This window comes from Sorex araneus, chromosome 1, assembly GCF_027595985.1.
Source record: "Sorex araneus isolate mSorAra2 chromosome 1, mSorAra2.pri, whole genome shotgun sequence".
NCBI lineage: Eukaryota > Metazoa > Chordata > Mammalia > Eulipotyphla > Soricidae > Sorex > Sorex araneus.
The window spans coordinates 260,432,433-261,585,865 of NC_073302.1; the positions used below are offsets into that span (position 1 = coordinate 260,432,433).

General features: G+C 35.2%; 1 protein-coding gene, 2 non-coding genes and 3 pseudogenes across 3 annotated transcripts; 3 read left to right on the forward strand and 3 right to left on the reverse strand.

The window, feature by feature from the left end:
• The first annotated feature begins 274,267 nt into the window (after window positions 1-274,267).
• On the forward strand, window positions 274,268-275,767 carry LOC101557231 (serine/threonine-protein phosphatase 2A regulatory subunit B'' subunit gamma-like). Its single transcript, XM_055143648.1, has one exon. The coding sequence runs from the start codon at window positions 274,318-274,320 to the stop codon at window positions 275,677-275,679; it is 1,362 nt and encodes a 453-aa protein (XP_054999623.1). The 5' UTR covers window positions 274,268-274,317; the 3' UTR covers window positions 275,680-275,767.
• A 119,504-nt stretch (window positions 275,768-395,271) lies between these two features.
• LOC129402161 (transcription factor BTF3-like) lies at window positions 395,272-416,050 on the reverse strand (annotated as a pseudogene).
• A 20,070-nt stretch (window positions 416,051-436,120) lies between these two features.
• Window positions 436,121-436,282, forward strand: LOC129401070 (U1 spliceosomal RNA). Its single transcript, XR_008628089.1, has one exon. It is a non-coding gene; the product is annotated as a U1 spliceosomal RNA (small nuclear RNA).
• Window positions 436,283-440,722: 4,440 nt separating this feature from the next.
• LOC129402163 (histone-binding protein RBBP4-like) lies at window positions 440,723-443,341 on the forward strand (annotated as a pseudogene).
• A 433,852-nt stretch (window positions 443,342-877,193) lies between these two features.
• On the reverse strand, window positions 877,194-877,319 carry LOC129400981 (U11 spliceosomal RNA; annotated as a pseudogene).
• Window positions 877,320-1,112,397: 235,078 nt separating this feature from the next.
• Window positions 1,112,398-1,112,612, reverse strand: LOC129401174 (small nucleolar RNA U3). Its single transcript, XR_008628127.1, has one exon. It is a non-coding gene; the product is annotated as a small nucleolar RNA U3 (small nucleolar RNA).
• Window positions 1,112,613-1,153,433: the final 40,821 nt, after the last annotated feature.

Genomic DNA, 1,153,433 nt, shown 5'->3' on the forward strand with positions numbered 1-1,153,433 from the left:
TGGATTTGTACATATTTGTACAGGGATTTATTTTTATATAATCATTTTCCTGCACTTCTTAAATCTACTTTTCTAGAAACTTAAACACAAAACAAATTTAGTTTTAAAACAAAAGTCAATCTCCTTAAACCAAGCAATAAACAATTCAGGATATTAGTATAGGAGAATATGAAAAAGTTAATCTTCAGAAGAACAGAGCAATAAAAATAAGGCCTGTCCAAATTCTTCATTAATAATTGAAACATAGATGCATACGTGAAGTGTTTTGTAAGTAATGAGCACTAGTCATAAATATTTAACAGTTTGCTTATGAAATGTGTCCTAAATTATGTCTAAATGTTAACAAGGATGTCTTATACTTGACAGTACAATGAAGGACATAAATATTTCAAAGCATCAAGCACGACAGAGGAAAGCTAAGAAAACACAAGGCAGCTTCTATGTCTTTTTTACTTTAACCCCAGTATGTTCTTTTTAAGTTTAATAGGAACAAAGTGTTTTCCCATCAAAGTCAATGTTTATATCAGTTACATCAAAGCTATACTGAATTCTCTTTAAAGTGCACTTATCAGACAACAAATACAAAGTGATGTTCTTAGTGGTATAAGGAGAATCGACAAATAAGACAATGCAGCTGAAAGAAATCGGTCTCTTAATAGCTATACACACATATTTATTTTATGTGTTCTATATTGTTTTCTTCACCACACTCTTACCCTTATACAAACACTTATGCAGATCATGAAAAATCCTTAAGGTTTTTGTTAGCACAACATGTATACACATCAACACACATATTAAGACAAATGTAAACTTTAATACATAAACCTATCAGAAATATTGATTGAACCTGTCATTTTTCTGGGAAATCTAATTATCTGATTGAGCTCCAAATGTGTACTATCAGATAAGACATTTGGGGCATAAAATTCAACCAATACATTTTTCTTTCTTAATAAAAAATGTGTTAGAGGGCCTGGCGCGATAGGGCATTTGACTTGCAAGCGGCCGACCCGGGTTCAAATCCCAGCATCCCATACGGTCCCCTGAGCACCACCAGGAGTAATTCTTGAGTGCATGAACCAGGAGTAACCCCTGTGCATCGCCTGGTGTGACCCAAAAAGCTAAAAAAAAGAGTTAGACTAGTCTGATAAATAGAGAATCATAAACAAAATTATCAAATTGACTTTGTATAATAATAAAATATATGTGAACAGGACTAAGGTAAAAGCTCAGAAGTCATTATAGTTCTGCCAGAGATATACTGTGAAACTTTAAAAAGTCACAAACATTGTGTTGCAATATTTTCTCAATAAAGTAAAAGTAAAATATTATAGTTGTATTAAATTAAAATATAAATTATTTGACAAATATAAATAAAAATAACAGTAAACATTATTTGAAACTGTTTAGTGCAATAAAATTCATGAATCCTAACAAAGAAGCATTTCTGAGAGAGCTGGATCGCAGTACAGAAACAATGAAATGTATTAAAAGACAACCAGAAATAGTTTTGTTCTGTTATTTTACCTGATATACAGATGATAAATGAGTTATGAAAAAATGCTGCCATTATATACAATAACGGAAATGCAAATTAAAATGGCATTGAAATATCATTGGACATCTAATAGCATGCCCAAAATTTGGAGCACTAACTGCACCAAAATGCCAAAGAAAGGGAGATTCAGAATGTCATTTATTGATGCTGTAGTAAAGAAGAACATATTGACTTAGAAAATAGACTAGTAGTTTCTTTACAAAAGTAAATACACTCATACATAAGATTTAGCTATCGTATTCCTTGGTACTAAACCAAAACTGTACGAAAAGTTCTGCAAATTTATGATAATATCAGTCTTATTTGTAACTGCCAAAACACAGATGTACCAATGAGCCCTTCATGAAGGAGATGTATAAATACATAGTAGTATATCCTGCCAATGAAATATTATTAAAAAACTGAAAACCAGTGAGCTGGGGTTGCTGACAAGATTGCTCAACAGAATGACTAGCTGCACTGCAGGTGGGAGCCAGGGTTCAATTGCTGGCATTGTATATGCCCCTAGACACTTGCCAGAGCCTCTCTAGCACAGAACCAGGAGTAAATTCTGGCCACTGCTGTGTGTGGTCCCCAAACACAAACAATACAAAAATGTCCCCTTAAGCCAAGAAACATTAATAAATAATATAGATTTATAAGGGAAATACGTCTACTTAAGCATATGCTTTGATTTCAGTAATACAGCATTTTTAAAGAAAAGCAAAACTGTAAACACTGCTAAACATTAGTTCCATGGTTTGATGGATGAAGGTGAGAAGTCAGAGTGCAGATGAGTTCTTAAGGTAGTAAAACTCAATGTTTGTGACACATTTGAGTGACTGATAGACAGAGTGACTGATAGACATTGTTACACATATACACAAATCCATAGAATATGTTAAGCAGAGAATCAACTAAACTGTAAGCTGTTGTTGCATGATAATGATGTCTCAATAAAACACTCATAAATGATACTACTGAGTGATTCTGGTAGAAGATAAAGACAGTAGAGTGGCAGAGGAAATGTGGGGAATCTCATGTAATTTGCTGTCAACTTTGCTGTCAACCCTAAACTACTTACAAATAAGGTTTTTTGGCTTTTTTTTGTTCTTCTTGGGTCACACCTGGCGATGCACAGGGGTTACTTCTGACTTTGCACTCAGGAATTACTTCTGGTGGTGCTCAGGTGACCATATTCCATGCTGGGAATCGAACCCAGGTCAGCTGCGTGCAAGGCAAATGCCCCACCCTCTGTACTATCACTCCAGCCCACAAATAAAGTTTTAACTTAAAATTTTTAATCATTTAAAATGTAAATTAAAAGCACAGAATAAAATAAATAAGGAGAATGAATAGTAATCATTCCTAAAGTAATGCTATCATATCTATAAATGTCTTTTTGCCTTTATAAAAATTGAGAAGACATTAATAAATTGAATGACTCCAGACTCAGTGGGACAGAAGACAGTATAGATGGTCAAGAGGGCTTTAAATAAATCATGGGCTAAGTTGTATATTACAACGGTATTGGCAGTTTAAATTTTAAAGAAGATTCAGATTTTAACCCTTCATTCATGGAAAGAGTAGAACTAGAAAAAGCAATGTTTAGTATTTTCTATTTTCAATAAGCTAATGCATTAATGGAGGACAAATAAATAGCAGTTGATGCAAAATAATTTTCTCACTAAATAGAATTACAAAGCCAAAATATCAAGAAACTGACAATTTCATTCTATTTTCATATTCTACCAAATGTTACAAACTAATTTTGTTCCTAATTACTAAGTCCTTAAGATATTACACATCTTAAAATGTATTAACAAAATCATGAGCCCTTAGAGACTGCTATGTAGCTAAAAGTTGTGGTTTTATTTCTCCATATGTGCTTATAGTGTGAAATATAACTGTGAAAATGACATTGTGGGCCGCTATATTTATCCTCTCAATTGCTAGAGCAGTACATCAAGTTTATTTGGTTTATAATTATTTTTATAACTTGAAACTGTAGGCACATTTTGAGACAAAAATTTTACTTTTATTTCCCTTCATTTTACATCATTGCCCATAATAAGACCTTACGCACTTGCTTTAATCAAATGATTGACATAATCAAGAAGATGTTGTTACTGAGTAAAGTTGTATTAATACCCAGGTTCCAAAGAGATTTAAAACAAAATGTTAGTCTCTAAAATAGTGTTAATTCTAACAATACTAAAGCCCCAAAATTGATTTTTTATAAAGCTATGTAAAGAAATAGATTTATGAGATATTTTAATATGATTGATAACTAAAGAGAATTTTAAATTCTTTTTATATAAATATTTTTTGGGGGGTGAACACACCTGGTTGTGCTCAGGAATTACTCCTGACATAGTGCTCAAAAATCACTCCTGGAGATGCCATAGGATCACATGTCCTATTGGTGAGAGGCAAGTGATAGTAACATACTTTCTCCCTGGTCTTACAAAATATTTCAAAAGACATACATAAGTAGCATGCCTATTTTCACAGCCATTTGCAAGACTCTTTGGACTTCGGCATTAAGATAGCAACCAGAAAGAAGTAGGATAAAGTGTCAGATTATCATAAAGGAAACTAGAGCCTAGATAGAAAAGATGATGATGATGATGATGATGATGATGATAATGATGATGATGATGATGATGATGATGATGACGCTGTTGCTACTACTGCTGCTGCTGCTGCTGATGATTTTTGAACATGATACACCTGGTGATATTCAGGGGTTATTCCTATCTATGTACTCATGAATTTCTCCTGACAGTGCTCAAGCGACCATATGAGATGATGAAGGTAGAACCCTGGTCGACTCTGCAAAGAAGCATCCCACCTGCTATACTATCTTTCAGACCTCTAATGATTATTTTAAAAAAGAGATTTTTTTTTCATCTGTAGTTTTTAACTTCAGTTTTATGTGTATATATATATATACATACACACACACACACACACACACACACACACACACACACACATACCTTTCAGAGAGCCCGGCAAGCTACCTAGAATATCCCGCCCACACGGGCATAGCCTAGCAAGCTACCCGTGGCGTATTCGATATGCCAAAACCAGTTATGATAGGTCTCATTCCGCTGACCCTAAAAGAGCCTCCAATTATTGGGAAAGACAAGTGAGGAGACAGACGCTGCTAAAATCTCGGGCCTGGGAGAAATAGATGTTACTGGTGCCCTCTCAAATAAATTGACAAATAACAGGATGACAGTGATATAGTGATACAGTGAACAATTGTAATATCTAATAACAATACATAAAATATAAATATTACATATTTTACATTACATAAATACATAAAATATTACATAAAAATACATAAAAATCTTCATTTTCTTTAAAGAATGGTTATTTATTGTTTGTTGTTTTTAATTAAAACAGTGACATGTGCATTTACAAAGTTGTTCATGATTGAATTTCAGTCATATAATATTCCAACAACTGTCCCTTCACCCATGTATTTTTCCATCACAAATAGTCCCAGTTTCCTTCACCCTTTATGATCCCAAGGCCTGCTACTATTTGCTATTTGTAATACAGATAATAAAAGGTTATCAGGTATATCACTTTACCTGTGCCTCTCACTTCACACACACTCTTGGACACACACTCTTGGGGAAGCTTCCAACCATAGACCTATCCTCCTGGCCCCTGTTTACCCTCACCTACTTGGATATTAGTCGTGTTTTATATATATATATATATATATATATATATATATATATTATCATACCTGTATAATAGCTATACCTCTATACCTGTACCTCTCCTTCTGACTCATTGCACTCAAAATGATACTCTCCATTCATTTATAAGCAAATTTCATGACTTCATTCTTCCCAACCACTGCACCACTGCATAGTATTCCATTGTGTAGATGTACCATAGTTTCTTTATCCTTTCACCTCTTCTCAGGCATGAGGATTGCTTCCAGACTCTGACTACCATGAACAATTACTATGCTTTTAATATTCCACGAATGAGGTTCACATATTTTGTATAAAGCAATTAGAGAAGTCAAATTTCTGACACACAAAAATTTTAATCTGTGAAATATTAGACAATAGGCAATTAGGAAGTTGTAAAATATTGGACTTGAAAAGATATTCATCTTATTTAATCTAGGCACAGTTTGCTTGCATGTTAAAGTAAAAGAAAAGATTTAAGGTGCTGGAATAATAATAAGGTGCAATCCTTGCACCTGGTTGAGCAGAATTCAATCTGAAGCTTCTAATGTGGTGCTGGAGAGCCATGAGTCAGCGAGGGGACTGATTCCTGAGTGCAGAATCAAGAGGAACCCCTGAGGAGCACCAGATGTGACACAAACACAAACAAAAGATCCTTTAAAAATACTTAAAATACATTCCTAAAAGTTGAGAAGTTTATTTTAGGAAACAAGAATATTTTTTCTAAATAACCGAAGGAAATTTACTATATTAAAACCAGATAATTATCACTTTTATATTGCATTTTTCATTTTTGAACAATACAAAGTAGAGGAAAATAGTGACCCTTCATAACAAGAAATTTTTCTGGCCATGAGAAGTTAATGACACCCTTTTAACAATTACTTCACAATCACCATCCCATTGCTCTTTGATTTGCTCAAGTGGCCACCAGTAACGTCTCCATTTTGAGACTTGTTGTTACTGTTTTTGGCATATCAAATACACCATGGGTAGCTTGTCAGGCTCTACTATGTAGGCGAGATACTCTCGGTTGCTTTCCCGGCTGTCCGTGAGGGGCATAGGAATCGAACCCGGGAATCCAAGGTGTAAGGCAAACGCCCTACCACTGTGCTATTGTTCATACTCCACACTCATAACAAGTAAAATGTGAAATTGATCTGAAGTCTTTTATAATTTTGTAGAATAAAATTATCAGGTATTTTTAAAGATACCATTAACGCTTATCTTACAACTTCCTACTCAACCTGTATCATTGGTATACAAATTCTCATGGTTCCTGAAAGTTTTATATTAAATATTCATGGATTTAGCAATACATTTGTTAAAGAGCATTGTTCAGTTAAGATGGGAAGATATAAACATCATGAAAAGTCTGTGAATAAAAAATTTAATTTACTAAAAATTAATACATTTTTCATATCTGAGAGTCAAATTAATTTTCTGCTTAGAGACTATTTATAATATGAAATTTTGTGAGTTATTTTTAAATCCATACTAGGAAACAACAGTTTTTTAAATATGAAACATCCCTATTTTCTATTAAAGGTCACACTGAATAATGTTAGATGAATACATATAAAGTTAAACACCTGCAATAAAACACCAATATTCTCCTCTAAATTTATTGCTTAATAATGACTCAATAATTGCCTCTACATTATATAATACACAGGGGGATAAATATGTAACATAATGTAACTCAATTAAGAATTTTTATCAAATGCCTCAGGCTCTTTGGGAACTAAATTCTTTTTTAGTACATGTTTAGCTTTGAATATTCTATACATATCTTTTAAGATATATCATTTTCATAAAAATATTTTATGTTTTATGAATAAGAACAGGTTTTACAATTTAAGACACACATTAAAATCAATTTTTATATTCATAGATTCATAGATATTGAAAAGTAAGACAATGTGAATGCAAGTACATTATAATAAATGTTTTAGTAATACTCTAGACAAATGGTCTCTCTGAAAGTATATGAAATGACAAAATTACCGAAGAAACAAATTAGCAAAATCTAGAGTAGTATCGAAATGGCTTAAATTTAAAAGGGATATATAAAGTTCATAAAACTGTAACTTGAAATTTATTTTATGAATCTTAAGATTTTGTGCAAATGATATTTTGTTGTAAATATGGATTTTTATATAGTATTTTATAATTTTTCCTCTGCATTTTAAATTTATTTCTGGTGAAAATTATATAATCATGGCAAAAAGTTTTCTATTTATTTGTCATACTCCTCAAACTATTTACAAATTATGATGGCAAAAATATTAAATTTCTTGATGTTCCAGGAAAGTGAGAAAAGATTAGCGACTTTGGAAGGCAATGGATTTAAATTAATAGAATTCTTATTGTCCCTAAAGACAAATAAAAATTTGATTATTCTATATCATATATGGAATGCTGGGAATCGAACCTGGGTCGGCCGCATGCAAGACAAACGCCCTACTGGCTGTTGCAACAGCCCTATCTTAATATTTCTTAAAAAGGCATTTTAAAACTTTTTTTTATGTGAATAAGTACATTGCATATTCTGTTACTATGATTAACAGAACCCAACCAAGCACCCAGAAGCCGCAGCCACTTTGTGGCCGCACAACGTCTTATAGCCTAGTTCTCCCTCTTGGAGAACCTGGCAAGCTACTGAGAGTTTCCTGCCTACATGGGAAAGCCTGGCAAGCTCCTCGTGGCATATTCATATGTCAAAACCAGTAACAATGATGGGTCTCATTCCCCTGACCCTGAAAAAGCCTCCAATGCGGCACCATTGAGAAGGATGAGTAAAAAGAGTCTTCTAAAATCTCGGGGCTAGGACAAATTGAGATGTTACTGAGAACACTTGAGAAAATAGACAGTCAACAGGATGATGATGGTGATGATGATGATGATGATGATGATGATGATGATGATGATCATATAGATCTAATTTTAATGTATCTTAGCCTCAGTATTATTTATATAGTACTGACAATTGATTTCCTGTACAGAAGAAGGAAAGGAGGAAAGAAGGAAGGGAAAAAAGAAAGGAAGAAAGGAGAAATGAAAGAAAGGAGAAAGGAAGGAAGGAAGGAAGGAAAGAAGGAAGGAAGGAAGGAAGGAAGGAAGGAAGGAAGGAAGGAAGGAAGGAAGGAAGGAAGGAAGGAAGGAAGGAAGGAAGGAAGGAAGGAAGGAAGGAAGGAAGGAAGGAAGGAAGGGAGGGAGGGAGGGAGGGAGGGAGGGAGGAAGGAGAAAATTGAACATAGCTGAAACTGGGAAAATGGCTTGAATTGTGAAATGCTTCAAGGGTGTAGAAAACCAGTTCAGCTTCTGAGTATAGGAATTATGCTAACTAAATGAATTACCACAGAGTTCTAAGGAAGCTATTTTGGTTTGAAAGTTCTCCATTGTTAAAACTATTTTTTAATGCAGGATTAAAATCTAAATGCCAGCCATCTGTGTTCCATTGCTTTATATATATCTGCTTTATTTTTAATATAAACTCTTCAAACACTAGGTATTTTGCTCAAAATAATCTGTCATAAGAACTTTCTCAGCAATTTTGTTAATAAACTGAAATTCTTCACTAGAAGGTTTGACCTAGGCCATCAGGCCTTAAGCATTCTCTAAGAAGGTTAAAGATCTCCTCTTAAGTTTTTGTTCCTAATGGCCAATTACAAAATGCTACTATTTCTTAAATACATTTAACACATCAAAGTCTATATGATGACCTGGACATCAGAACTTTAAAAGGCATCACAAATTGTGAGTGTCATCTGCCCCAAAATCCTTAATAAGGCACTAAGCAACTATCTTAGAATAACGGTAGTGAATGAATGGTGCATTACATTAAATAAAATACTAGGTAATATCTCCATTATGTAGAACTACACTGTCATCCTTTGTTCACCGATTTGCTCGAGTGGGTACAGTAATGTCTCCATTGTGAGACTTGTTGTTACTGTTTTTGGCATATCAAATATGCGATGGGTACCTTGCTAGGCTCTGTCATGCAGGTGGGATACTCTTGGTAGTTTGCCTGTCTCTCAGAGAAGGACAGAGTAATCAAACCTGCGTCATCCGCATACAAGGCAAACAACCTACCAGCTGTGCTACAGCTCCAGCCCATAGCAGTATAAATTTAGTTTATTTACTCATTGGTAAAATATTTTGAGACATATTACCACAGGGAAGAAACCTTGGTCATACTTTGTCTCCTCTTTTACTTTCATACTCCTGACATTTTTCCTTATATTTTAATTTCTGTCTTCCCATTTATATAAATGCTTGTTTTTAGATTCCTAGGTGAAAAAATGAACATCCATGCACTCCCCCCGAACAGCATGTACATGCACTGTCACAACGCATGCCACATACACATTCATATGCAATTTCCAGTGGTGGATTTTGCTTTCAGGTTTGAAGCAAAGTTTTGTGGAAAACTTTTTATTAACTATTTGTTTTTGCATCAGACTTAGAAGTGCTCAAGAATAACTCCTGGATCTTTGATCAGTGACCATTTCTGGAAGAACTTTAGGGACGATCTGGAAGAACTTTAGGGACGATGTGGGGTGATGAAGATCAAACCTGGTTGTAATGTGCAAGCTCTCCACCTGTTGTATTATCTCTCTAGTTATGATATTGCATTATTCTAATTATATTAAAATAATGTTTTCATGTATGTGCTCTGGTATATGGTGACTGTGTTTAATAATTTTCCTCTCATGATCAATTTAACTTTGGACTACTTCCCCTATGTTACCTATGTTATGATTAAAGTGTCTCTAAATTATAATAATAATAGTTACTACAAATTAAATAGTGTGATATATAACATTTTAATTATTTTTTTAGTTTTAATTAGATGTAGGATTTAGCAAAACCCAAAAAATAATACTATAAGAGACCAGTCACTTAAAAAAAAATTAGAGTGCTGACATTATCCATTAAAAAGTTTTTAATGTTATTTTTATTGTAGTGTAAGTGAACAATAAATTTATATATATGTATCTAATGTGCATAATCAATATCATGAAATATGTGAACATTAAGAAATTAATGCCACAATCAAGCTAATTAGCATAGGTCTGCCATGGAGGCAGGGAGAGGGTACGGAAGGGGGGTATACCGAGCATATTGGTGGTAGAGAATGTGCACTGGTGGAGGGATGGGTGTTTGATTATTTTGTCATGTAACCAAAACCTTAAAGCTTGTAACTATCTCATAGCAATTCAATTAAATTTTAAAAAATAGTTATCATTATTTCACATATATATTAAGAACACAAGATTATGTGCTTAGTTGAATTTAAGCATGCTTTTACAGTATTAAATACACCATTGTATCGCAGCAATATGAAATTTATCAACTTCCACAGTAAAATTTTTTATAATTTCACCCACTTTTTTATTTGGGTTCTATATCCTGGCAATGAAGTTGTAATTATAAATATATTTTAGAGACTAGTAGAGCTTGCATTTATACTCATATTAAGTAATTGGTGCCGAAGTAGTTTTGTAAGAATTTAGTCTTGACCTACACATAATTTACAGTTATTTAATATAACTCTGACCCATTAAGATGATGCAAACCAGGACTGGAATGACAAATAAGTCTGAATTATATACACCAAAAAAATTAAGCAATTTAATTATGCAACAATATATGTGTACTATAGAAAAATTATGACAATAACTTAAAAATTATCATCTCAGATGTAAAGACTATTAAAAAATGCTATGTATAATTGCACATGTATTTAATATTTGATTTATTTTTTTGCCAAATATGATTAACATACCTTATAGTGTGAAAGATATTATTTTATAAAAATCATAGTAAACATATAGAATATTTTATTAGATGCATTTTAGAATAATATCATGTAAAAACTTAGATATTACATAACTGATATTTTAGAAAAAGTAACAAGTAACAGTTGAGTCCATAAAGAAATTGACTATAAGCACAACATAATAACTATTTATCTATAATAAAAGATAAAGTCAGGCCACAGAGATAGTCCAATGGTTAAGGAACTTGCCTTAAATATGGCCTACCCAAGTTTGATCCTCAACATCCCATATAACTCTCCCAAGTTCTTCTAGGAGAGATACATGAGGAACAGAACCTGGAGTAAATTCTGCTAAAACAGAGTTTGGAGTGACCAAAACTTCTTTGGTCCCATCTTCCCAAAGCTGGAAACATGAAATCTTATATTTAGCGACATCATACACGTATCTCGAAGGCCTCTGTTAACTAAAGTAAGTCAAATGAAAAAGACAAATACCAGTTGATCACACTTATATGTAATATATTAAGAAAAAAAGTAGGTGATATACAATGTTTGATAAACATAAACCTTTAGACTTATGACAGAATTCAGATTACTGCATGGAAAGGGAAAAAATAGCTGTTGGATATTGGTGTAACTACATTTACACTGTGGTATTGGATATAATATAGTAACATTGTACCCATAAAACTACAATCACTTTTACTGTTGGTAGGATTGCCTACTGGTACAGCTTTTCTGGAAAACAATATGAGCAGTCCTTCAAAAACTAGAAATTGAGCTTCCATATGACCCCACAATGCTACTTTTGGGAATGTATCCTGAGGATGCTAAAAGGCACAGTAGATATGACTTCTGTACCTAGATGTTCACTGAAGCACTGCACAATAGCCAAAATCTGGAAACAATCCAAGTGCTCTAGAACAGATGTCTGCTTAACGAAACTTTGGTACATATACACAGTGGAATACTATGCAGCTGTTAGGAGAAGTGAAGTCATGAAATTTGCTTATAAACGGATACACATGGAGAGTATCATGCTAAGTGAAATGTGTCAGAAAGAGAGGGACAGACATAGAAGGACTGCACTCATTTTTAGAGTAGAGAATGGCATCACATGAAGCTGACATTCAAGGACAGTAGATTCAAGGGCCAGGAAGATTGCCCCATAGCTGGAAGCCTGCTTCATGAGCGGAGGGGAGAAGGCAGCTGGAATAGAGAAGGGATCACTAAGAAAATTATGGCTGGAGGAATCAGTCGGGATGGGAGATGTGTGCTGAAAGTAGATAATGGAACAAACATGATGGCCTCTCAGTGTCTGTGTTGCAAGACATAATGCCCAAAAGTAGAGAGAGAGCATGGGTATATGGTCTGCCATGGAGAAAGGAGGATGGTGGGAAAGGAGGGGTATACTAAGGATATTAGTGGTGGGGAATGTGTACTGGTGGAGGGATGGGTACTTGATCATTGTGTGATTGTAACCCAAACATGAAAGCTTGTAACTATCTCACAGTGATTCAATAAAATAATAATAATAATAATAATAAAAACTACAAGCACTTTCACTCTTGGATATGCAGTAAAGTTACTGAAAATAGTGACAATTGTAATGAAAATAAAAATTCTAACAATGCTAATACATATCCAGAGTAATTTCCCTAAATAAAGACAAAGCATCATCATGATTGTCATTCTGTTGATTGTCGAATTTCTTGAGAGTTCTCAGTAACGTCTCCATTCGTCCTAGCCATGAGATTTTAGAAGCCTCTCTCTACTTGTTCTTCCCAATGATGCCGCATTGGAGGCCCTTTTAGGGTCAGGGTAATGAGACCAAGCTTGTTACTGGTTTTGGCATATTAATACACCATGGGGACCTTGCGAAGCTCTCCCATGTGGGAAAGAAACTCCTGCTAATTTGCCAGGTTCTCCCAGAGGGACAAGTAGACAATTAGATATCGCGCGGCTGTTTTATTTTCGGGAGCTTGTTTGGATGTCTCTGGATGCTGGCCATGTGGGATTACACAGGGCCTGGGACAATCCCTGGGTGTGACCGCCTAGCTACTGGGAAATGGGAAATCTGGGCTGAGGAGGCCCAGTCCTGATCAGAGCAGGCTTGGAGATCTCAGCCCGGGTCCCACACACCTGGGTTCCTCTGCCGGTACCTTCATGCGTGAGGCTCGTCCAAATGTGTGGAGAGGGGCCTTGAACATGGCTATGGCTAGGCCCCGGAGGTCTTTGGCTGCTGGAAGGTCTACTCGGGGCGGGGAAGGAAGCTGGAGCCCATCCCCTCTGAGGGGCCCCTAGGAAGACAGCCAGGTGCATGAGACTCTCTACATGGCTCTCTTCCGGGAGCTTGCTTTTAAGAAAAAGCATACCTTGAATAAATAGAAATGTGAGGATCAGAAAATACTATTGCCCTGGGTACAACTTGTCATTTTTATAGTATTATAATCAAAATCAGTTTTGATTCAGCAGATGTGATAAATGAAATAGGTTTATACTTGATTATTTTACCAGATAGTGGCTCTCTACTGTATATTATTCAGTTCAGTTTCATGGAGATTTCCTACACAAGTTGTATTTAGATCCACTCTGTTATTGAACTGATAGCTACTATTTTCATCTGAGTGTCAGAGGATGAGTTTACCTTATAAATTAGAATGAAATAAAATTTTAAAATAATTTATCAATGGAACTTTTGCTATATTCCCTCTTACAGTGTAGTGATATGGGTTGGTCTCTCATCTGTGAAATATCGTTACCTTTTCATATTTTTAATAATGGTATTTAAGCTTAGTACATTAACTTTGATGAATTACTATTAAGGAGGTTTAGTAGTGCTTGAACTATCAGTTAAAGAATATAGTTACTTGTTATTATCATATAAGAGGAAGTCAAAAAATTTAACAGGAAACTTTATAAACATTTTCAACCTTTTAAAATATCTTTATTTTCTTTTTCATTTTTTTTTGCTTTTTGGGTCACACCAGCGATGCCCAGGGGTTACTCCTGGCTCATGCACTCAGGAATTACTCCTGGCGGTACTCAGGGGGCCATATGGGATGCTGGGAATCAAACCCAGGTTGGCCACATGCAAGGCAAACACCCGCTATGCTATTGCTCCAGCCCCTATTATCTTTTCCTTTGTACTGGAGTGATAGCACAGCAGGTAGGGTGTTTGCCTTGCATGCAGCTGACCTGGGTTCCATTCCTCTATCCCTCTTGGAGAGACCAGCAAGTAACCAAGAGTATCCCGCCCACATGGCAGAGTCTGGCAAGGTACCCGTGGTATATTTGATATGTCAAAAACAGTAACAACAAGTCTCACAATGGAGACATTACTGGTACCCACTCTCCACTCTCGCAAATCAATGAACAACAGGATGACAGTGCTACAGTGCTTCTTTTTCTTCATATATTTCAGTGTTATAAAAGATGCTTAGAATTAAACTTATTTTTCTACAACTGTAAAAATTAGATCCTAAAAAGAAAATATTGTGGCACCAAATTCACTAAGAAGAAAATTAGCTAATGTGACTTGCATATGAAAAGAATGCTAATAATATGTTAAAAACACTATGTTTATAGAGTTGATTGATGCAGTTATGAGTTAAAATTTTGTGTGGAGATTCATTAAAAAATTAAAAAGACATCCCATATGATCCAATTATGCATTTTTTGGTATTTCCCCACAGAATATTATAACACCAGTTTAAAAGTTTATAAATATTCCCATGCTCATTGCAGCACTGTTTATAATAACCAAGTGTTGGAAGTGCCCAAGGGCTTGTTTTTGGCTAATTATATGTGGTATGTATACCCAATAGAATATCATTAAAATAGATGAAATCTGGTGATTAATAGCACCATTTTATCTATTTAGTATTAGTTTATCTACAGTATACTTTCTTCAGACCTAGTTTCATATGTAATAATTGTTATATTACTTTTAATACTGAATTTCAAATTTGATATGCATGTAATCCAACAATAAAACAATATTATTGTTTCAAAGAACCAATGTTCAAATCTTGTTCTGTTTCCATTATTTTTTTTACTAGTTCTTGTGGGGATAGAAACTAGTAAATTGTTCAGTTGGGTAATATTTGAAAAAGATGTGATACCTAAACTGAAGAATTTTCAAATAAGTCTAATTGTTATGTATTTAATTATTATAAAGATAATTTTAAAAATATTTATTTTATTATATAAAGTAGTGCACAATATTTAATTACATTCAACCACCAATATTTAAATATCAATCCCACAACCATAAACATTCCTACCATCATATTTCGGGTGTTTCCATCCGTACCTCAATCCCTGCTCCAAAGCAGAACCAAAATAATATAATATTTCCTCTAAGGTTTGTTGCCTCCTACTTTGAATCCCATAAAAAGCAGAGAAGTACTATTGGAGTATGAGAAGGGTGTGTTCTATGAAGTGTACAAGAAAAAAGTTCACTTATAAGTGACGCTGGGCTTGGGCTTGTGGATATCGATTCTGAGTGTAGTGGTGGTTGAGTTGTGTAGGTTTTGGCTGCTGGGACTGTGTCCCTTGGGCACCATGCTCACGGCCACTCTCCACATGCTTGGGCAGAGCCTCGCCCATAAATGAACTTCAGAAAACCAAGCTATGAGGGACTTTGTGACTGAGAACTATGGGTTCAATGGGACCTGGAATTGAGATCCTCTGCCCATATGCACCCCCTCTCCCCATCCCCACCATTTCCAGTCACTCAGTAGTAACTCCCATAAGCCACCGCTGACTGGTGCCACATAATCTCATCATCAGCCACCATCCAGATTGTATGTCATTCTCTCCCGGAAGGGAGCTTAACATGAGCTAGCCATACCATGCTGCTCGACCCCTTGCCAGGTTGTTTCACTTGAGGGAGCAGTTGAGATCCCTCCCTGCTCCCAGAATATTTATTTTTATATTTAATTTATTTTATATATTTAAAACTAATGTTTTAAACAAAATATATATTTATACAAAATTAAAGGTGTTTCTGTTTGCTTGGTTTGGTTTGGCATTTTGTGATGGTTTCCTAAATTGCACTCAAAAAGTTTTAAAGCCACTGCTATGAGTCTTAAGTCAACTGGACTACAGGTTTCATGCTGGAGAGTCTAAAGTATGCAGTGCTATTCAATTCCAATGTTCTGGGGTCTTCAAGACTGCATGTGTAGGAGCCCATGTGGAATCAAACCCACTGTACAGTTACGTCTGTAGGATGCACCTAACTCTTATTTCATTTTCCCAGTCCTAAAGATGAAGTTGCAATTGAAAACAAATTGATTTACTACAACAGAAACTAAACCTTCTGAATTAGTTTTGGGCTAAGAGCTTAAACATTGATTTACTAAATAGTTGCTAAATTAATTTCAATCTGTTGTCATTACAAGATTTCATATTTTCTTGGAGGGTTTCTTTTTGAGATACAGTTAATTAAAAAAGATTCCATCTAACAAAACTTTAAAGGGTCTGCTTTTATATTATTTATACTAGATAAGTTAATATGTACATTTGGTATTAATGCTTTATTCGTTATGAAGAAAAAATAAGGACTTTAATAGGAAATTTGAGTTTTATTTCATATTATTAACTTTCCAATTTATCTTTTGTTCTTCTTGCATTTATGTTGCTATTAACTATGCTACAATCTATTTTAACATTTATTCTTAGTAAATAATTTCTCATTATCTGAAAACCTGACTGTTCTGAAAATTTTCAACTTAAATACTATTCAAGGTAAGTACCTCACTATTCATAATCATGTTACAGCATGTGACATTAGTTTGTTTATCCTTCTCCAAAATATATGATGCATGTATACATTTATGCATATGTACATATAATATGCATAGTATTTTTAAATAATTGGGCCATATCTATATCTAACAATGCTCATGAATCACTCCTAGTGGTGCCTGAGGAACTATATGAAGTGCTAGAAATTGGTAGGATCTGCCATGTGAAAGGCAAATGCCTTGCCTCTATACATTTTCTTGCTTTACATCTTCTTTTTCATTATGATCCCTCATATTATCCTAGAAATGAAAATGGAATGTGAATAAATACTTCACAATTATTTATTTTTGAAAATATTAACAGGGTGTTACTCATCTAGGAATTTCTGCTCATGTGAATTGTCTTTATATTAGGAAAGCTCGTATTTAGGTATGATTCAAAGCTTATTTTAAATGTTTTACTCTTTTTAGCAGCAAAAGTGTCTGCTAAGAAATGGATTGTATTGACAAGAGAACATTTAAAAAGGAGTACCACTTACAGATCTCAGCAATTCTTCCTAAGCAATTGCCAGTGCCACTCAAAGAGAGTCAGGAGTTCAAGTCTTAATGCTCTAATAAAGCCGCACACCCCAAAGTAAGTCATTTACAGTGATACCGCATCATCAGTAAAGTGGATCCAGATAACCAATACATTATGGTGAACAGCTTCAAATCTTATCACCCTACAGCGCTCCCAGTGAAATGAAGCTGAATAAAACAAATCCTGATTTTTCACATTTACTGTTATTAAAGAAAGGAACAAAATAGTGCCAAGGGGAATGAAAGAATAAAGCTATGGCTATTCAGTTGTGAAGAAAGTAAATTAATAAAACTAACCTCATTTCTTTTGTACATTCTTTCAGTAGATGCCCCCAGAGAATAATTCCCTTTATGGAATAGAGGAATAGAATAGGATGGAGGAGGAACTTTGTAACTGAATTTTTTTGTGAATATCTGCATTGAAGGTGTCACAGGAACTAATATGTCACCTTGTTTGCCACACAATGCTTATTATCTGTTCCTAGAGGCTATTCATTTTCATAACTTTGATTTGAAACTTCTGCATGTTTAGTCTCATTAAATATATCGTGTAAAATTGTCAAAGTAAAGACAAAACTAATTCTGTGAAAAAAAATAGTTTAATAAGAGTTTAAACTGTGTATGATGTATGCAACCATTGGCTTGCAGACATACTTCATCTATATGTTGTTCCTGCTTGATAAAATTAATAAAGTATGCTAGAAAATCCTTAACCCACTATGATAAACCGGATAACCTCCAGGCTGTTCATCTTCCATGAGAAGAATTTTTTATTTCAATGGAGAGCTGAGTGATGTATGTGCAGATATATTCTAAACTGTCTGGCAGACTATCTCTTTGCTTTGGTGGATTTTACTTGAGAATTATTCTTGTATCTTCTAATAGCATTCGATATAGATACATTTAGTGTTACCTTTGACATTTTCCTGCTAACTGGCTGGTATCTTTAAGTCTCTTATTTGAAGACATGATTCTGTATCTATCTCTTTCCTTCTGATTAATTTTGTTCAGTACCTTATCCTATAGTTCCATCTGTGTTGTAGCAAGTCACATGATTTTTAAAGCTGAATATAGTCAACTGTATACATGTATACATATATGTATATGTATATGTATATGTATATACACACACAAACTTCTTGATCCACTTTGCATTTTCACCAGTTTGTACTTATCAGAAATTAATATTTTTGCTGGCAACACATTTTATCGATTTCCAATGAAAATTATTTTTAATAGAACAATTTTGTTGTTTCCAACAGGGTCGCATCTGTCAGCTTGATGATAAGCAAAGGCTCAATGTGAGGATATAAGCACCAACTGATATCTAACTTGGTGCTGAAGTCACTCATCACAAATCGAAAGAAGCCTGCTTCTCTCGGGTAAGCCAGGCTGTGAAGTAATGAAGTTAATTCTGTTATACACTGTTCATTTATGGTTATTCTTTAGTGGAAAACTGTGTTTTCTGGTGTCTATTCAACCATTTCAGAATATCATAGTCCAGTTTTTATGGTGGGAGTCTCAAAAAAAATAAAAATGAGAACTTTTATGGTCAACAGAGAAGATAGTGTAATTCATTTCTAAATAGATTATATATCAATGCAAATAATTAAATTACACAAGATAATAAAAAATTACTCACATCACAGTTATTATTTTTAAGGCAACAAGATAGCTTCTTTCATTTAGTTAGTTTTTTATTTAATCATCGTGAGGTAGAGTTACAGACTTGTAAACTTTCGTGATTACATTTCAGTCATACAATGATCGAGTACCCAGTCCTCCACCAGTGCCCATTCTCCACCACCAATGATCCCAGTACCCTCCCACCACTCCCAACCTATCCCACTCACCCCACCCTGCCTCTGTGGTAGGACTTTCCTTTTTACTCTCTCTCCTTCTGAATGTTTTGGCTTGCAATAGGGGTATTGAGTGGCCTTCATGTTTAGTCTATAGACACGACAGTTTCTTACGTGGTCCAGATTTAGATAGTATTATGTGACAAGATGAAGAAGCTCCAGTCTCCCTTTTCAAGGTGGGGTCAACTGCCAACAGAAATGGTTTGGTATTTCCAGAGTCACTAATGACACATGTGAATATAATATTCCTGAATATACTATGACACATGTGAATATAGACATGAATAATGACACATGTGAATATGCTGGGTTTACTGGTGGTGGAGAATGGGCACTGGTGAAGGGATGGGTTCTCGAACTTTGTATGAGGGAAACATGAGCACAAAAGTGTATAAATCTGTAACTGTACCCTCACGGTGATTCACTAATTAAAAATAAGTAAATTAAAAAAATATCATCTCAGATTTAAAGACTATTAAAATGCTATGTATAATTGAAACATATATTTAATATTTGATTTAATTTTTTGCCAAATATGAGGCACTGGTGAAGGGATGGGTTCTAGAACTTTGTATGAGGGAAACATGAGCACAATTTTTTTTTTCTTTTTCCAGTGGGAGTGATGGCTTGGGTTTTACCCTGCAAGTGTTCAAGTTTCTGTGTTCAGAGGTCTTTCCTGGAAATGCTTAGGGAAACATATGGGACACTGGGGATTGAAGGCAAGCACCTTACCAATTATACTCTATCCAGGCTCTTACCGACTTACCTCTATCAAAGGTGCCGTTTCTGTAGAGTGATGAGTGAGAGATGGAGAGATGGTGGCCTCAAAGTATATGTTTAGATAAAATTGTAGAATTTGTCAGAAAGAATAGAAAACGAGGGGCCTGGAGCAATAGCACAGCGGGTAGTGTATTTGCCTTGCACGTGGCCGACCTGGGTTGGATTCCCAGCATCTCATATGATACCCCGAGCACCTCCAGGAGTAATTCCTGAGTGTATGAGCAAGGAGTAACCCCTGTGCATCGCCGGATGTGACCCAAAAAAGCCAAAAAAATATAAAAAGAATAGAAAATGAAAATTATGAAGAGTGACTGCTTTTGTCTGTCTTGTGTTTATGCATAAAGGGTTGGTCACACTGTTTACTGATTTATTTATAGTGGTGTGAAAACAAAGTTAGTTGAAGAGCATTAATTGAAAAATGAATATTTGATACTCAAAAACAATTAAAGAATATAATTATTTGTAAGTTTCTCTCAAGATTAACTTTCCCAGTAGCCAGGTTACTGATCATCCACTCTGTAGTAAGTAAAATAACATATGATGGATGTGTTTACCATTTTTTGTGACCTTTGACTTTCATTACTGGTTGCTGTATGAACTTGAATAATATAATATTCATTAATTAAAATACATTTTACTATCAAAATTATTGGGCTAGAGCAATAGCAATAGCACAATGGGTAGGGAGTCCGACTTGTACGCGGCCGACCCGGGTTCGATTCTTCCACCCCTCTCCAAGAGTCCGGCAAGCTAGTGAGAGATCCCGCCCACACAGCTGAGTCTGGCAAGCTACCTGTGGTGTATTTGATATGCCAAAAACAGTAACAACAAGTCTCACAACGGAGATGTTACTGATGCCCACTAGAGCAAATTGATGAGCAAGAGGATGACAGTGATCAAAATTATTGGCATTTGTGTTATAAAGTATGTGAAGTATTTAAATAAATAGCAATCTATATAAAACTGTTTACCTAATTCATTTTAGAAGGTTTTCATTTTCCAAAGTCATTTTTAAAATGTATTTGTTTTATTTATTTGTGTTTGTCCTAGAATAATACCCAGCAGTTCTCAGGGCATACTACTGACTCTGCATTCAGGAACTACTCTGACCGGCTCAGGGAAACATTTGGAGTGCCAGGATCAAACACCAAGTTGGCCGCTAGCAATGCAAGCAACTTACCCATTGTACTATCTCTCCAAAGCCTCCAATGTAATTTAAAAATGCTCTGGTCTAGTCCACTTTTATTTTAAGACACAAACTAATAATGCTGTCTCGTAGTAACTGCTTTGGATCACACCAAATCCAGCAAGATTTATGTTTCACCTGTAGGTATAAAATCATGACAGCATCTATTTTTCTGAGTTTTTATATTGTCATTTTAAGCCTCAATCTAGAATTATTCCATTTAATGTGAAAAAGTTGTAAACTTGCAATAACTACTTACTAGCTTCTTAAGGAGCAAAGCACTATTTTGTATTGCTTAGAAGATGCTTCTTTTTTGTTGTTCTTATTCACCTCTTATTTACCATCTTTCTGTAAATATCTTAAACTTTTGTAGAACCCACAGACACATGCATACAGCCATTTTTGGAGAGTTTTAGGCCTTTTAAGACTATTAGAACTGTTCTTGTATTTTGTTTAAAATATTTAGTGACTATGGATTACAGTAAATAGTATATTTACTCTAACACAAACACTTCTAATATCTTACACTTACTTTCTGCCTTACCATACTCTATGATTTCATGAAGCAAAACAATAGAGCTATAGTTAAAAAAAAATCTGTTATGCTATTTAACAATGTAGGTAATAGGTAAGAGTACTTATTCAGAAAAATATGTGGTATGGAGAAAGATTTTGAAAAATAATTCACAATTTTCATAACATATTCATTGAGAATCCATTCGGTCTCACAACAAGGTATGTAATTATTTGGGCGATGAATATTTTCTGCAACTAATGGCTATCAAATTTTATGAATGGTGAATAAATAAATACAAAAAAATAATAGAAAGTTCCAGTTTATGAAGTCCCATTATCAAAAGTTTATATATATACACACATATATATATATACATATATATGTATACATATAAAATCACACAATGTCACTCTATTTCTGACACTAGGGATTTGTGCATAGTAAATTATCTGGATATAAATAAAATGTTGATATTCCAGTTTCATTTTGCTGTGTGAGTAGTAAGTAGTAGAGAGTGAATATCACAAAATTACGAAGTCAGATTTAAAAAAATAATGTTTGGGCCATACCCTGCCTTGATTAGAACTTACTCCAGACCTTACTCCTGATTTTGACCTCAGGATCATATTTTGTGTCAGGGATTGCACTCACATTGTCTCCACGTAGTGCAAGTATCTTACTCGATGTACTATCTCTCTAACTCAAAAGCCAAGGGGTTTTTTTGATTCAATTTTTTTGTAATAAAATTCTTCATTGAAGATTTTGTTCCTTAGTTCATTGACTGTGATAATTTGTCCTTTAGTTTATTTAAGTTTTTGATGAGATAGGCTTTGGCATGCACATACATACATATACATTAATGGAGGATTTTCAATGTGTAGCTTTCTCTCTATGAATTTCATTATATTAAGGAAATGGAAAAAGGAAAGACATATTGAGGATATCCAATATGTAAAACCTTTTCTTTTTTAAATTAGACCAAGAGCCTGAGAATGAGAGATTGGAAAATTAAAATCAGTACATTATGCAAGGAACATATTACTGCTATTTAGAATAAGGAGAAAATTATTCTTGTTGGTTCCAATTTTAGAGGACTACGTTTAGAATGTAGACTACGAGCCATGAATTTGAGGATCAGTTGGATTTCAAGAAGTCTGTGTAATAGTTTAAGATAATAGTATGGACATATCAGAGTTATGAAGAAAAATGTTAAAATGTGTACTTTCCTAAGTACAAGTAATTGGTATGTGAACATGAATTCTAAGGAAAATGACATAAAAAATTCTTGAAAATATTGGGGCTTTTTTTTAACAGCGCATTTTTTAATACTATGCTACAGGGTTGAATTTAACTTAATATATTTTGTATGGCAACAACTTTAGAAAGCACAATAGTTGGACAGCAGTTATAGTGTAAATAAAATTTAGGGTGAGTGTATTGTTTCTTTCACTTTTTAATTTTTAATATCCAAAATTAATATCAACATAATTGATTATATTTGTAATATATCCAAAGATAAAGTACATTGATTATATGACACTCGTATTTTAGAATAGTTCATTACTATACTAGCTATTTGTCACAATATCAAAATATTCACAATGATATAAAATATTGTTATCTGAAACTGAATTGCCTTTGTATACTCTGTGATTTTCTACGTTATGCATTTCTCCAAGAAAAGATTTGAATTCCATCATTAGAAACTCATGTAAAACTAAGCAATAGCACTGTAGGTAGGGTGTTTAAATTGCAAATGACCAACTAGGCTCTTCTTATGCATTCCAAACCACTAGGAGTAATCCCCTGAATAAGAGTAAGCTTTGAGAACAGCTCGGTGTGAACCAAAAATAAACAACATCAAATTACTTTGGTGCTCAATACTAAATTTTTTCTATTATTGAATTATTTAACCCCAATCACTAATTTTAATGGCAATTTGCAACAGAGTGATATATAGTTTGTTTAACTATGACTGGAAAAGTAAACCTCAATAAAAAATAGATTATAAAGATCAATTTACAAGAAATGTTGAAATAGAATAAACAGCAATAATAAATAAATAAATAAATTACTGGTTTTTAGAAGTAGTTGCAGTAGTGGTATCAGAACTTAGAGCATCTACTTGTAGTAGTATGTGTCAGAGAAAAAAGTAAAGCTCGAATATGGAATGAAATCATACCACAGATTATTAAGCTTTTATGAGTTCCCTAAATGTTCCATCTTTTTTAAAAAAAATAACTAAATGTATACCCATGATTTTCCTTGTTGAAATAACACTCTGTAATTCAACTAGAAAAAATTTTGATTATTTGTAAAAAACTAATGCACACAGAGGGCAGAGGAACTGAAAGGACAGTCCAGCCAATGGTCAAGGAAAAGCGAAGGAAGGAAGAGGACCCAGCAGGTTGCTGACTTGTTACTGTTTATTCAATTTTTAAACTTCCATCACCAACTCCCAGCTCTGGCCTCTATCTGGGTCTACCTCTACTCTCCCCTTCCCCATGTCTCTCTCTCGGAACCCCTTTTTGCTCATGGTGCAATACATTGACAGTCACCAAAGACACCAAAATATCTTACTCGAAGAACATTGAGGCGACATTATTCTCTTGTATCTGCAGGCCAGTAATCTAGGCCTCCAGAAAAAAGATATAGAACCAAAAGTCTTCCGTGGGCTAAAAAGCACTCAGATTTACATACCAAAGACTGGGCTGGCCTGCCAGGTGAAATCTACATTCCAAAGACCAGGCTGGGCCAGAGCCTGGAATCTACAATGTAACAATTCAAGCTTAAAAGGTTCAATAACAATAGCAGAACACCTATTCTCTAGGACAGATACTCTTTCAGCAGGACCAATCAATGATGAAATCCCATGGTTGTGTTTCTCCTCTCCTTGTCCAACAAACATATAAGCATTCATAATATTAATCGTTTTGTATGGGCATAACAAGAGATGCATTAAACTTTTAGAATTGCTCTCCTGGGGTCATCTCAATCTCAGACTACAGTGCCCAGGCCATATTAGTCTTCCCTAGCAGGTCCTAGTCTCGTCATTACTTTAAGATCATGACAGCACTTGTCCATGATCAGACTCTTAACTTATAGTTAAGAATGAGGCACTTTGGCCAGGCCCATCTCGATGCCAGGGTAGCACATAACTTACCGCTTGCCCTGGGTCCGTGTGGTCCCCCGTTGGGACACTGCCTTTAGAGGGCTAGGAACTGAGGACAACCAAGGCTACAGTCAAGAAAGCAGATGCCTGGGAATTAATAATATTCAAAGCCAATTTAATGTCTTTCTTTGTCCATACAAAAAGGACTTGCTCTGAATAAACTATGCAAAGGACTCAAGGAGAAGAGAAAAACATTATTTACAAGTCAATAGAACACTAAGAAAGAAGCTACAAATAAACACAGAGGAATGGGAGCACTGTGACGGGAGTAACCCAATAAACCTAAACTACCTGAAGCTATGTAATCCTACAATTATTTATGTACAGTTTTAAAAAAAAAATTGGAGCCCTCCTGACAAGATCTGACTCTGTAAATGAAGTTGGCCACAAACTCAAGTACTGAGGCCCACTAAATATTGATGTGAAAAACTGAAGTCTCTCATGTCCCAGATTTTTACTAAGATTAGACTATCAATGTTGAGGAGCTCAGAAGAGGAGATATGCAATATTCAACCTGACAGATTGAGAAAGCAGGGAGCAGCAGCTAATAACAGAACTTCAAGGGTACTTTTCACTTGTAAACACAGGAAAATATCTCAGAATGTTCAACAGTAACTTTCATCGCCCGTCTCTTTGTCAAAACTAACGGTCAAACAAAACTATTTAGTAAGGAGTTTTATCCTAACATTCCAAAAGATTCCATGAGTTGTGCAAGTGCTAGTTTTTTTCAAGTAAAACCAGGTCTTGAATAGAAAGGACAAGAAACAAGGACACAAAAGTAGACATCATAGTGTGTAAAGGTATTGCAGATTGGCTCACTTCATTTTCAAATAGAGAACAACATTTAGAGAAGCACAATATTAGTTTGCTACTAATGTATCAGAAACAAACAAATAATCCATCTGGCATCAGAAGGTTTCCACAAATATATATTTAAAATATGCATAAATATAAATTTCCCACAAATCTATGCATATAGTATGATTCTCATCAGTTCTATGAAAATGAATGCATGCTTTTGAAGATGCAGACTTCAGTTCAAAGGTACAAGATTTTATAAATCTTATTTTAAAGACTATGAAAAAATACAATTACATTTTCTTTTGTTTTTGTTTGGGGTCATACCTGGCAGTATTCAGGACTTGGTCCTGGTTCTGTGCTCAGAGATCTCTCCTGGAAGGCTGACAGGGCCATCTGGGGTGCCAGGAATCAAAGCTGACTCATCCACATGCAATGAAAACAATAACACTGGATTATTGTTCCAGCCCCGATAATATAACCACGTGAATTGTTTTTCTTTCAATAAATTACCAATGCTGGGAAAACATCCTAGTTTATCAGGGGCTCAGGAGACAATAAAAAGGGTAAGGCAACATATTTATATTAAAATTTATGAATTTCACCTTTTACATATTCTTTTCTTAGGCTTATGCCATCAAATACACAATAAAAGACTCAGGCATTTCCACAAGTAGGATTAGAAGATAAAAGGTAACAATTTATTTAACAAAGCAAGCAGACGTATATTAAGGATTTTTTGCTGCTCAGTAAATAAATTTGATAATAAACATTTTTTTAACTGAGATTCTGTAAAGTTACCTAAAATTGATGAGCAAGTGCCTCTGCTCTCAAAAACTGTATATAATGTGAATCACATTAAAAAAATAATAGAATAGGGGCCCGAGTGATAACACAACAGGTAGAGAGTTTACCTTGCAAGCAGCTTACCAGGGTTCAGTGCCCGACATCCCATAGAGTCCACCTGTGCACCACCAGGAATAATTCCTGAGTACAGAGCCAGGAGTAACCCCTGAGCATTGCCAGGTGTGACCCGCCCAAATAAAAATAAATAAATAAATTTATAATAAATAAATGACTGTCATCCAGTTCTTCATAGTTTTACTCGAGTGGGCGCCAGTAATATCTTCATTCGTCTCAGCCCTGAGATTTTAGCTGCCTCTCCTTACTCATTTTTCCCAATGATTGGAGGCCCTTTTCAGGATCAGGGCAATGAGACCTGTTCTTGTTACTGTATTTGGCATATTGAATACACCACGGGGAGCTTGCCTGGCTCTTTCAAGCAATAAAGAAATAAAAATAAATAAAATAGCTCAGTGTCACAAGACAGGGCCCATTGCTTGCAAATACAAACAGAAGTTCATAACATAAATTAGCATACTTGTTTAAATAACAAATTGCTGAAAGACTAAATGAAGAAGTCAATAAAACTATTATTATTTTTTTTTTCTTTTTGGGTCACACTGGAAATGCTCAGGGGTTATTCCTGGCCCTGCACTCAGGAATTACCCCTGGCAGTGCTCGGGGGACCATATGGGATGCTGGGATTTGAACTCAGGTTTGCCACGTGCAAGGCAAATGCCCTACCCGCTGTGCTATCACTCCAGCCCAAGTCAATAAAATTATTGTTTTTCAATTCCATATTTATTCAACTATTCATACTAATCACCTCCTCAGTGTTGCCTAGCCCAAAATCTCTATAGAGCTTCTGAAGAGTCTTGAAAAAAAGTATAGAAACTTAATGGAGGTGGTGAGCTGCCATTGTGTACTAACTGGAAGATGGCCTAGAGAAAGTAAAAGCTGATTTCAAACAAAAGTTTCAGACCAAAACACAAAGGTGAGAAAACTACAAACAGTGTAACACTTTCTCCAAAGCAAGATACTTAGTCTTTGGCTTTAGTATGCCAAATTTTTCGCATACATGTTTTATGGTGGAATATTTAATTTAATCTATTTTTTGAATTTTATTGTAGTTTAGATGATTATAATAGTGTTAAAGTTCATAGTATTGATATACAAAGTTACTGCGTACAACCACCACTGAAGCCTAATTATAATAGTGTTAAAGTTCATAGTATTGATATACAAAGTTACTGCGTACAACCACCATCAAATCCTCCAGTGATCCTCCATCCCTGTCCTTCTATCACCACTTGTCTCATTTACACTCTGATTCCATTCCACCCAATATTTAAGAGTTCTTTTCACAACTCAAGGCCAAGGGTTTGCCATCTTTTGGTACCATTGCCCTGTTTAATCTCTCTGCATTTAGTAGATGAGTGAGATCATCTAGAATTTGCTCTCCCTCTGATTTGTTTCACTTAACATGATACCTCCTAGTTCCATCCACAATTCAATAGACTGCATTCCATCTTTTCCTACAGCTGCCTAAGAGTCATATGCCATAAGTTCTTTTTTTTTTTTTTTGCATCATCAACACATTTATTTCCTTTACTTCATAAAACCAAGAGGGAGCTGACAAAGATAGAAACGGGGACCATATTCTTCATTGAACAATTGCTTTTCAACACTCAGAAGTGGTCCAGAGACTAAAATGCAGTCATTTGTGATCTCAAATATGCCCCATTAGCCTCGCATGCATATATGCATATAAAATTTAAAGTGATCATTGACAAAGCTCTCCACAAATGCGAAGCACATAAAGATATCCTCCATTTCAATATGTGACTTTTCATGGACATGTTTCAAAACCATGAGGAGGATAGAAAAACAAAAGGGCGGGTGGCATCTTGTGCCCCGAAAGGGCTAATTCCTTTGAGTAAGAATTAGAATATTTAAAATTATTTTAAATATTCTAAAATTAGAATATTCAACACAGATTCCAAAGCCTTCTGGGAACAAGGTGATATGAACTTGAAGTGAACTTGTCTGTAACTGCAAAGGTGTCCTCTCATCAAAAAATATGAAAACTGAACGATGCCACTATGCCATAAGTTCTTTATCCACTCATATGTTGTTGGGTATCTGATATTTTCATATCTGGGGAATATATTAAACACTTGAAATGAACACAGATATTCATAGATATTTTAAAATTACTGTTATTTTGGAATTTGAATCAAGTAAATATTAAATGATACAGTTGATATTCACAATTCATGGGCAGTTTTAAAGTGTATTTTATTTTATTTTAAAATGTTTCTTTTTCACTTATGAAAATGGCATAGAAAAGTTTAGAAATTTCCAAATGGTGAAATAAAGTATTATTATTATTGTTTTGCTTTTTGGGTCACACCCGGCAATGCTCAGGGGTTCTCTTGGCTTTGCACTCAGGGATCAATCCTGACGGTGCTCAGGGGACCATATGGGATGCTGGGAATAGAACCCGGGTTTGCTATGTGCAAGGCAAACGCCCTACCCACTGTGCTATCGCTCCAGCCTCCAAAATAAATTATTTTTATGTAACCAAAGAGAAGTGACATACATGAAGTAAAAATTAAGATGTACTGTTTTGTAGTACTTATTTGTAGAGTTAAGTATTTTAAATTAGCATAAATAATAATATTTAAATTTGTGATTTTCTTTGGTGTTAACTTGCTGTTAATCAAGTGTTGACCAACTCTCTGGAAAAAGAGTTGGTTAAAACTTGCACAAATCATATTGTCACTTTCCATAAGATTTAACATTTTTAAGAATCTTGAAGTAAAATCTTACAAGTTAAATTCATATATATATGCATTTGTAAATATATCTGCACACTAATACTAAAATCAAAGTGGCTTCATTTAAATGCCCTTTATACATGATCACATAGGAAGAATTTGTGTTTATCTTTTCCTGGCATCATAGAAAATTTATACCAAAATTTGGGAAAAGGTGCAAAAAAAAACTGACTTGAAACTCTGACAATGCTTCAACAATAAATGACATAAAGTCAGCATGTGGACTGGATGAATTAAACACATTAACTATTGTCAAGAAAGAAACAGCATAATCTAGTAATAAATTGCAACTAAAATTGATTTTCTTTGGTGAACATGATTTTGCTCTACATTATTTTAATTTAGTTAAGTTATTTGGTTATTACTTTATTTTGTATAATGTTGTTACATCCAGGCATATAATGTTGCAACCCTCTATGCAACATCAGTATCATCATCCCTGGACCAGTGTCACATGGTTCTTACCTACCCCACCCTGCCTCTTTAGAAAACTTGTTTTTAGGAACAATTATTAAAAAAAGTCTGGGTGAAATGTTTACAATAATGTTTTATTATGGTTTTATGCATAAATACACCATTAAGTTTTGATATAATACCTCTATGCCCCCAAAGCTTCTAAGGCTCTATGAAATTATGTTACAATTAATATGCCTCCTCTTTTCTCTACACCACCCCATCCCTTGGAATTCTCATGTTTTAAGGTGAAGAATTTAAATTTTGGGAGGAGCAAGAAGGGACACCAAGTACTTGACATTACAATCTATAACATGATTCCCAACAGTAGAATGGGAAGCAATGAGATATTGAATATAAAAAGGGTTCCTATGTTCTGTGTGGTACCATTTTATGACTACTTGTCATTTTGCAGATAGGTGTGTTGGGCACCAAATGGAAACTCAGTTACCATAAGGAAAAGTCTAACCCTCCTAGAAAGCAGCTTAGAGAGCTCAGCCTGATGACTTACTCCTTGTAGAGTAAGTCTCAGAACCTGCCAGCTGACATCTGACTGCCACCCAGCAAGCCACTACACCACTGACAGAAACAGCGCATAGAACTTCTCAAGGAACTGATATTTGGAAAGGGAAGCCCATAGCCTGCAGTGATCTGCTCCTGTCTCAATATCAGATTCCTCTCCTGGGGCTCCTTCTGACAGCCCCAGTATATGTACTTGTCATCAGCAGAGTTGAAGCCTTGTCTCCTCCTTTAGAGGAGACAGAATAAATTCCCAGAATAGATTCCCCAGCCACCACCCATGTCTGCACACTGTTGACAGAGCAGTCACTGATGGTATTGGTTATCCTAAACCTTTGTTCCTATTTAAGCCCACAAGTTTCATGAACAATTGTTGCCAGACAAATCCAACCTCTCTCCCTGTTCACCGCCCAGACTCTCCCAAACTCAAAACACAAGAGCTTCTGGGCACTTGTGACTATCTGTTCCTGAAAACCTCCCAGGCACAATAAATCTTAGCACAGAGTCCCCAAACTCATGTTTTAAAACCCATGATCACTGCCTTTTCTAACTTGGTGCCACAGCCAGAGTGAGTTCAAGTATGACTAGAAATTCCTTCTGCCCTTATATTCATTACAGAATGGAAGGGTCACCCTGAAACATTTTCTCTTCTAAGAGTTGACATGCTTCCAAATCTGTGTTTCTGTACAAGATGTGACTTTATAAAGTTCTAGTATTTATTTTCAAATACTTCATGTAGTTTATAGTTGTTTTATAGGAGTGATAATGTGATTAATATTAATTTATTTTGCCATAGAAATAGTACTTTCAGTGAAAATACAAATCCATTATAATGGTTAAAACTATAAGACTCTGTCTTATATATACCTAACATCTTATATCTTGGTATTTTTAGACTACCATTTACTCCTATTTCACCAAACAATTGGTCTTGTATAAGAATTTCAAATTAGCTTTCCTTTATGATATGGTTGTTTCCACAACCTGATATTTTTTATTGCAACTCTAAATGGTTACTCTCTTTCATTAAATTATCATTTTATATTTTATTAAATCTTCATTATATATATTTTTCATAAGTGTTCTCATAATTATGTTCCTTGTTTAGAATCGAGCTAAATTTCCAACAGTGGCATACCAATTAGATTAATCATTGTATTGACAAAGAATAAATATATAGCATCAGTATAATATGTTTTAACAACATTAACACAATGATAGAAGATTAAAATAAGATTTTGAAAATTTGAATAGGATGTGTATTTTATAAAATAACTTACACTATTTTACCTTTAATGTAATATGTATATATGCACTAAATATTAGCAAACCCTAGCTTTCTCAATAGTAGAAATAGAAGTGATAGATTCCATGCATATTATCAGTGAAATTATTGCTTTTAAAATTAGAGTGAAACTATAAATACTGTTTGAAAAATAAAGGAAAATGAATTGAAGAAGAATTAGGTAAATAAACCACTGGCATCAGAAGGCATTTTCTTCTCCAGCTGCTCTTCTGGCTCGTCAGCCCATTCAGAGCAGTGAGAATCCATTAGAGCAGGTGGCCGCTCATTTTATTTTGATATGGAAGATTAACCTCAGAGCTATTTCTGCATATACTAGAAAACAGTGAATCATGACAATTGTAAAAACTATCTCTACCAATATGCAATCAAATTTTTTTATATTAGGTCTTACTTGGAAGTGGAATGAGTGTTCGAGCATATAAATTAGTCAAATTATCTACATTATCACTATTATTTCAGTTTTAATCATTCTGTCACCTATTGTTTACAATAAAAAATGGAAGAGTAGTCATTGACTATGCCCTTGTATAAATAGTTTTATTTTACAGTATGTGAAAGTGTTATGTGAAAGTGTTGTGATATGTGAAAGTGTTAAACATTATAAATTAGTCAAATTATCTATATTATTACTACTATTTTGGTTTTAATCATCTTTCAGTTATTCTTTATAATAAAAATGGGAGAATAGTCATTGATCGTGCCCTTGAATTATTAGCTTTATTTTATAGAATGTGAAAGTGGGATTGTAACTAATGAATTTGTGTTGAGGCAAAACCAGAATATATCTATAGCCCAAGATTATGAAAGCTTATCAGTTATTCTCATTAAAATTAATCTAAGAGAGGTCTTCCCATTTGTGAGTATTTATTTCCTTTCTCAGTAGCGACTGCTATATTCCCCCCCAGATTCCTTTTCTTTATTAAATATCAACACATTCTAGGTCAATGTTAGTACTGGGTCTATTTTACCTTGTATTTGAAACAAGCTTTTATTCTAGGAATAAGGTGTGGAAGAATAAATTTAAAGAAAAAAGTAATTGACATTTGTTTTCATTGTCTGATAGGTTCAAATAATTAATCTTTATGAATTTGGCTAGGACATTAATAATATCATGCTGAAATTAGCATTTGTCTGCTCTCATCAAGATTATCATTTACTTCTATAGAACTATTTTTGGTGTTTTTAGATTATATAATGAGAAACCAATTGATGATGATGAAAGGCAGATTGAAATTAAATAACTATACATCATTTAGGGAATTGCTAGGGATAGATATTTGTCTTTGGAACAAAATAAACATCTGTTACACTGTATTATAGATACAAAGCAGAAACAGTATACAAATTATGTTTTATTTACCTTTTAAGATATATATATATCTTAATTATAAAAGAATATAACATAATATTTATTATACGGTACATTGTTTTAATTCTTTTATGATAATAGCCGAGTGATCCACCGCTAAGAGTCAGACTTTTTTTTCCGTGTTGCACGGAGATACGCCAAAAACAGTAATAATAAGTCTTTCAATGAGAGACGTTACTGGTGCCCGCTCGAACAAATCGATGAGCAACGGAATGACAGTGACAGTGACAGTGACAGTGATGATAATAGCTTTGACAACTCAGGGATCAGAGCTGGTGGAGATTGGGGACCATATATGGTGCCAGGGTTTGAATAGTGATTGTCCACATAAAAAAGGTAAACAACATAACTAACGATCCTAAACTACTTCTTAGGTCCAAAACCATTCAACATTTCAACAATATAAGCATACTTTATTTTTTTTGTCAATTTAGCTTGAGGTTTAGTTGTTTGTCAAACTCTAGTCTAATCTCTTATTTGCCAAAATAAAATATATTTCTTTTCATAGTATGGATGGGACTTAAAATAAGTTGAAATTCTTAAAATAATAGATTATTACATCCTAGGCTCAATTTTTACTCAAGGTCCAACATATAAAAAATATCTTTAAATGCAAACAGGCAAGAATATCATGGAGATTTTTGAGATCATATCAACACTCACTGAATCCACTGCACTAGTTTGTCCTGTGAGTTTCGGACATTACAGTATTTAGAATAAAAATAAACTTCTTTAAAATGTATCTGTCTAGGTTACCATAAAGATGATACAGTGATATTGTTGTTTATGTTGCATGACGTCTACCCCAATTCCATTCCATGGATGGTCCTCTGAGCACAACCAAGAGTGACTCACAAGGATAAAACCCAGAGTAGCTCCTCCACACCGCCAATATATAACTGGTGATTTCTTTCTCTGTTTCTCAGAATCTCAATTTCTATTTCAGTTTTAGTCTCTCTTTATATAGGTCTCATTTTTTGGTTGTTGTTTAAGTTTCTGTTTCTTCTCTGTATGTTTCTGATTCTCTTACTGTTTTATCATAATGAATTTGTATTGAGGCAAAACTCAAATTTATCTATAGTCCAAGACTGTGAAAGCTTATCTCTGTCTCATAACTATGTTTCCCTTAAAAACACTAACAAACTCTGGAATGTGACAATTTTACTGGGGTATGTCTAAATCTAAAACACACATACAGAGACACACAGAGAAACACACACACATATAAATGTTTATGTGTCCATATAAACTGTATTCCCAAATAATTTTACATGCAATAAAACTATTAAGCAATGTTTCAGAATCTATACTGCTTCCCAATCTTACTATTTAATGATGCCTCAATATGCTTATGTTAAAAATGTTATCAAGGGGCTGGATATAATAGTATAGTGGGTAGGGCATTTGCTTTTTACACAGCCAACCCGGGTTCGATTCCCAGCATCCCATATGGTCCTCTGAACACTGCCAGGAGTAATTCCTGAGTGCAAAGCCAGGAGTAACCCCTGTGCATCTCTGATTGTGACCCAAAAAGAAAAAAAAGTTATCAATTTCGTAAATGTAGAATTATACTACCTAATATTTTTTATATTTCCTTTCTCACTCAGCAGTTACAAGTCAATTAGGATATGACTTTATACCACAATAAGAAAAAAATAACAATTGGTATGAGGGAAAACACTTTATTTGTTCATCTAAACTTGTATTTTTGTCAATGCATATTTATTTGGCATTTAATGTGTGGAATAGTATTAGCCATTTGGGAATCTTACAAGTTGCATGACTAATCATGGCACTGGCCAAATTTAGACTGTATCACATCCTCATAGTGATGCATGCTGCCAGTACTCTGGAGGAGGTTGGAAGGACTAGATGGTAATTTTAATTCTAGCATTTGACAATTATATGTGTGATAAGAAAGACTAAAAAGAAAAAAATCAATGCCTCAGTTACTGTGGTATAGAAAAAAATAATTTTGACAAATTAAGTAAATGTTTTAGAGGAAAATGATATATTCAAAAAAATAAATATGTACCAGGGTTATTTAAGAACCAGTTACAAGAGACAGGTATAGAATACAGATAAAGTTTTTTGGAGTCTTTCTTTATAGCGTCAGCCAATAAATTGACAATAGAAAGGGTGTAGAAATAAAAGAAGATAAAGGATTTAATATCATGTGAAAAAAGCCCAAAGAGAAAAACATTTTTTCCAAAAGAAAATGTTTGTTTTCTACTATTGCAATCATTTCCCTCTTTCTACACATATACTCAAAATTTCCACATATCTTCCCAAATATATGTTTGAATAAGAATACATAACATGAATTCTGAACATAGTTAATATAGAAAAACATTTGGTTTCATTAATTTTAAAAATCAAGTATATCTCATCATTAATATAAAGCAAGGTAATGAACATGCAACATAGTTTTAAAGTTGCATCACATATTAATCAATTTTGTTCATGGTTTATGGTTTCTCTGAGGACCACCATGACAGGCCAAACATACAGAAAATGGTGCATCCCTTAAGAAATAACAAATGTGGTACAAACTCTTACTTTATCAGAGAAAAAGAAGCAATGTCATTTTAAACAAATGCTATATGATATCATTTATATAGGTTTCTTCCACCACCCAAGAGTAAAGTATTTCTAAGAAATATTTCCGAAAACAAAATAGTATGAAGAAGCACTAATCACTCATTTCATGGGATATTTGGGGCTTCCAGAATATATATATATATATTCTGGAATATATATATGTATATATACATATATATATTCCAGAATATATATATACATATATATATATTCCGGAATATATATATATATATTCTGGAAGCCCCGAATTTATATATATTATGTATATATATAAAATCAGAAAATATTAACACATAAAATCTAAAACAATGCTATAATATGTGAAAAAAAAACTGGCATGGTATATACACAGCCTGCATAAATTTGTGCCCAAGAAAGTACATGGCAGTTCCACTACATCCTCTAGAGTAACTGCATAAAACTGATGATAAACACTTATGTGACTTTTCACCTTTAGTTACAAAGAAGAATAACCTCTTTAAACTCAATTAGTCATTGTAAACAGGTTCTAATATTGGGCCTTCTTAAGAGCAAAGTGGAAATGGTATAACTTTTCAAAACCATAGGGTAACTGTATAAGTGCATAAAAAGGACTGTTTGCTTTCCAAAGGTAACAGAGCATGCAATGGATTTGTGAGATGAGATAACTGAGGATGTAAAAGATACTTCCAATTACAAAATGAGTCATAGGGATGCAATTTGCATCATGGTGACTATAGTTGTACTGTTATTACACAGATTTAAAAGTTGCTGATAGAATTGGTCCTAAAAATTGTTTCAGTCTTAAAAAATACACACACATACATACAAATTATAATTATGTGAGGTGAGGGGTGCTAACTAGATTGATTCTGGTGATTACTTTGCAATATATACACATTGAAGCATGAAATGACCAAAGTGCTATATGTAAATTGTATCTCAATTAAAATGCAAATATTTTAAAACCTATTTATTTTAAACTTCATGTGAGTTTTATTTTATTGAGTTGCAAGGTTGCAACACAAATATACCATATTAATTTTAAAAATAAATATGTTGCCCCAAGGCTGGAATGATAGTACTATGTGTAGGATACTTGCTTGCAAGCAGCTAAATTGAAGTTCAATCTATGGCATCATATTTTGTACTCTGAACCCCATCAGAAATGATCCCTAAGCACAGAGTCAGGAGTAAGACTTGAACATTGGGATGTGGCCCAAGTAACGTTTCCATTCTGAGACTTGTTATGTTTTTTGGCATATCGAAAAGTTAAGTAAATAAAAAGAAAACATAAACAAATATGCGACCCTCATACCTTATGATGATATGTTTGAGTTTCTTTAGCATTGTTAGTGATAAACCAACCTGATCATATAAATTCTGTGTTCTTTGTATGATCTTTGTTATGATTATTTTCAATATTGGTAAATCTCTAAGTCATGTTTTGCCAAAAACACACTTCAGGCAAATATTTTTTATCTAGCAGTCATCTACATATGATGAGTGAACTTAGATAAAAATCTTAAAGTGTTTTTTCATATGCCTACATTTTCTGAATATCCTTTGGCAAGAGATATTTAAAAATATTTTTATAGGAATTGTATACATGAGATGCTATAAACTAAGAATGTGTCTAATGGAAAATCTTATAAGTCAGTAATACAATGGACATTAATACTAATTTAAAAATATTTAAAACTATTCATATTTATATCACAGATAGGTAAAGGAAATGCATTTTACATGTTCACTGTATCACTATATCATTGACATCCTGTTGTTCATCGATTTACTTGATTGGGTGCCAGTACATCTCCATTTGTCCCAGACCTGAGATTTTTAGCAGCCTCTCCTTATTCATTTTTCCCAGCAATTGAGGCTCTTCTCAGAGTCTGGGGAAAGAGAACTGTTATTGATACTGTATTTATTTGGTATATCAAATATGCCACAGGGAGCTTGCCAGGTTCTTTTCATTTTACATGTTAAGCAATAATTTCAGTTCTTAGTTTGGATTACTTGGTGAACTGATAAGAATTATAGATGTCTAAAACCTAGGGTAAACTCATAACACTTCTATAGTATAGTCATTTTCAGAAAATAATTATTAAATTACTTATATCCTGTATTTGTGACAAAAAATTATAAGCAATAACTGTATCAAAAGGGCAAACTTTGCAACACTTAGATACCCATGAATACCATCTTAATATATAGGAACCAAATATGAAAATGTCTTTCTGTTTTTTGTTTCTGATTCACACTGCATATCTGGTTCAGCTTGTCAGAAAGGAAATGTTGTCAGCTCTTCACAATTTTCACATGAAAGATTATTACTTTTCATTTCCAGATTTGGGGAATAACTTGGAAGAAATCATATTACTTCCATTTGGGTGACTAAGGAACTACAGCTATTAACTGCTTTAGAAAGTAATAACGACCATTAAACTCTCTTTCTTAGTAGAAAACAAATGAAGATAAGAAGCTTTGAGAATAATGGGGGAATTTTGTCACTCTGATAATTGGCATGGAATACTATCTTTGTATGCCTAAAACATTAAACATTTATATTCTTATAAACTGATATCCCAATAAAAATTGAAAATAAAAATAAATGTGAATTTCTCAGTTAATTACCAGATATTTAGAAACAAAGGAAAGTGTGTCTGTCTGTGTGTTTATGTGTGTGTGTGTCTGTGTGTATGTGTGACTTGAGTATATACAGTTTTCGTTCCACACCTATCTGTGCATAAGGCTTACTTATATCTAACTCAGGGGACCATACAGGATGCCTGGGATTGAACTCATTCAGCCATGTGTAAGGCAAACATCCCGCTCATTGTATTAAGGTGCTCCAGTCCACTATTACTTGAAATAGAGTCCTGAGATTCCCTGAAGAAAAGAATATCATCACATAAAAACCAAAGGATTGTAACTAGCATTGTAGGATAATTACTTCCTGACACTTGAGGTTCCTACATTTCTATTAAGACAGAAAAAAAAAAAGCTCTACACAATCTATTCCTGTGTGAGCAACCATTGTGCTGTATTATTTAGAATAATAATATTATAATTATAATGATAATATTTGTTATATTAGAGGAGGAAATGCACAGCAACCATCCAGTGTGGCACGTCTTAACGAAATCAAAACAATAAAGTAAAAACATACATGAATTTATTCAAGTTGCTAAACTATATGAAACATGGAAAGGAACAACATCAAAGATAAATGTACATAATTAGATATTGCTCAATTTTACTAGAGCTTTTTGTTATATCCCTGCCACGGGGAAAGCCTGGGGGATTAGACAGAAGCTTGGGTCATTGGTCGAGTTAGGTTCACAATGGTGGTGGGATTGATTTTGGAATATGGCATGCTTAAAACTGTTATGAACAAGTTTGTAAATCTTGGTATCTTTGTAAAAATAAAAAGAAAAAGAAAACTAAACTGTGAAGCAAGATAAATAAAGAAATCTTTTTATATATTATACAGAAGCTATGTGTGTGTATATATATTATATATATGTATATATATATGCTCTCTAAAAAGATGCTTGGTTAATTAATTTTCTGTAAATTTTTTAAAAATCTAAATAATTAGGAAAAAGATAAAACTCTACGGAGTAGTGAGAACTAAGGAGAATCAAGGGACCATATGGTGTACCGTGTATTGAACCAGGGTGACCTGTGTTCTGTGCAAGTACCGTTGAGATGTACTATCTCCCCTGCTCTTGGTTTATAGTTTTTTGTTTGTTTGTTTGTTTGTTTTTTGCTTTTTGGGTCACACCCAGCGATGCTCAGGGGTTACTCCTGGCTTTGCACTCAGGAACTACTCCTGGCGGTGCTTGGGGGACCATATGGGATGCCGGGGATCGAACCCGGGTTGGCCGCGTGCAAGGCAAACGCCCTACCCACTGTGCTATCACTCCGGCCCCGGTTTATAGTTTTTATAATGGTTACTTTTTTGCTTCTTTTTTTGCAAGAGATTATTTCTGTTTTTTACAAACTTTCTCAAAGGGTAAAAAATGCTGCTTCTAATTTTTTATTAGAATATTATACTGTTGTCCTGTAAAGTCAATTTATGGGTATAATAAGTATGTTCATTGCATCTCAAGAATTTTAAGGTAAGAGTGAATAATTAATCCCATGTATATTTACAATGTTTTCTGGAGCAGAGCATATAATTGATGATGGAAATTGCCTGTTCTATTTTTGTCTATCAGTTTGTACTTTCCCAATGCTTTTTAGGTGGTATTTTGGAAGGGTTCCATATCCAGTTGTGCTTATGGTTCAGTTCTGGCTGTGCTTAGGGGTTCACTACTGACTATGTGCTCAGGGATTACTCCTGACTGTGTGCTCAGGGATAGCTATTGGGTACTGCTAGGGAACCATATGCAGGTCTGGGAATGAATCTGGGTCAGACTGAGCAAGGCACATGTTGTAGCCAACCATTCCCAGTTCTCTTTAGCTATGTTTTCTATTCTCATTATAAATTTTTATGTAAGCGAAGTTAATGCCAGTATGGCTCTTGGATTTTTGATATAGTTTATAATGTGCCAATAATTTGTTATGGGAAGCTGAGAAATTAACATAGTTGATGTCTTGTTATTTGAATCAATGGTTATTATAGTCAAATTCCTATAAAAACCTACATAATATTTGTATGATGCTTGACTAAAGACTTCAGAATTAAAATATACATTTATAGGAGAAACAGTAAAATAATTTGCATCAGGAGTTTTGATTTTCTAATTTCTATTAATATTTTTAAACTAATTTTATGTGCACTAGGACGTACTTTTTATTGTTTTCCATGACAAACTCAATGTTTTAAAAATACTATACTTAAAATTTCATTTGTTTTTAAACTTTTTATCTTTTTATCTCATAAAATAAAAATTTGTTAACGTAAATTTAACAAAATAATTTAAAATATTTTATGTAATTCCTTATAAAACATTTTTAATTATACAAAGGGAGAGAGATATTTAAATAAAGAGTAAAAAAGAGAGAAAGAGAGAAAGAGAGAAAGAGAGGAAGAGAGGAAGAGAGGAAGAGAGGAAGAGAGAAAGAAAGAGAGAAAGAGAGAGAGAAAGAAAAAGAAAGAAAGAAAGAAAGAAAGAAAGAAAGAAAGAAAGAAAGAAAGAAAGAAAGAAAGAAAGAAAGAAAGAAAGAAAGAAAGAAAGAAAGAAAGAAAGAAAGAAAGAAAGAAAGAGAGAGAAAGAAAGAGAGAGAAAGAGAAAGGAAGGGAGGAAGGAAGAAAAGAAGGAAGGAAGGGAGGGAGGAAGGGAGGCAGGAAGGAAGGAAGGAAGGAAGGAAGGAAGGAAGGAAGGAAGGAAGGAAGGAAGGAAGGAAGGAAGGAAGGAAGGAAGGAAGGAAGGAAGGAGAGGAGAGGAGAGGAGAGGAGAGAGGGAGAGGGAGGGAGAGGAAGGAAGGAAGACAGAAAGGAGAGGGAGGGGAGAGGAAGGAAGAAGAGGATTAATATCTAACTGACAATGGAAGTTCACTTTCTGATGTCTGCTTTTTTCAAAGACCTGTCTTTTTTTCATGATTAAATACCCCATGCAACTATATCACTACTGCTTGCACACCTTATAATTTACATATATCTGTAAAATTAAGTGGATTCAGTTTAATTGATTAAATTAAAATTAATTCTTAAAATAAATAAATAAATAAATAAATAAATAAAGAGTAAAAAATACTAAAATGAACACCAATTGCATAAACATGGAATAAAAGAAAAGTTATAAGTTGGAATGCATCTGATGTCAGGACTTAAACAGCTAGCAGTATGAATTATGAAAATACAAAATGGTAAATACTCCAAAATCATACATTTAAATTTCAAACAAAGAAAATCTCTGGGGAAAATGAAAACAAATTGTTAAAGTAAGAACATTTAAAATATAAATCATTATTTAATTCATTTGTAATCAAATTAAGCAGACAATTTTTGTGCCATAATCAGCAGACACAGTGAAGAAAAAAATCAGCCTAAAATTTAATTCAAATATCAAATCATAGGTATCAATCATTCAAATTTGCATAAGCTTCAAGAATTGCTTTGATTGAATCATCTGAAATTCTGGAAAATTACTAAAATAATTTTAGGCAAAATTATATCTTGTAACCCCCAGCTGATTGGACACTGTTAAACAGATGGTGATGGCAGATCTAGAATTAGACTGAATAAGCACTATTCCCCAGAGGTCAGACCTGGTTTCATTTTATAAAAATATCTTTTTGATGACCTGGTTGGAATAGTTCTCAATATGATTTTTGCATGAAAATATATGTATCATTGTGATAGTGTGTTTAGCAAATATAACTTAGAAACCTAAACTTATATAACCATGTTACATCTTTTCAAAAGTATTGTCATTATTTAAATAATTGATAATTTAATATAGAAAAGTAAATTTCCCTCAGATGTTAAAATAAAGTAGTAAAAATATAACTAATGAGAAACTTCCAAATTCACATCTGCATAGTTTGATTTAAGTGACTACATTTAATTTGCACTGAAAATTGAGTTCTAAGTTAATTGAACCAAAGTTAGGAAAAGCCTTAGGCAATATAAGGAGTATTACAATTTTAACACACAACATCTTAGTACCCTGCATATTTGCTAGTTGTGATAAGTTTATAAAGACAACAGAAAAATGTTTTTGCCTCAAATGATTAAATTCTATCTCTCCAAATGTACTTAATATATCTACACCTTTTAGTTAATTTTCTTACAAGTATAGATGACTGTTTCTAAAGTAAGCCTACTGATTATTTGTAAAGTAAGCCTTGTGATTATTTTCAGTGTAAATAAAAACGTAAAAAAAAATTCAGAGATTTAAATACTGATCAGTCATTAATGTCCTGAAATTGCTTCAAAATGGAGATTTGTAAATATCACAATTGTATTCTATTTTTTCTTATCATTGGGGAAAGAATTTTTATTATAAAATAATTTATTTTATATGTTATTACTGACTGAATGATAAGAAAACCATTTTGATTAGCCTGGCTATTCAAACTTGTGATTAAAATTATTAGAATTTTGAGAGAAAACTGATCCTGGGAAAACAAGTTTTTTAATTAAAGGGGACATGTACAGCAAAAATACAAATAACTTTATTTTTTGTTGATAAAGATATTCTAAAATGCTTAAATGGTATATATTTTCCCAATTTTAATGGCAAATAAATAATAAGTATGTATAGTTTCTTGGTCACAGTACTCTATATTCATATGCAGATAAAATTATATTTATTACAGGTAGAAAATGTGTCTTCAAACTTTGACCTTGTCTTATGAAACAATTATTCTGGGAAAATAGGAAAACACAGAAACCTGTGGGACTGAGGTAAATTCTCCACTTACATTTTGAATGTTTGTTCTTTTTATTTCAAAACACTTTAATTCAAAAAGTGATGCAGTTCCTGGCACCAATACATTATCTGTGAGGACTTAAAAAATATAATGATATCTTACACTCAGTTTTCTGAATAGAATATAAAGCTGAATATTCCATTACTAGATAAATAATATGAGTAGTGGTAAAAGCTGTGTATTTTTATATAAAAAAGAATTAATGTGACATGTTAATTACTGTTTTGTGTCCTAGTATTTCTTTATTGAAACGTATGTCATATTGTTGATACTTTAAAAAGTATCAGCATTCCCACTTTTAGTATTAAATAATTCACTACTCACTTATGTATTCATTATTTATTTCTGTTAAAGCTGGCAATATTTAGGTCTTACTCCCACCGTGGTGCTCAAGGGACCACACGTGATGTTAGGGCTCTAACCAGCATTGAGCACATACGGAGCAAATGCCTTACCCCATACTATTTCTCCCTTGTTTCCATTTACAATGAGTTCAGCACCACTTCAATAAAGTTTGGGTACAATAGAAGATCCTTCTCTTTCTTAAAGAATTACAATATAAATAATTAATTTTGTGTAGAGAGAACAAATATTGCCAACAATAAATAAGATATAATTTGAAATGTTCTCATGTGCATGAATTAATTTTTTTTTAGAAAGTTAATGCAGACAGAAAGGAATGTAAAGTTTTAATTGCTAAATAAATTAGCTTTGTACATAACTGCATTGGTCAACATAACAATCCTAATAAACATATTTTTGCTTTGGTTTCAAACAGTACTCAGTTTATTGTTTTATCTTTTCTAATTTGAATATTTATGATAACTATAAACACTAATGTTGAGTCGGTAACATCTGACATAATATCAAATGGTTAAATTCAAAGTTGAATTAAATAAATATTGCTAAAGTTTAAAATATTCTGTTTCGATGGGATTTACGACAAACACTGCAGCAAAAGGACACAAGGGTGCTCTTGGGAACGTGGGAGGCACCAGCCCCTCCCACCGCCGACATGTGATCCCGGGGGCCGCACGCATGTGCGGCCTCTCCACAGCTGCACGAGCATGAATCCAGACCCAGCAAAACCTCTTTCGGCATGGGCAACTCCTCGCAGAATGTCTCCAGCCTGAGAACTAAGCCTTGGGTTTTCAAGCCTGCAATGATCCAATATCTGGAAGAAATTTCCCTGGACTTAGTTGTTAAAGTACAGAAATTGCTAAGTATTTCATACTAAATGTATGGCTTCGCGACCTCCTTTGTCTTCACAGTAGGTCTGAATCTAGTGGGGTACTCCTAACAACAATAGTGAGGTTTGTGTTGAAATATTGAATGTAACCAAAGTAAACAGAAAGTAAAATTAAACTTATCAGTTACAAGGCGGGGGGTGTGGGGGGCGTGATGTGAGGTGTACTGTGTGGGTTTTTCTTTTTTCTATTTTTTTTTTTGGTGGTGGTATATGGGCACTGGTGAAGGGATGGTTGTTTCAGCATTGTATAACTAAGCCTGAAAGCATTGTAATCTTCCACGTAGTGATTTAATAGAACAAAATGATAACCTAAAATAAATAAATAAATAAATAAATAAAAATTAAATAAAATATTCTGTTTCTTTAAATAAACAAACCAACCAATTAAAAGTTCCGCAGAGATTTAAATACCTTTAGATATTTATGGTGGCCACAAAAGTAAATAGTTCCATGTCTAGATTCAAAACTAATTTTTTAGTTTTTAAAAATTTATTTATTTTTATTCTTAAGCCAAATGCAACCAATTTCATTCTAGTCAATGCAAAATTGAACATTAAACTAGTTACACATGTTTGGTATGTTCTTAATAAATATTTGGGAAACATTTAGAGGAAATTAAACTTCAATACTTGTCAGTAACAAAGTTACTGTATATCCTATTACAAAATTATGAATTTTATGTATGCAAATAATAACAAGTATAACTTTTATGTATGCAAATTACTTTAGGAAATTATAAAATAATTCTCTTTCCTTAGTGAGATTAAATACCAAACTTACTTTGTCTCCCCAATCTTTGAAGTAGAATTTTGCACAAAGGAGACGGTGGTCTGATCCCATTTGGAATTCTGGGACAACAGTGACATCAGTCAAGCAAAACCTTCGATTGAATTAGATGTGGTCAATTTCGATGTGGTCAATTTCGTTTGGGAGACTTCAATGCCCAATGTTTAGATTCAGCCTTCTGGAACTGTGAGTTACTATGGATGGTCATGGTCAACATGATAAACTCATACAGTCTCTCTCTCTGTTAGTTCCATTCTAGGTCTTGGAACCCAAGATGGAGTTCCTCAGGTGACCTTCTCGGTCCTATCTTGGCATTAAAATCACCGACAATGATCTTGTAGAAGGTGTGGTCTTCTTTATAGAACTTCTTCAGATTCATGTAGAACTTCTCAATTTCTTCTTCATCGTTGGTGCATAGACAATGAAGATAGAACCTGCTGGTCTTGAGCCACATCTATTCAAGTGTAATTATCCGATTCAGGTTGTTAGGCATTCAAATGAATCAATGCTCATGGCCAAGTTTCTGTTGACAAGGACATCGATGTCACTGACGCCTCTGTTGTTGCATGTTCTGAGGAAAAGTTCTTCTCCAGTGTTGAAAATGGCATGATGTGATTGATGCCTTCTCGTTTCGGTCAGACCAATGATGTCATACTTGATCTGTGCTTGCACCATCAGGTCCTCAATAGATGCTTCTGATACCAGAGTACATGCTTTGAAAGCACAAACAGTCATTTTAGTCTTTCTTTGTTTTGGCAGTCTAGTTCGTCCCTGAGATTTTATCAGCTTCTCCTTGCTCATCCTTCTTAACACTGCCATATTGGGGGCTCTTTCGGTGTCAGGTAAATGAGGCCCATTGTTGTCTACAAGTTGTTCACTCAAGTCATCCTGAATATAATAGAGAGAACACTAGACGAAGGAAAACCATTGAGCAAGCCTTGCTCCAAAAAGGATTCAGCACGGTTGACCATATCCACGCAGTGACCAAACACATTAAAGTTTTGCAAGAGTTCAAGATGCCGCTCTGTCTAACGTTCATCGATTTAAAGAAGGCCCATCACCACCAGTGCACATTTTCCATCACCAACGTCCCCAGTATACCCCCCTTTTTAAACCTTTATAAACCTCCCCCTGCTGCTATGGCAAATAATTTCCCCCATACTTTCTCTCTACTTTTGGGAATTGTAGTTTGCAATACAGAAGCTATCACTTTTGGTCCTTTATCTACTTTCAGCACACACCTTCCAATCCTAAACAATCCCTGCAAACATCATTGACTTAGTGATCCCTTCTCTATCCAGCTGCCTCCCCCCTGAATTAAAAAGGCAGGTTTCCAACCATGGACCAATATTCCTTACTCTTGTGTCTACTGTTACTTGCGTGTCAGTGTAATGTTATTTTATATCCCACAAATGAGTGCAATTATTCTATGTCTCTCACTCCAGACACAAAAATCAGATCAAAGTGGATTAAATACTTCAGCTTCATGAACCCATAAGGTATATGGAGGAAAATGTAGCCATAAACCTCTATGACACTGAAGCTAAAAGCATCTTTATGGATGGAGCACCATTGACTAAGCAAGGAGAAACAAACATATACAAATGGGACTACAGTAAACTATGAAGCTTCTGCACCTGAATACAGAGAGGAAATGGAATGGAAAATAATATTTACCCAATACCCATCTGATAAGGGGTTATTATCAGAATATACAAGACACTAGTAGAATTGTATGAGAAAAAAAAAAAAGACACCTCCAACCCTATCAAAAAAATGTGAGAAGAAATGAACAGAAGCTTCCCAAAATAAGAAATACAAATGCCTAAAGACACGTAAAAAAATCTTCTACATCACCAATCATCAGGGATATGCAAATCAAAACAACAATGAGATATTATCTCACACTACAGAGACTGGCACACATCAAAAAGAACAAGAACAACCAGTACTGGTGCAGATATGGGAATAAGGGGATTCACTTATTGTTTATGGGAATGCCGACTTGTCCAGCCTTTTTTGGAAAACAATATGGATTCTTTCATAAACTAGAAATTGAGTTCTCATTAGACCCAGCAATAACACTTCTGGGAATATATCCTGAGGTTACACAAAAGCACTAGAAATGACAGCTGCACCTGTATATTCATTGCAGCACTGTTAACAATAGCCAGAATCTGGAAACAACCAGAATGCCTGAGAAGAGATGACTGGTTAAAGAAACTTTGGTACATCTACACAATGGAATAGTATGCAGCTGTTAGAAAGATGAAGTCATGAAATTTGCTTATAAGTGGATGGTCATGTAGAGTATCATGCTAAGTTAAATGAGTCTTGATATAATTCTTGGGGTAGAAATGCAGTTATTTCTTCAAATCAGATAACTATCAAGAAATCTACTTAGGAGAGTTTCTTCATATCCAATTGACTACTAGAAAATTCTCGAATGCCCATAAATATAGAATAAGTTAGGAAAAATAAAACAAAAAAATAATTACCATTTGAATAAAAAATTTTCTATTCCAGTGAGTATCATAGCCTTACTGGTTAAGTCATAAATCTAACATAACTCTCACACTTTATTTCAGTTATCTCACAATTTCTACCAAAATTATATTAGTTCCAATTCCCAAATCATTCTTTCAATTTTCTGATCTTTTCCTCTTCTACTTATATAATCCATTGAGACTATTTCTTTTTCTCATCTAGATTATCACATCTATTTTTAACCAGTCTTCTTCCACATTTCCACATTCTTAATTCTTCATTTGTATCAGAAATATATTAATAATCTAAATTTTGAAAGAGTCATTCTCTTGCATTAAGCTTGTCATTAACTATTCATAATTATATTGAATGATTCACATGCTCTTTATCATACTTTAAATCCTTGATAACTTAGGCACATTCACTGTTTGTGAGAATGTTTAATCTATAGAAAACGGTATGAACTTGTCTCAGATTAGTAAAAATAGAGTATGTAACCCAGATATCCCTTGCCTCGGCAATTATCTCAATAACATAGTGTATAAATTTGAAAAGATGTACACATCTATGTACATTGCACTGCTATGTACAATAACCATGCATTGGAAAAAGCAAAATTTCTGATGACTAACAAGTGGATAAAGAAATTGTGGAAGCTGTACACTATTTAATACAACTCAGCTGTATCCCACAAAAATACCTTAAATTTTCTTACAGTTCAAGTGGAATTACAGGATATTATATTATGCTAAGTAAATCATGGATATAAGCACATATTCTATGTGATCTCACACATATCATATAGAAATAAGAAAGTGAATTGACACTGGGCAATGAAAATAAAATCGGGCTCTGACAACACAAATGAGTTTTTCAGGAAGCAAGTGCAGGTGAGGGAGGGATGAGTCAGATTAGAAGGTATAAAGATGGTGGTGGAGGGTCTTTGGTGCCAGTGATAATGTACACCATAAGTTTATAAGCTTAAAATCACTGACATTATTATGCCCTTGTTATCCAATAATGTAAGAATTTCAGAGGATATAAATACATATTTCTCTTTTTTCCTTCTCAGCTATAAATGAGTATTTCATCAATGTAGGAAAAGAGTATAGTCTAATTTGGACTGTGATAAGATGGCTACTTTACTTAGGAATGTCTATGTTTCTGTATGTATACTTGTTAGTGTCTATGTTTGTGTATGAGTAATGAAAACAAATGGCATATTGAATATTTTCAAAACTATTTGACAATGTATTTGCTATGTGGACTCAGCATGATTGATAATAGAGATTATTAAATTAGCTAAATACAAAGCTATTAGAAATATCAAGAAATATAGTTGTACATGTTTAGTTATTATCAATGCTATTATTTTATATTATTTGTTAATTAATTTTTGTTTCCTTCAATCTGAATATTTACTTCTGCTTAATTTAATTCAGAAAAGTAGACAAATGCATTGCTAATGATGCAATGAACGGCAGAAAATGTCATTACTTTATTGAAAAGTCATTCAATAAAGGTAAAGCTTAACTGTATATCATGACCAATACCTCAGATTTATTAAATCACTTAAGCTTGAAATCTAATATATACCTGCCCACATCAAAACTTCTACCTTACTTTATCTCTTGATGCCTCTTAATTTTAACAGTTTACTTACAAAAACTGTGCTATAAATCATTATTTTATAAATTGACACAGCAACAAACATATATTACTTTTTATCTATTTATGTGTAATACAGGAGTAAAACACATCAAATTGTCTAAATTTCCATTAAGTATGTCAAATGTATACTGATACCACATTAATAAACATAAAATCACATCATTGTACATTTCTCACACTTTCAATATTATAAATGAGAAAAAGTTGATTTTTTTAAATTGTTCAATCTTAAGACAAATATTCAACCTTCAAATTGAATTTTTTTTATTGTGTACTTTCTGGGCTGGAGCGATTTCAAAGTGGCAGGGCGTTTGCCTTGCACGAGGCTGACCCAGGTTCAATTCCTCCGCCCCTCTCTAAGAACCCGGCAGGCTACGAGAGTATCCCGCCTGCATGGCAGAGCCTGGCAAGCTACCTGTTGCATATTCGATTTGCCAAAAACAGTAACAACAAGTTTCACAATGGAGACATTACTGGTGCCCACTAGAGCAAGTCGATGAGCAACAGGATGACAGTGACAGTGACAGTATGTGTTTTCTAATGTAACGATATGGATATGAGTAGTCATTGCTTATGATACATTTAAGCAAATACTTATAGTTGTCTGGGTGTGTTTGTTTTTGTTTCAGGAGGTACTCAGTGATTGATCTTGGCTATATTCTCAATAATACCTTCTGGAGAGGCTTAGAGGACCACATGGGCTACTGAGTACTAAACTTGGGACGGCTTTGTGTATGCAAGAGTCTTCACAAAGCCTTTATCTATCCTGTATCTCCAGCTCCTAGTTGCATTTAAATTTTATGCTGGTATGTATTAAATGTCTTCTCATCTTTTGCTTAGCTTTCTTTAAAAATAGAATATAACAATGAGTTAAATAGAAATATTCCCTCATATTAAATTTTAACATTTGCTTTGTTACTTCACTTTAAAACTACACAATCTTTTCAGTACTCATATGACTTTCACCCATTGATTTTTCTTCATTTCACTTCAGTAATTCTCGGGACGAGTGTTGCTATATTGGTGCCTAAGATAATTTTCTTTTCATCATTTATGTTTTATTCTAATAGGAAAATCGTGTTAAAGGATGAAAGAAACACACAATGGTACTTGAATCTACTGGATGATGAATCAATTTTTATTGTATTAAATTACTTTGAACTGAAATGACACATTTGCTGTCATTTTTTATTTATTGCAAAAGCACATATACCTCTAAACCTTATGGATATGTAATTTCTCCAGTAATAAAGGAGTAATTTATGTTTCTTCACCTCATGGATTTCACATCATTTAGAAACACATAGGGGGTCTTTCAATGAGGCATTCACAAGTAGAGTCAGTGGGATGTCTTACAGTTTAAAGAGAGAGGAGGGTCAGGAACTTGTAGGATGAGTTATAAAAACACCATCATTGAACACTTCTAGTTTTGTCCTGTTTTGTTATATTTTAAAATAAGCAATTAAATTAAAATACATATATGGGGTCTATATTTTAGAATTTTCCACATATCTGTTTCATTCTGTCATTTTTGTCTCTTTCTAAGTCTTTAAAGAGCTATTCTTCAAAAAATGCAAGGGAGTCAAACACATTTACATATGTAGTTGAATAAATAAAATTTAACTTTACATGAAAATGTACATGAGAAAATATACCAATTTATGTGCATCCAGACTATTGGTTAGAAATAAATTTATAATTATAGATGTTACGATGTATCTGCAAGATAACTTACAGTGCATTTGTATGCATTTACGGCTTATCACCACAAAGATGTGCAATAGTCTTTATGCTTTATTTTACTACAAACACATCCAAATACACATTTATGTTCTTAGTGTATCTTTACAATTTTTAAAGAGTAGAAATAACTGTGAAACAAAAATGTCAATGATACACAAAAAAAGCAATGTTTTAGCATGATTTATGCAAATTTAAAGATTAAACTTCCAAAATCTCTAAAAATTTTTGTAATTAAAATAAATATTTAGCAAAAAGTCAATTAAAGGTAAGTCTTCATTTGTAGAGTAATTAAATAATATAATTTAATTATTTGATGGATGAACTTAGAATAAGTTCTGTATATATTATTTAAACAATAGTACCAATAGTACTAATATTATTTGAAAGAAAATTATAAAAAAATGACTCTGGATTTAATATAAAATGGAGAAAATTTGACCAAGAATACACATATGGATAAATCTAAAGGCAAAAAATAGAAAGAAAAGCAGTGTTTTTAAAAAACAACACAATCAGTGGCAGATTATTTCTGTTCTGATTTGATTGTCTGAACAGTGAATTTTTTTATGTTAATGTACTTATTAAAATCATCAACCTCAGGCACTACATAGTATTAGATTTATATTTACTTTCTCTACTTATAAAATATTTCTCCAGTTAGATCTTGCAAAAAAGTATATGTAAGAACATTTTGAAAATAAATACAGGGTATATATTAAAAGCCCTTAAATCTGGGTTCCTATCATTTTAGTTTTATATTTTATGTACCAAGTAAAGTTTTCATGTAGAATTGTCATGAACAATCCATCTTTATTCGCCACAAGATTTGTGATCAAATCCAACATATTTCTATAGGACGTTTCTCTATTTGTTTTATGGCAAACACTTTATTTGGATTCTTTAAAAAGCATTCATGAAATATTTTAAAGATAGGTTATACATAGCATGCTCACTGGTGAGATATTGAAATGTCACCAATTATTACTTTATAACTGGATTTTAAAGGTTACCAGCAAGGTTGTATAAGGAAAATGGTATAAAAGTTAGAAGAAAGGACTGGAGCAATAGCACAGCGGGTAGGGCATTTGCCTTGCACATGGCTGACACAGGATCGATTCCCAGCACCCCATATGGTCCCCTGAACATCTCCAGGAGTAATTCCCAAGTGCATGAGCCAGAAATAATCCCTGTGCATCCCCAGGTGTGACCCATAAAGAAAAAAAAGAGAGGTAGAAAAAATGTTATTGTCCATTTGGAATTAAAAAATACAAATATATTGGAATCTATATTCTTTTCCCTTGAGGGTGGCCATTTTCTCTTAAAATATATATGTGGAAAAGTTATGATATGAAGTAGCAGTAAAGAGTAGTTTCATAGCTAGTAGCTACAGATACATTTATTGAAACAAAATATTCACCAGAAAAATCTGTTTAAGCAGGAGAGAAAGGAAACTTGTCTTTATTGAAATCACATTAAGACAGAATGTGCATCTTAGACAATTTACTAAAGGACTTCAAATTCTGAAAAAAGTATCATTTTTAAGTTCAAGGAAATATAGACTGTTACATACACATTATTGAGAAAAATAATAATTAGCTGTAGCACTATAGCACTGTCCTCCCATTGCTCATCGATTTGCTCAAGTGGGCACCAGTAATATCTTCATTGTTACAGTTTTTGGCATATAGAATACGCCACGGGTAGCTTGCCAGGCTCTGCCATATGGGCGGGATACTCTATGATTAAGAATTTGATGACAGCATTTGTAATAGATAGTTCAGCTTCACTCCACATTGTAATTGGGTTGCTATTTGTTAGTTGGCATTATTCAGAGTAATAATTTTATCTTTATATCTTATGATGGCATGTGATTAGCATCTTGGATCTAATCCTCCATCAAAGTTAGGCTAGTACCCTCCCATATTAACTGTGTTAGAAACCCTTCTCTTCCTTGTTGATAATGTATGTTATTTTGAAAACATTCCATATTTTATTTTTTTGTTCGTCCAAATTTAAAGTACCAAGTCCCACTGCTAAGAAGGTCAAACAAATAAAATGTGAGCAACCTCCCTCTGTAATGTCACAGAGGATCAAAGGGACTTCAGTGTGGCAGGAGAGACTAGAGAAATAGGAGAGAGGGGGTGGAAAAATTAACTCCCCAAATACTAAAAAAAAAAAAAGAAGAAGACATCCCTGAGTTGTAATGTTGACAATAGACTCATTTTTACTCTTCAAAGTATGTACATGCATTTGAAAAAGAAAAGTGATTTAAAGTGATTTAAAGTTTAGAGCAATTTAATACATAAATATGCTAAGAAAGGAGAGGTAGAATAGTCACTTCTCTATCTCATAAGGAAATTTGTGTCCTTTTGTATCTTCCCTTCAACACACATATGCCCATACAAATGCACACAGGGAAATCCTTTAAAGGAAAAGGAAGGGAGATTGACCAAGTTCAGAAATAAAAAAGAAGCGTATAAGTGCATTAATTGTCTTTCTTTGGTCTTGTCACATTTATGCTTTTACAATTTGCACTTACCTTGATATCAGTGCAAAGATTATAAAGGGTTCTGTAACTAGATGGGGACTTTTGACACTGATCTCTGCCTATTGTTTGCTCTCTACAGTAACTCACCCAAAACATCACACACTCAGCAAGACATCTTAGCTATGCTGTAAGATCTATTTTATGTTACAAAAGATGTCTCAGAAATCAGCAAGAAAGTGACTGATATGCAGAGTAGTTTGAACACTTTATTTGTTCTCCAGCTGCTTTTCTGTATAGCAGAGATAAATTCCCTCTAGACCATTTTCCTTCTGGAAGATTTCCACATACCCTGCTCAAATTTTATCTCCAACTAATTCTCTCATAGACATCTGACGATTCTGGGCTGACTGATCCTTGGTCTGTGTTGGGAAAGTTTTAGATTTATTTCTTTTCTAGACTCCCTGCCTAAGTCCTGCTGCTAACACATTTGGTTATTAAGCAATTACTCTTGATTGATTTTGTTTATTTCAAGTCTCTCCTTTCTAACTTCTGTTAGAAATTCCTCCCCATGTTTTGTGTTTTGGTTCCATGTTTCATTATAAGATTTAATTTTTTTCTTTACTTTTTGTGTGTCTAATTATTACATTTTGTAACACTAAATCATTATAATTTTAAAACATTTGTACTACTTCAAAATCATTGTATCACTGTCATCCCATTGCTCATCCATTTGCTCCAGCGGGTACAAGTAACATCTCCATGTGAGACATGTTACTGTTGTTGGCATATCGAATACGACACAGGTAGCTTGCCAGGCTCTGCTGTGTGGGCGAGATACTTTCAGTAGCTTGCCGGGCTCTCCAGGAGGGGTGAAGGAAATGAACCCGGGTCAGCCGCGTGTGAGGCAAACACCCTGCCCGCTATGCTATCGCTCCAGCCCATTATTTCAAAATACAATATACATATTTATCTGCAATGGAAAGGTACATTAAGATCAGTGTATTTTTTAGCAGTAGTTGGGTAAGAGAACAAGATAAACCACTCTATATATTCCTAGGTAATTATGAATTAATTTACAACAGGAAGCTCTCATGTGATGCCCAGTAATCTCCCTGCTCAAAATATCGATTTCTCTTAGGCAACTGGGACAATGGTTCAGTGTAATGGCACAAAGAAGTGGTGCTATTCAAGGCCTGCCGTGCTGGGGATCACCATAACAGTAATTGAGGGACTCTGGGCCTATATCTGAAGGTGCTGGCGAGATTAGGTGCCAGTGCAGCACCTTGGGAAGGACAAGTAAAGAGAGGCTGCTATAATCTCAGGGCCAGAACGAATGAAGACATTACTGAGACTGCTCGAGAAAATTGATGATCAACTGATCAACGGAATGATGATGATGATGATGATGATGATGATGATGATGAGAGATAGAGACAGTGTTCTAAATCTCCTTAACCTATAAACAATTTGCATAGTTTCTTATTTATTTTTTGCCAGACTGGGCTTAAATATTTCACAACTCAGAAAATAAATTTATCTCTCCCATCCTTACAAAATATGAGAAATATTTTCTTAGAAGTTAGGAATGAGTTGTGATTAGGAAGTTGAAAACTACATTTTTAATGAATATCAACTTTTATGATCTATTATATCACAATTTGTTGGTAAGTTTATGCATTAATTTTACTGCTTTTGAAGGTTATAGTTTATCCAATCACTCCACTGTAACAAAATAATAGATATGAAGTGTGCAGAGTGCTGGAATATAAAAGCAAAATATTTCCTAAGATATAACTTTAAAACACTTTTAAATTTATAGTATATCTATGCAAAATTAAGAGAAAATACTTATTATATGTGTGAATAATTGACATGAATGACTTCAATATGATTCTGTCTACAAAATATATTTTTCATTAAAAATTAAAAATATTATATCTGAAATAGTGTTATGCTTGAGTGTTGTTTTAAAGATATAATTCTCAGCCTGTTTAAATGTCACCCACTCCATTGGGGTAATGTTTCACAACACTTTCAGTAGAAAATTACACTAGCATTTATTTGAATTTTAATAAATATAAAGTATAAGTTTGTACTAATTTCAGAGATTCCATGTAAAATTAAAAAAGATGCTACTTTCAAACAAATATAATTTAACATCTTAAATATAAATTCTCATCATAAGAAACACTTGTGGCATTATGCTAGCCATGGAATTTAGTTGTTTTTTATTTTATAAGGAGGAATTGTTAAATAGAAATAGTGTCAATTTTATATTATTTTTACTCCATAACATTTCCTCAAGTTTGCACAGAACTAAAAAGTAAAAATTATTCACAAAATAGATATTAATTTATAAGCTTTGGCATACAACAAATGAAATAAATAACACAGAAATGGATAGCAGTAGCTTTTACATTTGGTAATTCTTATCAAACCCCACTTAATATAATTTTAATAAACTCTCTGGCTTCAGTTGATAATGAAATAGCCAGATTCTGAGCTTTTAATTCATTATTGATTGTCAGAGGTTGAATTAATCTGAGTCCATTGCAGTCTGGTTCAAAGATGGTTAGATTACATAATAGATTTATAAACTCATAAGATTGAAAGATATTCTAAGGTCATTCATGCTGTCAATTTTTTATGCCACTACAATTAAATGTAAAAGTCGTAGACATATATAACTGGAAATAAAGTACTGACATGTGTTATGCCATAAATTAATTTTGCGCAATTCAACTTTTTTAGATTCTTTTTATACCTTTTTGAATCGAAAAGGAGTGATCATATTCTTAATACATAATGAATAAGAACTATGTAGCTAATAAAAATTATCAATTGAACTTCATGATGTGCTTGTTATTTTCAAAATATAAGTAGAATTAAGATTAGTTTCCTTAGTTTTACATAGATTTATTCAATTGGTAAGTGAATTCAGTAAATGAATATATTTATCCTTCACATTTCACTGTCACTGTCACTGTCATTCCGTTGCTCATCAATTTGTTCGAGCGGGCACCAGTAACGTCTCTCATTGTGAGACTTATTGTTACTGTTTTTGGCATATCTAATATGCCACCAGTAACTTGCCAGGCTCTGCCGTGTGTGGCGAGATAGTCTGGGTAGCTTGCCAGGCTCTCTGTGAGGGACGGAGGAATCGAACATGGGTGGGCTGCATGAAAGGCGAACTCCCTACCACTGTGCTATTGCTCCAGCACATCTTTGACATTTAAATTGCAAAATTCGTAGGAAAGTTTTATCTAATTTAGTATTCCAAACACACTCTTATAAACCATACTAACAAAGAGACAAAAAGGAATAAGTGATAAAAATTCAAAAAATAACTCTATTAAGATTAAAGCACTTTAGAATGTCTCTGATGAACCCCTATAATTCTCTCATATAACATATTTTTGGTTACAAAATACGTATACTACTTATCTTTAGTGGTTAAATTAATTGAAATAACAATTTAAAGAACAACAATTTTATCAATGCGTCAGTAAAACGCATAAAAATGACAAAGTAAATTTATATTCCGTCCCTCTCAGAGAGCCTGGCAAGCTACCGAGTGTCCCTTTCGCACAGCAGTGCCTGGCAAGCTCTCTGTGGCATATTCGAAATGGCAAAAACAGTAACAACAAGTCTCACAATGGAGACGTTATTGATGCCCACTCGAGCAAATCAATGAAAAACAGGATGACAATGCTACAGTACTACAGTACACAAATCTATTTTTCATAGGTTCACCAATAACCAGTGTACCTCTAGGGACATTCAGTGTCAAAAATAATCTTTACCCAGCCATTTTTCTGTATAGTTCTTTATTCTTTGATTTATCCACATTACCTTCTCTCACTTTCTCTTATCTGAGTTAGAGCCTATTGAAAATCTTAACTATAATAAAATTACTACTTCATTATATGACAACATTTCATATAATAGTTTAAATAAAACTAGGATTTTGTTATGCTTTTTTGAACACTATGAATTATACAGTAAATCACCTCATTTTCTTCCCTATTTAATTTTTGGAGAAAAAGTTCTTCAATTTTTATTTTCTTTTTAGTAAAGAGAGAACATACAGTGAATCTTTGACCTATGTACCAACTAATGATAGATGCCTTTGAAAGAAGACAAAATCTTTGAATATGGGTAAGTGACTGCACTAAAGTTGAATTTGATCCAGCATATGCATTATTTGAGACTGATTTGAATCAATAGAATCGTATGTTGCGTATGAAGAAACATTAAGAAATTTAGTGCATATTAGTAAAAACATAATTTTAGGCAAAATTGCATCCTGAATTATATTATCTCAGGGCTCATACATATTTTATTCAATAATATGCAGATTGTAATCTTTTATGAAAGGTTTTTAGACTTGAGGAGGCTACATTTAGGCTATCTCTCAAAATTAATTTCTGACTTATGACCAAATAACAAAACCCACATGATACTATTGAAAAAATAAATCAAGCTAATATTGTCAAATCAATGTTGGTATTAAATGCAAGTTTTTATCATACACATAATTTCAAATCAACTAAGGAGTTTTCCACAGTCTAAATGAGCCCATTATGTTAGCAATAGTATGCTGTTTTAAAAATAAATAAGGTCTAAGAAGCAAGACTAAGCTAACTCATATTTTTATTGAAAATGCATTTTTGTGCTTCTTGGAAACTTAGAAATCATTCAAATTGAACTGTAACTATATAATTATGACCTTTGATTCATCTTCAATAAAGAGGACACATAAATAGAAGTATGAAATTTATAAAAAAGTCATTTAATTTTCATTATATTCTAATTGCTCCAGTTTTGTTTTCCAAATGCATTATATAGAAGGCATTTTCTATACTATTTTGAAGTGTAAAATAAAACTGTGATTTCATATACATTGGATCTCCTGAACTTTTCTCTATTGCAAAGTAAGCTCTCAATTTTGCTGTCCTCTTCCTGTTCTCTGCCAGTCACCATTCTCTTAGCTGTTCTGAAGAATTTGACAACCTTTAAATCTTAATATAAGTAGAATTGGACAAATTGAATATTCTCAGTTGTTGCTGCATTATTTTACTTGGCTTGTTGTCACGTGTTCTCCATGTTTCACCCTATCACATACAGGATTAAATAATCAAAATTTAGGGTGACACAGTTACTTTGATATCTTTGTTAAAACAAGTTTGTTATTGTTTAAATATTTTCATTAAAATATTTATTATTTCAAATAATATATTTATTTATTAATTTTTTTGAGGGGTGTCTATAGCAGTGCTCAGGAATTCCTCATGAATTTGCACTGAAGGGGAGCTTGGCAGGTGAACATGAGTTGCCTGGAAAAGAACAGGTTGTTCAAGCACCATACTTATTTCACTCTCTATCCAATCACCTGTCCACAAGACACTGTAAAGTCAAGGTACATATTTTATGAAAGATAGCTATGTAGAACCATCTTATGTTAAGCTGATAATGCAGCTTGAATATAATCTGATTACTATGATTATGCACATCTTCTTTTACGGTATTTAAATCATTAATATGATAATTAATACGAGTCATTAAGATCCTTTAATAGTATGATGATACAGCAATATATGAATTGGCTTCTTTCAAATAACTTTTGATCTCCCTTTATATACACGTAGCAGAAGTTAACAAACTTTAAATTGTGTCAAGACATACTTAATAGTGATATATTTGCTTATCTAGGAAAAAGTAAAATTAGATCTCTCCTTAAAGTTTTTGTTTGATGGACACAAAAATATTTGACTTATGCCAAAAAAAAGCTGTTGCCACATTATGATATCATCCTTACAATATATAGAGTAAGAGATATGTTTGTGTCGTAAAAGAGCGGTATATACTAGATAGAAGTTTGTAGAGAGCTAGTGGTCATAAATCTATACAACACAACAATGTATATCTCAAGCTTCATCTTGTTTTTAGTCAGAATGAACAGCAATGGGTCCAGAGCCATAGTTCAGTGTATATAGTGTTGGCTTACATTGGGCCAACTTGGGGTCAGTGCCTGACGCCTCTTATTCCCCAGGGTTTAATCCTGGGGCCTAAGCATCTTTTCCCCTGAAGCCAGAAGGCAGAAGCGGGAGTGAGCCATCAGTAAGGCTAGTGTGGACCCCAAGGCGAGGAGAAAAAATATAGACAGCAGTTCTATTTATTTCCTTAGCTATGTGAACCTTAGATGGAAGTGCTGCCTTTTTAAAAGAGAAACAATCAATTCAGTTAAGAAAATCCTAGGATTTTAGAGTGTATGCATCAATTTAAGTAAATTTTCATCCAAAATTTATATATGAGTCTAGATATTATAAAAACTCTAAGCAGAAATATGCTAATCTCAGAATTTTTTACATGCAAAGACAATTCTCTATAATATGAATAGAATCCAGTTGTTAGTGGAGCAATCCTCATTTTTATTTATTTAGATATTTATTTATTTATTTATTGCTTTTTGGACCACACTCAGCGATGCTCAGGGGTTACTTCTGGCTCTGCACTCAGGAATTACCCCTGGTGGTGCTCAGGGGATCATATGGGATGCTGGGAATTGAACCCCCGTCGGCCTCATGCAAGGCAAATGCCCTTCCTGCTGTGCTATCACTCCAGATCCAGCAATCCTAATTTTTAGCCATAGCTAATGAATAATTTAGTCAAATTATCTAAGGATGATAAAGAACTGAATATGTCGTTAAAATGAACAAGCAAACACAAAACTTCTAAACTTTAGTTCCTCTTTGAAAACTACTTTGAAAGAAACCTTTCAAGCAACTTTGCAAACTAAGTTAAACCTCTCTTATGGAACGAACTTAAAGTGACGTTTAGCCAAATTTTATATAGCACCTTCTAAAATTATTTCTTGCAGATGCCCTGTATGTACTTAATATTTAAGCTATGTGCTCCCAACAACCTAGATATATGTCAATAATATATTGCTTATCTCCCTGTATTATGCTTTAAAAAAAACCTGAATTCCCTAACATGAGATATTTGAGGGCAAGGAAAACTTTTTACCTTAGTCTAGCACACAGGAAAATGTCATTGACTTTATTTGTAATGACACTTTTATTTGAAGCCCAGAAAAAAACGAAATCGTGACTGACATTCAAGAAATGTTTACTGACTTAGAAATTGATTTTAAAGTGAAACTTTGTGATACAATTTTGACAGGCCTGCTGCCCACTTACTCACCACCACCTTACAGCTAATATTTCAGGTCTTCCAAGTTTTGCAACTGTGGTTTCAGTTTTTCTTGTTCTAAAGTTTAATTTTATTTTTTTCCTTTTCTTCAAGGACAATAGGGTTTGCTTAATCACATAGATTAGGGTGTAGTTGATTTTTCACATTTTGAATTGGAAGTCCTCTAGGCCCAGTGAAATTTCCTCATTTAATATACCTATCTCTTCAATATTTGGGGATTTCAATTCTTTGTCTATGTTTGTTCTAGTCTTCCCATTTTGAAAGCTGTGCCCTTGATAGGAAATGCAAAAACAAATCGAAAAATGATTGCTTTTACTCTTTCTATATCATCTTTAAAGAGATAACATTCGTCCTTGTAATAGCTCTAGAGCTTCCAGATTTGTTTTCCCTTTATTCATAAATATGCATCATAAAAGAAAGTTTTAAAGGGATTTTAGCATGTAGTGCACTTTCTTTTCATTCTAAGTTCATATTCTCCTGAATTTATTCTTGTACTCCAAACCGTTGTTTAATTTGCTCCTGGTTATACATCACAACTGCTGTCTTATCTACATATCTCTAATACTGAGTTCATCATAGAATAATCTTTGCAGCTAATAAATTTCTTTAGGTAACTCAGTTTTTAATCTATTTTGAATTAATCAGAAAAAGTTGCAGTAAAGTCTCTACACCCTGAAGCCTAAGAGTGACCCAAACCTTTGTTAACCTCTGAATTTAAATCTACTATTTCTGCAATTTTCAATCAAGTAAAATTGAAGCATGCAATTTTCAAAGCACGTACCCTTACTTTCTCATTTTCAGTGATATACAGCATACTTTTTCTTAGAAAGGTTATTTATAAGATTTTTAGACACCTGAAATGCAATATGCTTGAGGATTATTACAATAGCCTGATTTGAATATCGATTTTGTCAGTATGAAAAATTAGATTTCTACAGTATATCAAAATTGACTTCTAGTTTTAATAAGATGACAAACTAATGTGGGCTGCTGACTCCCTGTCTAGAATATAACCTTGCAGATGCTGTAGGAGGAAGACTGACAGAGATGAGATATTTATATAATTAAGAAAATATACTAAGGGCATAAACGGCATTGAAATACCATGTAACTCTTTCAGCTTTGGAATCCCAAAACACTGGAAGGACTATTATATTGTCCTGTATTCCGGTAATGAGTGGAACTTCTCTGAAGGATTGATCCATTGGGGTAATATTAGCATCCCTTTTATTCCACTTATGAGGATCTTATGACATAAAGGTAGCCCAAAACCTTCTCTTGATAATTTTTTGGAACCCATCACAGGACAAAGATAATCAATGGAAAAAAATGTGTGCCACAAGTACAGAGTTTCCTATGAGACAGAATCAATTAATTAGTCGTAAGTAGAGTATAAAGCATTTCTAGATATGGACAGATAAGAAATACTCTCAAAATTGACCTGCATTCCTGCCCCAACCTCCAGCTTCTACTTGGAGTAAGACAAAAATATGATTAGAAAATAGAATTCAAGAAAATAATCATTATGGAAAAGGTTTTTTGAATAATAAGGTAAAGACCTATACAAAGTTACAATAATGAGTATATGATGCTAAAGATTAAAATAGTTTACCAAACATTTGAAAGTCTATTTTCTTAAATGACTTCACATAAGCAATGAGAAAATTGCTTATAGATTTAAATACATTAATAATTAACTAGAATTAATTAATATACATCTAGACTCCAAATATTTCGTATAATTGAAATGACAAATTAATAAAACACTCTATCATGATGTCACCATAAATGAACTCTAAATATTATCTTAAAATAAACAGTATCTAACATTGTTTTTAGTAAAAAATAAAATATGATATATTAATAAGAATATAAATTTAAAACTAACAATCATAAAGCTATATATCCATAGAAGTGCTTGTGAGTTATCCCATAATTTATTCATAGAAATTCAAAATCTGAGTGAAGATATATAGAACTAAAAACCAAGGTTCAAATTAAGTATATGAAGTGATATCAGGTAATCAACCTTATGTCACCTCTGAGTAGGATTCAGTGTTATTGAGCATTTTCTTTGCTTTGAGAAATTAACTCTTTCCTTATCTTCTGTGAAATTATATTCTCTTTATGGGTAATTTTAATATTCCTTGAAAGCTAATTTATATTATTCTTCCCATTAAATGTACTTATTTCTCAATATCAGTCCTAAATCCTATTACCTACTTTTCTATAGTCTCGGGGATATTAAAACACTTTTTTAAATAGTCAGGTTCTTACAAGGCACTTCTAATATTATTTTATTTATTTGCATACTATTTGGTTTTGGGAACACATCCAGCTGTTCTTAGGTAATTACTCCTGACTCAGCTTTCAAAGATTACTCCTGGTGGGCTCATGGGATCAAAAAGGGTGCCAGGGATTGAAACCAGGTCCTCTGTATGCAAGCTAAGCGCCTTGTCCACTGTACTATTTCTCCTGTCTTAAAATACCTCGAACTTTCATCTCAGTCCCAAAACTTTTTTTCTAGATCTACATTGTTGTAACCAAATGTTATTTGATAGATTTCTTGACTAAAAATATATTTTAATATTTTAAAGTGTTCTTATCCCTTATCCAATTCTTTTATTGATGATGATAAAAAGACATATATAAATTGCTAAAAATATCATCAAGTATTAGAAAGTATAATGTAAAAATGATAAAATCTTTATATTAACATATTAATAAACCAGTGTATTAAGTTAGTATATCAATGATTTATTAATATATTTACATAAATTTTTTAGCATTTCTACATTATACTTTCTAATACTTGATATTTCTAGCAATTTATATATGTGCTCTCATGTTCTTTTGTAGCACTTTATAACTTGAATATTAATTGTATTCACAATTTATAGACAAAACATATTGCAGAAAAATATTGAAGCTTGCATAAGATCACATAATTAGGACATCTCTGAGTTGAGCTTTTAATGGCTTGCTAGGAACTTTTCATATGGTCTTTATACATTTTTACACCTTTTTTATCAAATTTAAACTACTATTATTTCACTGAGACATAAGAGAGAAATTGAATATTATCTGGGGTCACATCCAGGAAAGTTACTGATCTTTAGAGTAGGTATACTTTCAAAATTTTTTCATTTGTTGTTTGTTAAACACTATCAAAGCTAATCTCACATTTAAAATCCTGTCTTGAGATATAGAGACAACTTAGATCACTGAGAATATCCATCATTTGGGTCATGGAATAAATTTTTTATTCAAATTTTTCTCTCAATATCCAATATAGCAAACCGAATATAACAAGGAAAATAAGCTATGATAAAGAAGCTGATATGTTTGAGTCCTGCTCTTTTGAAAATTGGAAAATTTCATCTGTAAGTGGCAGCAACATCATGATTAAGCTGTCTCTAGCTTACAAATTGTCTCACCGATTCCAGACTAATTCTTCCATCTTTGGAAACTAGTGACATGTGGGTCTGAAAGTAGAAGAAATACCTCACAGAGACCATAGTTGCATTGTTTTAATAAAAAGAGCCAGAAAAAAAAGGAGAATTTTCAGAGTATACTAAAGAGTGATTTTCACTTGAGAGGTACATTAATTTCTCCAAGGAGATAGTAAAATGCAGAAGCAGGTAGTTAATAACACCATCTCTACTAGTTAGGGTAAGTTCTTTTTAAATTATTATATTTAATTAATTGTTGTAGTCATTAAGTCTATTTAAAAATTAATCTAATCATCATAAAATGGTCATACAAGGAATTATCTTCTTTATTCTTCACCAAGACATTCATGGTGGTAAGAAAGAAGCTGGAAAAAAAAAGGGATCATTTTACTCATTTATATAAAATCTGAAGAACAATAAAAATATCCCAAATATTTATTTTGTGCCTCTATTTGTTCAAAACATCGCAATTCTACAAGACTTAAAAACACAAAGATTAAAAAAAAGAAAAAAATAAGGTAATGTTCATGTTCTTAGTTAAAGGCAATAAATATTGGAGAAAGAATTTTCCAATTGTGGGGATTTTTCTTTTATGTTAAGGTGGCAATGACACTAAGAAAGAATCTCAAACAGCTGTTGAAAGATGAGGTGAAACAGGGAAGCCATAGGCATTTGGGCATAAGGTGATCCTAGCACAACACAAAATAATTTCACATAGTCACGGATGTTTTGAAAGTGAAAGAAGCAGACAGACCACCCTGTGTGTGATCATCTGAGATGCATTGGCTCAATTTCAGGAAAACTGTCATGTAGCCATAGGGACAGATTCATAAAGAAGAAAGCTAAAATTGGGCAGTAGCTTATTGCTTCTCAAATTCTGTTTGGGGAGAAAAGAATGTATGGAAATGGACCATGTATCAGCATATATGAAAGGACATTTTTTTTCAAATTCATAATAAAAATCATAGTTATTAAAAAAGGAGTAAATAGATTATCTCCATGAAAACTGTAAGATATGTCAACAGATTTCTCAAAGTCTATCAACATATGATGGTATAACTACAGATAGGTCTTTATATACTGTGGACCAACTTTACTATTGGTTCTAGAATGTGTGTAAGTTTTCTCAAAACAAACTACTCTATCTTGTCCAAGCTAATTTATAATAAAAGGCTAATAACATTTATGAATAAAGAGTTATTTTTTCAAATTCAATTTCTCAGTTCAAATGCACAGGTCTTAGTTTTTAAATGTCAGATGAAATAGTGTATACTCATAGTGGTATGTATTTTTTTAATATTTGATATTACTAGAGTGCCTGAAATTTTTAATTGAGTGCTTCATGAAATATGCATATATTACTATATACAAAGACATGATTGATTATTAACTGTCATATGAATATTTGGATTATATTTAAAAATTAATTATTATGAGCATAATAATTTAAATATTATGAACTTTATGAAATCAAACTTATTTGGATGTTTTATTCCTAAGCAATGGATTTTTTTTAGTAAAATTACAGTTTGAAAAGGTAAAAATAAAAAGAAAGAGAAGAGAACAGAAATTGGTGTGGGAAAGAAGGAAGGAAGGAAACAAGGAAGGAAGGAAGGAAGGAAGGAAGGAAGGAAGGAAGGAAACAAGGAAGGAAGGAAGGAAGGAAGGAAAGAAGGAAGAAAGAATATTAGAGAATAAAATTGAAAATATTAAAATAAAATCTAGAAATAAATTACAATTAACTTAGATGTACTCTAAATGGCTGAGCCAAAATAAGGAACAGGAAATTTATTAAATCCCCATACAGTTGTAACCTATCTTCTTTCTAGTGCCAAATGCCATCCTAACATAGTTCCTCTCTGAGTCATACTCCATGTCTTCTTTTTCTTTTAGACACCTCTCTCCAATTTTACATATACATTGCTGATAATGGTAGTCACACATATAAGACATAAAGAAGATACAATAATACTTCTATATCCCACATGCAAAATTGAAGAAAACAATTTTCATACACTCTGTCTTGACCAGGTTCCTCGCTTTCTCCCTTCATGTTGGCTATGTCAGGGTGTGCATCTCTTGGTAAGAAGAGTTCTCAGAGCCAGGAATCTGAAGAGTCATGTGGCAGTGACACACGACTTGCATGTGCAAAGTCTGAAGTATAACTCTAAGAACTGCATGACTCCTAAGCAACATTGAAGAGGGACTTAGGTGGCCTTTAGAAATGCTGCATCTGAGCAATGCCACAGTGCTGGGTCTAAGTGCCAAACTCTCTGCTCTGGTTGGAAGATTATCACTGGGTATGGCACCCTATTTCCTCTGATCACTGCTAGCTGGCAACCTCAACAAAAAATAAAACATGTCCTCAAAGATGTGTCTTGAGATTTAGTCCCAAATAAATAATGCAAACCACATTTTTGTTTGTATGTTTGTTTCTGCCCTACACCTTGCTATGCTCAGAGTCTTACTCTGAGATCTGCACTCAGGAATCCCTCCTAGCAATGACCAGGGACCATAAATGGTGACAGAAATTGAGCTTGCATAAGTCACATGCAGAGCAAGCATGCTACCCACTGTGCTATTTTTCTGGTCCCTAAACCACACCTTTTAATGATGATGTGTTCTTATCAGTATCATATATTAAATGTTATTTATATTAAATTTTATTTAATTGTAAATAGTAACTTCTGGGACAGATATATATATATATATATGTATATATATATATATATATATATATATAGCAGATTAGATACTTGCTCTATATGCAGCTGACCTGGCATAGATTCTCGGCATCACATGTGTTCTCCCAAACCCCTCTAGGGGGATCCCTAGATCAGAGTGAGCCCTTATAACATATTTAGTTTGGAAAGAAAGCAAAATAAAACAGCTACATCAAATATACAATATATGACACTACTATAAACAACTCATGACAGTAAATTGGAGCATCTAAAATATAGACATAGAGAGTATCATGCTAAGTGAAATGAGTCAGAAAGAGAGGGACAGACATAGAAGGACTACACTCATTTGTGGAGTATAAAATAATATCACATGAGGCTGACACTCAAGTACAGTAGATACAAGGCTCAGGAAGATTGCTTCATAGCTCGAAGCTCTGCCTCATGAGCAGAGGGGAGAAGGCAAATGGAATAAAAAAGGGATCACTAAGAATATGGCAGCTGGAGAAATCGGTCGGGATGGGAGACGTGTGCTGAAAATAGATAATGGACCAATCATGATAACCTCTCAGTATCTGTATTCCAAACCATAATGCCCCAAAGTAGTGAGACAGTGCGGTAAATACTGTCTGCAATGGAGGCTGGGGCGGGGGAGGGTGGGAAAGAGGGGGTATACTGGGGAGATTGGTGGTGGAGATTGTGCACTGGTGGAGGGATGGGTGTTTGATCATTGTGTTATTGCAAGCCAAACATGAAAGCTTATAACTATCTCACAGAAATTTAATAAGATTTTTTAAAAAGGCCTTAAAAAGATACAATGGAAGTGTAAATTCTCCACAAATACTGCTCTTATTTACTGGTGAACATATTCATATTTCATTGCATCATAACGAAGACTGTGTCAAATAATTTAAAGTAATAAAAAAAAAACCTTTTGAACGTGATGAGTTAAGGAATACCCAACACAATCTTCAGTTTTAAAGATTTATAAATGCTATGCTAAATAATATTCTTCATTTGAATGCTATTATTAAAAAAGTGTTTTTTATTATTTCACAGTCCTGGTTTCTAGCTTCTGGAAATGTAATTGGAAAAAAGATATTTAAAATAATTATGGAAATTAATATTGAAATTACATTCATACAAATTACTTAAAATTAATTATATTATACTGATAAAGTAGAATCAATTAATTCCTATCTACAAATAGGTCTCTCTTTTGTGCATCAGACACCTATATTTATTTGAGTAATTTCTTTTCTAGAAGAGTTCTGCTATCATTTCCCTTTATGTAAATATAACACCTTTAACCTTGTTTTTAGTTACTGGGTTCAAGTCACATTTTTGCTATCATTACTTCCTTTCTACAAGACACATATCTTTTCCTTGATCAAATTCTATTTACTTCATAAGTAAGTTCTACTTGAGTCGTAATAGAAGTACATCCAAAATTTTCGAGTTAATAGGAACTGGGAAAGCTGATTCTTCATGTAATGAAGACAACCTTAGAAGGTTAATTTTAATACACAGTGAGAGGATCTTAGCCCTTATTAAGTCATATTGTCTCTAACCCCTAGATGGTTCACCACCTTATCGTGGCGAGGGGTTGGCAATGGTACCAACCAGCAAAGAGCGAACCAACAGGTGCTGCCCAGAGATGCAGGCAAAGGCAGGGCCGGACTATTTGCATTGATTCTGTGGATCTGGCCAGTACTTTCTGTATGTAAACAACACGTCCATGTATAAGTTGTGTGGCATGTTTATCAGCGTTCAGATCATTATACATGCCAGTAGACCAAAAGCTTGCATTCAGTAGACTGAGAGCACCTGTAACAGCAATTAGAGATGGCCCCAAAAGCCTCCGTCCCTCTCAGAGAGCTCGGCAAGCTACCAAGGATATCCCACCTGCACAGCAGAGTCTGGAAAGTTACCCATGGCATATTCAATATGCCAAAAACAGTAACAAAAATACGCCTCATTCCCCTGACCCTGAAAGAGCCCCCAATACAGCAATGTTGAGAAGGATGAGCAAGGAGAAGCTGCTAAAATATCAGGGCAGAACTAGCCTACTAAAATAAAGAAGGACTAAAATGAGTATCTGCACTACTATCACATGTAAGCTGTCATCAGAAGCATCCTACAAGGACCTGATGGTGCAAGAGCAGAAGATCAAGTACAACATCATTGGATTGACAAAGACAAGAAGGCATCGATCACATCATGCCATTTTTGACACTGGAGAAGAACTGTTCCTCAGAACATGTGACAGTAGAGGCATTGGTGGTGTTGGTGTCCTTGTAACACAAACTTAGCCATTAGCATTGATTCATTTGAATGTCTAACAACCCAAATTGGATGCTTATGTTTGAATAGATGTGGCTCATTGCTGGCAGTTTCTACCTTTGTCATCTGTGCACCAACATACAACTACAAAAAAGAGGAAATTGAGAAATTCTAGATAGGAGTGGAGAAGTTCTATGAAGAAGACCACACCATCTACATGGTCATTGTCAGTGATTTTTATGCCAAGATAGGACTTAGATGATCACCCGAAGAACTCCACATTGGGTCCCATGGCCTAGAATGGAACGAACAGGGTGAGAGACTGAGTTCATCATGTCAACCAAGACCATCCATGGTAACTCGCAGTTCCAGAAGGACGAATCTAAACATTGGACATGGGAGTCTCCTGGTGGACAGTTTCACAATGAAATTGACCACATTATATTCAATTGACAGTTTTGCCTGATTGATGTCTCTGTTGTCCCAAAATTCAAAATAGGATCAGACCACTGTCTCCTTCATGTGAAATTCTACTTCACGGAACGGGGGAAAAGGGCTGCAAAGCTTAAGAAGAGAACTGCTAAAATGATGACCAACTGGAAGCTCCTTGGTACTATTGTGGCAATATGGGAAGATGCTGTCGTTAACAACACCGACGAGGAATATGATCGACTGGTTCAGCAACTCCATGATTCTGTAAAGAACACGGGAAGAGAGAAAGCAACAAAAAGACGCCTGTCTTTGGAAACTCTCAAGCTCATTTGCCAGTGTGGTTTGACAGGAGCCTCAGGCAATCACAAGGTAATGTCTGAGCTCACAAACCTGTGCAGAGAAGTGAAAAAGGAAGACTTAAAGTGAGAAGAGCAGCAGTGTTGGCGGATGCAGCAGAAGCAGGGAAAAATATTCACAATGCCCGCCTGTCTTTCCCCAACTATAAGACCAAGATGACTGCCCTCCAACATCCTGATGGATCTATTGCATCTTCAAGAAGAACAATGGGAAAGGTTAACCACAACGTCTACTCAGATCACTTCGATAGCCAAGTCCACCTGCCCACATACCAAATTCGCAGGATGGATATGTTGTTCCCAGTGTTCTCTGTTCCGAAATCTGACATGTTTTGATGGTAAAGAAACTTACAGCACCTGGTCCAGACAAGGTCAGACCCAAACACCTGAAGAATCTGCTGCCAGTATATGTCAATACACTGGCTCGGCTCTTCACGAGCTACTTGTCTGAATGCAGGTTTTCATCCCAATGGAAAACCAGCAGGACTGTTCTGCTATACAAGAAGGGAGACATCCACAACATCCACAGTTATTGCCCGATCTGCCTGTTGCCTGTCATCTACAGTTGTTCACTTGAGTCATCCTGAATTGGATTGGCAGAACACTAGACAAGGACTACCATGCGAGCAAGCCAGGTTACAAAAAAGGATTCAGCATGATTGACCATATGCACACGGTGACCAAACTCATTGAGGTTTTGTGAGAGTTCAAAATGCCACTCTGTCTAACATTCATTGATTTAAAGAAGGACTTTGATTCTGTTGAGACTGACGTGGTCATTGTGCCCTAGCCAAACAGAGCATTGAAACTCAGTCATCAGGATCCTTCATGAGCTGTATTACTTATTCATCACCAAGATGTCACCATTCTACAAGGAAGTCATCATCGACATAAAGAGAGGTGTTTGGCAGGGTGATACCACTTCACTGAAACTCCTCAGTGTTTGAGAATGTCCTGTGACAATTGGAATGGGAAGGAATGCGAGTGAAGATAGACGGTTGGCAACTACACTACACCAATTCCACTTCGCTGATGATACCTTTCTAATAACACCAAACATTACTCAAGCGTCACAAATTCTGGCTGACTTTGACCATGAATGTAGAAAGGTCGAACTGCAGTGAGTGTCATAAAGACAATGTTCATGAGAAATGGACTAGTTCCTAATGCTCCATTTGCTCTCAGTAAAACGAACATCTCTGAATGCAGCAGTTATGTGTACCTAGGTAGAGAACTCAACATGGCACCTGAGCTGTGTAGGAGGAAGAGCCGCTTGGAACACCTTCAAGAGTGTCAAAGAAGTTGTTAAGAGGATAAAGAACCTTTGATTCTAGACACATCTTTTCGACTCCACCATTCTTCCTGCTCTAACATATGCCTCAGAGACCTGGGCCCTTCAGAAACAGGACAAGAATGCTATTCGAGCTGTGCTTGTAGTATCATGTTTCCCTCAAGTGAGAGAAGAAATCCGGAGTTCCAACCTCTGTCGATGATCGAGAATCAGGGATGCTGTCTCATTTTCCAAGGCATCGAAAATCAGATGGGCCAGACACGTAATGAGATTTGGAGATGCCTGCTAGCCTAGTGCTGTTACCAACTGGATTCCACTGGATGTCAAAAGAACGCCTGGCCACCTACCTACGAGATGGTCTGACTTCTTCGTCAAGACCGTAACTAAATGGTTTGAGGCTCTTGTTCCTGGAGCCAGAAGATACCATTGGGCTACACTAACATGGGACAGGGATGAATAGAGATGTTAATGGCACCTGTTTGACCAAATCAATGACCAGTGATACAAGTGATTATATTCTAACAACAGAATATATAAGATATTGATTAGATGTCTTTTGGACTGCAGTACTGCATAGCACATTCAGATATGATTTCTATCCTTTGTACCTCTAAGGGAAAATAGTATTTTAACCCCTTTCCATATATTTGAATTATTTTTTTCTTTTTGGATTCTTCCTATGAATGAGATCATCCAGAAGTGGTTGCCAGAAATAGGGGAGAAAGGCATCAGAATATGAGAGTTGAAATTACATAATTTCAGTTACAAAATGTCTACATTAGGGACTGGAAAGATATACAGATGGCCTGGTATTTGACTCATACATGGACAACCCAGGTCTGATACTGCAAATGGTATACCCAAGAGCCACCCACCAGGAATTATACATGAATGCAGAGCCAGATGTGCTCTCGAAGTTCAGTGTGTTGTTTAACTTTAGCAAGGAAGTGTGAAAATATGCCTGGGTAAGGGAGGGGAATGTACTTTTTATGCAATCAGTTTTGAAGAAGAATCAATATTTTATCTTAAAATTTGAGCAGTTGCACATTATTTTAGTACTTGCAGTATTTATTTAAACCTATTATATATTCGATTGTAGGAGAACATAGCCTCAGGTAGTGTAGGTTTATTGGGTTACTGCCATCACAGTGCCCCATACCTCTATGTTTATTTGTAACTTCTTTCTTTGTGTTCTGTTGACTTGTAAATATTGTTTTTCTTTTCTTGAGTCCTTTGCATAGTGTAATCAGAGTCATGTCCTTTTGTATGGGCACAGGAAGACTGTAGCAAATATTATGCTTTTGTAATCTGAGAGTCATTTGACTATACATGATATTTTCCTCCTGTGCATTTGTTCTCTTGACCTAAGCCTCAGCTGCCCTTACTTTCTAGCACCCCCAAAAGCAGGGTCCCGGCGAGGGACTGGGTGGACCCAGGGCAAGTGGTGAGTTGTGTGCTACCCTGGCATCGAGATGGGCCTGGCCAAAGTGCCTAATGTTTAACTATAAGTTAAGAGCTTGGTCATGAAAAAATGCTGTCATGATCCAAAAAGTAATAACTAGATTCGGACCCTGCTAGGGTAAGGAATGATTAATCTGGCCTGAGTGCTGCAGTCTGAGTCTGTGGCAAGATGTTGCCAGGAGAGCTGCCTTGCAAGTTTCAGTGTATTTCTTACTGTGTCCATACAAAAATATCTAATATTAAGATGCTAGTGAGTTCTTGGACTAAGGAAAGGAGAAAAACCTTAAGAGGTATTTTGCCTGCTGGCAGTCAGGAAGGGCTTTGGAATGCCCAGCGCTCAGGAAGGGCTTTCTCATGTTGATTTTGATATCTGACTATGTGTAGCCTAGAGGCCAAGGAGGAAAGAGAAATGTAGGGGGAGAGACTAGCAAAAGAGGATCCAGAGAGTGAAGGGAGAGATCCAGAGCCTGGAGAGAAGAAGCAGAGACAGGAAAGGATGGAATAAACGGCACCTGATCAATCAACTGGCTTGGCCCATGCTTCCTCCTCTGTCTGCCCATGGCCCAGGCTGTTCTGCCTGGGCTATTGGACCAGGACGGTCCCCCTCGAACTCGGGGGCGACCGATGGGGAGAGCTGCCAGGGATCTCCCCCGGCTGTGCCCTCTGGCAGATTAGTTTTTTACACTTAATGACTAGAGAAGACTTTTTGTTTAACTTTCAGAACTAAATTATGCCTTTACTATGCATGTCTAGCAACTAATGGACTCCAGGAAACATGTTAACTTCATTTTCCTTAATCAGAAAACTGTGAGTGTCATATGATATATATATATATATATATGTATTACAATATATATCCATATATGCACGGCAGAGCCTAGCAAGCTACCCGTGGCATATTCAATATGCCAAAAACAGTAACAATAATGGGTCTCATTCCCTTGACCCTGAAAAAGCCTCCAATACAGCAGCATTAGGAAAGACGAGTAAGGAGAGGCTGCTAAATTCTCAGGGCTGGGATGAATGGAGATGTTACAATGGGATGACAGGGATATAGTTATATCCATATATACTATATTCATCACATATAATCAGTGTATCTTTTTATTAAAAATAGCTTTCCTGGAGCCTCTAGGAAATGATAGTACAGTGGTTGGGGCATTTGTCTTCTGTGTGGTCCACTTTATGTTCAATCCAGAGCATGCCATATGGTCTCATGAGGCATCAAGAATTAATCTCTGAACCCAGAGCCAGGAGTACGCCCTCACCACAGCTGGGTGCAGCACCTAAACAACAACAAAACAAAAACAAAAAACGTTTTCTTAAAAAGACATCTCGATTTTGGAGAGTTAGTAGAGGGTATAGGCATTTGCAGTACATGCAAAAAAAATTTAGTTAAATTACTGTATTTGATCCCTTAAGTAGCTGTGAATAATGCTTCACCTAGACCCCAGGATTGCCCCTGAGTACCTTCATATGTGACCCAGACCACCTCCAAAACATAAATAAAGAAAAAAATTGTATTTTATTAGTTGTGGAACCACACCCGGTGATTCTGAGAGGGCATATGTGCTGAGATAGAACCACAGGCTTCTCAACTCAACTACTAAAGCCTTAGCAATGATTAGAAACAAACAAATAAATAAATAACAAAAAAATCATCCCACATTTTAAAAAGTTTTCTACTACAATAAATACTACTTATTGGGGCTGGAGTGATAACACAGTGGGTAGGGTGTTTGCCTTGCATGCAGTTGACCCGCATTTGAATCCCAGCATCCTATATGGTCCCCTGAGCACTGTCAGTGGTAATTCCTGAGTGCAGAGCCAGGAATGACCCCTGTGCATCGCCGGGTGTACCCAAAAAAGAAGAAGAAAAAAGAAATACTACATATTTAGTAAGAAATATATAATTACTTGATTTGTCAAAAATCACTATGCCTTGGGGCTGGAGTGATAGCACAGCGGGTAGGGCATTTGCCTTGCATGTTGCCCACCCATGTTTGATTCCCAGCATCCCATATGGTCTCCTGAGCACCACCAGGAGTAATTCCTGAGTGCAGAGCCAGGAGTAACCCCTGAGCAATGCTGGGTGTTACCCAAAAAGCAAAAAAAATAAATCACTATGTCTTACTTTCCTGATGGGTAACTAATTTGTGGCCTTTCTGCCCATTTAATTATTAATTCTATAATTATTTTATTGAATTAATAATGTGAGATAAGAAGATTCATTGTGTATGTGAATGCATCGTATACATCGTATGTGAATATCTGGGTTAGAGTCCTAGAACTGTGTTGCTTTTTGAGGACTACAAGGAATAAACTCTGGGCTCAGAGCTGAGGGCAGCCCATATATATAAAATAAGGTTTCCAACACATGCATTAATAAGAATAGTTTATCGACTGAGAAGATATACAGTAAGTACATCTATGTATCAATTAAATATTTTTTCTTTGTTTATAACCAAACTGATGACATTTATATGAATATATATTTGTACACACAGATATGCATTATTTAGAGGAGTTTAAAGTTTTCTTCTTTCTCTTAAAAGGTCATCAATATTGATATTACAGAAAGATGAAAGTCAATTAATTGATAATAGATAAAATGCCATTTCTGATCTAGTTGAGATATTTAATTAGAAAACATAAATGTGTTTTTAACAGAATCATAAATAGTTCTGAGACTAAAGGTAATGTAATTAATTAAGGTGTATGAAAAGCATCAAATTTTAAAACTGTGTCATAGGAAAATTAAATGATTATTAATTAAATATAATAATAATTGGTAGAATATTTAATTTAATTCATCATCTAGAAATAATTTCTTGATGTTTTAACCAATATTTTGTTATAGAATGAATAACTGAGAGATGACTGGAATAACAAATATTGAGTGTCTAAATCATATGTAAAATATTGTTTGGAAAGTTTCGGTATCATATCTTTTTCCCCACTGAAATTTTTTGCTACAATTATCACCTTCATTACCATCTTTATTGTTTTTATTACTGAGAGTAGTAGAAGGATCATTGGTTAAATAATAATAAAACAAAATCAATAAGTATAGCTATAAATAACTTTTTCTAGAGCATGCAATTTCTGAGAGTGTGCAGGGTCATTCATCAATATAATTACATGTGGCAGTAGACAATACGTATATTTAATAAAAGTCAGAATGACATTATCTATAGTTCATTTTGTATCAGGTATTTTCCGATTATTGATACAAGACTAATTTCAGAATTTGTAGATTTGATATTTAGAATTTATGACTGATTTTGGTGGAAAAAACTAATGTGCATTTCCAGACTCATTATCTTATCTGTTACAATGTAACAGGCATTATTTTGTTTGGTGGGTGAGTAGTAGTTCTGTTCCTTCCAACTGTTCAGATTGAGTATTTTAATATATTTCATAAATGGCAAGCCAAAGCAGTCACTATAGTGTTCAGCTCAAATAAGAACAAATACCAAATTATTTAAAAAAATTTTCTTTTAAATTTCATTTATTTAAACGAATTTAAATTGGGGACTGGAGCAATAACACAGCAGGTAGGGCGTTTGCCTTGCACACAGCCAACCCAGGTTTGAATCCCAGCATCCCATACGGTCCCCTGAGCAGTGTCAGGAGTAATTCCTGAGTGTGCGAGCCAGGAATAACTCCTGTGCATCACCAGTGTGACCAAAAAAGCTAATAAATAAATAAATAAATAAATAAATAAATTTAAATTATTCATTGTGGCAGCTGCGGCAATATCTTGTAGCCTACTTCTCTATCTGGGAGAAACTGGCAAGCTTCTGAGAGTTTCCTGCCCACAGGGCACAGGCTTGCAAGCTTCCCATGGTGTATTCATATGCTAAATCCAGTAACAAGCTGGATCCCATTCCCCTGACACTGAAAGAGCCTCCAGTGCAACATCATTGGGAGGGCCGAGTGGAGAGAGACTTCTAAAATCTCAGGGAAAGGGCAAATGGAGAGGTTACTGAGCCTGCCTGAGAAATCGACAATTAACGGGATTTCATGATTCGTAAAATTATTCAGATCCAGAGCTACTAGGTAGTATTCACTCTACCCTCTCACTCAGTTTTCTGAGACATAATTTATAATAATGTGTAACATACAGTGTTTATATATAATTAGTACCTATAACTACACCTATACATGTATAACTATATATAAAGTGTATTTATATATTTAACTTCATATTGATAAAAAAGCAGAAGTTTCTAAACTGAAATGAATGATAGAGAAAGCATATATAAAAATAAAGATTTGGTTGAGGCCAGAGACATAGAAGAGGGTATAAAATTCTTTCCTTTCCTGCACCCAATCCTCTTTTGATCCCTGATACTGAGTATCACTTGGAATGACCACTAAGCACAGATCCAGGAGTAGTCCCTGAACAGTGCTAGATGCGGCCTTAAAGGAAAACTGAATAACCAAAGGCAGACCATGGTTTTACTACAAAAATCATTGTTTTTTGATTCTCAGTAATTCTGGTATTATCTATATTGTTTTTAATGGAAATTTTAATTTAATGCATAATTACTTAAAGAGACAGGTGCTAATGAACTCTGACTTGACTTTTAGGGACCACACTCAATATTTGGAAATAAGGACCATTATTATTAATTAAAATTATTATATATTTAATCCACTATTAAAATTGAAGGAGGACAGGTAATAATAGTACTCAGGCCTTATTATATTAGCCACTGTATTATATTAAGACTGTACATCTAAGGCTCATCTATCAGTGACCTTGTAGATTACATTTTTGGGGTAAAGTTAAAAAAGAATTATAATACATTGCAAGTGAGACTTTATGGACACAGTTAAGATAGCTGAGGCAACTGATTTATATGACCTTACATAGATTTTAATGGATTGTCCTACAAGCCCAGTATTATCACATACACCCCTCAAAGAAGATGAGGAAATTAGAGAGATTCAAAGAATTATTTTGAAATGACCAATACACTGATATTGGATTAAGAATGGAGACACACACAAGAAAAGTCATGAGAGAAATCTATGAAATGCTAAGAATACCCGTTTTATAGTAGCATATTAGTTGTAAACAACTTTAGAGAACTCTGTCAAACACTTGAGTAAACCTCAGAGGCATTATTCTCATCCAGAGCTACTAGGTAATATTTACTCTACCCTCTCACTCAGTTTTCTGAGACATAATTTATAATGATATGTAACATACAGTGTTTATGTATACTTAGTACCTATAACTAACTACATCTATACATGTATAACTATATATAACTATATCTACCTATAAAAAGGTATAGTTAAGATTGCTTAGATTTACTGTTTATAATAATTTACTATTGTTTTACAAAAACTATAAAAGTATTAGATATTGTTTATAACTAGACTGCACATTTTACTACATTTGTACAAACTGATGGTAGAATATTTAAAAAGATTAAACTTTAGTATGTGAATTTAACTGCTTATTTAAAAATAAAACACTGTATCAATGATTCAGCATTTAAAAAATATGTAACTTCACTGTTGTAATTTCTTAAAATTGAGATTTGAATATAACAATTGATGTTGCAATAAGCAAACAAAGCATGTAGCTGAAAAACTCATGGAATTCTATATTAGAAAGATTCAAATTGTTTAAGAATATACTTTCGACTTATAAAAATAATTTCAGGAAGACATTTATTTTTCTTTATCTCATATGTTGTTTATGATACATATTATAGAGCAACGGGATGACAGTGACAGCGACACTTACATGCTTATATAGACTTACATAAATATATTTTATTGAGGTAACTTTGATTTACAAGAAAGCAAGTGTTTATATTTATAGTTTTCCATATTTTCTTACCACACCCACAACCAAAGTGCCAATATTATTCTACCAGTCTATCAATATTTCATCCCTTTCTTTCTGTAAGCAACCTCAGTTTTATGATCTGAGTCTAAATAATTTGTTTTTAATGGTCATTATTTTCTAGTTTTGATTATTCATGTACCAAATATGAGCAAAGTAATTGTGTATTTGTTTTTCTCCTTACACTTGACGAAATAAATTCTCTCCTATGATTATATCTGTCAGAGTACCTGTAAAATGGAAATTTAAATTTTCAAATCTATATAAACAGTAGGAGGACATTGAAGGCAATGCTGAAATATAGAGCAGAGAAAGCATTCAAATAATTTGGTAAAGTGTATTAGGTAACCACAAGATATGGAGAGATTCCAAGATGTATTTTTAAGAAATATACAGCCACAAACACTATTAAAAATCCTGATCTGATTATGAAAGACACCACTGTATCACTTATAATTTAGTTTGCTGGCTACTTTATAATCTTCAAAGAGGAAATTTGCTCGTTCCAGCTTATCTATCAAAACCAGACAGCATGACAAGTTGCTGACACTCGTTCTATCTGAGCTTAAATTATATATTTAGGAGACATCAGATCAGCTATAGCTGACATTTGGATAAAACATACAGAACATAAAAGTTTTTAAAAATCTGTATACTGAGTCAAGACTGATGAGGAATTTCACATTGACTGGAATATATGTGGTAAGCAATGTTAATTCTGTGTCTAAAATTATTTTAAATATATATTTCTAACATAGTGACATTATATTAGTTGTGATATATATTTCCTTATCAATCTTTAGCTTACACAGTCAAAAATATGTTTTTGGGAAAATTAATAATATGTTAATTATCTGGCATTATTGAAGTTATAAAGCATTCACTTAATGTCTTGTAGTTTGCCAATTTTTAATACATTTAATTAAATATAAACTAAACAGATGAGATTTATATTCAGCTATTTTTAAGGGAGTAAATATTTATATGGCTTATTCTAGAACAATCTTTACAGAGAATAGATTACATACTATCTAAAAATTCTTTCAAATATTCAAGATTTGGGGGTAAATTACAGATAAATGAAAACTTCAGTGTGAAAATACAAAAAATTTAAAATAAGTCAGATCTAAGTTTAAGTCCTAATACTGCAAAACAATATAGGCAAATTGACATCATACAAGTCTTTTAACCAATCTGAAACATAACATTCACATCACAAGCAATACATATTATATATTGTTCCAAAAGCCCAGTCTTTTAATAGAGGCACTATGATTTCCAAATTTATTTACAGTTGAGTTTCAGGCATATATTTTTCCAACACCAGTATCATCTTCCCTCCACCAATATTTTCAGTTTCTTGCCCAACTCCCCAGCCTTTCTCCTTCAAAGACAATTTTGTACTTTGGAGCTCAATTGTCTTAAATGTTAAATGAAATATTTAAAATGCTGGAGCATAATAGAACATATTAGATTTGAATGCATGTAAGAGATTTATGTATACCTAAGTATATATAATTATTCAGAGATAAGATTAATTTTTTTGGTGGAACAGATTTTATGATTGAATTAAGAAAACCATCCAGTACCATAGGAAATGCTGTCCAAGATGGAACAAAGCACGAAGAAAAAGTTACCACCCTTTATTTATTCATTATTCTATTATTAGCCTCATTACTCTTTGCAAAGTGTTGTTAAGTATTAGAAAAGCTGAATTTACAAAGGTATTCCTCTTAGGACCAACAGATATTTTAACATATTTCAATATTAATTTCTAACATCTTGCCACATACTATACATTTTAGTAAGTTTAATAAGATCAAAGGGTTGATATTAATTTATTTGGAATTGATTGAATTTTGTTCACTTACCCTATAAGTATACCCAGAAGAAAGGATATCAATATAATTGTTATTTGAAAGAAAAGCTTAAAGTATTTTCAATTAGCAATTTCCAAAATAGCTACCATTATAGTAAAATAAATACTAATTAACATGCTAATTTTGACAATTAATTTATATCCAATCAAGTTACTATAGTTATTTTGCTAAACACTAGTAAAATGTTCAAATTATTTTTAAGTTTAATGTATTAGGTAGGACAATAAAGCACATTTAATGTTTCCTTTTTGAGATAATTATATGGCAACTAAATTAACTTACTCTTACTCATTTCAGTTTATTGCATTATCATGTATTTAGAGTACAATACATGTGTAATTTAATTTAAATCCTGATAAAGTGCTAAGGTTTATGCAACTATAAACTATTTAAGGAAAGTTCCAAAAACATTCTTTAGTAAAATTATATAAGCTAATTTATGTGATTCTTATCATTTTTCATGTTTTAATTAGAGTTGTTAATAAATAAGGGTATACATTATATAAATGTTTAAAATGAATCATTAAATATCACTTGTCCTTTTAAATTAGACATATTTTAATTATTCATGCTAATATGTCAGCAACTTTAAAAGAACATTACATATTATATAGATAACTTCAAAGTTTCTTGACAGTTTTATTCATCAAAATTTATTCTGAAGCAAAGCTAAATAATCCACATATCTGGAAGTGTTAACTAAGAAAAATACAACAAAATTAAAAATAACTTCAAAATAGAACGCAAGCTAATATTAGAAATAATATTTTTCTTTAAATTCTAAGCCTGTATGTCCTATATTAGAAATAAGCAATGTAAATTGTTCCTATATTCTAAGTGTTCAAAGATCTGCCTCTGGTTCACATTATAAATTCATCATAATAAGACAATACTGTGCAAAGTGATCATATTAACCTGCTATATATTTAATGAAAAGAGTAAAAATACAAAACCAACTTCTTGGCTCTAATCCAACCATCCTCTACAGTCCAAAGTTTCCTCCCTAAAGTTATCTTCAGAGAGACATTGAGTTATCCCGGAGCAAAACCATAACAAAGGATGATTGAATGTATATTACTTAATTGTTTCACAGTAATGCAGATTTGCACTTACCCTTTCTCCTATTATGATACACATTCTGTTATTTTTTCCATTTTATGCTGATTTGGGTGTTTTAATGAAATGATTATCTCTTTTTATTTTTACTTTTTCTTAAAATTGCACATTTTTCCATTGGCAGAAATCATTATTTCTACAAATATTAATATTTTTATCTAAAATATTTATTTATTGAATGTCTTCATATGCTTGATGCAGGTCAGTAGAGTAGGGGCACAGATATGTAGGTACCACTCAATACTTAGCGTTCATTACTGCCAAGGAATGATTGTGGGACTCACGAATCACGAAGTCCCATTGATCATAAAATTGCTCTAGTGGTCTCAGTAACGTCTCCATTCATCCTATCCCTGAGATTTTAGAAGTCTCTCTCTCGACTTGACCTTCCTAATGATGCCAAATTGGAGGCTCTTTCAGGGTCAGGTGAATGAGATCCAGCTTGTTACTGGCTTTGGCATATGGGTACACCATGGGAAGCTTGCGAGAGGCTCTCCCATGTGGGCAGAAAGCTCTCAATAGCTGCTAGTTGCTCTCAGAAGGAAAAGTTGGTTATAAGAAGTAGGTAATAATCTATAAGTAGGTTATAAGCTTCTGGGAGCTTGTTTTTAAGTCTCGGGATGTTGGCTGTTGATGGGATTACACACACCTGTGTTCCTCTGAGGGTATGTTTATGCGTGAGGTTTGTCTGAATGTGTAGAGAGGGGCCTTGAGCATGGCTAGGTTCTGTTAGTCTTCGGCTGCCGGGAGCTCTGCTGGGGTGGGGTGTTGGGGGGAAGCTGGAGCCCATCCCCTCTGAGGGGCCCCGGGGAAGACAGCCAGGCGTTCGGACAAGAGACTCTCTTTGGGGACTAAAACATAAATTAGTCAAATACAGTTCCTACACATAGAAGACACCTAAATATCTATGAAAACATCTAAACAACACTGGGTAAAAGCATTAAAATCCGGGGCTGGAGAGATAGCACAGCGGGTAGGGCGTTTGCCTTGCATGTGGGCGACCCGGGTTCAAATCCCAGCATCCCATATGGTCCCCTGAGCACAGCCAGGGGTAATTCCTGAGTGCAGAGCCAGGAGTAACCCCTGTGCATTGCCAGGTGTGACCCAAAAAGCAAAAAAAAAAAAAAAAAAAAAACATTAAAATCCTACCTTTTGACTACATAAAGTTCAATGTAAAGTTGAGTCAAAGTATTGTCTTTTCCTATGATTTATAATGAGTTCCAGAACAATTTGTTATTAAAAAAAATAGAACAAGAAACAAATAAAGAATTATATATCAGTTCGATGGTTTCTAATCACAAACAAAATTCTTAAATCTTGTAGCCTGCTTGCTTCTTGCTAAATTGTTATTTTGTAGTTTTGACAGAATGCAGCTCATATGCTCAGAGATGTTTTTGTAAGTTTTGCATCATAACAACTGCAGGATAATTATTAAAACAATAAATCTATTAAAGCTAATAATTGAGAAAATTAATTTTATTATTACTCAGTCTATTTTAAAGAATTTGGAGAAAATATAATCATGGTTGGAAGTAAAGATATCTATTTCCTTTTCCTTGAATGGTCTTTTTAAAGATATATTTGAGCACCAGGAAGTGCTCAAAGTCTATTCCCAATTTTTCAGTAAAAAATTATTCTTGAAGTACTCAGGGGCTTGACAGTGCTGATCAAACATAGGTTGGCCTCATACAAGTCAAGTACCCTACCTAGTGTACTATCTCTTCAACCTCAGAATAATCATATTTTACACAGTTCTGCCACAATATAGTCCTGAGACCAGAGTGATAGCACAAAGGTATTTAACAGCAAGTTATAGCCCAACTCAATCTACCTCCAAGAAATTAGAATAATTCAGTCCTGTGCTAGAGCTATTCTTACATACGTACACACACACACACACACACACACACACACACACACGATTTACAACTTTTCTTTTGTACCAGTAAACATGTTCTCCATGTAGGCCCTTTTTTTTTTTACTTTCTCTGTGCATATTTTTCATCTTTCAGCAGTGTTTTGTGGCGCCATATTTACTTTTACATTTTGTTAGTTTTTCTTACTGAGACAGATGACTAGATATGCCTGCAAAATGAAATGGGCAGTGCCCAATCTAGGCGAGTGGGAATTTAATGTTCTAATTTATCTTAGACAGAATGCCTTATTATAACTGACTTTTTAAAAGTCATTATTTATTCTAAAACAAATAGGACTTATTTCTGGGTAAATTTGACCTTTAATTTTATCACCTCATCTTTATTCTCTGGAAATTGGTCTGTGACCTGTGTCTTTAAGTCATTTATTTTTGACTTTAATAGACAGATATTTTAACATAGAGTATAATATATGACACATTAAAATACATATGAGTGAAAATAACTTTCCAAATTGCCTTGTGAATATAGCCTTGGTGCAAAAGAGGTCATTCATCATATGCTTAACACTTGACAAAGAAGAGAAACAAAAATAGAAGTCATTAACTAAACCTGATTTTACTTGCCCAAGCCCAAATTAATTAACATTATGTTATCCAAAGTTGGACACCTTAAATATGCATTTCGGTAAGAAAAAAAACACATATAACTTAGAACTCCACTATTTCCTTATGCTGCAATATTTGTATAAAACTATGGTGCAACATCCAAGGAAACTTCTATTCTAAAGGCATGATTATGTCTACATTAAAATTTAAACCAAAACTTAAAGCTTTTGATTCAAAACATATTAGACAAAGCTTTTGTGCAACATGTAGACATTAGCACTAAATTTTATAGAATAACATGCAAACCTTAAGATCAATTTTAAAGTTAAAAATGGCAATTATACATTTTTTAATATCAGATTTTCCCAAAATTTTTAACTACTTTTAATTTAATTTTTTATTTTATTGTTATTGTTTTGTTTTGGGGGATACACACAGCTGTGCTCAAGGCTTACTCCTGAAAGTGCTCCAAGGACAGTATGCGGTTAAAGGAATCAAACTGGTTAGCCATGTGCAAGGCAAATGCCTCACATTCGGTCTGACCGATTATAAGTACTTTTAAAACTGAGGCTAAATTTAGGCATATATTTATATGTACTGTCACTCTCACTGTCACACTGTTGTTCATCGATTTGCTTGAGTGGGCACCAGTAACAACCCCATCATGAGACTTTTTGTTACTGAATTTTTTTGGCATACCAAATACGCCACAGGTAGATTGCCAGGCTCTGCTGTGCAGGCGACATGCTCTAGGTAGATATTTGCAACAATATTTTATCATATATTAATTTATATAAAAATACAAAGTTATATCAAAGCAATACCTGTCTCATGTATTGAATAGACACATGTATAATAACAAGCAATATAAATAACTAAAAATTAAACTGAACAATTACCTATCTAGTTGAATAATTTTGTATTGTATGTTTAGATTTTTATAATGAACTAACAAATATAATATACAAATTTATATAAGAAAAACAATCAGTGGGGCTGGAGCGATAGCACAGCGGGTAGGACGTTTGTCTTGCACACGTCTGACCCAGGTTCGATTCCCAGCATCCCATATGGTCCCCTAGCACCGCCAGGGGTAATTCCTAGGTGCAAAGCCAGGAGTAACCCCTGTGCATTGCCGGGTGTGAACCAAAAACAACAACAACAACAACAAAAAAAAACCTATTAAATATTTATATCTTTTTCACTGTCATCCCATTGCTTATTGATTTGTTTGAGTGGGCACCAGTAAAGTCTCTCATTGAAAGACTTATTGTTACTGTTTTGGCATATCCAATACATACGGGTAGCTTGCCAGGCTCTGCTGTGCGGGCTCCATACTCTCAGTAGCTTGCGGGGTTCTCCTAGAGGGGCGGAGGAATAGAACTCAGGTCAGCCGCGTGAAAGGTGAAAGCCCAACTGCTGTGCTATGGCTCCAGTGCGATACAAATATTTAAGTGAATTACTAGCCAAGGAAAGAGGAAAGTGACACATTCTGGGTGGGATCCCACACTTAAGTGGATATCTTAATAATCTGGAGTAATCTTCTTAGATGAGATTTTATCCTTGAGTTAATCTCCTGAAGGAGTGGTCTTATCTCTCTTTGTTGATTTGTTGATGTTCAAGCCCACTTCTGTATCACCACCCTACTCGATTGTTATATAAACTAAGACTGTACGATAGTCAGGGGAGAGTCAGAATCCAGATCCAGGGAAGAAGAAGCACAGAATAGGAAGAAGAAGTAGAAAAAGAGTCAGGGAGTCAGGGAGTTGTGGGAGCAAGAAGCAGTCGAGTCAGACTCCAGAGGTCAGAGTCAGAGCGAGGGGATCTGGGATCTAGGAATGAGGGACTAGGAAGGAAAAGTATGTGAGATGGAAGAGACAAGAGATTGAGTAAATGGCAACTAATGAGCAACCAGCTTGGTCTTCTTGCTTCCTTCACCTGCCCATCGCCAACAGCCATTCCGATTCGGTCCATACACAGTGGCTTGAGAGCAACAGACATGGGCAGCAAGAGAGCCGCCTGGAAAACCCACTAACAACACATCACCCTTCTGTGCACACATATATATTTTTTACAAAAGTGTATATGCATCAGGTGCTTTGCAAATATAGAAGGAAACTTTTATCACTGGGGTGCAAAGATCAAAAATAAATAATTTCAAACAGTATGTTATTTTATTTGTATAATTATGAAAACAAGACAATGTTGACAGATTGACTTATCTATGTAAAATTGTAAAATTGTAAAATTTATCATTGTAAAATTTAAAATTTATTTATTGAAAGACATAATTAAATTTAAAAGACTTAATTAAAGTTTTAATTTATTAAAACTTATCATTGTAAAATTGTACTAAACATGAGAACAGGAAATAGATTAGAAAACTGTTTGCTACATCATATTTATCATAATCATTCATTATTTTGATAATTTCTGGGCAAATCTAATTTCTTCAGTCCTCCCTAACTCTGGACATCATGCAAAATTACTCTACATTTATATAGAATGATCTTGCTGCAATACTTGGCAAATTCTTTAAATAGTGAGTATTTCATAATCGTATCTCCTCATTGTGTATATATACTAGTTATTTTTCTCTACTATTTTGTTTTCCTTGGTGGCCTTCCAAGAAATGTTCAGAAAAACCAGAGGACACTTCCAGGGTTTCTCAGTCAACAAACCGTTCTATGCAAGGGTTTGAGGACAGAGACCTGCTTGAACCCTGGCACTCCTCTGGCCCTGCGGTGCCACGTGAGTGTCTCAGGAGTTGCTCCAGCTCACCGGGACTGTATTAGAGCACTTTGAGTGTAATACAGTGTTAGGGATCTTGGTCCTTGAGTCCGTCACCCCTTATACAATCTGCGTGAAGTTTGTCACTGAGTTCACAGGTGAAAGGTGCATGAAGGTTGGGTTCGTGACTGAGATCCATGTCCTAGACCTCCCCAGCAGAGGAGCTAAAAGAAGGGACTCAGGATAGATGTTATAGAGCTGCTACCATACTAATAGAACATCTGAACAGGTTTGAAGTCTAGGACTGTACATAGGTGTGATTGATCATTTACAGAGGTAAAGTTTCCACAGAGGCAATTCTCTTGAAGGATTAACTCAAGGACATGCTCTGTCTCCCAGGGACATCTATATTGCTTTACTCTTTCCCTTTAGATTATTAAATTTAAACAATTAAAACATATTAAACAATTTAGTTTATTTCTTATTAATGCTTGCAGTCATTTGGGTAAACACAGTAAGAGATAAAGTTTCCAAAATTTAGTTCTCTGGGCTCCAGGTCAAGCAAGGCTTCTATGGTAAATTTCAGACTAGGTCTAGCTTGTCCTTCTCCATGGCAGTCCTGTCTCTTAAGACATAGTCGCTTTCATCAAGACCAAACTTTTAAGCTTTCTAGGCTGTCCCATTTTGATGCTGGGTTAGCTTCACCACTTGCCCCCTGCCCATCCCAGTCCCATGGTGGGACCTCCCTTTGTGGGGTGTTAGGAACTGTGGCAACTGAAGCCTGAGTCAAGTAGTTATGATAGATGCTCAGGAGTAGATATATTTCAGAGTCAATCAACTCCCAAATATGAGGGTCCAGCATTAGCAGTCATTCTGTGTTTAAGCAAGGAACGTTGCTCTATAATAAAATATAAAAAGTCTATAGGAGAAATAGAAAAGCAAGCAACACACTTCAAATACAAAGTCCAGAACCACCAGACATTTTGGTTTTTAAGTAGCAAAGACTGACTTGGAGAATTGTGACAGTAAGAATTAAAACACAAAGAAAAGGTTAAAGATAAATTCAGGGGATTAGGGGTGTTCACAAGAGAACCTTAAGCTTCTCTGGGGGGAGAAAAGGGGCAATTCATTGATGAATACTCAAACACTTAGGGTTAATATCCAATAGCCACTATCTAAAAAAAAAATGCCCTTTGTTAAGCCTATATTCTTGTTTCACCCAATCTGATAGGTTTAGATTATTATTATTTTCACAAAAAAATATTTAATAATGCAGATAAATTCCATACATTCTTCTTATTCTCCATGAAACAAATACTTCAGTCTTTTAAAAGTATCTATATAAGCATTGTACTATATTTATCTCCATTAATATTCTTAGAGTTTCCAGATATGAAAAATTCTTTATGTGACAAAAACTATATTTCACTTTTTGTCACAGATTTTGGTAAAAATATGTATTCAAAACTAACAATTTAATAAGGCATTTAAAGAAATGAGTTATTTTTTATAGCTGTAAGTAAAAAAGGTCATGGAATAAAATAACTTATGTAGGGGCTGGAGCAATAGCACAGAGGGTAGGGCGTTTGCCTTGCACGCGGCCAACCCGGGTTCGATTCCCAGCATCCCATATGGTCCCCTAAGCAACGCCAGGAGTAATTCCTGAGTGCAGAGCCAGGAGTAACCCCTGTGCATCGCCAGGTGTGACCCAAAAACCAAAAACCAAAAAAAAAATAACTTATGTATATGAAAGATCATTTTCTCTCTTTTCTATTAGCAAATGAAACATAAATTGAATTCTATAATAAACAATTATCTAAATTAGATTTATACATGCAAATAAAAAAATGTTTCATGGTTTGTTTTTAGAAGAAAATTTTCTACATCATCAATAGTTGCTTTGTGTTTGTTTCCAGACAAATATAATTGATTACAGAGTTTTGAAATCATGCTCTCACCTTCAACCACTTTTGTGCAAAGTTTTAAAAAGTCATCTTATCTTTTTATTTAAACTATATAAGAAATCAATGTTGCTGGGCAGTTACATCTGCAAGAGCTTGAGTTATTGCTCCATATAACATAAAATTGAAAGTGACAGTTGCAGTTCTTAAGATATTTGGTCATAGCAGATGTCAAAATGTCAAAGCTTTCCTGTATCAGATCAGGGAACTCTCCATTTTCAAAAATAAAAATAAAGGTAAAAAGAATGAAAGCTATGAACATTTGGTTTACTAAAGGTCACTCATCATATTTTTCTATAATATGCATTTTAATCACTTTGCAATTTGGGGGAGAGGGTCTCTGTGTTGTACTCAGTAAGCAAGGCCATAGATCCTTGCTGGCAAACTGAGTCAACTGGGTCAGTGGTTAGATGCTAGGGCTCTAGGGTGCCGTGTTGGTCAGGCTGGATGGGGTCAGGGATTAAGCAGGTCATGCTCGAACTGAGGCATTCTTCAGGATCACTGTCTGAGGTGCTCAGTGGCCTCCAGTGCTGCATGCAGCAATGTTCAGGAGGCCATGTGATGTCAGGGACCAAAAAAGTGCTAACTCTACCTCTGAAATAAAGAAGAAAGACACCTCTCTCTCTTTCTCTCTCTCTCTATCTCTTTCTCTCTCTATATATATACATATGTACATATATATGTGTGTATCACATACATGTATATACATATATACATACACACTCTGACACACACACACATATATATATACACACATATATATTTGAGTTATGCTTGTAAGAGACAATCTGGCCTTTAACTGGGTGATCTGATTGGTTGTCTTGTGTAACAAATCAGATCAAATCATTCAGTTTTTAGACCCACAACAGTATCAGGGATAGCAATCAAACAGGGCTGGGAATTCATAAATTAAATAAACACAGTTCATGAGCAGCTGGCAATTGCAGTTTTACAAGAGAAAGAAGCTGGTTGGAGAGGCTGCTGCTGTTGCTGGAAATAAGCTACAGCAGGAGAACTACCTACTAAGAGGTAGATGCGGAAAGGGGCTGTGGAAAATGCTGCTTCTGTCTCAGTGCTAAGCAGAGGTTGCTGTTGACCTCTTGTGAGCTGTAACAGAGCTGGAACATTGAAGATTTCCAGTGGTTGGTGTGATATTCTTATTTGTTATCCCCAAGAAAACAAATACCTGAAGCTATTTTTTCTAGCCCTTTGTGCTGTACACTAGGAGTATTCTACACGCACTCCTTAACCTTAACCCCTAGACTACTTTGCTGGCCCCATTTTTGCCTCATTTTAGACATGAATAGTATTGTTATATATAAAAGATAGATAACTTGTCAAAAGATGATTTTCTTTTTTTTCTTAGCAGTTAAAAAGTAACAGATTTGATTTTAATGTGACCAACACATTACCAAAAAGTCTCAAATTTTGATTCCCATCATTATTCAGTACCAAGTTGTGAGAATTTATCCCTTATAACTAAAAAAAAAAAATCCCAAGGTTAATATATGTCTCTAGCTAAAATAGTTTAGGCCACAGAATGTAGCAAAGTGATTGCAAATGTGCACCCAGGAAAGAATAAAATAGCAGGAGAGAATAAATAGATAAAAAATATCTGGCGGGCTGCAAATGTGTAACAGACAAGCATGGAATAAAACTATTAAGGGCCTTTTAAATGTAGGGACAGAATAGGCAGATATAGAATAGGAAACTGTCAGGACTTAGCTCTGTATTTTAAGGTATTTTCTGACAGCTGGACTGGAGAGATTGTACGGGGGTACAGTGCTTGCTTTGCACACTGCCGACCCAGGTTCGATTCTTCCATCTCTCTTGAAGAGCCTGTCAAGTTACTGAGAGTATCACACATGCACAGCTGAGCCTGGCAAGCTACTCGTGGCATATTTGATTGCCAAAAACAGTAACAACAAGTCGCACAATGGAGATATTACTGGTGCCTGCTCTAACAAATCAATGAACAATGGGACGACAGTGACAGTGACAGTGCTTTCTGACAGCTATGTAAAATCCCCCAGCCTCTGATCTTGTACCAGTTGAATGTTGATGAGTTCACTAACTGCCTTTGATGTCTCCATCAACAATGGTTCACCTCTTGTGAGCTCAGTGGGAATGAGGGAGCGATATTGTATTGAATATATGGCCGGACCAGCCTGTGAGCTCAAGACGGGCTGCCAAGGCACCTAAAGATTGGACAGTCTCTGTATACTTATCTTTATCCTTATGTGTTCATTTCATTCTCTAAGACCAACCCCCACTGGACCATGGTCGAAAGTACCAATCAGATTAGCTTTACATACTGAATTTAATTTCAAGTGAAAAACCAAGGAGGGGTAAGTGAGGTACAGAGTCTGTTCGAGGACTTTGAAAGAGAGTTATTCTAAAACAGAGATGTCACTGACTATGGCAATGTTCAAATTTATGTCTCTATGTCTATGCCCCCATGAGTATGAATATTCCTCTATTTCCTTCCTTTGGATGTTCTTCAAGCCTGGACCAATGGAGGGCCCATACTGTGATGATGGATATGAGAAAGTCATAGGAAATGTTTTACATACCCAAAGATAGTATAAATACTTTAAAAACTGTGTATGGAGGCCTTAGAATACAATAAAGAAAGTTGGGCTCCTCTCTAATTTTAAGGTAGAATAAATAAAAATGTGCAGTAACTAAATACATGGAAATTAGAAATACATAAATATATTTTTATTTTTGATAATTGGACTAATATTAATCATGTTGAAATTAGGTATTACTATTTTCTTTTATCTAGTTTAATATTTTCTGAATTCTTTCTATGAATACATTTTTAATTTTTCATTAAATATTTTCACGTAAATATTTCTTAAAAATTATGTTAAGGCTTAAGATGTAGTTCAATATATAGTATACAGCAAGTTTCTGAGTGTAAACAATTTTTTGCTACAATAGTAGTGAAATGAATGTTTTATATAAGAATTGAGAGAAAATATGCACTTATCATATACCTGAAAATGATTTTGAACATCTCAGAGTATCAGGATGAGGATCAGACATTATATGATAGCAGACAAATACAAAAGCTCACTTAATTGCAGCCTCTTTCGGGAGCAGAGTTACTATATATTAATAAGTTCTCTATATTACCTATAATATTTAGTTTATTATTATCATTAAGAGAATAATGCTTGTTGTCATGGAAGGGCCTCAACTAGATCACTAATAAACACATAATCAGATTTTTTCCTCATTTCATTTTAGTGTATTTTCAAAAAATATTATTATGCAGTATTGTAAAACAGAAAATTCTGATCAAACAGAAAATGCCTGAATGTTTTCTATATCCAATACAATAGTCACTATCTTATGTAACTAGTATCCATAGAGCACTGTTAGAGTAATTGAGGAATTAAGACTTTCATTTTAGAAAACAAGGATATGTCAGTAATATCAGAAGTAGAGCACTTTCATTAAATGTGGAAGCCCTAGGTTCAATCTCCAGCACCAAAAAAAGAGTAGAAAGAAAGAAAGAAGAAAGGAGGAAAGGAAAGAAAAGAAGGAAAAGGAAAGGAAGGAAGGAAGGAAGGAAGGAAGGAAGGAAGGAAGGAAGGAAGGAAGGAAGGAAGGAAGGAAGGAAGGAAGGGAGGGAGGGAGGGAGGGAGGGAGGGAGGGAGGGAGGAGGGAGGGAGGGAGGGAGGGAGGAAGGAAGGAAGGAAGGAAGGAAGGAAGGAAGGAAGGAAGGAAGGAAGGAAGGAAGGAAGGAAGGAAGGAAGGAAGGAAGGAAGGAAGGAAGGAAGGAGGGGAGGGAGGGAGGAGATAGTAGAGCAGGTAGGGTGATTGCTCTATATGCTGACCAGGGTTTGATCCCTGGTAATACATATAGTTCACTGAGCACTGCTAAGAGTGAGCTCTTAGGGGTTGGAGAGATAGCACAACGAGTAGGGTGTTTGCCTTGCATGTGGCTGACCCGGGTTTGATTCCCAGCATCCTATATGATCTCTCCAAGTATCAACAGGAATAATTCCTGAATGCATAAGCCAAGAGTAAGCCCTGTTGCATAATCAGGTGTAAATTATAGGTGAATTAAATCTCTCCTTGGTGCAATTACTAAATATACACCAATATATATTACAGTTGTAAAGCTCTCTTCAAAATACTCTGAACTCATTGTGTTATTCCATATGTCATGTACTATACCTACACATGCCTGTCATTTCATATCTCATGAGTGTGCTTACACATATACATAATCTGCCAGGAGATCCCGATGTGCATATTCTCTATAAAAATACACCTCAATTATCTTTTTAAAACTATAGATCACACCAAACACCTAAAACAATGTCTTTAAATATTTGACGGGGTGGGGATATAGCTCAGTAGTAGAGTACTTGCCTTAAATAGATAAAGTCTTGGGTAGGAACCCAGTACTGCCAAAAAGTAAGAAAGATAAAAAAATAAATAAATAAATATTTGAAATTTTTTTCTAAATTCTTCTACTGCCCTTTGGTTTAAAGTAGTATGTGGGTACAACCCATTCATAATTTGCTTATATCATTTTCTACATGCTTATTTTTTTAGTTTCTTACTGTTTCATGTAGCAGACTTAACTGATGATGAGGGTTTCTAAAGCATATACATGGTAGTCTACATGTTACAAATGATGGTTTTATTGCGGACACACCAAAATAATTGAATAACTGCTTAAAAAATGAAGAAGAATAATTCAAACATTACTTAACTTTTATTAAATTTTAATTTATGTCATTTTACTTTAATAATTTTTAAAACTTTGTTTCAGATTCTTGAAGTAACAGTATTATGTTAAATTTAAAATGTATTCTACTACATATTAAATTATAAAAATTTGAAGTTTACTTCCCCTAGTTCAATAATTGTTTGATATGTTCTACTTTATTCTGTAGTCCAGCATGTCCTTTTTGTTTGAAACTAGTTTATATTAACAAAGGACAATATTCTAGTTGAATTTATCTTTCCTCTTTTGTGGGCAAAACCTTTACTCCTTTATCTTCATCTTTTAAATCTGACAGCTTGAATTTAATTTTTTATCGGTTTTGTCATTCCCATTCTTTTAGTTACATGGAAGCTTGAATATCTTTCTATGCTGTATTGATTTTTGTCTTTATTTAAATATTGTAAAAATTACTATCGATTGTCTCAAGAATAAGTCCGATGTGCCAACAACCCTGTCCTTTGCTCCACAGCTTTCTTTATTACCAGCATCTTCATGCTAATGGTGTGAGGATGACTTTGACAGAGAGAGAGCTAAATTAAACTGAGGTCATGCTTATTGCTATGTCCTTGGGATATTTTTCCTTTGGCAGCAGTTCCTCTTCCTCCACCCTCTCTCCCACACCCTGATCTCACAGCAGTTTTGTACAACAACTTTTCTTTTTTCAAATATACAATGACAGTACTGAGTCTAGTTTTGTATCCATGGCAGCAGTTTCTGCCCTAGTTTTATCTGACTTTTCATTTAATTCTTCTGAAAGGGCATTCATCTCTTTGTGGAGGAAGCTAATGAGGCACTGGTACCAGAGCCCTGGTTCCTATGTGCCAAAAACAGCATCTTGCAAAGCTGCAAGACACATGACCTTGGGGAGTAAATCTCATTGAGTAAATTTTGCATTTTAAATATCTCTAAACATTTCCCTACAATATTATATTTTTGCAGGCATCAAAACAATAAACATACATAGAATTTCATTAAATTACTTTCACTCTTTGGGTGATAAAAAAAAACTTATCTTCCCTCCTTGAAACCATCATTTTGAGTCATCCAGTTTTTGAGAAAAGGATATGCAACTTCTACTGAATGAAATGTTCCAATAAATCTTTGATAGTTATTGTCAAGGAAACTTTCGCTCTTATGTTATGTAAATTGAGATTTTACAGTCTAATATATATTTAATTTATATTAACTATGTATTTTGTTTAAAATAAACTACAAATGTGCATTTTCTGAGAATATTGTGTTAAAAGATAACAATTCATGTAGCAAAGTTGTTAATCTCTTACCAAACCATATGTAAACAAAAGTGAGCAAACTATGATTGATGCTGATTAATATATCTATCATTGTCCATTATGACTTGACTAAAGAACATCACTTAATTATATCTGGCAAAAATTGATAGTATTAGACTGAATTATACTTTTAAAAATTATTAGTCTGCAAATTAGTAAAATTAGGTAAAATAAAGTATGTTCTTGCCTTTGAATCAGAAACCTGAAGCACCAGATATAAATGATGTGTTTGCTGGGGCTGGAGCAATAGCTCAGCGGGTAGGGCATTTGCCTTGCATCCAGCCGACCCGGGTTTGATTCCCAGCATCCCATATGGTCCCCTGAGCACCACCAGGGGTGATTCCTGAGTGCAGAGCCAGGAGTAACCCCTGTGCATCACCAGGTCTGACTCATAAAACAAAAAATAAATAAATACCCGCGCCCCGCTTCCCGCCGCCTGGACTCCCCGAGACCTTCCAGCCGCCCCAGCCCGTGTCCTCTGCGCCCCGACTCCTCCCCGGGCCCCCTAACTGCGCCCCCGCCCTCGCAGGAAGACACTGGGGGCGTGTCCCGTATGTTAGTGGGCGTGGTCTAAAAGTGGGCGTTGCCTCCTCTCAGAGCGGCCACAGTTATTCATTGTTACCTCAGCTCGCTCGGTACTTGTATTTTTTTGAAAATTCACTTTTGCGATCTCAAACACGCAAAATAGCCATTAGCTTAGTCTGACACTATAAAAGCTGTCAGTTAATAAGGGAAGTTTAGCACGATCAGAAAACCTTCTTTCCACAAGAAGAAAAAGGAATAAATAACTACAAAGCTCCAACTCTATACTTCCGTAACAATATGAAGAAGCAGCGAAAATCCCCTCCGAGAAGAGAGGGGGAAGAAAAGATACCAGAAACCTCAACAGGGGCTTCTCACATCTACGACCTCTCAGATAAACAATTCAGAGAGGAAATCTGGAGGAGAGTCGACCTACTCCAAGCAAATATGGAACAGACATCCAATAAATTAAGGGAGGAGATGAATGAAGCGCTGGAACGGTCTACCAAGAAAATACAGGAAGAAATGAGAGCAGAAATGAGAGCAGAAATTTCAAACCTTCGAACGGAAGTCTCACAAATAAAGGAATCGGTAGATGAAATAAAAATCTCACTAGATGCCCTCAACAGTAGAATGACTACAGCCGAAGACAGAATCAGTGATCTGGAAGATGAGCTGCAGAAAGCTTATAGACAGCAACAAATCATGGCCAAAGACCTCAAAATGGCTATAGAGCGAATCAGAGCCCTGGGGGATGACTTCAAGAGGAACAACATAAGAATCATTGGAGTACCAGAACCGCAGGGAAGCAACCCCAATGAAAAAAACACAGTCAAAGATATCATTGCTAAGAAATTCCCAGAGCTGGAGAAGGCAGGCATCCAGATACAAGGAGTCCGAAGAGTACCAGCAAAAAGAGACCCGAATAAAAAGACCCCAAGGCATATCATAGTCAGAATGACGGATACCATGGATAGAGACACAATTCTGCAAGCAGCAAGGGCAAGGAAGGAAATCACATACAAAGGAGCACCCCTCAGATTTACGGCCGATCTGTCAGAAGAAACCCTCCGAGCCCGAAGAAAATGGTGGGACATAGTGAAAAAACTCAACGAAATGAATGCCTCACCAAGAATACTTTATCCGGCTAAACTCTCACTCAAACTCGAAGGAACCATACACTACTTCTCGGATAAACAACAGCTCAGGTCCTTCATAGACTCAAAACCAATCTTGAAAGAAGGTCTAAAGGGGCTACTGTAAGACAAGGAGGAGCCCCATAAGAACAAAAATTCCCACAGAAAGATGACACAAAACCACATCACAATAATCTCTCTCAATGTCAATGGCCTAAATGCACCTATCAAGAGACACAGAGTGGCTAAATGGATCCGGAAATTAAACCCAACATTCTGTTGCCTGCAAGAAACACACCTGAACAAACAGAGTAAACATAGACTCAAAGTCAAAGGATGGAAAACAATCCTCCAAGCAAACAACCCCCTTAAAAAAGCTGGAGTGGCCATCCTGGTATCCGACAACATAGATTTTAGGATGAAAAAGATCAAAAGGGACAGCGAAGGTCATTTTCTGTTTATCAAGGGATATGTACAACAGGAAGAAATCACACTCTTAAACGTATATGCTCCTAACGAACGACCGGCTAAATATTTAAAACAACTCCTAACAGACTTCAAAGAGGACATCACTAACAGCACAATTGTAGTTGGAGACTTCAATATGGCCTTATCGCCTCTATATAGATCCACAAGAACAAAACTCAACAAGGAAACACTGACTCTGAAAAAAGAAATTGAAGAGAGAGGCCTAATAGAACTATACAGGGCCTTACACCCCAAAAAGAAAGAATACACATTATTTTCCAGTGCACATGGAACATTTTCTAAAATAGACCATGTACTGGGCCCCAGAACATACCTCAATAGAATCGGAAAAATAGAAATTGTATCAACCATCTTTTCAGACCACGATGCGCTGAAGATAGAAGCTAACCACTCACAAACACAGAAAATCAAATCAAACACCTGGAAATTAAACAATTCAATGTTGAACAATGAGTGGGTCAGGAAGGAAATCAAGGAAGAAATCAAAAGATAATTAGAAACAAATGAGAATGAAGACACGAGCTACCAAAACCTATGGGACGCAGCTAAAGCCGTGTTAAGGGGAAAATTTATAGCTCTCCAAGCATTCCTCAGGAAGGAAGAAAGGACCCACATAGATAGCTTGACTTCACGACTCAAGACCTTAGAAAAGGACCAGAAAAAGGACCCCAAACCAGACCGAAGGAAAGAAATAATAAAAATTAGAGCAGAAATTAATGACATCGAAACCAAAAAAACAATCCGAAAGATCAATGAAACAAAGAGTTGGTTCTTTGAGAAAATAAATAAGATTGATAAACCGCTAGCAAGACTCACAAAGAAAGAAAGAGAGAAAACTCTAATAAATCGAATCAGAAATGAAAAGGGGGACATCATAACAGAAACCAGTGAGATTCAAAAGATCATTAGAGACTACTTTGAAGGTCTTTACGCCACAAAATAGGAGAACCTAAAAGAAATGGATGGATTCCTTGATTCCTACAATCTCCCAAGACTGAAGAAAGAAGACTTGGAATACCTGAATAGACCCATCAATGTTAAGGAAATTGAAACTGTGATCAAAAACCTCCCCAAAAACAAAAGCCCAGGCCCAGATGGTTTCACTGGCGAATTCTTCCAAACATTTAAAGAAGACCTGCTGCCTGTTTTCCTCAAACTTTTCCAGGAAATTGAAAAAACAGGAACTCTCCCAAACAGTTTCTATGAAGCACATATCTCCCTAATACCAAAAGCAAACAAAGACACCACTAAGAAAGAAAATTACAGACCAATTTCCCTGATGAACACCGATGCCAAGATCCTCAACAAAATACTAGCAAATAGGATCCAACAACTCATCAAAAAGATCATACATCACGACCAAGTGGGATTCATCCCAGGGATGCAAGGATGGTTTAACATTCGGAAATCAATCAACATAATCCAGCATATCAACAAAAGTAAAGACAAAAACCATATGATCATATCAATAGATGCAGAGAAAGCATTTGACAAGATCCAACATCCTTTCATGATGAAAACCCTCGCCAAAATGGGGTTTGGAGGAACTTTCCTTAAGATAGTCGAAGCCATCTATCACAAGCCTACGGCAAGCATTATCCTCAACGGGGAAAAACTAAGGGCCTTTCCTCTGAGATCGGGCACAAGACAAGGATGCCCACTCTCACCACTCCTCTTCAATATAGTACTGGAAGTACTTGCGATAGCTATTAGACAAGAAAAAGAGATTAAGGGCATCCAGATAGGAAGGGAAGAAATCAAACTCTCACTATTTGCAGACGACATGATACTATATCTAGAGAAGCCTAAAACCTCTACTAAGAAACTCTTAGAAACAATAGACTTATACAGTAAAGTTGCAGGCTACAAAATCAATACCCAAAAATCCATGGCCTTCATATATGCAAACAATGAGGCAGAGGAAAGGGACATGAAAAAAGCAATCCCATTCACAATCGTGCCCCAGAAAATCAAGTACCTCGGAATCAGCTTAACCAAGGAAGTAAAAGACCTTTACAAAGAAAACTACAAAACGCTACTCCATGAAATCAAAGAGGACATGAGGAAATGGAAACATATACCCTGCTCGTGGATAGGGAGAATCAATGTTGTCAAAATGGCAATACTCCCTAAAGCATTATACAGATTCAATGTGATCCCTATAAGTATACCCATGACATTCTTCAAAGAAATGGATCAAGCAATCCTAAATTTCATATGGAATAACAAACGTCCAAGGATAGCTAAAACAATTCTTGGGAAAAAGATGATGGGAGGCATCACCCTCCCCAACCTCAATCTTTACTACAAAGCAGTAACAATTAAAACAGCATGGTACTGGAACAAAGGCAGAGCCGTAGACCAATGGAACAGGGTGGAATATCCCTACACACAACCCCAAATGTATGACCATCTAATCTTTGATAAGGGAGAAAGAGATGTGAAGTGGAGCAAGGAAAGCCTCTTTAACAAATGGTGCTGGCACAACTGGACAACCACATGCAAAAAAATGGGTTTAGACCTTGACCTGACACAATGCACAAAAGTCAGATCAAAATGGATTAAAGACCTCAACATTAGACCACAAACCATAAGGTACATTGAAGACAAGGTCGGCGAAACCCTCCACGATATTGAAGATAAAGGTATCTTCAAAGGTGACACGGAACTTAGCAATCTAGTAAAAACAGAGATCAACAAATGGGACTACATTAAACTAAAAAGCTTCTGCACCGCAAGAGATACAGTGACCAGAATACAAAGACTATCCACAGAATGGGAAAGGATATTTACACAATACCCATCAGATAAGGGGTTGATATCAATGGTATATAAAGCACTGGTTGAACTCTACAAGAAGAAAACATCCAACCCCATCAAAAAATGGGTCGAAGAAATGAACAGAAACTTTACCAAGGAAGAGATACGAATGGCCAAAAGGCACATGAAAAAGTGCTCTGCATCACTAATCATCAGAGAGATGCAGATCAAAACAACCATGAGATACCACCTCACACCACAGAGATTAGCACACATCCAAAAGAACAAAAGCAACCGCTGTTGGAGAGGATGTGGGGAGAAAGGGACCCTTCTTCACTGCTGGTGGGAATGCCGACTGGTTCAGCCCTTCTGGAAAACAATTTGGACGATTCTCAAAAAATTAGATATTGAATTCCCATTTGACCCAGCAATACCACTGCTGGGAATATATCCCAGAGAGGCAAAAAAGTACAATCGAAACAACATCTGCACATGTATTTTCATTGCAGCACTGTTTACTATAACCAGAATCTGGAAAAAACCCGAATGCCCCAAAACGGATGACTGGTTGAGGAAACTTTGGTACATCTATACAATGGAATACTATGCAGCTGTTAGAAAAAAGGAGGTCAAGAATTTTGTAGTCAAGTGGATGGGCATGAAAAGTTTCATGCTGAGTGAAATGAGTCAGAAAGAGAGAGACAGACATAGAAAGACTGCACTCATCTATGGTATATAGAATATCAGAGTGGGAGACTAATACCCAAGAACTGTAGAAATAAGTACCAGGAGGTTGACCCCATGGCTTCGAGGCTGGTCTCACGTTCCGGGGAAAGGGCAACTCAGAGAAGCAATCACCAACTACATTGTAGTCGAAGGCCATGTGGGGGAAGGGAGTTGCAGGCTGAATGAGGGCTAGAGACTGAGCACAGCGGCCACTCAACACCTTTATTGCAAACCACAACAGCTAATTAGAGAGAGAGAACAGAAGGGAATGCCCTGCCACAGTGGCAGGGTGGGTTGGGGGGGAGATGGGATTGGGGAGGGTGGGAGGGACGCTGGGTTTAGGGGTGGTGGAGAATGGGCACTGGTGAAGGAATGGGTTCCCGAACTTTGTATGAGGGAAGTATAAGCACAAAAGTGTATAAATCTGTAACTGTACCCTCACGGTGATTCTCTAATTAAAAATAAATAAATTATTTACAAAATAAATAAATAAATAAATAAATAAATGATGTGTTTGCTAATAAATTAGCTCAGAAATGTACTAATCATCAAAACTGTCCGGCTTAAACAAATCAATGAATTGATGCATCTCAGGTGAGCAAGAATGTTAACTTCTTGTAAAAAATTTTAAAAATAGTGAATGTATGCCTACAAATTAAATCATTTACCTTTTTTTGTGTGTGTTTTTATTTTTTTAACTTGCATTACTCACTATTTCTGAAAACCCAATTATATTGATAAAGAACTACTATTACTCTAAAAACTATACATAATTACTCATAGTGGCTATGTATCTTAATACATAAAAATTTTAATAATATTTTCTCATCAGAATTTTGTATATTTTAAATTTGGAAGTTTGAAAAATTTGGCATGATTTTTCTAGTGTATAATTGAACACAGCTTTAATATTCCATAAATATGTATTTTATAATTAAAAACATGCACATATAATATACATATCTATTTTAAGGCCAATTTTCACTTAGAATGCATTACCGTATGCATAATGATGTTTGTTCTCATTTAAGCAATAAAACAACATTAATGCCAAGTTCTGTTATGTTGAATAGTAATCAAGTATAATGTGAGATAAGAAAATGTCATTAAATTCATCTTCTAGAAAAAAAAGCTCTTTGATGTTATTTAGAAAAGTACAGACTGTTCCTCTGTTTCTTTGTACCTCTTTTCTGATTTCAAAAACCACTGTTCTATTGATTTGACATCAGGGAGAAGGCAGGACTTATGTTTTTAATAATGAAATCAATGGGATCAGAGAGATAGATAGAATAGGGGTTTCCTGGGGCTGGAGCAAGAGCGCAGCAGGTAGGGCATTTGCCTTGCACGCAGCCGACCGGGTTTGATTCCCAGCATCCCATATGATCTCCTGTGCACCGCCAGGAGTAATTAATTCCTGAGAGCATGAGCCAGGAGAAACCCCTGTGCATCGTCGGGTGTGACCCAAAAAGGAAAAAAAAAAGAATAGGGGTTTCGTGAATAGTACCCATCCACCCATCCTCAGACCCTTATTTTGAATTGCTGGCCAGAATTGTTGAAAATCTTCAGGAGTATCTAAGAGACACTTGACTCGGTGGGAGACCTTTCCTCCCAACCCTTGAATGAATAGTTGTCTTATTTTTAATAGGTGGAATTGTCTTGTAATTCCTATATTAAAAGGGTATTCTTATGCCAATTATTCATTGAAACATTAATGCTATCTGTCAGAAAATTATGACAAATTCTGGTTGATGGAAAAATATCCTACTTAGAGAGAATATAGTGCATGAGATTGGGGGGGGTCCTTAAAACTATAGGGGAAAGAACGGATTACTCAGATTGTGGGCATAGTGTGGGCATACATAAAATTACTATAACAGTATTGTAAATTATGATACTTTATAAAGTATATACTATAAGGTGATATAAAACAAACCTCTGACATAGATAAGTATAAATGAATATATTAATAAATAAAATAATTTTTTGAAAAATAAATGTTAATATGAGAGAAATTGTCCTCTTAAGTTCTGATATTCATATACTCAAATAGTAGTAGACCCAGTGTAACTTTGTATATCTACTTAATGAGAAGAATTTTCTCATTAAATTAGTCTTCCACTAAAATGCTTGCCTTCACCACTTTTTGTAAATAGGATACTCATTAAGTTCATTTGTTCTTTCAGTTTTATCAAAGTCTTTCCATAAAAACATTATTTATTATCTGTACCTAGTTCCAGTACAATAATATATCATTGAAAACAAAGCTACTCAGCAACTACCAAGGATTCTCAGTTTTGTGTTAACTTCATTTCATTTTTATGTCTTTTATTTTCTGCATATCAGTATATCTCATTTATGAACAATTTTTTTCTTTAGTTTTTATTTTCTTAAACTACACAATTGTCACTGGGAAGAAGTTTCTTTTACAAGAGCTGTTATGGGTCAGAGAGATAGTACAGTGGGCAGGGTGCTTGTTATGTACATGCCCTACTAGGATTTGATCCCAGACATCCCATATGCTTTTCTGAACTCCATCCGGAGTGATTTCTGAGTGCATAGCAAAGTGAGCCCTAAACACTGCCAGGTGAATTAAAAAAAAAAGCAAAAAACAAAACAAAAATAGCTATATTTTATAATAAACCTTTAAAACACATATTTCCACCATTTATATTTTAATAGCAAATACAGATCTAAAACTACAGTTAAAAAAGAAATATATTATTTTTATATGATCATACATTAATGAGTTAAATTATACAAATTTTACCCATTGACTAGAAACTCCAATTTATACTCAATGTAATAATTTTTTGTTTTTTAAAAATAATTGTTACCCCAAACTATCTTTCTAATCACTTCTTAATATTATTTATCCTAAGTAGCCCTGAATATTCTCAATATATGCTTAGAGAATTTGAACATCTACTTAATTTTAACTACTTTTATTAGACATTATAATATGATGCCATATATATTTTTCTGAGTATTGTCTATTTCTACTGTTTATATAACAGTATGAGTAAAATATAATAATACCCTTTCTATTACTTTGTAAGTTTTCTTTGCTTCCTCTGCTATTTCTGCTTTCTTTCTTAGTTCTCTGATTAAATTAAGTAAAGTACAACAACAATCATAATTGTATAATAAAGAAACTTGTTCAAAATTCAAAATTAAAACTTCCATAGTAAGTAGTGTTAAGAAACTAAAGAAATATTAATATAAGAGTAAATGACAAAATTAATATAAAACTATATCTTCTAAGGACTGCACACAAATATTTATTGAATCCAAAGCAGTGAATGTACAATTTAGGAGTTTGTCAGTTTTAGGAGCTACCAGTGATTTGATATGCAGTTTCTTAGTGGTAACTAAAATAAGTGCTTCAGAAAATTATGTGAAGTGATTGAAACATTTTTCTTAACACTGAACACTTTATTCATCATTATCACTGTGTGCTTATCATTGTCATTTTACTTTCTAAAATTTTTATGACGTGATTTATTTTATGGCATACCTTCTCTTTGGGTGTTCTCTGTACATATTGCATACTGTCAGTGTATTCTTTATAGAGAGGAATAGAACCATGCTCCAGCTGTGGTTTAGTTATGCCTTATGATTTAAGTTCATGCCTGGGGTTGTATATCCAGCTGTTGAATTTTTTATAGGCTTATGATAAAATTTGCCGTTTGTCCATGCTTCTTGTTTGGAAATATTCTGACATTGCTTTAGATCTGAATCATCTGTGATTCTTTTTGCTACTTGCATATGTATGCATCTTAAATAACAATGTGCATAATTGCATAATTTAATTTTATACATATTGAATGTTGTTCAATTAGAACACATGATGCAAATCTCTACAACGTTAAAGATGAGACTGCATAAGTTCCTATTTAAAATGTGTGCTTCCTCTTTTACTAATGCATGTGCTAAAGCTGACTTAAGTACCCCTTTGCCCATTATTTTAATCTCTCCAGATCTTATTGAATCATAAATCTTCAAGCATAGTATTTGCTTTTCCTCTCAATTTTGAATCATCTGCTTCTCAGCACTCTATCCAGATTGTTAATAAATATGTTAAATAGCTATGGGTCTGAAACTAATCCTAGAGGGCCTTACTAGATGCTATTTTTTGAAAGCTCAATATGGTTCTATTAATAATGATACCTATGCATTTTAATATGGTTCTCCTTTTGATATCCACCATATAATGTTGTACTAAAATAAATTTTAATAAAATGTTTGATAATAGACTCCACAAATCCTCTATTTTAAAGTTATTATTAAGTTGAAATTGAAAGAATAGTATTCTTCATTCCCAAACCAAATACAGCATGGATACATCATTCAGTCTAATTCATTTTAGGCAAGTATAATGAATGAAAACATTAAGTCAATACAGACTGACACAGTAGGAAGTCTTTGGGCTATGTACAGTTAATTACATAATTCTCTGAAACTTCCTTGGGGTAACCTAGTAAACATAACAAGGACTTTGAGCATTTCAATTGATTATATTGAGATTTCCTCTTTGATAATCCGAAAGTGTGACCTAATATCAAAAGTGACTTATTTCTCCAAAACCCATAGGAGCTAATAAAAACAGTGCCAGAAAGGCACTTTCATAGAAAATGCAGGCCTTTAGAAACTAAGCCTGCATGTAACTGAAGATATTGACAGTCTTAAAGACACTAATTGTCAAAAGCAATTAGGTACATTTGAGATCCTGGGGCTTACTGGAATTAAAGTCAACTGTAGCTTCTGCCAGCTGTCTATGAAACTCTTGTTTTGAACTTTACAGAAATCACCTCTTCTTCTTTAGAGGGTTGTCTCATTCATAAAATTTTAATATGATCATACGTTATTTTTCCCTTCATTTAAATTTATTATAATTTTAATATTCAGGCAAATAAATGTATTTTTTTTTTTTTGCTTTTTGGGTCACACCTGGCGATGCACAGGGGTTACTCCTGGCTCTGCACTCAGGAATTACCCCTGGCCGTGCTCAGGGGACCATATGGGATGCTGGGATTTGAACCCGGGTCGGCCGCGTGCAAGGCAAACACCCTACCCGCTGTGCTATCTCTCCAGCCCAAATGTATATTTCTTAACTATGTATTATTTGGGAGGTATAAATATAATCTCTAATTAAAAATATATTTATGTTGGATTCTAAACTGATTTCTTATTTGTATTTGTAATTATATTTATGTTAACTTCAGAATGCACCTATCTCAATCCTTATACTAAAACATAAGTGAAAGTTTAAGGAGCCACCAATTATTTTATAATTTATGTTTTAAATATTTAACTGGTTCCTTACTCAAGTAGAGAAAAGTTAAATGACTCAATTTTATTCAAAAGTTAAATAAAACACAAGTGTCACAATTAATGTTTAGTGTTAGAGAGGGTCATATTACATATATCCACAAAACCAATCCTTCTCTCAACCACAGAAGGAGAGAGAAGTGCAGACAAATGCAATACCTAGAAATCAGATCTTAAAACTTAAATACATATATATTATATATATGATGTGTTTATTTGTGTAAAATAAGACCTCATACACAAAATATTTTCTTGGCATAAAGATAGGAAAACAAGGTTGCTTGTAACACACTAGTATACTGTAAGCTTCTATGTCTTACAGACAGAAGAAAATGTGTATAAGCTGCAGTATTGGTGGTGTGGATTTAATTATGGAACAAAGAATATCTTGTTTACTAGCGGATATATGTCTTATCACTAAAGAGAGATTCTTAATAAAGAACATAGTCTTCAATAGTTGAGAATAACTTCCTTTTAAAGAATCCTAAATTCCTCTCCTTCCTCCCTTTAATTGACTGTTATTTTAACATACTAGATGTCAATTTTATATATTTTATTGAAAATTCTATATTCACATGTAATGCATCACATATATAGTTATTTTGTCAACTTTACATAAATTGTTTATCAATGTAAACAATTTTCTAGGATTTTACAATGTGAATAATATAATTTGTATTATGAGTATGGCAACTGCCATATATTCAGTTACTATTATGCCAATTATACTTAAAAATTTCCTAATCAACCAGAGCATTTAAATCTCATACCTCATCGTAACATCATCACTGGTTTTAAAAATGTAAGCAATAGTCATGTATTGAAAATGTAATTAATATATTGGGTAATAACAACATGGTTTACTAAAATAAGAAAATTATAAGGATAAATAGTAACATTAAAAATTCTTGAGAAACTTTTAGTTATAAGGTTTTGTGTTATGGATATTTTGATGTTTGTTTATTTTATTTTGGTTTGGGGGGTTCATACTAAGTATTAATCAAGGGTCTATAGGTTTGGGAATTCTTGGTCAGTAAGGAAAGTGGTGCACTGATACACTGTAAGGATGCAATGCTGCTTGAGCCTTATAGAGCTAGAGATTTACGCAGGACAACCTATCAAAGCTCAGGGTCTCCAAGGCCTAATATTTCTCAAGTAACTCAGTGTCGGTAAAGAATATATTGGGCATTCCAGTGCAAGACATCTTTTGTTTGAAAAAAAAATACTATAACTACCATTTTTTAAGTTTAATATACCTGCAGTCTACATACATATAAACTGAACATAGGTTTACTAGATCTATAGGATCATCAAATTCTGTCAGTTCCCTAATACCTCAAGCCACAGGGTTGAGCACGTAGTATTTGGTTAAAAGTGTACTGGTTAAAGTGTAAAGGGATACATTTTGGGCTGGAGCAATAGCACAGCAGGTAGGGAGTTTGCCTTGCACGCGGCCGTCCCAGGTTTGATTCCTAGCATCCCGAATGGTCTCCTAAGCACCGCCAGGGGTAATTCCTGAGTGCAGAGCCAGGAATAACCCCTCTGTGTTGCTGGGTGTGACCCAAAAAGCAAAAAAAAATGTGTAAAGGGATACATTTCAGTAAGTTAAAATAATTAAAATAGAACTGTGTTTGAGTACTTTTATATAAGTATAAGGAAAACAATTATTTAAGCTTGATACTAGTAAAAGATGCGTCAATTTTAACCAGAAATTCATAATTCAGAGCTTAAAAATATGTGCCATTTTCAAAGTCATAGTATTATTTTGGGGGATTTCAGCTCGTATATTTTGCTTCTATCTTGGAAGTAAAAAGTAACAAAACTTTTATTCATTTTAGACACAAGGACATGTGCTACTTGTGTTAATTTTTTACATTAAATTACTACCTCATAATATTTTATGAATACATAAGTAATATAATGGCATATAAGTAATGTACATAGATTTAAATATAGATGCCTGCAGTAATTAAACATTATTATATAAAATGTCTATCTTATACTTACAAGTAAACCAGGGTGGTGACAATTTTTCCCTCATCATTGGCTAGGCAAATGAGTTAAACCTCTGTACTATCTCTCCAGCTCAAAAGTAAATTATTTCAATCCCTTGTGATGACTTTTATTTAGTAGACACACTGTTACTAGAGAAAATACCTCAAAGAAAGCTGAAAGGAATTCATTTCAATATAAGAGCAAAAATATATCATCAGTGATTCATTTGTGGCAGAAAATAACTTTATATTTTCAGATCTTAGTAATTTTTTGTTTTTTTGGGGGGTTTTTTGCTTGTTTGTTGAGCCAAATGCTTGCTGGCTATCAGGACCTGGATCAGATTGTAGTCATGCTGTTTCTCCTGAAAGTGTTCAGAGGACCACATAGTTCTGTAGATTGAACCTAGATATCCTGTATGTCAACTATGTACTCCAACCTTTTGAGTCATCTCTCTATCCACCAGAGTTCAGTTTTTAAATAATTTTCTTTACTGCTATAGTCTAATTGCAACTGAGAAATAAAATTCCTATATCCTTCAATTCTGTTATCTTATAATAATAATTACTTCTATTGTTATAAAGATTATTAAAAAGTTAGACATATTCTATGTTGATGGTCTCTCATCAGTCAATTTATTGATTTTAAAGTTTTCATTCTGTCGGGTAGAACATTTACAGAATTTCAGGTAGAGTTTTCATGCCTCTTTCCAATCATAACTTCTCTTGCTTATTTATTCTCACTGCACTAGTCTTTCAATTATTAGATAATATGTCAAGAAAAAGCTGATGTAAAAATAAATTATTTATATTGCATATAAAATGCTTGTATTGATTAAATAAATCACTACACTGGAAGAAAAATAGTTTCACAAAAAGTCAAAAACCATTTAAATTGTAATCTTTTTATTACAAGAAAATAAGTTTTTATATTTGTAATTGTTGCCCCAGAATTTGAAATAGTACTTAGAAATAAACTCATCATTCTCTAAGTTTCTGAGTAAGCGTGCAATTTGTCTTTTCTGGCATTGTCCTTGAATTGTCTTAAAAATTACCCTCTAACTTATTATTTATCATTTATCTGAATTAGAAGAACATGTGAAGAGTTTTTTATTGTTTTTTAACCTTAGACTTGACTTGACAGAGGAATTGGAATACTTAGGGAGTTTTCATTCACCACTTAAATACTTAAATGAATAAAAACAAAACCATTAAACTTATCTTAAATTTGAAAAAAAAACAGTTTAACAGAACCCATGAAGTAACGATTATATTTGGAATTTTTTAAATGATTTATTAATTTTTGGTTTGGGCCACCCACACTGCCCTCAGAGCTTACTCCTGGCTCTGAAATTTAGGATTGAACCTGCAAGCTCAGGGCAACTTATGTGGTGACACAGATTAGACCTGGGTTGTCAGTGAACTAGACAAGTCTCCTACCTGTGGTACTATCTCTCCAGTCCCTTCCTTTAAAAAAAAATTGTATGTATTGACTAAGAAGGCAGTGCTACAAATCAACATTCTTTCAACATTATGCTTACATATATTCTTAATTTATCTGAATCTGAGACTTCTTAAACATGTATACTTAAGTACAAAAATTATAATAGAACTGAAGTAATATATAGTTGAATAAATCAACTTTGAAAGACTTCCTCAACTTTGAATGACTTCAACAAATATTTGTCTGAAAAGAATTTCAGAATATAAAATATTTTACTGTGGTCAGCTCTGAGTATTGAATGAAATGATTATTGTCTTTGTTCAATTTATACTTTCATTATAATGGATAGCTTAATATATCTTTAGAAAACTTTTATGTATATCATGTAGAATTTGCCTAATGCTCCAGCCATTTTAATCTACTTCACTAAAAACAGAACTATTCTTTGGCATGAAAATAGTTTTAAATGGATCAATTAAGTATTCCACATTATGAGGATAGGATTGCATTAAAATATAGTGGATTGAGTGATCAAACTGATTTTCTTAAAATAACTACACACATATATTGATAGAACAGTCTGATTAGTGAATCAATTATTTACAGTAAGTGAAAAGAAATGTTTCCTTTTAGAAATAATAATTGCTTGATACTAAATTACTTGTGTTTCAAACGTATTATTAACACAATAACTCCAGAGTGTACACATAGTCCAAGAGAGGATAGAAAATAGTGATTATTTAATCTCAAGTTAGTGATATATGAGAACCTGTGTGAGTGATAATATATGAGAATCTGAGTAAGTGTTAATATTGTCTCAATATTTTTTCTCTTTTTAAATGTTTCATTGAAGAATGACTGATTTTTTCCATGAAACTCTTTTAAAACCAGCTTCTTCTTCTAATTCCCCACTTACAAATATAACACTTAAAATCACTTTTTCTACTCTTTTTGCTTCTGACCTCCTGATTTCATCGTTCCTTACATCTCCACTAATTCACAAAAATACTTATGAAAATACCAATATAAAATAAGGTACTTATTGTGGGTCATAGCTTGTCAGTGACCAAGAAGGAGATAATGAACACACTCGTTAACACTGGCATGATTCAGCTATAAGAGATGAGAGGAAACCCAGTCATTAGGCAATGTTGTCAGGGTGGTGCCTGATATATCTGACAGTCCAGATGGATTCCAGCACATGAAGGATTCCAGCAAGCAGCTTTGGCGCAGGGAGTATGAAGACCCAAATCAAAACAAAGACTTAGAGACAGTAGTCATGAAAAGGGTAAGCAGGTATCAGAGCCCAGATTTTGGGCACAGAAAACAAGGCAGAAATCCAGAACTAAATTGGGCAGATGACCACTCTCTCAGTACTGACAATGCTAAGTTACCTGAACTGATGCTAGGTCTCTGAGTAAAGACTGACAAAATGTACAATTACTGTGTCTTTTCTAAAGATCTTACCTTAACTCTGAAGATGAGATTCAAGTCATACACTTTTCAATTCCACTTCTGTTGCAATGCAGCCATATATTTTGTTGTTTATGCCAAGACTCTCGTAATAAAATTTGTGGTTATCCAACTTTTTCTTTAAGTAGAAGTTAACATCTCCATAAATAAATACTAGCCTCACAAAATTCTAAAGTATATTGCTTTCTCACCTTATCCTAATTAAAAAGAAAAAACTTTTGAACAGTGGTGAAACAAGGCTTGGATTGTGAAATACTTACAACTAATCCCCACAATTGCAGAAGAAAAATATAAAGGATTTAGACTACTTCAGGACAAAATCAGCACTAGTTACTTCTTTTACACAAATTGATGACATTATTTCAATAACAGAAAGTTCATAAAAGCTTTTATTGTTTGCTTTTGTTATAGATATTACTGTTTGAATACGTATGTCACCATGAATGTATTAATATACTCTCAGAAATATTAAGTTGGAACTGCCTGTTGCTATTTTCTACAACTTTGGACTGGATTTGTTTCTAGAATGACATCTGTAGTTAGATTTTCAAGTTCAGTTGCTTGCCCAGAACTACTTGTTTATTTAATTTCAGATTTATACTCATACTGTTTTATACTTAGATTTCCATATGTTATGCCATTCTGTCACTGAATACAGTATGTTGAGTACAAGGTGTCATATATTTATCTCATTTACATGTTTTTTTCTTATACTTTATTAGTTTGAATACCTAAAATTTAAGATTTAATATAAATGAAACAAAATAAATTATGCAGACTGGGAAATAAGATTAAGAACTCTCAAAATATATAAACTTTCAGAGTTCCACAATGGTTCAATAGTTCAAAAAGAAAACGTTATTTAATGAAAATAAGGAACCATGCCATCTCAGTAGGGCTGTTTTTATTACTGAAAACTAATTTTCTCATAAGAAAATGTAACCAGGGATATGTTACATTGTGGAGTCCAAGCTATAACTTATACTGCAGTAAATCTAAGTTTCAGATAGCACAAAGTTCAGTGTATATGATAATATGGGCATCAGAGAGCACTATATGTAAAAGCTTAACTTCATTAAGTTTATCTGCCAAACATATCATATTGTTATCACATAGTATTCTTTATTATATTATACTATATTGTGAGTATGGTATATTTTATTTATATCATGATTTTAATCAGCATTTATCACATATAAAGGACAATGTTGTCAAATGAATACAATTAAATTGTATCTGGTTTGCTTGTATTTTATAAGAAAATTTATGATTTTTTTTAATCAGAGCTACTCACTGCAGACATAAGTCTTACATGAGATAGCAAAAAATTGTTTTCACAATAAAAATATATCAAGACCTGAATACTCTATTCTGGGACTGCAAAGTAGTGTATGAATAATGTGCAGAATAGCCTTGGGAGTAACTGAAGTTGCTAACAGCATTTTAGGTCCTCAGTGGAAAGCTTTTTAACTTACAAAGTAATATTTATTGAATCCTCACTGTTTGAGAATATCAGGTCTTTTATTTTCAATTGGCAAAAGTGGATAACTTAGGAAAAAAGCTTGGTACACAAGGTCAACGAGGGATCAAGACAGAATAAAAAAAAAATCCAGGTTTTTTGTTTTTGTTTTCTTTTTTTTTTTTTTTTCCCCGGTATGTCAAAGCTAATGCTATTTCCACTGCACTCTTCATTACATTTTCAAACCAAGATCTCCGTCTATTTCCATTGCACTCTACATTACATTTTCAAACCAATATCTCCATTTTACAATATGATATTAAAAATTTCTATATAACACTTTTTCAAAGGAATAAGGATACAAGATGTCTCTAAAAGTAAAAAAGCCTTATAATTAAAATTGATATAGAAACATTAGATATTTTTTTAAGCTATCCTTTAATGAGAAACTTACGTTGTATTTTTTTCTGAAAAAGAACGCTCATCCTTCCTTCCAAACTTTGGTTTGTTTTTACTTTGATCATGGCATAATGGGAATGTATAATTTTACAGTGTTTTTTTTTTTTTTGAGACTGATGGACTGTGGAAATTTCTTTTTTATGCCTCAGTAGCTTTTAATTTCACTATTTCAATTTCCCAAATTGTATTTAGTTTAGTAATGCACCATACTGTTTACTGTTCCTATGCCCTCAATTAGTTTTGTCAGTGTTATAACATTTGATTGTTTCCCTAGCTTTCATTTGATTGGTTTCACACTTGAAAAACGAATTGTAGTTTCTGCCAACGTATCTTTGTGATATCACAGGACTGAAAGTTTCTCATAATTATTGCATTTTATAACATATTTAAGAAAATAATAAATAATATTTGTCTCAGGGAGTAAATTGCTGCACATAATTCTATTTTTATTATTTTTATGTTTTTTCCATAAAAGCTCTGCAAAACAAAATGTTTAAAGTAATTCTTGCAGTAAAAATTTGCAGACTACAAAACCAGAAAGCAGATAAGGAATTTCCATATAGGCTTGCTGGTATGTAAATTGAGCTTTTATAATTCTGAAGTACTTAGACAATAGCACTGTAGCAATGTTGTCCCATTGTTCATGGATTTGCTTGAGCAGGCACCAGTAACATCTCCATTGTGAAACTTCTTGTTACTGTTTTTGGCATATCGAATACGCCATGGGTAGCTCACCTGGCTCTGCAGTGCGGGCAGAATACCCTCGGTAGCTTGCTGGGCTTTCCGAGAGAGACGGAGGAATCGAACCCGGGTCGGCTATGTGCAAGGCAAATACCCTACCCACTGTGCTATAGCTCTAGTCCACTATAGGAGCAGAAATACCGCATATGGAGAATGCTTGAACAAACCACAAAAATGTAAATTATAAGTCCTTCTTTTCCTTAACAAATAATAAAATTTATATTTTGTATTCAGTTTTCATGACTATAAAATTGATTCATTATATTATCTCTGATTATTGCTATTTAAAACTAAGTAACTTTTAAAAAATATTTAGGATCTCAAGAACAACTATGGTTACACAGTAATTTAAGATTAATGTTAAACATTATTATATTGTCAAGTTATCTGTGTGCACATGTGTTATAATACCAAATTCTAATAAAGACAAATCCTTAAAAAACGGTGCAAATTTTTATGCCCCAAATAACAGGGCTAAATGAAAAAATAAAAGTATATATATATACTTCATGCTTATATTAATGTTACATGGACTTTCCCCAGTGAAATCATATTATGATTACATATAATTGACTTAAATTATAAATTAAAACTTTTCAAATTTTTCTAGTGGTAGAAGTAGCACTTTAGAGATATGAACTTTATATTACAACAATGTGAATCTTGAAGCAACCAAATGAAACTTCTATTTAAATAAAGAGCTTAATAGAATTTTCACATTTTTGAAGATCTTTGTCTTTGTAAAACATTTTATCTTTTAACATTATTACCAATACTATTTACCAATATACTGTAATAAGGAACTAGCACTATTATGTACAACATCCTAATCCAGAATTCAACATTTATATACAATTTAGCATTTGATTTTCCAACAGAAAATATGCTTCATGCAATATACTCTCTTGATTAGAACAAAAAGATAAATTACCCGCAATAATGAAAAACTAATAATTTTGTTGGGAATATACATATGAATCAACATATGTAAATGTTGATTTACATTATAGTGCAATGGTGGTATGCACTATATCATATTATTGTTTTGTTTTTTAAAATTTATATGTTAAATTTAAATTATCAATCAAATCATTCATGTGGGGTTTGATGCAGTTTCAGGAATTAAACTCAGGACTTAGCATATGGTAGGCTTGTGCTAAAGAAACATACTTTTTAGAAGAAATGACACTTCCTCTAAACACAGATTTACTCTGTCAGGAGATTTTATTTTCTCAGATATTAAAAAAAGAAGTTGTTTAGATTTATTTCTGCCACTCACTCTTAGGACTTTTCAACCTAAAGACTGATCTTTCTAAAAATCACAATTACAGTTTTTCCCCCATGATCTTAATTCAATGGCTATATTTCACAACAACTTTTACAATTGCAGCAACATTTAATATTGATGAGCTCTCCTTCCTGTCAAATTCTTACTATCATCTATGAATGATACTTAGTTTATTTTATTTTAGTGCACTGGTTGCACTGTTTCCTTTGACTTTTATTCTGCTTTATAAATATTTAATATTTTGAAATACTTCAAGTACATCCCTCTCTTGAGTACTTATTCTATTTGTACAGACTTTGTTCTGTAAGGCGGGAGAGTCAAATATGTATATGTTGCCCTCAGAATCTTTGGTTGATAGATGTATCTGTATTTTAGGTAGTGTGTTTAATGGTGTTATGTGATAGATAAGCTCACCAGAAATGCATTAAATATTTTAAACTAAATTTAACCCAATTTTTTTAAAAAAAGTGTGCCTTTTATTCTATTGTATTCTTCTGTATGTTCTTCAACCTAGATCCAATTCTACCCTACCTCAATCTAGTATATGTCATTCTAATTCTTTGTATCCTAACTATTCTATTATATTCTACAAAGATGTATTCATTTCCTTATTTCAGAAAAAAAATTACTCTAAATTTTCTTCAAGTATTTTCAAAGATCTGGTTGTTCATACTTCTAAATAAAGGATATATTATTGAATTAAGACTGTAAGATAAAATGTAGAATAGTGCAATGGAGAAAAAGGTAATATTAAAAATTTAACTAAATTTTTTAATAAATTTGATATTTTAATTTTCTCTCTCTTTCTCTCTCCCTCTCTGATTTCTGGGTCACACCTGGCAGTATTCAGGTTTACTCCTGACAATATGCACTATAGCACTGTTGTCCCATTGTTCATCGATTTGCTTGAAAGGGCACCAGTAACGTCTCTGTTGTGAGACTTGTTGTTACTGTTTTTGGCATATCAAATATGCCACGGGAAGCTTGCCAGGCTCTGCAGTGTGGGTGGGATGCTTTCGGTGGCTTGTGGGGTTCTCCGAGAGGAACGGAGGCAATATGGCCACTTCTCAAAAATTAGAAATTATTTTTTCCTGTGTTATCCAGTAATTCTACTTCTTGTAATCAACCCAAAGGGACCAAAAACTATTTCAAGAAATACATGTGCACTCCTATGTTCATTGCAACACTATTCACAATAGTCAAAATCTGGAAACAACTCAAGAGTCCACAAAGAACTTATGAATGGATAAAGAAACTGACACATATAAACAGCAGAGTACGATTTGGCTTTGGGAAGAGAAAAAGAACATGAAATTGTGGTTATGTAGATTGCTGTGTCTATGTACATAATGCTGAGTGATTTAAGTCAGAGAAGAGACTGATGCAGAATGATCTTCTTGGTACTAGGACACAAAGGAACACAATAAAAAAAAAAACATCAAATGCCCATTGACAAGAGAAATTGAGAACTATTTTTTGGCACAAAGCTTATGACTATAGAGGACTTGAAGAGTGTTTTATTATTTTATTAATTATTGTTTATGGAATGTTTTAAGCATGTAAATCACAATACCTAAAAAAAATTCAAGCATTATCAAAGAAAAAGATAGTCCTTATTACGGTGTATGCATACACATATGCTCACGTGCGCATGCACACACATACACACATACTTATACATACACACACTTATACACAAGCAGCTCACAATATGTGTTGGTTTAGTCTGCCTCACTTCATTTTCTAGATACTTATTACTATTCATGTGTCAATATAATTTTATCTGGATTTCACTGTAATTGTGTTAATATTAGTCAATAATCCTCAACTTTTTCTTCCTTTTAGTATTGATTTTGAAATTCTATAGTGTTATTTCAATGTAAAGTTTAGTTTGTTTCTCAGTTTTAAAAAATAAAATAGGTACTTGTGAAGAATACAAAACATTTAAAATTTGAGTAAAATCATGTATTAGTAATATTAAATATTCATACTAAAGATAATGAGATGTCTTTACAATTATTTAAGCCTTCTCTAAATTTTTGAAATTTTTTCTATAATTTAGTGACAACTTTAGTTTTTGCTTTTGTAAATTTATTTTGTCTTTAATTAGTTTTAATGTGTTAATAAACTGAATTATTTTATTTTTATTCATTTTAATTGCTAGTGCATACAAAAAACAGAAGTTTGCTCCTGACTGCAGTAAGAGTTGATGTTTATGAAAAAATAAATTATATTTGGAGGGATTCAGAGAAAAACTCAATTTTTGATTTATCCAAGTTCTTCACATTTTCTTAAAATAGGATTCCTTTGCACTCTATAGAAAAATACACATTTATATGCACATTTTAATTAATCTTGTTAAAACAACAACAGTGAAACAGTAAAGATATTCTAAATTAATTCTACATTAATTCTTCTTTGGAAAATACTGCTATATGTATGATTTAATACATCACATTTCAACATACCTATAATCTCTAAGCATAAACTTAGTAGTAATTGACTCTATCATAACAAGATTGTCATTGATCATTTGTTATTTCCTGCATGCTAAATTTCATACTCAAAAATATATTTTTAAATTTTTTATTAGTGAATCACCGTAAGGTACAGTTACAAACATATGAACTTTCATGTTTGCATTTCAGTCATACAGTAATCATTTGCATCCCTCAACCAGTGCCCATTCTCCTCCACCAATGTTCCCAGTATCCCTCCCACCACCCCTACCCCATCCCCCACCACCCCACCCTGACTTCTGTGGCAGGGCATTCCCTTTACTTCTCTCTTTTTCGGGGTGTAGTAGTTTGCAAATAAAAATACTGGACTTTATTCTCCAAAACTCTAAAACATTTTTATCCAATTGTAATAAAATAGTCACAAATAGATTTATTTAAAAACATATAGAAATGTACATGTTTGTTATAAGCTTTGGGAACATAATTTCACATAAATAAATGCCTATGTCATCTCCTGTCTTAAGAGGTACATGGGCACCTTGTCATTATTTGGCAGCGAATTTATTTTCTTGTGGTTTGATTCCATATATGATTTTTAATTAAAATGTTACCACTCAGTGAACCTCACAATGGCAACATTTTTACATCTAGCCACCATGGCAGATGTTAAACTAATGAGGCTTAATCTACATGCATATGGATATATTTTCTACATACTTCTAGGATCCATAGGGAGGTCAAAGAGCAAGTTTTATTTATTCTTTTTGTTGCTCTTGATCCTAAAATCATTGCAAGACTAATAATTATAAATGTACAATTTATGTCTTTTAATTGTATTCATAATTGTCTGTTTTACACATGGACTAGCACAATTGAAAAGGAATCACAACTGGGTAACTGAAATTTGCATGACATTGTAAATGTGAATTAACCTTAATATTATCACACAATACTGCTCAATATAAAATTAAATTATCTTCTTAACATTCAATTTATTTTATTACTTTTTGAAGGGGCACACCTATCCATGCTAAGGGCTTAATCTTGGCTCTGTGCTCAAAGATCATTCCTGGCAGGCTCAAGAAATCATATAGGATGCTAAAGGTTAAACCCTGGTAGAGAGCATGAAAGGTTAGTGCCTTATCTGCTGTCCTATCCCTCTGACCATGGTTGAAGAATGTTTAAAACACAAACTATATATATATATATATATATATATATATATATATATACATATATAGACATCAGTGTCTGATTAAAAAAAAGTCTTCTGTTCACCATTTTGAAATCCTCAACCAAAGTACAACTACATTGAACCCATTCTGTATTACATCCAACCCCCTGTAACTTTACTTGTCACTAATCAATTCTTTAATTTGCATTTTTAATAGAACCTGAAACTTTTTCAGTATAGGCTAGAGTTTACCCATGCATGTATCCTAGCATTGTAGAAAAGAATTGATAGCAAATTTTTATTTTTTAGATGAATGATAGCACAGCGGCAGGGTGTTCTTACACGTTGCCGACCCGGGTTCAATTCCTCTGCCCCTCTCGAAGAACACAGCAAACTTCTGAGTGTATCTCGCCCACACAGCAGAGCCTGGCAAGCTACCCGTGGTTTTTTCGATATGCCAAAAACAGTAACAACAAGTCTCTAAAAATGGAGACGTTACTGGTGCCCACTCGAGCAAATCTATGAGCAATGAGATGACAGTGACAGTGACAGTGACAGATGAACCAAAAAATAAAAGAAAATGCTGAAGAAAAATATTAATTCTTCCTCCAGAATAGAACACAACCCTATAAAACAAAGTTTAATTACAATATGTTTATATTTCATAATACATATACTTTTGCATTTATTTATTTTTACTGGCGTAGTGGAATCATACTTGGTTGTGCTCAGGGAATATTCCTGGCTTAGTGCTCAAGAATAATCATGGAGATGTACACGGGTTTATATGTAGTGCTGATTCAAAACTCAGTTGATGAGAGGCAAGGGAAGTCCCCCAATACTGGTATTTTTTTATTTATTTTTTGTTTTGCTTTTTGGCCCACATGCACCTGTACTCAGTACTATTCGGGTTCACTGCTGACTCTGTGTTCAGTGATCACACCTGGCAGCCTTGGGGAATCATATTGGATCAAAACAGATCCACCACACACAGGGCAAGCCCCTCATTCACCTTATATTCTGTACTATTTGGCTTCACTTCTGTACCTTCCTTAATGACATATTTGACATTTTAGTTTCTTTATATTGTTAAGGACTTATGTAACATCCTGTGTCATGTTTTAAACTAACTCAAAAATATTTTAAATGAATATATACTTATTTATTACTTACTTAATGTCATTATTTTAAACATTTTATGACAAATAAAGAAAAGAATAATGCTAAAAAATCCAAAACAAAAAACTTCCCCAATGTTATTACAGCAATTTTTCAATTTCTAAAATGCGTGTCTTGCGGGTAGGGCGTTTGCCTTGCACGAGGCTGACCCGGGTTCGATCCCCGGCATCCCATATGGTCCCCCAAGCACTGCCAGGAGTAATTCCTGAGTGCAAGGCCAGGAGTAACCCCTGAGCATCGCTGGGTGTGACCCAAAAAGCAAAAAAAAAAAAAAAAAAAAAAATTGTGGTAAATATTTTATTGAAAAAAACATTGAAAATTTGGGATAAAGAATACCACAGCGAGTAAGGCACTTACTTGCTTTGAATGTAGCTAACCAGGTTTATTCCCCAGCACCACACATTGTTCCCAGAGCTTTGGTGGAAGTGATCCCTGAATTCAGAGCCAGGACCTCTGAGTTCAGCAGGGTGTGGTCCCCAAATAAGACAACAACATTAAGTGTTAAACTATACACAATCTTAAAAAAAAAAAAAATTGAATCTGTATACAGCACACATTTGATTTCAGTAATATTACCTTGATTTGAGATATGGATAGACATAACAGATAAAGAGAAAGACAAGTTAATTATGTTATCAGATACTGTCACTGTCACTGCCAGTGTTATCCTCTTGCTCATTGATTTGCTCGAGTGGGCACCAGTAACGTCTCTATTGTGAGACTTGTTGTTACTGTTTTTAGATACAGCAATAAGAAAACTTCATTTCTAGCAAGTGAAACTTTCAGCAAAACAGCTTATTCTGCCATGATTTTGAAATCACTGTAAAGTTTTTAAATTCCAACAGAGACTTCTAAAAAGTATAGACTCAAATTATTAATATATCTTTAGCTATACAGCTTACTAAAATTTTATGTCAGTGCTAAAAAATCAAAAGCAAGTATGTAATCTGGCAACAGAGATAAAGCAGAGGTTGAAAAGTGTATGTAACAAAATAAAAATTCTTATGTTGTCAGATATCTTTTGGAAGTGAATAGTTTTTTATGTTCACTTCTGATTCAGAAATAGTGATTTCCTTATATCCCTTATGTCAACAGAAAGAAAATTGACTTAAAAATCCATTGCCTATTTCTCTCTGACTAGGTGCTTGTGAGAGGAACTCAGGTGATCTAATGTAGTTCAATGAAAGCTCAGATTTGAAGCATCGGGAAACTTTGCAGAGAATCTTGGCTACTCTCCCAGAACACTGCATCATCTTGTTCACTTCAACATAGTCTAAAATTGGTCTTTAGTTTAAAGACTTAGAAACCTGCTTCAGCAGCAATTGGCCATGGAATTTAACTCCCTTCAAGAGGAATGCACTCATGTTAGCTAAATTCACTGAAAGGGAGGACACTTCTATTTTTTAGCGTGAAGAACCAGAGAACCTTACACCACAGAACTTATATAGAATTTCCTCAAAAAGTCAAGTTATACTTGAAGTATTAGGGTGTTTACCTGTGAAGCATCAAAATGCTGTACCTGCATTATCTAATTTAATCCTCCCAGTAATTCCCTGAGGAAGCTATTATTGGTAACCTCATTTCACAGATGAGGAAACTAAAAGTCGAAAAGGTTAAGCGATTCCCAGTAAAACATCTGGAGAGTTGCAGGAGCCAGAGATTGAATTTAAGTTATGCTGTTCAGAAATAAGTCCTTATAATCCAATATGTAATACTGTCTTTGAAAGAAATCATGACTTTGCATCTTTATATCCAACATCTTCATCTAATTTGCTATGAATTTTCCCAGACAGGAGCCAGAATAGTCCAGTTTGGGTCAGAGTACCGTTGTCCTTAGACCAATATTCAAGAGTTACAATAAACATGATTGACTGTGATTTTCCACCTTATAAATTTCATCATATATCATTTTCAGATATTGCACATATTATAGGTAGTGTAGATAAAATTATATTCTAATTCCATTTTAAAAATCCCTATGGGGCAATTTCTAGTGGCTTTGTATATATTTTATTCTATTCACTGCACATTAGTTTCATATTTTTAACAGAAAGTTCTATTAATGGTGAATTATTTCGAGAAAAAAATCAGTGAAACTTGTAATTCGCAAGTCGAGAGCTTTTTAAGTATTTGTCTTCTGCAAGGAAAATTGTGTGTCTTTTTCTTTTTATCTACAATTGAAAGATAAGATTCTGCATAGGAGAACATCTCTTTCTTGTCGGCTTTCTGCTTTTCTATATTCTATAGTGATAGTTAATCCACAATGATAAACAACCAGAGTTTCAGCTTTATTCATTATTATAACCTCTATGGGATAGTTTGCTTGAGGTCTTTTAAATTTGCAATTAATAAAGAAAAACTTGACCTTGTCTGATATTGTATCTAATTGCCCTAAATCCTAATTTAAAGCATGATCTCCAAGGATTTGTGCACCAGACGTGTTACCCACCCTGTTACTTCGCACACACAAACACACACACACACACACTTCTTTATGGCTATTACAAGCTCAGAATAAATTTTGTATGTGGAAAAGGACTTGAGATGAATTTATGGATACATACTATTTCTCTTTTTCTTAGTCTTACCTAATTATGCTTTCTCTCTTACAATTATTATTATTAAAATAATGCTGAGAAATTAAGACTTAACCAGTTTGAAAATATAAATGTTTAGTATTAAAATAAAATTTTTATTCTAAAATTTAACTTGACTTAATTTACATGGGAGGTTTAAATAAAATATATAAAATATATAGGTAGTGTTGTGAGTTTAGATATATTGTGATTCATGCAAAGTCATAAATTTTAAAACAAGAGACAAAGGCCTTAAGATAATGTTATTCTGACTCACTTTTCCATTAATACAAGATTTCATATTTATTTAATGAAATAGCCAGAAACAGACTTTACAAGAGAAACAAATAAATAAAATCCCTGAAGTTTCCAGTGCTGATTCTGATTTATCTCTTCATTCAAATGTCTTATGACTAATTTTTTGCATTATATATTTTTCTAGAATTAAGTTTACACATGCTGCAGAAAATTTAATCCAATAATCCAAAATACTGATTTAACTCGATCTAAATATACCCATGTTGTTAAGCTTGGGACTATGGGTTCCCAAGTGGCGAGACAGACAGAAAAACTAACTTGATAATGCAAAAGCAGTAGGAGTTTTATTCCGGTATACTGGGGTCAACTACCTCACTCCAGAGTGAGTCTCTTGATAGTGACCCCGACTTCAGGCAGAAAGCAGTTTATATAGGGTTTGAGTGGTCTCTTGATAGTGGTCTCTTGATAGTGACCCCGACTTCAGGCAGAAAGCAGTTTATATAGGGTTTGATTACATAAGCAGTACATTCCTTATTATTTCAGAAAAAATACTAACTTACCTAGTTTTGCCCTGACATTCCCCCCTTTTTCTTTTGCCTCCAAGAGTAATCATGCTTTTGTATGCTTACTTGTTTTATGAGCTATAGATTTCCGGCCAATCCAGTGCATTGCTGCCTAACCACCATACGCTCTGCTGTATTTATTCTGCTCTTAACATAACCCACTAACTTATTCAGGATGCAGGGGCGCATGGTCAGGAGCAAAAGCAGGAGCACTAGAAGTCTCATGTGGGATGAAATAAGGACAACAAGTTGGACTTTCCCAACTCCCCTGCAAAACAGTACACCTGTAGCACAAATTTTACCATTCAACACAATCTAAGAGGACTAGAATCAGTGAAGTAGGAAGGATACAAACAAGGGTAAAAATATCAAGCTACCTTAATTTTTAATGAGCCCCAGGCAATGAATTTGAAAGATCAGATCAGTTTAGGCTGAAGAATGCTGCTTTGAAATGAGAAGACCGTGGACGTGGAAAAAACAAGTGACATATGCTCAAGTGCTAGGGGTACAGGAACCAATTATCAGGACTGGCAAAGAGCACAGCGGGTAGGACATTTGCCTTGCACTCAGCCGATCCGGGTTTGATTCCCAGCATCCCAAATAGTCCCCTATAATTCCTGAGTGCAGAGCTAGGAGTAATCCCTGTGCATAGCCGGGTGTGACCCAAAAAGCAAAAAAAAAAAAAAAAAAAAAAAAAAGAACCAATTATCAATGGCATAGGAAACACAGATCTGAGTTCCTTTAATATCCTGTTCATTCTTTTCACTAACATTTCACTGCATTAGTCTAGGACCAGTAATTTTCAACTTTCCTTTGGAAACCTAGTTCCAATGTCCATTCTTCTTTTTTTATAGAGTGTTCTGGCTTAGAGAAAATATTCCTTAAATGGTATATTAATCCCATGTTGGAAGAAGAATTAAAAACTGTTTAAAAAAAAAACTCTGCTCTCTCCGATGACTATTTGTACTCATAGAACTAAGAATAAATACTTAGAAGAAGCAGTTTAGACCAGTTTAGCTGTCCATTCTCAGTAGTTTAGCCAAGTGACAGTCTGGCCGAAAGCAATTGATCCTGCTTTTTGAGCTGAGGTCCCTCCGGTTAAGGTTTCTGCTTTTCTGGCCAGACTAGTGACAGCATGTACAACACTGAGTTTCTTTATAGACCAGGAAACTTACTTACTGAATTACCCAATTATTCAGTCACCGTTGTAGAACTAGAATCTAATTCTTAAAAAGCAAGTTACAGAAACATGGTTTTCTCTCCTCCATTTTAATCCTGCCAGACAGCTTAACAAATCTGGCTCATTATTTTGCATAAACACAGCAAGATTGGTTCCATTTGGGGTACCCCATTGTTTACTGAGAAGTCCTGGGGGTTGGTCAAAGACAGAGCAGGAGACTCACCAATAATAGCATTTGATGTTTTACCTGTCAGTGCTACTCCAGGCTTGGCAAGAAGATGTGAAGATCAGGTCCCACAATGAACTGGAGGTAGAGTCTTCAGGTTGAAATGGATGTGGCCTCAGGTTTCTTGCCCTTCATAGGAGAGTCCTGGCAGTCAGGAGATCTTCCCATCCCTTCTTCAGGGCTGGGAGAGATCTCGGCCTCAGTTTTGCACACTGACGGCAGGGCCCAGGCTGAGTCAGTCATTGCAGATTTCCAGCTTCCTCATTTTCAATGGCACAGACAATGTCTAGTCCTTCCTTGAGCTGGCCTGCCTCTAGGGTCACCTAAGGTTTGTAGGGCCTTTTAACAGGACCTGTTAAATACCTGATCCTGTCACTTAGACCAATCCCCAGACTCTTTCCCTGAAAGAGGGCTTTTGGGATCTCATAGCTGGTTTTCCTGTCTGCACCAGGGGTAGACTGTATTGCAGAGAGAAAAGACATTTGTCTGGGTTTATGCAGACAAACATAATGCCATGAAGCATTAACAAAACTGCTGAAGGTGCAAAGGAGAGAAAGCAATCATTTCACCCTACTCACAATGAGATGTACCTGTGTGCTATGGTCCTCGTCAAAAGAAGCAGTAAGTTCTATAGAGATAGAATATACAGTTTAACAATGTCATCTCTAATTCATTTAATTCCAAATTGAAAATCTTGATTTCCTGCAACTTTTAAATAATTCCATTATCTAAGAGCACTGTAAGAGGAGTCTGGATACTAGAACAATTCTTTAGATAAAGAGTTACTTATAATATAGCTTGAAAATAGTTTCTTCTTAAAACACAACCTCAAACCGACATGTTTATGTTCATTCTGTCATTTTCACTTTAATAGGATTCTTTTCCTTTTTTTTCACTAACAATATCACCATCCATCATCCTTTTTACAAAAAATACACACATACACATATTCCTTCCTTATAGCCATATCTCACAGGTGTCGCACGCCGCTTCGTCCAGCGAAGAAACACGCAACTCAGAGATCCTTTTGGCTGCGATTTATTCAGGAACTTTCTCATGCGTTAGAGAAGAAATCAGGAACGGGGACGAGGAGGAAGGAGGAAAGGGGGACGCATGAGGGAGAACCGACTAGCTAGGTGACCTCCCCCCTTATATACCTCTCGCTGCCTGCTTACGCCCACGTGTCTGCATCTGATAGGTTAGTTACAGCTTATGGGCGTGGCAAGACATCCTGTTTCCTTATTAGGAGTTGTTTTCGAAGCATGGTGCAATTAACAAAACAGGTGTTGTTTACGAAGCATGGTCCTGTGGAGGCTCTCCACAGTTCCCCCTTTTTGTTTTAGAACAGCAAGTCTGTGTAGCGACCTCGGCCCCCTTGGCCTTACCCGTCATTGGGAGCCCTCTCGCTTGTAGGTCCCTGTCTTAGGTTGGTCCAAGGGTCAGGTGGGGTATAGTGCACCCTTTCAAACTCCTCAACTACAGGAGGTCCCCTGCAGTTAAGGGCTCTCAGCTGCACAGTACCTTTGCTACATCCAGCTAGACCTGATTGTTCTAAGCGAGATTATTGTTTCAAAGTTGCAAGCCAAAGCTTGGGGGATTGCTGTGCCTCCAGGGCCGGGATACCTGCAAATATCACGCCTTTGTAAATAGTTGTACTTGCTGCATTTTATATAGACACCAGGCAAAAACCAAAGCAGTGAGAAGCAATAAGGATAGTACTACTCCCACCCCACCCACTCTTTTATAAAATAGAGGGACTTCTACTCTGGTCTTATTATCAAGGTGGGTAAGGAAGGGATTAAAGCAGGCCATGGTGTAGCAATGGCCCAAAAAGCTGCTTCTTCAGCTCGTATCATCACAGGAACCAGGCTGAACAGGAGCACCAGTTTCCACCTCTTGATCTACTGGAGGCGCGGTCTTCCGTGTCAGGCGTTCAGGAATCCACACTGGTTCTGCCCTGTCCTGTGGAAAAACACAAACAGAACCCCTGGCCCAGGTTAACACGGGGTCCGGGCCGTGCCATTCACCAGAAAGGATATCCTTCCATTTAACATATCCTTGGCACACAGGGATCTTTGAAGAGTGCCTGTCTGCAGGGGAGGTGCCCTTATCATCGATAATCAAAAAATTTAGAGTAAAAAGTGCAATAGAGATTCTTTCTCGAGGGGGCCGTCCCAGGCCAACTCCCCCTTTTTGTTTTATTAGGCATGCTTTAAGGGTGGAGTGGGCACGCTCAACGATGCCCTGTCCTTGTGGGTTATACGGGAGGCCATGAGATAAAGAGACACCCATCTGGGCACAAAATGCGGTAAATTTACCAGAGGTGTATGCCGGACCGTTATCTGTTTTCAGTTGGGCTGGGATGCCCCAGGCTGCCCATGCGTCAAGGCAATGAGAGATAACATTTGTGGACCGCTCTCCAGGAAGGGGAGTGGCATGAATGATACCGGAGCACGTGTCCACAGATACATGGAGATATTTGAGCCTGCCAAATTCCGAGAAATATGTAACATCCATTTGCCAAATGCGTAAAGGCACAAGACCACGAGGGTTTATGCCCATGGAGGGGGCAGGAAGAAAAGGGACACAGTGTGGACAATGTAAAACAATTGCCCGAGCTTCGGCTCGAGGGATTTGAAATCTATGTTGAAGGATCCGAGAAGAAACATGGAAACGGTCATGAAAATTTTTTGCTAATTGTAAAGGAGACTGAATAACAAAACAAGATGGTCTAGTGAGTGCATCAACATAAGCATTGCCTTCTGCTAAGGGACCCGGAAGGCCTGTATGAGAGCGGATATGTGTGACAAAAAATGGTTTTTCATGGGTCCAAAGAATTTGCTATAAAGCAGATAACAAGGAGGCTATCGAGCTGGAGGCCTTTATGGGCCCTGCTACCTCGAGTGAGCAAAGAGCATTTACAACGTATCGTGAATCAGATATCAAATTGAAAGCAAAGGGGCAATGCTCAAACACTGTCAAGACAATGCGGAGTTCCACAACTTGAGGAGACGTAGTTGGAAATTGCATACGAATAGGATCTTGACCCTCTATCATATAAGCCCCCCAGCCTGTACTTGAACCATCAGTATAAATGTTTGGAACATCCCGAAGGGGTACATAAGAGGTGACTTTGGGGAAAATTACCGGATGGGTTTTAAAGAAGGTCATTAGTGGATGTTTGGGATAATGATTATCAATAACATTGGGAAAAGAAAATCGGAGAATCGCCCAATCATCATGTAAGTTACACAAATAAACTATTTGAGTGGAATAATCGCAGCTTCCTCCTCAATAGGAGGGTCAGAATCCCCATTAGCCCGTCCCTGCTGAAATTGACGTAGCGAGGGATAAAGAGATGGACGGGTCATGGATGGTTCTCAGGGCCTTCCTCTCTTTTTTGGGGCGCGTCCCTCCATCAGTGGGGTTCCCCTAGAGGCCTCGCTTTCCACGTCCGAACCCTCCTCTGGCTCAGAGGCTACAATGCCATGACGGCTGCCTCTGTCCAACAGTTCCTTCTTTGTCTCTTCTAACGCTACTTGTCCTGGTTGTACGGCCTTATCACACTTCTGATCCTCCAACCAACTTCTAACTAACTTACTAAACGCGAAAGGGAGGCGCAGCTCCTCAATACAGCCACAGAAAGCAAAAACGAAAAAACAAAGGGAAAGACAAACAAACATCCAACCAACAAACAAAACATACACATCCATGGATATTATTGTCCTGACTCACCACAGGAACTTCATCGTCACGACTTCTCATGAACCTTAGTCCTGACTTACCACAGGAACCTCATCGTCACGACTTCTCGTGAACCTTAGTCCTGACTTACCACAGGAACCTCATCGTCACGATTTCTCGTGAACCTTAGTCCTGAATAAATCGCAGCAAGTTCTGAATCCACCGGGGGGGTACTGGAGGTCGGGTTCCCCGTACGGGCCACCAGCTGTCGCGAGCCGCTTCGTCCAGCGAAGAAACACGCAACTCAGAGATCCTTTTGGCTGCGATTTATTCAGGAACTTTCTCATGCGTTAGAGAAGAAATCAGGAACGGGGACGAGGAGGAAGGAGGAAAGGGGGACGCATGAGGGAGAACCGACTAGCTAGGTGACCTCCCCCCTTATATACCTCTCGCTGCCTGCTTACGCCCACGTGTCTGCATCTGATAGGTTAGTTACAGCTTATGGGCGTGGCAAGACATCCTGTTTCCTTATTAGGAGTTGTTTTCGAAGCACGGTGCAATTAACAAGAAACAGGTGTTGTTTACGAAGCATGGTCCTGTGGAGGCTCTCCACACACAGGTTTTAACCTTCTTATTTTACTGAACTTAATATAGCTTGACATATACCAAGACATTTATTTTTTTTACATTTTTTTATTAGTGAATCACCATGAGGTACAGTTACAAACTTACAAACTTTCTTGTTTGCATTTCAATCATACAATGAGCATTTACCCATCCTTCCACCCATTCCCATTCTCCCCCACTATTGTTCCCAATATCTCTACCATATCCCACACCCCATCCCCCACCACCCCACCCCACTTCTGCAGCAGGGCATTCCCGTTTGTTCTCTCTCCTTTTGGGTGTTGCAGTTTGCAATAGAAGTATTGAGTAGCCATTGTGTTCGGTCAGTAGCCTACTTTCGGCACTCATCTTTCAACCCAAAATGTTTCTCCCAACATCATTTACTTGGTATTACCTTCTCTATCTGTGCTGCCTTTTCCCCCAGCATGTGAGGCCAGTTTTTAAGTCATGGAGCTGACCTCCTGATCATTATCTACAATACTCTTGGGTGTTAGTCTCTCATTCTGTTACTTTATATTCCACAGATTGTAAAACACACGCAACCCGGAGATTCTTCTTGCAGTGATTTATTCAGAGACCTTCTCATGCATTGGGAAGGAGGGGATACGGGAAAGCGGAGAAACGAGGAGGAGCGTCTAGCTAAGTCACTTCCCCTCTTTTATCCCTCTCGCTGCTTGTTTATGCCCAAGTGTCTACAGCTGATAGGCTAGTTACACCTTGTGGGTGTGACAGGACATCCTGTTTCCTTATTAGGAGTTGTTTTCTAAGCACGGTGCAATTAACAAGAAACAGGTGTTGTTTACGAAAATAAAATGCTAGGCACAAAAGGTTCAATAACAATAGCAGAACACCTATTCTCTAGGACAGATATTCTTTCAGCAGGACCCATCAATGATGAAATCCCATGGTTGTGTTTCTCCTCTCCTTGTCCAACAAACATATAAGCATTCATAATATTAATTCGTTTTGTATGGACATAGCAAGAGATGCATTAAACTTTTAGAATTGCTCTCCTGGAGTCATCTCAATCTCAGACTACAGTGCCCAGGCCAGATTAGTTTTTCCTATCCCTAGCAGGGTCCTAGTCTCGACATTACTTTAAGATCATGACAGCACTTGTCCATGATCAGACTCTTAACTTATAGTTAAGAATGAGGCACTTTGGCCATGCCCATCTCGATGCCAGGGTAGCACATAACTTACCGCTTGCCCTGGGTCCGTGTGGTTCCCCGTTGGGACCCTGCCTTTTAGAAGGCTAGGAACTGAGGGCAACCAAGGCTACAGTCAAGAAAGCAGATGCCCAGAAATTAATAATATTCAAAGCCAATTAAATTCCAATTGCAAAGGCATATTAATAAACGTAGAAGGCTGGCCATTCTGCAAAACAAAAAGTTATCAGTTTACCTTTCTTCACCTCTACAGAGAGGTTGCTGCCCCTGGGACCAATGGCGGAAATGGTCAGTTACAAGGGAAAGTGGGGTCGAGTGATTGTGACCCGTGACAAATTCACAGATAAAGGGATTTAATACCAAAGTAATAGTCAAACTCAACACACACTTAATAATCCAAAGAAAATGACACCATAAAGACAAACACCAAAGACAGACACCAAACAGTGTGCACAAGTCCTTGAGCTTCTCCCAATGTCTCTGTTTGCACTGTCATTGTTTTCTGGACACTAATTTTTTTTTTAATGTAGAAGCTTCTGCACCTCAAAATAAACAGGGAACAAAATACAAAGACAGTCTACAGAAAGATAAAAGATATTCACCCAATACCCATCTGATAAGGGGGTGATATCAAGGATATACAAGGCACTGGTTGAACTCTACAAGAAGAAAACTCCCAACCCTATCAAAACATGGGGGATGGAAATGAACAGATATTTTCTCAAAGAAGAAATATAAATGGCTAAAAGACACATGAGAAAAAATCCCTAACTCACTAATCAGGGAGATGCAGATTAAAACAACAGTGAGATACCATTTCACACCACAGAGACTGGCCCACAATAAAAGAACAAAAGCAACCGGTGTTGGCTTGGACATGATGAGAAAGGGACTTTCCTTCACTGATGGTGGGAATGCCAACTGGTTCAGCCCTTTTAGGAAACAATATGGATAATTCTCAAAAGATTAGAAATTGAGCTCCCATTTGACCCAGCAATACCACTCCTGGGAATATATGCTGGAGAAGCAAAAAGGTATAGTAGAAATGACATCTGCCCTTGTACGTTGATTGCAGCACTGTTTACAATAGCCAAAATCTGGAAAAAAACCCAAGTGCCCACAAACAGATGACTGGTTAAAGAAACTTTGGTACATCTACACATGGAATACCATGCAGCTGTTAGAAAAGATGAGTCATGAAATTTGCATATAAGTGGATCAACATGAAAGTATCATGTTAAGTGAAATGAGTCAGAAAGAGAGAGACAGACATAGAAAGATTGCACTCATCTGTGGAATATAAAATAGCAGAGTGGGAAACTAAATCCTAAGAGTTGTAGAGATAAAGACATCTCAGAAAAATTAAAGAAAAAAAATCCATTGGGGACATCTCCCAAGACACTCAGCCTCCAACCTCCCAGGTTGTCTGGCTCAGATGGCCTGGCCCTTGTTGGGCATCTATGCACCCCCTATAGACTGGTCTCTTTCTTTATTCTGGCCCCTCAGTCTCTATGAGTCTCTTTGAGACCATCCCTGAGCTACCTCAGATTTTTTTTTTTTTTAAGAAACTTTTATACCGAGACTTGGTCTGTCTCCCATTCTAGTTGGGAATGCCGGATGAGCCCCCAAATGTTAAGCCGGGGACTATGGGTTCCCAAGTGGCGAGATGGACAGAAACAATAACTTGATAATGCAAAAGCAGTAGGAATTTTATTCTAGTGTACTGGGGTCAGCTATCTTGCCCACAGAGTGGTCTCTTGATAGAGACCCTGACTTCAGGCTGCAAGCTCTTTATATATGGCTTGAGAACATAAGCAGTGCATGCCTTATTGTTTCAGAAGAAAAAAAAAAAACAACTTACCTAGTTACCAAACAAAAGTGTTTTGGCACCTGTCTAGGGTAACAATGGTCAGGCGACAGTTAAACAATAGTTTCCAGAGACAGTACTTGGTTACACAAGCTACTCATTCTTTTAGGGTTAACAAGAGAGAATTTCTGGGGCATTTTGACTGGGGGCTCAGTGAGCCCTCTTGCTGGGCCCAGGTACTTTCCCAGGTGGGTAAAGTTGGCACAATGACACATTTGTTTCATTGCTGAGAAACTGAGACTGTTTCAGTTCCAGCAACTAAACCTGAGGCCTAGCTGAAGCTGATTTTGCTGATTTCTGCCACCTGCCTTGGTGTCAGTTTTACTGTTACAATGTAAAAATAAATTTACTTTTAAAAGGGTCATGTGTTTCTGAGAACTAAGAGGCACTCCACTGTCTGTGTAATCTACTTATTAGTAAAACTTTAACAATTAGAAAGGTGAAGTTCACTTTTAAGAAGTGACAGTCCTTGGATACTTGTTATGTGGGTGTTAGGCCTTTAGTAATTGGTGTCCAAAGATCTCATAGAGATTGTCTGAAATGTAGAGTCAGATTTTAAAACTTTTTCTTCTGTTCCTTTGCTCCATACCCCATAAAAATGGGGGAGGCATTGGTTAGCACCCTCTGGTGAATAGGGCCAATTTATGACTCTGCTCAGGAGTGACCAGTCATGGTATGCAGGGGAACATATACAGTTCTGGGGATTGAACTAGGTTCCGATGCATATTACAAGATAAATCCACCTTTTCTCTTGTACTTGTCTGTGGCCCAGAATTCAAAATTCTTAAGGTGATAGACCAAAGTGGGAAGGTACAATACTACAGCAGGTAAGGTGTTTGCCTTGCACAATGGCGAATCCTAGTTCAATCCCAGTGGCTCATATAGTCAGTCCTGAGTCAGCCAAAAATGATTCCTGAACCAGGAGCCCAGCGTGAAGCCCAGAGCACCACCCCGTGTGGTCTAAACCCCCTATATTTTAAAGTGATGGCCTAAGTATAATTTACATGTAAATGAAAATATCAAAATTTTATTCTAGAATTATAAAAGTATATATTTTGGTCTAACTCTAGGTTGGACTGGAGCAATAGCCCAGTGGGTAGGGCATTTGCCTTACATGCAGCCGACCCAGGTTTGATTCCTCCGCCCCTTTCGGAGAGCCCAGTAACCTACCGAGAGTATCCTGCCTGCATGGCAGAGCCTGGTAAGCTACCCATGGTGTATTCCATATGCTAAAAACAGTAATATGTCTCACAATGGAGACGTTACTGGTGCCCTCTTGAGCAAATCAATGAACAATAGGATGACGTGCTACAGTGCTACAGTTTACTCTAGATTAAGAAGAGCATGTTGGGCCAAAATGATGGCATAACAGGTAGAACAATTCCCTTTTATGTGGCAGACTTGGATTTATCTGAGACACCTCATGTGGTCACTCCAGTAAAGATAGTTTTGATCCCTTAACACAGAGTCAGGCCTAAGTCCTGAAGACCCCAGGGTGTGCCCCCCAAATATGTTAATTGACCAATTAATTAAGGGAATATGTAAGAGGTGAAGAAATTTTTGCCCTAAATTGAAAACAAGTGTATTATTATTCCTGACAGTAATAGACTTATAAAAATCCTCTTCAACACTGAGAAAATCAAATTTTTCATCAATCTCATCAATGTTTAACGTTGGATGATTGCATCAGTTTCTTCTTTGAATTAACCTTTTTCCTCTGTTTTTATCAACTATCTTAGAAATTAATTAATCATATCCACACTCCTGGTTTGCTATACATAGATCATCAAGACCCATGCCTCTCATGTCAGTTATTCAAATTAAGTTTTTCCCACAGTACTTAAAATTATATTCAATATTTACAAATGTATTCCATTCAGTGACTTTTAAAAAATATAACAACTATTTTTCCTATCTCATAGATGAGTAAATTATATTTTAAAATTTAGCAAGTTTCCTAAATTTATTATCAGATGGAAGGAAAATCTGTCTTTCTTATCTTTGTCATCTGATTCATAATTTGTGTATTAAATCCTTTGTAGTGAACTGTTGTACTTTCAATAGGATTGTAATCTTACCCAAAAAGAGGCAGAATGAAAAGTGGAAAGATAACCCCGTTCAAAGCAAGGCCCAAATCATTTCTTAATTATTTTTTTAAAAAAAAAATTTAATTTTATTAAATCACCGTGTGGAAGATTACAATGCTTTCAGGCTTAGGTCTCAGTTATACAATGCTGAAACAAACATCCCTTCACCAGTGCCCATATACCACCACCAAAAAAAAACCCACACAGTACACCTCCCATCCTGCCCCCCCACCCCCTACCTTGTAACTGATAAGTTTCATCTTACATTCTGTTTACTTTGGTTACGTTCAATATTTCAACACAAACCTCACTATTGTTGTTAGGAGTACCCCACTAGATTCAGACCTACTGTGAAGACAAATAAGGTCGCGCGGCCACAGTAGCGGCTGCGCGGTTTTGAATTTCTGTGCTTTAACACTAAGTCCAGGGAGATTTCTTCCAGATATTGGATCATTGCAGGCTTGAAAACCCAATCTGTGGTCGTCTTAATATGGCGGACACTGCGCCCTTAATCCCCGGAGAGAAAGAGGCGAGAGAGAGAGAGAGAGAGAGAGAGAGAGAGAGAGAGAGAGAGAGAGAGAGAGAGAGAGAGAGAGAGAGAGAGAGAGAGAGAGAGAGAGAGAGAGAGAGAGAGAAATACCTTTCCCCTCCTGGGCGGGCATGGGGCCGAAGCTTAGTTCTCAGGCTGGAGACATTCTGCGAGGAGTTGCCCATGCCGAAAGAGGTTTTGCTGGGTCTGGATTCACGCTTGTGCAGCTGTGGAGAGTTCTTACTTATTTTAATAATTTAATTATGTTATGACAGATAAATTCAAATCTTGTTTAATTTTGGAAAGGATGGTATAGTAATAAATATATAAATCTTTAGGAATTATAACTGAGACAAATAGTTATATTTAAAAAAAACCATTGCAGAGGGAATAGGTTCAAGTTGCCATGTGTTTCTAAAAAGCATCTGTCAATTTCTTTACAATTTTATGGCAACAGGTGCTTTTTTAAAGACAATGACATTAAAATTAAAAAAATTGAGGACAACTCAAAATATTTTTCACTAGCAAGTATAATCTGTTACATTAATGTGTTGTATTTTAACATAATAGTATTCACTTAGTCAATTGGCTGTTTAGTTGAGACTACATGTCCACCGCCTTCACAGTCACATTAATCAATAGAGATTAAGATTGTATTATCTTATTGAATTAATTATATGAATCTTACTGATTTTATATGAATCTTATTGATTCATCATTTATTAATATTGTAATAAAATAAAAAATGTAAACTTTTAAAACTAATTGCAACTATTTAATCATCTGCCAAAATCTAGAACAAGAAGTATTAAATATTATTTATAGCCTTAACCTAAAATATACTTCTGTTTTTTGACAAAACAAAAAGTATATATATAGAGAGAGTTAGAAATAGATATGTCTGTATACCTGGTAATAATAAAAAATTAGTTATAGTTTAAGAAAAGTGATCCTTCATGCTAATTTTGATTGCTCTGTATTTTTATGTTTTGTGTGTGGTACTTAGGATTTTTTAAATATATCTACTCCACAGAAGAGATTTTTATGAATATGATTAAATACACAGTAATCTATTCATTAGCTTAATTATTTGCATGGAATGCAAATTATAGTTTGAAGCTGTTCAGTCAATGTATTTTTGGAAAAGTCGTGCAGAGAATCAACATCAAACACGTATTTGCTTTCAATTAGTAATGTGTGACTTTCTTTGAGTTGATCATTTGAAAATATAATCTTCACACTAATTGTAAATCGCAAAGTCATCTTTCAGTTGCACTTCTTATTGGTCTTTATTTTTTATGTTAATTTTAACTTTTCATCTCTAGATGGTGCTCTAAGTACCTGCATTGCAACTAGCTTGTTAACATCAGTCTGAAAAGTAAAAGAAACAAAAGCTTAGAAATGAAAAGTGTTCTAGACCAGTAAATAACTCAGAAAAACTCTTAGAACTTTTGCTTTAGGCCAGAAAAGCTAATGTTGTCAGGTGATTACCCAATTACAAGGAAGTTTGAGTGGTGTTCTTATTTGGATTAAGAAAAACAACAATAAAAAGTGACTGCAGAAAAGTATTTTAAATCTATTTAGTAAGTTTAAAATTAATACAATCCAAAAATTTATATCCTTTCATTAGCATCTATATATTGTATTTCAAATGGTTAATTGTGGTGACAATTGTATACAGATAAATCACTTAACTACAAATCAACTTTTTCAATTCTTTAATGATATCTTGGTATAAAGCCATATCTAAATGAATAGGTAAAAACAACTAATCAAAGTGTTGTTATTTCCTAATTACCAATGGCCAGCAATTTTTACTTGACAGCCAAATCCCTCATGCCTACTGGTTTTATGTAGTTCATTGAGATTTAAAAAAATAAAAGGTTTTCTTAGTTCTTAATTTTATTTTAAGTGAAAAAAAAAAGATTGAAACAGATTCAGAATTTTGAGTGTCAGTGCCTATAAATATTTTCTTTTGTAACTGTGCTGTGCTCATTTGTTGAAGAATTGTCTATGATTGAATTATTATTCTCTTTTATGTCAAGTGTTTGCTGATTTCTGAAAGCTATAGAAAATTGCTTGATCTAGTTATCTGATAATCGACATCTTGAGGACTAAAGAATTAACAGATAAACTGAACTCGAACACCACACATTGAGTTAAAATCACTCAACTAAGCCAATCAGAAATGTTTTATAACTTTTTAGTGGAGTGCTAAGAGAACTATCATTAAGGAAGTCCTGAATCACATAGTAACCACTGAACATACATATTCAAGGGCTAAAGATTTACCAAAAGATTTGGTACCATGTAGTCAAAGGACATCATTGTTAACACAACAGAATTTTAATAAATTTTAAATGGCTTATGAACCTCTTATCTGCATTGTATTACATTCTACAATTTTTCCCTCAATATGATATTTCAATATCAGTGAAGACATTGGTCCTCCTAAATATGTTAATTTTTATCAGTTGTTTCAACAAATAATTTCTCCTGAAGGAAGTACGGAAACATACTTCTTCAGGCACTCTTCAGAGTCTGAGTATGCTCTCTGCTATAATCCCTGTGACCTTCATTCTTATTATTGTGTCATCATTATTGTAAGTTTCCAGTGAGTAAAACTCAAATGACTTACAACACAACACAAATTCCTTGTAAAAAAAATTGTTGCAACAAATCAACATTATTCCTCAAATCTAAGTCTGGCACTTTTGTGTTCTCTTTTTAAGATAATAAATATAATCTGGGAATAGTTGAAACATTAGAAACTTGAAAAAAAATAAAGTAAATGTAAGGATAAGTACTTTGTCTCCAATCCATTTTTTGTTAAAGTAATCTTTTCAGTTCAGTAAATTATAGCAATTATAGTACAGTGAATGAAGCAATTATAGAAATAACTAGGACATTTTATTTGCTGTTGTCTCAATGATACCTTCCATTTTGTTAAGAGAAATTATTATATTGAGGGTTGAATTATCTTAATTATATTGGCATGAACTGAATATAAACACAATAGACGTTAAATGATTAAGGTTCCTTTGAGTTGTGCATCTTTTCAATATATGGCATTACATACAAAACTTTTTTTAGTCAACTGAAACATCATTTTATTTGTGGTAAATTTCTACAAGTAGAAATCTATTCCTACTAACAGGAAGCTTTATATTTGACTTCTATATAGGAATATAATGTAACATACAGGCAGTATTGTCAGCCTATATCCAAATTATAAGTGTTTAGAACACAAAGTTACAGTTCAATGATACCATTTTGCTAGCTGTCTTCTTCACGTAGCCACATAGTCACTGTGACCCAGTACATAGGTATTAACCGGTAATTAACATGATCGACACAAAAACAATCATGAACTGATTTGATAAATTAGTACAGAAATGACCATAAATATGAACATGTTATCAATTAGAAATACCTGATTACCCTTTGTAACCATGTTACTAATATCTACTTTTGAAAATGTATGCTGTAAAATTATGATGTAGTTTTAAAGAGGTACTGATTCAAGCACTGGCATATAAAAATGTCTAAATTATATCACCACAATAGTATTTTATACTTCAACCAAATATAGTACATATTTGTGATTTTTACATTTTTTATTTCCCAGAGTAAAATGGTCAATTTTTAAGTCAGTTTGAATTTTTGGAATAATTTATTTCAACATTTTAATTATCTTCTCTGCGATTCTAGTTTGTCAAGTGTTTTAGTATTGTCTATAAAAGAATTGTAGTGTCAATATTTATAAATACCTAATTTTATTAGTAGTTATATTTTAGGAAGTGCTTTTGAGCTACATCTGTGCATATTTCTAACAACTCCTGGATACTATCTCATTTTAAATACTGTAATTATATTAACATTGTATTTTAGCAGCTACATTGTATTTTGTGTACTAGCAGTCTCACAAATGTTTGTTTCAATTTAATCTTGGCATCTCTATTTCTCATTTACAATGAAGGTTACATCACCTTCATTTAAAGAAAAAACATTAAGGAAGTGAAGGGTCTTGACACTGAATATGTTGCAGACATTTTAATTGTTTCCCAAATATGATTAAACATGTTGGTTAGCAATCTATGAAAAAGCCCTTGTTAAGGTCTGTGTATTTTATATGGCCTTTATTTCATATATGGCTATTCTGCTTAATTATGGTGCAATATTTTGCTGAAAAAAAATAAGCTGAGTGAAATTGAAATTTTATTTAAAAGTTAAGTCATAGGTAAAAATAAACTCAAGTGGATTAAAATGTTTTATGGCCCAATACAGTAAAACTCCTATAAAATATTATAGGGAGAAATTATCATAATATTGGTCTCAGTAATGATTTCATAAGTAAGGCAGCAAAAGCATAGGCAATGAAAGCAAAATTATACTGGTGGACTGACAAAAAAAAACTTGATGAGGAGGTATTAAGCCATGAAAATAATAAAAACAGTTCACAAAATAAGAAAATACTTTAAAACAGAAGCTGGTAATAGGCTTAATTCTTATATAGCAAAATAACTTCCATGACTCAATAGCAGAAGACATATAATAATCATAAGTTTTAAAAAATACCTAAAAATGTACTGAAAAATATTTTATCAGAGAAAATATGCAATGGCTTTCATGTATATAAAATATGCTTAATGTCATTAATCATCAAGGAAATGCAACTCAAACTCACAATGAAATATTTTTAAATAATCATCATAGAGCAGAAAGTAAGTAGTAGCTGTGATGAGGGCATGGGAAATGATAATCATTGTGAATTCTTGGTGAAAATTTAAGATAAATAAGTATTGTAACTGCTACTAAACATTGGAAATATATCAGCAAGTTAGAAGCAGAATGGTCACTTAATTGTGATATAATTTTAAGAATTTATTCAAGAAAACATTAAATAGTGTATCCGAGTTAGGTGGAGTCCCATATTCACTGCAACATTTATAATAGCCACAATTGATAAAACCCTCACCAGCCATGTATGAATTAATGAAAAAATCAAATATATGCATACTATAAACATTATTCTGCCTCAACAGACAAAGAAATTCATATTGTATACTAACTACATTTTGAAGAAACTTTGAAGATGTCATGCCCATGAGATAAACAGACACAGAACATTCCATTTATATTATATTAGGGTAGAAAATTTACAAAGGCTTTCTTGCACACAGCTGAAATAGGTTCACTCCTTGGCACCACAATGGTCCCCACATACTTCCAGGAAAGACCCACACAACCAAATGTGGCAAAATAAATTATTTAAATAATAAAATAATTTAAAATGATAAATAAAATAACTTGGGGAAGGGGAAAGAGTATAGGGGCTCAGGCACCTGCATGCTACCACGTTGGTTAGATTCTTGGTAATATATGTGGTTCCCTGAGCACCACCAATCATAATGGTGGGGTGAGCAAATAAACAAATTATTTGATGAATTATCAAGCATATCTTAAAGTGTAAAATGGTACAAAAAGTGCATATAAGATATTAAGAAAACAAAAACAGTTGCCAATTTTTCTTGCTGGGAAGCTAAAAAATTGCGTGCCCTCTAGAACCCTACTGATTAATAGGGTAGATGGGGAATAAATTGGTTAACACCGTTCTTGCCAATTCAATCATGTTATTCTACACCCCTAAAATTTCTCACACTACCTTTTCTGCCTGAAAGTTCTTTACTGCAAACTTGCATCCTAATACGTTGCATCTATTCCTTTAAGTCTCCCTATCATAATTTATCAATGTGCCCTCTGTGACATACATTGGCTTAATTATATCATGCCATCATCAGAGACAAATGAACCCTGAACTGTGGAAAGAAAAGAATACAGTGCACATATAAGCTAACAGATATAAATGTTCTTCTCTACTTAACCGAGGTACCTGTTTAAGATTTGTATGCAGGCTAGAGGATATTATAGTGGTAGGGGTCTTGCCTTGCAAGTGGCTGACCCATGTCCCATCATCTGAACAACATATCTGAGCATCCTGAGAACCTCCAGGAATAATCCATGAGTGCAGAGCCAGGAGTAACCCCTGAGCAACACTGGGTGTGGCCCAAAGTCAAACAAAGAAGGAAAGACTTGTATCCACAGCTAACTGGGACCTTGAAGGATTCAGAAGAAAAAGAAACTCTCTTGTGGATTCACAACTCACAAATGTATTCATATTAAAAATAACCTGCTATAATAGAAACTAGTATAAGGGGTCAATTATTCAGTAAGGGATGGAAACTAGACTTAGGGGAGATCAAAGTGAAATGTATATAAATGTTAAATTACTGTATTATTTTCATGAATTGATAAAATCATTTAAACTAAGTTTTCTTCAATAAATACAAGGCAGTACAACTGTTTTACATTTTAAGTAATACTGCATTGTAACATTATATAAATACTGTATTGTAAACATTATATTGTGTTATTAAAATCAAAACCTATGATGGGACTGGAGTGATAGCACAGCAGGTAGGGCTTTTGCCTTGCACGAGGCTGACCTGGGTTCGATTCCCAGCATCCCATATGGTCCCCTGAGCTCTGCCAGGAGTGATTCCCGAGTGCAGGGCTAGGAGTAAACCCTGTGCATTTTAGGGTGTGACCCCCCCTAAAAAAACCCTCTCTGAACACCGTAGTGCAATTTTGAACTTGCTTTTGGGGCTGGAGTGATAGCACAGTGGGTAGGGCGTTTGCCTTGCACAGGGCTGACCCGGGTTCGATTGCCAGCATCTCATATGGCCCCCAAGCACTGCCAGGAGTAATTCCTGAGTAAAGAACTAGGAGTTACCATTGTGCATCGCCGAGTATGACCCCAAAAGGCAAAAAAATTAAAAATAAGAATAAAATAAAATAAAAATCTATGATCACAGTGAGTGCTCAGAGTAGTGGAACAAATATGTTCATGGGTCCTCTTGTGAGCAGCCTGAGCAGTTTATGATCACTGGACAGACTGGTAGAATGAGACTAGTACAGACAGGACAAGCATCATTGGCACTGCCCCCCGGACCCTACAGGTCCTCATGCACCAATGAGAAGCCTCAATTAAATAAAAAAATATAAGAATTTAAAAATACTATATTAAGTTCATTATTAAAAGTCTAATTCTATCCTCCATCATACAACTGACAGATTCTAACTACTTTATTTTATCCACTTATCCTCCATCTCTCCTGGTAACCACTGATACCTTAAAGTCGAAAAATGTTGTTGCTGTTTTATTTAGTCCATTCATTTTTCAGTATCTCCATAAGTTATCCATTTATAAAATCATACATTTCTTACTTTTTCTGACTCCACTTTATATTCATTATATTCACCCATGTTATGGAAAATGTCAGAATATTATAAAATTTTAGCTGATAAATTTTTGCTATACTTATATATCAGTCATTCTTTATTGAATCATTTGTCCATGGATATTTAGGGTATTTTCAGCTCTTACCTTTATGAATAATGGTGTGTTAAGTATATAGTACATAAATTTTCTTCAGATTAGTAACTTTTCATTTTTGAGTAAATGCCTAGAGATTAGTCTAGAGACAGAGTAAGTTGATCTTTTGGAATGTCTACTTTCAGTATTTTGAAGCTCTTCATGCTAATTACCATAAAGGTATAATTTTCAATCTAACCAATATTACACATGGTTTCTGAACTCGCAACACACTAATAACTGATATTACTTCTTTTCTAGACAACAACCATTTTTTGTAAGATGAGGTGATATTTTGCTTTTCGAATTTGCTTTTACTTGAGAAGAAGATCAGCAACATTTTATGTGCCTAGAATCTATCTCTGTGCTCATAATACATGCACTCTTTCTTTAAAAGGATGCTATAAACACATGTAATTCTAATTTCATTCCTATACTCAATAACTAAAATTTATTTGGATCAGGGAGATAGTGTAGTGGATAAAATGATTGCCTTATAGGTTACTGGCCCAGGTTTAAAATACCGAATGATATATCATTCCCTAAAATGGCATATGGAACCTGGAACTGAAACCCAGAAGAAAGCTCTGAGCGGAACTGAGTGTGGCACAAACAACCTCTGCTATTTTTATTTCTTTAAAAAGAGGAAACATTTATTCATTTATTTATTTATTTATTTTTTGCTTTTTGGGTCACATACAGCGATGCACCTGGGTTACTCCTTATTTTGCACTCAAGAATACTCCTGGCTGTGCTCAGGGAACCATATGGGATGCTGGAAATCAAACCCGGATGGGCCACATGCAAGGCAAATGCCCTACTCACTGTGCTGTCATTCCGGCCTCACATTTATTATTTGTTCATAAATAATTTGCCAAAATATTAAACACTCTAATGTAAGAAGAACCAATTTCCCAAAACACTTAAAATAATTAATTTGTTTTAAATAATTTATGATGGGGGTGATGCAGAAGTGGAAAAGGCCGGTCTCTGTTCGCGATTCCCAGGTTCTTTAATATTTTCAAGAATGAAAATATTGAACAGTAAATCTGCTCAGACTCAGAGTTGGAAAGCAGAAAAGTAAGAGAAAAGAAAGGAGCTCCTCAAGTGGGGAGGAACTTAGTATAGGATGAAATCAAGAGTAAGGTGGTTTTGTAAAATCCTATTTAAAGGTTCTATGATCAATTGAATTTATGTTCAATTGACAATTGTTACAGGGGATGCAAGGAAGTTACAGGTAAAGGGTTTTCCTGTATACCCTTTTAGTGGAAATTGGGATCACTACATTTATTATCAATTGAAGAAATTCACTGGTTTGTCTCTCCAGCCATTAGCCTCAAACTTTGTGGACTCCCAGTGGACCCAAGTTTCCGGACAGAATTTTATGGTCCTGGGGAATTTGGGGGATGTTAAAATAGGACTTTGGGGATGAAGAAGCATTTGTCAAGAGAAAACTGTGGCTTCATCTATCAAGAGCAAGGGGAAACTGAGCCTGCCTCCTTTATTGTGAATCACATATAAAGCAAGGACTTAACATTGTCCTGAAATGTAATTTCTGATACCTTTCAGAACAGAGCCTTAATTAATTTGCAAAAACACGGATTACACAATTATCATTGTGACTAAAGAAAAACAAAATGTATCACTGAGAGGCATAATAAAATTTTCAAATACTCTTAGGTACCATAATTTTTTCCTCAGAAAGCAGTTTTTCCAGTTAATTTGACTGACATTTCAAAATTTGCTTGTGAATAAGACAAAGAAAATGGCATAACTCACATGCAAATGCTCACACAATGATAATAATGGAAGAGATGTTTTATGGGTCATTGAGGAAGGCAATCCCATCTGAATGTTTGTTCCTGAAGATGATAATAGTAGAGTGAATATTCTTCTGCATCATATAACCTGGACTGGAGGGAAGAACTGATGGATGATGACTGATTTAATACAAAAAGGCTGAGCATTAGAGGTTGGAAAACTGAATAAGCATTATACGATACTCTTTGATATTGTGATAAATTCATCACCCCAGAATCCTGAACTTAGACTCACAAGTACATCTGCTATTGTGTTTCCCTTTGTGTTCTTATTTATACAGAGATAAAGGAATTATAGTCAAGAAAAACAAAATTATAAGAGAAATAAGACTCCCCCCATGAATAAAATAATTGTTTCACCCTAAACTTTCTAAAACAGATGGTTGCCTAATTTCAGATAAGATTAGTAGTGACAGAAATTCCTCAACCTTGCTGAAGAGCACAGAATCTGTGCTCGCAAGCAGCAGTGAGGGGGGGAAATATCATCATTCTCCCCCTTTGAAAAAATGTTTTAGGAAAGCTTGAATAAGAAGTAGACTGGTAGATTATTCTGGTTTTTGCTGCTTCCTCACGCTATGAAAATTGTTCCTTAACTTCCTTTATTCAATAATAAACTGAATTTACATATCAAATCTTCTACCACCCAAAGATCACTTAGAGGAGTAAAGAAACTTTGAAGTATCAAGAACAGAGTGGGAAAGAAGATGGGTTCATAAGACAATAAGAGGTTAAACTGCTAATCTTAAATTTAAATGCAGTTTAATCAGCAGCAGCACACCATATGGTACACTCCGTATCCCAGGGACTGAAGGTCAAACTCAGGCTTGGGAGTAAATTTGAGCACCATTGGGTATGCCCCCTCCAAAGGGGGAGGGGAATATACATATATATATATATATATATATATATTAAAAATAAAAAACACACATGACCTTTTTGTATAGTACCATAATGAAGTTTCATTATGGTATTAAGTATTGGGAAGGGGCATGTTTCACACCAGGTGATGCTCAAACCTTACTCCTTACTTTACTGTGGTGCTCAGAGGACCACATGATGCCATGGATGAAACCTGGAGCTGGCTTCAAGCCAGACAAGTGTCATGACCCCTGCAACACCTCTCTAACTTATGCCATGTGACTTTTAAATAGTTTTAAATTAAAAAACAAAGGAAGAATTACACAATGGTAATAGTTTGAAATCAGTAAATAGTGTTTGTGTGAAAGAAAAGAATTAATATAATGTAGTGTACACTTATACAGAGTATGGGAGGTAAATTGATAGACAACTCACACTCCACTTTCAAATTAAATTACTTTGAAGACATATTTAATTTTGATACTGTGCCTAATGGTTATGGTCCATACAGAAATGACTTTGTAAATGCAGAGGGTAAAGTGGTAGGAAAGGAACTTTGGGCATTGGTGGAAAGACACTGACAATCTGATAGTAGGTACAGTTTGGATCATTATATGCCATATACCCCATTATTAGTGATATTGTAAATCATGGTGCCTAAATAAAACCTGAGAGCAAAAAAAGAATTTTGTGGCTCATATTCCCAGAGCACAAGTTAAAAGGATAATGTGTTGAATCATTTATTGCATTTATCTTATTAATAATATGTGTGAGTGTTTCTCAAAAAAGTTTAAGGTATGCTCTTCATATTGTACTTCTTACTCAACCTATATGTTAGTAACTATATGAATAATTAATGTACTAAATTTCAGTGTACTTCATGTATATTTCAGTATACTTTATTCATTTGATTATGCATAAGTATATTTTATGTATTTCATAGTCAGGTATTTAGAATTAAATGTTTATATTTTAAGTAGGCATGTTCTAAGAACAGAATTTATTAACGAAATCTATAAGACTAATGATATAGGAGATTTTTAAAAAATAGTTATTCTAAGCTTATGATATTAGAAACAAAGGGTTAGACATAAGAACTTCATCAAATGAAAACAAAAGCAAAATAGTTTCTTGTACCTGGTCATAGTTATGTATTCTTAGGATCTTTGTTTGATAAAGACATTGTATAAGTATATTAAATTGAGTTTGAATTCATTTCAAGGTACATGGAAACCTAGAGCAGCAGCATCAAAAAAAAAACAGTGTTAATATTAAAGGTATAACAAGATTATTTCCTCAAGTAGAAAGAATATGGTTTTCCTTGTGACTTGAGGTGATCTTGAAGGTTTTTGACAACATTATATCATTTTACATTGTATTTATGTTATTTCTCATCTTATCATTTTATGTTCAGAAAATCAGACTAATGATTATACTAAAATATTTATGCAAAAGGAATCTTGGGTGACCTGTGTAAATATTCACTTGGGCTTTGAAATATCACATTTTTCTTTCTTTCTCAAGATGCACTATTATAATGAATTGCACTAAACATAGATAAATTTGCAGTAAGTTTGTAAGTAGTTTTTTAAATACTAACCAATACTTATTAATTCTCAATTTGGTATTCCTTTTTGTTTTGTTTTGTTTTCTTTTTGGGTCACACCCAGCGATGCTCAGGGGTCACTCCTGGCTCTGCACTCAGGAATTACCCCTGGCCATGCTCAGGCGACCATATGGGATTCTGGGAATCGAACTTGAGTCGGCCGCATGCAAGGCAAACGTCCTAGCTGCTGTGCTATCACTTCAGCCCCACAATTTAGTATTCTTTACTCTAAATTATGAAACTGAGAACTGTGCTATTGTTTCACAGATTATATTTCCATTTTGCAATTTATTTCCATAACATATTCAATTTACTCATAACCTCATTAGAGAAGCAAAAATATTTTTATCAAAGTTATATTATATGTGATTTAAGCTAACTTTACATTTTGAAAACCTTTGATAATTTTTTTTAAAAGGACCTACCTACCTGGATATTTTAACATTTATTAGGATAACTTCTATTTCATTCATTTTAATATAAACCTAAAACATTACAACATTTATCAGTTTTTTTTTTCTTTTTGGGTCACACCCAGCGATGCACAGGGGTCACTCCTGGCTCATGAACTCAGGAATTACTCCTGGCGGTGCTTGGGGGACCATATGGGATGCTGGGATTTCAACCCGGGTCAGTCGCGTGCAAGGCAAACTCCCTACCCACTCTGCTATTGCTCCAGCCACAGATATTTTATCAGTTTTTAAAACTTTTCCCTTGGAATAAAATTCTTGGTCTAACTTTTAATCATACTTAAACACTAATAATTTAGAATAGCTCTAAGAACCGGTGAAAATAATTAGGAGTTAGAGTTTTTGAAAAGTCATAGTTCAATGTAAACCAAAGCAAAAAAGTCAAAATGTGTTCAATTTTAGAGATCATGAAAGACATTGAAGTTAATGTAGTATACAAAACATGAAGAAAAGGCTAAAGTCCATGTTTATATTTCTGAAAATATCCAACCAGAAAAACTATCTAAAAGCGATTTTTCCTTTTTAGTTTAGTTTTTTTTTTTTGCTATAAGATGATACAAAAGGTGCACATTTCTGTGACAATATTACCGTGCATTTGCTAAAATAGAAATTACTGACGTAGTGGAACTGCCTATTTTGAATGCCTAAGTAACTTTATGTAAGATATTGAAATAATGCCAGCTCACCTTCATTAACAGGACCATGCTACATAGTTTATATAATATACAACCAAACACAAACACAATGGAAGAAAATTATCCCTGTATTTGTATGTGCAAATGTTCATGGAAAAATATAGATTAATTAATAAGAAAAATAACAATAAAATGATACATAATACAATTAATGCAATAATAAGTAAACTATAAAGTTATTACTTTGACATTGAATCTAAAGGAAGACCAAATAGTTCACTATTTTTTTAAATTTTATTTATTTAAATGTATGTTTATAATTTGGTTTTAAAAAACATGGGCTGGGAATATGTAGCAATACTACAACAGAGAGGGCACTTATCTTGCAACCAGATTACCAGGGCTTGACCCCAGCATCTTGTACGGTCCCCTTAGCACAGACAGTAGTAATGCCTGAGTGCAAAGCCCGAAGTAATTCCTTAAACCCCTAAAACCAAACCATGAATAATTTTGCAATTACACAGTTATTTAATTTATAAATAAATAAAATTTAAAAGCATCTTTAAAAAATAAATAAGTGAATTTTAAAAAGATAATATTAAACTTTATAAGCTTCATAATTGGGTCTATTTAAATTTTAAAAACAAAACATTAACAAAAGACAAGGTACTACTTGCAGAAAATATATGTATTTTTGCATGAGTAATGCATAATACATGCTGTAGAGATAGAGTACATTGATACGTTACATATCTGTAATATATCATTTATAAAAAAAAAACATTGAAAACAAACCCATCAAGTAAATTTAAGTAACAGTATTTCTGTCTGTGAAGCAAAGTTGTTTTACTGAAAGATATTTACTTAAATTTGAGAGAAAGACAGAGATACTACCTGCTTAAGAGATAACATGGGCTTCTTCAAATTGGAAAAAGCCTTAAATAAATTTTAACATAGAAAATCAGTGCAGAGGATTCCAGTAGAGGAGAGATTTATGGGAAAGATGGTAATGCAAGGAAACTTGTACAAAAACAGAAAGAGAAAACAGGAATGTTTAAAAAAAAACATTAAAATAGTACAGAAAGTATTGGTAGAACTTTGAGGGCAAACTTTCTACCAATTGTACAAGAGCTTGTTTATCAGTTCCTGCAGCTTTAGATTTTCTCTGTTATTGAGGTTTTTAGGAATGTGAGGAGCTTGATTTACATGGATTTGCATTATTTGCTCTAACTTTAGCATTTTAAGCTAACCACATTTAAAGCTTGACATTTCATGTTTAGCCAAGTCCAGGTGAGCTTCCAAACTGAATGTAAAACCAGCGATTCTCAGCCAGTCCATTTAGTTTCCCCAGGTTTTGACAAGTATTGTCATATGTTACAAAGAAAACTGGTGATGAACTCAAAAGGGATCACAAAACCCCACCAATTCTCAAGAATTTTCTATAAAAATTGGACTGCTGAACTAAATTGGAATAGTGAACTCGGGTCTCAGCTAATCCAAAAACAATAAAACAGTACATTTAGAAACTTAAGCAGTGTCTAGACAAACTTGACTTTTTTTCCCTCTAAAATTGAACTCCCAAGTAGCTGAGTTTGCATGTCTTGAATCTGAAAGAAAACTTTCCTTTGGCGTTTGCTGAAACTAAAAGTATGGAGTTTTAAAGCCATGATAAAAGAAAAAGAGTTATTACTTCACTCCCAGTTTAAATATGATAGAAAATTTCAAAAACAGTTTATTCAAGAACTTAAATTTTAGTTCACTTAGTTCATTTTTTTGGGTAAAATGATAACAAAAAATTACTTGACACACTCTTCAAAAGCTGGTTTTTATTTTTTATTTATAAATATGCTTTAAGTAGTAATCTACCAACAGAGAGACATAAAAATAATCTTATGCCATTTTTTTCAGATACATTCTTTGAAAACAATTGACCAATATTTCAGAATAATTATTTTTAGAGTCCTCTATGTTCTCATGCATTCAGCACCTCTATTGGAGAGACCACTAGGAAATCCTGAAAGAGGGTTCTATTTAAGCTAACTTTCAGATAAAAGTGTATAGAAACCTGGTACATAAGTAAAGACATTCTGATATCTCCAGATCATCTCCCAAATAAAATGAGTAATTATAACTTCCACCACATTGAAAACTACTACTATCTAAAGTCTTACCTAAATTCCTTACTATGGTTCATTAATTTCAGTCACAAAATATGGGAGTATTTAATTTTTCCTACCATAGATAACAGGTGGAATTATTAATTTAATTTATTTATTCATTCTGTATTACATTGATAAAATAAACTTATTTCAAGTACATATTATTTTAAACACTATGCCACAGTAGTCATTTAACTCATTTGCAAAGATTGCACTGAAAATGAAAATTTTATTTACAGAGGCAATGGTGTACTGCTATCCAAGTTTTTTTTTTTTCAAACTAAATCACCTCTTCAAGACTAGTTCTGCCATACTGCATACAAAATACAAGTCAAGATTTTAAAGTCAACTTACATCAAAGACAAACAAAAATTTATATGAAACACAATAAAAATACAAACACAATATAAGGTACATGAGTCATTGTTCAGAATGATTTTTCATGGTCATCATTCAGAGGTTATGAAAACCAGTCACCTTAATCTAAAACGTGTTCTCTCACAAGACTAAAGTCATAGAGTCAGCTGTTTCTCAATTGATTCATATTTTTTCAATATAAATGGCCAATTTCTGCACCATTGATTCAACTAGTCATGCAGTCAATAGCACAACAAAAACACCATGAGTGAGAGACTATTTTTAAATGTTTTATTGCAAAACTTGGAAATAGTTTTCAAGAACATAAGCTATGTTGATGTGTTTTCCTTTGTAGTGATTTAAGTATTTAAGATTAATGCCTTAAAAATTCACATATAATGTCCCAACATACACGTATTTGAAAATATTTGACTTATAATTAAAACTAAAAAACTGTTAAATCTAATATTAATATAAATAAATATTTTTAAAGGAGTCAACAAATATATCTGTATAAATAAATTGTCATATATATGTACAAATATGTGTGTATATATATATACATATATATATATACATATATATATATATATATATATAAACTTTTAAGCCTCTCTAAGCAGTGCTGGAACAGAAAATGCCTATGGTTTCCATTCTTTTTGTATTTTTGGATTTTTGTGTCACACCAAGAGATGCACAGGGGTTACTCCTGGCTCTGCCTCAGGAACTATCATGGCAGTGCTCAGGGGACCATATAGGATGCTGGGAATCAAGTCCAGGTCAGCAGCATGCAAGGCAAATGCCCTACCCACAGTACTATTACTCCAGCCCCAAGATTTTTGTTCTTGACAATGCTTAGCTCTATGTAATGGATTTGTTTGGTGCATGGGGTTGGTATTGAATATGGCAATGTTAATCCTTGCAGTGGACTATGAGCTCCTGGGGATTACACACAGGGCCTTCACACATGCTACACATGTGCACAATAACGTTGAGGCAACTTCATGGTCCCAAGTTGTTATATTTATGTAATATTAATTCAAGATATTAAAGTATGATAATAAAATGCCTAAATCCTATTTTCAATGTATGGCAATTTTGCTAACAGTGACAATAATTTATTGGAGTATATAAATTCACTTGGCCTTGCCATGCTCAAGGCCCCTCTCTATACGTTCGGACAAGCCTCACACATGAAGGTACCGGCAGAGAAACTGAGGTGTGTGTAATAGCATCAAGAGCCAACATCCAGAGACTTAAAAGCAAGATCCTAGAAGAGAGCAATGCAGAGAGTCTCTTGCTGGCACGCCTGGCTGTCTTCCACGGGGCCCCTCAGAGGAGATGGACTCCAGCTTCCCTCCCTGCCCCGAGCAGAGCTCCCGGTGGCTGAAGACCACCCGATCCTAGCCACAGCCATGCTCAAGGCCCCTCTCCACACCTTTTGACAAGCCTCATGCACGAAGGTACCCGCAGAGGAACCCAGGTGTGTGTAATCCCATCAACAGCCAACATCCAGAGACTTAAAAGCAAGCTCCCAGAAGTGATATCTTATAACCTACTTTTCCTTCTGGAAGAAACTAGCAAGCTACTGAGAGTTTCCTGCCCACATGGGACAGCCTTGCAAGCTTCCCATGGTGTATTCATATGCTAAAGCCAGTAACAAGCTGAAACACACTCCCCTGATCCTGAAAGAGCCTCCTATGCAGCATCATTGGGAAGGCCAAGAAGAGAGAGGCTTCTGAAATCTCAGGGATAGGACGAATAAAGAGGTTACTGAGCCCGCTCCAGAAATCAACAATCAATGGGATTTCGTGATTTGTGATGATTCGTGATATAAATTCACATCTCATATCTTAGGCGTCTTTTATCTTTCTTGTCTCTAAGTTTAGTGGTCGAGAGATAGTACAGTGGGTAAGACACTTACTTTGCATGCAGCTGATCCAGATTCAATCCTTAGCACCCCATATCCATCCCCAAGAGTGGCCAGAAGTAGGTGATCCTGGGAGGGGAGGTGTTCCCGGCGCGCCTTCCGCCCAGAGATGAACCAAGAGCCGCGGCACGAGAAGCAGAGCCTCCCGCCTACTGACTGTGATCCTGAGGTCTCCTAACCCATTTTGGCACCAGAGCAGATTCTTGCAGCCATGCATTTTGACTGCGAACTGAACTACAACCTCGTGCAGCCCGGGGAGGGATTTTTTTCCCTCTCCACCCCATTTTTCTGAGCGAAAATGGCGGCAGCAGCCACGCGGTGAGAGCCACCCTCTAAGACCCCTACACCAGGAGGTAGGACTTTCTTTAGTGACGTAGCCTGTAGGTGATCCTGGGAGGGGAGGTGTTCCCGGCGCGCCTTCCGCCCAGAGATGAACCAAGAGCCGCGGCACGAGAAGCAGAGCCTCCCGCCTACTGACTGTGATCCTGAGGTCTCCTAACCCATTTTGGCACCAGAGCAGATTCTTGCAGCCATGCATTTTGACTGCGAACTGAACTACAACCTCGTGCAGCCCGGGGAGGGATTTTTTTCCCTCTCCACCCCATTTTTCTGAGCGAAAATGGCGGCAGCGGCAGCAGCCACGCGGTGAGAGCCACCCTCTAAGACCCCTACACCAGGAGGTAGGACTTTCTTTAGTGACGTAGCCTGTAGGTGATCCTGGGAGGGGAGGTGTTCCCGGCGCGCCTTCCGCCCAGAGATGAACCAAGAGCCGCGGCACGAGAAGCAGAGCCTCCCGCCTACTGACTGTGATCCTGAGGTCTCCTAACCCATTTTGGCACCAGAGCAGATTCTTGCAGCCATGCATTTTGACTGCGAACTGAACTACAACCTCGTGCAGCCCGGGGAGGGATTTTTTTCCCTCTCCACCCCATTTTTCTGAGCGAAAATGGCGGCAGCGGCAGCAGCCACGCGGTGAGAGCCACCCTCTAAGACCCCTACACCAGGAGGTAGGACTTTCTTTAGTGACGTAGCCTGTAGGTGATCCTGGGAGGGGAGGTGTTCCCGGCGCGCCTTCCGCCCAGAGATGAACCAAGAGCCGCGGCACGAGAAGCAGAGCCTCCCGCCTACTGACTGTGATCCTGAGGTCTCCTAACCCATTTTGGCACCAGAGCAGATTCTTGCAGCCATGCATTTTGACTGCGAACTGAACTACAACCTCGTGCAGCCCGGGGAGGGATTTTTTTCCCTCTCCACCCCATTTTTCTGAGCGAAAATGGCGGCAGCGGCAGCAGCCACGCGGTGAGAGCCACCCTCTAAGACCCCTACACCAGGAGGTAGGACTTTCTTTAGTGACGTAGCCTGTAGGTGATCCTGGGAGGGGAGGTGTTCCCGGCGCGCCTTCCGCCCAGAGATGAACCAAGAGCCGCGGCACGAGAAGCAGAGCCTCCCGCCTACTGACTGTGATCCTGAGGTCTCCTAACCCATTTTGGCACCAGAGCAGATTCTTGCAGCCATGCATTTTGACTGCGAACTGAACTACAACCTCGTGCAGCCCGGGGAGGGATTTTTTTCCCTCTCCACCCCATTTTTCTGAGCGAAAATGGCGGCAGCGGCAGCAGCCACGCGGTGAGAGCCACCCTCTAAGACCCCTACACCAGGAGGTAGGACTTTCTTTAGTGACGTAGCCTGTAGGTGATCCTGGGAGGGGAGGTGTTCCCGGCGCGCCTTCCGCCCAGAGATGAACCAAGAGCCGCGGCACGAGAAGCAGAGCCTCCCGCCTACTGACTGTGATCCTGAGGTCTCCTAACCCATTTTGGCACCAGAGCAGATTCTTGCAGCCATCCATTTTGACTGTGAACTGAGCTAAAGTATTAGAAACCCAAAACCGCGCGGCCGCTATCGCGGCCGCGCGGGCTCAAAGTCTTCACTTTTACCAAGGAAGAGAAATTATTAGATGATGCTTATTCAGCAGGCCTGATTGTTGGGGAAAATTTCCAATCAACAATAGTGAGTTCTGTATGGAAATATGAAATGTACTCAATATATAGAGAGAATAATGGGAATATCATCAACTACTTAGATGGGGGTGGGGTGGGAGGGGGGTGTATTGGGGTTCTTGGTGGTGGAACGGGTGCACTGGTGAAGGGATGGTGGTTTAATCAGTATTTGACTGTGACTTAAACCTGAAAGCTTTGTATTTTTTTTTTTTTGTTTTCACGGTGGTTCAATAAAATATTTCTTTAAAAAAAAAAAAAAAAAGAGTGGCCAGAAGTAATCCATGGACAAAGAGCGAGGCAGAAGCCCTAAGAAACCCTGATTTGCCCCTCTCCCCAGAGTGAAACTGCCACCAATTCCTTCAGTGTATATAAACTTCTTTTACCTAGATTTTTTTTGTGTATTCAGGTTGAATGCTGTTATTCATTTTACTTCTGTGATTTCTGCCTAAATGTGAGATATTAGGGTTGGCTTAAGCTGGCTGGCTGTGCTCATGGTTCTGCACTATGAAGTGTTGGAGGAGGTGCTCAGGGGACCATAAGGGGTGCCAGGAAGTACCATGAATTGATCATTACTGAGTATGCTATATTTCCAGCTCTTGAGATAAAATGTTTTCAGGTCTACCACTTTAATCTCTAATCTCAATAAATTTCACATACCACCAGAAAGAAAAGGTTTTGCTAATGTTTAAAAAAACACCTAATTTCTGAGACATTTCTTAGTCTTTTGTAAGTCTTGGAATGACCTTTATTATATTAACAGAGTTATATTATTTATTTGTTGATCTTTCAGCCCTAGCTTGCATGTAGAGTCATTTATATAACTTCAGAGATATTTGAAGTGACTTATCATATGATTAGTCTTAGATCATTTCTCCAAAATATAAGACAAAACTTCTAAGTCCTTCTTCCTATGTCATGACATTAAACTATACTGATGTGGGAATGTGAAATGTGATTTTCTGGGAACAGAGTTTCAAGTTAAGGATACTGTATTGAATATGACCTGAATAACATAAGATAGCACAGACATATATCATTATTTCAATAAACTAACTTAGTTATTTTATTCATACATTAGTTTTTTGTAATATTATTAATGTTCCTTAATATTTCAAAACTGGTACTATAAATTTTTAATTTTAAAGAGAGTAAAATATGAAAAGTTCTGTTCTTTGAAGCACATATTTGGCATGTCATAAGCGTTTCTATGAAAAGCACATTGAGTTTATATTACAAAAAAAACACAAGTTGTTATGAACTATGTTAAAAGAAGAATATGTCATAAGACGAAAAAATTAACATAGTAAAAAGATAAAAATTAATGGTGGTATAAATATAAAAGATATTTTTGCCATATATTAAAAGATATTTGAGCACTATCCTTTTGGTCTGATGGAAACGAGAAAGCATCGATCAAATCAGGCCATTTTCGACACTGGAGAAGAACTTTTCCTCGGAACATTCAACAACAGAGGCATCGGTGGCATCGGTGTCCTTGTTAACATGAATTTGGCCATGAGCATCGATTCATTTGAATACCTAACAACATAACAACCCAAATTGGACGATTATGCTTGAATAGAAGTGGCTCCCTGCCGTCAGTATCTATCTTCGTCTTTCTATGCACCAACATCCAACTACGAAGAAGAAGAAATTGAGAAGTTCTATGTGGAGCTGGAGAAGTTCTATAAAGAAGACCACACCTTCTACAAGATCATTGTCAGTGATTTTAATGCCAAGATAGGACCGAGAAGGTCGCCTGAAGAACTCCACATTGAGACCCATGGCCTAGAATGGTATGAACAGGGTGAGAGACTGTCTGAGTTCATCGTGTCAACCAAGACCGTCCATGGTAATTCACAGTTCCAGAAGGCCAAATCTAAATGTCGGACAGGAGAGTCTCCCGGTGGACAGTTCCACAATGAAATTGACCAAATTATATTCAATCAAAGGTTTTGCCTGACCGATGTTGCTGTTGTCCCAAAATTCGAAACAGGATCAGAACACCATCTCCTTCATACAAAATGCTACTTCACAGAGCGGGGGAAAGGTCTGCAAAGTTTAAGTTTAAGAAGGTAACTCCCATAATTACCACAACTGGGAGCTCTTTGGCACCATTATGGCAACTTGGGAAGATGCTGTAGTTGACAGCATCGACAAGGAATACAATCGACTGATTCAGCACTTCCATAACTGCAAGAGGAATGCTGAGAGTGGAAAAACCACAAACAGAAGCCTGTCTTCAAAAACTCCCAAGGTCATTCGCCAACTATGATTGGCATGAGCCTCAAGCAATCACAAGCTAACATCCAAGCTCGAAAAGCTGGGCATAGAAGTGATAGAGGAAGACTCCCAAAGGGAGAACAGCAGCAGTGTTGACCAATGCGGCAGAAGCTGGGAAAAGTATTCAAAATGCTTGCCTGTCCTTTTCCAACTACAAGACCAAGATGATTGCCCTCCTATGTCCTGATGGATATATCACATCTTTCAGAAGGGCAATGGAGAGGATTATTCACAACTTCTACTCGAATGTCTTCAACAGCCATATACACCAGCCCACATACCAAATTCCGCAGGATAGATATGTCATTCCAAAAATTGATATGTCCCTTCCAAAATCCAACATGCCATTTTGTCAGTAAAGACGCATAGAGCACCTGGTCCAGACAAGGTCAGATGTGAACACCTGAAGAATCTGCCGCCAGTACTCATCAATACACTGGCTCGGCTCTTCACATGCTATCTGTTAGTATGCAAGGTTCCTTTCCAATGGAAAACTAGCAGGACCATTCTATTTTACAAGAAAAGAGACATTCACGACATTAGCAACTATTGCCCAATCTGCCTGTTGTCTGTCATCTATAAGTTGTTCACTCAAGTCAACCTGAATAGAATAGGCAGAACACTAGATGAAGGACAACCATTCGAGCAAGCCAGGTTATGAAAAGGATTCAGCACGATCGACCATATCCACATGGTGACCAAGCTCATTGCAGTTTCTCGAGATTTCAAGACACTGCTCTATCTAATGTTCATCAATTTAAAGCAGGCCTTTGATTCTGTTGAGACAGAAGTGGTCATTGACGCCCTATCCAAATAGGTCATTCAAACTCAGTACATCAAGATCATCTGAGAGCTGTATTATGGATTCACCACCAGAATTTTACTATTCCACAAGGAAGTGATCATTGATTTAAAGATAGGGGTTCCTCAGGGTGATATCATTTCACCGAAACTCTTCAGTACCACCCTCGAGAATGTCATTCGATGACTGGAATGGGAAGGAATGGGAATGAAGATAGACATTCGACAATGTCTATACACCACCTTTGCTTCACTGATGACAGACATCGTACTAATAACACCAAACATTAGCCAAACGAACATTTCCGAATGCAGCAGCTATGTGTACCTGGGTCGAGAATTCAACATGAGGAACAACCTGACGCCAGAACTGCGCAGGAGGAAGAGAGAAGCATGGAACACCTTCAAGATTAGTGAAGAAATGGTTACGAGGATGAAGAACCTCTGGCTCCAGGCACATCTTTTTGACTGCACCATTCTTCCTGCACTAACATATGCCTCAGAGACCTGGGCTTTATGAAAACAGGATGAGAATGCTATTCAGGTATCCCAAAGAGGAATTAAAAGAGCTATGCTAGGAGTATCATGTCTCACTCAAGTGACAGAAAGAATACGGAGTTCCGACCTCGGTTTATTATCAAGATTCAGGGATGCTGCCTCGTTTGTCAAGGGTTCAAAAATCAGATGGGCTGGACACGTAATGCAAGTTAGAGATGACCACTGGACTAGAACTGTTACCAATTGGATTCCATGGGACATCAAATGACTGCCTGGTAACCCATCTACGAGATGTTCAGACTTCTTCGTCAAAACCCTGAATGAAAGTTTTGAGGCTCTTCGCATTCCTGGAGTGAGCAGATACCATTGGGCTATACTACCACGTGACAGTGACAAATGCAGATGTTATTGCTCAGGCAAATCAAAGATCAACGAGATGACAAGTGATACAAGTGATCTTTAAAAAATAACAGATAAGTATGCAGAGCCTTGAAATATTGTAAGCAAGAAAACAAAGAAAAAGAATTTCAAGGAAAAAAATTGGCATCTTGGACATTTAGCATCTTGGTCATTGCAGCAAGTGTGATTTGGCTATTCAACAAGGGAATTCTATTAGTACAGTTTTTCAGACTCTCCTCCATCATTTCTGTTTTACTATTTTTTTTTAGAATTTTGGACCACACTCAGCTGAGGTCAGGTGTTTCTTTGGCCTGGAATCAGGGAACACTCATGGTGGCCCTCAGGGGACCATTTGGGATATCAGGGATCTAAGCCAAGACAGCTTCCCTCATCTCTTTATTTTACCACTGGCTATTCTCCTCTCATTTCTGTTTCCTTTAATTCACTAAATTTGGTTCTTCATTGAAATGAATACTTGTTTCCTAATATTGCTGTTTATAAGAGAGGTGCTTTCTATGGTGTAATTCAAATCATTAATTGTATAGTTCAAGCAACAAAGGTCTGGGGTCAGGAGTATTATAGAGTGGGTAAGGTGCTTGCCTTGCATATATCATCCCAGTTTCAATCTCAGGCATCCCATATGCTCTCCCAAGAATTATTAAAAGTAATTCTTCAGTATGGAGCCAGAAGTAGTCCCTGAATATAGCCAACCCAGAAAGAAAGAAAGAAAGAAAGAAAGAAAGAAAGAAAGAAAGAAAGAAAGAAAGAAAGAAAGAAAGAAAGAAAGAAAGAAAGAAAGAAAGAAAGAAAGAAAGAAAGAAAGAAAGAGAGAGAGAAAGAGAGAGAGAGAAAAAGAAAGAAAGAAAGAAAGAGAGAGAGAAAGAAAGAAAGAAAGAAAGAAAGAAAGAAAGAAAGAAAGAAAGAAAGAAAGAAAGAAAGAAAGAAAGAAAGAAAGAAAGAAAGAAAGAGAAAGAGAGAGAGAAAGAGAGAGAGAAAGAGAGAGAAAGAAGGGAATGGGAGGGAAGGGAATGGAAGGGAAGGGAAGGGGAGAGAAATGGAAGGAAGGGGAAAAAAGGGGAGGGGAGGGAAGGGGAAGGGTGAGGAGAGAAGGGAAGGGAAGAGAAAAGGAAAGGAGAGGACTGGGAAAGAAAACAACAACAAAAATAATAACAAGAAAGTTCTAAATTATGACATTGGAAAATCCACTCTTCTCATTACAGTATTATCATCTAGGACTGAGTGATAGTAGAGTGGGTAGGGCAATTAATTGTCTTGCACACAAGCTACTTGATCAAAAACATCCCTTATATCTGAGCAGCACTGCCTGGAGAAACCCCTAAAGACAGAGCCCGGAGTAAGTCCTGAGGACAACTATGTGTGGTGTGACTTAAAACAAAACAAAAATTATATAATCATCTCATCATATGTTGATCATGGAAAAATTGTATGTTGAGAGCTTTTAAAAATTATATATTGGGATTGTATTTGTTTTGGAGCTATATCCAGCTGTGTGGAGTGCTTATTCCTGGCTCTGCACTCAGGGATCTCTCCTGAAGGTTCTCAAAGGACCTTATGGGATGCCTGGGATGAAAACTAAGTTGTCTGGTTGGCTACATGCAGTGCAATCACACTAGCCATTATGCCCTCACTCCAACCCTTAAGAATTCTTAAATAATGATATATAATAGCATATTAAAATCAAGTCAGTTAAACATTTTAATAAATCCTGCCAATAATAACATGCATAGTATTTAGATATCCTGTATCTCTATATCTTTGAAACTGTAAGGTAAGGTATCTTCCAGTTTTAGTAATTAAGTATAAATTTTATAGAATGATGAACTGTAGTCACTGACATGGTGAGGAATGACAATGACTAAAAATGGAGGAGAGGATAAAAGAAAGATATAAAAATGAAGGAAAATATATTTTTAGTGGTTAGAATATGAGTAAGAAGTTAATATGTCATTCAAACACCTCTGAAGTTGAAGGTATTTTAAGGCTTCACTCTCCTTGAAAATAATAATATGTTACAACCTAAAAAAAGTAATTATGTCATTTTGAGTTGAACTTTGGTGCCATTAGTCATTTAGGTTTTGGAATTAAGAAAGTGCAGAGATGTTCTAAAGGAATTGATACCAAAAGTTAACATGAGAACAAACATGCCCTATTGATTCTATGGAAAGATACAGACCTTTCAAATTTGGGGAAATTAAAAAAAATCTTTAATTTCAAATAATAGCATCTATAACTGTTTCTATGTCAATAGATTGGTGTGAAAATATTGGATGAGAGCACAAAATTAAATTGACTGAATCAGTTTCCTTAAAATGAAATGAAAGGAATAAAATTAAAGAAGATAAATCAATTCTATGCAAATGTATTGAAATTACCCAAGTTAACAATGAAAATGGTCAGGATTTTAAAAATAGCAAATACTTAGGTATCTTTATCATGTGTCAATCATCCAAGTATATAATAAGCCAGCCTAGAATGTTGTCATTGATTTATATCTCATTATCACAAATATAGCACACAGGTGAAAATTCTAGTCCTCTGGGTGATTGATCAGAGAATATCAGGTTTAATGTTTCCACCTTTAATATGTATATATACATGTCCTTATAAAATCTGAACATATACTTAATATTTTTGCCTTATTCTAATCATGGTTTGAAGCTCATCTTTGCCCACTTCCTTCTCTTATCTGATTTATCTGCAAAGACTTTAAGGTTTCTGTACTCCAGACCAATGGAAGTCAAGATACAAAAGGAAAAGCAGATAGAGTTGTGACTGAGGGCAGAATGAGACTGCCTCAGATAGTTTCATTTAGCAGGAGCCTGACTGAAAGTTACCTAATTGTAGTTGCTATATTGCTAAAGACCTACTTGACAATAGCACACCAAAGTCTGTGATTTTACTTGCAATTATCATTTACATACATTTTACTTTTGTTCAACATTTATATTTTAGTAGAAATTACAGCCATATTTAAAGAATTACAATATAAATATAAAGTACCAATACTTTAGTATAAAGTACCTTAATTATGATTTTTATGATTATATATTTATGATTGTTACTTAAGTATAAAGTATCACTCATAAATATCCCTCCTTCTACTATACAGCAGTTCATAAATGTTTACTAAATTGTTTATAGTTATTTTTGAAGCCTATTAGAAATCTCAGCCACCCCTGGCTGTCTTCATCGGGGCCCCTCAGAGGAGGTGGGTTGAGTTTCCCTCCCCGCCTGAGCAGAGCCTCCGTAGCCGAGGACCTCCTGAACCCAGCCACAGCCAAGCTCAAGGCCCCTCTCCACATGTTCAGACAAGCCTCATGCATGATGGAGCCAGCAGAGGAACCTAGGTGTGTGGTACCCAGTGCCGAGATCTCCAAGCCTGCTTGCATCGGGACTGGGCCTCTTCCGCCCACATCCCCCATTTTCCAGTAGCTAGGCAGTCATACCCAGAAACTGTCCCCAGCGCCGTGTAATCCCACCAACAGCCAACAGCCAGAGACTTTAAAACCAAGCTTACAAAAGCTTATAGCTATATCTTATAGCTTAGGCTATATCTTATAGCCTAATTCTCCCCTTTGGAGAACCTGTCAATCTACTGAGAGTTTCCTGCCCACATGGGAGAGCCTGACAAGCTCCCCATGGCATATTCATATACCAAAACAAGTTACAATAATGGGTCTCATTTGCTTTTCCTGAAAGAGCCTCCATGTAGCACCATGGGAAGAACGAGTAAAAAAGAGGCTTCTGAAATCTCAAGGCTAGGACGAATGGAGACGTTAATGAGACCGTTTGAGAAAATTGATGATGGTGATGATGATGATGATGATGATGATGATGATAAACCTCACATATCAATCAATACTTAAGTTTTATAGGAAAAATTAAAATGAAACCATCCAACTATTAAAAGTATCAGCAAGTAATTTTTAAATAAAACTGCTTGTTTTAGGTTTGGAAACAGAGCCAAGTTCCCTTAACCACCAGTTATGTAACTTTTCCAGTTTTAGGCATATTATAAATAATTTGCAAACATTACCTTGTAAGAGTCTTCCTCTAAAATATGATCTAAAAATAAATTCAGAATTGGATTTACAGAGGTAACATATTGGCCAATACATTCCTGTTAAGAAAAAAAAGTTATGAGCATTATAGACAGAAAAAAAGGAAGTTCATTGGTAAATGTGTAGTAATCTGACACAATTTTGAATGAAGAAAGATTCATATAGGATACTATAAGTTTTGACTAGAAGGAGAATTATTATCAGTAGGAAACAGTAAGCCATATGAATTGTTGTCTTGACTAATAAACCTGCTGATCTACATATATATGTATATATGAGATATACCTAGGCATGTGCATATGTATACTTATATGTATATATGTAAATCAGCAGATTTACATGCATGGAAAAATACTAGAGTGGGTTTTAAAAATAGAAAATATTACAAAAACCTTTGAGGTTGAAGATAATAAAGAATTGAAATTCTGCTTATGATATAGGCAGGCAGGCAGGTAGGGAAGGCCTCCTCCCAAGGCAATGTAAGAAAATATCCTGGGAAGTTATAGCCCTGAAGTTCTGAAAGCCAATCTTGTAGAAAACAGGAACTAAGGCCTAATATGACCCTCAACTGGTGCCAGCAACAGACTCAGAGAAGCTCCAGCAGAAACAAAAGGCCAGGAAAGGAATTTCAAAGAAGACCATCACCACTCTTAACCCTATTCCCCTTGGCACCCTCTTTAGTAATGGACTTTTACCTAGGTTGAAGCCCCTTGTTGGGGTAGGTGGGAAACTCCCTATTAAAAAGGGAACAAAGGAAGGATGCGCATATGCTGCCTGAGCCCATGTACTGCTTGCACCCACGTGGCCAAGTACATTTGGTCCCTGAGCATATGTGTTGCCCGCATCTCCCATCTTAGGATGTTACTTTCATGGCTTCATATCTAATGCTGGGATGTGTGTTGAGGCTCTTGTCACTCTTGCATAAGCCCACTCTCTCACTTGAGTGCATTAATCTCTACTCTCTACCACTTTCTCTCCCTCTTCCCCTTCAAAACCTCCAAATAAAATCTGTTTTATTTGCACTGCTTGTCTACTCTTGAAATTCTTTTCTGAGAGGTGAGACAAGAAACCAGCAACCCTGGGTCTCATGTGACAGAGAAGGATTGGGACAAAGTGACAAACTTTTTCCTCACTGCTTCATATAAGCCACAGACATCAGTTATATTAATCATCAAAGTCCAGGAACTAGAGTGATAGTGCAATGTGTAGGGCATTTGTTTTGCATGTTCAATAGACCTGGATTTGATCCGTGGAATCCCCAGTGGTTCCCGGAGCCAACCAAGAGTGATTTCTGAATGCACCACCAGAAGGTAGCCATGAAAATTTCTGGGTGTGGCTCAAAAAATAAAAATATAATAATAATAATATCATCAACCAAGAGATAAAAATAATCATTTAACATTTTTATCAAATTAGTAAAGTAGGAATGGAATGATTTTAAGAAAATAAATCAAGATGTTGTCAATAGTTTCAATCATTTTGCGAATTTTGTTAAGAGCTGATAATAGCAAGAATGAGTGGTAGTTTATCCTAGAGACATCACTATTAACCTCAAAGAAGTTACTTTATAATGATGTGACAAATAATGAACCCAAGCATTATAATAACAAATTTAATAAACCATTAAATGCCAAAAACCTATGTATGAAACTGGGGGGGGGGGACAAATTTATTTTGTAATATTTAACCAGAAGCAATTAATATCTAGGAATTGAGCAATATTTCTTATAGCGAGGGCAATGACTAGACAAGTAAGGAATTTAAGTTTGAAGTTGAAAACAAAGCACTGTAGCACTGTCCTCCTGTTGTTCATCGATTTGCTCGAGTGGGCACCAATAATGTCTCCATTGTGAGACTCTGAGAGGGACGAAGGAATTGAACCCAGGTCAGCCGTGTACAAGGCAAATGCCCTATTCACTGTGCTATCGCTCCAGTGCATACATATGTTCATATACATGAGATGTTACTGGTGCCTGCTCGAGCAAATTGAAAGCAAAACTAGTATAAAATTAATGTATTGTAACACTGTTACACTGATAACCCGTTGTTCATCGATTTCCTCGAGCGAGCACCAGTATTGTCTCCATTGTGAGACTTGTTATTACTGATTTTGGCATATTGAACATGCCACAGGCAGCTTTCCAGGCTCTGCTGTGTGGGCAGGATACTCCGGTTGCTTGCCGGGCTCTCTGAGAAGGACAAAGTAGTAGAATGCAGATTGGCCCATGTTCAAGGCAAACACTACTCACTGTGCTATCGCTCCAGCCTAGCCTCTCGGCCTTTTGCCTAAGATCAAGTGTAGTATAAAATTAATATTAGCATGAAATTGATATTACCATTTACCATTTAATCATTTGATGTAGAAATTAAGAGTTCAATAATAATTTTGACAACAAAATCATAGAACTCTGTGAACTTAAATTATCAAAATTGAGAAAAGATTAGAATATTCCATTTATACTAGTTGTAAGAAAGAATGAATACTCATGTGTTGGTATTTAACTGCTATCAAGTTTAAATAGAAAAAAGGTTAAATTATAATCTAATCTACAACATATTTTTAATATCTAGGTCAGGAGGTTAAAATGCTGATTTTTAACAGTTCTTAAATATAAAAAGTTTATTATTCTAAATATTTTTCACATAGAGTGAGCTGGTTTTAGTAAATGATTTCACACTTGCAATGGTTTTATACTTTATTATGCATGCATATGGCAAGATATGTTTGAAGCATTTTTTTCTCCAAATGTCCTTATTTGAGACAATTTACCTATTTATTCATGTGCATGTTTATGGCCTTGAGATAAAATGCATTCCTTGAAAAAAAAGAATGCTGACAAAAGAGAAACAAGGTCAAGTTTTGTACCGCCAAGTAAGGGCTGAGAAACTTATCAAAACCAACAGAGAATTCTCATTTCATAGCTTCTTAATTTACTGACATAAGCACTCCGATGGGAAGCAAAGATTTCTTTAGCCATCTGTGGTCACAAGGCATATGATGAGAGGATGCAATAGCTAATTTTCTGCTCAATTTTCTCTACATCTTTTGTATTGTTTTGTTTTGGAGCCACATGTGCCACTGCTCAGACATTTTCCTGACTCTGCTCAGAGATCACTCCTGGAGATAAAATGCAATATAGAAGATTAAAGTAGAATCTGGCACAATGAGGGCAAGCACCTTACCTCCTATATTATCTTCTGGCCCTACATTTGCAATTTATTTTCTATACAGTGTACACTTATACCAGTTATACTACCACCAATTTTCCCAAAATATTTCAATGAACCAAAATAGGTTTTTGCAAATTTGATAAAAAATAGTTTTAATTTCAATTTACTTTACCACTGGTGATATGGAGAGTCTGGTTCAACACTACTTTCAACATTGTGAGAAATATATTGGATATTATTCTTCTTAAGTTTCTTTATAAATCACATATCACTTATTTATAAATGGTAACTCTTGTAGTTCCTTAATTCTATTAACAATATACCTACCAGTGTAGTGCCAGACAAGAAGCTTTGCCACAAATGGAAAAATTTAAATACAATATCTAGACTGACACAAAAACCAAAAAAATGTTTTATTTTTATCATCTTACACATTAAAAGTGAATATACACCTAAGGAAAGAGTACTGTTAAAAAAAAGGTTATGTGACTTAGGATAAGTTATAACTTGTACCAGGTACCTAAAATATTTTACCTGCTTCATAATTTTGTTTAGAAACATTTTATAAATTTTATGACAAGAGACATATTTCAGTAAGATGGAAATTATAAGGTTTTTAATAGTAGTTGAAAAATAAACTATTTTTTTTATTGAATCACCGTGAGAACAGTTACAAAACTTTCAGGTTTAAGTCTCAGTCATAGAATGATAAAACACCCATCCCTTCACCAGTGCACATGTTCCACCACCAAGAACCCCAGTATGTCCCCCATCCTACCCCCCACCCGCCTCTCTCTTTACTTTGATTACATTCAATATTTCAACAGAAAACCCACTATTATCATTTGGAATTTTCCCCCAACAATCAGACCTGCCGAAAAGCATCATTTGATCATTTGTTTTCTATTGCTGATCATAAAGAGCATATGATGTCGCGGTCACAGGGTTTTGGATTTCTGGTATTTGAGTAAATAAGTACAGCCGGATATCTGACAGCAGCCATTGGATTTCGAAATTGGTTTGTGTGCCTCTGGGATCATGACCGTTAAGGAGCAGAGGAGCCATTTGTGGGTAGCTACACGGGTCTCATCTGGACAGGGAGCAGTGCTGGTACCGCCCCATCCTGAGATTTCCTGTGTGCCCTGTCACTCTCGTACCTCATACCTCTGTCTGATAGGCTCTGAAAGATGGCAGTCACCATGCTGCTGGAGATGGGAAAGACTGAAGGACAAAAACCCTTCCCCTCCTGGGGTGGTACAGGGCTGTAGCTTAGTTCACAGTCTAGAAGCACTTCTGCCAGCAGACGCTGGGTTCCGAAATTGGTTTGTGTGCCTCTGGGATCATGGCTGTTCAGGATCGGAGGAGCCATTCATAGGTGGCCGCTTGGGGTCTCATCATGAAAAATGAACTATTTTTAACTGCCTTTCTATTAGTATAGATACTCGAATATAAATCTGAATTTGTTATTAATTTATTAGAGTTATTCATTACTCATCTCTATTTTTACTTCTAAACTTCTTATCGGATCATATTTATTTTTGATCATAAAATTCCTACTTCTTACTGTTTTGTTTTACATTTCAACAGTTTAAATTCAAGCATTAATATAGTTTAAAATACATTCACCATAGCCACAACATTTTATGCTATTGAAAAAATATCAAAGTGATTTTAAGCAATGTAAATTTTTGTTTTATCCCCATTATTTTTCCTGTTCTTTTTCTTATGATGATATCTAAATCACAGCTTTGGATAGTGGTCTCAGTGACAAAATATTAAAAATACTTAATTCTCCCATTGGAGTAAATTCTAAATTGGGAAAATGAATATAATGTTATAATTAGAGATCAAAGCATTAGTACAAGAATAAAATCCATTAATAAACTCATGCAAACAATTTATTGATCAATAATAGGCAGGACCAGTTGTAACTAGATAAAATAATCCTTTTAATACTTAAGCTGAAGAGCTACCAATTTCCAAGTCTGTTTACTTCTTGAAAATTTGTATTTGTACTGGTTAACAATCAATAAAGGTATGTTGCTTATTCTTATATAAGCCAGAAGCAGGGATAGATATTAAGTCTTATAGATTCAACCATTTCTAAGACTACACAGTTCTAGAAATACCTAAAAAGAGAACTGATGTCTGTAAATATTGTTAAATATTATTAGAAAAATGTACCTATTGGAAACTATGAACTAGCCATATTTGGATATGGCAATATTTGGCCTCTTAGAATATTGCATAAAATACACTAGACATTAAGTAAATAATAGATAATCTTATGAAATGTATCTGGGATTTTATGCTATGTATAAAATTTATGGGGTACCAAAAATAAAGAATAGAAATAAGGTGCTTTATGGGTGGTATGCATTTTCTTCCAAATTTAAACTTTTTGGATTAATAAACACTTAAACTGAAGTAAAATCAACTTGAAAAATGGCAACTATTTAACCAAAGGGGGAAGAAATTATTTAGTAAAAATAAGTCCACAAAGTCTTCCTTGAAGACAAACTTTAAATCAAATGTTCTCTCTCTCTCTCTCTCTCTCTCTCTCTCTCTCTCTCTCTCTCTCTCTCTCTCTCTCTCTCTCTCTCTCTCACACACACACACACACACACATTAAAAAAAAGAAAGAAAGAAAACCTCTCCATATTATAGCATGCTTTGCAGGGAGATACATGCATGATTATTTCTGAAGGTGGTGAAGTTGATCACTGTAGCACAGAATTGTAAACTTGTAGTAGAGAGGATCATTTACTTGTTTAAGTTATTGGTGACATACACCAGCTGCTATTCTTGGTCAATCTGACACTATTAATGATGGACAAAGACAAAAATAATTTTCAGGCCACAGAGAGAGCGCAACATATAGGACATCAGTCTTGCACCCCCTGACTTCAGGTCAATCCTTGACACTCCGTAAATCCTCTAAATAAGCCAGGAGTAGGCTCTGAGCTCCATTTGAGATAGTTCCAAAAAAACTAACAAGAAAAGTTTGAAAAATTTCCATGAAATCAATCAAATTTTATGAGTATAAAAGACATAAAGGTCTGAAAGTGAACAGACAATAGAATATTGGTGGCTTAGTCTAGAGACAAAGATGAGGTCCTTTCTTAGTTTTTCAGGGTGTAGTTTGGACAAAAGATTGCTGACCAAATTCAGAAAATGCAATCACAAATTTCTGGCCAAAAGAAATTTGAAAATGGCTGTGGAGATCCAAGTAAAGCATGGAAATTTCCTTCTGGACTATTTTTCTCCCAAACCTCCAGCACTCATAGTCATACTATAATTAATCATGGTTAGCCATTCATTATCATACTCATCTTGGAGTCATACTTGTAGAAACAAGGATGAATTTCAACACTAAATCTGCAGTGCCACTTGGGAAACAATATAAGCCAATTTTAATGCATACATAGAAAAATTCTGCAACCAACGTTTTAAAAATAAGATAAGAGGGCCTGGAGATAGTGTAGCCGGTAGGGCACTTACTTTTCATTCCTTATGGTCTCCTGTGTAGAGCTTGGAGTGATTCCTGAGTGCAGACCTGGTTACAACCAGTGAGCACTGCCACATGGGCCTAAAAAAGCAAAAAACAAAATTAAGCTGAAATTTCTTACAGAAAATGATAAACCTCTAAAAGAAAGTCATGGAAGTGCAGAAATTAATGTGCTAACAAAGAATAGAGAAGAGTTTCAGAGCTAAATTTAAAGCCAAAGGGAGGGAAAATGAAACCTTAAAACATGATTGGACAGCATGCCAATGAGGAACCTGTCTCAGTGAATAAATTCAAGACAATATTAAATATTATTATCAGAAAATATCTACTAGATTATATAGCATTAAAGGGCAGGTACTGCAATACAAACCTACAGCAATATTCAAAATAAGTGGTCTCAGAGTACAGCACACAGTAGACCCAAGTTCAATCCCTGGAATCTCTAAGCATCTCCAGGAGTAATTCCTGAGTGCAGAGCCAGAAGTAACCCCTGATTATCACCATGTGTGGTCCCTTCCAGTAAAAAAAGCCAAAAAAATATTATAAGCCTAATAAATAATGTAACCTTATAGCTGATGGAACTAGAAAAATTAGAACCAAATGTTTCAGAAGAAAAGAAATATAAATTAAAACAGAAATAAGTAAGATAGAAAAATATTAATGACAAAATGTATTGAAACCTAGTGTTAAAATACTAATGGAGTACTTTTAGCATCACTGCGGTTGGGGGACCATGTGTGCTAGGAATTGAAGCTAGGCCTCCATAATGACCCTACTAGATCTTGGGCTCGCTTCAAAGCTCCATGATTGAGGACATTTAATTTTTTTTTCTATATGACATAATGGGCATAATGTGCATTGCTCAGAGACCACTCCTCGTGCTGTGCTCAAGAATCACTTCTGAGAGAACTCAGGGATCCATATGCAGTGCTGCAAATCATATCCCAGTTGACCAGGTGTAGGTATGTGCATTAACTGTGGGCATGTACTATCTCTTCAACCCTGAGAACATTGTTATTTTAATCAGTACTCTCTTCCTAGAATAGAAGTAATATTTTTTGTTTGTTTGTTTTTTTGTCACACCTGACTTTTCCCAATACTTTCTCCTGGCTCTGAATTTAAGGATCACTCCTGGTGATGCTCAGAGGAACATTGGAGTGCCAGGGATGGAACATATGGTGGCCACATGCAAGGAACATAGGTTGGCTACATGCAAGGCAAGCTCCATGCTCACTGTTCTATCTCCGTGATCCCATATAGTGGAAGTAATTTATAGAAATAATTTGACAGAGAATTTATATCTTGAAAATCACTGTATTGATGTCACTGTAATCCCGTTGCTCACAGAGATTTGCTCTAACAGTAATGTATCCATTTGTCCCTGTCACGTTCAGGGTCAGGGGAATGAGGCCCATTATTCTTACTGTTTTGGGCATATCTAATACGCCACAGGTAGCTTGCCAGGCTCTGATGTGAGAGATTTTGCATCGCCCTCTTCCTGAAGCTTTATTTTATAGTCTCTGGATCTTGGCCATTGATGAGATTACACGGTGCCGAGGGCAGTTTGTGGGTGTGGCTGCCAAGCTACTGGAAAATGGGGGATCTGGGTGGAGGAGGCCTAGTACTGATCCATGCAGGCTTGGAGATCTCAGCCATGGTTCCCGCATACCTGGGTTCCTCTGTTGGTTCCTTCATGTGTGAGGCTCATCTGAGCATGTGGAGAGTGGCCTTGAACATGGCTGTTGTTGGGTTCTGGAGGTTTTCAGCTGCTGGGGCTGTTTGAGGTGAGGAGGGAAACTCAACCCACCTGCTCCAAAGGAGCCTTGGTGAAGACAACCTGGAGCGGGGACTGGAGGTTATAGTGGTGAACCTCTTGAAAATATAGAATATAAATAGAAGCCATTACTTAATATTTTATTAGAGTTTGACACAAGAAATGACATTTGTTTGCCCTAGGAGAAACAAATATTGTTTTTAAATTTTACTCCATGTAATTTTCTTAGCATCTAATTAATTTTTTCAGATTCATAGCTAAAGTAAGATGAAAACTGGTTCACTTGATTATCTTTAAGTAAAATTAAATTTCAATTTTCTATGTAATTAAATCTTATTAAACTAAATGTAGATGATAAAAAATTTGAGTTTAAAGCCAAGTAAAAGAAGTAAAAGTATTCAAATTAAATCAAATAGAAAGCTATCAGAATTTCTTAGATATCTTTTATTCTTTCAATATTTATTTGCATAAGAATATACATAACTTATTAGGATCATTGTTTTTTGGAGATAAAAATTTCTCTGCTACAAAAATAAATAAGTAAACCAAAGAAAGAAAGACAAATAATGTCCATCAATATTTGTGTATTAGAAGGAAATAAAAAGCTTTGTCTCTAATATTTGATACCTTAAAAATTCACTAATTCTAAAGATATGGTTTCTAGTGGAAAGTAGCAAATACTATGTATTAAATGACTATATCTGTCTTTTAGAAAAAGCGTGTTGCTTGATAAACTACATTTCTCCAACTTGGAATAAAGATACATTTACCAAACAAACATATTTGCTTGATTAACTAGTTCTATTTTTATTATGCTATCCTTTTTCTATTCTCAGTGATCATAAAGTAGTACATTTATGTGATGTCATTCACTGGTCACACAATTTACATGAAAATGTAGAAACAAAATAATATTATACACAGATTTTTTTAATTGAATCTTAGTATTCTAATTACGATTAATTGGAATAAAGAAAGGATATTTGTCAGAAGATTTTCCTAATCATGGTGGATTTCTAGCATGTTATTGGAAAAATAAGATCTTCTATAAAGATTTTAAACTTTCCTGCAAGTCTTCAATATTTTCACATAAATATCACATTATCTGTGGAGGAAAATAATGAATACTGTTTTTTACAGGAGGAATTTAATATTCATTTAGTCCAAATCAGTGATAGATTAGACACATGTTTGACTTTTTTGTATTTAAAATAATCAAGGGTATGTTCACTCAAGATCAGAACTTGTTAATATTTTAATTGCCTTAGATAAACTTTGCGCTAACTGTGATTTGACAGAATATTGTACAGCAAATTGATGGGAGCTAGAGTGAACTGAGGATGAAAAGACTTAGTAGTAATTTGTACTCACTGTAGATTGACCACATAGAATACCATTTTTATTCTCCCTATGAATTATTATGACACACTGAAGTGCTACCAACAAGAAAAATGTGGGGTCGTACTCATATATTGAATTATTACCATAAATAATCTTTCTATCTGAGTCTGTCTATATGGCAAGGGAAAAAAATCTCACTACAGAACATCAAGTTTTTATCAAATAATCTGTTCTCATTATACAGCTCCTCATTTCTCGTAGAGTTGCCAAATTTTATAGATCTTCTCAGGAGATAAACCAGTGTTTTGTCTCCTCTGCCTTTGGATTCATATTGTATATATACATATATAATACATATTCTCTCTAATTAATTAAGTAACCATACCACTATTCTATCTGATATTAGTTTGAATATTCTGCAAAGACAAAAACAAAAATACCAACAAAACAAACCAATGAATTAAACAATAGTCACAAAAGATTTGTGGGAAATTCCCCGACTTTCTTCACAGAAATTAAGTAAACCTCAGGTGTAGGTAAATCAATAAGAATTTGCATCATCATCTGAAACAGTATAACATAAAAAGACTAGAGTGCTAAAAATAAAGTCTGAGTCAAAGCATTATTTAATGTGCCATGAGAGAAGTATCTCAAGATAAAATAACTAATCAAAGAAATTTAAAGAGACATAGGATAATGTGCTATTGTAACTGTTAGCAAAGTAGAGATTTTATTAAGTGATCATACAATAGCAGTCACGAAGAAAAGCATGTGATGTACAATATTAGATTGATATTGGAAAACAATAAATTAATAAAATATATTTTGATGTCAAATTGTTTACTGGGAGCTAAGGAAGGGAATGAACAAAAATGCACTAAAGAAGAAATGTAGTTAAAAGGTTAGAGGTACATTGGATTTACCTCTTAACAAAGGGTCACAGCACAGAAAGGAAGCAACAATGAATTAACTAAAAATACAAGCATTTGACAGAAAAGAGGACAGTCATAGGAAAGAATCCAAGACCAATATGGAGGTACCAGTGAGTCATTTAATGGGGTTTCTTCAGAGCAAAAATAGACGTATATGCTTCAATTAGCCTTCATATCTTTTATTTGATTATGATTATATATGTTTGCAGTTTTTAGAGTCAAACTAACTCTTATATCCCCAGTTATTTCTAAGTCCTTTTTAAAGAACAAATTGAAAAGAGATGATCCCAAACCTATGCCCAGGGTAAAACAAAATTTTTTTTACTAGAGAAATACTTTCTTGCACATAACTAATAAAAGTTATTTTTTTTGTATAATTACTTACCATTCCAGTTGATAAAAATTACTTAAATTTCACAAGAAATTTTGCTTTGTCTCTGTCTTTAGGCTCTTAATTGCATTGACACTTATTCTACTAAATTATGAAATAAAATGTACATACATCCAGATTTTCTTAGTGAATTGTAAATGTGTTCAACTCATTCTATGTAAGAATACATGCATGGTGAATATTGCCTTTTTTTTTAGTATTTCTAGACTTACAAAATTACCGTTAGTTTTACTCTTCACAACTACATACTAATAGAATGATCTATTTATTATAAAATGTAGATCTGTATTTTCTCCTAAAATATTTTATAACTAATATTTGCATTTGGCTTGTCCCTTTTTGGTGAGCCAGATAATTTGCTTCTTAGTTCTATAGTATCATAAGTGGTGATACAAAGGGACTGAAATAAATATAATAAAGCAGGCAGCAAGATAATTTATTTCCAATATATTCTACTATACAGACAATATATATTTAGAGTGGGATTACAGCTTTGTTTAGATAAATAATGTAGATATTTATTCTAATGTTGTCTACTGGTCAATAATGATATGTGTAACTATATCATGATACTTAATAATAAATACTGAGAAGCATCTCTCAATTGAAGAAATGATTTATAACACAATTCTGTTAGATAAACAATTCATAATTATAGAGTAAAGCTATTTGTCCTACGTGTAGTTCATATTTAAATTTTAACTTTGGTTTATGTAGTGTTTGATTATCAAAGGAATAGAATATTCTACCTCTGCAAAGGAACACTGAACATTACAGACACATTGCTATAATTGTATAATAAAACCCACATTATGTCAAATATTTGATTTTTTTCAGCAAACTTTCCAATAAGTTTCTTATTTTTACATTCATTATTGTCATCCAATAGTAGCACTGCGCTGTAGCATTGTCCTCTTGTTGTTCATCGATTTGCTCGATCGGAAACCAGTAATATCTCCATTGTGAGACTTGTTGTTACTGTTTTTGGCATATTGAATACTCCATGGGTAGCTTGATGGGCTCTGCCATGCGGCTGGGATACTCTCTGCAGCTTGCTGGGCTTTCTGAGAGGGATGGAGGAATTGAACCCGAGTTTGCCTCATGCAAGTCGTGCAAGCCCTACTGGCTGTGCTATTGATCCAGTCCAATAGTACATCATTTAACTTTATATTAATTTATATCTTTCAACAACCTAATATTTCACATTGGCTAACAATGTTTAATAACTATGCCTATTCAATTTTCAAGATTAATATTTGATGAAAAATAATTCATAATATATTAATTGTCTTTAAAAGTGGCACGGTTCAAAATTACCAAGTTTATTTTTATGACCTGGGTGACTTAAAAAGGCTGTGTCTCAATATATAATAACAGTTTTGTGAAGGTATTTAATTTAAATGTTTTTAGATTAACAATGTAAATGAGATATTAATTTTTTCTTGGCATTCTTTCGAAAACAAGTATCTCAAAATTTATTTTTTTAAATTGAATCATTGGGAATTGCAAAGTTACATTGATATTTATGATCCAGTTTCAGTTGTATATTGTTCCAACAGCAATTCCTTCATCAGTGCCCACTACCTTACACCTATGTCCCCAGTTTCCTTCCCACACTCTGGTCTGCCTCTGTGGCCGGCATTTTTCCCTGCCCTCATTATCTTGATGCTCTCTTCCCAAATTTACCCCCAAAACTCTACCCCAAGCTTCCTACTAAAGATCCATTCTCCTCATCTTCATTTTTATTGTAAATGGGCATTTTATACCCCATGAGGTTTTCAAAGCGATATTTTTAAAAAGATTGGAACCTTGGGACAACTGTGGAAATAAAAGATTGTCATTCATTGCTAAAATTCAATAACAATGTATTATATAATACCGAGTGTGTGTGTGTGTGTGTGTGTGTATATATACACACACACACACATTTGTATTTATGCATTTGATGAGAATATATATGAAAAGTAGTGAAAAACAAATTTTGATGATAATAAAATTTAATTTAAGGTAGGTTATCTAATTCCTGATGTAAGAGTTAATCAGTAGTATTTACTCAGTCTTATAAGTTTAAATTCTGTCATTGTCTTCAGGTAGAAGGTGCTTTTAAAAGCTTTTTGCTTGACATGATTAAGCTAATATTGCAATTAGTTTTCCCCTTCATCAGTGGATATTTTTTTTCTGATTATCAAGATAATGATTAAGTTTCTAATCAGAAAAATACCACAACATCTCTTCATTTCTCATCACTTTGTCTCTATTATTGACATGGCTGGCCAATCCCCACTCAAAAACCTTTTCTCTTCATAACTATGACTCTGAAATAACCTTCTTTAAAGTTTTATTCTTCTTCCTCTGTATTATTTCTGTTCTTACAATCAGTTGAGTTTCCAGTATGTCAAAAATAAGAGTAATTAAATAAGCTTTGGAATTTTAATGCGGACGTCAAAGAATTCACAAAAAGAGTTTGATATTATAAGATCTCTATTCATTTACTTAATGAACATTTAGCCACTTTCACAGTTCAAATTTTAAGAAGTTCTCAAATACTTTTCTGTAACTTCAGTTCATACCTGAAGATCTTAAGTGTGCCCCATGTTTGACTTTGATGAAGACACTGGAGCTTAACACCTGTGGCTTGTATTAGTAACTTGTTGAGATTTTAATAAAAAAAAAAAATCTGCAACCTTTAAATTCTTTTTATTCAGTTCTCTAACAGTGAAACTAGTCTAGACTGCCAGTAAGATCTTTCATAAATCTAATTTTCTATATTGCACTAAATCGCTTCAACCCGGACATTCCAAATGTGTCATCTCACTTCACCTCAAATCAGTGTCCTCTCATGAATTAGCTGTCAGTTAAGATTACTGTGATTTTCATTAAATATACAGTTTATCTCTTCCTTGTCTCTTCCTAATCTTGAAATCTAATTAGTTACCTGTACGAAAGAATAAGGAATTCTATTACCTTCATTATTTTTGGCATAATTCAAGGTGTCAGGATATAAAATATCATATATATTTTTTCAATGATATAAACTAGAACTGTCCTTTTAGAATTATAATAAATGTGATGTGGTAATCAAGGCCTATAAAACTTGGTTATATCAGAACTAATTTGGTATTTTTATTTTCTAATATTCCTAAAAAAATAAGATTCTATCATTAGACTAAATAAGAAGTATCTAAGTCTGAAAGACAAGCATGACAATAAGCAATGCAGAAGTCTGATACAAAAAGGCATATGTACTATATTAAAAAGTTTGAGTTTTATTTTAAAAGCAAAGACATTTACTGAAACAGTAAACCTAGAACTATGAACCTATTAATTTAAAGAAAAATAAGAACTTTTTTTTTTTTGCATTGGAGTTGGGTGTTGAGTCACAGTCAGAGGTGCTCAAGACTTAATCCTGGCTGTGTGTTCAGGGATTATATCTGACTTTGTTTCTTTATCAGAAGAGGTGCCAAGGATTAATGTGGGCAAGGTAAGCAGACAAGCACTTTAAACCCTGTACTATCTCCCTGAAAGCTAAAAATCAAAGCTAAACAAACAAACTGTTGGCTGTGCCCTCCCAACCCTCAGCACCAAGTGCCTGAAGTAAGCTTAAAATTTTGGGTGTGGTATGGAGGGAAGTGATCCAGGGCAAATTTGCAATATAAAAGGGTGTTAAGGAAGTTTCCATTTCCAAGTAGCCACTTCAGTGCCTGCAAGATAGTTCAAAGGACTGAGCATTTGCTTTGCATGGAGAAGGCTCTCTTCAATCTTTTACATTGCAGTGCCCCCAGAACACCACCAGGAGTGACCCTGACCTCTGAACTGGAGATCTCCCCTGGACACTGCTGGGTGTGTACAACAAAACAAAACAAAACAAAACAAAACTGCTTAGGACTTACTCCAGGCTCTGCACTCAGGGATCACTTCTGGAGAGGTTCACAGACCACAGGGATTGATCCGCCTATGTGGAAGGCAAACACCCTATCCCTGTCCTATTGCTCTGGCCCCTGACTTGTTAATTCTTTTATAGCTTTTCAGTTGTTGACTTGTGATAAGTAAAGTAATACTTTTCTAAAACTTTTTTTACCCAGAAAGTAATAACATATTAGGTCCATTTTTAGCAGTTTCAAAAGCTAGGTTTTAATTATATAAGTAATAAAGACTCAAGAATGTGTGTGTTTTCGCTACGTTTTCCTGTTTTGATTTTGGGCCACACCTGTCTGTGCTCAGGGATTTCTCTTGACTTTGCGCTTAGGGTTCACTCCTGGGGATTTACGGGACAATATGGGGTGCTGGGTGAATGCTCGCAATCACTGCGTACAAGGCAAGAACCTTACCTGCTGTGCTGTCTTCCAAGCTTCCTCATTTGGATATAACATTTGCAGGTCACACGGTATAGGCAATGAAAAGCCTTATCACACACCAGGTCCAGACCACAGGAATCACAAGATATCAGGAACTGAACCTCAGTCAGCCATGTGCAAGGCAGATGGCCTATCTGCTGTAATAATCGTTCCAGCTGTGTGTTTTGGATTTTGGGTGGTGCTCATAGATTACTCCTGGTAGTACTAGGGAAGATCACAGAAGAGCTTGGCAAGCTCCCCGTGGCATATTCCATATGCCAAATACAGTAACAATAACAGATCTCATTCCCCTGACCCTGAAAAGAGCCTCCAGTTGTTGGGAAATCGAGTAAGGAGAAGCTGCTAAAAATCTCAGGGCTGGAATGAATGGATACATTACTGATGCCTGCTCGAGTAAATCGATGAACAATAGGATGACAGTGATAAAGAAACAAACAAAAAACATGTTTTATATCAGTTAATATTAAATTCAGTAGCCAGAGTGATGGACAAAGTGGTTTAATGCATGTGTTTTGAATTATCACAAATTTAAAATAAAGCACTATGTGACACCAACCCCCTCAAACAACAAGTGTGACCATGATGCCCCCCCCACAATCCTCATTACCTCAAGGGTATTCCTGGTTTTGCATTACAATACTTGGGCCTGTATCATAAAACTGAGTATGACTGGGAATAACCTTGGTCCCAATTACCATGGGGGAGGCATCAGCCAAACTGACTTAAAGCCAGAAAATAGCTTAAAAGGTTGAAATGAACTCTTCCCTTGTGAATGCCCCACATTCAATTTGGAGGAATTGGATGGTCCGCCAAGTGTTAATAGGAGTGACTTCTGAGCATCAAGCTAGGAGTGGCCCAGTACTGTCCCACTCATCTCCCAAATGAAAAAATAAAAAGCATGTTGGACAAATAATTCAAGTAGCAGAGAATGGTCTTAGACTATGCTAGGTCAGATAGCACAATCAACATATGTAAAGCCCTTCCCTTCTTTCTGGAGAAGTTCTTCTGAGTAGATCTCTTGCCAGGAGATCCACTCAAGGACACAATACCATCTAGGGGTGGTATTAGATATTAGATATCTAGTTAGATATCTAATTAGAAGTCTAATAGATATTAGATTAGATTAGATTAGATATTAGGCATTACATATACTATCTAGGGATGGTATATCTAAGGTTTTCCTTCATCCAATAACAACTTGAACATTTATCTTAATTCTATTTATTAATAATATTAGTCAATTTTGTATGGACAGAGTAAGAGATACATTAAGCTCTCCTTAACGTATCTCCCAGGGTGGCTCTCCTGGGAACATCTCACTATAGATCCCAAACTACAGTGCTCAAGCCAGATGAGCCCTTCCTAACCCAAAATAGGGTCCTTGTACAGTTGTTCCTCTTTGGATCATGATAGAATTTGTCCATGACCATCCTCTTAACTTGTAGTTAAGTATTATGGCTGTTGGCCCGTCCTGTTTCAATGTCAGGGTAGCTCACAGATTGCCTTAGATCTATCCAGTCCCTTTATCGGACCCTGCTTTTAGGATGCTAGGAACTAAGGACAACTGAGGCTTGAGTCGAGTAAACAGATGCTCAGGAGTGAATATTATTTGGAGTCAATTAACTCCCAAGTTACAAAAGGATAGCATTAACTGTATTCCTGTTAAAAGGACTATGTAAAAAGGACAAGAGCAATGTAAAAAGGACATTGCTCCAAAGTAAACTATGCAAAGGACTTAAAGGAAGGAGAAAAGCAATATTTCACTTACAAATACAGAATCCAGAGTTCTTAAAAGGAGCTGACCTTGCAAGTCAACAGAGTCTGATTTGGAGACATAGGTGATTAACCGGTTGGGGAAGGAGAGTACAGAGAAGAGGTTAAAGATAAACACAGAAGAATGGGAGTTTCTGAGAAGCACTGTGGGTGGTATAACCCAATAAACCTAAGCTCCATGTGGCAAGGGAGAAAAAACATGACAATGTTATCCTACATTTTGTGTTTCATAAGATACCTATTTTGAATTCAAGAAAATTGAAATATATTTTATTTGAAATATATTTTAAAACCCAAATATTTTAAAACCCAGATACCAAATTCTTGGTATTTTCACTTTTGTAAAGAAAGATTCTGTTGACCACGTAATACTGAATGTAACTGAGCAATGGGTTATGCTATAACAGAAGCAGTGTAGAAAGAAAAGAAGTATGATGAAGAAAATAATCTCTTCTACAGTTTTTAAAAAATATGTTTTTTCTTTCCATAGAAGTGATTCCTTGGGCCTTCTCTTTATGGCTTGCTGGATTTTTTTTTTTCTTCTTTTTCTTTTTCAAAGCAATGAGCAATGTGTCAAAGTGTGAGGTGCATATGAATTGAACCAAAAAGGGAGAGTTATTATTAACATTCAATTGTTACATTTTTCATTGAATTTATTTGATTGGAAAAGAAAGGGATATTTAGAAATTGGCTCATAGCCATAGTATTTTTTTTTTAATTTAATGCTGTAGCATTCTAGACTTCTTGAGAAATAAAGGTCCTTCTATCTAAGTTTTCCCATTAAAATATTTAAAATTAGCTTTCCATTGACACAAGAAAATTATAAAATAACTGTATATATTTAATCACTTATGGTGTTTAACTGCAATAGAGTTAGTTTTTTAAGGATAATTAATGCTTTCCTGTTTGTACTAATGATGCTTATTGAAGAATAAAATGTATTAGTTTTCAATTCTTTCTTTCATTTTATGACTTAACAAGTTTAAAACAATTCCCATTGTAAAAGAAAAAAGATGCTTAATGCCATCTTTATCACTTGTGAGGGGAAGGTGTATGCTACTGTTTTAAATGTTTAATGTAACCATTGTCAGTATATAATGAGCTATGTTTCAATTGTGAGGGACTGCTAAAAAAAGCGATTTCTTGGCAAAATGTTGGAATTATGTATAACTTAAAAACCATTATTATTTAATTATTATTGTCCATGCACACACTAGTTTCAATATTGGTCCAATTTTACCTCTTTGAAATAAAATTAACCTGTCCTTTGTTAAGGAAAATAAAATCCTCTGGAAGACATGACTGAGTAGAAAAAAAAATCTGCTTATTAAAGGTCAAATGCAATACAAGGAAGTCTTACTTGATAAAATATTACTATCTATGAATTCCATGCAATAAAGTTATACATTGGTCTACCCTACAAAATGTATTCTTTGTTTTATTTTTCAGCAACTCTTATTTTTATTTCTGAATTAAAAGATAAATTTTATGCATATAAATATTTGTATGTTTCCAAATCTTGACTATTTTAAATAATAGTGCAATAATCAGTCATGCATATCTTTTTGAATTGGTGTTTTTGTGGTTTTGAATTTTTGTACCATATAGTAACTTAACTTTTAATATTTTGAGAAATGTGTATACTACTTACATAGAGACTTAATCAGTTTACATATCTACCAAAAGTTAATAGGTAATCTTTCCCCATTTCCCACCAACATTTATTAACTCTCACCATTTTGAATAATGTTATTCTTATCGGAATGAGGTGATATACTTTTGTTGTCTTAATGTGTATTTTCCTGCTGTCCAATGATTATAAAAATCACTTATTCCTTACATGCTGATAATTTTCAGCTCTTCTTTGAAGTTTTCCCTGTTATCTCCTCTGCATCACTCATGATATTGATTGTTCTGTTGAGTTCTTTGAGTTTATTATTTGTTTTGAATCTTGCATTGAACTTCCTTGAATATCAATCTTTGTCAAATATAAAGTGTACAATTACTTTATCCCATTTACTAGGGTGTCTTTTAATTTAGTGAAACATTTTTCTTGGTGCAGTGTCCTTGTGGTGTACCCTAATTCCATTTTGCTTTTCTTGACAAAAAAGCTGAGGTCCTGAATACACTACTTCAATTATAAATATTGGTGCTGTCAATATCATAGATCAACTTTCATATATTTTGTTCCATTTATTTGTGTATTCTCGAATAATCTCCGTATCTTTAATATATTCTGAGTTACCTTGTGTGTCTGATATGAAAAATATTTCAATGTTATTCTATTGTGAGTAACTAAGCCATTTTCTCAATATTATTCATTGAAGTTTTCCTTTCTTTCACCACACTATACCCTTTGTTCCTCTGTGATATATTAACCATTTACACATGTGAGGATTTATTTCTGTACTTTAAAATTTATTCTATTAGTCTGAGTGTCAGCTTTTATTTCAATTATACGCAATAATGGTAACTACCATGCTGTTGAAGAAGTCGTGGGCTGCATCCGAGTAAGACCATGAATTATAACATGTCTTAAATAAAACATTTAAAAATAAAATAAAAATCATTAAACATAGAAAATAAATTGATGTAATTTTATCTGTTAATTTGACTTTGTCTAATATATAATCAAGTATACATTTATAAATACATAAGAACTATACTAAAAGGGGAACAGAGAAGTAAGCAACTGTATAACTTTTATTTATGTTTATTGCTTTGGAGCTACATCTGACAAATCTCAGGGCTTACTTTTGGTTCTCAGTTCTGAGATCAGTCTTGGCAGTGTTAAGGGTCAGGAATCAAACATGGGAGTGATGCATGCAAGACAAACATTTTACCCACTGAACTATCTTCTCAATCCCAGAATTACATTATTCATGATCTCCAAATTACCACTGGAGAATAAGCCAATCAGTTTACAAAGATATTTTCATATAAGCAACATAAGTTGTAAATGAACCATAAGTGAAGCCCACTCTTTCAACCAGAACTATTGTATATGAAATTTCACTATGCTCTTTCTTCCCTCATGCTGCTGAGCGTTGAATTTAGTACATCAACTGTAAAACATTTAATAAATATTGAATTACTAAACCATTTGAATCCCAATTGCTTTTATTATAGTGTATTAAAGTTTGGAAGCTGATTTTTTATTTTATTTTATTTTTTTTATTGAATCACCATGTGGAAAGTTACAAAGTTTTCCGGCTTAAGTCTCAATTACACAATGTTCAAACACCGATCCCTTCACCAGTGCACATATTCCACCACCAAGAACCCCAGTATACCTCCCCCCCACATTCATGACCTCTATACATTTATTACTACTTAGTTTTGTGTTGCAGACTCAGTTTTATATATTAGAATAGGCATTCCAAAATGATGTTTTTAACTATTGTGATGCTTAAATAGCATAATATTTATTTCAATTCAGAAATAATGTAAGATCTTTTTACAATTTTGTGGCTGAAATCATTGTAAAGATATTTTGGTTTTGGGCTGGAGCGATAGCACAGCGGGTAGGGCCCAGGTTTGGTTCCTCTGTCCCTCTTGGAGAGCCCGGCAAGCTACCGAGAGTATCCCACCCGCACTGCAGAACCTGGCAAGCTACCCGTGGCATATTTGATATGCCAAAAACAGTAACAACAAGTCTCCCAATGGAGACCTTACTGGTGCCTGCTTGAGCAAATCAATGAGCAATGGGATGACAATAACATAGTGATATAATGATTTTTGTTTTATACAAGAATTACTCTGATTTGAAATGAGCATTTCAACTGCATTCTAAAATTTAGTTTTTCTTTATAGAACAAATTGAAAACACTCTTTCCTTTACTTAGCATCTTGTTTGAAAATCCTAGGCTATAGAATTAATTTAAATTTCCTGGACACAGAAACAAATCTCGGACCTGAGCAGCTTGCAGCAGAGATGGCCCTTACATTGAAATATCCACAGTGACTCCGCTGTGCCACTCCAGACAGGGGCAGGTGTTGTCCCTCTGTCTCCCCTCTATGAGCTCCAGCAGTTGCCATTTTCTAGAAGCCAGCAAGAAGCACCAGGTATGAGTCTTGGTGATGGTAAATCCCAAGGCTCTAGTCCCTCCTGTCCCCCCAACCCTGCCACAATGGGGACACCGAGATGAAGCCACTTCCACCCACTGTCTACTTAAGCTCCCATGTGGCCATGATCCAGAGACAAATGAATCTCAGACCCAAGCAACTTGTGGCAACAATTTCTCCAGATGCTAATTATTAAAATATTAGATTTCTTAGAGTGACATTATATTATATCCATAACAAGCAATACAAAACACATTGTCTAGCAATTGCATTTTTCGCAGGTATGAGGGGTGAGAGGACTAGTCTCAAAATATCAAAGGTAAGTAAAATAGAGAAAGAATATTTTAAAAATTGTCTGCCACACAGGCAGGGGGAGGTGTGGGGTGGGTGGGGGGTTACTGGGGATTTTAGTGGTGGAAATGTGCACTGGTGAAGGGATGGGTGACTGATGGACGTATGATCGAAGTTCAAACATGAAATTTTTGTTACTATACCTCACGGTGTGTAGGATAACATAGCTTCAGGTGGTTTAGGTTTATTGGGTTACTCCCCTCACAGTGCTCCCATTCCTCTTTGTTTATTTGTAGCTTCTTTCTTAGTGTTCTGTTGACTTGTAAACATTGTTTTTCTCTTCTCCTTGAGTCCTTTGCATAGTTTATTCAGAGCAATGTCCTTTTTGTATGGACACAGGAAGACTTAGCAAATGTTATGCTTTTGTAACCTGGGAGTCATTTGACTCTACATGATATTTTCCTCCAGTGCATCTGTTCTCTGGACCTAAGCCTCAGCTGCCCTTACTTCCTAGCACCCCTAAAAGCAGGGTTCCCACGAGGGACCGGACGGACCCAGGGCAAGCGGTGAGTTGTGTGCTACCCTGGCATCGAGATGGGCCTGGCCAAAGTGCCTAATGCTTAACTATAAGTTAAGAGCTTGGTCATGGACAAATGCTGTCATGATCCAAACAGTGATAACTAGATTTGGACCCTGCTAGGGTGAGGAGTGATTAATCTGGCCTGAGTGCTGCGGTCTGAGTCTGTGGCAAGATGTTGCCAGGAGAGCTGCCTTGCAAGTCTCAATGTATGTCTTGCTATGTCCATACAAAAATAACTAGTATTAAGATGTTAATAAGTGTTTGGACTAAGGAAAGGAAAAAAAACCTTAAGAGTCAGGAAGGGCTTTGGAATGCCCTGCCCTCAGGAAGGGCTTTCTTATGTTGATTTTGCTACCTGGCTAGGTGTAGCCTGGAGGGCAAGGTGGGAGAGACAAGGAGTAGGAGAGATGAGAGAAGCGAGAGAGGCAGCAGTTGATCCAGAGAGAGGATGGAGCTGGGAGTGCAGGAGATGAGAAAGATGGAAGATTGAATAAACGGTAACTAATCAGCAACCAGCTTGGTCCTCGTTCTTCCTTCGCCTGTCCTTGGCCAACGGCTGTCCCAATCCAGCCCATACACAGCGGTTCCAGAGCACCGAACGTGGGCGGTGAGACACAGCAGCTCGGAGAGCCCGAGAGTGCCCGCGCCCTTCAGCGAGCTTTAGTTTTTTACAACGGTGAACTAATAAAAAAATAAAATAAAATTTAATTTGGAGCAAAAAATAATAAAAAATAAGTAAATTTCCTTAGCATCACAGATGACTGTTTCTTTTTAAATTTTTATTAGTGAATCATTGTGAGGTACAGTTGCAGACTTACAAACTTTCATGCTTGCATTTCAATAATACAATGGTCAAGTGTCCATCCTTCCACCAGTGCCCATTCTCCACCACCAATTGTCCCAGTGTCCCTCCCACAATCCCCATCCCATTCACTCCACCACACCCCACCCTGCCTCTGTGGCAGGGCATTCCCTTATGCTCTCTCTCTCCTCATGGCTGTTGTGGTTTGCAGTAGAGGTATTGATTTGCCATCATGTTTTGTCTATAGTCTACTTTCAGCCCACATTTCTCATACCAAACAGGCCCTCCTAGCACCCTTCACTTGGTGGTCCCTTCTCTGTCTGAGCTACCTCTTCCCCCAGCATGGGAGGCCAGCTTCTAAACTGTGGAGTAATCCCTTTGGTACTCATCTCTACTGTTTTTGAGTGTTAGTCTCTCATTCTGCTACTTTATATTCCAAAAATGAGTGCAATCTTTCTATGTCTACCCTGACAAATGACTATTTTTAAATTGTATATATTCACTTCTCTCTGTTCTCATTTTACACAAATCTCAGTTTTCACATGAACCTATTTTTAACCATCACGGGACACCAAAAGTTTGTTTCCCATACTCCTTTGTTATATCATATTTTGAACATAATTATTTTTAGCTGAAATGTACCTTTTCATCATCTCTGATAAACATTTATTCAAGCTTATAAATTAAGTAAAAATTATCCACTCCTACAAAATCTAATGAGTTTTCCATGGTATCTATAATATGTCTAAACTATGAGCCTATGAGTTTTTTTTCCTTTCTAATTCAATTTCTGTTTATTTTTTAATTGATTTAATTGATTTTTTAATTTTTTAATTGAATCTCCTTAAGATGCACAGCTACAAATCTGTTCATGATCAGCTCTCAGTTGTACAATGTTCCAACACGCATCCCATTAGTGTACATTTCCCACCAACAATGTCCTCAGTTACCCCCTGCCACCCTTCCGCCAGCCCAGCTTCCCTTCTGTGTCTGTCTCTGACTCTCTCTGTTTCTCTGTCTCTGCCTCTGTCTCTTTCTCTTTCTCTCTGTCTGTCTCTCCATCTCTTTCTTTATTCTTCTCTCTCTCTCCCTCTTTCTCTCTCTCTCTTTCTGTCTCCTCTTTCAGGGTTTGTAATGCAGATACTGAGAGGTTATCATGTATGTTCCTTTGCCTTTTTTCAGCACACAGTTTTATCCAGTGATCTTTTCCAGCTATCTTTGTCATAGCAGCCCCTGCTCTATCCCACCTCCCTTCTTCTCTAGAATTTGAGGCAGGCTTCCAACCATGGACAAATCCTCCTGTGTAAAGCACTACTTCCGCACGTGAAGGATGTGTATTCTCAGGCTCTCCAGGCAGCTCTCTCACCGACCATGTTCGGTGCTCTCGAGCCATTGTGGATGTCCAGGATCTGGACCGCTGTAGAGGATACACAGGTGAAGGAAGAACCAGGACCAGTCTGGTTGTTGATTAGTTACCATTTATTCAATCTCTCATCTCTCTCTCTCTCATCACATGCACTCTTCTTTCCTAGCTCCTCATTTCTCAATCTCTGCTCTCTAGATTCTGCCCTCTGGTTTCAGACTCTCTAGATTCAGACTCTCACTACTTCTCTTGGATTCTGAAGCCCTCCAGGGTCGCTCCACCCCTATTTATATCTCTCCACCTTGCCCTCCTGGCCCAAGCTCCACCCAATCTGGAAGCAACAACAACATAAGGAAGCCCTTCCTGATGGCCGGAGGGCAAAATACCTCTTGAGGTGTTTTTCTCCTTTAGTTATTTTTGTATGGACACAGTGAGAGATACATTGAAGCTTGTAGGGCAGCTCTCCTGGGAACATATACCCACAAAGTCAGACTTCAGCGCTCAGGCCAGATTAATCATTCTTAATCCTAGCAGGGTCCAAATCTAGTTATTACTTTGGGGATCATGATTGCATCTGTCCATGACCAAGTTCTTAACTTGTAGTTAATCATTGGGCACTTTGGCAAGGCCCATTTCAATAATAGGGTAACACATAGCTCACCACTTTCACTGGGTCCATCCAGTCCCTCATCAGGACCCTTATTTTGGGGGTGCTAGCAAGAAAGGGCAGCTGGCTTAATCTGAGGCTTATATTGAGAGAATAGATGCCCAGGAGGAAAATATCATTTAGAATCAAATGACTCCCACATAACAAAAGTATAGCATTTACTACGTCTTCCTGTGCCCATATATAAAAAACATTGCTCTGAATATACTAGGACTTAAGAAGAAGAGAAAAACAATACTTACAACTCAACTGAACACAAGAAATAAGTTACAAATAAACACAGAGGGAAGGGAACACTGTGATGGGAACAACCCAATAAACCTAAACTACCTGAGGCTCTGTTATCCTATAATGAATGGGTGCTGAATGGGTGCTTGTGAAATGCTTTCTTTACATCTATTGATATATGATTTTTTATCTTTCCTCTATTGATATTGTGTATAATGTTGATTGACTTGCCTATGTTAAACCATCCTTGTATTCCCAAGATAAACTTTACTTGGTCATAGTATGTGATTCTTTTGATGAGTTATTGCATTCTATTTGCCAGTATTTTGTTGAGGATAATTGTATCTGTGTTCATCATGGATATTGGTCTGTCATTCTGTTTTATTGGTTGTGTCTCTTCTTACTTTGGGTATCAGACTGATATTTGCCTCATAGAAACTCTTTGGTACTGTTTCTGTTTCTTCATTTTCCTGGAAAGGCTTGAAAAGAATTGGCAGCAGGTACTCTTTATTTATTTATTTATTTATTTTTAAAGGCTTGGAAACACTCTCTAGTAAATCCATCTAACCTGGGTTTTTGTTTTGGGGAAGATTTTGTTTAACATTTCAATTTCCTCAATGGTGATCGATTTGTTCAGGTATTTCAAATCTTCTTGGTTCAGCCTTGGGAGGTTATTGGAATCCAGAGATTTACCTATTTCTTCAATGTTCTCTTATTTCATAGAATAAAGATTCTTAAAGTAATCTCTGATAATCTTATGGATTTCTTTAGTTTCTGTTGTGATGCCCCCTATTTCCATTTCTTTGATTCAGTTCGTTAGGATTCTCTCTGTTTCTTTTTGAGTCTTGCTTGTGATTTATCAATCTTGTTTATTTTCTCAAAGAACCAGGTCTTGATTTCATTGTTCTTTAGGATTTTTTTTAATACCAGCTCATTGATTTCTGTTCTACATTTTATTATTTCCTTCCTCCTGTCTGATTGGCACTCGTTATGTTGATCATTTTCTAAGATCTGAAGATGCGAAGTTGAATTACTGATGTGGGCCCTTTCTTCCTTCCTGACATATGCTTGAAGAGCTATAAACTTTCCACTTAAAACTGCTTTTTCTGTGTCGCAGAAGTTCTGTTACCTTGTGTTCTTATTGTCATTTGTTTTGAGGAGTATAAATTTCTTCTTTGATTCCCTCTCTAAGCCACTGTTTATTCAGTAGTGAGGTGTTTGATTTGCAGGTTTTTTATTTGATTCTCCATTCCTATGCATGATTCGCTTCTTTTTTTTAGTGCATCACAGTCTGAAAGAATAGTTGTTACAATTTCTATCCTCCTTATCATATGGAGGTATGTTTTTTGACCCAGCATGTGGTCTATCTTGGAAAAATATTCCATGTGCACTGGAGAAGTATGTGTATTCAGCTCCTGAGGGATTAAAAAAAAATCTATATCATCTACTAGCCCCTTCTATTCATTTTCTTCCCTAAACTAAAATATTTCCTTCTGTGCTTTAGTCTGATTGATTTATTAAGAGGTGGTAAGACAGTGTTGAAATCTCCGAATACTGTTGTGTTCCTACCAATAAGCAGTTGTTTTAAGTATCTCTCTGTTCCCTCATTACGTGTGTATACATTTAGGACTGTGAATTCTTCCTGAGATACAAATATCTCAATCATTCAGAAATGACCTTTGCTGTCTCTTTTATTTTTACAATTTTTATATTTTTTTATTTTCATAAAGTAACTCATAATAGTTCAGGACAGATAATATTCAAACACCAATCCCAACACCAAGCACCTTCCCACCACAATAAGAGGGAAGTGTGTGAAGGTTGTTGTATTTAATTCTGGAGCCATTCAAGCCTGTACATAAGAGAATATAAGCAAGTATGTTAAAACCAAACAAATGTGTGATACTTTAGGTAAGTAAGTGGGTTGGAATATAAGAAGTAGTGCTGCCACAAATTAGGCCGCTAGATTCAGGAGATTCTGTGCTGCTCTCTTCCAGGAACTTTAGTTTAAAGTCTCTGGACCTTGTCCACTGATGAGATTGCATGGCTCCAGGCGTAGTTTGTGGGTGTGACTGCTAAACTGCTGGAAAACTGGGGAGCTGGGAGGAGAGGCCCAGTTCCGATTTTAGGCTTGGAGATCTCAGTCACAGTTCCTGCATTACCTGGGTTTTTCTGCCCGTTCCCTCGTCCAAACATGTGGAGAGTGAACTTGGGCATGGTGATGGTTGGGTTCTGGGGATTTTTGGCCTTTGGGGTTCTGCTTGGGGTGGGGAGGGAGACTCAATTTGGCCCCCCTCTGAGGTTTGCAGTCTCTTTTAATATTCACCCCAATATCTATGCCATCTGAGATTAATGTGGTCACCTTTACATTTTTTGAAGGGAATGTTTGCTTGAAGAATTGTTTTCCAGCCTTTGCCAATGAGTATGTTTGCTTTTTTGTTTTGATTGTTCAAATGTGTTTCTTTCAGTCAGAAGTATTGTGTTCAATTTTCTAATCCATTTTCCTATTCTGTGCCTCTTTACTACTGCATTATTTACAGTTGACATTAAAATTATTGTCATTATTGTCATGAGATTATTGGGGGTTTGTACAATCATTATGTAGGAGTTTGATGTACTTGTGGGGGTTGTCTTATCTTAAAGCAGCTCATTTATTTTAGTTCTTGTAACAATAGTTTTGAGTCTATTAAGCTTCTGAGTCATTGTTTATATGTGGAGTTATGCATTGTTCCTTTGAATCTGAATGAGAGTCTGACTGGGGGGGTAAAATATTCTTGGTGAGGCATTCATTTCATTGAGTTTTTTGTTCACTTTCATTCCAGCAATGTCTTCGAGTCCTAAGAGTTTCACCTGTTAAGTCTGCTGTGAATCATAAGGATGCTCATTTATAAGTAATTTCTTCCTTTGATCTTGCTGCTTTCAGTGTTCTATCACTATGGTTTTCATCATTCTGATTAGGGTGTGTCTTGTGGTATTTTTATTTGGATTTGTTTTATATTCTGCCCTTTAGCATCCTGTATTTGGATGCATACACTCTTCAGCGCTGGTAACTTCTCAGCTTTGACAGTTGTTTATTCATCAGAATTTTTTTCTCCTGTTCCTCTGGTACCCAATGATTCCTATGTTGTTCCTCTTGACTTCAATCGGATGTTCTCTTGTCCTTGGATGGCCTATTTTGAAGCTTTTTTCCATCTTCTGTTCCTGTCTAGAGATTTTCTGCTCCTCATCTTGGAGCTCACTGATTCAGTCCTCAGCAACTGTTATTCTGCTGCTGAGGCCTTCCGGTGAATATTTTTTGTTTCATTTCCCCTACTAGGTTTTTCACATATGTCATTTTTATTTTTATTTTTATTTATATTTTTCTCATTTCTGCTCTAACACATCCTCCTGTATCTTATTGGCTGTGTGTTTTATAGTTTCTTTGAGCTCCTTATGCATCTGTAAAAGTTTCATTCTAAATTCCTTGTCAGAGAGGCTATATAGCTCATTATTACTGGTTGGGTCAATGGGCAACCTTCTTCACCAACCCTGGTGGGTTCTGTGTTGCTTTATCATCATTATCTTTGCAATTTAGAGTTGTTTCTTGCTTATTTTTGTGTGGTTAAGGACATACATTAGTCTTTACATGTTTATGGTGAATTGTGGAGTGGTAAAGAATATCGCAGACACAGAGCACCCTTCTGAGAATGGGTTTACATGGTGCCTGTAGAGGAGCAACTGTGAACTTTTCAACGCTTCATCAGTATCTCTGTTGAACTCTTGAGGAAAATTTGACATGATGCATTAATCTAAATAACCTAAAGTATCTAAATTGCTTGCTAAACAAATTAAAATATCTGCTGGCATAGACTGTTTTTTTCTCATCTAGTAGATTCAAGATCTATTGAATCTAGACCACTATTGCTGAGAGTGTATACTCTTGTTTTATTGATCTACATCCCACAAAATTTGTTTTGTGCCAAGGTTATCTCAAAAAGAACAAGTGAAGTAAAGAGGTTGATAGTCAAGCATGGTTGTAACCCTATGCACAAATGAATCTAAGAAATCCATCATATGACTTATGTAGTATATTTCTAAAACAAGACAAAGAATTTCATCTACATGAAGCATAATCCTCCACTTACATCTTGGAGAAATATTTCAATAGATCTATATCTAATATATTTGATCCATATTCCATATATATTTGTTTAATTGAATTTTATTGTTTTTTATTTTACATTTTACAAAGGTACTCACACTTTTACTTATTTAAAAATATCTGGAATTATGTGGATTACTCAGGAAAATCAGAAGGCATTTTACCAAGAATAAATTCCCTTCCTATTCAAATAAGTCATCTATAAATTTGCTCTTGGAAAACAGAGCTCTACCACCAACCTATAATTTGAAGTGTGATATTTGAAAACCTTTTAATAGACTAAGGTTTTATGAAGCCAATGTATTTCATGATTGCAGCATTTCTCTCACAATTAGCATTTACATGAAGCTTTTAAGAAAACTCAGTTTCAGCTAATTTGGAAGATAATTGCTTATCTCATCTAAATACTCACCTGGGACATGCAAAGCAAATTTTGGATACCTATGTCATCCCACACATTGGGATAAAATTCTCCAAGGGTCTTTCCTGTTTCAGCACATCGTAAGAAGGAGGCATTCACTAATTCTATTCCTTCTATATGTCTGAGGACATTTGTTATGCCCTTCACTTTACGTATTACGTTTACAAAAATAAAATATTTGATTCTCATAGTTTTAGGATAAAATATGTATGTAGGACGCACATACCCCCCCATATACCTCCTTATCCTCCTCTCAGTTTTTCCTATTATTAATATTTTGCAGAGTGTCTCTTGCCCACTATGCCTGGCTGTCTTCCTCAGTGCCCCTCAGAGGGGATGGGCTCCAGCTTCCCTCCCCACTCTGAGCAGAGCTCCCGGCAGCCGAAGACCACTGGAACCTAGCTACAGCCATGCTCGAGGCCCCTCTCCACATGTTCGGACAGGTCTCACGCATAAAGATACTGGCAGAGGAAGCCAGGTGTGTGTAATCCCAACAATGGCCAACATCCAGAGAGACTTAAAAGCAAGCTCCCAGAAGAAAGCGATGCAGGAGTCTCTTGCCCTCATGCCTGGCTGTCTTCCCCGGGGCCCCTCGAAGGGGATGGGCTCCAGCTTCCCTCCCCACCCCGAGCAAAGCTCTCGGTGGCCGAAGACCACCGGAACCTAGCGACAGTCAAGCTGGAGGCCCCTCTCCACACAATCAGACAGGCCTCACGCAAAAAGATACTGGCAGAGGCAGAGGAACCCAGGTGTGTGTAATTCCATCAATGGTCAGCACCCAGAGATTTAAAAGCAAGCTCCCAGAATCGCAGGGCTTCGAAGTGGCCGCACAATATCTTATAGCCTACTTCTCCCTCTGGGAGAAACTGGCAAGCTTCTGAGAGTTTCCTGCCCACATGGGACAGCCTTGCAAGCTTCCCTTGGTGTATTCATATGCTAAATCCAGTAACAAGCTGGATCTCATTCCCCTGACCCTGCAAGAGCCTCCAGTGCAACATCGTTGGGAGGGCCGAGTGGAGAGAGACTTCTAAGATCTCAGGGAAAGGACGAATGGAGAGGTTACTGAGCCCGCTTGAGAAATCAACGATTAACGGGGATTTTGTGATTCGTGATTCGTGAATATTTTGCATTTGTATTAGACCATGGCAAAAATATGTGACTTAGTACTGTAGAAATAAAACATAGGAGTTAAGGAACAAGCCTTTCTGCAGCAGACTCAGATTTGTTTCTTGGTGCCACCTGATCCTGTGAGCTTAGCTGGTGTGGGTGGTTAATTATTAGTACCACCCCAGACGAAGCATCACTACATGCTCTGCAAGCTTACATTGAACCCGGGGCCTGGATACCGAGATGATCACTAGGAAGGGTCTATTGGTTTGAGAACTACCTCGAGGCCTTGTCACACACAAATATTATTGGACTAATGCAGTACACTATTACTGAATTCCAGATTTTAATTCGACTTAGCAATTTTGTTTTTTCATATCTGTGTCATTGACCATTGTAAGAGAGAGAAAGAATTAAGTATACACCTTTAAGTTCATGCAGAATTGTTTCAATGGCATAAAAACTTGGTTTATTCATCACATTCTCCTCCAATAGCAAAATGAAACATCTTTTCTTAAAATTTTACCTTTTTCTAATTTCCATGTCTTAAAATGAGCATAAAATTTTGTTGCCAATTATTGACCAAATCACTACATTGGGGCAGGGAGGATGAAGTGGAACTAGAATAATACAAACAAGTAAACATACTGAAAATATCCAAGAAACAGGCATAGTGATGGTAACTAAAATCTAGAGATCAGTAATTTAACCAGAAAAGAAAGCCAAAGAGAAAATTTTAAAAGTAGCTAAAAATCAAATAGAAATACAGCATCACATATGTTAATACCAATAATTTGCCTAATATCAATGGTCTACAATTATCAATTAAATGCAAATAACCATAGGAGGAATTTAAAAATAAGCACCAACCTTTTGCTGTCTTCAGCCAACTAATTTGAGCTCCAAATATAGGCATAGGATTTAAGTAAGATTAAAGAACATGTCTACTGGCATGCAGTAGTTTAAAAAGTCAAGAGTGGATATTCTTACAGAAGATAAAATAAATTGCTAGAACTTAAATGATTAACGTGAGACTTAAAAAAGAAAAACGGAGATATTATATAATAACTAACTGAACAATTCATAAAGGGAATTTACATTTCTTAACATTCATGTACCAAAGAAACATAAAAATATAGAAAGCATTAATATTTTAAGAGAGATATTGATAGCAATATACTAATATTAAAGGAAATTCAACAACTCATTTAAAACTAAAGTCAAATTAACCAAATAGAACGTTAACAAGAAAAATTCTTCTCTATTAAATAAAATGTGATTAATACCCATTACAGTTACAAATTATAGAAGTATCTGTCTTAAATACACATGAAATATTTTCAAGAATGTATCCTATATTGAAAAACAAAGATCAGTGCAAGTGAAATCATATTGAAAATCTTATCACAATATTAAAAACTAGGGATCAATGATAAAGAGAGAGCTGAAGAAAACCAAAGCATGTGCGAATTAAATAAAATGATATAGAAACAGGAAACATTACTTATGTCATCACCAAGGAAGACAATCACATTTCTCAGACTTTATAAAAGATTAAGGTACAAACACCAACTATCATATATATTAAATATTAATGGTCTAATCATATTAACCCAATTCCCCAGTATGTTCTCCATATATTATTTTTATTTTAATGAATCATCATGAGATACATTTACAGACTTACAGACTTTTATTATTGCATTTCAGTCAAACAACATTTAAGTACCCACCCCTCCACCAGTGCTTATTCTCCACCAGAATATTCCCAGTATCCCTCCCCTCACCCCCACCCCTTCTCACCTCCTGCCTCTGTGGCAGGCACAATCCCTCTTACACTCTCTGTCCTTTGTGTGTTATAGTTTGCAATACAGGTAACAAGCAGCCATCATGTTTGGTCCATAGTCTACTTTCAACATGCATCTACTACCCTGAGTGATCCTTCCAACCATCATTTACTTAGTGCTCCTTCTTCCATCCCAGTTACCCTTTAGCCCCAGCGCCTGAGATCAGCTATCAAACTGCGGAGCTGCCCTCCTGACCTTTATTTCAACTGTCCTTAGGTGTTAATCTCCTATTATGTTACTTTATATTCCACAAATGAGTGCAGTCCCTTTATATCTGATATCTGTCACTCTCTTTGTGACTCATTTCACTTAGCATGATACTCTCCATGTTGATCCACTTTCCATATATAATATATATGTGTGTGTGTATATATATGTGTATATATATATATATATACATCTTGTATCACTTTTCTTCCCGTTGTTCATCAATTTGTTCGAGGGGGTGCCAGTAAGGTCTCTATTCGTCCCTGTCACATGGTAGTCTAGCCCAATAGGTATCTGACCACTCCAGGAACACTGAAGAGCCTCAAACAGTTTGTTTATGGTCTTGATGAAGAAGACTGACCATCTCATAGGTGAGTGGCCAGGTTTTCTTTTGACGTCCCATGGAATCCAGTCGGTAACAGCTCTAGTCCAATGGTCATCTCCAAATCGAATTATGTATCTGGCACATCTGATTTTTGACGCCTTGGCAAATGACGCAGTGTCCCTGATCCTGGATCGTTGATGGAGGTGGAACTCCGGATTCCTTTTTCTCACTTGAGTGAAACGTGATACTCCAAGCATAGCTCTTTCGATCTCTCTTTGGGAGACCCAAATTCTCATCCTGATTTCATAGGACCCATTAAAAAAAAATATATATATATATATTAAAGTTTTCATTATTTTTGCTTTGATAATGTGGTTTTAGATCAGGCAATTTACTCAACCTTTTAAAAGCAATGATGAGACACTGGAGCAATAGTTCAGTGGCTAGGGCATTTGCCATGCAGCCCGTGCACCCTGCAGAGTAATTTCTGAATGCAGAGTCAACAGTAACCCCTGAGCATTGCAGGATGTGACCCAAAAAGACAAAAAGAAAAAACAATGATTATAAAAATGAATGTTATAGATAAGGGACATTTGACAGAAAAAAAAAGTCACAGGAAACAGTTTTATCCTCCATTTTGTAGGCTGCAAAATAAAATACATATTTTTTTCAGTTTTAAAGCTCCATCTTTCTAAATTGTATTCTCTTCTTATCAGAAAGCAGAGCTTTTAACAAAATCTACCATCGATCGTTATTTAATCAGCTATGGTGATTTAGAGGAATGGTAATTTATGCCAATTTTAAAAACTCAGGAACAAATTTCTTTTAAAAAATACAGCAAGAGAAATTAAATGCAAGACAACATTTTCGGCAAAGTAAGAAAGGCCTGCACATTACATTTTAAAATTATTTGACTTATCTATCAAAATGACCAATAAAATAATTATCTATAAATTGTCATAGACACAGGAAATTAAATATTTTCCATTGACATACCCTTGTTAATCCGGCTGTTTCTTTCTACCACCTTTAATAAAATAAGGAGCATTGGCAGGTAATCACCAAAACCTATTTCCTCTCCATAAAAATTGTATGACCCCCTCCATTCTACAAAAGTACTATAAATCACTCTTCTGTCCTTTTTTTCAAGTTATAACACTCTCTAGGAACATTATTAAATGGATCATTATTGAATTTGGGTTTATACGGATAATGTTTTTTTAATTCATTTTCCACAAAAGGTTTTTAGATGCATTAAATATTATGAAATTATTATTTGGATGGTAGTGTTAAGTTTAAAATACCCTGGGTTTAAATAAATTATATTTTGACCCATAAAATAAAGAAATATTATAAGATAATTTCTTCTTAGCTACTGATTGCAATGTGTTTCGGGCACACCAATTTCAGCAATAAGGATTTCCTTAAGTTTGAGAAATGCCAGAGTGAAAACTAGGAACCCCTGCGTTGCCACATGAGGGCAAGTGGTATACTATTACATGATGTGGTGTCATAAGAGCTTTAGCTGAAATCGATAAGAAGTAAATGCCATGAGCAGCTATAGAGAACCAGACTATGGCTGAAGATCCAAGGCTCACCCACCCATGATCAGAACTAAACTCTGATCCAAGCACTTCTTCATATTTAAAAATATATTATTAGTCGAAAAATTATTCCTATTGGGTTTGGAGCGATAGTAGAGCCAATAGGGTACTTGCCTCGTACACAGCCAATTAGAGTTCCAAACTTAGCACTCCATATCATTTCCCAAGTCTGCCAGGAGTTCTTTTAAAGCACAGAACCAGGTGTAAGGCCTGAGCACCGCCATGTGTGATCCCTATAACAAATTATTATTATTATTATTATTATTATTATTATTAAAAGTTCTCATAATTTTAATTTTTCCTTTTTGGGTCACACCTGGTGATGCACAGGGGTTACTCCTGGCTCTGCACTAAGGAATTACTCCTAGCGGTGCTCAGGGGACCATATGGGATGCTGAGAATAGAACCTGGGTCTGCTGCATGCTAGGCAAACGCCCTACCTACTGTGCTATCACTCCAGCCCGAAATAAGTTAACTTTAAAATATCAGAGTGTCCCCCAGTTGGTTATTTTGTAAAAATATTTTAGAAAAAGTCATCATAATACTTTTGAAAAAAATGATATTATATTTATTGTCTTTATTTATAAGTACTAAGTGTGGAAAAAACAGAAGATATGTAAAATTTAGGAAAACATCATTTCTCATAATTATCCAGACTAACAAGAGAAATTGTGCAACTATAGCACACTTTAAATCGTATTAATGTAATAGTCATAGAATACAATTCTTTACATTGGAACTTTTTCTTGTTTTCTTTTCCTTAATTCAGTTTTATATGCCTTCCCAATTTTTCGTGCATTACAGATGGCATGCAGTGGATAAAAAGAGTTCCTCTGTTAGAAAATTAATGTCTTTGCCCTTTCTCGGTGTTTCCAAATGCAGTCAACACCACCTGGTTGAGGTGAGGGCAGTGTTGATGGAATGTATAACACAGGACAGATGCTGGGGGCAGTAGTAGCCTCAGGTTTAATTGAGAGTATGCTTTCTGGTCCTTTATATTTCTTTACAGAAGTTGGACTTACAGAAGGTTGCAGAGTAAACTTTTAAAAATTATTTATTTATTTTTATTTTTTAATCACTGTGAAGTACAGTTACAGACTTACAAACTTTCATGCTTGTGTTTCAGTCATATAATGGTTGAGTACCCATCCCTCCACCAGTGCCCATTTTCCACCACCAATGGTCCCAGTGTCCCTCCCACCATCCCCATCCCATTCCCTCCACTACACTGGACACTGCCTCTGTGGCAGGGCATTCCCTTTTGCTCTCTCTCTCCTTTTGTGTGTTGTGGTTTGCAATAGATGTATTAAGAGTTCATAATGTTCAGTCTATCGTCTACTTTCAGGCTGCATGTCCCATCCTGAGAGAACCTTCTTAGCACCCTTTACTTTGTGGTCCCTTCTCTATCTGAGCTGCATTTTCCCCCAGCATTTGAGGCCAGCTTCTAAGCTGTCGAGAGTAATCCTCCTGGTACTTATCTCTACTATTCTTGGGTGTTAGTCTCCCTTTCTGTTACTTTATATTCCACAAATGAATGCAAACTTTCTATGTTTGTCCCTCTCTCTCTGACTCATTTCACTTAACTTTTTATTTTTAAGAAGGAGCAAGTTAAAAAAGTTTGGGAAAGTGTTTAGAGGAAAGCATTGATAAAATTTTAAGACCACAATTAAAAGAAAATCTATGATATGTATGATTTTTAATCATTAGCTAAACCTTTAAAATCATATCATAGGTGTTATTATGACATACAAATATCATACACATTTTTTAAATTACCATGTGCAGTGCAAGACATAGTAAGCAAAAAGTCACAAATGCTATGTGCATTACAAATCTTTCTGAAGTTAATATAAACTCTTTTGTTTCAGTTTAGTAGGAGAATATTCTTCAATGCTATAAATAATTCTTAAAATGTTCAATGTTACTAAGATTGCCATAGAAATAATACATAAAATAGAGTGGCTTACTTTAACTCAATGCTTTCAAGAGAAATAAGATTTTTAAAGCCGAGAGTAGCTAGAGCAGTTATTAAAAGACATCGAAGCAAAACCAAATAGGAAAAATTTATGCTCTGAGTGCTTTGCTGAAATCCTTTCAGTCGTGCTGAAGCAAGATTGAGTCTGTGCTTTTCCAGTTTTGCGTGTCAGGTAAAACATTGCAGGGGGTAAAATGAATTCATCTTTCTGTCTTCAAGTAAACTAAAAGCAATTTTTGTCTTCCCATGTGGTCACTTGAGGTGCTTGTCATGTTCAAGCTAATGATATCAGGCACCCTCAGGTTGTTTAAGTATTCATGAAGTAATTAAATTCTCATTAACATATAAATAAAAGAAAACTGAAAACAAGTTTAGCAGGCACCTAACATCTGTTCTAATGCTTTTAAGTATTAAAATGTGGCACACACAGAAGGAAAAGTGCATTCTGTTCTAGGAAGTATTTTGCATAGATTATTTATAGAAACTGTAATTAAACTGATTTGGCATATTAAAGAAAGTTAACAGGAGAGCATTATTTAGATAGTTTGTTGGTCTCTGTCATCTAAAATAAGGAATTAAGTAGAGATATGGAACAAATAAAAATAGGTTTTGTTTGTTTTACATTACAGATAATATTATTAGAGTAATTGAAATTTCTCTCCATCCTGAAATAACATGGTTAAATTTCAGTTCTAACAGGCACATGTCCAACTTTGCAGCTGCAACTAAGAGTTCTTTTCATTGTAAATTATGATTCCATGGGTACTTGTCCAAACATTTCACTTAAAGCCATAAATTTTTCTTATCCATAAGTACAAATATATTCTCTTTAGTAAAATAATATATGTACTAACTATATATGAACATATACATGTATAGATATAATTATATACATGTATATATCATACATAATAATATATGTACTATATATATAAAGAGAGTGTGTGTGTGTAATGCTATAATGGTGAAAAATCTTTGAAAGAGATGTGTGCCTTTCATTATTAATCTTCGTAGTACTGGCCTCTCCCACTTTAAATTGATTCTTTCATGCTATGTATTTTGTAATGGAAAATTTCAAAGATCTTTTGTTGTTTTCCAATATCCCCAACCAAAATAGCTATTCAAAAATAATTTACATATCTTACATTTTTTTTAAATTTGTATGCTTACTAACAGTATGGTCACAAAAAATGTATTGTAGACAATACTTTTAGGGGAGAAATATTTTTTTAATTTATTTTTAATTAGTGAATCACCGGGAGGGTACAGTTACAGATTTATACATTTTTGTGCTCATGTTTCCCTCATACAAAGTTCGAGAACCCATCCCTTCACCAGTGCCTATTCTCCAACACCAGTAAACCCAGCATCCCTCCTACCCTCTAGGGGAGAAATTTTAAAATAAAATTTAGGCGAGAAAATGTAATCATTTTCTATAATCTTCTAAATTTAATCTATCTATATAAAAAGCGAAATTGCAAAGAGAAAAATAAATAATTTTATTTGCTTGTTTGTTTTAACAAATATATAACAAATATATTGTATGCTTGCAAAGGAGGAACCTGGGGAAAACAAGTAGCATGCAGAGTTATATTATAATTCAGCTTTAAATCATATCTGTAGCTAAAGATAAAAGGAATATGGGACAAGCCAGTTACCAAGAAGTGGCCAGAAAAATCAGGTAAATAAGAGCAGCATGCATGTGCAGATTTAAGTCAAAGCTATTGCCATGCATTGCATAAGAATTTTACTCTTACTAGATTGCTTTTCTTGTCACTTCCTAGAAATTCTTTCCCACATCTCCGGGGGGCTGGAAGATACAACTCAAAAGTTTGCAGTGTGCTTTGCATGCTCCAGATTCACAAGCACCAAGGCTCAAACCCCACCTCTTAAAAAAAAAAGAGGGGGGCTGGAGCCATAGCACAGTGGGTAGGGCGTTTGCCTTGCACGCTGCCAACCCAGGTTCGATTCCCAGCATCCCATATGGTCCCCTGAGCACCGCCAGGAGTAATTCCTGAGTGCAGAGCCAGGAGTGACCCCTGTGAATCGCCAGGTGTGACCCAAAAAGCTAAAAAAAAAAAAAGCAGGAAGTGGGGAAAAAAATAAGTAATTTCCTGGTACGGATGGAAGGAAAATAAATTGTAAATTTATAGAGTTCCCCGTCCCCCACCCCCCGTTCTTTTATTTTGTTTAGCAAATAGGGGCAGAAAAGGTTTTCTTGTATGTGTTTCTTCCTCACTGCTTCAATGCTTCAATTCAAAGAGACATTTTATCAGGACATATTCTGCTGTGGTTTGAGTGCTTAAACAATATATTTTCAAAATCAACCTAGTAATATTCGTCTTGTCCTCGGTTTGTATTGAAATACTTCACTTTTATACAGTTTGGTAAAAGATTAGAGGAGTAAAAACATATTTTGCATTATAAAATGAAAGTTTAGGAAGAAAAAACAACAAAATATGCTTAATTTTTTAAAAAAAAATTAAGACCTTTAATTTGTTTCATTTTTCTGCTTTTTTAAAAAAAATTGAATCACTGTGAAATACACAGTTACATTTTTGTTCATGATTGAACTTCAGTCATACAATGTTCCAATTCCCATCCTTCACCAGTGCACATTTCCCACCATTAACACCCCCGGTTTCTCTCCACCACTCATTCCTTGAAGCAGCCTGCCTCTATGGCAGACAGTTTTACTTTTATTTTTCTTCTCTGTGTGTCTCTGTCTGTCTCTGTGTCTCTGTCTCTGTGTCTCTCTCACTGTCTCTGTCTCTCTCTCTCTCTCTCACTCTCTCTCTCCTTTTAGGCATTAGTTTGCAATACAAGTATTTGAAAGATGATGGATATCTTTACCACTTTATCTCCCATTTTTTGTCTTTGTTGAATAGAGGAAATAATATAGACTAGTTATGATTAGATTAAAAGGTGAAGAATTGGAAAATTTAATGTTTTTTAACCATTAGTGCATAAATGACTTTTCAAGTCAGATAATGTAGGCTGAATTTTCAAATTTTATTATGAACTCCTATAAATTATTAGTCTTTAGTGAGCAATGAAGATTGCCATTTATTTAATTTTCCCTTCCCTTCACTGTTGTTGTGGTCATGTCTGAGGTTTATATACTAGATGGCATACTTTGATTGCCCAGAGAATTAGTAGCCATGTAAGACAATTGGTACTAGAGGTCAAATTTGTGGCTTCATGACTGCAAGGCAAGATTTATGCCACTAAGCCATATCCCTGACCCTTCAGGTTCTTCCTTCAAAGAACAATTATTCATTTATAAAGTCCTTCAAAAACAAGTGCTCTGGAAGAATGTTAGCTTCATTGACCTTTGAACATTTCTAAAAAGAGTCAGAGAGATCATAAGCACGTCAGGTATTTACTTTGTATGCTATTGAACTAGGATTGCTCCCCACTATAGTCCCTTGAACTTTGTAAGAAGTAATACCTGAACATAGATCCAGAAGTAAACACAGAGCATATTTGGGGTGTCCCCAAAACAAAAAATAAATAAAATAAAAGCTGCTAAATAAAACCAATGATTTGCAATCATTTAGCTTTATTTAATACACCCTAGTTTTACATTCTTGTCTAATTTTATCCACTTATTCTTAAAGGAAAAAAAAATACATGCTCTCTTCTGGTAGAATCCTCCTGACTCAATCTAAACAAACATTCAATACAATTTCAAAAACACCTGGCTCAATCATTTCTGTACTGACTAAGTTTTGTTGGGTTGCAGTAGATGACCACAGCACAAAAATGGCACCATAAACTTAGTGACTTTGAACTATAGCAAAGCATTTTTTTTCACAACTTTGGAAATTAAAATGCCAAAAGTGTTCCTCTCTGAGACCTCTATTGAAGAATGTTTCCAGTTACCATTTCCTACATTAAACTAGTATTAAGTACTGGAACATTGGACATGGCCCTTGGTACCACAATCAAGCCCTGTGTGTAATCATTTCTATCATCCTTGATGTGTTTTGGAAGATGAACATTATCTCATGATAACTACTATGCCTTACACTTTACACACTGATAGTACAACTGGTAGGGCATTTGCCTTGTATGCACTGACCTAGGTTCTATCCCACTATCCCATATAGTCCCCATAGCACTGCCAGGGGTAATTCTTAAGTACATGTCCAGGAGAAACCTCTGAACATCACGAGGAAAATAAATGAATAAATTATATAAGAAAATATTTTTGCCATTATAGGTTCTGGCGGACCAGGTAGTACACGGCTACTGAATCAAAACTCAGAAGTAGATAGGTATTTAGATCACAATTTCTAACTTTTTTCTTCTTTCTCCATGTAACTCACCAATCAAAAATAAGCATATTTTTTAATTTTCATTTTCTTTATAATTTATTTTAGAAGCTCCATAGCTACCTTACACAAGCATTTAAAAAATCATTGGTAAATTCTTGTACAAAAATGTTAACTTTGATAGTGAAGATCATCAATTATTCCTTTTCTTAGTCCAGTGGTTCTCTACAAAGGATAATCTTGCCTCTTAGGAGTTTTTGGTAATGCATGATGACACTTTGATTTTCACAATTTGGGATTTGTTAGAGTTGTCTACTGTCAAATATCCTTTGAATTACTGGACAACCCTCATCCAGAAAGCATTATCTAACAAGTCAAAAGATCTGAGGTTGAGAAAACTTTAAACTAGCAAAATGACCTCTTAAAAAGTACTATTGATAAATAAGTATCTTTATGCTTAACAATGGCACTTTTTTTAAGGAAATGAGTAAGACACATTTTTATTCATTCATGTATGCATATGTGCATGTTTTTTGCTTATGTAATAAATGAAATTTATTATTCTATGCAGAAATCTTTCCAGAGAAACAGTACTATAGTTTGCAATATAACTTAGTATTTACTATACATACGTCTCAGAGACCTGGGCCCTATAAAAACAGGATGAGAACGCTATTCGGGTCTCCCAAAGAGGAATTGAAAGAGAGAAATATCACGTTTGCTTTTATTGATGTAAATGGGATTTACGTTGATGAGGATTTAAAATGTATTTAAAACTCACAATATAATAATAAATTAAAATAAATAAAATACTAATTCATAAAAGCAACTTGAAATATCACGTTTCACTCAAGTGAGAGAAGGAATCTGGAGTTCAGATCTCCTTCACCGAGAATCAGTGACGCTGTCTTGAAAATGAGATAGGCTGGGCACAATGCGGTTTGGAGATGACTGCTGGACTAGAGCTGTTACTGACTGGATTCCACAGGACGTCAAAAGAGCACCTGGCTGCCCACCTACGAGATGGTCAGACTTCTTCCTCAAGACCCTGAATGAATGATTTGAGGCTCTTCTTGTTCCTAGAGTGAACAGATGCCACTGGGCTACACTAGCATGCAACAGGTATGAATGGAGACATTACTGGTACCCGCTCGAGCAAATCAATGAGCAACGAGATGACAAGTGACATATAGGTAAGTACTCCTGGAGGAGCCTAAAATTTCCACATGAATGTTTCATTTAATACAGAATTAAAAACCAACATAACGATTTGAATAAGCACATTGATTCTACTTAATTATTCTGTCCAGGAACAGGGGTGACATGGGAAAAACTTTTTAATGAAGTAGGCTATAAGCACGCTGGGAAATACTACAAAAGTGTTTGAAGAAAGTAGCTTGTTAACAATTGGAGCAATTTAAATTTTATGTAAAGATGAGTTCATTCTAATCAACCTAACTCATTTAATATGCTTCATATAAGAATTGTGGATTAAAAGAGATTTAGGGACGTTTTTTAGAAAAAATAAATTGTCAGGACTGGAGCATAGCACAGCAGATATGGCGTTTGCCTTGCACACGGCTGACCTGGGTTTGATTCCCAGCATCTCATATGGTCCCCTGAGCACCGCAAGGAATAATTCCTGAGTGCAGAGCCGGGAGTAACTCCTGTGCATCGCCGGGTATGACACAAAAAAGCAAAAAATAAAAAAAGGCAAACTGTCATTAGGGTGTTGGAGATTGTCTTCAAGCATATGGGTACACAAGAAAATATGCATAAAAACTAGAAGTAACTTGGACATGCACAGAAATGGAGTATTTGAATTTTCATATTGATTGTTTTACATGTTGAACATTCGTAGTGTTCATTTTGCATTTATTTGGAAGAACAACTGAAAACATTTGCTTACTCAATAATATATGTTTATCTCCAAACTTGTATCTCCTTGTACATCATGATTTTATTTAATCAGTAAAATAATATGCATGTAGGGAGTATGGTGCTGCCAGCAGGACAACCTATACCTGCAGGGCAAGTGCATCAGCAGCCTGATAGTGCCTTCAGGATTCCTGATACCTCCAAGTTGCCACTGTGCCTGTGACAGGACCCAAACAACTTGGGACCAAGTTTACTAAGAAATTAAACAACCAAAAGTTAGGTATGTGGGAGCCACGCCCACAAACCATCTCTGGCTCATCTCTAGACAAGCACATTTATTGGCCTTATTTTAGAGACCCATAAATAAATCTCAAAAGAGATCAAAAGCCACAGTTAATCTTGGACCCACACATGGATGAACAGACTGGGGTAAATTGGAAGGGGGCGAGTTAGTCTGGTGCTAACCCAAACAGAGCCCCCCTCCCCCACCCACGGCAGCCACTTATTTCCACAATCCAAAATCACCTCCAACCTCCCACCTGACTCCACCATATCAGGACGTACCTCACCAAGATACAATCTGCTGAAAATTCTGGTATGCAGATTTTGTGACTGAAATCTCCTGGCTTCCTCAGAGTTGGGGTGGGCTACAGCCCCCTACCACCCAATACTCATGGAAGCACTGGCAATCACCCCCACAAACCAATTTTGGCATCACCACGTAAGATCTACTACCCGCCTTGCTTCAGAGACCCATAAATAAATCTAGAAAGAAACCAAAAGTCACAGTTAATCTCAGACCCATGCATTGCTAAGCAGATTGGGCTAAATCAGAGCAGGGAGGGTCAGCCTGGTGACCACCCTAGTAGAGTCCCCAGAAGCCACTTGCTCCCACAATCCAAAATCACCACCCTTGCCTGACTGCACTTTCTCAGGACAGATCTCACCAAGACATAATCTGCTGAAAATTCTGGCATGTGTGTTTTGTGACTAAAATCTCCAGGCTTTCTTGGGGGTTGAGATGGGCTACCTCCACTCAACTCCCTGTACTTCTGGAAGCCTTGGAAATCACATCCAGCCCCAAAGCAGCCACCCAATTGAAAAGTTATTCCAGCCATACTGTCCCAATAAAAATACTGAATGCTCTGAACCAACACCATGACCTCTTAGCATCTGTATTGCAAACCATAATGCACAAAAGGAAAGAAGAAATAGAGCAAGAAGGAAAGGCTAGGGGTGGGGTGGTGGGGTATTTGGGGATGGTGGTAGGAAAATGGGACATTGGTGGTGGGAAATGTACACTGGTGGAGGGTTGGTTGTTGGATCATTATATGACTGAAACCCAATTATGAACAGTTTTGTAATAGTCTATCTCACAGATATTCAATTAAAATTGTTTTAAATAATGTAATGAGTTCATTTTCAATTCAATCAACTTAATCAATGGCCGAATAAATACCAGTACTTCTACATTAATAAAAAAGTATTCATTTAGTCTGTTCAACAATTATTTGATGAGACTATAAAGACACATACTAAAATCTTTTTTGTTAAGTAGTGAATTTGTAAATTTACAGTTGATTTAATTCATTTCTAAAATATTGCCCTACTTCAAATGTTGTAAACTATGAAATGAAGCAGGGTAAAAGAAATTGTTAAATTTTGGTGCTATTAAAGGCCAGTGGAATTCCACCAGCAACTTCCTTAAAGGTCAGCCGTTTACATCCGTAAAAGCAAATTTCAATTATCTTGTTCACACTCAGCAATTTCACGCTACTTTATGTATTGTCTTTCACTATTCAAGCTAAGAAAGAGAAAGAGAGAGAAAGATAATTTTTTAAAATAATAAAATATTTGTGAAGTCCATTAGATCACTCCTAAATGGAGAATTTACAACCTCATTTTTTCCCTTAGAAAATATTTATGCACATCTGTTTACTTTGCATTGCCTATTGGAAACAGAGAAGTTCTTATCAAGTTAATTTTTATTCTGAAAATTTAAGCATTAATACTAAAATTATTGCATCTGTTTTATTATCCTATATTAAAATTTGACTCGGTTTTTGAATACTGAGATAGTTAAAGTGATTCAAAATATTTTTGTTTTTGCATGCAAAGATGTCAAATGATACATGCATGTTTTAATTAATTATTTATTTAATTAATTAATTGATGTTTAGTTTTTGGGCCACACCTAGAAATGTTCAGGGGACACTAATTGAACTGTGCTCAGAAATAATTCCTGGCAGGATGTCAACAATCAAGTTGCAAGTAGGAAGCTTGCAAAACATGTAATAACATCTCTATAACTAAGCTATATCTTTTAAACACGATATATATTTTTCATTATTTTTTACATTTTATTTTATTTTTAAAATGTAGTTCACAATATTTGATTACATTTTGTATTCAAAAACCAAATCCCACCAAAATTGCACCTTCCCACCACCATATTTTGGATGTTTCCATCCTGAATCCCAAACCCTGCCCCAAAGCACAACCAAAATAATTTATGTTGAAACACTTGTTATGAGTAAACCACTGAACATGCTCAAAAAAACATTCCTTAGAGGAGAGTCTGAATTTTGTTGTATTTCACCCAGGGGCCATTAAAATCCTCTATAAAGATTGCTAATATATTGTTAATTGTGATCCTTGTGTGCATATATATGCATATATAATATATATTATGCTGTATATTATATTATATTATATATGCATACATGGCCAAGATCCAGAGACTATAAAACAAAGCTTCTGGAAGGGAGTGATGCAGATTCTCATATGGCAGAGCCTAGCAAGTTACCCGTGTCATATTCAATATGCAAAAAACAGTGACAATAATGGGTCTCATTTCCCTGATCCTGAGCTTGACAAGCATGAATGGAGATGTAACTGGCGCCTGCTCAAGCAAATCAATGAGCAACAGGATGACAGTGATTAAAGTGGTTATATATATATGTATATGTATAATCACTTTAATGATTATATATGTATATATATATATAATCTGTACAAATATATTTCCCTGTAAGAATGGTTGCCTTCTACTTTAAACCCCATCAAATGTGGTGCACTACTCTTTGAGAATGAGTGGTGTGAGATATGAGATGTTGGGCATTCGAAGCCTTTCTATGCAGGGGTAGGTTCACTCGGGTGGGGCTCATCCAAGCATGTGGAGATCAGCCTTGAGCGTGGTGGTGGTTGAGTTCTGGAGGTTTCCGGCTGCCAAAATTGGGTCCCATGAGGTGAAGAGGGTCCTCGCCTTCCCCTCTACAGTGTGCCTGAATGAAACAGCCTTTATCTTTAAAAATACATATATTTTTTTAAAATTGATTTTTGCAAGACCTTAGTAATGAAATATCCTGCTTGTTTGAGTCCCTCTGAAATGGCTCTGTGCTGCACTAGACATTGCTTAAGAAAGCCCCTAGAAAAATAAGAAATACTACTAATTCATATTTAATATTAAAGTCCTACCATGACAATAAAATTACTTAAAACTTAATGTTTCCTGCATGATAGAAATGAATGCATCTACCTAAAGTGTGGGTGTTAGATTTACACACACAATGTTACACACCAACTTTACTGTGACCAGGTAAATATTTCACACTGCCACATTGCAGAGTCAGAATGAAAAAAAAATACTAATCTGTAAAGCTGTAGAGATGGTCCAGATTGTCTATCATAGGGCTAGCCTTGTTTATTCGTTTATTCTCAGCATCCCAAATAGTCTCTTGAGGCCCTCATCCATTAAAACACCCTGAAAACCAAGGCTTAAACATTAAGGCTTAAACATTCTAAACCCTAAATACCACCATGTGTTCCCCCACACACACCAAAATAAAGAACAACAAAGGCAAAATATATGCACATATATCTCTATCTATAGATATATCTCTATATCTATACATCAATACAGATACAGATACAATATCAATAGATATAGATATCCTGCTTCTAAATGTGTTCATTTTCTCATGGTTCTTTCATAATAATAGATATTTTAAGCTAACTTGTCGTAACTCCAAAGGTGAGGTAATAAATAGCATAATAAATAAATCTTAGTGATTTAAAATAATTAACTTAGAACCAAGTGATAGCTTGAGTCCTGTGAGTACCAGCCTTAAATGAGTGGCTCAGTTGTAATTATGAAGCATTTTAGCACAAGATTTAAAGACAATTTAAATGAAATTGATCATAATCACAAAGTAGATAAATAGGAAAAAGGACTTGAACTTTTAATCTTAGTGACTCTCCATTAGACTAAGAAGAACTAATAATAAAGGCTTTCTCATTCTCCATTAATAGGGGGTCAACTATCCCCTGCCTTTGCCTCTGTTTCTATAAAGCTTTTTATTCCTATAATGATTTTTTTGTGAACTCTGAAGAATATTCACTATCAGATATGTTTACCAGATACATAGATAAGACAATTTGAGTTTTTAACATTATAGGACATAGATTCAGTCAATTTTGGGGAGTCTCATCTCTTACAAACCTTTATACATACACATCTGGAAATGTGTATGGAAGTATGTTAGGGATGTCTTCTGATTTTAAACTGGTGTTTTTATTTTTATTTTTTCATTAGAGTTCCTTTACTTAAATAAGAAGGAATAAATCTATTGAATTTCCATATTCTCTGTATATAAATAAAATGTTTTAAGGTACATTAAATTATATGTAAAATTACTGTCCTCTTCTGCTTAACATTGCTTATTACTTCTGCTTTATGATATAGCACAGAATAAATACAAAAAATTCACATAGTCCATAGAATGCATGCATGTTATCTAAGAGAGACACATATTCTTATTTTTTCAAATATGATAAAACAATTTAAAATCCTATCAAACTAATAGTTACAAATATTATGTACATATTGACAATAACAAAATATATCAATATGTTTAATGTAAGGGATAGAGAGATAGTATAGTGAGTAGGCTTATAGCTGACCCTAGTAACACCTCACACCCCATATTGACCCTCAAGCACCACCAGGAGTAATTCCTGAGAGCAGAGTCAGGAGTATTGTCTGAGCATTGCTGAGTGTGGCTCCAAAACAAAAATAAATGAAAAACAAATCTATCTATCTATCTAGATAGATAGATATGAATATATATAAACATATTTATACATTTATATGTACATACCTATATATGCCATGCCCCAGCTGTATTCAGCGCTTACTATTTTCCCAGTGTTGAGTTCTTACTCCTGGTTCTTTGTTTAGGAAGCCTGCTAGCAGAGCTCTGGAAAGTATATTTGGTCACTGGTGACTAAACCAGGGTCAGCCCTGTGGGAAGAAAAGGCTTAATGCACTGTACTATCACTCTAGCCTTGTACTCGCAATCTTCAAGTATTTTGTGACTTTAGCTATCCTTTGTTATTGACTTTAATGAGGTCTGAGAAGACATATTGTATGATTTTTATTAAATTAAATTTGTTAATGTGTATTATGGAAGAGACAGTGCTCTATATTGGCAACTGTCCATTGTGAACTTTATTTTGCTCTAGTGGATAAATTTAGTCAATAAATGTCAATTATATTTTGTTGATAGACGATGTTATTGAGTTCAACCATGTCCGTATTGATTTTCTGACTACTTTATCTGTCCCTTTTTGATAGAGGTGTGTTGATGTTTCTAATCATGATAGTATATTCTTTCATTGTTTTAAGTTTTAACAGCTTTTGCCTCCCATCCTTTGATGTTATGTTGTAAGGAATAAAATGTTATGAATTATGCTGCTTTCTTCAAGATTTGATATATGTATCATTATAATGCCTTTTATCTTGAATGACTCTATTCAGTGTTCTCTGTCTGAAATTAATAGTTTCACCTGAATTTTAAGTATCACCAGCATGTTATTCTTTTACCAATTTATACTTTTAATTTATATTTTTCTTTATATTTGTTGTCCTGATTGTTTCTATTGTCTTATGCTGTTTGCAATTCGTTTAAAATCAGAGTGCCTTAACATTTTCATATTTTCTCCTTCATTGTGTAGTACTAGTGCCTTTTTTGTTTCAGTCACGTGTGGTGAAATTCATACCCTGGCATGTATATTCAAATAAAATATATCTATGGGTTTTCTGCTTTAGCAGCTCTCAGGCAACAGATCACGGATCATGGGTTTTTTGAAACTCTGTAACTCTGAGAAAAATTATATAATAAATCCCTTTCTACATCTCTGTATCACTTTATCTATGATCTCTGTATTCCTATATCTCTCTTATTCTGTTTCTATGGAGAATTTGTACTGCACATACTGTGCAATATTTTAAACACAAGAAAGTCTTAATCATTTCATCCCTTCTCTTGTGTCATTTCTGCGATTCACTTCAGTTATATTTTAGCATATACACAATCATATAACATACTATTCCATATATATTCAAAATATAAGGCTAGTATATATTTAATTTACTTAAAGTTTTAAATAAAATGTTTTGTTGTTATTATTTTTTGATTATTATTTTAATTAAAAACTAAAATATACTTGAAAAGTTGCCCTTCTTACAAGTCTTCACTGCTGATCTTCCTTTCATTATATACAATCACGTTTCTTACCTCTATAATGTTCCTATTCTCTAAACAATGTACTTTATCTTGCATGATTTATGCTGAAACATCAATTATAACTTTTATAACTATCTGTTTCTGTATATATGATTATTTTACTCTGTTTTATTTTTTTATTGATTATTTTCCTTATATATTTAAAACACTATGTTTAGAAGTACTTTTAAAAGGATGGGCTTCCCAGTTTTTTTAATGTGTGGGTCTGTGTTTAACATTAAATTGTGGAAATAGTCATGTTTTCCCAAATATTTATTCTGTTTCTTTCTTATTTTTTCTAGTATTTTTATTATGTATATATTGTACATTTTTGTAATTGTACTAAAATTCTTGGTTATTATGTCTTGCAAAAGTCTTTTCTCCTTTTTTTTTTCTATAGTGAGTCATGAGGCATCACTCTTCAACTTGTACTGTGATAGCATGTATTCTTTTCTTTAAAATATTTAGAATTGAGCAGAAGAAATAGTGCAGCAAGTAAGGCACTTCCTTTACACATGGTTTTCATGAGTTTGATCTCTAGAATTCCATCTAGTCCCCCAATCCTGTTAGAAGTCATCTTTGAGCATAGAACCAGGAATAAGCCCTGAACACTGATGGATGTGGCTCCCAAACCATAAATAAAATTGCTTTTAAGAATTATTAAAATATTTAAATTAAGATAACTAGTTTTGATTCCTGTTTTTATAATGCAGTAACACACCTGAGTATGTTTTGTTACATTCTCTGTATCTTCAAAACATATTGCCTTTTTCAATATTCTGATATTTTCTTTAAAAGGTAGGCTGATGTAGATAATCTCATCAATGGCCATGATCCAGAGATTTATTATAAATCTCTCGGAAGAGAGCATAAAACAACTTGCACAGCCATGCCACCAGACCCTGCGCCGGGCTGTATCATTCAGTGCATGCAGGAAGGCAGCAGGTGAGGCCTCTCCATGCCCTAAAGGACTCAACCACCCAGCCAAAAATTTCCAGAATTCAACCATCGCCAGGATCATGGCCGCTCTACACAAACTCAGGCTGAGCATCACCCAAGTGTGAATCGGCAGAAAACCCAGGTATGCAGGACTTATGACTGAAAACTGCAAGTTCAACAGAACTGGGGACGGGTGACCACCCTTCATCTCCCCCTGTTTCTGGCAACTTAACAGTTACACCCACCAGCCACCTCTGGCTGGTGCTAGATAATCATATCAATGGCAATGATCCAGAGATTTATTATAATTCTCTCAGAAACCAGACATAAAATAACTCCGCATAGCCATGCCACCAGATCCTGTGCCAGGTTATTTCATACAGGGCAAACCAGAGAGGACAGGTGAGGGCTCTCCCCTCACCCAGCCCTAGTAGCCGAAAACCTCCAGCATTCAACTGCCTCCAGGCTCAAGGCCACTCTCCACAGGCTCGGGATGAGCCTCATCTACAAGTAAACCTATTCCTGGCCTGACAGCACACATTTCACACTACTCATACTCCAGTGCACCACATTTGATGGGGTTTAAAAGAGAAGGCAACCAACCTTAGAGGGAAATATATTGTTATAGATAGATATGGACTGGAGCGATAGTACAGTGGGTAAGGTGTTTGCCTTGCAAGCGGCCGACCTATGTTTGATTCCTCTGTCTCTCTTGGAGATACCCAGAATATCCTGTCTGCACAGCCGAGCCTGGCAAGCTACCCATGACGTAGTCGATATGCCAAAAACAGTAACAAGTCTCACAATGGAGACGTTACTGGTGCCTGCTTGAGCAAATCAATGAACAATGGGACGACAGTGTGAGAGTGCTACAGATATATGTGTGTTTGTGTGTGTGTGTGTGTATATATATATATACATATATATACACACACAAAAACACACACACATATATGCATATATATACATATATATATATATACACAATGCTCAACCTTTAAAAACACGTCAGTGATCTTTTATAGAAGGGCTTAATAGATTCTGGGTGAAATATAACAATCATCATACACTTTCCCCTAAGGAAACATATTTGGAGCACTTTCAGCTGTTTGCTCATAAGAAACAATACAAAATAAATCATTTGGTTCTGCTTTGGGACAGGAACTGGGGTTTGGGATGGAAATGCCTAAAATCTAGTGGTGGGAAGGTGTAATGTTGGTGGGATTGGTGTTGGAATATTAAATCTAATCAAATATTGTGAACTACCTTATAAAAATAAAATAAAATTATAAAAATTATCAAAAAATTTAGAAACATAAAAGCTTTGCTGGATTAGAAGGAAAAATGACTCCTCACTCCTATTCAAAAGCCTATAGTTCCTACTTTGGTTCTTTTGCGGGCTCAGTGGCAAGAGGCCCTGGTATTGTGGATTAGAAAAATGCAATGCTTCCATGCCAATCCAGACACGAAGGCTTTTTAAATACACATCCCTCAGTCCCTCACTTTCAGGAATTTAGAAAGTATTTGCAATGCAAAATTATATGCCTGGAAAAATAGTGAACTTACCCGGAAAAGAGATTTCAATACCTGAACAACTTTTTTTTTTTTTAGGAATATAAAAAACGGGGCCAAACCTTAGTAAAAAGGTAAGGCAGTTGCCATGCCAGATCGTCCTGGATTTTATTTCTTTTGCTCCACATGTTCCTTGATCTTTCCAGGCATGATTTCTGAGTGCACAGCCCAGAATAAGCCCTGAACATCACAAGCTGTGGTCTCCTCCAAATAAAAGAACATCAAAAAACACCATCTAAAAAGACAATCTATACTTCTAAGCTCTCCCATTTAACAACACACAAGAAACAAACTTTGGGAGTGTTGATAAATCTAACCATTGCAGAGGCAATGGAACTTACTTTTTCATTTTGGAAAGTGGCTCTGTTGACTCAGAAGACAGGCTCTGGTACCGTAGATTGTGCCGGGATCATTACTCCTTAAGAATTACATATTCATTAACAAATGATTTCTTTCTCTCACTGCTAGAAGCAAGATTTCCTTTACCTGTAATATCAATATAAGAATAGGGTAGGATCCTAGAAGTTAAATAAAATCATCGATGACCGGTCACTCAGGACCTTTTAAACTTTCAGATTTATCTACACAGAGTCTCCATCAATTCATCAATTATAACTCAACTTTCTCTACCTTAAGAGGTTGCTGTTTGCAATCTTCTGTTTTGATAAATTGCGATTCTTTATAATTCATCTAATGGTGTTTCCAACTCAGTGGACATGGCTTTATCCTGTGTTCTCATTTGTGTATATCTAAGAAAAAATTCCTTTTTATTCTCTTTGTATTTTTGTTTGCTGCTAAAGTACAGTGGCAATCTCAAACTTCTTACTAATTAATGCTTAGTGTACAGAATCTGAGACTGAATTTTATTTTATTTTTATGTTCAGGTATCAGTCCTGGCAGAGCTCGGGGTACTATATGTGGTCTAGAGAATCAGCACAGGTTCAGCTGTTTGCAAGGCAAGTGCTTTACACAATATATCTCTCACACTGAGATTTAACATTAATAGAACATTTTGTATTATAAGGAAGGGAATAACCTAAATATACAATTTGCCAGATGGTATGTGGTCTGTAAGTGGTATGGAGAAAAGTATAAATCATTATAAAGTTAATGGGAACTTCTATTAAGAAATAAAGTTGCTATTTAATATAAAGAGATAGAAAAATTCTCACTGTAAATATGACATTTAAGTAGAAGAAAATATAATGGCATCTAACTGGAGGTAATAGCAAAAGTAAAGATGTTATCTATAGAATGTTCTTAGTGGTCCTGAGTAACAGCAAAAAAAGCACCATGTCTGTGTGGAATACAAAAAGAGAGAAGTAGATAACAAGCTCCAAGTAATAAGTGGTAAAGTTCTTAATGACCAATATAAAGGCTGAGTAAGATGGAAAGTTGCCTGAGATTTTGCACCAAAGACCAGGTCTTTTTACTTAGGTTTTAAAATGGCAAATGTAACCACGGTGCTAAACAAAGACTGTAAAGAGACAGCTAAAAAAATAGACATGAGTTTAGGGTGCTAATCTTACAAGTCTCTTTTAATTACAGGATGGTAGTGATTACGTAGTCATTTTGGGTTTTAGAAACAATTTGAAAGAATCAATGATATTTGATTATTTCTTGGCTTGCTACCTAAGAAAAATAGACAAATCATTCATAAGTCAAAGTTTGTAGTCCATAACTAAATATTATTTAATTATTGAAGCACGTTTGAATTCGACAAAATATTAGGTATGACCTATGGGTAGGTTAAACTTCAACTTGAAATGATAATAAAATACATATAATGCAGATATAAATTTAATTTTCTTTTTTTAAATTTATTTTTTATTTTATCACCATGTGGAAAGTTACAGAGTACAGAGTTCTCAGGTTTATGTCTCAGTTATACCGTATTCAAACACCATCCCTTCACCAGTGCCCATATTCCACCACCAAAATCCCCAGTATACCCCCCGTCCCCCACCCCAACTGTATAACTGATGAATTTCACTTCATTTTCTCTTCACCTTGATTACGTTCCATATTTCAACACAAAACTCACTATTGTTGTGGGAGTTATAGCCCCAAACAAGATAACCCTATTAAGGAAGAATTTGATAATTAGTTTTCCATTAAAAGAATGTATGTTTTCAGGTTTTAGAAAAGGTTGTGCGGCCGCGTTAGCGGCCGAGCGTCTCGGGTGTGTCCCAGTCCCGAATCCTGGAGCCGTGTTAGTTGCTGCTCAGTGTCGCCAGGGCTCCATCTGGAGAAGGTGTGCTGGCTGCACCTCCTCTTTCCAGCTCCCCAGTGTTGCTGGCCCCAATTCGGGTCCGGAGCATTTTCCGGGCCGCATTGCTCACCAGAATGCCTCTAAATTTAATTTTCATTAAAAGTGTGCATATATAATTGAATTAGAAACATAAAGAAGAGAGAAATAATCACTGGTTAAAGATTTTTTTTTTTTAATATAGGAGTACTGCTATTTATTCAGCCATTGATTAAGCTGACTGAATTGGGCATGAACTCCATATTACTTTTCTTTTTTTTATTCAATCACCTTGACACAGTTACATAGTTTTCATATTCGAGATTCAGTTTTACAATGATCTAACACCCATCCTTCCACCAGTGCATACTTTCCACCACCAGTGTTCCCATTATATACCACCTCCCATCCCAGTCTTCACCCTGCCTCCGTGGCAGACAATTTCCCCAGTATTCTCTCTCTGCTTTTGGGCATTATTTTTTGCTCCAATTTTCCCACCACCATTCAAGCCTGCCTGCCAGGGACAGATGCTAAATCATTTATTGTCCATTGCTCATCCTGAATATCATACACGCTTGTGGAATCATACATTGTAAATGGTTGGGTTCCAGAGACATTTCTGTAGGGTACTAATCCATTTTGGGATTCAATTGGGCATCTCTGGACCAGGGCTGTTGGTGCACTAAAATGGCATCCAGAGGCACATTGTGGGTGTGACAGTCAGGCTGATGAACCAGCGGGGAGCCAGAGAGAGACAGACTAGTACTTCTGCTGCCATGTGGCCTGGAGATCTAGTCCTGGAACCCACATACCTGGGCCTTGCTTGTGGAAGCTCTTGGTTGCTGAGATTCCATCTAGAGTAGGTGGGGAAACTGCACCTGCTCCATCAGGTGTGGCCCCGTGAAATGGCTTGCTATGGAACCCGGAAAGATCTCTGGCTCTGTGGTGTCTCCTGGGACTCGCTGCTGTGTCTGTGGCCTTTTATCTATTATGAGATTTATTTATGGATCTCTAAAACAAAGCCACTAATAGAGTTTATAGGATGGCATTGAAGTTGGTTTGTGGGAGTGACTGCCAGTGCTCCCATGTGCTTTGGGAAGTGTGGGGAGGAAGCCCACCACAACTCTGAGAAAGCATGGAGGTTTCATTCACAAAACCCACATACCCAAATTTCTGAAGATTATATCTTGGTCAAGTCCATCCTGAGACAGTAAAGACAGGCCAGGGATATGGTGGCAATTTTGGATTGTAGAAGCAAGCAGTTGCTGAGGGCTCTGCTTGGGCAGTCACAGGCTAACCTGCCCCCTCTGACTTACCCCAGTCTGTTCAGCCATGTGAGGTTCAAAGATTAAGTGTGGCTTTTGATCTCTTTCAAGATTTATCTATGGGTTTCTGAAACAAGGTCAATACATGAGCTTGTGTGGCTGAGTTGGAGGTGGCTTGTGGGCATGGCTCCCACATACCTAACTTTTGGCCGTTTGATTTCTTGGTAAACTTGGTCCCAAGTTGTTGGGGTCTGGCCAAAGGCACAATGGCAATTTTGGAGTATCAGGAAGGCTGGACACACTATCAGGCTGCTGATGTACTTGACTCTCAAGTACAGATTGAACTGTTGTGGGCACTATACCACCTTGGCTGGAAATTTTGAAGCAATTTAGTTGGAATAGATTTTGGGGAAATTTAGCACTATTTCTGTGTGGAATTTCTGATATTTATATGAGCACATCGGTTAGGGCGTTGCCTTGCATGTGGCCGACCTGGGTTCGATTCCTCTGTCCCTCTTGGAGAGTCCAGCAAGCTACCAAGGATATCCCGCCCGCATGGCAGAGCCTGGCAAGCTACGTGTGGCATATTGGATATGCCAAAAACATTAACAAGTCTCACAATGGAGACATTACTGGTGCCCGCTAGAGCAAATTGATGAACAATGGGAAGACAGTGCTACAGTGGTACATGGGTATATATTTTTCTTTTTTTCTTTTTTTTTTTTTTTTGCTTTTTGGGTCACACCTGGCGGTGCACAGGGGTTACTCCTGGCTCTGCACTCAGGAATCACTCCCTGGCGGTGCTCAGGGGACCATATGGGATGCTGGGAATTGAACCCGGGTTGGCCGCGTGCAAGGCAAACGCCCTACCCGCTGTGCTATCGCTCCAGCCCCAATGGGTATATATTTTTCAAGGAGACAAAATACCGAATAACTTGTCAGAAATTCTAAGCAGAAAACAAAAGAGAAAAATATTCAAACCAGTTTTAAAACAAAGAAACATGATATTATGTGACAAAAAGGTTTTCTAAAACAGAGGCTTAGCATACCCAGGACTAGAGTTCTCAAATTTATTTAGCCTATTTCTTCTTTTCCTGAAACAGAAGCTCTGCACTAGAAATGAACTTCTTCCAAGAAATGAATGAAAGTTCTCCTCAATTGCATCATGTGACTACCACCGCCACTGCAGAATTTTTTCATGTTACCTACTTTCCAGAAATATATAAAAACTTCTTTATGATTAGGCACATCTTGCAAAGATTTTGAAATAAACATCATTTTATTTGATCTGAGGAGTGACACTTTTAAGAGGTGAATGGAAGCATATATTTAGTAAAAATTTATCATTTCAAAACTGTCTTTGTTTTGAGGTCAGCAGACTTACATTAAATGTGATTTAATAAAGCTTGTAGAAGACAACTGAGAAAGGAATGATTATTCCGAGACAACCCACAGTCACTCATCCACAGAATTTTACAGATTTAAATATATCTTTGCAAGGTGTCAGTATTGCTTATGCATATGTAGGTATAATTGAATTTATTACAAAATAATAACATAATTTGTTTTTAACAGTGTTAAATAAGAACTTGATTATTTGTATTGTTAAGCAACTGTCCGAAGTCTTACACTAATAGTAGCAATAAATAGAACTTGGATTAAGTTTGTTCTCTTGGTACATAGATTTCATTTGGAACAAAGTAAGAGTAATAAGTCATTCCTTTCCTTGGTCAATAGTCATTGTATCTGTCCCTTAAAATTAATTATTGTCAATATTTAATTTAAAAGATTCAAATCTAAAAGTATTTTAAGAATACACTTGTGTCTTTTCTTTTCAAGGAACAACACTTGAATGTTTTTTTCTTTCTTTTTAAATGCTCTCAGGCTTTATTCTACTTATGTTTATATTGCTATTTTTTAAAACTTAAGCAATTGTGATATACAATACTATGTGTTTCAGGAAAACACTGAAACATTCATTGCATTGCTACTTGCAATAATCAAGATATGAAAATAATCTAAAGCCAACAATAGATGAATTTTTTAAAAATCAGGTACATATACAATGGAATATTATATAGTATTAAGAAAAAATAAGTAAATTTTGCTTCTTCCACAGCCTGACTGGAACTAGGCAGCATAGAAAATGAAATTAGCCAGACTGTGGAGAGAACTAGATATTACTGCTCTAATGTGTGATACAGATGTGGAAAGGGGCAACGTCCAAAGAGACAAACCGTTGTACTCTATAGAACTGATTCTACCAGATGGGAATGAGAATTCTAAAGACTCACAACTTGACACAATAGAAAATCATAATATCTACATGATATTTATTTGCACTGTCTACAGTCCTCTCCCCCTCTCTGAGAGCCCTGCAAGCTACCGAGAGTATCTCTCCCACATGGCAGAGCCTGGTAGGCTCCCCATGGCATATTCAATATGCCAAAAAGAGTAACAACAAATCTCACAATGGAGACATTACTGGTGCCTGTTCGAGCATATTGATGAGTAACAGGATGACAATGACAGTGATACAGTGATACTATTTTAAATGCACATCCTATTTCTTATCAATAAGAATCCAAATCACAAAAACCTTACACTATTGCATTTTTTCATTTATCTGTTTGTCCTTGATCCTCTTTCCTTACGGTAACTAAAGTGACTTTCACAAAATAAATAACACTATCTACTATATTTGTGTGTCTGTGTATGATGTATGCATGTCAAGAAGTCTCAAGTATTTTCCCCCCTTAACCTCATTGAGTTATTATTATTATTTTTTTAGCTTTTTGGGTCACACCTGGTGATACACAGGGGTTACTCCTGGCTCTGCACTCAGGAAATACTCCTGGTGGTGCTCAGGGGACCATATGGGAATATGGGATGCTGGGATTTGAACCCAGATTTGCTGCGTGCAAGGCAAATGTCCTACCCGCTGTGCTATCGCTCCAGCCCCTTATTGAGTTATTTTTTAATCTGCAGAAAATTGCATTATTTGATACATATTTGATGAGTTTGTTTAGACATATCAGTTTAATAAGCATCCATTACCTCTCAAAATTTTGTCTAGTCATATTGTAGGGACTCCACGCCAGGCTGTTTTCACTTGGGCTGGCCCAGAGGGCGGGGGGTGAGAACCCTCCCCGCCCCAAGTGACCGAGCCCCAGCAACCGACCTCCACTACCTAACCACCACCATGCTACAGGCCACCTTCGCAGCTCCAGCCGAGACTCATGCATGAATCAAGTCCCATGGAAGCCAGATAATGTGGAACTTTGTACCTTGGACTCTGGGTTCAATGAGACCCAGAGCAGAGCTCCTCTGCCTGCTATCCCCCAGTCTCCAGTGACGCAGAGCAGTGCCACACCCGTAAGCCACACCCTGCCAGCACCAGATAATCTCATCAGCCACCTTCCAGATCTCAACAATTGTTCCTCCCAGATGGGAGTATAAAGTGAAACCCCCATAGCCATGCCACAGGACTCCGCACCAGGCTGTTTTCACTCGGTGCGCCCCAGAGAGGGGCAGGTGAGAACCCTCTGTACCTCAAGAGACCCAGCCCCAGCAGCTGACCTCCAGTACCCAACCCCAACTGCCACCATGGTCCAGGTCTCTTTCCATGCACATTATAAGACATTTCCCACCCATTTTCCATAATTACCACACCATATTTGATGGAGTTCAGACAGTAGGCAACAAATCATAGAGAGTAATATATATATATATATATATATATATATATACACACACATACACACACACACACACATATATATATATATATATATATATATATACACACCATTGTCACTGTAACTGTCATCCTGTTGCTCATCGATTTGCCGGAGCAGGCACCAGTAACTTTGATAGCTTGCCAGGCTCTGCCATGTAGGTAAGATACTCTTGATACTCTCAGTAGCTTTCTGGGCTCTCCAAGAGGAACGGAGGAATCAAACCCGGGTTGGCTGCACGCAAGGCAAACGCACTACCCCCTGTGCTATCACTCAAGTCCGTGTGTGGTACAAAAACAAAAACAAGAATTATGACCATAGGAGTATTTTATTAAGTATTAGCCATCCCGGAGCATCATTTCCACTGATGGTTCCCTCTGGGAACAGGAAGGCAAACTTAGCCAGTGAAAAGGGGAGAGGCAGGCTTGTAGAAAGGACTTGTGTGCCACAGACCACGCAACCCGATGGGCTACTCAGTCAACCAAAGTCCAGCAAAGGAAAAGGGAGGACAGGCCCCAAGTCCATCACGAGATGCTAGGCCTGCCCTGAGCAGGGAGAGCCCAAGTTCCAGTCCCTCCGAAGGGTCTGAGCAGTGAGCAGCCTTATATGTTTGTCTAGAAGATACCAGCAGGTTGAAGCCAGGTCTGCAGGGTCACAAAAACCTGATGGGGACATGAGGAATTGAAAAGCTCCAGGTCCAATGGGAAGAAAGAGCTTCAGGACAAGGGAATGAGGGGGGCGAAAAAAACCTGGTTAAAGATCTGATCAGCAAAGTTGTATTCAAACATCCCCGTTCCTTCTGCCTGGCTTGGCTTACAGTCACAGTTTCAAAAAACCCAGCACGAATATTAAAGGAAAACATACTGGAAGGAAACATCAAACAGGATCTAGATCAAACAGGATCTAGAGAATGAACGATTAGGGGTCTCTTAGAAAAATTCAAAAAGCTTTATTCTCAATTTCCACAAACTAACACCCATAAATTACAGTTCTAATTCCGGAAAACATTTGAGTTACAAAACCAAGTAGTTCTAAATGCTTTTAATACAACATTTCCCATGAAATTTCCTAAGATTTATTTATATGCTCTTCATTACAACTCTAACAATTGGCAAAGTGTACTTGAATCATTGTATCATTGTATCACTGTCATCCCATTGCTCATCAATTTGTTGGAGCGGGCACCAGTAACATCTCCATTGTGAGACTTGTTGTTACTGTTTTTGGCATATAGAATATGCCATGGGTAGCTTGTCGGGCTCTCTGAGAGGGGCAGAAGATCAAAGACTGATATTAATCTAACACAGCAATATACAGGGTTTCCTGTCATCAAATACTGGAATGTTTATAAACTGTTTCTCAAACCCTGAGTCAAACTTACTGCATGATCTTGAAATACTGATATTTTCAGGTCCTGGTAGTCAATTCTTCAGTCCTTCAGCGTGCAGCCTGGGGGAGTTTTGAGAACTCCATTACAGTATTAAAGTAAATCTTTGTTTCAACTGGTGAATGGCTTTGTAATTGTACTAACTAAACATTTCAGAGGAGGGTGAGAGAGAGTTAGATAGAATCACAGTGCTAGGATTTGTGAAACTCATTGACTATGTGAAAAATTTGAGTCTAGCATTTTGATTAAAACAGACTGAAAAATTGAGTGGTGGCTAATAAGTTGTGTATACTTGTTAACCACCAATCAACAACTTAGATTTTCTTATTATGTGAGACTTAATCTTACATGTTTTATGACTGCTGAGGTCTTTTATAGTCTCAGCATTTATATGCAATACAAAGCTGTCATAGGTTTGGAGCCAGTAGGGGGAAAGGGAACATCGATCCCTGCTCCACCAACTATATGATCTCCTGACACCACCAGGAGTGATCTCTGATGGCAAAGCCAAGATTACTCCCTGAGCATTGCAAGGTCTGGTTTGTCCCCCAAAAAACTCCTTGATTTTTTATTAATTCTTTCCTCCATTTATTTCCTGGCTACTGTTTAGTTAGTATCAATTAATTTTATTTGCATTAGATTCTTTAATTACCAACCTCCACCCCACCCCCTTTTTTCATTCAATGTCATAATCATCTTCTTGGAGGAGACAATAGTTTTCAAAGGAAAATAGCATTCAACTTTAATATTCAGAGCAATTTGTACTGTTTGAAACTTTATTTTCATTAGAATAACATTATCATTTATACCACAAAAGACCCATTTATTAGATTCCCATACTCTCTCTTATTACAAAAGATGACCCTTTCCCAATTAGCTTGGTGCCCAACCCATAAAACTTCAGCACTACATTTCCCTTAATACTTGCCATCTATTAACAGGTATTATGGCAAATCACAGGAGACATTCTATAAAAAAGTACGTTAAAAATACCTCTAGATTAGTCCCTTCTCTAGTGCATAGCACATATTAAACTTGATAGCTAAAATGAGGAAAACTTCGAATGATATTCAACATGTTTAAATATAGACAATTTTGCTTGCCTTCTGAATCAGGAAATAAATGACAACAGAAAAGATTATTTTATCTTTCTCTTCAAAATCTTTTGAGAAATTATTCTAGATGTACCACCCTGCTCCTCACAAATATAAATATACACAGATACTCTAAGAAATAAATGAAGACCAGTAAAACATTTTTAAGAATTACTTTATAGTCTACAAATGCAATATATGTGATACAGGTTCAAAAATTTGAAATATTAATGTAATTTTGATGTGTTCTTATCCCTCTTGCTCCCTCACTATTAATATTTTGTTCAACATGTTAGCCTGAAGTAGTTTCTTCTAACTCTCAAACAAGTCCTAGAGGTGGGTATAAAGAACTCAGGTCATAAATAAAAGGCTTTAGAGAGACACATAAAGAAACAAAGTAAAATTACCCTTAGGATTAGAGAATATGCTTAAATTTAATCTAAAAGAAGAAAGTCATTGAAATAATGGCAGATTTGCACAATTTTCTGTGAAAGAAGGAAAGTTTTGTTTTCTTCCCAGTAAACTATGTTCAAAAGAGATTTTTAAAAATTTCTACTGAGAATTTTACATTATCTAATCATTAATGAAATCTTTTAATTAATTTAGATTGATTTAGAAATACATTAATACTATCAAGACCTGGGGTTTGTTATGTTATCCTCCATCAACCTCAGCTATGAGTTTTAAGATTATTTTTCTTTAGGAATTATTAGAGATCTACCATAGTTTTTTGCAACATGTTACTGTACTGCCTCCAAAGTCAAAATAAGATATTTTGTCCTTGAAAAATGATTTCAATAAGGAAGAAAAATTTTGGTTAGGATGACAAACACATTCTTTTATTTTGGATTTTATAGGGCATTGCCTATCCATACTTGGAATTTAGACTGAAATTTTAAGTGTTTATAATTGCATTGCTTCAGTGGAATAAAGTTTATGATAGTGATGTGAGGTCAAGAGCAATTAGTCAAAAGGAAAAATATATGTGTTAGCCAAGTTAAAAATAAAATGATGGCTGCATTTGCTCTTTAGCTCCATATCATTTAAGATCATGTAACACAGTCATGATCCTGGGAAAAAGATGTGTCATTGTGCCTTTTCTTTATTGTCTGCAGATTATTTGAATAAACACAAAATAGAAAGTTCATGATATTGAGGTCAATAAAATTTTGATTACATTATAAGTTTAAGTCTATAGAAAAAGACTAATTCTCCAGTCCCACTCATGTAGCAGAAGTTGTATGAAATCATATTTTCATATAGCCAACTAGCATTCCATTGTGCATATGCATATATTTCTTTTGCTTGTTTGGTTTTTGATTCTGTCATCTCATTTTGGACACTTGGGGTGTTTCCAGATCTTGGCTATTATGAATAATGCTATGAGAAAAATGGGATTGAAAATACATTTACTGAGTGGGTTTTCTTTTCTCTTCCCTTTATGACAGGTGCCCCAAAGTTGAATTGCTGAGTCATACGAAAGATCATTTCCTAGGTTTCTGAAGTGTTTCATATTGACAGAAGATGGTTAAAACAGTTTTCGTAAAATCATTTTATACTGTAATGAAAAATCATCACCCCCACCACTAGAGAGCCAGTAGCTTCTCACCACTTTCTCAGTATCCTTTCTCCCTCTGCTACTTTGCCACTAGCTTGCCATTCTATTGGTACTGTCTCAGGGCTGGTAAACAATGGTGGCCATCTTGTTCCTTGGATTTTTTTTTTTTTTTTAGACTCCACAGATGAGCAGGAAATTTGATGATTGTCTTCTTCCTTCTAACTCATTTTATTTAGCAAGATATGCTTCAAATCCATCTTGGTTGCAGAAAACCACACTATATCATATTTTCAATTTGAATAGTATTTCTTTTTCTTTTTTTTTTAAATTGAATCACCATGAGGTACAGTTACAAAACTTTCATGTTTGAGTTTCAGTCATACAGTGATCGAACACCCATTCCTCTACCAGTGCACATTCTCTGCCACCAATGGCCCCAGCATACCCCACCCTTTCTAACCCTCCCCCTGCCTCTATGGCAGACAATTTTTCCCATAATATCTCTCTACTTTAGGGCATTATGGTTTACAATACAGGAACTGAGAGGCTATCACGTTTGGTTCTTTATCTGCAGTTCACTACACATCTCCCATCCTGAATGATTTCTCCAACCATCATTGACTTAGTGATCCCTTCTCTTTTCCAGCTACCTTCTCCTCCAGCTCATGAGACAGGATTCCAACTATGGAGCAATCGTCCTGGCCATGTCTCTATTGTCCTTGGGTGTCAGTCTCATATTATAATATTTGATATTCCACAAATGAGTGCTGTCATTTTATGCTGTCCCTCTCTTTCTGACTCATATCACTTAGTATGATACTCTCCATGATCATCCACTTATAAACAAATTTCATGACTTTATCTCTCCTAAAAGCTGCATAGTATTGCATTGTGGAGATGTACCAATGTTTCTTTAATAAGTTGTCTGTTCTTGAGCACTCGGGTTATTTCCACATTCTGGCTATTGTGAGCAGTGCAATGAACATATAGTTGCGGATGTCATTTCTACTGTGGCTTTTTGCACCCTCATGATATATTCTCAGAAATGGTATTGCAGGGTCATATGGAAGCAAAATTTCTAGTTTTTGAAGGAATGCCCATATAGTTTTACAGAAAGGCTAGACCAGTCAACATTCCCACCAACAATGAAAGAGGGTCCTTTCCCCCCACATTCATGCTAACACTGATTGCTTTTTTTGTTTTGAATGTGTGCCAGTCACTGTTGTGTGAGCTAATATATCATAGTTGTTTTGATTTGCATCTCCCTGATTATAGCAATGTAGAATATTTTTAATGTGCCTTTTGTCTATTTTTTATTTTTGTTTTTGAGGAAGCTTCTGTTGATTTTTATCACCATTTTTTATGGGGTTTGAGGATTTTTTCTTGTACAATTCTACTAGTGTCTTGTATATCCTGGATATTAATCCCATATCAGATGGGTATTGGGTAAATATTCTTTCCAATTTTGTGGGATCTCTTTGTATTTTATTCACTGTTTCTTTTGAGGTGCAGAAGCTTCTTAGTTTAATTTAATCCATTTGTTTATGTGTGTTTCCATTTGCTTGGTCAGTGGTGCTAAGGTGGCCTTGAGTATTCTTCACCTCCAAATCCCATAAGAAGCATAAATTATCCTCTTAGGTGGGACTTTCACTAACGCAGACAGATCACCAAAAACATATCAGGCCAATAATTCATTAGCCCCACCTCAATTACACCAAAAACACAACAATAACTGTGAAAGTCAAAGTCTAAACTACACAGCTCACAATGGTAAAGCAATGCAGAAGCCTACCAAGCTTAGTTAGTAAAGAAACTAAGCTAGAAGACCCAACCAGTAGTGAAACTGGAAAACCTCTCTGACAAAGAATTTAGAAGGGAGCTACTGAGAATGCATAGGAAGCAAGAAGACACAATGGAATGCACCACCAGTAAAATACAAGAAGATTTGAGAGGAGAAATGTGTGAAATGCAACAAAAATTACAAACAGAAATGATAGAACTGAAAAATCTGGTAGGTGAGTTGAAAAACTCAGTGGAAGGCCTCAGCATCAGAGTAACAGCTGTTCAGGACAGAATCAATTGGCTCCAAGATGAAGTGCAGAGATCTACAGACAATAGCAGAAAATGGAAAAGTGCCTGAACTAGATGTCAGAGAAAATCAGGATGAAGCCAGGAGGAATAACATAGGAATCATTTGAGTTCCAAAGAGATAGGAAGAACATCCTGACAAAGAGGAAACCATCAAAGACATCATTGCTAAGACATTCCCAGAGCGGAAGAGCACATGCAACAAAATTCAGGAGGCCCAAAGGTTACCAGCTAAAAGAAATCCAAATAAAAATACTCGACATATCCTCATCAGAATGACGGAAACCATAGACAGACAAAATTCTAAAAGCAGCAAGATCAAAGGAAGAAATTGCCTAAAAATGAGTATCCATAATATTTACAACTGGCTTATCTGATAAAATCCTCCTGGCCCTAGGATGGTGGTAGAATATAGTGAAAAAACTCAATGAAGTAAATGCCTCACCAAGAATACTTTACCCAGCTAGACTTTCATTCATATCAGAAGGAACAGTACACAGTTTCACAGACACACAACAACTTAGGGACTTTTAGACTCAAAATCATAGACAACTAAATGGGCTACTTTAAGACAAAACCCTCAAATACACCAAACTTCGGCAGAAAGATGGGACAAAGTCCCATAACAATAATCTCTCTCAATGTCAATGGGCTGAACACACTAATTAAAAGACACAGAGCAGCAGGATAGATCAGAAAATTGAACCCATCATTCTTCTCCCTGCAAGAAACACATCTGAACTGTCAGAGCAAACACAGATTCAAAGTCAAAGGCTGAAAAACAATTCTACAGACAAACAACTCCCTCAAAAAAGCTGTGGTGGCCATTCTGGTATCAGACCACATTGATTTCAGACTGAAGAAGGTCACAAGAAACAGTGAGGTCATTTTTTATTGATCAAGGGATCTGTACATCAGGAAGAACTTACATTCCTAACTGTATATGCACCTAATGAGGGATCAGCAAAATACTTAAAACAACTGCTCATAGACTTGAAGAAAGACATCAATAGCAACATAATACAAGTGGGAGATTTCAACACTGCTTTATCACCTCTTAATAGATCAACCAAACTCAAGCTTAGCAAGGACATACTTTATCTTACAGCAAAAACGGAAGAAAGAGGCTTAGTACATATATACGGGACACTTCATACTCAAAAAGCTGAATACACATTTTTCTCAAGATAGACCACATACTGGGCCACAAAACATACCTCCATAAAATTAAGAATATAGAGACAATATCAATGATCGTCACTGACCATGATGTGCTGAAAATAGAAGTGAATCACACACACAAACAGAAAATCAAATCAAACAACTGGAAATTAAACAGCTCACTACTGAACAACGAGTGGCTTAGAAAGGAAATCAAAGAGGAAATCAAAAGATTTCTGGAAGCAAATGAAAATGAAGACATGTGTTACCAGAACTTATGGTACATGCAAAAGCTGTGTTAAGTTGAATAGTATTTCAATGTGTATACAAACACTTCATCATTCACTTATCTGTGATTGAACAACAAAGTTGTTTTCAGACTTTGACTATTGTGAATGTTACAATTATCATAGACAAGAATATATCCTTGAAGATAGATGTTTAATTTTCTTAATGACAATTCCCAGGAGGGGAATTCCTGGGTCATATGGGAGTTCTGTTTTTAATATATTTTTTAATTTTATTGAATCACTGTGAGATAGTTACAAGCTTTTATGTTTAGGTTAGAATCACACAATGATCAAACACCCATCCATCCACCAGTGCACATCCCCCCCCCGCCAATATCCCCAGTATATCCCCTTTCCCACCCTCCCCCTGTCTCCATGGCAGACAATGATTCCCCATACTCTTTCTCTACTTTTTGGCATTATGGCTTGCAACACAGACACTGAGAGGTCATCACATTTGGTCTATTATCTACTTTTAGCACGGATCTCCCATCCCAACTGATTCCTTTAGCCATAATTTTCTTAGTGATTCCTTCTCTGTTCCTTCTGCCTTCTCCCCTCCACTCATGAAGCAGGCTTCCAGCTATGGGGCAGTCCTCCTGGCCATTGTATCTACTGTCCTTGGGTATCAGCCTTATGTGATGTTATTCTATACTCTAAAAATGAGTGTGGTCCTTCTATATCTGTCCCTCTCTTTCTGACTATTTTCACTTAGCAAGATACTCTCCATGTCTATCCATTAATAATCAAATTTCATGACTTCATCTCTCCTAACAGATGCATAGTATTCCACTCAGATCAAAGTGAATTAAAGACCTCAATATCAGACATGAGTCTATAAGGTACATAGAGGAAAATGTAGGCAGAACTCTCCATGACATTGAAGTTAAAGCATCTTTAAGGATGAAACAGCACTGACCATACAAGTGGAAGCAAACATAAACAAAAGGGACTACATCAAACTAAGAAGCTTCTTGTACTTCAAAAGAAACAGTGACAAAATACAGAAAGAGCCCACAGAATGGGAAAGAATATTTACCAAATACCCATCCGATAAGGGATTAATATCCAGGATATACAAGACACTAGTTGAGTTTTATAAGAAAAACACCTCCAACCCCATAAAAAATTGGGAGAAGAAATGAACAGAAATTTCCTCTATTCTTAATTTTTTAAGAATTTTATTATTTTTATTTATTTATTTTTGCTTTTTGGGTCACACCCGGCGATGCACAGAGGTAACTCCTGGTTCTACACTCAGGAATTACTCCTGGCGGTGCTCAGGGGACCATATGGGATGCTGGGATTCGAACCCGGGTTGGCCGCTGCGTGCAAGGCAAACGCCCTACCCGCTGTGCTATCACTCTAGCCCCAATTTTTTAAGAATTTTATACACCACTTTCCATTGTGCTGGATCAGAGAGCAGTGCAATCAATATTGTGTGAGAGTCCTTTACCATCATATTCTGTCTCATTAACCGTTTCCATTCTTCATCTAAAAGAATCAATGTAAAAATTAGTTGCACAGATCTGAGACAGCAGTTATACCTAGAAAAGATATCAGCTTGGTAGAACCTACATATTACTTTCTATAAGTCACTTCAAAATTTTGGCACTTTGGTTTCCAAAACAAGTTGACACAGGAATGTGAAAGGGCAAACCATTTATATTTACAAAAAAACACATATGAGTGTAAGCCAATAAAAAAAGAAAAAAACAAACTACTACTGTGCATATTTATAAATAATAAAAAGAAGAATTTTTAAGCTGTCCCAAAATTTGTAAGTATATTTATTTTATAGTTGATACTAAAGACTGAAAGACCTCACTGGATTTCGGTCGTCTTTAATCAATTGTGCTATGCTCTATTGGGTGAGGAATATTAAAAGGAATCATATTTGATACTCAAAGTTTTAGAAATAGGCATATATAACTTTCAGCAATTAAGCTAATTAATTAAAAATATACTCTTGTTACTGCTAGATATTGGTGAATATTAAACACTCATCAGTAGAATCTTGAAACCATGAAACTTTAACAGGCAATGTAAATTACAGCCAGGTCAAATAACTTATCATTTGAGATCATTCAGTGTTAAACAATCATCATATATTGGTAATATCTCAAAATGTTTAAAATTAGAATAAAATTATTGCTTACCAAACTGTCTCAGACAATTTTTCTACACATCACTGAATTCTCTCTTAGTCACTATTTCTCTAAGAGTTTTTCAATGTGATGTGAACATTATAAAATGGCAATATTTATCAATAATCTTGTTTGTGAAAATTAACCAATTGTTTCTGTCCTGATAATTTAAATAAATGGTGAACAAATATATAATTTTTCTTTTCCTATTGTCTCCAACTTTGTGTCTGTAGTTTATTTTATCCACACAAAGTGTGAGTCTTGTCTTTCAATATATTTGGTGAAACACATGAAGTTTTTCCTAATAATCTGCTATACTTAATGGAAAAAAAACATTTACATTAAGTATTACTGTTAAGTGCCTGTCTTAGCTACCTGGACAGAAGGTAGAAGGAGACAATAAGAAACAAAGTGAGAATGAATGCCATACTTCATTAAAAAGAAATTACATGGGTGTGAAACTGTGGAATTAAGAAAGAAATTTACTATAGAGAAAGCTTTTATTCAAAAACATGAGCATTGATATCTTATTAAAGAACAAGCCATCTATAGTTCCCTAAACTCAAATGAATGTATTCTTAGTAACATTTCATTGGTTCAGTTATAATATTTGCATTTATAACGATCAATTGGCAAGAAAAATATGTCCCTTATTATGTATTATTAATTAGGGATCACCCCCCATGTTGTGCAGAGCTTAAACCAGACTGTACTCAGAGATCACTCCTGGTAGGCACTGTGGATTATATGCAGCGGTTTGTATCTGGGTCAATAACATGGAAGGATAACCACCTTCTCAATTAATTATTTCTCAGGAAGTTCCCCTTATTTTTAGAACAAAAACTAATAAATTTTCTTCCCCAGGAAATTTTATTCAATATATTGTATTTGGTAAAACAGATACAAAAGCATCTGCTAGTTCATATATTTTTTTCATAATTTTTTATGGTGTGACAGTTTTATTGCATTTACAACTTAGAATAAACATGAAGAGAAAAATCACTTGAAAAGCCATTTTCTGGATCCGCCTATTTGGACATTTTCCACACAATTGTATGTTTATCTGATTGTGTGTGTGTGTGTGGGGGGGGGATACTCATGTTCAGGGACTACTCCTGACACTATACTTAGGAATCTCTCCTGGTGGGACTAGGGGTACCATACCCAGTGCTGAAAATCAAACCGTATTCAGCCATCTGCAAGGCAAGATCTCTACCCACTGTACTAACAACCCCTTTATCTGATTTTAATTCATGAAATTATTTTTAACTAAAACAGGCTATATATAAAAGTTAAGAATAAAAAATATAAAGTGTTTCACTCATTCCACTGTGTTTTTTTGTTCCTGTGTGAATTCCAGAAGCTTTGGTGTATCAGCTGAGATTTTGTGAAGAGAAAATTTGTTGCTAAGATTAATAAAGTTTGCTGTCCTTGTAAATTTACCTGGAAACCCATATAGCAAATATATGCTCAGTCAGAAATCACCATTCACCTTTGTGCTCAGGTTCAGAATAATAAAATAAAATATAAACTATTTTCTATTTGATAATAATAAATTTAAACAATAAAATATTATTCAAGGAAAATAAAACATTAACCTTTGTGCTCCACTTCAAGAAAATTAAAATAACAAAAACACTCAACAGCCAAAATTTAGTCACATATTGTATATGAATGATTAACTTTAACTCTGAAGTTATTTTTCAAGAAAATATGTATTAAACTTTTTAAAAGGATAATTATTTTTGAAACGAACATTTTACAGTGACACATGTAATCCCATTTCAATAAAGTATGGGCTTTACTATGTATGATTTTGAAAAATATTTTTATTAGATCATAGTAGATCAACATAACAATTCATTTCAGATGAATCTTTAAAGGTGTTGAATGAAGAGAGGGAATAAAAAATTAAAATATTTCATAATATTCTATTAAATATTTTATAGTAATATATCCTTATTTTAATCCTAATTTTTTATATATTTTCTTTATCTTAACTGATTCCAGAGTTCATATGTGTTGAATCACTTAATATAAATTAGCAAAGTTTTATGGAAAAAATAGCAAGCATTTTTTTTTACAAGCTCATTAGTTTCCATGGAAATGCTTAGCAAATAAGTTTATGCTATTTATTTTAACATGATGTGTCATGGATTATTTTTAAAGTACTTTGTGTGACTTAGATATTAAATCACTAATAGAAATATGCTATTTGGCTTCATTATAGAAAACTATGACCTTCAAAACAGAAAATAATGAAAATTTTCTCACAAACAATCTCAAAATTTCAAACATGTTTCTAGTTTAGACTTTTTCTCCTTAAATTTCAGTAATATCAGCAATATTTAACAAGGGAATTCTGCTCTATCATATTGGTAGCTCTAACCTGGCTAAAAACAGATTCAGAAATATCATAAGTCACCTCGTGACTCTTGAACTTTCATAAGCTAACTAAAATTGTTTGTGGCGATCCCTTGAAAACTTTATCTGATACACAGTAGTAGTTGAAGTGGAAAAGTCATGGCTCAAGATTCTATAATGTTGTAAAGAAGAAATTGGTTTATATTGGCCAGGGTGAGTAAGGTCATGGTTGAAAACCTGAAAAGGAGTATGGTTTAACTCTACGGAGGTCTCAGTGGCTGTTAGATCAAAATTTTGCTAACAGGGAACTGTATTTTAGGACTAGGTGGGAACACAGCATCGTACTTTGGATTTAACGGAAAAAAATTGTAAATAAAAATTAATAAAATAGTTACCAGTTTAAAGAATTACATATAGGTGATTATAAATATTATACAAACTTTCTTAAATATAATATTTATCAATAAACTAAATTATTTTTAAATTTGTCTCTAAAGAGAAAATTATATACATGTTTAAATCATATGTATAAAATGTCATCATATGTATAACATTTTAACATACACTGACATATATGTCAAGTGTATAATTCATATATAATATATGTGAGTAAGATTCTGGGAAATTTATCTATAAGAAAATAATGTGAATTACTTTTTACAGGACAAATAAAAACTTATAATTTGGATGTTGGAGTGGAGAACTTCTCTTTTTTTTCTTTTTGGTGGTGCTGGAGGATTGTGGTGGTGGAGGATTGTTGGTGGTGGAGTGACCTCACTGGGAAAAGCTCAGGACTTGCTCCCTTCTCGACTCAAGGATCACTCCTGGAGCTAAGGAGGGAACCATATGTGATGCCAGAGATCTAAAGCCTGGTAGGCTCTGTACAAGGCAAGTGCCCTATTCATTGTACAATCTCCCTTCCCCCTTGAACTTATCTTGGATTAGAGTCTTTTGTGTGCACAAAGAACATAAAGACCATTATGTTTTGATTTGCACATTATCTCCATCTATATTTCACAGAGATCATTTTTCACCATATACTAGCTGGAAAAGGTATATCTAAGTAAAATGCATTTGATTTATAATAGTCTATTGACTTTGCATATTAGAGATTTTAAATTTAAAATTACTATCTTATTGACTTATATAAAGCCACAACTATAGTCATGTACTAAACATTTGTTCCTTCCCAAAAATCTTATTTTTTTCTTGTCCTTTTCATCAGTTCTTCTTCCTTCATTCCAGACCCAAGCATCAATATATGCCTGTCATTTATTGCTTTATTTTTAATATGTAATTAAAGTAAACTTCTGTGTATTTTATAATTCTATATAAGTTAATATTATAAAAACTATAAAATTCAATCAAATTCTATATAATTGTGTGCAATTTTGTTCCCTTTTGCTGGTTTACTATAGATTTATAATAATATCATTTTTTTAATAATATCAAATTTTAGGTATATAATGTAACACCTTTGTATGTGTCTAAAATACACTACTTCACCAGCAAAATTCAAATGTCAAGTTATCCCCCCAAAGAAAAAGAACCTTTCAGCTACTGCTCCACATCTCTGCCTGGTAAGTTACTCTAGTTTTTATCTCATAGCATAGCTATTATCATTGCTTTAAATACTGCTTTCCTCTAGTAATTCTTGATACCTTGAACAAAACTTAGTCACTGCGTATGTTGATTTCTGGAATTTTTGTTGTTGTTACTTTGTGACAGTATAACAATGCATGAACTTTTAATTGTTATATATTTTTTTATCTAACCTTGAAATTAAACTATCAAATGCTCCGTCCTTATCCATATATAAACATTAAAAATTAGATAATTTTCATAACTCCATGAGGAAATATTAATGAGAACGTTTTCACAAATTATACTCCAAAATGTCTATGTGTGTGTTTGTGATTGTGAGTAACTATGTGTGTGTGAGAAAGAGAGAGAGAGATGATATTGAAAACTTATTTTCTACAAATACACTTTGAAAAGCCTGTATTTTAAGAGTAGAGACATTAGTAGTGATGCAGCATATACAATACAATTAAATTCAACAATGGATGTGATATTCCTGTAAGATCAGAACACTGACTCAAAGTACAATTCAATGCAAACTACTGGAATAGAAGATTATTTGTATATCAACATAGGCAGTTTCAGTTACCTCGGACAAAAATAATAAATAGTGCATTTGATGAGCATTACAAAAATTTAAATGTTTCGGTTAGATTCCATCTCATAGTGAGCCTCTAAAGTAAACATGAGCTGAGAAGCATATGTCATACTTGAAGAAATAAACTGATTATCTTGAACACACTGTGACACAGTGGTTGATAATACACTTTTCTATGTATGGATGAAAGGATTATTTATTATTTTAAATATGTGACTAAGAGTGCTTCCATAAACTAATGACTATAAAATATAGAGTGCAACTTATCTGCAACACCTTGAGAGTCTCATTATTTTTTAAGGCATTACTTTAGGTTAAGGAGATAGTCCAGCAGATGGGACCAATGCCTTGGAAACAATTCGATCCCAGGCACCCCTCAGGGTTCCCCTGAGCCTGTTCAGGAGTGATGTTTAAGTGAAGATCCAGGATGTTCTGAGAACTGCACTGCTGGATTTGGTCCCCAAATTATATATATATATATATATATATATATATATATATATATATATATATATTCTTTCAGATCAAATTTTTGTGTTCTTGGGGTTGGTCCCCCAAATGAAATTGCAGTATTATATAAAAGTTATATTATTTAATTATTACTTATTATCACTGTATCACTGTTCTCCCACTGCTCATTGATTTGCTTGAGTGGGCACTAGTAACCTCTCCATTGTGAGATTTGTTACGGTTTTTGACATATTGAATACACTATGGGTATCTTACCAGTCTCTGCCCTGCAGGCTGGATACTCTTGGTAGCTTGCCGGACTCTCCGAGAGGGACAGAAGAGTGGAACCCAGGCTGGCCACGTGCAAGGCAAACATCCTACTCAATGTGCTACCTCTCCAGTCCCATGTGCTAGTATAGTCTAAATTGTTACAATCATGTTAAAGTTTATGTGTGCTTTTGTTGTTTTTGATTTAGGATCATACCTGGTGGAGCTCAGGACTCACCCATGACTCTATTTTAAACAATCAATCCTGGCAATACTTGGAAAAGTGTTAGTTGTCCACAGATAGAGCCAGTTTGACTATGTGGAAGAAAGTACTTTACCTCCTGTGCTATGTATCTAGACCCAATAGTATTGAAGATTATTGTATAGATCTGCAAAATTACTATATCCCATTACAACTACATTATTTTGTACACTGAAGAATATACACACAGCAAAGTTTTGTAAACCAACTTTATAGGAATAGAAATTCCTGTTATCATGATTTGTGCAAGACATGTATCAGTTCAGTTTGCTATTCATCTGTATTTTTTATCATAGCACTGTAGCACTGTCATTCCATTGTTCATCAATTTGCTCCAAGGAGCACCAGTAACGTCACCATTGTGAGACTTGTTGTTATTGTTTTTGGCATATTAAATATGCCATGGGTAGCTTGCCAGACTCTGCCATGTGGGCGGGATACTCTTGGTAGCTTGCAGGGCTCTACAAGAGGGACAGAGGAATGGAACCCGGGTTGGCCACATGCAAAGCAAATGCTCTACCCACTGTGCAATTGCTCCAATAATAGGTTTTAATAAATTGGTAATTGTGTTTGCATGAATTCTAAGTGTTACTCTAGAAAATTAATTAAACCTGATGTGGGTTTTTTGGTATATTTGTGGATATTTTTGACCGAAGTTGTGCTATCTGTAGTAGAAAGGACACGGAATATTATACAAAATTTCTTAGTAGAGGAAAAACTCTTTGGTTCAAAGAAGCCTAAGAAGTAGTGAGTAATCTGAAAAACAGAAGAAAGCTGAAAGAAAAACATTCCTGAATGTTTTTCTCTATCTCATCCTAGACCTGTGAACAATTATTGGATATTATGGGTGACCACTCTTTTGATTATTTCCTTCATTGCATCTGCTTGTATTTCATTTTATTCACTTTCATAAAGACCATAGACCAATTGAAACTATAGAAAAATAGCACAGCTAATTTTAGCTATGAATCTCAATCGTAGTTTATCCAAAGTCTAATACCATCTAGCTCATGACTTTCATTTTTTTCTCCAATTGTGACTACCTCCCATTCTTTACATAATTTTTTACTTCATATAACTTCTGTTTGTTTATTTGCTTTATTTTTTGTTGTTTCTTTCTTGATTTTGAGTCACACCTGTCAGTGCTCAAGTCTTAATCCTGGCTCTGAGCTCAGGAAGCTCTTCAGTCAGGGTTCAGGGGACAATATGGTAGTTTGCCAAGGATAAAACTGAGTCAGATATGCTCTATCCAGTATACTCTCACTCTAGCCCCCTCTGTTATTTCTTTATATTAGACAGAAAATATTGAAAGATTCTTCTGAGAGGATGGCAATTTAACTATAAACACATATGCTACCAACATAAGGAAAATCTGTTTTTAGAAGTGAAACTAACTCAAGACAACATAAAATTAATCCCCCAAACAAATGCAAGTGTCAAAAAATAAGCTGGTCATGCTTTACATGCATGACCAGCTTATTTCATGAAAAACAAACAAAAATTTATTAATTAAAAATGGTACATATTTCACACTTGGTATGTTTGACTAGCCAGCTGTTTAAAAATAGGTAGGTAAGATAAAAAATTAGGAAAACATTTCTCTAACATGGGTTTACCATTTAAAACATAAAAAGAAGCAAGAATACACCTGTGAAAATTTCCTGAGTTTAGCTGTTTTCTGAATTCTGAATTCTGGTTCTTGTTTCTGTTCCTGATCTATGAGTCCTAATTGTGTGTTCTGTAGTGTTGTCTTACCTGTTTTTAAATAGCTGGCCAATTCAGCATACCAAAACTTGGCTTACTATGCTCACATTGATTCTTTATATTAACAGCCAGCTGAGGCCAAATATACATTCCAGAGAAAATCAACAAATTGTACTATTTTTGTAAAGATTACTTATCCTGCCATATTTCTTGGATTCAAAATGCTGAATTAAGTAGAACAAATGAAGTTTACAAACTCCAGTCCTCTGGAAAGTGAGATAACTTTAAGAATAGTTGGTATGATCAAAATATATTTATCCTGTGTTCGTAATTCACTCTAGTAGTAGAATTACATTTTAATTGACTCTTAATGGTTGTCTAGTTTTATTTTACTGTGTATTTAAATTTTCCGAGCATGTGCAGCATCTATAATTAATAGGTAGTATGTTATATTGAAACCAAATAAATTTCCTTTTATTTCTTTACACTTTGCAAATAATGCTAAAGTCAATCATATGGAACTATCTTCTTTTTCATAATTTTAATGATTATTAGCTTACATTTTGAGAATTATAGCTTACTATCTCTCTGTGTAGAATTTACTATTAATACCAACTATCTAGTGAGTGCCTATCACCGGAATTAAGATCCTACTCATTTCTCCTGTTACGACTTTTCTATCTGGTAATCCCCATTGTCTAGGATTAGTGGAGTTTTTTTCTTTTTATCAATGTATATGATTTAGACAATTATAAGATGATTTTTACACATATGTGGAATATGTAGTATATTTTACTATTTGGCTGGGGTACACCTACCAGTGTTTAGGGTATGGAATACAGAAGATTGACCTGGGTTGGCCATGTGTAGGGCAAATATCCTACCCACTGTATTATTTCTCCGGCACCCAGAATATGTACTATATTCTAAATGATTAATAAAATTTTATTTTTCTTAAGTCATATCTTTCTCACATCTCATTCTTCCATATGGACATATTATTTTAGAAAAAAACAAACAGAAGAACATAAAAGAACAATAAAATAGCATCAAATAACCAAGAAAAATGTCTTTCAATTATCTTGGTGCCAGGCTTTCACTCAATCTCATGAGCACAATTCATTGTGAGAATTTTTTATTAAAGGGCAAATTTATATTTAATTTCTACGTGTTTATAATGTGACTCTAGTACCAATATTTCTAAATATTGCGTACTATAAATCTTAGAGTAGTGGTTTGATAAAGAATTAAATTACCTAACTTAGAAAAAAATAGTTGTCATATTAATTTCTCTATATATTACATAAATGTATTTGCATTGGGGCCTACATTAGCATATATTTTATTAGCAGCACATTTGGACAAGTAATGGATTAGGAAAAATTAAATATTCAGGAAATTATTAAGAACATGAATTGAACTTGTACTGAAACAAGATGAGAGGTTGGAATTAGACACAAAGGTGATAGCACATGCTGTAAAAATATATTAGGCCACTTGATTTTCTATGTGATACAGAAACAAAATAGGAAAAAATGAAGTGATTTGGTGTAATTTGGCAAATAAAGTTAACAAAATTGCATTTTAATCTTTTCTTCTATTGCAACTCAAAAAAAGTTTAAGTACTAAGGCTATCTCTTCAAGTGTTTTTTCACCTGGACCACCTATCTCACTTGCTGATCTGTTTGTTTTGTTTTTGATTTTTGTTTTCTTTGTTTGTTTGTTTGTTTGCCTATTCCCACTCTAGAGAAGCTTGTATTGTTCTCTCTTCAACACATAGTTCTCTTTATCTTTCCTCACATCTTACTTAGTACCACTCAAAATTATTTTGGTTTACACATATGTAAAAGAACTAAATTTACTCTTTCAATATAAATGTTTTGAATTCAAATGACACAAACAAAACAAACAAAACATAAGCAAAAAAGAAAACAGCAGAAACAAAAAGAACAACATATTTTTTTTATAATAGATAATATCTTGAGTATGTATGTAATCTAGAAGATTGGTTTACTTCTGCTCCACTCTCATATCAAGGAGAGACATTCTAATGGGTCAAGAACAATTTTATTGGTAACATGCTATTAGGTTGGAAGATGGTGTGAGATTGTGTTTTTGTTCTCAGAAGAATCACATTGCCTGATCATAAGAAGAGGTTTTAATAAGGGAAGGACAATGAATAGAAGGTAGACCTGAGAGCTTTAGGCATGCAGTCTCCTGGCACCTGGCTAGGTTCCCTACGATGTATTCCGTCTTATCTCCTCCAACTCCAACTTTTAAAATAAAGGGTGAGGTTTTGGAGCAAGAGTAAACAAAGAATATTCTATGCTTATCTGTTTTTTTTTACTTTACTTTTTTTTTTATTAAATCATTGTGAGAACAGTTACAAAGCTTACAGAATTAAGTCTCAGTCATACAATGATCAAACACCCAACCCTTCACCAGTGCACATGTTCCGCCACCAAGAACCCCAGTATGCCCCCCCCTTACTCCCCACCCTGCCTGTGTGGGTGATGATTTTCACTTTACTCTCTCTTTACTTTGATTACATTCAATTTTCGACAGAAAACCCACTATTATTATTATTTGGAATTTCCTCCCCCCCCCCCAACAATCAGACCCGCTGAAAAGGCATCATTAGATCATTTGCTTTCTATTGCTGATAATGAAGACATATGATGTTGCAGGGACGTGAAGGTGGCCACGTGGTTTTGGAATACTGGTATTTTAGTAATTAAGTCCAGAGGTGTTTCTGCCAGCAGCCACTGTGTTCCTAGATTGGTTTGTGTGCCTTTGGAATCATGTCTGTTTGGAACGGAGGAGCTGTTTGTGGGCAGCCGCTTTGGGTCTCATTTGAGTGGGGAGCAGGGCCGGTTTTGCCCGACCCATCGAGAGATTCCCTGAGTTCCCCATCACTGAAAACTCCTACCTCTATGTCCAGTTGGCTCTGAAAGGTGGCGGCTGCCATGCTGCCACAAATGGAAATAGGCCGAGGGACAAAAACCCTCCCATGGCTGCACAGGGCTATAGTTTTGTTCACAGTCCAGGAGTATATCTGCCAGCAGCGGCTGCGTTGTGAGATTGGTTTGTGTGCCTCTGGGATCATGGCTGCTCAGGGGCGGAGGAACTGTTCCTGAATGTTTTTTTGTATATCAGGAAAGGTCTTTGGAGAAATACTCCCGGTTCCCTCATACTGGAGCCATGTTAGTAGAAGCTTAGTGTCCCTGGGATTCCATCTGGAGAAGGCAGGGAGACTACACCTTCTCTGTCTAGAGCACCCCAGGTTTTCAGCCTGGTCTGGAGTTCAGAGCATTCTCTGATTTGTGGTGCCGCCAGCCAGGATTCTTCACTGCTAAGTGCGGCAAGATGGCACCGGGGGCAGGTTGAGGGTGTGATTTCCGGGGTTAGGGGCGGGTTGGAACCTCCCAGTTCCAGTGCCCCCATGCTGTTTGGAGTGCTATGCTCATCTTAGGACAGCTTTAGGGCAAGGGAAGATTACCATAGCTAATATTTACCTTTGGCCTGCAGAAAGAAAGGGAAATGCATGATAATTCCCTATGGATTGTAAATGTGATATTTTATTTTGTTCTCATAAGTTTAGCATTTCTCTCCTTTTCTTTCTCTTTTTTTTCTCTCTCCCCCCTCCCTTTCTTGTTTCTTCTTCCCTTTATTCAAATCAAAGTAATTTAAAATGCATTATGTTGTTTGAAGTTTAACCTTTGCCTGCCTGCCTGTCTGTCTGCCCACCTTCCTTCCTTCTTTGATACCTTCCTTCTACTCTGTCATTCCCTCTTTCTCTCTTTCTTTCCATTACTTAAAAACCGAAGAAAAGCTTATTTGACAGATAAAGGGAGAAGTTGCAGACAAGAGCTTTATTCTTCCTAACTGACAGGATAAATTATAGCGATATCTTCATACTTTATCTTCAAAGACCATAGCTAGGATGATTATCAAAGGGATAATCACAGAGCAACTAGTGAACTTTTGCTGATAAAGTGACCTTTGTTCTATTGCTCCCAGGGGTTCCAGCACTGTTTTTTTCTGAGGGTGCCAACCTGGTTATGATCCTAGAATTCTGCATCTCAGTGGTTTCCCGGGTTTCCAGAAGGGTCTGAGATTGTCTCCAAAGGCCTTCATGCTTTAGGACTGACTTAATTTCAGATAATGCTTTTCTAACAAACATTTATTTTTAAACTGTAGAAATCAAAGACCTTTGCAACTGTCATTATAGCTCCATTATATTTTTAAAAAGTATTTAGTAATAGAGAGCTTTTATAATTTATTGTAGGAAATTACTTCATAGATTTTGTTTGTTTTATTTATATGATAAACTGTCTCACTTTTTGTTTTACAATTGCCTTAAGGTGATTTCATTAAATAGGAAAATTCTCATTTCTCTCCTTTATTTCAAATTGTTCTTTCTACTATAATTCTTACAAGTTTATTTTAAACTACTTAATGCAATGATGCATTTTTAGAATATGTTTAAATTATAATTTAAAAATAGAACTTTCTATAACTATTGGTAATAATTGACAATCCTCAAGTCATTTTTTTCCTTGAAACTTACTCTTGTTTCAGAAGATATTTGAGATTAAAATAATGCTGAGGAAAGTGGAATGATCTATTTCCTTTTCCTATTTATTCACATTTCAGTTTACTGCCTTTAGACTTTTCTGAAAAAATAAAATAAAATCAATAAAATCTCTATGAAGATTCAAAGATAATTTGCAGAAAGTATAATGGTGCCTTTTGCATTAAAAAATACATTTAAGAACCATTACTCTTAAGTATGCTGAAGCAGTAGTTTCAGAAAGGTAGCAGTAATCCTATTTATTCACAGAATACACTTTTTCATTTTAATCATCATTTTTAAGCTTTCATCCTATTCAGGTTGTCACTGAAGAGTTCTAATGGCTCATTGATTTTGGAAGACATGGTCGTTTCTTCTTTTACATTTCTGTCAGGATAGTTGTGTAGGATAATAAAAATTAGGTCCTTACTATCTAAATTTGCATTTATGACTCATTGTCTCAGAAGGCTGATATTGAACAGTGCTAGGAAACTAGTAATGTAAAGACACATGACTTACTTATGTTACTGGAATATACTTTAAAAAGCATCTATTGTAAAATTATTTTAATTGCATAAGAATGCTTATTAATTTCTTATTTGTCATCTCTGCTTTGTTACTGCAATAGATTTACATCTAACAATAGTAAATAGTTTAATTTCTATTAACACTTGGAATTTTTATTATCTGTTGGTGTTTTTCACTATTGCAACAGGAATCCATAGGCATATGGAATGTGGGAATGTGAAGCATTGTTGTAAGAGAGACGGTGAAGTTGATGTAGGCAAATTAGACAGGGAAGGGCCCCATGGCAATGGAATTCTGAAAAGTCAAAAAAACAGTAGCCAAACCAGCAAAGAACGCCCCTTGTGGGCTCAGGCATGATGAAACTTTCAGCTGACACCAGCAACAGACCCAGAGAAGGCTGGACCCCATTCTGAGAGAAGTTCCAGCAGGAACAAAAGGCCAGGGAAGAAATTTCAAAGAAGATCACTGATCACTAGCAACTCTACTCCCATAGCAAACACATTATCAAGGATTCTTACATAGCTTCTTAGGTGCCCCACTTCCGGGCAAGTTGCAGAAACCCTATAAAAGCCGCCTTGAGAGAAGTAAGCACAGGGCATATGCTGTCTGATCCCATGTGTTGCCTTTACTCACTTGGCCAAGCACATGTGACTCCGAACACATGTGTCACTTGCATCTCCCCTCTTGAGATGTGTACTTTTGTGCTTTCATTTCTAATGCTAAGATATGTGTAAAGGCTCCCTCTGCCTTTGGATAAGCCTGCATAATCTCTTGAGTGCTGCTCTCTCCCTTTCTCTCCCTTTTCCCCTTCCTAAAACAAAACAAAACAAAACAAAACAATAAAACCACCTCCAAATAAAATCAATTTTTATTTCACTGCTCATCTGCCTCTGAAATTATTTTCTGTGAAACGAGAGAAGAACCTTGAAGCCCTGAGTAAGGACTGATTTTCCTTTCCTATAAGATCAAATCCTCACTCTGAGTCCATGGCTCACAAAGAAACGGTGGGGACCAACTCTGGTGCCTAGAAGACCAAGAGGACATTAGGTGTGGTTTGATAGCCACATAGTAGGGCTGGGAGGATTCTGGACCGTGCTGTGCAGGGGCTCATGGTCGACTTTATCAGTCCTAGGCTTTCTAGTCTCTCCTGGGTGACGGAGGCGGATTGGGAGAAAGCGATATTCTCTCTCCTCCCTGCCTCCCATAAGCCCCCTTGGAGTACACCAACTTTAAAATGGTCCCTGCATGAGCCAGACATCTAACAGTCCCTTATATAAGTTTGTTTCATGAACTGGACACCTAACAGTCCCTTGGACAAGGGTCTCCTAAATCAGCTAGTGTTTAAGTACAGACTGGAGCAATAGCACAGCATGTAGGGCATTTGCTTTGCACATGGCTGACCCGGTTTTGATTCTTCCTCTGTTCTCGGAGAGCCCAGTAAAGTACCAGGAGTATCTCGCCCGCATGGCAGAGCCTGGCAAGCTACCCTTGGCATATATGATATGCCAAAAACTGTAACAACAAGTCTTACAATGAAGATGTTACTGGTGCTCACTTGAGCAAATCAATGAGCAACAGGATGACAGTGATACAGTGATACAGCTTAAATACAAGGAGTTTAGACCTGGTAAATGGTTCAGGGCCAGAAATACATGACTTATATGTTAAAAGCCATAGTATTCCATAAAGTATATATGTATGTATGTACTTACTTGGTTTCAGTTCATAATTATGCTTGTTTCTTTAGATCCGCAGCACAAACACACAAAACTAGATTTATTACAGGATTTACTTAAGCTAATGGACATTAATGTCACATAAATGAAATTATTCCAAATGGTAAGTACATGTAAAGATATCTGGTAAGATGTATAGTAAGGTCACTGATTATCTACAGCATTTTCATATTATGTTGACAATATAGCCATTGGATTTTGCTGCGACATCATGTACTTTCAAAGATGAAAAATGTGATGAATATTATTAATGGAAAATACTCTCTATAAGTGAGGTAAAAATGTTAAGAGAATTTGAGTTTTCTATCAATTGTAAAAATTGTCAACTTACCTCAGAATTCAAATTAACAAATTAACCCTGAAGTTAATATTTTATATACTTCAAACAACTTTCTGTGAAATTAATTTACCTGCTCAAAGTGGTTTAATTTATAAAGTGCTATTTTTCTTTGGGAAACAAATTTTTTATATTCAAAGAAGGTATGCTGTTCTTGCTTTCTCTTAAAGGACATTTGGTAGATTAATAAGTATAGAGATGAATATGAAGTCAAGAATTATAGCTGGCAAATTCATTTGACTTCAAAGAATTAACAACTTGATACTTGTTGAAAAAATAAACAGTGGTAAGAGTGGAGTGTATAAAATAAATTGCTTAGTAACTGGGACTCTGCACCAGGCTGTTTTCATCGAGGTGCCCTAGAGGGGGGCAGGTGAGAGCCCTCTGCACCCTGGGGGACCCAGCCCTGGCAGCCGACCTCCACTACCTAACCACCACCATGCTAGACAAAGCAGCCGTGCAACACATTATAAGACACTTACTACGCATTTTCCATAGTTACCACACCATATTTGATGGAGTTCAGACAGTAGACAACAAATTATAGAGTAATACATATGTATGTATTTATATATACTTGTGTGTGTGTGTGTGTGTGCGTGTGTGTGTGTGTGTATCTCCCACAGATAACCCAGCAAGCTACCGGGAGTATTCCGCCAGCGTGGGTTGTGCCTGGCAAGCTACCCATGGTGTATTCCATATGTCAAAAACAGTAATGAAAGATCTCATTCCCCTGACCCTGAAAGAGCCTCCAATCATTGGGAAAGACAAATAAGGAGAGGCTGCTAAATCTCAGGCCTGGAAGGAAGAGAGACATTACTGGTGCCTGCTCAAGTAAATTAACGAACAATGGGATGACAGTGATACAGTAGTTAGGAAAGTTATAGCAGTTAAAGAGCTTCATCTTATACTAAAAAATGGAAAAGGGCAAACAAGGGTAAATATTAACAAGGAAATGAAGATCAAGTAAATGAAAAAATGAACCTTAAATGAATTGTCTACTTCATTTTATGAATAATGTAAAAAAGAATTTGAGATTTAAATGAATGCATGCTTATAAATATATGAACACTATTATTTTTCTGATTTCATCAATAAAGAAAACTTTACTGCAAATACAATATCAATTTAAAAAAATTGGGACCAGATATTAGTCCCAAGTTAAGTTTGGCTAACAATTGATGGAAGGACCACTGGATCTCCTGAGCACTGCTTGGAAGCCCTTCCCACAACAAATATTTCTAAACAATTGAAAATGTTTATCAGATTCATAAAATGCTAAATGATTTTTAATTTTAAGCAGGATCATTGAAGTTGTTGAAACCAGTGATTCTCAGTCACATTAGGTCCCCTGTGGGTCTTCAAAATATTTCAAGGGGATCATAGTTAAACATATAAATTCAGGACTAGAACAATAGCACAGGGCACATGCCTTGCAACCTACTGACGTGAGACCTATCCCCAGCATCCCATATGAGTTCCCGGCGTCTCTCCAGGAGTGATCTCTGAGTGCAGAGCCATGTGTAAGCTTTGAGTACAGCTGCGTATAACCCCCAAATAAAAAATTAATAAAATAAACGAGGACACTGACAAGAGATTAGTTTCACTCTATTGACAGGTGGGAAACAATAAAAACAAGGTCAAATGGGAGCACAGTTGGAAGAAGTTTGAGAAACATTCATCTAAACCATCACTGTCTGTCACTGTCACTCTCATTCCATTGCTCATCGATTTGTTCGAGCGGGCACTAGTAACGTCTCTCAATGTGAGACTTATTGTTACTGTTTTTGGCATATCGAGTATACCATGGGTGGCTTGCCAGGCTCTGCCTCGTAGGCACAATACTCTTGGTAGCTTGCCGGGCTTTCCAGGAGGGGCAGAGAAATCGAACACGGGTTGACAGCGTGCAAGGCTAATGCCATACCACTGTACTATCGCTCCAGCCCTAAACCATAGAAAAGGATAAAAGGGAAAAGCACAAATAAAATTCAGTTAGCTTGTGACAACTTTAGATCGTCTAAATTATGGCCAATTAAAATCCATGTAAAGTAGCAAGAAATATTTAAAGAAACAATACACATAAAAAGCTAACAAAGTTTGAAAAGCTTTGTGAAATTATTGATTCAAGTGTTATTTGTTTCAAGTGGCTTAATAATACAATCAAGGAATGAGAATTCTTATCTCTTTTCAATATTATCTTTAATATCTCCAAGTCAGGTAAGTCACAATCATGAACAATTAATAGGTATATTAAGTCAAATAACTAAGTACAAATTTTAAAATATTCAATGAGAATAAAGAAATATATCTAGGACTGGAGATGTAGTACAGGGATTAGGAACATTGCCTTGTATGCACCAGACTCTAGTTCAATTGTTAGAACCATATACGGTCTATGTAACACCATCTCTAAGTGTTCTTTGTGTTCTCTAAGGCAGTCAGTAGTCTGAGCACTGCTAGTAATGGCTCTCAAACAATAACAGCCACCAAAACCAGAATAAACAAAAAATGAAAATGTTATCCCACCGTCCCCTTGCCCCCCAAAAAGATGTTTCTAATAATAGCTACATTTTAAGAAGGTACATAGGTAGGAAGAAAAGTAGGAAGGTAGAGAGATAGTCAAAGCAGATTCGAAAAAAAAAAATAGCAAAAGGCAACATAAACTGAGAACTGGTCTTCTATATGAAGCTTACAGGAGGAAGTTAAAGGATGCTGGGAATAACTCTGGGGCAACAGTGCAGGGAAGTGACACTCTGGTGCAGGATATGGAAGTGGAGTGTTTGATGTAAAGCATGGTTTTAAAAAATAAAGTATCTTTCTTTTCATATACCCATGACCTGATTCAAATAAGATCACTAATCTTAATATGTGCCTAGCCTCTCTGGATAGAATTATATTTTCTGATATCTGTAGTGAAGCATGAAAGGGAAGGAAGAGGGAAAGGAGGGAGGGAGAGAGGAAGGAAGGAAGGAAGGAAGGAAGGAAGGAAGGAAGGAAGGAAGGAAGGAAGGAAGGAAGGAAGGAAGGGAGGGAGGGAGGGAGGGAGGGAGGGAGGGAGGAAGGAAGGAAGGAAGGAAGGAAGGAAGGAAGGAAGGAAGGAAGGAAGGAAGGAAGGAAGGAAGGAAGGAAGGAATCAGGGAGGATGGAGGAAGGAAGGAATGGAGGAAGGGAGGAAGGGAGGAAGGAAGGAAGAAGGAAGGAAGGAAGGAAAGAAGGAAGGAAAAAGGAAGGAAGGAAGGAAAGAAGGAAGGAAGGAAGGAAGGAAGGAGGGAGGGAGGGAGGGAGGGAGGGAGGAAGGGAGGGAGGGAGTGAGGAGGGAAGGGGGAAGGAAAAAGGGAGGGAGGAAGGAAAGGAGGGAGGGAAGTAGGAAGGAAGGAAGGAAGGAAGGAAGGAAGGAAGGAAGGAAGGAAGGAAGGAAGGAAGGAAGGAGGGAGGGACGGAGGGAGGGAGGAGGGGAGGGGGAAGGAAGGACGAAAGGAAGGAAGGAAGGAAGGAAGGAAGGAAGGAAGGAAGGAAGGAAGGAAGGAAGGAAGGGAGGAAGAGAGGAAGGAAGAAAGGAAGGAAGGAAGGAGGGAGGGAGGGAGGGAGGGAGGAGGGGAGGGGGAAAGAAGGACGGAAGGAAGGAAGGAAGGAATGAAGGAAGGAAGGAAGGAAGGAAGGAAGGAAGGAAGGAAGGAAGGAAGGAAGGAAGGAAGGAAGGAAGGAAGGAAGGAAGGAAAGCAGGAGGGAGGGAGGAAGGGAGGGGAAGGAAGGACAAAAGGAACGAAGGAAGGAAGGAAGGGAGGAAGAAAGGAAGGAAGAAAGGAAGGAAGGAAGGAAGGAAGGAAGGAAGGAAGGAAGGAAGGAAGGAAGGAAGGAAGGAAGGAAGGAAAGAGGGAGGGAGGAAGGAAGGAGGGAGGGAGGGAGGGCGGAGGGGAGGGGGAAGGAAGGACGAAAGGAAGGAAGGAAGGAAGGAAGGAAGGAAGGAAGGAAGGAAGGAAGGAAGGAAGGAAGGACGGACGGCAGGCACACAGTGTTCAAGAATTACTCCTGGGTCTGTGCTCTGGGCTCTTGGGAGCAAATGGAGAGTCTACATCATATCTAGTTCCACCATCACCTAAGGCAAGTACCCCCTGCTTTACTATCATTCCAACTCAAACTACTGCTCTCTCCTTAAGACATCTCAATTTCTTTAACTATATGAAATTTAACTTAGTAATTTTCATCAATACTTATCTAGACATTTATTTTATGTGAATCTATATATTTTCTGATGTTAAACTCCATGATATTCAATATAATATACTTCTCAGTCCCTAGATTTGTAATGAAAAATTTGAAATGAGAAGTACATATTTCTCACATATAACTGAGTTATTTTATTGATATTTGCAGTTTAAGGACATCACTGTTTAAATTTTATTCTGTTGGCAGGGTGTACAGTTTAGTTACAGAGGTCATTTGTTTATATATATGTATATATATATATGGCAAATGGCTAGGCGTATTTTAAACTAATATATTTAAAATTTAGCCTGATGCATTTCACTTGCATCACATGTTTTAGAGAGATATTATTACTTTGGTAAAAATTATAAGAAGGATTTTAGAAAATATAAACTTTAATTTGATTTGGCACATAACAGCATTCTCATCTTTGGTAGACTTACAAAAATTCATTTAATATGAACATTTAAAATTAGAATGGCTGTGGGTAGAATCCAAGATTTGGAGCTCATACTCTGGGTTTTACACACATACAAGCACACTCATATCAGAGACTGAGTATTAAGCTTCAGCATTTAAAATTCAAGCATTCCTCTCAGGCTAACCTTGACTCTGATTGCACAGTATCACTTTCTGATTGTTAGTTCCACCTAGCTTAGGACCTTATCTTTCTGGGAATACAGTAGGCTCTGGGTGATTTTATTCTTTACTTCAGTAAATCTTAAAGATTTTCTTTAGTTTTATAGAACAAAAACTAGAAATGCATGCCTAAGTAATTGTGATATATAGTAAATGGCCACAACATAAGAATTATAAGTAATATTTGGATTTTTACAGCAGCAAGCCTATTAATGTCTTTTTGTGTGTGTGGAATTCTTTTGTTTAGTGTGCTTTTTCCCTACTATTTTACCTTTCTGACATTTACTTAAAAAATTTACATTACACGCAGCACCTGCATAATTATTTGAATGTTTCTTTTTTAAAACAATGACAATTTTATCGTACCTTTAATAGAAATGACTTCCCATGTAATTAATGACCTCTATATATTGCCCATGAAGAGTTGCACAAATTTTCTATAACTGTCATCCAAACCAAATTATGATATATGCATTTTGTTAAAAATCTATTTTGAATTAATTCTGTTGAGACAAAAAAAGGTATGCTCTTTATTTTAATTTAAGGTGCTCTTAATGGATAGCAAACTGAGCTTCTCTTTAAAGATTAAATTCATCTAATTGATGGGAGTGCTACTTCTTATAGTCAACACAGTATGATTCAATTTACTACTGAAGGCAGGATGCCATTATGAAGAATTTCTCAGTGGGGTTGAAGACTTATTCCCAGTTAGTGTCTATTTTAATACCTGAGTAGAACATAGAAAAGAAATTTCATGTTTAAATGAAAAAAGTTAGAAAATAAAAAATTAAAACAGATAAAATTCCACATACTTTGTGTTTGAGGACATTAACTTGTGAAATAATCTTAACCAATGATGGCATGGTGTAATAACTTTGAACAATAATTGCTAAATGTTAACATTATTGTAAACATGTTATTTATACAAAAAGAGAATATTTTAACTAAGTAATGATTTTTTTCCTTTCTGTAATAAATAGCAAAATTTTGATTGAACTCATCTACTTATATAATAAATTATAAGATACAATATATTTTCCATAATTAAAATATATGTACATTTATTAACGAAATGGTGACCTCTTAATACGTTAAAATATTATAATGATTTCATAGTGATTATAGCGCAGTGGGTAGGGCATTCGCCTTGCATGCAGCTGACCCAGGTTCGATTCTTCCACCCCTCTCAGAGAGCCTGGCAAGCTACTGAGAGTATCTCGCCTGTATGGTAAAGCCTGGCAAGCTACCCGTGTGTATTGGATATGCCAAAAACAGTAACAATAAGTCTCTCAATGAGAGACGTTACTGGTGCCCGCTCGAACAAATCGATGAGCAATGGGATGACAATGACAGTGACAGTGAATAATGCTTCTCTTTGCTACAAAATAAAATTGATACAATATTATTTCAACTAATTATCTTGTCAGTTTAGATCATTATCTTTACATTGATATGCACGCTGATGGTGGTTGTGGTGTTAGATGATTGTGAGCCTGAAACTATTATTAACCATATGGTAAGTAATGTTCCCTCAATAAAAATTTGGTGGAAAATTAGAGATTTAATATTACCTATGAAATACACTTAATATTAAAACTATAAAAATGTTATCAGATGCTAAATTTGCATGTCACAATGTTAGTGTACAACTGGATTTTACTGCGCTGCTGAGTTCTTGAGAATTTTATGCAAGATTTGTGTAAAAAATTCTGTAAATTATAAGTTAGAGTTTATTTTACAGACAAAGTAGATGGGTCCGGCTCTCTCCCCAGATGTCCAGGCCTCTCTTTCACCATGAATGATGTCACTGGTCCGGTCCTTGGCACTGCTCTGTCCCATGAATGACCTTTCTGTCTCATCCCCTGCAGTCTACTTATTTCCTGTGAACAATAGCCAGGTTCTATCCCTGAGTCACTCTCCCTGTTCCCAGGATTTCCCCAGTCTCTGGCCACAGCCACCAGAGTGGAGGCGAGACTCCTGTGTTCCTACCAGTTGCTGGGACTCCCAGTTGTAGCACAGCAGTTTCTGTCGCCCTGCTCCACCTTTCCCAGCTGCTCCAACTTTCCGTACCAGCAGCCACATGTGCATGACAAAGACACCTGTGCTCAGCACCTCATCACTACCTGGGCATCCAAGCCCTGCCTGAACCTGAGCTTTCTTGGGTGGTAGAGCCCTGCCGGTTTCTGCGTCTGTATGCCCTGAGTGACTGACTCTACTGGGCCACGCATCTGGGAACACACCCCTACCTGAGGTCTGAGGTCTGGGAAGAGAAGAGAGTCCAGAGTGTGCATGGAGAGAGAGAGAGAGAGAGAGAGAGAGAGAGAGAGAGAGAGAGAGAGAGAGAGAGAGAGAGAGAGAGAGAGAGAGAGAGAGAGAGAGAGAGAGAGAAAGAGGGAGGGAGGGAGGAAGGGAGGGAAGGAGGGAGGAAGGGAGAGGGGAAGAGTGAGAGAGGGCTGAGGCTTCCATTTATCTGCTGCTGTATCCCCCCTCATCCCAGCCACCCCACACCCCACCTCCACCGCTTTCAGTCATCCCATTATCTATCTGTTCCACCTGTAAGAATTAAAGTGGCCTGGTACTCCATACTCCTGTTCCTGCTGTATCATTTATACCTTATGTATACTATATTACAACATCTACAGAAACAGACCATGAAAAAATACAAATATGCATGTATATATACATACATACACACACATATATATGCAGATGTAGATATCATTGCTCATCAATTTGCTTGAGTGGGCACCAGTAACATTTCCATTGTGAGACTTGTTCTTACTATTTTTGGCATATTGAATACGCCACGGGTAGATTGCCAGGCTCTGCAGTGCGGGCGAGATACTCTCAGTAGCTGTCTGCTTCCCGGGCTCTCTGAGAGGGATGGAGGAATCGAACCCAGGTCAGCTGTGTGCAAGGGGAAACACTCTACATGCTGTGCTTCACTCCAGCCCAAACAATACAAACATAGACAATACATACATATATACATCTATACAGATTTATATGTATGTGTGTATGTATATATACTTATAACTACATTGATAATAGGATATTTCCCATATATAATTTAAGATTTTATATAAAAAGAAAGTATGATATTATTACCAAATTGGCTATTTGTTGGATTGACTGAAGCAGCTCACAGGATATTTATAGTAACTTCCTTCAGAGAGAATCTTTGCAGAAAGGAGACTAAAGCAGTAAATTTCAAGCACTTTTAAGACCTATTATATTTTCTCTGTCCATATGATAATGTGAGATTTTATTAAGAATGAGTCCTTTGTAATAAAAAATATTAAGCGTGACTTTGGAATGTGTAGTTTGGAGGTTAGTGCCCTACTATATTATTCAAATAACAGAGCAATAAGAACATCTTGTTTTAAAAAAAGAGAGAATACATTGTGATTTTATAAAATTTGCCTTTGTAAATATCTCACTGGTTGTGATTAACATTTAATATCCATGACTCTACCATGGAGAATAGATTTGCAACCTGTCTTTAGAAAGACTTTGATTTGAAAAGGAATATGCAATTGGAGGATTTTAACAGAGTAAGATACAACAAGCAAAAGCATGTTGAAATAATTCCATGCTTTCATTTATGCCTACAACAGATGTATCCAAGTGATAGGAGTAAAAGCCTCTGAACACTGTTTTGACATTAAAGAGCAACAGATTCATCTACAATGTGCTAATTTGTTTCCACATTTATTTCTTTGTTGTTTGTCTCAGACTAAAAAGATTGAGTGATCTTAAACTTGTGAAATTACTGAATATGCCTCCTCATTTATTTGTAAAACATCCTTTCAACATGAATGCACATTATTATTGATTGATATTTTAGCTTCTTATATTTTGTATGTAGACATTTGTACTGTAGACATTACATAAACAATCAGGTTTCAATTAAATCTGATGTCAGTGACTCTAAGTGTTTTCATACTAAAGAAAATATAGTATAATGTGCTATCATGTATTCCATCAACACTGAACATCATAAGATACTTTGTCAATTAACAGTTCAGACAAATGCAAAATCTTGTTTAACTATGATATGCATATAGTACATTGCTGTTTTTTTAGGACTCCCATGATTGACGACAGAAAAGAGATTGAATGTTAATCACATCAATAACAACATTTTAACTTTGTATTTAAGTGTCGTTAGAGAAAGACAAATGCATTTATACCTCACTAGGGAAGCTGAATATTCTTTCTTGTTTTGTGACTCTGAGAATTAGGTCATACAAATAATCAATATCCATGTACTTGCCTTTATTAATTTATCTATGTGAGCTTCTGTGATTCAGAAATAATTGATTCAGCTATTTTTGAGAAAAATGTCCTTCTGATAATATTGCATTTATAATTTTATATATTATGATCTATTAACTTGTTTAAAGCATTTAAAGCTGTAGATAGAAAAAGCCAAAATAAATAAATGAATTAAAAAGTTGAAAAAAACAAAAACATACTTAATCAAATTCTATTGACTTTGAAATCCTAAGATCAAAAATACCTAAAAGCATTTTTTTAAACACAAGATTTATGTATTTTGTTCAAAAAAAGGATAGAAATAAATGATAGAAAATTATACTCTATAAGATTCACTGTCTAAGCAGAGGTTTTCCCTTAATTAAAGATAAAACAATAGGTTTTAGTGAAAAATTAAATTAAATTTCAAACCAAATCATTACACATTCCTTGATACAAGTTGGGAGATTAAAGTTCACTGATGTAAAGGTACAACTAGAAAGCTAATTAATTGGTCGAGTTTTTAGATGGCATTTGTAATCTTTAGATATGGGTACAACTAAATGCATTTTATAAACAAAATTATGTCAACTTGCAATGATATTACTTCCAAATTTTTGAAAAAATCCAGTTACCAAGTGAGATTAACCAATTAATCTCACATATGTTAACATAGTACATACACCCTTAAACCAATGTACATATCTAGGAAATTGTATACTACTAATACCTGCATTACATTTTATTTCAATCTAATATTCAGTCCCATATTTACCTTATTACTAACTAAATAAAAAGCATTTAGTATTTCAAACTTAACTTATTGAATATATTTTGAAAGTGGTTTTATAATTTTACTTAAATGAACTTTTAAAAAGGAATATTAAGTGTACCATATTATTTTTAAAAAACCTTTTCTATAATAATTTAGTAAAAATAAACCATGAGTTTAGTGTTGCACGACTAGGTTGCATTCCTGACTCTTTAGAAGATACATTAGAAACATTTTCCTTTAATTGTAAACCTTTTTGATCCCAGGTGCAAAAGGATAATTCAACATATGCAACCCAATTAGTCAAATAAGCCATTTGAGCACAATAAAAGTCTTATGTGATGTGATTCTATGTAAAGTTACAAAGAAAGCTTTTGAAATCTTCACATCAGCAAAGGTAAAATAATTTTGGGGGGAGGGACTTTTTTTTTGGTGGGAAGGCACATATCCAGTGGGTTACTGTTGGCTCTTACTAAGGAATCACTGCCGGAAAGGTTTGGTAGACCATATCTAATACTGGGCTAGACCTGAGGTTGACAAAATGTTTTCTCAAGCCAAGTGCTCTCTCCACTCTACTATTGCTCCTGCCCCATGAGAAAATATTGTGAGCATATTGTGATAGGAGAAGCATGAATCAGCATTGTAAATGCTGTATTCAATAATCTCGTACTTAATATACTATTAGTTTCGGAATTCTGAAATTATTTTCTCCGAGATCAGGCATAAGATTTTAGATTTAAATTGAATATGGAATAAATGTAATAAATTGAATATAAAATCAATTTACTCATTATTTGTACATGCCATTGGCTGTATATTTAGAAAATGATATAGAGACAACAAGAACAGCAACAAAAATAATCCAATATAACTAAAATTATGCAAAAATTTTAACTTTATATGTGAACATCAAACTAGAAGAGAAATATATAAAATTCTAAAAATGTTGATCTACACATTTTTCAAAAAAAATAAAGCACCTAGGGATAACAAAGGAAGTAAAATAATTTTGCACTAGGAACTAAAAATGCTATTATAAATAGAAGACACTGAAATAAAATTATGTTTCATGGCCCTGGATGGAAAAGAATAATATAATAAATATGACCTTGCTATCCGGCTTTTTTCCCCTCAGAAAGAATTACACCCCAGAATCTTTACATAAATTAAGTACAATCTGTTAGAAAATTCCCATGACAATCTTGAAGAAAATAAAGCAAAAAGTACTGAAATTTGCACGGATCTAGAGAAACCCTCAAAGAATCAAAGCGACTAAGTCATCTCATAGAAGCATCACAATTTGACTTCAAACTGTACCAGGAAGATATATTTTTCAAAAGAGTAAAATTTTAAATTCAAAGGACATGTAGATCAAAGAAATATAGCTGAAATCCATAATTAAATCTTCACTCAAATGGACAAGTAATTTATGCAAAATAGTCAAGATTATTATTCATTAATGTTGTAGTAAGATATATAAACAATAATAAATGCTATTTATTTACAAATATAATACATAATTATACAAAATAATTGAATAAAGTTCAATTATTGAAAACTATCAAAATGTAAGCTTTCAGGTATGTTTTCTGAATAATGGTATCTTGGTAATTTGAAAGATTTTAATTGATTTTTCTATTCACCAAACCTCATTATTGTCACTGCTAATATTAAGCTCTAACATTATCTAAGTATCGAATGGAAGATGAACTCACTCTAAATTCTTAGATATGTTTGTTTGTGTTATTGGGGACAGTGATGGCTCAGAATTTCTCCCTGTGGTGCTGAGGGGACGTATCTGGTGCTTCAGATAGAATCCTTATCAGCTGCATTCAAGTAAAGTGCCTTACACCGTAAACTTAGCAATTTGTTTCGTGCCTTCTTAGCAATTTCTTAAGTTTCCATACTTCCTTGAGGGTTTTATGAAGCTATTTCTTTAGGGGAAGGCTTTACTTTTTTACGTTTGACATTGATGTATCTTTGAATTTTAATAAGATTGTCAGGATATACTTTCTGAGATTGTTTTTTGTCTTCCACTGACAAAAAAAGTTCTTGGAGAATCACACAATAAACAGTTAAAATTGAGAAAGTAAAGTATGATTGTTTGCCCCGTAGGTAGATTTACCAGTAAGTGAAGACTTCAGAAAACTCCAAAAAGAACTAATGTCTCTAGTCACTCTTTGTCTGCAGGAGACTATAGGCTATCATCATTGCTTCATGTTCACAGAATTATAAACAGAAAGGCTGGAGGAAACCAATACTTTTGAGAAATTTTGACAGGCCCATCGAGAAACATATGTACATTATTTTATACCTGTCAGATGCCAGTCAGGTTAGTACTGTTATAAGAAAAAAATGCTAGCAGATTATCAGAACAGTTTTCTGAAGCATAAGGATAGCCACTATTTTTTGTGGATGAATTCTCAATAGTGGACACGATGCTGTAAAATATTTACCTACAAGCTTATGATGGATTAGAATAAAGATTTTAGTTAGAGGAAATTCCTGTGCTTCCTGTGGAATATAACTATAATACTTCAGTGTGTGTTATGGCACCTCCCAAGGACATATAAATTTAGAATAGTGGTTCTTACATAGATATAACACTTACAAGGTACATTTTAAAGAGATATCATCCACATTATTTCTAGATGAAGTCTCCACGGAACAGATCTATTTTACTCCATATATTCATAACAGTAAAGAAATTTAAATATGTGGAAAATGTTTGAATTATATAACTTTATGGAAAAAGAAAAGTCCCAGTCTATTTCCTTTTGTATTAATTGGTAGCACTATGCGTAAAATGCATTCATTCTGTTTGTACATTATGCAAGATACTGTATCAGTAACAAAATTATAAACCACAGTGCCAGAAAAAATTGCCTTCCACTGATGCAGTCTATGGGATGGAAGGAAACCTGGGGACATTGTTGAGGGGTTGTGGTGATGACTGAAACACAATCATGTAAAACTTTGTACAACATGGCGCCTTAATTTAAAAAAAAGATGATAGACAAGTCGTAAACAAAGTTATTAAGCACAGATGAAAGGCATAGATATAAGAAATGAAACCACAAAATGCATAGAAGAGAATGCATGCAATGTGCTCCTTGACATTAAATTTAGAGATGTGTTTGGTGAGTCATTCTAACAAGAATCAGTGATGCTTATGTGAGATATTTTTTACTCTAGTCTGTGTAGCAGGACATACAATTCTCCAAAGTCATGCCTTAAAATAAGATTTTCATATTGGTATTTACAGAAAATCTCAAGAAAAGGGAAATTGATTGCTCTGGCATTAAATTACCAATTTATTTATAGTGATACTATATTCACTCCAGAGTGATAGGATAAGAGCCTGAGGTCTTTATTTTTCAGTGTTATTATCAAAAACAAGGAATCTTAGAAATACGAGTTATCTAGAAAACAGACATTTATTTCCTTGCTGTCCTTATTATAAAAGTCTTATTATATACTTTAAGTTATCTTATTTAAGAAAAAGAAGAAATACTGTTTTGAATATAAAAAGGTATCTATAGAGTAAGATAGTATCTGCCAAGTTTAAAAAAACTTATCCAGCTTGGAATATAATACAGAAGAAAACAACTTTATATTTCCATTTGGGAGATTCTTGGCTAATCAAGGGTCTATTCCATCAAAATATGAATTTTCCTCTGAATTTAAAATCTAAATATAGAGAAAACTTATTTTTTTTAGATGGAGGAAGTATTTTACTAACAAGAAAATATTTTTTTGTTTGCATGGGAAGAGCAAATGTTTGTGTGAAAATAATAATATTCTATGTTTAGCAACATATTCATGTATTTGGAAATCATAACTTTAAAAGAACATTGAGAAATCTATGAAAATCAATTTTTCTAGACTTACTTTAATAGAATGCTTAGAATGTTAGAATTGAATCATGCAATTTTAAGGTACATACACTTAGAGAGAGAAATACTAATGGTGCTGGTGCCATTATAGAATCCTAGAACATCACTCTAGATTTTTTAGTAGTCATATTAACCATAAGCATAAGAAATTAGACATGAGAAACAATTCTTTTTTTAAATTGAGTCACTGTGAGATACACAGTTACAAAGTTGTTCAAAATTGGGTTATTGGGTTTCAGTCATAGAATGTTTGTAAAACCATCCCTTAACCAGTGTACATTTCCCAAGGTTTCCAGATTGTCATGTTGCCTCTTCACCTTTCCAACCTGCTTCTATGGCAGACACATGTTTTCTCTCTCTCTCTCTCTCTCTCCCTCTCTCTCCCTCTCTCTCTCTCTCTCTCTGTGTCTCTGTCTGTCTGTCTGTTTGTCTCTCTCTTTTTCTCTACTTTTGGGCATTATACTTTGCAGTGTGGTACTGAAATATTATCATGTTTTTCTCTTTACCTACTTTCAGCACTGAGAACTTGTCCAGAGTGATCATTTCCAACTGTCATTATCATCATTGTCATACTGGTCCCTTCACTAACCTAATTACCTTCCCCACCCATCATATATGGTAAGCTTCCAATTGTGGATCAATCCTGGCAACTAAAAGTTTGTAAATTAAGTATAAGAATAGTATTTTTAAAATAATATCTTGTCTTGGATGAATTTTGAAAAATTTAATAAAAGGTAAATATTTGTTATCCAAGAACAACTGTGCTAACATATAAATGTTTGTATTTTTTAAAGTACCATAAAAATATAAATACAATGTAAAGTATAAAAGTTAAAAGAACTCAAGCATAATTTTCTACCAATAAAATTTAAACCTCTTGTCATTATACAAGCCAGAAAAAGCATTTTTGAAAGATATACTACTGAGTTTTATTATTAGCAGGGCATACATTTGTTATTGTGAGTCTTTCAAATGATGAATGAGGATGTAGCTTGCACAAATTAATTAACTGAGAATATCTATTTCAGTAACTTTCCATAGAAAGTGTGCACTCAATTTTATGCCAAAAGTGCCTCTTTTTATAACTATTAGTAATATTTTAAATATGATTATGAACGATTAAATGTTAAGCAAACTAAAAATTGTAATTCATACTGAGTAAAAAATCATAATGAGAGAATAACTTTAATGTTTTAAAACTAGATTATTTTTTCATTCTCTCAGTCTTCTATCTGAAAGTTAATGCATAATTATATCATATTTTATGTCTGGTCTTTGTAAATGTTATTAACAGCTTTATCTTGTTTTGTTAAAAATGTATAATTTTTTTCCAATCTCATTATAGCTCTGAGTTATTAATTATAATTTGTGATATACATACATATATATAGCTGTCACTATTCTTGTGTGTATATTTTCTGTTTTAAGTTCATTAACAATAAATCTACACAAAGTTTTAAAAAACATTGGACTATTGAAAAATTGTTATAACCAGTAATATGTTATAATACTTTATTATTATATTGGTCATATCACATAATAATTTTATTAATAAATATTTTTAATTAAAGAAAATTGATTTTTACTGAAAGAAATGTAGAAAGATGTGAGGAGAGAGAAAGAGAGAGATACATACTGAAGGCAAAGCACAGGCTTCTTTGAAGTGGAAAAGCCAACTAACATTATTTTTCCATTTATTTGTCACTTGCTATGTTTCAGGAACTAGTGTACATAATGCTTTGCAAATATGACAGAGATCTGAAGCTACTGTAATGTCCAGTGATTTCAATGCCAAATTTGTTTTCAAATCAAAGTCATGCCTATAACCTTTGTCTATGAGTGATACTTAAATATTTGTATATGTTTAATTTACTTACTACAAAAATTTTAATTAAACTAATAAACTAAAAATATAATTTCTATTGAAGAGGAACTATATATTTCCAAAAACTTATTTTAATATGTATCATAAATGCAAGTGCAATAATAGAAAACAACAAAAACTATGACAATCTTACAAAATATCATAATTTAAATATAAGTGTTAGTAGATTAAAATCTTGATAATAATTACCAGAGATGGGATGAAATAACAAGTGATAAATCTAGGAAAATTAGGAAAATTAAATTTTATTAAAAATTAAACATTCTGCACATTTAAAAGAATATGGAAAAAGTCTTGGTAAAACTTATTTATTATAAAAATATCATGTTAAAATATTTATAAAAAGGATCAAAAGATGAAATTAAAGTTACGGTGCTTATGGCAGTCAGGGAAAGTTTCAGAAAAATATCTCTTAGAATCGCCAGGTAAAATCATACCTCCTCAAACACATACCAGTAAATTTTAAAATCCAACAGTAACACTACCAGTAATTCAAGTGAAATAATACAATTAAGGCTTACAAGAGTCTCTTGCCCCCGTGCCTGTCTGTCTTGTTGACTGCACTAGAATGAACCCAGGAGTGCAGGACCCAGGGCTGAGATCTCCAAGTCTGCTCAGATCGGGACTGGGCCTCCTCCACCCAGACTCCCCATTTTCCAATTGCTTGGCAGCCACACCCAGAAACTACACACAGCACAGTGTAATACCATCAACAGCCAAGATACAGAGACTATAAAATAACGCTCCTGGAAGAGAGCAATGCAGAATCTCTTGTCCCCGAGTCCAGCTGTCTTCATTGGGGCCTCTCAGAGTGGGCAGGTTAAGTTTCCTTCCCTGCCCCAAGCAGAGCCCTGGCAGCCAAAGACTTCTGAAACTCAGTCACATCCATGCTGAAGGCCCCTTTCCACATGTTCAGACAAGTTTCACACATGAAGGAACTGACAGAGGAACCCAGGTGTGCCCACCCGGGCCTTAGACCTCCAAGCCTGCTTGGTTTGGGACTGAGCCTCCTCCACCCTGACCCCCCATTTTCCAGTAGCTTGGCAGCCACACCCTTAAATCGCCCCAGCGCTGTGTAATCCCATCAATGGCCAAGATCCAGAGACTAAAACAATGCTCCTGACCTCTTATAGCCTAGTTCTCCCTGTTGGATAACCTGGCAAGGTACGGAGAGCATCCTGTATGTATGGCAGAGACTGGCAAGCTCCCTGTGGCGTATTTGATATGCCAAAACCAATGACAATGATGGGCCTCATTCTCCTTACCCTGAAAGTGCCTCCAATGCAGGACTGCTGGGAAGAATGAGTAAAGAGAGGCTACTAAAATCTCAGGGCTAGGACAAATGGAGGTGTTACTTGTGCCCGCTCGAGAAAATTGATGATCAATGGGATGACAGTGATACAGTGACAAAATATCTGAGTACATCATTAAGAAAAATATCTAGAGAAAATATATATAGGGGGTGGAGCGATAGTACATTAGGTAGGGAGTTTGCCTTGCACACAGCCAACCGAGTTTGATTTCCAGCATCCCATATGGTACTCTGAGCACCGCTAGGAGTAATTCCTGAGTGCAAAGCCAAGACTAACCCCTGTGCATCACCAGGTGTGACCCAAAAAGCAAAAAAAAAAAAAAAAAAAAGACATATGAGAAAACACAATTTTATATGCTGATATAAATGTTTGCCAAAATCAGATATAACATTTTTTGTCTCCAGCTTCATCTAGTCAAATGAATTCTTCAAATATCATCTCAAATGTTAGTTTTCTATGAAAAATGTCCACATAAGTGTCCTTAATGCTCCCAAATATAAATCTGCCCTAGAAGAGAAAATTGCTTCCTTTTTTTTAAGTTAGAGAAAGCATCTAGCAAAATGTACAAAATATAGTTTTATGGGAAAATTTCTTTCATCTAACTTTTAAGTCAATGTCCATCAAGTTTTGAACACTATTGTGGGAGTTAGGATAAATATATTGCGTACAGTTAAAGAAGAACACCAGACACTGGAGATACAGTATGGGGTATAAGGCATAGATCATGCAAACAGCTGATCCTGGCTTGATCTGGCCCCACATATAGTTCCCTGAGCACCACATGGAATGATCACTAAGCACACAGTCAGGTGTAAATGTGAAGCACAGTCAGGCATAGTCCCTAAGTAAAGAAACAGATCAACAGATAAGTGACAAAAATAAACAGTGGGAAAAGTCGAAACCTACATAATTCAGCAAATAAGAATTAAGGAAATTTTTTAATTAATGTGATAATTGCCAATTACTAACTTAGAATTCACTCATATATGAGTGAATTCACGAGCCTCACACATGAAGGAACAAGCAGAGGAACCCAGATGTGCGGGACCTGGGGATGATATTTCTAAGCCTGCTTGGATCGGGACTGGGCCTTCTCCACCCAGATTCTCCTTTTTTCTGTAACTAGGCAGTCACCCCCCACAAACTGCCCCTGGTGCTGTATAATCCCATCAATGGCCAAGATCAAGAGACTATAAAACAAAGCTCCCGAAAGTATGCGGCCGAATTTGCAGCCACACAACCTCCTATTGTCTAGATCTCCCTCCTGGAGAACCCAGCAAGCTACCAGGAATATCCTGCTCATATGGAAGAGCCTGGCAAGCTCCCCCAAAACAGGTCTCATTCCCTTGACCCTGAAAGAGCCTCCAATCATTGGTAAAGACAAGTAACAAGAGGCTGCTAAAAATCTCAGGGCTGGAATAAATGGAGACGTTACTGGTGCCTGCTTGAGCAAATCAAAGAACAATGGGATGACAGTGACACAGTGAGAGTGATAATTCACTCAGAGGAGTCATAGATAAATAATAGGGTTGGGAGCACTAAGGACACTTATGTGGACATTTTTCATAGAAAGCTAACTTTTGAGATGATATGAGATGATATTTGAAGAATTCATTTGACTAGATGGAGCTGGAGACAAAAAAAAAAGGAAAAGAAATTTTTCAGAGAATGGCATTTGCCAAAAATCAGATACAACTTTCAACTGCAAAATTGGGAAAACTGACTGGTATAACTTGCCTGAAGCACTAAATCAATTAGCAAAAAACAAAGATGAATACACAAATAAGTCGTTTAACAGTAAACTATAATTTATTTGGATTCTAATAGCTCATATAAGTATTAGATTATTCTTATTATTACATGTTATTTTTCCTTTGCATGTTTAAATTAAGAAAATTTTGGAGAGTTCTAGATTATAAATTTACAATAATGCAGAGTTTTTATATATAATTTTGAACTAGGATATTAAGCAATAATAGTAACTAAATTTTATTTAGAAACTGCAATCTATTTTATTAATCATTTTAGAACTTCTGGAAAATTTTATTCATTGCTTAAAAAAAGAGAAACAGTAACTATATATATATATATATATATATATATATATCCACTGTATTTTGCTTTGTGGGGGCCACACAAAGCTATTCTTAGGGCTTATTCTTGGCTTTGTGATCAGGAATAACTCTAAGCTAAGGAATCATATGCGGTGCCAAGTATGGAACCTGGTTCACATGCATGCAAAGCAAATACATTAAACCCTGTGCTATATCTTCAGCCCCCTTTTACCATACGATATATCGAAAGCTTTACCTAGTAAGAATGAAATAGTTAAAACTCTATACTATTATTATTACTAATATCAATATTAACTATAATTCACTGTAAAGGAATATTCTTGAGGTTAAACAAAAAGTAATTTTCCAGGGAACAAGGTTCTGAGATTTACATCAAAAAGTAGTCCCATATACATATGATTATCCAAAATTATGTGATTAATTTTCCTTTATAATATATTTAGGTCATTTCTAGACTATATATATTAACATTTTGTAAAATAGAACCATATAATTTCCTGAACACTAAAAATAAAAACATGGAATGCATTTATAGCAAATTGCTATATGTTATGCCATTTAATTTTTTGTGGTATCTTATAATTTTACTTTAAGTTTTATTTGTATTGGTCTTGATAGTTTAAATTTTTCTTGTAATGAGGATTTTCAATATGCCCTTTTTAAGTTACTTTAAAATATACACTATATTAGCATTTAAAAGTATCTTTATTGCAATATATTTCTCTGTGTAGAACATCATTAGTCTCCAAAATTTTGAGTTTTATTTAGTTTTTGTCTAACAACAACCACCACCACCATCATCACCACCTGAATTTTAGTAGTTCAGCAGTCATGAAACATGGCTTAAAAACCATAAAATGATTGATGTCTGCCTAGAGTCTCATAATGACTTAGTCAGAAATGAAAATGTCATTTATTTGGTGTGAGAAATGCAGTTGTCTCTAAACCTCTAAAGCATCTGTGTGAATGTTCTTAGGAAGAGCCACTGGTGATTATGGCATAAGTTTACCACAGTTAAATTTAGTCTTTGAGGCATCATTTATTACCATCACAAGTATGTAGTTTTTTATAGTATCCATAAGCAGAATTCATGGCCATCCAAGAGAGAACAAACTTATAAGTTACTATATCAACTTCTAAAAGTTAACGAGCAGCCTGGGGAGTTATGATTTACTGTCAGTCCACCAAGAAATGTCAGTGCCCTGGAATATGAGGAGGCAAGTGTCATCTAGTGGGATTTGTGAACTTTTCACTTTGCCATTCAGTAGACAGCAAACAGAAAATTAGTCTATAAATAATTGAACTTAAATTCTTTTTTGAAAATCTATCACAGCATGTTAAAAGCAATTTTGTTCTTGAATTAGCTCTCCACAAGCAGTAAATATGTCAAACAGCCTTTAAATAATGCAACATATAGAGCAACAGATAAGAAGATTTAATAAGAATAGGAGAAAAGAAGACATTAGAAAATATACATGATCTATGATTCTGTTGGTTATATTTTCCTTTAGAGAAAATTGGAATATAAATCTGATTTTGAAAAGTGAATTAAAACTAGGCAATTTGCATAATGATGTTTTAATATTCTAGGAAAATGATAGAAATTTGTAAATAAACATCTCTAATATGATTTTGTTATATACACAGGCCATATGTTTCAGTCTCTTTAAGAATAAAGATAATGTAAAAAGTGACTAAAAACACTTTGAAAGACAAATGAAAAGAGGGAAATGTTGCTTTAGTAGTAGTTGCTCCTGATTTTTAAAAATATTTTGATAAGATATCTAACTAAAAGTTTAGGAATAGCTTTAAAAAACAACTTTCATAAGAGTAAAAGTCTTAATTTTGGTGCCTGTTCTATAGATTACACATTTACACATAACACCCTGATCTTAAAGAACTTTAGATATTTATTATAAAAAAACCCCAATTGGCATATTTAATTATAGCCATATTAAGAACCTACAAGTAATTTGAAATAAAGTTCTGCATGTAATAAATATCTATTACATAAAATGATTTGCATAATTAGATTTATTATATTCTAAATTTTAATCTATTTCAAGCTCATAGAAAGTTGCAAAAGTACAACTTCTTAGTTTCATGAAGTGAAGATAAAAATACTATGCCTTTTTTATAAGAATGTATTTCACTGTATCACTGTCATTCCGTTGTTCATCGATTTGCTCGAGTGGGTGCCAGTAATATCTCCATCTGTCCCTGTTGTGTTCTAGTGTAGCCCAATGGCATATTGGGGGTTCTTTCAGGATCAGGGGAATAGGGACCGTTGCTGTTACTGTTTTTGGCATATCAAGTACACCATGGGTAGCCTGCCAGGCTCTACTGTACACGTGGGATACTCACGGTAGCTCTCTGAGATGTATAGAAGCTTTTGGGGCGGCAACTAATTGCCTTTATATCCTTTGAATTTGAGTATTAAATTTGCAAATATATAGATAGAAATTGTGAATCTCAATTAAAAATTTTGAATAGAACTTGAGTATAAAGATTAAAAGGAACCACAGGTATTCAGGAATATACTTTAAAGTGTGCTCATTTTAAAAAGATAATAAACCATAAATGTTAAAGTTTTTTAGATCTAACCTAAAATTCTGAGATATATTTGTAAGTGATGACTAAATATTAACTATAAGTCTATAAAAATCTGTTTAATTCAATTATATCAGATGTCCCAGTTGCTGCCCAGAGACGCAAGCAGGTGAGTATTTGTTAGTGTGCATATTGTTAAAACATGCCAAAACTTTATATTCAGTAGACTGGGAACACCTGTAAGAATGCATTAATTTAAGAGTAGTTATATAATGAGATCAGTTCCCAAGAATTTTGGATAAAGAGGTAAAGAGCTAAACTAACACTTTATATACAAAATACAAATCTATATATAGAGTTTTGGGTTTTCTGCCTTAATGTTTCTATATCTTTCATTCTTGTCATCAAGGGATCAAGTATAATTATCTTCAATCAAATTTATAACACAAACATGCACTGTAAAACAAAATATGTATTAGTTCATAATCAAAAAATTACTTCAGAAACTTTTTATGTAAGTATAGCATTGACTTATACCAATAATAATAGTCATTTACTAATTAATTTCGGTTTGTTTCCTTACATTTCTATTTTAATAATCTGCTATAATCCCTTATTATCCTCAATTACACTGGAGCCTAAACTATTAATGATTTAAACAGAGAAAGCCTTTTAAAAGTAGTTTTCATTGACTTTGATATACTTGCACCATTCTTTAAGAAGATTTTAAATGTGCCATTTAAAATAACACATGAAGAAAACAGTTCATTTTATAATATAACCAGCCCTTTTAAAGGAATTTATCCAATATTTCCTGGTTTGTTTTAAGGTAGAATGACATTGAAAAATAAATGCTCATACGTATATGTAAATATTAAACTAGATGGAATGTGTAATCAATATATGTACATGTATACACATAAATATTTATAGCATATCATCAAATAACATCACTTTGTTCAATATTGATTGTGACATTGATAAAAGACACCTTATAGACTTTATTCAAATAATTTCATGACATTTCATATTTTATGACATTACATATTGATTATAGTAATAGTTCATAGGAACTAACTTACATCATTATCACTTATTTTTATATAAAATCACAACTTCACATAAGCATCCCAGTACCACAATCTTTTTGTTTTCTTTCTTGACATATTAATACTTTTTCTGCTTGTCAGTAAGAGATCTAACTATAATAATCTTTAATAAGTTTATTATTTGAGGAAAATAATTGTATAAATTCATTCTTCTACATCTGTTGCAGATTGATGCTCTATGTGAAAATACTCTTCTTGGGACACCATATGGAATGAGTGGGGTTGAGACACCATAGGGGATGACTGGGGTTGAATTTGGGTAGCCATGTGCAAGGCAAATGCCTTACCCACTGTATTATCAATCTGCCCTCTTAAATGTAGTTTCATAGTTACTTTCAATCATTTGTTTTATGCAGTGTTTTTTAAAGAGAAAATATTTTAAAAGAGAAAATTAATAATCTTTAAAATTACTAATTTTTTACTTTTATTCAAAAATATATTTAATGTCTTATAAAATCAAATTTATCTGTCCCTGAAAGAAAATGTTACTCTGAAAATAAGATGTCAGTTGAGAATTATTGTTCATTAGTTTAGTGACCCGAAGAATAATTGGCACTTTTTGATGTTTTTCTTGAGCAGAGGAAATAATGTCTGCTTTTTCCAGCACACTTGCTGCCTGACCACTCAAAAAGGAATTGTTTAACTATAATTTATTAAATTAATTTACTTCTGGAATTAATTGATGACAATATAGGCCATGTAAAGTGTAAGTACTATAAATCTAATCTAAATTATTTCAAACTTGAGGAAGTGATAGGTGAAATCTTTCTAGAGAAGAGCATGGATTTGGGTGCTGCAACAAACAAAATAATCTCAGTAAGACTTGGAAACATGTACTTAGATTCTGAATTTACACTGAGCTCATATTTTTATTCTTGATGCTTTTTTAAAAAGTATGCAAAGCGGGTTCCCTTGAGAATAGAATAAAAATAGCCGAAGACAGAATCAGTGAGCTTGAAGATGAGCTGTAAAAATTATACAGGGAGCAACATACAATGGGGAACATAACTCAAAATAGCTCTACGGTGATTCAGAGACCTAGGGGATGAACTCAAGAGGTACAATATAAGAATCATCGAAGTACCAGAAGGACAGGGAGGCAACCCAATGAAATAGCAACAGTTAAAAAAATCATTGCAGAGAAGTACCCTGAACAGGAGAATGCAGGCCTGCAGATCCAAAGAGCCCAAAGAACTAAAAGAGACCCTAATAAAAAGTCTCCAAGACATATCATAATCAGAATGACGGATGCCACAGATATAGACACAATACAGTAAGCAGCAAGGTCTAAGAAGGAAATCACATACAAAGGAGCACCCCTTAGCAGCAGACTGATTAGAGGAAGCCATCTGAGCCCGAAGATGGTGGTGGGATATAATGAAAAAACTCAATGAAATGAATGCCTCACCAAAAATACTTTATCTGGCTGAACTTGCACCCAATATCGAGGAAATGATACACTAATTCATCAATAAAAAAACAGCACAAGAACTTCATAGACTCAAAGCCAACCTTAAGGAAGGAGTAACGGGCCTAATATAAGACAAGACAAACCCCTACAAGCACAACAAACCTTTACAGAGAGATGGCACGAGCCCCATGACAATAATCTCTCTCAATGTTAATGATCTAAATGTACCAATTAAGTGACACAGAATGGCAAAATGGATTAAAAAACTGAACCCAACATTCTGCTGCCTACAACAAACACATCTGAATAGTCAGAGCAAATACAGACACAAAGTCAAAGGATGGAAAACAATCCTTCAAGCAAACAACTCCCTCAAAAAGACCAGGGTGGCCATACTAATATATGACAATATAGATTTCAGGCTCAAAAAAATTAGAAGGGTCAGCAAAAAGCATTTTGTAATAATCAAGGGAAATGTATATCAAGAAGAAATCACACTTCCAAAAATACATGAACCCATTGAGGGACCAGAAAAATATTTAAAACAACTGCTAATAGACTTCAAGGACAACATGTGTAGCAACACAATAGTAGTTAGAGGCTTGGACAGACACTGCCTTATCACCTCTGTATAGATAAACAAGGTTATAACTCATCAAGGAAGTACTGACTATGAAGGAAGAAATGGAAGAGAGAGGATTAGTAGGCATATACAGGGTTTTCCATCCCCCAAACACCAAATACACATTCTTTTCCAGTGCACATGGAACATAGTCCAAAATAGACCACATGCAGGACTACAAAACATACCTCAATAGAATCAGGAAGATACAAATTGTATCAAGCATTTTTTCATACTGCAATGCGCTGAAGATAGAAGTTAATCACACACACCTGGAAATTAAACAATGCAATGTTGAACAATGAGTAGGTCAGGGAGGAAATCAAAGAAGAAATCAAAAGATACCGGAAACAAATGAAATTGAAGGCACAAGATACTAGAAACTTTTGGGACACAGTTAAAGTAGTATTAAGGGGAAAATTTATAGCTCTGCAAGCATTTTTCAGGGAGGATGAAAGGGCCCACATAAATGACTTGACTTCACAGCTCAAGGTCTAAGAAAAGGACCAACAGAAGGAGCCCAAACCAAGCAAGAGAAAATAAATAATAAAACTTAGAGCATAAATTTATAACATAGAAGTCCAAAAATAATCTGAAATATCAGTGAAGCTAAGAGCTGGTTCTTTGAGAAAATAAAGAAGATCCACAAACCTTTAGCAAGACTCACAAAGAAATAGAGAGTGAGAACCCTTAATAAACTGAATCAGAAATGAAAAGGGGACATCACAAAAAAAAACTAAAATAATTCAAAGATCATCAGAAATTACTTTGAAAGTTTATATGCCACAAAACAAGAGAACATAGAAATGGATAAATTCCTGGATTCCTATAACCTCCCAAGGCTGAGCCAAGAAGATTTGGAATTACTCAACATAGCTATTACTATCAAGTAAATTGAAACAGTAATTAAAAATCTTCCAAAAAACAAAAGTCCAGGTCTAGATGGATTCACTAGCAAATTCTTCCAAACATTTTTTTTTTCAGGTTCGATATATTTTATTTCTTTATTCTATAAGTTTTTTTTTAAATTTATAATTTATTTATTTTTAATTAGAGAATCACCGTGAGGGTACAGTTACAGATTTATACACTTTTGTGCTTATACTTCCCTCATACAAAGTTCGGGAACCCATCCCTTCACCAGTGCCCATTCTCCACCACCCGTAAACCCGGCGTCCCTCCCACCCTCCCCAATCCCATCTCCCCCCCACCCCACCCTGCCACTGTGGCAGGGCATTCCCTTCCGTTCTCTCTCTCTAATTAGCTCTTGTGGTTTGCAATAAAGGTGTTGAGTGGCCGCTGTGCTCAGTCTCTAGCCCTCATTCAGCCCGCAACTCCCTTCCCCCACATGGCCTTCAACTACATTGTAGTTGGTGATCGCTTCTCTGAGTTGCCCTTTCCCCGGAACGTGAGGCCAGCCGCGAAGCCATGGAGTCAACCTCCTGGTACTTATTTCTACAGTTCTTGGGTATTAGTCTCCCACTCTGATATTCTATATACCATAGATGAGTGCAGTCTTTCTATGTCTGTCTCTCTCTTTCTGACTCATTTCACTCAGCATGAAACTTTTCATGCCCATCCACTTAACTACAAAATTCTTGACTTCCTTTTTTCTAACAGCTGCATAGTATTCCATTGTATAGATGTACCAAAGTTTCCTCAACCAGTCATCCGTTTTGGGGCATTCGGGTTTTTTCCAGATTCTGGCTATTGTAAACAGTGCTGCGATGAACATACATGTGCAGATGTTGTTTCGATTGTACTTTTTTGCCTCTCTGGGATATATTCCCAGCAGTGGTATTGCTGGGTCAAATGGGAGCTCAACCTCTAGTTTTCTGAGAATCGTCCATACTGTTTTCCAAAAGGGCTGAACTAGCCGGCATTCCCACCAGCAGTGTAGAAGGGTCCCTTTCTCCCCACATCCTCTCCAACAGCGGTTGCTTTTGTTCTTTTGGATGTGTGCCAGTCTCTGTGGTGTGAGGTGGTATCTCATGGTTGTTTTGATCTGCATCTCTCTGATGATTAGTGATGCAGAGCACTTTTTCATGTGCCTTTTGGCCATTCGTATTTCTTCCTTGGTAAAGTTTCTGATCTTCAAAGGTGACACGGAACTAAGCAATCTAGTAAAAACAGAGATCAACAAATGGGACTACATTAAACTAAAAAGCTTCTGCATCGCAAGATATACAGTGACCAGAATACAAAGACTATCCACAGAATGGGAAAGGATATTTACACAATACCCATCAGATAAGGGGTTGATATCAATGGTATATAAAGCACTGGTTGAACTCTACAAGAAGAAAACATCCAACCCCATCAAAAAATGGGGCGAAGAAATTCTTCCAAACATTTAAGGAGGACCTATTGCCAGTTATTCTCAAGATTTTCCAGGAAATTGAAAAAACAGAAATGCTTTGAAACAGTTTCTATGAGGCACATCTCTCCCAAATACCAAAAGCAAACAGAGACATCATAAAAAAAAGTAAGAAAATGATAGGCCTCTATCCTTGCTGAACACAGATGTGAATATACTCAACATAATATTAGCAAACAAAATCCAACAACTCATCAAAAAGATCATACACCGTGACCAAGTGGGATTCATCCTGGGGATGCAAGAATGATTTATCATTTGGAAGTAAATCAATACAATCCATCATATCAATAAAAGGAAAGCTAAAAACTACATGATCATATCAATAGACACAGAGAAAGCATTTGATAAGATCCAGCACCCATTTATGATGAAAACTCTCACCAAAATGGGAATTGAAGGAACTTTCCTTAATATAGTTAAAGCCATCTACCACAAGCCTATGGCAAGCATAATCCTCAGTCAGGAAAAAACTAAGAGCCTTCCATCTAAGATCAGGGACAAGACAAGGATGCCCGCTCTCACCATGTCTATTCAATATAGTACTGGAAGTATTAACATAGTGGCTAGGCAATAAAAATATATTAAGATTTTTAGATATAATTAAGATATTAATATAAAGATATTAAGATTTCCAGATAAGGAAAGAAGAAATCAAGCTCTCACTATTTGCAGATAACATGATCCTATATTAAGAGAACCCTAAAAGCCTCTACCAAGAAGCTCCCAGAAACATCAGACTTGTATAGTAAAGTCACAATCTATAAAATAATACCCAAAATGCATAGCTTTCCTATACACAAATTATGAGAGAGAAGAAAGTAATACAAAAAGAGCAATCCCTGGGCTGGAGAGATAGCACAGTGGGTAGGGCATTTGCTTTGCACGCGGCCGACCCGAGTTCGATTCCCAGCATCCCATGTGGTCCCCTGAGCACCGCCATTGGTGATTCCTGAGTGTAGAGCCAGGAATAACCCCTGTGCATCGCCAGGTGTGACCCAAAAAGCAAAAAAAAAAAAAAAAAGAGCAATCCCATTCACAATACTGCCTGAGAAATATCAAGTACCTCAGAATAAGCTTAACTAAGGAGGTAAAGAACCTGCTTAAATAAAACTGCAAAACATTACTTCAAGAAATAAAAAATGACACAAGGAAATGGAAACACATCCCTTGCTCATTGATTGGGAGAATTAACAATGTCAAAATGGCAATATTCCCCAAAGCATTATACAGATTTAATGCAATCCCTGTAAGGGTACCCAAGACATTCTTCAAAGAAAGTGATCAAACACTACTGAAATTCATATGGAACAACAAGCCCCCATGAATAGCTAAAGAAATTCTTGGGGAAAAAAAAAGATGGAGGGCATTACCTTCCCCAACCTAAAACTCTACTACAAAATGGTAATATTTTAAAAACATTAAATTAGAATATTATACTTAGGGCATTAATTTAGTAGATGAAATTATTATGTCTAATCATCTGGACTGAGGTATAAATTTCTGTGTCTCATTCAACAGTTTGTTGGATCTAGCCCAAGGACTCAGAACTCATGTATTAAATGGTATACAAAATTGCAGTACTTTTACCAGAAAGCAACTGCCTGTCACAAGATGTTAACTAGGATGATATTGGGCTATGAAGACAATTGCTAGTGATATATATTTGCTGTTACATCTAATGTGACATTTTAATTTAGACTATGCTATTATTTTGCTTTGTATGTCATAAGTATATTAGGTACATTGCAGATATGTAGAACTCGATTATTCTTTGACACTTATAGAAATATATTTTAGAAATAAATGCTGACTGATGAACATTTTCATATGCACAAATATATTCACAGTAATGTAATAATTGAAGACTGGACAAATTCTGGGGGCTAGAGCAATAGCACAGCAAGTAGAGAGTTTGCCTTTGCATGCGGCCAACCCGGGTTCTATTCTCAGCATCCCACATGGTCCCCTGAGCACCACCAGGAATTATTCCTGAGTGCAGAGCCAGGAGTTAACCGCTATGAATCGCTGGGTGTGACCCAAAAAGAAAAAAAACACTGGACAAATTCGAATTACTCCTTATATATAGGAAACTAAATATGTGCTTAGATTGTGATATAGTTCTGTATGCTTATGTGAATAATAAATTATCTATGAATCATTGTCAAATGAATAAAATACATTCTACAGAACTTTACATAATATCTCCTTTTTGGTGAATATCTATGAGAAGAATACTTAAGATAGTTCCTGCATGAAGATAATATAAAAATATGTATGAGTGGAACCGCAGCTCATCCAAAGAGCAAATGTTGGCGCCGCAGCGCGGGAGTCAGCTATGGACTGGAAAGAAATCCTTCGCCAGCGGCTAGCGACGCCCAACACTGACCTAAAGAAAAAGAAAAGTGAGCAAAAACTGAAAGATGAAGAAATGGATTTATTTACTATGTACTACTCTGAATGGAAAGGAGGTGGAAAAAACACAAATGAATTCTATAAGAACATTCCCCGTTTTTATTATAGGCTGCCAGCTGAAGATGAAGTTTTACTACAAAAATTGAGAGAGGAATCCCGAGCTGTCTTTCTGCAAAGGAAAAGCAGAGAGCTGTTAGACAATGAAGAATTACAGAACTTATGGTTTTTGCTGGATAAGCACCAAACACCACCTATGATTGGAGAAGAATCAATGATTAATTATGAAAGTTTTTTGAAAGTTGGTGAAAAAGCTGGATCAAAATGCAAGCAGTCTTTCACAGCAAAAGTTTTTGCTAAACTCCTTCATATAGATTCTTATGGAAGGATATCTATTATGCAGTTCTTTAATTATGTCATGAGAAAGGTGTGGCTTCATCAAACAAGAATAGGACTCAGTTTATATGATGTTGCTGGTCAAGAGTACCTTCGGGAATCAGACTTAGAAAACTACATATTGGAACTTATTCCCACTTTGTCACAATTAGATGGATTGGAAAAATCTTTTTATTCCTTTTATGTTTGTACGGCTGTTAGGAAGTTCTTCTTTTTTTTAGACCCTCTAAGAACAAGGAAGATCAAAATTCAAGATATTTTAGCATGCAACTTTCTAGACGATCTGTTAGAGCTAAGGGATGAGGAACTATCAAAAGAGAGTCAAGAAACAAATTGGTTTTCTGCTCCTTCTGCCCTAAGAGTTTATGGCCAGTATTTGAATCTGGATAAGGATCACAATGGCATGCTCAGTAAAGAAGAGCTCTCTCGCTACGGAACAGCAACCATGACCAATGTCTTCTTGGACCGGGTCTTCCAGGAGTGTCTCACTTACGATGGAGAAATGGATTATAAAACCTACCTGGATTTTGTCCTTGCATTAGAAAACCGAAAAGAACCTACAGCTCTTCAGTATATTTTTAAATTGCTATATATATTGAACAAAGGTTATCTGAATGTCTTTTCCCTTAACTATTTCTTTAGGGCTATACAGGAACTAATGAAAATCCATGGACAAGATCCTGTTTCATTTCAAGATGTCAAGGATGAAATCTTTGACATGGTAAAGCCAAAGGATCCTTTAAAAATTTCTCTTCAGGATTTAATTAACAGCAATCAAGGGGACACAGTTACCACCATTCTAATTGATCTGAATGGATTCTGGACTTATGAGAACAGAGAAGCCCTTGTTGCAAATGACAATGAGAACTCAGCAGACCTGGATGATACATGATCTCTCAAAGACTGAATTATATTCATTAAGATAAACTTGAATGTAGCATATAAAACCTTTGGTGCACAATCCTTAGAAAAGACTTAAATAAAACACTTCTGTGCCTGTAAAAAAAAAAGAGTATGTATGAGAAGAATGTGTATGAGGAGAATATATATGACAGTCCAATGATAACCAAGCACAAATGACTTGATTTTTCTCCTTTGTATCTGTATTTTTGTTGTCAAGAATTAAACACAAGGTCTTGTACATAGCAAGCATGCATTTCACCAATGAACTATATCATTGTTGCTGCTAGTAATTTCTTTTCAGGAATACTGGTAAGTTAAATGAAAGTATTGGGAGATAGACTTATTTCAGTACTTTGTTTCTACATACATCTGTATTAGTATTCAAATATTTATAAGAAACAATGTAAAACCAGAAGACAGTAAATGTCCCAATAAATGCAATTCTTAATAAGTAACTTTAAACAGATTTATTCTTATCAAATAGTTATTTGCAAGATAGTTAGTTTGAACTATTTTATGTTACCTATATTTGCTGTATATAATATTTCATTTATCCTAGAAATTGAGCTTCCATATGGCCCCACAATATCACTTCTGGGAATATATCACGAAGGTGCAAAAAGGCACATTAGAAATTACATCTGCACCTATATGTTCATTGCAGCACTGTTCACAATAGCACACTGTTCACAATCTGGAAACAACCGAAGTGCCCGAGTCAGACTACTGGGTAAGGAACCTTTGGTACATCTACACAATGGAATACTGTGCAGCTGTTAGGAAAGATGAAGTCATGAAATTTGCTTATAAGTAGATGGACATGGACAGTGTCATGCTAAGTGAAATGAGTCAGAAAGAGAGAGACAGACATAGAAGAACTGTATTCATTTGTGGAATATAAAGTAACATAATATTGGATGGACACCAAAGAACAGTAGACACAAGGGCAAGGAATATTGCCCCATAGTTGGAAGCTTGCATCATGCCCTGGGGGAGAAAGCAGTTGGAATAAAGAAGGGTTCACTAAATCAATGATGGTTGGAGTATTCATTTGGGATAGAAGATGTGTCCTGAAAGCAGATAAAGGACTAAAAAATGTTAACCTCTCAATATCTATATTGCAGACCATAATACCCTAAAGTAGAGAGAGAGTATGGGGGAAATTGTCTGCCATGGAGGCAGGAGGAGGGTTGAAAAGGGGAGGGGTATACTCTGGATATTGGTGGTGGAGAATGTGCACTGGTTGAGAGATGGGTGTTTGATCATTACATGATTGGAGCTCAAACATTAAAACTTGTAACTGTATCTCACGGTGATTTAATAATAAAAATTAAAAAAGAATTTGTTTTGATTATTTTAGATGCATTAAAAATGCTTCACTAGAATATGGAATGCTCATCAAGAATCAAAGTTTCAACCAAAAATAATAGCACTGTGTAGCACTGTTGTCCCATTGTTCATCGATTTCCTCGAGCAGACACACCAGTAACGTCTCCATTGTGAGACTTGTTACTGTTTTTGGCATATCGAATAAGCCATGGGTAGCTTTCCAAGCTCTGCCATGTGGGCAGGACACTCTTGGTAGCTTGCTGGACTCCGAAGAGTAATCAAAACCAGTTCGGCTGCGTGCAAGTTGGCCCTACCCATTGTGCTATTGCTTCAGCCAATACTAGTAACAACCAATAACAAGCAAAATTAATATTGTTCAGTTGTTGTAATATTGTTCAAGCAGAATATGTTAAATAATATCTTTCTTGGGTTTTTATTATCTTTGAAATTATAAGTATGGTAAAATTTGCAGTGACTTGAAAATTGCATTGAAGAAAAATGTGTGCCAGAAATAAGTTGATTTATACATGCATTATTAAGATATTCATGACCCCTAAATTACAAGTATTACGGTAAGTATCTCATGGCGATTCAATAAAATTTTAAAAATTTTAAAAAATGAAAAAGCAGGAAAAGGGTGGGCTCAAAAGACAGAGAGTGGCTGGAGTGATAGCACAGAAGGTAGGGCATTTGCCTTGCACACAGCCTACTTGGGTTCGATTCCCAGCATCCCATATGGTCCCCTGAGAACTGACAGGAATAATTCCCAAGTGCAGAGCCAGGAGTAACCACTGTGCATCACCAGATGTGACTCAAAAAACAAAACAAAACAAAACAAAAGGATAGAAAGAATAAGAGGGAATATGCCTGCCACAGAGGCAGGGGGTAGAGGTGTGGGGAGGGGTATTTGGAACATTGGTGGTGGAGAATGGACATGGCGGAGGGATGCGTACTTGAACATTGTTTGACTGAAACACAATCATGAAAGTTTGTAAATCTGTAACTGTATCTCACAGTGAGTCATTAATTTAAAAAATTAATAAAAAACAAGTATTATGGTCTCTATTTGATAATGCCCTAAATTAGAACCCACATTTCTTAAAATATATGATTCCAAATACTATTATTTTCCTCTCATGTAACCCCATTATCTCAGATTATATGGTATATCGGAAAAGTTTATGGTAATTAACTTATTATTTTAATATGTTTAGTTATGTAAGTATTATGTGTCAATGCTTTTAGAATTAATAATTAAATATGTTGATTAATGAATATCTCTTATATTTCACCTAAAGTTTTCAACCCTATTTATTATATACATATGTATATATATACATATATACATATATATTCATATATATATATATATTCCCCTTTCCCCCTATTCACTTTCTCACTTTCTACATTGTTTGGGAATAAATTCTTATTTTGGGGAGCCACACCTAGTAATACTCAGGTGTTTCTTCTGGTTCTGCACTCAGAAATTACTCCTGGCAGTGCTCAGGGGATTCTATAGGGTGCCAGTTATCAAACCTGAGTCAGCTACGTGGAAGGCAAATACTCTATCTGCTTTGCATCACTTTAGCCTCATGTTTTTGGATAAATTTTGTCACATATTTAAAAATATTTTATACATTTAACATATATTTTAGAATAACATACAGATAAATATTTTATACCTGGATGATTTTTTTTTATTTAACTCACAGTTTAGCAGGCATCAGTCTCAAGAACTAGACCATTAGCTTTACCCCACAGGCCCTCTTGTTCTTCTTACAAGTCATTAACCATAAGAGTAACAACAAAGACAATTTCACTTACTTTAATGTTTACATAAATTGAATCACACTGCATTTTTTATGTTTAGCTTATGTTCATCAATTGTTATTTGAAGAATTCATATAATGTTAATGTCTATGCTAGGAACCCTTTTATTATTTTTTAGTGAAATAATTGACAATGCTAACATGCAATTTTTTCTTTCCTTCCAACTGTTGGTAGATACTAGAGTAGCTCTCAACTTAGATATATTATGAGTAACCCTAATATGAACATGCAGCATGTATCTCTGTACATGCAATTCTAATACTCGTAAGCAAAATAACGTACTTAATCAGAAGCAGTACACATTTGAGCTTCAGATACTTCGAAGCAGTCAACTACTTGGTTGTACTAATTCACACTTCTAACTAAATACACTATATGGAGTTCCAATTATTCCAAATTCTTGGCAAAAATTTAAAAAGTTTATTTTTGTTATTTTACTGGACTGTTATTTTTAAAATAGTATCCAAATCTAACCTGTATGACGTTTATAATCTAATATGTATAATATTTGTGATGTTTTATGAGCTTTCCTTAGCTTTTTTCATCAGATTTACTTTTCATTGTTGCTATGTCTGACTGCAGTTAATAACATTTCTCTCCATTCCAATGATTGCTTTGGCTTCATCTGAATAATCCAGCTAATCTCCCTATTTTAGTTCTGCAATCTTAATAACATTTGCCAAATACTTTTACCTCTCTATCTGAATTTCTGTTTGATTGGATAACTAGGAATAAGAAATTTGGGACGGAAATCTAACAATTTAAATGACTTTCTCTGTAGCTCTTTCTTTCTTACATACTAGAACAAATATGAACCTGATGTTAGACAGCTATCATTACTATTCTTTATAAGGCAAGTACTACTTGTGTCGAAATGCTGTGTCCCACGGATGCAGCTGAGAGTACCCAGCTGATACAGGCACATGCTTTAAGTCACACAGGAGAAAAGTCAGATGCAGGAGCATTGCACTACCTGACAAGCCACTCTCGTTGTAGTTAGCAAGCAGTCACTGCTCGGGGCTGTAGTGATAGCAAAGTGCGTAGGGTGTTTGTGCTGTCCGGGTTCTATTCCCCGCACCCCATATGGTCCCCTAAGCACTGCCAGGGGTAGTTCCTGAGTGCAGAGCCAGGAGTGACTCCTGTGCATTGCCAGGTGTGACCCAAAAAGAAAAATAAAATCACCACTCTTAGGACCAGAGAATAACTGGCACAGAGTTATAGAGTTATTATCCTTGCTTTCCTCTTATTCAGTCCTTCCCAATCACTTTGCTGTTTCTCATAAAAAGCTCATTCTTCCACATTGGATCAACATTATCTCAACTTCTAAATGAAATTCTGTGCAGGGCAGAAATAGTTTATAATGTGCACTATGTCTATATGAAACCAAAGTTTTTACATCAGGATAATTTTGTTTGTTTGGTTTGGGGCCATACCCTGTAGTGCCTAGATTTTCTCTAAGATTTATATACAGGAATCATTCCTAGAAGTGGTCAGAGGACCATGCGCAGGGACTAGCCACAGTCAAATTGGTTACGGCCACTTGTATGTCAAACATCTTATCCTCTATACTATCTCTCTGGCCCCCAAGTTTTAATTGTACTTAATCAATCTAAATTTAAGTAATAGCAGTACCTAGTAGATTTTAGAGCTCTACAGAGTCGATCACTTGGAAGATCTTCCTTGGTTATAAGTAGCCTAACATTGTACATTTCTGAAAAACCTTTGCTATATTGTACTTTCTCAAAAAAACTTTTCCTAAATTCCCTTACAATGCTACATCTACTTTATACTTCGACTTATAATAACATATAATTTTATATAAAAATTGTATAAACTCACTTTGTGATGCATTATTCAACCTCATATTCATTATGTAATTAAAAATTTTGGAGTTCTCTAGTATGATTTTGATTTTATTTTCCTCATTCCTAAAATCAAATATATTTCTATAAAATCTTTAATTCTAAGATTTATTTTCATCAAGCTACTATTTCATACAAATATCTTAAAAATAAGCAACTAAACTATTATTTATGTTCTAATATATTTGCACTTATGACATCCATTTTTTAGAACCTATAAATAATAAAATATACAACATACAAATCATAAAGTTGGTAGATTTTAAGTATACTAAAACAGACTGTAGACTGTCATAAATGAATTCAATTTTAAGACAAATGTACATAAGGTGGGGTGAATGGTAGTAACTTCAAAAATATTTGGAAGGATAGTTGTTAAAATGTGCAAGAACCCAGGATTTTATAGTTAAATTGGTTTTAAATATGAAGTGGTAAATATTAATTCTCAAAATAACAGGAGAGAACCATATGCCAGACATGCCTTCAGACCCCATTTCAGCCTGTTTCATTCGGGTCAACCCAGAGTGGGGCAGTTTAGGCCCCTCTGTCCCAAAAGAGCCAGCACTAGAAGCCAAAAACCTGCAGACTTCAACTGCTACCATGCTGACGGCTGTTCTCCACATGATCGGATGAGTCTCACCCATTAGTGGACCTATTCCTGGACCACACAGCCGCAGTTGAAGCCAAGCTACATCTCATACTTTACACCACTAATTTTCTAAGAATAGGGCATCATATTTTATGGGGTTTAAAGTAGAAGGCAACCAATACTAGAGAGAAATACATTTTTTCAGATATATATATATATATATATACGTATATATATCTGTATCTGTGTATCTGTAAAGGTTAAAATTTTAACAACATGTTTGTAATCTCTTATAGAAGGTTTAATGGCTCCTAGGTAAAATACAACAATTTTCACAGTGTTTCCTCTAAGAAACCAAGTTTGTATCATTTTTTGTGGATTATTCATAACAAACAATACAAAACAAATTATTTCAGTTCTGCTTTGGGGGCAGGGGTTGGATTTCAGGATAGAACCATCCAAAATATGGTGGTGGGAAGGTTGTAGTAGTGGGATTGGTATTCGAATATTAAATGTAATAAAATATTGTGAAACACTTTATATAAATAAAATAAAATTTTAAAAAGAAAATGGGAGATAAGCTTCATTATTTTAAAATATTTGAAATTTATTTTTAAGAATTTTTAGTTGAAATTATTTGAAATGTTATTAAAATTTCTTTTTAACTAATGAAATGTAGTAATGTACAGTTTTACTTCTTACTTTGATTTTCCATTATCTGTGATAATTTTCAGATGGGCTTTGCTTTTTTATTTTTCCTTCACCTACATAGTTTTTAAATTCTTTGTGAGAAGCTCATTTTCACTTTAGCTTATGATTTACATTTTAGAGTCATTCTCAATTTTTATACAAATGAAATTTTCAAGAAGATGTGAAATTGATATCATTTTACCTTTTACTCAATCTTTATTTAAAAATTATTTAAAATTTTCTTATTTACATGATTAATAAAGTTATAATCTATATTTTTCGTTATAACAAATCGGTTTATTTTCAAATATGAAGTTTTTTAGTACATGTTTTTATGTGTAATGAGCTTTTCTAGTTGCAATGATAGAACATTATTTCACTATATCGAACTTTTAATGCCACTGTGCATTTCCTGCTTAATGAAATGCATATATTTTAAAACTAAAACTAGCTTGCTGGCAAGGATTTAACACTTTTGAAAACTTCCATAGGTATATGTGAATATATATATATGTGTGTGTATATATATATATATACACACACACATACATACATATACATTTTTGTGCACATATAATTTATTTTCTGATTTTATATATTCATGCAAGTGGGAAACTTTTGAAAAAAATTATAAAATTTGAATGAGTGGAAAATCCAAGTATCTGCTCACAGAAACAGAACTCTTAATTCTTAACTGTTCTTTCCAAAACTTATATTTAATCTTGTTTTTAAAGTAATATCTGGAAATTTGCTGAATAAACAAACCACAACTTTGCTTTACTTACAAATTAAGTGTAATATACATGCATATGCATGCATATATTTAATGCGCTATTTATAATAAATTAAAAATAAATTATTCATTATTTTATTTTCTCCATATCAAAAATGAGTTTTCATATATATAAGTTTTGAAATATAGGGCTGACCACATCTGTTTCAGAAAAAGTAATTATTAAAATACTAGGGTCATTAATAATAAAACTGCTCCTATTCATAGTACCCTTATGCACAAAAGTAATTTCCTATGGTGCTGATAATTTGTAAATTTATTTTAATTTCTTTATTGTGAATAAATTTGGTCATCTACTAATGCAAAATTCTATAGAAAACTTTATCTTTTAAAATCCTGTAATACTTGAGAATAACTACACAAGATAATATACAAAAACTCTGAATTATAAATATGCATTTATAAGCTTTTAAATATCAAATATTCTTCAGAATTATATATACATATATATATATATATGTATTTATATTTTGCTTTTTGGGTCACACCTGGCAATACACAGGGGTTACTCCTGGCTCTACACTCAGGAGTCACCACTGGCAGTGCTCAGAGGACCATATAGGATGCTGGGAATCGAACCAGGGTCGGCCCCGTGCAAGGCAAATGCCCTATCTGCTGTACTATTACTGCAGCCCCAAGAACTATATATTTTTTATTTTATTTGCTTTTTGCTTTTTGGGTCATACCCGGCAATGCATAGGGGTCGGTCCTGGCTTATGCACTCAGAAATTACTCCTGGTGGTGCTCGGGAGACCATATGGGATGCTGGGAATCAAACCTGGGTTGGCCAAGTGCAAGACAGACGCCCTACCTGCTGTACTATCACTCTGGCCCCCTTTATTTTTTAATTTTTTGATTTTTGGGGAGAACTATATTTTGAGTTTAGATAGATATGAATAAAATGACTAAATATAAAAATACCTGTTAAAATTATTAAGATTCTATATTCAGTGGAAGTCTTGGGTTTCTCTATATTTCAGAGTGAGGTAAGTTTGTCTATTCTTATGAATTATCTTTTGGTTGGTTTTGTTTCATTTTTGCTTTATTCTTGATACTTTTTAGATGTAGTTGATATAACATGGTTACAGTTGTGCTAATATTTATGCTTTTTGGGTAAATTGCCACAATTCCACCTCTAACAAGTTGGCAAATACCCTTTTTCATAATTCCTTTGTCACTTCTAGTTCTCCTCTGTGAACTGTATATTCAAACATGTCTACATATCAAGTAAGCTTAGAATATAAAGGTCCTTAAGGCAAAGGAAAAGTTGCTATAGTCTTGGAATACAGAGACATTACTTCCCTCTGGAGAAAGAGCCAGACATATTTACTGTCAGTACAAAAAAAATGTTTCCATCTAATGCAAAAAGCAGATATGTAAAACAAACAGATCTCTAAGGTTAGGTTACTTCTCTTTCATATAAATCACTATATATACAGACATCATTCTATTTCACTGTTTCAATAGTATTTTACTGCAAAACACATGTTGGTACTCTGAAGCTTGTAATTTAATGATGTCCTTCGTCTCTGAACCAATTTCTTGTAACTTTTTTCTAGAATTGATAAAATTCAATCCCAGCCACCATATATGGTCCTGGAAAACTCCAGATATGATACCTGAGAGCAGATTCAGGAATAAGCTCAAGCACAGCTGTCTGGTGTGTTGAGTTTTTTTTTTCTTTTTGGGTCACACCTGGCGATGCACAGGGGTCACTACTGGCTCTGCACTCAGGAGTCACCCCTGGCGGTGCTCAGGGGACCATATGGGATGCTGGGGATCGAACCCGGGTCGGCCTCGTGCAAGGCAAAAGCCCTACCCGCTGCGCTATTGCTCCAGCCCCTTAAAAAAAAAAAAAGAAGAAGAGAAAAAATGTAGACACTAGTGAAGAGGAACTGAGACAATGACTATTGATTATTAGGCCATGCTTAAAAAATATGTCTAGGTGATTGCTGCTAACCCTGCCGCCAAGCATGGGCTCTCTGTTGCTAACTGACTTTCACCTCAGGTCTGTTCCATTGTCATTAAACGGTCCTGTTTATCATCATACACTTCTGGCTTCCCCTCTTCCCTTGCTCCACTCACCTGTTAAAAGTTAGGGATCATTACTTTAAAAATAAGATAAATACACCGAGCAACAAAAGGAATAAAATCCACCTTAACATTGAAATCCAAAAATCCATTTTAACAGTGGACAAAGCATCATCATGATTAAGATAAAATTCTTTTAAAAACTTTACTGTGTGAGCCATAGGAAGCACACAGTGAGCTTTTGTTTGATAAGCAGTCATGTGACTGTGATTCATGCACCAACAGAGTCTCAGAGCGGAAGTCGACGGTGTCAATAATTGTGGAACTGCTGTGAACATGGAACTTTATAGGGAACAATTATGTTTATATGGAACAAAAAATGACAAAAATTTGGTTGACAGGAGGTTGGCTCCATAGCGTGGAAGCTGGCCTCACACTTTGGGGGACAGTCATCCCAGATAGAGAGGGGAACACCAAGTAATATGTGATTGGAGATCCTGCGCAGGAAGGGAGATGCGTGCTGAAAGTAGACTAGAGACTGAACAGGATGACCACTCAATACCCTTATTTTGAACCACAACACCCAAAAGGAAAGATAGATATCAAATTGCAATGCCCTGCTACAGCGGTGGGGTGGGGTGGGGGGATGGGATGGGGGGGTGGGAGGGATATTGGGTTCATGGGTGTTGGAAAATGGACACTGGTGGAGGGATGGGCTCTTAAACATTGCTTCAGGGAAAAACAAGCACAAAAATGTGCGAATCTGTAACCATACCCTCACTGTGACTCACTAATTAAAAAATAAATAAATTAAAAAAGAATTTGGTTGAGAATCAAACACCAAATATGTTATTTGAAACTACAATTTGGAGATACATTTTTTTCTTCTATGCATCTTATTCCCTCTCTCCTTTTTCATTCTGTATTCTGCTGCTGTAAAGTGAAAACTCTTGGAGTTGGGGCTGACATCTCCAAGAGCAACAGAGATCATACGCAGCTAGGTGAAATTTGATGACAAGAGAAAACTCAAAACTCTTAGATTAAGTGGTAAAAGTTTTACTCTGTGAGGATAGGAGTAAAACAGAATCAGCAATACTTCAGCAATACTCCCTCTCTCTCTCTCTTTATATATATATATATATATATGCACACACATATATATGTAGACATGTATATATATGTGTGTGTGCATATATATATATTATATATATAGAGAGAGAGAGACAGAGAGAGAGAGAGAGACTGTTTTTGGCATATCGATCGAGTACACCGAGAGTAGCTTGCCAGGCTCTGCCATGTGGGCGGGATACTCTCAATAGCTTGCCGAGATATGCCAAAAACAGTAACAGCAACGGTCCTCATTCCTCTGATCCTGAATGAACTCTCAATACGCCATCGGGCTACATTAGCATGGACAGGGACCAAAGGAGACGTTAATGTTGTCTGCTCAAGCACACAGATGAACAACAGGATGACAGTGATACAGTGATATATATATATATGTATATATATGCATATATTTTGCTTTTGCTTTTGCCTTTGCTTTTGCTTTTGTTTTTTTTTTTGTTTGCTTGTTTAACCATATCCACCCTACTCAGGGCTTAATCTTGGCTCTGTGTTACCATATGTCATAACTGGGATTATCAAACCCAGGACAGCTGTGTGCAAGGCAAGCACCTTGCCTGTTTTATCTCTTGACTTCTGGTATTTTATGGTTTGAGACAATTAATGCAGAAATGCATGTATATTTGTCACTTCTCCATGCTAACAATCCTTTAGAGTTTTTGGTGCAATATATGCATTTGTTAAACTCCCTGGCAAGTAAAGGCAACGAACATAAAAACATTATCTGGGGATTTGGATGTTGTGCACTTGTTGAGTGCAATCATGTATCAGGTACACAGGTTTTGAAAGGTAATTTAGTGTGCTAGTGAAATTTTGTTAAAAATTTATGTCTGACCCAAACTACCCAATTGCCTATCTAGTTTAAAATTTCTAATATGAGCAGTCATCCTATACTCAGTGCATGAATATTGGGAGGAAATGTTTAAAATGTTTCATTAACAAAATGCAAGTAACACAGTTAAGAATGAAAACTGCCATAAAAGTAAATTTTTGAAATTATAACAACTATATCTTTAATACAGAATTTTGTTTTCAACTCTGCCATGTGACACAAAACTGATAACTAACCAGGGTTCACATAAGAACTTTTATGTTAAGATTTGAGCCAGGTGAAATAACAGGTGACAAAGTAGAAATCAGTAAGATTTGCTTACTGCTTATGGGTCTTCAACTTGGGAAGTTTCTCATTTAGAAGATTATGGAAAGATGCTGCCTTGAGTATTCAGTATATTTAATATTTTCTTTCTCTTAAATAAACACCCAGGAGTAGACTTGTTACTTCATATTTAAATATTTTTGAGTGTTATAAAAAACTGCCAAAGCTGTTTAAAAAGGGTACACATATTGGGGGTAGTGCATCAGAATATTCAACCCTGTTCCATTGATCTGCAGCTCTGACTTTGTTCCAGTACCATGCTGTTTTAATTACTACTGCTTTGTAGTAGAGTTTGAAGTTGGGGAGGTTGATTCCTCCCATTTTCTTTTTCCCAAGAATTGATTTAGCTATTTGTGGGGGCTTATTGTTCCATATGAATTTCAGGAGTGCTTGCTCCATTTCTTTGAAGAATGTCAAGAGTATCCTTATAAGGATCTCATTGAAATTGTACCATGCTTTGGGGAGTATTGCCATTTTGATAATATTAATTCTTCCAATCCATGAGCAGGGGATATCTTTCCATTTCCTCATGTCCTCTTTTATTTCCTGAAGTAGCATGTTGTAGTTTTCATTATACAAGTCCTTTACCTCCTGAGTTGATTCCAAGTTATTTGATCGTTTGAGGCACAATTGTGAACAGAATTGCTTTTATCATGTCATCATGTCGCTTTCTTCTCTCTCATTATTTGTGTATAGGAAAGCCATGGACTTTTGGGTATTGATTTTATAGCCTGCAACTTTAGTATACAAGTCTATTGTTTCTGAGAGTTTCTTGGTAGAGGTTTTAGGGTTCTCTAAGTACAGTATGATATCATCTGCGGATAGTGAGAGTTCGATTTCTTCCTTTCCTACCTGAATGTCCTTAATACCTTTTTCTTCCCTAACCACTATTGCAAGTACTTCCAGTACTATATTGAACAGGAGTGGAGAGAGTGGGCATCCTTGTCTCGTCCCTGTTCTCAGAGGGAAGGCTCTTAGTTTTTCCCCATTGAGGACAATGCTTGCCATAGGCTTGTGATAAATGGCTTTGACTATGTTGAGGAAGGTCCCTTCTATACCCATTTTGGCGAGTGTTTTCATCACAAACGGATGCTGGATCTTGTCAATGCTTTCTCTGCATCTATTGATATGATGATATGGTTCTTATCTTTTCTTTTGTTGATATGATGGACTATGTTGATTGATTTCCGAATGTTAAACCATCCTTGCATCCCTGGGATGAATCCCACTTTGTCATGGTGTTTGATCTTTTTGATGAGTTGTTGAATTCTGTTTGCTAATATTTTGTTGAGAATCTTTGCATCTGTGTTCATCAGGGATTGTGTCTTGTAGTTTTCTTTTTTTGTGGTGTCTTTATTTGTTTTTGGTATCAGGGAGATATGAGCCTCCTAGAAACTGTTTGGGAGGGTTTCTGTTTTTTCAATTTCCTGGAAAAATATGAAAAGAACTGGCAAGAAGTCCTCTTTAAGTGTTTGGAAGAATTCGCTAGTGAATCCATCTGGACTTGGGCTTTTGTTTTTGGGAAGACTTTTGATTACAGTTTCAATTTTCTTGATATTATTAGGACTATTCAGGTATTCCTGGTCTTCTTTGATAAGGGAACAAGAAATGTGAAGTGGAGCAAGGAAAGCAGGTTTAACAAATTGTGCTGAAAAAACTGGACAGCTATATGCAAAAAAATGGACCCAGATCTCCACCTATCACCATGTACAAAGGTCAGACCAAAATGAATTAAAGACTTCAACATCAGACCAGAATCCCTAAGGTACATTGAAGACAAGGTTGGCAAAACCTTCCACGGCATTCTAGCCAACGGTATCTTCAAAGCTGACAAGCCACTGGCCAAGCATGTGAAAACAGAGATAAGTAAAAGGGACTACCTTAAACTAAGAAGCTTCTGCACCTCAAAATATATAGTGACAAAGTACAAAGACAGACTACAGAATAAGAAAGGATACAGTACCCATCTCATACGGGGTTGATATTAAGGATATATAAGGCACTGGTTGTACTCCACAAGAAGAAAACTGCTGACGCGATAAAAAAAAAAAAATGAGGTGATAAAATGAACAGAAACTTCCCAAAAAAAGAAATCCAAATTGCTGAGAGGCACATGAGAAAATGTTCAACATCACTAATCATCATGGAGATGCAGATCAAAACAACAATGAGATACCGTCTCACACCACGCATACTGGCTCACATCCTAAAAAGCAAAAGCAACCGGTGTTGGCGAAGTTGTGGGGAGAAAGGGCTCTTCTTCACTGCTGGTGGGAATACCGACTTGTGCAACCCTTTTGGAAAACAATATGGACGATTCTCAAAAAGTTAGAAATTGAGCTCCCATTTGACCTATCAATACGACTCCTGGGAATATATCCCAGAGAGGCAAAAAGGTATAATAGAAATGACATTTGCATTTCTATGTTCATTGCAGCACTGTTTACAATAGCCACAATCTGGAAAAAAAAGAGTGCCCAAAAACAGATGACTGGTTAAAGAAACTCTGGTACATCTACACAATGGAATACTATGCAGCTGTTAGAAAAGATGAAGTCATGAAATTTGCATATAAGTGGATCAACATGGATAGTATCATGTTGAGTGAAATGAGTCAGAAAGAAAGAGACAGACATAGAAAGATTGCATTTATATGTGGAATATAAAGTAGCAGAGATGTATGAGCTAGCAATGATGCAACTTCTGGCAGAAATTTCTCTGGACTTAGTTACTAAAATACTAAAATACATAAATCCAAAACCTCGCGGTTGCTATTCTGGCCATACAACCTCATATCTCTTCATTCTCAGCAATGGAAAGCAAATTATCAAATGCTTGCTTTCAGCAGATCTGACTTTGGGGAGGAAGGGGAAATTCCAAACAAAAATAGTGAGTTTTTTGTTGAAATATTGAATGTAATCAAAGTAAAGAGAAAGTAAAGTGAAATTTATCAGCTACACAAGCGGGGTGGGGGACCGGGGGGGTGGGGGCTCGGGGGTGGTTTACTGTGGTTCTTGGTGGTGGAATATGTGCACTGGTAAAGGGATGGGTGTTTGAGCATTGTGTAACTGAGACTTAAACCTGAAAGCTTTGTAACTTTCCACATGTTGATTCAATTATAAAAATAAATAAATAAAATCATTTAAAAAATAAAATATAAAAATAAAAAGGGTGCACAATTTTCAATTAATACCAGCAATAAATGATGATGTCATTTTCCAACTTGCTCTACAACTGATTTTTAACTTTGAGATATAGAATAGCAAAAATTCACTCATAATCTGCTTTTGTTTTCGCTTTCTAGTATTTCATTAAATACAAACTTAAAAAATGTATAGCTCATTTTTATCTGTATTACTTTGGCACACTTTTATTGGGGTGAGGGACTCTTTTCAGTCTCATATTTGACAGGGATTCATTGAAGCAAATGCCATAGACTTACTTTCAAAGTTCCTTCAAGAACTTTATAAGTCTCTAACACTCAAGTATTGTTACTGTTATTTTCTGTCTACAGTAATAGTTTTATTCTTTTATAAGTGAATATCCAATGATCTCAACACTATCCACTCTATTAAAACACAGTGGTGTTTTTTCTAGAATCAATTGAACATAAATTATTTCTGGTCTGTTTATTCTGTTTTATTGATATCTAAATTGCTTTCTGTGACAGTTCCATGCTGCACTTCTTACTGAAGCTTTATAATAGGGTTTGCATGTAAGAAATACACGTTTTCCATGTTTTTTTTTTCCAAGATAATGTTGGGGATTCTAGTCTTATGAAGGTCTATACCCATTTTTAAAAGTTTATCAATCTCCTGGGCAAAAACATTATTTAGATAGGAATCATATACATATATTTTGAGAAGTAGTGTCTTTCAACAAAGGTATATTCAATTTTCATTTAAGACTGCATAATTATAACATTTACTTGCAATCCTTTGAGTTAATATTGGTGGTATGGTTTGATGAATTATAATTCAATTCTAAATTGACTTGTAGGACTATTTTCTTTTCTCTTTCTATTCTAAAATTTTATCTATTTTAATTTTCATTTATGTATTGAATCCTCATGAAATATATAGTTACAAAGTCATTCATGACTGCGTTAGTGGATTATTTTTTTTCCTTTTTTTGGTAGGAGTACTGCGATTTTTTCAACCATTGATTAAACTGATTGAATTGGGCATGAACACCACATTATGTTTTTTTATTCAGAATGTTTATTGAATTTTTATTTATTATTATATTATTTAATCTCATTATTATTAATCACAATGAGACACAGTTACAAAGCTTTTCTGTTTGAGTTTCAGTCATACAATGATCAATCACCCAACCCTCGAACAGTGCACATTTTCCACCAGATTTCTAGTTTTTTAGAATCTATGAAATAAACTTATTTCCATTTCTAAGAGTTTGTCGTTGCTTGATTTTTTAAAATAATGTGTTGGTGTCTTAAGCATATATATGCAACACTCTGCTTAGCTTATTATGAAATATTTTACATTTCTGATGGGATTATAAGATCAATTTTTTGCTAGTCTATCTAAGTAGAGTTTATTCTTGTTTAATGACCATGTATAGTGCAGCAGTTGGGCATTCGCCTTTCACGCAGTCGACCCAAGTTCGATTCCTCCTCCGCTCTCAGAGAGCTCGGCAAGCTACCGAGAGTATGGAGCCCGCATGGCAGAGCCTGGCAAGCTACCCGTGCGTATTGGATATGCCAAAAACAGTAACAATAAGTCTCTCAATGAGAGACATTCCTGGTGCCCGCTTGAACAAATTGATGAGAAATGGGATGACAGTGACAGTGACAGTATGTTTTACCTGCTGCACTTAAGTTATTTTTAAATCTAATATTTTCAGTGGTGTATTAATTTTTTTCCATATGTAAGAATATGCCATATTTAAAGGAGGTATATTTCTTTAATTTTATTTGATGTTATTTAATTTTGTTGCCTAGTTCTCTCTCCATTGTAATTCACTTAAAATATTACATAACAATCTTATAGCTTACTTATATCTTATAGATATTTTATAGCCTACTTCTCCCTCTGGGAAAACCTGGCAAACTACTGGGAGTTTCCTGCCCACATGGGAGAACCTCCCAAGGTCCCCCTGGTGTATTAATATGCCAAAACAAGTAACTAGATGGGTCTCATTCCACTGACTCTGAAAGAGCCTCCAGTACAGCATCGTTGGAAGGATGAGTAGAGAGAGACTTCTAAAATATCAGGGCTAGGGACGAATGGAGACGTTGCTGAGACCGCTCAAGAAATTCAACGATCAACGGGATGATGATGATGATGATGATGATGATGATGATGATTATGTAACAATAGTGAAAAAGAACATCTTTGGCTTGATCTTAAATAGAAAATATGCAGTGTTTCACCATATTCAAGTGCTTTTTAATTTCATTTGTGATTTGTACTTTGAATCATTGATTTGTTGTTAACTAACATATATTTAACTATCAATATCTGTAAATATCACAATCACGAAATCCCCGTTAATCGTTGATTTCTCGAGCGGGATCAGTACCCTCTCCATTCGTCCTTTCCCTGAGATCTCAGAAATCTCTCTCCATTAGGCCCTCCCAATGATGTCGCACTGGAGGCTTTTTCAGGGTCCTGAGAATGAGATCCAGCTTGTTACTGGATTTAGCATATGAATACACCATGGGAAGCTTGCAAGGCTGTGCCCTGTGGGCAGGAAACTCTCAGAAACTTGCCAGTTTCTCCCAGAGGGAGAATTCGGCTACAAGATATCTCTTCTGGGAGCTTGCTTTTAAGTCTCTGGATGTTGGCCATTGATGGAATTACACACACCTGGGTTCCTCTGCCAGTAATTTCATGCATGAGGCCTGTCTGAACATGTGGAGAGGGGCCTCCAGCATGGCTGTAGCTAGTTTCCAGTGGTCTTCGGCCGCTGGAGCTCTGCTTGGGGTAGGGAGGGAAGCTGGAGCCCATCCCCTCTGGGGAAGGAAGCCCATCTTCCTCCAGGGAAAACAGCCAGGCGTGCAGGCAAGAGACTTTCTGTGAATATATGATAGTTAAATATATGTTTTTGTAAATTTCTAACTTCATTCAACTTTGGAAAACATTTTACAAATGCAACATTTTTTGTTCATTGGAGTCCATTTTATTTCCCATGATGTGCTTTGATCCCAAAAACATTAATATAAGTGTATTTTAAGAAATGATATTAGGTCTAAAAATATTGAGATGCTCTTAAAGCTTTTCATATTCATCATTGAAAAAGTAATACTGAAGTTTCTATTAAAACTTTTGGTATACATTGGATTGGTTACTTGTCTCTCTATTTTAAAGAAAATAAATTAATTTCTCACTTATACATATCAACTTCAATAGATTTTTAATTTTTTTTTATTGAATCACTGTGAGGTAGACCATTATGAAGTTGTTCATGATTTGATTTTGTCATACAGAATTCCAGCACCCATCCCTCCACCGGTGTACATTTCTGAGCACCAGTGTCCCTAGGTTCTCTCCCATCACCCCCTGCCTGTCTCTATGGCAGGTGAATTTTTATTTTCTTCTCTTCTCTCTCTCTCTCTCTTCTCTTTTGTTTTGGGCACTGTATTTTGCAATATTGATACTGGAAGAATATTATCAGAATATTCCTTACCTACTTTTAAGCATCACATTGTCCAGTGTGATCATTCCCAGATATTATTGTCATACTGGTCTCTTCTCTATCTCACCTACCCTCAGCCCCACACACACTTGTGGTTAGGTCCAACCTTTGACTAGTCCTCCTAGCCCTGTTTTCCCTGGTCACAGATATTATTCTTCTAATATATATATATATATATATGTAATATACCACAAATCACAAATGAATGCAGTCATTCTATATCTCTCCCTTTTTTTTGATTCATTTCACTCAGCATGATACTTTCCATGTCCGTCCATTTATCGGCAAATTTCATGATTTAATTTTTTCTAACAACTGCATGGTATTCCTCAATATACTTTCAAGGAACAAGATAGTATCAAAATGACAAAATTATAAAGTGAAGTAAACTATCTAATGTCTACCAAAGTTTTAATCACTGTCCATTCTTCCTGTAATTTTTCCATGAAATCATGCATTCTTGATAATATATCTATTCTGAATTCGCTTTGTTTGTTTAATCATTGCAGCATAATTTTCATGATTTTACTTTAAATCTGTTTTTGCTTTTAAGTCAAAGATATTTTATTAAAATAATATAGTTGAATCTTTTCCAACTCTGTTAAACTAACTTTTGATCAAGTTATTTAATCTGTTCATGTTGAATGTCATTTTGTATGTATTAAAATTTATATAAATGATTTTATTTGCAGCATTTTACATCATATATATTGCATCTGTTCTTTTTATATTAATATAATGTTATTTAGTATAGTAGAATTAATTTAATAATTTCTCATCTATATAGATTAAAATACATGTAGCCATGTGTTTGTGATCACTATTAATGACTTTTTTTTTCGAATTTAGTCTAATCTTTTGCTGATATATAAATATATGAATGTATTAACTGACATTAAATGTTTATAGCTTATTTTGAAATGACAGTATTAATGACATGTTTCATAATAAACAAATTCATGGTATTGGTTTACCAAGTTTCTGCACCCCACCACCTCTCAGTGCCCAAGAAACTCCACAATTGCCTCTATGTCACCTATAGTCTAACTTTGCAATAATCTATCCACCCTCCCCATTCCCCCACCCCACCTCAATCCTGCTCCTCTGCTTCCACCCCACCCCTGCAGTGAACTGAAATTCTCATGCTCTCATCCATTGTACATTGGAAACAACTTGCATTGGATAACAGTGATTTTTACAGGATTTTCTTGACTGTCTCTTCTCATGGTTTATCTTTTCACCTTGTTGCGTCTTTGATAACACACATGCTGACCCTACCCACTAACAGCTTATTATTGTATTTTTGTTTGCGATTTCCTGCTCCATACATTATTTCACAACCGCTAGCTAAATTTTTACCTGTATGGCAGTATAATTTTCAAGCAAGATTTTAAGGTTTGCTTCAATCAAAAGAATGTTCCTTTTAACATCTCTTTTACTATTTATTTCTGAAAACCTTCTGGATAATGATTTATTTTATTCTCCTGAAGTTCCTGGAACCCTTTTCATTGCTTACTACAAAACTGATTATCATTAAAATATTCATGACCTTCATAGTGCACTTTGAGTTACCCATACTTTGACTTGAATAAATCAGGTATCCTTGGAAAGTACTTGGAAGTTTTTTAATGGTTTGACTTGCCTCTTGGGCAAAATCTCTACACCAGTTATCTGGAGCTTGGAATAAATCTGGTACCTCAATTCTTACACAGAGGACTTATTTCAAAAGCATAACGCTTGGTTTGGACCTCAGCATCTGTTTTTGATTGCTTCTGCATGAAACATTTACCCTATGAGAAAACTAGGTGAAGGCTATTCTTACCATTCCATACCTATATTGAGTTTCCAGTTTTTAAATATGAATTGAGTTGGTAAATGAAATTCCTTAGGTACAGGAAAGCACAAGTGATTAGGGTGAAAGTTTAGGCTTCACCTCACCAGGGTTCAATTCCCAGTACCACCTGGTCTCCTGAGCATTGCAGGTTGCAGTCCTAGAGTCCTGAACATAGAACAGAGCACCATTACATGCTGTAGACCTTTCATTGAATTGCTGATGTTGCCCTCCAAACTCATGAGCACTTTTGGGGGAGTCACAATAGAACAATTAAACAAAATTCTTCTTTTCTTGTGTATACCCAGAATTTGGCCACTTTTATCAGTCAATAGAATCTATTTGATTTCCATGACCTTCCTGGGTTAAAACTGTCGTCCTTATCTGGGAGCCTGGGAAAAATATAAAATCAGTGTTCTTAATTCATGCATCCAGAGTAAAACTTTCACAAGGTTGTGCTGGCATAAAGAAGGTGACAACTTCAATGATCTAATAGCACATATTCTTGTTACACTTCCTAATATTTAGCAGTTTCTTGAATAAGTAAGTGTTTTGTACTGTCATGTGCTAAGGAAAAGTTCAGAAACCAGATTCTTCAACCCTTTCTCCAGTGTGGAATGGTTACAATTTGCATCTAGCATTTCTTCTTTGTTATACCTTAAAGATAATGGTACTCTTCAAAATGGGTTATCAACTTGGAAAACAAAAGACAGAAGATAGAGGATTATACATTGAAGATCAAGGGTTATATTTTAATGACTGTATGGAAATTAAATTATGCTATTGCCCAAATCAGGAAGAGGATTCATAAAGATTCTCACAATAAGGGCCTGGTGATAAAAAGTGTAGTATGCAGTCACTTATTCAATTGCCATCATAGTTTTCCCAGGATCTATCATTCTGAAAGATACTGTCACACATTCATCATCAAAGATTGCATGCAAATAAAGGACACCATATTTGTGGACATAAAGACTGTCCTTATATATCATACTTGAGACTTTTACATTGTTTTCCATCATGTTTTGCTCAAGATATAAATATCACACTATATAAGATATTAAGTCTCCCTAGTAGTGCTTGAGACAAGGGACTTCTCTCAGCAATAAGTAGCTGACTGTGAACTAAAGAGTTGGCAGTTTGGCCAAGTGATGCTGTATAGATCAGCCGTGGTGTTGCTGGGGACCTACAGAACTTCAACTTGTAGTGCGTTTGTGTGTGCGTACGTGCATGCGTGCGTGTGTGCGTGTGTGCGTGTGTGCGTGTGTGCATGTGTGTGTGTGTGTGTGTGTGTGTGTGTGAATGAGTTTGGGACCTTTGCATACAACACATACATTTGTGTGGTTTTGATCTATTCCTTGACCCTGAACATTTACTGGATAGTCCTAGGAGTCTTTTTGTTATTGTTTTTGCCATTTCTAGACTGTTCACTAGTTTCTTTTTTTTTCAGGTTTCTCATCTGATTCCATAAACTTCAGCTACATAATTGTTTTCCTTGAAACTAGATATACTATTTCTTTATGTCTTTGTTGAGAGAATCCAATGTCAATACTAGAACTATTGATGGATTACAATCTTGAATTCATTCAATGCTTAGTTTATCTAACCATTACCCTTCTCACTTGCAGTTTCTAAAAGAAATATGAACTGAATTTCTTAATTCTTCTTTACATAGAATCTCATTGTCATCACTGTCATCACCATCATCCCATTGCTCATCGATTTGCTCTAGCGGGCACCAGTAATGTCTTCATTGGGAGACTTATTGTTACTGTTTTTGGCATATTGAATATGCTATGGATAGCTTACCAGGTTCTGCCATGCGGGCGGGATACTCTCGGTAGCTTGCTGGGCTCTTCGAGAGGGGCAGAGCAACCCGACCCAGGTCAACTGCGTGTAAGGGGAACTCCCTACCCACTGCGTTATCACTCCAGCTCATATAGAATCTCATTAAAATAATTTGATTCATATATTCAAATAACTCCCCAAATTGGTCTCTTAAACACTTCACTGAAGGAAAATAAAGTGTGGGTAGAAGGGTTTCACAGAAATGATTTTTTTAAAGATTCAGAATTTTTACTTTAGCGTTTCTAGACATGGTATTATCAACCACTCCCTCTAATATCATGGATATGTCATACTACTTGGTGACACTTATTAACAACAGAGTAATATATGAACTTTAATATCAATTCTGATTCACTCAAGCATCTAGACTCTGCTTGTCTATATGATTAATATTATAAAACATAATGACAAAGCAGTTAATTGGGAACAAGTTTACTGATTTAATATAGGCTATCGTAAATATTTAAAATAAAATTAAATAAGAAGAAATATCTATTTTAAAAAGGTTAGAGTTCCATTCTTAAATGCTTCATCAGAATATATGAACATATCTAGTTGGTTTATTTATTGAATAAAATAACATTTTAAAGTTTATGATTTTTGTCCCTATATTTATATCATTTTATTCAATGCACTTTCATGATACAAAGTTAAAATAAAATTTTAAGTTTCATACACTGTAATATGTTATCATTCTTTATTTTTGAAATTAATTTTAAACTAGATTTTCATAGCTGCAAGACATTTTCTCTGAATTCTCAGATGCCATTGCTCTAAAGGCTTCCAAAACGGTTGTTTCATCTATCATTAAAGGAACTACCTACCTACAAAACTCATAAATTCTTTTCCATTCACAATTGAATATTTTTAAAATATTTTAAAAATAAGTTAATAATTATATATTATAAAGCTAGGTTAGTAAATTTCAAATAAATGTTTAATTTCAAAAGACAAAGATGTTTTTAGGTTTTCAAGTAATTGAACATATGGTAAAATAATTATTTTTGTACAGAAAATCAAGACCTCTAGAAAAAACTCTGCCCTACCAATAGTCTCTTGTAGCCTGATGAAAACCATGTCACATGTTTGATCCACAGGTAAGAAAATACATTCATGTTGTTTTAAACATATTTCATGATTTGTTATGCTAGCAACATAAATTTAACTAAACATTTCTATATTTTATATATTTTAATATTTATCACATTTTATGACTGACATTTTTAGAGTGCAGTTTAATTATGAATGAAATTTTCTAAATTATAAATTATCCAATTTGTCTTTTCTTCTGATGAGGTTGGAATGAATAATGACAAAATATCATAATTTGTCATTGCTTGGCTAAGAAACACATGGTTAAAATGTTGTCTGCTAAGATTCTACAACATAAAGTGCTAATCCAATTTACTGATTCATCTTTAGTTTTGAGAGTTATATTTTTATAACATAAAAGACATTTTTTTTTCTACTGGAGAATTTACTCAGCAGTAGGGCACAGGTCTTGCATGTGGGAGACCCTGGTTTTGAGTCCTGGCAGCAGTATAAAAATCAAACAATTTTCCTTTCAAATAGCTTTATTTCCAAAATGGCCCACACCCAGAGGCTTAAAACAAAGCTCCCAGAAGCGTGTGGCCGCAAAGCAGCCTCGAGACATCTTATAGCCTATTTCTCCATCTGGGTTAACCTGACTAGCTATTGAGAGCTATCTGCCACATGGGAGAACCTTAGTTTTCTCATCACATGAACCCCCAAACTGTGACTCATTGTTGACATGAAGAATAAGATGTTAGTCAGTTATTCATATGCCAAAATCAGTAACAATGCTGGGTCTCATTCCCCTGATCCTGAAAGAGTCTCCAGTACAGCATTGTTGGGAAGGATGTGTAGAGAGACTTCTGAAATCTCAGGGCTAGGACGAATGGAGACGTTACTGAGACCACTCGAGAAATTTGACGATCAATGGGATGATGATGATGATGATGATGATGATGATGATGATGATGATGTCCAAAATAATCTGAATATTTTAAGCTTAAAATGATTAAATTATATTTATGTGTATATTCATATGCTGTCACCTGATTTTGCTTAAAATTGATCATTCAAAACTTATATTGAGTTATAATAAATAAGATAAATATTCTCCTTTTCATTATTACCCTAGAAAAAACAAATAACCACATGGCCATCTGTTAGAGGTGATATTGGAGCTTCAGGTAGCTCAATTTGATTTTTAAAACTCCTGGTAAAGGATAATTTCATATTTGCACCAGATCCTATATTTCTATACTCAAGATTTATAAATTACAAGTATTATTGAATTTATATTTTAGGCTTTCTTTTTTTTTTTTTTTTTTTTTTTTTTGCTTTTTGGGTCACACCCAGCAATGCTCAGGGGTTACTCCTGGCTTTGCACTCAGGAATTACTCCTGGCGGTGCTTGGGGGACCATATGGGATGCCAGGGATCGAACCTGGGTCGGCCGCGTGCAAGGCAAACGCCCTACCCACTGTGCTATCGCTCCGGCCCCTATTTTAGGCTTTCTTAAAGAAAGAAATACAGACACTGACTTTTCTATGATCTTCATCTTATCTGAATGTTTTAGTGATATATACACTTTTAATGAATATTCACTTTTAATGAATAATAATGTTTCTAAGAGAAAGTAATGTGTTGAATTTAAAATTGTAAATATCCTCTAATTCCCTAGGTCAAGTCTTAGATCTACTACCTAGAATTTCTGCAATCTTGTGAAAGTCTGAGCTTTCTACCCTTAGTTTTCTCATCACATGAACCCCCAAACTGTGACTCATTGTTGACATGAAGAATAAGATGTTAGTCAGTTATTAATATGCTATCTTAAAACAGCCCAAATCCAGTTGGCATAGGTAAATATTGATTGCTATATTTAAATTATTTTATACTTATAATAAAACAAAAGTCCATTTTTATGCATATCCATACATAGCACATTGGTTTATAAAAATATTCATAATTGCATCTATTTATATGGAAGCAACTGCTTATAAATAAATATAAAGTTTTTGTATTTATAGTTACATGTACAAACTTCTATATCCATAGTATTAGGCGTTTTTTTCTCTTGTAACTTTTGCTTTGGGGCAATGTAACACCTGGCAATGCTAGGCAGTTATTCCTGGATCTGCTCTCAGGAAACACTTCTGGGTTACTCAGGAGACTATATCAGGTGCTGAGTATCAAACCCAGGTGTGCTGTGTGAGAGGTAAGTGCCCTACTTGAACTTTCTCTGGTCAAGATAATAGCTGAACTTCGATTTTAGCAATCAAGATATAACTTAGATACATATCAAGTCCCAGTTATTATAACATTTTAGTGAGTTATTTTGCTTCAGTATATTTAACAGCTGTGTTTACAGTTTGATCAAAAAAGACTGGGGAGATAGCAAATTGATGAAGGAGCTTTTCTTGCACATCCAAACACATATTCAATCTCCAGCAATGTATAGTCCTTGTTAGTCCGGTGTAAACCCTGAACACAGAGTCAAGAGTAAACCAGAGGAGTTCAGAGATTACACTCAGCTGTGCTCTAAGAGAACTTTTCTCTGCAGTGTATTAGTAGACCAGTGTAGTCCAATATTTGGTGTCATATATATATGTATATGATTAATAGCCTTGTAATTAGAAATTTATGAAAAATTGATGCAATTTTTTTCTTAGTTTCAAGATAAAATTTCTGTAATAATTTCAGGTAATACAGAGAGTCCAACATGTAGTATTTGACTTTATTTATGTGTATTTAGTAAATGTAATCTCTTGAGTTTTTTATCAAATGCAAAGATTCTGAACCAAGGAATATTTGAGTTGCTAGTTGAATAATGTTGGGGCATTAAGTTGTGTAATTGCAGAAGCCCAATATAAGGTTCAAAATTCATGTAAAGTACTCAAATAAAACAGCAGATTTTAGAACCAATCTTTATTTTTGATGTAGCATATGCTTTTTATGAAAGACCTTCAATAAGATTTTATTAAGTAAATATTAATGAGGTTAATTTACATAAAATTTGTTGGCATGTTGTGGTTTGCAATAATGTTTCCTGTTTTGATGCAATGTTGCCATTTCCTAAAACTGTCACTAACTCACAATGAAAAAATTTTAAAGATAAAATGTTTGTGTTTCTCAGTGCATTATGACACCCAAGCAATCGATTCTTGGAAAAAGTGGTCTACATGTCACTATGAAGTGCGTAAATCAGTTCTGCCTGTAGCAATGTCTACCTTTCGATATTTTTGGAGCTGATGTAGCTTGCTTTATGGAAAGCAAGTTTGTGGTATTGGGAAACAGAACCCTGCTCTTAGTAGTGTTAATTCCCACCTTAGACCTTGCAGGGTGGTGTGGTTTTGTTAGCATTAAAATATTTATTAATATAGTGAAAATGCTTCATAATATATATGCATTTAAGAAGTGCAAGTTTTTCACTTTTCATTCTTGTCAAGTATAGTTTAATTTCATTGATAAACCTGGATTTTTATGGCTCAACTAGGAAACACTAGAGAACAGTATAATTTCATATTATTTGAAAATGTCTTTTCCTGGAGTAAATGTAAGTTAGACTTGTATCAATGTAGTGAATGTTATATGGTAGCAATGTACCCTAAACATGTAAATATTCACAGTTATGTACTATTAGAAGTATATGTCAACTCAATAAAAAATAAAATAAACAATCAGATGCCCTCAATATTAAGTTCAATTTTCATAAGGCTTCTTCAATGTTCATATGAGATAAGCCAAAATTTCCTGGATAAATTTATGCTAGATTAAAATAGATAGAATTTACATTAAGTTTCTGCCAAAAAACGTTTGAAAGGAAAATAACAAATTTGCAAGATGTATATAAAATTTACTATTACAAATAAAGGTCATATTTACCAGAAGAGTGACTGCAAAATAAACACCAACTTTCAAAAGAGAGGATACAAATTTCATTGAAAGCAACTTTTAAATAATATATATAAATAAATATGATGCTTCCTTTAAATATATATGCATTTAATATTGCTTTTAATACATTTCAAGTAATAATTCTGATCTCTCCTCTGTAGAAAGGCACTGTCACTGTCATTGTCACTGTCATCCCATTGCTTATTGATTTGCTGGAGAGGGCACCAGTAACATCTCCATTGTGAGACTTTTTTGTTACTGTTTTCGGCATATCAAAATGCCACAGGTAGTTTGCCAGCCTCTGCCATGGGGGCAGATACTCTCGGAAGCTTGCCGGGCTCTCCGAGAGGGGTGGAGAAACTGAACCCAGGTTGGCTCCATGCAAGGCAAACGCCTTCCAAATCAGATTTTCAAAAATAATCATTAATTATTTTTTATTCAAATTAAGACTCAAATCTAATAGTAATTTTGCTTTTATTTTATTATTTTTTTTTGGCTTTTTGGGTCACACCCGGCGATGCACAGGGGTTATTCCTGGCTCTGGACTCAGGAATTACTCCTGGTGGTGCTCAGGGGGACCATATGGGATGCTGGGAATCGAACCCGGGTTGGCCATGTGCAAGGCAAACACCCTATCTGCTGTGCTATCGCTCCAGCCCCCGTAATTTTGTTTTTAAATCCAATATTGAACATAAACTAAACAGAGCATTAAAATAATTCAGAATAACCAACATGAAAACTTTTGAGACATTAATATTTTTACACATTTTAACTCAACTTTCTTAAGTTCATAATTTTTAAAAGTAATTTTAGGCACTGTGATTTACAATACTGATAGGGGCAGAATTCCATGTACAACCCATTTAGGCACCACTTTCACCTCAAAAGAGTCCACCTCTCTCAACTGTTGTCCTATCTGTTCTAGTCAACATTAATTTCTTTCATATCCATTATGGAGGTATGTCTTGATTAGAGCATTACTTTTTTCACTCCCAACCCAATAGCCAACATTATTATTAAAATATTTATATTCTTAGATATTTTTAATCAGTGCTACTTCTGCTGTTTTCAATAAATGATATTCACAGAAAATATTTGAGAAAGAATATAATTTCTCCAAATCTTTCAGATGATGTGTTTTATGAAAATAAATGGATAGATCTATTGAATTTACAAGCTAACTTCGCAAACTTTCATAGCCATCTCTCTTTGCTATTATCTTGCCCCTGAGAGTGTTAATTCATCATTCTTTTTCTGTCAGCTGTCTGCTGTTAGCTGAAGATTTCCAAAATGCCTGAAGGGTGCACTGTCAGCTGTAGATACCCAAGCCAACATGGTAATATCAGTTGATTTCATTCTAGTCAATACACATTCACGCGTTTTCACACAATATACCATGTAGAGACACTTGGCACATTTCAAAATATAACCACCTTTGTTATTTCATTAAGTGCCTGAAGCAGCATAGAATTTTCACAATAATGTTTCTGCTTCTCAATTATTATTTTTAATTCTAAAAGTTTGAGATGCATATTTTTAGAGAAGCATTAAAAAAATGCATTTTCCATAGGAGTTGAGTAAGTTGCTAAGCAGTTAAATATTCGCACTATTCTTCTGTTGAATATGTCTTACTGAATGAAGAACCTGAACATATTTATTGGGAAAATATTCTCATTGGATTTGTAAAATTATATAATATGCCCACAGTTTTTAATCAGTTATGTTAAAATGTTTTCTCCTATTAATTTATGGAATATAAAAGGAAATAAATTATTCAGCACACATATGAACTTAAAATTGGAAAGTCCAAAGGCAAGGTTAATTATATTGATATTTCTGTTCTTTCTTCTACACTATTTTGTCTCTATTATTCTATTTTAGAACATGTTTTATTTCATATTTTATATAATTACAGTAAAACTTTTTGCTAGCTATGCACAGCTATCATAAATCAGATTGCATCTATTCTTTTCTACAGTTCATTTTGTTAAGGGATCAAATTAATATATGTATATTTACATATCCACACAAATTAAGAAATTGAATATCTAAACATTAGAATTATAGTCAAGTTAGATAAATATCACATAAAAAGATAGACTTCCTCTAGATCAGAAAAATCATAATTCCTTCGTTAACATTTGATGCCATCCTTCAGGATAAGAAATATTAGAGATTATAATATGACTAGTTTTTCAGTCTTACTCATATATGTAATTTTTTCAGCCATTATTTGGATCCCTCTTGGAGGGCTCGGCAAGCTATCCTGCATTCAAGTTCAAGTATCCTGCTCACACAGCAGACCCTAGCAAGATCCTCATGGCATTTTCAATATGCCAAAAACAGTAGCAACAAATTCCACAATGGAGACGTTACTTGTGCCCACTTGAGCAAATTGATGAAAAACGGGAAGATAGTGCTATTATTTGGATACAATTAGAACAGAATTTGGGCAGATATTCAAAATCCATAATTTTATCTACTATTGAATGAAATTATCTTTTTGTTTATATATTCAGAACTTTAGAAGAACTGAAGTATTTAAGATACAAAATTAGCCAAATTTAAGTTTATTTATTTTAGTTTTTGCTGCACTGACATTTATTTATAGTTTTGGAACACTACGAGTATTCATATATGATTGTATTTTCCTTTTATGGCTAAATTTTAAATTGTTCACTAGGGGATGAGCTAGCTAAAAGTAACATCAAGTGTTGTGTCTGAGATTACATTTTAAATGAGTCATAAAAATATTAAGATAACATCTGATCTTTTATTAAGATGATTCTAAATTTTTCAGGTGTTCATAATTTCCTTTTTAGTCAGTATGTAACTCTTTTTTCTTCTTTGCAGAACCATCTGTATTTTTCTTTCAAGGTCATATAGCCTGTATCAGATAGCAACAGATCTTCAGCAATAGTAGCAGATGCCATCTTAGATTAATGTAAGTGAATATTTTTTGCAATTTTTACTGTTCCTCTCCTCTGCATCTATTTTGACAGGGAACAATGCAGAGTTCAATGGCAGATGCCCTAGAGGTTCCCTAGAGTTACTTTAACGAATTCAATTTGCTTTGCTTTTCATGTAGGAAAAGATTTGCTTCTTAGATATTTTGAGGTATAGAAAAATCATCTTTCTTATATAAAATGTTTTAAAAAGTTTACTCTTTATATAAGTTCTGTTATGGAGTCATAAAGTTTTGAAAGCAGACATTATATATACTCTATTCAGTGTTTCTCAAAGCTAATAAAACTAAAAAATAATGTTCAACATATATTTATTTTATTATTTTTCTTCATGAATATAGTGATTTGACTCTGTTTCCTATTTGTTTTAGGTTAACAGTGGGAAATGTAACTAGTTTTGCTTGTTTGTTGCATAATTTGAATTATGAAACACTCCAGTGATTAAACTCTCTATTTAAGTAGTGAAGAACAAAAAAAGTCATGGAGGATTTTAGATGATCATCCAGTAGTTCACTGATATCTAACCACAGACACAGCCCAAAACATTTTTAAAGGCTTGTAAAAGGACAACTCTCTCTTGACCTCTAAATGAGTATTTTTTTTCTATTGAACATTCTGATTCTTTCACTCTTAGTTTTACAATTTTCTGATTGAAACTCTTGACTCCTTTTTCTTTTTTTCTGCCTGTTTTTATTAGAATTTTAAAACATTCCCTTTTATTTCCTCTTGCTTTCTTCTTGTTTTAGAGAAGAAAATTGTCATATGTTTATATATACCAAATGTAAATGTCCATAAAAATGCTAAATAGACATTTTCACATTCTGGCTTGAAATGATGTAATGCTTTAGTGCATTATTGAAACTTCTAATAACTATTTCTATCTGCAGCATCTTAAGTGATTTTGAACACTACATATAGCGCAGTTATGTGTCCCAGGGAAGTCAAATATCTACTATCACATACAAACTCTCAAGGTTAACATTATGTGTCTATGCTATCAGTAGAATTTTAGGGGTGTTAATATGCAGCAGTTCTAGTTCACAATTACTTCCTCTATAAAATTAAAATTGTGTCTAGATTATAGTTTATCACATTAAATGAGTTAATATGTCTAATTAGTTAATTTGTCAGCTCAACAAAGAGTTTATATAATATTATATCAACAGTCTAGAGTTGCCAAATTATTGCAACATTATCAAGGAAATATATAGTTAACATATACATAGAATTAAAAAATTCAAGGTATATGTGACACCAATGACCAAGATTTTAAGATCTAGGACATATTATAAAACTTTGAAATCAATAGGAAATAAATTTGGAGTGACAAGAATACATTAAATGGTATGACAGTGCTTTCAAAATACAGATTAGAATAAAGATATAAGAAGGGCAATTCCCATGATATCAAAGCAGCATTCCCTTGTTAAGCTGTTTAAGAAATTTTCCCTACTTCATTTTAAATAAATACTTTTGCTCTGAGAGATGCTCAACCTGTTGGCAAAGACCTAACAGTTTAATGTCTAACTGGGAACTGTGAGGGTCCGGTTTCACCTGGACCACCCCTCCTGGTCTCTGAAGTCTCTGTCCTCGTTGGCCTAAGGGTATGTGTTTGGTATATTTTCTATTACTGGCTTATCTCCCTGATCCTTCTGCAATTTAATGAAAACTTCTGATATTGCATCATGAATCTTTAGAGGAGAAAAAAGAGCAATTTGAGTGTTATAAACGTAAAGAGTGATATCACAATCACGAAATCCCATTAATCGTCGATTTCTCTAGCGGGCTCAGTAACCTCTCCATTCGTCCTTTCCCTGAGATCTTAGAAGTCTCTCTCGACTCAGCCCTCCCAACGATGTCGCACTGTAGGCTCTTTCCGGGTCAGGGGAATGAGAACCAGCTTGTTACTGGATTTAGCATATGGATACACCATGGGAAGCTTGCAAGGCTGTCCCATGTGGGCAGGAAACTCTCAGAAGCTTGCCAGTTTCTCCCAGAGGGAGAAGTAGGCTACAAGATATCGCGAGGCCGCAAAGAGACCGCAAGCTTCTGGGAGCTTGCTTTTAACTCTCTGGATGTTGGCCGTTGATGGGATTACACTCACCTGGGTTTCTCTGCCAGTACCTTCATGGTGAGGCCTGTCCGAATGTGTGGAGAGGGGGCTCCAGCACGGCTGTAGCTAGGTTCCGGTGGTCTTCGGCCGCTGGGAGCTCTGCTTGGGGTGGGGAGGGAAGCTGAAAGAGTGAAATAAAGCAGATATTTGAAAGTATATCTTGCTTCAGAAAAAATTTCAAAAAAAATGCTGATGCAGGCAACTATAAAGTTTGAACGTTAAAAGACAAACCCACTAGCTGTGTATGTGAGTGTTTAAATGATAACACTTGCCCATCAAACTTTTCCAAGTGGAAAAAAAAAAAAAACTATGTCTTCTTCAACATGGTAAAAATACTATTGACTCTTTCAAAATCTCACCAGAATACTCTGTTGATAAATTAAGCTATAGCAGTAAGCTCCCATTCAGCGTAGTGACCATCTCATGTATCTAAACCTGAAGAAATTTGTGTCTGAGCCCAAGCCCTTTTTTAATTTTTTTTTAATTTTTGTATTAATTCACTGTGAGATATAGTAACAAAAATTTCACGTTTACACTTTGATCATATGGTCATCCAACAGCCATCCTTTCATCAGTGCACATTTTCCACCACCAAATTTCCCAGAATCTCCCTCCCACCACCAATTTCCATACTTCCCCCTGCTTGTGTGGCAGACAATTTGCAAGGTATTCTTTCTTTTCTTTAGTTGCCTTCGATGTTTTGAGAACAGTCCTACCTTCACTTGTATCTGCTAAAAATACAATTGCTAGACAATGCATTTTGTATTGCTTGTTATGGGTATAATATAATGTCTTTAGGATTTCTAAGATTTTAATAATTAGGTTCTAAAGAAATTGCTGCCTAGGTTGCTTTTGTCCGAGATTCCTGTGTGTATCTCTGAATCGTGGCCAAGTGGGAGCTGGTACCTCTTGCTGGCTTCTTGGAAATGGCGACCACTGGAGCTCTTAAAGGGCAGGTGGTGGGACAGCATCTGCCTCCGTCTGGAGCAGCCTATTGCAATGTCCCGGGCCATCTCTCCCGAAAGTTACTCGGTCTGAGATTTCTGTGTGTGTCTCTGGATCGTGGCCACATGGGAGCTTAAGTAGATGGTGGGCGGATGTGGTGTCATCTCTGCCACCCATAGGGGCCAGGGGAAGGCTGGCACACTCCTCCCCTGTCCCATAGGACTAAACCCAACTACTTTTAAAGTCACTGTCACTGTCATCCCTTTGTTAATCAATTTGCTGGAGCGGGCACCAATAGCATCTCCACTGTGAGACTTGATACTGTTTTTGGCATATCGAATATGCCACGGGGAGCTTGCCAGGATCTGCTGTGCGACTGAGATACTCTTGGTAGCTTGCCAGCTCTCTGAGAGGGGCGGAGCAATTGAACCCGGTCAGCGGTGTGCAAGCCGACAACACCCTACCTGCTATGCTATTGCTCCCGCCCACTTTAAAGTAGTTCCTTTAAAACTACAAATGTATTTTTGATGAAGAAAATTTTGAAACATAATAATTGAAGAGTAGTGAACTCAAGAGGCAAGCATTGTAAAGTGAGCTGGTTTGAAAAGCAAATTTTGTGAATAAACAGTTTAATGTCTATAATAATTTAGATGATCTAGCCCATTAAATTGGTAGTTATTATATATTGTCTTCATGCACAATATTTCTTAGACAGCTAATGTATTCCTATTGATACAGAGTAATTTTTCTTAATCTTATTAGTTAAATTATGCATATATAAGTCATGTCAACTTTAGATGCCTTTACATTTTAGTCTATAAATCTGTTTCAGCATTTTAAATATTTAAAACATAAATGACAGACATTTAAATATCCAGGTATGAGGCACATAAAATTAAGTTCAGATTTATAGTTAATATTAATTAAAAACACCATTTATTTATAATCAAAACTCAGATAATATAGTACTTCTAATATGAATAGAACTTTCATATATACAAAGTAATATGTTTTATGAAAGGTTACTGTAACTGCAAGTATTAAATACCTTAAATAATAAAAAGTATTGGGACTTTTGAATAAGATTCTGCCTAACCAACTGGTATTGAGTAATAATTGTGTTATTGTTCAAAGATTCAGAAATAGATTCATAAATTCATATAGATTATAAATTATGAGGAAATATACAGAATATTCTACTGTTAGTGATTTTTCCATTTGTTCAGTTTTAGGGGCACACCCAGTGATTCTTAGGGCCTACTCCTGGCTTTGTACTCAGGAACCATTCCTGGTGATTTTATGACAATATGTGGTGTAGAGATTAAAATCAGTTTGGCTGTATGAAAAGCAGGCACTCTACCCACTGTACTGAGGCTTAGCCCTAATGTTAGCATTTTTATGTGTAAAGCTGATTTTTTAAATTATATTGGTATATAGGCAGGTGATAGAAGATGTGGATTGAAAGTTCATGTGTCCCTTATCTTATTTTTTCTCATGCTTTTGCATTATTTTTATTCAATGACACATGCAAAATACCATACAAAAAAACTTTTTTTTTTTTTTGCTTTTTGGGTCACAACCGGCGATGCACAGGGGTTGCTCCTGGCTCTGCACTCAGGAATTACCCCTGGCGGTGCTCAGGGGACCATATGGGATGCTGGGAATCGAACCCGGGTTGGCCGTGTGCAAGGCAAACGCCCTACCCGCTGTGCTATTGCTCCAGCCCCACAAATAAAAACTTTTTTTTTATAGTTGACCAATTAATGTGTTACAATTTGTAGATATGAGTAATTATACAGAACCATTGGATGAGCATAAATAGACCTAAATGTCCATAAACTATTTCTGCATTGAACTTGCTTCATGAGTGAAATAATTTGGCACTGATCTTTTATAACTTAAAGATAAATTTAATTGTAAAACTATAGTATGCTCACAAAATGTAATTTAAAAATCTTCCTATATTCTAATTAAATTTTATTCTACAAGAAGGTAATTTGCGATATAAAACATGGTAGAAACCAATAGCCTTGCACACACCACTCACAGTTTGATACCCAGCACCATATATCGTCCCAAAAGTTCCTCCAGAAGCAGCCTCTGAGCAAAGAGTTAGGGATGAGATGCCAGGTGTAGTACAAAAATCAAACAACAAAAATCACAGTTGCTGGGGCTGGAGCAATAGCACAGCGGGTACGGCATTTTCCTTGCACGAGGCCGACCCGGGTTCGAATCTCAGCATCCCATACGGTCCCCCGAGCACCTCCAGGAGTAATTCCTGAGTGCATGAGCCAGGAGTAACCCCTGTGCATTGCCAGGTGTGACCCAAAAAACAAAAAACAAAATAAAACAAAACAAAATCACAGTTGCTTATGTTCAGTAAACTTTCTAAACATGCAATAATAGAAGTTTTCTATTTTTCTCTTTATTTCATACTCAAAATATCTTGCTCTAAACAACCAGTATAAAAATGATTACAAGCATTTGTTTTACAATTTGTATTACAACCATAGTTTTAGGGAAGGTGTAGAAAGTAAGAAACTAGTACACAGTGGTAATGTAAATTGGTACAAAAATATGGAAAATGGGAAAGAAAGTCCTAGAAAAAATTAAAATAACACAGAATCTAGTGAAACTATTTCTTGGTATATCTGCATGATATGAAAAAATAATTTTAAAAGATATATGTCCTAATAAGTTCACAACAACATTTTCACATTAATCAATGTATGATATCAACTTTATCAATCAACAAAAGATTGGATAGTGAAGTTGTGATATATATACATATATAAACAATTATTCTGCCATAAAAAGTGAAAATAAGCACTTTGAAGCAAGATGAATTAATCGTGACTTAATCATGCTAACTAAAATAGAAAAAATGAACTAGTATTATTGAAGGTTTTACTTAAAGGTTGAGTATGAATTACTAAATTCTATAATGGAGCATGAAAAAACAATACTAATATCTAGACTTAGTGAAAATACCATTGTAGCTACCAGAGAATTAAAAAGGTGTTGGGAGCATTAACTACAGAGATACTTTGAGAGAAACATGACTCTGGTATTTTGATGGTGAGAACTGTCACAATTATACGACATATAGAATAATGATGTCAATTACAAAATAAAAATACAAAAAACAAAAAATTAGCTTGTTATTGTTGCACATATGAAACTATTTCCACAAAAAAAGTAATCAATAGATATGGGATGTATTTATACTTCATATAAACATGCATATATATATACATATATTTATAACATATATATAGAGAGAGAGAGTCACACACACACACACACACACACACACACACACACACCTTAGAAACCTGAAATGTTGAAATCTCTCTTACTAGACTTCTTCTTTATCTTTCTGCCACTTATGCTATACAGTGCTCAGAATGTTTGGGAATAAAAATATTAAAAATATATTAAAACATAAAAAACTATATTTGAAAATATGAATGTTTAAACTATTATTCATATATGCAGATTTTATTCTTGGAAATAGAAACTGGGAATTTGTGACTTAGAAATCTCTGAGTGGGTATCAAATGATAATCAACATCAGGAAACTGAGACACAGACAGAAGATTAATTGCATTTAATATTACAGTAAAGTTTATTTAAAAGTTATTTAGAAAAAAAGATATATGAGTAGACCTTTTGCTCAATTTTGACTGCTCACTCAATGCATCTTTTATTCATTTTCAGCAGTTCTCTCTACTACTTTCAGATGTGGTTAAAAGTATGTGGTCTCTGACAATGAGTAATGTTCTGATTTTTCCAAATGGCTAAATTAATTGGGGGAAAGAAAAGCCTGCTGAAAAGGTGGGAAGGCCAATCCAATTCTTTCTGTTTCTCTTGAACTTGGACCACAACTAGAGGACCAAGGCCAGCTTTTTCTTCACCTGCCTGGAGTTAACAATGTGCTGACAAATTTGAATTGCTCTTGTAATCAACTCATGCCATTGCTACCAACAGGAGGGATAATCAATATTAAGCAAGATGAGATCATAGTCTGTGAATGACTTTTAACCTCAACTGCTTTTTTTAGATCTTTGAGCCAAATATACATCTTGGGTAGCTGAAAGAAAAATATAAAAGATTGTGAAAGAGAAGGTCACTATCCTCAATTTCTTTAATTCGCTTACCACAAACAATATAAATAAATGGAAATAACGGAAAAAGTGATTTCAGAATGTTTTCCATTCTGTGCTTATTATGTACTTTTAACTTTCCCCTTATAGTCATGGTTTATGTGACTACTAGTGAAATACTACACATTAAAAATTTCAATTAATATTCCAAGTGCAAAACTATTGCCTGAGATCTTTATTTATTGTTGATTTAAATAAAAAGAAATGAAAGATTAAACATCAGTCTATTAATACCTGCTGAAAGTTAGACTGCACAATTTCACTTGATTTATTAGAAGAATTGAAAATTTATTAATCTTTTATAAAGATCCAGACTTCTGGGAAACATTCATTTGGGAAATGGATTGTAGAACAATATGTTACAAACTGGGAATCATGACAGATATCAACATACAGTGTTTCAATTTATTTGATAGCCCTAATACTTTAAAATGTATGAAATAGCTTTTATTACATTAATGCATCTAAATGATTATAGAGACAAAGTATTTTATGTTAGCAGGAACTTTAATAGCTTTAGTAATTATTTAGCACTACTAAAATATTAATTCTTGATAAATACACAAATAAACTAAGCGACCTGGTGAACCATGTAAAACAAAAAAAATGTAAGAATAAATGATAAACTTTAAAAAAGATCAATCACTTAAGCATCTGCATTTTCTTAATGCTTTTTTCCCTGCCTTTCTTTCAATAACATCATAGAATATTATTCATCTAACCATGATTTAACCTTTACTTGAGGTTAGGTGAGTAACAAGAAACTCTTTTAAAATTATTGTGGCAGTCAGAAAAACTTAAGGTCAATTCAGTTTTATTTTTCTCACATTTTATAGGATTAATACTTGGCTTTATCATTGGTTGTTTATTTCCAAAACCAAGATATATTTGTTTCAGGTAATGAATTTTTACTGATATCTTTTATTTCTTTTATTTTTGTCATTGTTATCCTGTAACCCATATGCTCTCTATTTAGACTTCTTTGACATGTCAACTTTTTTGTTTATTATTAATATATATCAAAATAACAGAGATGAATGTGTCCAGTGATAATTATAAGAATGGTACATTTGATAAAAGGCTCCATGCAAAAATGCATATATGTAAGTGTATAAGCATGCAAATATGAATGTACATGAACGTTATATCAAAACCAGGTGGAATATATGAAACATGTTTCCAAACCTTGTACTAGGTGCCCTCCCCCTAACTTAAATAAATGTTTTAATCTTAATAATGAGCCATGATTTACAAAGTTAATGACAGATAAACCTTAGGTTCTCAATATTTCAACAACAATCCCACCAGTGTCAACTTCTTTCCACCAGAGTATCCACAGTCTCTCCTGCCCCACCAGCTGTCCCAACTGCCATCTTGACAGACACATTTCAAAGTTTGGTGATTGTAGATTAGGTCTTATGATTTCAGTGTTGTTGAGTCTGCTTTGGGTGTATCTCAATACCACTCTCTCACATCATCAGCGTGCCGGTGTCCCCGACCTCCAACATCCCATATGGTTGGTCCCCTGAGCCCACCACGATTTACCCTTGAATGTAGAGTCAGGAGTATGTCCTGAGGAAGCCAAGGGTGATCCCAAAACATTTGTTTTTTAAAGCAAAAAAAAAAAAAAACGCTTTAAAACTTTTAGTCAAAAATAGTTATCTTTAAAATTTGAAGTATTCTTCATCTATAAATAAAATGAAAACTTAAATATTTAAGGAATTGTATTTTATGCAACATAAATTTTATGTAGATATATTACTTTCTTTTTCCTAATTGCTACCTACATCACTTCAAGGATACCACTGGAAGTGATGTTTCCATAAACAATAGAGTAGCTCCATAGATATTTCTACATTTTTTACATTGAAAGGCTCTCCTTTCAAGGTACCCTGTCATGTGAACTTAACTATATAGTTTTTTTCTTACATTACAGTGTATAATTCATTACACTCCTGAGATTTCTTTTTAACACTTTTTTCTCGATTTCAAGAAAACTCTTCAAAAGCAGTCCATCAATCACTGAACATGTGCATGAGAGAATGACCTTCATGTCTGTTTCTTGTTCTAAATAATTTCTGTATCCTTGGACAAAGTGTTCAAGGTAATGCATTTTTTTCATCTTGTTTCAAGTTTTTGCTCTTGTATTATGATGAGACTAGTGGGAAATTATATATGCATATTGACAAGCAATTATACTATGCCATGCATTTATATTAATGGTATATGTGTGTACATTTATGTTATATATGTTGATGTTATATATGTTAGTTATGTACATATAAATATTAAATATAAGTCCATTAAAGTATGATTTATATTCTTTATTTTAGAATTATTTGAAAATAAGAGGCAATAATGGTGGGATTTGTGATGGTATATTGAGTGTCTATAACAAATAGTCATGAACAACTTTGTAAACCTAGTGTTTATATTAGGTTTAAGGGTAAAATAAAATTTTTAAAAATAATTTAGGTTAATTAGTAAAAGATAAGTAACACACCATTAAATAATTAAAAATATTTTTATGGTAATCTAAGTGTTTTATCTGCTTTGAATATCTAATTATATGACCTGGAAAATGTCTCCTTAGTTACTGTTAATAGTAATACTCTCAACACTCCTATACAAAGCAATATATGCTAAACTAATAATATTATTAATAATTCCACATGTGAATCATAGATTACTGAGGTAATGCTAAACATTACCTTGTATATGTTTAGCACCATTATAGTTATCAAGTACCCTTGAAACAGTCAGATTATGCTAGATTATTTGTGGTAAACAAACAACAGCAAACCATTACAGCTACAGAGACACAGCATCACACAGCAGAAACAAATGGAACACATACATTTTGCATTACCACAGATAATAAGTAATGCATCTTAAAGTCCTAACATATTAACTGTATTGTCATAGATGATTCTATCTAGCATTTGTCTAACATAACCACAATTCAGAGTCTATTATTGGCCAGAACTAGTCATATCGTTCCACTTGGTTGAAAGTAGAAAGGTGAAATCCTGGCATTTGTCTGGAAAGATCAGTCAAGGGGCATTAAAGTTTGAAATGTGAACTTATTCTATATTCATTAATAATTCCTCAAAAAGACCTGACAAAAATTACAAGCATGTGAAAATTCATTACACATTTTAATTTTCAATAATCCTGTCATTAATAGTTTTTAGCTATTCAAATTATTTGATTAACCATAAACTCATCTCTCTTATTTATATTAAATGATATTATAAGTTTTTCTATTTAACAAAAAAATGAGACCTACAATTTATGTATTACATGTTTTTTTTTCCTAAATTATGTTAGACTTATAGACTATTTTTAATAGATATTTTAATATGAATAAAATGTATCTATTCTATTTTTCTTTTTTTCTTTTTTATTTCTTTTTGGGTCACAACCAGCGATGCTCAGGGGTTACTCCTGGCTTTGCACTCAGGAATTACTCCTGGCGGTGCTTGGGGGACCATATGGGATGCCGGGGATCGAACCCGGGTCGGCCGCGTGCAAGGCAAACGCCCTACCCGCTGTGCTATCGCTCTGGCCCATATCTATTCTATTTTTAATTATTTAAAATTTTATTTTATTAAAGAACTGAAAATAAGAAAGTTATTCATAGTTGTGGGGCTGGAGTGATAGCACAGCGGGTAGGGCGTTTGCCTTGCACGCGGCCAACCCGGGTTCGAATCCCAGCATCCCATATGGTCCCCTGAGCACCGCCAGGGGTAATTCCTGAGTGCAGAGCCAGGAGTAACCCCTGTGCATCGCCAGGTGTGACCCAAAAAAAAAGCAAAAAAAAAAAAAAAAAAGAAAGTTATTCATAGTTGTTTTTTAACATACAATGTTTAATCACCAATCTTCCTACCCGTGTCAAATTCCCTCCACCAGTGTTTCCAGGTCCCTTTCCCTACACCCCATCCCTACCCCAACCCCTGCCTAATAACTTTTTAGGCACCTTTGAAATTTGGTAACTAGGGCCTCGGTTTTGCAATTTCAGAGTTGTTGATTTTATGGTTTGGATGTTTAACTCTATCATTCCTTAACACCACCAATTTACCAGATGTAACTGGGTCCCCTTTGCCCTATTCGTATTATTTCTCATTTATCTCTTCTTCCCTTCCCCTTTGCTTTATTTCTTTCCTTCTCCTCCCTATACTCTGAGGGACAAGGAAGTTCTATGTCTCCCAGTCCCCTCCTCCAACCTATTGTATTTCCTCATCTAGTTACTCTAAATATTATATGTAAATGATAGCATTCTGTGTTTGTCCTTATTCTTCTGGCTTACTTCGTATAACATAATATATTCCAGTTACATCCATGTATACAGAAAATTTCATCATTCTTTACAGCTGTGTAACATTCCATTGTGTATATACACCACATCTTCATGAAAAACTGATCTGTTCGATACCTGGGTTTGTTTTTGTTTCTGTTTTTGATTTTTTTTTAACAAATATTAGCTATTGGCTATTGTATGAGTACTGAAATGTATAGTGATGTGCACATGTCCTTTTGAATCAATGTTTTTCTGCCCTAGGGGATGATACCCCAAAGTGGAAATGCTGGTCACAAGTAGCTCAATTTTGATTTTACTGAGAAATCTCCACACTATTTTCCATAGATTTTAAACCAGACCACATTTTCACCAGTAGTGTATGAGAGTTCCTTTTTCACCACATCCCTACCAACAGAAACTGTTCCCAGTATTTTTGATATTTCTCATTCTCACTGATAAGATGATATTTCAGTGTCATCTTGATTTGAATATCCCTTATAAGAAGTGATGGTGAGCAATTTTTCATGTGCCTCTTGGTCTTCTGTGGTGTTCCTGAGAGAAATCCCTGTTCATTTCCTCCCCCAGTTTTTTTTAATTTGTTGTTGCTGACCTCTGTGAATATGTTATATATTCTGGTATCAACCCTTTATCTTATGTGTTGACCACAGATATTTTCACCCATTCTGTTAGCTGTCTTTTAGTTTTTACCTGTTCTTCTTTTGCTATACAGAAACTGTTGAATTTGATGTAGTCTCATTTATTTATTTTGATTCTTTTACTTTTGCCAGTGGCATTGTATCATTGAAAATACCTTTGTGTATTTTAGGTCCATTTATATTCAATTTGTAACAAAAATGTACAATTATAATGCAAAATATTTATAAATCTATCTTTGTCTTTTCTCAATTAGTGATCATAGACCTCATCTATCTTTCGGCGAAGCTATGTATTCTCCCTTATTCCCTTGAGTTGATGTAAAGTACTCTTGACCTTTAAAGTGTTTAGTCATATCATTATATGCTTTATAAACACTTCCATAAAATATAGTACAATCCTATTATATCATTCCATTTATATAAACCATCAATCATTTAAAAAATTAATCTAAAGAGTTGTTGTGGGTTATACTTCAGTAGTTTAGCAAACACATTCTGTGTACCTCGTGTATTTGAATGCTATGATATCTGCAGGAACTACTTGGCCCAACGCCATGAATATAATATTATTGAAGAGATAGCACATTTATAAGTGAATTTTTTTTTGTTTTACAGATCAAGACAATTCATTCTCAAAATTGTAAAGGAAATTTTACAAGCATGGGTAAATTTCTTATCTTTGCATGGACTTGGGGATATGCATAACTCTAAAACAAATATTTAAGAATATTTTATTATGGAATATTTAATATGATCTGAAGAAACAGCATAAATAATTGTATGATCTATATTTTTAGCGGCTGAAAATTGTAATTATTGACTTCATTTGAGTAATCTTGTATTGCAGCTAAAGCAATGATGTTTTTGTGTACTGAAAGCTGAGAGAAGTTAGTTTTGGATTAAAAATTCAACATGAGAGAGCCTCCAAGTGAATAATCACGTGTGAATAAGTAGGCATACTCTGAATTTTTTTAGTTTAAAAGGTAAAAATAAAATAAATCCAACTTGTCTGCCTTGAACTGATAATAAATAATGTTGGAAGTATGCTAGCTAAATGCAAATTCATAGATTGTATCTCCCCATTTGCTATTTATTATACGTATGCTATCTATGAAAGGTTCTATTTGGGGTCACAAAGCTTTCATATACAAGAAAGCTATAGCCCTCCCCATTTCCAAATATAATTCCACAAAGTAATATACTTTCGAGAGACTTAACTTTTTTACATATTTATGAATTTCTCAGCAGGCCCCCTAAGGTATTCATTTCTCAATTGTGTCTAAGACACCACCGTATAATGCTTGGCTTATTTTCCCATCAAGTATTATTCCACAGCCTCACAGGGTTTTTTACTATCTGTCATCCTCTAGAGCAAACTGAGGATGTAGCATTGACCCAGCCTGCTCAACATGTAGGACTCATGCCTTCAAGCACTGGGAGTCAATAAGACTTATCACTGTGTGTTTCTGTGTCATATCAGCAAGCTCATCTGCAGAAATATATTCTGACGGAGTAACCCTGAGGTAGACAATGCTTAATTCTCCATTTGAAAATCTTCGCGGAAGGAAATATGATTCAGCTGGAAGGCATCCACCCTGTCAGCACCCTATTATCCTAATACAGTGTTTACTCTGTTACAGGTTTCAGTTATCCTTACACAGTTTGATAATCATTTTTGAAGCTGGCCTGGTGCAGATCCTAACACAAGTTCACAGTATGTTTATGATTGGTTTTACCATCATGCCTAGAGATTTAATTTATCTTACTACTTAGTTTTCCTACTCTCTTTTAAGAAATGCTGGTAAGAGATAATTGGAGGATAAATTATTAAGAATGGAAAAGTTGTTTGTAATGGTTTAAATCTATTTTAATAATGACCAATTACTTAAGCATTAAAATGACTGTATCTAATGAATAGAAGAAGTATGGGCACTACATATATGTATTTGTATTTATATGTATTAACATATATGCATAAATATTACACGTATGTATATATGTAAAATATGCACAGATAGAAATATTCACACAATCTTTATCTAAGAAATTTATTATATTTCATATTATGTACATCTCATTTTATCTCATAATCTCTGTTTCATCACTTTTAACTTTATATTAATCTGAGCCACTGTGTGAGGGCCTTCCCCAGTGAAGTGGAAGCGTTCCCATCTTTCCTATAGTTCATGCCTTGCTATTTCCACTATTATTTTTTTAATAAAATAATTGTTTTCTTAAAATAATAGTTGAATAACTAATAGTTAAATTATGATTAGAGTTCTCTTAGTCTGGAGTAATTTCCAAAGGCCATGTTAGTTAAATATTCAGTATCCTTTTGTAATACTCTTGGCAAGCTACTGAGAGTATCCCGCCCACATGGCAGAGCCTGGCAAGATACCCATGGCATATTCAATATGCCAAACACAGGAACAAGTCTCACAATGGGGATGTTACTGGTGCCTGCTCAAGCAAATCAATGAACAATGGGAAGACATTGCTACTGTGAAACCATTATGTTTGTCAAACTGCTGTAAATTGTTTTCTGAATATTTCTCATGCTCTATTTTGCAGATCTTCTGTTAAACACCTTAAAGATTATATGTTTTCTTGAGAAAACTTTTAATTGAATGTTTGACTTAAATATCAATCTTGTTTTTTGGAAGAGAAGGCAAATCTCAGTTTTGTGTCTTCCTCCCAGGGTGAATTCTTGTTGCTTAAGAAATAACTCAAGAGGTGCATTATAACCCAAGAAGAAATAATAATTTATTATTTCTTAAATAATTAAGAAATAATCAGTTTTTTAGACAAAGACTGTGTGAACATTTTTATATGTGCATGTGAAATAAGCACATATCTATATAGTGCCCATAAGTTTTCTTTTCAGTGGATGCATTTATTTTAATCCATAAATAATTGGTAACTATTAAAATAGATTTGGATCCAACAGTAGTGAATTTTTTGTTAAAATATTGAATGTAATCAAAGTAAAGTGAAAGTAAAGTGAAATTTACCAGTTACACATGTGCGGTGGGAGGTTGGGGAAGTGGGGGGAGGGGGGACGTATACTGTGATTCTTGGTGGTGGAATATGTGCACTGGTGAAAGTATGGGTGTTCGAGCATTGTATAACTGAGACTTAAACCTGAAAACTTTGTAACTTTCCACTTGGTGATTCAATACAAGAATAAATTTTAAAAAAATAGATTTGGATCATTACAAACACACAACTTTTCAATTCTTAATAATTTACCCTCCATATTGTGATTCTCTGTGAAGCCATTCCCTGTAGGGAGCCAGAGCACGTGGAGCAAAGATGGCGCCGACTCCGGCTGCCCTAGGTAATAAATAACCTCCAGAGCGCGGGCCCCGGCATCGCCCCCCATGGGGTGATTGGAGGGCAGCCAACTGGCGAGCAACACGTCAGAAGTGAGGGGTCTTCTCTATAAAAAGGTTATCGCTCTGAGGGTCGGGGCCTTCCTCCCCCCATTGGTGTAAGTGTGGAGATCTCCAATAAACTTGCTGCAGAAGGACCCTCAACCGGTGTCGTCTCTCTTTGCTGGCGAAGGGAAACCGCGACAACGCGATTTACAATTCCCCCATTACTTTTTTTTCAAAAAAGTATTTTTATTGAATCAGTGTGAGATACAGTTGCAAAGCTGTTCATGATCAGATTTCAGTTATATAATGTTCCAACACCCATCCCTCCAGCACTTAGATGTTCCACTACCAATCACCCATTTCCCTCCCACCATTCCTCCTTACTTTTTAATGACATAGTATCCTAGAAGACTGTCATCACAGCCTTCTTTAAACTTAACTAAAAAAAGTAGCTTCTTTTTTGTTAATTTTTGTTGCTTGCTTGTTTATTTTTTATGAAAGTAACCCCTGGAAGTTCTCAGGGGCCACCAGGGGCACCTGGGTAGCTTTCTTCAGGAAAGGAGAATTTCCTGTGGTGTCAGGGATAAAATTTGAAGTCTTACATGTGGAAATCGTATCATTTACTTTTACTTGAACTGATTCACACATACACATACACACACACATAAACACACACGTGAAACCTTTGCATTTTAAGATGGAATATTGTGCTCTGAAAATCTAATATTTACTTTCATTGTATATAGAGCTGTGGGCTGGAGCGATAGCACAGCGGTAGGGCGTTTGCCTTTCACGAGGACGACCCATGTTCGATTCCTCCGCCCCTCTCAGAGAGCTCGGCAAGCTACCGAGAGTATTGAGCCCGCACAGCAGAGCCTGGCAAGCTACCCATGGAATATTGTATGTGCCAAAAACAGTAACAAATAAGTCTTGCAATCAAGAGACGTTACTGGTGCCCGCTCGAACAAATCGATGAGCAATGGTATGACAGTGATAGTGACAAAACTGCACCACTTATCTCAGAGAGTTGTGCACTCTCAATGAACAGTACTGAAGAATAGTCACCTGGCATGCATTTTATAATGAAATATAGAATGAAATATATTCTGCAAAAAGTATGAAAATAATAAACGTTTATGCCAAAATGAAAGTAAATGTAGAAATAGGAACTGAAAGTATGATTTTGGGGAGAGAAAGTCAACCATGTGGTTCTCAGGAGTTCATGAACCTCCCCAAGAGAACCCTGAACAATCCTCAGCAATTCAGTGCTAGAGCGTGAGGATGTGGTGCTGTTTGGATTCTGCACTGCTGGGAACAAAAAATATTATCAGTATCACCTGGTAGTGCTCTGGACCCTAGAAAAATACCTTTTGGTGCCCCAGAGACTCTGCTGTGCCAGGGATTTGAACTCATGTCTGGTGCATGCAGACACCTTTCCAATACCCAGCCTTTCTAAGATGTACTTGTTTTTGTTTGTTTGCTTATTTTCTGAAAGCCACAGAAAGTGCTTGTGATAGCAAGGAATATTTTTCACTTGATCTTAGGGTCAGTTACAACATTGCTCAGAGCTTGCTCCTTGCTTTGTGCTTAGAGTTAATTCCTAGTAGTGCTCTAAGACTATAAGCAGTGTTAGGGATTGATACTGGGTCAGCCACGTGTAAGGCAACATCCTTAATCACTGTGCTATTTCCGGTCCCCTGAAAGTATGTTGTTGAAATAAAGTATTACAGTTTGGAGGACATAAAGTTAAATTTATCCTCAAAAGTATAATTTTCAGAGGTTGATTATATAGATGGTAGATCCCACATGAAGCCAGTAAGTTCTATCCATAACATATAAAGTATCCAAACTCTGCTATGAGTGATCTCTCAGCATAGGACCAAGAATAAGTCTTGAGTACCACCAGATGTGGCACAAAAACAAAAAAACAAACAACAAAAAAAGAAGAAACAAATAAATAAAAATAAAACTTCACGAATCATTGCTTGGGACAATTTAAAAATTTCAGTACTTAATTTTAGTTATTAATATACTCAGTGCTATAGTGCTACAGTGCTATTAATATACTGACTTTTTGCAATGACACATTTACTGTACATATATGCAAAAAGTATGTTGCAGCCAAAAATAGATATTTAACCTACAGTTTTTCATATTTTACATAATATAGTAGATGATTTTTCTTATAAATTCATGCTTAAAAGTCAACTTATTTCTAGAGGTAAATTTAAAGTGTTAAGTGAAGAACAAATCGCCATTAGTTATATTTATTTAAGCTAAATTGTTCAAATAAAAAAGAAGATAGATAACCTTTGCTTATAGTAATTTTGCTATTTTTCATTTTAACTTTTGTGATTTTAAATTTTTTGAAAATATATGAATCATCTTTCATTTTTTGCCAGCATCTCTGCAGTACAAAATTTGAAATTTACATAAACTTTTGTGTTACCAATTGAATCATACCATTGTTTTAATTTTTTGGTTCTGGTTATATAGTTATAGTTCAATAAAATATATAGGTTTCTGAAAAAGTACACTATTTTCCATTTAAAATGTTCTTTGTGGGGCTGGAGAGATAGCACAGCAGGTAGGGTGTTTGCCTTGCACTCGGCCAACCCGGGTTCAAATCCCAGCATCCCATATGGTCCCCTGAGCACGGCCAGGGGTAATTCCTGAGTGCAGAGCCAGGAGTAACCCCTGTGCATCGCCAGGTGTGACCCAAAAAAAGCAAAAAAAAATAAAATGTGCTTTGTGTTTTTGCCAGATATTGCATTAAGTATGCTTATACTCAAAAAGTATTTTTGTTCAAGATTTTAATACAATTGACATATGTTATCTCTGGGTTTTTTTGCACTTTATGCAATCTAGTCAGCATAAAAATTGGGATCTATTGGGCCAATTACATAAAGCAAAAATATTGAGAATCAGTGGACTTAGATTCTAACTCTAGTTTCAAAAATGACCCAGTAAATCACTGAGCTTTCCTTTGCTGCCTTTACATGTAAGGCATATGGGAAAGTTAATGCTCATGTTCACTTTCTTCACAGAAACATTGTTAAAATGAATGAGCTAACAGATGCATAAACACAGAGCATCTTGGAAGACAAATATTCTATAAAACTGTAATATTACCATTATTACTATTGTTACATTATAGAGAGAATTTCTGAAAAGTCAGTTGGCTGAATATATTAATGCAATTGTCTAACAATGAGAATATAAAAACATCATTACAATATAGATTTAATGGTTTGCATTTTATTTTATTCAGAACAACATAAAGAATATATAGCATTAACAAAAGCATTGTTTTCCATCTCATTTTACCTTTAGACCTTCTTAATTAGAATCTAACTGTACATATGCTATTGAGCTCACACCTTTCACCACATTTATAATAGTTACTGAAGCATAGAAACTGTGAGTATATATGAATATCCAAATGTACAGTAAAACAAATAACTCTATGTGCATCAATAAAACACAATGCATTATATCTGATCCTGTGAAGGCTAATCACATATTTAAAGAAAATATCAGTATAGTAGTTTCTCAAACATGGTTTCAGATTGCTTCTTCCTCTTATAATGGAAGGATCCTATACAACTACAAGGGTTTGTTTTAATAGTAAATATTGGAACATACAGTTACTTTGATTATCAATACAACCATGTGCAATTCATTTTCTTAGAGTTAATATGAAACACCATATGAGTGCAAATTAATTTAAATCCTATTCCATTTCTAGTGTCTTTGGAATAAACAATTTTTAAGAAACATAAGGAAAAACAGATGAAAATCTAAACAGTAAGTTCTTAAATACATGTGAAGTAAATACATACGTATACATATAAGCAATTATATTTCAAAAAATATTATGGTCAGACCATTTTCAAGCTTTAATTTTCTAAGGTAATTAAAATATATTGATGACTTCAAAATGTGAGTTTTGTCTCAGATTTTTCAAGTAATTCCTACAAAACATTACATTTTATATTTAATTCAAAAATTATTTATCAAAATAAGACTACAAATAATATGTTACCAAAAAGCCAAATGAGTATTTTTAGCTCAGCATGTACTTAACTAAAATATTCTCTTTCTAATTGCTAATTTGCTTTGTAGTTAAAAATATTTTCTTACAGTTTAGTTTTCTTGTAACGTTTTCCTGAGAAATTGAACATAGAAACCATATAATAATGAGAATTCCTTATTATGTTTTATAATTTCTATTTGAGAGAAATTAAAATCTATTTGCTTATGAATGTCATAATTACTTTACAAAAACTAACAAAAAATTGCTTTGATGATGAATACCATTTAAATTTATTCTCTCAAAGTCTAGAAACCAATATTTTTATTCTTGACAGCAGGTAGGGTGTTTGCCTTGCACGAGGCTGACCCAGGTTCAATTCCTCCATCCCTCTCAGAGAGCCCAGCAAGCTACCGAGAGTATCCCACCTGGATGGCAGGGCCTTGGCAAGCTACCCGTGGTGTATTCAATATGCCAAAAACAGTAACAAGTCTCACAATGGGGATGTTACTGGTGCCTGCTCAAGCAAATTGATGAACAATGGGACAGCAGTGCTACAGTGCTACTATAGAAATTTAAATTTTGGTAAACGTTCAGATTTTTTAGTTTTTCCCACAAAGAAATTTAATATTTTGAAGATGGTGTATCATTTTCACTTGCCCTTGTCATATAACATCAACCGTGTTCCTTTCAGTGAGGCGTAATTTAATTTTAGTTGATAAATATAACTTGATTTTAGACACTAGTCACATATACTATAAAGATCAAAGAAAAATTAAAGTAAAGGTGAAAATTTTAAGATTCAAAGCAAAAAAATCTTTTGTCACAAAGCAATTGCAACATGCAAAAGAAAATATAATTTTTTTATTCTTTCAAGCTTAACATTTTTATTTAAGAACATATAAATTCAGAGTGATACATTTGCAATTAAGTTTTGAATACTGGTTGTTGTAGTGTGCATACAGGGTATCAAAAAGATAAAGGATTTGTTCCCACTAAAGACATTTTGCTTAAGTGTAATGAACTTTATTTCAATTTTATCAATTTTTAATCATAGCATATTTTTTTAGTAATTCACGCTTTATAAACTCTTTGTTAACCTTAAATTTTTCTACAGGATGTAAGTTTCCACCAACCGTGTTGTCTCAGATATATTCTTTCAAAATCATTTTACCCTACATTCAGACCCTAACATTTTTCAATTGTAATTTTTCTGTTCTTTTATTTTTGACATGCAGATTTAATCTCTCTAAGTAAATATTCCTGTAAAAACAAATTTAAGTACTCCTAAAGTATTATGACAACTGATTGATTAATCTCAGAATAAAGAATATAAAAATTGCATTGCTCATCACACTTTTTTTAGGCTTATGTTTATTACAGAGGAAGCATGGTTTGTAATAGTATTAATGCTCAATGTTTTTGACAAAGTTTCTGTACCTACAACACCACCAAAGTGCCTGAAGCACTACACTGTGATCCTTAAAATAATTTTGGCCTATTTCTCCCACTATTCATTCCCTTGAACCCACTTAAGACTTCATAGACTCAGTTCTTATAAGTTTTTATCTTATCAGAATCCAAGGGACTTTTCATTTATTACTGTCCACTCCCTTCCTTCATTCTTTATATATGACATATAAGTGAGATTACCAAGCATCGTACCCCTCTCTGTAACTTATTTTTTTGCTTGGAATAATGTAGATCTCTTTTTATCCAGGACAGTTGCCTTGTCTCCCTCCCCTCCGAGATGGGCATTAAATCCAAGGTTTCACATATAGAAAGTCTGTACTTCTTTACTATTGTGGTCTATTATTTCTGGAGTTTCCTTTTTTCATTTTTTGTTTTATGACATTTTTGATTTTTAAAGAAATGAACTTTTCTCAGATTTCTGGATATCTACAATGAGTTTTGATTTTTTTTAAGGGTGGTTTCTCAGCTGTTACTTATTTGAATATGTTTTTGCTTGTGTACTTGGAGCTATTAATAAAACCTTAGAAGTGTGCTTATTTTAGATTCTCTAAGTTTTCTGATGAGGGATTTTATATTAATTTCATGACAATTGCCCGCAGAATTTTTCTGTTTATACATCTAACTTACTGTTTTGTTTTGTTTGTGTTTATGTTTTTATGCTGCTGGTGCCATTTAGTTTTGGAATGCATCTCTTTTATTTTGGCAGCAGAGACGATGAGGGTAATGGAAAAGTAGAGGTCAAAACCTTTCATTGATTATAGCAGTCAGCATTTGGTGGGAGAGAGTCCAAAGGGGATATCCAATGCTGATTATTGCCTTAGTATCTATCTTCCACCCATTTTCATGCCGAAAGTCTTGATTCCAATTCTCTGCTTCTGAGCCTGACTCATTGACTATTTCCTGAGTAAGGATGGTAGGACTTTTAGCCAGTTCATCTGCCGCTAGCTGAAAATACTTGAAGTCTTTTCATACCAGAGTTTAATTTTCGCCAGGAGCAAACTATAACCTCTGACTGGTAGGGAAGAGATAACTTTTGCATCCTTAGGACTTACTCGATCAGGTTTAGGTTTGCCAACAGAAATAGTGGCTTCTGCACTCTGCACTATCAGAGGATCTCTTTGTCAGTAAACCTCCACACTTTGATTCGCTTCTCCGTAGACAAGCACCTTCAAATATAGAAATGCATTTGTTTCTAAGGTAACCGGGCTGTGAGACTCTAAGGCTTCTTTTTCTGTTTTACATATATAATTTCTTGTTAAACTTTAGACAGAAGTTTTCTTTGTCAGCTTATAGGAATTGATTTTAGCAAAATTCCTCTCTAGTTTCCCTTTGTCTTTAAATTTCCCCACACATTTCTTTTTTTCTTTTTTTTTCTTTTTATTTTTTTTAATTTATTTATTTTTAATTAGAGAATCACCGTGAGGGTACAGTTACAGATTTATACACTTTTGTGCTTATACTTCCCTCATACAAAGTTTGGGAACCCATCCCTTCACCAGTGCCCATTCTCCACCACCCATAAACCCAGTGTCCCTCCCACCCTCCCCAATCCCATCTCCCCCCCACCCCACCCTGCCACTGTGGCAAGGCATTCCCTTCTGTTTTCTCTCTCTAATTAGCTGTTGTGGTTTGCAATAAAGGTGTTGAGTGGCCGCTGTGCTCAGTCTCTAGCCCTCATTCAGCCCGCAACTCCCTTCCCCCACATGGCCTTCGACTACAATGTAGTTGGTGATCACTTCTCTGAGTTGACCTTTCCCCGGAACGTGAGGCCAGCCTCGAAGCCATGGAGTCAACCTCCTGGTACTTATTTCTACAGTTCTTGGGTGTTAGTCTCCCACTCTGTTATTCTATATACCATAGATGAGTGCAATCTTTCTATGTCTGTCTCTCTCTTTCTGACTCATTTCACTCAGCATGAAACTTTTCATGCCCATCCACTTAACTACAAAATTCCTGACCTCCTTTTTTCAAACAGCTGCATAGTATTCCATTGTATAGATGTACCAAAGTTTCCTCAACCAGTCATCCGTTCTGGGGCATTCGGGTTTTTTCCAGATTCTGGCTATTGTAAACAGTGCTGCGATGAACATACATGTGCAGATGTTGTTTCGAAGTAAAGATAAAAACCATATGATCATATCAATAGATGCAGAGAAAGCATTTGACAAGATCCAACATCCTTTCATGATGAAAACCCTCGCCAAAATGGGGTTTGGAGGAACTTTCCTCAAGATAGTCGAAGCCATCTATCACAAGCCTACGGCAAGCATTATCCTCAACGGGGAAAAACTAAGGGCCTTTCCTCTGAGATCAGGCACAAGACAAGGATGCCCACTCTCACCACTCCTCTTCAATATAGTACTGGAAGTACTTGCGATAGCTATTAGACAAGAAAAAGAGATTAAGGGCATCCAGATAGGAAGGGAAGAAATCAAACTCCCCACACATTTCTTATACAACGTCACAAGTTTGTAAATCTGTTAATGTTACCTGTTAATTATTATTGTTTAGGTAATATGGCCACAATAGTGTTAATTTTATAGTACTGATGTAAGTTTCTCCATGCCAATACCCACCAAAGGCACATTAACCTCCAGCACTCACCTTATGCCTCTGTTTCAAGCTTTATTCCACCCTTTTCCTGCTGTTTGCTAGTAAGTTCTGTAAGAATTGAATTATGCAACAGAACTTGAATTTTATAATCTTACCAAAATCTCTCTTAATTCCTATCTGCTACTTTATATTTTCAGAATTCTTTAGTAGGTTCCATGAGTTCTTTTTATTTTCCTTACTTTTTATACTTATATGGGGTCAGATAGCCTCAAATTCCTTTTTATTTTTTGCCTGCTTTTTTTTGAGTAGCTCTTGATTCATGGCTAATTTTAAATGCTCTTTATTTTCTCTATCTCTGATATCCTATCATTTTTTCCTTTACTGTACACAAATAGTTTTCTCTTATTGTTCTAACATAAATATTAATAACTTCTATTTTTTCACAAAACAGCTAGTATACATCATAATCCAAGTCCAAGGATCCAAATCCAGGGATTTATCCTTGTTCAGTATTGTCTATTCACTTGTTCTATCTCTATATTCTACACATGATGATATAATGCAGTGTTTGTTCTTCTCCCTCTGATTTATTTTACATAATATGATACTCGCTGGTTCCAGTTCCATACTGAAGCAAATTGCATGGTTCCATATTTCCTTATGCCTACATATGCCTTATTCCATTGTGCATATATGCCACAACTTCCTTATCTATTTATCTCTCACTGTGAAACTTTACTATTTTAATACCTGGGTTTGAATCATAGCATACAAAAGCAGCAACAAATTAAATGCATATTCAAAACTATTATAATAATAGTGCCTAACAAATTTTGCTAAAATACAAAATAAAGCACAATTATTTTGCATGAAATTACTGTTCAGGAACATTTAGAATATCTTCTTAGATGTAGTTTGATGGAAAGCTTCTGATTTGGGGAGGAGAGTGGTGAGCCACAAGGCAGTGTTCAAGGTTTTCTCACAGCTTTGTGCTTGGGGATCATGCCTGATGCTTTCGGGACCACACATGGTTCCAGAGATTGAAGTGGAGTTGGACTGTTGGAAGTCAAGTACTTTAACCCCTGTATCTTATTTCTGGCACAGTTTCTAATTTTTTATAGGCGAATATAAACACTTGTATAAATATATCACCAGTGTATCTTCTTTGGCAATATTTTACAATATTAAAATGAATACGTTAAGTTTACAAACTATAATTAAAATTTATTATATACCATTTTATCAACATTTGATACTGTACGAAGTAACTGTACAACTCCTTGACCTAAAGAGCATTATCACCAAGAAGATTTATAAAGGATCTGGTATGTGTTTCAAGTGCTAAGTATGTACAATCCTATACCCTAATAAAGTGTGTCATAAATTAAATATCTTAACAAGTAAATATGTGGTTTAACTTTGGTCACTGTCATCCTGTTGTTCATCGATTTGTTCAAGTGGGCACCAGTAATGTCTCTCAATGTGAGACTTATTGTTACTGTTTTTGGTATATCCAATACGCACGGGTAGCTTGCCAGGCTATGCCGTGCGGGAGCGATACTCTCAGTAGCTTGCCGGGCTCTCTGAGAGGGGCAGAAGAATTGAACACAGGTCCGCTGTGTGAAAGGCGAACGCTCTACTGCTGTGCTATCACTCCAGCCCAACTTTGTTAGTGTGGGTAATTAAAATACAAATATTTTTCTATTGGATAAAAATGGATTAAGATTGCTGATTTCAGATAAGATTATCAGAGTACAACTGTCTGGAAGGTTACAATGAACAGCTTTATTTTGTTGTTGTTTTTTTTTTAAAGTAGAGATCTGAGAATGTTGAAGAGACTGAAATAAAAAATTTCGTAAGAATAAAAGTTTTGTATAATTGTGTTAAAGTTTTTTCTTTGCCACATTAGAGGAATAATTTAAGAGCCCATTTTGATAGATATATTTTAAGCATCTGTTGAAATATTGATAGGTACTTTGAAATAGTTTACAGTGTGGCTTTCAGGGATACCTGTATGGGTTTAAATTTCTCTATATATTGAATAATTACTATATAATGGAAATTCAATTTCTAAATAATTTTTAATACTTGCTATTTAAAATAAGCAGAATTTTGGAATTTACCTGTACACAATGCCATATTTAGCATAAAAATCTTTAGCATAAGAATTGAATTGTGCAACAGAACTTGAATTTTAAAATCTTACCAAAATCTCTCTTAATTCATATCTGCTACTTTATATTTTCAGAATTCTTTTTATCTACTTTTTTTTGAGTAGCTCTTGATTCATGGCTAATTTTAAATGCTCTTTATTTTCTCTATCTCTGATAGCCTATCATTTTTTCCTTTACTGTACACAAATAGTTTTCTCTTATTGTTCTAACATAAATATTAACAACTTCCATTTTTTAACAAAACATCTAGTATACATCACAATTCATGAGGTTACACTGTGCTACCACATTGCATATAATGTTTAGCATTTGTTTTAATAAATTGCTCTTTAATTAACTTGGGTGCATTCTTCACCATGCTATTGGTGCAAAAAAGCCATACCACATTCTGTTTTGTAATCCCTAAATAATCACATTGTCTGTTACAAAGTATGTCTGCACATATTTAATGGCCATATGAAAGCCAATGTATATTATGCTACTGCAGGATTTTATAATACTGCTAAGAATAAGTGTATTTTAACTTCAAACTATTCTAATTTTTACTCTAAAGATTAATCTTTCTTCAGCTGTCTGGAATATCATGGATTGAATTTACACAAATCCAGTTAAGATCACTTCTGCAACACAGTGACAATGATTTTACCAATATAGTCTGAAACAAATTGAGGTCAGTGTACATTTTCTCATAGCCTTGCTCTTAGCTTTCTCCCATGAACTGCAGAAGGTTTCAATTTACTGAAGCACCGAGGTAGGTAAGATCCAATCAAAGTAAAAGCAAAATCAATAAATGCTAACCTCCAAGGGCTAAATAGTAGTGGCATCAGTCAGGAAGAAAAGTTGTTTGCAGGTTTGAAAGACTATTGTTCTGGAATAGTAACAGACTAAAACTGCAACTATGGACACTGATAAATTTTGCTTACCCTAAAATATATACATGCAAAGTTTAGCAAGGTGGATTACATTATGTTGTTAGACCAGTGCCTACCAATGAGAAAAAAATCTGATCTCAGCACATTATGACAATATTTTGTCACTGTAGTGCATTCATGATAATATATTCTAAAACAATAACATGAAATTTCTTATGCTTGTGGCAACATTTATGCAAATCTCTATTTATATTTAAAATAATGCGTGGAAGTTAGATATAAAGAAATAAACATGGATATTAAACCTACAGTACACAAGATTAAATACAGAAATATGAGTACAGGCATGGCTTTAAATAATAGAAAAGCAGTAAGTTACAATTTTAAGTATGAATACTAACACTTCTTGCTGCTAAAACTTTATTGAGTTAACTTTATTAACCCTGTTTTGATATTTTTAACAAAAATTATCTATGCAAGGCGTATATGTCGTAGGACATTACAATATTAGGTTATTATTTAATATGTGTACAATAAATGACTAAATCAGAGAATGCAATAGTGATCACGAAGTTGAAACTGTCATTCCAGAGGTGGACTCTAGGATTTTCCATCAAAAATTTTATGAAGTTTAAATTAGGGAAATTATTTGAGTGCTAACTTTAGCTTCAACGGTTCATTTCCAACTTATTTTAAATCATTTTGTTATTGTCACTTTTTGCTATTTTTAAATTACTTTTTGAGGGGACTACACCTAATGGTCTTCAGGTAATACTCCTGGCTTTAGCTCAGTTCATCACCCCTGGTGGCAATCTGTGAACAATATAAAATGCCAGGTATTGAAACTGGGTCAGCTGCATACAAGGCAGACGCCTTATCTCCTGCACTATTATCAACCCTCACTTTTCCATATTTATTTATCCATAGGCAATTGTACTCATTTCACATTTTTTTTTACATACACCGTCACTTGTTTCATATTAAACTAAATAGTTTTTTTCTCTTTTAAACTTCAAACTCCTACCAATATTGTCTTCTAGCATGGATGGTTTGTATCTTTGGAAGCCAAGTAAAAGTAAAAATTACACACATCTGTCCTCAATATTGTTACAGAGGAATATTGAACTCATGAAAATGCTGAAATTTTTTTTGCACTATTCTAACCACATATGTTGTTATTCAAATCTTGCATGGAAACTATTATTCTCTCATTTACTTTTATGTTATTTCAGTAGTTTTATATTATTATTAAAAGTTGAGACTTTAAAGTCAGAGATATAGTATAGTGGTTAAGGCCACCTTGCATGTGGCTGACAGAGTTCAACATCTGGCATTTTATATGTACCCCCAGCCCCAACAGGAGTTATCCCTTAGTATTGAACCAGAAGTAAGCTCTGAGCACAGCTGAATGTGGATGAAAATACCCATATGTATATAGTATTATATATATACATACATACATATATATGTATATGTATGTGTATACACATTTTTAAAAAACAAAAGCCTCAACTTTAAACTAATTGTCTGATATAGAACAAATATTTCTATAAGATGGATATTGAATTCACCATACTACATTCCAGCACACTGGATTTTAACCTGCATTTGCATTTCCCAAAAAATTTCATAACGTATTCCGGAAAGAGACATGTTTTAAGACACCATACTCAAACCAAAAATATGAAACTTACATGTCTTTGAGTTTCCAGAGAAAAAATCATGGGGGCAGGAAGGACTCAAGTGACCTGTGGCAGAGAACTGCCTCCCCAGGCAGCAATGGACGAACAAAGGACCGAGGGAGCGGAGAAAGTGGGCCCCAGACTGATCTGTAGATGGTTTATTTCTCTCTCCTCCCCTGTGTAGACCAACCTCTCCCCTCACAGCTCAGTTATAGTTTTGGTCGTTGTCCCAGTCATCAGAGTTCTGTCACCCTTGTCTCCTCGTAGATCTTGAAGTCCTCTACTTCCAGTCATCGTCATCATCTAGTCCTCGTTCTAGTCCCCAAATCCTCAAAGTACCAAAGTCTCAAAGTCTCCAAAGTCTTAGTTCTCATCCTCTGAGTCATCAACTTTCTAGTCCCCTCTTACCCCTTACAGCATAGTTATATAGAAATCATAAGAGTTGGGATACACAAAGGTGTGGTTGAACATTATCATAAGAACAAACAGATGTAAAGCTACTCCTTCAGGTGATTAACTCAAGAACAAAATCTCTGCCTTCTCCAGACAGAATCCCAGTGACACTGAACTTCTACTAACATGGCTCTGGGATGTGGGGACTGAGACTTTCTCCAAACCACATGGGGGCACTGGAACTGGGCAGCTCCAGCCTACCCCTAACACCAGAAGTCATGCCCTCAACCCACCCCAGGCACCATCTTGACGCACTCAGTGGTGAAGAATCCTGGCTGGTGGGCAACGCAAGCCAGAGAATACTCCAAGCCGGAGAATGCTCCAGATCCCAGGCTGAGCTGACAACACCATGTTGCCCCGGACGGAGAAGGTGCAGTTTCCCCACCTTCTCCAGATGGAATCCCGGGGACACTGAGATTCTACTAACATGGTTCTGGTATGTGGGGACTGGGACTATTTCTCCAAAGTGCGCGTCCACTTATGCAGCCACGCAACCTTTCCTGATATACAAAAAACCAGTCAGGAATGGCTCCTCTGCCCCTGAGCAGCCGTGATCCCAGAGGCACACAAACCAATCTCGAAATGCAGCGGCTGCTGGCAGATATACTCCTGGACTGTGAACTAAGCTACTACCCCGTGTAGCCCTGGGAGGGGAAGGGTTTTTGTCTCTCGGCCTTTTCCCCTTTGTGGCAGCTTGGCTAATGGCCACCTTTCAGAGCCAATTGGACAGAGAGGTAGGAGCTTGCAGTGATGGGGCGTACAGGAAATCTCACAATTGGGCTCAGGGGGACAGAACCTGCCCTGCTCCCCTCCCAAATGAGACCCCGAGCGGCCACCCACGAACAACTCCTCCACTCCTAACAGCCATGATTCCAGAGGTACACAAACCAATTTCGGAACGCAGAGGCTGCTGGCAGAAATACCTCTGGACTTAATTACTAAAATACCAGAATTCCAAAACCACGCAGCCACTTCTGCGACCGTGTGACATCATATGCACTTCATTATCAGCAATAGAAAACAAATGATCTAATAATGCCTTTTCAGCAGGTCTGATTTTTTTTGGAAAACGCCAAATAATAATAGTGGGTTTTCTGTCAAAGATTGAATGTAATCAAAGTAAAGGAAGAGTAAAGTGAAAATCATCTGCCACACAAGTCAAGGTTTAGGGTGGGGGGGCATACTGGGGTTCTTGGTGGTGGAACATGTGCACTGGTGAAGGGATGGGTGTTTGATCATTGTATGACTGAGACTTAATCCTGAAAGCTTTGTAACTGTTCTCATGGTGATTCAATAAAAAGTTAATTTGATTTAAAAAAAAAAGGACAAAATCTCATCTGAGTGTTCAACTCTCCAGATTACTAGGAGATCCACCCAAGGGTGGGATTCCATATAGGTAGTATTTCCCCTTTCCTCAGCTAGTAATCCATTTATACAATCATAGTAAATTTACTACTTATAATATTTTTAGTCATTTTGTATGAACACAGTAGGAGATATTTTAAGCTTAAAGGTTGGCTCTTCCTGGGGACATAACCCCAGTAGGGTCCTGATTCAGTTACTTCTTTTCAGGTCATGACAGAGTTTGTTCCATGACCATGCTCTTATTATACTTATGGCACTAAGCTTGTCTCCTTTTGGTGCCAGGTTAGCTTAAAGCTTTCCCTGGATCTACCAAGTCCCTTTGTCGGGACACTGCTTTTGGAGTGCTAGGAAGTAAGAGAAACTGTGGCTTCACTATATCACTGTCATTATTTTGATCAAAGATTTGCTCGAGCAGACACCTACACTAATGTCTCCATTTGTCCTAGCCCTGAGATTTTAGCAACCTCTCTTTACTCATTCTTTCCAGTGGTGCCTCATTGGCGGCTCTTTCAGGGTAAGGGGAATGAGACCCATCATTGTTACTGTATTTGGCATATCGAATACTCCATGGAGAGCTTGCCAGGCTCTGCTGTGTGGGCATGAAGCTCTCGGTACCTTTCCAGGTTCTCTGAGAGATAAAACTAGGCTATAAGAACTCTATTGGTTCTTTCAGGTGTGATGCTTATCCGAACGTGTGGATAGTGGCCCACAGAGGATCCCAGGTGTGCGGGATCTGGAGTTGAGATCTCCAAGCCTGCTCGGATCAGGACTTGGCCTTCTCCACCCTGATCCCCCATTTTCCAGTAGCTTGGCATCCACACTCACAAACTGCTCCCTGCACCATGTAATCCCATCAATGACCAAGATCCAGAGAGATTATAAAGCAAAGCTTCTGGAAGAAAGCGACTCAGAGTCTCTTGCCCTGACGCCTGACTGTGTTCTCTGGGGTCTGGCAGAGGGGGGGCATGTTGAGTTTCCCTCCTCGCCCCGAACAGAGACCCAGCAGCCAAAGACCTCCAGAACCCAGCCAGAGCCATGCTCAACTGAGGCTTAAGTCAAGTAAATATGAATGCCTAAGAATAAATATAATTTTGGAGTCAATTAGCTCCCATGTTACAAAGCATAGCATGAACTCTCTTCCTGTGTCTATACAAAAAGGGCATTGCTAAATAAACTATGCATGTGACATAAAGGAAAGAGAAAAGAAATATAGAATTATTAATGCTTGATGGAATTGGGTGTGCCTAAGTTGTACTGTTGTGGGAGTAGCTCAATAAGCCTTAAGCTCCCTGCAGGCAGAGCAAGAACAACCCACTGTTATTCAACACATGTCTTTGTTTAGAGCTAGATTAGGGCCCATATGCTACTATCCTTTCTCATTTTTACCATTTCCTTAACTCCTGAGGTTTAATACTGTTTTGATTTAATGTTTAGTGTGATCTCATCATTTCCACATGATACATGTGTAGGGTCAAACGATAAGAGCTTTAAAGAGAGGCCAGCATCCTTTAAAGCCACATTTTACTTAGTTAACAGATAGAGATGTCAGGGTTAAGATGAGGAAAAATAAAATGTGCACTAATGAAGTTTTGCTGCATTTTCCACCTGGATATTGTGCATTTTTTGACAACTTGGATAATATGTATTGTGCAACCTTTAAAGAGACAGAAATATTGCTCTTTATGACAACATGAATGAATTTGGAGAACATTATGCTAAAAGTACAATAAACCAGACATAAATAAATACTGCATGAGTTCACGTCTTTGAGGAATCTAAAAAAGACAATCTGTAACTGAGTGTATAGTGATAGTTGCCAGGGCCTCAGAGGAGAGGGAAACACAGAAAATACTGATCAGGATTACACACACTTTTGGATATGAGATGAGCAATTTTCAGAGAATTAATGTATAGCACATGACTATAATCAATAATTATGTGCTGTAGATTTAAAATTTGTAAGATAATAGAAATAATATTTACATTTCACAATATATAAATATTCAAATATATTTAGTTTCCCATATAAACCAGGGGTTAAAGTGAATTTTGCTATCAAGTGTGAACAAAACAAAACAACAAAAAACAATAGTTCATAGATTGAAAAGCAGAGTAAGCACTTTTATTATTACTCAAATGTAATATGTCATTAGATCAATCATGTTTTTTATTCTAGAAAATTACTTAATGATATGACCAATCAATTTTTGTTGCTGAAACTGACATAATAATAATGAAATCAAACTCAATTATTCAATATATATTCAATACTCAGTACTAACAAAAGAGAGACCCATATTTGGGACAGTATGATGTGGGGTAGTCAGCTGGAGCTAATTTTACAGTGGTGAGATTTTCCATTTTTTTTCCTAAAAGAAATCAAAGGAATTAACAAAATCAGAGGGTCAAACTGTGCCAGGAAAAGAGAAGTAAATCAAAGTCTAATAAAACAGCTGAGAAGACTAGATATAACTGCAATTATAGAGCTAGATGTAAATATCAAAGCAAAAATATGCAACTGCAATGTAAGAAAGAGGTAAGAACATGATAAAAATTCGAAACTCTCAGAAACATTTTTTTAATAAGCTTTACTTCCTTTTTATAATGGAATGACTGACAGAAGGGGGGAAACATAAGTTAAAATTAACTGAGGAAGGATTCTTTAGCTTAGCTTTAGCTGCATTTAGTAGCATCTGGTTATTGCTTTTCAATTACCTTTTCAGATTTGAATTCCTTGGTAGAATATTTTTTCCACTTTAAAAAGAGGTCTAGCATATAAGACTTAGATTTCTTTAGTCTACCCATTCCTCTTTCTCACTGACTCACATGCTTATTTTTTGTTTTCCTAAAAATTCCTACTTTCAAAGGTGGTAAGATTATACAGTAGAATTTTATATTTATTTTCCTCGTCCTTTAGGTAACTTGGTTACAATACTGTTAAAATTTATCAATAGTTTACAAAGTTATTGTACATTTACTGCCATTAAAGTGTCTCAACACTCTCCACTACTGCCCACACTATATTATTTCTAGTCCCTATCTTTCTTATCGTATAATCCCATCAATGGCCAACATCCAGAGACTATAAAGCAAAGCTCCCAGAAGCATGCAGCTGCAATGCAGCTGTGCAACATCTGATAGTCTAGTTTTCCTCTTGGAGAACCTGGCAAGCTGCCAAGAGTTTATTGCCCACAAGGGAGAGCCTGGCTAGCTCCCCATGGTGCATTCACATGCCAAATACAGTAACAATGATGGGTCTCATTCCCCTGACCATGTAAAGCCTCTAATGTGGCATCATGGGGAAGGACAAGCAAAGAGAGGCAGCTAAAATCTCAGGGCTAGGATAAATGGAGACGTTACTGGGTCCAGTCGAACAAATCTTTGATCAATGGAATGACAGTATATACATACCTCTCGGAGAGCCCGAAAAGCTTTCGAAAGTGTCCCGCCCACACGGCAGAGTCTGTCAAGCTATACACGGTGTATTCAATATGCCAAAAACAGTAACGAGAAGTCTCATTCCCCTGATCCTGAAAGAGCCTCCAAACGTTGAGAAAGACGAGTAAGGAGAGGCTGCTAAAATCTCAGGACTGAGAGGAATAGAGACATTACTGCTGCCCACTAGAGTAAATCGATGAACAATGGGATGGCAGTGATCTTTCTTTATTCCCTAAATCTCTGTGCTTCTTGAAATTCTCAGTTTTGCAATGGAAGACAAAGTTTTTGTCATTTTTGATCTTGTTTATTCCCTTTATTTCTTTATAAACCATGAAATGACTGAGAACATTTTTACATCTCTGTCCTGTTACACATTTAGTTTGTCATGATGCTTCCAAATGAAAACCAAATTTCAGTGAATTGCAAGGTTTAATCTTTTGTTTACTTCTTTATTTCTTTATGTTCTGGAGTTTGGGGTCACAGCTGGTAATATTTAGTGGTGACTCCTGACTCTGTACTCAGGATTTACAATCCTGGTGGTACTCAGGGGAACATATGAGATGCCAGGTATCAATCCCCTGTTGACCTCATGCAATGCAAATGCCTGACATGCTGTTCTACTGCTCCAGTCCCCTTTATTTATATGTGGTGGGGTGGGAGAGGATTGTAGTGGTGTCGGGCAGTGTCCTGCTGTGCACAATACTGATTCCAGGCTCTGAGCTCAGGAATCATTCTTGGTAGGACTCAGTAGATCATAGGGGATGTTGAAGATAAATCTAGTTGAAAATGTACTTACAAGGCAACCACCTTACCTGCTGTACTATCTTTATATTTTTTTCTTAGAGCTGTATAGTGTTAAATATACCACAACTTCTTTGTCCTTTAACCTGCCATTAGAAAATTGAGATCTTCCATATATTAGCTTCGACATTTGCTACCACTGCTTACTATGAGCATAGCTATCACCCCTGTTGCTGCTCTAGGGACAATATTTTGTGCTGGAGATCAAATTCGGATAGCTGCACTCAAGGCAGGCACTTTATCAACTAAACTGCCTCTTTGGCTACTGTGCATATATATTTTCTCAATTAAATGTTCTGGGCTTTACGGGTAGATACCAAAAAGTGGATTAACTCGGTCATATGGAAGTTCTTCCTTCCTTCCTTCCTTCCTTCCTTCCTTCCTTCCTTCCTTCCTTCCTTCCTTCCTTCCTTCCTTCCTTCCTTCCTTCCTTCCTTCCTTCCTTCCTTCCTTCCTTTCCTCCCTCCCTTCCTTCCTCCCTCCCTCCCTTCCTTCCTTCCTTCCTTCCTTCCTTCCTTCCTTCCTTCCTTCCTTCCTTCCTTCCTTCCTTCCTTCCTTCCTTCCTTCCTTCCTTCCTTCCTTCCTTCCTTCCTTCCTTCCTTCCTTGCTAAACCATTCAAAATTGTACAAACACTGGCTACCAGTTTATATAAAACCATGTTCTCAGTGGCTAAACAATATCATGAGACTTTTGGTGATAGGGCTAGAGAAATACTAAAAGAGGGTAGTAAGTTTGCCTTGTCTGAAACCAATTCCAAGTATTCCGAGGAAGATCCGAAGCACAGAGCCAAAGGCAAGCAAAGTTCTGGGCATAGCTAAGTATGACTCAGCCTTCCTCCTGTCCACACTGTATCACTGTATCACTGTCATCTCTTTGTTCATCGATTTGCTCAAGCAGGGACCAGTAACATCTCCATTCATTCAAGCCCTGATATTTTTGCAGCCCCTCTTTATTCGTCCTTCCCAACAGTGCTGCACTAGTGCCTGTCTACACTAATAAAAATAATTCTGTTTGAGATTTCTTTGAACTAGAATAGTCCTTTGGGTAGAACGGTCATTTTAACAATGTTATTAGTTTTCAATCTATGAACATAGAATATAAATTTTCTGGTATCATTTTATATTCCTCTCAACAGTGTCTTATCATTTTTGAGTTAAAATACTTTTCATCATTTTTTCATTTTTAAGATTTTGATATTTTTGACACTATTTTAAAAGAAGTTGTTTCTTTTTCTTTCTCTTCACCTTCAACTTTTGGCATATAAAAGTGAAATTGAATTTGAACATTTATTTTGTAACTTTCTGGCTAACTGGCATGAAATTGACAGTTGTAGTTTTATGTATTTATAATTTTATAATTTTTGGAATTTTGGGTTCCTTTGTGGTTTCAGTCTCAGTGGAAATAATGTCTCATTGTGCATATCTATAAGATCCATAGAAGAACATAATTCTCACTCTTTTTAAATGCAATTAACTTTTATCTTGGTTCTAACTCCACACATAAGTGAAATGTTTCTATCCATGAAATCCACAGCTTTATTCTAAAGTATTTGAGTGACCCAAGCACATTAGATTTACTATGCAACACTGATTATTGTGGTGTGTATGCCATGTACGGAAGACCTTAAGTTTCATCGAAATAAGTCTTGGTTCACTTGGTTTTCAAGTGTCCTGTCAGTTTTGGTTAAATACTGATAACCTTGTACAGCAGAAACCACAGTGGAATCTTCATTTTATGGGTAGATATCAGGAAAGAAATGGAATAGCTTTTTTTAACTTTATAGTGCAGAAATCATATATATGATGACATTTTAAATATCTCTCTACAAGAGCCTGGTACAAAGTGAAAATTATGATATATTTCATGCAAAGTTATAAGATCAAATCATATATTCTGATCCCAAATAAAATCAAGAATAAAATTTCACCCCAAAATATTTTAAGGGTAAATCCTAGGTCTAAAATGCATTTATTATACCTTTAAAAATATAATTTGCTTGCATCAAAGATATTCTGAGAAAACATGTTATTATTTTTCCACTATATGCCAGACCTAATGATAAAATATTAGAATAACAGAATTTAAATTTCATGTTAAAAATCGATAGGCATTTGTATGTATCTGAATTCATAGTGCATTTGTACACACACATATATTTACATATACGTGTATACGTATATATGTATATGTGTGTGTATATATATATATATATATATATATATATATATACCTTTAGGCTACATACAATGATCCTCAGGGGTTACTCCATGCTCTGCACTCAGCAATCACTTCTGACATTTTCAGGGGACTATATGCTATGCCAGGGACTGAACCAAAGCAGGCCTTACGTTAGGTAAGTGCCCTATGAAATATCCTGTAGCTCCAACCTGGGATTTGTATTTTCTAAGCTTAAAATAGTCTACATTTAACTAAATTATCATACATTTTCAACCTATAAAAAAGTGTGCCCTTTTCTTTTGTAGTTTTACATTTAAAAAATTTTAGCAATTAGTTGATAAACATTTTAAAGCTAAATTGGACAATTTTTGAGGCAATCAAATATTTTATATAATAATGAAGAAAATACAAACTGAAAGTCACGGTGGAGGTTTTAAAGTAAACAATTTTTGTGACTATGATAGCTTAAAAATACCACTAAACAAAATTATATTTATAATATTTGTATTTGTTTTCAAATTAAGACTGGACTGGAGAGATAGCACAGTGGGTAGGGCTTTTGCCTTGTACATGGCTGACTCAGGTTCGATTCCTCCGTCCCTCTCGGAGAACCCAGCAAGCTACCGAGAGTATCCTGCCCACATGGCAGTCTGGCAAGCTACTCATGGCATATTCGATATGCCAAAACCAGTAACAACAAGTATCACAATGCAGAAGTTACTGGTGCCCACTCGAGCAAATCAATGAACAATGGGATGACAGTGCTATAGTATTTGTTTTCAGATTACAACCACCTATGCTAAGGGCTTTTTCTTAGCTCTGCATTCAGGGATAAAGTCTAGTTATGCTCTGGTGACAATATGTGATGTCATGAATCAAATCCAGGTTATTAATGTGCAAGGCAAACACCTTACCCACTGTATTATCTCTCTGACTCCAAGCCAAATTATTATTTATTATACTCTATGCTAGGTATTCAAACACAGCAACAGTGACTGAGGTTACCCTAAGCATCTTAGAGTACCAGAAAGTTCAAAATCAAAACCTGAAATGCCTAGCAATTGTTAGAGATTATAAAAAGGGGTCTATTACTTCCCTTTGGTATGTAGACTGATATCATATAGAATCTGTTGCTACAGTTTCTACTTCTACAGACTTTAGCACATCTGTATTAGTAGAGTCTGATTGTCTTGCACTCATAAATTGCCTCCATATCTTCCAGTTTTATAAACACAGGTATGTTATGAGTTTATATCCAGAATGGAAACATAAAGGGTAGTTAAATCATAATGACTGATGAAGAACGGAGAATTGTGAGCAGATACATATATATACATATACATATATTATTTTCATTTCCCTATATTTTAACCTGCTATGCTCTTGCTTTCCAAATAATATTTGCAAATAGATTATATAATACATAAACTTTTATCATAAGTGCTATTACTCAGGTAATGCCAAGCAAAAATAATGAGCACCATAAATACCATTAAATAGTAGACATAGGATAAAGTTGTAGAGCTAAATTGCTCACTAAACAGCAATAATAATTCTTAGCTAAAGTAATTATTTCTGGCATGAAGGAGTGTGGCATAAATAAGGAAGCTTTCACAGGTTTGTTTGATTGGAATGGCTATAGGTGAAAGGTAAGGTGTTGAATTTTGCAGCAGCTGTGGTACATCATCAATATTAATGATGAAGTGTGTATGCATAAATATTAAGTGATAGTATGTTCTTTACTAGCTGATTCAAATGACTTTTGATAAGAACAAAATACACAATAAACTGATATTATTAAATCTGTCTTTATTTAGAAATAAGTAGTCTGACATAATAGTGCCATAACTTGTTGAAGGTTCAGCTAAAGTCAATTTGATTACAAAAGCTGGGGAACTGACATTCAGAATGAAGAATATTTAGTCACCATTATCTGAGATCATGACAAAAGCATTAATTTGAAAGAAATAGCAAGAGGATGCTAAAGAGTTTATATAGGAGACTCATTTTAAGAGATTAATTTAAGAAAATTTTACATATAGAGTTTATATATGCATACACCTATATAGGGCCTGAATGATAATACATCAGTTAGGACAACTGACAGGAGTTTGATCCCTGTAATGCCATGTGGTAGCTCAGGCCCATCTGATGTGATCTCTGAGATTCACAGCCAGGAATAAGCCTTGGGTACTGTTGAATATGGCAAAAAACAAACAAAAATCAAAAAAACCCACAAGAAACATAGGTATATAGATGTAGGCAAATATATCTATCATGGAACAACATAGGATTTCAAAAATCAATGCATATGCATGTCCGGTATTGATTCATATATATTTTCTAAAATTATATCTAAGTGGGTTAGAGCAATAAAACAGCAGATAGGGTGTTTGCCTTCCATGCAGTTGACTCGGGTTCAATCTTCAGCTCTCATAGGCTCCCCAAGCAATGTCAGGAGGAATTCCTGAGTGCAGAGTCAGGAGTAACCCCTTAGCACCGCTGGGTGTGACTCCCAAAAAGCAAAAAAAAACAATAAAAAAAATCTCTATGCAAAAAAATGGGCTTAGACCTCCATCTATCACCATGTACAAAAATCAGATCAAAATGGATTAAAGATCTCAACATCAGACCAGAATCCCTAAGGTACATTGAAGATAAGGTCGGCAAAATCTTCCACGACATTGAAGCCAAAGGTATCTTCAAAGCTGACACGCCACTGGCCAAGCTAGTGAAAACAAAGATAAATAAATGGGACTATCTCAAACTAAGAAGCTTCTGCAACTCAAAAGAAACAGTGACCAAAATACAAAGACAATCTACAGAATGGGAAAGGATATTTATGCAGTACCCATCTGATAAAGGGTTGATAACAAGGATATACAATGCACTGGTTGAACTCCACAAGAAGAAAACTGCCAACCCAATCAAAAAATGGGCTGATGAATTGAACAGAAAATTTTCCAAAGAAGAAATCCAAATGGCTAAGAGGCACATGAGAAAATGTTCAACATCACTAATCATCAGGGAGATGCAGATCAAAACAACAATGAGATATCATCTCACACCACAGAGACTGGCCCACATCCCCAAAAACAAAAGCAACTGGTGTTGGCGTGGATGTGTGGAGAAAGGGACTCTCCTTCACTGCTGGTGGGAATGCCGACTGGTTCAGCCCTTTTGGAAAACAATATGGACGATTCTCAAAAAGTTAGAAATTGAGCTCCCATTTGACCCAGCAATACCACTCCTGGGAATATATCCCGGAGAGGCAAAAAGGTATAGTAGAGATGACATCTGCATTTCCATGTTCATTGCCGCTCTGTCTACAATAGCCACAATATGGAAAAAACCAGAGTGCCCGAAAACAGATGATTGGCTAAAGAAACTCTGGTATATTTACACAATGGAATACTACGTAGCTGTCAGAAAACATGAAATTTGCATATAAGTGGATCAACATGGAAAGTATCATGCTGAGTGAAATGAGTCAGAAAGAAAGAGACAGACATAGAAAGATCGCACTCATATGTGGAATATAAAGTAGCTGAGAGGTACAAGCTTACAATGTTGCGATTCCTGGCAGACATTTCTCTGGACTTAGTTACTAAAATACTAAAATACAGAAATCCAAAACTATGCTGCTGCTAGTGTGGCCTCCTGACTTCATATCTCTTCATTCTCAGCAATGGAAAACAAATTACCAAATGCTTTCTTTTCAGCAGATTGACTTTAGGGGGGAGAAACTCCAAATCAATAATAGTGAATTTTTTTTGTTTAAATATTGAATGAAGTGAAAGTAAAGTGAAATTTACCAGTTACACATGCGGGGTGGGGGGCTGGGGAGGTGGGGGGAAGGGGGGAGGTATATTATTATTCTTGGTGGTGGAATATGTGCACTGGTGAAGGGACGGGTGTTTGAGCATTGTATAACTGAGATTTAAACCTGAAAGCTTTGTAACTTTCCACATGGTGAACTAATAAAATTTAAAAAAAAAATCTCTAAAAGCATATGGACAGAAGATATTGCTTTCCAGAATAATAATGATAGATTATAGAATACACAGATTTTTATCATAAGTGCTATTATGATGAAAGGTATATGAATACCCTATAAGAAAAGTACAACAAAAACGAACACTTGGAATTAATAGTGTAACATGAATTAGTAACTTTGATGTGTTCATTAATATGACTGGGAAAGGTTTTGAGTTTGAGTTGTTGCTCAGTATAAGCTTAAAAACTAAAGAAAGCAAAGAGAACAAATATTGAAAAAAGAAAAATTGATATACTATCTAGGAAATGTAGTACAAATAAAAGAGGTTATAAAACATCTGTAATGGGAGTGACATAAGAAAAAAGAAAAAAAACACAGAAAAAAACTAAAGCAATAATGTCTCAGAATTTTCCCAAAGTAATGACATATTCTAAACTAAAATTATAAAAATCTTAGATAATAACAAGCAAGACAACTGAATCCCATTTTGAAATTTAAAATACTCCAACAAAAGCCTATATTTAATCATATCATTTACTAAATATAGTGCAAATGGATAAAAGAAATAAAAATAGTAAATACAACTTACTATGCAGGAACAAAGAAAAGAATTATAAAAGAGTGGGGCTGCGAACATAGTTAAAAGACTAATGCTAAAGTTTACCTGGAGATTTAAAGATTCAGAATAAACAATGTAATATTGAAATTAATGAAAACTGAAAGAATTCCATCACTAAAATATTATGTGATCAGTTCCAGAGAGATAGTGCAGCGAGTAGAGAGTTTGTGCTGTCTACCCAGCATGCCGTCAATCCTTCCAACCCCACTCCAATCTGAGTCCTACTAGGAGTGATCCCTGAGCACAGAACTAGGGCTAATTCCTGAGTGCTACCAGTGTGGCCCCGAAAAATATGAAAACCAAACAAAATCAATTCTATTGGAATGGGAAGGGAGGGCACGGGAGGGGAGGAGGGAGGAGAAAGAGGAAAGATTCTTTTCAACGTTTTAAATTGTAAATACTAAATTCGAAGTCCACCAAATTTTTTAATTAAATCTTAGGAATTTTTATTTAAGAATTGGAGTAATCAAGTGTGTCTACATATTCATATAAGGGCTGACAAAAGTAACCCAATTGATTTTTTTTTTTGCTTTTTGGGTCACACCCAGCGATGCACAGGGGTCACTCCTGGCTCTGCACTCAGGAGTTACCCCTAGTGGTGCTCAGGGGACTATATGGGATGCCTGGAATTGAACCCTGGCCTGCCGTGTGCAAGGCAAACACCCTACCTGCTGTGCTATCGCTCCAGCCCCGATTGAAAATATTTTAAAGATGATGAGGAAGCTAAAGTATAACATACAGTACCCAAAAATGTTAGGTTTATTGGAGGGATTTTTTTCCTAATCCTGCAAAATTTATTATAAAAATAGATAGAAATTGAGTTTTTGTTATGTTTACAGCTTTGGGTATAGCAGAATAGATATGCTGCCCTATAGAATAATTAGCTTCTGATGTCAGACTGGAAAATATTCACATAATTCAGAACTTTAGCTATTAAGAAATTCTAAATGAAGAGGATGGTAAGAAACAGTTGTTAGTAAACAATAAATTTCCATGTATAAGTATAAAAAGTATTTCTATTCTAACAATAAAATTATAATTAAACAATTTTCTAAAGATGAATTTGTCATTAGTAATAGATAAATGGTTTATAAAGAATCAGAAGAAAAAATCCAAATAAATATTTTCTCACTCGCGTCATTCAATCTGAGCAGGGTACACCACAATCCCAATTATAATTCTCACTTTATAATCATTATTTTTTGTTCAGAGGCCACACCTGAACATCCTCAGTGCTTACACTTACTATTTATTTTGTAATCAGGAACCACTTCTAGAGTGCTCAAAGGGCCATATGTGGTCCCTGGGATCCAACCCCACGTCAGTACTTATGAAGCAAGCACCCTGCCCACTGTACTATCTCTATGGATCCACTAGTCTTATTCATAAATATAAGTGTCTATACATCAATTGATCTAAAGAAGTCAAATGTAATTTTTAGGTAAAATTATAAATCACTACTGAAAGTAGACACAAGGATATAGAAATACATGCTTTATAGATTATAAGAATCAACATCATTAAAATAGCAAGGGAAGAAGATGGGGAAAGTAGGGGGAGATGGAAGGAGAAGGAGGAGGAAGAGGAGGAGGAGGAGGAGAAAAAGGAGAAGAAGAGGAAGAAGAAGAAGAAGAAGAAGAAGAAGAAGAAGAAGAAGAAGAAGAAGAAGAAGAAGAAGAAGAAGAAGAAGAAGACGAGGAGGAGGAGGAGGAAGAGGAAGAGGAGGGAGAGAAGAAAGAGGAAGAAGAAGAGAAAGAGGAAGAAGAAGAAGAAGATGAAGAGGAAATGAGGAAGAAGAAGAAAAAAGAGGAGGAGAAGGAGAAGAAGAAGAAGAGGAGAAAGAGGAAGAAGGAGAGGAAGAAGAAGAAGAAAAAGAAGAAGAGATGAGTAGGAGGAGGAAAAGGAGAAAGAGGAAGAAGAAGAAGAAGATGAAGAGGAAAAGAGGGAAAAGAAGAACAAGAAAAGAAGAAGATGAAGAGGAAGAAGAAGAAGAAGAAGAAGAAGAAGTAGAAGAAGAAGTAGAAGAAGAAGAAGAAGAAGAAGAAGAAGAAGAAGAAGAAGAAGAAGAAGAAGAAGAAGAAGAAGAAGAAGAAGAAGAAGAAGAAGAAGAAGAAGAAGAAGAAGAAGAAGAAGAAGAAAATTAAGAAGAGGAAGAAGAGAAAGAAGAAGGCTAAAATGAGCAGATGAGGAAGAAAGTTAATAAGCTGAAAGGTAAAGAAAATAAGGAAATCGAAGGAAATAGCCCAGGCAGAAGGTAGAGAAGAAGAAAATCACAATGCAAGAATATCAGTAATTAGGTTTTATTTTTTAAATACCAAACCAGAAGGTTTATAATGTTCTCTTATTTATCTCTGAATTATGTTGACAATGTCTTTCTTAGATTCCATCTTGATATTTGTCCTCTTATAACATTGATTTTCTCATTAGTGTATTCATTATTCCATTTGTAAAATAGACAAGAAAAATCACAAAGTGAGTGAAACAGAAGAAAAGAGGTAGAATGAAACAGAAGTAAAATTCCATAACCTGAAGGTCAGTCCCCCTCTCTTCAGAGTCCAGCAAAGCATAGACACATCACTGGCACTATCTTCAGTTATTGATGAATGACAGTTGGTCTGTGGGTCCTGCAGTGAAGCACTCTATTACTGCCATCTTCTTCAGATGACTGTCCTATTTGGCAAATGCTCTGCATGATTGCTACTGAGAGTCCATCTGTTGTATCCTAATAGTACATCTAGGACAGACACTTCAAAAGGACTTTTGCGCCACAGTGTTATGGACTTAAAAAAAAGGGGGCTATATAGCACCATGGGTATTTGCATTACATTTAAAAATTAATAGAGCCTCACTTATCAAACATGTTTTAAGAGCCAAACACTTTACATATGCTTGTCTCCTAATTTAAAAAAAAACTGTAACATAGTCATTTATTAGTGAAGGATGCATCAATAAATTTCAGTATGAAAGTCAAGCACAAACATTTTTAATTTAAGCCCTTGACTATCTCTTTGGCTATTAATTTTCAACCAGTACCTAATATCATTTCAGGAGCTAAAAATAATCTTCATTAAAATTAATCTTTTCTGTCTCTATTTGCCTTTTTGAAGTCTTATTTTCAATTTAAGTCCAATCTTGAAACCCCTCTAGTTCAGTCTACTTTATTCATGCTTAAATTGTCTGATTATTTTTACACATAGAGATAACCTTTGCTATTTTATTTTAATTATATTTTTATGTCTGTCATTCCTTTAACCTCATACAGGAAAAAATGCACAAATGTATTTCTCATAATGCAGTTCTATATTTTTTCTAATCATTGTAAGTAAGCATCCTACCATTTTAAGTAAGTGCTCCTACAGTGGAGATGGTTCATATGCCCTCATGGTTAATATGGTTTATATATTTTTGAGAGCTGGCTTTCTGTAATGCACAGATGTTCTTTCCATCTACTGATTAGTTAATACTACCCAAATCTCCTGAGAATTATTTCATCATTTCTGTATCCTCTTTTTGATCCTGATACCCCAATATAGCTATCACTTGCTTGCTTTCTTATCCCAAATATTTCTTCATATAAAAGGCATATTGCATTCCACATATGTTTTCACATCTTTCCCCCTTAAACTAAAATTTTTGTGAGCAAGTAGTACATCATAGTTATTGTTGAAATCTTTCAGAAAAGCTATTGAATATTGTACAAATGTCTGTAAGTTGTGAATATATGAAAAGGAATAGTTTGATTTCAGTATTTTAAAAAATGTCTGGAAAAATTTTAATATGTGTTTATTGATTTGTAAGTAAAACTATTCAATAAGTTTTATTTGCTTTATTAGTATAATTATAAGAGAAACAGAATAAGTATGTATTTTTGAGTTGCTAATCTATAATATATTGAAGATATTTCTTTTTGAATACATACTGACATTTTCAAATCTATAGAAACTGTTAGCAGCAAAGTATTAAAAACTCACGGAATATGACAATTGTCAAAATACTATTTACATTAAAACTAAAAAGGACTTCGTGGCAATTTAAAAAGTTGTTTTATTCTTCCATTTTATTTACTTTCTGAAAACTCAGTGGAATCTTATTAGTGTCATATAAATTATTTTATCAGTGAAGTATTTGCAGATGAAATGCTAAACTGGTAAATGACACAAGGTACAGATATTTTAGAACATAAATAGTAAAACATAAAGCTTATAAAAATGGCTTTGTAGGGAAAATTGAGTCCATATTCCATTTTACCTAAAGCTCTATTTAGCAAGACTTTATTTTATCACCATGCAATTCAACAAGCATGAGTAATCTCCACATCAATTCTTTTATCCAGTGGCAACATAAACACTCACACTTTCTGAAATAAAGGAGTTGGTGCATTATAGTTGCTCCGTTGAAGCAGCTATCTTTAAGGTTGTGTCAGCTTTTCCATTATATACCCAGTTTCTTCAAGTTTATAACCTGCAGTAAAAACTAACCCTTGGGTTGAATCTTTACTTACAGAGGTATTTTTCAGTGCAACTTATGGAGATATAGCTGCAAGACACCCCATTTCTGTTAATAGAAGCCAGGTCATGAATCCCTTCCTGGCACATTGAGCAGATTTATCCTGCAACTTCTATACCAAGAGAAAATTATGTTTTATCAAAATGGGGGAAATATTTTGGTTTGATTTCAGCAAAGTTATAAAGTGAAATACCTATTCAATGAAGGTAGGAATTTTTAGTGACTTTTCTGTACTTTAAGAAAACCCCTTTTTCCCCAAGAAGTGACCTTGGTAAAGTATAAGTTAGGTAGTTCTACTCAGATATAATGAAAAATAATCTTGGGAGGGGGAATGTATAGAAAGACACAAAACAGTCAAGTTGTTCTTTCAAGCTTAAAGGTTGGATATGATCCTATCAAATTATTAATAGGCTATTTAATATTCACAAAGATATTCTAAAATTTATATGGAGGTATAAAGATCCAAAACTGTCAATGCAACATTGAAAGAGAACAAAGTGGCTAGAATTTCGTGACTATATGTAGTGTATCAAAGGACACCAGAAAGATGGCATAGAGGGTAGGGTGTTTGTCTTGATGTGTTTAATTTAGGTTCAATTACCAGAACCCCATATGCTTCCCTGATTCCAAACATGAGTGACCCCTAAGTTCAGGACCTGGAATAGCCACCATAACTGATTTTTGTTTGTTTTTTTTGTGGAACACATACACACACAAAAACACACAACTCACATTGCTTTCTCCTAAAAATACGGAGGGTCTTCTTTCCTGAGAAAATCACTTAAGATTGGAGACATGTATTCACTTTTATGAGTTGAAATAGAAATAGTAAATCATTATGAACATCCTCATTGTTTTACTGACAGTATACATTATTTCCATTTGAAACTCAAAGTTATTTATTAGTAACAATTTTAGTAAGTAGTTTACACTAAGTAGCACAAAATTTTACTACTTTATGAAAACATAGGAAGTTTTACGTCATAAAGAACTATTATAAAATAGAAAATTCTGTTTTCACTTGTATAGACACATTATGTCATGTTAATTTTCTAAAATATGAATTAATTTCTCTCTTACAATTTTAGCACACACACTTTAGAGTCATTATTCAGGCTATAAATTTCACAAATTAGAAAGATTCAGGGGACTACACTGATAGTAAAGAAGGTAGGGTGCTTGTCTTGCATGTGTTCAACCTGTGTTCGATCCTATGGATCCCTGAGCACTGCCAGGAGTAACTCCTAAGTACAGTGCTGGGAGTAACCCCTAGACATTGCCAGGTGTTACCCAAAAATAAAAAAAAAAATTCAGATATCATGTCATGAGAAAATTCAAAGGAGATATTTAATACAAGTATGTCAATGATAACTTAGTAAAAGATAAGCTGTATAAATAAATTATAATAGAAAATTTTTCATCAGTGCTCACAAATACCACAAATACTCATAAGATAGTATAGCAACATAATCATCATAAAATCTGAAATAAGTAAGCAAAAAAAAAACAATCAGAACAAAATTGAAGCACATATTTAACATTTGACAAAGAAAGAAAAGATAAAATACTGACATTTGCTATAGTGTGTATGGAGTTGCAGTGGTTATTTTAAGCAAAAATACTTCAAATAAGAAGAATAAATACGAAAAGATCTTTCGCAAGTATGGTATACGAAGAAACAGAACAAGGAGATTACATTATCCAATGGCAGCAAATAGACTATGAATACAGAAATAAAGCTGTCAAAATATGAGGTGAGGACTTGGAAATGGTGAGGAATCAGTGGACTGAATAATTCAACTGGAGGGTCTCTGGCAGGATGTTGTTGGTTGTGGTGTGTAAAGTTGCGTAGCATTGCAGTTTTACTAATCTTAATACTATTGTAATCATGTTATCTAAATTCAATTTACAAGAGAGGAATGACCCAGGATTCTTACTTCACCATACCTGAAGTACGGAGCTATGTGGCTTAGTGTTAGGTTGCCCTTTACAAGATTTGGTGTGTGAAGTCTTGTCTGCAGCCAAGTGTGCAAATAATGCCACCAAGTATGCTACACTAGTCACGTCACCACAAGTGTGACTTCTACTACGATTATCAAAACACCAAAATTAACTAAAATCTGACCAATTTGAAATTAACATGGCAAAATTGAAAGAAAATTGATTATTATGATGCTTGACCTGTTAAAACAATGTGTTTTTCGGTCTGGATGCCAAAAGCACAAACAACAAAATAAATCTATATAGTTACTTTATCTAGATTAAAACACTTTTGCATCAAAAAATACCAGGGTGTTTGGCACAGGGTTGAGTAAAACGTGTTTTGGACACATATCAGGGTCTATTATAGATTCACAGATCTGCTTGTTTCCTCTAACACCACCAGGTTTGGTGGCTCCTGTGTTACGCAGGGGTGACCCTAGCACCTCAGACACTCTGCTATGGTCTTGTTTGCTTTTAGGACACACTCCACAGTACACAGAGCTGACTCCTAACTCTGCACTCACAGTTCAGTTCTGGTGGGGTTCGGGGGGGAAAAAAAATATATATATATATACAGCCAGGTACCAAACCCCAGAACCCGGAACTTTCTGTGCAAGGAAGACACTGTACCCTCTGTAATATCTCTCTGGCTGCAGCTATGGCTATTTTGTATTGTTGGTTATTAGGGATGATTGGTAGGGACCAATTTTGAAAGGTGTAATTTGTAAGTCTTGGGAGTTACTATCTCATTGACCTATTCATACAATGATGCTACCAAACACGTGTGATTTCTAAGTGTACTGATACATGCACACATGTTTGGCAATGTCAAAAGAGTCCACTAGGAAGTGTACAGGATAGCTTTGAGCCAAATGTATTTGAAAATCACAGTAGTAGAGGGTATTAGAATTGAAGGTTTATTCAGTCCCGCAGAACCTTGCGAGTAGGACTGGAAGGACTCTCTAAGCCACCTGAAAGTCTTTAATTTGGTCACTACAGAGAGAGAGAACCAGAATAGGCACTTGTACTTGTGCCCACGCATACCCTTGATGATGTGCTCCATTTGCTGAATTGCATTATTAGAATATCAAGTCTAGTAATTATGACATGGGGATTGTAATCTAATTGAGGAATTAAATGTAATTGGGACCTCATCATGAAGTCAATGCTGTCAGTACACATATTGGACAGGTACTCAGAAATGTGTAAATAACTAGGTAAAAGTTCAAGCTGTACAGGGCAAATGCAAGTATTCAGAAAGGCACTGAGGCAACAATTATATATATATATATATTTTTTTTCTCTGTCATCACTATATTTAGAAATTCTATAGGATTAAAAATGTATTATAATGTATGTTTATAATGAGGAGTAGGAAACATAGGAAGAATTTTACATATAATTTCATAATAATAGCTTTACTGAAAATATGTTTTATATGAATTGATTGGTAAAATTATTGGGGGGAAAAGGTACACTCCATGTCCATAAAATTAGATTCTATCAATCAAGCTTATCTATTTATATATCTACCTCTATCTTTTCTTTCTACCTATCTTAATTACCACATTTATGACTCTTTCAAAACTTTTTCTTTAATTAAGTAATGATGATTTAAAAATCACTGATAGTTGGATTTTAGGCACATATTATTTTAACATCAATTCTACCACCAGGGTTAGCTTCCCACCACCAGGGTTCCCATAATCAATTCCTTTATCCCCACCCTCCATCCCAACCACAACTTTGACATTTGTATTGCAAAGTGTGATGGTTCCAGCTTAGATATCACATTTTCAGTGTTGTTTAATCTGAACTTTGAGATACATAGGTATACCACTCTTTCACACCACCTGTGTGACACATCTCTCTTTTCTCCCAATACTTTACTTTCTCATCTTGTTATTCCCTTCATTTCTTTCTTTTTCTGTCGTCCTCCCTAAACTCTGGAAAGAAGGGTTATATGGGCATCCTCCTTTACTTAGATTTCCTCATCCAGTTAGCAAGAATATAGCACACAGGGCTCTTGCACACTTCATGATACTTACTACTGTGGTGTAGGACCTATATTCATCATGTCAACCAAGATCATCCATGGTAACTCACAGTTTCAGAAGGCCGAATCTAAACGTTGGACATGGGAGTCTCCTGATGGACAGTTCCACAACGAAATTGACCACATTATGTTCAATTGAAGGTTTTGCCTGACAGATGTCTCTGTTGTCCCAAAATTACAAATGGGATGGGACCACCGTCTTCTTTGTGCAAACTTCTACTTCACCGAATGGGGAGAAAGATCTGCAAAGTTTAAGTTTAAGAAGAGAACTCCCAGAATGACCACCAAATGGGAGCTCTTTGGCACTATTGCGGTAATGTCGGAAGATACCATTTTGACGACATCGATGAGGAATATGATCAACTGGTTCAGTACCTCCATGACTGCGCGAAGAATGCCAAGAGTGAGAAAGCCACAAACAGACGCCTGTCTTCGGAAACTCTTGAGGTCATTCACTAATGTGGTTTGGCACGAGCATCAGGCAACCTCAAGCTAACATCTGAGCTTGCAAAGCTGTGCAGAGAAGCAATAAAGGAAGACCTCAAAGAGAGAAGAGCAGCACTGTTGGCTGATTCAGCAGAAGCCAGGAAAAGTATTCACAACGCTCGCCTGTCCTTCTCTAACTACAAGACCAAAATAACTGCCCTCCGACATCCTGATGGATCTATCACATCTTGTAAAAGGCCAATGGAGAGGATTATTCAGTACTTCTACTCGGATCTCTTTGACAGCCACGTACACCTGCTCACATACCAAATTCCGCAGGATGGACATATCTTTTCCTTATGAAATCCAACACGTCATATTGTTGGTAGTCTAGACAAGGTCAGCCCCAAACACCTAAAGAATCTGTCGCCAGTACTCATCAATACACTGGCTCAGCTCTTGACGTGATACCTGTATGAATGCAAGGTTCTGTTCCAATGGAAAACCAGCAGGACCATTCTGTTATACAAGAAGGAAGACATCCACGACATCAGCAACTATCGCCCAATCTTCCTGTTATACATCGTCTACAAGTTGTTCACTCAAGTCATCCTGAATAGAACAGTCAGAACACTAAATGAAGGACAACCATGTTAGCAAGCCGAGTTCTGAAAAGGATTCAGCACAATCGACCGTATCCACACAGTGACCAAGTTCATTGAAGTTTCTCAAGAGTTCAAGATGATGCTCTGTCTAATGTTCATTGATTTAAAGAAGGTCCTCGATTCTGATGAGACTGAAGTGGTCATAGAAGCCCTAGTTAGACAGGGCATACATCAAGACCCTCCACAATTTGTACTATGGATTCACCACCAGTATCTCACCATTCTACAAGGAAGTGATCATTGACGTAAAGAGAGGGGTTCCGCAGGGTGATACCATTTCACCGAAACTCTTCAGTGCCACTGTCAAGAATGTCATGTGATGACTGGAATGGGAAGGAATGGGAGTGAAGATAGACGGTCAGCAACTATACCACCTCTGCTTCGCTGATGACATCGTTCTAATAATAGCAAACATTAGCCAAGCGGCACAAATGCTGGCCAACTTCAACCACGAGTGTAGAAAGGTTGGACTGCACCTGAATCTCACCAAAACAATGTTCATGAAAAAACAAACTAGTCCTGACTCTCCATTTGCTCTCAATAGAACAAACATCTCTGAATGCAACCGCTATGCTTACCTGGGTCGAGCACTCAACACGAGGAATGACTTGGAGCCAGAACTGCGCAGGAAGAAGAGAATAGTGTGGAATAACTTCAAGAGCATCGAAGAAGTGGTTAAGAGGATGAATAACCTCCAGCCAGGCACAAATTTTCAACTCCACCATTCTTCCTTCACTAAAATATGCTTCAAAGACCTGGGCCCTAAGAAAAAAGAATGAGAACGCTATTTAGATATCCCAAAGAGGAATCGAAACAGCTATGCTTGGAGTACCATGTTTCACTCAAGTGAGAGAAGGAATCCGGAGTTCCAACCTCTGTTGAAGATCAAGAATCAGGGACACTGGGGGTGAGGTGGAAGGGTGGGAGGGATACTGGGAACACCGGTGGAGGGGATGGGGCACTGGCGGAGGGATGTAAGCAAAATGCAAATATAAAAGCTCATAAGTTTGAAACTGTAACTCATGGTGATTCACTAATAAAAAAAAAGAAAGAAAGAAAGAAAGAAAGAAAGAAAGAAAGAAAGAAAGAAAGAAAGAAAGAAAGAAAGAAAGAAAGAAAGAAAGAAAGAAAGAAAGAAAGAAAGAAAGAAAGAAAGAAAGAAAGAAAGAAAGAAAGAAAGAAAGAAAGAAAGAATCAGGGACGCTGTCTTGTTTGCCAATTTGTCAAAATTCAGATGGGCCAGACATGTAATGTAATTCAGAGACAACCACTGAACTAGAGCTGTTGCCAACTGGATTCCAAAGGATGTCAAAAGATCGAGTGGTAACTAAGTATATTGTTATTAAAGAACTAAAAATCAATATCAACCAACAGGACCAGCGGAACTATTTCTTTTGCCAGCTCTGTATATTAAATGGAATCCCTTTTCTAAACATGATCCATAACAAAAATTTTTCTTCGCTGTATTTTTAAGTATTAAATTCATGTACAAACTTAAGGGGCTGACAGGTCAGTGTTGGATATTTGTTGGTAGGTATATTCCACTTACTTTAAGATATGGACTCTATTAAGGATTAGCAAGATACTTTGTGTTTTCTCACTATTTGCAATTTCCTTATGAATGATGGTATGTTTTCTGTACCATGTGTATTTATAATAGAGAATCAGAAAGAGTATATTAATTTTTCCATTTATCTTAATTTTTATTTTATTTTTATTTTATTGCTTTTTCAAAGAATGGCAGAGTTCTGCCAAAGAATGGCAGATGTTCCTGTGACCTTATCTCTCACTAAATTTCCTAAAGGCTTTGTACATTCTTGTGCTCCAAATTTCCTAAAAACAAACTAAGTGATCATAAAATTTAACTTATTACTTTTATCTTATCACTTTTTTTTTAACTTATAACTTTCTTCTTCCTTTTTTTTTTTGCTTTTTGGGTCACACCCAGCGATGCTCAGGGGTTCCTTCTGGCTTTGCACTCAGGAATTACTCCTGGCGGTGCTTGGGGGACCATATGGGATGCCGGGGATCGAACCCGGGTCGGCCGCGTGCAAGGCAAACGCCCTACCCGCTGTGCTATCGCTCCGGCCCCACTTTCTTCTTATTTTTAATAATTCAGGTTCCATTCATTTAATATAATCTGTTGAAATACCTTTCTAACATATATCACTTATTTCTATACATCTATATTTCAAAATACACACTTAATGTGATAATTTGCAAATTTTAATTACTGTAATCAACATGACACACATTTGGGTTCTTATAAAATGTGTGCATAAGATATAAGTTTCACTGAATTTATCCTCAGAAACTCCATCTTTATGTGATAGAATTTACATTTTCTTGGATAGCAATCACTCCAGGATTTTTCTTGTTTAAGTTTTCTTCCTTATATGTATTTTTTTAATTATAAAATCATAAGTTTAAGGTGAAAAAATCATAAGCTGTCTTCCCTGGGACCCCTTAGAGGGGATGGGCTCCAGCTTCCCTCCCCACCCCAAGCAGAGCTCCTGGAGGCCGAAGACCACCCCAACCTAACTACAGCCATGCTTGAGGCCCCTCTCCACACGTTTGGACAGGCCTCATGCATGAAGGTACCAGCAGAGGAACCCAGGTGTGTGTAATTCCATCAACGGCCAACATCCAGAGACTTAAAAGCAAGCTCCAAGAAGCAGTATCTTAGAACCTATTTCTCCCTCTGGGAGAAACTAGCAAGCTACTGAGAGTTTCCTGCTCACATGGGGCAGCCTAGCAAGCTTCCCGTGGTGTATTCATGTGCTAAAGCCAGTAACAAGCCAGATCTCATTCCCCTGACCCTGAAAGAGCCTCCAATGTGGCACCGTTAGGAAGGCCGAATGGAGAGAGCTTCTAAAATCTCAGGGATAGGACAAATAGAGAATTTACTGAGCCCGCTCGAGAAAATGACGAACAATGGGATTTCATGATCGTGAAGTTTAATGTAATTATGATATTTTTCAGGAACAATAGCTTGCTTTATATATCATGCATTTTGTAATATAAAATATTATTTTCCATTTCTGCTTATAAAACTATTTTTCACAAGATATATATGCAATATGTTATTTGCTATCAAACTTTTTACAATCAACCTGGTGCCTTTAGTTGAAATAATCTCTTATAATACAAATAGGGCTTTTTTTGACTTACTGGATAAATAAACATTTATAAAATAAACATTTTTTACTTACTGGATAACAAAAAAGATTCATTTTATCTGTATGAATCTTCCTGCCTCGATTTCAATTTGGTATTAACATGATAACTGAAGTGTGAGTGTGTGACAGGGTACTTTAACCGGAATTGATAAAGTCGATATCCTAGAACCAATTCAAGGACTCTTCAATATCCTCTGAGAGATAAAGGAGATTTACAGAGATTTTTTCTGTAACTTAATGCATGTGTAGTGTCTCAACTCTTTCAACCAATTGAAGCAAGGCTGGATACTAATTCCTTTTTGCCAAGTTTAAGAATTTTCAATTTGTGGATAAAAAGCAAGATTATTGTCTTCACCACAGAGATCTTTAATGTCACAGCACTTTATTATACATCTCATATAACAGCATCACCTGCAACCAATGAATCCCAGATAGTGACCCCAGGATCCTTAACACCCACACACTTACTTGACTACCAGAAACTTAGCAATAGTCTTCAAAGCAGTAGCCTTGATCTTAGGCCCAGAAAACTCAAAACCTAAGGTTATATAGGTTACAGATGTACCCATTGCCCTCTAATTGGTTGTCTCATATAAAAGAGAGCTTGTGAAAATGACCAATTAGATCGTTAATCCCTACACAATTTTTAACACAACAAATTGTATAGCATATGTAAATAAGGCATAAACAGGAAGTAGGTCTTGATTATCTAGTCTCAACTTCCTTATTTCCTCTTCAATAATGCAATAGTTATTATTTTGTTATGGTGGCGGTCAAAAATGGAAGTACTCAAAGACCGAGGAGTGCTCAGGGACATTAGAGTAAATCACAACTATGTTCAGGATTCACACACAGTGCTGCAGATTAAACTCAGGGCCTCACAAATGCAAACTGTGTGTCTGCCACTTGAGCCACATTACAAGCCCTGCAATCTCTTTTTCTCAATATTTGTTTATGTTGTTTTATAAGTCCAATGTTGTTTTTTAAGTTCAGGGTGGGGGGGATGTGTTAAAGAATGGGACTTAGTATTTTTTTTAATTTCCTATATAAAATTAATGTGCTACCAGGATTAAGAAAAGAAGTTCATGAAAAAAAAATCTACTATTAATAGTTCCTAAGCAAGTATATACTTTGTTCAATAGTGAATTTATGTTTAACTTATATAAAACACTCTATTTAGGTGATATTTCTGCATCTACAGAGATTTTTATTATAATATCTTTCCATTATTGTCAGCTTTCTCTTTTTTTTATCTCTTTCCCCTTCCAACCTCCCTACCCCCGCCCACAAAAAAATGATCAGATTCTTGCTGAAGACTGGTTCTCATGTTATTTACTTCTATTGTGCTATTGTGTTTGGGCATTTGTTCATCCCTAACGATGAATCCTTATATCCCACATATGAAGAAGATCATTCTGGTCAATGGTTCTCTTCCTCTCACTTTGATCAGCATGATACTCTTGAGATCCATTCAAGTAGCAGCAAATTTAATTACAGCCAAGTAATCTTCCATTGTGCATATTTCTTTATCAAATAATCTGTTATTGGACGTTGGGTTGTTTCTAGATTTTGGCTGTTGTTAATAGTGCTGCAATAAGTATAGGAGTGCAAATGTTTTGTCTATGTTGTGGGTTTGGTCCTTTGAGTTATATTTCAAGAAGTTAGATTGCTAGGTGAAATGGCAGCTCAATTCCTAGTTTTTGAGTCCCACCAGTAGTGATCGAAGAACACACAAATGAATAATCAAAGAACAGAGCCAGGAATAAGCCCTGAAAATCATATGTTGTGGCCCCCAAAACAAAACAAAAAATAATTTGCAGTCCTATGTTAAGAATAATTAACAGACTTTTTCTAATAACTGCACATTGGCTATAATACCTGTCCACTTTTTAGTGATAGCATCATGTCATATTTATAATAAAATGCTAACACATTAATGCATAACCAATTTATTATAAGGGATAGATTTAAAAGAAATATTCTTACTAAAATATAATAATGAAATTATTCCAGATTCTGTTATCTACTTCTAAAATTGAATACACTGCATAATAATGGAGAAACTGCAAAATTAAAAATATACACCACATTCAAAATGACTGTAAAATGTGATAATATAATTTTACAGACCATTTAGATCTCTGGTCATAGTAGTTTCTATACTTGTGACCTAAAATCCAACCCTCTTTAATTAGATTGAAACTTGTTCATTCAAAGCTTGCTGAACTTAGCAAATAAAGGTTTTGGTTAGAAATGTGAATGTATTCAGTAACTTTTAATGATATTAAGCAGCATTTTGATTTCACCTAAATTTTCCTGGTTTCAAAAAGAGCTGTTTTTGTTTATTTAGTATTCTAAAGCAAGTTATGTGAAACATTGATGACTTCTATCAAAATATTTTCAACTTTATTCTTGTAATATGTAACTAGTAGATAGTGGGATAGTTATAACTTTCATACTTTTATAGAACTGGAGCAATAGCACAGCGGCTAGGACATTTGCCTTGCATTCAACTGACCTGATTTCAATCCCTCCATCCCTCTGAGAGAGCTCGAGAAGCTACCGAGAGAATCTCGACTGCACGGCAGAGTCTAGCAAACTCCCTGTGATGTACTTGATATGCCAAAAACAGTAACAACAAGTCTCACAAAGGAGATATTACTGGTGCCTGCTCGAACAAATCGATGAACAATGGGACGACAGTGCTACAGTGCTACTTTTATAGGTATGGCTATATATAGAAAAGTAATAGTATAATAAGAGGTATTTGCATCACTATTGGAAATCATTGGCTAAATGAGAGTAAGAAAACCTTACTAGAATTATGTCTTTATATTTTTCATGACTCTTGTTGATAAAAAATATTGCCTTATGTATTCTAAAACTGGGATCTTTTACATGTTCTTTTTTGAGGTAAATTTAAATTTATAAATAAATCTTTATGAAATTGCATGCTTAATATGTTTAATAAGGTTTTATAAATAAATAAATAAATAAATAAATAAATAAACAAACAAACAAATAAATAAATATGTCTATTGTCTAGTTCTCCCTCTCGGAGAACCTGACAAGCTACCGAAAGTATCCTGCCTGCACAACAGAGCCTGGCAAGCTCCTTGTGACGTATTCAATATGCCAAAAACAGTAGCAATGATGGGTCTCATTCCCTTGACCCTGAAAGAGCCTCCAATGCGGCACCATTAGGAAGGATGAGTAAAGAGAGGCTGCTAAAATCTCAGGGCTAGAATGAATGGAGATGTTACTGGTGCCCGCTCTAGCAAATTGATTAACAATGGGATGACAGTGATATAGGGCTGCATTCAAAGTGTCATGAAAACAATGAAAGTAATAAACAGTTATCGTTTAAAATATATAGCTTCTTAGCTCTCTTAATAGACATGGAATTTAATTGCTGCACGAAAGATGTTTCAAACATTGAAAAAACTTCTTTAAAAGGAAAGTTAAATAGAAGTCTTGTACCAATATATGGACCAGTCAAAATACTTGAGACATGATGTACTAACAAATATAATATCTATTTGCAACTGTGAAGCTGAATATATTAAAAAAAAAAAGAGGACAAGACAGGCAGCCTGTCACAGTAACAGCTGTTCCGGTTTATATGAGAGATGAGGAAGAGAATGAGCAGTCTGTCTGTTTCCTTGCTGCTTTGAGTAGAGTGAACTGCTAAGGATATCATGGCCTTAGGCTTGTACCTATGTCTGCCACTTAATTGGAAAGTGAAATATGTGAACTTTTTAAAGTTAACAGAGTATCTAAAATGCTAGTATTATAACTGAATATCTGCTCCATAATCTGTCTCTAAAGATGATATGGTCTTGATTTAGCTAATAAAAATTTCCTATTAAAAATTCCCATTGATATACTCCAAATTTTAAGGGAATAAAATATAAGTTATTCAATTTACACTTAATAATTAGCATGGATTGCTCTTTTGGGGCATTCTAAATTTTCTTACATTATTTAACATTATTAACTACAAAATGTGTTTTAATATGTTTCAAATTGATGTTAAAATTATTTGGCTTTACAAGGTCAATTAACATAGAGAATACAAGTCTTGCAGTACTTGTAATACTTGGAGCAGTGTTTAGGAATTCTTCAAGGGAAGTAGTAAAAAGAATGGAAGAGAGAAAGAGGAGAGAGAGAGAAAGTGTGTGTTTAGGGTGTGTAAAGGGCAAGTGTGCATGAGAGATGGGGGAGAGAGACAGAGGAGAGAGACAGAGAGAGAAAGAGAGAAAAAGTGGGTAGAGGGAAAGCTTGTGTGTGAGAGAGATGCGGGAGAGAGAGAATGAAAGAGACATAGAAAGAGAAAAAGAGAGAGACAGAAAGAGAGAGACATTATCTGCCATAAAGGCAGGATGCAGGGATGTAGCAGGAGGCAGGCAGGAGGGCAACTGGGGACATTGGTGGTGGGAACTGTGCACTGGTGAACAGATGGGTATTGAAACATTGTATGACTGAAACCCAATCATGAAAATTTTTTTAATCATCGATCTCATGGTGATTCAATTAAAAATTAAGAAAAGAGAAAAAGCAGAAGAAAGAGAATGGAATTTAGTTTCATTGAAGAAATGAAAGATGGTAATTGTGTAAAGGAATTGTGGAAAAAATTTTGCAAGGTGCTAGAAAAATAAGTAATTTAGTTTGGTTTAAGAGATCATGTATGATAACCATCTACATAAAAACTATAAATATTCACACTATTATAAACATGCAGCCTAATTGGTTTGATTAAAAAGTGCTGGATGAGAATCACTGTCACTGTCATCCCATTACTCATCGATTTCCTTGAGCAAGCACCAGTAACATCTCCATTGTGAGACTTATTACTGTTTTGGCATATTGAATACAACACGGGTAGCTTGCCAGGCTCTCGCATGAGGGCAGGATACTCTTGAATCTAGATCAGATTCTAGATCCTGATTGATTGCGATTATTTATGGAAATAATTCAATACTAGAGTGAGAAATCATGAAAGATACAAATCATTGCTTTTCAAATAAGATATCTAAGTTGTTATTATATGAGTACAAACTAGTTTTAATGATAAAACCTGATATACGAAAGTAATACTAAAGTTCAGATTTTAATAATGCCAATTTGTTTCACGTGGAAAGATTTCATGTAATAATGAAACAAATAATGGCATATGATTACAACATTGTTTTATTGGAGGAGTCCATATTTCAACAAGAAAAAAAACTGTTGCATTTTTTTAAAATGGGGTATGTAATGGTATGAACAATTTAAGATCAAACTTCTGGGAAAAACCTAGAAAAGAAACAGCAAGGAAGACTTAGAAATCCCTGACTGTCCATTCTCAGGACAGCGGGATCTTTTCTGAGTAATTTCCTGGTAAATAATGCTGCAGAAAACTTTAGGACCATGATGGAAACTGGAAGGACTCTTTTTAATTTTTGTTAATTAGTCAACGTGCGAAACAATTACAGACTTACAAACTTCCGTGAATACGTTTCAGTCATACAATGATTGAGTACCCATCACTCGCATGGCCCATTCTCCACCACCAATGTTCCCAGTATCCCTCTCGCCACCCCCGCTTCATTTGCCTTCCTTGCCTCTGTGGCAGGCACATTCCCTTTTATTCTCTCTCTCCTTTTGGGTGTTATGCTTTGCAATACAGGTATTCAGTGGCCATCATGTTCATTCTATAATCAACTTTCAGCACCATCACCCATCCTGAATGAGCCTTCCAAGCATCCTTTACTTGGTGGTCCCTTCTATATCTCAGCTGCCTTATCCCCCAGCATGTGAGGTTTGGGTCCAAGTTGTGAAGGAATCCTCCAGGTCCTTATATCTACTATCCTTGGGTGGTAAGTCTCCCACTGTGTTACTTTATATTCCACAATATAAAGCTGGAGAGATAGCACAGTGGTAGGGCGTTTGCCTTGTATGCAGCTGACCCGGGTTTGGTTCCTCTGTCCCTCTTGGAGAGCCTGTCAAGCAACTGAGAGTATCTCGCCTGCATGGCAGATGCTGGCAAGCTACCTGTGGCATATTTGATATGCTAAAAGAAGTAACAAGAAGTCTCACAATGGAAACGTTACTGATGCCTGCTTGAGCAAATCGATGAGCAATGGAATGGCAGTGATACAGTGATGCAGTGATATCCCACAAATGAGTGCAGTAATTCTATGTCTGTCCCTCTCTTTCTAACTCATTTCACTTAGCATGATTCTCTCCATGTTGATCCACTTATTTGCAAGTTTCATGACTTTATCTTTTCTAAGAGCTGCATAATATTCCATTGTGTAGATGTACCAAAGTTTCTTTAACCAGTCATATATTCTTGGGCACTCCGGTTTTTTCCAGATTCTGGTTATTGTAAATAGTGCTGCAATAAACATACAAGAGTAGATATCATTTCTACTGTACTTTTTTGCATCTCTGGGATATATTCCCAGAAGTGGTATTGCTGGGTTAAATGGGAACTCAATTTCTAATTCCTCTATTTTTCTTTTTGGGTCACACCTGGTGATGTACTATCGCTCCAGCCCCTCAATTTCTAAATCCTTGAGAAACGTCCATATTGTTTTCCAAAAGGACTGAACCAGTTGGCATTCCCATCAGCAGTGAAGGAGAGTCTCCGTCTCCCTATTTCCATGCCAACACTATTTGCATTTGTTCTTTTGCATGTGTGCCAGTTTCTGTGGTGTGAGATGATATGTCATTGTTGTTTTGATCTGAATCTCCCTGATGATTAGTGATGAAGAGCATTTTTTCATGTGCCTTTGGGCCATTTGGATTTCTTTTTGAGAAATTTTCTGTTCATTTCATTGCCCCAGTTTTCTGACTGGATTGGATGTTTTTTTTTCTTGTAGAGTTCATCCAGTGCCTTTTATATCCTTGATATAAACCCCTTATCAGATGGGTATTGGGTAAATATTCTTTCCCATTCTGTGTCTTTGTACTCTGATAACTTTCTTTTGAGATACAGAAGCTTCTTAGTTTAGAATAGTCCTATTTATTTATCTATGTTTCCATTTTATTCATCCATAGCATTTCATCTTAGAAGATACCTTTAGCTTCAATAACCTGGAGGGCTTTGCCAATCTTTTCTTCAATGTATCTTATGGGTTCTGCTCTGATGTCAAGCTCTTTAATCCATTTTGACCTGATTTTTGTGCATGGTGTTAGGTAGAGGTCTGAGCCCATTTTTTTTCATGTAGCTCTCCAGTTTTGACAGCACCAGTTGTTAAAGAGGCTTTCCCTGCTCCTCTTCACATTTCTTGCTCCATTATGAAAGATTATATGATCATATATTTGAGGGTGTTTGTAAGGATATTCAACCCTCTCCCATTAGTTTGTGGATCTCTCTTTGTTCCAATACCATACTGTTTTAATTATTACTACTTTGCATTAGAGTTTGAAGTTGGGGAAGACGATGCCTCCTAACTTTTTTTTTCCCCCCAAGAATTTCTTTAGCCATTTGTGGGCGCTTGTTGTTTCACATGAATTTCAGGAGTGTTTGATTAATTTCTTTGAAGAATGTAATGGATATCCTTATAGAGATCACATTGAATCTGTACAATTCTATGGAGAATATTGCTGTTTTGACAATGTTAATTCTCCCAATCCATGAGCAGGGGATGTGTTTCCATTTCCTCATGTCCTCTTTCATTTTGTGAAGTAGCATTTTGTAGTTTCCTTTGTAGAGGTCCTTTACCTCCTTAGTTAAGCTGATTTCGAGGTACTTGACTTTCTGAGGCATAATTGTGAACGGGATTGTTTTTTTCATATCACTTTCTTCCTCTCATTATTTGCATATAGGAAGCCATGGACTTCTGGGTATTGATTTTATAGCCAGCGACTTTACTATACAAGTCTATTGTCTCTAGAAGCTTCTTGATAGAGGATTTAGGGTTCTCTAAATATAGTATCATATCATCTGCAAATAGTGAGAGCTTGATTTCTCTTCGTTTCCTATCCAGATGTTCTTAATATCTTTTTCTTGCCTAACTGCTATTGCAAGTATTTCTAGTACTATATTGAGTAGGACTCAGGAGAGGGGCATTCTTGTCTTGTCCCTGATCTTAGGGGGACGGTTCTAATTTTTACCCATTTTTGATAATGCTTGCCATAGACATGTGGCAGATGTCTTTGACTATATTGAGGAAATTTCCTTCAATACCCATTTTGGTGAGAGTTTTCATCATAAATGGGTGCTGGATCTTGTCAAATGTTTTCTCTGTATCTATTGATATTATCATATGGGTTTTATATTTTATTGACATGATGGATTATGTTGTGTGATATTCAAATGTTAAATCATCCTTTCATCCCCGGGTATATGCATCCTTACATACACTTGGTTGTGGTGTCTGAAATTTTTGATGAGTTTTTGAACTCTATTTGCTAGTATTTTGTTGAGGATATTCACATCTGTGTTCATAAGGGATATAGGCCTGTAATTTTTTCTTTTTGTGGTGTCTCTGTTTGCTTTTGGTATTAGGGAGATATGTGTCTCATAAAAACTCTTTGGGGGAGTTTCTGTCTCTTCAGTTTCCTGGTAAAGCTTGAAAAGAACTGGAAATAGGTCCTCTTTAATTGCTAGTGAGCCCGTTTGGATATGGGCTCTTATTTTGGGGAAGACTTTTGATTACAGTTTCAATTTTCTTAATAGTAATAGGTGTATTCATGTATTCCACATCTTCTTGGTTCAGCCTTGAAGATTATAAGAATCCACAAATTTATCCATTTCTTCTAGGTTCTCTTGTTTCATGGCATACAGACTTTGTAAGTAATCTCTGATGATCTTTTGAGTTTCTTTGGTTTCTGTTGTGATGTCTCCCCTTTCATTTCTGATTTAGTTTATTAGGGTTCTTTCTCTTTTTTTGTGAGTCTTGCTAGTGGTTTATCAATCTTTTTTATTTTCTCAAAGAACCAGCTCTTGGTTTCATTGATCTTTTGAATTACTTTTTTTTTTTTTTTGGTTTCCATATTGTTATTTTCTGCTCTAAACTTCATTTCATTCCTTCTGCCTGGTTTAACTCCTTTTGTTGGTCCTTTTCTAATATCTTGAGCTGTGAAGTCAAGTTACTTATGTGGGCCCTTTTTTCCTTCCTTAGAAATACTTGCAAAACTATAAATTTTCTCCTTAATATGGCTTTACCTGCCTCCCACAGCTTCTGGTAGCTCATGTCTTCATTCTCATTTGTTTCCAGGTATCTTTTGATTTTTTTTTCTTTGATTTCCTTCCTGACCCACTTGATATTCAACATTGAGTTGTTTAATTTCCAGTTTTTTATTTCGTTCTCCATGTCTGTGTGTGATTAAATTCTATCTTCAGTGTGCTATGGTTTGAAAAGATAATATAATTTCTATATTCCTGATTCTATTGAGGTATGTTTTGTTACCTAGCTTGTGGTCTATGGAAATGGAAAATGTTCAGTGTGCCCTGGAAAAAAATGCATATTCTTTTTTATTTTTTTTATTTTTTTAACAGAAAGCCCTGTATCCATCTATCAGCCCTTTCTTTTCTTCATTCAAAGCCAGTGCTTTCTTGCTGAGTTTTAATCTTGTTGATATATCCAGAGGTGATAAGGCTATGTTGTTGTCTCCAACTGCTATTGTGTTGCTAATGTTGTCCTCCTTGAAGTCTATTATCAGTTGCTTTGGTTGTGTATATGTTTAGGTGTGTGATTTCTTCCTGCTGTACATATCCCTTGATTATTAAAAAATGACCTTCAATGTCCCTTCTAATCTTTTTTCAGCCTGATATCTATATTATCAGATACTAGTATGGCTTGCTTTTTTTTTGAGTTGTTTGCTTGCAGGATTGTTTATCATCCTTTTTCTTTGAATCTGTTTGCTCTGACTGTTGAGATGTGTTTCTTGTAGGCAGCAGAAAGTTGGGATCAGTTTTTAATCCATTTTGCCACTCCTGTCTCTTAATTGGTACACTTAGACCATTGACATTGAGAGAGAGATTATTGTCATGGGGTTTTGTGCCATCTATCTGTAGAGGTTTGTTGTGTTTTTAGGGGTTTGTCTTGTCTTAGAGTAGCCCCTTTATTCCTTCTTTTAAGGTTGGTCTTGAGTCTCTGAAGTTCCTGAGCTGTTGTTTATCCTTAAAATAGTGTATCATTCCTTCTAGTTTATGTAAGAGTTTAGGGATGAAGTACTCTTGGTGAGGCATTCATTTCATTGAGTTTTTTTCACTATATCACCCCATTGTCTTTGGGCTTGGAAGGTTTCCTCTGATAAGTCTGCTGTAAATCTAAGGGGTGTTCCTTTGTATGCGATTTCCTTCTTTGACCTTGTTGCTTGCAGTATTGTGTCACTGTGGTATCTGCCACTCTGATTATATGTCTTGGAGTCATTTTATTAGGATCTCTTTTAGCTGGAAAACCGGGTTCTCACATCTGGATGCCTGCATTATCTAGTTCTGGGAACTTCTCAGTAATCCTGTATTTAGCTGTTGCTATTGCACTGGGGTCGCCTCCCTGTCCTTTTGTTCCTTTATGATTCTTTTATTGTTCCTCTTGATCTCTTGACCATCCCCTAGGTCTCTGACTTGCTCTAGAACTATTTTAAGGTCTTTCCCCATTGTATGTTTTTGCCTACATGTTTTCTGCAACTCATCTTCAAGCTAACTGATTCTGTCTCAGCTGTAGTTATCATACTGCTGAAGGCACCCACTGAGTTTTTTATTTCATCTACAGAATCCTTTATAAGTGACACTTCTGTTTGTAGCTTTTTTTATTTCTGCTCTCATTTCTTTCTGTATTTTCTTGGCTGTCCGTTCTACTGTTTTTTTTTCTTGTCCTACTTTAATTTACTGGATGGCTCTTCTACCATTTATTTGGTTTCATTGAACATCCTCACATTTCATCTCTGAATTATTTATCAAAGAGATTGTATTTTGGCGTAATCCTTGTGATGCTTTTGGACTCTTTTCTTCATCCTCTCCTCGTTTCGGGGAATTGCACTATTTCGTCCTGTTGTTGTGTTAGTATGGAGTTGTGACCCTTCAGTTCACTATTAGTATTCCCCTCTCAATGCAAGAAAAAATTCTGGATGAGCTAGGCCTATAGTGGTCGCCTTTTTTCCCCTTCTAGAATACTACTTTCCTCTTTGATGCTCTTCTGTGACTTATGTGAGGCCTCTAGAGAAGTTTCAGATGATGTATTCTTTTATATTAGGCTTGTACCGATTCTTGTGTTAACCAATATTTTGGTGAGATTGGAATAGGTTAGGTTGGAATAGGTTATCGGCCTAATGAATTTGGAATAGACAGAATTTTCTCCTCAGAATTAAGTAATAGAGATTCAGATGTGTGTCCAGAGCATATTGGGAAAGGGGAAAATAACTGTGGCTGCACAGGAGGCCACAACCCTAATGCTCTATACCCAGTGGAGGGAGTTAGGGTGGCGCTAGAAGTTAGCAGCAGGTCCCTCGGGTGCTGGGAGGAGTTCCAATCAGGGTTCCTGGTTGCAGCACACATGTGGGATATGGGTCACCTGCCAGGGAGATCCTCAAACCTGGTGGAGGGAGTTGGGACATCGTTGGAAGTGGGCTCACAACTGGAAGACTCTTAAAACATGTACCAAGTGGATGCCAAGTAACATTAATTTTTTTAATGTAAAAATAGTACTGCCCAGTAGATTTTATTGATGTGAGCCCTCACAAACAATGTATTGTTTGGTCGTGTCTTTCACATATATGTTTATTTATATTGATCTTAAACATTGATATCTTTTGCCCTCATATTTCGTCAGCTAATGCTCTCACTCATGCTATGACCTTCTTATCATTATAATGTTAATAAACATAAATTACAACTCTCCCAGTCTGGAAAATGACAGTATCAGTATGTATAAAGCTAACAGGAAGATGGATCTCTGAAAGTCCAGGAAAGTCAACTCAAAGGCTTACTGAAAGCCTGAATAAAGTAACCAATAAATAACAAAGCCAGGTATATAGATCAAGGACTCTAGAACATGCTTTACTTGCCAAAGCATTTGGGCCTTGATAGCACACACTAACCACTAAATAAGGAATAGCCTTCAACAGTTTCTAGGAAATATGGGAACAAAATGTAAAACGTAAAAGTAAATATAACCAATAATTAGGACAGGTATGGTGTTATTTTAGGAATAGAAAAAGTCAAACTAGAGCTGCATCAAAAAAATCAATAATACTAAGCTTTATAGACTACTTATTAAAGTAGGACAGTGCTGCATGAAGTATAAATGTATGTTAAGTCTGTAGGAGAGATACAGCAAGAATAGGCTGTTATTATAAAGGATTATGGAAGCAGCAAAATCCACTACATAAGAGACTTAATGAAAAGAGATACCATTAGGGGAAAAATATCCAGTTTTCAGCAGAAGAAAGTACAGAAAATGTTGAGAGTATTATGAAGAAAGGAGAAAATTATTCAGTAATTTAACAAGAATTCCAGTCTGTACTCTCAGTAGTTAAGGAGGATGGGTAGATTATGAAAGAAGTCATAAAGATCATTATGGGAATTTGAATCTAGTGAATGAAAATGGTTCCAAAATAGCTTTAAACATGGATTATAACAACAAAAAATGCTAGTAGTGTCCTTAGCACAGATGGTTATGGGAAAACAATGGGTACAGGATTGGGGGAAATCCATAGTTTTTTATGATAGAAAATAGAACCAATTAATGAAATCACATTCAATATTTTCCACATTTTAATTGTTTGTGTAAAAAATCAGATCACCTAAAATATTAATATATATTTCCAATATTCAAATAGATATTTGTTATACTAACTTCAGTCTATCACAAATATAGTTTAGAACAAAGCTTGCACCCTTTTTTTTGTTTACTTATTTTAATTTTATTATTTTATTTGCCACACCCAGCAGTGCTTAAGAGCTACTCTTAGCTCTGTCCTTCAGGAATCATGCCATGTTGGGAGTCAAACCCAGGCCTCTTGAATGCAAAGCATGTGCTCAACCTGTTTCATCATTTATCCAGCCCCTACACTAGTATTTTAATTCTTTTTTTTTCCTATTTTTTTAAAACTTTTTATTAAATCACCATGTGGAACGTTACAATGTTCTCAGGTTTATGTTTCAGTTATACAATATTCAAACACCCATCCCTTCACCAGTGCCCATATTCCACCAAAAACCCCAGTATACCCCCCGCCCCCACCCCCTACCCCCTGCTGTATAACTAATGAATTTCACTTCATTTTTTCTTTACCTTGATTACATTCCATAATTCAACACAAAATTCACTATAGTTGTTGGAGTTTCCACCCAAGAGAGTCAGACCTGCTACCAAGGAAGCATTTGATAATTAGTTTTCCATTGCTGGAAATGAAGAGATATGTAGCCCCACTGCTACAAGTACATAACTCTCTCTTTTTTTTCCCCCTTTTTCCTTTCACCTTTTTTTTTTCCACCCCTCACCCCCCTTCCCACGCCTCATAGTATGCTGTACGCCACGCTGCGTCGGCCAGCGTGGGGCTTTTGCTTAGTTCACAGTCCAGAGAGGTGGCTGCTACATTAATAACCTTCAATATTTCAATAAAAACTTACTGTTATTATTTGGAGTTTCCCCCCCAAGTCAGACCTGTTCAAAAGGAACCATTTCACATTGCTGACAATTATAATTGTTAAGTTGCGCGGACGCAGCAGCGTCTGCGCGGTTTTGGATTTCTGTATAAAGTCCAGGGAAAATTCTGCCAGAAATTACATAGCCCAGCTCACAGTCCCAGTGCATTGCTGTAAGAAGTCTCTGGAATCAAAATCTTTAGGCGCAGAGGGTCCACTTCACGCTCAATGGCTCCCAATTTATCTGGGCCGAGGGCGTGCTGGTTACGCCCCCTTCCCATGAGTTCCTGGGAGCCCCAAAAGTAAAAACCGAATAACTCTGGGTTTGGAGTCATAGAAGATGGCGCCTGCCACGTGGGTACCGCCAACCAGCCATTTTCCGTGCAGGAAGACAGGGTGGGGAGGAAAAGATATCCACCCCCTGGCAGCACAGAGTTGTAGCCCAGTTCGCAGTCCCAGTGCATTGATATTAGATGCAGTGCTGGATGCCCGAATGTGTTAGATCTCTAGAATCAAAGTCTTTACGCGCAGAGGGTTCCTTGCACTCTTATTGGAGAAAAAATATCTAAAAAAATATAAGGAACACAGGAAAAGTTTGAATTTTTTATTGATATTTACCTGTATCTTTATTTTGCAATTTCTTCTGAACAGTAGAGTATGTCAGAATCTTTCTAATATTAAGCTGTATATGTCAACTCGTAAATTCATCATTTAATCATATTTTAAATTGAGAAACAAAGCATATAATAAAAAAGTCTGCATGTCCTTGATTTGTTTTTAGATGAGCATTAATCAGAAGCACTTCTGCAACTCTATTCAATATTCTATTGTGATGATTTGCAGTTAATATTGTAGACATTTAAATAATATGCAGTTAATTAAGTAAGTTGTTTAAATAATTGTTCAGAATTGAATTTCTAAAGTCAACACAATACTGCTTTATATTCACGAGATTTCATATACATTGTTTCTTCTCCCTGGAACCCTCTGTGACATTATTTGCAAAACTGACATCTTATCTCCTTTAGAATTACATTTTAATGACATTCTTCAGAGGAAATTTTATGTCATTCAATTTAAAACTCAACTCCACATGTTTAACACAAGACTTACAAAGCCAGTGGATAAGTTTTGTATACTCATTGCCTAACATTTTATTGACAATACATATATATTGTAGGATGAATAGATACATCTGGACTTGGATAAATAAAGACACCATTAAAAAATGAAACACAAGAAAGCAAAAGACCACAACAATTTAAAACATTTAATAGGCTAGGCAAAAGAAAATATTCCTTTATTTGGAGTGGGCAAGCAAGACAAACAAGTACTAGATATCAAAAGTGGGATAAAGGTGGCCTGTTAGAGGAGAATCATAAAAATAAAATCATTCCATATTCAAATACTGGCATGGGCTGGTACTGACTCAGTTCTGAGACAATGAGAGAAAATCAGTTCAAGTCATGTCAAGTTGGTATGTATTTTGGGTAGACTGAATAAAAAAAATGCAAACAAGCAATCATTGTGAGGCTTAGGGTGGACTTTTGAAAATTATTTGTCCTTTCTTCTTATAAGAGAGTTGTTTCTATTTTTCTTCTCATAGTATGAAGAATACTTCTTTGCCTTAAGTCCTTTGCAAAAATATCAAATGGTAATTTATCTGAATCATCACTGGTTTTCAGGGGCATGGATCATATAAAGTTTGTCACTGTCAAAAAATAATTGTGTGTGTTTGTTAATATATTTAATACAATGCTTATGATTTTATATAAATACGAATATTACCTGGATTAGAGGTAAGATGTTGCCAACGCCACCCGAACCCCTCACACTCTACGAAACCCGGTTCACCATCTCTCCTTAGACAACATGCAGCTCAGCACGCCAGGCATGGAACTCTACGTGTGATCCCTGCTGAAACTCTAAGAGTGATTCCTGATGGATATTGCAGGCTGTTTTGCAAGACTCGGACAGAATGGTGTCGGCGGGGCAAGGAGAAACCAGGGCGATGGCACGCAGTGGCTCATCCACTATGGGGTGCTGTCAGGCAACCACCGGGTGACCTGGGACTCAGCACAGGTGTTCAACCTGGCACAGACCCTCCGCAATAGGGTCCTGCTCTGCCAGCTGCTCAACAACCTCCGGGCGCACTCCATTAATATCAAGGAGATCAACCTGAGGCTGCAGATATCCCAAGTGATGCCCAGAGACATAGGCAGGTGTATGTTATTCAGTGTACATTGTTACAACATACCAGTCTACCAAAAGCTTAAATTCGATAGACTGGGAACACATGTAAAGGTGATTAGAGACTGTCCCCAAAGTCTCTGTCCTTCTAGGAGAGCCTGGCAAGCTACTGAGAGTATCCTGCCCGCACAACAATGCCTGGCAAGCTAACCGTGGCATACTCGATATACCAAAAACAGTAACAATGCCGGTCCTAATTCCCATGATCCTGAAAGAGCCCCCCAATATGCCACTGGGCTACACTAACACGCGATAGGGTCAAATGGAGATGTTACTGTGTCCGCTCGAGCAAATTGATGAACAATGGGATGACAGTGATACAGTGATACAGTGATGAATATTACCTGCATCATTATACTTTGATTTAATTTACAAAACACTTTGCCAGAATTTTCTGAATAAATGTGATCGGATTAATGTTTATTAAGCTACTGAGATTATCTTGCCCTCATGACAGAGCCTGGCAAGCTACCCATGGCATATTGGATATGCCAAAAACAGTAACCACAAGTCTCACAATGGAAACATTACTGGTGGCTACTCGAGCAAATCGATGAGTGGATGATAGTGATACAGTGAATATCTGCAAAAATTAACCTATATATCTTTTGCCACCCTTGTTATTTAAAAATAGTCTGAACTGGGACTTTAGTTATTAGTGTTAAAGCAATACAAATAGCTATTATTCCTCAGCAACCGTTAGAAGAGGGTTAGTTGCTTCATTTATTAATTTGTTTTGTTTGTTTTTAATTTGGGTCATAACCTTGTGTTGCCCTTGTCCCAACTATAGGAACCTTACCCTGGTTCATGTACCTCTAGCTAATCTTTACTAATTGATGGGACGCTAATCAATTCGGATTTATTTTATTATGTCTTCTAGGTCTACACATTTATTCTGGTAAGTTTTTTTGATATAAGCTATCCAAAGCCTATTAACTTCTCATCAAGGTCTAATGAATGTTGTTGGGAGAAGAGCTTGGGTCTGCTTTGAAGTGCAACACTAATCCCTGGGCTCAGCTGGGCAGATGTGTTGGGAGAGAAACACCTTTTGGGCTGCTTTGTAGGGAAGCCTGTTGTAATGTATATCACAGTTCAATGTTACCTGGGGACAAGATATTTCTGGCAAATGTGCTATGAAGATATGACCCTATCTATGGAAAACATGTTTGTTCTGATCACGCTGTGTATGTGACCAGTTGCATACTCCCACCACCCTCCTGAACCTATCTAAAAGCTGGATGTCTCTCAATAAAGTGGATTCTGCTTTACGGGACCCCCACCATGCTCGTGTGCTTTGTTCTCTTTCCTTGGAGGAGGCGGTGGTGGCAAGGTTTGCTCTTTTCCTTGGACCCCTTCCCTTAGCTGGAAGGAAGCTCGGCCCTGTCCTCAGGACTCTGAGTGGTGGCCCCTTGCTGGACGAGGGAACATGCTGAACAGAGGCCGGGAGAAGACCCCTACAAATGTCACTGACATTACCTTTTCTACTATTTCTAAAAAGTCATGAACATGTCACAAGCATTTGCCCAAGTTATCATTAATTTTTTCTTACAAATACCTACTAATGGTTCTTAGAATATAAGATATTAACATAGTATTACTATCACTATTGAGGAAAATTAAAAACGGGTTACTTACTGGTAAGAATTAAGCAAAAATATTTCTTATAGTTAGTTCATTGAGGCAACAGGAAACATATATTTTGGAAATATGGAAAAGTCACTAAACATTTTTAATAGATATGTTAGTATTTCTTTTGTTATGATTAAATGTGTTCTTATATTTCCTGTAAGTGTCAATTAACTATAATTTTATTAGGTTTTTTACTAAATTTTTGTATACTTAAAAATACATAGAGAATAGAAGAAAATAAGAGGTTATGTTTGAACAGAGAGAAGATGGAAGTAATTTAGGAAAACTCAGAAGCTGAAATTACTAGCACTCTGACCCAAGCTGTCACTTCTTGAATTTTCAGATGGGAAAATAAAACCTGAATTCTGAAAATGCTCATTCATTTTGGAAAATTATCTTCGTATACTATCTATGCTTTCACTGAAAGCACAGACAGTGTTATTCAATACAGAAAATGAACTGAAACCTAGTAAGTTCTATGCACTTTTATGTGTTTTAAAGCTACAACAACAACAACAACCAAAAAAGTCAAATGATATTTATTTTATCCAAGAGTTTCCCTTCTGTGAGGCTGAAAATCAATACAGAAAATGCAGTTTGCATAGCAATTAGACCTAGATGCACATAAAAAGCATAATGATGGGATAATGGCTTTAGTAAATAAAATGGTTAGAAGGTAAATATTTTCTGAGAGATTACATTTTTATTGGATTCTGTGAAAAAGGCCATAGCCTAGATGTAGATATCAATTGGAAAGTTAGAGATGCGATTCAAGTGTTAGAACACTTGTCTCTTAAGTATAACCCCTGGTTTTGGTCTCCAGTAGTTTGTGGTCACCAGCACTGCCTGGAGTGGTCTGTTGATACCAGAATACCACCATAGGAAGTGTCCCTGCTCTTCTCACTCCAGGACCATCGAAAGGTATTGCCTCTCCAACAATTGCCAGATCAAAATAACAAAATTTATCTGAGAAGCATGATCCAGGGAGAAGATACACAATTTCAGACTCTGAAGCTACAATTAGTCTTGCTGAGGTCCTAAACAAAGAATTTGGTCTGCCCTAGATTATTTAGAGCAAGTGAGATTATGTAACTATATGATATTAGAACAGCACTGTAGCACTGTCCTCCCGTTGTTCATCGATTTGCTCGGGTGAGCACGAGTAACGTCTCCATTGTGTGACTTGCTATTACTGTTTTTGGCACATCGAATATGCCACGGGTATATTGCCAAGCTCTGCCGTGCAAATGGGATACTCTCAGTAGCTTGCCAGCTCTCTGAGAGGGACAGAGGAATCAAACTTGGGTTGGTCACATGCAAGGCAAACGCCCTGCCTGCTGTGCTATCGCTCCAGTCTGGTATTAGAATAAGTATAGACTGAGAAATTTTCATTATGTGGAGCTTGGATTCTCTTCCAATTACAAAGGCAAAGACAGTGAAGATCTATTAGAATGGGGCATATTTTTAAACATTAGGCTTAATGGTTAACTGGTAAATGTTAGCAAGAAATAACAGGAGTTAATATATTGATAAGCAATATATCAGTCAAAGGATAGTGTAGAAGATAAACAGATTCAGCACATAACTGAGAAATAGTTTTCAATTCATTTTCAATGAGTTATATTTATAGAAAGACAAAACAGGATAAACAAGAATGACCTTTTTTCCCCCTGAAAAACTAAGTGTAAGTAATTACTCTTTACTAAATGGAAACAAGCAAAACATTGGGGAACTTAAGAGAATCTTCACTGCTCTCCAAATTTAAGTGTTACTATCGCTACATGGTTTAATATATCAATATTTTCCAGAATAGACAAAGATAAATAGTGATTATTTAAAGAAAAATAGATTAATAAAATAAAAACTTCATCACATGGTAATCATAATCAGTCCATGATTCTTATATAGTATATTACTGTATAGTACTGTCATCCCATTGTTCATGACTGGTCGAGTGGGTACCAGTAATGTCTCCATTGTCAAACTTCTTGTTACTGTTTTTGGCATATCAAATATGCCATGGGTAGCTTGCCAGGCTCTGCCGTGCAGGCCGGATACTCCCAGTAGCTTGCCAGGCTTTCCAAGAGGGATAGAGGAATCAAATATATGGTATAAGTAACATTAAATATCCCTCACATCAAACATTCTTTCTTGTTCTTAATAGTAGATTTCTCTAATTTTTCTGGGTTATTGGTCAGAATGAAAAGTTTATCAGCTCTCTTCTAGCCATATGCAAAAGTTTAAAGACAAAATAATAAATTTAAATAACCTATTCTGAGTTTTCTGCTATTCTTGCTGATTATTAAACTGCAAGACAGCTCAAGAGGAAAATGAAATATTGTGGAAATCTGTGCCAACAGGCCACCTCACTTTATTTGACTATCTGGCTTTTATCTGCCCTAAATTCTGCTTAGATTATTATATGAAAGTAAGATCTGTTACTTGAAGCACAGCACTTTGGGGAATGTCAACTATGCTTTCTACTTACTGAGATATACATGTTTCTTCAAAAATCGTACATAGTAGTAAGATTTGAAAATTATAAACAAGCATGAAAAGTTGAACCATGGTATTTGTAAAAAAACTAAAGAACGCCGAAGGGCGAGTGCACTCGCTGGCTCTCCGGGCGGCTCTGTCTCACCACCCGCGTTCGGTGCCCTGGAACCGCAGTGGCAGTGTGTGGACTGGATCGGGACGGCCGGTGGTCAAGGACAGGCGAAGGAAGATCGAGGACCAAGCTGGTTGCTGATTAGTTACCGTTTATTCAATCTTCCATCATTCTCATCTCCCGCACTCCCAGCTCCGGCCTCTCTCTGGATCTACTGCTCAACTGCTGCCTCTCTCTGGCTTCTCTCCTCCTCCTTGTCTCTCCCACCTTGCCCTCTAGGCTACAACCAGCCAGGTAGCCAAATCAACATAAGAAAACCCTTCCTGAGGGCAGGGCACTCCAAAGCCCTTCCTCACTCTTAAGGTTTTTTTTCTTTTCCTTAGTCCAGGAACTTATTAACATCTCAATACTAGTTATTTTTGTATGGACATAGCAAGGGATACATTGAGGCTTGCAAGGCAGCTCTCCTGGCAACATCTTGCCACAGGCTCAGACCACAGCACTCAGGCCAGATTAATCATTCCTCACCCTAGCAGGGTCAGGATCTAGTATCACTGTTTGGATCATGACAGCATTTGTCCATGATCAAGCTCTTAACTTATAGTTAAGCATTAGGCACTTTGGCCAGGCCCATCTCGATGCCAGGGTAGCACACAACTCACCGCTTGCCCTGGGTCCTTCTTGTCCCACGTCGGGACCGTGCTTTGGGGGTGCTAGGAAGTAAGGGCAGCTGAGGCTTAGGTCAAGAGAACAGATGCCCTGGAGGAAAATATCGTGTAGAGTCAAATGACTCCCAGGTTACAAAAGCATAACATTTGTTAAGTCTTCCTGTGTCCATACAAAAAGGACTTGCTCTGAATAAACTATGCAAAGGACTCAAGGAGAAGAGAAAAACATTATTTACAAGTCAACAGAACACTAAGAAAGAAGCTACAAATAAACAAAGAGGAATAGGAGCACTGTAACGGGAGTAACCAAATAAACCTAAACTACGTGAGGCTATGTTATCCTACATATCCCCCTTTTTCTTTTTACAAAAACACCAAAATTTGAAAATGAGGAACAATTCCCAATTACAACACAATTTCAAATAACAATACAGTCTTATTAGTTGTGCTAAGATTTCAGTCCGACCCTGGGTCCAGAGCAGTGCTTGTAGTAAAGAGTCCAATTGTCCTGCACTGTCCAGGGGTGGTAAGAGTCACCAATGATAAGAGTCATTTAGTCACAGTTTGAAGAAATGAAGTTTCTGGATCAAAACTGAAGAGTTGTCCTTGTAACAGCAGCAGTAGTGGTAGCAGCAATGAGTCTCTGGAAAGCAGCTATTAGGAGTCCAACAAATTTCAGGAAGCACTGGATCAGTCAGGGTGCACTGGAACAGGAGCACCACAACTTCTGGCAGGAGAACTTCAGCAAAGGAATGCAGCTATTCTCTGGTCTGGTTCCTCAGCAGTCCTAGGTGCAACCTAGCTTATGTTTGGAAAAAACACTTTAAAGTTATTAGAGGCTTTGACAGTTGGGGTTTGGTCTCCATGCCTGTGAATAGAAAGAGTCAGAGGGAAGCTCCAATACGAATGGATATCCTAGAGAGAAATGAAAAGGTTAAAAGCCATTTTTTTCTCGTTCAGGAACCTGTGAATTCCAAGGAAAGGGTAAAAATAAAGTATTGTTAATTAAAAATATGTAGGCCTGGCATTGTCCAATCCACAACCTGTAAAAGAGGGGTATAAGGAAAGGTCTTAATGTGACCTCATTAGATGTGTAAGGAGCTAGAGGCCTTTGCTCTAGGTCCTCTAATGCTGGCTCCTCTTCATTCTTCGTGACTTCCAGCTGAGATCAGTTTGGTGATGAATCTGAGCTGGAATTTGAAGGGTTGTGAGTCTCTGGAGGTCTGAGATCCAAATCAGGTGGTTGAATTCTACTTCTGACAAGACGTAATGGTACCCAAAGTTTCTTAGTGGGGTTATCATCTGTTGAAACAAAAGCATAGCCTTTTCCTCGGATGAAGAGTTTCCCTACTACATTCAATTGAGAAAATACCTCCTTTTTGTATTTGATTTAACATTCCATATGTCCACTGAAAATGCAGAGGTGGTGGGCTTAAGGCCACAGTGTTCTATACTGAAAAGGGGTTGTAGTAACTGTATCGGGGCAGGAAATAGGCTGCGCTTCCTGCCATCCCTGGCTGCAGCGATTATACTGATTGGAGCTCTGAAACTCCACACTGGGGAAAGGGGCTGCAACTGAGAACATCTGCTGATTTTGCGGGGCCTGGGGCTGGCTCCCTTGCAGGTGTCCTGAGTTGGGGTCACCCACTACATCAAAATTAAAGCGACAATCTCTGGCCCAATGATTTCCTCTCTTACACTGGGGGCAGGGCCCGGGATGTGCTCTCGAAGCTCGGCTTGGGGGTGCATTGCAATCTCTACGAAAGTGGCCTGGTTTTCCACAATTAAAACATTTTTTCTGAGCTTGTCTCTGTAAGGCATAGACCTGCACCTTATGTTTAGCAGAGCCAACATTCCAGCATGCTTCCAAGTACCCGAATATGTCTTCCGTCTTCCTTCTCCTTAATAGGGCGCAGAATGGCCTGGCAATCCTCATTAGCATTTTCAAAGGCCAATTCTTTAGTCAACAGCTCATGAGTCTCCTTATCCTCAACCTGCATTTCTATGGCTTCCATCAATCTTCCTACAAAGTCTGCATAAGGTTCTGAGGCTCTCTGGACAATCTTTGTAAAGCTTCCCTTAAATTCTGCTTCATGTTCATTTTTGTGTATTCATGTAATATGACAAACTAAAGCATGTAGTCAAAAAATAATTTTATCCATGTTTCCATAGATAATAAATTGATTAATTTATAGTGCTGTTTTGGAACATTTGTAAAATTGTATTACTTCTTAAATGTGATTGTTATCTGATACTGCCTACAGAAGATAGAAGTAGAATGTAAGAAGTAGAATAAAAGAATAGAAGTAGAATGTTAGAGTGTTCCTAAGTTTGCAACATGATTAAAAATGATGAATATCATAAAAAAAAGCATAACAAATAAATCCAGAGGTGAAAAATCATGCTACAGAATATTTAGTTCTGTAATGTTTAACAGCAGGACAAAATACTTAGTTCTAAATTTCTTTCAGTTTTAGTTAGATTATGCTACTTCATAAAATACATATATGAATTATGCCTTTTGCTTGTTAATTTTTTTGGTGTTGTTGGTATATTTCAGGGCCACACCTCCTGGGAATCAGTATCTGCCTTTAGCGGTGCTTTGTGACTAGTAAGGTAGTGAAATCTCTTGCTAACTTGGTGTTAATAGTCTGAACAATGGTTTTCAGAGCTGTCAAACTTGAAAGGAAGTCACTATACAATAGCAGGGCTTGTTTATTTGTGTGTTTTTAAATATTGTTTTTCCTGAATGAGAAAATCTTCCCTTGGTCTATGGAAGGTAGACTGTTTAAGAAAACAAAATAAACCAACACAGGCCATAGAATAAGACTTTGTTCCTTTTGCTTTCATTCTAATGTTTTTACCTAAAGGAAATGGTCAGTTTCTTTCTCTTCTGGCCTTCTGTAAAAATACACATTCACATAAAAAGGTATGTTGTTTTTGTTTGTTGTGTGTATCCTGCCACAACCAGTGGTGCTCAGTTTAGCTTCTGGCTATGCTCTACTTTTGGCCCTGTGCTCAGATATCACTCTTCATAGGGCTCAGGGATGAACAGATGAGATGATGGCAATTGAATCCAGGTCAACTACATGTAAGGCAAGAGTCCTATGCACTGTACTACCTTCTTGGCCCACTGATGTGTAAATTTTAGAGACAACAAGGTCATTTATTAATTTGTTTGCTTTAAAAAGAGTTCTAAGTTTTCAATGGGTTTGTAGAAGTAGAACATCTCATCTTCTGTAAGAATCTGGTTTATTTAAATGAAACTGATTTTACCAGAGAGGGGCAGACCCAGCTGGAAATTCCATTCAGTTGTATAGCAGTGATGATGCTTGATAGGGTTATCACTTGATAAGGCTCTTTCCATTTGATAGCAGTTGATAAGAAAGGAATTTGGTTTTCCAGGTTTTTTGTAACTTCCAACCTCAAGGCTGAATTTTGGTTGAAGTTAATTCTTTATTTGGATGAGACAAAAACAGCATCTTTATATTCTTGAATTGTCTGGTGTTCCTACCTGAAATTAATTTCATACTAAGTTAATTTTAGACTTTCTGAGTCCACTTAAAAAAAGGGCCTCTTCTACAACATTTTAAAGGACTCAGTTGCAGTTTTGCCTTGGGAGCTCTATTCAGTACCCCAGGAGAGCTATAACATTTTAATTAGCCTAGTAGACATTCTAGGGCTTCTCTCCTGGTACCTACCACCTGTTCAGCACTGAGGAACCTAATCAGGGTGTACTTGTAGCATGGTTTCACAGAAGTGCATAAACTTTCAGGGTGCATACAAGTATTTACAAGTATTTGTTATTATTGACACCATCACTGAGTGGGTAGAAGCATTCTCCTCCTATGCTGAAAAAGCCAGAGAAGTTTCTGAAGTGAAGAGACAGAGAGACAGACAGAGAGACAGTGAGACAGAGAGAGAGAGAGACAGAGAGAGAGAGAGAGAGAGATAGAGAGAGAGAGAGAGAGAGAGAGAGAGAGAGAGAGAAAGAGAGAGAGAGAGAAAGAGAGAGAGAGAGAAAGAGAGAGAGCCTGCCTGCCTGCCTGCCTGCCTGCCTGGAAGGAAACTGGGGACATGGTGAAGGAATATGTCCAATGGTGTAAAGACAGGGTTGGAACATTGGAACATTGTGTGACCGAAACCCAATTATTATGAACAACATTTTTTTTACAGTATATCTCACTGTGATTCAATAAAAAAATAAATTACTAGAACTTCTAAAAAAAATGGTTTCTCAGTTTGTATTAACTAAGTCACTACAGAATGAAAACAGAACTTCTTTCACTTTAAAAATTACCTGAATCATCAGAATTAGTAAAGAAATATTTATCATACACTATAATGGGTACTGGGAAAATTATGTCAGAGAAACATACTTTAAAAGTTAGTGACCTATAAACACTGTGATAAATTCAACTTAATAGAAATAAGATACACTTAAATATTGATAAATTTGACTTAAATAAACTTGCAAATTTAAAAAGCTTGATGTGGATATCTATGCCTTTTCAAATTTATTTTTTCTTGATTCTGGTAAACATTTCAGATTTCCCTTGTTGCTCATTTACTGTTGCTCATTTACCTTGTAATCAATATAATATACTGATTGCCAACCAAATTGATTCTCTGTATTACAAATTTTGAATAGTCCTGTGTATAACCCTAATAATTTCTTCATATCTCAACAATTTAATTTTGTATTAGAAGATGTTAACTACAGTTATTAGTTAACACATAGACTTTAAGAATTCTTTTATTCTCACTCTGCAAACAATAAATAAATTAAATGCTTTCACTCTTGACTACTTTATATCTTCATCCCCAAAATAAGACTTACGGTGTATACATATTTTTGCCTTTAGTATGCTTAATGTTTTACTTTAAATTAATGATTAAAATATGCAATAACTTCTACAGAATTGATATAATTCACTTCTAAAATATTTAGAAAATCACATTATTTAGTAAATATCCAAGGACTGACAGTTTATAAATGAAAGTTATTTTTAAAATCTTTTATCTCATCCTTGAAAATGTTTTCTCACTACTTATCTTGCAATTTGCTGAGTGCTATTTTTCTTACTTTCATTTTTTGACAGTTTCTGTATGTGCCCATTGAAACTTGACAAGATTAAAATTGAAAAAAAATCTCTTATCATGTTAACTAACCTTTTTCCAAGTTAAGGAAAATAAAAGCAGAAACATAATTCTGCTTTATCTGTCAGTTAGTATTAAAAACATATTTTTTATTCATGTTAATAGGGTCAGGAAGATAGCTCCAGAAAAAAAAAAAGCTTTCCTGTTAACACACACACACACAGACACACACAAGAATACAAAATAAAATCCGTTTAATTCAAACATAGAATCCATTAAAAAACATATCAATTTATTGTATAAAATCAAAATTTTATAAAGTCACTTTTGTGCCTTATACTATTTTATTGTACAGTTAATATTACTATAAATTTTCTATGTTTAAGTTACTGCAAGCAAAACAGTGTGATAGCACCTATATATCTAGATAACTCTAATTTAAACTAGAAGAGAAGCAATAGATGTATTAGGGGAAAGAAATCAATTTCTAAAATAGCAATTTATTTTCTAGATGAAAAATATAAGCTGCAACCCTATACTTGACATGAGTATATATCAAAAACTTTCCTCAAATGTGGACTGAAGCCAGAGCTGTTACTTGCAGGCCTGATTATAGTGCAAGGAAAACCCAATAAAAATTGTGACATTCTACTTGTTATAGGCCCTTCTCTATAATAAGTATTGATTTTGAAATATTGGTAAAGCTTATAGTTTGCTGGTAAAAAACAAAAACCAAATAAACAAAAACCCACAGTTGTCCCACATATATTAAAGTACAAGTTGTTTTATATTCTAAGTAACTTGTTAGTTATAATTTGGTAACATGATATAATATAATTAATGAAATTTGAAGTAATACCAATCCTGGCCACTGTTAAATTGAACACATTAAGGAGATATTAAAATTCATTGGGGGTGTTTTTTTAATTTGTCTGTCCAAAGAGAATAAATTTTCCACATAAATTTTAATTAAAATTAAGGTAAGTTATATCACAGAACAATGTATGTAATCATGTAAATTCACTAACATGAATTTTCTGTTGACAAGTTTACTGTTAGTAACATAAATTTATCTATTAGTATATCACGTTATATACTGTTTTATATAATATGTAATCTATTACATGATATATTTTATGTAAATAACACAAATGTCTGTCTTAAGCAACAAATATACATAACAATTTAAGAGAAAATTCAATGCAAAAGGATTTTTGTTGTTGGCCTTATAATAAAGTCATAGTATAAGAGAGAAGTATTTTAGTAAGGAATACAACTCTACATTTTATAACCTCAGATTATCTCTATTGAATTTTTGAACTATGATTGACAAAAAAATGGTTTGAAAAATACTTTTATTTGCTAATTATTTTCCAAGAGAAATATGAGATATTTGTTTAAATATAAGTGAATAATAAGCAATTTTGTGATGTGTCTGAAAATAAGTGAAATTGTTTAGATAAACCTCAATTTATAATTGAGTATTTTAAAATTTTAACATTGTCTATAATGAAAGGATCACAGGATAATGATTAGATGGTGTAGATTTGGGTATATCTCTCAAATATTTCAGTAATTTTTTCTTTTTCATTTGAACTTAAATTGGCCGAGGAGTCAGAATATAGAATTGTGGTTTTCAATATATGCAGTTGTTTCATAGGCATAAAGAATAACTCATTATGTAATTATTTAATCCACCAATCAGAACAGATTGACATGAACATGCCAGTTAGAAAACATTTTAATGTTTAATGCTCTCAGAATTGGTTTGAAGAACTAGCAGACCTAATGAGGAATTAATGGCCTGGGAATTAGTAAAAGATAACAGATTAAGAATATTGTTTCACATACTATATATGTGTGTATATATCATGTATAATATATTTTTATATATTAGCCATTTATCCAACCAAAATTAACTTCATACTTCTCTTCATTAGTGTATGAACTCAGATGAAAGAGGTCATGCTTTTTCTATATATTCCTATTAGAATGATGCGTTATTACAGTGGTCAAAGATAAGTAATTTCTACACATTGCTGGTTACATAGTTCATTTAGTCAAGATAGATATTTAAAATTGTACAATGGTGTGACAGCCAAAGTAATAGTAAAGCAGATGGGGTGCATGCCTTGAGATTGGCAGACCTGGGTTGGATTCCGGATTAGACGTATGGTTCCTTGAGCCTGCCAGGAGTGGTCCATGAACGCAGAGCCTGAAATAAGTCCTGAGCATCTCAGGGTGCAGCACCAAAGACAAAATAAATGAATGCAGTAAAATAAAATTGAACAATAATTCTGATTAAACTATTTCAATGATTTTGACCTGCTTAGTAACGTATTGCGTTTGGCAGATAAACTAAACAAAACAGAACATGCCATTTTGAGTACAACCACTTACTTTTTGTTAAAAGGAAGTTTTTGAGTGGCTCAGCAATAGTCCAGCAGTAAGGATGCTTGCCTAGCCAGCATCCCATTCCTGATCCCAGGAATCCATGGATTCCCTGAGCCCTGCCAAAAGTGATTTCTAAGTAAAAATGAAAGAAATCTGAGCACAGCCAGGTGTGCACCGCCATTTAAAATAATAATAATAAAAAAATGTTCTGAATTCATTCAGGCACAAAAGTTTGGTATAGTACATTAGCATATCAGTAATCGTAATGATGGACAAATGAAGAGTTGTGTGTATACTTTTTAATGACTTGAAAAATTCCTTATATAATTTTACCTTACACAAGATTTCAGAGTTATTAAATATTAAATGAAGGCACTTATCAAAATGAGTGCTGGCAAAGAGAAAAAGTTGACGTAAAATATCAAAATGTTAAGAATAGTGAACTTAGTGAACTTTTGACAGAACATTATAATTGCATTAAACCTATAAATATCAATAGCAAATTGTAGAAGACTTATTTTCCTGAACAAAAACTATTACTAAAATATATTTTTTTCTCTAAGTATTTATTCTTAGAGGAACGATATGCAGGTTTATGTATTTTTCTATTTTGCTTAATGTTGATATATTTTTTCCCAAATTTCAAGATATTAGGAAGAAAGCATATATACAGAAAATATCAAAACTATATATAAACTCAGACTACTGGAACGTAGAGGGTCAAGTATTTTTGGGGAGAGAAATGTTTTGGATCAAACTTCACAATAACAATGAGATAATATGGGAAAGTTGGTTTCATACAAAAGTTAAAGAGAGAGAGAAGAGATAAGGGGAGATATGATCATAAATGAAGGAATTAATAAATATCTGAATTTATTCAATAAGCATAATGTATTAGTGATTTTGGAGAAAATTCTTTTAAATTTAGAAGATTACAAATAAAATAACCATCAGATAACTCAGTATAAGTGAATTTTTAAAGAAACAAGATATTACCTTATATAGGGGAATATATTATCCCTAAAATATAATATTAGAGAATGATTGGTGTATATTAACAAGTGAAAAAGATCTTAATATTTTGTGAATAAGGAAGAAATACATTCCTCTATGGGTATAGTAATAAATCATCTCATTTAATGCCTCATTTTCTCAAATTGTGTCTCAATCCAGTGGGTTAGAAAATTCACTCATTGACTTATTTATGGAGTTGCCAATGCATACTCATTCTATGACAGACACAAAGATCTAAACTACAGAAACTCAGTGAAATGATTTGTGATTTTTACCTTTGTGAATCTTCTTAGTCACTTAAAATATTTGCCAAATTATCAGTTATCTTTGCTTAAAAACTGGAGGGAATATTTTTTTAATTTTGTTAAAAAAATTTTTACCTGAATCACCATGAGGTACAGTTATAGACTTACAAACTTTCATGTTACAGTTCAAGTCATACAATCATCAAGTACCCATGACTGGAGGGAATATTTTGAATGAATCTATGCTACCAATAAAAATCATCATAAGATATTTATGAAATAATATATAAATACCTTTAATCATAATATGTTACTGATAACTTGAAAATACCTTAAAATTTTAATTTATATTATTAACACAGTATAGAGAGAGCAATGATGGTCAAACTATTTTAATAACATCCCTTTCAACAGTTTAATCAAAACATCCCTTAGCAGGATTCATAATGCTCCAAAATTTCAAGATTTTAGTTTTATTCAACATTTATATTTCTTCAACTTTTCTTTGACAGAAATCTTCTCTCTGGATATTTTGTTATCTTGGACAAGGCAATTACTGTATCACTGTCATCCTGTTGTTCACCGACTTGCTCTAGTGGGTGCCAGTAACATCTCATTGCCTAGCCCTGAGATTTTCACAACCTCTCTTTATTCACCCTTCCCAGCAGTGCCATATTGGAGGCTCTTTCAGGGTCAGGGGAATGAGACCCATCATTGTTACTGCTTTTGGAATATCGAATACTCCACAGGGAGCTTGCCAGTCTCTGCTTTCAGGCAGGATACTCTTGGTAGCTTGCCAGAACTAGACAATAAGAGGCCTTCACCAAAATGCAATACAAGGAAATAAAAATTAATTTCAAAAGATGAACATATTGCTTATTAAAAATGCAATGAAAGGATGGAGCTAAATGAGTAGGGTGCTCACCTGGCATGTGGAGGGCCTGGGTTCAATCCCCAGTCCCCACCATAAATTCCTTTATAATACAATCCCTGGGTACCCACAACTCACCAAAAGAAAAAGAAAAGAAAATGTAATTAAATAATTAGTATGCCATAATAATCTCAAGAAAAACTGGTAACAAAATAAGATCTGCAGACAGCACTTTAAATTATACTACTGTGCTATCTTCAACTATGCAGTTAGATCCCTTATTTTACTGTTTACTTTTCATATTGGAAAATAAAGAAATGCCCCTCAATGGGTCTTAGTTTAGAATGAGGTGTGGACTGGACACATATGCCCATTTGGGGTTTTGTTTTGTGATAGAAGTGGTCTTTCTAAAGATGAGTTTATTTTTTCCCCATAGATTTCATGTAGATATGCCTCAATTATATTTATCTCATTTTGGTTATTTCCCTGAGATATGCCCCTATATTTCTGATACCAATTGAGCGATGCTGAATACCCCATTCATCTTTTACATTTTATTTATTGACAGGCTTAGAAAACAAGGTTTGAAATGTCTTCTACATTAAAATCTTATTGTATCAAACACTGATGGTGTTTATCAATCATATAGCTACCACAATTTCTTATGAAAACTTGCGTCCAATGAAAGTGAGTCAGAATAGTTTGCAGCTTATAAACTCATAGGCTTGGATGCATATTCATTTTACTAAAGTTCTTAATTTTCAAAAATCTACTTGCTTAGCCTAGTGGAGCCAGTTCTTTAAATGGCAGGACCAAACAGAACCATTATAGGCTGGTAGATGAAAGTGCTAATCGTGACAACAGACACAAGTAAATCTTAGACCATAGTATAATAAAAATATGTTGTGTAATTTGGCAAAAGACACAGCATACATTAATCCCACAAATGGAATAGAGTATACAGAGTGTCTGTTGAGTTATTTTGTTTACATATATTGTTTGTGCATTTTTGTGTGTAAAAATACAAAAATAAATCTATATTTTAAAACTCTAACAATGTACACACAGAACTGAGGCAGAGTATACATAGCTGAGGAAAAGAGTATTAGCCAAGACTGGGATTAAAAGACATACACAGGTAAAAGCAATCTCTTATTGATCTCAAATGACAAATTTTACATGTTGTGCTTGATTAATGGAAAAACTTTCAGAAGCTGATTTTTTACCCTTGAAATATAGCTAGTTCCATAGTGAAATTTAAATCTATTATACAGTAATTTCAATAATTACTTTCTAAGCAGTTAGCAATTTATCACAATGTTCTTCATGTTCCCTCTTAAATTCACTCATTATGAGTCTGATTTTGTCTAATTTATTCTCTAACATTTCATTAAAATAAATTAAATTATTATGTTCTCATTAAAATAAAATGAGAAATGCTATCATGAGATTTATAAAAGAACATTTCCTAATTTCTAATATAGTTTTATTAGTGTTTCCATGCCATTTTCCTTAATGCTATTATTTTTACTAAAAGTATTTATATGCTTTTTCATTACTTCATAATATCTTATCATATGTACTTATAAAAATACACTTACCTCTGTGTTAAAAGTTATACTCTTTTCCACTTTTTTCAACAGACACATTCAAATTAAACCAATTCACTCTTTACAAAACAGGACAATAATGGTGTTTATTGTATTTTAATAAAAACTCTTAGCTTTATCTCTTAAAATATTCAAACAATTCAGTTAATCTTCTAGTTCATTCATTCTGTATATTCAGAAAACTGAAACCAAGTACAAATATACCTTCTTCTAATCCAAGGATTTATTATAAGTTCAAACATTTAAGAATACTGCATACTGATATGTAAGTGTGTATGTACATGCATGTTACATGTTACAAATACTTATAGGTACATATTTGTGAATAAGTCCAAAGTGTGTGTATGTGTGAGAGAGAGAGAGAGAATTTGTTTGTGATAGAAACTCAAAGCTCAAAGTAAAAAGATAAAAAGGTGAATTTATTTCAACTAGTCTGACATTTATGATAATGCTAATATAATAATTTGTTAATAACTTCAATTTTAGACAAAAAAATGTATGGTACAAAAGTAAAAATCACTTATACTGACCATCATTTAATAATTTTATTTCTTCAGCATCAGAAGAAGGGTTTTGGTTAATGGTAGATTAATAAATGCCAAAAATATAAGTAACTAAGAAATAAACATTGACACTTTTAGATAAGTAAGGCATCTAATATGCAATAATATTTTTTTTCATGTTTTCTACTTGCCTGATGAGAAAATTTTTTCAGAAGTTTGTACAAATGTTTGGGTAATAGTTTAACATTGTTTACTAAAGTTTTTCATCACATATTTAGGATATTTTAACAATCACTGTAGCTCACTCCTTCATTGGTTTAAAATTTTAATTTATTGAATCCTTTATTTTTATTTGGAAATCAAATCCTGATAATTCTTAAGGCTTACTCCTGGCCTTATGATGAAGAATCACTCATTGCAGTGCTGCAGAATCATGCCTAAAATTGAACCCGTGACAGCTGCATAGGACTTTAGTGCCCTATCTGCTCTATTACCCTGTCAGTCCCACTAATTTCACTTTTTAAAAAGTCTAGCTCATTTTAGCATGATTGATGGTATCCTTTAAATTCCATTAAATATACCCTTGATAAATAGGTATCATTTAACAAGTTCTTACAAATCTTTCTAAATCAGGACAGTCGATATTTTCTAAAACCATTAATATAAAAAAATTCCAATTTCTATCTATCATTTCACAGTTGAATATTTGTTAACGTATATTATGATAGTTTTATTATAGATTATTGGAAAAAATCCCAATTAGACTCACCACTTAAAAGTTGTAATATTCATTTGTTGTCAGAAACAGATGTTAATTTGAACACTGGTGCACTGATTTTTTCTAATTTTAACAAATTTACTTGTCATAATAATGAAAATTCTGCTTTACAATAAGTCAGTACTGTATTAGGAGATTTATCTTTGAAGTAGACGTGTCGATTCTGAATTCAAATTGAAATGCTTGCGATCATTAACCTTTCTTATGTGACCTATATTTTTCCATACCTAATATAATTTTATTCACACTAATTATCTTGAAAAATAATTAATTTGGTATTGTAATACTGAGAAAAGTTGGTATCTGGTTTGTGCTGACCTTTAATAACGACTGATATAAATACCATCAATAATGCCTGCTTTTAGATTTGTCAGTTGTTTTGTTCTATTAATCAAATGTCTCAAAGTTTAGCAAAAATGCAAAATATCAGAATGATATTAATGCTAAGATTCTTTAATGACATTATTTCACTTGAAATAATTTCTCTTAATTTATAAAGTACTTACATTAAATGTTCCCAGCACCACCTTTCATGGATTGAGAATAATACTAGTTGCAAGCACTGAGTTCAGAACCAGAATTATGCCCTGAAAACTGCCAGATGTAGACCCATCACTCCATCCACAAACACACACACACACACACACACACACACACACACGCACACATGCACGCACGCACGCACACAGACACGAAAGTTTCTGAGAACAAAATATAGCCAAAAAATTTCTTAAAAATCGAAAATTTTGTTACATGAAATATACTCATTATTTTTACTTGAGCTGCGTGTATTTAACTTTTTGATAGTTTTTTGACAGTTTTTCCTGAATAAAATGTATTATAAAACTATTTACTGTTCAAACTATTAGGAATTACTTTAACTTCTTCAAGTTCCATAATTACTGTTTGAGGCATTAAAGAAGTAAAAGCTTTTTTTCAGAAATTTCTTCATTCCTTAATTCAAGTACCAAATAACAAATATGTTGTGTATATTATGCCTCGTGGGACTTTTGATCCAAAATAATTATGATGTTTGAGGTCAAATGGAAGTATTTGATCTCTCACTTTCCCAAATTTAATTGGAAAAGTGAATGCTTAGTCCTGCTAATTATAAAGACTGTGTTAATATTCTTTGACGCATGTTACCAATTTTTTAGCCTAAAATTTGACCTCTTAAACCTTTTGGATATTGTAGGCAATGTACATGGAATTCACATAATCTTCAAAATGTTTGAAATTTTATTTAAAGCCATATACACTTAAAATTTTAACATGAACACAAATACTTAGTTATATAATTATTTACATATCATAAAGAGTAATGAAGTCTAAAATTGATTCCATATAAAATTTCTGTTTTTTCAAAATCCTCATACCTTTCTTTTATTCTATGGCCTTGTCATAAATAGCTCCACTTACCTAATCACTGGCTTCAGCAAGTTAGAATGTGAACATGATTCTCTTTCAATTGCAACCCCCCATCCATCAAGTCCAATATTATACTTACTACACTAATATATCTCATAGTCATTCCTCCTGTCTCTTGCAATGAATATCAATTACTTCATGTACATATTACTTCTAAGACGTGTTATTATAATAGATTCCTAAATTACTCTCCTGATTCTGATTTATTCTCTCCAAATAGCTCTCCTAACAATGACATGTGTTTCTTCTAAACCGTTATTCATGCCATGAAACCCTGTTTTTCAAAACATACTAATAAGTATAAGAATAAATTTTGAATATCTTAGCTAGCAATTAATGTTCATCAATGCCAGAAATTTAGCCACATTTTGACCAGTTCTTTTACACTGCACTCTAGCAATAGACAACTGCAGAATTAGCAACCTGAATCAAATATTTCATATTATCAACTACTTGCTCATTGAGATCAGTCTGCTCAATGATCTTTCATTCCTCTAAATATGGCTGTTTCCACCTGATACTTGCTAACTGATTTCCAAAACACCTATTTTCTGTGAACTCTTCTCTGACTTTGCAATAGCATAGCATATTTATTTGTTACCATAACAACTTATGCACACAATTTCTTGTATTATTTAATGTTTGTTATCCAGTGTACTACTTAGAACATAGATGGCAAAAATAAATACTTATTAAATACATAACAATAGTAATGGTTTATTCTCTTGATTTATTCTTATTTTTTGTGCTTGTTATATATGAGATTTTAAAAAGTAGTTCACAACTATTGCTTTTATACACCTCTTCTTCAAAGTTATCCACTTGAAAAATTACTTGGCAAACCATGTTGAAGGCAAACATAAAACAAAACAAGTGACACCACAGAGGTAACAACTATATTGAAGTAACGTTTAATAGTTTGAGTTCCACAAATTTATATTATGAAAATTATTTTTATCTTTTCATGATCTCACAATATTTGTATGTAAAAAGTCTCCCTAGTCAACTTACATTACCTAAACATATTGAACCAGTATTGGAACGGTCCCAACAGTTTTTACTTCTGTTTTTATGTTAATATTTTATGTTAGTTTTTGAGGCATACCAGTTATGCTCAAAGGTTAATCCTAGTTCTGCATCTAGGACTCACTACTGGTGGTGCTCATGGGACCATATGGGATACCTGGGATTGAACCCAGGAAGGCCACTTCCAAGGAAAGTGCCTTACCCACTGTATTATCTCCCCAGTCCTGCACTTTCAAGTTTCATCTTTCTCAGAAATTGACCAAGTGCCATTCCTTTCATTCTTGATTGCTTCATCAAATGCTCCACAAAATCTGAGCCTTCGTCCTCTGCATCCTCTCCGGTAGCAAATGATGCTTTCCATCTGCAAATTGTTTGGTCTGAGCTTCAGTCAGTCTTAGCCGATGCAGACTGTCTGCACCTATAGATGGTTTAAGATTCTGGGAAGCATTTCTGTCTGCTGTCTTGTGTCAGCATAGCCTGTAATGAATGGTGAAGGTGTTAGCTGAGAGAGAAATATAAATTTTAGAATTGTAAACGTGTGTCATTATTCCTTGCTTTGGGAACATATTCACCTCTTCAGTACCAGAGATATTGTTTACTTACAACTTCTTTAAGAAGAACACACCATTGTGTTTGTCTTTGTTTTTAAATCACCTACTGTAGCTGTTTTATGAACTCCATTTGTCTATCTACTATGATTCCCTAACTTTCCCTCCAATTCTCATTTGTGCTTGCAGTTTGGAGAGCTACTCTTGGTTCATTGTTTCTCTCTTCTGAGGCTCTGTTCTTTGGACTGCTTTCTTAACTTTCCTTTGCCTAGGTCAATGCTTGAACATAAAATACAAACAAATTATGAGTACTGATTTTGTATGATGCCAGTTTATGTTTTGTTATATCTAGTTGCCATTTAGTACAGACATACGGTTTTCTATGTATGGTATTATTCTTTGTATATAGCAATAATTTTTTTAGTTTCCAATTTGGATTGATTTTATCTTTTTCTTGTCTAAATGTTCTGGCTACGACTTCCTGAAAATCAATGATGATGGGGCTGAGAGATATTATAGCAGGTAAAGTGTTTACCTTGCATTTGATAAACCAGGGTTTGATCCCAAACTGGGTATAGTGTCCTGAGCACCTAGCCACCAGAAGTAAACCCTGAGAACTGAAGGGTGTGTCTCTGTCCCACTACCCAACCCTCAAAAAAAAAAAAAAAAAGAAAAAAGAAAAACAGAGGTAACATTGAGATTTGACATGCTTGCCTTGTGCCAGATTTTTTTTTTTGGCGGGGGAGTGACATCCGGCGATGCACAGGGGTTACTAATTACTCCTGGCGGTGCTCGGGGGACCATATGGGATGTTGGGAATTGACCCCAGGTCAGCCGAGTGCAAGGCAAATGACCTACCCACTGTGCTATTGCTCAGCACTTCTGCCAGAACTGAAGGGAAAAATTTCCAGTTTTTACACAATCAGTATGTTTATTTTTGGTTGTCATACATGGTCTTTATTATGTTGTGGCATATTTTTTTCTGTACTAGTGTTAAGCTGTATAATATTGCTTGTTTAAGGTTTATTTCTTATGATTTCAGCCGGAGAAGTTTATATTAATCAATATTTTTTTCATTTGTCTAGATTGTTCAGTTTGCTTTAATAGAGAACTTCATAGTAGTCTCATGATCTTGATGTGGATCTTTCATAGGTTTTATATGAGAATTAACCTTTTCATTTTGAATATATTTATCAGGTTTTATTTTTATTTTTACATAATGAATCTGGCAACGAGCTAATAAATTTTATTATTCCTTTCAGGGAACCATCTCTGACTTTATTAGTTTTTCTATTATAGCTTTGGTCTTTATTGCATTGATTCCTGCTCTAATTATTATTTCTCTCTTTCTGTCAACTTTGGAGTCTGCTTTTTCTTTTATAGTTTCTTCAGATATAAGGTTTTATCATTTATTTGAGTCTTCACTTGTTTCCTGATGTGGGCCTGTGTAAGAATGAATTTCTTTCTTCATAATATTGCAATGTCCCAGAGGGTATGATTTTGTTCTTTTTGTGTGTGTTTTCTTTGGAAAGTTTTGTATTTCTCCCTTAATTTCTCTTTGACACAAGTATTATTATTATTATCTTCTTCTTCTTCATCATCTTCATCTTCTTATTATTATTATTATCTTCTTATCTTTTTTATTGTCTGTTAGGGACCAGAATCCAGAATGCTGGAACCTCCAAGATGGAGTGCAGCCTTGGCCACATCTCCTAGAAGAATTTCCCCTGAAGAAAGAAAAGCTTTACATCTCTTTATGTTTATGTTCAATCAAATCCATGTCTATGTTTTCGCTCAACCAAATCCATGTTTATATTTATATTCAACCAAACCCACGTTAAGACCTGTTGCCCTGCCCTTACACTTTTGCTGTAGAATCCCAGTCTTATCGCATTAAAAATATTGCTGGCCATCAGCCTGTGACCCATTCTTACAATTATCAGCAGAGGGAAATTACACCATTCTCAAATCCACAAGAGGACCTAGTGACCCCTGGGACAGTGACAACTGGCTCCCGAAAAGGTTGTGCAGCCAACACTTGGATGGTTGATGGTTTCATTCAATTTTGCTCAGAAAATAGTCTTGATATGATATCCATTTTAATATATTTATTCAAATTTCTCTTGTTTCCAATTCTATTAGATAGATATCCAATGCTTTGATAACTAAGGGAAGCATTTTTGCTTAGAGATGGAATCTCTATTGTTTTCTTTTAAGTTTGTTCTTTTAATTTTTTTATTTAATGCCATCATTTCCAGGCTAATTTGTGGTCAGAATAAATTGTCAGTTGCTCTAAGTTATATGTTAATATCCCCTTTTAACTAGTATGTTGCTGTCAGTTTAAATCTGAGATCTGTTCATAATTGTTTTGTAAATTTACATGCATGTGGTTGAATTTATATTTATCAGTGAATGCTAATTCTACCTTATTAATCGACTACTTTATGAATATATAACATTTATTGTTTTCTTTAATTTCCTTTATTAGTTCAATGTTCTCTTAGCAAATAAAAGTAAAGCAGTCCCTATCTCTTTTCTGCATTGTTGTCTCGGAACAATTTGTTCCAGTCTTACTCTAAGTCCCACCCCACCAGTTTTTTTTTTAATATCTGAAATGAGATGTTTGCACACTATGCTGTCATGCTGTATTATTTTTATTTAATCTATCCACCTTCATATGTCTTTTGATTGATGAGTTTGTACCATTCACACATAGGGCTATTGCTGAGACATAGGATTGACTTGCATCCAATCATGTGTTCTGTTGTTGCTTTTTATTTCCATTAGGATTATTTATTTGCTTGTCCTTTTTTGTTTTTGTCTCTCAGGGACTGCGTGAGGGGTTTGGAAGATATTCTCAGCTGTGTCAACTAGATCCAATAGCTCAATGCTAGAGCCGTTCAATGTGGTGCTGCTCAGGCCCTTCATTGCTGTAAAATATTGGCAACACCATGGCAGTGCTCAGAGTTCTTCCAAGCCCACACCTGACATTACTGGCAGGGAGATAGCACTGGCAGGTATGCAATGCTGGCTGGTGAGCAGGATCAAACTAGAGTCCTGAACATGTAATCCTGCTCCCTGTGCTAATCTCCCAGCACTTATTTCTAGATTTAAAATTCTATTTAGTTATGGCCTTTTCCTGTGAATGTCTTACTTTGGTAATTCTCTTAATTTCTTCAATTTCTTTATATTTCCCCCTTGTAAATGTCCTCCTGCGCCATTTTTAAAAAATGTTTGTTGTCATGGAGAATATATCATGCTTTCTATAGCTGAAAAAAATATTTTTCTTTTTTTGTATTATTCAGTAACATTTAAATATACTAGCCTTTATCAATTTACTTTTTAATCTTATTGTTATCTCATAACACTGTTCTTCTTGTTCTTGTTCTATACACCCTTGCTTAAATACTTGCCATCTTTTTGTTTCTTCTCTTTCCATGGAGAAGACTACTTTCAACATTTCTTTCTGTCTTCTTCTTTTTGATAACATCAGGCAATGCTCAGGGCTTACTCCTAGTTCTGGCTCTGGTTCTGCATTCAGGAATTACTTCTGGTGGTGCTTAGAGGAACATATGGGATGCCAGGGATTGAACCTGGGTTGGCTTCCTGCAAGGTAAATGCCCTATCTGCTCATCATTTCCTAAAGAACAAATCTTTGATATAAACTCTATTAGCTTGTTTGTCTGAAAAAAATATCTTTGGTTCTCCTTCCTATTTGAAAGAAAATTTTGTAGATATAAAATATCTTCTAGAAGTCATTTTCTATTTTTTAAAAATATTCTTCTTTATTTATTATGATGCTGGGGCTCAAGCTCTGATCTCAAATACAAGGCACATACATTGCCACTGAGTCATGTGCTGATCCCATTATTTATTGTTTAAAGGGTCAGCTAGTTATTCTTTTCCTTTTCTTTTGTATAATGTCTGTTAAAAAGTCTGATAGAAGTTTGGTAAAGCTTCATTTGTATTGTTACCTTTTCTTTGCTGTAGCACTCCTTTTTCTTCTTTTTAAATTTTATTATTTTTAATTCTGAACATTTAATGATGAGGTATCCTGATGTTTGTCATCTATATTTTTAATATGTGGGCATTCTTTCAGATTCCCAAATATCTGTGATGGATTCTTTATATAGCTTTGTGGAGTTCTAACTAGTGTTGATTTGAATATGGTCTCTGCTTTTCTCTCTTTTTGCCTTAGGGTACTTACATAGTTCTAATATTTAACCTTATAATAAAGTCTGGTGTTTCTCATATACTTTCTTCATTTCTCATATACTTTCTTCTTTTCTTATATACTTTATTCATTTTTCATAAATATTGTTTCATTATTGTGAGTCACTTGCTGTGATATAATCTTCAATTTCCATGTCATTTCCTCATAGATATGGAGTCTGTATTATACTTACCATGTTATATTAAATTTCATTCACTGTGCTCTTTATACCCAACATCTCTGTTTGGAATTTTGTAATATCTTCAATCTTTTTGATGAAGCATTGCTTATAGTCTCCTAGTTCTATTTTGCTATCTTTGATATGTTATTTTGTGTGTAGATGAGATTCTCTAAGTTTGTTAAGTTTTATATGCTGCTGATTCTTTTCTATTTTTGTCTGTTACTTCTATGAATTTAATTTTTAAAGTTTCCCTCTGAGGTTTCTTGCATTCTTGAGGAATTGTGTCTTATTTTATTTTTTTCGTTGTTTTTCTGGGGGCTAGATACTGAGATGTTCAGGAGTTACTCCTAACTCTGAACTTAGGAATTACCGCTGGCCATTCTCTGGGCACCATTTGCGATGCTAGGGAATCTTGGTCCGCATTTGCAAGACAAATGTCCTACTCATTATACCATCAGTCAGGGCCTGGATTTTAACTTGTTTATCCAATGATTACCTAGTGGATTTGTGTTTGTTTGTTTTTCATTGTCATTTTTTTTATTACTTTTGGATCATGCATTTTTTTTTAAATCTTTTATTGTTGTCTTGTTTTGGGGGGCTCAGTGTATCCATATTTGTGTTTACCTCAGCGTGGCGGCCCCCTCAGCACCTTGGTGGACCAGAACAGACCACCGACTTTCTTTACAAAGGGAAAATGACAGCTGGTTCAGTGTGTGTCCCCCAGATCATACCATTGCAAGTGCCTCAGCCAGGAAAAGCCAAGATGTCTAGAGCGATAGCACAGCGGGTAGGGCGTTTGACTTGCACGGGGCTGTCCGTCTCAGAGAGCCCAGCAAGTTAACAAGAGTATTCCACCCACATGGCAGAGCCTGGCAAGCGCATATTGGATATGCCAAAAACCATAACATATCTCACAATGGAGACGTTACTGGTACCCACTCGAGCAAATCGATGAACAACCTGAGGACAGTGCTGCAGTGCAGTTTTCTTGCATGTGATATTGTGACTTTTGTGCTGAAATTGTCCTTGATTTCTAACACTATAATAGGGAAATGGAGGTAGGGCACACTGACTAGATAAAAACAAAACAAACAGGAACTTTAGTCAGTTGAACACAGAGTTCTCTCCAGACATAGGTGAGTGAGAAGCAATACAGAGACAGAGGTTGACAGCTTTTCCTTCATTCCCACCAATGTTCCACCTCACAGTCTGTCTCTGGCCTGTTGGGAATTAAAGCACTGTTCCTTATTGTGGTGGGGTGGAGATTCAGCTGGAATAGCTACTTCTAATCCAAATCATCAGAACTCAATTTAGTTTTCACCAGTGTATAAGTTGATAGCACAGGCTTTCACGTCTGACAACATGATGAGTTGTTTCTTGAACTGTTTTGTTATTCCCCCTGTCTTGTTAGATATGCATGTTATAATAGCATCTAATGTATGGCTCACTTCACAGTGATCTCTGAACCAACTGATCCCACCTCTGCAATAATTTTCCATCATGCTAGAAAATACCTTGGAGTATCTATGATTTGTACTTGATTTCTGGTTATATGCATGTGAAGACTTTGGCTGTCAGCATTTGTTCTGCCATTTTTTTAAGTTAATTTAATCATCCAGTTAGTAGGACATCAGAGTAACTGGTATTTGTGTTTTTTCTAATAATCAAGATATAGTATATTATTATATTATTTAAATTATACATTAATTTTCTTAAATTTTCTATGGTTCAAACCTAAAGTTGATTAAGAATTTATACCATAAGACAAAATCCCTCATTGTACTCAAACAAATTTCAGGACAAATATATTTAATTCAGTATAACATTTCAATAACAGTGAAAATGGTTAAGGACTGTTAACAAAATATAATGCATGTATGTCAAAAACAGATTAAAGTTATTTACTTAAAATATAGGTAAAGCAAGAATGTTATTGGGGTGGCAATTATAATATAGCTATGAAAAATGACATTTGCAAATATTGCAAACTCTTCAAATGTTTGACACTAATTTTATGAATACTTATTTATTAGTTAAAATAATACCAATATTCTATATCTAGATTTTTGTATTACCTTTTTAAATGCACTAAGTATATGGACACCAAACTGTATAAAATGGTAGTTCATATACCTACAGAGGACAAAAATAAGAATTCACATAAACTATAAAATGGATTTAAATTCATTATATTTATAGAAATTTTCTGGAACTATTCTCTATCTTCTTAGTGCTGCCAAAGGAATCTGGAGTTCTGACCTACAACGACGGTCAAGAATCAGGGACGCTGTCTCCTTTGCCAAGGCATCAAAAATCAGATGGGCCGGTCATGTAATGCGATTCAGAGATGACTGCTGGACTAGAGCTGTTACCAACTGGATTCCATGGGACGTCAGAAGACCTCATGGCTGCACACCAAATAGAAGGTCAGATTTCTTTGTCAAATCCCTGAATGAACGATTTGAGGCTCTTCCTGTTTCTGGAGCGAGCAGATATCATTGGGCTGCACTAGCATGCAACAGGGACAAATGGAGATGTTACTGGTGCCCACTCGAGCTAATCAAAATCAACAGGAGGACAAGTGATACAAGTGATTCTATATTTTCATGTTCCTAAGTAGTCATCATCATCATCATCATCATCATCATCATCATCATCATCATCATGCTGTTGATCGTCGAATTTCTCGAGTGGTTTCAGCAACCTCTCCATTCATCCTATCCCTGAGATGTTAGAAGCCTCTCTCTACTCGGCATTCTAAGTAGTATGTTAGCTACTGCTAAGTAATATGTTAGCAAAATATAATTTGTACATAGGACCATTGTTATTCTGCATTGCAAAAATGTGTTTGAGAAAGTTATATAAAAGTTATTTCTGGTAAAATTTAGTGAAGAATCGGCACTTCTTAGATGATCTTAATCTTTGCTTTTTTTGACGGGAGTAAGAGTGAGAGTTTGGAGCTGGTTGGTTTGGCAATACCAAGCTGTGTTCAAAGATTACTCCAGGCACAGATCAGAGGACCTTATGTTCTGACCTTATGCTCAGAGATCAGATGACCTTATGCTCTGGTTCTGTTTAAACCAGAGTCAGTGTCAACGTATGGTAAGCACCTTACTCTCTGGACTATCTCTCCATTCCCATACCATGGTTTTTATTAAAAATAATTCAATGTGTTGAGATACTAAAATGCAAGATGATAATAGAATAGTAGTCTATCTCAACGAGCATGAGATAACAGAATAATGTAAGCCTCATTGAATTACGAAGGAAATTTTTTTGTAAATAAAGCAATTGATAAGAGTGTAAAAAATCTCCACGAGTGTAGCAAAAGTGATTATTACAGAAAAAAAAAGTAATACATAAAGTGTGGTATCTTCAACAATTGTTTTTAGTATTTTTTTGTAGTGATGCCCTGAATCCAACAATATATATAAGAGGCTGGGCTGGAGACCTTGAGTTTGGCCATATCTACATTATATAGTTATGCAATTCAAAATAGCTTGAATTTTACCAAGCCAAGCTTTGGAATGGTTAAATTGTTTTAGGCATTCATGGAGATTTTTGCATTTTAGAAATATAGCTTTGGGCCAGAGTGATAGCACAGCCAGTAGTGCTTTTGCCTTGAACTCGGTCAACCCGGGTTTGATCCCTGGCATTCCAGAGGGTCCCCCAGGCACCTCCAGGAGTAATTCATGAGTGCAGAAAAGGAGTAACCTTTGAGCATTGCTGGGTGTGTCACAAAAAGCAGATAGATAGATAGATAGATAGATAGATAGATAGATAGACAGACAGACAGACAGACAGACAGACAGACAGATAGATAGATAGATAGATAGATAGATAGATAGATAGATAGATAGATAGATAGATAGATAGATAGATAGAGCTTTAACTTTGGATCATTTGACATAGAAAGAACTGAGGTTTGGGAGAACAATGAAGAAGTTATAGTAGTTAAGTCACGTGAGAGGATTTATAGCTAAATCTAACAAAATAAAAGAGACACATAGACAAAGAGGAGGAAGATACTGGAGAAAAGAAAGATGATCTTTTATAGTGCTTTTTAGAACACTTAACTAAAATGCAGAACAACTGTATCACTAAAGTATAAATTATATTAAAACAAGCAATGTATAAAAAGCATAAAAGTGGGAAAAATGTAAAGAATACAGCAATGTTGAAAAGCGTACTATGATTGTCGAAGAAGCTAATTGAAAACTGGAGTTTTATTCACGTGAGACCTGGAATGGAGTGGATTTTAAGAAGCCCCCCCCCCTTACTCTTTAGTGTTCTGGAAAATGGTTAACTTCAAAGAGCCATAATTTTCCATGTTGCTAAGATAAAACTAATGAATGCTCTCTATCCTGTCTTCATTTACCTATATAAAAACCCAGCTCCAATAACCTTCACATTCTCATTAGCCTCATGTAGAAATTAACTAAACTACTTGTCCTTACTGATATTTCAGGAAAAACCCAAAAATCTGCTATAGAACTTCATCAAACTTTAGTCTTATTCTTGAACTTTAGCCCATGTTCAGTCAGAATAAGCATGTACAGCAAAACAACTCATCTTTCAAGGTCTCTCCTAGAATAGTTACTCACCAAAATACATATCCACGAATTATCTGGTACAGACTCATCTTTTTTATTATTATTATTTTTAATTCTTTTATTGATTCACCATGTGGAAAGTTACAAAGCTTTCAGGTTAAAGTCTCAGTTATACAATGCTCAAACACCCATCCCTTCACCAGTGCACATATTCCACCACCAAGAATCACGATATACCTCCCCCCTTCCCCCCACCTCCCCAGCCCCCCACCCCGCATGTGTAACTGGTAAATTTCACTTTACTTTCACTTTACTTTGATCACATTCAATATTTCAACAAAAAATTCACTATTATTGATTTGGAGTTTCTCCCCCCTAAAGTCGATCTGCTGAAAAGAAAGCATTTGGTAATTTGTTTTCCATTGCTGAGAATGAAGAGATATGAGGTCAGGAGGCCGCACCAGCAGCAGCATAGTTTTGGATTTCTGTATTTTAGTATTTTAGTAACTAAGTCCAGAGAAATGTCTGCCAGGAATCGTAACATTGAAAGCTTTGGTACAGACTCATCTTATCTGCATTAAATGTTCCCTATAAAAGAAAACACTGTTTCTGTCTTTGGAATGCTTGCAAATTTCATCATCAGAGATACTTTCGTATTGATACAGATTCCCTCACCTACTTTTCAATATCCTCTCAAAATCTGTTCTTGCCTATGTATAAGTTTACTGAACACATAGAGCAAACATTTGCAGAAAATTATATTTAAAAATTAACTAAATAACTTTTTGGTGATTGTAATTGTATTATTATTATCAACTAAGTTTAACACTAAGGTGCCAGTAAAGTAAAAGAGAAATGTGTCTTACTGCTAACACTAAAGGATGATTCCTGTTCTATTTCTGTCTTAACTATGACAATCAAGTCTCAGGCCCTCCAAATTCATGTTCTTAATATTCAATTAAAACAAGCTGAATTTAAAGTGGTTTAATTAATTGCACTATATCAAAAAGCAATCTAAAATATTCATTCTAAATGCAAGTGTAAGTATACTCAACAAAACTCTCTTGAGCATTACCAGATATCACTTAGCTTTCTGAATTTAGACTCTGAATCAAACAGTGGGAAAAATTTAGCAGGGTGATAACACTCTTTTCTTTCCTAGGGATATTCACTTAACCTGGCTTGACTATCTAACCACTTGTGAATCTGCACTGAGGTGTAAATTTATTTCTCTCTATAGGATGACTGCTAGCTTGCTCTGCAACTGATTAGGACTGTGTTCCTGGGTATAGTTTTTATAATACATAGTTTTAAAAATAAAAATATTCAGTAAAGTATTAGGCAAGTATGAGGTGATATTTTGTAAAATTTTCTACAGAAAATTGATTCTTTTCACATTGTGTGATGAGCTGGTTATGCAATATGATCACATATATAAATTTTCACCTATCATATATATGTTCCTTAATTACAATTGAATAGTCTTCACTATATTTTTACTTATTCGTATAATACATAATATGTCCACCTACTATATTATATGTGTATATATAATATTTAAGCATTATTGCTAATGAAGCTGCAGTGTGACATATCACCACAGAGGGAAATAAATATATATGCCTCTCGAAGAGCCCGACAAGCTACTGAGAGTATCCCACCCGCACAGCATAGCCTGGCAAGCTCCCTGTGGTGTATTAGATATGCCCAAAACAGAAACAATAACAGGTCTCATTCCTCTGACCCTGAAAGAAGCCTCCAATCATTGGGAAAGACGAGTAAGGAGAGGTTTCTAAAATCTCACGGCTGGGATGAATGGAGAAGTTACTAGCTCCTGCTCGAGTAAATCAATGAACAACAAAATGACAGTGATAGTGATATAATATAGTAGTTGGATATATTATGCTACATTCCTTCTAATAAAATAGTCCTATAAGTTGTTACTTTTGAATTGGATCTATTATGTATACATTTCTTCTAATAGAATAGTGCTTTATATAGAGTTTATAATCACCTGAAATGATTGCAGAGTAATATTTTGTTATTCAACTATAAATATGTCTATGCACACATATAGACACTTCAAGTAAATTTTTCTGACCCATAGCCATAAAATCTCTCTCTTGTTGAGAGTGATAAGCATCTGTGAACTCTGTATCATGGTTTACTATAATGCTTTATTGCACATCCTTGTCAACACATATGATAGAGTAGCTTTGAAAGTACAGAGGTGCATCCTGTTTCATTGTGCAAGTACAAGAATGTGCCAGCTGTAATGAAGACATGGAGGCAAGTCACTTGTACATTTTTAAATAGATTTATCTAAAGACTGTATCACCATTATTTAATATTTCAACTCCCATCATAGTTTTTAACTGCTCTGACAACTGGAAATGAAAAGATTTAGAAACTGTTTAAATGACTGATATTCTCGATGAATCTGCTCTAAAATGCTTCTCAGTAATTAAGAAGCATTTCCTTACTAAAATGAACTCTAAAATTTTATCTAAATACTTGTTAATAAAGTGACTTCAAATTCAGCATTTATTACCAGATTAGCTTAGAAAATTTTCTATAAAGAGTTTATAGTCATTATTCCTTGTAAATGAAGAACATTAGAAAAAAGAGTTACCATTGCATCGGATTTGTGCTTTCTCATTCAACACTTACTCCTTCTAATAATCATATAAAATCTCACCAGCATCACGTAATGGGTGACATAATGATAATTAATCTCTTAAAAGTTATGTATATTAGGAAATGTATTACACATCTGTGTTGGTGACATAATGATAATTAATCCCTTTAAAGTTATGTGCAGTAGGAAATGTATTATACATCTCTGTGTTAAATAGTTTTCACAGTGAATATTTTCAATTTTATGTGGGAAATAAAGCTACTGATCTGCTTTAATTGAATGTTAAAAGGTAAAATAACAAAATACACAGATAAGATAAAACCCAAGGACTAACTCTAACACACAAGACTTACAAAGTAGATTGTGGCCTAAATGAGAGCATATGAACAAATTTTTGGCACTGAAATAAATTGTTTAAAACCCTTGCTGTAAAGGCTGAGATTCTACTTAGCTAACAACTATTTTTGATAAAATTGTACTTATGAAATAAATAAAGATTAAAACAAAGTCATGAAATGTTATGGTCAGTTTTCTGAACAATAATCTTATTTGATATTTTAAGAGCCGCATGAGATATTTTAGGTATTTGTATGTGAAGAATTCAAGATTGAAATAAGTTAAACCATGTTTCTTGGACATGTAAATAAACATGGAAATTATGGTTGGACAGAGTAGCACTGCTAATATGTAAACCTTTCCAAATTTACTGTGGTTCTTCTTGCCAGATCACAGAGTCAACCTCCAGGCAACCTCTGGTACTACCATCCCCACTTCCACAGGGATCCATGTTGTTTATATAAACATAGAGAGGATTGGAATCAATCAATATGTCCTTTGTTATGGGAACACAAATGTAAGTTGTGATATAGGAGGTAGAATATTTTTAGTGCTAAAAAAATAAGCCACGATCAGACATAGAGAAAATTTAAATGCATACTAAATGTGAAAGAGGTGAATCTTAAAAGATTGAATACAACAATATTGTCTTCTGGTATAGACTAAATTTTCAAAAAAATTATAGCAGCAATTTTCAGTGTGTGACCTGCAAGGGGATGAATAATGAGAAAGAAGAGGAATTTAGAGCAATTAAATTACATGCATGATACTAAAGTAATGGATAGCTGCATTGTACTACCACCAAAGCCAGTGGAATATATGGCCCAAAGAATGGACAATAATGCAGTCTATAGATTTGGGATGATTCTGATGTGTAAAGGTAGTATATCAGTTGTTGTAAAGTGTCGTAAAGTTCCACTCCCACATTCAAAGTTACCCCATATATCCACATTTCCAACCACAAAGTTTTGCATTGTGGTTGGAAATGTGGATATATGGGGTAACTTTGAATGTGGGAGTGGAAGGGGAGAAGAGAGTATCTGCTGAATCTTTGCAATTACTGTAAACTGTTCTGTGATCCTAACACTGCTCAAAAATAGTCTTCAAAAGGAACATGACATTGGTAGATTATATTCTTTTCAGTTACACTTTTATTTGGCATGTATAAATGCTTCATAAGTCTTTTACTGATTCTTTAATTAAGTGAACCACCCGATGAGATTCCTCCATTTCAGTCTGTTTAGAATCATCTAGGCAGCTTGTTAAAAACAAAGATTCCTAGAGGATAGGATGATTAACTAGTTTTTGACTTGGGCTCATGAATATACATGTCTAAATGAAAAAAGCCAATTGTTATGCAGGTAATTTATTGATGACATCAAAGAAATAAAGTTGCTATAATAATTTTTATAGTCTTAGAAAAACTTTTTTTTCCAAATGAATTTTTAACTTTTTTAACTTAAATCTTCATCTTTATAACACATAAGAACAGAAAAATAAGACTGACATTGAAATCTTTGTTGCTTTTATAATTGAATTGAATTAACTAACAGCATTTAAACTAACAGCATTTACACTTGCAATATACTAATGAGAACAAATTAAAGGCCCAAAAGACATCTTGTTCTCTAAGCTTCTTCAAAACAAAATATTTAATTTCAATTACCTATTATTATTGTTTATGGTGTTTGCATAATTTTTTGCTGACTGATATAATGGAAAGAAAGAAACATTCAAAGGAGACCTTGTATACAACCATTGTGAATTTGTTTTTAAACTATGTATTTGTTTTTGTTTATGTTTATGTTAAATGTAATCTTCTCTATTCCAACCTATAATATAAGGCCATGATTAGTTTAGGACCTTGAACTAAAACCACAAATGAGAGACCAGCGAGATATTACAGTAGATAGTAGTGTTTGCTTCTCACATGGCCATGCAGGTTTTATCCCTGCCACCATATATGATCCCAGAATCTGGCAGGAGTGATCCCTCACAGGAAGGGGGGGAAATATATAAAATTGTGTTGTTTTCAGATATCTATTCTGTTGCTGCTCCTATTTCGGATTATAATTTACCATTGCCACCTATCATATAAACATAATATCTATCTATCTATCTATCTATCTATCTATCTATCTATCTATCTATCTATGTATCTATGTATTTAGACATATATATAACTTACTCTTGTCTTTGTGTAAAATTCTACTTCACAGACAGAGAAGAAAGGTCTGCAAAGATTAAGTTTAAGAAGAGAACTCCCAGAATGACCAACTGGAAGCTCTTTGGCACTACTACGACAACGTGGGAAGGTGCCATCATTGACAACATCGACGAGGAATACAATGGACTATTTCAGCACCTCAATGACGGCTAGAAGAATGCCGAGAGTGGGAAAACCACAAACAGACTCCTGTCTTCGGAAACTCTCTATCTCATTATCCAACGTGGTTTGGCAAGAGCCTCAGGCAATCAGAAGCTAACATCCAATCTTGCAAAGCTGTGCAGAGAAGCAGTAAAGGAAGACCTCAAAGAGAGAAGAGCAGCCCTGTTGGCCAATGCGGCAGAAGCTGGGAAAATATTTGCAATGCTTGCCTATACTTCGCCAACTATAAGACCAAGATGACTGCCCTCCGATTTCCTGATGGATCTATCACATCTTCTATGAGGCCAATGGAGAGTATTATTCATGACTTCTACTTGGATCTCTTTGACAGCCACATCCACCTGCCCACATACCAAATTGTGCAGGATGGTATGTTGTTCCCAATATCCTCCCTTTCAAAATCCAACACACCGTTTTATTGGTAAAGACATGTATAGCACCCCATCCAGACAAGGTCAGACCTGAAGACCTGAAGAATCTGCTGCCAGTACTCATGAATGTACTGGCTTGGGTCTTCACATGCTACCTGTCCATATTCAAGATTCTGTCCCAATGGAAAACCAGCAGGACCATTCTGATATAGAAGAAGGGAGACATCCACAACATCAGCAACTATCACACAATCTGCCTGTTTTCTATTATCTACAAGTTGTTCACTCAAATCATCCTGACTAGAATAGGCAGAACAATAGACAAAAGACAACCATGCAAGCAGGCAAGTTCTGGAAAGGATTCAGTACCATCGACCATATACACACAATGACCGAGCTCATCGAAGTTTTGTGAGAGTTCAAGATGCCGCTTTGTCTAATGTTCATAGATATAAAAAAGACCTTCGATTCTGTTGAGACTGAAGTGGTAATTGAAACCCTAGCCAAACAGGGTGTTCAAACTCAGTACATCAAGATCCTCCACAAGCTGTATTATGGATTCACTGCCAGGATTTCACCATTCTACAAGGAAGTGATCATTGACGTAAAGAGAGGGGTTTGGCAGGGTGATACCATTTCACCATAACTCTTCAGTACCACCCTTGAGAAAGTCATGCGATGACTGGAATGAGAAGGAATGGGAGTGAAGATAGATGGTCGGCAACTACACCACCACCACTTCGCTGATGACATTGTTCTAATAACATCAAACATTAGCTAAGCGGCACAAATGCTGGCCAACTTTGACCGCTAGTGTGTAAAGGTCGGAATACAGCTAACTCTCACCAAAACAATGTTCATGGAAAATGAAATAGTCTCTGACTCTCCATTTGCTCTCAAAGAAATGAACATCTCTGAATGCAACAGGTATGTGTACCTAGTTTGAGAACTCAACATGAAGAATGACTTGGTGTCAGAACTGCGCAAGAGGAAGAGAGTAGCGTGGAATGCCTTCAAGAGAATCTAAGAAGTGGTTAAGAGGACAAAGAACCCCTGGCTCTGGGCACATCTTTTGGACTCCACCATTCTTCCTGCACTAACATATGCTTCAGAGACCTGGGCCCTACAAAAACAGAATGAGAATGCCATTCAGGTATCCCAAAAAAGGTATCAAAAGAGTTATGCTTGGAGTATCACGTTTCACTCAAGTGAGAGAAGGAATCTGGAGTTATGACCTCCATTGATTATCAAAAATCAGGGATGCTGTCTCATTTGCCAAGGCATCGAAAATCAGATTGACTGGACATGTAATTTGGTTTCGAGATGAGGCTGGACTAGTACAGTTACCCACTGAATTCCAAAGGGATGTCAAAAGACCGCGTGGTCACCCACCTACAAAATGGTCAAACTTCTTTGTCAAAACCGTGTACAAATGATTTGAGGTGCTTCTTTTTCCTGAAGCAAGCAGATATCTTTGTGCTATACTAGCTTGAGACAGGGATGAATGAAGACGTTACTGGCACCCACTCGAGCCAAAGATGTTCAACAGAATGACAAGTGATTCAAGTGGCACTCTTGCCTAAATGATGTTAGGTTTGTTTGTCATTTTTTAGTTGTCTGTTAATTAAATCCCAGGATACTTCTTATGGAATAAGTGGATATACCTCTTATTCTATGTCAAAGTATAGGTTTTAGAAAGAAAACATATATCTTTTAGAGAAATTCTTGAGATAACTACCCCTGTCTCTGCCCTGGCACTGTCTAAGACACTCAAACATTTATTTGAGTCTCAGCAAATTGGAACTGGTCCTGAAAATTTTGGACTTTGAATGTTGGTGGAATAAACTGCTCCAGAAGTGGCCCTTTGTAACAGCAGCTGCTTATAAAAACTCAAAATGTCAGTCTGTGGAAATGGCTCTGTGGCTAAAGGGCACTTGGTTTGCATATTTTGAGCCATAACTTTTATTCTAGTGCTTGCCAGTCTGTCTCTAATGTTCTTTAATATTTATCTTTATTTCCATTTTTTAATCTTAAAAACAAGAAATTCTGAACTTTACTCCTTTGGAATACATTGAAGTCTTTTGAGCAATGGGTTGGAGTGATAGCACTTAGTGTAGGGAGTTTGCTTGTACACCACCAACCCGGGTTTGATTCCTTTGTCCCTGGTGCCATGTAATCCCATCAATGGCCAACATCTGGAGACATCATATACCCTCATTCTCCTTCTCATTCTCGGAGAATCTGGAAAGCTTCTGAGAGTTTCCTGCCCGCATAGGAGAGGCTGGCAAGCTCCCTGTGGTGTATTCATATGTCAAAACCAGTAACAATAATGGGTCTCATTCCCCTGACCCTGAACAAGCCTCCAATGTGGCATCATTGGGAAGGATGAGTAAAGAGAGGCTTCTAAAATCTCAGGGCTAGGACGAATGGTGATGCTACTGAGACTGCTTGAGAAAATCGACGACCAATGGGATAATGTTGATGATCAACATAATATTTAATATATAATAATATGTATCATATATAATTTAAACTATATACAGGAACTTTTTCTAGTTAAAATATATAAATATATAAATATATTTATATTATACATCATACATGATAATATACAATATATTATTATATATACAAGGAAAAGCTATTAAAATCTTAGGGCTGGGAGGAATAGAGATGTTAGTAGTGCCCGCTCAAGTAAATTGACGAACAACGGGATGACAGTGACAGTGATTATATATACAAGATTTATTATATATTATTACAGATATAATATATAATATAAATATATTTAAATATTTTAACTAGAAATAGGTCCTATATATAAATTAAATTAATGCTATGAAATTCTCTAAAGGTTATATTGTTAAAACAGTTTAAACTATAAATATAAAGCTTTAAATCCCATTTTACTTTTATCTCAAGAACATTCCAGAAATACATAGCTGAGCAAGGAAATATAGCTGCATATGTTTCACAACAAAATTGACAAGAAATAAATTATAAACTTAAAAAATATCCATGAATTGATGAATATATTAAAAAAACTCAGGATACAAAATAGTGTGAATTATTTATCTAATATTAAGTAGATTTTTATATTCTAGAATATAAAAAGAATAGCCATAATATTTTAGTGAGAAATTAATATGTAACAGTCAATAAAATTACTTCTAATTAATTGTGTTCATTTATATTGATCAAAAACAATTTAAAAATTCTGGAGAGGTACACTAAATTATCAATAGTGTTTACTTATAGGTCCTGGGATGGAAAATTAGTGAGGGGAGAAAAAACTTTTTACTTCATATGCAACTTTAACATTTATCATATAAGCATGCATTGTTTCAAAATGAAATAAAAACAATTTATGTTTTTGTGCATCCTCTTTGACTTTACTCTTAAATCACTTTGTTGTGGGGGAGCGCTTTGCTAGAGACTATTATGCAAAATAAGAATTTCATTTCAATGGAAAAGTTAAGAATTCTTTTAAAATGCTCTTTAAAATCTTTAGTTGTCATCATGTTGTAGTTCATATTTGGTTTGTGATATCTTTCAATGATACAGTTTACCACAATTTAATTATGTCCCTTTTAGGGATGTGGGGAATTTTGGGCAATCCCCAACTGTGCTCAGGGTTACTACTGGGTCTGTGGTGAGAGACCATTCCTGATGATATTCAGGGAACCGTATTCAGTGTTGCGATCAAACCCTGGTCAGGCACACGTGAGACAAACACTCTACCTGTCATTCTGGTGAACAGCGCGGCTCGGAAAATGCTCCGGACCCGAACTGGGGCCAACAACACCAGGGAGCCGGAAGGAGGAGGTGCAGCCAGCACACCTTCTCCAGATGGAGCCCTGGCGACACTGAGCAGTAACTAACAGGGCTCCGGGATTCAGGACTGGGACATATCCGAGCCGCATGGCCGCTATTGCGGCCGCACGACCTTTTCTAAAACCCGAAGACATACGATCTTTTAATGGAAAACTAATTATCAAATGCTTCCTTAATAGGGTTATCTTGTTTGGGGGTATAATTCCCACAACAATAGTGAGTTTTGTGTTGAAATATGGAACGTAATCAAGGTGAAGAGAAAATGAAGTGAAATTCATCAGTTATACAGTTGAGGTGGGGGGCGGGGGGTATACCGGGGATTTGGGTGGTGGAATATGGGCACTGGTGAAGGGATGGTGTTTGAATACGGTATAACTGAGACATAAACTCAGTAACTTTCCACATGGTGATAAAATAAAAATAAATAAATAAATAAAAATTTAAAAAAAAGAGAGACAAACACTCTACCTGCCACACTCTTTCTTTAGTCCCGAGTTCCTATTTTTCTATGATACAAAACTGAGAAACTGCTGCAAATCTCAACATTTACAGCATAAAATATGCTATTTTTATATTTTGTTTGTTTAGTACAGCATAAAGACTGCAGTTAAAAATGTTTTGATATATAATAAACCTTAATAGTAGAATTATGTACCCAAATCTTGGGGCCATCATAAAGTGCTCCTCAGTTTGCAAATAGTTATTACTTTGTAATACTTTTAAAATATATAAATGATGATCATTTCTGGTCTGAGAAGTCATCCTGTGCTTGGAAGTTCTTTTTAGAATGTGATTATTATTTGTGCATTTGAAGTCAAGTTTTGTAGAGATTGATAAATCATAAATATATATCTATCAATATGTTAGATCATACTTTACTACTAACAAATCCCAAATCTTAGCAGTTTAATATATGAAAGACTTATCACTCACAGTGATTCTGAAATTAGCAGTGCTGACTGCATTTGCCCTGAATCAGGTTTTTTTATAATGGTATTTAATAATGATATTGTATATTTATATTATATGATATATGGTCTTAGAATGTTTTATTATACTTTCTTATATCTGTTTATAAAATCTTATAGTATTAAAATAACTTTACTGTATTATATAAATATTTATATGATCTGGAACCTTGATCTTTGGTTTGTAGCTGGGAAGAGGAACAGAAAAACAAACTGGATTATTTCTGTTAAGAAATTAAAAAGTACTATGCTCACATTTCATTGACCATAATGAGTCATATTATCATCAAACTCACTCCAAGAAAGACAGACAAATAGAATAACAAGGACATTTGGTTAGTTTTTACTATGTTTGCTATACCATGGCACTAGATGAAGAAAACTATGAGAGCACATTATAATTTGAATGATAAACAAAATCAAATGGATACATAAATTACAGAAGAAGAAAAACAAAACATAAACAGCCTGTGTTTTAATAGAATTTCTAATTCTGTGGGCCAGACCTTTAGTTAAGTGCAATAAATAAGGGGATGCATATTATCACCTCATAAAAAGAAAATGGGCTGTATAAAGTTTTGATTACCATTTTTTCTCATTCTTCTATGAAGATCTTTCATCTTTCTGTGAATCTACACAGATTTAGAAATATTTATCTCCTAGAATATTAGAATTTTATAAATATTATAAATATTTAGAATATTTACTTACTTATGTTTAGAAAATTCTCTAGTTTTGACTTCATCCAGCAGCACCTGCCCAACTCCTCACCGCTCTTCTCAATAGGTCTGTGAATCCCCTTGTCTGTACCTCCCCTTCCAGCCCTTCACTCTTCAACACCAGCCCCCAGGACCAGCCCTAGGGGCACCTGCCTTGTCTTCCACTAGGAGGACCTGCCCAACTACCTACCTGCCACTCTTCTCAATAGGTCTGTGGACCTGGGCATTAGCATCTGAACTGGCTGGGTGTGTGACCTCCATTGTGGGGGATGTGGCCTCCTTAAAAGTGGGCGTGGTCACAGATATATATCCCATTCCCAGCACTCTCTACACACATCCCAATCTTTATTATCTAATTCTATGGAAAACATCCTGGCCACCTCAAACACAATATGACAATAATCCACTGGCCTACTCCAATTCTACCAACAGACTGGTGTACACAAGGAGCTGTACAAAGACAATATAAAAGAACACCTGATCCACTGCTTCACTGGATGCCTATCATAAGTCACAGAATAATGTCTGAAAGGAAGGACGTACTCTAGAAGGGGAGAATGTTGGCCACCATCTAATGAGCTTATTCAGAATCCTTTCCCGCAATAAAGGGGAAGAGGGCTAGTGAACTTGAAGGCTTTACCTATATACAACCACAACAGCATGAATAAAAAGCACAAATCTCCACTACGAGTAGAGGATGAAGAAAATAGTCCCAAATCTTCAACAGGGGTTACCCACAAATATGATCTCTCTAATGAAGCAGTCTGAGATGAAATGCTGAGGGTGTTCAAGGAACTCAAAGAATCAATGGAGCAGACATACAGAAAATTAAAGGAAGAAATGAAAGAAACAGTGGAACTGATAGCTGAAAAAATACAGGAAGAAATGAAAACAGAAATAAGAAAATTACAAAAAGAAATGTCACAAATAAGGGATTCAGTAGATAAAATTATAAACTCAGTGGGTGCCCTCAACAAAAGAATGTTTATAGATGAATACAGCATCAGTAAATTTGCAGATGAGCAGCAGAAATTGTGCAGGCAACAACAAGCAATGGAAAAGGTTTTAAAATAGGTCTAAGTTGAATCAGAGACCTCAGAGATGACGACAAGAGGAACAATATTAGAATCATCGGAGTACAGGAAGAACAGAGAGGCAACCCCAATGAAAAAGCCACAGTTAAAGAAATCATCACTGAAAAGTTCCCAGGGTTAGAGAATGCAAGCATCCAGATCCAAGGAGCCAGAGGGTGCTAGCTAAAAGAAACCCTAATAAAAACACTCCAAGACATATTATAGTCAGAATAATAGATGTCACAGATAGAGACACAATACTGCAAGCAGCAAGGTCTCACCACTTCTTTTCAATATAGTACTGGAAGTACTTGCAATAGCAATCAGGCAAGAAATACCTAGAGAATCCTAAAACCTCTACCAAGAAACTCCTAGAAACAATAGACTTGTATAGTAAAGTCGCAGGCTATAATATCAATACCCAAAAATCCATGGCCTTCCTATACGCAAATAATGAGATAGGAGAAAGTGACATCAAAAAAACAATCCCATTCACAATCGTGCCCAGAAAATCAAGGACCTTGGAATCAGCCTAAGGAGGTAAAAGACCTCTACATAGAAACTACAAAATCCTACTCCACGAAATAAAAGAGGACACAAGGAAATGGAAACATATCCCTTGCTCATGGATAGGAAGAATTAACACTGTCAAAATGGCAATAATCCCCAAAGAACTACAAAGATTCAATACAATTCCTATAAGGATATCCATGAAATTCTTCAAAGAAATGGATCAAGCAATCCTGAAATTCATATGGGACAACAAACGCTCACAAATAGCTAAAGCACTTCTTGGAAAATAGATGATGGGAGGAATGATTCTCCCCAACCTCAAACTCTACTACAAAGCAGTAACAATTAAAACAGCATAGTACTGGAACAAAGGCAGAAACATAGCCCAATGGAACAGGGTGGAATATCTCTACACACAACCCCAAACATATGAAAATATAATCTTTGATAATGGAGCAATAAATGTGAAGTGGATCAAAGAAAGCCCTTTTAACAAATGGTGCTGGCATAACTGGACAACCACGTGCAAAAGAATGGGTTTAGACCTTGACTTAACATCATGCACAAAAGTCAGATCAAAATGGATTCAAGATATCAATATCATACTAGAATCCTAGAATGTACTAGAAGTACTAGAAGACAAGTTCGGCAAAACCCTCCACAATATTGAAGATAACAGTATCTTAAATATGACATGCCACTGACCAACCAAGTGGAAACAGAGAAAAACAAATGGAACTATATTAAACTAAGAAGCTTCTGCAATTGAAAAGATACAGTAACCAAAATACAAACACAGTCTATGGAATGGGAAAGAATATTCACCCAATACCCATCTGAAAAAGGGTTGATATCAAAGATATACAAGGCACTGGTTGGAATCTGCAAGAAGAAAACATCCAATCCCATCAGAGAATGAATAGAAATTTTCTCAAGGAAGAAATACGAATGGCAAAAAGGCACATGAAAAAAATGGTCTTCATCACTAATCATCAGAAAGATGCAGATAAAAAACAACTATGAGATACCACCTCATACCACAGAGACTGGCACACATCCAAAAGAACTAAAGCAACCACTGTTTGAGCAAATGTGGGGAGAAAGGGACCCTTCTACACTGCTGTTGGGAATGCTAACTGGTTCAGCCCTTTTGGAAAACAGTATGGACACTTCTCAAATTATAAATTGAGCTCCTATTTGACACAACAATACCACTTCTGGGAATATATCCTGGAGAGGCAACAATGTATAGCCAAAATGACATCTGCACTCGAATGTTCATTGCAGCACTGTTTACAATAGCCAGATTCTGGAAAAAACCCGAGTGCCTGAGAACAGATGACTGGTTAAAGAAACTTTGGTACATCTATACAATGGCATACTATGCAGCTGTTAGAAAAGATGAAGTCATGACCTTTGCATATAAGTGGATCAACATGGAAAGTATCATGCTAAGTGAATTGAGTCAAAAAGAGAGGGACAGACATAGACCGATTCCACTCACCTGTGGAATATATAATAACAGAATGGGAGACTAGCACCCAAGAATAGTGGAGATAGTACCAGGAGGTTGGCTCTAAGGCTTGGAAGCTGGCCTCAAATGCTGGAGGAAAAGACAGCTCAGATAGAGAAGGGAACACCAGTAAAGTGTGGTTTGAGGACCCGCTGGGGATGGGAGATGAGCACTGAAAGTAGACTATAGATCAAACACAATGGCCACTCAATACCTCTATTGCAAACCACAGCACCCAAAAGGAGAGAGAGAACAAAAGGGAATGCCCTGCCACAGAGATGGGGTGGGGAGGGGGGGTGGGACTGGAGAGTGGGAGAAATACTGGGAAAATCAGTGGTGGAGAATGGGCACTTCATGTTTTTATAACTTTTCACAAGAAATCTAACACATTTTCTTTCATATCTTGAAGGAGTTTTTTAAAGTAGGTTTTCTGTCATCTGCTAGCTCTCACTACCTCTGTTGAAATGTCAGTTTTAAAAATTATTTTTCTTTGAAGCTAATGTATGGCTTTTATTTCTTGATTGCCTTAGATTTTGTGTGATTCAGCAGTTGAACTATAATATGAATAGCAGTGCTTTTCCTTCTAACCTCTTCCCTCCCTTCAATCTTTGCATTTGCACTTCTCACCTTTCCTTTCCTTTCTGCCTTCCTGTTTCATTGTTTAAGTCAACATACTGCTTATATTGAAAGAGTACAGGTCTGTTTATATCTATGCTTTGGTGCCTTTTATCATGGAAAATTCTTTGCAATTACCTCATAAACACAATTCAAGCCTCTGCTCACACTTTACTCTTAGAATTAAAGTTATCTGATATGGTTTTGTGACATGTAAGTTAATTTGCACTTTAAAGTCCATTTTCTATTTTGTTTTGGCCTAGATATTTTCTTTTTAATTCTAGGTGTGATAAGTATCCTTTGTTTTCATGCATGCTATTCTGTTAACCTCCTTAATTAGGAGATTCAATTTGATTTTTGTGTACTTTGCTTTTAGCTTTTACGTTCCATCTGGTGACTGTGATGGGCTACTTTAGGCTTTGAACTCAGGTGTCTCTCTGGCTTGTGCTTAGGAGACTGTTGCAATGTCGCAACCAAACCCAGTCTGCCACATATAAATCATGATACTTATGAGCTCAGTCTCATGAACTTTTTTCCTTGCCCTTCTTATGTATTTTATTCTTAAAATATCCACTTGAAAATTTAGACAGATGCTTCTCCAATTTAAATTGTAATCTCTTTATTTGCTATTGTTATTTTTGTTTGGTTTGGGTTTGGGGTAATTCCTAGTGATATTTGGGGACAATTCCTAGTTCTACGTTCCAAAGTTGACACTCAGGGGTCCATTTGGTGCCCGAGATCAAAACCAAGGCTCAGAACTCAAGCTCCAGTATTAATATGTATTATTCTTTCCTTTCATTATTTTATTTTTCTTATTATGTGAATCATATTTGCTGCCACTCTTGTTTTTGATTTAGGACCACAATCAGTGATACTCAAGACATACTCCTAGCTTATTTCTCAAGGATTTCACTTCGTACCCAGAGTCAGCAACATGCAAGTCAAGTGCTGTGATACCTTTCCTATCTATTCAGGCCCTAATAAATATTTCTAAAATGATTCTTGTTACATTTTTCTTAGATATTAGATTCACAAGTATTTTAACAGATTTTTTCATCTCCTTAGTAATTTTAATTGTACCATCTAAAACCTGAAAAAAGAGGTTTTTGTTTTCATAACCTTCAACAGAAGGTTCATGACAGCAAAATATCTTATTTTAATCAGAATAAATTGGCACTTGGATAGTTTTAATTCTGATTTTCCATCTCTCTCAGGCATTATTTCTTTAAATTTTCAAATGGCAACTGGTGAGATCATTGTGTGGATTCTCAACACTTTTATTTTATTGTTTCTTTTTCCATAAAGGATTTTTTCAGTTTTATATAGTCCAATTTACCAACTTTGGTCATTTATTTTGCATTGGGTATCCTTTTAAAATGGCATTACCATAACTAATGACAGGAGTTTTTCTTTTTACTGGGCCAAATCCATAAATACAGGGATAAGACACTATTTTGTGTGTGCACAGTTAACCTTGTTTCAATCCCTGACTCTGCTAAAATATCCAGAGTAACACAAAAAATGATCCTTGAGCATGGATCAGGAATAATCCCTGAGTATCACCAAGTGTGCTCCCCTCAAAAAACAAACAAGCAAACAAAATATATATATATATACATATATATATACTTTTATGATTGCTTCTCGAAGCTCTAGTTACAAATATGTCCCTGATATTATTAATATTGTATTGTTATTGTTGTTACTACTATTATTATTAATGTCATATTAACTGATGCCCACTTTTTTTTGGTTTTGTTTTACCTAGTGTCCCATTATGTTCCAATACCCCATTCAGAAAATCAAATAATATTAGATATGTCATTGTGTTTCTTTAGTCTTACCTTGGCTGTGAACATTAGTGAGAAACATTAACAATTTTCCACAAAAAATTTTGTACTTTATTGACATATCTAAATGTTCATAGAGCAGGTAGAATTTATTTCAAGTCTCTGTATTTATCCAAAGGAGTGAATGAGCTAGGGAAGTTAATTTTCAGATTGGGAATAGAGGTAAGGGGACACACTAAGAAATTATTCTCAAATATGTCCTCAGTAATTATCACTAAAAGGCAGACAGAAGAAAGAGGTAGAGAGACAGACAGACAGGGAGAAAGAAGTCCTTTAGTGTATACTGTCAGCTTAGAAACAATAAGGTTTTAATATAGTCAATAGAGTATTAGAGAAGATCATAATCTTGGTCCACAGGCCAAGGGGCAACTTTAAAATACATTCCATCATTTTCAGGGCGTAGAGGACATTTTAAGATTAGACATGACAGCAGTCTAATTATGCTTCGGTCATCTGCTAAAAGTTTGGGGTGAATTGACAGCAGTTCTGTGACAGAATGTCAAAAGAGACGCCTTTGTGACAATCAGCAGTTGGCCTTCCTGTTACATTTCTAATCTTAGATAAGGAAAGAAAGGGTGTTAATATTCTTTTGCAGTCATCCCTGTAATAAGAGTGAGTGGTGCCTTTTACAGTTGTGGATAAAGTTTTGTCAGATTACTGAGTTAGGCCACTTACTTTTAACCAGTATACCACACCGTGGCACTTATTGATACCATGGAGTATGATTCAGCATAAGTTCCACAGTATTATATAATTGTTCCTTTTACAATAAACAGCAATTCATGATTTTTCTCTATGATCATTCTCATTTTTAAATAGAAAGTGGTTTTAAATTACCATTAAGGAATAGAGTGTAGGTATGATGGATATCCCTAAAATCGTATTGGTACAATTGATAAAAATTTTAGTAACTTTAGGTAATCAATCAAGTTTTTTGACCCAGTAATTCTGACAGCTTTTTATCTTCATAAACTTGCAAAGAGTATCTTCATGAGATTCAACAGTAAAACTTTTTTTTGTAAAATAAAACTAACCTTAACATGTAGAATGATACTGCTTAGATAAATTCTAGGCTTTCTGTTCAATAAGAAAACCAAAGGGTTTAGTGACATTTATACAAGTCAAATGATATTAGTTTCCTGAAATAAAATTTGAAATGCACCTTCTTTACCGAAAAGGATATCTTCTAGAGTCCAATGAATACCTGAAAACGTTAGTATCACCTACACTATATAAATGTGCTTTGTTTGTTTTCTTTTATATATACTGTTGTGAGGTTGTAAAGGAAGTTAATTTATAAATTAGATTCAGTAAAAGACTAGCAACACCAGTAATACATTAAAAGATTTAAGCAATATTCTATATTAACATTGTGTGAATATAGTTTTTCTCTATATTTCCAGGTACATTTGTTATATTTAAAACAGCTTAAGACTATACTTGATAGTAGATAACTGAGCTGCAGAAAATAATGAAACTATGTAGAAATGGGGATTATGGTAGAGTAAGATTTAGTGTTGGAAAGTATAAATATGTTTACTGACACAATATTTTTAAAGTCATTAAATATTCTTAAAGCATAAGCATTTCAGGAATGTGAGTGTAAATATATAGGTGTCCAAAAATATCTTTCTACATATATATGTATTCCATACTAAATCTATATTCATAGTCTGTCAAAATACGTTCCATTCAGTTGATCATTATTTATTTTATTTTATGTGTCTATATTTAATAGAGATACAATACTTACTTGGGCTGGAGCGATAACACAGTGGTTGGGCTTTTGGCTTTCACACAGCCGACCTGTGTTCAATTCCTCCGCCCCTCTCGGAGAGCCCTGCAAGCTACCCGTGCGTATTGGATATGCCAAAAACAGTAACAATAAGTCTCTCAATGAGAGATGTTACTGGTGCCCGCTCGAACAAATCGATGAACAACAGGATGACAGTGACAGTGACAGTGACAATACTTACTTAAATATTATTTAAAATCTCTACTATCATTATTTTCAATGTGTAATAGTATGCAGTGCTATATATAATTTCTTCATAATGATTCTGTTGTTCAATATCATTTTATGACTTGAGAATTTATATATAATATTTAATTATTATTCATATAATGAATAGTTCTCAAGTAGATTGAGGATAGTGAACACCTTTCAAATAGATGGCAAATGAGAGAAAGGTGGACAACACAATTTAGTATCAAACTCTACTGTTAAAATGTGTACAGAATTGCAGTTTTCTGAATAAATGGAATTAGTTATGATGATTGCTTAAGGATGATTATAAGTGCTCCCACAATTTCTTTTAAATACTGCTTAATTTAAAGTATTTTTAAAATAATTTATATTATGTTTAAAACTACTTAGCCAAATTTGAATTGGCTACTGCAACCATTTATGAGGATAAAAACTTTTTTTAAAAAGAGACCTTATAATATATGTATTTGTATCTAGTTGATAGATTTTAGAATCAACTTGGCACACTGGTATTTTTGGGCCTGTTTGCACTGGTATACTAAAGGACTCTGTAGATTGATTAAAAGATTCACAAAGTAGCATATGAAAATACCCTTAGGTCAATGTTTGACACATTTAAGTGCTGAATCAAGTTTAGTTATTTTAAACTTATGACCCTTCTTCTTATTTTTAGTCTGTGTTATTTTGGTTTTCTACTATGATAATGGTGGGGACAACAGAAAGAAATACAGTCAAGTAGTTAGAATAAAACACTAATTGGCTTATAGGTAACATGCTTATTAACTGCTATAATGTAATCTTATACTTCACAAGTAAAATTTGCTTCTTTGCAGATGATAATTACTTAGAAGGGAAAGGATATATAAGGTTTATGGTTTGTTTTTATGGTAGCAATTTATACTATGACCCTTTAATTATAAATTAAGAAGTTAGAAGAGAATTGTTTCTATATAATTTTAATATAGTAAAGAATAATAATAGTTATGTGTATGCTCATTATTAAGTTACTGCCAGGGCTGACATTATATATCCAGTAATAGTCAATATTAAATTTAATAAATGCACAGTAGAAGAAAAAGTAACGGAATATTACTTTTTAAAGTAATGGAATACGAAGCAAGGCGTTCTGTTTGCATTATATATATATGCTTCTTAGATTACTGTTAAATTTTTTTATAATATAGACAAACTTATTATTTATAAATAAAAATTACAGCTATTTGAGAAAAATGCAATATTTACCTTATAAAGTACATATTTCATTTTGAATTTGAATATTCTAAACTTTTGCCTTGGGAAATTAATAGCAATTAAAATAATGTTATTCTTGGGGCTAGAGCGATAGTACAGCGGGTAGGGAGTTTGCCTTGCACGTGGTCGACCCGGGTTCCACCAGGCATCCCATATGGTCCCCCAAGAACTGCCAGGGGAGATTCCTGAGTGCAGAGTCAGGAGTCAGCCCTGAGCATTGCCGGTTGTGACCCAAAAAGAAAAAAAATGTTATCCTATACTTAATGTTATCTAAAATGACTATATTTGAAGTTATTTATGCATACGCAAGTTCTTGCTAAAAATTAGAATTTAACTTCAACATTAAAAGTTCTATGTAACTCACAGTCTTTTCCCGTACTCTACATAAATTTATATACTTCAGATAATGTCTACACAAATGCAATATTTGATAAATAAAGAACACTAACACCATGGTCTGAATATATCTTTTTTAGCATTAAAATCTCTGTGTGTGTGCAAAGTTCTTGATTTCTTCCTTAGTTTCCTTAGTTTCATTAGAAGGAACTATCAGATTTGTTGTAATGACTCTAAGATGCACAAACTCTGTTCAGATTTCTGTAGCAGGACCTGGTAATCTGCCAAGTAAATTAATTATTGATAAGTAAATTGAATAATCCAGATCTTGGGAACCTGTTAGTTTTTGTTCCCTGAAGTGACCTACATTCACATTTTTTCCCCATTTAGAGATACACTCCTTAAAAATAATTAAGTTTTCCGTAAAAGTGAAAAGAAATTATAAAATATTTATACTGATATTTTCAAATCAATTCTGTCTTTGAATCACCCTTTCAAATGACTTCATAAATAAATAATGATAAACTATTTCAAAATTTGAAAATTAATTCATTTATAAATGCTTAATTGAGTAACCAAATGCCAGATAATCACATTGTGAAAATAGTTATATTGGCCATTATTACACAATAAAATATCTACTTATGAAATACATGAAATAACATTTCAAAATTTACAACAAAACTTAAACCTTGACTCAAATCACTTAATCTGATCATATCAAATTCCAATTATTCAATCATATCAAGTTCCAATTACTAAAGTTTATTCAAATGTATTTACAACAACAGTCACATTCAATAATTTCTGGCCATATTTCTGATGCAATGGGTTTAATTTACAAAGTAAGACAAATAGCATCTCTTGTAAATTTAGAAGTTTGAAAATTATCTGCAATGTTAAAATATCTTTGAAAAAGATCTCGGTTCCAGACAAGATTAAAAAATTAGGTCAATATAACTGTTAGTCTCAATAAAATAGAAATAATTTTCCCTAAAATATTTTACTTTTCTAAAAATCACTGTATCACTGTCATCCCATTGTTCATCGATTTACTTGAGTGGGCACCAGTAACGTCTCTATTCCTCCCAACCCTGAGACTTAAGCAGCCTCTCCTTACTCGTCTTTCCCAAGGATTGGAGGCTCTTTCAAGGTCAGGGGAATGAGACCTAACATTACTGTTTTGGGCATATTGAATAAGCCATGGGTAGTTTGCCAGGCTCTGCTCGTGGGGTGGGCTACTCTCAGTAGCTTGCCGGGCTCTCCGAGAGTTGGAGTGAAAAAAATGCCCAAGTAAAAACAGCCTGGCACAGAGTCCTAATTTGAATGTAATTCTTTTCTAAATATAGTTACATTCAAGTGAAAAAACTAACAATATGTCCATTTAGGTCATTCCTAGGTTTCTTCCCACCTCTCAGGCCTGACTTCTTGTTAGAAATAATTTTTCTCTTGTAGTTTGGATCTTATGCTTTCAGAGTTGTTGGAGCTATGGTTTTCGTTAGAGTTTTGTAGAATGACATGAAAGCAATATAGTGTATAAAAGAAAAGTGTGTGGATATATGTGAGTGTGTGTGTATGTGTGTGTGTGTGTGTGTGTGTGTGTGAGAGAGAGAGACAGAGACAGAGACAGAGAGGTAGAGGGCAAGAAAGACTAATTTCTAATAAAACTACGTCTAAATATGTTCAGTTTTCCTAATTACCCATGCCAAAGTAATTTTACATCCTGTAAAGATTATTATTAAAAATACCCTTTATTCTTCTGGACATCCTTCCCTTCCGTAGTATGATTTAAGACCAAAGTGAAAATATATTTGTGGCTTTTCCTCTCTGAGAGTCCCGTGCTCTCTCTAGAACATGTTTTCTTTCTCTTCCCTCTCATTTATCTAAAGTAATATTCTTTGATGATGATGATGATGACGATGATGATGATGATGATGATGATGATGATGATGATGATGATGATGATGATGATGATGATGATTGAATCACTGTGTGGTGCTGTCACATACTTACAAACTTTCGTGTTTGCATTTCAGTCATACAATGATTGGGTACCCATCCCTCCACCAGTGCTCATCTCCAACACCAATGATCCCAGTATCCCTTCCAACCCTCACCCCATCCCTCTCCCCACCCCGCCTCTTGGCAGGGCATTCCCTTTTTGTTTTCTTTCTCTGTCTCTGTCTCTGTCTGTCTGTGTCTCTGTCTCTGTCTGTCTGTCTGTCTGTCTCTCTCTCTCCTTTTGGGTGTTGTGGTTTGCAATAGAGGTATTGAGTGGCCATCGTGTTCGGTCTATAGTCTATTATTGGCAGCTTCCAACCCAAGCAGGTCCTCCCAGGCCCTTTACTTGGTGTCCCCTTCTGTGTTTGAACTGCCTTTTCCCCTAGCATGTGAAGCTGGCTTCCAAGTCGAAGGGCAAACCTCCTGGTCCTTATCTCTACTACTCTTGGGTGTTAGTCTCCTGTTCTCTTACCTTATATTCCACAGATGAGTGCGATTTTTCTATGTCTGTCCCTCTCTTTCTGACCCATTTCACTTAACATGATGCTTTCCATGTTGTTCCACTTACATGAAAATTTCATGACTTTATCTTTTTTTTTCTAACGTAATATTCTTTTTTTAAAAAAAATTTATTTTATTGAATCACCAAGTGGAAAGTTACGAAGTTCTCAGGCTTATATATCAGTTACACAATGCTCAAACACCCATCCCTTCACCAGTGCCCATATTCCACCACCAATAAAAACAAAAACAAAAGCAAAAACAAAACAAAACAAAACAAAAAAAGTATACATCCCACCCCTCACCCCCCAACCCACCCCGTACCTGAGTGATAATTTCACTTCCTTTTCTCTTTACCTTGATTACATTCCAGATTTCAACACATAACTCATTATTGTTGTTAGAGTTTCAAAACAGACTCACTATTTTTGTTGGAATTTATCCCCTAAGAATACAGCTCTATTAACAGGGAAATATTTGATAATAAGTTTTCCACTGATGAGAATGAAGAGATAAAATGTCGCGCGGCCGCGGTAGCAGCTGCGCGGTTTACAATTTCTGTATTATAGTAATTAAGTCCGCGAAGATTTAGGTTTGAAAATGAATCATTTCCCTTCCTGGAACAGCATGTAACCAAAGTTAGTTCACAGTCTCCATACATGGGTGCAAGCACTTGCTGGAACCCCAATTCCTAAAGCTGTCTCTGGTTCCCGCTCGTTCCACATCCACCGGCTCTGCAGAGGCATGGGCACCCGGGCCAAAAACGCGGCTGGCCGGACACTAACGTAATATTCTTTTAATGAAAATGTTTTCCTTAAAATTAGATATTTGTGATTATCATATCTAAATGTCTAAAAGTATATTTTGAGGTTCACTCTGTACACCTCAACCTAGTCCCCAAACTGTAATTATTTTTCAACTATTGTGCAAATTAAATGGGGTTCTGTTGTGCTTAGGTTGTCTGAAAATATTGTCATCCAAAGTGTGGAGGAATCAGTTGGATGACATTGCAAGCTTCTAATGCCAAGCTGGGAAATACTCTTCCAAAGACAGCATCTGGTTCTTTGGCAAATCATTTGGTAGTTTTTCTGCACCTCTAGGTCTGTTCTATGGTTGGCTGCTTTTGAGGACCATTTTCTAGTTTACTGAAATAAAGGACTATATAAATCACTGGAATATTCTGTGATGTTGATTTAAGTACTAGCTCAGAAACCAAGTCTCAATATATGAGATAAACATAACACTGATGTCTGTATGCTGATAAAGTCTCAGTAACAGCTGTTCCTGCAGATGCCTAGGAGTGCCTATATGTGAGATGAATTAGGATATTATGTGTTCAATAGCAACACGAATATTTGATAGTCATTGATACTATTTTAAAATTTACTATTCCCATATCTATGAGTTAATTAGTTGAGAAGTACAAAGCATAAGGGAGTTGTTCTTAATCTGCCATTTCTTCTGATGAAGCCATTGATAAAGTGACTAGGAAAAAATTACTGTTATATGAGGTAATGCTAACACTTCTTTATGTTTATGTACTTCCAAAAAATACTGCATGTGAATAATGATTCTCTGGAATATAGTATTCACAATAGACATCAATAGGTATAAAAGATATGTCGGGATTATTTTATCCTTGTTTATTATAATATGTGCAACTAATTTTTGACAAAGTGATAAATAGCAGGGAATATGAAATGAATGATCCTTTATTAGCATAGAACTTATTCCATTCTTGCCAGGATGTAAAAATAAAATAAAATGTTTCCAGATTCCCTTATTAACTTATTTCATTTCTGTTTATTCTAAGTCTTATATTGTTATTTTTTGTAGTCTTATATTAACTGGGCAATTTTCTTAATGCTTTAGATAAAAATCTCAAATATTACAATGATACAAATTGAAGGAACTTTGTTAGGTGTACTTTACAACACAGTAAAGGAGCTTGGGGAAAGAAGAAACTTCTCTATGGAATAGCTGTGAAGGGAAGGTAAATGTCAATACTTACAGAAATATAAACTTTCATTGTTACAGGATCATAGATAATCAGAGTATTATCTCTTTATCAAATTGGTAAAATTTTAGTGATGATATACTATGGACAGGTTCATAATATTTATTCAGATATTTTCACTTAAAAACTGTTTCTATGGTTGAGAGCCCCCCACAACCACTGGAATGGCATCTGATCCCCAGTCAAGGGTTGCCTGTGGGCACGTGAGGTACGGTCTAAACTTCGGCCCTTTTTATTTGATAGAAGAAAATGTGCACAGAATGTTGAAAGTTTAAAAGTAAGTTTATGTTGTTCTTAAGAAAAATATGGAGAATTTTTCATTGTGGATTTTCTTTGACATAAGGCAAATCTCGAATTGCTGTGTACAGTGTCAAATAGCCCTTACGATGTCTTAATTTATTACAGTTTTTTTTCCAGATAGTCTATGTTCCCACATGGACAAATTTTTATGACTTTGATAAGCTTTGAAAAAACTGTGATAAATAGGCAATAATGGCTTAATACTAGAGATTTAAACTTCCAAAATGCAAGCCGTTTATAAAAATTAAGAAAGCTTTAAAAAACAAAATACAAAGTGGATATCAAAAAGGGAAATAGTACCATATTAGTAGTAGCAAAAGTGACAATATGAGAAAGAACAGTAAACTTTTTTTCTTTGAGTAATATCATAAAACTACAGAAAGGAAAATAATATTTTACTATATATACAACCATTTCCATCATACTCCTAAATAAAAAGTAAAAACAGGAAGATATTAATTTATATCTAAAATAAATTACTGGCTACTCATGCCCACTCAAATAAATTGACGAACAACAGGATGACAGTGACACAGTGTTACAGTGATCTAAAATAAATGCAACCCTAAATTTTATCCAACCAATATTGTGTCAACATGTAACTGAGTAAATGATTTTGTGTTTTATATGAAAAAATCTGAAGCATTTGAAAAAATAAATGTTATATTATAACAATCTTTTCGAAATATAAATGCATTTTCTTTCACATACTTAAGCCAAATTATCTTCTGTCCTGAATTATTTGCTACATTCTGTTTGTTTCTGTCTTTTACTATGTAAACTTAGAGTGATCTGCTTCTCTGATGCTGAGTCTAATCATTCACTCCCTTGGCTAATCTGTTACTGAAATACATAGCAGAATAAAGTTTCAAAATACTGTTTCCATAGTTTGTTTTTTCTTTAAGTGCATCCAAAATTACCAAGAAGCAATATCTAATGGATGATGAGGGTTACAAAAGAAGCAGCCAATGTACTTTTACTGATTTTTTTTGGGGGGGTGATGACATAAATACTTTATTCCTCATCAAACTCATTTTATTTTTTGTTTTTTTCTCTAATAATTTTTTTTTTAATAATAAGAATTTTATTTTATCGAATCACCATGTGGAAAATTACAACGCTTTTGGGCTTAAGTCTCAGTTATACAATGCTGAAACAACCATCCCTTCACCAGTGCCCATATCCCACCACCAAAAAAAAAAAAAAAACACATACAGTACAGCTCCCATCCCGCCCCACCACACCTCCCCTGCCTTGTAACTGATAAGTTTCACTTTACTTTCTGTTTACCTTGGTTACATTCAATATTTCAACACAAACCTCACTATTATTGTTAGGAGTACCCAACTAGAGTCAGACCTGTTGTGAAGAGAAATGAGGTCGCGGTTTTAGATTTCTGTACTTTAACAACTAAGTCCGGGGAGATTTCTTCCAGATATTGGATCATTGCAAGCTCGTAAACCCCATCTGTGGTCGTCATAATATGGCGGTCACCATGCCCTTCATCCCCGGAAAGGAAGAGGTGAGAGAGAGAAATACCTTTCCCCTCCTGAGAGGGCATGGGGCCGCGGCTTTGTTCTCAGGCTGGAGACATTCTGCGAGGAGCTGCCCATGCCGAAAGTAGTTTAGCTGGGTCTGGATTCACACTCATGAAGCTGCGACAGGCCGCACACACATGAGGCCCCCGGGATCACATCTCGGTGGCAGGCCCCAATGTACTTTTAGATGAAACCACTCACTAAGCACATGAATCAGTGCAGCTGAGAGAATAAAATAACCACCACATGATTCATTGCCAAAATTCCTATCAGAACACTTGTAGTCTAGTATGTATGGAATAAGTATTCCTCTTTTTGCCTCATTCAGCATGCATATACCATAAATATCATTACCAGGGAATAGATTTTGTGATAGAAAATTATAAGTTATTTGGGTATAGGGGTCATGGTAGGTTTATAAAAATAAATAGATAAATACAAATAATTATATAAGATGAATATATTAAATTATTGTAAAAACCTGGTAAAGATCAAAGAGATTGGTATTTGGTAACAGAAAAGTGACCTTTGCTGTTACTGACAAAAATTTGGTAATGACTACAGAAATTAGAAACAGCCATGCACAAAGTTATTTCTTGAAACAATGTATCACTCCTCATACAAACACAGATCATTTTTCTTGAAACACCTATTAAATATACTTCCATTGGTAGATTTATACATTATAAAATGAAGCACTATAATTGTTATGAAGATTTTTTTTGTAGAATGTCATGTTTATTACTAAGAAAATAAAATCATGATTATATCATAGAATCCTATGTTGGTAGCACTGTAGCACTCTCGCACTGTAGTCCCATTTTTCATCAATTTGCTCAAGCGGGCACCAGTAATGTCTCCATTCTAGGACTTGTTGATAATGGTTTTGGCATATAGAATACTCCACGGGTAGCTTGCCAGGCTCTGCTGTGCGGGTGAGATACTCCTGGTAGCTTGCCGGGCTCTCCGAGATTGACAGAGGAATCAAAACCAGGTTGGTAACATGCAAGGCAAACACCCTACCTGCTGTGCTATCGCTCCAGTCCATCCTATGTTGGTAGACATATTAATTTACAAAGTAAGATAAGTAAAGCAGAGGAAGATATTTAATAAATAAACTGGATCTTTTTAGACCCAGAAATTTCTAGGGCTTGCTCTCATGGACATCTGTGAATCATTTGTAGATTTGCGAGCTATTTGCATTTAATTCATGGTACAATGGAAACACTGGATACATTAAATATCTCACAAAAGAACTAAGAAAGATTAATGAAGTTTATTTTGATGTTGAATATCAATATATAATTTACATTTATGGCAGCTATAGATTTAGTTGAAGAAACTAATGTTCTAAGAATTGAAAAACTGGATCTGAGTAATAAATCTATCACAAAGGATTTTGTGAATTCTGAGCATATTACACAGTTGTGTTCTGAGTTCAAGATTGAAATAGGGATAATAAAGTCCATTATTTTATTTTTTCCCAAATAACTAGTTCTGTTTTATAAATTTGTGTTATGAATATATAACAAATGAATCATATATTATAAACATATATGTGTCACTGTCACTGTCATCCCGTTGCTCATCGATTTGCTCTAGTGGGCACCAGTAATGTCTCCATCGTAAGACTTGTTACTGTTTTTGGCATATCAAATATACAAAGGGTAGCTTGCCAGGCGGGTGAGATATTCTAGGTAGTTTGCTGGGCTCTCCAAGAGGGGTGGAAGAATTGAACCCGAGTTGGCTGTGTGTAACACAAACGCCCTACCATTGTTCTATTGCTCCAGCCCATAAGCATATATGCAATAGACTAATGTGAAGTCATCAGACCCAAACCTAACATATGATAGGAAAACGACATACTGCATGAGATAATTTAGTAACTAATATTAAAAAAATAATATCCATGGGACTCATAAATAAATCTCACAAGAGATTAACCAGTTATCAAAAATCCTTTAGGCACCCATGCGTGGTTGAGGTGTCAGCCCAGGACCTGTCTAAACAGAGCTCTGGCAGCTGCTCTCTCCCACACTGCAAAATCATTGCCATGCCTCTGGTCTCTGACTCCATTTTCTTGTGACCACACCTCACCCAGAAACTAACTTACTGAAAATTCAGATATGTAGGTCTTGTGATTGAAATCTCCAACTTTCTCCAGATAGGCTATCACCCTTCATCTCCCTGTACTTCCGGCAGCCCTAGCATTTACATCCAGCCCCACAAGCTTTTACCCAGTTAAAAAATTAACCACAACTGTACCTCCCAGTTAAAAATTCTGGACTTCCTGGAGCCAACTTTGTAGCCATGAAACATTTCCAAATTCTACAACACTGATAATCCAGTAGTAACACTCTAAATTGGATGGGATGTAATATAAAAGGCGACCAATCTCGACTAATCAAATAGTAAAACAGAATTCTTAACCTGAAACAATATCTTAGCAATCCCTCATAAAAGGAGTTAATCTCTTCATGATGAGATATAATTTACACTAGTTTCCTTCTAATAAAATATTTTTTGACCATTATGTCAGCAATTTATTGATGTCTAGCAAAGTAAAATATTTTGTGTGTCTGCTATGGGGAAGACATGAGGGGTGCTTGGGAAAATTGGAGACAATGATGGAGGGAAGGCGATAATGATAGTGGGACTGGTGTTGGAATATTGGATGCCTATAAAAAATCATGAACAACTTTTAAACCACAATGTTTATATAAAGTGTAGGTTAAGGAAATTTACATAATTAGGTCTTATTTATTTCATGTAAACCCCAAAATATGTCGTCACAAAGAGATCCGAATATAAAATAAAATATAAAGCAATATACTTTACATTCCAGAATTGAGAACTTACTTATGTAACTGAGAGTAAGCATTTTATTTTATTGTATCAATGGGTTTTATTTTCCTTAAATACATAGTTTAAAATAATATCAATCACAAATTGGCTCTTACTGATTTATTTTCTGGTCATTCTATTTGCCATTTTTAATATTTTGGTTGGGACAAGTAATATAAAGTAAATTTTTTTGTGTGCTTAAGGGGCAGTTTAGGAATGGGAGAGTAAAGTAGGGACCTTGATGGAGAGAAAGTTACATTGGTGGTATTGGAAAATGAATGTCTAAAATGACTGTATAATGAACAACTTTGTAAATCACAATGCTTTTAAGAAAACTAAAAATTAAAAGTATGTGTGCTTTCAAGCATTCTGTTTAATATCTACGTCCTATCTAAACATTGGTTAGACAGAAAACTAAACTAAAAATATGCTTTTAGTTTTTATACATAGTAACCTCAAGAATTAATGTGATGTTGATTTCAGAAACAATTCGTTGCTGTTATAAGAATAAAAACTTGCACAATATTTTGATTTAGCATAATAATATGCACATTTATTTACTTTCCAAACCATTTCTTAAAATACTTCTTATTAAAGTTACTTTCCCTTATAAATATTAAAATCTTGAGCATATGAAATTTTGAAACATCAAATTCATGATATCAGTTTTATATTGTCTTCAAGTAGCATCTGCACTAAAACTATTGTTATTGAATAATTTAAAGTATATTAAATAGGGCATATACTTTATGAAAAATATTCATACTTCTTAGAATTTTTATAATATTATAGTGACAAGAATTCAAAATAAAGAATTTTAAAGATGTTCAGCAATATGTGATTGATACCTTAATCAATCCTATATAATTTTGATCCCATTTATGTTTTCCTATAATGCTAATTTGCCTTTTTATATAAAATCAGAAAAAATGAACATTTTTGTTAAATACATACACATGATCACTCATATCAATCTTTGTATTGACTAATTTTTTTCAATGACATAATTATTTTTTTATTATTAGTGAATCACCATGAGGTACAGTTATAGACTTACAAATTTCCGTGCTTGCATTTCAGTCATACAGTGTTTGAGTATCCCTTTTTCACCACAAATGGTCCCACCACCCCCACTCTACCCCCCTTCCCCTCCCCCACCTCTATGGCAAGGCATTCCCTTTTGCTCTCTCTGTCCTTTTGGGTGTTGTGGTTTGCAATAGAGATATTAAGTGGCGATCATGTTCGGTTTATAGTCTGCTTTCAGGGTGCGTCTCCCATCCCGAGTGGATCCTCCTAGCACCATTTACTTGGTGATCCCTTCTCTAACTGAACTGCCTTTCCCCCTGTATGTGAGTCCAGCTTCTAAGTTGTAGAGTAATCCTCCCAGTACATATCTCTAATAATCTTGGGTATTAGTTTCTCATTCTGTTACTTTATATTCCACAAAGGAGTGCAATCTTTCTATATCAGTCTCTCTCTTTCTGACTCATTTCACTTAACAGGATACTTTCCAGGTTGGTCCATCTATATGCAAATTTCATGACTTCATCTTTTCTAACCACTAAATAGTATTCCATTGTGTAGGTGTACCAAACATTCTTTAGCCAGTCATCTGTTCTCAGGCACTTGTGGTTTTTCCAGATTCTGGCTATTGTAAACAGTGGTGCAATGAATATACAAGTGCAGATGTAATTTCTACTATATATTTTTGCATCTCTGGGATATATTCCCAGAAGTGGTATTGCCAGGTCAAATGGGAGCTCAGTCTCTAATCTTTTGAGAATTGTCCATATTGTTTTTCAAAACGGCTGAATCAGTCAGCATTCTGACCAGCAGTGAAGGCAAGTCCCTTTCTCCCCACATCCACACCAATGCTGGTTACTTTTGTTTTTCTGGATGCGGGAATAATCAAAATTTTTAGACAAAAGTTACAAGTTCTGTAGAGATGGTGCAGTGAGCAGGGTGCTTGCCTATTACAGGCTGATCTGGTTCATACTTATCTGTCAGAGAACTTACTATGATCATGAAACTGGTTTCCCAGGGTGAGCCTTATCCATTGTACTTCAGATATGCTGACCTTGCAATTTCCCAAAATGTGGGAAATTGGACTGCATAATCTGTAGTGGTGGTGGACTGAATTCATGCTCTCCCCTAAAAATTAAAAATAAAAAATTAAAGGCCTAATTTGTTTTTATATTTGGTATGCCGTAGTGTCCCCTGAATAATGTCAGAAAGGATTGCTGAGCATTGAGCTAATAATAAAACCTTTACCAACGAGGTGTGATGAAAAATAGAGGGGAGGAGAGAGAAAGGGAGGGAGGGTGCTAAAGAGGGCAGGGGTAGAGAGAGGGGGTAGGGGGGAGTGGAGGAGAGAGGAGGAAATGAACACAGACACAGAAATAATGCATCACGTGAAAAATTTCACAGCTAAAACATACCAACACAGAGGTAAAACTTTGTCTCCAGAATCTAAGCTTTCTTGATGCTCAAAGTATTATTTCATTGATATGTAACAAAAATTATTCTGAGGTTGTTCCCTTAAATTTTAAATATAGGAAAATATGATTTGGAAAGTTTTGGAAGTAGTTGAAATTTTGGAGGAAATATTCAGTGAAAATCCTTTGTCTGAAAGATTGACTTCACTTTTTTTCACTTTTTTTTGCTTGTTTGTTTGTTTTGCATTGTCAGTCACACCCGGTGATGCACAGGGGTTACTCCTGGCTTTCCACTCAGGAATTATTCTTGGCAGTGTGCAAGCGACCAAATGGGATGCTGGGAATCGAATCCCAAGTCGCCCTCATGTGAGGGAAATGCCCTACCTGCTGTGCTATAGTTCTAGCCCCTGACTTTACTTTTGAAACATACTCTCTCTCTCTCTCTCTCTCTCTCTCTCTCTCACACACACACACACACACACACACACACACACACATAACAAATATTCTCTTACACAGCAACAATGCATGACAATTTTAAACTTAGAAAGTAGACATTTTGTTCTAGACTTCTATGTTTGTGCTTAATTTACTTAATTCTATAGTAGAAATAAGTACCAGGAGATTGTCTCCATGGCTTGGAGGCTGGTCTCTCATTCAGGGAAGGGACCACCAAGTAAAATGTGGTTGGAGGTCATGTGGGGAAAGGGTGATGCGGGCCGAATACAGACTAGAGACTGAACACATTGGCCACTCAACACCTTTATTGCAAACCACAACACCTAATCAGAGAGAGAGAACAAAAGGGAATTCCCTGCCATAGTGGCAGGGTGGGGTGGGGGGAGATGGGACTGGGGAGGGGGGGAGGGATGTTGGGTTTACTGGTGGTGGAGAATGGGCACTGGTGAAGGGATGGGTTATCGAACTTTGTATGGGGGAAACATGAGCACAAAGATGTATGGATCTGTAACTGTACCCTCACGATGACTCTCTAATTAAAAATAAACTAATAAAAAAAAAGAATCTCTTGATAAGATGTAGTAAGGGTACAGTGAATAAATGTATTTTAAGTTCATTAAAAAAAATTACTTAATTCTAGTATATATTTTTAACTGTTCAGAATTAATGATCATTATAATCTTCATTCATTCAAATGTTTTAGAAAATATGAAATAATTAACCAGGTAAAATTATTTTTCTTACTGGATGTCATTTTATATAATGTATATACAGCATCATCATCATCATCATCATAATCATTATCAACATCATCATCATCATCATTCAGTTGATCATCAATTTTCTGAGCAGTCTCAGTAACATCTCCATTTGTCCTAGGCCTTAGATTTTAAAATGCTATATTTATTCATCCTTCTCAACAGTGCCACATTGGAGGCTCTTTCAGGATCAGGAAAATGAGACCCATCATTGTTACCGGTTTGGGCATATGAATACACCACGAGGATTTTGCCAGTCTCTCCCATGTGGGCAGGAAACTCTCAGTAGCTTGCCAGGCTCTCCTAGAGGGAGAACTAGGCTATAAGATGTTATTATACATCTTATAAGCAGCTTCCAGTAGCTTGGTTTTATAGTCTTAGTTTAATAGATCTGCTCAGGGTGGGGAGGAAAACTCAACCACCTCCTCTGAGGAGCCCTGGTGAAGAAAGCCAGGTGTGGGGGCAAGAAACTCTTCGTCACTCTCATCCAGGAGTTTGGTTTTATAGTCTCTGGATATTGGCCATTGATGGGATTACATGGTGCTGGAGCAGTTTCTGGGTGTGACCTCCTAGCTACTGGAAAATGGGGGATCTGGGCAGAAGAGGCCCAGTCCCTATCGGAGTAGCCTTGGAAATCTCAGCCCCGGGTCCCACACCTGGGTTCCTCTGCCGGTTCCTTCATGCGTGAGGCTTGTCCGAACGTGTGGAGAGGGGCCTTGAGCATGGCTGTGGCTAGGATCTGGAGGTCTTCAGCTGTGGGGACTCTGCACAGGGTGGGGAGAGAAGCTCAACCCACCCCCTCAGAGGGGCCCCAGTGAAGACAGCGGAGCATGGGGGCAAGAGACTCTGCATATACATGCATCTGAATGCATATACATATAATATATTTTCTTTATTTTAAAAATAAAACACTAATAGCTTCAGTCCTATTTACACAAAATTTAAAAGACACTCAGGGAACTTAAATTTCAAAAATATAGAAATATCATGTTATCTTTTGTTCATTCTGCAGGTTTGTCAGAAGTCTACTTTTAGCAGTCTCAAAAACAGTCATTTTTATTGTATGCCTCATCCACACCAATGACACAGAATGGTCCTCTGTTGAGATTTAATAGCTGTGTATCCATCATTACAAACAGATGTAGAGCATTTTAATTTGCCTAAAAAATAAAACCTTGTAATCCTTACTTCATATTTTCTTCTCTACTCCTGGTTTTTAAGCCATTACTAACCTACTCTCTGCATGTATTAATCCAATTCCAAACATTTCACATAAATGAGATTTAAAAACATATAAATAACATATAAACATGTAAATAGTTTCCTTCACTTGACAGTGTTGTCAAGAATCTTCCATCTGGTAGCATCCTTTTTCATTGCCAATTATTGTGTTAATGCAATATTTTCTTCTTATGTCAGTCAATGAGTAATTGTTGCTACTTTTAGTTATTATTAACAAGGTTACCAGGACGTTAATGAGCATTCTTTGTCGTGAGTGTATGCTTTAATTTTCTTCTCAATGCTTACAAGTAGAGTTGATGATCCTTAGAGTACCTATGAATTTTACCATTTCAGAGACTTCCAATATGTTTTCCAAATGTCTTCACTGTTCAGCACTTCTATAAGCACTCAATGAGCACTTCAATTTCTTTATATTCTTGGCAAATGCCCTATTATCTGGCTTTCTTCTCTGTAGTCATCCTTGTTTGTATGAAAACAGTTTTTCACCGTAGACTCATTGTAGTCTTGAGACTCTTGAGATCTCAAAAAAGTAAAAGAATTTCAATTCAATTAATTGGATTTTTCTTTCCTCCTTTTACAAAGGCATATATTCAAATTAGCTTCATAAATAAGATAGAAGAGTCCTGTTTGACAGTAGTATGTTGTTAGCAAATCTTAAATTTTGATCATTCTCTGGAGTCACAATACGATTAGATGAGTAGCTTTTTTGAAAAATCACTTATGGCAAAAGATGCAAAATTTCACATAATTATTACTTGCTTGAGTGTTTTGTGAAATTCTGCACTTGGGGGTATAAACTATTCCTCAAATAATTGGCAATCAATCCTTTTTTTCACCCAATAGTGAAGTATATTGCATTTAAAAGAATTCTTATATCAAAGAACAACTTTGATATAAGTTGTATCACACACATGCATGCACTCACATGTGTGCACACACATACACCCATATGCGTGTACACACACTCATATAGAGAGCATTTCCATAAAGAAAGGTTATCTTGTTTTGAAAACTGCTAGCATTTTAAGAAATTTTCAAGTACTAAAACTAACTGAAAATAATAATATATTGACATGCACAGCTATAAATCACTATATCACTGTCATACCGTTGTTCATGAATTTTCTCGAACGGGCACCAGTAACATCTCCATTTGTTCCTGTCACATGTAGCCTGATGGTGTATTGAGGACTCTTTCAGCATCAGGGCAATGAGGACCCCAATATACCATCAGGCAAATTAGGACTATCATTGTTACTCTTTTTGGCATATCAAGTACACCACAGGTTGCTTGTCAGGCTCTGCTGTGTGGGCAGGATACTCCCAGTAGCTTGCCAGGCTCTCCGAGAGGGACACAGGCGTTTGGGGCAGCCTCTAAAAGTCTTTACAGGTGCTCCCAGTCTACAAATGTAAGCTTTCGGTCGACTGGCATGTTGTAACAATCTGCACACTGACAAACATGCATCTTTCTGCGTCTCTGGGCAGCACCTGGGACATCTGCAGCCTCAGGTTGATCTCCTGGAGTTTGATGGAGTGTGCCTGGAGGTTGCTGACCAGCTGGCAGAGCAGGATCCTATCATCGAGGGTCTATGCCTGGTCGAACACCTATGCTGAGTTCCAGGTCACCCGATGTTTGGCTGACAACATCCCACAGTGGATGAGCCACTGCGCGCACTTCCGCCACAACTCTATATCCGAAGATGCTGCAACTCAGCCTGACTAGAGCAGGTGGTGTTGCTGTGGCCGCTGCCCAGGTTTGGCCACCGCCCAGGTTTCTCCATGCCCTGCCAGCACCATTCTGTCCAAATCTTGCAAAACAGCTGTAATCATGTCCATCAGGCATCATGCGTAGAGTTCCAGCAGGGATCATGCATAGAGTTCCACGACTGGTGTGCTGAGCCACGTGTTGTTTAAGGCAAGGTGCTGAGCTGGGTTGGGAGAGCTCGAGGGATTCAGGCGGCATTGGCACCATCTTGCCTCCAATCAAATATGGTGTGTTGATTATGGAAAATGAGTAGGAAGTGTCTTATGATGGCTTTCGCGGCCTGGCGGTTTAGGAATATGTTCACTCATACGTGAAGCTCGGCACTAGTGCGTGGAGAGTAGCCTGAAGTGTGGCAGTGTTTGGGTTTTGGAGGTTGGTTGTCTGGGCTGGGTTCCTTCCGGCAGGCAGGGTTCTCACCTGTCCCCCTCTGGGACGCCCCCCCGAAAAAACCCTGGCACAGAGTCCAGTGGCATGGTTATGGGGGCCTCATTTTATGCTCCCTTCCAGGAGAAGCAGCCATAATTTCGGGGCTGTGGCTGATAGGGAGATTATCTGGCGTCAGGAGAAGGTGGCTTATAGGCATGACCATAACCATAACCATGCCACCGGACTCCAAACCTGGCTGTTTTCACTCGGGAGGTGAGAACCCTCCCTGCCCCAGAGGGTGGTAGGTAAGAACCCTCCCTGCCCCAAGGGACCCAGCCCTGGCAGCCAATCTCCAACCCAATGGCCGCCATGCTCCAGGCTGCTTTCCACACTCTCAGATCAAGTCTCACAGATGAGTGAAGTCGTGCCACAGAACCCAGGTAATGCAGAAATTTGTGACCTTGGATTCTGGACTCAATGGGACCCGGGAGCAGAGATCCTCTGTCTGCTTCCCCCAGTCTCTGGCAGCCTAGGGGTTACGCCCATAGGCCACCTTCCATAAGGCACAGCTATAATTAAATTTACATATATATTTATCTATAAACAAATAATAACATGAAAATAATCATTAATCTACACACACACACACACACACACATGTCTGTATACACACAGACCTCAAGATGCTGTCCTGCAATTCTGCAATGTTTCACCTGGGGATCTTCCTGGCTTGCCTGGCCACCAGGCCTAACATGGGAGCAGCCTTTGATAACACAATTGAAGAGTGTGTCATCCATGAAGAGAACAAAACATGGAAGAAATATGCCCCTTTTCTATATTATTTCTTTATGAATCGCTCTCTGGAATGGACCAGTCTATGGGCACGGTGGCTTACAGATGTGGCCAGACTAGAAGGGAAATATTAGCAGTTTTCAATTTGTGCTGGGGACACGCACGGATAAACAAAGCCAACTTGTGCTAACCCGTGTGCAGCTGCCTAATGAGGATGCACAGTTTGATGCTTCACACTAAGATAGGTGAGTTTTGGGCTGGAGAGATAGTACCGCAGTAAGGCATTTGCCTTGCACATGGCCAAATTAAGTTCAATCCCAGCACAATCCATATGGTTCCCTGAGCCTGCTGGAAGTTATCCTGAGCTTAGAGCCCATAGTGAGCACAACTGAGTGTCCTTATTACCCCACCCCAACCCCAGAAAAAAAACATCTCAAACAAACAAAAAAAGAATCTTGAGGTCTTTGGCTCAGTCCACGGTAATAATTGAAATGAAAATCAATGACAAAGGATAAGTAACAGGGGAATACTACAGGCCTCAGAATCCATACATGATTGCAAGAAAAACTGCATCCAGTTAAGTACGTTTATTTGCGTATACAAAATATTCTTTGAAACCAGACACATCCCGTGTGTCCAAGTCAGGCTTGATCATCAGAGATTTCAGAAGGAGTGATATAAAAATTTTGAAACCCAATTCCTAGTGCACCTTTAGTGCCTCGGATGAACATAGCATCTGTATATGGGGCATTTGTGCTGGTCCAAAGGAAGGAAAAGTTCTGGATGCAAAAGAACATCTTTCCAGACCACATTCATTAGGAGAGGATGTTTCTTGGCATCTGCTCCACGAGTCTTTGTTTGGTTTAGTTTTCAAGGAACAACAACTTAAGATTTTGGATACTTATTAAAACAATGCTTCCAAACCAAAGCACTGAGTTGATGAAGTGATCTGCCTTTCTTTCTGTCCTTACAGTGAATTCAATCTACCCACAGGCCCAGGGGCAAGTCTATTGCCTGTAGTATCAGAGAAATCTAAACAAGTTGCATTTCATTGAATCAGATAAGAATGACATATTCCAGGTTTAGTGATCACCTTGTAATGAGACTATTTTGGCTCCCTGTGATACTGATCACAGACTGAATGGGATTTGAGTAAACTTGGAGGACAATAATCCCCAGGTGATACATAGAATGAGCCACCAGAGTTACTATTTATGCATGGTGGTCACACTGCCAAAATACCTGATTTCTCTTGGAATCCAATGAGCTTTAGGTGATTTGTTCATTATTAGCAGTCAATATCATGCACATGTAGCATATGGAAGAGAGAATTTATAAAGATGAAGAAGACCCCAAAGGAAGCATTGATCCAAAAAAGACAAAGGTCCTAGACTAGCCTGTGCTTCTTATAATTTTGGATTGCCCGCTTTTATTTTCAACCCCAAGACTGATTTATCACTGATTTTAAGGCATGGAATTTGTTCACAATATCATTAGACCACTGGATTCTCACAAATTCTCAAAAGAACATAATGAGTATGGTGAAGTATGAGGAACTAGTTCTTTGCCTAGAAATCCCCTATGTTTAACACAAGAAATATTACTATTATAATTTATACTGCTTTCTTTTCATATAGTTCTAAATGGTGCTCCAATATTCTTGCAGAAATATTAACTGAAAAATCAGCTTCTGGTTTACTGACTAAAAATCTTTTAAGTTTATCCTAGCAATTATTGCTATTCCTTGAACAAATCTGATATGTTACTTGACATACATTATTTACTGGTGACCAATCTTAAAAATAGTAAAAGACATTTTTATGAATGTGCCTAAAGAAAGGCTCTCAAACAGGATTAAAGTGATAAATATCTTTGGAATAGATGAGAATAAAGATTGTTTTAAACATTTTTTAGATGTTGATCAGACATGACACAAAATGGTTATTTAAGATAACTAAATAACTTTCAAGAGGAAATTTAATGTCCCTTAAATTTAATTATCAAGGGCTAGCACGATAGTACAGAGAGTAGGGTATTTGTCTTGCATGCTGCTGACCCAGGTTTGATTCCCAGCATCTCATATGGTCCCCAGGGCATTCCCGGGAGTAAATCCTGAGCACAAAGCCAGAAGGAACCCCTGAGCATCTCTGGGTGTGATCCAGTAAGAAAAAAATATAATTATCAATACCAGAACCCACATACATGACTTCAACATGTTATTGCAAGTTAATATTTTACCAAAATATATCATCAAGAAGCTCTATGCATGTTTTGACATGGCCTGATATCACAATTTCAGAACATATTTTATAAATATGGCAATTAAATCTACAATAAAATATATTCATTTGTATTTTCAAACTTTTTATGTAGATTTAACACATTTTGACATTGTTAATAAAACCACTTTTTATTTCTAAATGCAAACTATAGTCAATGTTAGATTTTTCCAAATTTTATAAATATATTTTCAAAGAAATAATTACTTAGAAGGCTCACCAAATGGACAAATACTGTGTTTCTCTTAGTGTCTAAGTCTGAAAAAGAATAATTTGGAAATACCATGGAATTCCTGAGCAAAATAGTGTTTTAAGATTCTTTGCCTTAGTTTAATTACGTGCTGTTCATATATTTTGTAGCAGGTTTAAATGCTCTAGATATTTACACTGCCAATTGACAAAAGCTATCTTATATTTTCTCTTTCAAGAAGGAAATGTATTGCTTTTATCTTCCTGTGTTTGAAGAAACCTTCAGTCCTCTGTTGTTTTAATCTACTTTATACATGAAATATGAAATATTTATTGTACAAGATCCTTTGATTAATATAAATGTTATTATCTATATAATTTCCAAAGTCAAATGAAACAGAAATAAACAGGAGTATTTTACCAACTGCAGCACCACCATCTAATCTTTTCTACTGGCCTTTCATAAGAGACCCATACTCTCAACAGAGATCAAAAGCAGCAGTTAATTTCAGAACCACACAAGGCTAAAAGACCAGGGTAAATTGGAGGGGACAGGTCAACCTGTTGCCTGCCCAAGCAGAGCCCCCAGAAGTCTCTTGCTTCTGCAATCCAAAATAGCCTCCATACCTGGAGTTGGACTCCACCATCTCAGGATAGACCTCACCGAAATATATTCTGAAAATTTGGGTATGTGGGTTTTGTGACTGAAATCTCCAGGTTTTGTCAGGGTTGGGATGAACTACCTTCTTCCACCTCCCTGTACTTCCTGAACTCAGCAGTCATGTCCAAACCCCAAAGCAGCCACCACTTAAAAAAATCTACCCCAGCCTTCCCTTCCTGATAAAAATACTGAGTGTCCTACACAAACACAACTTCTTCTTTGTCCTGTATTGCAAATCAAAATGCACAAAAGGAAAAAGAGAGAGAGAGAGAGAGAGAGAGAGAGAGAGAGAGAGAGAGAGAGAGAGAGAGAGAGAGAGAGAGAGAGAAGAAAAGCTCCTGCCATAGAGGCAGGTTAAGAGTGTGGGATGGTTGCCAACTTGTACTTCTCAATTACATTATATTCCACATATGAGTGCAATCTTTCTATGTCTGTCTCTTTCTTTCTGACTCAACATGATGCAACTTCTGGCAGATATCTCTCTGGACTTAGTTACTAAAATACTAAATTACAGAAACCCAAAACTGAGAGGCCGCTAAGTGTGGTCACTCGACCTCATACTTCTTCATCCTCAGCAATGGAAAACAAATTATCTAATGCTTCCTTTTCAGCAGGTCTGACTTTAGGGGAGAGACTGTCCAAACAATAATAGTGAGTTTTGTTGAAATATTGTATGCAATCAAAGTGAAAGTAAAGTGAAATTTATTAGTTACACAGGCGGGGGGGGGGGCTTAGGGTGGGGGGGCTAGGGGTGAGGGGGGGTTTGGGGTGTGAGGGGGCGGGGTGGAGCTATACTGGGATACTTGGTGGTGGAATATGAGCACTGGTGAAGGGATGGGTATTCGAGCATTGTATAACTGAGATTTAAACCTGAAAACTTTGTAACTTTGTAACTTTCCACAATAAAAAAAAAAGAGTGTGGGATGGTGTATTGTGGGATGATGGAAGGGGAATGAAGAACGTTGGTAGTAGGAGTTTGTAGTAGGAAGTATATACTGGTGGAGGGATGGGTGTTGGATCATTGTATGACTGACATTTAATCATGAACAGCTCTAATGGTCTAGCTCATCTATATTTAATAAAAAAATAATAAAATAATGTAGCATTCAGGTCCGCTTCAGTCAGCTTTATTAGTGGCTGAAAAAAGTAGCTGTACTCCTACATTAAAATAATCTTAAACATTATCATAAACATAGGTAAACAGTTAGTGGTAGTTTTATTCTGAAAGGAATAGTTTTGCATATACAAATTAATAATTTACAAGCATAATTGTCTATATGAGAAATATCATACTCAAAGATAAGTGTTTTATCTCATTTGAAAGAGTTTAATCAGTCAATCCAAATAACACTATTTTATACCACATAGTATGAGTACATTGTTTCAATTGAGCAATATATGTTATAAAATGACTTAGATTTTCAGGAATATTGGTAAGGATAACTTTGAAATTTCCAAAAGAAATGTAGATGAACAAGTATAAACTTATAGATATGATAACTTAAAACATAAATGATTTTATATACACATAAAATAATATGACATTAGGTCTAACCAAATTCCACCCAAATTATCAAAACAATACCAATAATTGAGACAAAATTTGCAGAAATAAACCTATTGGTTTTCAATGCTTACTCATTGTTCTGCACTCAGAAACCACTATTGGTGATACTCGGGGAACCACAGATAATGCTTGGGATCTACCAGATCAGCCATATAAAAGGCATGAGACAACTTGTGTTAGCCATTTGGACTCCATAAATTAGATATTTAAGCTTAAGAAAATATTTTATGAAAGATTTTATAGCATTTTCATGTTCTTATTTCACTTCATTTAAATGTTGCATTTCCTTTTTGCTTCTGTTTTTTAATTTTTAATAATCATTTATGCCTTTTAAAATAATATACTGACACCTTAAATAAAATAATTTAAAATGCTATTAAATGTATATTGTCACAGTCACTGTCATCCCATTGCTAATTAATTTGCTCAAGCGGACACCAGTAACGTCTCCATTGTGAGATTTGTTGTTACTGTTTTTGGCATATTGAATATGCCACGGGTACCTTGCCAGGCTCTGCCGTGAGGGCGAAATACTCTCAGTAGCTTGCCAGGATCTCCGATAGGGGTGGAGGAATCAAACCCGGGTCAGCCACGTGTGAGGCAGTCACTCTATCCGCTGTGCTATTGCTCCAGCCCAAATATATATAAACTTGTAATTTCCTTTCAAACTCTGGCACTCAAATTCAAATAATTACATATAGAATGCTGTTTAAGAAGGTTGACTTAAATATTTAGTTTCCATTTGACTAGGTTACTCATAATTTTTGTTTTGTTTTGTTTTTGGGTCATGACTGGTGATGCACAGGGGCTACTCCTGGCTCTGCACTCTGGACCTTATCCTGGCGGTGCTCAGGGGACCATATGGGATACTGGTAATTGAACCCAGGTTGGCCACATGCAAGGCTAACCGCTGTGCTATTGCTCCAGCCCCAAGATTACTCATAACATTTTATACAGGAGGCCTTGCAAAATAGATTAGTTGTCTCCCTTATCTGCAGAAGATACAGCCCAACACCTTTATAGAATGCCTAAAATTTTAAATAGCACTGAATTCTTTATGCTATATATATATGTGCATTTATGCGTACACATACATATGTACTTATATACACATAAATGCATTTATTGAACTTATAAATTAGTCATAGTAAGAGTAACAGCAATAAGGATTACAGAACGACAATAACAATATGAGTTATTATAATTGTAATTTCTCTCTTTCTTTCTTTGAAATATCATAATGTTCTATAGCATTTTCAGAGCACGGTTGATCTGAGTAACTGACAGTGCAAGAAATAGAATCAGAAATACATGACACATCTGTACTTTTAAGTAATAACTGTTACTATCATTCCACAATTAATATTTCAACTTATATTGTTAACTTTGTGATTTCTTTTTAAATAAGTTGAATAATTTTGCTGTGCAATAATACATGCATAATTTCTAATACCACTATGAATACATTAGCATAAACAAATGAGTTTACCATTAATAGAAATTAGCTTATACCTTTATTTTCCAGAATAAATGAAAATGCAAAACAGGTTTGCCCCTAAATACATGCACAGGCTTACACACATACACAGACACTTCCCACGAGGCAAGTATTTGGAGTCAAATTACTTTCACTGCATAAATTACATGATTTAGTTCTCATGGATAATTGTTCCAGGATTTTTTTTTCTATTCATGGCAGATGAGTTTTTGGAAAATTATGACTGTTGTAGAAATTTTGGAAAAATTCCTAGAACACCCAATTATGCAAGACTTATAGCTCATATATGGGACACCTACTGTTTTAAAGGGGAACATGGGATTTATAAATTTTTCACGAAGGAAGTTCTGTCTGGAAGATTTAATGGGACTGGGAGTTGAACAAAAGATATTTGTCCTGTTTTTGTTTTTGTTTTTATTTTCCTGACACCTATTTGTCAACACCAATTAATTATTAACTGCTGTGGCAATTTCAAATCCCTGTATAAACCTTTTATTCACAACTTATAAATCCACCTGATGTGCTGCCTAAGTAAAAATGTATGAAGTACTGGGCATCTTGCCAAATGTTTATCATCACCTATTTACTTTTTGTCTAATTCTTAAAGAAGGGCCACAAATTCAACATAATTTTTCTCATTTAGGAAATATGTTACCAGTACTGATTTTACAATAGCTGACACATTTTAGAATCTGCTTTAAACAAAAATTAGTTTGTCTTTGAGTAAAAATATATTTACTAAATATACAAAATATGAATACTCATATTTGAAACGTAACATTTTATGCCCCTTCAATAGTACACAGACATTTTGAAAACTCAGTATTATTTTATTGCCCATGGTCAACACAATTGACCTGAATTATATCGAAGTCTATTAAATGGTTTAAAATCAAATAACAATTAGCTGCAAACTTATACTTGCCAAATCTAGTTTTCTGAGCAGATATTGGTATGCAGTTAAAAGTGTGTCCCTTTAAAATTGTGATTTTCAAAATAAAATATCAGACATTTATAATTTAAGCATGTTTCATTAGCCTATCTTGCTATGTAATTTATTTTAAAATAAATTTTACTTTATGTATTTAGTAGTACTTTAGAATTGGTATACTATACTGTCTTTATTTTAATGCATATGGATAAGACTAATTTTATTAGAACTTCAATATAGCTGTAGCATCTTAGGTATTCTAAATTAAGGGAACAATATAGAAGCTTATAGAGACAGATATTTAAGTGAAAACTACTCAGGTTTTGTCATATATTTGTAAGTTCTTATGCTGAAAGTTCAAGAAATAAGGAAAAGGAATATGGGCCTAAAATTAAATCCACATTTGGACATCTCTAGTAAAATTGCAAGCATTCAAAGTTAAAAAGGCTTCTAGAACGAAGACACATAACATCAAAATGAGCAATTTTTACATTGATAATAGATGAAAATGATATACAACTGAGCACTAAACCAAATAACAGATTCAAATTGTAAATGAAAATCAGCAAAACTATAGTACAAGTGAGAGTATACAATGTTTTATATGATAGCTATCCACCACAGTATTCATGAAAGAAAAATTAAAAATTTTCCTTCACCAACACAAAAAAATGTTATCAAGTAAAAATATTAGAAGATAGAGCATATGGAAAGCAAATATAAGTAAATTATGAATCTATTGGTTATAAAGATTATCATTGTTACTTCTAAATAAATAACATTGGGCTAAAAGTCTCTGTAACTTAAATGGTTTACTATTGTTTTTCAAACAAATCATGCACAGTTTGTTGTTTAAAGCAATACACATTTATTATCTTATGTAAAAAATATAAGCTCAAGCGCGCAGAAGAGGTGATGTGATGTGTGTTATTCATGGGCTCTCGCGGCGGCTCTCTCTCTCTCTCTCTCTCTCTGTCTGTCTGTCTCTCTCTCTCTCCCCTTGCCAGCCCCCTGCTCGCGTTGGGTGCTCTCGAGCTGCTGTGTATGGACTGGATCAGGATGGCTCCTCTTTGTGCTCTACTTCTGTGTGTGCCTCTGTGCTCTATTCTGTACTATCTATCTCTGACTTGGTCTCTTTAGTCTCTCCTCTGGTCTCTTCTGACCTCTCTCTGTCTCTATCATCTCTCCTCTGGTCTCTTGCGATCTCTCTTCTTTCGGTCTCTTTCTGCAAAGCCCTTCTGCTTCTCTCTCTGAAGCTCTTCTCTCTCACTTCTGACTCTGTCTCTTACTTCCGACTCTGACCCTTACTTCTGACTCTGACCACTACTTCTGACTCTGACCCTTACTTCTGACTTGGACTATTACTTGCTTTATGCTCTTTGTTTTCCCTGCTTCTGGCTCCAATGACTCCCTGATTCTCTTTTGCCGTGTGCTCTGCTTCTGTGTCTTCTCCCCCTTACTTCTCTTGCAGTCTTATTTTATACAGCAATCACATAAGGTGGTGACACAAAGGTGGGCTGAACATTAACAAATCAACAAAGAGGGGTAAGACCACTCCTCCAGGAGATTAACAAAATCCCATCTAAAGATATTACTCCAGATTACTAGGAGATCGGCTTAAGGGTGGGGTCCTATCCAGGGTGTGTTGCTTTCTTCTTTCCTCAGATAGTAATCCATTTAATTAGTTGTAGCAAATCTAATTCTAATATTTCTAGCAATGCCATTCTCTATGAGCACAGCAAGAGATATATGAAACTTAAAGTTTGGTTCTTCCTGAGGACATTCACTATATATTCCAGACCACAATCCTCAAGCCAGGTTAGTCTTCCTTACCCAAGCAGGGTCCTAGTCTCGTTGTTACTTTTCGATCATGACAGTATTTGTCTATGATCATGCTCTCAACTTACAGTTGAGTATTGTCACGCTTTGGCCTGGCCCATTTTGATGCCAGGATAGCTCACAGCTTGCCCTGGGTTCATTCCATCTCTCATCGGGACCCTGCTTTGGGGATGTTAAGAACTAAGGGCAACTGAATTTAGAAAGCAGATGCCCAGGAGTAAATATTATTGGAGTCAATCAGCTACCAAGTTACAAAGCAAAATATTAACTGTCTTCCTGTGTCCATATAGAAAGGACATTCCGTAAAGGTAAACTAACTTGTCTGCAGCAAAGCTAAAAGGACAAACCCAATGTTATCCTATAATCTTATAGTATAATTGTGTTACAAGTATACTCAGAATTTCTCTTTGTTAAAATCAGGATGATGGTAGAACTATGGGCATTTCTAGAGATATTATGGGTCAAATATTTGTTTGCTGCTAAGTTGGATGTTGCAAGAATTAAACTCATTGAATTCATGACTATATAGCTTTTAATTTTTCTTCAAATTTTTAAGCCCAAAGTAATTTGTAAGCTGTAGCAACTAAACTCCTTTTTCTTCTATCCTAGAAGCCAACTACATGTTTCTCAAGTTCTTGTCATATCCCTTTCTCATTACTCTGACATAATCTACACTCTCTCTCTCTTTCATTTTTTTAAGACTTCATGTGATTAAATTCTTTCCAATATCCTTTAGGTTAGCATCCCTATTTTAAAGAGAAGATTTATGACTTTAATTTCAGCTGCACTCTAGTCCCTTGCTGTAAATGATGTAACATCTTCAAAAGTTTCACTTTTAACAATGAGCATCTTTATGGTAGCATTAATCTACCTACCCCAATAACATTAACAAATATCTGATAGAGTGATGAATTACTTCAAAACTAGTAAAACCATGTTTATATGATTTATTTTGAGAAAAATATAGAATAGTAATCATTTTATAATTGTGAAAATAACAGTATTAATGGAAAATTATATAAATTACAAAATGTTACTTGCAAATGTTAATCATTCTCTTATAGTTATTTCTTTAAATTAAAAATTGCAAATACAATTATTTCTGATTAATACTAATTTGCAACGAGAAAGAACTTTCTAATTTTCACTGTTGTAGCCATGTTTATTCTCCTTCAATCACTTTTGTATAGTGTCTCTACCTTTTCCTTCTTCCAATGTGAATGATTTTACTTAGAATAAAAGGCAGTCTTGGCCTAAAGTGAAGAGTGTGAAAAACATCTCATTTCACACTCCATTGATTTCACTGTGCTTTAACTATTCTTTTAATTTCTTAAACATATTTAGCATTGTTCTGCCTTAGATCATTTGTACTTGATAATTTTAACAATGATGTTAGTACCATAGTGAATCAACTCTACAATTACCACCTATTCAAGTATTTTTTACATGTTATCTAATATAGCAGCTAACTTATTCACTTTTAGTCTACTATTTTGATCTATCTTTGCTCATAGATATAATCACTATGTTCTTAAACATTTTTTAATTAATTTTTTGGACCTTGTACCACAACTATCTTTGTTGAAGGCCTGCTCTTCTCTCTGTGCTTCGGAATCACCTGGCAGATTCAGAGAACCATATGGCGTACCAGGTATCAAACACAGGAAAGTGTTGTGCAAGGCAATATATTACCTCTTTATTTTATGTTTTGGGCCACAGTTAGGAGTTCTTGGGGTCTTTGGTTTTGTGTTAAGATTCAATGTGCAGTTCAGGAGATAATCTGGTACTAAAAATGAAGTGTAGACCTCTTGCAACATAACATAGCACACTCTCAACACATTGAATATTGGGCCCTAACATTTCTGTTCATATATTTGATCTGTCTTCAACAAAAGTAATGTAAGCACACAAACATAGACACACAAACACACACACAAACACTGACTCTCTTGCTATATATATGTATATATATGTAAAATTTCTGCAAAGTGAAGCAAGATTATTGATAAAAATTAAGAAAGTTACTATAAAATCACTGAATAAATAACCATTTGTAAGTTGCTTAAGATAAAAAATTTCATAATATGATTTTATGGTAGACAAATTAACTTATAGATTTGTTAATATCAAATAATATTCACAGAAAAATTAAATGAATCAATATATTCCTAATTATACAGGAAATTAAAGGATCAAAATACAGATCAAGGGATAAAAATAAATCAATTATAAACATAACTATATATGGATAAAAACAAGCTGGTCTAAGTAACTTTGAAAATAAAAGAGGTCTGAAAATTAATGATGAACAAAACTTTTGCATGAGCATTGTTTTAATCTTATTTTTTTCTACAGATATAATACTTAATAATTTTCATACTATACTTATAGAATTGTTATGAATTATTAAATTAAAGAATAGTGAATAGTGGGAGAAAAGAACTGAGCTCTGCGGTATGATTTTACTGAAAATCAGTGGGAGGCATAATGCTCTATTTATGACTGGCAAGAGCTAGAATAGCATGACGGCTATAGCACATCTGGTGAAACAGGAAGGTGGGTGGGTACTGTTGAAGATCTGCGAGCAGGTAGATGGGGGACCAATTGTGTAGCATGCTAGCAATACATCTTATGGAACAAAAAAAAGAAGAAATGAAATCCAAAGTAAATCAAATGAATAAAGTAATAAAAAGAGAAGAGTGAAACTATACAAAAATAAAAATAAATGGCCTTTGGGACCAGAATGATATAGTGTGCATTGGCTTGTTTTGAGAATGTTATAATTTTATTTTTCTTCTGTTTCTGTTTGTTTGTTTTGTGGCTATACCCAGAGGTACTCAGTCAGGGAGTATTTCTGGTTCTGTGCTCAGGGATCACTCCCGGTGAGTCTAGAGGACTGAGACCCAAATCCAGAACTTACCCATGCAAGAAAAGAGTCATATTTACTGTACTATTGCTCCATCCTGTCTTTGAGTCTTTAAATCATTCTACTGCCCTGAGGTGGGCACCTGTGTATAAGTACCAGGGGAATTTCAGTATGAGTAAAGAGTTATGGCAGAGGTTTACATGAGATCTATTTAGTTAATTCTCTGAGCCAGATTCATTTAGGAGTATGGGAAGAACAATTGCAGGACATCAAGAGCAAAAGTTCAGGACATCCTGAAATATCTATTATTTCTCTTGTAGTCCCCCTTTCCTTCCCCAATAGATTACCTGAGATCTCATGAACTCTCTCTTCTTTTGTGTACTGAGACAGTACCTGGGGCTTCCAACTTTTTAAAAATTAAAGAAATATATATTAGTGAATCACTGTTAGATAATGTTACAGACTAACAAACTTTCATGCTTGTGTTTCAGTCATACAATGATCGAGTACCCATCCCTCCACCAGTGCCCATCCACCACCAATGGTCCCAACATCCCTCTCACCATGCCACCCTGTCCCCTCCACTACACCCCACCTCTGTGGCAGGGCATTCCCTTTTGCGCTCTCTCGCTCTTTCTCTCTCTCTCTCTCTCTCTCTCTCTCTCTCTCTCTCTCTCTCTCTCTCTCTCTCTCTCTCTCTCTCTCTCCTTTTTGGTGTTTTGGCCTCCTATAGAGGTATTAAGTAGGCATCATGTTCAGTTTATAGTCTATTTTCAGCCTGTATCTCCCATCCCTAGTGGGCCCATCTAGCACCGTTTGCTTGGTGGTCCCTTCTCTATCTGAGCTGCTTTTTCCACAGGCATATGAGGCCAGATTCCAAGCTGTGGAGTAATTCTCCTGGTACTTATCTCTACTTATTCCACAAATGAGTGCAGTAATTCTATGTCTGTCCCTCTCTTTCTGACTCATTTAACTTAGCATGATACTCTCCATGTTGATCCACTTATTTGCAAGTTTCATGACTTTATCTTTTCTAACAGCTGCATAGTATTCCATTGTGTAGATATAACAAAGTTTCTTTAACCAGTCATCTGTTCTCAAGCACTTGCATTTTTTCCAGATTCTGGCTATTGTAAATAGTGCTGCAATGAACATTTGAGTGCAGATGTCACTTTTACTATACATTTTTGCATCTTGGGGATATATTCCCAGAAGTGGTATTGCTTGGTCAAATGGGAGCTCAATTTCTAATTTTTTGAGAAACGTCCATTCTGTTTTCCAAGGGGGCTGAATCAGTTAGCATTCCTACCAGCAGTGAAGGAGAGTCCCTTTCTCCCCACATTCGCGCCAACACCGGTTAATTTTGTTCTTTTGGATGTGGGCCAGTCTCTATGGTGTGAGATGCTATCTTATTTTTGTTTTGATATCCATCTCCCTGATTATTAGTGATGAAGAGCACTTTTCATCTGTCTTTTAGCCATTCCGATTTCTCCTTTGAGAAAATTTCTGTTCATTTCATAGCCCCATTTTTTGATGGGGTTGAACGTTTCCTTCTTTTGGAGTTCAACCAGTGCCTTGTAAATCTTTGATATCAACCCCTTTTTCAATGGGTATTGGGTGAATATCCTTTCCCATTCTGTAGGTTGTCTTTGTATTCTGGCCACTGTATCTTTTTAGGTATAGAAGCTTCTCAGTTTAAGATAATCCCATTTGTTTATCTCTCTTTTCACTTGCCTGGTCAGTGGTGAGTCATCTTTGAAGATACGGGTAGCTTCAATGTTGTGGGGGGTTTTGCCCATCTTGTCTTCAACGTACCTTATGGATTCTGGTCTCACGTTGATGTCTTTAATCCATGTTGATCTGATTTTTGTGCATGGTGTCAGGTATAGGTCTGAGCCCATTATTTTGCATGTAGCTGTCCAGTTATGCCAGCATCATTTGTTGAAGAGGCTTTCTTTGCTCCACTTCACATTTCTTGATCCCTTATCAAAGATTAGTTGATCATCTATTTGAGGGTGTGTGTAAGGATATTCTATGGGGATTCCAACTTTAAAAGCCAGCTCTGAAATTCAACCATCCCAGTCCACCAGGCAATTTTTCATCTCTGGACACACACTCAATGCTACATACCATCAATGTGAGATCTTCCACTGTGAGCCTCCAGTTGCTTTCCTGGAGTCCCACACTTCACCCACCTAAGCCACACCCCAGTCCAGGCCTTTTGCTTGGTGATCAAAGACACTATTTCTGTCTGCAAGGACTTGAGGAAAGAGGGCAGCATCCCTGCAACGCAATACTCATTCTTGGTCAGGATTAGTGATAACCAAAAGGTCAATAACCTGAGGATGCTCTTCAAGGGAAAAACTTGCTGAAGATGCAGAGCTTTTATGTTTTGGTCTTCACTGTGAAATTGAGAATCCAGAAAGAACCTGCATGAGATTTCTGAACTAGTATCATTGTTTTTGTTGTTTTGTATATGTGTGTGTGTTGTATCACTGAGGAAGTGACTATTTTTGTCCGTGCATTTTGTAAATTTTGATTTCACTCGATTCATTTTGGTTTTTGTTTTACCTCATTGTCATTTGTGGGAATTGCAGTCATTAAAGCAAGCACCTGGGTCTCTCTCAATAATAGTACCGATGATAGGGAGCCCGAGGTTCCTTTGAGCCAACTGTAGGCAGTGTTCTCATCAGTATAACTTGCAATCCAGGAGTAAGAGGATTAGATAAAAATGTTTTAAGGCAAGCATGCTGTGAATGCCATTTTATTCCCGAAGTTAACTCCCCAGGTTTCCTTATGAGGCTATTTGCTATGTAATAGTTTAGGGTGTCAAGCTGTTGTTTTTGGAACACTGGTATTTCTGAAAAAGTCAGTGGTCTACCAATTCTACAGAGTATGATTCAATACACTTCTTTCATTGATTTTATGTGGTGTGTGTCTGATACTGAGCAATAAATGCATGTTTGATGATAAGTTACACTAAGAGAATAGGACCAAATCCATTTTATGCATATGATCTACTCTTCTGTATAAAGCCCACCAACCTATATATTTGCTTTATAAACATGAAAAACACTGCTTGAATGAATAGATAATGCTTATAACAATATTGAGTAAAAAATAGATTTTAATTATGTCTTATGCATATTAAAAGCCTTTAAATATAGGGTAATAACGTCTAATTGTATATTTAGGGGAATTGGTGTTTTTTGCCTTATTTCAATTAATTTTTTTTTTTACTCAATACAGTAAGAACTGTTCCTATTAATGTATTTTTGATGCTGTAAATTATCACGAACATCCAACTAACATCTTAGTTTTGATACGTCCCTTATGTTTCACTTAATTTTCATTTCTAAATACATTATTTGTGTTGTTCTATTTGCCATACATATTTTGAGGTAACTCCTCTCAATGGACACCGAGAATGAGCTAGAGAATTTTAAGGCATGGAATGCATAGTATGGAACAATGTAAAATATTACACACATAAATTGATCAAAATATTCTTTATTTTCCAGGTGCTATAAAATGGAAAGCTGAGAAGAAAATAATAAAGCAAAAGAAGGAAAGTATTGCACTTTACAGTAAGTTAAGAAGATAGAAGTCAAAAAGATGACACAACCTTGACACAAGTTTTATAGTTATAATTTTGGTGGCTCGTCTTTGCAACAACAAAAAAAAAATAGCTGAACTTTCTCTTACCAGAGCTGGAGTTTTCTGAATACTTCCAAAGGTTTATATCCAAGAAAATATAAAAGTAATTCTGAGCATCATCTAGAAATGGAAAACATGTTAACTAAAATTGTTGTAACAAAAGAAGTCTCAGTGATTTTTGGTTTAATAGTGCATACTATACAGAAATATATTTCTAAGTAACCTATTTCCTTATAATTTTTGGGGATTTTATCTCCTATTTCTATTTTTTTGAAATTTAAAATGAGCCATCCTCAAGTTTTATGCAACGTGGACACAACCATTTTTTTCATATATTATCTCCTCCATAAAATACAATAATTTTTATAATATCATTAAACATTTTTTCCTTCATTTTATTTGTGAAGACAAAATAAGAAATCATACAGCAAAGACTATTTGGACCCAGGGACTTACCATGTCAGACCACAAAATACTGCCCTCATAACTGCTTTTGATTAAATAAATAATTCACTACCATGTATTGTATTTACTTCTTGGCATCTAGGAATTTTATTCATTCTAATGACAAAGTTGTATACTGTAAAATTCTAGAGTAAAAGCCATTTATTGCTGATATGCAAAAACAGGTATTGTCTTTCTTGGTAGGGACATGGATATAAGAGTTGTCATCTTGGAAATTTTGTAAGTGTAAGTAAAAATGTACATTTTTTTCCAAAATAACCAGGAAATTCATGTAGAAAAGTACTTAAACTATTACAAAAAATATGCACCCTAAGTCTAAGCATGAAAATGTTTATAATGAAGAAGGGATATCTATTTCTCTAAGTGTAATAGGCTAGAAACTGTGGCCTATAAATGAAAGAAGTCTCAAAACTATCACTTGCATTTCATACAACAAAGAATAAGATGTAGACTACATGTTGAGGTTACATATCTGATTGATATTATAGTTTCTATACAGTAGTATTGAAATTTATTTATTAAAATTGCTCTCTAAATGCACAACATATTCAATGCTTTATTTTTTTGCTTTCCTTCCTAAATGGATCAAAGTTAAAACAGTCAATTATTATGCATTTATTTTTGATAAGTTATAAATAGAACAGAATTTTATTGTCAAATGTCATTGTTAATATTTAATTTATTTGAAAGTAGTTATTCTAACAATATTTATTCAGTAATTTTTCTTTTAAAATGGTTAAATTTAGAAGAAATTTATGTCTTAGTTAAAATTAGTATTATTTGAATCACATCAAGATTTGGGATTTCTACACAAGAAATTAAAATCTAACAAAATTCATATTATTAAATTATTTAAGTCATCATGCTATTACTAACCATGATGATCTAGTAGGAAGCATTTTTTCTCTCCATATACATATTTTAGTGAAACTGAAGTACACGTCATTTATTCTCTTCTTACCTCCAGCCTTATGAGTTGAAGACCAAGGCTCACTCTGAGACTTCATCTTCGCGAGAAAAACCCAGAACCATAAAACAAACGTAACTGAATGTATTTTTCCTGACATATATGAAAAGGACAACATTTTTGTTTCTTCTGAACGGACTCTCAAGTGTGTGTTTCCAATACCCTTTTTATATTTTTGCTGCTTGTCTTTATTATGTATAAAATACCCTGTTCTGGATGAAATGACAACTTTTAAGGCAACTAATAGGTTCCAGATACAGATTCCAGAATAAGAAGCTAAAAAAAACTTTCAGACAATTCCCTTCCTCTTCACAATCCCTGCCTTTCTCTACTATTGCCTTCTAAGAAAAAGACAAATCCAAAGCCTATATAACAGCTTGCAATCATACCATAAAATTTGGAAAATATAAAGACCCGTGACTGGATTCCCATTGACCAGAATTCAATGGCAGCTCTACTTGCTGTCTCAATTGTCCCATTCAAATGACTCCTTGTAGATGAGAGAGATCACTGCTCTTTTGTGTACCATTGATTGTTGAGTATTCTCACGTCAATGGGAAAAAAAAAAGACAGTTATAAAACTTTTCAACATAAATCATTTCTTTAGTTCAAAGAGTATTAATAATTCCTGTGTACATATAAATATTCTTTAGCTGGAGAACTATGAAATGGAAGATAAGAATATTTTACTGCTAAACTTCAAGTCAAGTAGCTAATGATCTTCACTTTATTATCTCTATACTTTGAATAGTTTCAATATTTTAACAGAGAACTCACTGTTATTATTTGGGATTTTCCCCCAATAACCAAACCAGATGAAAAGGCATCATTTGATAATTTGTTTTCCATTGCTGAGAATGAAGTTTATACGAGCTCGCGCATGTAATTTCTGATATTTTAGCTCAGTTCACAGTCTAGCTGCATTTCTATAAGAAGCCAGCAGGTGCCAAAATGGGTTAGTAGACATCCCAGATCATAGTATTTAAGGAGCAGTGGGAGCCTTTTCGTGCAAGGCTGCTCCGGATCTCATCTGGGCGGAGAGCATCCTCATCCCATGACCTCCTGCACGCCATGTCACTGCAAACTCATACCTCTGGGTTCCTTTACATTTTTTTCTTAACAGCTACATAGTGTTCCTTTGTGTAGATGTTCCTTAGTTTCTGTATTCACTGTACTGTTATTAAACACTCAGGTTGTTACCACATACTACTGGCTATGTAAATAGTGCTCGAATGAATGTAGGAAAGCAGATGGTCTTTTCTCTTTTGTAGTTTTGGGCCATTAGGATATCATCCCAGTAGGAGTATTGCTGGTTTGTTTGGAAACTCAATTTCTAGTTTGTTTGTATTTTTATTTCAGGAATTTTCATATTGTTTTCCAGAAAGGCTAGACCAACCAGCATTCCCACAGGCAGTAATGAGAGACTTTCTCTCTGCAACTGCACCAGCACTAACATTTCTTTTTAATTTGTTCCAATCTCTGTGGTCTGAGATGATGTTTCATTATTGCTTTGATTTGAATCTCCCTGACAGTTAATGAATTTGAGCACTTTTTCATGTGCCTTTTGACCACTTGTATTTCTTCTTTACAGAAGTTTCTGTTCATAATTTACCCCCATTTTCTTTTGTTTTAATTGTTTTATTCAATCACAGTAAGATACACAATTACAAAGTTGTTTGTGATTGGGTTTCAGTTACACAATATGCTGACATTCATCCCTTCATCAGTGTACATTTCTCATCACCAATGTCCCCAGTTTCCCTCCCAGTCATGCTTCCACTTGCCTCTATGGCAGGTACTTTTCTTTTGTCTCTCTCTGTCCTCTCTCTCTCTCTCTGTCTCTACCTATCTATCTATATCTGTCTCTCTCTGGGGTCATTATGGTTTGCAATACAGATACTGAAATATCATTTATATTCTTTCTTTCTTTATATATTTCTTTATTTTTTAATTAGTGAATCACCATAAAGGTACAGTTACAGATTTACACATTTTTGTGCTTGTGTTTCCCTCATATGGTGTTGGAGAACTCATCCCTCCACCAGTACCCATTCTCCACCACCAATAAACCCAGTAACCCTCCCACCTCCCAATCTCATCTCCCCCCACCCTACCCTGCTTCTGTGGCAGGGTATTCCCTTTTGTTCTCTCTCTCCAATTGGGTGTTGTGGTTTACAATAGGGGTATTGAGTGACCATTGTGTTCAGTCTCTAGTCAACTTTCAGAAAGCATCACCCTTCCCACACATGGTCTCCAACCACATTTTACTTGGTGTTCCCTTCCCTACCTGAGCTGCCTTTTTCCCCAGGATGTGAGGCCGGCTTCCAAGCAATTGAGCCAACCTCTTGTTACTTATTTCTATTATTCTTGGGTATTAGTCTCCTACTCTGTTATTTTATATTCCACAGATGAGTGCAATCTTTCTGTCTGTCTCTCTTTTTCCTACCCATTTCACTTAGCATGATACTATCCATGTTGATCCATTTATATGCAAAGGTCATGACTTCATTTTTTCTAACAGCTGCATAGTATTCCATTGTATAGATGTACCAAAGTTTTTTTAACCAGTCATCTGTCCTAGGGTTGGTTTTTTTTTTTCAGATTCTGGCTATTGTAAACAGTGCTACAATGAACATATAAGTGCAGATGTCATTTTGACTATACTTTTTTGTTTCTCCAGGATATATTCCCAGAAGTGGTATTGCTGGATCAAATGGAAGCTCAATTTCTAATTTTTTGAGAAGGCTCCATATTGTTTTCCAAAGGGGCTGGACCAGTGGGCATTCTCACCAGCAGTGTAGAAGGATCCCTTTTTCCCCACAGTCTCTCCAACAGTGGTTGCTTTTGTTCTTTTGTATGTGCCAGTCTCTGTGGTGTGAGATGGTATTTCATGATTGTTTTGATCTGCATCTCCCTGATGATTATTGATCTAGGACACTTTTTCGTGTGCCTTTTGGCCATTCGTATCTCTTCCTTGGGAAAGTTTCTGTTCATTCCTTCGCCCAATTTTCTGATGGGGTTGGATGTTTTCTTCTTGTAGAGTTCAACCAGTGCCTTATATACCCTTAATACCAACCACTTATCTGATGGGTATTGGGTGAATATCCCTTCCCATTCTGTAGATTGTCTTTGCATTCTGGTCACTGTGTCTTTTGTGGTGCAGAAGCTTCTTAGTTTAATATAGTCCCATTTGTTTATCTCTGTTTTCACTAGGTTTGTCAGTGTCATGTCATCTTTGAAGATACCTTTAGCTTCAATATCGTGGAGGATTTTGCTGACCTTGTCTTTGATGTACCTTATGGATTGTGGGGTCTGATGTTGAGGTCTTTAATCCATTTTTATCTGACTTTTGCGCATGGTGTCAGGTCGAGGTCTAAGCACATTATTTTGCATGTGGTTGTCCAGTTGTGCCAGTACCATTTGTTAAAGAGGCTTTCCTTGCCCCACTTCACATTTCTTGTTCCCTTATCAAAGATTAGATGATCACATATTTGGTGTTGTCTGTAGAGATATTCCACTCTGTTCCATTGGTCTCCGGCTCCGCCTTGTTCCAATACTATGCTGTTTTCATTGTTACCACTTTGCAGTAAAGTTTAAGGTTGGGAAGGGTGATGCCTCCCATCGTCCTTTTCCCAAGAATTGTTTTAGGAATCCGTGGGCGTTTATTGTTCCATATGAATTTCAGGATTGCTTGATCCATTTCTTTGAAGAATGTCACAATCGGTAGATGAATAAGAATCGCAGTAGGTGATGATGATAGCAGCGCTCCTCCTGTTTTATGTGGGATCTCTCATGAAGGCTTAAGGCTATGCTCTTTTTTTCTTTTTGCTTTTTGGGTCACACCCGGCGATGCATAGCGATGCACAGGAGTTACTCCTGGCTCTGCACTCAGGACTTATTCCTGGTGGTGCTCAGGGAACCTATGCGATGCTGGGAATCAAACCAGGGTTGACCACGTTTAAGGCAAATGCCCTACCCGCTGTGCTATTGCTCCAGCCCCAGGCTATGCTCTCTTTAGGAAAGGTTTGTGCAGCTTCAAATAACCCCAGAGGCTCAGGTAGAAAGCCACTCCACCTTTAAAGCCACGCCCCCTGAGATGCAGGCCAAGCCCCCAGTAACCTTTTGGAGTGTGATGTGCCATGCTTACACACCTGTCTGGGGAGAGCCAGGCCTTGGGCAGTGGGCAGGGACCCTGGGTGCCTGGGTGGGGCAATTGGCAGGCATGTCCAGCGGCAAGAAGGGCCACACGGGAGGGCGTGTGGCACGCTTACACAACTGGCCAGGGAAGAGCTCTCCCCATTTTCTGATGGGGTTGTATATTTTTTTTTTTATAAAGTTCTACTAGTATCCTATATGTCTTGTAAATAAATCCTTTATCATATAACTGTTGGATAAATAATTTTTCTCTGTCTGTGGGAAGCTGTAATTGTATTCTAAACATTGTAGCCTTTGAAGTGTAGGCACTACTTAGCTCAGGGGCGTCCCATTTGGTTATCTTTGTTTCCCTTTGTTTGGTCAGTGGAGGTTCATCCTAAATAATGACTTTAGCTTTAATGTTTTAGAGAGTTTTGCCTACATTTTCCTGTTTGCCCCTTATGGATTCAGATGAAATATCAAGATCTTTAGTCCATTTTGATTTTATTTTTGTACGTGGAGTTAGAAAGAGGTCTGTGTTTATTTATTTATTTAGTTATTTGTTTATTTTTGAATAGCTAATCAGTTTTCCCAGAATGGCTAGTTGAAGAGATTTTTCTTGCTCCACTTAATATATTTTGCTCCTTGATTGAAGACTGACTAATCATATAACAAATCGCCTAAAGCTATTATTTTCCCTTCCCTTCTCTTCCTTTCCCCTTTCTTCCTTTCTTCCTTTTTTTTTTTTTGGTTGTTGTTTTTTGGGCCACACCCAGGTGTGCTCACTCAGGGATTACTTCTGGCCCTACCCTCAGGGATCAATCCTAATTGACTCAAGGGACAAAATAGAAGGTAAGGGATCAGACCTGGGGCAGATGCATTCTAGGGAAGAGCCCTACCTGATGTGTTATCATTCTGACCCCATTTTAAGTAATTTCAATTCTTTTTTTTTTTTTTTTTTTTTTTTTTTTTAATTTATTTATTTTTAATTAGAGAATCACCGTCCGTGAGGGTACAGTTACAGATTTATACACTTTTGTGCTTATACTTCCCTCATACAAAGTTTGGAACCCATCCCTTCACCAGTGCCCATTCTCCACCACCCGTAAACCCAGTGTCCCTCCCACCCTCCCCAATCCCATCTCCCCCCCACCCCACCCTGCCACTGTGGCAAGGCATTCCCTTCTGTTTTCTCTCTCAAATTAGCTGTTGTGGTTTGCAATAAAGGTGTTGAGTGGCCGCTGTGCTCAGTCTCTAGCCCTCATTCAGCCCGCAACTCCCTTCCCCCACATGGCCTTCGACTACAATGTAGTTGGTGATCGCTTCTCTGAGTTGACCTTTCCCCGGAACGTGAGGCCAGCCTCGAAGCCATGGAGTCAACCTCCTGGTTAAGTAATTTCAATTCTTAAAAAAAAAAAAAAGAAAGAAAATTCAACGATATAACATTGTGGTTTATCTAACAAATATATGAAAAGTTTCAAAGATATTTTAATAATTTTAGAACACTGGAATATACTAAGAAGGTGATCATGCTACATGTTACATATGGACAATTGAAAATAAAATTGGCAATGAAATCAGGAGATTTATATTCTGAGGAGAAGGTATTTATAATATATATAGAGAATACATTTTATTTATCTAATCACTTGTATCACTTGTAGTCCGGTTGATCTTCGATTTGCTCTAGCAGACACCAGTAACATTTCCATTTGTCCCTGTCGTGAGCTAGTGTAGCCCAATGATACCTGCTCGCTCCAGGAACAGAAAGAGCCTCAAATCGTTCACTCAGAGATTTGATGAAGAAATCTGACCATCTAGTTGGTAGGCAGCCACGAGGTCTTCTGATGTCCTGTGGAATCCAGTCTGTAACAGCTCTAGTCCAATGGTCGTCTCTGAATCGCATTACATGACCAGCCCATCTGATTTTTGATGCCTTGGCAAATGAGACAGCGTCCCTGATTCTTGACCATCGACAGAGGTCAGAACACCGGATTCCTTCTCTCATTTGAGTGAGACATGATATTCCCAGCATAGCTCTTTCGATTCCTCTTTGGGATACACTAAGAGCATTTTCATCCTGTTTGCGTAGGGCCCAGGTCTCTGAGGCATACGTTAGTGCAGGAAGAAAGGTGGAATTGAAAAGATGTGCCTAGAGTGGGGGTTCCTCATTTTCTTAACCACCTCTTCGACACTCTTGAAGGCATTCCACGCTGCTCTCTTCCTCCTGTGCAGTTCTGACACCAAGTCATTCCTCATGTTGATTTCTTGACCCAGGTACACATCGCTGCTGCATTCGAAGATGTTCATTCCATTGAATATCTCATACCAAATTCCGAAGGATGGATATGTTGTTCCCAATGTTCTCCATTCTGAAATCCGACACGCCATTTCACTGGTAAAGACGCGAACAGCACCTGGTCCAGACAAGGTCAGACCTGAACACCTGAAGAATCTGCCGCCAGTACTCATCAATACACTGGCCCGACTCTTCACATGCTACCTGTCTGAATGCAAGGTTCTGTCCCAGTGGAAAACCAGTAGGATTGTTCTGCTCTACAAGAAGGGAGACATCCACAACATTGGCAACTATCGCCCAATCTGCCTGCTGTCTGTCGTCTACAAGTTGTTCACCTGTGTCATCCTGAATAGAATAGGCAGAATACTAGATGAAGGACAACCATGCGAGCAAGCCGGGTTCCGAAGAGGATTCAGCATGATAGACCATATCCACACAGTGACCAAACTCATTGAAGTTTCGTGAGAGTTCAAGATGCCGCTCTGTCTAATGTTCATCGACTTAAAGAAGGCCTTCGATTCTGTTGAGATTGAGGCGGTCATCAAAGCCTTGGTCAAACAGGGCATTCAAACTCAGTATATCAAAACCCTCCTCCAGCTGTATTGTGGATTCACCACCAGGATCTCACCATTCTACAAGGATGTGATCATTGATGTAAAGAGAGGGGTGCGGCAGGGTGATACCATTTCACAGAAACTCTTCAGTGCCGCCCTTGAAAACATCATGAGACAACTGGAATGGGAAGGAATGGGAGTGAAGATAGACGCTTCACTGATGACATGCTTTCATAACGCCAAACATTAGCCAAGTGGCACAAATGCTGGACGACTTTGACCACAAGTGTGGAAAGATCGGTTTGCAGCTGAATCTCAACAAGATGATGTTCATGAAAAACGAACTGGTCCCTGAAGCTCCATTTGCTCTCAATAGAATGAACATCTTATTTATCTAACAACCATAATAAAAATGATAAGGCCTATTTGGAGTGGTCCTAGGACATTTACTTTAGTTTTAAATGTATTTTAATATCAGAAACTATATTATCAACTTAAATGTTAAACAGTCTTATGGAAGTTAAGAATATTCATTAAATCTTTTAATCAAGAAAAAAGTACAAAAAGTTCAATAATCTACACAACTATTATTATTTTATAATTTATAAGATTTCTACTATTAATAAAATAAACTTTTTTTCTGAAAATGAACAGTGAAAATCACAATCTTTGGGCTAGTAATATAGATCAGTGGTAGGTCTTGTGTCGCACATTTAATAGCCTGTATTGGACTCCTGGAACACCATTAGGTACAGCTCTTAGTTGATACCTGTGGACCTTTGGACTAGGTACACTGATTGACCCAGTCTCTTCTAGCTGTGCACTATATTTTTAAAATATCTCAAAAGTGAACTTAAGTTTGTATGCTTCTAACAGTGATAATGCTGCATTTTAGTTAGTAACTATAACTTTTATAGTAAACTTCTCAACATATTATAAAATAAACTGGATTAATGGCCCCAATGATAGTGCAACAGGTAAGGTACTCGTCTTGTATGCAGCTGATGGAGTTTGATCCCCACCATCACATGTGGTTTACTGAGCCACACGGTTATTGAGTGCAGAGCCAAAAACAAAACAAAGCAAAAATAAACATAAAAGCCTTCATTTATTTTAATAAATTTACCACCTAAAAAAATGTTGGTACATATTTACATGTTTTATCTGTATACCAATTATTTTTAAAACATTAAAAGTTAGAGGCCTTAGAATAACTTTCTATTTGATCATTCCCCTTGAGTTCTTTTTTCTGTTTTTAATGTAGAAAATCAAAATATTCCATTATGAGCATGTATACTATTAGTAAGGAAGTGTAAAATATCTGTAGGTGAAACTGGTTATCCAACATAGAGACTGTATCAAGGAGATGATCCAGAGCCGTGGCACGAGAAGCAGACCCTCCGCGCCTAAAGACTGTGATGCTGGGGTCTCCTAACCCATTTTGGCACCAGAGCAAATTCTTGAAGCCATCCATTTTGACTGTGAACTGAGCTAAAATATTAGAAACTCAAAGTCTTTACTCTCAGCAATGAAGAGAATTTATTAGATGATGCCTATTCAGCAGGCCTGATTGTTGGGGAAAATTTACATACAATAATAGTGAGTTCTGTATGGAAATATGTAATGTACTCAAAGTATATAGAGAATAAAGGGAATATCATTAGCTACTTAGATGGGGAGGTGGGGTGGGAGGGGGGTCTATTGGGGCTCTCGGTGGTGGAACATGTGCACTGGTGAAGGGATGGGGGTTTAATCAGTATTTGAATGTGACTTAAACCTGAAAGCTTTGTAATTTTTTTTCCACAGTCGTTCAATAAAATATTTCTTATAAAAAAAAGATACTGTATCAAACTAGTGGTCAAGAAATAACTCCTAAGAATGAACTCAATTTTTATTTAGGATGAATTTAATTAAAAAATAAATACAAAGTATGGATTCACTCTTCATAACAAGTCAATCTTTCCTGTGGTTAAAGCACCAGGTAAAAATCATACATCTTTACAACTTCATGGTCCCGGGTTTTAAAATATAAACAAAAAACAATTTCACAAAAGGAAAAGCCAAACAAAAAATAATTTCACAGAAAGAAAATACTAACAAGCAAAATTATATTAGAAAAGGAGCATGTAGGTTAGACTTCGCTGAATAGGACAATATGCAGATGAAAGTCAGTGTGAAATTTTTAACAGTAGAAATTTGTGTCTCGGGTCTCCCCTATCTCCTGAATAAAAAAGGACACCTTGCAGTATTTTCTGTTCCATGTCTCAGACACCCACCTCATTGGCTTTCTTATTTATCACTAAAACAAATCCGAAAAACTTGGGGTTATAGCATTAAAAAGAAAAATGACCACACGTAACACCACCTTGCTTTTGCTGCTGCTACTTTAGACCTATGTTACTAGAAAATTCAAGAAAATATTTAAATACATTTGTGGCTTTACTGAATCAATTTCTCCAATTAATATTTTAAAAATACCTTTTGTTTGAGCTAAAAACATTGTTGCTATACCTAAAACATTACTGTAGCACTGTAGTACTGTCTTCCTGTGTTGTCTATAGATTTGCTCCAGCAGGCACCAGTAACATCTCCATTGTGAGATTTTGTTGTTACTGTTTTTGGCATATCAAATACGCCACAGGTAGCTTGCCAGGCTATGCTGTGCGGGCAGGATACTCTTAGTAGTTTGCCAGGCTCTCTGAGAGGGATGAAGGAATTGAACCCAGGTCGGTCGCGTGCAAGGCAAATGCCCTACCCACTGTGCAATCGCTCCAGTCCATACAGGATACCGTAAAAGAAATACATTTTATAGTTAGCAATTATGAAGTATGATGTAAGGAAGCATCCATGGACTATTTTCCTCCTTTTGTCGTTAGCTAAACGATTGTTTTATTCATGAAATGACAAGTAAAAACTGAAACATAAGTTTTCTGAGTTTTTAATAACCTTTGTATAACACAAATGTATAATTAAGGACAACTATAAAATATACATCACAAAAATTTTAATAACTAAGATTATTGTCTCACAGAATAAGATAAATTATAGATGAAAAATTGTTGCTTATGCTACCCATTGTTTTATTAAGTTATTTTTGTAACAACCTTCCCTACTTTATCTGATCTTTTAAAACTCAACTCCTCTGTCTATGCTTTCTTTACATCAATGTCTTTTCTGTTTTATCTTGCTATGTCCTCGCTGCCTAGTCTTAACTATTAACTAAACTAACATAAATGTTTGTTTATCTCTAATTTGCTTTCTTGAATCAAAAATGCGTCATACTTTATCTCTAATTTTAAGGACTTATATTCTTTTGATGAGAATATGTAAATCTCATGATTTATCCTCCTTCTCTTATTCAGGTCAGTGCTTAGACCACTATGTGTCGGGAAGTTTTAAGCACAGTGGCACTGTCATCGAGTTGTTCATCAATTTGCTTGAGCGGGCACCAGTAATGTCTCCATTGTGAGACTTGTTGTTAGTGTTTTTGGCATATCGAATACTCCACAGGTGGCTTGCAGGCTCTGCCATGCAGGCGGGAGGGATACTCTTGGTAGATTGCAGGGCTCTCTACAGGGACAGAGGAATCAACCTAAGTGGGCGTGTGCAAGGCAAATGCCCTACCCGTTGTGCTATTGCTGCAGACCGTCAGGAACATAAGAGAAATAAAATATTTCTATTTTTGCATCACTCTATAAAGTTAATCTTTAATAAGCGAATATTTCTATATATGTGATGATATTAAAATACCTGATATCTCCTTAGACAGTGTGCCTAAATTAGAGCACTCTCTTTGTTAAATAATAATTAGAAAGTTAGTCTAGAAGTTTCCTTCAAAATAATTAAAAGTCACTTATAGCACATGTTTCTACTGCAACAATAAAGATATGTAGCTTTTGTATCATTGATATTTCATCAGCAAATGTGATCATGGATCAATATCTCTAAATTAGCATAATTAATATGTCACTACATAAATGAAATTGTTTAGTTTTATATAAAGGTGACTTAAAGGAACTCACAAATAAATATATCTGCCAGAAAGACAAGATATCTGCTATAAACATTCCTTGTAATAAATAGCTGTAGATTATATGGAATAATTAGAAAGTATCTATTGCTATGCAGTTGACTTGATTGACTCTTTGAAAATCTATCACCAGGAAATTAATTGGAGTCTGCATAGTAACTCATAGTTGTTTTGCTTATGCCATTAAGTCAACCAAAATTACTGGACCACAAAATGAACATTTTAGTTATTTGGACAGACTCATCTGAATGGAAATGATTATGCATTGATCAAATAAGGTTCTCTAGGGCTTGCATGATAGAGAACTGAAATGCATCAACTCACAACATGTTTTTGCTGTTGTTGTTGCTGATTTATTAGTTTCTGTTCATCTTGTTTCTCCACAACATAAAAATACTGAATAAAAGTAGTTTCGAAGCAGTATTTTTAATTTTTCTTTTTCATTAGTAATTATTCTTTAAACAAAGATCTAAATGTTGTATTGTTGGTAATTGAAGGCTAAACATACTGCAAAATAATATGATCATGCATAGAATCATTTTTAGGTTTTCAAACAATAAAACAAGTTGATTGACTTTTTAATATATGTCAATACCTACATAACTTTCAATATAATTTAATGCATAGCAAAGAAAATTATAGTGTACGAATGTATATATATATTTTTAAATTTGCTATCACTTTTTAATCTGTAAGTTGTTAGCAAGCAAAAATTAGATGTGTTTTGCAGGAACAAAGATACTAACATTTATCTTGATACCTTAAATCTGGTTATTTTTCAGTTAACTATTGAAAAAAATTATAGATTTATGTTGAATATCTTAAAGATATGGTCATGTAAACAGCCTTTTAATAATACTTCTTGCTTCTAGAATATAATCATTTTAGTTATATATATATGCATATATTGTTTATTATATATGCTTATCCAATTTTCATGGAAAAACAATAATAGTTCTTCAGTAGAAATTATTGATAATATGAGAAATGATATAAAACCTGTGTGTTGCAGGACAATTTTGACAATTTTAGCCACAAATGACACATAGAGAATTACAAGGAATAAAATTTTAGAAAAATATAAAATGTCACACATCTAGAAAATTCCTAAAACTCCTTAACATTTTATAATGTGGACAATATCAGGACTCACTAATTGCCTCTTCTTTATCTAAATTTGTTTCTTGATATATACCCAGGTGCTTCCTAAAGCAAATAAAAATTGATACTTGGTGTAGAAACCCCACATGCTTGGTACCAATATGGTGAATAGAAAAAGTTTTCCTTTGGGTTTTCAGAAAGATAAAAATGCTTTAACACAATTTAGATGTACTCTGGAAAGCACTTGCTTTCACTTTTTTGTTTTTATTTTTTGTTTGGGGGCCATACCTGGCATTGCTCAGGGCTTGTTCTTGGTTCTGCATTTAGGGATAACTCCCAGTCATGATTGGGGAACCACATTAGGTGCCAGTGATTAGAGCTCTGGTAGACTAATGCAATGAAAGCATCTTGCATTCTATACAATCTCTCCAGTCCCCATTTCTGTTTTTAAATATAGTCATCAAATTGTTGTCTTGCGGGGGATAAAAAGGCATTTAAATTTCCAAATATTTGATGTGATAAAAATTGCTTCTTGGAATATTTTCACTTGTATGTATGATTTGCATTTCGGGCCAGAGAAATAGTATACAGTAGAAAGGGTGCTTTCCCTGCAGACAATAGACCTGGGTGGATTCCTGGAACCTATATGGTGCCCCAAGCTCCACCAGAAGTGACCACTGAGCAAAGAGTGGGGAGTAAGCTTTGAGCACCACTGGCTGTGTCCCAAAACCCAAAAGCAAAAAGAAAAAAAGAACTGCATTTCTATATATTTTTTTATTAACAACTCACAAATGAGGGGCCAGTGAGATAGCTCATAGAGCCAATTGTTTACATTTCCTGAGCACAGAACCAGAGCACACTCTGCATACCACTAGTTGTGGCAAATAAATAAATAAATAAATAGAAAGACTGCGAAAACCTGTTTTTTGCATTCCTGTTTTTCTATCTGGAATATCTTGCTCAGTATACTTTTTAACAAGTCAATTAATTTATTTATTTAAAACAAATATGACAAAAATGAAAAGGATAATAAATTAGGCTTTTGTGTGAACTTTGGAGTTTAGTTAGCAGCTAGTATCTTGTTACTCTTTTTCTCGAGATTTCTTATGTCAGATATGAACGTTATTGCTCTTTTAACAGCAATCCACGAACAAGAAGCATCTTATTTGTAGGTATAGGCAAGCATTTTTATTTTAGTCTTTTAGAGAGCCTTTTTCCCTCTGAGCTATGACATATGACCTTTAAGAGTGTGTCTCAATGTTTTTCTTGCTCTAGGGGGAAGAAAATTGCCTAGTTCTCCTGACTCTAATTAGTTAGTTTTTGTGAAAATTCAGAGGGTTTTTGCGTTATAGGCAGGTAGTTTCTTACAAAAGCAAACCTTACTGCTGGGGATAGTTGAAAAAAAAGATCTCTTTTTCCCTTTTGAAGTATAAGTGAACTTTTCCACCCCTTATTATCACTCTAAGAATTTGATGGGACTTTTTGAAACAAAAATCTGTTGAGGTTTAAAAACTGTCTATAACATTGTATCTCTCAAAATAGTCTATGTTGAGAAACAGCCCCATCCCCTGCAAGACACACACACACACACACACACACACACAATTTTTTTGATCTTCCTTTGTAAAAAAAATTGATTTGTGCATTAAAGTCAACTAAACGATAGTTTACTTTTAATTTACTTTGATTTGCTTTTCTAAATTTCTTCTTTTAAAATAGGAATTTAATCATTTGGGTAATTGCAATCACAATATATTTTATATAATCAAGTCCTTTTAGTTCATTTTGAAAAAATTATGTATTATATATGTATTTATTTATATACATACATATCTACATCTCTATATCTATCTACCTTTCAAATAGTTATCATCTCATTAATATTGTCTTATGAAGTGGACGAAAAAGTAGATAAATTATAAAATGTCACAATATTTAAGAATGCATTTAAATCCCAGTCAGTAAAACTGTGTGTATCCTCCTATTTTTTTAATAATGTTTTATATTCTATGAATTACGTTGGCTTTTTTTATTTTAAAGGTATTTTAAAAGTACTTTCATATGTTTTAAAAACTTGTGAATAGAAAATATTTGCTACATTAAATAGGTTATTGCTGCTATGAATAAAAAACATGTACTTTTTCTTGTTTGTTGACATTATATTTAGTTCCTTTGTGAAAATCTCATATTACAATTAATCATTTTCCAGTTGATTGCCTAGGATGTTCTTGTTAGAAAAATCCATACTTATGCAAATAATGAAATGCTCTTGCTTACCCACATACAAATATTTCTATAAAAACTGTAAATTAATACACATAAGAAGGTAGCTGCAATACAATAACAGATCTGCCAGAAGAAATTCAACTGCATATAAAGCCTTAAAACTGAAGAAATAAGCACAATTTGTGATTTCCTCAATGGTTCAGAGATAGTAGTCCTTCCTCTTCAACTTTCATGGTGACTCTAACTCTTTTTTTAAGCATATTTTAAATGCTTTCCATTTCTTTATTTGTGTCAAAATGTTACTTTTTTGTACATAAGTTTCTTATTATTCCTGATCAAGCAAACCATTCTTCTAGGTCTATTCTATGCATTTTGCTCTGTAGAAATAGTTGGGGAATGAAAACTTCAGAGCGAGAGATATAATACAGTGAGCAAAGTGCCTGTCTTATATGCAGCTGATCCAAATTTGACTCCTAAGTTTTCTATCAGGGCTACTTCTGAACTCAGAACTAGAAGTAGCACATGAAAACTGAAGGGTGACATAAGTCACCTCTATCACCTGTCATCCCTTGCTCATCAATGTACTCGAGACAATGCCAGGAACAATTCCATTCATCCCTGTCACATGATAGTGTGCCCAAAGGCGTCTGCTCGCTCCAGAAACACAAAGAGCCTCAAACCGTTCATACAGGGTCTAGATTGGTGGGCGGCCACACTTTCTTTTAATGTCCTGTGGAATCCAGTCGGTAACAACTCTAGTCCAGTGATCATATCCAAATTGCCTTACATGCCTGGTACATCTGATATTCGACGCCGTGGCAAATGAGACAGCATCCCTGATTCTTAATTGTCGATGGAGGTCAGAACTCCAGACTCCTTCTCTCACTTGAGTGAAACGTGATATTCCAAGCATAGCTCTTTAATTCCTCTTTAGGAGACCCAAATAGCGTTCTCATTCTACCTTCATAGGTTCCAGGTGTCTGAGGCGAATGTTAGTCAAGGAACAATGGTGGAGTCGAAAAGATGTGCCAAGAGCTGGAGGTTCTTCATCCTCTTAACAACTTCTTCAACACTCTTGAAGACGTTCCACACTGCTCTTCCTCTTGCACAGCTCTGGTGCCAAGTCATCCGTCATATTGAGTTCTTGATCCAGGTACACATAACTGCTGCATTTGGAGATGTTGGTCGATTGAGAGCAAATGGAATGTCAGGAACTAGTCTGTCTCTCATGAATATTGTCTTTGTGAGATTCAGCTACAGTCTGACCTTTCACATTCACGGTTGAAGTCAACCATCATTCGTGCAGCTTGGCTAAGTGACATAGTTTTATTAGAACTATGTCATCAGCAATGCAGAGGTGGTGTAGTTGCTGACAGTCTATCTTCACTCCCACTCCTTCCCATTCCAGTCACCGCATGACATTCTTGAGGGTGGCACTGAAGAGTTTCAGTGAAATGATATCACCCTCTCTTTACGTCAATGATCACTTCCTTGTAAAATGGTGAGATCCTGGTGGTGAATCCGGAATACAGCTCACAGAGGATCCTGATGTACTGAGGTTGAATGTCCTGTTTGGCTAGGGCTTGGATGACTGCTTTAGTCTCAACAGAATGAAAGGCCTTCTTTAAATCTATGAAGGTTAGACAGAGTGGCATCTCAAACTCTTGTGAGACCTCAATGAGCTTGGTCACCATTTGGATATTCTCGATCATGCTGAATCCTTTTGGAAACTGGCTTGCTCACAGGGTTGTCTTTTGTCTAGTGTTCTGCCAATTCTATTCAGGATTACTCGGATGAATAACTTGTAGATGATGATCTATAGGTGATGCAGATTGGGGAATAGTTGCCAATGTTGTGCATGTTTCCCTTCTTGTACAACAGGACAGTCCTGCTGGTTTTCCATTGGGACGGAACCTTGCATTCAGACAGGTAGCATGTGAAAAGCTGAGCCAATGCATTAACAAATACTGGTAGCAGATTCTTCAGGTGTTCGGGTCTGACCTTGTCTGGACCGGTGCTCTACACTTCTTTACTGATGAAATGGTGTGTTGGATTTCAGAAGGGAGAACACTAGGAACATCATATTCATCCTGCAGAATTTGGTATGTGGGCAGGTGGACATGACTATCGAAGAGGTCTGAGTAGAAGTCATGGATAACCTTTTCCATTACCCTTCTGGAAGATGTGATAGATTCATCAGGGCAGTCATCTTGGTCTTATAAATGGTGAAGGACAGGTGGGTGTAGCGAATGCTTTTCCTGGCTTCTGCTGCATGGGCCAACACTGCTGCTCTCCTCTCTTTGAGGTCTTCCTTTATCGCTTCTCTGCACAGCTTTGCGAGTTTGGATGTTGGCTTGTGATTGCCCGAGGCTCTCGACAGTCCACATTGGTGAATGAGCTCAAAAGTTTCCAAAGACAGGCATCTTTTTGTGGCTTTGTCATTCTCAGCGTTCCTTGCACAGTAATGGATGTGCCGAACTAGTGGATTTGTCAATAATGGCATCTTCCCATATTACTGCAATAGTGCCAAAGAGCTCCAGTTGGTAGTTGTTCTAGGAGTTCTTTTCTTAAACTTGGCAGACCTTTCTCCCCACTCTGTGAAATAGAATTTTGCATGATGGAGACAGTGGTCTGATCCCATTTGTAATTTGGGGACAACAGCAACATCTGTCAGGCAAAACTGTCGATTAAATATGATGTGGTCAATTTAGTTGTCCAACTGTCAACCGGGACAGTCCTATTCCCCTAAAAATGGGGAAAGAACATACTTCAGCAATTCACAATGTATCTATTGTCTTTTTGCTTTTTTTAAAATTTTAGTTTAGGAACATGCCTGAAAATGCTTGGGAGCTTAACTCTGGATCTCAATTGAGCGTGCTAGGGATCAATATGGGTCAACCATGGGTCATCTGGTTCAAAACAATCAATCTACCCTCAATACTATATCTCCAACTGGGAAGCTTTAATCTTTCTATCTAATATGGGCTTCCAATACCCAATATTGATGAATGCTTTTTTAAACAATACATGCATCATGATTTTCATTAAATTTATTTCCTATCCATGATCTCTGTTTGAAAAATTATAGCACTGCATTCTCTGCAATATATTTGGGATTTTTCCTGGCTATGAGCACTTGCCCTAAACAAACTATGAATTTTTTTTTTAATGCCTGAAATTCTGAGCTCCTGGTGTCCTCAAAATATAGATAAATTCCCTTCTTTTACTGCAATTAACGGCTGGAGAGATAGCACAGCGAGTAGGGCATTTGCCTTGCATGAGGCCGATCTGGATTAGATTCCTCTGTCCCTTTCGGAGAGCCTAGCAAGCTACCAAGACTATCCTGCCTGCATGGCAGAACCTGGCAAGCTCCCCGTGGTGTATTCGATATGCCAAACAGAGTAACAAGTCTCACGATGGAGATGTTACTGGTGCCAGTTGAACAATGGGATGGCAGTGCTACTGCAATTAACATAGCTGAAATACCTCTAGGAGAGTAAGCAATAGGTTTATTTGAAGCTCAAGAGGTGAAGATTCAGATTGCTGGAGCCAAAACCTTTACCTACCATGTCATGTCTGCCAAAAGTTAGCAGTGTGCAGGGATCAGGTGTTGTATTCGGTCTCCTGTGAAGAATGGAAGTTTTTCACATCTGTATTCCATTGATGACAAGTGAACTTGGGTGTCCATTCTCCTGCTTTCACTGTCATTTCCACAACGAAGCTTCATCCTCCTGTGTTTGCATAGCAGCAGTAGCACTAACCTCCCTTTACCTTACACTAATAATTTTGGTAGGATTGATAATCCATTTCTAAAAACATAGGGACTCACAGAGGGTCTTTAATGATAGTCTTTTTTTTCTGTTTTTGTATATTTGTAATTTGTTTGGGGAGGCCAGGCTGGAGCGATAGCACAGAAGGTGGGCGTTCGCCTTTCACGCGGCCAACCCGAGTTCAATTCCTCCGCCCCTCTCGGAGAGCCCGGCAAGCTATGGAGAGTATCGAGCCCGCTTGGCAGAGCCTGGCAAGCTACCCATGCATATTGGATATGCCAAAAAAAGTAACAATAAGTCTCTCAATGAGAGATGTTACTGGTGCCCTCTCGAACAAATCGATGAGCCATGGGATGACAGTGACAGTGACAGTTTTGGGAGGCCACATCCTAGGTTCTAAGGGCTTTCTCCTGACTTTGTACTCAGGGATTAATCTTGCTAGCTGGTGCAGGAGACTATATTTGGTCCTGGAATCAAATCCAGATGGTTTGTGTGCAAGCCTTAAGTACTGTTTCAGTGATAAACTTATATGAGTTGTCTATGATATATTGTTGGTTTCTGTTTCTTTTTACTTTTTAGTACATCTTTCCCTGTCAATTTCACTTTCTATGTGTTTTGTTTTGTCTGTCTTTGCAACTATGGCTTGATAATAATAAAGCCCTCTCAAAATCTATTGAGTTATATTATATAATTTATTTAGGAAAATAATTGATAAATGATTCAGAGACAGAAATGAAGAAAGCAGAATAGTAAGTTCAATATATATCATTTATCTAATTACAAAGCATCTTAATTTTTATAGACAGGAGAAACTGCAAAAAGTAATGCGTATACCACATTACTATTGTAAACTATGATATCTCAATAGAAATACGTGTAAAATAAATTAATGAGACTTACATTATCACTTTTTAACTTAAAAAATCAAGACTGGGGCTGGAGTGATGGTACAGCGGGTAGGGTAGGGTGTTTTCCTTGCACATGGCCGAACTGGGTTCGATTCTCTGCATCCCATATGGTCCCTTAAGCACCACCAGATCACCAGGAGTAATTCCTGAGTGCAGAACCAGGAGTAACCCCTGAGCCTGAGCATTGCTGGGTGTGAGCAAAAAAGAAAAAGAAAGAAAGAAATAAAGACTATTTTCAGTTTTTAGTATACTTTCCTGAATTCACTATTGGCTCTTAAAATTCATATGTTGCCATTAATATGATATAGTTTAATCCATGATTCCTAGCCATACACCACAGCTAAAGAAGTAAAAAGAGAGTAGCAAATGATTTTAGAATTAGAATATACAAAATGTCAGTGAAATAATAAAGAGATCATGGACAGTTATTCAAAAAAACTAAACTAAAAATCTGCTGGACTTTAAACCTTGTAAATTAGGTTTGGTTTTCCTGTTTACCGGATTATTTTCTTTACTTAATGACTCATTTATTTAGGTAGCCAGGCTAAATAAATACTTTGGGCGAAGGATTCTGATTAAAATCTTTAAATCATTTCTGCTCCAACACACTTGATAACTAGTTTTGCAATTTAGTGTCTATCTTGGTTATGTTCTCAGCAGGTTATTAACAATTAATTAGCAATACTTCTCAAATGCTATCTGTGTAAGTTTACTAATTGCAAGACAGGAAAATGCAATTTCCCTTTGTAAACAAATTGCAATCATGATCATTTGTTTTAGATAAGGCACTACAAAATTTCCTTATATTTTTGATTTTGTACTTAGATTTGAAGCCAGAAGGCATAAATTATATGAATATTAACTCAAGATATTTATAAAACAGATATTATAATCCTTTCATTTTTCATTGTACCATTCACGTTTTAACCTCTAATCTTCATCATATTTCTTAGGTGCAAAAAACAAGCATATGAGTGGATATTTGAATATGTTGTATTTAAATAAGTGGCTCATAAAAATTCTGCCTAAAAATGTTTATATTAGTTGTTATATCCCCATATAAGCATATTTTTCACATTTTTTATTAAAAGTCTTGAATATTTTTGTTTGTATTTTCTTTGGGGCCACACATGTTGTGGTCAGTGCTTTCTCTGGTTCCTCATTGAATCTTTTTTTTTTTTTTTAAAGTGTTTGCTTGTGTTTTAAAGATTCTTTCTAACTTAGGGGCTGGAGCTATAGCACAGCGGGTAGGGCGTTTGTCTTGCACCCACCCAACCCGTGTTCGATTCCCAGCATCCCATAAGGTCCCCTGAGCACTGCCAGGAGTAAGTCCTGAGTGCAGAGCCAGGAGTAACCCCTGTACATTGCCGGGTGTGACTCAAAAAAGCAAACAAAAGAAAATTATAACTTAAAATCATAGTTAACACTGGCATATAATCTACAGCCTTCAACATTATTATATTTTCACCATGCTACTTTTGGTTTCAAAATTTTTTTAGGGTGCTTTCAGTGCTTGACCCTGTTTCTAGCTGCTCATGTCTTACTCCTATTTTTAATGTTACTTATATTCATAGAATGCTTCCATTGGCATTCCTCTTTGGTATTTTCTAGTCCAGGTACCTGCTTTTATAGTTGAGAAAACTTAAGATCAGGGGAAGATAATTTAAATTTTGAAAGGTCATTGCAGCAAATACAATGGAGTGACTCACATATATTTCAATTTATTTCTAGTGTGACTTCCTGGAGTACAAAGACTGTTAAGCTAAAAATGAATCATCTCCACTTAAGCGATGTATATGCTCAAATTCAACCAGGCAAGACACACTTCCAGAATAGAGTATAGGAAGATGTTGGGCACAAATAGCCTATTTTAATAGTTACAGCCCTGAGAAGTTCTATTCCCTTTGGAGGAAAAATCATAGTGGTGGCTGTCTGTTATATGTAGCACTGTAGCACTGTTGTCCTGTTGTTCATTGATTTGCTCGAGAGGGCATCAGTAATGTCTCCATTGTGAGACTTGTTGTTACTGTTTTTGGCATATCGAATATGCCATGGGTAGCTTCCCAGGTTCAGCCTGACTGCTATCTGTATTGTAGTTAAAAACACTTTGTCCTGGAGTTGAGAAAATAAGGCAGAAGTTAAAGATGTTAAGAGTCAACTCTAAAGTACTGCTCATAATGAAATTTGACTTTTCCCATTGCATACTAATATCTGCTTATGTAGTAACTTATGTGGTAACATCAGTGATTTGGGGAGCAAAATAAATCTTGCTTTACATTTTATTCATTTAAGCCAAAAAGAATGGTCTCTACTTCTTCAAACTGAATTCTGAATGAATGTAATAATGAAGAGTACTATCTAGAGAGATACAGATATAGTAATCTGCTTTGAAATAGAATCAAGACCACTTAATACACTCATCGTCAATAGAAGTAGAAAACAACTGACTAAACGTCCATTGCAGTGCAATAAAAGACTTCCTTTTCTATCAAAAGTAATGTGACAGAAATTTTCCTCCTGTCTTTTGGTTTTGATTTTGCTTTTGTAGGAAGGGCAATCTGGGAGTGAGTATGGTGTTGTAAAATTATGTAAATAAAACCATCATTATTAATACTGCAAATCACAGTGTCTCAATAAAAATGGGAAAATAAAAATAAATTACATATCTTGAATATAGGCATCCAAATGATTCCTAATGCAATTGTTAAGGTATAACATATGGAAAAACCTAAAATAGCCATGCATAGTATTTATATAAATTAATATTTATAATATAAATGAAGTCTCAAGTCAACAATTAATTCAAGGAAAAGCAAGAGTAATATTATTAGTGGGAACATCATAGATTTTTATAGTAAAATCTTATTGGTGATTCAATTTATAAAAAAATAAAATAACTATAGTAAAGCAAATGAGCAAATACTCAGTTGAGTTAGGAAATTAAGAGAAATATATTTTGTGATTGAGAACAAAGAGATCTCTTTGTCCTACATATTAAGAAGGGATTTCACATTTATTTGGTAATATATTAAAGTTAGTATACCAACATAATAAAATAAATGTATGTGTAACAAATGAAATAAGCAATCTTGAATTAGCATAATTTCACATTCATAAAATCATATGATTATATTTATATAATACACAACATCTAACTCTGAGTAATCAAATTATGACAGAAAACTAAATCACTCATTTTCTCTGTCCAAACAGTAAATTTTCACTGACTTTCCTAAATTCGTAGAATTTTCTGTCACCCTCACTCCAAATGCTATCTGTAAACATTTTGATACTGAGATAATGACTGTTCAGTTAGAGGATAAAGGGAAAGTTGTTTTCCCCTTACCAATAGCTTGCTTTTCCTCTTACTTGCTTTGTAGGGTCTGTAACTCTTTGAGTAAGATTAGTAGTGATGAAATTCACTACAGCTTCCTGTAATATAGGAAATAATTATCTTCTTTTACTCCTCTCCTCCTAGTCTGTCTGAAAACTATGTTTGTTTTTAATTAATTAGAATTTTTCTTATTTAAAAATAAATTTTAATTGGAAAACTTAAAAATTAAAACAATTAAATTATAGAAGGTAAAGCAGAATTTACAAAATTGAAAGTCCTATTTTACAGATTAGCAAATTACTTATTTAGTTGTTTAACACTTTCATCAACAATAACTGGATTTTGGCAAGATATTTTCCAAAATTTCAACTATAACTTGGCAATCTCTATTTATTTTCACTGATTGATTCTTTAAAATTTTAGACTTGATTCGTTAGTATCTTAAATTATATTTTAATGCATTTGTTGAATATTTACATTATACATATATGTATAGATAATTGAGTATAACATGTATGCATGCATACATACACATGTATGTACACATATATACATATATATGTGCACATATATATACATATGCATATCCCAAAATCATGTGTTTTTCTATACACCTGAAATATTTGTATTCCATACATTTTTAAGTGTTCTTCATTTTGTTAATTTGGTCTGGTAACTCTCTGAGATATATCAGTTTGGCTTTTTCTACCCTGATTATTGCTCCTATGAATACAATATTCTACGTATAGTCAGGAATCAGAAGAAACTTAGAAATTACTTTTAACTTTGAAATACTATGTATTATTTATGTTGCTTTCTATATGCCTGATGATACTGATAACTCACTAGTAATTATACAATACTTGGAAGAGAAAAAGGTAGAGAAAAACAAGCATCCCTTGTTGGAAATAAAATTCAGTATCTTTCTATTCCGGTATGTCTAAATATTTTTTCTATTTTCTTTGTCATCTTTTCTTCAATGAGATATTGCATTTAGGTAGACATCTGAGGTAAATAACCCACCAAATATTGAGATCTAGACTGCCCTCAACATATATTGCTACTCTTATTAACATTTGCTTAGAAACAAAGAGATAGAGACAGAGAGAGAAGTATACACACCCACACCCACACATACACACAAAACAAGTATGTCAAATAACTTAATGCGTACAGTGCAGTAAAATTGTATCATTGGTGCCAATAGACCTTTGTAGCACTGTAGCACTGTTATCCTGTTCATCGATTTGCTCTAGTGGGCACCAGTAACATCTCCATTGTGAGACCTGTTGTCGCTGTTTTTGGTATACCAAATATGTCACGGGTAGCTTGCCAGGCTCTGCTGTGTGACCATAGACATTTATAGATGAGAAAAGGAAGAAAAAACAGTGTGTGAAGTAGAGAAAGGTAAGCCTCTTTAACAAGTGTTGCTGGGAAACCTGATCACACACATGTGAAAAATGCTAACAGACCCTATCTTATATCTTAAGTAAAAGTATATGAAAAATAAATTAAGGAAGGAGTTGGAGGAAGAAAACTGGGGACATTGGTGGAAGGAAATGTACACTAGTGATGGACGAGTATGAATGAAATCCAGTTATGTGAGTATCATAGTGATATAATAAAAATAAATAATGACGAATCAAATACCTCAATATTAAACCGTACTTGATTCATTATATTGATAAAAACATAGAACTTTTCATGACATTAAAAGTAGAGTTATTGTCCTTGACTCAATGTCATTAGCGAAGTACACAGAAGCAAAAATAAATGGCACTACATTAAATTAAGTAGCTTTGGTATCATAAACTGATGATACTTCCAGTTATAAAATGAAAATGAAATTATGACTAGAATAAAAAGACCCCCACGGACTGGTAAAAAACATTTGCCCACTACATATCTGAAAATGGGTTAATATTCAGAATATTTAAAAGGAATTGTAAAACTTAACAACAAAAAACAGTCCATAAAATATGGAGAGAAGGCATTAAAAAACAAATTCTTAAATAACAGATCACTTGCATCACTTGTCATCCCATTGTTCATAGATTTGCTTGAGCGGGTGCCAGAAAAGTCTCCATTTGTCCCTGTCGTGTGCTAGTATAGGCTAATGGCATTTGCTTGCTCCAGGAACACGAAGAAATAGGTATATAAAAAATAACATATAGGTGTATATAAAAATACATCTATGGCCAGTAAAATGGCCATCCTCATCACTTATCATCAGAAAAATCTAAATCAAAACAGTGGCTTCTCACCCTTTCACTTGTCTGATTGTCACAAATCAGAAAGAACAAAAATAAGCAGTGTGGGTCAGAATGTGGGGAAAAGCATCCTTCAGCTACTGTTTATGGGGATGTCTACTGTTTCGATGCGTTTGGAAAAGAACATAGATGCTTCCAAAAAAGATAAGAATTTAACTTCTATACAACCCAACAACCTACTTTTTGGCATTTCCTCAAGGGCCCCAAAATAAAATTTCAAAAGTTTATTTACATTGAAATTGTCTATATACATTTCACTATTCACTATTCACTATAACACACTACCCAAGATCTTGAAAACAGTACAATTGCTTAAGAACACAAAACTGAGTAAGTTGTGGTAAATACACAGAATGAAATATTACTCAGTCATAAGAATAGGTAGAATCAAGGAATGCATCCCTGTGTGGATGAAAGTAGAAAGTACACACTAAGTAAAGTCACTCAGAAGTAGATGGTGCTTGAAGAGAAAGTACAACTAACGGATAGGGCACTTTAGTTTCATGTTGTAGTCTTCGGTTCTATCCCTGGCACCATATACAGCTCCTCTCACAGCACTTCCAGGAGTCATCCTTGAGCATAGCACCGGGAGTAAGTCAGATGTGCCCCACCCCAAAAATGTCAAAAATTAAATGTCTGAAGTTTTTTAAAAGTAAAATAAAAAGGGAGAGTAAAATAAAACTCTCCCTTTTGTGAGTAAGTCATTTTGCTTTTTGTTTAATTAAATATTGACAATCAATTTATTCCAATTATATTTCAAGCCCAAGTTAAAATAATACCAAAATATGTTCAAATAAAATATATTCAAGAATACAAAATGAAATTTCATATCATAAGAACATTGTTAGGATTTATAAAATTTTCTGTTGCTTATGCTACTTACTGTTTTTAAGCAAATGTGTAGGTATTAAGTCTCTATCTCTCCTTGACAGTGTTTGGAGAATTATAGTCAGTTACTTTTCAAATGTCATTTGCTCTCAGTTTCTTATATTGGTTTTGGGCCACAAAGAACATTTGGGTCTATTATCAATACATACTTCATTGTATCATACACAGTAAGATTTTCTTACTTTTGAAATAACATTCCCAAATTATTATTTCAAGAGGTTTTGGAGCTGATGAATTTTCTAATTTACTATGTCTGAAAATTTAATTTTAACTCTCTATTGGAAACTTCATCAATATGTGTCCCTTAAGGTATTTGTGGTTTTGTCAGTGCTAAAACATTTTAAAATCAATATTTTCTTTAATTTTTTTAAAATTTGTTTTTCTTGAGTAATTTTAAATATGTTTGTGATTGTATTTAAAATAGACTTTCTAAGCAAAGTGCTGAAATAATTTACCACTATCTATTTATGTATAGGTCTCATAAATACTGTATTTAGCCATGTTTAGGTTTTATTCTGAAAATATTATTTAAAATTTGTTATAAGAATTATGGAACTTTTTAAAATAAAATGTTGCTACTATTCTTTTTCCCTTATTTGGTCTTTATGTTTTGCATTTTTTTCTATTTTCAGTGTTGTGTCTTAGATATAATTTGAAAATTAACCTATTTTTGAACTAAAAAGTTTTCTTTTGACCTGCATCTGAAAATAAAATCAAGTTCAATTTTCATTTATTATTTTTTCTGAAGTTTATTTCATGTTGCTATCAATATCAAATACTATTGTTGTCTCTCTGTGTGTGTATGTGTGTGTATGTATTTGTGTGCTCTAATGTGCAGGATCTATTTGTCCAGCATCACAAAAGATGGTTCTGTGACTCCTAAGTAACATTTTCTTAGCACCACTTGGAGTTCTCCCTCTAACCATCTCCTCAAAACTAATAATATTGCACACCTCTAAAATAGGCTGAATTATTGAATATATATGTATGCATATATATTAAATAGTTTTTAAAATGTACTCTAGGTGACCTTTTGTAAATTAGGAAGCGATATTCAATTGACTAAAATAAGTATTTTGCAAGTAGCACATAATGATGATTAAACATATTATTTATATATTCTGTCTATAGCATTGTCGTCCCATTGTTTACTGATTTGCTCAAGGGGCAAAAATAACGTCTCTATTGTGAGACTTGTCACTGGAGGGATACACAGTGGGTAGGGTGTTTACCTTGCACACGGCTGACCGAGATTCGATTCCTCTGTCTCTCTCAGAGAGACCTGCAAGCTATTGAGAGTATCCCATCCGCACAGCAGAGCAAGGCAAGACAAGCTACCTGTGGCATATTCAATATGCCAAAAAAAAGTAACAAGAATTCTCATGTATATATTCTAAACTCTAAAATACTCTGCTTAATTTTTCAAAAAATTTTGACTTGCTTTCTTATGAAGTCTATCCTAATATATTTTATTACATATATTTTATTGGGCTAGAGCGATAGCACAGTAGGTAAGGTGTTTGCCTCCCACCCAGCTGACTCAGGTTTGATTCCTCCGCCCCTCTTGGAGAGCCCGGCAAGCTACCGAGGGTATCTCGCCCCACGCCAGAGCCTGGCAAGCTACCCATGGTGTATTCGATATGCCAAAAGAGTAACAACATGTTTCACAATGGAGACGTTACTGGTGCCCACTCAAGCAAATTGATGAGCATTGGGATGACAGTGATGACAGAGATACAGTGATATATTTTATTATTCTAGGGATGATTGCAACTTCAAATAAAAACAGCTTAATATTTTTAAAATCTTTTATAATGGGCTGGAGTGATAGTACAGTGGGTAGGGAGTTTGTGCTGGATAAAGTAGACCCAGATTGAATGACTGGTTCTCCTATATGCTCCCTGAGCATGCCAGAAGTGATCCCTAAACAAGTAAGCTTTGAGCACTAACAGTTATTGCCTAAAAAAACAACTAAATAAAAATTATGTTATTTTATGTAGGAGTGTTAAGCAAAAAAATCACCAGTCATATGAATTCAAGTTGATTTGTAATTATTATAAGAACAAAAGAATGGACTTGTGCCTGAAATCCTCACACTTCTATCTTGTCGTAACATTGCATGCCTTTGATGGAGGCATCTTAAAGAAGCACTGCTTCAGTAAGCTAAGTTCCACTACTGTGGTGGATCCAAAGCTTCCTGCTCTTATATGTAATTCACCTTGTAACAGAACAGGTAGAGATACTGCCACAATTCATTGTATCACTTTCATCCCGTTGTTTGTCAATTTACTTGAGCGGGCACCAGTAATATCTCTTTTCCTCTCAGCCCTGAGATTTTAGCAGCCTCTCCTTACTCGTCTTTCCTAACAATTGGAGGCTCTTTCAGGGGAATGAGACCTGTTTTTGGCATATTGATTATGCCATGGGTAGCTTGCAAGGTTCTGCCCATGCAAGCGGGATACTCTCAGTAGCTTGCCGGGCTCTCCAAGAGGTATATTATGTGATTGTGTGTATAGATATAGATATAGATATAGATATAGATATAGATATGTGTATATGTATATTACTCTATGATTTATTGCTTACAGTCTGAACTCCATCAAATACGGTGTGGTAATTACGAAAAATGGAGATACTGCCACAATTAAAATCTTTAAAAAGTCTTTTGGGGCTGTAGAGGTAGTACAGTGGATAGAGCACATGGTTTTTATGCAGGAAACCTAATTTTTATCTCTGAAACCACATAGTTTCCTGAATAACTCCAGATGACTGCGATGACAGAGCAAGACTTAGCCACTGAGCATTGCCAGGTTTGACCTGGGGGGCAGGGGGACATCTAAACAAATAATATTGAAATGACTAACTAATAAAATATTTGCTTCCCTTCCTGTGCAATTATTTAATATAATGAGTTTACCACTAAGTATATTTGTACTGTATATTATTCTATCTTGCAGTTTAATGACAGGCTTATGACCTTGAATTTGTGCAGGCTTATTTATTGCTTTGTTAGGGAAGGTTGTACTGAAGTCCCAAAGCATTTAGAATGCCTCTTTAACTTGTTAGTATTTAAGCTCCTATATCTCCCTTGTGGTAGCCTGCAGCATAAACCTCTGTTTAGTTGATTAAGACTTTCAGTTGTTTTCCACATGACTTACAGTGTTCAATGCTGCACATTTGCTACTAGTCTTTATGCAATTGTTTTCTGATGAGTTGTAGTAATTTCTTACTATTTCTTTCATTTATTTCTGGCTACTTATAGTTCTTCTTTGCCTTTACAGAGAGTTTTGCTTTAGCTAATGGGTTCATGTTTTGTGAAAGTATTTCAGTCATGTACTCTCCTGTCATTTCTTACTTTTTGTCATACACAAAGTGCTTTCTTGCCTGTGGTTGATGTTTTAATTCACTGTCTGCTAATTTTAGCATTAGGGGAATAAATGTACTTCCCCCCCCCTAAATTATGGGCAACAATTTTTCTGTTTTGTTGCATGTCTCAGAGTTGTTATCTGCACAGCCTGATACTATTGTTGAGTTGTATTAGACTCAGCATTTTTTTGGATTTTGTTATGCCTCATGGATAAGTTACTCGAAGATGGTCTTGATGCTCTGTAATGGAAGAGACTCATTGTAGTTTCTTTTGCATTCAAGATCAAAATCCTTGATCTCAGATAATTATCTCTAGAGTTTGGATGAAAGCTTAAACTGTTAAGTAAATTCTGAATTAGAGAGACTTAACTTTCTCGCTGTAACAGCAAGCAGCCACTTTGCTTTCAATCCACATTTTCAATATACATCAATTACCAACTCCTAGGTATCTGTGGTCTTGTACAGGATGCTCCAGTTAAGTTTGTGAAATACTGGAGAGCATTCTGACAAACATGTTGCTCTCTATGATTATCTATGATCCCTGTGTACACCTTTGATCCCTATGATTACTTATGATCCCTTACTCCTTATGGCTTTTTGCAATTAGTTTGAGACTATAATAGATTTGTAAACTCTGATCGACTGAATTGGACCCAATAAAGTTAACCTCTTCTTAGCAAATATAATCTCTAGTCTAAGCAGATTGCAGAATGTCCTTAGGAAAAATATTATTTACCTCAAGGTATCACCCAGTGGCTTTCTCTTTTCTCTCAATTTAAGCATCTTCCAGCTTTAGACTATTTGCACACTCTGGAATGTCTTCAACTAAAACTTAAATGCCATTTACCGGAGAAATTTTTAGATAAAAATTATTCAGCAAGTCCAAGAAGCAGAGAAAAATTTAAATATGTATTTCTGTATACATAATAATCATTCATATATGTTCCTTAACTTCCTGAATATGTATAACATGCATATCTACTTGAAATACTCATATTTCCTAAAATTCTTAAAACAAAAGATGTTAACAGCATATCTTTTGTTTTTATTCTATATCTGAAGCACAAAATCATATATATTGATCCAATTTTTATTACATTTGCTAAAGGTTTATTTTAATATATTTTCTTATATTTGTTGAAGATTCTGCTTTGATCTACTATTTTTTATTTCTTTCTATAATAAATCATTTATCTTTCTTTCTTTATGAAAACTCTCTATATAATGAATGACCTCCACCATTGACTATTAAATGCATTTCACATTTATTATTGTATTAGTTTAAATATTAATAATTATATGCATTATATTAATAACAGTGTTAGATTATTTAAGAAGTAAAATGCATACATATAAGCTAATAGTACTTTGATTTTGCATGAACTCTGCTTAGAAAACTTTTCTAAAATTTCTATATAATTTATATATTTGAAAATCCATCCTAAAAGTATCATTGCTATTTTCATATTAATAGAAGAAAACTAATATACCTAAACATCATCTTGCTCAAGGTTTAATTAATAAATGAAATAGTAAAATTTAGAATATGGAAAATCTTGCTTTAGATCACCAACTATTTTATACATATAAAGTACATGTTTATTGAAATATTTTTCTTGCCTACATTCTTTTTTAAAAATTTATTTTATTGAATCATTATGTGGAAAGTTACAAAGTTCTCAGGCTTATGTCTCAGTTATACAATACTCAAACACTCATCCCTTCATCTGTGCCCATACTCCACCACCAAAGACCCCAGTCTACCTCCCAACTCCGCCCCCCAACCCCCATCCCCGGCTGCGTAATTGATAAATTTCACTTCATTTTCTCTTTACCTTGATTACATTCCATAATTCAACTTAAAACAAAACTCACTATTGTTGGAGTTTTCCCCAAGAAAGACAGCCCTACTGCCAATGAAGCATTTAATAATTAGTTTTCTATTGCTGAGACTGGAGAGATATGAAGTCCCACTGTTTCAAGTACATAAAATTTTTTTCCACTCCTTCCCGTACCACCAAGTTCATGCCTGCTTAATAAATAGTCCTCATATTATGGCTGACACCATGCAGCCTGATGAGAAAAAAGAATATTTCCTGTCCTCGGCCGACGTGGGGCTATGGCTTAGTTCACAATCTAGAGACATGGCTTCAAGCAGTTTCTGGAACCACAAGTAGTTCCTCCGGATTGTGGTTGATCTGCAGCTATGCAGCCGCACAAGAGTGTGGACTCCATGGTCGAATCTTGGCGGAGCATGCACTGGTATTGACCTGACATTGCCCAAGTGTCCCGCTGTTCCAAGTACATAATAATATTTTTCCCCCTCCCATTCCCGCGCCTCTAAGTTCATGCCTGCTTAATAGACCTCATAATATGGTAGACGCCACACCAAGTTTCTCCCAGAAAAGGGAAAAGAACCGGAAAGGAGGATATTTCCTCTCCTCGGCTGGTGTGGGGCTATGGCTTCGTTCACAGTCTAGAGAAGTGGCTGCTACTTTGATTACCTTCAATATTTCAACAAAAAACTCAGTATTATTGTTTGTAATTTCCCCCCACAGTCAGACTTGCTAAAAAGGAACCGTTTCACATTGCTGACAATTAATAGATATTAGGTTTTGGATTTCTGTATAAAGTCCAGGGAAAATTCTGCCAGTAATTGCATCCCTGCAAGCTTTTACTTCCCTTTTGTGGTGCTCATATGATGGAGAAGCCTGGAGAGAAAAACCCTGCCCCGCTGGCGAAGTATGGGCCAGGGGCTCCCCTCACAGCCTGGAGGCCTCTCCAGGAGCTGCTCGTGTCCAAATTAGTTCAATTGCCTCCGGCTTTGAGCTCGTGCAGCTGCAGAAAGGACTGAGCCCGAGTGGCACTGTGCTTAAATATCGGCAAAGGGCAGGACCGGTAAACCCGCCCCCTGGGATCTCCTGGGCGTCCTGCAGGTACCTGCATTCTGTTTTCTAAAAACCTGCTGTTGCCCTGCTGCGCCCAATAAGGAAGCATTGAGAGAGAAAAAACCCTGCCCCGCTGGCGGTGCATGGGCCAGGGGATCCCATCACAGCCTGGAGGCTTCTCAGGGAGCTGCTCGTGTCCAAATTAGTTCAATTGCCTCCGGGGTCGAGCTCGTGCAGCCGCAGAAAGCTCTCGCCTACTTTCTAAAATCAGGCTACTATAGGTCTTATTTAATAATTCAATTTTATTATATTTACTGTTATTTTCATTACTATACACATCATTATATCAAAATATAACCATACTTAATTTGCTAATTTGCTGGTTTTAAAGTATAAGTTATTTATAAAGAAAATAGAAGTCCCTTCTTTTGAAATTAAATATAATGCGTATAATGCAAGAATATATACTTATTTTTCTAAACAATATAATTTACTTAGTACTTATAAGGATTCAATTTTAAGATATAATTAAATATGTGGTCTTAATTGATTCACCTTTTCCAGGTTATTTGATTTTTATTAAAAATGCAAAATAAATGCCCTTATCTGATTTGTTCAAAATTTATTAGTTCTAGTTACCAGCAAATATCATCAACTTGATTATAAAATAGGTTATAAGTGGGTGAGGTTAATTGTGAAAGCTGAAGGAAAAACAAAAGGAGAAATGAGTCAAACTTAAATGGAACTTAGACTAAGTCATGCGTAAATTGTCTTTTATCACCTATTAATGAAACATAAAGACTGAGGATAAAGAGAAATAGTGATTAAAATGAATAATAAAGTTCTAATGTAGATAATAATATGTATTTGCAACAGTCAAACTGCAATTATTTTCATCTCAGTAAAGGTAGTGCATTACAATTACTTTGTGAAATCCCTGCATACTTATATCAAAGCAAAAAATAATAATAGCATATACGTGGGTGGAGCATTCTTGGAGTGAGAGTAAGAAATTATATTTTTCTAAAATATATGTGTGGACTAAAAAATTCACAAAGAGAAAATATGTTACTAAATATTGTATATAGAGATATTCATTCTGAAATCTAGACAAAATAAATATATCATGCTTATATTAAACTTACAAAAATTCAAAGTAATTGTTTATAATATTTTGGAGAGCTAAAAATTTTTTGTTACTTTTACAATAGTCACTATAAATAAATTTGTACAAACTATTTCTATTTTACAGTTTCACTACTAATATCCAACTCTTCAATTCAGTTTGAGTTAACTTTCCCATGTCCGATGTCGTAATTCCAACTTATCATTTTCTTCCTATCTGTTTTTCAGCACCATTCGTTAAGGACACTTTCCTTTCTCTAACCCTTTTTGCTAAAAAAATAATTTCACGATCTTTTGTTAATCAAATTATAATACTAGTTTTTTTTTAATAGATTCCAAGTCTCAGTATAAAATATTTGGAAAAAAGTGGTATTTTAAAAATCATTTAAAAAACACCAAGAGAGAACATTTAAGAATTGTCTAAGATTTGAGATCCTGCAGCCGCCTTTGCCCCCGCGCCCTCCGCACCCCATCTTCTGATCTGGCTCTCTAACTGCGGCCCGCCCACCAGGAACCAAGACCAACCCTCAGCCACGCCCTCCCATCCCCGGCTTCCCGCCCGCCTGGCTCTCTAACAAGAAGACATTGGGGGCGTGACCTGCATCTTAGTGGGCGTGGTCTCAAAGTGGGCGTGGTCTCCTCTGGGAGTGGCAGCTGCTAACATGGCCGCAGTTATTATTTGTTTCCTCAGCACAATAGGTATTGTCTATTTCTTTGAAAATCACTTTAGCCATATCAACCACTTATGCAAAATATCCATTAGCTTAGTTTGACACTATAAAACCTGTCAGTGAATAAGGGAAGTTTAGCAAAATCAGAGCCCCTCCTTTTCACAAGAGGGAACAGGAATAAATAAGTACAAATTTCCAACTCTATACTTCCGTAACAATATGAAGAAGCAGCAAAAATCCCCTCCACAAAGAGAGGGAGGAGAAAAGATTCCAGAAACATCAACAGGGGCTACTCACATCTAAGACCTCTCAGATAAACAATTCTGAGAGGAAATATGGAGGAGAGTCGACCTACTCCAAGCAACCATGGAACAGACATCCAATAAGTTAAGGGAGGAGATGAATGAAGCACTGGAACAGTCTACCAAGAAAATGCAGGAAGAAATGAGAGCAGAATATTCAAAATCTACGAACGGAAGTCACACAAATAAAGGAATCGGTAGATGAATTAAAAATCGCAGTAGAGGCCCTCAACAGTAGAATGACTACAGCCGAAGACAGAATCAGCGACCTGGAAGATGAGCTGCAGAAAGCTTATAGACAACAACAAATCATGGCCAAAGACCTCAAAATGGCTATAGAGTGAATCAGAGCCCTGGGGGATGACTTCATGAGGAACAACATAAGAATCATTGGAGTACCAGAACCACAGGGAAGTGACCCCAATGAAATAAACACAGTCAAAGACATCATTACTAAGAAATTCCCAGAGATGGAGAAGGCAGGCATCCAGATACAAGGAGTCCGAAGAGTACCACAAAAAAGAGACCCAAATAAAAAGACTCCAAGGCATATCATAGGCAGAATGACAGATGCCATGGATAGAGACACAATTCTGCAAGCAGCAAGGTCAAAGAAGGAAATCACATACAAAGGAGCACGCCTTAGATTTACAGCAGACCTGTCAGAGGAAACCCTCCGAGCCCGAAGACAATGGTGGGACATAGTAAAAAACACAACGAAATGAATGCCTCAACAAGAACACTTTATCTGGCTGAACTCTCACTCGAACTCAAAGGAACCATACACTATTTCTCGGATAAACAACAGCTCAGGAATTTCATAGAATCAAAACCAAACTTAAAAGAAGTTCTAAAGGGGCTACTGTAAGACAAGGAGGAGCCCCATAAGAACAAAAATACCACAGAAAGATGACACAAAACACTATCACAATAATCTCTCTCAATGTCAACAGCCTAAATGCACCCATCAAGAGACACAGAGTGGCAAAATCGATCCAGAAATTAAACCCAACATTCTTCTGCCTGCAAGAAACACACCTGAACAAACAGAGTAAACATAGACTCAAAGTCAAAGGATGGAAAACAATCCTGCAAGAAAACAAATCACTTAGAAAACCTGGAGTGTCCATCCTGGTATCCTACAACATAGATTTCACGTTGAAAAAGATTATAAGGGACAGCGAGGGGCTGGAGCGATAACACAGCGGGGAGGGCGTTTGCCTTGCACGTGGCTGACCCGGGTTCGATTCCCAGCATCCCATATGTCCCCTGAGCACTGCCAGGAGTAATTCCTGAGTGCAGAGCCAGGAGTGACCCCTGAGCATCGCCAGGTGTGACCCAAAAAGAAAAATTAAAAAAAAATAAATTAAAAAATAAAAGGGACAGCGAAGGTCATTTTCTATTCATCAAGGGATATCTACCACAGGAAAAAATCACACTCTTAAATGTATACATTCCTAATGAACGGCTGGCTAAATATTTAAAACAACTCCTAACAGTCTTTAAAGAGGACATCACTAACAGCACAATAGTAGTCAGAGACTTCAATACCCCCTTATCACCTCTGGATAAATCAACAAGAACAAAACTCAGCAAGGAAACACTGACTCTGAAAGAAGAAATAGAAGAGAGAGGCCTAATAGACCTATACAGGGCTTTACACCCCAAACAGAAAGAATACACATTATTTTCCAGTGCACACGGGACATATTCCAAAATAGACCATGTACTGGGCCCCAGAACATACCTCAATAGAATCGGAAAAATAGAAATTGTATCAACCATCTTTTCAGACCACGAAGCGTTGAAGATATAAGCTAACCACACACCGACAAGGAGAACCAAATCAAACACCTGGAAACTAAACAACTCAAAGTTGAACAATTACTGGGTCAGGAAGGAAATCAAAGAAGAAATAAAAAAATACTTACAAACAAATGAAAATGAGGACACGAGTTATCAAAACCTATGGGACACAGCTAAAGCCCTGTTAAGGGGAAAATTTATAGCTCTCCAAGCATTCCTCAGGAAGGAAGAAAGGGCCACATAGAGAACTTGACTTCACGGCTCAAGACCTTAGAAAAGGAGCAGAAAAAGGAAGCCATATCAGAAAAAAAGGAAAGAAATAATAAAAATTAGAGCAGAAATTAATGACATCGAAACCAATAAAACAATCCGAAAGATCAATGAAACAAAGAGCTGGTTCTTCGAGAAAATAATTAAGATTGATAAACCGCTAGCAAGACTCACAAAGAAAGAAAGAGAGAGAACCCTAATAAATAGAATCAGAAATGAAAATGGGGAAATCATAACAGAAACCAGTGAGATTCATAAGATCATTAGAGACTACTTTGAAGGTCTATATGCCACAAAACAAGAGAACCTAAAAGAAATGGATGAATTACTTGATTCCTACAATCTCCCAAGTCTGAACAAAGAAGACTTGGAATACTTAAATAGACCCAATAATGTTAAGGAAATTGAAAATGTAATCAAAAATTTCCCCAAAAACAAAAGCCCAGGCCCAGATGGATTCACTGGTGAATTCTTTCAAACATTCAAAGAAGACCTGTTGCCAGTTTTCCTCAAGCTTTTCCAGGAAATGGAAAAAACAGGAATTCTCCCAAACAGTTTTTATGAAGCAAACATCGCCCTAATACCAAAAGCAGACAAAGACACCACTAAGAAAGAAAACTATAGACCAATATCCCTGATGAACACCAATGCTATGATCCTCAACAAAATACTAGCAAATAGGATCCAACAACTCATCAAGAAGGTCATACACCATGACCAAGTGGGATTCATCCCAGGGATGCAAGGATGGTTTAACATCCGGAAATCAATCAACATAATCCATCATATCAACAAAAGTAAAGATAAAAACCATATGATCATATCAATAGATGCAGAGAAAGCATTTGACAAGATCCAACATCCGTTCATGATGAAAACTCTCACAAAAATGAGGTTTGGAGTAACTTTCCTCAAGATAGTCGAAGCCATCTACCAAAAGCCTACAGGAAGCATTATCCACAATGGAGAAAAACTAAGGGCCTTTCCTCTAAGATCAGGCACAAGACAAGGATGTCCACTCTTACCACTTCTCTTCAATATAGTACTGGAAGTACTTGCGATAGCTGTTAGACATGAAAAAGAGATTAAGGGTATCCAGATAGGGAAGGAAGAAATTAAACTCTCACTATTTGCAGACGATATGATACTATATCTAGAGAAGCCCAAAGCCTCTACTAAGAAACTCTTAAGAAACAATAGACTTATACAGTAACGTTGCAGGCTACAAAATCAATACCCAAACATCCATGGCCTTCCTATATACAAACAATGAGGCAGAGGAAAGGGAGATGAAAAAAGCAATTGCATTCACAATCGTGGCCCAGAAAATCAAGTACCTTGGAATCAGCCTAACCAAGGAAGTAAAAGACCTCTACAAAAACTATAAAATACTACTCCATGAAATAAAAGAAGACATGAGGAAATGGAAACATATACCTTGCTCATGGATAGGGAGAATCAATATTGTCAAAATGGCAATACTCCCCAAAGCATTATACAGATTCAACACAATCCCTATAAGGATACCCATAACATTCTTCAAAGAAACGGATCAAGCAATCCTAAAATTCATATGGAACAACAAACATCCACGGATAGCTAAAACAATTCTTGGGAAAAAGACGATGGGAGGCATCACCCTCCCCAAACTCAAACTTTACTACAAAGCAGTAACAATTAAAACAGCATGGTACTGGAACAAAGGCAGAGCCACAGACCAATGGAACAGGGTGGAATATCCCTACACACAACCCCAAATGTATGATCATCTAATATTTGATAAGGGAGCAAGAGATGTGAAGTGGAGCAAGGAAAGCCTCTTTAACAAATGGTGCTGGCACAACTGGACAAGCACATGCAAAAGAATGGGCATAGACCTCGACCTGACACCATGCAAAATTGTCAGATCAAAATGGATCAAAGACCTCAACATCAGACCACAAACCATAAGGTACATTGAAGACAAGGTCGGCAAAACCCTCCACAATATTGAAGATAAAGGTATCTTTAAAGATGACACGGAACTAAGCAATCTAGTAGGAACAGAGATCAACAAATGGGACTACATTAAACTAAAAAGCTTCTGCACCACAAAAGATTCAGTGACCAAAATACAAAGACAATTGACAGAATGGGAAAGGATATTTAAACAATACCCATCAGATAAAGAGTTGATAGCAATGGGGTATAAAGCACTGGTTGAACTCTACAAGAAGAAAACATCCAACCCCATCAGAAAATGGGGTGAAGAAATGAACAGAAACTTTCCCAAGGAAGAGATAGGAATGGCCAAAAGGCATATGAAAAAGTGCTCTACATCACTAATCATCAGGGATATGCAGATCAAAACAACTATGAGATACCACCTCACACCACAGAGACTAGCACATATCCAAAAGAACAAAAGCACCCACTGTTGGAGAGGATGTGGGGAGAAATGGATCCTTCTACACTGCTGGTGGGAATGCCGATTAGTTCAGCCCCTTTGGAAAACAATATGGACGATTCTCAAAAAACTAGAGGTTGAGCTTCCATTTGACCCAGCAATGCTACTGCTGGGAATATATCCCAGAAAAGCCAAAAATTATAGTCGAAATGACATCTTCACTTATATGTTCATCGCAGCACTGTTTACATTAGCCAGAATCTGGAAAAAACCCGAGTGCCCTAGAACAGATGACTGGCTGAAGAAACTTTGGTACATCTATACAATGGGATACTATGCAGCTGTTAGAAAAAATGAGGTCATGAAGTTTGTATATAAGTGGATCGGCATGGAAAGTATCATGCTAAGTGAAATGAGTCAGAAAGAGAAAGACAGTCATAGAAAGATTGCACTCATCTGTGGAATATAGAATAATAGAATAGGAGTCTAACACCCAAGAATAGTAGAAATAAGTACAAGGAGGCTCTCTCCACGGCTTGGAGGCTGGTCTCTCATTCTGGGCAACTCAGAGAAGGGAACACTAAATAAAATGTGGTTGGCGGTCATGGGGGGGAAGAGTGACGCGTGCCAAATGTAGACTAGAGACTGAACACAATGGCCACTCAACACCTTTATTGCAAACCACAACACCTAATCAGAGAGAGAGAGAACAAAAGGGAATATCCTGCCATAGTGTCAGTGTGGGGTAGGAGGAGATGGGACTGGGGAGGGTGGGAGGGATACTGGTTTTACTGATGGTGGAGAATGGGCACTGGTGAAGGGATGGGTTCTCGAACTTTGTATGTTTGGAAACATGAGCACAAAAATGTATAAATCTGCAACTGTACCTTCACAGTGATTCCCTAATTAAAAAAATAAAAAAAAACAAATTGCATAAGTAGAATTAAAAGCACAACAGAAAACTTGCTAATATAAAAATGACATTTTTCAGTAATTTTTGCTAGACTTTTTTTGTGTGTTTTGTTTTGCGGCCACACCTGATTGTGCTCAGGGCTTACACTTAGCTCTGTACACAGAGCTCTTTCCTGGGAGTGCTTTGGGAACTATATGGCTTGCTGTAGACAACCTGTGTTGTTCACGTGCAAGCTGAGTGCCCTGCTGGTGATACTATCATTCTGGCCCCTCAATCTATTATTTTTGGATGAGTGAGGGCACATAAGGCACCTTCATGCCAGATATAGGACATTTCTAGCCATTCAAATATTTCTTTGTAGTATTTGCATCCTTCTTTTACCTAAATATTATTTATTGTGTTTTTGCTATCTTCTAGGTTCTGAAAGCTTCTGAAAGATTAATGTGTGGTTATTGATAGTGTAGTCAGTTATCTGTCTGACTGAGAAGCGATGTACTTCTCACTTATTTAATTTTAACACCAGATTGCTACTCAGGGCTTCTTCATTTTGAATAACCTCGTGGTTGTCGTTGTCATAGTGAAATTGTTTCCTATGTGGTTGTATATCTAGGCCAACTTGATTTTTCTAAATAAAATAGAAATGGTTTCAAAACTGTTGAGTATTATTTTACTTTTGAATGTTAATCATTGCTCTCCTGTGCTCACGAAACCTGCAACCACTGTTTCCATGCTCTTCAAATCTTTAAAACACTTTGAGTTGAACACTGTATTAATTGAAGTATTCAAACATAATTTTGACTAATTTTATTTAGTGGCTATTAGAAAGGAGTTCTGGTTCACAAATAGTATGGAATTTATGCTTATGGTAGAAAGTTTTTTGTCAAATGCCTTGTAAAAGTATTACTTAATGAATTTTGCAAATTGAATCAAATATTCCTTTTTTCTTTAATAATATAGCACTTTGGGAGAAGTGTTTCCACTTCTTCAGGGGCCCCTAGATCACTACTGGTGATTATCAGTGAACCAGTCTGGAGGCTCAGTGTGAGAACCTGAAGGTATCCTTTGTTCAATATTATTTAGCAAATTTTCCAGGCAAGGCAAGGACACCTACTTTGCCATAGTCAGTCCCACAAAGCCAAAATATAAGACATCATTTGGGGGATCAGAAGGAAGAAATTTGTTCGTCATTCTATCGCTACTGGTGTGTAACTCACAATTTCTGCTTTTAAAATTTATTTTTGTATTTTATAAGGTAATTTGCAATATTTGATTGCATTCAAACACCAATCCCACCACCATTACATCTTCCCACCACCATATTTGGGATGTTTCCATCCCAAGTCCTAAGCCCTGTCCTAAAGCACAACCCAAATAATATATTTTGTATTGTCTGTTATGAAAAACTGATGAAAATGCTACAAAAAGGTATTCATCAGGGAAACAGTGTGAAGATTGTTCTATTTTGGCAGGGGCCATTAAGACATACTTTAGGATATCACTAACATGTTGTTAAAAGTTGAGTGATGTGAGAATTTGTATATAGCAGAAAAATATATATGCATATACACATATCTATCTATCTATCTATCTATCTATCCATCATCTATTTTTCTATCTATCTATCTATCTATCTATCTATCTATCTATCTATCTATCTATCTATCTTCTATCCCTCTATGATTGGTTGACGACTATTTGAACCCCATCAAATGCTGTGTGGTACTCTTGGAGAATGGGTAGAGAGTGTCTTATGATGTGTAGTATGGTCCAGGAATACGTTCACTCATGTGTGAGGCTTGGCCGAAGCGTGTGGGGAGTGGCCTTGAGCACAGAGGTGGTTGGGTTGTGGAGGTTTTTGACTTCTGGGGCTGGGTCTCTTGGGGACGAGCCTCACTCATTAAGGTACTGGCAGAGGAACCAAGGTGTGTGGGATCCAGGGCTGAGACCTCCAAGCATGCTCAGATTGAGACTGGGCCTCTTCTGCATAGATTTCCCATTTTCCAGTAACTATGTGGTCACACCCAGCGAATGTCCCCAGCACCGTGTAATCCCACCAATGGCCAACATCCAGAGACTATAAAACCAAGCTCCCAGAAGCACTCGACCTCTTATAGCCTAGTTATCTCTCTGGGGGAACCTGGAAAGCTACCGTTTCCTGGCCACATGGGAGAGCCTCGTAAACTCCCCATGGTGTATTCATATGCCAAAGCCAGTAACAATGATGGGTCTCATTCCCCTGACCCTGAAAGAGCCTCCAATGGGGCATTGTTGTGAAGGATGAGTAAAGAGAGGCTTCTAAAATCTCAGGTCTAGGACGAAAGGAGATGTTACTGAGACTGCTCGAGAAATTCGACAATCAATGGGATGATGATGATGATGATGATATGTATATGTATATGATATGCATATGTATATGAACATATGGGCTGGAGCCAAAGCACAGCGGTTGGGCGTTTGCCTTTCACACGGCCAACCTGTGTTCTATTCCTCCGCTTCTCTCAAAGAGCCCGTCAAGCTACCGAGAGTATGGAGCCCACATGGCAGAGCCTGGCAAGCTACCTGTGCGTATTGGATATACCAAAAACAGTAACAATAAGTCTCTCAATGAGAGACGTTACTGGTGCCCGCTCAAACAAATCGATGAGTAATGGGATGACAGTGAAAGTGATAGGGATTATACATATATGTATGTAAATATATACATATTATATATGCATACTATATACACATTATATACATATATAGTACATATATATGTATCACTCAAGGTTCAGCCTTTAACATGTTAGTAATCTCTTATACAAAGGTTTAATGGCTCCTTGTTGAAATACAATAATCTTCACTTACTTTCGTCTAAGAAAACTTTTTTGGGATCATTTTTAGCAGATTATTCATAACAAGTAATACAAAATAAATTATTTAGGTCCTGCTCTGTGGGCAGACTTTGGAGGTCAGGGCGGAAATATTTGAAATATGTTGGTGGAATGTTATAATGGTGGTGGGATTGGCGTTGGAATATTGAACATAATTAATTACTGTGAACAACTTAAAAAAATAGAAAACAGACTCATATCCTTATATATCATGATATTTTATCCTATTATAATAAATGGATAGCAAGGAGGACAATTATAAAATTACATATCAATGTACTGAAATTTAAATTTACTATTTCCTCTACATTTGACTTTTCACTTTTATTCATTGTCAATTTTTCCTTAAATATTTTTTTTCACTCTTGGTTTTCCATTGAAAAATGAATGATGAAATTTAATACTTTTAATCTAAAGGGAAAGCTAGCACTAACCTAGAGCATATTATATATAAGCTATAATTCATTGCCAAACTAATGAGTTTTCTTTAAAAATTGCTTTTAACTTTATAATTGTTCATAAAGCTGAAACAAAGTATAAATTATTATGAATCATTGTCCTGAAACTGCAACTTTTTTTTTTTTGTCTTTTTGGGTCACACCCAGCGATGTTCAGGGGTTACTCCTGGCTTTGCACTCAGGAATTACTGCTGGCAGTACTTGGGGGACCATATGGGATGCCGGGGATTGAACCCGGGTCGGCCGCGTGCAAGGCAAACGCCCTACCCGTTGTGCTATTGCTCCGGCCCCTGAAACTGCAACTTTGAACTGTCATCTAAAACTGTCATCTAATTGTTTAACCAAAATTGAAAAACTTAATGACACCATTTCACAGTATGAGAATTATATATATCCTGAGTAATTTAAATTTTCTCTTTTACCTCCAAACTGTTTAAGTTAGTCTTGTTATTTATATTTCATGCAGAGTTCAAAATATATTCAATCCTGAAACTATGACATTGACCACTAGGAAACTGTTCAAAGATATTTTGTTAAGACAGTTTTTTTTTAAGATTATGCATAATTTACATATTTGAGAGTTGTGTTATTGTACTAAATTATAAATAAGATTTTTTAAAGCAGTCTTACAAATTGTTGGTGCTCTAAATTTAACATTTTTTTTGTGCAGTAGGGTCAAACCAAACTGGGAGTGACATAAAATATGCATTTTTTTTATAAATTAGAGTTAAGATAACACTGTTGCAAAGATTTACATTCATAGTTATGAGATACAAAATTTCTGGCTTTCTATCACTATCAGATTGTTCAACACCCTCCACCATATACCTAGGGTCAATTCTCATCCCTTGTCTCTCTCTAGAATCACTTAGTAACCTCAGATACATAAGAAAAGTCTGATGAGTTTTCATTAGATTCAGTCTATATTTTGCTTTGTTTTTTAATAAATGCATGAGTAGTATCATATGTATTTTTTCTCTCTCTGACTTATTTTGTTTAGCATGAATCCTGGAATCCATCAATTTTGAAGAAAAATATAAAATTGTATCTTTTCTTTGAGTCCAGAAGTATTCCACTGAGTATATGTAGTATTACTTCTTTCTCCACTCATCTGTCATTGGACTTTTGAATCATTCCATATGTAGGCTACTGTAAATAGAAAAAGTATGAATGAGTTCTTGAATACAGAGGCAGTAACTTTCATTATAGTTTTCTTTTGGCTTTGGGCAGTTTAAATATTGGTCCTAAATGCAACTTTCAGAAAAGTATATCATTGTTAATATTAATTTTACAAAAAAAAGTTCTTTGAAAGATCACTAGTTGTCATGCAATGTCAAAACAAAGATGAGACTTTGGTTCTTATACATGAAAACAATGAAATATACAACTGCCTTTGTGTTTTAATTTGAAACACTTGAAAAAAATTGTATTTAGTGTTGGAAAGTTTAATAATAAAATAATGTCTATGTACATAAATTTTCTACCTTTTCACATAAATTAAAGTGCCATACCAAAATATGTATATCAATCTACCTATTCTCCAGAATTTGTGAGGTTTTACTTTTATGTTAAAAAGTGGGTCCTTATGATGTAATTATTTGACTTACATAGATACATGCTATACAGGATTCTAAAGTTAAAGACCTTAGGACCTTTATCTTGAATTCTTAAATATCTCATATTATGCTATACCTGGGGCATAAATAAACACTCCATACATCAGTGAATGAATATGCATAATATTCATTCTAAGACTTTTAATAATTATTAAATTATTATTATTATTAGTGACTTTCATCAATAATAATCTCACTAAGACTTTTCCTTTCTACTAGTTTTTTTAAGGTCCTTATTTGATGTACAATATTTTAAAAAATAATTTACTAGTGTGAATTGGAAAATTGGAATATTTTTCTCCCCAGCTAGGTACATATTCTTGTGTCTTGTGTGGTTGCTCCAGTATTTTCAGATCTGATTATGTTTAGCCCCAGATTACACATTATTAGAAACAATTACTTCATTTCACGTTTAGAAGTTTCCTGAAGCTCTGAGAGATAAAATGACTTGTCTAACACATGCCATATGTAGTAGATCCAATATTACAATTAAAATTTGACATTGTTTGGGATGAGGGAGATACTGCAGGGGTTATGGAGCGTTCATGTATCTTATCTGGGTTTATCCTGGTACTACATGGCCTCCCAAGCACCAACAAATATAGTCCTTAAAGGCCTCCAGTACCTCACAGGTGACCCTTACAATAAGAATCTGGGTCTGGGCAGCATCACATATTTAGAACTTTGCACTGAACTTAATTCCAGATAGTTGAAAATTGCATGATGTCACCCCTCGGTACCCTGATGATTGCTGAGTCACAAATCAGGAATCACGAAATCCCTTTAATCATCGATTTCTCGGGCGGGCTCAATAACATCTCATTTCGTCCTTTCCCTGAGCTCTTAGAAGTCCATCTCAACTCTGCCCTCCTAATGATGTTGCACTGGGGGCTCTTCAGGGTCAGGGGAATGAGATCCAGCTTGTTACTGGATTTTCCATATGAATACACCATGGGAATCTTGCAAGGCTGTCCCATGTGGTCAGGAAACTCTCAGAAGATGGCCAGTTTCTCCTAGAGGGAGAAGTAGGCTAAAGATATCTTGTAGGCTTCTGAGAGCTTGTTTTAAGTCTCTCTCTGGATGTTGGCCGTCGATGGGATTACACACACCTGGTTTCCTCTGCCGGTACCTTCATGCATGAGGCCTGTCCAAACGTGTAGAGAGGAGCCTCCAGCATGGCTGTAGCTAGGTTCCGGTGGTCTTCGGCTACCAGGAGCTCTGCTTGGGGTGGGGAGGGAAGCTGGAGCCCATCCCCTCCGAGGGGCCCCAGGGAAGACAGCCAGGCATGCGGACAAGAGACTCTCTGCTGAGTAGCCCTCAAAAATCAAATTCATATCATTCAAAATTTGCTTTACACTTTCAAATGCTGTTTTGTTCACGAGCCACAAATCAAAATTTGATATCACATTACCTGATATTATCATAGAGATACTAAGTCCTTTCCCATTGGAACAGGCCAGGATGCTTCTCAATCATCTGGAGAGCGACACTTAGTGATTCTTCTTTGAGGAAAATCCCTGCCACTAGTTTGTGTCATAGGACACTACAATAGCCTGCTTGGTAAATGTTTCCATTCTCATTTTCATTCTTAGCTCTTTATTCTGTTCTATCTCCTACATCTCTCCCTAACTCTTTTTGTAGGCTTACTACCTAACAGGACTCTTAATGCATCTTCGTAATCATCTGAATAAATAAGTAAAATGTCTAAAACCTTGGAAAATTCTTGTATATCAACAGATTATGTGGATTTGGCTTTATCATTATTTCTACATAACAGTGATAATAAACTCAAAAACCTCAGTTTATATTAGTATAATCATATGCTGTCATAAATTGCTATGAGATTCAAGGAAGTGATATAATAAGAAAACAAAGTTTCAACTAGATAAATGTTAATTATGCACATAAGTAATTTAGGATATTATTCAAGTAGTACTGCATATGTTTTACATATACAAGGCCCTAGGTTTAACCCTAGTATCTCACTACCTACCCAGTGCTTTTGAGCATGCCCCTATGTGGCCTTAAGACTCCAGTGTTCCTGCCTAGAGTGGTCTTGACCTGATTCCAGGTACTGGTTGCAGTTTTTATATCACATAAGTAGTAATAATTAGAAACAAGAGACTCTTTTAAATATACACATTGTAGATGTGGTCAATGCTTTTGGAAAATGTTAATGCTTTACCTAACTATTGTCATTGATCCATCTCATTTCTTTGCTCACTTTTTTTTTTCTCTGGTACTTATCAGTCTCGAATACTTTTCCCAGCTTCTGGTGCACTGGCCAACACTGCTGCTCTTCTCTCTTTGAGGTCTTCCTTTATCGCATCTCTGCACAGCTTTGTGAGCATGGACAATAGCTTGTGGTTGCCTGAGGCTCGCGCCAAACCACACTGATGACTGAACTCGAGAGTTTCCGAAGACGGGCATCTGTTTGTGGCTTTCTCACTCTCGGCATTCTTCGCACAGACACGGAGGTGCTGAACCAGTCCATTGTATTCCTCATCGATGTTGTCAAGGACGGCATCTTCCCATGTTGCTTCAAAAGTGCCGAAGAGCTCCCAGTTGGTGGTCATTCTGGGAGTTGCCTTCTTAGACTTAAATTTTGAAGACTTTTCTCCCCGCTCTGTGAAGTAGAATTTTGCACGAAAGGGATGGTGGTCTGATCCCTTTGGAATTTTTGGACAATAGTGACATCGGTCAGGCAAAACCTTTGATTGAATATGATGTGGTCAATTTCATTGTGGAACTGTCCACCGGGAGACTCCTATGTCCAGCGTTTAGATTTGGCCTTCTGAAACTTTGAGTTACCATGGATGGTCTTGGTCAACATGATGAATTCAGACAGTCTCTCACTCTGATCTTTCCATTCTAGGCCATATGTACCAATATGGAGTTCTTCAGGCGACCTTCTCGGACCTATCTTTTCATTAAAATCACCAACAATAATCTTGTAGAAGGTGTGGTCTTCTTTATAGAGCTTCTCCAGTTCCATATAGAACCTCTCAATTTCTTCATCTTAGTTGGAAGTTGGTGCATAGACGACGAAGATAGAAAGTGTAGGCAGTGAGCCACATCTATTCAAGCATAATCATCCAATTCACAACATATGATACAAGTGATACAAGTGATAGACTGCATGCATATTCATATATATATATATATACTATGATATTTAATTATATATATTTGTAGGTTAGTGATCACTTGTATCACTTGTATCACTTGTCTTCCCATTGATTTTTGATTTGCTTGTCCCTGTCGAGTGCTATTGTAGCCCAATGATATCTGCTCTCTCCAGGAACAGAAAAAGCCTCAAATAGTTCATTCAGGGTTTTGACGAAGAGGTTTGACCATCTCGTTGGTGGGCGGCCATGCGGTCTTTTGACGTCCCTTGGAATCCAGTCTGTAACTGCTCTAGTCCAGCGGTCATCTCTGAATAGCATTACATGTCTGGTCCATCTGATTTTTGATGTCATGGCGAATGAGACAGCGTTTCTGATTCTTGATCATAGAGGGAGGTGGAACTCCGGATTCCTTCTCTCACTTGAGTGAGACGTGATACTCCTAGTATAGCTCTTTGGATTCCTCTTTGGGATACCCGAATAGTGTTCTCATTCTTTTTGCGTAGGGCCCAGGTCTCTGAGGCATATGTTATTGCAGGAAGAATGGTGGAATCGAAAAGATCTGCCCAGAGTCGGAGGTCCTTCATCTTCTTAACCACTTCTTCAAATGTTCTTGAAGGCGTTCCACGCTGCTCTCTTCCTCCTGCACAGTTCTGGCACCGAGTCGTTCCTCATGTTGAGTTCTCGACCCAGGTACACTTAGATGCTGCATTTGAGATATTCATTCCATTGAGAGCAAATGGAGCATCAGGGATTAGTTTGTTTTTCATGAGCATCGTTTTGTTGAGGTTCAGCTGCAGTCCGACCTTTATACACTTGTGGTCGAAGTCGGCCTGCATTTGTGCCACCGGGCAAATTTTGGCATTATGAGAACAATGTCATCAGCGAAGCGGAGGTGGTGTAATTGCCGACCGTCTATCTTCACTCCCATTCCTTCCCAATATGTAAATTGAGGTTAGTGATATTGCCTCAATTTACATATTGGAGAACTTTGATACATAAAATTTAAATAGCTGGCGTTATTCATAAGGTTAATCAATAATAGAGTGAGGAATAATATTGGTAATCTATTTCTTGAATCAATGATTTCTTTGCTTAATATTTAATTGTTTCAAAGTATTCATGTATTTGCTAATTTAATTAACTTTTGAGCTTGGCCTGTTAATGCTCAAAACTAATTCCTGACTCTGTGATCATGAATTTTTCTGATTGTGTTTAGGTGATCATATAAGAGGCCAGGGAGTAAACTAGTGTCTGTCACATGCCTTATCTTCTGTACTATCCTTCCTTCTGTTTAGTGCATTTTGGGAGGTATTTAGTGTATTTTGTATTTCAGAGATGGAGGATGAGTGGTGGTGGAAGGAGAGGTAGTTCAAAGGCTGAAATATATAAAGGGAACGGAGGAAAGGAATGAAGAGAGAAAAGGGAGGAAGAGAAAGAGGGAGGAAGGAAGGGGGGGGAGAAGCAAGAAGGAAGGAAGGGACAAAGTGAGGAAGGCAGAAAGCAAGAAGAAAGGAAGGATATGAATGAATTGATTACAGCAAAAGTCAACTGCATATCTATTTTTCCCCCTTTCAGTTGTTCTATTCAGCCCTCAATATTTTGGATGCTTGCTGCCTATTTTGTGAGTTCTCATCTTTACTCAGCCTACTAATCCAAATGCTAATCTCTTTTTACAAATATACTCACAAACATGCTTAGAAAGTATGCTTACTGGCTATCTGGCTATCCCTTACTTTGGCCCAGCAAGTTTACAGATTCATTTCTAAAACTTAAACTCCAAACTGCATTTCCAATTCTTGTTTACATGCTTGATTGAATTTCATGCTTATTTTCTTTTATTGTCTCTCACACAAAAATTTAAAATAATATATTCTGATTTTTATTCAGTTAATGATATATTTTAAAATATTTTTTGGCTTTTATTTCTGTCTCATTTCTGGAGTGATAGCACAATGGGTAGGGTGTTTGCCTTGCACGTGGCTGACCTGGGTTTCAATTTCTCTGTCCCTTTTCGAAAACCTACCAAGAGTATCCCTCTCAGGCTACCAAGAGTATCCTGCCCACACGACAGAGCCTGGCAAGATACCCATAGCATATTCAATATGTAAAACAGTATCGACAAGTCTCACAATAAAGACGTTACTGGTGGTGCTCGAGCAAATCAATGAACAACAGGATGACAGTGACAGTGCGACAGTGCATTTCTCTCCTCTAACTTTATTCCCTAACTTTTGAAACCCAGAAGACTAATGACATATTTACCTATTTTTCCCACTTCTTATGTTTCTCAATATTACCACATTTTGAGTATAATTTTAAGTTTATCATCATCTTATTTTAAGATATATTTTATCATGTATTTTATTGCAATAGTAATTTGTAAGCTTACAATAGTTGTTCAATTATTTTTAGAATAGCAATTTATTCATAGATAGATATGCATAAGATTCACTCTGAAATCTTTTATACTAAATTTTTCTTATTTGTTTTCTTTTCCTTTTTGGAATTCTATTATATTTTATTAGCAGATAAAATTATATTTATCTGTGTGTGTTTAATTTTCAACAGACTGACAATTTATGTTTTGATAGAATTATTATACAAAATGCAGTGGGTTTAATTCAACGATAGATTAATTCAATTTCCAATAAATGTCACATAAATTTTAGTATGTTTAGTGTGTTCCGGTGGCCGAAGATCACCAGAACCTAGCTGCAGCCATGCTGGAGGCTCCTCTCTACACGTTTGGACAGGCCTCATGCATGAAGGTACCGGCAGAGGAACCCAGGTGTGTGTAATCCCATCGACGGCCAACATCCAGAGAGAGACTTAAAAGCAAGCTCTCAGAAGCCTACAAGATATCTTTAGCCTACTTCTCCCTCTAGGAGAAACTGGCAATGTTCTGAGAGTTTCCTGACCACATGGGACAGCCTTGCAAGATTCCTATGGTGTATTCATATGCAAAATCCAGTAACAAGCTGGATCTCATTCCCCTGACCCTGAAGAGCCCCCAGTGCAACATCGTTAGGAGGGCCGAGTTGAGATGGACTTCTAAGAGCTCAGGGAAAGGACGAAATGAGATGTTACTGAGCCTGCCTGAGAAATCGGTGATTAACGGGATATTTTGATTGTGATTGATTGAATTTGTATCTCATAAAAACAGGAGTAATATGCAGTTTTAAATGGAATACTTAGTGGAGGATTCATTATTTGAAGCAGATTATAATGTTGCAGAATATTTGAGGAGTATTTGTCTTTTATTCACTAAGAATACTTATTTTCCATAGGGCTGGGAGAGATGGTCCAATCAGTAAGGTGCTGCCTTGCATGCAGGGAAGCCTGGTTTGATTCCAGGCACCACATCTAGTCTGGAGTCCTGTCAGGAGGGTCCCGAGTGCAGAGCCAGGAGTAAGATCTGAACAGCACTGGATGCGCTCAACACAGACACACACATACACACACACACACACACACACACACACACAAATATCTTTCAGGTAAATTGTTACAGTAATTGTGTCTTTATAATCCTGATTTTACTGTTTTAAAATTATGATTTTCAAATCATTTTGGTGTGTAGTTAATTCATTTTCAAAATTATACTTGTAGTAACATTTTGGCTTTGGGCCACACATGGCAGTACCCATGAATCACACCTGGGGTGGACCTGGGATCATATGCATCCCTTTTATGGAACTCTGGTGGGTTAAGTGCAAGGAAAGTGCCCTAGCACTCCGACTACCTTGCTGGCTCCTCAAAAGCTTTCTTTTCAGTTGAAAAGGGAGTTAAAATTACATTATTTCTTACTTTGTTCTCTTTCTATGTTCTCTAATTAAAACTATGGATATGACTGTAGAATTTTATGGTCTGCCATATCAAACTCTGCCTGTGATTAATGTATTGAGTCTCTTGAGCATTTCAACTATGTACTAGCAGGACTCAAGTGAAAGTAAAAGCTGTCTCTAAATTACCCTAAAATCAGTCTAAAAACAAATCTACCAGAAGCAATTCAATTGTGTAAATTGTCAAAAATCCTTTGCTTGGGAGTTTCATCAACTAAGGTAGATTGTTATTGCAAGAGACTAAAAGTATGAGCCATACCCCAGCACACTTTATCACCTATTACTGTAATTCCTATCTTTTTTTTCCAAGAGCCCATTAATCTCTTCTTAAAAATTGTACTCTTACCTAAGAGAACAAGAACTCCCTTTCCTTTCCCTATTAAGATGCTATTTAATGCAAATTTTCAAGTGTTTTTGAGAAGCTACTCATTTTTCACTGGTTATCTTTATGTGCACTTGAAGTATACATGAAAATAAACTTCTGTTTCATTTTCTTTTGTTAATTTATCTTTTATTACAAATACATCTGCTAAGGGCTATAAAGATAAAGGGAAATTATTTGTCTCTTTACTTGCCTCTTACTAAATATTTTATTTTGGTCAAATCATATATACTTCATTTTCATCTTTTTGATCATTTGTAAAATGTAGAAGTATTAAGATTTCACAAAAGTGTTGAAAGGATTAAATGATATGTTCTGGTTTAAGTAAGTAGATCTGCATTAGGCAAAGGCACCCTAAATAAATCTTAATTAGAAGGTGGCTGTTAAGTTTGGGAGTTTTTTTTAGAAACAAAAATATAATTACTGTCTTTGTAAATTGAATCAGAAAAGATCAAAGATCAAATTATGATAGAATTCAACTTTCATTGTACATATAAAATTCTTTACATTTTTAAAGCAAATCTGACCACTTATGTGGGCCAATAATAGCTAGCTTTAAAATAACCTAGAATTAGAACATAGTCTACAAAATATCTGGGCTTGACATTTTCACTGTCTTCAAACATTTCTCTCATTAGCCTTGTTGATGGCAGAGTGGGGAGCATAAATGCCTCCTAAACATTTCTCTCCTTAAAACAGTGTATCTGGTGGTGTAACTTATGTTTCTGACTTAATTTTTATTCACTGAAAGCCTTATCTCTTGTATAGACAATTGCATCCGATAATTACAAAATACTAGCACTGTATCATCTACCACAAAAATAAACTGCTCATAAAAGAACAGGTTTCTTGGAGAAAAGAACATAAATTTATTATCCCTTTGAGAGTGAATGCATTTTCTTTCAATACCATCAATTCCCTGTGCATATTCAAGAAAACCATGAAATTCCAGTATTTTTAGCAAGCGATGTCAACTGTAAAAGGACATTAATGAGCTATGCATCAATTCTGAAATACTGACTGTTCATTCAAAATAATTTGCTCATGCAAATTGTTTTGAAAAGGCAGTTTCTTTATTTGTTTCTGAATGATGGCATTATATGAATAGTATCTGAATGTTCTTTTCCTGAAGCACTGCACAAAGAAAAAACACACTCGAAATTTAAAATATTGTAATAGTTATTTTATTTTTTGGTTTTTGGAGTAATAAAATTATTATTTTCTTGGCAGAATATAATTTCTTATACTTGTGTTCATTAAAATATATAACAGTATTGGATATGCCTGTATTAAAGTATCACATTTCTATCATATTGTTATGATTTACGTTTAATTACCTCATGTTGATACAATATTAATTGTATTGACCTAAAACTTTAGGAATATTTATATTTTAAATTGCAGATACCTATATATTGATATTTTACTGTACACTTAAGGTAGATGATAACCTGGTTATTAGTAAGTTAAGCTAAAATTTAAACTTTGCTTCTATATCTCATCAATTATGGAACAGTAATTTATGAGACAATGTTAATAGGGCTTTCTTTTATTTTTTGTACTAATGATACCTAATTATGGATCAATTTAACATGATGTATCATTTCTTTTGACAATTGATTCTTAAGGGTGGCATTTAAGCATCAATTCCTCCAAAAGTTATAATTCCTTTCTAATGTTCTACGTAGGTAGACTTCAATGTGAATAAAGACACCTAAGTTAAGAAGGTTAGAGGAAGAATAGCAGAACTTTGGTATTTGTCCCAGTTTTCCCCTAAGGTATAATGTGAGGAGAAGAGAAAAAAGGAAAAGAAAAAGAGAGAGAAAAGAAAAAATGGCTAATTCACTAAAGGAACTGATCAACAGATATCCTATAGGAACATTGGTAGACTTCTTAAATTTTCTATTGATTACAGTTCCTCTTAATTAAATGTGCCTGACATTATTCAATAATATTGTATTATGACAAATTCTCTCCCAATACATTCAACTTTGATTATCCTTATGTGTCTGCAAAAATTCTTATACTGTTTCTTGTTATTGAATGGTGTGCACCAAAACTTTTAGAATATGATTTTTTTCAGACTTTGCTAAGAAATGCATCTGTATAATTTTATATTTTATTCAGTTCTTTTCAAACTTTAAAACTCAATGATATTTGTCTCTTGATCATTTGACCCTGCTCCAATCCATTCATTACATTATGCTGAGGACTGAGTAAGCATCACAATAGTGAATAAAAACTGGAATAGGAAACCAAGACTGTGCATGGGGTGGGACTATTTTCAAGGTCAGAGCTAGGTGGGTCTAATGATCCCAGACTAGAGACAACAACCATCTGTGCCTGAGCTGCAAGGTCCTAATACCTCCAATTATAGGTCAGAGGCCCATAATTGGAGTGACATCTGAAGATGCAGCCGTGTTAGCAGCCATGACTTAATCCCCCCATCCCCACCTCATAAGAACCACAAATTACCATCTTACACAGAACTTTCATTAGGGCAACCTGATCAACCAAACCACATTAGGCCAATAATTCATTAGTCCCTACCTCAATTAACATTACACCAAAACCACAAAAGTAACAGTGAGTGTGGAAGTCCAGACTGCACAGTTACAGTGGTAAAGCAACACAGAAACCCTTCAAGCTTAGTGAGTAAAGACGCTAGTCCAAAAGACCCAACCGGTATTAATGAGATATCTAACATCTCTGACAAGGAATTTAGAATGGAGCTATTAAGGATGCATAAGGAGCTAAAATTAAAAATGGAGTGCACTGCCAATAAAATACAAGAGGATATGAGAGCAGAAATAAAGAAAAAATAAAAAAAATTACAAACAGAAATGACAGATCTGAAAAACCTGGTAGGTGAAATGAAAAACTGAGTATAAGGCCTTATCAGCAGAATCAATGAACTCCAAGAAGAGGTCATAAGAATTCCCAGACAATAGTAGAATATAGAAAAGAACCTCAAATGGAATCAGCAGATCACTAGAGAAAAATCAGAAGGGTAGGAAAAAAAAAAAAACAGAAGAGTAGGAAGGATAAACAGAAAAAAAAAGCAACTGTCAAAGCTTTCATTGCAGAAAAGTTCCTAGAACTGAAGGGGGCACAAACCCAGATCCAGGAGGCATGAAGGGTACCAGCTAAAAGAAATCCAAATAGAAATACTCCATGACACATCCTAATCAGAATGATGAAAACCATAGATAGAAATAGAATACTGAGAGCAGCAAGATCAAAGAAATAAATTTCATATAAAGGAGCATACTTAAGATTTACAGCAGATTTATCTGATGAAACTCTTGTGTTTTGAAGACAGTGGGGGAATTGTAAAATAATCAATGAAATAAATGCCTAACCAAGTATACTTTGCCCCTCAAACTCTCAGTCATATCTAAAAGAACAACACACAGCTTCACGAACAACAACTCAGGATCCTCATAGACTCAAAACCATGGTAATAAGAAAAAACAAATGGACTACCTTAAGACAAGACAGGACCTCAAATATACCAAACTTCCACAGAAAGAAGGGACAAAACCCCATAACAATAATCTCTTTGAATGTCAATGGCCTAAATGCACCAATTAAGAGAGACAGGATGGCAGGATTGATCAGATAAGTGAACCCAATTCTGCTGCCTTCAAGAAAAACATCTGAATAGTCAGAGCAAAAGAAACTCAAAAGTCAAAGAATGGAAAGAAATTCTATAAGCAAACAACCTACTCAAAAATTCTGGGTGGCCATACTAATGCCAGACCACATACATTTCAGACTTAAGAAGGTTATAAGAGACAGAACCGATCATTTTTGAATGATCAAGGGATATGTACATGAGGAAGAACTCACATTGCTAAATGTACATGCACCTAATGAGGGACCTACAAAATATGTAAAACATGTGCTAATAGATTTGAAGGACATTGATAGCAACATAATAATAGTTGTGAAAAACACTGCATTGTCACCTCTTGATAAATCAAACAGATTAAAACCCAGCAAGGAAATACTTTATTTGAGGAAAGTAATGGAGGAGAGGATATTAGTAGATATTAGTACCTTTCATCTCCCTACAGCTGAATATGCATATTTTCCAGTTCACATGGTGCATTTTTCAAGATAGATCACATATTTGTCCAGAAAACATACCTCTATAAAATTAAAAGGGTAAAAATTGTATCAACTATCTTTTTGAATCATGAAGCATTGAAAGTGGAAATGAATCAGACCCAGAAACTGAGAATCAAATCAAACACCTAAAAATTAAACCACTTACTACTGAACGACCAGTGGCTTAGAGAGAAAATCAAAAGACTCTACAAACAAACAAAAATAAAGATATGAGCCACCAGAATTTGTGGGACACAGAAAAAGCTGTGTTAAGAGGAAAGTTAATAGCTCTGCAAATATTAATCAGGAAGGAAGAAAGAGACCACATAAATAATTTAACCATGCAGCTTAAGATACTGGAAAGTAACCAATAAAAGGAGCCCAAACCAGGCAGGAAAATGGAAATAATAAAGTTTAGAGCAGAAATTAAAGAGATGGATACTCAAATAACAATCAGAAAGATCAATGAAACCGATAGTTGGTTCTTTGAGAAAATAAACGAGATCAATAAACCTCCAGCAAGACTCACCAAGAAAGGGAGAGAACCCTAATAAATAGAATTAAAAATAAAAAGGGGGACATCACAATGGACATTATAGAAATTCAAAAGAACATCAGAGATTGCCTTGAGGATCTTAGTGCCACAAGACAAGAGAATCTAGAAGAAATGAATAAATTCCTGGATTCCTATAGCCTCCCAAGGCTGAACCAGGAGGACTTGGAATACCTGAATAGACTTATAAAGGGAATTGAAACAGTAATCAAAAGTCTCTCCTAAAGTAAAAGACCTGGCCCAGATAATCACTAGTAAATTTCTCAAAATCTTTAAAGAGGACATGTTTCCAATCCTTTGCAAGATTTTCCAGGAAATTTAAGAATAAGAAAACTTTTTAAAAGTAGACAGAGATGCCACAAAGAAAGAGAATTACAGGCCAGTATAATATCCCTGATGAACATAGATACAAAGATCTTCAACAGAATCCTGGCAAACAGAATCCAAAGATTCATCAAAAAGATCATACACCATAACCTAGTAGGTTTCATCCCAGGGATTCAAGGATGGTATAACACTTGCAAATCAATTAACATAATACAGCACTTCAACAAAAGAAAAGATAAAACATATAATCATATCAATAAATGCAGGGGAAAAATTAGACAAGATGTAGCAGCCATTCATGAATATAAATTGAGGAACTTTCCTCACTATAATCAAAGCCATCTACCACAAGCCCAGAGCAAGCATTATTTTCAATGGGGAGAAATTAAAAGTCTTCCCTCTAAGATCAGGGACATAGTTTCTCTCTCTCACCACTTCTATTCAATATAGTATTTGGAGTACTTGCTATAGCAATTAGGCAAGAAAATATATCAAGGGCATCCAGATAGAAAAAAAAGAGGTCAAGCTATCACTATTTGCAGATGACTCAGAAAATCCTAACAAGTCTACAAAAAACTCTAGAAACAATAAGTTTGTATAGTCAAATGGCAGGTTACAAAATCAGAACAGAAGACTGCTTAAAGAAACTATGGAACATCTACACACAATGAAATACTATACAGCTGTTAGCATAGTCATGAAATTTGCCTCTAAATGGATGGATATGGAGAGTATCATGCTAGGTGACATGAGTCAGAAAAAGAGGGACAGACAGAATGACTGCACTCATTTGTGGAATATAAAATAGAATATGAGACTAAGGCCCAAGGACAATAGAGAAAAGGGCCAGGAGGATTGCTTCATGGTTGGAAGCCTGCCATATGTGCTAGGGGAGAAGGCAGTTGGGGTAGAGAAGGAACCACTAAGTCAATGGTGGTTGGAGGGATTGCTAGGGATAGGAGATGTGTGCTGAAAGTTGGCAAAGTGAAAAAACATGATGGCCTCTCAGTATCTGTATTGCAAATCACGATGCCCCCCAAATGGAGACAGTAAGGTGGAATGTGCCTGCTATAGAGGCAGCGGAATGGGATTGGGCAGGGGTAGTGGGAGGGATACTGAGGACATTGCTGGTAGAAAATGTACACTGATGGAGGAATCGGTGAAACATTTTGTGACTGAAACTCAATCATGAAAGCTTTGTAACGATCTCACAGTAATTCAATTAAAAAAAACAGGAATATAGTGATATTTTTATTGTGATAGTTTTAGTACTAGATATGATAAATAACAAGGTTCTAATGTCGAGAAAATATAATAAACACTGATACCCAGAAGCCAATAGAAAGGTATACAAACCAAAATATAAAAAATATTTTACTGTGGAGATACAGTTAAAAAGGATGATACACTCAAAAATTAAGAAAAAAGCCAGAGGTTATATACAAATAAAAGTAAAATAAATTGAATCAACAAATGTATTCCACTGATCATGGATATTTACAAAGACATATATTTGCACATAGTATGATGTTCACTACCGTAGATTATGGTACAGAATCTTTCATTTGGATTAAAAATAATATAAGTAAATCCATATGTTTCCTTTCCATTTCATTAAAAAGTAGTTCATTTCTGCTGATACAAGTTTCACATAATTTAAATTCTTTGTGTCAACTTTTGAGTAATATAGTAACTGTTTAAACTTTTAAAATGTGTCCTTACTAAGTACTAAAAGCTTCATTAAATGCTTTAAGTAGTTCCCAAATAGGAAAAGCATCATTGTGAAAAGTGTACCCACTCACCTGGTTCAGTCTTATCTCCAACATTTGCTAGAGCCTAATCAGCCTTTTTCAAAAAAAAACTTTATTCTTGTAAGACTGTTACTCCATTCTTCCTACTTTTGCACAAATAACGGAGTTTTTAAATATACTCTTCAATCTTTGTATCTTTTGTTATGAATAGTGTACTTTAATGTATTTCACTTATTTCTGATATTCATAATTTTACCTTATCTTTTGGTAAAAGCAAAAGCCTAGCAATGCATTTATGTTATGTGTGTAAGGCTAGCAATTTATCAATTATATTAACCACTAAAATATTAGATTTTGAGTTCTTTTTCTTTTCTTTTTTTTTTTTTGGCAGGGTGCCATATTCAGTGTTGCTCAAGATTTATTCCTGGCTCTGTGCTAGAATCAGTCCAAAGAACTGCCCTATCTGTACTATCTCTCTAGCCCCTGAATCCATTTGTATTGTTTTTCCATTTGTTTCACTGTTGTTCAGTGTTTTGTTGCTGTGGGTATTAATATTTATTTTCTAAAATGAGGTGTTTTTCTTTGGCTTAATGTTTTTGTTATTTTTCTATTATTTGCACCATCATTGCTCTCAATTATTTCTCTAATTTCCTAAAATGAAAATTATATATCTTAAGTTCAAAACTTGATTCTTTTTTTAAATTATGCACTAAAATAATAGTTTTTGTATGCTCCACATTGAGAAACAGACACATTCTGAATTCTTTTTTTTTTCGCTTTTTGGGTCACACCCAGCGATGCTCAGGGGCTACTCCTGACTTTGCACTCAGGAATTACTCCTGGCGGTGCTTGGGGGACCATATGGGATGCCGGGGATTGAATCCGGGTCGGCCGCGTGCAAGGCAAACGCCCTACCTGCTGTGCTATCGCTCCAGCCCATACATTCTGAATTCTTTTAACTTGTTTTTTTTTAGAAAAAAAACACTTTTTTTTTTTTTTTTGGTGGCGGGGGACTCTCCCGTTTGTGCTGAGGGATGACTCCTAACATTGCTCTCAGGGATTGTATGCAACCAGGTCAGTTGCATACAAGACATACCTGTTGTGCTATTTATTTCCAGGCCCACTGGGAAATATTTTAAATTTTTTCTTTGCAACATTTTTGTAACTTTTTCTTTGACCCACATTAAGTTCATTTTTGAGTAATAAATATGTTGGTGATTTTCCCAGTACATATTTTAATGATTTTCCATTTTTTTCATCTTTAAGTCCCATTTTCTTTGGGAAATTTCTTATGATTTTTTTTCTCTCCATATTATTTAAGGCGTATTGTCTCCCCAAATGGAGTCTATCTTGGTGATTGTCCTATAGGATGATGTTGAGAATATCCTGTCTGGATTTATACAAAACAACATATTGTCATGAAGTATCAAAAACATACTGATGGTGTCAAGAGGAGAGAAAAGCAATCATTTCACTTTACTCACAGTAAAATGCAATATGCCTGCTTGTTGTGGGACCTAGTTGATAGAAGTGCTGATAAAATTCTAGAGACAAAACATGCAGTTTAATTATATTGTGGGTAATGCAGTTAGTACCATGTTGAAAAGTTTGATTTCCTGTAACTTTTAAGTGTAAAATTATCTAATAGCAATGTAACATGAGTCTGGAGTATCTAATATCTTTTTTCCATAGAACCAACAAAATATATTAGAACAATTCCGCAGATATAATTTAAAAATCTTATAACAATCTAATTTGACCATGTAGTTTTTAAAATACAACCTCAAATATTCTGTACATTCCTTTGTATTTATTCTTTCCTATAACTTACCTTGATTACATTTAACAACCAGCTTTATTTTAACAGTGTTCCTTTCTTTTTCCACTGATGAATTCTCCATCCATTGTCTTTCTAGTTAAAATATACATTTATACTCTTGGTAATCATATATCAGAGATTTGACTTCCTTATGTTGTGGAACTTACTAACGCTTGATCGCCCAAAGAAATTTGAAAATAGGTTCTTAATCATTGTCTTATTTATCATGATGAAATTGTACTTATTATTAAAGTTTCATTGCAGACCACTCTGAAAAAAATAATTTCATTTAATCTATTGATGTTCAAAAGGCTTTAGTATTCTCACAGTTAAAGAACTCCTAACGCATACTACACCTGGCAAAGCGTTTACTCCATTTTATGAATTAACCAGAACATACTTGTGTTTAAGAGTTTTTATGTGGGCCTGAGTGATAGTACAGCTGGTAGGGCATTTCCCTTGTAAGCAGTAGACCCGGTTCAATCCATGGCATCCTATATGGTTCCCTGAGTACTTCCAAAAGTAGTTACTGAATGCAAAGCCAGGAGTAACCCCTTATTATCACTGAGTGTGACCCGACCCAAAAAAGCCAAAAATAATTCATAGCACTGTAGCACTGTCCTTCCGTTGCTCATCGATTTGCCCGAGCGGGCACCAGTAACATCTCCGTTGTGAGATTTGTTACTGTTTTTGGAATATTGAATATGTCATGGGTAGCTTGCCAGGCGTTGCCCTGCAGGCAGGATGCTCTCAGTAACTTGCCAGGGTCTCCAAGAGGTGTGGAGGAATCGAACCCCAGTCGGCCACGTGCAAGGCAAACGTTCTACCCACTCTGCTATCGCTCCAGCCCCAAAAATAATCCATGAAAAAAAAAGGTTTTATTTTTAGAACATTAGTATCTAGGGAAATCAGAGGTATTACAGGTTTAAAACACATAAATTACCATGAAGCAGCAAAGCTTTCACACTTAGGGATCAAGTTTTCTTAAGGTCAAGATTAGGTTTGATATCTGGTAACTAAACTGACATGATATAAAGTTATCTTAATAATAGCATGCATTTCCACAGGAAAAGCTAAAATAGTCTTTGACATTCTCTTTCTCACAATCTCTTTAATTTCTCTTTAGGGGATTTAAACTTTTGCTTATATCTCTGGTTTAACTTTCCATTATTTGCAAAGAGGCACCTTTAATCCCCTAAAGTTTGCAGGAGGGGACACCACCTCACTTCCTGGTAAGGAAACTCTAAAAGTTGCAGTGGGATTGCCATCCCAGGCCCTGGAAAGAGTCCCTAACAATTGTCAGAAAGTCGTTGTCATTTTAGATAATCTGCTAACCATTTAATCATTCAATATAGTATTACATATTTTAATTTGTTTTCGATAGTCAAGAAATTGATTGTATATTTTATATACATTTACTTAATTTCAATATTTTAGATAAAATATATCTGGCATTTGTGTTTACTTGCATGTCGTCTCTGATGTTCTTGTTTGGGGGCTATTTCTAGTGATGTGCAGAGGTTACTACTATTTCAGTGCTCAGGGTTCATTCTCTGTGGTACTTAGAGAATTATGCAATATTGGGTATAAAACCTGAACTTCCTACTGAAAAGCATGTGCTGTATCCCATTGGATTCAATCACCATTTACTACATAACATCTCTTGAATTTAAGAAACATAAACAGAATTTAAGATATTAAGAATATAATTTAGATATTAAGGACGTCAAAAGCCTGCATGGCTGCCCACCTACGAGATGGTCAGACTTCTTCGTCAAAACCCTGAACAAACAGTTTGAGGCTCTTTGTGTTCCTGGGCTACACCAGACGCAACAGGCATAAATGGAGACATTACTGGTGCCCACTTGAACAAATCGAAGATCAATGGATGACAAGTGATACAAGTGAAGGATGTATTGGTCACTCAAAAAGTAGACACTTTTATTTTGATTTGGACCTATGGTCTGTGTCTTCACCACTCATTCCTTCAAATTGCATATTGTGTGAGAGCACTTGTGTGTAGCAGAAATGAGAGCTCACATCTGTAATATCTTGTTTACCTTTAAAAGTAGGACATGGGTGATTAATTTAATGACAAATATACGCTTTATCAAAATAAAAACAAGAACGTAGCCAGCCATGGTTGATGTATTTGCCATGATCACGTAAAATAGGGCAAACCACACACATGTATTACAAGCACGATAGTTTGTTATACAAATGTCTTTAGACTTCCTATGCAAGTTATATTAAGAAAAGTACCCTCAGTCTTAATCGACACTCTAGGAAACATTTTATTGCCTTTTACATGCTCTCTTTACAAAGTAGCACTTGCTTAATTAACTTCACCCTTACGTAACCAAAGATTAGTTTACAAAACAATATTAAAAGAAATTCTAAAGGGAGTATTTGTTGAAATAAGTTGGCTAGCCATTACTGCAAGAACAGCTTTGTGCCTACTAATGACTGGATTTATAACTGATGTCTACTACTTTTAATGTTACACTATATTTTCCTAAATGTTTTTCAGCACAGTAGCTAGATGCGAGTAAAAAAAAAGTCCTCCTACTTTCTATTTCCTTTGTAATTTACAAATGCAATAAAAAACTAGTTCATTAATGCAAAGGACAAATATGGGCAATACTTACAGCTATATACATTCATACACAAACAGAAACATGCAAATTATTATGGCAATAAATATAACATATGGGAAAATGTATCTAGAACAAATTTCCCTTTTTAATAGAAAATCTGTGCACTACATTTTAGTGTTCTAACTTGTCAAGACCTTCCAAACAAATTCATGGAGAAAACACAATAATATGAGAAAAACAAGTAATAGTAATTTCAGTTAATGTGTTCATCTTAATGCAAACCCGTTCAAGGAAATGTACTAAATGAAGCAGTGTTTCACTCAGATAATGCAACCATAATCTGAATTATCCTTGATTATACAGCAATGGATCAAACAGTTGCAATATACTATACATATTTTGTCCTGCAAAATATTATTTATTCATCATCAGTGATAAATGTGAGCTATTAAAGATTTAAAGTACATAAAATATTTCTGTTGACAAGAGAAGTTTTAATCATATTTTTCATGCTTTGGGTTATTATGGACTAGAAATAAATTCTTAATAAGGTATTAAGCAATTGAAAACGGATTAAAATAGAAAATGGAAAAGAACCAGACTTTGTAACTATGGGAATAAAGCTCTAACTTAATTGATGAAAATACATATGATAAAATATATATAGATATTTATATCCAGTCAACATGTTGTGTGCATTTTTGTATACAGAATAATTTTTACTCCTATACATATTCTCCTTGCAAAAATTTAAATTGATAGTTTTTAGTGAATCTGATAACTTAATGAGTAACTATATTCTTTTGTCTTGCAGTAGCAAGTAATTCCTTTAAATATATAAATAAATATGGAATTTAAAATTACAGGAATTTGATATTTGCACATTTGAAATGCTATGTTTACCCGGGTTTGATTCCTCCGTCCCTCTTGGAGAGCCCAGAAAGCTACCGAGAGTACTTCACTTGTGCGGCAGAGCCTGACAAGCTACCCGTGGCGAATTTGATATGCCAAAAAGAGTAACAACAAGTCTCACTTGAACACTCTCGAGCAAATTGATGACCAATGGAATGACAGTGATACAGTGATACAGTGACATTTACAATAGTGTTTATGATGGGGTTTCATGCATAAAATATTCCAGTACCACATTCTCCATCAGAGAGGCTGCTTCTCTCCCATCATTTTCCCAAGCCCCACCAAACATTTGTCCCACCAAACATTTTAGTGAAGCTTCATCTTAGTGAAGAACTATTCTAGGTTTCTGTTATCATCACAATATGTTTCTTCATATCCTGTAGATGAGAAAGATCATTTTGCATTCTTCCCCCTCTTTGAGACTAACTTCATTCAGTTTCATTTTTAAAAAGCTTGACTAGAGACCCAGAAAAATATTAAAGAGACTTAGGTGATTTGGGATTTTCTTTCTAGGTATGGATAGAACGAAAATTTCGAAGAGAGTTTAAAACATAAGATATGTAAGAAAAAAATGCTGTAATAAGTTATGATGCACATAAATTATTCAGAAAATAGAAGCATCACAAATACGTTTTGAGCCATGTATGTAGTGTAACATAATTTAGAAAACTACCTCTCTGGAGATAGATAGATAGATAAATAGATAGATAGATAGATAGATAGATAGATAGATAGAGAGAGAGAGAGAGAGAGAGAGAGAGAGAGAGAGAGAGAGAGAGAGCGTGCGCGCACGAGAGAGAGAACAAAGGTTAGGATGCTTGCCTTGCACATGGCTGATTATGGCTTGATCCCTGACACAGTATATGGTCCTTGAGCACTATCAGGTGTGGCTCAAATCCAACTAACACAAAAAGAAAAACAGTCCATTTTGCTGAATAGGGGCTAAGTACAGAGCTTAAGTCACTTACTTGCCTTGGAGTTGGCTAACTCTAGTTTAAAAATTCTGGCATCACATATGGTCCCTAAACATGACCAGGTGTGATCTCTGAACAGAGAAGAGTAAACCCTGCTCATAACCAAGTGTAAACATGCCTTTAAGATAACAAATTAATAAAACCCTCACAGCTCAACAGACATTGTAATATATAAACTTATAGGCCATTTTTGCTTGCTTCCTTTTGGAGAGGAAAGAAAACTTTAATGATAATAAAGAGAAATTTCTTTCAACACTGCTAAAATATTTTATACAAAAACCCATTCCAATTAAATACTAATTTTCTCTCTACACAACAGGAGAAATAAAATTCGCCTCTTTTATGGATTAGAACCAATTGCACTATCCTAATAACTAGTGTCAATAAATGACAATATAATTCAATATATATAATTAGTAGATAACAATGTATGGGAACTAAATATTAAAATCGCATATGCATTATAATACATATCAGAGTGAATGCTTTAATAAATATGGATAAATGGATGCAGAAAAAGGTAAAATTATTCTTAAGCTACTGAAAATATCACTGTATCAGTGTCATCCCGTTGTTCATTTATTTGCTGGAACGGGTGCCAGTAACATCTTCCTTTCTCCCTGTTGCACACTAGTGTAGCTCAGTGGTGTCTGCTCGCTCCCAGAACATGAAAAGCATGTTGTTACTGTTTTTGGCAAACCAAAGAGTTCACAGGTAGCTTGTCAGGCTCTGCCGTGCAGGGAAAAAATAAATAAATAAATAAACAAAAATAAAGAAATCGTGCGGCCGCATTTGTGGCCACATGCTTCAGGAAAAAATATGTGTCGCTCTCTTCTGGAAATATAATACTTTTAATTTATTGAGTTTTCTTTAATGTCTTCCTTTTACTTAGTTAGTTATAACAGTAGTTTGTGGACCACTGTGCTGTCCTCAGAGATCCCTGTTGGTGGTCCTGAGGGAACATGAGGTCGTATAAAGCTGGGTCAGCTACATGCATTACAGGTATATTGCCAGCTGTCTACCATTCTGTCCCCTGTCTGACAATTTTAAATTAGAGTTTTACAATATACAATATAGAAAAACATTCTTTATGATCAGTGTTTTAATTTTGAGAACTTATGGTCAATGTCTTTTTATTCTGTTAGTAAAATTAAACTTATACACTTTTAAAAATATGAAGGTGTCTGGAGAATTTGGCGTGTTAGAAACTAATAGTTAATTTATATTTTAAAACATTATTATCATACTTAGAAATGCAGATTTGTATTCTTTAGAAGCCAAAACTTAGAATTGTATAGACTAGAGTTTGAATATAATTTTGTGTTCTACAGAGTGAGTTGAGTTTGTGTTAAAACCAAGGAATAGAATTTAGCACTTGTGATTGTAGATGATAGTACCGCAAGCTAATGCATATTGTCCACTTAGTAACTTAAGGTCCAGTACATGTTGTATAGTAGTGTAAAAAAGGAAAACTGACATACATACTGTTATTAAATAATACAAATAATTTGTGTCTTATTAATACAATGGAGAGTTAGATATATTTGCTATAACAAGGATACTTCAATTAATATATACATGCATATACATATATATTTAAAATTTTCCTAAAATGCTGTTTGTCTTTTATAAACATTTTGATAAAGTTCCTTTTACCTCCTCCCATTTTCTATTCTCTCTTTTTATCTTACTATGTTGCTTTTTGTTATGGAACTGTATGTAATGGGAGTAGGAAGGAAAGGATATATGTTATAATTTAGTTTAGCACAATTTTCTACAATAGAAACTTTAAAATTTTTAGTTAGGAAAGTTTATAAAGTGAAAATAAATATTTAAAATATCTAATGAAAAGCATAGCGTTGGTAATTAATCCTCCAACATTATTCTTTATGAGAAGTCATAATTACATGAAGTGGTGGTACAGTGTTTTAGAGGGGGAATATTAGGGAGATAATACCAGGAAAAATAGGCCCTTCCCTCTGCAGATAGACAAAGATATATTAAAAGAGCAATAAAAATCCATGTATGGTACTATAGTAAAAGCAGCTGTGGGAGCATAAGTAGCACTAAATATTACATGCATTTGCTCAAAGAATGACTATGTTATTCATAAATAATAAGCAATTATCAGAAAATTATGTCACATGCAAGCACATTTATAAAATAAATAAAACACATACATCATTATAAACTATTTAAATACCATTCACGCTATACTATTTTAATCAGATCAGATGCATTTTCAAGCTTTATGCTATGAGATTATATAGCTTATTTTTGGACAGTTTGTAAGGAAATTAATTTTCTTTTACCATTTTAGGAAACTGAAATTACTTTTTGTTCCTTCTAAGTATGTTCAAAAGTCCATGTGGGGGAAAAGGCATCAAATCATGTAAAGAAAATATTTTTTAAGCCAACAGACACATATTCTGTTTATTTAATTTGTTTATCAGGAACTAACAATTAAAAGACCAGAATAGATGGAACTAATAATTAGCATCATCCCTTATTTATCCATGCTTTTGATTGCAAATACACGGAACTATCATAGTGTATAGTATTCTTTCAACAGTATATTCTCTACAGGCAATATGATAGATTTTTGTAAATTATTTTTCATTTCTACTGCCATATTATTTTCTTATTCAATACTTTTCAAAGGTTTGGCTGATGCTAGAAATATTCTAGTACAGATACTGTGTCTTAAAACAAAGCTGTTCTTTGATGCTGACAAAACTAAGTAAAATAATTCTTCTTCATGGAATACCACAGTCTGATATTCAGATGTTATACACAGAAAATATTACTCATTCAGAGGTTATACATAAAAAACATTAGTAGGAAATACTGGTACCAAATTTAAACTGCATATATAGGAATAAACAGTTTATAATACATTTTTTGTCTTTATGCATGAAGTGTTGGTATTTTCTACTGAAAGAATTGATAAAACCCAAGATATGTCAGAAAATAAATGTTTAAAGTCTAATTTTTGAGCTCTCTGAGGTTAGAATTTAGTAGTGAGAAATCTAACTTTTGTCACAACAGTAATAGAAACAAGTCATAAATGTAATTTCAAAATTTGAGCAGCTTAAAGACCTAAATATGCTTGTCTGACAAGAAATTCATTTCCTTGAGGAATAAGCCATTACATCGAAACCTTGTGTACCCCCACATATTAGCTTGGCCTTCTTCAAAGGCAGAAGCAATCCTTTCTAAGTTAATTGTATATGAGATTAGGAAATATAGCCAGACACCATGTCAATTATTTATTCAAATTGGTGGCTCTTTCTTACCAATCTATCCATCAATTATATTTTTCTAGTTAATTTCTTGTCTTACATACCCACATTTTGTTTATTAAATATTTGTATGTTCATGCACATCCTTTGTTTTTTTTTCATCGATGGAATATAGCTAAATAGTACATTTTAAGTAATAGACTGGGAAAGACAAATAGCCTCCTTGGCAGAGCAAGCAGACTTGTGGTGATCAAAGAGGCGACACACATCTAGGCATGGAGAGGCTCAGACTCTTCTTTCTCCAGTATAAAGATCAATATTCTTAACAGAAATTTTAAGTTCAACAAACTGAAAGGCCCCAACTGCCCTATTTCCAGAAAAATTTCTAACCCACAGAAACCTCTACAAAACCGAGATTCAACTTCTCTCCCAATGTGAGGGAGGTGAATGGCCTATGGTGTATGTGAGGTCAAATAAGCATAGAGAAGGGGAAGCTACATTTATAAACTTCCCATCAGTCTCATGAAGATTATTTTAAAAAAATAATTATTCAGAATATTAGTATTATGCAATGCAGAACTTTGTTGATGCTACTGACTCTGGGATGCTCTTATTTAAGCCCCTTTCCTCATTTTGTGGTAACTGCCATAAAATTTAAATTATAGAGAAAGAAAGAGACTAATTGTCCTTCTTGGACAGACACCTTGAAGTCTGGACATCTGGCTAATCATTCTTACAATCTGCCACTTTACTTTCCTCTTCTAAAACTGATCTTTTGATCTCTGTTATCCCTTCAGAGACATGTCTTTATGAGTCTATCCATCAAATGACAAACTCTTGGCCTCACTAATATATTTTGACAGGCAGGCATTGTCTGACCCTGCTGGTCCACCAAGAATCCTAAATCAAAAACTCCTCAAAATGATTTCATGTCTCTGGAAAGATTTATAGTTTCAAACAGCATTATGTGATCCATATGCATATCCAAATCTCAAGTATTTTCTTATTACTAGGCCAGAGAATAAATGTGTATACATATATATATGAATATATATACATATATATGTCTGTGTATGTGTGTCTTTTCTTAACCTGTCTAATATCTTATATATAAGTATATATAGATATTAAGTATATATATGTTTAAAGCATATATATATGCATACGTACATATATATGCATATCCAAATCTCAAGTATCTTCTTATTAATAGGCCAGAGACTATGTATGTATATATATGTATCATTTAAATTTATGTATCTTTTAACTATCTATCTATCTATCTATCTATCTATCTATCTATCTATCTATCATCTATGTACATACACTATGTTCCATTACTCAAACACAATAAAAAGTAACATACACACAAACACATTTCTATAACAGAGCATACATATAGGAAAAGCAAATTGTTGTAGTAATAATATCATGGAAAATTTGTAGAGTAAAAATAAATAGCAAAAACCAGGGAATGTTTACTACTCGAGATTAACACCACAGGCTAAACATTATTGCAAAAGGGGAAAATAATTTAACTGAATTTCATTAATACAAAAGTTAGAACAGAGAATTTTTAAAGACTGAGATAAGGAAGTGGAAGATACATTAAGAAAGAACTATTTTAGAAATGCTTAATTTATCTCTGTAAGTTAATTGTTACACATCCAAATATAATGTCTACTTGTCCACTGAGTCTGGGGTGGTAAGGCTCACTACCCTTATTGATAACTACATTTTCAAATTAATGGTTCCCAGGTTCTTAATAAAGATATGTTGGGCCTGTAAAAAAGTAACTGAGCAAGAGGTCAGGAGAAAATTTACATCTTAAAAGGGCTCAGAAAAATTTGCAGTTACACATTTTCTAATGTAGAAATTTCTTGAGCAAATGAATGTCAGGGTCTTACAATCAGGAAGAATCCTTGTAAAGTTTAGTCAAACCAAGAAAATGTAAAGGTTACTTCTGAGTAGCAAAGTCCTTGCATTATCAGGGAAAGATAATTTTCATTTCTACGTGTTTTCTCCATTTTTGCTATTCCACTATACAGAGTACAACATTTGCTTCAGTTTTAAGAATGATTTGCAGTTCTCAGATGCTCACACTTTGTATAATGTTTCCCTATCTTCTGTCACTTTTCTTTCTTATGTAAAATTATCTCTTAAGTACCTCAATTTATTTTAAGACCAAAAAATGCTGCAGAAGCCCATTTTGTCTCGAGCACTATTTTACCTATTTTCTCCTTCCCTACATTTACTTCCCCAATGAATTTGTTTATTTCACAGTTCAATCTCCTCCAGAAATGCTTCTCTCTGAGGGAAAGATAATGGACCAAAAACCCTACGTAAGAATGATAACTGACATTTCTTTCCTGCAAAAAGTAGTTCCTCATTCAGTTCCTGAATCCGAGGCTATCCGAGAAATCAGGTGACTGGAATCAGCCCTGGACATGAATAACCAGTGGGCTTCAGGCATAGTTCGAAAACTGACTTGTATTGTTGGGGGAATGTGAATATCTCTGCTCTGCAGGAACTCATTGTAAGACTCTCATCAATCCTAAAATTTCACGCATTTCCCAGGTGGCTACAAAGAGAAGCAATAGATTTTCTTCTTCAGACTGCCACTTTTCTCTTCCCCATTTCACGTCAACCGCCCAGAGAACACTTCTCTTTTATGAGTGGGGATTGGTCTCTTCCACCTGGAACAAGAAGAAACATGAATTATTGGCACAACCCCCTCACATATACTTGTCTTACTTGAACTGAAAATGAAAACTGACTCGATGTAGTATAAAATATAATATGAAGGAGAAAAAAGAAATTGTCTTTTCTGTAAAAGATGTCTATTTGATAATTGTCTTAATATGCAATTGAGGGAATATATGAATGCAAAATAACTATTATAACATTTTATCCACTAAAATGAGAACTCTAAGAAGTAGAAGCTAGAAATATGCAAAAATTATATATTAGTAATAATTATCAGCTGTAATTTAATTATATGTGATATTCTAATCATGTAATTGATTACAAACAATATTATAAAGAAAAAAGTAGTGAAATATCTCATTCTGATCCTCAAAATGCTGTGTCTCAGGGGAAAGCACATTGATTATTTTTTCTAAATATAATTTATACAACAAAGGCATATATATGAAGAACTGCAAGAGAATCACAAAAGACATTTAAATTAGGATGAAAGAGAGAAAATGAAGACATAAACAAAGGTATATTTATCTCCTGCTATCAAATGCTAATGAAAGCGGTTGCTCATTATCAGATAAATTACCATAATAAAAATTCATAAATAACACATATCTAGATAAAACTTTAGTAAGAAGTTCAGTTTATAAACTAATCTCTTATGAGGAGATAGGCTATCGCCTTAAAAATCCCACATACAATGAAGTGCTTTTAATCGCATATTCACTTAAGATAGCTGTTTATTTAGATTTTTAAGTATAAAAAATTCAGTTTAACTTTTAGCATTTTATGTGAAACAGCTGAAACATAATTTGGACTTAAAACATAATTATCTTATTATGTCATTTATTGATAGTGACTAAATTATACAACTTTTAACTGTCAAGAAGCAACAGAAAATCGCACACTTACGTAGGACCCATGGTGGCTAGGTGACTAATCAGAACAGCACCACACATATTTACACAAATAAAGTGCAGGTAAAATAAAATTAACTATTATGCAGAGGACTAAGTAGTGGGTAGGGCATTTGTTTTGCATGTGGTTGACCCTGGTTTGAGTCCTCCATGCCTCTCCGAGAGCCCGGCAAGCTAACCAAGAGTATCCATCCCGAACAGCAGAGCCTGGCAAGGCACCTGTGCGTATTCGATATGCCAAAAACAGTAACAACAAATCTCACAATGGAGACGTTACTGGTGCCTGCTCAAGCAAATCTATGAACAATGGGATGACAGTGCTATATTATGCACAGGAAACTCGAATGACCATGGAGTAAAGAGTTATCTGTCCTAAACTGAGTGACCAGATGTGGTAAAGTAACAGAAGGAAGGTATCACATGGCAAGGAGGAAAATCACAAGCCATTCAGCGCCCATTCTCTGGCCATTTGAGGTCAGAATAATAATAAAAGAAGAATTAGAGAAATTGGAAAAGGGGTCAAAAGATAATGTTACTAATATCTTCATCACTGTCATCCCGCTGCTCATTGATTTGTTTGAGCGGGAGCCAATAACATCTCCACTGTGAGACTTGTTGTTACTGTTTTTTGGCATAGCAAATACGCCACGGGTAGCTTGCCAGGCTCTGCCGTGCAGGTGAGATATTCTCGGTAGCTTGCTGGGCTTTCTCAGAGGGGAGGAGCAATTGAACCCAGGATGGCCACATGCAAGGCAAATGCCCTACCTGCTGTACTATTGCTCCAGCCCAATATCTTCATATACATGAGAAAGACTGGGCATCTCACTCACTAGTCTTTAGATGCCATCTTTAGTAGACTGGGCATCTCACCCACTAGTCTTCAGATGCCATCTTTTGTAGACTGGGCATCTCACACACTAGTCTTCAGATGACATCTTTAGTAGACGTTGAAACAGAAGACATTTGGAAGGAGAAAGGGAATACATGAAAGTCCTCTCTTCCTTGGAAAAAGATAAGTAGATATGACTTCCCAGTAAAGTAAGGTGAACAGCCTAATTGACATAGGTTTCCATAGTAAACGAGGCCCAGATTTTGCTTCCTTGAAATGTTTTACTTGGAGTAAAAATGCAAGCATTAAAGCCATGAGATCCAGTGTTTGTGTTTTTTTTTTTAATCACACTTCACCACCACCATCAAAGGACCCAAGACCCCAACCCATGCTTCTATGTCACATCCTGCCCACTTACTCCTTCTATTCTAGTACTACCTGCATATCTAAATAAGGCTTTTTAAGGCTTCAGCTAGCTCTGAAGAAGAAAAGGGCAACTCCTGGCCAGAACAGTGTGCTGACATTTAATGTTGAATTCAAGTTTTAATTTCTCTAGGACCAGTTTCATGATGTTAAAAAATTCAAAAGTTCAAATCTCAATAAAATTCAATTTGCAGAATAAAATATTCTGAGTCTAAATTGAAGAAATCTCTGAAGCAGCACGAGGTGATCCACTCCATATTGCTCCCTCCAAATAAAATGAAAGTTGTACGAACTCATGAAGTTTTAAGAAAATCTGAATCCAACTTCTGTGTATCTCATTACATATTTCTTAGAATAACAAATGACACCAGAGAATTAAACTTGATGTGTATTTTTAGTTATTATTTCTTTTTTCTTAATTACTAGTCTTATGCCAAGATAATTAACCACATTGGGATAGAGTGAAGAAGTAACCTGTGCTCCAATTCCATCTCTACTTTATATTATTTTAGTGTCCATCAATCTTTAGTGGATTCTAAGTCATAAAATATAGATGTGTATATATATTACATATCTTATCTTTTAAGTATTAAAATAATATTTGTATAAATTTTATATATAAATTTTATATATAAATATATGTATGCATTCACTACATACTTATATAAATATATGAGATGATCTATATAAAAATTATGTTTGGCATATGCCACATTCTCTTAGCTTAGACACTGAAATTAGTTCAGAAATAATATGGCGATATAATTCAAATTAATGACTTTTAAAAGCTTTGCTTTTCCTCTTTAGTTTAATTTTCAATTTTATTTTATCACCACTTTAATATAAACAAGGTTTTCTATATTGTCTCCTATCTGTTCTTTCAGATTCAATAGGAAATTTCACATTATTTAAAGAAGACCTTGCTCATTATTTTTATTTCTACCTTTGGATACATTTACCTCACAGAGATATTTTAGTAGTATTCACAGCCTTGGCTAATTCTTTTTGCAGGAGAATGGCAGTTCACTAAACAGTTCAGCGGCAATAACTCTCATAGAGAGCAAAGAATGCACTTCAAAAATTTAGTGAATTTTGGCGCATTGATATTATATAGGGGATAGGTTTCATGTAGTCATCCTAGTCATCCTACCTCAGTTCAATTCCCAGCACCTTACAATTGCCCTCCCTTCCCCCATAAGAAATACTAGATATGTCCCGGAGCTTCCCAGTATTATGTGGTTCTTTCTGTAATTGTCAGCATCATAGAAAACTTGATCAGTACCTTATTTTTAGGCCTTTGTGTGAAAGGAATGACTTAATTGGCAATAATCATATGCAGTGGCTTCCCAACCTACTGAGCCAAGATTGGAAATCCTCCCCAAAATACTATGTGCAAATTTTTAAGGATGATATAAAGAAGCATATTGGTCTTCACACAGGAATTCAGAGTAATTTAAAGTTGAAACAGTTCATTTAAATTGTGATTCATTATTAGTGCTAAAATACTAGAATGAAAACATCTTGTAAATAATATGCATGCATGTTTTTAATGAAGATATATGCAATTTTGTATCATAGTACTAATTATATCAAAGTTTGGCATAGATACATGAATATGTATAAAGTTTTACATGTATGAAGCTGTGTGTTGATTTCAAGATCCCCCCCCCGCCTTTTTCAAGTGTCATCTCTAATATGACCATTGTGATTCCAGGCACCCAAAAGTATACACCCCAGAACACTTCACTCTGTGTGTGACCTTAAGAACTGATTTTTTAAAAGAGAAATAATGAAAAAGAAAAGAAGTGTTGATACATGATCATATGTGTCTTATGTTTGATTTACATTGCAACTCTACATGTAACATCTTTTTCTTTAATTCAGGTAAGAAATCAGGGGCTAAGTCATGTTAATTGAAAACAAACAAAACAAAAGAAAAACTTTATAAAAATTATGCAGAGCATTGTATATTGCAGAATAGCTTAATAAAAAGATTAGCTAGATTTCACCATCAAGGTAGATATAAGAAGAAAATTATCAAAATCAGAATTGGGGCTGGAGCAATAGCACAGCGGGTAAGGCATTTGCCTTGCACGTGGCCGACCCGGGTTCGATTCCAAGCATCCCATATGGTCCCCTGAGCACTGGAAGGTATAATTCCTGAGTGCAGAGCCAGGAGTGACCTCTGTGCATTTCTGGGTGTGACCCAAAAATTAGAATAAAAACTTAACTTAAAATCAGAATAATAATCAAAACTTTTGCTATATAAATTTTTGTCTATATAGAAAAAGTTTTGTTTATTCTGACTTGAATTTAATTTAATTAAAAATATGTTGGATATTTTATTATTCAGAGTTTTTTTAATAGGAGATTGTAACATAAAGAACAGGTCAATAAACAAAATTATATCTCCATAATATGGCAAATAAAATGTATATCAAATAACAACTAAACATTTATATTCAGTAAGGAACAAAAAATATTTTTAAAAGAGTATAAATGAAATACCCAAGAAAGAGAGCACATAAACCAAATTGGAAAGTTACTTACATGTACAATGAAAGAAATAATGTTCTGGGGATAGAAACAATAATAAAGTGGGTAGGTCATTTGCCTTGAATTTACCCAATCAGGATTCAATTCCCAGCATCCCATATGGTCCTCTGAGAACTGCCAAGAGTAGTTCCTGAAAGCAGAGCCAGGAGTGACCTCTGAGCATTGCTTAATATGGACCCAGAACAACAACAAAATCATCATCATCATCATCATCATCATCATCATCATCATCATCATCATCATCATTATCATCATCAGCATCATCAGCATCATCATCATCATCATCATCCCATTGACCGTCAAATTTCTTCAGCGGTCTCAGTAACATCTCCATTCGTCCTAGCCCTGAGATTTTAGAAGCCTCTCTTTACTCGACCTTCCCAACAATGCCTCATTGGAGGCTCTTTCAGGGTCAGGGGAATGAGACCCATCATTGTTACTGTTTTTGGCATATGAATATGCCACAGGGAGTTTGCGAGGCTCTCCCCTGTGGGCAAAAAGCTCTCAGTAGTTTGCCAGATTCTCCCAGAGGGAGAAGTAGGCTTTAAGATGTCTTCCTGGAGCTTGGATTTAAGTCTCTGGATGCTGGTCGTTGACGGGATTACACGGCTGGGGTGGCGGGGAGAGGGGGGAGCCCGAGTCCCTGGGTGTGACCTAGCTACTGGGAAATGGGAAATCTGAGCGGAGGAGGCCCAGTCCCGATCCAGGCAGGCTTGGAGATCTCAGCCCCAGGTCCTACACACCTGGGTTTCTCTGCCGGTACCTTCATGAGTGAGGCTCGTCTGTACATGTGGAGAGGGGCTTTGAGCATGGCTGTGGCTAGGTTCTGGAGGTCTTTATCCGCCGGAGCTCTGCTTGGGGCAGGGACGAAAGCTGGAACCCAGCCCCTCTGGGGCCCCAGAGAAGACGGCCAGGCGCTCGGGCAAGAGACTCTTTGCATGGCTCTCTTCCAGGAGCTTGCTTTTAAATGTGTGGATGCTGGCCATTGATGGGATTACACATTACATGGCTCCTGGGCAGTGGGCGAGGGCGTGGGGTGGTGTGGACAGACCCTGGGTGTAACCGCCTAGCTACTGGGAAATTGTAAAAGGAGAAGGAATGACAAGATTAAAGTAATGATTTCATTCATATTATTAGTATACCCTTTTTATTCTCCATATATTTACAATTTTCACTTTTGACTATGGTATAGAGCAGTAGCACAGCAAGTAAGGCATTTGCCTTGCACGCAGCTGACCTGGGTTCGATTCTTCCATCCCTCTTGGAGAGCCCAGCAAGCTACTGAGAGTATCCCACCCTCATCACAGAGCCTGGCAAGCTACCCATGGCAGATTTGATATGCCAAAAACAGTTACAAGTCTAACAATGAAGACATTACTGGTGCCTGCTCAAGCAAACTAATGAACAACCGGATGACAGTGCTATAGTGCAGTGCTACTATTATTTATAAATCTATGCATAATTAATAAATCCATTCTCTAAATTTTGTAAAATCTTCTTTTTGTAACTGTAAAATCTGTCCTAGAAAATAACATCTCCCTTGAAAATTATTTTGTGTTTTAACATTCACTCAAGTTCTGTGTTAAAAGCATGCGGCAATATTTATGAGAAAAATTTAATATACAATAATATAGTGCATAAAAATAAAAATACACCCCTAAATATTTACAGTTTATATTTTTAAATAAAAGACACAAAACATTTTTTGTGTGTGTTAAAAGGTTCATATCAGCTTCACTGAGAACTATTTTTTCAGTAGTGAGATCACTGTAATCACTGTCATCCCATTGCTCATTGATTTGTTCGAGCGGGCATAATAAGAATTAATATTATAATAAGTAATGATAAAAGTGATAAAACTATTTTACTTAAAACTTAAAACTTCATCTTAATGAACATATTGTGTTTCACAAAGTACTCACTGCACAAAGGATGCTTTTGACACATATTTGATTTTTAGTCTCAATATATCGACTTAGGATAAAAAATTATGACACCAAAAAATTAATGCTATTTATTCCTCTATCATTATTTTACACATAATTCTGCTATAGTGGTATTTAATTAATTTTACTAATAATGTATTTGAAAATTAATTTGTTTTGAGAGTAAAATAAAATATGTGCACACCATTATCTTACCAGTTTGTATTATATTTATTTAGATAATTATAATAACATTTCCTGTGTGTCATACAAGGAAAATCTCATAGTGTGCCTGTGGGAAACACAGTTTAATTTGCATAATTGGAGGTACACAAAGTGACATAGGAAGTGTTTTCAAATCTTCAGTATATCACAGAAAGCAAAATAATTTTGATGTTCTGTTAAGTATGAAAAGAGCAAAAACAGATGAAAGAGAAAAGAAAGAAGAGAATGAATAAAATGGGATACTCTGATACCCATTATCTCAAACAAAACTCAATGTATGCTTCGAACAAACAAACAAACAAAAATTAAGTAACTTGGATCCACTTCCCTTTGAAAATGAAAGTATACTCATCTAGAAAATTCTATCAAGATTTATTTTATATTTTCTTTAAGATTAAATTTGCACAAAATTACATAGCCAGCCATGAGTTTGCCATGCAGTTTTACTGTGATTTTGAGTCACTTGCAAAATGAAAACCCTATTTAAAGTATCAAAGTCTACAAGAGGTTTTGAACTTTTTCATCTGAATTACTGTGAATCAGGATCATTTATTCTTGCTACCTGATGGATTACGTTTAATTTTTTGTAACTGAAAAAATTTAAAAAGTTAAGTGTGTCAGCCTGGGACATGCCCTGTCTCATTTTTCATTTATCAAAATTATTTTGCTTCCTAATTAGGCTACAAACAATGAAGGTTATTTCCAGAAGTTCATATGCATTTAAAATTATTCTTTTTTAGAATAATTTATGAAGGTATTTCTTTAAAAATATGTAAATTGTATTAGATCAACAGTAATGATCACTATATTTATAGTAATAATACAAATTACTTATGGCTGTCCCATAAACTATTTGAAATATGTATTACATGAAAAGTTTTTTAATTCATTGAAATAAATTTTATTTTTAGAATAGTCTTAAATTCACAGAAAATAATTATAAAGAATGTACACATACTTCATAATATCTTCTTCCTTAGAAATCTACTCAATACATTTTATGGGATGTAGGGAGATTTAAGGTCACACAGACTGTGGTTATGTTTTACTCCTGGTCCTGTGCTCAGGAATCACTCCTGGTGCATTTAGGAGATAAAAGCCAGCTGGCTGTTTGTAATGTAAAAGCATTATCTGCTGTACTAGTTTCCAGGCCCCCACTATTAATTTGCACAATAAGGAGGTACCCTTTTTAAAATCCAAGCTATTCTGACAAATAAATATCACTGAAAGTTTATAGTTACATTAAAATTTAATTTTGATACATTGTTTCAACAGTTATTTAATGACATGGTATCATTTGAATATCATTATTTGCGGTTTTTTTGGGGGGTCACACCCAGCGATGCTCAGGGGTTACTCCTGGCTTTGCACTCAGGAATTACTACTGGCGGTACTTGGGGGACCATATGGGATGCCGGGGATCGAACCCGGGTCGGCCGCGTGCAAGGCAAATGCCTTACCCGCTGTGCTATCGCTCCGGCCCCTGATAGCATTATTTGGTATCATTCAAAATACATTTACTGCCTTAGAAATTGACTATGCTCATCTTATTCATGTCCCTACCACCTTTTCACTTTTGGCAACCTCTGCTAGAAAAAAGGATATAGAATGAAGAGAAATACAGAACGGGAAGAAAATAGAAACCTGATTCCCAGAAAGTCAGAGACGTCTTGCTTCTGTGATTGCTCTCTCTCTGCCCTTCTTTCCAGAGGCAATTGAACCTTGAGAGGAGTTTGCTGTGACATATTGAGGCTCTCAGATGTGTTAAAGTGTAACCTGGATAGAGTAGAATTGTTATGCAATTGATCAAGTAAATTTATTGTCCTGTTTCTAATGATTCCTGGTTCAAAGCAACAAATATCAAATGTGATAGCTGAGACAGTCATGGCTCTTAGTCCATGAGGCTGTTAATCTGTTGACCCATGCATTTTCTCTTATTTCTATCCTATTTTCTTAGTCCTAGATTAATCCTTAGACTACTTCAACCCTGTTCACCAAGTCAAATAATTATGCATATATATAATTGCATATATATACATTTATATGTATTCACATTTATATATACACATTTATATGTATACATGTAAATATAAATGTGTGTCATCATCATCATCCCGTTGATCGTCGAATTTCTCAAGTGGTCTCATTAACGTCACCATTTGTCCTAGCCCTGAGATTTTAGAAGCCTCTCTTTACTTGTCCTTCCCAACAATGCCGCATTTGAGGCTCTTTCAGGGTCAGTGGAATGAGACCCAGCATTGTTACTGGTTGTGGCTTATGAATACACCATGGGGAGTTTTCGAGGCTCTTCCATGTGGGCAGAAAACTCTCCGTAGCTTGCCAGGTTCTCCCAGAGGGAGAAGTTGGCTATAAGATGTCCCTATAAGAAGTAGGCTATAAATGTTTGTGTGTGTGTGTATATATATATATATATATATATATATATATATATATATATATATATATATATATCTCACTGTCACTGTCATCCTATTGCTCATTGATTTGTTCAAGTGGGTACCTAACAAATACATTTACAAATACATCTCATTGTGAGACCTATTATTGCTGTTTTTGGCATATCCAGTATGCCACGGGTAGCTTGCCAGGCTCTGTTGTGCGGGCGAGATCCTCTAGGTAGCTTGCCAGGCTCTCTGAGAGGGGCGGAGGAATCAAACAGGGGTTGGCTGCAAGAAAGGCGAACACCCTACTGCTGTGCTATCCCTCCAGCCCATATATATATGCAGAGGGTCATAAAACTGGAATCATATTTTTTGAATACATTTAATATCAACTGGTTCTCGTACTACCTATTGTATTCCCCCAGTGTTTTATGACAGAATAAATATTTCTTTTTCAGTTTGAGTAACTTTCAGTTGTTTGAGTGTGTCACATTATTCATGTACCTACTGACAGGCTTGCTTCTTGCTATCAAGTTTTGGAAACTATTTTTAAAAAGCTGATATAAAAACATGTGCAGTTTTTTATGTGTGCAAAAGTTTCTGAATTCTTCAGATAAATGCTAAGCACCATGATTGCCAGGTCATATAAGGATATTTTAAATTTTCATCCTGTCCAATTGACTATACAATACTGAATTGCCATATCAATGTAAGGTCATACCGTATGACATCACTTTGGTCATCACTATTTTGGATTTTCTAACAGATGTGACATTTTTTGTAGTAGCTCATGGTTTGCATTTAACAATTATACATAATTATATAATACATATTATTATATACATATCATTCTGAAGTACTACTTTTACAAAAGAGGTTAGATAATAATTTTGCACATTAAGAATCTAATTTAAGAATATTCACTGTATCACTGTCATCCCGTTGTTGGTTGATTTACTCCATGGGAACCAGTAATGTCTCAATTACACTCAACCCTAAGATTTTAGCAGCCTCTCCTTACTCGTCTTTCCCAATGATTGGAGGCTCTTTCAGGGTCAAGAGAATGAGACTTATCATTAATGTTAACAATATTATTATCATTAACAATATTATTATTTATAATTAATGGTTTCTCATGTCTCAGGATTTTGTAGATATGATTACAAAGATATACATAGGCAAAACATATTTAAGTAATTGCCTATTGTTTATTTAAATAATCTCTTATTGGCTAAGGAACATAAAAGATTTAATTGTTTTTGGTTGACTTTAAATATCTTTATTTCATAACTTCCTAAATATAGTAAACATATTATTTTCCCATATGTATATGAATGAAAACAATCTGATTAAAAACTTATATCAACCATTATACAAATTACTCATTGACATGGTACTGTTTTCACTAAAAAAAGGATCAACCACTGAAATGTTCAATTACAAATTGGTACACACATAATATACCATTAATCTAGAGATTTTTCATGTTCCTTAAAAATTGGATACTACCCTGTGCAATATATATGAAGTAGAATAAACTAACTGGGCTAATTAATACTGTTATTTTTGTCATTTGCATACTGAATAGTAAAATGGAATCGATACTATTAATTTCAGAAAAGTTTTGACATAGTGACCTATTTCATATTGCCATTTTGCAAAAATGAAAGTCTTTCAAGGCCAATGAAATAACTCAATGGGTTATAGTATGTTTTGTATGAATTAGGTCCAGGTTCAATCCCTGGCACCATGCAGTCCCCCAACCGCCAAAATTGTAGCATTACCTAGATACCATTGGGTAAGTTTCTAAAACAGAATATACAAAGAGATTTAGAGTTTCCAATAATATGAATTATGTATTATCTTTTTTAAGGAAAATGTTTTATTTTTATTTAATTAATTTTTTGCCTTAAAGGGATATTCTATTTTATTTTTAATTTTTATTTTTTAATTGAGTGATCATGAGATAACACAGTTACAAAGCTGTTCATGGTCAGGTTTCAGTCATACAATTATCCAACACCCATCCCTCCACCAGTGTACATTTCCTACCACCAATAACCCTCGTCTCCCTCCCACTATCTTCTCTCCCTCCCACCATCTTCTCTCGAGCCTGCCTCTGTGGTTCTATGGCTCTATGGCAGGCACTTTTCTACTCTCTCTTTATTTATCCTTTTCTCTTTCTCTGCCTCTGTCTCTGTCTCTCTGTCTCTCTGTCTCTCTCTCTCTCTCTCTGGGCACTATGGCCTGCAACTATCTTTGTCATAATGGTCCCTTCTCTATCAAATTGGTTATTTTCTTTACACTGATTCCAGAAAGACCAGTAAAAGTTTTTCATAACTCAATTAAGAGAACTTAAAGATACTTATTTGTGTGTGTATATCTCCTCTTATCATGTTAAATTAGGGTTTAGAGTATAATTTTGAGATAATTATAAAGTATCTCCTGAACTAAAAGTTCCTTATTGATTTATACTTAGCATTTTTGTCATCAACATAAATATATACTTCATGTGGAGGAAGACCTGATTGTATTATTCTCCCAATATTTCTTGTACATCTAGCCTCATGACTCCCATAGAGCTAAAAATTCATGGCTACCAAGATAGGAAATCTTTCAAGTGTGCCATTTATCCCAGAACATATGAGCTACACACAAAGTCAAATAACAGTTATAGCCATTGAACTTGGAGGGAAACAAGTAGGAAAAGAAATGTAATGCTTATCTTTTTATAGCAATGGATATTTTAAAAATAAAAAAATAAAGGGCCTGCTGATATCTTGTTGCATACTACCAAATTAAAATGATTTGCATGAAGCATAGAGAATAGTAAAACAATTCCATGAGGGTTTTTTTTTCTAAATATCTTTTTATACTTTCTATTGCTTCCACACTTTCTTTAATTTTTGGTTTATATATTTCAATATGAAGCTAAAATGATTTCATATGTTTTAAACAAGAATTTTGGTTAAAGTTTTCTAGCCAAAGACTATCAGAAACACACACCCTGGTGAACATGTAGGTTTATTACTAATTGCAAATAGGATGGTACACATAAATATTTGAGGGTCTCATAAAAAACATTAGAAGGAACCTATAACTGTATTTGGCATTTTATTAGGCAATTTTGAATAGTGTGTGTGGAAGAAGTAATCCACTTTATATTGGATGCTAACAGTGTAGCAGTAGATGTACAACTCAACTGTTATCTAAAAGGAGGAAAGACTAAAGCAGGAAAGATTACAATCAAATTTACTTGATACTATATTTTGTTTTACCTTATTTAGATTTTTCAATAAAAGTAAAAATTTTTCTACATCTAGTTTTTTTGTTTTTTCTATTTATTCTGGGACCTACGTAACCAAATACTCTACTTTCTGAGCAGTTCATTATAATATGCTATAATATGACATTTCCCATTGATTAGAAATTCTTTAGCACGAAGCCTTTATTACTCAAAGGAAAAATGATCAGGAAAAATTTAACAAATAATATATGTATGGTATTTCTGTATTTTATATAAAGTGAATCTAATGAAATATGTATGTAATGCTAATGATAGGAAAACTTTTAAAAAGTACCTCTACATTGTTAATAATATAACATAGCTAATATAAAATGTATTATTTAGTTGAAAGCACTAAATTCCAATGATAATGCCATGTAAAATATTTTAATTTTCATAGAAAATATAGGGCCAGTAATAGTGTAGTATGCAGAGCGACTGTCTTTCATGTGATGTGTCTAGTGTCAAACTATGGCAGACCATATGGTCCCCAAGTCTACCATTATTGTTTTCTGAGCCCAAAGATAGGAGTCAGCATTAACACAGCTGGCTGCATCCCAAAAACAAATTAAGAAGAAATTTAAAATTAAGCATATTTTTTAAAGGATATAATGATAGATTTAAGTGTAAAAAGAAATGTATTATTTTATACACATTAAGTGTTTATGTTTTATTTAATATGCTTCATACTAGAATTGCACAGAAATAATCACACAAATATTAAAACATTCGTACACATTATGCATTAAAATACTTATTCATTTATGTTTCTATAACTGCTTGCCAAAATTTTTTTTTCCTTTCTATGTGAGATCAGTGGGCTGAAAGCTTTCTAAATTGTACTAGAAATTGTACCTCAGCTTTGAGATCATTGACTTTCTAAAGCTATCTGTGTGGATATTCAAAGAAATTGCCTGTGCATTAAGTTTAAATTAGCTGTCATTATTATTCACAAAATAATGAGACTGTGAGCAAATCATGTCATTAGGAACAGCATTTACATCAGAATCATATTTTCCCCTCTGTTTACTGCTCAATGTGCAATTTACCTAAAGAGGGAGTGAAAAGGAAACAATGAGACAAGAATTGAGTGAGCATATATTGATGCCAGACCTCTGATCCAGGAAAGCTAATAGGAAAATTATAGAAGACTACCTAATACAAAGTACATGTAAAAAATTATTGGAAATATCTGGGCACACATTTATGCCCAGAGTAGATTGACAACAAGTAGTGTCATACTTATCAAGAGATGTCAACACTAAGTTACTGTCACTGTTCCTGTCACTGTCCTTTGGTTGTTCATCTATTTGCTCGAGCGGGCACCAGTAACATCTCCATTGTGAGACTTGTTGTTACTGTTTTTGGCATATTGAATATGACACGTGTAGCTTGCCAGGCTCTACTGTGCGACTCGATACTCTCGGTAGCTTGCCGGGCTCTCTGAGAGGGATGGAGGAATCAAACCCAGGTTGGCCGTGTGCAAGGCAAACGCCCTACCTGCTGTGTTATTGCTCCAGTTACAACCCCAAAATTTCTTGAATAAAAATAAATCTTGTTTTATGGTGTAATTAGATTCAGTTAAGTAAAATATTGAAATTATTTGTCTATTTTCTTGCCATTTTCTAATTTCCCCGATGAATTCTTCATATCTTGATTTTTGCTTATTGCTCTCCCTGTTTCTCAATTTCTTTATATAACCTTGCAGACGTCAATCTAGCATTTTTGTCATGTTCTTATTTCTAAAGCTCCTTCTATAAAGATTTGAAAATGGTATAAAATTGAAATTAAAGGCATTTAGATTTGAATCATAGCTTTACCCTCTAAAAGCTGTGTGAATTCAGACAACTTAATTAATCATTCTTCCTGAAATTTTTATTTAAAATTACATAGTTCTTCACAGACTAGTCACAATTATTAAATGGGGTAGAGGGATTAGTTAAAGACCTTAAATAGTACCTGACACAAATTAGGCACTGATTATAAATTATTTTAATTTTTCTCACTCTTCTTTTTGGTTTCAAACCTCCTGGTATTTTTTTTTTTGCAGCATGCTCTGCTATTCACATATAAAGTTATCTTGATTTCTTGACATATTTGTCCTTTTAAAAAGAATGTAATATGTCATTATTTTATTCATTTTTTTGGTTTAATTCCTATTCCCTAAATCTTTTTTTTTTTTTTTACCCTATCCAAATACAGTTGAGCTGTCAGGAAAAAAACAAGATTTCCTTGGGAAGTTAAGTGAAATAAGAAGTAATGAGGTGCAGATTGAGTGGAAAATTATAAATCAAAAGTGAAAAATAACTGCGTTGTGTTGTTTAGACATTCAACAAAACAAAAGAGTTACTACTCACCACTTTTCTTGGCTCACTCAGTAGTTTCTTTCTTTCTTTTTTTTCTTTTTTGGGTCTTACCTGGAGAAGAACAGGGGTCATTCCTGGCTCTGAACTCAGGAATTACCCCTGGTGGTGCTCAGGGTACCATATGGGATGCTGGGAATTGAACCCGGGTTGTCCGCGTGCATGGCAAATGCCCTACCCACTGTGCTATTTCTCCAGCCCTGTCACTCAATAGTTTCTTACAGAATGAAAACTCTTAACTCCACAACTAACATTGTCTATTTGGAAACAGCATTCATGGCAATTTGTGTGTACAAACAGATATAAAGAGATGTTGTGAAAGTAGAATAGAACTATCATTCTATAGGTTATCTATGAATCCCAGGTTCATATCCCTCCTAATGGCTGAGGACACAATTTTACTTGTTTGAAGTCATGATGTTTCGGGTATTTAAAAAAATACCATTTTTGTATTTGTGTTAATTTAGTCATGTTCTATTACACACAATAAACTTTCTATATGACAGGTATCCTATAACAAGACAAAATAATTCAATGAATAGAACTTATTATTTATACTCCCATACATATTTCTCCATATTTTAGTTGAGGTGCTCACATAGCTCTCTTTTAGTTGTGTCTCACCCAGAAATTAAATGATCAAAATTCTGATCACAACATCAGTACTAAACATAAGAATATTTCAATGTGGAGATTTCTGATTATTGTACTATTTTTAGTAATTTACTATTAAATTTAATTTATTAAATTTTCAGTGAAATAAAATTTTATAATCTGCACATTTTTGAAGTTGAGAGCATTAGTGATTAATAAAATGTATAGTAAGTCATTATTTACTTTCTATTTCATGTTTTCTTCTGATGAAATATTATAAAGAAAAGTTTCAAGAACTATACATAGCAACTTTATTTTTTTTAATTTTTGGCTTCCATGTCCTTTTATTATGTGTTATTATTAGGTGGTTAAAATATTAACAAACAAGCTATTGACAAAGAACACATGCAAAAATTACTAGATACTTGATTAAAATTATGATCATTAAAGCATACACATATTATTTGCAATATGACTTTTTTATCAACAATGGTTTTGCAGGAAAAATCTTCAAATTCCTATTAATTTCTATGATTCCAACATCACCCTGATATCAAAAGTGAAGAGAGAAGATACCAAAATGAAAATTACAGACTAATATCCCTGTTGAACAAAATCAAAAGATCCTGAACAAAATCACAGCATACCAAATTTAATAATACATTCAAAATATCATGTACCATGAACAAATGGAGTTCATTACAGAGATAAAAGAACAGTTCAATATATTCAAATCAATGTAATATGCACTTTAACAAAAAAGATATAAAAAATTATATGATCATATCATTTGACGCAGGGAAAGCTTTGAAAAAGATACAATGCACATTTATATCAAGACAACTAAGCAAAATAAGGGTAGGGAAAATTATCTCAATATAGTAAAGGCCATATATTACAACCCCACATTTTTTATTACAGTAAATGGTGAACAACTGAAAGTCTACACCCTAACACTAGACAAAAAATAATGATGTCCAATGTCACCATTATTTTTCAACATAATATTCAAGTTCTAACCATTGCAATTAGACAAGAAAACTGAGTCAAATGAATGCAACTGCAGAACTATTTCAACTACTATTATTTGCAAATGAAATAAAAATATAGGTAGGATATCACAGACTCCACAAAGAGCTTTTACATATCATACATCAAGGCAGTAAAGTAGCAGGTCTCAATATCAACATATAATATTTTTTGCATTTCTACATGCAATGAACAAAAAGACAAAAAGTTAAAAAATAATCCTATTTGTAATTGTGTACAAAAGTACCTAAGAAACTTAAAAATTGATAGAAGTAAAGTAGAAAGCATTTTCTTTTCTCTCTTGTTGACAACTTTAGAATGTATAGAATGTTTGTTTAATATTATTTAGCAATAATGTTTGCTTGCTTAAATCTGGAAAGGAAGTATGTTCTCTGTATAGTAGGGTCTGTCTCAAATACAAATAGAAAATCTCAAGAACTAGCCATGGGACCTCAAAATCCTCTTTCATAGAAACAAAGTCCAAGATAATCAGTTGAACTAACAAAAATAAGTTCAATATCAACAGCTATTTTTACCTGTTACCCCAGAGAGACCCTAAAAGCAGGGCAGCTCAAGGAATAATTGAACATTTCTTTGCTTTGGGAAACAAGAAGTATCCAAATCTAAAACCAGTGCTTCAGTGTCAAGGAAAAGTCCTGTAAATCACAATCTCTCCCAACTCTGAAGGGGGATGGGATAGATGCCTTCGTGCTAGGCCACTCTTAGAAGAGAGGCCCAAAGCGGTCTCCAACTCACTGTGCTGGTCACATGATCTTCACATATTCACATTGGCCAAGCCTGGGTAATTCTGCTGTGACAAGGATTAATTTATTGATTTAAAAGTCAACTGTTATATCCATAGCAAGTCCCCAGGACTGCTCAGCAAAGTAAATAAAAATAAATAATTACCCCAAATAGATAAATCAATAATCTTGCTATATTTGTCAAAATAGCTAGACATGTTTATTAAAAGCAAACCATTTGGTAAAGTAAATGTGGAGAGAAACTGCTTTAATAACATGAATTTTTGTAGAAATCTACAGCGGTGTTAAGCTTGCTCAGGATATGAGAATATAAAATTTCTTCTTCTATGGCACAAGTTGCCAAGCAAAAACTTAAATTTATAAAATAAATATTTGTTCCTGAGGGCCCATCTCTATTCAAACATCACCAGGAAGTTATTTTTAAATCCAAGCACTGTAAATTAGACAGTAATTGATGGTCCTTTGGGGAATGAAAGAATTCTGTAGACTTCAAATTCCTAATAGAAATTTAGTTGGGTCTTTCTTATTTTGTTGATAAAAAAAATCTGCAGAACTTGATCCTCCTTTGATCAATTTTGCAAGAATAGAAGGGACCTTATCTGGTTATCTTTAGCATTCCCACTGTTATAAAACTTAATGGAATTTGGGTTCATCTCCTCATGATAAAACTAGCTTCAGTTATATCATTCAGTAATCAGACTTTGAAAGAATGTGAATTAAACTTTTGCTATGAAACCAACAAAGCATTAAAACTTAAAAAGTGCCTAAATATCTGTGCCATAACTCTGTCACCTATAAGCCTGACAGAGCTGTGAAATCTATAAGCATATATTTTAATAGGCATTTTCTTTCAAACGCTAGTAAATATTTTAATTATGTTTAATGGAGAGTTGAGTAAAATTGCTGGCTTTTTAGTTGGAAATGTTAAGGACTTCCTGTATATATTGCCAAAGTATTTTTAAGAAAAATTTTCACTTTCTGTTTTCAGAGTGGTTTAGAAGATAACTGTTCTCAACTTAATTTTAGTAATTCATGTCTTTGTTTAAACTTTTTTCCATTTAAAAGCATGTTGAATACTATTTTTATGCTTCTTGAAATAAGGTGTCATTGATTTTTAAAAATATCCTCTTAAGTATGTTTCTTCAAACTCTTTGCCTTGCTTATATTTATTTTTGTTTCTGTTTTAATATTATCTCACATCTGGCAATGTTTTTGCATTATTAAATTATCTCTGTTGATAGTTTAAAAGTAATGTATATGATAGTTGGAAAAATAAATAAAGCAAACAAAAAAACAACAGTAAAAACTAAGGTAATACATTATGAACTTTGAAAATTCTCTACAGGTGACTGGTAAAAGTAGAAACTAACTCATTTTTTTTTTAATAAGCATGCATAAGAAAGAAAGAAAAACTTATGCCACAGTCATTTTAATCTTGTTTCCTTAAACACTCTGCTTCCTAGGTCCAGAAAAATCTTGTCTCTTTCATAGCCCATTGTTTTTAAAAGTTGTTCATCTGTGTTTTCTTTCAGAAAAGACAACTGAGACTGAATAAGCCATTGCTTCAGATTCATTTAATACTATGTTATCATGAGATTTCACTTCCCTACAAATAGGTCTGTGACCATTTGTAATTAGGAAAAAGGTATGAAGACATGTCTTCAGGCAGATAAGTATTTATCCCTAAGAATAAACTTTGGGGAAATAATGAAACTTGAAAACAAATTTTCTAGCCCTGAAGTGGCCCAAAGAAATCAATATCACATTCCTTTAAGTTGTAAACCCTCTCACTCTCCTCTCACAGCTCTAAGTTTTTTTTTTCAATAAAAACTATTTTCCACATATATAAATATCTGTCTTCATATCTATCTATCTACAAATATATATAGAAAGGAGATCTATGATAGTCTATCACCATGAATTAGACATTTTGATATTGTTAAAATGACCATCCTACACAGTACTTTATACAGTCATCAAAACTGCAACATTGTTCTCCAAATACATAAATAGCATACTACTCAAGTATGCATGGAAAACAGTAAAAATCCCAGAATAACAAAATTAATTGTGAGAAGAAAAAAATAATATGGCTGCATTTAATTTCTTCAACATGATCTATACAATAAAGCTAGGGTAATCTAAATAATATTGTATTAGAATAAAAGTCTGACTTTAGGTCAGTATTAAAGATTTGCCCAGAAGTAAATCTAGAGAGCCCAGAAGTAACCCCACAGTTGCATGTACACTCATTTAAAATCAAAAAAGAGCAAGGAAAGCATCTTAAACAAATCATGTTGGAAAAAAAACTATCACGTACAAAATTTAAATTGAACCTCTATTTTATACTAAACACAAAATCTAATTAAAAGTGGATTAAATACCTTGATGTTAGACTCAACTCTATAAACATCAAATAACATATTGAGAGAAATTTTCTTGTATTTATTTCAAATAGGTCTTCAATCATTTGATCCCTTTGCTATTAACACAAGAGTAAAATAAATAAACCTTATCATATAAGTAAGTTATTATTCTATATATGAAATAATGAGTAAAGTAAAATTGATAGCACACTTAAAGGTAGAAATTATTTACACTCTTCGACAAAAGGGTGTATCCAAGATACATAAAGAACTTCAAGCAAAACTAAAAAAAAAAGTCTTCAAAAAATGCGGAAGGGAGCTGACTTCTCACAAATAAGTTTCTGTCACTGATTATCAGAGAAATGCATGTCAAAATGACAATGCAATATCATTACATACCGGTGACAATGGTAAAAAGCTCAGAAACAGCCAGTGTCGGGGGCTTTACAGGAAAAAAAGGAAGTCATTTATTTTGGTGAGATTATCAACTGACTCAGCCCTTCTTTAAAACAGTATAGAGGCTTCTCAAAACAAGTTATTCCTACCACTAGCCCCAGCAACTCCACTCCTTGGCATCTATCCCAAGAATACAGAAACATTTACTCAAAAGATATATTCTATCTATGCTCTTTGCAGTACTATTTACAAAAGCCATGATTTAGAAATAATTCAAGTACAAAACAGCGTATGGGTGGATAACAAGCCAAAGACCTCTGGAACCCAGACAGTTATGCTCATGGCCCCTCTCCACACGTTCAGCTGAGCCTCACGCATGAAGGAACCAGCAGAAGAACCCAGGTGTGCGGAACCTAGGGCTGAGATCTCCAAGCCTGCTCGGATCAGGACTGGGCCTCTTCCACCCAGATCCCCCCATTTTCCAGTAGCAAGGTGGTCACACCCAGAAACTACCCTCAGTGCCGTGTAATCCCAGCAACAGCCAACACCCAGAGACTATAAAACCAAGCTCCCAGAAGCCTCTAAGGGAACCTGACAAGCTACAGAGAGTTTCCTGCCTGCATGGGAGAGGCTGGCAAGCTCTTCCTGGTGTATGCATAAGCCAAAACCAGTAACAATGATGGGTCTCATTCCCTGGGCCCTGAAAGAGCCTCCAATGCGGTACCATTGGGAAGGATGAGTAAAGAGAGGCCTCTAAAATCTTAAGGCTAGGACAAATGGAGACATTACTGAGACCACTCAAGAAAATTGACGAACGGGATGATGATGATGATGATGATGATGATGATGATGATGATGATGATGATGATGATGATGATGATAAGAAAAGATAAAATCTTAACTTTTATTACAGCGTGTGTAAGACTGGAGTATAACGTGAAAAAATAAGAAAGAAGAAAAAAAAGAAAAAAAAAAGAAAGAAGATGACAACTTCTAGGCAATCTTATGCATAGATATGTGGCATATTAAAAACAAAACAAAACAAAGGAACACATAGTGTCCGTTGGAAATAAGTTGCTGAACTCAGGACTAAGACTACAAAGCCGGGGCTGGTGGTGGGGAGAGATAAATTGGGCTAGAAGTAGCCAAATATTAGTAATGGGAAAATTTTGGAGTTTTAGTTGTGTGGTATCATGACAATGCAGGTTTATTTAATGGCGAATATATAAACATTAACATTATGGTAAACCCTGATAACTCAATAATAATAAAATCAATTTTTAAAGTGAAATATGTGTTGATAAAATTAATTAGGTTAACTTCTTACAAATCCATTAAATGCTTGCAAACCAATAGATATTTGTAGAGAAATTAAGTACATGTCTTGTAGTAGAAAATTAAGTAGGGGGGCTGGAGAGATAGCACAGCGGGTAGGGCGTTTGCCTTGCACGCGGCCGACCTGGGTTCGATTCCCAGCATCCCATATGGTCCCCTGAGCACCGCCAGGAGCAATTCCTGAGCGCAGAGCCAGGAGTAACACCTGTGCATCGCTAGGTGTGACCCAAAAAGCAAAAAAGAAACTTAAAAAAAAAAAAAGAAAATTAAGTAGGGACAATTTTAGTTAAAGTTAAAATTAGCAGAAGAAGAAAAGGGAATTCATGAGACAATTAGAGTATTATTTCTGTTTATTGAAATTAATATAGAACCGACTAATATAGAAAGATAGAAGACACTGGAATTTTTTCAATCTTACATTACAGCTGTCAACATCCCACTCTATGCATAGAGTTTCTTATAAAAATGTCATTGTGTTTAAATACAAATTTTATTTAATGGTTTTAGAGTAACCTAAAATCTAATAACAATACTTAATTTGTTAGTTATAAAAATATAGCTGCCATTATGGATGCTTAGGAATTAGTAAGATCAGATAGTGTCACTGTCACTGCCATCCTGCTGCTCATCGATTTACTTGAGCAGACTAAATTTTATAATTAAACTCATTATGCATAACAACTCTTAAAACATTTCGTGTTAACTGACTTTTTATTACATTTATGTACTGAGTATTTAATTATTCAGAAAGCATCCAAATACTGCCTTATGAGTTCAGAAAAAAAATTAGCAGGATTTAAGCAAGTTCTTCATATCTTTGTATTTACTTTGCATTTGATGTAGTTAACACAAGAAGTATGCTGATTCAAACAACTTGTTCATGATTTCAAATGCTGATATATCACAGAAAGTAATGTTTGCATTATTTTGTTACTTATATATTACCTTACCAAAAACGTACTATTTTTTTGTTTCTTCCAAGTATCTGTCAAAGTATGTGTCCTCTGAGCAAATCTTGGAAACCTTATCAAAACTATGTGCAATACTCTCCAGTAATTGATTATAATTGGACACATTTCCTCATGTCTTCTCAGAGACCATGGACCTAATTTTTTCTTGGTTTGTACGGGAATAAAAGAGAAAAAAAGGGGCTGGAGTGATAGCACAGCGGGTAGGGCGTTTGCCTTGCACGCGGCCAACCCGGGTTCGAATCCCAGCATCCCATATGGTCCCCTGAGCACTGCCAGGGGTAATTCCTGAGTGCAGAGCCAGGAGTAACCCCTGTGCATCGACAGGTGTGACCCAAAAAGCAAAAAAAAAAAAAAAAAAGAAAAAAAAAGTCAGCCCTGGGGCTGGAACAATAGCACAGTGGGTAGGGTGTTTGCCTTACATGTGGCCAACCCGGGTTCGATTCCCAGCATCCCATATGTTCCCCCGAGCACCGTCAGGAGTAATTCCTGAGGGCAGAACCAGGAGTAACCCCAGTACATTGCTGAGTGTGACATAAGAAGCAAAAATAAAAAAAGGCAGCCCTTCTTATTTTCATACAAAAAGTCTAGTGATTAGCTTCATTTTCTTTCTTCTACTTATGTATTTTTAATTCTGTTAAATTTTTACTGTTTTCTGTCTTGAAGTAATCATAATTAGACATTATGTTAAATGGGTTTATTTTTTCAAATTAGCATTTTAATGTCACAGATGTAAATTGAAATAAGTTTTAAATAAAATTTGATATTTACAAATGTCACCAAGGAAATTTCTTAACATTGTACAATTATTTTTACTGCTTTGAGCTGAAAAACACAATTCCTGTGCTATAAAACAAGACACAACTATATGAGCATCAATGTATTCAAAAGTTGTTAAAGGCTCAGAAAGATAATGTGGCTACTATGACACTTGCTTTGTACAGAATCAATTTGAGTTCAACACCAGCACCAGGACTGCCAGAACACTGACCAAAGTTGTCCCTGTGCATAGAGCTAGAGACAAAATCCAGAGCACCCCCAGGTAATAAATCCAGAGCACCCCAAAGCAAAATAAAATAACTAATTATATAATAGTAAATAATCTGTTACTATTTGTCGAATGAGTAATTTTTACTACAGTTTTAGCTAATTTTCATTGTCAAAAATTTGCCAATAATTTTTTATAACCTTTATCATTCTTGAGTAAGGCTAATGATGCCTGAAGGTATTTTTATTAGATTTACAATCCAGTTGTTTTCATAAACCGCTCTTTGGAGAATGGATATTGAAGTTTCTTTTTGTTTCTGCTTTTTAAAGAATTTGGTGTGTGTTAGGGCCCAAGCCAATAGTTTTTCAAGAGATTAACCAACCCAGAGTTTAATCTCTGGCATCTATATGATCCCTGAGCCTGCCAGGAGTGATCTCTGCTCAGAGCCAGGAGTTGCCCTGAGCACTGAACTGAAGGGCATGGAAAGCAAAAAAGCAAACAAAAAAGAAGGAAGAAATAATTTAGTTTGTGGTGCTCTTTTGTGTGGGTAGAATTAGCTAAACAGATTTCTTTTATAGATATACTTAAGGAGAAAATTCTCTCTGTTTGAGGTAAAATAAAACATAATTAGTGTCAACACAAACTATAAAGGACATTTTTGAATTAAAAAATAAACTTTTCTGAGTTTACTCTTAGTCTGAAATAGAGATTTATTTAAAAGAACACTAGAATAAAATTAGTGTTTTATAAATTTTATAATTAGCGTTTTATAAATAAATTTTATTTTACGAGAGGTGGAGGTTTAATTATCTCAGTTCAAAATACAGATCATATTATGTGGGTTGAATTTCTACAAAAATGTATTTAGGGGATATTAATTCCACACCCGTCTTTTCTCAAAGCTTTGTTATGGTTCTATGCTCAGACAGCACTCCTGGAAGTGCTCTAGGGATCACCTATGGTGTTGCATATTGAAAATGAGTCAGCTGTATGCAAGGTCTCTGCCTTACCCACTGTAGTATCTCTCTGGGACTATACTTTATTTTTAAGGTTTCTATTATTGTTCTTTATGTCATAGCCTGGCAAGCTACCTGTGGCATACTCAATATACCAAAAACAGTAACAACGACGGTCCTCATTCCCCTGATCCTGAAAGAGCCCCCAATATGCCATCTGGCTACACTAGCATGAGACAGGGACGGATGGAGACGTTACCGAAGCCTGCTTGAGCAAATTAAAGAACAGTGGGATGATAGTGATACAGTGATTATTGTTCTGACAAATACAAGATTAGTATATTTAAAATACTTTATTGGTTTCGTGACGAAGTTGAAGTTTGCTAAGAAAAAAGGAATATCCTGATCTGGGTAAACTTCTCTTACAGTTTTGTTCCTTTACTGATAAAACTGAACACTTTTCTTTTCTCAAATGTGGATATAGTTCCAGGTAACTAACTTTTACTCAATGTTTGGTGTACCTTATAGTAAAATCCTCTTTTACCTCTTCCCATCTGTCATTTCATTTGCATCCAAGAACTCTGTGTCTGGCACCTAGTAAGGAAGATAAAAACTGTTTTCTAAGAAAAAAAAATTGAATAGTCAAGAAAAATTAACTGCCAGGAAAGTAAGCCATTTGCTCATCTGTTTAAAAAAAAAAAATAGTGAAACTTTTTAGAATTGGGTTAAATAATAGTATGGGGTGGGGTAAAATAATTAAAACTGCAGAAAGTATGTTTTAAACATATAACTATTAACTATAATATACATAAAAGTTTATTTATGCATTCTATACTTAACAGTCACATAATTATTTACATTTATATTAATTGTAAGATGAAGAAACTAAGCATATCTGACTTAAAAGACGTGTAAATATCTCACATATACCTAATAAGCAACATTTGTATAAGTTTTGGTCTGAAAATTAATATATTGTGCATTATTTGTGATAACTACTAGCTACTCAAAAATAAACTTCATAAGAGGAAGGAAGAGTAAACAGCTAGTTTATCGAACCTATATTCCAAAACTTATTTGGCTTACCAATTTCTTTAAAAAAACAGAATACATTTTGCTTAATTCAAACCATATATTTATGGCAATATTGAAAATGTCAGTACAATTTTGTTTTAAGAAAGATATTCTATGTAAACTCTCTTTTTATATGACATTAACTGTTATATATGTGCATATATATGTATAAAATATATATGAACAGTATATTCTAGCGAGATTTTTATTATAGTTCACAACTTTACAAGTTAAATGTATCCATTTTGACCTCTATTTAAGCTTCTGTTGAAACCAACTTTTTATTAGTTTTAACTATATTGATTTTTCAATTGAAGATAACATTCCATTCACATGAAAGTTCATTTGTTACAGCTTTCCATTTATAAGCTACTGTGCCTTGATTTAATGTTATTTTCTTGCAGAAGCTAAAGTTTGTAGGTCAATCTTGAAGAATGAGTATAACCACAAATATAGCAGATGCCTCATAAAATTATCTTCTACTGCTTCTCTGTGACCTCTGTCAAGGAAATAACACTCAAATCTGCGTCAGCATGAACAGCTGTGGATGCTGCTGTTAGATAGCCGTGACCTGTCTTCCCAAGGGGAGTGCCCTACCGGGAGGGGATGGTGATTTTCGCAGAGTCAATGTTATTAATGCCAACATAAATCTGAAAATACTGCTTCAAATGGAAAAATTAGGCTCCACAGTTCATAAAAAGAAGCAAACATCCCTTACAATAAATCAAACCAAGTTCTATGAAGGCATTTATGGAAATGATAATGACAATTGTATAAAGGTTTTTATATCCTTCAAAACTCCATCAGAAGAAATGTGTAAATAGATATATAAATTGCATGTTTCTTTTTCAGAGAAATACATTAGAAAGCATCTGTATTTTTTGCTGTTTAAAGAGCTTTTGAGAACTTTGTAGTGTGAAGGGTGGTTAGAAAAATAAACATCATCTCTCTTTGTATTGTATCACACAAACTTCTTTGTATGATTTATCTTGATATACTAATTTATAAGTAATGAGAAGAATACAAAATTAGTAATTTGATTCACATGAACAAACATTTTCACTGACATCTAACTTTTTATGTTACAATTCCTCACTTTTGTTCAATGACATTTCTACACATAAACCTCTCTTTATATGAATATATCATTGCATTTTTATTTATAAATATCCAATAGTAATAATAACATGCCACAAATAAACATATATGTATGAAAGATAGCATTTGATTCATTTTATAGATGCCATTGAATATATACAGATTTATCTGACCTAAGATTTTGATGTTACTTCTAAATACTGAGATCAAAGAGCTCATTTGATATATAGCTCATGCAATACTATAAAAAAGATAGTTTTCTACAAGTAAAATGAAAATTTAAAATTTATATATTTATGCACCTTAATGTTTATAAAAGAAAATGTTTTAATGCTGAATAAAGTTCAGTATCAAAAGAGGTTTTGACACATATAAATTGATTAATTCATGGACATCCCTCTTAAACTATCACCTAATCTTCATCTGTAATTTTTTCTTCCAGTTGTACTTCTTAGTTCAGGGAACCAGGTGGTATGTGTCCTTGAGAACATACACACAAGACAACAACAGACAGTGACAGCAAGATTATAAACCAAGAAGACACCATTCTCATGATTTTAAAACCTAGTGAGACAATGGATAGTGAAATAATAAATTGCTTTAAAAAAATAAGTGTCATGTAAGAAAGCAAGTGATTAGGTAAGAATTAAAATAAGTGAAAACTAACATTTTCCATGTTATATAAGACATTTTCTTAATGAGGAAATCTGAAATATTAGAGCCTAGAAACATTTATATTTTGGAAGACCGAGTCTACATAAATGAGTCACAAATACCTTGGTTTTATTTGTTTCAAGTGTTGGAGGAAAAGCAAACAGTCCTATAAAAGTTGTTGTAAAGTGAGAAAGGAAGATTAAAGTAGGAAATGAGGTGACAACCAGAAACTAAGATACCATGATATCATCATCGACTTGAAGACCAATCAAGAGAATCTACCTTTTATTCTAGGTAAGATGTGAAGCCACTAGAGAGACTGGGGCAAAAAAAGGTGACATGAAATTATTAAACTTTATAAGAATCATCCCTAGTATTCTGGGAAAATAAATAAAAAGTGGGCAAAAGTAGCAATAGAGTCCAGGTTAAAGCCTCCTGCAATAAGCCAGGTGAAGAAGATTGTGGAATAGAGGAGAAGAAGGTGAGAAGAAGTCAGACCCTGGATATATTTTGAAGGTGCAGATAACATGAATTGCTATAGGTTGGATGTGAGGTGGAAAAGAACAAGACCTTAATAATACCTGCTTTCCCCATAGTCCATTTATCCTCTAGTAATGCTTTTTCACTCAAACTTTTACTGCCTGAACCCTGTGACACATTTTCAGCAAAAGTGTACTAGAAACAAAAGTCATGCTGAGTTCTAATAGAAAATAAAATGCAGAATTGGTTTTCTGTATATTTTACCCTGCTCCCGAAATTAATTTAGGATAGCCATATAAACTTTTACTACATATATGCTTATATAAATTCTTTTTTTAAAAAAAGTAGCCCATTTTTCTTCGGCATTACTCTATTTTAAGGCTTCATTTCTTTTGAATTCTTTAGTTTCCGGAAAGAATGGAACTTGCCTTTCTCTGTCCTTGGATCTCATTCTCTCTTCCCATAGATCACTCACCTTCTTCAATCCCTCAGCTGGTCTAGGCAGTTATATTTGTTAAATAGTTAATTAACCCCAGAAATTTTCCATTCATATCACAATTAATACATAAGGACCCCTTTAACTTAGGCTCTCTTTTAAGGAGTACTTTCTAGAGGCATAAACAGAACACAAGAGAGGTTAATTAATTTTCTCAACTTCACAAGCCTAGTGATAATAGAACAAAATCCACACCTGAACAATGTGGATCCAGAGCATGTTCTCTTACCTCCAGGCAACTGGGCTTTACATAAATTTTGCTGGCCCCCTCACCATAGGAAAAACTTACAACGTGTAAATTTCTTCAAATTCTATTTTTTCCCTCTCTTTTAACTCCTAGAAACATAAGTCCAGTGATTTTGTAATTAGGAATGTTTCATGGAGCTGATCTATAATTCAGCTAAACAAAAGATGTAAATCTGAAAGAAAAGCTTTCATGATATATCAATATACTTTAATCTAATTGAAATAAATAAATTGTTAAAACACATAATAATCAGTTTGGCTGCCAGGTAATTAACAGCACTTTTTATTTAGATGTATTAATGTTTATATTTGTAAAAAATAAGCATTCCTTTAAAAGAAAGAGAAAAACATTTATAATAAACTGTTGTCATACTTTATTGAGGCGCTCAACAGAAGACAGTGAGTTGAGACATCATTAGAAATTATCAGAAGTCTTGGAAAATCATCTTTCTTAATTTGACTCTTTTGAAAGTTCTGAAACTTTTTGAGCTTTATTTGTCACATAGTATTGTATTTTTATCATTTTCTCTTGGAAGACTGAATCTGAGTGCATGACGAGTAAAGATCAACTATTATGTACTAAATTAACATACGCTTGATTTGAATGATCTGCAAAAATTAATTATGATTAATAAATCCCACTTTCAGTTCTGTAATTTGAAGCTTGATTTTGGAGTCTACCTTCAGTATATTTTCAGAATCACAATCAGGTCCCTTTGCTTCTGGATATTTCTGAATTAGTACCGTTAAATGCTTTTTTTTTAGAAAAAGGAAAATTAAAGCTATGAATAAGACATTTCATTCTAATTCAATCTAGCCATAAAAATAATCTACACTTCAAAGTTAAGTTTCATTTTTTTTATATTTTTGTAAGATATGCTTTTCTGCTAAGTCTATTTCCTTTGGATATCATTATTAAAACATTTGATTCATGATTATAAGTATTTTGACAAAAATATACCTCTTAATTTTCATTTGATAATATTTATGGAAATAGATTATAATAATTCGTAAATTCATAGTAAATTTTTGTGACTAAGTTTATTCATTTTAGAATGTAAAAAAATAGAAACTCTGTAAAATTATTCTAATAAAAACTCTTTGGTCAACTTGCCAATATAGTTATCTATTTTTTTCACTATGTAGAAGAGTAAATATTAGGTATTAACATGGTTGATTCATATTGAACAAGTAAGACAATTCCATATTATCACATTCCCTTTGTGCTCTGGATTCCAACATTTACTGCTATTCAGGATCCATCCCTATAGTAAAATGGAAAAATGTCAACAATATTTTTACAGTGAGAATGGTAAGCATAGAGAAAATCAGCAATTGGTGTGAGCATTTACTACTTAGCGTAAATTGTTATTCTTTGAAAGTATGAGTCTTGTAATAATTCAAATTACCTGAGGCTTTATCAAAACAATAAGTAGAAATGGTACACACTTTTGAACCAATATTGAATGCCTCCATTGTAACTCCAAACAATACTGTAATTCCAAAGGGAGCAAATCCATCATATCTATGCGATTCATTAAGATATATCAATAAGAATATATAATAGGTCCATACACATTGTTATTTATATTCAAGGATGCATAGTTTAGAATATGTACTACAGTGCTTATTTACAGCTGTACTTAAGGAATGTTAATATGTAACTAACTAATGCCTCTATATTTCATTTTTGCATTTTTATTTATGTTTTTTCATTTTTAAAATTAGCCTATTTCATTCTTTATCTGGTAAAATTTAAGTATATTAAAACATTTTACTATTCTATGATGACACTTTGACTATTATATTAAACACTTTTTTTCCCCTATAGCATGAATCATAATTTTATGGGCATTGTGATGATGAGCTTTACTTTGTCACCTAGTATTGTGTTTTTATCATTTTCTCTTGGGAGACTGAATCTGAGTATATGACTACTAAAGAGCAAATATTAAGTATTAAATTAACATAACCTCTGGTTTGATCTGCAAAAATTAATCCTGCATTATTGAAAAAAATGGAGAAGATATGAGAAGAATGACAGAGGGAAGAACAGCTGAAACATCTGCTCTGTTCTATACGTGTAACACATTCTTTTTCTAACCAAGAGATTACTTTTTTATTTCTAACCAGAGATTACTACTCAATTTTCTGGCTTTAACCTGTGAACATTTTCACAGTTGTTGTTACTGTTGGTCTTGTTTAGAATTTACAGTGAGAATATAAAATCTAAAATAAATAATAGTAAATGTGCAGGCATATATATATACATATATATATAGAGAGAGAAAGATGGATGTATTTCTATTTGATAGGTATCAATGTGTATCAATATAAGCAAATCGCACGTATAACTCTCCATATACATTTACTTTATGTAGGGCATTTGCCTTGCACCGGCTGACCAGGCTTCAATTCCTCCGTCCCTCTCGAAGAGCCCAGCAAGCTACCATTAGTATCCTGCCCTAATGGCAGAGCTTGGCAAGCAACCGGTGGCGTATTTGATATGCCAAAAACAGTAACAACAAGTCTCACAATAGAGACATTACTGGTGCCTGCTCAAGCAAATCGGTGAACAAGATGACAGTGCGACAGTGTTATAGTGCATTATTTTAAAAAATAGGAGTCACAAGTTTCAAGGGCTGGAACAATAGTACAGCAGTAGGTCGTTCACACTGTTGACCTGTGTTCGATTCCTCCGCCCCTCTCGGAGAGCCTGGCAAGGTACCGAGAGTATCGAGCCCAGCAGATACTTTGCCAGGCAGAGCCTGGCAAGCTACCCGTGGTGTATTCAATATGCCAAAAACAGTAACAGTAAGTCTCACAATGAGAGATGTTACTGGTGCCCACTCAAGCAAATCAATGAGCAACGAGATGACAGTGATAGTGACAAGTTTCAAAAATATACATTTTATAGTATTGAGGCAAAAAGGAAATTTTACCCTTTACAACCTTCAGGTCTTCAGAAGGTGGACAAATTATTGAACTAGCATCTGACACAGTGTTAAGAGAAAAGAGTAAAGGAAAATATTTTAATAACATCATATTTCCTACACATATAGGCAAAACAGTAACTTTTCATGTGGTTTTAGATATCACTTTTGAATAGTTGGAAGGTAAGTTAAGCTGATCAAGAAAATCAGGAAATCAAAAGCATGCATGCAGATTTAAATTCTGTCTTCCTTAAGTAAATCTCCTACCTAGTGCAGTGAAGGTGATGACATTAAAAGAGAGGTTTATATGTAAGTATCTTTCAAAAGCCATTTTAATATTATCTTCAGACATATCCCATAAAATATGAATATTTTGCTGTCAGATTTAGGATGCAATATTTTGTCCCCCTATAGCATATAGTTCAATATACTTAAATGCCTATAATATAAAATTTAACATGCATATAGTCATATATCATAATAATTCAAATATTTTGGTATTTCTGAAATTTAGAAATTGCTCTGATCATGCTTTCTTGAAAAATTATTTCAAATTATAATCATAGAATATATACTTTAAAGTATGGTTCTAAGATTAAAAATTATAAGTATGCATTATCCCAGTGCTAAAAGTATAAAACAGGTGAGTATACACAATTGATCTTGAAGGAGTAAATTAGAATTTTTTTTCTTTTTGGTTCACACCCAATGATGCTCAGGTTTACTCCTGTATCTGCACTCAGAAATTACTGCTGGTGGTGCTTGGGGGACCGTATGGGATGACGGGGATGGAACCAGGGTTGGCAGCATGCAAGGCAAATGCCCTACCTGCTGTACTATATTGCTCCAGGCCCGCAGATTAGAAATTTTGGGGTTATTGATGTACTGGAAATATATTAGGTTCATCCTTACCAATTTTTTTCAATTACATTTCTTTAGCGTTTTCCTCTCCAGAATTAGTGTGTATCAAAAAGTAAACAAATTTTCAGAATACTGCTTAGTTAGCAAACATCTCAGAACAGGAACTGGACCTGTTAATTAGCAGATAGTTTCCTATTTCACAATCATTCTACTTTACCATAAAACTTGAGTTGATATTTTGGATATGTTGCTGGGTAAAGCAGCATACCAGGCATACACAAGTAGCCAACTTTCAGATATGTTGCTCTTCTATGTGCTACTGTCCATGTCTATCCCCTGGTAACATAGTTCCCTTATAGAAACACATGCAGAGAGACTGTCATCATATTGCTAACATGTGATCACTCTATTAATTGACCTGAAAGGTCAGAGAGAAAATTGTTATTTGGGGCAACAAGGTTAAAACTTCTTTTGCTTTGATATGTACTGTTATATAAAATAAAGAAAATAGCCTGGTCTTGCTATTTTAGCCAGCTACACTGAGATTCTATTTGTGGTATATAACATCCTTAGAATGCCTTAGCATCCTGGGGCCAGGGGCATAGCTCAAAGGGCTCGAGCACAGAAGCACTGTGCAGTGCCAGGGGTAGTCTCCAATCAGAGTGTGGCTCACAAAGCAAAGGAAAAAGCTTCCATTTCTTTACTTTTCAGTTTCTTTCTTCTTAAATGTGTCAGTAACTTACAGCATTTTAAGACCTACAACCTTAGAAGGTTTTGTTATAATATCAAAAGATGATTCATTAGCCACAAAACTTTCCTAGCACATAAAAATTACTATCCTACTTGATATAAATAATTTTCAGTATGAAACCTATAGCATATCAGCACATAATATTAAAATAACAGAGAAAAAATAAAATATAAGGACATTTTACAAATTATACGTGCAAATGGTTTCACATATTTTGATGCAAACAAAAAATGTATATGCATTATCATGTTACCCACAGTTTTTGCACATCTCTTGCAACATGTAGGATGATTTTTTCCAGATGATCAGAGAAAGTGTCATATAGTATCACTATGCTTAGTATTTTATTATTTAAAAAAATTCAAATTAGTTACATTTTCTGTTTATGTTGCTGTATGAGCATGACTTCTGGGGGAATAATGACTATAATTTAACAAATCCTATTATGCCTATATAATCAATCCTTTGGGAAATTTCATCATTACAAATATCAGCATATAGTATAGCTATCAGAAAACATAAAGCAGCAGACACTATTGTGACAATTTGTGTCACAATTTAGAAAAACTTGGAGATATATTATTCATGGTTTAGAAAAACTTGGGAGTGTTAAAAGCTTTGAAAAACTGCCTCTAGTTATGTATGTTTATGTATTTAACTTTCAGAATTACATACTGGTATTGTAGAAGTACTTAAAAAACATCATCTTCATTTGTAGTCATATTTTACATTCATTGCTAATTTTTGTTTCTCTTTGTTTTGTTTGCTTTGCTTTGAGGACCATATTCAGTCATAAGTTTAGCTCAGAGTTTTTTTCTATTAATGAACTGAGGGATCATTCCTGAAGGATTATATGAGGTGTCAGAGATCAAATTCAGGACAGCCAGGTGCAAAGTGTAGGATAACATGGCCTCAGGTAGTTTAGGTTTATTGGGTTACTCCCATCACAGTGCTCCCATCCCTTTGTTTAGCTGTAATCATTTCTCTATGCTCTCTTCCCCAAAACAGTTAATCAGCTTTCCCCTAATCTGACTCCGCTAATTTGTAAGGTCAGACCTTCCTAGGACACTGAATATTATAATATTGCCTTTCTCCTCTCCTTATGCCTTTTAAATAATTTACTTTAAAGCAATGTCCTTTTTGTATAGACACAAGAAGACAATATTGTGCTTTTGTAACTTGGGACTTAATTGGCTTCGAATATTATTCATTCCCGGGAATCTGCTTTATCCACTTAGGCCTCAGTTGCCCTCAGTTCCTAGCACCCCAAAAGCAGGGTCCCAACGAGGGATGGGACGGATCCAGGGCAAGCGGTGAGTTATGTGCTACCTTGGCATCGAGATGGGCCTGGCCAAAATGCCTAATTCTTAACTATAAGTTAAGAGCTTGATCATAGACAAATGCTGTCATGATCCAAAAGTGATGATGAGACTAGGACCCTGCTACGGATAGGAAAGACTGATCTGACCTGAGGACTGTAGTCTGAGATTGAGATGGCCCCAGGAGAGCAATTCTATAAGCTTTAATGCATTTATTATTGTGTCCATACAAAATGATTAATATTATGAATGCTTATATGTTTGCTGGATGAGGAGAGGAGAAACACACTCATGGGACTCCGCCTCTGGGTGGATCCTCCTGCTGAAAGAGAATCAGTCCTAGGAGAAGCATCCCCTGAGGGAAAGGAACCTTACCCCTATTGATGGTGACCACACCTATGTGGACACCCCAAACCCCTCATGCTGGGGGGATTTATTGTTTTTGGCATATCAAACACACCACAGGTAGCTTGTTAGGCTTTGCTGTGAGGGCGAGATACTTTCGATAGCTTGATGGACTCTCCGAGAGAGGAGGAGGAATTGAACCTGGCTATGTGACCCAAAAAGAAAAAAAAAAATAAGACAGCCAAATGTACTTCAAAACTCTAACAGGAACCCATAATTACCTGAACCCTAATCAAATATAGATCCATGTGGTAATCTATAAGCAAGGCTTGACCTAGTGTTACCTATTGTAGCACTGAAGCACTGTCATCCCTTTGCTCATAGATTTGCTCAAGTGACACCAGTAACATCTCCATTGTGACACTTGTTACTGATTTTTGGCATGTCAAACACACCACAGGTACCTTGCTAGGCTTTGCTGTGAGGGCGAGATACTTTCGATAGCTTGCCAGACTCTCCGAGAGGGACAGAGGAATTGAACCTGGGTCAGCCGAGTGCAAGGCAAATGCCCTCCCTGCTGTGTTATCAACCTCAATCAAATAACTTTTATAGCCTTTAAAAAAAAAGAAAACACTGTGATTTACAAAATCATTTATCGTTGAGTTTTTAGTCATTCAGTGTACCAGCACAGGTCCCACCACTAGTATTAACTTCCCTCTACCAGGATTTCCAGTCTGCACCTCTCCTGCCATCCTGTATCTTGACATGTGCCTTGTTAAGTTTGATTACAAAAATTTTGGTCTTAAAAGTTTTTAGTGTTATTGATGTTGTGGTTTGAATATTTAGCTATACTCTTCCTTTATGCTGTAGCGATACCACAGGGGTTGGGCATTCGCCTTTCAAGCGGCCGACCCAAGTTCGATTCCTCCACCCCTCTCGGAGAGCCTGGCAAGCTACCAAGAGTATCGAGCCCTCACAGCAGAGCCTGGCAAGCTACCTGGGTGTATTGGATATGCCAAACACAGTAACAATAAGTCTCTCAGTGAGAGACGTTACTGGTGCCTGCTAGAACAAATTGATGAACAATGGGATGACAGTGACCAGGCAAAAATAAAGCCATGAAATAATATGATATGATATGACATGATATGATATGATATATATATATCAGCGTTTTTCACACAGGTCTTTTTTTAATGACCAGTTGAATCCAGTTATATTAAAGGTATTTATATTATTAATGACTCCAGTCTTGGAGTAGAAGAACTGAATATTACATTTCCCTAAGATGTTCAGAAAAGTCTTGGAAGTCCATTCAAAAAAGGTCTCCAGTAGTACCAACTTTCTCTACAGATTATTTTGGGATCAGGCTAACTCAAATCTTTTACTTCTCCATTATAAAACAAATAATGAAAATAGGGATATTCACAAACAATAGTTTTAACCATGAATAACACTCTGTAAAAGAAATCTATCTATATGGAAGGGAAAATGCATAATTTCGAAGGATCTTTTTCATTTGGCTTTCTATCCTTGTAATTTGAGTCCTCTTCCTTTTCTTCTCATTCCTCATCTTAGGATATATATCTGTCTGCTTCATTTGCTTTAGACTCCACTTATTTCCATGTAGATTCTCCATACATATGTAATTAATTAATTCTTTCATCTACTAATTTGTCTGATGATAATTTGATTGTTCCACCAGCCAGAGATGAACCCTGAGGAGTACGATTTTTTTTCTATCTGTCCCTACAGAACAAATGGCCACTCAGCCCATTAACATTTTTATTTACACTGCTATGCCTCTAAGAGCACTATTAAGGCTGTGTGAATGACTTGAGAAGATAACATACTGCTTTGTGGTACTCATGGACTAGATTTCTTTGCATATTATATGTATATGTATAAAATTGACATTGTTTGGAAGATATTCTTTGAAGAATCAAGTGAGACTAAATAATAAACAGTGCAAACATAATTCAGTTATTTTCTTATTTTTAGCACAAATCACCGCAAGAAAGTAAACTGACCATATTTAATTTCATTTCTCAGTACTTGAATATCAGAAAGATACTATGATCCGATCATCATTTTTGCTGCTCAAGCATTCTCTTTGCTACCTCAAAGTGTGACTCATCTGACTCATCTGACTCTTAGTAACTTAGCTTCAAATCACCATGGAGGGAAAGTTTTTGCTATTCTTGAAGCATGATTAACCTCTTTTTTGTGTGTTAAAAAGAACAATGTTAAGCATATAAGAAAAGGAATTTAAAAAGAATGATAATCTGCAAAGAAACAGTTTGAGATGTAATGACTACATAATTTGAAAGATAATAGAACCACTCACTCATTGAGTCACATACTCATCTCTGAGTAATTGTCCCTGCCTTATTCTTTGATCAACTCTAAAATCAACATCTTTACGTAAGCACTTGCTCATTATGTGGTACTTATCTCTGAGTAATTTCATCTTCCTTATTTTTGATTAGCTTGGAAGTCATCAGTTTTATATGTTGTGTGGGTAAAGAAAAAAAACATGTGTGATGTCTTGGAAAGTAAATATATATCATAAAAAATTTAAACGTAGCAAAACAGTTTGAAAGGTGTATATAATAATGACAATTAACTTTATTCAAACTGTACCATAAGTAATTGTAAATAAATCAAATTGTCCCACACATAGAGGTTTAAATATTAAGCACTGCAGGAAGAACTTAACTTTTCATAGACTTAATAGACTTCCAAAATATTTATTTTAATCTTAGGCACAGAAAATTTGAGTAAGTAATTGACAGACATGCTTACAAAATGTAATAAATGTAAATTATTCAACTGTATCACAGATGACGTATTCAAAATTAGGCTGAATTATCACATACATATTTTTTGTTTATTTATTCGTTTTAAATTTTATGTAGAATGAAGGCTTCATGGACTGGAGTGATATCACAACCAGTAGAGTGATTGCCTTGCACACAGCCAACCTGGATTCAATCCTCTGAATCCCATATGAACCCTAAGCATATCCATGAGTGATTCCTGAATGCAGAGCCGAAAGTAATCCCGAAGCATCACTGGGTATGTCCCAAAACAAAACAGAAAAAGAGAGAGAAAGAGACAGACAGAAAGACAGAGAAAGAGATAGGGAGAGAGAGAGAAAGAGAGAGAGATAGGGAGAGAGAGAAAGAGAGAGAAAGAAAGAGAGAGAGTGAGAGAGAGAGAGAGAGAGAGAGAGAGAGAAAGAAGAAATCAGATGATCAGATGAGAATGAGGCCATCAAAGTAGTAATGTCCCAACATGTCTCAATATGTCTCTTGTTCCATTTTCAGGTAAAAGATGTCAAAGTGTGAGTTTCTTTATTACTTCCACTTCATTCTGCATAATGTATTTATATTTCATGTTTGGCAGTCTCCTTACTTCACATTTCAGTGTGAATCTGTCAGCTGGTTCTCATCCACATTCACATATTTCTGAATTTGCATGCAAATTCTCTCAGGAGGCATTTATACTAAGACACATAAATAAGAAAAATATTTTCTAATTGTGTGATTTAGGTCATTTGTGGGACCAGTGATAGAATCTATAAATGGCCAGTTTGGTTTCTTGTTGGTTTTCACCAGTATTTGAGGGGCAGTAGTAAGACCCAAGGGTAGTAAAATAGAATAGCAAATATTTTGAGTCAGAAAAGCCCTAATAAAACTATGACTTAAAATATTTAAATAATTAACAGTCTCTGCATCTAAAACCTTACCTTTATATTTTTTCTCTCCTATTTTCCTCCACCCATCATACTCTGAGTAATAGGAATTATGGAGATTCAGTGTAATCTAAAATTGCATAAAAATTTCATCCATCCTCAAGCATTTCATGCTCCTATATTGATTATTTCTCCTCCTGCCACTGTAATATTGTCAATTTCCTGGACATCCTCAGAAAAGTAAACTGATAAATCATATAACATGTGGATACAGATACTCTCTTAACACCCTGGGTAGTATATGATTATTCATTTGATGTTTTGTAACATGGAAATATTTGGGTAAATATCCTTGACTGAAAAATACTGTCACCCATCATGATGTATATCAAGTGCCATTGGATTTAGATGGTCTATATTGAAAAAAACATAAATTGGAATTTCCTGGCCCTTAAAATTCTTCACACTTTTCATAGAATGGCTAAGTTCTTTCATGTAAGTTTAAGCATGAAATGCTTGGAGAGTCATAAATAAGTAAAAAGAATATGAAAATACATCAAGTCTCTACTCAGGAATTTTAACTCATGATGTCATACCAATAGTATGCCAAGGGATGGATACCACTTCTGTTTTCAGGTAAGCTAGACACTATGGCTCTTTCTTATTCATGATCCATAAGGGAAGCAGCTGGAAATGGCAGGAACAGATGGGGGTGGGTACTGAGTGCCAAATGGATTTTTTTCCCCTTCTATCAGGGAATGGCATAGCTTTGAAGTATATGAATGTCAGCCAAGAGCATTATGGAAATATTTGGCATGGACCAAGTTAAGTAGAATTTGTGAGATTAATATGATCAGTGACATACTCCCCTAATTTTAGAGCTCTGACTACACCATGTTGCTGGGATGCATGAATCTAAAGGCTATTTTGTTTTCCCTAACTTATCTTTATTTGGGGGGAGAAGAGTTGGAAGTATTATTTTTAATTATGTCTATCAGTCAATATCTATATTGTATTTACTGTCAATGAATAATAAAGCAGAGTTATATGATAACTTACTGCATGAAGAAGGAGAACTGAATGTAAAAGAATCATTTAAAAAGTTGAATTTGTTGTTTTATATGATGGTGTGTGCTAACACATTATTTCCCTAAAGTAGATACCCCGGATTCAGTGGCAAATAGAATTTTTTTTCCTGGAAATTTTATATATGTAATGGGAATACAGGAAACGTTATGAGAAGAGTGGATAACTCGAGTAAAATGTCATTCTGTTTTAGAAATTTAAGTTCAAGATATTTATTAAATCTGAATTGTAAGCAACAGATCAGCTTAATAATGAAGTATAACCTTATAATGTAGTAAAGAACTGCATGGTAAGTAAAATCATGAAAATATCTCAATAACTAGAAGGCATTGGGCTCTTACTAGGTGTTAAATTCTAGTCTACAAAAATAATTAATTTCAAAATTAAATGCACAAAGTATGTATTATTATAGACTTAATTTTTGATACAAAAATGAACTAGGCAGATCATATATCCTACTCACATGACCAGGGCTGTGGCTCACATGTTAGATCGCTTGTCTTTGCATGTGACATGCTTTATGTTAAATCCCTGGTACCATCACCTGATTCCCAGACACAACCTGGTGAGGTTTCCCAACAAAATATCCTATTCAGGGCCGCCTAATAAGTGATTAAATATGAAATTAAATCAGATGGGCTCATCATAAGGTCTGAATCACTCTACACAAACAAAATACAACAAAGATTACGATAAATCATAAAATGACCTCTCACAATTTTTAAAGCTTTCAAATGTTTTCAAGTAAAAAGGAAAGAAGTAGCCAGCAGAGGATATTTAGGGAAAATGATGACTAAAAATAGAAGCAAGGAAAATAGCATATTATGGAAGTCATACGACAAATGTTTTAAGAAAATATAATGCATAAATTGTTGTCAAAACTCCATAGTATAGTTTGTGATATTATAAAATGAGATATTGTGACAGGACTAAAGTCATCAAATAAACAACATGAGTTGGAAGAAAGCTCTGATCTTAATTACTCATATGATTATATTAGGCCCACTCATAAAGTCCAGAAAATCTCATGTAGGGAGTTTGAGAATTTTGAAAAAAATGAGACATCTATCTGATCAGAAGAGCAGCAACACACATAAAACTTTACTTTGTGCTTTTTGAGTCAGGGTTGCAGTGTAGTTTTCCTGCAGCATGAGAAATTCTGGAAGTTATAGCATAAGGAGGTCACTATTCAGCAGGAGAGAGGTTCTTTATGATGAACAGGAGTACAGCAAAAGAAACTTGTAAGAGAAAAGATCAAAGAGAAGTCTCCTGATTCTAAGTAATCACTCAGTATCTTGGGTCAGAGAACTCCAAAGGATATAGGTTTGGGGCTTTAGCTTAACCACACTAATAGCTGTTGGGTGCAATTTCTGAGGTTATGAAAAGCAAGCTCTAGATTTTTTTTAAATTTGCTTGCTTTTTTTAATTTAAAATAATTTTGCATGTAAAAATTTGATTTTGTCACCAATAAGTTTTGAATGAATAGGTCTCACTCTGCAGTGAAGAAAAATAATAAACTGGAGGTCAAAAAACAAAGATCATATCTGATTCATTTGTAAAAAAATTCTTGGTTCTATTATAATATAAATTGCATGCTATTTTGTAACGCTCGAGTTTGCAGCTAGTGATAAAGCAGGCTAATTTGATACTTTCAGAGCACAGACTATCATTATTTTAAAACTGTAATAGACGTTAACTGTATAATTTTAATCTTACTTTTGAACTATATTAATCTTTAAGAGACATACTGACTTTTAAATTTCAACATTGTAAAATAAATAACATCCCTGAGCACTATTATATATCTTTGGCTCACATAATTTAGCAAAGTTTCCTATCATGCTTTATTCAGACACTCATTTTAGAGTAATTTATAGATGAAAAAATTACCATTCATGGTCTCAGGTCATTTTTAAAATCACCTTGAGGTTTACTTAATGTAGGAGTATTATGACTCTAGAACTGTAGAATTGCGCTTGCCTTGCACTGGGCTGGCCAAAGTTCTATCCTGGACATGCTATTAGTTCCCCTAAGCACTGTCAAAATTAATTCCTATGTGTAGAGCAGGAATAACCCCTGATCATCTCTGGGTGTGGTCAAAACAAACAAAGAAAAAGTAAAAGATCTGAAAATCCAAGTCTGTTCTTTGTAAGAAGCATATTAGCCAAATTAAATTCAAAGCATTGTTCTTCTCCTTATATTATAAAACCATAGAAGACATGGACCTGAGAATTCTCAAAACTTAGAAAATAAATTCTCTGCACCATTCCCTGTAGGAGAAATTGGCACTATTATTTCTTGGACTAAAAATGTGGGAATATATTTTTTGTCTGATTCGCTATGATTAATTCTGTAATTTTCACAACTGAACATATCATTACTTCCAGGTACTAATTTTGATTATTTTTCCCATAATCCTGAAAGAGCCTCTAACGTGGCATTTTTGGGAATGACAAGTAAAGAGAGGCTTCTAAAATCTCAGGGCTAGGACAAATGGAGACATTACTGAGACTGATCGAGAAAATCGACAAGCAATGGGATGATGATGATGATCATGATCATGATGATGATCATGATGATGATTTTTCCCATGTCTTTTTAATTTTCATTTTTTAAACTTTATATTGAATCACTGTGAGATTCAGTTAAAAAGCTTTCATCTTTGAGTTTCAGTTGTACAATTATCTAACACACATCCCTTCATCGGTGCACATTTTCCATCACCAATATCCCCAATATCTCCCCCCACCCCATCCCTCCCCCTGCATTTATGGCAGACACTTTTTCCCATACTCTGTCTACTTTGGGGCATTATAGTTTGTCATATAGATACTGAGAGGCTATCACACTTGGTCCTTTATCTACTTTCAGCACATATCTCATCCTGAAGTATCCCTCCAATCCTCAATGACTTAATGATTCCTTCTCTATCCCAACTGCCTTCTCACCCAGCTCATGTGGCAGTCTACAAACCATGAAGCAATATTTTTGGCCATTGTCTCTATTGCCCTTGGGTGTCAGTCTCATATTAAGTTATTTTATATTCCACAAATGAGTGCAGTAATTCTGTCTGTCCCTTTCTTTCTTACTCATTTCACTTAGCATGATACTCTCCATGACCATCCACATATAAGCAAATTTCATGACTTCATCTTTCCTAACAGGCACATAGTATTCCATTGTGAAAATGTACCAAACTTGCTTTAACCAGTCGTCTGTTCTCAAGCTCTTGGGTTGTTTCCAGATTCTGGCTATTGTGAACAGTGCTGTAATGAATATACAGGTATGCATGTCATTTCTACTGTGCTTGTTTTACACCCTCAATATATATTCCCAGAAGTGGTATTGCTGGGTCCTATGGAACTTTAATTTCTAGTGTTTGAAGGAATGCCCACAATGTTTTCCAAAAATGCTGGATAAATTGGCATTCCCATCAACAATGAAAGAGAGTCCCTTTCTCCCCACATCTGTACCAGTACTGGTTGTTTTTATTCTTTTTGATGTGTGCCAGTCTTTGTGATGTGAGACATCATTGTTGTTTTGATTTGCATCTCCCTGATGATAGCAATGCAGAGCATTTTTTCATGTGCCTTTTGGCCATTTGTATTTTATTTTTGAGGAAGTTTCTGTTAATTTCTTCTCCCCATTATTTGATGGGGTTGGAGTTTTTGTTTTTCTTTGTACAATTCTACTAGTGTCATGTATATCCTCGATATTAATCCCTTATCAGATGGGTATTGGGTAAATATTTTTCCCATCCCATGGTCTCTCTCTGTATTTTGGTCACTGTTTCCTTTGAGTTACTGAAGTTTTTTAGTTTAATGTCATCTCACTTGTTTATGTATGTTTCCACTTGCTTGGTCACTGGTATATTATCCTTAAAGATGTTTTCAGCTTCAATTTCATAAAAGGGTTCTGCCTACATTTTCCTCCATGTACCCTGTGGATTCATGTCTGATATTGAGGTCTTTAATCCACTTCGATCTGACTTTTGTGCCTGGCATTAGACAGATGTCATTTTTTTCCCATGTCTTGCCTTGCCGTTCAGCTTCCTTCACTCCTAGTCTGAGAAGATTTAATAAGCGGTACTTTGTATGTCAGAAGTTCAGAACTGCTGACCCCTCTCAGAACCCTGATTAGTCTAAGTAATTGTATCTTAGGTGCTAGTTTTCTGATCTATCAGATGTATTCATCTGATAGGCCAATTCCTTTTGGCCCCTACTTTGTTTAGCATCATCTTGACACAGTCCTTAGGGAGCTGCTAATTTGTTTCTTTGGTACAGGTGGAGAACAGCTTTGAGGGGACAAAGGAGTACACAACAGATGCTTTTCAGAAGCTATTCCTGACTCTGTGCTCAGGACTGGGCCCTTGATGTGCTGGAGTATCATTGCCAGAATTCCAGCGATGGTTGGAAGAATACAAGGCAAGTGCTGTGATTCCAATACTACCTCTCTGGCCCACTAACTTGTTCCTTATTCCCAACCCTCCCGACTGGGTTATTACTGCCTGTCACCGGACTACGTTGTTCTGATTCCAGCTACTCAGTTAGCCATTTCAAGACTTCATTGTTTCTACTTTGACTGCCTACCTGAAATCTTCCTGTTGGTAATTACAGGAACCACCTTAGCTTTCATATCTGAGAATCAGATTTTTTTTTTCAAGTTCAAAACACTTTTTTTTGTTCCCCGTGCCACCCAGTTCATACCTCTTTAAAAGTTCCATAATATGGTGGACACCGCACCGATTCCTCCTGGAGGGAAGAAAAACCAAGAAAGGATATTTCCCCCCTTAGCCGGTGTGGGGCAAAAGCTTAGTTCACAGTCTGGACACATGGCTGCAAGCACTCGCTGGGACCCCAAGTCATATAGCTGGCCCTGGATCCTGCTCGTTCAGCACCCACCCAAGTGGCTGTGCAAAGGCATGGCCACCCAGGTCGAATCTCGGAGGAGCTCGAGCCGGCTCCGGCCCTGACCCAAGACTCAGAATCAGATTGTTTTGATTGGGGACCTAATATTAAGAAGTACCTCTTATGTCCCAAGTTAATCACTATATTAAAAACACTTCCTTAAGCCAATATTCTAGAATTCATACTTTCTGTTTTCTGTCGTTCTATCAATATGTTTGTCTTTTTATTTATTTATTTTAAAATTAATCACCTGGTACTATTTTTCTTATACTGATGGTGTAAATCTCTGGGTATTTTGACATATGCTTACTTCAACAATTGGCATTTTGTCATTATTCTTACAGTGTTGTTTGCTAAAAGATCTAATTGATGATAATCCAAGCATAACATTAGTTAATTCAAGAAAATTGGTTATTCCTGATATTATATAAACATGGATTCTCAACCTACCTGCTTTTTATCAGTACATGTTTGATAAAAAAATCATATTGTTATTTTTTAATGTATGCATTTATTTTAACTTGTTTAATTACCATGATACACTGAATTTCATAGCAGTAGCAAGATGTTTTGGCAGTTTTATGTATCAGCTTGCATTTAAACATGCTAAAATTAACTTCATTTAAAATTTGTAATTATAAGTCAAATTTCATTATTTAATTTTATACTAAATATTCGTTTTACTTCATAAAACTATGACTAACTAAATGTCGTTATAATGTACCCTGATAAAGGGATGGATGTTGAAACATTTTATGTATGACTGAAACCCAATTATGAACAACTTTGTTACTGTGTCTCACAGAGAATAAATTAAAAAAATTAATGAAACATGAAAGACATGCAAACATATATGTATTTAGAGTGCACTATTAAAATACAGCATTTTATGTCAGGTATTGGATAGAAGTTACTTTGCAACTTCCATATTTGTAGTTACAAAGAGAAAAGCTTTAGATAAACATAAAAACATTCATCAAGTACAAAATATTTATGGATGTTTCTCAAAAAATGAGAAATTGAGCTCCCATTTGACTCAGCAAATACCACTTCTGGTAGTATATCCCAGAGATGTAAAAAAGTATAATAGAAATGACATCTGCTTGTTCATCGTATGTTCATTGCAGCACTGTTTACAATGGCCAGGATCTGGAAAAAACCCAAGTGTCAGAGAACAGATCACTGATTAAAGAAACTTTGGTACATCTACATAATGGGATACTATGCAGCTCTTAGAAAAGATGAAATCATGAAATTTGAATATATGTGGATCAACATGGAGAGTATCATGCTAAGTGAAATGAGTCAGAAAAAGAAGGACAGACATAGAAGGACTACACTCATTTGTGGAATATAAAGTAACAGTATTGGGGACTAATACCCAGGGATAGATGAGATAAGGACCAGGACGATTGCTCCACAGCTTAGTAGCTGGTCTCACATGCTGGCAGAACAGGCAGCTCAGATAGAAAAGGGACCACTAAGTAAAGGGTGCTTGAAAGGCCCACTCAGGATGGGAGTAGCGTGCTGAAAGTAGACTATAGGCAAAACATGATAGTCACTTAATACCTGCATTGAAATCACAACATCCTAAAGGAGAGAGAGAGTAAAAGGGAATGTGCCTGCCATAGAGGCAGGGGTGGAGGGTGGGATGGGGGGGGTGGAAGCAATACTGGGAACATTGGTGGTGGAGAATGGGCACTGGTGGAGAGATTGGTACTCAATCATTGTATGACTGAAATGTAAGTACAAAAGTTTGTAAGTCTGTAACTGTACTTCACGGTGATTCAAAAAAAAAAGGATGAAATATAGGAAAAAGTTTGGGGTATAGTACAGATTACAAGAATGTGCCATTAAACAGAGTTCTCAAGTCATAAACTATGTTCATTATATATACTGTATATTCTGAAGGAAATCATGCAATGGATTATATATCATTAAGGGTATGATAATCATCGTTTCACATTATCATCCAATTAAATATGCCTTAAAATTTGGAAAATATGCACATGTATTTCAGTATGAGTTATTTGGTTAGGATTTATAAACTCATTCAAGGAACTGCATGTTATTTTTGTGTAATACTCCCACTTCTTTTCAAGTTAATTTGCATGACACTGAATTTGTGGTATCTAACATAACTTCAATGAATTATCAAGTTATATTTTGCTATTTACTGCAATATTTATTATGTGTTTATTGTTAATAATTATAAATATGTAATTGAGTATCTTCTACCCAGAGACAAATGCATTCTTTTTAAATTATATTTTCATAAAGTTTTTCACAAGAATGGATTACATTCAATATTCAACACCAATCCCACCACCATTACACCTTCCCACTACCATTATTTTGAATTTTCCCATCACCACTCAAGCCTGCCCAACAGGCCTAAGCTAGATAATTTATTTTGTATTGCTCGTTATGAATAGCATGAGATACTATAGTGCACACTCCTGGAATTCTAAAATTTTAAATAATTAGTGTCTGGAGGCATCTATGCAGCAAGCTGATCGGTTCGAGATTCATTTGTGAGTCTCTGGATTATGGTCATTAACGCACTTAAATGACACCCAGAGGCAGTTTGTGGGCATGACAGCCAGGACCCCAAAGGGGCAGGGAGGCAAAAAGGACTGGCCTGTCCCTGAGCCCTTGAGGCCCAGAGTTTTCTCTCACTGGGCCCACTATCTGCATTTCTCAAGTTCTGAAAGTTTGTGGTCATCAGGACTCAAAGGGGCAGGTAGAAGGACGACGCCTGCTCCCATCTTAGGCTCCCCAGTGAAACTGGCCTGGGCAAGCAAGGTCCAGAGGTATCTCTGCAGCAACCTTTTTGGTCCCGAGATTCATACATATGCATTTTTATTTATTAATATGTATTGCTATCTATTATTTCCATTCAAGCAAAACACATGTCACTGATAAAATTAGAACTTACTGTACTCCAAATGAGCAATATATTTATACTGAATTTTCCACTAAAATGTTTAGTGTGCTTAGTCTAAAATGAAGAGAAACAACACAAACTAATACATAGGCATTATACAATAAAAAGTTCATTACAATGTAACCCATCTAACTTCATGACTGTATCATTATTTGACATGGCAAAAATATCTAAAAATCATATTACATTTTATAAGCTGCAGCATTGGAGACAAATATTGTATTTCTACAACTTGAATCCATGTGGAGGATGAGAAAATATGTACATATTAAAAATTAAAAGCACAGCAAGCAAATATCCTTAGGCACAATTGAAGAGTTTATAGTAGCCAAGAATTTCCTTGGTTTAATTCCTGCTTCTTTTCCTTTGTGTCCACATCTGGCAGTGATTCTTTCTAAAAGCACTGCCAAGCAAGCTAATGAAATGCTTCTCTGAATAGGTATTATTTGGTTTTCATAGATAAACAAATGGTTATACACTTCATATTGCAATTAAGCTCTACCAAATTATGCACATACACTCTAAGTATGCAGTGACTTATTATTAATATTTAGGCACATCTGTGTTCTCCAATCATATCATCTGCAATTGAAGAAATGCTAGAGCAGATAAAACATAAGCATTTGTCACCAATTCAGTAATTAACTATCATTCAAAATTGTTCCAATAAGCATATTGAGTTTTGCTCTAAAAATGTGTTTTAGATGCTTTCTTATTAAGGGATTCTTTAGCAAAAACACTTAAAAGAAATGTTTCAGTAAATGAAACTTCAATTAAAATATTTGTAAGATTCTTCAATGAAATAAAACATTTTTTAATGAATATAATGCAGTTTTTAACTAAATATAAGCATGGGAATCATTGAAGTTTGCTAAGAACACCTTGAAATTAAGAAATTTCTTATTTCTTTGATAATTATACACCTAAATTTTTAAATACTTCAATTATACTGTAGGTAAGAATTTGCTAGCATGAAATTTAGTGTAACAATTTCATCACTTATTTACCTTAGACTAATCAAAAGAAATATTCTGGTTTCCATAATTAAGTCATAGATATATTGAATTCTGAATCAACACTGAGAATTTTGTTATGAATTGAGATGAATATTTCTCTTCTATTACTTTAAAAGTAAAAACATAATTGTTGTGGATGCAGAGAAATGGACAGCAGGTAGAGAAATTGCCTTGGAAGCTGGTGACCCAGTTTGGTCTCAGCAATTTCTATATGTACCACGAGACTCTGCTGGGAGTGATCCCTAAGCACAGAATCAAGAGTAAACCTTGAACACTATTAAATGTGGCACACACACACACACACACACACAAACAAACACACACGCAAGCACACTCCAAAACATGCCCAGTACATACATCACCCAACTATGCCTAATATATCTATATACTATATCTATACTTATATCAATATTATATGCATGACAATATCTGTAATCTGTACACATATATTTATTCATTTCCATATTTTTGCTTAAACCAAGTCCATTTTTAATCATCAGATCTACAGATAGCTTTAAACAATGAAAACACCATTTTCTAACAAAATCTATGAAACTTTAGCAAATGAATTTAGTAAAAGCATTTTCTATAATTTCAAGAAGTAACCATGTACTATTGTTTACTTTTTGTTTATTTGTCTCTGTTTTATTTTTATAAAATTTTATGTACTTTTATAAATTGAGAGGTTCTACATGGAACTGGAGAAGTTTTATAAAGAAGACCACACCTTCTAAAAGATCATTATTAATGATTTTAATGCCAAGATAGGTCCGAGAATGTCGCCCAAAGAACTCCACATTGGAACACATGGCCTAGAATGGAACGATCAGGGTGAGAGACTATCTGAATTTATCATGTCCACCAAGAGCATCCATGGTAACTCACAGTTCCAGAAGGCCGAATCTAAACGCTCGACATGGGAGTCTCCCGGTGGACAGTACCACAATGAAATTGACAACATCATATTCAATTGAAGGTTTTGCCTGACCGATGTCTTTGTTGTACCAAAATTCCAAATTGGATTAGACCACCGTCTCCTTCCTGCGAAATTCTACTTCACAGAGCAGGGAGAAAAGTCTGCAAAATTTAAGTCTAAGAAGACAACTCCCAGAATGACCACCAACTGGGAGCTCTTTGGCACTATTGCAGCAACATGGGAAGATGCCTTCCTTAACAACATCGACAAGGAATAAAATCGACTGGTTTAGCACCTCCATGTCTGTGCAAAGAATGCCGAGAGTGAGAAAGCCACAAACAGACACCTGTCTTCGAAACTCACGAACTCATTCGTCAACTTGGTTTGGCGCGAGCCTCAGGCAACCACAAGCTAACGTCCGAGCTCACAAAGCTGTGCAGAGATACGATAAAGGAAGACCTCAAAGAGAGAAGAGCAGATTTCTTCGTCAAATCTCTGAATGAACAATTTGAGGCTCTTTCTGTTCCTGGAGCGAGCAGGTATCATTGGGCTGCACTAGCTCGGGACAGTGACAAATGGAGATGTTACTGGTGCCTGCTAGAGCAAATTGAAGATCAAGGGGACTACAAGTGATACAAATGAAGTTATTTACTTATTAAGAGCTATGCTATATTCATAAATATTTATAATCCGTTAAACTGTTAGAAACAGGAATTGCTAACTTAAATATTAGGCTACATCATGTAAAGATTAGATAGATAGATAGATAGATAGATAGATAGATAGATAGATAGATAGATAGCCAAGACAGATAGTTTTAAAAGTATAAAGTTACCTATAATTAGATTCTCTTAGAAAAGTGTAAGAGAGTTACCAAATTGAGAAACTAAAAATTCAAAATCCCCAAAAATACAGCTTATATGGAGTATTTAAAGGCAAATTTGAAAAAAAAGTCAAGGAATAAATTTAACGATACAAGAAAGAAAGAATTTTAGTATGACACACTGCTTTAAATACTATGGAAAAAAGAAGAGTCACAAAATTCTGAAGCTGCAAACACAGCAAAATCTGAGTACACACATGTGGTGTGCATATATATGTATATGTATATATATATATATGTATATGTATATGAGAAATGGAGATAGTTAAATATCAGAGTACATGACTAGTATGACTAGTGTAGAAGGCCTTGAGTTTGATCCCTGGCAATAAATAGTTCCATGAGCATCACCAAGCTGACCTTGGTGGCCCCCAAGTACCTGCCATAGTGGTCTCTATTAAACTAAACCACAAAACTTGTAAAAATATAAGAATGCAATATAATGCAATATAACTTTTTTATTTTACCAGACAATTAATAACCATTTTGTGTGGATGACTGGTGAGGATAAAACTGGCGATACCTTTTCAGTGTAGTGTATCTGTCCTGGGCCCCACTTGATCATAAACAAAAGATTTAGAGAAAATACTTGTTCTCTTTGTTTTCACTAATTATCGAAGATTGATATGACATGAATTTAACCTTTTTCTTTCTTAGTTCTTTCTGGTTAGTATCTTGGACGCTGGGTTTTCTAATCATTTTCATGTATTTGACTTTAGCTGCTTGAAAAAAAATTCTCAATTTAAATATTACTGAAGAAAAATGCAAGAGCAGCATAACTTAGTACAGAGTGATATTTAATAGACAATGTTTATTTGACTCAAAAATAATTATAAATAATAATTTTTGTTGCTTTAAGAATTATCTAAAGGTATGCAGTTCATGTGACTTTAAAATAAAGAAATAAATGTCTTCTGATGCTTTGCATATAAATAAAGAATCTCATTGCATTTTAACTATTCACTCCACTTATGGTGAAAAACATGTTTTAACCACAATATATTTTTTCTAGTGCATGTGCATAAGTTATTTTCCCATTTAAAAGCTTACAATACTTTCATAAGTGATGAAATGAAATAAAAATTTCAAAATGAAAAGAAAAGAAGTAATTAAAAGCAAAAAGGAGATCATCAGAGATTTACTGTCTAAAATGGTCTCAGAAAAACTCATTTGTAGGAACATTTAACTCTTTGCTCTCTAACTCACTTTTCAAATTTTAACAGAGTTCTTGAAAATTGAAAGTTAATTAATTTCTTTGGATAAGAGGTAACATTACTGTCTTTTGTTACTAAAACATCTCCTAAAGTACAATAAAAAAGTCAGTGCATTTTTTTTTATTTTCAGAGATACCACCATTTTTGTGCACAATATCACATGAATATTTTCTCATGTAGCAAAGCTAGTGTAGTATAGATTTATAAACTGAAAACATATGTCCTTTACAAAAAAAAAAGAAGTCAAGAGACACACATTTCAACCTTGAAGGTCAATAAATTCAGTTTCCATCAGATTAGGTGAGATGTGTTCAGAGAGCGTCATGAAAACTCTTCAATTTCTACTGTTTGTCTTTCTGTTAACTGATGATATCAGTTACAAGAGGGCAAGGTGAGAAAAACAGTTTGTATGTAATCTGGTACACAAAGAACATAAGGTGTTTGCTAAAAATAAGTACTGATATTGTACTAAGGTATAATAGGAAACGGTGTGCATGTCAGGGAATTGCTATGGAACACAGCAGAAGCAGGCTGTAAGAGGTAATATGAATAAGTATAGGTAGTAACCCTGGGCAGGATGGGTAGAGGAGTAAGCAAACAGCTGTTAAAGGTTACAGTTGCTATCAGAGATAGTTGACATTAGGATGCCAAGGTCATGTCCAGCTGAGAAGCCCATCTGTGAGACAATGTTCTAGTTGGTTCAAGGGGCTGAAGAGAAATTCATTTAAGGAATTCATGCCCCAAGATGATAACCTCTTCAGCAAAAAACAATAATAAAGATGTTTTGACAGTATCTGAGAAAAGACTGACAATAACTTTAGACATATTCAGAGGATTAAAATTTTGGCTTACAAAGGATTTCTATATTGTGGTTTACTTTTGCTTTATTTTTTTATGGGGAAAAAATAGTCAAGTAATTGCATAAGGAGTTTTTCTTGGAAAAGCATAGCTTATTTTTTTTGAAGTGCATGTAAATTCAGGCCTTGAAGATGCAACTCTGAGTTGTTCTAGGAAAATTTTAACCTCATTGGTTAGTATAGTCGTATTTTCAAAAGTCTTTAGAAAATACTGTGGAGCCCGAGAGATAGCACAGTAGGTAAGACATTTGCCTTGTATATGACTGACATGGGTGAAATCCTTGGGACTCCATACAGCCAACCAGCCAAAGCAGGGAATATTCCTGAGCATAGCACTAAGAATAAGCCATGAGAACTTTGGGCCATGGCCAAACAAACAAACAAACAAAAAATAAACATACAACAAAGTGATTTATTTAACGACCTCTCATTAGATTAATCAATAATAAAATTTACTAAGGGTATTAATAACATGGACATTCAGTTTAAGTAAGTAATTTAAATGAATATACAAACAACATATATATATTTCTATTTAATAATTCAGAGTGTACTGATTTATGAAAAGTATTTTCTGTGGTGAGCTAGAAAGGCATAGTTTAAAAAGAGACTGAATTGCAATTTAAAGGAAAAATTAAAAGCATTATACTATTGTTGATGAAAATGTAAGGCACAGAAATACAGCTGTTTCAGTTAACTATGTTTACTGCTAGTTTATAAACATACAAAATAACAATAGTATTTAAAAGGTATATTCAAAGACTGTTGAATAAAATTGGTTTGGAGGTATCAATACATTTTAAGGTGCAAGGACAAAGAAGTACACTATGATTTGGAATGATAGGAGCTGGGGGCCACAATTCAGACTGCCTTTGTAGTGGAAATAGTCACATTTTGACCTATTTCTAGTAACAGAACAGCCACCTCACAAGCAAGGCAACAGTCATTAGAACAATGGTTCCTCAGTCAGCAATACTGTATTCTATCGATTCATTGAACGAATAGCTAGCTGTGTAACACCATGTCAGTGAATACTACTCCAAAGGGCCAACTCAAAAACTTAATTAAATACTTTCTAATTCACAAGTGTTATCCAATATCTGTTAAGTTATAAATTATCACAGATAGAGACAATGCTTATTGTTAAGATTTTTAAAAGCTTAAATTTTTCATCATATTCCATTTTCTTTTATCATATTCTCTATCTTTAAACTTTTTTAAACAGCGTATGTATTTTAGTTATTCTTATATCTCAATAGATTTAACCCTGCCAAGCTAAAAAGGAATACTTAGAGTATTTTTGAACTAATCATATTAGGAAAGGGCTTTTTGAAAACACAAATTTTGTTTTTTACTTATTTTTTTTCTTTTTTGAAGGGAGGGTGTGTGGTGATACCTGGAACTACTGGAACTATTTCTGTCTCTGAAATCAGTGTTTACTCCTGGAGGGAACCATATGGAATACTGGAGGTCAAACCCAGGTCAGCTATGCACAAGGCCTGGCCATTGTATTTTCTCTTTAGCCTTGAGAACTCAATACTTCTAAACAGAAGAAGAGTAATGTCGTGAGAACATATAACTCTTGGTAAAGAGCATTTTTAAAATGAAAGTGTTTATGATATATGCATCTTGATTAGAATTTTTTTAATTATTAATCTATATCAAATTATATCTGTCCTGGTTTATGACCCTGTAGAGTCAAGTAATTGACATTTAATCTGTTCTAGATTTAAGTCTGAGTGCACATTTTGCTTCTTACTTTAGGCTACCATTTATCAAACCAATAAGCACGCTCAGATTTATCTAAATGTTCAATTTTTTCTCCTTTTAATGACATAATATTGAAGGGTGGTTTTGTTCCTTTTAATCTGGAAATAAAATAAGACTAACATTTTTTATGTACCTAGAAGTCAGGATCTATTTAGATTTGGTATTTGCAGTGATCACTCCCATTTGTGTGACTTCAATTAGCATTAGTTGAGTTAAGCTATGATGGTAATTTAAAGATAGAGAAATTTGTTCATACGGATATGAAAATCATAGTCCAAATACTCCTATATAAAAATGTCCGTGTTCCACTAGGTCGTGTTTATAAATGAATAGAATTTGAATCTTCCAGTGAAACTCTATAGAGTTTCACATATCCAGGTTCTAAAACTAGATAAGAGTATGAATACCGCTCTTTTCTGCTGCCGTGCTAGATCGACCCCGGAGGCAACTGAACCACTTTGGACACGAGCAGCGCCCCCAAAATGCCTCCAAACTGTGTGCTCGGAGCCACTGGCCCAGGCGCCGCCAGCGGGGTATGGTCTTTTCTCTCTCAACTCTTTCTTTTTGAACGCAGCGAGGCAAAAGCCGGTTTTTAGACTATGCAGGAAGCCCGGGAAAGCCGATGGGGCGGGACTTCTGGATCCGCCCTGTGCAGATATTTAAGCACAGAGCCATCTGGGTACACTCTTTTCTGCTGCCACGCGAGATCGACCCCGGAGGCAACTGAACCACTGTGGACACGAGCAGCACCCCCAAAATGCCTCCAAACTGTGTGCTCGGAGCTACTGGCCCAGGCGCCGCCAGCGAGTGATGCAATTACCAAAAGAATTTTCCCTGGACTTCATATAGAAATCCAAAACCGTGCGGCTATCTCTTGACTGTCAGCAACGTATAAATGTTCATTTTTAGCAGGGCTTACCGTGGGAAGAAACTCCAAACAATAGTACTGAGTTTTTTGTTGAAGGGTAAAAGATTGTAGCAATAGAATTTTAGGCAGAATTTTCCCTGGACTTTATATAGAAACCCAAAACTGCGCAGCCGCTGCCGTGGCCGCACAACCTAATGTCATCTAATCATCAGCAATATGAAATGGTTCCTTTGTAACGGGTTGGACTTTGGGGGGACCATAATAGGGTTAAAGTTTGTAGTGACGTGTAATTTCTGGCTGTACCTTCCCTGGACTTTATACAGAAATTCAAAACCGCGAGGCCACTGCCATGGCTGCGCAACCTAATGTCATTTAATCATCACCAATAAGAAATGGTTCCTTTGTAATGGGCTGTACTTTCTCTGGACTTTATACAGAAATTCAAAGCCGCGAGGCCACTGCCATGGCCGCGCGACCTAATGCCATTTAATCATCACCAATATGAAATGGTTCCTTTTTAATGGTTCGGACTTTGGTGGGAAATCCTAACAAGAATAGTAAGTCTTTTGCTGAAATATTGAAGGCAATCAAAGTGGTAGCCATCTCTATAGACTGAACTAAGCCATATCCCCACGCCGGCTGAGAAGAAATATCCTTCTTTCTCGGGAAGAAACGCGGCGTGGTGTTAACCATAGTATGATGTCCATTAAGCTGACACGGACCTGGTGGCGTGGGAATGGGATACAAGGGAATAAATTATTATGTACTTGGAACAGAGGGACGCTGGTGGAATCTCGAGCCGGGGCTGATACCAGCGTATTACTTTTGGTTCCAGAAACTGCTTGCAGACATTCTACCAGACTATCAACTAAGCCAGAGCCCCATGCCAGCTGATGACGGGAAATAACCATCTCTTTTGTTGTTGTTGTTGTTTTTTCCCTTTGTCAGGCAGAGTGGTGATTACAAAACAGGCGTGAACTCGGTGGTGAGGGACGAGGGGGGGAAAAAAATAGAAAAGTTATGTAACAAACAGCGGGACTTAATATCTCTACATTCTCAGCAATGGAGAGCCATCAAATGCTTCCTAGACAGTAGGACTGTCTTTTCTTTTTTGGGGGGAAACCCTAGCAAGAATAGTGAGTTATGTGTTGAAACATGGAATGTAACCAAGATAAAGCGTAAACGAAGTGAAACTTATCACTTACAAGGGCGGGGACTGGGGGGGCGGGAGGGGACGGGAGGTATAATGGGGTGGTTGGTGATGGAATATGGGTACTGGTGAAGGGAAGGGTGTTTGAGTATTGTATAACTGACATAATCCTGAGAACTATGTAACCATCCACATGGTGATTCAATAAAATTTAAATAAAAAAAAAAGAGTATGAATACCAGTGCCTAAAAAAATGCATGTTTGTATGGTTCTAAAACATCCATTTAACTAAAATTGAAAGACCTAGACACTTTTTTTTAAATCAAAATAGTTTTATTAAAACATATTTAGGAAGCTATGAGGGGAGGAAGATGAGAAGTGGGTGTTCGAGAGAAAACACAGACTTCTCCATAGTGGAAATATGCAAGCAAAGAATCAGAGAACAATGACTGACTGATACAAATTCAAAGGAGAACACAGACTTGAAGAGCAAGTAAGTCAAGAATTATTTCTTAAACTCATTATTTTTAAAATTGACAATTTAAGAGAAAAAAATAACTTTTTTTTCTGTTTTCCACTGAAAACTGCATTCTATGATAAATCTGCTAACAGGAAATTGCAACCTGTTAAACACTTAAACACAACAATTTTTCCTAATCTGTGATTTACCTCAGGAATATTACAAACATCATTTTTTTAAACAATAACTTAAATGTAGTTGTCAACAATTTAATGCCAAAAACATCAATAGAAATCTTACACATGCACTGTGATATTTGTGTTAAGTATCCCCTAGATAAATGCTGAAGTGATTATTATGTCAGTCTGAATTTCCATGGCATGTATGTCATTTACTATAGTAAATTGGCTGCGAAAAATTTATTGTTTTAACATATTTTCTTTGTTATCTTCCAAAGACTATAATTTCTTTAAAGTATACTTCCTGTTAAATTTTAGGGGTATTGTTCTGAATCTCTAGGTGATGGAATACTTGGTGACACATTTCAATGGGATGAGTCAGGCAGATTTCTTCTGAAATCTTATGGGTTTAATTGCATAGCACAGAGTTTAAAAAACATGTTGGAGAAATTAAGAGTACATTACAAAGTTATGTTTTGCAACTTGGTTAAATACTTTCTATCTCAAGTTAATGCTTAGAATTTCTAGCTTCTCCTGAAGTTTATGAGAGATCAAAAAACAGTAAACAATAATCTGATATTTCAAGAATGTACTTTTGGTCAATACTATGAAATATATTTTAAATATTTTAAATTTTAAATATACTTTATAATTAATTACATAAATATTCTTTGTAATAACTAATTGTATCAAATTCCACTTTCTACTTTTTTACCTATTACTCGAAAGTTTGACTTGATATTGAATAAATTATATTGACACAAAATAGCTTCATTAGTGTTTTATGGTATAATATGTAATAAATATTATATATGCAGCAGGTATGCATATAGGCTCAATAATCATTCAAGAAGTATGGGTATGATCAAATATCACAATAGAAGTAATGTGATCTAAATTTTTTGGGGAATCACAACCGGCCACGCACAGGGGTCACTCCTGGCTCTGCACTCAGGAATTACCCCTGATGGTGCTCAGGGGGTCATATGGGATGCTGGGAATTGAACACGGGTCAGCTACATGCAAGGCAATCACCCTATCTGCTGTGTTATCATTCCAGCCCCAATCTAAAAATTTATATACAAAGATGTTAAAGTTGTGGGCCATTATTCTTGATTTGAGAACTCAGGTTACACCCAGCTCTGCTGAGGGTGGGCTCACTCCTGGTGGAGTGGTGTGCTGCCAGGGGTGAAACATGGGCCTCCAGAATGCAAAGCATACAATCATCCTATTGAACTATATCTCCACCATAAGGTTAAATTTTTGTCAATTCTTAGTCTCCAATGAGTAAAAAATTATTTAGCAAGTTTAACAGCCCATTTCATAATATTCATAAGATTCTTATGCTTGCAAAAACCCAAATTTGGATGCCCATAAAATATTTGCAACAACATATAAGTAACATTGAAATCATTTTTTTTAGATATGTTATAATTTTCCTTTTTAAACTTGGGATATATCCAACTGATCTCATGTCTGATTCCTGAATCTGTGCTCAGGCGTCACTTGTGGCAGCACAGGAGACCACATGCAGTGACAGAAATCAAATCTGGGTTACCTGCGTGCAAGACAAGTACCATAGCTTCTATATATCCTAGCCACATACACAAACACACACACATACATACACACGTATATATGTATATAAACATGGGTATATGTATATATACATAGATTTTCATGATCGTTATCATGATATATATGTATCATAGATATATATATAAATATGTATATATTCATTTCAGGGGAGATTTAAAAATGTATTTATGTAATATTGCCTTGAAATAAAATATGAATTATGGCTGTCAGTACTACTGATTTACACAGAAAAGAAAATCCAAAGTTAAGCACTTTTATTAGATAATAAATAGGATATATAAATATATTTATGACATTGTATCACTTGTATCACTTGTTATCCCGTTATTCATCAATTTGCTCAAGCGGGTGCCAGTAACTTCTCCATTCATTCCTGTCACTTGCTACTGTAGCCCAATGGCATCTGCTCGCTCCAGGAACTTGAAGGGCCTCAAACTGTTTATTCAGTGTCTTGGTGAAGCAGTCTGACCATCTCATTGGTGGGCGGCCACGCGGTCTTTTTGATGTCCTGTGGAATCTAGTCAGTAATAGCTCTAGTCCAGCGGTCATCTCTGAATCGCATTATGTGTCCTGCCCATCTGATTTTTGACACTTTGGCAAACGAGTCAGTGTCCCTGATTCTTGACCTTCGACAGAGGTCAGAACTCCGGATTCCTTCTCTCACTTGAGTGAAACGTGATACTCGAAGCATAGCTCTTTCAATTCCTCTTTGGGATACCCTAAGAGCATTTTCATCCTGTTTGCGTAGGGCCCAGGTCTCTGAGGTGTATGTTAGTGCAGGAAGAACGGTGGAGTTGAGAAGATGTGCCCTGAGCCGAAGAACCTCGGTCCTCATTTTGAGTTCTCGACCCAGGTATACATAGCTGCTGCATTTGGAGATGTTCATTCCATTGAGAATAAATGGAACATCAGGGACTATTTCATTTTTCATGAGCATTGTTTTGCTGAGATTCAGCTGCAATCCGACTTTTCCACACCCTCGGTCAAAGTCGGCCAGTATTTGTGCCGCGTGGCTAATGTTTGGTGTTATGAGAACAATGTCATCAGTGAAGCAGAGGTGGTGTAGTTGCCGACCATCTGTCTTCACTCTCATTCCTTCCCATTCCGTCCTCAAGGGCAGCACTGAAGTGTTTCTGTGAAATGGTATCGCCCTGCCGAACCCCTCCTTTATGTCAATGATAACTTCCTTGTAGAATGGTGAGATCCTAATGGTGAATGTGTAATACAGTTTGAGGAGGATCTTGATGTACTGATTTTGAATGCCCTGTTTGGCTAGGGCTTCGATGACTGTCATAATTTATGACATTAAAATAACAAAAATCCTAAAACAATCTTAAAAATAAAATAATAGTTTCAGCATTTTATTTTATTTTTTTTTTACTTTATCTATTTTTTTTTCTTTTGGGGTCACACCTGGTGATGCTCAGGGGTGACTCCTGACTCTGCACTCAGGAATCATTCCTGGCGGTTCCATATAGGATGCTAGGAATCGAACCTGGGTCAGTCTCGTGCAAGGCAAATGCCCTCCTTGCTGTGCTATCACTCCAGCCCCAATTTCAGCATTTTAATTTGACTAAATAATGTTATGTTGTTTTTTTTAAAGATTTAATTAATATTCCTAAGGTAAAAATTACAATAAAAAGGGCTGAATAATTATGACTACTCAATATATCTATTACAATAAAGGATAAACAAACATTATAACAAATTTTTAAATTTTTAATTATTTTTCTCTCCATTGAAAATAAGTCAAGGAAAATTTTTGGTTCTGAATCAGGAAAGTGGTAGATGAGGATCCTGATCAAAGGTAATTATCTAACAAATTGAATTATCACTATATTCACAATTATTTTACCAGTATTTGTTACTTTCACTAACAAAAGTTAGGTTTATATTATTCTATAGAAATTTTAAAGTAAGGGTAATAGCTTCCATAATGTTTACATTTCAAAGTGATGGCTGCAAAATCCTTAAGACATTCTTAGCTTATAAAACTCCTAGGATACTTTTTAAAGTACAGATAGAACTCACAAATTCAAATTTGCTAAAGTAAATGTTCTTAATAAAGGAATTTCAGTGGCCTACAGGAATTTACAGTGCAAATTTAAGCCAAGCTGAAGGGAACATTAACACTGACATTTTGGTCAATATCTCAGGGAATCCAAGAATGAGGTTTAAATCCCTTAAGTCTTTCATTTTACATTGTAGACTCGGATCCAAAATTTTAATGTGCAAACAGTTATTATCCAGGCATAGAATCTTACTTAATACAAAATTTTATTATGCTTAACCAAAAAGTACTGCATAATGAACATATTTTCTGACTCAATGAGTGTATTTATTGAGTATCTAGCATGGGATTAGCAATGCTACTTCTCCCTTGCTCCAAATGGGTGCCCAATATAGCTTAAACATCAGGAGCATGTAATGATTTAGAATGTACCGGAAAGAAAGATATAAAAAGATAAGACAAAAATCTATGAATTAAATTGTTCTATTAAAATACATGGCATCATGACTATAAAGAGTATCTGGACATGCCCATAAGCTAACACTGAATAGTATGCTTTTTGTTTTTGTCTTATATTCACCTTTCTTTCTCTTTGTGTTGTTATTGTAGTGACCACACAATTGTTGATCTGATGGCACACTGCAGTATTTTTTATTCAAGAGTATACACTTCTTGGGCCACTGAATATCTCAAAACTGCAACTCATGTGGGAGCTGTGCTAAAGATCAAACTTACCTTTTTAAAGCAGGCATTTTTGCCACTCATTTTGCCAACTATCTCCAGGACTCCACTAAGTGTTTTTCTATATAGCATTTAGGTTTTGAAGACTGCAATATCTGCATTACTCTCTCTCTAAATGTTACAGATATAGATATAGATATAAGGATAGCATTCAAGTGTATAGAAAGATGTCAGTGAATTTGGATGCCTGGTTGAAGGAAAATCTCAAAGGTAAATCTTATGAGACCAGGCTTGTTATTTGCAAATGAGGAAACCAAAGATCAAATTCTACTTTCAGATTACATATTTCATAATAGGATTAAAATGAAATATATAAAACTATTTGAAACTAAACTCTGTGTGTTTTTTTCTTCTTACTGTACAGCACTGTCCTTTGTTTAATTCCTTCATCAGCAGCAAAGATCCATTCAATTCACTGCTTTAACATTGAAATCAACTCAGAGCGGTGAAATAACTGACACTGTTGACAAGAAAATATCACCCTTTATATATACAGGTATATCTGTAACTCCTTATCAGATAGTTTGAAAAATAGTGACTGAAACAGAATTTTTCAGAAAACCAGTATGACAGACATACTGTGTGCTCAGATTCCAAATAACAATGTTTTCTTATCACAGAAACCACATTACCTGCATTAATCAAAGTAACAGGCCAAACCACCAGATTATACCTGCAGATTTTCTACTTCATAATACAGTATAATTGAGTCATTTTTACATGCATTTGTTTTGGGGGTCACACCCGGCGATGCTCAGAGGTTACTCCTGGCCTTGCGCTCAGGAATCACTCCTCATTGTGTTCGGGGGAACATATGGGATGCTGGGAATCAAACCCTGGTCGACCAAGTGCAGGGCAAACGTGCTACCTGCTGTGCTGTCTCTCCAGCCCCTTACATGCATTTTTCAATATTTCCCTAAACGCCCAAAGTTTAATCTTTTCATGACATGTAAATAAAACAAATTATTTTTGAAGCATAAAAATGTACCATTGGAAACATTGGTTCCATAAAGACATTGAATCACAAATTATTAATTATAATTAATAGTTGATTTTAAAATTTTACATAACTGCAAATATTTAATTTTTTGCAATATATCATCATCATAAAGGGAAATATATGTGTGTATATATACATATAATATATATACATATAATATACATTATATATATATATATATACCTCTCAGAGACCCCAGTAAGCTACTGAGAGTATTCCACCCACAAGGAAGATCCTGTCAAGCTCCCTGTGGCGTATTCAATATGAAAAATACAGTAACAATAACAGGTCTCATTCCCGTGACCCCGAAAAGAGCCTCTGATCATTGGGAAGAATGAATAAGGAGAGGCTGCTAAAATCTCAGGGCTGGATAGATGGAGACCTTACTGGTACCCGCTTGAGTAAATCGATGACAGTGATACAGTGATATGGCAATATATACAGATAAATTTTTCAAAAATGATCTCAAGAATATAATCTATAAGTCACTTTTGCATGAACATGGCTATATGCTGATATTTTACACCCAGTCTTAAAACACTGGTCATGAAACTATCTATACAAATCTATAAAGAACTTGTAATAAACCATATTTTTAAAAAATTAAATGTTCATGTGAAATATAACTAAGACAATATATAGGAAAAAAGTTAAAAGCATATTTATTATAATCAAATGGCAGTGAATAGATTTCAAATAATATAATTTTTAAAAGTTCTACTTAAATATAATAATAAATTCTTTTGGAAAACTAAAAGAAATGTATTAAAACATGGAACAATAAAAATTATTCATAATGCATAAGGGCATGAATATGTGCATTTTATTCTTTTGCCAGGTATATTGATATACACAATATTTTATTTTACAATAAAATTCACTAATTTATAGTATTCAATTCTACAAATTCTTAAATGCATGAAGAGCTGTATATCTAAATCAAGGCATATTTTACTCATATTTCAAAAAAAGGCCAATTTAAACCAAATTGGCCTTTTTTGGGGGGGGCAGAGGGCAGTAGTGTATGTGAGATGCCAGAGGCAATGGTTGGATCACACCTAGTAGTTTGTAGGGCTTATTCCTTTCAATGTGGTCAGGGATTACTTCTGGTCTTTCTGGGGAACTTTACATAGTGCTAGGATCAAACCAGATTAGGCTTTTTGCAATACAAGTGCTCTAAACCTTGTATTATCTCTTCCTGTTAATTACTACTTAATTGATGGAATACACAATTCTGTCTTTTCCAGAACTTTGAATAAAGGGCTGGAGTGATAGCACAGTGGGTAAGGTGTTTGCCTTGCATGCAGCCAACCCATATTGTCCCCGAACACTGCCAGGGGTAATTCCTGAGTGCATGAGCCATGAGTAACCTCTGTGTATCACCGTATCACCGGGTGTGACCCAAAAAGAAAAAAAAAAGTTAAATAAAGTTATGCATAATGTAGAATCTTTTTTAATTTATTGATTCAGCGTGAGATATAGTTACAAGCTTTCATGTCTGAGTTACAATTACACAATGATCAAGCACCCATCCATCCACCAGTGCACATTCCCCACTACCACTATCCCCAGTATACCCCCACCTTTTCCACCCTCCCCCTGCCTCCATGGCAGACAATATTCCCCATACTCTCTACTTTCGGGCATTATGGTTTGCAATGCAGATAGATATTGAGAGATTATCGTGTTTGGTCCTTTATCTACTTTTGGCACAAATCTCCCATCCCAACCGATTCCTCCAACCCTCATTTACTTAGTTACCCCCTCTTTATTCAAGCTGTAATAGATGAGAGGACAGTTGAAATGAAGAATTTTTAATCTGACTATTCACTTTACATATTGTCTTTGAGATACTTTCACATTTTACTGCTAATTCTCTGTTTTATGAACATAGAACAATGTGCTTAACCATTCACCAGTTCAAGATTATTTAAGTGTATTCAGGTATGTGTAATTTAAGAACTAAATTACTTTAAACATTAAATTAAAAAAATCTTGTACAGAGACATATATAATTTTTAGCTAACATACATCTGTTTATTTTGGACTTTTACCCAGGAGAACTGCTAATTTAAAGCAAGTGCATAGTTTTAACAAAAGAGTAAAATAAAATGTTTTCCAGTCTTTTTTGTTGTTGTTGTTAATACTGTTCAAGGGCACACCTGATGATGTTTGGGGTTTATTCCAGACCTCACACTCAGCTTGGGGACGATAGGTGGTGCCAGGGATTGACCAGGGTCATCTGTTTGCAAGGCAATCACCTTATGGCTGTATTATCTCTTTTGCTCCCTGATGCTTTGTTTAAAGTGGAAATGCCTTTGTGCATTCTCTAAGCAGTCTAGCAGAGTTATCATTTCTCCATTTTTAAATTTTTTTTAAATAGTCAATTTCAGGGGCTGGAGCAATAGCACAGCGGGTAGGGTGTTTGTCTTGCATGCGACAGACCCGGGTTCGATTCCCAGCATCCCATATGGTCCCCCAAGCACCATCAGGAGTGATTCCTGAGTGCATGAGCCAGGAGTAACTCCTGTGCATCGCTGGGTGTGACCCAAAAAGCAAAAAAAAAAAAATAGTCAATTTCAGTGCACTGCAAGTTTTATGCTATGATCGGACTGAGCATGAAAGAGTTTCTGATGCTTTAGACCCATGATCAGTGGCTAGTCTTTACTGCATGGATTCACTCCAGAGAGTAATATATAGTTTGGACCTCAACTTGTTAAATTCTCCCTGAGTGCAACTGTCTCACTTATGACACTGCAATTTCACTTGTGACTTAATGCAAAGTACATATAATTGCATTGTGATTTGTTGGGAGAAGGATCATTATAAGAATAAAAGTGCACACTTCAATTGGCAGTAAAAGGGTGAAGGGATGCTAACCATTAACGAAGTTATCCATGTGAAAAGCTTCAGAGTTTGGTGTTTATCATTTTCCTTGGCAAATTAATTTCATTGTCAATAGAAGCATGGGAAGCTGGGAGTATAAGTGTTGCTAACTCTTTGGAAAAAGTTCCACCAAATCCCAGATGGTTAGAAAAATATCATGGAGTCGTAAGTGTCCCATTTCCTATACTGGTGCTACCTTAGAAGTGTATTATAAGACCTATTTTTTTTTTTTAATTTGGTTTGCGCATTGGCACAGCTAGGTTTCAGTTATCATTGGCAAGGACACCTACAATAACAACAAGATTGTATGTATCTTTGCCTGACTGTTTGTTTGTCAGTTCTCTCATGAATAGCAAGTCACTTTGTTTTAAGTTAAATCTCTTATTTTTCAATTATACCCATTTCCTGGTTAGTCAGGGCCATTATAATAACAATAGACCTAATAAGAGCGTTTTTCTCTGTGCTTTAACCCTACCTGGAGTGGCAAATTGATGCCTGTACTCTATTGAAGGAAAAAGCTGTTATGGTTATCCCACTCTAACTGTCCCAAAAATGTTCTTTATGCCAGGTCTCTGAATTGCATCTTTCTTATATTCTGTTCTTCCTCCCTGCAGACTCAAACTCTGTGTTGTGTATATATTTGCTATTTAGCAATAGTTTCTTTTCTCTAGCTCTAGAGATCTAGGTTTGGGGATAAGTACGGGGTCTTGATCCAAACATAATTACCTACCCATTCATTAAAACAGATATTTTTTTCCTTCTCTTTCACTGGTATCTTTGGATTTCTTTTTGTCATTGAAATGATGGATTTCAAGGCTTTAGTGATAGTGCAGGCGGCTGGGTGCTTGGCTCCCACATGGCTGCCCCGTGTTAGATCCCCAGAATCCCGCATGATGTGCAGAGCAGTGTGAAGAATAATTCTCGAGGGCAGAGCCAGGAGTCACCCTTGAGCACCAACAGATGTGCCCTCTCCCCCCAACAAACAACAAAAATGATAAATTTCAAGCTGTATTTTGTAATCTAAAATTTGACTCCTAACATCCAGAAAACTGTTTTGTGCCTGACTCCCATTACAAAAATCACTTTTCTTCTTGCCTGTATTACCAGAGTGTTCGTTTTCACCTTTTAAGCAAAACTTTCTCCTGAGCTCAGTAACTTAACTTAACTTGCACTTGCTCTCTCTTTCTTTCTCTTTCTCTCTGTCTCTCTCTCCCCCTCCCTACTCTCCCTTTCTCCCTCCTATTTTATTTCACAGATATTTTAGCTATATTCTTGGCAGTCTGTTGAAAGTTTAGCTAGTTTCAACATCTTGAATTCTGGTCTGAACTTCTTCCTTCTTGCTTGTCCATAACTTAAACACTTTGTTACTATATCTTTCTGTCTCTTTGCAATTCTGATTGTTTGCCTTCTACTGTTAGCTTACTGTTAGACTCTGTCACTGTCACCCCATTTTGTCATCAATTTGTTCAAGTGGGCACCGGTAACATCTCTCATTGTGAGACTTATTGTTACTGTTTTTGGCATATCCAATACAGAATCGAACACAGGTCGGCAGCGTGAATGGTGAAAGCCCTACCGTATGGTATCGCTCCAGCTGTCAAGATAAGTTAATATTTTAGCACTCTATCATTTTTTGCATTCTATCACCATTGCTAACATGTATTGTTTGTATTTTTCGTTTGAATATATATGTATTTATGTATATATACTCAAAATGTGTGTATCCCCAAATGAATAAAAATGTTTATTAAAATTTTTAAGACCTGAGATCTGAATGTATTTTTGTTTGTTTGTTTGTTTGTTTTGCAAGTAGTAGGATTAGCATTCAATTAGTTTAGGTACATATTCTTGTGGGAATTGATATGCAATTTTCAATTTGAAAATTTCCCAAAAATATGAAGATTTTCATTCAAAACTAAACTCTGGGACTGGAGTGATAGTACAGCTGGTAGGGTGTTTGCCTTGCATGCGGCTGACCTAGGTTCGATCCCCAGCATCCCATATGGTCCCCGAGCACTGCCAGGAGTAATTACTGAGTGCAGAGTCAGGAATAACCCCTGAGCATCTCGGGTTGTGACCCAAGAAGCAAAAACAAAACAAAACAAAACAAAACAAAAAAACCTAAACTCAGTGTTTCTGGGTGTATACTTTGTCTGATCTTTCTCCCAAAATAAGTTATGTAAGGGAGGGCTGGAGATACAATGCAGAAGATAAAGCATAAGTCTCGCATGCTGCTGACCCAGTGTCTGCTCCACGATACCTGGCCTCAGAACTGTGAACTCACCTGACCCATATTGATACAGGAGCAGTGACAGATCTCTGTGCTGGTCCATAATTCCTTGATTCTTCAATATTTTCAAGGATGCAAAGATGGTCTAATAAAAATGCCCAGATTCAGAAAATAGAAAAGTTTATTGGGAAGTAAGTAAAAGAGAAAAAAACTTCCCACCAAGGGAAGAATTTCGTTCTTTGTGTTTTTGTTTTTCTTTTTTCAAAAGGAAAACTTGGTCTTTGTATTACTTGCCAAACAAAGTATGAGAGGATTCTCATTTCTTTTCGGGAGATGTCTTAGTTATTAAATTAGGGCTAATCTGTATTGTTGAGATTAGGTTAACATTCAGTATGTATTTAGGCTATGTTAGGATATTTGTTTGTGCATCTTCCTGGGTTTTCTCCACTATCTTTTGGTTTCCTATCAGGTCAAGAGCTGGAGCAGAATTTATCTTCTTAGGAAAAGTTAAATACTCAGTCTCAGAGAGGGTCTAGGCGTTTGCAGGAACATCTAAAATGTGAACTTAAGTCACATAAAATGGAATCACAAACAATAGTGGGAAAAGGGGAAACTGAGGCTTCCATTTTACCTATCCTGTGTGAATCCTTTACACAGAGCAATAGTAAGTCCTGAGCACAGCCAGGTTTCATTAAATTGCCCAAACCCCTCTGACAAAAAAAGGTACAGAAGAAAAATGAACATGTTTGTTAATCCATCTTGCCTGTGAACCAGATCACATGGGAATTTATTGACCACTCTGGTGCTTCAGGTCTGCAAGTATCCCTAGATAAATAATAGATTTTCATGCTTTTCTATAAAAATTGCTTCTTCTCAGGTTATAGGCAAGAAGGAACTTGAGCCATCCAAATCCTCCCAATAGCTTGCTGATTAATGAAGGCTATTTCTACACCAACCATTGTGTCTCTATTGTGATTGGATCTTTTTAATAGCAGTAATATTTTTTACCTTGAACATGGTATTGAAAAGGAAAAAAAAGAAGTACATTTTCGTACTGGGCCATAGATAAGGAACAGGACCCAAGGAGAAAACACCCACACATACACACACACACACACACACACACGGGTGTATTTGTTTGTGTGTGTGTGTGTGTGTATGTGTGTGTGTGTGTGTTTTCTCTTCACCTGGTTATTCTTTTCACTATCATGCAGGACTACTCTCATTTTCATGGTTTTAGAGTTACTATCTTAAACTATAACCATTAGAGTCACATTTATAAATAAGAATAATAAACTGTTCTAAACTTAAACTTTACTCTTCAAATTAAATTATTAAATTAGTTTTGGTGTGGGGGGTCCTCACTATCAGTACTGACTCTGCTCTAGGATCACTCCTGGTGAGGCTCAGAGGACTGTATCCAAGAACAAGGATCAAAATTGGTCAGCTTTGAGTAAGAGAAGTGCCTTACCCAATGTACAATAGCTAGAAGATTAGACTCAATATTATAGTCACAGCTTTTGCTTTCAAATAACTTGCTTCCTTAAAAATCATTTAACAAGTCAAAGCAGTGACAATATCCTTCTTTCTGGGTAGGTAGTTTTCCTTCTCATGTTTTAGCATAGATAAGTGTTAGGGTGCCTAAATAAAATATTATCAGACATTCATTACAGCAGTTACTTCTAACTTACTCAATTGACCATGCTCCACAACCTCTTGTGTTCTCTTTTAGATCATAAGTTTTTCGTACACTGGTGGATTATTCCTCTCAGTCTGGAAACTTTCTAATATACCTTTCTTTAATTAATTTTTTTAAAAGAAAGGGTGTGTTATAAAAAGATACTGCATCCTTTGTCTGTTGCTGCCTCTTATGCTAAGTACAAAAAAAAATTTGTTTAAAATGTTTATATTCACTGCTTCTGATTACCAGTCTTCCATTCAGACGTTAGCTTATTTCTATCAATACTCTGCAATCATTCAATAGAAATTGTCTAGTTCCAGACAGTAGTTATATCTACATTGGTAAATTCACTGACTATCAGTTCCCATATTTTCTAAACTATTTATAGCTTTTGAAGTGGCTGCATTTCTTTCTATTTTTCTTCTTTTTTTCTTTTCTTTTTCCCTTTTCCATCTTATAACATGCAAGGTACTATGAAAAAATAAAATTTTATCATTGTAAATCAGAAGTTCCATGTCAGGTTCAGATATACCTAAGAAACATTTACATATTTTTTCTAAAGCATATTAGTTAATGAATACTTATATAGTATGTTACTTATGAGTGAATCTGTTTTTAATATAAAAATATTAAAATCTTTTGAACTAACAGATATTTCTATCCTATCTTAAAAAACAATTTTCTTTTAATGTGTTATCGATCAACTGATATTTAATATATTTATAGGTTTTGTTTGGAGACTGCACCAGGAGATGTTTGAGTGATATTCCTTGTTCAGTGATTAGAGGTCACTCCCTCATGACAATGGGTTCTCAAGTGACAATGATGTGGCAGGAATCAAATGTTGACCACATGCAAAACAGCCACTCAACCCTTGAGCTTTCTCACTGACAATAATTTTCAAAAACATTTATTAAAGCATTTATCAGAAATGTGCACAAATTCTAAGTACGCTGCTGACTGAATTGTAGCATACACATTAATATAAACACACCCAGGTAATGAAAGAACCTTACCATCTTCTCTAGTATCTTCTTTTGTGTCCTCTCAAGAACTATTCTTCCTCTAAATAATTATGACCCTGACTCATTAGAACATGTGAGTTTTCTGTTTGTTCTTGAAATTCCATAATTGGCGTCACTGTATTCAGCATGGCTGGCTGACTGGTCTCTAAACCATTCATCTTCCATGCGTCCCTTATATATTTGAAATAAGCTTCAGAAAAACCTAAAATGCCTCTGAAAAACAAGACTACAAATGCCTAAGAAAATAACAGGAACACATCAGGTTGTCTCAATTGTAGAAATCTTAAATAAATTAAATTGCAGTCATACTTTTCTTCCAAAATGGCTTCCACAAATAGTGTTTAATTATCCTATATTTTTAAAAATTCCTTTAAAAAGCAAGTTTATAACTTTGTATAATATCAGTCTTTATAAAGATCTCTTAGTTTTTATGTTTTGTAGTTCATGTATATGTACATTGTGTAGACAATATGCATAGACAATACAATAACTTCAAAAAAATGGAAAAGAGTGGGCTCAGAGATATAATACAGCCTATAGGGTAATTGCCTTTCATGTGGTCAACCAGAGTGTGATCCAGGGCACCCCATATGTTCCCCCAGCATGTGTGGAGTGATTCCTAAGTTCCTACAGAGCCAAGAGTAATCCCTGAGCACAGCTTGGTATCCTCATCCTACCTAAAAGCCAGGCATATGAAAAAAAGGAAAATTCCTAAGTATTAAGAGATCACTTATATAACAGTGGGATGTATAATGTGAAGGAAAAAATAAAGGATCAAATGACTTAACAAGAATATTTAAAAATACAATTTCTTTTGGTTTATGTCTTATTTGTTTTTGTTAAAGTTAATGCAAATATTGCAAATTTGAATATGATCACTACAATTTGTATATATATTTGTATATACAAATATATGCAAATATAGATGTCCATACAAATATAGGGGTGTACATATATAAAAACTGCTAAACTTTAATATATTTATTATATTAATTAATTGACTGTTATGTTTTCATATAACATTAAATATATTCATTCTTAAAACTATATATATTTAACAATTTAAAAAATGTGAAAAATATGTTTCTTTTCTACTAATGATGATGAGTGACTCTATTTTTTTTCTTTGTAAATCTTTGAGCAGAAACTTACTATTCTCTTTTAAAACCACATCAAGCAGAAAGCAAAACACACAAATAGATATCTAGTATATACTCTTTTAACACCAGAAATACCACCAATAAATTCTTGGACACTGAGTATAAGTGAAAAGACATATATTGAACCCAAGTCTACAAATACTATTGCTTTACTACCTGCCATTATTTACTTAGTAATGGTGAAAGAAAATTACACTGAATAACTGAATAGAACATTCTGTGAATAATTAAACTATATAACATATATCTTCCTTCTTTCCAATTCCTCCTTCCCTTTCTTTTATAGTCAAAAATCTTAAAGAAGGACTGGAGAGATAAAGCAGAGGAAAGGCATTTGTCTTGTATACAGCTGATCTAGGATGGAATAACTGATACCACATATGAGCACAACAGTGTGAACCCCTCCTCCTCCCAGAACTTTAGAGAAGCAATAGTTAGATTGCTTCTATAAAAAAATACATATATTATTGTTCAATTTATACATCCTCACTCACTATGTATTCTATAATAATTGTGAATAATAGTGCATGATTATGCCACACAATTTACTGACCTCATATAAATGAAAATATATATTACATGTTCCATTTACAACCTAAAGATTTTTATATTTGGAGAAATAACTTCCTTCAATTCATTTATGAATATCATATTTAGAAATATGACTTTACTGGATCAAAGGAAATAAAAAATAAGCAATCGTTTGTACTAGCAGAAAATATACCAGTATTTTCTTCATCAGAACACTATTTTTTGATATATTCCGTTGCTTCTTTCTCTGCCAAACACACTGCAGGTCAAAGATGTAGTTGATCTTTCTAGAAGATCACATGTGAAAGAAAGGCAGAGGTGTATACACCAGTATGTAATAGAAAGCATTGAATAAAACTTTGTTCTTAAAAGCAAGTGACTTTGTCTCTATGTCGATGAATTACAATCAGTAAAAAATTAAAAATTAACAAAATATATCAAAGAGCACAGATTTGAAGGTCGTAAAAACAGAAAAATGTTATATATCAGGAAAGTATTTTATAGAACGATCAAAAACAACAATGTGGAAGTAAGTTAATTATCACAAAACTGTAGAGTTAATGTACTTCAGCGATATACAGTGCATTTAACAAAGCATTGTAATAAAGAGATAAGCTGAGAAAGTGATAAACTGGCAAAAAATGAAAATGAGAGAAGTTCTTGAATTTTCAGATTACAAGATATTAATGTTATTCATAAGAAACCAATTATAGAAAACATTTAGTGTCAACAGTCAGTCCCTAAATTATCGGTTTCATGAACTAAACCAAGTTAAACCTGATTTTGAAGTTCTAGTTTTATCCAATTTGATTTAGATGTCTCTCAGCAAGTCTTTTACCAGTATAGCAAGTTCAGAGAAATGAAACTAATGATGTAGTTCTCTCAAAGAAGTCTAATTAGCTCAAAATGAAAATGAGTACCTGAAAATGAGTCAAGCAAAAGAGAATGTAAATTCTTGAAACTATTAACACATGGAGAAAAACTTAGTATTATCTGTGGAATTCTATTTCTATAAAATAAAAACTAAAATATTAATTATCAATGCCTTAAAGCATAGCCCTATGCAATTAATAGATGCAATAACTAGGCAAGGTAAGGTCATAAAAGATTAGGGTGGATCTTTAATCCAATTTATCAGTATCCTATAAAAATAATAAGTTTTAAGTGACCAAGAAATACATAGGCTAAGGTACATGCCTTGCATGTTATGAACCCCATTTTAGCCCTGAAACTACCTGATTCCCAAAGTAACGCTGAGGGCAAAATCTGAACATAGAGATCGGAATGACCCTCTAGTGTAAGACTACTGGTTGTGACCCAAAAACCTGTGCTACACACACACACACACACACACACACGCACACACGCACACATACACACATGCACACACGCGCACACACACATGGGGATATTTGGCCACAGATATGTAAGGCAGTCATGTTATTAGAAGCTAATCTGAGGCAAGAAAACATCATCATTTAGACAAATGGTTTTTTAACACTGATCCACAAATGAAAGAAAGTTGAAGACCATGCTGTCCAGTTTTCAGAGGAATTACAGTCCTTCTAAGACTTTGCTTTCTATCTTCTTGATCCTATAATATTATAAAGTAAATTTTATTGTTTTCAAAACACTAAATGATCATTATTGTTAGCAGTCTTGGGGAACAAACATACCTACAAAACTTGACTAATAAACTAACTCTTTGCAGTGTCTAGTCAATATTATTCCCACTAATTTTAGTATTATATATCTGAAATCAATATTATAAAATAGGTTTCAAATATACATAAATATATATATATAGAAAGAGAGAGAAAAACTTATAGTCCCCTTTCATAAAGTCTTGGATGACCTATACATTTTTCTCCTAGTTGGTAGTAATGCAGAGATGGTGTGGACCAAAAGTGTAGAATTAATTCTTAACTATTATTCCCACACTTCCCGCACGTATGCAGCCCATTCTTATATTACTTCTTTGAATTGTTTAAAATTCATTACTGCAAATTCTACTTGGTTTCTGGGTTTATCTCACACACGGGCAGTTAACTTGATGTATTAGATCATTGGATTCTTCTCTCTTAGCCATCATTAAAACACTCTAATCCTCAGAGGGTTTATTCTCATTTTCTTTAAAAGTCTTCTCTTCTGTTGCTTGTCACATAAAGTTTGTAATCCTTAGTTTCTTTTTTTTTCATTTACCCTATTATTTTATTGCTCTACGGGGTATCTAGATAAATTTTATTTTTTCCCATACTATCATATTTTGTACTTTTATTATCTGCTATTTTGATACTTTGGAACCAAATAGACCCAAAGAAAAGTATCACTGTAGTTTTATTTTGTTTGTTTTATTTTATTTCCCCTCAACATGCTGTGAAAAACTTTGCTATTTAAGTTCTCAAGAAAAAAAGTCTGGAATTAAAACTTAGATGCTAGAGTCACATGATAATGTTCAGGTGCACATTTTAGCTATTCATGCGATCTCATTATTTAAATGGCTGCCAGCACCTTTAATTTCATGTTCTCAAATGGACTCCTGTTTCACATAATTGATTTATTCATGTCTTCATTTATTCCAAATAATCTTATGAATTGATGAAATTTTTACCTTTCTGTAATGTTTTAAGTTTTATTATTTCTTTTCGGACTGGAGCATGTGATTTGCATGTAGTAATGCTAAATTCAATTCCTGGCACCTTGTCGGCCTTCTAGGACATCTGGGAATGACCCCTAAATACAGAACCAGAGCATTTAGCTCAGTAATTCCAAGCATTACTGGTTATGCACCCTCTCCCAAATGAAGAATATTAGAAACTGATATTTAAATGGACTGGAGCGATAGCACATCGGGTAGGGCATTTGCCTTGCATGTGGCCGACCCCGGTTCGATTTCTCCATCACTCTTGGAGAGCCCGGCAAGCTACCAAGAGTATCCCACCCTACCCACTACCCGTAGCAGAACCTGGCAAGCTACCTGTGGCATATTCAATATCACAAAAACAGTAACAACAATGGGCCTCATTCCCCTGACCCTGGAAGAGCCCCCAGTATGGAAGCATTAAGAAGAACGATCAAGGAGAGGCTAATAAAATCTCAGACGAATTAGGCTGACAAAACAAAGAAGGATTAAAATGACTGTTTGCACTTTTAACTTTTAATTTATATTTTTCTTTATTTTTATTGTCGTACCCCATGGTGACTGACCCAGGTTCAATTCCTCTGTCTTTCTTGGAGAGCCCGGCAAGCTACCAAGAGTATCCCGCTCTCATGGCAGAGCCTGGCAAGCTCCCTGTGGTGTATTCCATATGCCAAAAACAGTAACAAGTCTCCCAATGGAGATGTTACTGGTGCTCACTCGAGGAAATCGATGAACAATGGGTCAACATTGATACAGTGCTATTTCTTCTCAGTATCAATAGTAAGTCCTTCAGCAGCCTCTTCACATTTTTCCTTTCCCCAGTATTTTCTTAATTATCAACATGTCTCTTTCCACAATTTATTGCCAGTCCTGTAGGATTTCTGGTGTTTTTCTTAAATATCTATGTATCCCTATGGTGATATTATCTTATATACAATTTTATACTATATTCTATATAATACTGTAAGACATTATATAAATGTGTACATTTGTGTTTATTTATTTAAATCAAACACTATTTTTCTAATCTAATAAAATCTCAGGAACCTAGGTTTTGACAGATTTTCCATTGTCTTAAGCACCTCACACCAAAATTACTTAAAAGTTTTAAAATTTTTAAATCACTTAAAAAGTTAAATCACTTAAAAATTTTAAAATTACTTAAAACATTTTTATTTTTTCTGATGCTGCTTATTTTTTCCTGCTCTCTTATTATTTTTAAAGTTTTGTGGACAGTTTTATTTAAAATAAACCTTTACAAATGAATGAATTTCACATCTGTATGTTTTTGATAAGACCGATTAGATTCTAAGTCACTGATATAAGTTTTGTTGATTATCAATCTTGGAAGTTTTTTTGTTGCTGTTGTTAATTTTTTTTTTGTGTGTGTATGTGTTTTCTTATCCTATGTTCCTAAAAGCCAGTTTTCTGAACTCAGGCCTTACTCCTGCTTCCATGCTCAGGAATCACTCCTGATGATGTTTTGAGGACCATGTATGGTGTTGGGATTGCATCAGTTTGAAACAGATGCAAGGTAAGCACCTTAATCTCTGTACTATATCTCCAGTATCAATATTAGCAGCTTTGCATATAAAAAGTATTTTTTGTGAACTTTCCATTTTTAAGTTTTATTGATATCTATTTGATGAAAAAAATGGCGTTATACTTAGAATACAAACAGTAATGATTTGAAATGTTTGTACGTTGAAAGTAAATTCCTACCTTCTTTGTAAAAAATATCACTTTATATGCACCTGGTTTTCTTCTTTCCATGAAAAATGTCAAGTCTTACTGCTGTTTCAATTTTACAATTCAGTAGCATCAACTACACAGTCACCAGTTTATTTATTAGATTCTCAGAATTTACTCATCTGAGAAAATGCACATAAGCTTCAAGTTTATGCTTATTAGTGCTGCTGATCTAAATCTTTGATGCTAATGAGTCTAGCGAGTATTCCATTGTCCAAAGAGCACTTTTTAAACTTTTTGCTTAGGTTAAGGCATTTTCATCTTGTTAATGGTTTCTCTTTGACCTTTAAGCTTTAGATATTCCAGGGGCTATGAATGATACGTGCTCAGAGCTATACTCATTATTCATGGAAGACATTTTCATCTGCCAAGAGCCATGGATGCGGTCCTGGAGGTTGTCCATAATCTACTCTGCTTGTGTGAGTCAGGTGTTAGGTATTAATGGTCTTCGATTTAAAAAGGCAATTTTCACAGAGACAATTGTTACATTTAATGTAATCAGTAGTTTTTGACATTGACTAAAGTCAGGAATAGTATAAGTTAAGGTTAGGATAAGGATTAGTGCTCAGGTTTGGTTTAGGAGCTGGAGCGATAGCACAGCAGTTGGGCTTTCAACTTTCACGCAGGTGACCCAAGTGCGATTCCTCCGCCCCTCTCGGAGAGCCCGGCAAGCTACTGAGAGTATCGAGCCTGCTCGGCAGAGCCTGGAAAGCTACCCGTGCATATTGGATATGCCAAACACAGTAACAATAAGTCTCTCAATGAGAGACTTTACTGGTGCCCGCTCGAACAAATCGATGAGCAACGGGATGACAGTGACAGTGATTTTGGTTAAGGATTTGTTTAGGATTTGTTTAGTGAATTGAGTTTCACTATTCTCAACTTCAAAATCGCAAGGAAAGTATAGGATGTGTTTTAAAGTTAGTCTAATAGGTAATTGTTTTTACTTTTTTTTTTTATATATTAACTAACATCAGCTTCAATTGAACAATCACCTGGTACTTAACTTTCATTTGTATTTTAGAAATAGACAGACCAATAGTACAACTCTAATAGAACATTAACCCTAACCCTAAGCCAACCATAATCAAATTGATATTCATATAAGAACACTTATCCAAGTCTTGGCCTAAAGCTATGTATTAGTCTCAGTTAAATAGTTCTTATTTATTATTTTCAACTTAAAAAATACCAGACAGTACATACATATTATTTTCAATCTGAAAAACACCAAACCCATATCACCACTCTAATAGAACCCTAACCCTGTCCAATTCTTATCTAACACATATACATATAGTAATCCATACTGAATTGTAGATTTAAAAGTACATATTAGCCTCAATCAAACTATTGCACTGTACTAATATTCATTTGTAACCTTACAAATAACTAAATCTATACTGTTACTCTAACAAAACCATACTCTAACTCTAGCCCAGATTTAATCTAATACATATTGATATTGTAACTCTTACCAAAATCTTGGGGCTAAAATTTCCTAGTAGACTCAATTAAACTATTAGCCTACGCTTTTATTTTCACTAGGAAGTTACTCAAACCTATACCATCACTCTAACAGAAATCTAACCCTGACTCTACCCTTGTACTAACACAAAATATTTCTATACAATAACCCATACCAACTTTGGTTAGTTATATATTAGCCTCTATTAAGTAATAACCCTACACCTAACTTCTATTTTAATATTAGAAATAGTAAAGCCTATATCATAACTCTAATAACCCTATCCATTACCATAAGCCAGCCCTAACCCAATACATGCGTTTATGGTATTCCCTAGCAAAGCCTCAGCTTACAGTTAACTAATATACTTAACTTCCATTTCCAGTTTGAAAAATGAGCAAATCTATATCATAACTTTTACAGCAAGCTAGCCTTAACCATAAGCCAGCCCATCACATATATTTCCTTATCATAAACCACAACCTGACCTCAACCTAAAATTTTCTACTAGTCTGAATTAAACAATAATCCTATAACTATCATTTGTAACTTTGACAATAGTTACAAACCTATGGGATACCAAACTTATACCATAAATTTAACAGAACACTAATTCTATATGTAACCCACCATAATAAAATGAATACCCATATTAATACATTACCATATTTCAGCCTAATGTACCTAAATCTGTGGGGCTGGAGAGATAGTATAGTGGGTAGGGAACTTGGCTTGCATGCAACCAACCTGGATTTGATCCCTGATATCCCATAGAATTCCTGGAGCACCGCCATGAGGAATTCCTAAATGCCATCAGGAGTAACCCCTGAGTATCACTGAGTGCTGCCCAGAAAAGAAAAATGTAAAAAATACAGTTACTTACTAGCTTCAATTAAATAGTTATCTATACATAACTATCATTCATAACTTTAAAAATAGCCAACCCATATCATAACTAATAGAATCCTAACCCTAATCCTAAACCAACCCTAATCCAATAGTTTTTGCATAGTAACACATATCCAAGCCTCATCCTAAAGTTAAATATTACTCATATCTAAACTATTTGCTTATACTTATTCTTCATTTTTAACTTAAAAATACAAAATCTATACCATAACATCAACAGTACTGAAGCCTAACCCTAAACCAACCATAATCCAATAGATGGCATATATTAATCCAAACCTATAACATAGTTCTCACAGCAACCTAACTCTAACCCTATATCAACCCTAATCCTGTATATACTCTTATTGTAACTCAGTCTCAAGCCTTGACCTACAGTTACCTCAATTAAACAAAGCCCTATACTAAGCTTTCATTTTTAACTTAAAAATAGCCAACACTATACCATAACACTGACAGACTCCTCCTAACAGTTAATATAAACCAAAATGAATACATACCCGTATAGTAACCCACTTCCAAACCACAGCACAAAGTTATCTATGAGTCTAAATTAAATATTAACCCACTACTTAATTATTATTTTCCAATTAAAAAGTAGTCAAACCTATACCATAACTCAAACAACAACTTATCCCTAACTCTAATACAACCCTAATCCAATATATATATCCTTATAATTACCCAGAATCAAATCTCAGACTAAAATTATCAATTAGGGGTGCTGCAACAATAGCACAGTGGGTAGGGCGTTTAACTTGCATGCAGCCAACCCGGGTTCAACTCGCAGCATGCCATATGGTCCCCTGAGCACTGTCAGGAGTGATTCCTGAGTGCAAACCCAGGAGTGATCCTTGAGCATCGCCGGGTGTGACCCAAAAAAAGCAAACTAAAATAAAATAAAATAAAATTATCAACTAGTTTCAATTCAAAATAGCATTGTATTCAATTATTTGGGGACAGTTTAAAGATATTCATGCTTATACCATAACTATAACAAAAAATGTAGTCCTATTCCTAACCCAACCCTAATCTTAAACTATATAGTAACCCTTATCGAAGCCTCAGACTGAGATAATTATCACAGTTAAATTGTTGCTCTATATTAAACTTTAATATTCAACATAAAAATCACCCAAGCTTATATCATTATTCTAACAGAAAACTAACTACAATCCTATCAAATCTAATCCACTACATATTCTTAATAGAAAAACCTGCCTAAGCCTTGGGATCAAGTTACCTATTAGCTTCAATTAAAGAATAAGCCTATAATCAACTTTATTTTTAACTTAAAAAATGGCTAAAATCTATAACATAATTTTTTAAAAGCCAAATAAAACTAACTTTAATCCAAACAAATGACAATTAAATGCTTTTGTAACCCATATCCAAGGTCTGCCTACACTGTCTGTAAGCGTCAATTAAATTAAATTTCCTGTAATAAGTATCATTTATAACTTTAAAATAGGAAAACCTGTACCATAACTTTAACAGAAACTTAACCCAACCCTAAGCAAACACTAATCAAACACATTTAATTTAAATATAAGACACATTTCCATTCTTAGTTAATTATCCTTTATAACTATAAAATTAGACCTATACCATAAGTATCACAGAACCCTAATCCTATTTCTAAAAGAACCTAATCTAACACATATTCTATTTATATTTAAAACAATCATATTCTTTTTATGTCTAATGTTGCTAATCTTATTTCTATCCACATAGTAACCCATATCTAAACAATGAACCAAATGTCCCCTTTAGCCCCAATTCCTCAATTAAATAATTGTCCTATGCTAAACTATCATTTTGAACCTTGAAAACAGCAACATCTATATAAAAATATAACAGCAATCTAAAACTAACCTTAAACCAATGTTAATCTAATACATATATTTATATGAGGAGCCTCAGTCTAAAGTTACCTATTCACATCAATTTAAAAATCACCTTATACTTAACTTTAATTTTCAGCTCAAAAGAGCCAAATCTGGGGCTGGAGTGATAGCACATCAGGCAGGGTGTTTGCCTTGTATGCAGCCGACCGGGGTTTGATTCCCAGCATCCCATATGGTCACCTGAGCACCTCCAGGAGTAATTGCTGAGTTCAAAACCAAGACTAACCCTTGTGCATCACCTGGCAATGTGACCCAAAAAGCAAAAATAAATAAAAAAAAAGACAGCCAAATGTTCTTCAAAACTCTAGCAGGAACCCATAATTACCTGAACCCTAATCAAATATAGATCCATGTAGTAATCTATAAGCAAGGCTTGACCTAGTGTTACCTATTGTAGCACTGTAGCACTGACATCCCTTTGCTCATAGATTTGCTCAAGCAGCACCAGTAACATCTCCACTGTGACACTTGTTACTGTTTTTTGGCATATCAAACACACCACAGGTACCTTGCTAGGCTTTGCTGTGAGGGCGAGATAACTTTTGATAGCTTGCGGGACTCTCCGAGAGGGTCGGAGGAATTGAACCTGGGTCAGCCGAGTGCAAGGCAAACGCTCTACCTGCTGTGCTATCAGCCTCAATTAAATAACTTTTATAGCCCTTAAAAAAATAAAACACTGTGATTTACAATAGCATTTATAGTTGAGCTTTTAGACATTCAGTGTACCAGCACAGGTCCCACCACTAGCATTAACTTCCCTTTACCAGGATTTCCAGTCTCCACCTCTCCTGCCATCCTGTATCTTGACATGTGCCTTGTTAAGTTTGATTGCAAAAATTTTGGTCTTAAAAGTTTTTAGTGTTATTGATGTTGTGGTTTGAATATTTAGCTATACTCTTCCTTCATGCTGGAGCAATAGGACAGGGGTTGGGCGTTAGCCTTTCAAGCGGCTGACCCAAGTTCGATTCCTCCGCCCCCTCAGAGAGCCCAGCAAGCTACTGAGAATATTGAGCCCGCATGGCAGAGCCTGGCAAGCTACCCGTGTGTATTGGATATGCCAAAACCAGTTAACAGTAAGTCTCTCAATGAGAGATGTTACTGGTGCCCGCTCGAACAAATTGATGAGCAACGGGATGAAGAATGCTTGCTGTGGTCTTTTCAGAGATAGCCTTTACTATCAAGGTCAGTTTCTTCCAAACTTATTATTAATTATTATTATTTTGCTATCAAGGATCGTTGTTGCATACTGTCAAAAGATTTCTCTGTATTGATAAATATGGTAATATGATTTTTAATGTTTCTTCTTTTTTATTTTGGTGTATTATGTAGTTATTTGCATATATTGAACAGTCTTTGCATCCTTGTGATAAATACTACCTCAGCATAGTTTATGAGTTTTTGATGTGCTGTGGATTTGATTTGCTAATATTTTGTCCAGAATTTTTGCATCAATTCATCAAAAATATTATTCTGAAATTGTCTTTGTTAGAATTAACTCTGTCTGTTTGGGTGTCAGTGTAATGTTAACTTCATAGAAGATATAAGGAAGAATTCTCCCCGCAGATTTTGATAACTTGTTTTTTCAGTAAATTAATCAAAAAAACTTCTTATGCCTTCATTGATTTCCCCTTTGGTTATGCTTTTATTTACCAGTTAGATTTTCCACATCACACGTTTTGAGGTTATATTTCTATTTCCATGGCATTGTGATATGGTAGGTTTTTTGCAATGATTTTTATGTTTGCAAATTTCATGTAAATTATACTTATGTCACATAATGTGATATATCTTGGAAAATGTTCAGATGTAGTAGATAATAATGTGTATTCATATTTTTATCTATAACTCCTCATTTAGGGCTCTTGTGTTTTTACTGGTATTATGTCTAATTGACTTGCACAGTGGTGGCAGTGGTGTGCTGAAGTATCCTCATTACTACTGTGCTTCCAACTATGTATCTTTAGAATTGGGAGCAAAGCATTACAAACTATGTGGACTTTATATGTGAATGTGTTGATTAGAGTTAGAACTTCTAGATCTATTGGTCCCTTGAGCGATAAGTAGTGGCCATCTTTGTCTCTAATTACTTTCTTTAGATTACATATAATTTTGTCTGATGAAAGTATGGTTGTCCCAGGTTTGTTGTTTTTTTTCATTGTCTTGTATGATTGTCTTTCATTTATTTACTTTAAGACTATTTTTATCCCAGGCTTTAAAATGTGTTTCCCATAAGCAGCGAATGGATGACTTTGTTTCCTGAACCAACCTGTCACTCTGTACCTTTTGTGGATGAGTTTATCCCATAAACATCCAGGGATATTGTTGGGATAAAGAGCTGAGCTGCTCTTCAAACTGTGTGAGGTTGTTGCTTCTACAATTGACTATTCAGTTTATATAAATGGCCTTTTAGTATTCAGTCAGGTCAGTTTAGTTATCATTAATGTTGCCATCTCTTGGTAAACTGATACCATTTTTATCCCAAAACTCCTTACTAAATGAGAGTTTTGAAAGGTAGTGGACTCTAGGTTGAACATTTTTTTTTTTTTGCTTTTTGGGTCACACCCAGCGATGCTCAGTGGTTACTCCTGGCTTTGCACTCAGGAATTACTCCTGGCAGTGCTTGGGGGACCATATGGGATGCCGGGGATCGAACCCGGGTCGGCCGCGTGCAAGGCAAACGCCCTACCTGCTGTGCTATCATTCCGGCCCCGGTCAAACATTTTTTAATAAAAAATTGAATACATCTTTCCCCCTTCATACTTGTACCATTTGATAAGGTTTAAGTTGTGATTCTTGTACCTGTTGTATTATATTATTCCCTTTATATTTAAGAATGTCCATATCTCTTGCCACTTAAAATATTATCTCTTTGTTTTTTGCCATTTTGATTTTTGTGTGTCATTTAGTTGTTCAGTTAGAGGGAGTTATTTTGTTTGGAACTTTTCAGGCCTCCTGAGTCTATGCAGCAGTTTCCCTAGAGAGCAGGGAAATTCTCTGCTATTCTCTGATCATTGTTCCTCACTGTTCCCTTTCCTTGTCTTCTGATATTCCTATAGTTAGGAGGTTGTTGTTGTTCATTAAGTACCATAAATTCTCTTCCATTTTTTGCCTTTCTTTTGCCACTTCCTCATTGGTGCTGCCTTTTTATTTTGTCTTCTGTTACCTACCTGACTTGGTTAAACAATGTCCTACACTTAAGATTCTATCTCAACTTTCAAAAAAGTGAACTTATACCATAAGTCTAACAGCACCCTCTCCTTAGTCCTATTCCATCCTTAAACAAATTCAAAACCTTAAAGTAAGGAAACCTTGGCCTCAAATTACTTATTAGCCTCAATTATACATTGACCCAGTACTTAACTTTAATTTGCAACTTTACAAGTGGCCATAGCTATTCAATATCTCTAAAAACACCCTTACCCTAACCCTAACCTATTACAATACATAACTTTTAAATAAAACATACTGAAGCCTTGAGCCAAAATGAACTATTAACCTCAATTAAACAATTGTTCACTTCTAAATCCCCTAAGTCCTCCAAAGAAGCATAGCACATTCACATATTCTTTAGTATCTTTAGTTCATCTTGATTATTATTGAGAAAAAAACAAAAAGTAAAATGAATTTGAAAAGAAGAGAAATAAAAACTGGGTTATAGAAATAAAATAGTTATTGATAGTATATTAGCTTCTAATTTGCTACAGAATGTTCTTATTATTAACCATTAAATTTGTAGAATTATCTAAAAGACTGTGTTCCCACGTGTATCTTTCTGTTTTGGCAGCTCCTTCCCTCTATGGGTGTGCTCTACCCCCCACAACAAAAAGTGATGTAATGGGTTATTAAGAGCATATACTATTCAAAAATCTCAAAAATTAGTAAATTTTGCATCATAATTATCTACACATTTTGAAACTAGTTTCTACACCAATAAACTAAGTATACTAAGAGTACTTTATTTTGAAAGTATTAAATGAGTACTTGTGTACTGTGTGTTTTTAAAGAGAATACAATTAACTGTAAGAAAACCTTCCAAAGCTTTTTGCATCTAAAGGTACAACTAATCAAGAGAAATGTTTACAACAGAGGCCAAAATTACATTCAAATATTCACCTACTTAATTCAGTTATTAATAAACAAAAAATAAATTTCCTTCCAGGTATAACAGATTTCTGGGTTAACACAGGTGGTGATCCAATATGTATCTTTCTGCTAATTAATATTCAGAGATACTATCATGATTATTATCACCTATTTAATGGTTCATTGAATTTAGTGCCTGTACCAGTATCCAGCCTACATTTCCATGAGGATAAATATAATAAAGCCTAGTAGTAAAAATTAAACTGTGCAAAAATGATGAAGACCAGCTGTGCACTTTGCATATATTCAAATGATATCATCAGCTTCACTTTTTATTCATATTTTTGCTTCATATTTTATATATAGTTAGATGTAGATGTAGATATCAATATGAAACAATACTGTGTAGACTGAAAATGTTAACTTTAAAAAAATTCTGTCTGAAAGAGGGAGCAGATGAGGGGAAACATGACTTTTATCCTCCCTTCATTATCAACAAAATGATCAACAATACTTAATGTGGATTCTGAAAAAGGAAGCAAATGGCATGATGATCAGGACCTGTCTAGTTATCAGAATTCCATTGTTAAAGTTGAGTGAGTAGAGATGCAGGCAAATGCAGACTCCAAGTTACCAGCAAGAAACTAGTGAACCAGGACTGATGGGAGAATGTCCTGTATTTTTGCAGCTGGAAATACTTGAAGCCACTGCATGGTTCCTGGGTCTACCAGTTACACCTTAACCCAGGTGGGTATTTACCACTAAGTCTGGGACCCCTAATAAGTGCTAGCAGCTGAAGCTTTATTATAGGGTAGACTATTCTCAACTTCGGAGCTAACTAATAACTGAATGAATCTCATAGAAGCCTCATTGTACGAGATATTCTTTTCTGCATCTGACCACAGGTTATAAAATTTGCCTACTCTATCCATCCATGGGGCTATTTCTGGAAAAATTTCTTTATAGTTCTTCTGTCCTCTACACTAATAAAGCATGAGTACATTACTTTATTTAAATTTTAATGGCATTCATCAAAGATATAGGATAAACATTATAAAATTTCTATAAATGTAAAAAACTTCAAATCTTGAGAGAAAAGATGGAAGCACCACAAATCCTATTGTTTTACACTATAAAGCTATAAAACTCAAAATGACATGGCATTAAAATTAACTCATGCAAATAGATCTATAAAATAAAACTGAGCCCAGAAATAAACCTTCACATGTATGTGTAGAGGAGTGAAGACCATATTGAGGAAGAGGTAGGTCCTAACAGTGTTGAGAAAATTGGATATTTATATGCAAAAAAATAAAATGGATTACCTACTTCTCTTCAAGCACAAAAGTTAATTCAGAGTGTATTAAAAACTTGTACAATAACTCCAAATCTTTTAAATACTGAAAGAAAACAAGCAAAACACTATATGTCATTTGTTTTACTGATATATTCAGTGATCCATTGGCTAAGAAAACAAAAACAAAAAGCATGCATAAATAAATGAATTACATTGGATCAAAAATCTGCTTGGTGAAGAAAGCTACCATAAAAAAACACATACTATTATATGAAACATAATATTCTGAGACTATTATCCAATATGCATAAATAGCTCACAAAACTCAACAGCCAAATAGCCCAATAAAAATATGGAAAACTCTATTATACCACGGAATCAAACCACAGTTTGTCAGTAAGCATATGAAAAAAATCCTTCACTTCATTTGTTGTCAGGAAAAATGCAAGAAAAAAGAATAATGGGCTATTACCTCATAATAGTGATAATTATCTATATTAAAAATGTCCAGAAACATCAAGTGTTGGTGTGTTTTTGGAGAAATAGAAACCCTCCTTCAGTGTTGGTGGGAATGCAAATTCATCAAGTCTTTTCAGGAAACAGCATAAAGATGAATGAACGAAAGTTGAAAATAAGGTTCTAATACATGGTTCAGTAGTAGAATATATTTCACACATGTTCTGGACTTGAATTTGACATGCAGCACTATATATCCTGCTAACCACTTTATTATAGCCTTTGTTATCCGGTAGCCTCTACCAAGTACTGCTAGTTCTAAAGCCCACAACAACTTAAAAGAATCTTATAGCTAGAACTACCACATGGCTCAAGAAATTCTATTTCTAGTATTTATTGAAATATATACAAGAACAACATTTCAAAGATATGTCTGCAAACATGTGTTCATTGTGATGCTATTTACAACAAATGTTAAAATAACCGAACCCAACAACAGAAAAGTTATTAGAAATACAAGATGTGGATAGAGAAGGGGAATGTACTCATATTTACCTATTACAAAAGATGATGTCTTGCCTTTTGTTACTATATCAAAGTGGAGGGTGTCATGCTAAGCACAATAAGTCAAAAGAAACAAGATAAATAATAGATGAACTCATTCACGTGCCATATGTGTAGAAAGAAAACAGGCAATGTCCAGTGAAAAGAAACCCTCAGATACTAAGCAAAAGGGGAACTGAGAGTGGGCTGAAATATTTAAATCAAGCATGATGGAGAAAAATTGGTATTTTTTCATGGTGAGAATGATGCCATAATGTTTATACTCTTATAAACCAATGTCTCTCTAAAAAATTAAACTCTAGCACTGTAGCACTGTCATCCATTGTTCATTGATTTTTTTGAGCGGGCACCAGTAATGTCTCCATTGTGAGACTTGTTGTTACTGTTTTTGGCATATCTAATACGCCATGGATAGCTTGCCAGGCTCTGCCATGCGAGCAGGATACTCTCGGTAGCTTGCCGTGCGAGCAGGATACTCTCGGTAGCTCGGGGCTCTCTGAGAGGGACAGAGGAATCCAACCCAGGTTGGCTGCAGGCAAGGCAAATACCCTACCTGCTGTGCTATTACTCCAGTCCAAACTTAAATTATAAAAATAAAAAATGATAGTTATTACCAAAATAGCATACTAAAAGATAATTATTCATCATTTGAACGGAGTCTCTAAGAAGATTCTTCACTTTTATTTTTTGAGCTTTGTTCAGTTAAGAGGATAACAATATCTTATAGCATACCATGGATATAAAAAAGACATATGGTTGTGTTATGGATCTACATCCACAGCACTTTTGTAATGAAATGATTCCGTGTTTCCATGCCATGTGGTCTCCTCTTCTTTGGTAAACAGATTTATAAAATGACCCCAGTATTTTTATCTTCTGATTAAGACACATGTATAATCCATTTTATATCATTCTCTTCTATAATTATCTATCAGTGTCTCTGGATGTGTGACATAATGGATCTGGGAGAACTCTGTTTATAATGGAAAGTTTCAGATGAACACTCAATTGTCACTCTATACATTCGTGTTCTGTCTCTAGCAATGCTCAGTGATATGCAGTAAGCTACTTCTCAAAGGCAGATTTGTCTTACATGAAATTTCATGTCGTTTCTGCTTGCTATTGCTTTCATAATATATCAAGATAATTAACAAAGAGTTTTATTTAAAATATGATCAGTCCCATTTGAGAAAAATAACAGAACATTCTTTTCATATTTCAAGCTATTATAAATTACTCTAATTTACTATATTTTATCCCAGTAGATTTGTTATACCATCTTAACTAATCTCTCCCAAAATAGTTTATCTTTCACCTTATCCAAAATGCAAAAATGACAACTGCACTTCCTTTTTCAAGAAAATGCTGAATCTTTTCATAGATTGTGTGACAAGATTAAGTTTTTTGCTTTACTACTGGCTCATTTTGCATTGTGCTGACTTTGCCTAGCTTGCTTCACATACACTGCTTTTTATGCCTCCTCCCTATGCCAAATTTTACATTTTTCTCTAATTGTCTTTTATTTACTCTTTATCATCAGGTATTTTATCTAGATTATTCAGATTCTTTCAGATAAGCATATTCCTGTAAGCAAAAATTGCACAATATTTCCCTTTTTAATACTGTTTACTAAAAATATGATACATTTTGTTTTATTTTGCTTTGGATTTAAATAAATTTATCCTGGTTAAATTAAATTTAATATGTATAGGATAACGTCAGTTTGTCTCAACTTTGCATCCTCAATATCCAGAGCAATTGTGGGCACCAGACAACTAACATAACCGCTTACTTGAGAAATCAATATTAAATGTCCTCTTCATAAATGTGTACCTCAACTAATGAAGACAACCCTATACTGTTTTTAAATATTCAAAATAAGTCATCATTCAAAAGATTAACATGGAAAGTTAATTTTTAAGTACAGTATTACAGCTAAATATATCAATTATTATTTTAACAGAATGAAGCAAACTGAAACAAAATTATCTTCTGTCCTTTTTGATGTGGTAAAAATCCAAAATAACAGTGGCAATGGGTTACAATAGTATCAAACAACCATGGCTGATTAATTAAATCAGAATTTTAATTATTATAAAAAGCCAATGTAACTATGTCAAAGAATTTAATATAAGATTACTATGCATAGTACATACTGAAATGAAAAGGGATTTTAAAACAATCCAAACATTCTTTTCCAACTTGCCTTAGGCATGTTCTTTTGATAGGTCTTTGTTGTATTAATAGATATTTTAATGATCCTGACAGATCAAAATGTTATGTGTACTGACATTATAATGACTCCAACTGATAAAAAGGTGAGAGCCATTGAGATGGAGTTGTAGCCCCTCTGATGCATAGGGGATAGTAAAGAGAGTAGCTTATATAATCAATTTAAGCTGACATTTGAAAGACAAAACAGATAAATGCCCAGAGTGTTTGAAAGACCTTACCTGAATTAAATCAGGCAGTAATCCTGAAAATAAACTTCTAAAACATGTATGCATTTGGCATCAAATTGGGCCTAATTTAAAAAGCCTTCTGGATTCCACACCTGATGAACTGACTAATGCCTTTTCCAGTGAAGACACTGGGAAATTTAGGAGATGAGGTACATCCTTTTGGGAAACAATGAACTCTCCAGAATAGCATTGTCATTAGCTAGCCCATTCCCAAGTTCCATTTTAAATTGTTTTTATCCTCCCTCCGCACATTACTGGCAGCTGAAGTGTATGCTTATATTGTGGCAATATGGACACCATTCTGTAATTACATACAATTGGATCAAGTCCTATAAAAATGACAGAACTCTAGTTCAAACTTCATATTATACCCTTTAAGCTAAACGATGATCTCATGGGCATCATGTTACAGTGAAATGAGAAGGAAGAATTTCTAACATAATGGTTTACCAATAGAAGTTAATGAAAGAAGTAGCTGCAGCATCAGTGCTTAGCTTTTGAAAATGGTTGTGCAATTAGTGCACAGTATTCTGGGAAGGCTTCGGAAATGCCTCAGGAGCTGCCTCCCCATCTGCAACTATCAAACTCGTTTATACTCTATTGAAAAGATGAACCAAAGGGAATAATATCTTGATGCAACTTCTCCTATCATCATTTTGATACAAACTTGATTTTTAGATATCAGGAGCACAAATAAATTGAACTAAAGCCTATACCAAACCATCATAATATTTCAGAAAAAATTTTCACACAAAAAACAAGGAAATGAGCAAAGCAAAAACCTATGGATTCACAGTTTGGGGAGCTTTTGTGCTTGAAGAAATCTGAATAGTACTCTAATAATCACTAAAATGTACTTACCTTCACAAATGAGTAAAATATAATCAGTGGAATTTAAAAATAAAAGAAGAAAAATTTTCTTTGAGAAATGGCTGGCTCTTAAAAAGAGACCAAAAAATAAGCTAAAAACGAAACAACTTGCAACTTCAGATTTAGAGGCAGGCCGTGGGTGGTGTGGAGATAGAGTTTGACTTTATTTGCTTTGTTCTGATAGACTTTGTTATGTGGGTAAAAGAGAAGTTTATCCTCACCAGTTCTCTTCGATCATTGTAGGTATTCTCTGACACAGAGGTCAAGACTGAATGAAAAATGGTTGGTGTGCACTATAAAAAAGTGATTTGAAGTTGGGCAAACTGAATATTTTGAATTTCTCATGGCATGCACCAGAAGTATAATCTTAAGCAAAATATTTTCCTTCTCTGAGTAACAGCTTTTTCTTTCATCTTACCCTAACACACTATAGACAAACATGTCATAAATGTGTGATTGCAATTTTACAAATATATTGTACCTAAAATTAAGAGATAAAATTGTTCTTTTTTGTGTGCTAAATTGTCATGCTATTAGGATAAAGTTTACAATGGGGATGAATGTTTATCCGAACCCCACCAAGAGGCTTATGTTAATAGGGGCTGCTCAAGAAAACAACTACTCCCCACAACTTGATACACAGAGGGCACTGGCCGCCACACATCTCAGGAAAAAGACAGGCCCTGTCCACAATGTCCACAGAGACATCTGAGTTATGTTGCAAGAGGGACCTTGCAATGCCTGACAATTTGGCAGGATCATACGACCTAGTCAGGGCAAAGCAGGAGTCCAGTCCTTGGTCACCATCATCCAGTCTCTTCAGCCAGCAGAAACTCTGTGAACCATACACCAGAACTGCTTGCCAGAGACTCTGTGAAAAATTTCCTGTGCGGTGCATTTTTGCTCTTTACACCCCCACCCACCCACCCACCCACTCATACTTCCCGCCCCCATCCCACACATACACACTCACAAAAATTTGCATAAATCAAGCTGGTCTCAAAAAGCTGTTTTATCTTCTCCTATTTGGAAGAGAAAATAAAATGTTCAACAGGACAAGTCCAGGGTAGACCATTCTCTTAGCCCACTAGGAATCCTTAAAATGACATAGCACCAATGAGATTTTATACTCGCCAGGGCCCAGGGTGAGTCCAAGTGGTAATGTAAGGCTCTGACTTGGCCGATTTTTTTTTGGCCCGTTTGGGGATGATAACAGAAGCACTCAATATTTAAAAATCTGTTTTTCAATTTCCTGTTAGAGATATGAGATGGGAGGAGAATAGAAGCAGCAAAGGTTTAGATTTTCTTCTTCTTCTGAACTTGCAAACTCAAAGCAGATGGTAGAGGTAACTGAAAGCATTTTCCATGCCTAAAAGACTCAGAACATGGACTCTGGGAAAATGACAACAAATAACAGAATATGTTAACAGTTAAAAAGAGAGTCTGTTGCCCGTACTGCCTGGCTATTTCCCCGGGGGCCCCTCGAGTGGATGGGCTCCAGCTTCCCTCCCCACCTTGAGCAGAGCTCCTGGCGGCCAAAGACCGCTGGAACCTAGCTACAGCCATGCTCGAGGCCCCTCTCCACATGTCCGGACAGGCCTCACACATGAAGGTACCAGCAGAGGAACCCAAGTGTGTGTAATTCCATCAACAGTCAATATCTAGAGACTTAAAAGCAAGCTCCCAGAAGATATCTTGTAGCCTGGTTCTCCATCTGGGAGAAACTGGCAAGCTTCTGAGAGTTTCCTGCCCACATGGGACAGCCTTGCAAGCTTCCCATGGTGTATTCATATGCTAGATCCAGTAACAAACTGGATCTCATTCCCCTGACCCTGAAAGTGTCTCCAGTGGGACATCATTGGGAGGGCCAAGTCGAGAGAGACTTCTAAGAACTCAGGGAGAGGTTACTGAGCCCGCTCGAGAAATCGACGATTAACGGGGATTTCGTGATTCGTTAACAGTTATAACTAATGACACAAACAAGAAATTCCAGGGAGTCTCCCCACTGAAACAGCACTTGCCCTCAACTACTAAGGATTGCACATATGTGGGAAAAAACACAACATAGGTATGAATCAAGCTGAATAGTCAAGAGTCAGAACAGAATACCATTCCTCTCAAAAACCTACAGCCCAGGTAGAAAACAAACAGCTGCATTCCTTTCCTGACTTACTGTGGTCTGTCAGAGTGTTTTTGTTCAAATAAAGACATGCTTCATCAGTAAGTTCTCTTCAAATAAACTATTATTTTTTTTATTCAACAAAAGTCTATGTTTGGGAATGGGGACTGCCTTAATAGTCACGTCAAAATCGTGTTATCACTCTCCAAACATGGTATGAGCAGAAATTACGTAGTATTCTTTGGTTCCTTCAGTCAGAACTGTATATTTTGATGTATGTCTTTTTTCTAATGTACTCTATTACATTAGGTTCAAAGGAATTTAATTTAGCTATCAGAACAAATATTATATATCCAATTTCACATTACTTAAATAACAATTAATGCAACATAGTACTGAATTATTGAAATAACTAATCTACTGTTAACATGATCCATAGTTATATAAAAATATTCATGGGGTTGACACTTTACAGACGTAAACTTTCCACTGATATTTTGGAAATCCTAAAGCAATAGCTGGGTTAATTCATCAAGACATGCTTGCTAAGCCTTTCTTCATTTATGCTCTAATACCATTTTGAATTCTGTTGCTTGCTGAGACATTGGGGCATTGGTGATTTTAGTAGTTGTCATTCCCAGATCTTTATAGTAATGATATTCAATAGAAAAGGATAAATTAAGAAGAATAGATTGGGAGAATTTCCTTTTGAAAAGAAAGGCCTATTATTAGCATGGAGTATGACCAGAAGCATTTACAGGAAATGGATTTAAATAAAGATAGCATAATCTCACAGGTGAGATAGAGCATGACTTACATGCCATGACCTGTGTTTAGAACCCTGGCACTATCTAGATCATGACTGGATATTGACATGGAGTGCCATGGATACCAGCTGTTTAGCCTGGGGAACTGTAGTCCCTATAGCATCTTTGATCCTTGCATTGAATCACGAGTCTGAATATGGACTCCTGGACTTCTGAGCATTTCTTTGTGAGACTCCCAATTATTTTTGAAGGAAAAAAAGAAAATAATAACATTTTTCTCTGTTCTTCCAAAGTTCCCCAGGTTTTCAAGCTTTCCTAATGACAGCTCTTATTTCACTTATGATCTCTTAGGCTAACAATTATATAATTATAGACTGTTCTAAATTAATTTTTAAGCTTAATCTTATTCCAGGAATTTAATTTTAGCTACATTTTAAGATAAAAATGATGATATATGCCTGTTTTAAAAATGAAATGGACATATGAAGAGTAACCACTTTAACACATGTCAAGAAAGCAATTTTAATTTGTTCAGGTAAAAATGTGCAATTTGTTGGGACCAGAACTATTGCATAACTGCTAATGTACTAGCTTTCCACGTGGATCAAACTGAATTCCATCTTCCACATACCATGTGGTCCCCTGAGCCCCACTCAAACTGATTCCCAAGTACAGAGCCAGTAGAAAGCCATGAACACCTCTTGGTGTGAAAAGAAAAAGCAAAAAAGACAAAAATTGTTTCAAGTGATTTTATAGATAATTTATATATTTTTGTAAATATAATTATATTTTTATTTTTTTTAATGTCAGCCACACAAGATCAGATGATTCTCAGAACCTATTCCTGCCCTGGCTCTGCACTCAGGAATCACTCCTAGTGGGACATATGTGGAGCTAAGGATCAAATCCAGATTGGCCCTATGCAAGGCCAGTGCCATACTTCCGCTACTATCAATTTGGCTCTTATACTTTGTTATTTTAAATAGTTTGTGGTTCATGATACTAAAAATAGCTTAAATGTACATATGCACAGGGAAGAAAAAACAAGTTCTTATGAACCACAAATTCATGTGTGTTATTGTATGTCATGCAAAGAAAAAAAGAACTTTTACCTACATAGGTTAGACTGATGAGCTAATGGCTTAGGCTATTGACATTAATATTCAAATAAATATCTGCATGGCTTTGCAGACAATATTAGAATAATAATTATTATTATTATTTTATAGTAGTTCAATAGAGCTAGCTTTCTGCTTAACAGTATTAAATTTCACTGAATAAGGTATATACCACTAGTGAACACAGTATTTTTTTAAACAGTGCATGTGACCCCAAAGATACATATTTGTTGCAAAAGGGAAATTTTAGTGTATTTTCTTAGAGTATTGATTAAAAAAATAGACATTAAGGAATTACTTCTTTCTTAGTAGAATTAGAGAACTATGAAATATCCTTTACAAAATTCTAGGCTTGTGATATTATTATGAATAGGTGTTTGTGATATCATTATGAAGAGGTATTATTGACCTCCAAGAACATAAGTAGAATAACTAAGGTGTTTATTAACACCTCTTTATTAGGAACTTTCTTCAAATTGTGATTCACACTTTATTCTAGAAGAGGGCAAACCATTTTTATGGTGATTTATTAGAATATGATAAACCAATGGTGATAATATTGAGGTTGTTTTTGTAGAGCAAAGTGATATTAAATTTTATTAATACTTAATGTAAGATTTGACCTACGTGATTTCAATCAGTATAATTGTCAGTCTGCTTATGGGTCATGCACCTAATAGAAAGCACTTTAGGTTTAATAGGAAAAGTGTCATTGACATCATTAGCAGAGTAACTATGATTTGATTTCTACACACTACAAGAGAAATTAGTGGATTTTACCATTACAACACAATCATCTTTCACAAGTAAGCATAGTATGGAAAGATTTCTAAAGGTAAATCCCTCTTTGGAAATGATAAGAAGCAATGGAAGTCATCGAGAAAATGGCAGTACAGTAGCTCCTATTCAAATATATATTTTGGTTTAAAAGAAAAATACCTAGTGAACTCATAAAATACACAAAAATACCAGGAAAATGACCATAAAATTTTATAAACACAGAGTCTGACTGTCATCAATAAAGAACATTTGACTAAATACTATTGTTCCTTGAGATAAAAGATAATGGTGCAATATGAGTTGCTTAATAAAAGTATTTTAAGAATGCTTTGTTGCTATGTTGTTTTGCTTTGGGGTTATACCTGGAGGTATCACGTCTTACTTCTTCCTCTGTGCAGAGGAATCAGTCCTGATGGGCTCAGAGAACCATATGTAGTGCCAGGGATCAAACCTAGGTCAGCCATGTGTGAGGCTATATACAATCTCCCCAGCACAAAATATTTAAAATATGGATGCTATCTAAATTTTTTCTACAATTGCTAAAGCCTCATAGAACAAAATCCAAAACACTATTTTTTAATCAATTGTAACTATATTTTGTTCATCATAATACTCATTGGAGGCCACTCTAAAAGCCTCCATCCCTCTCGGAGAGCCAGGCAAGCTACCGAAAGTACCCTGCCTACACGGCAGTGCCTGGCAAGCAACCCGTGGCATACTTGATATGGCAAAAACAGTAACAGCAATAGTGCTCATTCACCTGACACTGAAAGAGCCCCCAATACAGCAGCATTAAGAAAGATGAGCAAGGAGAGGCTGAAAAAAATCTCAGGGATGAACTAGGCTGCCAAAATGAAGAAAGAATAAAATGACTGTCTGTACTTTAAATGCACAAATGCTGGCATCGGAAGCATCCATCAAAGACCTGATGATGCAAGCACAGAAGATTAAGTACAACATCATTGGTCTGACCAAAATGAGAAGACATCGATCGCATCATGCCATTTTTGACACTGGAGAAGAATTATTCCTTGGAAAATGCGACAACAGTGGCATCGGCGGTGTTGGTGTTCGTATCAACAGGAACTTGGCCATAAGCATTGATTCGTTTGAATGCCTAAGAACCTGAGTCGAACAATGTAATACTTGATCCTCTGCGCATGCATTTTCAGGTCCTTGATGGATGCTTTCCAGCATACATGCATTGAAACTACTGTCATTTAGTCTTTTGTTTTGGCAGTCTAGTTTATCCCTGTGATTACATCAGCCTCTTTTTGCTTATCCTTCTTAATGCTGCTATATTGTGGGCTCTTTTGGTGTCAGGGGAATGAGGCCCGTTGTTGTTACTGTTATTGGCATATCAAATATGCCACTTGTAGCTTTCCAGGCTCTGCTGTGCGGGTGGGGTATTCTTGGTATTCTTGATAGCTTGCCGGGCTCTCCAAGAGGGATGGAGGCTCTTAGGGTGGCCTCCCATCACCCCTACAGGTGTTCCCATGGTTCACACCATATTTGAACACCATTAAATCTGATGCAGAAATTAATAAGTAATAATCATTTCAAATTTACAAAATACCTGTTTACAAATGCACATATCTGCATAAATATGCTTTGGGAATTTTTTATTATATTTGTACACAAATATATATGGATATAGGACTTATAGGGTTTATTTTATATAAATATAAAAATATTTATATTGATATTATAAATATCAATATCAACATTGATATTTATAGTACTTAAGGCCACTCTCCATACTTTCAGACAAGCCTCATGCCTGAAGGAAGTGGCAGAGGACCCCAGGTGTGCATGACCAGGGAACGAGATCTACAAGTCTACTCTGATTGGGAGTGGGCCACTTCCACCCAGATCTCCCATTCTCCAATAGCTAGGCAGTCACACCCAGAAACTGCCCCATGTAATGTGCCATGTAATTCCATCAATGGACAACATCTAGAGACTATAAAACCAAGCTCCCGGAACCATGTGGCCACTTCATGGCTGCATGACATCTAATAGCCTAGCTTCTGTCTTGGAGAACTTGACAAGCTACCACGAGTCTATTGCCCACACTGGAGAGCCTGGCAAGCTCCCCATGGCAGTATTCATATCCAAAATACAGTAACAGATATATACATACCTCTCAGAGAGCCGAGCAAACTACCGAGAGTATCCTACCCGCACAGCACATCCTGGCAAGCTCCCTGTGATGTATTTGATATGCCCAAACCAGTAATGATGGGTCTCATTCCCCTGACCCTGAAAGAGCCACCATCATTGGGAAAGACAATTAAGGAGAGGCTGCTAAATCTCAGGGCTGAGTGTAATAGAGAGGTTACTGGTGCTCGCTCAATAAATGGACAAACAAAAGGATGACAGTGATACAGTGATTTATTGGACATATTTCAAAAATCGTATAGAAGATTTAATTACAGAAGTATTTAAATTCATTTTGTCTCACTTATATATTTCCAGTTTTGATTGCTAAATGATTGACAGTGCTATTCCATCTGCCTTCTCTCCTCTGCTCATGAAGCAGAGAAGGGATCACTAAGAAAATGATGGCTGGAGGAATCAGTAGAGGTGGAAGATGCATGCCAAAAGTAGATAATGGACCAAACATGATGACTTTTTAGTGTCTGTGTTGCAAGCTATAATGCCAAAAGTAGAGAGAGAGTATGGGAAATATTGTCTGCCTTGGAGGCAATGGTAGGGTGGGAAAGGGTGGGTATACAGAGGATATTGGTGGTGGGGAATGTGCATTGGTGGAGTGTTTGATGGGTGTTTGATCATTGTGTGATTGTACCCCAAACATGAAAGCTCGTAACTATTTCACAGTGATTCAATAAATTTAAAAAAAAGTTTTTAAAAAAAGAGATTGTAAAAGACATGGTTGAAATAAAATCTAAAAAAAATCTTGCCTAGATATAAAAAAATAATAAATTATTGATAGTGCTAATATATCTCAAATTTTATATAGATTTGGTATTATAATAATTTAAATATCTATTACAGTTATTTCAAGTGTCTGTAGTCATTTTTATTAAATTCAGTTCTCTATCAATCTATAGCCACAGAAAGAAAAAAATCAACTTTTCCTTTCATTCTGTTTAATTTCTAGTTATATGCAAAAGGTCAATTACATGAGATGTGAATTACCCAAAACACTAACAATAACAAAGTACAAAAACAAATGTATATTTATAATTATTCAAAAGTTAACACTTAAAAGAGACAACAAGGCAAAAACAAACTTTTTATTTCTTTTCATTTTTCTTGTATACCATGGTAAATTTGCTTTAAGGATGACTAATTTATTTCCTTTCCCATAATTCTGATTATGAATGATGCAATCATGGACAACTAGCTGTTCTGCTTCCTTACATAATATTTGATCATTAGATTATGAAGGATATTATAAACTAGCATTATAAATTTCTGGATTTATAATTTCTTTGTGAAATAGGTAAAATCATTTAGCATTTCAAAATTTTAATTTCCCAGCTGAAGCGATAGCACAGCGGTTGGGCACTCGCCTTTCATGCAGCCGACCCAAGTTCGATTCCTCTGTCCCTCTCGGAGAACCCGGTAAGCTACCAAGAGTATCGAGTGGCAGAGACTTGCAAGCTACCTGTGCATATTGGATATGCCAAAAACAGTAACAATAAGTCTTCCAGGGAGAGACGTTACTGGTGCCTGCTCGAACAAATCGATGAGCAACAGGATAATAGTGACAGTGATTCTATAAATTGTAATTATGCTGTTTTATGCCATTCATAAATTTACCAAAGGAAGTGAATGAAAAAGTGTTGATGGCAAAGCTTTGTTAATAGTAAGTCAAAAACCAAACATGGCAATAACTTTCTGAGTTGCCAAATAAATGAAAGATGCAAAGTCACAGGATGGCTGACCAAATGGATAAAAAAAACAAGGGTTTATGGCCATGACTCTACCATGACTCAAAGTCACCTGAAATGTTTGTCATCTGAAGGCAAGTAGCCTACATGTTTGACCCAGAGACAGCTTCTGTCAAAATGGAGACACATAAATTACATCTTCTTAGGTTTCTTCTTTCTCCTTTTTCTATAGTCTCCTTATATGAAAGTGGATTAAGCTCTGATGCAGATATAGTCTCTGTACTTTCAATTTGATTAAAATACAGCATCTCAGTACCCTCTTTTGAGATTGTCATTTTCATAAATGTTGCTATTTCAGTATTTCTCTTTCACCATCATTTTCATACATTTAAGTTTGGAATTCTAGCAATTTATTGGTCCACTTATCTTCTAGTATTATCAGTTTCTTTTTTTTCTAAGTACTCAGTACATACAATCTATACCTACTAATTCAGGTACATTAAAAGAGTAACTTCTAATTCATTGTTTCTTCAAAATTTCCTGTGTCTAGTGACAGAAATGTTTCTGTTTTTAGGAAAATAGCCATTGATATTTTAATTTGACCTTGATTTGGTTGTTTGCTTTTCTTTTTCTTTTTGGGCCACACCCGGTGATGCCCAGGGGTTAATCCTGGTTCGTGCATTCAGGTATCACTTCTGGCAGTGCTCGGGGAACCATATAGGATGCTGGAAATTGAACCCGGATTGGCTGAGTGCAAGGCAAACGCACTACCCGCTGTGCTATTGCTTCAGCCCCATTGGCCTTGATTTGAAATTGCAAATTATCAAAGTTTCTAGTGAAATCAGAAGACTGAAATGTGTGTCTACTAAAAAAAGGAAGGAAAATATTTCAAAAACCTTACATAATTTGGGATTTCCTAGAACTTTGCCTATGCCTATTAACATTTCATTACTTATTACCAGGCCTATCACATAAATAGCCTGCTACTTACATCTTACATGGCATTTAAATGAATTAATTTAAACAAATTAGTTGCTGTCATAAATATAATATTGCCCATAGGTTAATGGTCTGAATAACTTAATAATGCTTTTCTATCTTTAAAATATTATTTACCTTTGAAAAGCAATTTACTCATTTGTACAATCTAATATATTCAGTGACTTATAGAGCCTTGTGGATGTTAAATTTTTATCTGCACACAAACACAAAATTAGTTGCAGCATTTTTTAAGCAGTTTTGCTTAGAAACATAGAATGACTGTTTCACACTAAAAAAAGTACTTTGAAGTTAGCCTGATAAATATCTGTAAGCTCTACATCTATACAAGGAATACTATGCAGTTGTTAGAAAAAATGAAGTCAGAAACTTCACATGTAAGTGCATCAACATGGAAAATATCATGCTAAGTGAAATGAGTCAGAAAGAGAAAAAGTTAGAAATTGAGCTCCCATTTGACCCAGCAATACCACTCCTGGGAATATATCCCGGAGAGGCAAAAAGATATAGTAGAGATGACATCTGCATTTCCATGTTCATTGCCGCTCTGTTCACAATAGCCACAATATGGAAAAAACCAGAGTGCCCGAAAACAGATGATTGGCTAAAGAATCTCTGGTATATTTACACAATGGAATACTATGTAGCTGTCAGAAAACATGAAGTCATGAAATTTGCATGTAAGTGGATCAACATGGAAAGTATCATGCTGAGTGAAATGAGTCAGAAAGAAAGAGAGAGACATAGAAAGATCGCACTCATATGTGGAATATAAAGTAGCTGAAAGGTACAAGCTTACAATGTTATGATTCCTGGCAGACATTTCATTAGACTTAGTTACTAAAATACAGAAATCCAAAACTATGCTGCTGCTAGTGCGGCCTCCGGACCTCATATCTCTTCATTCTCAGCAATGGAAAACAAATTACCAAATGCTTTCTTTTCAGCAGATCGACTTTAGGGGGGAGAAACTCCAAATCAATAATAGTGAATTTTTTTATTGAAATATTGAATGTAATCAAAGTAAAGTGAAAGCAAAGTGAAATTTACCAGTTACACATGCGGGGTGGGGGGGCTGGGGAGGTGGGGGGAAGGGGGGAGGTATATTATGATTCTTGGTGGTGGAATATGTGCACTGGTGAAGGGACGGGTGTTTGAGCATTGTATAACTGAGACTTAAACCTGAAAGCTTTATAACTTTCCACATGGTGAACTAATAAAATTAAAAAAAAAAAGAAAGAGAGAGACAGACATAGAAAGATGGCACTCATCTGTGGAATATAATATAACAAAGTAGGATACTAGCACCCAGGAATAGTAGAAATATGTACCAGGAGATTGGATTAATGGCTTGGAAGCTGGTCTCACATGCTGGGAAACAAGACAGCTCAGACAGAGAAGGGAATACGAAGTAAAATGTGATTGGAGACCACACTCGGGAAGGGAGACACGTGCTGAAAGTAGACTAGAGACTGAACACAATGGTCACTCAATACCCCTATTGCAAACCACAACACCCAATTGGAGAGAGAGAACAAAAGGGAATACACTGCCACAGAGGCAGGGTGGGGTAGGGGAAGACGGGATTGAGGGGTGGGAGGGATATTGGGTTTATTGGTGGTGGAGAATGAGCACTGGTGGAGGGATGGGTTCGAGAACATTGTATGAGGGAAAAACAAGCACAAAAATGTGTAAATCTGTAACTGTACCCTCACGGTGATTCACTAATTAAAGAATAAATAAATTTTTAAAAAATAAATATATGTTAGCCAACTATGTCTTTATTAACTAATCTGTTTGGGCTATCTGTAGTATATGCAACATGTTACAAATAGGGATGGAACTTAGTATATAATTGTTGTCTTAAAAATTATTACTTTTGAAATTACGTTTTAACTTATAGACTTTAGAAATATAATTAATTAATTCCACTGAATATATCTCTTTAAAGTTTATTCTTCTTGAGAGTAGAATATTGAGCTCTATAATCTAGTAAATATCTTCTTGGTTAAATGTCTGTATTCAATATATGTCTCTCAGATACACACACACACAGTCACGCATATATCACTGTATCACTGACACTGTCACTGTCATCCTGCTGCTCATCAATTTGTTCAAGCAGACACCAGTAACGTCTCCATTGTGAGACTTCTTACTGTTTTTGGCATATTGAATACACCAAACGTAGCTGGCTAGGCTCTGCTGTACGGGAGGGATGCTCTCGGTAGCATGCTTGGCTCTCCGAGAGGGACAGAGGAATCAAACCCAGGTCGGCCTCTTGCAAGGCAAATGCCCTACCCGCTGTGCTATCGCTCCAGCATATCAACCTATAAATAAATGGATAAACATCCCTGCAGAAGTATAAGCTTTATAATTTTATTTCTAGTGAAAATCATATTAACTTTATCATAAAGCTTTGTGAAAGCATTTTACAATTTACATATTGAATTCTCATTTATTGGATAAGCCACAAAGTAATTTAAGGATGCAGCTGCTACCACTGATACTTTTGTAGTAGTTTTAGTTTTGAAAATTTCTCCATACACCTTGGCATAATTAGTCTGCATGACTGTCTCTCATTTCTTCAGGGGTCCCGGAACAGGTTTTAATACATTTTGTTAAAAACTAAGCCTTTGCTGGATAGCACTGAACTGGTATTATGATCGCTATTGTTTAAAAAAAATGCTGCTTCTTAAATAAATATTGTATGCAGAATTTATAGAGAAAATGGTATTTTAATTTAAAAATAAGACAAAAGACTTTTTCTAGCTGTTCTATAGAAAGAATTGAAGGCATATACATTGTTATAAGTTTTATCATTTTCATTCAGCTTCTAGCTTTTGCAAGATCACATTAGCCAAGAAAAAAACCCCAAAAACTCAGCAATTGAAAACATATTTTAGTGTTATGGAGTGACTACTATTTATAAAAAATGTATTATTCTAGACATTGAATACAGGAAGGCCTTGAGTTCCAAGTATATGAATTACAAATAGTTGCCATTCTATCCTCTCCTGAAATGCCCACAACACTATGGTCCATGCATCTCTCTGCTGAGACTCAATGCATCCCCTCTATGGGAGCAATTAAGATAACCAAACTATAACAAAATAAAACAGAAAGGAAAAATCCCCAACTATCTAAACTTAAAGTTTAAGAACTCTGAATTTAGGTAGAGGAAGGTAACAACATTTGAGATCAGGTAAAGTTACGGCATTCAATCCTAAGGCCTAACTCATGTGACTGACTAAAATAAATCCAGTCTTTTATTTCTCAGATTTTGACTTTTTATAGTGATTCTTTGTGTCACATTCTAACAAGTAAATGAACTTATACGAATACAACAGAGTGTAATCTTATGAGACATGCAAAGGTCTTGATATCTAAGTGGAAATAGTGTCTGGGCCTTTTTTTTTTTTTAATCTATAGACAAACTCTATTTTATCTTTCTGATTCCTATAAATAGTGAAGCTTATTCCCTCAGCTGCAGAGAAAAAAACACTGTGTGTTTGATATCTATCAGTGAGCACTAAGCCACCCACTGAGACTTGGGGACAAAGAACCCAGGACAATTCTGCTGATGTTCATGATTATCAAGTTCTAACCAATGAACTGTCTTGCTTGATCCATTAATTCACATTGTCAACTTTAAACATAGGGACTGTAACTGGTTTATGCTTTGTCATTGTCCATGAACTTAGAATTTTCCTAAAAAACAATAAAATAATAACATATTAGGTTAATAATGATCTTTTAGTTCTTTGTAAGTTACAGAAAGTGATTTCCATCCTATATATATTCTTTATTTACTCGATCGTTAATTTCTTATCCCAGAATTACAGAAAATTTTGATAGAATATACAGAAAAAGTAAACTGAAATCCTAGATATATTATTTCCATTTGGTTATTGTTTGATGAGGAAAGGAGAAATTAAATGACATGAGGGCATTTTACACCTAGCGAATTAAAAATGTGAAAAAAATAACAAGAAAAGCTATATAAACTTTAAATATATTAGTTCTGTATGTGACTAGACCTATATGTAGGAGAATATGAAATTTTTATTTGTTTTTTATCTTATCCCTAAATCACTGTTTTGTCAAACACTGTTCACAGGATAATTGTATTTGTATAGTTCCTGCAAATCCATGTAAATAAAAGTAATAATTGAGATCAAACATAAATACATGCCATATCTATTTCAACAAACAGCACCCAAATCTGTATTTTCCCTCACATATAAAACAATCTCCTATTCATTCTTCCAGTCTTCAACCTTATATACAATTGCCTTCATTGCTTTTTTAGGGGAAAAATGCAAATCTAATACTATGTATGTAGTAAACCAATAATAGTACTATATATTTCTACTAAATCATCAAAACGCACAGGAGAATCCTCCACTTACACATTATTAACAGGATGAGCTAGTAATCAAAATAGCATCAGGCAGTTTAGCAAAGAAAATTGCACTGAATAACATGTGCAGATTATATACATAGCTGCATATTCTAAAGCAAATAAACCAGGGATAAATATCAGGTGACATGAATTCATAGAACCAAATAAGTCAAGGAAGGTAAAACTTCACATGGCAGTGATGAAAGTGTGAGATAATATAATTTTATCTCCAAATGTAAAGTGATTTGTTTTATTCCTGCCCCCAATCCCCCAAAAGTGATCTCAGATAAACACATACACTTATACCTCCAAAGTGTATTAGGGAAAGAGCAAAGATCGACTCAAGAATGCAAACTTCGGGGCTGGAGTGATAGCACAGCTGGTAGGGCATTTGCCTTGCATGTGGCTGACCTGGGTTTGATTCCCGGCATCCCATATGGTCCCCCAAGCACCACGAGGAGTAATTCCTGAGTGCACAGCCAGGAGTAACCCCTGAGCATCGCTGGGTGTGACCCAAAAAGAAAAAAAAAACTTCTCTGATTCTAGAACATTCATTGTTATCAACTTAAAATCTGCTTTTGCCTCTCTGAGCAGCACCATAGTAGTTAAAAAATGAGTACCTTTAAGAAGATGGCACAAAAGGACTCAAAAAGAATGTCATTTTCAAAGATCAGTATGATATGAAAGCACCAGCAGTGTTTAATATAAAAATTGTGGAAAAACATTAATTATGAAAATTAAGGAATCGGAATTACATCTGGTCCTGTGTTTGAAGTGAGCCTTGCTTCATCTGCAGAATTAAAAAGTTGCATTGAAGGAATTTGGATGAATTATGAAGGATGTTCAGGGAAAATAATGCCCAATAAACTTCCATGGCATAGATGTCGTCTATGACAAAAAAAACAAAAATGGCAGATCATGAATGAAGCCTATTTGAAGTCAAGACTTCTGGTTGTAGGTGTTTTATCTGCCCCATGTCAGCTTCACAAAGAAATACAACACCAGATTATGAACACCCTTTATCTTCAGCAAAAGCAAATCAGTCACAGTTGTAAAATGATAGAGATTTAAGATACTCTATCTATCTAAGTGTTGTAAGACTCAAGAGTTTCAGTCAAATAACTTGAAAAGGGATGGCAAATAAATTGATGCCAGAGAATATTTGGAAATATTAGACCATTTTCGTTAAAGTGTTTGCCAGCCTCATGATGTCTTTGTAATAAAAGTGGAAACACTAAAGAAGTCCACATTTGAATTGGGAAAACGCATATAGCCTCAAGGCAAAGGTAGTAACTGTGAAATGCTACTGGGAATGAGACAGGTGTGACAAAGCTGAAGCACTGATGAATAAGAGCCACCAGTGTAATAATCTGTTTTACATTCAACTTTTATCAAAGATAAGAAGATTAATAAAATCTTTATCTGTGAAAAAAATGGTACACAAGTTTTAAGTAATGCGAGCAAATTTTTGAGGTCTTAGGGGCTTTATATTCCTTGGCTACCTATACTAAAGAGACAATATAAGAGGCCTCTTCTGAGAAGGGGGAAGAAAGTCTGAATGATGTTTGTCATTCTGAGGACATAATATTCAAGGAAAGCTACAACTCCATATCATGATCTTTGCTCATCAAATTTCTGCCTTAAAACATTTCAGACTTTTTCTTTCACTAAGTTTCATTTTGTTCTTGTATATCCTTGTTCTTCATTGTGTATGAGAAAGACTCAGACATATTCCTCCCTCAGTTTTTCTTTGGTTTTCTATATATACCCGTAGTTCCTAAAAGCAAATGCTGCAGTTACCCAACTTCTCTGGTTATAAATGAAAATGAAGAAATAAAAATGTCCAGAGGAAAAAGAAATAAAAAGAATGGTAAATAAGCACCAAATTTGTGAATCAGTGAGTATAGCCTTTCCATTTTACTTTCTTTCACCATCAAATATTTTATTTCCCCCCCATTTCATAGCTTTATTATAATTTAACATATAGTACTTACTATATAGCAAATGCTATGATACAGAAGTTCCAAATGGTATTACCTGACAAAGAGCTATTACTAATTTGCTATCTAGAAGTTAGAGATATAGAAATTGGACACTTATTTTAAATGTTCTTAGCAAAAAAAAACCACAATAATATTGAATATTAGAGGTTTTAGTAAAGTTTATGGCGGCAATTTTACCATGATATATAGTGTATTATATAAAGATATTGTATAACTAGAACTTACATAATATTATATGGTAATATAGCTCAGTGAGATTGCAAACTTTCATATCCATTGTATTTCAATAAGGATAAAGTAGATTTTTTTTTGTACTTCACAAAATATCATGACAAGTACGAAATTGCAATTTAAGTAGTATAATCATGAATTCAATATAATAGAAAACAGCAATTTGTGAATAAAATAAAAAACAAAAATAAAACCACTTATTTTATAATATAAAATAAGTCCAAGACTCTTTCCAGTGCTTCTATCAGTCTATTGCTTATATTACTAAAAATTAAAATAAGATAAAATATAACTAATTTTTTCAAGTTTCAAAAAATTTAATTCACAAATAACTATACTTCTATTAATTAGACCACATTTTCTCTAGTTGTAAATATTAGACTTTGTCATATTTTAGAGGAACAAAATATAACTGTTTGTTTTAAGGGATTTTACAGTATGAACATCATGTCAATAAACTTAAAAGTAAGATATTTATAGTATAATATTTTTTCAAAAGATAGAAATCATAAAGAACATTTTCCATTTCTAAAAACTAATTCAACAGGAATACTATTTATTTGTGTGTATGAATATATATGTAAAATGAAATATACAATTAAACACTATATAAATGTGACTGGCTGGAGCGATAGCACAGCGGGTAGAGTGTTTCTCTTGTATGCGGCCAACCCGGGTTCGATTCCTCCAACCCTCTCGGAGAGCCCGGCAAGATACCAACAGTATTATGCCCACACAGCAGAGCCTGGCAAGCTACCTGTGGCTTATTCAATATGCCAAAAAGAGTAAAAGAAGTCTCACAATGGAGATGTTACTGGTGCTTGCTAGAACAGATTGATGAACAACGGGATGACAGTACTACAGTGCTACATGTGACTATAGTTCTATAAAATATAAATGCATATAAATTTGTTTTTATATTTTATATGAATTGCCATGGTTATCTCATTGTTATGTATATATTATATATTAAACATTTTTATAAATTGGAATCAATAAAAATTCATATACTATTATTATTATTATTATTATTATTATTATTTTGCTTTTTGGGTCACACCAGGCAATGCACAGGAGTCATTCCTGGCTCATGCACTCAGGAATTATCCCTGGCGGTGCTCAAGGGACTATATGGGATGCTGGGATTCAAACCTGGGTCGGCTGCGTGCAAGGCAAATGCCCTACCCGCTGTGCTATCACTCCAGCCCCATATATTATTATATTTTATAATATATATTTAATAACTATACCGAATGATACTATGGTTACTCATATATATCCATATATAGTTATGAACAAATACAGATATCTCATTATATATTAAGATATATAAAACAGATTATTGGAATATATCTTTGATATTTGTCATAAGAATACATGTATGTTACAGTATGCACATGTAGCACTGTAGTATTGTCGTCCCATTGTTCATCAATTTGCTCCAGTGGGCACAGTAGTGGCTCCATTGTAAGACTTGTTGTTACTGTGTTTGGCATATCAAATACAGCATGGGGAGCTTCCCAGGCTCTGCTGTGTGGGTGGGGTACTCTTAGTAGCTTGCCAGGCTTTCCAAGAGGGATGGAGGAATTGAACCTGGGTCGGCCGAATGCAAGGCAAACACCTTACCCACTGTGCTATTGCTTTGGCCCACATGTGTTTATAATAAATATGTACATACACATATATGTTAGGATTTTATAGAGATTTGGTTTGACATAATTAGAATTTTTTGGAAGTACAGTATGTCATGAAATCTTAACTGCAATTAATATATAATATGTCACAATATATATTATATCTCATGCATATATACAATGTATTATGTATTCATTTCAATGAAGATGTCATAACAATGTGCATATATAGATATGGATATAGATATAAATATAAATATAGATATATAAACTCTTGTGGATATCTACAAGTAGAATTAAAAATCTTCCCTTGGTCCATGACAATAGGACTTAAATATTAAGAACACTGAGCAGGTGATATAACATTGAAACATTCATCAAATATGTAAAGCTACAACTCTGGAACATTTTGATCAGAGCTCTCCAGAGTCATATATTTATGTATTTTGTAAGGGCATCAAAGCTTTGAACTTCCACTGGCATTGTGACACATTTCTTTTTTCACTCTCAGATGATTCCCTTGAGAAGTGAAGTCAAGGAGGTAAAAGAACTGAGCAATAGAGAAAGGGAGATGGCAGTTCCACAGGGACAAATAGAAGAGGATTTCACTCTCCATTTCTAAGAGCATGCTTTTAAAGGACCTGCCCCAGGGAATGAGTGAACAAAGTGCCCTGATGAGAATGTATCTATAGGGTCATTGGAAGGTCAAAACCATCAATGCTTCTGAGAACAGACTTGAAAAGCTGGTTAAAGTATTAGACAAATAATAATGAGACAAATCTTAGGTCTTCAAGTACAAGACTAGGATAAGAGCTAGTGACAATCTGAATAAACTTTTTTTTTCTAATTTGCTGCTGAGAACTTCTTAGTGTACATGTATAAACAATACTCCTGATAACTTATCTCAAATATAGCTTGTTCTACTTATTTTTTATAAGTTTGAGAATGGCTATGAGAAGGAGTTGGATTTTAGCATGTTTTATTGCAATAAATATTTATCAAGCTATGGTTTGTTTGGAAAGAATCTTCACGATTTTAGGAATTTTGCAAAAGTGAAGAATGTAGTATAGCGGTTTAATTTTAAGAAGCTTTTCATATGGCTAAACCTCTATGAAAAGCAGTACGAAGATTTCTCAAAAAAAGAATAGAAATGCCATCTGAATCACAAACATCACTTTTGGCATGTACACTTCAAACACATAATGATTGGTTTAAAAGGATATATATACACATGCATGCTCACTGCAGCACTTAGTAGAATAGTCAAGATATTGAACAAAGCCACATTCCAACTACAGATGAATGAATAAAGAAGTTTTGGTACTTATACATAATGGAAGATTATACAGGAGTAAGAAAAGACACAATCAGGCAATTTTACTATATTTGGTTGGAACTAGAGGATATAATGTTGAGTAAAGTGAATTGAATCAGAAGGAAAGTGACAAATACAGAAAAATATCTCTTATATGTGAAATTTAAAGATACACTAAGAAGACAGCAAATGGCCAAAGATAAAATTACTGAAAAGTTGGTCCATGAAAATGAGCTGATAAAGATGGGTGTTGAATGGGAGAAACTATAGGACCTTGGTGAGGACGAATGTGAAGTCTTGTGGTAGATATAGTGTTAGAATGATGTATAAATAAAATTCTCATTAGCAGTATTATAGAAATCATAAACAACAGTATTATAAATCGCATCACTTTAATGAAGATTATAAAAAGAAGGATAAGAAGGATAAATTAAAGATTGGTGGGCACCAGGATGATCAATAAATTCAGTTCTGGACTGGTCTCCCAATACACATCTCTATATTATTTGCAAACCTAAGCCAGATTACTGAATAACTCTCTCTTTTTTTCTTTTCATTTTTTTAATTGAACCACTGTGAGATACATAGATGTAAAGTTTTTTATGATTGGGTTTCAGTTATACAATGCTCCAAACCTTTCACTTCTACTAAGTAACTTTCTTTTTTTTTAACCATCTTTTATTTTTACATTTTAGTCACTATGAGATTCCGTAGTTAGTTACAAAGCTCTTCATGCTCAGGTTTCAGTCACATAATGTTCCAACACCACCTTTCCCTAAACCAGTGTATATTTTGCACCACCTAAGACCACTATTTCACCACCACCACTTCCCCGCCCCCAGCCTGCTTCTATAGCAGGCACTCTTCTTTGTACTGATTAACTTTCAACCTGACATTTTCTTTGGCCTTTGGGAGAAAGGCAAGAGAACAATTGTTTATATCCAGAAGCACTTGCTGTTTTTTTATTATTTGTGCATTTTGTTTTTAGTTTTGATATCAACAAAGAACTTCTACTGGGGACATTTCATTACATACATAATATCGATAATCAGGAATATAGCATTCCACAGTATAGAATATGATAACAAACTGCCTACGTTGTAATGCAATTGCATAACTCATTAGCTGTGTAATATTGGGCAAGTTATTCAGTCTCTGCTTCACTTTATTCATTGTATCAAACATTGACTGAAAACAATGTGTGAAATAAATATAATATATGAATACATATTTTTTAGAAAATAATTCTTGCTAAACTGCACATACAAACACATAAAACAGAAAAATCAGAAACTGTTATAGATAAGATCAAAGCACGGGTTTTTAACCTAACCCCCAATAAAAAACTAATGAGCAGATATATAGACTAAATTTATTACAAGTAAATACTTGGGGTGGGGAGGGGGTGAATATGCACCACTTGTATCACTTGTCATCCTGTTGATCTTCGATTTGCTCAAGTGGGCACCAGTAACATCTCCATTTGTCCCTGTTGTGTTCTAGTGCAGCCAATTGGTATCTGCTCACTCCAGGAACAGGAAAAGCCTCAAATCATTCATTCAGGATTTTGACGAAGTCTGACCATCTTGTAGGTGGGCTGTCATGCGGTCTTTTGACACCCCATGGAATTCAGTCGATAACAGCTCTAGTCCAGCGGTCATCTCTGAATCACATTATGTGTCTGGCCCATCTGATTTTTCATGCCTTGACAAACAAGACAGCGCCCCTGATTCTTCACTATTGACAGAGGTCAGAACTCCGGATTCCTTCTCTCACTGAGTGAAACGTGATACTCCTAGCATGACTCTTTCAATTCTCCTTTGGGAGACCTGAATAGAGTTCTTATCCTGTTTCCATAGGGCCCAGGCATATGTTATTGCAGGAAGTACAGTGGAGTAGAAAAGATGTGCCCGGAGCCAGAGGTTTTTCGTCCTCTTTAATACTTCTTTGAGGCTCGTGAAGGCATTCTACACTGCTCTATTCCTCCTGTGCAGTTCTGGCTCCAAGTTGTTCCTCATGTTGAGTTCTCGATCCAGGTACACATAGCTGCTGCATTTGGAGATGTTCCTTCCACTAAGAACAAATGGAATGTCAGGGACTAGTTCGTTTTTCATGAACATCATTTTGCTGAGATTCAGCTGCAGTCTGACCTTTCCAAAGTCACAGTCGAAGTCGGCCAGTATTTATGCCGATTGGCTAATGTTTGTTGTTATGTTATGAGAGCGATGTCATCAGCGAAACAAAGGTGGTATAGTTGCCAAGCGTCTATTTTCACTCCCATTCCTTCCCATTGCAGTCATCGCATGATGTTCTCAATGGCGGCACTGAAGAGTTTCAGTGAAATGGTATCACCCTGCCGCACCCCTCTCTTTAAGTCAATGATCACTTCATTGTAGAATGGTGAGATCCTGGTGGTGAATCCATAATACAGCTCGAGGAGGATCTTGAATATGGATAACAGGGCAAAAAACAAAACTACATCAAATAAAACTTGGAATACAAGAAAGAAGCTACAGCATGTTTCTTATGTGTGTACGTAATTTCTGGCATTTTAAAAGGTGGTTGGCCTTCCAGTTTGATTCAGATCAATCAGTTACCTCTGACTTGGATTTGCTTGCATTTTTTTGATGATTCACTATCACGATATCCCATTAATCATCGATTTCTCGAGCGGGCTCAGTAACCTCTCATTCATCATTTCCCTGAGATCTTAGAAGTCTCTCTCAATTCAGCCCTCCCAACGATGTCGCACTGGAGGCTCTTTCAGGGTCAGGGGAATGAGATCCAGCTTGTTACTGGATTCAGCATATGAATACACCATGGGAAGCTTTCAAGGCTGTTCCATGGGGGCAGGAAACTCTCAGAAGCTTGCCAGTTTCTCCCAGAGGGAAAAGTAGGCTACAAGATATCTTCTGAGAGCTTGCTTTTAAGTCCCTGGATGTTGATCATTGATGGGATTACACACACTTGGCTTCCTCTGCCGGTACCTTCATGAGTTAGGCCTGTCCAAACGTGTGGAGAGGGGTCTCGAGTATGGCTGTAGCTAGGTTCCAGTGGTCTTCAGCTGCCAGGTGCTTTGCTCAGGGTGGGGAGGGAAGCTGGAGCCCATCCCCTTCGAGGGGCCCAGGGGAAGACAGCCAGGCGTGTGAGCAAGAGACTCTACCTTTTGATGATTACTAGATATTAATTCTCCTTTGTGTTCATTCCAGGATGTGGTTTACTTTGACTTATTGTTCACAAGTCCAATGCGTCTATCCTGCTCCTGCTCCAACAAAACTGGGTTTTCTGGAAACATGAAGATGTTGTATGGTGGAGCTAGTGAATAAGTGGAAGGGGGAAAGGAGGAAGAAAGTGGAATGTTTCAGAACTCCTCAATACGTGTGAACTGTCATTCTAATTTAACCTGGTATGAATCCCAAATCTCACTTCCTCTTTTTTAAGCTTCATGAACAGCTTGTGTTAATTAGGTATTCTTCTAAGCTTATGTATCAATGGGAAGAAAAGGATGTATTCTGTACACAAAATTTATTGGGAAAAGGACTTTTTTAGATCAGTTAAATGTTACTTGGATGTCGTTTTCTTAAATGTAGTGGAACAGAGCAATCAATTTACAGAAATGTTATGCACATTTGAAATAATGGGGGGGTTTAAAAATCTTTTGAATGCACATTTGCTTCATGTTAATGAGTTTCCATGAAATTACTAATTGGGATCTTTTCCACTCTGGGGAAGCCCTATTCTTTCTTGAACATGATTCTCTGTTATCTCTCCTCATACCTAAGTAATTTCTTTCAATAAAACTATATTTTTCACTAAAAGTAAATAAATATAATTTTTAAAGCACAAATAGGGAAATGTTAATATATTCTTTATTAAAAAGTATAAAGTAAAAGTTTACAATTTTATTTTCATAATAGATAAATACTAATAGTAAGGCAAGGATATTAGCAAAGTGCACCTAAATGTTTATCACCTGAATGACATGTACTATTGTCTTTTAGATTCATTTTTATAGCCATGAAAGAGAACAAGGATTTGCTTCTAAAAACAATCTCATAGCTCCCAATTGCACCAGTTTTTTAATAAGACATTTTTATTAAGACATTTACTTAGACTTTGATTAGATCTTCAACATCAGCATACATTGTTTTTCTAGTATGTCATCATTGGGCAAGTACTGAATGTCATTTCTCTAATATGCATATGAATTTATTTAAGCTGTTTCCTTTGGCCACTTTTGAGCTATCGAACTCTTGTTCTTGTATATGTATGAGTCAAGAGTCAAGAGAATGGTTAGAGAAGTTTATCTGGTGGAGGACAGCACAGGAACTTTGTTTGCACAGGCAGAGGATTTTATACACAAATTAAGATATTAACCTAAATTAACCTGAATTCTTTAGTATTGCAAACCAGTGATAAACTGATAAAATAAAAAGCAATAAACAGCATATGTCTTTAAATAATAACTATGTATATGACTAGAGAATTGCCAGTTAATTTTTAGGATATTATAATCTTATGAAGACATGCTAATTAATATTAGGAAACTTAGAAATGCTAGGGAAATAATGCCTTAAACTCTCAAAAATTCATCTATAATGTTTATAAGCTTAATTTTATGGTTTTGCTCTATCAATTTCAGAAATGGATGCTATTTACCAAAAATTAGAATACTAAAATACCATAGAATCATATATTTTGTCATAAATTAAGTTGGTATCAACAGCAATGCTAGAAAACTAATGCTGGAGATTACAGAGATTTCACAAGCAAGACCTATTTCCATTGAGTGCAAGCACACACATAGACACACACACACTCACACACACACACATGCGTGCGCGCGCACACACACAAATCCTTAGAAACTAATTGACTCTCTCTGTTGAATAGAAAGCGTGTCACATTTTCTAAAACTCTTTGCTACATTTGGTACAGTAATCTCTATCAAGGGGCAAATTGGCTTTCCTTTTACAGACCATTACCAGTCACAATTCAACCAATGGAATTTAAAGGGAATAGTCTCTGAATTCTGACTTTGATTTATGTTGACATTGTAAACTATGTGAATAAAAAGTTATAAATAAATGTTGCTTTATTATCAGAGATTTATCTTTATTTAAAGTGATAATTAAAAAATAGTCCTGAATAAATTAATACAGTTGGGGAAATATTCACATATTTAGATTGAGTTAAATATATTCTCCATTTCATTATATACATTTTATTTTATGTGTATTTTAACTATATTAACTTTTTAATGTATTTGCATTATATATACTTCAGCTTAAAAAAATTAAGATATGCTTTATCTTTTCACTATCAAAGTAAATACTAAAATATATGAGTGTAAGATCAAGGAGATAACATATGGTCAAAGCACTTGCTTTCCAGACACAAGACCCAGGTTAGATCCCTGGTACCACATGGGCTGCTAAGCACCAGAAAGTTTAATTTGCTGGATTGCCCTCAGCATTATATTGAGCTGCAAAATTTAATAAGTTAAGATAAGAAGAAAGAATTATTTTCTGATAGCTCAGCATAATCATTTTAAAAATCAGTTCATGAATAAAAATATTATTTTAAAAATAATTGTGCTTATTTTAATTTTAAAATCAGCTTTAAATATCATTTTCCTAGGAAAATAAACAATTCAAGGGGCAGTGGATATCTACAAGATTTTCAAATATTTTTTGTTTGGGGGCCACATCCATAAGGCTCAGGACTTATTTCTGACTCTGCAGTGAGGAATTACTCCTGACAGGGCTCAGGGAACCATATGGAGTGAGAAGGATCGAATACAGTTATGCTGTGAATAAGGCAAGTGCTCTACTCGCTGAAATTGTCTCTCCAGTCCCAGTTTTTAAAATTTACGTTTAATCAAATATATTGATAAGGAGACTAAATGAAATATTGAAACATGTTTGTTATCATCTCCATCATCTGAATCCTCACTTGATAATTTCAGTATTTCAAACACACAAGTAAAATTGCTTACTTGGTACAAAATTTAATTGTCTAAGTGTAGTTCAACTTTAATATCACTGGAAGTGTATTTGATATTCCTCATATGGAAGACCTTTATTTTATTTTGTTTAAGTTGAAAAGAGGTCATCTCTTACCTTTTTTCCAAACTGCCTAAATCAAAATCACTAATTAGTGCTGTCCGTATCCCCAAATCATGAACTCCTAAGAAGACTTCTACTACTTCTATTAAAGCCAAATTAAGTTAGCTAATTTTCTGAGTTAGTGTAATTATTTAAAGAGTTCCCTAAATACAATTTATTTCTGCAACAATAAAATCTATAGTAGTTCCAAGATGAAAACTATTTGGCTATGCTTGCTTTTAGAATAAAATTCAGGCTATTGACTATGCCTCTTGATTTACCTCAATTGCTTATTAATAAATTTCTATCAGATTTTCTTTTCCTCCAGTAGTCACAAATTGTTTTTTCACTTTGCTAATGTACACATTTAAAATCAACCAAGCCTGTAAGACTAGATTTGTTCATAGATGACTCCTTCTAGTAATCTGTTTCTCCGTGCAAATGTAATTTCCATCCAAGAAACCTTTCAGGAACACCAAATCTAAGTTAATAAAACCCACAATTCTCTCTCTCTTTCTCTCTCACTCTCACACATGCTATATGTATATATACAAATATATCTCACACATACTATATGTATAAATACATATATGCACATATATGTATATAATAGAATAAAAAGGTAATGTATTTTCAATGGTGTTGGTAAAAATGATTTTCTTGTACATAGTTACTCACCTCAGCACCAACAAAGCATTCAAGATGATCCTTACCTTCATCCTCTGTACTACATTCTGTCTACTTATCTACTCCCAAATCTGGAGTTTTCAGTTTGTATTCCAATACAAATAGTTTATTATTATTTTTCTATACATCACAGAAGAGTGAGATCCCTTGTTTCTTCCCCCTGCCTCCTTTGACTAATTTGCATCAGCACAATGTCCTCCAGTACCATACAAACTGCAGTAAACTACTTGATTTCACCTATTCTTATAGATGCACAGTGTTCCATTATTTATCTATGCCACAACTTCTTTATCTATTTGTCTATCATTGAACATTTGGGTTATTTTTATAGCCTGGCTATTGTACTGAGGTCTAAAATGAAGAGAAGTGTGTTTATGTATTTTCATAATAGTGTTTTCTTTTATTTAAATTGTAGATGCCAAAAAATGCAACTGTTGTGTCATATGAAAGTTTTATTCTTAGTTTTATCATACATCTCCAGACTGTGTTTCATAGATGCTAAATGAAATAACATTGCTACCAGTGTTGAACCTATTCTTTACCAGCCCATAGATACTGCTGGTTTATCATTATTTTGATGCATACCACTCATTAAAATTATTTTATAGCATGACTTGATGGCAAGGCTACAGAATTAGTTCAGAGGTTGAGATGACTGCCTTGCATGTAGACAACCAAAATCTGTTCTTCATTAACAAAAATTACCCCTAAACACAACCAAGAGTGAACCATGAGAAGAGAGCCAGGAGTTTTCCACTACCTCCCCAATCAACTTAGTTTAAATAGAAAATATTAAGCTATTTTCTAATGAGGAACAGAAATTCAGCACTTCAGGTGTATTCTAATTACATTAGATGGAGGTGTTTGAAACTGAACTTTACTAACTGGCAAAGAAGAAACATGAGAATATTAGAGTGTTTTCTCTAAATCAATTCTCAAAATCGCAAAATTTTATGTATTCAATATGATTATCTTTATCATGTTAATAATGTATCAACACAACATTTAAAAAACAAAGAAACAGTTAAAATGCTATACAAAATGCAGAAGTTTTAGCTAAAGTTATGGGATTTCGAAATTAAATATTTTTGATGATAAGAGGATGAATGAAAGTGACCCCATTTGAAGGAGATAGATAAATGTAGTTTCCTAGATAAAAACAGATCTGAGAAAGGATTTTCTCTGGGTAATCCATAAACCTAATTTTAACAGTTGGTGTCAACTAACATTTAGCAAGCCTCTGAAAGTAAAACCACTGAAGAGATTTCACTCTCTTATACCTTCTTCTCTGCCAAATATGTCTTGCATAATAATAAACAGTGAAAGATAAATTACAGGGGGTAGGAATATAATCAAGGTTTTTTTCTCTCTAGTTAGACATTTTCTTACAATTGTGTAGACTACAGGGTCAGTCACTGCAAATGATTTCACTACTTGATAAGAAATTTAAAGAGAGTTTAAAGCATTTGTGACTGCCAATTTTGTTGTACAGAAATCACAACTTACAGGATAAATATCATTATAAAAGTTGAAAAAACAATCTTAAAAGATTTTTATTTGACATATGAGGCTCAGAGCTTGCGAGGATAATGCAAGGAATTTCAATTTTTACTGAATTTTTCCAAAACAACATATTGTTACTTCTGCTTTAACATTTTCTGTGTGTATTATATGTAGCATTGTGGCACTGTACTCCTGTTGTTCATCAATTTGCTTGTGCGGGCACCAGTAATGTCTTCATTGTATTATATAGTATATTTAACATTTGATATTAGAAACTCTTATTTTATTTCAATTTTAAATAATTTAATGTTCTCTGAGGAAAATATAAATCAGATGAGAATAAAACTTCCAGATGGAACTATTATCTGATATATATGACAATTACTTGAATTTCCTTTCCATCTTACAATAAAAATATCATTATGCCAATTTATTCCAATTGTAATTAATTCTACTTATCAAACTATATCCATCAAAATTATTGTTTTTTCTTTGGTATAATATTTTATTATTATTTCCAGTCAATTATCCCATATGGTCTCTATAGTTTTAATAACCATATCATTAGTTTATATGAAAATAACCTATCACTTTATGGCCCAGATGAGATCTGGAGTAGATGCGCACAACACGGCCCTTCTGCTTCTTAAACACTATGATCCAGGAGGTTCTACTAACCCATTTTGGCACCCAGAGACCTATAGAAATGCATCTAGACTGTGAGCTGAGCTATGACCCCATCCTGCCTGGGGAGGGGGAAGGATTTTCTCTCCCAACGCTTTCCTTCTACAGGGAAGATGGCAGCGGCGGCAGCAGCAGGGCCCACGTGGTATCCGCCATTTTCTAGAACTCACAACCCAGAGGTATTAGCTTGTAGTGACGTGGCGCTCAAGAGATCATGGGGTGGGGGTGTTACCGGCACACCCTCTGCCCAGATGAGATTTGGAGCAGCCACGCACGGCATGGCCACTCTGCTCCTTAAAGACTATGATCCGGGAGGTTTTCTAACCCATTTTGGCACCCAGAGACTTATAGAAATGCATCTAGACTATAAACTGAGGTAAAACAACAGAAATCCAAAACTGTGCGGCCTCAACAGCGGCCACGCGAGCTCCTATAAACTTCATTCTCAGCAATGGAAAACAAACTATCAAATGATTCCTTCTCAGCAGGTTTGATTGTTGGTCAAAAATTCCAAATAATAATAGTCAGTTCTCTGTTGAAATACTAAATGTATCCAAAGTATAGAGAGAATAATGTGAAGATCATTGGCCACTCAGGTGCAGGGGGGTAGGGGGGTGGGAGGGGGGTATATTTGGGTTCTTGGTGGGGGAACAGGTGCACTGGTGAAGGGATAGGGGGTTGATCATTATATGATTGAGACATAAACCTGAAAGCTTTGTAACTTTTGTCACTGTGATTCAATAAAATTTAAAAAAAAGAAAATAACCTATCAGTTTAAATCAAATACAGTTTAGTAGATGCTTATTTAACTCATTATATACACATATACAGTGTGCATTTTCAGTTGTAAAATAGAAAATTAATTCATGTTCTTTATGTCTTTCAATTTATGGTAGTTGTTATGGTAAGTTGGAGGTAGTTAACATAATTTTTATAGATATAGTCATGAAAGTTTGTTCAAATCGTCTTGCTTTTGAGTCAATCAAACAAGCGACATGGAAATGAGTTGAGAAAGTACTTTCTTTGCCACAGGCAGCAGATTGAATGATAGGAGACTCATGTCTTCAAAGCAATTATGTTGTCTTAATGGTGACAAGATTTTTGTTTGTTTGTTAGTTTGAACAGGGAAGCATACTTTTAGGAACAGGGATTCCAGAAGAGAACGTGTCTCCTCTGCAATGTATGGGTTATATTTTGAAATGGGTTAAAGAAGAAAAGACTGTCTTTGTTTTTGTGATTTGAGTTATGGACAGTTGTTCTCGTCTATTATTGATCTCTGGCACAATTTCATAGGTAATTCAATAGAAATTGGATTTTCTATTTTTTTAATAGGCTAGTAGGGTTTGGGGAATTTTAGTTAACTTACATAATAAAATTCTTGTTTCTTGACTATAAGGTCAAGTATAACTTCATGATATCTAGCAATATATTTTACATTTCATACTTATTTGAGTTTCTTAGAAGAATGTCAGAGATTTAGGCTGACTATACAGTTAGTTTAGTGTCACTGGAATATTTGCTTTTATGTACTTACTTGCCCTTTTGGATTAAAAAGCAAGAGTCTATGGTCCATGTTATCCCTAACTTTGCTTTTAAGAAACAGAATGTATGGTCAGTGAGATCGTTTAAAGGATTGGAGTAGAGTCTCTGCATGTGGGAGCTTGATTTTTATTCCTAGATACTACAGTTCAGAGCAGGATTTGGAGCAATCTTCGTGTCCAGCTAGGTAAAAACCCTGAGATCTCTGGATGTGGTACAACTCCCCTAACCAACCTTGAAAATACTAAACAAATTCTATAAACTCACAAGAATTTATTTCTCTAAATTATAGCTTTTAATTTCTATATAAAAACTAAAATTAACAATGTCAGGTATATCCCTCTCCGAGAGCCCAGCAAGCTACCGACAGTATCCCGCCTGCAGGGTAGAGCCTGGCAAACTATCCATGGCATATTTGATATGCCAAAAACAATAACAAGTCTCACAATGGAGACATTACTGGTGCCCGCTTGAGCAAATCAATGAACAATGGGACGACACTGCTACAGTGCAGAGGTACTAAATGAAGTATATCAAAATATTACTTGACATCAAGTCCAATGAATTTTTCATATAACATACTGCCTTTCAATGTTGGATGTTATACTTTGTGCTTAGTATGAGATAGAATTTTATATTATTTTCAATTTTATTTTTGTCCAATAAACATTTGTTTTTATTTACAGTAATTTAGTCAAACTATAAAAATTATATAATCCTGTGAATTATATGCTATTCTCAATCTATTATTCAGGTATTTGGTATGCACTACCAAAATTTATTAAATATAATTATACAAATAAATTCTAATTAGGAATGCAAAATTGAGCATTTCTTTTCATTAAAAAAATACTTTTAAATAATATATAGAAAACTCATTATTTTATCAATAGCATTAACAGAACTCGTAGTGTAGATAGACATTAGGCACAGTTACTGTCATTTATCTTTGTTCTAGAATTTTATACATTAGAATGTTATCTGGAATCGAGAAAAATATGGCCTATTATTATTGTAAGATTACAGAATACTACAAGATTCAATTAGTTATTTAGAATCTAGAACACACTAGAAACTGAAACACCTAAATAATTGGAGATAGTGGCCACATAAGCTGAAGACAGTATTTATAGGATTTTATGAAGGATATGACGAAAATTCATATTAATAAAATAAAACTGTTTTTTATAAATTCATTAAGAATATACTTAAAGCAATTATCCTCAACACACAAAAATATATAGATATATGTGGTACACTGATATTAATAATAGAGCCAGATGACCAGATAATTATCTTAAAGACATGGACTGCCCCAGATTTTGACAGAAATTTCACTCCTTACATGCACTGTAGTGCATACCATTATTACAGAAATTCAGAAACTTCCATTCAACATGTCCTTGAATACCATAAACATGCAAATGCATATATACAAAAATAATGTCATTAAGCACATATAATCGATTATAGGTGGTAGTTATTATAGTTATAAACATATTTTAAAATTTCTTGGCAGTTTACATTAGTAACACCATCACCCTCTTTTTAAATTAATAAAACTTCAGTGTTTGGCTACCTAAAATAAATATAACCATAGAAAAAAATTAATTAGAATTTTAGTTCTTACTAAGAATTACTTCATAGGTAGGAGCTAATGGCTTAAGTATTTATACTGGTGATAGAGATGAAAGACAGGATTTGATCCTCTTGCAAAATGTGGAACTGATACTGATAACATCACATAAAGCCTGAAGCAAAAAAATAAACTATGACAACCTCCGTGACCTCAGCCATGGCTCTTGGAAGATGAAAATGCCTTCCATGAAAAACAGATATAACTTTGAAAACACAAATTACCCATAGGTTCTAGAATATACAAAGCATAAAAGTTAAATTGAAAATATTCCAGGATGAGAACTCCTTGACCTAAGCAAAAAAGTTCAAAAAAACTCTCTTTAGACAAAAAGAATACTTACTAGGTTTATCAGTGTTTCCAAAGTTTAGATTAGCTACTGATGAGCATAAACATAAAGTTTAAGTGCAGTTTCTTAGATGAATAAATTCTGAGAATCTGATTTATAACTTGATAACTGTAGTTTATAATACTAAATTATAAAATTAAAACTTAGCAGTAAATTAGAATTTAAAGTTTTTGCAAAAATGAAGAAAATCACATGCATATCATTTACAAAGATGGTATGAATTTATTTTCAATGGATACATACTTTCAGCACACTGTTTCTATTCTGAGTGATCATTTCCAACTGTCATTGTCAGATTGGTCCCTTCTTTCTCTTCCCAAAACTTGAGATAGGCTTCCAACCATGGGTCTTCCTCCTGCCCTTTTTTTATTTAATTGCTGAGTCACATGGAAGCTCAATCTTTTTTTTTTCTTTTTGAGTCACACCCAGCAATGCTAAGGGATTACTCCTGGGTTTGCACTCAGGAGTCACTCCTGGCAGTACTCAGAGAACTATATTGAATGATGAGACTCAAACCCGGGTCAGCTGCGTGCAAAGAAAATGCCCTACCCACGGTGCTATCACTCCAGACTCAGGAAGCTCAATTCTTAATGTTTTGAGAAATGTCCTTCCAAAAAGGCTGGACCATTCAACACTCCCACCAGCAGTGAAGGAGCCTCCCTTTATTCTCCACATCTTCGCCAACACTGGATGTTATTATTCTTCTGAGTGAGTGCCATTCTCTGTGGTGTGAGATGATACCTCATTGTTTTGATTTGCATTTCCCTGATAATTTGTGATATGGAACATTTTTTCTTATGCTTCTTGCAATTTGTATTTCTTCTTTGAAGAAATTCCTATTCATCACTCCTTCCCAGTTTTTGATAGATTTGAATGTTTTTATTTTTTTTCTTGTTGAGCTTTACCAGTGCTTTATATATCGTGGATATTAACCCTTTGTCAGATGATTGGTAGATAATAATTTTTCTTAGTTTATGAGCTATCTTGTATTCTAGTCACCATTTCCTTTGAGATACAGAAACTTCTGAGTTTTAATGTAATTTATCTCTGCATTTACTTGCATGGTCAATGGTGTTTCATCCTTAAAGATGCCTCTCACCTCAGTGTCATAGAAACTTCTGCCTATATTCTCCTCTATGTACATTATAGATTCAGATCTGAGATATAGGTCTCTAATCCATTTTGATTGGATTTTTGTGCATGGTGTTTATTTTTTAATTTAATTTAATTTTTATAAAGTTGTTTAAGATAATTCATTACATTTAATATTCAAACATCAATCCCACCACCAGTGCAACTTCCCACCACTATAAAAGAAAAGTGTGTGGGGACCCTCTGCGCCTAAAGAATTTGATTCCAGAGACCTAATACATTCGGGCATCCAGCGCAGCATCTAATAGCAATGCACTGGGACTGCAAACTGGGCTACAACACTGTGCTGCCCGGGGGTGGATTTTTTTCCTCCCCACCCTGTTTTCCTGCATGGAAAACGGCTCTTCCTGCACGGAAAATGGCGGCGGCGGCACCCACAATGCAGGCACCATCTTCTAAGACTCCAAACCAAGAGGTATTCGATTTTTACACTTGAGGCTCCCAGGGACTCATGGGAAGGGGGTGTAACCAGCACGCCCTCGGCCCAGATAAATTCGGAGCTGCTGAGAGTGAAGCGGACCCTCTGCGCGTAAAGACTTTAATTCCAGAGACTTCCTACAGAAATGCACTGGGACTGTGAGCTGGGCTATGCAATTTCTGGCAGAATTTTCCCTGAACTTTATACAGAAATCCAAAACCGCGCGGACTTAACATCTATAATTGTCAGCAATGTGAAATGGTTCCTTTTGAACAGGTCTGACTTGGAGGGGGGAAACTCCAAATAATAACAGTAAGTTTTTGTTGAAATATTGAAGGTTATTAATGTAACAGTCACCTCTCTGGACTGTGAACTAAGCAAAAGCCCCACGCCGGCAATGCGGCATGGCGTACACGATACTATGAGGTGTGGGAAGGGGGATGGGGGGGATAAAAGGGGGGAAAAGGAAAAAGAAAAGAAAGAGTTATGTACTTGTAGCAGTGGGGCTACATAGCTCTTCATTCTCAGCAATGGAAAACTAATTATCAAATGCTTCCTTGGTAGTAGGTCTGTCTCTCTTGGGTGGAAACTTCAACAACTATAGTGAGTTTTGTGTTGAAATATGGAACATAATCAAGGTAAAAAGAAAATGAAGTGAAATTCATTAGTTATACAGTAGAGGGTAGGGGGTTTGGGCGGGGGGTATACTAGGGTTTTTGGTCATGGAATATGGGCACTGATGAAGGGATGAGTGTTTAAATATTGTATAACTGAGACATAAACTGGAGAACTGTGTAACTTTCCACAGGGTGATTTATTAAAAAGTTTTAAAAATTTAATAAAAATTTAAAAAAAGAGAAAAATGTGTGATGGTTTTTTTATTTCATCCTGGAATCATTAAGCCCTTTTATAAGATATAATAAACATGTTTATTAAACTTAAACAAAATTGTGCTGCTCTTGGTACATCAAAGGGTAGAGTTTCAGAGGGTAGGATTGTGGTAGTGCACTCCAGAAAATCTGAAATTTAGAATACTATTATAAAGCAGAATCACTCATGAGTGCAATAGCACAGCAGTTGGGCTTTTGCCTTTCACTCGGCCAACCCGTGTTTGATTCCTCCGCCCCTAACAGAGAGCCTGGCAAGCTACTGAGACTATGGACCCGGCATGGCAGAGCTTTGCAAGCTACCCGTGTGTATTGGATATGCCAAAAACAGTAAGAATAATTCTCTCAATGAGAGACGTTACTGGTGCCCACTCAAACAAATCGATGAGCTACGGGATGAGTGACTCATGAATGAGGCCTATGTCTCGCTCTCTTCCAGAAGTTTTATTTCTCAGTCTGAATTTTTGCCGTTGATGAGATTATATGGTGCCAAGGATAGTTTGTGCTCATGACTGCCAAGTTACAGGAAAACATGGGACCTAGGGGGAGGAAGCCCATTCTCTCTTTGAGCAAGCTTGGAGATTTCAGTCACCAGTCCCTCATACCAAGGTTTTTCTGTAGGTCCCCTCATGGGTTAGGCTCATCATAACCTGTGGAGAGTGGCTGTTAGCATGGCTGTGGTTGGGTTCTGGAGGTTTTCAGCTGCTGGATTCTGCTTGGATGCGAAAGGAAACACAAAAGGCACCCCCCTCTCCAAGTTGCCCCACTGAAGACAGCCTGGTGTGGGGTCAGGTTGTCCTATGTTGCTCTCTTCTGGGAACTTTATTTCCGAGTCTGAAAAACTAACATCTAGACTGGAGATATTGTACAGAGATTAAAGCACCTGTTTTGTCTGTGGAGAACCAGATTCAATCACAGCAACACATAAGCTGCCCCAAATTTCACCAAGAGTGATTTCTGAGCACATAATAAAAAGTAATGCCGACATACAGGACATAGTGGTTATTTAACATCAAAAAATTTAATAATAATAATAATGATACCAAACTAAAATAAATAGACTTCCAGTCATGATAATTAACAAAACTTATAATCTAGGCATATATATATATATATATATATATATATAGAGAGAGAGAGAGAGAGAGAGAGAGCGAGAGAGAGAGAGAGATAGCACAGCAGTTGGATGTTCGCCTTTCACGCGGCCGACCGAAGTTCGATTTCTCCGCCCCTCTCGGAGAGCCCCGCAAGCTACAGAGAGTATCAAGCCCATGCAGCAGAGCCTGACAAGCTACCCGTGTGTATTGGATATGCCAAAAAACAGTAACAATAAGTGTCTCAATGAGAGACATTACTAGTGCCCGCTTGAATAAATCGATGAGCAACGGGATGACAGTGACAGTGAGTAGTAGCTTCCTTTCCTATCCAAAGATATATATATATATATATATATATATATATATATTTATATATGCCTCTCAGAGAGCCTGCCAAGCTACTGAGAGTATATCCTCCCAACAGAGCCTGGCAAGCTCCCCATGGCGTATTTGATATGCTGGAATCAGGAACAATGACAGATCTCATTTCTCTATTCCTGAAAGAGCCTCCAATCACTGGGAAAGATAAGTAAGCAGAAGCTGCTAAGATCTCAGTGCCAGGACAAATGAAGATGTTACTGGCACCTGCTCGAGTAAATCAATGAACAACAGGATTACAGTGATATAATCTAGTGACTCAGAATCCTCATTGGTTTTATAAGGTACATATGGTAAATATCATTATAAAAATAATAACACTAAATTTAAAACACACCCAAAGTATAAATATTTATATTATCATGAAAGTATACTAAAGAGGCAAATACAGATTTTGAAAGGAATGCATACTTAGGTATAGGTTTACTGTAGCACTGTAGCACTATCATTCCCTTGTTCATCGATTTTCTAGAGCGGGCACTAGAAAAGTCTCCATTGTGAGACTTGTTGTTACTGTTTTTGGCATATCGAATATGCCATGGGTAGCTTGCCAGGCTCTGCTGTGTGAGGTCTGCATGATATTCAATTCAATAGGTGATTTACAAGGACTATTCACAGATGCATATACATAATAAATAATTAGTAAGTACTTAGCAGAAGTTAGAGAAAAAACATTTTTTATAATATAATCAAAAGAGGGATACTATAAAGCTGAGGTTTAGGATAAAAGACACTAGAATTAAAATGTCTATTGCTGGCTAAATAAATTTCAAAAAGAAACAAAATGAAGTTGTAACAAAGTAAGAACATATTATTAGCAGGTTTTGTCTATAATTGATCTATTGCATCAGTAAGCAATTATATATATATATGCATGTATATATGCAACATCAGTCATATAGTGAAACTATAAAGCAAAATGAAGGAAAATGTGAGAAAGAACACATAAATAATAAGTATGAGGTTTATGACAGAAGTCAAGAAATGATAGAATGAAATCACAAAAAATTTACTATCATAAAGTTGAATGGGAATAAATAATTGACAGGTAGTGGGCAAGAGTTAAGTCTGGCTCCACTTTCAGGGATCACTTCTGGCAAGGACTGGGGGAATTTTTGCGGTGCCAGGGATCAAACCCAGGTTGGCCTCATGCAGGACAAGTGTCTTACCTATCATGCTATCTCTCAAGCCCCTGAAGAATCTGTCACTGTCACTGTCACTGTCATCCCATTGCTCGTCGATTTGCTTGAGCAGGCACCAGTAACATATCCATGTGAGGCTTTTGTTACTGTCTTTGGCACATCGGACACACCACAGGTAGCTTGCCAGGCTCTGTTGTGTGGGCAAGATACTCTCGGTAGCTTGTCGGGCTCTCCAAGAGGGGCAGAAGAATCGAACCCAGGTTGGCTTGCATGCAAGGCAAACGCCCTACCCACTGAGCCATTGCTCCAGCCCCTCTGAAGAAACAAGAGTATATAGTGTAATTTAACAATATTAAGATATTTAAGCATCTGTTGTAAAATTTTCTAACTTTAAAACTAAGAAGGCGAGTCTATTCTATATATGAGTGCATTTATAAAGTGTATGGATGAAAAAATGTGAACTGAAACAGAAAAGAGAGAAAAAAATCATAATTTAATAAATAACTAGACTAAAACTAAAGAAAAAGAGACTAAGAAAAATAGACAAAAATAGTAGGTTTACATCTCATTATAATGACAACAGTTTTAAAGTGGTGTGTCAACTAATAAGTCAAGAATATATAACATGGTATTTAAAAATCTTCAAGAAAAATTAACAAATTCACCACAATGTGAGAATTTTTAACACTTTTTTCTCAGTAACATACACCAGAAAGTAAATACTAATTAAGAAAAAATTTTGGAAGATTGAGACAGAACACTAAAATATCACACCTTATTGAAATATATTGAATAAAACTGCAAAATACACTATTTTCAAACAAGAATCACATTAAGCAATTTAAAATTCCTAACATATTGTACATCATTGTAGTTTCAAAAAGTATTTTAATAGTTTGAAACTACATAATATGATTGGTGAATATAGCATTATTTGTCAATAATTTATAAAATAATACGCAAAGAAAATATGTACTAAAACTGATAATAATAATAGTAAGACCATGAGTATTGAATTGCATGGTATTTAATTTATAATTTGTATAAATATCAAAACATATATCTTTAAACTAGGTAAAATTTTTGTCTTAAATGCTTGTTACAATAGGAACTAACTGAAGGAATTGTTGATAATTGAACAAATTATCAAATTTATTTTGATTTATGTATTCATTAATTTTATTGCATCACCAAGAGATATTCAGTTACAAAGCTGTTCATGATTAGATTTCAGTCATAGAATTTTCCAATACTCATCTCTACACCAGTGTACAATTCCCACCACCAATGTCCCAGTTTCCCTCTTGCCTCCCTCCCCAAATGCGCCCAACAACCCTTGCCCCAGCCTTTTCCTCTGTCTCTCTCTCTCCCTCTCTCTGTTTCTCTCTGTGACTCCCCTTCTTTTTCTCTTTTCTTCTTAGCATTACAGCTTGCAATAAAGGTACTGAGATGTTATCGTCTATATTCCTTTGCCTACTCTCAACGCTCAGTTTTTGTTCAGAGTGACCATTTCCAGCTATCATTGTCATGGTGGTTCCTTCTTTATCCTATCTGCCCTCCTTCTGCCCTTTGATAGTGCAAGCTTACATCGATTGAACAGGCCCCCTGGCCCTCGTTTCTACTATCATGGGTAATGGTCTCATATTACACTTTTATTTTATATCCCACAGATGAGTGCAATCCTTCAATGTCTGTCTCTTTCCTCTTGACTCATTTAACTCAGCATGATGTTCTTTATGCCCATCCATTTATCTGTGCAGTATTCCATTGTGTAGATATACCATAGTTTCTATATCCAGTTGTCTGTTCACAGGGACTCAGGTTGTATCCATTCTGGCTATTGTGAATAATGTTGCAATAAAGATAGAAGTGCATAAAAATGTCAATGTATATATCTATATATAGTGAAAAATATATAAAAAGGAAAAACTAATATAATGAAGAATATACATCATTCTTCCTATAACCCCCCAAAAAATATTAGTTTACAAACATTAACTAAAAAGTAACCATTGACAAGAAGGCTTCACAAAAAGGCTTAACATAAAAGAAAGCAAAATTAAATGATATCAGAAAAATTGAAAGTTGTGTTAGTTTTTAAAAATTTTTTAGTGATTGTGTTGTGAAGTTATTAAGATAATATCAGAAAATCTGTCAAGAGCTAGGAAATTGAGATTTCATTATGTTACATGAACATTTGGGATTTATATATACACAACTATTCATATGCTGTATTACATTATTATATAAATTATAATATATTATATGTATAATACCACTATACAATATATACATAAATTTTAAGAGAATATAAGAAATTTCACAAAACTGACAATAAATTGTGGGAAGACATATGTTGAGGATAAGGAAATCTGAGGGAAGGACAATATGAAAGACTTCCTAAAGAGTTTGCTAATGGCATTGAGAAAGAATAAAATTTAAAACATCACAGGAATGTAGAGAGTCTATTAATTCATAAGGGTATTTGTAATAAAGAGAGACCAAAAAAATTGATTAAGGGGAGTGGACACCATTTGAAAATATGCAATTAAATGTACTGGCAGCCATTTAAATACAGAGATCACATTTAAATGTGATTTAAAAGCTGGAAATGTGATTTTTGATATCAGGAAATAATGTGCAGCTGAACTTTGTAAAATTTCTCCAGCTTAGTTAAAATTCCTGACTTTTTCTCTTGAAAACCTAAATAAGATTTTGCACAACATTTTAAAGAAATATAGACCTCTGTTTAGGTCAGTTAGGTTCCAGAATATCAAAGAACAGGGAGTAAGAGTATGGAATATGATAGTTGCTATGCAAGTAAGTAAAATCATCCAGTAATCCTCTGTAGAAATAAAATGATACTATTGACTTAAAAAATGTCTAAGTATTACCAAACTTTTTGTGACAAGCAACAGAAGAGAAGATTTTAAAAGAAAATGGAAATAAAGTCTCTAAAGAGTAGTGTTGTAATAATGGCTAAGAGAGAAGAATCCAATGATCTAATATATCAACTTAACTGGCCGTGTGTGAGATAAGCCCAGAAACCAAGCAGAATTTGTAGTGATGGATTTAAAACAATTCTAAGAGGTAATATAAAAAGAGATGGTAAATGGGAGAGAAATGTGGGAAGAATAGGGCAGGGAACAGGTATGTGTGGGTTAGGTGCTTAATTATACTATATTCAAGTTTAAAATAGCAAGTTAAGCTTTCAGCAATTTTGGCTATTTGTTATGTTAAATTCTAAATTTGTATCAGGTATAGTAGAAGGTTAGGATTATCATTAGGAAAAGTGTTAGGGATTGTGTTAATGTTAGTTTGTCAAAATCTATATATTTGCCTAAATTTATCAATCACCAAATATTTCATTCACCTTATTAACTTTGAGCACAGCAATATCTAACACCTAATCCCTACATAATCCATAAAATTAAATTGAGCTGTAACCCTAATTCTACACTAATGCATATAAACCTGAACTTCACTAATGCCAATAATTACAGTTTCCAAAACTAAAGAGCTCCCTATACTTAATTTTTATTTTTAATTATAAATACAGAGAAGGCTAATACCTAACCCAATGACATAAACTAATGAGAGCAGTTGATCTATCTTAGTGATATTTCTATTTTTATACTGATCCTTCCCAAGTCTAGGCATAAACCTCTCAACTATACCAAATTTAGCATTCACCCAAAACTTTGCTTGCTTTTTTAACTTTAAACAAAATATGTACAACATAAAACCAACAAAATCACTAATGTTAACCGTAATTTTAATAATAAATCTAACCCATAGTTATCCTGAGGCCAAAAATTACAAATTTTTCAAAACTTAAAGATTTTTTCTGTACTTAATTGCATTTACAAGTATGGACTCAGAAAAAGCTAACACATAAAGTCTGGTAACACATAACCCTCACATTAGCCCTAATTTTACTGCTAATTTTATCAAATGTTAAACCTGACACAAGCAGAGCCATAAACCTACCAATTAGCCCAAATTTTAATAGCCCAAAACTTTGCCTTTTTAACTTTGGACACAATGATACTTAAACTCTATTTTTTATTTTTTTCTTTCTTTTTGGGTCACACCTGGCAATGTACAGGGATTATTCCTGGCTTTGCACTCAGGAATCACACTTGGTGGTCCTCAGAGGATCATATGGGAGGCTGGGAATCGAAGCCGGGTTGGCCGAGTGCAAGGAAAATGACCTACCCACTATACTATTGCTCCAGCCCCAGATACTTAACCTCTAAACACTCCACAATACCTAGTCTTAGCCTTGGAAGTAATTTTAGAACTAATCCTAATCTTAACCCACACAAAACCTGACCCTTACTAATGACAAAAATTACCAATTAAACTTAGAAACTCTCAATACTTAGCTTCCATTTTTTAGATATGGGCACTGCACTGCACTGTAGCACTGCAGTCACATTGATTTGCTTGAGCGGGCACCAATAACGTCTCCATTGTGAAACTTGTTGTTACTGTTTTTGGCATATAAAATATGCTACAAATAGCTTGCCAGGCTCTGCCATGTGGGCGGGATACTCTCAGTAGATTGCCAGGCTCTCCGAGAGAGACAGAGGAATTGAACCCAGATTGGCCACGTCAAGGCAGATATAGGCACAAAATAAGTTAATACCTAAACCCTCGAAACCAAACCCTAATCTAGCTCTAATGAAAATTCTAACCTTGTAATTATGCTAATCCTATCCAAAGAAAGGGTAACCTATGGCCTTAAATAATAGTCTAATTCTATTCATATCACATGCCAACCCTATCCCAAGCATAGACAGACATAACCTCCCATTATAAAGCTAACTAATGCCCAGTACTTCAGTTACTTTTTCAATCTTTCTACACCTAAACTCTACATAATCTTAAAACCTAGTCCCTATTCTAACCCAAATCCAAATTAAGTCTGACCTTTACTTATGCCCCCCAAATTATTGATTTTCCAAAATTTTAAGATATACCTGTAACAATCTGGTTTACTGTAGTACCTCAGAAAATCAAGTATCTTGGAATCAGCTTAACTGAACCGGTGAAGGACCTATACAAGGAAAATTACAGAACACTACTTCAAGAAATAACAGAGGACACTAGAAAATGGAGACACATCCCCTGCTCATGGATAGGGAGAATTAACATTATCAAAATGCAATACTACCCAAAGCACTATACAAATTTAAGGTGGTCCCTATCAGGATACCCATGACATTTTTCAAAGAAATAGACAAAACACTCCTGAAATTCATATGGAACAATAAACCTCCAAGAACAGTTAAAGCAATACTTGGGAAAAAGAAGATGGTTGGCATCATCTTCCCCAGCTTCAAACTCTACTACAAAGCAGTAGCAATTAAAACAGCATGATATTGGGCTAGAAACAAACCTGCAGACCAATGGAACAGAGTTGAGTATCCTGTCACAGACCCCCAAATATATGGCCACTTAATCTTTGACAAAGGAGCAAGAAATGTGAAGTAGAACAAGGAAAGCGTCTTCAACAAGTCATGCTGGGAAAACTGGATAACTACCTGTAAAAAAAATAAAAGAATTCTGACCTCTGTCTAATGCCAGGCACAAAAGTCAGGTCGAAGTGGATTAAAGACCTCAATATCACACATGACTCTACAAGCAACATAGAGGAAAATGTAGGCAGAACTCTCCATGACTTTGAAGCTAAAAGCACCGTTAAGGATAAAACAGCAGTTTCCATTTCCATGCAAATGGAAACAAACATAAACAAATGGGACTACATCAAACTAAGAAGCTTCTGCACTTCAGTAGAAACAATGACCAATATATAAAAAGAGTGCGAAGAATGGGAAAGACTATTTACCCAATACCCATCTGATAAGGGCTTAATATCCAGGATATACAAGACACTAGTAGAATTTTTAAGAAAAAAACCTCCAACCCCATTCAAAAATGGGGAGAAGAAATGAACAGAAGTTTTCTCAAAAAAGAAATACAAATGGACAAAAGGCACATGAAAAAAAATGCTTCACGTTACTAGTCATCAGGGAGATGCAAATTAAAACAACAATGAGAGCCATTTGACCCAGCAATACCACTCCTGGGAATATATCCCGGAGAGGCAAAAAGGTATAGTAGAGATGACATCTGCATTTCCATGTTCATTGCCGCTCTGTTCACAATAGCCACAATATGGAAAAAACCAGAGTGCCCGAAAACAGATGATTGGCTAAAGAAACTCTGGTATATTTACACAATGGAATACTATGTAGCTGTCAGGAAACATGAAGTCATGAAATTTGCATATAAGTGGATCAACATGGAAAGTATCATGTTGAGTGAAATGAGTCAGAAAGAAAGAGACAGACATAGAAAGATTGCACTCATATGTGGAATATAATGTAACTGAGAAGTACAAGTTGGCAATGATGCAACTTCTGGCAGATGTCTCTCTGGACTTAGTTACTAAAATACTAAATTACAGAAACCCAAAACTGAGAGGCCGCTAAGTGTGGTCACTCGACCTCATACCTCTTCATCCTCAGCAATGGAAAACAAATTATCTAATGCTTCCTTTTCAGCAGGTCTGACTTTAGGGGAGAGACTCTCCAAACAATAATAGTGAGTTTTGTTGAAATATTGTATGCAATCAAAATGAAAGTAAAGTGAAATTTATTAGTTACACAGGCGGGGGGGGCTTAGGGTGGGGGGGCTAGGGGCGTGGGGGGGTTTGGGGTGTGAGGGGGCGGGGTGGAGCTATACTGGGATTCTTGGTGGTGGAATATGAGCACTGGTGAAGGGATGGGTATTCGAGCATTGTATAACTGAGATTTAAACCTGAAAACTTTGTAACTTTCCACATGGTGACTCAATAAAAAATTAAAAAAAAATAAACAAAAAAAAAACAACAATGAGATACCATTTCACACCACAGAGACTGACACTTATTCAAAAGAACAAAAGCGACCAGTGGTGGTGGGAGGTGGGGGAAAAGGGACACTATTTCACTGTTGGTGAGAATGCTGACTGGTCTGGAAAACGGTATGGACAGTCCTTCAAAAACTAGAAATTGAGCTTCCATATGACCCTGCAATACCACTTCTTGGAATGTATCCCAAGGATGCAAAAAAGCATAGTCGAAATGACATCTGCACCTATATGTTCATTGCTACACTTTTCACAATAGCCAAAGTCTGGAATCAACCCAAGTGCCCTAAAACAGATGACTGGTTAATGAAACTTTGGTACATCTACACAATGGAATACTATGCAGCTGTTAGGAGAGGTGAAGTCATGAAACTTACTTGTAAGTGGATAGACATGGAGAGTATCATGCTAAGTAAAATGAGTCAGAAAGAGAGGGCCAGACATAGAAAAACTGCACTCATTTGTGGAGTATATCATAACATCATGTGAGGCTGGCACCCAGGGACATTTAATACAAGGGCCAGGAGGATTGCTCCATAATTGAAAGCCTGCTTCATGAGCGGAAGGGATAAGGCAGATGGAATAGAGAATGGATCGCTAAGAATATGATGGCTGGAGGAATCAGTCGGGATGGGAGATGTGTGCCGCAAGTACATAATGGACCAAACATGATGATTTCTTAGTGTCTGTGTTGCAAGCCATAATGCTTAAAAGTAGAGACATAGTATGGGGAACATTGTCTGCCATGGAGGCAGGGGAGGGTGGGAAAGAGGGGTATACAGGGGATATCGGTTGTGGTGAATGTGCGCTGGTGGAGGGATGGGTGTTTGATCATTGTGTGATTATAATCCGAACATGAAAGCTTATAACTACCTCACAGTGACTCAATATTTTTTTTTTAAAAAAGAAGCATATATGTAGAAAACCTAACACCTAAACTGTCCAAACCAAATAATAACCCTAGCCCTAAAACTAATCTTAATGCTAATCCTGTTATATTGTGAACCAATCATAGACGAAACCCTACTAATTAACCAAATTTAACAATCACTCAATAATGAACTGGACTTTTTAACATTTCATCATCATCATCATGATCATCATCATCATCATGATCATCATCATCCATTTGATCCATGAATTTCTCGAGTGGTCTCAGTACTGTCTCTATTCATCCTAGCCCTGAGACTTTTGAAGCCTCTCTTTACTCATCCTTCCCAATGATGCCACACTGGAGGCTCTTTCAGGGTCAGGGGAATGAGACCCGTCATTGTTACTGGCTTTGGCATATGAATACACCATGGGGAGTTTGGGAGGCTCTTCCATGTGGCTAGAAAACTCTAAGTAGCTTGCCAGGATCTCCCAGAGGGAGAAGTAGGCTATAAGATGTTGCTTCCGGAAGCTTGATTTTAAGTCTCTGGATGTTGGCTATTGGTGGGATTGCATGGCACCAGTGGCAGTCCCTGGGTGTGACCACCTAGCTTCCGGAAAATGGGACATCTGGGCGCAAGAGACCAAGTCCTGATCTGAGCAGGCTTGGAGGTCTCAGACCTGGGTCCCACACACCTGGGTTCCTCTGCCGGTTCCTTCATGAGTGAGGGTCATCCGAAAGTGTGGAGAGGGGCCTTCAGCATGGCTGTGGCTCGGCTCTGGAGGTATTTGGCTGCGACAGCTCTGCTCAGGAGGGGAGGGAAGCTGGAACCACCCCCTCCCAGGGCTTGGAGAAGACAGCCAGGAGCGTGGACAAGAGATTCTCTGTTAACATTTAACATCCCACAAATATAAACCTATACATTAACTGGCACTGACTTTAGCCCTATTCCTAATTCTAATCCTAACACTAACCCATACTAAACTTGACCATTACTATTCCAAAAAAGAAAACAAAACAAAAACAAAAGCAATGACAAAACAACAACAACAACAACAACAAAATACCAACTTTCATGAATTTGGATTAGTGTGGCTGACGGTTCAGGTTAGGTTACTGTTAGAGTTATTATATAGGTTTGTCAATTTTTAAATTTAAAATGAAGGCATGTGTAGAATGATTGTTTAATTGACATGAACAGGTAACCTTTTGCCAAGATTTTGTTTGTGTTACTACATGAATATGTACTGGATTAGGATAGGACTAGGATTAGAGATAGTATAATTTAGCAGTTGTAGTACCTACATGTGGTTATGTTGTAAGTTCCAAATGGTAGTAATTAAAGGGCAATTGTTTAATTGATGCTAAGAGCTAACTATGCTGAGACTTGGCTTTGGGCTGCTTTGAGGATATGTATTAAATTAGGGATGATTTAGGACTGTGTAGTTTCACCATTAAGTTTATGCTATACACTTGACTATTTATAAAGTCAATTATAAAGTTGGTATCACTTGTTGCTTGTATCACTTGTAGTCCCGTTTATCTTCAATTTGCTGGGGCGGGCGCCAGTAACATCTCCTTTTGTCCCTGTCGCGAGCTAGAGTAGCCCAATGATACCTGCTCGCTCCAGGAACAGAAAGAGCCTCAAATCGTTCACTCAGAGATTTGACGAAGAAATCTGACCATCTAGTTGGTGGGCGGCCACGAGGTCTTCTGACGTCCTGTGGAATCCAGTCTGTAACAGCTCTAGTCCACCAGTCATCTCTGAATCACATTACATGACTGGCCCATCTGATTTTTGATGCCTTGGCAAACGAGATAGCGTCCCTGATTTTTGACCGTCGATGGAGGTGTGAACTCCGGATTCCTTCTCTCACTTGAGTGAGACATGATATTTCCAGCATAGCTCTTTTGATTCCTCTTTATGATACCCTAATAGCATTCTTATCCTGCTTGAGTAGGGCCCAGGTCTTTGAGGCATCTGTTAGTGCAGGAAGAATGGTGGAATCAAAAAGATGTGCCCTGAGTCGGAGGTTCTTCATTCTCTTAACCACCTCTCTGATGCTCTTGAAGGCATTCCACGCTGCTCTCTTCCTCCTGCGCAGTTCTGGCACCAAGTCGTTCCTCATGTTGATTTCTCGACCTAGGTACACATAGCAGCTGCATTTGGAGGTGTTTGTTCCATTGAGAGCAAATGGAGCTTCAGGGAACAGTTCGTTTTTCATGAACATCATCTTGTTGAGATTCAGCTGCAATCCGACCTTTTCACACTTGTGGTTGAAGTTGGCCAGCATTTGTGCCGCTTGGCTAATGTTTGGCGTTATGAGAAGGATGTCATCAGCGAAGCGGAGGTGGTGTAATTGCCGACCGTCTATCTTCACTCCCATTCCTTCCCATTCCAGTTGTCGCATGATGCTCTCAAGTGCGGCACTGAAGAGTTTCGGTGAAATGGTATCACCCTGTCGCATCCCTCTCTTTACATCAATGATCACTTCCTTGTAGAACGGTGAGATCCTGGTGGTGAATCCACAATACAGCTCATTACCAACTTTATCATTACCAATAAAGTTGGTAATGATTGTTAAATATAGAGAGATTGTTTAATTGAAACTAGTGGGTAACTCTAGACTGAAAATTGAGTATGGGTTACTATAAGGATATATATTGAATTAGGGCTGGGCTAGGGTTAGCGTAAGGGTTATGTAACAGTATTGCTGGATTTACTGTAGGCTTCAATTTTTTTAAGTTCTAAAAGAACATAAGTATAGGGAAAATGTTTAATTGAGGGTAATATGTCACTTCAGGCCGAGGCTTTTTATGACATACCATAAGAATATGAATTGAATTAGGGCTTTAGTTTAGATAAGCATTGAGGTTAGGCTGCTGTTTGAATTATGGGTTAAGATGGGCTAGTTTTAATGTTGGAAATGAAAGTTTAGTACATGACTATGTTTAATTGAGGCTAATAATATTAACCCAAGGGTTAGATATGGTCTACAATGAATTTATATTTAGATTTCAGGTTGGGTTAGTATTAGGGTTAGGCTACTGTTAAAGTTATGGTATAGATTTAGCTATCCACTTTTGGGGCTATAGGGTATACCCAGTGATTCTCAAGGCTTACTCCTTGCTCTGTGTTCAGGAATCACTAACAGGGCTTGGAGAACCTTAAAGGGTGCCCTGGGTTGAATTCAGGTTGAACACACGCAAGATACAACCCTACCCATTGCATTGTTGCTCACCCCCAAGGTTTGACTATCTTTAAAGTTGAAAATGAAAGTTAAGTATATATTATTAAATTAGTACTAACAAGTAACTTTAGCCCTAGACTTCAGAATGGTTACTATTAAAGATATATACTGGATTAAGATTAGGTTAATGTTAAAATAAATGTTACGCTAAAAGGTAGTATTAGAATGTTTAATTGAGGCTAATAGTCACCACTAGACATAGTTCTAGGTAACAGTTACTATAGGTTTATATATTGAATTGGATTTGAGGCAGGGATAGGATAACACTGCTATTAGAGTTATGGCATAGGTTTGGCAACTTTTAATGTCACAAATGAGAGGGAAATTATAGGCTGATTGTTTAACTGAGGCTAATTGGAAACTTTAGTCTGACTCATGGGTGTGGATCACCATAAGTATTTCAAGTGGATTATAATGTATTTCAAGTGGATTAGTTTAAATAGAGTATAAATATACATATATTATGTATAAATGTGTAAAATTATATTATACATATTACATCTCAAATATTATACATATTAAAATAGATAATCACATTATTCAAGGATCCTATAATAAGAAACATATCTAGCAATTCATATACTATTTATTAGCTCATTCTTATCATTCATGATAGGACTGGGGAGTTATATAGAATAGGTAATCTGTAAATAACTTGTGTTTTTATACTCTCTTATGTTTTGTTTTAAATATTTTAGAATATTCGGTTAACTAGTGATTCTTCTACAGGCTTTTTATGAAGCTGAACTCATGTTTTATAATTAGTAGTGTATAAACATCTAAAACAACAAATTTTCTCAAGGCTGTATATGAAAAATTTCTATGATATAAAAATCCAATATATTGGTTACATCATCTATCACTTAACTTATTATAATGGGTCCTTATAAAAAGAAAGTAATTTTCAGCACTCTATATTTCAGAAACAGTCATTGATACCAAAGTGTGACAGTTGGTTCTGTATGCACTTCTATAGACAGGACATAGATGAAAATCAATTCTGTATATATTCATGGACAACCTACTAAACAATGTTAGGTATAAAAGTCAATATGGGTCTAACCATAGAAAGATAATTGGCTTTTCTTGCCTGACTGACCTTTAGACTGAATATATTAGATTTACACAAATCTCCTCTATTCTGGGAATTACTAGTAAATTTCTGTTTTTCTTGTAACCCAAATATTATTCAACTTGAGTTATAACAAATATAATCTTCTACTCTTTTTTTTTAGTTGTAGGCTTTGATCAGTGAGAATATGATAGCTGTCTTATTATCAGAAAATAATACAATATTGTTTCCACTAGAAAACACAATTTGTCAATTGTGGTTGTTATTGTTTCCTATCAAAAATAACTTCCAGTTACAATGGATTGATGTAAAAATAATACACCCTCTCTCGGTAGCTTGGGAAAAAATTATGCCAATATACTCTATGCAATGACTAATAAATAGTCTACGTTTTTCTGCATTGTCATGCTACATAAAGATGGATGAAGAACCAAAATACATTCTTCCTATGAATCACATAGATATATAATGAGTTACAATGCATGTACTTAAACTTTAAAAATGTATGCTTATAATTTTTAGCTGCCATTCAGTTAGCCTAAAAATAAATCATAATTTAGAAATCTGTTATTGTTTTTGGTTTGAAAAATTGTGAAAGTATTGAAGAGATAAAAGTCTGTCTCTACTTTTAATAGTAAACACTAATGTTGAAGAATGACCTAAAAAAATCTAGAAATATGCTATAGAACACCATTATAGAGGATGATTGACATGAACATTATTAAACAGAAATTTACTGATGAACATAAACTTTAAATTTATAGCAAAGGACCCAAGAAAATTTCATGAATGTTGGCTTTTCAGTAACAGAAATTTTTCATATTTTATTGTGATATGGGGGCTGGAGCGATAGCACAACGGTTGGGCGTTCGCCTTGTACGCGGCTGACCCGAGTTCAATTCCTCTGCCCCTCTCGGAGAGCCCAGCAAGCTACTGAGAGTATCGAGCCCGAGTGGCAGAGCCTGGCAAGCTACTCATGCGTACTGGATAGGCCAAAAAACAGTAACAATAAATCTCTCAATGAGAGACTTTACTGGTGCCCGCTCGAACAAATTATGATATGAAATTTTGGTGCAAATTTAGCACATACAGTTAATTTTAGAGATTGAAAACAAACTTTCTATCTGAATCATTGCATCATGTCAAGATCATATGTCTTAACTTCATCTTCTAAATTTTAAATATTTTTATAGATTAACATTAATTTTAGTAGAATATGAAAATAATGTAGAATGATAGACATGTTTATATGTTTATTTGACTATGTATTGAAAGTTGGGCTGGAGTGAAAGCACAATGGGTAGGGCGTTTGCCTTGCACGTGGCCGATCCGGGTTCGATTCCTCCATCCCTCTCGGAGAGCCTGGCAAACTACTGAGAGTATCTCGCCCTCACAGCAGAGCCTGGCAAATTACCTGTGGTATATTGGAGATGCCAAAAACAGGAACAAGTCTCACATGTTATTGGTGCCCGCTCAAGCATATCAATAAGCAACAGGATGACTGTGATACTGTGATTGAAAGATAAATTAGAGAGAGAAAAGCTTCATTATTGTACAATAATTTTATTTAGGATTAAAACTTCACTCAACTTGAGAAGTTCAGAGTTTTATTCTTGTTATTTTTTAGACTGAATCATAATAATCTTTAGGAAATCAAACTAAAACATAATCTAATTGGCATATGAATAAGAACCATGTTTTAGTTGAAAGTTTAATGAAACTTAAGTAACACATATAATCAAATATAGGAGAACTGAAATAACATAATTAGTGCTAAGTAAATAAAAGTGATATATATTAAATAAGCAGAAAAAAGACAATTGAACTCACAGGAAGTACACAATTTATCCAATAACAATGAGATATTTTGAGAACATTGATGGTTGAGAAAGTCTTGGTGTATTAGTAATTATTTGGATTTCCTTACGTTCAAAAATGAGAACCACAAATAAATGACATATGTATAAAAATTGGGCTGGAATGATAGCACAGGGGGTAGGGCTTTTGCCTTGCACGAGGCCCACCCAGGATCAATTGATTCCTCTGTCCCTCTTGGTGAGCCCAGCAAGCTACTGAGAGTATCCCACCTGCACGGCAGAGCCTGGCAAGCTACCCGTGGCATATTCTATGTGCTAAAATCAGTAACAACAAGTCTCACAATGGAGACATTATTGGTGCCCGCTTGAGCAAATAGATGAGCAATGGGATTACAGTGATACAGTGATACAGTGATGTATAAAAATTAGAATAGCAAAAGCACAGAGAAGAAAAAGATATTTTTAACAACATGATATTTACATTAGCCTATAGAATTAGCAGTAAACTTCTAAAACATTTGTGAATAAACGTTTTTATTTAGTGTAACAACTATTGTTAGTATTCACTGATGAAGTACTAATGATGCTTTCATGATCTTAACCAAATGTTAATAAGTGTAACTTTTGGTCCTCTTTCTTCACTGATTCTAATAATGGGTATTTTTCTTTTTTCAAACTCAGATGAAATTCTCATATATTCCTATAGATTTCTCTGTATGGTATAGTGCATGGATGGCATTTCAGTAAACCATAGTAGATATTGAGATATCTATAATTAGATTAGAAAACTTTGTTTCCTTAGTAGAAAAATCTAATATTGTTAACTACAGATACACCAATTAGCATGTTGTAGTCTCTGTGTTAATAACTTAACTAATTCACAGATTTATTCACACTTCCGTATGTTCGTATATATATTGAACAAGTTATTACTCTATAGCAACCTTCAAAGTAACGTGATCTTTGAATTCATCATTCATTTGCAAAAAATTTTTAACCATAACAACAGACTTGCAAGGGCAAATATTACTAAGTCTATTTCACTAATGCAGAAACTAAGATCCAGTGAATTTCAGGTAGTGAGGTAAAAGTTACAGAAATAGGAAGAGGTGGAGACTGCACTGCATTAGGTCTTCTCACTTTTTAATGTAGTTCTTTTTATAACATTATGCCACTTGTAGTTTTTCCTCTTAATAGTGCCGCTGCCCTTTCTAACTCTCATCTGTATTAATGAACACAATTTCTATCCATAGCCCGTTACTGTCATCTTTATATACTTATGTCCAATAGGTTTTACCAAACCTATGAGTCAGATTAACACATTTTGATTTATAAAAACTCTAGAGACTTGTTAGTGCTTACCTCACATGCATTTATTTTATATCCGATCCACTATATCCAGCATCTATGAGCCTTTGTCTTCTCAATATTGTCAACAGGGTTTTAGCATGCAAGATACTTTATGATAAGAAGTGTGGAAAAAGGTGTACAAGATGTACTTTTCTACATCTGTAACTAGTAAATTATCTAATATGCCATGCATCTATGAAACTACATTTAACTTCCTTGTTACACTTGTATATTTGTATCCATATATTTTGTATTTGTCAGGAGGAAACAGGGGTTGGGATTCTTTAGTGTCTTACAACAAAACAATACTATATAATTTATAATTTGCTATGATGACACACGTGTCAAGAAAAAAGACATAAAATAAATATGTGACCTGGAAAATCGATACTTTTCCAGACCTAGATTGTCTATTTTAAAACAGGAAGCATTGCTATTTGGAACACTTTGTATCTTGTAAGTAAGTACTTCATGCTTCTGAGATCCCATCTATGTGTTTCTTAGCCTAATGGGATATTACAGAGTTTAATATACTTCCTATGGAAAACATAGTCTGTGATATGGTTTTGACTAATCTGAAGTCTTCATGAAATCCAATCTACTAAAAGCGCGCAGATAAGGCAGGTTCTTTGAAGTTACAATATGCAAATGATCTGCCCTCCTTTATATGATAAGGAGGATAAAAATCACAGCAGACCAAAGACACCAAGTCAGGAAAACTAAAAAGTAATGAATCCCATCTTTTGCTACCAAGATCTCTGCAGGAAAATTAATAAGCAAATGCCTTCCTTTCATCATGATGGCATTTGGGAGTTTTAGAGCTCTGTAGCCCATTAGTCAGTTTAGTTAATGACTCTGTTTATCCTCTTAATCATGTGCAACACATTGACTGAGCTTCATTTAGTTCAAAGTGCCTTTCAGAGGCCTGAACCAAAATCTGAGTTGTGGAAAATCTTACCTTTTCAGAATACAAAGCATACTTAATTCATATCTCTTAAGTTCATGATACTTTGATGTGCTTCTAAATACAGAAAATAAAATCATGTAAGGCACAAATAACCGTGGTTTCAATGTTTGCCTGTTTTTATACTTATGACTTGACTGTACATCTGTAGCACATCAATCTGGGATAAGATATTAAATTCAGTGTAATTTCAAAAATGCAGAATAAAATGTGATGAAGAATACAACACATTGAATAAAATTTTAATATATTTTGCATACAATATTTAAAATCAGGTGTCATATTTTATTATTTATTTATTTATGTTCATATTTTGGAAAATACTACAGACATAATTCTAGATCAGTGATCAGTGAGTATGCTATAATCAATTTTTTTAAATTTTTGTAATATATTCAAATTGTTCTCATGGCAATTAATGCTATGTAGTCTCAGGGAAATTTATATTAATTGAAACTCAATATATAAAAATAATATTGTTTATTGATTTCAAGATTCATGAGGAGAAACTGTCACTGTCACTGTCATCCCTTTGCTCATCAATTTGCTCAAGGGGGCACAGTAACATCTCCATTGTGAGACTTGTTACTGTTTTTGGCATACCAAATACACCACAAATAGCTTTCCAGGCTCTGCCATGCGGGAGAGATACTCTTCTTAGCATGTTGGGCTCTCCAAGGGGGGGCGCAGGAATCAAACCCTGATCGGCCTTATGCAAGGCAAATGCCCTACTACTGTGCTATCGCTCCAGTCCATGAGGCAAAAACAAGAATTTATTTGTTCTCCATTACCAGTACCTGATAGTGACTTTAAAAATCAAGTAATCAAATTTGTTACACAAAGTTTAAACAAAATAAAGTATCAGTTATTGGAAATCACTTGTTACATTCTAGTTACTTAGCCAATAAATTGCCATAATTAAAAAAATATAGGTACTATTTTGTTATGTGTGTGACGGGGTGAGTATCTGGGGAGACCCAGTGATACTCAGAGCTTACTCTTGGCTCTGCACTCAGGAAGCCCTGAGGGACCATATGCAATGACAAAGAATGAAACCAGGTCAGTTGCTTATAAGACAAATGTCCTACCTGCTGTATTATCACTCCTGAGGGAGGTTTTATTTTAAATAATTTCTATTTGTAATCTTTCCTTTGTGACTTCTTTCCATTTAATATTTTTGACTTTCCTATAGCTACCTCCCAATAAGCACATGCTTTATTTATATTCATATAGAGTAATTCTTGTACATGTCCATTTGAATACATCGACATACACAATAAATATTAATAAAACACACACAAGAATTAAATCTGTTATGTCATATATATAATTATCTTTCTTAATTTTGTTTTAATTTAGGGCCCTGATTATAATATTTTCTTTGTTTACAGCTCATTAATTGCTCCGACCTGATTTATTTAAAACTTTTAAAAAAGGAGAATGTTCATAGGTTTTGTAGATAACCAAATGGCAAATTGATAAGTAGAATGTGTGAATAAAATGGTGATGCTTTAATAAATAACCTAACTCATGTTTCTTTGTCAGCTCTATGAGTTTTTATTTGTTTGTTTTCAATGATAACCCATAATGGTTTTCTAAGTCAGAAAATACACATATTCCAGTTTTACTATGTGTTTAACACTGTTCTCCTTGGGCTGGCCTTGGAATGCTATATATATATATATATATACATATATATATATATATATAACCAAGATAAGGGGGATTTCTCAACCCAATAACTGAAAACATAACAATAAATCATCTGATCAAAGCCACCTGAGTAGGTAAAAGTGGTATCTAACTGGTCTTTTCTATTTAGCAATGATTTTTATCTTCCCTGAATATTATTAACCTTCTTAATTCTTTCATCTACAGTGTTTCTCTCCATTACCTTTTGTTTTTAATAAGTATTATCTTGCTATTTCACAAGATTTCTTCTAGATTATACTCTGACTATATTTTTTGTGACTTCTTCTAGATTATATTCTGATTATCTTTTTTTGTCTGTGAAAGGTCAAATGCAAATTTTGTTTTGGGCGAACACCTGATGCTGAAGGCTGATTTCTGACTCTGCTTTCAGGGTATCTCATGTGAAGCCCAGAATGAAACATGTTAAACTCTTGCACGGTTAGTGCCTACCAGCTCTCCTATCTCTCTGGCCCCAGATGCAAATATTTTAAGCTGTGGATGATACAACTTTTGCCATTGTACTTAACTCTGTCACAGTCAAATGAAAGATGCATTTGGAAATACATAAACAAATTCAGTGTGGCTGTGTTGCAATAAAAATGTGAAATTATTGAATTGATTTAAAAGTAAAACAGGTCAATAACAACAACTTTAAAAAGTTATCAGCTAGATTTTGACCTATTGCTTTCTGATATCTAACGAATAAAACAGCACATTCACTGAGACTTATGCTGGGAAAAGTGATTGGAAAAAGACTGATTTAAGTACATACTCTTTTGAACTTAACAGATATTAATTATAAGGGCTTTTTAAGAAGAAGGGTCATACTCAGTGATTCTCAAAGCTTGGTCCTGACTCTATAGACAGGTATAATCCTTTGCAGTGTTCAGAGCCAGAGGTTTAAAATCAGTCGGTCACAAGCAAGGCAAACAACTTATCTCCTGTGCTTTATTTCTTGTCTAGGGAACAAGAAGCTTTATTGTGGAGTTGTGAAGAATGAAATATTAAAATTCACCGAATTTATTTTAGAAGATTATCAATTAATAAAGAACATGATTCAAAGAAAATGCCAAATTATATAACAAAAGATGAACCAATAAATTCTGTTCAAAGAAATATATGCAAAGACATGACCTTTGCAAATAAGTGGATCAACATGGAAAGTATTGTGTTAGGTGTTAGGTTGAAACGAGTCAGAAATAGAGAGACAGACATAGAAGGATTGCACTCATCTGTGGAATATAAAGTAACAGAGTGGGAGACTAACACCCAAGAGTGCTAGAGATAAGGACCAGGAGGTCTGCCCCACAGCTTGGAAACTAGCCTCATATGCTGGGGGAAAAGGCAGCTGAGATAGAGAAGGGAACACCAAGTAGAGGATGTTGGGAGGACCCATTTGGGTTGAAAGATTCGAGCTGAAAGTAGACTATAGACCAAACATGAAGGCCACTCAATACCTCTATTGCAAATTACAATACCCAAAAGGAGAGAGAACAAAAGGGAATGCCCTGCCACAGAGGCAGGATGGGGTGGTGGGGTATGGGGTATGGGTGGTGGGAGGGATACTGGGAACATTGGTGGAGGAGAATGGGCACTGGTGGAGGTATGGGTAAAAGATCACTGTATGACTGAAATTCAAACATGAAAGTTCATAAGTTTGCAACTGTTCCTCATGGTAATTTACTATTAATTTTTTTAAAAAAGAATATCAAAGATATATGCATGTGATTAAACATATGTGAATATATGTATATGTAAGACATAAATATAGTTATAGATTTATGTACAATATGTTTAAATATATGCATATGACTTTTTACTTTTTCTATAGTCATAAAAGCAAAGAAATGTTATTAGAAATTTAAATAATAGGTACATAAGAATTGAAACCTATGTCCTTCAAGGTGATTCATTAGTTATTAATCTAAAGTAAAGTTCTAGCTGTGCAGTCTTTATCCTTTGAAATAAAATTTCTAATTGAGTGACAAAATTTAGAGATAAATTGTTAAGATAAACATGTTTCCAATTATAGATATATAACAATGTAAGTAGGTCAATATTGCACAGTGGCAGAACAATAGGTTAAAAACTTCTGTCCTCTCGAGATAAAAAAAATCTTTCTGGGAAATTTTCCAAGACAATATGTTAAAGTAAACTATAATTTTTATAAAATGATATGAAATTCACGTTTAGCCTGTTTTAATGGTCTATGACCAAACAACATTTGACTGATTAAAAACACAATTCTTCAATATCCTTCCTTCCTTCCTTCCTTCCTTCCTTCCTTCCTTCCTTCCTTCCTTCCTTCCTTCCTTCCTTCCTTCCTTCCTTCCTTCCTTCATTCCTTCTTTCCTCCCTCCTTTCCTTCCTTCTTTCCTCCCTCCTTTCCTTTCTCCCTCCCTTTCTTCCTTCCTTCTTCCTTCCTTACTGCATTTCTCTGACCTCTTCCCATCTCTCTTCCTTTCTTCTTTTTCTTTCTTTTATATTTGGCTTAAATGTCAAAATCTTAGAAAATTGCAAGATCGTTACATAGAAAAGATTCTAGAAACCTGGAAGATGTCCTTGACATATATTAAAATAAAGAATAAGTAAAGAATAAAAATAAATATATTTCAATCTTCCTCTGCCCCTCTTGGAGAGTCTGGCAAGGTACCAAGACTCTCTCGCCCACACGGCAGATCCTGGCAAGCTACCCGTGGCATATCTGATATGCCAAAAACAATAACAACTAGTCTCACAATAGAGATGCTACTGGTGCCCGCTCAAGCAAATTGATGAGCAATGGGATGACAGTGACTGTGATATTTCAATCCATATAATGGTAAGTATCATTCATTTTTGCTATATCTGTAATTTTGTGTACTATGTGTACCAAGCCCAAATAAAGTGATTTATATACATATATAAAACATTTGTGATTTTAAGTTATTAAATTTTAAGATATTAAAATTTTATAGGAAATATGATTAATTAAATTTGCAAGATCCCATATACTCATTAATTACTGTGATAACTATTTGGAAAATTTTTAATATTAAAATTTGTGTTAATAAAGTTGATCAAATCAAAAATGCTAATACTAGTATTTCTAGTATTAGGTATCTTTTTAAAAGGAATTTATGTGTTTACTGGTTTTAAGCACAAACATGTAGTTGCTTCCCTTTCCCCAGTTATCAGGCTCTAAGAACAGTGATGACGTTTTTCCTGCCACATTTCCTCTCTGAATGCTCACATCCTTCTAGGGTCAGACAGTGTAATCACCTAAACTCTAATTGTCCTGCATTCTCAGAGGGGCACTGTCTACCACCAGCTGTGGTCTCAGTGATAAAGCTTGATGCATGTGCGAGCTCTTGGTGTCCTCCATGGCACACTTATCCTTGAGTAGGACACTCTTCCTTGAGTCTTCAGGCACATAGATTAGGGCAGACAAACTTCCTCCCAATAGAACGTCATGTCTTTTCCTTTCCTGACTTCTGTCTGGACACGGACCACCAAACTTTCCTGTGTGATATTTCTTTCTAAACTTTTCTTCTCCCTCGTTTCTTCCATTAGGTTTCTTGCCCCTTCAGAGGCTGTGAGATCAATTCTGGCTGAGTGAGTCCTAGGACTTTGTTGCTTCCTCTGCCTGCTGCTGTGTTGATAAGTTCACTGGCCTTTGCCATCTCCTGGTGAGAATCTCCGCAATGACCTTTCTTAATCTAGTGGAAGGCAGCCATATGCACAGTCAGTACCACACTCAAAGCCACATATAGAGGAGTTTATCCTGTCCTTCAGGGATGCTCTTTTCATACTTCTTGCAAAAGTGTTTCAAGGCGATGAATTCCCTCAGCTGTTGCCTGTCCATGAATCTCTGTACCATTCCTTCAAATATGAATTCCAATCTAGCTGGATAGAGTATTCATAGTGAGGTGTTCATTTTGTTAAGTTTTTGTAAAAATATCCTTTCGTACTCGTCCGGTTCACAGAATTTCACTTGATAGGACTTCTGTATATCTTACAGAGTTTCTGTCATATGTAAGTATGTTTTTCATCTTATTGCTTTTAGTATTCTGTCTCTGACTTTAGAACTTGTTACTTTAATTACATGTCTTGGAGTTTTCCTATTTATGTCTATTTTTGCTGGGACCCTTTCAGTATCCTGAGTTTTGGTTTCTGAAATCTTCTAATCTGGGAGATTGTTACAGAAGATTTCTTTAACTATTGTTTCTTCACCACATTTGCCTTTCCTTTCATCAGGAACTGTGATGACTTGTATATATTACTCTTGAATTCACCTCATAACTCAACGGCATGATGTTCATTTGTTTTCAGACTCTTTACCTTTTCCAGGTATGTTTTCTGGTGACTTTCTCCTCATTTTGAAACTCCTTAATCTTTTTGCTCAGTATCTTTCATTCTGCTATTTAGAGTTTCTATCGACATGTTTTATTTCATCTAACATGCTCTTCATTTGTCATTTATCATCATAGCCTTTATTTCATTTTGACTCATGCTATCTTTGGCTTTACTGACTGTGTTGCTATTGTTTCTTTGAATTCATTGAACATCTTCATCATGGCAACACTATAGATATTGTCTGAGGATTTACTCATGTTGTTTATGCCTCGGTGATATTGTTTATGCTTATTGAGGTTAGGGGGTTCTCATGCTTTTTCCAATTGTTTTTCTAGTGTATTTGTTGTGCTGGGGTGAGTCTTTGTAGTAAGACCACCTTGAAGATGATGAGAAAGTTGGTTAGGGTTGCTCTCTTCTCTACCAGACTTAACCAACTGACAGGAAGAAAAAAGTGTGAGCAATGTGCCATTTGTTGGGTAGATCTGTCATGAGGCTGCATAAGAAGCTGCACATTCCTCAGTATCTATCTGAGTAAATAAAATAAAATAAATAAATAGATAAAATAAAGTAAATAAAACCTAGCTCAGTAAATTGTGGGAAATTAAAAATAAAAACAATCTCCAAATCCCAAATTTATGTATCCTAATATCTATCTTTGATCTTTTCAGCCAATTTGTTTATGATATCCCTCATTTGTGGGAGATCTCCAGCAAACTTTTCAGTTTTTCTCATACCTGAGTACCTATGCTCTCCATTTTTTACTTAGTTAGATTTGATTCTATAGTGTACTATTACAATTGTCACTTCCTGACACCCTGAGACGTACTAGACAATAAAATTGTGCCTTTCCTAAGCATAATGGTCTGTCACTTCTCATTGATACATAGAGCAGAATCTGATTGAAGAAGAAAACAGAGTACACTGAGTTACTATACAGTAGTTTTATTAAACATTACAAATGATTCCGGAACTAGTCACATTTGTTTTGTTGCCCTAGTCATATTTGTATCTTAAGTTCAAAGATAGATGTTTAACATTTTTTGTCCTTGCAAACATTTCTACACACCCTTGGTTTCTCATAATGCAGACATCTTAAACCTAACATTTTCAGATCTATTGTGCTCTTTGGTATAAATTCATGTTTTTGTTAGATTGGGAAACAGAATATTTAACTAGTATCTGAGTTAAACTTGACTTCTGTTTAACTATTATAAAAAAGTATTGTTTTAGTATTTCCCATGGATATTTTCATCAGTAGAAATGCAAAGATTTAAGACATACTTTACTTGTGAAAATTTTTGAAATGTATATTATTACTTAAAATTATATGCTTTTAAAATATAATATGTTATTCTACAACAAAATATTAATAAATATAAATAATTGCATTAATCCATTTAAATTTTAAAATCATTTATTAGGTCTTATTAAATGTATTAAAATGTATAAAAATGGGCTGGAGTGATAGCACAGTGGGTAGGGCCTTACACACAGTCAACCTGGATTCAATTTCTCTGCCCCTCTCGAGAGAGCCCAGCAAGCTACTGAGAGTACCCCGCCAGCACAGCAGAGCCTGCCAAGCTACTCGTGGAGTATTTGATATGCCAAAAACAGTAACAACAACTCTCACAATGGAGATATTACTGGTGCCCACTTGAGCAAATCGATGAACAATGAGACAACGGTGCAGTGCAGTACAATTTTATTAAAATAATTTCCATTATACTCTTACACATATTAGTCTATAAATCTGAGTGTAGTCTGCTAGAACACTAAATAATCCATTATATTCTACACTTAGAAATAATATTTCCAGCTCTTTTTCTTTTCAGTTATATTGAAATTAGTCTTATATTTCTTCTTATATATAAATATATATATATATATATATATATATATATATATATATATATATATTCTTAAAGTACAAGGGAATCCAGTCCTTGCTCACACATATGCAAGGGAAATAGTCTAACATTGTGTTACATCTTCAGCTTCATCTTAAAATTCTTAAAGAATTTTGAATAGCACGCATTTCATTTCAGTTTGACCTTCAAGGTGTGTAGCCGGTTATTCCTGGGAATACAAAATTAAACATGTAAATGATACATTCCATCCTTAGAAAAATGAAATACAATAATTGTTCTTTTTCCATATTTGAATTACACATGTGGAAAAATTATTAATTTAACATTTTACATGGTCTTTTCCCAGGATTTTATTTTATAGAATTTATTGGAGAACTTGTAAATAAAAACATCAGCTATTTTCTCATATATTCTATGATTAATTAAAATTTTATTTAACAATAAAATTAAATTTAGTTATTATGCTTGTAGTTTATTAGTTCTATAAAAGTTATTAAATATTTTAGTTTTTTAAAAACATAGGAATAAACTACTAAAATCTGAGAAAACAAAAATTAGAATATTCAGCTAAAATTATAACAGTCCAAGTTACATCTGTCCATTCAGATTAATTTTATTTTGTGAATTTTACTTGCATTATGCCTACAGATTTTCAGGGCAATTACAAAAGACTTAAGAAGAATTTCCTATCTCTCTTTTTTTTTCAGTAGTCACTGTTTTTGTTAACTATGATATATGGAGCTCTGAACTACCATATGTTTCAGGAACTAAAATGATAATATTTTAGAAAATTCTTAAAATCAGACCAATTCTAACTCTATCTAAAATATGATTTAAAATATGCGTTTTACTTCTTTGAACAATGGCATAGGGTTATTATTTAGAAACCAAGTTTGCTTGTTTTTAAACCAACTTTTACTTAGAAAGTATAGATACAAGTAAGTAAATCCTTACACACTAAGTAGAATAAAGAAGTCATTCTCAACTGAAATGAGGGAATATGTGTTTTCATAAAAGCAACTTGTTTTGTGTTAAATTCTAGACATTTCATTCTTAGACTATGAAACAGTACCTAACTGTAACTGATTTAAATCCTAAATCTTGCACATGGGTGGTTTCCTCAAAGTCATCTTTGTATCCTTAGGATATACCATATTGCCTTGCAATCCAAAGTTCTCTATGTATTTATTCCTTATAAATAAATATGCAGCTCATTGTTCTGTATATAAGGCAACACAGTATATTAATCTTCATTCTCAAGGGCAAAAAGTAGCTCAGGGGGTTTCTGTTCGGCTTTATGAAATCGTAATGTTTTGCTCTCTTATTCATAGGCTGTTTTTTTTTTTTAAATTCAAAGGTGTTTTTTGGCTAAAACTTAGTGTTAGTTTTTCTTGTATTTTCAAAAAATTAAGCATATGACAGTGTTTTGAGAATATTGTTTCAAAATAATATCAACTAAGCAATTCATTTAAATAATAATTTTTTTATGAAAATGGAGGTGGAAGAGAGAGGAGGTTATTATTATGTTAATAACTTAATTTTAATATTGTGTTCAAGAATAGGTTTAAAATCACCATTTAAAATTGCACTACCAGAAGAAGCATATTACAACACAATATGCTTACACGCATGCACACACATACATACACACACATATATAATATAAATATTATTGTAAGGTTGAAAATTTTGGGAGCTAAAAAGTGATTAGGAAATTTATCACTTACTTATTTGAAAGCTATTTATTGCATTCATACCAAGTTATGCACTATAACAGATTATATGATATTAACAGTCAATATAACTTAAATATTCAGTTCACAGACTGAACTGAGGATCCACAACTCAAGTCATGTTCTGGTTCTAAAAATTTATAAATATCTAAAAATTTATCCTATGATAAAATAGCAAATATTAGCTTATATTAAAAAATTAATGATAAAGTCATAGGGTAAAAGGAGAAACTTGTCATTGATAAATGCTGACTCCCGAATACAAGCAGAGGTCGAAGGATCTTTGACAAATAGAACAGGAGAGAGTTGTGTTAAGATAGTAGTAGAGGGGCTGGAGCAATAACATAGCGGGTAGGGCATTTGCCTTGCACGGGGCCAATCCGAGTTCGATTCCCAGCATCTCATATGGTCCCCTGAGAACCGCCAGGGTAATTCCTGAGTGCAAAGCCAGGAGTAACCCCTGAGCATCGCCAGGTGTGACCCAAAAAGAAAAAAAAAGATAGTAGTAGAGAATCTTTAGATTAAACTATAAGAAATGCCAATGGTTACTAGAAATTGTAAGAAAAGAACTGGATTTTCCTTCAGAGAGAAAGAACAACAATCAAACTGACACTTTGATTTAAAAATTCTCGCCAAGACTATGAAAGGATAAATTTATAATTTTTAAAATTTCCAGGATTGCAGTAATTTGTTATAGAATTTTTAAGAAGAAAATATGTCAAGTAATTAAAATGAAAGTACACAAATATATTCAATTTAGTTAAGGAGATCATTTAAAACTTCTGTTAGCAATAATATCAAAACTATTATGGCTTTTCTATTTTCATATTACCTATTACTCTTTTTTGAGTAAAATTATAAGGGCTTTATTAAAACTAAAAAACTAAGAAATAATTTTGAAAGAAACTATTATCAATTAATTTTATAATTTTAAACCTTCAATATAAAGAAGTAAATTTGACATAAAAATGGTGAAAGGTAATGGGCTCTTTGGTCTTGGAATATGGTAACTTTATACATCATTATTATAAACATGAACATTATTGTAACATGTTACCCAAACTATAAAATACTTAAAAATAATTCTCAAGTTTCATAAATATAATTATTGGAAAAAATAAAGAATTTAAAACCATATTTCACTTACAAGTCAAAATAATTAGAAGTTACTTTAAAATCTATTTTTAAATTAAATGTATATTTATATATAATTATGCATCATATATATATAATTGCTTTTGTTTGAGGGTCACACCAGGATGTGTTCAGGGCTTACTTCTGGCTTTACTTCTGATTCTGTACTATAAGGTTATTACCCCTGCTGTTGCTTAAGGGATCATATTTGGTGCCAGGAATTGAACCCAGGTCAGCTGCACGCAAAGCAAGCACTGTAGTCACTCTACTCCCTCCAGCACCTCAGTGACATATCCTGCAAAATCAGTCATGTCCATGATTTTGTGCAATTATTTGGGACAGTGCTCCACCTAGTGTTAATTTCTACCACAGTCCCTGAGCTCTGAAAATGTTCACTTATATATTTTTTTAGCTTTTAGTTTTTAGTCATCTCCTGGTGGACTGGAACTGCCAGGGATATTAGCAATATTTTGCTAAGGTTAATTTAGACTAGACATGAGCCTGAGTAAGCAATTGGTATTGTTTATATCCCTGGATGCTCTCTGACATCTTACTTTGGGGCATGCAACATGTTAAAGTGATTATTCGGGATTCCAGGGACCATCTTGTAAATTGCCTTTTTTTTGTGGAATAGTTTATATCTTATTAATGTCAGCACTGACGGACAGCCATTAATATGTATTGTGAGTCAGATATGCAGGTGTTATTTTAGGATCTAAGAGTTTCCAAACCCCTTTTACTACCTCTAGTATGGCTCCCAAGGTATCAGAGGGAGCAACAGACACTCAATACCTATTTATTGTGTGATACTAGCCACTCAGGGTGATCCTTCACCTGCTCAAAGGTATAAATCACATTCAGGTGGCAATATAAAATAGCCAGAATCCTATTTGTATAAGGAAATCTCCATCTGCTCTCTGGCATAGGCTGATGATAGACAAAAGAGAGCTAGTTCATCAGTCAGATCTTTCACATTTGCTCTTTGTGCCCCCCACCCCAAATCAGTGCTTGAAAAAATCAAAACTGTTACTTCTCTAGGCATGGGGCAACACCTTTCTTACTTTATCAACACTATAGTAAATGTTAAGATTGACATACTACATTTGCTAATTGCAGGATATCTTTGTTAATTATCTCAACCATATGAAAATGTCACTTTTCATCATGTATTGATAATTTATTTTATATTATGGGTTAGTGTTTTTGTAATTAAATTAAATGTAAAATAAAAGAATAAACCTCTCAATTCTTTATTAAGTATGGGTTATGTTGATATTAAGACATATAGATATGTTATTAGAAAACAATTATTAGACAAATTAGAGAATGATTTAAGAGTCTAATTTAACCCTACACTACAAGAGGACTTGAAAAGGATAAATTTAGTGGCTCAGACTTGCAAGAATGATATCAAACTGTATCCTGAGGGTTGAAATGTAGATAACTCAGTAAAAGATTATTAGGATGATTTAGAAATTCTGAGGAACGTAGACATTTTGAATTTGAAGATAATAAATGTAAAAATATAGTGGCATATTACTTGATTATTGATTAACTAATTAGATGGTAATTTTTCATCTAAGAATAACTTCAGTGAGTAGAATCCAGTATGGAAGGAATGACTAAAATACGATGAAGATGAGTAGGGATGAACAGACAAGAAAAATAAAATCAAGTGAATTTCTGAGCAAAGCATATGGGTAATTTTTAAAATAATTTAAAAAAAAGACTGGTTAACTGATTATTAGTGAACCTATGAACCAGAAAATGCATAGTCTACTTTGATTTTTTTTAATATTTTTAAATTTTTCTCTAAAATAAGGAAATTTTAATATGTTCTCCACTGGGCTTAAATTAGCTGAAGTTTTTTTCCCAATCGTGACATTCTATGTACTACATATTATGAAACATCTTAAAGTTATGTATTTTAATATTGATTTCATAAACTTGATTTTTGAATCTAAATACCAGTACTTTTATTGAGGTTTTCCATCCCCAAAGGGTGTATGGTTTAGTTTTTAAGTGCTCAATAAAGAATACTATGCATATTTAAAAATTAAATATAAAACACTAAGAAATTTTCTAAGTGTATCATATGTAGTTTGTATTATAAGTAAAAATAAATGAAATTCCATTTAAAAGTAAATTATGGCTATATTATTATAATTTTATTTTTAAACTACATTTAACATTGTGATTTACAAGTTTTCATAATAGTTATTTCAAACATTAAATATTCCAACACCAATCCCATCTACAGTATGACATTCCTTCCACCATTCTCCTCAGTTTCTAATGCACCCCCTAAATCTGCCCCATTGGCAGGCACAAAATAATTTATTTTATATTACTTGCTGGGCTGGAGAGATAGCACAGCGGTTGGGCATTCGCCTTTCACGCGGCCGACCCGAGTTCGATTCCTCCGCCCCTCTCAGAGAGCCCGGCAAGCTACCAAGAGTATCGAGTCCAAGAGGCAGAGCCCGGCAAGCCACCCGTGTGTATCGGATATGCCAAAAACAGTAACAATAAGCCTCTCAGTGAGAGACATTACTGGTGCCCACTCCAACAAATCGATGCACAACGGGATGACAGTGATACAGTGATAACTTGCTACAAGAAAATAGCAAATGAATTCAAAGAATAAATAGTTTTAGTAAAAGAAAATTTGTGAACATTGTTATATCTCATGAGGGACTATTAAAGTCATTGTATGAGTGTTTCCTGAGTTGTTTGTTGCTAGTTGAGCCTTCTGTGCTATTTTGGTTTGTTTATTAAGCTCAGTTGACTTGTCTGATACTATCCTGTGCTCCTACCTGGTTGTCAATATTGTGATGTTTGCAATTGCCACCCCAGGAGCTCCGGGTTCTGTAACACTGGGATAATTCTCAGCTAGTTCTCTCAGCTAGCTCCTCTCCCAAAAGAGGACACAGAGTTTTCAGCCTGAGGACCAGTGCAGTTCTGATTTGCATTGGTTTGGCTTGGCATCTTTTCACTATTAGTCATGAAGCTGTGAAATTAAGCTGTTCTTTACACGGTGGCAGCTCTGAGATATAGGTGTAACTGCTGAGGCATCTGAAGTTTAGTGTGTGTGTGTGTGTGTGTCTGTGTGTGTGTCTGTGTGTGTGTCTGTGTGTCTGTGTGTGTGTGTCTGGTATGTGTTTGTGCTGGGAGGAGAGGGCAGGGCTATACACCACCACTCTGAGAAGACCTCAGATTATGCTGGAGTTTTGTCAGTTTGGCATCTCTTCAGAGATTGTCACTGTCGCTATCATCCCGTTATTCATAGATTTGCTCGAGCGGGCACCAATAATGTCTCCATTGTGACTTGCTGTTACTGTTTTCCGCATATCGAATATGCCACAGGTAGCTTGCCAGGGCCTGCCACTCAGGTAGGATACTCTCAGTAGCTTGCCAGTCTCTCCGAGAGTGATGGAGGAATCAAACCTGGGTTGGTCCGGTACAAGGCAAATGCCCTACCTGCTCTGCTATTGTTCCGTTCCTCTTCATACATTAGTCCTGAAATAGTGAAGGGCGTGGCTATCAGTGCTTTGGCAGAGTGGGGACTTGGCTCATCCCCTTCCCGAGGGTGCATCAGTTTTCAGCACAAAGATTGATGTACCCTGAGTTCCATCGCATTAGTTTGGCATCTCTTCCAAGGTAAGTCAAGAAGCTCTGAAGCTAGATCATGTTTTACATTTTGGTGGCTGTGGGATGCTGTGATTTTAAATTTGCGGTGTTATAATATTTAAGTTGTTAAATTTGAATCATGAAAGCTTTCTTGTATCTTTACTTCAATATAATATAGATAAATATATATATATTCAAATTTAAGCCATCTGTATAACAAAGGCAATAGCACTATAGCACTGTCGTCCCATTGTTCAACAATTTGCTTGAGTGGGCAAATAACATCTCCATTGTGAGACTTGTTGTTACTGTTTTTGGCATATTGAATATGGCATGGGTAGCTTGCCAGGCTCTGCCGTGTGGGCGGGATACTCTCGGGAGCTTGCCAGTCTCTCCGAGAGGGAGTACACAGACAATGCCAACAATTATTTACAGGCATTTCTTTCAAATAATTATATTCTAATTAAGATATCACTCACTGAAGGATCAACAATATTTATATCTGCATGGCATATATCAAAGATGCTACATTTTATTGTGTCTTTAGTGATAGGTTTTGATGGTTCTCTTTACATTTCAATTGTAACACTTTTGTAAACTACAATTTCAATTACCAAGAAAATGTACTGAAATATTCTTTACCTATGCTAAATATAACCATTATGCTTACTTTTAAAATATTTAAATGTGATGAATTTAAGTGACATATTCAAATTTGTACTCTATCAAACTTGTTGAAAATCACAATGTGCAAAATAAAAATAGAAAGTTGAATGAAAATTAAACTATAAAATTCACAGGGAAAATGTGCCACAATATTAGAGAAAAGCACTGTCATGAGTAACTCTTTCAATTAAAGGTCATCAGAAAGAGACACCTCAAAGGTCAGGTACTGTGAGTGCATTAGGCTATTGCAGTAGAGGGATACCTACAAAAGTATGATGGTGTGGAGCACTTTTTCCATTTTTAAATAAGCTCCATATGCCTTCAATTGAGGAACTCTTCAGAAGCATACTGCCTGACTTCGATTGTCATTATACAGCAAAGGGAGAGAAGGGAATTCTGAGGGAGCCAGAGCTCAAACTATTTAGAGCTCTATCGAGTAAAGTCAACATCTTTGAACCGCAATTTTAAGCAAATGGGTAGACAGTGCAGGCTGTGGAAAATTGGTATTATGTACTCCCTGTGGCTTGTACCACTTAGTTGCTGAGCCGCAGAATTCAACCTATGTGGAAGTTTCTGGGTAGGACTGAAGGCTTGGGTTACACTAAGAGAAATAAAGCTGATGTTCATCCGAGCATGCCGTTAGCCCAAGCTTTACAATGATTCGGAGGAGTGCAATGTACAGTCTGAGGGAAAAGCATTACAATTGGAGTCAGAAAACAGAGGTAAAATTTCGGAATTGAAGCCTGCCAGACCCTCAATTCACATCTGTTTTTACTAAGTGAACTTTAAAGGAGTAAGTGTTGAAAAAATAGTGCGATATTTATATTTTGCTTCCAGAGGAAGAAAGAAAATAACCGATTCTTCACCGTGTAAGAATTATAGAACCCACGGGAGACTGAAACAAAACTCTTTGTAAACTGCTATTTTATAAAATATTTGAGACCCAGGATCTTCACTTGGTAAGGACTGATTTTATCAAGAGCAAGTAATTTTATTCCATGTGATAAGTGATCACACGAAAACTCCCACGCAAAAAAATAAAGTTATATATTATTAGCTCTATGCTGCTACTGCTTCATGCTTTCCACATGAATATTGTCTACATTTTCTAAGATTTTCATATTCACATTCCCAAACTTTACATTTTAAATCATCAATTATGATTGTATAAATAATTAAAACTGAATATAGTGGTTATTGTTTAAATAGAAAGACAGTTATTAACTAAAGTGGTGTTTGAGATGATGGCAAGTAAACTATAGGTTTTAACAAAAGACATGAAATAGTTCATTTAAAACTTGACCTTGAGCATAACAATGGCACTATCTACACAAAGCCACAAAGCAGACTGTTATCTATGATATTGTGAAATAAGTTATACAAACATACATCAATGCAAGTAAAACAACATACTTGAGGAGTTCTTAAAAAAATGTTTATAATACTTGGTATCAGATGCAGGTTTTATCAGGGTATATTCTCTACCACTGAGTCACATCCACTTCTTTTCTTTGAGGAATGGTGTGTTTGGTCCCGTATGTGACTATACTCAGGGCTTATTCCTGGTTATGTTTCCTGAAATCACTACTGGAGCTATCAAGGGACCATACACATGGTCCAGGGTTGAAATAGAGATGACTACATACAAAGCAAGTGCCTAAACCCTATGCCTGCTTTCTAACCCCTCATTTTCATTTATTAAAAAGAGTTGAAATGGTCTGTACACATATCAGAAACTATAAGAAAATATAATTTTAAGATAGACACAAAAATATGCACTGTAGCATTGTTACACTGTTGCCCCATTGTTTATCAATTTGCTCGAGCAGGCACCCATAATGTCTCCATTGGGAGACTAGTTGCTACTGTTTTTGGCATATCAAATATGCCAAATATGCCAGTATGGGTAGCTTGCCAGGCTCTGCTGTGTGGGCAGGCTACTCTCAGTAGCTTGCTGGGCTTTCCGAGAGGGGTGGAGGAATCAAACCCAGGCCAGCAGCATGCAAGGCAAATGCCCTACCCGCTGTGCTATTGCTAGAGCCCACAAAAATATAAACAAAATAAGAAATAGAAAAAGAATTTTTAAAAATATTTACAATTAATAAGTTGCATCGTGTTATGCTGATGTGAGCTACAAATGAACAGAGACAGCCCAGAATTAAATAGTGAGTGTATTAGAAGCTCAATTCTGAGGACCTCAAGTCAGAAGAGAAAGAAACTTGTAGCCCCACCTGCTGAGAGGGTCTCTTTGTCATTCTCTAAGGGTGAATTATAATCTAAAAAAAAAAAGCATCTTTTCCAGCCTTCAGGTACCCACAAAAAGCAAAGAAGAAATGTCTGTGTCAGTATCTCTTGCCTATTTGGTGTGACATTCCTATGTCTCATTGCATGCACTCCTCTAAGTCCAGAAGGCCTTTATGCTCTCCTGTTCATCCGATGGGTATGTATCTTATCTGATTAGGGTCAGACAAAGCATGAAACTCTTCCTCGCTTCTCTGACTGACCTTGGGGTTGGTTTCAGTGTCTCAGTTCTCATTACATTCTTGTAGTTCTCATTACAGTTTCATGATTCTCATTACATACAGTTTTTTATTTGCAATTTCTTATTTCTCATTACACATAGTACTTATTATTAATGGTCTGATTATTAATTATAAATTGTCCAATAGGATGCCTGTTATGATGAACAATACACCAAGCACCCATTTGAGAGCACAATTAATGGGAAAAAAAGTATTTTTTAAAGTTAAAACAAAACTTTAAAAGTTCCAGTGTCAACAGATACTCTTAGTAGTCAATCGTTAATTCCTTCCTTCCTTCCTTCATTCCTTCCTTCTTTCCTCCCTCCCACCCTCCATCCCTCCCTTCCCTCCCTCCCTCCCCTCCCTCCCCTCCCTCCCCTCCCTCCCTCCCTTCCTTCCTTCCTTCCTTCCTTCCTTCCTTCCTTCCTTCCTTCCTTCCTTCCTTCCTTCCTTCCTTCCTTCCTTCCTTCCTTCCTTCCTTCCTTTCTTATATCTTTTTCCTTCTTTTTCTTTTTCTTTTTCTTTTTGTTCTTCCATTCTTTTCTTAACTGGTCATTTTTAAAATATTATTTAGAAAGGCATTGGGGAGAGAAAGAGACAAATACATTTTGGAGAGAACGCAAGCTTTTCCAGAACGGAAATCAGCAAGCAAAGAAACATAGAGACAAGCAAATGAGATGTTCAAGGGTGTACGTAAGCTTGAAGAGCAAGCCTCAGTTGCCATTTTCTTAGATTAAAGACTGTTAAAAGGGCTGACAAGGGAATTCAGTGGGTAGAGAGCTTCCCTTGTACTCATATGACCTGGGTTCTAATTCTGGCACACCAATATGTCCCCTCAACCACTGCCTGGAGTGATTCCTGAGCACAGAGCCAGGAGAATACCCTGAGCACCACAAAGTGTGACCACCAAAACAAAAAAATAAAACAAAGAAATAATATAAAAATGCTGATGATGTTTGGGTTCTTGAATTTGGAACTAGAGAGGGTAGCAGAAACAGTTGTTCTATACTACTACATTGCAATATATGGGAACTCTTGTACTTGAACTATTTGAGACTAGAGCACTCTGTCCGGCTCAGTTTATATTCTTTGCAGATTAGAGTAACGAAGAAATTAATTAGAAACCAACTTTTGAGTCAAACCTAAGCAATGAATGAGAAGAGCTGGTGTATAATTTTTCACATTGAGAACTTTAGGGAAAGATAATTCTGTTAACTACTTTCTTCAGGAGTCCCTTAGGATTTCTCCCTTTAAACTTGAGGTAAACTTTGACTTGAAAATGTGCCCTTTATTGACTTTTTTAAAATTTCTAATTTCTTATCAGTGAAAACTGAAATTGTCACCTTAAAACAAACAAACAAAATGTTAATATTGACAGACTAGAGAGAGAGTATACTGGATGGCCTCTAACCTTGCATGCAGTTGATATGGGTTCAAACCCTGGTACTCCATGTGGTCTCCCCAAGTCCTGCCAGGAGTCATCTCTGGCTGCACATGCAAGAGTATGACTGATCTGCCCCATCACAAAGAGCAAAGAAAACATGCAAACAAGAAAGCTAGTAGTTGAAACCCCTGTCTCAGAGCCTGTCTGGGTATGTAATATAATTTTCTGAGACGAGACACTCAATAGCCATAATTTACATTGTAAACTTATTTAAAAAATACTTACTACTCCCAAAATATTTTGCACTTACTACTCCCAAAATATTTTGCACTTACATGTAAACATATTCATTTTTGCGTTTTACATTTAAATTTTACTTTTTTTTGCAAGTAAGACATTATTACATTGGCTTATCTATGTACAAAAAAGATTATATAAAAACATAATCATGTGAGTACATTTTTTAAATATTTGCAGTGACATCTAAGCATCAGGAATGCTGTAGACCTTTAAAACCCCTGGAAAAGACCAAGAGTAGTGCACAGAGATAAAATGCTTGCATGTGTGAGACCCTAGGTTTGATTCTCAGCACTGAAAATAAATTAAAAACAAATTTATTGATTAGTTTATTAAATTAATTAAACCCTTGGAAAAATACAGGTGGGAACAAAATTTAAAATACATAAATTGATTAGTTAATTTAATTAATTTAACCCATGGGAAAATATGGGTGGAAACAAAAGAGAAAACAAAACCAGAAAAATAACTTCTAATAAATGTCTTAAAAAATCACAAAGCATGCAGAGTGATATTACAGTGGACAAGGAGCTTGCCTTGTCTATAGCCAACCTATGTTTGATCGCCAGCCCCCATGTTTTCTTCTGAGCTTCTGCAGGAGTCAACCCTGAGTCTAAAGTCAGGAGTATCACTGTCACTGTCTGTCATCCCGTTGCTCATCGATTTGCTCAAGTGGGCACCACTAAAGTCTCCATTGTGAGACTTGTTAGTATTTTTCAAATATCGGATACTCCATGGAGAGCTTGCCAGGCTCTGCCAGGCAAGATACTCATGGTGGCTTGCCAGGATCTCCGAGAGGGACAGAGGAATCAAACCTGGGTCGGCCGTGTGCAAGGCAAACATCCTACCCGCTGCGCTATCACTCCAGCCCAAAGTCAGGAGTAATCCCTGAATATTTCTGGATGTGGACACAAAACAAATAAAACAAAAACTAAATTTTAGAAGAGATAATCACAAAGAAAACTAGCAATTGAACTTTAAAGAGAAGTGACAAAATCAGGTGATAAAACTATAAAAAAAATAATGTCACTGTGAGAAGAAAAATTAGCAGAAGATTATAAACAATGTTGGTTTTAATTTAAGTTGTTATTTAAACTGTTGGTTTAGTGAATTTAAGTTATGATCTGACTATCTAGCCACAGACTAAGTCAATTGAGAGAATTTGAAGGAATTCTGGTAGAGGTCATCTAATTATTTCTCCAGGTTCACACTTTGGGGTAGTTCCTTCCTAATCTGAGTTGTGCCTAATCCCATAACTTTTAGGATGCAAACAGAATATAGTGAATTCGATGCTGTGCGAGGTTTTAGTCATGCATCAAGTGTCCTAGAGATTTCTTTGCCACCCATGACACATTGAGCCGTTAACATGTTAGTAGACCACGTGGCAGGAACACATGGAAAATTACAAGGAAAAACAGATACTTTAAGATTAAACAAAGAAAGGATTTTTGGTTTCTAGATGTCCTCAATAATAAATAAAACATGACTCAGCCATTTTGAATGTTTCTGACTCTAGAATCCCAATAATAGTTGCTCCAGATGATAAAATGTAACATTAAAAAAAAAACACTTAGTTTTGTTTTTACAGAATGGATTTTATGAGAGATAAATATATAGCGGTTGAACCAAGCCTTTCAGATTTGAATAGAAAGTACACTGAAAGAATTCCTCAACTCCAATAGGCCATTTTGTCCAGAAAATGAAGGCTGATTTAGACAGTGGAGATAAGAACCACAGAGCTGGAGAATAATAGATGAAAATCTATTGCTCTCTCGTTTATCTTGTCTGGATTTAGAACTGGTTGCTATGGATCTGTGATTAATATAACTTTTATTACTATGCCACTGATAAATGCATCTATCTTGGTTCACTTACTAGCTATGTTATCTGATATTCATCTGTATATATCGGAAATATCTATCTGCTTATCTATATAGATAAATATACCATACATATATGTATACATATATATATCCCACATACATCAATAGATCGTGATATACATATACAAATGTCATTGCTGATTTCTTTTTAATTTTATTGAATCACCATGTGGAGGGTGAGATAGTTCTCAGGATTATGTCAGTTATACAATATTCAAACACCCTTCCCTTCACCAGTGCCCCTATTCCATCACCAACCACCCCAGTATACCTCCCGCCCCCTCCCGCCCCCCCCGTCCCTGCCCTTGTAAGTGATAAGTTTCACTTCATTTATGCTTTATCTTGGTTACATTCTATGTTTCAACACATAACTCGCTATTGTTGCTGGGGTTTCCCCCCAAAAAGAAAAAGAGAGTCCTACTGTCAAGGAAGCATTTGATAGTTCTCCATTGCTGAGAATGTAGAGATATTAAGTCCCGCTGTTTGTTACATAACTTTTCTATTTTTTTCCCCCCTCATCCCACGCCACCGAGTTCACCGAGTTCACGCCTGTTTAGTAGTCACCACGCTGCCTGACAAAGGGAAAAAAAAAAAACGAAAAAGATGGTCATTTCCTGTCATTGGCTGGCGTGGGGCTCTGGCTTAGTTGATAGTCTGGTAGAAAGTCTGCAAGCAGTTTCTGGAACCAAAAGTAGTGCACTGGTATCCACCCCGGCTCGAGATTCCACCAGCATCCCGCTGTTCCATGTACATAATACTTTATTCCCTTGTATCCCATTCCCATGCCACCAGGTCCGTGTCAACTTAATGGACATCATACTATGGTTAATGCCATGCAGCGATTCTTCCTGAGAAAGAAGGATATTTCTTCTCAGCCGGCGTGGGGATATGGCTTAGTTCAATCTAGAGAGATGGCTACCACTTTGATTGTCTTTAATATTTCAACAAAAAAAACTTATTATTCTTGTTAGGGTTTCCCACCAAAGTCCGACCCGTTGAAAAGGAATCATTTCATATTGCTGATGATTGGATGATATTAGGTTGCACAGCCACGGCAGCGGCCACACAGTTTTGGGTTTCTGTATAAAGTCCAGGGAAAATTCTACCTGAAATTCTATCGCTACAATCTTTTACCCTTTTATGGTGCTCATAAGATGGGAAAACCTAGAGAAATACCGGGCCTCCGCAGGGGCAGCCTGGCGGAAACGCTCAGTTCACATACTGCAAGTTGTTCAGTGGGCTGCTGGTGTCCAAAGTAGTTCTTTTGGCCTCCTCGGTCATACTGGAGCGGCGGCAGCGGCGAATGGGCATTGCTGAATTTTTTTAATTCCTTAGATTATACATGTATTTTAATTTTTTTAATTTATAAATTGAACCTAGAACTTACAAACTAGGTTCAACTTATAAAAAAGAAAAAAATGTGTACCTGGGTCGAGAAATCAACATGAGGAACGACTTGGCGCCAGAACTACGCAGGAAGAAGAGAGCAGCATGAAATGCCTTCAAGAGCGTCAAAGAAGAGGACAAAGAACCTCCGACTCTGAGCAGAACTTTTCAATTCCACTATTCTTCCTGCACTAACATACGACTCAGAGACCTGGGCTCTATGCAAGCAGGATGAGAACGCTATTCGGGTATCTCAAAGAGGAATCAAAAGAGCTATGCTAGGAGTATCAGGTCTCACTCAAGTGAGAGAAGGAATCCAGAGTTCTAACCTCCATCGAGGGTCAAGAATCAGGGATGCTGTCGAGTTTGCCAAGGCAACAAAAATCAGATGGGCTGGTCCACGTAATGCGATTCAGAGACGACTGCTGGACTATAGCTGTTACCGACTGGATTCCACAGGATGTCAGAAGACCATGTGGCTGCCCAAGAACTAGATGGTCAGATTTCTTCGTCAAATCCCTGAATGAATGATTTGAGGCTCTTCCTATTCCTGGAGCAAGCAGATATCATTGGGCTGCACTAGCACGCGACAGGGACAAATGTGATGTTACTGGTGCCCGCTCGAGCAAATCAAAGATCAATGGGACGACAAGTGATACAAGTCATACAAGTTTATAACAATTTATAAGGTTGTGGGTGGTGGTGTGGACCGGGATTGAAATGGCAAAACACTTTTCCCTTTAGATAATGCATCTTCAGCTATATAGGAATCACAATGACAGGAAATTGATCTGTACATGGACTCAGTTCAAATAAAATTTAAAACTGAGTGAAAAAAGAATTATATTTGGGGAGGGATATGCACTTAGAATAAGGAAGAATGTAAATTATTAGATACTGCAAGGAGGGCTGAGGTAGTTAATTTCCAAAGATAGTACTCCAAAACTTATGCAGTCCTTACGTAGTTTTTAACGGACATAAAAATTAAGATGGTAAAATAGCATCTTAATTAAAGCGTGTGATAGAAATATTGATATGTCCATTTTAGACTTGAACTTTTAAAAGGCTGTCATATTTTGTTTGTACATTTTTGATATCCTGTATAAGAATTCTAACTACCCAATCAGAAAAAACATCCAAAGGAAAACAGTTGAGTAACTGAGAACATGCTACTTCGACCAATTTTCCTGTTGTGGCAGTCATTCACTTGTCCCATTGAGATGGGCTGTTGCTCTACGTATACATTCTTCCAAACAGTGGTGGTTCCAACCAAAAGCAGTTGAGTGAAAAGGCGCTGAAGCTGAGTCCAGTCAGTTGAAAGTTGAAGTTTCTTGGTGTGGTGTGTGTGTGTGTGTGTGTGTGTGTGTGTGTGTGTGTGTGTGTGTGTGTGTGTGAGCACATCTGGTGGGGCTCAGAGCTACTCCCACTAACTTGCTTGGAAGTCAGCCGTGGAGGTGGTTGGTGAAACATGTGGTGCTGGTATCAGATGTGGGTGTACTGCATGGAAAGCATGCTCTCCAGTCTATTCAGAAATCTCACCTGGGAATACTTTTGGTTTTTTTTTTCAGTGCTAAGTTTTGAATATTTTTGGTACTTTTCAGTATACCACAGCATATCTTAGCTATCAGAAGTTATATCTTTTGCTAAAATAACTTTTTCTTTAGTTCTAATATTTTTGTGTTTATTTGGATCTACTTTATTTTAGCCTATATTTTAGATATGGTGTTGCAAAATGTTCTTTCTTAACTAAGATCTTAGAGAGCAGAGGAGGACAGTCGCTTTTTTTCATAGCAACTCTTACTTAAACACTTTTCTCAACACAAGAATTGTTAGAGGCATCACTTTTCTGGTGAAGCCTCATCAGTCAATGGCTGTCAGAATCAAGTGGGTAGTTGAGTGGAATCTCACTTGGTGACTAGCTGCTCATGACACATTCCCAGAAGTCACATATAATGCCACTCTATAGGAAGAAGGAAGGAAGGATTTTTTTTTTATTTTTTTGTAAAGATTTATTTTCCAGTGAAGCATCCTGAGTAAGGTCAGTCAGAGTGAAGTAGGTTACTTTTGAGGAGGATTTAGGAGAAACAAAGATTAACTAGGAATTAGAACTGTCATAAAGGGCTGCTTAAGAATTGAATGTGCTCATGAATACACAAAAGTAACCAAGTGAGGTTGAGATTTCATTAATAAGTAAAAGCCATAGCCAAGATCACTCAAAAAGAGAGCTCTTACACACACACACACACACACACACACACACACACACACACACACACACTAATTGCTGCTTAACTCTGGGAAGCAATATTTTCTCTAACTCTGCAAATATATATTTTTTTAATTTTTAAATTTATTTATTTTTAATTAGAGAATCACCGTGAGGGTACAGTTACAGATTTATACACTTTTGTGCTTATACTTCCCTCATACAAAGTTCGGGAACCCATCCCTTCACCAGTGCCCATTCTCCACCACCCGTAAACCCAGCGTCCCTCCCACCCTCCCCAATCCCATCTCCCCCCCACCCCACCCTGCCACTGTGGCAAGGCATTCCCTTCTGTTCTCTCTCTCTAATTAGCTGTTGTGGTTTGCAATAAAGGTGTTGAGTGGCCGCTGTGCTCAGTCTCTAGCCCTCATTCAGCCCGCAACTCCCTTCCCCCACATGGCCTTCGACTACAATGTAGTTTGTGATCGCTTCTCTGAGTTGACCTTTCCCCGGAACGTGAGGCCAGCCTCGAAGCCATGGAGTCAACCTCCTGGTACTTATTTCTACAGTTCTTGGGTGTTAGTCTCCCACTCTGTTATTCTATATACCATAGATGTAACTCTGCAAATATTTTGATCTGCTTTAAAGCCCCAACCTGACGAATGGCAAGACTGTAACTGCTTTTTCATACCAAGTTATTCAAGTTACTCTCTACCACTTTAATTTTGTATCCTGGAACTTTATATTTCAAAAAATGGAAAAATGAGTTTAAGTATGAAAAGCAATTTTAAACTATATTTTCAATTTACTTCATAAATAAAATTTGATAGATAAAGCAATTAGGAATAACTTGTCAAAGTTAATCACATAAATAATTTATCAATTTATTTTTAAATTTTGTTGTATTTTATTTTTATATTGAGATACTTTGACAGATTTCATTGTACTCATTTATGATGCATAGCAAAATTATATGGCATACACATGTTTTATAAACCATTAATCAGAAAATTAATTTAGCATACATGTTTTATCTGATGATGAAAACTTTAAAGCTCTTTTAAGCAACTTTCAAATATATAATTCATTATTTCTAATTAGAGCCACCTGTTTTTACATGGCACACCTAGATATTGTGTTCTATTAATTCTAATTTAATTTTGAATTCTAAAGTAAGTTCATGAAATACATTTTGAGAGTCTACTAATTTATGCTTAGGGGTTTTCAATTAGCAGATTATGTTGATGACAGAAATAAAACTTTTATCTCTTTATTCCAGTTGAATTATTTTTTCAATTAGCTAAGTTATTTACTATAACTATGTGATTGCTTAAAGTACAGTAGGTCGAATAGTTGTTCCGGATTTAGAAAAAGCTAAAGCTCAAAAAAAAAATTGGTAGAGCTACTTCTAAATATGCATAGCAGATGCAATGTAAATATGGATGTAATCATTCTCAAGTACTAACACCTTTTTCACAGTCTCTGACTACAAAGTTGAAAATTATCACATACCATCTGGTCTGTGTTATATCTATATGGCAGTTTCACTAATGTAAATTGTTCAAGGTCAGTCTTTCTGTAAGCACCCTAATGTGCAAGATCTAATATATGCTTAATATCACCATATAAAGGCAATTAGCATTGTTTATGTCAGATAACTGCAAAACAAAATTCTAAATTTCAGGCATTATTTCCATAATGCATTCAAAATTATATTAAAATAATTTTTTAATTTAAAACTTAAAAAAGTCAGAATATTTGAGATGCTTAAATCAATAATTAGTTTATGAATGACACTGGGTTCATACGTTTATTTTCTTCTCCATTTTTTTAATAGCCTTTTGAGTCACACCCAGTGATGCGCAGGGGTTACTCCTGGCTCTGCACTCAGGAATTATTCCTGTGATGCTCAGGGGACCATATGGGATGCTGGGAGTCAAACCTTGGTTGCCCATGTGCAAGGCAAATGCCCTATGCACAGTGCTATCTCTCCAGCCCCTCCATTTTTATTTTTGATTTTAATAAAATGTCTTTGTTAACTGCAAAGCTGTTTTTGTAGTATTTTAAAATATTTGTACTACAATAAAAGCAAGTTAAACAATTACATTTCTTGTTTTGTAGGTAAGCCTTACTTAAATTTTTACTCCCAAACTTAACTGAATGTGTTTTATTTCTCACTGAGGACATAAAAAGTACTAATTCTTATTAGGAAATGATGTAAACTTATATAGGTAAAAATATTTGTTGAACTTTCCTTTGTTGTGTCTCAGTGGTATTTCATATATTAAGTTTATAGCTGACATAAAGAAACTAAATTATAATTTTAATAAAATCATGTAATTTTGTTAATGTCAAAAACAAAATATCAATTTGAATATTCATTCTCAAGTAGTTTATCATATAAAAAATACCTGAATAGTATGGTATAAATATAAAAATATAAATTGAATTATTCATTATCAAGTTGTTTATAATGCCAAAATGCATAAACAGTAAGGTGTTAATATAAAAAAGAAAAATGTTAACTTTTTTTGTATAAACAATGGAATAAGAATCAAACGGTGGGTGTATGTATGGTGCCGTCAACAGGTCAACCTGTACCTGCTGGGTATGTGAATCAGCAGCCTGATGGTGCCTTCAGGCTTCCTGATACCCTAACATTGATGCTGTGACTTTGACCAGACCCAAACAACTTGGGACCAAATTTACCAAGAAAGTAAATGCCAAAAGTTAGGTATGTTGGAAGCCACACCCACAAATCACCTCCAGCTCAGCTATACAGGCTCATTTATTGACCTTATTTCAGAGACCCATAGATAAATCTCAAGAGTTTAAAGCCTGCAGTTAATCTCAGACCTGCGCGTGGCTGAATAGACTGGGGGAAGTCAGAGAGAAGGTCGAGTTGACTTGGTGGCCCCCACAAGCAGATGCCCCAGCAGCCACTTGCTTCCACAAACCAAAATCACTGTCATACCCCCAACTTGACTCCATCGTCTCAGGACGGACTTCACCAAGATATAATCTGCTGAAAATTCTGGTATGTGGGTTTTGGATGGAAATCTCCAGGCTTTCTCAGAGTTGGGATACCTACCCCCACTACCCAATACACACAGAAGCACTGGCAGTCACCCCCACAAACCAACTCCAGCACCACCCTGTAAGCTCTACTATTGGCCTTGCTTCAGAGATCCCTAACTAAATCTCGAATGAGATCAAAAGTCACAGTTAAGCTTGGGCTCATGCATGGCTTTACAGACCAAAGTAAATTGGAGGGGGCGAGTTGGCCTGTACCAGCCCAAGCAGAATCCATGCCAGCCACTTGCTTCCATAATCCAAAATTGCTGCCATACTCCCAGCCTGATTCCACCATCTCAGGATGGACCTCACCAAAATATAATCTGCTGAAAATGTTGTAATGTGGATCTTAGCACATCAACAGCCTTGACTCAGAGACACAAAGGCAACTCCCAGAAGACACCACAGCGCAAAGATCTCTCTAGGCCCCATGCCAAGTCAATTTTACCAGGGCATCCCAGAAGATGGAGCAGGTGCAGTCTCCTTGCCTATTTCAGATGGAATCCCGGTGACCAAGATCTTCCATAAGCAAGTCCCAGGTATGTGGGTTAAGACTAAATCTTCAGGCCACATGTCAGCAGAGGACCTGGGCTGTCCCTCTCCAGGTCCTTGTCCACCCAGAAGACTGGCTGTCATGCCCACAATTTGCTTCTGAATGCCATCTTAGCACATCAACTTACCTGGCCCAGAGACACAGCAGCAAGTCCCAGAAAACATCACAGCGCCAGAGATCTCTCTGGACCCCATACTGAGCCAATATCACTGGGGCACCCCAGATGGAACAGTTGCAGTTTCCCTGCCTACTCCAGATGGAATCCCAGGGACCAGGAGCTTCCACAAAGAAGCCCTCGGTATGCGAGATCTAGGACTAAATATCCAGGCCACATGGTGGCAGAGGACATGGGCTGTCCCTCTTTGGATCGCCATCCTCCCAAAAGACTGGCTGTCATGCCTATAATTTTCCTCTGGGCGCCACCTTATCACACCAACAGCCTTGGCCCAGAGACTCCCAACTGAATCCCAAAATGGACTATTGCCATACAGAGATGCCTCAGGAACCCAACCATTTACAATCTAGAAATTTACATTTATAATCACGGCCAATCGAGTCCACATGATATTCAAAATGAGCAATGAAAAATGAATTAACTAGTGTCTGCCTCTGGAAGATAGGCTTGAATGGTGGTGGAAAAATTTGAGCAACTCATGATGCCCATAATTAGATAGAGAGAGTATTGGAGAAATTATCTGCCATAGAGACAGGGTAAGGACTAGGATGTGTATGAGAGAAGCGGGGCGGGGGGGAGGGAGACTGGGGACGTGGGGACGTTGGTGGTGGAAAATGTGCACGGTAGAGGGATAGGTTGGTGTTCCATCATTGTATGGCTAAATCTCAAACATGAGAACTTTGTAACTTTATTTCATGGTGATACAAAAAAATGAAAAAGTAATGTGGAGTTCATGCCAAATTCAATCAGCTTAATCAATGGCTGAATAAATAGCAGTACTCCTGGCGCACTGGAGCACTGTCATCCCATTGTTCATCGATTTACTCAAGTGGGCACCAGTAACGTCTCCATTGTTAGACTTGTTGCTACTGCTTTTGGCATATTAAATACTCCACAGGTAGCTTGTCAGGCTCTGCTATATGGGAGGGATACATTCGATACTTGCTGAGCTCTCCAAGAGGGATGGAGGAATCAACCGTGAGTGAACTGCATGCAAGGCAAATGCCCTATCCTCTGTGCTATCGCTCCAGTCCACGGTACTCCTACATTATTTAAAAATAAATAAATAAATAAAATTTAAAAATTAAAAAAAAATTTAAGTTTTAAAAAGAATCAAACTGGTATCAAACTCAGCAATAGTAGTGTTAGAAGATAACACAATGGCACTTTAAATTATTGATCAAAATAATTTTAGACAAGTATTAATTCCAACAATTTATCAACTTTGCACTCTCAAGAACTCACACACTTTACTTAAAATTACAAATTACAAATATTTTTAAATGAATTTTGATTTTTTTCTCAAGATACTGTAATAAACTGAAACAGAAAATACAGAACTGAAATACAATATGTCTCCCAATGCGACAAATCCAAGGAATCACAGGGGAAGTAAATATTTACGTTGACCTAGATTGAAAGCAAATGCAATTCTTATTTGCTTTAAGTAGCACTGTAGCACTGCCATTCCATTGTTCATTGATTTGCTCAAGCAGGCACCAGTAATGTCTCCATTGTGTGACTTGTTGTTACTGTTTTGGGCATATGGAATACACTATGGGTAGCTTGCCAGACTCTGCTGTTTGGGCGGGAAACTCTCAGTAGCTTGTCAGGCTCTCTGAGAGGGATGGAGGAATCAAATCCCGGTTGGCCACATGCAAGGCAAATGCCCTACCCACTGTGCTATCACTCCAGTATGTAAATAAAATACTATTTCAATATTTCATTAACTCTTAATAACTTAATGAGATGATAAAATAAACAGAGAAAGTAAGCAAAGCTTAAATAGTCATATACTTGGTGAAATAGAATTAACAAAAAATAAAAAATTTAGGAATCTGCACTTGTAGAAAAATTCCCAGATATTGAATGGTGCTGAATAAAGCAACTGAGAATTAAATGTGTAAGGAGAGCTAAACACGTATTTTCTCAAGGCCCAAAGTTTCCTGAGGATTTTGCTTTTATTTTTGTCTTGATTCAATCTTAAGTCAAGTCACTTAAGACAGAGACACATTTGAAGAACTTAGACTACCATGCATTGATTTCATACATCTAAGCTCAATGTTGTATTTTGCCTAATTGGTAACTGATTAGTCTTTGATGGTTGATGAGATGAGCAGCATCAGTAAATGGGGGCTTGTCAAATTCACTTGTTTTCCTCATTTGAATGGGAATTATGAAAAGCAGACATAATTTATAGCTGTTGGTCTGCCCATTTTAATTTGATTATGATTTACCTAAAATTGGCCTCTCAAATTGTTTCGTTCTTGCAAAGGAGAGAAAAAAAATAAGGGGCTGTGTAGAAAGATTTCCAAACTGCAATTGTTTTTGCCCCAAAGAAATCATCAACAGAACCGAGGATTAGAGATAAATTTATCTGTTAACTAAGGCTGTCCTCTTGTCTGGTCTATCTTGCTAGTTGGCACCAGATAGTACTGCAGCACAATATTTGGCCCCTTGAGAACTGCTAGTAGAGATCCCTGAGCAGAGAGCCAGCAGTAAGCCTTTGCTCTGTTGGGTCTGATTCAAAACCCTCCTGCATCCCCCCAAAGCAAGATAAATGCAGGAAAAGAAAAGTGAAGGACCAACACAGTCAATCTGTCAATCTGGAGATTCTGCTGGTGGGGAAGTTACTGTTGTTCATGAGGAATTATATCCTTAGGGAACAGCTGTCCTTAAGATCCCTGTCATCTCCAGGGTCCAGGAAATGTCCCGTCTGTCAGGATGGGCTTCATAATGATGTAGGCAGGTAGATAGGGAAAGGCCCTTGGCAATGAAAATTTAGATTTAACAGAGTCTCTGGGAAGGAGACTCTTAAGACTTGCAGATTCAAGAAAACAAAAGACCCTGAAGAAATCGGAAACCAGGAGCAGACCCTGAGGATAATGGACCCCTACCCAGGAGGTTCCCCAAAGAAGGCCATCACCACTCCCAACCTCCCTGGTAACTTCCTTAGCAACGAACTTTTTCCTGGAAAGAAGCCCCACCTGGGGGAAAGTTGAAGAAACCCTATAAAAGACACCTTGAACAAAGGAAGGGCATGCATATGCTGCCTGAGCCCATGTGCTGCTCGTGCCCGTGTGGCTGAGCACATGTGTCACCTGAGCACATGTGTCTCCTGCATCTCCCCTCTTGAGATGTGTACTTTCATGCTTTCAGACTTTTGTGTCTAAAGTTGGTTATGTGTAGGAGCTTCCTCCACCCTTGGAGAAGCCTGTGTTCTCTCTTGAACGCGTTACTCTTCCCTCTATCTCCCTTTCTTATCCCTTTCTCCTATTCTCAAAAGCCTCTAAATAAAATCTGTTTACTTCACTGCTTGTCTACTCCTGAAATTCTTTTCCGTGAGTGAAGACAAGAACCCAATAACTCTGGGTCCCGGGTGGGGAGAAAGTGACCGTCTTTCTCCTCCCCACTTCACATAAGTCACCCATGGGGCCCACCGACATCAATAAGAGGTAATACTTGTATCTGCTTCGGGTCAATTGGAGTATCAGTGGTCAGTTGATACTGACTTCTTTTTCTGCTACTTGGTACACGAAAGTAGTTGTTAAATAGGATTTGGTTGCTAAAATAAGAAAAGACTCAGGATCTAACAGAAAACTCAATGCATCTGCAGCATGTTACAAGAGAAAGATGTATTACTCATGCAGCATATTCCTACCATATTGCAACAAAAGGCTCTTAAAGAGCCAGGTCCTGAGACATCAGATGTGAAAGCTTTCTTTAAGGCTGTGAATATGAACTCTTTTTTCCTTCTTGGATGGAAATTCACAAGTATGTGCATGAAAAATCTTAGAATAAAGACATTCAAGCTCAAAGTCAAAACTTGGCTAGATATTGTTAATTTGTCACTGCCCATCAAACATGTTTCTGATACATAACTAGCTTTAACAGCTCCAGGGCCTCATAGAGAACTGATGCAAATCATTAATCTCATTGTTATCAATAAACAGTGCTGGTTAGTAGAAACAAACGGGCTAGAAATTCTTCAAACCTATGGTTACAAAGCAACTATATTAATCAGAATGTTTTATGCCTTGAGTAAGGGTCATTACGACGCACAATCTTGTGCAGGACAGTTGAAGCTAGTTCCTAGTCTTCTAAATTTAACCTTCACAACATTGCTGCAATACTCTCTCTGTCTAGAAATGCTTATCTTAAAATCACATAAATTTTGGCAAAGTGCAACCAAAAAATTAACTTAATTTTTTTTATTATAATCTGTTGGGGATGGACTGAGCTATCAGGACGAGCCCATGTAGATTGTACCTTACTATAGACAGGAACATTTTCCCCCTTCAAGCTGCCTCCAGTAAATAATTTCAGTACATTGAAAGGGGCAGTTTTGCTTTTCTCACAGAAACCTGGCTGGTCTTTGACATGCAGATCTCAGGTGCTAGCCAGACCTGATCTTTGACATTGTAGATTCAAAGACTAGATTCAAAGATTGTAGATTCAAAGACTAAGCTCTGGCTCAGCCTAGTCTTTGGTATGTAGATTTCAGGTGCTACCAAGTTTAATTGTAATGTATGTAGATTTCATGTGGCAGCCCAGCCTTGTCTTTGAGATGTAAATCCAAGTGCCCATAGCCCAAGAAAGGTTTCAGTTTTGGTTTTGTGTCTTCTTTCCAAAGGTAAAAATTACTGTCCTGTCCTGCAGATGCAAGGAAACAATGCATGTTCTACTGCCTCAATGTTCTTCCTGTAACTTCTTTTGATGCCTTTGGAGATGTCACTGTATTGCGCCCTTTAGAGGTACCATGATCAATAAAAGGAGATCACAGGTCTCTCTACCTTTTTCACAGAGTCAGAGAGAACTTTGACCCTCCATGACATATATTTCTTCCATGCTCCTTGTATCAGTGCCTTGGACAACAACAATATTCACTCAACAGTAACCAGTGTTGCTTTCATGGTGAATCAAAAAATAAAATTAATTTGTCATCCACTCTTATGATATTGATGATAGAAAGAGCACAGAATATTATGCTTAAAGATTATTTACATCTTATGAAACTCTAATATAAAGATAGATTGCTGGACAACACAATAATATATGAAATTCATGAAGATGAGTTGACATTTTCCAAAAATTTGTCCCTCTGTCAAGTCAGTTGAACTATGTATAAAAGATGGTGCATGTGTGTAGGATAACATGGGGTTTGTCCTTTTAGCCTTGCCGCAGGGAACTTAGTTTACCTTAGAGCAATGGTCTTTCTATATGGGCACAGGAAGACAGTTAATAATATGCTTTGTAACTTGGGAGCTGATTGACTCCAATAATATTTACTCCCGGGCATCTGCTTTGTCCATTCAATTGCCTTTAGTTCCTAACACCCCAAATGCAAGGTCCTGACAAGGGACAGAATGGACCCAGTGTAAGCTGTGAGCTACCCTGGCATCAAAATGGGCCAGGCTAAAGTGCCACAATACTCGACTATAAGTTGAGAGCATGGTCATAGACAAATGCTGTCATGATCCAAAAATAATGAAGAGACTACGACCCTGCTGGGGTTAGGATGACTAACTTGGCCTGAGGACTGTGGTCTGGAATATATAGTGAATGTCCTCAGGAAGAAGCAAACTTTAAGTTTATATCTCTTACTGTGCTTGTACAGAATGACATTGCTAGAAATATTAGAAGTAAATTTACTATAATTATTTAAGGGGATTACTAGCTGAGGAAGGAAGAGACACACCCTGACACACCCTTGTTTGGAACCCACCCTTGAGCACATCTGCTAGTAATCTCATCAAAATCCTTAGATGAGATTTTGTTAATCTCCTCGAGAAATGGTCTTACCCTTCTTTGCTGATTCATTAATGTTAAACCCACCTTTGTATCACCACCCTATGTAATTTGCTATATAAACTAAAACTGGGAGGCACTGACTGAGACAGAAGAAGACAGAAGAGACAGAAAAGGAGACACACAGGAGGACATGGGAGAAGAACAGAGAAGACACAGAAGCAGAGACAGAGAGAGGTAGGAAGAGACCAGAGGAGAGTCTACAGAGACAGAGACAGAGAGACAGACAGAAGAGAGCACAGCGGCACCCATAGAAGCAGAGCACAAGGAGGAGCCATCCCGATCTTGTCCATACACAGTGGCTCGAGAGCACTGAATGCCAGTGGCGCATGCGAGAGAGAGCTACCCCGAGTGCCCAAGGACAACACAACCGACAACATGCATCATTGCGTCTCCCCTTCCCTTGTGTGCCGCCCTTGTGATTTTTTTTGCACGTGTTCTTTTTTATAAAGAAATATTTTAGTTGTGGTTGCCAACTAGTGTCAGAAAGCTGGTACATGGGTAAGCTGTTTACCTTGAACATAGTAATCCTTGTTCAATCCCTGGTACTATGTACGATCCACCCCAAACCACCAGGAGTGAGCCCTGGCCCTACTGAGAATGGTCCAAAAACAAAACAAACCAAAAATGTGATGGTGATCCCACAGAGAAAGACTGCCTTACTGGTTTTGTCTTCTCTAACATTTAATTGAATATATGTCATAGAATACAGTTTTTATTTAAGAAATGCCCTATGATATTTATTTTTAATCATTCTTATACCAGTGTACTGGTATAAATAAGAAAAAAAAATGTGTAACTGGTAGATAAAGGAGACTAATAATATTTTCTTTACTAATTTTTAAATCTAATAATATGAAATGAAAAATATATTTTAAATGACTATTTTTCACAGACTGGTAGTTGAAAGTCATTAACTGATGTACTTTCTTTGCACTTTGTATATCTCAATGTGGAATTTTTGTAGCTAATGGATTATAAATAGTAATTACATGCATTATTGTAGAATTTGATATAAGGAATACTTTTTCTAAATTCCTTTTCAATTTCTCCAATATGCTCTTAAAGACAATATGCTAAGAAAGAGATTCTAAAAATGTGCAGTAATAAGAGGAATCACACTAGAAGCAAGTTCATAGATTTACCACTGACTTATTGAATAAGAAATATTTTAATGGATTAGAGATGAAGAGTCAAAGCAATCTTTGTTTTAAACATTGCCTGCAGTTAATTTGTGGGCCCAATCAATTTTTATTAGTCCTGAGGCAAAGTCAGCTCAAAGATCAAAGAATATATCCAAAAAATTCATGTAAGGCAAAGTCCTTACTATCTAAAATGACTTCTGTGAAATATGACCAAAAAAATAGATTATTTTTGTCAAAGTACTATAATTTTTATATATATTTCTGCAATAGCTTCATGTTATCATAGCTAATACAGAGGCAAATTCAGGTAGTTGATAATGAATTTCAAGTGTCCTGTGAAATATATGATATTCCAATAATAAAAGAACTGAGATGATAACCAACATTTGGCAGAGAATCTAGAAAACATTTGTTAGAGTTGGAAAAACAATAAAAAATATAAATTTATAGAAAATTATTCTGTGAATTTGATTATTATTTTTCAAAAATAGCCTGTGGTGGCATTAAAAATATGCACTTTACATTATATAGTATAATTGATATTGATTTAATTGTGTTACAAAATTATTGCATTATTTTTAGCAGTGAGTTTTATGATCATTCGTGGCCCTATGTATACAACTAATGTGTTGATTCTAATTAATAAATAATATTTAATGGTTTATGTGCATTATATATTGCTTATCTCCTTTCTAAGTGGTGCGACAGATAAGATATAATATCTATATAAAGAATTTAAATTAGAAATGAAAATAAATGTGACTAATAATTAGAAAGGTAACACTGATATGAATGAATGCCTGCACATTTTAGTTCCTTAAATCTATAGATGTCTTTTTCCATTTGATATATATATATATATAACTAAAATATATTATCTTATAAAATCATGTACAGTTGGCAAGATAAGCAGTAAGAATCATACTCTCTTTGTATAACTAAAGACTGCAATATTATTTTATAAGTAAACATAATTATGAAGGTTTGGATAAACACTCACCAAAAACCGGAATTGTTTATTCTAAATAACAGAGAGCCAGTTCCCGGTTACTCATGTACAAGAGACTAAGGAATCACTTTATTTGTCCATTAAATATTTTTCTTTCTTTCGAAGTTACAAAATGAGTTTAATATATTATGTGCAATAGTTTAAAATTTATTCTGTAGAAATACTTCAAAATGGTTTTTGCTAAATATACATATTTTGTTGCATTAAACATTTCCACTTAAAATTTTTGATAAAGTAGACATCCTAAGAAACTTAAGTTTGTTGGAGCCTCCTGCAGGCAACAGACTAGGAGTGAAAGTTTACTTTTCTGTGGAGTTAAGGCTACAACCTTGATGAAAGAAGAGATTCAGTGCCTTGGGGGATCTCATCATGTTATTTCCAAACTCTTCCTTTAAAGAAAACATTTAAATTGTGTCTGATACTTTTGTTAAGAGAAGGTAACATGTTTTAATGTATCTTATCTATTTCATATGAATGAAAGTTATAAATAATGTAAATAAGAAAATAAATCAAATATATATTCTACATATTTTCATGAATGATTTATGCTAAATAATAAATGCAAAGTGGTACAAAATGCTGAAACACACGTAACAAGAATTGTGTCTGTTTTTGATTAACTATTTTGCAAGATATTAAGTACTAAATATTAAATCTACATTTCTTATTTAATTTTTAACAACACTGATATTCATTATAGAGTGTTTTGTTCACTCTTTGTATATTAAAGTGCAAGAGGAATGCTTTTCCTAAAACTTGTAACATTTAATGTATTTGACTCTTTCATGGGCTTTACTAAGTTTGAAATAAAGAACTTTTTTTACATTGCTTAGTATTTCTCTAAAATTATATGTTGATTAGTATAATATTGACATTCAATACATGCAGTACAAATTTATTTCAATTTTATTTAATATTATTACCAATCTTTAGGAATATTTTTTTAATATGACTACGTTGTTTTGTTGAATATATAACATATGAAGAAAGAGGTATTATACACATGTGCATTTCAGAGAATGATTTACTTCGAGAACAAAAAAATATTAAATATAAAACAAAAATATATGTGTATAAAATGAAACCAATGATAGATTAAATGCTAATGTGTCCTTCAACCTTGGTTTTTATTCAAAAATGCAAACATACATAGCCAAGTCTATACATTTAATATTGTCAGATTCTTTCCTTCATTCCTTCTTCCTTTCTTCTTTCCTCTTCCTTTCCTTCCTGCTTTCCTGCCTTTATTCCATTCTATTTCTATTGCTTCCCTCAATCCTACCTCTTTCCTTTTCTACCTCCCTTTCTCCTCCTTCCTTCCTTCCTCTTCTTTCTTTACTTCTTTCTTCTCTTCCACCCTCCCTCCATCCATCTTCCATTATTTCTCTCCTACTTCTCTCTTTCCTTCCCTCCTTCCTTCCTCCCACTTCTTCCCTTCCTCCATTCCTTCATCGTTCCTTTCTTCCTTCTCTTCTTTCTTCCTTACCTTTATTTTTCCCTTCCTCCACTCCTCTTTCTTTCTTCCCCTTTTCCTTCCTCCCTCAATCTCTCCTTCCTCCCTTCCTATTTCCATTACTCTCTTCCTCTTTTTGCTCTCCCTCCCTCCCTCACGCCCTCCCTTCCTCTTTCTTCCCCTCCTTCCCTCCTTCCCTCCTTCCCTCCCTCCCTCTCTCCCTCCCTTTCCTTCCTTCCTTCCTCCCTCCCTCCTTCCCTCCCTTTCCTTCCTTCCTCTTTTCCCTCCTCCCTCCCTCCCTCCCTCCCTCCCTCGCTCCCTCCCTTCCTTCCTCCCTCCCTCCCTCCCTTCCTTCATTCCTTCCTTCCTTCTTTCCTTCCTCCCTTCCTTCCTTCCTTCCTCCCTCCCTTCCTCCATTCCTCCCTTCCTTCCTTCCTCCCTCCCTCCCTCCCTTCCATCCTTCCTTCCTTCCTTCCTTCCTTCCTTCCTTCCTTCCTTCCTTCCTTCCTTCCTTCCTTCCTTCCTTCCTTCCTTCCTTCTTTCCTGCTTTCTTCTAATTCCAGCAATACAGCAACACACAACAGTGCTTATCTGATATTCCTTGCAGAGTTACTCTGAGGACCACAATAACTTTCAATATTGAGGGTCATTTTTTCTGCCAAACAGGGTCTTTATATTATTAATATGTCAATTTCAATCATTTAGAAAGTTATTGGAATTCTTGTTTGAGTCAGAGAGAAAGTAAAAAGGAGAGGAAATAGCAATGACTTATTATTAAGCTAGCTTATGCAGTTATAACAAAACATAAACTGCAATTTTTACAGAGATATTTCTGTTTATATAAACTATGTTGTTATGATTATAATAATATTATGTAGCATTGTTAGATTTTATTATGTGGCTTTGTTCTGATTTTTCATATGCATTCTCTTACATAATTTATATAAATATCTCTAATGTGAACTGTTTTCTTGGCTTTGCAGATTAGAGAACAAAGCTAGAGAAATATAATTGGGGAGGAAGAAAGAGCATTTCAGTGAATGTTTGAATTTGGGAAATCTAAAATAAGACATGAAAATTTAAATCTATTGAAGTAAATTAACAGCTAAGTAAATATTTTTAAAATGTCAAAAGGAAGTGATAGTAAGATGCCCTCAATATAGATAAACTTTATTTATCTAAAAGTTGAAAGATAATGAGTAGTGAAATTAGAAACATACATATGCAACAATACAGAACAGTGTGTATGTGTGTATGTGTATTATATGATATCCCTGAAATCAATACTCAAAATCAGTGAATATTCCAAATTCAAAGGAATTTTCTTTTTGAAAGTGAAATGGGAGCTTAAGAATGTTTTCAGAAACTTCTGGTTTTCCTTTGAATATTGTTCAAACCAACTTTTTTTACATTTATATGTTTATTTCATTAATTTGGAAACAATGCATACATTCTTATTGTGTCCAAAAACCCAGGAAAGTTGGGACGGCACTTGGGTTGACTGGCAGTGGCGGCAAAGTGGGTGGAGGGTCCAGAGGAGCCCAAGCTGGCAGAAGACCTCAACACCTTTATTGCAAACCACAACAGCTAATTAGAGAGAGAGAACAGAAGGGAATGCCCTGCCACAGTGGCAGGGTAGGGGTGGCGGGAAATGGGATTGGGGAGGATGGGAGGGATGCTGGGTTCACTGCTGGTGGAGAATGGGCACTGGTGAAGGAATGGGTTCTCGAACTTTGTATGAGGGAAACATGAGCACAAAAATGTATAAATCTGTAACTGTACCCTCACGTTGATTCACTAATCAAAAACAAATACATTTAAAAAAACAGGAAAAAATTCCTTTAAAAATATTTACTAATAATATTCTATGTGCACATATTTAGTTGACAACAAATATGTACACAGGGCATCTTGCAATGCCAACAAAACTTACTGTCACACATAATACTGTGTATCATTTTACAAATAAAATAATCTATGAGAAGAAATACTTTAGCCATGAAATACTCAAGATGCTGGAATATTACAAAAATATAGTTTTCTCAAAATTTCTATCTTTTCAGCCTAGTCTCACCTCTTTCATTTTAGCTTTTCATCAACATTGTGGTGTTTAGGCATTCATTAGACTATCTGCAGAAATAGAGGTTTAGTTCTGAAGAAGCAAACTAGAAAATACATTTGGAGGAGGAGAAAAAGAAAAAATACATTTGCAGGAGAAAAATACATTTGCAGGGGAAAAAAAGGAAAGAAACAAGAAGAAGATAAAACTGTCTTCAGGTTGAACATTTTGTAAACGGCTCTAAAAATTTGTCAGAACTAAGCCTTATACAATATGGAAATTTATTAACACTGTGGTTTTTACTACAAATTGTTTTTAACTGCTTATATGTATATCCAGAAACAGTTAATGGTTTGCAGTTTCTACTATAAACACAAGTCACTCCTTTACAAGATTCAAGTTTGACATTATTATGAGAATTTGTTAAGTGACAGAAGTATGAGCATGTCTGCATTTTTATCCACCCTCTTCATCAAAGCTATAGTAGTGCTTCATTGTAATCACAGACTTTTCAAATAGTTCAAAATTACTTCTCCATTACAGTTTTTGCAAAGATTTTAAAATAAATAGCATGGCAAGTTCTTCTATTTGCAAAGAATGTCCATTTTCAGAAGTGTGTAATTTGAGTGCCAAACATGAAAAAGTCATAAAAAGGCTACTAGTTTTCCATAGAAATACATATCTGAGTTTTCTGAATACATATGCCTAAGGAGATATAGCATATCTACATAAATATAACATCAGGATGGGCAAGAGACTTGATTACAAATAAAGACCTTTAATTTGGTGGACAGATTTCTAATTTGTAGCCTGCGGAAGTTGCAAACACTTATTTTTCTTAATTTTTTTGTCTGCATCAATGAAAGACTTAAGCAAAAAAAACAAACAAAAAATCTCTTTATCATTAACTTGATCAAGTAACCTACTTATTTCTCCCTGTCGATCATGATTCCTTCACATACATTGCTTGTTTCTCTACAAAATTAGAAAGAAGGATATCATTTTTTTTGTGGGAGTGCTCTTTATTTTTAGACCACAGCTGGCAGTGCTCAGGGTTACTGCTGGTTTATATTCAAGAAGCACTCCTGGTAGGGCTTGGGATACTAGATGAGGTACTGAGAATCGAACTTGGGTCAGTTATATGCAAGGCCAACCACCACAGGCTGTAATTGCTATCTTGCTCACACCAAAAGGGGAATAATTTAAGCACCAAACAATGAACATAAATTATGAATACTTATATAGCATTAGTGAGAGAAATAAAAGCATCTTTACATATGTTACTTAACTTCTTCCACTTATATTAAAGGCTAAATTTTTCCTTGAAATATTACTGCGATACACTTAGTTTCAAAGGGAGGAAGCATGTCTGACCTAACTTGATCACCATGTGTCAGCATAAAATTCAGATGTCCATATATTAAATAGAAATATGTGCATTTTAATTACCATAACAATGATTTCTCTTTGCCACAGAAATGTTTACAAATACTTATAATACCTGCAATACACACTCAAGTCTCCCCAAAATAAACAATTAGTATAATTATTATACCTCAGTTTAAAATTTCTCTCACCTCACTGATATCCGGTGACCTAAAATCTAATGAATAAAATCCCTTCACATATTAAAGTGATTATCCATTGCTCCTATCTGAATAACTAGGTTCAATATAAATTTCAATTAAGAAAAACAAAAGAATGAAAGGCACATATGGGTCCTCAATCATAGAAGGTATAAAATATTACTGGGCAAGAATTATAAAGTGTGTCTACCTTGGGCATGGAACAAGTCCCTTACAGAGATGCTGGTTTTGCCCTCTGGAATGACTCCCGTGCATTGTTTTCTGTAAATTCTGGCTGTGCTCACTGGGAAAAATCTCCTTGCTCAGTATCTTCGGTGGAAATATGAGACTGCACAGCTTTCACTGTTGGATTCCATCTGGTGCAAATTTGAAAGCCAGAGTTTGCCTTAGGAATCAAATAGCCAGTGTGCTTTTCATTCCATACATGTGGTTTCTTTGGCAATATAAATCCCCCCAAATTGATTTGGCTTCAAGTCTATATTTTCTTTCATTTCTATGGACAAGTGAGCACATGGGAAACCCTTTCTAGAGAAATTCCCAAATCTTGCAATATTTGTTAACAATGCCTTTGTTTCTTATAGTTGCTGAGCCCTTTTACTGCTCTGAAATTAATAGATGCAAATATTAGGGTATGTAAAATGAACTACTTTGGTGGAAAGGTAATGTCAGATATGTGACGTGTTATTTGGGCTATTGCCTATAGTCTTGAAGAATTACACCAATGTTTTTAAAAATTTCTTGTGCTATTATAGCCTGTTAAAACTATTATTTCAAAACACTAAATGAATATTAACTGAACTCTAATGTGATCATACAATATTTTTTAAAAGGCAGCTAACAGTTACAGTTTGAAGTTATAAAGATCGAGGAATGTTCAGCCACTTGGTAGTATGCAAAGTCACTTAAATAACACATATTAAAGAGATTTTTGTTTGTTTTATTTGGATATACACACTGCAGTACTCATTCGATACTTTCGGCTCAGTTGCTGTGGCTTACATCTTGCTGTGGATTGAATCTGGATCACTCACATGCAAAGTGTGTGTTTCGAGATAGTCTTTCACGCTATCTCTCTGGCTCCACAAATCAGAGATTTATTAATTATTTTGCTCTAAACTAACAAATAGCTAGTGTGTTTTACACTTGCACTGACATCTATTCAATGTTATGTACTTTCACTCACTTTTGATATAATCAGCTCTATTATATCATATCACCTCTATTATAGTAACAGTAAATAAAATCATTGTCAAATAATTTAAGGTAGGACATATTTGTTGTAAAATATTGCATATTTTCAATGATGATAAAAGGGATAAAAAATCAGGTTCCTGACAGAAGCTCCACAAATAAATTATGCAAAGTACCTGATAGAGAATTTGTATATGCTACTTTGACCAATTTACTAGCTCACTAAAAATGTCAACCTTGAGAAGAAATAAGAATAATGGAAAGCTTTCAATTCTGTGTGGGCTACTGTTAAAATAACCACTCTACTCTGTTGTCATGGCTAGAGAATCGCAATCAAGATCAGGAGAACTGTTCATATATGGCAGCATTTTAGTATGTATTTATTATGCTCCACACAAATATTCAGTAAAGGAGGTGTGAAAAAGGTCTTCACAATTAATATATATAAAATCATTTATTATATGGATACCAAAAGATTTATATTTAAGTTGTTATAGTTGTAGAATAGATGGAATGTATTTGTTGAACAATAGGGATACCAAAAAAACAACCCGCATCTGGTATTGTGACTATTGGTATGTCCCCATAACTAGAAACATCTGGTACCTCATCCTCCACTCCTACTCATCCACAAAAAAATTCAAATTAGGAAAACCTATTCCTACATATCATAAATCTTACATATTGCAAATTAATAACAGAAAAAAAGTATATGAACAGAAAATAGGGATTTACATAACATTTTAATATCTGTGGTGTCCTTGAAAAAATTTTTTATGTTAGAATATATTCTAATTTCAGAAATGTGAGCTAGCACTTTGATATATGATGTTGCAAAGCTCAGAGCAAACTTTGAGACTGAGCTTTTATATTCTGTTAATCACATAAGCCAGAGAGTTTACATGCATAATTCTACTTTACAGGCAGATTTATTTCAGAGAAGCAGTCTAAATGACCAACTATACTATACTAAAAGTGTCTAGATAATTGTGTTATCTTCCTTCTAGTAAAATTATTTTAGCATATTTATAAGTAGTTTTATGAGGTCAACAAGGACTTACTTTTCCACAAGGAGAGGAAGAATGAGTTACAAACCTGTAATTTTTTTCACCCCTAGGTACTAACTCTTGGGGATAAAAGCAGATACAAAACTAATTAATTACATTGGGCTCTTTCCATATGGTGGGGGCAGAAAGATTAGACTTATGATATATTGGACGGACACAATCCTGCCCATAATGTTTCTATTATTAGTTATATGCATATGCTCACCGGATTTGTTAAAATATATCAAACTCTGTAAGTTTGCTTCTGAATAAAAAAAAATTCTGCAGTAAAGTCAATGAAAAGTTGTTGCTAGGTGGTTTACCTGTCTTTTTATATGCTACATCAACCATAAAATATAGTTTTAGATTTTATTGAAATGCTAGAGGGCCTGAATTTCCAAGATTAAAGTTCCTTTCCACATAGAATATTGTATATTTTGGACCAAAAATAAAATCTGTGTATTATTCTTCCCATTTTAAGATTTCAGAGGTTGGAGACCTATATTATAGAAGTAGGAATGACTTTTTCATAATTATAGCTTATTAATCACAACAAAATGATTTTCATTCTTCCCTGTGATTCCAAAATATAATGATTCATTATGTTTAGCCCCACACAAATATTTAGTGATGGATCACAAAAATGGTCCTCTCACTCTTGGAGTTTAGGCTAGTGACCTATGTATTTTGGGGATCCATGTAACCAAATTGATATCAAAATGTGCCATTAGAGGACTCTTTGAGAAGACTAATACTGAAGATAGTTGAGAAATAGAGTTTTTTGTTATAGAGTGTTGTGGAATCATATGAATGGAAAACAAGTATGGCTAAGGTTCTGACTCATATGACAACATCATATGATAAAAACTAGATAATACATTCATATTTTATTTTTATCTTTGTTCTTTTGGTTTGGGAGCCATACCCTACTGTACTTAGGGATAATTCCTGACTGTGCATTCAGGAATCACTAACGGTGGTGCTCCAGGGACAGTATGGATTGTAGGGGATTGAACCCAGGTTGAATGGATGCAAGGCAAGCTCATTACCTCCTGTACTATCTGTTTGGATCTTCATACTTTCTATCATTTTTAAAGTAATTTAGTATTAGGGTGAAATTTTGTTATATACCACATGCAGAGGATAATAGTAGAAGGCATTTTCATCCCAGTCACTATAAGCTGACTATTAATTAAGGCATAAATAGAAGCATCAAACAACTTTATAATTCTACTAGAATGCTCAAGACAGAATAAGGATGAGGGAGATAAAGAGAGAGAGAGATCTAACAGATAAATGAGAGTGAGAAATTAAAGAGAAAGCTGACTTCACTTTTTTTTTTCTTTTTGGGTCACACCTGGTGATGCACAAGGGTTTTGCACTCAGGAATTAGTTCTAGAGGTGCTCAGGAGACCATATGGGATGCTGGGATGTTGAGAATCAACATCATTGCTTGGGTCAGCCACGAGCAAGGCAAATACCCTACTTCCTGTACTATCACTCCAGCTCCTGACCTCACTTTTTATACTTGTTTCAGGCAATAGCGACAGCTTACAAAGGTGGTTTTCTAACCAAGTTGTCTCTGCATTATAGTTTTTTAAATTCTTCTGTATTTGTTGTGTCATTTCTTCATGTTAGTTTATTTATTATTTATTTAGCTTATATTATTACTTATGAAAAATAAACTTTTTGATTTCATTATTGGATTTAATTTTTGATTTTGAAAACCCAAGAGAAATAGTTTTCCTTCACTCAGTGGTAAAGTGAATGAATATGTAGTGTGGTGCATTTGCCATTCTAGTTTCAGGATCTTTATGAGTTTAGACTAAGACCCTTTTAGACATCATTTAATTAGTTATACTTCATGAATGTGACCCATGTATTTTTTTTTCAATTCTAATTCCTGTGACTTATACTTGATAAGGACTGGATCGATAGCACAGTGGGTACGGCATTTGCCTTGCACACCGCTGACCCGGGTTTGATTCGCCCTTCCTTCTCGGAGAGCCCAGCAAGCTACCGAGAGTATCCAGCCAGCACAGCAGAGCTTGGCAAGCTCCCCGTGCCGTATTCGATAAGCCAAAAACAGTAACAAAAAGTCTCACACTGGAGACGTTTCTGGTGCCTGCTCAAGCAAATTGGTGAACAATGGGACGACAGTGCTACAGTGCTATACTTGACAATTCATTTTAAACTTGAACTGGAGTTGTTTTGCCTTCACATTTTGCCTTGATCTAGTTTCTTGGGCTATCCTGTGATACTTTATGATCCATTACATAGCAAGGAGATCCTACATGACAGAACAATTCGAATATTAATTTCTAAAGCAGATCTTTTCTAATTTGGTAAAATGTATCACTGCAAGCTGAATAAATGGAACAGGAGTTAAGGTATCTATCTAGCATGGAGTCAATACCAGTTTGATTCCTGACATTACAACTGGTCTCAAGGGCACTGCCAGGAATGATTCCGAAGCACAGAACCAGGAATAAGCCCCAAGTATCACGAGGTACGTTCCCACAATAAACAGAAAAAATGTTACCTGCCTATTTCCTCTAACAGAGAATCTACTTTTTTTTTGTCATTCGAGTGTAAACTCAAACATTCCTGGAATTAATCAAGCTCATATGTGGTGTGTGTGAAGGGTCAGGTATGGAGTAAGGAGGGCAGGCTGACATATTATGCTCCTACAAAGCCATAGAAGCTTGGGGTGTCTGCAGATAAGGATTCAGGGATCTAATTAATAGGATCCAATTGAAGTAGGGAGGGAAAGTGTATAGAGTGGCTCAGCTAGCTAAGTGTTAACAAAACTATATGTGAAGAGAAAGTAGGTGAACTGTGCCAAGACTTTTCCTGACTCTGCTGTACCTTGGTTTCTTCAGTGCAGGAATCTGATGGATCTCTGAGCATGTCAGCAATCCTTGGCACACTCACAGAGCAGTAGAACCAGGCCGTCCTGGCTCTCTTTTCTTACTCATACCCGTCAACGGTAGGTTCTAGTTTGGCCAGTTTCTCATGTGCGTACCAAAACAAGTTCTTTATGTGATTCTCTTAAGACTGATGAAGCTGTTCATGCATTCTGTTTTTTTTTTCTTTTTTATTTGATAAAAATACTCTTTTACCGAAAACAAATTAAAAGCTAAACTCATTTTAACTCAGGATCTCTCGCTTTTTATATGCACTGTCAGCAAAGAAATGCATGAAATGATGAAGAGAAAATAGAGTGTTTCCCCCTTGAATTGATATTTTCAGATATTTTTATTACAATGTGTTGCTGAAATTTCCTAAGTGGACTCAAGAGACCTCCCAGAGCTGTTCTCCTTCGCTGATACTTACCTACTTGTTGATCACTTGCATCACTTGTTATCCCATTGATCCTCGATTTGCACAAGCAGTCTCCAGTAACGTCTCCGTTTGTCCCTGTCGGTTGCTAGTGTAGCCCGATAATATCTGGTTGCTGTATTGGGGGCTCTTTCCGTGTCTTTTTGTTGATCTTTATTGAAAATAGTGCATTCAGGATCCCTCTGTACTGTTTTATTCATGTCAGCCTCCTTAAACTTATTACCCCAGCAAACAGGAATTTAACAGTGCTCTCCATTCTATTCTTCTGATACAGCAGTTCTGTCCTGAAGATGACAAGGTAAGGTACAGGGAAGAGGAAACATTCTAAATCCTATGAGAGGGACTCAGTCTTTTACTGAACCCTTCATCTTGGATTATGAACTTCACTAGTGATTTGAGGCCCCTTGTCCCATTCAGAAAGGCAAGGCACTAGAAGAAATGAAGTTCTCTATTTCTTTATATATCATGTCATTCAGGATTTGGAGATACACAGTGGTTTTCACCACCTTTCTGCAGAACTTTACTGCCAGCCCATTAAAAAGGTTATTGGCTCTTTACTCACGATACCCCTGAAGGATGTACCAGGTGAAGAAAAAAAATTATGTATAAAATTTATATAATTTTATAATGTAAAATTACCATTATACATACCTGATAGATAGCAACATAATTCACTGTCACTATCATCCCGTTTCTCATCAATTTGTTCAAGCAGGCACCAGTAACATTTCTCATTGTGAGACCTATTGCTACTGTTTTTGGCATATCCAATACGCCACGGGTAGCTTGCCAGGCTCTGCTGTGCGGGCTTGATACTCTCGGTAGCTTGCTGGGCTCTCTGAGAGGGGTGGAAGAATCAAACACGGGTCGGCCACGTGAAAGGTGAACACCCTGCAACATAATTAATATTTAGATTTATATTTTTATACCTTAGTGATATGAAAAATCTCTCACTTTCTAAGTCAAGAGGTTAGTAAATAGGAAAAAAAATAAAAGCAACGGATAGTGTAAATTATGCTTTTTCTCTTAAAAATATTTTTCCTTGGGGCCCTGAGAGATAAATAAAGGCACTTGCTTTGGTTATAGCTGACTAAGTTCTGCTTCTGGACCCACATATATTCCCCTCTGCCCTGCCAAGTGTTATCCCTGAGTGCAGAGCCCAGAGTATGCCTGGAGCATCATTAGGTGTGGTGCAACACAAACAACTAATAACACTAGAGCAAAGCAGACATTTTTCTTAAGGGTGAACTCTGTTCTGATTTCTTTCCCTCTTCCTCTGTGATGGCAGCAATAAAGGGTTTTTCTCAAAATCATTACCATGAGAACTTGGTAAGACTATTTCATATAAAACTAAAAGAAGTATAGTGGCTATTTAAGACTGGAAGTTTATGAAAATGTTGGCTCTAAAATTTGCCCACACTGATCTCCCAGCAATTCATCAGTTAGGGTTGAGATCTTCTTTCCCTAGTTCTGTTTCCTACAAGACAGAAATCTTGGGTGAAATTTGATTCTCTATTGTGCTGGTTGTCTCTCCAATTTGTCTGCCTGAACTTTTAATATTCTTTTAATAACTTTTAATAACCTGGAAGTGATGAAGTATATTTTTCATTCATTTGACTCCTGTTTGGGCATGAAAATAACAACTTGTAAGTTCCTTAGATAGTAGACAGGATCTCCCGTGTTTTCTCCAATTAGTATTTTGAATTTCTTCACTTTAAAATATTTAGAGTGAACTCTAATTCTCAGAGAGAGGTGCCTCATAATTCAAAAAATATTAGAGATAAATCATGTGTAATAGCAATAGCTAAAGATTACCGTTACACATACCTGATGTATAGCAACATAATTAATATTTCAATTTGCCAATATTTTGAGGTATTAATTATCCATTTTTGAGAGGAGGGACTTTAGAAGTCATATTTGATATTATAAAATACTTGAATATTCTGTAATTATTGAGTACAAATATTATAGTTCCAAGTATTCTAAGAAAGTTATTCAAAAACAAAATAAGTACAGGGAAGGCAAGAATGAGAGAATGAAGTGGGTGTGTAGAAAAAAAAAAGAATGAAAGGGAGAAATAAAAAATGGATAGAAACTATCAATGTTGGCTATTTAGAGGTTAATAGTGCTTTGAGAAGATAGACTTCACACTCAGAAAGCACTCCTTTATGGTAAGACTTCAAGAAGTAAGAAAGTAATAAACATATATATATAGTATATTAAAACTACATGTTTATTTCTCTTTTGGAAATATAGCTATAAGTAATAAAGTAGAGAAAGGCTAACCGGATCAAAGAAAAAATTTGGTATTTTATTTTGCTCAGAATATATCACTGTTTTGTTTAAAATAGGATCAAAGGCTGAGGGTCAGACGAGTGATTGATGGCAGAAGAGAGAGATTAGACATCTGATAATGTATTCTCCTGGAGGATATTGAGAAGGTTGGATTTGAAAGCACCAGTATTTTTTTTTAATGATGCTATTAAACTGTTTTTCCTCCTGGGAAAAGTTTAGGTGTCTGTTATAAAAGGACACCTTTTCCTTTCGGCAAAATAACTAAAGGAAAGCTGAGATTGAATTGCTAAACCAGGCATCTGAAGATAGGGGGAATGTTTCCCACACAATTTTTATGCATTTAACCTTGGAAGAAGTCCTTTAGTGCTCTTTGTGTTACTTACCTCATCAGTAATATAAATATAATAGGGATTTGGGGAAGCTTAGTGAGATAATGTCTCTAATGTGGATTTAGAAATAAATTAAAGAAATTAGTTTCTTGTGTGAACAGCTACTGGCAAGAGTGATAAAGTGAACATTTGCTGCAGGTGTGGTGTCAGAGGATCCTTCAGGAAAATACATTTACTCCTTTAAACTCGTGAATAAGAGAACATAAAACATTGGTTATGGCTTTTAAATGAACTCTAAATTTGCTGTTTATACATAGCTAGCAAAGTCAATTCCTACATGGAAGTAATATGGAGTTAATTAATGTTTATTAATATGTCTTTAATCCTATCCTATAAACGAGGCCAAATGATGAAAAAAAAAGTCCAGTTTGAATAGCAATCAATCGGACATCTCATTCAACATGAAAATAAGTAGGTTGAGAAGATATTTTTAGGTTTAGAATTTTAACCATGGATCTTATCTTAAGGGATATTCTAGCATAAGGTACGTAGTGTTTACTACTCATAAATCTGTGCTAGAAAAAAAGTTTTTCAAAATCTCTAACACTTTTGCCTGTGAAATGTCCTTTGACTAAAATTGTATATTTAATGGGATTATGCTATTTTAAATATTTCCTTCATGTGACATTAATATTCAAGTGGATTTTTTGCACTTTTATTCTTTATATGCTGCCATTCACTTTATGCTGCATCACTATCCATGGCATGCAAAGAAATAGCTTCCTTATGAGAGAATATTTTTCCATAGGAAAATTAGAAAGTAAAGAACTTGACATGTAGAATTTTTGAGAAGTAATAGAGTGAAATATAATAAAACCAGATATTAAGTGTGTGAAAGAGAAAACTACTCAGGAAACAATTTTCTTCTGGGCTCAAAGGAAGATGACATATTCTTGCAACTTTTATGTGAAGTCACAGGATAACATCTGACCAATAGAAATTTAGTAGCAGTGTTATAACCGCATCCTAGTCAGACACATAAAACTTTTTTATGTATGATCTTCCTCTTTGTCCCTCATACATTACATATTTGGCTTTCTATTGAAAAAAGGTGATGAGAAGATGGAAGGAAACTAGATATATGAGGAATTGAATGTAATATAATACATTTCAACAATAGTGTACTTCCCCAAGTAATTGGGGTTCTTAGGAACAAAGAGAAAATATCTTTATAAAGAAATTACCTAGAGATTACATTCCTAATTAGAGCTTCAGTAGAAATCACTAATACCTATCACAAAAGTGACAAAGAAAAAAATAATTTTCAGCAGCTCTCCTAGTCTCAAGGAACTGATTATAATCACTCTGTCAGCAATAGATAGTCCTTTTTTCTATTTCTTTCCACCCCAGTTTACATTTGTAACTTAAGATAAGTAAAAAAGTAGGTAATGAGACTAAGAGCAGAATGGATAGAATGTTCCCTCTCAATGGCATAGATTTTCAGCTGGTTTGCATAACAAAAAACCTTAGTGTCATGTAATAAAAAGTCTGCCCCATTTATTCACCAATAAATCACAATTCCAAAGTGTTACAAATTTTTTACCAAAAATCAGCGTTAATAGTATAAAAATTTTGATAAAAATTTTGAAGTAAATTTGTGTGTTGGGTGGAGGGTATCCTGAATGGTAGTCATAAAGCTCTGAAGTTCTCCAGGATTCTCAGCCAGTTGTGTGAGTGGGTCTGAGGATGTAGTAATGCTTAAGCCCTATAACACTGGCACTATCCCCAGCCACACTGGAGGGATGGTGCTTTGGGGCAGCACAGTGCTATTCTTGGTGATGCTTGGTGCATCTTATGGTTCATATGTAAGGCGTGTGTCTTGACCCCTTTTCTGGGTTTTCAGCCCTTTGTTTTGTCTTCTTAAAGATTAAGTTCACATGACTCACGTAAACAAAATGTGTGAACTACTATAACACTCCAGATACGGCTAAAGCTGTATTGCTGTAAACTATGATACTTTTGAAAAGAGATCAAGTTCAATCTAACACTCAAGATCTCTTTCAGGTTGTGATCTATATTTGGCTTTTATAATAATGTAAACAGAAATGAACTAAAACCTAAAACTGTGATATTCAGATGTCAAATAGTCTCTAGTAAAGTTTGTATATGATAAGGACATGCATACCTTATGTGCAAATTTATTAATATGTAAATTTCCCTTAATAAAGTTCTCCATTTTATAATTTTGTTAAGGAGGAAATTATATACAAAGTCCTAATGATGCATGTTTTTGGATGACATTAGGCAAACATTTTGTAATATACAAACATTTGGTTGTACAAGTCAGATTCCACAAAACTGCAATTTTTGTCTCTGTCAAAGATTTTGAGAAAGATTATGTTGCTGTCAAAATGACAATAATATAGAAGACCAATGACAATAAAATGGACGACCAACTACATCTATATAAATCTATGGTCTTGACTATTTGATATATTAGAGCAGCATTTCACACCCTTAACATTACTAACCTTGTAGATCAGATTTGTTGTTGTTGTTGTTGTTGTTGTTATTGCTTAAGGAGCTATTCAGTGTATCATAGAATGTTTAATAAAATCTACAGCCAGGATTCAAATGTTTTTTTTTTTTTATTATGCCTAACCCCTAGCATGTATTTGTGAGAGCCAAATCTGTCTTTAAATTGTTAAATGTCTTCTGGGAAAAAAAAATCAGACCAAATCAGAATAATTCTTTAAGAGTTAGGTGAGGGGTTAGAGCCATAGTCCACTTGCCTTGCACTCAGCCTACCAGATTTTTGATTGCTGGCACTACATCTAGTCTGTTAGTCCCTCCAGGAATCATCCCAGAGAACAGAGTCAGAAGCCATCCCTGAGAATGGACAGATATGCATATCAAACAAAGAAACAGCAACAAAAAATTGAATCTGAAAGTTCAGAAAGTTTTAAGTTAACTCTTGAAGAATAAAACTCTTATCCACATAACTATCTCAGGGTCAAGAATAAATTATCCTGAAGGAGGTCACAGTGTAAGGAAAAATAAAATATTCTGCATATCTGCTTCATTTAAATCTTGACTTCCCTAATACTTTTCTTTTTATGCTTTTATACTTTGAAAATAGTTTCATATTTACTTTACATGTAAACACAGAAAAAGATATTGATTTGAACATGAGACAGTTTCTTTTTGTGTGTGTGTGTTTTGCTTTTTGGGTCACACCCAGCAATGCTCAGGGGTTACTCCTGGCTTTGCACTCAGAAATTACTCCTGGCAGTGCTTGGGGGACCATATGGGATGCCAGGGATCAAACCCGGGTCAGCAGCAGCATGCAAGGCAAACACCCTACCCGCTGTGCTATCGCTGCGGCCCCAAACATGAGACAGTTTCTAAGGAAAAATTGTTTAAATCTAGGTGCTGATGGAATATGTGCACTGGTGAAGGGATGGGTGTTTGAGCATTGTGTAATTGAGACTTAAGCCTGAAAGCTTTGTAATTTTCCCATGGTGATTCAATAAAAATAAATAAATAAATAAATAAATAAATAAATAAAATGTAATGGGATTTTTAAATCTTTTTTCTGTTCACACCACTGGTACTTGGGGCTTACTTCTAGTCCTGTGCTCAGGGGTCACTCATGAGTAACTGGAGAACCAGATTTTATGCCATTTCCAGGACTGAACTGAAGATGGCTATGTGCAAGGCAAATTTCATTATCTGTATTATTTCCTCAGCTACAATTTGATGATACATGTCACTTTAAAAAATGAAAACTAGTCTAACCAATAAATTGATTTATATGAAATATCCTAATCTTTTGCATTTCACAGGAAATGACTGATAATAAAATTATAAAAATAAAACTAGCATACAGGATCTACAATTCAATTGCTAGAGTAACAATTCTTATTTGCTTAATGGATATAATAAATGAATCCTAAGATTCTTCTTACTTTCCAATAATGCGATAGATTTTTTTTCAAAGTACTCTTATTTATTCTACTCACAAGTTATAACAGTGGTCTCATGGGTGTCATGTGCGCATGGAGTGATTTGAAAAAATAACCTCTGTACTTACCAAGGTTTATTCATGACAATCAAGTAGATATGAATGCCTTCACAGCACATTTAGTACAGATAAAGACAAAAAGATGATATTGTACAAAACAAGCATAGAAAAACAAAAGTATGATTATATACACCTACAAATTATAAGAACAAAAATTGAAAAAAAAACATATTTTGGAAGGAAACTCTAAAAATTCACAAATTTTAGATTGTGAACTCACTGCTATTTTCAAGGATAATTACCCACATAGAATTTTCTAATTTTCTACTGTAATCAAAGTTTTTCAAAGATTAATTATAAAATTCTTCTCTTAAAAGCTATTTGAATTTGTATATAATATATTAAAAGTAGATATGAAATATGGAAACTGTCTAGAGAAAGAAAACAAAAACATAAACGTTTTGAAGGACATTGGTCCTTTTATATGTGTAGTTTGTTAAAATATAGGATAAAGGAGGGGAATTTGTCCCGAATGTGGTAATAGAAAGCTGTATAATCCTATTAATATTTATAAAACCGTGAAAAATATGTGAAGAGTATATTTCAATGTATCCTCTTATCATTTTACTCACTGCTGTCAAGAGTTTTAATGAATAAAAACCTTAGTAGCTGTAACCTATCTTCCAACCCATTATCTCTTTTTATCTGATATGGAATTTCTAAATACTATCCCAATGCTTTAATCACTTATTTTAAAGTTGAAGGAGAAGGAAATTAAGTGTGATAATGAAACAGCTATATACTCATTTCTCATTCACCTTCCCAAAATCATTAGGAACATAGTTCTTTCCTTTTTGAGGTTAGGTCATGCACTTTTTTCAGATAACTTCAAGTTATGACTTTAAGCTGCATGCAATTTTACAGTAATTATTTCCAAATGGACTTCCAATGTCTATTTCTGGTTGATAATTAGTATTTTTTTTCTTTTGCATTAAAATAAAACATTCTTATATCTTAATAAATTGTCGTTCTATTTTTTTAATTTAAACAATGAAAAGTGATTTTTTTAAATAAATTCATAGCTATAAAAGTGATTTTCAGCATCGATATTTTGCTTCACGAATAAAATGTGGTTTTCACTTAAACAGTTCTTAAACTTACTCAGTTATGTTTATAATGTGTTTATTTGCATCTCCAAAACACAAGTGTTTATAATCAACATAATATCCCTAAATAAATCATTAGACAATGAATGATATTTTATTCAATTAATTTATAGTATAGTTTTTGCATCCAAGTCATTAATTATTAATGAGCTAATATAAATTTAATACTTTATTTTGTAATTGTATTATATCTTGGAGTTGTGAATAGGAAATGAATCAGACATTGGAAACAAGAAAAAAATCAACATATTTTGATTGAAAAGTAAAACCAAGATAGTTTTTGCATATTGGGTAAGAGGTTTGTTTTTACAATGATGCGATAGCATAGCAGGTAGGGTTTGCCTTGCATGCGGCCAATCCAGACACCTCTGTCCTTCTCAGAGAGCCAGGCAAGCTACTGAGTACATCCTGCCTGCAAGGCAGAGCCTGGCAAGCTACCCATGACATATTCGATATGCTAAAAACAGTAACAAGTCTCACAATGGAAATGATACTGGTGCCCGCTCGAACAAAATTGATGAACAATGGGATGACATTGCTACAGTGCTACAATCCCAACCAATGAAGTAAAATAACTATATCACGAGGTGAACAGTAGAGTAAAACTCTCTCAACTTGACTTCTTTTTTATTCTTTTAAGTTTTAACTTCTAAATTATGGGTTACAAAGTTTAGTAAAAGAGGCATGGGTAAGAAAGACAAGATATTATCTTTTGAGATCTGTTTTAGATTTGTTAAGTATAGAAAATATATGGATATATCTCATATTATTTTAAAAGTTTGAATATTAATAAAAATATTATAAATATGTATATTGATAGAATTTCAGGTTGAGAACATATTTTGAAATTGAAAGGAAAACATATAACTGTGCAAGAACACACTAAAAGTGCTCTTGAGCAGTAAATTTATTGCACAATAAACCATTGACTATATTGGAAAATTTAAATTTAATAAATTTAATTCACGTAAATGATTTTTTTCTCTTTTGAACCTGTGCTGACTGTATGGAGGACAATTCCTTACCCGATTTACTATCTCCCACAACCTTAAGTGGTCATTTTGACTTAATATTTATCAGTTGCAAAAGTAACGTCACCCATACTTTGTACAGGTAAGGTCAATCAGAATTATAAAGCAGTTCTAGAGGGTAGTTTTGGGAAAGTGTGTTTACCTGTGTATATATTTTATAATATTATTAGACATTGTTAGAAAATAATTTCTTCCAGTCTCATATCTCTGTATTTGGATCAGAGACACTAGCATGCTTTATTCTGAACAGTCTTTTCAAGATTGCAAAGCAAAATTGCTTGCATGGAAAATTACCTCAAAAATTAGAGTTTCTTCCTCTGAACAAAGGTCAGACTCCTTTACTTTAAGTACAAAAAAGATATTTGTCTTCACTCAAGGCAAGTGTCAAGTAGATTAACAGCCTGTTACAAAATATTGTGGTTTTCTAAGCTAAAGTTTTCTCATTATTCTAGTGTACATAGGTTATCGCAAGCATCTCCTTGTACTTCCCATTGGGAATTGCTCATCATAAAATTACCACAATTACTGAAACTCTGGCTAGTGCTTTAGCTGCCTTTTATCTCTAAGATAGGAGTTTTCTCCTTATGAGCATCTAGTAAACTTGCCGGTAAAATTGTTAGTGTGTAAGCATGGTGAATCACAGACCTTTTATAGTTCTTGAAAGATACCATAGGTCAAGTCTTTCCCTTACATTTACTGTGTATGTAAGTTGTTGTTTTGCTCTCTCTACTAAAATTATTCTACATAGAGGGGTTGGAGATAGGATATTGCAGAGTAGGGTGAGTAGGGTGTTTGCCTTACATGAGGCTGACCTGAGTTCATTCCCGAGGTCCCCCATATCATGTCAGGAACAATCTCTGGATGCAGAGCCAGCAGTAAACCCAGAGCACATCCAGATGTGATTAAAAAGACAAAACAAAATTTAAAAATGATAACATAAAATGAATTCACTTGGAAAATAGACTACTTTTGTTTTTTGAAGAAATATAATGTAGATGAAGGTGATACGCATTTGCTATATTATGCAATGACATGATAAAATATCTTCAGGTATTCTGATGAGTAATGCACATTGAATTGCAAATGAATTGTGTAGTGACATACACAGTTGGTTCTAGTCAAACGCATTTGTGTAGGACCATGGGGAAATGTTTTCCATAAACCTCCTAGGCTCTTCATAACGTGTTTAAGTCAATGAAATATTAGTAGACTGATTATTAGGAAAAATCAATTTTATTATATACAAATGGTGACTGACATAACATAAATTCTAGAGAAACTGAGCATTTCATATTCTTTCAATATGGAATGGAATAAAGACCTGGGATGTGAAACAGAGAAAGAGAGCCCCATAACAAGAAAAGTGTACATTATTTCCATATACATTACTACTTGCTGTTTGTTCTGCCATAAGATATTTTTTGATGATAAGTTATTTTGGAGGGATAATCCCAAACCTGAGTAATCTCTAATCTTAATGTAACAGCAGATTAAAAAGCCTAATCTAGACATTTTGGAAAAAGCTAGTCTTTATAGGAATAATGCATGTATCAACATATAACTTGAAATTTCTGTGTTTTCATGAAGAAATTCTATTTTAAATATTCATGATACAGTGTTTAGTCATCTATTATATGACCTTTCGAGCAATAGCACAGCAGGTAGGGCATTTACCTTGCACTCGGCCAACCCGGGTTCGATTCCTCCATCCCTCTAGGAGAGCCCAGCAAGATACCAAGAGTATCTAGCCCGCATGGCCAGAGCCTGGCAAGCTCCCCATGGCGTATTGAATATGTGAAAAACAGTAACAACAAGTCTCACAATGGAGACATTGCTGGTGCCCGCTTGAGCAAATCAATGAGCAATGGGATGACAGCGATACAGTGACAGTGATAGTTATATATGCATAAATATAAATTTTAGTCCATACAAATATATTTATATAAAAATGTAGTATGTGTGTGTGTAAAATTCCTTTACAACTGTTTTCTCTTAGAGCCCTTATCTTCTAGGATAAATATTTCCAGCTATTTGTTGACTTTTGATTGTTTGACTCCTGATTTTACTTATATAATTTGTCCAGATTACTATAGAATTTCTGTTTGAATTTAGATCTCACATATGCAAAGCGTGCACTGCAACCCTTTGAGTACTCTCCCTGGCCTTTCATTGAATTTTGATACTGTTCTCTATGATTTCTAAGAGGAATAATAAAATGATTTAGAATAAACTCCAACATGTTTTTTCTAATTTACCCAGAAAGTATTTTTGAGAGAACATTTTAGGAATAAAACATGTATAATATTAGAATCTGGAATACCTTGAAGCTATTTTTTCACAGTTATGCCTATTAAAATGAACTTGCAGCATCTAAAAGTATATAGGCACCTTTATTAAGATAATTTTAAGTACCTTCATAAATTAAAAGCATATTATTTATTTTTAATGAAAAAATAATAAGTAAGCTATGTAGGCAACTCTAAAAAGAAAAAAAATAATAATTTTTATAAATTAGTAAATCAGTCATTTTTCATTTTTAATGAAAAAATGAGAACATTTTTAATCATCTTTATAATTTTAATTAAAGAACTGTAATTTATAAAGCTACTGATAGTTGAGTTTTAGGCTAAATTATTTCTAAGACAATCTTACCACCAGAATGATCTCTCTTCTACTAGATAATTTTCTTAAAATAGAGGCATACTGAGAGGTTATCAAGAAAATCCCTTTACCTACTTTTAGCCCTCAGATATTGTCCAGTGTTATCATTCCCAGTTATTATTGTTATATTGGTCTCTTTTCAATCTTACCTACTCTCAGTCCCGCACATACTTGTGGTTAGTTCTGACCACTGACGAGTCCTTCTAACTCCTGTTTTCCCTGGCTATGGATATTAGTCTTCTACTATATATTTTTTTATATAGCACAAATGAATTTAGTCTTTCTGTATCTGTCCTTCTCCTCTGCCTCATATCACTCAATACGATACTCCCCATGTCCATCTCTTTATAGGCAAATTTCATGACTTCATTTTTCCTGACAGGTGCAGAGTATTCCATTGTGTAGATATGCCACAGTTTCTTGGCTTATTTTTTTATTTTTTTTGCTTTTTGGGTCACAGCCAGTGATACTCAGGGGTTACTCCTGGCTCTCACTCAGGAATTACTCCTGGCGGTGCTCAGGGGACCATATGGGATGCTGGGAATTGAACCCCGGTCGGCCACATGCAAGGCAAAAGCCCTACCCACTGTGCTACCATTGCAGCCTCTGTGCCCTGTGCCATAGTTTCTTATCCATTCCTTTGTTCTTGGGCACTCAGATTGTTTACAAATTCTAGCTATGGTCAATATTGCAAACTACAATGCCCAAAAGGGGGAAGAGTGGGAGAGAGGGGGTCAGAAAGAGAGAGAGAGAGAGAGAGAGAGAGAGAGAGAGAGAGAGAGAGAGAGAGAGATACAGACAAACAGACAGACAGACAGACAGAGACAGAGACAGAGAGAAAGAGAGAGACAGAGAGACAGAGAGACAGAGAAGTGCTGCCATAGAGGCAGGCAGGGGACTGGGAGTGGGTGATGGGAGGGAACTGGAGACACTGGTGCTAGGAAATGTACACTGGTGGAAGGAAGAGTGTTGGAATACTGTGTGACTGAAATCTAATCACGAACAGCTTTGTAAGGGTATATCTCACAGTGATTCAATAACAAAGTTTTTTAAAAAAGAGGCATACTTAATAAATCTAGGAGAGTTAACATTTGTTTAAAATTAGAGAAAAGAAGGCTTGAAAAAATAAGATTAAAAATATGTAATGCAAGTATAAAGATAGAAATGTAAATCGTGATTACAATGAGATTGTTAAATATATTAGTGCAATTATTTACTAAAACTTACTTCAGGTTAGAAGGCATCATTGACATTATTTTTCTTTGACAAAAATATGAGAGAATTGGAATGCTTAGTTAACTTCTCAAGTTCTTTAAGTTACAAAGTGACAGTTTCATTCCTACAGGTTGGGTTTGGGAAACCAAGCTTCTACAAGCATATGAGAAAATAACAGAGTACACTAGAAGATCTTGCTAGGAGCTAGAGTCAGCAGACACAGATGGTGAAAGCTAATGTTGTGAAGGTCTTTGAATAAACTCTGAAACAACTGAACCTACTAATAGGTATTGGAAATCTTTATAAACTGTTGTTGTGTGGTTTGTAATGCCACTGAATTCCTCTCACTTACATACACATTTTTTTCAAATAAAGCTTTACTAAACATGTAATGGTGGTAGGATTGGTGTTGGAATATTGAATGCTAGTAACAAATCTTCATAGACAACTTTGCAAACCACAGTATTTATGTAACACATAATAGAAATATTTAATAAATAAATTTGATAAGTAAATAAAACAAACATACTTCTTGTTTTTGTTTTTGTTTTCTATAATTTGTAATTCTACCTAAAATTCTGTAGTTCTACCTAAAATTTTACCTAAAATATATGTTAGTTGGCTTAAAAATAACATCTCCAAATGAATATGCCTATATTCAATATAGTAAATATGCATTAACATTCAACAAAATTCATTATTGCTTGTTTTCTAAGACTAGTTATTTTTTCTTTTACCCTAGGAGGCACAGTTATGACTAATTAAAAATTATCTTATATGCACAAAATCTTCTTTGAGGTGCAGCTGTTTAAAGACATACCACTGTTTTATTATTTGTTTTTATTTATTTATTTGGGGATCCTTCATCAATTCCCAGGGACTGAAGGCAACTCCCAGCGACACTTGGATTCTTGACCATATAGACCTAATGGCTCAATGTTCAGCTGATATAGCAATGTATCGCAGTTCCACTGCTGTTAGGGGCTAACACAGTGCTCAGGGTCCTCCAGAAATATATCTGACAGAGTTCCCAAAGGCAATAATGTTAAGGATTGAATTTAGGGAACGGTAAGGCGAAGTATGCACTTCAGGCTTTTGTCTTCCTGTTCTCATATTAAAGAGAATAGAGGAGAAAAAAAATTTCCAGGGAGTTTATTCCCCACAGTCTCTGTATACTTATTATATATATATTTTATATATATATTGTTATTTTTTATATATTATTATTTAATATATAATATATATACTTAACTAGAGTCTACCTCATTTTTAGGTATAAGCATTAAAATGTAGAAAAAATGAGTAAACTATCATATCCTTAATTTTAGATCATTTTTTTCTTCGATGTTTTGTGAATTTAAACTCTGTGGAATATTTTTAATATGTGTTTTTTAAACACTTCCACCTCCGTACCCCAGTTTGCATTAATGATGTCAGTGTTTAATAAGGAATTTTGCTTCTGGTTAGAATGTAAAAGGTCTGTGTTCAATGATTTAGTTTAGCAATAACATCTATTTTTAAAGAACCATCATAAATTCTAGTTCTGTTTAAAGAGACATATGACTCATATATTTATTTACCATTTTATGTGCCTGAAATAAGCAAGAAAATGGTACAGATACCACAGATGTATCCTCATCTACTATGTAGTCATTTTCAAATATAGGCCCTATAGATCTTTTCTATAGTGTAGTTGATTGTATTCTCAGTTCATTGTATGCCTGACATTTAGTATATTTGATTGATATTTTTACTTCTGTTTAAAGTCTAAAAATCTTAATTACAAAAGGACAAAATTATACTAAAATGATAGATATAAAATAATCAGGGTTTAAAATTAAAGTTGGAATAGACACAATACTTCGCTTCCCAATGATTTCTTTATGTTGTTGGGAATATAGGTCTCTAGTTATAATTTCAGCAGTCTCTCACATGGTCCACATAACATACATGTCTTCTCAACAAAAGTTTATGTAATTGGAATACTATTGCCATCGAAACTGAGGCAATAGAGATTAAAATCCCCAAATCCAATTTGACTCTGATGATTCATTCCAGAGTCGAGGATTGAATGGTACAGTTAACATATGTAAAGATAGAAGACTTGTCAACCTTACTTGTCACCTTGGAATTTCCATGAATGGTGAATTCACTTTAAGACAAGAGCTATATAGGATGGACAAATGAATAACTTAAGAAGAATAGTTTCTATAAACTCATGATAGAGTTTAGTTTTATGTATTTTATTTTTAGTCATAGTGAATGACCATGCTTAGTCTTTTGACTGATTGTACTCAAGCGATTTGTGTAACTTCAAAAGCTGGATAAAGATCTGAGTTTTTGTCTAAGGAAAAAAACAAGTATAGAAGAGATGTAAAAATGATGGTACATTCAGTAAGATGTGTCCCTGGACAAAAACACAAACAAGAGTCCATTGAGGGCAGGTGGGGGAGAATGTCTCTCGAGAATTCTTCTTGCTGCGGTATTGTTGTCCTGAATTCTCTGATTCTGGGTTCAAAAAAAAAAGTACTTGAAACAAGTTACAGAAAACTGTTACTCATCATGAATATTGCATCTCCAAGATAAAGTGTCCTATATCTTGATTGGAATATTAAAGTATGTACAGAACATGAAATAAGAACAACAGAACCACTGCTGTATGTTACAAAAAGAGTTAGAGTCTAAAACTAACTATCCCAGTTGCATCTGACCTTGTTAAACGTTGGAAATCACAACCTTTTGAACAATTACCTTAGTATCAGTGAAAACCTCATGTTAGATTCTGTTTTCAACACAGTTTTCAGTTAACACTGCTATGCCAGATGGTACATTTACAGGTGTATTTTTATAGCTGTTACTTACTTAAAATTCTGCATATAAGAAGCCAGTTTTCTAATTTGTTTCAGTGAAGTTTGACAGAATATTTAAAATAAGAAATTACTCTAATATTTTACAAAATAAATAAATCAATTATGAAACAATTAGCACAACCTATATTTCAATCTTTTTTGAATGTAGCACATTACTCAAATTAAAGATGTCAGTAACAAATGACACTTTCACTTTTGTATTAATATTTACATTTTTTAATCAAAATGTGACTCTGAAACAATTTACAATGAGGAGTTAAATTTAATAGATGCTGTGCTCAGTTTATTGCTTAGAAATAGTATCAAAAGATTGACTTACTCTAGTAGAATTTGGTGTTTTTTTTCAAGAACTAGTTGAAAACCTCATCTTAGTTTTGAATAGACTTATAGAATAAGAGTATTTCAATATTATCTCTCGAATTGTCAAAGACACATTACCTGTGAAGGTAGTTATGCTTGTATTATTTTATGGAATATGAACTTCGATAAAAGAAATCATCCAGCCACCTAAATTATCAACATTAAACGTGTTTATCCTGAATATTTTCAACATTTAGAAACTCTGACCTTGCACTTTAATACAACCATATTCAGTTTTATGTTTCTCTACATGATGTTTACATATAAAATTGAGTCATTAATCACACTAAGCACTTTCCTACTTGGTTTTTGCAACAAACCTACTTTGAATTCACACAACAAAGTTTTGCAAATGCAAAAAAAAAAAAAGCCTTTTATCCCAATGGCTGGGCTTAGAGGGTGGTATTCTCAGCTGTAAACTCCTGACAAGCACATTGCTACTCTGTCCTTGCAGCAGTCACAGCCTGTTACAAGCAAGAGCTTGTAAATTCTAGACACTCATTTTTCCATTTTACTGTCAATAGGAGCTAGTGAAAAATAGAACTCCTCCAATTCTAACTTTTCATGTCAGTTAAAATAATAGTCAATGTCATCCCCTCACCCCCTGAGGAAGGTAATTGAGATATAGACCATGATTCCAAGAAACATGGTGTTTTGTTATAAAATAATGAAATAAATTTCCCTGAACTCTCATCAAATAAAAGGCATTATAATTATGTTACTTGCATGTTCAGAGAACAAGGCCAAAAGCAAGGGCATTCTACAGCTCAGACTTCTGTCCCTTTTGTCCATTTGTTGCCAGGTATATCAACAAATATTTGTTGCCTGGAATATCAAGGACTGAACATGTAATATTTTTCTCAAGCATATTATCAAAGAACATATACAGAAGAGCAAAATATATGTAAAAACGTAACTCCCAAAGACAGGTAAGCATAATTAAGTGCATTCACTTTTAGTATTTCAATTATTGAAGATGCCGAGATTATTCTCCAGGTAGCATATAATCCTCCCAAATGTTGGAGAAATCAAGTATAATGTTGGAATTTTGGTGCAAAGAAATATTTATTTATTAAGAAGTATAAATATCAAGAGTAAATTTTGCTAAATATTTTGCTTATTTTTGGCTTGGGAATTCGTGTTAGCCTATGTGATGTTTAACTTTGCTTTGCATAAATTCCATGATTTCTACTATGGGAAGGAATCAAGTATAAATGGAAAATGTTACTGCCTTGGTATAAAATTGCAAATGAGGAGAAAGCTACCAGTTGAGTTTAGCTAAAAAAACAAACAAATAAAAAAAAAAGCATTGTCAGTACTTTTTACTGTATTCTCTTGTGTGTACAAAGAGACTCCGTAATTAACACTTAACAAAACTAATTTATTGAGAAAAGTGAAACTCCCCAGGAAGAATTTGGTCATCAACAGATTATACTGACTCTAATATGTTTAGGAGAAGATAAATATAGGCTAGAAATAACATCATGAGCATTGCTTAAGCCCACTGAGAGAAGATCTTGAGATATTTCACAGTGGTAGGTGTTTATAATACACAGTTAAGTATCTGAAGATTAAAAGGACCAGATAAATCCTCAAAATTTTTGACACAAAAATCAAGTGACTTAATTTTATTAAATTTATGTGTATCATATTTGCACAGAAGATTGAAAAGCATAATAAAACATTAAACAGGTTTAGAAAAATAATCAAATGCTTTTTCTGTTTAGACACAATTGCATTTTGGTGCTTATTTAAATTTAGCTTTAGAATAGGGCATAATAGCTTTATACAGATTTAATAGACATTTGATTTAATTTTGTATGCAATAAATAATCTATTCTCAATATTTATTAAATTAAGTTATGCAATCTTATACTTTTAAACATCTTGTCCGAGATAGTCAATTTTAAAAGCTTTACTACTTTGAGGGATTCCACAAGCAGTACTTAGGATAAATAGGAGTAATTCCCAGCACTACTCTGCCATCTGGCCCCGATAGTTTGTTTAATAAATACTAGAGCCAGAGGATACGACACTGATTGCTCTTTGTGATGGGGATCTCCAGGACTTCTCCAGTGATACTTGGGGTCAGTGATACTCAGTTCGGAGTCCTGTAATGTGAAACTTTGTGATCTTAGACTCTGGGCTTAAGAGGACCTGGGAGCAGAGATCCTCTGACTGCATCTCCCAATCTCCAGCGACCCAGGGGTCACATCCATAAGCCACCTACTGCCATATAATCTCCTCATGGGCCACCCTCTAGAACTCATGGATGTTTCTCCTGGAAGGCAGCATAAAATGAGGCCCCCATAACCATGCCACCAGACTCCACACCAGGGGTGCCCCAGAAGGGGGAGAGTGAGAGCCCTCCCTGACCCAAGGGACCCATTCCTAGCAGCTGACCTCCACTACCACACCGCCACCACATTCCAGGCCACTTTCCACATGCTAGGGCTGAGCCTCACGCATGAATAAACATATTCCTAGACCATGTAACACATCATCCTAAAGGGAAATAAATATAATATATAATAATATATTATATATATATTATATATATGCCTCTTGGAGAGCCTGGCAAGCTTCCCGTGGAGTATTCGATATGCCAAAAAACAGTAACAAAAGCAGGTCTCATTCCCCTCCATCATTGAGAAAAAGAAGTAAGGAGAGGTTGCTAAAATCTCAAGGCAGGGACAAATGGAGACGTTACTGGTACTCGCTTGAGTAAATCAATGAACGACAGGATGACAGTGAAGAGAGTGATAAATTATATATATATACATATACATATATATGTATATATAATATATATGTATATATATAATTAGACACTGTGATTTATAATACCGTTAATAACAGTTTTAGACATTCAATGTTCCACCTATAAACTCTTCACACTGTCAGTACCTTTTCACCAATATTACAAGTATCCTTAGCAAATGAAGTTTCTGTGTTTTTTTATTTTAATTCCCTTATAGTTTGACTCACATACTTAAATTAGCATTGACACAGGATTTTGTTGAAAATCTCCAGTTCGTAAATTGCAAAATTAATAAGTGATGGATGTCATTTTTCACAACTTAAAATGAGTGAACTGTGAAACTTAAATTTTTAAGTTGATAAATTCATTTTATCATAATAAAACACAACTTCTCTATTACTCTCTGTTCACCTAAATGGCAGCAATTGAGTAAGCAGTAAGCCAAGCTCTTAATACCTTTACTAATTAATGCTTACCATCATTTCTAAAGTATGTAAGTTAGTTACCATACTGAACAAGAATTCTTTTCCTATTTTTGCTCCATTTTCTTGGAGCTATCTTCACATTTTTAGGTTGCAAGAAGTAATGATATATATGTATGTATATCATCATTATCATCATCATCATCATCTCGTTGATCGTTGAATTTCTCGAGTGGTCTCAGTAACGTCTCCATTCATCCTAGCCCTGAGATTTTAGAAGACTCTCTCTACTCGTCCTTCCCAACAATGGAGCATTAGAGGCTCCTTCAAGGTCAGGAGAATGAGACCCAGCTTGTTACTAGATTTGGCATATTAATAAACCATGGGGACCTTGTGAGGCTATCCCATGCTGGCAGGAAACTCCCAGTAGTTTGCCAGGTTCTCCCAGAGGGAGAAGTAGGCTGTACAATATTTCGAGGCCAAGAAGCGGCCACGTGCTTCTGGGAGCTTGCTTTTAAGTCTCTGGATGCTGGTTGTTGATAGGATTCCACGGCACTGGGAGCAGTCCCTAGGGTGTGACCGCCTAGATACTGGGCGGAGGAGGCCCAGTCCGGATCCAAGCAGGCTTGGAGGTCTCAGCCTCGGGTCCCACACACCTGGGTTCCTCTGTCAGTTTCTTCACGCATGATGCTCATCCAAACGTGTGGAGAGGGGCCTAGAGCATGACTATGGCTAGGCTCTGGAGGTCTAATATATATATATATATATATATATATATATATACATGTATATATATATTAGAGATAGAGAGATAAATTAGAGAGAGAGATATCTGTGAAATTAATCACTTCATCAATCATATATATTCACTAATTTATTGTGCTATTTTTAGAACTCTGTTAAGCTATAATTAAAAACACAATGATATATCAATAATCATTAAAAATTACCATTAAGCAGTGATACAATTAGTGATTTTTTGTTACCAGTGAGAATGCACCAAATCATAAAAAGTCAAGGATTTTAATTTATATTTTTAAGTTTGTATGATTTTAAAAAGAAAATGAACATTAGAATTTCTGTTCATTTACCACTAAAGTCAATAATGGCAGTAATTGATAAAGGTGAAATTAAGCTTAAAAGAACAAGTGCATGTAGATTCATTTGTATACATTCTATTCATGATTAACCATAGACTCTAGTATATCATTGGTTTGTCCTTCCTCCCTGGCCTCTGGGAGCTTGGGTTTGTTGATTGCTCCCCCAACCTATCTATTACCTCTGCCTCCTGATCAGACTCTGTTTACTGGTAAATATTTTTTTTCTCTTCTACTCAAGTCCTTTGCATAGTTAATTCAGAGCAATGTCCTTTTTGTATGTACACAGGGAGACAGCTAATGCTATGCTTTTTTAACTTGGAGTTAATTGACTCCGAATTATATTCATGCTTGGGCATGTGTTATCTTGACTTAAGCCTTACTCGCCCTTACTTCCTAGGACCCCAAAAGCAGGGTCCCAACAAGGGACTGGATGGACCCAGGGCAAGCGGTGAGCTACCTTGGCATTGAAATGGGCCTGGCCAAAGCGCCATAATACTTAACTAGAAGTTAAGATCATGGTTATGTACAAATTCTGTTATAATTCAGAAAGTAGCATCTAGATTAGGACCCTGGTAGGGTTAGAAAAGATTAATCTGGCCTGAGCACTGTAGTCTGAGATCTATAGCCAGATGTCCCCAGGAGAGCCACCCTACGAGTTCAATCAATCTCTTATGGTGTCCTTATAAAACAACTAACACTAATAAGTAGAATTAAGATGTTAATTATGATGTCAATTAGGTTATTGGAGTAAGGAGAGGAGAAGCATGCCTAGATGTTATTCCCCTCCCTTGAGCCTAATCTACCATCAGGAAAGGCTTTTGATAGGTTGATTGCGCTACCAGCTGGTGTGTGGTGGAATCCCCCAATATGGAAGAGATGGAGAGAGACTACAGAAAGACCAGGACAGCAAGATTGAGTACTGAGAGGCAAGCAAGGAGGACAGAGGGAGAAGAATATAGGGGAAGAATGCAGGAGCAGCCATGTGAGGTGACCAGAGATGAGGTTGCAAGGAGGAGAGTGGAGAGATGAGTTGGAGAGATAGGCGGAGACAGGAATGAAGGTCAGTGTGAGACTAGACTGGGGAGCTTAGTGAGACTGGAACAGGCATGTGGGGAGAATGGAATAAACGGCAACTAATCACCAACCAGTCTGGTGTCCTATTTCCCCCTTTGTCTGCCCATGGCAATGGCTGTCCCAGAAGGGAAGCGGCCTGAGCCTACTGAACGCAGGTGGTGAGAGAGAGCCACCAGGGTCTTGCTAGCTGTCCAGTGATTACACAATAGATCATCGCAATACTATTATGTCATGTTATTTCTGTTAAGAAACTGATCTCCAACCAAGAATGGAGATCCTCTGCCTGTATCCCACTGTCTCTGGCAACTCAGTAGTCACACCCTAAAGCCACCCCTGGCTGGTGCCAGATAATCTTGTCATCGGTCACCATCCAGATCACTCGTCCTTCTCTCCCAGAGGGAAGCAACATGATACTCACCATACCATGCCACCAGAAACTGTGCCAGGCTGTTTCACTAGGAATGCCCCAAAGGGGGGGCGGCTGAGACTCCTCCTTCAGCCACGGCAGCCAAAACCCTCCAAAATCCAGCTGCCGCACTTTTCCTGGCCACTCTCCATATGCTCTGGCCGAGACTTTCCCACAAGTAAACCTTTTCCTGGAATGTGCAGCCTCATTTTCAGGCTCTACACTTCATAGGAGACACTCCATCCATAGTCCAAATGTACTGCACCGCATCTGATGGAATTCAAATTAAGAGCAACCAGCCTTTGAAGGAAATGTTATATTATTTCGGTTCTGGCTTGAGCCAGGGATTGGGGTTCAGGTTGGAAACAACCAAACTAAGATGTTGGGAAAGTGCAATGGTGGTGGGATTGGTGTTTGAATATTAAATATAATCAAATGCTGTGAACTAGTTTACAAAATGTAAAAAAGAAAAAAAATTAACTGATCTCCTAAACACATCATGGCTTAAAAAATGATTATGCCCCCAAATGTTTTATTCTTCTTCCAGCTGAGATTAGCCAAGCCAAATCAAACAAAGCTACATAAAGCTATTGCAAAAGGGTTCATTTACCTTGGGTAACAGTTTGTTGGATGCTAGTTTATCTTCACCCAGTCTTCCTTGTAGCCTGGTTTATAAAACAAATATTTAAAGAGACAGATCATGTTATAAAACATTTTTATATCAGTACTAATAAATTTATCTAGATTCACTAATGCTTTATATGTTTAGTTAAGCAGTTTCAAAGACCATATTCAATGGAAAGAACATACAGTCATTTTCAATGAGCTACACTTTTAAAACATATTTAAAAATATATATAAAAAGAAGGAAAAATAGATCCATGCTTTGAAACTTACAATTTAGTTATATCTTAAAAAACATCTCTTAACACAAATATTGTTCTAATATCATTCTGGCAATCCTTCATTAACAAATATAAAATAATTCCTGAGTATAATATATCATCTTATCTATCCTGCATAGATCTTCAGCAACTAGTTTGATGACACATGATTTTGCTTACTTAGCTTGCTAATTTATTGTAGAGGAATACTGACTTAAAATAAATTAATCAGAGTCTCTCTATCTGGGAATTAGAATTGGATCTGAAAGACAATCAATCATCTTTGAAAGTAGATTAATTCCAGATAATACAAACTTGGGAATTTTGGTGAATCAATTTTAGTTTACATGCACAGAGAGAAGGTAAAATTGACTTCAGGAGAAATAAAGCAATGAATCAGAAAGGCCTGAAAAAACAACAAGCAAAGGATTTTCAGATACTGGATTTCTGAGTATTTCCAGATATAGTTCCTCAGGAATTTATTCATTAAGAAAATGTGTATTAAGAATTATTTTTTTCCTCTGGAGATACTACTACTGAAAAAAAAGAGTCCATGTGCCTGTATTCTGGGAATCTGCATGCAATCAAGAGTTGAGTAAAAGAACAAGACAAATATAGAAATGAAATATGGTATTCTTACTAAGAATAAGTCTTTGGCTTATTAAATCTATTAAAACTCATCAAATCTATCCTAAATATAGATTTTCTATTTTCTTCCCTTTTTTAGATAGACTGATAGGATTGGCTATTTATGTGCTTAGCTATGTATTCCACATAAATATACTGCTTACGATATAATAATTGGTTGTAAACTATGTAAAGCATATCAGAAGTAATCACATTAATTTACTTGTAGTTTTATTCATCTATTTTGTTTTTGGGTCACATCACCCTGGGACATTGCATTCCGGGGTACCCCCAATACTGGTTATGGGACCATGTATTATTGAAACCAGGGCTCCCATGGGCAAATTGTGTACTCTAGTCCCCTTAGCCAAACTTATTGGACAGTTAATTATAATTTTACAGTAAAAGATGATAATATTAACATGAAATTTTAATCCCAATATAACTATTTTTTATTATAAAGTATTGTCAATTAAAGAAAGAAATTTGGGTTCGAATGAAGAGCAGATGTCATCTGTTTGATAACTGGCTTTACCCAAAGGGAAAGTCGGCTTTTTCAAAATAATGACAGAAATAGTTGCACAAGTTGATAAAAGTGTTTTACATTCGGTTCCTAACTTGCCATGAAAGTTGGGAGGTGGGGTTCTATCTGCTTTCATGATTATATTTCAAAGGGCTGTTTCCCAAGTCCCTGACAAAGAAATCACCACCTTTTAAGATTGGCAAGAAGCTTTTTAAATGATTTACATCTCAAAGGAAAGTAAAATAATTCCAATTACAAGTTTTCAAAAGTAAAAGCTCCATAGATAAGGGAGGTCAGAAAATTTGTGCTCAGGTAGATTCTCAAATGGTGAAAAAGCAAGGATGGAGGTTCAAGGATCTAAAGGCCTAGGAAGAAGCAATGCTTCTTCTATGATGCTGAAGGAAATGTTACTAACTACACTTTTCTTTCTTTTTTTGTTTGGCTTTTTGGGTCACCCCCCCCGCCCCAATGCACAGGGGTTGTTCCTGGGTCTGCACTTGGGAATTAACCCTGGTGATGCTCAGGGGACCATATCCGATGCTGGGAATTGAACCTGGTTGGCCGCGTGAAAGGCAAATGCCCTACCCCCTGTACTAGTGCTGCAGCCCTAACTACACTTTTCAATCAAAATTATAAATATGAAGAATTAGAGCTTTGTTGGAAACTAAAAATAGCTTCACCTTCCTCTGTTATCAGTGGAGCGATGGCACAGCAGTTAGGGCATTTGCCTTGCATGTAGCCAACCCGGGTTCAATTACTCCATCCCTCTCAGAAAGCTCGGCAAGCTACTGAGAGTATTCTACCTGCATCGCATAGCAAAGCCTGGCAAGCTACCTGTGGCATATTCAGTATGCAAAAAACAGTAACAATAAGTCTCACAATGGAAACATTATTGGTGCCCACTTTAGCAAATCGATGAATAACAGGACGGACAGTGAGAAAGTGCTACAGTGCTATACAGCCCTTGTAATTAAAAAAAAAATACTGTAGGATAACATTGGTTTGTGCTTTCTCCTCTGCCACAAGGAGTTTAGGTTTACTGAGTAGTACCCATCATAATGCTCCTGAAGCACCTCCATTCCTCTGTGTTTATTGTAACAGAACTCTAAACATTTTAGGATAACATTGGTATGTCTTATTTCCCTTTCCACAGGGACCTTAGGTTTATCACAGTGCTCCTGAGGTTTTCCTCTGTGTTTATCTGTATACTCTTTTCTGTGCTCTCTTCCCCAACAGGTCTATCACCTTTATCCCCTAATCAGACTCTGTTAATTTTAAAGTCAAATCCTTCTAAGGACACTGAACTTGCATTACAAGTTAAATAGTTAAATATTGCCTTTCTCCACTTCCTTATGTCTTCTGTATAGAATCCTTCAGAATAATGTCCATTTTTGTATAGACACAGGAAGACAGTTAATAATATGCTTTTATACTTGGGAGTTAATTATTCCTAATAATATTCGCTCCTGGGCATCTAATTTCTTGACTTAAGCTTCAGTTGCCCTTACTTCCCAGCACACCAAAAGCAGGGTCCCGAGAGAGACTGGATAACCCAGGGCAATCTGTGGGCTATCCTGGCACCAAAATCAGCCTGGCCAACACACCACAATACATAACTATAAGTTAAGAGCATGGTCATAGACAAATTCTGTCATGATCCAAAAAGTAATGACTAGATTAGGACAATGCTCAGGTTAGGAAAGACTAATCTGGTCTGAGCACTCTACTCTGAGATTTATAGTGAGATGCTCCAAGAGAGCCATCCTATAAGTTTAATATATCTTTTTCTGTGTCCATACAAAATAGCTATTATTATGAATGTCTATGAGAATGTTGGACTAAGGGAAGGAGAAATGCACCCATAGATGGAATTTCGCTCTTGGGTTGGGTCGTCTTACTGAATGAGAATTTGTCTGCTTAATTGTATGACCACACTTATGTGTAATTATTTCCCCAACCACTTATGTTTTGGAATTTTACTAAAGCTGTAAGAGCGGGCAAGGGAAAGAAGAATGTAGTGGGATCCTGAAAGAGAATGAAGTGGAATGCAGGGAGAGAATTGGGGAGACTCTGGAGAAGGAATATGAAGTAGAATGTACGGAGGGAAGCAAGGGGGATAGGAGGAGGCAGAAACAGGAAGGAGAAGAATTAAGTAGCAGGATCCAAGAGGATGAGGAGGGTGGAGAAGGGGAAGATCAGGAGAAGCAGGAGAGTCAGAGGAGAATGGAGATGAGAATGGAATAAACTGCAATTGATACCAACCAGCCTGGCCCTCGTTTCCTCCTTAATTTTCCCATCACCATCAGCCACCCCAGGGGGTGGAAGCAGCACAAGACCACAGAACACAGGTGGAGAGAGAGAGACAGAGAGACAGAGAGGCAGAGAGAGACAGAGAGGCAGAGAGAGACAGGAGAGGAGAGGAGAGGAGAGGAGAGGAGAGGAGAGGAGAGGAGAGGAGAGGAGAGGAGAGGAGAGGAGAGGAGAGGAGAGGAGAGGAGAGGAGAGGAGAGGAGAGGAGAGGAGAGGAGAGGAGAGGAGAGGAGAGGAGAGGAGAGGAGAGGAGAGGAGAGGAGAGGAGAGGAGAGGAGAGGAGAGGAGAGGAGAGGAGAGGAGAGGAGAGGAGAGGAGAGGAGAGGAGAGGAGAGGAGAGGAGAGGGGAGAGGAGAGGAGAGGAGAGGAGAGGAGAGGAGAGGAGAGGAGAGGAGAGGAGAGGAGAGGAGAGGAGAAAGAGAGCTGTCACGGTCTTTTGTAATTTATTTTTTGATTACACAAACAATAACTGGCGGGGTCCTGCCCAGGCGACAGTCGACCCCAGCACACTGGAGTATGATCCCCCAAAGTCGCCGAACTTACTCCCTATGGGAGAGAGAGTGGGAAGGGAGGAAGCCTCTGCCCTGACCCCCTGCTCACTGTGGGATTCCTCCACCACCTTCTTGAAAGAAACTGAGAAAGAATGCCACAGAGGGGGGGAGTCTGGTGGTCAACCAGTCTCTGTTCATTGGCCCTTGCAAAAATGTATTTATACACCTTTTCAGGGTAAGATTTTCATGCAAGGCATGTAGGGCATGTTCATCCCATAGGGCTTGCACAGATATCAGCTAATGATTTGCATATTCTGCTTAGGGCCAGGTTATCAGTATGGGTAGGTGGTCACAGTCAAACTCATCACCCTAAACAGGAGTGCCTACCTGTGAGGTGTGAGGAGCATTGGAGTGAGCTCTTGGGTCTTTGTAAACAGGGCTGGCTCTTGCTTCAGGGGCAAGGAATTTGGTCAAAGTCTCGGGCTAGCTGCTGAGACCCCAACAAATAACAACAACAAAAACTGTAGCGGGGGGAAAACAGATATTTAATTATATGTATATCCATTGAGCAAATATTGGTGAATTAATTTTATTTTTTAGTCTTTTTTTTTATTTTGGCTGTCTAGTTCATCCCTGAGATTTTATCAGCATCTCCTTGCTCACCCTTCTTAACATTGCCGTATTGGGGACTCTTTTGGTATCAGGCGAATGAGGTCCATTGGTTGTTACTGGTTTTGGCATATTGAATATGCCACGGGTAGCTTGCCAGGCTCTGCCATGTGGGTGGGGTACTCTCGGTAGCTTGTCGGCCTTTCCGAGAGGGATGGAGGCTTTTAGGGCAGCCTCCAATCGCCCTTATTGGTGTTAGTATGGTTCACACCATATTTGAAGCCCATCAAATATAGTGCGAAAATTACGGAAAATGGGTATTACGTGCCTTATGCTGTGTCCGGAGAGTGGCCTGGAGAATGGTGGTGGCTGGGTAGTGGAAGTAGTGGAGGTCTGCCAGTGAGGTATTTATTTGGCTTTTAAATAAAGAAAATAAAGAAAAAATTTGAAATAGAGTGGTAAATGTCATTTATGTAAACAGAGAGCAAAGAAATTAAAATTAAGTTCACTTTCATAAGTTATTTTGCTCTGTGGTGGGTAAAAAGAAATAGATATCACAAAAATTAAATGCATTCTATAACTTTATTTTTTAAATATTTGCCACCCCCAAATAAGTTTATTTGGCATAACATTTTTAGAATATTTGTAAGAAATAGCAAGGCCAATCAAAGAGACTTGGTGAGAAAGCAGAGAAGCTTTATTGGCACCAAGTTAGGTTGCAAGATGACAGCTCCTGTCCTCAAAGCAACTCTCTTGTCTAAGAGTTCCTCTCTTTATAGAATAAGAATAAAAGGAAGCTCACTTTTGGATATTTGGGTCTAAGAGGAGTGAGAGTTCCCCAGAGGGTAGGTCCCTGAGAATGTTTTTTCTGCAAATCTGAACAAAGAGTCGGGATTTCCAAAGAGAAACTGTCCATATCTTTAGATTTCTGTCCAAGGACAATTTTCTATGTTCAACATTAATCTTTGACCTGATTTCAGCCCTATCTATATTGGCATGTAAAATTGGATGTAGTTAATGTTACTGGAACTAGAAGAATGACCAATATTTAACAAGGACAACTGTCCTTGACACTAAAGATATTTAAAAAAAAAAAAAAGTTTGATCTAGGTTTACCTTCCCCAAATGCCTGAAATGTCTTTGTTTAGGTTTGAACATAAAATAATGTTCCTCAGAGACCTGCTCTCCAACTGATTTGATTGTTCTTGTCACTATGAATCCACTCACCTGACATCCAAACTTTCCAAAACAAAATTCCTTTTTCTGTTTCTCTATAAAAATCCCTTCTTTTTGACTATACAAGTGAAACACTTGTTTTGAGGACAAGAATGTGCCACCTTTCAACTTGATTGCTGGTAACTGCAGCTTTTACAATCCGTCTCTGGTTCAACTGAGTTTTAGGAACACTGGAACCAAATTTTCAGATTACATTATCTATGAGAAAAATTAATTTTTCTACAAATGCAATGGAATAAATTATCACAAAATTTCATATTTAAATTAAATATTTTTGAATACTTACATTAATTTTATATAAAATAAATACTCTTAAATGATTTCATTTTAGTTCACACTTTAAAAAAATTTATTATGGCAAGTACAATGTAGTTTTTTTTTTAAGTATAATATAGTTCTAATTTGAAATTTTTAATGTAGTTGTAATCTGATGGGGACTATAAGCATTCAAAGTGACTCACTTGTATGATCAGAGAAACTTCTCTCATAATAATCTATAGAAATTATCCCTGAAAGTCTATTCCTGATTATTATTATTTTTAGTCTTTTGGAAATAGGGTGTAGTATGGAAATAATATTAATAATAAAAACATTGTTTTTTAAAAGTTTTTTAAAGTTCAACTTTTTAACTTAAATTTAAGAATGTGTAACTTTAAATTTCGGGCAAAGTATGGTCATCCTTGTCAAATCTTGAGTTTCCGCCTGCTTTCACTGAATCAGTTTTATGATATTTTATGTCTCACATGTGGAATATAAAAGAACCATAGAAAGGGATTGACAAATGGCCACGAACAACTGAAACTGGAACTGTTTTACAGAACTGAGCTTACAAAGGGTAGGGAACAGGAGTAAGTAGATGGGATGGGACCTTGAGTCAGTGAGGAGGGAAAGATACACGTTAGTGTAGGGTGTGGTGGAAACAAAGTATGCAGGAAACATTAACAGTAGCATAAATCAGGGTGCTTCAAATAAAAATAACATTTAGCTAGCTCTTGTCTCTTTTCTTGGCAATAAATCATTTCTAATAACAGTTACAGGAAATTGATTTTCTGAATATGAAACTGTGGATTAAGAACCAAATCTATTTTATTATATAACATAATTTAATATAAGTGAATAAGAGGCTTTTGATAAAAATTTGCAGTTTTTCCTCATTATAATGTTTACTTGATAGTCCAAGGAGAAGCTTCTATTCTTGTTCATCACATCTCATTTTTCTCAGATAGCCTGTTTTTTTTGTATTTAATTTTCAAATTTAAGAACTTACTTTATATTAATTTACTTATTCCTAATCTCATAAACTAATTGATTTCAGTATATTTTATGCTGAAAATTTTATCTACCATGGTGACTTTTATAATCCAAAATTTTTCTTCAAAGAGTAGCTGCTAGTTTACCAAAAAATTGAATTAATGTTTTATCGTGAAGGTAACTTTTCATGTAACTTTTCTTCAATGTAACATACCAAATTAGTTGCCTATAAATATTAGAACTGTATATCTTCCATTGCAACATTCTTGGGGATGATTGCAAAATTAGATGGAGAAAATTAAGAGAAATTCAATATTAGAAATTAGAAATCTTGTCTGGTTAGAGATGGCTAAAAGTTCGGCCTTATCTTTTTTGAAAAGATAAGAGGATTGAAAACTTAAGAGAAAATCTTTATTTGCAGTTACACCAGAAATGTGCCTTAGCAGATCAGCCTCTGAGTGAATTTATTGATCACCCTGGTGGCCAACTCTCTAACCCAACCTTCCTAACAACGTGCTTCTCTGCTATCTTTTCCCATAAAATTGCTTCAGTGACCATACAGACAAGATGGTTACTTCTGTGGAATCTAGGCCATCTACTTAGTTACTAGTTTTTACTAATAACACTCTTTCTCAAGAGTTGTCATGTCTTTTGTTTGATTGTCCCTTGTGGGGCAGTGGAAAAGGAGATGTGACAGTTACAGTTTTATTCTATTTCCTTTAAGTTTTGTGGCATTTTCAGTGAGATAAAATCAAAGCCACTATGAATCAACATATAATTAAAATTTGTTTTCTGAAATAGATTTCACAGTGATTTTCCATTTGTATTTAAAAACATGAGCACTTTATAAAGAGATAAACTCAATTAATGAGATATTGTTGAATATTTTTAATCATGTTGGAATAATGGTTAAAGATATTCAATAATATTCCATTAACTACTAATTATTTCTGTAGTCATATTGGGTATATTTTGTTGATTCTCTAGTTACATTTATCCTTCCCTTAGTATTTATTTTTTTCTCTTAAGTATCTAACCCTAGTTTTGCTATGTATTAATTCCTAATATCCCTGGCATTCATATGTTGAATCTGACTCTATTAAAATATTCTGACACAAATTTTGAGACTCAGTCCAAATGCAGAAAACCATGTTTTCAAGGAAGAAATCACATATTTAGATGTATTACTGTGAGTTCCATTTATTGAAGTCTTTCTAAAATTCTGACCTATATTCTTAAAGCTTTTCCAAAAATTTTATTTAAAATGATACATCTTGTGTATTTTGTTTCACTTCAGTTTTAACAAAAGTATTTTTAATGTCATGAAGACGAGATGACGCTAGTAAATACAGCTTCTGGAGACAGAAAGAAAGGCACAATCTACCATGAAAAGCAAGTAGAAGAGAAACAACAGAAACTGAAAGAGCAGCAAGAGAAAGACAAACAAAGAAGGATGTCTGTTGAGGAAAAGAGGAAGCAGAAGCTCAAAGAAGTTCAAGTAACATTTTTATAGCATGTTAATCAGATTGCACATCGGTTGAGGCATTTGCCTTGCATGCGGCTGACCCGGGTTCGGTTCCTCTATCCCTCTCAGAGAGCCAGCAAGCTACCGAGAGTATCCCACCCACATGGAAGAGCCTGGCAAGATACCCATGACATATTCAATATGCCAAAAACAGTAACGAATCTCACAATGGAGATGTTACTGGTGCCCCTTCCAGCAAATCAATGAGCAAGGGCATGACAGTGATACAGTGACAGTTATTTTTAACGTAGTTAATCTGTATACATCCACTTCAGCTAGTAGAGTCTGGAGCAATAACACAGCAGGTAGGGGGTTTTCCTTGCATGCAGCAGATCCGGGTTCAATTCCCAGCATCCCATATGGTCCCCTGAGCACTGCCAGGAGTAATTCCTTAGTGGAGAACCAGGAGTAACCCCTATGCATTGCTGGGAGTGACCCCAAAATAGCAAAAACAAACAAACAAAAAAACATTCCAGCTAGTAAAAACATTCACCCGTCACCACATTCACACCACCACCACATATTTTACATGGTGGACACATATCTTTCCTAAATTAAAGTATGTCCAAATTTAGTAAACAATTGTTTGCAATTGGGTTCAGCCAGTTAGAATTGCTGTTAAAGATAAATCCCTTAAAATTTTTTAAATAAAAATATCTTAATTGATTTACCTATCTAAATGTCTTTTACACATTAATTAGAAAACAACTCATCTAGCAAGTAAAGAAGTACTACAAATGTTCAAAGAGAATAATTTTATAAGCAGAAAAAAATGGTTAAACAAGGTTTTATCAAAGGAAATTATGTATAGTTTGTTATTATTAAAATGTTACTATAATTTTGATTTATCACCCACACCTATCTGTTTTCAAACGGGGTTTCTGATTTGTGCTTAGGGATCACACGTAAAAGTGCTCAAAGGAGAATGCATAGTTCGGGATTGACTGCATACAAGCCAAGTGTCTAATCCTTGAATTCTCTCTCTCCAGTCTTTCTGTTAATTGTTTTTAATGTTCTGCATTTTTGGTGAGAGTTAAAATAATTTATAGTAGTTTTCTAAAATTACTTTATTTTGAAGCAACAATTTCTCCCACACATTTCTAAATTGACAAAAAGTAATGCTTTATTTCAAGCTTTTCTTTGATTTAACTATTCTTTGCCTTATCTTTTTTTGTGCTCTGGTTTCTATTATTAAATTATTTTGTGGTCAGATAGTTTTTTATAGATATAGTATTAACTCCTTATCTTACTGTTTTTGCATTATATTTTCTTGCTTATCTATAATTCTACATGGACTGACCTGAGATAACCAAATGTTCAACTCTGTAATCTCTAGATTTCCAGGAATTTCAATACTCTTAATTTACAAAGAGAAAGGCTTCTCAGATGAATATAACAACTATATGGTATCTTAGTTTGTAGAGCTATTTGGAGGAATGAATCAATAAATTTTCTCACATCTTTGCCAGTTAGGTTATCTCTATTGAAGTAAAGTTTTCTCTCTGTGGAAAATTGTTTTTTACCAATATTTTTAATATTGTATTTAACAGAGTATACCTCTGTATAGCTAGTATATGTTGGGATTCAATATGGCCACTTATTAATGAACTACTTTTTAAAAATCTTTATCTTTGTCTTTTATATTAATCTAGTTATTTGCAATAACAGTCCCTAAATAAAATTTATTATTGGTATACAAATGATTACAGTTTAGGAAGGAGAGAAGTACAGTTGGTAAGTTATTCCCTTGCATATGGTCAATCAACATTTGATTCCTGGTTGGCCCCTTAGCACACTTGATCCCCCTTGCACTGACAGGAGTGGTCACTGAGACAGAGACAGTAGTAAGGCCTGAGAATTTTCAGATGTGCACCCTACTCTCTCCAAAATAATTAGAATTAAAAAAGGCTTAGACTCTGAGACATGTAACAGTAGAAAGAGTGCAGAAAATAAATGATCTCTTTTCTCAGAGATATATTCTATACTGAGTTATAAGTATACACATTAAAACAAAATTTTATTGCTGATTAATATTGTTTTGTACTCATTTTATAGAAATTACTAATCTTTAACAGCATTACTGGTATTTTAAAATAAAGCTTTTTGCTCTCGTCATGTTATTATTACAATGCTCCAAAATATGAAGCTGAGAAAAATCTACAATATAAGGATGCTTAGAAGTGCTAAGGATATGGTACCTGCTATAAATCCCAGTCTAAATACAGCAATATGACTGTGTTTAAAATTATATTAAAGATAGTGTTCTAAGACCATGAAAATGAACTTTTTATGAAAATTAAGTTTAGAAGTTCTTTAAAAATGCTATGTATACTATTAGAATTTCTAAACAAAAGCATTTTTTAGTGAGTTTTACTTTTAAAACTATTTTAATGATGTGGTAATTGATGTAAAAGGGAATGTAAGTTGTAGTCCTTGCAACTTCACTAGTCTTGCTTAAAAAAATCTAGGAACTTATCCTATAACACAGTTATTTTTTAAGAACACAACTTACAAGTACTAAATCTGATATCCGTTTTTAATTTTTTATAACAATAAAAGGATAGCACCCCCACCCCTCAATCCCAACACATGTAGTAGGTTCTCCCACTCAAACAAGTGTGTCACACCCCTCAACTCATAGGCTACCCAAAGGTCACCAGATAAAGCACTCCTTCAGCTACCTTAGCAAGGAGGCTTCAAAAGTCCCTGCAGTGCATGTGACTCTGACTAGACCCACTGTCTTGACCACACCGTCACCTCCCCCCAGCTCCTCTTTAGGAAGCACTCCTTGTATCCCTAGCAGCGCTACCACTAAGGTAGCTCAAAGCAGGGCCAGGACCTAGCGTGTCTCTGTGGCAGACAGAAAAAGCACCTGTGCTTGGTGCTACAGCAGGGCACAGCTGATACTTAACTTTAAATGTACTGATTCAAAGATCATTCTCATAAAGGTAAATAAAAATGCGTCATTACTATAGATCTATAGATATATAAATAACAGTTAATTTTTAATGAAAGTTAAAATTGCGAGCATCAAAAGTTTTGCAAAACTGTCTATAGTTTGAATGTAATCTAGACATATGGCACATTGTCATATTTATATGCTAAGTCTTTATAGTTCATTGTATCACTGCCATACCATTGCTCATTGATTTGCTCGAGTGGGCACCAGTAATGTCTCCATGTAAGGCTTGTTGTTACTGTTTTTGGCATATCGAATATGCCATGGGTAGATTGCCAGGCTCTGCCGTGTGGGTGAGATATTCTTGGTAGCTTGCCAGGCTGACTGAGAGGGGCGGAGGAATCAAACCTGGGTTGGCCACGTACAAGGCAAATGCCCTACCCACTGTGCTATCGCTCAAATTTAAATGGTTTATAGCATGGGAGCCCGGATGCCATGTCATAAAATATTAAATTTTGAGACAACCTTTTAAAAATTGTACATCAACTGATAAAAATGTGCCGATAACTAAATTTGATACATAAATAGCATGGTATGATTATAAAATATTTCATAATAAAATCATATTTGATACAGATAACTTATAATTAAAATATAACTAAAGCTGGCAGTAAAAAATGTTAGAGGTTGACAGAATATACTACTCGTTATTAGTAAAAGTGATATATCACCTCCTTTCACTAGAAGAGCTAAATAAAACAGGACACAGAAAATGTCTTTAACCAGTAAATGGAATAGCTGAGTCATGTAAGGTCTGTTCTTTGTAAATTATATATTGAAATTCAGAAACTATCAGTACTAAAATAAAATAATATGATTTTTGTCTACACATTTTACCTAGTTATCTATCTTGCCTGTTTCCAATGCAATTGTAATGCTGCTAACCGTACATTCTTGATTTTTGAAAGTTGTTATTTTACTGAATTTTTCATAAAGTGGAAAATAACCCCTGCAGTTATAATTTATGTAGACGAGTTACTGTTCTGCAAAAGTTAATATAGTAACTGGTGAATAGTAGACACTCAATTAGTGCTTAAATTATTTTAATGATGAAAACTAAAATCACTATTTATCTAGTTAAAATTATTCACAAAGTCAGATACAGACAGCCATGGTGATTTTAAACTGTATGAGATACAATGCAATTTTAAATTTTATGACAATCTTCTTTTTCATAATTTTTTTGTGGGGCAGGTGACTCTGGGTCATAAATGTTGGTGTTCTGGGCTTACTTCTGCCTCTGTTTTCAAGGAGCACTCCTGGCAGTACTCAGAAGACCATATGAGGTGTTGAGATTTGAACCAGAATCTGTTACAATGCAAGTCAAAGGACGTAACCTTGGTAATATCCTTCTGGCCATTTCCCCCCCACATTTTAAAACAAATTTTAAATCTCACAATTAATTGTTTCTAGAAGATACTGGTGATTTTATGTGACATCCATATTTTTCTTTTTTTTTTTTTTTTTTGAGTCATACCGGGCGATGCACAGGGGTTACTCTTGGCTCTGCGCTTAGGAATTACTCCTGGCAGTGAGCAGGGGAACATATGGGATTCTGAGAATCGAACCGGGTTGGCCATGTGCAAGGCAAATGCCCTACCCGCTGTGCTATTGCTCCAACACTATGATATATATATTTTTTCTATTTACTTGTTTTTGAGGTGCATTCAATACTACCCAAGAGTAGAAGTTGGCCTTGGTAGAACTTAATAGATCACACAGAGCTGTAGATTGAACTCTGGACACCCACATGTAAAGAATGTTCTCTAATCCTCTGTGTTTTTTTCCCAGCTCCATTCCGCATAATGTTAACTGAGGACTTTTCAGTATGAAATAATATAATGCTGTTTTACAATGTGATATTTTAATTTCTGACAGATTTTCCCTTAAACTTTTTAAAAATTATTACCTAAGTCACAAATAATGAATTTCTTGTTAGAAGGAAACTTTGTAGTTTGGTGTCATCTGAGGACCAAGGAGATTGAAAGGCGGCTGATACAATGTGTCTGTAACTTTCAAGTTGATGGCACTCATGGAATGTTTTGTAGAAAATTGAGGGAAACCATTACTGATTTTCATTTTTGTTGTTTTACTGATAGAATTCTGTTCTTTCTCAAAGTTATTTTCAAGTAAAAGATTAGAATACAAGGATTTCAATTCAGTTGGCAAGTATTTCACTGTATCACTGTCATCCCGCTGCTCATCAATTTGCTCGAGTGGGCACCAGTAATGTCTCCATTGTGAGACTTGTTTTTACTGTTTTGGCATATTGAATACACCAAGGATAGTTTGACAGGTTCTACTGTGAGAGTGAAATACTCTCAGTAGCTTGCCAGGCTCTTGGAGAGGGGTGGAGGAATCGAACCTTGTCGACCGCATGCAAAGCAAACACCCTACCCGCTGAGCTATTGTGGCAAGTATTTAAAACTAAAAATTATAATGATGAGATAACAATGATATCCGTTGATCAATTTATCTACCCATTGTAAGATTAGAGAAAATAAGTTTCTCTCACTCTCTTTGCTTATGGAAGTATCTTCATATTGTCTGTGATGGAATCATCTGCAGATAATATTATATTTTCCCTAATGCAAATAGCATAGTGAGGGAAGTTTGCTATCATCGTTTTTACTCTAAGAATCTCATTGCAATACTAACTGTATAGCTCACAGTTTGATAACTGGGCCGTGATTGAGTAGAAGTCAGCAGAGGTCATTTTATTAGACATAGATCATTACATAAAACACAAATCCCTATTCCTATCTCTTCATTCTTTTTGCTTTTCTTGCTTCATGTGTTTATCAGGACCTTTTCCTTCCCGATTAGAGTTGTTGTTTTCTCAATTCATTCCAATCTGTTTCCCAAGTCATGAGCCTATTAATGGAAGCCAGTGAGGAACTAAGCATGAGAGGAAAACATTTCTCTCTCTCCTGCTGAGCCAGGCTGAGAGTGTAACAGAAAGTCTCATACTAGGGCCTTGGGAAAAGTCTTGGAATTTGTATAGAAGACTCTGCAATTTTGTTCTCTTTCTGTATAGATACAGCAGGGATCATAAATTTAAGCCATAAATTTGTCAGAACAGGTTTAATATAAAATACTATTTAATATTTATGGAGCTGGAGACATGGCACAGGGTGTGTGGCCCTAAAAACAAAAAAAATAAATAAATATGAAATTACAAACTATTTAGTATTTGCCTTAGGCCATATTTGATAATATGTTTGAGTATTACTCTATATGTAGAAATTAAAATAAAAAATCACGCCAATCTCATATTAACAGGTACTGTTAAGAAATACTTATTTATTTCTTGCATTTTATCTGCTCAGAATCTTCATAAATTAGTCTTTGGGTTTGCTCTCATTTATAGGATCAGGATCCTCAACAGAGTCAAGTAACGAACTAAGATGTGACATACGGTAAATGACAGACTTCACGTCGGAGCCGTTTTGATTCTAGAACTCAAATTCTCTTGTGACGTTGAACAGAGGCCACGTGTTTGGGATCCATGAATTCGAGAGAGCAGCTGCTAAGTAAAGATCAGAAGTTTCTCACTGTGACTGGAAAGAGAGAACTATTGCTCCTGCTGTTCCTCCCCGCTTGCAAGGGGATGCCTTCGACACCAGCACAGATCTGAGGGAAAATCAGTTTGTTTCTGATTGTAATTGTCATCTCTGTGGGGGGATTGTGGGTACAGATTGTGAGCTGCTGGGTAACAGACAAGACCTGGCCACAGGTGTGTTTCCAGATGGGCTTGGAGGCAGAGAAGCACAAAGGAGCCTGAGTGAAAGGTAGCTAGCGTGGTGTTTCCTTACATTCGGGTCAGCAGGGATCTTTCTGTCTTTCCTTCAGGTCCTGGCAACTGAGACTGGTTTCCCTGGATACAGAAGCTTCCCTGTTTAAAAAGACTGACTCACCAAGTGTGTTTGAACTTGTTCAGACAAATTCAAAAGCTTTTTCATAAGGATAAAATAGATGGCATTTTTTTTCTTGTTTCTTTTTCTTGTTTCTTTTTTCATTTTTTTTCTTTTTCTATTTTTTTTTTTCTTTTTAGGTCACACCCAGGGATGCACAGTGGTTACTTCTAGCACATGCACTCAGAAATTACTCCTGGCGGTGCTAAAGGGACCATATGGGATACTGCGAACTGAACCCGGGTTGGCTGCAGGCAAGGCAAATGCCCTACCCGCTGTGCTATTGCTCCAGCCCCAATAGATGGCATTTTTAATAAGCTGACAAATTGTTTAAATTTTATTATTATTTTAGTAACACCCACAAATCCTCGAGTTGCCATCAATTACAAAGAAGAATATGCCCATACGTTTTCAGGGAACCAATGGTCCTGGGATCTATGCGAGGCTCCTGTGTGTAAAGCATGCATTCCAGACCTTTGGATCCTCGCCCAGATTTCTCCATCATTCTATACAGCCAGTTTCAGTCTGGTCTCATTTTATGGTGTTCTTTAATGTAATCTGTGGGAGGTAGTAATATGAATAAGTGTGGTATTAAATCTCCTGTCGCAACTACCAAAAATAGTATATAAAGTAGACTTTGTTTAACAAGTTATTTTATTTTTTCTTATCAGTTGGGGGCAGGGAATGTTGGTCTCCACTCAACTGTCCTCAGGTCTGATTACTGACTTTGTGTTTAGGGTTCATGCCTGATAGTGCTCAAAGCATCATAAATGAATAAAGGATCAAACTGGTCTTAGCAACATGCAAGGCAAAAGTCATAAACCCTCTACTATCTCTCCAGTTGCAGTCATAATTTTAACTCTAGTAAAATTTACTGTAATCTCCTCACAATCTAAAGCAGAATTTACTAAATGTGTCTGACTTCCCATCCCTTTTCTCATCATCATCATCATCATCATCATCATCATCATCATCATCATCATCATCATCCCGTTCATCCTTGAATTTCTCGAGCGGTCTCAGTAACGTCTCTATTCATCCAAGCCCTGAGATTTTAGAAGCCTCTTTCTACTCGTCCTTCCAACAATGCCATACTGGAGGCTCTTACAGGGTCAGGGGAATTAGACCTAGGCTGTTACTGGTTTTGGCATATTAATACATTATGGTGACCTTGCAAGGCTCTCCCATGTGGGCAGGGAACTTCCAGTAGTTTGCCAGGTTCTTCCAAAGGGAGACGTAGGCTATAAGATATCGTGTAGCCACAAAGTGCTTACAGGAGTTTGCTTTTAAGTCTCTGGATGCTGGCCATTGACAGATTTACCCTGGGTGTGACCACCTAAGTACTGGGAAATGGGAAATTTACGCAGAGCATGCCCAGTCCCAATTCGAGCATCCTTGGAGGTCTCAGCTCCAGGTCCCACACACCTGGGTTCCTCTGCAGTACCTTCATGTTCAAGTCTTGTCCGAAGGTGTGGATAGGGGCCCCGAGCATGGCTGTAGCTAGGTTCCGGTGGTTTTCGGCCTCCAGGAGCTCTGCTCTGGAAGCTGGAGCTCATCCCCTCCGAGGAGGCCCCGGGGAAGACAATCAGGTGCGTGGCAAGAGACTCTGCCTTTTCTCAGGAAAAACAAAAGTCAGATAACACAGTCAGTATTCCCTATCAATCTCTTATTGTATGTGAAAAAAAAAAAAAAAACCAAAATTTACCCACATTGTACCTGAAGCTACTTTTGCCTCTTTGAATCCTTTCACTGTCTCCTTAGGGACAGTAATCTTCTACTTTGGGAAGAAGGGTCTAAGGAAATACCGGTAAGGTAAGATAAATATCTGTGTACTAAACTATAAAGTAATAATTGAATGTAAAAGTTGATGCAAGAAACCAGTGAATATGGTGTTTAACAAAGAAACTTTTTGAAATTATTTATTTTCACTTGTCAATATTTATAAATATCAGGTGAAAACTTTACAGTGTTGTGAAGCTTTGGGTAAAGACCCCATGTTTGAGTGACAATATTACAGTTTTGAGTAAACTTTAATAGTATATTTAGCTTATGAATCTCAAATTTCAGTGAATTGTCATAATGTGACTTTTATAGACTACGAATAAAAAGTATCTTACATCAACAGAAATGAATTGTTTACTGTGTATGAATTCCTTTTGAGAAGGGGACAAGATCACTGAAATATTTTTATATCTCTCATTTCTCTCTAAACGTGCTAATATGAATCAATAAAACACACTCAGTTAAAACTTATAAGTAGATTTTTCTGATTCACTTTTTCAATCTAAATAAGGTTGTAAATATGATTCTGGAATCAGATTCTTAGAAATCGTTATACTTTTCCAAATTTACCTATTGAAACAATTGAATAAAGAAAAATGTAGTAGTGATATTTCAAATGATCATGGAACCTGTTTTCCTCCTTTTAAACTTTCAACATCCATTTCTATAGCAGTAATGTTTCAGAGATGTTTAAAACAATGTAAACATGTCTCCAAGAATGTAATGTATACAGACCTTCTTTCTTCATCAAATTCATCAACACTGCATAGATACCAGGATTGTTGAGTTCTCATAAAGAATTTCATTATTTTAAATGTGATTTTATTGTTATGTACTATTTTATTATCATATAAACTGTTCTCCAACACTCTTACCAAGTTCTGTTTGTTTGATTTTAATTTCTAAAAGTAATTTATTTTTAATATCTGTGCTTACTGGCATTTTTTTAATTGAAAGGTCGTGAGATACAGTTACAAACTTTCATGATTAAGTTTCAGTCATAAAAAGAGGTCGTGAGATACAGTTACAAACTTTCATGATTAAGTTTCAGTCATAAAAAGATTGAACAACCCTCTCTCCACCAGTGCACATTTTCCACCACCAATGTCCCCTATATACCTCCCGCCACCTCCACCCACCAAGCTCACCCACTGCCTCTATGGCAGACAATCAATTTCTTTCTTACTCTCTCTCTCTCTCTCTCTCTCTCTCTCTCTCTCTCTCTCTCTCTCTCTCTCTCTCTCTCTCTCTCCTTTCGGGCATTACGGTTTGCAATACAGATACTGAGAGGCCATGGTGTTTGGTCCTTTAACTACTTGCTAGCTTTTTAAAGAATGAGATATTGTTGGTTTATAAGGTTATACACAAGATTTCAGGAGTAGAATGTTATAATATCCCACATACCCACAACTATGGCACCATTATCTCTCTACCATAGGACATTTTAAACCTAATTTCCCACCTACCCCTTATGATATTCTGGATTCAGTCTAAAGTCTCCTCATTGGACCTGATGTAGCCTTTGCTTTGTGTTTATATATTATATATACACATATATATTCATATATATATCACAGAGTAAATAAGAGAATTTAACATATGTCTCCTTCTGAGTTGTTTTGCGTTATATGGACAACTTTCAGTCATCAATATTCTATCAAAATATATGGTTTTGTCTTTTCTTATATCTGATTAGTATTTTTTGTGTACATATACTGCCCTTTACTTGCCACTCCATTTTGGGTACTTGGGTTGCTTCCGGATCTTGGCTAATGTAAATAGTCTTGTAATGAACATAGGTGTACATATATCCATTCAAATGAATGGTTTTGTGTAATTTAGGTCACTGATGCCCAATGTGAAGCTCCAAAAAGCTTGAAGAGGGGCACAGATGAAATTCATAGAAACGGAAGACAAGAGTTTGAGCCTAGGGGCCAACCAATAGGAAAGGGGGACAGCAGATGGAAAGGGAACTGGAAAGTGCCATAGCGATAAAAAGACTGAGAAATACTGGATATTAAAATTTATAGAGTAAAATTGTTGAATCATACAGTATGTTTTATTTTTATTCTTTGAGAAATGTCTTTATTGTCTTCCACAGATCCCATGTCAGTTTGCATTCATTTCCATCAATAGTGAAAGAGAGTTCTTTTCTCTCTACATCTCTCCTAGCACTTATTTCTGATCTTGTGGGTAGAGGCTATTTTCATTGTGTTGAGATGATATCTAATTGTCATTCAAATTTGCATTTCTTGATAATTAGTGAGGATGAGTCTTTTTTCATGTGTGTTTTGATTATATATGTGTTTTATCTGGAGTAGTGCTTTTTCAGTTCTAAATAAGCTTATTATTTTTAGTTTTGCCTCAAATTTTTACTAGAAACTTTATTTTTTATGATTACTTGAACTGAATTAATTTAAACTTTCAAATAAATTTATACAAATTTTAATTAAAGCATAGCATCAATCCCCTCAACACTTCTTAAATTAGAAATGTTTTAATTCTTCATCTGTAAAATGTTCATAGTTAGAGTTTATGTGAATTTATAGGATGGCATGTGAAAATATCTATCATAATATATGACATGTACTCTAAATTCTGGAGATGTTAACAAATTCTGTTATTTGAATATTATGGCAAAAATAATTTAAATTAAGTGTCCAAATTGGGAATAACATAAAGCACTTTCAAAATAAATTGTTTTCAGTATCTAAAACAATTTATACATATTTTATATATATACATATAATATACTCTCTTGCATGAAATATGATATAATATTATTTAAGATATATAATAAATATATATATTTTGATAAAACAATCTTATACAATTTAAAAATAAGTGCATTTTGATAATCAGGTAATACAGTACAACTTTGATCATAAAATTGATGGATCAATAAAGTGTTATTTCATAGTCTTGAAGGCAAATTTCTTCTTCATCAATCAAGCTATGAAAAAATGTACAGTAATTTAAGAGAAAAATAATCATAAAATGAAATTAATATTTTAAACTGTTGGATTGATTTTTAAAGTATATTTTGTCTGTCTTATACTGCTAGAATAAGTACTCTTTCCTTTTAATTTTTTATATTTTTCATTTTTTCATTTTATAAGTTAGTTCACAATATTTGATTACATTTAATATTCACACACCAATCCCACCAACATTACTTCTTCCCACTACCAAATTCATGATGTTTCCATCCCAAGCCCCAAGTCCTGTCCCAAAACACAACCAAAATAATATATTTTGCATTGTCTGTTATGAAGAACTGCTGAACATGCTTACAAAAAATTGTTCATATAAGAAATAGTGTGAAGATTGTTCTATTTTGGCAGGAGCCAGTGCCCTAAAACAGATGACTGGTTAAAGAAACTTTGGTACATCTACACAATGGAATACTATGCAGCTGTTAGGAGAGATGAAGTGATGAAATTTGTTTATAAATGGATAGACATGTAGAGTATCATGCTAAGTGAAATGGTCAGTAATATAGGGACAGACATAAAAGGACTGCACTCATTTGTGGAGTATAGAAGAACACCACATGAGGCTGACACCCAAGGACAGCAGATAGAAGGGCCAGGAGGTTTACTCCGTAGCGGGAATACTGCTTCATAAGCAGAGGGGAGAAGGCAGATGGAATAGAGGAGGGATCACTAAGAAAATGATGGCTGGAGGAATCAGTTAGGATGGGATATGCATGCTGAAAGTAGATAATGGACCAAACATGATAACCTCTCAGTGTCTGTGTTGCAAGGTATAATGCCCAAAAGAAGAGAGAGATTATGGAGAATATTGTCTGCCATGGAGGCAGGGGGAGGGTGGGTAAGGGGAGATATACCTGGGATATTGGTGGTGGGGAATGTGCAGTGGTGGAGGGATGAGTGTTTGATCATTGTGTGATTGTAACCTAAACATGAAAGCTTGTAACTATCTCATGCTGATTCAATGCAGTTTTTTTAAAAAAGACATCCTATAGGATAGGATTACATATTATTAAAGTTTGGGTGATGTGAGCTTTGGTGTATATATCTGAAAGTATGTATATATGTATATATATAATTCCCTCTATGATTTGTTGCCTACTATCTGAACCCCATCAAATATGGCCTGGTAATTATGGAGAATGGGTAGGGAGTGTCTTATGATGTGCCACGCAGCCACAAAAGCAGCCACGTGGTCCAGGAATACATTCACTCATATGTGAGGCTTGGCCTGAGCATGTGGAAGGCAGCCTGGAGCTTTTAATTTTTTTATATTTTTAAATTTTTAAATTTTTTAATTTCATAAGTTAGTTCACAATATTTGATTACATTTAATATTCACACACCAGTCCCACCACCATTACATCTTCCCACCACTAAATTCAGTAGTTGGGTAGTGGGTAGTGGAGGTTGGCTGCCTGGGCTGGGGCCCTTGTGGTGGGGAGGGCTCTCAGCCACCCTCCTCTGGGGCGTCTCAAGTGAAAATAGCCTGGTGTGAAATAGGGTGGCATGCTTATGGGGGTTTCATTTTATGCTCCTCTTTCCTTTTTTAAATGCTTAACTGTAAACAACATGAATATAATATATAATAGTACAATATAATACAAAAATACACTATGTACATTAAGCCAAATGCTAGGGACAATTCACTTTGAGAACAGTACATCCAGCTCATTGGTGGGGAAATTAATGTTGGAAGGTTTTATGAACTGAGCATAAGAACCTGAAAAATAACCTAATGCCAAATGTTAAAATTTTATTTCCAAAGGTTCTTGTAATGTATCATGTATAGAATCTGAAAGCGTGTCACTGGCCTTTAAATAATTGCTTATCACTTCCACTGGGATCAGGAAATGTTCAATTAGGTGGAACTTACAATTAAATACCACACCTTGATCTTAAAGAAATACCCAAATATATTTGCTACCATCTTGAAGTATTAGTTCAAAATCTTATAAATATATTTTCTAAATATAGTTTGTCTTATAAATTACTCTTACCAGTTTCCTTTATAAGAGAACTCATGTCATTTGTTAATATTATTGTTATTAAATTATCATTGCATCTAATTATATCTTTATTTGAAAAATTTACATGTAATTCTATATGCAAAGTGGTATAAGTAAAAGATTAGCCTACACTTTGTGGCTATTCTATTTCAATATTATTTAATCTTGGGCAGAGTTTGAAAAATCATTTTGTAAAATCGTGATTTCTCTTAAAGCATTCCCAAACCAATAAATATATTACATAATAATTATAAAGTCATGTATTTAAATATATTACCATTTTGATCTATAAAATTAAATTTTTATGTGCTTTTATATTTTGATATGTGTAAACCTTATAAATGGAAAGAAGCATTTACACAACCTAAACACAAAATATATGAAAACCTTTGTTAGCAACAGTTTTTTAGCTGCATTTCCTAATGCAGCTCCCAATATATTTATTGAATTCTTAGCAAATAAAAATGAATATCAATTAGCACTACACACTCCTATAAATTGCAGTCATATATTTCAAAATTCCATTCAGAATCTTGTGATTGTTTCATTTGAATATTTAAAAACAGCTTCTATTTGAATTTTTAAAACTCACAAGAAACATAAAATTAATGCTAAAACGTGTAGCTGTGCTAAAGTTTCTTCCAAATGACAACTATTGCTTTTAAAGGGCACTTCTGTCAGGAAGAAAATTGTGAGTTATATTGTTTAGGGCACTTAAGTTCAAGTTGGTACCATGTTGAAAAGAAAAATTAAATTTCAATTATTTATAAATAAATCTACAAAGTTAGCTTTCATAAACAAAATCATGCTCAAAATATTCAGTGTAACCTCCTTAAATTTCTATGCATAGCTCTTGGCTGTGAAATTTTTTACTCAATGGCAAATTTTAATTTCTTCATTATCTGCCATTTTATTCAACTTTATCAAAAATATAAAAAAATTAGCACTTGGAAGTGTTCATTTAGAAACAGTATGTCCTAGGAAACCTTCACACTCCATATACATGATATTTGTTACTGTTACAGATACATTTAACAAATTATATTATAATACATTTGATATATTATGGCAGTGTTATATTTTTCTAGCATAAAATAAACTGCAGAGATATAATCACAGACTTACGGAAAAATTGCAAATTGGAGTTATAATATTGTTCAGGAGTTCCTTATCATTGTGATCATCATGAATGTATTTATTGTAATTTGAATGCAAATTTCATTTTTAAGTATAATATGTGGCATATGTGAAAACATTATCCAGTATGACAATAATGATGAGAAGTACAATCCATTTGAAAATAACTTTTTTATAATATTAATTCATTTTACATTTCTAATAAGTGTATGCATATATATCTATTTCACTCTGTCATTTGTGATTACAACTAAAATTGGAAATTAAAAATTTATCTAATTCAAATTTGTTACACTTTAATATTAAATGATTATATTATGTTTATGAGTGTATAGGAACTTGTAGTATATGTGTCACTTAGCAAACTATCCAATGTAGTGATAGATGAAATGAGCACAGGAATTTACATTCATTTATCTCAATGTCAATGAAGTCATTGAATATTTTTTAATAAAATTTTATCTCTTTTTGTTGTTAACAATTAATGGAAGCAAAATTGAAAAGGAACAAATTATCTTAGTCAGCGGATCCCCATATAGTGCTGAAATCGGTAGATAAAATATACATTGTGCAAAAAAAAATACGCTGATCATGAAAGATGTGGACTCTAGAATTGTATTCTTTGTCTTTGAATATCATCTTTTCTACTTTCTAGGAAGAGATAGTATATATGTGTTTAAAATCTTGGATGCCAGAAAGAAACTGCCTACAAAGGAATATTAGCATCCCAATAGGTTAGTTATTTAGACTCAAACAGGTTATTAAAGTCTCTACACTTTAGTTTTCTTTGACAAAATATAAAATAGAGAAGTATCTACTTTACATAGTTTGTCAATTAAAATCAAATAATGTATATAAATCTCTCAGCACAGAATCTGAATTCTTCTTTTCTTTGTATCTTTATGTCTCTATCTCTCCACCTTCCAGTCCCTCCAACATCCTATCTCTCTCTTTATATATATATGTATATGCATATATGTAAACATATATATGAATCCTAAAATACACCTACTACTTTGTGTACTAAATAAATATAGTATCCTGTATTATTTCATTTGACAAAATGTGTAATTGCCATGTGTTAGAAAACGTGTGGATACTTGCTATATACTAAACCAAACATTCCTATTGCTCTACTAAAACCGATTAAGATAGAAATTGCATGTGCATGCACTCACGCAAACACACATATGCACTCACACACAACATATGGTTTAAAAGAAGTCATTAGAAAAGGCTATAAGAAAAACAAAAACAACATGCAGAGGAGTGCAGACATGTTGAGACAGTCATTCATGGGACAGATTGCAGTTTTAAATACACCAGCAAAGGAGGGATAGTAGCATGACGTTTGTGCGAAGACTCACATTTGAGCTATGCAGTTATTCGAGGAAAATCCACTGGAGATACAGAAAAGAATCAGTGGAAATATTTTTCAGCAGAAGTTCCTGCTACACCCAGGATCGGGAAAGAAGGCACACATGGTTAAGTCAAACTGAACAAGATAGATACTATCAGGAGCTAAAATGAAAAATTGGAACTAGGGCATAACAAATCAGTCCTTACAGAACCTTTTAGATTTTGTTCTTATGAAATGGGAATCACTACATAGTCTTGAACATAGTAATATTGTTTGAATCACATTTTAAATCAATCCTTCTGAGTGCCATACTAAGAGATTGTCTGGAGTCAAAAAGAAACAAGAAATGTGATCTGTTAGGAGGCTCTTGCAATAATGTAAGATAGAGTTCTTGCTTGCTCCAAATGAAGAAATGTTGAAACAGGGAAGCTGGAAATAATTGGTGATTTAAATATATATATATATATATGCACATAGATAGATAAAATGACAGATTATGTAGAGATTTAATATATATATATATTTAAAAGACAGGAGCAAGTGCACTTTTCGGGGGTTATCAACTCTTTTGGTGAAGTTGTCACTGATTGAGAAGGGAAAGTCTGCAATGAGTAGGTTTGTGGGAGGAGACTGTAAATTCAAATTTAAACTTGCAAAGATTGAAATGTCTTATTAGACATACAAGTGGATATGTCAAACAGGCAACATAATTTACCTATAAGTCTGGAGTTCACAAGAGTTCTGTAATGGAAATTTTAACAAATTATAAAAATCAAGAAAGTAGGCAAGGTTGGAAAGTATTATAACTACAGTATAGAAGGGACTCAAAGTGTGACTCCTGAACAATCTGAATTGAAGAGAAGATTAGGGAGACAAGAGGAACCCTAATGAAAGATCGAACACAAATGATTAGGAAAGGAGCTCTTGCTTAGTTTTTTTTTTTTTTCATCTTGGATCACACCCAGCGAAGCACAGGGGTTACTCCTGGCTTTACACTCAGGAATTATTCCTGGAGGTGTTCGGGGACCATATGGGATGCTGGGAATGAGCCCCGGGTCAGTCGCGTGCAAGGCAAAAGCCCTTCCCGCTCTTCTATCGCTGCAGCCCCAGTAGGGCTTGCTTTGAAATAATGAAAGCCAAGGACAGAATGTGCTCTGAGGAGGCAATAGTGACGTAACCAAACCTGCTGAGTAAAGCTGAGCACAGACCATGAAGGCTGAAAGTATGTTTAACAATGTGGCAGGACAGAATGGCTTTAAGAAAATAATTCAATGGAGTGCTGTCAACAAGAACATAGGAAATAAATAGACTTTTTTTGACATGAGTTGCAATAAAGAAGCTAAGAAGTATAACAATATTAACTTATAATAATAATTCACTATAATAAAATTTGAGTTTAAAGGACACTGTTGCTATAAAATACATAACAGAATATCTTTTATGTCATGTGATGTGATAGAGTAGATAAAAGTCTGATGTGGGAAGTGAGGGAATAGCACTCTTAGATATCATTAAAATATTAGAAGGACATAGAGTGACATGTATACGTGGAGGATTGTCTTTATGGGTTAAGGTATCAATAGGGGAGTACAGTGCCCCTGATTTATAAAATACCTTCGAATTATTTTATTTTTCTCAGTTCACTAGGCAGTATTATCATTTCATAATACAGATCATGAAGAGTCTCTTGCTGCGTTCCTGGCTATCTCTTCCCTGGGGCCTCCTCGGAGGGGATGGGCTCCAGCTTCCCTCCCCACCCCGAGTAGAGCTCCCAGCGGCCGAAGACCTCTGGAGCCTAGCCACAGCCATGTTCATGGTCTCTCTCCACATGTTCGGACAGGCCTCACACATGAAGGAACCGGCAGAGGAACCCAGATGTGCGGGACCCCGGGTTGAGAACTCCAATCCTGCTCCGATCGGGACTGGGCCTCCTCAGCCCAGATTTTGCATTTCCCAGTAGCTAGGCGGACACACCCAGGGACTGCCCTGGCACCATGGAATCCTGTCAATGGTCAGCATCTAGAGACTTTAAAGCAAGCTCCTGGAAGCGATATTTTATAGCCTACTTCTCCCTCTGGGAGAACCTGGTACACTCCTGGGAGTTTCCTGTACACATGGGAGAGCCTGGCAAAATCCCCATGGTGTATGAATATGCCAAAACCAGTAGCAAGCTGGGTCTCATTCCCCTGACCCTGTAAGAGCCTCCAGTATGGCATCCTTGTAAGGACGAGTAGAGAGAGGCTTCTAAAATCTCAGGGCTTGGATGAATGGAGACACTACTGAGACTGCTCGAGAAATTTGACAATCAGCGGGATGATAATGATGACGATGATGAGATGAATACAGATCAACTGAGGAACTTTTGGAGTTTCAGAGAAAAAAACATTTATGTAAAATAGTCATCTGAAATAGGGAGTAAATGTTTAAAAAGATTGTTTGGTAGCATTGCTCTATTGCTCTTTCCATTGAATGCAGTTCAAAGGAGAGGATAGTAAGTTACATCTAATCGGTTCTTTAATTTTATCCTGTGACTACTTACAGCAAAGGGAGAAAGTCAAGGTTTTAAGAAGTGGTACATTACAGTGATTTTCAATAAAATATAAACTGTGCAAGAGAGGTATCTAGTCTTGAGATTTAGAAAATGAATACCTTGAAGTATCAGTGATTTAGTTATAGTGTAATGGTTACTGGAGTCATGAAGTATGGGGTTAAGAAAACAAATGGTCATGGTCAAATATTTGAAAGCATTATGATGACATTATTTGGTACATGTGGAGTTATTCTTAATTATTAAAACTTTTTAATTACCTTAACAGGAAGAGATTCAGTGGTGGAAAACAAGATCATAAGGAAAATAATTGTGAGGAACTGAAAAAAGAGATGTAGTCTATATTTAAATTTAGATATAATGTACATTATATTTAGAAATAAATATCTAGAAATAAAGTAGTATTAAAGATACACAAAAGAAAAAAATCTGGAACTATTATTGATGCCTTAAAGCTTTTCTATGAAGCTTAAATTGAGAAGTAGCCATAACTTGGTTATAATTCTATTTGCAAACAATGGTAGTAAGTTTTTAAATAAAACTCCACAAATTCAAATTATAACAATTAGATGAAATTTATGCTTTGCCAATTAATGGTTATTCTGGTGAGAGTAAATATATGATAAATAGCATGTTTACTGAATAAAAGTTATAGAATAAATTCTAAATTTTTATTTGGAAGTGACTATCATGACTGAACATCTTTCTATTAAAGACATGACATTTTTTACTAAAACTATTATTTAATTTTATTTTATGGACAATTAATAAGCAATAAGTAAGAATAACTCAAATATACTTTAACAACTTAAGTTAAAATCATTACAAGTAAAGAATTGCATCAAATAATAAAGCTATATATGAATAAATTATTGCATAAAGGGCTTCACGTTATATATAATGTGAAAAGATTTATATTTGAGTTAAGAATGAAATTATACTTGGATGTTCTATCATCAGATAGTAATAATACTCTAAGACAAACATTTTTAAAACCTTCACTTGACATTCGTACAGTGCAATTTAGAGAGAAAATATTTATAACTTGTGGAAGATGACAGCAATGCTTGGGTTGCATTTTTCATTTGAACCCTGAAATGCTATTGTCATCATTTACCAAGGCCAAAAAAAACACTATCCTCATGTCTTTTAAATAAAATATAACATGCACATTACATTTTATGGTTTACTAGAATAATAAGAAGTATAATTTCAGTGCAGCACATTTAATATAAATGCATAGATTTTTTTATAATATACTTTATCTATGGTGTGTCTTCTTTTCTCAGACTGCACACAGGATTGAAGGCTGTTGCTGTATTAGATAATTACTTGTTGTATTGCTCCTCTAATATTCAAATTACTCTAGAATACAAGCTTCTTCAAATACTTGACCCTCATTATCTCTTGGAGATTATCCAATACATCTCTCTCTGTCTCTCTCTCTGTCTCTCTCTCTGGCTGCAGTATTCAAAAACATCTCTTGAACAAACTATGGAAAAACTGAGAAGAGACAGTTTGCCATGATTGTCAAATATTACAATACATATTGTCTATTACTAGCAAAATACTATTAAATTAAATTAATTAATTTCTGTTGACCCCACTAGAATAGAGCCCCAATAAAGTGAGTACTATTATGATTATTTTTAAAAAAATTTTATTTTAGGGGCCGGAACGATAGCACAGTGGGTAGGGCGTTTGCCTTGCACACGGCCGACCCAGGTTCGATCCCCGGCATCTCATATGGTCCCCCATGCACCGCCAGGAGTAATTCCTGAGTGCAAAGCCAGGAGTAACCCCTGAGCATCGCTGGGTGTGACACAAAAAGCAAAAAAAAAAGAAAAAAATATTTTATTGAATCACTATGAAAAAATGCAAATCTTTCAGGTTTAAGTCTCACTCATATAATGATTAAACCCCCATCCCTTCACCAGTGCACATGTTCCACCACCAAGAACCCCAAGATACCACCCTCCCACCCACCCCCCACTTAAGTAGCTAATGATCTTTACTTTATTCTTTCTATACTTTGACTACATTCAATATTTCAGTAGAGAACTCACTATTATTGTCTGGAATTTTCCCCCAACAATCAGGCCTGCTGAAAAGGCATCATTTAATAATTTCTTTTCATTGCTGAGAATGAAGACTCTGTGAGTTCACGCGGTTCTTGATTTCCGATATTTTAGCTTAGTTCACAGTCTAGATGCATTTCTGTAAGAAGCCGCTATGGGTGCCAAAATGGGTTAGAAGACCTCTCGGATCACAATCTTTAGGAGCAGATGGTCCCCTATTAAGAATATTAATTGTTCAGCTATTAGGAAGCTGTCTATGACAAGGACCAATAAGATAGTACAATAGGTAAGCCAATTGCCTTCCACATAGCTAACCTGACTTCTATCCCCAGTACCACATATGGTCCCCTGAGCTGGCATAAATGAGCCCTGAGTGAAAAGGCAGGAGTAGGCCCTAAGAACCTTCTGGGTATGACCCCCAAACCAAATCCCAAATCAGAAAGAAACAAATTAAAGAAAAATCTCTATGATTTTCCTAGAATAGAAAAATAGAATAGAATAGAATAGAATAGATTTTTCTAGAATAGATTTTTCTAGAATAGAGAAGGGATCACTAAAGAAATGATGGCTGGAGGAACCAGTTAGGATGGGAGATGCATGCCGAAAGTAGATATTTGACCAAACATGATGGCCTCTCAGTGTCTGTGTTGCAAGCTATAATGCCCAAAAGTAGAGAGAAGATATGGGGAATATTGTCTGCCATGGAGGGAGGGGGAGGGTGGGAAATAAAAAAGGGGGTATACCCGGTATATTGGTGGTGGGGAATATGCACTGTGGAGGGATAGGTGTTTGATCATTGTGAGATTGTAACCCAAACATGAAAGCTTGTAACTATCTCATGGTGATTCAATAAAATTTAAAAAATTAAAAAAAAAGAAAAATCTCTATGACATAATAGAAATGAGACACTTACATACTGGATAGACTTCTATAATCAATGAGAAACTGAGTTTTCCAAATAATTTATTTGGAGAACTCTTAGAAATTACTTGACACTATCTTGCAACTTTTAGAAATGAGTTTCCCTACATTTGGGTATTGAAGGAACTCCCAGTGATCAACCCCAAAGTAAATGGCAAAGTAAATATTACATAAGACTTCCAAATTCAATCAGGATAAACTGAGTTCTTGTTCCTTCTTCAGTGTTATGTTTTATAGGCTTAAAATAATAACCATAATTGATTTTTCTTAAAAAAAGATTTTATTTCAGAAGAATCAAGACAATTTTTTTAAATTTTATTTTTGATTTGGGGGTTATATGCAGTGATTGTTAAGATTTATTTCTGACTGCACTCAGGAATTACCTCAGGGACCATATAGGATGGAGGACTGAACCCAGATTGGCTACATGCAAGGCAAGCACACTATGCTCTCTCCAGCCCCCAAATGAAATTGTGTTTGATAACTAATGGACAAGCAGAGGAAAAGGTAATATCTGCTACTGGATGTTTCTAGAGAACCTTGTGCACTTGGTTGCTAATAAAGTTTAATTTATTAATATAAAGCATAAATGTATGTTCCTACATGCTTGGCATTTTTTGTCCTCTGATCCCTTATTCAGATTATGAAAGTGTCTAAAAGAATGCAGGATAGATTATAATTACTACATGGAGCTGGGCTGACAGTACAATGGGCAGGGCACTTTCCTTGCATGTGGCCAACTGTATGATAACATGGGGTTTGTCCTTTTAGCCTTGTCACAGGGAACTTAGTTTACCTTAAAGCAATGGTCTTTCTGTATGGACACAGGAAGACAGTTAATAATATGCTTTGTAACTTGAGAGCTGATTGACTCCAATAATATTTACTCCATGGCATCTCCTTTCTCCACTCAGTTGCCCTTAGTTCCTAGTACCCCAAAGCAGGGTCCTGATGGGGCACAGAATGGATCCAGGGCAAGCTGTGAGCTACCCTGGGATTGAAATGGGCCAGGCCAAAGAGCCATGATACTCAACTATAAGTTGAGAGCATGATCAAAGACAAATCTGTCATGATCCAAAAATAACGAGGAGACTAGGACCCTGCTGGAGTTAGGAAGACTAACCTGGCCTGAGGACTATGGTCTGAAATATATAGTGAATGTCCTCAGGAAGAACCAAACTTTAAGTTTATATCTCTTACTGTGCTCATACAGAATGACATTGTTAGAAATATTAGAAGTAAATTTACTATAATTATTTAAGTGGATTACTAGCTGAGGAAGGAAGAAAGGGACACACCCTGACACACCCTTGTTTGGACCCCACCCTTGAGTGGATCTCCTAGTAATCCTTTAGTGAGATTTTGTTAATCCCCTCGAGAAATGGTCTTACCCTACTTTGTTGATTTGTTAATGTTCAACCTACCTTTGTGTTACTGCCCTATGTAATTTGCTATATAAACTAAGACTGTGGGGGAGACAGAAGAGGGACACTGACAGGAAACAAAAGAAGAAGACAGAACAGACAGAGAAGGAGACACATGAGAGGACATGGGGTAAGAACAGAGAAGATACAGAAGCAGAGACAGAGAGAGGTCGGAAGAGACCAGAGGAGAGACTACAAAGACAGAGACAGAGAGACAGACAGAAGCAGAGCACAAGGAGGAGCCATCCCGATCTGATCCTTACACAGCGGCTTGAGAACAGGCTTGAGAACACCGAATACGAGTGGTGCGTGCCCTGAGTGCCCGAGGACAAGGAACAACACCACACATCATTGCATCTCCCCCTCCCGTGCTTGCTGCCTTTGTAAATTTTTTTACAGCCGACCCAGGTTCAAACTCTAGCATCCTATATGCTTCCCCTGAGTCCACCCGGGATGATTCCATGAATGACCCTTGAGTACAAAAGGATAACTAATATAAACTGGGGGATGGAACACATCATCCCAACCTCTATTTGGTGTCACACCTATAAAACATCAGACTGGGAGAGATTACTTAACTCAATGTGTATATTGATTTTTTTTAATTGACCTGGAGTTTCTAACTGTTAAAATGAAGGCCTTTCATTATCATTAAGTAATCAGAGGACTCATGACACCTCTTTAAATGTGCAGCTAGGAAAATCAGTCATTATTGAAATTAGAAACCAGGAATAGAAATTGCTAAGATATTCTGAAATAAAAATCTTAAACATATGAAAGTAATGCTCTCCACACAAAGGTTTAAAGTGAAAGCAAATAAATATGATGACTGAATCCAATATATAATTATTAGGTAAGTTTCTCCAGAAAAAAAGCGAAAAAATTATGATAAAAGTGAATTACAATTAAATTTTCCTTAATTTTTGCCTTATCCTGTAGAAGCATTCTCTATATAATCGTAATTCCCATATTTCAAATATTATTATGTCACAGGAAAACATTAGAGAAAGTTACAGACAATTCTTCAGTTCATTATTTGCTTCCATGATTAATTATTTTCACAGTACTCAGTGATTACAGAATTTATTCCCGTAATCAGATATTATAATAGCTTCATTTAATGTAAAAACCTGTGAGACACTACCTTTTACTTATTGTGTTTTACATCTAGTACGTCTTCTCTTCTTTTGGAGTTGCTAGTGTTTGGTAACAAAACATTCTCTAACTTTTATGCCTCTGATCCTAAATAAAAATGTCAGACAACTATCAGGTATATAATTTTTACAGTCCATGACTATCCTGAAGCAGGACTTACTGTAAACTGTTCCTTTCAGCAACATACTAATATGGGGGGCTGGGGAAGGGTAGGTTAAGGTGAGGGAACTGTGATGGAGGATTTGTTGTCAGAGCATTGTATGCATAAAGCCCTATCATTTCCCTTAGCATGATACTCTCCATGTTGATCCACTTAGAGGCGGGGGATGGGGGTGGGGAGATGAAGTGGGAAATGCAGGAGGGATATAGGGAACATTGGTGGCAGAGAATGGGCACCCGTGGACGAATGGGTACTTTATCATTGTATGACTGAAATGTAATCACGAAAACATGTAAGTCTGTAACTGTATCTCACAGTTATTCATTAAATTTTTAAAAAAAAATTAAAAATAATTGAAAAAAGTACTTATCACTTACAATAATGTAAATTATAGTGCATAAGACAAAATAACTCTCTTATTAATTCTTCAATTTCTCTTTATTTGCTATGCTTGTTATCTGTATTCTTCAATATAATGACCATCATCGTTTTATAATTTCAAATACTCAAAAGGAAAATTGTACAAATTAAAAGTAAGTTTATATTGTACTTAGAAGTTGTGTAATGAACACTTCCTTAGACATTATTATGTAGTTTTCTCAAATATTTAAATCTCATAAAATCATGATCACTGTCACTGTCATCCCGTTGCTCACTGATTTGCTCGAGCGGGCACCAGTAATGTCTCTCATGGTGAGACCTATTGTTACTGTTTTTGGCATATCAAATATGCCACAGGTAGCTTGCCAGGCTCTCCCTTATAGGCTCGAAACTCTCAGTAGCTTGTCGTGCTCTCTGTTAGGGGTGGAGGAATTGAACATGGGTCGTCCACATGCAAGGCAAACTTTTTCTATAACCTAATAATGAACTTGACTCTGATAGTAAGTTAGACTGTTTCTTTAAAAGGGATTTTATTATGTTTCTATGACTGTATTATTTGTGTTGTTTTTACAACATGTTGCATGTTCTCTTAGTTTTATCTAACTTTGAATTTTCACATTATTGACACATTTTTTTTTTATTATATTTTGGAGTCCACACATGGTAGTGCTCAGAGATTACTCCTGGTTCTTTGCTCAGGGCTCACTCCTGATGAGGGTCAAGGGCAGATATATGATGCTGTGGATCAAACACGGTCAACTGCAAGCAAAGTAAGCACCATACCTATTGTGTTATCACTCTGAATCAAATCAAAACATTTTGAAATTTATTAATCAAATACATATTTTGTAAAATATTCCTCAGGTTGATATTGTTCCTTATTTTATCATGATCAACAATATTTATAAATTTGGAGAATAGTAAAATAAACTTTTCATCAAACTGTATTCATTCATTTTTTAAAATATTCAATCAAGACTTTTAAACATAGAATATCTTATGGAGATTTTATATACTTCATTGATAATTCCTTAATGCTTCTGTGAGGTAGCTTGCATTATCACTTAATAAACAAACCATGTAAATCCTAGAGGAGCTTAGTTTATAATCAAATTTACATGGCAAGTGTGATATAGATGAAGACTGAATATGAGATTTTCTTTCTTTCCCACTCTACTGAAGTAAAAGTGGATTATAATTTTATATAACTTCAATACTCTATATGCTGCATTAACTTCACTCTACCATTTTGATTTCTAAAGCTATTTTGGTGGACTATTTAGAATTTTCTATGTATATGATGTCATCTAAAAGCAAACATCATGACTGTCATGGGCTGGAATGATAGCACAGCGGGTAGAGTGTTTACCTTGCATACAGCCAACCTGGGTTCGATTGCTCTGCTACTCTTGGAGAGCCAGGCAAGCTACCGAGAGTTTCTCGCCTGTATGGCAGAGCCTGGCAAGCTACCCGTGGCATATTCAATATGCCAAAAACAGTAACAACAAGTCTCACAATGGAGACGTTACTGGTGCCTGCTCAAGCAAATTGATGTGCAACGGGATGACAGTGGTACAGTGATGACCATCATACAAGGATATTATTAATAGTGATATGTTAAATTCTGCAGAGAGTCTCTTGCCTGCATGCCTGGCTATCTTCCCCAGGGCCCCTCAGAGGGGATGGGATCCAGCTTCCCTCCCCACCCTGCGCAGAGCTCCCGGTGGCCGAAGATCACTGGAACCTAGCGCCAGCCATGCTCGAGACCCCTCTCCACACGTTCGGACAGGCCTCAAGCATGACAGTACCGGCAGAGGAACTAAGGTGTGTGTAATTCCATCAACGGCCAATATCCAGACACGTAAAAGCAAGCTCCCATATCTTGAAGCCTACTTCTTCTTCTGGGAGAAACTGGTGAGCTTCTAGAGTTTCCTGCCTTGCAAGCTTCCCATGGTGTATCCATATGCTAAATCCAGTAATAAGCTGGATCTCATTCTCCTGACCCTGAAAGAGTCTTGAATACGACATCGTGGGGCGGGCCAAGTCGAGAGAGACTTCTAAGATCTCAGGGAAAGGACGAATGGAGAGGTTACTGAGCCCGCTCAAGAAATCGACAATTAACGGGGATTTCGTGATTCATGATGTTAAATTCTAAATAAAATGTTAGGTTTGTTTTAAACAGACGTGTAATTTATTATTTGGCATTAGGTTAATGATAACATTATAGAATCTGTTTAAGAATTCAATTTTTAAAAATATTGTGAAGAACTTGAGAAGTGTAGGGAATTAATCTCCTTGGAAAGTTTGCTTAAACTCAGTACTGAACCCATGTGGACACAGACTTTTATTCTTGAGGAAAATTTTATATTACTGTTTTGATTTCCTTTCCTCACACATGATTAGTCTATTCAGTTTTCTACTCTCTCATGGGACTTGGGCTTGTAATTGGTATTAACAAGTCATAAAACTCATTTTGACTCTGAATGTAAGTTCAAAAGCTAAACTTTTACAAACTCATTGCTCTCAGTACTGTGAAAAAAATTCCTAGAAATGCCTGATCCTAGCTTTGGCAGGAGCAGTAGTCCATTATGTTGAACTCAAGTCTGAGTTTTGGTGTAAGTTGAGGTTTTTGTTTTTTTTTTTTCTTTTTGCATCACACCCAGCAATGCAAAGGGTTACTTCTGGCTCTTCACTCAGGAATTACTCCTGGTGGTGCTCGGGGAACCATATGGGATGCTGGGAATCGAACCCCGGTCAGCTGAGTGAAAAGTAAATGCCCTACCCACTGTGGTATTGCTCCAGCCCCAAGTTGATGTTTTGTAAAAACCTTTGCATTTAGCACCTTCCTTCCTTTGACAGGCATTTTATATATAGTACTGACTTGATGGTATGTTTTCTCTTATATATGCTTATTTGCTCCTCCTGACCATCAGGAAACCCTCAATAGCTCTGAACTTGTCAAAGGTTCTTTGTTTCACTGTGTTGAATTTACCTAACAAGTTGAATGTGCTCTCCAGTGAATTTTCTCAGTGAGAGTCTTCACACTATGTGGTGTTCATTCATGATATTGTATGTTTGTTTTTCTACCATAGGCATTCTCTTAGAACCTTTCCTTCTTGGCCATTTTGGTTCTGATTTTCATTCAACCATCTTTTTTTAATTTCTATTTAACTTCTGCATTACTCTTATAAATTTGATTTCAAAACTTAATCATAACTATAAAAATATGACACATTCCAAACTAATTTAGTTTATTCTACATTGCTAGTATTTATATGTTGAGTCAATGCATTCTATTATTTAATATAGAGGCACAAATTGAAATACTGTATAATAAATTAATTATATGATTTCCAATAATGCTCTATTCTAAGGCATTGTATTAATTACTGATACTATGTGTCTTAAACCTATTTTCTCCTTTTCCTATTATAGAAAACTGCAAATTTTATATAAAAATCTTAAAAAAGAATTATACTTAATTATAAACCCTAATGATTGACATAAATTGGTAAATTCCCTTGACAACCTAGACAACTCTTAGATAATATAAAAGTTTTATAATAAGAAATGGACCAAATGCCACAAATTCTAAAAATTACTTAAAAATTTTAGCTCTAAATAAGAAAATTTATTATCAAGGGTATTAAATGCAAAGGGCTATGATTCCAGCTTTAAAAGATTCTGCTGAAAGCTATTTTGAATTATGATATATTAACTTTGATTGAAATTTGAGAACTATATCTCATTAAATCACATTAGATATAATGGGAAACTACTTATCCATCTATTAGTTACACCTACTATTTCTATTTTTTTTGGTTCTCGCACACATATATGCATTTTGAAAATCTATTAGGTGATGATAATGTATCATTCATATTCAGTACTTCAGTTAAATGTTAAAATGCTTAATTAACAAATCTTTTCAAGTAAATGATTTATTTTAACAAATAAGTAGAAAAATGATATGCTGGTATATTCTATGAAATATGGATATAAATCTCATACTGTATATAAATAGGACATTACAAATCCTTGAGATAACCAGTTTTATTATTATAAATAAGTGATTATACACCTCTACTTTCTATGACAATACAACATATTAATGTGTACCTCCATATTAGTTTAGTTTTATATTATTTTCAATTTTGGCAGAGATCAAATTTTTATCTTTATTGGCTAGCAGGGCTTTTTTTTTGTGCTGCAGGTAGAATGATCTCATTAAACTTATTTATTTCTCTTGGTTTATTTCTATTTTACCTTATGAATTATACCTGCTGATGCTTAAGAACTACTTCTGAAAAAGTGCCTGAAGGTTGTTCACAACTTCCAGTACTCGGGAACCAGGCATCAGACGTGGGCTTTCCACATGTAGTGTGTAATCATGCCTACTAAGCTCTCTCTTTTTATCAATTTATTTATTAAATACAGAGAATCTCTGGCCCGCACGCCTGGCTGTCTTCCCCAGGGCCCCTCGGAGGGGATGGGATCCAGCTTCCCTCCTCGCCTGGAGCAGAGCTCCCACGACTGAAGTCCTCCAGAGCCTTGGCCACAGCCATGCTCAAGGCCCCTCTCCACACGTTCGAATGAGCCTTATGCATGAACTTGCCAGCAGAGGAAGCCAGGTGTGTGGGACCCGGGAATGAGACCTCCAAGTCTGCTTGGATCGGAACTGGGCCTCTTCCACCCAGATTTCCCATTTCCCAGTAGCTAGGTGGTCACACCCAGGGACTGCCCAGGCGCTGTATAATCCCACCAATGGTGAACATCCAAAGACTTAAAACCAAACCCCCGGAAGAGAGTGACTCAGAGTCTCTTGCCCGAGGGCCTGGCTGTCTTCCCCAGGGCCCCTCGGAGGGGGTGGGCTCCAGCTTCCCTCCTCACGCCGAGCAGAGTTCCCAAAGCCAAAGACCTCCGGAGCCTAGCCACAGCCATGCTTAAGGCCCCTCTCCACATGTTCGGACAAGCCTCACACATGAAGGTACTGGCAGAGGAAGCTGGGACTGTGGGACCTGGGGCTGAGACCTCTAAGCCTGCTCATATTGGGACTGGGCCTCTTCTGCCCAGATTTCCCATTTTCCAGTAGCTAGGCATTCACACACAGGGACTGCCCCTGATGCCGTGTAATCCCACCAAAGGCCAACATCCAGTGACTTAAAACCAAGCTCCTGAAAGCGGACATCTGATAGCCTCCTTCTCCCTCTGTGAGAACCAGCAGGCTATGAAGAGTTTCCTGCCCACATGGAAGAGCCTTGCAAACTCCCCAGGGTGTATTCATATGCCAAACCAGTAACAATGCTGGGTCTCATTCTCCTGACCCTGAAAGAGCCTCCAATGTGGCATTGCTGGGAAGGATGAGTAAAGAGAGGCTTCTAGAATCTCAGGGCTAGGACGAATGAAGACATTACTGAGACCACTCGAGAAATTCAACGATCAACGAGATGATGATGATGATCATCATCATCATCATTTACTGTAGCGCTGTCTCACTGTCATCCCATTGTTCATCAATTTGCTCAAACAGGCACCAGTAACATCTCCATTGTGAGATTTGTTACTGTTTTTTGAATAGGCCACAGGAATCTTGCCAGGTTCTGCCAGGCTGGATACTCTTGGTAGCTTTCTGGGCTCTCTAGAGGGACAGAGGAATCAAACCTGGGTCGGCAGCGTGCAAAGCAAACACCCTACCTGTTGTGCTATCGATCCAGTACTACCATCATTTTCATGCAATTTAAAATACCTTAATTATTATGGAGAGTTTGAAGTTTTTACCTAAAGTGTTTGTGATAAGTGCCTAAAAGACAAAGGATCCTGCCACAGAGACAGGATTTAGTGAGGGTGGGGGACTCTGGGGACACTGGTGGAGTGAAGTGGGAAGTGGGCACTGATGAAGAAATTAGTGTTGGAGATTTTACTCCTAAATCTAAATCATGAATTACTTCATAACTTTGTATTTCACAGTGATTCAATAATAAAATAAATAAGAAAATTAGTGGCCAGATTGACAATACAGTGGGTAGAGCATTTGCCTTGCACACAGCCAACACAGGTTTGATTCCTGACAACCCATTTAGTCCCCTGAACAACAGTAGAACTGATTCCTGAGTGCAGAGCCAGAAGCAGAACCTGAGTACTAGGAAGAGTGGTCCAGAACAAAAACAAATTCTAAATAAGAAATAAAGCATGATGATGGTAATTATAAGTCATCTAAATAAAGGGTATATTCTGCATAGTATTTAACTTTGTTCATTTAGAGATCATTCTTTTGTTTGTCGTGGAAAAATTTCCTATCATGAGCTATTGTTGCTTTCACAGTTGTGAGATAATAAAAAAATAATATTGGGAGTGAATATGTGATTGCCTAGACAATAAATGTCAAAAAAGTTATAAAATCAGATTTTCTATCTAGTTTTGCAGTGTATATTTTTGACCAGTAAATAGTTACATTGGATAAAAAGAATAATATTAACAGATCCATAATGTATATGTGTGTACATATACAAATGTATTTTTGTATATATACATGTGTTTATGCAAATATATATGAAAGAATCATAGAGTAATTAATAATCTAGAGTAATAATAATGAAAATTTTTTTCATGTTGAAATTATTACTATGATCTAAAATTTTAAACAATTACTAAATAAAAATCAACTTATCTTGTCATATTGTCAAAAACATTCATAACTTATATCTATATAAATACTTTATTGTAAACTTCATAACTGTCAAATCATTATAATTTCTTTTTTTTATGTTTTTTTTCCTTTTTGGGTCACACCCGGCGATGCACAGGTGTAACTCCTGGCTCATGCACTCAGGAATCACCCCTGGCGGTGCTCAAGGGACCATATGGGATACTGGGATTCGAACCCTGGTCGGCCGCGTGCAAGGCAAACGCCCTACCCGCTGTGCTATCACTCCAGCCCCCATAAATCATTATAATTTCATATAAAATTATTAAAATGTATACATGTGAATAGACACACATACCTACACGTTTAACTCCTATAAAATGTTTTATTTATTTATTTATTTTATTTATTTTATTGAATCACCCTGTGAAAAGTTACAAAGTTCTCAGGCTTATGTCTCAGTTATACAATGTTCAAACACCCGTCCCTTCACCAGTGCCCATATTCCACCACCAAAAACCCCAGTATGCCTCTCCCCTACCCCCCACCCCCGCCTGGGTAACTGATAAATTTCACTCTTCTCTTCTCTTTACCTTGATTACATTCCATATTTCAACACAAAACTCACTATTGTTGTTGGAGTTTCAACACAGACTCACTATTTTTGTTGGAATTTATCCCCCAAGAATACAGCCCTATTGACAAGGAAATATTTGATATTGAGTTTTCCACTGATGAGAATGAAGAGATACATAGTCACGTGGCCGTGGCAGTTTACAATTTATGTATTTTAGTAATTAAATCCAGGGAGATTAAAGTTTGAAATTGAATCATTTCCCTTCCTGGAGCAGCATGGAGCAAAAGCTTAGTTCACAGTCTGGATACATGGAACCCCAAGTCTTATAGCTGTCTCTGGTTCCTGCTCGTTCCGGATTCACGCGGCTGTGCAGAGGCATGGCCACCCGGGTCGAATCTTGGCTGGAGCCCGAGCTCCGGCCCCGGCCCGAGCCTGCCCAGGTGGTCCGGTTTCAAGTTCAAAGCACACATTTTTTTTTTCCGCGCCACAAAGTTCATACCTGCTCAAAGGACCCATAAAATGTCGGACACCACACCTTCTCCCCCGAGAGGGAGGAGAGACCAAGGGAGAAGGATATTTCCTCCGTTAGCCGGCATGGGGCAAAAGCTTAGTTCACAGTCTGCATACATGTTTGCATGCACTCCTATAAAATGTTTTAATAATCATATAGACTATTGCAATCATTACTCAAAATACCTTTACAAGAGTGTTATTTTTAGTTTATTTTTCCTGAATAAAATATTTGGCTACTCTTACTGAAATAATATTATGTTTAGGGGTCTGTAGAGATAGTACAGTTGATAGGATACTTGATTTACTTATATTGACCCAGATTTGATTGTGGGGCACCATATGGTATGCTGAGTCCTTCCACAAGAGATTCCTGAGATAGAGCAAAAAGTAAGACCTGTCACATGTTGCACCCAAACAAAAATAAACACAAAAGGGAAATATACTGTTTTAAAAAACAAAGATTGTGGGTATGGTGCCACCAACACGTCAATTTGTACCTGTGAGGTGAGTGCATCTGCAGCCTGATGGTGCCTTCAGACTTCCAGATCCCCAAAAATTGCTGGTGTGCCTTTGGCAGGACCCCAACAACTTCAGACCAAGTTTACCAAGAAATAAAAGGCCAAAATTTAGGTATGTGGGAGTCACACCCCCAAACCACCTCTGGCTCAGCTATATAAGCTTATTTATTGGCCTTATTACAGACTCATAAATCTTGAAAGAGTTCAAAAGTCGCAGTTAGGGCCAGCATGGTGCACTGCTGGTTATTGGGCTTGCCTCTCAGGGCATATGCCAATACTTTCTCTGGAAAAGATGGAAATAAGGGCCTTGAACAAGTGAAAAACAAAAGAATCTCCAAACCAAGCAGCACATTGCAGAGATACCTCTGGACCTTAAGTCAGGCGAACTTAACTGGGATGCCTCAGACAAGGATAGGCATTGTCCCTCCACCTGCCCCCTACAAACTCTGGCCGCCAACTTCCAGAACTCAATGAGAAGTGCAGGCACACGAGTTCAGTGATGCCAGACTCCAGGCCTCAAGGCAAAGGGGATGGGCAGGTCCTTCTCATCTCCCGTCCTCCCTCCCCCCATCCACACCCACAAACTGTCTCCTGTTGCTACTTAAGCTCCTCAATGGCTATGATCCAGAGACACACAAAAGAATCTCCAAACTAAGAAACTCGCTGCAGAGATTTCTTCAGACCCTAATAATCAAAAATTTTAGAATTCCAAGAGCACGAGGCCACTCTCAAGGCCGCATGGTACCTTATGCTATTCATAACAAGCAATACAAAAGAGAGTATGGGAAAGATTTCTGCCATAGAGGCGAGAGAGAAGGGGTGGGATGGAGGTGGGAAGAAATACTGGGGATCTTGTTGGTGGAAGATGTGCACTGGTGGAGGGTTGTTGATCGATCATTGCATGACTGAAACTCAAACAGGAAAGCTTTGTAACTGTTTTAATCTCACGGTGATTAAAAAATAATTAAAAATAAAATAAAATAAAATTCACATTCTGAATAAAAAGAAAGTAATGTGGAATTCATGCCAGATTCCATCAGCTTAATCAATGGCTGAATAAATAGCAATACTCCTATATTAAAATATATATATTATAAAAATTTTAAAAAACAAAGATTACTGCAAGTTTTACTTTTTGGCGTAAATCCAATATATTTGAATATGGTAACTTTAGAATCCTAGATTTATAAGATTCAATAATGAAAGTAATTGTAAGTCTCTTACAAAAACAATTCAATATTCTTGAATGTTTAATATAATTCTTGATAAAGTTATTTGACAAATTGTTGAATTTCTATTTTTCTTTATTTGATAGTGCATGACTGCTGCCTGCAAATATTTCTGTATTATGGCTTCATTTTGTATATGCACTCACATAGAACGATAGTGTATATAACTTCACAATAACTTTTTGTATTGATCAATGACTAATAGAAATAAATATATCTCCTTAGTAATAAAAATGATAGAATAATAAAACCATATAAATAATAAGAATAAGATGACATATTAATGAGACAATAATAAAAGATTTCTTCTCTGTAAATAGTTTGCATGAATTATTTAAAAGATGAAGTGTTAGGTACATGAGTTAAACATTTTTTACTATGATCAATAATTGCTATATTTTGAGTATAAGTAATCAGAATGTGCAATACTTATTCTATTTTATTTACTTGTAAGTCCCATTGAGAAAATAGAAATTTGTGTTTATAATAAAATTTTAAATAATTTAGCACAATACAAGTGTAATATATATGACTTAAATTCAGTTAAGATTCTTTTAAAGTCAAGTATTGGAAAAGACAGAATACTTATTTTTAGTTCTTAGCTATAACATGTTCTAAACTATAACATGTTATAGTTGAAGATATTGATTCCCTATGTTGTTGTGTAAAGTGAAATTTTACTCTTTTGATATAAACTGTAGGAAACTTCTTAAGAGTTTGTGAGCACTGACTTTTTTTCTAAAAGAAATATCTCAACCTATTTTAGAACATTTGTTACAAAAAAAGCAGACTTTAGGAGCTATTTTTCTATACACATTTCTACAATAAAATTTTTCTATACTCATTTATACTCATTTTTATAATATTTTTTCATACTTGTCACTCTTACTAATTCTATTATAGAATGAAAATGCCTTCCTCTGACAATTTTAAACTATACATAAAATTTCTGATAGCAAATAGCCCTTGAATTAATGCTAGAATTCATCCTTTATGAAGTAAAAATTAAGGACTCTATAAGCATTTCTAAATGGAAACTTCTGAAGGGTTCCTATCCTATTTGATTTCCATATTGGTGAAATATAAATGGTAAAATAAATTGAATAACTAAGATTTTTAGTGCAGAGTGTAATGGCTGAAAAGCAGCATTTAATATGTGGGGATAAGTATCATTGCTCTCATACTCTTCTATTGTTTTGTTATTGTTGTTCTTTAGTTTTGTCAGGTTGGGGGCCATACCTGCTGATTCTTAGGGAACACTCCTTCTAGGGCCCAGGGGAAAATATGTGGACCTGGCGATCCAACAAGTGTTGGCCTAGAGCACGACCAGTGCCCTACCGACTGTACTATCATTCCAGCACCCTTAAATTCTATTATTAAGATTACCTTAAGTTAATGAAAATAGCCTTGTAAAACTTCAACTTCTTCTTAATCATTTTATTATTTCCTCTAGAGTTGAAGACAACTAAGTACTAAATAATATTCAGAAATGCCCCTGAGGGTTAGAGCAATACTCAAGTGAGAAGTGGGGTGCTTTGCACTTTCTGTCACAGGTTTGATCCCTGACAACTCATCTGGTCATTCACACTCCACCTGGTGTGATTCCTGAGCACTAGAGCCAGGACTAAGCCTTGAGCACTGATTGTTATGGGTCCAAAACCAAAACAAAGAAATTGAACAGCAATTAAAGCAATGACTAGTGAATAGAGATATTCTGGGTCTGGCCAAAGCATGGAAAAACATGTTATTCTTAATTTTTTCATGTGTTGCACATCTCTTGGGGAAACTTTGTAATATTTCACACAATCTATCAATGAGATGATATAATATATAGTAGTTACATAAAAAATCCGTGTCAAATATTAAATATATTAAACATTCACATGTAAAGCAAGCGTGCACATTTCCCAAAACTAAAGATTTCCAAACATTGCAAATTTCTTGATCTGCTGATATTTGTACATTTTAATATAGCACTTAAACTGTCTTACTTCTGTGAGTTTTCTTAGCTATAGTAAATACATTACAGAGTCATTTTTACACTTTTTTTAGAAATGGCATGCATTCTGAAAAATCTGTAAAAAAACTGTGAAGAATAAATTTATCTTCTTGAACTTGTTTATTTGGAACTGAATGCTTTATTTTTTTCTCTTATAAAGTCACTGTGGGGCATATATTTGCTAATTTACTATTTTTAAATGCTCCATTTTCAAATGGCTAAAGGGGTAGGGGATTGGCTCAAAGTGGTTAAGAACACAGAAAATAAGATTCCCTCTGACTACAGAGAACACTTGAGCTCTACATAAAAATTGAAGAAAGTGTCACTTTGGCATTCCCAACTTAAAAGGCTATCATGGTTATATATCAACATGAAAAAAATTATTTTCAGAATGGAAGTATGAAACTATTGATCATAACCGTGGCTAAGGTGGCAACATTGGGAATGGAGGAAAAAAGCTAACATATTTAAGTCAAACCAGTAGTGGTTGCTGATTGAAGAAATGTGAATGGTGAGGGCAAAGGAAAAGAGAATCTTAGAAATGCTAAAATGTGGTTAGAAGTCAATAGAGAGGCATATAATGTGTCGTAAATGTTCAGAATGGGACATTTCAGAAAAGAACTCATTCAAATAGAGGAAATCAAGAAATAGGCCTAAGTGAGTTATTTAACACTAGGTTGCCCTTTAGAGGTCTTGAGAGGAAAAATAGTAGAAAAAGAAGATAAAAATGTTCAATAAAGGCAGAAAGATACTATAGCAGGTTGGTTGCTTGCCTTGCTGGGTCTCCAGCACTCTCTATGGCCCCCTCAACCTGCCAGGAGTGATCCAAGCAAGTGCAGAGCTAAGATGAACCCTGAACACCCACTGATGTTTCTTTGAAACAGAAGTGAACAACAAAATATTGGTGAGGCATATGGTATTCAAAAGTTTTATAGTGCCATGTAAAAGAAGATGCAAAAAAAATTCAAAACAACTAAATCAAATTTTGCAATTAGGTCATAAGTTGCTAGAAAAGCAAAGAAGTTAAGAACGGAACGGTCCATCTGGAGAGAGAAAGCTCAATAAGCAGTGGAAGCTTTGCATGCGAGTGAGCAGAAAGTCCCGAATCAATCTATCCTAAAGATCGCCAGGACTGAACCCTGACCACTGACTGAGCCTGGAGCAGGCACTCAGCAAGACTGTGGTCCAAACAAACAAAACCAGAAAGGTAATCTTAATACGGTACAGCCTGATCATAACTAGTGATGAACAGATATTTCTGTTTCATGTTAGAAGACCCACACGGCAGAGCCTGGCAAGCTACCCCTGGCGTATTCCATATGCCAAAAACAGTCACAACAAGTCTCACAATGGAGATGTTACTGGTGCCCATTCAAGCAAATCAATGAGCAACAGGATGACAAGTGACACAGTGATATTAGAAGAATAATAGTAAGGGAAATGAAATAGAACGTAACCATTATTTTACAATTTTCTCTCACTGACATGGAATACATAAAGCAACAGAGGGAAGTATTAAGAGAGAGGAAACATAAATCAGCTACTGTCCAAAGGTTTATCTTTTCTCTTACATATGCAGAAAGCTTAGTTTGATGCCTAGCAGCTCATGGTCCCCTAAGGACCTATATTGTTGTTCTACTGTCCCCCTGAACTTGAACCTAAGGAGCACTGCATCATAGAGCCTAAGGGGTTCTGTGTCAGTGGTAACAAGCATTGAACCTTTGATCCATATTGGTCTCATGTTGCCAGCCAGGACTGACTCTGGAATCACTTTGAGTGCTGCTAAGGGCAGTCTCCTTCACAAGGAGACACCAAATCTGGGATCTACCTAAAACCAATTACCCTAGTCTAATCAGACTAGGGTTACATAAGTCTATACTCTGGAGCATTTTACAAAACTTTGACCAGGACTTCTGCAAAACAGCAAAGTTCATCAAAAACCAGGTTTTAGGGATACCCATAGACTACGATTAGCATTATCTATGAAAAGACGGCACAGATAATAGGTAAAAGCTAAAGAACTCAAGTTGATAAGGTACTAGTTCAATTCAAGCTAAATGTTGGGGACTGCTCAGTCCCCTGAACAAAAGAGGACCCCGAAACCTTTACCCTGGACAAACGGGAAAATTCCATTATGAGCTTTGCATGACCTGAGGCACAGGTGCCCTTGTGACAAAGGAAATAGCTAAACTCAAGAAGTAAAAGTAGCCCTGGGCAGTTAAAAGAGACCCTAAAAAGCCCATAAAGTAGAGTGCCTTCCTCTACACTAAAAGCCTTGTGCATTCCTCCTGACAGATGCTCCTGCCAGATAAATCCTTGCCTTCTTCTCCCCACTATTTCTCAAACTACACTTGGAGAATGTTGTAAGCCCACCAAAGTACGCCCTGAACCTTTCCTTATTTGGTCTGAGAAGACAATTCCCTGATGATTGACAACTTATGTACCAACCCCCTGCTAAGAAAAGTATAAAACCAGCATGGCTGTTAATAAAGTTGCCCTTGATCGGCATGTGTCGTCTTGGGCCCCCTGTTTACTAACCTCACTAGTCTTATTTCAGATCGGGACCGCTCACAGAATCCACCCAATTAGGAGCGCTTTCCACTGTTGTCTCTCCGCGGGCCGGAGAGATCTCTGGGGGAACGCGCAGCTAAAGAGCAAGAATAAATAAGGGTACCAGTATCTATTTATTAGATGCAAAGTTATTTTACTTAAATGTGAGGTATTAGATGTAGGGAAAATTTGGTGTAGAACATATGGGGTGTTAATTTTTTTTCTATTTTTTCTGTAAATCTAAGGCCATTTTGATTAATGCAATTTTTAAAAATGGCATATTAATTTCAAAGAAACAACTTAATTAAGGGATAAGTAATGAATATAGTGTCGTAGCATTGCTTTCCAAGGGTTTCAATATATTTATAAGAAGGTCTGCTGTGTCTTCTGAACTCCTTTATAAGTGCACATACCTATTTGCTGAGAAGACTACATAATTTACCTTTTGACTTCTATAAAATTACTGGTTATTTAGGAAACCATATAACATGTTCGAGCATTTAGGAACATCCTTTATTTCTGTTCAAACACCTTGAACAATTATGCAAAATCAATTTACAAAGAGAATAATTTTGGTATAACATTCATCTATCAATTCATGATTTGTCATATGCAATTTCCTAATATGATGAAATATGACTTTTAAAAATCTCATGTAATATTTAAAAAGGTAGGTAGGTCTTATATCTCTGAATCTAATTTTTATTTATTTATTTTGCTTTTTTGGGTCACACCTGGCCATGCACAGGGGTCACTCCTGGCTCTGCACTCAGGAAATACCCCTGGCGATGCTCAGGGGACCATGTAGGATGCTGGGAATCAAACCCGGGTTGGCCTTGTGAAAGGCAAATGCCCTACCCACTGTGCTTTCACTCCAGCCCCAGAATCTAATTTTTAAACACCAACTTAATGCTGCTTGAAACATCCTCTTTGCAATCATCATTCTGAAGTGCAATGCCCTATATTTTAGCTCATTGAAACCCCTAAGTACAGTTTTATCATTTCCCTTTTAATCTGTTTGTGCATTTAGTTCTCACAATGTTGTTGCCTTATAAGTTATGCTAGGGAAATATCTTCCTCTGTACACCATCGTGTTTTCACAGAAGGACAGCAAACCGTTAGCCAGTTTAACACCTTCCTTAATTATGTCTACACACTTTATGTAACAAACCCTCATTTTATATGTAAAATCAAAATCACCTCCTCAAAACAAAAAGTTGGACAAAACATCACCTTCAAGGGAAATAGAGTACTTTTTAAAATGCTAGTTTCATTTATTTAATTATATGGTATGATCTGTTAACAAATAATTAAGGTCACAGGAAATATGCATTTAAAATATACGAAGTTATAAATCTTTGTTTATGTGCTTAGGACAAGAGAGCAATCCAGCACATTCTTTTGGTCCAGTTAGCTCAATTTTAATAAGACCCTGGTAAGCTAAACTTAGTAAAAAATTTCCCCATGCAGAAACTGATATCACCACATATAAACCAATAAAGCATGCAAAGAGTTATTATTCACATAATGAGACTCTCTGGAGAGAACAGAAGCCTCAAGGCAGGTCTCAAAATGGCTTAAAGAAGCAGAGAAAAAAACTACCAGGTTTTCGTGAATATCCTGTAACCAAAGAGGGTGAGGGGGGGGTTAGGTTGCCTGCTCTAAGCCCCTGAGTGCCAGAAGAGAAAGTCCTTGACGTTCTTACATTATTTTTCTGGGATTTGGAGTTGAAGGAGATAAGACTATAACTAAGGTTTAAAACCAATCATCTAACATTAACAAATAAATTAAATTAAATTCTATTAGTGCAAGAAATAAGACATAGTTAGTATAGTTTATATAATTTTGATACAATGATTCTTATAGGGCTGGAGCAATAACACAGCTGTAGGGCATTTGCTTTGCATGCGGTCCACCCGGGTTCGATTCCTCTGCCCCTCTCTGAGAGCCCAGCAAGTTACCTAGAGTATCTCACCCGTATGGCAGAGCCTGGTAAGCTACCCGTGTCATATTAATATGCCAAAAGCAATAACAATAAGTCTAAAAATAGAGATGATACTAGTGCCCATTCAAGCAAATCAATGAGCAATGGAGTGACAGTGATTCTTATACAAAATTATGATTCTGAACATAATTCTTTAATCATTCTGAATTAACTAGAATGAACAATAGGAATACCTCTTGCTATTTAAGAAAACACAGTATCATCTTGTCTATCATATTCACTATGCTCTTACTTTTTTGCTGTTACTTTTATTAATATGTATGAAATTTCAACAGCATATGTGAATGTACGATAGAGGGAGATTAGTATGTGGTTGATGGTAAGATGTAATAAATAACAAATATTTTAAGGGTGCACAAAATTGTATTTAAAACATATGACATAATGTACTCTAATGTTAAATAATTAAAATAAATAAAAGTGGAAGACCTATCTTGCTGTAGTCATGAAAGTAATGGACAAGAGATTATCTCAGAGGCAGAAATAAGAAAATGAATCATGGACACAGCAGTGAGTTTTGCAATTCAAGTTCATTAGGGTGTACTTCAAGTTGTTTAATTCTCTGTTCTTGGGAGCCAGAGGTAGCACGGTGGGTAAATCCTGCAACCAGCCCAAATTTGATCTCTACATGTGGTACTGGACCCTGTCAGGAGTGATCCCATGGCACATGCAGATAAACTCCAAACCACACAATATTATCTATTCATAACTAGTGAGTTTATGGTAGTTATCAAGTTCTGTCATCACATCCTGATGATACTGAGGAGAGATAGAATGTCATTTTGACTACAGGTTATCAAATATATTAAACTTCTTCTAGAACTGATAGAGTCATATATCTCTGGAAGCTCTCAAATTCAACAAAAATTGAATACAACTTAATTTAGAGTTTAATGCATTTCTTGGGATTTCAGGGATAAAAGTATGTTTTACAGACATAATTTTCAGGAATAAAAAGTATGTTTTACAGACAGGGACCATGTTAATTACTGAGCCAATAAACCATTTCACTTTATGTTTCTGTATTACTATTTTATGCATTATTCTTTTTAAGTTAATTTTAGTTTTATTTTTGTCATTGTTCTTCAGTATTTCAAAACAATAACTTTTTGACACAAAAAGGCAACTTCTCTCTCTCTCTCTCTCTCTCTCTCTCTCTCTCTCTCTCTCTCTCTCTCTCTCTCTCTCTCTCTCTGGGCAGACAAAAATCTCAGTGTTTTTGAGGGTGATGGGGATCAACTTGAGACATCAAGTCATAATTTTGCATAATACAATCAAGTAATCCCTAATACTAAATCCCTCTGTGTGATTTTCTAGCAATCCACATTTGGCAAAGGAGGTATAAGCGGTAGCTTACATATGATGATTGTGTAGGTGTTTCAAGGAAAAATAGATTGATTAACAAAAGGACAAATCTGTTTCCCAAATTTTCTGCCTTTTTTGTGTGTTGTGGTAATGATTAAAATTTCCGCAAACAAGCATTAACTTATAGACTAGATTTTAAATCTGCCTAAAACTAAAAGGCACCTCCCCACCTTCCAAACACATTCTCTACCCACTACAGTCAACTGCATCATGTCATGTGTAGTTCTTAACAAGTACCTATATGACTTAGAACGTACATCACACTAAGAAAATAATAAATTCTTGGGAAAATTTTTGAAGCATATGCCATGGGCAGGCATATGTGGCTACATTTTCCAGGGCTACCTGTTATAATTTGGGCTTGGAATCGCAGAAGAATTAGTTTATCTATCCTTATATCTCTTGTGAGACTAGGTATTAATTTCCTTGCAAATTAGTTCTTTTAGTCAAAATCATACATCATTCATTTAAATTAATCCTTTTTGATTGGTGTAAAGAAAGCACCCTATACACTATGCTATCTCTCTGGTTCTAAAATCATTTTCAAAACACTTATCTTGAATTCTGACCAAGCACTAATAATACAGAAGTACTTGCCTAAATGCTATAGCAAGTACTTTCAGTATTATCTTGAATAGAGGGGCAAGAGTGGTCAACTTTGTCCTGTGCCTGATCCTAAGGGGAAAGCCTTTAAATAAAAGAGGACATGAAAAAATGGAACACAACCCCGCTCATGTATTGGGAGGGTTAACACTGTGAAAATGGCAATACTTCCTAAAGCATTATACAGATTTAATTCATTTCCTATATAGATACTCGTGACGTTTAAAAAAATAAATCAAGCACTCCAGAAATTCATATGGAACAATAAACCCCGTGAATAGTGAGAACAATCATTGTGAAAAATAATATGGGTATTATCACCTTCCTCAACATCAAAATGTGCTACAAATTAGTAGTAAATAAAACAGCATCATATTGGAATAAAGAGAGACCTGCAGATCAATGGAACAGGGTTGAATAACCTGATGCTAACTCTCAAATATATGATCACTTAATCTTTGGTAAAGAAGCAAGAAATAAAACAATGTAGGAAGGAAGTCCTCTTCAATAGTGATTATAAGAAAACTGGGCACCTGCATGCAAACAAACAAAAGAACACAGATGTCTATATAACACCAAATAGAAAAATCTGATCTAAATTGACTAAAACAGTTAATATCAGACCTGAATCTATAAGGTTTATGGAGGAAAATATAGGACGAATCCTCCATGATATTGAAACTAAAGGCATCTTTGTATATCAAACCACACTGATGAAGTAAGTGGAAGCAAAGAAAAACAAACGAACTACATTAAATTGAGAAGCCTCTGCACCTCAAAAGAAAGAGGGACCCAAATACAAAGATAATCCACAGATTGGGAAAAATTATTTTACCAATACCAATCAGATAAGGGGTTAATATCCAAGATATAAAAGGAACTGTTATAACTGAACATGAAAAAAAATCAATATCATCAAAAAATGGGGAGAAGAAACGAACAAAAAATCCCTTAAAGAAAAATATAAATAACCAAGAAACACAGGAAAAAATCTCTACATTGCTAATCATCAAGGAGAAGCAAATTAAAACAATAATGAGACTCACATCACATTACAGAGACTGGCACACACCAAAAAGTATAAGAGCAATCAGTGCTGCCATGGATGCAAAGAGGAAGGGAATCTCCTTCACTGTTGGTGGGAATGCCAACTGGTCTGGCCTTTTTGAAAAACAAAATAATTGTTCCTCCAATTTATAGAAATTGAACTTCCATATGACCCAGCAATACCACTTTTTGGTATATACACCAACGACCCCAAACCATACAGCAGAAATCCCATTTGCATTTCTATGTGGATTGACTTATAGAGGATGACATGGAGATGGAGAGTATCATGCTGAATGAAATGGGTCAGAAGGAGAGAGACAGACACGGATTAATTACACTCATTTGCGGGATATTAAAAAAAACACAGCAACATAATGAGACTAATATCTAAGGACAGTAGAAACAAGGGCCAGGAAGATTGGTCCATGGATGGAAGCTTACGTCAAGTGCTGGGCTAGAAGGCAGTTGGGATAAAGAAGGGACCACTGTGACAACAATAGTTGGAAATGATTTCTCAGGATAAAAATTGCATGAAGAAGTAGGTAATGGAGTAAACATGATAACCTCTCAGTATCAATATTGCAAACCACAATGCCCAAAGGAAGAGAGGAAGAAGGAAAGTGACTACCATAGAGACAGGCAGTAGTGGGGAGGGAAACTGGGGTTATTGTTGATGGGAAATTTACTCTGAGTAAGGGATGGGTGTTGGAACATTGTTTGACTGAAGCCTGATTCTGAACAGCATTGTTAACTGTGTATCTCATGGTGATTTAATAAAATAACAAGAGAAAGAAAGAGAAAAATTAAATGAATTGAGGTGATTTATGCTTTATTGTTCTATTTAGGAGGAAAGATTACAAGGAGCTAAATTTTTATATTAAATGATATTCTAATTGGATATGCATTATAACATCAAGAATTAGACTTTATGATATTAAAACATAATTTTACATTACTAGAACACTATCAACATTTGTTAAATGACATATCGATTTTCCAAATCAAATATTTTGTAAGACAACTATATCATTTGGGAAATTTGGAACTCAATTTCTGAAGTGTGGCAAAGTGTGTGTACTTTAAATTCTGGGAGAAGTGTAATTCTCTTGAATGTATCCCCAAGTGCTTTTAAGAATTCAGGTAATTATTAAACACATACTTCTCTCATAGAACAAAAAAAGTGAACATCTCCTTTTCTGTGTAATAACAAAACTTTATTGTCAGTGTATGGTTATAATTGACTTTTTGTGACTGTAAAGCAAAGTAAATAACTGTGGATATGAATTTGGAGGATAAGAATGACAGAATTTACTGGGTTCTGGGCAATTAAAAGGTTTTATTTTCTCTTATTTCATAAACCCATGCCTTTCACTAAATATAAAAATGAATGGTTTTTACTGTATTATATTTTCATTTCTGGATAACATATTAACACAAGTTTAGAATGAAATCAACTCAGAATTTTTGTAGGTCATGAGTGAGGGTATACGTTTGTAAACTCTGCTTAGCACTGCTCTGTGATGGAATTTAGATGCTAAGTGAAATTGTAGCTTCTCTGAGTTTTGAGTCATTTTCTGAGATCACTACTTATTGGCAGGGATTAATATTTTATGACACTACGTATTCATAGGCCCTACAAATCACTTCCTATTCTAACCAGGCTGTCCTATCCACATCATGATAATTTGTTACTTCAAAACCAATGAGGGATTATTTTTGCTGCATTAATTGTCTCTGACAGTCTTCCTATGATATTCTGTGACATTTTTTATATGGCCCACACTCAAGGTGAGGAGATAATACATGGCATGTATAATAGCAGTAGAAATCTTGAGTAGCATCATAAAAGTCTGCGTATCAATACCCTAAAAATGTCTTCTTAGTAGTTTTATTTTTTTTTAATTTTTTTTAAATTTTTTATTGAGTCACCATGTGGAAAGTTACAAAGTTTTCAGGTTTAAATCTCAGTTATACAATGCTCGAAGACCCATCCCTTCACCAGTTTCTTAGTAGTTTTAGACCTTAACAATTAGCATCATGATGATAGCTCTACATGCGAAAGCACACAAAAATGCACCTCTTCCATGAATTATAGGTATAGAACATTCTTAGTAAATAATTAAATGTTACTGAAATAACTGTTACTGAAATTATGAAAAAATGTGATGAGTTTCACCAGGTGACCTCTCAAAGACAATTGGTAGAGCAGTGAGTTTAAAAAAAAAGTCATTTTCTGATAGAAATTAAATTGTATAAAATATATAATCTGTGGTATATATTTATGCTTATAAGCATGAACCAGATAACTGGACCAAATGATACTATTACTATTTATCAAGGCAACCTTTATAATGGCAACAGGCCAGCAGAAGCAGGATACAGCATGAGCGTCCAAAGAGATCAAGGATCTCTGCAAATGTCACACATCTCCAGGAAATTAAGACTACAGATTCATCTTTTAGAAGGTGGTATTTTAATTTAGGAGATGAAGAGCTGGTTCCCTATTCATATTGTGAAAAAAAATATAGCAATTCAGGAAGTGGCTGGCACTTACTTAATGGCAAATTTTCGAATGTAAATTGGTTATTTTCAAGTATGGATGACCTTTCGAATCACTTGGGAGCTCTTGGAAATAATAGTAGCTGGGCTATATCCCAGACCAATTCAATAAAAAAAGTTAGGATATGATTCATTTGCTTAAAATCTCTTTGGGAGATTAACATGTGAAAACAGGTTTGAAGATGACTTATTCAAATGATTCATCTGTTTCATTAATTTTTTGTGCATGTAATTCTATTCTTGGACTGCTTCCTTATATGTCTATGTTACTGTTTTGTAAAAAACTTCCTCTAACTCTGAAGCATTATAATAGATCTTAAAGTTAAGAAACACATATTTCCCAAATATCATTATTTTTCACTGTTGTTTTCTCAATTCAATTACCCTGATATGTCCATGTAAATTTTGGAACCAAACTGTCAATTAAACTAACAAAAAAAACCATATGGTTTTGCTTAAGAATATCCCATGCCTTCTGATGTCGTTAGAAAACTTCAAAGTCTTTGGATACCTCAGAGAGATGCCTCCAAACCCTACACAAGGCTGTTTCAGCCAGCGCAACCCAGAAGGGTGTGGGTGAATTTCCCTCACCACCAAAAAGAGCCAGCCCCAGCAGCCTAAACCCTCCAGAACTCAACTGATGCCATGGTCACTCTCTACATGCTCCGACGAGCCTCACCCATGACTGAATCTATTCCTGGACATCTCATACTTTACACAACTGATAAGCCAAGAGTAACACACAACTTTTGATGAGGTTTAAAGCAGAAAGCAATCAGAAATCAATCTAAGGGGGGATATATAAATAAATATATGCATATCTGTATATATATGCACAGATATACATATAAGCACACAAGTTTCACCCTTTAACAACATGTTACTAATCTCTTATAGAAAAGATTAATGGCTCCTTAGTGAAATACAGCAATCGTCACACACTTTCCTATAAGAAAACATTTTTGAATCATTTTTAGTGTACTATTCATAACAAGCAATACAAAAAAAATTACTTCCGTTCTGCTTTGGGGACAGGATTTGGGTTTCAGGATGAAAATATTCAAAATATGGTGGTGGGAAGATATAATGGTGGTGGAATTGGAGTTTGAATATTAAATGTAATCAATTATTGTGAACAACTTTATAAAAATTCAATTAAATTTAAAAAAAAGACAAACTTCAACCCCTATACAATGATTAGGCTTGAGATCTTTGAGTAAGTTATATATCAGTGCTTATTTAGAATTTTTTTTATTTTTCAAGGTAATCCTCTATCCCTCTCGGAGAGCCTAGCAAGCTACTGAGAGTATGCCGCCTGCACAACAGAGCCTGACAAGCTACCTGTGGCATATTTGATATGCCAAAGACAGCAATAACAAGCCTCACAATGGAGATGTTACAGGTGCCTGCTCAAGAAAATTGATGAACAATGGGGCAACAGTGCTATAGTATATATATCACAAATATAATTGTCATTTAAGACATAGCTATGCAATTCAGCATAAAATGTACATAAATAATTTTTGAATTCAAATATTGCATATCTTGATATCTTTTATCATGTTTTAAATCTTGTATAAATAGCTTTTTATTTATTTTAATGTCTAATGATTTGATATGTTATACATTTTAAAATATCAGATATCAGCTCACAGATATCAGTTTCTTGTTCTCAACATTGATTAATTCTATCAACTTTATTGTAGGTTTCAGTAGATTTTCCACCTAGATAAACTGATTATGAAGTAAGGCAGTTTTATTTCTTTCCTTAAATATGAATATTTTTCTTCATATATGCTTATCTTGTTCCTTTATCTGAACTATCCAATACACTATTATTAAAATAATGAGGGTACTTCTTTTACCTTGCTTCTAGTCATAATGTAGAGAAATCCTTCTTACCATTTGGATTCTTTCTACTGCAGCTAGGGAGATAGATGGGGCAAAACAAAATATACTTAATTTTTTTTCTGATTTTTCAATAACCTATGCTAATATCATGGCCTCCCAGGTAATGCAAAACTTGCCTTGAATTTTCAGTTTCCTTTGACTTACGCTATAGTATTTTCATTATTTTTGGCAGGGGTGGAAGGGACTTTCAGCTATGTTCAAAAATAACTCCTGGCTTTGCATGTAAGTATTTAGGTAGTACCTGGAAGATTTGGTGGACCATATGAGGTGCTGAAAAATGAATTTAGTTTGACCACATGCAAAGCAAACACTTTACTTACCACTGTACTATCCCTTCAGTCCCCTATTATAGTATTTTCTAGCGATATCAGAAGAAAAACTATTCTTATATTTCCTAAGTTAAGTACTTTCTAGTATTAACAGTATAAAGGTGTTAAAGATATTTTTGTGATGCATCAAATTATTTTGATTTATATACATTTTAAAGTTGATTGTGTACCTCTATGTTACTCAGGTACTTTTTATGTAATAATGACAAATAAACAATAGTTATTCTCTATACTTTATCATTAAGACACACAATAAATACTTCTGCATTATGATTTGCTATTTCAGGTAAGGCTTGCCTTGGCTGACATCATTGACCCAATCTGAAAAGAAAGGCAGAGTCTTTCTCTACTGATTAGTCTCAGCAGCCTCCACACTCAACCTGCATTGCATACATTGACCCACACCACATCGCGTGGCCTTCTGCTCGCTTCAGGTTCGGCTTGACTCGAGCTGACATCATTGGGCCTAATCTGGAGTATTAGGCAGAGTCCCTCCCTATAGGTCTCATGACAAAATTTCATCATCATCACTATCATCATCCCATTGATCGTCGAATTTCTCAAGTGGTCTCAGAAATATATCCGTTCATTCTAGCCCTGAGATTTTAGAAGCCTCTCTTTACTCGTCCTTCCCAACGATGCCTCATTGGAGGCTCTTTCAGGGTCAGGGGAATGAGATCCACCATTGTTACTGGTTTTGGTACATGAGTCCGCCATGCGGAGTTTGTGAGGCTCTCCCATGTTGGCAAGAAACTCTTGGTAACTTGCCAGTTCTCCCAGAGGGAGAAGGAGGCTATACGATGTATAGGCTTCCAGGAGCTTGATTTTAAGTTTCTGGATGTTGGCCATTGGTGGCATTACACGGCATCAGGAACAGTCCCTGTGTGTGAACACCTATCTACTGGAAAATGGGAAATCTAGGCGGAAGAGGCCCAGTCCCAATATGAGCAGACTTGGAGGTCTCAGCTTCAGGTCCCACACACCTGGCTTTCTCTGCCGGTACCTTCATGTATGAAGCTTGTCTGAACGTGTGGAGAGGGGCCTTAAGCATGGCTGTGGCTAGGCTCTGGAGGTCTTCAGCTTTGGGAGCTCTGCTCCGGGTGGGGAGGGAAGGTGGAGCCCACCCCCTCCGAGGGGTCCTGGGGAAGACAGCTAGGCTCTCTGGCAAGAGACTCTGCATCGCACTCTTCCCGGAGCTTGGTTTTAAGTCTTTGGATGTTCACCATTGGTGCACCGGGGGCAGTCCCTGGGTGTGACCGCCTACCTATGGGAAAATGGGGAAAATGACAAGATTTACTCAAAAAATTATGTTTTGCTCACAGTTGTTCTTCCTGTCATTTGGTGGACCACCAAAAAAGAAAAAGAGCAACCTCAGACTAATCCTTCAGTGTCTTCCAGGGGATTTAACTACAAACTCATCCTCTTAAACAAGAACACTCAAGTGGGAAACACACAGACCTCCACGGGTAATCAGCAAAGAACAAGTTTAAGAGTGAAAAATAAAACAGTTATTATAATCATAAATCACAGAAATAAAGAATTTGTTAGGTGGTATATGAAAAAAGTCAAAGCTCTGAATAACAGAAGTCGAGCAAAAGATCAAGGAGCTTTAAGATGAGAAGGAAAAAAACTGCTAGGAAAACACAGATGATAGAAAGTAGTGTGAAAATAAATGAACGGCATATCAGGAAACTATGGTATGAGTTCAAGAGGAGAAATCTAAGAATCACCGTAATCCCTGAAGGAAACCATTTGTGATGAAGAAACAATAATTAAATAAAGCATTACTAATTATTTCCCATATTTGAGGTTTACAGGTACCAATATTCAGGAGTTTGAAAGGATTCTAGCAAAAAAAACAAAGACAAGAACAATGCATATTGACTCATAATGACAAAATCTGAAGATAGACACTGAATACTGAAAGCAGCAAATCAAATTAGGAACTTACATACAAAGGAAAGTCCGTAAAATGAATAGTAGATCTATCAAATGAACCTGAGAGCCAGCAAAGGTTAGAAGGATAAAGGACAAAAACTTAATGAGGAGGTCACGGTGATATGTAGGAGCTAGGTTCCTCACCTGGCAAGCAGTCAGCTTGGGTTCAAGCTCTGAAACCCCATATCATCCTGTCGTACAGCCAGGAGTAATCCCTGAACACCAAGCCAACTATAAGAACTGAGCAGATTGGTGTAGCTCAAAAAATAAAATAAACACAAAACAAAAATCCTTATGAATAGACACCTAATTAAGAATATTTCACCCAGCTAGATTATCACCAAATTTGAAGGAATGATACAGAGCTTTATGGACGGGCAATAGCTTTAGAAATCCCTAACCTTGAGACCAGTTCTGCAAAAAGCATTAAAAGAGCATCTCTAAAGGAAAAAACAAACTTTTAAACATGTGGCATTTAGTATGGCATTCACTGAAGGTGTATAGGTCTGCCCTCTACTAAATTAAGAAATATATGATTACTCCTAGCTTGCTGAGGTACTTAAAAGATTTTCAATAATGAATTAAAATTGTACATGCATTGGTTAAAATCACAATCATCACAAATTTATTTTATTAGGTATATTTTCTGATAATTCTATTTGTCATTCCTTTAAGTTTGGTTGGAGACGGTAATATGAAATAAATCTGTATGTGCCTGCCAAAGGCACAGGTAAGGGGTGAAAAATTCTGAAAATCATGGCGTCTTAACAAAATAAAAAGAAAACAAATTGAAAAGACTTTATAAAATTAACTAAGGATTCAATGTCAAATGGTATCCTGTCTCCATAGTTCCCCATAGTTAACAGACGGGATAAAACAATTGTCAGAGATACCTGGGAGTGCAAGGATTTCTGTCAGAGCTCAGATGAACTCTCAGTATGTTTAGGAAAGTCATACATTTACCATGTCATTTTCTAGCTTACTTACATCATAATATGTCGCCCCATGATGATACTACTTTTTTTCTGTAAGTATAAATACATCTACATATAAAATTGAAAGACTGTAATCTTAAAATATTAATTTTTAAAAGCCTGTTACTTTGATTATTGGGAAAAACTAGAGCAAATAGCAATCCGTCTTCATATAAAGACATAATTTAAAGCACAATTTAAGAAAAGAGTATATACAAAGAAAAATCTTCCTTGTTAACTATTTAGACTGGAGCGATAGCACAATGGGTAGGGGGTTTGCCTTGTATGCAGCTGACCTGGGTTTGATTCCCCTGCCCCTCTCCTTTCAGAGAGCCTGGCAAACTACCGAGAGTATACCCCCACCCCCTGCACAACAGAGCCTGGCAAGCTACCCGTGGCATATTCCATATGACTGAAACAGTAACAACACGTCACACAATAAAGCCGTTACTGGTGCCCGCTTGAGCAAATTGATGAACGATGGGACGACAGTACTAGAGTGCTACAGTTAGTCATTTAGAAATTTTGTCATTTTAGGTTCTATATTCACTATATAACTGAGCTAAAAAGTATGAGGGTGTTAAGTTAGCATTCTTGTGAACAATTCTTATAAATTTTATTTGATAAGTGAGAAATTCAGAGAAAATTGTGGAGAACAACTCATTTAGCATAGAAACTGAACTGAATCTAACCACTGACTGTAATTATCCCTTTCCTGACATTTCTGTCTTAGGTCTGGACTTGCCAAAACTCTTTTACAGGAGTTATTGGGGATAATTTGTTTTTGTTTATGCTTCTTTTCTTCATTCCTGCTGACAATCAGAACTATTTAAGGGAAACCTGGAAATGCCAAATGGCCACAGGAGTGGCTGTGTTTAACGTCACAGTCAGATGAGATTATTTTCTATTTAGAGCCGGGTCATTAGGAACAGCCTTGAGGAACTAAATAGAGACAAATTGTCTTCATTAAAAATTATCCCTCACTCTAAGTGAAAATACTAGTTTATATTAAATTTATCACATTAGCTAGGGATTATCTTTTAGATTCAGTCAAGAACTAAAATTTCTTGTTCTTCTTTTTTAATTTGGGAATTGAGGCAGAATTTCCCAAGATGATGTACATATTAATGCAGACATTTACTATATGGAAAGGCTGTTGAATATCTCCTTTGGCCCACAGTCATTTTCAAAGAAGGCGTTAGAAATGTTTTGTATTTCTTCTATTCTTTTTTAAAAGAAGAGCAAAATTGTTTTTAAATTTTTATTTATTTTTAATTGGTTTAAAATACTATTAATCATGTTTTCTCATGGACATAATTCCAACCCCAAACCATTCAACAGTATATGTAATTCCCTTCCTCAAAGTCAATTATGTGTGTCCATTTCCCATTATGTTTCTTTGGATCTTTGTTACTGTGTGTCTTTAAGTCATACATATGAAAGATATCGTTATGTTCTGTCCCTCATACTGATTTACTTTACACAGCATGATATACTCTACTTCTACTCAGGTTGCTGCAAATTGTATGACTTTGCCCTTTCTTGGAGTTTATGTACCACAACTTATATGTACCACAACGTATATGTACCACAACTTCTGGATCCATTCATCTAGAATTGGGTATATGGGTTGTTTCTGTATCTTGGCTGTTGTACTAAGTGCAGCAGTGAACATAGGTGTGATTATACCTTTTCAAAGTGATATTTTTTTATGTGTGTTTAGGATATAAATGCTAAGAAGTGGTATTGCTGTATCTTATGGGAGTTCTCTAACTTTTTCTTTTTGCAGAAATATCCATATTGCTTTTCATCAGGTTTGAACTAATAACATCCCCACCATCAGTGGATGAAATAGAAAATATTTGCAAACAATATTTCTGATAAAGCATTAATACAGAAGAGCCACAAAACTCACAAACTTGCAAGCAAAGAATCCATTGACTCACTCATAAATGGGATGAGGCGATGAATAGAAGTTTCCCAAAATAAACTAGATTTTTACCTAAATTTTAAAAGTACTAGAATATTATTATTTTCAAGCAACTGAGTAAAGAAATTCAAATTCTAAATAGCACAAAAACAAAGATTTTTGCAAAAAAAAAAAACACGATGGAATTTAGATTCTGTTCAGTTTAAAATGTTTGATCACAAAAACTACCTGATTTTAAATTGTTTTTTTCTTCTAGCTGTATTATAGAATATTCTGGGAGCCTGTTAGATATTTTGAATTTTACACTAAATTTCTAGCCCATCTTTATCTTCAGAAAATGGAAATGAGCATTTTAACAAAATCTGCAAGTGATTAATAACAATAGTAATATTTGATAATTGGATTAAAATTAAATTCCCTATGTTCTGAACATTTTTTAAATATGTATGCATGTTATTATTTTAATCCTGAAAACAGTTCCATACGGTTATGACTTAGCTATTGTATTATTGCTGTTGTTGTTGCATTATTGTTTGGGAAGAGATAGAGATATTCTCAGAAGTATAGATCTTTGAGTCAAACTCAGAGAAAACTCATAGCTAAATTATACTGATCCCTTTTATTACTACCTGAGAATTTTAAAGGGTATCTGTTTTTGAGAAAAAAAAATACACCTGATATTTTTTTAAAAAGAAAACATTTACTGAGCATCGATGAAGTAGAAGGTGCTGCATAAGCCTCTGAGGACATATATGTGTGTATATATAGACATATATATATACCTGTATATACATATATTACATATAATATGTGTGTATATAAACACATATTTCACATTATAAAAATAAGTGTATGCTTCTTTCCTTAGCCAACTACAAGACCAAGATGACTACTGTCCTCCGACATCCCGATGTATCTATCATATCCTTCAGAAAGGCAATGGAGAAAATTATTCATGACTTCTACTTGGATCTCTTTGACAGCCATGTCTACCTTCCCAAAACATACCAAATTCCACAGGATGGATATGTCATTCCCAACAGTCTCCCTTCTGAAATCAACACGCCATTTCACTGGTAAAGACGCGAAGAGCACCTGGTCTGGACAAGGTCAGACACGAGATACAGAATCTGCCACAAGTACTCATCATTACACTGGCCCAACTCTTCACATGCTACCTGTCTGAATGCACGGTTCCATCCCAGTGGAAAACCAGTAGGACCGTTCTGTTGTACAAGAAGGGAGACATTCACGACATCGGCAACTATCGCCCAATCTGACTGCTGTCTGTCATCTACAAGTTGTTCACTCATGTCATTCTGAATAAAATAGGCAGAACACTAGACGAAGGACAACCATGCGAGCAAGCCGGGTTCCGAAGAGGATTCAGCACGATCAACCATATTCACAGTGCCCAAACTCATTGAAGTTTTGTGAGAGTTCAAGATGCCGCTCTGTCTATTGTTCATTGACTTAAAGAAGACCTTCGATCCTGTTGAGACTGAGGCGGTCATCGAAGCCCTGGCCAAACAGGGCGTTCAAACTCAGTATATCAAAATCCTCCATGAGCTGTATTGTGGATTCACCACCAGGATCTCACCATTCTACAAGGAAGTGATCACTGATGTAAAGAGAGGGGTGCAGCAGGGTGATACCATTTCACCGAAACTCTTTAGTGCCGCCCTTGAGAACATCATGTGATGACTGGAATGGGAAGGAATGGGAGTGAAGATTGATGGTCAGCAATTACACCACCTTCGCTTCACTGATGACATTGTTCTCATAACGCCAAACATTAGCTAAGCGGCAGAAATGCTGGCCGACTTCAACCACGAGTGTGGAAAGGTTGGATTGCAGCTGAATCTCAACAAGACTATGTTCATGAAAAACAAACTGGTCCCTGAAGCTCCATTTGCTATCAATCGAATGAACATCTCCAAATGCAGCAGCTATGTGTACCTGGGTTGAGAAATCAACATGAGGAATGACTTGGTGCCAGAACTGCACAGGAGGAAGAGAGCAGCGTGGAATGCCTTCAAGAGCGTCAAAGAGGTGGTTAAGAGAACAAAGAACCTCCGACTTCAGGCACATCTTTTTGATTCCACCTTTCTTCCTGCACTAACATATGCCTCAGAGATTTGGGCCCTACACAAGCAGGATGAGAATGCTATTAGGGTATCCCAAAGAGGAATTGAAAGAGCTATGCTGGGAATATCATGTCTCACTCAAGTGAGAGAAGGAATCCGGAGTTCTGACCTCCATCGACAGTCAAAAATCAGCGATGCTGTCTCGTTTGCCAAGGCATCACAAATCAGATGAGCCGGTCATATAATGCAATTCAGAGACAACCGTTGGACTAGAGCTGTTGCATATTGGATTCCACAGGATGTCAGAAGACCTTGTGGCTGCTCTCCAACTAGATGGTCAGATTTCTTCGTCAAATCTCTGAATGAACGATTTGAGGCTTTTTCTGTTCCTGGAGCGAGCAGGTATCATCGGGCTACACTAGCTCGAGACAGGGACAAATGGAGATATTACTGGTACCCGCTCAAGCAAATCGAAGATCAATGGTACTACAGGTGATACAAGTGATGCTTCTTTTAGAAAAGACCAATATCTTGACGCATTCATTGCAACTGCATTCGTTCTTATTGCAGTGTAATAGTTTAAATAGTTTAAATTAAACTCTCTCTTCAAAGTTTTTTTCCACTTTCCCTTATGATACTTGCTGACTATCGATCTTGTGCCGGTACTTAGCCTTAGATGGAGCTTACCATCTGCTTTGGGCTGCATTCCCAAGCAACCCGACTCTGGAAAGACCCGGGCCACTGGCCCTGGACTCCGTGCCAGACTGTTTTCACTCAAGGTGCCCTAGAGGGGCATGGGTGAGAATCTTCCCTACCCCAAAGGACCGAGCCCCAGCAGCCGACCTCCACTACCCAATCGCTGCCATGCTCCAGGCCACTTTGGGGACGCTCTGCCTGAGCCTCATGCATAAATGAAGTCCCATGGAACCCAGATAATGTGGAAGTTTGTGACCTTGGACTCGGGACTCAACAGGACCTGGAAGCAGAGATCCTCTGCCTGCTATCCCCCAATCTCCGGTGACCCAGGGCTCACACCCATAAGCCACACTTTGTCATATCCTGCCAGCACCAGATAATCCACTACCCAACCGCTGCCATGCTCTAGGCCATGGCCGAGCAACACAGTATAAAACACTTCTTACCGATTTTCCATATTTTATGGAGTTCAGACAGTAGGCAACAAATCATAGAACCTGGAAATCTACCAAGAGTATCCAGCCTGCACGGTCAGAGCCTGGCAAGCTACCCATGGCATATTCAATATGCAAAAAACAGTAATGATAGATCTCATTCCCCTGACCCTGAAAGAGCCTCCAATCTTGGGAAAGACGAATAAGGAGAGGCTGCTAAAAGCTCAGGGCTTCTGGGATGAATAGAGACATTACTGGTGCCTGCTCGAGTAAGTCGATGAACAGAGGGAGGACAGTGATACAGTGACACATTTTAAAATACTTAACCTCTTTAAATAGTTTAAAATACTTAGCCTTTACAATTTCTGAGCCCGAAATCTGAGAATGAATTAACTGGGTGTTTCCATGTCAACATTTCTCTTCAAGTTTGCCATCAAAAAGCATGCTAGTTTTGTTGGCATCTGGAGGCTTTTCTATAAATTTTCTATAAATTTTCTATAAATTTTCACTCGTGGGTTATTGGTAGACTTTAGTTATCTGTCACATGAGCGTTTCCTTAGGGAAGCCTGAGAAAATCAGTGGCATATAAAAATATTTGCATTCATTTATTGCAGTGGCAAATAAATCATTACATCAACCCTCCACCCTCCTTTGGTCATTTACAGTATATCTGCATTTATCAAGAGAAAATTTTTAAAAACAGGTGAAGTCCCATTAGTTGCTAAATTAAATTAACTTAATTTCACCATATGCATTCTCTAATTACCTTACTTGATTATATTTCTACCTACATTATTCTACTGAAACATATATTTTTCATACTTATATCATTATGATGATGTCAAATGCAATATTTATTTTCCAGGTTTGTTTTCATTTTACTATGATTAGCAGTATTGGTGGCAGTTGTTCACTGTTTCTTCTAAGATACTCTCTTTTTTTTTGTTTTTTTTTGGGGGGGTCACACCCAGTGATGCTCAGGGGTTACTCCTGGCTTTGCACTCAGGAATTACTCCTGGCAGTGCTTGGGGGACCATATGGGATGCCGGGGATTGAACCTAGGTCTGCAGCGTGCAAGGCAAACACCCTACCCGCTGTGTTATCGCTCTGTCCCCAAGATACTCTCCTTTTTTTGCCTATCCTTATTTTCATGTTTGTCTATGATTCTTTACCCTGTTTCATTTTTTTCACTCTACCTTGTATTCCCAAATTCATTAATTTCTAGTTTCTAATTGCATGATTTACTTCTTATCTTCTAACTCTATAACAGCCTTCTATGTAAGTGCTCTTACTTATTTACGCTTCAGTATATGTAGCTAATAGGGAGATGATTCAAGAATATATATTTACCAGATTGTCCCCAGTTTTCAGCTATGTTTTCCATAAATGTAATTTATTTCTTGACAATCCTGTACATATAGTCAGATGATATATTTTGTAGTTAATATTATGTTTTTTTCTTATTGGAGTTATAATTCTCTCAGCTTTTCCAAGAGAGTGAACATTAGTCAGATTTATTCATTGGCCCAAAACAGTCATATTATTAAAGCAAATCTGCAAAATGTATCTTCACTCCATTCTCTTATTTTAATTTTCAGTCACTCTCTTGGTTCATATCTTTGTTAATAGTACATCATATTGGCTTTATGTATGTACAAAATTTAGTGATTTTATGAAACTTAAAATACCATACATGATAACATAAAATCTTCAACATCTTCTTTAGGGTTTGACAAAAGTTGACATGCTATTGCTTCCTATTTATAAGAAATTCATACATAATTTGACCTCAGACAGTGTACTTTCTTCTACTTTCCTTGTGCCATCTTCTAATTCAATTATGAAGTTATTATGTATCTCTGATTTTCACACTTTATGCAAGAAGCAAAGATACAGAAGGGCTTTATTGTCTATACAGAGAATTGCTTGGAGAGATAATATCAATGAAAATATCAATGAAATTCTCAACATGCATTACGAGACCAATAATAAGGTGATAGTGTTCTTGCCTTGCATGCGACCCAGCCAAGTTTGATCCCCAGCATTCCAAATGATCCTCTGAACCCCACCAGATGCTATTCCTGAGCATAGAATCAGGAGTAAGCCTTGAAAATAGCTGGATGTGGAACCTAAATTAAACAAAAACAAAAACAAAATGTCGACATACTCTGCATTAGTCATATTTTCTTTTCATGATCTTTATACAGATTGTTTAAATCTACATTAAAACCTTTAAATGCCAGAATCTTATGATAAGGAAAGGTGATTAATGAGAGAGCAAGCGGCAAGATCATTGTAATCATAGCTTATGCTAGCTAAATAAGCATGTGTCCTATTTTAAAAAATGTGTTAAATTGTTACAACTTTTTGGAGAGAAGAAAGTTTTTCTCACATGAATATTCAAATCAATGACACTGTATTTTAAGAATTTCGGTGGATAATACACAGTTCCAGTTCAAAACACTGGAAGTAGGAAACATGGTTGGATTTAATGGTAGAGTAGAAAAGTTAATTTGAATTTTAGTAAAAAAAAAAAAGCATAAACACTTTAAGTTTTTCTTTGGAACCCAATACTCTCTATTTTATTTTAAATATTTTGATTTTTATCTTAATCTAGTGTTTGACTTTATCTGTTTTGAAGTAGAAGTAAGCTGATTTATATTTTAGAAATTGAAATATCTCCCAAAATAAATTTATTCCTTATGTATATGGAAGATGCAACTGAGAACCACAGTAGAGACCATATATCCTCTGTGCAATGATTGGTTATGGACCAGTAGGAAGCATTATCTTTAAAGCTGATTAGTCAAAGTTTTCTTTTTATCTCTAAGGAGTTTTTAAGAAACTTTGTTATATACGTATTGGCCATATATAACAAAACATACATAGTATTCCTTTTAAAAATATGGTACATATATGGAACAGGAGTGATAGTACAGTTGGTAGGGTGTTGTCTTACACGTTGGTTTGATCCTATGTGTCACATATGGTCACCTGATTCCTGCCAAGAGTAATCTCTGAGTGTAGATCCAAGAGTAAGACCTGAAAGCCATCAGCTGTGGTCTAAAATTCAAATTATATATATATATATATACATATATATATACATATATATATGTATGCCATATATACACTGCAAATACACATTACAGCTCTATAATCAACATATTTTGCTATTTCTAATAGATTAAATAGTTAACATTGATAATAAATTTAGAAAAAAAATGTTTAAAAAAGGCAGTCTGAAATATTTCAGAATACCTAATTTTCAATGGAATCCTATTACAAAAACTAACATGTCAAGTCTAAGTATATGCCAGAAAAAGATATATCCTGGTTTGTTTGATTTATTTCTTCTACATTTGTGCATTTGTTCATATTAAGTTTGCAATATATCCCGTCTTATATTTTGCTTGTGATTATTATATTTATCAATTATACTTGTTCAAATATAACCTTGGTTTTGACATACAGATAGCTTTGTAAATGTTCTCAGGTTTTCTGAATGTCTCTTTCATTTGGGATGCTTCCGGTGTTTTTGTCTCTGCATCTTTACATGAATTATACAGAGACTTTCTTACCCATATAATAAAGATAAGAATTTCAGCATACTTTGTATAAGCAAATACATGCAGCTTCTCCCTTGAACTTTAATTTATTCTGACAGCTCTGCTTATACTTTTCTCTTCCTCTTATGCCTTTTAAAATCTCTTTATAAAACTCAAAAGTTATTACCTGAGCAACACCTTTTAAAAACTCGAGGGTAAAATGATAATTGCTACTTTTATATAATCTTACATTTTTATTGAACTTATATCAAAGGTTTTCTTCACAGATGGTCTGTGATTTGGGATAAACGTATACAGACTTGTCTCCTCCACATGACTATTTCCTTGTGAATAGGAAGTGTTTAGCTTTTTTTGTAACTAGCTCACAAAATACAGTACCTGTCACAAAGCAGGCTCTTAGCCAATGTTTGGCAAGTGAACGAGTTGCTTCAGTTCTCATTTTTCATAATTTAATTTGAAACATAAAATAAAAGAGCTGCATTATAAGACTGCACTCATGTGTATTTGGAAACTTAGTAATAAAGAACCTTATTAGTAGACAAGGACAATTTGACATATTGAAAAATTGGATTATTTTTAAAGAAAACCTTTCAACTTCATTTTTTAAAGGATGACTACAAGCTAAAAAATATAGCTTATTTCATTTACTAGATGCTTGGGAAAGGGTAGCCAAGTAATAAATTTACACATACCAAGAAATCATGGGTTACAAATAAAACCATCATAGATTTAAGAGGATGAGTTGTGAAAAAAAATCTAAATCCTATCAATGACAAAATGACAGATTTTGTGGATTGGAAGAGGCACTAAATGTAATGTATTTTGACTTTAACAAAGATTTTGATTTTTTTCTCCATGATATATGTATTTTGAAAGTGGAAAATGAGACTTCAGTAATTATACTGTCAGGATACAAGATTGCAGGAAAGACAGATAGTAGTTCTTGGCTAAATTTTGAATTAAAAGAGAAGGATCAAATAGCTATCAAATAGCGATATAAAAGCTAATGACCTTACATCATAATACTAAGGTACCTTTAATCTCTAGACATCTTAAGTGGTGTATGTGTGTGCTAAAAAAAATAATATTCTTAAGAATAAGTTAAAAAATTATCACATCTGAAACAGTATGTACACCCAATATACAATTTGTTTATCTTTGAAAGTCATCTTGAGATAATAGTATTGATAACTCAATTATTAAAAAAAGAATAGAAGTTATGAAAGAAAAGTAAAAGAATACATATTTTATCATTAGACATCACAGAATGGAGTTCAAATGCAGGGTTGCCTAATTCAAATTTCAATGATTTTATGCATTATATGCCCTCCCCTTTGTAAAGAATATTAAATAATTTAAGAATATGATTCATTCTTACTCTACACAACTCTAAATATTTGATAATTACATCAGTTTTATATCAATTTTATTTTCCACTATTTTATTCCCTCTCTCTCTCCCTCTTTCTTTCTCTCACCCTGTCTCTCTCTTGTTTATTTTAGGCACCATGATCTACAGTATAATTCAAGGTAGTGTTTTTACATAACACATTACACTACTTCACCATAGTGTTTGCAGGTCCAGAATGATAGAACAGCAGGTAGGGCTTGATCTGTATTTGATCCCCAGTACCCCATATGGTTCCCCAATTTCTGCCAAGAGGTATCCCTGAATGCAGAGTCAGAACTGATCTGTGAGCATTTCCATGTGTGGTCAAAAATTCACAAAAATAAAGAGAAGGAGAAGGAGGAGAAGAAGAAGAAGAAGGAGAAGGAGAAGGAGAAGAAAGAGGAGAAGGAGGAGAAGGAGGAGAAGGAGGAGGAGGAGGAGAAGGGGAGGAGGAGGAGAAGGAGAAGAAGAAGGAGGAGGAGGAGAAGAAGAAGAAGAAGAAGAAGAAGAAGAAGAAGAAGAAGAAGAAGAAGAAGAAGAAGAAGAAGAAGAAGAAGAAGAAGAAGAAGAAGAAGAAGAAGAAGAAGAAGAAGAAGAAAAGAAGAAGAGGAAGAAGAAAAGAAGAAGAAGAAGAAGAGGAAGAAGAAGAAGAAGAGGAAGAAGAAGAAGAAGAGAAGTAGAAGAAGAAAAAGAAGAGAAGAAGAAGAAGAAGAGAGGAGAAGGAGGAGGAAGAGGAGAAAGAGGAAGAAGAAGGAGAAGAAGATGAAGAAAAGAAGAAGAGGAAGAAGAAAAGAGGAAGAAGAAGAGGAAGAAGAAGAAAAAGAAGAAGAAGAAGAAGAAGAAGAAAAAGAAGAAGAAGAAAAAGAAGAAGAAGAAGAAAGCAAACAATCAAGCAATAAAAGAACAAAGCTCTTCATTATTTTCCTAGAAACAGATCTGAATGAAACTAAAGACTTAATTTTCATGTAAGTTCATTCTTATATAGGGATACAGTTAGCTAAATTATTGGAAAGTATCTAATAATTTCTAAGTCTAAAATTTGTTACTTTTGTTCAATTGGTTATTTAGCTTAGTCTGGATTGTGAGAGATATTCTCTGAGGTAATGGCATAATTCCTCAATGAGTATGTCAGGAAGGAGAGAAAAACTTTCAGTTATATTATATTCAAGGACATTGGACACACCGTATTTAATATCTTATTTAAATAAAAAAGTGTACAAAAGTAATACATTTTGGAGTAAGGATATTTTAATATACAATGGATACTGATAGATTATGGCCATTTAGTTGTAATCATATGAGTGTATCATTTGGTAGAAAGCATGAAATCTAGGTTTAGCATATCATAAACTTTATGGCCAACAATATTTTCTTTCTTTGTGGGTGACACCCAGAGATGCACAGGGGTTACTCCTGGCTCATGCACTCAGGAATTACTTTTGGTGGTGCTCGGGGGACCATATGGGATTCTGGAAATTGAACCCCGGTTGGACGCATGCAAGGCAAATGCCCTACTGCTCCAGCCCATGGTCAACAATTTTAAGCCAGGTAAAGCAGTTTAGAAACTGTTGAGAGAGTCACTGAACCTGAATGATAAATATTTTGTCATTGTTCTATTTCTTTTACTCCATATTATGAAAAAATTTCTAATATAAAATTTTACTATTCAAAAATTGTTGTTTATTATCTTCAAATGCAGGCATATAGAAAAAAATATTAACCTTTACTTGTTTGTAATTAATCGATATTTGGTGATTTGGTGAATGGTATACAAAAGATTAATAGGCCCTAAATTAAATATATATAGAGAAAGAGAGAGAGAGAGAGAGAGAGAGAGAGAGAGAGAGAGAGAGAGAGAGAGAGAACTCCAATGTTTCAAAAAGTAACATAGGATTTTGTGCATCCAAAACAAAATAATCAGGGCTGGAGCAATAGCACAGAGGGTAGGGCATTTGCTTGGCATATGGCTGACCTGGTTCAATTCCTAGCATCCCATGTGATCCCCTGAGCATCACCAGAAGTAATTCCTGAGTGCATGAGCCAGGAGTAACTCTTGTGCAATGCTCGGTGTGACCCAAAAAGCAAAAATAAAATAAAATTAAATAAAATAATGATTAAAAAATATAGAAGCAAGGAGTTAGAAAGTAATTTCTGGATTTGAATTTTAATTCACCTTTTTAAATGCCTTATATTGAAGATAATAATATCCACAGTAATTATAAAATACATTTTGTGTTCTAAAGCTGGGAACTTTTCATTGCATAGTTATCAAAATTCCTCTGTGTATGCATATATACACAGTAGATTTTATATAATTGACATAAATGCTACATATCAATATATGAATGCTATGTATTTAAATAGGTATGTATAATAAAATATAATGTCTTAATCTCTGAAGTTCATTGAGATATTTTATAGATAAACGTTAGCTCCCTTATGAATCACTTAAGGACTGAGCAACTTGTATGATTCTATAGTTTTCACAAATGAGGAAAATGCCTATTTTTTTGTTTGTTTTTAATTTCCTGTGGCACTCTTTGGAACTACTATAAATTTTTCTAGCACAATTTTTAGGTATTTTCAGAAAACATAAGATGAAATGTTCTTCACATTATGAGGATCAGAAATAAGACACAAGTTGTGGTGCTCTAAATAAGGCACTTACTGCTCAATTCTATGTCATGTCCATGGCATGTAGAAAGACCATAAGAGAATGGAAGAAAATTGCATGAAATTGCTTTCAGATTATCCTTGAAAATACTGCTGGGGGGGAAAAATCAACTTTGTAGCAAATTTATGTATGTCTGCCCTAGGCCATTTAAAATCTGTCAACAAGATTGCAGTATTTTTTTAAATGTGATGAACAATAAAGAAAAATTAGTGTTATTTTTAAAATTGGGTTTATTTTATGATATAACCTGTTGCATATGAATTATATCTTCAGTATAAAGACATAGAAAAATGTCCTAGTAAATTCCTATTCCTTCTAATCATGTAATGGTATAGTTTTAAATTACTAAAAGACTATTTTAATACTAGTAGACTAATTTAACTATAGACTATTTTAAAGACAGATTTTTAAATCGCCTAGGACAGAGTAGCTCATTTTGATAAATAAAAGATAAGGGGTGGATGCCACTTATCATGAAGAACTACCTGACCAATAACTATGACTTTTGTCTTGAGTGCTAAATTCTGCTTTGGGGCTTGATTTTTCTGAATGAAGTCAGCTTTCAAATGGTGAGCGCCCTATGGAGGAGTTGGGATTGTGCAAATTCTGGGCAATAATCATAGAACCAATAGGAACTTTAATCTATTAAATCATCAAAATCTTTGTGCTGCAAACAATGTACAGAAATGGGCTTAACATTAAACTTTTTTTGAGCTTTTACATGAAACCACAGTCTCAGCTTATACCTTAATTATAGTCTTAGGAAAGCCGTAAGTCAATCACGGAGCTATGTCCCAAGCAGATGAAAAAATTCGACAGGTGCTATTATGAATATCCTCTGTTCTAAACTTATTAGACATCTATTTAGTTCATTAGCCACATTGTCCCTGATTGCATCTCCATTATTATAAAGAAATTATGTTTCAATTTGTAAGTAGAAGTTTTTATTTACTTTTCATTTAGATTGGACAGAGAGAGGAAACAGACTGTGTGGCAAGTAACTGATTTTCACACACCAGATATAAAAATGTTTAAGTTTTTTGATACATTTGCAGTGGCAAAAATCATTGAGCTCTTCATGAAACATATCTCTATTTTGTAATTATGTATCTGGATGTAATTAAAGCTTGATTCTTCATTCTATGCAGCAGGTGCTGTTGAGATGTAAATGCACACTTGACCATTGATTAATAATTATCAGTGTGAGTTTGCCATTTCTAAATAATCAAGAAGCAAAGATGAGTCATTGCAAATACTCTTCCCTGAAAAGTATACAGAAAATATTTTGAAGTTAATGGATTCATGTGGAGATGATTTATTTGACAATCATTCCACAGAAGTTTTGAGACTAATTACTTTTGTATTGAACCTAAGCCAACTTCAGCAATGTAGTTGACCAATATAATGTGGTGGGTGACATTCTGGAAGTGACATTTTAAAACTAAAATGACTAGATAGAGAGGATTTTGTAGTTCTTGCTAATGATGCTAAATATACTCACTTTAGAAGAGGCAATAGAATATATAAGAAATATGACCATATGAGATGAGCATTTTATAAGTTAGCTAAGTTATTCATGTAAGGAGATCATGTGAAAGGAAAGATAGCCAGTAACTCTCCAGCTTCTCTGATTATTTGAGCCCACATGCGTGAAGAAGGACATTGGATGGCTCCAGCTGTTGTCACCAGAAATGTAGAAAGAAAATCATTGCTCAAATTCACTCATATTTTGAAGTTGTTTGTTTCATAGTGATAAATGACTGGAAGACTAAAATTCTACTCTGACGAAAAGCAAGGTCACAACCGAAAGGGAACTAGTCTCTTTAATAACAACATAAAAATTGTCAAGCTCAAAATTTGACATTAAATTCTGTATGTGAGAGATAGGTTTTAATTTTGAAAAACCACTGAGAATTATAATACTATATTTTTCTGTATCCTTTCCTTTAATGTTGTCAGTACATTTTTACACTTAAATATATAATTCGGGGCAAATTCTTCTGAAAGAGGAATTGTATCCAACAAAGCTATTTTGGTTTTAGTGGATGCAATTTTCAAAAATGCTTCAGTCAAATTATAAATATTTCACTAGATCTTACTTTCTTTAGGTATTCAATACAATATCATACAATTATTGAAACCTTAAGAAAAGCTTACAGCAACAACAGAAGCCTTAACACGCCCCCTCATTATGATTTAGCAATTATTTAAATTACTTAAATGTCCATGATGTATGTTGTTATTGGTGCATAATTTTAAATTTTGCAGATTTCCATGCTTGGATTTTGTTTTTAGCCCTATAAATTATTATTATTATTATTATTTTTTTTTGGTTTTTGGGTCACACCTGGCGATGCACAGGGGTTACTCCTGGCTCTGCACTCAGGAATTACTCCTGGCGGTGCTCAGGGGACCATATGGGATGCTGGGATTTGAACCCGGGTCGGCCGCGTGCAAGGCAAACGCCCTACCCGCTATGCTATCACTCCAGCCCCTATAAATTATTTTTTATCTGAGATCATTCCAATGCTTAAAGTAGACAAATAAATAAAATAAAATAATTCAAAATAATTTTAAAAATGTTCAAGCTATGGTTTTATATACATAAGAAGTCCTATTTGCTATTTCTATTTTTCTTTTAAATTGATCTTGTTTAAATTTACTTTTGTTCTTTTATCCACGACTCAGTAAAATTCTCAGTAAAAGTAAAGTGAACAAACCACCTGTACACTAAAATATATTATTAATACCCCTTCTTTTTGAATTTTACCTATGAGATATTTATATTAAAGTATGCTTAAGTCTTTTATTTATTTTAAATATATACTATCATATGTAATTTATTTTTATTAGATTTGAATTGCAAGATTTTTCTTCATAGAGTATCTACAAAAAAGATAACTACTTATTCCTTGGTCATAAACCAAGCATTATTGACTTGTCTGTTGAAAAGCAGAGAGATCTGAAATCACTCAGCTCTCTTGGATATCTTTTGATCTGAGATCTAAGACTATAAAAATCAATCTTGCTGGGGCTGAAGAGATAGTACAGTGGGTAGGGTGCTGGTCTTGCACACAGACAACCCTGGTTTGATCCCACGAATGTCAGAAGATCCCCCAACGACATAAATCCTGATAACTGCTGCTTTTCACCCAACAGAAAAAACAAACTGAAAATTAGTCTTGTTCAAGAAAGCCTTTAAGTACGAGTTTTTGAAGTTTTTTTTTCAAAAATTAACAATATAAAAATATTAATAGTAAACGTAAACATTAATTGGCAGTTTTAAATGACTGATTTCAATGCAAGGCAAATTATTATTGTTTTTATAAAAAAAAGTACTTCTTTATAAAATAATTCTAATTTTCTACATGAATTCTAGCTTGAGAGACAATATAATCTCCCTAAAGTCTGCAGCTTTTAAATAATTTAGTTAAACTTTAAATTGTACTTCACTTTACAAGCCCAGAATCACAGCCACAATCTTACCGGAAAGCTTATAAAATTTTGAGATGCTCTAATAATTTTAAATCTTGTAGAAGCCTGGTACCTTCCAAATTAAAGTGCTAATAAAAAATTAGCAGTGAAATTTAAATCTCCATGAGCAATGCAGAATGATTTAAAATTATTGAAGCCTTTCAATTTTTTATGAGCTTTCTATATGGAAGTGAATCAAGAAGCTTCTTTAGCAGCAAAGCATTCTCTTAAAAACATACACACAACATTGTCAGAACTGAAAAAATAAATCCTGGCACAAATCCCTATCCCTCTTGTTAAATGTGATATGAATAATAAAATGAATGGCATATATTTTAAAGTTATCACTTATGTGAATTGTCAGAGACCATTACCCACAGCTGATTATCTGATGTTCTTCTGAAATCAGGACTTGTATTTCAGATAAAGTGGAAAATATGGTCAGTGGGCTTCTAAGATAGAGACATTTTCGGCATGGACATATCTCCCTTAAATATTCTTGTTCTAAAATCTTCCATGTTACTTGATTCTGAGATCCATTAAGCATATTTTTTAAATAAGAAAAACCTACCTCATTTCTTTTCACAATTGGGAAATATTTGCTCTCACTTTTCAACTTTTTGCAGTGAAGAAATAAATTCAAGAATCACCCAAAACATTACTTTTTATCTTTTCTATTCTTGGATTTTTTATCTTTTCTATTCTTCGATCATTTTTGTTTTAAACATGTAGTTATTTTGTTGCTTTTAAATTTTTAGTTGGAGCTAAAATAATGCATATATTCTCGAAGCAGGTTAATAAGTTTAGTGAACTGTCTTCCCCCTGACACCACCCTCTTATTCACATTCTTCAAGACCACTCTAGCCTCAGGACCACAGAAATCATATGGATAAATTAATTTAATCTATAGGCACCATCCAATAGTAGAGAACATGTCCTCAATTTGACCTTTTACTTCATTTTTATATGACTATAATAAAATGGCCATAACGTTTGTCTCCTATCATGCATCTAATGGCATAGAGGTTTCAAAAGACCATAAACTGTGGTGTTCTTTTTTTTTTTTTAAGTTTTTACATCAGGATCCTCTGTGAACTGTATTACGAATTCACCACCAGGATCTGACCATTCTACAAGTGATTATCAACGGAAAGAGAGGGGTTGGACAGGGCAATACCATTTCACCGAAACTCTTCAGTGCCACCCTCAAGAACATCATGCAACTACTGTAATGGGAAGGAATGGGAGTGAAGATAGATGGTTGGCAACTACACCACCTCTACTTTGCTGACTACACTGTTCTAATAACACTAAATATTAGTCAAGTGGCACCAATGCTTCAGCCGTGTGTGTGGAAAGGTCAGACTGCAGCACAATCTCACGAATACAATGTTCATGAGAAATGGACTAGTTCCTGATGGTCCATTTGCTCTCAATGCAATGAACATCTCTGAATGCAGCAGTTGTGTGTACCTCCTGGGTCGAGAACTCAACATGACGAAGAACCTGGCACCTGAACTGCGCAGGAGGAAGAGAGCAGGGTGGAATGCCTTCAAGAGTATTGAAGAAGTGGTTAAGAGGACGAAGAACCTCCAGCTCTGGGCACATCTTTTAGACTCCACCATTCTTCCTGCACTAACATATGCTTTAGAGACTTGGGCCCTACGAAAACAGGATGAGAATGCTATTCCTGTATCCCAAAGAGGAATCAAAAGAGCTATCCTTGGAGTATCACGTTTTACTCAAATGAGAGAAGGAATCTAGAGTTCCAACCTCTGTAGAAGGAATCCAGGGACGCTGTCTCGTTTGCCAAGGTGTCGAAAATCAGATGGGCCAGACACGGAATGCGATTTAGAGATGACTGGTGGACTAGAGCTGTTACCGACTAGATTCCATGGGATGTCAAAAGAATGCAGGTTATGAATGCAAAAGAAGTCTGACCTATGAGATGGTCAGACTTCCTCATCAAAATCCTGGCTTTAGGATCTTCGTGTTCCTGGAGCAAGCAGATGCTATTGGGCACACAACAGAGATGAATGGAGTCATCACTGGCGCCCGCTCCAGCAGATTGATGAACAATGGGATGAGAAGTGACACAAGTGATTTTAGGGTTAGACACAATGTCAGAAAATTTCTACCCAAAAGACCTACTTTTTTCCCTCTAAAAAAATATTGAACCATAGCTGGTGATGCTCTTGGCTTACACCTGGTTCTGCACTCAGGTCTTGGTCCTTAACAGTGCTTTAGGACCATATGAGATGCAAGGGATTGGACCTGGGCCAGCACGATAAAAAACAAATTTTGCCTCTGATCCCTCCCTACTTTTTTTTTAAATTATGTCTCTATATACTGAGATAAATCTTATAATGTAAATGAACCCTATTCTCTTCAGAACAACTTGTGTGAGATCGGTCAAGAGCATGCACTAAAAGATCAATAAAATGCTTTTTTCTTTTGGTGTGTGTCTTTAAATTATTTTCCACGATGAAGTAAGAATGGGACCTGAGTGGAGGTTGAAACGAAATTTTTTTTTTTTTTTGCATAGCATGTACCTTAAATTTTACACAGCTTTTCCATACCCAGGTGGCATTCCCAGGTTGCACAATGTCAAGTGGAACTTGCATGCTACATTATGGCTGCCTAAGTGAAGTTATCAGTACATTAGTTTCCATGCCAGGGAATTGTTGTCAAAGAATTTACCAGTTCTGGCCTCCCCTGACATTCTTTGCCAGCATCATTCACAGCTAGAATAGGATTGCAACTGCAGAAACTTTTGTTATAAGATTATCTATTTTTCTAAAAAGTTCAGAATGTCACTCTTTCACGTAATTATAAAATGCTCTTAACTAAACCATGCATTCAAGGATATAAGCTCATATTGACAACATAGATGTTCTTGCTCCTAAGCCGAGCAAAAAATAGTAAGGAATTAAAAAAAATAAATTCTTCTCATTACTGTTACTATACTCAAATACAGACTAACACACTTAAACAAGTTTCCTTTGTTTCAGCTCCTCAATAAATCTTTATTAAAAAATAACAATGAAAGGCACCCCCCACCTCCCTCTCTCTCCTGACATAGAGGCAGGCAGGGATGGGGGCTGGGGAGTGATGGGAGGGAACCTGGGGATACTGGTGAAGGGATGGGTGCTGGAATACTGTGTGACTGAAGTCTAATCATAAACAGCTTCATAAGGGTCTATCTCACAGTGATTCAATTAAAAAGGTTAGCAGAAAGAAATATGCAAAATAAAAAATAGCAATTTAAGATTCAGAGAGAGAGTGCACCTGTCTTGTACACTAAGGACCTGTGCTTGATGGTCTGGGAAGCACACAGGAGTGATCCCTGAGCAGAGTCAGGAGTATGTCCTGACATGTGTGTGTCCCCTAAACAAAAAACACTGTAGAACTGTAGCACTGTCCTAGCACTGTTGTCTGATTGTTCATCAATTTTGCTCCAGTGGGCACCGATAACGTCTCCATTGTAAGACTCATTGTTACTGTTTTTGGCATATCGAAAACACTACGGTTAGCTTGCCAGGCTCTGCCGTGCAGGCAGGATACTCTTGGTAGCTTGCCAGCCTCTCCGAGAGGGATGGAGAAATCACATCCGGGTTAGCCTCATGCAAGGCAAATGCCCTACCCACTGTGCTATTGCTCCAGCCCCAAAAACAAAACAAATAAAAACAGCAATGCACAGTTATGAAAACATTAGTACCTTAGACTGTTAAATATGCTCTACAAATTTTAAGTTAAACACTTTTAGAAGTATGGTAAAAATGCCCAGGTACCCAAATTATGCAGTTTACTTGACATATTTCTATTATAAAAATATATTAATTATATAAAAGCATCTGTTTCCAAAATACACATATGTGTGTATATATACATGTATATTTAAAGATGTGCTTCAGACTTTCTCCTAGAAAAAAAAGTTTGTCATATCTTAAACAATACTTGAAATTTCAATGGTTCAAAAATAGCTACTTAATTAAGAAGTGAAAAAACTGTAGTTTTCAGAGTTCTTCCTTAACTAACATTGTAGTCAAATTTGTTTGTGATTGTGGTGGGCATGTGTGTGACAGAAAAAGAGGGGGAAAAAAGAGAGATTGGCAAGGGGGGGTTCCGTATTCCTCTGTACTTCTCTGTGTCTCGGTGATTTTAATAGCGACTTTACCTATCCAATAAATGAGGCTTCGAAAATACCCATATGTGAGAGTGGAACATGATTTCACCACCTTCAAATTAAGATTCTCTGTACATGTCCTTCTTTTTGGTCTTTGGGAAAAAAATAATTATTTTGCTATTTCTAAAAAAGCACGTAAAATAGAATTGCCAAAATAATAACCATGGGCTATTTTATTTTTGCTTGTACTTATACTATAATTAACATTTTTCAGAAATGCAAAACCAATGGGAGGTTTTCAGAGAATAACTTTTGAAATCTAGAAGTTTTCTTTTTTCCTTTGCAGGGGTTGGGGCTGTGCACAGCAGAATTCAGGTCTTGCTCCTCATTCTGTGCTCAGGGATCAATCCTGACAGGTCTTGGGTGGACCATGTTTGGTGCTGAGGATCAAACCTGGGTTGTCTGCTGGCAAGACAAGCTCCCTACCAGTTATATTATCTCTCAGGACCCCCAAATATAGAAGTTTTTCTAATTGATGCATCCCTGAATTGTGTTCTCACAATGCATCATTATGGCTTAACTCCATTTACTTAATTTCAACATTTATCAAGTGTTGAAATGCCCATTAATACCAGATATTATTTTTAAGGGAACTACAACTTATATGCAATAAATAATTATTTCATTTCGATGAGTTTGGACAATTATACCAACTATTAAATTGGTGTTCAGTGAAAGAACATTTTTCTTGCCACAAAAATGCTGCTTTGGTATTTTTTTCATCAGCACCACAGTTTCTATCCAAGTCCCTAAACAATCACAGGACTTCACATAAATGAAGCCAAACAATATATATACTTTTATGTACTTCTCTTTTGTTCCCCATAGAAAAAAAGAACCTACCTGTAAGTTGATTTTAATGATTAATTTGCGAAATGCCCATACATCTCTGGGTCTCAAACTCACGTTAATTATTGTGGTAATTGTCATTAATGTGATAATTTACCAAATTTGGAAGCAATTGAATTTCAGTTTTAAATAAAATTAAAGTTGAAACGTAGCAGTGATTGCATATTAGAAGCAAACGTGTCAGATTACATCACATGCAAGTACAGAAAAGAAAAACGCTGTAACTTCTGGTTTCATAAGTTTCTTCCTCAATGTTTCTTAAAATGATACAAAAACCTGACCATAAATATACTTGAAATAACATATACATGGCAGAGAGTCTCTTGCCCCCGCTCCTGACAGTCTTCACTGGGGCCCATGGGAGAGGGTGAGTTTCAGTCTCCCTCCCCACCCCAAGTAGAGCCCCCACAGCCGAAGACCTCTGGAGCCCAGCCATAGCCCTCTCCAAACATTCAGACGAGCCTCATACATGAAGGAACCAGCAGAGGAACCCAAGTGTGTGGGACCTGGGACTGAGATCTCCAAGCCTGCTCGGTTCGGGACTGGGACTCTTCTGCCCAGATCCCACATTTTCCAGTAGCTAGGCAGTCACACCCAGGGACTTCCCCCGGCACCGTGTAATCCCACCAAAGGCCAACACCCAGAACTATAAAACTAAGCTCCTGGAAGCTCCCTCTGGGAGAACTTGGCAAGCTACCGAGAGTTTCCTGCCCACATGGGAGAGCCTTGCAAACTCACCGTGGCACATTCATATGCCAAAATCAGTAGCAATGATAGATCTCATTTCCCTGATGCTGAAAGAGCCTCCAATGCGGCACCATTAGAAAGGATGTGTAAAGAGAGGCTTCTAAAGTCTCAGGGCTAGGACAAATGGAGATGTTACTGAGACCGCTCGAGAAATTCAATAATCAACGGGATGATGATGATGATGATGATGATGATGATGATGATGATGATGATGATGATGATGATGATGACGATGATGGTGAAGATATACACAGATGTGGAAAGAAAAGTTTTGTTATGATAGGAGGGAATCACTTCTTGGATTTTTGTATTTGTACTGAATAGAGATGAAAAAAGAAAATGTATAGAAAAGGTTAATATTGGTGTTCATGGTGTCTAAAGGTCTAAATGAAGGTCTAAACGAAGATCTAAACATGGGTTAGGAATCTTTAGGGAAATCTCTGTGCATTACACATTTGTTATGACCAAGATCATCCAACAGGTGAATATACTCTGTCTCGCAAGGCAGACCTTTTCTGACTTTTTTTCTCTTTTCCACACTTAGGACCCTGAAAATTCAGATAAAACTTTGATGGATACACAGGGTCATATGTTGATGGAGGATTAAAAAAAAATCTGTGAACCAAGTTTTATTCCCAATCAAAAGAATCTAGCTTAAAGAGAAAGGATACTAGTGACAATGACGTTTGACACATCTTTATTGTATTAGGTCATATTGTTTTAAAACAGATAAGAGACTGGAGTGATGGTACAGCAGATAAGCATTTGCCTTGCATGTGGGTTACCTGGCTTCATATTTCAGCCTCTTAATTTATACGCATTCACTATTCCAACATCCACCTACCAGCGGAGGCTCAGTGTGCCTCCATGACTGACCCAAGGCCTCTCTCACCTCCCACCCCGCAAGCAGACTCAGTTCTGTAGGTCAGCTATCAGAGTGCTACAATTTTCCATTTATTGGCACATTACTATGTTGCTTGTTAGTTCATCTATGAAAGAGATCATTCTGCATTTGTTCCTTTCCCCACTGACTGATTTCAGTCAGCAGGATATTCTCTGATTCCATTCACAGAGTGCTGAATTGCATGATTACATATTTTCTTATAGTTGAGTACAATTCCAGTGTGTGTGTGCGTGTGTGTGTGTGTGTGTTATGCTATCCAGTTCTAAGTTCTCCAGCTTTTGTGTTGTTTCCAGACATTTAGTATTATTAGTATTGTTATAATAAACATAGGACAGAGAAGACAATATTCTGTCTCTTCTAGGTTGGCCTATGTGCTCATTTCAGGCATCCGTGACTCCTAGTGATTAGTTCTACTCTGATACTATCACTATCACTTTAAATTATACTTATGATTATTTTTTTAATTACTGTCACTGTCACTGTCATCCTGTTGGTCATTGATTTGTTTGAGCGGGCACCAGTAACATCTCTCACTGTGAGACTTATTGCTATTGATTTTGGCATATCCAATACGCCACGGGGTAGCTTGCCAGGCTATGCCATGCGGGCTCGATACTCTCGGTAGCTTTTAATTAACATTTATTTTATCTATGTTTTTTGAGGTCCTAAAATTTTTATCAAACCTGAAAATGCATTGAAAAAAATTCAAGTTAACTAATGAGTTGAATATATGTGATGTCAGAAAAACTGAATTCTTGGTTAATAGTACTATGGATGGGAGTGTTTTTCTTTGCTTCCTTTATTGATTTATAAAACATAAAATATCATATTTCAAAATTGTTTATTGTATGTTAGCAAAATAACTAAGACAAAAAATACCTTAACTTTATTAAACTAAATTTTATATTTTTCTATCAAATCTTACTATTTTATCAATGGACTAGAGTGATAGCACAGTGGGTAGGGCATTTTCCTTGCCTGCAGCCCACCTGGGTACGATTCTTCGTCCCTCTCAAAGAGCCCAGCAAGCTACCAAGAGTATCCCACCCACACGGCAAAGCCTGCCTGGCAAGCTACTCAGGGCATATTCGATATGCCAAAAACAGTAACAACAAGTCTCACGATGAAAACGTTACTGGTGCCCGATCGAGCAAATCAATGAACAACAGGATGACAGTGCTACAGTGCTACTTTATTAATAAAATTTTGTTTACTAATCATGACTATATAATAATAGTATTTAAAAGAAATTTCTGCAAAAATTTTATAGAATCATACTTGTTATTAAATTTTTTCCAGACTAATATATGTGAAAGTATATAAATCTAGTATAGTTCTTAATTCATCTTGACAGTAACTAAAGTCATCCTACATTTTGAGAAAGGAATAAGATATCAAAAAGATGTGCACTAATGATAAACCTTAGCTAACAGATCCTAATAAAGACATGTTTGAACACACAAGATTTAAATTCTCATAATCTCGAATTTCAGGACTTGACTTAATATTAGCTTTTTTTTGAGGCATGTGTTCTTATATGTTTGTTTTGTGTGTGTGTCTGTGTGTGTATGTGTGTGTGTATATTTTCACTCATAGTATCCTTGGGTAAAATGTTGGTAAAATCAACACAAAGGTGATTTTGGAAATAATTTGCAAGTCCTATACATTTTTCTTTTCTCTTTTTTTCCCTGTTCCTTTCACTATATACACAGTTCTGATTTGTGCTTTGGAGCATCCTCTGTGTTCAGCCTCTGCATAATCTTTTTGAACTTCTCCTTTCTGAAGTCTCTTACTTTTTATTGCTCTCTCCTTATTACAGTAGTCTTAATTTTCCTCACTTGTGACTTTTCAATCATCAGTCCAAGAAACAAAATAATTACTTATCAATAAAACTAATCATCTCATTAAAATAATATTAATAAATGCTTAAAACTTCAGATTTTTGCCAATTTTTATCTTAAAAACCAATTTATTTAGAATGAGTTCAAACTTGATAATCCACACCTTGAAGTATCATGAATGAGTTATCTAGATCTTCAAAAGTTAAAAATACTTTAATTAGGTTATATTTAAATCATTATGTGCTCAAAATATCATATTCAACTGCATTGCAAAATAGCAATATTGAGTAAGTCTCTGTTTCAGTTTATTAAAGCTCACAGTCAGGAAGCAAAATAGATGCTGCTGTAAAGTAATATTATATAGTACAAATCAATGTCAGAAAACATCAGTGGATTATTCACAGGCTACATAATATTTACTATAGTCTAAAGCTTTTCTTTATCATAAATCATCAAGTAAATATTCAGTAAGAGCATTTTCAATTCACATATTTAAATAAAATTTGAAGGAGTTTTTATTGCTAGAATTGTTCTTTCTCATATTTCATATCATAAAACGACTATATTGAATACAACTTAACAAAATCTGAACTGGTTAAAAATATCCATAAAACTTAACAGAAATTTGGTAATATATTTATACTTAATGAAGCAAAAAAGGACTTAATTGACTCTGAAAATTCTTGTATTTCATGAGTGGTTTATGGAAGTTGAGATATGAGCTGAGTATGCATGTAAAAAAAGTACAGTAAAATTTTAATTGGCATATAGCCGCTGAAGCAAAAATTTGCCAATAAAGTGATCTGCTGATTATAGTGAATGGAATTTTATTTTATGCTATATTGTTTTAACATTGGTGATAATATTATGCTGGAGTACCTTAAATAAAGAAAAATCAGGTGTCTATTTGGAAAACATACATGAAAAATTATTGGGTAGATACTATGTTCTTTACTAAAAATGTCTTTCAAAATCAATTTTAGGACATATTATGCTTTGGAATATTTTTCTGATTTCTTGTCATTTTCATACATATCCATACATGCATATGTAAAATATACTCAAAATAATAACTCCTACAGGGGAGAAACTATAACTACTTAGCAGTAAATAGGACTAGTACAAATTGAAGCTGAGAAAAGTACAGATTTCCTCACTTTTGAGTGCTGCTTGATTATCTCTCACAAAAGCTCTTATTAGCAGGAAAGAAATATTCAGTTTGATCCTTAAATGATCCTAAAATGTGTAAAGTAAAATTGAAATGTGTGTGCTTAATGACATTCAGGAAGACCATATTTGTTTTGTTTTGTTTTGTTGTGGGGTGGCACTTGATGATGATCAGAACCAACTCCTGTCTCTAAACTCAGGAATCACTCCTGGTGATAATCAGGAGATGCTTCAAGATGTCAGGGATTGAACCAGGATCAGCCACCTGCAAGAAAAGTGCTCTGCCCTCAGGAAGATCACATTTTAATATCCAATCACAAACTAATATAATGTCACTGCTACATTTTTTTAAATTAAAAGTAGATTACAAGTTTAAAATTTTTTGCCAAGTTATTTTAGAATAAAATTAAATCCATATAAAATATTAGATAATTCTTGAAAATTCTATAAAATACTGCTCTGTGACATAGCATAGCACTGCTGTCCCGTTGTTCATCGATTCGCTCGAGTGGGCACCAGTAACATCTCCATTGTGAGACTTGTTACTGTTTTTGGCATATTGAATACGCCATGGGTAGCTTGCCAGGCCATGCCATGTAGGTGGGATACTCTCAGTAGCTTGCTGGGCTCTGAGAGGGGCGCAGAAATTGAACCTGGGTCGGCCACGTGCAAGGCAAATGCCCTATCCATTATGCTATAAAATACAATTTATAACATTTACAAATAAGTTCTTGTCATTTCATGAAGGTAAATTTCTCTTTCTCTTTTTGACTTTCGTGACACCCAGCAGTACTCAGAATACAACCATCATTCGGATATTGAACAGGAGTGTATTGCATTCAAGAAAAGTGCCTAACCACCATAGTGCTGTATTATCTATCTAGCACATTATGAGCAAATTTTATTTAAAAATATATGAATCATTTGAATTATAGTAGCATGTTATCAGGATGGACAGATTAAAAACAATAGAAATTTTTTGAAATTTGATTAATATTTGACACTGTAAGACACTAGGGTGACAAACATATGTGCAGCTATGACATACTCCTGTCTTCGTACCTGATGATTATTCTTGGCAGGGGTCAGGGCCATAACGAGTGTTGGGATCAAACCCGCAGTGCAAGGCAAGTATTCTACTTGTATTACTATTGCTCTGGCCTTAAAATTTAATGCAATTTAAAATAAGATGGTATGCTAGAAAATTCAGAACACTTGTTAGATATTGTGTTTAAGACAACATCAGACCTATGGAAATAATTTGCACATCTTAGGAACAATATCACTAAATCTGGGATATATAAAGATGTTTAGAGACCACAGAAATGTTTTGATTTCTTATAAAATTAGCAGAAAAATGTAATTTTACATCTAAATTATATTTTAATTTATAATATCAAAATATTCTGTATATTATAACACTAAATATAAGTGTGCATGAAATCAATAATATCTATTATTTGTAATAGTGGTACAAAATTATATAAAGACTAAGTGTCTAAATCCCATGAAAGTCTTGATGAACTTGCTGTAGTGATTTTAGGTAATTGCTCCTTATTAATTTTTTTAGCAATTGTGCAATGTTAACCTCTCAGCACGTTTTTCTCAATTAATAAAAGTGTCAAAATAATTTTATTTACCTCATGAGTCTTATGAGTACTAAATGACTTTTTGCATGTGAGTTTCCTAGGACTATATACAGAATTTAGTCAATACAATATAAACATTAACATTAATGGATTTTTATTAATTTCTGAAGATTAAATGAGGCTGCAGATGGACAGAAATAATCATGTTGAAAACAATGTTCATTTTGAATGCTGAGCAATGGCATTTATAAAGGACTGACAAAATAAATTTAATGTTTTATCATGTCGACTTTCTACTGTCTGATAGAGAAACTGACTTTATGTGGAACTTATGGGGTATTGCACTGTAAAGTTCACATGAAAAAAAATAGTCATAGTATGTGTTAAGGTTTGCACTGATGAATTGTCAGATTTGGGGAACTGGGTAGAATGAGACAACTGAATAATAATAAACCGACAGTTGAGAAAGATAAATGTGAGATACTGCTAATGATTGATCTTAACGTTAAAAGGAAGAAATTTATCAAGTTGAATTTTTATAGTGACTCTGGAAGAAAACTTTTCTGAAAAAAATTTCACTTGGTTTCTAAGTAAATCGAAGTTGGGGCTCATCAAGAGACATTTGATGATTTTTCCTCCTAAACTTGGAACTTGTATTTGTCAACTTTATAACTTAATTGGGCTGTGAGGCTGACAAATTGATTTTTCTTACTCTAATTTATTTAATTCAGTTTTCACAATTAGGCAAGCAATTAATCAATGGTGGAGTCATTAAGATTCATTGCATTGTAACGTTGTGCTGACAATCATCCTAAACAAGAACTGTGTAATTTATCAAAAGGGTGAGACCCTGAAAGATCTTAAATATGTTATACTTAAAGTAATTACATTATAAGTATATTTAACAGCTTAAGCTGCATCTAAAATAGTAAACTTAAAATGACTTTACTCTAAAGATTCATATGCCTGACTGCCTGTCATCTCCTTTTAAAAGTTCTTGTTTGCTATTGCTGCCAAGCTGAATATCTTTCATGGCTGTTGCACATTTTACTGGGTTGTTCACTCTCACGTAACATTGCATTCCCTGCAGTTCTCTGTCAAACTTCAGACATCATTGTCAGACCACTGATTTTAACATAACCCCTAAGACCTCAACTCATTACTGCTACAGTTGAAGTTGCTTTACCAGAATATTCACTTACCAATAATTAAAAGTATGAATTACCTAAGTTTTTACAAGACAGAATTGTTTCATATTTACTGGTTAATGAAAGCTGAGCCTAAAGTTTTTACAATGAAATAGTTTTCTTGCTAATAAAATTTGCCATTTTTATGTACAATGTTTAAATATCATGTTCAGATTTCCTTTGCCTTTGCAATTAACCTAGAACAACTTAGAAGTGCATACTTTTGTTCTTATTTTATGCAAGTATTTCACGAAAAATATTTACTGTCTTTCTCTCATTATATTGATGTAGTCTAGCCCGATCTGTTTATATTTAAATATTTACGTTAAATTGTGGATGATTCGGATGTCTTTCTAATACTTGAGGACAGTTTATTTTAGTTTTTCTAACCTTTTTAGTGATGCCAGCTTCTATTCTTAAGTTATCCTGCAGTGTTGACATAAAATCTCTTAAGATTTGGGTGAAAACACATGGATTAAATAGATATATTTTGAGGGTATGTTTGTGTGTTTGTTTATTTTTAATGTGGGGCCACACTCAGCAGAGCTTGGAGCTACTGGAAGCTATGTGCTTGTGTTTCACTCCTGGCAGTACTGAGAGGATCATGCATTACCTGAGATCGAATCTGGGCCTCGAGCGTATAAAGGATGTGCTCACCCTATTAAGGTGTCTCTCCTTCCCGGCAGGTGTATCTATAAATTATGTTGTGACAGGTGGTCTCTATCTCTGAAGATCATGCTGATGTATGTTTATGTCCAGTAACCTAGTTTGCGTATCATAATACAGCACAAAAGCCTACCAGAAGTCCATCTTTATGGCTTCTTAAAAAGCTATAGGGAATTTTCACTTACAGCAAAGAGGGGCTAACAGAAATCAGAAGTTGAAAGACAATTCTCTATAAATCACTCATGTACTTCCACACATTTAAGCACTGAAAAAAAATGCCATGTGTGTCGGAATATCTTTTTGAGGAATATTTGTATGAGCACATGACTCTAAAAAAGATATAGATAAGGATTCCTTCTGAAGTAAATTGATTTACACTTTCAGATAGTCAGATAGTAAAAATGGAGACATTCTCCTCCCTGAAGACATTTCAAGATAATAAAAATGAGACAATTCTCTTTCCTCTCCAGAGAGATTTGCTTACATTTCAAGGTAATAAAGATAATGTCTCTCTAGTGGGGAAGATAGGCAGGCTTTCTGTTAGTCTCTATAAATTTCTTAAGCTTGGATCTCCTTGCCTGTGATATACCTCCAGTAAATGTACAGCTCATGTATAGGTGATCCTTACCCTTACCATTCTGATCTGTTAATTTAGGGCCAGAAGGCACTGGTACCATTCTATTCTAGGTGCTGCTATGAGTAATAAATGATCTTTTATCATTGGCCCAGACAACTCATGACTCTCTGCTGTTATCTGTTAACCTGTTGTAGGTTGGCTTATTACTTTACAAGATAAATCCAAGGATCTTTTCCAGTTACTCGTCAATGTCATACCTAACTTCCTAGTCCATCTATTGCAAATAAATAAGCCAAAAATGCAACATGTTTTAATATGTGTATTGGGACTGGGCCTCCTCCACTCAGACCCACCCCATTTTCCAGTAGCTTGGCAACCACACCCACAAACTGCCCCCAGCTCTGTGCAATTCCATCAACAGCCCAGATCCAGAGACTATAAAACAACACTCCCAGAACCATGCGACCACATTCACAAACATGTGACCTCTTATAGCCTAGTTCTCCCTTTCGGAGAACCTGGCAAGGTACCGAGAGTGTCCTACCTATATAGCAAAGACTGGCAAGCTCTCTGTGGTGTACTCAATATGTCGAATACAGTAACAATGATGGGTCTCATTCCTCTTACCCTGAAAGAGCCTCCAATGGGCACAACTGGAAAGAATGAGTAAAGAGAGGCTGCTAAAATCTCAGGGTTAGGACCAATGGAGATGTTACTGGTGCCCGCTCGAGCAAATCGATGATCAATGGGATGACAGTGATACAGTGATACACTGATTGATTTTATTAATATAACATTGCTTACACAAAGAGGTGCAAAACTGTATGTTTTAGTAGTACAATGTTGCTACATCATGACAACTATTTAAATGCAAATATCCTTCTATTAGAGTTAACCAGACCCTTTTATGCTCATCTGCATCACTCTTGTTCTCACCATTCTGTGAACAAGATCAAACGGGTTTTTGGTTGTTTGGGCAATGTTTCTTGTTTTATTTTACCACTTATATACATTTGACGATCACTTCAGATAGAGATAATGCACTTTTATTTACAGGGGCTAGAGATGGGATTTGACGAGGTGTCATCTCAAGTGGAACTAAGGAGGGGCCATTCCTGGTGATACTTAGCCCATCAGCTCAGCAGGCAGATCAATATTCACTTTCTATAATATAGGACTGGGCAGGACCTCTCAGGGATTACCTGGGCCAACTTGGCAGTGTTCAGAGGCTCCAGGGCCACATCCTATGGTGTTTTGAGACCTCAGGCATTGTCATTCCAGGAGGCCTTGTCATTCCAGAAGGCCACCGAGTGGCAGAATCAAACTCAGATACATTGGGTTACTTGTCTATCCTGTGCCTTATCCTGTACAACCTATCCATCCATGACAAAATTACAAAGCTGTGATTTACAAAGCTATTGAATACAGAATATCAGACAATGTTCCAAATCCAAACTAACCACCGATACTGCATTCCTCATCCAGTGACCTAAGTTTCTCTCTCTCCCTCTCTCCAACCCACATCCTTTCCTTAGAAAATTCATTATGTTTGTTTCTGTTGTTGTTATTGTTGTTGATGTATTTTAATCTGGGGGTGGGAGGGATACTGGGTTCATTGGTGGTGGAGAATGGACACTGGTGGAGGGATGGGCTCCCGAACACTGCATGAGGGAAAAACAAGCACGATATGTGTGAATATGTAACTGTACCCTCACTGTGACTCACTAATTAAAAAATTTAAAAAAATTACAAAAAGAAGCTAGATCACATGATTCACTACTGTTGATTCTTGAGGTTTTGATGTATAAGATAATCTCACCACAAAATCATCAAAAAAAAATTAACCCTTAACCAATATCCTTATATTATTACCAAGTTCATTTCCTTATATCCCTACTCCCATTATCCTCATTTTTGGCTTTCTAATTTCTATAGTTCATGGCAAACTCTTGGCCATAATTCAATAATTTCTATTCTCTAATCTTCTTACTCAATATGTCACATATAATTGAGATTATTCAATATTTGTTCTTTTTTTTTTTTTGCTTTTTGGGTCACACCCAGCAATGCTCAGGGGTTACTCCTGGCTTTGCACTCAGGAATTACTCCTGGCAGTGCTTGGGGGACCATATGGGATGCCGGGGATCGAACCCCGGTCGCCCGCGCAAGGCAAACGCCCTACCCGCTGTGCTATCGCTCCGGCCCCTCAATATTTGTTCTTATCCCTCTGACTTATTTTGCTTAGCCTGATTCCCTCCTGTTCCATCCAGATTGCAGTGCACTACATTTCATCTTTTCTTGTGGCTTTGTAGAGAACCATTTTGCATATGTTAAAAAAAATGCTGTGTTTAAGATCATGGTGATTAGATGAAGATAATTTTAAACACTACCCATCACATTGGGACTAGAGAATAAATTTAGTAAACCATGCTAATGCTAAAATCTGCTATAGTAGACTGTCCAAAAATTATATCCATTTTGGAGCTTTGCCAATCACAACAAGGGGACATTGTAAAATCACAATGTGAGAGAATTACCAATGGCAGAGTCTGTCACCATAGGGGAAGTGACACCATAGGAGAGAATAATTCATGACAGTAACAAACAATATGAAAATGTCTGTAAACATCAACTGGTATCTACATGTGTCCAAATAGTTAATTGAATTCTATTTGAGTAGCTATTGCTGGCTGCATCATGATCCAAGATTGAAGGCAAAAGTTTGAGTGATCTGCCTCTGGTAAATATAAATATTGTCATTTGTTCCTTCTTAGAGAGTTGGCTTTGCTTTGTTTTGTGTTTTATTTTCCTAGTTATGTTCTCTATAAAAATAATATATGTATCTACCTTATAATTTTAAAGAAAGTATTGATATAATATGTGAATTTACATACTGAATATTTATTAAAATATTTTCATTGTGCTTTAGTGCTATTTTATTATAATATCATACCATTCATGACTTACATGTAGTAACTATAGTATCACATTCTAAAATAATGCGAAATGGACATATAGTCACATATTCTTTGACTCAGTTTCCCTGGTCCAAATAATAACTTTGAATACAGAATCTTCATCAAAATCATACTAATGCTATCCCCAAGATATTTAAGATGATCTCTATTAGTTTTCTTTTTCTTTCTTTCTTTTTTTTTTTTTTTTTTTTTTTTTTTGCTTTCTGGGTCACACCTGGCAATGCAAAGGGGTTACTCCTGGCTTTGCACTCAGGAATTACTTCTGGCGGTTCTCAGGTGACCATATGGGATACTGGGAATCGAACCCAGGTCGGCCGTGTGCAAGGGAAACGCCCTACCCACTGTACAATTGCTCCAGCCCCTCTATTAGTTTTAACACTACTATAATTTTGGAAGGTAAGAACTGAGTAAATTAAGCCCTGGAATAAACTTTCATCTATTTCCTAATCTGTAGGCTATTTGGATCAGTTTCTGATTTGTAGAATAGTGTGATAACCAGAATAGACAGGCAATGAATTTAGTTTATTTGTTTGTCTGTATTATCCTGAAGAATATTATCTCCAGTATTTCAAGAAATATAAAAGAAAGACATAAATTTTTAAATAAGTTAACTTCAAGATGAATTTGATGAGGAAAAATAAAGCATTTGGTAAGGAATGTTTGAATATTTTTTTCTGGTGGAAGAGGGAGTTTGTTTGACACCTGGTCATACTCAATGAGTATCCCTGGCTCTCTGCTTAGGGATCTCTCCAGGAAGTATTCAAGGGCTTATATTCAGTTCTGGAGATCAAATTGGATTTTGAACCACCTAATTTTCTCTCTTGCCTCACAACATTAGGAATTTCAAAAGGCTAGAGTTATATCAAAAGGCTATGTCATAAATGCAGATGGTAAATTTCATGACATTAATAATTTGTCTACTAATTAAAGGGGTGATAATATATGTTATCAGGAAACAATCTGGAATTCAACAGATTAAATGCTAGTCAGGCAGCTTGCATATAAGTTAAAATTCAAGAGGAGGCACTTCAGTTGCAATAATAGTATGTCAACACAGGTTACTGGTGGGTGTATATATTGCCAAGTATGTAATGATAGGTATAAAGAGATTTTAAAAAGTCACATTGCTCAAGTACAATCTCAATGAATATAGTAATACAACAAATTTACATGTGCTAGATACCAGTCTTAAAGAGGGCAGATATCTTCAACTTCCCAACTCTTCTTAAATAGTCAAGAAATCAAGATTGAATAGAGAAAACATACTTCATTGCTCAGAATTCCTTTATTGTTTTGTGTGTGGGGAAAGGAAGTCATGTCCTACAGATCTGCAAATAGTTATATTGGAGAAGTCATTTTGACCAGAAAAAAAGTCACCTCTAAATTTGGAAATATCAATAAAAGTTTTAAAGGAAATAATTACACAACTTGTTCATTATGGTAAGTATAATGCAGAGTTTATAAACCTTTTAAATGCTAGGTTTTCCCTACCTGTACAATGGAATGAACTCAAATTATTACCAATTTGCAGCAGCTGTTGCAAATCACTACTGCCAGAAGACAAATTTGTTGGTGGAAAGAAAAGCTCCTGCCAAACTTCCTGTCTGAAAAAAGACGTTAGGTGATTTTTACAGTTGCCTACACTACTAAATCCAGACTGCAAAATTTGCTTTTCATTCTTCACTTTCATCATTCAGAATATTTTGAATCTTGAGGACTCAAGTAATAAGCTGTCTTATATGACTATTGTTTGATTCCAAACCATAAAATATGTATCAGCTTTTGCAATTTTACACTTTCACTTGTAATATGTTGCTAAATATCTTATATCTAAAAATCTAATAACTAATTCTTGTGTTTTTCCTTTTCTCTGCCAAGATAGTAATCTTATTTACAGCTATACATAATGTTAAATGTATCATTATTTATTTTAGAACTTCTTGTGCTTTAAAATCAGGATTATAAATGAGTATAGTACATATTAAAGTAGACAGTTGAACACCAAAGGACTCCTTAACAAAGCAGAAAGAACATTCAATATGGTGTCAGAGCATGTGGGTTCAAGATTTGTCTCTGCCACTTAGCTCTTATCAAACCAAATCCCTTGAACTCTGCTCAGACTAAAATATTAACAACTCCTGGAAAAAGGTACCTGTCTTAGCATTATTTCAGAGGTATAATCTCTATGTAAACAAAAATGAACAAAAAGATACAGAAGACAAAAAATCTCATATTTCTTTGGAAAAACTGAAAAAGATCTTTATAAATAACTTAACTAAATTTTGCTTTCATAGTTCTCAGTCTGTTGTCTTTTTTTAAATGACTGATAGGCAAATAGAAAATCTTGTTTCTATTGTCTTCAAGTAAACCCAAACTTATATTTCTTTCTGACCATCTATATAAGGCTTTATCTCAGATTCATGCTATAAAATGTTTATATATATACATATACATATATATATATATATATATACCTGTTAAAAAATCTAATACAAGCCTGCATAAATTTGGCAAGCTGCAACAAACTCCTAAGTAGATTCAACGCTTTTTAAGGTGTACTCTTCCTAAGAAGCATACTAAAAAGAGCAGTAGATGAGTTATTTAAAACATATTTCAAGGCCAGAGAGATTGCACTGTGTGTAGGGTGCTTGCTTTGCATGTTGCTGTCTGAGTTTTAATTCCCAGCACCTCTTTTTCCCCTGAGGTCTGGCAGCAGTGAACAATGAGCACAGAGCCAGGAATATTCTGTGACCACAGGTAAGTGTGGCTCCCAGCAATCAAACTTATGTCAGCCCTTATTCTTCTTCTTAGGATCCTGAAATTATTAGATATTTAAATATTAGATGTTATCAAATAACTTCTTTTGATCATTGATCATTGTGAGATTGTAACCCAAACATGAAAGCTTGTAACTCACGGTGATTCAATAAAATTAAAAAAAAAATTACAAAAAAGAGAATAAAATAAAGATTAATTCAAATAAATAAATAAATATTAAAGTTAGAAATAATCTTTTGGTTCCTGAATTATAACTTTGACCTCATTTCCAATTACTGTTGCTTTATTGTCTTTATTCCAGAACTGAAAGTCCCTCTGCTGTTTCTGTAATGCCACAAAACAGGATCTCACTTATGAGGAGTTGCTTTTGTTTTTGCTGTCTGAAACACAACCGCAAAATCTGTACTAATAACCCTTCACCTTCTTAAATCTTTGCTCATATAGCACCTTTTATATTAAGCTTAAGTTGACAAATTTCTAAAACTTTCAACCTGAGTTTCCCCTACCGCTCGCATACATTTATTCTGTTATGAAATTATATCTTAGAAAATTTTGTTCAAGAGGACAGTCATCTCCTAACATGTTGCACAAGGATTTTATTGTGTTTGTAGTGTGCCGCTACCATAACACCTTAGGATTTCAGTTCCATTGAGACATTTTCTGTTTTGCTCATTGATGTTGTATCATTGATCACTGATGGATTTAACACAGAAAGCTACTAAAATATTATACTTTTATATTAGCATCTCATTTTGGTTTTGATTAATAAACATATTTCACTTAGCTTTAGTGAAATGTAAAAACTATCTCAAAAAGATATAAATTGCTACAAAATTATCTTAAGTAATGTTTAGGAGCTGGAGCAAAAGTACAGTAGGCAAGATGCTTGCCTGGGCGATGCCACTAAATCATGTTCCATCCCTAGCACACTATATGATTCATCGAGTCCTGCCAGGAGTTATAGATCCTGAAGTAAACCCTCAGCACCCCTGGGTGTGTCTATACCTCCAGAAGGAAACAAGTACTTTAAATACTATCTATCTAAACCTATACTTAAATAGTTCAATTATGCACATAAGCTATGTAGATACCAAAGTGGCATTTAATTGTAACCTAACCCTGGATTGAAGCTTTGGAACCTGTATTTCAACCAGCATTTCTAACAATATATTATGCATCAAATTTTGACAATCAGAGAACCAATGTGATAACTTTTAAACAAACATCTTTTTAAGAACACACATGAAAATGCAAATTATGTAATATAATAGATGAATATACACTAATATACAAATACATAGATATGCAGATCATCATCATCATAATCCTGTTGATCGTCGAATTTCTCAGTGGTCTCAGTAACGTCTCCATTTGTCCTAGCCCTGAGATTTCAGAAGACTCTCTTTACTCGTCCTTCCCAACGAATCCGCATTGGAAGCTTTTTCAGGGTCAGGGGAATGAGACCCAGCATCGTTACTGGTTTTGGCACATGAATACACCATGGGGAGTTTTTGAGGCTCTCCCATGTGGGCAGGAAACTCTCAGTAGCTTGCCAGTTTCTCCCAGAGGGAGAAGTAGGCTATAAGATATCGCATGGCCGCTCTGTGGCGGGGAGCTTGGTTTTAAGTCTCTGGATGTTGGCTGTTAGTGGGATTGCAGATATAAAAGTATACAGATATACAAATATATTTCTATTACATGTATAAAGGTGCATTTATAATCGGACTATAAATAAGAACATAATACTGACTTATGAATCACAAATCATTAGAAGAATTGAGAACTGAGTGATAAAAGAAGCCAAGTATTCAGGCTTTGAAACTTTTTCAAAAATAGACAGTTATGAGTTTTCACTAATATTAATACTAGTGGGGATAGTATTTTGTTGCTATTGTTTGTCTTTTGGGGTCAGACCTTCCATTCATTGGAGATCTGTGCTTAGCAATCTCTCATGGGAGTGCTCAGGGAGTCATGTGTGCTGTGGGTGGTTAAACTATCAAGCTACATGCAAGACAAGTACCTTAATTCAAGGAGAGAGTATACTTAGCATAAGCTAGAAATAGTATTATACTAATATCTAACACTAGGGAAAATGAGACAGGAGAACCGGTCAATACTTAGAAGCTTGCCACAAGTGTGTGTGTGTGTGTGTGTGTGTGTGTGTGTGTGTGTATTGGGAAGGGGGTTGTTGAAGGTCAGTTAGCATAGAGAAGGGACAAGTATGACAATAATGGTTACAAATGATCACTATGTCTGAATAAGAACCAAGTTTTGAAAGTAGGTAAAGGGATATACATGATAATCTTTCAGTATATGTATTGCAAATCCTAATACAGAATATTCAAAGGGAGAGAGAGAGAGAGAGAGAGAGAGAGAGAGAGAGAGAGAGAGAGAGAAAGAGAGAGTGCATGGGTGTTGGAGCATTATATAAGTAAAATACAATCATGAACAAACTTGCATCTTACTGTAATTCAATGAAAATGAACTAAATATATATGTACATATATGTGTATATATGTGTTTACATATATATATATATATATATATATATATATATATATATATTCTTTTTGGGTCAACCCGGCGATGCTCAGGGGTAACTTCTGGCTTTACACTCAGAAATTACTGCTGGTGGTGCTCAGGGGACCATATGGGATGCTGGGAATCGAACCCACATTGGCCTCGTGCAAGGCAAACACCCTACCCGCTGTGCTATCTTTCCATCACTCCCAAATATATATATATACATATATATTTAAATAAAAAGATATGCTGTCCTCAATTTTCAAACCCTACCAAAGTTAAAATTTATTAAAAATTTCAGAAAAAAATTGTATTTAAAACCATTGACTATGTCTCAGAGAGCAATGAGCAAATTTGTAACGCTGCATTATTCTAAAACCTATCATGAATCTAGAGATTTTATTAACATTTTATTGATGTAGGATCGGTGATTGCAGGTCCTTGTGTTGGTTCAGTGTTCCCAGGTTTTTCAATATTTTCAAGGTGGAAAATACTGAGTAATAAAAAATATTCAAACTCAAAATTATAAAGCAGAACATTCTATTGGAATATAGAAGAGAAAGAAAAAAAACTCCCCACGTGGAGTTTTTGGTATAGGAATAAATTAAAGTAAGAAAATCTAGGACCCAGAACAATAGTATAGTGGATAGGATATTTGTCTTCTAGGAAGACAACCCAGGTTCTATGCCTGGAGTCCCCTGTGGTCCCGCCAGCACCACTTGAGTAATGCCTGAATGCACAGCCTGGAATGACCCCTGAGCATCACTGGGGGTTCACTCCTAAATTTTTATTTGAATAATTAAAATAAATTAAAGGGAGTTTTGGTTAAGCCCTTTCAAAGACTCTTTGCCTTTTTTAAAATAATTGACAAGTACCTATAGAAGATGCAAAGAATTTATAGCATGATCTTACTGGTTTGAATGTTTCTGCCCGCTTGCCTTAGGCAGTTTTCATTATCTTAGTCTTCCTGTGAGTAAGCTCCAGCACAGAATTTTAAGGTTCTGGGGAATTCCATGAATATTAAGACAGGAACTTCGAGATGGTTGTGTGTTAGGTCTTGGGGAAAAATCACACTGCTGACAAGGGAAAACGGAGACTTCCATTTTATGATGATGTTTTTAAAATGGTTTCAACGGTTCTGCATATGAGTATATATGTGAAAATTGGGGGGAAGGGGGTGGGATTCAGTATTATTTTCTATCTGCTTACTAAACCCCTGAAAAATGCCATGGCTCTAGAATGTGAAAAAATTGTACAAATAATCCAGAGATATTGAGTACACTCAGGCTTTCATACATTAAGTATTATTCTAGCTACTGACTTTTCATTTTTCACCCGTTCTATACTCTTTCCGATACTATGTGTGTTTTATATCTAAAATGCAAGGTCATTTGTGTTTTATATATTTGGGCTTTTTATTGTGTTTTATTTAAACACCAGGTACTTAATGCTTGTATAGTACTCAAAGCAAATGGCAAGTGCCGCATGAATCTATTTTGGTTTCTGCAGCTGGAAAAGGGGGTAACAAACAGCATAACAGGGTTGTTGGAATGAAATGTGACTATGCCTTTAAAATATTTAACACCTTAAAACATGCAACAGATGAGTTTTCATTTTACATTTTTAAATTTGAAAACTTTAGTTCTCTTGGATCCCACATAAGAAAGGAAATTAAAATCAATTATTTAGGAAGGAGATAAAACGTCTTTCAATATTCTGAACTTTCAAAGATTCGTTGCATTTGATTGCTAGAGTTTTAGAACTTGAACTTCTACAACAGAAAAGTAGATTTAAATAAAAATGTGTATATTAAAATCTTGAGTTTTTCACAGGTTGGCAATTGGTAAAGAAATGAATTGCAGTTCTTTAAGTGAAGAAAAAGAATTAAAGTAAAATATAACATTTTTAAAGTTTATATGGCAAAATCCAGCAAGGCAGATTTTTCTGCTTTAATTCTTAGATTCTGTACTAAGGAATCCAGAATACTTAGTAAATCAAGAGGTGCATAAAATTAATGACACACAAAAAAGCTTAAATCCTCAGCTCATTTAAAAAATCTGTCATTAACATGAAAAATGCAAGTAAAGTGGAGAGTTTGGAAGGAAAAAAGATTTTGTGGAATTACTTATTGACACACTGAAGATAACAAAGTACTTGACTTATATTGAAATGAATGTAAACAAGCAGGATGCATACTTGCATTTCCTCTAAAAATTAGAAAACCTGCTTACTCTGTTAATTTGTATTTTAATAGTCAAGGAAAGCAGTATAATTTATTGCACTGGAACTGGATGAGGAGACACTAAAAGAAAATGTTTTATGAGTGAATGCAATAATGAGGGTCTAATATGTCAATCTTAAATCCCCAATTAAGGTTTAATTAAAATGATATAACGAAAAGTACAATTCACGGTTCTCCTTGTTTTCCTTTAAAATAATACTACCACATAAAAAAGTGTAAAATATTATTATTACAAAATCTAGACCTGATGACAACACTAGCAATTGTGCATGAATTATTAAATTTTCTAAGCATTGTAGCACTGTACTGTCATCCAGTTGTCCATCGATTTGCTCGAGTGGGATCAGTAACGTCTCCATTGTGAGACTTGTTGTTACTGTTTCTGGCATATCAAATATGCCATGTTGAGCTTGCCAGGCTCAGTCCTGCAGGCGGGATACTCTCCTTAGCTTGCCAGGCTCTCTGAGAGGGGCGGAGGAATCAAATCAGGTCAGCTGCATTCAAGGCAAAAGCCCTACTCACTGTGCTATTGTTCCAGCACTGAAATTTTCTAAGATGCCTATTAAATTTTGAAAAAGATACAGACTTCACTCTTCACTTACTCCAAAGAAGTAATTGTAGGCAGAAACAATCAGAGGATCCTGGTATTGTATTTTGGGAGAAAAACACTAGATCCTAAAATAGCCTAAAGGCAGAAAGGCTTTTAAGACAAGGAATCCTTCTGAGAACTCTGAAAAAAACATTGAGATGCAAAATTCCATGCACTGAAAGTAGAAGAGGCTTGACATTGGATTTATGGTCTCACTAAGAATATCAAAAGAAGACCCAGTACTGCTGCAAGGTCTTCCCTAGCAACAACCCTAGCAAAGAACTTTAGACTTTGGGTGAACAGTTTGGGGAATCTATATAAAGTACCTTGACAAAGGAAATGATGTGCATTTGCTCATATCAACCCTTGACCTCTTGAAATGTGTACTTTCTTACTCTACAGGTGTAATTCTCTAGATTTCCCTTTGAGAAATGTATACTTTCTTACTTAAGGATCATTTCCCCATCCTGACCTATAACCCCCCTCTCTTATTATATTTCTTACTTCGCATTGTCTTTTAGCTAGAATACTTCCTGTCTCAGAAAATGATCTAAAGTATAAATGCTTTTCAATTTTTCTTCTTGTTCAGTCAGGATATTTGGACTTTACATATCACAATTTTTAAAAAATGAATTACCTTTGTTATAGCTTTAAAAGTTCCATATTTTCTCATCTGAGACTGTCTCCCCTGTAAAATTGATATATTAGTTGTACCTTGCCTTGAGTACATAGGGTGTTGGTTCATCAGAACTGTATATTGTCTTCCTTCTGTAGGCAGTTCTAAAACTAAACTTTGAAAATGTTATTTTTAATCATTCATTGCACTGCTTATATTTATCTAACAAGTTCAATGTGTTAGGTAGAGCAGGCGTATCACACTCAGTAGGTGCAAAATATTATTTCTAAAACAATTTCTTTTAGTGTCTTATCAAATTCTGAACAAGTTCATATTCTGATTGTATCCTAGGTAGTTCGAAAAAGAATACATTCCAACCATTACTAGAATTTTCACTATTGTGTACTAGAAAATCTGAGTTATCTTAAAATGATCTAGTATCTGACATGTTTGCAATAAATCCACCAAACCTACTAAGAATGCTTTTTTCTGAAAATGTCATTCAAGAAGAAATTTACTCAGTTACTGTGTCTGAACTGTAAGTATGCTCTACCCTCATCGATGAAGCCATCCTCCAAGCCCTAACTTCTATATTTCAATAGAACATGAATGTCTCTGTAAACTTGCTCTTAAGGGGAGTAGATAGTATTTTGAAAGTTATGGCTCTAACTATTTTAAAAAGAAAAATGTCTTTAATTTCATCAAGTTTTGAATCTGTCCACTAAGTGGCACACAATAAGCAGCAAGCCACTTATATGTGATAATAAAATTTTTTTTTGCAATTCAGTTAGTGAGAAAATTCCGCCTGAAGTAACTGATTAGATTTCCAGACCAGTGATAATTCTCCATTCTGGCTCTTAGTTCAATTCTCTGGCTTTTCTTTTTCTACTTTTGTAACACTGGGCTTCATCCTCAGTTTTCAGGGATTTTGCTACTGGATCATTTTATCTATTATGACCTAATTACTTTATGAGTTTATTTCCTGTTAGTAGATTTCGAGAGTTTAAAATCATCTTTTTGTTTTATTCTCTTTCCTTTTTTTTAATTTCAAGCTGCAAGTGTTTTTGCTGATTAAAAAAAAATAACACATTTTGCAGAGATTTTATTACATTTCACCAAAATTTAACCCATTAAGCAAAAATCACACATATCTTTGAGGGATATTATTTCCTTTTTCATTTAATCTCCTTCTTTGATAGCTAAGAAAAATATAATTTTAGCTTCTTAGGACAAATATCATTGGTTGCGTTTAAAAGTTAAAAAAAAAAAAACAACTCAAGAGATTATTGAAGCAGCCAGGTGTAGATGCACAGACTGCTACTAGAGATTGTGTTGAAGAGGTCACAGAGATATGGGAAGATCTAGGACAGAGTGAATTTTTATTCAGCAAGGGCAGTTACCCTTCCAGTCCCTCAAATGGCTATCATGACATACCTACCCCACTTTGTCTCCTTAGCCAAGTAATTAATTCCTGGCATCCAAAATATCAGGAAAGTAATGGAGCTTAGGCCGGCATAAAATTTAGTTCTTCTGGCTCCAGAAAAATATCTAAAAATGGTCCCCTTCCAATAAACCAGATATTTTTCTTTTTTGCTTGTACATAATTTGTTTTGACCTTGTTGGAGAAAGAAATCAAAAACAAGACATGATAGATAATAGAACCACAAAGTATTAAATTGATGCAAATTGTGTCAAGTACCAAAAAACACGTCATAGGTTTAACTTTCTTTAATGAACTCACAACTGCACAGTTATTTTAATAATTTCTTTAATATCCTTTCCATTTAATTTAACAGGTATATACTAAGTAGCCGGACACTAAGTGTCTCAATTCATAAATCTGAAAACCAAATTATGGCCCCTACCTTCGTAATGCAGACAGTTCATTCAATAAGTATGTACTGCGTATCTCTTTTGTACCAGAAAACTCTGGGCCCTCTAGTGGGACAAACAGAAAATAATCCTGTGGGTAAGCTTAGAAAAATGCTGGCAGGAAATAATTAGTGTATTGAGGACACAAATGGCCTAACTTGACAGTGACTTGGGAGAGAAAAGACTTTTGACTGTAAAGTTTTAAAAGTGTACACTTAATACCTCTCTGAATTTACTAGAAAAGGTCTGAATTTTGTTTCATTTGTTCCTACAGATACTATCCAATATTTTGTGAAGACATTCACAAGCAAACATTTCACAACTTATACTCATTGTGACTTATATTCGGATTATTTATGTTTCTTTATTGGTTTAAAAGTATTAATTGGGGGAATGAGGAAATAGTACAGTATGTATGGTGCTTACCTTGGTACCCCACATGGTCCCCCCACACTCTAGCCTTCTGGGAATAATCCCTGAGCACTGCCCTGTATGAACCCTGAACAAAACAAAAACAAAACAAAAAATTGATTGACTTAAGAAGTTGATTATAACCATTGTAATTATAACCATTGATTATAACAATATGCGGTCCAGGTAAAACTGAAACTCAAATCAGTCCTTTTACTGTGTGTAAATTTTAGAATGGGTATTTGTCATATTTACTTTCTTCAGAACACAGCATATTATATTTTAATTTGAGTTTGACTCTCATTTACACTAGATTTATTGTTCCGAAGAGTAGAAAATGTCCAAAGTTTTTACAAGTAATATTGAGGCACTTAGATTTTAACTTCTAACTGTAATATTTTAAGAATGCTATTTTTTGCTGCAGTATTTGAATTAAAACGTGACAGTATAGTCACTGTCATCCCGTTGTTCATGATTTGTTCAAGTGGCACCAGTAACGTCTCTCATTGTGAGACTTATTGTTACTGTTTTTGGCATATCCAATACGCCACGGGTAGCTTGCCAGTATAGTAACACAAAAACAATTCAGTTATATTTTTGTATAATTTTTGAGATTTTAAAATAATTTTAAGAAACAGTTGTATAGTGTGACTTTTTTCCTGTGAATTGAATCATGGGAAATTTATCTTTAAGATTCTATAATGGACACAAAGGTTCTATTATCATATTCCATAAAGTTAAAATACAACACCAAATGTAGTGTTTATAATGGAAAATCAGGTAAAGATAAAGCAGGTTTGTGTTTGAGAGATAAAATTTAGGGAAAAACATTTTTAATACTTAATGAACATATCAAAGCATTTTATTGTCTTTATATGAAATGAAATCTATTGAAACCTACTTTATAATTTTTCTATTTATTTTTAAAGACCGATAGGCAATATATTATATTAATTCAGATCAAACTTTAATATAACTATAGGCCACATATGTTGTTTTTCAGTCATTTATTTACTGATTATATGCATGCAATAAGTGCTTACTAAATTCCAATATTAATCTCGTCTAAGTGAGGAATTCATTATTAGTATATGTTAACTGCCACGGTGTTAATTGGCATTCAATGCAGGCATAGTTTCAAGTGTAATAGCATTATTAAGAGGATTGAAATATTCTTGGTAAATTAAAAACTTGTCAAAAATAATCTTTCTCAGGGCTGGAGCAATAGCACAGCGGGTAGGGCATTTGCCTTGCATGCGGCCAACCTAAGTCCGATTCCCAGCATCCCATATGGTCCACTGAGCACCAACAGGAGTAATTCCTGAGTGCAAAGCCAGGAGATAACCTCTCTGCATTGCCGGGTGCGACCCAAAAAGCAAAAACAAACAAACAAAAATATCTTTCTCTTTTTTTAAGAAATAAACCAATAAGTTATTTCACAAAGAAATGTATTCCTTGAAAAATAAAAAAAAATATTTTAGATAAAATTTTTTACCCAATTAATTTCATTTTCACGACTTACAAATCATTCAACAGAAAATTATTTGACTCAAAATATTAAGTATAAGGGCTTAGCTTCATCAGTAGGCATACATAACTCCTGCAATCTTCTGTTATGAGGAGAAGTATTTTTCTAGAGTCAATTCTACTTCTGTCCTACAACAGTATTTTATGTAATGTTTACAGAAATGTGAAGATAAAGTTGATAAAAGTTATTAGGGAAGGGAAGAACATTAGTATATTAGCAGGATAAAAGGTAAACAATATTATTGAAAATAAAAACAACATAGATATTTGAGGAAATATATTTCAATGTTGTTTGTGCTAAAGTTCAATATAATCACTGTTTTTAGAAGTGGTTAATTTGTTCTCTCAATTCATCAATACAAGACACTTTGTCTCCTAAAAGTTTTTGAAAGAAAATTTTCTTTCTTTCTCTCTCATGGTTTTGTTTTAAATTTTAAAAGGAAACCCTTGGAACTTTATACCATTCTTTATAACATAGAAAATACTTCAGCTTTCTTTGTTTTTTTTTTTTAACCCTGGACAGATATAAATGCTTGTCTTCTTTGGACAAGCATTTTAATGAAGACTGTATTTTATTCAGTATGGGAGAAAATATATTGATCTAGGCCATAACACAAAGAGCTTATATTGGTCTAAAAAATGGTTATTATGACTGACCTGAATCTAAAATTATTTACTTATACTTGCATATTGAAAATAAAAATCAATGTAAAATATGTAAATACAAAAACATGAGTAAGTGGATAACATAAGTAATTCATTACTAACTTATTATGGTGACAAATGAACATTTTTCCTAATCTTTCTCAGGGTCTTCAATTTTTGAATCTGATGAGCTCTTATATACTTCAAGTATATCTCTTCATTATTTAGTAGCAACAATGACAACTTGCCTAGAGTAAATATGTTCTTTCCAAACTTCTATGAGAACATATAATCTAATTCTCAAGGTCTTCTGATTGTTCAGTTCTTTATTAACTTCTACTTTTTATATGTCTATTGCTTTTTGTCACCTCCAGGCTAAGCTGTTCTAACAGAGAGACTCAAATGCATTGTCTCAAGGATTTTGAAAGTTCGTTCTGTCTTTATCTATTGAATGCTCCAGAGGTGGGAGGGAATCCAGAATGAATAGAGATCTTCTTAAAGGAGTTGTGATTTATCTTCTTGTTTATTTATTTTTTTAACATAGCCAATATATGCTCTGTTTCATAATCACTCACTACTATTTCTGAATTCCTGATCATTGAGAAGGACTAAAACATGAATATAAAATAGCTATAGGGGCCAGAGAGATAGTACAGCAGCTAGGGTGTTTGCCTTGCTTGTGCCAATGGGAGTTCAATCCCTGGCATTCCATATTGTCCATATTGTCCCTCCAAGCACTGCCAGAAATAATTCCTGAGTACAGAGCTAGGAGTAACCCCTGAGAATCACTGAGTGTGATCCAAAAAGATATATTTTTAAATAATATCTTATTTATTTAAAATAAGTTACAAAACATTTTATTTTTTAAAATAAGTTACAAAATAATTTAATTTAATATTTTAATTAACATGTGTAAATTACTCGTAACACTTCTACTTACATTCCACTGGTCATAGTTCAATTACATGGTTTCATATAGTTATAGTGAGATGGAGAAATATAGAATTTATCTAAGAAGACAAGTCCCAGACTGAGATATTATGTCAAAATCTCTTGTTGGATGAAAAAAATGAAAGCATATTGGAGATAACTGCTAGAACTGGTTTAACAAATTAATATTTGTCCATTTATTATCCCAGTTTACATATTTTCTGTGTGACATTGTTCTCAACATATTGTTTACGTAACAAGTATGTACCAAATGATATAATTTTGTTATTTCCAAGTTCTAATTTCTCTTATGATTTCCATAAATTAGCACATTGGGATTTGTTGTGTTAATCATGCTCAAAGTGATTTTGGGATGCTAGAAATTGGACCCAAAGGTGTTTAGCTTTTTTAATTTTTTTTTCTTAACAAGTTCAAGAAACATATTAACAAAATGTATCTTTCAAAAAGAAAGTAATGTTAACCATGTAGAATTTAAAGTAATAATAGTAAATCACAGATAACCAAGTTTATTTTATAGAAAGAGAAATCCATTATAATTGTAAATAATGTCTGTTAATAAAAGAAGAACCAGAGAAATTAGCCAAATAGTGTGGTGATTTACAGACTGGAGCGATAGCACAGTAGGTAAGGCGTTTTGCCTTGCACGCAGCCGGCCCAAGTTTGAATTCCTCCAACCCTCTTGGAGAGCCCAGGAAGCTACTCAGAGTATCTTGCCCTCAATGCAGAGCCTTGCAAACTACCATGGCATATTTGATATGCCAAAAACAGTAACAACAAGTCTCACAATGGAGATGTTACTGGTGCTCGCTGGAGCAAATTGATAAGCAATGGGATGACAGTGATACAGTGATACAGTGTGGTGATTTGATTCAGAAATAAGAGGGACTAATATATCACAGCATCTGGTATAACTGGATAAAGCACCGAAACTCGAAGGAAAGAGACCAAGATTTTTGTTAGGGATTTAGTCACGCAGAGTATAAAGTCACTAAGATGATTTGTGGGATGTTAAATCAGAAAATGGAGTGATATGGATGGCAAGATGCTTGCTGGAAATGAGGTAAATATTTCAATATCTTTTTGTTAATACAAAGACTGTCCTTTAATTCTTACTATACCTGTTACTAATGACTTACAATAAAAGGGTTAGTGTATAGTTCCAGCTGCCTGAATTCTGAGGCATCCTTGTCTGGGTGTCATTTGTCTGTGTCACCATCCCAAGTGATGTGGGTCCCCTGATGCAGTCAGGGCTGTTGACTATTCTTATGGCCAAAGGACAAAGGAATAAGTCCATAGGCTGTGAATCAGTGGCAATTTATTCAAGCCAATCAGTATTATTATAGAGAAATGATGAAGGGAGGGGCAGCAGTTACATATAGGTGTGGCTTAACATTAACATGAGCAGGGAAAATTCTTCTTTGAAATCCATCCCAGGACAGAATTTCAACCAGGGGCTCCAGCACACTCTATTTCTTCTAGGAGGAAGGAATTCTCCCAGAAGCAGAATTCCATCTAGGAGCATATTCTTTTCTCATTTCCTGGACTGGTAATTCATTTAAGCAATCATATTAAATTTAATTCTTAATAGTATTTCTAGTCATTTTATATGGACACAGTATGAGATATAGACTTTTATCTATACCCAAGATTAAGGTTAAATGGTCTCTCTGGATTCATGTAAAGGGTGGCTTTCCCTGGGGACATGCTGCTATATTTCCCAGACTACAGATGTTAGGCCAGGGTAGTTTACCCCATTAGGGTACTTATTCAGTTACTTCTTTTTGTGTCATGTCAGAGTTTGTTCCATGACTGTGCTCTTAACTGAGAAGACCGTACTTCTTATGATGAAGTCAGGGTAGCTTATGACTTGCTCTGGGTACACCAAAGTCCCTCACTTTTTGGGGTGTAAGGATCTAAGATTAATCTAAGGGCAATTAAAGCATAAGTCAAATAAATGTGATGGATACCCAGGAGTAAATATTATTTGGAGTCAATTAATTCCCATGGACTTACCATGCTTTATGGTCAATATGGCATTTGCTGGAAATAAATAATACATGATCTTGGGAAATACGCACAGTTCTCCATCACACCTTTGTGAGATTTTGAGGTTTTGTTCTCCCGTGATAAGTACTGAAACTAACAGTTCTGTGGAAAATTCTGTGGAGCTAGCTTAATATAAGCAGTTCACATTCTTATATCATATCTGTGATATGCCTTACATTATCCATCTGAATCTCACCTCCCTACCATGCCTATTTACAATACTTTATCTCTTTAAGATTTTTATTTTCCTTTTAGTATGACCTGGTTTTATTTTTCTCCTGTAAGCCCTAGACATGATGTATTTGATCAAAGACATTGCCCTGTGGTGAGGTGTATGAGAAGAAGGGTTTTGTAGTCCTATAATTAGGTATCAGATTTGAGTGAACATATATTGCTGCACTGTGCCATTGACAAATGTTTCTCAGATTTTCTTCTACCTCTTTTGAAGAGAAAGGATGGCTTGAATGAGCAAAAGATAGGTACTAAATTTTTCCTTTGTGCAAGAGGGTAAGATCTAAAAATGCTTCATATATCGGATCAGTTAGCCTCTGTAAATACTCAGTAGGTAGACTGAACTTAACTACTTTCTTCTGTGGGTTCAGAGATTAGGGAGCTCGTATATATCAAAAATGGTTCTTTTTTTCTGTTGATGGAAGTGTGAGGAGATTATTCTCTAATATTTGCTAAGGGAATATGGTTAAAGTCCTAGAGAGAAAATTCACAATAGTGTGAGGGTTCCTTATGACTGGCTTTATTGTTTTTGTTATGTTTTCAGTAATATTTATTATCATGCAACCCCTGACAGTTCAACTCTTAGGAATCAGAATATCTTACCCTGATCCTAGGATTCTATATTAGTTTGTATTTGTGAATTAGTTAAGTTTCTAAAAATTGTGATTCTCTAATTTTACTTGTTTCTCTGATCTTGAGGTAACGTACTTCACTTTGCATAATCAAGGATATTCACATATCCAAGAAAACAATTATTAATTTTTTGGTGTTCAGCTTTTTGCTTTTGGTTTCCTCAGAGTGACTGTTTCCCAAATTCCTACATGTAAAGTCAACAGAAATCCATTTGAACATTTTGTAAAACTTTAAGTGTGGTATACAACCTACCATAATAGCTAAAACTTTTATTTCTACTGACATTAATCCAGTTTTTGTGAAAAGGAAAAAAAACTACTCAATGATTAATTATTTAGTCATTTAGACTTCACTGTGATTCATCACTTTGATTAAAGACAGAGAGATGCCATATGTAAGTTCAAATATAAGATATAAAGGCTCTGGTGAGAAGTATTTTTTAACTTGTCATTCTTTGATGACATTTTGTAATTTTGTACCTCATAATTATTGCAAAATATATGGGTTCAAACAAATTAGTTTTTTAAATTAATAAAGTAAATTTAAAGATCATTTATATACTTTGACTTTTTTTTTTTTTTTTGGTGGTGGAGGTGGTGCAGGTTGAGGACCTGGGATTGTGACAACACCTGACAGTGTTCAGGGCTTATTCCTCGCTCTGTGATCACAATCTCTACCAGTAGGCTCCGGGGAACAACTGGAGTCCTAGACATTAAAGCTAATCCAGCCTTATGTAATGTAAGTACCTTACTGGTTGAACTATCTCTCCAGCCTCTATATTTTCACAATGAACCAGTTATAGAAAGGGGGCATGGTCATATATCTCCAAGTCTTTTGTGATTTGGTTTATATTTCAGCAGATTTTTTAAATCATGCATTGCAAAAGCTAACTACAAAAGGAGAAAAAATTCAATGGATGCTTCCTTACATTACACTTCATAACTGCTACCTACAAAACGTATTGTCTTACAGTATCCTGTATATGATATCCTCATTAAGTTTTAGTCACTAGACATTTAAACTATCAGTCCACTGACCATAAGGTTGAGCTGAGTCAAACTTTCATGCTGAAACTTTATTAGTTTCCCCATGGCTCTCAAAGATCAAGAACATTTTCAGATTTTACCTAAGGATTCAATATTAACCTTTATGCCACATAAAACTGCAGGCCTGTTGAGTAACTGTGGCTGACAGTCACAGAGGCTAATGATTGGTGAACTGATGCTTTGCGGGCACAGTTCCCTAGGAGTCATGGCATTCTCAGACTAACATTAAAAAGATAAAATTGCATTTTGTTATGCCTACAGAAAAAAAGGTCTTTGTACATTTTGTGGTTGACCTTGCTTCCATAGGGATTCACAGGTGTTCTGCTCTACTTTGACAGTTAAAAAAAAAAAAAGATACAAGAACATTGATTTTTTTTTGACAGGCTTTTTAGTATAGGATATTATTTTGAAAGTTTGTGTCAGAGTGCTATGACATAGAGTGAACAATTAATTTAAATTTAATCGCTTTGCACTATGTTCCATAAATGTTGTATATAGATTAATTCTGTACCATAAATGTGATATAAAAAGTTATTCTACAAATTTATGAAACTGTTTCTCTCTAACCTGACATCATTTTGATTTTACCTAAAATTCATTTTGAGGTCCTAGGGGGATCTAGAGAAATTCTGGTTTGCTTATGTATTTTTTTTAACCTTTCCTTTAAAATTTTCACAACATTATGGTAACCATCAGTCTCATTGAACCTTTAATTTTTATTTTTATGGGAAGCTAGTGTTATGTTATATATTTATTTTTCCTTACCAAAATATTGGAGTGGAAAATTTCTGAAAGAAAAACATTTGCTGGCTTTTATTTTTTGAAAATTAGAAAGCATAAAATTAAAAAAAAAATGATTTAACTTTTATTCAGGCTTAGCCATTTTCACATTGAAATGTACTCAATGTGTGACAAAGTCCTATTTTATAGAAAAAAGTGTGTATGATATGTGAATGCTTTATAATATATGTGAATGCAGTATTTGGATATGTCTCCTCATACAGACACATATATGAATACATACTAAATAGTATATAAATGAATACATTGAATATATGGTTTTATCCATGTGAATCAATCTGAAAAATATATGTCAAAGAATGTGAATTTACTGAGCACTTAATCACAAAATACAAAGAGCAAATTTCTTAGTGCTTGTCACTAAATGTTATTGTTTATATATGAGGAAATGATATTAAAGTTATAATTATCTAACATGAAGGTTATTTTGATCATGAAGTGTGTACTCTGAACAAACTGTATAAAAATTTAGTTCTCCATCTCCATATAGATATGATGGCTATGTTTTAGACTTGGGTTGATCAGGTAGAATATACAAACATAGAAAAGTTGTAGTCATTTGCTAAACATTTAATTAGTAATAAATATTAAGAACAATACTAAACGGTTTCAGCAAAATCTGATCCTCAAAATCAAGTAATCGATTACATTACTCTGTTGTTTCATTACTGTGATGTTCCTAGAAAATGTTTCAATGCATGTAAAATATGTAACTAAATAGCAAAATAAAGTATGTTAAAATAAAAATCTTGAATATAACTTTATTCATTGTTAAAAATTTTTTATAAAATGCTACCAGAAGTATAAATTGGAGCAGCCTCTATAAAATGATATGTGGTTTTGCATGCTCAAGGACTGGGATTCGCCCATGATACAGTCTGGTTGCCCAACCACTGCTGGGAGCAAAGCCCAAGCACAGAGGTGGAATAACATTTGAGCACAGTCATATGTGATCTATGAAAATAATATATCATCAAGTTATGCCTCATCTCCTCCTCCTCCTATCTTCTTCTTCTTCTTCTTCTTCTTCTTCTTCTTCTTCTTCTTCTTCTTCTTCTTCTTCTTCTTCTTCTTCTTCTTCTTCTTCTTCTTCTTCTTCTTCTTCTTCTTCTTCTTCTTCTTCTTCTTCTTCTTCTTCTTCTTCTTCTTCTTCTTTCTTCTTCCTTCTTCCTTCTTCTTTCTTCTTCTCCTCCTCCTCTTCTTTCTCTTTTCTTTTTCTTTATCTTCTACATTTTCCTCCTGTTTCTTATTCTTTGTCTTATTTTTGTATACTCTTGTGGGCCTTATGGGGTGACAGGAATCAAAGGTGAGTCATATAGGTCTAGGTAAACTCTTATTTTCTCTATTATATTGCTGCCCCCTGCAGATCTGTTGTATTTATCTGTATCACTTTATCACTGTCATCCTCTTTCCCATAGATTTGCTCTAATAGGCACCAGTAAAGCCTCCATTGTGAAACTTGTTGTAACTGTATAGAATATGCCATGGGTATATTTGCCAGGCTCTGCCTTGCAGGCAAGATACTCTTAATAGCTTGCTGGGCTCTCTGAGAGGGATGAAGGAATTGAACCTGGGTTGGCCATGTGCAAGGCAAATGCCCTACCTGCTGTGCTATCGCTCCATAATGTAAAACTAGTGCTTTTTATAACATGTATTTAGCAATGTACTAAGTATCATGACACTTTGACTCTTTCTTATAAATTCAGAGTAAATCATTTACTTTTGAACAAGCACTGCACAAGGTAATGGTAATGTTTTATATGAATAAATTGTTTCCAATTCTATTTAAGCTTAGGTATTTACTAAGTACTAATTTTTCTTCCGGGCTGGATCAATAACACAGAGGCAGGGTGTTTGCCTTGCATGCGGCCAACCCGGATTCGATTCCTCCGCCCCTCTCGGAGAGCCCAGCAAGCTACGGAGACTATCTAACCCACACTGGCAAGCTCCTCATGGCATATTCGATATGCCAAAAACAGTAACAATAAGTATAAAAATGCAGACGTTACTGGTGCCCACTAGAGCAAATCGATGGGCAACGGGATGACAGTGACAGTGACACAGTGATACTTCCAATCTAAAAGTATTAGGTTTTTCTCATTAAAATGTTTAATAACATTATTGTGAATACTTATTATGTGTAAACACAACATATACTTATTAGACTTTTCATCTTTGCACATTATATCAAATATCCATAATCTATGCATTTAGGCTATTGACTATAAATCCCCTTAATTTTTATTAATTCCTCTGTATAATCAACTTTATAATTTTCATTATTATTATTAATTTGGGGGCCACACCTGAATATGCTCAGGGTTTCCTCCTGGCTCCACATTTGGAAATCACTCTTGCAGGGTTCAGAGGATCATATGGGGAGTCAGGGATGGAGTGCAGGTCAGCCGTGTGCAAGGCAAGAGCCCTACTCCCTGTACTATCTTTCTGCCCTCTGTATAACGAAGTTTTGTACTTAGAAGTACACTAATTTTCTCCTTATTACAATTTATCAATTTGTAGTATATATTATACATAATTAAATGTATGCCTTACACACATTTGACCCGGGTTCGATTCTTCCACCCCTCTCAAAGATCCTGGCAAGCTACTGAGAGTATCTTGTCCACATGGCAGAGCCTGGCAAGAAACCCATGGAGTATTCGGTATGCCAAAAAGAGTAACGAGAAGTCTCAAATGGAGATGGTACTGGTGCCCACTTGAGGAAATTGATGAGCAATGGGATGACAGTGATAATGACAGTGATTGTGGAAATATAGAAGAAAGTTAAGCACTAGTATTATATAGTCATTCTTTAATATTTAAGCAAAGATAAATGCAAGATTAAAATATGAGATAAATTGCAAAACATTCTACAAAAATAATTAAAATTATTTGTGACTTTCTAGAGATAAAAAGGGGAAGAAGGAGTAGAGTAACAATAGGAGAAAAAGTTGAATATGATATCAAAAGCTATCTTGATTGTGATGAAGCTTTCAGAAGTGTATACATAAGATGAATGTCACTGTCATTGTTATCCCATTGCTCATCGATTTGCTTGAGCAGGTGCCAGTAATGTCTCATTTGTCCCTGTCATGTTCAGGGTCAGAGGAATGAGGCCCATTATTGTTACTGTTTTTTGCATATCGAATATGCCCCAGGTAGCTTACTAGGCTCTGTTGTGCAAGATTCTGCGTTGCTCTTTTCTGGGAGCTTTGTTTTATAGACTCTGGATCTTGGCTGTAGATGAGATTACATGACATCAAGGGCTGTTTTTGGGTGTAACTGCCAAGCTACTGGAAAACTGGGGACCTGGGAGGAGGTGGTCCCGTCCCAATCTGCACTTGCTTGGAGATCTCAGCCATGGGTCCTGCATAGCTGGGTTCCTCTGTTGGTTCCTTCTTGGGTGAGGTTCATCAGAGCATGTGGAGAGTGGCCTTGAGCATGGCTGTGACTGGGTTCTGGAGGTTTATGACTGCCAGGGCTCTGCTTGGGGTGGAGGGGAAACTCAACCTTCCCCCACTCCGAGGTGCCCTGGTGAAGACAGCCTGGCACAGGGACAGAAGATATATTATAACATAATATATATTTAAGGACCAGAGAGATAGTGCATTGGCTTGCACCTAGTTAATCTGGATCAATCTCCAGCCACATATAAGTTTCTCTCAACCCTTCAGGAGTTATCCCTGAATGTGGAGCAAGGAGAAAGCTTTGAACACCACTAGGTATAGCCCTAAGTGCAATAATAAATAAAGAAATATTATTTATTACATTTTTTGAACCTGGCAAGCTACCAAGAGTATCCCGCCTGCATGGCAGAGTCTGGCAAACTACCCATAGTGTATTCGATATGCTAAAAACAGTAACAACAAGTCTCACAATGGAGACATTACTGGTGTCCGCTCTAGCAAATCGATGAACAACAGAACGACAGTGCGACAGTGCTATTTATGACATTTTTTCCTTAAAACATTACCTACTTTGCAAATAGAGATTCAAATTATTCTTACACCTAACATAAGGCAAACAGAACATATAGATAAAAAAGAACCTTAAAATTACTACAGTTCAGGAAAGAAAGATGAATCTATGAGAGAAATTTCTAAGAGTATACACAGAATTGAAATTTCTTTGACTGAAGAATAAGCTTTATAGAGAAGAAGAACAAATATTAAGTCCAGTAAATTTAAATATAAAATTTATATTCTTAACCAGTAATAACACAAAAAATGCTCTGAAACAGTGCAGACAATCCACATATGTGTGCTTCACCTCCAGTCACCCTTTTCAAATCTATGGTGCCCTACAGATTTGTACTTAAAACAAGCCAAAGAAGAATACCTCAAAACTTGATTATTAGGAAATATCTGATGTTGAATTATAAACAATAATTTGGCTGTATTTCTGAGTTCTGTTTTGGTTAAATTATATAGAGTTAAGTTAAATTAAATAGCAGAAATAATTCACTGTATCATTTAGCATCTTCATGTATAAAACTTAAGAAAAAAAAGTTGCGATTTAAATTTGACTTTGAATTTTGCAATCCACTTTAGTGCTAAACATTACCTAATTCTATCTTGGCTTTTTACTCTAACCCTGTGTAAGCATGTGGCAAGTTAATATTTTTGTCTCACATCATCAGTAGATATTTGTAAAAATCCTCACTGAATATTTTACATTGATCTTTAAAACGTTTATATTTTCATAGGAAAGAAAAAAATCTACACTCTTGTTCTATGAACAAGATGCTAATGCTTTGAAAATATGTTTCCTAATCAGATTTTTATGAAGAGATATCCTCCACTGCTCAACTTTACTGGGCAGTTCAAAGTCAATTTGTTTTGTAATCCCTTCTAAAGGAAAATAGAGTAGCAATCACATCTGGCTTAAGAAAGTAAACAAATGAATTTCATTTTGTTTTTGGTTGACTTTTTTTTTTTTTTACAAAAAACACACTGATTTATGCGGCTGTCAGGTTTGAATGCATATAACACAGCTTTCTCAGATTGGATCCAATTGATTTTCTATAACAATGTCAAGCATTCAATACATCACAGGAATAGTGCAACTGTAATAAATAATCCTTTCCCTAAAAAGTGATCCTTTTCTACTTAAACATAGGTAAATATAGTTTGTTTTGGCTTTTCACCCATAAGAATTAAAGTGTTTTGCATTTTCAACTTTAGAATGCTCTTCATCCCTAATTATTTCCTACATAATATTTTTTTCATATGACCTTATTTTCTGCATTACCTCTGAGACAACTGTTAGAATTGATTTAAATATTATTTAAAGCTATGAATTTCTTTTTTGAAAAGGAAAACAAAATCTTACCACTTCAGTTGATTCTAATATAATTGATCCTGTGGAATAATTGACTATCGTAATGTTTTGCAAAAGATAGAACATATGTATGAAAGTCTCCGAGACCACTTTGTTCTTCAGAGAAGTAACAGCAGGAAGAATACTGCTTTTACTAAAAACAAAGCTGAAATGTTCTATGCCTCTACTCCGGACATATATAAGCATGAATTTTGCTATACCCACAAATTTGTTCTTTATAACAATATTGATTGAACTTTTAAATGTTGCTAATTTGAATTAAATAGGTAAAGTATAATGCTTAGTCTATGCCTTCCTGTTTTAGTAATAAGTTTTATGCAATTTTATATTGATTTATTATTCATCTTTCATCTATTTAATGTATACAAATTTCAACTAATTACACACCATTTATATTGTTTTAAAAGAAATATATTTAACTGTTTGTGTAAAGATGGCCTAAGGTATTTTTAATATCAATAAAGCAATCACAAGATTTTTCATGTAAATGTTCTGTTAGCAGTTTGAAAGAGATTTAGATGAATAAGAGTAAAATGCACAAGGCTAGAGTAATAGTAAAGTGTATATGGGTTCCATCTCTCACATATGGGCCTCCAAATCCTGAGATTAATAATCCCTGGGTGCAGAGCCAGGAGTAAGTCCTGAATACCACATGGTATGGTTCAAAACAAACAAACAAGATATAGAGAAGATCACCTTATATCCTAGGGCTTAGCATGATATGATACTTATGATCTACATCATTTTTGTAATGATATCAATAAAAGTTTGAGTAATAACTATTAATTAGTTATTAGTAGTTAAAGAAGTATTAGGGGCTGGAGTGATAGCATAGCAGATAGGGCGTTTGCCCTGCACATATCTGACCCAGGTTCAATTCCCAGCATCCCATATGGTCCCCCGAGCACTGCCAGGAGTAATTCCTGAGTGCATGTGTCAGGAGTAACCTCTGTGTATCGCCAGGTGTGACCCAAAAGGTAAAAAAATAAAAAAACATGTAGTAATAGTTAAGAGTCTCTTGACCCCGTGCCTGGCTGTCTTCAGTGGGGCCTGTTGGAGGGGGGTGGATTGAGTTTCCCTCCTCACCCTGAGCAGAGCCCCAGCAGCCAAAGACTCCCAGAACCCAGCCACAGCCATGCTCAAGACCACTCCACATATTCAGACAAGCCTCACACATGAAGGAACCGGCAGAGGAACCCAGGTGTGTGGGACCCAGGCCTGAGATCTTTAAGTCTGCTTTAATGGGGACTGGGCCTCCTCCACCCAGATCCCCCATTTTCAAGTAGCTTGGAAGCCACACCCACAAACTGCCCCCTGACACCCTGTAGTCCCATCAACAGCCAAGATCCAGAGACCATAAAACAAAGCTCTCTCTTATAGTCTAGTTCTTCCTCTCGAAGAACCTGGCAAGGTACAGAAAACACCCTTCCTGCACTGCTGAGTCTGGCAAGCTCTCCGTGGTGTATTCTATATGCCAAATACAGTAATAATGAAGGATCTCATTCCGCTTACCCTGAAAGAGCCTCCAATGCGGCACAGCTGGGAAAAGAGTACAGAGAGCCTGCTAAAATCTCAGGGCTAGGACGAATGGAGACTTTACTGGTGCCTACTTGAGCAAATCGATGATCAACGGGATGACAGTGATACAGTAATACAGTAAACTATTAATACTTTTTATAGCTGTGCTAATATTAATTTTGTCTTAATAGTTTTAAATAATACTTTGTCTCAGAAGAATCCTATAAGGAAATCTTTCTAACGGACACTTCCATAGTTAAAGAACTTGAAACACGAAGATGCTGGAGTAACTTACAGCAAGTAATAGGATGGAAATAATATGTTATTTTGGAGTATTACTCTCACATTTACAATTTTGACCACTAAAACTGTGTTTTGCTTCTCACCACAGAATTAAATTTGTCAATGTCTCATCTTTTGTCTAGTTACTATATCCATTACTTTCTCTCTTCTTCTATTGTCATTTTATGCTTTTCCCTCTATTTCTTCTTGTCTCTTTTGGTTTTATTTTCATTTTGGTTTTGGTTTCTGAGGTCATGCTCAGTGTTCTCCAGATATTACCCTGTATTTGTGCTCAGGGATCACTCATCACAATGATTATTGGGCCATATATGGGTCAGGGACTTGGCCAAGTGTCTTAACCTATGCCTATTTCCCAGAACATTGTACTCTTCAAAACAATTGTATGGAAATCCATGTCCTAATCTCTTAATTTTATATCATCTTCTTCAACATGCTATTTACCATTCTATCTGCATGCCACAATTGCTATTAGTAATTGGTTTCCCCTTACTTTTCCTTTGTTCATGAATTTTCAGTTTTGTTATGATTGCAGGGTGCTCTTTATTACTCTTAATGAGATGTGTAGGGCAATCTAAATGCTTGCTGCATCCAGTAACATTTCAACACCAACATTTTGCCTTTCATTATTTTGCATATGCCACTAAAGACAAATAATGTTTAACTACCTTTATGAAGATTAAAAGGCATTGTCTGTCATCAGATTGTCTCCATTACTTCTTGAACTTACTTTGCAGTCTCGCTTTTCTTCCCACTTTAAATATTTTGTTGTTTTCTTTAACACTTGTTTTTCAGTCAGCAACTGCATGAAGATGTAAAAATTTGCAATTTTTCTAGCAACTTCTATTTTGAATTTTAAAGCAGAGTTGTGTTAACTAATTTGATGCCAATTCTATTGGATTTGTATATATATATCTGTACACAGACTTACACACACGACACACATACACACACAAACACAAACATATATACATATATATATATATATATATATATATACTGCTAAAACTTAAAACTCATTGGCATCTCTTACTGAGGTTTTTGTATTATATTTTTTTTCAAAATTACATATTAAGGTCTATTCATTGATGGGGATTTGCCATCAGTCCATTTTCTTAGATCACTATATCACTGTCTTCTCGTTGTTTATCGATTTCCTCAAGTGGGCTCCAGTAACATCTTCATTTGTCCCTTTCATGTGCTAGTGTAGCCCAAGGGTGTCTACTTGCTCCAGGAACACAAAGATCTTGTTGTTGTTACTGTTTTTGGCATATTAAATATGTCATGGGTAGTTTACCAGGCTCTGCCATGATTTTCTTTAGATAGTTAAATAAAAGAAAAGTGAAGGAATAACAATAAAGATAAAATAATTAAACTGCTATAATTGATTTAAGGTTCTCTTTTTTTTTTTTTTTTTGGTTTTTTTTTTTGGGTCACACCCGGCGATGCACAGGGGTTACTCCTGGCTCTTCACTCAGGAATTACCCCTGGCGGTGCTCAGGGGACCATATGGGATGCTGGGATTAGAACCCGGGTCGGCTGCGTGCAAGGCAAACGCCCTACCCGCTGTGCTATCGCTCCAGCCCCTTAAGGTTCTCTTATTCTTAGAAAATAACAGAAATATTTCATAGTATTGTATTTTCACCTTGTTTATTTCAAAGTCAGAGAGAAAAGAGCAATATCATTGTTCTTACTAAAGTAAGTAAACTAGCTAGGGGGGAAATACTGTTTGAACTGTTTTTATAAGTGCTTTGTTCCTATTTTTCGAGATCATTCTAAAATTTCTTTAAGCCAAAGGAAAAATATAAAAATAATACAACAAAGAAATAAATTCTTAATTTTATCCCAGTGCTAGTAATCTTGCAGCAATGAATGTGCTACTCTCATCTATAAAGTGTACTTGCTAAAGTCTTCCTACTTTATACTGACTTCTTACATATGACATAGGAAATAAAGGATTGCATTAAAGGTATAAAACATATTTTACATATTTAATACATTCACAAAACTTTCATAACAAAACTATGACTAAGAATTTCAGCCTAAAATTTATGTAAAATTTTTAATAACAGTATTTTAATTAATCATTATTGTAATTATTATTTTGCTTTTGGGGTCACACCCGGCGATGCTCAGAGGTTACTTCTGGCTCTGCACTCTGGAATTACTCCTGGTGGTTCTCAGGGGACCATATGGGATGCTGCGAATTGAACCCGGATCGGCCATGTGCAAGGCAAACGCCCTACCTGCTGTACTATCACTCCAACCCCTAATAACAGTATTTTTAAACTTTTTTATTTTCTGGGATCACTTGGCAATGCTCAGGGCTTACAACTGGCTCTGTGCTCAGGAATCAATTCTTGTTGGCTTTAGGTATTGTATGAGTTTTATTGTTTGAACCTGGGTTACACGACTTCCCTGCTGTGCTGTCCCTATGGCCCCTTCCTTTTAATTTTTAAAGGAGATTGAACTACCATCTTTATGAAGAAGTGAAAAGAAGTCCTTATATAACTCCATTGCAGGTCGAATGAAAATTATTTTAAAAGTATATATATACATAAATATATATATACATTTTTCATTTTTCTAACTAATGTGCTGAAAGGGTCTGCATGATACCTCAATCTTAAAACATTTTAAAAATTATTAAAATATAAATTTTACTTGTTTCACAATCACTGTAAATCAGTTCTAAAGTTATTAGAGTTGGAATTCTAAACATATACTTATCTAAGCATTTTAATTATGTGAATGAAATATATCTTTATTCTGTTGTTTACTTTTTGTTTCTTAATTATTGAAGTATATATGCAAATATTTTTCACTATGATAATAATGAAACTAAAAATAATAAAAAAAAAATCCTATTTTGGTCTGGGGCTCTGATGCTCCTCAGTCTGGCCTTGCTGCTCTCAGTCACCTCTTGGCGCCATCTTGAGTCCCGCCTCTTCCTCCAGGTAATCAATTGGAATTTCCCTCTCGTGACCCTTCCCACCCTGCCCAACGAAGAAGAGCTCTCCTATTGCCCCCCCCCCCCCCAGCCTGGGTCTGGGGCTCTGACACTCCCTAGCCCCGCCTCACTGCTCTCAGTTACCTCTTGGCGCCATCCTGTACCCCCGCCTCTTCCCCCAGGTTGTTGGGGGTGTGTTCTCACTCTAGGGGGCGTGGTCTCAAAAGGGGGTGTGGCCTCCTTCTGGAGCAGCAGCCCCAGTTGTTTTTACCATTCCATACATCCGGCTTTGATCACAATCGGTATAACCTATTCCTCTGAAGAATACCCTGGTCAACTTACTCACCATATGCTAATAGTCAACTAGCCTAGCCTAGCCTAATTTCACAAAAACTGTCACTGAACACATCGAGCTGCACAAAAGTTCTTTGTAAAGAAACCATAGCCCCACATCTTCAACTGAGGCTCCTCACAAGCTAAGGAAGGGCGCATGACAGTAAAGCCCAAAACAACATGAAGAAACAGCGAAAATCCCCACCGCCAGGAGAAATGGAAGAGAGGATCTCAGAAAACTCAACAGGGACTTCCCAGAAATACAACCTCCTCTCAGATAAAGGATTCAGAGAGGAAATCATAAAGATGGCTGATGAACTTAAAACAACTATGGAGCGAACATCCAATAAATTAAGGGAGGATATGGATGCAGCTTTAGAACCGTCCACCAAGATAATCGAGGAAGAAATGAGAAGAGAAATTTCAAAGCTACGAACAGAAGTAACACAATTAAAAGAATCGGTAGATGAAATAAAAAAAAACTCAGTAGGAGCCCTCAGTAGTAGAATGACTACAGCCGAAGACAGAATCAGTGAGCTTGAAGATGAGCTGCAGAAAGCATATAGGCAACAACAAATAATGGCAAAAGACCTCAAAATGGCTCTAGAGCGAATTAGAGTCTTAGGGGATGACCTCAAGAGAAACAACATAAGAATCATTGGAGTACCAGAACCATAGGGAACCAATCCCAAAGAAAAAAACACAGTTAAAGACATCAGTGCTAAGAAATTCCCAGAGCTGGAGAATGCAGGCATCCAGATCCAAGGAGTCTGAAGGGTGCCAGCCAAAAGGGACCCAAATAAAAAATCCCCAAGGCATATCATAGTCAGAAAGATGGATGCCGTGGATAGAGACACAATACTGCAAGCAGTAAGATCAAAGAAGGAAATCACATACAAAGGAGCACCCCTTAGATTCACAGCAGACCTATCAGAGGAAACCTTCCAAGCCCAAAGACAATGGTGGGATATAGTGAAAAAACTTAATGAAATGATGAAATAAACACCTCACCAAAAATACTTTACCCGGCTAAACTCTCAGTTAAACTTGAAGGAACCCTTCACTATTTCACGGAGAAACAATAGCTCAGGAACTTCATAGACTCAAGACCAAACTTAAAAGAAGGACTAAAAGGGCGATTATAAGACAAGGAAAAACCCTACCAAAAAAACAAACCCTACAGAAAGATTGCACAAAATCTCATGACAATAATTTCTCTCAATATTAATGGTTTAAATGCACCAATCAAGAGGCACAGAGTGGCAAAATGGATTCGGAAACTAAACCCAAATTTCTGCTACCTACAAGAAACACATCTAAATAGCCAGAACAAACACAGACTCAAAGTCAAAGGATGGAAAACAATCCTGCGAGCAAAAAACTCCCTCAAAAAATGTGGGGTGGCCATACTAGTATCCAACAACATAGATTTCAGGCTGAAAAAGATCAGAAGAGACAGCAAAGACCATTTTCTATACATCAAGGGATATGTACAACAGGAAGAAATCATACTCTTAAACATACGCACCTAATGAACTACCAGCAAAATACTTAAAAGAACTTCTAACAGAATTTAAGCGGGACATAACTAGCATCATGATAGTAGTTGGAAACTTAAACACTGCCTTATCACCTCTGGACAGGTCGACAAGAACAACACTCAGCAAGGAAACAATGGCTCGAAGGAAGAAATGGAGGAGACAGGGCTAATAGACTATACAGGGCTATACACCCCAAAAAGAAAGAATACACATTCTTTTCCAGCACACATGGAACATTTTCCAAAATAGACCACATTCTGGGCCACAAATTATGCCTTAATAGAATCGGGAAGATAGAAATTGTATCAACTATCTTTTCAGACCATGATGCACTGAAGATGGAAGTTAATCACAAACAGACGTAGAGAACCAAATCAAACACCTGGAAATTAAACAACTCATTGTTGAACAATGAGTGGGTCACGAAGGAAACCAAGGAAGAAATCAAACAATACCTCGAAACAAATGAGAATGAAGACACAAGCTACCAGAACCTATGGGACACGGCTTAAGCTGTGTTAAGGGGAAAATTTATAGCTCTGCAAGCTTTGCTAAGTAAGGAAGAAAGGGCCTATATAGATAGCTTCACTTCACAGCTCAAGATCTTAGAAGCAGACCAGCAAAAGGAACCCAAACCAGATTGAAGGAAAGAAATAATAAAACTTAGAGCAGAAATTAATGAAATGGAAACCCAAAAAGCAATCCGAAAGATCAATGAAACAAAGAACTGGTTCTTCGAGAAAATAAATAAGATTAATAAACCGCTAGCAAGACTCACAAAGAAAGAGAGAGAGAGAACCTTAATAAACTGAATCAGAACTGAAAAGGGGGACATCACAACAGAAACCAAGGAGATTCAAAAGATCATCAGAGACTACTTTGAAAGTCTGTATGCCACAAAACTGAAGAACCTAAAAGAAATGGACAAATTCCTGGATTCCTACAATCTCCCAAGACTGAACCAAGAAGGCCTGAAGTACACGAATAGGCCCATAAATATCAAGGAAATTGAAACTGTAATCAAAAGTCTCCCCAAAAACAAAAGCCCAGGTCCAGACGGATTCACTGGCAAATTCTTCCAAACATGTAAAGAAGACTTGTTGCCAGTTCTCCTCAAGCTTTTCCAGGAAATTGAAAAGATAGGAACCCTCCCGAACAGTTTTTATGAGGCACATATCTCCCTAATACCAAAAGCAAACAAAGACACCACTAACAAAGAAAATTGTAGACCAATATTCCTGATGAACACCGATGCAAAGATCCTCAACAAAGTATTAGCAAATAGAATCCAACAACTCATCAAAAAGATCATACACCATGATCAAGTGGGATTCATCCTGGGATGTAAGGATGGTTTAACATTCGGAAATCAATCAACATAATCCATCATATCAATAAAAGAAAAGATAAAAACCATATGATCATATTAATAGATGTAGAAAAAGCATTTGACAAGATCCAACATCCATTCATGACGAAAACTCTCACCAAAATGTGTTTTAGTGGAACTTTCCTCAAGATAGTCAAAGCCATCTACCACGAACTTATGGCAAGCATTATCATCAATGGGAAAAAACTAACGGCCTTTCTTCTAAGATTGGGGACAAGACAAGGATGCCCACTCTCACCACTTTTCTTTAATATAGTACTGGAAATACAAGCAATAGCCATTAGGCAAGAAAAAGATAGAAAGAGCATTCAGATAGGAAAGGAAGAAGTCAAACTCTCACTATTTGCAGACGATATGATGATACTATATATAGAGAAGCCTAAAATCTCTACTAAGAAAATCTTAGAAACAATTTATGTGTAAAGTAAAGTCGCAGGCTATAAAATTAATACCCAAATATCCTTGGCCTTCCTATATGCAAGCAAAGAGACAGAAGAAAGGGACATGAAAAAAGCAATCCTGTTCACAATCGTGCCCCAGAAAATTAAATACCTCGGAATCAGCTTAACTTAAGAAGTAAAGGACCTCTACAAAGAAAACTATAAAACGCTTCTCCATAAAATAAAAGAGGACATGAGGAAATGGAAACATATCCTTTGCTCATGGATAGGGAGAATCAACATTGTCAAAATGGCAATACTCCCCAAAGCACTATACAGATTTAACGTGATCCCTATAAGGATACCCATGACATTCTTCAAAGAAATGGATCAAGCAATACTGAAATTCATATGGAACAATAAACGCCCACAGATAGCTAAAACAAGTCTTGGGAAAAAGATTATGGGAGGCATCACACTCCCCAACCTTAAACTTTACTACAAAGCGGTAACAATTAAAACAGTCTGGTACTGGAACAAAGGCAGAGCCACAGACCAATGGAACAGAGTGGAATGTCCCTAAACACAACCCCAAATGTATGATCACTTAATATTTGATAAGGGGGCAAGAAATGTGAAGTGGAGCAAGAACATCCTCTTCAACAAATGGTCCTGGCATAACTGGACAACATGCAAAAGAATGGGCGTAGACCTCCACTTAACACCATGCACAAAAAATCAGATCAAAATGGATTAAAACCTCAACATTAGACCATAATCCATAAGTTACATCAAAGACAAGGTTGGCAAAACCTTTCACAATCTTGAAGCTAAAAGTATTTTCAAAGATGAGACGGAACTAAGCAATCTAGTAGAAACAGAGATAAACAAATGGGACTTATTAAACTAAGAAGCTTCTGCACCACAAAAGACACAGTGACCAAAATACAAAGGCAATCTACAGAATGGGAAAGAATATTCACCCAATAACCATCTGATAAAAGGTTGATATAAAGCTCTGGTTGAACTTTACAAGAAGAAAACATCCAACCCCTTCAGAAAATGGGCCGAAGAAATGAACAGAAACTTTTCCAAAGAAGAAATACGAATGGCCAGAAGGCACATGAAAAAGTGTTCTACATCACTAATCATCAGGGAGATGCAGATCAAAACAACCATGAGATACCACTTTACACCACAGAGACTAGCACACATTCAAAAGAACAAAAGCAACCACTGTTGGAGAGGATGTAGGGAGAAAGGGACCCTTCTACACTGCTGGTGGGAATACCTACTGGTCTAGCCCTTTTGGAAAACAATATGGACGATTCTAAAAAAATTAGAAATTGAGCTCCCATTTGACCCAGAAATACTGCTTCTGGGAATATATCCCAGAGAAGCAAAAAAGTATAGTCGAAATGACATCTGCACTTATATGTTCATCGCAGCATTGTTTACAATAGCCAGAATCTGGAAAAAAACCAAGTGTCCTAGAACAGATGACTGGTTGAAGAAACTTTGGTACATCTATACATGGAATACTAAAATTGCATGGAATACTATGCAGCTGTTAGAAAAAATGAGGTCATGAACTTTGCATGTAAGTGGATCAGCATGGGAAGTATCATGCTAAGAGAAATGAGTCCGAAAAAGAGAGACAGACAAAGAGGGATTGCATCATCTGTAGAATATTAAATGACAGAGTAGGAGACTAATACCCAAGAATAGTACTATGCAATACCAGGAGGTTGACTCCATAGCTTGGAACTTGGTCTCACATGCTGGGCAAAAGTCGTACCAAATGGAGAATAGAACACCAAGTAAATTGTGAGTGGAGATCCCACCTGGTAAGGGAAATGCGCGCTGAAAGTGGACTAGTGACTGAAAATGATGGCCACTCATTACGCCTATTGCAGACCACAATACCCAAAAGGAGAGAGAGAGAGAACAAATTGGAATGCCCTGCCACAGAGGCGGGGTGGGGTGGGGGGATGTGATTGGGGGGTGGGAGGGATACTGGGTTCATTGGTGGCGGAGAATGGACACTGGTGGAGGGATGGGCTCCTGAACAATGCATGAGGGAAAAACAAGCACAAAATGTTCGAATCTGTAATTGTACCCTCACTGTGACTCACTAATTAAAAAATAAATAAATTAAATTAAATTAAAAAATCCTATTTTTTTGCTTTTCTTGATTTCTATATTTGGTAGAGTTCATGTTACCTGACATAATATTTCATTATGTTTTATCATGCAATGTTTTTTAGTGAGGATTCCTGTTATTAAATGCTGACTTTTTACAAATTTCTTATTTCATCCCTTTTCCATATGTTGGGCCCATATATCCAATTGCCTTCATGGCACTACAAGTAATAGGTGACATTGTACTATCAGAAAGGACATGTTAAAATGATTTTTAATTTCTAACCAAAAACAAAAAGAAAGAAAAAAAAAGAAAAAAATTCTACCGACAAACTTATTTTAATTTTGTTTTTCTTTTGTTATCTGAGACACAACTATAAGTTCTCAAGGTTTATTCTTGGCTCTTTGTTCATGGATTACTCCTGGTAGGGCTCAGGGGACCTTAAAAGATACCATAGATTAATCTCTGGTTTGCCAAGTGCAAGGCTATTGTCCTCCTTGCTGTACTACCACACTGGCCAGACAAATGATTATTTTAAAGCACTGTATGGAAAATTGTCAAAAAAAAAACAAAAAACAACACATCCTGGAATTACAGGCTTTGAAGTCCTCCTCCTCCTCCTCCTCCTTCTCCTCCTCCTCCTCATCATCATCATTATCATCATCATTTTCATCATCCTCATCATCACCCGGTGATTGTTGAATTTCTCGAACCATCTCATTAACATCTCCATTAGTCCTACCCCTAAGATTTTTGAAGCCTGTCATTACTCGTCCTTCCCAACTATGGTGCATTGGAGGCTCTTTCAGGGTCAGGGGAATGAGACCCAGCATTGTTACTGGTTTGGCATATAAATACACCGTGGGGAGTTTGTGAAGCTCTCCCATGTGCGCAGGAAACTCTCAGTAGCTTGCCAGGCTCTCGAAGCAGACTTGGAGGTCTCAGACCTGGGTCCCACACACTTGGGTTCCTCTGCCGGTACTTTCAAGCATAAGGCTGTCTGAACATGTGGAGAGGGGCCTTGAGCATGACTGTGGCTATGCTCTATAGGTCTTGGACCGTTGGAGCTCTGCTCGGGGAGGGGAACCAAAGCTGACCTCCTCCGAGGGCCCCGGGGAAGACTGCCAGGCACGTGGGCAAGAGACTCTCTGCGTAGCTCTCTTCTGGGAGCTTGGTTTTATGTCTCTGGATGTTGGCCGTTGGTGTGATTGTAGGTTTTGAAGTGTATACAATAAATAGAATGGATAGTGCTAGAAGAATATTGGTACTTGAGTGGTAGACTCTTAAACCCTTACTATTTCATTTAAAATAATGTATTTTGTTAGAAAGTTAACTACTCCTATTACAATGTAGCGACTCTTATTATAATTTGGTGGAATATTTGGAGCTTGCTGATATTTGGAGCTCTTAGAGCTTGCAGAGCAAGAATATGCGATGCATGCATTTATGAACAGGACAGTGATGTGCTGCAGAAAACAGTGAGAGAAAAGAAATGTCATAATAAGAGAGACAAAAGCAAAGTTGATCTAATCAAAAATTCATACTGAAAAAAATTTTAAGCATAGTTCCAGAAAGTGATTCACCTGGAGCACTTTCTTTCCACAATGTGAGACCCTTGATTAAACCCATGTCACCTCAACAAATAGATTAGTAATGGAGTTATTGTTTTCAGACCCCTCAAAAAAAATACTCATGAGAGGATACTCTCCTGACATGATGTCATTTGCCTTGGGCATATTTAGAAGTCTCCTCCCATCACCCATACATATTTGCCAATCTCAGGAAAAATTTTAGGGAAATCACAGATGTACTTGAGTTTATACTTGACTTCTTGTCACAACTCTTATTAAACTCAGTGAATGCATTTCCTAAATAATGACAAATTTAAGTAAATTAAGAGTAAATAAATATAAATAATAGAACTAAGATAACTTTTGACAATATTTTCCACAATGGATTGCTAACAAAAATGGAAATCTTTTAAGAAACCTGTAATGATTTTCCTGAGCAGTATTCCTCCCACTCCTGATGTAGCTAACAGACTTTTTAATGAAATTTGGCATCTGACCTTAATTATTGACTATAAATTTTATTAGCTATATTAAAATAAATTATGCAATCTAAGATATTATAATTAAAATTGTTTTTCTTAGGTACAAAGTAGCGTATAATGTAATACTGGCTCCTTTAAAGCAATGCAGAATAAAGTGTGCTGCAAATGACAATTAGGAATCAGCAGGACTCAAGTGTTTTCATGCCATTTTGTGTTTTATGTGTTTACAAAGCTGCAACCTATTGGCATTTAATTCCATATTTACTGTCTGTTGCGTCTTATTGCACAGCAGGACATGGAATGAGCAATAAATATGTTGTCATAAGCATTGCACTGAATGAAAATTTAATTAAATTCACAACTTTTTGAAAAATATCTATTCTGTGTCACCCTTGGTTTTGACATCACCCGCTTGTAAATTCATTTTATCAATATATCCACATGGAATTACAAAAAAGTTGCTGAAATTATGTGATTCATATGAGTTTCAGTATAATAAAATATTCTTTTCAAATATATTAGAACACAAGTGAGTTTTACAATCCCGCTGATTTGAAAAATTACACAACTATATGATTTAATATGCTAAATGGCTTACTAGTAAACTTAATGGAATTACAGAACAAGAAGTTATAAAATAATATAATTATTTATTTTTATTTTCCTTCAATGCATGCACATCCATTTATCAATTATTGAGGTAACTTTGATCATATCATTGTATGTTTTTGGATTGATATTTTTACATCTCTTATAAAGCAACTTGTTACATCATTATACTACATGTTACTGTGCTAGTTACATCATGCATATCGGTATCATATTGATATTCTTCTACTTCAATCCATTGAACTACTTCTACCCTTTATGCTTACTTCACCCTCATTCTTATGGCAGGTGCAGTTCTGTAGAGCCCAGATCCAAGTATTTGCTTTGGGTAAGTTTTTATCTGTTCTCTTGTTTTATTCTGTAACACATGTGAGTGAGTCAGCTCATTAGGTACCTACATTTCTCTTTATTTATTTTTTGATTAATATTATGCAAAAATATCTAACCATGTTATTAAAGTTAATTTATTTATTTATTTTAAGCAGTATTCAAATGTTTATAGAAACCACATCTTCATATACCCTTCTATGAACCAGGTATTTGGGATGTTACCCAAATTCCTTGTAAATGGAACTTCAAATGACATAACAATGAATTTATCCTTTAAAAATAGCACTTTTGTATTCTTTGGGTATTTAATTAGTAATAATATTGCTAAAGCACAAAGTAAGTCTATGCTTAACATCATGCGAAACTGCTGTATTGCTTGCCAGAGTCTGGACCCATTTACATTTCAACCAGCAATATTTGAAGGTTAGCTTTACTTACATGTCATTACAAACACTTCTTTCTGGTCTTTTGATAAAAATATTCTAGTAGGGTCTAGAATTCATTAAATTACAGATATGTAATCTTTGATAATAATTTGCGATTAACTATTTCTGTATATATGTTTCATAGAACTATTATTAAGAACTATCCATTCATTTCTTCTTTCAAATTTTGATGGAATTCCTTTTAATATTATTGTTGACTTTTCTGAATACTTAGAAATTTTGATTATCAGCCTCCTTAGGGTTCATTGGGCCATACCTGATGGTATACAGGTTCTACTTAAGTCTCCATGCTCAGGACTTATACCTCACAGTGCTCACAGGAACATAAGCAATGCAGAGGTTCAAAGCTTATGTAGGACAAGTGTCTTACTATCTCACTGGCTCAAGATAATTGTCCCTTATTAGATATGCATATGAATTTTTAATGTTTCATTTATTTTTATAAACAAATTATGTATGCTATAAAATGTGGTTTTTGTATTTGTATATTTGACAATGCATGTTCTGTTTTATATTCTTTAAAAAGGAGATTTAGAGTTTTACAGATCAAGTATAATTAGAAAACTTAATTACATGTTATACACTGTTTCTATATGTAGGCCCATGAAGAGGGAAAGTGGAGAAAAAAGTCCATAGAATGTGCTTACCTCATAACTTTTTTGATTATTAGAATGAGTATATATAGAGAAAACAAGTAAGAGTTAATATGAAAGAGTCAAACTAGAAAATCTCAAATATTTTTCAACTTATTAAAGTGGTCTTTACTTCTTGAAGTAAAATGAAGTCTTGCCCTTTTAGGCCCTTTTTAATCAGCTATGCTATTGTTTGTTTAAAAAGTTCCATACTGACTTAACCTATAGTTCTGCGGAGGTTTATTTTTAATTACAAAAATGTTATTTACTGTTTTTTTTTTCCCTTTTTCTTTTTTCAGTTCTAGGGTTCTAACTCAGAGCCTGACACATATAAGGCATGTGCTCCATAACTAAGTCACATTTTTGGCACTGTATGGGGCTTATATTAAGTGAAGAAAAAATTACAAAATTTGAATATGCTATACAAGTTAATATATAAAAATTCAAGATTGTTGAAATAAAATTCAACAATATTTAACAGTCACTATCACTGTCACTGTCATCCCATTGCTCATCGATTTTTCAAGTGGGCACCAGTAACATCTCTCATTGTGAGACTTATCGTTACTGTTTTTGGCATATCCAATATGCCACAGGTAGCTTGCCAGGCTCTGCTGTGTGGGCGTGATATTCTCGGTAGCTTTGCCAGGTTCTCTGAGAGGAGTGGAGGAATCAAACAACGGTAGGCTGTGTGAAAGGCAAACACCCTACCGTTTTGCTAATATTTAATGGTATTCTACTTAATGTATATTCAATTTTTACCTTCTGAGTTGTAATGGTTTCATTTGAAAAATTGGCCTGTTTTAATAAGCTCTGTGAGCTCTCTTTTATTGCTTTCTTATTTCAGTGGAAAACCTCAACATTGTCACAAGAAAGTCTGCATAAAGGAATTTAGAGAGCTTCAACTCATGAAATACTTACTTTTTTTCTGTTTCCATCCATTAATGATGTGAGTTCTTCATCATCAGTGTAACTGGTGGTTTGTGAGGTCTAGAATGAAGTTCTGCTTTTGTGCAAAGCTGGGTGGTAGTCTCTATTAATTCTGATGCAGGTGTTGAGGCTCTGAGTTCATGTTGTTTTGGAAGCTGTTGGGAATTTGCAGTCATGATTTACTGAGTCGTGAAGCTGAAGAAGAATAGGCAGACCAGTGCTCCACTACCAGTGTTCACAGTTGATTATACCTGACAGTGACTGTGTTATTGATTTCTTACAAGTTTAGGAAGCAATGGTGGCTCATGGACTGACCTGATACCTGATATCTACTGTGGTATTTCTGTTGATGAAAGCCTGGGAATCTTTGTACTTTCAAGCTTAAGTCAAACTCGAAAACACAGTCACTTCTTATCTCTTAATTTAACAAGGCCTGCTATGTAATCAAGTAGAGTTTTTAAAGTACTGACTGACCTTGGACATGGCAAACAATGGTAAATTTGTTGTCTATATCCCATAGTTTCTTTCTTGTTTTTGTTTTTATTTTTTGTTGTTGGTTCACACCCAGCAATACTCAGTGGTTATAACTCCTTTCTCTGCACTTAGAAGTCACTCACGGAGGGCTTGTGGGGCCATATAGGACGTTGGGAATTGGATGCATGCAAGCCAGCTGCATGCAAGGCAAGCTCTCAACTCAGCTATATGGCCCCAACGTACCATCATTTCTGAAAATCTTTCTGACTCCAGCATCTCATTTTGTTGCTTGCAACGAGCCGTGTGTGGATTAGGTGTGTTTATATATAGGAATAAGCTAGGCAAATGTCCTTCAATGCCGAATTTTTGACCCTTATTTAGAATGGTGAAATTTACCTTTGGCGGTGGGAGTGAGGAATCTTCCCATTATAAAATTATGGAATTTCCTTGCATACCTTGTAGATCAACTTTGAGGGACTAAAACAATTAAAAAAAAATGTTGACTCTGGATGTTCAACCTAGTTTTCACTAGATCAGTTTTCGTAAATGTGTGTTTAAGGCTGGCGTATTGGCTTTCTGGTCATCTCTTCTTTTTCTTAGTGCATATCACTCCATTTTAGCAGTCCTTACACTATCCCTCTTTTTCCATGGGGTTATGATCTTTACTTTTAAGTTTGCCACTTTTCTGTATTTCATAGCAGATAATCTGTCAGAAGTGGTCACAGGTTCCTCAAGGTGACTTTCACAGTAGATCCCAAGTAATACCATATGTATTATTCTGTTTTAGATTTTTTTTTTGTGATACCTCAGGAGCACTCTTAAATTGCCTTATTTTCCCATCTAGGCTCTGCACTTATCTACTTTTTATTAGTCTTCCTTTGTAATTCTGTTCTTTAATATGTAAAACCTGGCAGCTGACCTCCACCACCGAACCACCATGCTCTAGGCTGCTTTCCACACACTAGAGCCAAATCTCACACATGAGCAAAGTCCCACAGAACTCAGGTAATATGGAAATTTGTGATCTTGGACTCTGGATTCATTGGGAGGGACCAGAGAGCAGAGATCCTATGCCTACTTATCCCAGTCTCTGGTGACCCAGGGGTCACACCAATAAGCCACCTCCTGCCAACACTTAATAAGACACTTTCTACCCATTTTCCATAATTATCACACCATATTTGATGAAGTTCAGACAGTAAGTAACAAATCATTGAGGGAAATATTTATATATGCCTCTCGGAGAGTCTGGCAAGCTACCAAGAGTATTCTGCCCACAGGGCAGAGCCTCGCAAGCTCCCTGTGGCGTATTCAATATGCCAAAAACAGTAACAATAACAGGTATCATTCCCCTAACCCTGAAAAAGCCTCCAATCATTGGGAAAGATGAGTAAGGAGACCTGCAAAAATTTCAGGGCTGGGACTAATGAAGATGTTACTGGCGCCCGCTCAAATAAATCAATGAACAACGGGATGACAGAGATACAGTGCTATGAGTTTTAAAGCTTTCTGTCCAGAAAATAGAAAGTTACTACTTCTTGAAAATCAGCGGGTCTTCATTTACATTGACACTTGAGATAATAGTGTCAGATATAATAAATTTATCTCAGCAGCGTGTGACTCAAATAACTTGAAACTCCTTCAATAGAACCTGTACAGTGTCAACATCAAAATGTTCATGTGTATAAAATTAGTAAATGCCTACAATTGTAGTCATTAGTATGGGTTTTTTAGTTAACTAATTTATGTCTGATTACATATAGGTATGTATACATAATTTTGTTTTTTCTTGGGGAACATGGATAAGCTGCCCTGTTGCCAAAAAATATGCTTCTGGAATCTCTTGATCTTGATTCCACATATGAAGCAAGTGAGCTACTCTACATGTGCCACACATGGCAGAGACCTTCGATTTATTTGCTTTTTTAAGGTTCACTTGTCACTTTTCATCCTGTTGCTCATCGATTTGTTCAAGCGGGCACCAGTAAGGTTTCCATTCATCCCTGTCTTGTGCTGGTGCAGCCCTATGGCATCTGCTTGCTCCAGGAAAACGAAGAGCCTCAAACCGTTTGGTCAGGGTCTTGACGAAGAAGTCTGACCATCTCGTAGGTGGGTGGCCACGTGTTCTTTTGACATCCCGTGGAATCCAGTAGGTAACAGCTCTAGTCCAGTGGTCATCTCCAAATTGTATTATGTGTCTGGCTAATCTGATTTTCGACACCTTGGCAAATGAGACAGCGTCCCTGATTCTCGATCTGTGATGGAAGGGAGGTGAACTACGGATTCTTTCTTTCATTTGAGTGAAACGTGATATTTCAAGCATATCTCTTGATTCCTCTTTGGGAGATCCAAATAGCATTCTCACCTTCTTTTCATAGGGCCTAGTCTCTGAGCATATGTTAGTGCAGGAAGAATGGTGGAATCAAAAAGATGTGCAGGGACGTGGAGGTTCTTCATCCTCTTAGCCACTTTTTCAATGCTTCAAGGCGTTCCATGCCACTCTCTTCCTCTTGTGCACCTCAGATGCCAGGTTGTTCATCATGTTGAGTTCTCGCCCCAGGTACACATAACTGCTACATTCTGAGATGTTTGTTCCATTGAGAGCAAATGGAACGCCAGAAACTAGTTTGTTTCTTATGAACATTATCTTCGAGAGATTCAACTGTAGTCTGACCTTTCCACACTCATGGTCAAAGTCGTGCCTCTTGGCTAATATTTGGTGTCATTAGATCAATGTCATGAGCGAAGTGGAGGTGGTGTAGCTGCCGACCCTCTATCTTCACTCCCAATGCTTCTCATTCCTGTAATCTTTTTAAGATTACATATTTTAATGGGTTTATCTACTGTTCTTGCTGCACAAACATACACCTCAGAAACTTGGGCCCTATGAAAACAGAATGAAATAGCTATTTGGGTCTTCCAAAGAGGAATCAAAAGAACTATGCTTGGAGTATCACATTTCACTCAAGTTAAAGAAGAAATCCGGAGTTCTCACCTCCTCTGTCGATGGTCAAGAATCAGGGATGCTGTCTCATTTGCTAAGGTGTCAAAAATCAGTTGGGCTGTACACGTAATGCGATTTAGAGATGACCACCGAACTAGAGCTGTTACCTAACTGGATTCCACTGGATATCAAAAGACCGAGTGGCCGCCCACCTATGAGATGGCCAGACTTCTTCATCAACACCCTGAATGAATGGTTTGAGGTTCTTCATGTTCTAGGAGTGAGCAGGCGCCATAGGGCTATAGTACTGTGCAACAGAGATGAATGAAGACGTTACTGGCGCCTGCTAGAACAAATCGATGAATAACGGGATGACAAGTGACAAGTGATATTTGAGAAATACTAATACAATTGATTATTAGACAATCATCTGGATACAGTTTAAATGGATGTTTGAAAACGAAATTTTTTATGATATAAAATAAACTTTTTAATGAACTAATATGCACTGTACCACTGTCCTCCCATTGTTTATTGATTTTCACGAGCAGGCAGTAGTAATGTCTCCATTGTGAGACTGATGAAATGATATAAAATCATAAAATTAGTTTTTTTTCAATATTAAATCCTGTGATACCTCAAAATTATAACTATAGCATTTAGTAAAAATTGAGGATTTGACATATATTATATCAGTAAATATCTATGGCATTGCATTATTGTATTTAACTTGATGAGGTTTGTGGAGATGAAATAATTCAGTAATATTTACAAATTTTATAAGCAGAAAATGAAAAATTATTTTAACAGTGACTTATGTGAGCTTAAAAGAACTCAAACACTGTGTCAACTATTGTAAATCTGTATGCTCGTATTGATATCACAAGTTATCTATTTTATATATATATGCATCAGTAAAATGTGTGCCTCAGTGATTAGTTAGAGTCTATAAGGACTTTTTTTTAAATTTTATAAACTCGAAATTAGTTCACACTTTTTAAAGGAAAAAAAGCATACGATAGGTCTCCAAAGTCATATTTAGGGTGTGAAGCTATAGTATAGTGGGTAGGGTGTTTGTCTTACTCGGGGCCGACCCAGGTTTGATCCCCAGCATCCCATATGGTCCCCTGAGCACTGCCAGGAGTAATTTCTGAGTGTAGAGCCAGGAGTCACCGCTGAACACCGCTTTTTGTGTGTGACCCAAAAAGTAAAATAAAATAAAGTAAAATAAAAAGTAGTCACATTTAAAATGTAATTAAATATATTCTCCCTTTAAAAACTAAGTTACTGTTTGACAATTTTTTTCTTTACTTTGTGGTTTTTACTTTCAACATGTATGAGTGCTGTGCTTATATTAAACATTATCATTTACTTTTTAATTGTTACTCAGAATCAACTACAAAATATATTTTACCTGAAAATCACAGGCAAGATGTTACCTGAATTTTTAGTAAATTTTTGAATTATTGTAACGATGAGACTAGAGATAACTTGCGCTGGATAAAATAATTTTCCAAATCCTAACAGAAACACTAAAAATTAATGAGAAATATGTGTGTGTTTACCACAATGATTAGTAAGCATTTGCTACATAGTCAAAATGGCTGAATAGTCAAAAAAACAGAAAATAAAATAAATTTTAAATTTTAGATTGAATTTGTAATTGGAACAAATAGTAGTTATTAGTTTACTCAAAAAAGTACAATGAGCAAATTTTTGAATGTATCTAGAGAATACAGTCCTTAGATATAATATTCAGAAATGAAATAACTGATAGAGAAATTAGTATTCATGATTGAATACAAAAATAAAAGAAGAATGTGAGTGCTATCAAAATAAATAATGGTCCTTATATCAGAGATTTAAGTGTATTTTTCTCTCTCTTTTTTTCTCTCTCTCACTCTCTTTCTCTCTCTCTCTCTCTGTGGTTTTGGGAACACCCAACTGTACTCAGAAATTACTCCTTGTGTTCAGGGATCATTCTGATGGTATGCTCAAGGATCAAGTTCATTTGGGTTTAGGGACCTTATATAATATTGGGAATTGGACCTGGGCCAAACATAGGCAAAGCAAGCACCTTACTGTACTATTTCTCCAGCATCATGGGTGGACTTTTCTTACATAAAAAGTTTTTGAATGACTGTAACTTCTGAAGATTTTCACTTGTATATCCAATATTATGAAATAATGGAAAATTGTTTCAGGAGTCTTCAGAGAAAAATCAGGATCATTAAAAAAAATTTTCATAATGAAAATATTTGAAATACTAATGAGATATGTGTAACTTAGAAGTTCCAAATGATAAAAATTGTTATAAATTTAGAGGGTAGACAGACTTTTGAGGAAGATTTTAGACAATAGTTATGAAATAGTATTGCAAAATGAAAAATAATCCTATTTTTGACTAGTAGTACTAGATAACTGCCGATTGAAGAAGAATATTAAGACCTCATGAAATGTACTTATTTCACTCTAACTTAAGGGGTAAATTTTGTTGAAATTAATATTTGAAAATACATCTGATAACTATGTGCGAATTAAAAAGAAGAGGGAAAATGTGATGTTATATAACAATAAAATAAATATCAAATAGGCGATGGATGAGGCATTCATTGAATGGAATGGAGAATATTTACATCAATAATGACTATGAGTGGGAGTATGGTGCTGCCAGCAGGTCAACCTGTATCTGAGAAATGAGTGCATAAGCAGCTAAATGGTGGCCTTCAGGCTTCCTGATACCCCCAAATTGCTGCTGTCCTTTGGTCCAGACCCCAACATCATGGGACCAAGTTTACTAAAAATTTAAATGATCAAAAATTAGGTATGTGGGAGTCACGCCCACAAATCACCTCTGGTTCAGCTCTATAAGCTTGTTTATTGGCTTTATTTCAGAGACTCACAAAAAATCTTGAAAGAAATCAAAAGCCACAATTAATCTCAGGCTCGCTACTCCAGCCTTACCGTCCGATAAAAGTACCAAATACCCTGAACAAACACCATGACCTCCTAGCACCTGTATTGCAAACTATAATGCACAAAAGGAAAAGGAGAAAGATTGTATGGAGAGTTTCTCTCATAGAGAAGGCTGGGGGTGGGGGTGGGGGTGGGGCATTGGGGGATGGTGGTAGGGAAACAGGGGACATTGATGATAGGAAATGTACACTGGTGAAGGGATGGGTGCTGGTTCATTGTATAACTGAAACCCAATTATGAACAGTTTTATGTTGGTCTTTCTCACAAATATTCAATTAATCTTTTTTTTTTTTAAGTAATGTAGAGTTCACGCCCAATTCAATCAAGCAGTATGACTTCATTGGGACTGGAGCAATAGCACAGCGGGTAGGGTGTTTGCATTGCACGGAGCAGACCAGTGTTTGATTCCCCTGTCCCTCTCAGAGAGCTACCAAGAGTATCCTGCCCGTAGGACAAAGCCTGGCAAGCTGTCACTGTCACTGTCATCCCGTTGCTCATCTATTTGTTTGAGCGGGCACCAGTAATGTCTCGCATTGTGAGACTTATTTGTTACTGTTTTTGGCATATCCAATACGCACTGGTAGCTTGCCAGGCTCTGCCGCGCGGGCTCGATACTCTCGGTAGCTTGCTGGGCTCTCTGAGAGGGGTGGAGGAATCGAACTCGGGCCAGCCGCGTAAAAGGCGAACGCCCTACCACTTTGCTATCCCTCCAGCCCGGCAAGCTACCCGTGGCATATTCGATATGCCAAAACCAGTAACGAAAAGTCTCACAATGGAGACGTTACTGGTGCCCACTTGAGCAAATTGATGAATAACGGGACAACCATGACCCCTATATTATTAAAAAAATAACTACTATTAATAGGAAAAATAAAACAGTCCAAAATCAGAAAGCTATGTTAGCTCAAGCATGAGGAAACAGATTAACAGTTTCAATCTGAATAAAGGAATCAATGGTGCTTTTATTTTCCTGCATTGCAGGTTTCAGTATGTTTTATACATTGGAGGTACTTGACAGTAATTAAAAAATGATTAACTGTGGACCTTCTAAAATGATTACTGACCCTTGAAAACTGAAATTGATTTAAGTAGAATTAAAAAAAATTGTTTAAGAAATAATTAACAACATAAGTAAAAGTAGCAGTCTGACCTAATATGAACTTACATAAAAATTATCGAATAATTAAAATGGATTTCAAGGTCAATATAAATCAATATTGCGGTATGGCTGATAAAGTTGCCATAATTTGAAACTTTATTGAGGTGAAGGAAATAGCTAAAAAAATTGAGTGCACTGCTGACTTGATTTGAAATACTATTTCAAAATCTAAATTTGACATTTATACAAGGCTATATTGCCTAGGTAAACGTTAAGGATAGTGTTTCAGGATGGCAAACTTATAGAAGACTCTTTTTGAAGAAATCATATACATATAGCATAGGTAAAATAAGATTGCTTGGGAAAATATGCATCTTACATTTGTCAGGTATTAATTTGCGGGATATGTTTGGATATATCAAGTTGTTGAGCCCCTAAACAAATAACAATGAGAATTTTAGCATTATGTACTTTATTGAAAAATATCAATGCTTTAACTGCTGTCAAAATTCTCACAATATAGAATAAAAATTGCAAAGTTTAATAAATTGTGAAAAAAATTACACAATATTATAGACAGTTATATTTTACAAAATATATATATTCTGTAAAATTTCAATGATATATGAAAATACATATATCATTCTTTAAATTGTCTTTAACATTGCTGTCTCTTTAGAACTTCATCTTAGTTTCATATTCAAGCTGTAGCACTATAAAATGAACCCTAGTTTCTGATTCAGACTCGATACTTCCTCTGTTAAGAAAAGTTCTGTTATTAATCACTTCTTTCATAAAAAAAGTTTTTCCTGTGTGTTACTTACCACTCACAATTTTTATTTTTATCAACAATCCCAGATTTTCTGATTGCCAGTTTTTATTATTTTACCTAAATATATTTAAATTACTGAATTTTCTGTACATAGACTTGTTACTTTCCCCTATCCAGTCTATTTTAATAGAGTCAACAGTGGAGTTTCAATTTTTGCTTTTTTATAGTACATTTGCACACTCATTTATTTTCCTGAAGATCCAAAATACATAGAGATTTTTGCAAAATATAATTGGTAGTTGAATTAACGTTAAGTAGATTTTCTTGATCTCTTTCTCATTATGAGCTATGTAAAATAGAATTTCAACATAGTCACTTTTGTGTAATCAATTTTATTAATCTATGGGCTGGAGTGATAGCACAGCAGCAGGGCATTTGCCTTGCACATGGTCAAGCCAGGTTCGATTCCTCCATCCCTCTTAAAGAGCCCGGCAAGCTACCGGGAGTATCTTGCCCACCAAGCAGAGCCTGGCAAGCTCCCCATGGCATATTCAATATGCCAGAAACAGTAACGAGTCTCACAATGGAGACGTTACTGGTGCCCACTTGAGCGAATTGATGAGCAACGGGATGACAATGACAGTGACAGTGATGTGATTAATCTTTATTTTTAATTATTCAAAGATCAAAGACAAATATTTAGTCTACTATTTAAATTAATATAACAAATTGAACTGTGACGATAGAAGAACATCAACTCAATTTTATAGACAAACTCATTTTAAAATTTAGTGTTTTATTGGGCATATTTCCAAGAACATAGCACTTAAACAATTATGTAAATAAAAGGACAATACAAAATGGTAACTTAAAAATAGAACAAAATAGCTCAAGCATGTAATTTATTTTTGTTATTTTAAAACTTAGTCTTCAAAATTTGGAATTTAGAAACACTCATTAAAAATATAGGAAATGCTAATAGCAGAAATCAATATAAATAAGAATAAAAACAAAATAACACAGTAATGCAATATGTGTGGGTAGAATAAAGAATGATTTCAGTAGAAGCACTGCTTACTCAAATGTGTTAAAAATAGAAAACTACTAATATGATAAATTAGATAGCATGGAATCTCAGTGTAGTTAGAAATAGAACCAAAGTTGTCTTTGATAACAAAAAATTACTTTGAATAAAGTAACATATCATATGACTCTATGCTCATAAAAATGTATTATGGTTGGATTCAAAATTTCAGTATAATCTACAATTGATATATCACCTTAAGTAACCATGAAGCAAATGTTTTGTTTGTCAATCCCTTTTGTATATTGCTTCCAAAATGTATTTGTATAATTTGTACATCCCCTCTTTCTTCTTTTTTGTAAATTGTTGACTTAATAACAACACTAATATGATATTTATGTTATCATTTTAACATGTTAATGTGTTACATTAACATAAATATCATGCTATATAATGTGGTAAGACTGGAGTTATAGCACAATGGGAGGGTGTTTGCCTTGCACGCGGGCAACCCTTGTTTGATTCTGCCATCCCTCTCGGAGAGCCCAGCAACCTACGGAGAGTTTCCCAAGTGCACAGCAGAGCCTGGCAAGCTACCTGTGGTGTATATGATATGCCAAAAACAGTAACAACTCTCACAATGGAGACGTTAATGGTGCCCGCTCAAGCAAATTGATGAACAACTGGACGACAGTGCGACAGTGCTACGGTGCTATACTAATGGTAATCTTTAGAGCATGAAAATAATATTGATTATTCATATTTTCACCCGTGACCAATATTTTGGAGATTATATGTGGTGCTGAATGACAAGTGGAAATAAATTCTGAAAGAACATGCATACACTATTAAGAATATGCTTATAATAACAATTTTTCTGCATTAGTTTGAAATTCAAGTTTGACTGGAATGTAAATATTACCTATTTTATCTTTTGCATTTTTACCTCAGTTGAACCTGCCTCATTTTTATCACATTCTCCCCCATCTCTTGAGAAATAGGATACTTCACTAAAGAAGCTGAAATATATAGTTTTCCTCCTGTAGGAGGGAGCTGGAATATTTAGAAAACTAGTTTTGATCTATAAGTATCTGTATGAGCATGTAAGTTCAAGACTTAAAATGATTTCAATAAGAAGAGAAATTTTGAAGAAATACGGTTTATGAGAATGCTTAGGTAAATTTAGTTTTGATCAAGTAAATTACAATAAATTTGAACAATTAATTTTTATAAGAAACACTGTCATTTTATCAGATATAAAGAATTATAACCATAAACCTATTATCAGGATAATTATATCATGATTTCAAGCAATGCACAAAATAAACTGTACAGCCATAAAACTAAACCACATAAGTCATTATATTCTATGCTTTAAAAATAAAGAAAAAGTGTAAGATAAATGCTAAAGAGATAGCTGCAGTTTCAGAAATAGTAGAGGTAATATTTTTGTTACATTTTTACAGAGTTTGCATATTTTTATTTCACATAATATGCACCTACTTCTGTTGCTATTAAAAGAAAATTATGTATATTTCAATCTAAAATATCATCATTGATTAATCACATATTATATGTAATGCAAACAATGGTTTACAAATTTGTTTTGCTCATATATTATTAAAATAAAAAAATTTTGAACAATACACTGGCTATACATTGTGTTAAATTAATTGTATTGAAACATGGGGGTCAAAAATTGCATGAGCTCATAGCTATTGTTTTAATAAGAATAATAATCAAATACTGAAAATTTACTTTTGAATATAGAAAAGCAAATTATTTCCTCAATAGTAAAAGAAAAATGAAATTTTGGAATAAAACAGAATAAAACAGCTTTATAAAAATATAGACATCTAAACATAGTAAAAATAAATAAACAAGTGATTAGAAAAAGAAATCTGAGATGTCACAACATTCTTTCAGATGAAGCTATTTATTGGTTTCTTGTTTTAAAACTCATGATCTAATTCTATTAGTATTTATATCTGAGGATGATGGATTCCATGTGAAAAATTATTACACTGAAAATTGTCTTTGAAGTGGCTTTTAAGAACCTAATCGAGAAAAGGAAAACATAGATAAATGAAAGAAGGAAAATATTTTTTTGAAAAGAAGAGGGCATACGGTAATAAAGAAAAATGTATTAGGGTGAAAGAGAGGAAATAATAAGAGACAGAAAAAAAAGGGAGGGGAGAAAAATAGAACAGAGGAAGGCAGCCAGAGACTAAGGGATGGTAAAAAAAAATGACAAAAAAGATAAATAAGGAAGAAAGAAATTTTACTTAGCTTAGGGAAAATTTTTTTTCTGGTCATTAGATATTATTTTGTGTAAAAAATTTATTGAATGGCCAAATAATGGTATATATATGATTGGCTAACAAGTAATACCATAGGAAGAATAATTACCTATGACTATTATTATTTATGTTTTATTCCAAGGAAATTGGAATACTACAGCCATTTTATCAAAGTACACTGCTTCTTAGAAAGTGCTGGATATGCAGTGACACATCCCAATTTTTCAAGATGCTCTCCTTTGCAAGTTCTATTGAAAATCATCAACCTTCTATTAATCTAGCATTGCTTTAGAAAGCAAGGTCACAACAAAATTGATTAGGCAAACACTTTCTTCTGTTATATTGAAGTTGATAAAATCAGCTCATCCTAATTGGATTTGGGTTTTTCAAAAGATGCATCAAGAAAACATATACAAGCTATTTTTTAAAGTGGTTTTCTGTGTATTGCCAATGTCACTTGCTATGTGCCAAATGTTATTATTTTCAGCATTAAAGAATAACTTTTCACTAACATTGTGTTCAAGGTCTTAGTTTCTGTAGTCCTTTTCAGAATAAATACTCTAAAAATAATGAGTTACATGTATATGCCTTCAATTTAATCATAACATCTTAACATTTAGCAATAAACATTAGTTAAAATTCATTAATTCATATACTTTTAACATGTAAATTTTTGAAAGCGTGCTCTCTTCAATAACATAAATTATAATTTAAAAACAAATGAAGAGTATGTATGGAGTAGTATGTTCTTTAACATTCTATTTTGCCTATAAGGAGCTTTTTACTCACATTGCTTATAACATGATTTTATGTTTACTAATTATTTTAGAAGTTCTGACAAAATGTTTGCACTTTAGCCTATCAATGTATGAAAAACTGTTAATTGAATATGATCCTTCGATAAAAAGAAATTGAATTTCTTTTTAAAGGCATAATTATAATTTCAATAATTGATTATTCTATATTCATTCTGGATCTACTAAACTCACTGTCACTCTCACTGTCATCCCATTACTCATCGATTTGCCTGAGTGGGCACCAGTAACATCTCCATTGTGAGACTTGTTGTTACTGTTATTCACATATTGAATACACCACGGGTAGTTTGCCAGGCTCTGCTGTGGGGTCGAAATACTTTCGGTAGTTTCCCGTGTTCTCTGAGAGGGGTGGAGGAATCGAACCTGGGTCGACTGTGTGCAAAGTAAACGCCCTACACACTGGGCTATAGCTCCAGCCCTACTAAACTCAATTGAATTATATTACTAGTGACAAAACTACCTGTTCTGTTATTTTGTTTATTTGGGGCCCACACCTGAGAATACTATGGCATTATTCCAAGCTTCTTGTTTTTCAGACCAACATGAGGATCAAATCCAGGCCTCTTCTATGCAGAGCCTGTGTTTCAGCTCTGAGAGATCTTTCCAGCATGTATGATTACTTTTTTTAAATTATATATTATATAATAAGGTTATATTAGTGTTTAGGTTTACAGTATTGATATCCAAAGTTGTTATACACTATTAACACTAAAATGTACATGACCCTCCGCAGTTATCCTCATGTCAACTCTGACCCAACCTTAATGTACCCAATTTCCTGTAGTGTTTGTTAATTACTGTAGTGCAAGGCCAAGGATGTGCCATTTTTAAATAAAATCTCTAAAATTTTTGTCTCCTTATAAAAAAATGAAAGAGCTCACCTGAATTACTTTTTCTCCCACTTAATCAGCACTTATAATATGATACCCTCTAATTCCATCTATGTTGCAGTAATGTTTTGTAACTTTTATAGAAAATGCTGGAAATGATATATTTTAACTAATAAAAATGTAGTTATAAGTGGTGAAGGAATTATATTTTCCTAACAATTACAAAATATAAATGAAGGAATTTCACCTATCCAATATAGTAGGAATATAATCTGTATAAAATTTAATCATATCAATTACTCTAAAGCTTCATAAAAATGGAAAGCCTGAAAATGTTACTTTCACCTTTTATCATTTGTCACTTATCATCCCTTGATCTTCGATTTGCTCGAGCGGTTGCCAGTAATGTTTCCATTTAAGCTTCTTGCGTTCTAGTGTAGCCTAATGGTATCTGCTTGTTCCAGGAACACGAAGAGCCTCAAACTGTTTGTTCAGGGCTTTGATGAAGAAGTCTGACCATCTCGTAGGTGGGGGATCATTCGGTCTTTTGACATAGAGTGGAATCCAGTCAGTAACAGCTCTAGTCTAGCGGTCATCTCCAAATCACATTACAAATCTGGCCCATCTGATTTTTGAAGCCTTGACAAATGAGACAGCATCCATGATTATTGATCATTAATGGAGGTCGGAACTCCAGATTCCTTCTCTCACTGGGGTGAAACGTGATACTCCAAGCATAGCTGTTTGAATTCCTCTTAGGAATAGTGTACTCTTCCTGTTTTTGTAGGGCCCAGATCTCTCAGGCGTATGATAGTGCAGGAAGACAGTGGAGTTGAAAAGATGTGCACAGAGCCAGAGGTTCTTTGTCCTCTTAACCACTTCTTCAATGCTCTTGAAGGCGTTCCAGACTGTTCTCATCCTCCTGCACAGTTCAAGTACCAAGTCATTCCTCATGTTGAGTTCTTGACCCAGATACACATAGCTGCTGCATTCGGAGATGTTCATTTTGTTGAGAGCAAATAGAACATCAGGGGCTAGTTTGTTTTTCATGAACATTGTATTGGTGAGATTCAGCTACAGTCGAAACTTTCCACACTCAAGGTCGAAGTCGGCCAGCATTTGTGCCACTTGGCTAATGTGTGGTGTTATTAGAACGATGTCATCAGCAAAGCGGAGGTGGTGTAGTTGCCGATCATCTATCTTCCCTCCCATCCTAGTCGTCACATGACATTCTCAAGTGTGGCAGTTAAGAGTTTTAGTGAAATGGTATCACCCGCCGAACCCCTCTTTATGTTGATGATCACTTCCTTGTAAAATGGTGAGATCCTGGTAGTAAATCTGTAATACAGCTCGCAGAGGATCTTGATGTACTGAGTTTCAATGTCCTGTTTAGCTAGAGCTTCGATGACCACTTCAGTATCAGCAAAATCAAACGTCTTCTTTAAATCAAGTAACATTAGATAGAGCGGCATCATGAACTCTTGTGAAACTTCAATGAGCTTGGTCCCTGTGTGGATATGGTCCATTGTGCTGAATCTTTTTCGGAACCTGCCTAGCTCGCATGGTTGTCCTTTGTCTAGTGTTCTGCCTATTTTATTCAGGATGACTTGAGTGAACAACTTGTAGATGACTGACAACAGGCAGATTGGGTGATAATTGCCGATGTTGTGAATGTCTCCTTTCTTGTGTAACAGAATGGTCCTGCTGGTTTACCATTGGGATGAAAGCTTTCATATGGGCAGGTAGCGTGTGAAGACCCAAGCCACTGTATTGACAAGTAGTGGCAGCAGATTCTTCAGGTGTTCAGGTCTGACCTTGTCTGGACCGGATGCTGTAGATGTGTCTTTACCAATGAAATGGCGTGTAGGATTTCGGGAGGGAGAATGTTGGGAAGGACATATCCATCCTGTGGAATTTGGTATTTGGGCAGGTGGATGTGGCTGTCAAAGAGATCCAAGTAGAAGTTGTGAACAATCCTCTCCATTGCCCTACTGGAAGATTTGATAGATCCATCAGGACATCGGAGGGCAGCCATCTTGGTTTGTAGTTGGCGAAAGACAGGCGAGTGTTGCAAATATTTTTCCTGGCTTCGGCCGCATCGGCCAACATGCTGCTCTTCTATTTTTGTGGTCTTTCTTTATCCCTTCTCTGCACAGCTTTGCGAGCTTGAACGTTAGCTTGTGATTGCCTGAGGCTGGTGCCAAACCATGTTGGCAAATGAGCTCGAGAGTTTCCAAAGACGGGTGTCTGTTTGTGGCTTTCCCACTCTCGGCATTCTTCGAGCAGTCATGGGGCTGCTGAACCAGTTGATCATATTCCTTGTTTTTGTCAATGATAGCATCTTCTCATATTGCTGCAATAGTGCTAAAGAGCTCCCTGTTGGTGGTCATTCTGGGAGTTCTCTTCTTAAACTTAAACTTTGATGTCCTTTCTCCCCACTCTGTGATGTAGAATTTTGCAGGAAGGACATGGTGGTCCATTCACGTTTGGAATTTTGGGACAACAGGGACATCTGTCAGGCAAAACTGTTCATTGAATATGACGTGGTAAATTTCATTGTGGAACTGTCCACTGGGCGACTCTCATGTCCAATGTTTAGATTCCGCCTACTGAAACTGTGAGTTACCATGGATGGTCTTGGTCCACATGATGAATTCAGAAAGTCTCTCACCCTGTTTGTTCCATTCTAGGCCATGGGTCCCAAGGTGGTGTTCTTTAGGCAACCTTCTCGGTTCTATTTTGGCATTAAAATCACTGACAATGATCTTGTAGAAGGTGTGGTTTTTTTTAGAGTACTTCTCCAGCTCCATTTAAAACTTTCAATTTCTTCTTCATCATAGTTGGATTATGTTGGTGTGTATATGACGAAGATAGAAACTGCTGATAATTACCCATATCTATTGAAGTGTAATCTTACCATTTGCATTGTTAGGCATTTGAGTGGATCAATGTTCATGGTCAAGTTTGTATTGACAAGGGCACCAATGCCACCAATGCCTGTGTTGTCACATGTTCTAAGGAACAGTTTTTCTCCCATGATGAAAATGGCCTGATGTGATCGATATCTTCTCCTTTAGGGCAGACCAGTGATGTCATACTTGATCTTTTGCACTTGCATCATCGGGTCCTCAATGGATGCTTCCGATACCAGCATATGTGCATTGAAACTACAGAGACTCCTTTTTAGTCTATTCATCCCTGAGATTTTATCAGCCTCTCTTTGCTCATCCTTCTTAACTAGCCGTACTGGGTGCTCTTTCGGTGTCAGGCGATTGAGGCCCATTGTTGTTAGTGTTTTTGAATATGCCACTCATAGCTTGCCAGGCTCTGCTGTGTGGGCGGGGTATTCTTGGTAGCTTGCTGGGCTTTCCAAGAGGGATGGAGCCATTTAGGGCCTCCTCCAATCGCCCTTACAGTTTTTCCCATGGTTCAAACCATATTTGAACCCCATCAAATATGGTGCAAAAATCATGGAAAATGGGTATTAAGTGTCTTATGGTATGCGTAAGGCCGCAAAGCGTCCGGGAGCGTGGTGGTGTCTGGGTAGTGGAATAGTGGAGGTCGGCCGATGAGGTATTTATCTGGCGCTGGTAGGGTAGGGTGAGTCATCTGGGTTGATATCTGGGGCACGGGAAATTGGAGGAGGCAGACAGAGGATCTTACTTCTGGGTCTCATTGAGCCTGGAGTCCAAGGTCACTAAGTTCTGCTTTACCTGGTTCTGTGGGTCTTTACTCATGCATGATGTTTGGCCCAAGTATTCAGAAAGCCGCCTGGAGCGTGGTGGTGGCTGGGCAGTGGAGGTAGTTGAGGTTGGCCGATGAGTTATTTATCACCATACAGGAACAAAAATGTGCACACAAACTGCTGAAGTTATCGTCGTCATCATCATCATCATCATCATCATCATCATCATCATCATCATCATCAACATTATCCCGTTGATCATTGAATTTCTTGAGCGATTTCAGTAACATCTCCATTGGTCCTAACCCTGAGATTTTACAAGCCTCTCCTTACTAGTCCTTCCCAATGATGGTGCATTGGAGGCTCTTTAAGGGTCAGGGGAATGAGACCCAGCATTGTTACTGGTTTTGGCATATGAATATGCCACAGGGAGTTTGTGAAGATCTTTCTTATGGGCAGGAAACTCGGTAGCCTGCTGGTTCTCCCAGAGGGAGAAGTAGGCTATAAGATGTTATGCAACCATGAAGCGGCCACATGGTTTCAGGAGCTTGCTTTTAACTCTGAATGTTGGCCATTGATGGGATTACAGGGCACCGGGGGCAGTCCCTGGGTGTGACCGCCTAGCTACTGGAAAATGGGAAACCTGAGCGGAAGAGGTCCAGTCCTAATCCAAGTAGGCTTGGAGGTCTCAGCCCTGGATCCCACACACCTGGTTTCCTCTGTCAGTACTTTCATGCATGAGGCTTATCCGAACGTGTGGAGCCTTGAGCATGGCTATGGCTAAGGCTCTGGAGGTCTTTGGCCGAGGGAGCTCTGCTCGGGATAGGGAGGGAAGCTGGAGTCTATCCCCTTCAAGGGTCCCCAGGGAAGACAGTATTTTCAAGTAGCTAGGCGGTCACACCAAGGGACTGTCCCCGGCGCCCTGTAATCCATCAACGGCCAACATTCAGAGACTTAAAAGCAAGCTCTCGAATCTCGGGCTGGGGCGATACTGGTGTGCGCTCCGCCGAGATGCGACCCGGGTGGCCACAAGTTTGTGTGGCCTGCTCTGATGCTGATTGACCACGATCTGGAGGCCAGCTAGACTACTTTTGGTACCAGCAACTGCTTCCAGCAATGTCTCTAGACTGTGAACTAAGCCATAGCCCCATGCTGCCCCAGGAAGGGAAATGATTCCATTTCTAACATAAATCTCCCTGGACTTAATTACTAAAATACTAAAATATAGAAATCCTAAACTTCATATCTCTTCATTCTCGGCAATGGAAAACTAATTATCAAATGCTTCCTTATCAGCAGGCCCATTTTTTTGGGGGAAAATTCCAACAACAATAGTGAATTTTGTGTTGAAATATGGAATGTAATCAAGGTAAAGAGAAAATGAAGTGAAATTTATCAGCTAAGCAGGTAGGGGTGGGGGGGTGAGGAGTGGGAGGAGTGGGGGGGTGAGGACTGGGGTTGTTGGTGGTGGAATATGGGCACTAGTGAAGGGACAGTTGTTCAAGCATTGTTTAACTGAGACATAAGCCTGAAAACTTTGTAACTTTCCACATGGCGATTTAATAAATAAATTAAAGAAAAAAAAAAGCAAGCTCTTGGAAGAGAGTGACGCAGAGAGTCTCTAGCCTGAGTGCCTGGTTGTCTTCCCTGGGGCCCTGAAGTTATAAAAAAATTAATTGACTCTAAGTAGTAAGATATCTGTGTGTCTTATTTTTCCGCTTGTAATTCCCACATACAACTTTCGAAAACAGAGGCAATTTCTGTTACATTCCTAGATTTCTGACTCAAATGGTCTGACTCAAAAAGAGCTTCTAAACTACTGTCACAGTCATATCGTTATCAGATTTATGTTATTGTTATTTTTAAAACAATAATTTATTCTCTATTTGCTGTTGAACTAAGAAAGATCATATAAAATGTAACTGAAGGATCTTCCCTGGTGCTTGAACATTTTTATTGTAGAAATACATATTGCTAATATTGCTAATACAATATGTAGTACATATTGTAGAAATACATAATTCAAATATTTCTAACTTTAAAATGTGATTTACATATGGTAAGATAAAAAATAAATATGGTATACCCAAATGTGTATAATAAAAAAGCAGTTTTATTACTCAATTTTAAATTGATTTAATTCACTGTTGGGCCCCACCTGCTGATGCTCAAGGGTTACTCCTGCCTCTGCAGTAAGAAAATACTCTTGACACTCTTGGCCTTAGGACTGGAGCGATAGCATAGTGGGTAGGGAGTGTGGCGGATCCGTGTTCGATTCCTCCATCCCTCTCAGAGAGCCTGGCAAGCTACTGAGAGTATTCTGCCCCCAGGTCAGAGCCTGGCAAGCTACCTGTGCCATATTCAATATACCAAAAACAGAAACAAGTTTCACAATGGAGACGTTACTGGTGCCCACTTGAGCAAACTGATGAACAATGGGAGAACAGTGCTACAGTGCCTGGTTTGGTGAATTATATGGGATGTTTGGGATCAAATCCTTATCAGCTGCATACAAAGCAACCACCATACCTCCTTAATTATTTCTCCAGTGGGTCTGTTCTATCAGAAAAAAAAAAAAGAAACTCAAATATTTAACTGGTTGAAGGAATGCAACATTTTAAGATGAGATTCCCAGATCACCCTTATATGCAGAGTATAAGAAGAAGGAAAGAAGGAGTTGAGGGGAGGGATAAAAGAGATAGATTGCAGGGTTGGAGTGATAGGACAGCAGGTAGGGCATTTGCCTTGCACACGACCGACCTGGGTTCGATTCCCAGCATCCCATATTGTCCCCCGAGCACCGCCAGGAGTAATTCCTGAGTGCATGAGCCAGGAGTAACCCCTGTGCATCGCTGGGTGTGACCCAAAAAGCGAAAACAAACAAACAAACAAACAAACAAAAAGAGAGTTTGGAAGCATTGGAGGCCAGATCTGATAAGGGGATTAAGGTATAAAGGTGGTGTTGAGGATTGGTAGAGACAAATATCCAAACTACAGAGTCAATAACACTGAAATAAAGAAGACCCAAACTTTAACAGCAGAACTTAGAAAGGTGCCTGTCAAGAGGACAATTTGGGAGTAGGGGGCTTTGCAAGGGATAAGGGAGGGAACCTGGGAAAATTGGTGGTGGGAAATTGACAACAGTGGTAGTTTGGTACTACAATTTTTTTTGTCTAAAACTCAACGATAAGTAACTTTGTAAATGATAGTACTTTAATTAAAAACATTGAAGAAAACTGTATAAAAATAAAATATCACATTTTTCACACATTAAAAATAACATAAAGTTCTGCTTTATTAAGTTTATACTCATACCTATCTTCCTGATACTCATATGTAGACCTCAACATTTAACAATGAGACTAACATCAGTTATTCCAGATGGACTCCTTAAGGATAGGCCTAAACTCCACATATGCTTTGAATTCTGTCAGAGGTGTCTTTGCAGTTAAAGATACAAGAGGCCCATGACTTGAAGTAAAATAGAAATGTTTTTAAATTGCTCCAAAAATTATAACCAGATGCTTACTGAACATATTAATGGTTTTTCTTCCAAGTTTAATTTTATCTGAAACTATACCAGATACTCTAAGTTTTTGCAATTTCTCACTGATGTCTTGACATCTGGATATGCCACACATAGTCACCGTGTTAGCTCTGTGGATAATAAATCATTAAAATTCGACAGCTATTGCATGGTACTTATTTTTCAATTTAAGGAATGTTCCTTTTATTTTTATTTTATTTGGTTTGGACACCACACCCACCTTTTATCAACAATTAATCCGGTCACTTCACTCAAAACATATTATTTTTGGAGGTATTTGAGGTGTGGGATAGAAATCTCATTGAATTACATATTGTACGTGGTATACGATAGCCAGCCAAGTGAATTACATGCTGTACTAGCTCTATTGCCTTCAAGGAATGACATAATAACATTCATTCAGTGAAAGAAAATTATGAACAAATAACTAATATTAATAGTAGTACTGTTGTTTAATAATAATTACTATACTAAAATTCAATAAGTGTTTATGTATTTTAAATTTTAATTCTAATTGCTATTTTTCTTAAATATAATCATTATCGTTCTATAATAAATCTAGACAATACGGTATAAAGTATGTTTCTCCAAAAGTTTACTCTTTTTTAATAATATTTGATATTGATTCTTGACACTGAAATGAATTTTATATTAATTTAACTCTAAAGGTATTCTGACTAAGGAAACACTGTTGAATGGGACTATAAGAAATTCATTAATTAACTTTCTTATTTTTCATCATTTTTATCTGTAAGCTTGACAAGTTATTATAAAAACTGAGTAGATCAAGGTTGTTAGATTTTCAAAAGTTTTCTTTTCCAGATTTCTAGAAGTTATCAGTAGGGTTTGTGCCTGCATTATTCACGAATAGTCTATGAATCTAAAGTAATATTGATACAAGAAACTTTATATAAAAATCAATCATACAATAGGTATTAAATTGAGTATAGATGATTCATTATAAAATTTGCCTTCAGGTCAACTTTTAAAGTATTTTAAAGTATTTTCATTATGCTGTGTAAGTTTTTAATAGCAGAGTATTTATTTTAAAATTATTGTCCAGTTTTGAAAATGTCAAAGCAATACTATAACCAAATATGGCAAATATAAATAATTATTTTTTCTCAGCAATATAATTTTATTATTTCAATGTGAGGGATAGATTGAGTATATATTATACATAATGGAGTAAAATAAAAGTAATTTTTCATTTAGTTCTTTTCTTAATTTTTTTATAATAAAAGTAGAAAGAACCTTTCAAGGAAAGTTGTCTATTTTCTGAATCAGAAATGTAAGATTTCTCATTTTTTCATGAGACTAATAAGAATTACTATATGAATTCAGAGGACTGAATTTTGTGCCATATTCAGTTTTTATTACTTATTATACAAATATTAGACTAACAAATAATATTTTTAAATAATCATTATTAAAGTCAATAATTTCTACTAATTAGAAGTATTAACCATATTTGAAGATCTCATAATGATTAAATAAAATGCTTACATTTACTAATATTCCGTTAGCATTCAAAGAGAATGAAACCAAGGCAACCTAAATTGGTACATATATTAAAAGTAATCTTGAAATATATAATTTCTATGATAAATTATTTCAAATAAACAATTTATGCATTTAAGTCACTTTAACATATTATACATCTTCATTAAAATAAATTTGGATGAAACATAAAACATAATTCTCTATAGTCTGTTCATATTGAGTATTTTCTATAAATTGATTATATAAAGTATGTTGGTTTGGTATCATTTATTTTCTAGTGACAAACCACTGTGTGTTTTGTGAGCAATAAGTGAGTAGGAAAGATTTTACAATGCGAATTAGTATGTGGGGATAGAGCAATAGTATATTGGAAAGGGAACTTGGATTGCACGACACAACCCAGGTTTGATCCCGATATCCCATATGGTTCTAAGTGCAATTACAACATGATTAATTATACCACTTGGAATAAGTGCTACAGTGCTACATTATATATCCATATATATATATTTTGTTTGTAATATGTGAAACACCAAAAAACAACAAAGGAATCCCTTTAATACTATTAGAAAAGCAGATTTTTGCATGTAGAAATCTTAAGTTTTTTATCACTGCTACTCAAAATGTCAATGAAACATTAATACAAGATGTATGAGTGGACACTAATCTCTAATATTAATAACAATAAAATAAGAACAACCGAGAATACAATATGTCCATGCATTTAAAAAGTGGGTGGGAAGAATTAAGTAACTGGATTTCTTTAAATATCAAATACAGTAGATTATGTTAGATTATTAGTATTTTAGCATAATGATACTTTATAACAATACCATATATTTAACATCATATGAATTAAAATAATTAATTTTTGACTACTTACAAAATTATAAGAGAGTTAAGTTAAATCTGGAAAGTATAAATATTTATGGTATTGATATTGATATTTTAATTTAATTTATTTTCTATTTTATTTTATTGAATTATAACCCAAATACTCAAATAACTCAAAGAATTTGTCAGTTTTGACTCTCCTACACAAAACATTATATAGATCCAGTGAACTTCTTAAAAAATTTCCAATGATACTGCATAAGAGATAGTACAGCAAGTAGGTCACTTGCCTTACATGCAACTGTCCCAAGTTCAATCCCAGGCATCCTGTATGGTACCCCTAGGCTGCCAAGAGTGACCTTTGAATGCAGAGATATCATTTAGCCCTGAGGATCATTGAGTGTGACACAGATTTAAAACAAAACAAAAAATTCCAATGATATTCTTCTAGAAATAGAGCAAATATTACATAATTTTTTATGGAACCACCACAACATCCCATAGCCAAAAAAATTCTGAGACAAAAGACTAGAGTCCTTCACCTCCAGTTCTTTAAACTATATTAAAAAGTTAAACTACATAACAACATGGGGTTTGAGTCAAAGTAAATACACAGTTCAGTTAATAGACTTGAGATGTCAGAATTAAATCCTTACACATGTGCATAGTTAGTTTATGACTGAGTGCCAAGAGAATAGAGAAACCTCTAATAAATGATATTGGTAAATTGGAAAGCTAAAAATATTAAAACTAGAATATTATCTCATGATATACCCCAATCTAAAAATTAATTCCATATATGAATATTAGATAATGAAAATAACATTATCAAGCACTCTGCTACTAACTTCCATGGTGTATCAGGGATTTGATGGCGCTGTAAAAGAAGCAAAAGAAAATATATCCAAATAGATTTCATCAAAATTAAAAGCTTTTGCCTATCCATAACCTATCTTAAATGGATAGCATCCCATAGAATGGGGGAAAAAAAAGTATTCACATGTCTTTATATGTGAGAACAAATACACAAACAAAAAAGCAAGCAACCCAATTAAAAATGGTGAAAAAAGCTGGACACTTCACCTATGAAGATATATACATAACATGCGTGCACATGAAAATGTACTTTACTTATCTCTCCCTTGTTTTCTGTGTTTGATGGGGGGGGGCAGGGGATGGAGGTACACTGGGTAGTGCTCATGACTTACTTCTGACTCTGTGCTTAGGGACCATATCTGGCAGTGCTCTGGGAGCTAGATGGGGTGTCATAGATTGAACCCAGGTAAGCCATGTGCAAGGCAAGTCCTCACGTGCTGTACTACCTAAATGACCCTCTTCCCACATTTTTTAAATAGGGTTGTTTGTTTTATTCCTGTAAAGTTCACTCGGTGATTTATATATCTTGGACATAAATTCTTTATAAGATGTGGCATGGGCAAAGATAACATCCCTAATGGTTGGGTATTTCGTTATTCAAGTCATCATTGTTTTTTAATTTTTTCGGCCCAGAACTTCTTAGTTTGATGCAGTCCCATTTGTTTATCTTTGTTTCCACTTGTTTGGTCAATGGCATTAAATATTTGAAAGTGCCTCTAGATTACATATTATAGAGTGTTCCACAAATTTCTCTTAATATAATCTATACATTAATGGCTGATATCAAGATCTCTAATACATTTTGATTTGACTTCTTCTGTACAAGGTATTAGGGTTCAAATTGTCTCTGTCTCTCTCTGTCTCTCTGTCTCTACCTCTATGTCTCTGTCTATGTCTATATGTATTTCTCTCTCTCTCTCTGTCTCTCTCACTGCATGTGATGAACCAGTTTCCCCAGTACCATCTATTGACATTTTACTTACTCAACTTCATACCTTTCATTCGATTTAATGTTCATTCACCTGAAGATCTGTCTCTGGATTCCCTAGTCATTATGGAAACTTTTTAGTTCAGTACTACTTTGTTTTGAATATTATAGCTTTATTGCATAGTTTGATGTAGGCAAACAGAAGCATTTCATCTTCTCCTGCCCCCCCGCCCTAGTATTTCTTTTAGTATTTGCACAGTTTTCTTATGCCATACAAACTTTAGCAGTGATAAATCTATGTCTTTAAATTTTTTCGTGCGTATTTTTATAGATATTGAAAATAATTTTTAAAAAGCAAGATTGTCATTTAGATAATATTGATCCTTTTCATCAAAGAATAGGAGATATGTTTTCATTTCACCTGGTCCTTTATTATTTATTTTAATATCAATCTAAGATATCTTTGTATGTGTTTTAATTTGTCAATAAGCTGATTCCCAAGTAATTTATTTTTTGAGTCACAATTGTTCTTTTGTGGTGGAGTTTTTAGGGTTTTCTAAGAATAGTATCATGTTATCAGTGTTTGAAATCTTTTTTGATATGGATGGCCTTAATATTTCTTTATTGCCTAATTGTTATGGCAAGGACTTCCAATACTATATTGAACAGTTGTGGTGAGAATAGACATTCAGAGGCAGGATACAAAAAAAAAATGGTCTGTATCACCTATCAAAAGGGAAATGCAAATCAAAGCACCAGTGAGACTGGCACACATAACAAGAGCAAACACAATCAAAGTTTGTGTGGATGTGGGAAAAAGGAACCCTCATTTACCACTGGTGGGAAAAACAACTGCACCAGTAATTTTGTTCTTTTTGGAAAACAATATTAAGACAACTCAAACAATTTAAAAAGCAAACAAAAAAAACCTAATAATTGAACTTTCATCTGACCCAGCAATTATACTTCTTGAAATTTACCCCAAAGATACCAAGAATTCTACTCAGAAAAGTCATTTGCACTTCAATCTTGAAGGACTATTCAGATTACAGTTACTAAACTGCAATCTGGAAACAATCCAAATAATCCAAGCAATCCAAGAACAGGTGACTGAATAAGGAAATGGTGGTGCAGATTCACACGGGAATACTGCTTGACTTTAAGAAATGATCAAGGCATGCAATTTGCTTCTCTATTGATGGATCTGGAGAGTAGCATGCCAAGTATGCTACTCAGAAGGAGAGACACAGAATGGTCTCTCGTCTGCAGGAAATAAAGAAATATAGTAGGGCAGTAACAAATGCTCGAAGGAAACAAACTGGTTCTCAGTAGGAAGCTTATGTAGGGAAATAGAATAGTGGTGAGGACTCTGAGACGATGGTGGCAGGAAGCAGTCACTCTGTTGAAAAGTGTGGTCTGGAATGCTTTATGCATGAAATCCTACACATGCTTTTCTAAACTACTACCCCTAAAATAATTTTTTAGAAGATATACTAACTTTGAAAATAGGACATTTTATCAGATTGTTGTAATTTGGTAAAAAATAAATATTAGAGTAGGTATTGAAAAAAAAATTTCCACCAAAGGGGCCAGAATGATCACACAATGGAGACGTCATTTGTCTTGCAGGCAGCCAACCTGAGTTTGATCCCTGGCAACCTATATGGTCCCCCAAGCATCACCAGGAGTGATTCCTGAGTGAAGATACGAGAGTAACCCCTGAGCATCACCGGGTGTGGCCCCAAAAGCAAAAAAAAAAAAAAAACCAAAAATTTTCACTAAAAATTGTAAAGATAATACAGGGATTTTGTGCTACAATCCTTAAGGACAAAGCCAAGATTAGGCCCTAAACACTATAATCATGATGTATGACCAAAGAACCCCTCCTCACTCCCCCACGTACACACATTTTCTATGGAATATTCCAGTAAAAATTTCCTAAACTCTTTCAATGTGAGACCTAAGAAATGAAGAGTAGGAAAGAACTGTCAAATACAACTTAGATCCATTGTATGGTGGATTTTGAATCTACTTTTGGTCATCAGTGCATTTTAGAAATATTTTTCTATGGCAAAACTTTTCCTTTCATTTACTTGACATTAGAGAGACATGCCTTTGTTCTCCATTAAACATAATTTACTTTATTTGCATTAAATAAAAATTCTTTTGAATTAAATTGAGCGTTATTTAAATATTATAGTTAATACTTGATTAAATAAGTATTATTTGAGTTAAAGGTCTGTGAGTGACTAACATATAAGCTTATAGTGTAGATATCATTAGATTGTTTTTCACAAATTTTTTGATATTAACTTTAGAGATTTAACTCTGGAGTTCAATAATGGAAAACTGTGACAGATGAACAAAAATATTATTTGGCAAACACTAGTTATTTCTTATAGAACTTGGTTTTTTGAGGGCTGAAGCAATAGCACAGTGGGTAGGGCGCTTGCCTTGCATGCAGCCGACCCGGGTTCGATTCCCAGCATCCCATATGGTCCCCCTGAGCACCGCCAGGAGTGAGGCCTGAGTGCAGAGCCAGGAGTAACCCCTGTGCATCGCCAGGTGTGACCCCCCCCGAAAAAAAAGAAATTGGCTTTAAATAATATAAAAGTTTGAAATTATAATAATTATTTAAAAATATCTATATATGTATATGTATATAGAAAACAAATACATCTGTTAATACATATTTATATGTAAGTATATAAATATGCATAACAATAAGTCAGATAATTATTAACCTATTTATGAGAAATTATGTGTTTACTGAAGTAGAATACTTATGTAAATGTGGACAGAATTTATAACACATAGTCATATTTATTAAATTCTTATACATATACATGTGCATATAATTTCTCTATGCATTACAACAGATTCCATAGGGAAATTCTGAGTTAAGGAGAAACATTTCCTCTAGTCATTCTGGTGAATTTTGGTATTGTGTTCAACTCCAATTCCAGTTAAATATATTTAAGTATTTTAACACTACATTCTTTATTTTAAACATTTTATGAATTATTAATTTGTTGTAAACAATAAAAATTTCATAATAGATCAAAAATATTTTTATAGGCCTATTCAAATTTTCCACATAATTTTTCTGAATTCTTTACACTCTTTTGTTTTTGTAGCGTCTATCAAATTATCACTGTCACTGTATCACTGTCATCCTTTTGTTCATCAATTTACTTGAGTGAGAGAGAGAGGCACCAATAACATATCCATTCATCCTGGCCCTGAAATTTTAGCAGTCTCTCCTCGTTTTTCCCAATGATTGGAAGCACTTTTCAGGGTCAGGGGAATCGCTGTCATCCCATTGCCCATCAATTTGTTTGAGTGAGCACCAGTAACCTCTCATTGAAAAGCTTACTATTACTGTTTTTGGCATATCCAATACACACCGGTAGCTTGCCAGTCTGTGCCGCACGGGCTCGATACTCTCGGTAGCTTGCTGGGCTCTCCGAGAGGGGCGGAGTAATCGAACTCAGGTCAGCCAAGTGAAAGGCGAATGCCCAACCACTGTGCTATCACTCCAGTCCCTACTCTTTTTATTTTAAATCCCTATTAACTGAATATAAAAAGTATGCATAGTTCTGCTAATTATTGAAAATGACAGCATATTTTTATCACTTGATTTTAAATAATTCCCACAACAATTTGCTAATAACTAATATAACAATATAACAAGTATCCAAGCAAGTTTTAAATGTTAATTTTATTGACAAATATGTGTTTTAAATTTGAATTCAAATTATTTTGCTATTCTATCAACAGTGAAACCATTTAAAAAATGTTGAAATCAGAATGAATCACTCATAGTATGTTTCAGTTCAGGTACAAGGAATATGAGATTTCTTAATTTAAATTCTGACATTAAATGTAGTGGTGCTTTTATTTGCTATTTCGTATGGTTTTGCTGAAAAATAAAAATGAATACTACTCCATCATTTTGGCAGACACTTTAATACCAGCCATTTAACTCTCTTCCTGAAATGGAATGCTGCCTGACCTTTACTCTTTTCACCTAAAAGAAATTGTAAAAGCCCAACAAAAAAGTAATTTTCTGGTTTTACAATAGGTGTGGAGAGATAAGAAAGACTAAAACTGGAATCTTAAAGTAGATTAGAAAATAGTAGTACAGAGGATTTTTACATACATAAGGGGATGATTATTTTTAATTGATCATATTTCTTCTAATCTAAATTAATAATTTCATGTTTTCACAAAAGTAATAGTGTTTAAAGGATGGTTCTAACTGAAAATATGAAAGTCCGAATTCCATCAAACTATATATTAATCAGTCTGATTAGCTAATTATCCCATACCATTTCAATATCATTCTCATTAATTAAATATTTAAAATTGAGAAAACTTTTAACTTCTGAATTTAAATGTCAGGTTGTAATAGATTATTCTAGATAATTTATAGAAACACTAGAATGCTAATCATAGCTAAGAATACTATGTAATCATTCATCCAAACTGTGCCTGGGTAAGTCATTTTGTATTACAGGCAGTTTGACTTAAAAAATCATTGTCATCCTGTTGATTGTCAATTTGCTCAAGCGGGTCCAATAACGTCTCCATTTGTCCTAGCCCTGAGATTTTAGCAGCTTCTCTTTACTGTCCTTCCCAATGGTGCTGCATTGGAGGCTATTTCAGGATCAGGGGAACGAAACCCATAATTGTTACTGTTTTGGGCATATGAATAAACCAAGGGGAGCTTGCCAGGCTCTCCTGTGGGAGCAGGAAACTCTTGGTAGCTTTCCAGGTTCACCAAAAGGGAGAACTAGACTATAAGAGGTCTGGCCTAGCTTCCTGGAACTTTGTTTTATAGTATCTGGATCTTGGCCGTTGATGGGATTACACGGGCAGGGGGCAGTTTATAGGTGTGACTACCTAGCTACTGGAAAATGGGGGAGTCTGGGTGGAGAGGCCCAGCCCTGATCTGAGAAGGCTTGGAGATCTCAGTGCTGGGTACCGCATGCCTGGGTTCCTCTGCTGGTTCCCTCATGCGTGAGGCTCATCCGAACATGTGGAGAGGGGCCTTGAGCATGGCTGTGGCTGGGTTCTGGAGGTCTTCAGCTGCCAGGGCTCTGTTTGGGGTGGGAAGAGAAACTTAAAAAATAATTATTTTATTGTTTTAATAGTTTTATTTTTAATAGTATCCTTTTTTATGAAAAAACTGGATTTAATATGTTAAAATTCCCATGCATAAAAGACATTATAAAGTAAAAAAGCAATTCACAGACTAGGATAAAAATTTGCAAGAGATAAGAGACTCAGAATAGAAAGCCAGAAATTATATGGACCTGGAAACCTCCAAGAAATTCTGGGTCTGGCCTAAAAACCCCTCAGTACTATAGGGCGTGGCAGAGGTGGTCCCTGGCACAAGTTTCCAGGAGCACTGTGGCATCCTCGAACCCTAGCACCAAATTGTTCAGTCTGCTTAGTCTGTATTAAATCTCCTGATTAAATTAAAAATTTTGACAATTTTATACTACTGACTCTTCAAAATCAAATTATGACACGGCATTTTGAAGCTCCTTGGAGCTTTAGTTTACACTTGGTGTTGGCCTCGTTTTATTCTCCATAGACAAGCATCCTGTTTCAGACCTTTTTTTCAAAAGAAGGATTCTCGTATGACACCCATATTATACACAATCTTGTAGATTGTTTGACCTCAAAATTCCTTTCATTTCTTTTTTTTTAGTGTAGGAGTACTGCTATTTTTTCAGCCACTGATTAAGCTGCTTGAATTGGTCATGAACTCCACATTACTTTTTTAAAAAATTCAGAATGTTAATTTAATTTTACTATGTTTTTATTATTATAATTTTTTAATCACCGTGAGAAAATTACAAAATTTTCTTGTTGGAGTTTCAGTCATCAATGATCAATCACCCAACCCTCTACCAGTGCACATCTACATCTTCCACGACCAGTTTTCCCCCGCATCCACCCCCTCCCCCTGCATTTATGGCAGAAAATCTCCCCCATATTCTCTTTTGTATTGCTTGTTATGAGTAGCATATGAAGTTGTGCGGCCACAAGAGAGGCCACATGCTCCTGGAATTCTAAAATTTTAGATTAAGTAGGGTCTGGAGAAATCTCTGCAGCAAGCTTCTCGGTTTGAAGATTCTTTTGTGTGTTTCTGGATCATGGTCCTTTTTTCCATCTTTTCCAGAGGAACAAACTATTGGCATATGCCCCACTGGGCTTGCTCACTCACCAGCAGCTTGCCGTGCCGCTGGCCCTAACTGTGGCTTTTGATCTGTTTTGAGAGTTATGGTCAATTTCTTTCAAAATAAGGTCAATAAATGAGCCTGTATAGCTCAGCCAGAGGTGGTTTGTGGGTGTGGCTCCCACATACCTAACTTTTGACCATATACGTTCTTGGTAAATTTGGACCCAAGTTGTTGGGGTCCGGCCAAAACTATGAGTGGCAATTTTGGGGTATCAGAAAGCCTGAAGGCAATAAGGGTGCTGATGCACTCGCCCTGCAGGTACAGGTTGACCTGCTGGCAGCACCATAACCCCTTAAATAGAGTATCTTTGCAGAAACTTTTCAGTGTCAGAAAAATAGTCTGCTACTTAAATAATTAAAACTGTTTTAGGAAAACATTATTTAATTGGCAACAACCCAATTCTTTGTAAAAGTAGATCAGTTAGTCTTGTGAAATTGGAATGAAATTATGATTAGCATGCTAATTTTCAAGTAACCAAATGAAATCTGATAATTTTTGAATTGGGCAAACTTAATTCCCTTGTATGTATTCTGAGTTTGGTTATTTTTTTTTTGAAATCCAGTCTATGACAATAGAAAATGAAGATGAACTCTTAAAATTCTTGATTTATATCCTTAATTGTATGGACAACACTGGTATTTTAAGAATATTTAACTTAACTTTTTCCGTGTTCTCAGAGGAAAGTGATCAATCCTTTAGAAACTGAAGCACTGAAGAAGAAAGAGAAAGGGAATAATAGTGAGGTTCTGATTCATATATCAAATTTCTTCTGAATATCTCAAAATTTAATTCCCTATACTAGTGTCAGTTTATATTGTACTAATTCTAGTAAGAAATAGACTGACAGAGATATTCTTGTTAGGAAGTCTGAAAAACAAATATTTTGACTTGGTTTTGAAAAAATAGCTAGATCTTCAATAATAGTAGATTTTATTTTATCAGTGCATTTATTTTAATATTACATTTTGTTTTTTGGTACTTTTTGTTTTAATGTTAAAATTTAATGCATTTATTGGTAGTAATATTAAACTCTAGTAAAACAGAGAAAACAAGCACAAAGACCCTTGAAATCATGTAAAAAACAGTAACCTAATGTAAATCTAGCCCTCCCAACTAGGTTAAGATGAGAGCTAGCATCTTGAAAAAAGTAAATACAATGCATTATGAGAAGTTCTAGCTCAAGAATTATCTTGATGATGTTTAAATTCTTTTTCTGGCATTATTATGGAGAATATTTATGAAAATTATATAATATTTCTAAACCTAGTTTTCTGTAAAATGAATGAAGTTAAATAAAACAGATATATTTAAGAATTGAAATTTGTAGTTTATCTATTTTCTTCAGAAAAAGTATAATATATAAATTAATTTCAGAATTAATTTCTGTGAATAATAAACCTATCCACTGTTTCTTAAATTTTGCACCCCATTATTCTTCCTGTATTATAATAAAATTCTATGTGCATATCTGATGTATATATCTATTATTGACATCAAGTTTGTTGAAAATATATCATTGTTTGCAGACTTTTTTTCTACAAAATAAAACACAGGCAGACAGTGGGTATTTAGTGTTTATAATTTGTAAGTTATAGCAGATATAATAAATAATTACCATGAAATTACTACAAAATACAATTTTTATGATATGAGAAAAATGGACCTCATACTGAATCATGTATCATATGCACAAACTGGCTTTCAAATGTTTGTGTAATTGTTCTCAAAGCTACCAAGTATTTGAGTGTTTAATCTTCCACTTCTTATAAGTAAGGGTTATTTTCAGCTAAAAGACTTCTGTCTATAATATCACCACTGTAGCACTGTACCACTGTCTTCCTGCTGTTCATTGATCTGCTCGAGCAGGCACCAGTAACGTCTCCATTGTGAGACTTGTTACTGTCTGGGGCATATCGAATATGCCAAGGGTAGCTTGCCAGGCTCTGCCGTAAGGGTGGGATACTCTCAGTAGTTTGCTGGGCTTTCTAAAAGGGACAGAGAAATTGAATTCGGGTTGGCTGCTTGCAAAGCAAAGGCCCTACCCGCTGTGCTATTGCTCCAGTCCACGTATATATCACCACAAAGAAATAAAATAGCTCATTCTATTAAGTTATTCCTAGGTAACTTTTAATATTGCTTTTACAGGTAGCAGGGTCTATCCTTTACAAAAAATACAAATAGTCATTTTTTGTACCAACTAACTTTATTAAGAGGTTTCCAAAGATGCAGGCTTTTTTCTTCTTTCCACCCCCCCCCCCGGATTTCTTTTAGACATCCCAAAATTGCTACTAGAGAATTAGAAGTTTGGAGCCAGTAGAAAATTTAGAGTTGCTTCAGATTTCAGTTTCATCACTTTTCTCACATTATCTCCATGGATAACTAAAGTAGACTTAATTTAGAGTGCTTTGCTTCCTCTTGCAGCTGAGCCTTTGATTTTTGGAAAAGTCTTAAAACTTTCAATACTGTCATCTGTTTAGTTATTGTTCAGTTTGCAGGTATTTATAGCTCTAAATGTGTCATACAGGAAGTCTTAGGAATATGATAAATTTAAATACTTTACTTCATATATCTAAATGATGGTATTTCACAGAGCAAAATGTATAATGGTAGTAGCTATCTTTTATTTATCATTTATTTTATTATATATAACTATTTTATTATATATGTTTTATTATATATAACTACTATAATTTTCCTAATTACCTATATGTTCATTTCCATTCAACTCTTTTAAATAAATATTACACATTGTAATATAGTAATAGGTTTTTTAGGTATATTAAAATCTGTGTGGCATAAATGTTTGTATGGTAACATACGTTAAGATAGATAAGAAATGTAAATCATTCATGACATTTATGCTGTGTTTAGTGTAATTTCTTGTCTTTGACAGTCTAAGGATATTCAATTGAAATGCTCCCAATTAACAAATTACATAAAAGTTGTTGAAGATTTGACGAAAAAAATAAAAAATATCTTTTTCTGAGTTTGTGACTTAATAAAGTTGCTTCCTAACCAAAAAGATATCATTATTTGGCTAAAGCATGAAACGTTACTATGAAGGGAAATTGGAGTTATTTGCCTGAAGAAATTGAGGTTGATGTGAGATATGAAAAACTTGTTGGAATTAACTTGATTAGAGTGGGCTTTAAAATCTTCCTCACAGAAGGGACAAGCCTATTCCCTATTAACAAAACAGGTAAGCTCAGTTCTGTAGACAAATGGCTGATTTCTGTTGTCATCAGTCATTTTCTTTCTAATGTTTCTTTATATCTCACATATGACAAACATAATTCTATATTTATCCCTCTAATTCTGACACTGACCTCACTCTGCAGGATATCATTAAATACTATCCACAAGTGCCAAAGGGCATAATGTTGTGTTTTTTCAAATTTATTTTATTTGTATATGATATATAACACAATACTTACACAGTAAATTGTTGTTGGGTACTTGGGTTATTTCCAGATCTTTGCATTTTAATGCTGCTGAAAATAGAGAGCATAAATATCTTTTTGAGAATCGTCCATATTGTTTTCCAAAAGGGCAGAACCAGTCGGCATTCCCACCAGCAGTGAAGGAGAGTCCCTTTCTCCCCACATCCACGCCAACACCGGTTGCTTTTGTTCTTTGGGATGTGTGCCAGTCTCTGTGGTGTGAGATGACATCTCATTGTTGTTTTGATCTGCATCTCCCTGATAATTAGTGATGTTGAACATTTTCTCATGTGCCTCTCAGCCATTCGGATTTCTTCTTTGGAAAAGTTTCTGTTCATTTCATCACCCCATTTTTTGATCGGGTTAGCAGTTTTCTTCTTGTGGAGTTCAACCAGTGCATTGTATATCCTTGTTATCAACCCTTTATTGGATGGGTACTGCATAAATATCCTTTCCCATTCTGTAGATTGTCTTTGTATTTTGGTCACTGTTTCTTTTGAGTTGCAGAAGCTTCTTAGTTTGAGATAGTCCCATTTATTTATCTTTGTTTTCACTTGCTTGGCCAGTGGCGTGTCAGCTTTGAAGATACCTTTGGCTTCAATGTCGTGGAGGGTTTTGCCAACCTTATCCCATTTGACCCAGCAATACCACTCCTGGGAATATATCCCGGAGAGGCAAAAAGTTATAGTAGAGATGACATCTGCATTTCCATGTTCATTGCCGCTCTGTTTACTATAGCCACAATCTGGAAAAAAATAGAGTGCCCGAAAACAGATGATTGGCTAAAGAAACTCTGGTATATTTACACAATGGAATACTACGTAGCTGTCAGAAAACATGAAGTCATGAAATTTGCATATAAGTGGATCAACATGGAAAGTATCATGCTGAGTGAAATGAGTCAGAAAGAAAGAGACAGACATAGAAAGATCGCACTCATATGTGGAATATAAAGTAGCTGAGAGGTACAAGCTTACAATGTTGCGATTCCTGGCAGACATTTCTCTGGACTTAGTTACTAAAATACTAAAATACAGAAATCCAAAACTATGCTGCTGCTGGTGCGGCCTCCTGACCTCATATCTCTTCATTCTCAGCAATGGAAAACAAATTACCAAATGCTTTCTTTTCAGCAGATCGACTTTGTGGGGGAGAAACTCCAAATCAATAATAGTGAATTTTTTATTTAAATATTGAATGTAATCAAAGTAAAGTGAAAGTAAAGTGAAATTTACCAGTTACACATGCGGGGTGGGGGGCTGGGGAGGTGGGGGGAAGGGGGGGAGGTATATCGTGATTCTTGGTGGTGGAATATGTGCACTGGTGAAGGGATGGGTGTTTGAGCATTGTATAACTGAGACTTTAACCTGAAAGCTTTGTAACTTTCCACATGGTGAATCAATAAAAGAATTAAAAAAAAATAAAATAAATATCTTTTTGAAATCTTGGTTTTGTCTCTTGGGTTAAATGCCAAGAAGTAGAATTTGTGGGACTTATGGAGGCTCAATTTTTAGATTTTTGAGAAGTGTCCATATTGTTTTTTGGAGGTTGAGTCAGTCAAAATTGTCACCAATGGTAGATGAATGTTTATTTTTTCCCTTCATAGACACTGTCACTGAATGATTTTTTTCTGTTTTGGTATGTGCTAATCTCATTGATTAAGGTATTATTTCATTGCTGATTTAATATGCATTTACCCGATGATAAGAAAACATGGCAGGATTTACCTTTAAGAATAGCTTATCATTTATACCTAACATATTTTCCTTCACAACTGAGCTTGCTTTTTAGGAATTAGACTACTATCAATGAATATGTACTTGGTAATTTTTTTAGCATTAAATAATGCTCTATTCTCTTAATACATCATAGTTTATTTATACATTAAATAAAGAGCATCTTGATATTTTCCAATTTTTGGCAACTACTTATGTGTGGGCCTTTGTAGTAGACATGTTTTTTATCTTTTGGGCAAACGCCAAAATATGTGATATTCAGAAATTATGGTAAGATACTTAATGGCAAAAGAAAATGGCAAGCTTTATTCGAAATTGGCTATACAATGTCTGTACTGTAATCATCACTGAAAATGATTTTCTATTGTTCCACAACCTCTGGGAAATTTTAAGAATTTTTAAATAGCATTTATTTTCTTAAATCTTACCACCTTAAAAAATGTAAAACAAACACTTCTTAAGTTAATTATAACTTATCAATACAAAATCTTATTGTAAATGTGATATGAGAGAGTTTTGGTAAATGCCACTTTAATTAAGATAGTGTTTTCACAAAATCAAAACATATGCATCATTTTTCTTTGCAGTAGTTCTTCACCAAACTCCATCAAATAATATCGGATTTTTATTCTATAAATGAAACATCATATTTTAAGATTTTATATAATTGAATGATATAGCATATATTCTAAATTTTACTCCTGGATTAATTATATTTTTGATGTTCAATTATTTCATGTTTATCAATAGTCTAAAATAATGTCATTTCATGTATAAATAATATTCTATCGTATGAAAAGACCATAATTTGTTCATCTAATTATCCATTGACAACATTTGGGTTATTTCCAGTAGGAATAGTGTGAACAAACCTACTTTAAATATTTGTGTGTAAGTATTTTTTATGGACATCCACCCACTTTTATTTAGGGAGATGATATTTCAAGCAAGAATCGCTGAATTCAGTCTATTCTTATCTTCAGTATTTTCTCAAATAGAATGATGTTACATTAGTGAAACTTTAAAATTAAAAACTAAAACATAGATTTTTTTTTAATTTTCTTAGAAACACATTTTATTTCTAACTACATATTCAGTTTTAACACTACCACTCTTCCCTTATCTACTGTACTTAAAATTGTTGTCCTTTTCTATGATCTCTAAGTTTCATGATTACTTATTTAAACTCTTTATACCAAATTGTACACTTCTTGGAATGCTTTCTTTAGTTGACCTTCTCTGCATTTTAGAATATAATCTTATTTATTATCAGTGAAAAAGGTTGTTCTAATCTTAGTTTAACTTATTTTATCATTTTTACTTATCTGATGGGCTGGAGCGATACCACAACGGGTAGGGCGTTTGCCTTGCATGAGGCAGACCTGGGTTTGATTCCTCTGTCCCTCTAGGAGAGCCTGGCAAGCTACCAAGAGTATCCTGCCCGCACGGCAGAGCCTGGGAAGCTACCGTGGCATATTGGATATCCCAAAACAGTAATAACAAGTCTCACAATGGAGGTGTTACTGGTGCCCACTTAAGCAAATTGATGAACGACAGGATGTCAGTACTATTTATAAGATATTTTTTCATGTTACTGTACATTTTATGTCATTTTATGTCTATTAAAATCAATACCCCCTGGAATACAGCATGATTTTACAAACTATACAATTTTTGTGGCTTATAATGTCATCTGATCAAAAATTATTAATATCACAATGAAGAACTGAACATATGTTCACTCTTCGTTTATGATTCCATTGCTTCAAAATCTCCAAATTAGGATTGATTTGGGGAGGCAGGATACACACTCAAAAGTGCTCAGGATTTATACCTAGCTCTGTGGTTAGGAATCCCTAATAGCAAGCTCATGGGGACATATGAAGAACCAGGGATCCAATTTAGTTGTATGTGAAGGTAAGTGCTTTACCTGCTATATTATCTCTCTGGTCCAAGCTTCCATTTATTAGTTAATTTACTAACAAACTTTATTTCTCAAACTTATAGCATAGACAGCTAACTCTGAATGTATGAGTTTTTCTATCTTTTCATATCAGAAAACCTCTATGTAAAAGTTAGGCATGGCTACTCATTTGTATTAAGTTTTTCAGGCTTCTTTGATTTAAAGGAAGACACATGAACAGTGAAATACAATATCTCCTAAAGAAAACCTTATTTAATATAGACTATCTCTCTATTCCATAGGACAGGTTGAAAGTTATAATGATGAAATTAATAATGGATAACATTTATGGATAACTAGACATTAAACTCAGGTCTCTGAAGGACTTTTAACAAGAGATTCCACCCATCATGCTAGCTAAATACAGAGGACCTCCCTCCACATAAAAGCACATGCACTTGAATAGTTCTAGTTAGCAAGTCACTGTATTTTATGATATTTGACAATGGTTTATTTAATATCTTTAAGAAGACAATTTAATTCCTCCCTCAAAACTTGGAAGCCTTAGCAGCTCTCACCTAGTGACTTATTTTAGTAAAAGTGAGTACCTTTTACTTGCCCATATTAATTTTGTCAATGACTTCCATCACTTCCTTCCAATTTACTGCAAATGAAGATGGCAACTGAACTTATAGTCAGCATTCTTGAGATAGATACAGTGGTCTATTCTCTATTCTCATCCCTCTTATACTCAGATACTTCTCTAGGAGGTAAATGCATACTCATGTCGTATATGCATATATTTACATATTCACATACATATATGTCTCTATATATTGATTCACAGATTGGTAAAATATGAAATACAATGGTGTTAGGTAGTTGGGAACTTGGGTGAAATGACTAAATATATTGAGAACATTAACCATGAGTAAAGACTATATATTTTTCTTTAGATTAAGGAACACAATAATCAAAAGCAAATTTATAGTAAATGTCCAAAGTAAAATATAACGAAGTAAGTCCAAATAAGGAGGGTCTGTGGGCTATATTGGAAGAAAACTTATGACATCGGTGTTGGAACACTGAAACTGATTGTGTGTGTGGTTTTGAAACAGTATATGCAAGAAACTAGCAGTATTGTAAATCATGGTGCTTTAATAAAGCACTGTAGCACTGTCGTCCGATTGTTCATCAATTTGCTTGAGTGGGCACCAGTAACACCTCCATTGTGAGACTTGTTACTGTTTTTGGCATATTGAATATGCCACAGGTAGCTTGCCAGAATCTGCCATGTGGGCGGGATATTCATGGTAGCTTGCCAGGCTCTCAGAGATGGACAGAGGAATCGAATGCGGGTCGGCTACATGAAAGGCAAACGTCCTATCCACTGTACTATCGTTCTAGCCCTCTTCAATAAAAACTAGGAAAAAATAATTTTGATAAGATTCATACTCTATGACCTCAGGAAATTTTTTAAAAGTTATTTTTTATAAAGTTGTTTATAAAAAGATTTAATACATTCAACATTCCAACAACAATCCACCACAATTGTACCTTCCCACCACCATTATTTCTAATTTTCCCAGTCTCCACCAAGCCCGCCCCAATAGTAGGCCCAATATAATTTATTGTATAATGCTTGTTATGAATAACTTGCCATAAATGATCAAAAATATTTCCTCAAAAGAAATTTGTGAGGATTATTGTATAACTCTCTGGAGCCATTAGTCCTTATATAAGAGATTACAAACATGTTGTTACAGGTTAAGGCTTGTGTGTTAATACTTTTTTAATCAACATTAGTTACATTCTACTTTATATCCCATTGAATGCAGTGTACTACTCCTACTATATCGATGATGTGGAATATGAGATGTCACCTGGCCATGAATGCTGCTGCGCACACCAGGGATTCTAATATTTTGAATGGGGTGATACAGCTGAAGTTAAAATTTTAACTGGATGGTGACTTTGGGGTCCAGAGGCATCTCTGCATCTTGTTGATCTCTTTAAAGATTCATTTATGAGTCTGTGTATCATGGCCAGTTAATGAGCTTATATGGCACCAAAGGTAGTTCATGGGCATGACTGCAAAGCTCCTGGAACCACAGGGAGCAGGGGGAGGTAGCCCAGTCTCAACTTGCTGAGATCTTGGAGATGTTGTTTTAAAAGCCCCCATACTTGAGATTTCCAACAGATTCATTCCTGGATAAGGATTCTGGTGGCAAGTGGAATGTGGAGGATTTTGGCTGATGGGGCTCTTTTGGGGTGGGTGGTGGGATCTTCTGCCCCCCTCCAAATGCCCCAGATAAAAATCAGCCTGGTTGGTCTGGAGGTGTCTCTGCAACTTGTTGATATCTTTCAAGGTTTATTTATGATTCTCTCTAAGGAAATGTTTTTATTTTATTTATTTTATTTTTTTTAAATTTATTTTATTGAAACACCATGTGGAAAGTTACAAAGTTCTCAGGCTTATATCTCAGTTATACAATGCTCAAACACCCGTCTCTTCACCAGTGCCCATATTCCACCACCAATAAAAACAAAAACAAAACAAAACAAAAACAAAAACAAAAACAAACCAGTATACATCCCACCCCTCACCCCCCAAACCCCCCCTGCGTGACTGATAATTTCACTTCCTTTTCTCTTTACCTTGATTACATTCCAGATTTCAACACAAAACTCACTATTGTTGTTGGAGTTTCAACACAGACTCACTAATTTTGTTGGAATTTATCCCCCAAGAATACAGCTCTATTGACAAGGAAATATTTGATAATAAGTTTTCCACTGATGAGAATGAAAAGATAAAAAGTCAATACAATTTCTGTATTATAGTAATTAAGTCCACGGAGATTTAAGTTGGAAAATGAATCATTTCCCTTCCTGGTACAGCATGTAGCAAAAGCTTAGTTCACAGTCTGCATACATGGTTGCAAGCACTAGCTGGAACCCCAAGTCCTAAAGCTGTCTCTGGTTCCTGCTCGTTCCACATCCACCGGCTGTGCAAAGGCATGGCCACTGGGTCGAATCTCGGCCGGAGCCCGAGCTCCGGCCCCGGCCTAAGACTGCCCAGGTGTCCCGTGGCTGTTTCCTCAGGAAATGTTTTTAATATAAATACTATAAAAATGAAACTAGTCATAGTAGAAGTTGCGTTGAATCTACATGATTTTTGATAAAAATGTTATTTCAGCAAAGCAAAAATTCTTATAATTTAGGAGCAGTGACTGCCTTTCTATTTTGTACTTCCTGTTTATTTAAACATTAACACTATTTTTAGCAGTTTCTTTTAGTAAGAATATAGAAACATTTTATAATTTTCAAGTGTATGCTTCATTCACTTTCATGTTTAAATCTAAATTTGTGTTCAGTTATTTTATTTCATTTTTCTTCAATTTTATTTTTTGTAAGTACTTGATAATACTAGGCAAAAGTCTTAAAAGATTTCGTAGACTTTACTAGTGAAACCATGTCATTTTGTTTATTTTATTTTTAATGGGGAGGGATTTGTTTGTTTCCTTGTTTACTATTTCAATTTATTTTCTTATAATTTATTATGTTAATGTGTTTTTATTTTCTTCTAATGCTTAAACACTCGAATAACTTGTCTATTTATTCTTGGTTCTTCATTTAAAGTCATGAAATAACTTATAGTTACTCATGATCCTTTAAATTTTTGTGATATTGTGTAACTTCTCTCCTTTAATTTCTATTATCATATTCACTAAGACTTGTCTATTTTCTTCTTTTAGTAATCCTCATATAATACATTGACATAAAATCTAGTGACTTCTTAGAAAATGGAGAGAACTAACTAATCGCACAACCAAAGAATGCATTTATATTTGTTAAAGTTACATAAAAAGAGGTAAAGTGTTTATACTGTCAAGAAAATTCATGTTACAAGAACAATGGATCTCAGGAGCAAGAATAATGACCTTCACCTATTATAGCCACCTCCATATTAAAAAACCCAGAAACAAGAAGTATTGGTGTAACTTCAGTAAAAATAAAATCTTCGTAACAATTTGAGGAATATAAATAGGTACAACTTCTATGGAAAACCGTATGCTGATTCATGAAAATATCATCAATGTATCTACAGTATGGTTCCATGAATTTAAGTCTGTTGGGAATACAAAAATAGATTATGGGAAACATTCCCAGAAGACAAAGTTGATTTATTTAAGACTTGAAAATAAAGGAAAAAAAATATTGAATTTAGGGTAAGAAAATACATGACTTTGGGAAGGACATTGATAGTCAAAGTATATTTGGAATATAACTAAGATATCATATGTCAGATTTAATTGATTAAAACAAATTTTAGAGTTACAAATGATTTTGTCTCAAAATTTCTGCTCATAACAAGGAGCTCAATAAAAAATTTATATTCGAAGTGCACATGCACATACAAGTAAAAAAACTTCTTAATTCAAAAGCACACATGCAGGTCTACATGCATTACAGCATCATTTACAATAGCCAAGATATGAAAACTAATACAGTCCCAATAGGAGAGTAGGTAAAGAAATGCATTTAAATATAAGTAATATGCATGGGTAATATTCAGCTGCAACGAAATGTGGAATCTTACCTTTTGCAACACCATGTGTGGAACTGGTGGGGCTCATGCTAAAATAAATATATAAGAAAAAGAAATACAAATAAAGAATATTATTACTTATAGTGAAGAAAAGTATTGGAACAAACAAAGCCCCTGTACTAATAGCAAATTATAGAAGTTGACAGAAAGGGGGGGTCATACAGGGACCAAAAGGGAGAGAGAACCAATAAACTGTGCTGGAGGGATGTTAGTATTGTGGTGGTTGGATAATAAGATAACCATGCTTTGAAGTGGAGGTTTATAGATATTTACAAATATATGAGTATATATAGATGCATATATCTCCTTATAAACTCACAATAAAAATTAAAAGATAGTAAGTCAGCTTTTAGTTAAGACACAAAAGGCTTTTTTTCATAAGACCTAGAGATATGGAAAAGAAAACATTATGGAAAAACATTTCTAAAGTACAAAGTTCATGGAACTGAGTTTTGGAAAGAAAGAGGAGATTGAGTTAAGGTTAAGTTAACTCGCATCAGAGTGCATGGGATTGATAGTTTAGCTATGTTTGAAACAAAGTTTGGAATTCACAATTCAATATTGAGTAATTATAAGCATAGTTTTACTAGACATAAAGGGTTAGTATCGAAGTCTCTCTTGATGTGGATAATAGATGATACAAAGCATTGTTTGGGTTGACTCGACAATGTTATCTCCTGAAATAACTACACACAACAGATAATGGGTCCAGAAACTGAAGATGGTGCTAACTGCATGCTTGGGTAGCTGCTATTTGCAAAACATCTGAGTCATGGAATATATTTAAGAGGGTGATGGATTTAGTTTGTGGGGACCTTAAATTTGAGTGTATAAATTATGAATGGATAGTTACCTCTATGTGTGATCTCAGTGTAAGGATGTCTGCAAATTTTATTTATGAGTTTGTCTGGAGCAGCTTAGACAATTAGAGCAATGCACTTAGGAAGTCAAGTATACAGGAACATTTCCTGTGTGGGGCTTTTTGCATCTGCATGGTACACAACATATAACAGGACTGAAATAATTCTTTGTTTATTAAAATAATGGTGAATAAAAGACCTATTGTGATGAAGGAAAGTGCATTCTTAAAGATATTACCAGTGTCTAGGATTTTATGTATCACCAACATATTAATAAGCCTATGACTGATTCAATAAAAGAAATTTTTAAGTCAGCATGATTAGTAAAATTTAACATTAATCTGATTGAAGCTACTGAAGGACACACTATTCTCAGAACATGATTAATAAAATCTTGTGATGTGAAATAAAAAAAGGCTTGTCTTAAATTCACAATGTATATATTTGATTCATAATGAATATGATCAAATATAATAAAACAAAAATAACCAAATACCTGTCCTGCTTAAAAATGAGAAAAAGGTAAATTAAATTTGAATAATTATACTCAATTCTTTTAATAACGGTTATTGTGTTAGCTGCTTAATGCATTTACACACTTTCCATTAAAGACAAATTTTATGCAGACCACAATAGAAAAACATTTTGCTTAGGAGGTTACATAATGTTTCATGCAAATTCCAAAGTAATTTTTCTCTTAATGGGTTCCATGAATAGACATGAATAAAATCCCTGGGTTCAAAAAAAGTGTATTTGTTTCTTGTGTATCCTTATAATTTTAACACAGTTTATAAAAGTATGCAGAATGTTAAAAATATTCTTTATTGTTAAAAGGTTGTTTTCACTTTTAGAATGTTTCACACTTATTTTTATTTGTGCATTATTTTCAATCCAGTAATTTACACATGAGCATATATGCAAATAAAAATTACATCCAACTTCCTTTCATGATTAATAAAATTGATTAGCATATAACATTCCTTATATTCACTTAAAAAAAAGTACTTATTGCTACTGAGATACTAATCTAAATCCGCAGCTGGATAGCATCATTAACATTAGCCATATCCCTCATTTGGAAAACAATGTGAAGGAGGGATTGTGGCTGTTCCTGGCTCTGAGTGCAAGTGTCACCTCTGGCAGTGATTGGAGAACCATATATAGTGCTGAGGATTTGAATCTGTGTTGACAACTTACATGGCAAACTCCACTAAACCTTCATCCTGTTACAATCTCTTTAGCCTTAGAAAATTATTTTAATATAAAAACTACTGAAGAAATCTATCATAATTTTAGATCAAGATTTGCACAAAATTAATGCAAATATCAATTCTATTTTAACCTTAATTTGGAAGGCAGAAGTTCTACTACACATCTGAGAAAAATAGAACACAAAATACAAACACCAGAAGCTACTTTCTAGAGTCAGTAACTTGATTTTATACTAAGTTTTCGAGAAAAATAAATAATGAAAACTAAGTTGTACCCTGTGGCTTTCTAAGTTTCTATGCACATATATCAACCAGATGTCATTGTCCTACAGCTGTTGTATTGTAGCATCATTATTCATTATACTTTTTTTTTGTTCCTGTTAAGTCTCTCTGAATTTGGTTTTACCCCAAATTTTAACAGATGAAACTGTGTCATCTATGCACAAGAATGATTTTTACACTTTTCTTGTGAAATTTAACTGCTTCTATAGCAAACTGTTGCATTCCATCTTAGTGCCATAGGAAAAAAAAATGAAAAAAACCTGGACCATCTGTAGCTCATCAGTTTCCTGATCAATTATAGATGAACAAAGTCCTGAAACACTAAATATATAATCCATCAAACACAACCAAGGACATGATGCTTTAAAGCAATTTTCCAATCTAGGTAGTAAATTTTACTGTTTGACCACTCTTCGTGTTTTATTTCCAAAGGAATAAAATGGCAGATTAACAAGGCAATTGCCCCCTGAGGGACTCACATGGTCATTTTAGTTATCTAATTAGATGAAACTGAGAGTTAATATTTAAAAAAAGTAAAAGGGATACATGTACACCACAGATATTTTAAGATTTTTCATGGTGGTTCTCTTCAATAACTCTGTGATTACACTTACAAAAATCTGGATATTGGGATATTAATCCCATTGGCTAAACAAAATCCCCTTGGCAAAGAAAAAAGTAGAATAAGATGTCTTTTAAATAGAATTTGTTTTATGCCATTAGCCAATCTATTTTTAACATTTTATCTCTTTTTTGTATATATAAAGCCATAGTAATCTGTCTTTTTGTATATTTGCTATTATGCATTGTGCAATTTTGAAATGATAAAATATGACTTTTGTATAAGATTGTGTGTGGAAAATTTACATAAAAATTTTAAAATATGACAGAGAAGATGATAGGTTAGAAGAATGGAAGTAATTTAAATAGTTCCTAGTATGGCCACTTTCTTAACACAAAACAGCTTAGTTTCAGAGTCTTAAAATGCTCCTTCATATTTTGCTCTTTGTCTATAATTTATTGCCCTTGACATATCAGAACAAACAGTAAAGTTCATCATCCTCTGACTAACAATAAGCTAGACTTCTAATCTTCCTGATAACTATCCTAATTAGTATTTGCCATTATGGCCAGGCTACTGCTTTCCTCCATCTTTTTTGTTTTTAACTTTTTAAACTTTTGTTTTTTCTAGCAATTATTACGACTGATAATGCTTTGCTTATGTATTTTTGCTTAAAGTTCAGTTCTTCCTGATATTAATAATATCTAGATTTATTTGTTGTCCCTTTACTTATATTCTCTATATTGTAGTTCATCCCACAAGAAGGGATAATTTGATTATACTTATTGGGTATAGTAATATTTATAGCACATTATTTTAATATAATATTTAACTTCAGGCTATCAAGCACTGTCTATACTGTCTATCCAATTGTTCATCGATTTGCTCGAGCGGGCACCAGCAATGTCTCCATTGTGAGACTTGTTACTGTTTTTGGCATGTTGAATATGCCATGGGGAGCTTGCCAGGTTCTGCTGTGTATTCTGCCCCCATAAAAGGGAACGGGCAGCTCTACCATTTTAGGTCCTGTGCTGCTGATCTGTACTTGGTATATTTTACCTGGTATATGCCAGTTGCTAACCTACAACACCATATGCATTTAATAGCAATCATACATCCACCAAACAACTGGTCATATTGAGTTCCAGGAACTGAATGTGCATGCAATGTTTCCTGGTAATACACAAGGAGACAGCCAGATTGGACAGCTGCTTTTTAATACCATAAATAAGAGATCAAAACCTCTTTTCAGGTATCTTTCAGCTACAGCAATCTGTTGTCTTCATTGTACTTTTGCATAAGCATCCTATCCCATTTTGTAAATTTATTATTATTATTATTATTATTATTATTATTATTATTATTATAACTTTGGGGCCTATATCCTGCAGTGTTAGGGAATACTCCAGTCTCTACTCTCAGGAATTATTTCTGTCAGGGTTCAGGGACCATATGAATATATGCAGATTGAACCCAGTTGGACCTCATGGAATGCAAGCACACTATCTGCTCTACTGTCTCTCTAGCCCATTTTTCCATTCTTTTAGACATTGCCTGGGAGAAATATTTCTTACCCCTTATGAATTACTATTCATTGGACATCAAAGAAGTTGTGCATCTGCAACAAATATGGGCTTTCATTATTCAAATGTATTTTTTAAAAAGCTCATGTAATTCAACAACAACAAGTACAAGTAACTGAACCAAAAAGCAAAAATATATGAATAACCTCATGTCTGAAGAATGCAGACTGTCCAAATATATCTGAAAAAAAAAGTTTAACATCACTTCTTATTAAAAAAATGCACAAAAAACCCACAATTTTATATTGCCTCATACCTATGAGAATTAATTATCAAAAATGTTTTAAAAAACAAGTATTTGTAAGGATATGAAAATCTCTGCTAAGCTATTAGTAAGAATGTAAATTGTTGTAGTCTCTATGGAAAATTCTATGGAGAGTCTTTAGAAATAATAATGAATAGGTTTTACATTTTTATCTGAATAATAAAAAAGTAATTTGAAGACTACATAAATTATTATCCAAAATTAATCTGAATATATTCACAAAATGCAAGAGCTAAGAAAATACAAGGGTTATGCATCACTATTTCCTATTAAATATTTTACTCATTTTAAGATAGCAATTAAAGATGATATTGATATAGTAGAATGAAAGTGATTTGAAGAAGAAAAAAGTACTAAGTCCACTAATTAAGTTTTTAGGTTTTTTTTTTTTATTTTAAAGCACAGGAATGTGGTACTCTTAATGAGCTTTTAATGCTTTTAAAACTTTCCCTTTTAATTTCATTCAGATTAGGAAATTAAGTGATTTTATTATAAGAAGGTTAAACAGGAGATTCATTATCAGTGGAGTATGAATGAAAGTTTTTTGTTAGGTCAATCTGGAAAAACGTGTTTAGGAGACTCTCAATGATACATATCAAATCAAATATCTTGTAATTGACAATTGCTTATCTTTATAGTGCATATTTTAGTGGGGTGTATATGGAACAATAAAAATTCTTAGAGCAATTAAATGAAATACATCTATGCTAGGTAAACTTCACCCATTTTACATGTAACTGGAGTGTCCCACTATTATTTTGGATGTGATTTTAACTGGAAATATTATTCTAGGCATCCACATATGAGCATGGAAATAATTAAATGCATTGAGATATGCATTCATGTGTTAAAAGAGAAGGGATCTAAAATGGAACAGCTAAGGGAACAATGACACTCAACTTGCTATTGAGATGGAAAGGACAGAAGCATGCATTTCACTTGACCTTGTGTTTCCACTTTTAATTGGTGTCATACTTTTCCCCACCTCACCCTCCACCCCAAAAAAAGGAAATCTAATTTCTTAGCATGGGATTTCAAAGTTCAGTTCTAAGGCAGTGTTAGATCTAGATTCAATATTCTATTTGCATAGTTAAAAGAATTTTGTGGTTTGGCCCTGGATAAACAGTACAGTGGGTAGGGCAACTGCCTTGCAAGTAGCTAACCCAGGTTTGATTTCTGGCAATCATATGATTCCTAGACCTGTCCGAAGTGATCCCTAAGTGCAGAGCCAGAAGTACTGACACCTGAACATTGCTGGGTGTGGTCCTAAACCCAAAATACATAAATACAAAAACATTTTTTAAATTTTACTTTATAATTAAAAGATGACAATAGTATCCATATATTTTATAGGTATGCCCATTAAACTATCTCTAAGAAGAACATATTTCCATGTTGGAAAAGGGAAGTTGGCAAAATAAGGTTCCGTTCTTATTTTAAAGGAAATGATTATAGAAACATAATATTGAGCTAGAAGATGGGTAATCAGACAGATTAATCTCATTACTAAAAAGTCAACAGGAAGGAATAAATTACATAAACAAAACATCTGGATTATTGAAGAGAAACTAATTAACATAGTAAGAAAAAATGTGCCTGCCCTCTGAATTAAGAAGGCACATTATAAAGGGTATAATCAGAACACTGAAAATGATTGCCGACACACTCTTGTAGCATACACATGTTCTCCCTAAGGAGACATATAATTACAACAAATTGTATTCTAAATATGTATCTGTAATTTGGTAGGCATGAGTTTTCGCATGAATTCAAATATTTTTATGTCGCAGAAATAAACCTTCTAAAAGTCAACTTTAGTTGGGGGAAATATGCTTAATATCTTTATAACTAAACTAATTATTTCAGTGGACCTTGCCTGTTACAATATGTTGACAGCCCTGTATACTATAATAATATATTCCTAGATACTGAAGAGAGAGTACACAAATGGTGCACCTGCCTTGTATGCAGATGGCCCAGATTTGTCCCCTGGCACTGTATGTGGTTCGCTATATACCTCCCGGAATGAATCTTGAGCACAGTCAGGAGTAAGCCCTGAGCATAGTGGATGCCACTTCTCCAAAAATACGTAACAATAATATATTCCTGAATTTGAAAATGTGAAAAAGACAGAATTTAATGATAATTCAAAATATGATGTGAAGATATGATGGCTGGAGAGAGGAATTATAGTAGGCAAAGTGCTTGTATTTAGTTTATCTAGATTTGATTCCTGACACATCATATGCTTTCCAGTGGTCTTCCAGGAGTTATCCCTGAGTGCAGATCCAGGAGTAAGAGCTGAGCACCAGTGGATATGGCATTAAAAAAAAATGATGTGAAGATGCTTCAAGAATCTCTCATATCTTATCTCTTTTGGTAAGATCAAGATGTAGTAAGGAAAATGCATCACCCACAAATTTATGATATCACCATAAAGTTGGATTAAGACTAATTTAGGATTTTTGGAGGAGGATTTTAATGAGGGGTTAATGGGCTATGGTTACAGATACTGTTAAGAAATGAGGGTCTTTTATTTGAGCCTTTTATGTGAGCATTCTGAAGACATACAATTTTTAGAACCGATCCTATGTTAAAGTAGGTGTACAAAAAAGATTTTATTAAATACAATAAAGTAGAATTTTATAGTAAAAAATAAAAAAAATCATTAGCAAATTTCAAAATAAAAGAAAATCAGGCTTTTAGCATGGGACTAAATAGACTAGACAAACAAAATAATGTTGTTAAATTGTATATATTTTACCTCCACAATTTTAACAGTAAATCATTGGCAAAGCAATGTTCCAGTGGTAGAGATCTTGCCATGCCCCCAGTCAATCAAGGTTCAATTCAGTCCTTGGCACCATATAAGGTCCAAGTCCTCAAGGAATGTTTGCGGAGTGCAGAGCCAGAGATTAATCCTGAGCATGGAAGAAGATGGATGGATGGGTCCAAAACAAAATAAAGCAAGCAAGCAAAACCCGATTACTCTTTTTTCATGTGACTCACAGAAAAACGGGGAGATTGCATTCAATTGTGTATAAAGTGAGGAACATTTACTTTTGTCTCATCTTGACAGCTTTAGTATATTTTTTAAAAGCTACACTGCATACCATGACATGACAAATACAGTTGGAAATGAATACTCTGGATAAGAACTGCATGGGAAAAAAGATAAAGAAAGAAACATGATAACCTCTTAGTTATATCCCCAAGGAGGAGGGTGGGAGAGAGGGGGAAGGGAGGAGAAATGCTGGGGCAGGGTGGCAGGAGGGAAACTGGGGACATTGGTGCTAGGGAACAAACACTGGTGAGGGTTGGGTCTTGGAACACTGTGTAACTGAAACCTGGCCTTGCTCAGCTTTGTAACTGCATCTTACTTTGATTCAATTAAACAAAAAGCTACACTGCAATAGTGTTCGCATAAATCTGCAAAGGACATCTTCCTTCTGTGTTCTATGCGTTCCCCTAAAACAGAAGAATCTTGTTCCAGGGAAATTGAGTCAAAAGGGATTGGTTGAATCAACAAAGGCAGGCCAGACATTAACAATTATTGAAACTAAAAATATGCAAACTTCAGGGTGACCCTAAAAGGCAGAACAGATCAAAGACTGAAAATGCTTCCACTATGGGAAATAGGGTATCTTCTGATCTGTGACCACTGTGACAGTCAAGTCAAGGAAAATAAAAACTAGACATCAAAATGCCTGCTAGCTCTAGAGGGCCTGGGATAGATCACTTAAGGCCAGGTCTTTCTTAAAAGAAGAGAGGCTGAAGGTCATCCATTTGCAGCTCAATCTGCTGAACTGATTCTCACATTTTTTTAATTGAAACCAGTAGATACAGGTACAGAACTTTCATGATTGATTTTCAGTCATAAAATGAACAGACACCAATCACTCCACCAGTTACATTTTCTTCTACAATGTCTTCAATGTCCCTCATGCACTGTGCCCTCCCTGCACCGCCTCAATGTCAGAAAATTTTCTTCTTATTCTCACTCTACTTTTGGGCATTATGGCTTTTAATGCAGATATTGAGAGGTTATAATTTGTCAGCTTTTAACACACATATTTCATCCAGAGCGATCTCTCCAACCATCATTGACTTAGTGATCCCTTCTGCCTTCTCCCCCAGCTCATAAGGCAGGCTCCAACCGTGGAACAATCTTTCTGGCCCTTGTCTCTACTGTTCTTGGGTGTTAGTCTCACATTATGTCTTTTTATATTCCATGAATGAGTGCAGTCATTCTGTCTGTGATTCCCTTTCTGATTCATTTCACTTAGCGTGATACTCTCCATGAATATTCACTTATAGCAAAATCATGGCTTCATCTTTTCTAACAGCTGCATAGTATTCTATTGTGTAAATATATTGGCACTCAGGTTATTTCCATTTTCTGGGTATTGTGAACAGTGTTGCAATGAACATAGAGGTGCAGATGTCACTTATACTGTGCTTTTTACACCCCTGGAATATATTCCCAAAGTGGTATAGCTAGGTCAGAAGGAAGCTCAATTTCTAGTTTTTTAAGGAGTGCCCATATTGTTTTCCAAAAAGGTTGGGCTGGTTGGCATTTCACCAACAATGAAAAAGTTCCTTTTCCCCACATCAGTGCCATCATTGATTGTTCTTGTTCTTTTTGAAGTGTGCCAGTCTCTGTAGTGTGAGATGATATCTCATTTTGCTTTGCATCTTCCTGATGATTAGCTATGCAGAGCATTTTTTTCATGTGCTTTGGCCATTTGAGTTTCTTCTTCTTTGAGGAAATTTCTGTTAATTTATTTTTTATATTTTTGATGAGGTTGGAAGCTTTTTTTTTCTTGGAGGTTTCTACTAATTATTCTCACATTTTTTCTTTGACCAAAACTGAATTAACCCTGATGTGATGGGTAAAATATTAAGGTCTTTATTAATTTATGTTACCTGCTGTCTTTAGCAGTACTCCAGTACTTCTCAGCAAATAAGGGGTATTCCAAATGGGGAATTCTCTAATATCACTGCCGTTATAAAAAAGCAAATTGCAAAATTTATTAAATTCAGACCATTTGGTAAAGAGAGATGGAACGATTTTAGTAACAAGCCTTTTTTATTAATTTATTTTTTGAGAAATCAGTTATATGGAGGTGTTAAACTTTCTGGGGGTTAAAGACTTACACATCATAAACTATGTTAGGTAAGGGAATGCGAAAATGCTCCATAGTCAAACATTAGAAACCATTGTTGAAATTATCACCCTACTCATAGTATTATGTAGAATGCATACAACCTTTATCAATTTTTCAATGGCATTCTTCATGGAGACAAAAATAAAATCAAAATTTGTATGGAAACTCAAACACCCTAAACAGCCAAAACAGTCCTGATAAAAATGAAAATAGGATGCAGTCTATATCTGATTTTAAACTACATTATGAAACAATAATAATAATGTTATGGAAGTAATGAATTATGGACAGTGATTAAAGAATATTGACACCTAAGTGTTTGGTGTCTCCACACGTTTGGACCAGCTTCACACAGGAAGGAACCGGCAGAGGAACCCAGGTTTGTGGAATCTGGGGCTGAGATTTCCAAGCCTGCTCTGATTGGGACTGGCCCTCTTCTACCCAGATTCCCCATTTTCCAGTAGCTAGGTGGTCACACCCAGGGACTTCCCCCCAGCGCTGTGTAATCCCACCAAAGGACAACATCCAAAGACTATAAAAACAAGCTCCCGGACATCTTATAGCCTAGTTCTCCCTCTGGGTCATTCCCCTGATCCTGGAAGAGCCTCCAATGCGGACCATTGGAAAGGACGAGTAAAGAGAGGCTTCTAGAATCTCAGGGCTAAGACAAATGGAGATGTTATTGAGACCAATCAAGAAATTCGACGATCAACAGGATGATGATGATGATAATGATGACACCTAAGTGTTATTTATATCACTGTACCACTGAAACTTACAAACTCTCTTTTGTTAAGCAATATTACTTCTATATACCATAAACATGCATATATGATTAAATGACATTTAGTACCTTCTTAAAACAAATGTGTTCCTTTTATTAAACATTTAATTAAATACTTATAAAAACTGTCATGTACATTTTATCATGCATATAACAATGCAAACTTATCTATGAAAATGAAATATCTGGTAACTATGATTAATTGCTTGATTATGGTACTATTATGTAACATTTAGTGAGTCTATGCTCTGGTGTCTGATTATGATACTATTTACAGATTTGTCTGAGAAATAGTAACACACAGAAAAGAAATCTTTCTGTATTACTTTGTGAATTTTCAACAGATCAGCAAAATTTTCCTACCAATTTAGCCTTCTGCCACATTTACTTATATACCTCCCATATGTAATCTATGAGAATATGTATCCCAGGGACCATGTAATCCTCTTCAAATCATTGGATTAAGTTTGGAGATCTTGCAATTTACATATGTTCTCAGTATAACATCATGTATATTGTTACTGTAAATATGAATGCTTATGTCTTAAAAAGGTCAATTGATTTGACCAACTGATTCAATCAATTTCTAATACACCAAAAGTACCAGTTATTACAAGGGTAATAACTCTTTGGAAGCACTGTACCTAAATAGGATAAAAATAGGAGACATGAACTTTGACCAGACCACAACAAATCTGATCCGGCAGGCACATTTAGATAAGAGCAAACTATAGTTGCAAAGAAAGTTACTTAATTTGGTTGGCAGCCTTAGAAATAAGATATTCCATTTACTTTTCTTTGACACTTTAGCTCTGTCCTCTAAGATATCATTCTCATATACCACACTCAGTCACTTGTGATTAAAGCATTGGGCTTTGTGCTCTTTGAGTAACATCATCAGCCCTTTTTATACTGAAGAAATTTGAGCCCTAAGGCATAGATACATTTTAAACAGGTTTAATTCCCTTAGTTCACTAAAAATATAGCATTTCACTAAGATCCACTAGCTTAGAATTTCATCAAAAGTTGAAAAAGGTGATAGAAAATAATAGAATGTCTAAGTAACTCATATGATCATCTATTCTTTATCTTTATAATGACATCTATAGGATAATGAATACATATTCCTGGAATACAAAAACTCAGTAAAGAATATTTTAATATTTCTATTCATCGATATTTAACTCATGCCTATAACAATAGTCAGCATAGAGTAAGTATGCAATAAGTACATGATGATTGAAAACACAAAATGTTTCATATAGATATGACTAAATTTGATTATGTATCAAAATAAATTTTAATCTTTTTTTTTCTTCATATCTGACCAATGTTATTCTGTTTTTGATGCTTCTAGGAAATAATGCCCTTTGCTCTTCTAAAAGCCATTTTGTTTATGAGTGTAATTATTCTAATATGTCTATCACTTTTATAGAAATTAATTTTTCTAATGGAATAAATAAAGAATTTTCTATGTGGTCTTTGCTACCATAGAGTACTTTTCTTTGTGAAGATTTTTTTTTAATTAAAATGACTAGAGATAATAGTTTTGCATTTCCAACCTACAGGATCTTGAGGTTCTGGTCTTTTAAGTCTTCTTGCACACTCTTTTACTCTATATTTACTCTCCTTCTCATATATTTAATTATGCATTTGTAACATGTGAGTCATATATACATGTTATTCCTAGGAAAAATTGTTGCTCAGATTTGAAATATGATGGGTACTTTACTTAATCCTTCAAGATGCCTTATGTTATAAACTTATTGTTCACTTGACAATTACATAATGAATAAACAATTCCTCAGCCTTCCATAAACAATATTGTGTTCTTTTTTATGTTTCCTGAAAGTAAGGATGTATACACGTATGAATAATGTACCTTAGTATAAAGATAGGATGATAGAAAATAGAAGTAAAGGTAATACTTCATCAGATGTGCTATTGATTTGACCTAAAGATACAATTAAAGGCTTTGTACTTATCTCATCATTTTGATTAATTCTTCAAAGTTTTGTTTTTTTTTTTTTTGTTTTTTGTTTTTTTTTTCTTTTTGGGTCACACCCGGCGATGCACAGGGGTCACTCCTGGCTCATACACTCAGGAATCACCCCTGGCGGCGCTCAGGGGACCATATGGGATGCTGGGATTCGAACCCGGGTCGGCCGCGTGCAAGGCAAACGCCCTACCCGCTGTGCTATCGCTCCAGCCCCAATTCTTCAAAGTTTTGGATAACTTTAGAATCTTGTTGAATATTTCTCAAACAAATACTATTTTGGAGTATATTGACAGATAATTCACTCCATGTTTCTGTCCATTAACAGAAATATGTCTTTGTGAAATATATATTTCCAAACCATGAATTTTCCCAGAGAATACAATCAAACCATTTAAAGCTAATTTAACTTGTACTTCTACTTACCTTTGTTGTTCTTTTAAACATTGACTGGAAATAATTTTAGATAAATTTTTCATCTTATTTAAGAAAAAGTATAAAGCAACTAAGAAGAAATTTTTGTTAATTGGTTAGGCTTTTATAGTTAAATCTTTAAACAGTTTTCTCCTTAAATAACACACATTATTCACATATATGAATAATTTACCTTAGCAAAAAGAAAGGATAGCAGAAAATAGAACTATAAGTAGTAAATTATGTTTTATTAACCTATACAATGTGTTTAGTTGATTTTATGTATTGAATTTCATTCTAGTATATTTAAAAATGAACATAATTTGCTTTTTGCATAATTTCTAGATGACCCTGGAAAGAATAAATATTTTACTAATGGACATCATACTAACAAATGTCATTATTATTTCACTATATTTCTGTACAATAATGCTGCTAGCTTTTACCTTATAATTTTACTTTAAGAATTTAAAAATACTTTGCAATTATAAATAGCACTAAAATAACATCAAAAGTAATATTTTAAAATTTTATTAAACTTTCTGACATAAAATAAACTAAATTTTTCTTTAAGAATTTTATTTTTTTTATGGTGTCAGAATGTGCTCTTAAAGAAATGAAGAGCACTTCATTCTTTATCCACTCATGTTTTATAGGTGTTTGGGTCATTTCCAAATATTAGCTCTTGTGAACAGCAATAAAATAGTTCAAATGTCTTTCCCAACTGCTATTTTTGTTTGTGTTAGATGCTAAAAAAATGGAATTTCTAAATAATATGGAAGTACATTTAAAAAAAAAATTGTAAATTTTTCACAATGTTTTCCAAAGAGTCTAAAACAAATGGGACTCCCATCAATAATGAATAAGGATTTCTTTCTCCCTATATTTTTTTCTCCAGCAATATTTACTTTTCTTTCTTTTTCAAAAAATTCTTTTTGATAAGTGCCAATAGCACTTGTTTGAGGTGATGTTTATTGTTTTTATTTGCAATTTCCTGATATCAATCAATGAGAACTTTTTCATATACCAGCTAGGTATTTGTGTATCTTCTTTGAGGAAATGTCTATACAACTCTTTTGCCCGGGTTTTGAAGAGGTAATTTGGTTTTTGCATATTTACATTTAGCAAGATACATTTAGCAAGATTTATATCTTGATATTACCCTTTTGTTAGCTGTGTGATGATGGCATATTTTCTCCAAGCCTGTCAGTATATAGACACAATGAAATATTACGAGAAATAATGAAATCTGGCAATTTCCGGCAATGTAATGGAACTCGAGTATATCATTCTGACTGAAGTCAATCAAAAGGAAAGGGCCTTCCAGAAAGAGTTCACTTATATGTGTAATGTAAAGGAACATTGTAAGGGAATATCAATTAGATACTGGCAACATACCCTGAAACAAGACCTAAAGAAATGAGTCCAGCTATCAGGTGAATTGAGATAACTGAAAGTGATACTGACGCACTGGCGGTAGGTGTAGAGTTAAACATGTCATATCTAAATCTCTATAATTAACAGTGTTGTAAATTACGAAGCCAAAATAATTTTTATTTAGGTATAAACACATAAATCACAAACACATAAATCACAGAAAGGATAAAAGATCGTCCTTATAGACAACAGAACATTCATTTCAAATATATTTATTTTTTATCCTATTTTTTAATACACGTTTTTTCTTTCTTTCCACTCACATTTTTTGAAAGCATGTAATAATTATTCAGCAGCTGCCTCATTTTATTTCCTTGGTAACCATTTTGCTGAATGTGTTCATAATCTTTTCCTGTGCTTCTCTCCATATAAAAGTAATATTTTCAAAAGGTATATGTGTCCTTCTGTTGTTTTTACTTTCTAGTTGTATTTAAGTGTATTGCAATTAAAATTTGTTTGAGTTCAAATATAATCTTTTTTTTTGTTTTACTTTTGGGGTCACACCTGGGAATGCACAGAGGTCACTCCTGGCTCATGCACTCAGGAATTACCACTGGTGGTGCTCAGGGGACAATATGGGATGCTGGGACTCGAACCCGGGTCAGCCGCATGCAAGGCAAACACCCTACCCAGTGTGCTCAGTCCAGCCCCTCAAATACAATCTTAATGATAAGAATAATTTTTAAATTATGCATTTATTTGCTCTTAAATGGAGCAAAATATAATTTTTCCTCATAGAGCACATTTAGAAGTAAAAATATCAATTATAAGTCATTTTCTTGTGATAGCAACAGAAAATGAAGTAGTCAACGTTTTGTTCAATGTTGACTAAAAAATCACTTCCTAACACATAGTTATTACAACCATATAGCAGGAACTTCATAGAAAATGTGTTCCTCACAGTTGAATACCATTTTTATAATAAGGCTTTCTACATTGTGTAAGAAAATTCTGCTTTATCGTCATGAACTGATGTTTTCAATCAGTTGATGATACAAAAAAGCATGGATGATGTCATTAATCTGTGTTGTCACTCTTACATAATGTAAAAGTGAATAACTTGTTGACAACAATGATTGTCAGTTTCCTTATTTCATGGAATGAATTCTTTACTAGAACTAGTAAAGCTCTCCATGATATAGGTCTTTTCTTATATATTTACAATAAATAAAATGTGTACACAATTTAATAAGTACACTATAGGTTCATATTTGTTATTTTGTCTTTCAGCCTGAATTCAAAGATGGCACATTTATTCCTAATACCTTATTTCCCTATTTAATCATCTGGAATAACTGTACTTTTAAAACTATTTCATAATTAACCTAAAGATCTCAGCCAATCATATTGAGTTAGAAAGTGCTATTTGATTCTTATTGCACAAATAACTCTTCTGCTTGACACTTTTTAATATATTATAAAATGCTCTTCATATTATTTCTTATTTTTTAATTATGCTTGCTTAGTTTTTATGACTATTTGAAAGAAAGGAGTGATCTATCAGAGGGATAAAAATATATGACTTAAACAAAATGTCTTTCATGAGTCAATCACATTCCCTTAGACTTCAGGAATCTGCTAATTGATTAGAGAAAAGACAACAGAAATGAAGAGCTCAATTTGACACTGAATGGATTTAGTACCCATATTTTCTTTTTAACAAATTATATATTTAAAGTTAAATAAATACAATTTCCTAGTACCAGGAAGATAACTCAGGTGATAGTTATCCCGTGCATGCTTTGAATGCACAGGATCAACCCATGACACAGCATAGCTCTCCAAGCACAGTTCGGTGTGGTTTTAGTGACTTTAAAGCACCAGTTAGTAGGACCATTGCCAGGATTGACCAGTGGCTTCCCTGGGCACTGCCTGGTAGCCAATCAATAATAAACATGCCTTTCTATATGTTGAAGAAAGATTATCCTTTTTCTCTTCTCAAATCACAGTTGTGACATATAAAATAGATAAGCCATATCACATTCCACAAAACACTTAAAAAACACATAATTTATATCTATTATTAATGTAACATTAATTTGAGGTAATGTGTTATATTGTTTGGTTTACTATGTCAATGAAGTACAGTTTACATTTTTAGTCCTAATAGTAAAGGACAGAAAAACCATACAAAAATTTTAAAATCACAGAAGCACAACTGATAATAACTTCATCTTGACTTCCTATCCACATTGAATTAGAAAAATAACATTTCCTAAAATAATAAAACTGATTTTCAAAACTTTTGTAGTTAGAGATAAAAGGTCAATTTCTTTCCTAATGCAGTAACCAGAATTATTGAAAATCTCATTTTATGACCTAAGACATATGGCATAGATTAGAAAATAGATAGAAATGGGTTCTCATTGGCTGGCTAATATCCTAATGAGATAGATTAATCAATGTAAACCACATAGCTCAGTTAAAACTACCTTTCAAATTGCCAATTTTATTTTCTTCCAGCAGAGAAAATGCCAATGTTTTCCTATGTAGTAAGATTGTCTTGTTATAACAACTAAGCAACTCCAGAGTTACTGTTATTGTGGAACATCTGGTAACTACAAGATGTGGCTCCTTAGAGAAAACCACATCTCTGGAAAATAAGAACTTGCTCAACCTAGTCGTATTTCATGTTTTGCTATACTCCAGAGTATGGCTGCCTCATAATACAGTAATCACTTTTCTTCGGCACCATAAATGAAATCACAGATGCTACAATTTGCTATAATTGAAGCAGCTTACTATAAATAAATAATCAAATAACAATATATGCATAAATGGCATGCTTGTTTTAAAAGGTTGGGTTTGAGCAGATTTACAAAACAATTTCCTAAAGCAATAAAACCTTGCCTCTAACCATTATTTTTATAGAAATTGGAAGACTAGCTAAATTTATGTGATGTCTCTTTTTATCCAAAAATGTGAAATTTACCTAAAATCAATCCTATCAATAAAATAGCAAACAAAGCTTGAAAGTTTAGCAACTGCACTAACAAAATTTTCTCTCTCTTTTTTTTTTTTTGTGGAACTGTGAGAGTTGTGTTTGGGAAAGTGTGGGGAGGTGGATAGGTGTAGGCTACCCAGTGATGCTCAGTGCTTATTTCTAACTCTACACTCAAGAATCACTCCTGGCAGGGCTCAGAGTTCTGAAATTGAACTCAGTCTGGCTATATGCAAAGTGAGTGCAGAAACAACTATCAGACATCTTCAACCACTAATATAATTGTCAGACAAATAGTTTTTAATTTAACTTCATTACCATTTAGTGGCTTGACATGTATTCTGTTAGCGCTAAATTATAGCAAATAAGTAAAATTATTTTGTAATTAGTTTAAGAAATTATTCTAGAGCTGAAAGTAAATATACTTGTGCAGTTTTTGATTTCAGTAACTTTTCAGGGTCTTTAAAATCATAAGGAATAGAATGGCAGTATGCAAATTGTTTACCAAACATCATAGTAAAATAATGCATTGATATGTGATAGAAATTTTGCAAGACTATTTGGAGACTAGATATGACTGATATGTTTTATATCCAAAATAATTTATGGAAATAACAATCTGAAATGTAAAGAATTCAATATTAATAATATATTTTTGTGAACTTCAATCATATGAAAATAGTCTTTGTTAAGACCAAATTATCTTTATTTTGGTCGGAATTAATGATTAACTTAAATATTAAGTTAATTAATGATTTAACTTAAATAATTAACTTAAATATTATAAATAGAAAAAATCTAAGTAGGGGTTGAATGCAAAACATAGTAATGCATAAGTTTAGGTTTGTGAAATAAAAAAAAATCAATACCTTTATTTATGGAAAAAAATATCACGTTTGGTGAAGACATCACATGAAAACTTAATAGATAATATATTAATTTTGTTTAGTTTATAAACCTATATTGTGCTAACATACTTTTCTGTTTCTACTGTTATTTTCTAAGTAAATTATTTTGAAAGCCTAAATCTTAGAGACTGCCAATGTTATCTTCAATAAGTTTCCAAGGCCAAAATGTAGACAGCCTTGAATAAAACATAGCTAAAATTCTTGCATTCTCCACTACTGGCAACCTAAGAAGCATAGTTAAATTTTTACACCAAATTATACCTGCAAAATAAATGGGAAGATCTGCATTTTGCCCTCCGTTTTTATTTTTAAAAATACACAGATGACATATATATATATGTCTATCTACATCTATATAAATCAATGTTCTTTAAAAGCTAATAAAGCCTGTTCAAGTAATTAACATTATATTTTACTTTCTAGTGTATTTTCTGCCAGAAGTTCTTTTTTTTTTTAAATCTATCCTTTTATTGAATCACCATGTGGAAAGTTACAAAGCTTTCAGGTTTAAGTCTCAGTTAAACAATGCTTGAACACTCATCCCTTCACCAGTGCACATATTCCACTACCAAGAATCACAGTATATGTCCCCCCTCACCCCCACCTCCCCAGCCCCCCACCCCACATGTGTAACTGGTAAATTTTACTTTACTTTCACTTAACTTTGATTACATTCAATATTTCAACAAAAAATTCACTATTATTGATTTGGAGTTTCTCCCCCCTAAAGTAGACCTGCTAAAAAGAAAGCATTTGATAATTTGTTTCCATTGCAGAGGATGAAGAGATATGAGGTCGAGAGGCCACACTAGCAGCTGCACGGGTTTGGATTTCCGTATTTTAGTATTTTAGTAACTAAGTCCAGAGATATATCTGCCAGAAATTGCATCATTGTAAGCTTGTACCTCACAGCTACTTTATATTCCACATATGAATGCAATCTTCCTATGTCTGTCTCTTTCTTTCTGACTCATTTCACTCAGCATGATACTTTCCATGTTGATCCATTTATATGCAAAGTTCATGACTTCATGTTTTCTGACAGCTATGCAGTATTCCATTGTATAGATATACCAGAGTTTCTTTAACCAGTCATCTGTTTTTGGGCACTCTGTTTTTTTTCCATATTGTCTGCTGGAAGTTTTTTATACTCCAAAGCACAAATGATCAATTAGATTTTGAAGATAAATTGTGTTTTGCTTCAATACTTGCATGATAATATATCAGAATTTACTTTTGATAGGTTTGTGCAAATTGAATATGAAGGAACTGAGTCATGCAGGCAAAAAAAGTCTGATATATCCTAAACAAAGATGATTCAAACTTTGATTTTCTATAATAAATTCTGGTACCAAAGAATATATTTGATCATTTTGGTTTTCTAATAATTAGGCTTTTAGGCTTTTACTATTTTGTGATATTATTAAACTAGATTAAATAAAATATTTTAGACTGTACATAATATAACATATGGTCTAATTAAAACAGTGTTCTTTATATGTATGGGGAAAAATTGTGGTCGTCTTAATTACTTATCTATTGAGATCTGATTTGTGTCATCAAAATGTCAAATCCAAGGGTTATAATTTTTTCAGCTGATTAAACAGATGTCACATTAAAAGAATTTGGAATATATGTCATTTTATTGATTCAGAGCTCATGAACTATTCTACTGCTCACAAGTATCTTCTTTCTATGGTGATAATAGATATAAATTAGGAAGGCCAGGACAAAGTATAGTAATTCATGATAAATTTAAATTAAATCATCTCAAACAGTTTGCTCTTAAAAAACTTGCAGCTATTGTGCGTAGAAAGATTTTAAGCCTGAAAGCTAACATCAGAATGTGATAAGTATTAATCTCAAGGGTTCAGGCTGCCTTGCCTACCATCTGATTAGTCTAACAAGTATTCAAAGAGGGGAAAATGAAAAGTGAGATTTATTTAGGTTTTAATAATATTGTTTGCTTCTCCTCGCAGTTTTCTACTATATTAGAAGTATTTCTTCATAATTCATGGATATTAAATTTGCCTAATACTGTGTAAATTATCTTATTAAGGACACACATGTTATAATAGTAAGAATAATAACTAATGAATACAGCACTAATTCAATTGGATGAAAGTTACTGATACAGAAAACCAGCTCATTTTCTCACACAGATGTCAAAAATACTCACTTCAGAGGATCTCTCCTTAAGAGTCAAAATATTCTAGTCAGTTGTAGGAAGACTGTGGAATTATAAGGTTGAAATATCTCTAATTAAAAGGAAAGTTATCAATGTCTTTAATGAGCTTGTGAATGAGTGAACAGGAAAATAAAAGGTAAATAATAACAAAAAACTTCTAGGTTTTCAATGAAATGAGCAATATTTGGAATAGAGAATTGATATCTCAGAAACACAAAAAATTCAAAGGAAAATTAGTTGTAAAATTTTATTGGAAATTGTTTATAAAATAAAAGACATAAGCATACATTTTTATATGGATAAACAATGTGTACCTATTCATCATATATTTCCTCTTTAAAGTACTCAAATTGTGTTTATAAAAGAAATACAAACTCTTAAGTTTAAGATTATCTTTTTTTATCTTTTTTTTAATTGAATCACCGTGAGCTATACTTACAAAATTTTCATGTTTGAGTTTCAGTAATACAGTGATCGAACACCCATCCCTCCACCAGTGTATACTTTCCACCACCAATTCCCCTATTATCCCTACTCCCCCTGCCCCAGTCTCCCACCCCCCCACCTGTATGGCAGGCAGTTTTCTTCTTACTCTCTCTCTACTTAAGGGCATTATGGTGTGCAGTACAGATACTGAGAGGCCATCATTTTTAGTCATTTATCTACTTTCAGCACACATCTCCCATCCAGAGCAATCCCTCCAACTATCATTGACTTGGTGACCCCTTCTCTATCCCAGCTGCCTCCTCGCCATCTCATAAGGCAGGCTTCCAACCATGGAGCAATCTTCCTAGTCCTGTCTCTACTGTCCTTCTGTGTTGGTCTCACATTATGATATTTTATATTCCACAAATGAGTGTGGTCATTCTCTGTCTCTACGCCTCTTTCTGACTCATTTCATTTAACATGATACTCTCCATGACCATACAATTGTAAGCAAAAATTGCTTCAGCATTCCTAACAGCTGCATAATATTCCATTGTGTAAATGTACCCTAGTTTAATTAACCACTCATCAGTTCTCAGACACTCAGGTTGTTTCCAGATACCGATTATTATGAACAGTGCTGCAATGAAAACACAGGTTCAGATGTCATTTCTACTGTGTTTTTTGCACCCCTGGGATATATTCCAAAATGGTATTGCTGGGTCATATGGAAGCTCAATTTTTAGTTTTTAAAAGAATGCCCATATTGTTTTCCAAAAGAGCTGACCCATTCTGCATTTTCATCAACAATGAAAGAGAGTCCTTTTCTCTCCACATCCGTGCCAGCATTTGTTGTTCTTGTGCTTTTTGAAGTGTGCCAGTCTCTGTGGTGTGAGATGATATCTCATTGTTTTGATTTACATCTCCCTGATTATAGCAATGTATAGCATCTTTTTCATGTGCATTTTGGCGATTTGTATTTCTTTTCTTGAGGAAGCTTCTGTTTATTTATTCACACCACTTTTTGATGGGGTTGGAGGGTTTTATATTTTGTACAATTCTACTAGTGTCTTGTATATCCTGAATATTAAACCCTTATTGTATGGGTATTGGCTAAATATTCTTTCCCATTCTGTAGGCTTTCTCTGTACTTTGGTCACTGTTTCTTTTGAGGTTCAGAAGCTTCTTAGTTTTGTAGTCCCATTTATTTACATTTGTTTCCATTTGCTTGGTCAGTGGTGTTTCATCCTTAAAGATGCTTTTAGCTTCACTGTCATGAAGGGTTCTGCCTACATTTTTTCTTCCATGTAATTTATGGATTTATGTCTGATATTGAGGTATTTAGTTCACTTTGATATGAATTTTGTATCTGTTGTTAGACAGAGATCAGAGTTCAAGTTCATTTTTTTTCCATGTAGCTATCTAGTTTTCCCAGCACAAATTGTTGAAAAGGCTTTCCTTGTTTTACTTCACATATCTTGCTCCTTTATCAAAGATTAAGTGATCATATATTTGAGAGTCTGTAACAGATTGTTCAACTCTGCTCCATTGGTCTGTGGGTCTGTTTAAGCCCACTATCTTGCTGTTTTAATTACTACTGCTTTGTAGTATACAATTTGAAATAGGGGAAGGTGATGCCACTCATCTTCTTTTTTTCCCAAGGATTGCTTTAACTACTTGTGGGGGGGGGAGGGGAGTTATTGTTCCATATGCATTTCAGGTGTGTTTTGTCTATTTCTTTGAAGAATGTCCTTATAGGGACAGAATTAAATCTGTATAGTTCTTTGGGGAGCATTGCATTTTTGATAATGTTAATCCTCCCTATCCATGAGAAGAGAATGTGTCTCTATTTCTTAGTGTCCTCTCTTATTTTTCAGAGTAGTGTTTTGTGATTTTCCTTTGTATAGGTTAGTCACTAGGTTAATTAAGCTGATTTGGAGGTACTTGATTTTCTGAGGCAATATCGTGAATGGCATTGTTTATTTAATATCTCTTTATTCTCTTTAATTATTTGTATATAGGAAAGCCATGGACTTTTGGGTGTTGATTTTGTAGCCTGCCACATAACTAGATAAACCTATTGTTTCTAGGAGACTTTTCATAAAGTCTTTTGGATTTTCTAAGTACAGTATTATATCTTCCACCAATAATGATATTTTGATTTCTTCTTTTCCTATTAGAATGCCCTTGATGTCTTTTTCTCGTCTAACTGCTATGCAAGAAATTCCGGTACTATATTGAATAGGAGTGGTGAGAGTGGACAACCTTGTCTTGTCCCTGATCTTAGAGGGAAGGGAGGATTTTAGTTTCTCCCCATTGAGAATGATGATTGCTCTGGGTTTGTGGTAGATGGCTTTAACTATATTGAGGAAAATTCCTTCAATGCTCATTTTGCTGAGAGTTTTCACCATAAATGTGGTGCTGGATCTTGTCAAATGCTTTCTCTGCATCTATTGATATGATCACATGGGGTTTATCTTTTCATTTATTGATATGATAGATAATGTTGATTGACTTGCAAATGTTAAAGCATCCTTGCATCCTCAAAGTGAATCCTATTTGGACATGATGTATCATCTTTCTGATGAGTTGTCGGATTCTGTTTGCTAAAATTTTGTTGAGGATGTGTCTGTGTTCATCAGGGATCACTGTCATTGTCACTGTCATCCCATTGTTCACCTATTTGCTAGAGTGGGTTCCAGTAACATCTCCATTTGTCCCTGTCTCATGCTAGTGTAGCCCAATGGTGTATTTGGAGCTCTTTTACGGTCAGGAGAATGAAGACTGTCATTGTTACTGTTTTTGGCATAACGACCAAGCCATGGGTAACTTGCCAGTCTCTGTCATGTGGTCAGGATACTCTCGGTAGCTTGCTGAGCTCTCCAAGAGGGACAGAGGCTTTTTTCAGGGGGTCTCTAATCACTTTACAGGTGTTCCCAGTCTACGGAATGTAAGCTTTTGGTTGACTGGCATGTTGTAAAGATCTGTACACTGACAAACACACACCTGCCTGAATCTCTGGGCAGCACTGGGACATCTATGGCTTCAGGTAGATCTCCTTGAGGTTGATGGAGTGCGCCCGGAGATCCTTGAGCAGCTGTCAGAGCAGGACCCTATCGAGGAGGGTCTGTGCCAGGTCAAACATCTGCACCAAGTCCCAGGTCACCGGGTGGTTGGCTGACAGCACCCCACAGTGGATGAGCCACTGTCCGCACTGCTCCCAGGGCTCTATGTTTGACAGTGCTGTGACTTGGCCCACTGGGGCAGGCAGCGATGCTGTGGCCGCCGCTGCGGTTTCCCCATGCCCCACTGATGCCATTTTGTCTGAATCTTGCAAAACAGCTAGTGATGTTCATCAGGAATCACGCATGGAGTTCCAGCAAAGATCACATGTAGAGTTCCATGCCTGGCATGCTGACCCACGCATTGTCTAAGATGAGATGGTGAGCTGGGTTCAGGAAAGTGCGAAATGTGGGGCGACATTGGTGCCATCTTGCCTCTCATCAGGGATATAGGCCTGTAATTTTCTTTCCTCATGGTATCTATCTGTTTTAGTTATCAAGGTGAAAGTGTATCTGATTCTTCAATGTCTTGGAAAATTTTGGAAAGGATTTGGAGTACGGCCTCTTTAAAAATTTGGAAGAATTCACTAGTGAATTCATCTGTGCCAGGACTGTTGTTTTGGAGGAGACTTTTTATTACCATTTCAATTTCCTCGATGGTGATAGATCTGTTCAGGTATTCCAGGTCTTCTTGGTTCAGCCTCAGGAAGCTATAGGAATCCAGGAATTTATTCATTTCCTTGATGTTGTCTTGTTTCATAGCATAAATATTCTCAAAGTAATCTCTGAGGATCCTTTGAATTTCTGTAGTTTCTGTTGTGATGTTCCTCTTTTCGTTTCTGATTCTCCTTATTAGGTTTTTCTCTCTCCCTTTATTTATTAGTCTTGGTAGAGGTTTATTTACTTGTTTATTTTCTCAAAGTGGCTGGAGCAATAAAACAGAAGGTAGGGCATTTGCCTTGCATGCGGCAGACCTGGGTTCAATTCCTCTGTCCCTCTAGAAGAGCCCGGCAAGCTACCAGGAGTATCCCGCCCACACGGCAGAGCCTGGCAAGCTACGCATGGCATATTCTATTGCCAAAAATATTAACAACAAGTCTCACGATGGAGATGTTACTGGTGCCTGCTCGAACAAATTGATGAACAATGGGACAGCAGTGCAAGAGTGCATTTTCTCAAAGAGCCAGCTCTTGTTTTCATTCATCTTTTGGATTGTTTTTTTGACATTAAATCTCATTAATTTCTGTTTTAAGTTTTATTATGTCTTTCTTCCTGCCTGGGTAGACTCCTTTAGTTGGTTGTTCTCCACAATGTTAAGTTGTGAGGTTACGTAACTTATGTGCATTCACTCTTCCTTTCTGAGGAATGCTTGTACAGCTATAAACCTTCCGTTTAACACAGCTTTTAATGTGTACCATAAGTTCTGGTAACTCATGTCTTCATTTTCATTAGTTTTTAGAAATATTTCGATTTCCTTTATGATTTCCTTTCTAAACTACTCAATGTTCAGTAGTGAGCTATTTAATTTCCAGGTGTTTGATTTGACTTTCTGTTTGTGTGTGTGATTCACTTCTATTTTAAGTGAATCAAAGTCTGAGAAGATCGTTGATACAATTGCTATCTTCTTAATTTTATAGAGGTATGTTTTGTCACACAGCATGTGGTCTATCTTGGAGAATGTCCCATGCACACTTGAGAAGAATGTGTATTCAGCTTTTTGAAGATGAAGTGTGCTATATATATACATATATCTATTATGCCTCTTTCTTCCATTTCTTCCCTCAGATAAAGTATGTTCTTGCTAAGCTTGAGTCTGGTTGATCAACTAAGAGGTGATAAAGCAGTGTTGAAATCCCCACTAATAGTGTGTGGCTATCAGTGTCTTTCTTCAACTATATGAGTAGTTGTTTTAAGTATTTTTCTGGTCCCTCATTAGATGCATATGCATTTAGGAGTGTAAGTTCTTCCTGATATATAGATCCCTTGATCAGTAAGAAATGACCTTCACTGTCACTTGTGACCTTCTTCAATCTGAGATCAATGTGGTCTGAAACCAGAACGGCCACCCCAGCTTTTTGGAGGGAGATGTTTGCCTATAGAATTGTTTTCCAGTCTTTGACTCCGAGTTTTTGTTTGTGCTGACTGTTCATATGTGCTTCTTGCAAGCAGCAGAAAGTTGGGTTCAATTTTCTGATCCAGCTGGTCACTCTGTCTTTTAATTGGTGTGTTTAGCCCATTGACATTGAGAGAGACTATTGTTTTGGGGTTTTGTCCCATCTTTCTGCTGAAGTTTGGTGTATTTGAGGGTCTTGTCTTTAAGTAACTGTTTAGTTGTTCTTGTTACCATAGTTTTGAGTCTATAAAGTTCCTGAGATTTTTGTCTGTGAAAGTGTGTTGTTCTTTCTGATATGAATGAGTCAAACTGAGTAAAGTATTTTTGGTAAGGCATTTAGTTCATTGAGTCTTTTCACTATATCCCACCACTGCCTTCGGGCTCAGAAGGTTTTATCAGATAAGTTGGCTATAAATCTTAAGGATGCTCCTTTATAGGCAATTTCTTTCTTTGATCTTGCTGCTTTCAGAATTTTATTTCTGTCTATGGTTTTCGTCACTCTGATAAGGATGTGTCTTGGAGTATTTTTATTTGGATTTGTTTTAGCTGGTACCCTTCGGGCCTCCTGAATGTGGTTGCATGAGCTCTTCAGCTCTGGGTCTGTCCTAGAAAGATGTCTTCTGATAGATTTTTCTTTGTCTGGGTTTTCTTGCTGTCCCTCTTGGACTCCAATCTTTCTTAGGTTATTCCTTTTGGATTCAATGTCATTTTCTCTTGACATCTATTGCTTCATTTTGAGACCCTTTTCCATTTTCTGCTGTTGGCTGGAGACTCTCTGTACCTCATCTTTGAGCTAACTGATTCTGTCTGTCCTCAGCAGCTCTTAATTCTGCTGTGGGAGCCTTCTACTGAGTTTTTCAATTCACCTGCCAGGTATTTCAGATCTGTCATTTCCGTTTGTAATTTAGTTTACATTTTCCACATTTCCTCCCTCAAATCCTCTTGTATTTTATTGGTGGTGTGTTCCATTGTTCCTTTTAGCTACCTGAGCATCCTCAGTAGCTGCCTTCTAAATTCCTTGTCAGAGAGGTGGTCTAGCTCACTATTACTGGTTGGGTCTTCTGGGCTAGTTTCTTCACTGACTAAGCTTGGTGGGCTTCTGCATTGCTTTACCATTGTGACCTGTGAGGTTTAGATATTCAGAGTCACTGTTAACTGTTGTGCTTTTGGTGTAATATCAATAATATCTCTCCACCCCATTAATGTAAAATATTACATTTACTAAAGTAATAAACAGTTCATAGTATACAAAGTAATTTTAGACCACAAACAAGCAAATATGAACATAATTTCTAGAAATAATACAAAGTTTATCTTCAGAATAAAAGGTATTAAAGCATCATTTTCTACATAGTTACTTGAAAATGAGTATGAATTATAAATATTACTACATACGCCTTGAATAATATGAATACATGAATAACTCATTTGTTTGAATTTGGCTATGAACTACATTGCACTCCCAAACAAAAGTGATTTCTGCTGTGCACAAGCATTTACAAAAATTTGCCCCTTCTTTGAACAAAAGTTTTGAGCAACCAAATATAAAATAATTTGAATGGAAAAGTAGCATGTTTTGTTAGTGGTAAACATTTGCTAGAATATGTGCATTATTTTGAGTAGAAATTTTATATATATGAAAATGAACACATCCAAAATGAATTTGAATATAATCAGAAAATATTTTGAACTTAACAATAATAAAAATAGCAAAGTAATGACCTGTAAAATATAGCAAAAAATACAGAAAATTAGTAAAAATTTTTAATACTTTGCTATGACACTGCTATAGTGCTAGTAAGTTTTATACTGGGGAGGTTGGCTTCACACCTAGTTATGCTCTGGGCTTACTCCTGGTTCTGGGATCAGGGATCACTTATTGTGTTGCTAATGGGACCATATGTGATGCCAGGAGATAAATCTAGGTCAACTGGTGCAAGGTGAGAATGCTGCTGCTTTATTATTTTTATGACCCCACATTTCCTATTATAACAGAACATTGTTGAATTGGTGAAATGAGAGACTAAGTAAGTTTTTTCTCTACTTTCATTTTTGCAGCTAAAATGTAGAGCAATACTTTTGAAAAGAAAAATCAGTTACACTTTAGCAAACAGAATTATCTTTAAAATAGTGAAAAATATGTCATGAATAATTTTCCTGAGGAAAAATGTCTAATTAAAGTTTTATTGCACTGTAGTACTCTCATCCAATTGTTCATCAGTTTGCTCAAGCGGGCACCAATAACGCCTCCATCATAAACTTGTTGTTACTGTTTTTGGCATATCAAATACATCACGGGTAGCTTGCCAGGCTCTGCTATGCCGGCAGGTCAGAATCATACTAATTCCATTAAATAGGATGATTGTGATACGAAGTTGCACTGCTTTCAGAAAATCATTTAACTGAATAAAAATTAGTGAGCTGAGCTATTTAGAAATACATTTAGTAAATGATATAGCAAAGAAATTCTAGAATTATGGTTTGAACGCTAGATCAAATTATTTTTTGTCTAGCTTGATTTTGTTGACTAGCATATGAACACTTGCAAACTTCAGATCTCTTTTCATTTTTTTTTAAATCTCAAGCTTTTTTTAAAGGAAGTAGATTAGTTTTACCTTGAAATTAATTTACCATTTATTCTAATGGGCAGAAAACCCAAGGCAGTAAGCATGGTGATCATTTATTAAGACACTTTAAAACTCAGATCCAATTCTTCAGAAAACAAAGAACAATAGCAAAGCCCATAGAACCCTGGAAATTTAGGATTATGTAATCCACACAACTTGATCAAACTTAATTAAAAGACAAGTGGAGGCCAGAGAGCAGGGGGCCAAGTGTCTGCCTTGTGGGTGTGAGCCAGGGGCTCCCATCCTCACTTCTGAGCCTGTTCTGGGCGGCCAAACTGTTTGTGGTCCCAGAATGCCACACGAGTGGCCACCCTTCGACCCCAACCCGTGAGCCCCAGCACCAAGTCACTGGGGCATCCCAGCTAGGGCATCGAGCTCCACTTTCATGTGTGTGTGAACCCACGGTCAGCAGAAGCAATTACGGGGTGAGAGTGGAGAGGAGGAATCAAAGGAGTGAGCTGGATCCTGGGGTCACTCTATGTTGTTCTGATATTACATGACTCACAGTAGCCGTTTTCAGTACCGAAAGGATCAGGCAACAGCTGAATAGGGACCTTTTGTATATCTTATCTTCTATTCTTGAGTGAGCAGCCTCTATAAGACTGCATACGTGTGTGCGTGCATGTATACACTTGCCATACTGCCACAGGGCTTACTTCTGGCTTCCATCCACCTGAGCACAAAGTTTTATTAGCAATTAAAATTAAATTAAGGTAAATATTGCGACTGTTTAATGGGTTAAATACTTGTGATTAGATGTACAGGGAAAACATGCTATTTCACTTTATCATAATGAAATACACATAAATAGGCACAAATATAAAATAGTATCTTTCACATTAGTATTGATTTATAAATTGAAAAAATAGTTCAACTGTGATTTTAAAGTGATATATTAAGATGATGTCTTGACCCAGGTACACATAGCTGCTGCATTCGGGGATGTTCTTCCATTGAGAGCAAATGGAGCTTCAGGGACCAGTTCGTTTTTCATGAACATCATCTTGTTGTGATTCAGCTGCAATCCAACTTTTCCACACTCGAGGTCGAAGTCGGCCAGCATTTGTGGCACTTGGTTAATGTTTGGTGTTATGAGAACAATGTCATCAGCAAAGCAGAGGTGGTGTAATTGCCAACCGTCTATCTTCACTCCCATTCCTTCCCATTCCAGTTTTCGCATGATGTTCTCCAGGGCGCCACTGAACAGTTTTCACCCTGCTGAACACCTCTCTTTATGTCAATGATCTCTTCCTTGTAGAATGGTGATATTCTGGTGGTGAATCCACAATACAGCTCATGGAGGATTTTGATATACTGCGTTTGAACGCCCCGTTTGGCCAGGGCTTCTATGACCGCCTCAGTCTCAACAGAATCAAAGGCCTTCTGTAAGTCTATGAACATTAGACAGAGCGGCATCTTGAACACTTGTGATACTTCATTGAGTTTGGTCACTGTGTGAATATGGTCGATCGTTCTGAATCCCCTTCGGAACCTGGCTTTCTCACATGGTTGTCCTTTGTCTAGTGTTCTGCCTATTCTATTCAGGATGACACGAGTGAACAACTTGTAGATGACAAACAGCAGGCAGATTGAGCGATAGTTGCCGATGTCCTGGATGTCTCCCATCTTGTACAACAGAACGGTCCTACTGGTTTTCCACTGGGACGGAAACTTGCATTCAGACAGGTAGCATGTGAAGAGTCGGGCCAGTGTTTTGATGAGTACTAGAGGCAGATTCTCCAGGTGTTTGGGTCTGACCTTGTCTGGACCAGGTGCTGTTCGAGTCTTTACCAGCGAAATTGCTTGTTGGATTTCAGAATGGAGAACGTTGGGAATGACATATCGATCCTGCGGAATTTGGTATGTGGGTAGGTGGACATGGCTGTCAAAGAGATCTGAGTAGAAGTCATGAATAATCCTCTCCATTGCCTTTCTGGAAGATGTGATAGATCCATCAAAGGGCAGTCATCTTGGTCTTATAGTTGGCAAAGGACAGGCGAGTGTTGCAAATACTTTCCCCGGCTTCTGCTGCACTGGCCAACACTGCTGCTCTTCTCTCTTTGAGGTCTTACTATATTGCATCTCTGCACAGCTTTGTGAGCATTGACGTTAGCTTGTGGTTGCCTGAGGCTCGCGCCAAACCACGTTAACGAATAAGCTCGAGAGTTTCCTAAGACAGGTGTCTGTTTGTGGCTTTCTCATTCTCGGCATTCTTCCCACAGGCATGAAGGTGCTGAACCAGTCGATTGTATTCCTTATCAATGTCAATGACGGAATCTTCCCATGTTGCTGCAGTAGTGCCAAAGAGCTCCCAGTCATTGGTCATTCTGGGAGTTGCCTTCATAGACTTAAATTTTGCAGACTTTTCTCCCTGCTCTGTGAAGTAGAATTTTGCACGAGGGAGATGGTGGTCTTATCCTGTTTGGAATTTTGGGACAATAGCGACATTGGTCAGGCAAAACCTTTGATTGAATATGATGTGGTCATTTTCATTGTGGAACTGTCCACCCGGAGACTCCCATGTCCAGCGTTTAGATTAGGTCTTCTGGAACTGTAAGTTACCATGGATGGTCTTGGTCGACATGATGAATTCAGACAATCTCTCACCCTGATCATTCCACTCTACGCCATGTGTCCCAATGTCGAAGTACTTGGTGCCAGAACTGCGCAGGAGGAAGAGAGCAGTGAGGAATGCCTTCAAGAGCGTCAAATAAGTGGTTAAGAGAATGAAACATCTCCGACTCTGGGCACATCTTTTCGATTCCACTGTTCTTCCTGCACTAGCATATGCCTCAGAGACCTGGGCCCTATGCAAACAGGATGAGAATGCTATTAGGGTATCCCAAAGAGGAATCAAAAGAGCTATGCTGGGAATATCATGTCTCACTCAAGTGAGAGAAGGAATCCGGAGTTCTGGCCTCCATCGACGGTCAAAAATCAGGGATGCTGTCTCGTTTGCCAAGGCATCAAAAATCAGATGGGCCGGTCATGTAATGCAATTCAGAAGACAACCACTGGACTAGAGCTGTTACAGACCTGATTCCACAGGACGTCAGAAGATCTCATGGCCACCCACCAACTAGATGGTCAGATTTCTTCGTCAAATCCTTGAATGAATGATTTGAGGCTCTTCCTATTCCTGGAGCAAGTAGATATCATTGGGCTGCACTAGCACGCGACAGGGACAAATGGAGACGCTACTGGTGCCAGCTTGTGCAAATCAAAGATCAACAGGATTACAAGTGATACAAGTGATAATAAGATGATAACCTGCAATCTGAACTCGATGAAATAACTGTAGAGTTACAAACAAGTGGAAATATGCAAAATTTGGAAAATGAAAAACTTGGAAATATGACATAATTTTTTAATGTATACTACACAAAGTTAGAAATTAATAATATATTTGGAATTACAGACATTGTAAATGGTGAAAATTAACTAACATAATAGTCATAATATTGACCTAATCAAGCTTAATTATTTTTTCTTGATTCATTTGTCCACATCTTACCTTATGTATTAATAGGGAAAAATGCTTCTATAACCAAATCATAACTGTTTCATTCCTTTATAATATACAGAACCTGTTGATGTCTTAGTCATTATTTAGAGCCTGCAATCTGATGCAAAAATTATAATTAGCTTCTTCGGAGGAATGAGGAGGCAGTATTTGGTACAAATTCAATGAAGGTAACAAATATAGTTTTGTTGAGTCAATGATTGCAATCTTCATTTGGAAAGACTAACTTCCATTTAATAGGAATTGGAAGATCAAAGATAACGAGTTTCAGAAACCTAGGAAGGCCACTGGGTTTCAAGAAGTTTCAAGATTCAAATTTCACAGGAGTTTCAAGAATCAAACTCCAAGGACTCCATCTCTACTGATGGACAAGGTGCATGTTTTCCACATGGCTAATCTGGGTTGGAAACCCAGCACTTCATGTGATGCCTTGTGCATTCTTGGAGTGATTCCTGAGTGCAGAGTCAGGTACAACCCTTGAGTATATATGGGTGTGATCCCAAAACCAAAAAATAAAGTTTATTTTGTATAATTCTAGTCTTATAAAGATAAGATATGCTGTTTTAAATTCAGATGTTAACTATACTGATCTTCTTTGTTAAGAATTTTCTTGGTGCACGTTAATCCATTGCTCTGTAATCAAATTTTTGCTCATATAAATTTTATCTCCATCTCTTGTAAATAACTTGATTTTAATTTTGGTTTATAAACTTGTCAACTGATACGGCAACATTTAGTACATCTACTTGTAGCTATGATGGTTCATTCTAGTCATAATGGCTTATTATAGCCAAAACTAAATAAATTTGTTCATTTAGTTTACTTTGATGTTTGTCTTTATTGTATACAGATCTTTTGTAATACTCATTCATTAACTCTGTTTGAATTATTTGATTGTTGCTCTACCATTTTACGGTTTATGTTATTTCAATTTATTCAGCTGACTACTCATTATAGCCTCTATAATTAACTTACATTACAGTGATAATTATTTTTATATTAATATTGAGCTTATAACATACATAGAATTAATCATTCCTTTTCATAAATGCTACTACAGTTTTTTATTGTTTATATTATTTTAAATTATTCAATGAATTATTAGCATTTTTTGCAAACTTTTTTACAATTGTTTTTATTATTAGGATTTTCACAATTAGAATTTTTTCACTCATTTTCTTCCTTTGTCTTACCAATATTATTCCTCTTTCTCATTTACACTTTACATTGTTTTGGAACCTAATTCCCTTTCATCAAATATTAGTTTTCTTTCTCTGCTTTGATATTACACTGTTAAAATTATCATTTGAAAAATATCATACCATTGTGTATGTGGTTATACATGTATGCTAATAATGATTTAATTGTAATAAAGCTTCCATTATAACTAATGAAAAATTATCATTCAACATAATTGCTTCTTCATTATAACAGTACTTTTCTCTAGCCCCTGTTTCCTTTTGATATTTTCTCTAATCGAGTAATCACCACTTATCATCTTCAAACTTCAAAATAGCATCAGTATAACATTGTCAGAAATTCAATAATAAGAACTAGAGTGGATTTTATTAAAACTTTGCCTCCTCTGAATTCATTAACTTCAAGGATCTGTGGGTTGATGCCTTTCATGACTTCCTACATATTATGTTTCCAATTATGTTGCTCTTCCTCCCCCTAATCCTACCTATTATCTTTCTCTCTCACTCTCGCTTCTATAACACTCGTGAAATTTACATTATATCTTCTCCATACAAGCTACGTGCATTAATCACACCAATCAATTGTTCTTATTGTACCTCCCCTTATGTTCAAATTCTGTGTAATTTTTATATCCATTTTTCACACTTAATTTCTTATCAGTGCGTGGATTAGCCTAATTATTCAATAGACTTTTAAAATATAGATTATAGCCCAGTGACTAGATGCAGACCCTGAAACCCTTTTCCCCTCTGAAGCCCTGAGAAAATGCCTGGCCCGGAGAACATGAGAAGTGACCGACAACCCCTGCTCGCTGTCACTGAGGTGACCCACTGCTTCCTGCACAGGTAAACAGCTGGTGGGTGTGGCCACGTGGGCACCATTCTAAATTGTTTCTCCCTCTCCCTACATTTTGGACTCACAACTCAGCCACCATTATCAAATTCTGAAGAGGACATCCTGGCTATCCCAGTCACATCACGATAATAGTCCACTAGCCTATTCCAATAAAAATATTCCCCCAAAACACCGAAACAAAAGTGAACACAAAGAATTGAACAATCCCAAAGAAAATGAACACATCTCCTGAAGCCACACTAGTGACCCCACATAATGCACAGAGGAGCACTGAAGAGGTAGTATTCTTAAAGGGGGGTCTGGGAAAGGACCATCTTTGACCAAGCCCATCTATAATCTTCCCTTGAAGCAAGAGTTAGTCACAGATAATGAACTGAAAGGACCCACTTCCATACTAGCACAGCAACATGAAGAAACAGATCAGATTCCCCCCAATGAGGAGTGGATACAGAAAAGAGCCCTGAGGACTCATCATGAAATTCACACAAATATAATATCTCAGACAAAGAATCCAGAGATAAAATACTGAGGATGTTCAACGAACTCAAAGAAATGGTGGAACAGACATGCACTAAATTAAAGGAGGACATGACAGAAACCGTGGAATGGACAGCCAACAAACTAAGGAAGAAATGAGAGCAGAAATAACAAAGCTAAAAACAGAAGTATCACAGATAAAGGTTTCGGTAGATGAAATAAAAACTCAGTGGGTGCCTTCAACAGTAGAATGGTTATAGCCAAAGACAGAATCAGTGAGCTTGAAGATGAGCTGTAGGAAGCTGACAGGAAAGAATAAACAATGGGAGAGGACCTCAAAAGAGCTCTAGGCCAAATCAGTGACCTAGGGGATGATTCTAAGAGGAACAACATAAGAATCATTGGATCCAGGAAATTGAAGGAACAGAAACTCTTCCAAACAGTTTCTATGAGGCACACATCTCTCTAATATCAAAAATAAACAAAGACACCACAAAAGAAGAAAACCACAGGGCCAATATCCCTGATGAACATGGATGTGAAGATCCTCAACAAAACATTAGCAAATGGAATCCAACAACTCATGAAAAAGATCATATACCAGGACTAAGTGGGATTAATTTCAGGGATGCAAGGATGGTTTAACATTCGAAAATCAATCAACATAATCCATCATATCAACAAAAGAAAAGTTAAAAAACATATTATAATATTAATAGATGCAGAAAAAGCATTTGACAAGATTCAGCACCTGGTTATGATGAAAGCTCTCACCAAAATGAGTTTTGAAGGAACTATCCTCAATATAGCCAAAGTCATCTATCACAAGCCTATGGCAAGCCTTATCCTCAATGGGGAAAAACTAAGAGCCTTCCCCCTCAGATCAGGGACAAGACAAGGTGCCCACTCTCAACACTTCTGTTCAATATAGTACTGGATATTCTAGCAATAGCTATTTGAAATTTGCTTATAAGTGGATCAACATGGAAAGTAACATATTAAGTGAAATGAGTCTAAAAGAAAGGGACAGACATAGAAATATTGCACTCATTTGTGGAATATAAAGTAGCAGAATAGGAGACTAACACCCAAGGATAGTAGGGGTAAGTACCAGGAGGTTTGCTCCATAGTGTGGAAGTCGGTCTCACATGCTGGGGGAAAAGAAACTCTGATAGAGAAGGGACCACCAAGTAAAGTGTGTTTGGAGGAACCACTTGGGATGGGAGCTGCGTGCCGAAAGTACACTATAGACTGAACATGATGGTCATTCAATACTTGCATTGCAGACCACAACACTCTAAAGGAGAGAGAGTAAAAGGGAATATGCCTGTCACAGAGGTGTCGAGGGAGAGGGAGGGGGAAATGGGAGGGGTGGAAGGGATACTGGGAACATTGGTTGTGGAGAACAGGCACTAGTGGAGGGATGGCACTCGATCCATTGTATGACTGAAATGTAAGCATGAAAATTTGTAAGTCTCTAATTGCACCCCACAGTGATTCATTAAAATAAAAGTAAAATACAGATTATGAATTATCAGATATTTTCTTCATTTTCTTAACATCTTTATTCTTATTTGTTGTTTTCTGAATACTATATCATGTTTTTCATTTTACTCAACATTTTATGTGTAAAAAATTGAGATACATTGTGAAAATTTTATCACCTGAACACTTTTAAGGTCTGAATTATTTGCTTTTTGTCTTTAGCTTCTGTGCCATAATGACTACTTAATTTTTTATTTTTTTTGGTTTTTTGGTTCACACCCGGTGATGCACAGGCGTTACTCCTGACAGTGCTCAGGGGACCATATGAGATGCTGGGAATTGAACCTGGGTCAGTTGCATGCAAAGCAAATTCCCTACCCACTGTGCTATTGCTCTAGCTCCACTACTTAATTGTTTTGTTTGTTTGTTTGTTTTGAAATTCACGGTGTTTATTTTTATTTTTATTTATTTTTTTAATTTATTCTTTTATTGAATCACCATGTGGAAAGTTACAAAGCTTACTTAATTTTTAATTACAATTTTTTTCTTCAATAGTTTTAATTTTCTTAAAAATCAAATACATTGAAACATATTAAAATATAATGCAACATGGTTTGTGAGAAAATTACTTTAATTTATTATAATCTTATTTGTGGAGGTAGTAATTTTAGAATCCGTTTAAATTCAAACTGCAACAGAGATAAACTAAGTTACAAGTAAGAAGAGTGCAATTAAGGTATATTTACTTATATCAGTTGCTATATGAAATTGTGTATCTCAACTCAGACCTAAGACATATGTATCTACATATATGATTACATTAAGTGAGGAGACATTAATGATCATAACTCCTTGGATTCACACTTTTATAGATGATACAACCCATTTTGCTTCCTTTTTTTATGAAAGAGCATATTTTATATTTCCTTTCTACTCTAGTGTACTTGCAAATTTATGATAATTTCTCCATAATGTATGAAGTCTCATATAAAGAGCTCACTACCACAATGTTCAGCAGACATTCTTAGTATATATTAGTTGTTTATTGAGTATTCTTTAATTACCTAAAATTAAAATTTTGCTTAAAACCTGGTCTGATTATTTCTAATGTTATTGTAAGGTCATTGTTGACATTAGTTATTGTAGAAGTTATCAACTGCAAATAGAACAAGAATTAAATTCTTATACTATGGTGGTAATAATTTATATAATCTAGAATCACTTATTACTTTATCACTGTCATCCCATTGTTCATCAATCTGCTGGAGTGGGCACCATTCGTCCCAGCCCTGAGATTTTAGCAGCCTCTCCATATTCATCCTTCCAAACGGTGACACAATGGAGGCTCCTTCAGGGTCAGGGGAATGAGACCTGTTATTATTACTATATTTGTCATATAGAATACACCATGGGGAACGTACCAGGCTCTGCTGTGCATTAATCTAGAATACCACATACAATTATATTACAATGAAAACTGTTTAAACTGTTAATATGCTGATAAATCTCTTCTTATATGCTATTTGTCATTGAGAATAAAATAGAATACTTCTCCAAACATCTTGGAAATGATTTATATTCTAAATCTTGGTTTCCTACAATTTTGAATAATACACCTATTTGATATAACATTAGAGAAATGTTACCATAGAATTGAAAATCTACCAATAGTAACAGAAATTTCAAGAACATGATATATTTAAATAGTATATGCAAATGAATATTTTCTTACATATACATTTATTGCATTTGGCTTATAGAAATTTACTATATCAAGATTGGGCGATGTATACATATATATATGTATATATGAACTTAATTGCTACCAAATATTCAAATATCTAGTTAGTTGAACTTTTTAAATGTACTCATAAAAAATCCTGATTGATTATATATTTTTAAAATTGGTGTAATATCTTTACACACACACAAAATGTTTTATTCTGCTAAGCCAATACTCACCTGTAGGTGATGAATTTTCAGTGTAGTTTAAGTCTGTTAACTTTAACAGGAAATTATTTGAACAGTCATAGTGAATTATGTAAGAATTTTGCCACAGAGACACAATCATATGGTAGAATATTGCTCAATCTTGATGGTTACAGTGCAGTTGGGATTATTTTTTATGTTTCTTATCTAGTTCTATATCTCAAACTGTTATTCTCTCTGGTCACATAGATATTCACTTATTTTTAACAATTGTGTTTTTAATCCATATATCCAGAATGTCTCATTCTTTCTTATTCCTATAATATTACAAAGAAACTGATGTTTTGTTGTTCAACAATTTTCAGAAATTCTTGAACCAATTTATTTGTTCTTACAAAATTAAAACAATTTTAAATGTCACTATGAACATATATGACATTTTAATCTTTTTTATTTTTTTAATTTATACTTTTATTGAATCACCATGTGGAAAGTTACAAAGCTTTCAGGTTTAAGTCCCAGTTATATAATGCTCAAACACCCATCCCTTCACCAGTGCACATATTCCACCACCAAGAATCACAGTATACCTCCCCCCACCCCCCAACTCCCCAGCCCCCGACCCCACCTCTATAACTGATAAATTTCACTTTACTTTCACTTTACTTTGATTACATTCAATATTTCAACAAAAAAAAATATATATTATTATTTGGAGTTTCTCCCTTGTAAAGTTGGACCTGCTGAAAAGGAAGCATTTGATAATTTGTTTTCCATTGCTGAGAATGAAGAGATATGAGGTCAAGCGGCCACACTAGCAGCCGCACGGTTTTGGATTTCTGTATTTTAGTATTTTAGTAACTAAGTCCAGAGAATTATCTGCCATAAATTGCATCATTGCAAGCTTTACCTGTCAGCTACTTTATATTCCACATATGAGTGCAATCTTCCTATGTCTGTCTCTTCTTTCTGACTCATTTCACTCAACATGACACTCTCCGTGTTGATCCACTTATATGCAAATTTCATGACTTCATGTTTTCTGACAGCTACATAGTATTCCATTGTGTAGATGTACCAGAGTTTCTTTAAAAAGTCATCTGTTTTTGGGCACTCTGTTTGTTTCCAGATTGTGGCTATTGTAAACAGTGCTTCAATGAACATAGAAATGCAGATGTCATTCCTACTATACCTTTTTGCCTCTCCAAGATATATTCCCAGAAGTGGTTTTGCTGGGCCAAATGGAAGCTCAATTTCTAATTTTTTGAGAATCATCCATATTGTTTCCAAAAGGGCTGAACCAGGTGGCATTCCCACCAGCTGTGAAGGAGAGTCCCTTTCTCCCCACATCCACGCCAACACCGGTTGCTTTTGTTTTTTGGGGATGTGGGGCAGTCTCTGTGGTGTGAGATGTTATCTTATTGTTGTTTTGATCTGCATCTCCCTGATGTTGAACATTTTCTCATGTGCCTCTCAGCCATTTGGATTTCTTCTTTGGCAAAGTTTCTGTTCATTTCATCACCCCATTTTTTGATTGGGTTGGCAGTTTTCTTCCTGTGGAGTTCAACCAGTGCATTGTATATCCTTGTTATCAACCCTTTATTGGATGGGTACTGCGTAAATATCCTTTCCCATTCACTAGATTGTCTTTGTATTTTGTTCACTGTTTCTTTTGAGGTGCAGAATCTTCTTAGTTTGAGATAGTCCCATTTATTTATCTCTGGTTTCACTTGCTTGGCCAGTGGTGTGTCAGCTTTGAAGATACCCTTGGCTTCAATGTTGTGGAGGGTTTTGCCGACCTTGTCTTCAATGTACTTTAGAGATTCTGGTCTGATGTTGAGATCTTTAATCCATTTTGATCTGACATTTTATATGTATATATACAAATACACAATAGGAATACCAATATAAAAAGTCTACCAGACTTTTGCTTAGTAATCTTGTTTTGATACTCCAATGAGTAAGATACTTAACCCATAATATTATGAAAATTTTAATAATTTAGTGTAACCTATAAACATAGAAGCAGATGGTGAATCAATAGCCACATAGTATTTTTATCCATTGTCTGATAATCTTTGATGAGATGCAGACTATTTATACTATAGAAAATCAGTAAATCAAAAATAACTAAATTATGTTTAGACTTTGTTAATGTCAATTATATAAAAATGTATTGCCCTGGATCTATCCAGGTCCCCTTCATTGGGACCCTCCTTTGGAGAGTGTTAGGAAGTAACGGCAACTGAGACTTAAGTCAAGTAAATATGATGGATGCCCCGGAGAAAATATTTGGAGTCAATTAACTCCCATGTTACAAAAGCAGAGCATCAACTGTCTGTTTGCGTCTATACAAAAAGGACACAAGAATGGAGCAGTAGTACAGCAGGTAGGGAGTTTGCCTTGCATGCAGCTGACTTGGGTTCAATTCCTCCGTCCCTCTCAGAGAGCCTGGCAAGCTACAGAGAGTATCTCGCCTGCATGACAGAGCCTGGAAAGCTACCCGTGGCGTATTCAATATGCCAAAAACAGTAACAAATCTTACAATGGAGATGTTACTGGTGCCCGCTTGAGCAAATCGATGAGCCAAGGTATGACAGTGACAGTTATACAGTGATAAACAATTTAATTTATGAAATTATTTAAATGTCATATAAAATAGAACACAGACTTCAGAATGTAGAGGAACTCTGATTTCTAAACTTTTAAAAGTACTCTATAATAAGTAATCTCTTAGGGACTAATTATGTAATAAACTGTGATAAAATTGTAATGAATAATTTTATCAGTAGTAAGATACTAAGAAATGATTGTTTGGAGATATAATACTCATATTAAACATACACCTGACAACAGTTCAATCCCCTCATCACGTACAGTTTCCGAAGCCACTGTATCTATGAGCCCCTCCATTGTTGTCCCAGATGCCCCTTGCCTTAAAAAATGGAAAAGAAATGCAAAGAACAGATAGACTATAGTTAGTTTTCTTCTTTTCATTTTATGAGTAAGATGGATATAAGGTGAAATCATATTCAATGTAATGACCACATTAAAAATTCCAGGATAGTAATTGCTATGTCTCTGGGTCATAAAGACTCTTTAAATCTAGTATCAATTATTTTTAATACTTAATTTTGTAAAATATAGTTTTCTTGAGAGAAGTGCAGGGAAAGCCCACACTGTGTGTTGAGAGATAATTCTGAAGTTCATGACAGCAAGTATTTGACGGGATGGAGTTCTCTCAAAACTGCAGCTAATTTTAGGGCCTTAGTTCTTTCAACCAGCTGCATAATATGGTGGCATTAAAGAAGCACAGCAGAGTGAAAGAGGCAGAAGCAGAATGAAGTTAGTTATACTTAAAACTCCATTTTCTGAAAACATATCAGAATAAGTGGCACAAAAATTAACAATAAAAAGGACAGTGTTGGAGCATCCCCATGATTAAGTAATAAAATGATACTAATAATTTTGAAATAATTTTTTGCTTCAAATATGTGGTTTATTTTCACATTCATTTTCATCCTTTTATGAATTTTGTTTCGCTTTGTTTCTTTGAAGATTTATTTTATTTATACTAATTATTATATAATAGTGCTATACTCTTGGAATAGGCAAATAAAACTTTTAAGTTGATACAAGTAGAATGAATCACAATATGTGACAATCATTTAATTTTGTATTCAACTTAACTTTATTCTTTCTGAGGAATATTCTAAATTTATTGTACTATAATAGCCAGTGACAATGAATTTTCAGTGAGAAAATAAATCCCTAGTAAATGAAACTTAGTGATGTATGAAAATTTATTACTTTTCTTCTGATAGAAATATACCATATGTGTATTATTAATTCCACAATCAAGTTTAATTGGCTAAAAATGTTGAGATGGGCAGTATGAAAACACCAAAAGACACTAAGTTTATGGGTGTTAGTAGATAAAGTAAAAAAATGAAAGCAAGTAACTTAAAAAAATGGGAACAAAAAAAAAGGAAAAACATGAATGATAGAGAGAAATTGGTTATAGAGATCAGTTGTGTTAGGTTACAATCAACTGTAACCCTGCTGAAAAAAATAAACAAAAATGACTGTGGGCAAAATATATTGATAACAATTGCTGATAAAATTTATACATTAAGTATTCAGTTTTTAATGTGATGCAGAAGTAAGACAGACTATAAGATTAGAGGGTTTAAAGCATCTAGGTAACTTCCTTTAGCAAAAAATACAAAGCCTCTATTAATTGATATTATCCAAACAAGAGAATAATGATCAAAATTAAGATTTTCAGAATATGATAGCAATGTTAAAATAATTAGCTGTAAACCTTGAATTGTTTAACCACACAAATAAGGATAAATCAAATTATTCATAACAAAACATATTGTACTTATTATAAATCCCCAGAAGATACATAAAATGTTCCCAACCTATATACAGTATTGGAAAACTTTGGGTATTGAGATATGTATAGATACTACTGCATAAATTACTGATCAAGTAGACAAACAAAACTTTTAAAAAATGTATATTGTAGCACTGTAACACTGTTGTCCCATTTTTCTTGAGCGGGCACCTGTAATGTCTCCATTGTAAGACTTGTTGTTACTGTTGTTGGCATATCAAATACGCCACGAGTAGTGTGCTAGGCTCTGTTGTGCAGGCAAGATACTCTTGGTAGCTTGACGGGCTTCTGAGTGGGACGGAGGAATCAAACCCGGGTTAGCCGCATGCAAGGCAAACACCCTACCCACTGTGCTATCACTCCAGTCCAACAAATGTATATTAACAATATAAAATCAATTTTTTATCTATTTCTTTGTCTAGTCATATGGCAAACGTGTTAAAGGACTGAATTTACATTCAACAGTACTTGCTATTGGAGAGCTTCTAGCGGCCTTGTCATGTGCAGTGCTTTCTCATCAACTCTTAGAGAAAGGATCCCTGGCAGAATAACCCTCCTTGTTAGGGGAACAGGCCTGGACACTATATACTGTTAAGTAGCGGCCTTCACTTCCTGAATGTATACAACATATTCTTGTTGGAATCATGAATCACCTCATTTCTGCTATCATAAAACTTTGTCTCACAGCTTGTCCTTATTCACTTTGTTCTAGCCTATGACTTCCATGTGATCCTTTTGGCTTATGGTGTCCTTCACCTCAGGCTTGGAGTAGACTTAACTAATGAATTGCTAATTGGTCTCATTGTTCATTACTGAATACCACGGGCTTGGGCATCCACTAACATTGGGACCTAATTCACGCCCCCACCAAAAAAGAAAAAAAGGGCCTAATCAAATTAGAAGCCATGATCGTCAAGGTTCCCTTGTTTGTTTAGGCTCCTTAGCTAGACAAATGCTTTCTCTATTGGTAAAACATTACAAGTTAGTCACCAAAGTCTTTGAATTTGGTTTGACTAGAGGAGAACATGCTTGCATGTTTGAGGTCCTCAGTTTGATCTTCAGTACTGTTCCTATATATAAGCCCCTCAAGGTGTGTTTGGTGGCCCTAAGTCCTGTACATTGTGAACCAAAAAGTAATCAAAATAAGGTAAAATAATTTTGAATATTTTGCATAAGAAAAAGATGAACTTTACAATCTCTTTCCATCTGAGCAGTGCATATAAGTTTCTGATTACAAATATTATATTATCATGGGCATGACATATTTTGAAAGCTTAGTTTTAAATGTAAGAAGTTCTTCTAATATTTCATTAAATTAGATGTTAATACAAGTACTAATCAAATAATCACTATATCACTGCATCCTGTTGCTCATTGATTTGCTCAAGCGGGCACCAGTAACATTTCCATTGTGAAACCTGTTGCTACTGTTTTTGGCTATCGAATACACCACGGGTAGCTTGTCAGGCTCTGCCATGCAGGAGGGATACACTCGGTAGCTTGTTGAGCTCTCAGAGGGAGGGAGGAATCGAACCCAGGTTGGCTGTGTGCAAGGCAAATGCCCTACCTGCTGTGCTATAGCTCCACCCAACTAATCAAATAACAGTTTTACAAAATGTAATTTTATAATTTATATTTTAGAGATTTTTATAAATTGGAACTATTTGAAAAATATTTATTTCCCATTGCCTATTGTTGATTTTGAGCCACACCCAATGATGCTCATGACTTACTCCTGGATCTCTATTCAGGGGTCACTCCTGGTGGGCTTGTGGACCATATGGGGTTCCAGGCATTTATCTCAAGTCAGTTATACATAGGGCAAACACCCCAACCTCTGTACTATCACTTTGGCCCCATTGCATATTTTTTAAATTATACAATTATTTTTCTCAAATTATTTTTAAAATCCATAGTTTTAAATAGAATAGTAAATAAATACTTGGTAATAATTTCAATAATGTATATAATACATATCTATTATTTATTTCTCTTGGAAAAATCAAGTAGATGTTAGAGAGAGTGTATCCAGGGTGTTAAACACTTGCCTTACATATGACTCAGCCTGGCTCAATCCCCAGTACTGTATAAGGTCCTCAAAGCATTGCTGAGAGTTATCCCTTAGCAGAGTCAGGAGTAGGCCCTCAACATTGTTAGATGTTGATCAGAGACCAGATAAGATGGTAGAGATATGTGGACTGGAGAGAAGATGAATTGAAGGAGGAAAGGGTGAAAGAGTTTTGAAAAATACTACTGGGTAGAACAGAGAAGATTCCACATAACAAAATTGATTTAATACATTTCAAAAATCAACACTAAAAGAAAACTCACAGCAATTTCATTTTAATGATAAGACTTTCTGTTTGTGAAAGTCACTAGAAAATGTGTTTTCAATCCTGAGTAAAGGCATTTTACAAAGACTACGGAATTGATTTACTATTTTCATTGATCTTGCTGTCAGTAAATTCTTGCACTAAACACAGAAGAAACAGGCCTTATGAGAAGAATCAGTGGCAACTAAATTGATAATTAAAGTGTGGTTATACATGTATGACCTGAAAATGTAAGCAGAGTCACCAAGGGAACAATAGAAGGTGATTGATATGGTTTACATTAGCATGCAACTTTGCAGTAAAGGTTTGAATAAGGGCATGCCCACAAGGATGTGAATAGACAGTTGTTAAAATGAAGAAAATCACACAAATTTCACATATTCAAGAAATTAAGTGAAGGGAGAAATCATGCTATTTATGCAGAAGCTTCAGTTTATAAAGATAAATAAGATGCTGTGGAAATCTAATTTGAACACATCATAACAGACAATAGACTTCATATCCAAAGTCACAGAAGATTACAATCAGTCATCAAATCAACATTTGTCAGTGTATTTTCCCATAACATTTCCATACATTTGCAATTGAATTTATAAAAATATGTACTTCTTTTTCATATATACTAAAAAGAGTGACTCTAAGCTCCATAGCAAATAAATTGGAGCATAGAACATGTATCATATCATTGATGAGCAAGCTTAAATACTGTCAAGATATCAGAGACCTCTATTCATAGAGTATTTTATTAATTTGTATGTTAATACCTGTAGAGAAAAGTACTTTAGTTATATTAATTCATTTTACCACTGTGAAGGAATGAGCATATCTTTGATGCATACATAATATTTGAAAATTAAAATTATTGCCTGAAAAGTCAAGGAAACCTTTTTTTACTTTTTTTTTTCCTTTTTGGGTCACACCTGGCGATGCACAGGGGTTACTCCTGGCTTTGCACTCAGGAATTACCCTTGGCGGTGCTCAGGGGACCATTTGGGATGCTGGGATTTGAACCCAGGTCGGCCGCGTGCAAGGCAAATGCCCTACCCGCTGTGCTATCTCTCCAGCCCCCAGTCAAGGAAACTTTTAAAGGCAAAGCTGTATAATTACAACATCCATGCCAAGCTTATTTTTTAACTACAAAAATTATGAACATTAGAATGAAACCGAGGACATCAAATACATCAGGATCACAATCACAATCGCGAAATTCCGTCGATCCTTGAGTGGCTCGAGCAGTCTCGGTAACCTCTACATTCGTCCTATCCCTGACATTTTGGAAGCCTCTCTCTTCTTGTCCTCCACAAAAATGCCTCATTGTAGGCTCTTTCAGGCTCAGGGGAATGAGATTCAGCTTGTCACTAGCTTTGGCATATAGATACACCATGGGAAGCTTGCGAGGCTGTCCCATGTGGGCAGGAAACTCTCAGTAGCTTGTGAGTTGGTTATAAGATATTGCTTCTGGGAGCTTGCTTTTAAGTCTCTGGATGTTGCCCGTTGATGGGATCACACAAACCTGGGTTCCTCTGCCGGTACCTTCATGCATGAGGCCTGTCCAAACGTGTAGAGAGGGGCCATGAGCATGGCTGTAGGTAGGTTCCAGAGGTCTTTGGCTGCCTGGAGCTCTGCTCAGGGAAGGGAGGGAAACTGGAGCCCATCCCATCCAAGGGGCCCCGGGGAAGGCAGCCAGGCGTGCAGGCAAAAGACTCTCTTTATTATTAAATAGATACTAAATAAACTATGTATTATGAAAGTTTTATGTTTATTAATTCCTTAACAAATGGACACATTCCCCTAAAGTTACAAAGTAGTAAAATTTTCTGAAGACTGATTAACCTAAACCCTCCAATATTTACAATACAAATTAAAATAACATTTATAAGTAACTATCTCAATTGTTCTTCACTTCAAAACAATGTCTTTCTCTGTCTCTGTCTCTGTCTCTCTGTCTCACTGTCTCTGTTTCTGTCTTTCTCTTTCTCTCTCTCTCTCTCTCTCTCTCTCTCTCTCTCTCTCTCTCTGTCCCTCTCCTTTGAGGCATTATGGTTTGCAATACAGGTACTGAGAGGTGAGAGGTTATCATGTTTGATCCATAAACTATTTTCAACACATCTTTGTCATAGTGGTCCCTTCTCTGTACCAACGGCCTTTTCCACCAGCACCTGAGGCAGGCTTCCAAATATGGACCAATTTTCCTGGACATTGTTTATTCTGTCTTTGGGTATTAGTCTCATATTTTGTTTTTTATATACATACATACATATATGTATATGTACATATATGTGTGTGTGTGTGTATATATATATATATATATATATATATATATATATATATATACTGAGTTTGAACACCCTGTTTGGCCAGGGCTTCGATGACCGCCTCAGTCTCAACAGAATCGAAGGCCTTCTTTAAGTCAATGAACGTTAGACATAGTGGCATCCTGAACTCTCGTGAAACTTCAATGAGTTTGGTCACTATATGGATATGGTCTATCATGCTGAATCCCCTTCGAAACCTGGCTTGCTCGCATTGTTGTCCTTCCTCTTCCTCTAGTGTTCTGCCTATTCTATTCAGAATGACATGAGTGAACAACTTGTAGATGACAGACAACAGGCAGATTGGGCGATAGTTTCCTATATCGTGGATGTCTACCATGTACAACAGAATGGTCTTATTGGTTTTCCACTGGGACAGAACCTTGCATTCAGACAGGTAGCATGTGAAGAGTCGGGCCAGTGTATTGATGAGTTCTGGTGGCATATTCTCCAGATGTTTGGGTCTGACCTTGTCTGGACCAGGTGCTTTTCGAGTCTTTACCAACGAAATGGTGTGTCGGATTTCAGAATGGAGAACTTTGGGAATGACATATCCATCCTGTGGAATTTGGTATGTGGGCAGGTGGACATGGCTGTCAAAGAGATCCGAATAGAAGTCGTGAATAGTTTTCCCCATTGTCTTTCAAGGAGGATGTGATAGATCCATCGGGACGTCAGAGGGCAGTCATTTGGTCTTGTAGTTGGCGAAGGACAGGCGAGTGTTCCGAATACTTTTCCTGGCTTCTGCTGCACTGGCCAACACTGCTGCTCTTCTCTCTTTGAGGTCTTCCTTTATCGCATCTCTGCACAGCTTTGTGAGCTCGGACGTTAGCTTGTGGTTGCCTGAGGCTCGCGCCAAACCAAGTTGACGAATGAGTTTGAGAGTTTCCGAAGACAAGCATCTGTTTGTGGCTTTCTCACTCTCGGCATTCTTCGCACAGACATGGATGTGCTGAACCAGTTGATCATATTTCTTGTCGATGTTATCAAGGATGGAATCTTCCCACATTGCTGCAATTGTGCCACAGACCTCCCAGTTGGTGGTCATTCTGGGAATTGCCTTCTTAGACTTAAATTTTGTAGACCTTTCTTCCCACTCTGTGAAGTAGAATTTCGCATGAAGGAGACGGGTCTGATCCCATTTGGAATTTTGGGACAACAGCGACATCGGTCAGGCAAAACCTTTGATTGAATATGATGTGGTCAATTTCATTGTGGAACTGTCCACCGGGAGACTCCTATGTCCAGCGTTTAGTTTCAGCCTTCTGGAACTGTGAGTTACCATGGATGGTCTTGGTCCACTTGATGAATTCAGGCAGTCTCTCACCCTGATTGTTCCATTCTAGGCCATGTATCCCAATATCGAAATCTTCCACCAGCTGCACTGTGGATCACCACCAGGATCTCACCATTCTACAAGGAAGTGATTATTGATGTAAGAGAGGGGTGCGGCATAGTGATACCATTTCACCGAAACTCTTCAGTGCAGCCCTTGAGAACACCATGAGACGACTGCAATGGGAAGGAATGGGAGTGAAAATAGACGGTTGGTAATTACACCACCTCCGCTTCGCTGATGACATCGTTCTCATAATACCAAACATTAGCCAAGTGGCACAAATGCTGACCGACTTTGACCACGAGTGTGGAAAGTTCGGATTGCAGCTGAATCTCAACAAGACAATGTTCATGAAAAACGAACTGGTCCCTGAAGCTCCATTTGCTCTCAATAGAACGAACATCTCCGAATCCAGCAGCTATGTGTACCTGGGTTGAGAAATCAACATGAGAAATGACTTGATGCCTGAACTGCACAGGAGGAAGAGAGCAGTGTGGAATGCATTCAGGAGCGTCTAAGAGGTGGCTAAGAGAACGAAGAACCTCCGACTCTGGGCACATCTTTTTGATTCCACTGTTCTTCCTGCACTAACATATGCCTCAGAGACCTGGGCCCTATGCAAACAGGATGAGAATGCTATTAGGGTATCCCAAAGAGGAATACAAAGAGCTATGCTGGGAATATCATGTGTCACTCAAGTGAGAGACGGAATCCGGAGTTCTGACCTCCACAGACGGTCAAAAATCAGGCATACTGTCTCGTTTGCCAAGGCATCAAAAATCAGATGGGCCAGTCATGTAATGCGATTCAGATAAGACCGCTGGACAAGAGCTGTTATCGACTGGACGGGACGTCAGAAGACCTTGTGGCTGCCCACCAACTAGATGGTCAGATTTCTTCGTCAAATCTCTGAATGAACAATTTGAGGGTCTTCCTGTTCCTGGAGCAAGCAGATATCATTGGGCTGCACTAGCTCCTGACAGGGACAAATGCAGATGTGACTGGCGCCCACTTGAGCAAATCGAAGATCAACTGGGCTACAAGTGATATAAGTGATATATATATACACATATGTACATTATATATATATACACATACCATCAAGTTCCTCAGAATGTCACTGTGAGATGTATGATAATCAGAGACATTAACAGTATCTTCTATGGCTCCTTTATGTTTGAGAGAATAATGTTTGCACGAATCTCTCAGAAGAGAGAGTAATGAGATTTTTGTCCTTGCAGCTAGAAAGTATAAGAAGATTATGAGATCGGAATACATTATTTCCAACGACATTATGGATTTGCATCGTGGAGAGTTGAATTTCATTGGCAGACTTCATGCCAACCTCATGAAGACCAAGTACATGCTTTATGACAACAGTATGGGTCCAAACCAGTGCAGGGACTCGACAGAAGTGCTCCATGGAGCAGAAGCTCAGGACCATCACTTACTTCACACAGTATAGGCAATGAAAAGCTTTATCATGTACCAGGTCCAGACCACAGGAATCACGGAATGCCAGGAATTGAACCTCAGTCAACCATGTGCAAGGCAGATGCCCTAACTGCTATAATAATCATTCCAGCTGTGTGTTTTAGATTTTGGATGATGCTCAGGGATTACTCCTAGTAGTTCTAGGGAAGATCACAGATGAGCCGGGCAAGCTCCCCTTGGTGTATTTGATATGCCTAATACAGTAAGAATAAGAGGACTTATTCCCCTGACCCTGAAAAGAACCTCCAATCACTGGTACCACTGGGAAAAACGAGTAAGGAGAGGCTGCTAAAATCTCAGGGCTGGGACAAATGGAGACATTACTTGCACCCACCCAAGTAAATTGATGAACAACGAGATGACAGTGATACAGTGATATAGGCATACACACACACACACACACACACACACACACATATACCACAGGCTGGAGCAAGTGACAGCACAGTGGGTAGGGTGTTTGCCTTGCACTCAGCCAACCTGGGTTTGATTCCTCCATCCCTTTCCGAGAGCCTGGCAAGCTATCAAGAGTATCCCACACATACGGCAGAGCCTGGCAAGCTCCCATGGCATATTTGATATACAAAAACAGTAACAAATATCACAATCAGATGTTACTGTTGCCCACTTGAGCAAATCTATGAACAACAGGACAATAGTGCTACAGTGCATTATATACCACAATAGAGTCCAATCATTTTATGTCTTTCCCTCTCCTTACAACCCATTTAATTTAGCATGATACTCTCCATGTTCATTTGTGTATCATTTTTCAAACAGCTGCAAGTATTTCATTGCATAGTGTACCATAGTTTCTTACCATTATAGCACTGTCATCCCATTGTTCATTGAATATTGCATATCAAATATGCCATGGGTAGCTTGCCAGACTCTGCGTGTGGGCAGGATGCTCTCAGTAGATTGCTGGGATCTCCAAGAGGGACAGAGCAATCAATCCCATGTAGACCTTGTGCAAGGCAAATGCCATACCCGCTGTGCTATTGCTCCAGTCCATAGTTTCTTAAAGTCTTTAAATTCAAAAGTTGAATTTTATGTTTTTATTACCTAAGATCCAAATCTTCTAAGTATTTAAGGAAAGTAAAATTATACTTCCAGAGAGAAACTTTTACAAACAGAAGAGGCCAGGATTATTCTAATGACCACACACAGGTGTTGGATAGACCACACACACACACACACACACACACACACACACACACACATACACACACTCATGCACACACATACACAGCTGACCATGCACACACATACACAGCTGACTCATTTTTAAACCATCTGAAGAATTTGCAGATTACAGATGGCGCCTATTTACCTAATTTTCTCTACCTTATGACTGGTGCTCAGGAAAACCTTTACAATCCTCCAATATTACCAATCCTCATATATTGCTATATTTATTAACTATTGCTAGTTTAGTCCAACTTCCTGATTCTATGTTCTAAAGGAGCCCAACTTATCCAGATAATTTAAATGTGTGAATAATTGTTATCTCTCAGTCACATTCTTCTTGATCTATCAGAATCTCTATGTCATATTTTTACTTTTTGTTAAAGATCTCTATTAAAGATGCTTAACCCTTACCTCAGATAACATGACTAGGATTAACAATCCTAAGACATTTTACTGTAATTTTTCTTTTGAGTTTTTCCTAAATTCTACATTATTTTCTTCCGCTCACCTTCTGATTGTCTGTGTGTAAGACTACATAATCCTAGTGGAACAGATCTGCATATCATGATATGTTTCACTCCAGTCTCTTTTTTATGAGTTTATAAAAATCTTGAAGTTGCCTATCAGTGAATGTTGAAGTAGTCAACTTTGCTCCCCACTTTTTAGATAGGTACAGCAAAATTTCACTGAGTGTAGTGTAGTGCTTCAGAAACCAAAGAGATTTGTCCAGGTTTGTGCTAAAGTTTTACCACTTTGAGAGAAATATACTTTACAAATTTTACTGCAATGTTATGAATGGTCAATGAAAAGTGTAGGGACTGTGTCTATAGATTCTTAGGAGCCACTAAGGACACACCTAGTATTGCTCAGGGGTCCCTGAGACTCTAGGGATCAGACTCAGAGAGTGTATATATTAGTTATGTTCTCTATTAATTGAACAATCTCTCCAACACCAAATTTAAGTGTATATTTACATGAATTTTAACATGTTTCCAAAACACAAATGTCAGGATACAGAAAAATTGCATTGCTTGGCTCGAACTTCCTCAATGTTATCTATTCCTTTATAATGCACTACCCAAATACCAAATTTATGGGAGCCACTAATTTGTTCTTTATCACCATAGCTTTTCCTTTCCAAAACTAATATATAAATGAAGTCAGATGTTTTTTACCTTTTGAGGCTAGCTTTTTAATTCAGTGCAACCCTGTGGAGATTAACCAAATTTGTTACAGCTATCAATAGCTCATTCTACTTGATTGCCAAAAAAAGTTCCATAGATATCAGTTAACCATTTGGTGCATATATGGGATGTTTTTAGCATAATTTTGCAGCTGTAAGTAGAGCTACTATAAGCATTTTTATAAAAGTTTTGGTGTGAATCTATGCTTTCCTTTCTCTAAATACCCATGAGTGGGATTTCTTGATAATATAGTAAGAAAATTTATATTATAACAAACATTGACCACTGACCATTTTAGAGGAGTTTTATTGACTTGTAGTTCCACCAGCAACATAGAGTACTTTGAATTCTAAACCTCACTAGAAGTGAGTGGCATAGTATAATTTTATGCTAAGCTATTTTGTTGTATTCCTTATTCTATATAGTGCATGAGTTTTAACAAATCTTCAAAGCTAGTCATTGCTTTGCTCGTTTCAATTAACATAGTGATATCAGATGGTTCAGCACCCTTTCAACAATGATTTGTTGGAAATAGTGAAGATAGCATAGCCTTTAGGCAAGCTGACAATAGTGCTATCTTTTTAAAGATGAAGCATCTTCCCTTATTTCTTGCTTATAAAATAATTTATGACATTTATTTAATTAATTATCTCTTAAATTAGCAGGCAAATTATTGTGTACTGGCAAAGATAATATTTCATTATGACATATAATGTATGATTATTTCCAATTTCAATTGCTACTTATTTTTTTCTTGAAATCACTGTTCATATTTAGTACCCATATTGTTTTGTATTTTGGGGGTAAGTTATATTAAATGTTTTATATTTTGGGGTTAAATGATATTAATGAAGAAAATAAACATAGTACCTAAAATATATTTTTTAAATTAATCACTGTTACTCATCTTTAGATTACTGTATTTCATTCAATATGCTAAGCAAGATGTGATCAGTGTCACAAGTATTAGTTTTGTCTTCCATTTGAAAACATTTTTATTCTATAAGTTAACCAAAGTAACTATATGTTACTCTATAAATTAGCTAAAACGATGAATTCTGTCACCTTCTAAGTATTTTATTTTATTTAAAAATTAATATTGCATGAATGATTCTCTGGTCCTAGACAGCTATCACCTGTGATTTCTTATACCTTAACCCTAAGAGGGATTTAATATATAACATCATAATTGTGGGAGCATGATAGTAAGTGCTTGATATATATGTATCATTGTTAGGACATCTGTCACAAGATATTAACCCATGTGCATTTAATATTCTTTAGATAGGCCTTCAATTGCAGCTTTAAAACAAAAATGACTCCATATGTGTATCAAGCGATTTATCATTGTCTAACCTTAATCAGTTTATAAATGCTTCCAATCATAGTCTTGCATTTACTTTGAGTCATTGTTGCTATTTCATCCCTAAATTTTAGGTTTATATTTCAATTAGTTGCTTTTACTCTCTATGTTTGTTATCTAGTCTCTTTATAGTCGTTATTTGCATTTTAGGTGTGTTTCAAAACCATGAATGATCAAAATTTGAAGGATATCACTATTAGTGATATAATTATGAGTACAAAGATGGCTTGTTAAGATGGGGGGAGGGAGTTTAGCAAAGATGCAAATGGAAACTTTCAATCTAGTATCTTTTTTCTATAAGACAACTTTACCAAAAAGCTGTATATACACAAAAACACCTCTAGTAACTTAAAATTAGAATTACAGACTTTTAATAAGACACTAATATTCAAATTGTTTGGATATATAAGTATATTACTGTATCTCTTCTTTACTGGTGCCAGATAATCTCATCAATAACAATGATCTAGAAACTCATTGTCCTTCTCTGTCAGAAGAGAGCATCAAATGACATGACACAGCCATGCCACCAGACCCAGCATCAGGCTGTTTCACTTGGAGCACCGTAGAAGGGGATGGGGGAAGCCCCTTCGTGCCCCAAAGCACTCAGCTACAGTGGCCAAAAACCTCCAGAGCTCAACTGCCTCTAAGCTCACGTCTGCACTCCATACAGTTTGGCCAAGCCTTACAAAGAATGAACCTATTCCTGGATATCTCATACTTCACACCAATTATACTCCAAGAGTTGTGTACCACATTTTATGGGGTTTAAAGTAGAAGGCAAGACATTTATTTAGAGCAATTTGAAGGGGAAGAGTGAGTGAGTGATATGTGTTCACAAAAAAAAAAAAAAACCATGGGCTTCTCCAGAGCGGGAAATGCAAGAATACTTTAAGAAGAAAGGTAGAGACATTGTAGAGACAGTACAGGAGGTCCCAGTGATTTCTTTGCATAATGCTGACTCCAGTTCAATCCCCAATATTGCCAGAAGTTAAACCTGAGTCTATAACCCAAAAAATAACCAAGCACTATGAGGTATGGTTTCCCTACCATGCCCCCACCTGTCCCAAAGGAAGACATTCTAATATAATGGAATAAGAGAATTGTTCTAAGGGTCAGAGAGATGGAATAGCAGGTAGGGTGATTGTCCTAAACATGGCCAACCTGGGATCAATTTTGGATATCCCATACATCACTCTTAACACCACCAAAGTAATTCTTGAGTCCAGTGCCAGCAAAAACCCATGAGCACTGTCATGTGTGACCCCTGTACCCCCCCAAAAAAGCAAAGGAAATAAATAAGAAATTGAGTTTCCATATCACAGAATTTTAAATGTTATAGCAGTGTGTCAATTTTTAAATTATTCTTACTTATATATCTTAAATGGATGTTCATTACATTGTTTTTAATAAAGATTCATCTATACATGAGCATATATGAGATCTATCTGACATTATTTTTTAATATGAGAGATATCATGACACCTTACCACTTTAATGTACATATGTATTTTTATATCCATTATATTTATATTGGATATAAAGATAGATCTCATATAGAGATCTGATAGATCTCATATATGCTCATGTATATATGTTAATATGCACATATGGGTTTTTTTAGTTGTTTTAAATAAAATAAAGTCAATCTACACAAAAGCTACACACGTCTTAAAAATAACATATTTATACTTCTCCCATGCCTTCATTCATGACATTTCAAAAAGTTGGAGGGCCTTTAAATTATATACATACACATATATATGTGTATATATGTATATACATATTAACAAGGATTTCAGAGAAAATCCAGGAAGTTAATATTTATTTGCTTATGCTAATATAAAATTTATTTTTATAACTTTCTACAACTGTCTTCTATTTTTATTGTGCTTCATTTAAATGGAATTGACCAACTTGTCCTAGAACTTTCATCAATTTTAGAAAAAGAACAGAGTTTTCAATTCAAGGGTCATTTTTTTTTCCTGATTGTTGAAGAAACTGTCAACTTGTTAACCTCAAAAAGAGATTAAAGAAAATTAAAAATCATTGTTTTATTTTATTCACATTCTGCTAGATAGATATGCAAAGATTGTGTATACATATCCACATACACATGCACTTACATAAGCCAATGCCATTTGTTTCATTTTTAATGTTTGTTTTGTATTTTGGATCTACATGGATGTACACAGGAGTTGCTCTTTGATCAGAGCTTTGGTGGGAGAGTAGAGAATTTTATGATGCTGGGGATTGAATCTAGGCCTTCACAGCAGGTAAGGTGTTTTCCTTGCATGCAGTTGACCCGGGTTTGTTTCCTCCGCCCCTCTTGGAGAGCCCGGCAAACTACTAAGAGTATCCCATCCGCACAGCAGAGTCTGGCAAGCCACCTGTGGCGTATTCTATATGCCAAAACCAGTAAAAGCAAGTCTCACAATAGAAACACTATTGGTGCCCACTTGAGCAAATCGATGAACAGTGGGATGACAGTGATATAGTGATAGTACATCCACTAAACATCTCTCTGGCCTCACTGACATGTGTTTTGAAAGGCCAACCAAACATTTTTTCAGAGATCCTAATGAGTGATTTCTAAATAAGTTAAACGACTTTCTACAAGAACTCTACTCTAGGGGCTGAGATGATGATAGAGCAGTTAGGGCATTTACCTTGCACACGGCCAATCCAGGTTCGATCCCCAGCATCCCATGTGGTACCCCAAGCAATGCCAGGTGTGATCCCTGAGTGCAGAGCCAGGACTAACCCCTGAGTACTGCTGAGTATGACCCAAATAGAAAAAATAATTAATCAATAAAAACAATTTTTTTTTAAAAAGAAACCCAATTTAAGTGTTAGAAAGTTATTATTTATTTATTGCTTTTTGGGTCACATCTGGCAATTCTCAGAGGTTACTCTGGCTCTGCACTAAGGAATTACTCCTAGCCATGCTACAGAAACACATGGGATGCACAGGATTGAAGACAGCTACCCTACCTGCTGTCCTATCGCTCCAACTCCTAAAAGTCTTTTAAAGTGATCTTTCCATACGGACAGTGGTAGAAGGGCTTGGTCATATTGGAATGGGTGAAAGTTTAATAATCTACTATAAATCCATATCAATTATCACTATTGTAAGTATATTACCTAGTTACAATTTAGAATAAAGCTTTTTTTTTTCCTTTTTGGGTCACACCCAGCGATGCTCTGGGGTTACTCCTGGCTTTGCACTCAGGAATTACTCTTGGAAGTGCTTGGAGGACCATATGGGATGCCGAGGATCGAATCCGTGTTGGCCTCGTGCAAGGCAAACGCCCTATCAGCCGTGCTATTGCTCTGGCCCCTAGAATAAAGCTTTATATTTTGATTTATCTGTGATTACTTAGGAACCACCTATATGAAGATAACAACATATAAGTAAACTAAATTTGCCTGACAACTTTGTGGCTTAATTATAATTTACATATCTGAAGTATTTTAGTGAAATTTATAAGTGATATTTAGGTTCTACTTACATATTATTCTAAAACACACAGCTTAATAAACTATACATTTTCACATTACTTATTTTTATGACAAAGTACAATTTTAAATGGAGTATTCTTTTAGTATGCTAATATAAAGTATAACTATATACACATTGAATTTTAAATTATTCATTTTCATTCAATTATCACTAATTTTTGCATATTCTCTAGCATTTCACACTTCTTTTCACAATTCCTAACTTTAATTATAATACAACAAATATCTCACCATTTTCTTTAACTTTGTTATTATTCCACACCTTTTCTCAACATAAAATTGCACATCATTTCCAATTGTTCTATTTTATATTATAGATGTTTAATTTATTTCCATTGTATGCCACATACTTTTCTTTTCTATTATTCATTTAACTTTGCAACTATTTCCATGAAAATACATCATGGAGTCCTACATTTTCAAAAAGCTTTTCTAATCATCAGTTCTTGTAATAATTAACACAGAATACATACTAGTTTCTTTTTCTGCTTCTTTGAGTCTTTGAAAATGAATTACTTATTTTGCAGTCAGTGTACATTCATTTTTGCTTTTGATCTAGTTCATTTATAAGATAGAACTGCCACTCAGATATTTGATTAAATAAATATTTAATATTTATCATACAATGTAAAAGGTGAAATGTAATCTGAGAAATATACTTTTGCCGGGAACCAATGCCTGGGAACCAGTATGTCAGTACGACCTGACCTGTAACTAAGGAACAACTGCTTCTCGGGAAAAACATCAAAGTACTTTTTGAAGGTTGCAGAACAATGCCCAGGGTAATTGCCATCAGGGCCCACATCCAGTTTCATTAAACTTTTGCATTCTTTGCTATTCCCCCATTCTTCCCACTTCCTCATATAATCAACTATAAGAAACTAGCTTAAGAGTAATAAAATTGGAGCTTGCTCCCATTTTTCTTGTGTCTGTCTCTTTCTTCTTGTTTGTCTCTTTTTCACTCCACACCCTCTCCTGGCCATCCACATTGACAAAGTCCCAAGGGACAGGACATACTTTTTTTTACCTAAGAACATGGAAAACCTTAGTAGAAGAAAGATAATAACTATACATAGAGCATTTTTTAATGTACTAAAAATGTGGTAGAGGAATATAAGCACATTGCTCTAGTTCATGTTATTGCAACATTGTACATCTAAAACATATGAACATTTGCCCTCTTTTAAATAAATATTTCCTAAACTGAAAAGAAAAATTTCAGGCTAAAAAGATATTCCAACTGGTAAGGCATTTATCTTGCAGAAAGCAGACTGAGGTTTGATCCCCAACTCATATAAGTTCCCCTAAACCCTGTCATGAGTGATTCCTGAGCATAGAGAAAAAGTGAGTCTTGAGAACATCCACTAGTGACCCACTAGGTCCAAAATTTAAAAACAAAAAGCAAGTACAATTCTGAAAATTAAATAAATTTTACAAGCAGATATATGTCATTAGCCACCTTGTATCCTTTTCTAAATTGATTTTGTCCATAAATATAATTTCACATATATTTTACACACACACACGGTTGCTATTTTTAGTATTGTCACTGTCACTGTCATCCTGTTGCTCATTCATTTGAGAGGGCACCAGTAATTTCTCCATTGTGAGACTTGTTGTCACTCTTTTTTGGCATATCGCATGGGTAGCTTGCCAGTCTCTGTGGGTGGCATCTCTCAGTAGCTTGCAGGGATCCCTGAGAGGGGAGAAGGAATCGAACCCGGGTCTTCTGCATGCAAGGCAAACACCCTACCCGCTGGACTATCTCTAGTATTATACTTAATTTTTTTGGTAAATGTTTTCAAAAATATCCACAGAAATTAATAACTGTGATTTATATTACTTATAAATTAAAAACTATTTGTGGAGTCATATCTGGCTGTGCTTAAGTCTTAGTACTGACTCTGCTTTAGGGATCCTGGCAATGCTCTGGAAACCAAATGTGATGCAAAAAATTGAACCATGATGCTCTTTCTTCAAGTCAAGCTCTTTCACTCCTGTACTATAATTCATCTGCCCTCACGGAAATAAACTATATTAAAGAATTAACCAGGACCTGTTGGTAGCACAATGATGATTAGAGAATGAAGAGCAGAAATATGAGAAATGACAAGGTAAAATGCAAGTTTTCATTACTATTCTATGCATACCCTCATCAATTATACTTGAGACTTCTACACTACTAAAAGGAACTAACTGATTCTACAAAATTTAAGAAAAATTTGAGCTACAATCATTTCAATACTTAGCAAGTTAATACTAATTTAATAAGTTGTGAGTTAAAAATACAATTTTATATGTAAGTATTTGCTGAAATGTTTAGGGTCAACTTTAAAAGAGCAGGAATCTACAATAAAATAGATGAGAAAAAAAGAGGAGAAAATTTCTTACAAAGCTAATATGTTCACACCTGGAAGTTCATTTGACATTTTATCACTTGGATCCAAATTGTAAAGAGTAGTTAAAAACAGATTGTCATATTTATACACCTTTAATTTTCAAAAATATATAAAAGTGGCATATATTTAAAATACATTTTATTAAAATGAGTCATTAATACTAAAACACAATATAAAACAGATGGCATGTACCAGGTGAGCATGAGAAGCAGAAATTATTATAAGCAGCTGTTTGGAAAAATAGAAGCATATTTTTTCTAGCAACACTGATGTTGTTCTAGAATCCTGACTTCATTTTGAGCATATTATATCATTATAAGTTAACATTAGCAATATTATCTTTTAGATAGTGATTAAAAATAACACCCAGTTCATGCTTCTGTTATGAACATGATGCTTTTGTCATAATAAATGAAGAGTATTTAGCCTACTGTCTGGCACCTGATAAGAACTGAATAAAGACAAAACTCTTTTATTATTAATAATGTCTCTAGGACCTTTCTCTAAACTGCCACTCAAAATTCTAACCATGATACAAAAATTAAAATAAAACACTCTGAGTTATTTCAAAGAAAGAGGGGGTCTAAAGATGAGGTGTGTTACATTGTTAGATCTTTCACCTCAGGGCTGTGTCTTTTGTCTTATTCAGCAGCTGGTTGAATCTAACACAAAGCCTAGGAAGCAGTAAGTACTAAGTCAATTCTTATAGAATGAATGAAATCTCTCATATGAAAGGTGAGGAGTTACAAAAAGTATGCTTAATAGGATATCCTTTGAATAATAGGTTATCTGAAACAAAGCAATACAAAGAAACAATGCATATTTTAAAAAGAAGAGCATTTTATTGACTGCTGTGAATTAAATAATGAGTGAACTAATATGAAATGGAAATATGTATTTCAACTAAATATTGCTCTTTATTAGAAATATGACTGAAATAATGTCTTCTTTACATTTTTAAATGGGGAATTGAAAATAGTGACAACTTAACCAGGAAACCTAAAACATATAAATGATTATTTTAATTGAAATACAGTTTTAAAGTATTGATAGCTATTAAGAAAACAAAAAAATATAATTGTAAAAGATGTTACAAAATTTTCAAATAAATTATTATGGTTAGTGTTACATTTTTTGCAATTATAATTTATTTAGCTTTTCTTATCTTGCTTTATTGAATTATTAGCATCCCTAAAATAGTTTTGCTAGTAATATTTTATGTATGGCATCATCCATTTGTCAGAATTCCCCAAGGAAATAGATTCAAAGAGTAAATATTGATGTATCTTTCAATTGAATCAATAAGATTATAAGAATCAATTTAAGTGATTGTGTGTACTTTTTTGTACCCTGAAGAATCAGGAAAGCTGAAAATGCAATTCAATTGGCATATTGGAACAAGCAGAGCAATGCTAGAATTCCCAGTCTGAGATATAAAACCTGAGAAGTGTGAGTAACCCTGTTAATCTTGGAGACTGAAGACTTAAGAAGCAATATCTCTAATGTCCCATGTCAGAAACTGGGTATTCTAAATAAAGAAGAAAGAGAAAAATATCATTTAATTTTTGTTCTATTTAATCCTTGTTGCATTGAAGCTATCTGTCCACATGAATAAAAAAAGGATCTTTATCAATCTTCTTATTTAAATGTTAATATTTTTCAAATCTTTAAAACTCATAAGAACAGTTTAGTAGTATCTCCAAAGTCCTCAGAAAATATATGCAGAACACTTCACAATTTGGAACTCAAAAGTATCTTCTTTTTTTTTTTTTGCTTTCCGGGTCACACCTGATGATGCACAGGGGTTCCTCCTGGCTCTGCACTCAGGAATTACTCCTGGCGGTGCTGGGGGACCATATGAGATGCTGGGAATTGAACAAGGGTAGGCCGCGTGCAAGGCAAAAGCCCTACCTGCTATGCTATCGCTCCAGCCCCTCAAAGGTATCTTCTTCAGTGATCTGATACCACTGGAAATGGTAACACAATCAGCAATAAACAAATGGGACTACATAAACTTAGTTTTTTGTATGACAGATAAACATGGACTACAACTAAAAGACATCAAACTGAATGGGAAAAATATTTTTATTCAACATGTCAGATAAAGATTTGATGCCTGGTACATAGAAAATACTCCCAAAGATCAACAGCAAATACAACAACAGCAGAAACAAATTCAAAAACTCTATCAACAATGGGTAGAAGAAATGAATAGACACTTTTTAGAGGAGGACAGAAAGACGGCCATTATGTAGATGGGCATATCACTTGTTGCTGGAAATAAACTAAGTGTTTTAGACTTAGTCAGTGAATTGTCCCTTTTCCTTTGCCCACAGAAGCTAACAGTGCTCTTATGGAGCACCCTAGTACCTCAAATTTATCTTTAACATTTACTTTGTACCTTACCTCTTTTCTGTTAGCTATAAATTCCAGAAATCAGGCTTGGATACTTAGAACGTCAAGCTTTCTGGACTTTATATCTGTATGAATCACTTGCTTTTCTCTCTCCCCTATAACCTTTACATGTTTTACTATAGAACAGTGTTTCTTTACTTATACACAGAAATAATATTAATGCTGTGCTCTTAAAATTTGGGAGTTATTTGACTCTGAAATATATCTATTCCTGAGCATCTGTCATAATTACTTGACTGAGACTTTATTTGCCATAGTTCTTAACACCCAAAAAAGTTAGTCCTACCAGGAACTTCTAGATAGACTGGGAATGTTCTCTGGTATAACCCCCAAGGAAAACAGTATAAAGAGTTCTCAGTAAACTTAGAATTAAACTGCTATGTGACCCAGCAAATCCACTTTGGGGCATCTACCCCCCCCAGGACATAAAAACACAATCTCAAAAGAACATATGCACATTATTATTCATTGCTGCAATCAGTACACTAGCTAACTTATTGAATCAAACTAGGTGTCGAATGACAGATGAATGGATTATGAAGATATGGTATATATACACACAATATAATACTGCTCAGATTCAAGGAATAATAAAACACAATTTGCCACAATCTGGTTGGAACTGGATAATATTATGTTGAGTGAAGCAAGTCAGCAAAGAAAGACAGACATAGGATAACCTCGGGGCTGGAGTGATAGCACAGCAGGTAGGGCATTTGCCTTGCACGCGGCCGACCCGGGTTTGAATCCCAGCATCCCATATGGTCCCCTGAGTACTGCCAGGGGTGGTTCCTGAGTGTACAGCCAGGAGTAATCCCTGTGCATCACCAGGTGCGACCCAAAAAGAAAAAAAAAACATAGGATAACCTCAATTATTTATGGTGTATATAATACTGGTTGAGGAAATGTATGGTAGTAAAACTGAGAGTTCTAGATCATTGCTAACCTCAGTGTCTAGAGAGAAGAAAAGAGAAGGTAAGAAATCAAGGTGGAAAATTGAGACCAGGTAGCACTACAAAACTGTCATACCGTTGTTCATCAATTTGCTCGAGCGGGCACCAGTAACATCTCCATTGTGAGACTAGTTGTTACTGCTTTTGGGATATTGAATATGCCATGGGTAGCTTGCCAGACTCTGCCGTGCTGATGGGATACTCTTGGTAGCTTGCCAGGCTCTCTAAGAGGGACAGAGGAATGAAACCGGGTTGGCCATGGGTTGGCCAAGGACCTACCTGCTGTGCTATTGCTCCAGCCCAGAGACCAGGTAGTAATGGGTAAATAGGCAGTGGGTCTTCAGGTAAATTGGTGATAGATATGGTGAGTAGTATAGCCATATATCAAAACATAGACTCAACAAAACTGCAAACATGATCTCTAAGCTACAACCACTAAAACACTGTAATGTGCCTATCAAGTTCATAAGCAGGGATAGGGCAGAGTTTGGGGTGATGGAAGGCAGTTGACAATGATGTCAGAATTAGTGTTGAAATAGTTTATGCCTAAAACTCAACTATTAACAAGTTTGTAAATCACAGTTCTTTAATAAAATTAATAAAAGGAAATTAATTATATGTAAAAATGAATATCTACATGATACAATTAAAAATCCAATTAATGATTATTACCAAGTTTTTATCATTATTGCTGAATTCAAATGCACACTCATTTATGATTCAAACCTGTTTTGATTGTAAAATTATTGATCCTTACATTGTATTTGTTCCTATCTGTGTCTATGCCAAGATTTAGGGCTTTTAACTATTTTATTATACCCTGTGCTATTTATTTAATCCAACCTCATCCTTATAACCAGGGGTCTTTCATAGCCACCACTAGCACCACTTCCCTCTTAACATCCATATTTAGGATGCCTGTGGACCTATGGTCAGAAGGTGTAAGCAGAAACATCAAGACATAACATGATCACCATATATTCAATGAAAGACTCTTCAGTACAGGGCAGGAAATGGGGTTTAGAAGAGAAATTCATGAGAGTATATTTCTCAAGAGCAAACAATATTTGACTAAAGAAAAACACATGCTTCTTTTATTCTAAATATCTTAATGTCTTATTTTAAAAACAATTATTAAGCATAGTTTTGTGTTAGTCAAAGTGAAAAGTCATCATAACATGTCTTTGCAGGCATAATATTTCACTTGAAATTTTCTTAAACTCTTTTACTTTTTTTTTTTTTTTTTTTGGTTTTTGGGTCACACCTGGCGATGCACACGGGTTATTCCTGGCTCTGCACTCAGGAATTACTCCTGGCAGTGCTCAGGGGACCTTATGGGATGCTGGGATTTGAACCCGGGTCGGCCGCGTGCAAGGCAAACGCCCTACCCGCTATGCTATCACTCCAGCCCCTCTTAAACTCTTTTAAATATATCAATACAAATATTCATTTTCTGAGGAAGAGTATTAAAGTTGGTCTAGGGAGATAGACCAAAAGGCTTAAACATATGCTTTTTAAGCAAGTGTCATGAACTCAATCCTTATAACTTCATGATCCACTAACAGTGAACCACAACCACCGAGTTGGGTTTAATGACGAGCATATCTCATTGCTGCCCAATATTTGCTTTAAAAAAGAAAGATGTTTATTGAATATTTAATAATGATTATTAGATTTTGCTACTTCTCCAAACATCAATTATAGCTCTTTAAATAATCTGGTGTAACAATTTCTAAAATAAAATTGATAGAATATGCGATATTCATTTATTTTATTTTTCTTTATATTGGCATATAATGATGTGGAATTTTAGAAATTTAGCTTCATCTATTTTTGTCATTGTCATCCTTCAAAAACAAAATTCCAGGGCTCTCATTCCAAATATACCTTTGATCATTCACCCACTACTTTTCTCTTTTCCCTCCCTTATAATTACTGTAGAGTTTTCACTGAGACTAGAAATTTTGTTATTCTTGATAGTTTTTATTCCTTAGAAATTCATAGTCCTCACATATATTAAAGCATCAATAATTATTCTTCCTTATTTTGTTAGTATAATCACCTCAAGTCCCATATATTTTTATGAGTATATATACATTTATATGTGTGTATATATTTATTTATATGTATGTACATATATGTTGTGTATATATGTTTTATGTATGCATATATTCATATTGTGTATATAGATACACTTATACATACATGTGTGTATGTATGTATGTGTAAATGTGTGTAAGACTCAGATTATTTCAATATGTGGGTCCTCTCATAGGTGGGTTCATTTCACTACTACCCTGGTGTTATACCAGCCCCATTTCTGTAGAAGTAACTCCCTCTAGATTTTGAAGTATAAACTTGGAGCAAATTTAGGACCATTAGATTTATGCAGAAGATAGGGTATATTGAGCATGAAACAGGAAAATACACTTTCACATAAGACTACATCCACAGAACAGTTGTTATTCTGGGTTAGAAACAATTTCAGCTGATCACTCATTACATAGCCAAGTGAAAATAAACTAAAGCATGCAGGAGATTTTTCTTCAGTCTTCTATCCCCAAAGTGATTAGATTTTAAAAGAGTAGATAAAATATATAAACTCTCACATCCTCAAATTTATAAAATAGATAAAAATCAAATTTATAATATCACCAATCACAAATTTCTCAAGAGTTTCTAAAGGTCCCTAAACATATAGTATGGAGGCAATGTACTCCAGGAAACTCCTTATGATATTAAGACAGTGTTTTATCAGGATTACAAGAAGATCCAGATCCAGAAGGGCTGCAAGCTTTCCTCCTTGGAGGATATTTTCAACCTGAAACTTCAGTGCGTGGATTAAGTATTTAAAGAAGTAAATATACATGAGTAGACTAAAGAGGATTATGGATCATGGTAATTTGTACAGCTGATAATTTGATCTGTGCAAGAATCTTTTCCAGCTCAATTTTTATAGCCCCTCCACTACTAACACATACATAACAAGAGGTATTGGAAATAATGCCACTGAACTCAATTCCAAAAGCTCAGAAAATTAAGGTACATTCTGTAATTTATCATAACTTTGGTTGTTGATATAATAAGTCTTCTTGATCTTGAAGATCTAATTATCATATGTTGACCAGGGCATGACAATTACAATTATGGAATGAGAGAAACTTCATATCGGAATTAGAACGTGTTGTATTGGTTGAGGTTTTCTCATCATGCCATAGCTATGTTACCTTAGGCATATCAAAGATTTCAATCAAAAAGGGAAAAATAAAATCAATTATAAAATTTTAGTTAGTTATATAAATTAAATTTAAAGTAATTATAAATTAATAGTTAAGAATAATATTATCTTCCGTCTCATTGCCACAGAACTCCTAAGATCTTATGCTAACAGACATTAATGTTATCATTGCTGCTCTGGCTACTCTCTGTCTATGAGCATTTTCCAGGAATATTGACCTTGCATGAGGATAGGCTTTCATCTCAACTACACTTAAAATAATGATTTAGTCCCAGGTTTACATATCAGTGTGCTCATACTAAGACTCAGATGCCTTATGCAATCTCATTGTCCAGTCATTAAGACTGTCCTGAAGTTAGTTCTTGTTTTTCTTCCATAATTTGTCATTCCAGAAGCTCTGGGCATTATATATATACAGGGCATTATATTCCCTGGAATGCTACTAGATGCTGACATTTCAGTATTACAGTTTTGCTGTGAAGATCATATCAGGGTTGATTTGTTATGAAGTATCTAAATATAATGCACAGTTGTTTTTTTTAATGGCTGACATGCTTTTGCCTACACACAGCACACTGGAATTCCCATGTAAATATTGAATAGCTGTCTACAATATGAGAGAGCATTTGAATTCTCAACTGGGTGACATCCGTTCAATATGTTCCATTTGTAAAACATTTGAGGTCTCAAACCATACACTAAAAGTCCCTATCTAGGCTGATTGCTGATTGAATATTTGTTTCTTGGAAAGAGTTGTAGGTGACCACTGCATTTTAAACATCTTTTCTCTAAAATAGGATCCCTACTTTTATAGCATACTGCTTATATTTTGATTGTTGGTGTATCAAGAGAGCTGTGACAATGAATTACTAGCCATAATAAAGAATTAAAATACTATAGTGAGGTTTTGGAAGCAGTAAATAATTAGAAGAAAACACTGAATTCTAGAATCCTAGAATTCTAGATCAGGCAGATAGAGAGAGATACTCAAATACATATGTATACTATAATTTACAAAAATAAAAATGAATCTCAGAAAGTGTAAATTAAACTTATTTTCATATTTTACAATCTAATCCAATAACTTCCAAGATTAATTTGAGTATATGTCAAACTTTCTATAAATTAATGTCCTTTTCTCTTCCACTTTTCTTTTGAGCAAAATATGCCTCTAGTGACTATTCTACATTTATCGAATATTGTGTGTTAAGTATTTGTTGAGGAAGAGAGTTAGATTATTTCTGTAGTTATGGAGAATTTGTACTAAAGATGTCAATAATTATGGATTACATTTCAAACAAATCTGGATGATGACATTGTGAACCTTGAATAGATCCTGTGAATAGGACAAGACTTTTGTTAGTTTGAATAGCATAGAGCATATGTTGTTATACACAAACATGATATATTGAACACCAGAGGGTAGATTTGGGTAAGCAATCTCCTTAATGGCCCCTGTCTTTCAGGTATTCAAAAATTGCCTGATGTTGCCATTGGCAAGGTTGTTTTGCAATGGCAAAAATACGGTTGTCTGGTTATAGCTTTTGACTACTCAAAGCACTTTTTCCTCTATGAGTCTTGAAATAACTGCATTATAAGTAAACCTAGATTGTAACTTTGTGTAAGACCCTTAGTTAAATCCATCCAGCTGAATTGCTCCCATATAATTTCTGTGCAGAAATTAAAGGAGTTGGTGCAGTGGTGAGCAAAGCTGCCTTCTGGAAATTGTGTGATATTAGTTTATGCTTTCAACTACTAAGCTTAGCAGTAATGTGCTACACAGAAACAGATATTAAACTTGTTGGATTAAGAAATATCTTTGGGGGGGTAGAGTGATAGTACAGAGTGCATGGCACTTGCCCTCATAAGGCCAACCCGGCTCCATCAACATCACCTCCATGTAATTCACTGAGAACTTCCAGGAATTATATCTGAGTGAAGAGTAAGGAGTAACTACTGAATATTGCAGGTCTAGCCCAAGGAATGAGCACACAAAAAACAAACAAAAAAATATCTTACTACATTTCAACTTTGGCGTCTATAATTTTATTTTTTATCATAGTATGAGGAAATTGGCACATTATACTTCCCAGAGATTATACTTCTTTTCACTAAATGCAATTGTTTTAATAAAATTTAGAACTTCACTTATTTATTTCTCATAGCACCCATTCTGGGCTGGAGCGATAGCACAGCGGTTGGGCTTTTGCCTTTCACGCGGCCAACTCGTGTTCAATTCCTCCACCCCTCTCAGAGAGCCCGGAAAGCTACTGAGAGTATGGAGCCCGCACGGCAGAACTTGGCGAGCTCCCCGTGGCATATTCAATATTCCAAAAACAGTAACAATAAATCGCTCAATGAGAGACATTACTGGTGCCCGCTTGAACAAATCGATGAGCAATGGGGATGACAGTGACAGTGACAGCACACATACTAAATTGATGGTTTTACTTGTAAGGACCACAATACATTTCAAATATGCCATCGAAGAATTTGCTCAAATTGCTATCAAGGGAAGAAAACATAAGATACAAACACATATAAATTGCTAAATCATGGAGTGATTTTATACATACATATGTATATACACAATTATTTATACATATATAAATTGCGAATCACATAGGAATTGTATATATACATATAAAAACACAACATATATACATATTACATGAGATCAAGATAATAAGACAACCACATTCTCAGTCTAAAATCATTGATATGCATTTCATTGCTTTGTCTTAAAATTTTGACTTCTCTATATTTTGTTGTTTTTAAATTTTTTTAATTGAATTATCATGAAATGAAGCATTACACAGATTTTCATGATTTCGTTACAGTCATACAATATTCCAACACCCATCGCTCTACCAGTGTAATTTCCCAGCACCAGTGTCCCCAGATTTTCTCCCACCCCTTCAAGCCACCCTCCACAAGAGTCTGCCTCAATGGCACTTACCTCTCTTCTCTCTCTCTCTCTTTCCTCTCTTATGTTAGGCATTATGACTGGTACAGACGCTAAAAGTTATCAAGTATATCCCTTTGCCTACTTTCAACACTCAGTTCTGGTACAAAGTGACCATTACAATATAGTACTGTGATATTTGCCAACTGTATCAATATTTTAAAAGCATTATAGCTTCAGCTATAAAGTTAAATAAATAGAAGATGAGTATCCCGCCTGCACAGCAGAACCTGGTAAGCTACCCGTGGCATGTTTGATATGTCAAAAACAGTAACAATAATTCCTCTGATCCTGAAAGAGCGCATAATGTGGCAGTGTTGGGAAGGACAGGGACAAATGGACATGTTACCTGTGCCTGCTCAAGCAAATCGAAGAGCAATGGAATGACAAGTGTTATAAGTGGTATATCCCAAATATGATTAAACTAACATTAAAATCAAATGCTGATTATGTTGATTTTTATTGCAATAGAAATTTCATACTTTTAGAATTTTGTAAAAAAATAAAAAAAAATTATAGAGTTCAAATGTGTTCCTTAAACAGTATTTATGTTTATATAGCTGCATTGCTAAATTGTGGCATTCAAAATGGTAGTATCATTTATTTATTTGCTAGTTTATAGTTTATCTACCCACTTTAATTTCTCTATCTTGAAATCACAAAATATATAATTAAAAAATGTAGAATTTCTTGAATGCTTTTATTTACAGTATTTTATTTATTAGATATTATAATGGGTATGTTGATTTCGTCAAAAGCTCACCAGACTATAGAGTTAATAGTAACATTGTAGCACTGTCCACCTGTTGTTCATTGATTTGCTCAAGCGGGCACCAGTAAAGTCTCACAACAAATTGTGAGACTTGTTGTTACTGTTTTTGGCATATCAAATAACTTCGGCAGGTAGCTTGCCAGGCTTTGCCCTTAGGCAAGATACTCTTGGTAGCTTGCCAGGTTTTCTGAGAGGGGGCGGAGGAACTAAACCCGGGTCAACATTCTGCAAGAGAAACACCCTACCCGCTTTGATATCACCCCAGTAGTCCAGAGTTAATAATAATATATAATTTTTTTTGTTTTTTTTTGTTTTTTGGGTCACACCCAACGATGCACAGGGGTTATTCCTTGCTCTTCACTCAGGAATTACCCATGGCGGTGCTCAGGGGACCATATGGGATGCTGGGATTAGAACCTGGGTCGGCCGCTTGCAAGGCAAATGCGCTACCCATTGTGCTATCGCTCCAGCCCATTAATATATAAAAATTTATACATGGGGGAGAAATAGTAAAGCAGACAATGTGGTTGCTGCATGAGGTTGACACCAATTCAATCCCTGCCATGTTACTTGGTCCCCATAGCCTACCAGGATTGATACCTGAGCACAGAGCCAGTACTAATTCTTCAGAACCACATATCCAAAAGTTAAGCACAAAAACTGCATAGTAGCCATTTATTCAGTAAACAATGTTCCTAAGCTCAAGAATCATAGACAAAAAAACTAAACAGCAATTAGCAATTAATTAAGTGTGCTGAGGTATGTCAGAGTTGTTTAACACTGTGGATGAAAAATTATGCCAGGGACCAGCCCCGGGTGAACAGGGGAGCCTCAAGGGTTAAGAAAAGAGTAACTGCATAGAGACAGGCTTGGGTGAGTGTGGCAGGAGTAAAACTGGGGGAATAAGTACACTGGTGGAGGGGTGGGTGTTGGAACACTGTAAGACTAAAAAGAGACCATGAACAGTTTGTAATTCTGTATCTCTTGGTGGTTCAATTAAAAAAAAGTGAATAAAAGAGACATAAATAAGAGAGAAAAAGCATGGGGTCAGGAGACTCACAGCCTCATGGACTCGGAGCACTGACCGTCCTTCCATATGGTATTTGTTGCTTAAAACCAGTAATCATTAAAATAACATTAAATAAAATCATTAAAGCAGCATTCTTTGGTCAGTTGCCTAACCATCTTGATCTGGGTTAGACTTTTACATACCTGAAGCTGTTATTTTATCAGTATAAATACGAATATAAAGGGCTTTCTTAGGCGGAAACACTTCGAGGAGCACTGCAGAAAAACAAAAACAAAACAAAAAACAAAAACAAAAACAAAAGAGTAAAGACTCAACCTTTAGCAACATGTTAGTGATCTCTTATACAAAGGTGTAATGACCTCCCAGTGAAATACAACAATCTTCACACTCTTTCCTCTAAGGAAACTTTTTGTAGCATTTTCAGTGGTTTTTCATTACAAACAATACAAAATATATTATTTTGGTATTGATTTGGGGCAGGGATTGGGGTTTGGGATGGAAACATCTGAAATATGGTGGTGGAAAGGCGTAACGGTGGTGTTTAATATTAAATGTAATCAAATATTGTGAAAAAATAATTATAAATTAAATGTGTGTGAGTTCCTTTGGTACGACATGTTCGGTGGCTGAGAGCCACCTCCTTGGACTCCCAAAAGAGGAACAAAGAGGGGTGACCCATGAATTGATGGTCAAAAGAACCTGTTTATTTTAGAACTAAATAACATATCTATATAACATCTGAGGGGTTTTGAGATAAAGGACTACATGTAGGTGTGACTGATTACTTATAGAGGTAAAAGTTTCAATGAAGGCAATTCTCTTGGGGAGAATTAACCCAAGGAGATACTTTGAGACTATCCTGAGACATTCACTTAAGGAATACAGGCATCTATATTGCTTTTTCTCTTTCCCTTACTGCTAGTACATATTAAACAATTGTTTTCTTCTTATTAATCTTTTCAGTTATTTGTATAAACACAGTGAGAGATAAAGATTTTAAAACTTAGTTCTTTAGGTTCCAGGAGCCAGAGTTAATAGCCAAATGTGCTTTTACCATGAATCTCAGACTAAGTCCTCAGTCAGGTTTAGTCTTTCCTACCTCATAGGGGCTTGTACTTTAGGTCATTAAATCTTGCAGAAAGAGCATGCTTGGGACTGGAGCGATAGCACAGCGGGTAGGGCATTTGCCTTGCACGCGGCCGACATGGGTTCGATTCTCAGCATCCCATATGGTTCCCTGAGCACCCCCAGGAGTTATTCCTGAGTGCATGAGCGAGGAGTAACCCCCGTGCAACGCTGGGTGTGACCCAAAAAAGCAAAATAAAAAAAAAGAGAGCATTCTTTATGCTATCTAGGATGTTTCATAATGATGTCAGGGTAGGTTGGTGCTTGCCCTGGGTTCATACACAGGCTCATCAGTAGGACCCAGCTTTTTGAGGTGTTTGGAAATATGGCAACTGAAATCTTATTTAAGGAATTATGACAGATTCCCAGAACCTAGATATTTTTCAGTGTTAATTAACTCCAAATATTAGGAGTACAACATTAATGGTCTTTCTATATTTAATCAAAGAACATTGCTCTATAGTTAAATATGACAAGGTTACAGGGGAAAGAGAAAATCAAGTAATTCACTGCAGATAAAAAATCTACAATCACCAGAAGGTTTGACTTTATAAATAATCAAGCCTGACTTGGGCAATCTAGTAGCTAAGACAATGAGAGTTAAAGCACAAAGGAAATTTTAAAAAATAAAGTTGGGGAACTAGGAGAGGTTATAAGAGCAAGCACTGTAACCTCCCTGTGGAGGAACAGGAGAAGCTCACTGATGAAGCCTAAAATACTCAGGGTTAATATCCAACAAATATTTTCATTTTCCGTTCTCCTCCTCCTCCTCCTCCTCCTCCTCCTCCTCCTCCTCCTCCTCCTCCTCCTCCTCCTCCTCCTCCTCCTCCTCTTCTTCTTCTTCTTCTTCTTCTTCTTCTTCTTCTTCTTCTTCTTCTTCTTCTTCTTCTTCTTCTTCTTCTTCTTCTTCTTCTTCTTCTTCTTCTTCTTCCTTCTTCTTTTTCTTCCTCATGCTGCTGCTATATTCTTCTTCTTCTCCTTTTTCTCCTTTCTTCTTTATTTTTTTGGGGGGGCTACACTTTCAGGTGCTCTGGATGTTGTCCTTGCTCAGCTCTCAGAAGTTACTCCTGGGAGTGCATGTAGGACTAGATATTGTACTTGATTCATCTGCCTGGAAGAGAGCAACCTACTCACTCTACTAATGCGTGGTCTCTAGAATGCCTTTTAACCTCTTAATGAAACACTTAGTATTTGCCATTGCCGTCCTTAAAGCAAATTGGTCTTATCTAATCAAGTGAAGCCTTGATTAGAAAAGAGATGATCTCTGAGATGATCTCTGTGATAATGGAGATAATGAGATACTGAGGATTCTACCCACAGATAGCCTTTGAGCTTGGATTGCAACATTGCCTCTTCCCTGGGATTTCAACAGATTTAGAAACAGCCATTTTTTTTTTAATCACACATAACAGTTGCTAAAAGATAAATGCCTCTTTCTATATATATAATTCCCATTGGTTTTCTTTCTCTGGAGGGCCCTAAAAAATGCAAAATGGATAAAGGGTTGTAACCCACCAAAATCTAACCCCCAAAAACTCTGCTATTTTGAATAAACAGTGCACAATCTTGCAAAACACAAACTTCAAAGAAAAATGTATTCATAGTATAGATAGATTGTCTTAGTAGGATGTTTAGTTAAAAAATGGCAGAAACCAGGATGAGGGACCAGTGTTCTAAACTAATATAAGGAGAAATGCAAGGGCAATAGAGCAGTTAAGATTACAGAATTCAGGGCAAGATGCTTTGGACTCCAATAATACCCAAATTGCCTTCGTGGTAAGAATGTGCAGTTTACTTAACCTCCCCTTCATACTGCAGTTCATCTGTTATACCGTGTTTGATATATATTCTATGAAGTGTTTTTATTCACTTATTTTACAGCGATATGCTCTTTGGTTGAACTGCTACATCAGGGTCTCTTTCCCATTCACATATGAAATCCTCTTGACTATATATAGAGAGAAAGCTGGGGAACTTAGACCTACCTATAACATAGTTAAATAATTACAAACTGCTCCATAAGGGTCAAAATATATCTCATTTGTCTTCATGACAATATTTAAGCTTGAATTCATCCCTTTCTTCTACATTCACAGTCAGCTTAAAATTATGTGCTGCGTGCTTTTTTTATGGACTTCTATTTTCTACTGCTTTCTGATTGCAGCATTTTCTGCATAACTCTATTTAATAATTATAATCCCCAAATCTCCTTTCGGGAAAATTAAAGTCACCCAGATTTTCTTTTTTAAAATTGGGATAGAATTTCTAACTTCAATATTTTGATGGCTAATATAAAAAAGACAAAACAATAAACAGAATATGTAATTTCATGGCTACATAATAGCATACTAATTATAAAAATGAAATAACGTTGACTCTGACATTTTTCATTTAAAAAACTATTTCAACACTGCAATGGGACACAAGGGATTCTATTTTGTATACCTGGATCAAAATCAGTGGCAGTCAACTACCTTCTTTCTATTGACTATGAATTTCTTTCTTCGCTTCTTTTTTAGTACCTTTTTCAAAAGATCAGAGATTTGTTTCTTTTAACCCTTAATTAAAATGTATATCCATGAACTTCCCACAAAACATTACTTTTGCTGCATCCATATTTGTGACAGCTCTCATTTTTTAATCTTTATTTTTCCCTGAGATTATTTCATTTGTTTTCTTCTAAACAGTATTCAGTGCTTGGTTTTTTTAAGCTTCAAATGTTTGGATTTCTTAAGATTTCCTTTTATAGCTAATTTCTACCTTTGTAATATTATGATCTGAAAATATGCTCAATATTAGTTATTTTATGAGTTTATTGGTGCATTTTTATAATCCAGCATGTTAGTTTATTTGCAATTCAATCAAAAATCAAATGTATAATGTCAACGTAATGAAGGAAGGAAAATGAAACTAAAAAATTAAACATTTTAATCATTATTAAAAAATAGAAAACACAGGGAAATGAGAAAATACCCCATGTTATCACACAGAATGGGCTGGAGGGATAGCACAGAGGGTAGGGCTTTTGCCTTACATGCGGCTGACCCAGGTTCGATTCCTCCATCCCTCTTGGAGAGCCTGGCAAACTATTCAGAGTATCCTGCCCGCACGGCAGAGTCTGGCAAGCTACCTGTGGCATATTCAATATGCTAAAAACAGTAACAATAAACCTCACAAGGGAGACATTACTGGTGCCCACTTGAGCAAATCGATGAGCAACTGGGTGACAGTGATATAGTGATACAGTGATACCAGACAGAATAGTTAAAAATTTATCTTTCTATGCAAGCAAATTTATAGACTTGATGCAATTCTTATCAAAATTCCAATGGAATTATTAATGACAAAAACAAATACTGCTAACGTTTGTATATAACCACTATACCACCTAAATAGTCAAATCAATGCTAAGAAAAAAACTATAATTAAATATATTACTCAATTTCTACTATACTGTGAAGCTACATTAATAAAGATGGAGTAATGTATGAATGAAGGCATACAGACCAATGAAAAATATTTGAGAAAGCATACATAAGCCCTCAGTTATTTAAAAAAAGTTATTTTTTTATACAAGACATTGAATTGGGAAAAAAACTCTTTGAACAGTGATATTGTTAAATTTGATTAATAGCATGCATCAAAATAAAATTAGAACACTATTCAACACAAGCACATAAACTAAATCAAAGTAGATTAAATATACGGATGTTGGACAAAAATCAATGAACTAGATAATAATAGAAGACATAGGTAAAATATCGTTATATGTTACCAATACAATATCCAATTGACTTCCGAAGTTCATAATGATTGAACTCCAGTGGTAGGGAAGCAAAGAAAAATAAATAAATATCTCTACAAAAGTAACAAGTTTCTGTACTGTGAAAGAAACTAATTCCAATTTTTTTTAAAATCCTGCTGCATGCAAATGATATTATAAAAATTTATCTAAGGGATAATTCTGAAAATATGATACCATTATTGTAAACCAAAATATCTTTTGAAATATCAAATAAAATAAATGAAACCCAAACCATTATTTTTTCTTTTTGCTTTTTGGATCACACCCAGCAATGCACAGAGGTTACTGTTGGCTCTGCACTCAGGAATTACTCCTGGGGGTGCTCGGGGGAACATATGGGATGCTGGGGATCGAACCTGTGTCAGCCATGTGCAAGACAAATGCCCGCTGTGCTAATGCTCCAACCCCAACATTAAATTTTTCTACTTTAAATAAATGTTATAGTACATAAGTTTTATGCATCAGAATGAAGAAATTAATATTTTTATCTTAGTTGTATTGAAAACAAAATGGAGAGAGAGAGAGAAAGAGAGGGAGAGAGAGGGACACAGAGATTTAATTCAAGAATAAAATGCAAACTACATATACTTTGGCAACCACATACACTAAATGCCAATTTTTGTTTTAAAAAAGTTACACAAAATTAGAATTTTACTAAAGTATTTTTTGATATTTCTACTAGCCCTCTAGTGGTAATAAGCAATATAAAATAAATTATTGTGGAACTGCTATGAGGACAGACTTGAGGGTGATAGGAAAAATGGAGACAATGGTGGACCAAAGGAAAGAGTGGTGGTGGGGTTGGTGTTCGAATATTGAATCCAATAACAAATCATCATGGATAACTTTGTGAACCATGGTATTTAAGTGAATAAAATGGGTGAAAAATAATAAAGTTTTACAAAAGAGGTCCTTTGGGAAATTAACTCAAGTAATTTAGAAAAACATTCCACTATATAAAAGTGTACAATTTAAATGGAGGTGATAAAAATCAAGTACATAAAATGCAGACAGTAGAGAAGGTAAGATGCTTGTCTTTTGTGCAGTCTACTTGTCTGGAACCCCACACAACCTCTGGAGCTCTGCCAGCAGTGATTGCTGAATATAGAGTTAGAAATAATGTTTGAGCACCTCTAACTGTGCTCCTAAACCATAACCTCAAAGAGAATAATACAGAGATAATAATACATGAGCAACTAAAAACATATAGATCTCCACTTTATTATTATCAGTAATATGTTATACTATTATCTTTAAATTTAGTCCTGCTATAAGTGTGTATGAGCGTTCATAAGTGCAATTTGAATCTTGTGTTGATATTTCATGTATCTGAGAGATAAAGAAAATCTGTATGATCTTGTGTTGAGATAAGTTTAATGGAGTAGTATTAGTATATAGACTCAAGAGATAGGCAAACATGTTTTAACATTTCATTTATTTTTAATAATTTATTTTTAATCCTAAAGACAATCTTAAATCAAGGAAGAATATTAATAGAATCATAGAATATTAGAAAAGCAAGTTTGGCAGCTAGGTAGAAAATAGAATTAAAGGTAGGATGGTAAGTAGGCTTCAAATTCCATGCTAACTCTGATCAATTGGTAGTGATTCCCTGGGACACATGTTGAGAATGATTTTGAGATTTTCACTAGGCTTAGCAAAAAAGATCATGATTAATTATCAGTGTCTTCCATATACTTTTCTGCCCTAATCTTTTGTAGGTATATATATCCATTACAATTAATACCTACTACAAATATCAGATGTGTTTCAACATGTTTAGAAAAAATAAAGATAGAATGCATTTATGTATATTTCTAAGATTATCATTGTAATGCCACTCTTATTTATTTAAAACAGAAAAGGTAGAGTTAGTATAAACATGATCTTATAGATCTATTAGAATTATTAAATTAATTGTCTCATCCAACTTATAGGCACTAGGAAACAACACTTATTTTATTTAGGTTGCAGTATCAGATAAAAAAATAAATTAAACAAATATTAAGGCCAACTAAATACATTATATGAGACTATTGTTTAAAAATATATAAACATTTCCTAAGCTTGGTAATGTATAATATACTTGATGATAGATAAGTACACTTTTAGGATCAGTGTTCTCTGGACTCACCCTTCTCATAAACAAGTGCTCATAACTCAACAGGGGAAAGAGAAAGTTGAACTTCTTTCAAAAGTGGCAGTTGAAGGAGATAAAGAAACAAGATAAATGAGAAGAGCAGCAGCCGGAGATGTGGCTTCTGGGATACTGTTCGGAGCAAGCAGCCACAGAGAACTGGAAACTCTCCGTTGCTAAGGTGCCCACATGAGCACCTACACCAGAGGGGACTCCTGCAGTTTTAGAAGTGCGCCAGAAGTAGAACTCTAATCCAGGAACCGCATCAATGGGGAGCACCTCCCCCACAGGTACAGTGGCGGGGGTGGGGGATAAATTTTGACCTCCAGGGTAGTTGCTGTTCATGGTCACAGTTATTTTCCCCTTTCATGGTCCTTAGTACTCACATCTCTACCTTGGTTACCTAATTCTTACAGGGACATGCTGGCTCTTTCAGACACATTAGGCCAAAACTCCACTAGCCTACTCCAATCAAAATACTCACCAAACTCACCAAAGTAACAGTGAACACAAGAATCTGAACAAGCCTAGTATTAGAGAACACATTCTCTGATGCTGCACTAGAGGCCCCATATATGTCACAGAGGAGCACCAAAGAGGAAGTTAGTATTCTTGAAGGGGGACAAGGAGACCACCACTGACTGAGCTCATCTAGAATCTTCCCTCGCAGTGAGAGAGGGGACACTGATGGTGAACCTAAGGGATCTACCTCGAAACTACTACAGCAATATAAAGAAACATTACAGAGCTTCAACACAAAGAGTGGATGAAGAACAGAGCCCAGAAGCCTCAACAGTAAATACCCACAAATGCAATCTCTCTGATAAAGAACTCAAAGATGAAACTTTGAGGATGTTCAGTGAGCTCAAAGAAATGGTGGAAATGACATCCAGTAAATTAAAGGAGAATCTGAAAGAAACAATGGAACAGACAGTCAATAAAATACAGGAATAAATGAGAGCATAAATAAGTAATCTATAAACAGAAGTGTCAGTAATGAAAAACTCAGTAGAAGAAATTAACAACTCAGTGGGTGCCCTCGACAGCAGGATGATAACTTCCAAAGACAGAATCAGTGAGCTTGAAGATGAGCTGCAGAAAGCATACAGTGTACAACATACAATGGAAAGCAATTCTAAAAGAGCTCAAGTTTGAATAATATAGGGCATGAATTCAAGAGAAACAACAAAAGAATCATCAAATTACCAGAAGGACAGTGAAGCAACCCCAATGAAGTAGTAATAGTTAAAGATATCATTGCTGAGAAGTTCCCAGAAATGGATAATGCAGGTATCCAGATCCAAGAAGCCTGAAGGTTATCAGTTAAAAGAGACCCTAGTAGGGGGTGGAGCGATAGAACATTGGGTAGGGCACTTGCCTTGCACATGTCCCACCCGGGTTAGATTCCCAGCATCCCATATGATCCCCTAAGCACCACCAGGAGTGATTTCTGAGTGCAAGACAAGCAGTAACCCGTGAGCATCGCTGGGTGTGACCCAAAAAGAAAAAAAAAAAAAGAAACCCTAATGAAAAAGACTCCAAGATATGTCATAATTAGAGACACAATACTGCAAGCAGCAAGGTCAAAGAAGAAAATTATATACAAAGGAGCATCTCTTAGATTTGTAGCAGACTTATCAGAGGAAATCATGCAAATGGTGGGATATAGTGAAAAATCTCAATGAAATGAACGCCTAACCAAGAATACTTTATCTGACTAGACTCACTGAGACTCAAAGGCACAATGTTGGGAGAAAAGCCCCTTTTGGTCTACTTTGAAGTGAAGCCTGTTGCAATGTATATTTACGACCTCAACTCAACGCTACTAGGGCAGACAGGGCATTTCTGGCAGACGTGCAGTGAGAGTTTAACCATTGTAATCACACCGGGATGGTGTGATCCTATCTATAGAAACCACTGGAAAAATGTGACCCTTTGCATGTCTTCCCCGTTTGCTCAGCCTACATAAGTTGCATTGATTGCCCAATAAAGTCGGACTGCTTAATGGGACCCCCGCTGTGCTCATGTGCTCATTTCTCAGTTGAGGAGGAGGCAGTAGAGGGTATGCTCTTTACAAGAAGGGTAGATCGGCCTGGTCCTCAGGGTCCCGAGCTTTAGCCTCTTGATGGATGAGGGAGAACAGAGGACAGAAAAAGGAGACCCCAACAGATCAATGTGCTATTTGATGGATAAACAGCAACTCAGGAGCTTCATAGACGCAAAACCAACCTTAAAAGTACATAAGAGGCTACTGTAAGACAAAACAAACCTCTACAGAAAGATGGCACAAAACTCCATGACAATAATCTCTCTCAATGTTAATGGCCTAAAGGCACCAAATAAGAGACACAGAGTGGCAAAATGGATTAAAAAACCGAATCCAACATTCTTCTGCCTATAAGAAACACATCTAAACAGTTGGAGTAAACTCAAACTCAAAGTAAAAGGATTGAAAAGAATACTCCAAGCAAACAAATCCCTCAAAAAATCCGGGATTCCCATACTATTATCCAACAACATACATTTCAGGCATTTCAGGCTGAAAAAGATTAGCAGGGACAGTGAAGGTCTTTTCTTTTTTTTTTTTTTCATAATCAAGGGATACATACAGCAGGAAGAAATCACACTCCTAAACATATACACATCCAAGAGGGGCAGAAAAATACTAAAAACAACTGCTAATAGACTTCAAGGAGGACATTGGTAGATACACAATAATAGTCAAAGACTTCAACACAATCTTATCACCACTTGATAGAGAAGTACAATTTTGAATACTGATTGTGCACTTGCTAACAATTATATTTACAGCAATATTTCATGGGTGTGCATCCTATTTAAGCATGAAATACTTATTAAAGTGAAATTTTTATGAAACTCAAGCTTGAAGGTATGTATTTATATAAAATGTAACATAATAAATATTTAATCAATATATATTGTGTTTTTTAACATTATATAATTAAACAATTAATTTAAAATAAATTATATATACAATTTTTAATAATATAGTGTTTCTACTTATTCTGTTAGTCATATACCAAAATGTCAGTAGGAGTCTCACAAACTAAAAAATATCTGGCTTGCATAATAATAAACTAATTGGATGAGGGAGGTCTATACTCATTTTTATCCATACCAGACTAACATGAAATTGAGTTGGATTTTCCAGAGACCACAAGATATAAGCACCTAGTCAGTATTAAATATAAAGTCAACTGTAAATCAAACTTTATAGAACTATTTCAAATTGCTTTCATGGCACAAAGTTATTGATATATGAATTCTGAGATGAGACATGGCTTCAAATTCTATTTCATTCCCCAAAATGCACACATGGGATTTTAGACATGAGTAAAAATTGATCTTTTTACCTTTTAATGGATAATTGCTACCCTTCAATGACACCTTCATTGATGGTGCCATTTTAATCACAGCTTTTGTTTGATTCTATTAAACAGTATTACGTAGAAACAGAGTTAGTACTTTTAAATAAAGTATTGGCTTTCATAGTATTTCTTTTAACTTAGGAGAACTTTGATTGAAATATGGTCGCTTTAGTCATTTTCAGTTTATTTCTATTTCATTAGTTGACATAATCATAAAATTCTAGCTAGTGGCTAGAATTTCAAAGTCTAGAAAACTAAGTGAAAATATATTAAGAAAATGGAATCAAAAGCAGGCAAAATTTGGGAAGCATGATTATAAAAACTATTACCTCTGACCAAAAAATAAATATATATATATATATACAGGTTTTGATAATAGCGCAATAATATAAAATATCTATTCTAATATTTACCCCCTTATTATTGAAAAACACTCAACTTTTCAAAAATGTGTTTTTTACTTTGAAAGAAAGTATTTTCTATAGATTACAATTAAATATCCCATAAGTTCATCACTATTCAATTATATAAAGAACAAAATACTAGAGAAATGAACCGTTTTGTAAATGCTTCACTATATTTAGAATTAAAATATGTCTGTTTTGTGATCTCTAGCAATTCATGTCACATATTATCATCTTCTTTTCATTTAGGAGAAGCATGGGGATAGAAAATGTACTATCTGGTCATGGTTGAGTTTCTTTATGTTTCACTTCAGTTTTCTGGGCATTACTAGAAGCTTTTATTTCACAGTTGTTTCTTGTTTAAGTCTCACACAAGATGACAACAGCATGGGGCAAATCATTTTTGGCTTAATTTGAAATGCTGTTTTCAGGGTGTTTTAACAGCAGCAATTCTCATATGAGCAAGTAAAGATCATAAATGTTATCTGTAACTCCCCAGATAAACTACAAATAGAAACACAAATACACAATAGAATTTGTAAAGTGATAAAGGAATTTAGCATGTCTGAGCCATGACAGTAGAGTTTAACATGGGAAAAATCCATATAAATGAAATTTTATATAGTCTTAAAAGGAACAAGTTAAAAATAAAGAATCTAAAAGTGCTTTTATAACAAATGGTCTACAATTAGGATTCACTGTAAATTTATGTTCCTCAGGTGAAATGTATGCGGTGTCAAAAAGAGTTTATGATCACAAGTCCATGAGTGTTATTTTTGAGTATGCTAGAGTATTCCTTCTGAGCAGTGGGGAACAGATCTGCCAAGTAGAGCTCAAGATGTTTTGGAACTACATCCACGATACTCAATCTGGCTGTGCAGGCTGGATGCAATGTTTGGTCCTGTGATGCTGTTCAAGTTAAGTGGTGCTGGATTCCACAAGGATCAAACTGATGATTGGGTATGAGCAAGCCTACAAATAATGTTACTTGAGGCCATCATGTCAAGTCACGGATCAAATTTGAGGCCTCATTCATGCCAGGCAAGCACTCCATCTATCTCAAGGGAAATTTTATGCTATGTCACTAGCGTTTTGCAGAAGTGTTTTTTCTCTTTTGAGTTCTGATGGCTTTTTGATCACAGCTGGCAGTGTTCAGGGCGTATTCCTTACTGGTCGCCTGAAGAATTTGGGGGACCATAAAATGTGCCAGGGACCAAACTGGGTCAGTCGTATGCCAGTCTACCTCTCTACCCACTGTTTCTATCTCCTGCCTCACTATTTCAATGTGTCCCCCCACCACCACGGTTACTGAGGTTTATTGGTACTCATATTGTAAGCGTAAACATAAATTAGAGGCTTAATTTATCTTGTTGAAAATGAAGGGGAATATGTTTAGCCTCATTCTTTTCTCAGAGCATATTTTTTTAAAAAGCTTTAAACACTTTTCATTGCAGGGACATCTTTTAAAAGATCAGGGTTGCAGAGAGAGAATAGAAGTAAGGCGCTTGCCTTGCTTTTGGTCAGGCCAGACCTGCTATGGTCCCTTAAGCATTGACAAGAAGAGCAGCTGAGCACTGGTTCTAATACCCTTTCTTACAAAAAAGGATAAATAAGTAATCCAGGAACCATGGCAAGACTTGAGAACTGATCATTGAATAATTTATTGGCACTATCTGCTAATTTTCTGGAAGAATAGAAGCACAACTTCAGCTGGTGCCTGGCTTCAAATTGCAAACCTACATAAATTCATATTTTTCAGGAAAGCAATTAGTTAAACAAGTGGTAACTCTAATTTCCAAATATTTTAAGGTGAACTACACACAAAAATATTCTATTGAGTTATTTTGCTCAATAATTAGTTATCATTTACCTTAAAATAATGTGTAGAGTGTATCGCTTAGCTATAAAAAAGGTGTGATTTCTTAGTGTTTGTAGTCTCTTAAGGGACTGCTTCTGAAGTATACCACATTTTATTTTGGTTTAATGCTTTTCCAATAATTAAGCTGTCTTTTTTTCTCTTCTACTTCTATGCAAAGTTTTATTGCAGTGGTAGAAAATTTTGTTTTCAGTATATTTCTCAAAAAATATAAGTAACCCTTAAGACTCTCCCAAATTCAAGTATTATTTTATGGGTATTGTGAGCAAGTTTTCATTGTTTCTCTACTTCTGCAGCACTATGTAAATATGATATCTACCACAGATAACACTGTCTCCACCAGTAAATGATATTATAAAGTCACCACTCAGACAACAACTTTCCTACTTAAAAAATGATCCTAAAATCACCTTTGATTGTCTCTTATGAGTAAGGAGTTTACTTATCATGCAATCCGAGTAAGGACCTCTGATTTTAACTTTCATCAGTTATCTTACATTTACAAACTACTCTACAAATCTGATGTACAGATTAAGGCAAGTGTGGGTAACTGACAGAATAGCTCCAGAATATACTCAAGTAACTTGAAGAACTTTTTACTTCTCTGTTTGTTCAACCCTCCTTAAAAATATTTTATTCAGATCCTAGAGTAAAGGTCTTATTTTATTTATAACCTTTCATTAAATTCTATAAATAGTTACTTCATGTTTGCTTTGGTAACTGTGAACCTTCAAATATTTCTTTATGGGAATAACATGACTGATATTAGAAATGTTTTAGGATATTCCTTTTCTTTTCTTAGATTTATAATTAACTTGATCTAATGTCAGAGGTGTCTTTTCTTAGTTATCAAGAAAATTATGGGTAAATTTATCATATAATATCACATAGTTTTCCTTGAATAAATTGAATTGCTAATAGGAAGAAAATGGCAAACTCAAGTGCTTGACTTTTGGTTTAGATTGCAGAATGAAAACTAAACAAAGTCTATGACAACCTCAAATTAATCTATTATTTTTTTGATCTATGAAATAATACTGATAAAATAAACCAAAAATTCATTTGTGTGCAGGAAACATACATTAGTTAAATTCAAAACCTTACAAGTTTCTCAAGTCAAAATAGACATGGCTAAAACGTGAAACAAAATTATTGCACTCAGGTGAAACGAGGAATTTGGATTCCCAGGTTATTCTAACTACCTTGCTAATGACATTTTTATGCACTTTGTTTCTTCACAGTGAACAACCTTTCTGATTAACAAAACCCTGTAATAAGTTACTCTGGGATAGGCTATCTGTACATCCTCATTTTTCCAATGATCTATCAAAATCACCTTATTTTACCAAGGGACATAGACTGCTATCTTCATCTTGCTAAGGAAAATAGAAGCATTGTCATATACTTGGAAAAATGATGGATATTAATAATATGACAAATTTACTTAAAAGAAAAATCATTAGTGGTGACATTTACTAAAACACATTTATGTCATTTTCTTTGTAGACATGTAAATCTGGTAGTACTTAAGTAATGACTAGATTCCTTCAAAGTTAAATTGGCTTCAAGTCAGGTTGCAATTACTATTATGTAGTAATATATTTATTGGTAAATCACCACAGTTCCTGACACTTAATATGCTGCTATTTATTTGTCTGCTGCTTTTATTCTATAAAATATTTAAAAGATTATTAGGAGCAAGTTTTCCTTACCTAGGTAAAAATTGCAGTAATAGAGTTAATAGTATATCGTCACAGTTTTGCCTCAGGGTATACCAGTCATGTTCATTGCCATAATACTGCCTAAATTTGTATTATTTTTACTTTCCACAAATCATTACATGCAGTTCATTATTAAATAAGTCATTACATGTGGTTCATTATTAAAAAAGTCATTAACTTTTTGGGGTATAATGAATAGGGAGTTGAATCTACTTGCACATGTAGTAAAAGATAGGCCAGATACAGGAGATACTGGTAAGACATTACCTACAGGCTAAATTTTTAATGAATAAAAATTCATTGTTAAAATCACGCTTATTATTTTACATATTATCTATGATTTTAAAAAACACATTTTGATTGAGGGGGCTGGAGCGATAGCACGGCGGGTAGGGCGTTTGCCTTGCACGCGGCCGACCCGGGTTCAAATCCCAGCATCCCATATGGTCCCCTGAGCACCGCCAGGAGTAATTCCTGAGTGCAGAGCCAGGAGTAACCCCTGTGCATCGCCAGGTGTGACCCAAAAAGCAAAAAAAAAAAAAAAAAAAACACATTTTGATTGAGATGCCAATTTTTTTTTTTTTTTTTTTGCTTTTTGGGTCACAACCAGCGATGCACAGGGGTTACTCCTGGCTCTGCACTCAGGAATTACCCCTGGTGGTACTCAGGGAACCATATGAGATGCTGGGATTCGAACCTGGGTTGGCCGCGTGCAAGGCAAATGCCCTACCCACTGTGCTATTGCTCCAGTCCTGAGATGCAAATATTTATAGTACTATTACTCATACTATTTCACATACATTTCAACACACCAGAAAACTCACTTCGCTCCTTCAGTTTCCCAAGGACAGCTCCTACATACCAGTCCCCAACGCAAACTCAGTTCTTTGGCCAAAATCTTCAGTTCTGATGACTATTTGATGTCCTCTCACTATCTTTTTATATTATATCATATTTGAGATAGACCTTTATTCTTCTTTATTTTTTTTATTTTTATTATTTTTATTTTTTGCTTTTTGGGTCATACCTGGTGATGTACAGGGGTTACTCCTAGCTCTGCACTCAAGAATTACTCCTGCCGGTGCTCAAGGGACCATATGGGATGCTGGGAATCGAACTTGGGTCAGTGGTGTGCAAAGCAAATGCCCTACCCCCTATGCTATTCCTCCAGCCCCAATTTTATTTTATATTTTTTTAATTGTGGAGGTTGTGACACCTTCACACATAGGTGAATAGAGCTAATTCCTTGAATTTTCCAAAATGGTAAATTAATGATAACTTGATGAAGTAAATACATTTTTTTTAAATCTTGTATATTTCCTACAGGTACGTAATTTTTAAAAATGCTATAAACGTATAACACAATTTAGGATTTACATTAAAAAGTCCTGCAAACAAAATTTAGTTAAGAGTGAAGAGAGTAAAGTAAACTTTAGGGGAGATCCTGAAAAGTATTATATAAAAATATGAGTGTTTTATCCTGAGAGAAAATATTGACTTGAAATGATAGATATTAGGTCATATATAGTCCTTAAGTGTCTGCATTAGTAATGGATTGAAATAATAAATCATCTGTGACAGTAAAAATTAACTTGATCATATTGATAGCATTTGATAGAAAATGTTAATTCATTAATATGAATGTATAAAACCTGTAGCAGGATAAGACTAAATAACCCTTCTTTAGATTAGTAGAGAGGAACAATAAGTACCATGAGTGAACACCATACTCGGTGCCAAGACCTGAGGAGACAGTTATAACTTTTCAAGAAGCTCCTTCAATGCTTCTTACAAAACTGATCATAAAATATGAATTTCCTAAGCATTTGCCTTTTTCCGAAGCTCTGCATTGTTCTTGCACATATGAATGCACATATGAATCTAACTGAACAGACTATAATTGATGTTGTATTTATTTTATTGAGGTTTTGTACCTTCATTCTCTTCTGGCTTATCGAATCTCATTTGACAGATCGAACTAACTAAATGAATTGCTTTGTTAATAGTCATTATGGTACAATTAGGACACAATAATGATGGAATTTGGGGATATAAGATGAATTGTCTGATTTTGATACAAGTTGACAATAATGTACTGTTTCACCAACAACCAGCATATACTATATTTTGGAGGAGGAGAATGGAAGTGTATGTGACATTTTTATTATTCCTTATAGAAAACTGACATGGTTGCTTCCTATACTAAGGATATTTATAGTTTGGAGGTCTTTTTTCTCAGATGGGCAACACTTACACTATTGTACAAAGCAATGTTCCGTTGAATTGGAAGATAAAACAACACCTATTCACTTTGGGATACTTATGGTACTAAAGCAACATGTCACAAAAAAAGTTACTCTACTAGTTGAAATGATTGATTCTGGTTATCCAAGAAAAACTGTTTTGCTGCTGTACAATGAAACAATGTGAAGACAATATATCAGAAGTTGAGAGAATTATTTGAGGGCATCTTTGAGAATTTTTATTTTCAATAATAAAAACTAATGGAAAACTACGACATCCAAAAAAGGAAAGTAATTTTAGATGTGTGATTTTTAAATAAAGATACACACACTTACAGGTAATAAACATATATATTATGTATTGTACAAAGAAAATAACAAAGAAAGCTTGAAACTCTTCATAGGGCCAATGGAAATATGGAATGGATAGCAATAGAGTTTCATAATTAGGGGGTTGAACAAATAGTATAATTGGAAAGGTATTTGTTCTTCAAACAGCCAACTAAGGTTCAATCGGTGTACCCCATTTGGTCCCTTGAGCCCAGCAGAAATGATCCCTTAGCACAGGGCCAGAAATAAGTTCTGAATACCACTGTGTGTGCCCCCATCAAAAAAGAAAAGAAGATAAAAGAAAAGAAAGTTTTAAAAGTTTTTTAAGTTTACAGTTTTATTTACTTAAATAAGCAACTATGATCTTACGATGAAGACAAAGCTAATCTCGGATATTTGCTCTCACCTTGCTCTAAGTAATCTACATATATGCACATAAAACTTTTGTCTCTTCCATTCTTTCTATTTTATGTAAAATGTCATGAACTTAACTTAATGACTTAGTCATACCAACTATTCAAAAGCTTTAGTTAAAGTGCTATTTAACATAATAGTTATGAAGATATTTTGCCTTCCTATTTTGAGAATGGAATCCCCAAAATAATATCTGCATCTTGTTTAAGTTGTAACTTAAAAGCATTTTCACAAGGATTTTGAGAGATCAGTAAATTCCTAGGGTGTATTTCATATAAAAATCTCAGTTCCAGAGTACAGTAAAATCCTGTTGCTAAACATTGTATTGACCCTGAAAATTACCAATGAATAGAATATCATATACTCCATGGGATCTTAGGATAAATCTGGTCTTATCCAGATAAGATAAAACATGGAATGTGATTAACTAACAAGTGGTTCATTTTATTTATTAAATTAGATTTAGTTTGCTGCAAAGTCAACATTCTTTTTCATGCTTCATGATAAATGAAGCCATACTCATACTTTCTCCCTGATTTTAACTTTAATAGAGTGTTGAAATACTTTAGGTGAAAAATCAGGTTTCCTATTAAAGAAGCACTTTATTCTTTGATTCCTCTTCCTTTCTGATTTAGGAAGCTTTAAGGAGAAAGATGATTAGCATCTATTAGGCCCTAATCATTTATCATTTGCTAACTGACAATTCCACACACCTTTCTGTATATTCTGAGTAACTCCAGATTGCAATAAACAGAACTTTTATGCTTCTGTTTGATTCAGGTATTAATGTGAGTTTGTCTTGGTTCTCTTGGCCAGAGACTCCAAGTTTAAAGGATGGAGGTTTAGCTAATTTCAGTGGGGAAAGACATGATAAGTGGCTCTGTGGGAGAAATTTTGGACAAAATCAATATATTATTAAATTTTTGCATCTAAATAGATAATAAAAATTAATGAGTTGCAGGTTTGTAGTTCATCTTATCATAAATATCAGTGTGTTTTCTAGATCACAAAGAGCCCCATGGAAAGAATATTTAAGGAGAAAAATTCCATTGAAATTTTCTCTTGGTGGATAAGTTAGATTTATCTTTAGATCCCATGGAGCATATGATAGTCTACTAATTGGCAACTTTCAAGGTCACAAACAAAATTTAGCAACAGGACTTCACTGTACTTCTGGAACTGAGATTTTATATGAAATACCTTTAGGAATTTACTTCTCTCTTAAAATCCTGGTGACAAATGTCTTTAAGTTACAAATTTTTAAGAAAATATTTCCAGTGAACACAATACGCCTCAAATGACAAAGATTGTTTCACCAAACCTAGTCTAAATTCGGTTAATTGGTGAACATTCCATTAAAGAAGGTCTGGTGATGCTGTGGTCATGTAGATGTTAGCCTTAGTTAAGAGACAACTATGTCAGATTTATTTAAAATTTATTTTTAATAAAAACAACATGATGTATAAGATTTTTCATACTATAGTTGTTTCAGGAATACAATATTTTAACACCAACTCCACCACCAGTGTAACCTTCCCATTACCAATTTCCTCATTTTCCCTCCCACACCAAGATGTGTCCCAATTATTATTATTGTGCTCAATTATTCTCTGTGTTTACATAACTGATTTACTGCCTGAGGCAGAAGGCAAGACACATGCAAAATCTTCACGATGTTAAGGTCAGGTAATCAATTTCCTATCCCAAAAGACAAAACTAATAGTACAGAGGATTATCACTAAATACAAGCAGCTGCTTTGGTAAGACTGGAGCTTTTCTAGGGAATCCTGCAATAATGGAGTAGGCAGGAAACAGAATCCCATCTATCTCTATCTTTGAATTCTGTAAAGCCAAAATAGGTGATTTTTAACTACAAATAAAATGAGGATTAATTTTGCTTTGATTCAAGTAATTGCTATTAAACATAAATGCATTTGAAGCTAAACATGAAATGGTTATGCATAAAATAACATTTCTTTGTTCTGAGTATAATTTAAGATTTTTCTCTGTGAGCAAAATTAACTCTAATTCTTATACATTCAAGAGTTTTTGGCTTAAATGATATGAACCGTTTAATCAACTTTAATATTCACAGTTTCTAAATATTATCACAATATGACTTTATGCCATAATTATTTAATAGAATTGATAACAGCTCCGTGCATTATTTCCTCTCCATAAGTTCATATTCTGCAGAATGATTAAATATAAACAATTTCTAAATTTAATTAATTGTATATATCAATTTCATTTAATAAGAGAACACATTTGTGATTTTATTCTTCTCTAAGGGTTTTATCTTAAAATTTATTGATGCAATGTAACTCATTAATATTTCAAATCTTCCTTGGCTTTAATTCTAGGCATAATACATGTTGGAAAACTATATAATACTTTGCTTGAATATAAATAAAAGAATCAGTAATCTTGAAATTGCATTTTTTATGGTAATGGCTTCACAACATTTAACAAAAATAGATCAATGATTATTTAAAATGATCACTTTCTTATTTGATATCAGATTATATGTTTCTTCTATTTGTTTTCTTTTATGGCTCGAGTTGACCTGATGCATCAAAACTGGGATTCTGCAAGTGTGTGCCATGCTCTTTTGATTTAATATGTCTTCTCTGACTCTTAGTATATTTGTTTATTTTCTTAACTTTAAAAATACCCAGTGTGATTTGGCAAAATATCCATTAAAGAATCCAGATCCATTTATTCCACTATAGTATTCATTATCCAATTTCATATTCATGTCTTAGTCATCTTAAATTAATATGCTCAGAAATAAATGGTTGAATCAGCTCCCATCCTACCTCATCATCAATTTTATTCTGCACATAGTTCTGATTTCAACCAATTTAGCTAGGAAATTTTTCTCCCTGTGTTCTTAATTTCAATAGGATTTATTATAACAAGCTAGTTTTATCTAAAAGCCATTATCTTGTACTTAATCACCTTTTTATTCTGCTTTAGTCTCAAATATCATGAATTTTATATCTCCAACATATAATGTAAAGAAGTGCATACTGTCCTCCATAATTCCTATTGTAGTAAAACCACCATCACTTCTCTGTAGAATGCTTTTAAATATCTAAAAATATTCTATGACAGCTATGTATTTTCTCATAAAATTTGGGATAATTTACATATTTTTTTTGTTTTTTGTACCTAGTCTTGATACCATTTCCTGTGTATGCCTAACTTATCAATCTTGATTCTTTCTCTCTCACCTCCAAATGAATGTCCCAACTTTAATTACTGTGAATATTTTATTTTATTGAACACATATATTCATTGCATTTCCAGGGAATTTCCTACACCTACTCTACATTTAGGTACCTTTTCCACAATTTCATTTATATATATGTATGTATCTATATGTATGTATATTTAAATATATATCCTGACTCTAAAATATAAAATTGGCATTTATGTATCAATCATCATAGATACTGGTGTCTGCTCGAACAAACTGATGGACAATGGGAGGACAGTGCTTCAGTGCTACAGTGCATCATAGATAACTTCATATGAATTGGGAATTCTTGGAGCCCTCTCATCATGTATTTATCTATGACCTACCTATAGTCATTTGATTACTTTTCTATTAATTTTAAGCAGCAAGACTTTTGGTTTGTATTTGTTTTGTTTCTCTCTGTGTTTTAAGAATGTCTTCTGTGTCAATAGTCAGATTAGATAAAATACTCATCAAGTAATTATTCATAAAAAAGTGCATTATAATGTTGGTAGGTGAATGTAATAAAAAGTTCTTCATAGGAACCGAAACGTTAGAACCGAGAATTACGTTCATATGTTGCATGTGGCTGTCCCTTTTTAAGTCCCTAACACCATCTCTCTCCTAGACATCACCGGATGTAGTGCTGGAGGTTCTGTGCACCATTGAGATGGTCTAAGTAATCAAACAATTACAGGGCACAGGCAGCCTTGTATGTTTGAACTAGAGTTGAACTGTCATTTTAGCTTGTCTAGAATCACTGACTTAATTAAGGACCAACTGGGAGACTCTGCCAAGATAATTCACTGTACATAGATATAGATAGGGCAATAGCACAGCAGGTAGGGCATTTTGCCTTGCACTCGGCCAACCCGGGTTCAATTCTTCTGCCCCTCTCAGAGAACTTGGCAAGCTACCGAGAGTATCCCGTCCGCATGGCAGAGCCTGGCATTATCCTGTGGCGTATCTAATACCCGTGGCATATCCAATACGACAAAAACAGAAGCAATAGGATGAGCAACAGGACAACAGTGCTACAGTAGTACATATATTTGAAAATATTAAAAATTTCCTAATAGGGGCTGGAGCAATAGTACAGTGGGTAGGGCGTTTGCCTTGCACGCAGCCTGACCCAGGTTCGATTCTCAGCATACCATATGGTCCTCGGAGCACTGCCTGGGGTAATTCCTGAGAGGAGAGCCAGGAGTAACCACTGTGCTGCCAGATGTGACCCAAAAAGCAAAACAAAAAACAAAAAAAAGAAAAAAGAATTCCTAATATTCAGCACATTGCACTTATTAGTAACTATGTTCATTAAGAATTTGTTTTAATTCCATATATGGCCAGAATAAAATATCCTCATTATCCTTGCTATAGTTTACAACAAGATGTAATAGCAAATAATTTTATTAAATTAAAAAATTCAAGATAATTTCCATAAAGAAATTGTACCATTATTAAAAGAAATCTTTGGTTTACCTTAATGCATAATACTTATCTGCATGTAATTAAAACTGTTACAAAATTTTATTCAGCTATTTTGCATTATTCCTAGATTTTTATTTACTAAAATAATTATAATAGTTTATTACACCTTTGGAAGCTAATATTTTCTATTTTCTATTCCTAAGCTATTTGGCAAACAATTTGAGTATTAGAGAATCAGAAAAAGTATATATATATAGATAAGGATAAAGATAGATAAAGATTTTGTATAATCCTTTAGAGGTTTTAAAGTGTTTCAATAGTTTTAATATTTTTTAATTAGCAATGTTATTATCAAATTAGTTACTTTATTCACTGAAAGTAGCACTGATCATACACTCTTAGAGTAAGGAGTTGATATTATATTAAAGAAAGATTTATCTACACTTTATTAAATGTTTACTGATCTAATCATCATTGATAAAAAAATAAGTTTTCAAGTACCCACTGGTTTTCAAAAGTCTGTTCAGCATTCACAAAGTCAGCAGGAGACTCTGAAGATGTTTTGCCTCTCTACTTGGAGCAGCCACTTCTGCGAAAGTTGATAGCAGAGAATAACAAATGTGCCTTATAAACCCATCAGGAATGCAAATCGGAACACTGGAGCACTCTGTTTATGCATAGTTATTTGACTTTCTTTTTAAAAGAAAAAGATAAAAATCAAACTTCAACCAACATTCAATAATAAAGAATGATTTTTCATTATTGTGGGTTTATCATGGCATGAATATACCACTTACAAGAATTAAGACTCAGCAAATAGCTATGTATACCTGCTCAACTTGGTATCATGTATTTAAAAATCATATCATATTATTTCTGGCTTTAAGAAGCTTAAGTACAGAAGTTTGGCACAGTTATGTGTAAGAGTAGAACATGTATATCGACTACATTTCAATTCAAAGAGTGAAAATATGATTCAATTTATGATTATGTATATAAACAAATTTTAGTTGTTCAAAGATGTAGCAAACTTAAAAGAGTTAGTCTTTGAGTTAAATTCTAAGAATCAATACTGGCTATGAGAAATGGTGAACTGAAATATTTTCATAAGTTCAGACCTACATAAATAGTGTGAAAAAGTGAAGTGAATAGCATGTGGTCAATTCTTGTAGCATGAAATCAGAAGAAATAAACAAAAACAAAAATTCAGAAATAAAAATAAATGATTCATCTTAAACATGTATTTAATTAATTTAAAATATATATATTATATTAAAGATCTGGGACTTTAGTTTGGAAAATTTGAGAAATCAGCAAAGTCCTAAGCAGCAATACAATAAGACAGTAAGTAAAGAAGACAAGGCACTCACCCAGGGTTTGATCCCCACAACCATATACTGTCACCCAGATCACCAAACCAAGCAATTCCTGAGCACAGAACCCAGAGTAAGCCTCATATACATCTGGATGTAGCTTTAAATCAAATGATAGTAACAAAAGCTATAATAACAATAATAACAACAATAATAATAATACAGCAAAGTCAAAGCCAACCCTCTTTCAAAGAGAGGACTTTATTCAAATATAATAGCACTGCAAAAGAAAATGGGCTCATCCCCTTATAATTAATTGTTCTTATTATTCCCACCCCCCAGAAGCTGCTCTCATGGGAGAAATGGATAGATAAAAATTATTTTAAGAAACCTTCACAGTATAGAGACAAAAGATTTCTTCCTATTGACATCTGTTTCATAAACATAAAGTATGGACACCAAGGAAAGAAGATGGAAATGATTCTCCACATTATTCACTTAATGTAGGATTTTTTTCCCTCGTGGAAATCTTGATGTGTCAGGATGCCCTATTGCCAGGGAGATGAATGTCATATTCTGATATAATCAAAGTTGAGACTGTCATCTGTGCCTTGTGAGCATCCATCCACTAAAGCCACCATAGAAGATACGGTTTCATATTAAATTCACAGAAGAAAAAAATGAGATGGTAAAATGGGTGAAAGAATATGCGGTACTATTCATTTATCTGTTCAGATAAACTCCTTCCTATGTATGCAGTATTTAGTGTCCCAAATGTTGACTAGTTTAACATATATAATATGGTCCTATTTTCTCCTTGTTTTAAACTGGTTTAGCGCATAGAATATAAAGTTTTTCATTTTATTTTAAAATTTATTTTTGCTGCCAAGTCTCTTCTCCATTAAACATCAGATCTCTTAAATGTTATTTTTTCAAAACTTTTAAAGAAAATCAAAAAGAATAAAGAATTTCAATAATTTATAGGGTTAATATTTTAAAATAAAATGCGATTCCAATATTAGAGATTTTCAGTTGTACAACTTGTAAGCATTTTAGTTGTCTAATTATTTAATTATTTCATTGAATTCACTGACTGTATTTATACAAAGAAACTGAAAAAGTAACGGACATATGCAGAAAGAATGTTTTGAAATATACATTTGATTTGCATTTAGTTGAAAGCCATGTCTTTTGTTGCAAAAACTCAAGAATCCAGCACAATTCTAATTCTTAGCTTATTTCCACAATGTTCATTATAAATTTGATGTTGAAAATACTCCAGTAAGTTGTGTCATGTAATATTTTATATCAATGAATATTTTAAATGCATTTCCATGTTATGTTTTAAATTCTAATATGCATATATAATTTCTCATAAAGGAGCATTAATATTTATATACAAACATTGACTTTTTGTCACTGATATTATATTTTCTGCTTTGACACGGACATGTAATTTTCTATAGTTAATTTTATGATATCTGTAATCAAAAAAATTTTTTGTGAACAAAAATGAATATTCAATAATTAAACTGTTCCTTTTGAAAAGTACATGGGACAACCCTGCACTTGAGTACTTATTAGCTAGAATTATCACAAGTGATAATATATATGTATATGTATGTATGTGCATATACATACATATGCATATACATACATATACATATATATTTTCCTATTCACTCTTATTTCCCCAATGTATAGGATGTAAAATGGGTTAATCTCACATGAGAAATAGAAAAATCTGGACTGATGTAATAAAGACATCAGGTAAAATATTTTTTTTGTTAAGTAAGAATATAAAGTATACAACTGAAACATTTTATTTGAAAATAATTTTTAATATACATTGTTTATTTTTTATCATCCCTAATGTATTTACTGAATGTTTCTAAGAATTCCATTTTGAAATAGGCAATTCTAAAACCTAATTCCAAGAACTATTGTCTTGGAAAAATCCTCCTTTAATAATCTCTAAATAAAATCAAATTTATGGTTTATATTCTTCATATAAATCAAAATAAAATGAATTTATTTTTGTGAAATGGAGGATCAGATTTCTACTATAGTCATTTTCTTCTGTTTATACTGCTGTTTACTAATCTTCTTTCTGTCTCCTTTTAAGTGCCAGAGTCATACAAAATCATCACATTGGTTTTCTTGTTTCATCAATATGAACATTTTCTAAAAATTAAGTCCTTTTGATTTTTTCATTAATCCAGTTATTTCATTTTGCTTTTAATTTATGCTGCATAGTTCATTTTTTTTAATTTCATCTATTAATTTGTGATATATACATTATATAGTAGTATATGGTTAATGATCAATATGATTAATACATGAATAAATGGCATGTCTATGCATATAGTTACTAAATGTTAATAATATGCAAACTGACTTTTCTTCATAAAATAAAACAAATGAACTCCTAATCTCAAAATGATATACATTTGAACTATTATAAGAATTTGACTACATGCCAGATTAAGTTTAACTATTGTTTTCTCACAGAGTAGTTACTTAGAATCACTTAAAATTTTACATGTCTGGGGCCTGCTAAGTAGGACAGATGATAGGGCTCTTGTTTCTATCTCCACTAATATAGATAGTCCCTTAAGCACATCCAGGAGAGAGTACCAAATACAGGACCAGGAGTAAATCTTGAGGGTGTGCCAATAAAATTAACCAAAAAACCAAAAATTGCATGTTTTATTATTTTTCATCAATTCACTTCTGTAAGAGGGGAATATATTCAAATTTTGTAAAAATTAATTAAATGTAAAATGATTGCATCATGTTTAACAAAAATGACTAATACTAATATGCAGCTATTTAATCTGCCTTTTAGTTTTATTTAGAAACACAAGCAAGATGGTTATAAGTAAAAACTATGTTTGAATAAGTGAGATTATTAATGTATTTCTCTCAAGAAATGAAATGCTGAGCTAATAAAGCTTTTTTGTGTCTCATATGACTCATCTAAATGTGGATCTAATTTTGAAATCAAAGAAAAATATATATGAACAGAATGAAGAGACACAAACCTAAACAACATAGGTACACAGCAAATGTGACCTTTTATTTTGTCTGACTAAAACATAAGAACAAAGATAATATTCAAATTCTTAACAGCTTTCTACTGGAATTTGACTTCAAAGTGATCTAAATTCATAGGTTTAGAAATAGAAATATTCTTAAAAACAAAAGCTGCATTATGAACAAAATTTGCAAAATTTTGTAGCACTTTTGTCTTGAAAAGCATGTTCACATTCATGGAAAAAACACAATGTAAACCTAAAATAGATTTTTAACACATTTACAAATGAACAAAATAGCATCACAGTTTTAATCATAACTACAGAGAAGAGTAGAATTACCACTGAGTCTGAAGGGCAGAGTTACAAAAGCAACATTTCTTAAATGTGTTTTAGTTGCTTATTAAAATTATATTCCTTATCATTTGTGCATGTTTACAGCCACAACTCTGCCTTTGGCACTTTGTGGTGTCACAGGCTACCATCTGGAAGGTGGTCGTGCATAGTAAATGAGTCCTAACAGAACCAATTGAGTTGCTTTCCTCTCTGAGACAACACCTAACCGCAGTCTTACTATTGCGATTCATTGCGTTTCACAGAGGGAAAGCCAGCCCTACCTATTTGCGATATCCATACTTTGCTACCAGCTGTTTTATGCTCTCTTGGCTCCCCAGCTGAGACCATTAAAGGAACAGGATTCGGCATTCTGTATAAATATGAGATGAAACTCCAGAGTTGTTTCCAGTTTGGCAGTGCCTGGGGAACATGTCAAAGCTCTGCTCCAGAACGAAGGCTTTTTCATCTTCTAGGCAAAGATGGAAGAATGAAGTGGCAGGTGCTAAGTGAATATTTCAGGAGAAAATGGAAGCATGGTCATCAGCAAAACATTGTAAATTAAATTAAGTGCAGATGAATACTTGTATCCACAAAATCAGGCAAGGAAGAAAATTACAAATGTTTGGGTAAGGGTGGCAGATTGGGAGCAGATTGCTCTGTGTGACACTTTCCCTGCACATTGCATCAAGATAAACATTACCAGTTGTAGCTACATTCCACTAGAGCCTCTCTCATCCATTGGGCTGTTGAGTTTGAAGCCCTATGGAGAAAATGTCATTGGGGAAGGGATTTTGGAAATGATTAATAGGGCAAGATGTGCCTTTTTAATGGAGCTAATGTTAGTGTTAAAATAAAAATAACTTCTCGATGAAACAAATTGTATTTTCAAGATATTTTATCTTCCATAATCTTAACTTGTGAACAGTATCATCTTTATAATTTATTTTCTACACAAATAGTAATATCTACAAATATATAAGCTGAAATACAAATTGTCATGTTTGTTTTATTACTTTCCCCCCTGCTTTAAAATATCCTATGATTGATATGATACTTTATCTGGAAAATCTAAAAATAAAAATTCAAGTGTTTTCATAGTCTATGAAATCAGTGGCTGGAACTATTTCTTGGAAAAGAGCTTCGTGTGTGCATATCATTACAAAGCTATATTCCTTGCTTGACTTCCAATCAAAGCACAAGATGCATATCAAATTAATTGTTGACTCAATGAGAAAATATCTCACAACTGAAAAACAAATTTTTTCTATCATACATTAAAAAAAAAAGTCCAGACTATTGCAAAATTGTTTAAGGGAATATTAGTATGATCTGTTTTGCCTAAAATTAAAAAGGATCCTCTTGTTACTGAATTCTCTTTTCCTAATCACATCACCTGTACGATAATACTCCCATCACAGTGCTCCCATTCCTCTGTGTTTATTTGTAACCTCTTTCTTTGCATTCTTCCTCAACTATTCAATCACCTTATCTCCTAATCAGACTCTGTTAACTTGTAAATATTGCTTTTGTCTTCTCCTTAATGTCCTTTGCATAGTTAATTCAGAGCCAAGTCCTTTCTGTATAGACAAAGGAAAAGAGTTAAAGCTATGCTTTTGTAACTGAGGAGTTAATTGACTCTGAATGATATTCTCTCCTGGGAATCTGTTTTCTCGGCTTAAGCCTCAGTTGCCCTTACTTCCTAGCACCCCAAAAGTAGGGTCCTGATGAGGGACTGGACAGACCCAGGGCAAGCTGTGGGCTTCCCTGGCCTCACAATGGGCAGGGCCTAAGTGCCATAATACTTAACTATAAATTAAGAGCACTGTCATGGACAAATTCTGTTATGATCCAAAATGTAATAACTAGATTAGGACCCTGCTAGGGTTAGGAAAGAATAATCTGGCCTGAGCACTGTAGTCTGAGATCTATAGCATGATGTCCCCAGGAGAGCCACCCTAACAAATTTAATGTATCTCTTATTGTGTCATACAAAACATCTAATATTAAGAAGTAGAATCAAGATTTTCTGTGTGCAGAATTATACATTGGGTTACCCTACAACAGATAGACAAAAAATCAGAAAGTCAACATAGGCCTTCAAATTATTCATTATGCAAAATAATGTAACTTGGGGGGTGGGAGGAGCAGCCAGGGCTTAATATTGGAGTAACACCAGCAGAGTCCAGAGCTCACTCCTGCTTCTGTGCTCAGGTATCACTCCTGGTCAGGCTTGGAAGGCTGTATATAGTTCTAGGAATCAAATACAAGTCAGCACAAGGCACGTGACAGGCACCCTACCTGCACGTGTACAAATATTTTAAGACTTGATTGTTAAATAAAATTCCTTGATATTATTCATCTTATAGCTTAGTTCTCCCTCTTGGAGAACCTGGCAAGCTACCGAGTGTTTTCTGCCCACATGGGAGAGCCTGGCAAGCTCCTTGGCATATTTATATGCCAAACACAGTAAGAATGATGGGTCTCATTCCCCTGACCCTGAGAAAGCCTCCAATACAGCACCATTGGGAAGGACAAGTAAAGAGAGGCTGCTAAAATCTCAGGGCTAGGACAAATGGAGATGTTACTGAGACAGCTTAAGAAAATCAAAGATCAATGGAATGATAATTATGATGATGAGAATCAAGATGTTAATTAAGTTATTGGACTAAGGAAAGGAGAAAAACCCCTAGGTGGTATTTCCACCCTTGAGCTTGATCTCCAGGCTATAGGCCAGGCCCCAGGAGGGGCTTTGATATGTTGATTGTGCTACCTGGCCTGGGTGTGCAGTTGTTAACACCCGTGATGGGAGGTAGGGAGAGACTAGAACCTGCTAGATGGAGTGTGGAAAGACAGGCTGGGGAGAGAGAAGGAGATGGGAATGAGGGCTATCTTAGTGAGACTGAAACGGGCATGTGGGAGAATGGAATACATGCCAGCTTATCACCAAACAGCCTGGTCCTCGTTTCCTACTTTGTTGCCCATGGCATCAGCTGTCCTAGGTGGGGAAATAGCCCTAGACCACTGAACACAGACCTCAATAGAGAGCTGCAGGGTTCCTAGTCATTCGGTGACTACACAATCATCCAACATTTACTGCATCAGAAGTTAATCTTCAAGAAAATATAAACTTCATTCATTCCACTGTATGTGTCTTGCTACCACCATAAAAAATATATTTTATTGTGATTTAAAAGTAAAACATATAGTAATTTCTTAAAATTTCAGAGGAAATGAGAGAGGGAGAAAGAAATGTAAAATCAAAATTCCTTTCTTTAAATTGCAGAAGTATCATGTGGTCTGCTTCTACATGTATATCTCTCCTCTCTTTATATCCCCTATTATCTTGAATTGCATGTGGTTTTAGCTTTTCAGATATGACAAGGCATTAGCTAGCTGAAAATCCTCTAAATAAGTCTTGGCATTCAGATAACAAAATATGACTAATTGCATCACATCTTTTTTTTTTCCTACATAGCACTTAATACTCTCTCTCTCTCACTCTCTCTCTCCACTCTCCACACACACACATACACACACACACACACACACACACACACACACACACAGAGTCCCAGCTAAGTTTTGTCTCTTATTAGTTGACCACTTGAAGCACTGTAGCATTGTCATCCCGTTGTTCATCAATTTTGCTCAAGCGGGCACCAGTAATATCTCCATTGTGAGACTTGTTGTTACTGTTTTGGGCATATCAAATATGCCACGGGTAGCATGCCAGGCTCTGCTGTATGGGCAGGATACTCTAGGTAACTTGCCTGGCTCTTCGAGAGGGACAGAGGAATTGAACCCAGGTCGGCCACGTGCAAGGCAAATATCCTACCTGCTGACAACTGCATGAAAATATTAAAAATTTGCATTTGAAGCAGGGGTTTCAAAAGCCAGTGAGGCATTTGCCTTGCACACAGCCGACCCGGGTTCGATTCCTCCATCCCTCTCGGAGAGCCAGGAAAGCTAGTGAGAATATCCTGCCTGCATGGCAGAGCCTGGCAAGCTACCCATGGCATATTTGAAATGCCAAAAGAATAACAACAAATCTTACAATGGAGAGGTTACTGGTGCCCGCTCAATTCGAACAATGGGATGATAGTGCTACAGTGCTTCCACTACCTTCTCAATACAGAGAGATTCAATAGATAGATAAATAGATAGATATAAGGAGATAGATAGATGATAGAGAGATAGAGAGAGAGAGAGATAGATAGATAGATAGATAGATAGATAGATAGATAGATAGATAGATAGATAGATAGATAGATAGATGAATCTCTACTGGAAATTCATTTTAAACAAAAATTGCTGTTCAGTTGCACCGAACACTCAGTTGTAAAGATCACCCCCGGATCATTACAAAATATCTTAGGAATCAGTAGTTACCAATTTGAAATATTTGTTAGATTAACTGGCACATACTACATTTTTACACAGTCATAAAATATTTTGACTTATTGAATGAGTAAAAAATTATAATGTAAAGTATAAAAAGTATAACATAGCATTATTATACTAATGCATCATATCTTTTGTGCTTATTTGATACTACTGCAATTTATATTTCAGTTGGTCCACAAAATACTGATTTTTTTCAATAGAAAATATTCTTCATTTTTGAAATTCAACAAATTCACTAATGGTCATTTGTAACATCAAACTCCTCTCATACTACTCTAAGTAATTTTTTTTCCCAAAAAATCTACTTTGCTTAACTATTTTTGTGCCCCACTGGGTTTTTTCTTTCCTGTAAGGGAAGGTGACATTCCTGTAACACTGAGGTGAGTACTGACTTTCTTTTTTCTCCAAAGAACAATTCCTCATTCCCACCTAAGTCTGTGAATCTCCGAGAAACTGGTGGGACCAGTTTATGTACTGTGTGGAATAAGTGGGTATAGGTGCAGCTTGATGGCTGCGTCCTGAGCTTGGTGGGATGAGCACCCATTCCACAGAGATGCTTATAGAAGCTTTCTCAGCCCTAACCCATGTGAGGCATTTCTCAGAATGATCGGTGTGGGTTGAACAGAGAGCGGGAATCACTCTTTCTTTTCTTGAGTCTACTTCACTTGTTCCACTTCATCTAAGTCACCTGCCACAGTGAGAATGTATGTATGTTTGCAGCCATTACCATTAAATCTCTTACGTTATCTAGATATACTTTTCTTAGAAAACGTCACATGATATAGCTTTTCTACTTCAGGATATTTATCAAAAATGAAAATATGAATTTAATATCTTTATGCTCAAACTATGGTGTCTGCTGCATTATATGCAAAAGTCAAGATTTGGAGACAGCCTAAGTGTTGAATCACAGATGAGTAGCTATGGAAGTATAAATAGTATGGATACATATATGTGTGTATATATGTATATGCATATACATATGTATGTATATACATATATATGTGTATATATATTATGGAATATTCACTAACAAGTAATAAGGATGAAATCTTGCTATTAGTGACAACAAGGTATGACTTTAGAGGAATCACATTGAGTAAATAAGTCATACAAAGAAAGACATATATAATTTCTTTCATATATGAAAAATAAAGAAATAAACAAAAAAACCCAAAAATCAGTCCCTTAAATTCTTAGACTAAAATAATTTCTAACGGAAATACAGGACATGTTTGGCAGATGGGAAAATGGGTACTGTATCACTATCACTGTCATCACTGTCATCCCATTGCTCATCGATTTGTTCGAGCGGGCACCAGTAATGTCTCCATTATAAAACTTGTTGTTAGGTTTTTTGGCATACTGAATACATCACTGGTAGCTTACCAGGCTCTGCTTTGTGGGTGAGATACTCTTGGTAGCTTGACGGGCTCTTTGAGAGGGGCAGACTGCGTGTAAGACAAATGCCCTACCTGCTGTATTATCACTCCAACCCATGGGGAAATGGGTAAGAGAAATTAATTAACTGTATGGTATTGAATAAAAATTGTACTTTTCACTGTAAACATAATACAGTAATATAGAAAACAAAATATTAATGTGTATTCATAAAAAAATTACTACATGTTTTATAACCTATAGTGTTAATTCAGTCAAATGCTCTTTCAGAGCCTCTTGCCCCCATGCCTGGCAGTCTTCACCAGGGCCCTTTGGAAGGGTGAGGGTGGAATTTCCCTATCTGCCCAGAGCAGAGTCCTGGCAGCTGAAGAATCCAGGCACAGCCATGCTAAAGGCCACTCTCCACAAGTTTGGACAAGCCTCACGCATGAAGGATCTGACAGAGGAACCCAGGTGTGTGGGACCTGGGGTTGAGATCTCTAAGGCTACTCAGATTGGGACTGGGCCTCCTCCACCTAGATGCCCCAGTTTCCAATAGCTTGGCAGCCACACCCGCAAATTGCTGCCGGCACCATGTAATACAATCAAAATCCAAGATCCAGAGACTATAAAACAAAGCTCCAACCTTTTATAGTCTAGTTCTCCCTCTCAGATCACTTGCAAGGTACTGAGAGCATCCCTCCCGCATGGCAGAGCCTGGCAAGCTCTCCGTGGCATATTCGATATGCTAAATAGAGTAACAATGATGGGTCTCATTCCCCTTAGCCTGAAAGAGCCTCCAATGCGGTACTGCTGGGAAGAACGAGTAAAAAGAGGCTGCTAAAATCTCAGGGCTAGAACGGATGGAGATGTTACTGGCGCCTGCTTGAGCAAATCGAAGATCAACAATATGACAGTGATGACAGTGTTGATGCAATATTCTAAAATTTAACTTACTGCATTCACTTAAGATAATATTACTAAATGAATTGCTAATGTAGTGTATATAGAAATAATATTTGTAACACACATATTTCTAAAATATTAGCTAACTTTAATTTTATGTTGTGCTGGTATTTTTTGTTAACATTCATTAAGTGTTCTAATACATTACATTGCACTACTTATATCTTTCATTTATCAGAATTCTGTGCTTTATCCTAAACAGATTTGCTTGGCTGGAAACAGGCATAAATTAGACAGAAACATGCAACTATTGTAAAATGAAATTAAAAGTAACAAACACAAGCAGAATAAATAGGTAAATTTAAAGTGTCCCAGAAATGTAAGCTACTAGGATGCAATAGAATAGCTAGCATATCACAATGGCAATTGACCATGATGTCATTTTATGAGAGAGATTTAGTGAGTGATAAGTCCCATTTTTCTTTGATTAAATGTATCTGACAACTAAGTAGAGGAGCCACAGATACAGTATGGGATTTAAGTCCTTGCCTTGCACACAATGGTCCCTAGACTGCACATAGTCACCTGAGCACCTCCAGAAGTGATCTCTGCACATGTAAAGTAAGCCTGAACACAGCTGAGTGTGACCTGGAAACCAAACCAAACAACAAAGTCTAGCATACCCCAGACACACTCATTCACATACACTAATACTCATTTCTCCTACTCTTCATTTTATTTATATAATATGTACTGTAAGTAGTATTAAACGTATGAAATAAAGAGTACAAGCCATGATGATTTAATTCTTTCAATAAGATAAGTCATAGATAAAATCATTTTCACATTAATTCAGCTATGAGCAACTAAAAAGGAATGAAGTGGCATGCTGTACTACATCATTTTTTCCAGTTATGTTTTTACTGTGATCACATAGTTTAGGATAACCTTGATATTACTGCTGTATATTTACAATGCTGTTACAACCTGCCCACAACCAGAGTGCCAAGATCTTTTCTCCTTTGTCACATGCACCCTAATCCCTGCCCTTTATACTAAGCCTTTTTCAGATCTCAGTTCCATTGACCATCTCACTATTTGTTCTCATTGATGATTGTGTCATCTTTTTCTCAGTTTCTTTTCAACTTCAAACATGAGTCAGTTCATAATGCATTGTCTTTTTTCTTTCTGACTCAATTCACTTAGTGTATTATTCTCCAATTCTATCCAAGTTACAATAAACTGCAAGATTTCATCTTTACTCAGAGATGAACTGATTAGGTAATTCCATTTTGGAGTGTGTGTGTGTGTGTGTGTGTGTTAGTGAGTGTGTGTGGTGCATTAGTGTGTATGAATGAGTGTGTGTGGTATGTATTAGTGTAAGTTGTGTGTATGTGTGCATATGTTTTCAAAATATCTTTATCCACTCATCTATTTTTTCTACACTTAATTTTTCTTAGATCTTACCTTGAACTAGAAATGATGTTATGATGAACATAGGTGTGCATATCATTTCAATTATTTTTTGACTGTTCTAGGAATAGAAGCAGAGGAGTGAAATTGCAGGGATTTATAGAGGTTTTCTAAAACAATTTTTGAGAGGTCTCCAAACTGTTTTATAATGAAACTAAACCATACATCACCAGTGGTGAATGGTATTTTTTTTTTATTTCAACTGCATCATTGTCAGGTTTTTATTGCTTCTGGAAAATTTTCTTTGAACAACTCTTGCTAGCATGAATAAATATTTGTCATTTTATTTGCATTTCCATGCTATTGATGATGAGTACTTTTTCATGTGTCAGTTGACCATCCTTCTGTCTTTCTTCGTGGAACTGTCAGTTCATTTCCTCACTTTGCTTCTTGATGAGGCTTTGTTGTTGTCGCTGAGTTTTGAGGGTGTTTTGTATATCTTGGATTGCTCGACTATCTTAAATGAAGTGTTGCTGGAAACTAGCACAAATGATATCTTAAGACATGGTGACAGCACTAAAGCACAAATCACTTAATACATGAGAAGGCAGCAGTGTGTATATAATTATTTTAATGACATTAATCACTTTAATTATTTTCAACTGTCTTTATAAACATCCATAGACCTAAGAATAGCTCAAGTCATTACACAGTTATTATAAAAATATATTCCATTGCTGTGAATTGCTCAAAAATTAAGCTAGATGGTGCTAAAGAACACCGTTCTATTTATTATTTGATCATATTTATAGCATAATAGTTGTTGGTAATAATGAATGAGAAGGTCAGGACCTATTGCATTGATCTTTAATTTGGCATTGCTTTATGATTTAAAGACCAAACATTACAAAGATTCTTGCGTCAATAATGGGGTGACATTAAAAATGGTACATATGCATAATTTATATTGAAGTATATCATTTCATATTCGGAAAACATAATTTTTACTCTATAGTAAATCTAGATAGCAAATGTATAATTGTGGGTATTTTGATTTATAGGGGATATATTTTCTTTCCATGATTTCAAAAATCATTAGTTAAATTTAAACTGATATACTGTAATTGGGCTATATCAAATATTTTAAAGTTTATCTATTGTTTATCTGAATATTGCTATTAACTCATAAAATTAGTAAGAGAAAATTGATGTTCCAACAAAAATTGACTAATTTCTCCTTCAAATTAAAGGACTTTATTTTGCACTAAATTATATATGCCTGTAAATTTATAGTTCAATTGAGAGCTGTGTGCATCAAATATTCTTTTCATTTAAAGAATTCATTATAGCAAAATTTAATAATTTGATTATAGGGCGATTTAGTCATCTAGGGATGCCATAAAAATATGACAGACTGAATGGATTAAGCAACAGAAAACTGTTTTCTCACATTCTGGAACTGAATGTGATCAAGGTACTCCAGATAAAGGTATTGTCAGAGTTGGGTTCTGTTAAAGCATTTTTTCTAGTTAGCAGATATCTGACTTCCTATATTGTCCTATACTGTCCTGTATTTTCTGACTGGATTCCACGGCATGTGAAAAGAATGCTTGGCTGCCCACTTACAAGATGGTCAAACTTCTTCTGAAGACCATGAAAGAATGGTTTGAGGCTCTTCGTGTTCCTGGAGCTAGCAGACACCATTGTCTGCTACACTGGCAAGTGACAGAGACCAATGGAGACATTATTGGCGCCTGCTTGAGCTAATTGATGAGAAACGGGATGACAAGTGATACAAGTGATATTGTCCTCATGAGAGCTGTGTGTGTGTGTGTGTGTGTGTGTGTGTGTGCGTGTGTACATGTTGTGGGGGGCCCTAAGATACGAACTTTATTTTATCTCTTCTGGAAATGATAACAACCCATAAAATAAATCCTATATCATTCTGGCATCATAAAAATAATTTAAATTTAATTTTCACTTATTGTTTTGCCACACCTGGCTGGCACAGGGCTTTCTCTTAGCTTAGTACTTTGGGATTACTCATGTGGTCTTGGGGGACCACATAGGGTGCTTCGAATCAAACTTGTGTTGGCTGCATGCCAAGCAAGCACCCCAGTCACCAAACTGTATATACAGTTCCTTAATTTCTACTTCCGTGGTGACTAATGATGCTGAGTATATTTATTAAACATTGTTTTTGTATCCAATTATTAATATTAATCAAAATATATTTTAACTTTTGTATACATAACTATTGAATGAATGAAAAAATCTTTCAGTCCATGAAAAGGTATGTTTTTTTATACTCAAAAGACCATCCATATTAATATGCTTATATACACATCTGAAATAATGCTGAATCAGAAGTAACCAGATTTTTTTTTTTAGTATAGGGCGACTTGCAGTAATTATTTTCCAGGTAGAAGTAGTGCAGACCTGATGATTTAGTGCCTGGGGGACTGAAGGGAGGTTAAGGTGCAGGGGCTATACCTGTATGTACTCTTATATACTCAGAGAACATGATGCTGAAGTTCAAATTCAAACCTTCACACATACATTTGCCTTGCATTTGACTTAGTTCCATAACCACTGAAATATTTTGAACAGCTGTCATAAAAATAATAGTTGGTCATAAAGATCAGGATTAATAAATTCATTGGTGTTATTCAAGTTTATGAGAAGTTATTATTTACTCTTTGTAAACATATACAAAGTTTATGATAGTTTCCTGTTCTCTAAGGGACTTAAAAATAGACTTATGATAAAAGAACTAATAGGAATTTGAGAATTTAAGATTTTTCTCTGGGAAAAGCCTAAATTTTACCACAAAGTGTATGTACCATGCTCATCTGTAGATTTTTGCAGTCTAATATACAAGGTGTTAATATACAAGTTAATATATAAGATCTAATTAATTTGTGGAGGGTGTTAGGCTTTAGCTGGCTATGCTCTGGACTTCATCCTGGCTCTGTGCTCAATCTACACTACTGGCAATGCTTGAAGAATCATATGAGAAGCTGCAGATTGTGCCTATCTCTAGTGCATGAAATAAGAGTGTCTCACCTTGCTGTCCTATTTTTTTCCATCCCTTTAGAATCATTTTGCTTCAAACGTACATGGATTTTTGAAAAAAATCTGTAATAATAGATGGTAGAGTTTAAATGATAAGTAAAAAATCATTTTTTTCATTTTCAAATGTTAAACAAATAAAATGAACTCTTATGTAACAGAGTATGATGAAATACATTTTTCACATTTCTTAAAAAATACTATACTTGAGACTGACGTTATACATCTTTCATATTTTTTTTCATCCAAAACAATTGTATAAAGATTGCAGAAATAGATATTTCTAGTTACTTTCTTTATTTCCATTCTCATTATCCTAAAAAATGAACTAGATTAATAAGCTAACATTCTTTACTATTGTGTTTGAAAGGCAAACATGCTTTTATAGACACTGAGATGTGAGGAATCATACCCACACATATACAAGTGAATTGAAAAGTGTAAGAAATTGAGAGCAGATGGATAAGTTCTGCTAGTAAGTCCATAACAAAATAATCTTCTCATAGTTGAGTTAGCTAGTTTTTCATTCAAAGCATGCATCATGCATCACGAACCATCTCAGAAGTTTAAAATCAAATACACAGATTAAGCTGGGTGAAATGTTAATCATGTAAAGCAAAACTGAAGGATTTAAGTTTAACACAGGAGTATGCACTATATGAATGTTAAGTATAGGACAAAATTCAATGTAGATAATTGAAAATAAACATAAAGTAATTTTGACATTAAGGAACGTATTATGACAGTGATGCCCTCAAAACTTGTTTTGCTTAATGAAAAACTATTTAGTAAAATGAATTGTTACAATGTAGTGAATATTATTAGAGATCAGTTCCAATTTTGGGAGAAAAAAACAGATGTAGTATCTTCATTAATCTCAAAATTTAATAACATTATTTTTATTTTATTATTTTTTAATTTATTTTATTGAATCACCATGTGAAAAGTTACAAAGTTCTCAGGCTTATGTCTCAGTTATACAATGTTCAAACACCCGTCCCTACACCAGTGCCCATATTCCACCACCAAAAACCCCAGTATGCCTCCCACCCCCACCCCCCACCCCTGCCTGAGTGATAAATTTCACTCTCCTTTTTACCTTGAATACATTCCATATTTCAACACAAAACTCACTATTGTTGTTGGAGTTTCAACACAGACTCACTATTTTTGTTGGAATTTATCCCCCAATTATACAGCCCAATTGACAAGGAAATATTTGATATTGAGTTTTCCACTGATGAGAATGAAGAGATAAAAAGTCGCACGGCTGCGGTAGCGGCTGCGCGGTTTACAATTTCTGTATTTTAGTAATTAAATCCAGGGAGATTAAAGTTGGAAATTGAATCATTTCCCTTCCTGGAGCAGCATGGAGCAAAAGCTTAGTTCACAGTCTGGATACATGGTTGCAAGCACTCTCTGGAACCCCAAGTTTTATAGCTGCCTCTGGTTCGTGCTCGTTCGGCATTCACATGGCTGTGCAAAGGCATGGGCACCCGGGTCCAATCTCGGCCAGAGCCCGAACTCCAGGCCCGGCCTGAGCCTGCCCAGGTGTCCCGGTTTCAAGTTCAAGGCACACATTTTTTTTTTTTCGCGCCACAAAGTTCATACCTGCTCAAGGACCCATAAAATGTCAGACACCACGCCTTCTCCCCTGGGAGGGAGGAGAGACCAAGGGAGAAGGAATAACATTATTTTTAATTCTATAAGAAATAAACTGCTTACATAAATAGCTCAGATTATAGGAGATTTTTTTAAGAAGTAAAATGCTATACCAAGAAGCAATTGTGTTCTACAGTGTCATCATATTGAAGTATATGTTGGAGCACAGTTAATAGAAATACATCTACACAATGGAATACTATGTAGCTGCTAGAAAAGATGAAGTCATGGAATTTACATATTGGTGGATCAACATAAAAAGTATCATGTTAAGTGAAATAATTCAGAAAGAGAGGGATAGATATAGAAAGATTGCACTCATTTGTGGAATATAAAGTAACACAAAGGGTGACTAACACCCAAGAACAGTAAAGATAAGAACCAGGACAAATACTTCACAGCTTAGAAGCTGGCCTTGCATGCTGCGGGAAAAGGCAGCTCAGATAAAGAAGGGACCACCAAGTAAAGGGTGTTAGGAGCGTCCATTAGGGATGGGAGATGCAGACTGAAAGTAGATTACTGACCAAATATGATGGCCACTTAAAACCTCTACTGCAAACCACAACACCTAAAAGGAGAGAGCAAAAGGGAATGCTCTGCCACAGAGGTGAGGTGGGGGTGGTGGGAGGGATGCAGCGAACATTGGTGATGGAAAATGGGCACTGGTGAAGGGATCGGCATTTGCCACTGTATGACTGGAATGCAAGCACAAAAGTTTTTAAGTCTGTAACTGTACCTCACGGTGATTCACTAGTAAATAACAAATAAAAAAATAAATAATAAATCTGAAGACTATAGGCCTTATTAGATTCTTATTGTTTAGTTTAGGAAAAAGCATTAAAACTCAGAAATCACAGTGTTTCCAATATATTTAGTTGGCTGAGACTGGAGTACTGGGACTATATCTGGAAGTAACTGTGCTTCATGTAATAAAAAGTTCATTCATGAATTTTCTCCCATCTTTAGGCAGCTTACTTTGTAGATAATGAAGGAACATTTTGAAACTTTCTTAAAGAGGAGCTCATCTTGTTGGATTCAATTCCAGCTTCATCAATTTATTCATTCATTCTTCCTCAGTTACAAAAGATTTAACTCTAACAAATTGTTAACAGATAGAAACATGAAAGAAAGCAGTGTTTTGATTTAACTTTTTTTCTGACATCTTATTCTGTCATGTAGGTTACATATTGGAAGGTTTTCATATGACTTTCCCATGACAATATAGTATTTAATTGACCACTGGCTCTAGAAACTAATAGTTTATGTTTATAAAAGAAACACTTCTCCTTGGATTGAAATACTGAATATATTTTGAAATATTCTGAATTTCTTTTCTTAAACTTATTGCTTTAGAAGTTTCTCCTGTACTCAAATGGTAGGATAATTCTAAGGTCATCATAAGATATCTACTCCCTTCCATATGTGCTTTTAATATCCCCTTCCTCTTTAATATGAAGGAAACATAAGATTAAATATGGCTTGCTTAAATTATATGACTAAAGTAAATAGAGTTTTCATAGTAAATTAATGCATTTCACCATGACCTAGAAATAAGTAACTCAAATATGCTGTCTCCTTATAGTTGTCACATAATCAGGTGAGCCAGGAAAAAGAACCACCGGAACTGAAGACATGGAGTAGCTGTTAACGTTCCTACAATCTTATAACATCAAAGTGCCATGTTGCAGAGAATACCATCTTGCACATCAGAATAGAAATTTTGAGACCTTTAGTTGTACAAATTCTAAAAGTTCATTGTTACTACTATTTACCTTGGGAGAATATCTGAGTGATAAATGGGATTAGACATTACAGCATTTTCTAGCAACTTGACCAAATTCATGAGAATTCCCAGAGCAAAGATTTCAGCAAACCATGTCTAAACTTCTGCATTATAGAATCTGCTTCTTAGTTTCAACCACAAAATTTATGCAGCAAATGTAGCTAATAAAATGATTTTATTAAAAATCAGATGATTTTAATATAAAGTTATCCATATCTGGGGGCCTCCAGAGGACATAGAATTAATAGATTTTTTAATGAGAAAGTAAGTGGTCTAGTATATTTTGAGCATAAAATAAAATAATAACAGAAGTAAAAAAAATTACCTGAAATTTTGAAATCTATTATCTTTGACACATTTATATGAAATAAGGGAAATCAATATGGAATATAAGTGAATATAAATTTACAGTTTGAGGATCTGTGTATGATTATTTTATTTTTCCTGGAGTGTGTGAGAATACCAAAGTATAAGCCAGAAATTTGTCATTTGAGTATATGCCGATGTCACGAAATACACAGAAACCTCCAGTATCAGAAAGAAAAAAAAGGAAGTATTTAGCCAGTTGTGCATTTCTTAAGTCACTATGATACAAATGTGTATGTACCTGATGATAGAAGGTTAATAGGAAATTTTAAAATCTAGTATAAAGAAGCCATAAAAAGAGGGCTGCTTTTGGCACAAAAGTAATTTACCAAATAGTTGAATGCTTACTTTTATTTTAGTTTCATATTCCCTCCCTATATAAAATCAGCATCCATTTATCTCTGAAATTAATAGTAGGTGCACTAAAAATTTTATATATTTAGATTTTATATGACGCAATAAGCATGAGGATTTTTAAATATGTTATTTAAAAACAAAACAAAGCCTTGTATCAGTAATGGTTATAATGTGTCCTCTGATCTGAATTTGAGCTGCTTATTTATAAAAAAAAAATTAAGGAAAAGAGAAAATCTAACTTAAAAATAAGTATGCAATATATAAATTAACAAAATAGGATTGTCTCATATAAAACTATAAATGCCAAATTAAAGCATGTATATGAAAATTAAGCACGGTCCTCCCATTGTTCATGGATTGCTTGAGCGGGCACCAGTAACGTCTCCATTGTGAGACTTGTTACTGTTTTTGGCATATTGAATATGCCATGGGTAGCTTGCCAGGCTCTGCCATGAATTTTTGTATTTTGTATTTTGTAAAAAATAAAAAAGCACGTGCACGAGAGAGAGTGATGTGTGTGTGTTCTTCTCAGGCTCTCGGGGTGGCACTCTCTCTCTTGCTGCTCGAGTTCTGTGCTCTCGAGCCACCGTGTATGGAATGGATCGGGATGGCTCCTCCTTGTGCTCTGCTCTGCATGTGTCACTGTGCTCTCTTCTGTCTGTCTCTCTATCTCTGTCTCTGTCTCTGTAATCTCTCCTCTGGCCTCTTCTGACCTCTCTCTCTGCTTCTCTGTCTTCTCTCCTGCTTCTGTGTCTTCTCCTGTGTCTATTGTCTTGCCTCTGTGTCGTTCCCCCTTGCTTCTGTCCCCCTTGCTTCTGTGTCTTCTCCTTGCTTCTGTGTCTTCTCTCTTCTTTCTGTGTCTTCTCCTGTGTCTTCTGTGTATTCTCCCCTGCTTCTGTGTATTTTCTCTTCATCTGTGTCTTCTTCCTTTTTCTCTTAGTCTTAGTTTGCATAGCAATTATATAGGGTGATGACACAAAAGTGGGTTGAATATTGACAAATCAACAAGGAGGGGCAAGACCACTCTTCCAGGAGATTAACAAAATCTCATCTAAGGAGATTACTCCAGATTACTAGGAGATCTGCTCAAACGCAGGATCCCATCCAGAGTGTGTTGCTTTCTTCTTTCCTCACCTACTAATCCACTTAATTAGTTGCAGTAAATTTACTTCTAATACTTTTAGCAATGTCATTCTGTATGAACACAGTAAGATATATCAAACTTAAAGTTCAGTTCTTCCTGTGGACATTCAATATATATTCTAGACCAGAGTCATCAGGTCAGGTAAGTCTTCCTACGCCCAGAATGGTTCTAATCTCATCGTTACTTTTGGATCATGACAGCATTTGTCTATGACCATGTTCTCAACATATAGTTAAGTATTCTGGTGTTTTAAGCCTGGCCCATTTTGATGCCAGGGTAGCTCACAGCTTGCCCTGGGTGCATTCCGTCCCTTGTTGGGACCCTACTTTTGGGGTGCTAGGAACTGCAACTGAGTCCAAAAAGCAGATACCCAAGAGTAAATATTATTGGACTCAATCAGCTCCCAAGTTACAAAGCATAATATTTACTGTCTTCCTGTGTCCATAAGGAAGGACAGAGCTTTTAGGTAAACTAAGTTCCCTGTGGCAAGACTGAAAGGACAAATCCAATGTTACACTAAGCGGTATACTCTAGGTAGCTTGCTGGGCTCTCTGAGAGCTATAGAGGAATCAAACCTGGGTCAGCTGCATGCAAGGCAAATGTCCTACCCATTGTGCTATCACTAGCATGAAGGAACTGGCAGAGGAACCCAGGTGTGTGAGACCCCGGGCTGAAATCTTCAAGCCTGTTCGAATTGGGACTGAGTCTTCTCCACCCAGATCCCCCATTTTCCAGGAGCTAGTCAGTCACACCCACAAACTTCCCCCAGCAATGTGTAATCCCATCAACGGCCAAGTTCCAGAGACTATAAAACAACGCTCCCAGAAGAGAATGAAACAGAGTCACTTGCACCTGTGCCTGGCTGTCTTCACTGGGGTCACTTGGGGTGAGGTGGGCTGAGTTTATAAGTTGACCTCTTATAGCCTAGTTCTCCCTCTCAGAGAATCTGGCAAGGTACCGAGAGCATCCTGCCCACAAGGCAGAGCCTGGCAAGCTCTCCGTGGTGTATTTGATATGCCAAATACAGTAACAATGATGGGTCTAATTCCCCTGACCCTGAAAGAGCTTTCAATGCATCACCGCTGGGAAGAATGAGCAAGGAGAGGCTGGTAAAACCTTGGGGCTAGGACAAATGCAGATGTTACTGCTGCCGCTTGAGTAAATCGATGATCAACAGGATGACAGTGATACAAAAAATAATTGTGCAAAGTATACATATGCAACATATACTATTCATATAATATATCATAAATACAGATATCTTTTCTTATTACACTGAGAATTTTTAAAATGTTGTAATCTGAGGAGAAGTTTTTCAGTTTTAAATGTTCAGGAGTCAGCAAAACTTGATAGAATTTGGAGGAAATTCAACCTTTGAATAAAGAGAAGCATACACAATGATTTTAATAATTTTTCCAAGATAGCAGCACTTGGGAGTACAGCTCTTCTGAGAAGTCAAAGTTCACCAGGATTGATTGTTATACCTCACTATGATATTCCGAGAGTCATTGTCTGAGGATTTAATGAACTCCTTGGTGCTGGTTGAGCACTCTGTGCTAATATTTTTGCCCATTTAGCTCTATGAGAATCTACACCTTTCCCATCTAATTTGCTTTGCTTATACTGAGTTGCCAGTACTGTGGAATCTGGAAGAGGTGTCATGTGACTGCGTACACAGATGCATAATTTAGATGCTGTGAAGCTTGGCCCCTTTAAGAGGCAGAGGGTTTTGAATCTGGCCAGAAGGGAGAGGAATCTGCTTTCAGCCATTCTGAAAATGTGAAAGTTTTGTTTGGAGATCAGTCTGCCTGGAAGAGTTTCGTGGATTGTTCATCTGTTGAGGTTCTGCTGTGAAGTCGAAATTGTTTAAATAACCTAAATGTCATAATGTGTAATTTTGTTCTTATCAACGATAATATAAATTTGTTCTTGTGTCCAGCATAATCCTATAAATCCTCAGACATGATTTTTCAAAAAAGTGAAAAAGTTATAGTTTCTTATATATATATGATATTTTTATCCTTTTCAACTAGCTTTGAACATGTTATAGATCTTATCTATACCTAGAGGAAAACATAAGAACATGAAAAATAATGATAGGAGGTGGAGGTATGAAAGCAAAGATAAACAAATGAGACTATATATATATATATATATATATATATATATATATATATATATATTTGCTTTTTGGTTCACACCTGCCAATGCATAGGGGTTACTCCTGGCTCTGCACTCAGGAATCACCCCGGCGGTGCTCAGAGGACCATATGGGATGCTGGGAATCGAACCTGGGTCGGTCGCGTGCAAGGCAAACGCCTTACCCTCTGTGCTATCGTTCCAGCCCCAACAAATGAGACTATATTAAACTAAGAAAATTTGGCACTTCAAAAGAAAAAGGGACCAAGATAAAAATAACAACCAGTGGTGGAGCAGATGCTGAAAGAAAGGGACTCTCCTAGGTTGGTGGGAATTCTGACTAGTCCAGCATTTTAGAGAACAATATGGACATTCCTCAAAAAACCAGAAATTTAGCTCCCATTTGACCCAAAAGTACACTTTTGGGGATATAACCTTAAGGCCCCAAAACACAAAGCCAAAACACAATCTACATTTCTATGTTTATTCCAGCACTATCGATAGATAGTACCCAGAATCTGGAAATAACACTAGTGCCCTAGAACAGATGATTGGATAAAGAAACTATCATACATTTACACAATGGAATACTAGGCAGCTGTTAGAAAAAAATGAAGTCATGAAATATTTTTTATCAATGGATGGACATGGAGAGTATCAAGCTGGGCAAAATGAGACAGAAAGAAAGGAACAAATATAGAAGGACTGTACTCATTTGTGGGATATTAAAAACGTTGTATGAGATGAATATCCAAGGGCAGAGAAAACAGGGACAAGGAGGATGGGTCAATGGTTGGGAGTTTGCCACAAGTGTGTGTGTGTGTGTGTGTGTGTGTGTGTGTGATTGGCTACAATAGTTGGAAATGATCAGTCTGGGTAAGAATTGAATGTTGAAAATAGGCTATATATATGAAGGAATATAAAGTTGTTTTTGTTGTGGCTTTTCAGTAACTGTTGCAAATGATATTGCCCACAAGGCAAGAGAGAGGTACTGAGACAGAGATACAGAGAGAGAGGAGAGAGAGAAAGAGAGAGAATAAATAGAAGAAGAAATAGAAGATAAAAGAGAAGAAGAAGAAGAAGGAGGAGGAGGAGGAGGAGGAGGAGGAGGAGGAGGAGGAGGAGGAGGAGGAGGAGAAGAAGAAGAAGAAGAAGAAGAAGAAGAAGAAGAAGAAGAAGAAGAAGAAGAAGAAGAAGAAGAAGAAGAAGAAGAAGAAGAAGAAGAAGAAGAAAAAGAAGGAGGAGGAGGAGGAGGAGGAGGAGGAGGAGGAGGAGGAGGAGGAGGAGGAGGAGGAGGAGCTGCAGCAGCAGTGGAGTGCCTAACACAGAGGCAGATGCGCTGGGGGACATGGGGGGGGAATGTGCACATTAATATTGGGATATGTACACTGGTCAAGAGATGGGTGTTGGAATATGGTATTACTGAAATTACTGAAACACAATCATGAACAACTTTGTAACTGTGTATCTCACTGGGATTCAATTAAAAAAATGGTATTGTTATATGGCAAACTTCAAAGAAGTTAGTATAGATTTATTTTTCATGTTCATGATGTGTTTCTTTTCAAAGTCAGTGTTTTTTTAGTGAATAAAGAAAATAAGACAGGTACATTTATGGGAATTAAGAACTACTCAAAATTGCACCCTAAATATGAGGGCTCAAGTTTATTGTTGTCGATATCCTAAAATTTAAAAAATAGTCATGTTGGTACCAAGACTGACATTTGAAGGCAAATATTTGAGAGACAAGACATGGTATGAAAATATATGATTAATCCAGGTATTAACGTTATAGTGGGAGTGAGGGAGGCAGTCACCTCTATGGATATCATGGGGATGTATTGGTATAACTGCTATGATAGAATTGATTTGGGAGGTCATTATCTAGGTGGGCTGCTCCATGATTTCGTGTACTCAGTCAGATTGATTTTTTTACAAGCCCTCCTTTATATCAGACATAACCAATCAGACCACAGGTGCAAGGGCACAAGAAACATATACATGTAGGTCATACATGGCTTGTATTGTGATCTTGGAGGAGAAAAAAACCCTTGTGTGAAGCTGTTATATGAAGAAACCCACCAGAAAGAAGTTACACAGGGAGAGCTGCTAGAAAGAAACTGCACTGTGAAGGAAGGAGTCGGGGAAAGCGAGCTCCTTGCTGTCAATTCACTTCAGAATTCTAAAGAGAGTGTGACAAGAAAGATATCAGGTAGCTCCGAAAACTAGAAGCTAGCCATTTTAACCATGTACTTTGGAAACACTACAACTTGAGAATATATCAAAGTTATTGGTCAAAAACGCTACCCTGGTTGGTAGCTAGTGGTTTATACAGTACTTACTGGTCGGAAAAGGAAACTAGAATAAATTATTGAATATTGGTTAGGGGAAGGAAGGAGTCTGAAAAACTTTGAAAATCTTTTCAGAGAGACTATTATTTACTCCTTCCCTTTTCTGTCCATAACTGGAGTAAGTTTACTGTCAAACATGCAATGCATGACATCTTTTATAACAATAGTCAGCAGGGTAAGTGCAAAGGTGAGGGAAAGGTAAAGAAATACATTAGTAAGGAATAAGGGAACTTTTGCACTGCTTCCTTGTTTACAATACTATAATATTGCTCTTTGTCTTTTAAACATACTCATAAACTATGTATATATAGACTTTACATATATAGTAATGATATATTACAATAATTACTCTTTAAAGCAACCTACACATAAAAATAGTTGGCTTCATTTATCCTGTCTGTATAGTATAGTTTTATATTTTTAACCAGGTATGCATATTATTTAATGCTTGTATTAAACATTTAAAATCATATTATTTTCAAAAATATTATCACTGTATCGCTGTCATTCTGTTGTCCGGCAATTTACTCAAGCGATACAAGTAATATCTTAAAGTAATTTTAAAACATTTATAATAAAAGCATTAAATATAGAATCTTTAACATATCTTCACAAACTTTGAAAACATTAAGTTGTGAGAAGTAATAATTATTCTAATATGTTTATTTAACATAAGCTGGAAGTTGTCAATTTCAGGACTTCCTAAGATGTTTGAAGAAAAATTAAAACACATACTATTTAGTTTATTGCATGGCCTCCACCTACTTAAAAAGGCAGAAATTCAAAATATTTTCATTTATTAAAAAAATACTTAACCTATCACCATAACTAACAGATGCTGGCTATGAGAACATATGGCTCATTCATGATACCTAAAATTAAACTTTAAAACTCTAGTTCTTGTCTCAAGATTTTTTCTTATGAAGAATTCATTTTAGCTTTTATATCTCAAAATTACATTGTTATGTTTAATTATATTCTTAGAAAAAGGGATCTTTTTAATGTCTTCATCAGTTTTACATTGAATGATTGCAGAGAAAAATGATAGACTTGGAGTTAATAAGACACAATTAGAAATTATCTTTTTTAATACTAGCTGATAAATTTAACTTTAATGACATTACATTAAATTAACGTAATAAAAATCAATCACGCTGTACTACGCCTGCATTGTAGAAGATGATAGAAATGTAAGAAAATCAATTTAGCTTTTGTGCTATTTGATATGATACATGTGGTTTGTGACAGCTAAAGAACTAAAGAAAGGTCTTTGGCAACTATTAATAGTAGCGACATGGTAATTAAAATCAAATGTAATTCTAAGCAACCTATGTTAGATTCTAATCTTTTGTGAATTGAAAAAAAATTGTTGGTAAATTTATTTAATTCAATATATTGCAAATTTATCTTTAAAGTACATTTTAATAACCATTTTTATGTGTATTATTATAATTTTTATTGAAACCAACTAAAGACATTGGTTTCATTGGTAAGTACATTTCCTAGAGAAAAGTGAAATAAGGGGAGATTTTGGTAATGACCTGATTTTTAATTTAGTTCATTGAGTGATATTTAAGTGAAATTACTGAGTAGGCAGAAACTTCACATGCTCTTTTCTTTTTTGTTAATTTTTCTTCAGATAGAAAAATAGTTGAATATGTTTTCAGTTTCTTGCTGAAATTTCAGACAAATGACACTTTAACAAGTGATTTAATACATATTATTCCTATCTAAAATATGTCAGTAGCATAGCATCTATGTTAACATACATTTAAAAATCATATTTTATGCTTACTCATAATATTGTTGTCACTTTAAAAAATTACACTCAAAAAATAATCATATATACTTGTAAAGACTTACCACCATTTCTCCCTCCCTCCCTCCCTCCCTCCCTTCCTCCCTCTCTCCCTCCCTCCCTCCCTTCCTTCCTTCCTTCCATCCTTCCTTCCTTCCTTCCTTCCTTCCTTCCTTCCTTCCTTCCTTCCTTCCTTCCTTCCTTCCTTCCTTCCTTCCTTCCTTCCTTCCTTCCGTTATTTTAATTTGTGGGGGCGAAACCTGGGAATGTTGAGGGGTAACTACTGGCTCTGTTCTTAGGAATTTCCTCTGGTGGTAGTGAAGGGAACTTAAGAGATACAAAGGATTGGACCCAAGGCATTTTGACATGTATATATTAAAATAATGCAAAATATTAAACATTCCCCCTCTCACTTCCTCTTCTCCAATCTTCATTCTTTCTTTTTTTAAGTTTCTTATTCTTTTTCTTTATCACATCTTTATTAGATTTCATTTATATTTCTCAACAGTGTCATTCACAGTCAAATGTCTTACCATTATTTTGTATTTTTCTTCACAGAATTTTTTTGTGATATATCTATAAAAATAATTTTTAGAGTAAGGTCTTGGAGATTTTTACTTAGTTGTTTTGTAAGGGTTATTGCATTTTCCGATCATTTTGTGGTCAATTTTTTGCTAAATTGTTTGAAACATTTAAGGGCTCTGACTAGATTCATTTTTGGATTTGATAGCCATTTTAGCAAAAGTTATTTATTTATGTTTCTTGGATTACACTTGGTGATGCACAGGGATTACTCCTAGCTTTTCACTCAGGAATTACTCCTGACTGTTGCTGAGGGGACCTTATGGGATGCTGGGAATCGAACCTGGGTCAGCCACATGCAAGGCAAATGCCCTACCCTCTGTATTATTGTCCCAGCCCCGCAAAATTTATTTAAAAATAAAACTTTGATGCTGAAGCAATAGTACAGTGGTTAGAGTGCTCGCCCTTTAGGCTGTTAACCCGAGTTCAGTCCAGGCACTCATGTGGTCCCCTGAGATTGCCAGCAATGGTCGCTGAACTCAGAACTAGGGCTAAAGTCCTTAGTACAGCCAGCTGTGACCCCCAACAAAGTAAACAACAACAACTTAAAAACTATCTTATGTAGTTTTAACTATATAAATTTGCTTACAAATTAAAAGTCAATTGACAGTTGGAGGAAGAGACAGTTCAGACTTTGAGGAAACCCTTATTTGATCTCTGGCATTGCAACTTGTGACATAGGAACTAGTAGGAATGATCCCTGAGTACACATTTGGTGTGGAATAAAAAAAAAAAAATCAAACAACTCAGGATTTTAAAAATTAAATTACCATGAGATACACAATTACAAAGTTGTTCATGATTTGGCTTCAGTCATACAATGTTCCAACACCAGTGCCCTCAAAAGCCTACTTCACCACCACCAATGTCCCCAGTTTCCCTTTCCCTCCCACCACCCATCCTGCCTTCCTAGCAGGCACTTCTCTCTCTCTCTCTCTCTCTCTCTCTCTCTCTCTCTCTCTCTCTCTCTCTCTCTCTCTCTCACCCTCTTTCTAATTGTAGTCATTGTGGCTTGCAATACAGGTACTGAAAGGTTATCATGAATATCACATTTCTTCCTTTCAGCACTCAGTTCTTATCCAGTGTGATTGTATCCAACTATCATTGTCATAGTGGTCCCTTCTGAAACAATTCAGTGTTTGATTTGTTTGGGAACACACTTGGTGGTGCTCTGGGCGTTTGCCTGGCTCTTGGGATTACTCCTGATGGGTTTGGGATAGCAGATGAGGTTCAGGGGGATGCAACCCCAGGTCAGATGCGAGCAAGACAAGCACCCTCTGCGCTGTCTTATCACTCTAGCCCCCCCAAAAAAAAAATTCATTTTAATCTGTTTCTAAGCTTTAACACTATGCAATTTATACACAGACATATTATTTTGGAAATGTCACATCATCTTGATTATTAGCATTATATTTTATAACGTTTGCTCAAATAATTTGTTCTTTTAATTGTATATTTCATAAATTTGAAGTAAATGTTTTATATTCTTCTTTATATATGTATGCACTCAATGCTATATTTTTCTCCCTAATCACTGTTTCAACTGAATCTTATATATTTTGAGGTTTCCATTAATTTTCAGGGAATTGGCAATTTGAGATTTCTCATTTGCCCATGTATTATTTTGACATGAAGTTTAACTGCTCTGGGGTTTGAACATATTCTAGCTTTCTTTTGCTTATTAATTTCTTGTTTGATTGCTTTGTGGCCTCTGAGCAGATTGTGTGTTTCCATTCTTTTCCTCTTGCTAAAATCAATTTTAAGACCCTAAATATGGTCTTAGTGAGTAACTCATCTGAAGAAGTATGAGTAATATCAGCAACTTCTGCAGTTGGAAATGTTATTTATATAGCCAACTGATCAATAATAATATTAACCACTGCTTTGGATAACTCCAGATTTTTAACAAGCAATATTCTTCAAAAAAATAAAGAATACAAATTTTATTTAGAAATTGAAGATTCTTTTCTACTTAAATTTTTGTTATCTTGGTTGATGTTCCATTATTGAGGTGCATTTTCATGACCTATTTCTGTATTTGATCCAAGAAAAAATATTGCTGTTAAAATGCTATAAATGTTCTTCAACTTCAGAAAAACACGTTTTAAGTATGAATTTATATTTAATTATAGTTGTATAATTATTGAAGTATTCAAAAGTAGTTTATTGTAACAGCAGATAAGCTCAATATATTTTACATTAGAATTGTTAAAGCATGATGCATTATTGAAAACAAAATTTATTGATATCACTGCTGACCAAATCGGAAAATTTAAGTATTGAGAAGCTTAAAAACTCACATTTTGCTATTGATAGTGAACACGATGCCATGTTATCCAGTGATGGAGTGACTGTTTGACCTTGTTTACCTTCATAAAAATGCCTTTCAGCTACCTAGATTGAATGATTATAGCTTATCTGTCAAGTTTTTTTTTTTTAAATAAAATGTTGGTCATGGGAGAAAAACTTGTGAGTCCACAGCTCAAAGATTTTCTATGTGCTTTTTCCTAGACAAAACTGCAATAACTGCTTCACAAAATAATCAAGAAAACTAATAGAAATGTATTCAATGTAAAGATGGAAAAAATGTCACTTGGGGCCTGAGCGACAGCACAGAGGGTAGGGCGTTTGCCTTGCACGCGGCCGACCTGGGTCCGATACCCGGCATCCCATATGGTCCCCCAAGCACCGCCAGGAGTAATTCCTGAGTGCAAAGCCAGGAGTAACCCCTGAGCATCGCTGGGTGTGACCCAAAAAGCAAAAAAAAAAATGTCACTTGTGGAGATCAGTGTCAGTGGCACATAGGGAGCAATGATCACTCTAGTCCTGTGACAGTGGCAGGCTGAGTCTGTGCTCAAAGCCAAGCTTTGCCCAACAAAACAAGCGTGCTACACTTCGAGTCACATAACCGTACTGTGTTGGTTACCTTTTAAATTTGCTCATTTTTTAAATTTTATTTTCCCCTTATACATTATATAATCACCATTGTTTACCAAGTTGTTGATGATATCATACAGATATTAAATGACACTTCTGCTCTAAAATAAAATTCTTTGTTAACATGTATGTCTTATGTCTGTGTGTGTGTGTGAGTGTGCCTGTCCTTGTACTGTCATTTTTTTCACTGTCACTGTCACTGTCATCCCGCTGCTCATTGATTTTTTTGAGTGGGCACTAGTAACATCTTCATTGTGAGACATGTTGTTACTGTTTTTGTCATAGATAATAAGCCACTGGTAGCAAATGCCCTACCCACTTTGATATCGCTCCAGCTTGTCATTTTTTAATAGAAATGTTAGACTTTTTGATCAACTGAGTGCATATAAATTCCCTGATATATAAATTCTGATATATGCAATAAAAGCAAAGCTTTGTGGTTTTAAAAATTCTAAAGAAAAAGGGCATATGTGAGCAAAGTTCATTTTTAATCTGTCTTTAATATATTAGCATGAGTTATAGAATTTTTCCATTTAATTAATATTAAATTAATTAAATTAATTTCCTCCCACATGGCAGAGCCTGGCAACCTCCCCGTGGCATATTCAATATGCCAAAAACAGTAACAACAAGTCTCACAATGGAGACGTTACTGGTGCCTGCTCAAGCAAATCAATAAACAATGGGACTACAGTGCTACAGTGCTATAGCACAATTAATAATAAAATTTATGTCAATCAGAAACCTGCACATAGGTATATGATACTCAAAAATAATTATAAAAATTCTTATGGCAATACTTATAAATATCAGGAGTTGAAGTATAGCTAAATAATTTCAACAACAATGTCATAAGGTGTTTTTAATGACTCTTTTAAAATGTATAGTGTATAATCAATTCTAATTTTACATAAAAAATAAAAGGAAAAAGTTGGAAATTAGAGGCAAAAATAAAAAACTGTGAAAGATAAATGTAATAATTAAAAAGTATCAATTATCTTTCGTCTTTTGGAGATGATGTGATATTATGAGTAATATTGTAGAAAATAATTTGTACTCACTTGTCACATGTAAAGAACATTATATAGAGAAACCCACAGATACTATAAGTCAGAACAAATAGTAAGAATTGATTCTTATTATTTAATTAACATTGAGATTAAATGTAGTATCATAATACACAGTTATTTTTATATATTTTCTTTATATATTTCCAAGACATTTAACTTACAGTGAAACTATATAGGACATATATATTGCTATCATGCTTGCATACATTATTTACATTTTAATTAATATGAAATAACATTAAAATGTATACATTGTCTCTTACTAAAGATATATAGATGCATTGAGACTTTAATTGAAAATTAAACTCATACATTCTGAAGTTATTTTTACAAATATATAAAGTAACTTGTTTTCATCTAAGGAAAATTAATTTAGTAAAATTATTCAAATAAAGGAGTATTCTATGCTCTTAAGTCTTCTATGGTAATTCAATTCATATGACAGAACATATGGTAACTTTACACAAAAATATAATCAATATTAAAAATGCATTATCAAAAAATTGTAACTGAGGGCCAGAAGGATAGTACAGCAGTTATGGCACTTATCTTGCCTGTGGCAGACTCTAATTCCATTGTGGCACTACATAGGCTTCTTTAAGCAGGTATGTTCATTTAGCACAGAGCCAAGCCAAAAATTGTGAGCACCACTGGGTGGAACCCAAATATCAAAAAGAACTAAGAAAGAAAGAGAGAAAGGGAGAAAGAAAGGAAGGGAGGAAGCACAAAGGAAAGAAAGGAAGGAAAAAGAAAGGAAGGAAGGAAAGAAAGAAGGAAGGAAGGAAGGGAGGAAGGAAGGAAGGAAGGAAGGAAGGAAGGAAGGAAGGAAGGAAGGAAGGAAGGAAGGAAGGAAGGAAGGAAGGAAGATAAGAAGGAAGAGAGGAAGAAAGAGGAAGAAAGAAGACAAAAACATGATTTATGGAAAAAAGTACAAATTTTTATTATTGAAGTTATATTCTTGACAGATATCACCTGAAATAGTAGCTGAACAAATACATTGGGATTGAGTATGGTAAAAGAAGAGAAATGAGATTAAATAACAAATATTTGCATTAAATATTTATATAATAGAGATATGAACATAAAATAAAATAAAATAATACAGATATGAACATAAAATAAAATGAAGAAATTATTTTTACAGGTTTAAGTTTTTATGAAAAGAAATGTCCCCCACACATACTCTTTTGTTTTTCCTCATGGATGACTTTGAATCTTACAAAACCTATAACTATTTTATGTGCATATGGTGCCAGGGAAATGGCGCCAGGTTTATTGTTATAAGAGATTGAAATCATATTATCATTTGTGAGGCACTGAGTTTAGTACCTGCTACCATATGGCCACCTGAGAACTGCCATATGTGAACATGGTGACCCCTAGCATTTTTAGACCCTGAGAACATCAGTGCTGGTCTGAGCACTAAATTCTCTTTCCCCCACAGCCAGAAGAGTATCATTCTGAGTGTACAACGTACCCACTGGATGCGGTATTTATAAAAAATAAATTAATAGATATTTTAGTCTAAAAGAAATTAAGATTCTATTAGTCATTTATATAAATTGATCAAATTAAAGATGTTTTCAGATGTTTTCTGAAGCTAACAATATGTAAATTTAATAAATGTCAGATTTACAATGTATTTATAACACCTACTTAATTATTTAAATTACTTCACTCTTTAAAATGTGTGCACCATTGTTTAGGGTTTGCACATTCAGCTTTACTTAACCAATTTTTCACAGGTTGCCATAGTTGGCAATAAATCATGACTCATTTTTTATTCTCGTCTTGTCAAGGAAGTAATGTAGCTATTTATATCAATATAAAATATGCAGATATATAATTAGAAAGTGTTTCTAATTATTGTCTTGCTTCCCAATAACAATAAACCTAGTCAGTTGGTGACATAATGTATCCCAACACAATTTCTAGTAATGTTAATAGTATACAACAGTAATTAATCATTACAAATATGATTCTACAGGTAAATCTCACTTCTGATACATAAAATACTTTCTATACATTGCTTTGGTAAAATTAAAAACAAAATGAAAGAAATGCAATATTTGGGGCTGATAAGTAGAAAATTTATCTCTGTGTAAGCATTAATCTAATTGGTAAAATATTCTTTTTGATACTCATATTTAGTATTAACAAAAAAAGTAAGTGCAGATGCAATTTAACAGACATAAAGATTCTTCACTTGTCAACAGATGTGTAAATCATCTCAGACATCTGTTTGCTCTATTTTAATGCCTATTCATGTGTGTAAGTGTATAATTTATATCAATTTATCAAATGATCTTAATAAAAAATGAATATTTTAAAAGAATTGAAGTTTTGAAAAAAAATAGATATTTTAAAGCATTGTGTAAAAGCTTTTATATTTATATTTTAAAGCAGAGCGGTAAAACTCAGAAAATTTAAAAATAAATTTTGGCTTTGAAATGTTAAAAATGCACCAATGGAAGGGCTGAAGCGATAGCACAGTGGGTAAGGCTACTTACCTTTCATGTGGCCGTCCCGGGCTCGATTCTCAGCATCCCATATAGTCCCCTGAGCACCGCCAGGGGTAGTTCCTGAGTGTAAAGCCAGGAGTACCCCTATGCATTGCCGGGTGTGACCCAAAAAGCAAAAAAAAAAATGTACTGATGGAGCCATGGAAATAGTACAGATGAAGGGTATTAATAGTATATGCTTGAGGAACAGAGAGATAGTACAGTGAATAGTGCATAAGCTTTTTGTACAACCAGGTCTGTCCCCAAAGCAAATAGTAGTAGTGGTAGTATTCGTAGTAGTAGTAGTAGAAATAGCAGTAGTAGTAGTAGTAGTAGTAGTAGTAGTAGTAGTAGTAAAATTAAAACAAAAATCACCTCATTTTATGAAGAAACTCTTTATATATAATGACCTATGATTAAGGAGCTTCTAATTATTTCCTGTAAATGTAATATCAGTAATAACAGTCAATGAAGTATAATGTTTCAAACAAAATTTCCTGAATAATGTCATGATTTTTAATGTCCTGATGGCAAACTCATTAAAATATCATTCTGACTATACATCATTGAGGTTTTCTCAGTTATTATCTTCTCCAAAAAACACTCTCCCCTAACTATAAAATATATCTTAAGGCATAAACTTCTTGATGATTTTAATGCACTCAATTATTGATTTAGTTCAAATCAATAATATGTGATTCATTGAATATGTATTTTATGGACAATTTTATTTAATTAAGTATCCTGAGCCTTCTAGCATATTGGTCTTGCTATATAGTTAATCACTGATTTTCTTTGGGAGGTAATTGCCTTTATCTAACCTCTAAACTTCACTCTTTATGCAGATTAAGGTAAGGATTTCACGTAGACTATAATATTTCCCATTGAATCCTCAATCTCTATAAAATCTTAATGTTCTTACCATTGTAAGATATTATTGTTTTGTACTTTCAGGGTTTCATAGTGTGTTCACCATCTGAGTGTCATGATTCCTCTACCATTTTCTCAAGATTCCCCCTAATCCCCACCAGTGCCCTCAAATTCAATTTATCTCAGAGTTACTTCCATTAGTTAGACCATCACCTGCTTTGTTTCTTTATAGTCCACAAAGGAGTAAATCATCTGCTCCTTGTTTTCCTTTGGAATTCTCATTGCTTAGCTTGACTTCCTCCAGTTTCATTCAAGTTGCAGCCAACGGCAGTATTCCTTTCTCATATCCAATTTGTACACTTCTGTGCATCTATACCACAGATTCTTTGCTCCTTTTGAAGGTCTCCCAAAGATTCATTCAGCTGTGGAAATATTTTTCTCCTATTTCACTCCCCTTATCTCCACAAAAGTTCACAAACTCATTTTCAAAGAGAGCAAGTCTCTTTGCAGAATCTTGAATGAAACAGCTGGCACTACAGGATTTGGAGGTCATGGAATTGTTAGTGTCCAGCTGGAGAGAAGGTTTCCAACTGAGTTTTTGGAGTACTTCATATCCCTGGCCTTCACACTCCCCTAGAGTATTTTGCCTTATCTATTTTCTCATTTAACTTTCTTTCTGCTAAATTCCTGTTTACTGAAGGAGATAATTAGCTCTGGGTGATTATGATAATTTTGTCTTCACTCTCCAGTTATTCTCCCAATAGGCACACACAAACACACACACACACACACACACACACACACACACAAACAAATGCTTAGCAAAGTGGTTTTCCATGCCTCTTGGAGAACTGAAAGCTTTATGAGTAGCTTGTGATGTTAGTACATGTTACATTTGTATATCTGTCCTAAAATTTTCTGTCCTAGAATTTCTACTCAATAGAACCATCTGTTCCACTAGAAGTAAGAAATCACTTTCAGAACTTTTGTCTGATGATTTTTTTCCTCTCTTCTATCATCTCATTACAATTTGTGTGTGTGTGGTTTACCTATATGATAATAAATAAGTAAAGGTAAAGGAAAAATAAGTAAAATAGTTCTCCTTCCTATCCTATTTCAACATCATTTGGTAAATTGAATAATGACATCAATTTGTACCTACTTTCTGCTCAAATTATTGTGATATATAAATATAGGTATAGAAATATATAGATGAAGAGATATGGAGACACAGATTTCAATCATTTTTAATATCCTTACACTGTTTCACTTCTTGGATACAATGAGCATATTTGTGTGTAATATTACTACGGCAACAATAGTCATTCATTTGAAATTGAAAATATAAATGTTTATTCAGTTGAGTTTCTCTGAACAATAAAGTTATTTGATGTTTGTATCTTCTTTGTCAAAATTTCCTGAACTAACATAATGACACAATAAAGATATGGCATTGATAAATTTGTACAGATAAAAATGGATAAGTCTGTGATTCTTTAGCTTAGCATGATATTCTTTATCAAATGAATTGTTCGAGAACATCTATTATGCTTATTCCTCACATTTTTATTACAAAATTGATGCATTACTCTGGTATATTTTGTTTAATTGTGCCCTAAATGAATATAATGGATTTAGTATAAGCCTTTATTTAAAAGGAAATTTAGCTATCTTTCTTCCAATGTTGTAAAACAGCGCCAAATTCTTGATGGATGATTGTCCAATGTTGGCAAACTAAACTAACCCTGCAAACAAAAGGTCCCATTATATCTTGTCCCTACAAAGATAAGATATGTAAAAACAAATTAAATTAAATATACTTGAGTAGATATAAGGGTGCACATAAGTTAGCACAAAAGTGGCTAATAATCTGAACAAAAATTTTACACAAACTTAACCAGCAAAGTTATGAAGGAAAATTAGAAGTTTTTTCTCCTTAAGAAACTAATAATGTAGGGGCTGGAACGATAGCACGGCGGGTAGGGCGCTTGCCTTGCACACGGCTAACCCGCATTCAAATCCCAGCATCCCATATGGTCCCCTGGGCACCACCAGGGGTAATTCCTGAGTGAAGAGCCAAGAGTAACCCCTGTGCATCATCAGGTGTGACCCAAAAAGAAAAAAAAAAAACTAACAATGTGCCTCGTGATTATTTCCTTTATTCATTATGTGGTTAATTTCAGGATTATATACACATAGTTCCTAGAGTCCCAAAACAAGGCAATTCTACATTCTAAATTAAAACCTTTACATGTCTTACCTCTGCTTTCAAGGAAACTCCCTACAAAAATAATAACCGGAATCAGGTGATATCTTATGTCTGAAACAAAGTTTTACTATATTATCCTGATGTAAACCTTTCAGGGTTTCATATCTTCATTCATTAATTCATATTTCCGATATTCTTGAATGTTTCCTTAAGATTTTTTAATGGTGTCAGTTTATCATTTTAATTTTGCTTTGTGATTTATTTATTATTTGTCTGGCTCCTTTAACTAGATTTTAGATTTTGAGAGCATAAAATATGAACTCTTAATTATTGGTTTACTGTCCAAAGTCTAACAATTGCACATAGGCATTCGAAATATATTTGATTTATTTATTGTATGAATGCAAGAAAAGATCAATATTTTTATTAAAATATAATGTTCAGAACTGAAAAGATTGCCCCAGGGCAAAGTATGGACTTAGATTTTTGTAGTTCACACAATTTGCTAAAATCTTCAGGCCTTTGGAAACATTGATTTTTCAACTGCAAGTAGTTTCATGAATGATTATACTCTATTGCAGCTGATTGTGCTTACCCTGATCTTTTTAACTTCTATTTGCTTGCATTAGCATGGGCTAATACATTTTTCATTAGAAACTGCATCTAATGCTCATTTCCAACTTATTTTTGCTCTATTAATGGTTTTTATATTTTAAGAACCAAGCAAACTAAGGACGGGGTAATTGTATAAATGGAGGATCATCAGTGTGATGCAAAAAATCATTTTTTATCTAATGTTATAAATGTTTAATTTCCATGATTTCTGACATGACCTCTCCACTAACACAGCTTAATTGCACTTCTAAGGGCAGTACTATATATCAGCTTACGTAGAACGACTGCCTTAAATTAGAATCTGCCTCTGCACAGTAAGAAAGACCTAAAAGCTGCAAATATCTGTAAAAAACCTTGTTTAGTCTGAACCGTGGAGGCTTTTTACTTAAGCTTTGATTGAGATAAGTATTTATAAGCAGTATGGTCAGCTATCCTGCTTATTTCTACAAAATGTATGGGAACAACTTTCAGTTGGAGCAACTGACGAGTATAAGAACAATTGGAAAAAAAATTGGGACACAGAGCCAAAATAGCTAAATGTCTAAATGTGTTAGAGAAGATTTAGTGGTAAGAAATTTTCCACTGAAGGACAACTTAATGCCCTTCAATGTTCTCAAATGTACTGTTTCTTTTAAACATTTTTTAGTATCACAGAGGTGTCAGCTACTTTTGTAAACTAAAATAATTTCCATGATCTCCAGCTGAACTTTGAATTAAAAATAATATTTAACATCATGATATTAGATAAAAATGCATAAAATATCATTGTATGAGTTCAAACTCTAAATATATATATATATACATATATATATACTGAATGAAAAGCAGAAATGGTAAGGCTTGAATTTTATATCTCATTCTTCTAGAATCTATCAAAATTACTGTGAAATAAAAGATAAAAGCCAGAATAACTCTCATTAAGTTACATTCTAAGTTACCATTGTATGAAATAATGAGACTTTAGAGATAACTTTTCTCAAAAGTCTTAAGCAGTTTCCATTATAACATTACATTTGTCAGGAGTACAACATCACAAATCAAAGTCTGTATATACTAGCTATGTTCACCATATAATCTTTGATAAGTGAGCAGGAGATGCGAAATGGAACAAGAAATGTCTCTTTAACAAATGATTCTGGCAAAACTGGACAGCTACATACCAAAATAAAACTGTCTAAGATCTCTACCTAACACCACCCACTAAATTAAGATCAACATCAGACTAAAATCCATAAGGTACATTGAAGAAATGGTCAGCAAAACCCTCTACATCATTGAAGCTGAAGGTATCTTCAAGGATGAAATGCCATTGTACAAGCACGTGGAAACAGAAATAAACAAATGGGACTATCTTTCGTTTGTTTGTTTTTGCTTTTTGGGTTATACCTGTCGATGCATAGGGGTTCCTCCTGACTCTGCCCTCAGGAATCAGCCCTAGTTGTACTCAGGGTTCTATATGGGATGCTGGGAATCAAACTTGGGTCAGCTTCGTGCAAGGCAAACGCCCCACCCTCTGTGCTATTGCTCCAGCCCCAAGTGAGACTAAGAAGTTTCTGCACCTTAGAAGAAACAGTGTCCAGAATACAAAGACAATCTACAGAATGGAAAAAAAAGGATATTTACCCAATACCCCTCCAAGAAGGGGTTAATATCAAGGACATACAAGTCACTGATTTAACTCTACTTGAAGAAAACATCTAATCCTATCAGGTAATTGGGTGGTGAAATGAACAGAAACTTTCTCAAAGAAGAAATCTGAAGGGCCAAAAGGTACATGAAAAAATGCTCTATCACTAATCATCAGGAAGATGCAGATTAAAACAACTATAGGAAATCATTTCATACCACATAGACTGGCACACATCCAAAAGAACAAAAACAACCAGTGTTGGCGTGGATGCAGGGGAAAAGGAACTCTCCTTCACTAGTGGTGGGAATGCCACTGGTCCAGTCTTTTTGGAAAACAATACGGACATTTCTCAGAAAAATGAGAAATCAAGCTTCCACTTGACCCAGCAATACCATTTCTGGAAATATACCCCAGAAATGTGAAAAAGTACAGTAGAAATGACATCTGCACTTGTATGTTTATCGCAGCACTATTTACAATAGCCACAATATGGAAAAAACCCAAATGTCCAAAAATAGATGACTGGTTAAAAGAAACTTTGGTTTATCTACCCAGTGAAATTCTATGCAGCTGTTAGAAAAAAATGAGATCATGAAATTTGCATATAAGTAGATAAACATGGAGAGTATCATGTAAGTGGAATGAGTCAGCAAGACAGGGACAGACATAGAAGGACTATACTCATGGAATATAAATTAACATAATATGAGACTAACACCTCAAGGATCAAGAGTTAAGAGGATCGTCCCAATGGCTTGAAAGCCAATCTCATATGCTGGGGTAAAAGGTAGCTTGGATGGAGAAAGGAGCATTAAATAAATGATGGTTTGTAGGACTCACTAGGTATGTCAGATGCCTGCTGAAAGTAGACTATGGACCAAACATGTTGGCTGCTTGATACCTGTATAGAAAACCATAACACCCAAAAGGACAGAGAGAATAAGAGAGAATGTAATTGCCACAGAGGTAGGGGGTGGGAGTGGATTGGGGTTGGGGGAGGGATACTGGGAACATTGGTGGTGGAAAATGGGCAATGGTGGAGGAATGGGTACTCGAACATTGTTTGACTGAAATGCAAACATGAAAGTTTGTAAGTCTAACTGTATTTCACAGTGATTCATTAAAATAAAACATAGATGAAATAAAATTTAAAAAATAATTAATTAAGGATGAGTCATCGTGCCAATGTTGGCTGCGGCAGAATGGACTGTGATGCCAAGGATGGGAAAGATGAGGAAGAGGAGAAGTTGTTTCTTGTGGAATTGTCAGGAATCATTGATTCAGATTTTCTTCCAATAATGTAAAAATAAATGAAAAATTCTGGTGAGTTTTCTATTTGAACATGAGTGGAGAGCTTAATGTTAGAGTGAGTGGGGCACCTTTGGCGCCATCTAAGCTCTTTCACTGGCCATGACCCAGAGATTCAGAAATAAATCTTGAAATATATCTACAATTGACAGAATTTATCTCATATCCTGCACAGTGCTGAGTCATCCCAAGGCAATTTAGAGTGGGACAGGTGAGCCCCCACACCAGCCCAAAATCAGCCCCAGCAGCCAAAAAAAAAACACAATCCACAATCGCTCCTGCTTCCAGCAAGAACCCACTATTGAGTTGAATCTCATGAAGAAATTCATTTGCTGAAATACTCAAGTATGAGAATTTGTGACTGAAATCTCCGATTTGCATGGTGTCCATGACAGGCTGCCTTCCCCCATATCCCTGTATTTTCGGATGCCCCAACAGTCATGCACATTTCCCAAAGCTGCTGGTTAATTAAACATTTAACTTCAGCTGTATTACCCCACTAGAAAGTTTGTACAGTTTGGAGTGCATGGTTGCATTTTTGGCTGTGCAATATCTTAAACTCTACACTACTAAAAAACCAGGAGTATCACAACAGATTGCATGGAATGCAATGGAGAAGGCACCCCATTTCAATTTACCAAATGTAAACACAGAAGTCTTAACCTTTTATAATTTTTTAGCAATACAAGAGTTTAAGGGCTCCATGGTGAGGTACAACAATCTTCACTAACATTCTTTTAAAGAAAAAACTTGGATCATATTTTTTAGCAAATTAGTTATAACAAACAATGTAAAATTAGCTATTGGGGACTGCTATGAGGGCAGGCTCAAGAGTGATTGGGAATATTGGAAATGATGGTGGTGGGAAGGTCCACTGGCGGTGGGATTCATGTTAGAATATTTAACTTCTGAAACTAAACTAATGATCTGATAAAGTTATTTTAAAAAATTAAATTAAGGGGGCTAGAGAAATAGCACAGTGGGTAGGGCGTTTGCCTTGCAATTACCAGCATCCCATATGGTCCCTTGAGTACTGCCAGGAGTATTTCCTGAGTACAAAGCCAGGAGTAACTCCTGTGCATCGCCAGATGTGACCAACATTTTTTTAAATTTATGAATTAATTAAATTATAGAATGTACCCATTTTCTCAATTATTTTGCCTTTCTTGAAGTCATTAATTTGGGCTTTCATTAATAACTACCTTTTTTGGTTTGGGGCTTTATAAATCTAAAATATACTACTTCCACGTGAAGCCATATAATATTCATTTATTTATGCTTCACTTCTGATTCATTTCAATAGCCATAATATTGTCTAGATTTATCTACATGAATTTGTAAATGGCTATTATATTTCCATGGTTGAATAGTACTTATTAGCATATTTGTGCCATAGCTTCTTCATTCATTTATCAGTCATTGTGTATTTACTGGCTCACTTCACTTCGCATAGCAGCCTCCAATTTCTTCCACATCATAACGAAATATAACCTTTGATATTTTTCATAGGTGAAGAGTATATATAAACAAAAGTCACTTTATCTACTCATGTATACTGTACGCTTCGTTGTTTCCAAATCTTGGCTATTACAAATAGTCAAGTTCTATAATGAACATGTATGGACATAGGTCTTTTGGGATGAATGATTCTGTGTTCTTTGTGTAGATGTCCAGGAGAAGAATTCTTGAATAAAATCCTATTCATAATATTTATAGAAGTTTCCAAACTGTTTTCCAGAGTGGTCAAACTACCAGAGAATGATTGTCACTATTATATCATATCCCAACAGCCATTTACTCTTTCTGGCTGTTTTTTTTTTTTCTTAAAGAGTATCCTCTTAGTGTCAAGTGATACCTCACTATCATTTTGGCTTGTGTTTCCCTGATAATTGTTGGTAATGAACCAATTTTTGCTTGCCAAGTTGACCATCCTTATGTCTTCTTGGAAGAAATGATTTTGCTGTCAGTACTGGTGGTACTTTTATATAGTCCTGTTTACTTATTTTTGTTAATGTTTCCTATGCTGTTGGAGCAAAGTCTTTAAACTAATCACTAAGGCTGTTACTAAGTAGCATGACACTTATGTTTTTTTTTTCCTTTTACTTACTGTTCCATGTTTTACATGAATTTTAAATTATTTTAATTAATTTTGCATATGGTATTAGACATATATTGTCTAGTTTATTTCTTTTGTGTGATAACCCAGTTTTTAATAATAAAATATTTTAAATATATATACAGACAAATGAAACCTTAGAAATAAAACATATGTTGTTTAAATAAATTACTATGAAAAAATTTCTTATAACATTCAAAGCTAGTAATATACCCCTTTTATCTCAATAGCAAACACATAGGCAAAAGGATGTATTAAGCAGATAGATTTTTTAAAATATCTTGACTTTTTCCTTAGTCTATTTTATTTCTTTACCAAATAATGAGTCATATACATACACACATAATTTACCTCTATCCTTTGCAAAGCAGTAGCTTACTTTTTGTGAAAGTCTACATTTGGTAAAACATCAAGTGCAGTTACACAATATTGTAGAATTTAAAAGCAAATCCAGTATTTTAGGCAGCTTAGAAATTAAAATCATTGGGGCTGGAGCGATAGCACAGCGGGTAGGGCGTTTGCCTTGCACGCGGCCGACCCGGGTTCGATCCCCAGCATCCCATATGGTCCCCTGAGCACCGCCAGGAGTAATTCCTGAGTGCATGAGGCAGGAGTAACCCCTGTGCATCGCCAGGTGAGACCCAATAAAAGGAAAAAAAAATTAAAATCATTAAAATATCACATTGCTAAGCATGTTAATATAATTTAATTCATAAGCACAAATATTTATGATTCAAACTGGCCTTATGTCATGCCTGCAGCTTTATCTTATTGTCTTCACCAACTAAATCTGTGAAAAATAATTGAGTATGATCCAATTTTTCTAATTTGTTAAACATAAATAATTAATGTTCTTATTATATACGGAAGGAACAATAGCACAGTGGGTAGGGCATTTGCCTTGCACAGGGTTGACCTGGATTCGATTCCTCCATCTCTCTCGGGGAGGCCGGCAAGGAACCAAGAGTATCCCGCCTGCACGGTAGAGCCTGGCAAGCTACCCATGGAGTTTTCCATATGGCAAAAACAATAACAACAAGTCTTACAATGGAGACATTACTGGTGCCCGCTCGAGCAAATAGAACAATGGGATGAGAGTGCTATATGAGGGAAGAATAGAATTGCATTATCTGAATGAGGTACAGAAGTCTTACATTTTAGTTTCTGATACTAATTATTGCAAATAATATTTTACTGAATTATATTATGTTCCATGCTTAACTGTATAAAATATAAACGCGTGCTCAGAGAAGGGGGTGATGTGTCTGTGTTGTTCTCGGTGGTCTGGGGCGGGGCGGCGCTCTCTCTTTCGCCGCTTGCTTTTGGTGCTGTGGAGCCACTGTGTATGGACCAGATTGGGACGGCTCCTCCTTGTGCTCTGCTTCTGTGTGTGCCACTGTGCTCTCTTCTGTCTGTCTCTCTATCTCTGTCTGTCTCTGTCATCTCTCCTCTGGTCTCTTCCAACCTCTCTCTGTCTGTCGTCTCTCCCCTGATCTCTTCTGATCTCTCTTCTGATCTCTCTCTGTGGAGTCCTTTTGCTTCTCTCTCTGAAGCTCTTCTGGCTCTCACTTCTTTTTTTTTTAAATTTTTTTATTAGAGAATCACCGTGATGTACAGTTACAAAATTATGAACTTTTGTGTTTGCATTTCATTCATATAGTGATCATTTTTTCTGCCCATTCACCTGTGCCCATTCACCTCCACCAATGATCCCAGTATCCCTCTCACCACCCCCACCCCATCCCCCATCACCCTACCCTGCCACTGCAGCAGGGCATTCCCTTTTGTTCTCTCTCCTTTTGGGTGTTGTAGTTTTCAACAGAGGTATTGAGTGGCCTTTATGTTCAGTCTATAGTCTACTTTTAATTCGCATCTTCCAACACGAATGGGTCCTCCCAACATCATCTACTTGGTGTTCCCGTTGTTCCCTTCTCTATCTGTCACTCTCACTTCTGACTCTGACTCTTACGCTGATTCTCACTTGCTTTGTCCTCTTTCTTTCCTGTGCTTCTGGCTCCGATGACTCCCTGATTCTCTTTCATCTTGTGCTCTGCTTCAGTGTCTTTTGCCCTACTTCTCTTACAGTTAGTTTATATAGCAATCACATAGGGTGGTGACACAAAGGTGGGTTGAATATTAGCAAATCAACAAAGAAGGGTAAGACCACTCCTCCAGCAGATTAACAAAATATCATCTAAAGAAATTACTCCAGATTAGTAGGAGATCCGTTTAAGGGCAGGATCCTATTCAGGGTGTGTCGCATTCTTCTTTCCTCAGCTAGTAATCCACTTAAATAGTTGTAGTAAATTTACTTCCAATATTTCTAGCAATGTCTTTCTGTATGAGCAGAATAAGAAATATATTAAACTTAAAGTTTGGTTCTTCCTGAGGACATCTCACTATATATCCTAGACCACAGTCCTCAGGTCAGGTTAGTCTTCCTTACCACAGTAGAGTCCTAGTCTCGTCATTACTTTTGGATCATGACGCATTTGTCTATGACCATGATCTCAGATTATAGTTGAGTATTGTGGTGCTTTGGTCTGGCCCATTTCAATGCCAGATTAGCTCACAGCTTGCCCTGGATCCATTCAGCCCCTCATCGGGACCGTGCTTTTGGGGTGCTAGGAACTAAGGGCAACTGAGTTGAAAAGCAGATACCCAGGAGTGAATATTATTGGAGTCAATCTGCTCCCAAGTTACGAAGCATAATATTAACCATCTTCCTGTTTCCATACAGAAAGGACATTGCTTTAAGGTAAACTAATTTCCCTGCAGCAAGGCTAAAAGGACAAACCCAATGTTATCCTACACTTAACCAGAAAAATTATCAAAACGTGAATTTGAAATATATATGCATTAGACCTTCATTCTATCTCTTCAAAGTGCAAACATTAACATGGTTATCATCTATAACTACTTGAAAACATATTGCTTAAAAGGGACAAAAGGAGTTAAACAGGTTTTCATTACTCAGAAAAACGCTGACCTCCAGATCTTCTATTTTCATTGTGTTTTGTGTTGCTTCAGCTCTGCCTGTAGCACTGTCATCCTGTATTGTTCATCAGTTTGCTTGAGTAGACACCAGTAACATTTCTGTTGTAAGATTTGTTACTGTTTTTGGCATATTGACTACTCCATGGGTAGCTTGCCAAATTCTGCTGTGCAGGAGGGAGACTCTCAGTAGCTTGCCAGGCTCTCTGAGAGGGAGGGAAGAATTGAACCCAGGTTGGCTGCATGCAAGGCAAATGCCCTACCCGCTGTGCTATTGCTCAAGTCTAGCTTTGTCTAGAAAAAAAAAAAAAATCTGTCATTGACCATTCCAGCACTCTTACTTAAAGCAGTACTCTAATCTTTAAAGGCTTGCTTTTTATATGTACTACAGTTTGTTAGGTTTATAATCTCTTATGTGTCTTTTTGAAAAAAAAAATTAAGATCTGTTTGGTGCTAAGGAATTTGAAAATATCTCAGTTATAGCATACAAAAATGCATATATGTTATGATAAGTTAATGATTTAATGTTATTGTAGATGTAGGAAAACTATAGTACAGAAAATTCAATAACTTGCAAAACTACAAAAAGATTTTTAAGATTAAATTATTTCTTAATTACAAGTCATGTTTCTTACTTTAAAGCTTTTCTTGTTCTTTGGCTTTTGCATCACACTTGGCAGGTGGTTTTTAGGGAGTATGCCTGGCTCTCCTAAGGGACCATTTCTTAGGGTCAAGGATAAAATATGGGTCTGCTGCATGCAAATCATGTTTGGTAATCCCTGATTTATCCCTCTGGACCACTGAAACTTGTTTTTATAAGGTAAAACTTGTTTACAAGAACTGTATATGGCTCAGTGATATAATTAACAGCTTTTCAAGAGAACAAGTAGTTAGTTCTGTTGTTGTTGCTATTTTTTACTGGATCCTTGTCAGCTTGGCCTTTGAGTGTGCCCCAGCAATTTGGTGGTCTGGCCCATCATAGCATGGGCTCGTATACGTGGGCTAGTAATTTATTTCTGGGGACCACCAGAACCCCACCTAGGGAAACTTGAGAACCATGGAGCAGGTGAATCTTCTTCAAGACCACATGGATGCAAGATAGATGCTGGAGCCCACTAAACATCTCCCAATTCCTAATAATGAAATCACTGTTTTTTTTAAATGGTGAATTCCTTGCTACTATTTCTATTACATGTTTTTGTGATTTAAAAAAAATGTTTTTTATTCACTAATGAACTCACTATCTAACTCTACTACATTATAAAAATGTTAGTATAAGAGATTTTTCTAATGATCAATTATAGGACACTCGGAAAATAAAATAACAGAATGGGAGACTAATACCCAATAATAGTAGAAATAAGTACCAGGAGGTTTGCTCCACAGCTTGGAAGCAGCCTCATATGCTGGGGGGAAAGGCAGCTAAGATAGGGAAGGGAATATGAAGTAAAGTGTGGTTGGAGGACCCGCTTGGGATGGGAGATGCATACTGAAAGTAGACTATAGATTGAACATGATGGCCACTGAATAACTCTGTTGGTAAACACAACACCCAAAAGAAGAGAGATTGAGCAAAAGGGAATGCTCTGCCACAGAGTCGGGGTGGGGTGGGGGGGTGGCATAAAGTGGGGGAGGGTGGGAGGTATACTGGGATCATCAGTAGTGGAGAATGGGCACTGGTAGAGGGATGGGTACTCAAGCATTGTCTGACTGAAACACAAGCACGAAAATATGTAAATCTGTAACTGTACCCTCGCAGTGATTCACTAATAAAAATAAATTTTTTAAATGATCAATTATAGGACACTTAACTTTTTAAGTATTTTACGCATATAAGGTCACCATGAGGCATTTAGATATCATTGAATATATTCAGTAGAATAAAGGTCATTTATTTACCTTACTAAATATAGTAAGGTAAACCTACCACCAAGAATTCACACTAAGTTCATGAATGTCTGTTTTCCTTTTTTCCTATTAACTTGTTCTTAAATTAATCAACATAGGTTTATAATTTTTTCATTGGTAACAGATTACTAATATATTTATGTCAGTGATGCTTGTTAAAAGAAGAGAGCAAAGTTTTAATTCATATCCAGGGACCAAAGATACAATGGTTAATGTGAGAGATAATGATAATTACATTCTATTATAACATTGATTAAAGTGCTTCTGTGAATTAAAAGCTAATCATTCACTGAGCTTTACCATTATGGAAATATATTAGGTGACTCTAGTGTAATGTCTTACTGTAGTGGATTTTAAACAAAAGGTCAAATCTAGATAAAATTATTAAGAATTTTATACCCACATCCACTTCCAAATTTATTCAATAGATTTTGCTGCATATTCACTTAAATATTGTAATAAAAGACTATCAAAGACCTCATTAGTCATACTGATATGGTGAATACTAGAATTTTTTAGCTGTAAAAATCCTATTTTTACACTTATTCAGCTTCACAAATATAGTATTGACAAACTTACTTAGAAATTTTTATAGGCAAGATATAATAATTCAAAACCAGAATAAGCTAATTTATTCTGTTAAAAGGTAACCACTATTCACTGATTTATTTTCTTCATTGGTACTAGTATCATTCTCTATAAGCCATTGCTAGTATATTGTATAAAAGACTCATTTACAATAAAACAGGAACAAGAGTGACTTTCCCTAGTACATTGCTTGGTAGAAATATTTTTTCAGAAGTCATAATGGACATTAAATCAGCATTTCAGTGTTCATGTATGTATGATTTATAAGTAAATAATATATTACATACAAAACTAAAGAAAAATACTGCTAGTCTATATATACATGAATACTGTTAATATACGTGTATATATATGCATCAGTAAATTATGCGTTAAACACAAGATAAAAATTCTTAGTAAAATAATATCATAGAAAAATACTGATAGTATAAGTGATGGAAATATAAAATGCTAATTCAGTAGTTGTAGCACTCTACAAACTGATACACATTGCTGAAGTAATGATAATCTCATCAGACCTATTCTATAGACTTTAGATTTCATCATGCTGTTTTAAGTAGTTATATCCACTTTTGATGAATATCAGTTTAGCATTTGAAAAATACATTTTTTCTGTAACTATGATTTTTACTTTGTCATAATGTTAGGAAAATTATTTATCCCATTCCTCACAATTTTTTTTTCTGTGTTAATGCACTTATGATACATATATTTGATTCTCACTGTATATGGTAATTGAGAATAGATTGAATTTACAAAATATATATGACAGTAAAATCAGTTATATTGTTATCCAGCTATAAATATGAGGAATTTTGAGATCTAAATTCATATTGTAAGATTTTGATAGAGATTTGGGACTGATATTTAAGTTATTCATTTATATTTTTATTGTAGTCATACTGCCTGTAACTGTACTTTTTTTTTTTTTTTTTTTTTCTTTTTGGGTCACACCCGGCGATGCACAGGGGTTACTCCTGGCTCTGCACTCAGGAATTACTCCTGGCGGTGCTCAGGGGACCATATGGGATGCTGGGATTCGAACCCGGGTCGGCCGCGTGCAAGGCAAGTGCCCTACCCGCTATGCTATCGCTCCAGCCCCTGTAACTGTACTTTTATAGGTTGTCTCTTATGAATATATCAAATGGTAAATTGAAGCAGATAAATGACCCTTTCATCAAAATATTTACCACATTTAATATAATCAAATTATCAAGCCATCATTATTTTCTAGCAATGAAACAATACCTCAAATCAGTGCAATTAACTAAAATATATATTAAGGCCTTGTATTTTGTTAAATTTTAAGCATGTAGGATAAACAAATTTTATGATTTTTTTCATTATTCTATTTAGATATTGACAATTATAGTAATAAAATTACTTAAATATTTTATTATCAGTTATTTGGTTTCCTTGATTCCACACAAACTAACATGGTCCACAGACCAGATGTTACCCAGACCTGCTTTAATTGTCTATTTTATTATTTGTTATCGTCAATAGACTCTTGCTGTGTAAAACTCATGAATTACACTTTATTGTAAGTTTTTATACATAGGAAAATACTGTATATAGTGAGCATCCAGCATTTTCTATAATTACAGGTACCCAGGTTAAGTAGTCAAATATATTTATTAAAAAGGAAAAAAAACTGCAGATATTTGTATAAATGCAAATACTTTAGGGCATATAAGTGTTAGCCTGATATGATAATGATTATTCACTATACATATAAGGAATAATGAATGCAATTGAGTAGATTTTTTCGAGGTGATATGAATCACTCAAATTTATGAGTGAGCAAGGACTTCCTATGGTAAACATTTTCTGTGCCGAATACTTTTTACAACATTTGTTCATGAACTCTCATATAAAATCATCAATGTTTCCAACTAAGAATCTGTTTTCCACTTGAATCAGAAAACTGCACAACACTATTTGTTCTATATTCATTTACTACAGGCCCTTACCTCAATCTGTTAAATCACAATCTCTAACCTGAGCCCCAGAACCAGTATGCTTTTTAAGGAATCTAGATGACTAAAGAAAGCAGGTAAATATAGAATAGTATTTACAAATGTTTCTATGAAAGGTTGAATATAGTGGCAAATAATAAACAAAAGCTTTTCATATTACGATAATATTACAAATTTTTGGGGGGTATGGACGGGGATGAGGACCATACCTACTGTAGTATTCAGGAACTTACTTCTGGATCTTTGCAAAAGAATCTTTGTTGTTCAACACAGTGCATCTGTGTAGTGCCAGTGTCAAAGCAGGGTAGCAACATGCCAGGCAATCACCAAAACCACAATATTACCTCTCCGGTTTCTGAAGTCCTTTGTGTTTATTATTATCTCAACTTCTATGAAAATGTGTAACTCGGTTTAAAAGATAGAATAAAACAGCAATATTTGAAAAATATTTTAATTTTCTCATTTCTAAAAGAGTTTATCATTTAATTTGAATTAAATTGATCTATTTTTATTACCTAAGAAACTCTGTGTGTGTATGAGACTATGTGTAAGAAAAAATACACTGGCAACTTTAATAAGTCAAAGTTAATGTTGCTTCAGGAAAAAAGTATTCTGAAGTTAGTTTTGCTTTTTATGTTAACATTTTGAACATGAATAATTGCCAATTATTTTTCTTCCTCTCTTCAGAAGAGCTTCATATTTATCCCACGCACCTAAATGCGTATGCACAAAGATATCTTCTATTCTAGAGGATAGTTCACAAAGTCAAGTCGGAATATTTTTTTCTCTAGAAAATGTATGCTTTTAAAAAGAACTCTGAAATTAAGTAGTTACTAATTGTTTTTTGTTTTTTCTTTTGCTTTTTGGGTAACACCCCATGATGCACAGAGACACAGGGTTACTCCTGGCTCTGCACTCAGGAATTACTCTTGGTGGTACTCCAGAACTATAATATAGGATTCTGGGAATGAACCTGGGTTTGCTGCGTGCAAGGCAAACACCCTACCCACTATGTTATCACTCCCCTATTCATAGATTCTTAATAGTACAATAAGGTTCTTAGGTCAATAGAAGCAAACAGTAGCTTGAATAAGTTAGATAAATGTCTTACAGTAATATGCAATTCATCATATATTATAATGTTTTATAATGTAAGGTAAATATGAGGCATACACCTTAATTGAAGATATGGAAAAATTAACAAGAGAGGTGCATTATATGCATTATTATATTATGTATTATGTATAATTTTTATTTTGTAAGTAAATAAATATGAGATGAATGATTCCAATAGGGAAATATACACCTTCCTTGTACAAATAATTCAAGATATTAAACATCTGAATGTCACAGAAGTAGTACATTAGTTTAGCATTTATGTAGGCCCTTCAAATTTCCTGTATAAAAATGATAAAAAAACTATGATGTAATTTAGTTCTCTCATTCTACTGACAAATGTTGAGATTTAATTATATTTCAATGAATGACAGGTATTTCAGAAGCAACAAAGAGTTAGGTTTAGAAATCCTACTTCAAGACCTCACCAATAAATGTGGAATATTAACGAATGAACTGTAAGTGAAACTAAGCATGTTGTTTAATATTTCAATGAATGATTCGATCATTAGTACAGCAAGTAGGTAACTTGACTTGCTCATGGCTGACCCAATTCGATTTCCTATACCACAGAGGTTCCTCTGAGTCTGCCAGAAGTTATCCCTGAGCACAGAGCCAGGAATAAGCCCCAAATACTGCCAGTTGTCTGCCCTGATCTTCCCACCCATTTTTTCCAATTAAAATAAGAAATTTAACATTATTCAATGTGTATTTACTAATGCAAAAACTGCAATAAATAATGCACATGTCGACCAAATGACACTGGACCATAGGGGTATGAAACTTGTGAATGATGCTGGACAAAAGGATTTCTATATACAGTCATATTTTATACTTGTCATTGAATCTAGAGACAATTCAACATAGCAAAAGACATAAACAATGCAAATAAAAGAAAAACATGTATAAATTTTTTTAAAAATTAAAAATACTAAAGGAATGAGAACTTTCTGAGCCATCAGCCAATTATTTATGTCCATAAATAATGTTTATTGTGTCTTACTGGTGTAGTGGCTAATAAGAAAATAAGTTAAAGCAGACCCAGGAAAATTACGGTTGACAAATACAATTAGCATAAAGTACACCGAAGCAGAAGCTATACGTCTACAAAGCTATAAGCATTACTCCAAAAAAAGAAAGGCTCATCAATTAATGACATCACAGATATCAAATTGTTCTTCACCTTGAATAATCTACACTTGATCTTAAATAAACTTTGGTTCTATTTTCCCTTTGATATAAAAAATACTATTGTGTTTTTGCAATTAGAAAAAATAATTTTAAAAAAATTTAAAAAAGGGGTCTGGAGCAAAATAGCATATAGGGTAAGGTGTTTGCCTTACATGTGGCAGACCCAGGTTCGATTCCAAGTATCCCATATGGTCCCCTGAGCACTTTCAGGGATAATTCCTGAGTGCAGAGCCAGGAGTAACTCCTGTGCATCGCCAGTTGTGACCCAAAAAGAAAAAAAAATCAGAGTCTGGGTTTATTCATTTTTAACTATGGCTTCATGTTTCAGAAGATCTAGATAAGTCTGTTCTTACTATCATAGAAAACTCTACTGATGGAAGCAGTTATCATATAAAGGCTAATAATAAATTATTTTAAATAAGTTCAAAATAAATGTGTATCTCATCTCTTGTACATATTAGATATTTGGCTTTACTATAATATCTCTTATAGTCTTAGCATTATGGACTTTAGGATATAGATGACCGTGTGAATTCCATAAGCTTTTCAAGAGAAACAATTATATTTTAGGTTTGATAACTAACACAAATTAGCTGCTAGTAATTGTTACTTATTTTTTTATTTCATCTATTTGTTTGTGGAGTAACTATTGTAGAATAAGAAAATAATTAAATCTGAGTGTAGGCAAAATCACTAAAGATTCATCAAATAAAAAGTCAAATTCATCATGAAGCACTGCCTCCTTCAATGATCGACAGTTATTAAAATATTAAAGATGACCTTTTAGTCCAAACAATGTATATTATAATATTTAATAACAAACTTTCTTAAAAAGTGTACTAGAATAAACACGCAGCTAGCTATCTGGTACTTGTATCACTTCTCAACCTGTTGCTCATAGATTTGCTTGAGCAGGCACCAGTAACATCACCATTTGTCCCTGTCACGTGCTAGTGCAGCCCAGTGGAATCTGCTTGCTCCAGGATCACGAAGAGCCTCAAACCATTCACTTTGGATCTTGAAAAAGAAGTCTGACCATCTCATAGGTGGGTACCCAGGCATTCTTTTGAAGTCCAATGGAATCCAATTAGTAACAGCTCTAGTCCAGAAGTCAGTCTCCAAATAGCATTATTTGTCTGGCCCATGTGATTTTCGACGCTTTGGCAAACAAGACAGCATCCCTGATTCTCGATCATCGATGGAAGTCAGTACACCAGATTCCTTCTTTCACTTGAGTGAAATGTGATATTCCAAGCATAGCTCTTTCAATTCCCCTTTGGGAGTCCTAAATAGTGTTCTTATCCTATTTTCATAAGGCCCAGGTCTCTGAGGCATATGTTAGTTGCAGGAAGAATGATGGATGTTGTGAATACTTTACCCGGCTTCTGACGCATCAACAAACACTGCTGCTCTTCTCTCTTTGAGGTCTTCCTTTATCGCTTCTCTGCACAGCTTTGCGAGCTATGATGTTACCTTGTGATTGCCTGAGGCTCACGCCAAACCATGTTGGTGAATGAACTCGAGAGTTTCTGAGTCACAAAAAGTCTTTTTATAGCTTTCTCTCTTGGCGTTACTCACACAATCACGGAGGTGTTGAACCTGTTGATCTTATTTCTCCTTGATGTTGTCAATGACTGTATTTTCCTATATTGCCAAAATAGTATCAAAGATCTCCCAGTTCCTGGTCAATCTGGGAGTTCTCTTCTTAAATTTTTAACCCTTTCTCCCTACACCATGAAGTAGAATTTCATACAAAGGAGACAGTGGGATGATCCCGTTTGGAATTTTGGGTCAACAGCGACATCGGTCAGGCAAAACCCTCCATTGAATGTGATGTGGTCAGTTTTGTTGTCGATCTGTCCACCGGAGACTCCCATTTCCAACATCTAGATTTGGCCCTCTGGAACTGCGAGTTACCATGGATGGTCTTGGTCAACATGATGAACTCAGACAATCTCTCACCCTGTTCATTCCATCCTAGGCTGTGAGTCATGATGTGCTGTTCTTTGGGCAACCTTCTCGGTCCTATCTTGCAGGTAAAATCATCAACAATGACCTTGTAGAAAGTGTGGTCTTCTTTATAGAACTTCTCCAGCTCCATGTAGAACTTCTCAATTTCTTCTTTGTAGTAGTTGGATATCGGTGCGTAGATGACAAATATAGAAACTGTTGGCAATGAGCCACATCTATACAAATGTAAGTGTCAGATTCAGGTGTTAGGCATTCAATAAAATCAAAGCTCATTACCAAGTACGTTTTGATGAGGACACCAACACCACTGACACCTCCACTCTCACATGTTCCAAGGAACAGTTCTTCTTCAGTGTCAAAAACGGTATGATTTGTCAATGTTGATTTGATGCCTTCTTGTCTCAGTCAATCCAATGACATCATACCTGATCTTCTGAGTTTCCACCATCAGGTCCTCGATGGATGCTTCTGATGCCAGTGTACATGCATTAAAAGTGTAGAAAGTCATTTCAGTCCTTCTTCATTTTGGCAGCCTAGTTTGGCTCTGAAAGTTTAGCAGCCTCTCCTTGCTCGTACTTGTCAATGCTGGGGGTTCTTCCAGGGACAGGGGAATGAGGCCCATTTTTGTTACTGTTTCTGGCACATCGAAATCGCCACAGGTTGCTTGCCAGGCTCTGCCATGGGGGTGGCATGTTGTAACAATTTGCATGCTGACAAACACGCCACACACCTTGTGTATGGACGTGCTGCTCACATACAGAAAGTACTGGCCAGATCGCACAGTCGATGCAAGGAGTCCAGCCCTGCACCTTCCTACATCTCTGGGCAGCACCTGGTTTGTTCTTTGCCAGTTGACACCATTGCCACCCACTTGACATGATGAGGTGATAAACCATCGAGGGGGATCTGATATTAGTTTTTTAAATCTGGTACTCAAAACTGGTCACTTAGATCTGGTACTAGTTACTTAAATCTGGTATTAGTTACTTAAATTCTTTCTGCTCCTCTCTGATGTGGGGATCCCAAGGTGGTGTATGGAAGAGCAGCTACCAGTGCAAGTGGAAGCCACTACTAGGTGTCAAGACTTGATTGAGTCCCACAACTCTCCTGCTCCCCTCAGCAGCTCCCCATCCTCACCCTCCTCTGGGCCTTTGTTCCTGGCAGGAGACAGGGCTGCCCTGCTATTGGCATTGAACTTGCTCTAACAGGGCCTGGAGTATAGTATTCCTTATTCCTTAATTTTGTAAATTAAATGTTCTGTGGATGTAAAAAAAAATCTATGGAATAACATATATATTCATCTAAAATAATAATATATGTTTCGTATTGCTATATTGCTATTAAATGAGTGTATATGTGCATGCATGTATGTGCTTGTATGCATGTATGTGTACACAGATATACTTGTATACGTATAACTTTTAGCACTGTCTATTACTTGAAACAGAGGCTTCCAATCTAATTTAGGTTACAAGCTTCTTTTCAGAAAAACCCAAATCCCATGCTCCCCTAAAATTTGAATGCTTTTTATCATACATACAAAAATCACCTCATAATTGCCCTTAGGGATAATTTTGCCCACGTGGATCACTCTAGTGAACTCCTATCATTTATTTTAGAATATACCAATCTATAAATTATAAGTGTTGCGTGCTGAGAGTATTACTATCAAAAACTTAAATAATAAGTGAAAATTACAAAGACTGGAATTTTTATAGGTTGACTCCAATTCTATTCATAAAAACTAAAGGATAATGGTAGAGCCTCTGTGAGATTTCAGGTTTGATTCCAGGATCCCCACCCCCCAAACAAAGAAAAAAAAACAAATTTTAAAATGTTTAGTACAACTATACCTATATATGGATATACATGACTATGCCTACATGTGTGTGTATATTTATATATCTATCATACATATGTAAATATAATATAGAATTAGGAGTAATCAGAATGGTGAATTAAGTGAGATGTATAGAATTATAATTAGAAAGGGTATATATTAAAATAATTAAGTATTTATAACTTCTATAAATGTTTGTGTGTATATTATATATATGTATTATGCATGTATGTATAAAACATTAGAGTCTCCTAAACTGCTGCAAACTAGAGTAACATTGAGCAAGGGGGAACTACATTTACATAATTTCAAAGAAAGATAATGATAAATCTTGTGACAGTAAACTAAAGAACAAACATGAAGAAACAGTAAACAATACATGAGCAGTATTGTTCTTATAGAAATGTTATCATTTTTTCTATGTCTTAAAAAAAGACAACTTTAAGAGGGAATCTGTGAAGCACAAAAAAGCCATGAACATGTAATGATATCCTTACAGATATCTAGCTTTTTCTCTTATATTCTCATTTTCTTCACTTCATATTAGTAGCAATTTATAAACTTAAAATAAGTGTGGTAAAGATATCAATTGTCACAAAAATTGAAGTTTTTTTCCTTTATCTTATGGTATAGAAATACAGTTAATGTTCTCTGGTTCTTTCTACCAGTATGTTCTACTACGTAGGTGATTCTCAGACTTATAGGTAAGATGACTTTCAAATGTTGAGGAAAAACAGTTAAATGTTCATTATGGATTACTTAGAATGCAATTAGAATTAATGCCACTCATAGATTAGATATGACAACTCTTATGGCCAATCTAAATCTGTTTTGTCTTTTCACACTGGAAGGTTAGCCCATAGAGAGGAAATACAATTATCCTCTGTCAATACATATTCTAGAAATCAGTGGGACTTCAGCAATAGCAGTGGCACCTTCAACACTCAGCCATTTTCGTACTAAGACAGATGCCTATTTTGCCACTAGTGGTCTTTTCTGTTGGTTTTTCAGTAAGGATGATGAATTTGTCTGTGTGAATCAAACAAATGAAAAATGATACAGCATAGGGGCATGCTTTGCCACTCATTTTATGGCCATAGAAATTACTGAAATGAAATGGCATTTTTTAGTAAAATGTAAATTTGATTGTACTGTGATCCAAGGTATTCATATATATTTAATTATTTTTCTGAGGCATAAGTGATTCGATAGGGAACCACAGAAGTATTTTTCTGCTGAGGAGATTAAACAATAAAAGAAAAACTAATAGAAACATTAAGTCTAAAAATATATATGTAAATAGCTTGCTACATAGAGAAATGTAAACCACCCTTTTTACAAAGTTATAATTAATAGCACTTTTTATTCTGACCTCCCATTACTTCTTGTGCATATTATCATATGCTAATTAAAATATTTCTAACATATGTGTTAGATGTACCTCACTTACACTGATGCAGTGAAAGTAATAGCACTGAAAAATAGACAGTGCAGTAGGTAGGGCATTTATCAAATATGAATCTTTCATTTATGAAATTAATCATCACCATTTTTATATTATTTATTTACTTTTTATTGTCTGTTTGTTTGGCATGGGGGCCATAACTAGTGGTGCTCCTGGCTTACTCCTGACTCTGCATTCAGGGATCACTCCAAGCATACTCAGGGGACCACATGGAGGCTAGGGATTAAAGCCAGGTTAGATTTGTACAAGGAAAGTGCCCTACCTACTGCACTGTCCCATTTTTCAATGCTATTACTTTGTCTGCATCAGTGTAAGTTCGGTACATCTATCATCAAATTTTCTACACTTATACTTTATGCTTTAGGAGCAATAGTTACTCTTGCAAGTTAAAATTTCACAACACTGAACAGTTGCTAATACGTTTATTCTGACTAGGAAACATAATTTAAATTATAAAAGCCCTCATTACTAGAATGTCAGAAAGGGCAAATCTATATATTGACTTTGGAGCCTGGAATAAAATAATTTTATACTTGCACTTTTTATTTCATTTGCAAGTTTCACACAACTCACTGAAATTTTATAGAAAGGGAAGGAAAGATCAACTTTTGGTAGTATTCAATAAAGTAGAACTTAATGTACAGAAATTTCAATTATTTTACTTTTGTTTTCATGGAAAAATATTTTCTGTATCTTTTAGCAAACACTTAGCAGTCCTAACTCTGTGCTAAATAGTACTTTAGGCTCTGTGCACATAACGTAGTTTAGGTGATAGAAAGTACACTGTCTTAAGCAGTCCAAAGTCCGGATTCACAATACTTAAGCTTAAGAAACAGCTAGCCAACATACATGTTTTCATTACTGATTTATTAGTTCAAATGCACACATATTCCCACGTGTGGCTTACTTTTTGTAAGGTCCTGGCCAATTATTTTGCAAGTATAAAAGTCACATATTTTTATGAATATATTAAGTTCATGCATTTCTCCCTTACATACAAGATGTATTCTAAAAAGATAAAGCATTTGGGATTGCATACTTAGAGAGAGAAGGAAAGCATTTACACTTTTTTATTGAAGAAGTACAATTGCATAAAAAGTAAAATACATTTTTTTTGAAGTCTTGGACTACAAAAGACACTTGGACTCTAGGTTCTATGTATGCTTTATTTATGGGAGGAGGAGGGGTATGTGTGCAAAATCAGAAAACTTGTGAAAATGTCAATATTTGTTCATTTTAACATAAAATTTTGCTGTAATTCCTAAGTTTGCTAAGTTATTCAGGACCTGTATAACCTTGCAAGCTTATAAAAAATATTTTTTTACTTTAATCATGCATTAATATTTTCTACCATTTGTAATACACTTTAAAAGAACAAAGAAATCAACATTGATCTATTATAAATTTAAGATTGTGAAATCTCATTCTGGAAAATAATGAGAACAGAACAAAAAGAAACAGCTGAATTTCATAATTTAAATCTAAAAATAAGAAATCCACAAATTCTTTGCACAAATAATATTTATTCTGATCTTCAATTTAAAATTTCTTTGAAAACTGTGATATGTTAAAACCAACAAATGATGAAACAAAGAAACACTGGTTATAGTTTTATTTTGTTTATTTCTAGTGATCTGTGTAACTGAGTTTCCTCATATATGTTTTACCATCATCCAATACTGAGGGATTGTCCTGTATAAGTGAACTTTTCATGAAAAGTGAATAGAAAGTGTGCAACTGGATAATGGTTGTCACTGCCAACACAAATTCTGAAATTAGTTTTGCTTTTAAAGAGACCAACATATCTATCAACTTTGTATAGAAATGTATTCAATTATATTTTGTGTCTTACACAGTTTTGATTTAATTTTATCCAAATTTATTGAGTGATAGATGGTACTCAGTCAATTCTATATGACTGTTTGTAATATGTATGCTAGAGTTTAATAAACATAAGGTGTAGAGTGAGAAAACTCCTGACTTAATGCCAAAATAAATGAATTTCTTATCCTCATGTTTGAAGATAAGTTATAATCTTTTGTATGTTCAAAAATGATAATGTCTCCATAAGAAGTAGAAAACACCATATTTATGTTCAGTCATTCTGACTTAAGCATAATTAGTATGAATCTTTATTCCATTCCTTAAATGGAAAGTTTACCAAATTTATTTGCCATTACTCTTTTTCTAAAAAGTCCTAATAGAATCACTTTTTTCAAAATTTTTGATGTCATGTATTTCTTTCTCTCCCTCACATTCTTTCTCTCTTCTATTCTAAAATATATGGTTTTCTAATCCCCTGTTCATGAGCAATCATTTGTTACGCTTTAAACTGCACTAAAAAAATAATGGGCAGCAATGCCTAGAAAATTATTCTGCAATGTCTTAAACATCCTTGCCTTAAAATTTAAGAGAGAATTGTAACGAGGTTCCACTGTCATGCAAGATAGGGGACTATGTAATTTCATGACACACTCAAGAATTATTCTCCTTTTCAGTGGAGTAAAAGAAGTGTTTCTCATTCCTTGAAATCAAGGGACTATTTGCTGGCTTCTTATAAAATGTGTTATGAGTAAATTTAGCTCAATGAGCTGAGAGAAAAAGGTGGAAGTAACTCATGCTGATAGACAAAAATGGAGCAGAGTTCTTCATTGTAGTGCATTAGGAAGTGCTATTTTTTTCTTTTTACTTATTATCTGTATTTTCAGAAAAACCTAAGTAATGAACATATTCAAGGCTTTTAGTAAAAAAAAATGATTTTCAAAGGCAAAAGGAAAAGTGGTACAGTTTTTATTATTATTATTTTTTATTCATTTTTAGTTTAGGGAGTGAGAGCACAAATGAACCTGTTTTATAAATCTACCACTATATGAGAAATTTGTGCAGCATTTTATGGAAGTTTTAATGTTTTTTAATGTTTGCTCTAATGTTTGTCTGTTAGAGACATTTTGGGGGCTGCTTTGATAAACTAGTGTAAATGGGACAGAAACAACAAAATTTTAGAGGCTGGAATATGGCTTAAAAGGTAATATGGCATATGTCAATCCCCGGTTTCATTGCTGAAATCACATGACACCCAAAACACCATCTGGTGACAGACCAAGTACTGCCAAATCCCAAGAATCAGTGCACCAGGCCTGACTTCTGAACCAAAGGGCAACACTGCCAAATTTTGGCTGCACTGGCCCCTCAGCCCAAACACCACTGAGGGCAACCTCTACATTAAAATAAACAAGCAAACAAACACACAAAAACCAACAGAAATTTGCTTCTCACAGTTCTGGAAATTGTGAGATCAAGCTCAGTTTACCAGGGTGATCCGGTTATGATGTGAAAACTTTTTTTTTTTTTTGCTTCTTTTGGGTCACAACCGGCGATGCACAGGGGTTACTCCTGGCTCATGCACTCAGAAATCACTCCTGGCAGTGCTGGGGAACCATATGGGATGCTGGGAATCGAACCCGGGTAGGCGCTTGCAAGCAAACACCCTACCCGCTGTGCTATCGTTCCAGCCCCAAAGTGACAAGTTTTGATAGAATTCTCACTTGGCAGAAAGAGCGAGCCGTTCTCAGGAGTCTCTGACAAGAAAACTATTCCCATTCAATAGAGTTTTGCCTTCCATTCAGCAGCCATAGCACACCTCCAATATCATTATGCAGGGGGTTAGGTTTTTTAATGTATGAATTTTCCAGCTGAAGACCCAAACATTGATTCTATAGCAGTGTCTTCAGAGATGTTTTTCAAGGAAAGAAATATAAATGCATAAACGTTTTTCCTTACTACTTTTAAATTGTTGAGGCCCGTCTGAACGTGTGGAGAGGGGCCTCAGGCATGGCTGTAGCTAGGTTCTGGTGGTCTTTGGCCACTGGGAGCTCTGCTAGGGGTGGGGAGGGAAGCTGGAGCCTCGCATGAAGGTACCAGCAGAGGTGTAATCCCATCAATGGTCAACATCCAGAGACTTAAAAGCAAGTTCCCAGAAGCGATATCTTATAGCCTACCTTTCCCTCAGGGAGAAACTGGCAAGCTTCTGAGAGTTTCCTGCCCACATGGGACAGCCTTGCAAGCTTCCCATGGTGTATTCATATGCTAAAGCCAGTAACAAGCTGGATCTCATTCCCCTGACCCTGACTCCTCTGAGACATTATTGGGAGGGCAGAGTTGAGAGAGACTTTTAAGATCTCAGGGAAAGGACAAATGGAGAGGTTACTGAGCCCGCTCGAGAAATTGATGATTAATGGGATTTTGTGATCGTGATGGTGACTTTTAAATTGCTATTCATGGGCCCAGAGTTAGAACAGTGGATTTTTAACGCCAGCACCACTTATGGTACTTCTTTCCCTACCAGGGTTGATCCCTGAGCATAAGGGAGCACTAACAACTGACACTGTGCCCCTTCCCCCCAAATAAAACAACAACACACCAATGAAAAGTTTAAAAAAGCGTTATTCATTATTCAACATTACTTTTCATTTACCTCAAGGAAAATTTACTTACACCCAAAAGGTATTAATTGAATAATTTTTATCAAAATGTTTTAAAATATTCTTTATCTAATAACAACTTAAATGAAGACTTTTGATGAATCCTTACATGCAATATTTTCAAAATGCAATTTTAAATGCAAGAAGCTGACAGCTAATGGTGCCTGATGAGCTAAGATGATCACTAAATCATAGTCTTTTTTAATATTCATTCTGTTTCTTGGGCCACACAATGCAGTGTTCGGGATTTACTCCTAACTCTGTGCTCATAGATCACTCTTTGGAGTGCTCAGGGGACCAAATGTTGTACCAGGGATAAACCATGAAAAATTGGCCCAGTGCATAACAAGCAACTTACCTCTTCTACTACTTCTTTACCCATTGATATTGAACTCTTTAACTGTGGACAATTCATGTGAAAATAATTTTTAGTACTTTCAGGGCTGACAAAATAAAGGCAAGTGACATAGCCTCTGTATTCTCTGCCTGGCCCTATCAATAAATATTTTAACGTATATGTAATAGATAAGTTTAAACATTTCAGGATGTTTAAGGTTTTACGTAATCTTTTTAATATATCTGAAGCAAACATAAAGTAGTCAATAAATGTAAAATCCAAATTAAAAACAAATGATTTCTTTATGAAAAAAATATTTTATCTCTACATACTTCACTCAATAGTAATGCAAAATATCAACATGTGTTTGACTTCTCTAAATTTCACAACATATGTGTCTATTGTGCCAGATTATCTATCTATGGCAAAGATTTGCTCTATAATTTAAGAGAATTTTCATGAAATATTTGATGTGTAGCAAAACATAAAATTTTATTTCATGTAGCATTCAATAATATATGTCCTATTAGGGGGCTGGAGCGATAGCACAGCGGGTAGGGCATTTGCCTTGCACTCGGCCAACCCGGGTTTAAATCCCAGCATCCCATATGGTCCCCTGAGCACCGCCAGGAGTAATTCCTGAGTGCAGAGCCAGGAATAACCCCTGTGCATCGCCAGGTGTGACCCAAAAAGCTAAAATAACAATAATAATAATAATAATAATAATAATAATATATGTCCTATTAGCCTATCATTGTATTCTAACTGTGCCTTTCTTCTTCTTTCTCTTTTTGTAAACTTTACTCGGAATTCTTAAGTTGAAAGAACATGGTTCTATGTATCTACAAAAATGATTTTGACTTGAAAATTATGACTTAAATTTGGAGCATTACAAGGAATTAAAATCAAATAAAATCCCCAAGGAGTTAAATGCCAACATATATTTTGATCTAAGATTTTTGTTTGTTTGTTTTATAGAGAAAATTGTCTAAGAGATTAATATTTTACTGGCTAAAGTGGCATGTTTCTCTACCTCTACTGACAACAAAGAATTAATACCAAAGAATTGTCTGAACTGTCTTTAAAATTGTAATTTTCTATGGGAAATTATTTTCTTTAAAAATTTTTTTGAGTGTTAAAATTATTTTGAGAGTGTTAGACCTCTGGACTAACATTTTTATTATAGAAAAAAAGTGACTGATTGCTAAAGGCATTTCAATATATTTTTACACAGTAGTTCATCTTTTATTTTACTATATAATATTTTAAATTTTACAAAATTTAAAATATAATATTTAAATTTTACATGTTCTGTATGCCAACTCTACTCTAATTTCCAATATGACCCAAGGGAAAAAATGAATCATCTTGACTTCATTTTTATTGATTAGTGCATGTATAATTTTAAATTAGTAAATAATAATACTTTACACCTGAATTTGAATGGAGCTATATGAATGTGGACATTTTAAAAAATATCACAGTGGTTGGTGAAGTAAGTCATGAATAAGAAAAAATAAAATTTTTGATGTTTATATTCTAAATTAAGATTATATTAATTTTACCATACTTTTTTTAGAGTAATACTTCTGGTATTTCTCTAATTATATAAAACTCACAATTAGTTTAAAGTCCTTCTATTCATATGCTCAAATAGAGATTCCTTTCATTTACTTTTAGGAACTGTTTCATAAATAATTGTGATGAATATAATGAAAAGTATGAAAAAATGGACAATACTCCAACATCTAAAAAAATGGGGGGGAATCTAATCAAACATACCCAGCAAATGCTAAATATGAGCTTTATAAGTTTAAATAAACTCTAGACAAATGTTACCTACTATCTTTAAGGTCAGTAAAATACCGATTTTTTTCACTTATTTTTCCCCAGGATCTATAAAACCAAAGTAGTTTGCCAGAAAACTTATAAGAAAAATGTTTCATTTTATTGGGGTTCCAGCAAGTGCTTGCACCCATGTATGGAGACTGTGAACTAACTTTGGCTACTGCTGTTCCAGGAAGAGAAATGATTCATTTTCAAACTTAAATCTTCGCGGACTTAATTACTATAATACAGAAATTGTAAACCTACCCATGGTGTATTGGATATGCCAAAAACAGTAACAACAAGTCTCACAGTGGAGACGTTACTGGTGCCTGCTTGAGCAAATCGATGAGCAACGGGATGACAGTGACAGTGTGATATAGTGATATCTGCTCCTAGGCATCCATCATAATTACTTGACACAAACTTTGATTGCCAAAGTTCTTAACACAAAAGTTGGTCCCACCATGGGCCTTGGATGGGCCTGCAGCAAAACTACCTTCTCTAAATGGACAGTGTTGCGTGAACGTTCGTGCAATCGGAGGCGCTGAGATAGGAACGCGGAAGAAATGCCTTGATTGGAGGACTAAGGCTCGCTCTGGCTCTTAGCAAAGGCAGAGGGCCTCGTGGACCTCCTTTTATTGATCACGGTACCCCAAAAGGGCGAAATACAGTGACGTCACCAAAGGCATCAAAAGATGTTTTAGGAAGTACATTGAGGCAACATTATTTCCTTGTATCCCCAGGCCAGTAATCTAGGCCTCCGGAAAGAAGATGGAAAACCAAAACTGAAACCTTCCTTGGGCTAAAAGCACTTGGATTTACATCCCAAAGACAAAGCTGGGCCCTGCACCTGAAATCTACAATTTACAATATCAAAGGTCAGGCCTGGCTAACACCATCTGCATGTCAAAGACCAGACAGGCTTCTGTAAGAGAAGGAAAAACTGCTCTTTTCAGTATGCTGAAATTATTTTTCTGAAGGCAGCTTGAAGGGGGAAAATGTTCAGCTTCATCCAAACCAGTCAGGACACACGAGAAGTCTCGCCCATTTTCATGGGTCCCTATGTTCCTGTCCATAGTACGGTACAATATACATGGGCTCGCCCTGATAGCTCAGTCCAGCCCCAACAGGACAGTCTAGAAGGAATAAAAGTATGGTCTTGATGTAACCCGTTAATGATTTAAGTGACAGGAAACCCAAGGTTTAGGAGAAACTCAATGGGCCTGACGGCTTAGTCTGGAATTGATGGTAAAAGCCTTGCTCGCCTTCAGAGTCCAGATAACTAAGTTTTGTAATCTATATCTGTTACTGTGTTTATCCAAATAACCACAAGTCATTGTCACTGTCATCCTGTTGCTCATAGATTTACTCGAGTGGGCACCAGTAACTTCTCCACTGTGAGACTTGTTGTTACTGTTTTTTGCATATCGAATATGCCACTGGTAGCTTGCCAGGCTCTGCTGACCCAGCAAGATACTCTCAGTAGCTTGCCAGGCTCTCCGAGAGGGGTGGAGGAATCGAACCTGAATCTGCTGCATACTATCGCTCCAGCACAACCACAAGTATTAACAAGAAATAAACTTAATTGTCTAATATGTGCAATTAAAGGGAAAGAGAAAAAAGCAATAGAGATATCCCTATGAGATAGTGTCTCCTTGAGTTAATCCCCCCAAGAGAACTGCCTTTGTGGAAATGCTTTGCTCTGTAAATGTTCAATCAGTACTAGATGCAGTCTTATACCTCAAGCCCCTCCAATGTTCTATAAGTATGCTAACAGCTCTGCATTACACTGTCCATTTTGAACAGTAATATGCAGTCCGCCATCTCTTTGTTCCTCTGTTGGTATGGCCTGGGAGTATGCTCTCGGCCACGTAATGCTTCGTGCACCCACTCAGGAACTACAAAACCCCTGAGTTCTGCAGGGAGTGATCCCTGAACACAGATGCGGAGGAATCCCTGAGCACAGTCATGTTTTTCCCAAAGTCAAAAATAAATAGTGATACGAATGTCAGATGATTTTGAGGCAGTTAACTACTTAATGATAAAAAATCTAAACAGAGAAAATAGGTCACACTATAGCAAGACTGTAATATATATGGTGTGCAAAAAATGGCAACATTGTCAAGTAGAAAAAAGTGAAGATTTTTAAAATTTACTTAGATAGATTCTCATAAAAACATCTTATACATTTACATTAATAATTCTTGTGTTATGATCTTTCACACAAGTCTATTTCTTGTCTTTTTAATTTTGTCTCTCTGTATTATGCTTGGGGAGAAGGGGAGAGTCTATCTTTTAGGTTGTTTACCATTACTATTTCAAGACAAAATAAAAGAAACTGAGAAGGACAAAAGAACAATGCAGAGGAAAAAAAAATCCTTCAGGCAATTCTTGAACTCACCTTGTTATGTTATTAATGCATTAACCTCAAAGGAATCAATAGTCCTTTGAGGTTAACACATTAGCAAATCTAATCTCTTTTTTATTTGAAGCTGTTATAGAAATTCTAGTTATGTGAACTGGAGGTTTTAATTCTCCTGTATTTGCATAGTAATTTAAAGTTTATAAAATACTTTAATACGCGTCGTTTAATTTTTATTTTTCCCTTTACTTCCACTGTTAAGTAAATGTAGAATAGAAAAAAAATATATAGAATAGACATTATTATAAAATTGTATGGAATAGAAGTATGAATTTGTTATGTAAGGAATTATTTGCTCATGTTTAGGAATCAAACGGTACCCAGCCCATGGATTCCAAACTACCACATTTCACATTTCATAGTCACTTCCAATATTTAATGAAAAATACATATCAACTATATGATATATTATTTCCTTATTTTTGTACACTCAAATTTATATTGCAGACTAAAAATGTTCAATGAAAAGCACATTAAATATTGAATAAACATGATAACGATAAAATACGGTGGAATACTTAGATCAAGCATAATTTTACAAATTGTTAAATGTGTCAATTTTTTGAAACAGTAGTATTCTGAAAAATCTTTGTCCTTAAATTTTAACTTATTTGATTATGCATAATGAGAATAATTATTTTTTAATCCTTATATATTTTAATCCTTATATATTTCTGTGAAAACCTTGCATTTGTGATAATGAAAAAATGCAGTAGTGATAATGTGATTTTTTTCTTCCATTTCATTGTGTGTAAAAGATTTTGGCTTATAATTTTATCCTGAATTATTTTGTATTATATTAAAAAATGTATGTTCTAAACTAATGAATTTAGTAAACTATTTAAAATACAGATACTTTAGGGGGCTGGAGCAATAGCACAGCGGGTAGGGCATTTGCCTTGCATGCGGCTGACCCGGGTTCAATTCCCAGCATCCCATATGGTCCCCTGAGCACCACCAGGAGTAATTCCTGAGTGCAGAGCCAGAAGTAACCCCTGAGCATCGCTGGGTGTGACCCCAAAAGCAAAAAAATAATAATAAAATAAAATAAAATACAGATATTTTATTTGAGCCTCTATTTGAATATTTACTAATCATTGGTAAACGTTAATGAAACTAGTGAAAACTAATGCTATTTAAGATAAGTACATAATATTTACTGATGATATTCTATGTGGAAAAATGTCCAATGAGTTTTTAATACTAATATCTGAATCCCATATGGTATTGTAACTAAATTAAAATATTGTGTAATAAAAACTAGAAATTGATTTATAATGTCCAGCCATGCTGTCACATTTTAGATGGAATTGCTCTTAGATATTTTAAAATCTGTACATTGTACAAAACAGCAAGTCTCATGAGAGGATCTGTGAGCTTTGATTAGGAGCCAGTATATGACAGTTTCCATCTAATACATCCCTATAGCAGAAAACCTAAAATGAGCGCACACTGTTATCTGCTCTGAAAACAACATTCCATAATAACCAGAGGTCATCTTCCAGACAAATCTATCAGCAGGAGCATTGGGGTCCAATGAGAATCCGACAGAGAAGCAGTCATGGCATGAAGCTGCAAGCTGAGAACTTCTTCAGTTAAGTGTACTACAGTAGATTTGACCTTGCCTCTGGGTACCAAAAACTTCATACTTTATATGAGCTATTTTATGTTAACCACCGACTCAGTGGTTCTCACTGTTTGGTTTTTGGGGTCTTAACACTTTTCTGCAGCATATTTCTTTTAAAAGACATGATTATACAGTAGTAGAAATCATTTAAAATATATACAAGAATAGATACCTGAGATGCAGTTTTCTTTTCACAGCAATAGTTCCTCTTAACTTTCAAATTTCATGTGAATTTGAGCCTCTTTCTTGCTCTACTGCTGTGTGATTGTAAAGAAATGATGAATTTTTTATCAGTCCCTTTTTTTATCATAGCATAGCTAGTGAGTCACTAGAGTAGAAATCAAAATAAATGATTTCCTATTTTGTTTTTGAAAATTATTACTGACCTTAAACATTTTCTATGACCTATGATTTCTTAATTTTATACAAATGTGGCAATAATTGCTGTCTTGTTTATTCATAGATAAAACATAAATTATTTTACTTGCAAAATGTAAATCTTAGAAAGATGTTAAAAATATAAGCTTATATACTCATTTACATAAATGAGAATTGTCCTTGATTGATTAATTAAATGTGTCATTGATCAAATGCAAAACATATTTTACTTTGTTTAGATGTTATTCTATATAATCTAGATGAGTATCTTCCACTGACATTGAGCTTGGGATTTCTGATTTTACTCAAACATTAAATATTGGATAATTTAGTATAGTAACATTGGTATGTAGTCATAATTTACTACTAAGTATTTACAAGACAAATATTTTAATTATTCTATAGTACATTAAGAAATTAGTGATTACTCATAATGTCCAAAAGTAAAGAAAGAGAGAGAGGGAGAGAGAGAAGGAAATTGTTTACTGTAGAGGCAGGCTGGAATGCAGGGGGTGCCTGAAGGAAAACTAGGGCCACTGGTGGTAGTAAACATAAACTGGTAAAGGGCCATATGTTAGAACATGGCATGTTCCCATCCTAAACAAATTTGTAATTGTGTATGTCATGACTGTTCAATTAGAAAAAAGCTCAGAAACAAAAGGAGTTGGTGGCTTCGTTCTGTATTATTTGTAAACCTTAATTAGCATATAATCACCACAACTTGCTTTCTTCATTCTAAAATTTGCTCCATAACTTTTCATCACTAAGCATTTCATGGCATTTTCATTAATTATTCCAATTTGAACGTAAACAGAGGAGCCGAGAAAATGTATAGACCAACCCGGTTTGATTCCAGCACCACAGGTTTCATGAACATTGTACAGTAAAGGCCTGGAGGCCTCTTAGTATCATTAGGATGGTGCCAGTATCCCCAGAACCACAGGGCTAGAGTGGCAGCACATCCTTTGTCTCTTGATATGAACTGATGGACCACTTGGCTAAGAATGGCAGGTGGGACCCCAGGCATCCTGACCTGACTTGGGAACACCATACACCCTGGCAAAGGTAAAGAGACTAGTAGCTTATTTATTCGTTCATTTGTTTTCTCACACACGTGAGCCTCCAACCCAGAATTCTCACTGCAGACCCATTGTCAACACGCCAACTGTCATGGTTAACTAAGACTGCTACAGTGCCACCTGTATTTTCAGTAAATCCAGTGAGTGTGGCAAAGGGTCATGGGGAGCCAGTGGGAAAGTGAAATGTCATGAGTAAGTCACATAATATGGTAAGACGCACTGTATTCTCATTCTAGCTAAACTAGCTGGTTTACAGCTGCTGGTGTTTACATCAAATATGGAAAGTATCTTAATGATCATGGATTAATAAAGAGTTTTCTGCAGGCATCACCCTGAGATTGTCTGTTTGTATTATTCAGTCTAACATATCTCCACAAATGTCACATGAACTTTAACCTCAGACCAAAAATAATTTAGTAATAAATTGTTGGAGGCTGTGACACACCCAGCAATGTTCAAGACTTATTCCTTTCTATTCTCAGCTGTCACCCCTTAGCTTGCTTGAGAGACTGTCTTCACAGACATAGAACCAGGACAGGCTGTGTCAAAGGCATGCAGCTCAACCCCAGGGTTATAAACAATTTTAAGTAATGCCTGGAAAATTTGTTTTGAAAACTCACATACAATGGTTAAACTCACCTTTTTTTAAAAAAAATATTCATTTTATTGAATCACCATGTGGAAAGTTACAAAGTTCTCAGGCTTATGTCTCAGTTATACAATGCTCAAATACCCATCCCTACATGAGTGCCCATATTCCACCACCAAAAACCCCAGTATATCTCCCACCCCCAACCCCCATCCCCGCCTATGTAGCTGATAAATTTCACTTTATTTTCTCTTTACCTTGATTACATTCCATATTTAAACAAAACACTCACTGTTATTGTTGGAGTTTCCCTCCATAAAGACAGCCCTACTGACAAGGAAGCATTTGATAATTAGTTTTCCATTGCTGAAAATGGCGGCTACGTGGTTTAGGGTTTCTGTATTTTAGTATTTTAGTAATTAAGTCCAGGGAGATTTATGTTAGAAATTGCATCATTTCCCTTCCTGGGGCAGCATGGAACTATGACTTAGTTCACAGTCTACAGACATGGCTGCAAGCAGTTGCTGAGACCAAAAGTAGTCTAGCTGGCCTCTGGATCGTGGTCGATCAGCAGCAAAGTGGTTGCACAAAAGTGTGGCCACTCGGGTGGAAAACCACACTTTTTATCAAAAACTTGACACTAGCAAAAAAGTGACAAAAGTTTGTGCTAATTATACTGTGAAATATACTATATTATATCTATACAGAAAATTCTGAATGAACACTATGCAATTTATACATGGATAAAACAACTATGATGAAGAAGACATTGAGAAGTTCTACATGGAGCTGGAGAAGTTCTATGAAGCAGAAGTCCACACCTCTAAAAGGTCATTGTCGGTGATTTTAATGCCAATATAGGGCCAAGAAGATTGCTTGAAGAACTCCACAATGGGACCCATGGCCTAGAATGGAACAGACAGGGTGAGAGACTGTCTGAGTTCATCATGTCAACCAAGACCATCCATGATAACTCAAAGTTCCAGAAGGCTGAATCTAAACATTGGACATGGCAGTCTCCTGCAGACAGTTCCACAACAAAATTGGCCATATCATATTCAATCAATGGTTTTACCTTACCTATGTCACTATTGTCCCCAAATTCCAAACGTGAATGGATCACCATGTCCTTCATGCAAAATTCTACTTCACGTAGGGGGAGAAAGTGGGAAAAAGGGTACAAAGTTTAAGAAGAGAACTCCCAGAAGGACGACCACTGGGAGCTCTTTGGCAGTATTGTGGAAATATGTGAAACAGCCATCATTGACATTGATGAGGAATACAATCTGTTGGTTCAGCACCTCCATGACTGCGAGAGGAATGCTGAAAGTGAGAAAGCCAAAAAAGATGCCTGTCTTCAGAAACTCTTGAGCTTCATTCACCAATACAGTTTGGAGCGAGCCTCAAGTAATCACAAGCTAACGTCCAAGCTCACAAAGCTGTGCAGAGAAGCGATAAAGGAAGACCTTAAAGAGAGAAGAGCAGCAGTGTTGGCCGATGCAGGAGAAGATGGGGAAAGTATTTGCAATGGCCAAGTGCCATTCACCAACTATAGGATCAAAATGACTGCCCTCTAATGTCCTGATGGATCTATCACAACTTCCAGAAGGGCAATGGAAAAAGTTATGCACTACTGCTACTTGGATCTCTTCTATAGTCATGTCCACCTGCCCACATACCAAATTCCACAGGATGAATATGTCGTACCCAGAATTCTGCCTTCAGAAGTCCAACTTGACATTTTGTCAGTAAAGAAGCATACAGAACCCAGTCCAGATAAGGTCAGACCGAAACAACTGAAGAATCTGTGGCCAGTAATTGTCAATACACTGGCTTGCCTCTTCACACACTATCTGTAGGAATGCAAACTTCAATCCCAATGGAAAACCAGTAGGACTGTTCTGTTGTACAAGAAGGGAGATACCCACGACATCAGCAACTATCCCCCCATCTTCCTTTTGTCCGTTGTCTAATATTTGTTCACTCGAGTCATCCTGAATAGGATTGGTAGAACACTAGATGAAGGACAACCATGCGAGCAAGTCGGGTTCCTAAAAGGATTCAACATGATCAACCATATCCACACGAAGACCAAGCTCATTGAATTTTCACGAGAGTTCAAGATGCTCCTCTGTCTAATGTTCATTGATTTATAGAAGGTCTTTGATTCCTTTGAGACTGAAGAAGTCATCAATGCCTTATCAAAACAGGACGTTCAAACTCAGTACATCAGTATCCTCCATGAGCTGTAATACAGATTCACCAGCAGGATCCACCATTCTACAAAGAAAGTGATCATCGACATAAAGAGAGGGGTTTGGCAAGGCTATACCATTTCACCTAAAGTCTTCAGTGCCACCCTTGAGGACGTCATGTGACAAATGGAATGGGACGGAATGGGAGTGTCTGTAGTGTGGTCAGAAACTACACTACCTCTGCTACTAATAACACCAGACATTATCTAACTGGCACAGATGCTAGCTGACTTTGACCATGAGTGTGGAAAGGTCAGACTACTGCTGAATCTCATGAAGATAATGCTCATGAGAAATGAGCTAGTTCCTGATGTTCCATTTGCTCTCAATTGAATAAACATCTCTGAATAATGAAGCAGTTATATGTATCTGGGTCAAGAACTCAATATGACTAGGCTCCAGAACTGCACAGGAAGAAGAGAGTGGTGTGGAACACCTTCAAGAGCGTCAAAGAAGTTATTAAGAGGACAAAGAACCTCAGGCTCCTGGCACATCTTTTCAACTCCAATGCTCTTCCTGCACATTTCACTAAAGTGAGAGAAGGAATCCAGAGTTCCAACCTCCATCGATAATCAAGGATCAGGGACGCTGCCTCCTTTGCCGAAGCATTGAAAGTTAGATGGGCCGGACACATAATGCTGTTTGGAGACCACCGCTGGACTAGAGCTGTTACCTACTGGATTCCACGGGACATCAAAGAACACTTGGCCGCCCACCTATGAGATCGTCAGACTTCTTGTCAAGACCGTGAATGGACGTTTTGATGCGCTTCGTGTTCCTGGAGCAAGCATATGCCATTGGGCTATGCTAGCATGCGACGGGGTCAAATGGAAATGTTACTGGTGCCCACTTGAGCAAATCAGTGAGCAATGGGATGACAAGTGACAAGTGACAAAGCTAACTTATAAAACTAATTTCTTTTTTTCATTTTTTTGTTTTTTTTTTCGAGGGGTGTTTCCAGGTGTGTTCAGGAATATTTCAGGCTCCTTTTTCAGAAGTGGCTCCTTGCAGTGCCCAGATGACTATGCAAGGTGGTGGAACTCAAACCAGAGACTCTGCCAAACTAGAGCTAGTGTCTGTTTTTTTGTCACACCCATTAATGATTAAGTGTTAATCCTGACTCTTCATTAAGGAATCATTCCTGGTGGTGCTCCGGGGACCATATGGGTTGCTGAAGACTAAATTTGTAAATGTTGTCTGTATGGTGTATACAATACATGAATTTGATATTAACAGAAACTAGGGTCATCACTGTCATCACTGTCATCCCGTTGCTCATTGATTTGCTCGAGCAGGCACCAGTAACATCTCCATTGTGAGACTTGTTGTTACTGTTTTTGGCATATCAAATACTCCAAAGGTAGCTTGCCAGGCTCTCCAAGAGGGGCGGAAGTATTGAGCCCGGGTTGGCTGTATGCAAGGCGAATGCCCTACCCACTGAGCTACCACTTCAGCCCAATAGTAATAAATGCCACATTTAAATGTCAAAAAATGTGTTGAAACAGTATTGAAGTTCTGCTAAAATACTATAGAAAAAAGTATGAAAACTGGAAAATATCGTTACTGAAAAAATAAGATATATGAGCAGTAATAATTTGTTAAATCCTAATTAGTAATGAGAATAATTGTTTCAAAGCAACACTTAGTACAATAGTGAGGATACGGAACCAATTCAAATGTCCAATGACATGTGAATAAAGAAGTTGTGGTATATATACATACCAAAGTACTATGCAGCCATAAAAAAGATGCACTGTTTCACTGGTGTTCCAATGTTCACTGATTTACTCAAGCAGGCACCAGTAATGTCTCCAATGTGAGACTTGTTATTACTCCTTTTGGCATATTGAATATGCCATGAGTAGCTTCCCAGGCTCTGCTGTGAGGGTGGGATACTCTCGGTAGCTTGCCAGGCTCTCCCAGAGGGACGGAGAAATCAAACCCGGGTTGGCCACATGCAAATCAAACGCCCTATCTGCTGTGCTATAGCTCTAGTCCAAGATGAAATTATTCAAATTATGCTGTTCACTGAAATGTAGAGTGAATTAGATTGCATGACACTGACCTAAATAAACAGGAGGAGGAAGGATAACCAATAGATGATTTTATTAATCTATGATGTATCTCAAAAAAGAGATTGAGTAAAGAATATCAATTAAAATAATTTTCCATAAAAATAAAAATTGAGAACATCATATTATGGAGCAAGTAGATAGACTAAAAATGATTAAGGTGCTTCAGTGGGGAGTTAAAGATAAATTGGTGGTGGTGAGGTGAGGTAGCTGTGTATATCAAGACCACAGATGTCAACATTATGCAGATAGATGACCAAAACCGTAATTCAATTCAAACCAAAAAAGGAAGATCGCAGGTGGAAAGATAATACAAGTGGTAAGATACTTGCTTGCAACTGGCAGACCCAATTTAATCCCTGGAATCACAGAAGCATCACCAGAAATGCATTCTGAGCACAGAGGAGGGAATAAAACATGCTGCAACAAAAGAAGGACATATGGAAATACAGGGATAAAACTATGCTACTATCAGAATTACTTTTGACATAATTAGATAATTTAGCAAAAAAAAAAAACAGCAGATATACTAGCACACGACAGAGCCGGATAGAGACATTACTGTCCCGCTCCAGCAAATCGATGAGCAATGGGATGACAAGAGATACAAGTAATTTTTCTTTCCGTTGCTTGTTTCATACTATGGAACATAAGGAATTCAGTGCATTTTGTTCAGCAACCATTATGCTACTTTACTTTTAAATTAATTGCATTTTGTCATGTTGGAGAGTAGAAGTCGGGGTCCACACCGGTAAGGCATGTACAATGCTATTTATCCTTCTCCCCTGACTAGGTCACTTTAAATGTAATCTCTATTAATTTCTATAACATAAAACATTGAAAAATTTCCAAAATTATTTAAACAGCATTATATTTACTTTTATTATTTTAATTGTTAAAATTAAATTTACATTTACAGCAATTGTTTTTAAACACTCCTCTAAGGATGATAAACTACTATGTGGGAAAAGTGGAATATTCATAATATGTGCAAATTTATCAGTCAGTTACTATTAGATTATAGTTCCAAGCATTTTAGGTTTGATATTGTGTTGGCCTTTCTCCTCCAGCAGAGAACTTATGTTACACCTACCACAGTGCTCCTGAGGTACACCCAATTCAACCAGGGCACACCGAATCCTCTGTGTTTATCTTTGAACTTTCCTCTGTGCTCTTTTCCCCCTATGTGCTCATCACAAATATCTGCAAATCAGACATGGTAACTCATGTTAAGCCTTTTGAAGTTTGTACATGTAAATGAAATACTGCTTTTCTCTTTTATTTTTGTTTGCTGGATAGGTTTATTTTAGAACAATGCACTTTCCTAAATAGACCTGGGCAGACAGTTAATGCTATGCCTTTATAATATGGGAGTTAATTGACTTCAAATAATATTTACTCCTGGACATCCATCATATTTACTTAACCTAAGCCTCAATTGCCCTTAGATTGACCACAATTCCTACCACCCCAAAAGATGTATCATAACGAGGATCTTGGATGGACCCAGGGGAAGCTACTTTGGCTGTGACCTGGGATACCCTGAGTTCCTTAAGAAGTATAATAAGCAAAGAGCATAGTCATGGAAAAAATTCTATCAAGACCCCAAAAGAAGTAACTGAATAAGGACCATGTTGGGGTTAGGGAAAACTAACCTGGCTTGAGGACTGTAGTCTCGGAAATGTAGCAAGATGTCTCTATAAGAAGCAACCATTTATAGGGCTGGAAATGTAGTACAGTGGGTAGGGCATTTGCCTTGCACATGGCCAACATGGATTCAATTCCCAGCATCCCATATGGTCCCCTGATCACCTCCAGGAGTAATTCCTGAGAGCAGAGCCAGGAGTAACCCCTGTGCATCACCAGGTATGACCCAAAAAGCAAAAACAACAACAACAATAACAAAAAGCCATCCTTTACCGTGGGTCCAGAGAGACCAATTAAATGTATTCTAGAGTATAGATAATAGTCTATATTTCTTACTGTGTTCATACAAAACTAGCTGAAATATTCTTAAAAGGTAAATTTAATATGATTGTTTAAATGATCATATCACTAGTAAAGGAAAGGAGAAAGGAATATGCTCAAAGTTAGAATTCTCCCCTTGGGCAGCCCTCCTAGGAGGAATGCAGAGTGCTGAAGCCCCTAGACGGTCTGTCCATGGGTGCATCTCCTAGAAGAATTTCCCCTGAGGGGGTCTTTACATCTATTCAGATTTTTATATTAATGTTCAACCACACCTATGTGTAATTGCTTTCCCCAACTCTTAATGATTTCTTTATAATAATCCTGATTGATTTGAATAAATTTCCACTGAATATGCACTAAATATCTGCCTGTGGCTCCATTCCTTCATCCATTAGCCATGGTGGCAAGGCTCAGGGGGTGTTGGGAGGAGGGGGAGGGACAGCCAACAGTCCAGAATACACCAGGGAACCCCAGTCACCTGTGATAATAACAGGTTACGTTAGTAGTTTACTTCACTCTAGACAGCAAATACTCTAAGTAAGGTATTTGTCTTGAGATAACTGATGCAGATTTCTTCTATGGCACAACATAAACATAAGGTCCCAGCCAGGATTAACCCCTGAGCACAAAGCCAGAAGTAAGCTCTGAGTACAGGAGTGCCCCGATGCTCCACACAGCTATTATTTATTTTAAAGCAATTTACTTCATAATTAAGGAACTTGGATACTAAAAATAAGCAAATGTAGCAACAGAGAAGAGGCCAGGCAGTCTGGTGAGCAACGCGGCCGGAGAAATGCTCCGGACCTGAATCCGGGCCAACAACACTAGGGATCCAGATGGAGGAGGTACAGCTGGCACACTTTCTCCGGATGGAGTCCTGGCGACACTGAGAAGCAACTAACACGGCTCCGGGTTGCGGGACTGGAACACATCCGAGCCGCGAGGCTGCATTAGCGGCCGCGCGACCTTTTCTAAAAACTGAAAACATACAATCTTTTAATGACAAACCAATTACCAAATGCTTCCTTAGTAGGGCTGTCTTCCTTGGGGGGAAACTCCAACAACAATAGTAAGTTTTGTTTTGCAATATGGAATGTAATCAAGGTAGAGAGAAAATGAAGTGAAATTCATCAGTCATACAGTTGAGGGGGGGGCCGGTGGCGGGGGGTATACTGGGGATTTTGGTGGTGGAATATGGGCACTGGTGAAGGGATGGTGTTTGAATATTGTATAACTGAGACATAAACCTGAAAACTTTGTAACTTTCCACATGGTGATATAATAAAAATTAAAAAAAAATAAGCAAATGTATTTAACTAAAAAAGAAAAAAAAACAGTTGCCAGTATAAAACCACACAGACACATATAATTGTAATTATGAAATGTTTGTATGGAGAGTAATAACACTCCATTTCTCTGAATGTGTGTATATATTGTGTGTAAATATGCATACATATGTATTTACTCTGTTCAGAGAAGAAATTCTGAAGATCTATCAGTGACTAAGACACCAGTTTGTGTTCTTAGCATACGGAAAAACATAGCTAGAACTTAAATTTATAAAAGGAGAAACAAAACACTCAGGTTAGGCAATGTACTCAAATTTACCTGAGTAGTATTGGTCTAAACTGCCTATCTGAGGAAAACCTAGAGCTAATAATGACTTTGAATTGCTCCTTAGTCTTTATTTTTCTGTGATTGTTTAATTGTATATGTGAAGTTGTCTGGGTCCCCGTACACTCAAATATTCTGGTTTAACATTATTTCTGAGTGTCTGTGAGAGATTGGCATTGAATTGTTGAACTGAGAAAGGTAGATGAACCATTACAATGTGGGGCAGCATTATATAGGCCTCATTGGGCCTGAATAGAAAAAAAAAAAAAGGTTTAGGGAATTTTATTTGCTCCGTCTGGCTGCTGAGGTGGAACATCAATCTTTTCTTGAACTAGGCAGTCCTGGTTCTTAACTCTTCAGACTTGGATTAGAATCTATGACATTGACTCTCTGAGTGGCAGGCTTTAGAATTACATCATCCACTTTTCTGAGCTGACAGCTGGTCACAGAGTTTCTCAGACTCCACGACCTCTTAAGACATGTGGGTCTAATAAAGAGAGATGAGAAGGACAGAGGAAGAGTGTGAGAAGGGTAATTGGGAAGGGGAAATTCCTACAGGTTCTGTTTCTCTAGAGAATTCAAATGTACTACCCTTCCCCCAAAGCAAATGCTAGATATTAATGGGTTGTAGCACTGTAGCACTGCTGTCACATTGTTCATGGATTTGCTAGGGCGGGAACCAGTAATGTCTCCATCGTGAGCCTTGTTGTTACTGTTTTTTGGCATATTGAATACGCCACGGGTAGCTTGCCAGGCTCTGCTGTGTGAGTGGGATACTCTTGGTAGCTTGCCAGGCTGTCTGAGAAGTATAGAGGAATGGAACTCAGGTCGGCCACTTGTAAGGAAAAAAAAAAAAAAAAAAGATCTGCTATCCTCCAGTCCATTAATGTGTTAGAAAATCTAATTAATCTGTTAGAAAATCTAATTACTGTTCAATTATGTTGAGCAGTAATCAGATTTTTAAAATTTAATTGTATACATCATAGACCCATTAATAATTTTATTAAAGCAAAAATAATGCACATATCAAGTATAGGTATTTGTGGAGCTGTATAGATAGTGTACAAATAAATATTAAAGATATTATAAGGTATTATAGTATTTTTGTATTTGACTTTGAATTATGATTTCTTACAATAATGTTTTCTATTTTACATAGAAATAGTAACCTCATGGGAATATACAAACCTCATGGGAATCCTTTATTTCCTGAATATTGTCAATATTTCTGTATGCAAGGTAAATGCTTCTGACTACTGTTACGATTCCTGTTATACATTTAAGGATATTTACATTTATGGACCTTGGCTGTAAAATAGTATAGGGAATTAAGTTACTTAAAATGTATGTAGTCAACACCAGATTAATCCCTTGGTCCCTGGCACCACATATGTTTTTTTAGCACTGCCTGGAGTTATCTCTGACACCAGAGCCAGGATTGCTCTAAGCACATGCAGGTTCTTAGGCCCAAACACACACACACACACACACACACACACACACACACACACACACACACACATACACACACACACCATTTTAATATACAAATTTTAATGTGACCGGAAGCATAAAATATCGTAGGTTGAAAAATCTTTTGACACTTTTTAATTTGCCAGAACATTTGGCATGAAATGTATTTTTCTATTGCTTTTGAAGAGAACCTTTTTGACATGATCAATAAACATAATGTAGAAGTATTATCTTTACCTATAAAACCATCACTAGGGCTAAATAGAGGCTTAGGGTGTTCAATATGTCTAAATCTTGATTTTGATCTTGAAATCATCATGCCGCCTGAACATCACCACAATTTGAACTGGTGGTCTTCAGTACTTCCAGATCTACCCATCAAACTGTCAAGCCTACACTGTCAGGCCCAAGTTCACTGGGTCAGTACCTCCAAGTTTAGGCCCCACTGAAAAAATAATAAAATGCCATTGCTAAAATGCAATAAACACTAAAAATGTAGTTCTTATATTTAGAAAAATTACCTTCCAATAATAGCATGTGAAATTTAGAGCACATTTATTTTAAGATTGTAACTATTAATTCACTAATTTTATGTGATCACAGGAGTTAAATTTTGTTAATTTTGAAAGATGGTATAGTTTGCTAAGTATTTAGCAGCTTTGTCTTAAAAAATCTACGCATGCCATTAAACTATGAAGCTCTCATAAGCAAAAACAAAACCAAGTAACATCATGTGGATATTTTCAATTAAATTTACTTATGCTTAAACTTCAACTAAATGATTTATTTTCTCTGATATGTACCTTTAGATATACACACACAGGAGACAGGCATATTAACTACTAATCTTTTAAAATTTTTATTTTTTTTATGTTTTTTTGACATACACAACAATTCTCAGGGCTTACTCCGAAAATCACTCCTGACAGATTCTGAGAGTCAAATGGGTTTCTAAACTCAGTTGCTTCCATGCAAAGCAAGTACCTTACCCTATATGCTATCTCTTGACCCCTTCTAATTTGTTTTTAATGTTCTGAATGATTTTTATGTTGTATATACTTTTAAATTTATAAAGTAATTTTATAAAGAAATGTGTTTTAAAGCAACAGTATAATTGCAACAATTCAAAATTTTTATTACCAATAAAAATGCGACCTTCGTTATCATTTTGTATTTTTGGTTTGTACTCTAAGAAATTCCCTACATAATGGAACCTTTCCAAAGTGGTCTTAGTAATTAAAATAAATTATTTATGCCATGTTCTCAATTATTATAAAAATTTATTCAAGAATGAATACATTTTAAACAAATTAGGAAAATCACTTGAAGTACTTGAGTGTTAAGCATAGTGAAAAAAATTATGATATATTTCTGATAAATGTTCTCATCTTAACATTTTATGCTGCTTTTTATATATTCTCTTTGTTATTCTTTAGAGACTTATAAGATTATAGAAGAAAATTTAAAATATATAAAAATGAAAATGAGTATACACTTCCAAGCTACAAAGGCAAACTATCTAGAAGGCGTTTATGAGGATGCAATTATTCCCAATAATGCTGCAGTAATACATTAGGAATTTTACATTCACCTTATATCTGACTTAATAACATAGGGTGCAGTTTTCTTTTTTTTTTCATTTTTTTTCATTTTTAAAAAATTTTTTTTTATTGAATCACCAAGTGGAGGGTTACATAGTTCTCAGGATTATGTAAGTTATACAATACTCAAACACCCTTCCCTTCACCAGTGCCCATCTTCCATCACCAACCCCCCCAGTATATCTGCCGCCCCCTCCCACCTCCCCAGTCCCCACCCTTGTACGTGATAAGTTTCACTTCGTTTACGCTTTATCTCGATTACATTCCATGTTTCAACACACAACTCACTACCGTTTCTGGGGTTTCCCCCCAAAAAGAAAAAGACAGTCCTATTGCCAAGGAGGCATTTGATAGTTCTCCATTGCTAAGAATATAGAGATATTAAGTCCCGATGTTTGTTACATAACTTTTCTTTTTCCCCCTTGCCCCGCGCCACCGAGTTCACGCCTGTTTAGTAATCGCCACGCTGTCTGACAAAGGGAAAAAAACCGAAGAGGATGGTTATTTCCCGTCATCAGCCGGAGTGGGGCCCTGGCTTAGTTGATAGTCTAGTAGAGTGTCTGCAAGCAGTTTCTGGAACCAAAGGTCTTGCGCTGGTATCGGCTCCGGCTCGAGATTCCACCAGCGTCCCACTGTTCCATGTACATAATTTTTCCCCTTATATCCCATTCCCACGCCACCAGGTCTGTTTGCTTAATGGACATCACACTATGTTTGACACCACGCCTCGTTTCTTCCCGAGAAAGAAGGATATTTCTTCTCAGCCGGCTTGGGGATATAGCTTAGTTCAGTCTAGAGAGATGGCTACCACTTTGATTGCCTTCAATATTTCAGCAAAAGACTTACTATTCTTGTTAGGATCTCCCACAAGAGTCCGACCCATTAAGAAGGAAACATTACATATTGCTGATACTAATATGACATTAGGTCGCGGCCGCACGGTTTTGGGTTTCTGTATAAAGTCCAGGGAAAGTACAACCAGAAATAACATCACTATAAACTTTTACCCTTTTATGGTGCTCATAAGATGGAGAAACCTAGAGAGAGGTTCGGCATCTCCATTTTGCAGTCAGAAAGCCATGACTCCTGCGTGCAGGTTGCTGGCGGGCTGCTGGTGTCCAAAGGAGCTCCCTTGTCCTCCTCAGTCATACTGGGGCTGCGGGCGTGGCGAAGTGGGCTAGGGTGCAGTTTTCTGAATCCCTAGTATCTTAAGTGCAAAATGAAAATAAATCTCACCATACACAAATATATTTTAAAAATACCTCACACGCTATTGCATATAGTTTTCTCAGTTTCCTCCAAGCATAAAACCACATTTTGTTCTCAACTGTCACTGTATCACTGTCATCCCGATGCTCATCGATTTGCTCAAGTGGGCACCAGTAACATCTCCATTGTGAGACTTGTTGTTACTGTTTTTGGTACATCGTATATCGAATAAACCATGGGGAGATTGCCAGGCTCTGACATGAGGGGGGAATACTCTCGGTAGTTTGCCAGCCTCTCTGAGAGGGATGGAAAATTTGAACCTGGGTCAGCCCCATGCAAATCGAACGCCCTACCCGCTGCACTATCAATCCAGCTAAATTATAAGTAAATATATTATTATTATTAAAACATAATATTAAATTGGGCCACCATTGGTGCTGTGGGCCCCTGAGCTCTTCCAGGAAGAGATACGGCAAGCTCTCTAAAAAAGGCAATTTTTTAAATGTAAAAGATCTTATAAAGGAGTACCCAAAAATGACATTTGAGTGTAAAAATTGACTATTGAAAAATGGACAAATGGAGAGTCTCGGGCCAGGGCTGGTGCCAGCTCGAGCTCTGCCGAGATTCTACCCAGGTGGCCATGCCTTTGCACAGCCGCTTTGCTGCTGAACGAGCAGGATCCAGAGCCAGCTATATGACTTGGGGTTCCACCTAGTGCTTGCAGCCATGTATCCAGACTGTGAACTAAGCTTTTACCCCATGCTGCCCCAGTAAGGGAAATGATGCAATTTCCAACTTAAATCTCCCTAGACTTAATTACTAAAATACAGAAATCCTAAACCACGCTGCCACTACCACACGACTTTATATCTCTTCATTCTCATCAGTGGAAAACTAATTATCAAATGTTTCCCTGTCTATAGGGCCGTATTCTTGGGGGATAAATTTCAACAAGAATAGTGAGTTCTGTGTTGAAACTTCAACAACAATAGTGAGTTTTGTGTTGAAATATGGAATGTAATCAAGATAAAGAGAAAAGGAAGTGAAATTTATCAGTTATGCAGGGGAGGGTTGGGGGTGGGGGATGGGAGGTATACTTGTTTTTTTTCTGGTGGTGGAATATGGGCACTGGTGAAAGGACAGGTGTTTGAGCATTGTATAACTGAGACATAAGCCTGAGAACTTTGCAACTTTCCACATGGTGATTCAATAAAACATTTTTTTTTAAAAATAATATTAAATTAATGTTGGACATACTTACATTGGTCATTAAGAGAATTGGAGGAGTCAGAGAAAGAGAGCGAGAGAGATAAAGAGAGAAAGAGAGAGTATGTCTGGAAGGCACTTTTCTGATAGGCAGGCAGCTAACCAGCTTCAATCCTGGGCACTGCCCAGCCCTCGAAATTAATTCAGGAAAGAATTAATTTCTGCTTTTTTTTTTGGCATTTTAGGTGACATCCGACTAGGGAAAAATACTTAAAAAAGGAAAACTTAGACTATTAAGGCTACATTTATTGAGTATTATTTTATAAAAGTTACATTAAAAAACAAAATAAAAGGAAAAAAATCCCAAATAGAAGGAATTGATTGTAAGTTATGAGAATACAATAATAATAATAATAATAATAATAATAATAATAATAATAATAATTTTAAAGTGCTTAAACCATTAAGAGTTGAAAAATGAGTCAAATATGTTAGATTAAGTGCATTCACTAGGCAAACATTTCATGTTGCTGAACATTTGCATCTGTGAGGTATTGCTTGTTGATTTAGTGGGAATATTGTGACAATTCTTACATAGTTGGCTATAAATTGCATTTCAGTCGAAGTGGGAGGAATTAAGCATGAGAAACCAGTCAATAATCATAAATCCTGGAGAAAATGTAAAGAAGAACAACATTATAACAAGGGGAAAAGTGTATCATAGTAGTGATAGTAGGAGTGATATAGATTCTCTACAACCAACTGGCTTACCAGTTCAAAAATGTTAAATATATTGTTTAAAAAAATTACTAACACTTAAGATCTCTAGGATACTCACTAACAATATAGAAAAAGAATAGTAGTCCATTCAATGAAATCTATGAAATCCCACTAACACTAGAAAAAAAATAGTACAGCATCTGAACTATAAGTCCACTCACTTCTCCTATCAGCTCATTATAATGCAGACTGCAGTCCTAGCAAGAAACATTCATGAACACAATGCTCTCTCTTGCCCTAAATACCAAACAAGAGTTGATTTATCTCTAAAGACATGGAAAGCAGCCAGCTCTTCCCATTCCCACAGCTCCATGTTTTGGAAATTTATTCCAGACAAGAGAATCTGGGCCATCTGGGATTCTATTTTTTGCACCTACCTTATACTGACAGGCCAAAACCCCTGGACTGAGCATATTGGTGGCCCTTTACTCTGCCTTACTTATAAACAGTGATTGCAGAAACAGAGTAAATCTGAGATTGAGATTGTGTGTGTGTGTGTGTGTGCATATGTGTGTGTGAGAGACTTAGAAAGAGACAGAGAGCTAGACAGAGAGAGACAGAGAGAGAGACCCTGGTTGTTTGGAAGTTTGGAACAATTGAGATAGTTACTTATAAATGTTAAAATGGTACAACAACCACATGTCTATGAGGAGATTGGTAAATAGGCATGAGAAAGGACAAGAACACACCACGAATAGACTGTGCTGCCAATAATCACCAGGAGCAATTCCTGAGTGCAGTCAGGAGTAACCCCTGAGCGTCACTGAGTGTGACCGAAAAAAAACCCAAAATATATAAATAATTTTTTTTAAAAAAGTGACTCTGCCAAGAGTCCTCACCTAAATTAATAGGTAGTTCCGATAATATGGAATGATTACTGGTGCAAAAGTAGCACCTAATATTTAAGGATCAAATCTGGTTTCTATAATCACGCATCTGCATGCATTTTCCAGGATTTTGCAGAAAGTACTGTGACTTTCACTCTGGGAAAAGTCCCTAACAACTACAAACAATGTTAGGGATTCTCTGGCTCAAGACTGCCATCAGTCTTCTGATAAAGACTGAGTAGTTTATATCTTTCTGTGATGGGTGAAGGGAAGAGGTGGTCAGATAATCAAGACAATGTGATTAGTCATTTTGAACTGAATTTACATTTGGTGTAGTCAATGCTATAGCAGTAACTGCTACAGGTGGGGGTATATAAAATATTTATAAATTCAGACCGTAAGAGAGCATAATGGGGAAAAAAAAGCCATATGTATGTGTTAGGAAGGGAGACAACAAAGACAAGAAAGAAAAAAGAAAACAGCTCAGACTAATAGGCTCCAGAGATGATGAGAGGGAATATAGACCATGGAAATGGTGTGCATCGGCAGACAGAGGAGTCTGGGGAGAATAGAGAGAACGACAGAGAACCAAGCACCAAAATGCTGGACGCAACAAGAAATGGAAAGTAGGCTTTGAGTTTGCTGTCTTGGATGTAAAGGTTCCTGTTTCTGGGGTTGCTGAAGTACAAAGAGATAAAACTGAGATGTGAAATAAAAAGCTGCTAAATAAGAGCTAAAACACTAAAGATAACTGGTATATGCCATGATAATTTTACATGCCATCCACAAAGACCAAAAATTAACAGCTTTATGAGTGATGCTTTCATCTTTTTTAGTCAGTTGAAGTGTGTGTGTGTGTGTGTGTGTGTGTGCGTGTGTGTGCATGCACTTTGGATATATATGATTGGATTAAACCCTTTGTGAAACCTTTCCTATTAGAGTGAAAGTCATCATCATCATGATCATCATGATCATCATGATGATCATCATCATCATTATCATCATCATCATCATGATCATCATCATCCCATTGATCATCGATTTTCTCGAGTGGTCTCAGTAATATCTCCATTCGTCCTAGCCCTGAGATTTTAGAAGCCTCTCTTTCCTCATCCTTCCCAATGGTGCCACATTGGAGGCTCTTTCAGAGTCAGGGGAATGTGACCCATCATTGTTACTGGATTTGGCATATCAAATATGTCATGGGGAGCATGCCAGGCTCTCCCAGATTGAGAGTCAGTCCTTTTAAAATATGAATGTTATATTGCAGAAAAGTAGATAAAATTCTGTCTTAGCAAAGAAATAAATAACTAGCTCCATGCCTAGTCCAGAATAAGTGGAAGAGGTAGAGTACAAGAAAAGAATCTTAGAAGTTCTTCATAGTAGAATCAACATTATTATAAAGAAAGAGAATGTCAAATACAATTGAGATCACTGTGATAGGTGATTTAGAGTAGTTGGTAACTCTATGATGGTATGGAATACAAAATTTGTTGGATAGGCGTGGTATAAATTCGCTTCTACATTTGGAGTTTAGTTATATTTTGCATGACAAGTTACAAGAACTAATAATTTAATCAGTTGCCAGCCTTTCCCCTAAAATTATTAGTGTCTATATAAAAACACCTCCTCACTAGGAATATCAGATTGCCTAAGAACATAACATTTATTTTGAAGCATTATAAAGCAACATGGTCACCATAACTTACATTGCATAATTAGACCTCTTGTCATTTGTATGTTGTCTAAAAATGTTATATTTTATTTATATATACCTTCATGTGTATATTAAATTTATATACTACATATAAACAAAGTAAATTATAGGGATAGCTTGTTGATTTTCTGTGTAATAGAAAATATGTAGCATACTTATTAATTACTTTCAATATATCTTTTGAAAAGGTACTTGAGGGAAAAATAATGTCTTAGGGATATGAGAAACTTTCACTGAATATATTTTATACTTCTCTATTATCTAAATTTTATACCATTGACAAGCACAGTAAGATGATCTTTTAAATCACTCATTATACATGATATTCTATTATCTTAGATCCATTATAACTTGTTAGAAACTTTTAATAATGCATGACTCCAGAAGGCAATTTCCCATAATAGACACAGATACTTAAATATTACTCCATCTACATTTTATTATTTTATGAAGCATACTGCCAACTGAACCAGTAATTTTGTCAGAATTGAAGGGTTACTAAGCAGTTTCCAAAATATTAAATATGACAGCATAAAATAGCAAATCAATTTTCTTTTCTTTTTGTTAATTTTGTTTCCCCAGTAAAGAAAAAAGAGTTGCTATCTGTAGCTTTCTTGTGAACTTTAAAACTCAATAAAAGTTAGGTAATTTACATTTGATGTGTGATTAATATGTAACACTATCTCAATTTGGTAAAATTTCACTATATTTTCTATATTTAGCATTACTAATGAAAATGAATCATACTCTTGTTAAATGATTGTGCATATTATGTAAATATGCTTCAATTACTTAAGTATATTTTCATTTGTGAAAAAGAAAAAGAATTTTGGCTTTTTTTTAGTCACTGGTATAAAATCATTATATCTTCTTTTATTGTTGCTCAGTGGTACAGCATAAGACTTGCATCTGTAAGAATTATAGTTTAAACCATAAGTTTTGTTTCTACCAAACATAAAACTAAACAAAGAAAGACTCATCCCATATTGGAAGTGCTTTCATGACCATCTTTTAGAAAAACTTTAAAAACATTTACAGAAGAGAAAATGTTCTAGAATTTAAAAAAATGTAGGAAATATTAATCACTGTATCATTGTCATCACATTGTTCATCGATTTGCTCAAGTGGGTGCCAGTAAAGTCTCCATTTGTCCTAGGCCTGAGATTTTAGCAGCCTCTCTTTACTCGTCCTTCCCAATGGTGCTGCATTGGAGGCTTTTTCAGGACCAGGGAAATGAGACCCATCATTGTTACTGTTTTTGGCTTATCTAATACGGCACAGGGAGCTTGCCAGGCTCTGCCGTGCAGGCAGATACTTTCAGTAGCTTGCCAGATTCTCCGAGAGGGAGAACTAGACAATAAGAGGTCACACTGCTGTAAATGCAGTCATGTGCTTCTGTGAGCTTCGTTTTATAGTCTCTGGATCTTGCGGATTACATGCAGTGATACGGCCTGGGGTAGTTTGTGGGTGTGAATGCCTAGCTACCGGAAAATGGTGATCTGGGTGGAGGAGGCCCAGTCCCAATCCAAGATCCAAACAGGGTTGGAGATCTCTGCCCCAGGTCCTGCACACCTGGGTACCTCTGCCGGTTCCTTCATGCATGAGGCTCTTTCGAGTGTGTGGATAGTGGCCTTGAGCATGGCTATGGCTGGGTTCTGGAGGTCTGCGGGGCAGGGGGGTAACTCATCCTGCCCCTTTTGAGGGGCCCTGGTGAAGACAGCCAGGCACGGGAGCAGAACACTCTGAAATATTAATACATGTAATAATTAGTAAAATTAATATAAGTTTTTATGTGCCTATGAAATTGCATATTTTACATTATATTCTCAATTAAAGAGATTTAGATGAAATGCAAAATGTTCCTCTGACATTTTTTATTTCTTATGAAATTTAAAAAAGAATATATATAAAAATGGGACTGAAGTATTGACCATACATTTAATAAAGACATAAATAAAGTGAATCATCTCTAGATAAAAATGTTGAGTAATAGAATTGAAAACATTACATCTTCCTTAGTGATATGTTCTTGAATTTAATTTTGTAGTTACTAAATTGATCATATATTTAAAATATGTTTTGACATAATTTTGGGTATTCCTGTGATGAATACTACTCTAACTCAATTCTTAGATAATTATCACAAAAATTTTCAGATAAAATAAATAGCAAGGCAGTTTCTGTCAAGAAGAAATCATTTATCTGTAATTTAAGAAAAATGTTTTTTTATTTTCAGCTCAAATTTTAAAGTATTTTGATCAAGTCAGTAAAATTACTGGTATGATGTAAGCATACTACTACAAGGCTTACCATTTGCTTTATAACATTTTTCTGTGCATTTGTTCTTTTCTTTTTCTTTTATCTATCTATCCAAAAATGCATTGTATTCAACATAATGGAAGCAAAAGTATTTAATGTTTGAGTTTCATGACTGATATGTAGCTATTATATGATAGTTCTAATTTATTATTTTCTATATAATTTATGAGTAAGACCCTTATATACTTTTCATTATTTTTCTATATATTGTAAGGTATTATAAGGTATGATTAGTTCATCCAACATAATTCCTTGCTTAATTTTATTTTTTTAGTTTTTAATCATATTTATTTAATGTAGAGCAATTTGAATTATTTTGTTACAAGGAGGTTGTCTTTGTAAAATTAGATATTTTAGTTGTGAACCAAAGAAGCCCCACACAGAAATGGGAAAAGAAAATTATTTTATATGTGTGGGTGGGTGGGAGGAGAGGGTTGTGCCAGACTTGTGCCATACCCATTGGTACTCACGATTAACTTCTGGCTCTGTGCTCAGGGATCATTTCTTGTAGTACTCAGTGTATCATATGCGGCTCCAGGAACAATGGGCCTGCATGATGACCAAATGTGAAGCACTTGCCTTACCCAATATCCCATCTCTCTGGCCCTAAAATGTCTCCACAGCAAATATAATACTTAAATTTTATTCTAGCATTCTTGCCTGGCTATCATGGTATCACTTGTAGTAGAGAGTTTGTAAAATCACTGTAAAACAGATGTATAATACAGGTATAGATTTATTATATTTTATTATTTGTTTACATTAAATGGAAATCATTATGTTTTTTATCCACTCCTGTACATATGTAACTATTGATGTAAGCATTTTAGTACACACTGAATTTAATTGTACATATGCAACTAAAATATTGTATCATGTTCCTTTCTTAAGAATCATGTTAATATTTTAAAGCATTTTTTCAGGGAAAACATAAATTACAAATTTCATCTAATAACAAAATAGATACACAGCTTTTTGAAATTACATGCACCTTTTCTTCTGTTTTCATTTGATTAGATGCATTTACTAGAAAATATTTTATGAGACAAAATATGCAATTTGCATAAAAACTCACAAAGTTTGTCTCGTCTTAGAAAGATTTATTGTGAAATACTTGGTTCAATATAGGTTTTCAGAGTCTTTGACTGTTCTATTAGAAAAAGAGAACTAATCTAATTTATAAATATTAATAAAGTCAAGTGGAACTAAAAAAGTTAGTATGTGACTTTTTTCAGTTCTTAAAGCACATTATCTAAATATATGAGAATAGAATTTTTTGTTATTTTTTCTTTTGTGCTTTTCCCTAAGAATAAATTTACAGATTTTCCACATCTAAGCACTATTAGAAAAATGTGTGTAATGTTCAATAAAATTGTATCACATTAGTGACTATGAACAGTATTCAATAGATGATTTTAATAGCAAGCATGTTTAGCAAATATGCATAAAATTATATTAAAACTGAATTATTCACAGAGGACTAGTTTTCTAAATTTGAGTAAGATACATTAAGGCACAGATTTTGGCATGTACCTTCATTTTTAGTTTCCCTTGCCCTGAAATTTGCTAATACTGCAGCAAGAAGTGAGATTGTGTGCACTGCTTTATTAATTTAGGAAAAGTGAGCAATAAAAAATACATTAAGAATATAAATTGAAAAACATTACATACATATGCATGTATTTATTTCACATATATTTCTATAGTATTAGTGATGGTCTTCTCTAATGCATTACATAAATATCCCCTTAATTGGTAATGGAATACGACCTACTAAATATATTAAAATAGAACTCTCAGCTTATTTTTAAATAATTCTAAATTTACTTACTCTACAGTTTATTAAAATAATAAACAATAAATATTAAAAGTACTTTTTTATTATTCTTTTATTGAATCACCATGTGGAAAGTTACAAAGCTTTCAGGTTTAAGTCCCAGTTATACAATAATCGAACATCCATCCCTTCACCAGTGCACACATTCCACTACCAAGAATCACAGTATACCCCCCCACCACCCCCACCTCCCCAGCCCCCCACCCCGCCTGTGTAACTGATAAATTTCACTTCACTTTAACTTTACTTTGATTACATTCAATATTTCAACAAAAAAACTCACTATTATTATTTGGAGTTTCTCCCCCCTAAAGTCGGACCTCCTGAAAAGGAAGCATTTGATAATTTGTTTTCCATTGCTGAGAATGAAGAGATATGAGGTCAAGCAGCCACACTAGCAACCGCACAGTTTTGGATTTCTGTATTTTAGTATTTTGGTAACTATGTCCAGAGCAATATCTGCCAGAAATCGCATCATTGCAAGCTTGTACCTCTCAGCTACTTTATATTCCACATATGAGTGCAGCCTTTCTATGTCTGTCTCTTAAAAGTACTTTTAACATATACAGTCTAGTCTTAAGCTGTGCTTAGCAGATATATTTTATGACATTCATTTAAATTTTAATTTATTTATTTGAATTAAGTTCCATAAATCATTTTAATGCATATAAATTGTGTAATACATTTGTGGGACTGGAAGATAATATAACGGGTAAAAATCTTATTTTTTATGCAGTCTACATGGATTTGATCCTTGGCACTCCACATGGTTCCCTGAACCCTTCAAGAATGATCCCTGAGAGCAGAGGAAGGAGGAAACCTGTAACACTTTGGGGTATGACCAAAAGCAAAAATTAGAAAAAAATTGAATTTATTTGAATCTTGCTTATGGAGTCACAGGATTAATTATATAAATGAAATGTAACATTGTAGTGTGCACTTATATATGTGGGGTTCTAAAACTTATTAATTGTATGCATTTTTCTCCCTTAGTGGTAATAAATGCAAAAGTTGATAATGAATCATACTTACTGATATTTTGTTATAGAGTACTTACCGAAATGTAATTTTCTCAACTTTATACTATGTCAAGGAAGATTTTCTCACTTTAAAAATTTTTCTTCAATAAGAGATGTCTGGTAGAAGTTTTATTTTTCATAGATTTATTCTTTGTTATTAAAGGTTTATTGATTTTGTTCGAAGATTATATTGTCCTATAAAATATTCTAGAAGCATCTTCAATGATCCAATACTATTGGCCACGCAAATGGAAGCAAAGATAAGCAACAGGTTTATCTTTGAAACTCAAATAAGGACAAATTAAAACAAGTGGAAAACTTCTGAACCATAAAATAAGTGATAACCAGAATCAAAGTTGACCTCTGGGCTGGGGAAATAGTAGAGAGGATAAGGCACTTGCCTTGCATGCTGTACATTCAGGTTTGATTCCTGACATTCCATATGGTGTCCCAAATATTGCTAGAAGTGATTCCTGAGTGCAGAGCCAGAAGTTACCCCTTATCATCTCTTGGGTGTAGACCAAAACCCAAATATAAATAAATGCATTTGAAAAACACACCTCAGAGATTGGGACGGAATATTGCTCTTGTGGGAAAAATATCTGAATAGCAATGTAGGTTAGTATCCAAAATAGTTAGGCACTAATAAAACATAACAAGACAACAACAATTATAAACCCTGTGAAAAAAATGGGGAGAGGGCAGAAGAAATAGCTCAATAGGTAAGGTGCTTGCCTTGCATCCAACTGACCCTAGTTCATTCCCTGAAAGTCCATGAGATCTCTCAAGCCCAACAGGTATGATGGTTGGGTGCAGAGCCAGGAGCAATCCCTAAGCACAGCCAGCTCTGGCTCTAAAACAAGCAAACCAAAACAAACTAAAAAATGTAAGGGTGGGGGTGGAGTGAGGAGAAGAGACGTGAGGAAATTTCCTCAAAAAAGCTATACAAAAGAGCTAATTGTTATATGAAGTAAAAAAAAAAAAAAAAAGAAATGCTCTAATCACATATCAGGGAAATGCATTTAAAAAATAAGATATCACTTTTAACCAGTGAGACAAACGTACATTAAAATGAACAAAGACAAACGTACATTAAAATGAACAAAAGCAGTGTGTTATCATGGATGAAGGAGAAAGGAAACTGTCACCCACTGCTGCTTAATGGATGCAAACTTTCTGGAAAGCATTAAAGACACCTCTCCCAAAATGAAGAATGGACTAAATAACTCCAACTCTGGACATCTACTCCATGAGCCAGAGTGTCTAGTCAAAAAAAGTTATTTGTGCCCCCATGTTCATTGCCACACTATTTACAATAGCGAAAATCTGAAAACAACCTGTGTCCAAGAACAGGTTAATGGATGCAGAACATGTGGTACATGTAAATAATGGAGTACTACTTGACTAAAAAAAAAAGACAAAAACCATGCAATTTGCTACTACTTGGACAGTACTAAAGCGTATCATACTGAGTGAAGATAGCCAGAAGTAAAGAAAGAGATAGAGAAAGATGTCATTTCTGTATGGGATATGATGTAGAGTAGTAAGGGAATAAGAGTGGACAAAGGAAAGAAACAGAAAACATCTAAGTGATCTACAGAAGTGACCTTGTCATGGCAGAAACACAAAGGGGCAGTGGGTTGGGAGGAAAACCAGAGCCATTAGTACAGGGAGGTAGACACTCTGGTAAAGGGTATGATGCTAAACATTGCAAGCATGAATCCTTACAGCCATTTCAAGTCTCAGTGATTGAAATTAAATTTAAAAATGAACTTTAAAGTTAAATCCAAAAGCATTCCAGGAATACACATGTTTCTGTAATTCTTTTTCACTTTGTTAAGATAATTGGAAGCCAAATCTTCATTAAAAACTAAAATAAATTTTATATTTAATCTGCATATGAATAAAACCATTCAATTAAAATTACACACTGAAATAGATTATATAGCAAAACTCAGAAAGGAAAACATGCAAAAATCCAAATAGGAAAAGCAAATTTATCTCTACCAACTGCTAGGTACTAACAGAACAACAAATTTCTCCTGAGAATGTTTTAAATGTTAAGAAATAATTTAATTCAGTCTCTGTGCTAGATATTAGCTTTGGCACTATTTCACAGAACACAGATCAGAAACACAATAAATTGAAAATCAGAAGTAAAATGACAATGATAGCAAGTATTCAGACTACAAAACAGCCTTTAGTATAAGTGAAAATAGAGATGAAAATAAGACAAGAATAAAAAGATGTTTTCAAAGATGAAGTTCCTAGCATAACATGAATGAAATCTTTGAAAATTAAACTAAAATTAGCCTTGAAAATTTAGGATGGGAGTGAGTTAATAAAAAATGTGTAATACAGGATACCTAATTTTACAATACAGAATGGTAATTTTGCTACAGAATTATAATCTTTTCAGCTCAGAAAAGCTTGATTTTTAGAATTAACAGCTGAGATTATTATACATAATATCTCCTCTAAAAGATTTACTGTTCGTTTAAGCTGATTATCTCCAGGGAAATTAAGAGTTGTGCCTGTGGTAAATTCAGCAGTTTAAAAACCTACCTGTTGCACATGTTTTATACACACACACACACACACACACACATATATATATATACTTACATACATACATAAAGATATATACATACATAAATAGAACCTTACATCAATTTGAAAGGATTGTTAATTTTTAAAATTGTCTAATAAAATGCTCACTAGGATTTTGATTAGAATTGTGTTAACTCTAACTATCAACTTGAGGAGAGTAGCTATCAATAATTTTGTTCCTTTTTATTCACGAGCTTGGTATAAACTTCACTTATTTATATTTGGGTGGGGGGGGCGCACACAAATCAGTGCCCAGAGCTTACTCTTAGCTCTGCACTCAAGGATCACTCTGGGAGGTGCTCAGGGTCTCACATCAGGGGATGAAAGCTGGGTGATCGACATGCGAAGTACACTCTACTGTACTATCATTCTGGCCTCTATTTAGATCTTCTGTAATTATTTTCTGTAATGTTTCACATCCAGCTAATAGATCATTGTTCAATTTATTACTACGTGTTTTGTGTTTTTGATGCAATTATGGGTAATTTGTATTTTTTCACATCATTTTTCCGTTGTTTGATGACAAATGAAGTATCAGGAGGTACAATTTGAGGCCAGGGAGATTACTCAAAGAACTGGGTACATGTTTTTGCATTCAGGAGGCCCAGGTTTGTTCTCTGGCACCTCATGATTCCTGGGTACTGACCTTAAGCCTCATATCCAGGAGTAGCTTCCCCCACCGTAACCCCTGCAGCCCTTCTGGGTCTGGGCCACAAACAGTAAAAAACGTACGATTTTGGTTTTCCCAATTGATCTGTATTCTAAAATATTGAGAACCTTAGTTATTAAAGTTATTTCCTTCCTTCATTTCTTTGTTCTTTCATTTGTTTAATTTATTCCTTCTTTGTGTATTCCTTTCCAAGTATTTCCTGTACAATCATAATGCCTGCAGATGTTTATTTTTAGTTCTTTCCAATGTTTTTGCCGTGTTATTTTTTTTTCCTCTTGTATTGGTGAGGCAAAAACAGTAACAATAACAGGTCTTATTCCCGTGGCCCTGAAAGAGCCTCCAATCGTTGGGAAAGATGAGTAAGGAGAATTTGCTAAAATCTCAGGGCTGGGACGAATGGAGATGTTAATGGTGCCCACTGGAATAAACTGATGAACAACGGGATGACAATGATACATGGCAGTGATACAGAATACGTCCGAATCAGTCTTTACATTTCTAGAAAATGATGGATATAAATAATGGTCAAATTTTAAGTTCTAAAGAAAATACTTTTAATCTTTATAGGCCAAATTGCTGGGCAATTGTAAAAAATGCTTTTTATTCTTAGACATTTAAATACAGGAAATATTATCTTATAGGCAGAGGTCATGGCAATATCTTTATAGCTGAGGTGCATGAAGTCTTAAGAAAGTATGCCACTCTGAGGGAGATGGACACAGCTTAAAAAGTATCTTTTGAGTTTTAGTATTTTATGTACACACAACTACATACACCCACGCATGATAATGTATCTGCTGAAAAACTCTGGTTTAGTGAGAGAAATCTCCAGGCTTGCATGGAGTCGAGAATACCGAGGCTCACCCTATTACCTCCCCATCTCCCTGTTCTTTTGGGATTCTGGCAGTTACTCCCACAATCTGCCTCTGGGTACCATGCTCATTAATAACAACGTCACAGAGTCTCACAAATAAATCTGGAAAAGAAGAACTAGCTGCAAAGTTGCCTGCCCAAAGTCATACAGTTTAAAAATTTAAGTCCAGCTGTATCATACTATATAAAATTTTAGAATTCCTGGAGCATCTCATACTCTATACCACTGAGTGCACAAGAGTGTACAAGTACCAAGAGTGCACACTGCACACCACATATCAATGGGTGTAAAATAGAAAGCCAGTGATCTCCATTATATATATATATATATATATATATATATATATATATACACACACACACACACAAACACACACGCAAGACTCAACGTATAACAGCATTTTAGTGATCTTTTATTCATGGGCTTAATGGCTCCAAGGTGATCTTCATACACTTTCCCCTAAGAACACCTTTTTGTATCACTTTTAAGCAGATTAGTCATAACAAACAATACAAAATAAATTATTTAGGATCCGCCTTTGGGGCAGTCTTACGTGGCAGTGGAAAATTTAGAAAAACTGTTGGTGATATGGTGTAAAGGTGGTGGGATTGGTGTTAGAATACTGATGTAATAAATTATTGTGAACAAATTAATAAATATAAAAAATAATAACACAAAACAAAACAAAAATCTACAAGCAGACCAAATTCCAAGTTTTTATCCTTTATAATTATATCTCAAGATCAATTTGGGGAACTTGTAAAAATAGATAACTCTCAACATTTTGTTTTAAGAATATTGAATGAATTTTTCATTTCTTTTTCTGTCTTTATTTAGCTATCATAATTTAAATATTATTGTTTAATCTCTATATGTTTAAATCATATTTAAATATGTATAAACATGTTTGAAATATGTTTATGTATGAATAATACTTAATATTTTTGCTAATAATAAAATTTTGGTTATATTTTGGGTATACAATATTTCAACACTAGACTACTTACAATGAGGCTGTCAGAATTCTTCCATCAATCTCCATCAATGTTCCTCCCATTGCCATCCCACCCTATATCTGTCTGTCTATCTGTCTGTCTGTCTCTCTCTCTGTATATATATATGTATATACATATACATGTATATATATGTATATGTATATACATATACAGGGTCTATACATATACACATATATGTATACATATACACATATATGTATGATATACATATATGTGTATATGTATATACATATACAAGGTATGTGTATATACATATACACATATATATACATGTATATGTATATACATATACTCTCTCTGTATATATATGTACATACATATACATATATATATAGCACACAAAGATCACCCTTTAACAACTGTAATCCCATTGCTCATCTATTTGCTCAAGCAGGCACCAGTAATGTCTCCATTGTGAGACTTGTTACTGTTTTTGGCATATCAAACATGCCACAGGTAGCTTGCTAGGCTCTGCCTTGCAGGCAAGATATTATTGGTAGCTTGCCAGGCTCTCCCAGAGTGGGGGAGAAACTGAACCCGGGTTGGCCACATGCAAGGCAAATGCCCTACCTGCTGTGCTATGGTTCCAGACACCAACCATTTAGCAACATATTAGTCGTGTCTTATAGAAGTGTTTTATGGCCCCCCTGGTCAAACCACAACAATTTTCACACACTATCTTCTAAGGATACTTTTTAGTAGCATTTTCAGTATTTTTCCATAAAAAAATACAAAATATATTATTTCTGTCGTGCTTTGGGCAGGGATTGATGTTTGGGATAGAGAAATCTGAAATATGATGGTGGGAAGGTATAAAGTCAGTGGGATTGGTGTGTGAATATTAAATGTAATCAAATATTGTGAACTACTTTATAAAATAAGAAAATTTAAAGAAATAAATTCAAAAAATAAATAAAACAGATTGGTATGTTTATGGCAGGGCAGTGTAACTGATAAGGTCTGACCAATGGAAAATGGCACAAGATGTAAATACATAATCATCAGATGATGATAATCTGTCATTGTTGTGTTTTTCCTTAATTTCACATCTATACTACATAAGAATTGTACAGCACTCCTGGAGTAAGCATAAAGTGACAGTGAAGTCACACTGTCACTGTCACTGTCATTCCATTGCTCATAGATTTGTTCAAGCGGGCACCAGTAACAAGTCTCATTGTGAGACTTGTCGCTCTTTTTGGCCTATCAAATATGCCACAGGTAGCTTGCCAGGCTCTGCCGTGCAGGCGAGATACTCTGGGTAGCTTGTTGGGCTCTACAAGAGGGGCCGAGGAACCAAACATGGGTTGACTGCCTGAAAGGAAAACGCCCTATCGCTCCAGCCCAAGCATAACGTGTAAAAAGTTTAAATAAAAACTTCCTTAATCATTGAATTTCATAAAAACACAGATTTCAGAAAGATGTCAAACTGAGAGGATAGTGTTGGAGAGGATTTCCCATGTGAACGTATCTGGCTTAATGTCTGTACACAGAGTGGCTAAAATTCCAATTGACAAGTTAATATCCTCCTGACCTTCGTAAATCAGAAGAGAGATTGAAAGATTGACAATTGAAAAATTAAAGTGATACTTCAGTGACTTGGAAGCTCAGAAGAAAGAACATGGGAAGAGAAAAGTTAAACCTCTTTAGAGCTCTGTAATTATATAATTTCTACGTACAAGCATCTTCTTCCAACTGTCAGACTAGAAGAAATGAAAAATTATTTTTTACAAACAAGCTAACCTGTTTTGTCAATTTCAATCTTAACTTTTAATTGGTAACTAACAACCCTTAATATTATTTTTATTCACTGATTTTTATTTTCAATTTAAAAAAATCTCATGATCTCCTGCATTTTTTATTATACTGTTTAGATAATATAGTTTTTATATTCAACAACATATCACCTCCAAGTGGCATAGTATCCTATTCCAGTTCTTTGCAAATTGTAATTTCAGAATTAATTACTACAAGACGAAGATTACCAGTTAGTCTGTACAGGTTCTGGTGTCAATTTCTATTTTATATTTCTGCTCTTTTTAACTTCATGATTGTATAATTTTGTAATTATTCACAAAATAATTTGTAAATGTTTGCTTCCTTCCTTTTTTGTGCAGTTGTAGACTGATTGTTATCGGAAACACAGAAATCACTTCCTATCATATTCTATTGTTTTCTATTTTTTATTTTTGAGCCATTCAAAACTGTGCTTAGGGTTGACTCCTGAATTTGTGCTCAGGTGTAAGTCTGGCAAGGCTTGGGAAACCCTGTAGAATGCCAGGATAAAACCCATATTGACTTTATCAAAGAAAAGCACACTGTCTGCTGTACTAATTTTCAGTCCCAGAAATAGATTTTTAGAGAATAAATTTTGTTTTTTTAAAAATAGAAGTCCTTAAGTTCAATGTATGTGAGTAAATGCAATGGAATTGGCAGAGGAATAAATTAAACCTTAGCAGTTTTGAGAGAAAGTTTAGGCAAATCTCAGATATATTTTAGGAATGTGCTTTAAAGGCATTCCAAATGTGGCAAAATCATGGCAATTTTATACTTTTACATGAAATAGGTATTTATATAGAGTGTCCCCAGATGAGACAGCCAAATTTGGGTGAGATGACTTTTATTCAGTAAACAGTCACTATTGGAGAGGAATTCAGCTGAGAGCTGCTCAACAACCAGGGCTATGAAGTGTGAAGTCTTGAAAGGAGAATCTGAATATCTCGGTATCCAATGAATAATATAAATGCTTACTAGAAACATAAAACCTGAGCATTAGTGCTGACTTCTAGGAGTTAGCAAAACTTTTTAGCAATCTGGTATGAAGGATATTATGCCTTACTGTGTGGTTCATTTCTTTTATGAGTAGTTATTTGTATATTTTCTTTTGATTTAAAGAGAAACTGGACACCAGGGAGATGGATGGAGTTCAGACCTCATTCTCAGCATATATGAAACTCTGAGTTCAGTCCTCAGCACTGTCTAGATACTCCAGGCATGTCATGCACAAAACTAGTGGTTCCTAGAACCACAAGATGTGATTTGAATTGTAATAATAATAATAATAATAATAGAAACAACAATAACTTAAAATTTAAAATTAAACACAAGACAATAAATTTAAATTTAAACACAAGACCACTAAATTTTTGTGGGTTTGTGCTCTAGGAACCAGATGTATGCTCTAGAAAGTGTGCACAGTCAGAAATCATAGAAACTTTAACTTCTGTAACAAATTTGCTAACTAAATATGAAATGAATATTTTTGATATCGTTCTGATGTAGTGAAAAAGTACCTTTCTTTATGAGAGTTCTCCTAAAATTAATATGTTATTTTTCCATTGAATTCACTATGAGATGTTTTATGGTCTGTGCATATTTATAAGTATTTATACATTTTAATCAACGTTATATACTGACTTTTCTTTTTTTTGGAACAACTCAGTCTGCATCCTCAGCCTCTCACTCTTCCAATGGAGGAGAAGAACTTGGTTATCAATGGTAAAAGGCAGTTGCGTAAGCAAGAGTAGAACCAGCTTCACATGCGGGGGAGAGTGCTGTGTCTCCTTCTCAAGGTTGCCAGTGCTCCACATGATCAGAGAAACTTCTCTAGTAATAAACTATAGAAATGATCCCTGAAAGTATAGTCTTTACATACTGATTTTTAATTAGAAAGAATGTAACAATGACAAATGCAGAAAAGTTGCCTGAGTTTAAGACGATAGGACCATCGTATTGTTAGAATACATATTAACCACAACCCTTGTTTTTCTTTACCAGAAACTATTTCAATAGTATTATTAAATATTTTCATTAACGTATATATTATTTGTTTTGTTCTTTATGATTTGTAAGATATTAATAGCAAGTAATAATGGAAAACAGAAATTTGAAATGGGTTTTACATTATACATTTTTGGAGATAAGAAGCATTCAGAGAGAGTTTGGAGTGATATGTCAGAGATTAAGGTGCTTGACTTACTCATGCCTGATCTGGATTAGATTCCTAGCACCCCATATGATCCTGTGAGACCCAAGATAAATGAATCCTCAGTGCAGAGCCAAGAGTAAGGCATGAGACCTACTACATATGGCACCCCAAAAAGAAAAAAACACTTAGAAATCTAATAGTAAAAGAGATTGAATAATTAAAGCTTATATAAATTCCTGAGCACTGTTGCACTGTCATCCTGCTGTTCATCAATCTGTTCCAGTGGGTACCAGTAACGTCTCTATTGTGAAATCTGTTGTTTCTGTTTTTGGCATATCAAATACCCAATGGGTAGCTTGCCAGGTTCTGCCATACACATAGAATTCTCTCAGTAGCTTGCCAGGCTCTCTGAGAGGGACAGAGGAAGAGAACCGGGTGGGTCTCCTGCAAGGCAAATGCCCTACTCACTGTGCTATAGCTGGGGGGAGGGGGCAGTCCCCTCCCCCTCTCCCTCAACCCTGCCCCACACCCATGCGCCCCAGTCCGGTTCCAAGCAGTGCGGTGCCTCACCTCAGCGGGTGCCTAGCAGCTGACATAGAACTGATGCGGACAAGGAGAATCCGACTGTTTAATTGGAAAAAAGCATCACGAAGGCCCGCAGTGGGTGTTATACTCAATGTAATTTCTTCCCAGCGCTCTGAATGTCAAAGTGAAGAAATAACTGAAAGAAAATTTAAATTTTTTTCATGATCAGCAAATTCTGAAGGAAATTGTAATATTAAATGGAAGCTAAGTCCACTCTTACATGGTATGTACATCATAGAACATTCAAGTTGCTGAGTTAAAAATATAGAAACTTATTACATTGCTTATTATGCTAAGAGAAAATAAGATTTCCCACCTAAAAAAAAAGCAGGATAAATATACTGTTGTTTATACACACATACAAGTATAAAAAAAATGAAATCGTGCAGTTTACTGATAGAGTTGAACCTCAAGTTGAAATTGGTTGGAGTTGAGTGTATCATGTTAAGCAATAAATGGCAGAGTTTATAAAGGCAAATGCTAGATGATCTCACTCCTCCTTGAGTATGTAGAGTAAAAGAACAAGGGAAAAAATACTGAAGGATGGCATACTTTTAAATTTTAAATTTAAAAAAAAAGTAACACCTAGTGAAAGGAGTAATATAGAGAATGAAGAGATATACTAGAAGAAATAAGGTCAGTGATGGAAAAATATAGGCAATTTTGTGGGGACGAGGTGCAAGATACAGTAAGCGTACATCAAAATTATAAAGGTCAGTACCATTGTAATGAAGTTACTTAAATTATAACAGTAAAAAGCAAACCCTGATACTTGATATTGTTCACACTACACACACCGTACTTCAAATTAAGTGGAAAGTTGGCAAAATGGAAGTCATCCTACAAATAACTAGTTTTACTAATATAGTTGCAAAAAAATTCAGCTGCCCTCTTAGACCATTCTTTGAATAATCTGCAAACATTTCAATGTTTGTGACATCCACTAGTTGTGTTTATTTTATCTTGTTTTATTTAAAAATTCCAATTTATCACTGATTCCATGAATTTAGTATCTTGTCCCCCTCTTCCCCACGAGCAGACTGGCACTCCATATTTTGAGTAATTCGTGTTTTATTTTTGTTGGTGGTGTTTTTTTGAGGGTGTAGGTGGAGAACATGTCCCCCCATGGAGTGCTGTGAGGGCTTCACTGCTGTATTGGGACATTCTCAGTCAAAGCAGATGGGCGGTTGAAAGCTTGGCACAAGGATGTAGCCCTGGTCAGGCCCTGTGGAATAAGGACCTTCTTCATGTGCTCAGAAACATCTAGGTCCACAAGCTCAGCCTCTGGGCTCACACCAGGCAATGCTTGTATAGAGTGGCCACATGGTGTCAGGGATCATATCAAGGTTGGCTCCCCTTTGCTATATCCCATACAACAACAATTTTGTGATAGTGTAAATAATTTTGCTAACCTGAGCTTCTCTTTGTTATCACAGCATGAATTACAGGGTAACACAGCTCCCTGTACAGTTTGATGTATAATGATCTCTTACTCTAAAATAATAATCATTAGAATTGACAGGAAAGATAACAAATATGAAATAAAATAGAAAATATACTCATTCTAAGTATAAGAAGTACAGGAGAAATTGTTGCCATTATTATAATTTAATGGGTTAGTACATTCAGAACATTGATACAGCACTTCAAATATTTGGAGAATTCTTTGCAAAAGGATTTAAATTTTGCGTTTGAAAGACAGCATTCAAACTAATATTTTACAAATGAAGGTCAATAATTAGTACTCCTCCATTAAACCATCACAGATCATCTCTGAAACTATTTTTTTTTGAGAGAGAGAAGTAATTACACCACAGTATGCCTGTTAGCTGAAAATAACACACTCTAATTATTCACTATTTTCCTGGGGTCCAGAAACTCTAGATAGCAGAGTTGTTACAGAAAAATAATCTGGAGTTGAGACTAATGTGAAGATTCTAGTGAGGGGATTTCAGTAGGTTACTTGAGAGTGTATTTACTCTCAAACAAAAATTTGAACAATTTTATTATGTTTAATGGAGACGTTACTGGCCCGATCGAGCAAATCAATAAACAATGGCATGAAAGTGATACAGTGATTATGTTTAATATTTTATTCATATGAAATAATACCTTGTCTCATGTCTTGTGCAAATTATTTTCCAACATTTCTCTACAAAGTCTTAAAGACTAAGTACACTAATAACCTGAAGTAAGTAGCCAATCTTAAATCCTTCTCATTTTACAGAATTCTCATAAAGCTAGTATTGTTTCTTTAGTATTGTTTTGCTAATCACATAATTTTATCTGTCTAAAGAAAAAGAAATTGCTGCTAAAACATATCCAACAGTGGCTTCACTAAACTCGATTCTCCTTCTCTAATTGTGCTTTAATGATAGTTTTCCATTTTGTGGATAACTGTGTTTAAATATTCAGAGAAGAGGTTATTAAAATTTTTGCTGAATGACTCATACAAGAACACTAATTAGAACAAGAAAAACAGAGTTGCAATTTTCCAAAATAGTAACTGTGCCAGGTGAACTGAAATATGCTTCTGTTCACTGAAACTTTTATATAGAAACTGGCAAATAATACATGGAATAATGATGAATGGTTTTGTTCTGGATATTTAAAAATTAATTGCTTACTACAAGTCAGACTGCTGGTTTTTATTCTAAATTCTGTCACTCGCAATTTTACTGATTGACCTTTAATAAGTATTTTGACTGAGTTTTTGTCTTAATTACTTTCTCAAACTATAATCTTGGAATTATAAATTTGAAAAATAAACTAATAAATGCACTTGTTAGTGTGACAAAATGAAAAATATCCTTCAGTTAGGAGGTTCTGACATGAATTTTGTTTGTTTTCCATATTTAATATTAATTAGATCCAATAGCACTAACTACTATAAAAACAATGTCATGTCATTAAGGTACTTATACTAAATAGAAAATAACCTCAGGTCATTCTTTCTTTTACTATGTTCCTCTTCTAACTAATTAAAATATGCCAAGAGCTCCAAAGTTCCAAATTAAAGTCTGAATTTTTAATAACAGAAACATAGCTGCCTCTAACTTTATTCATTAGTAAGCTAAGTACATAAGAGGGAAAACGTACTTTGTACAGCTCTAAAACAATAAAGATCCAAATGCATTTTTCTTTTGTATCAATATGAGTGCTTTAAAATTAATGCCTAAAATAACAAAAGCCTTCCATAGGGGCTATCTTAATTTTTAACATTTATTTTTTATGTTTTTTTCTTCCTTTTTTAATTACTTAGTATTTTTCTATCATAATGCATGTTATCAAAATAGATAATCATGTCAAATTACATAAATTCCTATCTTAAGCTCATAAGGTTTCTGATTACAATTAAGCAGTCACCTCAACAATCTGTCTTCACAGTTAGCTTTTAGCAGTTTTTATGTTTTAGCAAGTGTGCAGTGCCACTTTGTCTAATAATTGTGCCAGAATATTTCCAAGCAAACACTTTCAAAGACTATTTCTTCCAACACAAACATCTTTAGAGAGATGGAAGATTTACTTAAGATCACACTGCCCCTTGTTCAATCTTTGCTAATGCTGCAGCAATTGGAAGTCTTCCTGAAAATAAATCGTCTGTTGTTTTCTATAGTATGCAGAAAGTACCGTACCTGAAAGATAGTACTAGTCAACTCAGCACATAAAATTCCTTTTCTGGCACCAAACTAAACTCCAAGGAAATTAAATGATCTTGCCTCTTTACAGTGTCTTGCACTTATAGATGCTCATTAACTGTTTGGAGTTGGGGAAACTTTTATTCCCTCTTCACTATGCAGTAGCAATACCCTTGCCTCTAAGTAGTAGATATAATTATAAAGGATAAAAACTTGGAATTTGGTCTGCTTGTAGATTTTTGTTTTGTTTTGTGTTATTATTTTTTATATTTATTAATTTGTTCACAATAATTTATTACATCAGTATTCTAACACCAATCCCACCACCTTTACACCATATCACCAACAGTTTTTCTAAATTTTCCACTGCCACGTAAGACTGCCCCAAAGGCGGATCCTAAATAATTTATTTTGTATTGTTTGTTATGACTAATCTGCTTAAAAGTGATACAAAAAGGTGTTCTTAGGGGAAAGTGTATGAAGATCACCTTGGAGCCATTAAGCCCATGAATAAAAGATCACTAAAATGCTGTTATACGTTGAGTCTTGCGTGTGTGTTTGTGTGTGTGTGTGTGTATATATATATATATATATATATATATATATATATATAATGGAGATCACTGGCTTTCTATTTTACACCCATTGATATGTGGTGTGCAGTGTGCACTCTTGGTACTTGTACACTCTTGTGCACTCAGTGGTATAGAGTATGAGATGCTCCAGGAATTATATATATGTAGCAATACCCTTGCCTCTAAGTAGTTCAATTCAATTTTTCACTATAATTCTTCAGACTATTAAAAGGACCACCTGCCAAGTCACAATATATTTGTAGAATTACAATAAATTAAGCATCACAATTCCAAGTATTGCAAAAACTGAACTATTATGGACTGAACTTATTCTTTGTGTTATCTGAAGAAGTTAAATTTATCTTAGTTTTTCTGATGTGTGTCAAGATTGTACTTTTCACTTGCATAAATATGATTAAGAAGTAACTCAGAATTACATTTTACACAAACAGAGATAAGGAAATAAAAGAAAATTAAGTAGAAAAACTGTAGTTGAAAGATACACATTGATAGCTCTATTCAATCTAAAATGATTTGTAGAAATGCATAAATGAAGTTTCCAAGTTTAATTTAAACTACTCAACAGCTTACATTATACCTATCATGTTCTTTAAGTGAAGAAACAACAAGGACAAGGACAAGTGAAAAAAAATATCCTGCAGGTCTGAATCAAGGAAATAATACAAAATGGTATTTTAAGAATCAAAACAAGTTGTCTGCTTCTAACTTCAAATTTCAGTTTCTTTTTTGTTAATTACTCCTCTGACCCCCTCTCTTTTATTAGTATAAAAGTGTAACACAAAATATGTCATAGTGCTTTTCTAACCCTGAGGAAAGAATGGAAATGTCAAAAATTCACTGATTTCTATTACAAGCCTGTGTCTGCTATACACACCACCTCACCTAAAAGGTGTGCACACATATTCAGCCCCTAGACATAAATGGATAGCCTTTGATTTTTACATTGGTGATGACTACTACTATCACAGCATGAACTTACCACTGAAGTTCCATAAACTGGAAAACAATACTAGATTCCAAAGAAGCTGTTAACTTTTAAGAAATATTGCATGAGCCTGGCAGCCTCCACACCTGAACTTCCTCCATATCAACGGCTCCATATCTCGTGGTGCTCTGCTGGCGACCCCACCACTCTTTCTGAGAATAATCTCTCTGCCCACATTACTGAGGCCTTTTTTGAAATGAGATAGAGTTCCCTTTTCAGCAAGATCCCAGCAGCCTCCAAGACTGGCTTCCACCATTTAAATGGACTCAGCACCACATCTCCTAAAATGACAGCTCTGTTCATCAAATTTTACAATGTTCACAATTATTTGTCGATATTTCCTGATATTGGTTGAAAAAAAAAAGAAATCAGGAAACAAATTACTCAGTCTCATGGGTACTAAGTACAAAGGATGACCCTCAATACAGCAAGAACAAAGCAAACCCAGTGGGGAAGAACCAGGAAAAAAACCACCAATTTCAATGAGTGAAAACCGTAACACAAAAGACTCAAGCAGCACCAAACAGCTCTGTAAATTCTCAGAGAATGACTTCTGTGACACTGTGGTGAAGATGTTTAATGAGCTAAAAGAAACTATGGCAGAGGTAGTCAGCAAAGGACAAGAAAGTAGGACTTAAAATGAGGAAAATGCAATAAAAATAACAGAAGTGAAGATTATGGTTGGTGAAACAAACAAAAAACTCAGTAGAATATCTGGACATCAGAATAACTGCAACTGAGGAAAAACATTAGGCACTCCATAATGATATTCTAGGGTGACCATGACTGAAAAGTATTTTAACTTCTATTCAACTAATTGCCCTATTTTATGTGAATCCTAACAAATATCTTTATATGCCCAGTTCTGTAAAAAACTAAGGCACACGCTGAAGGATGCGTGCACTCGCGGGCTCTCCAGGCATCTCTGTCTCATCGCCTGCGTTTGGTGCTCTGGAACCGCTGTGTATGGGCTGGATCGGGGCTGCCGTTGGCCAAGGACAGGGGAAGGAAGAACAGGGACCAAACTGGTTGATTAGTTATGCCTTATTCAATCTGATATCTTTCTCATCTCCAGCACTCTCAGCTCCATCCTCTCTCTGGATCTGCACCAGCCTCTCTCCTCTCTAGTCTCTCCTCCTACTTGTCTCTCCCACCTTGCCCCCAAGGCTACACCCAACCAGGTAGCAAAATCAACATAAGAAAGCCCTTTCTGAGGGCAGGGCATTCCAAAGCCCTTCCTGAATCTTAAGGTTTTTTTTTTTTTTTTCCTTTCCTTAGTCCAAACACTTAACATCTTAATACTAGTTATTTTTGTATGGACATAGCAAGAGATACATTGAGGCTTGCAAGGCAGCTCTCCTGGCAACATCTTGCCACAGGCTCAGACTACAGCACTCAGGCCAGATAAATCACTCCTCACCCTAGCAGGGTCCAAATCTAGTTATCACTGTTTGGATCATGACATTTGTCCATGAGCAAGCTCTTAACTTATAGTTAAGCATTAGGCACTTTGGCCAGGCCCTCTCAATGCCAGGGTAGCACACAACACACCGCTTGCCCTGGGTCTGTCTCGTCCCTCATTGGGACCCTGCTTTTGGGAGTGCTAGGAAGTAAGGGCAGCTGAGGCTTAGGTTGAGAGAACAGATGCCCAGGAAGAAAATATCATGTAGAGTCAAACGACATAAGGTTACAAAAGCATAGCATTTGCTAAGTCTTCCTGTGTCCATACATAAAGGACATGGCTCTGAATAAACTATGCAAAGGACTAAAGGAGAAGAGAAAAACAATATTTACAAGTCAACAGAACACTAAGAAAGAAGCTAAAAATAAACACAGAGGAATGGGAGCACCGTAATGGGAGTAACCCAATAAACCTAAACTACCTGAGGCTATGTTATCCTACACAGTTCTATCAAATATTACCACATATTCAACATTTTTGGGAAAAACTATGATATAAATTTGGCCATTCTTCTACTTTCAGTGTCAGACAAAGAAATATTTAGTTGTTTCTAAAAATTTTTGAAAGAAATCTAATTGCTGGGGCTTGAGTGATAGCACAGCAGGTAGGGCGTTTGCCTTGCATGCGGCCAACCCGGGTTCGAATCCCAGCATCCCATATGGTCCCCTGAGCACCGCCAAGGGTAATTCCTGAGTGCATGAGCCAGGAATGACCCCTGTGCATTGCCAGGTGTGACCCAAAAAGAAAAAAAAAAGAAAGAAATCTAATTGCTTTCCATAATAATTAGCTTGTTGATGACACACCATTTGCCATTCTGTTTTGTCCTTTATGTTTATTATAGAATCAACAACACAATGTAAAAAACAGAATTTATAAATATAAAATGGCCATAATAACTTAAATATATTTAGGTGATGTACAGTTAACTTTTATATTTAGAAAAATGCCTATTAGCGTATCAGCAAAAATAGCATATTTGCAGCTCCAAGTTTTGTTCTTCTATAATGAAATCAAAATACTAGTAGAATTTATCATCAGATTTGTCTGAGGTATGGGGAATTTAAAAGGTTATACCAAGAAAGCTATATGCTGAATCAAGAGAAGCCTGGACAACTTAATAATGGTATAAAAGCTTTGAGATGTTATTTGCCCTTATTTCCATTGCTTTCAACTGTGCAGTGACTGTCTTAGGAGTTCCCAAGGTATAAGTCTGGTTCATGGATTTGCACAGAGCTCAGGAACCATACTCCCCCAAATCTGGAAAAGTACAGTCACCAGAGTCTGGGAAGCACCTCAGGGTCTTGGTTGCTAACTCTAGATTGTTTATCTTAAAGCCCAGGATATAATAGGTTTAGTACTATAGAACTTTTGAAATAAAAATAAAAAGATACATGGGTGAAGAATTTGTGAGAAAGAGAAAGGGAGACACATTACAGGTTAGTAAAAACCAATGATTAATAAATGAACAAAATGCAATAATTAAGTTCACCTTCTGAAAAGTTCATCCACTTAACAATTTTAACCAATAATAAGAATCAGGGTATTGAAATAAATCCCCCTCCCTTGCACATAAAATCAATTCTATAAACCTTTAGTTTGTGTGTATACATGCTTTTTATAAATGTAAAATAATATGAGGGGATTCAAATAACAGTTCAAAAAATATAGCAAACAAAAATATAACAAACAGATCATTCAAATAACACAGAAATACGATGTCCATGTATAATTAATAATAACTATAAATGGCCCACGAATGGCTCCTGTGACTCCTGAAAGGCCATGATCCCAGAGACACACAAGAACTCTCAGAACCCAGTGGCTTTTGGCAGAAATGCATCTGGACTGAGCATTAAACTATGGCACTTTAACACCCCAGGTGGGGAAAGGTGTTTGTCCCTTCCACCTTTCCCCCAGGGGGCACAATGGCCACCACCTTTTCAGAGCCTATTGGACAGCCAGGTATGAGTCTGCAGTGATGATACACATTGGGCCTCATGGAATGGGGTTGGAACCATCCCTTCTCCCTGCCCCGATGAGGCCCCGAGTTACTGCCCACAAATTGCTCCAGACTTATTACTCAAATACCCGAAACCCCAAATCATATACATTTTGCTTATTATATGCTCTTCGTAATTAGCAATAGTAAACAAATGATCTAATTATGCCTTTTTGGCAGGTCTGATTGTTGGGGAAAATTCCAAATAATAATGGTGGGCCTTTTGTCGAAATACTGAATGTGATCAAAGTAGAGAGAGTAAATTGGAAATCATCTGCCACACAAACAGGGGGAGGGATTGGATGGGGAGTTATACTGGGGTTCTTGGTGGTGGAAAATGTGCACTGGTGAAAGGGTGGATGTTTGATCATTGTGTGACCGAGAATTAAACTGGAAAGCTTTGTAACTGTTCTCATGGTGATTAAAAAAAAGAACTATAAACTAATAAGTTTATAAAGTATTTGAAATACCTTTGAAATTGCATAGTTCTTTATATGTCAACATAGTTATTAATAATTATTATACATTCAAAATAGAAATTTAAAGAAGAAATATTGATAATCTCTTTTTGCAGAGCTTCACGTAGTTTCTAGCAAGCTACCTCATTTGAACAAATGGCAGATGCTATCTCTGATAGCTGAGCAATTTAACAACCTGCTGTGTCACAGATGCACAAATCCTAATACATGCAGAATATAATCTTGCCAAACACAGAGACTCAATGTTAATTACTTTTTCCCTCTGTACGTTATATTTACAATTTTTTTTGCCAGTTCTTAAATGACTGAAGGTTTACCCAAAGGATATTATGTCAATTTATTTTTATCTATGTGTGATACCAGTTCTAAAATCCCTTTTAAGAAGAATGTGTCATTTCAATTTTTTTCTAAATTAATATTTTATGTAAAATCAGTATTTTCTGTAAATGTATAATGTTGGCAGTATATAGGAAATGCTGGTAATGTTTCTAAAAATGATACAGGTGTTGTGCAGCTATATCTCTACTAAATTGTAATGATGATATATTTCCGATGAAATATCTTTTAAAAAATAGTGACAGTCTTTTTTAACCACTTTTAACTCACAAATTATTTTAGCACTCATAAACTTTAAGCATAAAAGTGACATTCTGTAAGTCTTGCTGAAGGATAGATGTGAGGTTACTGTTATATAAACAATAAGTTTTAATAAAATAGCTATAAAGTAATCAAAAGATTGATCTCAATTTCATCATGGAATGGTTAAAGAAAGATATGCTTTTGTTTTATCTAAATAGTATATTTAGAGAAAAATATTTTCTTTATGACAGAAATAGGTTTTTGGAATTGTGTATGATTCTTTGAATATTGAATTATTGGATAACACATTGGGCTAATTAACACATTTAAATTTATATGAGTTTTTTGTTTTGGTTAAAATTTAATAAAAACTTACTCTGTGATTATTTCAGAGGTCAGTAAGAAGGCCTTTTTTTGAGGAAATATGCTATGTCTTCATCAAGTTTTCCTTTGAAACTCTATCAGTTCTTTGATATACAGATCATTCTTCTTCAAAGCATGTGTTCTATCATTATTCTTACCACTATTTTCCTTCCATTTCAACAAGTCTAAATCTACTACTCTCTCATTTGTCAAAGATATTCTTTGCTTATAACTCAAGTAATTCTAACTTTTCTCCATTGGATTTATGATATGATTTTTTTCCCAAGATTGTCATTTCACTTTGCATTGTGCCTCATGCTTTTGTTCTGTATAAACAATATCCTAAAACAAAAAAGAGAACAAAGATGATTCCAACAGGTATTGCTGAATACAAATATATTTTGATCATTTTTTTTCTAGGAACCAAAAAAAAATTGATGTTGGGATAGGTAAAATCTATGGAATTAGTAAATACGATGATGTGATTTGTTCCTATACATAGGGATTTTTGAGTGAAAAATTTCTGTTCTAGATTGCGCTATTACTATTATTTTTTTTTGCTTTTCCAAAATCACCAATTACATTTAAAGGAGTCATCAATTTTTATAATGACTAGTAAATAAGGAATTTCTTCTTATGAATTTAAATATAAACAAAATATAATTTAAATATAAACAAAATGTAATTGATATAAAGATAAATATAAAATATAAACAAAATATAATTGAAATATAACTGAAATATAAACAAAGTATTTTTATACATTCCCTAGAGGTTCTCATGGGACCCTATGTGATGCCAGAGGTCAAATCTGGGACAGGCCTGTGTAACGCAAGAGCCTTCCTTACCCCTGTATAATCCCTCATGCCCTCCATTTTATATTTGAATATATGAACCTTCCTAGTCTTCTTTCTACCCTATCAAATTAATTCACTTTATTATTAATCTTTCTCGTTTGAAAATGCGTGCTCATATTTTTCCTTGTTTGTGAAAACATTTTATTTAAGGCACATTTTTCTATAGGTTACATTCAAGGATTCTGTAATGATGTTAAGTGTCAAATTTACAATTTTTGCCTGCTCTTTCTTTTTGTTTTTTAGATCATGCCCGACGGTTCTCAGGGTTTTTGAAGTAACATGTTATGTCTTTCTCACATGACTAGAGATGTTTCCTGGAATTGCTTAAGGGACTGCGGTATATAAGTTACAACCGGGGTGTAAGACAAAGCATCAATGTTATAGTCTCGCTATCTCTCAAGTCCCCAACTTCCATTTCATAAAATATTTGTTATATGTGCATATGTATGGGTACAATTTGATATGTTTGTTTGTGTGAGGGCCACACCTCGTGATACCTAGGGATTGCTCCTGTTTTTCTGTGCAGGGCTCACCTGTTTTTCTGTGTAGGGGTGTGGCTAGGGTATCATATAGGTTACTGAGGATTCAACAGGGGTCAGCTATGTGCAAGGAAAATGACCCATCTGCTGTACCATCACTCTGCCCACATAGTTGGATATTTTTAAATAACTTTATTTAAGCTAAAGTTCTCTACTTCATGGCATCATTTCTCATGACAACTTTATTCCCTATTGTTATAGTGTCTAGATTCAATTTGCTTTTAGATGTCCACCTTAAAATGAGGTATCCAGAACTATAAAATTGGGTAAGAGACATTCCTTAAGGGTATAAAAGACTTGAACTATTTTTGTGATGTCTTCTCAGAGTATAAAGCATTCCTATTTTCTAAAGCTTTTGCTTGTGCTGAAGTTGACAAGAGGTAATCTATTACAACACTTTTGTAAGTTGACTTATTTTTCATGTCTTTTCTCTTCATGCCCTACTTGGGGAAAGGAAAGTGACTTTTTTAAAATGAATGCATCGTATCTCTACTGCCACTTTGTGTTTATTTATACTGGATCTGTGTCTGCAAAAAGATGCCAATTGCTTATACACATTTAAACAATTCTCCAAACATCTAATAATAAAAATGTTGAGGCTCTTGATATAGTTAATATATAAAATTGTTCTAGCCTATAATATATTATATTCAATAAATTATCATCTTTTATTCCTGAAACTTGTTTATAATTTTCTCAAATTTCTGATAAACTAATTCAATTTAAGATTTGTTTGCTACAAAAATAATGGATTCTCTTAATTTAAAACTTATTTTTTCTGCTGCTTCTGGTTTGAAAGTTTATATAGATGACATACCCTCTCCAAGTAAGATAAGGAATATAAGATTTTAATAACTGAAAAAATCTGGTTATTATAGTTATCAGTGTTAGTAAAAATAATAAAAATAGAGTAGCTAAATTCACAAAAAATATCTAGAAGACAAAACAACTTGAATGTAATATTTATGTTTAATAAATATTAAAATAACCTAATGAGATACCTATATTTCATACTCATTAACCACTATCTACCTAGAAAACATGTAAGATAAAATCTCAACAATCTATTTTAAATAATCAGCTATTAATAAAAGAGGAAGGAAATATATTCTAAAAACAAAACATAATATTTATAAACATAGTTCTTATTTTTCTGGTTTACTTGGAAACTCATGATTCACTGAGTATTATCAGAAGCTACCTTTCCACCCAACACCTCCCTACAGCCAGTTGTGGCCCAAACCCTTCCCCCCCAATCTCCCACACACACATTAAAACAAAACGAACAACATAGATAGATAGATAGATAGATAGATAGATAGATAGATAGATAGATAGATAGATAGATAGATAGATATAGGAAATAGTATTTGGTACTGAGGATGAATGAAAAATATACTTAAAAGAACAAATGGGAAAATTGACCACTCACATTTTTATTTATGTATGCCACACATAGCTGTGCTCAGTGCTTATCCATGGATCCGTGTACTCCTGGCAGTACCCAGAGAACATATATGATGCTTGGGATTGAACATGCACTGGCTGGGTACAAGGCTTCTCAAAAGTTTTGAGAAATAGCTATTCTGTATTAAAGAACAAGATGATGTGAGAATGAGTACATTAAAGGATAATGGTTAGTCTCTACATGAGAATAGAAGTCTCACCCACAGCATTTAACAGAGTTTTCGGAGAACTAAATTTAACCTTTGAAACAATTGGCCAAGATAAATTAGATCTGATAACAACCTACCAATTGCCCTTTTATTTGTCTTTATTCTAACACAGTACAAAACAGATGAAGTCAAACATATTTCCCAAACTAACACATAAAGTGCCTGGTTTCTTTGTCTTAATTTAGCATCTTCATGTCAATACCCTCCAAACAAAACATACTTAATTACACTTATTTGTAACAAGTTTGTTCACATTCCTAAAGTTGAGTCTCTGCAAAATTAAATGATGAAGCTGCTTCACTTGTTATAGTAATATTTGAGAGGTAATATCTACTTATTCTCCATAATGTGATTCTAGCTAATTTTGGAAATAAAATAGGAATTTCAACAATTTCAGCAATTCAAATCATTATATTCAGCACTGAGGATTATTATAAGACAATTAAAGTACATGATGGTAATAATAGTTTTTTGGGGGGTGCACACCAAGTGTGATCAGTGCTTACGCCAGGCTCCTGGAGCCTTATATGATGCTGAGGACCAAACCTAAGTAAGATGCTTCTGAGGGAAACACTTCAGCCATTTTTCTTGCACTTTGACCCGATAAAAATGACTTGAAATGTTAAATTGCCTATCATGATTTGATGTACTTTTATGACACTGGTAAAAGAACCATACACTTGGTAAAAATACCGTGCCATTCATTAAATCATGTCTCGATGTGTCTACAGAAATTATGTAAGAATCAATATATTCAACTTACAGAATATTTAAGGTTAAAAAGAGAAATAAAACAAACTTTATGCTTGCTGCTCCATTATGCTAGGCGAGATTCCTCTGGCTGTCATATCTGACATCACTGAACCTATTCCAAAATGGAAGAAAAGCCCCAGGGGAGGGAGACCCCCTCCCTCCAAGGGCATCTCCACAGCCTCCACACACAACTATCATTTGTGTTATATTAAAGAACCATGCCACAGATCCTGAAGCACACACGTGGCCTCACAATAGATCTATTCAACAAATTAAATGCTCTCATGGTTATTCTTACTTGTCAATCTGTAAAAAACAGGGAGAGAAGGCAGAGAGCACCCACTAGCAAATCCCTCATTACCTTCCCAGAGGGTTAACCAGTAAAACTAACCCTCAGCACTAAAAATCCTTTAGTTTTTTTTTTCTTTAGAAACACTGAAAAAACGGTGGGGAAAATAAATAGAACCCCCAAAATCACTGAAAACAGTACCGCTGATGACATAGACACCAGTAAATCTTAAGCAGTGTTTTTAATGGTACTATGATGAGAAATTCAATGATTTCAAAGAAGTGATAGCACAGACAATTAGCAAAGTACAAGAAAATATGAAATAAAATCAAAATGCAAAAGCCATTGCAAATCAGAAATAACAGAAATAATGAGCATGATAGGCAACATAAAATAAAAAGTCAGTAGTAGCTGTGAAAAGCAGAATAACAGAAGCTGAGCAAAAGACTGAAGAGGTCCAAGATGAGGAGGAAACCCTTAGGAAACAGTAGAAATTGGAAAAGAAACAAAGAGCATACTAGAGAACTATGGGACGAGTTCATGCCAAACAATATAAGAATCATTAAAATCCACGAAGAACAGGAATGCAAATGTGAAGTTAAAGAAATTTTGAGAAGAAATTCCCACAGAAGAGTTGACGATTCCGTGACACCGATCTCCAAGTAAAATAAGAATCCCAGTGAAAATAGATGTAATTTTGGAAACTGCAAAATTATACTTATAATATAAACTTATATATAATATATAATATAAATTATACTTAGAATATAAATATACTTATAATATAAACATTATATATAAGTATATATAAATATACTTATAATATATATGCACTTATTATATATATACTTATAATATAAACCTTATACTCAAAATGACAATATCTAAAGATGGAGACAAAATATTGAATAGAGCAAGAACAGAAAATTAACTTACCTACAAAGAAAAGCCCATAAGATGTACAACAGCTTTATCAAATGAGGGTCTACAAGCCTATATGGAAAGATATAGTACAAGAGCTCAATGAAATGAACATCTCACCAAGATTACTCTATTCAACTAGATTATAATTTAAATTTCAAAGAACCATATAGAGTTTAGTGGATACACAACAGCTCAGTTAAAATTTTTCTTAACTGATTTAACGGCTTAAATCAGTTTTGCAAGAAGTGTTAAAAGTGCTCCTTTAAAGAACAGGAGAAACCTCTAATGTTGCATTCAACGTGGAACTCATTAATATTGTATATGGTTGTCCTCTACTAAATTTAAAAGGTTACAATATATAGCAATTAATTATAGCAAATTGAGATTTATTGCTTTATTTTCTAATGATTCTATTTGCCATTATTTTAAGTTTTTGCACCAAGTATAGGAAATAAATTTACTATATGCCTGCCAAGGGGGATTGGGGTGAGAAGGCTCATCTATGACAGAAAAAAATATGATTACCTCCATAAAATTCAAATTTTTAAAAAAATTAGTTCAATATGTTTCAGTTGCCAGAATTGAAAATTTAGTTATGGAATGTAAATTAGGCACTATTTAATGATTTGAGTTTCCTAATTTACATAGGTTAAAATCATATCATAATTAATCACTAAACATTGACTTGTGTTGATTCATCTTCCAATAATTCCATGTGCTGTTTCTTTAAGTTTTGTTGAGGCAAGCAATAGGAAATAAATTTGTTATATTCTTGCTAAGGGGGGCAGGCTTGGTGATGGCAGGGACTGGAAGGACATTAGTGATGGGAAGGGTATTGCAACATCGTATGCTTAAATAATTCTATTTTGAACAGCTTTGTAAATCACGGTGTATTAATTTAAAAACAAGAAATTAAAGAGCAAAACAATTTTAAAATAAAATGAAATAAAGTAAAAAACCATGGTAAATTAAACATTCCAGTATAAAGCAGAGAATAATATTGTTATAGATTTACTATAGCTCTATAAAAAATGCTACATAATGAGAAAAGGTAAGATTATAATTTTTTTTATTATACCCTATAAATTATTTTATACACCATAAACATCAATCACATTTTCTGTAGAAGTTAATTTTTTATCACTATTTGAACATAATTTTTGTCTTAGAATGCATCGTTCATTCTCAGCTGAGTTTTATTGGAGTATGGCAGACACACAGGAGAGAATAATTGTTATCATGCTTATTACATAAAATGCAGTGCAACTATTTATGTGTATACATATATATAACTTAAGCAAGTCCTGTAGAAATTTAGGTATCACAAATTGTAGCTTGAATTCTACTAAAGTCTTCAGAAATAAAATATGAAATCTAACATTCTTTTCGAAATTCTAGTTTTCTCCATAAAGACTATCAATGAACCAAATATATTGTTCTGCAAATAAATGAGGCTGAGAACAAGATTTTTCCAGTGTATTAGAAACTAACAAAATAGTCTATGTATTGGAAAGAGAGTGTCATTTTAACATTATTATTCGGTTGGGAAATTTTCTTAGAAATTTAAGTTATTAGAATTATGAAAATATTCAGTAGAGTTAGCTGTGACATCTACCAGCCTGTTGATCAAATGAGATCTCATTGTCTCAAGCAATTCTATTCCTTTTGAGTTTGACTCTTTTTCCAAGTATATTTAATGTGGGCAAAATGCTAGAGCAATCATTGGAAACCTTAAAAAAACTGCAAAGTGGATAGTTCAATCTTAAAACAGCTTCAGAAAGTATTTTTCTTTAATAGACAAGTTATAAGAATAGTCTAGAATTGAAGAAAGTTTTAAAATGATCCTCCATGAAATTTTATACTCTAAAATTTGTGAACCTTCTGAACCACAAATGGAAGTTTTGTGTTTTGTTTCAAAGAATATGATAATATCCATATTGTGTGTTATATGTTTATAATAAAAACTTTTTTTTGTTTTGGGGGAAATAGTTGGCAGTGCTCAAATCATACTCCTGCTTCTTTGCACTAGGATTACTTCTGGCAGTGTTAGGGGGTGTGAGCTCACTTGATATCAGAGATGTAAATAGAATTTGCCACATTCAAAAACAGCACTTTAACCACTGTGCTATCTCTCTGATCCTTAAAACATGATTTTTAAGTTGTTGATGAAATATAAAATCAAATTTGAAAATAAATAAAAACGGAATTAATACGCATTGACTCTCAAATTATTTTGTAATTTAAGTTGCTAATTTTAATACTGAAGATTGTCAGTTTTATTGTTATTTGCTTCCAAAGTTGAGTGCCAAAGGTCCTATTATGAAGATCTTGTAACATCATGAAAATCAAGTCATAATCACATTATGACTATTAGCTTATATTTATTTGTGTAAAATCAAAATAATATATTATGGCTCTGATAGCTATAATATCATACATTGCTCTTAAAACATTATTGAAAATAAAACAGAATGTTTATGATATTAGTGCTGATCCTATAAAATGTATCTTTATGTACTTGATAAGGAAATTACCTAAGTAACTAGCTTAATTTTTAATTGTCTTTGATAGATATACTAGCATATTCATGGTACACATTATTTCATTTATTTATTTTTATTTTTGTAAAGTAGCTAGCTAGCTTAACTGAGGGAGAACATGAATTCTAAAGAGAATGTGGGTTTTTCAGGAAGAGTGAGAAAAAGAGAATCTTATAAGGAAAGGAATTGATACTACACATGTAGCAATGCAGGTTGCTCTACAGAGGCGTGCACTTAATCTAATTTATTTTGGATAGGATACATATTTTTCAAATAACTAAAACCAAAATGAAAAGCACTTGAACATGATTTAATTGTTAACATTTTTTGATTTAGTATATGGGGTAGGGTATATTCCTTGCATGTAGCTCACTGGGATTTAGCCCCTGGCACCATACATGATGCCCATGGCCCTGGAAGAAATAATACCTGAGCACAGAGACAGAAGTAAACCCTGAGCTTCACCAGTTATGGCCTCCTAAATATCTATCCATCTATCTATCTATCTATCTATCTATCTATCTATCTATCTATCTATCTATCTATCTATCTATCTACGCCTGTATCTATATCTTTATCAGGCTGCTTTGGAAGCAAGAAAGGTGTAGGGTTACATTGAAACTACAATGTTTTGGTAAATAGTAAAGTATTTTTATTTTACTCTACATCTTTCAATTTTGAGTTCAAATTTTATCCTTTCATAATACCAAGAATATATTTGTATATGATATATATTTATTCCCTAAACATTGCATTTCTTTCCTATTTTTCTCCGCTTTTTCATTAATGACTAAATTTACTCATTGAAAATGGCAATTAGGGACTGGAGCGATAGCAGAGTGGGTAGTGTGTTTGCCTTGCATGTAGCTGACCCAGGCTCTATTCCTAGCATCCCATGTGGTTCCCCGAGCACTGCCAGGAGTAATTCCTGAGTGAAGAGCCAGGAGTAACCCCTGTGCATCACCGGGTGTGACCCAAAAAGCAAAAACAAAACAAAAAAACACACACAAAAAGAAAATGGCAATAATTTCTGCACAATTATAAAGTACCTACTACATACCAGATACAGGGTTAAACTTATTCATACTATTATGTATTTTAATAAGTTTTTGAGGTGGAAGCAGGGTTAGGCCACACTCAGCCATTCTCATGGCTTACCCCTGGCTCTGAGCTCAGAGATCCCTCGTAGCAGGGCTCTGGTGCCCACATGGGATGCTGGGGATTGATTGAACCTAGGGTGACCACATGCAAGGCAAATGACCTACCAGCTGTACTATCACTTCTAGCACTATATATTTTAATAAATGTTCCTGGAATGTTGTGGAAAATTAAAGTAGATTAATGATATTATTAATATGGTCATGCTAGGTGGAGAAATAGCACAGCGTTTTTGCCTTGCATACAGCCGACCCGGGTTCAATTCCTCTCTCCCTCTCGAAGAGCCCAGCAAGCTACTGAGAGTATCCCGCCCACACGGCAGAGCCTGGCAAGCTACCCATGGCATATTTGACATGCCCAAAACAGTAGCAACAAGTCTCACAACGGAGATGTTGCTGGTGCCCACTCGAGCAAATGGATTAACAATGGGACGACAGTGCATTAAACAATAATGAAGATGGTGAACTTAGATGATTTCTTTAAGAATGTAAGCTGAGTCAAATTACTCTAAAGAATAACGTTTGCCTTCATTAAAAAGATTCAATTACAAAAGTACTTCAGTAATCACAGTGAGCATGAGCAAGAAGTGTACCATTTCTTTTGAACATTGGACTATTGCGTGAGTACAGAAATAAATTATTTTTCCAAAGTAAATTAATACAAAGCAAAGAAGAGTTTTTGAGTTTCCAAATGCAAAGAAGAGTTTTGAGTTCTCAAATTCAAAAGAAGTATACCATTTCTTTTGAACATTGGACTATTGCATGAGTACAGAAATACATTACTTTTCCAAAGTAAATTAATACAAAGCAGAGTTTTTGAGCTTTCAAATGCAGTATTAGACTGATGCAAATATATAGATAAAATGTTATTATAGTATATTTGTTACTATTATTTTCATAGCATTCTTTTATGAGAAATATTCTTATTTTATTAGTAATGCAATAATCATTATCATATTGAAAAATTATATGAATACTGGTTTCAAATGTTTATCTGTCCACAAAACGTTTTTACTGATAAAAATTGTATTAAATGGTACTGTTAAATTAATAATACATATGAGGGCCAAAAATATAGTAGGGAGAATGGGGTGCTGCTTGCCTTCTTAATGACCAACTTAGGTTTGATCCCTAATATCATATATTGTCACAAGAACCATCAGGAGCAGTCTCTGAACACAGAGCCAAAAATAAGCTCTCCAGTTATGGCCAAAAATGAATATATAGTATTTTGCATGTAATTCACATAATGTAATAATATGCACAGATAATTCATAATTAGCCAGGGACTTTTATATAAGAATAGTTTTTAATTTATAAATTTATAATTTATTTTTTGTTAAAATTACAAATTCCATTTTTAAGTTTCCATCTAAGAGCATTTATTTTAAGTTGAAACAAAAATAAATCACTCTACTTGTAGAGTAGGTGTAGTAAAATGACATTAAATTATTTTTAAATGATACTTGGATCATACATTCTTGTGATTCTCATATCCAATTTGGTGGCCTGCTGAGATAATCTGTGCACTTGGATGAAATGTAGACAATTATTTAGATGCAGTTTGATCCGTTCTGCCAACATACAAAGCACCAAAACTTTTGCAACATAACTTTATGATTCAAAATGAATTACACAACTTCAGTCACAATGATAAACAACTCCAGCTTCACAATAAACAGGAACTTTCAAATATGTCATGTACTGACAGGTTATAATTTGTTTTTACAACATTTGGCATTTAGTAAATTAAATATATTGATGGGGTAGTGTAAATTACTTAATATCTCAGATATTTGTAATAGACAATTGCTTTGTGTTAAAATGGCTATTTCTTGCTTTGTGTTGTCATAGAAACTATTAAATTTATTAATATATTTTCTTTTATTTCTTAAAAAATAAAAATTTTCAGGGGCTGGAACAATAGCACAGCGGTTAGGGCATTTGCCTTGTACACGGCAGACCCAGGTTCAATTCCCTGCATCCCATATCATCCCCTGAGCACCTCCAGGGGTAATTCATGAGTGCAGAGCCAGGAGTAACCTTTGTGCATCACCAGGTGTGATCCAAAAAGCAAAAAGATAAAATAGAATAAAAAAATAAAAATGTTCTACCTTATATTTTATCTTTCTAGTTCTTTAGATTTCTTCTACAATTGAGAAAATTTAAATTTATCATACAAAAAAGAAGGGAAAACAATATATCTAGTGGATCCCAAGTAAGAAATATCAGTTTTTGTTTGTTTGGGGGACAGTACCTAGCAGTTCTCAGAACATAGTATCACTTCTGCTCTCAGTGATCACTCATGGCAGTACTTAGAGGATCATATATGGTCTTGGGGTTCTTACCTGGGTTACCAGTGTGTGAGAGAAGTACCTTACCTGCTGTACTTTTCCTCAGGTACTCAAACTTTCATTACTTTGATATAGATAAAATCACAAGCATATTGGTTTTAAGGAGGAAAAACCAGTATCTTGGAAACAAACTGAGTTTATCTAGTATTTATGAAAATCGGACGAGTGTGGCATTCTTTTCTTGCCTATTAAACCTTGTCTCCTAATTTCTGCATTTCTAACATTCTTTAGCTTTAAGTTGCATCACTTCTTTCTCTTGCTTTCCTATTACACAGTATTCTCTTTAGTATTTCTGTCTTTGTAAGATCATCTTGTCCTAATAATACTAATATATTGGTTTGAATGGTCACACCAATTAAGCATCGCTTCATTACCTGTTACATCTTCATTTTGAAAAATTATTCTAATGGACTGTGGACTAGGACTTCAACATGCATGTTTTAATTGAGACAAAAATAAATTTAAACTGTAAAATATAAAGATCACTAAAACAAATAAAATATGTTAATATGCTTATAAAATAAAACATATAAAATTTTTAATAAAGAGTAAAAAAATGTGTAAGTGCTATAGTCAGAATAGGATACTGAGTTCTTCCTAAAGAGAAATGGAATCTGAGCAAAAGCCTGAAAAGGCTACATATGTGGTTCTTGAAGAGTTGATACAACCCAAGCACATGGAAGAGAAAACTGTGAACCCTGCTTCACATGCTCATGATGTTAGAGTTTAAAAGTTACAAGAAAATAATGCAGTTATATGCTAGTAATTATAAAAACATGATACATCTGATAATGACTATGAAAATTGCATGGAAGTTTTTAGAGAGAAGTGGATAAAAACGCTCAATTGTATGGAATAATTAAACTTTAAGTGATCAATATAATGCAACAAATAGATAGTTTTGTTTATAGTAAGGCACATATGAAACATATATAAGGGTATTATCAGCACTTCAATAAATTTTTCGCTTTTAGATTTAAATTACAAGGTGGTAATAACTATGGCTTTGTTTCATTACTTCAGGAAACTGAATATGTTCTCTAGAGTATGGGTACTAAAAATGTGTCTTGTAATGAAGCCATTGTAACATTTCTTAGGAGTATGCTGGAGTCTTTTTCAGATTTATAGCATGATCTCCGTAGGAACTACACACACATTCAATTTTGAGAAGCACTATTTTATTGGTTTGAGAGATAGATTTATAAAAATCTCAATTTCTAGACTGCTACAGATTTTTTTAAACAAAAATGTGTTTCTGAATATTTGAAAAGGACTTTTGAACTAGTTGTCTTTGAGATAATAATACTGTAAGACTGGAAAAAAAACGAATTTGCTTTCACTTCTGCAAATATGTTAGAAGTCATTGTACTGAAACATGTAATAATATATACTTTTCAGCAAACTAGAGCAACAAAATATTTTCCTTGAAAATACAGTGCTGCTTTTTTCATTGGTTACCTGGATTAGTAAATCATGGAGGTTTTGATAAAAACACTATTTTCTTAGAGTGGGTTAGATTCTGAAATTATATTCATCAGTTGAACTAGTGATTATTTATATTTATATTTATATTCATCACTTAATAACTTTCCCACTATTCTTTTCTACAGAAAAGAATTTCTAGATAAACACCTCAAGTTTAATCATATGTCAATTATATTGGTATAAAGACTTGATGATACATATATAGATATAGATATAGATACAGATATAGATATATAAGGATATATCTCTATATATGTGTGTGTGTCTGTATGTGCATGTCTGTATGTGTGTGTACACAATGGATACTTTTTACTTATCTATCATTTTCTTATTCCTATCTTGGTCTGATCTTTATCAGCCTAATGTAAATAACACAGTTTTTCACCAAGTAATATCCTACTTACCTCAACATAGACACTGCTCATAAAGAAATCCCCCAAAGTAAATCATCATATATAACGTGCATTATAATCTCAGTCCAATGTTGTGTTCTGAATTGCGAGCTTTCAAGAAACTTGTTCTGTGACAATTGAGTACTGTAACCAAAAGCTAATAATTAGACCTGCTTAACTTGGACATAAATTAGAGATTCATAGTAAGAATAAAACTCCTGATACTTTTCTTCAATAATAATAGATATATTTGTGCTATTTATAAGTACACACACATATATATGTATCCATAAGGCATTCTCTCTTAAAATTATATTTGATTATGAAAAAAATTCATTTTGTTTAGTTAGCTAAGAAACATTGAAACAACTTCATGTTAAATGAATACCTTCTTTGTACGAAGGCAGGAAACAGTATATGTGTATATTTATTATCTATTTATGAAGGTACATTATTAAAATTAATGAAGCAATGTGTTTATACAAATATTTCATAAGTAGATTCTCTATTCATCCTTTAATTTTTGCCTTTAATTGTTGCCTATTTCCCATAAAACATGAACTTCTCTAGACACAGGATTGTCCCATCACTAATATATTTTACTAATCCTACATCAAAAATGCTGCTAATAATATGTAGGTAGAAAAGTTACAGATAATTTACAGCTCTATTAATTCTGTGAGGAAAATGAATGATTATACACACATACAAATACACACATACATATATATCTATGTTTATAGATATACATATGTCTATATGTATATGTATATATATACAAAATTCACTTGATGCTACCTATGTTTCATCTTATTCAAACTGTGTTCTCTGCTTATTTTATTTTGTTGCTGCTGAAAAGTGCTTCCAAACTTGAAACTGGCACCTTGCTTAAATGAAGAATTGCATTCCGTAGATATTTAGAGGAAGGCTGATTGTTATTCTTCATTTCTAACAAACTCTCAGGAGATGCTAATACTGCTGCTCTATAGACCACACTTGGAGTAGAAAGGTTTCATCAGAAGAAACTCTGCCAAATTTTCATTTAAAACAGTTATGTCTAAAATCTTTCTCAGAAGCCTCACAGGGGAGTAGAGCAGAACTCTGGCTACATGGTCATTCTATGTGAGATAAACAGACAGATGCAATGGATGAAGTGTGATATCCTGGGAAAATGATGTTTTTCCTAATTACTCGATTTAAATATGATTGTAAATTATAATGATGAATACTAAATTCAAATTGCATTAAAAAACACACATTTCAGACTTCATTTTGAGTGAAATTACAGTTATCAACAGATCCAGCTCTCAAAAACCTAAAATTAAAATTACCTGTGATCTACCTCTGAAAGCGTATAAAATGTAAAACAGAATAGAATGAAAAAATGAAATCTGCACTCCTGTCTATTTTAAACAATCAAAATATGAAAGTAGCTTAAATGCTAAATACAAGTAAACACATAAGGGCTAGAGGAACAGTACAGGAGACAGATTATTTTCAAGCAAGCTCAATTCCCCTATTATCCCCCATGGTCCCTGGACCCTTTCAGGAGTTATTCTGATTCAGGAATAAACCTTGTGTATCACAAGGTATAGTATAGACAAGTATAGACCATTCAAAAGTGAATGGATAGAGACTATATGATGTTATTATGTGTATGATATTTTATATCAAAACACGAGTAATGATGGATACCCATAACAATAAGTGCACATGCTAATACTTATTTCCATACATACAGAAGACTTCTCAAACAAGAGATAGAAAACTCATCCTATTTTCTAATACTAAGCAATATTCTTAGGATACTCTACTAATTAAAATCAGTAAGGCAGAAGACAAATACTGAATGCCTTCTTCCTTTATATTTGGTATCTCTAAGGAACTGAGTAGTAGCATAGAACAGGACTTTGCAATTTATATAATTTGGGAGAAATAGACATATGTTAAAGATTTTAACTTGAAAGAAAAGATGAAATAGGTCAAGGGGTCTAATACATAGCATTTAAGTTATAATTCAAAATATTATACTGTGTGATTAGAAGGTGCTAAGATACTAGTTGCTAACTATTTCCACTTTTAAAAATTGGGAATGAGGTCGATAAAGAGAAACTGAATGTGATAGAGGCATTAATTTGCATTCTGAAGGACTGGATTTCATTCCTGTTGTGACATGATTTTCAAAGTACTGGCAGGAACAATATCATTTGAATATCAAGCTAGGAATAGGTCCCGAGAACCATCACTTGTTGACCAAAAAATGAGAAAGAGAACGAAAGAAAAAAGAAAGAGAGGAAAGAAGGAAGAAAAATAGGAAGGAAGGAAGGAAGGAAGGAAGGAAGGAAGGAAGGAAGGAAGGAAGGAAGGAAGGAAGGAAGGAAGGAAGGAAGGAATGCTTAAACCCAATAATTGATAATTATGTGATGAGGTATTAGTATTGATATGATCATCAAATTTCAATATATGTGTCTATAAAATTGGTGCATTTGATACCTTAAATTTACAGAAAAAATTATCAGTCATATATAAATAAAACAATGGCTCAAATATTTGACTAGGATGGCAAATATGAGTTATTCATATAATAAAGCAACACTTAAGTGCATTGTTTGGTTATTAAATGATTTTCAGTACCCCCACCTATCAGTGCCAAAGTTCAAACTCTTCCCTTTAAAATTTGAAAACTACTTAACAAATATCACTTGGTAGCTAAAAAAATTGCTGTTACTTAAACAATTTGCAAGGATTGAAGAGTGAGAGAACAGAAAATTTACTTTCCTCTGCAGTTCTAGTTATAAAGTCCATATATAATATATACATATATATGTGTATATATATATATATATGTATATATGGAGAGAGAATAATTGTGGTAAAGCAGATGAATTTTAATAAGCTTTCATTAGATTTGTTCAGATTTTGTAGTGGTACTCTCAGGAGTTTTACCACCTTCGAAGGTAAACACACACACAAAATCTTTCTTTCAAAATACTGCAAAAAGCTGTATTTTATCTCCATAAAGTTGGATGATTATAGACATTGATCTTGTAACCTCATAGGAAACATCTTTCTGGACATGCTTGCAGCTCACACAAACAAACCAACAACATCTTATTTGATATATAGATGAAGTGAAATTGCTTTAAAACTAATGTGGAATTTATTTTCAGTGCACTATTTATTAGTATGCATGAAGATGAATTAGAACCTGCAAGCAATATTAAATTTAATGCATGAGAAAAGGAAGTAATGAATTACTTGAACATCATTTCAAAGCAACATTGTTAATGCAGCTGCTAAACCGCAATGGTACTAACTGCAGAGAAAAATATTTTTCAACGTGCCAGAACTCCTGAACTATGTTTTACACAATAACTTAAAGAATCTTAAAGACATCTGAGTCCCATATTCATGTGGAAATATAACATGAAAGTATAGAAACCAAAAAATTTTTCTAGTAACGTAGTGTTTTATAAAATCATTCTCATTATAATGGTTAAAATGAAAGTTATTTTTTTATTTTTAGAGGGATAAAGGGAGATTTATTAACTTCATATCTGTGATGAATGATAGGGAATGTAATAAATGAAGAGATGAGTCTGAAACTGCACTAACCCAGCTTCTTATTTAGGGTTGTTGCTCAGTTAGCTGACTTCACTATCTGGAGCTCTAATATTATACCAGCTAAGCCTTTTAGTGTGCCCTAAATCCTAGCTGCATAAAAGTAGAGCTAAATAGTATTTACAGGTCTTTTTCATACAAAGTGCAAACCAGCATTCCATTTATAATCCTATAATAACACTTTGTAATCTGCATACCAATGCAGAGCAAATAACACATTTGCTTTAGAAATGAGCATAATTAGATTATATAGATCATAGTTGAATTAGACTGAGTGACCTTTTGTTAGCATTCTCTGATAACTCAAGAAAATTTTACCACTTGGCTGCCTTTTCTCTTTTAATCTAAATGATCAGCTTTTGGCATGAACCTCTAAAATCATCAGAATCTTTCACAATTTGGCTTTTATGAAATATTTTTCCCCCACCAGAAGAAAGTTGTGGTGTTGGAACTGAAAAAAAAAAAAGAAGAAATGCTATTTTATAATACTTGAGGTTAAGATGAAAAACATTTAAAAAAATGAGGAAGAAACAAAAATTACCTTTAACTGAATTTAGTATTAACTTTATTCTTGGACTAACATTTTAAGATATGACTTGCATTATTATATGGTTTGGTTTTGTATTTTATATATTTCAAGATTAATTTACCACTTGAAATGGCATAACTATCTCTATAACAATGACTACATGATTTTAAGTTGCTAAGTCACTAGAATAATTATTATAGACCTATTATGGATCTTACATGCTCTCTTCAAGCTTATCTCATAGATTTTACTTCTGTAATTTGATGGTCAGAAATAAAGAAGATAACTGTGGTAATGAGAGCAACACAAACCAATAATTCACGAAGTAAATCTCATCTCTTTCAAGTAAGAAAATTCTATTTTATTGGGACTGGAGCAATAACACAGTGGGTAGGGCATTTGCCTTACACGAGGCCGACCCACGTTCAATTCCCATCATCCCATATTGTTCCCTGAGCACCCCCAGGGTGCAATTCCTGAGTGCAAAGCCAGAAGTAATCCCTGTACATCACCGGGTGTGATCCAAAAAGCAAAAAAAAAAAAAAAAATTCAATTTTATTAACAATTACTTTTACTTTAAACACATTTCCACTCTCACTCCTTGCTTAGGTCTCCCTAACAATCACAAGGTAACATGGAATAGACACATTTCTACATTTCTGCAGGTGTGTTCCTTCCATGGGTATTTGTGCCTGTAAGACTATGGTAGAATAAGATCACAATATAAATCTATCAATCCATTCATAAATCCACCAGATACACTAAAAATACTCATTTAAACAGAACAACCACTGACTGGGATACTTCTCACAAGAATTATCAACTTCTCCCAAGCTTATACATTGGTTATTAGTCCACAAAGAAAACATTTTTGAGGTGTTTCTCTGCTCAGAAATTTTTTTCATGAGAGTAAAAGAAGTTTATTTGTTTTGATTTAGACAGTCATACTAATAGGGCAGTGAGAAATATTATAAGTTTGTAATAAGTAGGAATGTCTGCCTAATAAAAAAGTTGCTATAGTTGTTTATTTTGTTCTCTAACCAGAAAAACATATAGCAGATAAGTGTGAATATGTGTAAAAATATCAATAAAGTCACATAAATGCAGAATAATGCTTTTTTAAATATTATGCATGAAAATGCAAAAAAATCAGTTAGTGTTATGCAGCTTCCCTTACCCTTTATATCATCCATGGTATCAAACTTAAAATTACATTGTAAATACCCACAAAAACCAAATTAGCCAAGGATAACCAACATGATTAATAAGTTGCCTTTAACTACTATCCTCCTTTCTTCTTTGTAATGTCCAAAGATTGATCTGCATTACAGTCAGGATGGTACTTTCAGAAAGAATGCATTCTTTCTAGTTTAAATTATCCAATGTAACTTAAGCCACGCATTACCCTCATATAAGAAAGCAATATTTGCTCATTTTTTTGGTTCCTATGTTACATGTTTGCTTCTCTGCAAATTAAATTTGTACTTTGTTTTAAAGTAGCATCAGGTTTTATCTGGGAGTTCTGAAAAAAAAATAATTTGGACGCGGGCAGAGAGGGGAGAGAGAGAGACAGAGAGAGACAGAGAGAGACAGAGAGAGCCAGAGCCAGAGAGAAAGAGAGACAGAGAGAGAGAGAGGTGGGAACAAGCTCAAAAGGAAATGCAGGCTTTGAGTGTCCAGAAAACATCCCAGCATTAGATATGAAAGTATTAAAGTACACATCTCAAGAGACAATAAGTGGGTGACAGATGTGTTCAGACACCACATTCAGACACCACGTGTGCTTGGCAGCAACACAGGGGCACAGGCAGCACATGGCCCAGGAATTATTTGCATGCAGTTCCCTTGCTCAAGCCAGCTTATATAGGTCTCCCAGGCTGCCCTTTGTGGGGTTTTCTTCCTAGGCAAAACCCAAGCTAGGACAGATGCCAAGGGGTAGAGTCGGGAGTAATCCATGGTCTTCTCTTGTATAACTTTCCTGCCTTTGTTCCTGCAAAAGCTTTTCTCAGAGGGAGGTCAAGCTTTCTATGGGCCTGAGCCAACACTAAAGATCTTATAGTATTTTTACCTCCTCCATTCTTCTCTGGTTTAGTGTCATCTGTTTCCATTAGGTCTCTGAATATAAGTTTTCCTCCTCTACCGCATTGCATTACTCAGAACCACTAGCAATAAAGTTACTTCTTTAACGATTTGTCATTTTTGAATTTACAGATCTCAGTTAATGGAAGATACCCTTAGTTTTCCCTGTTTGGAATGTCTTTACCAGATCAGTGCATCCTGTAGCACTGTAGCACTGTCATCCTGTTGTTTATTCATTTGCATGAGCGGGCACCAGTAACGTCTCCACTGTGAAATTGTTGTCACTGTTTTTGGCATATTGAAAACGCCACAGGTAGCTTGCCAGGCTCTGCCATGTGGGCGGGATACTCTTGATAGCTTGCCAGGCTCTCTGAGTGGGACAGAGGAATCAAACCCGGGTTGGCCACATGCAAGGCAAATACCCTACCCACTGTGCTATCTCTCCAGTCCAGTGCATCCTATTGGTTAAAAATTTGGAACGTGTTAATAACTTATATCTCAATCTCTAAAAAGTTTATTGATTGTTGTGTTTCCTGGTCTATTTTTCTGTTTGTATGAGAAAAGGAGTATGATTCTTGATTTCCTGCTTAACCTTTTAAGTTTTGTACCTGCATAGCAGTAGATCAAACAGTCACAGAGCTACAAGGAGAGGGGTATGTCCCATTTAGTGAACATTTATGACTTCATTTGATTTCTACTTAAGATCACATTTAGATATGCAGTTACCTAAGCAATGCTATTATTTTATCTATTATAATCAATCTGTTGAAAATAAATTTTGCTCAATATTTTTTTCTTAATATTAAACTTTGTGTTACCTTAATTACATTGTCCTACACTTGTGTTCTTTTCTGTTCTATCTCTTAGTACCCCTGGAAATTTTCTTTTTCCTTTTTACCACTCAGATCTATATTTCAATTGTAACTTGTTGCTTAGTCCTTTAGCCTTTATTTTTCTCTTCCTTCCTAGTTGTTAACATCAATAAATCTAACCAGAATTGTGATTCTGCCTGTTCCATTTATACTGAAAAACACATACTCAATCTTGATCTGTTATGACCACATACAAACTTAATGCATAAAACGTGGCATGATTTAGATCAAAGACTTCGAATTATCAGGCAAAAAAAAATAAGTATTCTTTTTAAATTTGTTCCCTTTTACATATATTCTTTTGCTTTGACTGAAATGTTGTCCTTGACCCACAAATCTGAATTCAGAGCCAGAGGGACAGTCTAGTAGGCAGACCTATCTTCAATTCCCTGGACCCCACAAAGTTCCCTAACTCTGTCAGTGGTAATCCCTAAGTGCAAAGTCAAGAGTATGCCCTGAGAACTGCTGGGCGTGGCACTAAAAAAACACAACACCAGTCTGGATTTACCTTTAAATAAACATTTCTTATTTTTCAATATTCCACCTGTTATTTTAGTATATTTTTCACAATTTCTTTCAGAATTTTTCTTTACATTTTTCCTCCATGACTCACTCCAATTCCTTAATTCACTCTTAAATAACTAAATATTTCCAACCTGGTTATTATATCTGTTTTACTTCCACTTATCAACAATTGCCAATTTTAATTTTCCAAGGTATTTTTTCATCATTCATATAAACATACATCACTGAATCACTGTATCACTGTCATCCCGTTGCTCATTGATTTGCTCAAGCGGGCATCAGTAATGTCTCTATTGTGAGACTTGTTGTTACTGTTTTTGGCATATCAAATACGCACGGGTAGCTTGCCAGGCTCTGCCATGCGGGTGAGATACTCTCGGTAGCTTGCCGGGAGAGGGATGGGGGAATTGAACCCGGGTCAGCCACGTGCAGGGCTAACGCCCTACCCACTGTGCTATTGCTCCAGCAATACATATACACAGTAATTTATAATATGTACTGTACTCTCTCTCTCTTTCTATATGTACATATACCTCTTCTGGATCAAATTTCTATGACCAATTATTGAATTTGTCTCTTTTTAAAAAAATAGTTTTCTACTTTTTTAGCAACATTAGAACTTACTCATTTTATTCTCCGAATCATTGTGTCAATAAACTGGACTCAAATTTAAAACATTTTCCTCCCAGTCTATCCCTACATGATTCGGTTAATCTCAAATATCTCCATTAAAATTCTTCTTCATGTTGGCCTACTTAATTATATATTTATCTTGTTTACAAGATGTAATTCTTTACATCTTGTGTCATGAATATTTTGCTTGAAAATGTCTTATTTATGCTTTATGTTTTTATATTCTTAGCTTGATCATCAAATAAATAACATTTTATATGATATGTAGTATGATGCACTCAAAAAATTAATATAGACTTTTTAAGAAAAATAGGACAACTTTTTTCAGTTTAAGATTTTAATGGTGAATGAAAATCTGGTTAAAATAAAAGTATGTTAAATTATATATACATTATAGAATCCATAATCTCTATATGTTTGGAGCAAAGTGGTATATTTTTCTTTGCATTGTTATATAAGAATTTTATGTGAAAGAATAAATAATACAATTATTCTAGAACTTTACACTAAATTAGCTTTATACATAAGAATGTTGAAACTTTTTGACTGCTATACAAATTCAAAACATTTTATTTCATAAAGCTGCTTAGACAGTGGAAAGAAATAGTTTATAATATGGACATAGTTAGAAATGCTGCTTTCTTTTCATTTTGACACATTTAGGGCATGCAATTATTCACAAAGGTCACTTTCTAAAAGAAGAAAAAGAACAATGACCAAAGGCAGCAGTTAGGTTTCAAATAGGCTATGACAATTTAATCAATGACAAACTCCAATGTCAAGAACCATCTTATTTCTAAGTTTACAGAGAATGACATTTCATCAAATCTAAGTACAATAGTGCACATTAAAAACTTGTTCCACCCCTCCACCAAGGAATGGGGGAGTTACTATAGACACTCAGACAAAAATATAGGAAAATATAGAGAAACAATAGTAATTTTCAGTGTGATTATAATTTTCTTTTCACATTGGCATTTTCAAAAAGTGCCCAATTGTAAATTAAGTAATGCTTACAATCTCAAAATAACATATAATGCAAAGCTTGACAGAGAATATAATTTAGCATCTTGTCTTTCATAACGCTGCCACTTAAAATCTGTATTGCAAACTATTTTTTTTTTTTTTTTTTTTTGCTTTTTGGGTCATACCCTGTGATGCTTAGTGGTTATTTCTGGCTCTGCACTCAGGAATTACTCCTGACGGTGCTTGGGGGACCATATGGGATGCTGGGAATCGAACCTGGGTCTGCCGTGTGCAGGACAAAAGCCCTACCCGCTGTGCTATTGCTCCAGTCCCAAGTATTGCAAATTCTTAATTGAGAAAATTAACATGGTAAGATTTGCCTTTGCCTGGATTTTTCCAAAATCAGCAGATAGATTAAACTATGCATGACTTATATTTTTAATTGTTTTGAGACATACTTTAATGATGCTTCTCTAATCACATTATGTGTAGCTCAAGTTTTAAAATAATGTTGCTTAATATTTTCAATAATTATAAACACTGAAATACACACATATATGTAATTATATAATTGGTGTTACTATTTAGCTGAGAATGTAGTTGTTAAAGATATTTAACTATCAGGCGCTGAAGAGTTTGTCTTGCACATGGCTAACCATAAAAATCCCTTGCCAAGACTGATCCCAAATTTCAAAGGTAGGAGTAAGACTTGATCATTTCTTGGTGTACCTTCAAAACCAAATGCCAAAAATAAATATGTAAATTTCTAATTATCAAAATATATGTAGTAACATTTGAATAGACATTTGGGACTTTGAGATGATTCAGTAATACACAATGATTAGCCCTAAAAATTCCTTAAATATATATTTTGTGATAGATACTTTTTTAATGATTTACTCATTGTTCTTTGATTATTCATATTCTTCAAAATGTTTCCTGCCCACTACTAGGAGATAGTAGTAGTGGGTTTTTCACTGAAATTCACAAAAACAAGACTCCATTTGATACTATTGTTCATTTAACCTTTTCACCCTCTTACAAACCAATAAAAATGTATTAGACAGATTATCTGATTTCTAATAAAAATAGTAACCCCAAGGCAAGAGAGATCATATTGGGGTTAAGATACTTCCCTTCCCCACTTTGAATACATCCAGTCACCACTTATGTTCCCCAGAGTACTTCAAGAAGTGATACCTGAACTCAAAGCCTGAGTACCTCTCAATGTGACCCCAGCCAAGAAAATAGCTAATCCAGTAAGAGAAAACCTGTATTAATGGTAAATATTTTATGATTTCTGAAACAGGTAGAACATATTATAAAATAGATAATTGTAGGATAAATTGAGCTGTTTTGTGTATATATATGCCTATATATTATATTTAAATCATAGTTTATACAAAATGCATGGAACATTACATTGAAGGATATTTCTGTAAGCTTCAGTAATATTTTCTAAAGAATATTTCATTTTAATGTAAGAAAACATAAAGCATTTTATTTTTATGTAAGATTTGGTTTTGGTAACTGTGGTTGGGAGAACATTACCTCTTTCCCTAGATTACCACTATTAGTATGTATACATATTAAAGGAAGGACTGGAGCGACAGCAAAATAGGTAGGGCTTTTGCCTTGCATGTGGCCGATCTGTGTTTGATTCCTCTGTCCCTCTTGGAGGACCTGGCAAGCTACCAAGAGTATCCCACCCACACGGCAGAGCCTGGCAAGCTACCCGTAGATCATACAATTTATCCTACATTCTATTATCTTTACTTGAAAGTAGTTTGTGATTTCTATGCAGTTGATAGTTACTCATTTATATTTTATAAAATGTTTTAGGTGATCTGAATGTCCCAAATGTCCAGTCTACAATATTTCAAATATTTACACATGCATATAATATATACATATATAATAGATAACTGCTAATATGATACATATAGGAAGTATACTGAATTAAGAAAGTTAAAAAGATGAAATTTATTTGTGCACCCTGTGAAAAAAGATTTGGGTATATATGGTCCAAGTGTAGCAAAAATAATTAAACATCTGTCATGTTCACTAACATGTTTTAGCAAATTATTAATTTACTCCATTTACTTTGTGTTGTATGTATATATTGATAATGATATCTGTGGGTATCATGTTACAGTTTATGAATTATCTCTAAATTATCTTTAAAATTTTATTATAGTTTTACCTATAAACTATTTATGACAATTGAATAATTCTTAAATTCTACTTTCTTAAATTTTTAAGATTAAAATATTATTTGGTAAAACTTTAAAGTCCAAATATTGGAATATTAATGTTCTAATCTACTTAAATCCCTGGAAGAATTTATAAAATCAAACAATACCATTGACATATTTTTCATCTCCCTAATGGATCTTGCATACAAAAAATCATGCTATCTTTGATAATATAAAAGAACTTGAACACAAGCATGAAAATATGTAAATCTGTAACTGTACCCTCATGGTGATTCACTCATAAAAAAAATGGAAAATTCTATTTGCACAATAAGAATTGTTGAATGTTCACAATATAATTGAACTATATCAGTATTGCATACCTAAAAGAGAAAACTATTTTATACATTTATAAAACGTTGCTTTCGCTTTATTCTGTTTTGAAATAATATATACTTTTTGGTTTTGTTTTTGAAAGAACTAATAAGTGTCATTTAAGTACTATATCTGAAATCAGGTTTATGCACAGTTCCAATGGCTAAACATTTAATGTTAATTCAGAGAAGTCCAAAGGAAGTTTTACTTTTGAGGTTAATCCTTTTATCTCTAGGCTTTGATCTTGATTAAAATTCAAAACCCCCTGGAGAAGGACACTTTATCAACTGGAAGTCATTAAGTGAAAATAAAAGATCTGAAATTTAAAAGGAAGACATAGGAATAGGATAATGTATAATTTTTAAGTGAAATATGAAAAATCACATTACGTATCCATTAATACTTTTAAACAATTTTTATTTTGTTCAAGTAACATGATTTACGAAGTGATTCATAGTTGGAGTTCAGGCATACAATGTCCGGTACCAACATTACCCCACTATTATCATTTCTCCACTATTTTTTCCAGATACTCTTTTATATAACCTCACCTTACCTGCACTGGAGCCTGCCACCTTAACAAGCAAATTTCTAAGTTTGGTTGTTGACATTCAATTCTCCTGTGTTCCTTATTGTTGTCTGTGGTTTGAATATTTAACCATATTCCTCATTTATCCCAACGATGCACCTGAATCTCTTGACTTCTGCTATCCATTGTAACCAGTCTGTCTCTCTTTATTCCTCTAAGGGGCATAATCATCTGTGACACAGAGATAATAAAACCTTTTACTGTTGCACTGAATTAAACATTTTGGTATTATTCCATATATTCTTCTGTATATATAAAATGTCTCCTCATACTTTTTTTTTTTTCCCTTCTGACCAGTGTTTAATCCCCAGAAACCCATTTGGTCTTCCAAACCTCATCAGGAGTGGTCCTTGAACATGGAGCCAGGAATAAACAGTACATCTCTACTATATACCCCAAGAGAAAAATTAGAATTTTAAGATACATTATTAACTGAGCTTTTGTATGTTATTTAATGAGAACTTTAAGACAGATACAAGTATAGTATCTTGCAGAAGTTTGTAGAGATGAATGCTACAAATTACAACAAATCAAACAGGAAAAATATCTAATTTTAATTACATATACATATATAATTTAACATTGGGAGTCAATTCATTGAGATTCCATTACTTTTAAATTGAATATTTCAACTTAAACGACAAGAACATCATGTGATATCAGTGTTTGATTTTAAAATATTTGGAAGTTCTTTAAACCCCTCATATTTTACTACTTTATTGTATTCCTACAAAAGTAAATTGGTTCTTGTGGCTTTTAATAAAATAGCAGTGAAAAAAACAAAGTTTTATTGTGAAGTATATTGGTTTTTAGTTAGTAAAAGTATAGCAAAAGAACAGTTTGTTCTATATACAGAAACAAATATTTGTAACTGATATCATTTCTATAAACTATGGATAATGTAAAAAAACAGTAAAACGATAGATGATATTGAGGTCTACTTTGCTATATCATAGTAGAAATGCCAGGTAATATACAAACAAATTACTAGGTCAAGTAATATCAGAATATTTAGAGTTATTCATTTACGATTATATTGGAGGATGGAGAGATATTAAATGAATTAGATTTAACTGTACTGACAGGATAAAGTCCATACTTTAAAAACAGAACAAATTTTAATAATACATGTAATTCATAGCAGTTGATTGGTAACTAAGAGCCAAAAATACAAAGCAAATATGGTAATACTTCTTTTAACTTTTCTGTGTAAAATAGGACTATCCAGAAGAAAAAGTAAAATTGGTTAGGAAGAAACTTCAGACAGAAAATCTTTTATAACTAGCAGCCGATGACTTTCTGCAACTTTCCTAAAAATCAAGGAGAAAACCTACTTCTGTAGCCATCAATAAAGAGAAATCACTCAGGCAAGAGCAATAGTATAACCCAAGGATGTTTGCCCTTCAAGTGGCCAGCCTTTGAACTTCAGCACACAGGAGGGTCTCCCAAGCCATCCAAGAGTGAGTCCTGAGCACAGAGCCAGGAATAAGCCCTGAGCACCACTGGCAGTCGCCCGAAAACAAAATGAATGAATAAATGAATATACCTGAGTGACAAATTTTTGCAGTTTCAAGTAGGGAATCAGGCTAGGGTGCTATAAGCTGTCTTTCCTATAGAAATCTCAACATTTCAGCTTAGAAACAGGGAGTCTGACGTAAGGTAGGTTCCACAATGTTATGCATTATTCCCATTTCCCATTTGTTTCTCTTTACTTAGTTAAACCTTTGGAAATAGTATATGATTCTAAAAGTTGTTTTCTTTAACTTTAGTTTCTTCTTTTTTATTAGCTAGTACTTGGTAACAATTAGTTCGCTTAAAATCTGCTTTCTCATTATTTGTCCCTATTGGTTTATGATTCTCTATTTTTGATTCCCATTTTTTCTTTCTAGTGAAAAAATTGTTTTTAACTATCTTAATTCATAACATCAGATATTTCATCTTATTATATGTTAGCTGTTTCTATAGAAAATGTTTAAATCATTATTATTCAAATAATTATATCCTAAATAATGCTAATTTTTTATGTTTATTGTTTTTAGTCAACGGTTGTAATTTGTGTTCTTATTCACATGTTTCACTTCTTAATTACCACAATCCTTTAACAAGTAAGGTTTCTTAACAATATGAGTGCATTTATTGATTAATTTCTATTTATGAAATGCCTGATGTATAGCATAGCAGGTAGGGCATGTGCCTTGCACATGGTTGACCCGGGTGCGATTCCTCCTTACCTCTCGGAGAGCCCGGCAAGCTACTGAGAGTATCCCACCCACACGCACAGCCTGGCAAGCTTCCCGTGGAGTATTCAATATGCCAAAAATAGTAACCACAAGTCTCACAATGAAAACGTTACTGGTGCCTACTAGAGTAAATCGATGAGCAGCAGGATGACAGTCACAGTGATTTATCCTCATATTTCCCATCTTATTTTTTTCACTTTCAATTTAATAAATAAAGTTTTATACAAATAAATTCCAATGTGAAGATAAAAATGTCTTTTTTTGTTGTTTGGGGGGGGTCACTGAGGCCCTAGTTTTGAGCAAAGAAATTACTCCTGGTGAGACTCTGGAGACTGCATGTGCTGCTGGTGATCTAACCTGGGTGTGTGATGACCAAGGCAAGTGGCCTGCCACCTGTACTATTGCTCTAGCCTGAGGAACAAAATTTATTTTAGTCTTTAAAAATATGTTGTCATGATGTTTTTCATGATTTTATCATAACTTTTGTCACTGATTTTATGACTTGAATATAAATTCAAACATCACCTGGCATAACTGTTTAAAATTTTCTAATACTATTCCCAACCTCAGTAACATCGCTTAAATTTTTTTCTCATTTTACGCTAATCAATATCACTTCTTATTTCAGAGCAGTTGTGTATTATGCAACAAAGAAATATTGAAATATTAAAATTATGGGATAGAACAGAGTACAGGGTTTAATTTACTCTTCTAGCATTCAGTAACCTTCATTTAGTCTCCGGCTCCACATATGGTTTCCCCAAAGCGCCACCAGAAGTGATCCCTTGAGTACAGGGGTAGGAGTAAGTACTCAGTATTATTGAGCAGGCACCCAAAAATATAATTCAATGTGTTAAACATTATTTGTCTGTCATTTTTCTGTGAGTTATAATATGAAATGATAAACAAATTATAAGAGACTTACCAAAGCAAAAGTTTCATACCATAACAAATTGTGTCCTACATAAAGCAGAATTAAATTATCATTGATACAGTGTTACACAGTGAAATTCACCCAAATTGGGAAAAATTTAAGCACAGGGCTACAACTGAATGTTCTTAAAATATACAATCATTCTAGAAGTTTTTTGGTAAGACAAATTATTTCAAGAAATAAATTTATATGCAAGCATAGTAATCTTATGATCAAAAGTATATTTTTATATTTTTTAAACTTAGGTTTATGAAAAAAGCAAAAAAAAAGCAGCACTGTATATCCTTCATATGTCCATATTATCTTTTAAAGCAGCATCAATTCATTCAAAATGAGGGAAAAAAATGGGATGATGATCTTTACTGCACCCAGATAATGTCAGAATCTTAGGTCAAACTTAAGGTCAAAGCTAAACTTATGTGAAAAACAAAACACTTTGTAACTATAGTAACAGCTTCAATCACAGAAGAGATGAAAATTTTAAAATATGCATTCCTTTCTTTGTAATTATTTAAATGCCATTTTTGCCACAAGATGCATACGTAGGAACACAGAATTCATAGGCATTTTGACTTAACCTAGACATAAATTAATATTTTATTTCAAGACTTAAAAATATTTTTAATGAAAATTTCAAACAGTTCAAAATGAAGTGTTTTTTTCATTTTAAAATGAGTTTTTTAAAATGCTAATTTTACTACTTCTCAAATACTAACATTATGTTTCCTAATTCAGTAAGCATGCACTATTCAATAAGTGAAAGAAAATATATTTCATGAAATCAAAAACTAACCTAGGAAATGTTGAAACAAATTTTCCTTCGGAAATATCTCCTTAAAATAGTGAAAATATTTATACTATAATTTAAAACTAAATTCCAATAATCTTTCTTTGTTTCCCAAAGTGGAAGATGTTGTTCCCTGGGGTGTTCTAAAATGTTCAAGGTAAGGATGGTTGAATTAGTTTATTCTGTACCTCAAAGTTCAATTCCTGGCATCCCTTTTGGTATCCTAAATTGGTCAGGACTGAGCTTCACAAGAGTAACCCCTCAACACAGAATAAGAAGTAAGACATAAGCATTGCCAAGCATTTTGAATTTTGAGGTGTGCCACAAATTTTTTTAAGGAACTTGAAGATATACAGGGGACAGTAGAGTTTGTAATTTTTTTTCTGAAAGGAGTTGTAAGATAAACTGATTAAAAAATTTCTGATTTGGAGCACTAGTAATATATAAAAATAATTTAAAGTTTAAGATATTTTAAAACATGGAAATAACGAATAAGTATTAAATCACACACATACTCATTTATAATTTCAAATATCTCATAAAA

Coding starts and splice junctions, on each gene's coding strand:
- LOC101557231 (XM_055143648.1), top strand. CDS start 274,318: ATGGACTGGAAAGAAATCCTTCGCCAGCGGCTAGCGACGCCCAACACT.